Source organism: Topomyia yanbarensis, chromosome 2 (assembly GCF_030247195.1).
Source record: "Topomyia yanbarensis strain Yona2022 chromosome 2, ASM3024719v1, whole genome shotgun sequence".
Lineage (NCBI taxonomy): Eukaryota > Metazoa > Arthropoda > Insecta > Diptera > Culicidae > Topomyia > Topomyia yanbarensis.
In genome coordinates this window covers 439,111,011-440,264,443 of record NC_080671.1, presented here as the reverse complement: position 1 = coordinate 440,264,443, position 1,153,433 = coordinate 439,111,011, and the positions used below count along the sequence as shown (strand labels likewise).

The 1,153,433-nt window shown below is 38.9% G+C and overlaps 12 protein-coding genes and 2 long non-coding RNA genes across 23 annotated transcripts; 5 read left to right on the top strand and 9 right to left on the bottom strand.

Moving 5' to 3' along the window:
* Window positions 1–10,082: 10,082 nt before the first annotated feature.
* On the top strand, window positions 10,083–13,722 carry LOC131685593 (replication factor C subunit 1). Of its 2 annotated transcripts, XM_058969442.1 has the most exons (4): window positions 10,083–10,145; window positions 10,221–10,321; window positions 10,387–12,465; window positions 12,527–13,722. In XM_058969442.1, exons 2-4 carry the CDS (start codon window positions 10,313–10,315, stop codon window positions 13,670–13,672), a joined length of 3,234 nt encoding a protein of 1,077 aa, XP_058825425.1. In that variant the 5' UTR covers window positions 10,083–10,145; window positions 10,221–10,312; the 3' UTR covers window positions 13,673–13,722. The 2 variants fall into 2 exon arrangements, with proteins under 2 accessions (XP_058825425.1, XP_058825424.1); XM_058969441.1 differs by lacking the exon at window positions 10,083–10,145 and having other exon boundaries at window positions 10,158–10,321.
* An 11,471-nt stretch (window positions 13,723–25,193) lies between these two features.
* LOC131685589 (FERM, ARHGEF and pleckstrin domain-containing protein 2) lies at window positions 25,194–286,931 on the top strand. 7 transcript variants are annotated; one of them, XM_058969437.1, is made up of 15 exons: window positions 25,206–25,752; window positions 156,084–157,048; window positions 220,995–221,325; window positions 221,387–221,510; window positions 221,575–221,818; window positions 221,879–222,039; window positions 222,128–222,202; window positions 234,510–234,622; window positions 235,014–235,379; window positions 284,056–284,555; window positions 284,620–284,814; window positions 284,873–285,572; window positions 285,640–285,791; window positions 285,862–286,121; window positions 286,182–286,931. In XM_058969437.1, exons 2-15 carry the CDS (start codon window positions 156,845–156,847, stop codon window positions 286,324–286,326), a joined length of 3,570 nt encoding a protein of 1,189 aa, XP_058825420.1. In that variant the 5' UTR covers window positions 25,206–25,752; window positions 156,084–156,844; the 3' UTR covers window positions 286,327–286,931. The 7 variants fall into 7 exon arrangements, with proteins under 7 accessions (XP_058825418.1, XP_058825416.1, XP_058825414.1 ...); XM_058969435.1 differs by lacking the exons at window positions 284,056–284,555; window positions 284,620–284,814; window positions 284,873–285,572; ... (1 more) ...; window positions 285,862–286,121; window positions 286,182–286,931 and adding exons at window positions 86,653–86,690; window positions 246,964–270,761 and having other exon boundaries at window positions 25,194–25,776; XM_058969433.1 differs by lacking the exons at window positions 284,056–284,555; window positions 284,620–284,814; window positions 284,873–285,572; ... (1 more) ...; window positions 285,862–286,121; window positions 286,182–286,931 and adding an exon at window positions 246,964–270,761 and having other exon boundaries at window positions 25,194–25,605.
* On the bottom strand, window positions 108,444–109,473 carry LOC131681037 (seminal metalloprotease 1-like). The gene is made up of 2 exons (XM_058961742.1): window positions 109,097–109,473; window positions 108,444–109,030 (listed from the first exon to the last, which is right to left on the bottom strand). Exons 1-2 carry the CDS (start codon window positions 109,401–109,403, stop codon window positions 108,444–108,446), a joined length of 894 nt encoding a protein of 297 aa, XP_058817725.1. The 5' UTR covers window positions 109,404–109,473.
* LOC131681036 (low choriolytic enzyme-like) lies at window positions 124,461–125,575 on the bottom strand. The gene is made up of 2 exons (XM_058961741.1): window positions 125,187–125,575; window positions 124,461–125,122 (listed from the first exon to the last, which is right to left on the bottom strand). Exons 1-2 carry the CDS (start codon window positions 125,563–125,565, stop codon window positions 124,461–124,463), a joined length of 1,041 nt encoding a protein of 346 aa, XP_058817724.1. The 5' UTR covers window positions 125,566–125,575.
* Window positions 130,109–131,409, bottom strand: LOC131685591 (seminal metalloprotease 1-like). The gene is made up of 2 exons (XM_058969438.1): window positions 131,095–131,409; window positions 130,109–131,030 (listed from the first exon to the last, which is right to left on the bottom strand). The coding sequence occupies exons 1-2, from the start codon at window positions 131,399–131,401 to the stop codon at window positions 130,399–130,401; spliced, it is 939 nt and encodes a 312-aa protein (XP_058825421.1). The 5' UTR covers window positions 131,402–131,409; the 3' UTR covers window positions 130,109–130,398.
* LOC131685592 (seminal metalloprotease 1-like) lies at window positions 143,464–144,665 on the bottom strand. The gene is made up of 2 exons (XM_058969440.1): window positions 144,314–144,665; window positions 143,464–144,251 (listed from the first exon to the last, which is right to left on the bottom strand). The coding sequence occupies exons 1-2, from the start codon at window positions 144,630–144,632 to the stop codon at window positions 143,650–143,652; spliced, it is 921 nt and encodes a 306-aa protein (XP_058825423.1). The 5' UTR covers window positions 144,633–144,665; the 3' UTR covers window positions 143,464–143,649.
* A 24,888-nt stretch (window positions 286,932–311,819) lies between the features above and the next one.
* On the bottom strand, window positions 311,820–313,041 carry LOC131685588 (charged multivesicular body protein 2a). The gene is made up of 2 exons (XM_058969430.1): window positions 312,341–313,041; window positions 311,820–312,273 (listed from the first exon to the last, which is right to left on the bottom strand). The coding sequence occupies exons 1-2, from the start codon at window positions 312,890–312,892 to the stop codon at window positions 312,115–312,117; spliced, it is 711 nt and encodes a 236-aa protein (XP_058825413.1). The 5' UTR covers window positions 312,893–313,041; the 3' UTR covers window positions 311,820–312,114.
* An 8,113-nt stretch (window positions 313,042–321,154) lies between these two features.
* Window positions 321,155–322,166, bottom strand: LOC131681035 (uncharacterized). The gene is made up of 3 exons (XM_058961740.1): window positions 321,961–322,166; window positions 321,446–321,613; window positions 321,155–321,289 (listed from the first exon to the last, which is right to left on the bottom strand). Exons 1-3 carry the CDS (start codon window positions 322,033–322,035, stop codon window positions 321,155–321,157), a joined length of 378 nt encoding a protein of 125 aa, XP_058817723.1. The 5' UTR covers window positions 322,036–322,166.
* Window positions 322,167–325,899: 3,733 nt separating this feature from the next.
* On the top strand, window positions 325,900–329,627 carry LOC131685587 (integrator complex subunit 4). Of its 2 annotated transcripts, none has more exons than XM_058969429.1 (3): window positions 325,900–326,366; window positions 326,433–328,823; window positions 328,882–329,627. In XM_058969429.1, exons 1-3 carry the CDS (start codon window positions 326,316–326,318, stop codon window positions 329,290–329,292), a joined length of 2,853 nt encoding a protein of 950 aa, XP_058825412.1. In that variant the 5' UTR covers window positions 325,900–326,315; the 3' UTR covers window positions 329,293–329,627. The 2 variants fall into 2 exon arrangements, with proteins under 2 accessions (XP_058825412.1, XP_058825411.1); XM_058969428.1 differs by having other exon boundaries at window positions 326,430–328,823.
* A 2,398-nt stretch (window positions 329,628–332,025) lies between these two features.
* On the top strand, window positions 332,026–333,686 carry LOC131682083 (uncharacterized). The gene is made up of 4 exons (XR_009304022.1): window positions 332,026–332,533; window positions 332,593–332,761; window positions 332,914–333,414; window positions 333,478–333,686. It is a non-coding gene; the product is annotated as an uncharacterized LOC131682083 (long non-coding RNA).
* Window positions 333,687–340,513: 6,827 nt separating this feature from the next.
* Window positions 340,514–910,903, bottom strand: LOC131685585 (zinc finger protein sens). 2 transcript variants are annotated; one of them, XM_058969425.1, is made up of 6 exons: window positions 909,202–910,903; window positions 849,775–849,811; window positions 509,581–509,686; window positions 387,382–388,128; window positions 343,974–344,126; window positions 340,514–343,899 (listed from the first exon to the last, which is right to left on the bottom strand). In XM_058969425.1, exons 4-6 carry the CDS (start codon window positions 387,814–387,816, stop codon window positions 342,328–342,330), a joined length of 2,160 nt encoding a protein of 719 aa, XP_058825408.1. In that variant the 5' UTR covers window positions 387,817–388,128; window positions 509,581–509,686; window positions 849,775–849,811; window positions 909,202–910,903; the 3' UTR covers window positions 340,514–342,327. The 2 variants fall into 2 exon arrangements, with proteins under 2 accessions (XP_058825408.1, XP_058825409.1); XM_058969426.1 differs by lacking the exons at window positions 849,775–849,811; window positions 909,202–910,903 and adding an exon at window positions 526,033–526,075.
* LOC131685586 (uncharacterized) lies at window positions 561,780–570,323 on the top strand. Its single transcript, XR_009304845.1, has 3 exons — window positions 561,780–561,911; window positions 562,017–562,247; window positions 570,239–570,323. It is a non-coding gene; the product is annotated as an uncharacterized LOC131685586 (long non-coding RNA).
* A 22,185-nt stretch (window positions 910,904–933,088) lies between the features above and the next one.
* On the bottom strand, window positions 933,089–933,763 carry LOC131681034 (uncharacterized). Its single transcript, XM_058961738.1, has one exon. The coding sequence runs from the start codon at window positions 933,761–933,763 to the stop codon at window positions 933,089–933,091; it is 675 nt and encodes a 224-aa protein (XP_058817721.1).
* Window positions 933,764–934,358: 595 nt separating this feature from the next.
* Window positions 934,359–937,570, bottom strand: LOC131681032 (uncharacterized). The gene is made up of 3 exons (XM_058961737.1): window positions 937,363–937,570; window positions 936,997–937,309; window positions 934,359–936,471 (listed from the first exon to the last, which is right to left on the bottom strand). The coding sequence occupies exons 1-3, from the start codon at window positions 937,568–937,570 to the stop codon at window positions 934,359–934,361; spliced, it is 2,634 nt and encodes an 877-aa protein (XP_058817720.1).
* Between the last annotated feature and the right edge of the window lie 215,863 nt (window positions 937,571–1,153,433).

Here is a 1,153,433-nt window from a genome sequence, read left to right as displayed (position 1 = left end):
AAAAAATGTTTAAAACCAACAACTCAGGGAACGGGTTTGGGTAGTCAAGGTAGGAAAGCTAGCTGTTGGTATAGAATTAATGCTCTTCCCCTACGAGGACAATCTGGGCGGCAAACTTCAGACTGTCTTATTTACTGAGCCCCGATGATGGACCTGACCTACTCCGGCAGAGAATTCCCCGGCGAGAGAAGTTCTCCCGAGGTCGAGCTAATCAGCTAGGTGCCGAGGTCAGCTCGGCGATTCTGGTGAAGCAGGGTGTCCGGTGCACTGGTGCGCCGATGACCCGCGACTAGTGGTGTCTCGTCCCTATCTACTCAGTCTAGTCCCCAGCGGTGAATCTAGCTTACGCTAACGTAGGGTTACCAACCGTCCTTATTTTAAAGGACATGTCCTTATTTTCGACGATTTTGAAAAGCGTCCTTATTTTACTTAAAATGTCCTTATTTTAGTCTCAAGCCGTGGTAGACATATTTGAAATCTTTCAGATCAAATTTATTACGAGAGAATTAAACTATTCAATCATTTTCAACGAGTTTTTTGTCAATAAATATGGCTACTTTTACAATGTTGATATTGACCAATTTAACAAATTTAACTCATGTTTGAGTTAGTGTTTTTCACTGCAGTAAGTAGCGGCGGATGAACCAAAATTCCGACAGAAGCCAGCCAGAACTCCGGCGCGTATTCTTGCTGGATGGGCTGGATTTACTAGAGCACTCTAGTTAGTGTGTGGCCATCAGACCATGACGTAATACGTAATACGTATGACGTATCCAAACGAACTTGAAATTTGACGTATTCATAAAAGAAATACGTCAGATTTCTGCTCGTTTGGATACGTCAAACTCGTGTTGGCCACACTCTAACAAGAGTGCTCTAGGATTTACTGGGCGTTTATACCCAGTAAACGAAAAGGCGACTAGGCTGGTTTAAATAGACGCCGACGAGCGATAAGCTATTGAAACTTTGCATAGGCCAGAGATAACAAACATATTGAGATGCGCGAAGACTGCAACTAAAAATTCCAATCGAACCCAAACTAACGATTCCAATCGAGCTATGTGAACAAATATGCCGGATTTAGGAAGAAACGCGTCATTTCAAACACATAATGTAGGCCTTGGGGAGAAAATTAGCACTAGGTGCTGAAAAATATGTGCATGAAAACGAGCATTGATTCTTTTATTATATTAAATCATAGTTAAAGTTGTCTTTCAAAATTAACTACTCGTTTGTTAATTCATTTTCGTTAGGGTATAATCTACTGATACTGAAAGGGGGAGGGTAGTTTGGAGCGGTCGACATTCAGTGTGTCCTTATTTTGCTCTCAGCCTATTTGGTAACCCTAGCTAACGGAGAGTTTCCTGGCGAAAAAAGTTCTCCCAATATCGATTCTTCTTTGGTTTTCGCTATCTTTCTATCGGAACAGCCGGTGAGGTGCCGTGGTCGGTCTGACGAATCCGCATAGAGCGTGACGTCCGGTTCGCTGGCGTTTCGACGACTCATACTCGCTGCTCTGTTGCAGTCCAGTGGCGGCGTTAAGGGGGGGGGGCGAAGGGGGCAAGCTCCCCGAGCGGCAAAATCAGGGGGCGGCATTTCCTGCTCAAAAATTTTAATAATTTAATAATTGTTCAAGTTTTATTAAGCTCGATAAAAATCAAGTGCGGGTGAAACGCTTGAATGTACATTATTTTCGTGTCTGTTGACGATTAAAAAGGTAGGGGAGCGGGACTGACGGATGTGATCGAACAAAACTATACAAATATTCCTCAGTCTCAAAAGATTCAACTAAGATGAGTTTCCTAAAAAAATTTCAAGCAAGCTAGAATTATTTGACATGAATTATTTTTTCCTTATTTTATATGTCTGTAGAAAAGGCCCCACCTTGTCCCACTTCTGTGGGTTACGAATGAGTCTTAACTATATGTTGTACCGTATTGTGAACATCTACGGTATCACGCTGTGCACTCACACGCAACGTGAGTGCCTACACGTGGAGTTCATCATAGCAGGCCTTGGCATTGCCTCTTTGATCTTTCGACCAGCCTATAGGTAAGACGCACGATAACATACCGTGCTGGGTAATTCCTTTCCCAGTCGGGTGTACATGGAATACACTCTACTTATTTCTCTTCGTGGTTATAAAGTTAAAGGTATCTACTCGTCACAAATAAAATTCTAGCTGCCGCCATGTGCCGCTTCGTGGGTTATTACAAATTTTGTGGAAGATACTTTTTCTAATATTTATGATTAAAACACCCTTTAAATGTCATGATAACATCTATCACTCTTAGAAACTTTTTTTATAATACTTTGACTTTACTGATAATCCTCCAGGATACACACCCAGGGCGCTAGAGGGTTCGAGCGTCGAAATTTGCATTCTGTCTCACTGTGTGCTGCCTGCAAGGTAGTCCTCGTGTTCCAATGTACTAGATTCTAAGGTGCTATTGCTCTCTCGCTCGGTCTCTGTAAAGCACGTGGATTGATGGAAAATATATGGAGTCAAAATTTATTACTGATCTGATATGCAAAAGAACAGTACCTTCATCACGAGATCTCACATGCTTTTTGGTTTTGCGATCAATATCGACATCATTGGCGTTGAGCGTAGAGCAGTGGAAGAGGCATTGTTGCCTTTTAAAAGGGAAGCTGCAATAATCGGACTAGCTATAAACTCTGACAAGACAAAGTACATGGTAGCTGGTAGAGAACGTGCAGTCGTGTTGGGTTCGAGGTGGAAATCGATGGGGTACGCTACAACAAATTCATATATCTTAGAACCCTAGTGACATATGTTGACGATGTTAATCGCGAAAGAAAAATTCATGTTGCTGCTGCGAATATGGTTTACGTAGCCAGCTTAAGTTCCACAGCCTAAGGATGCGCGCAAAATTTGCTCTATTCAAATCGCTGATACTCCTTGTTGCTCTGTACGGCCATGAGGTATGAATGTTGTAAGAAGCAGGATATCGAGTGCTCGGTTTGTTTGGGAGAAGAATTTTGCGTTCAATACCCGGCAGCACAGTAGAAAATGGAGAATGGCGCAGACGCATGAACCCTCAACGGTACCAAGTATACAACCATGCTGACATTGGAAGGCTATCAGCGTGGTTGTATACTTGGCAGACTACAGTGAACTGGGCTTGTAGTGCGGAATGACGAAAGAGAAACCAGTTAAAGTTATGACCTGAAAAAGGTTGTCGACTGTGGGCTGTGCACAATTGAGGAAGATGCGCGTGCGGTGGGCGTCCATGGAACTGGCGGTCCAAGATCGAAAAACCTGGAAATCTAAAATTCAATCAATTATGATTCGGATTATAGGGATTGTTCGGTCACTAGGTCACTAAGATAATTTTGACGATTGTTAGTTTGTTTATGTAAAATAGAAAATATAACCTTTCACCTAGGGACGTTTGGGAGCATATAGGACTCAATTTGTGACAAGCAATTACTTACAAAGCTGAGGCAGGAACTAGAAGCTGACGAATACTGGGAAGTGTTCACCATTCGGCGACCTTCGTTTTATTATAAAAATACTACAAATACTATTAAAAAAATTGTCGACTTTTGCACCATAATGAATAATTACACGGTGCCGCAAAATAAAATAAAAGAATGTAACTTTTAAAGTGATCCAGAAAAGGTTGCAGGTCTGGTCAAATACAATACAAACCTACGTTTGATCAAATTAATATACCCTTAAAATATTGATTTAAAGCCAACAACTATTTCTCAGGTCTAAACAATTAGTTACGCGGTCATTTGTTATGTTCTTTTGTTAAAAATATTATGCGGTATTTTTCATAAGAATCAGATGAAAAATGGCATTGTAGCTATTCATTTTTTCTCCAAATTAGAAACTTGCTCGCATGAACTTTTAAGGGGACGGTTTCATATAAAATTTTCAAAAAACGATTTTTTTTTGCTCGATTACTTATACATTTAAAAGTATGTGTGTAAACTTTTAAGTTAAAATTAGGAAAAATAACGGAAGTTGCGATTATAGAATGCCAATGCCTAACTAATCCCTTAAGAGTTCATGCAAGCAAGTATCTAATTTGGAGAAACAAAAATTAACTTTACCATTTTTAACCGAATTTGGAGATAAACAGATCGTTAAATGCAGAACTAAATCTCTCTAAATTTTTAATAAAATAAGAATGTTGAGTAATTTTCGTAATTTTCATGAAAAAATCGCAAAATATTGATTGTTTACAAATTGTTGTCCCAAACTCGCAGAGTATTTTGAACAAAAGAACATAACATACCATTGGAAAAGTCTTTTCTTCAGAACACAGAAATTGAAAATCGGTTAAAAAATCACAGTGTAGAATTGTTGGTGACCCAACAAATAATAGACCGAGATATTTCCGGCTCCGTATTCAGATTTATTGAATAAAAAGTTCCTGAAATTGGACGGCTATCTTAATTCATTTTAGCGGCAAATGTCCGGAAAATACGAAATTTGTAATATATCAAGATTTTGAAGGAATACAACATTTTTCATACATTATATTGAATTGCATTTGATGAGATCTGCAACCTATTCTAGGTCACTTGAAAAGTACAAAATCACTATAGCACCGTGATATTAGTAATACTCCAAAGGCAAGAGGAAAGTGAACATTGTGATAATTTAGTATGAAAAGTTAATATTTATATAATATACATTAATCCGTTCTTGTCCGACTTTACCCTGGCGCATATACGGCTCCAAAACAAAAACGGTGGTTGACGGAAAAGGGGTCCGAATAGCTCCGTACGCTCATATCGCACAAAAGTGGTGAGCGTCTTGAAAATATCTCTGTTTTCACACAAACAAAAATCATTCCATAAAATAGGAGCCTCAAGCTTTCCAAAACACTTACCTCTTATTTTTTCACTTTTATTGGTTGCTTTAATCACGGTTTTTCCATTATAATTTTTCTTTTGAGAATGGCAAAACAGCGAAACACGTTGTATCTTCTTTCTACAAAGAACAAAGAGCCAACTTCAGCTCTCAAAATTAATGTTTCAGGATAGCGGTTCCACGAATGTGAACGATAGTTAGAAAGTCTTGCTATTTTCTAAGAAATCGAGGGGGTCCGAATTACCCCCACTGTCTTAATAGCCCCGGGTTCCCCTATATATGCTAGTGCTCAAATGAAATTAATTAATCTAAACAATTAATTTAATAATCTCAACAATGAATTTTATAAGATAGTCTTGCCTTAGCCAAAACTTATAGTTTTAGATAGAAATGGGTTTAATGGGGTTAAAGGTATATAAAGTTTCTCTGATCGTTTAGCTAGAAAATTTAAAAAAGGACATGGTTGATCGCCAGTAATTCACAAGAATTATATTTTAAAATGATTTGTCCCATTCTATGATCAGTGTTTTTAAATATGTAAGTTTTCAATAGGAACTTTTCAGTAACTTCGCGATTTTTTTGTCTTTTATTAATTAATAAAATTAAAATTAATTAATCTTGCACTTAATTTGATTTCATTGGAATCTTGCACATTTCATACTTAGATTTTATATTTAAGATAATTATAACTAATATCTTATATTTTATAAAGGATTTACCAATAGCGCGACGCTAACATGTAAGCGGAGTCATAGCGCCACCTTTCGCGAGCAAATTTATGCACAGCACTACCGCCATGAAAAATATTAACAAAAAAAGGTGATAAAGTTCATTTTCATGAAGACATTTTCTAATACTTTTATCATATTTGTTTCATATAGGTGGGAAAAAATCGAACTCTTTTGAAAATTCATTATAAAAGGGGTGGCAAATTTAATTTTTAGCCCCGAGCGGCAAAACACCTCGCGCCGCCACTGTTGCAGTCTACTCGACTAGTCCTCGGCGGTGGATCTAGCTTATACCTACGGAGAGTTCCCTGGCGGTGATTGCTCTCCCGAAATTGTTGTTCGATGTCCATTCCGCTGTAAGACGGTCATGATCTACATCAGCGGTTCTCAACCTTTTTCGTACCACGGACCCCTTAGATATCACACTGGGTTGCTGCGGACCCCCATAGATAAATATCAATTTTATATGCTATGAATATGTTATTTTCAATTTGTTAGGAACCAAGATTTGAAATTTCAATATGCACTCGGAAAATATATTTTTCTTCACGGACTCCCAGCAATGACTTCCCGGCCCTCTAGGGGCCCGCGGACCCCAGGTTGAGAATCACTGATCTACATCATATCTCTGTTTACTGCGTTCCACGTCTCTACGTCGCTTGTCATTCTGTAGGCTACATTATCCGGGTTGATGTCCGGTCCTCCCGTTTTAAGTAGCTCCCTGCACGTCACTTCAAACCTCGGACATTCAAAGACTCTCCTCGGACAATTAAAGACTTCAAACCTCGGACATTCAAAGACGCTCCGGCGTCTCCTCGACGTTCTCACACTCCGGGCACAGTGTTGACGTTGCGTACCCACACCGATGAAGATACTCCTTAAGCAGTCGTGGCTCGGTAGGAGCTGTTTCAGGAGGAAGGTCATCTCTCCGGGCTTTCTATTGACCCACGCCGACAGGTTTGGATGAGCCGGTAGGTCCACTTTCCTTTCTCCGTATTGTCACATTCCTGCTGCCACGTCACCATCGAATCGATTCTCATCATCTTCCTTACGCTTCTGGCGTTTCATTGTTTGTAGCACTTGATATCCTCCGTCAGGGTAATGCAGATGGGGATCATCTCGGCGACAAGGCATACTGCCTCCGGTACGCAATCGCAACTCGTACGACCAGCAGTCGAAGCGTCCTGTTCAGCTTTTCGCGGTTTCATTGTCTCCGTCACCGACACCTCCAGTGTCTCACCGTTAGTGATACGTTGTCCACGAAACCAACGATTTTCACTTTCCTGGGAAGCCGCAGTGTTAAGACCCCATCGTACATCCCATCCCAAAGTGTTGGACAGAGAATGGAGCCCTGAGGAACGCCCGCTGTGACTCGCATTGCCTATTGCCCTTTTGTTCGGCTGGTACAGCTGTACTCTGGAAGTAGCTCTTCAGGATCTGGCTCATACTTTTATGCCACGCTGCGGCATTGGTCTATTCGAGGCTGGATGGCTCGGTGACTTCCCACACTTTGGCAGCAACGTCAGTTTCTGCACCTTCCTCATTTCGGGGAGTACCATCATCTAAAGACTTCAGCAGTAGCATCCTGAACATGTCCGGATATGCCAGGATCGCTGCTTTCAGTGCCACGGTTGGTATTCCATCCGGACCGGGTGTTTTCTTTGATTTAAGTCACATCGACGATTCTTTGAGCTCGTCGTTAGTCACTTGCCACTCGGCTGTGTTACCTCCTTCTTCTTCACCGCACGGTGTCGATGACCAGGTAGTTGAATCCTGATTCGGGAAGAGACCCTCAACGATTATCTTTAGCTTACCCGGGTATATTTCAGCTGGTGTCGACGGACCCTCGTCTTCGTCATGACGACTACGCGTCCCCCAGGGATTGGCGTTTATTTCTCAGCACAGCTACTTATGGCAATTGGCTTGCTAAGCTTGATTTCCCGTTTTAGAGTCCCTACCTTTTCGAAACATTGCTTGCGCTCCTCTCTCACTCTCCGATCTTACGCTCTGAGCCCGCCTTCTGGCTCTAAGACAAGCAGCGTGTAACGTACTGAGCTACTCATTTAACCCATAAGCTGCACGCCGTCTACTGCATGGCCCTAGTTTTCGTGAAATTGTAACGTCACAAGCCGTCACAATCCTTCTTGTTAGCCGTCAGCCGCATCAACGTACTTGATTCCGTTGTTCGCCGAAGTAACTCAACAAAGAGGTTTTCGTTAAAGGCTTTCGTCTTACACTGCGGCCCGTCCTTCTTCGTGCTGCAGCAGGGTTCCATTGGTCGATGCGGTAGCGAATCGCCTGGTGGTCTCTATGGAGATACTTCTCTCACGCTCTCCAGTCCATGTTCGCCGTCAGTCAAGGACGTGGCGAAAATTCCCTCGGTATCGATAGCCGTTTCGTTAACCATTAAGCTCCCAGCTCCTCGCTTCGCCCCGATCTACTTGTTATAGTCCTCGGCAGTTGAGCTAGCCTCCACAACGTGCCGACAGGTATGTAGGTGTCGAGTCTGCAGCCAATTTTCACTACAAGTAAATATTTTCACAAGATAACTTTTGCAAATGAAACTTTGAGGATTTCATTTAAAATTTTAGGCATATTTTTGTTTAACTTTTTTGAATTTTTTCAAAATTCTTCATAATATTTCGGGGGGGGGGGAGGGTTTACTGTAAAACTTTCTTTTAATTTCTATAACCATAACCGATTAACTTATCAATTTGAAGTATTGCAAAAATTATCGACTCATTGTTTAAACAGTTTATTCGCAAACCCACGTTCAAGCATTATCTGACACAGTTCTTTTCGTTTCCATGAATTGTCGCCTTGAAATCCCCAAACAGTTGATGATTCCGCAAGTTGTATTTCCGAACTTTACCCAGGATTTGTCAACATCTAGTCCATCGTTGATCTTCCTTCTCGAAACTCGCCGTATTCGTATTCGCCGACAAAGGATTCGGCTAACGGGGGCTCGGTCTGCTAAACAGAACACGGCAGGATTCCTTAGGTGGTATTGAGGATTGGTATTGCTTGATAGTTATTACACTTGAGTTTATGACCATTATTGTAGATAGAGCATATGAGTTCATCTAACCAGCCCGTAGGCATTTCTTCTTCTACTCAGATCGTATCGATCACGCAATTTGCTTCCCAACAACGGTGCAACTTATCACTCCCGACTTTTACAAGTTTGGCCAGTATTTCGTCCTTCCCAATGGCCTTCCGTTTTTCACCTATCCAAAAACATTTTCCACTTCTTCTAGCGTGGGTGAATCCACAGTTTGTTCAGCATCATTTTGTTTGTGTTTTCTTCACTCGTTTGTCCGTTCAGTGGCAACTCAAAATGCTCCTTCCACCTAACAGCCACTCCTGTGGGATCTGACCAAATATTCCCGTCCCGGAATCGGAGTGCTCTTTCTCCTCATATTTATTTGCTATATCTCCTCTGTTCTCCAACATTTTTGACACATACGGATAGTCCCCTGTTTGTAGATTTGTTATAAGGGTCACTAGATTGAAAATCGGTTAAAATGCGACAGGAAAAATCAATTTTCCTGTTGCAAGTTTTAACACACAAAATGCACTGTATGTATGCAATACACATATTTCACTGGAACTATAGCAATCTTTAAGAAATGCGTTGTGCATTGCATACATGCAGTACATTTCGAGGGTAAAGAAAACTTGTCACAGGCAAATTGAATTTCTATTCATAATATTAATAGATCATCAATCTTATGGCTTTTAAACACATCTAAAAACTTGGGGTTACCCATAAGTGTTACATATGTGTTAAGAATCTGTTGAAGGACAGAGTAGTTATAGCAATTCAAATTAGCGTTACGACTATTATCATGCCAACCCTTTCCGTAACCGGTTCAGAATCCTGGGGTGACATTGCGCATCTCGAAACGAAAGGTTTATTGTATGCAAGCTTGTATGAAAAAGTCGATTCGAACTGGTTCCGTAATGTCGCCCCTGAATGGATTCGAGTTAATAGATTCCAGCGTAAATACAACAACCGATTCCGTCACCAACGGTTTCGGATCGATTTTTCCAAAATTTCAGGCGCGACCGAATTTTACACCGAATTCAGTTACAATTAAATTTGGCGTTTGAATCGGAGTTCTGGCAGTAACTTTCAGCTGATAAGAAAGAATAAGATAAGAAGCACGCGGATTGTGTTTGTAACTGCAAAAGTATCCGACACTCGGGACAATATGTAACTTGTTTTTACTAGGCGTTACTTAACTTGAGTTTTACTTTAATTTATACTAAACGTAATCACTGTGCTATGGTACCTTCCCATAAAGGTTTATGTAAAGGCTTTTTTTTCACCACACAATTTTGTTTAATGCAATTATTTATTTTATTGGGCACAAGTTCTTGCTAGCAAAGAAGTACTCTGATTTTGGGTACAAATTCTTGTTTGCAATATTGGTTCGAGGCTTTAATAATTTCGCATTTTTCAGGTTCTCAACAATGTCAAAGCAGTCATCTAAATTCCGCCAAAGTTTTGCTTCGTCTGCTTCGTTTTTTCGCACATCAAAAATATACGCATTCTTCTACCGGTACGTTTTTGTGTCGTCGAAAAGTACGTATTTTTCAACAAGTTCATGTTCCTTAAGAAGTATTCTTACTTTTAGCTATAATATAAATAAGTCGTGATACATTTTGGAATGCTTTTTTCCTGTTGAAATATTTTGAGTGAGAAATTATACAATCATCGTTTGGCAGAATGTCAAAGGTGGGTGAAAGTTTTGTCAATCTAATTACGGATCCATATAACTCAAGCACTTTTTCCTCCGGCAGGACATCCGCTCTTTCTTCAGCGTAGGAGCTAAATCCAAAAAGCCGGACACACCGAAACCAAGTCCCCAACAGGCAGCGCCGAAACGGAAAGCTATCGTCTATAGCGACGATGAGGAGCCGGAGAAGGAACGTAAACAGTTGGAAGTCGCTGAGAAGCCCAGTTCACTGAACAAGAAAAGACGCGTGATCGATTCGGACGATGAAGAGAAAACTTCACCTGTGAAGTCGAAGAAGAGTTCCAGTTCCTCGGGATCCGTCGGATCGAGCAAACTGAAGCCGGTCAGTGCAGCAGACGTTTTCAGCTCGGCACCGGTCAAACGAATCGAGACACCCAGACCGAGTAAGAAAGCTATCAAGGAGGAAATTGAAATTCATTCGGATGATGAATTCGAAAAAACGCTGATTGGGCTGGATGACAGCGGAGTTGTGCCAGAGACTCCGAAAGCGACGAAAAATGGCAAGGACAAAATTAGTCCGGCGAAAAAGGAGAAGGATGAACGGAAGACTAACGGCCATGGAGACCATAGGGAGAAGGTTATAACCACGGATAAAAAGAGGGAAGAGAAAAGGAAGGATACTCCGGAAAAGAAGAGGGAAGAGAAACGAAAACATACTCCAGAAAAGAAACGTGAAGAGAAAAAGGATACTCCGGAGAAAAAGCGGGAAGAGAAAAGGAAGGAAACTCCGGAGAAGGTTAAATCTCAAAGTTCGGAAAAGAAAAAAGAGAAGCCGGTTCTTAGCAAAGACTCAAGTACCGAGGAAAGTACTACTCCCAAAGCATCCAAAAAGAATCTCAACGAATCCGTTTTGTCTGATGAGGAGCGACACGAACGAAAGCGTATGTCCGCGATGTTGTACCAAAAGTTCAAGAATCGAGCTGGTCCATCAAACCCGGGAAGTAAAGAGATACCCAAAGGCAAGCCAAACTGTTTGCTGGGTCTCCAGTTTGTTGTAACGGGCGTTCTGGATTCACTGGAACGAGATGAATGCGCTCAGATTATCAAAGATTTTGGTGGAAAGGTGGTCAGTTCGGTGACCAAAAAGGTTACCCACATGGTCATCGGTGAGGAAGCTGGACCTTCCAAACTTGCGAAAGCAGAGGAATTTGGAATACCTCAGCTTTCCGAAGACGCATTTCTTGATTTGATTCGGGAACGGTCTGGTCTTCCGACAACTGGTGTTCCGAAAAGGGATTCTTCAACAAAAGCTTCCGTTAAAGAAGAAAAATCCCCTTCGAAAGAAAAGAAACGTAAAAAGACGGACGAACCGGTACCGAACAAGCGAACTCCAGAGAAAAAGCCTTCGGAATCGAATTCGACACTTCCGAAGGTACCAAAAATTCCCAAACTTGAAAAATCTTCTCCTGAGAAATCGAAAATTTCTAAAATGGAGAGCAAATCACCGGAAAAGAAGCCTCAGGTCGCTTCTCCAACGAAACGCGCGGAGAGCGCCTACGAAAAGGACATCCACAGCACCGACAACATGGCCTGGGTGGACAAATACAAACCGACCTCGGTGAAGCAAATTATCGGCCAAACCGGAGCATCAAGCAATGTTCAAAAATTAACGAACTGGCTATCCAAGTGGCACTCGAATCAGGACGGTAAAAAAAAGATTCCCCGACCAAATCCTTGGGCTAAAAATGACGATGGCAGTTACTATCGGGCAGCGCTTCTCTCCGGACCACCGGGAGTCGGAAAAACGACCACGGCTACGCTAGTCTGTAAGGAGCTTGGGTTCGATGCGGTTGAGTTCAATGCTTCCGATACGCGTAGCAAGAAACTGCTGAAGGAGGAAGTCTCGGAGCTGCTGAGCAACAAGTCTCTGTTTGGTTACTTTACCGGATCGGGGAAGAAGGGTGAAATGGTAACCAATAAGCATGTACTGATAATGGACGAAGTTGACGGGATGGCAGGAAATGAGGACCGTGGCGGGATCCAGGAGTTGATTGGACTGATCAAGGAGAGTCATGTGCCGATCATATGCATGTGTAACGATCGGAACCATCAGAAGATGCGCTCGCTGGTTAACTATTGCTACGATTTAAAGTTCAGTAAGCCGAGGGTTGAGCAGATTAAGGTAAGTGGTTTGATGTTTCTTCACATGTTTCACACTTCAAAGATTGATCTTTTAATTTAAGGGAGCTATGATGTCAGTTTGCTTCAAGGAAGGTCTCAAGTTGGCTCCTGGAGCACTGGAGGAAATTATAGCCGGTACCGGTGGTGATATCCGTCAGACACTCAACCATTTGGCTATGTACAGTGCCGGAAAAGCAAGCGGTTTAAGCTTGAGCTTGGATAAGGCTAAACAGGGAGCGGACTCAGCCCGCAAGGATGTTAAGTTGGGTCCGTGGGAAGTAATAAGAAAGGTCTTCTCAGCCGAGGATCACAAGAATATGTCAATCCACGACAAGTCAGATCTGTTCTTTCACGATTACAGCTTAGCACCGCTGTTCGTGCAGGAAAATTATCTGAAAGTTACGCCGAAAGTTCCAAAAACACAAGTTATGGATCAAATTGCATTGACGGCAGACAGTTTGAGCCGAGGAGACATGGTTGACCGGAGAATAAGATCGAACATGGCCTGGTCGTTGTTACCACTTCAAGCCATGTACACTTCGGTACTGCCCGGAGAATATATGGAAGGTTTCTTCAGCGGACAGATCAATTTCCCCGGTTGGTTGGGAAAGAACTCAAAAGCAACGAAGCGTAAGCGTTTGGCACAGGAGATTCACGATCACACCAGAACTTGTACTTCCGGCTCAAGACTCTCGGTTAGATTGGACTATGCACCGTATCTTTTAGATGCGATTGTCCGACCGCTAAAGGAGAATGGATCGGATGGTGTGGCGGAATCGCTGGGCGTCATCCGAGATTATCATTTACTCAGAGAGGATTTGGAATCACTTGTCGAGCTAACTAGTTGGCCCAAAAAGAAAAGTCCAATGGAGTCGGTAGATGGGAAGGTGAAAGCCGCACTGACCAGGGCTTACAACAAGGAGATTGCTCCCTATTCCTATTCGGTAGTGAATGCCGTCAAGAAGAAGAAAGCTGAGGCAGCCGAGGAAGCTGCTGCCGAAATGTATGGCGAAGATGATGAAATTAATAATGCGGCTGTCGAGTCCGAAGAGGATAAGGATGATGATGATATGGAAAATAATGCTTTCATCAAGGTCAAGAAGAAGCCTGCTGGAAAGGGAGCCGCAGCAGCTTCCGCGGCTGGGAGTAGCAAAGCGAGTGGTTCGAAACCGAAAGGAACTACTTCGACCAAAGGCAAGAAAAAGTAGGTTCTTGTTCTAATTATACTGTTTCGTATTTTTTGTATTGATTTATGTTATACCACTATTATTGTAATAGTAATAAAATTACATACAATCAGAAGTGGAGTTTTATTTGAAGAGTATGGTGAGCAGAGATGCCACATTGAAATTTCCAAAAAATAATAATAATGACTGTCGAAGGGAAATACTAGGCATGGATAACCTCTAATGCATAATGGAACTCATAATTAGATACATAAATGCAAACACGGCATATTTTTAGTATCTATTGACCCGTAATCATCGATACTAGCCAGATTAAAGTCGTATTAGGAGTGATCTGCGATCAACTATTGACTTTTTCGGTGCTGTTTGCACGCCTAGAACCATTCGCACCCTCTCATTCTGCTACTATCAACAGGAGGCTGATGCCACCCCGGTCGTCGCCGATCTAAGGACCAAACGTGTTCTGCTGCTCCTGCTCATATGAAATCAAGAAGTTCCAGAGAATACGGCTGAAAAACGCGGGAACAAGTCCGCCTCGAATAGCGATACAGAGTCCGATCATGGAGCTGATTCCGTCATAGACCTGACTGAGCGCAGTTGGAAGAGGAACAGCTAACAATGGAGATGGCCTGTGGAAAGCAGATGGAGTTGCGGAAGCAGCGTCATGTTAAGCAGCAGGCTTGGAACGAGAGGCGGTTGAAGCTAGAGTGGGAGATGCGCGAGCAGGAGCTACAAGCGCAGCGTGAAATGGAGCAGCAGCTGGCAATTGGCCGCAGAACGTGAATTTTCGAAGAAGCGGGATGCTATTCGAAAACAGCTCAATGGCAGGAATAATAAGGCAACGCGTTGAAAGGCCAATATGCAGCTTCGGAGGTCCCGCCGAATAGATGCAGTCGCAGCAGTCTTCAAAGGTGCGGAGAAGGAAACGGGCCGGGGTGTACCGTTGGTCGTATCACAAGAGATCAGCTAGCTGCTCGCAAAGAGGTCTCTAAGAACCTTCCCAAGTTTAAAGGGGTAGCACAAGTTTGCAGCCTGCGGGTTATCATACCTTGAGAATTTGAAGCGTTTGCAGGACTGTACAGAGAGCGCACTTGAGGCAGTCTAGAGTCGGCTAGTGCTAGCGAATGACGGATCTCAATAGTGGCATGTCTGTAATAATATACGTACATGGAACTATTGAGAACCAGAGCTACAGGTCCAAAGCCCTGGTAAAGGAGGATGGTTGTGATGATCCGGGCCGAGATCACCACGTAAAGCAAGGTAGGTCATAACCCCAATTCCAAGGCGTGAAGCGACCCGTGCCGAGGGATGAGTGATCGAGGGGGTGAAAAAGATGCTCGATCGTTAACGGAGCCTGTGGGGTACCTGGGCAACCCCCACAGTAAGCGTCCCTTACCACGTTAATGCGGAGCTCTGGCGTGGCGGACATTTATTCTCGCGCTACTCGTGGGTACAAACATGAAGAACAAAAACAATAAACAGTCGGAGGTGCCAAACCCCTTTGCTAGAGGTGGTTTGGCGAGGACTCCCCCCCCCCCCCCCCCCCGTGGGGAGAGTAGTGGAGCGATGAGTGCGGTAGGAAATAGCCCTACCAACGCACCGGACGGGCCACTATCTGCGATGCGCAAAGTGGTGGAGCAGCTCGATTCAATAATCGAGTTCACTAGCGCAAAGCAAAACATAAGCAAGGAGTTAAAACAGAGTCTCCTGGAGCTCCGGAAAACTGTTCGTGTCGCAAGATAGGAAAAGCAGGCTTATGCCAAGAGGGTGGAATGTCGGGAGAAGTCCGACAGAGAAACCCAGACAGTGGCCTCCAAGAGGGAGGGAAAAGAGAAGGTCGATACGGGCACTCAGACAGTGCCCTTCACCTTCTATGGAGCAGCCACGTCGCTCGAAGCGGCGGCCGAGTTCCCCTCCAAGGGAAAAGGTAAGGGCAAGGGCAATCGCAAGACGGCGTCGAACGCGAAGCGCCCTAGGAAGTCGCCAGGCGAGGGTGCAAAAACCGACACCACACGGCGTGCAACCGTTAAGGCCAAACGCCGTCTGGCCGAGGTAAGCGAGGGCGAGAGTGACCTCGCTGAGCAGTGCGTTGGTACCAGCAACCCGGCGCGACCGGGGCAGGGGGGCCCAAACCCCTGGACGCTGGTCACCAAGAAGAAGCCGGCACCGACACCGGAGGTACCGCGGCCCGCGAAGAAGGCCAAGGACAGAGGCGAGGCCTTGTGGTTGAAAACCGACAAGGACAAATACGCCGATGTCCTTAAATCGATGAAGGCGGCCGAAAGCCTCTCGGCCCTTGGGCAGGATGTGCGTAGCGTAAGACGCACCAACACGGGAGAGATGCTCCTGGTGCTGAAGCGAGGCGCACAATCAAGTGCAGTATACAAGGCCTTGGCCCAAGAGGTCCTTGGTGAGGGCGCCCAGATCAGGTCGCTAGGTGCGGAAACAACTCTCCAGTGCAAGCACTTGGACGAGTTCACGACCGCAGAAGACGTCGTCGCAGCCGTCAAGGAGCACTGCGACGTCACAATCGAGCGGGCCTCTGTGCGATTGAGAGACGGACCCTCTGGCACCCAAGTAGCCTACCCCAGGCTACTGAAGGCGGATGCCAAAAAGGTAACCGAGAAAGGGAAGCTGAAGATCGGCTGGTCGGTATGCCCTATTAGTATACCCCAGCCGCCTTCAGTGGATAGGTGCTATCGGTGCCTTGAATCCGGCCACAAAGCATACGAATGCAAAGGCATAGATAGGAGCAAGCTATGTCGTCGCTGCGGCGAGGAGGGACATAAAGAGCGGGGGTGCACTAAGGCATATAAGTGCCTTATCTGCACCGCTAAGAAGCAAGCCCATAAACATGCTATGGGCGGACCTTCGTGTCCCTTCGGCGAGTTAAATAAGAAGAAGCCGTGAGAGTCACACAGCTAAATCTTAACCATTGTGCAGCAGCCCAACAGCTGCTGTGGCAGTCGGTCTCGGAGTCGAGGACAGATGTCGCCCTCTTATCAGACCCGTACAGCATCCCTGCCGGCAACGGCAATTGGGTGTCGGACGGCTCTGGAATGGTGGCAATCTGTACAACGGGACGGTTCCCGGTTCAAGAGGTAATACACTCCTCCGCCGAGGGTGTGGCGATTGCCAAGATCAATGGTGTGTTCTATTGCAGCTGCTACGCCCCACCAAGGTGGCCAATAGAACAGTTCAACCAGATGATCGACAGGCTCTCGTCGGACCTAGTGGGCTGGAAACCGGTAGTCATAGCGGGAGACTTTAACGCTTGGGCAGTGGAGTGGGGCAGCCGCTGTACAAATAGCAGGGGTCAAGCGCTAATGGAGGCGCTTGCGAAACTCGATACTGTGCTAGCTAATAATGGCTCCGCTAGTACATTCCGCAGAAACGGAGTGGAGGCGTGGATTGACGTAACATTTCCAGCCCGAGTCTGGCTCCAGGCATGGAATGGAGGGTAGACGAAGGCTACACCCATAGCGATCATTTAGCAATCCGCTTTAAGATCAACTATGGTGTGCAGCCAACACCAACAGTCTAAGCGGGGATGCGCTGGTAGCTGTTCTATCACGCGCGTGCGACGCCACTATGCCGAGAAAAACACTGCCAAGAAACGGTAGATGCCCGGTATACTGGTGGAGTGCCGAGATTGCAGCTCTACGGTCAGCCTGCCTCAGAGCTAGACGTAGGATGCAAAGAGCTCGCACCAAGGATGCAAGAGAGAACCGCCGTGAAGTGTTTCGAGCTGGCCCTTAACAAGGCTATTAAAAGCAGCAAGAGAGCATGTTTCGACAACCTGTGTGAAAGTGCCAACGCGAATCCGTGGGGTGACGCCTACAGGATCGTGATGGCCAAGACCAAAGGGGGCTCTTCACCCCCAGAACGGTATCCGGACCGGTTAGCGACGATTATCGAAGTACTCTTCCCGTCTCGAGCCACAAGCCCCTGGTCACCTGCACTACGAGACAGTGCGGGCACGGCCGAAATGGTGGCTCCAGTGACGAATGAAGAACTCCTCGCAGTGGCTAAATCCCTAGCAATGAACAAAGCTCTAGGCCCGGGTGGAGTTCCAAACAGCGTTCTCAAGGCAGCGATCATAGCGAACCCAAACATGCTCAGGCTAGCACTGCAGAGATGCCTTGACGAGTGCCGTTTCCCCGATAGATGGAAAAGGCAGAAATTGGTGCTGTGCCGAAGCCCGGGAAGCCGCCAGGCGACCCATCGGCGTGCAGACCAATCTGTCTGATCGACACGACTGGCAAACTGCTTGAGAGGATCATTCTCAACAGGCTCACCCCGTACGCGGAAGGTACGGACGGTCTGTCAAGCAACCAGTTTGGCTTTCGGAAGGGTAAGTCCACAGTGGACGCTCTCAACTCAGTGATAAATACTGCCGAGATAGCGATCCAACGAAAAAGGCGAGGTATTCGATACTGTGCGTTAGTGACACTCGACGTGAAGAACGCATTCAACAGCGCAAGCTGGGATGCCATCGCGCTCTCGTTACACCGGCTTAGCCTACCGGTGGGTCTGTACCGGATCCTGGAGAGCTACTTCCAGAACCGTGTACTATTATACGAGACCGATGCCGATCAGAAATGGGTTCCTATTGCCGGCGGAGTCCCGATGGGCTCGATCCTAGGCCTGGTGCTATGGAACCTCATGTATGACGGGGTTCTGAGACTGAAGTTCCCTCCTGGGGTCAAGACGACGTAACCTTGGAGGTCTATGGGGAGTCAATCCCTGAGGTAGAACTAACCGCAGAACACGCGATCAACACGGTGGAGGAATGGATGAGCGCGAGAGGCCTGGAGCTCGCTCAGCATAAGACGGATGTAGTTGTCAACAACCGCAAGTCGGCACAACATGCAGTTATCCATGTGTGAGAAGTTGTGATCACTTCACAGCGGAGTCTGAAGTCTCTCGGAGTCATCATAGACGACAAACTGACCTTCGGCAGCCATGTCGACTATACGTGCAAGAGAGCTTCGACTGCTGTTGCGGCATTATCGAGGATGATGTCCAACAGCTCAAAGGTGTGTGCTACTGCCAGGCGTTGCCGTATCTATCATGGTCAAGAGCACTGAGGGTAACCTGTTACCTGCAGAAACTGGAGAACACCTACCGCGTGATGTGCCTCAGAGTGATATCTGCTTACCGCACGGTATCACACGATGCATCCTGCGTGATAGCGAGCATGATGCCAGTCGGACTGGTCATCCGGGAAGATGAGGAGTGCTTTGAGCTACGTGGCAATAGAGGAGCCCGCGAGCGCACCAGGGTGGCTTAGGTCGCCAGATGGCAGCGTGAGTGGGATAACTACTCGAAAGGTAGGTAGACCCCCGACTGAAACCTAGCATATCGAGCTGTCAGGCCATGGCTGCTTCCGACAGTACCTCCACAGGTTCGGGCACGCGGAGGTCCCCGTCTGCCCTGACTGCCCAGGTGTCGACGAAACTGCCGAGCACATACTGTTCGTATGTCCTCGCTTCGACGTCGAGAGGAGAGCAATACTCGACGTCTGTGGCTGGGACATAACCCCTGATACCCTTATTCAGCGGATGTGTCTAGCGGTGGAGAAGTAGAACGCAGTCTCGACTGCAACCACCCAGATTGCCTGTAGGCTACAGGGAATCTGGCGCACCGAGCAACAGACGACGGGCACGACTAACTAATGATTGGTTAGTTGCAGCGGATAGTGCCGAGCGCAAAAAAGTGAGTGAATAGGGGAATTAAAGTGTCATTTAACTGTCAAAGAAAAATCAGGTAACTCCTCACACCAACGAGAATCGCATTTGAATTGCACCATACGCGCGCACGTTAGTCGGAATGAGAAAGGTTACGTTTCGTGCAGGGAGAGATAGTTGTATATGGATTCTCGAGCGAGAGAAGAGCGTGGAGGATAAAATGTCGCGGAAAAAACCCTTACTAAAATCATCTTAATTTGCATACTTTCCGTGGACCTACAACATTTTAGCCATAAGAAACCGATAATAGATATTTCGAAAATGTTTGTCAGTCTGAATTGCTACCGTTTACAGTCGGTTACAATTCATAAAAACCATATCGAAAATTGTAAATATTAGGCGACTCTAGTGAAGGTGATGATAAGTTTTCGTTATTGTGCGCTTGTTTCGTGTTGAAATGACGAATAGATTGCAAAATATGATTCATGACCAATTAATCAATGACATTATTAACAGTTATGTGTCCAACAAAAAAAACACCTTTAACAGGCCAACGAGGGTACCCGGGTACCCACAAATTGAAATGCTCATAACTATGGCTTCCTTTAACCGATTTGGACACTTTCAGATATTTTGGATTCAGGAACTCGTCTACTTTTTGATTCTGTACAATAGAACCGGAATAATGGATCTGGTTATTGGTAATCCGGATTTTCCGGAGTAATGTTCCAGTACTAGGATACGATTTGTAAATTTTAATAATGTACTAGCAATTTGAGTATCAAAACTCTTCAAATTGTCGCGGAAATCTGTTTTCTATGGTTACGGGACCCTATGGCAATTTGAAAAATGGAATTGGAATGGAATGGCCACTCACAGCCCCACGGGAACCTGCTCCGGAATGTCCGTTCCGGGGTCAAATCACCAAATGGTTCCAAAACCACGAGATACAGCCTACTGATGCAATTCCAAGAATTTTGATACCCATGTTGCTAGTATTCCATTGAAGTTCGCAAATAGTACCCCAGCACTGGAACCTGCTTCCGGAAACCCGGATTCCCGGGAACCGAATGAAGTAACCCGATGCATTTTTTACCAAGTCCAAAAGTGGGTGAGTTTCTGAATCCAAAACGGTCAAAAGTATCGAAATCGGTTGGATATTACCTTAGTTACGGGCATTTTAGTTTTGTGGGTACCCGGGTACCCACGTCGGCCTGTTACGTAGTAAAAAAATTCAGGAGCCCCTCCTCACTCCTACCCTTACTATATCAACAATATTATTAACCCAAAAGCTTGACTTAGTGAAGTTCTAAGATGTCACAAAGTTTCAATTTCCAGCTATGGATAAAACATAGGAATTTAATTAATTGAAACTTAAAAAGGTACCCGGGTACCGCGTCGGACACACAACGGTTAAGAAAATACTAAGATTTTTATAAAGTAAATGCTTCAAATCCCGTGCTGAAAAATGAGGGCACCTCAGTACACTTGAATTTTCCCATGGTCTGTTCATGCTGAGGCAGGTTTGGCGCAGCGACTGGCAATACTTAGTAACCGCATTCTTGCTCGTCACCGAGACAAGTAGAGATAAGTGGGATTTTCGATTGATTGACACTGGTGTAGTGGATTGCACTGGTTTTGCACTTTCTAGCAGAAGTGTCAATGGAACATACCTAGTTTTCTGCACTTCTGCTAGAAAGTGCAAAAACCGGTGCAGTTTCAGTGCACTCCACTACACCGGTGCCAATCAATCGAAAACCCCAAAGGAAATTGAGTATTTCCGATTGATCAGCGTTGCGTTCTGTTACCTTTGCTATGCAACTTGGTTGCTAACGGCTTGAAATTCAGCGAGCTTGGATTTTCAACCTACGGGTTTGCAAACCAACTTCTTGGACTTTGCATCGAAACAATCTTTGACGTATTGTAATAAGCATTAAGAGCTATCGAACAATGGTGCGACAAGCTAAATGATGACTAAACTGCATACAGACTGTAGCTTACTGGGCTTCGGAACAGTAACCATGTGGATATTGCTACCAGTCATACACGACTGTGGTCACAAATGGTTACATGAGGTGAAGAAATTCTTGCTCCCAGCGATATTACTCTCACATGTAGGTTTCCGTACGGGACAATCCATATGAAGATTTCCTCTCGCGAGGGGTGGTTATCTGGTTATGTGGATAGACAACAACAAACACAAGTGGCATGTGACACAAGTTCTCTGATGGAGGGACGTGCTGGTGCTGGTTGTCTACTGTCGCGAAATGAGATTAGAATAGTCCCATTCGCTAGGTGTATGTTGTACTGGATTTCAATGGACCCTTCAACCACAGATAACAGACACTGTTTGCTACATGTATTTGACAACTGCGCTCCCACTGCATTGCGTCGAGCACTGCGCCACCTACAAACGTTTGCCAAACGAGTTTCAGATTTAAATGGATTTAAATGATTTATTCGGAATTTCAGTAGCGGGTATTTACACGCGTTTTGAATCGAACCTAAACGTCGGTTATCTGTGCTTCAACAGAGACAAATCACAGTCCAAGCTAGGGACGTACGTCGTCGCCGGAGCAGATACGTACGTCGGATTCAAATAGAAAAACTTTGCATTGACAGTATTGTCAATCTCGTCTGGGTGCTCGGATATTCCGGTATTACTAGTTATGAATAGGTCGACGAATTTACCAGAGTAGTCGCAGACTTTATTGGTGGTTTGCACGACAGAAGACTTAGTAACATACTAAAATTGGTTCTGTAAGGAGTGTTTTGTCAGATCTGGACGTTCGGATGGATCGAAAACACAACTATTCAATTGAATTAACAGTGCCCAAAAACTCAAAACCAAACGCGCGCAGCGTTGGCTGGATGATAATAGTTGGGGATTTCGTCTTTATTTGTGACACAATACATACATGTCCTACAGATAATATTTATAGCAAAAACGGAAAGCGTCGACCATAAACATCGCAACAAGGAGCTTTTGGTTTTCTCGCAGGCGATTTTAACTACTTGTCAATTTAACTTTTTTCCTTTTTTATTTCGACTATGTTAGTCACATTTTCATTTTTAAATTTTAACGACATTCAATTTGCTAGAGATTACTGGGTAGGGAAAGTTATAAAAATTAGAGCCATAGTACTCAAGTGAAAGCAAGGATGTGAAATATACAGATCGGAAAACTAGAACTTCTTTGTCGTTTCTCACGGTAAAGAAGGACAAGTCTGTCTATGCCAGGAGACATGCTGGTGAATAGGATGTCTAGCCCCTAACTCAATATCGTGACAGCACTTGGACTGGTGATTCAAAAATCAATGATATCCAACAATCCATATAGCAAAGTTTGTTGACCACAACAACGTCTGACACTTTAATGCACCTTCCGGGGAACAGACGTTCCTTGAAATGTTTCAGAGCTGCGCTGTCCATGCTCACATATCTGCCACATTTGCATTTTAGACGATTCGGCTTTTATTCCCCTAATATATTTACATTTAAAAAAAAAGTTTGTATCAGTACACAGAATTTGCTCCGGAGCAAACAGGAGCAACATTTCTTACGCATCTTTACTCCAGTTTGTTACCAGAAGATAAAAGAGAAAAGAATATAGGAAAAGTTTTGTACCTGTTTGCTCCGGAGTACTACCAGTTTTTCCTGATACTAGATCAAACCTAATGTCCACTAGAAAAACTCTAGAAAGAGAACTGCGGAAAGAAAAACAGCGTTTTTGGCAACGTATGCCCCGACATTGTATGGCAACACTTCCAATGTCATAAGGATAGGAACCCAAGTAGCATTTCTGGTTTTATAGCACACTACAAGTGCATTCTAAGTTTTAAGAAAGGCTTCAAGAGTGTTATAAAACCTCAATTGTTGCTAGGGAAATGTTCGATTGGATTCGTTTTTTGACAGCTATACACCCGAATCCAATCGATCCAAAATGGAGTCTACCTAGGGGCAGATCATTCTAGGAATGTATAACAAATTTGCATCAACTTAGAAAAAAATGCATTTAATTTCCATTTTTGCATCAACTTTGAACTCCCTCGCAGAAAAGATTACTTAACAATCGTCCTACGCTGATCCACTTTGTTCAAAATACATTGCACGCAACGCAAAATGCATTACGAATTTCTATTTTGATGGAAACAAATGCATTTGTTTCCATCAAAATAGAAATTTTGTATCGCAAGTGATCTGCCCCTAGGAGTCTACGCAGTTTTTCTAATGTCTACTTGTCTTCGAACCAAGATTTGGAATCGGTTGTTAAAAAAGAGATGACGACTAGAGGTTGCATGTCGCGGCTAACACTGATAATTTATCATCTCGCTCTTACATATGCTAGGCTCATTAGTTTGACGTATATTGCCCCGGGTACACACATATCAAAGTAATGGGATACAATATGCTAGAGCGAAACCCCATATTTCAGTCCGTGAATACATAGAGACAGTAGTGCTTTGCTCCCTCTAGTAGTTATAATCTCTTTTGTTGTTAAGCTTGAGCAAGAATTTCCGGATAAAATTATCTTCCAAATGTAAAAAATGTCTTCAAGACATTTCAAATCTCGACAAACATACGATTAGAGCGAATAACCCAACTGTCAAAATTCACTTTGAGTGGAAATTCCAGATAAACCATTCTCTTTCAAGATAGGTTGCTTTTTGAACATACACAGTAAAAAAAACTTTACCCATTTTATGTATTCAAATTGCCCATTTCCGGAAGTTATTCGAGCTGACAAAAAAATGTTTTTTTTTGTTGCTAACAATGAGTACTTTTTATCCATTTCACATTTACTCGATGAGATAATGCCAATGGGTATATTGATCTTAACCCTTTCATGCCCAACTTTTTTCTGGTGCATGTAGGGTTTTAAAACTATTTTTCATTAAAAACGGTGGGGTCAAGTAACACAAAAAGCATTCATTCATAAAAATAGGTGCTTCCCTCGCAGTGCTAGAAGCTGCTAAATTTTTACATTCCAATGCTCAATACAATTTTTCTATAATATTTACAACAGTTCAATTGCGTCGAAAATGTAGCCAAAGACAACCTTAATTGACAAGTTTTATCCGTTTTCAATAATATTGCAACATAACAAAAATATATAAAAAAATCATTTTCCGTCGTCAACGTAAACTGTCCCTGGCAGCTCTGCTCCATCGGACTCCAATCAAACTAATTACAATAACTTCAGGTCTAGAGCTGATCCATGTAACTGGAAATACTCAAATGAAAGGCAATAGTCACATTTATTAGCTTTACTTGTTTTGGTGAGCAATTCTTGTCTCAATCAAAAGTTATAGCTGCTTCAAAACGTTGTTGTCCACAAACAACATGGGCATGAATGTGTTAATAATGGGTGAATTATTTCAAGTGAGTTAACCTGCAAACTAAGGATCGTAGCAGAACCTGCAAATTATCGGCCTGCATCAGATTCCGTGACGGAAACGGAACATTTCAGCAATGCTCCGAAAACAACGGCTGTTTAGACTACTAAGGATGTTGCAAATATGGGCCAGTTCGGCATTTTTAGAGCAGCCAAAAGATCCTGCCATCAAAAATATATCCAGTTAGCGTTTTTATTTTGTTTAGTAGTTTTAGAATAGGATTTCTTTAGCACTTTATTTTATCAGTGTAACATGACATAATTGGACCGTGACCCTTGTTATTACATTGCATTCAAGTTGCATATGCGTTCAAACGACTCACATTTCAGTACCGGGTATCAACCGGTGCATCAGCTGTCACTGGCACTTCGTTTGCATGTGTGTGTGCATGCATTTTCTCTCCAGACGGTTTGTTCGCTCTCCTCGCGTAATCAAATTTCACTCACCATCTATACGCGTGAGAACCGTTCGTCCGTCGTCGCGGTCATCATCGTTTTCTAGCTTGTCTTGTCGTCACCACAGAAAAGTCGTAATGGCCAAAGTAATTGGGCGTGTTTCTGATATACTCCCCGCGGTCGACCGTTATTTGCTCGATTAAAGTGATGTGATGTTATTAAATTAGCCTGAAAAGTGCATTATCTGCTAAAACCAACCGAAAGTGTGCTAGTGTATAAGTACAAGTTGAAAAGTCACGAGTCCGATTGTGCTGCTAGACAAAATCGTAATAAATTTTTTAACTCCCTGTGTTTGTAAGCTCCGTTTTGAACGGTTAAAATTGTGCAAAAGTGTTCTAAAGTGTTTGTAGCTGAAAGTAGAGATTGTGTTGCAGCTGTTAGTGTTGAAATTTGCCTAAACTGTGCATTTATAGGTGGGTAAAAAGTGAAAAACAGGATTTTTTCGCTGCACCTTTTTTTTCTTCACTACCCCTCATCTACACTGATCGTCCTCCAGTCCAGCCCGATCCGACCCCGACCACACAAGCAGCGAAACGAAGAAGGGTACCCGTCGACGAGAGGTGAGCGGATAAGAAAGTGAGAGAGTGAGTGGTAAACACATACGAGAGGTACATCACCGAAAACATTCCGCCACGCACATATACAACAACCCGTTCTATTTATTTTGCTGTTAAGCGGGCCTTACACGTTCAATATTTTTGTTAATACTAGACAGTATTGACAAAAGTATTGTACGTGTAATCGAAAAAACTTGTATTGACGATGTGGATTTCAAATGGGATTGAAATATTGTAACAATATCGCCAATACACGTATTGACAAAAATATTGAACGTGTAAGGGCCGCTTTACACGGTGGGGTGGAGCGTAGTAGAAGATAATATTTATTTTCGACGTCAAACATTCTGGATTATTTTACATAACCTTATCGTTTATTAATGATTGGAAAGTTACCTAAAGCGATTTAAATATAGGTTGTATTCGTGTTTGTATCACAAAATACTGAATGTAGTACAAATTTGTTTTGTATAAACAATTCATTCTATTATCCCCGAAGAGGCTAATGACTTTGAGGTTAAAACCTCTATAATCGAAAAAAAATCTATTATCAATGAACACATATTTGATTCTTTGACATCGTTCTTGCACTGAGCCCAAACAATGTTGCCTCATAAAAAATTAAACGTCTGGGAAGTTCATTTAATAAAAATGGGTTTACATCCTGTCCTAAATTTGTATGATTTTCTACAAATGAGTTTAAAATATAAGGTAAAAGTAATAAAATAAGCTAGGGATCGTCTGTTGCTCGGCTTCAGTTTTATTTACGTGGGGTATCGCGTATCATAGGTAACGTTTCTATAAACTCATTCAAGTTAGAAGAGTGTACGTAGTCCTTCCGCAAAAAGATCCTTGTAACATCATCTCGTTGACCTTTGTTGTACCGGAGTGGCAGGTAGTCACAACGCATGTAGTCTTCACAAACTTTCCAATTCATGTTTGTCACCAGCGAAGGACTACCAAAGGTTACCTCGATGATGGATTCTCGGCCGCTTCAGCGAGAAGTATGGGAGGGCTGGGTTGTGAACCAGGTTTTGTTTTTGAACATTAACTTAAGATGTCGAAGAATCCAACATACCGTTGGAAAGATGAACATAAGACGCAACTTTTGTGCCCAAACAGATACAGGTTTGATAAAACCGTAAGTTCGCGCGAAAATTTTTGGAGAAGGTTATTTTTGGCTATTTTGCAAAAGTGGTACAAATTTGATTTTATTCAATTTGTCGCCATAGGGAGAAAATACGTATGTAGGTTTAATAATATTTTGCAGGTCTGGTATCAATCTAGCATGAAAAACGGATTGTTCATAACCCAGCCAACAAGATGGTCCACAACCGATTCTGGAAATGTCGAAAGCAATAGCAATTTTAATATGACGTAGACCAATATTGAATCGAAAAATAGAATCAATACACTCAACCAATATGCATAACATTCATCCTTTCAAGACAAATTCAACTATTTTGATAGCACTTTACAACCAATTCAATATTAATTCGTCAAAAGGGCGAAAGTGTTTTTTGTAAACAAACTTGTTTCGCTCATTAGTCTGCTGCAGAGTGGAATTTCATGAAAAATATGCGTTAATGTAAATTTTTACCCTTCGTAGAAGTAATTTCAATTGTTTTCTGCGTTCAAATTATAGTAAGTTAAGAGAAACCATCAAAATAAAAGTGTTCACAAATCTTATTCGCCCTTTTGTAAATTTAATATGGAATTGAAACGCTTGTCGCTATCAATTGTCAAACAATACTACTGTACAGGCTCATGATAAAATGCAAACTTGCACATACTGACGCTGATCAATTAGGGTAAAAAGTGCTAGGTGTTCCCAATCCAACCCGGCTTACAACTCAGGCCTCTCCCTTACTGCTGGCACCCACTTTATATAGCTTAGCATCCTTCTTGACTAGAAATAGCCATGAATTGAAATCGCATCCAGTGACTACCGAGTCAGTTATCAGAATGCCGTTAAGCCTTTTTTGACCAATTTTTTTCTACCGCATATAGGTTTGGAACCTTTTACCCTTTTTACCTTGAATTGTTGGCGTCATGAAACACGAAAAATCACAATGCTGCTCAACTTTTACTTTCCGATCCTCTTTACAATTCTGATAAAATATTTACAATAGTCCAACTACATGCAAAACGTAGTCGAAAACAGTTTAAACTAGAATGTTTTATCAGTTTTCAATAGTGTTGCCAGACTACGAAGATATTCCAAAATTTCATTTTTCTTACTAACAGAAAAGATCCCGGACAGCACTGGCGCAGCGAAACCCAATCAGACTAGTTGCAATATCTTCTGTTCTACTGGTAATACTTATAACTACTAGTGCTCAAATGAAAGTGAATAGTCCCAGTTATTAGCCTTACTTCTTGGAAACATACGTTGTCTAAACCAAAAGTCATAGCTATCTAAGAACGTGTTTGTCTGAAGGGGTTAAAGATGCCATTAGAATTCGAAGCAGGATTTAATGGAGATCGCGAGCTAGATAAATACAAAATTATGGTTAGGATTCCATCACAATGTTGAAAGGGATAATTGGAGAAAAGAAACATTGAGTCAAATTCTGCCGAAACTCGCAGCTTCAACACAGTTTCACAGGATTTGGTTAAAAATATGCGTATGATTCATCAGTATCCTGAACCAACCATGATCTTCAGCAGAATTCTATCTTGAATCAGATTTCACCAGACTCCTGACAAGCTTTTCTCTAGAATACAGAACATCAATTCAAATTCAAAGAATAGAATTCAAAGTAAAAAACCTGTTTTAATCCACCTAGAGGTGCAATTGTGCCTTTCTCATTTCTCCAAACTATGATTTAATAGCTGGTTCGTACAATATAACATTATGGAAATGTCTTTCATTCTTATTACACTTGGTAAGTATATATAAGAGCACCTTTTTGCATTCATTGCGGTATCGGTTTGAATCGGAGTTTTCTATGTGATCGCACTCCAAACCCCGTAACTCCGGAGTCGGATGGAGATGGAATTTAATATCAGTTTCCGGGGACGCAACACCTTTCATTTGAGACTAAGTTGATCAAATCGATCTAGCCTTTTTCGAGAAACCAATATAACCGTTATTCTGAATTTGGATGCTTCCTGATCCGTCGATGGTGGCCAGTGTGGCCAAAGAGACTTTGAATGCCTGTTGGTTATCTAGATCTACAAATTCAACAGTTGTGTTTACATTTTGGAAAAAAATTTCACCTTTTTTCATTCATCGCAGAATTCGTTAGAATCGGGATTTGCTGCGTGATCGTACGTATCACCCTGTAATTCAGGAACCAGAACTCGGATCCACACAAAATTCAACAGCAGCTGATGGACCTTTCATTTAAAATCAAGTTTGTCAAAATCCGTTCAGAAAGTCCCGAGAAACCGATGTGGACAAATCAACAAATTTTGTTTTGTAACCATACTCTTCAACTCGTAATCCGAACAAGATGTCGGTTGAAAATGAAATTCAATAGCAACCTATGGGAATATTATACCTTTCATTTGAAAATTAGTTTGTAAAAATCGGTTCAGCCATCTCCGAGAAACCGATGTGGACATTTTGTTAACGAATCCGCACATACACACATACATACAGATATTTTGCGATCTCGGCGAACTGAGTCGAATGTTATATGAGACTGGGCCTCGGTTAGAAAGTCGGTTTTTGGAGCAATTACATAACCTTTCTATATGAGAAAGGCAAAAGAATAATATTTAATTAGCTTAATCAGCATGAGTTCAATGTTATCTTCATGTGATTATATTTTGAAATGTTTGTGGAATGGGTTTGAAAGTGGAGGGAATGGGGGGTTAGTAGAGTAGGAGTGGAGGATGCGTCAGAAATCCTTCATCTTATTTCGGTATATGGGGTGGATGAAGGAAATGCGGGCGTGAGGGTGATCCAAGGGGAGGGGAGTGATGAAGGAGGGAGGTGTAAGGGCAAGGCGGGGGGGAGGGGCGGCGACGCAATAATAACTGCATATTTTGCCTTTCATTTGAGACTTGGTTTGAGAAAATCGGTTCAGTCATCACCGAAGAATCGATGTGACTTTAATTGTGGAATATGCCCGGAATTCCAGACTTTCGGAATCGTCGGTAGTGGACAATATATTCAAAGAATGTTTGATTGGCAAATCAGTGATCTAGATCTGCGATTAGAAGTAATTTGGTGACCATTTCAATAGTTTTTAGCCTCTAAGGTGTAACGATTGTACCGATTTATATGGGAAATTCAAGTGTATCCTTACTAACACCCCTGTAACTCCGGAAGCAAGAGTCAGAACCGAGTGAAATTCAGCAGCAGTCAATGGTATTACTGTATCTTTCATTTGAAATCAAGTTTGTGAAAATCGGAAGAGAATTCGTTGGGGAATGGGTGTGGTATCAGCTTAGGAACTTGGCGGGTTCCCCGGGGGCGTCATGAACCGTCATAGGTGGCCAATGTGGTCAAAACTGCTTTGATTGATCATTAGTGATCCAGACCCGCAAACTAGAGTAATGTTGCATCAGTTTTAATATGCTTTACATCATTTGAACATCATGGTGGTACCAGTTTATATGGGAATTTGCTGCGTGACCGCACTCTTCAACCCGTAACTCCGGAACCGGAAGTCGGATCAACTAAAAATTCAATAGCAGCTTATGGGAGCGTTATACCTTTCAAATGAAACTAAGTTTGCGAAAATCGGTTCAGCCATCTCTGAGAAAATTGTGTGAGTTTAAATGACACACACACATACACACACATTTGCCGATCTCGACGAACTGAATCGAATGGTATATGACACTCGAGCCTCCGGGCCTCGGTTAAAAAGTAGATTTTTACAGTGATTGCATAGCCTTTCTTTATATGAGAAAGGAAAAAACGTAGAAATACGGATAACGACTCAATCGAAATTCTGAGAGAGATTCCATTGGAATGATAGGAAGACTTCGATCAGAATTCTGAAAAAGATTCAAGCAGAATTATGAGAAATATTTCATCAGTATCCCAAGAGACTGCCAGAAAACGACCGAGCGAAGTCGGTATAATGACATTTTATGCGTCAAAAAGGTTTGCAGCATCAAATATATGGATTGCGAGAAAAAAGCACTTTAAATTTTAAACTGAAAAAGCTGCGTATTTGGCAACACTGCCGTTGAAAACTAGTGCTTTTGTTTCTATATTTCTTGAAGAGTTTCCTTCAAAAAGCATCTCGTTGGTTGATTTTATTACAAAAAGCAGCAGAGATGTAATCAGGCAAAAGCATATTTTAACAATTTTTAATAAAATTAGAAGTGTTTCTATGGATCGAAGGGTGGTTCAATTGACTCAATAATTTATGTTATTATATATTGGTTCTAGATGAACAATTTCTTCAAAATCGGTTCCAGTCCGTGAAGATGGATTTAAAGTTTTGGTTTTTTGGTCACTGCTCGCCATAACCCATATACAAGTTTTTTTTAAGGCAGGCCAAAATTTGATACGAAATCAACTTTATACCACCTCCTCCGCTTTCTATGAATATGGGCGCGTCTATGTATGTGGAACCAACGATGTGGATATGTAATACGCATTCCTGCAGAGCAGTGACAGTTACATATGAAGTTTAGTAATCGAACTCACAATGATCACACGAATATTACTCAGCCCGCTGAATAGTAGCCATGTCATAAATATGTTTACAATGACTGGTTTATGTCCTGACTGTAATACTGTGCTTGTAAAGATGCAACAGATTCTTTGACATTTTTGGATTCGCATACTTTTATTTGAACGCACATTTGCAAGCTATGTCAATGGCTAGCATGTTCGGATGCAGCCCGACAGCGAATCTTGTGGTTTGTCCATATTTTCCCGGATACTCATACAGAGCAACTTAAGCTAGTGTAAGTTTGATTGATTGGGTTTTTTGTTAAATTATTATTCGAAACAGCGCACGGCTGCATAATTGAATTGTGAATCTTTTATGTTTTAACAAAATGTTCAAAAATAAAGCAAAACAATTGAAAATAAAAATGTAAAACGAAAAAATATTGCCATTTGTTTTTCCCCGGTTGTCCATCATTTGCTCGTTGTTGGGCGTTGAGTCTGCCCTCTACATGTTGTGTATATCTATGTCGTTTTCCACAGTTTTGGTTTTCGCTGTTGGATGTTCGATGCTTATTGTGTTTTTGATTGAGTGTTGTAGTCATCTTCGTTTTGGTTTATTAATTCGCTAGGTGTGCTGGCCGATGGTATGATGATATCGGGGGTTATTGTTTGACCGGATATTTGTGGCATAGCGGCGTTGGTAGACAATAAGTAACAATTTTTTCAAAATATGGTTGAAGTCGAACGATTCTTTTTTCTATTTAAAAAGAACTTAGGGACATTCGTTGGTGATGGCTTCGTATAGACTAAAAAGTGTGTTCCAGAAAGACAGTGGAATACTGTATCTTCGTCAGACATGTATCCACCATTGTTCTAGTAGCCTCATTGAAACTTGATATAAGCTGAGATGTAAGCTTTGCGAGTCGACCTAAATGCCTTCGACCCGTCCTTGCGTCTGCGATTCCAAATCTTTCTACATAACTTTTTGAGTCTAGCAATTTCGACATCTAGTAGCACGCGTAAGTCAAAACGATCAACTTTCTTAGTATGCTGTTGTTTTATCCATGACCGCATCTAAGTCGCTTAGAGATTCAATCAATGAAAATATTCATGAAACTTCGTCAATAGTAGAGGCATTTTTGAGCAGAAAGCGTTAATTCGAACTCAGCTTGTACGTGCCATGCGCAATACAGTCAGAGCAGAGAGTTACATCTAATACCTCTTCTCTGTCAGATCGTGCAAATATTAGGCAATTTTCTGCGTTGAGTGTATGCAGATTCGTGCTGCTGAACTATTCCATGAATTCAGAGTCTTTCGAGAATCCAATCAGGCAAATATGCCGGACAGTAGACGTATTTTCTGTCTTAAGGATATAAGAGCCTTTATCATGCAATTTTTGTTGAAAGCTACGAAGATGGGGTTAAGTTGTGTTCCAATATAGAAGTCTCCTATGGTTTTATGGTTATTGAACTAGTGTTATAGAAGCTTTCCTCCCTGCACAAGGCAGGATAGATTGATAGTTGCTATGGGATAGTGTCCACATTATCTTACTCCAGACACATCCAGCCTTGAGGCCGCGCTACATTCTGTAGCAGAAGTCAAAAGTTGATACATCCCATGTCTTTAGAAACGGCAAGAACATAACTGATAACTCTTCTTTCCTTCCTCCATCTTTTAGACTTCCTAATTGTTTGTACTAAATTATTATTTTTTCTTATCTATCGGTTTTCAGTACAGTTAGTACTTATTTTGGGCCGTTCAATATTATTGCATATTCTCGTCGCTTGTCGATAGTTTCTTAGTTGTAGCCGAAATTTTTACTACTCTTAATTTATTTTTCAACATTTTTGGGGACAATTTTTTGCTACTCGCCGTCACGATTTTCCTAAGACGTATTTTCAAGCCGGTAATGAGTCTCCAGATGGCCGGATACACAGAAATTCTTAAAAATCTAGAATCACGTACGGTTTCGAATCGAATCCTTACCAAAAAAAAATCCCTTCTCTCTTGACACGTGTGGAGTGCACAATAGAATATACGGGCTATAGAAAAATCGAGTGTCGGACCAACATTCCTTTTCTGCGGAGATTTACGTTCGAGTTTTGATTTGGGACACCCTGGGAATTGTTAGAAGTTGTGAGACAATTTGTTACTTCCAGGCATCATCATCTATTGATTCTCTGTGCAATTTCAGCTGCTCCTGATCAATAACGCGAAAGCTGAAGCTCAAGCTCAAAGTGGAATCTGCTACGCTTTATGTTTCTGTCTGAATGAAAAAGAATAGATTCTAATTAGCAACGAACAACAAATAAAATCTGGAGATGGAAGTGTCTTAATTATCCACTTTTAAAAAGCCTTGTGAAATACTAAAGAGATAAAGATTTAGTGTTCGTCTCAAATATGATGATTTTTCAAATTATGCTCTTTTATAGCTGTCGTGATGCCACCAAAGTACCATAAAATTTGTGAGTTAAATATATGGGATCTACCCTCGGTTTGATTTCACACCACACAGTGCAATTTTTTGGGTGTAACGGGATCTCAAGAACCCCGTGAAAGTTGTTCTTGTACCACAAAAGGACATTTTGTTTGTTAACAAACGCATTAAGCCAGAAATGACCTTCGTCCAAACCCATCGAGCGAACGTGCCGCGCTATCCAGTTTCCGCTTTCAGTTCCTGCACTAACTGAATATGTAATAGGACTAAGATGTTTTCCATGCGGTATACGATGAGAGATTTGGTTGCTGCACGCGCCTACGAACAAACAGTTTAGAGTTTTTGATCGTAATCTCGTTTACACTAGTGTTAGTGACTTCTAGACAGATAGTTTTGATAAGAGGCGATTGATGAAACTCGAAAAGTGTATTCAAAAAACTGGACGGAATCGATGCAGAGTGGGGAATACATCTGTCATCATTGTTCTGTCATCATGTTGGCCTCCGAATACCAAGTTGCATTTTGACAAACTAAATTGCCAGTAGAACGTGAAATCGTTGTCCGTAAGCAACTGTTCACAAGATCGCCCACCATGAACATAGAAAGAAATTTTAACACCTGTCCACGATTATGTTCACAGGAAATTTAAATAAACATTTATTCATGATAGATTGCCAATGAATACGAAAAAACTGTCAAAGTGACTTTGGCAGTTGATATGATGAAAGTCATCCCACAAAGAATGAAGATGTGACACTCAGGCCTGTAGCGTGCGGTTGGTCGGGTTGGCCCCCGCCAAGGGCGCCAACCTCAAGTGGACACTGAAATCATGATCTTGGTATAAAATAAGTGAGGATAAATCACAAAATAAGGTAGTTCCATTTCCACACCTTATTATTTTTCGAGAGTTGAACTGAAAAAGAAAGCCAATATAAAAACCAAAGGAGTGCAAAACTAAGACACCCACAGGGACTTGAAGACCACGCTACGACCCTGTCAGTCCCCTTTAGATTTATTCACAATTAAAATGGATGAAAAAGTAAATAACGGACGTGTTTGCACGACACGAAAATCTCGACTGCAAACACTTCAAATTATGTAAGAAAATTGCGAAAGTTATTGCAAACTGTGGAGTGATGGGGACAGACGTGGGCCACAGGTTGGAGTGGGCCATCCGAATAACTGTAAGACTAGTGACATCTATGTCAAACCGCGAACATCAGTTATCGTATTGTGACACTAGCTCAATTTTTATAAACATTCAGAGGTTATAAACCTATTCTCGCACTGTCAGGAGAAACGTGCTGAGAATTTCGGCAAGAAAGTTTTCGCGATCGTACGCTTTAATGCGAATCACCATCGCATTTTAACGATAAAAACTAAGGTAAATATTCAATATGTTAGTGAAACGTATAATGTACGAAATGCAAAGTGATTTTTGCCTATTATTCACATTGTGTTTCTGTCCGATCCATATGCAAAAAACGGCGCTTGTAGATAGAAGTGGGCCACTTTCTGTGGACAGACATGGGCATTATTATTGGACATTATTGGACCGCTTAATTACGCCATACCAAAGCAGAAATCTAACCGTGGCCGCAAAACGCTGAGAAGCAGCATATTTACATCCCCTGAAAATCGAGAGATCGCAGAAGAAGCTGCACTCTGTCGAAAAGCGCGGATACCAATAAAGGTCTCAAAAAAGGCCAATACCTCACAAGCAGCCTTAAAAAAGGCAAAAAAAGAAAGGCGTCGGTTTCTTCGGACGAAGATGTTGATTTTTGCATGATTTGCAACAAATTAATGCCGGCAAAGCTGACTAGAAAGAACTCTATCGAGTGCGATATCTGCGACCGACCCTTCCACTTAAAGTGCGTCGGTATGACCAACCGCACCACTTTCATGTGCGTCTATTGCGAGTAGGGTCAGTGCTTCAACACTCAAAATGTTTTTTTTTTTCCTTTTTCGCAACAGTTTTATTAATTTTTCTGCATTACTCATTTTTTTCAGATAATAAACTAACATTATTACTAAAGTGAATATTTTTTCAATTTTTAACCCTCTTTTAGCATCAACTAATTTTTATTTCACGAATTGGACAACGGATTCGCGTTCAGCGCCTTTGAAAACCCCCAGGACAAGAATTCACATCAATCAGATCATATCTTCGAATAAAAATTTAGGTGGCCCACTTCTCCCCACAATTTCGGAAAACGCGGAAAATGCACTTTTTTTGCAAATGAAAATAAAAAATTTTGGAAACTTGATTCCACAAATCTGCTTTAACGAGAATTTGCGTCTTAGAATATTCTTGCGATCAAAAAAAACAGAAAAATTTTAATTTTTCACTATTTTACAACCAAAAATAAAAAACGTAGCCCACTTCTGTCTACAGCACTCTATCGCTTCTTCTATCAGTTTCGTGGAAAAACAAGTGGGACAGATATGTGGTCATTGGCGGTAATACAGGGCACCCTTAAAACTGTAGCAAAGATCGTGGAGTAAGCTATAACAATTATCATCGAGAAGACAACTCCATGCCGCTCCGAGCTCCACAATATCACAAATATTTCTATGCAAATGGGGTTAACTTGCTCCACAATATCACAAATTTGCCGCTGCCCAACCTAGGCCCAACTAGCCCCGTGTCAGAAATTTATCGAGCTGTTATGAAGGCTTCTCAAGAGAAAAATTTAATCTCATCTACCTATAGTTATTAAGAGCAGTAAGGGAGGTCTCCACATGAAGATCATCAGATTCACTCTCTTTCTAAACCAAGAGAGCAAAATGATCTTTGGTGGTGAGTTGCGTACCTCTTTCTAGTATTTCTGCAAGAGTGCTTAGGGGTCATGCATAAATGACGTAGCATTTTGGGGGGTAGGGAGGGTATACCAAATTTGTGACGAAGTGTGACGAGGGGGAGGGTAGGGTCAGAAGGTGTGCGACGTAGCATTAAGTTTAAAACCCATTGTTTAGAGAAAACAATTTAATGATCCTCCATTTTCAAAAGAAATGAATTTAAATTCAAACAAGTTACTTTTGATGCGGTTTTTCATGAGGTAAATTTTACGATTCGCGGAATTACAATAATACGAAAAGATTTTGTATGCGGATTTAACTTGCTGCATTAGTTAGCTAATGTTGCTAACTAGTAGACTTAGTTTGGAAGCTGAATTAAATTTTCACTTCGGATTTAACCAAACAAAATTTAGTAATTTAGATGAACGTATGGTTCTTAGAATCATTAGCAGCTGCACGATTGTGAACTGAGAGAACTTGTCTTCATGCTCTCCTTCACATATAAAATTCAAAACAAAACTATCAACACTATATTTGTCATGAAATGGGTTTATTTTGCACGCAATTTGTTGTTATAATGAAAATGTTGATAAAAGTCGTCAAACATTTTGAAAGGACATGTATTTAAAATAATTGAAAAACATATGTAATTTTTTATTCATCACCGACGAGGGGGAGGGGGTAGGTAAATGCTACGTTATTTACGAGGGGGAGGTTGGAATTTTGTGACCAAATGCTACGAGGGGGGAGGGAGGGGTCAAAAATCGCCGAAACAAAGCTACGTCATTTGTGTACGGCCCCTTAGAGCGTTTTTTTAAGGGATGGCTACTGATTCCTCGCGTTCTGTTTGTGCACCGGACATAGTAATGCATCATATAAACTCTCCCCACAATAGGCATACTTTTCAACAATTCCAATGCAAGAGTCTTCGCCTTGCTTCTCTGCGCAATTATCGGAGCCTTATTGCTAAAATGGCACATTTTCTTGTATTAATGCAATTCTGCAATGCGTGCGGTATGAACAGCCGAACAAGCAGACGATCCTAGAAGCGCAAAGCAGTCCCGCTAAGAGCGACTTTGTAGCGACAAACAATTTTGTCCCATCTAGTGCGATTGCCATTCAAAATGTTTGCTCGATGAAGCAAATGGTGCCTCAAAAAGCCATTCGCCTGCTTCAGTAGATCCACGCATGACATACACGAATCAGTGACCACACCATCAATCCCAATGTTGTGAGCGGGCACGTAGCCCCGATATTCTTTCGACTTTGATTTGTCACCACTAATGTAATTTTCTTGCTTTAAAAAGAATATCACAATTAGTGGGTGGGCTTAACCTAGTTGGTTAATCGATTGCCTTATACGCATTTCACCTGGGCTCGATTCCCAACCCCGCACTTAGACAGTTTTTACAGATCTTTCTAAACCAAAAAATAAGGCAAATGATTCTAAGGTTAAAATTTCTACAATAGAAAAAAAAATCACTATTCAGAGCTTACGTGGGTGAACTTTTGAGATATCTACCACGGCTGAATATTTCTGAGTCCCTTCTTTCGGAATCTTTAGAATAATTAGCGGATTATCTTTGATCCAAAAAAAAGATCATATTTGGTCCGACAGAGTGCAATGCGTCTGGTTTAAACGAGAAGTCGGAGTGCTACTGATTTTTTTAGCAACTAGCACGATACTGGCCTTGAAATACAGTCTCTCGAATAGATGCAGTTCAAGATTTGCAACTGGAATTTACACGAAATTAATGATAGTCCAGCACGAACGGGCTTCGCTTGAGTCTTTTGAAAATCAGGTTTTTTGATATTTTTACAAAACTTCCAACCATCGCAAAATGAATGACGGTTCAAATAAATTCTTCGGCTTATTGTATGACAGAAACATGTTTAAGTCGCTAATAAATCGTCTACTTAGTCGATCTGCACGTCTCCAATATTACAGATATTGCAATATTATATTACAATACAGTGGCGTAGCCAGAAATTTGGTTTGGAGGGGGTTTTGATGAAAATAGCAATTTTTTTGAAAAAATGCTAAAATTTAATATGAGTATGATAAATTATTGAAAACTCAAAAACATAAGTAGTCTAACAGATGTCATTCCAGTCTACAAACAAGAAGGATCAACATGGAACAGTTTTCATACCTCTATAGATTATTTTCTTGTATAATATGTCAATGAAGTCAAAAATTGCGATCTTTTAAAGTGGGATAAATGATCTAAAAAATTTTCAACGTTCAAGATCACCTAATATAATAATCCTTGACTTTGAAGGTTTGACAACTTCGGGAAGTTATCAACATAAAACAGCGCCTGCTTTGATATAGAAATTTTAGTTATTAACTCTCATAGAGGTAATTATGGTGAATTAATTTTTCAAAAATATTAAGAGACATGGTGCCTTCAGCAAAGTTTTTGATAATGTCATTTCAAACAATTTTGTTGAAAATATGAAGGCTACATGAATTCAACATATAGGGATTTAAATGGACTGGGCCTGCTATATTTCTTCTTAGTGAAGAAAAAATTAGGTGAAAACTATTTTTTTCTGTGCTACGGATAAAATTGTTTGAAACAATCATTGCGAGTTGAGAACACAAAACCTATAACTAAATTATGGATGGATGGAACTGAAACTTGCGTTTCGACTTCATCTCATCAGAATCCGACACTAACTTGGTGGGCGGACTAAGCTTGCGCCGAATTGATGCTAGCTCCTGAAAATGGAATCACTCTTTGTGTTTTTGAGTCCTTTTAATATCTGGGAATTATTTGTTTTATATCCAGTTCCCTTATTTTTTTTGTAAGCTTCAAAGGCACCTTGAACGCAATGTGAATTTATTATTTAATTACCGCAGAAGAGATTTATCAAATACAGTAATTTCAGAATAGCTTGTTGTAAAGTTTTTTTACTACTATATTTCGATACTCTGAATATGTGGGATATTTATGTCTTTGACAAAGTTGTTTGAAATAGCACTTTCGAAAACTTTGCTGGAGACATTAAGTCTCGACCCAAATTTGGTTGAAGAGTAATTCTTGTCTATAATTACTTCTTGGAGGATTAACCGTCAAAATTATTCTATCAGCAGATGAACAGTTTTACGTTTTGAAATTCTTCAATGTTACTTAACATCGAAATTTGGCAGTTTCGAATGAATGTGATCGTGACCGTTAAAAATTTATCGAGCATTATTTTTCTTTTCTTCATTAGTCAACCTCACAACTTGCAGTACTAGTACGTAGCACACAAAATTTTAGTACGCCATTCATTGCATCCTGCTAAGAGGCTATTCATATAGTTGATAATACAACAAAAATCCAATGCTCATAAAACCGATCCTGACCTGCTAGAGACAAAATTACATCAGCTTTCAACTAGTTTCTGAAATGTTATTCTTGTTGTTAACCATATTGAATTGCAGAGGCGACGCGTCGGTACGTTCAACCTGTTCATTGAACAGGTAAGCCAAGTTCGGTTAACAAACGAATCAGGACGGCTTTAATTCCAAAACCCAACAATTCCTCGTGTTCGACACCAACGCAACGCTAGCACAAGAGCTGCCGGTAATGTGAGATACATTAACCAGCAAGACGCGTCAACAGTTTTACATTCATCCCAGTCGTGTATAGAACTCTCCGAATCGAGCAGCTCCACGAACGTTTCTTTCTTACCCGTTCACTTAAACCGTTGCACAAGTGAGCAAAATTTTCTTCGCATTAACCTCACAATGCAAAACAAGAGAAATTTGAAGCTCTCTCGCTCGCATCGTTCTATAGTCCGGTGCCGCACGTTATATACGAAAGCTTCAAAAGCAGGCAGCAAAATCTGAAAGCTTTATGCGAATACGAACAGCGAGAGTTGTTCAACGAAAATCTTGCACGGGGTGAAGAGCAAATACACCTCTTGCCTTGTCCTTCGCTCTGATTTTCGTTATTTAGAGGACACAATTTCATTCAGATGTTATCATTATTATTAATCTTACACAATTTATGTACTTTAATTTAAAATATTATGAGTATTTACCAGTACGTGTATGTTTGTTTCGCTCAACATTGAATGGACTATTAGACTATTTCTCATATCATTCCCATTGGTGAATTCATTCAACGCTGGCAATGTGAAGACGCGTTCGCCGAACAATTTGAACGGGTTCGCATACAAGAAGAAGCACAAACACAAAGCAAACTTGCGTTGAAAAAATACTTTGGTGGCAGACGAAATTTAGGCTCGCGTAATTACCGTTTATTCGCAGTTCGTTTTATTTTGGAAATTTCGGAAAGTATCAACCGTAGTGACCGTTCAATAAAATTTTAGTAAAAACCGAAGATGCTCGCATTGAATGGTAACACAAATCTATTACATACCTATATATACATATGTCTCGAAATTTTTCCATTATTGTTGTAGATGAAGGAACGGACCTACGTGACTTTTGCATCATTGAAGACGTGTTGAAAAACTCATTTTCATCAAGGCCCATTGAAAACAAAATGCAACTTGTAAAAATGGATGTTCCGCGGCCACGGATGTGCAACTTGAAGTCTTTCTATGGGAAAGGTGGGACCGTGATGACGAGAAATTTCAACCAAGCATCGTACGAAGCTAAATGGCTTTGCGGTTCCGTTAAGCTTAATAAACTTTTCTGCTGGCCGTGTGTGCTTTTCAAATCAGGTACCGAAAAGGGTGTGTGGTCAAAAACTGGGTTCGCTGATTTAAACCATTTATCATCAGCCATGAAGGCCCACGCATCATCTAAAGACCATATTGATAATGCTATGGCTCTTAAGCTATTTGGACGGAATAGAATTGACGAAGCTCTTGACCATGGCCGAGAAATTGGTAGAGTTAATCATAATAAACAGGTCACAAAAAACAGAAAAAATTTAAAAACTTTGATTGAGGTTGTGTGTTTTCTCGGGTCTCATGGATTGAGTTTCAGGGGGCATGATGAACACGAAGGCTCATTTAATAAAGGCAATTATAGAGATCTGTGCTCATTCATAGCATCGAAGGATCCAAGCTTCGAAGAATTTATTTCCGGCAACGTTTTTTCTGGTCAATCCTCGACCATTCAAAATGAGCTAATTTCCTGTGTGGGGGCGTTAATGGTTCGTCGAATATCCGCAGAAGTAGGTGAAGCAGAATTCGCGGCAATCATGCTAGATGAGACAACTGACTCGGCCAGATTATCTCAATTGTCGTGTGCTTTGCGTTACGTCAAGAAGAACGGTATGCAATTCTATTCTATGGGTTTACTAGAATTAGCACAATAAGCAATACATTTTTCAGGTACACCTGTGGAAAGATTAGTGCGCTTGACGGATGTCAGCAGCGACAAAAATGCTTCCGCTCTTGCGATGCAGGTTGAAGAAATTGCGAATCAGTTTGGTCTAAATGTTGACAAGCTAGTGGCTCAAACTTACGATGGCGCTGCAGTAATGTCTGGAGAAAAAGGCGGCACCCAAGCGTTAGTGAAACAGAAGTTTCCTAAAGCTGAGTACATCCACTGTAGAGCACATATTTTAAATCTTGTACTATTACATGCTTGTGTGGACGACAATCGAACATCACGATTTTTTAAAACACTGTCGTCGATTGCAGCCTTCTTTTCGCAGTCTACAAAAAGGAATCGAGAGCTGAAAAATTTTGTTGAGCGCAAGATACCGAATGTATGTAAAACCAAGTGGGCTTATACCTCAAGGATGGTGAATGTGGTCGAAGAAAACTACAGCGGTTTAGTGACATGTTTGGGAGACATCTATCTCGGGAACACAGAATGGGATGCGGAGACGTGCTCATTATCACGTGGGCTGCATGCGTTTATGCTTGAGTTCAGCACAGTGTTCCAGTTGAAGGTTTTCGCTGCAATCTTTTCATATACTGATGTTCTCTACAGTATTTTGCAAACCAAAGAGTTGGACATATTAGAATGCATAAATGCTGTTCAGCTGTGCCGTTCTAGCATTCAAAAATTAAAAACAGTCACATTTTTCGAAGATGTCTACAAAACCACAGTCGAAATCGTTGGTAATGCAGAATTAGGCAAGAAACAAACAAAACATACTTTCCATAACCTTTTCATTGGCATAATTGAACGTGTGATCCACGAAATGAACGACAGATTCAAATCGCTGGAAAAAATAACTTATGTTGGCCTTCTAAATGCAGATAAATTTTCGAAATATGAAGCATCGTTTCCAAAAGAATTGCTGCAGTCTCTGATGGAATCGTTCGACTGTTTTGATAGTACGAAATTGACTAATGAACTAAAAGTGTTATTTTCTAAATCTGAATTCAGAAACAAAAAACTCAGTGAAATACTCGAGTTAATATTGAGCGAAGAACTCGGTGATGTCTTCTCAGAAGTTGTGAAGTTGTCAAAACTAGTACTAACTCTGCCTAGTACAACAGCTTCAGTAGAGCGTTCTTTTTCTGTGCTTCGTCGGATAAAAAATTATCTAAGAACACAGATGGGTGAAGAGAGATTATTTCACCTTATGCTAATGACAGTAGAAGGCAGATTATTGAAAGAGCTACAACAGCATCCAAATTTTTATGAGGAAGTGGTTGACTTGTTCGCTGCCCGTGTTGATCGTCGAATTCCGCTTCTTTATAAATAATTGTACGACTAAAAATAAAGAGAAAAATAAAGTTTTCTGTGCCGAATGTTATCAAAACGCACGCATATTTTCCCATGTCCGTAGAAACCTGATTGAACAGGTTGGACTTAGGTCCACCCGTCGCCTCTGTTGAATTGTTGTCTAAACTCTACACAATCTAAAAAAATACATTTTCAGCAAATGTTGAAATGTATGTAAGTTTTCGGTAAACAAGCTTATGTTTTATATGCAATCAACCTATTCAAATTTAGATTTCCATTCGAAAAATTGACTCTAATCCATATTTTGAAGCATCTTTCCAAAAATGAGCTCATAATAATTCAGACAGTTATTTTATTTTACATTGAAGTAATTTGACAACTATGGGCTTTTGGCTAAGAGATAAGTTACAAGATCCCCTTCCCATAATTTTCCAAAAGTTCTCATGACGCTTTAAACACAGTTCTCAATGTAGTGATCAGAGAATATTTTTCCAAAAATATTTTGTGGAATATTAAATTAAATTCGTCAGCATCAATTTTTTTTTCAATCCAATTAATTTTGGTTTGGGGGGGTTTTAACCCCCAAAACCCCCCCTGGCTACGCCACTGTTACAATATGATATTAATATTACGGATGACAATATTACAATATGACAGATGACTAAAGAAGTCTATCTTTTACTACATTTCCCCAATTCAAATTTTAGAGGGTTTTGAGTTCCTCAGGATTTTAGAAAAAAAAACAGAAATGTGGTATTTAACTTGAAATAAATTCATCCACATAAGGTTTTTTTCAGTAGCAGAAGAAACAGGATATATACCTAGGGGTAAACAGTGAGAAAATTGTTCCTGCATTCGACACTTCCATATCAACATTAGAATAGGGCTAATAAGATTTGTAAACAAACTTTTGTTTTGCTGATTTCTCTTAATCTATCTATCTATCTATCTATCTATCTATATATATAAAAGTCAATGTTTGTATGTATATGATTTATAGACTCCCAAACGACTTGACCGATTTCCGTAAAAATGTGCACACAGTAGGTATTTGGTATGGGTCGTGTTTGTGTGCTATTAGTTGGAGATTATCTGCCCGCCAGATGGCGCTTTGGAACAAATTGTGTTTTCCTCCTATTTCGCAGAGCGTCGCAGCAACGCGCGATGGGTATTAGCTAGTTTGTTATATTTTCAACCCAAAAGACATTTGAAATTGATTCTACCAAGGGTAAAGATGTTGATTCATATGTATCTTTCATGAAATTCGAATCGACAGCGGAGTAATGAACGAAATAAGTTTGTTTATAAAAATCTTATTAGCCCTTTTGAAGAATTGCTATTGACTTCTCCTTTTTCTTCTCGTAGTAGCAAACCGGAGTAAACAGAAGCAAGTAACCGATAGTAAAAAGCGTGTATTGCACCAAGCATCCAATATCCAACATTTCTATCTTTGTCGAACCCACCACGTGTCGCTCCGAGCGCCTACTGCCATCAGAAGTTGTAGTAACTAGAGGTATCATCATCACTACGGTCATCAGCTGCGGGAGAATTTTCCCACAGAGAGAAAAAAAAAAGGAAGTACGAGCGAGAGCGAGCGAAAACAGAAGGAAAATCGTATCCCACAGTTTTGCAGTGCGTATCGGAATCTCTACTGTCTCAAAGGGTGGGGTGGGTTCTGCCTGCTCAGTCAGTGCCTACTCATTCAGAAGCAGCACGTTCTTTGTACGCCGAGGGTTGCTCTGGTGCGGATGACAGTAAACTCGGTTGTCTGTGGTAATGTAATTTTTTGATTGGTTGTGCTTGGTGCTCCATCAAGAGTGTTTAGTGAAAAACTTGCCATACGGGAACTAGACCGAACGTTGTTACACGCAAAGTCGTGTTGTGTACCTAGTCGAAAAGATGAAAGCGATGTGTGATAAATGATACCAAGTGCGGGCTGCTGCAATCGAGATAAAATTGCTTTCTTTGATAACAACGAACGAAGCCAGCCAGGCAGGCAGGCCCCTTTTCTGGTGGGCTCCGTCCGGTTCTCTCCTAAGAAGGGAAACTAGGTCGTCTGCTGTAACTGGATTCTGCTCTCTTTGGGCTTCACCGCTCTCTCTTTCTCCTCGCGCACCCGTGGTCCTGATTTGGATGCTGTTGTGTGACTGTTGTTGACCTGGAAAATCGGGAGCAGCAAAATCGAAACGCAACACGGAACCAAATTTGGATGGTGATTGTTTTTTGGTGAAATCTGCCTGCCTCAATCGATGACAAAAGGGACATTTTCAAAAACAGGTATTGTAAATTGATATTTTCAAGCGTCTTCGAATTCCGGGATCTACGTTTCGGTGTTGTGTACATTGTTCCACTTGCTATTTATTGGGTGGATCAAGTGAATGTGACAGATGAAATTGCTTTCGATCGTCGGCATATATTGTTGGTTGGCCGGGTAATTCGTATAAGCTGTATCGTAAATAGGCAACAACGTCAATTCTAAATTAAATCAGAGAAGAACATGTTGTGAAGAAAACGTATTTAAATGCAGCGATACTAATTCAAACAGCAAATCAACTTTTGGTAGTTGATTTAGCATCGTTCTCATGACTTATTGATACAATTCACCTTCCCAACGGAGGGTCAATAACGGTGACACTCAAATCAGAAAACACCAATCAATAGTTTGAATTCGATATTGACATCTCCCGAAGCGTGCAAAATGTCGTCCACGTTCAGCTTCCGATAGCGAAACATGACCCAGTTCCATAATTTATCTAGTTCTTCCTTCTCTTCGTTGCTTTGTTCCTCACACGTTTCGGCTTTCGTCGTATCTACGGTAATGCCAATCCTAGTAGAATTTCACTGTAGTTGAACTATATAAATAAAATCTCCCACCAATCGCTTATCTTTGTTTACCCAGTAGATACGTCATTCCGCCACAAAGAAGTCTCCGATTGTATTCCTTTATTGAAAATGATCAAAATTAATAGACGAGGGAACGCCTGTGAAAGGCCGTTAGCAGTAGCATCAGCAGCCAAGGAGAAGGCATTTATCAAATTACCGACACAATCTGACCGAGAGATTCTTTCATTCGGTGAAGTATTTTCTCCTGGCAGCAAACAACAATGTACACACGGTAACTAACGCACAGAGCGGCTGGACAGACGATACACTTGGGAAAGTATCGGATTCTGCGAAGACTGATATGTGTGTGGTGTGTAGCTATGAGTCTGTACATACGCTGAAGCAACTGAACGATATCACCTTCAGCGCGTCCGTAGTAGAGATACCTCCAGTGATTGAGGGGATAAGATTTGCACGTCCTCGGTCACTATTTACAAAGCGATAAATTGGATGTGATTGACCGCACGATACAATTGATTGGGACTTTTTCTCTATTGAAAGGTACGCTTCTGAATTTATTTATTTTAATATAATCATATGAAGTATGTTTCGCCACATTGACCCTCTCTAATCTATCTTCGGATACACTTTATGAACCTTTTAAGATTCGTCTAGGGGCCGATTTCTGCATTCACGCTTAACTATTAAACCAGGTTTAATGGTGCGTTAAACCCAGTCTAAAAGCTAGGAGTGCCTGAAGAAATCGGGCCTAAGTTGAGTGAAAGTAAAATCATTGTGGAACAATTCGATAAAAACATATGCTCGAGGCTAAACACGAATTATTTGTTTGCAATATATAAATGTAACACTTAATATGCTAGAATCTTTTCCTCAAGTGAGTATTTTAGTTCACGTAATATCTTCCGGTTATAGTTCCTCTTCCATTTAGTCATATTTTAAAAAATGTCGATCGACGTCCCTATCGTTAATCCGCCGACGAACCGGCGCCAATAACTGTGTTTTTGTGCATAAAGTAAGCTGATTACCCTTCATTGTAATGTCGAATACCGTTCAAATTCAGTACTTTCTCGGACTGAAAAAAAGTCCAACTTGTATATTTATTGCTTTTTGAAAAATGGTAAATCGACAACATGTACGAAAAATTTCGACTTGCTAAAATGTCAAAACTGGATCGTTAGGCGGACTTGCTCGGGCCCGCAGAGAAGCTTCTAAAAGATATCTAGCAATTCGATATTCCTCACACGACCAAACAACGTGCTCGATGTTTTAGTAAACATTACCACAAACAAAAAAATACCCTCAGTAAGCCTATTACAAAAGAGATGAGCGTCAAGCGTATAGTGATTGGACATCACGCGAATGGAATTCCGACTTGCATCCAATCGCTTAAACCATGGTTTCATCGATACCTTAAGTGTAATGGAATGAAACTACCGGCCCAGGCACCTATTGTTCCATGCGGACTGTCAACTATTGAGTGTTCTCTGACGAGACATACTAAAAATTCACTGAAAACGATAGGTCTTTCGAAAATAACTTCTGGAAATTCCCCAAAAACTACGGGGAATACGTATCGACCTTCATTGATCAGAGAGCCTCAATTGTACTTCGGTTATCAGTGAACATGAAATAATGGTCTGTGGACAGATTGTCAATGATGCTAAGCATATACTGACAATCCTGCGACGTAAACTAAAGCAAGATTATTGAGCTTCTAGAAGACAGATATATTGTTGTTCAAAATACCGAAACCAATGGACAATAGCTCTTGGCCCTGTGACAGGAACCACACCATGAATGTCAATGTCGTTAACATAGACATTGTACAGAGGGGGCTTAAAATGAGCCTTTTGGGAGACCCATGTAGCTCATTTGTGAAATTATCGAATCACTGTGAGATAACATGTGCCTTTCTGACAATGATTTGTACAAATGTTTGTTAAGTATTGGTGAAAGGTTATGTTTATGAAGTTCATCTGAGAGAACCCTAATTGATACAGAATCGCAAGCCTCCTTAATGTCCGATAATATAGATGCAATTTGCTCTATACCAGCGTACGTCAGTATAATTTCTGAAGAAACCACTTTGCCTTTGCGAAAGTAAAATTGAGTATTTGAGAGCAAGCCGTATAGGCACAGAATCCAGACATACCTTCCTTACAAAGTCAAAACCCATCGTGTCGAATATTTCTGAATCGTTCGTTACATTTCGATCACGCATTCTTTTAGCAGTGTTCCATGGAGATTTCATCGATGTTTCTCTTGTTAAGCCATCAACAAACCGGCGCCAATAACTGCTTTTTTCGCGCGAACTTACTGTTCAAACCAGTGTAACGCTCTAACTATATCGGTGTTCCATAAACACGTTTCCGAAATTCTTTACATGCTTCGAACTTTTCCGATTGAGCATCAGAACACTCTTTATTCCACCATGGGGTGCGGGTCGTTTGGACTCGACATCGAAGATGAAGCCTGCGAGAAAGTCGTATTCTACACAGGACGATGAGAAGACGTGGAGAGTCAAAAGTGAACGCAAAAAAGTGATTTGTGATGGAATTCAAAAGAAGGAATAGCGTCGCTTGGCCGAAAGCGTTTAAATCCCGAACATCGCGTTTACTGACAATTTTTTTTTTAATTTGAGCAATTCGTAAACTCTCCAAACGATACGGTGTACTTGACCCACCGTTCATATGAGAAATTGAGTCATCGGTTAGCCAGCACCCGCCACAAATAATGGTTTGGGCCGCTGTAACCGCAGATGGGTGCTATCCAATCGTTTTCATCGAGCTTGGCGTCAAAGTAAGGGCGACATATTATCGGTTGCTTTGAAACCGTGGGCAGACAAACATTTCGGTGCGAACTTCATTTTGACTACACAACGGTAATTTTGAAGAGCAAGGTCCGAAGTTAAAAATACTCCGAGACGCTAAAAACAGCCATTATCCGTGAGGGGCCCAAAATACCGGCAAGTCACATTCGGGCAGCTTGCGATTCGTTTTTTGGCCGTCTCATGGCCATTGTCAAAGTATGGGACCCTTAAAAGGATTCTTTTCCGCTGGGTACTCGCCGTAGCTTCTTGTCAAATTTTGTGTTTTGTCGGTCTCGTATTGTTTTTTTTTTGTTCTCAGCGTTTCCGCGATTCGTAACTTTGTTTTATTGTGCTGACCTTTTTTTTGTACGCTGAGAACTGATGTGTCCACTACCAGGGGGCTCCGTTTGTGAGCTTTTTGGTGTGGGGGTAAGAGGCGGGCTATTAAAAAAAAAAAGGTATAGCGAGCAAAAGTTAATTATTTCTGATTTTTTGATAATTTGCGCACATTCTGTACTTCAAAGAAAATTAAAATAATTTTCCAAATCGAATTTATGACCTTTTCAATTGGTTACACTTCGTGGGCCGGACCTTGTACATCATTTGCCTGGACCAACATACCCCCTACAGAGAAGTGGATCTTCATGGATGAAACGGAGGCTATGTTGAGTTTGGGCACAATAGAGACACTTTTCGGTATCTCTCGTGCAACCATATTTATCGTGATACTCTCCACATTTTCCGCACCATGTCCTATTATCACAGTAGGTGGTCGTATGCCCCAACTTTACACATGTTCATAATCCGTGGTACAAAAAAGTGAACCAACAAACCTAACTTGCCAATATAGACTCGGCTAGACAGAACAGAACCAGCGAAAGTCACTCAAAAAGAGTCTGAGGTGGATTAAGTCCTCATCCCATCTACGAAAGATACCGAATGCAATTGCTCGCATTCAAGTATGATAACTGACTGAAGCGAAAAGTGCTTGAAACGGTTAACTTTGTCCTTTAGCGAGTCTTCGACCGTCAGACTAGATTCGGTGATCACGCCATCAATCTCAACGTCCAGTGAAGGTACATATACATCACAAGTAACCGCATTTACTTAGTTCAGGTCAGACAAAATAACGCGAACTTCGTCAGGTCTAGCCTTTGTGATTTCGATTATGGTTAAATACCATTTGATCAGGTTTTTCCCAATTTGAATTATAATAAGTGGTTCAACAGCGAAGCAAAGAGTTAAACGATACTCAACAGTGGCACGTCCGTCGAACATGTACCAGGTACAGGCTTTCAGTTGGCTCAATTTAATAAAATAAAAGAAAAAATGACGCCGATATACTCTATTCAACAGTAGAGATGGGACATTCGCGAATGGTTCTAACGAACTTGTTCTTCGAAGAGAATGAGCGAACGGGAGGTCTACAAAAAAAAACGGTAGTTTAAATTTTCTTCAAAGCGAATGAACTGAACATCACCTAAAGCCGTTCGTCACATTCCTTGGGCCGTTTTGTAGGCAAGCGAATGAAAATGAACTAACTTGCGATCCCGCAAACAACTTTCGGTGCTCTGCCAGTATGGAACCGGACGAAGACCACACACAACCCAAAAAAATGTTCCTATCATTCCATGTCTGTCATGCTACACAATAAAGAACTCGCCACACCTGTTGAACCCGTTCGGCATAGACAGATATAAAAGTTTGGGTAGCAAATGTTCTGCAGGAGTTATCGCTCAGAAATTGTATTGCATCTGTTTAGTGCCTTGACCAAATTCGAATGTTTTGCATTCGTTAGATACAAGTAAAACATCAACTGAACGGAAGAACGGCTCATGAGAACTAGATCTTTCTACAGAACTGATCAGTCGGGAATGGTTCTTTGAAGTGAACTGTTGTGTACATCTCTGTTCAATGGCGTCATGGCAGAGAACTCTAGCGATAATGATAGATTCAGTATCTTCTAGTATCTGAACCATACACTGAAAATTAAGTATCAGATCCACGTTCCCTGAGATCATTCAAGACCACATACGAATATACGAATGGCCATACGGTTCCAAAAGTTACATACAGGCTAGAATGCGCTCACCCCATCGAACATGTCAACATACAAACGCTCGAATCCTTCGCGATGATACACAAAGACGAACATGTAATCGCGATCATCCACACACAACTACGACTAACATTTCACAAGCGCAACCACAGATATGAACCGTACACTCAACTTCACAATCAGACCACGGCCCGCTGCAATCGACCTTAAGCAGTGTATTAGTGGGCGACGTTTCCCGTCTGGTCTGCAAATTATTGTTAGTGATTCTTACAGTGAACCCTTCCGAGAACTAAGCTCGACAGCCCCAGTTGGAACATACTCAAAAAAAAAAATGAAAAAAATAACCTACAGGGTGGCAACGTGATAGCGATACACTCAATGAATTTCAAAACCCCCAAACCGGGTTTAATGTCATTTCTATTTCATATGCAATAACACATGTAAAAGTATGTAACCTTTTTTGCCTAAAGGAAAAAATGGATGAAGCGATTTGCGCATAAGGGCACAATACCTAACTAAGAGAAGTTGGAATTGAAAGTTTCGTGTTCCACTCGTCAGTAACTGACACCAACCTGCTGCCAGTTATACGACACCAAATTGGTGTTAAGTTGGATTTTGCTGATGCCAATTTGGTGTTAGGTTGGATATATTGTCATGACATTCCGGTTATGTCTCAGACATTACCCATCCATTCTTTTGGCTTATGCAAAGGAAACTAAGATGCTTTAATGATATATTACTGGTGAAGGTTTTTACACATTCGCTAAGAAAATCGGTACCATCCAGTCCTACACCGGATGAAGATAGGTGACCACATTTTTGCATTACTATCATCTGATCTGCCGTCTTTCAATTTCTTATATATTATATTTATTATGGATGTCCAACAAGATTCGTCATCAAAAACTCTGACTTCCCGCCTAAAATCATATAAATTGAGCTTGGTCGGACCATACGTGATCTTCCTTTGGATCAAAGATAATTCGCAAAGTATTTTAAAGATTTCAAAAAAACTGACACAGAAATATTCAGCCGTTACGGATGTCTCCTAAGATCGTCTAGATATACTCAGAATTGTGATATTTTGTCTAAAACAAGAAAATGGCATTACTGGCGACAAGTCTTTTATGAAAGACTGCCGCGTCTACATGCCTGCTCACAATGTTTAGATCGATGGTGTGGTCACCGATTCAATATTGTTATAGGTGGATCTTCTGATGCATGAAGTTGGCTGCTTCACGAACCCCTTGCTTCAGTGCAAGAAGATTTCGAATAACAATTGCACTGGACGGGACGAAATGGTGTGTTCCTTCTAACTTGTATCGACTTATCTTTGGCGACGTTGCTTTGCGTTTAATAACAACATCTTCAACAGGGATCATCTGCCTGTACGGCCATCTGTAGCGCGCGGTAAACCCTATTAGACCATTGTAACGAAAAGGCACGACATGACTCTTGCATTTGGAATGTTAAAAATGTGTCTATCGCAGGAAGAGTCCACATTATCTACTAACATGCCCTGAGTACAAACAGCTCCCGACGAATCTTAAGCATGTACTTAAAGGACGTTCTAAGCACTCTTTTGCACAAATACTTGAAACAGCAATGCTTTTCATCACGTCAATTCTATATGATCTCTTGAATCAGGAAGTGTGTGACTCTGACAGTACCTAATCGGGGACATCTATTACTGCTCCTAAAAACAATAGAGAGATTAGATTCACTGTAAAGGTTTAAATTAAGTGCTCCCACTAACACCAAAAAATTTCATGTGTCATTTTAACCAGAAATGCAACTTAGTGTATGACTGGTTGGACCTAGATTGGACACCGGCTTTTTTGTCGTAAGGTGGAATACCTCCTAGCACCATGGAGATTTCAAGTATCACAATACGACATGGGGTTGCCTTTTTGATGGTAAGTGACTTAGCTTACTGTACGATCTTTGCTACAGCTATAAGGAGCTGGTCTGCTTTACTGACCATGATCATTGATTTGAAGTGTTTGCAGTTGAAATTGTTCTGTCGTGTAACTCAAACGCGCTCGTTATAGATTCTTTTATCCACTTTACATGTAAGAAATTTACTGAGCAAAAAGCCAAATAGGACCAGTGAAGCCAATTTTCATCAAAATTAACACTCATCACCCAATCAAACCTGATAGTAATCCATGGTTTCGATGCAAGAATATGTGTACAGCCGAAAACCTTCCATGGTAACCTATTTTCAAGTTGCAAACAAATCAGTATCGATGAAATGCGTAACCAAGTTCGCTTGTTTGCATTCCCACCAATCATTCATTCCGCGTGATCATTTTTCAATCTGAGTATGCTTCACTATGTTCGATTCTTATTCATTCAGAAGTGAGACACGAGATCCATAATATTTTTCGAAATCAATCGAAGTGATTGAGAGTTTTGATGCTCTTATGCATAAGAAGGGCATTTGAAACCTATAGTTACGGGCCTTTATGGTACTAGAGCCTCGGATAGTACTATTGATGCCAAAATATCTTAACTTTTTCATGCCCAAAAAATTGCAACGAATGCTATTTGATTCATTCATCAAGCATCGAAAGTTTTCGATTGCGATGAGAAAATATCCATATTGGACCGATCTTCACTCAATGCTGGGTTGCCTCTGACAACAGGTAGTACAGCATTTATTGACGAATGAAAAGTTCTATTTGGCGCGTTATGTATTTGGATTTTATCGCCTACTACAAATACGATGACCTGATAAGCAAGGACAATTGGTTCAGTATACAACATTCAACGTTAATATGCATCATTTTAGATCAACAATATTTTCATCAATCACCATCACTGAATAGGACTTACGTGTCCATAACGTCGTCTTCTGTTGCCTATGTTTGAGTCTCAATTCTGTGCCCGTTTGGTGTTTACATTGGCTTTCTTCATCACACGGAAAAAAATCCGCTCATAAATTCAGGAAGATAACGATTTCGTGAACTGAACCATTAACGAAAACCGTGATCAAATTCCTGAAATCGTGAATAATAAATCTCGTATTCATGGAATTTTTTGTGTTTCCAAAAAACTAATTCGCCGCAAATACATACATGGCGTTACACCCGAATGTTTGGTTGGGTTACTGTTGTTGTTACCTTCACATTTTTAGTTTTCGTTATGATTCTTGTTCATGATTTGGGAACACAAAGCCGCCAGTCAAACGATGTTCATGATTTCAGGAGCTTATTCGTAATTTTTGTGATTTCTCATCACGTTACCGTGCTGTTTTATTCATGAGTTTACAATCGGATTTTTCTGTCAAACTGGCGAAATTTATGTTCATAATTTCAGGATCTTAGTCGCGAGTTTTGTAATTTCTATTTACTTTATCGTGATATTATCATAATTAGAGTAATTCATGTTCATGGTTTTCAGGTCCTAGTCGCGATTTTTTATATTTTAAACACATGGAATGTTTATTTTCATGAATTCAGGAACTTTGCCATGATTTTCATAATTTCTATTCACGTTGTCGTAATGTTTTAGTCACGAGTGGGGATTTGTGTTTACTGATGTTCTTGATTTCAGGATCTTAGTCGCGATTTTTGACATTTTTGTCACGAGTTGTGTGATTTATGTTCATGATTTCAGGATCTTAGTCACGATTTTCGTAATTTTTGTTCACGATGTCGTGATATTTTACTCTAAGGCTTAATTTTGAATTTGACTGTACTCAAGTTCATGATATCAGCAGTCTTATTATTGCATCTTGTTCTGTGAACTATATCACGAACATGATTTGTGGCGCTCAACGCAGTTTCCGTTCTCTGTCCAGACATCACACTGAACTTTATCAAATGAATAACGACTTTCGAGGTCCAAATAGTTTTCTTATATCTACTGGTCGCTAGCAACTGAACATTTGATGTAAAAGCACATGGAACTAAAATTATTCCACGAATAATACCCCGAATTTTGTAAAAAAGTTCACGTGTGAATTTCGTTACCATGTTTCATGAAATTGAAAATTATTAGGAATAACTTTTAGATATTACAAGCACACAAAATATACCGTAAATCATGTATTAGGAATCATGAACTAGTTCACGAATCCATGAATAATATTTCATGATACTGATACTGAATTGGGGTAAATCCCTGTATTTATGCATAGGTGTATATAACCTAACCTAAATTAAGTATGTTTCAATTGCTTCTACTGTATCGATTTTATTGGCTATTTTCGACAAATTTAAGACTAAGAGAAACGAAAGCAATAAAATTGAAAGACGGATCGGCATTCTAGATCGCATCAGTTAAAAACTTAGAACGGATAACTAGGACTAGGCAGGCTCATATGGACATGATCGAAAGGAAATGTGAAGAGTCTTTTGCCTTCTGCTAAGTGGGAGTTGTGCGTTGCACCCAAATCTACCGCATGGTCTTTGATAGAACATAACTCATCATCATGTTTTATCGCAGACGCTGGCGTTTATAAGTTTATAGCTGATTCGCTCTAGAATACCTTTCAATTTCATTGCTTTTGTTTCTCTTAGTCTTAAATTCGCCGAATATAGCCAACAAAATCGCTGGCCCTAGCTGACTGAGTCGCTAGATAGATCCAAAAAATGACACATAGCTTACGTGTACGCTAAACGACAGATCGAGACTAATGTACCGGTTTGTACAGAAGTTCTGATTTTACTGACGAGGACCAAACTGAATCGAGACTGTTTGTGGCTTACACGCCAATGTTGCGAAATAATGCTGATACTGCATTGGGGTAAACCCCTGTGTGTGTGCATAAGTCTCGATCAGTCGTTTACCGTACACATAAGTTATGTGTCATTTTTTTGGATCTAGTGTCTAGCTAGCGGCCCAGTCATTTGTTAGCTACTGAGGAGGAGAATCTGAAACACAAAAAATATGACTTAATTTAATATTTCATGATTTTGTGAACTATTTGACGAGCACGAATGGTAAGTCGTGACTATTATACTAGGATTCATGAACCAGTAAACGTGTTCATGAATATTTTATAATTTTATGATTTATTTCACATGTACACATTTATTTCACGAGCACGGATATTGGATTGTAATATTAGGAATCATGAATTAGCTCACGAGGATTGCATGGATTCATGAATAAAGTTCCGAGTTTCGTGTAACAATTCACAAGAAAATGTCCAGAATGTTTTGATTTTGTGACTAATGTTCCTATATCTATGAATAACATCATGAGTCAAACTTTGGTTTTATGAACAATGCTCATAACGTTGTGAACTAGTTCGCGTACAGAAAATCAATTTTATAGTGACATGACGGAAACCAAAACTGAAGTTCACAAAACAAACACAAATATTTCCACCAATAAAAGCATTCTGAAGGCATCACTGAAGGGAAATTGAACATAATTTTAAAACACATGATTTCGATTAACGGTCCTGTTTTCGTAACGTAAAAACGCGATTTTTCCAGAATTCATTGCACTCTTTGTTGACGATTTTGGTAACAATTTTTTTCTGAGCATATCGACTTTGGAACAATAATTTAGCGTGTACCCTAAAATGGCATTTATTTTATGATTTATTCTCACTTATTTTATATAAAGCAGATCAAGATTTTAGCGCATCCCTAATGTTGGCACCGTTGGTAGGGGATAATCTGGCCAATCGTAGGCTGCGAGCCTGTTTACAGTATCTATCAACCACTTTCTTAACGGCTCGTACTCAACGAAAGCTAGATTCCTATACACGATCAATTTTCCTGTTCAAAGTTGACTTCAAAGTATACAACTTGTGGATATCACCGTGCGTCTTGACCAGTAACCAAATCTGGCAAAGATGTTGACAACATTATTACGGGATAATCTTTGAAACCCAATTGATGAATTAGCTGAACCAACATTCAGTTTTAACAGCTTCCCTCATTAATTCACTTTCAAACTTTCTGAAAATTCATGCAGAATCGAATGCTTCAGTGCAGTTGTTATTTGTGGACAAATTGAATGCAAAAGGTGTCATATTTTACATTTTCGAGCATACGCGAACTGAGTCAGCATAGAAACAAAACTCAGTTTTCTATTGAAATCGAACATGCTTCATTCAGTATAATGCGCTGCGCCGAACGAATGAATGACGTCGTAATCAAACATTTCATTCAGTGCGGCCGGCATGAATTGAATTTTGTTCCTCTTTCAAGTTCTTCCGGAGATTTCAATTTTTCTGAGCTTAGTCTATACCCTAATGAAATCTATAGTTCGAATCCCAGATCCGTAGATTAGGGTTATAAGTATAGATCCATTAAGCTGAATCCCAGTACCGAAGCCCTCGATACCGGTTATACCAATAGAAAATCGGCAATCGGTGATATTTGTTTTAAAAAAATGGCGGAAAAGTAACAATGTTAAATAAAATTGTTCAAAACGATACTTTTATTGCGTATCTCTTATGCGCTTAACTGAGCGGAACGCAAATTCTCGTATTTACTAGCTATCGAGTTCGACTCAATGTATTTAATAATGCAACTAATACAGCAGTACGGATGCTTTCGTTTTTATCATACACTTTGGCTTCTACTTCTCCTTCGATCACCGTTAGAAACTTCTTTATTTTTAAGGGGACCTTCTCCTGGATTCGACGGAAAATCAAAGCAATATTTGTGAATTTTTTGTGGAAAAATGAAAAGGCATGGGAACTTCTGCTTTTTATTTTTTGTTACTTATCGATAATTAGAAAATGAATCATTTTTTTCGAATTCAAAATGGCGTTTTTCTCGAAACCATATTTTTTCTGCTAAATTTAAGAGTAGGTCTTGTTTTATTGATCTGATTTCCTTTATTAAAAAATTGTTTGGAAGTATATACTTTTTTGTCTGACTTATGCCTAACATTGGCATGAAAATTTTATCGCAGTAAAAAAGTTACAATTTTCGCTATTTTTAAAAATTATATCAATTTTTCATTTCGGTTAACTACGAGAGGCCCTGCACTTGGCGAAGTAGGAGGATTTTTCACACGCTGAGGTAAACGAGATCCGCCATTTTGAATTCTCGAAAAAAAAATCATTTGTTAATTATCGATAAAAACGAGAAAAAGCTCCGAAACAGAGGTTTGTATGTCTGACCGCCAAGTTCAGGGCCTCTTATTTTTCCGTAAAAAATGCCAAATATTGCTTGATTTTCCGAAGAAGCCAGGAGAAGGTCCCCTTAAACTGGCCAGCCAAGAACATTCGCGACATTCGATACATACAAGTATGACTCACGTTACAACCTAATTATGTCGGAGCACAGCGTCGCTCATGCAAGTTTTCGCAAATAATATTTCCGTTTATTTTCGTCGAACGTACTTTGAAATTTAACATTGAACTTCTTACTCTACCTTGCTGGTCAAATTTTGAACCGGTCTTCTAGTAAGGTCAAATGTTTTGTATATAGTACCACAAATACCAGTATTGATTTTTTATTCAGTACTGGTATTGCTTCGATTTTTTGTTATCTTTGCCAAGGTTTCGACCCCTGATTTGGGTCTTCTTCAAAGCTGGACAAAAATTAACAACGTCACAGAAGTGACGTTCGGGTACCAGTTCGCTTTAATTTAAAAAAATCGGCTTATCACTCCATTACTGTGTTTTACGAACGGTTACGTTCTGTGATCTTGTTGATTTTTGTCGAGCGCTGAAGAAGACTCAAACCAGGAGTCGAAACGTTGGCGAAGATAACAAACAATCGTAGCTATTCGTTTGTGACTGCTTTTCCGAAGCTTATCCTAGATTCCATGGGATTGTATTCCTGGGATTTTCGGAACCGTAAAACAGAAAGGGGCGTAATATCAGAGACGTAAACGGAATGACGTAGAATACACATTAGACTGTTAATTCAAATATAGTATTTTTACTATTTACTAAATTGCATTTAAATCAGTTACTGCCGTATTTATGAAATGAAAAATATCCAGTCATATCTCTTGCATTCTTGCGTGCTAGCCAATGTTTTTTATCAGCGCATTTATTCATTCCGGAACATAGGAAATGCAGTAATCGTATGACTTTCCGAATGGCGCCTGCTATCGAATTTTCTTACGTGCAATAACTGACAAGAGTGAAATAACAAGTCGTTTCTCATGGTAAAGAGGAACAAGTCTGTCTTTGCCGTGGGACATGTTGGATGAATCGTAGTAACTCTGCGTAAGCTCGACTCCTGCCAGCAGAAGACAATGGATTAAGCAGTAAGATTTTAAGCCTGTTTCTAATGACTCTGTCACTTCTAGTTTTCCGATCTGCATATTTCACGTCCTTGGTCTCACTTGTCTACTATGGCTCTCAAATTTTCATAACTTTCCCTACTTAGTAATCTCTAGCTAATTGAATGTCATTAAAAAAGTAAAAAGATAAATGTGAAAAATGTCGAAATAAAAAAAGTAAAAAATGAAATAACATTATAATAGAAAGCAATTTTCGCTACAACTTATGGTATTAAATAGCTCTCGTTAATCGTTAATAGTAGTGTATCGAGGAGGCTGGGAGGGCTGATATGAGCCTTTTTCTGTTCTATACCTTTCCTCTATTTACCCGCTCATAACCAACAATCAACCAGTAACAAATACATAATTGAGAAAGGATGTGCTATTTGTGGTGGTCGGCTATTAAAATATTAGTAGTTTTAAGCACTAATGTATATCTTTCATGTGATGATCATAACTTCAGCTGTATCTTGTACCTATCTAATCTATTACGTCTCTCATATATTGTCTTTTATTTCTTTTTTTCGATTCCTATACTGCCATTCTACACCCGCCTTCAGCTGGGTCAGCAAAGATGGTGGTATTAAACGTCTTAACACTCACACATTCGCAAACGCGGTCTCAAGCACGAACCTACAAAAATGCCCTCGCGCACGCGATTACGCATCGGTAACGTCCGGAAGTCTATCCTTGATCCTAGAAGCCTGGGTCCATGCCTTCAGCTGGACCAATTAAGAAAATACGCTCATACCTATTAGCCATGGCGACATGACCGGAAACCCTATCGATATAAGGGATCCCACTCTCTGCCAGAATTCTAAAGGCGCCCCGAAAATTTAATATCACACTCACGGTTCGCGCGATCATTCAAGGACACACGCAAATATGTTACAAAATGACGTCAGCTTACAAACGTTCCGAGAACCTAGCTCTACATCTCCAGCAGGACAACTCTCGAAAAAAAAACAAAATAGGAACTGTTTCAATATTCGGAACATAACGATCTTTATGGTCCGTAAAAGACTGGATGCTATAATCTCAGTTAAAAAACCCCCAAAAAGTTGTGTCTTGTGATGGTTAAATAGAAACTACTCTAAACAAACATAAACCTAATGTTGATAAAATCTTTCAGAAGAATTAACAACCCGATCAGAAGGGTATAACTGATTTATAACACCTGGAGTTATTTATTTCAAAAATATTTTGAAACAGAGCCTGTTATAAATCCGGCTGATTAGTTGTTAAAATAACAAAAAATAAAACAAAAACGTGGCTAATGATAACAAAATTTGATATGATTTTATCAAAGTTAAAACTAAATGAGATATAATTTTTTTCCAAAAGTATATACGTCCTCTGTAAGAGAACTGTATTAGATATAATCATCTAATGACAGTGACCTAGTAACAAACGATCAATTCATAAATTGATAGTCTCATAATAGATTTTGTTATAATATCGATAGTATAGAAAAGTGTCCGCAATCTCCTTTAAATTCAGTTATCTGAATATAACTCCAGTTATTATAAATATCAACCATAGTTATAATAGTGCTATTGTTTTGTTATGCTCTTCTGATCGGGAACTTGAAATATATTCTACTTAGTTCTGGTTATTTCTCTGACATTATCCACCCATCTTTTTTCGTTATTTATAATTATCTTACATTCTACGAAAAGAGATATAAAATTATTACGCAAATTTTCGATTACATAGCGCAAATCTAGTTTTATCGTTCAGTAAAAGGTAGCTTCAAAAATTTGGAAACTACTCCGGTCGATTTTTTTTCAAACCGGACTCCTATATTGAAACGTAAGAGTTTTCTGCTTCAAAACATTCTTCAACGAAGTTGTTAGTACAGTTTTTACGTTTCTCTTCAATTGTCGAATAAATTCTACTCCTTTTTCTTTGTATCCCGTTATAAATCTTCCTTCACGGCCAGGACCTAAGATGCACTAACCCACCCAGCCTACACTATGCGACAAAGATCGCGACCACGCCAACGACGACCACACATTGTTCGTCTCATTAGCACCACATATTCCGCAACGAACACCGGTGGCTTGTATAAACCCAGATTCCCACCAAACCGGTTGATGGTTCCGTTGTTGTGTAGTTAGCCGTGGTTTATGAGACAATATGCTGACATATTGCTTTAACGCGCGCCCCTAGAGAAGTGGTGCTTAGCAAGCTTACTTCTCTGTATTTACTCTCCGGTTAGATGATATTTATTTGGTCATATGTCATGAGGTTCAGGTCCGTTTCAATCGGACGATGACGGAATGTTGATTCGGACAACGAAACCAGATGGTGGCAGATGACATCCCGCTATAGTGATATACAACTGTGAATTTTGGCATTCAAATACTTATTCAGAAGATAATAATATTGATGAAGGGTTCTTCGATCGAATGCTCCGCACTGTAAAACAGCAGCAAAAAGGCAGAGACTTTAACAGAAAACCGGTCAGGGGATCACAGCTCGTGCCGAGTATCCTTCCCACGCACTGTGCCGTTGGCGATTTGGCAGCATGTTGAGTGAGTGGGGTGAGTCTGGAGAACTGTTGTTGCAGCTTCAGCGCCTGAGAAGGCAAGAGTCTAACCAGATGGCGCTTTATGGTTGAACATAAATATTATGATATCATACGCGATGGTAATGTTTTTTTTACCGTTACTAGAAGGATCCAGAGGGATATTGGCAGTGGCTGGTTGTATGAGTATCTATTCATATCGTTTGGTATACATAATCTTATCTGTTGGCTATCGTTTCTCTGCAAGGTCAAAATTCGCCAACCAAAACGAGCTCATCAATCACTCGGTTTCTGGTGTTTTTTTTTCTTGGACGTCGTATAGATAAAAATTTATACAAGTGACATAGCTGCAATTTTTTTTTGGATTTCATGCACGTCTCTTGAGCACCGAGAAAAAACGCAAATATTTTTTATTGACACAGCCGAATGTAAGCTTGGTTGAGTTAATTCTGATCATAAAATAAACGTGTACATTCAAAAGCTGAAATCGACAACTTTTGGTATGTATTATGTATCTTGTACTGAATTAACAATTTACAAAAGCATATGTTTTGATGATTCTTTCTCTCTTGACGATGAAGGTACTAACAATAAAAACCTTGATATTATTACTCTGGTAACTAACCCAGAGCTGTCTGTGATGCCGCTGCTGCTGACACATTCCAAGAACTCTGGTGTTTCTTATGGGGCCATGAACTAATTGCATTAGTACTGCTGCATGTTAGGTTGTTGGTGTATATCTTTCGGATCAACGAATTTGAATCATCTACGATTCAGTGTTTCATTTTGTTGAAATATCGGAATTCCTGTGTATGTGACCTGGAAAATTGCAATGGCATGCCTATTTTTTGTGACGCAAATAACTGAACAGTCCAAAAAAAATTAAAGGTTGTGTTCTAAACTAACGAGAATGATGTTGTAAATGTTCCAATTTTCATAAACAGGCAACACTATTCGCGTATTAGTTTATCAATCGAATCATTATGTACTGGATCGAAATGAGTCGAATGTGATATTTTTAAGTCGACCTTGGTCTTCGACTCATATATGACCCAATAGAAACTTTTAAATTACTACAAATAAGTATAATAAACCTATATGTATTTGAAAATTGATTATTTTTCATTTCTTATTAGGACCATCCTTTTAAATTTTTTGTATACCGAAATGCCTTTAGAAAAAAATTACACCATCGTTCCTCGGGGCATATGTGACACTGAAATACAAATAGTTCTCTAATAGTGGAATCCGATTTCAACAAAAGTCAAATTAAAAAAAATCTATTACTGCAAATCTTTGTGTGAGCTAGATGTCTACTCTAGCTAAAAAATCTCTTTTTGAATTAACTTTTCTTGATCTATATCTCCGAAACCAGTTATCAGTTTATTACAGTTTTAAATAGCAAGCGGAGGGTTATTACTTGAACTTTGAGATCATGAACAAAATCTTTTAGATGTTTCAATTTATGCTATTTTCCAAAAATATCAGAACTAAGACAGGATACTCATCCAATTTAAAAAAAACTCGTCTTATTCCATCTATCAGTGAGATGAGATATTTCTTACACATATCACAGTTGGGTCATTCATTAGTTTGTAGAACTCATGCGAAGTAGGTACCCAACTAGAGGTGGGATAAACACAGTTTCTAGTCCTGCACGAAAAAGCCTCGAATAAACTATTAAAAAAATCAATAAAACGAATGAGACTAAAAAAATGAAGCAAAAAATGAAAAAAAGACTATTTCAATCCACCTAGTGATGCAATTGTGCCTTTCTCATTTGTCCAAAATACGATTCCATGGCTGGTTATGTTTCATATAATAGAGGAAATGTCTATTACATATTCAGTACGATTTGCACATACATACAATGGATCGACAGCCACTAACTTGAATGTGTGGTGCGGAGTGCTAACCCCTCACCGCATACCCCTAGCTCCGCCCTTGTCAAAATACAGAAAACCAATATTAGTCAAAAAAAAAGATTGGCCGGGATTAAGTTGACGATGTTCAGAGTGATAGCATAACCTTTCTATAGAAAAAGGGCAAAAATGTGAATTTGCTGTGTGGCCGCACTCTTCAACCCGTAACTCCGGAAGTCAGAATCGAATGAAATTCAATAGCGGCCTACGTTGCATCTTTCATTTAAGACTAAGTTTGAGAAAATCGGTTCAGCCATTTCCAAGTAACCGTTGTGCATTTGTTGGTCACAAACATACACACACATACGCACACACGCAGATATTTGCCAAATTCGACGAACTGAGTTGAATGGTATATGACAGACGGCCTTTCGGGTTTTAATTAAATTAGGAAAATAAATAAATCAAATTATTTCAGCTCATTTCATGAAAAATTAAAAAAGTTGCAAAGTTAATGGAATAAACTAAATAGAGTTAAATTAACAAGTTGGAGGAAATGAATAAATGAAACTAACAAACAGTACTAATAACATTAATAAAATGAAGACACAGATTTGAATGAATCATAGGAATAGAGTGAATTAATTCAATTAAACGAATTAAATGAATTAATTGAATGATTCAGAATTAGAAAAACTAATTGAATAAAACAAATTAAATCAATAAAATTAAGTTAATTGAATAAACAAATAAAACGATTTAAATTAATAAAATTAACTAAATGAATTAGGAGATTAATTTTAATAATTAATAAAATTATTAAAATTAATAAAACAATTAAATTAATTGTATGAATTAAATAAAATTTGTCGGTTCCAGCAGCATAAAGGGATGCCGCAGACTCAGGTATTTCACATTCGACGAAAAGACCAAAACGTCCTGACTCTTACGGTAGAACACCAAGCGGAAAACTAAGCTTGCTCATATGATCCTATTGCAAGCTTTCCCAAAATTTCTTCCTTCACATCTTTGCTCTTCCTTGAGTACTACGGCTTTTAACCGTTATGTGTTCAACAAAAAAAACACCTTTAACAGGCCAACGAGGGTATCCGGGTACCCACAAATTGAAATGATCATAACTATAGCTTCCTTTGGCCGATTTGGACACATTTAAATGTTTTGGATTCAGAAACTCGTCCATTTTTGGTTTTGTAAGAGTGAACCGGATAAATGGATCTGGTTCTTGGTAATCCGGATTTTTCGGAGTAATGTTCCAGTACTAGGATATGATTTGTAAATTTTTATAATGCCCTAGCAATATGAGTAGCAAAACTCTTCAAATTGTCTCGGAAATCTGTTATTTATTGTTACTCCGGAATGTCCGTTCCGAGGCGAAATCACCAAATGTTTCCAAAACCACGAGATACAGCCCACTAATGCAATTCCAAGAATTTTGATACCCATATTGCCAGTATTCAATTGAAATTCACAAATAGTATCCCAGCACTGGAACATGCTTCCGGAAATCCGGATTCCTGGGAGCCGTATGAAGTAACCCAATTCATTTCACCAAGTGTAAAAGTGGATGAGTCTCTGAATCCAAAACACCCAAAAATATCAAAATTGGTTGGAAATTACCTTAGTTATTGGCATTTCAGTTTTGTGGGTACCTGGGTACCAACGTCGGTCTGTTACGTATTAAACAAATTCAGCCCTCCTCACTCCCCCTTACTATATCAACAATATTATTAACCCAAAAGCTTGACTTAGTGAAGTTCTAAGATGTCACAAAGTTTAAATTTCCAGCTATGGATAAACTATGAGAATTTCATTATGTGAAACCTAAAAAGGTAGTCGCGCCGGACACATAACGGTTAATAATAAAATACTTCAAGTCTTCCAGCCCCTTGCTATTTTTATGTCATTAAAACTTTTTTATGTTGTAACGACGTTCAATTAGCAAGAAACTGGAAAGTGTGAAATATTTAATATTAAGAGCCAAAGTTTAGAACAGCGCAGTTAGGGTCATATGAGCAAGCTTAAAGTTTTCCGACGAGTTAACCTTTTGTCTTCTACCGCAGGAGTTGGGATATTTTGGCATTTATTAAATGTGAATCACCTGAGTCTGCGACATAAAAGTAAACAAAATAAAAAATATAAAATGTAAAAAATAAACAAAATGAATAACATGAATCAAACGAATAAAATTTATATAATAAATAAAATGGATAAAATGAGTGCAATGAATAACAAAATAAGATTAATAAGTTGGATGAAATGAGTGTTATGTAAAATAAATAAAATAAAATGAAATAAACGAAATGTATAAATAAATATATCGAATAATATGGATAAAATTAATAAAATGAATAGTATGAATAACATTCATAAAACGAATACAATTGATAAAATGAATAAGAAAAGAATGATCGCATGGTCGTTCTAGGCGGGGGTTTGTGAAGTCTCTTTTGCCGGCGTCGGCGGTAAAACCTGATGATGAGTTATATTCTATCAATGACCATGCGATAGACTTGGGTGCAACGCCCAACTCCTACTTAGCAGAAGGCAAAGGATTCTGCACATTTCCTGTCGATCATGTCCATATGAGCATGCCTAGTCCTAGTTTTCCGTTCTAAGTTTATAACTGATTCACTCTACAATATCTGTCTTTCAATTTCATTGCTTTCATTTCTCTTAGTCTTAAATTTGGCGAAAATAGCCAACAAAATCGATACAGTGAATTCGATGTGGATGAAATGATTAAAACGAATGAATCAATTAGTAACATTATTAAGGGGTTACACCACCGTATAGCACGAAAAAAATGGGCATATTTCGCAAATTTTTCTTGGCGCAATAAAGAGATGAATGGAGATCATGTAAAATGGGATTTACAACAAAAGTAATAAATCATAAAATATATTTTTTTTCAAGTATTGTCATTACAAGATGGCGGCTGTGCGACATGTTCCCCCATGCGCGTTTTGCCTTTTTCCTATAGAAAGGCTATGCAATCACTCTGAAAATAGACTTTTTAACCAAGACCCAGAGGGCTGAGTGTATAATTTATCCTGTTAAGACTGACTATAGTGGAATTAAACGGAAAACGTCTGTCTTCACAGGATTAATTGTGATTCCACTAAGTCGCTCAAAAAGTTTTGAATTTTGTAAGAAATTATGAGTCTCTTGTAGCATTCGACTCAGTTCGTCGAGTTCGGTAAATGTCTGTGTGTGTGCGTATGTATATGTGTGTATGTATGTGTGTGACCAAAAATATGCACATCGGTTACTCGAAGATGGCTGAACTGATTTTCACAAACTTAATCTCAAATGAAAGTTGAGATTTACGGTTCTCGAGTTACAGGTTGAAGAGTACGATCACACATGAAATTTCCATATAAATTGGGATCAGCGTCCTATCTTAAAGATGTAAAATCTCATAAAATGTGTTCTATTTTGCTTGGATTTATAGTTTCAGCTCGCTGGTTCTCTTTCAAACCCACATTGACCACCTTGGACACCTTCGGCAGAACCGGAAGTTTCCGGAAAGTGGCTAAGTTTCTGAAGTGAATTCACATCTGTTTCTTAGAAATGTCTGACTTTATTTTCTCAAATTTAGTCTCAAATGAAAGCTACAGCATCAATATTGACTGCTATTAAATTTTATTGTAATCGGAGTTTTGGTTCCCGTGTTATGGGTTGAAGTATGCTGTCAAATGCCACGACAATCTTACCCGTTTCATCTAACTAACATAGTTTTTTATTTTTTTTATTTTTTTTATTTTTTTTTTTTGCGGGGACAAAGGAGGGGGAGAGTTACCGCCAAGCTACGTAATTACCAGGGTGGTATTTAGAGCTTTGTGACGAAATGCTATGATGGGGGAGGGGATATTAAAATCAGTCAAAATATGCTACGTCATATATGGATGGTCCATATTATTTACGTCTTCCATTTTTTGGGATATAATTTTTAACATCCTAGAGCACATATTAGGCCAATAAATAAAAGTTCGATTTTCCCTTCCCTAGGGATGAGTTCGACGGTATTGCAAACATCATCAAGCATATTTCGTGCATCAGTGCTAAAGAACTTCTGACAGACAATTGCTTTAAGATGGTTATTGCATTACGCCTCGATAGTAGTGCATTGAGTAGAACGAGCGAGCTTATTGGCTTTTTTATGTTTTGTGGTTTTTCATACGTTGCACCAGCGCCCAATCTAACGATGAACCATTAGCCTCTGCACACTTGTATCATGCATCATGTGGCCGACTGGCGAGTCAACGTGGATTACCTTGCGAAGTGTGCCGTGTTTGCAAACATACCACAACTTAATGGCAGTGTTTGTGGACATGGCTCCTAGTGGTGACCATTGTGTGTCGATTTATCGGTCGACTTTGTCATCGTGCACAGGCTTGTTAAAGAAATGTTAAAGTAGAAGCACATTAGTAGTCGTTTTGTAATAATTATTTTTAGTACTAACGTACAGTTGTTTTGTGCTAGTCGTATGTCTATCTGTGTATGTGTTCGTATTTGTGATAGCTGGATCAGGGAATGGATGCAGGATTGGCGTATATGATAGAATAGTGGGTGTTGAAGTAGATAAGCGAAGTGTCACTGTAGGCATCTAGTACGCTGTTATGTTGCTACCAAAAGTTAGGTTCATTTTCCGCTGTTCCGCATGTACAGTGTTGTACGGATCAGCTGTTTCCTAGGTAGTTGGTTTTTGAAACGAAGAAATAAAATTCATTAGTTCTTGACCGTCGAACAGTGAACATAGCCTAAAAGAAAATTGGAATTAAAGTGCAGTGAAATAAAATCTTACCTTTATGTGTGATCCAAACTGCTGTTAGTGCATTTAGTCCATCCCGCTGCCGTGGTATTTCCGCTTCCATCGTCGAGTAAGGAGATTTCTTTCGTCGTTGGTGAAACGTTACGCAAAAGTCACAACGTAGGGAAAATTGTGCGCGATCAGTGGGTAATCCTTCATAGGATTCGTTGGTCATTTTTTCCGGTGTTCAATTCGTGCATTCGATTCGATTCATTGGGGATGATCGAATTGGATAAATTAAGGTTCAATTAATGTACCGACGTACGTGAATTATCCATTCCCGGTAAGCGTAGCACGTTACGTTGCGTATATTTACGTTATTTTTTGGTCTATTAGGGGCCATAAAAATGGAACAAATTGACATTTTGTAAATCCCTCTCGGGAAAACATAGCGGTATGTTTTCTAAACAATTGGAGAAAAATTATTTAAATCGAACCAGTCCTATGAAGTCTTACTTGACGGCTTAAAAACACTACTTTCGGGAAAACGCGTTTAAAGATAAAGTACGGTGTATAACTCGATTGCACTACCTTACTAGTTAATCTGGTATACCGTGGCCGTACAGTTCACCTTCCTCATTACGAAAATATTCTTGGTTGTCCACATTTTACTCCCTCTGGTGAATTCGGGCCTGTTTTGCCACGACACCCACTTTGTGTTTCAGAACGAGTGATACGTTCACCATTAAGTCGAGTAGCACATCTTTCAGCTTCAGTCCCCAACGTAATTCCCATCAGCTCCATAGTTTGTAATACCGATGAAAATCCTTGGTTGCAGATACTGCGAAATAAGTTGCAATATTGACCAGAAGTGTTTTGGCGCTTACGCACAGATTCCACTATTCAGAGACTCATTGATGTTATTGTTGTGAGCTCCTAAGCATCTTTCTAATAAATCATTAGATAATAGACTTTCGTAGATCCTGACATGTTCGAAAGTTTTTAGAGTTCCATGTGTAACGGGCTAACGTCCCTTGCTTCAACTGTCCTCGCCGAGTGAACACTTTGAGTGTTAGAGATTTTCGTTCGATGACGAAAAGTGTTCGACTGAAGCCCAGATTGCATTTCGCATATGTTCTACAGAATTTGAGTTTTACCGAATCGCAAGCCCATAAAATTTTGTTAGCTCGCCGATTAATTTGTCCGTCCACTTTCCTTTTCCTTTTCCCACCGATATATTTGTATTCTTTCTTCAGTTTTCGTAATCTCGTAATACCCTTCTCAACATGTCCAACGCATTCTTTCTTCCGTATGATTTTCTCGTCCCCCAAAAAAAACAAGAAACCATTCGCAGACACTCACATAAACTGACAAGAATGGTTGGGTGAATTCTTTAAACAATGATTTTTCCATAGACAAGCGTAATCATGGTGCGCCGCGCTGAGTATTTCAGAAACGGCCGGAGATGAGAACCTTTCGGTTCCTAGAAATATGCCAAGGAATATGGTTTTCACCAAATCCTCTCTGTGGCCTATTCTCTTGAATTAGATTCATACTAACACTCACTAAAACACAATTGCATATTCTCTCATATACGCTCACAATCTGTCCCATTTCGTACAAACGCTCGTGGCTTTCGCGATAACATAAACCTGGTCACAAAGGCGAAGATGTAATTTCAAACATCAACATATACTTACGCCTGCAGTCTCAAGCATTAACCCACCGCTCGCGCGATTATGAATTGGTCACGTTCGGAAGTCTCTACCGTCGATCCTAGCCGCCTAAACTCATGCCATGTCTTCTAGTATCTGAACCGTACACTGAAAATTAAGCATCAGATTCACGGTGCACGCGATCTTTCAAGAACACACGCGAATATTCGGATGCGGAATAGGTCCATGCCTTCAGTAGAACCAATCGAAAAACTGACGCTCATACCCACTAAACAACATGGCGACATGTCCGGGAATTTTAGTGATATGGGAAATCTCACTCTCTTCTAGCATTCAGTACGAAAACATACAAACGCTTAAGACCTTCGTGATCATCCACGCACACCTATGCCCGCGGTCTCGACCATGAAAATATTTGAATATTTTAGCACTAGTAAACTTATAAACGCGATCTCAAGTGGGAACCAACAAACGCCTATGTTCGCGCAATAATGCATCGGTCACGTCCAGAAATCTCTTCCTGTGCCCCTAGTAGCCTAGTTGAACCAATAAAAATGACGCTCATAGCCTTTATACAACATGCTCAATGGCGACATGACTGGGAACTCTAATGATAAGTGGAAACTTACTCTCTTCTAACATCTGTTCCATACACTAAAAATTAAGCATCAGATTCACGGTCCGCATGCGATCATTCAAGAATGCACGTTAATATGCGAATGGCCACACGGTTATAACATCGAATTTATGTAGAAGTGACATACAAACGCTCGAGTTCTTTGCGATCATCCATGCACATCAACGTCCGCGATCTCGCAAATGGGTTAACATCCCAATGACTAAGTTAACTAACTGTGCAACTTATAAATTTACAAACGCGCTCCAAAGGTGAACCAACAAACGCCCGTGTTCGCGCCATCATGAATCGCTTACGTCTGGAAGTCCCCACTCTCGGCCCTAGCAGCCTAGGTCCATGCCTTCAGTTGGACCAATAAAAATGACGCTCATATTCACTAGATAACACGTTTCACGGCTCGACCGGGAACTGCAGTGATGCAGAAGAACTCACTTTTTTAGCATCTGAACCGTACAACGAATTAAGTATTAGATTCACGGTCCACGCGCGATCATCCAGGAACGCACGCGAATATGCGAAAGGACACACGGCTATTAAGTACATACAGGTTAGCCCATGCGACATACAAACGCTCACGTGATCGAACACGTTAACGTACAAACACTCGAGCCCTTCGCGATAATACACACGATCGCGAAGTCTCTGCGAAGCAGCGTTTTGAGTGGGCGACATTTCTCGTCTTGTTTGCAATTATAATGAGTGATTCTGACAGAATTCTTACGGGGGTAGCTGGGTAGCTCTCAAAAATAAAATGGACGGCATTTCGCTAAAAATTAAAATATCGAAAAAAAAAATCCTCGTACATCGCTTGCTATCGTTACAAGAAATTGGGAAAACTTTAGTTTTTGACTCTAGGTTAAATGCTGCACACCCACCATCGTGTAATGATTTTTTTTTAAATTGTTTTTGTACCTCACAAGTATAAAACCGGTTGGCAAAGCTGCATTATCGTGCAACATGAGGCCAATCTATGTCGCCATTCGCCGCTGATACAGAACTCCTATCACTTATCTCCCCACGGTGCCAACCCGGGTACAGGCCTCCTTTTGTCGTTTTTGCTTAAACTCTGGACTGGGTCGGGTTCTATCCCCAGCCGCTGTTCACTTCGAAAGGTTGACGGATTGAAGCCTGTCTCAGTTTCGTTCCAAGCGGGAATGGCATTAGTGAAGATCGTCTAGGATCTGTGGTCGTATGCTGACAGGCAAGGAGGACAAACGACGCGCGCTTGAAATTGTTAGTGTATCCGTCTTGTAGAGTGAATCTTTCGGTACAGTTAATGGTTATTTTGGGCAGCTCAAAATTATTTCTTGGTTTTCTTTTGTAAGTTCGGTTTGTATACAACCCTCGATTAATATTTTTTGTTCGGAAATTAGCCCTAATAAGACTTCTATCTGACTAGTATCGATGATCAAGGGTCAATACGTACTGAAAATTCGCGGCGTCTGTTTTTATGAATCTAATTTCGAGTTCCGTTATTGCTAACAAGCCCGCGCATCAGGTTAACGATCCTTTGTATTTTCCGTCAATGTTCGATATTATCGTTCGTATACGTGTATTTCACAAACAATCCGATTTGGAAAATATGAAACACTTTCCTTGGGTTATACCATTTCGAGCTATCATGACTCTGTCTGTGCAACGTGTCACTCGGTAGTTTTCAACCCAATAAATATATCGTAGAAAAGGAATAGTGACTTTCTTTTTTTGAATACTGTCGCAATAAATAGTGATCCGGCCCATTACGCAGATAAGATTAGCCTTCCTAGGCAATACTCCCACGGTCGGCTTTGTGAAGTTCAAATTGCTTTTGTTTAGAAAACAGGATACTCTCGGTAGCCGGCTACCCAGAGTTTGAAAAGAACCAAAAACTTAATACGATCTTTTCTTTTTCGAGTGATCGTGTACACGAAAACCAATTAAACTACTACCTAATAAACCATGCTTTACAGGTCGCATCGCTTGCTTAGAGCGAATCCTACACCTTGTACCCTTCCAAACGACCAACTTCGCGACACCTATGGAAGACCCTGATGAGTCGTCTACCTTCCGTTAAGTAGGCGGAGCAACAATACTTCCCGTCTACCTTATTCTTTATCCTTCCCCGTGAACGATGGAGATGGGGGCGGCCAGCAATGATGGCTATCATGCTGTTGAGGTTTCAATATGGGTCGGATTTGTATGAATTTCTACTTACCACTTCCTAAGCAACTCTTATTAGATAATCAGCAGTCAAACATGATGAAGTCAGTGTACAATCCGCCAAAATCATCGTCACAACGCAACGCAACAAGTAGTTTTATAAAACCTGATAGGCGAATGACCCTCGAGGTTAAAGCCTTAATAAATAATAATAATAAAACCCATTTTACAGAATCTCGATTCATCTCTTCATTGTGTCAAGAAAAAATCTCGAAATATTCCGATTGTTGTGCACTTGGCAGTCCGCTGGGCTTAAGGGGTCCTCTTATATAATTGTGGCAAAAAATATCTACTGTTTCATAATTTTTTGAAGCAGTAACATGACATAGATATGTGCGCTATTCTTCAAAATGTTTATTAAGGTTTCACCTATAAAATAAAAATTTTAGAGTGTAAAATGTCAAAAATGACGTCTTTCTCATTCCAGTGGGCCTGGGTTCACTTCCAGCCGAGGTCGTTGAGATGTTTCTGAGTTGAAAAAATCTGTGGTCACGTCTTCCTTCGGAAGGGAAGTAAAGCCGTTGGTCCCCGGCTCATGAGTTTCGGTGATCGATATCTTGTCCAGATAGTGAAGTCACACCTCTGCGGCGTCGGTAAAGAAGAAGTTGATCCAACTTCTGTACTATTACTAACAAAAATATCCTCCTCCGGTGATACTTGTGGAGTGCGCAGTAGTATATACGGCCTCTAACAAAAGCAAGTATCGGACTAACATTCGTTCCCTTTCCTTTCGCGATTTACGTTCGGGCCTGGCCGGCGCCGGTATTGATCAATACTTTTGGATTACCAGGAGTTACACATTGAAAGATGTGTCGACTTTCCCACGTATAATTATCTTTTTCTAGCAGTTTATTTTGTATAGTGTGAGCGTACCCTTACTTAATACCTAAGCTGTGTCGTGTTATTTGAATTGGCCGTTATATTTATTTTAGTCCATATGAGATCTTTTAACGTTTACAATAACTTTTAACATCAGTTTTCATTTAGTATGAGTTTTAATCTAGTTTTATCTCAAAGCAGCTTAATTTATATAAAGTATTGTTAGTTATTTTAATATATTGTTACGAACGGTAACAATGACTAAGTTAACTAACTGTACAACCTTTAAATTTACAAACGCGGTCTCAAGAATGAACCTACAAACGCCCGTGTTCGCGCCATCATGATTCGCTTACGTCCGGAAGTCTCCACTCTCGGCCCTAGTAGCCTAGGTCCATGCCTTCAGTTGGACCAATAAAAATGACGCTCATATTTATTTATTTATTTATTTATTTATTTCGTCAATCTATGTAGACTACAGATTTCCTTAATTACTAATGTGTATATTTCGTGAATTTAGTATAAATGAAGCAATTTCGGCTTTTACAGAATCATCCTCTTACGCGTTAGAATTTCTTTTGTGTATAAAATATTGCTTTAGTTTCAGTTTAGACATTGTAAAATCAATTGAGTCGCAATAGTGATTATAAATAGACATCATTCGATTTATGGGGCTATATTTTGCATAGTTTGTGCGAAAAGGAGTTATTGAAAATATACTTCGATTTCGTAGCTGTCGTGAAGGTGCATAAAAGTTCAATTTGGATAAAATTTCAGCTGAATCGATACGATGCGAAACGATATTATTAATGAACGAGAGCATTGCAAATTCGCGGCGCTCCTTTAATGTTTGAATATTGATAAGCAAGCAGCGTGCTTCATAAGATGGCAGAGGGAATGCTGTCCATCCTAATTTACGAAGGGCAAATAATAAAAACTGTTTTTGTACCGATTCTATTCATTCTTCATGTCTGCTTGAAAAAGGGCACCAAATAATACTGCAATATTCCAATATCGACCTAACATATGCAATATATAATATTTTTATTGTATAAGGATCTTCAAAATGATAGCTAAAGCGTTTTATAAAACTGAGCATGTTGTTAGCTTTGTGTATAATTGTGTTATAATGATCAATAAAATTTAACTTTGAATCTAATATAACACCTAAATCCCTAATTCTTTCACACTTTGCTACAGTCTGATTTCCTAAGGTAATCTCAACATTCGGTGTTTGTCGTTTTCGACTAAAGGTTATTGAATTACACTTTTTCACGTTCAGTTGTAAGAGGCTTTTTTGACACCACATGTGGAAAATTTGTATTTCGTTTTGAAATGTATTAATATCCTCGGCATTTCTTATCTCCAAATAAAGTTTCATATCGTCCGCATAAATTAGTATTTTCAGTTTTTTGAGAATGAAGGAGATATCGTTCACGTATAAAATAAACAATAGAGGGCCTAAATGAGAGCCTTGTGGAACTCCTGAGGTGACTTTAATTGGATTAGATTGCTTTCCTTTAAATTTAATTATTTGCTGACGTTCGGAGAGATATGATTCTAACCATGTAAGTAGCCCTGGCTCAATGCCGATCTTTGTCAATTTATAAAGTAACATTGGGATGTCAATGCGATCAAATGCTTTACTAAAGTCTGTATAAAGTGCCTCCACGTAGTTTCCATTATCCATTGCAATCAGTGTATAATTAATAAATTCTAGTAAGTTTGATTGAGGTCGAACGACCTTTGAAGAAGCCATGCTGGAGGTTGGAAATTCTGTTTTTTATTTGAAGAAATATTTTTTCGTTAATGATTGATTCGAAAAGTTTCGGAATACAGGAGATTATGGCTATCCCACGATAATTACGTACGTCAGTTTTTTTGCCAGATTTATATATAGGCACTAAAAAGATTTTTTCCATATTTTAGGGAACTGTCCAGATTGCAAAGACATATTAAACAGCCAGAACAATGGGGCAGTTAACTCGGTTGCTAGGTTTTTCATAAATAATGGTGGGATTCCATCAGGGCCAGAACCTTTTGATACATCCAAATGTTTTAGAGAATTGAAAATGTCTTCCACTATGACATGATTGACACTAATGACACTAATATCCAAAGGAATTCACTAGATAACATGTTTCATGGCTCGATCGGGAACTCCAGTGATGCAGAAGAACTCACTTTTTTCTAGCATGATCGTGATCGAGCACGTTAACGTACAAACACTCGAGTCCTTCGCGATGATACACGCGATTGTGAAGTCCTTGGGAAGCAACGTTTAATGTGGATGACTTTTCTCGTCTTGTCTACAATTCTAGTGACAGAGAGTTGAAAACTTAAGAATTATTGAATAAATCAAACGCACGTTTTGGTATCATTGCTGCCACTGTGCAGTGGTGTAACCCTTTATGGTACAATAGAATAGAAAACGTCAGGAACAAACGCAAGTATTCATCCTTGACGTTTCGCCAGTATTGTTTACATGGACTTAAGCAAATGCTCTGTACTATGAGCTAACAAAATTGTCGATACCAAATTTGGAGTCCGTGTAAACTGTACTAATGAACTGTCAAAAACGCGAGTTTCACTGTGTCGATAAGAAATTTAATTGAAAATGTCTCGAGAATCGGCCAGCTTCCACGTCGAAAAAGTAGTATTTTCCTCCCAGTTCGTCAATTTTTCATGAAAATCAATCAACCCTATCAATGTCCTGAATCGTCTGATTGATGCAAAAATTGTTTGCTACAATCACCAGAATTAGTTGTTGTTCATTAAATGTTATTAGTTTTTTAGTTTCTTCAACATAAACACACCTAAGATCTGGTGATGTGAATACCATCCTGCGATAAATTCCAATGGTAATTACGCATTTCTCAGAAGCTGTTCTAAACCTACCGTTGGTATTTAACAGACTATAGTTCAACAGACGAAGAGAAAATAAATGACCATACAATTACTTGTCCTCTAACAGGGAGTCTATAAACATGCACCTTCACCTTTTTGTGTGTGTATATTTTTAGATAAATAAACGCATGCAGTGCGCGGATGCGTCTGAGCGCCTGCATTTTTCTCGGAATGCATATGTTTTGCTTGGCGAATGTATTTTTCTGCACTTTCCGTCCCTCACTTTCTGCCCAACAGTAGCAGTAAAGTGTCATTTACACGATACGTCAGTTTTCTATCACCGATGTAACATGTCACCGGAACGACAACAATTGTTACATGCAGCTCCTATGGAGTCGTTTCAACACAACATTTACGTATAGAAAGTTTTGACGTACAGAACGTGTGAATGCTCGCACGGGAAAGAAATTCAACTTATCCTAACGGAACAGAGACGTACTGTTCCGTCGACGGAAGCTGATGTGTCGTGTGAGTCGTGCTTAATGGTGCGAACGATGGTGCCAAGTACCATAGTTCCCATCTTGCACTTGAACGTTGCAAGTATTTCCAGAAGGAGCGTGTAAAAGTAAACAAAGTAAGTCGAACAAATCTCAATCTAAAAGCAGTGCTATCGTTAGAAGGCACGTACCGACTTGAAAACTATAGCGCACTGATAGTGATATGCGTATAGGGTCACGAGAGCAACATCGATTTCACTCTTAACGATAATGTGTTGACATTTCCCAAAAAAAAAAAATATTCATGGGATCACCGACTTATCTGTTGGGCGTTGACAAACAGCAGATATTTTACGACTCAGCGGCGATCAATAAGAAGCGATCTTCAAAGCCAAACAGAGAATCGTGTGTGACTGGAATTGAGTTTAGTTATGAACCGAGAACCGATACCCGGACCCTTTCCTAATGCCTGCGGGTTTCAATTACTCACACTCACATCGTATCAGTAGCACACTAATTGGAGTCCCTCTGTGATTAATCTGAGCTCGGAAGAGGCGACAGACGGTTGAATTGATACGAAAATGCAGTATTTTGAAAGTCATATAAACCCCATGAAATAAGACGATCACTAACTGGAACGAGATTAAACAGTTTTTTCTTTCGTCTATTCTGACTTGTATGAGACGAATAACATGGCGAAGCGAAACTTTTGAAAGTGTTTTAAGTCAATAAAGTAATAAAGTTATAGTTATATGTAAATGAAATGAATACAATGTCACATTTTATACAAAAGAATTTCAGTCATAAGTTGTAATTACTTTAGCGGGACATCAATAGTCCAAAATAGAATAGAGTTTCCGTTTATACACCACCGCTGTTTCATCGTACCGCAAATTCACTTTATCCTCGACGCCAGGGTCAATGGATCGAACAGATGTTCACAACGCCAGCGCGCATTATCTCACTAGGGCAATCAACTAAAGAACAGCAGGTTCGGACCAGCCAAACCCTACCTAACCCAACCCAACCCAACCCTAGCCAACCCATCTCCGGCCGCCTTCGGATTGCTGACTGCACAATTCCTCACGAGAGCATGTGAGTGAGCAAGCAAATTAATTATGCATAGAGAAAACGCCCGCTTCCTTCGCACCCTTTCCCAGGTGGGTTGGTGATGGGCAGGCTACAAGGCTATAAAGGTGCGTGCAGTACGGTTCCTTCCTACATACAGCAGATCACGGAATGAAAAAAAAGTCGAAGTTTGGTAGGTAGATAGGTATGTAAAACAGATGCTTCCCTTCTAATAATAATACAACGATGGTGTTGAACAGTCAGAAAATTGCGTGCATATATACAGTGGCGAACAAAACAATAACAAACAACCATTACGGTTTAAGTTTTTCTGTTTTATGCCACCAAACTCCAACTCTATGACTAGCTTATGTCATCTAACGGTGGATATGCTCCTGATGATGCTGATATGCGGAATAACGTTATAAACTGGGCGGCAATAATGTGATGCAAACAGAAATGACTTTTTAACGAGACATCAGCAAAACGATCTAGTTAGATTTATCAGTTAAAAATACTATTTTAGGTAACCAAATCAATCGAGATTCGTTTTTAGCATTCAAATAAAAAATCATTTATTTTTCCAAAATACTACAAAACAGCCAAAAACGTCTCATAAGATAAAAGAGGTTTGTTAAGGGGTAATTCCAATTTTTTTCTCCACTGAGGAGAAATTTTTTAAAAACAATCTTTGCGAGTGACGAACAGAAAACCTATAACTAAATTGTTTGTGTAATTTACTTTTCGAGTTTGTCTCATCAGAATTCGACACTAACTTAGTGACAGGACTAAGTTAGCACCGGATTGACGCTAGCGTAGTCGTGTCACTAAGTTAGTGTCCGGCGCTAGCATAGTTCTGTCACTAAGTTAGTATCAAATTCTGATGAGACCAAGTCGAAACGCAAGTTCCATAACTAACTTATGACAAAACTATATAAATATTCGAATTTTCAACTCTGTTGCAACGCTTCTTATGTATATTCTTCTTATGAGTGCACTGAAAACTTTGACCGCGTTGTTCTCGAAACCAATTTTTTGAGCCGGGCAGAAGTTTATTCGACCCAGCGATTTCTTATTGTTCTGAAATTTTCAGAGTAGATTCAAAATTACTTTTTCAGCGACGCAAGCAGAATTTTACTAGTGATGAAATTATTCAAAAACATTATTTCTGAAATTCGCAATTAGTATTATAAATCCCATTTTACTGCATCTCGATTTTTGTCTTGTTATTTGTTATATTTTTTCCTTTAATTTGTAGTCACATTTTTATTTTTACTTTTTAACGACATTCAATTAGCAAGAGATTACTAAGTAGTGAGAGCAAGGATGTAAAATATACAGATCGGAAAACTAGAAGTAGCAGGGTCACTAGAATCAGGCTTAAAATCTTACGGTCGAATCTTTTGTCTTCTGCTGGCAGGAGTCGAGCTCCTGGTGCAGACAAATTTATCCCTCTTTACCGTGAGAGCCGACAAAAGAAAAGCCAGAGAGAATTCTTCCCTCGGGGTGTTAACTACTGCCTTGGGGATGCCGTAGAATATTGTTTGCTTGGCTTTTATTTTTTGGCCGGCTGTCTGTGGTATATCAGCAGATGTTGAAGGATGTTTGATGGTGTCGGTTGTAGACCTGTGCGCCGCCGCGCCACGCCGCCGCCGCGCCACGCCGCCGCCGCCGGTAATTTTTAACGTACGCCGACGCCGAACGGTAGACCGGCGGCGCGCCGCCGATGCATTTTTCCCACGCCGAAAATTCGCGAACTCTAAAATTGTTGACTCATAATTTTATCCACAAATCTAGGAACATAGTCTATGGACCGAATATACGACGTTAACTGATTCATGATTTATCACATCTTGATCATTATTTGGTATTAGTGGTCGTCAATTGGATTACAAAATTAAAATAATCTTGATATTTTCTCGAAAACCATTACACGACACTCGTTATATAATTCAAAGATCCATTCTTGCTTCATCAACTGGTTATGATTGTGAGCATATAAGTTTCAATTAACCATTCGTGTGCGTGAAATGGTCCACAAATTAAAAAAAAATCTTCCACTTTCAAGATATATTTGCCTGAAATTTACGATTATGTGCCTGATTCTAATCTTTGCACGTAATTAATTTCACTGGAACGCAGTGTATTATTCATTGATTTTTTAACCGATTCTTAATTCTTAATATGCTACACACGATTCACCAGTCGAGCTCGTGAAACTGTAAGCTCAAGACTAAAATATCACGATAACACGACGAGAATTTACGAAAATCGTTGCACGTCGTTAAATTCTTGACTGTTTTAGTCAATAAAGTTAATACAAATCATTGTTTCATCGAGTTATGAATTAGAATCATAAAAATATTAAACATATTCAGACACAACCACCTACTAAACATTTGAGTATAATGTCATCTTTTTTTTTTGCGTGAACTAGTTTTATGAAAACACAAAAATTATTTTCAATACGAGGTTTATTTATCATTGATTGAATCGTGACCTATTTTAAATTTTTTTTCTCGAAGAATAGTTGAGAAAAGTGATCTTGACTTTTCGCGACGCTGGTGCACAGATATGGCGATGCAGAGGGTAAGATTTCTAGTCTCATAAATTATTCATCGTGTGATCTAGCCCCACTCAAGAAAGATTTTCAGTGTCAGTTGCACCAGCCCGGTATCACAGAACGGTCGATTTCAATTACAAATCGGTGGCGTTAGTGAAGAGATTTTGACACAGAGCTAAATGCGTTACTTAATTTCCGCACCCACCCGAAAACGTTACGGTCTTTTTAATCTCGTGCAAACCAAAACAAATAATATGGGCCGGAAATGTGAAATTCATTCTTGTCGAAGTGCCCAAGGTGGGAGTTGTTCACAACCATTTTTTAAGTTACAACACGATGCCGATCGGTGAGTAAGCACATAACAGGATGTTAGTAATTTAATTGATTCGGTGTATCGAATGTATGCAATGGATTAGAATTTGTTGGTCTCCAGAAGTGCTGGAGAAATCAGCGGGGTGCAGGTGCTACGATAACTAGAGATACGCTCAGACCATTTTCAATCAGACTTGTTTAGTGATCAGTTTCAACCTAACAGGAGCTAACACTTCAAGTCGTGGAATGATTATGATTGATAGTAACTGTATATTTAGGTTTCGTCAGGGTGTAGATCTGTATGATTCCAGCACATCGAGCATACTTTGCACTCAAGATAGAAGCAGATCGCACGTTGTAAGAAAATGTAGTGCCAGGGAATCGTATTTCTTATCATCGTGGCGATTTTGTACTTACAAGAAGTAAAAGTAAACACCAGCCTGGAAAATGAAGTAATGTGTCTACCTTGAAAGGTGTCCTTACACGATCATTAAAAGTGACATCCCGCAGATATCAGGTACCCTAACACGAGGCGTTATTATTGAATAACGCCTCGTGTTAGGGTACCTGATATCTGCGGGATTCTAAAAGAGCGACGGTAAACAACCCAGGGACAACTTGACAGATAGTGCTTGTTTCATATATGCACCACCGATTTGATGGTGGCGCTAGTATGCCTTCTCTGTATGAGTACCACGAACAACGAAACGAAAAAGTTTCAAGAGAAAAGCGTGTTTCGTTACGTGTGTTATGAACGCCGTCAATGCGGCTAGAACAACATTTAGAAAAAACCTATTCCAATATATGAATGAAGAAAACCGTCAGCAAAGTTGCATAAATCTTATTATATATTTAGCTGGAAGTCGTTGTTTTAAACAACCGGCTCTCTTCCTTCCTAAACATGTTTTGGTTTTCTTGTTGTGTGAAGTTTGAAATCGTTAAATCATTGGTGCTTTTTATCTCGAGAATCGTAAATGAAAAACATTTTGGCCAATGAAAGTACATCACCACCAAGCTTAACAATTCGTTTTGAATAGAATTTGTGTTTTATCAGAAATGGTAGAAATGCTTAAATTGATTATTTTCCACAGATATGGAAAATAATAAATGGGATGCGCCTTTTTCAAATTTTGCTCCATTCGAGCCGCCATGACATCACCAAATCACCCCAAAATTTGCTTATGAATTCAATATATGGGAGCTGTCAATTGTTCTCGGGATTACGGTAAAGATGACTAAATAGAAACAAAAAACAATGAAACGACAACAACAATTAATTTCCTCAAACAAAACAAAAACTGTTTTACCGTTGCTTAATTTCCCAGATATAGAACAATAAATAATTATTATGGGTCATTGAAAATACAGTCGTTACTCTACATTCTTCAAATTTGTCCATTGCAATCATTATTTCATGCGAAGTCGTAGTATGCGACATCGACAATTTTTCTATTTCGTTCTTCAAATTTTACAACTGTAAAAATAGTTCCACCTTTCATTTATTATCTTGCATTTGGCAAGCAGGGTGGGCACTATTAGAGCTTCAGTTGAACAAAAAAATTGATATGGTTGCGAGAATTACATTTTGTGCAATGTGTTCAATAGATGTCGCTAGTACAGTCTGTTATAATAGAAACCGAAATTTTGGGAAAGGAATGGTACTGTCAAGAATTTCCTTTAGTTACATAAGCGTCAATATTCGTCACGCCGACACACGCCGGCGCGCCGCCGCCGATAGAGTCCAACGGCGTGACGCCGCCAACGCCGCCGCCGCCGGCCAAAAATGTCGCTTACGCCGCCGCCGATTAAAAATGCATCGGCGCACACCTCTAGTTGGTTGTAGTAGATGAATTTTCTTAAGTTGTTTCGGCGCATGGTTTATCGTTGTGTGCCATCCGGTTACAAAACAGGTACGAGGGTGTCTGACCAGGGTATGTACATAGGGTTCTTTGTACGCCAAATCCGCGCGAGATTTTGACCAGTTGAATATTGCCAAAACTTGCAATGGTTTTTCTTTGAAAATTCTAGGAAACTTCCTTCAGATTTATTTAGAAATATATTGCGAACTTCCCACTAACCTGGACTCCGCACGTTCAAACTGCTACTGAAAACTGCGAGCTGTCAAATCACGTGTATTTCAATTGATAGATATGGTACTCTCATAGACAGGCCAGTCGATCTAACCAGTCTATGAGACGAAATTATTAGAAGAATGTTAAGTGCGCAGTGCGGTTCGAATTTTTAGTGCCACAAGCTATAACATTCCAAAATAATTTCGACAAAATGCTATAATTGTTGCATTAATGAATGTATTTTGGATCGAATCTTCTACCCGTTTGATTGTGCTGTCGTCGTTGAGAATGATAACATTCGTTCTAAGAAGCGATCCGTCTTAATCCAGAATAAGGCTGATTATCAAAAATAATTGATTGCTTTCTTCTTATCGCATCGTCTGACCGTGTATCCACATGCTTCTCATTCAGCTAGCGAGCGATGAATGAAGTATTTTGCACAAATATACATGTGGGATTTTTATAACTTACCAATAATGCATTAGGTTTCTTAGATGGACCAATTCTGCCGGAAATACACTATCAAATATCGGAATTTCTATGCCATTTTCGATAGTTTTTGTGTTATGCATACAAGTAATAAATACTTCGAAATTTAATACAAAATTGGGTAACATTTGTCCAACTGATCAGTGCAAATATAATGTAATTTCGTTTAGTACAATCAAAGTTATAAACTTAAAAAAGTAGACTCGACAAAAGAATATGAAAAACTTGGATTAAAAGTTGCTAGTAATGATTGCATTTTCAACCTACTATATATAGTAGGTGCTAAAAATAACTCCTATTACACAACCAGTAACGCAGAAAACGCATTAACAATGATTTAATATTGTTCATATACTCTTGCAGAATACGTTTAGAGAAGTTAGAGTGGTTAAACCGGTGTTTATGTTTTGTTTTCATTCAGTTTTCCTTTAAGGGGTTACACATTTTCGTCAGTATGGAAAAAATCGAATTTTTGTAAATTAGATATTCTGAAATTACATACGCCGAGGAAAATTTTCTCAAAATATTAAGTTCGGTATACTACTACTTGAATAATAGCTTATTATCTCGGAGTTGTGTTTTGTTAAAAAGTTCATTCACGGCGATCGCGATATCCCAGGAACTAATTAATCGATCAATCTGAAACTTTCACTAACTTTTCGTAAGTATATCAGCTGCTTTGTGTTCAAAAATAATTTTACTGGAATGATCACATCATTTTTTCCGATCGGAAAACTCAATTTGTGATGCGCATGAAAAATAAGTTGGGCAATAATGGGTAAATAAATACATGGTTCTTTTGAGCTCAGTTGGCTACTGCTGCTTTGGTTGCAAAAGAATCCGTACATTCTGAACACATATTCAACTTTAACCAACTTCCACCTATTGGTGCTTCGGAGGATGTTAATAGCTGTAACTCAAGCTGCTGCGCTCCGATATTGATGAACGTGTTGTGATTGACAATGAAACCTATGCGATAGCCGATTTCAAGTAAATTCCGTGGCACAAATTTTTCGTGAAAAAGTTAGCACAAAAAATCACGATTTTGCAAGGAATCTGTTCATGTGGCGTTTTTGCCTACACAAACGGATGTTACTATTCATTAAGACGATCCCGTCACGTTTTGAACAGACTTAGTAAACTGCCATTACAGCGAGGATATTTTTCAACGATACTACAATGGATCCCAGTTCATCCCAACGCAGAAGTCACCAAATTGTCCCCAGTTCCGTCCCATAACGAAATATTGGGCGATAATGAAGCGGATACTGAAGATTGGGAGCACTGTCTCCTTCATTAGTAGTATTGTAGTAGAATGAGGAATTGAAGAATCAATATACAGTAATGTTTCGATTATATCACGGTCGGTCTGTATTTTAGCGTGATATATTTGAAGCGTGATATATTCAAAACAAAACAAAAAATTACATTCAAGCATTAACCCATGTATTTCTATAAACAAATAGTAATAAAAAGTTAAAAAGTGTCAAAAATAATCAATCATAGTAGGGTAATGAGCCTATTTTTGCCATATTTCTATTATTACAATACCCATTTAAAACCGTTGGTTAGAGCAGCGTATGCCATCTTTGTTCAACGCATTGGGTCAAACGGTATGGCATCAGCAGATAATTTTTCTCCACACAGCTTCACTTTACCTATCCCGTACCGTTTCTTAAAATTGTTGAACCACCCAAAACTAAACTTGAAGGAATCTGGCACGCTAAGGTTTTGGACAAATATCTTATTAAATATAATATTAAAATCAGTGAATTCGAAGAGACTACGATTCAGTTTTCGTTGTTTCAACATCCATAGAGATAGTCCCATGTCCAATTGTTGATGTTGTCCTTTCAAAAGAAAAGTATTCACATTAATTCAAGAGTAATGCATGTCTCGTCATACCTACCATATCGCGTATTTTGGTTTTCTTATAATTTTTGGTAGATTTTCTTGTGGATAACAATTAAGTGAATAAAAAGAAGTCAATTTGTTTACTCATTATACCAGACGGCCCCTTGAGGACACGACAAATAAGTTACGAAGAATTTAAAACTAAAATTGGAATCGGCCGATAGATATTTTGGCAATCCTATTCACTGCAACAAAGTTTTTGGTAAAACATGATTTCGAGATTATTCACGTTTGAAGTTTCGCGCCACGCTCACGTAAAGGAACTGCGCTACAACTTTGCTTCTACTGCTTAAACATCTATAAACATACCGATTTTCAGATACTTTCTTAAGAATCTGTACTTTAAGATAAACGAATATAAAAGATCGATTTTTTGACCGACCTCATCATATATAATCCGAAAGCCAATAATAGGCTCATTACCCTACATGTAAATAAGCAAATAAATTGTAAAAAAATCCTGAAAGTACCAGGACACAACATGTGGCTTAATTGGATCAAAACGTAGTGTGTCTTGTCCGTTTTTGAAAAAGCGTGATATAATCGAGACAAAACCGTGATATAATCGAGGGTGATATAAACGAGTATTGATATAAACGCATAGTGATATAATCGAAACATTACTGTATTGTCATTCATGTATCAACATTTTCAAATGAATTTTATTTTCAAAAGTTATTACTGAAACATTGTTCATATTATAATAGCATATATTTATCGTGAACAAAATTGGTTAATGAGCATGTTGGGTAGATTCTGATAGAACTGAAAATATGTCCAAAATTGAATTCGCGCCAAATCCGCGTAACAACCGTAACAACGAATGGATATGTTCGAGTAAAATGGAAAATATCGAATATAATACTAAAGAGCAGATGTATGTCGTAAAATACCACAGCATTATATTAGCAGTATATTGGCTGAAATTTTGCTATATAACAGCATTAAATGCATATGTAAAGCATATATGGCATGAATACTCCTCAAGGCTTGTGTGCGTTATATAAGTTTTATATAACTGTATAGAGTAGCAATTAATGCTATTTTTTGCGTATATTGCTAATGTAGAGCTCGAATGCAATGTGAATTCATAAAGAGGATTTTTACAAAAATGGTGCTAATTTATAACTAATACAGTGCAAGAACCTAATGCGTATTATTATTTGAGAAGTCCCATCAAACTTGAAGCACGAGGTAACTGATATTCGTGTTAGGATCTGAACAAATCTCGGATTTAGTCCCGAAAATCGCAAAACAAATATTTGATCACATGTTTTTTCTTCCGTTTCAGGTACGTGTTACGACTGACTTTTCAATAAATACTAATACGTGAGTATTTTTTTATTTGTGTATTTCGATTGTAATTTGGTATTGTAAGAATTCTCCCTCCCCAGGGTTTAGGGGTTTGACGGTATTGCAAACATCATCAAGCATCAATTGCTTTAAGATGGGTATTGCATTACGCCTCGATAGTGGCGCATCGAGGAAACCGAGAGGGCTTATGTGCCTTTTTATGTTATATGTTGCTTCATACTCTGCACCTGCACATACCAACGCTAAACCACTGGTCTATGGTGTCGTGGCCAGTGATGCCAAAGGTACCGGTAAACTACATTTTTTCGGTATATTTACATTTGTATAAGCCGTACAGCCCGCTACAGCGACGCATCACTACAGCTCTTGCCAGAACAGTAGCCAAACCGAGTACATTTTCCCGTACAGCAGTAGAATACATTTTTGTTTTGCTACTGTACTCCGACTGCTCGGTGAGAGTGTGGCGTAGTTAAGTTTGTTCCCTCGCTTTGTACACTTTTCTTTGTATAGTCAAAGGGAGAGGCCCGCACACGAAAACTTTAATGCCGGTCGTGGCGTAATCGAACCGCATTCATTGTCTTCGTTTTTTATCAAAAATATTTAATAGATTAAAAGTATTAAAAAGTGTAAAATAAGGAAAGAGAAGCTGTACCGCTCGCGTCTGGTGGCTGTACAATGGGCAGTATTTTTTGTCATGTTACTGCTTTGCTTACAGACTGCCGTACAACGCTGAACGTCCTGCACAAGCGAACGGCAGTAGCGTCAAAAGAGAAATGAGAATGTAGGCAGAAAAATTACAGCCGCAGAAAAGGTAGGCATTTTGCATCCTTGGTCGTGGCCGACTGGCGGATCGACGTAGATTGACTTTTGCTGTGTGCCATGTTTGCAAATATTGTTCTATTGGTGGTATTCGTGGACGGGGCTCACGGAGGGAGTCATTGTGTGTCCATTTATCGGTCGACTTCGTCATCGTGCATATACCAATTAATTAAATTAATTTAATAATTAAATTAATTTAATAAAGTAGAATAAGTAGAAAACTATTAGTTCTAACTTTGTGATAATCGTAGTTTTTCGTACTAGTGTAGAACTGTTATGTGCTAGTCGTATGTCTATCTATGTATGTATTCGTATGAGTATTTGTGACAGTTGGGTCAGGGAATGGATGCAGAACTGACGTATATGATAGAATAGAGGCTAATACTTCTGGTGATCAATCTGCGCATTTGATTCTATTCATTCGGAAAAATCGGGTTGGATAAATTAGGGTAAAATTAACTTACCGACGCATAGCATGATGAAAGTCTAACAGCATGCATTGTCGTTAATGATGAATATACAACATTTGCTGCATTTAGACGAGTTTGATTGCATGTTACATATGTTTTTCTGTTCTACTTCATTAGTCTGTTTCTTTTGTACATCTATTAGTTTGATTTTCCATTATTTATGTATACCAAAATAGTATTGTTCAATTTCTACACTTCTAGTCAAGCTCTTTCATCTTTTTTTCTTTATTCGACATGTTACGATTCCTTTTATTAGTATATCTCTACTATACGCTACCAATACTCATATAGGTACAAACGCTCGTGACCTTCGCGATAACACGAACCTGGCCACAAACGCGACCATGCAATTGCAATAATCCAATACCTACGCCCGCGATTACGCCTACATGAAAACACCCCGGTAGTTAAGTAATCGTGGCATCTTTAAACTTCCAAACGCGGTCTCAAACATTAACCCACCACTCGCGCGATCATGAAACGGTCACGTCCGAAAATTTTACCAGTATGGACTAATGCCCTCAGTTGAACCAATCAAAAAGTGACGCTCATATTCACTAAACAACACGTTCCATGGTGACATGACCTGGAACTCAAGTGATATGGGGAAACGGACTACCATCTGTACCATACACTAAAAATTAAGCTTCAGATTCATGGTCCGCGCGCGATCAAACAAAAATACACACTAAGTCATTATAAAATCGAAGTTATACACGCGAAGTCACATACACGTGACAAACACGTCAATATACAAATGCTTGAACCCTTCGCGATCATCCCCGGCATCTACACCCGCGATCTAGTAAACATGATGGCATCCCAGTGATAAAGTGAATGTCTCAGCTCCTATAAATTTTCAAACGCGGTCTCAAGCGTGAACCTAAAAACTCCCGCACTCGCACGATCATGAATCGGTCACTTCCGTTGTTGTTTCTATCATTGATATCAGCAGACTAGGTCCACGCCTTCAATTGGATCAATTAAAAAAAGAAAGCTCTCATATCCACTGGACACCAAGTTACATGGCGACATGACCGAGGACTCTAGTGATATAACTTACTCCCTGTCAGAATGTGAATTGTACACCAAAAACTAACTATCAGAATGAAGGTCCGCGTGACCATCCAAGAACGCACGCGTATATAGGAAATGCCACACGGTTACAAAATTCAGTCTTGTACACGCGAAGTCACATGAACGCGAGCACACGTAACAAATACGTTAACGTACGAACGCTTAAGCCCTTCGCGATTAACAACACACACCTACGTTCGCGATCGCGACTTAATAACACCCCAGTAATAAGGAGAACGTTTTAGCACTCAGGAAGTTTCAAACGCTGTCTCAAACACGAACCTACAAACGTCCGCTTTCGTGCGCTCATGAATCGGTCACGTCCGGAAACCATTACTCTCTGTCCTAATAACTTAGGTCCATACATTCAGTAGGACCAAAAAAAAAAATAAAGCACATATCCACTAGACAACACGCTCCATGGCGACATCACCGGGCACTCTAGTGATGTTGAGGATCTCACACTCTTTTAGCATCTTATCAGTACACCAAAAATAAAGTATTAGACTCACGGTCCTCGCGCGATTATCCAAGAACACACGCGAATATGCGAAAGACAGACGCTTATAAAATAGAATTTATACACGCGAAGTTATATACACGTTAGCACACGCGACATACAAACGCACACGCGATCGAAGACGTTAACTACAAATGCTCGATCTCTTCGAAATGATACACGCGATCGCGAGTCCCTACGCCCGCACATACCTGAACCGTACAATAAATATCACATTCAGAATCACGGCCCGCTACAATTGGCCTAATGCAGTGTTTTAGTGGGCGACATTGCCTGTCTCGTCTGCAAACTGTAGTATGTGATTCTGACGGGGATCCCTTCCGAGAACCTAGCTCTACAGCTCCAGTAGGACAACTCTCGAAAAAAAATTAAAGGGTTGTGTACAAGACACGACCACGATGACATTAAATATGCGACCATTTTTGTGAGCCAGCCATATCATTCGTGATACATCCTGTAATGCCATCGACTTATTTAAGACTACACACAAAAGGTAACAAATTGTATCCTCTACGGAATCTACTACACAATTGTTTTGATTATTTCCCGACAAATCGCGCAAAAATCTGTTTGTTCCGTACAGCACCGCGCAAATAATTGACGTTGGAAAACCAATCGGCAATTTCAGTTGCCAAACACATAAAAACGATCGAAGCATTTTTCCGTCAATGTCACTTTTCTGATTCAAATTTTTGTAGGTATTTTCTTGCTTCCGTCCAACTGGTCAGTTTATTTGTTTTATTTTACATTTTTCGGATATTATAGAAAATAACTAACCCGATAAGAGGGAAGTTATTTTCTAAAGCACGAAATGGAAACTTCAATTGTAATTCTTCTGAGAACGATTTTGTGATCCTAATAAGGACCGTTTGTTGTGAATGTTATTTCGCCGTTTCCTTGCCAATAATAATGCGTCTTCCGTACACGTCTAGTGATGGAGGCAATTTTGAGAGCGCCTTTGTTTGCTGCTGCTAACGGGGAGTATTCCTTCCAGGAACTAACGAAGCGGGTAGCCGGCGACAAGCGAACTGATTTCAACAATGATCAAATGCACACTGAAAACATTTCCCAATAGACAATTCGTTTTACCTATCTTAGATGTGGTTCATCGTCAAAAAGGCGGCGCTAACAAGTAAACCACCAATTAAAGCACGGCTAATTAATGCTTTTACAAAATCATTTCCATCAAAATTTACGGTAATCGTATCCTCTACGGAATCTGCTACACAATTGTTATGATTATTTCCCAAACCAAGAATCTGTTTGTTCAGTACAGTACAGCGGCAATTATTGGCCGTTTGTTTATGAGAATCGTCCGTACACTACTCGTCGACCATCAAGTATCGAATGATAAGGCAAAAAGGAAATTCAGCACATATATTTATAACTTTTCCTTGTTTGATTGACCTCTTAAATGCTTTGTATTGGCGGCTCTGCTCGGAATAGCCACCTCGTGTTCGCACATTTCCCCCTTTTTCGCGAAATTTTTCAATTTCAATTCAGCCGATTTTCAATAGAATACTCAAATAGTGCATCAAACTTATTAGAAACTGTATTCAAGTCAGGTGTTTCTGAATCGATTGGTGTATAAATTATTGAAATCCATCAACTAATTGTGAAGTTATAACCGTACAAACCTTACATAGTTTCGTTACATTGGAGATTTTCAAAATTTAGAATGACACACAGCCCCAGATAGTGGAGTAAGACATTTTTAATGTCAAAAAAATTGGTATTGTAAGAATTCTCTATTTGCAAAATCATCGAAAACTGAATTAATAGCATTTTTCACGAATTTTATTTGAACCCGCGAAAGAATAAAATCATGGTAAGAAATTTCTCGACTCCTATAAATATGTTTTTCAATACTATTCTGTATTTCTCCCTAAGAGTCAAAATATGTTGTGTCCAATGGCCCATCCTTGCAGCAATTATATCCTTCAATGGTTAATTCAACTCCTAAGGTGAAAGACTCCATCACTGTTTTACAGTGGAATTGCAGAAGTATCATACCAAAAATTGATTCTTTAAAAATTTTACTGCATAATTTAAAATGCGATGCTTTTGCTCTATGTGAAACATGGCTTACCTCAAACATTAATTTCAACTTAAATGATTTCAACATTATTCGCCTAGACCGAGACACCCCATATGGAGGAGTGCTTCTAGGAATTAAAAAGTGCTATTCTTTCTATAGAATTACCATCCCCATTATTGCTGGCATTGAGGCTGTAGCAGTCCAAACGAATATTAAAGGCAAAGACATGTCTATCGCTTCTATATATATACCTCCCAAAGTTCAAATTGGACAACGTCAAATTTTCGAGGTAGTGGAATCCATGGCTGCTCCGCGTCTGATACTGGGAGACTTCAACTCGCACGGAGTATTGTGGGGTTCCCTCTACAATGATAATCGATCCTCTTTGATATACAATGTTTGTGACGAATTTAATATGACAGTTTTAAATACTGGCGAAACAACACGCATCCCCAGACCTCCTGCACGTCCAAGTGCATTAGATCTATCTCTGTGCTCGACATCACTTCGGTTAGATTGCACGTGGAAGGTTGTACCTGATCCTCACGGTAGCGATCATTTGCCAATCGTTGTTTCAATTAACAGTGAATTAGGCCTTACGAATTCAATCAATGTTCCTTATGACTTAACACGAAATATTGATTGGAAAACATACGAAACATTAATCTCCACTTCTCTTGCTTCGACAGAAGAGCTACCCCCTACCGAAGAATATGAATTCCTAGCGGGTTTAATTATTGAAGCAGCAGAACAAGCCCAAACGAAATGCAATCCTGGAATGACAATAAATAGACGGCCCCCTAATCCTTGGTGGGACAAAAAGTGCTCTGATGGATATGAAGCTAAAAAAGTTGCCTACAAAGAAATTATGAAACAGAAAGGGGGTATACGTGAGAACTTTGAAAATTATTTCATTTTGCAAAACAAATTTGACAGTCTCCGTCGTGCCAAAAAGTCTAGTTATTGGAGACGCTTCGTTGATGGCTTGTCAAGAGAAACATCAATGAGTACTCTTTGGAACACAGCCAGAAGAATGAGAAATCGTAACGTGACTAATGAAAGCGAAGATTTTTCGAATCGTTGGATATTTAATTTTGCCAAGAAAATTTGTCCAGATTCTGCTCCTGCGCAGAAAATCATTCGCGATGCTCCCACAAGTAACGATTTCATAGATTCGCCTTTGACAATGATGGAATTTTCAATTGCACTCCTCTCATGCAACAATAATGCTCCGGGACTAGACAGAATTAAATTCAACTTGGTGAAGAATCTGCCTGACCTAGCAAAAAGACGCTTGTTGAATTTATTCAACAAGTTTCTTGAGCAGAATATTGTCCCGCGTGACTGGAGACAAGTGAGAGTTATCGCCATTCCAAAACCGGGAAAACCAGCCTCCGATCATAACTCGTATCGACCGATTGCAATGCTATCCTGCATCAGGAAATTGTTGGAAAAAATTATCCTACGACGTCTCGACAATTGGGTTGAGGCGAACGGCTTGCTCTCAGATACCCAGTTTGGTTTTCGGAGAGGAAAGGGAACGAATGATTGCCTGGCGCTACTTTCGTCAGAAATCCAACTCGCTTACGCAAAAAAAGAACAAATGGCGTCTGCGTTCTTAGACATAAAAGGAGCATTCGACTCAGTCTCCATTGATGTTCTCTCGGAGAAGCTACATCAATGTGGTCTTTCACCGATATTAAATAATTATCTTTACAATTTATTGTCAGAAAAGCACATGCATTTTTCATATGGCGATTTGGCGACACTCAGAATAAGTTACATGGGCCTCCCACAAGGCTCTTGTCTAAGCCCCCTTCTCTATAATTTTTACGTGAATGACATTGATAATTGTATTGTCAGCCCATGCACTTTAAGACAACTTGCAGATGATGGGGTGGTTTCTGTTACAGGACCAAAAGCTATAAATTTACAACAACCATTGCAAGATAGCTTGGATAATTTATCAATTTGGGCTTTAAAGCTGGGCATCGATTTCTCTACGGAGAAAACAGAGTTGGTCGTTTTCTCAAGGAAGCGTGATCCGGCTCAGCTTCAGCTCCAGTTGGTTAGTAGAACGATAGCCCAAGTCCTGACTTTTAAATACCTTGGAATTTGGTTCGATTCTAAAGGCACATGGGGATATCTAATAACGAAATGCCAACAAAGGATAAATTTTCTGCGAACAATAACTGGATCATGGTGGGGTTCTCATCCAAGTGATATGATAAGATTGTATCAAACAACAATACTTTCAGTAATGGAATATGGGTGCTTCTGTTTCCGTTCAGCTGCGAACACTCACATTATTAAACTGGAACGGATACAGTATCGTTGTTTACGAATTGCCCTAGGTTGCATGCAGTCGGCCCATACGATGAGTCTTGAAGTACTAGCGGGAGTTCTTCCTTTAAAAGACCGATTCTGGGATCTCTCCTCTCGTTTACTTATTCGATGTGAGGTTATGAACCCACTGGTAATTGAAAATTTTGAAAGACTTGTTGAGCTCCAACCCCAAACCAGATTCATGACAGTGTATTTCAATCACATGTCACAAGAAATAACGCCTGCTAGGTATGTTCCCACATACGTCAATATACTAGATACTCCTGAATCCACTTTATTCTTCGACACGTCCATGCAAGCAGAGATTCGTGGAATTCCGGATCATCTACGCTCGCGGGAGATCCCTAAAATATTCACAAGTAAATATCAACACATAGACTGCCTTAAAATGTTTTACACTGATGGGTCACGAATCAGTGAGGCCACTGGTTTCGGTATTTTCAACAATAATTTTTCAATTTCTCTCAAACTTGCAGAACCCGCCTCTGTTTATATAGCGGAATTACCAGCAGTTCACTATAGTTTGCAAATAATTAATACTTTACCCCCGAACCATTACTTTATCCTCACTGATAGTCTCAGCACAATTGCAGCTCTACGCTCAAAGAGGATTGATAATCAAGATCCATTCTTTTTGGGGAAGATACGAGAATCTCTGAGTAACCTAACAAGAAAATGTTATAAATTTACCCTAGTGTGGCTCCCCGCCCATTGCTCTATTGCGGGAAATGAGAAAGCTGATAATTTAGCCAAGATTGGTGCACTAGATGGTGAAATATATGAAAGACCCATCGCTTACAATGAATTTTATAGCGCTTCTCGACAGAGGACACTTGCTAGTTGGCAAACATCTTGGGACAATGGAGATATGGGACGATGGCTACACTCAATTATCCCTAAAGTATCAACGAAGGCATGGTTCAAAGGATTGGATGTAAGTCGGGACTTCATCCGTGTGATGTCAAGACTCATGTCCAATCATTATACTTTAGATGCGCATCTCCGTCGTATTGGGCTCGCTGAGGGTAATCATTGTGCTTGTGGAGAGGGTTACCATGACATTGAGCATGTTGTTTGGTCCTGCACTGAATATCGTGAAGCCAGATCACAATTAGTAGATTCTTTACAAGTCCGAGGAAGACCAATCCATGTTCCTGTTAGAGACATCCTGGCGTATCGCGATCCTCTATACATGGAACTTATCTATCATTTTCTAAAAACAGCGTCTGTCAAAATTTAATTAAATTCATCTCCTCATACTCTCATCCAAGGCTAATCATTCACCAATTAAAGTGTCCTAGAATATTCAGTTTTTAAATTTAGACAATAACAGAAAAAAAGTAAATAAATACAAAAAATACTAGATCATTATGAAATAAGGAAAAAAGCAAACAATAAAGTGATTTCAGTGTTAGTTTTAGACAAATTACTAGTATAGTTAAAATTAGTCTTAAGGATTTTTGTAACGTGCTATGTAAAAAAAGAAACTGGCGTAAAAAGCTTATGCAAATGCCGTGTCAAATAAACGTACGGAAAAAAAAAAAATATGTTGTGTCCGATGGGCAAAACATCGCACATCAGTAAGTTGACGAATTTCTGTTTTAACTTCGTTTCATCAATATCAGACGGTATATTCAAAAATGGCAACACTTCTGGTCTTTACCAGCAAATAATTGTGCAACAACGAGCAAACAACATGATTTGAGCCGCGTATTTACAGACGATGAGACGAAATCGAAACCCAAATTTCTTGTTTTACCAATGTTAGGTATTGAGCTCATTATCTGTCTAGTGAGAAATACAACATAGTGCTACGCATTGGCTTGCTAACCGAAACTAGTTTTCGATTTCGTTTTGTTTCTCTTCAGTAAGCAGAACTTTTATGCTTGCGGGACTTCACTCGTGACAAATTTCAATGGCCCTTATGTATTAAAAAACCAGTGTAACTAATGAAAACCACCTCTATGGGGATGCTGGTTACATCAAACGTCTTTCCAATATGAATCCATTCCAACCGGTATGGAAGATCAGGGATGGGCTTAAATTCTTAGTTTTAACCCAGAACTGTTCAGAGTACACTTCTGGAAATCATGAATGTCCCGAAACAAAGAAAATTTGTAAGAAAAATATAGAAAGCCTGGAATGACATTTCAATTGGTACATATAACATTTCGGCTCACTCAATGTTGACAATAAATTTTAAAGTAAAACAAAGTGATGGTTGAATGCCTTTTTGAGAGTACTGTAGTTGGGTGGTCATATCTTTTTGTTCAGCTATAATTTAATTAAATTGTAATATGTCGACTGTTTCAGAATATTTTTACGGCTTGGATTAGATAACATAAGCATACGTCGTTTGTGCTGCATTATTTGACTAAATCGCCGAAACCGTTAAATAAAAATTGAATTTTTATGTTATGATAATTGATACGTTCTAGTTAAATGTTACTAATGAAAAGCAATGAATTGATTTGCGAACAAACGTTTCGATATTTAACGATAAACTAATAAAACTGTAGAACCTTACATTTTTATAGTGTGTTCCTATAATTTTGTCCGCCACTGTACGTATCCATATAATGGATTCTGCCGCGTCTTATTCCTATGCAGCACAGACATGAATAACCCATCGTGTTCCATGAACCCCAGAGAGAGGAGAATCGCCCCTTGGACCCGACCGATGCGATGTTGCTCTGTGGAAGGTGAAGCATGTTCTGCCCACAAGGCCACAGCCACTTGAACTACCCACCTTCCGCCACCGCCCGTCACGGCGTTGTTGCCGAATCGAGTCAATGTGTGGCTGGTGCAAGGGTGTCGGAAGGATAGAGAAGATCTTTTCTCGCGAAATTTTATATTTATCATATGTAAGCCCCCCCCCCCCCCCCCCCCCTACTCATGTATGCAGGAGGAGAGGCACAGCGAAGTGTGGAAATAAACGGTTGATCAACTTTGCATTAGCGTATTCTCGCTCTCGATGGACGAACAAACATTGTGGCATGGAAATGAGCTGCACAATCAGACCAGAATTGGGCGACTAGGTTGGTTCTGGTAGTGAAATGGGCGAAAGACGAATCAAATCATTTCTATTTTGTTATCGTAATTCACCGCTTAAATGAATAGTAAATTTGACTAAACGCTCAGATTTGCTACTTGCAAATAATAAACTTAGTAGTTGATTGTTTCTAGCATTCATTACATGTTGGTAGTTCAGCAACCCCAATTTTCTCCCTACAAGTTTAATGAATGACAATCGTTTAATCAACCGCAGTTTCTGTACATCGCTCAGCTCGAATATGATCCGGGCCAATAAATCTTCCATTGTATAGTTCGGCCGCGATGAATTGCCTATAGCCTTTCAAAATTCTTTTGCCTTTCGCTAACTCAGTATGCCTGCATTTCTTCGCGAGTGCAATTGATATCAATTAAAGTCAATCACTTGGCCTCAGGCCGCGAGCGACTTGTGGATTTCGCGAAACGCAGTTTTCTGTTGGTGGAATACTGTTTAATGTTTTATATCTCCACTGACTAATAGGTATCAGCGAATACAAAGAGGCTCGAGTGGAAAATTTATCTTTCGCCTTGACGATAATTGCCAAACGATTTCGGACTAATTAAGTCGAACCCGATAAAACGTGGAATTATCATTAGCAGCTGGTTGAAGTAGCTCATGTTCGTATCATTCTAACATACCCTATTTTTGGAATTTGTAGAAAAGTCATCTATCCCTCGCTCCAAACTGGCGATCGACTTGAACGTCATAAGCTGATTATACCGGGCTTCTTCTCTGCTGCACTCCTGCAAACTGCGTGAGTTTAAGTTTATCTGTCCGGTTCAAGTGATATCAAACGTGTGCTACATACATACATGCTGTGTCGCTGTTTGACATTGTAGTTAAGTGAGTGCTTCCTTTCATTATCATCTAGGTGCAGTTCTTAATGAAAATGGGGTGTATGTAGGTGCCGCAGTTTTGTAAGATCTCGTGTTCGCTTCGTGTAATCGGAGCACCTACCTATACCACGAGCAATATGTGTGATGTTAGTCAAAAATATTTTTGCTCAACTGGAGTGTATATTTTCGGCGTTGTATTGATTCGAATATTAAAGTTTCTAATTCGCATCAGTAACTGGCACTATCTTGGTGCCAGTTGAATGCTAAATTAAATTAACACTAAAACTGGTACTAGTTATTATATCTTTTTACTATATTACTAGTTAGGCTTGCATAATCATAAACGACTGACTTGTTCCGTTTGATGTCTCGGAAGGCAAGCACAGAAGTTGAGGTTTGCTGATGAGAAAGCCGAATCGGAAAAATGCGCAAAAAATTGTGGTGAACCATTTTTTGTGCGAGAGGGTGCAATAGGGAAGCTCGGGCTAGTTGACGGTGTTTTTTTCACTTTTAATCTTTTTGATTTCGATGGATCATACAAAATAGAACACGTTGCATAAAGGGTAGACTTTTGGATAAACCCCAGTATGTTATCAAAGCTTTTGCTGCATTGTTTTAATTTTTTGACATAAATATGTGACGCGAAACCCGCCAACTTAACCCGGCCCATCTATGCACTGTGAATAGCACCGCCAACCTGCCCCGCATGCGTTACCGCCAACTTACTCTAACTCCACATTTTATAAAAGAAAACCTGTTTTAATCCACCTAATGGTGCAATTGTGCCTTTCTCATTTATCCAAACTACACGGAAAAAAATTGTTCCCAAAATCGTGAATAAAGTGCCATGAATCCTGGAACAATAACGTTTTTACGTTCTGAAAACAGGACCATGAACAAAAATCATGCTTTATAATTGTGTTCAATTTCCCTTCAGTAACGCCCGCATAACGCTTATTTTGGTGGAACTATTTGTTTTTGTTTTGTGTACTTCAGACATGGTTTCCGCCAAGTGATTTCTAATGCGATTTTCAGTACGCGAACTAGTCCACAACTTTATAAACATTATTCATAAAACCAAAGGTTGACTCACGATGATTTTCATAGATGTAAGAGCTTTAGATCACAAAATCAAAATATTCTGGATATTTCTCGTGAACTATTTCACGAAATTCAAAACTTTATTCATGAATCCATTCAATTCTCGTGAACTAATTTATTATCTCTAATATATTAGGTACGATCCGTGCTCGTGAAATAGTTTACAAAATCATCAAAGATTATTCATGTATTGATGAACTGGTTTATGATTCATAATATATGTCACGATTCAATATACGTGCTCGTGAAATAGTTCATGAAATATAATTCAACTATTCGGGAACTCATGACACCTAGTATAAGTCACAACTCACGTTCATTTTCTGAAATAGTTCACGAAATCATAAAATATTAGTCTTGTATTCGTGAATTGGCTCATGATGCCTAGTACATGATTTACATGTAATGATGAGGAAGGGTGGGTTTAGAAAATGGTGGTGTGTGATGGGGGAGGGGAGGGTGGTGGTAACCCCTCACCGCATGCCCCGAACTACGCCTCTGTTAAAATACAGAAAACCTATATTAGTCAAAAAATTAGACCGGGATTAGGTTGACGATGTTCGGAGTGATTGCGTAACATTTCTATATGAGAAAGGTAAAAAAGTAAGGTGAACTTATAAATATGAGACATCACTTTTTTCACTTAAACGACCATAACAAACGAACAAAACACATCAGGGCTTCTAAATTTCGAGAAACATCGTGGATTAAACTTCAAACCAAACGCTAAAAGTATGGTGCAGTTGTTTGAATAAACACTTAAAAATATTTACATCTCGCAAGATGCACATAAAAGGAGCGTCACAATTCACTTGAATTTACATTCAAGAACATATAAAAATGCGCTTTGATCACAATTCTCCATCTCCATTGAACCGAGTTCTACATCAAAAGAGACACAATATTTAAAAAAAATCCATTATTAGACAGAAAAATACGTCGCCGCAATGTTGTTTACGTCCAATGTAATTTTCATTTTTTCTAAGCGTGTAGAAAAAAAGGTATTCTGAAGAATTAGGGTGAACGTATAAATGTGGAACACACTGTATTTTCCCATGGAACCAATGCCAAAAACTTCAAGCAACGTGGGCGAAGGTCTAAAATTGACCAAATGATATGAAATTTGGCATCCGAGCTTACTTTGCTATTTGTCACAATAGGAGGCCTCTGAGATTTCAAAAATGAGTGATTATTGTAATGCCCTAATGGGGGTGCGAGGGTGGCCAAGGTGGGGGGGGGGGTAAATGAAAGGTGGAGGTGTTATGGTAAGTGAGGGGGAGTCGATACTACACCCAACTGCATATTATACCTTCCATTTGAGACTTGTTTGGAGAAAATCGGTTCGGTCATCTCCGAGTAACCGATGCGCAATTGTTGGTGACACACACAGAAATACACACGTTTTCCGAACATAATGAAGTGAGTCGAATGGTATAAGAGTGTCGGCCAACAATTTCAATTTGTAACTCATTTTAATTATTTTTGCATCATTTATACATACAATGATTATCGGTTTATATGGGAATTTCGCATATGGCCGCATACTTCAACCCGTAACACAGAAACCAGAACTCCGATTCAAAGGAAATTTAATAGCGCATTCAACATGGATGTTCTAGCTTTCATTTGAGGCTAATTTTGTGAAAATCGAGTCAGACATTCCTAAGAAGCAGATGTGAGTTTTTCTCAGGAACATACTTTCCCGAAGCTTCCGGTTCCGCCGAAGTTGTCCAATGTGGTCAACGTGAATTAAGTTGGGCATCAGTGAGCTGAAATTATAAATCCAAACATTTTCGAATACATTTTATGAAGTTTTGCACCTTTTAGATCCCATGCTGATTCCGATTTATATGGGAATTTCATACTCTTCAACCTGTAACTCCGGAACCGGACGTCGGAATTAAATGAAATTCAATAGCAGCCTATGGGAACGTTGTACCTTTCATTTGAGACTAAGTTTGAAAAAATCGATTCAGCCATCTCTGAGTAACCGATGAGCATATTTTTGGTTACATACATACATACACACGCACACACACACACATATGCACAGACATTTGCCTAACTCGACGAACTGAGTCGAATGGTATATGAGACTCAGTCCTCCGGGCCTCGGTTAAAAAATCGGTTTTCAGAGTGATTGCATAACCTTTCTATAGGGGAAAGGTAAAAATGTGGTAAAAAATAACTTCTTTGTTGGAAAGTGTGACATGTATACGGATTCTGAAAGCTCTTTTCACGCATTATTGAAAAATAATAAAAAATCTCTTCATAAATAACACAAAATGTTTAAAAGTGAGTCAAATGTTACTCTCAAAAACACAAAATCGCCTACAACTTCTACAAAACAAAATGTAATGCAACATAAACACATTGGAGGATCTTTTCCACGTTACGTTACTTGAAGTACACAACGAGAGACCACACCATACGTCTAATAGAAAAGGAGACAAATTGACTCCGATAATTTATCCTAACCGCCAACGAGCCTCGGTCTCCCCTACATAATCTAAAGTATTCAACATTTCGGATTCTCATTATCAGCAAGTAGCATAATTTGAATATTGCTTCACCAACCTGTTTCCCGTCCCGTCTCATTCGGTTCGTGCGCGCTAAACTATATAAACCCTATACAAAGAAATCACCGTTATTGTTAATAGTGAGCATTGTGTGTATTTTGTGGATCGAGATGGCAACCTGCGTACAATGAGTGAAACTTGAGACATGACGTTTCACAGCTGTTATCGACTTCAAAACGTGTGGAACTAGAAAAAATTTGTATTTCCATGTACGTATTAAACTCATTCAATTTCACTACGTTCGCAATGTAGTACTGGTGCAGCTCAGTGATCGTATATCACTAGATCAATTTGTCTACAGCAACGACAAAACACACTTCGTTCAACATGATATCGTTAAGTTGAAGATCCCCATCTATATGGAGGACAATGCACTGGATGTTCAACTACATGGTTAGTCTCCTGGTACACCTGAAAGCACAATCCGCAGATTCAAGGCTCATCATTCTCCTGGTACACCTGAAAGCACAATCCGCAGTTTCATGTCGCTAACGCTTGGAGGAATTTCTTCCCCAGCATTCCCAATAGTGTTCGGGTGGTAACAAGTTAAAACGCCCTATACCTCCCTTTGTGACCCTGGTATATGGCACCTCCTGTGCACAGACCACACAGTGCACATATGACCAACAAACTGCCAGGTGTTAATTCTGTGAACAATCTACACATTATGAAGAAACGTTTATTTGATGTTAGCTTGACGGGCCCGGTTTTTTGTGTCACATTTTAAAATGCTGTGTCGCAATTTGAAATTATTTTTTGTATCAAAACGCTTCACAGTAGGCTCCAATCTACAATTTTTATGCTTAGAGATTTGTAGTGTGAAGCTCTTAGATTCTGGTGGTCCCTAGAATATGGTAGAAACACGGAATTACTTGTGCAGTCAATGTTCAAGTAGGTCCAGACCGATGCAGCATCCTATGGTTGTTGGTTCATTACATATAATCTAAATTAAATATTCAATTTGAACAAAGTTTAAAATTTAAGTAAATTAGTCAAATTATTGGGACAACGTCAATTCAAAATCTACCTAGTTAAATAAATATTTTGAAATACCATCATCCACGCGGACCAAACCGTCAAATAAAGTGGTTATGTTCTCAAATATTAGCAACTTTTATTACGTCCCTCCCCTAGACTGATTAATGGTATTGCAAGCATTTTAAACCAATATTACATGTATCAGTTTGAACAAACTTAGTACAACAATTATCAACAATTAATAGTTAATTCGTTAATCTGCTTTTTTATGTTCTATTGAACATAATTGAAGCTTTTCATATGAACCTATAACAGAAAGTTGCTTTAAGGTGTAGGTCGCAATACGTCCCGATAGTGGTACATCGAGGATACCGAAAGGGCTTATTGGACTTTTTGTTGCATGCTTTTAACAGCATACTCTCAGTTAGGGTTACCACCTCTGGCAAGGCTTTGACCCGGAGATTTTTAATGATCTGTTAGTAGATAGGAAACATATAAGTATTCGCTGAAATGAAACAGAAATGTGAATCAAAACGATTGCTCGACATTTATTGCTTTTTATTACCCAATGAGTTAAAAGTGACAAAGCATTCCTTCTGAAACTAATCAGGGTATCAATTCAGCGCTGGTTGATTGGAATATTACCAAAACAAACTCACGTTAACATAGAAACTCTCGTGTCATTCACAACAAGACATATCAAATCACGCATGCGATAATGTCATCGCGATCATCTCCGCAAACCTACGCCAGCTTTCTGAAGTGAATATGTTAACATTTACGAATTTATAAACACCGTCTCAAGTGTGATTATACCAAGGCCGGATGGTCCTTCTCGGATCCGTGGAGAGGACGATTCAGGTCGATCTAATGCGGGTCGGCAATAATACTATTCGCAATAATACAAACCTGGTCGCAAACGAGATCACTCATATTCATACGCTCACCCTAATCATATAAACGTCCCGGCGATTATGTCAACGTCGTAGCTTTTACTAATTTATAAACGCTTGGGACCGCGTACCGACATACAAACACCCGCTCTTGTACGGTCACATTCATTCTCGTCCGAGAGCTCTCATACTTAAACACGGAATTTTTATACACTAGACATCAAGTCTCAGAGTGCCAGAGTTGGAAACTTCGGTGAGATGGGGGAGCTCATTGTTTTTCCTTCATCTGACGCGTACATTCAAAATCAAACATCAGAATGACGACACGTGCGAATATTCAAAGCACGTTAACATAGAAACGCTCGTGTCCTTCGCGATAAGACATCAAATCAGTGAAGTGAATATGTTAACATGTAAGAATTTATAAACGCCGTCTCAAGTGCGATTATACCAGCGCCCTTTTCTGTGCGAACCTGAATGGGTCATGTCTGGAAGTTCCTACCCTTAGTCCTAGTACCCTAGGTCCATGCCTTCAATTCAAACATGTTAGCAATACACTCAACATCTACTATCAGACTCTGGCCCCGCGCAAATATTCAGGAATTCACGCGAATATGCAAATGACCACATGGTTATACAATCGAAGTCATACGCGCGAAGTTACGTTCACACACGACATTCAAACACCAACGCGATCCAAGTCGTTAAAATGCATTCGCTCGAATTCTTCGCTATCATTATCTTGCTGTATTTTCGACTGTTTATGTTTTATTTCTCTAGATTTGGAACTGGCATTTCAGTCTGTTTTTCAATAAAGAACTTCTTTATGTTCTCTTCTTCTGACGTTTCGGTCCTTATTGGACCTTTCTCAAGGAATCTAAATTTCGATTCCTTGAAAAAGAAGAAGAAGAGAACACAAAGAAATTCTTTATTAAAAAAAAAAAAAAACAGACTAAAACGCCGGTTCCAAATCTAGAGCTATCATTATCACACACCTCGACTCGTCATCTCGCAATCATGCAAACGCTCCAGTGATTAAGTGCTCGTTTTGGCACAACTTCGAAACACGGTCTCAAGCGCGAACGTTCTAACGTCAGTGTTTGCGCGATCAAGAATCGGTGACATCCGGAAGTCCCCAACCCCGGTCCTAACAGCCTTGGTACAGGCCTTTAATTGATTGGGCCAATATAAAGGGCGAACACGAAATTATTGCCACGCATTCAACAGGGCATAACTTTTTTACCATTGGGTAAAAATCAACCAAATTTTGCACACTTTCTCATTGTTGTTTACATGCTGTCAAATTCGAAGTCGTGTTTTTCGATTCAACGGAAATGGAGGTGAACCAACGCGAGTCGAGAGAACAAATTCTTTCCAAACACCTGGAATTTTCTGACCTGTCGCACCGGAAGTTGGGAAAAATGTTGAACATTCACCATTCAACCGTCTCCAGAGTGTTGAAGCGGTTCCAGGAGCGGTTGACGTTGGACCACGGCAAAGGAGCTGGAAGAAAACCGGGGCCGGAGAACAGAAAGACGGAGGGAAAGGTGAAGCGGATGATTAAAGCAAATCCCAACGTCTCAAGCCGTGATTTGGCTAAAAAGATCGGCATGTCGCAGAGCTACGTCCAGAATGCAAAGAAGAGAGCTGGACTACATACATACAAGGTACAGAACTTCCCAAACCGCGATGAGCGGCTACAATCGACGGCCAAAACTCGGGCACGGAAGCTCCACGAGAAGATACTGACAAAATATGGCTGCTGTGTGATGGACGACGAAACGTATATAAAAGCCGTTTTTAAGCAAATTCCGGGGTTGGAGTTTTTCACCGGCAAGAGCAAGTTCTATGTGGACGACAAATTTAAGAAGAAGAAAATGTCGAAGTTCGCCTCCAAATATCTCATTTGGCAGGCCATCTGCTCGTGCGGACTGAGGAGTGAGCCTTTCGTGACAAAGGTCACAGTAAATGGCGAGATCTACAAATCTGAGTGCCTCGAGAAGCGCCTTTTGCCGTTCTTGCAGCAGCACGACGAAGCTCCGCTATTTTGACCAGATTTGGCATCATACTCTAAAAGTGTCCTGGAGTGGTATGAGGCCAATTCTGTCCATTTTGTTCCAAAGGACATGAATCCGCCAAACTGTCCGGAGCTGCGCCCGGTGGAGCAGTACTGGGCAATGATGAAGCGGGAACTTCGGAAGAGCAAGAAGACAGTCAAAGACGAGAAAGACATGTTAAGAAAATGGAAAAAAACTGAGAAACTGGTACCGGATGACACTGTAAAGACTTTGATGGAGGGCATCAAGCGAAAATGCGTTCAATTTTACACTCAAGGCTCCATCGATTAACTTTTCTTTTGATTTTTGAAGTAAATATATGTATAAAACTACCCTAAAATTTTGGTTTGATTTTAAACATTATAAGAAAATTGGCATGACATTTTCGGTGTCGCAATAATTTCGTGTTCGCTCTTTAAGCCAATAAGAAAAGAAAAATAACGCTCATATACACTAAGCAATACGTTCCATGGCGACATGACCGAGAACTGTAATCGTATGGGTGAACTCACTCTCTTCTAACATCTGAACCGTTCACCGAAAATTAAGAATCAGATTCGCGGTCCATGCGATCGTTCAAGAACACACGCGAATATGCAAATGGTCACACGGTTATAAAATCGAATTTATACACGCGAAGCAGCATGCACACTAGCACACGGGGCAAGCACGTTAACATACAATCGCTTGAGCCCTTCGCGATCATCAACGCACACCTACGCCCGAAATCTCGAAAACATTAAAACACTCCTGTGATTAAGTGAACGATTGAGTATATCTAGAGAAAATTTAGAATAGGACGTAAGTAACAATGAGAGATTCTCTTTGGGGTCTTTCTCTTCTGTTCATTACTCGACCATTTCAACATTTACTACTTTACTCATTTGCATAATATTCTAGTAAAAACCGTCGGCTTTCGATATGTAGTGGAAAATTAGTGCAAAGTGTTGTAATGACATCGTAATAAACGAAAGAGAAAGTAAACGAAGAGAGGCTCTCAATGTTACTTACGTCCTATTGAAAATTTTCTCTAGATATATATACTTACAAACACGGTCTCAATCAAAGTCTTAGGTCCCGTGTTCACGCGATCATGAATAGATCACGCCTGGAAGTCCCTACCGCAACCTAGGCCCAATCATAAAGAACGACGTCCATATCCACTAGACAACATGCTTCATGGCGCAAGGCCGGGACTGTAGTGATACGAGGAAACACTCTCTTCTAATATCTGAACTGCACACTGAAAATTAAATATCAGATTCACGATTCGCGCGATCATTCAAGAACACACGCGAGTGGACAAACGGTTATAAAATCGAATTTATACACGTGAAGTTACACACCGCTAGCGCACGTGACATGCAAACGCCCATGCGATCAAACACGTCAACATACAAACGCTCGGGCCCTTTGTCTTGATACACAAAGACGAATACAATCGCGATCATCCACGCGCATCTGCACACCAGAGAAAGCTATAGCATCTACAATCTGATTAACGCGGTCTCAAGCGCAAACAAATAAACGCTCATTCCTACGCGAACCGTACACTCAATATCACAATCGGAATTACGGCTCGCTACAATTGGACTTAAGCAGCATTTTAGTGGGTGACATTTCCCGTCTTGTCTGCAATTGTAGCGTGTGATTCTGCCCTTCCGAGAAGCCAGCTCTAAAAAAGTAATTATTTTTATATCAAAACTAGAATTACATTTTAGATTTATTTATTAAATTTTACCTTTTTTCAAGCCTAATGTCCTGCCTAAACCTTTTTGCCCAGTGACATTTGAAAGATAAGGAAATCATTTTGGCATTTTAAATAAGAAAGTTTATTGAATAGCAAATAAAACCTACTCCTTCGAACGGGCTTTTTGCAAGGGAAGTCTATTGTTTTTTGGGAAAGACATGTGCCAGGGAGTGTGCAACTTGCAACTTGATACCAATTACAGCCTCGTTCGGCGAAGACAATATGAACCGGAAGGTTAAGTGGTTCTTCTCGTACCCGTAGAGAGGACGGTTCAGGTTGATCTGATGCAGCTCGGCAACACACCGAGTTGTGCAGATAATATTCGTGCTGTAAGACTCATACTGGATAGCTCTTACCACAGTGCTGTATTATGTTGCCTTGAGAAAAGAGCTAAATTTTTATTTTGATGGCTGAGAAAATGTTTACGAGGATCGTATGTTTGCAGGGATTTCCGAATTGAAAGAGTGTGTGGTCTTTCTCTGGCCTGAAGTGGATTTTTCAACTGAGACCTGGTGTTAAAATACTTGACATATGACCAGACAACATATTCGATGTCGTGATAGCCTTAACCAGAAGCGCAGAGGCACTTCTATTCGAAAGTCCAATACGACGGAAACGTACATCCAACGCAGTAGTTGGACACGTGTCGGGAACTCACACGAATGAAAACTAGACCCAAAGAAGATACCGAAGTCAGTGGATCCATTGAGATTGGATCCACCAGCACCCCAACAAGTCCCGGTTACTTTACGGAGAAAATTGCTGGCATTGGCTTTAGAGTTGAACCAGACCACGGAAAAGGCACCTTTAGAGCTAAACCAAGCTCTGAGATATTCGAATGTGACGACAACCTGAGCGATTGGCAACAACATCAATATGAGCTGAAAATTGTGCCAGCTTATGCTTCCTAGAAAAAAACTAACTCAGTCCATAAAAATTCGTTATCCGGTTGAAGACAAATTGTTGTATCGTACAATGGTTCGTGCAACTTGACAGCTTTGGGCCCTGTGACAGAAACCACTCCGTCACCCGGCATGCATGTATTGGCACGACATCCCAAAAAATGTTACTTATTAATTTAAAGTTTATTGGTCACCGCAAAATTATTGTTTTTCGTTTGTTGCTTTTTCTCGGCGGAAATCAAAATGCACTCTTCTTTCCTAACCGTAACGTTTCGGCCTACTATGCTTCAACCATCGTCGGACGCCTAAGCTCGCGATAAACATAAACACACACACATTTATCTTTCTACCTATCCAAAAATATCGTCCATCGAACTGAAATGTTCAGAAAATGGTTCCCAGTTTTGCGTGTTGCGCCGCCGCGAGCATTGGCGCTTGTACATGCGCCGCAACTTGAGCGCATCTCCGGTACTCAGATAAAAATTCTGTCCCATTATCAGGGCCTCTTGCAGAGGCTTAATCGTCGGTTTACCGTTCTTCGAAAACACCATCGAAGTGTAGTGCATAATACTACCGTAGTCGTACGCGACCCCAAAGTCTGTACAATTGCACTTTTTGAAGTTATGCTTTTTACTAGGTATGATGTTTTCCCACAAGATGCGCACGTACTTATCCCGATCGCGGGAACTATGTTGGTGCCAAAATCCTAACGCGTGAAGCGCCTCATGAATCACGGTCCCATGCTTTATGCAACGCGGTGCTTGCAGATTAATTGTTTGACCTCCAGGGCGCATGCCAACATAGGACCAGCACCCGCTACTGTTTGATCGGAAGACCACCCAACTGGTATCCTCTTTGCGATACCGACGAAACTTGATACAACTTTGCTCTGCAATAGCCCTGAGCCCTTTCCGGATCGCTTGCTTCTCTTCATCCGCTAGAACGTAAAGAAGAACAATGAGTGTGTTATTATCGCGATATTTCACAAACAATCGTCACATACAGAAGTTATTCTCTGCAATGTAGTACGGAACAATTCCTTTGGTCCATCGGTACTTCTCCTTAAGCGCTCCGTTACGAGATACTTTTTTATCCAGCACTATATCACCTTCGAATAAACCGCTCAACTCCCAGGGATTCTGTTTATCATCCTCGTCCAGCTCGTCGATCTGCATCGCAACCCTGGATGCCTCCTCCTTGTCATACGGATCGTCGCTACCATACCGTGCAATCGGAGGTCGGTCATGATTACAGTCCGCCAAACTGGTAGCTACTAAAATTAGCGGAATTATCCAACGAAGCACAACCATCTTCACTCATTGCTTAATTCACTATAGTCAGTAAGCTTTTCTGCGGAACTTTCTTATAGAACTGTTAGCGATGTACAGTCGGTTAACCTTTTCATTCTCAACTTTTCCAAGAATATCAAAACACAATTTTTACTTCGGGATAAAAAACGTAAAAATCGTGTTTTTCATCAAAGTAATGTTACTCTCGCAGTGCTAGAAGATATCCGGTTTTTACCTTCCGAAGCTTCAAACAATTCTAGCTTATTTACAATAGTCAATTTACAGTTTAGATTGATGTTTCATCTGTTTTTAAAAATATTGTAAGACAATGAAATTATATCAAAATTCCAGTTTCATCTTTAATTGAAACTGTCCCTGGCAACACTGCCTCATCAGAAGAACTGTAAGATCTCTAGTTCTTCAAACGTTGTTATTTTTGTAAACAACTTGGGTACGAAAGGGTTACGTAAGAGCGTGTGCAGCGTGTAGTGTGCAAAATGTATTTAAACTTTTTTTGTCATGCCTGGATATATTTCATATGTTTCGAAGCAATGTGAATTTATATCAATGGTGAGTCCAATTACCACCAGCGCCAATAATTGAAAGGCATACCTAATGTCTAGATACACAGAAGCAGAATGAGCAAGTGCGGTCCAGTATTTTTCAGTCTTTGTTGTCCTCGCTTAGTGCCTATCACCAACGTCAGAGAGGTGACTCCACAATCTGGACACCACCCATGAACTCATCAACCGAAACCAACGGGTTTACTTCCCTTCCGAAGGAAGTTGTGGTCGGAAATTCTTGATCCTGCTGGGAGTTTACCTACATCCTGACCTATCGAATTGTCATCTCTCGTAAGCGATCCAGCAAAGTGTATGTTCATTAGAACATCCAATGCTTCACTATTGTCACTTATGAAAGAGCCATCCGTTTTGCTTTCTTGCTCTTCTCTGCTTTTGTGACCTCTCTCAGGTTCTCGGATGTACATAACCCTAGCAGGTTCGGCATTCCTACTACAAGCCCAGCTCACTGTAATCTGCCGTGTTTTTTTGCCGTCCAATGGTTAGTATTCTCCCTTGCAGCCGACTATTGAACGCAGAATTCTCTCAAATACACCGAGCATTTTAAAATTTATAACAATCCACGAACTGACATTTCAACCATCCAAAACAAGAAATATTCAATACAATCTTTATTAGGTTAAGTTTTCATTGAATTACTACCAAAGCAAAATATCAAAATTACTCGAGTCTATAAATATGAGCGGCACATTTAAACGACAGTCGTGTGCCATAGACGGGGGTTGAAAAAATGTTAGATGTTTTAACTTGCATTTACATTTTTCGTTTATACGTAAACTGAGGTTTTCATTTTAGCGTGTGTAAATATTTTATTCTAGCAGTACAATAACGTTAATAAGAATATTTCGAAATGTTTAATAGAGAGGCCCCGTTTTAAACGATTAGAAAAAATAGTGTCAGTGATTTCGAACGTTCATAACTATTACAAGGGGGACTTTGCAACTTTTGTACGGAAAATGTTCACCGTTATTGTATTAAATTTCAAAAGTGATTTTTGAATAAGACGAGGTGTGTAGTGTCAGAGAAATGAATTTTCTTCTGTGGTATAACCAATCTTTTTCCTTTTCCTGAGCTTATGACCCGACTTGAGCTGGTATACGATTTTGGTAGCAGCGTAATCAGTTGGGCATTTTCTATTTCAGGCAACGAATTATCGGTATTCTTAAACAAAGTCGACCGTTTAAAGTTCCTTACTCGATTAAATCGACAAAATTAAGTCACACCCGTATTCGATTCGTAGCTAAATTAGGCGTAAATTTTGCACATTTGTTATACTCAAGAGTCATTCTACACTCTCATCTTGCTCAGAATATTAGCTAAAAATTTTCAGCAAGGAAAACAATTAAATGTATCCATGTGTTTCTTGTAATCACAAATTGTGGCCATCGTATCCAACAGACAGGAACCACGTAAAGTCGTTTTTATTTTTTTCCTTTTTATACTAAAACGCACAGCTCAGTCAATCTAACAAATTGAAGCATGCCCGATATTCTAAGAAGAATTAATGACTGTTGACGCCTTGTTAGCAATGAATTGAGTATGGGCGTGGCTTACACAACAAAATAATTTTACCGACATGGCGTAAGGAGCTCTATTGCGATGGTCTTGATAGTAAACAACCGATTTGCCTGCATCCTCGCATCATTCTTAGTTAAAAAATTGTGTGTGTCTGTGCCAATGAGCTATTAGCTTCAATCCAATTGTCGAGGCGGAACACGATTAGTTTCTCGAACAGCTTCCGGATACAGGACAGAATTTCGATCGCCCGATACGAATTGTGGTCGGAGGCTGATTTTACTGTTTTTTAGATGAAAATGCCCTCCACTTGCCTCCAGTCATAAACTTATTGAATCAATGTTGATACGCCTTTTCGTAGCATCAGGCAGATTCTTCGACAAACTGAATTTGATTCTGTCTAATCCCGAGATACTTTAGTGCTGTATGGCAAGAGAGCAAGTGAGAACTTCACCTTCGAATTGTTCGTTCGTAATATCGTAGGGGGACGCTACGCGTTAGGTCTTCTATGCCCGAGAAATTTATACTTAATAGTCAGAAAGGGTTATGAGGCTATGTCTAGGGACTAAAGATGAATATTTTAACAGCTCACGATTTTGTTAATGTCCCCGTTTTGTCAGCCAAAAATGCACCAAGGGCTGATATAAACTGGTTTTCACTGTATCCCTGTTTGAATATTTCACGTTTTCGTTAGTACTGTTCCGGCTTCGCATACATTGAGCAGTTCCCCAAAAAGTGCTCATTGATGTTTTGCTCAATATCTCGCCAATGAACCGGCGCCTATAACCGCGTTTTTTAATATTAATTTATTATTTATTAATACAGTTCATGATCTCCCGATCTATTAATACAGTTCATGATCTCCGGCACAAAAACGCAACCAGGTAGATGACCATTGTCAAATAAGAGTGAGTTAGGTAAAGCAGACCCGACATAGATCCTCTTCCCGTCAGCTGCGACTAATGTTGAAGGCAATCGTTTGTCCAATACAGTATCTTCATTGGTTTAAGTATGGGGTCGCTTCAAGATGTTGATTACAATATGCCTCGATAGTGGTGTATCAAGGAGGCCGAGAGGACTGATATAAGCCTTTTTTCTGTTCTATACATTTCCTCTATTTACCTGCTCATAACCAACAATCAACCAGTAACAAATAGATAATTGAGAAAGGATGTGCTATGTGTGGTGGTGGTTGGTTATTCAAATATTAGTAGTGTTTGAAGTACTAATGTATGTCTTTCATGTGATGATCATAACGTCAGCTGTATTTTGTACCTGTCTAATCTATTACGATTCTCATATATTGTCTTTTAATTCTTCTTTTCGACTCCTATACTGTCATTCTACACCCGCCTGCAGCTGGATCAGCAAAGATGGTGATAGTGAACGTCTTAACACTCACACATTCTCAAACGCGGTCTCAAGCGGGAACCTACAAAAATGCCCTCGCGCACGCGATTACGTATCGGTCACGTCCGGAAGTCTGTCCTTGATCCTAGAAGCCTGGGTCCATGCCTTCAGCTGGACCAATTAAGAAAATACGCTCATACCTATTAGACAACGCGTCTCGTGGCGACATGACCGGGAACCTTATCGATATAAGGGATTCCAATCTTTGCCAGAGTTTTAACCGCACACTGAAAATTTGATGTCAGAATCACGGTTCGCGCGACCATTCAGGAATACACGCAAATTACATGTTACAAAATCACGTCAGCGTACAAACTTTAGAGCCCCTCACGATTGTCCAAGCAGCCTACGCCCACGAACTCGCAAACATGATTACACCCCGGTGATAAGATGAACGTCTCAGTCTTATAAACTTACCAACGCGATCTCAAGTTTCAACCTACAAACTCCCGCGCTCGCGCCATCATGAGTCGGGATCGTCCGGAAGTCTCTAACCAACAGTACCAACAGTCTAGATCCATATTAATTAATAAAAAAAAATTGAAAAATTAAGAAAAAATAACTCCCATATCCACTAGACAAAACGTTCCATGGCGACATGACCGGGAACTCTAGTGATATGGGATAACTCACTCCCTGTCAGAATGTGATCCGTACACCGAAAACTAAATGAATGACGGTTCGCGAATATGTGAATGGCCACAGGGTATCAAAAGCGAACTTATACAAACGAAGTCACATACACGCGAGCATACGCGACGAACACGTCGACATACGAACGCTTAAGCCCTTCACGATCATCCACGTGCACCTATGCTCGCGATCGCGCATACTTGATAACACTCCGGTAATTATGTGAACGTTTTAGTACATCCGAGGTTACAAACGCGGTCGCAAATGCGAACCTGCAAACGCGCGAGATCATGAATAGGTCACGTCCGGAAATCTTTACTCTTCAATCTAGCAATTTACGTCCACACATCCAGTTGGACCAATCAAAAAATAAAGCTCATATCCAATAGACCACACGTTCTACTGCGAAATGACGGGGAGCACTAGTGATATGGAAGAACCTACTTTCTTCTAGAATCTGAACCGTACACGAAAAAATAAGTATCAGATTCACCGTCCGCGCGCGATCATTCTAGAACACACGCGAATATGCGAAAGGCACACGGTTATAAAATAGAATTTATACACGAGAAGTTACATACACATTAGCACACGCGACATACAAACGCACACGCGATCGAACACGTTAACGTACAAATGCTCGTGTCCTTCGCGATGATACACGCTATCGCGAGTCCCTACGCCCGCACATACCTGAACCGTACAATGAATATCACATTCAGAATCACGGCCCGCTACAATTGGCCTAGTGCAGTGTTTTATTGGGCGACATTGCCTGTCTCGTCTGCAAATTGTAGTATGTGATTCTGACGGGGAGCCCTCCCGAGAACCTAGCTCTACAGCTCCAGTAGGACAACTCTCGAAAAAAAAAAACGCACAGCTCAGTCAATCTAACGCACTGAAGCACGTCCGATGTTCTAAGAAGAATTGATAATTGTTGACGTCTTGTTAGCAATGAATCGAGTATGGGTGTGGCTTACATAACAAAATAATTTTACCGACGTGGCGTAAGGTGCTCTCTTCCGTCGGTTTTGATAGTAAACAACCGATTTGACTGTATCATCGCATCATTTGTAGTTAGTTATTTGAACGCAACGGGGTCTCTGCTACAGAACAGTACACCAAGGCCGGCACTTTAAGAATACTTGGTTGGATTATTTGTTGTAACGGTGATTTGTTCTATCTATATATCTATCTAACTATCTATATGGGTCATTCCATGCGAAGTGATCAAGGCACGTGTAATCGACCTTCACGGCTTGAACTAAATTTGGAGGAATTGTTCATCTAGGGCCAATATATAAAAACCCAAGTTTTTGTGACAATTGAACCACCCCTCGGGTCATGGGAGCACCCCCCGTTTTGACAAATTACCAAAACCCTTGATTTTCGTTTGATCATATCTTCTATTTACTCTAGAATCAAACCGCAAGATGGCTTTTGAAGAAAACTGTTCAAGCAGTCTATAAAAAATATTATTTTTCCGGAAGTGCTGCCAACTATGCGATTTTTTCAGTTGAATATTAAGAATTAATTTTTCTCTCAATACATATATTTTAATTTTGAAAATTTTAATGCCATCGCGTTTCTCAGACAGTTTAACATAAAAAAAACACTTATCTTCCCAATATAATATGAGCGCATCCTGAGATACACCGTTTTGAAGAGAAAAAACCGCAATTTCCCATATAAAATCACATGCGCGCAACACTAAAAAAACCAACTTGAGTATTCTGAGTTCAAACATAATTTTTCGTGAAGTAGACGAGAAATGATCAATTTTGGCCAATAAAAATGGATTTTTATTTGAGACATATTGGGATTATAAGTGTTTTTATGTAAAAATGTCTGATGAACGCGATGGCATTAAAATTTTCAAAATTAAAATATATGTATTGAGAGAAAAATTAACTTTTAATATTTAACTGGAAAAATCACATAGTTGGCAGCACTGCCGACAAAAAATAATATTTTTTGTAGACTCCTTGAATAATTTTCTTCAAAAGCCAACTTGCGGTTTGATTCTAGAGTAAATAGAACCGGAGATATGATCAAAAGAAAATCAAGGGTTTTGGCAATTTGCCAAAACGGGGGGTGCTCCCATGACCGGAGGGGTGGTTCAATTGACACAAAAATTTGGGTTTTTATATATTGGTCCTAGATGAACAATTCCTCCAAATTTGGTTCAAATCCGTGAAGGTCGATTTCAAGTTTGCATCTTTTTTTGATCACTTCGCGTGGAATGACCCATCTATCTATCTATTCTATCTATCTATCTATCTATCTATATATATATAAAAGTCAATGTTTGTATGTATATGATTTATAGACTCCCAAACGGCTCAGCCGATTTCCGTAAAAATTTATACACAGTAGGTATTTGTTATGGAGCGTGTTTGTGTGATATTGGTTGGAAATTACCTGCCCGTCAGATATCGCTTTGGAACAAATTGTGTTTTCCTCCTATTTCCTTGAAAATCGCAGCAACGCGCGATGGGTATTAGCTAGTATTCTATATATCTATCTATCTATCTATCTATCTATCTATCTATCTATATATATATATATATATATATATATATATATATATATATATATATATATATATATATATATATATATATATATATATATATATATATATATATATATATATATATATATATATATATATATATATATATATATATATATATATATATATATATATATATATATATATATATATATATATATATATATATATATATATATATATATATATATATATATATATATATATATATATATATATATATATATATATATATATATATATATATATATATATATATATATATATATATATATATATATATATATATATATATATATATATATATATATATATATATATATATATATATATATATATATATATATATATATATATATATATATATATATATATATATATATATATATATATATATATATATATATATATGTATATGATTTATAGACTCCTAAACGGCTTAACCGATTTTCGTAAAAATTTGCACACAGTAGGTATTTGGTATGGGGCGTGTTTGTATGCCATTAGTTGGAGATTATCTGCCCGCCAGATGGCGCTTTGGAACAAATTGTGTTTTCCTCCTATTTCGCAGAGTGTCGCAGCAACGCGCGATGGGTATTAGCTAGTATATATATACAAAAGTCAATGTTTGTATGTATATGATTTATGGACTCCCAAACGGCTTAACCGAATGCCGTGAAAATGTATACGTAGTAGACATTTGTTATGGAGCGTGTTTGTGTGCTATTAGTTGGGGAATATCTGCCCACCAGATGGCGCTTCCAAACAAATTGTGTTTTACTTTTCTTTCGTTGAAAGTCGCAGCAACGCGCGGCGGGTTCAGTTAGTTATGTATAAATATCACACTGCATTTTGCATGTCAAAAGAATTCAGTATTTTCTCCGTTGAATTACTTCTTTAAGCGTATCGGAAGATGATTTTTTGAGAATCAGTTCGTTCATTCGATAAGGCACGTTTGCGTTAGCTTGTCGATGCCAATTTCTTTATTTTACATTTCAAATTTCTCAAATTTAGGGGATCACAATTTAAAAAAAAAATATTTTGAAAGTGGAGGAAGGTTGAGTAGAAGATTGTGTATCTGACAGTGAGCTATTAGCTTCGATCCAATTTTCGAGGCGAAATAGGATTACTTTCAGGTACAGGCCATCATTGTGATCGCCCGATACGAGTTGTGGTTGTGGTGGCAGATTTTCCTGGTTTTGAGATCGCGATGGCCTCCACTTGCCTCCTGTTATGAACTTGTAGAATGAATTCATCTTACGTCTTTTCGCTGAATCAGGTAGGTTCGTCGACAAATTGAATTTCATTCTGTCTGACCCCGGGGTATTATTGTTTCATGACAAGAGATAAGTCTTCTATGCCGGCACAGAGCTCGGGCAGAATTTCTTTACGTATTTGAATATTCCAATTGTAATATTTCACGTTTTCGTTAGTACTGTTCCGGTTTCGCATACGTGGGACAGTTGTCCAAAAAGTTCTCATCGATGTTTCGCTTGATATGTCGCCGACGAGGTGGCGTCAATAATTGCGTTTTACTTGGCCTCCATCGAACTCTTCATCGTCAGTTGTTTCGACAATAATTCGTTGTATGCTTCAGGCCTTCTCCGCATACACGTTTGAGAACTCCTTGTCCCACCATGAGTTATGAGACCGTCCGCGGGAGTTCGCGTCTATTACGCGTTTGTAGTATTGAACACCAATCCAGCCAGAAACCCGCACGCTTCTTTCAGAGTAGGCTCTTGTGTGGACTTGATTTTATCGGATATCGTGGAGGCTCTTCCAAGACCTCAAATCCGCGACCACGTTTGATAATTTAGCCATCCTAAAGTACAATCGCTGTAGGAAGGGACCATTTAACACTGCATCAAAAAAGTTTGGGCTACCGGAAGAGAGATTACAAGGAGGCTTTTAAGAGAGTCAGAAATATTAAAAGCTGTCAAAAACCGGTCCACATCATTAAAGAATTTTATTAATCCGCCGCAGGGATTTATTCTTCGGCTGAAAAATAGAAACATTGGAGTCTTAAATGTCCCCGGATATGCTACGAACTTCAAGCTCAGATTTCCGAGACATTATGTTTCGGTTCTGCACTAGTACTTCCTCGAGCTGTTACTGCGAAAAGGCGTAAGTTAAGTTCATTCTACATGTTCATGACTGGAGGCAAGTGGAGGCCATCGTTATCTCAAAACCAGGAAAACACGCATCCTACCGCGACTCGTATCGGGCGATCACAATACTGTTCTGTACCTGAAAGTTGTTCGAGAAAACAACCCTATATCTTTGCAATAAAACTTAAGAGAGAAAATGTTCCTCCTCTTTCTATTGTTTCTAAACACAGCAAAGGACATGCGTTCCTGGAGGTCACATAATCTCATTCGTTAGTAGACAAGTTAGTATAAATATCCATAGTGTTCGATTGTGTAGCATTTCTACAAAAGGTCGCTCAGAGTATCCCGGAAGAGAATTCTTTAGTTTGTCCTCGCACTTTTTGCACGTGAGGTATGTTGAGAGATCTTGTGGACCCAAAGTAGAAATTTTTACAAACATCTCTTCCACATGAATCACCCCCATGATTTCTGTCGTATTTTTTACAGCGACCCTTGATGATACAATTAGCGTCTGCATGTCCAAATTGTTAATAATGATTGCAGTTTATGGCCCTCCCCACAAAAAGGCAATCAGTTAGACGAACATAGTCAAACAGAAGGTAGTTAGGTAAAGAAAACCTACCGAAGGTCACTTTATGTGAGTCAGAGTATACATAGGTCATCTTCCGGTCAGCTGCGACTGAAGTTGAATGATATCGTTTGCAGTCCAATATCTTGATTGGCTGAGCATGGTGTCTTTAAAACAGTTAACCTCGCGTTTCAGCAGATCCGTGCAGTTCAAACTCAAATTGTAAATCACACCATCGATCTCGACGTTGTTTGTTGGTACGTAGAATTCAAACTCCCTCATAAAAGACACGTAGCCAGCAATATCATTTGCCTGCTTCAGATCATTTACCACCACCCTTAGCTTATCAGGGCGAATTGGCGTTTTTGCTGTTACTGTCAAATATCGTTTCGTCAGGACTCTAGAAATCTACAAAAGGTTTTGAAACGTTTAGTTTTGGGTTCGGAAGAAAACCACAATTGTTCCAGGAGCGGCAATAGCGTAGTTGGTAGATCGATTGCCTTGTACGCAGCTGGGTTCGAATGCCAGCTCCACACATATGGTTAGAAATGTTTCCAAAATGGATTTTTCAAACCTGAAGAGGCTAATGGCCATAAGGTTAAAACCTCTACAATCAAAATTCCAAAAACAATTGGGCCGATCGAGAAGCATGCGTATAATTTCGGCTAAGGATTTATTTCGACATCAATTTCCCCTTGAATCGAATCTTTGTCAGGGGAAGCCATTTTTGCACTGTCCTTCAGCTTAGTGATCGTAAACGCTCCTCAACGATATCGATTTTGTCCTAGCTATTCACACGTTGCTACTGTTGCCGCAGCTAGGACAAAATGATTTTGACATGATTTTTGCAATTAACTTATCGGAAGCACATCATAACAGAATATGAAAGAAAAAATAAAATCGTGTTACAGGTTTTTAATCTGAACTGTTGAATGTTATCAATACATTTTAATCTATTTGACGACTGAAGAACTTAAATTGTATGATGTTTCGAAACTGTTTATTATTCCTTAATAAAGGTGAAATAATGTCTCCAAAACTTCAGCCGATAGCATGCCAAAATTGAAGTTAACAATTCCTCATATTGAGCATGATGGAACTGCATATAGGTATCTTCCAAAACCTTAAGATCCAAATTTATTGTCAAAAATTGTTCCATCTCACCAATAGAAGAACTGGCATGGCTATACCAAAAATCAACAGTCACTGTATTGAACCGAAGTGCATTACCCCATTTTTTGCACCGCCAGAATAATAGAAGTAACAGCACTTTATCTCTCATTAGATTAAGGCGTCTGTTTTGTTCTTTAATTACAACAGACTTGTCAAGGAATCATCATTCATTGAGAACATTGTGTGTGACGAGTCTATCACTTGATTACAGACTTGTAACAGTTTTCTCATGCTTATATGACATTCAATCATGTCAAATTGGAAGAAAGTGCTATTTATTTAGCATTGATAGAATAATCAAACTGAATACGTGAATTTTTCCACGTTGTCCAAGAAAATGCTTTATCTGAAAATTCCCACCAAACAGATTATTCTCTTAAATAATAGGTATACTAAGAAGCAAGGTGTTTCTGTTGATAGCAGATGGTCATTTTTGTACACATATGCCAGGAAATAAGCAATTAAATGGAAATAAAATTACTTCAGAGATTCTTATAAAACGTGTTACGTTATTTTGAAGGAAAGGCTATGTCTGCAAATTGAACCATTCCGTTTTTTTTTTATTATCTGGTTTGGTCATGAGTCAAAATATTAATTATCTTCCAGATATCTAGAATCGGAAACCACGCCATCGATCTCGACCTTGTTTGCTGATACGTAAAGCGCCTTAGTTTCAGCTCGTTCAGCTCACATCTTTGTGGGGATACGAGTTGGGACCATCTTCATCGCCATCAGTATCTTGTCGGTTTCAATCCACATTTGACATTTTTATTAATTTGACTTCGACGCGTACTCCATATTCAAAAGCGAAGTTTCAAAATTCTCTATGTGAAAGTCCGAAATAAATGTCCCTTGCATCGACGAGATTCACTGGAGAATAAATTGTTTTGGAGTGAATTCCATAATATTGAAAGTAAGCAAGCATATTAAAAACATTAAAACAACATACGCACAGTGATGAAGTACGATATATCTGTTTATTTCCCGCCGGGCTTTGCTCGCACTGAATTCCGATCAGCGAGACCAGAGAAGTGACTCCACCATCTGGATTCTAGATATTGGTCTATCAACACATGGACCTCCGGTTCAATGTTTTTTTTACTTTCGAGAGGAAGACGTAACCACAGATTTGTCAGAATTGAACCCAGATCCACTGGAATGGGAAGCGATCACACTTACCACTCAACCACCGGCGCCGTAAAATATTTTGCAAATTAATTATCATTTCCAATAGATTCCGCAACATAAAGAATGTTCAATTAGGTTATTTATTGCTTAATTTTGACAAATTATACCTTTATAAAGGTTCACGTACTTAACTGAAGCCTTTTAATTAATATCAAATTTGTATATTGTCTTTCAGAAGATAATTCACGAGTGTAGGTGGAAAACCGTCTGTACATTCGCCATTTTCATATTTTAACATTGTTATTTCCCACAGGATCAATCATGTATCTGTAGGGACTGTCGTGTTGGTCATTTGTAATAAATAAGAGAACCTTCCATACCTTGGGTAGGGTGGTCCCTTAAAGCGAACATCTTTAATATCCAACTGCTTTTCATTCTTATATCCATACACATCAATTATTACCGTGTCCCATTTAATTTGCAGTTAATGAAATATGAACGAGTAAAGCATTCTAAACTACTGTGCATCTATGTATGCTCACAACTCATCCTACCGTCGAATGAGTTGTGGACAATGGCAAGCAGATGAGCAATGAATCTCCCATCATGCATAAATGATAACGATGATGGATGCTGTCGGGTAGCCTCTGACAGCTTTTGCCTGGCGGAGGAGGGGGGGGAGAAGGGAATGGGCTCTGATTAAAATTATTATCGCCACGCGAGAGTACACCTCGTTGGGCACACGATGCGAACTTCGGTTCCCTTTAATCAATTCCGGTAGGATGGGTATGCAACAAGGGTTTTATAATTAATGTGAATTGCTGCTATTTTGCTTTTAAGGGAAAAAGTTACGTCCAAATTATATTTTGGTTCTAGTTGGCACTCGCTGAAAATATTTTTTCTCTGAACTTTTACCAACTTCATTATTTGGATCATCACATTGTTCAGACGCATCCTTCGATTAACGTGATTAAATGTTGATTGAATTAGTTGGTATTAGCTAGCGGGCACAACTGGTGTCGTTTGTTAGCTTTCAACACCAATCGGAACAATAATTTTTCAAACAATCCATAGGCCGTTTACATCAAAATCCGTCAATCAAAAATGTTTTTAAATAACTCCAAGTTCATGAGTTAGGAACAAGTTGGGAAGAGCAGATCCGGCGAAAGGTTCGAAATAAGGCTGATGGAAATTGTTTTCATACACTCCTTGATTTTTTTAACGCAATTGCTTGCGCTCCAGAATTTTCACTGGCCGAATCAAAGGGTTCTTGAAGGAGCGAACCCCATACTTCGCAATTAAGGCCCCTGTTGGAGACTACACCATCAATCTCTACTTTCCGGGCGGGTACGTAGACAAGATACTTCTTCGTACACGGCCAAGTGGTATTTAGTTAAATCTCGCATATATCGATGATGTTAATTGGCTTATCTTTTCCCTCATTCAAGTTTGTTATGAATATACACCAAATTCGTTACTGATACTTTTTGCCTTTATCAGGCAACTAGCAGTTGTGAAATTGGATTCTGAGATGATTATGACTTTCATTGGTTTAGTTTTCGGTAAAAAAATCAGTTTGGATAAGGAAATTTTTTTTCAAATAACTTTTTTCCTTAAATGTGCCCAACTTGAATTTTTGGCGTTAGGTAGGGAACATAATTACCAATCTTGGCATAAAAGTTCATCCAAATCAAAGATGGAGTATTTTTGTAAATCGACTTTAAATTTTTAAAATCGATTTTTTTCAGTGTAGGGGTCGATGAAGATTTTTTTCAATATTTTTATTCAAAAATTTGACTAATTCACTCCTTCAAAAATGTTTTGTAGGATTTGGCATTTTTAGACTATAGCTATGTGAAAAAAATTGGTTAAAAAATTTGACCCTTTTCAAAAGTCAGTCTAGATCATTTTTGGAAAAAACAAAGTATGGAAAGTGGCTTTTTGTGACAAAGTTCTCATGTACAGAAAGATTCATTAAAATCTGAGAGGATGCTGCCAACTCTGAATACGATTTAGCGCGAATTTCCTCTATAGCTCTCTCTCCACTCAAATTCTCAGATTCTTTAAGACGAATCGATAACAACATATGCCGTATATGAGTTTGTTATCATTGCCAATGTATGAGAGATGGTTTCTATTTTTTCGAACCCGAACCTGACCCGAAGCCGAGAGCTTGAAAATTGAAAAACCCGAACCCGACACGAGCCCGATATTATAAAATTTGAAAACCCCGAAGCCGACACGAACATTTTAAAATTGTAAAACCCGACCCGTACGCGAGAATGAAAATTTGGTAAAACCCTAGCCCGACCCGAACCAGAAAATTTATAATTTGAGAAATCCGATCTGAGCCGGATTTGTTAATATGGAGGATCAAACAAGGATTCTGAAGATTTTAAATTTAAGGCTATGGCAAAACGAATTACTGGCGAGAGGAATTCGCATTTATATTTACTGTTATTGAGTGTTGAATTTGTAATGTTCTGAGACACTTATAAATCGTCGATATCTTAACCGGAAAGTAGGATAAATCAGCGGCTAACGCATGAGGAGTAAAAGGCGTAACGATGACAGATTCAAACAACCTTGCCCATACTTACCCAAAACTTCTAATTTTTGATCGAAAACAGAGTGCCACAGTGGTTTTGTATAATTTACTGCATGTATTCAATTTAGCTATGGCAATTCGTATTCGACTGTTTACACGACGTCACCCGCGTTACTGGTTGGTACGGTCAAACTTATGTCGAAGGGTGTCAATCAAGATTCTCTAGTTAGGAACATAAACAATAAGATTTTGTTCGTAGCGTAATTACAGTTGGCTAAATCTGGCCATAACATCATTTTAGTTGCATGGCTTTTCAAAAAAAAAAATGCTATAATTGTGTTTTTGAGACGCTTCTTTCACCGTTTATGGTGCCTGTTGTTATGAATGTCTGAGATTTCAACTCACAATAACAAACAGCTTGCCATACAAGATATTTTTCAAGATTTTTTTTGTATTTACGTTCTAGTTGTTCCCTAGTTGCTTATTTTCTACTAGTTGTAGTTTAAAATTCAGGTCCAGAAAAGAACTTGAACTGAAGAAATGAGTTTTATCATAAATTTACGAGTAAACAAATAACACAAACAATGCGTTTACCACACAATCACACAAGACCAAAAACAAACAAAGAAGACAGACAACGTGTAGTAACCAAAATAATTCCCCAGCCGACATATCTCTGCTGAAAATATGTGAGCCCTGAAACTAAGAGACTACTACCTATATTTACTTATTCACTGAAAATTTATAAACGTCTCAACGGATCAGTTAAGCTCATCTCAATGTTTGTCAAATAAACAGATTAAAAAAGCCAACACCGTAATACGGTTGGTTCGAAAAATTTAATATCTTTGTTGTGATCTACGACGGAAACTTTCCAGTCTAGCCGAAAATAACGAGCATCGAACCAAACTGTTGGACGGATCCTGTTCGCTACTACTCGTGTGACTCTCGTCATTCGTTTCATGATTCTTGCGCTCCGAACATCGACTTTGGTACATGTGCTGAACCTTGGCGATATCCTTCTTACTGAGGCCCTTCCGCTTTCCAAGTACCACGTCCGGTTGCAGTGGCTCAATCGTCGGTTTTTTGTTGTTCGAGAACGCCTTGGCACTGTAGTGCATGATACTATCGTAGTCGTACTCGATCCCGAAGTCTGTGATTATGCTAGTGTTGTACCTTTTAAAGTTTTTCTTATGTTTAGGTATGATGTTTTCCCACAAGATGCGCACATAGTCATCACGATTTGAAGCACTTTGTTGATGCCAAAATCCTAGCGCGTGAAGTACCTCATGTATCACAATGTTGCGTCGTACGCAACTTGGTTTTTGTAGGTTAACCGTTTGACCACCAGGATACATACCCACACTGGACCAGCATCCGCTAGCATTGGATCGGAATACCACCCAACTGGTATCCTCTTCGCGATATCGACGGAACTTGATACAAGTTTTCTTTGAAATGACCTTCAGGGCCTCCCGGATCACTTGCTTCCCTTTATCCGCTAGAATGACAAAAAACAATGAATTTATTATCTTGGTATTTCGCGCACAATTACACAAAAATACCGAAGTTATTCTCTGCAATGTAGACCGGAACGATCCCTTTGGGCCATCGTTTGGTCTCATCAAGTATCACATTGCGACCGTTCGATGGATCCAGCAGTATGTCACCTTCGAATAAACCGCTCCACTCCCAGAGATTCTGTTCGTCATCCTCATCCAGTTCGTTGATCAGCATCGCAATCTTGTTTGCCTCCTCCTCATCATACGGGTTGTTGCTTCCATGTTGCGCAACCGGAGGTCGGTCATGCCTACTGTCAACCGAACTGGCAACTGCTAAAATCAACGGAATTACCCAGCGAAAGACAACCATCTTTACTCGGCCGGCTAATCCACTATAAAATGTGACCCTTGCGTGGAACTTACTTATAGAGCTGTTCACCATGTACAATCAGTTAACCCTTTCATTCCCCTTCACGAATATAAACTCAAAAACATGTTTTTTTTTTTATCAAAGTTAATGTATCTCCTGCAGTGGTAGAAGAGAGTCAATGTTTACCTTCTAACCGAGAATTGATCCACTGGGTTACTGCTCCCATGTCGTAAGAAGCGAAGAAACAGGACTCACTTCTTTATTTCTTGCATCTTTTTGACTTTCGAAGTTTTGTTATAGAAATTATTCTTACCATTCTTCTCTATACGCAATAAACCTGTTTGTTTCACTTTCTAGTAATAGAATAATAAGAAAGTACATACGTTCGTCATACAAAATAAGCTTTTTGGTAGTTAATGGTTATTTAGGGCCGCTCAAATTATTTCGAAATTCACGTAGCAAAAACAATGGATAGTTTGTTAGTTCTAGTCATAGTTTGTTTTGCTATTCATAATTATGTTCTTCGTAATTTTTGGTGCTTTTCCTTTTGCTGGATTGTTATCTGTAAAAATAAATTTGCTCTCAAATATGGTCGATTTTCTCTTTATTCGCCGTTACGGTATTCATAAATTGCATTTTAGGTACGTTATGAAGGTCAGCGCCGATATTGGTCAATAAACTACTTAGGATTATGCAAAATTTTTTTCCCAAAGGAAAAAAAGGTATAAACCTATTTGCATAGGAGGGCACATGGCTCAATTTGTTAATTTGGATATATCGTCTAACTGGCAGAAAGTTGCTTTCAGTTACTGACGAGTGAATAGCGAAACATTCAAATCCAACTTTTCTATTTTAAGTCCTGTGGAAAAATGTTGCATACTCGCAGGTGTTTGGCTCTTATGCCAAAAGACAGTTCGTTTCACTATATTCGTCAGTGACCCAGAGCTTCTGTAGTTGGCTAATCGAGACGTCACACGGTTCCAGCCAGCAACGCATCCAAATTTTTAACTGGCACCGATTTTGATGTTAGTTTGGATATATCGCCTAACTGGTAGCAAGTTAGTGTCAGTCACTGACGAGTAGAACACGCCACATTTTAATCCAACTTGGGAATACCGGTAGTTGTACATTGGAGGATGATTTGATGACACCCAGATAATATCATTTATTGTTTCTCTATGCAATTTCCGCTAGCCCGATGAATAACAGGGTAGCAACCCGGAGTAGGCGCACAACATCAAACTTAAATAGATCAAGAGTTTATGTTCTTCTTTGAGTAACCTTATTCTCGGTGCTAACTGAACCAACAGATAACAAAATATACTAATGGGGCCCTAAGCTAGCTCGCTTAGGGAGAACCCTAAAGCGTATAATGTCGATTCTCCGTTAAGCAGGTGAATCATCAACACTTCCTTCCTTCCTTCCTTGTTATTATTGAGGATTGAATCCCAACACAACGCATCGTGGTTTTCAAAATGGCATCCGAGCATGAGAAGCAACGCATCTAAATAAAAAAAATCTAAAAAAATCCCACTGGGCTACTCGCACACCGAATTAGCAAAACCATTAAACGTGGCCGAAGTTTTTTACGGTAATTGGACGGGAAGAGGTGGCAGACATTTTGAAGCATATCATACGGTCGGGGTTCGCTAAAAATATACGATTGTTCCGTGCTGCTGTGGTGCCCTTTTCTTGGACTATCGTCTATCTGAAAACTGTAGGGAGCATACCGGAAGCTTAGCCGAATATTTTTTCTGCATTTTATACAAATTGAACTTCAAAAAGAAAAATAATTTTATTTTTATAATTCAAAATCTTATCAATTTTCTGCCTTTTTTCAAAGTTTGATTGACAAAAACCTACCGATACTCGTGAATTCCGTTCTTGACTGGGTAGTGTCGGGAAGGACATTCCGCTTTTAACTAAGTATTCTAGTCGTTGCAAATATTGACACCGTCAGCTAAGTGTGTCGCCCTAGGGAAAGGTTTTGTCAAACGAAGAAGACAGCACCACTCAGTGCTATTCCATCGAAGAAGCTGCCTGCGAAGAACATCCGCCGCACGGTAACCAGCAACGCTGAGAGTTGATACATTATTCGATTGCCACTGAAGCATGACGTGTTGTCTAGCCTCGTTGACAACCGACGCACCGCTCGCCGTCGTTTTCACCAGCTAGCACGTCTTCTATTCCGCAATCCTTACTTGCATCACCAGTATCGATGCTTCGTCGAGGAATATCACAAGCCATCGGCGACAAGGTTTCATAGAAGTGGTGACAGGACACCACATTGAGGGCATCCGCAGACACTGTTTATTTCTGCTTGAGCACAGATGTCGGTTGCTAAGCATTGCGTGTATCCAGTTCATGATATATGAACACCATGACTTTGTGCTGCCTCCAAAATGGACTCGAAAGACACGTTACCAAAAGCACCTTAAATATCAAGAAACTTGATTGCTATTGCGAAAAAATCTGTTCAATGCAAGTTTTTTTTTTGCGACAGGGTAGTAGTAGACGCTGATATGCATGTTGCATTACATGCAGCGGGTGCTCACCCAACCTAAAATCCCGAATGTAGTGGTCGATTAAACGTTCCACTAATTTGAGAAGTAAGGAAGTCAGACTGATCGGTCTAAAGCTCTGTGCCTTCTCATAAGAAATACAATGCGTTATCAAATCTCAAACCACGCCGTGCACATATGAATACCGTGTCAGTTTTTTAATAAGAAGACACACTTCGGAAAACCATATACAAAAACTTCTAGCGAAGCGCCGTACGTCCCGGGACTAAGTGAAGAACTAGAGAATATTCTAAGAAAATACGACACAAAACATGCTTTCAATCCAAAAGACAAAATAAAAAAACAGAAACAGATGATTTGGTGTGTTCGATTCCTTGTGGAACAGGCGATGGCAAAACGTACATAGGACAAACGGGAAGAAGGCTGGAAACGTGAGAACAAGAACTACACGAAGAAAAAAGAGGCGAAAACTGGTTTAGCCCTGCACACACTGCAAGAAGGACACATCTTCGATTTCGCCAACACCCGGATACTGGAAAGTAGCGAAAACTAGGGGAGCAGACTAACTGCAGAGATGTGTCACATCAAAATTCTCGGCGAAGAAAAAACGGTGAACGCGAACCCGAAAACGCGCGCGTTCATGAATCGGTCACGTCCGGAAATCTCTAGCCTTCATTCTAGCAATTTAGGTCCATACATTCAGTTGGACCAATCAAAAAAAAAATAAAGCTCATATCCACTAGACCACGCGTTCTACGGCGACATGATTGGGAACTCTAATAATATGGAAGAACCCACTTTCTTCTGGAATCTGAACCGTACACAAAAAATTAAATATCAGATTCACGGTCCGCGCGCGCGATCGTTCTAGAACACACGCGAATATGCGAAAGGCACACGGTTATGAAATAGAATTTATACACGCGAAGTTTATACACGTTAGCACACGCGACATACGAACGCACACGCGATCGAGCACGTTAACGTACAAATGTTCGAGCCCTTCGCGATGATACACGCGATCGCGAGTCCCTACGCCCGCACATACCTGGACCGTACAATGAATATCACATTCAGAATCACGGCCCGCTACAATTGGCCTAAAGCAGTGTTTTAGTGGGCGACATTGTCTGTCTCGTATGCAAATTGTAGTATGTGATTCTGACGGGGAGCCCTTCCGAGAACCTAGCTCTACAGCTCCAGTAGGACAACTCTCGAAAAAAAAAGTTTACTAAGGACGGGAACGACCCCTCTGTTTGTAGATTCAAATATGGCTTTTTGGTCTCGGGTTTCAATCGCAAAACATTTATTTTGCGTGAAAGTCAACGTTTCAAAGGGAGTATCCCTTCACCTTCAGGACAGTAGATGTAGTCGTTTTGTCCTGAAGATGAAGGGATACTCCCTTTGAAGCGTTGACTTTGATGCAAAATAAATGTTTTGTTATTGAAACCCGAGAATCAAAAAATAAAAGTCCAACTTAAATTACATGGAATAGTTAGTCGAAGATGGTCTACATTGATATGTTTTGTAGGTTGGCCATATTATTTCAAGGCAACGAATTTATTTCTAAATCGCATTTTTCATAGGTAAAATTATCGATGGCAGCACTGTTCCAGCGGATTTCAATCAGACTAATTGCAAGAACTCTAGTTGTATGAATAATATTAAATATTAACTGTTAATTTTCACATGTAATATAATAGTCCCACTAGTTACTAGTTTTTTCTTTAACCAAAAGTTAAAGTTGTTTACAAACCTGTTTTTTTATAAACAAGTCGGGCATGAAAGGGTTAAGCTATTAGCGTTTGCAGCGTGCAGTGTACTAAATTCATTTTAAAATTTTATTTATGCCCTAATTAATTTTATACGTTCCGTAGCAACGCGCTTTAGTATCAGTAGTAAGTCCAACTACCACCAGCGTCAATAATTGCTGCGAGGTTTAACCAGTATAACGATTTCAATTTTTAATTTTAATTTAACCTGTACAGTACTGGTCACAAAGTTTAGGATCATTGTCCATCTGCAGGATCCAGTCATAGTTTTGTGCAGTGAAATGATTCTTGACAGTCGGTAGCTAAGCTTTTTACAAAATCCTGATCATAGTAGAAGTATCCATTGGCGAAACAGACAGTAAAAAATTGAGCTTTGATGGAATGTAGGAAATCCCAAGAATCTTGACCCAGATGCAAAAAGGCGGAAAACGATCACCCCCGGCTCCATCAAACGAATCTTCACTTAAAAAACTGTGCCTTGAAACTAACAGACTATTTATTTTTTTATTCACTGAAGATTTAAAAAAGACTCGTTGGCTCTGCTAAGCTTACATATATGCCTGTCATATAGCAGATTAGAAAAATCCCAACACTGTAACACGATTGGTTCTTTACTGTAATCTATGAAGGAAACTTTCCAGTCTAGCCGAAAATAGCGAGCATCGAACTAAACTGTTCGACAGATCCTGTTCGATGCTGCTTGTGTTACTCTCGCGCTCCGAACATTGACTTTCATACATGCGCTGAATCTTGGCGATATCCTTCTTACTAAGGCCCTTTCGCTTTCCAAGAACTACGTTCGGTTGCAGTGGCTTAATCGTCGGTTTCCTGTTCTTCGAGAACGCCTTCGCACTGTAGTGCATGATACTATCGTAGTCGTACTCGATCCCGAAGTCTGTGATAAGGCTCGAGTTGTACTTTTTGAAGCTAATCTTTCTTTTAGGTATGATATTTTTCCACAAAATGCGCACATAGTCATCACGATTGGAGGAACTCTGCTGGTGCCAAAATCCTAATGCGTGAAGTAGTTCATGAATCACAGTGGTGAGCCGTACGCAACCTGGTGAGTGTAGATTAACTATTTGACCACCAGGATGCATACCCACATTGGACCAGCATCCGCTACTGTTGGATCGGAATACCACCCAGTTCGTATCGCCTTCGCGATACCGACGGAATTTGATGCAAGTTTTCTTTGAAATGATCTTGATGGCCTTCCGGATCACTTTCTTCTCTTTATCCGCTAGAACGAAAAAAACAATGAGTTTGTTATTATCTTTATATTTTACAAAAATCCACAAACACACAGAAGTTATTTTCTGCAATGTAGCACGGAACGATCCCTTTGGGCCATCGTTTGGTCTCATCAACCATCGCACTGCGACCGTTCGATGGATCCATCCGTATGTCACCTTCGAATAAACCACTCAACTCCCAAGGATTCTGCTCATCCTCCTCGTCCAATTCGTCGATCTGCATCGCAACTCTGATTGCCTCCTCCTTATCATACGGATCGTCGCTTCCATACCGCGCAACCGGTGGTCGGTCATGCCTACCGCCAACCAAACTGGTAACTACTAAAATCAACGAAATTATCCAACGAACGACAACCATCTTCACTTAGTTCATAACCCACTATAATCTGTAACTCTTGCGCGGAACTTACTTATGAAGCTCTTCGTCGTGGAGAGTTAGTTAACCCTTTCAGCACCAGCTTTTCCAAGGGCGTATAGAATTCCCATGGTTTACCTTTCCCTTGCACCATATAATGATGTCAGTTTACCACAGATACCTCTGTGAACCGTTGCATTATTAGCAGAAGTGTAGCTGTCGGCAACGTCAAAACCAATGCAAATTTTCAAAAGTTTAGTGTTTTCCAAAAAATTTGGAAAATAGGAAACTCGTTTTCATCAATACTTATAAATATTTCTCTCGCAGTGCTAGAAGCAACTCTATATTTATTATTCGAAGCTCCTAATAATTGTTTTGTATTGTTTATTGGGGCTTCAACCTCGATGGGTCATTCGCCCTGAGCTTCTAAGAATTCGTCTAATTACATGGAAGTTTTCAATAGTGTTTCAAAACAATAAAGATATATCTAAATTTGATTTTTCATTGTTAGTTAAAAATCGATGGCAGCACTGCTCCAGGAATCCAAACAGACCCAAATGCAGTAAGTCTAGTTTTATGGATTTTACTAATAACTTTTGGTACTCAAATGAAAGCTAACAGTCCCACTTACTAGTATTACTAGGTTTGGCATAAATTAATAGTTATTCCTGTTTACAAACGTGGTTGTTTCTAAACATCTTGGGCATGAAGGGGTTAAGTAAGAGCGTTTGCAAAGTGTACCAAATTCATTTTAAAATTTGTTCTCATGCCTAAATATATGGCACATGTTTCGAAGCAATGTGTAATAATATTAATAGTGAGTCCAATTACCAACAGCGCAAATAAATTCGTGCCACCTGCGAGGCCCGCCTACTATGACGATGCCGTTTTCTAGATTCCAGAATGTACAGCGCTGCCTTTGGTGTTAAGGGTGGAGGTGAAAAAATATCGTCCTCAGAAATTTTTTTTTTTTTTGACGATGCAGAAAGTGTTAGTCTATCTATTCAGTCAATTTCCATACAATAAAGCAACATTTGAACAACATTATTTTAAATTTTCAATTTGCCTCAAAAAATGGCGGTGTTCATCATAATTCAAAATCTCCTGGAGCAATCGTTCTGAATTTTTGCGCAGTTCTTCTTCACACCATTGATTAGAGTTTTTTACAAAATTATTATTATTTATTACTATTTTTACAATAATATGTGAACTATTTTTTTGCGATGATCGTGTTTTGGGATGAAACTGCTAATAAAAATTCAAAAATCGAGAAAATATAAAGAGCTCCCGCCATTACATGAGGAATATTGTGAAGATCTGTGCAAAATTTGGAAACGATTGGTCTGATGGATTTTAAGTTATGATGCACACCGCAAAATAAGTTAACGAAGAGGTGCCTCTCGTTCCATTTTCAGAATTGGCTGTATTGAAGTGCTCGATCGCACTGTTTTATCGGATCAATTTCTGCGCCACAAAAGCTTAGATATACTTAAGCTGACCAACCGTACGGAATTTGGGAGGACCGTACGGATTTTTGATCGAGTGTTCGAAAAAATACTTGTGCGGATTTGTACGAAGATTCAACCTCAGTGGAACAGAAAGTACTCCTGGGACAACAAAAAATCTTCCAAAAAATGGGAACAGACAAAATAACATTTCAAACTAGTTTCCCAGGCTCCAAAAATGCAATTTTGTTGGCAAAAGGAAACCAGTGAACGAGAGTGCTAAAAAATTCATTTAGAAAATTTTCATGAGCTTGAGAGTAAATTTTACGATTTTTTCTAATATAAAAGAAAAAAATGAGCTTTTATAGGTCCCGCTATCCGCCTCGACTAGTTGGTTAAGCCGTTCTCTCAAATTGGGTGGTATTTTGAAATTCAATGTCTAGCAGCCGCCAAGTCGTTCTATCTAAGTCGAAACGCAATTTACTCGAATAATTTCCGTTATGAAAAATATAGTGCTCGATGTACACATTTTGGCCCCTAGGCAGATCACTTGTGCATTTTTAAAAATTAGCGAAATTAACTGCATTTCTTTCCATAAAAATGCAAATTCTTGATGTATTTTGCGCTACGTGTAAGACGTCAAAACCCTATAAAACAATTAGCCCTACATTCAACAAAACGTTGAACAAAGTGGATCAGCGTAGTAGGACGTTTGTTAAACAAACTTTTCTGCGAGAGAGTGCAAAGTTGATGGAAAAAATGGAAATTAAATGCATTTTTTCTAATTTGATGCTAATTTGTTATGCATTCCTAGAGTGATCTGCGCCTAGCATTTGGCTCAACTCAATTTGCCTCCTATGAAGGTATCTAAAAATGATCTGGATTATACATTTTCTGTTTTTAAACTTTTTCGGGACCAAATTATATATCAGGCTCGTTTGAATTAAAAACCTTTCATATTTACTGCTGTAAGTTGTCGTGATGAGATTTTTTACTTCTAATTCAGTTATTAGGGTGATGTTATGTTACGTGGATGCCTCTTTGGTATTAACCGGAAACTGTAGTGATATGGGAGAACACATTCTCTTCTAGGATCTGAACTATACATTACAAATTAAGTAACAGATTCAGGGTCTGCGCGCGATTACTCAAGAATACACGCAAATATGCGAATAGCCATACGGTTATTAAGTCGAATTTATACAAGCGAAGTTTCATACACGCTAGCATACGCGACAAACATGTTAACATACAAACGTTTGAGCCCTTCGCGATCATCCACGCATACCTACGCTTACGATCTTGCTAACAGGATAACACTCCGGCAGGGATGCATGAAGCACAGCATGAGAGTCTAACACGATCTGAGAGGCTGATTGGAACGAACCAAATGCAATAAGAACTGACAACGCTCGTGCTAGGTATCCTTCGTGCTCGAGCTGTAGGATTCGAAGAGCTAGCTCGGTAAGCTGGCACAATTTAGCTCAATGAATAAGCACGTTAAGCCTGCCCGATGAGCTAGAACGCAATAGAGTAAGCCATTAAACTCATTTTTCTCAGAGATGGCTGGACCGATTTGCCCAAACTTAGTCTCAAATGAAAGGTGCAACCTTCCCATCGGCTGCTATTGAATTTTGGATCGATCGGAATTCTGGTTCCGGAATTACGGGTTTCAGAGTGCGGCCACACAGAAATTTCTCATATAAACTATAGGAAAAATTAAAAATAGAATTTTTATTTTTGATGCTAAATGTGTTCAAGGTGCATGAAACGTCGAGATTTGATGCAAACTCGAAAAAAAAATTTGACTACGATTCACTTTTTTGGATTTTGGCACATTTTTGCCTTTCTCATATAGAAAGGTTATGCAATCACTCTGAAAAACGTCAACCTAATCCCGGCCAATTTTTTTTTTCGACTCGTTTAGGGTTTCTGGATTTTAACAGGGGCGTAGTTGATGGTTTACGGAGAGGGGTTACACCCCCCCCCTCTACTGTTCGCGCCCCTCCTTTAAAAATCTCCTTAAATCACCCCTCAGACCACCACCCCATCCAGCCCTCATACCCCTCCCTTTCAACCCCATCATCTTTAAACCACCACTGTATCACAAAGCATACCAATTTAAGCTGGGGAGTCGTTCGTTCATGGGACTTTCGCCCTCTTCACATACCCAGCCCCGCATGACAAAATGAGTTAGCAAGCAGATAACATTAATCTAATGCTGATTAGGCTAATGGAGTATGATATTTTTTTGTTTCAAGTGTTTCACCGTCGACACGTAGCTCATCAAGTTCGTGGCTGGCATGCCATTGTGTATAAGTGCAAAGTGTACTAAGAATGTAATGGACATTTCCACGATTATGTTGAACTTAAAAAGCCTCCGTGCCATAGTTTAGAGAAATGAGAAAGGCACAATTGCACCGCTAGGTGGATTAAAACAGGTTTTTCTAGTTTGCTATAGCTGGGCTATAGCATAGTAGCTCGTGCTACTTGCTAGCTCAATGAACTTAGCTCCGATACATTATGAGCCAGTGCACAGGAATAGCACACGGTGCAGCTCCGTTCTTGTGCATGTCTGCACTTCGGTGACTAAGTGAACGTTTTAGCACTTATAAATTTACAAACGCAATCTCAAGAATGAGCCTACACACGCTCATGTTCCCGCGATCATGAATTAATTACGCCCGAAAGTTCTTCCTCTCGGCCCTAGCAACCGAGGTCCCATTCCCTCAGCTGGACCAATCAGAAAAAAAAATCTACTAGACAATACGTTCCATGGCGACATGACCGGAAACTCTATTGATAGAGCTAATAGTGATAGAGAACTCACTCTATTCTAGCATCTTAACCACACACTGAAAATTACGTACTAGATTCACGGTCCGTGCGATCATCTAAGAACACACGCGAATATGTAAATGGACACCCGGGTTTTAAAATCGAATTTATGCATGCGAAGTGACACGCTAGCACACACGACATGCAAACCTCTACACGACAAACAAACGCCTACGCAATCGAACACAACATACAAACGCTCTAGACCTTCACGATTTTGATAAAAAAAATTAATTTTTTGAAAGCTTTTTGTTCAGCGTTTGTTTTTTGCGAAGGAGAGATTATTCGCTGCAATTTTTTCTCGGAATGTTTTGCTATACAAAATAAAGATCTCAAGCCACATTTTTTTTTGAAAACGCTGCAAAAACTCTTAGGTTAGTATTGCGCATAATCAAAATGCTTTGCTTTGCCGTGCAAAATGCTCAGAACTCATGCTGATATCGCTTGGGGCACTAAAAACTGGATTCTAACCGCACAGCGCACTTAGTATTCTTGTATTAAATTCTTCTCATAGACTGGTTATTTCGACTGGTCTGTCTACTCTAGTAACAATTATGGTTTTATGATAGATTTATTGCCACTGATAAAACATAGATTACTCTGGTAGCGTGCTATAAAACTTCAATTATTACTTGGGTATGAAAGTACCATCTCTATCACTTGAAATACATGTGTTTTACAGCTCGCAACGAAAAACAACCATCTTCACTCGTTCCATAATCTACTATAATCGGTAATCCTTTCGCGGAACTTACTTTTAGAGCTCTTCGTCATCTGCAGTCAGCAACCCTTTTCATTACCAGCTTTTCTAAACGTTTATAGAATTTCAAACAAATTTTCCGTCAATCGTTTGGAAGCTCATTTTTTACCTTCCGGAGCTTCTAACAGTTTTCCTAGTGTCTTTACAATAGTCCAATTACATTAATTTATTCAACAGTCTTTCAAGACAACGAAGATATATTCAAATTTAATTTTTCATCGTTAGTTAAAAGTGTCGCTGGCAGCACTGCTTCGGTCAAACTAATCGAAATAAGTCTAATATTATGGATAGTATTCATGACTCTTAGAGCTCTTTTGAAAAATAATAATTACACCTACGCCTTACTAGTATTGGTGAGCAAAACTTGCATGAATCAACATTGTTGTTTATAAACAACTTTGGCGTGAAGGGGTTAAGTAGAACCGTGTGAAGTGTGCAAAATCAAGTTTAAATATTTTTCATGCCCGGTTACATTTTACATGTTTCGAAGCAAACTGCTTTAATATAGTGAGTCCAATTACCATCGGCATCAATAATTGTTTGGTACCTACGAATCATACCTAGTATGAGGATGGTATTTCCTAAATTCCCAACAGTACCGACTGTACCGAGTATCATTGTTTTGCTTTAGAATCGAGTCTGCGTTTCTTTATTGTGTCTTGATTGTAGGCAGTCGCTAAGCTAAGCGTTTCTTTCCCGGCGCAACACGCCAACGTGCTTTTTGAGAATCAGTTAAAGAAATGAGCTTCGATAGGATGTACACTGGAAACTCAATTTGCGAACCAAACCGAGGGTTCGTAAATTGAATTAGTTTGTAAAAAATAGAGTCCGTTATTTAGGATTTAGTCCGTAAAAAAAGTTCACTTCACATTATTCGTTGTTTGGGCAATATTCTCAATAAGACCATAACAATTTGGGTGTTTTGGAACGAGCGTGACAAGTAGATGATGAAAATAGATGTTTGACACCATTTTGAAATTAAAGATATCGACTTCTCATTGAGCAATATCCTTAATAACCCTGACAATGGATATGTTTGGAACGGGCTTGACCAGTAGATGATGAAACTTGTAGTGTGGTACCATTTTGGAGAAAATTTCAAACCCTACAACCAATAATTAAGGCTCGATTCTTTAGAACTGTGGCTCTTCTAAATGTGTGTACTTGCTTAACCTTTCTTTCAATCGAATAAGTTTCTAAGAGTGAAACAAAGATAACAAAATTTTATTTTGCGAAAACAACTGAAACAACGCATCTTTTATCGCTATTTCGAAAGAATCCATGCACTTTTCTATTAATTCTTCGTCCGGCGCACACCTTCTTCAGTCAGGGTCTTGGCCTAGTAATTCCACCAATTCTTCATCCGAGTGTTGTCACTGGAGACTGTGCTCTTCATCTTCAATTTACGCTTCATTATCATCGCTAATGTACGGAGCTGAGGACAGTTTTGTAGATTCTGCTCTTGTGGATTGAATTTGACTCCATTGTCGTATCATTTTAGCAAGTCCTTGCTGTAATGGCAGCTCGCAGGCAGTCTGTCCAAAACGTAACGGACCATCACGGTATTTGAGGTAGGTACCGTTTGTTGAGAAATTTCCTTTACTTCAGAATTCATAGTGTTATGTCACGAAAACGCTGGTGTTCTTGCCACAGGAAATCGACTATCGCATAGGTTTCATCGTAAATTAAAGCACATCCATCAAGTTTCATCAACTTCTGGTCGAACATCTTACGAAGCTGTTTGTTGGTCAGGCTTTTGAGTGAGTTGTTTACTTTTTCCCGATAATATTTGTAACCTTCTCGAAGACGGATTCGCCGCGAAGTACAACGACTACCATTCTTTTTTTATTCTTGATTACATCCGAAAGACATTCAACCGCTGTATTGACGATATACGGCTCCATTTCAAGGATTGGTTTGCACTTTGCTACGAACATATTAAAAAAAAATCATAAAATTTCATCAAGATAGGAGCACAACAACTTGAGTTACAACTATTCACAACCTCTAAACCACTCATAGGAAGTTGGCTGAAGTTGAATATGAGAAATCAAAGCAGCTGTAGTCAACTGAGTTCACAACAACCATGCATTTATTAAAAAGACTGCCATCATTACTAGAAACTTTTGGGGAATCTGATCCTAGTTTTTCATACTCTTTTGTGACTACGACTTACCATCCAATAGAGAGGCAGCTTCTAAAACTTTCGGAAATAAATATGAGGAAAAGTTTTTGAATGTTAGTAACTAAGTGTACTGAACGGAATTACGTTATATTTACACTAACCAGTTGGAAAAATGTTGACCAATTTTGTTTTGAAATTCGTATTCATACATACGAATTTCAAAACAAAATTGGTCAACATTTTTTATTAATAACGCAAAAACTTTTGAAAGTGACGCAAAGTACCCGATATTTGATAGTCTATTTCAGACAGATCCGTTAATATGGTGTACTTATGTGATCTAATCGAATATTTGGAAGTTATAGAAGTGCTACGTGCATTTTTGTGCTAAGTGCTTCATTCGTCGTTCGCTAGTCGAATGAGAAGCATGTGGATGCTCGGTCAGCCGGTGCAGTTAGAAGAAGGCAATTTTCGTCGCCCATATATTGTTGCGCATATTATTTTTGTTAATCGGCCTTATGCATTATGGTGGATTGCTTTTAAGAACGAATGTGAATTGCATTCTCAATAATGTCCAAACATATTCGAAAAAAAACCATTGCAAATTTTAAAGATGTGTGTAAAGAAAATGTTTATTTAGTTTGAGAATCGCGCAAATTTCGCGCGGATTTAGCACGTTTTTATTCTCTTGTCTTTTGTAACAACCTTGTAACCTATACCATAAGAGTATTTCGAAATGGACTTGATGAATGGAATTTTGAAGCTAGCAACTTCCGATTGAGCAAAATTTTCTATAACTATATCATCACTATATCTGTATCTACTCTGTAATTATCCTATTCTGAAAATTCCCATATTTTTGAGGTTATAGAGAATTTATCTAAACCGAAATTAGTCATCTTAGATTTAAAAATAGCTACAGACATCAATTTTCGTCACCTATCCGTTAACTCCGTTAATCCGTTAACTTGTTGAGGTTATAGAGAATTTAATAAAACAGGAAGTTCGCCATCTTGGATTTCAAATTGGCTTCAGACAGCTATTTCAGTCATATTTGTGTTAAAAATACCTATATTGTTGAGGTTATAGAAGTCTATATAGACTGGAAGTCGGCATCTTGGATTACAATATGGCTTCAAACATCGATTTCCGTCATCGACTTGTCAACCCACTCTGAAAATACCCATAACTGTGGTCGAATGAACCATACATTTATTAACAAGACTGCTCAGTACTTAATTCAACGTTCGCTAGTCGAATGACAAGCATGTGGAAGCATGATCAGAAGGTGCAGTAAGCAGAATGAAATAAGATGTTTCGTCGTTCATATTATTTTTGTTAATCAGCCTTATTCTGAGTTATGACGTGTATAGGCAATGTTTATATTCCTTGTTTTAACGTAAGTCACTTTTTTTCCCTTTTTCCAAGGTTTTTTATGATCGTATCCAATGGAAAATAGACAGAGAAAGTATGACCGGAACGGCGAGAATGAAGATACCGTGAAAATTCACTCTTTATTGGACCCGCTGAGAAAAGATATGTTCTCAAGCAGAAATCGAACCTACTATCTCCCAGTCTCTAGTTGGGGACATTAACCACTCTGCCATCGAGGAACTGTGATGACGTCTTCACAAATTCCCACCAGTATCGTGATCATCGCTATTACTACTAATGAACCGCATCGCCTCAATTACTACTAATGAACCCATCGAGCTCCCAATGTCTCCTATAAACAAATCGTCACCGTCCCCTCTTTTGGATCGGCCAAATCTCTCTCCTTATCTATATTTTGCTCCAGTGGCTGCGTTCAGGCTGGAGATATTATTATCACTGTTTGCGTCCCATTTGCTAGCTCATACACCGCCAGGCTTTGGTGGTGAATAGAGCTATGGAGAAGCATATTGAAGTCTGTGCAGATGGTAACGGTAAATCCAACCGTTGATGGAATTTACATATATTACCTACTTGTTTTGACGTAAGTGATGCTTTTTTTCGAGCTTTTTTTGAACGTGTCCAATGGAAAATAGACAGAGAAAGAATGTTTAATTGGTTTGAAAACCGCGCAAATTTCTCGCGGATTTGGGGTGTTATTCTCTTTTCTTTCGTAATTAGCCTGTAACTTCTACTATAAGGGTATTTTGAAATGGGCCTGACAAGTGGATGACGGAAATGGATGAGTGACATCATTTTGAAGACACCAACTTCCCGTTAAGCCAAATTTTCTATAACCATATCATCCCTAATCACTATAAGTATATCTTCTCTATAATTATTCTTTTCTGAAAATTGTAGAAGTAAAAAAAATCTAAACCGGAATTCACCATCTTGGATGTCAAAATGGCTTCAGACATCAATTTTAATCAACCACTCTTCAACCCCATTTTGAAAATATCCATATTGTAGAGGTTACAAAGATTTTTTCCAAACCAGAAATCGCCATCTTGGTTTGTTGTAGGTTGCATATTGAATGGATGTTCCTCGAGAGAGTTATTTAACTTAGAAAACCAACCATTTTTTGAAATTTTCATTTCTAGGAATGTGCGAGAACGAGAGGCAACACATTTATCCGAGAATATCTTTTTACTGCAAAATCGGATCGATTTGCAGTCTTCAGCAATGTTGATCCTTACACCTCAAGCTATATATCTGCAGATTACGGGATTCACAAGATGATACTGGCATTTTTTACTGTAATTATTATTTATTTTGCCTATTTTTCATGTATTTTACCATACAAACTTGAAAATTCGTGTGAGGGAACTAGAGTGCTCGGAAAAAGCTCATATTTGACGTGGTATGTGAAGCTTATTACCGTTTGATTAAACAGTGTTCCGAAAAAGTCAAAATTGTTGCCGGTCTAATGACCATATTATTGCGATTGTAGAGATTTTATCTAAACCGGAACTCACCGTCTTGGATTTCAAAATGGCTTCAGACATCGATTTCCGTCGTCATGTGCTTGTCAATCCCATTCCGAAAATAGCCATATTATTTATCTAAACCGGAAGTCACTATTTTGGATTTCAAATTGGCTTCGGACATCGATTTACGTCCTCTATTCGTCAACCACATTTCGAAAATACTCAATTGTTCGTCATCTTGGATTTCAAAATGGCTTCAGATATCGATTTTTGCCGTCTACTCGTCAACTCGATTCTGAAAATACCCTTTGGCGAGGTTATTGAGAACTTATCTAAACCGGAAGTCTCTATCATGGATTGCAAAATAGCTCCATCATGTACTCGACAATTCATTCCGAAAATTACCCATGTTGAGGTTACAGAGACTATCTAAACCGGACATCTTCGATTTGAAAATGGCCTCAGAAATCGATTTCCATCATCTACTCATCAATTCAATTCAAGTCAAAGTTACCGGTCTAATACCCATAGTATAGCGATTATAGAGATTTTATCGAAACCGGAACTCACCATCTTGAATTTAAAAAATGGTTTCTGTCATCGATTTCCGTCATCTACTCATCAACCCATTCTGAAAAATACCCCTTTTTTAGGTTAGAGAAACCGGAAGTCGCCATCTTGGATTTAAAGAGGGTTTCTGTCATCGATTACCGTCCTCTACTCTTCAACCCCATTCCCATATTTTTGAAGCTATAGAGAATAGTCGCCATTTAGGATTCAAAATAGCTCCAGACACTGATTCCCGTCATCTATTTACCAACCTAATTCCAAAAATACCCATTTGTTGAGGTTAAAGAGAATGGATTTAAACTGGAAGCTGCCATTTGGGATTTCAAAATGGCTTCAGACATCGATTTCCGTCATCTACTCATCAACCCACTCTGAGAAATACCCATTGGTGAGATTAGAGAATTTATCTAAACCGGAAGTCGCCATCTTGTCATCGATTACCGTCCTCTACTCATCAATCCCATTCCTAAAATACCCCTATTGTTGAGGTAGTAAAGAACTTATCCAAACCGGAATTCGCCATCATGGATTTCAAAATGGCTTCAGACATCGATTTCTGTCATCTACTCGGCGATCCCAACTTAGCAACAGTTTGCTAAGAATACGTTAAATTGTATTCCACTTCATACTTAAGCTGACCAACTGTGACAAAAAAATCCGTACACCTTGCGGACTGTGTGCCTGACCGTGGTGAACAATTGCGCTTCGTTGCGGAATGGAGTACGAATTTTTTCTTCAGAGTTGGTCAGCTTATTCATACTATTCTGTACGTAGTTAAACTTAACTTTATTTAATCTTTTTTTTGTGACAAAAGAGTGCGTTATTTCGCATTTGGTTCGCAAAAAGGTTTCGAAAATCGAATATAACGTAAAAGAAATAGTTCGTAGGTTTCGATGTATCCCGTTGCGCTGGGAAAAGTGGTTTGGAGTGGAACATCACACAAGTAACAATGTATAAGCACAGAACCCCAAACAGATGCTTCGTCGGAGAAAAATCAACTTACTCCAACCGCGATCGATGTTTTCCTCATCCGCACTGAATGCACGTTCTGCGATAAAAATCCTATACTAACTACCGTTATCGTTATATTTGAGCATTGTGTGCATTTTGTGAATCGAGGTGTCTCTGCTTGAGTACGATAAGCTTTCAGTGATGCATTTTTTTTCACAGCGGTGTTTTCACAATTTCTGAAATCCGTGCGAAAAGAGAAAATGTGTACTGCCAATTGGAAAGTTATCCTTATTCAGTACCAACATGTACGAAATGTAGTACTGGTACAATTCCAGAATCGTTGCACGCTAGGTGAATTTATCTACAAGAAGTGGAATTAAAACGGAAGGCTTACGACAAAGTGTTCAACAAAAAATGGCCATCGAAACCAAGAAGATAACGAACAAATAAAGACAGACTACATGTAACAACCAATATAATAGCAGACGGATCCGCATATACACTGAAAAAAATCTTAAACTGAAAAACAGACTTCCATTGTTTATTTATTGTTAATCTATAAAAAGATACACCAACTCTGCTAAGCCCACGCATTGAGTCGTGTCAAATAAACAGATTAAAATCGCCATCCCTGCAATAAGGATGACTCCTAACATTAAATACCTTTATTTTGCTCTATAAACCAACGAAAACATTCCCTTCTATCCAATTATACCGAACATCGAATTAAACTGATCAACAAACCCGGGTGGTTCCGAGTTCTCCGACTCATGTCGCTGCGAACATCGACTTTGGTACATGTGCTGCAACTTGGCAATATCCTTCTCGCTGAGACCCTTCCGCTGCCCCAATGTCACGTTCGACTGCAGAGCCTCGATCGTCGGTTCCGTGTTCTTCGAGAACGCCTTCGCACTGTAGTGCATGATACTGCCATAGTCGTATTCGATTCCGTAGCTTGTCACATCACTCGCATTGTACTTGTTGAAGTTATACTCGTGACCTGGATCTATATTTTCCCACAAGATCCGCACGTAGTCATCCCGATTGGAGGCACTCTGCTGGTGGTAGAATCCTATTGCGTGAAGCAGTTCATGAATCACAACCCCGTGCCGTACGCAACCCGAGGATTGTAGATTGACCGTTTGACCTCCCGATTGCATGCCCACGTTGGACCAGCATCCGCTACTGTTAGATCGAAACACCACCCAATTGGTATCGTTTTTCTGATAAGGACGGAACTTGATACAAGTTTTCTCATGATACTCCTTGATGGATTTCAGGATTACGAGCTCCTCTTCATCCGCTAAGTAGAAAAAATAATGATTTTGTTATTATCTTGGTTTATCACATACAATCTCCACATACTGAAATCATCCTCCTCAATGTAGTACGGCACGGTCCCATTAGTCCATCGTGTGGTCTCATTAAGTATCCCATTCCGAGCATGCTTTGGATCCAGCAGCATATCACCTTCGAACAATCCGCTCAATTCCCAGGGATTCACTTCCGCATCGTCATCCAGCTCCTCGATCCGTGTCGCTATTCTGGATGCCTCGTCCTCGCTATGCGGATGCACGCTGCCATGCTTCGCAACCGGAGGTCGATGTCGCCGTTCATCGCTGCAGTCTACGACCAAACTAGTAACTGCTAAAATTAGCGGAATTAGCCTGCGAAAGACCACCATCGTTACGCATTCCGTAATCCACTATAATCAGTAACCCTTGTGCGGAACTTGCTTATAAAGCTCCGAACCCCATTCGTCGGGTTCATGTATGACGGTTTTGTTTTCCTACCACCATCAGAACGGCAGGGTGCATCCCAATGGATTGCAATGGTTGGAAGTGGCGCTTATCAAATTTAGGGCGCACACGTTGAGTTGCAGTAGAATGTGAAGTTCAACTTGATTGTCGACCCCCCGATGGGGGAAAGAGTAGCTAATTAAATTTCGTACTTGACGATTGCATCGCTAGGGGGGAGTTGGACAATTGTTCTAGGGGGTGAAGTTGATCTTGGTGCAACTTTTGCGAACTTATTTTCATGGAAACCTTTGCGCCAGAAATAGCTTACAGATTTAAAATTCCTATTCGTGAAATAGTTCAGATGTATTGATGATTAACACGTTCCTATAAATAATTTAACTCAAAATATGTTCAATATCAAACTCAGTAAACGTAGATTACAACTATATTTACAGACGGCTATAACGTAGTTCATGAATCGACTGCTTTATACGCAGCTCACCTAGTTTCGATTCTCAACTCCCGTACATAGTATTAGAGATTTTTCTGACCAAAAAAAGACGAATAGTCCTGTTAAAATCCCCATAAAATATAGCTAAGCACTTTGTGATATTTCTAAATGCATTGAAAAGAAAATCACAACTCACTTGAACACAACAATGCGTATTTTATCGGCATATTTGACACACGATTGAAACATTTTATCAAACAAATACTAACTAAAATGGCAGAAAATGTAGTTGAGAGAACTCGTTTAATTAGTGCTTGTATGCTACAAAATTACAACATGTGAACCAATTTTGAAACCTTTTTTGAAATCCTGATAATTTTCGAAAAGACAAATCGAGACCTTCTAACAAATTGAACCTACAATTGTATAATTCTACAACTAAGGCGCCGCTTGAGCTAAAACAGTTAACAGTTTCATTCCTTTAGTATTACGCTGTATTTCCACATGCGTTCAACGTGAATATCTGCAATATCAAATATTTTTAGATCTGTTATTTCTATGACACACCTCTCCTTTAAATTCGTGTAAACTAATTCATTTATTTAAAAAAAAATTAAATGATAATGTTTTTGATGGTATCCAACGGGGAAAACAGATCCAAATAGTGTGTTAAACGACAGTAATTATGTGAAAAAATCACCCCAGAGGCGGGGTTCGAACCTGGGGGGTAATTCGCCGTAAAAAATAAATGAATCGAATATTATTTCCGTCGACTACTCTGGGCGGACTGTTTCCACGGCTTGTATCAATTTTCTTTCTTGGTTGTGAGCAATGGTCAGGTTTACCCTCTTTCGCTTGCTGATCGTTCCATCCGCCTTCTCCCTCGCTTGTTTTTGTGTCCATGTGTCGCTAGGGCTTTGATTTTCGCTGTTACATGTTACATACTTTTTGTGTTTTAGAGTGACTCTGATATAGCCGTCATTTTCTTGTTTATTTATTGCCGAGGTATATTAACTATTGGCTTTGGGATACCGTGAAATATTGTTTGTCCGGTATTTCGGTCTAAGAATGTTCAATGGTGTTGGTTGTAGTAGATGAATTTTCCTTAGTTGTTTTGACGCATGGTTTACCGTAGTGTGCTGTCTGCTTACAAAATTGGTACGTGGGCGTCTGTCCAGGGTAAGTGCATAACGTTCTTTGTACTTAGTTAACACCTTAAGATGATCTGCCCTCGACAGTCAAGTAAGGCGGTATAGGTTGATTCACCAGCATTCGCAGCACCCGAACACCGTTGAGAATGCCAGGAAAAAAGTGTACAAGTGTCGTTAGAGGCTTCTTCTCCATACTTCGACATGAATCTTTCGATATAATTCGTGCTAGTAGGAGGTGCTAAATCATATACACGAGGTCCTTGGTTTTAACGTTTTCAAATTCGAGGTCGTGTTGTACGTTCATCTTCGCTACGAAGCTTTCTGCCTCGGCTGAGGAGTTGAACGTTATTAGTACTACTTGTCTCGTATGATGTAGCTGTGTGTGTGTGGAACTTCTGTAAAAACTAATTCCATTTTCACCTTGATCAACTGTTCCACCTCGCCCACTGTAGGTCTAAGACGGGTTTGCGGACAGTCAATCGCGATTGTGTTCTCCCGTAATGAGCGAAATTTATTTTGTGGTTCACTCATTTCACTCGCTGTTGGGTATAGCAGAACTAAGCAATTAAATTATCTTTCTTATGTTCATTTGCAGTGATAATCTGATACATACAGTACCACCTAGTGGTGAAAATACGAGCTAGTGGATTTCCACTGTGTAAATTGTCGAAAAATCCCATACAAACTTCAGACACGATGGTTCGGTAGCTTGACTTGTCCTATTGGCATCAAATTTGGAGCATGCACTCCTAGTGTGATTTGGAATCGACTCAGGGGTGAATTCGAATTTCGTTTTACTATATATAGTAAAGAGATTTCGGTTATTTTATCGAAAGCCAATGATTGTTTACCAAAAGTAATTTCGATGGTGAAAAAGTATATTAAATTTGATCCCATAGAAGGATTTGGAATGGAATGGAAAAATTATATGGGAAAAAAAAGGATTGTATGGAAAAATAAATCCCAATGATGTGAATAGTACATGCAATTATTTAAAACATGCAATTCCGAAACTGCCCAGAGGATAAAAAACAAAGAATCATAATTCGGTGGTAGGGTATTTTGAACTGGGCTGCTTTCTTTTGGAACCATGGCCCATTTTGAAAGCAGTGGAATATCAAAATCTTACGCCTTGACTTTGATCATCATTACTATAATGGCCAAATAAGCGACCACTATCCGTTTGCACTACTGACATTTTTGATGTCCCTTATTCGACAAACCTAACAAAACAAATTCGCTAGTTGCGCAGAGACACGATAACCAACAATTTATAATAAATATGCATGATTCATCTGTTGTGAATATTAGAAGAAAATTCCAAACATCCAAATTTTTAAATACTGCTCATGTGTAAAAGAAGGAAATATCTTATTGAAAAAAATCGCGACATTTTCAAATAAAATTACACTCTTGTGTCGGCGATAGGCCGATAAAAAATTAACATAAGGAAAAAAGGCAGGCCTAGTTTTACGATCTTACTGACACTTAGGCGGGATTCGAACAGAGATTAATTAGAGTGGTGGATTTAGTATTGCACTAACCGATTCGACGCTTCCTTCTTGTAGGGTCTTCATGTTTATCAGCGCATCCAGTCTACTGCCTACCGCCTTCAACATTTATAGAATCTGCCCTGCATTTTCAAGGGATGAAAGCAGTCATTCCACAGTCTTGTGCGATGTTCCTTGTAGTGATCCATCCATCACAATCCGATAGATGAAACTTCTCGGTGGATGTTTTCAAAAATTGTCCACTTCATGACATCACCAGAAAACGGTGGCAAGTATTTCAAGTTTCTACTTTAAAATGTCTTAAAAGCTTGGGGAAAATTTCAATTTACCAGGAAACGGGTGTTGATGCGTTCCCTACGCCGGTCTCAACATATTCGTATGCTTTGTGAAACTCACGATCCATCCGGTGGGATGATCCTTCATATACGTTCTCCCTTATTCGATGCGGCGTGTAACGTGAAACGACTAATCTCGCTTCAATGCACATGACTTTCCTTAACCGGTATAGAAGAGTCACTCTGGATGACGTGAGACGCCAATTTATCGGTAATAGGAAATGTTACCTCACCCGATCCCAGTACTCAGGATCATGTGAGAAAAGTCACGTAGAGTGAAGTTAGTGTCTTTTCCCGTCACACGCCGCACAAAGCAGGGATGGTTGTTTGGTCTTGCCTTTTCTGACTCAGCAACCCAATCTACAACACATTAATATGTACAAGAGTACGCATTCGATCTGTTCTAGGTATTCGATCCAGACAGCAGTTCAATTTTTCTCAAACTAAGCTCACGTCGCCGCTTCCAAAACTTTACTTCCCTCAGTTCCATCCTCAGCGCCAGGTCTTACTGAATCTGTAATTCGACTAGTTTCTATTCTGTCAAGATCCTTGGCCTTATTCTGCGCAGCGCGAGACGTGAGACGACAAATCTCATATCACTCTACGTTACTTTTCTCGCACGAGTCTGAAGCTTCTTCGGTTGACTCGCGTCATCCATTCAAGGGCAGTGGAGGATCTCACCTAATCCGAGTCTCAAAATCGAGTGAGAAAAGGCGTGAGATGAGATTAGTCGTCTCACGTTACACGCCGCGCCGTTTAAGACCTCATTTAAATAAAAGCACATGACTATCTAGATTTAAGATCAATACACCCGAGACAACTGTTTCATTCTGCGGTACTTTGTCAGCAATTTTTTACCATCTTAAAAATTTGGATTCGGTTTGGATGGAGTGCGTATCACGTTGTTGTGTTTCGGAATCGAAACTATAAAACTCCATCCTCTTGGAAATTACACCTTGATTTTGCTGCTAGTGCATGGTTTTTGTGCACTCGGGTGAATGGAGAACATGGAGTCTTGTTATGTACGGTATGCAAACTAGGCTCGATGGCGGATCCAAGGCATGTTGTATGTACTTGTGGTATAACATAAGATGTTGCTTCAAGCTGCTCTCAACTTCTATTCGACAGTTTTCATGACGCCACCCGCGTTACGGCTTGGTAAGGACGAACTGATATCGAAGGGGGTCAATCGTGATTGTCTGAAACATTTTGATGGTCGCATCGCTAGCATTTCGGCTAAAAATCGGCAGATAGCCTCAATTGATTATTAGAGTAGAATATTCATGTGAAATATAGATATGTATTCTTTTAATTATCATTCTAGATAGTAAGATATTGCCAAAATATGCGGACAAATTGTTTGAGGAAACAAAATCATTAAATAACTGTAGCAAACACTCGTAAGTAGGAAGACAAATAAAAGGAATAATAAAAATGATAAGCAATCCAGTAAGATCCACCCAATGTAACATACTAGTTAATACCCATCGCACGTTGCTACGACATTCAACGAAATAGGTGAAAAACACAATTTGTTCCGAAGAGCCATCTGGCGGGTAGATAATTCCCCAACAATAGCACACAATCACTCTCCATAACAATTACCTACTATGTATAAGTTTCTACGGCAATCGGCTATGCCGTTTGGTAGTCCATAAATGATATACATACAAACATTAACCTTTCTATATATAGATAGATTTATATAATAAAATCAGAAAAATACACTAAATACGCGTCGATTTCTTACCTTCTGTAAGGAATCGAAAGCCTATTTATACTGTTTAAATCCATTGGATGCAAACATATTAAGCCGGGGCTAGTTGATGTAACGATGGCTTATGAACACGGGTCGCTCGGTATACGAAATGGGTCATCGGAATTTAATCGGGCTAACACCTCCCCAAATCCTGGAACCAAGTTATTTGCATGAATGAATATATTGAAACATCTTTTTTCTGTAAACCGCTACCAGACAGTGAGAGTTGGGATGGTCAACACACACAATTGTTGTTTTTAGTATTGCAGACATTCTCAATTTGTGTGACCCAGAATGTGAACCATAATATCCACTCAGTAGAATAGCATTCTGATTGGAAACATGTTGAAATATTCATCTTAAAGTTATTTATTTTTGACGTAGTTTGTTGGACTAAAAACAGTATAAGTATTTGTATTACATTTGTTCCGATTTTGTCAACCTAAAATATGTCATGGGATGACAATGGATCATTATTACTGAAAGTAAATTAGTTATGAAATATCCGTTTCTTCGTCTCATCAGAATCCGATACTAACTTAGTAACAGGACTAAGCTTATTGAATTGACGCTACACACTTAGAAAAAATGAAAATTATATTGGATGTAAACAACATTGCGGCGTATTTTGCTGTCTAATAATAAAATTTTACATGTTTTAACATGTGAAATAAAATATTGAGTCTCTTTTGATGTAAAACTCGGTTGAATAAGATGAATGTAAACGAAACACATTTCTACATTTGCTTGAATGTAAATTCATGATAATTGTGACGCTCCTTTATGTGTATCTTGCGAGATGTAAAATTTTTTAAGTGTGTAGCTTCTAAAAACGAAAAAGCTATGGTATCCCGTAAGAAAAGAAGCTCTAATTGAACTGATAAGAAATGAAATTAAATAGGAACTTCGTTTGGCTTAGCAACCCAATGCAATATGCACTATGCTAGATTTCGTTGTAGTGGAGCAAAATTTAGTTAACTATTTTTTCTCCATTCCAATCCGGCGCTAGACTCGTCCTGTCACTAAGTTAGTGTCGGATTCTGATGAGACGAAGTTGAAGTGTACATTCCATAGCTGATTTAGTTATACAAGTTGTGCTCTTTACGCGCAAAGATAATTTTAAACAATTTTCTTCTTAATGGAGAAAAATAGTTTTAACCTAAATTTATCTGCACTAAGGGTAAATACATCATATTACGAAAAGTATTTCCTGCCGCACGGAAAAAAATGTTCCTAAAATCTTTACAAAGTCATTAAATATTATTAAAGTATTCATGAACTGGGGACGGGCATAGCGTAGTTGATAAATCGATTGCCTTGTACCGCAGCTCACCTGGGTTCGATTCCCAACCCCGCACGTAGGGTTAGAGATTTTCCCAAAAGAGATTACTCTACTCCGACGAATGACTCTTTACCACCGACGCCGGCAAAAGAAGGCGAGGATTTGTGAAGTTTCTTTTGCCGGCGTTGGCGGTAAAACGTGATGATGAGTTATGTTCTATCAATGACCATGCGGTAGACTTGGGTGCAACGCCCAACTCCTACTTAGCAGAAGGCAAAGGACTCTTCACATTTCCTTTCGATCAGGTCCATATGAGCCTGCCTAGTCCTAGTTTTCCGTTCTAGGTTTATAACTGATGCACTCTAGAATACCAATCCGTCTTTCAATTTTATTGCTTTAGTTGTCTCTTAGTCTTAAATTTGCCGAAAATAGCCAACAAAATCGATACAGCACAACAAAAATTACGAATATTTTCTTTTTTGTCGAGAGTTGTCCTACTGGAGCTGTAGAGCTAGGTTCTCGGAAGGAACCCTCACATACTACAATCAGAATCACATACTACAATTTGCAGATGAGACAGGCAATGGCCCACTAAAACACTGCTTTAGGCCAATTGTAGCGGGTCGTGATTCTGAATGTGATATTCATTGTACGGTTCAGGTATGTGTTGGCGTTGGGACTCGCGATCGCGTGTACCATCGCGAAGAGCTCGAGCATTTGTACGTTAACGTGTTCGGACGCGTGTGCGTTTGTATGTCGCGTGTGCTAGCGTGTATGTAACTTTGCGTGCATAAATTCTATTTTATAACCGTGTACCTTTCGCATATTCGCGTGTGTTCTTTGATAATCGCGCGCGGACCGCGAATCTAATACATTATTTTTGGTGTACGCCTAAGATGCTAAAAGAGAATGAGATCTTCCATTCACTAGAGTTCCCGGTGATGCCGCCATGGAACGTGTTGTCTAGTGGATATGAGCTTTATTCTTTGATTGTTCCTACTGAATGTATGGACCTAAGATATTAAGACAGAGTGTAATGGTTTCCAGACGTGACCGATTCATGAGCGCGCAAGAAAGAAACTTTTGTAGGTTCGCGTTTGAGACAGCGTTTGAAACTTCGTAAGTGCTAAAACGTTCTCTTTATTACCGGGGTGTTATTAAGTTTGCGCGGTCGCGAACGTAGGTGTGTGTAGTTAATCGCGAAGGGCTTAACCGTTCGTATGTTAACGTGTTCATCACGTGTACTCGCAATCAGGTGACTTCGCGTGCACAAAACTGAATTTTGTAACCGAGTGGCCATTCCTATATACGCATGTGTTCTTGGATGGTCACGCGGACCTTCGTTCTGATAGTTTTCGGTGTACAATTCACATTCTGACGGAGTAAGTTACCCCATATCACTAGAGTCCTCGGTCATGTCACCATGTAATGTGGTGTCCAGTGGATATGAGAGCTCTCTTTTTTAATTGGTTCAATTGCAGGCATGGACCTAGTCTGCTGATATCAAGAATAGAAACATCCGGAAGTGACCGATTCATGATCGTGCGACCGCAGGAGTTTTAGGTTCACGCTTGAGACCGCGTTTTAAAATTTATAGGAGTTAAGACGTTCACTTTATCACCGGGAAATTATCATGTTTGTCACGTGTATGTGACTTTGCGTGTATAATTTCGATTTTATAATGATGTTAGTGTGTATTCTTGTTCGATCGCGCGAGAACCGTGAGTCTGATGCTGAATTTTTAGTGTATGGTACAGATGGTAGAAGAGAGTTCGTTTCCCCATATCACTAGAGATCCAGGTCATGTCACCATGGAACGTGTTGTTTAGTGAATATGATTGTCACTTTTTTGATTGGTTCAACTGAAGACATTAGTCCAGACTGCAAGGACCGAGGTAAGGCTTACGGACGTAATCGTTTCATGATCGCGCGAGTGGTGGGTTAATGTTTGAGACCGCCTTTTAAAGATGCTACGTTTACTTAACCCATTATAACCCAGGGGTTTCAAAAAGTGAGCCAAATGCAGTGATATCTTCAATTCCACCAAAAAATGTATCAAAGATTATGGGAAAAATAAAATCACCGCTTAAAATGGTTTTGAGAATGAAAATATCTCGCGCAAAAAAATTCGTGCGCTTAAATAAAAACAACAAATTTTAAGTTGTTTGACATATTTCTTCGGATTTTCTGATAGACAACACTTCGTTTACACCTGTAGGAACGTTTTGTCACATAATGGAATTGTTAGCATGAATTCCAACAATAAAATTCAATTAAATGTGTTGCTTACTTTTCAGTCGCCATTTGCCCCAACTATACACGGTTCAAAAATGTAAACAAAATTATAGAAAATGGCAGTTGCCTTGTTTCACAATGAAATATGAGGTGTAATGATCCCATTAGTGCAATAATAAAGCAGTTAGATGCCAAAATTCTGCAATAAATACGCGTTAAACGATTGATAGTTCTACGTATGAAATTTCATACGCTAGGATATAATGGGTTAACTACCGAAGTTTTTTCATGTAGGCGAAATCGCGGGCGTAAATATGTGTGGATAATTGCAATTGCTTGGTCGCTTTTGTGACCAGGTTTGTGTAATCGCGAAGGCTACAAGCGTTTGTACCTATATGAGTATAGATAGCGTATAGTAGAGATATACTAATAAAAGGAACCTTAACATGCCTAATAAAGAAAAAAGATGCAAAGAGCTTGATTAGAGGTGTATAAATTGACCGATACTATTTTGGTATACATCAGTAATGGAAAAGCAAACTAATATATGTATAAAAGAAACAGACTACTGAAGTAGAATAGAAAAACACATGAAACATGCAATCAAACTAGTCTAAATGCAGCAAATGTTGTTAATTTACCATTAACGACTTTCATCATGCTATGCTGGCCGGGAATGGATGACTCACGTGCGTCGGTAAATTCATTGTACCCTAATTTATCCAATCCGACTTTCCCGAATGAATAGAATCAAATGCGCAAATTGATCACCAGAAGTATTAGCCACTATACTATCATATACGCCAGTTTTGCATCCATTCCCTGACCCAACTACCACAAATACTCAGACGAACACATACATAGATAAGACATACGACTAGCACACTTGAACGAAAAACTACGATTATTACAAAGCGAAAACTAATAGGTTTCTACTTATGTATTTATTAAATTAATTTAATTATTAAATTAATTCAATTGTTAAATTAATTTAATTAGTATATGCACGATGACGAATTCGACCGATAAATGGACACACAATGACTCCCACTGTAAGCCCCAAATTGTGGAACAATATTTATAAACACGGCACACAGCAAAAGTCAATGCACGTCGACCCGCCCGTCGACCACATCACCTCATCATCACTCCACGTATCAAATTCGAAAGTAAGTTCAAGAATAAAATATCACAATAACGTGCATGCGAATTTCGAAAATCGTGACTAAAATCCTGAAATCATGTACATAAATCACACCACTCGTGACTAAAACCTCAAAAATCGTGGCTAAGATCCTAAAATCATGAACATGAATCACTCTACTCATGACTAAAAATTATCAAAATGAAGTGAATAGAAATTACGAAAATTGCGTCTAAGATCCTGAAATCATGAACATAAAACACGTTATTCTGACAGAAAAATGCGACAGTAAACTCATGACTGTAACGTGATGAGAAATTATGAAAATGGCGAATAAGCTTCTGAAATTCTGGACATCGTTTAACTGTCAGCTGTGTATTCCCAAGTTGAGAACCATTAGCATAAGAAAAACTAAACGTAACTCAACCAAACATTCGAAAGTAATGCCATGTAGATATTCGGGGCAAACTAGTTTTTAGGAAACACAAATAGTTTCATGAATATGATGTTTATTATTCGTAATTTCAAGAACTTGACCACGGTTTTCGTAAATCGTTCAGTTCACGAAATCGTGATCTTTTTTTCATGAATTTATGAACGGATTTTTTCCGTGCATAGTTAAGGGCAGTCCGAGGAGAACGTATCGATTGTTCAGTATCGAAACCTAGCCCACATCATCGTAAATACTCAAAGCCCACCCACTGCACGGTAATAGAGAACAGACGAACGACTGATGCTTATTCCCATATGAGACAGGCCCGCGTTGCCCATGACAATTGTAATGCTAATTCAATTTCTCATGCAAAAAAATAAATAACAAGGCCACTGGGGTGGCTCGGTATGTCATGTTGATAGCCTCCCACTGATTTATGACACTACAACTAACCGAAAGGCAACAGTGCCACATGCGTTGCGATTGTTTTGAACAATTGAAATTCCTGTCGAGGTTTGATGAATTGATTTTGAATTAATTTTATTAAGTGAGCTGCCTAGACCAGTGTCGGCCGTGCTTTCCCGTCTGACACAGTGACACCGGGCAATTCTAACACGAGCACTTGAGTAGTCGGTTTTAAGTAGACAAATTTCGCTTCATAAACTAAAATATCTAATATAGTATTAAGTGAAAAATTAATTTTATTACGCGTATGTATGTAATCAATACAATTCACAGCAATTGATGTCCTAATTCGGGCACACATACTGATAGATATTACCAATTAAGTCTGAGTAAATATGTTCGGCTAGATTGATCGGCATGTGCCAAAGCAACACGGGTTCATAAATCTTCTAGCTTCTTCGCTTCGCGGGTGAAGTCGATGATTTTCAACTTCGCTATGGGTTTTCCACACTCATCACAATCCCAGAGAGTGAGAAAGCGAGACAGACCGCCCGCACCAAATCTATCGCATCAATTTTTTTTCTTGTACACTGCTCTACGCGTAATTAATTTACTTCGACAGTAGCCGGCTTGCGTTTATCACATGATCTAATGTTTCTTGTATTTTTTTTTCTTCTCTTCTCGTTGTAGGTTATTCGCGGCAGCATGATGCGTAGTGACCGCGGATTCTAACGAAAGTCGAAACCCATCCCCCCCCGGTCGGTGGTGATGTGTGCAGTGCAATCCTGGAGAAAATTGTTGATTTGTTGAAATGATTGTTTAGAGTTTGGGGAGTGAATAAGTTTGAAATATAGTGTGAAATTAGTCAAGAAAGTGTATATTTTAGCCCAGCTGTGCGTTTCTTACATAGAGTTCCGTTTCCGAGTACGAGTTCAAAGTCAGCATTGTTTATTGAGTAACCGCAGAGGCGCATGTAGCAAGAGCGGATTTGTGTGGGTGTGATGCAACGAGGACGATGAAGGCAAGTGCGGACGGTCGAGTTGAAGAAACGGTGGAAGTAGTCAGTGAATATTCATGAAAGAAGAGAGGAGCATGTAGCCCAGATGTGATCAGCCGGCCAAGAGATAGAGTAGATGTGCGTTCGTTGATTTGCTTTGTGTTTTCTGTTATCTGGTTTAGTCATTACACTCGGCGCGTAGTTGTGTACGTGCGTCGGTTGACGGAGGTAGTGAACGAAAGGCAGTCTCTATCGCGAGAGCAAAATAAAACGGAATAATATCGAAGAAAATAACGACCAGGGGAGGTCAACAGAACTGCGTGTTTACATCACAGCTGAGGCAGATGACTTCACGTGATCCGTAGACAGCCAATTGTACGCGTTCCTAGTGCCAAATTGTTTCTCAGTCAGTTGTTTACAGTTAAGATATTATAACAACAATACCGCTGAAATCATGTCGCTCGATTCGATGGGACCATCAGCCGTAGGCGGAGGCAGTTCCGGTGTAGGAACTCTATCCGGAACCAGAATGATCCACTCGCTCAGTACACCGTCCGGTGTGGACGGAACGATTTCGACTTCACATTCTCGGGGCGGCAAAAAACTAGCCGTTCGGATTCAGATGCTCGACGACTCGGTTACCATGTTCCAGGTTCAGGTAGGACTCATTCTCTTATCAATTATATTACTCATAACAATTTTGTGCTGGAAATAAATGAGCCGGTGACCTCTGGCTAACACATACCGTCGTCGCTGAAATTGTCAGGCAGTTCAAGTGTCTTTATACACGAAGCAAAAAATCAGGTCACTGTAGACATAACAAAACAAAGATGAGCCTTGCTTCTTCATTAAAAGTTCCTTCTTTTCACTGTTTTGTTTATCCCTACGTGTATATGTTCAGCAAAATTTTGAAAACCTAATGCTCATTTGCTTTTAATAACGGCGCCAACATTCTTCCAGCTCTTCTTTTCCTCGTCTCGCGCACCCATCGTTTGAAAGGGTTCGCCGAATTGGGCTTCGCTTCGCAGTCAGTTCAGTTGTTTGTTTTAATATCGGAAGCGCGAACTGCTGGAAAGTTGTATTAAAACAAACCCCGAAACAGCTTGATTTCGCTGCAGATCTTTCGGATTGGAGTTTGTATGAGGCACACAGCGAAATGTCCCGTTTGCCAGCGTGGGTCGTCGTTGATATCTTTCTCCTGAATACCAATAACTGGCTAAACTAGTTTTCTGAATCTGAACAACCATCAACAGCCTGCTCTGTTTCTCTTCTGTTTTGGCTCATACCGGCCGGTGTAGTCCCCCCCCCCCCCAGTCAACTACCGCGACCGACACGTTGTTGCGTCTCATGGGTCGCCGTCATCATTATGCCATTAACAGCGGTAGGACGTCTTTTGTGAAATGAGAACGGAGAGAGTCGGAGTAATTCAAATCCACTTTCTTAGACTTGGCTATAGGAGGGTGCACCTCATTAAGTTGAAATATGTTAGGCATAAAGGACGTTGGCCATAATGGACGATGCAAGCAGCTGCTGTGCCATTTTGTAAACAATTTTTTGGCTGTGATGGTGTGGGATGGTAAAAGGCAAAGTTTTGATTTTATGATCGGGTAGACTATTTGGCGATCGTGGAAAAAGTTATTAAGCAAAAAATCGACTGATGGTCTGACGATTGGAAAAATTTTCATTTTTTCTAGCACCACTGTATTTGGCTATCCAATTATATGTAATTTTGCGTTGACTTTCTCTTACTGTTTCTAAATCAACGATCTGAGTTGTTTGGTCACTTCCCAAGAGTTTTGAGGGATAAATTGAGGCTTCTTTTGTACAAAATTTGAGAAAATTAAAAATTCTGTATGCAATTCCACCGTCAGCAGCACTGCCCATATAAGCATAAGAGTCCCATATGGATTTTTGTCGAAAATGAGATATCTGATGGATTGTATTCTGTATCACCACTGAATCATAATGCACAAATAAGTTTACCAGGCTTGTTCAGAAAGTATCGAAAAAATACCAAAACATGGTTGTCCCATCCATAAGGCTCAATGAAAAATGTAAATCTTGAACAGCGTTTTTCTAGGCTTGCTGTTTTTCAATATGGGACTCTTATGCATATATGGGCAGAGCAGTGGTGCTAGGAAAATTGAAATTTTCATCAATCTTCAGAGTATCAGTCGATTTTTGCTTAAAACTTTTTCCACAATCGTCTAATCGTTTTGCGACCTTCGAGACTTTGTTTCTTTGATAAATTTCCTACAAAAAATTTATTTTTAGAAGGCACTGGGCGATTCTTGCATGATTTTTTTTGTAAATGTCGATTTACCCATACAAAAACCAATGTAAACTTTAAACCAGGGGCGCAAAAATATAGTTTCAGCGATCAAGCATTCAATTTCAACAGTTATTCTAGGACCCAAATGGAGCCCAAAAAGTTGCTTGGAGCGAAATTTTATTTTTTTCATATAACCATGTCCCACTTTAATGTTCATGTTATCAGTATTTTTATCAAAATATTCGTAAGCTCTTTTCTTCTTATCGTGAAATGTTATTTTATGGTTACCATCGAATTTTTTACTTTGAGTAATGTGACAATATAAACTGAATCATGAAAGTGTGATTGATTTACGGTATTTTGTTTTGGGGACAATACCACGAACGCGATTTTTCTTTTCAAGCGTTGGAGCTATAAAGCTACGTTCTCGGAAGGGCTCCCCGTCAGAATCACATACTACAATTTGCAGACAAGACAGGCAATGTCGCCCACTAAAACACTGCTTTAGGCCAACTGTAGCGGGCCGTGATTCTGAATGTGATATTCATTGTACGGTTCAGGTATGTGCGGGCGTAGGGACTTCGCGATCGCGTGTATCATCGCGAAGGGCCCGAACATTTGTACGTTAACGTATTCGATCGAGTGTGCGTTTTTATGTTGCGTGTGCTAACGTGTATGTAACTTCGCCTGTATAAACTCTATTTTATAACCGTGTGATTTTCGCATATTCGCGTCTGTTCTTAGATAATCGCGCGCGGACCGTGAATCTAATTTTTTTTATTTTTGTTGTATGGCTAAGATGCTAAAAGAGAGTAAGATCTTCCATATCACTAGAGTTCCCGGTGAAGTCGCTATGGAACGTGTTGTCTAGTGGATATGAGCTTTATTTTTTGATTGGTCCTACTGAATGTATGGACCTAAGTTATAAGGACAAAGAGTAATAGTTTCCGGGCGTGACCGATTCATGAGCGCGCGAAAGCGGACGTTTGTAGGTTCGCGTTTGAGACAGCGTTTAAAACTTCATAAGTGCTAAAACGTTCTCCTTATTACCGGGGTGTTATTAGGTTTGCGCGACCGCGAACGTAGGTATGAGTTGTTAATCGCGAAGGGCTTAAGCGTTCGTATGTTAACGTGTTTGTCACATGTGCTCGCCTTCATGTGACTTTGCGTGTACAAGACTGGATTTTGTAACCGTGTGGCATTTCCTATACACGCGTGCGTTCTTGGATGGTCACGCGGACCATCATTCTGATAGTTACCCCATATTACTAGAGCCCTCGGTCATGTAGCCATGTAACGTGGTGTTCAGTGGATATGAGAGCTTTCTTTTTTTTAATTAATCCAATTGAAGGCATGGACATAGTTTGCTGATATCAAGGATAGAAACATTCGGAAGTGACCGATTTATGATCGTGCGACCGCGGGAGTTTTTAGGTTCACGCTTGAGACAGCGTTTGAAAATTTATAGGAACTGAGACATTCACTTTATCACCGCGATGTTATCATGTTTACGAGATCGCGGGTGTAGGTGCCGTGGATGGTTGCGAAGCGCTCAAGCATTTGTATATTAACGTGTTTGTCACGTGTATGTGACTTCGCGTGTATAATTTCGATTTTTTAATGATGTAGTGTGTATTCTTGTTTGATCGCGCGCGAACCGTAAGTCTGATGCTTAATTTTTAGTGTATGGTACAGATGGTAGAAGAGAGTCCGTTTCCCCATATCACTTGAGTTCCAGGTCATGTCACCATGGAACGTGTTGTTTAGTGAATGTGGGCGTCACTTTTTTTATTGGTTCAACTGAAGACATTAGGCCAGACTGCTAGGACCGAGGTAAGACTTCCGGACGTGACCGTTTCATGATCGCGCGAGGAGTGGGTTAATGTTGGAGACCGCGTTTGGAAATTTACAGATGCTACGTTTACTACCGGAGATTTTTTTAATGTAGGCGAAATCGCGAGCGTAAGTATGTGTGGATTATTGCAATTGCATGGTCGCGTTTGTGGCCAGGTTTGTGTTATCGCGAAGGCCCCGAGCGTTTGTACCTATATGAGTATAGATAGCGTATAGTAGATATACTAATAAAAGGAATCGTAACATGCCGAATAAAGAAAAAAAAGATGTAAAGAGTTTGATTAGAAGTGTATAAATTGACCAATACTGTTTTGGTATACATCAATAATAGAAAAGCAAACTAATAGATGTACAAAAGAAACAGACTAGCGAAATAGGATAGAAAAACACATGTAACATTCACTCAAACTCGTCCAAATGCAGCCGATGTTGTATATTTACCATTAACGACGATTGCATGCTGTTAGACTTTCATCATGCTATGCTGGCCGGGAATGGATGACTCACGTGCGTCGGTACCCTAATTTATCCAATCCGACTTTCCCGAATAAATAGATCCAAATGCACAAATTGATCACCAGAAGTATTAGCCACTATTCAATCATATACGCCAGTTCTGCATCCATTCCCTAACCCAACTGCCACAAATACTCATACGAACACATACATAGATAGAGATACGACTAGCAATTAATTTAATAAATACATAAGTAGAAACCTATTAGTTGTCTATTTGTAATAATCGTAGTTTTTCGTACTAGTGTATAATTAGTCGGTGTTAAGTCAGACCGGACTAAGTGACAAAATATTGATTTCGAGAAAAACGAGTTTAAAGTTTGAATCGCAGCATCCTTTACATTATGATTGGAAATTAATTTTTGCCATAATTCTTGTTTATTGTTACATATTTCAAATCTGGCAAAAGTCGAATGTAACTGATGAAATTCTTTATCCAGTGTTATCATTATCTCATTTTTTGATGTTTTGCGACTTAGTCCGGTCTGACTTAACACCGACCAATTATACACTAGTACGAAAAACTACGATTATTACAAATAGACAACTAATAGGTTTCTACTTATGTATTTATTAAATTAATTTAACTAGTATACGCACGATGACGAATTCGACCGATAAATGGACACACAATGACTCCCACTGTGAACCCCGTCCACCAATACCGCCATCAAATTGTGGAACAATATTTGCAAACACGGCACACTGCAAAAATCAATGCACCACGACGACCAGCCAGTCGGCCACATTACCGCACACAGACCAGTGGTTGAGCGTTTGTATGCACAGGTGCAGAGTATGAAGAAACATAGAACATAAAAAAGGCGCATAAGCCCTCTCGGTCTCCTAGATGCACCACTATCGAGGCGTAATGCAATAACCATCTTATAGCAGTTGTTTTTTAGCGCTGATGCACGCAATATATCTGATGATGTTTGCAATACCGTCAAACCCCTCAACCTTGGGGAGGGATATTGTTTTAAGAAAATAATTCTAAATATTTAATAATTTCGAAATATTGAAGCCAAGATCCCGCTTTTAATAATCGATGCGATATGAATATTAAGTTAATTAATAGGCTTTAATAAAATCTTCGGATTATTAAAAAATAGTGCAGAAGAATCTTTTAGAATATTTTTCTTCTTTAATGTATGTTCTTTGACAAGCGATATCAAGAAAATACGTAAAGTCTGGCTATTTAAACCGTGAAAGCCACACGCGTTTGTTTATTTCTTGTGGAGGGGTTGCAAAATACTGCCTACTCTAAGGATCTGTCGTACTCATTCACGCTTTCATTTGTGATTTAACTTATTCAAGATTGTGGGTTAGAGGGGGCATGGTGTGCTGTCTGATTACAGAGCTTGTATGACGGAATCTGTTCTTGATGTGTACTAAGTGTGGTTTGTACACATAAAATTTGAAATGCTATTCGTGGACTCATTACTAGCGACCAATAATAGGTGAACAACGAAAATCGTGACCAAGATCTTGAAATCATCAATATAAATCACACTACCCGGGTCTACAATATGAAAAATGTGAGTAAGATCCTGAAATCGTCAAGATAAATCATATATTTTTTCAGTTCAGGATTTACCTTGAATACACTCGATCAATCAATCCAATTCTTAAGTCAAATACTAATCAAAGAGTTTAAAAATCCAAGAAACGAAGAATCCAAAAGTTCTTAAACCCAAGAAACCGAGAATCTTAAAATCTGAGAATCCATGACTACAAGAATTCAGGTATCAAAACCATCCTAATAAAAAACAAAATTTCAAAAATCCATGAATCAAAAAATTTAAGAAATCAAAATTCCAGTTCTAATTCCGGACATCCAAGAATCTAAAAGTCCAAAAATCTTAAAAATATAAAAACTTTAATTCAAGAAACTCAAACTCCGAAAATGCAAAGATCTGTGCGATTTTTCTCAGAAAACTAGAACTTCTGTTCTTACTTATCGAGACATCACTCCACAGTACTTCGACTTTGAACTAAAGGTAGACTAAAGTCAAAACTTTGTCGTATAGGTTCAAACAAGATAGTTTCATATAATTTTCCTACGCGGAATTCATTTTTGATATTAAAATATATCAAAAATAAACATTTATAGGGTGGCTCAAAAATATTTATTTCGTCGAAACTGTTCTTCGAATTTTTGAGTAGTAATTTTCGTGCGCTGTATCACTTTTGAAATTAAATTGTTAGAGAAGAACCTTTATTAGTTATTAGGATGGCTCAAAAAGAATTATATTGTATATTGCATAGGCGCAAGATTTTTTAAAGAAATGTTTGTGCTTTGTGAAGCTTCAATCGTTTTTGTGATCGATCTAGTTGGCTGCCGCATACTGATGAGTCGAAGGCTTTCACCTTTCGTTGAATACCAGCCTAGTAAAAATAAATAGTTTCAGGCATCCAAGCAGCTCATGACCCTTTGAGACTAAGTTATCATGAATTCCTTCCTTCGAACAACATACACGTTACAGTATCTCTTTTGAGCAATAAATTAAATAGTGCACCGACCAGCTTCGAACCGCTAGCGGCACAAACGAGTATTGTACAAATCAGCTTGGGTGAAAAACGATATTATACCTATAGATGCAGTTCACTCAGTTTCACTGAATCAAGTTGGCTGCCGCATACTGATACTACCATAAACTTTACATATAGATGATGAGTCTAGGTTCTATTTCTTGAAAGTATCAACAACTTGTCACAGACTGAACACATGATATGCCGTCAATTGTCCATCTCGGAATCAATTTCCTAACTCCTAACTCGTCGATAGTTATTACAATCTTCTGGATTCTTGCGTCATTTACGCAAATAGATCATTTAGCCAATTCAAAGGCATTTTTCTTTTGCAAATTAGCTCAATCAGTTTGAGTTCACATGGTCACTCTTTTGGCACTCGGCCGATCTGTGTTTGATCCCTACTCTCGTACATAACAATTTTCTTATTCGAAAAAGAGACCCAAAATAAAATCATCTATAATAAGAACCACATAAAGAATAATTATTGCCGGTAATTAATTCATATTGTCTTGAGCGAACGAACCAATTTTAAACTGTTTAATAGGCAGAACCGATGTCGTGGTTGTCCGTCGAAGTGGCACTATCAGCATCCTTTTAAAAGATGTGCTGAATAAAACACACTGTTTCCAGGTTACGAAAAATCGTTCTCGCGTAACAAGATACAGTCTTCGCGCAAATACTGAATCCGAAAATAGCCTACCATTATGGTGACTAAGTAGAAAATATTTTCTTCGTTCCTGTAGAGCTTGCTTTCAATTTAGCGGCCCATCTCGCGTAGGATTCATTTTCATATTTTTTTAGAGAAATTGGCCCAAACGAATGTTAATGCTATGTGTCAGTATAGAGATAAAGCCAAAAAATCAAATAGAAAGTTCGCCATTTTATCCATACTAAGAACGGGGGATCCTTTTTCTGTTAGAGCGAAGAAAATAGAATATTTCCTATGGATGTATGGGAAATTGATATTGGCGCTTTTGCAGAAACGATCCGAAATAGACGTTTTTATTGAGTTTGACACGATCCGTTTTCTGCTTCTTTAAATATTCATTGTCATTTCTTATGCTTTGAAAAGACGGATTAACCGTCAGTCGCTTCGAATGGAAAGGAAAGCCATGATGTGTTCGTTTTTTGTTGCATCTGCTGGAATAATGTCGAAGGCATCCAAGCTACCCATCATTGCATCTGTAACCATGGTTTCAACTACTAACGTAATGGGGTCGTAGGTATCGCGGTGAATAAGTTTATAAAAAGGAAAGTCCTGATCCGGCAGTTCAGAGGGTACGCTGCTGGTTCCATAAGCCACTAGTCGTATGTTCGAATCCCAACCAGAAATGGTTATTAGTGGTCAGCAGGATCGTAGCACTGATTCCACAATTGTCCTACACACTAGAAATCGGTCTCGAAATCCGTCAAAGCAGAAGGTCATGTTCCGCAACGGAATATAGTACCAAGGCTTTGCTTTTGTTGCTTTGTTGGCATTACTGTTCCACATCTTTCAAAGCTGCCATATTAAAGAATGTTTCGTTCGAACCTGTAAATTTTTAAGCTCTCCTCTCGTTCCACTTACTCCACTCAGCCCTGGCCTAGAAAAAAAGGATCAACGTCATCTCAAATTCAGCCCATCAAGAATGCATGAGTGACAAACGAGCCATCCCATCTAGGACACTGATGTGTACAACCGGTCAGCTGTAACTAGCAGGATGAGATGCCGCTATAGAAGCTTAAATCGAGTCACAATTTCGCATCCAGTCTCACAGGTCGTTCTAAACTAGAGCACCATCCTGCTGCATAGGATGAACGAACAGTTATAAAATCAGAACTGTACTCAGTAGTTTAAGACAATAGCCGGTTCTCTAACCGGATAAAGAGTTTAAAAAGCGGAATGAACACCGGCCAGTCCGACTCTGGGCGAAGAAGCTCCAACGAGAGGACAAGACACTAAGTTAACATGGAAGCCACTTGCTATTATTTATCATAAATCGCATGAAAGGAGGCTTCTGGCTCACCCAGAGCCGAGGGCAGAGCTCATTTGCCTACGCCATAGTCGACTATCAAAAGCCACATTTTGCTACAAAAACTATAACGACCTAGATGAGAGAGAGAGAATGAGTGAAAGGGAGAGCGGGATGCTGCATGACATTGGATAATGTACACAGTAGAAATACGAGACTTTAGAGGCTGCAACAATTCACACCATATTGGCAAAGTTCTCTTTGGATATTTTATGGGTGTAGTTCGTCGACTGCAGAACGTCCCCCCAGGGTGACTGGAAAGTAGAGCGTTTCGTTTTTTGTTACATAACTTTTTACGAAGGAGCCAAACGCGTTTGATAGAACGATATTATAGGAATTGGAACGAAGATTTATGGGAAAAGTGCAGAGTACTATCGGGTAAGGCGTACAGGTAAAATGTCATAATATCGTAAGTGATATAATGAAGTGATTTGGCAAGTACAATCTATTTATTTAGGACACGGTCGGTTTGACTCTTTTAAGTAGCCTGCTGTTTGGCGATTATTGCGGCGTGATGCAAATCAGTTCTGGAATTTGCGGTTCATGAGACACTAGTTGAGTTCCTGAGCAAATCGAGCGTGATGTATCGCAAGAAAAGGAGTTCGTTTTTAAGCTGATGAGAATTAGTAAAACTTAAATATATAGTTCGGCTCAGCAAGTCAATGTTAGATGTACTATGCTATATTTCTGACTAAGGAGAAAAATTGGGTGAAAACCAATTTTCCTCCCAGAGGCGAGACTCGAACTCGCAACCTTTGAGACTCCGGCCCAATACACTAACCCTTATGCTATCCCTGGGTATGGTGACATCCCAGAAATAACATATGGTTATCCCACTGGCGACAGAGATCGTACCCTGCCTGCAAAGCGAGAATCACACACAACGGCAGCTGATCTCCACAACACATTTGATCTATTTAATTTCCCCGCTAGATACCAAGGCCCGGGTTTTTATTATCGTATGATGTCTAATTTTTAGTTCATTACCCATCGTACTTCGATGGGTGACAGAGCTAATGAAGACTGTCGATTTCTGGTCCCTTGCCCAGTGAACACATGATTGCTTAGCTTCACTCACCATTTCCCGTTTTTCCCCGTTGGATACCACCAGTCCTAAATAAGGTATTGGCACTTAAGCCAAAAGACCAAAAAATTGAATTATTAGTTCAATTTTCCTCCTCTAAAGGGAAAATTGAGAAAATTCACATTTGCGCGGAACACAAAACCTATAACTAAACTATTCCGCTTCCTCCTCTCACTCCACAACCCCTTTTTGAACTATCAGTAATGTATATATAACACGCTACTGATGATTCAAAAGTGCCTAGCAGAACCAAGAGGCCCGCATTCATTGCTTCAGTTCGTTGAGGTATTACAACCTCGAATGGAAGATCAAAGGGTTGCCTTATCGACATGTTATCAGTCAATGTATTTACGTTCAACAGTTCCGAGTTATGGTTCCCAATTTTAAGGTGTTCTGAAAGAAATTAAACTTTCGTAGCAATTTCGGCAGTCGTTCCATTAAGGATGATTGGTTTTCAGTTTGACTTTCTTTTTTCTTGTACATGGATTTTTTGGAATTTATGCTAAGATTCTCCTATTTACACCATTTTGCCATGATACGTTTAGTGCAGCTTTGAGTACGGTCCAGAATTGTAGATTCATACTAGTCCCTCACAGTGAAGACAATATCGTCTGCGTAACCACTTCCATCGAATCCCAGAACTTCCAATTCATTCAGGAGTCCGTCTACTATTAGGGACCACAGAAGGGTTGACAGCACTTCTCCTTAAGGGCAGCCTCTAACCAGTAGAGGTCTTTGTCTTGCTTCCCAGTGACGCAGTCATAGTCCGGTAACAGAACGCTAAATCAATGCGACGGCTGTATTGTCGAAGGCTACCTCAGTGTCGTTGAACCTTAGAAGTGAAATTTTTCGAATTGTTTTGTATTGCAATTTTAACCGTTTCGATAAGATTGCTCATGGGTAAACTGCCTATTGTGAATCCAATACCTTTTCCATACCGTGCAGAAGAAAAGTTGATTGTGGTGTACGCTCTAAGCTGGTCGACATCACGTTTGGTATAAACACTACCCTGACTCTCCTCCTGCATACCGGCATGCAATTCAACGGATCACTGAGTAAAGCGGCCTACCCAAGTGATTCCCGCAATGACGTATTTTTTTATTAAGAGAATTTTGAAACTTTGCAGCTTATGTTTTATCTAGTACTAACCTTAAGTACAGTGTCTCAGAGGATTACAATTACATTTTCTTTCGGTAGAAGTTTTTATACGAAATATAAAACGAGTAAATGAGATTACCCAAGTAACAATTTAAGTTTTATAGCACGGTACAAGTGTTATCTAAGTTTTATTAGTGGCTATAAAACTATACCACAATTGTTACTAGGGTTGGATTATTGTTCAAATCCTCCTAATTACACGGCTTCAAATTGAAATTTAATGTGAATTGCATTCTATTTGGGATAACATAGTCACAATAAATACAATATCTTCTGCAAATCCAATCACTTTGTATTCCATTTCAATTAATGATATCAATAACTTGGTTACAAATACTGATTACATTAAAGACGACAGAACTCCGCCTTGAGGGTATCCCTTGATTGTTTTCATCATCAGTATCGAGTTTGTAAGCAGTGAGTTGAACAAATGGGGAACAAACGGGGAAAATATTTTTCCATCATGATATTAAGTTTTTCAACAGGGAAAGTTCCATCGTCTTTCTTAATAGAACTAGTGGAATTTGTTCAACCCTCTCGAACATTAGGCTGAAAATCTTTCTTCGAGCTTTTTAATGCGGACGGCCCCGGTTGAACATTGTCCTAGGAACTTTTTCTATGTTTTTCTTGGGTTTTGTTCTTCCATGGCGCATCCTTATTAGATGTATGGCTTTTTGCTGAGCATTTCCTATCAAAAGCTTTCAAAAGTTAGCATGTTTCAATATTTAATGATCTCCAGTTCATACTTGGTTTGGATTTTTGCTTCAAAACGTGCTTTTTTGTACAACAGTTGGGAGCAGGATGTTTCCCATTTTGTATTTGTAGGATTACTGTAGATTTTTTTGGGTTTTCTCTATTTTGTATACAAAGAGTGTGTGCACGCGTTCTAAAAGACAAGTTTTAGCAGACTTAGGTCAATTTATGATGTTTTCAGAGAATTTTATTAGGTTTGTTGTCTCTATTAAATATATAAATATATTTTTGAATAATATAGATTATACTATGTTGCGTTTCGGTTTCGCCTCTTCAGAAACCGACACTAACGTATTGTCGGAATAGATTAGCGCCGGCTTGACGCAAATCCCTTAAAACTAAAACACACTATGTGTTTCAATCAAACGACTGATCAAACGTGATGTCCCGTTCGAGCAGAAGTTCTGTTTATGCCGATGAGACACAAGTGAAGCCGAAACTTGTCTTGGCTTAGCAGGCCTATGCGAAAGCACTATGCTATATTTCACCCTAAGGAGGAAAATTTGGTAAAAACCAAAATTTCTCACTAGGGTGAAAATTTGTTGGTAAAAACCAGTCTTTGTACAGGAGGGCACAAATCCTTATTTCATACTATGTTGCGTTTCGGCTTCGCCTCTTCAGAAACCGACACTAACGTATTGTCGGAATAGATTAGCGCTGGCGCTAATCTATTCCGACAATACGTTAGTGTCGGTTTCTGAAGAGGCGAAGCCGAAACGCAACATAGTATGAAATAAGGATTTGTGCCCTTCTGTACAAAGACTGGCTTTTACCAACAAATTTTCACCCTAGTGAGAAATTTTGGTTTTTACCAAATTTTCCTCCTTAGGGTGAAATATAGCATAATATAGATTATACAAGGCATGCTCAACATGGGGTCTGCACAATTTTGAGATATTTCGGAGGGGTCCGCAGTAGCGGTCTTTTCAGTTGATATCCGTTCTTCCCTAAATTGTATCAGGTGCGTTTGCAAGGTGCCCAGTAATAAACTGCTTCTTTGAGGACTGTGACGAAAATAAGTTATCCAAACATTTTTCTATAAAATCATATAAAATGAAGTTCACACCCCAAGGTTGAGGGGTTTGACGGTATTGCAAATATCATCAGGCATATTGCGTGCATCAGCGCAAAAGAACAACTGCTTTAAGATAGTTATTGCATTACGCCTCGATAATGGTGCATCGAGGAGACCGAGAGGGCTTATGCGCTTTTTTATGTTCTATGTTTCTTCATACTCTGCACCTGCGCATACAAACGCTCAACCACTGGTCTGTGCGCGGTAATGTTGTCGACTGGTGGGTTGACGTGCATTGACTTTTGCTGTGTTCCGTGTTTGCAAATATTGTTCCACAATTTGATGGCGGTATTTGTGTGTCCATTTATCGATCGAATTCGACATCGTGCATAGACTAATTGAATTAATTTAATATTTAAATTAATTTATTAATCGCATAAGTAGAATCCTATTAGTACGGCGCCAGTGGTGAGTGGTAAGCGTGACCGCCACTCATTCCAGTTGGCCTCGGTTCAATTCCAGCCGAGGTCGTTGAGATTTTTCTGAGGTGAAAAAATCTGTGGTCACGTCTTCCTTCGGAAGGGAAGTAAAGCCGTTTGTCCCCGGTCCATGAGTTGATGGATCGATATCTCGTCCAGATAGTGGAGTCACTTCTCTGGCGTCGGTAAAGAAGAAGTAGAATCCAACTTCTGTACTTACTAACAAATATCCTCCTCCCGTGATACTCGTGGAGTGCGCAGTAGTATATACGGCCTCTAGCAAAAGCAAGTATCGGACTAACAATTCCTTCCCTTTCCTTCCGCGATCTACGTTCGGACCTGGCCGGCGCCGGTATTGATCAATATACACTTTGGGATTACCAGGAGTTGCACATTGACAGATGTTTCGCTACTTCCAAGCATAATTATCTACTGATCCCCTGTGCAACTTCAGCTAGTCCTGATCGATAACGGAGTAGCAGCCAGGGGTGGTCGCACAAGCTCAAGCTCAAATGCATAAGTAGAAACCTATTAGTTGTCGTTTTGTAATAATCGTAGTTTTTCGTACTATTGTACAATGGTTATTACGTGCTATACGTCTGTGCATGTGTTCATCTGAGTATTTGTGACATTTGGGTCAGGGAATGGATGCGGAACTGGCGTATGATACTTCCGGTATTCAATTTGTGCATTTGGTTCTAGTCATTCGGGAAGCCAGATTAAATAAATTAGGGTATAATGAATTTATTAACGCACGTGAATCATCCATTCCCGGCCAGCACCGCATGATGTAAGTCTAACAGATTGCCATTGTCGTTAATGGTAAATATACAACATTTGCTGCATTTAGACGAGTTTGATTGCATTTTATAAGTGTTTTTCTATTCTACTGCATTAGTCTCTTTCTTTTGTACATCTATTTGTTTGCTTTTCCATACACTTCTAATCAAGCTCTTTGTATCTTTTTTCTTTATTCGGCATGTTATGATTTCTTTTATTAGTATATACCTACTATGCGTTATCTACACTCATATAGGTACAAACGCTCGTGGCCTTCGCGATAACACAAACCGGATCACAAACGCGACCATACAATTACAATAATCCATACATACTTACACGATTTCGCCAATATGAAAACACCCCGGCAATTAAGAAAACGTAGCACCTTTAAACTTAATATACAAATGCTTGAGTCCTTCGCGGCCATCCACGGCAGCTACACCCGCGATCTCGTAAATAAGATAACATGCCGGTGATAAAGTGAATGTCTCAGCTCCTATAAATTTTCAAACGCGGTCTCAAGCGTGAATCTAAAAACTCCCGCGGTCGCACGATCATGAATCGGTCACGTCCGGAAACCATTACCCTCTGTCCTAATAACTTAGGTCCATTCATTCAGTAGGACGCTACGCACATACCTGAACCGTACAATGAATATCACATTCAGAATCACGGCCCGCTACAACTGGCCTAATGCAGTGTTTTAGTGGGCGACATTGCCTGTCTCGTCTGCAAATTGTAGTATATATATATAAAATAAAATGTTTTAGGCTCAATCACCATATAGCCCCTTAGAAGACCATGACCCGTACTAAACTTCATAACCATAAAAGCACCACGAGTTGGTCTCAATCATCCATGAATACACAAAAATATGATTTTTATGTGGGAGCTAACGAACTATGATAGAGGTGTTTTTATGGGTTGGTCCCATTTACCATGCAGGTGAATTTATAACATGAGCATGGGGGTATTATGGGTAGCTATTCAATAAAAGCTGTTCCTAGTTCCTCCAAACCACTAAAACAGCACTATCAGCGAACAAGCATATGCTTAACAAGAGGGATATGCGGTCGTGACCCATAAATCCAACCGACAAACAAAAACTTCCAACAGTGATCCTCAAGACATCAATAGCGATGAGAGCATAGAAGAGTACGACAGCTCGATAGAAACCGGAATACCTGACATACCGTTATTAGAATGTTGTTAGGAACGCGATTTGATTTATATAAGATTCTATTATAGAATTTTATAGAATAAGGAAGCAGAACTATGAACATAGCACTTTATTCTCATAGGATTCATTCTTGGGCCTCTTTTGTGATGCTAAAACTTACACTCGAAATTCAACCACCAGAAGCCGGTTATTCATTCATCATCAGAATAGCCAACCGGAACGAATGCCACAAAGACGCACTCATATTCACAATCTAACCTGGCAAAACAAAGGTACATCTACTAATTTCTAAACGTGTCAACAGGCTAATTCGAACGCAGCGGTAGAATTCCCAAGTGTCACACGACGGCACAGTTAGTCTCGGTGCCACATGCGCCCCCCGAAGACAGTCACAGTCTAGTAATACATCACAAAAGGTTGTAATTGGATTTGGAGAGCACATTACAACCTACGGTGTCGATTGTGTGTGTGCCTCCTGCAGCACTAACTTTCGCCCCGGGTTGGCAGCGGTCGTAGCGGTTCGTCGAATGCTGAATAGAATTGCAAACTATTGCTCAGAATGCGGTACTATGAACCGCAACGTGGGGTTACTAGAAGGAAGGTTGATATGCAACAAAATCCACGGACCACGATGCGGTATGTCCCAGCTGGAATTTTGGCTTTGGTGAATACCGCTCTGCCGAGAGCTAGTAGGACGAACTTTCGGATATATCCCCCCACGATGGTTTCCGTTTGTGGCAAAGGCGTTTGGCCTCATTCATTCAACTGTTCGCTTTATATACCTACATATATTATGTATGTGCTTGTTCTACTGGAGAACTACTATAAAACTGGCATGACGTCCCAGATACATTCCCCGGTTATCCCACATTGGAGCACACTCGACCCGGCCAACCAGTCAGTGGGTGTGTAGTGCGCCCTGCTTTATTTAAGATCAGAAAAAGCCAAATGAACGAAGCAGTACCCGTAAGATCCGATTGTAACTATAATTGATTCATTCAGATGTTCGTTGCAGATTCTGTGTAGCTTCGAGTCCCGCTGAACTTCACACCATCATCTGTGCTCCCGTTCGATTATATAATACTGCATCCTACCCGAGGGCACTCGATAAAGTTGCTGCTCTTGCATTGAAAACTGAAACGATGAAAGTGGTTTATAGTTTCTCGTTGCTCGCGAAGACGAAAAACCTATCAAAGTTCAATATTACTGACAGCAAACATTTGTACATCGATGAGTTCCGTTTCTTCACTGCAGTCACGCTGAGCGGCAGCCGGATGTGTGAAACGAAAAATATATTTTTTCCCCTGACAGAGCTTCCTGTCTGTCGCATGTTGGATTCAGTTTGCCTTTTCTGTTTGTTTTTATTGACTACGACGACGATATGAGATCTGCTGGAAACCCCATCTCCCTTATCATAATCGGAGGGGATTAATGTTAGTTCAACATCAACATGCATATGCCGCCGTGATAATCGGGACCATTTCGCCGGAGATGCGACGAGAGGACACGCCTTGAAACTCATCTCATCATTGAAAAAGTACTTTCGTGTAAAGGCGAGGCCGACTAAAAGTGCACACTCGTTCGTTCCATTCATAAGTCACGTTTGGCGGACGTTTTTATGTTGCTCGACAAGTGGCATTGTGTGTATAGGGTGAATAGTAGAAGACTTCACCAAAACATAGTGACTGTCACGGCACCGTAAATAAAATTATGCTGCTTACTTTTTCATTTAGATATCTACCACCCCCCCCCCCCCCCCCCCGTTTAAAAATCCCGTAAGCGTTGCCTTGTTTTCCAGTCGGGTTTCGTTGGTACGCGTGGACAGAAGTGTGTATGGCTGGCACCTACGGAGAGCTACTTCTCTGAACTATGAAATGGGGGTTGATGGAACAAAACAGGGATCGCAATCTTTCCACTGGATGGGTTCGGTTGAAAATAGAAACGAAAAATGATGGGTTGTTGTTCGGGTTCCTCCTGGCGTACGTGTCCAACTGGGTTTAGTCTGACAGTCTGTGTGCTGGGTATTCATAACTAATTTTGCTTTTGAAGGCTGGTTTTTCATGTGTGACAGTTGGCTGCACATTGATGGTTTAGTGAGAGGTAATTATCCCGGGAAGTGATGCGAAAAAGTTGTTTACGGTAATGGATATTTGAAATGGATGGCAGGCAGTGGTAAATCTCAAGCGAAAGTTATTATTAAATAATAGAAAAATTTGAGCGACTGAAAGTAAAAGTCAAAAAAGGAGATCCCATCCTTTAATTATATTGTATTGTAGGAAGTTATAAAAGTCGGCTATAAACTTCAATCGTAAAATATGTAAGGAGTCTTGTTTCACGTGGGAAACGACAAAACGGTCCACGAAGTGCTGTTGCGACATTGCTGGCCTGGTATAGAATAATAAACTAAGTTCGACTTTGCAATTTTCAGATTCTCCTCTTCAGTAACTGGCAGTGTCTTGACACCAGTTATACACTAAATTCAAAAAGCCAAACGGCTTGTGTAAACGTTCTAACAACTAGTAGATCCCGAATGATGTCTCGGGAAGTAAGCACAGAAATTCGGGTTTGCTAGTTAGATAGCGGAATCGTAAGCTTTACCCTAATTTTCCCTTCTGTATTTTCTATGCATAGAAAAACAAAGAATTCGAGACATGTGTAGAAATTAAGTCGAACCCAAAATAGGTAAAAACTATGCTATTTAACCCTCTGGGAAAAAAAATTGGGTAAAAACTATTTTTACGTATGTAGGGTACAATAACTGCTGTCACTACAATCGTCAAAATCGTCGGTATATGGCATCAGTTTAGGGTTTCGATTTCGTTATGATTTTTCAGGAAATCAGATCTTCAATGGTTCCGAAACCTCACTCCGAAGCAGTTGTTTGTTTCTCGAACACAAACTGTATTACATGGTTACCAAGTCGATGTCAGGTACTACTGAGACGAAGTTGAAACCCAATCCATAACTGACCACGTTATAGTTACTTTTAGTCCAAAATTTTACTCGTTTTCGTCCTAGGAAACAGAGGTGGATCTGCAGTCATTGGTTTAGCAACCGTTTGTGGTTTAGCGCAATACGATTGTGTACCGACCTGGGTCGTAATGGATGGAATGTTTCTTAGTTGCCTCTGCGTAGGATTTCCCGTTGTGTAGCGGTTGGCACATAGGGATCTGTCCGGGGTACCTGACTAATGTCCTCTGAGTATGGATATGTAACACCATAGATTGATTTGCATTGATGGTCAGGTAGGAGGGAATAGCTTTTGTTAAACACATTTTCACCACACGACCTGGGAAGATATTTTTCTAAGTATCATCGTTAACTGTATCCACTTCTCCCTATTTTAACAATTGTTGTTTGATAACGCTAGCATTAGTGTGCGATGACAGGTCCTGTTGCCTTACCTTAATAGTGACATCGTCTGTATATGGTGAGATGCTGCATAAAACGTCATTTTTTGATGATGTGATGTTCTAGCCAGTGAATGATTCTGCTTGGGCAATGTTTTTGAACATAATCAGTACCGCTTGATGTATGATGCGAAATTGAACTGCTGTAGCTTCTGCTATGTTGAATTTCACATTCACCGACAATAATTGCTTCATTTCCCAAAGTAGATGCTACCAAATATTGATGAAACGAAGTCGAACCACAAACCATGACTTACTGATCAACAATAATTTGTCGTCTTCAGCAAGTAAGTATGTCATGATAAACCGCGTTCGAAAAATGTCCAGTAGGTCGGCTGGCCGAAAACGTTTCCTCGAAGGAGCTCAACGCTCAGACCGAACAACGTTACTCGAATGTCCACATTCTCGATGTAGAGCACTTCTTAGACTCTAAAAAATCAAAAAAAACACTTATTTTTCAATTCTCAATTCATATTGCGACAAATGTCAAAGTATGCTCAGATGCCAAATTTCACATGATTTGGACAATTTTGGACCCCCCCCCCCCGTCCACTTCGCTTGTAGTTTTTGAAATTGGTACTATGGGAAAATATAAAGGAAAAATGTAGTAAATAAATACAATTCATACCTTTTTTAAGGGAAATACTCTTAGTATTTGGATGAAGATATTTCCGTTTCTCTGAAAATACGGATAAATAGGGTGCTGAGTTTCTTTTGTCCCCGAAATCCACTATTTTAAAAAAAATCTGCTCCGTGCTGGAAATCATAAATATTTTGCAGTTTTTCTACTGTAAAGGATTTCAGAAATCGAGTGGAATCTTTGCGACTTTTGTCCGAATACGAGAAGCTGGGGTTATAGGGCCTTTTGTCATTCATATTAAATTTCCTCATTTTCTCAAACATATGTCTCTATTATTCTTCATTCAATTTTCAAAATAAGGTACCATGTTGAAAGTGCAAAATTCTTAAGAACAAAACAAAAGTAAACTTGTCAAATTCAGAAACATTAATTTTTTTTTGACATTAACTCTACAAACCACATTTTTTCATTTAATGTCCTAATATTCCAATTTCTCGTATTTTTCCAGAAATGAAACTTTTTTCATGTGATCCCTACGCGTATTTTACACTAGAAGTAGTTAATTAAATAATAATTTATTGTTAAATGTAGTTGATATGTGCAATTTAATGATAAAAATGTGGAATCGAGAATAAATGTTAAAAAAGCTCATGTTTTTGAATTTTACCAGTAACGAATCTGTTTTTATCTTGTTCCTAAGGATTTTCCACGTTCAACAATGCACATTTTTTCAGAATTGATTGCAAAACAATAGAGATATATGTACGAGATGAAATTGAGTATGAATGACAAAGGGCCCTATAACCCCAACTTTTCGTATTTGGACAAATGTCGTTAAGATTTCGTTCGTTTTCTGAGATATTTTTACATAAAAAATACTACAAAATATGTATGATTTTTAGCACGAAACAGAAAAATTATTAAGAATTGGGGAATTTTGGGGCAAGATGACCCCACTTTCCCGTATTTTTCAAGAAACGGAAATATCTTCATTCAAATACTAAGGTTATTTCCTTTAAAAAGACGTAAAAATTGTAATTTTCTGTGTGCAATTTTAACATTTATAGCATTTTCCTCCAAATTGTCCCATAGCATCAATTTCAAAAATTTCAAGCGAAGTGGGCGGGGATCTAAAATTGTCCAAATCATGTGAAATTTGTCATCTGAGCTTACTTCGACATTTGTCACAATTTAAAAGACTTTGAGAATTCAAAAAAAAATTGCAATACCCTAGTGAATTCCTCCAGTTAGTTTAGTTCTCATGTCATGAATCACGCGAATGAAAAGACAACTACCGATGACTTCAGCAATATTTCCGGTGTGGGTGAATTCTTTGAAATTTTTTATTATCTTCAGTAAAAACATGTTACATAACGTTCTAGTTTACCCATATGTAACAATATGTCACAATCTGTCGGAGCACCTCCCCCCCCGCCCCCCTAAAAACGTTACGTAATTTATGAATGGTCCCTAACAAGATCAGTGCTGAGCTCTATCACGGTACTGATGGCAAACCAGCTAGACAAAAGAGAATGAAACGGTTAACAGTTAGAACAGTAAGCGATGCCTGTTGAGTTACGGTTCTCATTTCAATTAATTGATAACAGTAAGACGGTTCTCTTCTGAATCTTTCACTCATAAGAATCATTATTGAGAGGAATTGAAGCTGACCGTCATTTTATTAACAGTATAAATACGGTTATGACGGTCATCTTATAACAAGAAACGAGCTAACAAACAAGGGGTTTTACACAAATAGCTTTGTATAAAAGAAACAGAGAGGTGGAGAAAAAATCAACAAAGCACCGCATGCTGCCTGAATACAATACACTGATAATATTTCGTTTACCATACCAATACAAAATAAATGGTGCCCAACCTGTCTATCATTTCAATGTGTTCTCCCTTGCACGGCTTCTGTGAGAGATAGTTAACTGAAACACTATCCGAGAAAAATAGAAATGAAATAATGGTCATATTTGTGGCGATACGGTCACTTCATATTTACCGCCACAATTCAAATACCATCGGGAGATTGCACAGCACTGAACAAGACCTACTGGACATTCATCAACTATTCTGAATCATTGTTTGAGGTCCTACTCATTACACTCGTTCGGAACGTTTGTAATGTATTGCCTGTCCAGAGATGAAGGCCTAATCTTAAGATTTGGCCTTACCCAGAATTTTTAAAAATCCGTCTAGATAAGCTGCATTGCCGGAGACAAAATCACTACGAAGGAGTACCGTGCGTACGTACCCGCCCACAAAGTTGAGATAAATGGCGCAATTACCGATTCGTGTTTGATATGCGTGGATTTACTAAAGCACGAAGTTGGCTGTTTCAAAAACCACACAAACACTCTCCGCTCAAATTCTCGCAGTTTGCGATGTATGAGTGTATGCAATAATCCTCCCCAAGGAGAAAATTGGTTTAAAACCACGTTATGTGTTAAAGGCACAGCACCTAATCACCTATGGGGTTTGTGTTACAACTTCGTTTCTTCAAAATCATGAAGCTTTATTGTTGTACCAGGCAGACGCTAGTCCAAAATTGAAGACACTACCTGTGAACGCACTAAACGACTCGTTTTTAGCCAGAAAACCAATGCGCGCGAGTTTAGATTTCAATATGTCTCATCAGCAAACAGAAATGCTTCTCTTACGGGACTGCATAAGTTGGGAATTGCTTAGTGCAGATTTAACAATGGCTTTTTGGTCTCGGATTACAATCACAAAACATTTATTTTGCGATAAACGTCAACGTTTCAAAGGGGAATATCGTTGACGTTTAACGCAAAATAAAAGTTTTGTGATTGTAATCCGAGACCAAAAAGCCATCTTTAAATATGCACAACAAAGTGGTCGTTCCAGTCCTTACTAGAGTTGTTTAGTGCGTTCACAAGTAGTGTTTCCAATTTGGACTAGCCTCAGCCTGGTGCAAATCCCTTGACTTATCTATGTGAGTGTGTTTCGTTCCAAATTAGCGCTTATTTAACAACATTTCCCAAACAAACTGCACGTCACTCCCGAGGGTCATCTCTACGAACTCTTCTATGTGTCCTGCGTAGATTACAGAATCTGACTGATTTGATTCCTGTGATTTTAGGGTAGATGTCTGTAGATAATGACATTTTCATTTTCGTCGAGTCGGAATTGGAGTAATCCAACAGTATCTTAAAGTTGGACAATGCTAGCGCCGGATTCACTCAAGAAAAGAAGTTCTGATTGAGGTGACGATAACCAGTGAAATTTTGTTATATGTGTTGTGTTCTTCTCACACAAAATTAGTTTAGCCACACGCAGAAGAATTGTTCCCAAAATTGCGAATGAAGCTCCATGAGTTCTAGAACAATCCCGTTTTTACGCTACGAAACAAGGACCATGAACAAGAATCATGTTTAAAAATTATGTTCTATTTCTCTTCAGTAACACCTGCATAACGCTTTTATTAATGGGAATATTTTTGTTTTATGAACATCTGTCATGGTTTCCACCATGGCATTGATTTTCTGTGCGTGAACTAATTCAAAACAATATTCATAAAACCATAGGTTGACTCGTGGTTTTATTCTTAAATATATTTTCAGAGCCCGACTATACGACGCGCACTGGTTCATGGTTTATGATTCACATGATAAGTTCACTAATTCAAAACAATCTGGATATTTTGTCGTGAACTATTTCACGACACTCGGAATTTCGTGAATTCTTTCAATTCTCGTGAACTAATTCATAATGCCTAATATAATAGTCACGATTCAATAACCATGCTCGTGAATTAATTCTCAAAATCACAAAGTATTGTTCATGTATTCGTGAGCTGGTTTATGATTCCTAATGCTACACTCACTACTGACCACGCGTGCTCCGGAACTGGTTCACAAAATCATAAAATATCAGTCATGAATGCGTTCATAATTCCTAGTATAATAGTCACAACAGGCGAGCTCGTGAGATAGTTCACAAAATCATAAATATTCATTTATTCGTGAACTGGTTCATGATTCTGAGTGTAATAGTTACGACATTACACATTACATTACAGGGCCACAAATCGTTGTCGTGATGTAGTACACAGAACAAGATACCGTGAATCAGTCATACTTTTATGATCCAGTTCATATTGTCACGTTACTCCGAGTCAAAAATCCGATAGTAACCAAAAATAATATATGTTCGATAAGGCGAAGAGAAATTACGAATTTGTGTGTGTGTGTTAACCTCCTAAATCCCAGTGGCCAGCAGCGGTATTATGAAAAAAAGTTTCCTGCATATGGTCTGGCTTCCCCATGCAAACAACTTAATCTCGGGATTTAGTAGGTGTTAGCTCTACCGATTTTCCAATGACCCATTTCAAAATGACAGAGACCTAACGGTACATTCCGGTCGGCAAGCCCCGCTTAAATATAATACCAGTATCAAATTTAAACCTGTATTATTATTAAACTTTCGATTCCTTGCCACGAATAAGTGCGCATGGAATTGACACGTATTTAGTGTATCATCAATTATTATAGCAACGTTTCGGAAAAAAATACTCATCCATTTTTTACTGCAGTTGTTCCGTTGATTTTACCATCTTCAGTGGATTCGGCAGCACAACGCTTCTGTAGCTCTTGGAGTTCAGTATTTTATTATAATTTCAAGCTAATTCTTGCAACGGTTCAGCTAAATTCAATTTGATTTTCGAAATCAATCACAAGTTATATTTTTTATATTTTTAAACGGTTTCAAGCACGATAAAATTATGACAGTGAAAAATTTTCACCTCGCAAGGCGAAGAGAAATTACGAATACCACGATAAAACTGCTGATATCATAAACATGAATAACATCACCCCACGTGTTAAATACGTTTGTATTTAACACGTGGGGTGATGTTATTCAACTGAAGAATAAAACATCACGATAATAGGCATAAATTACGTAAATTGTTACTAAGGGCGTGAAGTTGTGAACATAAATCACACTATTAGTGACCAAAGTGTCACGATAACGTGAATCGAAATTACGAAAATCGTGACTAAGATCCCTTCATCTGATTTTAAAGATAACTGTACTATTGTGACGACTTGTCAGGTTATCTTATGAGACTAAGCGGTGTGATTATAGTAAATTAACACGTACAATGAATACTATTCACAAGTAACATTTTTTTCTTTTTTCTCTTTTTCAGGTATGCACCAAATCATCATTATAAGAAACCATCAAGGTAACAACAGACAAGCAAAGCATTACTATGTGAATTAACCATTCTTACCCTCTGTCGGCGAAAAGCCGCGCAGATTATCCGGCTTAAGCGAACAAAAGCTCACAAATCCCCCTAAACACACACGCGGGTGCTTTCAGAGTACAGTTCACATTACTTTTCCAGTCAGAGACACTGGTTTGATTTCCAGCATCTTCGAGTTTATTGAATTCATGTGGGTAAGTCTGCGACGGCATTCCGGTTTCGAGACAGAGGCGTCAAACGCCTACAATTCCAATTTTTAACTGTTCAATATCATTTCGCTTAGTGAATGGATTTTCATGATGTTTTATTCTTGAGGTTATTTTAGAGTACCGTAACCACTAGAAGACGACCGTACTCAGTAATGAAAATATATCCTCGTTCGCACACCCTCTCTTTAATTTACATTAACAAACACACAAACAAACAAACCAGCGGAAAAGTTGATATAGCCAGAAATTGATTGGCATCGTAAAGTATCACTTTTAACGCACTGTTGCAATTCAATGACTGGGAGAAAATAATGGCATGCTTGGCAGAGCTCACATTCATTTTCACAACACTGAAGCGTGCTATTATTATCACGTTGGTGTGGTATCCGACAGCATGGAGCTCAATGTTGAGAAGCGGAAAAATCAGCTACGAGAACGAGAGCTAGAGTGCTGTTTGGTAGGCTTCGATAAAATTTCGTTAAATGTTGTTTAAAGCTTCCCATGTTTACGCGGATTTGTTCAATGATTCACGCATACCAAAAGGGATATTGTGCCAGGATGGTGTGATATTGGTACAATATACGATATAATATACGATATATGATAGGTTAAGGTTAAATTATTACGAATTTACGAGCCTTAATCCTTTGTTAGTATATCGTGATACAGAAATACGACCGGCATCTGTCTTTTCTCCTAACGATTGAAACAAAGTATTCCCCAATCAAAGCTGTAGCATAGGGTATTACGGTGACGTCCATATGTTTCCCCGTTACCACTGACTTAATAAAACAGATATTGATGACTGGTTGAAGTCAAATAACTAAATAAACATTAGGATCGTTCTTCTTATTACCATACGAAATACACATTGATATAGAAAAAAACGGGTGTACCCCATTAGGCATAAATACGTTAGGCATACGATCGTTTGGCATTCTTACATTAGGCATAATGGACATTAGGCATAAAGAAGTTAGGCATAATGGACGTTAGGGATAATATACGTTAGGCATAATGGACGATTGGCATAATGGACGATAGGCATAAATTATCATGTTGAAGTATCACACAGGATTTTTTTTGCGATTATGGCCTCGGGTGGTAAGAGTATGAATGTTTGAACTTTTTTGATGTTGAAGAATTATACTGGAAACTGATCAACCTCGGTCAACATTTTATTCTGCTGTAAATACTTGAAGGAATCTTTGCTCAAATAAAAGCATACTCAGATTGCGAAAATTTTTCGGCGCACAACCTATAAATTTCACATGACTAAAATAGTTTTATCACTTTTGTATAAAATCAATCCCAGATGCATTAACTCTTTCATGTTCATCTTTATTATAGTGCATATAAGGTTCCAAAATTATGTTTCTTTGAAAAGGGTGGGGCTAAGAAACAAGAAAAACCTTTTTTTCATAAGCATAGGTCCCTGGCAGCACTGATTCATTGGAATCCAATCAGATTAATTGCAATACGCAATGTTTATAAACAACATGAACATGAAGGGGTTAAGGTGTGAATAACGTACATTAACTTAGATTAGCTCTTACCTACATGAATGTTCGCAAAAGTCAAAGAAATGCCTTGAAGAACAGCTCATGAAAGAAAGAATGATGAATTTTATTATTCATTTATCTAATATAAGAATATTATAACTTATATATTGATTACCTCCGATATTATTCAGATCAATGATTATATTCCTGAAGCCATCAAAGAACACAAAATAGATTTCTTCGTTACGGACCGTTTTCGGATAATCACTAAACCGCAACGTTCGTGGAGTCAGTGGCAATACGCAAAAATAGCTGAATATGACTATTGCACCAATATACGAAGGTGTGCTTGCCGATAACACGTTAACTAGCATAATTCCTTGAAAAAGGCGCAATATATGCCGACGAAATGTCGGATGAAAAGTAAATGTTTCGTTTGCTAAATACTTCAAAGACTGGAAGCCGAACATAACCCCACCAACAGTCGTTAGTTTTTCTCACAATTTCAATATTTGGATACAATTGTATTAATAGCCTTTTTCAATTGGACTAATATGTAGTCACAGTTTTTTTTAAAGACCTTTAACGACCTTCAATTAACTACAGATTACTAAGTAGGGAGAGTTATGAAAATTTAGAGCCATAGTACTGAAGTGAGAGCAAGGATGTGAAATATACAGATCGGAAAACTAGAAGTGGCTTAAAACCTTCCGGACTAATCTTTTGTCTTCTGCTGGCAGGAGTTGAGCTTAGGCAGCATTACTACGAATCGCTCAAGTCTACCAACATATCTCAAGGCAAAGACAGACTGCCCCTCTTTACCATGAGAACCGACGGTATTTTTGCTGTCTCTGGCTAAAAGGCATGGTATAGCAAGCGTATTGTTTTCTAAGCCGACAAAAACGAGTTTAAGGTTGAGAATCCTACAATAATGAAAGGTTTGCGATTACTCTTATATTTTTGTGAATTAAGCCTATCGTCCATTATGCCTAACATCCATTATGCCTAACGTACTTATGCCTAACGTATTTATGCCTAACGTCGCGCACCCGAAAAAAAACAGTGGCATTCATATCAACAGCAAGTGAATAATATCAAAACAGTTATGAAATGTCCTGACGTGATTTGCTGTATTGCCAAATTTAGCGGAAGGCCCCCGACTCAGATTGAAAAAAGGGGATCCTACTCACAAAAACTCTCAATGTAAAAAATCACTGCCAGTTCATACATATTAAATCGTCATAATGGCTCGCACAGTGTTCATACAATAACATTTTCCGTTTTTTGTGGTTGCCGCGCGAAGATGGTTCAATTTCAGTCCATTATCGAAATTACAACCATCAGGGAATATTGGCGGTATATTTGTATGTAGGTTGTGCTATGTCACATCCGAATAGGAAATGAAATTTTATCCATTCCGTACCGTTGCTACTCCTCCTCCTCCACCGAATTGTGCGAAGCCTAGCCTAGCCTGCCCGTTGTTGTGCATTGCTAAAAATAACTTGTATCACTTTCCTCTGGAGTCCTACATGTGCGGTTATGGGGCCAATCACATACAAATAATAATCATTTCACTGGGGGAGGCTTAATGGATAAGTGTAGAAAGGCAAACGTTGTTTGGTGTCCTTCCTGGATATTTTGATCTATTTTCGTAGGGTGTGACGTTATGCAATATATATTTTGAAAACAAATAAAAGATAACAAAATCTATGGTGTGTCTAACGTGATAGTTTCTATCCTTTTGCGGTTACGCTATAGGATTAAAATTAGGTATTGCCAATTTAGGGACGTACTTAGGAAAGTGATTAAAGGGGCGTGCCTTCAATAATGAAACTGACTTTGCCGTCATATTTGATCTCTATTGGTCAAGCCCATCAAATTTCAATTTGATTGGTGCTGAAAGGGCATAGGTGGAATCGATTAGTTGTGATCCTCCTCACCTCTTACCAGACGCCTTTGTGATTCAAAAAATACCTTTCATTTGTCGGAATGACGCTCCCACTCCGAATTTGACAACATGACTACGAACGATCCCAAAATACTCCATCGAAATGAACTATCAACTTGTACACCAACGTCGCTTTCAGGCGGCTATACACGAAACCAACAATAATAGAAACCCACCGTGTCTATACGTGTTTGCGTTTATAAATGTTCTTCCATCGCCAGAGTGAATGCAATGTTTATTTGTCTTCCGCCCGTTTCCGATCCATTTCGTCTGTGCGGGGGGCTCCCTGCGTGCGTATGGATAAATTTCTCCGCATCAGCGATAACGAAGGCCTGTCGAAAGGTAAATAAGACATAATGAAATTTTTCGGTAAATAATTTATTGCTTGTACTCTTCCTGGTGACGAAAATAGAGGATGGTGATGGACATTTTACAACGGTAGTCTCGAGTTGAACTGAACATGTCCATGGACAGTAGGTCAAATAGCTAGTTTGTTTTTCAATGGTAGACGAAAACCCTAAATTAATTTTTAGGCCATTTAATTAGCATTGTTCGACCGTCAGGTTGACTACCGCGAAAGTGGTATGTTATGCCAATTTGCTTAGGTTTTTGGAAGTGACCCTTTTCTCTATTCATCCTGCGTCGATTAACATTAATTGCTTAACAACGGTTGCCGTCGAGATCGATTAGCTAAACTTGATTAGTCATGCTTCTCTATACTAAATCAGATCCGTTTTTGCCACAGTGAAACACTGGTCTCCCAGATCTGTTAACATATGTTAAAACCGCGAAGGATTGTTGGTGTCAGGAGCCTCCTAGCATTAGCACAGCACAGTGAAGGCGTTCGTTGCGGAAGTTTAAAAATTGCACAAAATCTATACTATATTTCTCCATAGTGGAGATTTTTTTTTGTAGGAACAATTTTAGTTATGGAATTTGCGTTTCGACTTCGTCTCATCAGAATCTGACACTAACTTAGTGACTAAGCTAAGCTAGCGCCGGATTGACACTAGCTCCAAAAAAAGAAAACTATTTGTGTTTCTGAGCAAACCCCTACTCCTACGTGATGTCCCGAAAGAAACGGAGTTTGGATTAATCTGATGAGAATTAATGAAATCGAAGCTGGTTTGGCATAGCAAGCCAATTCAATCCGGCAAGTCAGTCCGGCGCTAGCTTAGTCCTGTCACTAAGTTAGTGTCGGATTCTGATGGGACGAAGTCGAAACGCAAATTACATAACTACTTTATGCATAAAAACTTTCGTTCAATTATTACTATTGATTTTTGAAAATGTCAGTCGTGAAGAAGTGGCACGAATGAGCGTAGCAGCTACTGTTTTTTTAGTAATTTTAGTAAACAGTCTAGTAGCAGAATTGATGTGGAACTATCCAATTTTCATATGTGGATGGCATTGTTTGACCGGGAAGAGTGACTCATGCGATAGTAATGAACGATGGGATTTTGTATTTTGTAGTAGACGCGCCAATTCGTTCAGTACTTAGATCTAGTGTAGTATACTCCTGCCTTAATCTAAGTGTTTTATATACTATGACAATCACCATAATAGTGAGTGGTTGTCTTTATTGAGATACACATACATTCAATTTCTCAATTGCTTTTTCTTGATGCAGAACAATCATAAATGATTTCTGCACGAAAAGTCTATAGTTTAACACAATCATTCTTCGAAGGTATTAAAAATGCATTTGATTTTTGAAGCTTGAGATCATTTTCTTTACAGAAGAGAAAACATAAAATAAATATTTGCAAAAGAATAGAAAACATTTATTTTTTGGATATTGGCACACGTCATGCCACTATACTGCGGGTGTCATATCACGTAGCCGATCATTGATTTTCTCATCGCCCATATATGTGAGGATCTTAATTATAGCGTTGTCACACACAAAAACGGCTTTTAAATTATACAAAATGAATGGTCGCTTGAACCAAGCTTTTTCAGAATAGAATGCCTGACATGGTAGAACTCGTTAAAGGCGACTTCCGTAAGCCTAACCTCCATTTTTAGTTTCAGCAACTGTTTGGAGCACCACATCTTACTTCTGCGACTTACTCATCTCACAAGGCACACAATATAAAAGTATCTGTTTTTATCATTCGCTTCGCACTGGTTCGGACAGAACCAGGAAGCACAATGTGTATCATGACTATTGCCTATTGGTTGTTCGAAATAGTAATCTTCTTCAACATTTTCTCAGAACTTTTTTCAAACCAAACGAGATACAAAGTTATTACAGTAGCTGTAAAACATTTTTTTTTAATTATACGAAATTTTCGGGGGGGTTAGCTCTCTTGCTCAAGCGTGCACGATCGGATGCCCTTCGGAAATATTGCAGTTCTCGTTCGCCGTTTGCAAGCCAACGGTATCGTCACTACAACCACTATCTCTATAACCGTCACGTGAAGTGCACAGAAGAAACAACCGTAATGTATTTTATTTCTGTATAACTGATATGATGTACCTGAAGGCGTCGAAAGAACACAGCAGGCATTGACGGTGAACACGTAAAAAAAAAATTTACTCCGTCCAGTTTTTTCTTGTCTCGTTTGAGACAATGTATACTATTAAATTTATTTGGCAAATCAGTAATAGTAAAGTGATCATCAAGAACCTGTTCCGATATGTGTAGTTTTCGTTAGCTACATTTTAGTCTAACAAGCTATTATTCGGTCGCTAATCGGAAGAAATTCATCAAAAGAAAACTTAAAAAATGTCCGGATGTCGAGAGTGTGGAAGGAAAGGGTGCTGCTACGAAGAAATAGGCAGTTTTAAACCAACCTACCAGGACCTACGAAAGTATACTTAAAACATATTCATATCTGCTACTCTATTGATGCCGAAGGCTCGTAAGAAGGAAAACGGGATTGAAGAAGTAATTTAAACGATAACTAATATGGTAAGATCCACCCAAGAGATGGAGCCACCGTTTTTTTTATTTGTGAAAGATTCCAGAACGTTTGGCCAAAAAAGTTGCCATGAAAAAAGCAATTTTAAGAGGTCTTCCATATAACACATTCCATAACTTGAAAACTATTAAAGTTAGATGTATGGTGTCTTTAGCAATTTATTTTGCAGTAACATTTGCTGTAACTTTGCCGAAGATACAAAGTCTCTATCTTAATTAGTTCAAACAAAAATCATATATCACTTATAGGTGAGTTAATCTCTGAACGATATATACCTATATATGCGCAATCATAAAAGCAGGAACAATCTATACTTCTAAAGCTAACGTGCTAATTTTGAGCGTCGAAAACGACATTTCAAACATTGTGCAGTGGAAAATTGTCTACCTCATTCCTCCGTCTCCAACTATCCTGCATAGTTGCCTGAATGACTTTCCCTGACAACGATCCTTTTTAAGGTGAAATAGATGTTGAAATAAAATCGACTACGCGTTCAAATTTACGCATGCTCCTCGATACCCTTTGTGATCTGGTTCCGAGTCAAAGACACAAAACTTTTAATCTGTAAAAGATTTCAAGAGCACTGGCCGTGGCCGAAATATCAATATTTTGCACTGATAAGCTAATGATTGCGGTGGTTAATATGTATAGCAGCAAATGATTTCGTTAACTGTGGATCTTTTACCAATGAGTACAGCGTGTACGTACCTGCAAACGAAGTTGAAATCGATGGCGCAGTCATCGATTCGAGTGTGATCTCGGCGGATTTTTTGAAACCCGTGGACGACTGTTTTAAAGAACCCATGCTTAGTTTTTTTTGTTTAACTCCAGAGTATCGTAATGAACTTGAGGACCTGCGAAGGTTGTTTAGGATTTAGGAAAATACTTCAAATTTCAAATATTTTCTATGAACTCAATTGCATCTATGAATCGCAGAGTATCCACGAATTTCACGCATGTTCTGCCGAATTTTGGTTTGCGAGCTTAGAGGTTGTTTTCTAAAGCTTGAAAAATCCAACAACGTTGAATGAAAGCTTAACAATCTCTGAAAACTAATGAAACTCGCATTTCAACTCTAATCATTTCGAGAGAAATGTGCAACATTAGGAAAGTATCGAATATCAAAAATATCTTGGAAACTTTTTGTACGGCATGCTCACAAGCTAGAGAGAAATTTTCCTAACTTCAAGGAGATGTGTAAGCTTTAGAGAAGTTTTTCGGGCATTAAATAAGATTTTAGTTTACTCTCCCCCTTTGTAGAATAACGTAATAATTCTTGTTTAATGTTACATATTTCAAATCTGGCAAAAGTCGAATGTAGCTGATGAAATTCTTTATCCAGTGCTATCATTATCTCATTTTTTGATGTTATGCTATTTAGTCCGGTCTAACTTAACACCGACCATTTATATTAATAGAATCAAAAAGGGATAGGTTGAGTGGAAATGAATCACGTGTAATCAATAAATTGATGAAACGAAAAGAATAAACCTTCGTTGCGCTTTCCCTCGATTCGCGTGAGTTTTTTGCTAAGAAAGTTTTCGTGTCCTTAGCCTGTCATGGAGAAGAAAATACACAGGAAAAAAGGTTTGCACTTTGTGCAACGAAAGCTCAGATTTCTATCATACATGCATGTGACCGCAACAAGTTGGCACCTACACATTCGTTTCAAACAATACATCCAAGCGAATGGTGTATAGTGCTCGAATCGAATAGCTGTGTCAGTTCATCGTATGGAAGATACGTACCAAGCAAAATGAGTCAACGCTAGTGATGATGGGTGGAGCGATAGAGACAACTAGTACCACGACGCTATGTTAACCGTGTTTGCAAATGGAGCTCAAATGTACATTAATTTGAATTAATGCGCTCGAGATTGTACATGAAATGTGTGCTTGAAACGAGCACAACAGAAGATTAATCGGACTTAATCGGCTTCTCCGACCAAATCTGTTCTTTAAATAGTCGATTATGACGTCATTCATAGAAGCGTTGCGCGTTAGATACATAAATCGGTCGTGCCAGATTAGGGAAGCGCTGCCTCCTGTGTGCAAATGCGAAGTATTTTGACTATGTTATACATAATTTAAATTTTTAATGTCATGATATCAAAAATCTTCGGGCTTGTCTATTGGAACCTGTTCTTAGAAATAATTCTGAGCGATATGCGCAAAAATTTTGAAAAGTTATCGTGAGATGGCTGAATTATAAGCGTTTAAAACCTGACCACTTTTCGTTACATACCAATTTTGTTGAATTTGCAAAGTTCACCCCCACATCGAAAATAAAGACGTAGTCCTACGTCAAAAGTTTTTACGCTAGCACACGCGACGGACACTTTGGCATACAGGCGCTTGAGCCCTTCGCAATCATCCGCGCATACCAACGCTCGCGAACATGGTAGCACAAAGGTGATTTAGTGAGGGATTTGGCACTTGTGTATTTATAAGAGCGGTTTCAAGCGTGAGGTTGCAAATGCCGCTTCTATCATCTGAACGGCACATTTAAAATAAGTGCCATATTCACGGTCCACGCTATCATTCAAAACAAACGCGAATACGCGAATTGCACCACGGTTACCAAATCGAATTTATGCATACAAAGTTACATACACTCTATCACACACGACAAACATATAAACAAAACGTTAACATATAAACGCTTAAGCCCTTCGCGATCATCCACCAACACATACGTCCGCGATCTTGCAAACGTAATCACATCCCGGCTATAAAGTAAACGTTTTACCACTTATAAATTTACAGTACCGGCAGGCACTTGTGCGATCGGATCATCTCTGCCCTCGTTCTTGATAACCGGTCCATGCATTAGGTTGGATCAATCAAGGGAACAACGCTCATATCCATTACACAACACGTTCCATAGCGATATGATCGGAAACTCTAGTGGTTTTGTGGAACCCGCTCTCTTCTAGAGTATGAACCGCACATTGAAGGTTGAGTATTATGTTTACGGTCCGCGCGGACATTCAAGAACAGGTGTGGGTAGGCGTGCAGCCACACGGTTACAAAGTTGGCACGCTCCACCAACACTTTAGTGTGCAATCGCTCGAGTCCTTCACGTTCCTACGCCAGCAGTCTCCCAAGCATGAGAACGCCCCAGTGATTGAGTGCGGTTTTTGGCACTTGTAAACTCATAGACGCGGTCTCCGGCGTAAACCTGCAAACGCACGATGGTGAATAAGTCATGTCCGGAAGTTCCTACCGGCGGTCTTGGCAGCCTGAGTCTATGCCATAACTTCTACCAATGCAAAAAATACGACACTCATATCCACTGAACAACACATTGCATGGTAATATAACCGGGAACTCTACTGCCCATAAAAGCATAAGAGTCCCATATGGATTTTTGACGAAAATGAATTATCTGTTGGATTGTATTCTGTATCACCACTGAATCACAATGAACAAAGAAGACTACCAGGTTTTTTATGGAAATACCGAAAAAATACCAAAACATGGTTGTCCCATCCATAAGGCTCAATGAGAATGTAAATATTCAATAGTGGTTTTCTCGGCTTGCTGTTTTTCAATGGACTCTTATGCTTTTATGGGCAGTCTAGTTGTGTAGGGGTACTCGCTCTCTTCTAGTATCTGAACCGCACACTGAAAATTAAGTATCTGATTCACGGTCCGCGCGATCGTTCAAGAACACACGCGAATATGCGAATGGTCGCACGATTATAACATCGAGTTTATGCATGCAAGTCTACTTACATGCTAGCACACGCGACGTACAAAAACCCACGTGATCGAACACGTTAACATTTAAACGCTCGAGCCCTTCGCCATGATATACAACGACGAACAAGCATACACAACCACGCGCTAGAATTAACACAAAAACGCCCCAATGCACAGTGGTCCAGAATGTGAATTTAGCAGGAATTTTAACTTTTTGCTAAAATTGAATGAATTAGCCTTACAATATGCTAGGGTGGTTCTAATTTTAGCAATATTTAAAAGTGAACTTTTTAACGGTTCGAGATAGAGCTTTAGTGTCTTCGATGAAGTTGTAGAGCAACACATTTTAGACAAATTTGCTGTGGACATGCAAGCTCTGGCTTTTATACTTTCCATTGCACGAGAAATACAAATGTAAGCTTTAGGGTGTTTCTTAAAAAAACGATTTTATTTCTATAACTCTTTTAGTTTATATTTTACACTAAAGCAACCTTTGAACAACTTTAAGATTATTTTAGGGCGCATAATTTGTTTTGAAACACCAACTACTTTTCTTTTCAAAAATTTGAGAACTTTTACATAAAAAATATAGCTTTTTCAAATAGCATCTTCGATTAGGGCACTTTACATTAAATACTGTTTCTGCCATATGAAATAGCATGCTTTGTTGTATAGACCACCAATAAATAGCACATACGATATTTTTCTATATATTGCAATATGTACTTAATAAATAGTCTATTTTTAGTAAAAAGTATATATAACTTTCTAACGAGAGAAGCTAGAGGTTCGGTATATTAAGACAACTTGTTCTTCTTCAAAATATCTGAAAGTATTTCTAAAGTAATATTAATGAAAAATCAAAACTGCAAAAGTTATGCAAAGAAAACCATTTTTAAGAAACACTAATTTTTTTTTTGGTAAATTTCTTATAAAATGAAAAGTACACGACATAGAGTCAGGATCTTCGACAAAGTGTTTTAAAATTTTATTTGCTTCAATATACTGGAAGACAACGAAACTCTATCTCGAACCATTGAAAAGTTTATTTTCTGATTTCAAAAAAATAGAACTACCCTACCCACTGTTTAAAATAATAGAAAAGTATTGTGAAGTGCAATATTTTATAATGAAAACGAAACTATATTTTTAAATACTGTCCTCTGTAAAAATAATTTAAGCATATTAAGGGTCTCTTCATGAAAAACCAAATTTTTAATATAACTTTTCCAGTTTTCATTTTTTTACAACCTATCCTTCTGATGTTTTTCGAAGCTTTTGAAGACGAACATTTTCTTCTAATACATCAAAACCTATCGTTATCGTATTCTATCGTTCAAAAGCTATAACCACTTAATATATCAAAAATAGATTATTTTAACTCCATTTGATGAAGTTTAAAAAATATCGTATTCGACATTTTTTGCTCGATTATAACTCTAATCATTACCTTATTTATAGTTGAAAAAGAATTATCTTTTGTTTGCCCCAATTTGCTATATTGTTATTGCACCTATTTTTGGCGAAAAAGTGCTCATAACTTTTCAACCAAAATAGTTCGATATGCCATGAAACAAATCAATCGCCTTAAAACAATCTTAAAGTTGTCTGAAGACTACTTCTGTTTTAAATCAATACCGCAAACGTTATTTGAATAAAACAGTTTTTCTAAAAAACACCCTAACCTTCGATTTTAAATTTGTTGTAAAATGAAAAGTATGACAGCTACAGCTCACATGTCTTCAGCAAACTTTTCCAAAATTTGTCGTTCTACAACTTTGCTGAAGGTCGTTTGACTCTAGCTGGAATGATTAAAAAGTTAATTTTTTCATCTTGGTAAAATTAGAACCACTCTGACTGTTGTTTTAGAATGAAGAAGGGGCTCACAAACTAAGAAAACTTTCACAAATACTTAATGAGGCTATGTTGTTTAGTTTTAGTAAAATTTCAAAATTCCTGCTAAATTTGCATTGCGGACCACTGTGAAATGATTTAAGGAACACTATTGCACTTATAATATGATCAACGTAGTCTCAGACAGGAACAGAGAAACGCTCGTGTCCACACGATCGTCCCTAGGCCCACACTCAATATCACAGTCAGGACCATGGCCCGCTGAAATTGGCCTTAATTAGTGTTTTAGTGGGTGAAATTTCCCGTCTCGTCTGCAATTCTAATGAGTGATTCTGACGGGGAGTCCTTCCGAGAGCTCAGCTTGTTTCTAATTTATAACCAATATAGTGCAATGGTTTAATGCTTATGGCACTAGATACCATCCTCCTTCCTTTCTTGTGAGTCTACGTGGTTTATGGACAACCCTTTAGCGAATTTTTCTTAACTCATTCAATAAGGGTGTTTTCCAAGCAGGTTCCAGATGTCGATGTTTTACAATATTTTCAAATCCATGATGGTGACTATCGGCTTAGCGGAAGTCTCTATAGCCTCATCAATATGGATATATTCGAAATATGAGTATGACAGGTAGTTGCTAGACATCGATGTCCGACGCCATTTTAAATTCGAAGATTGCGATATACGATCTAATAAATTCTTCATAATCCAATCAATATAGGTTTTTTTGGATGAAGAAAAGTAAATGCAAGAGGTCAGTGCTAGTTAGTGCAACTCTAAGTAATTCATGTACAGTGAAGACTCGACTTGTCAGTTCCCAATTTTGTCTGGCCCTATTTTGTTTCTCCCTATTTTATCAGCTTGTTGATCCTTTCCCATCAATCAATTCAATTCGATCAGTTCTATTTTCGTCGCGATTTATTAAAATTAGTGTGAGTACAGACTGATATTTGAATGTGGAGTTATTTCGGGATCGTCGTGGTTAATTTAAAAATTTCAACAGATTTTAAAGTGTCTGGATAAAATGTTGTTTTTATCAAAGTTTGTGGCAAAAAAACACATAAAAACAACTAACCACATGATAAAATTGAAGAAAATCCAACCAAAAATACGTATAACTGAAACATTTTACATCTCAATACAAATTACGTAACAAAGGTGCGTTTGATGGCCTACGGTTGTCGAACGAAGTCGAATTGAGCCAATTTTACTTATCTAATAGATGCAAAATATGACAAAAAAAAGAAATCACAATCGATTCGTTCACATTTTTGTGCGAGAGGGCTCGATACCTAATTAAAAGCTAGTTGTTTTACGTTCCGAATTCTCCTTATCAGTAACTGGCACCAACTTGTGACCAGTTAGCTGATAAATCTAAACTAGCACCAAAATGCGGTACAAACAACTAGTCGGGACTGATGTCCGGGTTAGACTATAAATTCTGAAATATGAGGCTAAATTGGGATAAACCCCTAAATTTATACAACAGGTGCATATATCTACTTTAAATTACGTACGGGTATTTTTGGTTTCTGATTCTACTCGTCAGTAACTAACAGATGACTGGGTCGCTAGCTTGACACTCAATCCAAAAAACAACAGACAACTTGTGCTTACGGTAGAATTCTCATCAGTAAAAATTGGAACGTCAGGTCTAACCGGGACATCAGTCCCGACCAGCTGTGTCTGCCGTACACGCACGTTGTGTGCCGTTTTTGGATTGAGTGTCTAGCTAGCGGCCCAGTCAGCTGTTAGGTACCGACGAGGAAAATCCGAAAAAATAAAAACCCAGACTGAACTAGTTGTATGCTAAATTGAAAAATACTTCTTGCATTCACGGCTAAACCAACGACACGACTAGACACTTGCATTCCAAAAGTGTATCGCAAATATGACTACCCCTCAGTAACTCAGGTAACTGGTAATGTCAAATATGACATTTGGTTAGAAAATGAATAAAACTAGCAACACCGTTGCAACCCCTGGTTACGCAGGGAAAAACAAGTTTATAGCACAACAACTTGTTAGATTTTAAAAAGTCGTTTAGTTAATTTTTTAGAAAATAGACTAATAACTAAAAGCAATTCCATGACCGTGAACTTATTACTGCAGCTCCGAAAAAAGTGCATTCTCCAGAAATACATCTCCATCATTATATTTGACCTCAAAATGGGGGAAAACAGACAAATCAAAAGCAGAAAAAGCTAAAACACACATGAGGAATGATATCTCTTACAACAACTACCACGAATGTGTGTATGCAAAGTGGTTCTAAGTCGAAATCGGATCAGTCGAATAATACCAGATCAGGATCTACAAGATTACCATCGTTCTTTCGAAGGTTGGTTCACTTACGCCCCGGCTGCGTTTTTACCAGAGCGAATAATTTTAACAGTATATGGAGGACTATCGCGCTGAACTAAACACTCGAGCTAGATAACGAATAACAACAGAATACATCTGCGAAGAGCTTAACATTCCGGCAGAAATCCTTTCTGTAAGTAAGTTCCAACACATCGTCAGCCGATCACAAACAGAGCAATTAAGGTGAACCAACTGAAAGCCGACGCTGATCAGACTGCGTTTGATATGTCGATTTATCAGACCAAGGAGCTAGCAAAAAATAGTTTTCTCAGTCGAGAAACTAAATATGAAATAAAATAAATGAAAGTCAATCAATAAAATCAAATTCATGTAATCTGCTCTATATTGGTTCGCTACTGATCAATAAAATGTGTTCCGTTATAGAATAATTTATCAATGATTAAACCGTTTGTTTCGCTGGTACAATTCTTCATAAACTCAAGGCCAAAAAGTACAATGATACAATTTCGGGCGGACCCGGTATTCAGCTGTCTGAGATGGGTATAATTGATGGGTCCCGTTACTGTTCTTGATGTTCTGAAGGATGTCTCCGCAACAGTGCTTTTGAAGCAAAAAATTACATTGTCCTCGGAAATACGATTCCTTCCAATCGATCGGCCAACTTTTACCTCTTGGTGTGACGTGAGGAAGTGATCGATCCTGTGAAACGAAAAGATGAAGCACTAATTGTTAGAACATCTAGCTGCTCGATATCAGGAAACGATTGAGAAACTCTTAGTTTTGAAACCATAACTTTTTTGATTCCATTCGCTTTCAATCTTATCTCTTACAGACGTTAATTTTGACGACCGCTATCGTCAATCCTGGAAATCCGTTGGTATGGTCGATTTGCGGCAAGTTTTTCATTGGAGTCTATTTCACCAGTATAATGCGGCCTTGCTGCTCCACAAGGCAAAATGAAATTATTAAATGTGCGTCGAAATCCAAAAATGCTTTCGAACTACACCAGAGAGATGGCATAATAATAGAAAGAACTTACCAATCCGATGCTGGATATTTTCCTAAACGCTATGCTGTAAACATGGTTGCTTACAGTAACAGCAACTACTAATGAAATTAACAAAGAAAAGTTGCTGGAGAAATTATGTTTTGGTCCGCATCGGAGCGTTACTCAATATACTGGTAACTGGCGGTAAATGTTTTGAACGCTTTTTCTTAGGGATAGTGCACTAGGTTTCAGTTTGTGACGTTAGTTGACGTTAACGCGCAATCGGTTGCCACAATCTACTTCACCCGTTAAGTCCACTGATTATCAAAAGTGGTATTGGTCCTGAGTGTTTTCTAACCACTTCATCTAGTGCTTTTATTTTAAATTTTCATTTGTGATTGTACAATGTTAGGAATGCATTATTTGGTCAATATTCAGCATCTGTGCAAACGTCGAATTTTTCCTCATCAGCTCGTTTATAAAAAATCTCATATTCTTCTGAAAATATCGACGATATAAATGACACTCTTATCACTTTGACGGTTTAGCCTGTTTGGTTCTCGGATTCATTTATTTCCATTTTCTCTTAAGAATATAAGTATAGCCACTTCTGCCATCTCCCGGTTCATTCCCCACCAGATTTATATTTACAGTGAACAGGTATTTTACTACCAGTTCGGTCACTTCGTAATGCCCATAAGAACAAGCATTGTGCAGCGGAATACAGGCGGGCCTTTGTGGGAAGGTGCAGAAGTTCGCCGTCCTCCAGAAGAAACTTCACCATTCCGATTATATTCAGCAGCAAAGTGCAGTAGAGTAGAATGTCGTCCATCTAGGTCACAATTGACGGTCACAGGATCAGAGAGCATAATCCGTCGAACCGTATCCAGATCATCGGCTTTGGCCGCTTCCACTCTAGATCGACTGTATCTGAAGGCGAATCTTGCAAAATTTTCAACACATTCTCTGTAGGTAACTGGGCGGCCCTGCATGGATACAATGCTGGTATCGATGTTGCGCGACAGTACCAGTCGACAGGCTTGAATATTTTCTTCTCTAGCGCATCGATTTAACGTTGTTTGACCGAGTCCATCAAGCACATCCACCTTGTTAGCATCGTGATACAGAAGCACGTACATAATTTCGTAGTAGTGTTCATCTGAGCACCTTTACGAATCAAAAATTACGAGAACTTATATTCACTTCGGGTACACTGAGTGGGCTACTGCATGTAATGGTGTGTCACCACTGTACGGGTTCTTGTTCAGTGGCTGAATACTGAATGGCTGACGACAAGCATCCATCACACAGTGCTCCTTGTATTCATCTGAAAATTTGCATTGATAATTGAAAATATTGCAACATTTTATAGTTTAAACTTCTACTCACATGTATTTTTTTCTGGAGTTCTTGTTCAGCTCTGTCAGGTAAAACTACTAAAGCAACAGCTTTGTGCAGAGGAATAAGACCGCTTTTGCCTTCATATAAACGTCGGCATCATGCTGCAGCAGAATTAGCACGACCCGTATACCATTGTAACCGGCGGCCAGATGAAATGGGGTGAATTTGTGCCGTCAGTTGCACGACCGTTAACATTCAGCGGTGTCAACAGATTCAATAGACGCGCTTCCGTGCCGTTTCCAGCAGTTCAGCCTTTCTATACTCACCTGGCTTATACAGAAGTCTGCCAAATACATTGGAATTTTATTTTACGAATTCCTTATATTGGGATCTGCACCATGTTATAGCAGTTCAATGCAAATATCTACCTTTTCTTTGCTGGTTGCCTCGTGCAAAGCAATGTATGGTTGTTAACAACAACCGAAAAATAAATAAACAAAGAAGTGTTGCTGAAAAAATTATTGTTTTGGGCGCATCGAGGGGTCACTCAATATACTGGTAACTGGCGGTAAATTACTCGGACACTTTTTCTTCAGAAGGTTTCATGAAGTTTCAGGTCGTGTCGTTGGCTAAACCACTGGCTGGTACCGAGTCTCGAAAGACAAACGCGGAAATTCTTATCAATCTTGCAAATATCATATCTTTCGTTGCCGAAATCAGCTAATGAAAATCGATACAGTAGAACTTTAATTATCCTCACCCCAAGTCTTCCATTCCTCCTTTTCACAATCATCAATAATGCAGTTACATTAAAACATTCTGTTGAATCAGTTGCTTACATGACTAGAAATGTATGTTTCGTATCCGCATCTTTACCTGAAACATTAATCATTCCCCGCTCAGGCAAGCACTTTTTTGCGGTCTACCGATGTCACTGTCCACTGCCCGGAAAACCCATTTCAACGATGCAATCAAAGCGGCTTTTCTGCTTCCATAGATAGAGCCTGTATAGCGAAACAGATCGCGTCAACTGTCACCGTCGAAATTGAGCACGTCAAGCACTTTCGTATGTGTGACGTCGAGAACCTATTATTTGACATCACGGACGGGCTGCTGTGCGGAGAGATTGTAAAATGGGACACCGAACTGACAATGTTTGTATACACACTATATAACCGGGATGGCAAAAAAGGCTCGAAGGGATTTTCCTCTGGTCTAGCGCCATCTGGTGCTTGTGCGGTGCCTGCAAAAAGGATGAACACTCGGCTTCTCTAATACGAATAAGTTGAATTTTAGTTTATTGTACCGGTGTGCCCTCGAAAGCCATTGTCCAGTAAGTTAGAGCCTTTTTTGAGTTAGCCAATAAAAGGACCCATAAACAAATATTGAAACAACATTTATTTCCGGATGCATTTAGCTATAATACTAACACTACTTGATTTATATTATCGTTGCAGTTGAAAACTGGAAAACCTAATAAGCGACTTTCGTATTTTCTGTTCTATTCTATGCCAGGAAATCACATCGGAAGTAGTGCGAATTATTTGGACAGTGATGCGCTTTAATGAACACTACTTCTGATGTGATGGACTTGCTCAAAACAAGAGCAAAAACGATTGTCACTAGTTGATCAAGTTGTGAACTGCAACGATAATTATCTAGTCCATCACAAAAATTTAAATATGATATATTTTTGTTAATAATTTTGATTGGAAACGATACTTATATGCTGATGTGGGTTGTGACGTATATGTGCTATTGTATCTATTGTTCTATCGAGAACGACTTTCTTCTCTCAAAGTCAAAGGATTATGTTTTATTATTCGATTACTTAGCTTAGTTTCCTTTACCACATTCATCAAAATTGTTTTACCCGTATTTTGGGCACAGTACCCTACTGACTAATCTAGTCCCAAGCAAATACTGTACTGATCACTGGTCAGTAGAGTATGTACACAGAAATTTATTTCCATCCTTAGCTCACATTATCCGAATCACAAACTGCACTTATATACTACCGCAGTTCAGAGACCAACTTAAGGCGAACCCGACGAATGGAATACCAATTTGGCAATAAGTGAGTTAAATTTGACCTAGTTGTGCAAATCCCGAATGGAAATCGTATTTTCGGTTACATTCCCTGCTATAGAAAGCAGGAGTTGAATGGATCGTTACTGGATTGTCGTATTTACCTAGAAGTTGATTCGTGAGACGCATTAGCTGCAAAGATAAATACGAAGGAGAGGTGAACCTGAACTCGAAGTAGACGGTTAAATATAGCTTTACCATTGATAAATTTCTTTTTGTCAGAACGCTGTAGCTATCGAAACAGTTATCTACTTCCGATTAGATCAACGAAACCGTAGAAATGATATAAGGAAATACACGTTGTGCATAGAAATTTTATTTTTATATTACGTTGCGTGCCTCCGGGCGTTATGGTTTGGAATTGGTATGGAATGAACCACGAACCAAATGAAAACGAAAATGAATAGCCATGCCGCCGGGGTTGATATTTTTGGTTTCCGTACCCGATTCTTTGGCGTTCACAAATTCAGATAAGGTTTTACGTAATGTTTTGTGCGGAAACGGTTTTGTGACGTTCTTCTTGCCTGACCGTGCTGTCATAATATTTTTTTATCTCTCGACATTAACTGTCCCATGTATTTTTTCGAAAGGATGCACAATATTAAATATCAATGGTGAGAAAGTTGTTGATGTTAGGAACTTTTTGGAGAGGATTTTTCAAGCATGAGAAAATTTAACAAATGGAAGCAGGCTAGAGTGACATGAAAAAACTGAACTGAACACTTCTAATCAAGGTCTTTGCATTTTTTTCTTTATTCAGTATATTATGGTTCCTTTTATTACTATATCGCTGCTATACTCTATCTATACTCATATAGGTACAAACGTACAAACGCTCGTAGCCTTCGCGATAACACAAACGCGACCATGCAATGCAATCATCTACACACAGTGACGCCCGCGGTTTCGCCAATATGAAAACACCCCGGTACTTAAGTAAACGTAGCAACTATAAACTTCCAAACGCGGTCTCCAGCATTAACCCACCACTCGCGCGATAATGAAACGGAAGTCTAACCTCGGTCCTAGCAGTCTAGACTAATACCTTCAGTTGATCCAATCAAAAAAGTGACGCTCATATTCACTAAACAACACGTTCCATGGTGACATGACCTGGAACTCTAGTGGTATGGGGAAACTGACTCTCTTCTACCATCTGTACTATACACTAAAAATTAAGCATCAGATTCACGGTCTGCACGCGATCATTCAAAAATACACGCAAAATCATTATAAAATCGAAATTATACACGCGAAGTCACATACACGTGACAAGCACGTTAACATAGAAATGCTTCAATCCTTCGCGACCGTCCACAGCACCTACACCCGCGATCTCGCAAACATAACATCCCGGTGATAAGATGAACGTCTCAGCGCTTATAAATTTTCAAACGCTGTCTCAATATCATAATTTGGTATCAGCGGACTAGGTCCAGGTGCCTTCAATTGGACCTATTAAAAAAGAAAGCTTTCATATTCACTGGACCACACGTTCCATGGCGACATGACCGGGAACTCTAGTGATATGGGGTAACTCACTCCCTGTCAGAATGTGAATTGTACACCGAAAACTAAATATAAGAATGAATGGTTACAAAATCCAGTTTTGTACACGCGAAGTCACATGCACGCGAGCACACGTGACAAACACGTTTACATACGAACGCTTAAGCCCTTCGCGATCAAAAACGTACACCTGCGCCCGTGATCGCGCAAGCTTAATAACCCCTCCGTAATAAGATGAACGTTTAAACACTTACGAAGTTTCAAACGCTGTCTCAAACGCGAACCTACAAACATCCGTGTTCGCGCGATCATGGATCGGTCACGTCCGGAAACCATCACCCTCCGTCCCAGCAACTTAGGTCCATACATTCAGTAGGACCAATTAACCCTTTCATGCCCACCTTTTTTCTAGTGCATGTAGGGTTTCAAAACTATTTTTCCTTGAAAACGGTTGGGTCAAGAAACACGAAAAGCCTCTTTTCATAAAGATAGGTGCTTCCATGGCAGTGCTAGAAGCTGGTCAATTTTTACCTTGTAATGCTCAATGCAATTCTCCTAGAATAATTACAATAGTCCAATTACGTAGAAAACGTAGCCAACGACAGTCTAAATTGATAAGTTTTATCAGTTTTCAATAATATTGCACCATAACGAAGATATATGAAAAAATCATTTTCCGTCGTCAACGTAAACTATCCCTGGCAGCACTGCTCTATCGGAATCCAATCAGACTAATTACAATAACTTCAGTTCTAGAGCTGATCCTTGTAACTGTAATTACTCAAATTAAAGGCAATAATCACATTAATGAGCCTTACTTGTTTTTGTGAGCAAATCTCGCCTCAATCAAAAGTTATAGCTGTTTAAAAACGTTGTTGTCCACAAACAACATGGGCATGAATGGGTTAAAAAATAAAGGTCATATACACTAGACACCTTCCATGCCGACATGACCGGGAACTGTAGTGATATTTCTTCTAGCATCTAAGCCGGACACCAAAAATTAAGTATTAGATTCACGGTCCGCGCGCGATCATCCAAGAACACACGCGAATATGCGAAAGACACACTGTTATAAAATTGAATTTATGCACGCGAACTTACATACACGTTAGCACACGCGACATACAAACCCACACGAGATTGAACACGTTGACGTACAAATGTTCGAGCCCTTCGCGATGATACACGCGATCGCGAAGTCTCTACGCCCGCACAAACCTGAACCGTACAATGAATATCACATTCACTACAATTGGCCTTAAGCAGTGTTTTATTGGGCGCCATTGCCTGTCTCGTCTGCAAATTATAGTATGTGATTCTGACAGGGGAGCCCTTCCGAGAACCTCCAGTAGGACAATTTTCGAAAAAGAAGAATTTGTGCAGCTTTTTTAGAGGTTTATTTTCAGCTGAACTAATCGTTACATAGATTTCATGATTATTCATATGCACGGAAAAAAATTGTTTATGAATTTATTAATTTATTTTTCGTGACTCATTAAAATCGTAACTTGTCCTAAAATTATATATAATTCATAGCTTTTATTTAAACACTGCTTCGCGCCAAAAAAAAATTCATGGCATTACATTCGAATGCTTGGTTAGGTTACTGTTGTTGTTCCCTGGACATGTTTAGTTATTGTCATGATTCTTGTTCATAATTTGGGGACTGATTCGTATAAACTTTATCAATTAAAAGAGCCAATGGTTAAACGATGTTCATGATTTCAGTAACGATTTTCGTAATTTCTCATCACGTCTCCGTGATATTTTATTCATGAATTTTACTATCGGCTTATTCTAGCAGAGTAGCGTGTTTCATGTTCATGATTTCAGGATCTTAGTCACAGTTTTCGTAATTAATATGCACGTTGTAGTGATTTTTTATTCTTGAGCTTACTATCGAGTTTGACAAATGGAGTGATGTGCCTCGTGTTCATGATATCAGCATTTTTATCATCCTACTCGTTATTTCTCTTCGCCTTGTCGTGATATGTTATTTTTTGGTTATTTCGAAATAAATCACGATGTTTCGTTATCTGAACCTTATCAAATGAATCACGATGTTCGAGGTACTTATAGTTTTCGTGAAAAACGTGCTAGGAATCTAGTTTAGTTTAAGATTTTGTGAACTATTTCACGAGCACGAATTGTAAGTCGTGACTAATGCACTGGAAATCATGGGCCAGTTCACGAATACATGAATAATATGAATATGGCATGAACATTGAATTGTGACTAATAATTTAAAAGTCACAAAGATTGAAATATTATTCCGTCATTTTTCATAGAAACCAAAATTTGTGTAACAATTTGAATTGGTTAAAACCCATTTTTTCTATTTTTTTTATATTTTGTCAAAAGAAACCTAAAGAGAAAAGAAACATTTTGAATGTTACTGTATGATGGAGAACTTATCGGTAAAAATGTTGTTAATAACTTTATACATGGGTAATTCCACGTCAGATTTACAACCAAAATTTTAATTCCTGCCAAAAAATTTCTTCCATTCTTTAGCTAAAAATGTTTGACACGTATTTTTTGTTTTGGCTGAATATGATATTTTGCTCTAGTTAGTAGTTTTTGAACTTTTCAAGTTTAATAAATTTAACATTTTTCAATCACTGATAACTCGGAAACGATTCGATATATTAAAAAATATTAAATAAAAATATTGCGTTTTCAAATGAGCTTACCGAAAAAAATTGCAATTATTTGAAACAAATTGTTAGACCAAATTTTTTTTACTTATTATTTTTTTTATATATTAAGAACCATGTTAAAAAGATTGTGTAAAAATTTGGGAGTGGACATCACAATACTTTGCGAGATATTACAATTATAAATTTAAAATAAGGCAATTTTACACTAAACGCCCAGTTATAATTGAATAATATCTCGTAAAATACTTCGACTTCCATTCTGCAAACAATCTTCTCGATATAATTATATATTATTTTTATTACATAACAAACACAAATATTTCAAAAAAAAAATTCCGGTGAGATCATGCGTAAACGCAACTTGTATTATTTAATGATTTTTCCCATTTATCTAATAGTTTCTAAGTTATCAGGTATTGAAAAAATGTTCAATTTTATTAAATTTATGAAATTTAATAAAACATTTTATAAAGTTCCAGAAATCATAACTTGAAAACATATCAAATTCAGCAAAAGTTTAAAATTCGTGTCAATAATTTTTCGTTAAAGAATGCCAAAAAAATGGAGCGAACTAAATTTGTAGTTGTGAATCTGACGTTGAATGACTCGTATTTTGCAAGTTTAAGACTTTTTTTGGTGATATCCAAGCGTTAGAAGCAAATTTTTTTTTTAAAGTCACCCTGAAAACAGATTTTTTATAATAACATAAGTATATTAAGAAGATTTTGCCCTCTGCATGATACTGTACCTTGATGTGGTCCGGGAGCTTTTCCACCAATGCAGTATTACAGTGATTACATCACAGAAACTTTGGGTACGATTATTTTCTTTTTAGTTAAGCTACATTGTGATCAATTTTAGTACTTAACTTGGCGAACTTTATTATCCACTGCCATGGTCAAATAATATACAATGTGGGTTTCGAGCCAAATTCTCTCTGGACGCACCCTTCTTTTATTGCTATATTTTAAATCAGATCCATGCTAACACTCACCAACACAAATTGCTTATTTTCTCATATAAACTCACAATTTCTCATTCCAAACGTACAAACGTGGCCTTCGCGATAACACAAACCTTGTCACAAATGCGAACGCCCGCGATCTCGCCAACATTCAAACACGCCGGTAATTAACTGAACGTTTGCACCGAAAAATTTACTAACGCGGTCTCAAGCATCAACCAACCACTCGCGCAATCATGAGTCGGTCACGTCCGGAAGTCTCTGCCCTTGATCCTAGAAGCCCAAACTCATGCCTTCAGTTGGACCAATAGAAATAAAAACTAGACAAGACGTCCGCGCGCGATCATTAAAGAACACGCTCACATGCGAATGGTCACACGTTTATGAAAATAATGTGTCCACGCGAAGTTACATACACACAAGCACACGCGAAAAAAAACGTCAACATACAAACGCTCGAGTCCTTCGCGATCATCCACACACAACCACACCCACGATCTCGCAAACAGGATAACACCCCGGTGACTGAGTGAACGGTTTAGCACTTATAAATTCACATACACGCGTAAACAAACATACAAATGCTTGAGCCCTTCGCGATCATCCACTCAAGCTACACCCGCGCTCTCTCGAACATGATAACATCACGGTCATAATATGAATATCTCAGTACTTATAAACATCCAAGCGTGGTCTCACGCGTGAACCTACAGTCCCCCGCACTCGCGCGATCATGAATCGGTCACGTCCGGAAGTCTCTATCCTCGATTCCAGAAGTCTAGGTCCATGCCTTCAATTGAATCAATTAAAAAGAAAGCTCTCATATCCACTGGATAACACATTCCATGGCGACATGACCGGGAACTCTAGTGATATGGAGTAACTTACTCCCTGTAAGAATGTGATCCGTACACCGAAAACTAAGTATCAGAATAGCGGTCCGCGTGGCCATCCAAGAATACACGCGAATATGTGAATGGTTACAGGGTTACAAAATCGAATTTATTCGCACGAAGTCACATACACGCGACAAACACGTCAACATACGAAGGCTTAAGCTCTTCGCGATCATCTACGTTCGCGATCGCGCAAACTTTAAAACAATCCGGTAACAATATGAACGTTTTAGTACTTACCAAATTACAAACGTGGCCTCAAACGCGATCCCGCAAACGCGCGCGATCATGAATCGGTCACGTGCGGAAATATTTACACTCCATTCTAGCAACTTGAGTCCATACATTCAGTTATACCAATCAAAAAATAAAGCTCATATCCACTAGACAACATGTTCCATAGCGACATGTCTGGGAACTCTAGCGGTATGGAAGAACCCACTTTGTTCTAGAATCTGAGTCGTACACAAAAAATTAAGTATCAGATTCACGGTCCGCGTGCGATCATTCTAGAACACACGCGAATTTGCGAAGGGCAAACGTTTTTAATATAGAATTTATACACGCAAAGTTACATACACATTAGCACACGCGACATACTAATACATACGCGATCGAAGACGTTAACGTACGAATGCTCGAGCCCTTCGCGATGATACACGCGATCGCGAAGTCCCTTCGCCCTCACCTACCTGAACCGTACAATAAATATCACATTCAGAATCACGGCCCGCTACAATTGGCCTAAAGCAGTGTTTTAGTGAGCGCCATTGCCGGTCTCGTCTGCAATTGTGTGTGATTCTGACGGGGAGTCCTTCCGAGAACCTAGCTCTACAGCTCCAGTAAGACGACTTTCGAAAAAAAAGTTTGAAAAAAATCTCTAAAATGTACAATTCATTGAAAACTGATCATTTCTTTAAATCTTGTTTACAGTTCCTACTACTCCTTTTATCACTTTTTGGTTCATTCGGCCTTGTGTCCTTTGGCCTGATAGCCATTCGTCCCAATAACCATTCGACGTAATGTCCATCCGGCCTATTGACATTCGGCCTAATCGTATTCGGCCGAACGACATTCGGCTTAACGGTCTTCGGCCCAACGACCCAGCGCGGTGTACATCATCTCATTGGCTTGTGAGAAAATGCAGAAACTAAATTGCACCACGTTTTAAATTAGGATTTCGTGCATTTGAGGGTAACAAGAAGCGGTTGGAGATGATTCTTCAAGCATGAGAAAATTCAATTTTATCGAAGACTGAAAATCAGTACAACTTTCATTATTAAACTTCTAATGAAGTGATTTGTGAAATATCGGTTGGGTTTGACTAAATAGTATGTTTGGTGGAATTTTATTGCATGGTATGAGTTAGTTTTGCAAATCCATATTTTTAAGAACATAGCGATTGCTGGAGTTGAAATCAAATTCAAACACGTTAATGGCCTAAGGCTAGCCTTTTTCCTTCGGAGCTGAAGTTAAGAATTGATTTGCTATGGCTATCAGTAAAGCAAACAATACCATCTACCGCTTTGTTGCTTATCCACTGCACAAACAATAGAGTATCGTTGACACTTGGAGAAACTTTTTCCCAGATCGTCGCTGTTGTGCTATCTTATGACAAGCGCCATTTAGCTCATTTCGAGAAAAATGATTTTTAAAGTTTGAGATTGAATATCTTGAAAATTATAAATGGTATAAACAATTCAATGAAGACAATTGATGCTTCTATCTATTCTTTATAAATCTCTCAAATATTATGAGGATCGGTTGACTATGTTGCGAGTTTTGACTATAAATGTAAACAAAAGTCGCACTCACACGTGTCATAGGTGTGTATAGATGACAAAATTTGTATGGCGTGTCATAACCGTGCATGGAAAATTTTCCATAGAAAAAAATCATCAATTATTAACTTTTATTCATATCTTTGGTTTAGTTTGGCCTATAACCAATCGGTGAGATGCATTTTAAAGAAAATAGGTCAGAGAATCGAGCAAAAACAGTTATTTTTGGCTACAGTGTTGCCAAATATGCTATATTTCCAGTTTAAAACTAAAACTACATTTTTCTCACAATTCGTGTAATTTTGTTTTGAAAATTATTATGCCATTGTGTTCTTTAGAGAGTTTTACACATAAAATCATCTTATATATCAAGATACCTTGAGTTAATCTCCAGACACAGTCATTTGAAGCAAAAAATTCAAAATTTCTCATCATGTTTTTTGCTATATCTAAGTAATCAAGCAGAATATCAAAATTCTGAAAGCGCCACTTTGTAGAGATTTTTTAGACACGTGATGTGGCATATCTAACTCAGTTTACCCCAAAATGGCGTTTGTCATAAGATAGCACAACAGCGACGAGATATGTCCTATGATGTTGATGATCCCTATACCTGCTAACCTAACTAATGCAATTTAAATAGGGAAAACGTACCCTCAATCAAGCATAGCCCGGTTGGACCCCCATTATGGTACTGAATTCCTAGAATGTACCGAAACAGCTGAAGAAAAATGATCTACTACAATCAACACTAACAAACGAACACTGGCACCTGCTGCTAAACCATAGATAGCGCAATCAATAATTTTTGCGCCTAGTACCTCCAAATCAACAACCAGCACACCCAATGAACTAACAAGGTTTGCGCTTAGTGCCTCCAAACCAACAACTAGCACCGCAGCAAAAAGTGGTGACCCGTCAGAACAAGAAACAAAGAAGAACAACTGATCGTGAACAGCAAAAATGTACAGTACCGATGCTATATAACGAAATAAACAAATAAACAAACTGAACCTCAAGTAGCATAGGACAACACTGAAAATACTTCACTGCCCAGAAAAAGTATATCAACGTGCAGCAGCAAACTGCACCTGCAGGATTAATATGACAGAAAAATACTATTCTATTTTATGGGTCTTTTAGATATTGTTAAAATCTGTTTCAACCCCCCAGTGGTGCAATTGTGGACAAGAGATAAAAAGGTCATTCACGTCGTTTTTCGGGTTAGAAAAATGTCCTTAAAAAACTCTAACCCTCTGTACAGGGTTGGGAATCGTACCCAGATGAGCTCCGTACAAGACAATCAATTTTTCCGACCACTCTCTGTCGAACGAGGGATTCCGGAAGCTTTCACTATGCCCTGTTGTCACAAAGATGTATTTTCAACACGTTTGAGTAGAATATTTTCGTGCACTTGTTCTTTCGCTTCCAGTTTCAAAACAATTTTCAAATGTCAGCGAGATATGAATAGCGAAAAATAGCGTTACGCCTCCACTAGGCAATGTGAATTCGAAGAGGCGACAGAAGTGGGTTTCACATGGAACCTGATGTGAGGGATGTTTCATTTTCCAACTGTGATTTTTCATTTTCGATGTGGAAGGCTCCCTTACTCATAATACCATCCTTGGGTAGGTTTTGGGTTTAGACAAGCTTTTGAGTACGAACGAAACCCTTTCAAAACATTAATCGTTCAATGTTCTGTCTGAACGTGATGCCAAGGAACAATCAAAACAGTACGAGTACGAGTAGAAAAAAAGGCAACACAAGCCTCTATTTGGTGACGTACCACCACTACAGAAACAAGCAGACACGTTAGTCATTTGCTATTAAAGAAAAACTTTTCCGCCTGCGACTGAGCATTGAACTTTTTTCTACTTCAACATGAAGCACATTCGGGCCCCAAAGCCGTAAATTTTCGTTACCACATCGTGTAGGTTTAATCTGTAGACACATGCACCACACGGTAAGAGTTTTACAGTCCGCTGCAGTCCCAAAGCAATGTGGTGCCAGCCAGTCTCTGTGCTGAAACTTAATGGCTGCTGAGAGAGATCCCAATCCAATCGTTAGTCAGTGGGGTTGCCGGACACAAACAGCGTTCGTCGTCCTTTTTTGTTTCGGCTTTAAACACTAAATCTCAATAAGTATATTCCTGCAAAAATTCTACATTTCATATGAAATTATGACTATTCTCTTGGAAGATGCCTTAAAGTATAGTCGAGGGTAAAATTCAAATGAGAAGAGATGCAAAATCCTGTTCGCTTTAGCACAAAACAAACATTCTTTGAAAAAGTGTATCCTTTTATGTTGGGAAGAGCTTTGTACAGGTATGTAGACTAAAACGTAAGTTGAGACCGGCTGTGGACTTTCTAGGGTAGAAGCAAAGCAGAAAATTGCCGCCCATCAGTAAAATTACTCCGAACCAGATGAAAAATTCAAGAGTAGTATATTTATAATGCATAGGGATGCTCGTTTCCCATCACATCGAATTCCTACCCTCAGAGCGGGCGTTACGGAAAGCATTCCAATTCTATTCACATTTGTTTACTCGTGATATCATGAGAACTTTTTACGGCAACATCCATTTGTGAGGCAGGAATTAATGTAAAAATATTCATCAAGCTGCTACAAACTTATTCAAATTATCGTGTTTTGATGGAAGGCTATGGTTTACATGGTAACAGTACCGGGTGGCTGGAGCTACGTGAGGTAGGTGGACCAACTTGGCGTTGCTTTCGGTATGGCGTGGTAGATTAAAAGAAATTGCGATTGTCATTGTGCCAGGTGAAAGGAAAGTCTACTGCATTGCAGGTGGAGCGACAAAAGAGAGAAAGAGAAAAAAGAGATCTATTCATGATTTCAGGTTGCAAAATCTTGCTGGCACGCGTCCAAGACACAGTTTCCGAGATAACGGGCGTGGCGTAAGGGTTGATGAACTTTCAGAAATGTGCAGTCTTCCGTTGAGTTACTAAATTGCTGGTAAATAAACCGGAGTATAGTTTCGAATGGTTAAATAACAATAGAAATAATTTCGGGATTATACTTGGAAACATTATATTCATTACCTAGCTACTGAACTGATACGACAGCAATTTGTTTTAGTATTTATATGTATTTAAGGCATTGCAATTCATGGCACGTCCTTCTAACGGAAAGAAATATTGCTTGGATTAACTTTCCGCATTGACTATATAACGAAAGCTCTCTGAACACAGAGTTATTTCGGTACTCGATGGAAATCTTGTTTAGGCGCTCGGGTTACGTGACCTGCCATTTACCTACTTGCGTTGTTCCTTTTGCGAGTTGGGGTTATTGTGCTTTAGACCGAAGAATTATCAATAAAATTACAAAAGTTCTTCTCGCAAAACACACATTATGCTTCATGTGCTATATATAAATATGCATTAGTAACAGATAAATTATAAAGTAAAGACAGCCGTATCATGCAACAGCTTCTTTTTTACGCTTTTACAATGTTTTTGTGTGACTGGTCACATTGGCATTTTTAATTGTGCTTGGAAATAATAATACATATACACTAACAATTATGTATAGTTGCTAAGGGCACCTAAATCTGAATTCTTCCAGTAAAAAATAAGAGCTTGTTGAAAAAGGAGAAAGCATTGCTAGTCTCATAAAAATATCTAAAACTTTTTTGTTATGCTCTTTATCACCCGAAATCACATGAAACCTGCAGAAAACTACCACAACAGGTTATGTTCACATTAACCGTCATTCCAAAGTGGATACATTCAAATATCCATCGATGATTAAAATTAAAGACAGAGAAGGTACGTTGTGTGTAAATTAGTCAGTGCCAGAGCATATCGGTTTATTTATACTGTGGCGATTTATTCATGTTCAGTACATTCGCTTCAGTTCAGTTCTAGGGTGCCTTCTCGAGCAAATATGATGTCGAGAAAATAAGGTACGATTTATCGTGCATATTAACAAGATTACTCGGTACAATCGTTTCACGCAACACTATGGTATTTACGTGTCCGCCCAGGCAGTGGAGGTCGACGGTGTGATCACCGAGCCAGGTCTTAAATGCGAAGACCTGTTGAAGTGTGGGGTTGGCTCCATCAAAGACCCCTCCATAGGTAAATATTTTGGATTGGAAGCAAGTGTATTCAATAAAAATCAAGTCGAATAAGCCGATTTATGGCTATTCATTGGAGTCTTCTGATGAGAACTATATTCTAGACATGACTCGTCCACTTATTCGCCAATTTTCCACCGCGGTTCATAAACTGTCTCCATAAGAAATGGTGCGGCAAATGAGGTGGAGCGGAAGGGGGGGGGGGACTGGAGGTTGCGATAATAATTCTTGAGGGAACGAGACTGAAAAGTGTTTTTACTGTAGTAGATCACTCGTCATTTTTGCGAAAGAACGCTTCCTTTATGCAAGACAATACAAGAAGCGTTATTTCGCAAAAATAGAAAAGGATGTCTCGTCACCTGACCTTTCTGAAATATTCTGCCTTCGCTTGCACCCTGTTGTGTTTAATTTTGATGATACACAAGAGATAACAGATCATTTATTTTGATCACATTATTTTATAAAGAAAAATCAGTTTTTTACAAACTGATGGATTGAAAATGTGTACACAACCTCTTTGAATTTAAAGTCATTTGCTGGATGAAAATTTAAAATCATTTGCTGGATGGCATTTTTTCTGGTGCGACTTATTGAATTTCGATCACTGTACTGTCAAAAATCGTATATGTTATGGGATTCCCTATCTACATGGGACTGACTTGTGATTTTAGGCAGTGTATAAAGATAAATATCACTGCTGATACTACTCCGTGGGATTACAAAATGGCCTATATAATTATTAGAGCTGTATAAAAATGACTTTTTCAAACACCGCTCAATCCAATGCCGACTGGCTTCGTAAATCTCATGCCAAATATTAACTAGTTCAAAGTTTTCAGGTATGCAGATTAACTGGAATTTTTTATTGAATTTAAAGTTTTTATTTCCAATTTTATATATACATTACCAAACTTAAGAACTCTTGTGAGTGAACTAGACGAAAAAAATGTTCCTAAAATTGTAAATAAAGTCCCATTAATTCTGGAACGTTTTTACGTTACGAAAACAGGACCTTCAACAAAAATCATATGTTTATATTGATGTGTAATTTCCATTTAGTAACGCCTGCATAACGATTTATTAGTGGAGATATTGGTTTCTGTCTTCTGTCACAATTTCAACCATGTCCACCAAAAGTTGACTCTTTATTTTATTAATTGATTTAAAAACATTGTTCAAAGTGCATATAAAACGACGTGAGCTGATTCATGATTTATTACATCTTGATTATGATCTAGTTACCATGGTTGTGAATTAATTGAAAAAATCGAAAGAGTCTGGATCTCGTTAACTATTTCACGAAACTCTGAATATAATTATTGTTTCCTTGTGAATTAGTCCATTATTCCTAATATATTAGTCACGATTAAATATTCGTGCTCACAAAAAAGTTCCCAAGCTCATAAAATATTATACATAGATACGTGCATGATTCCTAGCGTGTAAATGACGACTCATAATTCGTGCTAGTGACATGGTTCATGAAATCATGATTCCTAGTATATACCGACCACTCGTGCTCTGGAAAGAGTTCACTAAATCATTAAATATTATTCGTGAATTTGTGAATTGATTCAAGATTCATGGTACATGATTTATGATCTAATCTATTTTGCGTGCTTGTGTTATTTAGAAGATATCCCTAATCTTTTCCAATATCATGCAACATGGTCATGAAATTTTCACGTGAACTATTTCACAGAATTTGAAATATTATTCCTGGAATCATTTTTGTTTCATACACTATTTCATGAAATACCATATAGTTATGTCCAGCATATAGTGGATCAGTAATAGGTACGAGCTGTATATATAAGAAATCTATAATGAGCTCAAAAATCGTTATTTTCTTGATAAGGTTCAGTGTGATGTCCGGACAGAAAACGAAAACTTTTATGATTCAAGCATGAACAAGCATCATAACAAAAACTAAACGTGTCCAGGGAAAAATCACAGTATCCCAATGACACATTCGAATGTGACACCATGTACATTTTTGGCGCGAACTACTTTTTTGGAACCACAAATAGTTTCATGAATACGAGGTTCATTATTCATAATTTCATAAATTTGGTCACGACTGTCGTAAATCGTTCAGTTCACGAAATCGTGATTTTGTTTTTTTTTTGAATTTATAACGGATTTTTTCCGTGTAGATTTATTGGAAAATCCTTTTATTTGGCATGTGGTTTGTGGAAATAATAGACCATTCTTAAATTACGATACGCAACAATTGGCCAAAATTCAATCCCCTCTCCTCCATGTAAAAAATTGTCATAAAATTCTATCCTGTTCCTCCCTCTAATTCTATAAAACTGTATTTTCTTCAGTTAAAACATTTTACGTCCACCTTCCCCCGTGTGTCACAACATGTCCTATTTGTCGTCCTCCTCTTCCCTAAAAGTGTTACGTAATTTATGAATGGTTCCTAAATACCATTTGATTTAGTAGTATTCCAAGTAGGACGTTTCTGTGTTAATCCAAATTCGCTTCGAACTCCAACTGAAAAATATAGCATTCCTCAGTTTTGCTCAAAGGGATATTTTTCCTTATCTTTGAGGATCGCTGTCGCTTGCAGGGTTCTTGGCAAACGAGAGCATCGAAAGTCTCACGTATCGAGTTAGCTGCTCCATCTCAGATGGTAGTGGGCCAATTCGATTTGGAATCGGAGTACAGGAACGCATACTGTGTGGTGCTGCAGCTAATCCTATCGAAGCCTCTGATCTCCCTATTACAGTCGAACCATTGCTGCACCAGTCTTCTCTGTCCTCTGTACGGGAGTGGCGAAGTTCTTTCTGTGACAAGGTTACTATCACATCAGATCATTACGCTTCTAGATCGTTGGCTTCGGACTCCTGGGAACAGATATCGATCCGCCATAGCTTTAGTCATACATTGCACAGGTTCATCGCATACTGGGATGCACTGCAGCTGGCATTATGGAAGCCCTCGATACCCCCGCTACAATCGAACCAACGCAACTATCGAACAACAAATGCTCCAGTCCTGTGTGCAGTTCGTTATGCGTGGTCAATCCACGGCACTCGAATCGCCATGTTTACTACCAAAACGTTGGCGGTATAAATACAGGTATCAAAAGTAAATTCATGCAACAAACAGTATAAAATCGGTGGCGGAGTGCTCGTTGCTGTTCATCGATTCACTGGATGAAGTCTGTCTATGCGCTTCCTATTGATGAACTTTTAATTGTCGGGAACTTTAACTTCTCCCATCGGGAATAATGCTCCGCTTCCAATGGATTCCTGTGTCCGGATCAAAATCTGTCAAGTTTCCTACGCTGGTATCGCCGATTTGCTCGATGGTTATAGTATCAATCTATTACGTCAAATGAATCATGTTGTAAACAGGAACAACTAAGATCTCGGTCGTTGCTTTTCGACTAATTTACGCGCCGCAGCCACTTCCCTTTTCCGAGATCTGTTTGACATCACCGTCCTATGCATCTTGTACTTGGAGCTAATCATTTAACGAATAACCGCAAAATTTCCGACACCTATAGCTGAAGGTTTTTAATTTAACCACTGTAGCGTCCTGTCGAATATTAAATCCTCAACCATGCTGGTGTCATTGTTGCAGTTCAAACTGCGCAATTGACTCTAGGCTCTCAAACGAATTAGTCAGCTTTCTTGGTAACCACCATGGTGAACTGCCGAGCTGAATGGATTAAACTCGGCTAAAAAACCTGGTGTACATAAACCAAGTGTAAAAACAGCTTATCGCCAAATTAGTCATGAAATTTACGTTTTGATTTCGTCTCATCAGAATCTGACAACTTAGTTGCAGGACTAAGCTCGCTAGCGGATTGGCCCTAGCTCCAAAAAAAGCTAAGCTCTGCCATGCCAATTTCATACGGAACGTGTAACATCTGATCCCATAACATGCTGGAAGCATGATAATTAGGTGGATATCGTGGAATTGCATTACTAATCACCGTAACCAAGTTGTTTGCAAGGGTTATTCTAAATCCCTTTATCAACCACCGTAAGTAATATATCGCCGAGACTTGGATTCATGGATTGGATGGATTCATGCTAAAACGCTCTACAGCTACTAGTCTTCTGTATTTAACAGAAGTCTAAAAAGCACATTGTCCAGCGGGCTTCAGACGGACACTATACACTGATCTATATGATGCTTTTGACGAAATTAACCTCGTCATTACAGTTGCAAAGATGAATGGCTTTGACGGTTCTCCCTATGAGATTCGTTGGATCCAATAATACCGCCGTTTCCCGTCAAAATGGACGATTGTGTTTCCGACGAGTTCTTCGTCTCATTCCGCATGGCAGTCATCTCGGTGCATTGATATTTCTACTGTACTTCAACGATGGTAAGTTTGTTCTGAATGGTCCACGGTCACTTGACAGCAAACAAAGCGCTTTTTGGTCGCGAAATCGTTTTGAAAAAATGGACGTTAGCTAGGGACAGTGCAAAATATTGAAAAGAGAAACAACGTCAAGATCAGAAAAACAGAAGATTTCTTAAAAAGAATGGTTCCGATCTTTGTACAACATACTCGTCAAAAAGTGGTAACGATGTATTTTAATGGACGATGAGACCTATGAAAAATTTAATACCAGTTCACTGGCATGTCCACAATTGAATGGCTGGCATCCTAAACTGTGTAACCCGCATTTTTTTCCGAAATTGACTTTTTTGCATTTTTTACAGTTTTAAGTAATCCACGTGAACTGTCATTTGAGAAATTTGAAAATAATGTCTTGATTTTTTGCTATTAGTAGTCACAGTTGACCATGAAGGTCCCCAGTACTACACAGAGAAAAAAATATTGTTTAAAGCAAGAGCGTTCCACTCTTAGCAAAAAACAACCAACGCCTACTATTAGGTTGAAAGTAAAACTTGAAAATTGATCAAGCATAATAATCAAAATAAAAGTTTTCCTTTTAAGCTTATGAAGAATGGTAATCAAATAAAAGTTGTATTTTCAAACTACGAGCTTGCGTTGGTAGTTTTTTGCTAAGAGTGAAAAAACTCTTATTTTTACCAACATTTTTTTTCAGTGTGCAGCGTCCAAAAGGCCTTAAAAAAAGTAATCTATCGATTTGCCATCTATAAATGTCATTTTGTAGCTGGATATGTGGTGAACTCGATATAATACTGATATTAGTTCGATTGCGTTGTACATTGACGTTTCGACCCAAAAAATCGTTCCTAAAGGTGAGTGCCGTTCACATACTTGCTATGTATGAGTATTTTCTATCTAATGTATATTTCTTGCACGAATGTATAATGTTGTGGGTTTTTTTATCCAAAAATTCCAGTGAAATTATAATGACTCTACATTGAAAGATGACCGAGATATATCAAGAGAAAAACGACACATTGTGACCGGAAAAAGAAAAAATCGATTTAATAATTATTATCTTTCGTTATAAAGTTATAGTGTCTACGGAAAAGTTGATGTATGATACCTAGCGCTTTATTTGATTGCATCATACTAGTTCGGAATTCAGTCGCTAAGGCGACGCTGTTATCAACTTTTTTTTTATTAACGCTATTAAAGGTATATTGTGTTTTCGAGAAAGTTGTAGGTCCTATCATTTTAAATATATCTTCTGAAGATGCAAGCTTTGCGGTTCCAGTACGTTCGAGATAGAACATGTTTTGTATAAAAATTTAACTTGCAAATAATGTTTTCAAAAAACGCCATATTTCAAAATCTGTAGGACCTACAAAGTTAGTATCTTCAGAAAATATACTTATAATTACCTCACCTAAGACTTTGTCGTAGATGCCATCTTTCTATTTCGTGCCATTAAGTTGATAACTGCGTCACTCTAGCGACTAAATTACGAACTAATTTGAAAAAAATGAAATAAAGCGTTAGATGCTATGCAACAACTTTGCCAAAGACACCTCTAAAACGAAATATAAAGAAGGGACGTGTGAATTATGGGTTACCTCCTTTTGGACACCACGACACGGAAATGCTAGTGATTTGAAAAGTGGTATAAATATGTAATAATCTTATTTTTTCTAGACAACATGAGTCAATGAACTACTAATAAAATAATGTATTTTTACCATAAATTGTTAATTTGGAAATGCGGAAATTATTTCCGTTTCCTGTAAAAATGCTAAGTGCTGGGTTACCCTCTTTTGGACACGAGCCATTCAACTTTATAATACTATGCTAGGGTAGGAGATTGTACATTCACACAAAAAAAATAATGAAATTTAAACTACATGTAAATCAATACGAATGTAAACATACAAAGATTGAATCAAAACTTTGATTGAAAATTACGTTAAAATCAATGCAATCAATTGTAGCATTAAAAAGCATGCAATTTTACACTTTCATTCGTGTAATTTTACATGTCATTCGTTTTACAGCAATAAGCGTGTTAAAATACATTGAAGTGCAGTGGTTTTCCGTTTGAAGAAACTGTAATTTTCAATCCACATGTAGACTTATAATAAAATTCGTTGAAGAAAGCGCGACAAGTCGTGTGGACTTTTGGTGGAACTTAATTTTACATTTATATTCATGCTCCAAATATGTGCATGAAAATAAACTTAAAATTACAAAATATTTTTTTCTGTGTTCCGTTAGATTAATCAGGGCGGAAAAAATCTGTATAAAAAAATTTGGTTTGGCAAGCGATCTGTTCATGTGATATCGAAAGTGTTCTTTACAACGAATGAATGGTGAAGAATATAGGAACGAATGCATCCTAAACCATGAGTATATTCCCCTTTTGACCAGATCTAGCATCTGTTCATTACGCGCCGTCAACTTTGGAGTTGCTCAATAGCCAAATTGTCGTGTGAGTCAAAAAAATGGCATAATCCCCCAAATGATTGCTCCGAGCTGCGTCAAATTGAAAGTTATTGGATAATAGTTAAGGAGCATTTGAGAAAGGATAGGCGAGAATGCTATTTAATGAAGACCTCCAGAAAATGTGATTTAACTCCATTCGAAAAATAACCACTAATGTTGTGCAATATTTTATGGATGGCATCAAGAGAAAAGTTCGATAGTTTTAGGAACAAAATATAAATTATTTATACCGAACGTCTTCGTTAAAGAACATTGTAATCTATGATTATTAAACATTGACTAAGGATTTTTTCGAGATTGATATTTGTTTCTTTTTTATTATTATAATACATAAATAAATTAATCCCTTCCCTTGGTTGATGGGTTTGACGATATTGCAAACATCATCAAGCATATTGCGTGCATCAGTGCTAAAGAACCTCCGAAAACAATTGTCTTAAGATGGTTATTTGCATAACGCTTCGATAGGGGTCATCGAGGTGACCATATGAGCCTTTTTTATGTTTTGTGTTTTTTCATACTCTGGATCAGCCCTAACTAACGTGCCTGTACGTTCTGGTGGGGCCGACTGGCGAGTCGACGTGAATTGACTTGTTCTGTGCGCCGTGTTTGCAGACATTGTTCCACAATGTAATGGTAGTGTTGGAGGACAGGGTTCACAGTGGGGGTCATTATGTGCCGATTTATCGGTTGAATTTGTCATCGTACACAAGCTAATTAAAGAAATGTTAAAGTTGAAGCCTATCAGTTTCGTAATAATTGTTGTTTTAGTACTAGTGTACAATTATTTTGTGCTAGTCGTATGTCTATATGTGTGTATTTGTGAGAGCTGAGTCAGGAAATTGATGCAGAGCTGGCCTATATGATAGATTAGTGGGTAATCCTTACGGCTTTCAATTTTTGCATTCGATTCGATTCATTCGGGAAGATCTGAAATTCTAACAGAATGCAATTGACGTGGTGAATTAACATCATTTGCTAGTATTTAGACGAGTTCAAGTAGTTTGATTGCAAGTTACATGTGTTTTTCTTCTTCTTCATTGGTCTGTTTTTGTTGTACTTCTATTAGTTTTCCATTACTCGTGTACAACAACATGCAATTGCAATCATCTACATATACTTACACCCGAAATCTCGCCAACGTTAAAACACGCCGGTGATTAAGTGAATGTCTTAGTACTAATAAACTTATAAACGCGGTATCAAGCGGGAAAAATAAAACCAAATCTACACACGCGCTAGCACACGTAACATACAAACGCCCACGCGATCGAACACGTTAACGCACAAACGCTCGAGTATCTCGCGATGATACACGCGATCGGTAATTCCCTATGCCCGCACATAACTGAACCGTACAGTGAATATCACATTCAGAATTACGGCCTGCTACAATTGGCCTTAAGCAGTGTTTTAGTGGGTGACATTTTCCGTCTTATCTGCAATTGTGGCGAGTGATTCTGACGGGGAGAACATAGCTCTATAGCTCCAGTAGGACACCTATCGAAAAAAAAGTATTTTATGCTGATTTATTCGAACGTGGAATATGTTTCACATAGTTTTGCCATTATACTACTTCCTGGGGATGAAGAGAAGATATTAATACCGATCGATACACAATTCCTTGTTTATAAGTAGATTAATCAACCAAATAAATTAACCTCTTGGCTAAAGGCATGAATAAGGGTTTCATTTATTGAATAAATAGTTCAGCACTAAAACAGTTGAAATTTGTTCGACTGTGTGTAATTACAAATCGGAAGCAGTAAATCCTTTGATAGCTTCTGAAGCGTGCAACGTCGTTTCTAAGGGGTATTCAAGCGGAAGCTTGTCGAAGTATCGTTAAATCATTCCACTCGCTATTCTCGACGGTACGAACCACAAATCAATTGATTGGATTTCATTCCTTTGTCAGATGCCAACCCGTTCTTCGTCATCACGAAAAGTTATCGCTTCTTTCGCTAATTGGATTGGGATTTATTATTATCACTAGAGATACTCATTGCACTACTGGTGCGAGATGTTGTTTATTGGGTTTTATTTGGGTTATCTTTTATTTTCGAAATTCATAGTTTCGCATTCTAATCTATTTTATTTATTCTTCTAATCCGTACAGGCAAAAGCTCTCGGCAAGGTACTTTTTGAGCAAGTATGCCGCCAGCTAAACCTGCTCGAGGCGGACTACTTCGGGCTGGAGTATCAGGAGGCTCCATCGGGAACCAAGTACTGGCTGGACCTGGAAAAGCCGCTGAATCGGCAAGTTGGCCTGTCGCTCATCGAACCGATGCTGCGATTCTGTGTCAAATTCTACACTCCCGATCCGCTGCAGCTGGAGGAGGAATACACCCGGTACCTGTTCTGTTTGCAGGTCAAGCGGGATCTGGCGACCGGGAGTTTGCAGTGCAACGACAACACGGCGGCTCTGATGGCTAGCTATATCGTGCAAGGTAAGTGGGATTCATTTACATAAACGAACCTATGAATGATGTTTGTTTCTGTTTATTTTAGCATCCTGCGGAGATTACGCACCGGAGGACTATCCAGACCATACGTATCTGTCATCGTATCGATTCGTACCTCAACAGGATCACACCATGCAGCGGAGGATAATGGAAAATCACAAGAAACACTTGTGAGAAAAAATATGCGGTTTTTTTAACCAAGAATGTAAGCGAATTTCTTTTTATCTCACGCAGAGGACAATCGCCGGCGGAAGCGGACCTCAATCTACTGGAAACGGCCCGTCGGTGCGAGCTGTATGGCATGAAGATGCATCCTGCCAAGGACCATGAAGGCGTTCCGTTGAACCTGGCAGTGGCGCACATGGGCATCGCCGTCTTCCAGGGTATCACTCGAATAAACACATTTTCCTGGGCCAAAATTAGGAAAATCTCGTTCAAGCGGAAAAAGTTTCTGATAAAACTGCATCCGGAGAATTACGTATGTTAATGTTAGCACACGATTTGGATTATCTTTAAATTTCGTTCATCAAATTCGCAGATGTATCACAAGGACACCGTCGAGTTTTTCTTCGAAGGTCGCAACGAGTGTAAAAACTTCTGGAAAAAGTGTGTCGAAAATCATGGCTTCTTCCGCTGCTCGACGATTCAGAACGTACAGAGGCGGAAAGCTCGTGTACTATCCAGGGGCAGTTCGTTTAGGTGAGTGCAGCAGATTTTGCAAACTTGTATCATTCTATCTTCATTTGGAATGGCCCATCTAAGCTATGTTTTCCTTTTCCACAAACAGGTACAGTGGCAAAACGCAAAAACAAATCATCGAATTCGTTCGCGACAATTACGTAAAGCGACAAACGTTCCAAAGGTAAATATTGATTTTCCTACTCAACCCGAAGAAAACCTTCTTTCGGCTTTCCCACATAGACATTTGCGCGCCTTTCTGTCCCAATAATTCCGTATGCTCTCTTTTCTGTACTGCGCTATTTCTTTTCGTCTGAGAAAAAAAAGAAAATTATACATACGACTATAAGCAATCTACACCTTTTTCGCAGTTGCTTACTTATATGTTTGCTCCCAAATCCTTCCATAATTTATGCTCGATACTCATCCCATACGCTGCCAACAGTTTTTTGTTTGTTTGTAATCCATTCGTCGTGCGTCAGTGAAGGGGAAACCCTTCCATCAGTGAAAATGGCTTTTGTCAGTTCTGTTTCCTTTCCTTTCGGTTCGATTAGCAATTTGTTTGTCTGGATTGGTTCATGTCAATCATTTTATCACTTGGTTTCGAGATTATATTTCGTTATTCGCTCCAGTGAACCCATTCTCGTTTTGTTGGTTTGAAAATGAAAGTGTGTACATAGTGGACAATAATCACGTCATTATCCGTTTTACGCAACGCAAATCATAATTTGTGGGGGGCTCACATTGATTGTTTCTCATTTATTTTTTGTCCTTCGGTATATGAAAGAGAGGTGCGACTATACCTACTTAGTTATGTTCATATATTTATATTTATCAGACGTGGAAAATCGTCTGTCCACCCTAATACATAATTTGTAAATATCACTTTAATGTTTCCGATAAGCATTTGTTTCAACAAATTTTTCCTGTTCGTAAGCTTAAAAAGTTCAGGATTACGTCAGGCACAACGAGCATCTCATTCTTTATCAGAGTTTCAGGAAGGGGATTGAAGAAAGATATAAGATACTACTGACATGGCTTTTAAGTCTTCGAAATACTCTATACTCTATAGTGTTCAGTCTTGTGACATTATTAACCAGGCTCAATCTGCTTTTAGTAGGAAGCGTGCGTAGTTTGACTGTAGGATGCGGTACGCACAACTGTTATGAATGATGGATATGTTTGGGGATGTCTTGTGAATTCATGTCTTTGGTTCGTCATATACGTCTGTTTTTATGGATTTGACATCAGGTAAATTTAGTTAAACCCTATTTCGTTCTTCACCAAATATTTCGCTAAACGGAAGAAATATGGAGAAACGACGTAGTCATGCAAGATGATTCTTGAGTAAATCTCTAGATTTTCAAGTAAATGAAATTATTATTGTTTTCAAGGGATTTATGTGCAGGCCCTCCTTTTTACACCACTTCGAAATGATGTTTAATGCAGATAGAATTTTGTTTGAGATAACTTAGTCATATTTTCCCCTCACAAGGATTACCACATAATCTGAAAATCTGTCCCATCTCGGTTAACGATTTCAATAGCTTATCTACAACTAATGACCGCAATAAGGGTGATAGAACTCCGCCTTGGAGGCATCCCTTATTTGGTTTTCATAGTCAGTGTCGTGTTTCCAAGCTCGCTAGTTATCTCACGGTTTCGGAGCATTAAGTTAATCCAATTTATTGTGTAAATATCAAATCCTTGTTTTCTCATAGTATTTCGCATTGAAATTTTAGATGCATTGTCGAAAACTTTTTCTATGTCGAGAAAAGTCGCACGTTCGATTTCTTATGTTTTAATAGAATTTTTCCCCCAACATGTGTAATGCATCTATTGTTGAATTGTTGCTTTCATATGCGAATTGAAACTTGCTTAATCGAGAGTATGTTAAGTACTCTGCTTTAATGTTCAAGTCAATAATTTTCTCCATTATTTTCAGAAATTGGGAGGTTAAGCAGGTATATAATATTCGCTTTTTTGTAACAATATTGGCAATATTGCTTCCATATCCGGCAATTTGAAAAGGTTTAAAGAAATCGATCTCCCATTTCTTCTTTGTGCCTTTAACTATAGCATTGACTCTTTCGTGATCTTCGGTACCAGCGTCGTATGAGTCAGGCTCTATCTGCTTCGAAACGAACGAGGAAGATGTGTCTATCAAGATACTACGTGTTTCTTGGGAATCAATGGTGAAAGTTCCATCATCCTTCTTCACACTACCTAACCCGTTTGTATGATATTTTGAGAGAGCTTTTTGTAGTCTTGTAACGAACACTGCTTCTGTAAACGAAAATATTGTTTTTCAAGCTGCTATTTCAAATCTGCCAAACCATTATTTTTTAAGGTTACCTTCCTTCACCAATATTCGGTTGATCTGGAAGTCTTCCTTGGCATTAATTTTAAAATCCATTATCTAGCAATCATCAGAGTCGTATACAACTCAGAAGCTTGAAGTATTATCTCACCAATTATAATGGAATCGTATCTGAAAACTTTGCCACTGCACAACCTGAATTTATTTCGCGTTATTTGCTTTCGTGAGGATATCCTCGTCACGTTGCAATCATTGGATGCGTCTAAGGGAGCAGGAATCGATCATTTACCGCCATCGTTTATCCAAAAATTTGTGGACTCTCCTGCATTGCCAGCGTTCGTTATTTTCAATATTTAGACGACTCACGCTGTGTTTCCTATATACTGGAAATCTGCTTCTATCACGTGTGTTCTATAATTGTCAAGAAACGACATGGTTTCGTCAGTAAACGATCTACAACCACAATCCAATCCATCAAAAGTCTTCGATCCAGTTCCACATCGCTGCGCCGTCGAGATACTTAAATGAATAGGATTTCCTGCCTAGTTAACAGATTCAATGGCTTCGTATCTTACAGAACGTTGACACACGCTTTCTATACCATTTAATATCTTTTCTGATGTTCCACAGGGTAGCCATCCATGGCCATTGCTTTTCGCTTTATTTATAAATGGTCTTGGCGTGGTTTTGAAATCTCCCAAATTTATGTTTGTTGATGATTTGAAATGCTGTCGGCAGCTAAAATCTTTGGAAGATTGCGGACTGCTTCTGCTGGACACTGACATCACTTGGTGTAACATCAACGGAATAGAAGTTAATATAAAAAAATGCAACGTGATTAAATTTACTCGGATCCTGTCGCCAAAGATATAAACTATAAAATGCCCTCACCTGACCTAAACCGCAACTTCGTAGTCATAGATTCGAGAGTGTATTTGGACTGCAAATTCACCTTCTCCGAGCATGTAACAGCTACTACCGTAAAGCTCTCTGCTTGCTTGAATTTCTAAGGCGAATCACTCAGTTGTTTGAGAACGTATACAGTTTAAAGAAGCTCTTGTAGTCACTTGTATACAGGATCTTGGAGTATGCCGTGCCTGTTTGGACTCCTTATCATGCTACCTAGATTGGTTCAGAAATGCTTCTTCAGACATGCTCTCCTCCTCTTACCGTGGACCGCCCCCAGTTCATTTATCACCATATACGCAGCGATGTGCAATAATCCACCAATCCTCCCCATGCTTGCGTACAGGCGGGTAACACTTCAGCGAATGCTAATTTTCAACATACTACACGGCAACGTTGAAAGCAGTCATCTATTGGGACAACATCATTTTAATGCATCTTGAAGACAAACACGCCAAGTGGACGCAATTCGGACGAAATAATCTGCTGGGATATTACCATATAACCCTCCGACAGTCTTCCAGTCGACCCTTCATATATCACGAACTGGATACACGCAATGCTTAGCAACCAACATCTGTGCTCTTCGTTAAGACAAGTAGAGATAAGGAAACTGAGTGTCTGCGGATGTCCTCAAGGTGTTGTGCTGCCACCACTTCTATGGAACCTTGTCGTCGTGTTTCGTCGATGATTATCACACAATGATCACCGGTATTTGTATTACCACACTTTTCGAGTTGATGCAACAAGCCTTTTGTGTTGTTTAGCAATGGTTCTTCATCTTGTTAATCCAAATAAGACATCAATTATGCTTTTCACGCAACGAAGGATTACAACCTGAGCTCGTCAGTTGCAGTTCTTTGATTATGATACTATTGTCGCAAATCCAGTTAAGTACGTTGGGGTAATTCTTTACTGGAAACTTAATTGGACAGTTCACATCGATTTCAGAATCAAGAAAGTTTGCATGGCTTTCGGCCAATGTAGCCGGCCTTTCGGCAAATCTTGGGGACTCAAACCCAAGTACATGCAGTGAATCTATAAAATTTTTAGACCAATACTGACATACGGGTGCTTTCTTTGGTGGCAGAAGGGAGAAGTCATGACAATCCAATCAAAGCTAAACCATCTCTAGAGGATGGAGATGACTGGTTCGTTCTTGCCAACACCTACTGCTGCTCTAGATGCACTCTTGAGCTTAAAACCACTATGTGTTCTGAAACAAGAAGCACTTCCTTTCACATACCGTCTTAAGATTACTGAGTTCTGAAACAGTAACCCAATAGATCGTGCAACTAACCACACAAGACGGGGCTCCCAAATGGTTACTGGGGATGAGTATACACTTGGTCCCAGTGACTTAACACTCACTTATAGTTTTCCTTTTAAAACTTACAATGTGTGGAGTCCTCCTCGCAAGAAATGGCTGTCTAGCTGGATGGAGCGTCAACTTGAATAATACGTAGTTTGCTATACTAACGGTTCTTTGTTGGAGGGCCGAGCTGATATCTTTTGTCGTGAAATGAGATTAAACGAATCTTTTTCGCTTGTTAAATACTGTACCGTATTCCTACCAGAAATCTTCATAATTCTGTGTGGCGTACAATATGTTCTTCCACTGGGAATTTACGGCAAAAGAATTTTTTTCTCTTATAGTTAGCCTGCCCTGAAAGCACTTAGTTCGGGAGATTCGAGATCGAAATTAGTAATTGCATGTCGAACTTAAATCGAAGAACTTAATCTTTCAAATGCTATCTACCTTCTATAAGGTACCTGGTCATTCTGGTATTACTGGAAATGAATGTGCGGACGAATTGGCTAGAGCTGGCGCTGCGACTGGCTTCGTTGGTCCAGAACCAGTTCTACCACTTTCGATAAGGTGGATAAACCACAAGATTCGCTCTTGGACTGCAACCGAGCATGCCAACCACTGGCGTAACTTGCAAATTTGCGTTACGTAAACAGTAACTTTTCTCCCGGTGTAAATCCGAAAATATCAGAGACTTTGCTGCATTTTTTCAAGTAAAATTTCAGTATTCTGGTCAGGGCACTAACTGGACATTGCAAACACAATTATCGCATGGCTACTATTCCGCGTGCTGAGTATTATTCGTGTGATCTTTGTGAATCCGATTACGGAACTTCACATCACTGGATATGTAACTGCCCTGTAGTAATGCAATTGCGTAACCGGATTTTTGGTTCTCCATACAGAGATACATAGTACAGCTAAAACTCTAGGATATGCTATTGTTTGTAACTGAGCGTGTTAAAAAGCTATAGTTTAATTCATATTTGAATAACTATATCTTTTCGGGGTTGTTGTCGTTCTATTATCTCAAAAGAAATGTCTTATTCCCTTTGGGGTGAAGAATACTTCCGTATTGCTATGTCATGATTTTGCTTACCCCTAACCTTTCCGCATCCCCAATCATTCCCAACAGGAAATGATGGAAAGACAAATCACGGCAAGGCACAAATCTCCAATCAACATGGGGAATGCACCATTTGAACAAGTTGCAACTGACTGATGAACACAAAAATTGTCATACCTTCTATGGACGGATCCATAGGAAAACATTTTTTGACGTGATGGTCAATGGTTCCAGCATGTGACATGTTCAATTGACTCCCGCCAAACTATGAGATATGAGTATTATAAGATTAACTGGTATTTTGGCATGATCTATGTATACATCAAATATAGAATGATTTCTAGAAAGTTCCCGCTACTCCACTGATAGTGAGAATTAACCAAAAAATATTGCCCGATCAAAGAAATTTTTTTAAAATGGTATTGAAATTTTTTGGAACTATTTTGCAGTTTTCAGTGTTTTTACTCCTCAAAAGACAAATTCACAATACCTGCAGCATCTTACCCGACGTGGCACCTCTTTCCAAATTACCCTACACACTACCAAGGAAGTGCCACAAGCTCGTGTGCATTTCCTTTAATGCATAAAGAACCTCAACATCGCCAACATGTTCTGTTTAGCAGACTGCTCCCGTTGGCAGAACGCTTTGTCGGTAAATACCACAGCGGGTTTAGAGAAGAACGATCAACGATGGACCAGATGTTTACCCTGCGACAATTTTCGAACTCATTGTCTGTTTGTAGAGTTCGTGGATGTGTATGATTCACTGAAACGAAACGAACTGTGGCAGATAATGTTTGAATAGGGCGGATGACGAAGTACTTTATAGCTGGTTGTTTAACATATGGCTCGCAAGTGCAAAAACGTTCGATTTCTTTGCATCTTTGAGTGCTATGTTGAACCACAAACATCGCATGGTCATACATGCTTATTGGCTCCCGGACGACATCCACATCATTGAAGTCGATCGCAGAGCAGTGGTAGAGCCGTCTGTGCCCCTCAAAAGGGAGACTGAAATAATAAGTCTAAACACTGATAAAATCGATGGGGCACAGCATACGGCTAGGACTTTCTACGGTTTAGGTACTGTTACTGTTGTTCTGTACGATCATGAAGCGTGATTGTTGAAGATGGAAGGCTGCGGAGCTCTCGGTGTGTTTGAAAGAAAAATGCTGTGCCCAATACTCAACGGCACAATTGAGCTTGAAAAATGACGCAAACGTGTAAAAATAATATAACACAGCTGGTATGAGACGATTCATCGCACGGCAAACTACGGTTGACCTACCAATAGACTGGCTCGAAAGTTTAAGGAAAAATTAAAAATGATCCTTTTGAGCGAGCACAGCACTTCACAGCAGTTTTTTTGTGGTCCCAAACGACTATGCAAATTATGGGTGCGATTGGTTGATCCTTGGATTTGTATATTGCGTTTAACCTTCAATGCGCAATGTTGTTTTAAAACAATATTATATCTCAAAATTATCATAGTAACGTATTAAAGCTGTCAGACAATTATTTCAAAGTTCGGAAAAATTGGTTTGCGCCTTTAAGGGTTAAAGTTTGTATGTAAATTAGTATGAGAAATTGTTCATTTTTTCACATCCTCTCATGTAAATCGCTATATCACTCAATTTGAAAAACCAATCCTATAAAAGAGTAGTCCAGAATGTGGTTAACAACTTTGCCAAAAGCTGTAACTTGCTAGGATTTCTTATGAATATGTTATTATAATTTTGAGATAGAAGTCTTTAATTAATCGCAGAAAATTTATTAATTTTGTCAACACTGCAAATGAACCACCAACACATACGTTTCAATCTAAAATAACTCAGAATGTATTAATCGCAGATACTTGTAATATTCGAAAAAACTTTTCAGAATAATCATCTGAAATACATGAAGGGAGTTGGGAAGACAAAAAACCGATTTGATTCACCTAACAATGAGATCAAATTATTCCTATACTTACTTACCCTACCGTTCAGACTAGAGCCTTGTTGTCTCTTGCTGTATGCAGAAACCGTCTCCAAGGGATGTCACATTGAAATCTGTGTTTCGGCCAAAAAAATCTTTTTATCATTTGTGATGACTAAATCAGAAAAAAAATCTGTGAAAATCTGTGATAAATTTCCAAAAACTCTGTGAAAAATCACAATATTTCCAAAAATCTGTGAAATTTTTATAAAAATGTCAAAAATCTGTCATCTGTGAAAAAGAATCAGTGATCTAAAATTGTGAAAAGAATCCGTGACATTACAGAAAAATCTGTGAATATGGTAACCCTGCACTCCACTCGGTCCATTGCTGCTTGTCGCCAGCCTCGCAGTCTTCGAAGGGTCCGCAGGTCGTCCTCTATCTGGTCGATCCACCGTTCTCGCTGTGCTTCTTGTTCCTGTAGGGTCACCATCTTCACCGGGTCGTCGTCCGACATTCTTACGACGTGTCCAGCCCACCGCAAATGTCCTATTTTTGCGGTATGCGCGATGGATGGTTTTTCCAGCAGCTGATGCAACTGATGGTTCATTCGCCTGCGCCACGCCACGTTCCGTCTTCCATCTGCATGCCACCATGCAACACCTTTCGTTCGAAAACTCCAAGGGCGCGTTGGTCCTCCACGAGCATAGTCCAGGTCTCGTGGCCGTAGCGGACCACCGGTCTAATCAGCGTCTTGTAGGTAGTCAACTTCGTGCGGCAGCGAATTATGTTCGACCGGAGCATCCTCCGGAGTCCAAAGTAGGCACGATTCCCCGCCAAGATCCGTCTCTGAATTCCTATACTATTCATCACATACATTTTTTGTATATGGCCAAATAATTGCCAAGGTCTGGTGGCACATGTCTCATAAATAAAACGTTATTCGTTCGAAATTCAATTAGGAACAATTCTGACATTAGTAGAGGAATTATATTAATATTATTATATGCTGAGTAAAACTGTAATGCGATTAAAATAGCCTTCCAACTAATTTTTAAGAAGAAGCCTAGAACAATTCACAGGCTAATAATTCTAATGTAATTTTTATATACTTATACGAACCCAGTATCCTTTCTGATCGAGATTCAAACAAATGACTTGATTACTTGTCTTGTTTCTATCATCAGCCAATTGTCAGTTTATTGGGCAAATGCAATAAAATTTGATAAATTTTATTATAATGGTTCAATCTTATTGTTAAGAGAACTGAATTGGTTTTTTGACTTCCTGCTTAAAAATTCTGTTGAAGATATCAAGATTTGCGAGGAACAGATTCTCGAATATTTAGGATCTACGTCTCAATCCTAAATATCACAGAATATGTTGGTGGGCCATTGGCAGTGTTGGCAGAATTAATAAATTTCTGCGATTAATTGAACCCTTCTATCTTAAAATCGCAATAACATTTTCATAATAAATCTCGGCTAATTTCTCTTTCCGGCAATGTTGTTAATCACATTCTGGACAAATTTTGACTAGGTTTTTTTTCAGTTTGAGTCTGATGCAATTTGAAGTGCCGCATGACAGGTATATTCACCAAAAATGATTGGTCCGAAGAAGCGGATCACGGAATAACCGGAACTGGTAGTAAAATGTCTCAGCCTATCAAGATTATCTCAAACGTGATTGCATTGTTCTTAGATCATCAAATTGATGTAATTTGATGTGCCGCATGACAGGCATATTCACCAAAAATGTTTGGCCCGAAGCACCGGATTCCGGAACATCCTGAACCGGTCGTAAAGTGTCCCCTTGTGGCCGGATGACATACAACGTATTCGCAACGTTCATAGATCTTCAAACTGATGTAATTTGATGTGCCGCATGACAGGCATATTCACCGAAAAAATTTTGTACCGAAGAACCGGATTCCGGGATATCTGGAATCGGTCGTAAAGTGTCCCCGTGTATCCAGATGACATACAACGTGATCGCGATGTTCATAGATCATCAAACTCATGATATTTGATGTGCCGCATGACAGGCATATTTACCAAAAATGTTTGGTCCGAAGAACCGGATTCCGGAATATCCGGAACCGGTCGTAAAGTGTCTCCTTTTGGCCGGATGACATACAACGTGTTCGCAACGTTCATAGATCTTCAAACTGATGTAATTTGAAGTGCCGCATGACAGGCATATTCACCGAAAAATTTTTGGACCGAAGAACCGGATTCCTGGATATCTGGAATCGGTCGTAAAGTGTCCCCGTGTATCCAGATGACATACAACGTGATCGCGATGCTCATAGATCATCAAACTGATGAAATTTGAAGTGCCGCATGGCAGGCATATTCACTGAAATTTTTATTGGACCGAAGAACCGGATTTCGGAATATCTGGAATCGGTCGTAAAGTGTCCCCGTGTGTCCAGATGACATACAACGTGATCGCGATGCCCATAGATCATCAAACTGATGTAATTTGATGTGCCGCATGACAGGCACATTCACCAAAAATATTTGGTCCGAAGAACCGAATTTCGGAACATCTGGAACCGGTCGAAAAGTGTCCCCTTGTGGCCGGATGACATAAGGCGTGATCGCAATGTTCATAGATCATCAAACTGATGTAATTTGATGACAGACATATTCACCAAAAAATTTTGGACCGAAGGACCGGATTCCGAAATATCTGGATGCGTATGTCTCCCCGTATGTCTAGATGACCTAAAACAAGATTGCATAATTCATACATCATCACGGTGATATAATTTGATGTGCCTCATGACAGGTACATGTTTTTTTTTTTCAATTATTTCATAGATAAGGCTTGCTGTTCCAGGAAATCTCCAGGAATAGTCTATGAGCATCCAATTTGCATCGTTGTATATTTTTCATGAAAATTTGTAATATTTGTTATGCCTTTTGGTAACGAGTTTACTAGGTCCCCTGGAACCGGTTCCAGGATGCCCGGATGTGGGTTTGTAATTAAGTTTTGATCATGTACGGGCTATAATAATACCAGACGTATAGCTAGACATTGAAAAGTTAAAGAAAATAGCTTAAATGACCCTCGGACAGACCCCACAGAATTTCCGTATAAATTCGGAACCGGTTATCTGACCTGACCAACATATACAGCCTAATAAATTTGAATGAATTCCCGATCGTTTGCAAGTAGTTTGATTGAAATCCGTTGACAAATGTTAGAACCAGAGCGGATTGAGCACCTAAATTGGTGAGTGAAAAGTATCATGGGGGCGCAAAGGTTAATCACATTCTGGACAAATTATGACTAGGTTTTTTCAGTGTCAGTGAAATAGCGATCTCAACAAGCCGTGTAGTGTCCGGCGGGCTAAATTTTTATTTGCGCTATTTCAGCCAAGAATAGTACCACTGGGAACCTGCTCCAATGTTGTAAGAAGCGACTAACAATATGTAAGGAGTTCCTAGGTCAAGGTATTGATCCGTACCGAAGACTTAACATAGACGGACCTTAAGGTTTTGCTTTATAGCCTTTATCCGTTCTATATTGAGTGAATCACTGACATACCTTTTCTGATTCGCTATTCCGGATAAGAGAGCATATATCTTCATACCGGATCTTCCACGCCAAGGTATAACTTTTAAAGCTTCCATTTGAAAACCGCATTTAAAAAAGCAAACTTTCATGCAGGATTTTTTTTGAATTGGTTTAAGATGAAGCTGCCGAATTGCACAAAAAGTTTTGTGTATGGCAAGCGATTTATAGATGTGTCAAAATAAGCCAGTTTTTTTTACTAAATCTGGAATCGTCTGCCGACAAATCTACACTGACTCCAAAAGGGACTTCTTGAGGTCTCGTGAAAGTCTGACACTTGCTTTGTACTACTTTTGCTTTCCTAAACAGCGGTAAACATTTCAACACTCTAGAACTTCACTCTGTCAGAAAATGCAGGGCTACCGGACGCTAAAACTTCGCACTCCTGGTCCTTCCTTCAAAATCATCCAGTGCAGTAATCTGCGTCACTCTTTCGGGTTTGAACCGCTCATATTTATGGTAGTCGGTCTTTGCCAGTATCGCTCTTCTCCCATCCATTCTTCTTCTAAGCCGCCGATGGATGAAGAGCCCATGTGTTTATTATATTTATTACGCATGTCGTTTGCAATGTGGCATTTAACCCAATTATGGAAACGTGTCTGATAGGGAGAGTGGAGATGCCAACACACGTGGAGTGAATAACTTTCTGTGAGTGACGTGAAACTGACTGATAGTTACTGACAGGGTCTTATGACCCGGTTCAGCCAGAAATTAACTTACTTCACATAAGATTTTTGTATAAAATTTATTCAGCGTACATGTTTGGCTCTTCGTACCATTGCTTGCTTGTCGACGCTGCACACAAACGGCTCCTAGGATAGTTTTATTTGGCCATCACTCATCAGAACTCTATACTGTTTCACCATGTGCTGCCTGAATTTATATTATTTTTGCTAGAAATTGTGAGATGGCGTGTGAAAACTATTTTTCATTTTTTGTTACTCTAACCCTATGATGAAGAGCCCAAGCAAATAATAAAATCTTATTGGAACATAAAAATATCGAATAATTGTCGTACAATTCCATCGCACAATCATTACTCATCTCGACCCATTCCTGCTGACCTCATTGCCTCTCTCATTCGCCCTATGTCTGCTGAATGGAAAACCATACGCTTTTCATTTTCGTGTTCGGTTTCCATTCGCACTCAAGCAATTTTGCAATTTTTCTTTTATCTACCTTTTCCGCCCTCCTTCTACTATTGCTATGCATTTTGGTCTGATCACCGAACATAAGACCGAGCGTATAATTATAGATCCTAATACCAATATCATAATTATTAGTATTTGTAAGTTCCCTGCAGTCGTTGCTCCTGTAACACACTATTTTTTTCTCATGCCTCTCTCTCTTTCTTTGTGTTTTCTCTCTTTTTAATCTCCAATTACAAACAGGTCTCAGTCTTTCCGTCAGGGTCCTCTACATTCAAGTAACCGAAGCCAATCACGCACTTCATGTAACGTGAATCAAAGCATCTCGGCTCATCCTTTACTTCCGATCGAAACCGGTTTGTATTATTTAGTTATTTATTAATTTGTTTTTTTTTTATTTTCAGTTATATGATTTCAATTTTGGTTTCAGTACACTTATTTTATTCGAGTTATTCATTGTTTATTGTCAATTAATTATTACGATTTATGTTGTTTAATCACCTTGTATTTAGTATGTTTGCACCGTTTGTTGAAAATATTGACAATTGCTTGCAAGATTTAGATTTGGTAATCACTGATCCGAGATCAAATTGTGCTGAAAGTTGTATAGTTAAGTTTGAGTAACGAATAATTTCAGTTTGAGCATTTGTAGATGTAGTTTGGATTGACCACACTCAGCGGCGGCCGGTGGTTCAAAGAATCTGTCTAATCGGTCCATATCGTGTTTTCTTTGTCTATATTTCATAGCGGAATGGGAACGTCGCAGTCAGAGCAACGTCTTGAAGACGCCTTCTCAGACGAGGAAACCAGTGGATATGGGGGAGGATCACCGACCCGGCAGTCCTACCGGCCGCAACCGTTCTCAGCTCACGGAAGCCCAGGTGGAGACCTATCCGACGAGGAACTATACCCAAACGGGAATGGATACATCATCGGCGGTGGTGGACCGCCATCAGCAGCAGCAGGGCAACCAGGACTCGAGTCGCTCTGCATCACCGGGGGGCACCTGGAGTTCGCCCTATCACCCCAGCAACAACAACAACAACAACAACAGCAGCAGCCATGTGCGAGAAGCCGATCGGGTTCGTGTACGTCAAGACGGTCTCAGTTCCGGTGAGTAGAAGTACCTATGCATTTTTAATAATTTTTCAGTGAAGTATGAGTTATTTTATAATGTTTTTTGGTACATTCAAGTTTTAGCGTTTTGGAAAAAGTTTAATAGCAATACAGCAATTGAACGTTATTTTGTTAAACAGACGCTATCAGTTACATACATATAAACACATTTTCATCAAAACATTAAGTTGTACAAAGGAATGTTTTGTTTAGTTCGGTTTTATTAGACAAAACGTTCTAGCGGACTCAGGTGTTTGGCGTGATTGGTATTATTCGTATCCAAAATTTCTATTAAATTGGTCGCTGTACGCTATGCTATTATCTATAATTAGTAATAATGAAACGAAGAGAGTGAACCTATGGCAATTCCACACAAATTACTCTACTGTGAAATACAGATGACCTTTTATCATTTTTCGTTAATTTAACGCTGCGGCTATTTTTTAATGGGCTCAACAGATGAATGTCTGATTTTGAAAAAATAATGTGCTAGGCAAAAATCCTATTTGCGAACCATACACACCAAAATTTAGGATGAAAACTCAGAAATTTAATTGCAATCATTTGACATATACTTTTTGCTGAAAATTCTGCAATTTAATTGTCAAATTGACAGCACAATCGCCGACTTTTCAGTAATCCAGCCGAGATTACTGAAAATTCGGTCACTATACTGTCATTTTGACAACCCGATTACTGAATTTGCATCATATAGTTTAAAATATTCGGATTTGTCTATAAAATATGTTTAAAAAATGTGATAGCATACAAACATCAAATTAGAAAGTGAAACGACAACAAATGTTCATTTTAAACTTACGAATTGCACCAGCCGTCATCTATCTTCTTAGTAGAATTTCTTGTCAGTCCTACTTTGTTGAAGGCAAAAACATCACTGTTCGATACCAATAGGTACAATAGGTAAGGTACCTTCGAGTGATTCGTTAAACATGTAAAAAAATGCACCGCTCTGCCTCAATCCACCTAACCGGCTATTCTGAGTATTGATCAAGGATCTTCTACTCGCGCTTTCAGCTTCAGTCCCCAACATAATTTCTATTACCTTCTTAGCTTGTAATATCGATGAAAATCCTTGATTGAAGATACTAACTGCCAAATAAGTCGCATTATTGATCACCTGACTGCCAGAATTTGTGCAAGTGTTTTGGTATTAAGGCACAGATTGCACTATTCAGAGACTCATTGATGTTTTGGGTGTAAGCTCCTAAGCATCTTTCTAATAAATCATTAGATAATAGACTTTCACAGACATGTTCAAAAGTTTCTAAAGTTCCCTTTGCTTCGAGCTGACACTACTTGCATCAACTGTCGTTGCTGTGTGTACACTTTGAGTGTTGGGGATTTTCGTTCGATGACGAACAGTGTTCGAGGGAAGCCCAGATTGCATTTCGCATATGTTCTACAGAATATGAGTTTCTCCGAATCGCCAGCCCATAAAGTTTTGTTAGCTCGCCGATTGATTTGCCCGTTAACTTTCTCTTTCCTATCCCACAGATACCTTTGTATTCTTTCTTCAGTTTTCGTAATCTCGTTCCCATACGTTTCTCAACATGTCCGACGCATTCTTTTTTCCGTACGGTTTTCTCGTCTCCAAAAAAAAACAAGAAACCATTCACAGACGCTCAGATAAGAGTGGACCAGTGAATTCTTTAAACAATGCCGGAGTTTCGGTTTCTAGAAACATGCCAAGGAATATGATTTTCACCAAATCCTTTCTGTGGCGTATTCTCGGATACATATAGATTGAAATTGAACAAAGAAAAAAAATCGATTTTTTTGAAACCGTGAGAGTAGAAGACCCCCTTAACCGACACAGAACTCCATATTTTTTCGCGATCTTTCGATAGTATTTTTTAAATTTAGATTTTCCTCTATCATCACTTAATTTCACTAACATTTTCTAACACATTATTATCCACCTCAACATAACATAATCGCTGTGCAGTGGCTTTTTCCCAATTTATATTTTATTTTTGTCAAGTTCATTTTGAGCTTTTTCAAGTTATTGACAAGAACTCAAATTCTCTAGATCACTATTAAGCTTTTTAGTAGCAGCAATTGTGCTGTCGGCGGCAATAAATATAACAGTATCATTTGCAAACAAGTTTATATCACAGTGCTTTATAATGCTCTTCACATCACTGATGTATAAAATAAATAACTGGAGACCAATACGCTTCCTTGTGGAACACCAACTGAGTTTTTTTAGTGTCTGATAGCACAGAATTGTACTTGGTTCTTTGACTTCGAGGCTCCAAATAGGACGAGAACTACCGAAAGAGTTGTGTCCGTGATTCCATACTTTGTCAGTGTACCTCTTCCGTGAAGTTGTTTCAGACTCTCTTCAAGTCTAGGAAAACGGCAAACACAGAAAGTCTTTTCTCTAGGCATTCCTTCCGCTTGTCCAACACCAGATTCAAAGCCGTTTCACAAGAATGGTTTTTCCTATAACCCGACTGTTCCGTTGTTAGAAGCTTGTGCATTGAAATGAAATTTGGCAGTTATTCCTTAGCAATTAATTCCAATGATTTATCGTAAAGAGACGACATACTTATTGGGTTAAATTCTTCCGCGTTAGTTTTTCCTTGAGTTATTTTCAATTGGAACCACTACAGATTCCTTCCATGAGCTGGGAAAAACTCCTGTCGTTAACGACTTGTTAATCACGTCTAGTAGTATTTTTTCAACACAGTCTAACGAATTTCTCAACACTTTAGAACTGATGCCATCTGAATTGGTTTTACATACAATGACCAAATAACTGACTGACCTTAGCTTTTGCAATATTATGGGTTCAAATTGCTTAAACCGCGGGTTCGTGAACATTCCATCAATCAAACGAGGCCCTGTGGCATCATACTCCTTTTTACTTTGACGCAGGGTACACGAATACTCATTGCGATACACTTTGTGAACGGACCGTGCTCTGCTGTCAAAATGCTTTGTATGCTTTATCTCGTCGTCGTGTCCAGTAATTCCACACTATACCATTTACACGATTTCTTCGATTTGCTGAACTTCGCCAGTAGTAATGTGTCCACCGATTTCTTCAAGATCTTGATCCAAAAATCAGCCTTCTCATGTAGATCGTAAATAACCAAATTAACGACTCACGAGAAAAAATTTTCCAGTATTTTATCTTCACAAGTGTTTCTCCGTTATCCTCACATTTACCTTTGATTTTTAAGTACAACGTTTCGTGGGCTGAAATCATTAATGCACTCACTTGTTTTACATAGATATCGTAATTAAAAAAAATCGATTTTCGTACGGTTAGTACGGGTAACACGTGTGATGTCGTTGACATATTGCTTTCCAATCCTCTACTGACGATAAACCGATATGCAGGCATTGTAATTCTCTCTCACTCACGCGAGAAGAGGCTTATCCGATGTCCAACTTTTCCGAGATAAGATGAGTCGCAAAATTCTCCGTCTCCACAAATAGCGCGAGAATAAATTTTCCGGATAAAGTTTATTTGATTTTTTCTTTCTCACCGGAGAAGGTGATAATTTTTTAATTTCGTAGAAATCAATGAAACCGTCAAAATATTAACTTAATTTCAAAGAAAAGCGGCAAAGAAGTACGACAGACTTGTTTTTTCGTGCTTTGGAATAGTGACAGCAAGGCAGCGAGCACAAAAAGGATACCATGATAAACTCATTCGCTCATTCTCCGGCGGTTTTCTTTATCCGGAGAAATAACACGTTGAACTTATCCGGAGAAGTTGTGTGAGTGCCAATAACTTTTCGTGTGAAAATGTGAGTTTTTATTGTCGCAGTAGCAAATTATCCGGACGCATCTATTCATATGAGCGATAAATGCAATGCCTGCCGATATGTATTGAAGTTGGTGTGATAAAAATAATGACGAGGTTTTTGATGAAAATAATAGAATAATTTATGCACAAAATTAAAACTAAAAGTCAAACGAAAAGTACGACTCGCCGGGTCATTGTGATTAAACCAGTCGAGTCGTTACCATCGAGTTATGTTGGATGGAGTGGATGTTGGATAACCGACCGTCCTTATTTTATAGGACATATCCTTAATTTCGAGGTTTTTGGGAAGCGTCCTTATTTTACTTCAAACGTCTTCAATGGCAGTCTAAACCAAACACAAATTACAACATATTTATATTTGTCTAAACCTTGGCATATACAGGGTCATTCAATATAAGGTTTCTAGTGGTTAACGGGTGCTACAGCAAACTGTCATGCTATTGTAGTTTAGTATTGTTTGCCATTTCATAATGGATAAACGATTTACACCGGATCACCGTCTTCTAATTATTCAACTACATAACGAAAATCAGCGCTCTGTGAGGAATGTAATTATATCGTGCGCTCCCACCATAATATGGTCGATATAATCAGCCACTATTAGCCAGACAATCAAAAAGTAAGAGTCGCAGGTCTCATTATTGGATGATAAGCGAATAAATCGACCGCATCTAGTACGCAGTAAAGAAAACATAGCGTTGATGGCCGAGAGTGTGTGTACTCGATGATCGCGAAGAATCGATTCAACGTTTTTCTCAAAAGCTTGGCTTGTCGGTTGCAACAACTTGTCGTATTTTGAGGAAGGATCTTGGTTATTGTGCCATATATTCCTTGTTTTGACGAGAGTCATGTTTTTTTCCTCTTTTAGAGGTTTTTAGGAACGTACCCAATGGGAAAAGACAGAGAAAGAATGACCGGAACGGCGAGGATACGGTGAAAATTTACGTTTTTATTGGACACACTGAGGAAAGATATTCCTCTAGCAGGAATCGAACCTGCGATCTCCCAATCTCTATTTGAGTGCGTTAACTACTCCGCCATCGAGGAACTGTGACGGTGTTATCACAGATTCCCAATAGTATCGTGATCACCGCTACAGTCTCAATATCTACTAATGGACCCATCGACCCCCAATGTCTTCTATAAGCAAATCGTCACCGCCCCCTCTTTTCGATCAGCCATATCTCTCTCGTTATCTATTTGTAGCACCATCCATTTTTAGGATTGCGCTCAGGCTTGAGATATTATTATCACCGTTTGCGTCCCATTAGCTAGCACAGACACCGCCAGACTTTGGTGATGAACAGTGCTATGGAGAAGCGTATTGAAGTCTGTCCTCAAAGCTATAGGCAGATGGTAACGGCAAATCCAGTCGTTGATGGAATTTACATATATTTCTTATTTTGACGTGAGTCATGGTTTTCCGATATCGCAAATTAGAGACAGATCGCAGGTTCGATTCCTGCTTGTGGACATATCTTTGATCAGTGTGTCCAATAAATAGGTGAATTTTCACCTTTTTGAATCCTCATTCCTGTGGTTCAGCTCATTCTTTCTCTCTATATCGTGCCATGTTAACAGACTGGTTACTACCCGAACTTGAAGCCTGTAATCTGGACAACATTTCCGTTCCAACAGGACGGTACCACGTGCCACACATGTAATGTAACAATGGAATTTTTGCGTGAGAAATTCGGTGTCTCGACGTGGACCTGTCAATTGGCCGCCTAGATCGTACGATATCACACCTCTAGACTTTTTTCCACGGGACTATGTGAAGTCAAAAGTCTATGTGGATCAGCCTGCAACGATTGAAGCATTGGCAGCCAACATTACTCGAATAATTAGCCAGATACCACTTGAAATACTCAAATCCGTCATGCAAAATTGGAGCACTCAAATGCAACCACCTCACGCGCTGTAATGTTCAACATTTAAAAGAATTTGTTTTCAAACAATAAATGGTGAAGAATGTTATTTCGAATAAGAATTTTTGCGATTTAATGCATTTTTTATATGCTTGGTTTAAAAAAATATCAAGATAGCACTATGAGGTTTAACCAAAGTGCTTATCTTCGTTCTGCATTGGCACTAAACATTCCATCGTTCCAACTTATCTCAATCGAGATTCATCGTCCCACTTGAATTCTGTCTCCTGTGGCAACTGATTCAGGTTCAAGTTCCAGATGGATTTGACCGGAATGTCCTTAATTTGTAACCATTTTGTAGCCCTACACGGATGTATTCAATGGAATGATTTATTGGGGGATATCCGTTTCAAGATGTGAACGTTGTTGCTGATTGCTTAAATAAAGAATCATGTCGCAGTTGTAATGGAGCACATGTTACATCTGAATGCTTTTCACCTGATTTTAAACGCTTAATTTTTCACCTGCATTTAAATGCATACTTGTAAAAGGAATATCGCATACTGCTAGAATTGAAAAAAGCAACATTTTGTCAGGTGACTAGCAACTCGCAGAATGGAGGTGTTTCAAAATATTGTACTTAATCATAGTTCGTCGCTGTTGTGCTATCTTATGACATGCGCCATTTAGCACATTACGAGAAAAACGATTTTAAAAATTTTGGATTGAATATCTTGAAACTTATAAATTGCATAAACAATATAAAGAACACAATTTATGCTTTTATCTATTCTGTATTAATATCTCAAATGTTTCGAAGATCGGTTGACTATGTTGTGAGTTTTTACTATGAATGTAAACAAAAGTCGTACTCACACGTGTCATAGGTTTGTATTAATGACAAAATTTGTATGGCGTGTCATAATCGTGCATGGAAATTTTTCCATAGAAAAAAATCATCAATTTTTAACTTTTATTCATATCTTTGCGTTCATATGGTCTATAAACAATCGGTGAAATTAAGTTTGAAGGAAATGAGTCAGGGAATCTAGAAAAAATTGTTATTTTAGGTTACAGTGTTGCCAAATATCATTTATTTCCAGTTTAAAAGTAAAACTGTGTTTTTCTCACAACTCGTGTAATTTTCTTTTGAAAATGTTTATGCCATTGTATTCCTCAGACATTTTCACACATAAAAACATCTAAAACTTCAATATAACTTGAGCAAATCCCTAGATACAGTGATTTGAAGCAGCAAAATCAACAATTTCTCATCATGTTTCTCGCTATATCTAAGTAACCAAGTAAAATTTCAAAATTCTGAAAACGCCACTTTGTAGAGATTTTTCAAGCAAGTAATGTGGCATATCTAACTCAGTTTACCCCAAAATGGCGTTTGTCATAAGATAGCACATCAGCGACGAGTTGGGTTTTATGCCATCAAATACGATCTGCAAAACCTGGTGAATGAATCGCTATAAATTGGGCACCAGAGTGGCTCGACATATGACCTTTGCACAGAACTTTATGATTTGCTTTTGTGGTCCCAAATGACTGTGTAAATTTTGGGGACCGATTCTGCGCATTGCCTTTTAACCCTGAAATGCATACTGTTGCCTTTTGGCAACATACCGAATTCCGCCTTAACAAAAGGTATATATCGTATCCATCCAGACAAATAAGTACCAAGGAAAAATGAGTTTTATGCATTTAAGAATTGAGTAGGTATGGAAATTAGTATGGGAAACACAACTTTTTTGCATCTCTGTAGGTTCAGATCGCTATTTCACTCAAACTGAAAAACCAGTCCTATAAAAAGTTTATCCAGAATGTGGTTAACAACTTAACTTAAGATACAAGGGTATAATTATTCGTAGAAATTTATTAATTCTGTCAACACTGCAAGGGTGTCAAATTCTATCACGGAAGAAACGCTGTAGAAAATTACCTAGTGCACCAATTCTTTTCAAACTTTCAGACAATACAATATAACCCATTCGTAAGCTTTTGGCATATTTATTTCATTCAACTCAAATCATTTGGTTCTGTACAACGTCTGGTTGTAGCTTCTTCTGTACGAAAACCCACTTTTTCCTCTAATCTTCCTGAGATTTGACCTCCTTGGGATGCTTCCCTAGTACCTGCTTTAAAATTGCCTAGTATTTCTCGATGAGCCTTAGTTCCGGTGCGTTGGGGGATTCATATCCTTGGGTACGAAAGTGACCCCATTGGCTTCGCACCACTCCAGGAGAGCGATTTGAATAGTAGCACGAGGCTAAATCCGACCAGAAAATCGTATGACCCTCGTGTTGCTTCAACAGAGCAAGCAGACGCTTCTGTAGATCTCCCCATTTACAGTCCCAGCAGTCACGAACGGCGCACTCCGTTTGCCATGTGAGCAGATCGCTTGCCAAATCATGTGTTTGTTGGTAAACTTTGAAAATCTCTGCTTCCTTACCTTCTCCCGAACATCAAACTTGGGCTGGGCGGTGAAGAATAGTAGCCCCGCAAGCGGTCAGAAGTTCGGCTTCGCCTTGACGTAAGTCTTATCATGCATTATGAGACAATGAGGCTTCGTCAGCATCTGGGTGTATAGCTTCCGGGCCCATGGCATTCCCACCGTATTTTGCGGTTCGTCATGATTTGTAGCCTTCTGCATTTTGTACGTATGCAGTCCCTCCCAGTCCTTGCAATTCCGCTTAAACGCTTTCACTACACGCTTGTGATTCTGATCACTAGTAGATCCATTCTGACCGCATTTCTCCTTCCGTTCGATGCTCAGAGTCTGATAGTAACGTTTACTCTCACGACTCAGCGTTGACTGCGCGATTCCGAGTTGTTTTCTGATGTCCCGAATTCCAAGTGCTTGGGTAAAATTAATTCGCGACGTTGCTTTTCGGGTGACGCTATTTTTTTTTTGAATTTTCAACAAAACTGGCAGCAACAAAAATACAGTGCAAAGATTATATACTTTAAATTACTTCTACCCAAATTTTTAAGAAAAAATACCCAATGTTTACAGCGTTTTTCCTGTGATGCAATGTGATGTGGGCCACCCTTCAGCCCCCAACACCTATGGTTGAATCCCAAATATCTCAGAATATGCTCATCACAAAGGATTGGTGTTTTCGACAGTTTTTCAGAATGAAGTTATGAGTCACATGAACTCATTTGAGAAGTCAAAAAACCAACCTGATTCACCTAACAGTGTGATTGAGTCATTCTGATATCATTTATGAATTTGTTATTACTTTTGCCCAATCAATTGGCATTGGCTGATGATAGATACAAGACACGTAAATAAGCCGTCATTTGTTCGAATCTCGATCAGAAAGGATTTTCTGTGTCTTAAAGTTGAGATTAGATTTATTAGCCTGTGAATTGTCTTAGGTGCCTTCTTAAAAATTAGTTGGAACGCTATTCTAATCGCATATGATTTTAACTTCGCAGAATTATTCCAAACGAAGTTTTGGTCATTGCAAGGTTAATACAATGCTTCTGCCGATGCTAGGAATGTTTCCCAATTAGGTTTAGAACAAATAACAGCTTATTTATGAGAATGGTATCACCAGACCTTGGCAATCGATTGCGACAATGCAAATAACACAGGTGACGAATAGTATCGGAATAGATCGATCTCTCTGTTAGGTGAATTAAATCGGTTTTTTGACTTCCGAACTACTTTTATATATTACATTTTATCGACATTCAATTAGCTAGAGATTATTGGGTAGGGAAAGTTATGAAAATTAGAGGCATAGTACTCAAGTGAGAGCGAGTATGTGAAGTTTACAGATCGGAAAACTAGAAGTGGCAGGGTCATTAGAACAGGCTTAATATCGTACGGGCTTAACTTTTGTCTTCTGCTGATGAGGGTCGAGCTTAGGCAGCATAACTACGAATCACTCGGGTTCACCAGCATATCTCCTAGCATAGACATACTTGTCCATCTTTACCGTGAGAACCGACAAAAGAAAAACCACGGAAGATCACCACTGAAAACCTGTCGACGATTAGCATCAATCATGGATGATTGCTGCTGTTCATCTCATACTTTTATATAATTCAGAAAAAAATTATAAAAAATTCTTTTAAAGATTAGTTATAAAATTTTATAAAAAATCGTAGCAAGTTACAGTTTTCGTCAAAATTGTTAAATGCATTCTGGATTAGTCTTTTATTCCATCGGTTTTTCAATTTGAGTAAAATGGCGATCTTAATGAATGGAGATGCATAAAAGTACATTTTCCCATATTAATTCCCTAAAACTTTAAACGCAATGCAATCTCATAACGTTTCAATACAGATCTGTTTTCTCATTTATAGACAATCGCATAAGAAGTTTTACTGCATTGACAAAGCAGTTTCGGTTAAAAACCGTTGGGAATGACGTCCCTGGCAGACTTCCAGGCTTACTATTTCCTCACACAATGTGCTCAGAGAGCAATATATACCGTTGAAATATTGAGTAGAATGAACGTCAGAAAATTTTAAACCAATTTTGATTCATTTGTAACCAGATAACGCAAGGTGTTTGAAGACGATGTACTGATCATCTATTTAGGAGACTATATAGCAAGAACGGTACACTGAGGAGACAATTTATAGGATCTGTGATCTGGTTGGTGGATTGATGATTACAGTGTAGATCATAAAATTTGAAATGCCAGTGCAAGTGCCGACACGACATTCCGGTTATGTTCCAGAAACTTTTCATCCATCTTTTTGTACACGTGAGTGAAACAAAGGTGCTTTTATGATCTGTTGCTGATGAAGGTTTTAACAAATTCTTCGTGTCAGTTGCTAAGAAAATTATCCTGAAAAGACTCACCTGATGATTTAATGGATGTCGAACAAGATTCGTCATCAAAGACACCGACTTCCCGCTCAACATTGAGCTCGGTTAGACCTTATTTGATCTTCTTTCGGATTAAAGATAATCCGCTAAGTTTACTAAACATTTCAAAAGAGCTGACGTAGCAATATTCAGTTGTGCCAGATATGTAATGTTTTGTCTAAAGCAAGCAAATGATGTTACGGGCGACTAGTCTATTATGCAGGACTATCACGTATACATGCTTGCTCACAAAGTTGAGATCGACGGTGTGGTCACCGATTCGTGCTTGTCATTCGTGGATATACTGAAGCATGGGATTGGTAGTGTAACATTTTTGGGTTGATTTTTGAATACTGTATTCATCACAAAAAATGAATAGATGGTTCCGGTTTGGAGTGTACTCAACAACTAGCTTCTGTTAAGATGTGACGATGTGCAAAGTTTCACAGCGCTAGCAAAACGCTCACGCGAACAATAGCTACCAGTAACCCATAACTAGGAACATTTCCCCATGATTGATTTATGTATTCTGTGTGTTCTTTCTGGTTGTAGTCACTGCACTTTCCTTAACTGCTTTACGCACTAGTTTGGTTCAAATTTATTGTTTGAAGTCAATTCAATGAGCCGTTAACAGAATAAATTTTAGTTTTTACAGTTTATTATTTTTCATTGGCCCCTTTTTTTTAAATATCCATATAATAGAATTGCCCAAACTACCGTGAAATTTTCCCTATCCCGTCTGGGTGATAAAAATCAAAAATAAAAGTCGACTCAAGTTTGATATTATTTCCTTTATTTTGCGTGGAGTTGCCCATAGGTAAAGTGAGTAACGCGTAGTAATACGTTATCTCTATTGACGATGCTAAACAGCATTCGAAAATTAACAGCCATCACGCCAAACAGCCTGACACTAGACGTACCGTTTGCAAATCGTTTACCGAATCGTTTCGTTTTCCGCATGGTTAAGTTGTGTATCAATAGTGTAAAATAAAAATAAAGTGACCTCGTATCCATCGGTCTACTGTTCCCTTTACAAACGAACACCAACCGACACTCGGACGCACGACGGAACAGGTCTGAGCCACCGCCTCTATGCCACTATGTCCCCCAGTTACATTCATCGCAACCCCAGATATACCACGCAGCCGCAGCAGCGTCGGGCCTCAGCCGGGCCGCTGGGTCAACCGGGGGATCGCAGCAGTTCTATGGGGGAGACAACGGTCTCCTCCACCAGCCGGGAGAGTGTTTTATCGCCGGCGGCGGACATCCACATCAGGCGCTCTTCGGCAGTGCCGGCAGCGGGCCACATGGGCCAATCGGGAACCAGCAGCTCTCAATCCCACCATGCCACACTAGCCCGTTATAACAATACGAGTACCTATTCGATGTCTAAGTCGGTCAGCACCGGTACCGACCTGTCGGACGATATTGCCGATAACATTATCTACTCGGACATTAACGATCTCTACCGCCGTGGCCAACGATCTGATCGACAAGTCACCATCGGTATCATGGTCAACGGTGGGGAGAGCGCTAGTGCTGCCGAAGATGAAGAAGAAATTATGGACGAGGTGCTAGATGAAAACGCCATCCGGTCAACGTACGTAGATGATGACGAAGAGGACGAAGACGAAATCGACATCCGCTACGCTACGGCAACCCAGATCAAGGTGATGACTGGAGCCGCATCCAGCATTTCGATGAATAATGCTATAAGCAATACCGTCGTCAGTGACGATCTTTATGCAACGGTGAATAGAAAAGGCAAAGCCAGAAAACAACAGCTGCAACAATCACAACCAATACAAGCCAATACAGCTCATCATACCGGTAAACACTTCAGTGACGAGTTCATAGACGATAGCATTAGAAATTACAATAGCCATACTAACATAAGTAGTCATGTAAACGCCTCTAGTGTAGGTCAGCTCAACTATGTCAACGGCGATATGTACGCCAAATCTTCAACCCACTTTGACGAATATTTTGGCGCTAATCGGTACTCCGACACGTCGGACTACTTCAGTCACAGTCATAGCCAGCCACATTACTCCCATTCGCCAAATTCTCACTCGTTAGCCACGACTATAACGCACAAAAATGGACTTACCGATGATGACGAACGCTACTCGCAGTCTCTTCCACCACCAGTGCATCCACGAACTTCGCACTCGTTGCCCCGTAATTCTGAATTGGCAAAGATCGATTCCTTAGATTCTTCCTATAGTGGTGGAGGAGCAGAACATCATCTGATCGGTCATCATTCGCTTAGTAATCTTCCGAATTCCTCAAAGGTTACCAGTGACTATCTTCACTATTCGACCTTGCTGAAGAATGCCGAGGAAGATGGTATGAATAGTAAGAAAACGTCTTCGGAACGGTTGGAATACGAGCTGTCTAACGCGAATCTTTACTCCACGGTTCAGTACAAGGGTACCTATGACGATCAGGAAGAGTACGAAGACGACTATACGGGTGGCTATCCGACTGACGCAAATGGCATTGGGAAGGATATTTGGCGGCGGAGTACCTCGTGCAAGGAGTTGTACGATTACAACTACGATGCGGCAGGAAGGCTGGACTTCTCGTCACTTGAACGAGAATTTCTGACTTCTGACCGTATCGATAGTCCCGTAACGCGATATGATGACTCTCACCACTCGATGTACATACAGAAAAATCACTCCATGGATATAGGCCAGGAGTTCTTGGGCACCGACGGAAAAGTCTATTCGTCCAGCTACCCCGGTACGACTTACAATACGATTGATCATAACAGCTATAAACGTAATAATGGGACTTTCTATTCTAACTTTGAATACGGATCCCAGGATGATATCTCACATGACAGCTATGAGCTGTTGGAGAAATCCGATGATGACATTTATTACAGGGTGAAAGATGAACCTCACACGCGATCTTGTTCGTTAGATTCTGGGAACTACATTCCTACGGATGACGAAAGTGTCTCCGAACATCACTCGCACCACCTTTCGCGGTTCGCCAGATATCGTTCCAGTTTGGAGACTAAATCCAAAAGTACGGCAGATATCGACGACCTGGACGATATGTTCCTTATGGAGGATCCACGAGATCTTCCACGGGAAAAACTGTGTGTTAAATCTGATGGTAACTTCTACAAACAGCTCAAAAAAGCGATGGGCTCTAGAACATCCAGCCCGGAGTCACGTAGCGATTGCTACGAATCCAAGTTGTCGAAAAGCAGTGATTCGAGCAAGAAATCGAAAGATAGCGTCTACCACACGGATAGTAACAAGAAGTCCCGCGAGACTCTGAAAAGTAAATCCGGATCTGGATTTAACTCTAGAACATCTAGCCAGGATTCACGAGACTCCTTCGGGATGGATATCCTGTTAACGAAAAACTACGAAATGCCGACGACTACGAGCAAGAAGGCGAAATATCTTAGTAAACGCTTCGATAGCAGTTCGCGAAATTCTAGCCAAGAATCGAAGAGCGATTACTACGATGCCACCGAGCAGGCAGTCGAACTGGAGGATGTCGAATCGGATGAGATATATTCTCGAGCGAAGGTTCATTCCCACGACAATATTCCCGGTGAAGTCGGTGGAGTTCCAACCAAAAACGCCAGTACCGGCTTTTACGATAATCAGATCTACTCGTCGACGTTCCCTAGTGCCCAGTCGAAGCCACCGGCAAAGACAACCTCGCACGTGACTTCAATTTCACTGCAAAATGTGGAACTAGATCGCAACGCTCGTAGTTACCCATCGTTCAAATCTCCCGACCCGGTGGGGCCTCAGGCGATGCCAAAACCAATCGATAAGCAACTTCCGAAAGCGACACACATCTGGCCAGAAGAGATCGAAGGCCTACCGACTACGATCAGCAGTGATAGCCAACGGATTGACCGTACGCGCGCTTTTCGCAGAAAATCTGACAGTGAGAATATCTTCAGCTTTGACAAAGAGAAAATTGAGTCATTGACCAGCAGTATGAACGACGAAACACCGACCACCGCCATACTGGTGGAGACCAAAGCGAAAACAAGTCCCGATTATCCATTGACTCCGGAACTGTTATCCGAATTTGACAAACAGAAGATCGAATCTCCCCATGCTCTCCCGAAGCAAACCCGCAAGGAAGAATTAATGGCGAAAACACACTTCGAAGAATACAATCCAAAATTGATCCTGGATACACCGATCCCGGGTGTCCTAACCTATACCCACGCTACTGTCGAACGTACCAAATCGGATCCAAACTCGTTGGCCAATCGACCTCGCTTGGGACCGAACTCCCGCCGTCACACCCTAATGCACCAGAAATCCATCGATCTTACTCCGGCCGATTCAAGCGAGGAAGAATATCTCTACAAACAGATTCCAAGTGCTCCACCTCTGTGTAAATCTCACGGTAGCCATTTCGAAATTCCCCAAAGTTACGACATGAACATGACGGCGATGGAATTACCGCCGAACGGTTTCGAGGTTCCCAAAAGCTTCTTCAAAGACTACGATCGTCGGATGCATAAGGTGCTCAAAGATGATATCCCGTACGTTCTGCACAAACGTCACATAATGAACGGAACGGCTCCTTCTCCATTGCTAGAGAAACAGCACCGATATCCGAAACCGAAAAGTCCCAAATCCCCCAAGAGTCCAAAATCTCCGAAAACACCCAAGTCCCCAAAAATGGAAATGCGGGACATGGCTGCCCAGAAAGAAAATACTCTTCGCGTACAGGATGACTACGAAGTTGAGGAGGCGGACAATGGTCAAGGATTTCTGTTTACCCAAAACATCGACTTATCCAAAGTGGATCCCGTGACACTAGAAGTAGACAAGTCAGTTCAAACTATCCAGCTAACTAGTCCGAAGCGGGACATAACAAAGAAAATGGACCCGCTGATGCTGGAACAACTCAACAACAAGCTTAGTCAAATCGAAAGTGATTCGGCTACGAGTTCCCGAACGGAAAGTAACCCGAACAAGAAGCTGGAACCGAAGCCAGTCGAGCTTCCGTACCAGATTGAAAAGAAAAGTGCTGAACTCTCGGTACCTAAACGTGTAATCAAACCACGCATGGCCCCGGTGAAAACGAAGACCGGGAAGGGCAAGAAGAACGCAAAAACACGCATCACATCATTCTCGTCCGACGACGAAAGCTTGGATTCGGACGATGTCTTCGGTTCTGCGGAAGCCATGCCTACGAAGCTGGAATTTTCCCCGCCTCAATCGCGAAAAGAAATCGAACCTATTCTGAAACACGAATCCAGCAAAATGGCCTCCAATGCGTGGGCCCGGGGACAGACGATGAGCTCGACGGAGATTGAAGGATCACCACCGCAGTGCAGAAAACTGGCCGAGCTGGAGAGCCGCTATCATACCGGACCAAATCTTAGTACCCATCAAATGACCAGCACGGAACTGCGAAGAATCTCCGAGCGATCCTTCTCGATTCCTAGCTCCGAAGATGAGGCGAAGCGGGAGGAGTCTACCAAGGCGTACCACAAAGCCGAGAACATACCATCACCCATCATCGAGTCGTCTATCGAGCTTCACCGCACGGACGACGAAATCTACGAAACGGCTCACGAGGACAACTTGGGTTTTGCGAAAACTTTGCGGAGGGATATAGCTAAAAAATCGAAAGACGATTTGCTTGGAACGTCAAAAAGAGGAGAATCCAAGCTGTCTCCATCGAAGACCAAACTCATCGAAGAAATGATCGATTCGTCGATCGTGATGCGCTCGAAAGGACATGCCCCCATTCTTTTCGCTCACGCCCGCTTAAATCTAAGCGAAGGATCGGCTTTTGCATCACTTCAACGGCAGAGGGCGACGCAAGATTCACCCACTTCCGGTCGTCGTGCAAAAAGCTTAGACGCACCCGTTATATCTCTTCACAAGCTACCCCCGATGAATGCGTTCTCTTCCAAGGATGACACCGTGGGTTACGACGAAGAAGAAGCGGAAGTACTGGAGGTCAAGCCACTGCAGAAGAAAGACCAAATTATCGAAGAGGAGTTGGACGAGTCGGTCCATTCCTGCGGTGATGTGATTGTTGTTACTGATTCGAAAGCTTCCCGAAAAACATCCACCATCGATGACGAGGAGATTCGAATGGTTCAAATAGACGATGACGAGCTGGAACTGCTGGATCGTTTGAAATATATTGAAAAAATTGAATTGCAAGGAGTTAAAATTAAGGAGAAACGTAAAACGAAGACGAAACTGAAGAGTGGAGATCAGTTAATTCTGGAAATTCCGAAGTACAAGTTTGAGCCGTTCAGTTCGGGAAACAGTTCGATCAAAACTTCGCCTGCGATCAGTCGTGCCAGCAGTGTGGAAAGTACCGGGAAAATTCGACAGAAAACCGAGAGCGGTACACAAACTCCAACCGGCGGCACTGCAGCTGTGAAGCCAAAGTGTAAATCAACCAGTCCCAAAGGATCGGAAAAGATTCCTCAACCCAAGCGACGGGCTTCGGATGATGTTAAGAAGAGTTCTCCTAATGATATCTTGCGTACCAAGAGTCAAGAATCTCTAGGGAAGAAGGGCAGTACTAAGGAAAAGTCGAAATCCCTAGACAAAATGGAACTGAAGCGGTTGGGAAGTAAGGAGAAGAAATCGGTAGAAGAAAGTGAAATGGAACGTGCTCGCCGCAAGGAACGGCAGCAGAAACTGTACGAATCTGCGATGAAGCAAACGATCACCATGTTAAGCCCGGTGAAGGATCAATTGCCGCAGTTTCCTCCGGTATCCGAGGACAAAATATCGGTAAAAACCGAAGGAGATAAGATTATCATCGACGCGGAAGTTAAGTCTAAACCCGAGGATCTTGTGTTCATCGCGAAGGCTCCCCGGAAGTTGGATTGCGGACTAGCAAAGATTAGTCGTAGCTTTGAAGATCAGAAAAGCGTTGAGAAGCTGGATAAAGCCAGTCGCAGTTTCGATGATCGCAGCAAGTCGTTCGATGACCATTCGGACAGGTCGGAACATGGCAACGCCGATGACAGTAGCAGTATAGTTATAAAGTCTCCCACGAAGTTGTCAAGAAGTCAGGAGTTGAAACAGAAGATCGAGGGGTCGGTGGTGCATAAAAGGATTGAAGGCAAGTCGAAAAGTTTGGAGAAGAAGACTGAACCGCAGTACTTGGATATAGAGTATAAAACACGAAGTTTAGACCAGAACTACGTTGATCATTGCGGGGATAATACTTCGCCGGATTCGGAAGGTAGTGCACACGGTAGAAAGCAGGAAGTGGTGAAGGTTGATGTTCATCGACCGAAGGTCGAACCATCCGACGCGGATCGTAAACGTGATCGAAAATCTACAGACAACGACAGTAAACCAGCGGACGATCGCACACGATTCGATAAGGGCAAAAGCCTGGATGCCAATCTAGGCAATGAGAAGGACAAGGCTCCAGCAATGGAACGTAGATCGCACTCACAACCGGATGAGTTTACCGGTGAAATTGATATGCAGGACATCATTACGGAACGTCGAACACTAGATCTGATGAAGAGACGGTCCGAGGAGAGAACACTGGATTATGGAACTGCACTCGTGGAGACTGAAGATCGTAAGCCTACTAAGATGGGTAGCGAGGAATCGTTGACCGAAGTTAGCGAAATGAAAGCGGATCATAAAAATTATTACCCATATTGTCGTGTTCCCACGATCGAGTACGAAGAACCGTCTCTGGAAGAGGATTTAGAAGAAGTGGAGATTCCGGAGAAACCAAGCAGAAAAGAAATAATGGGCAAGCTTAATCTGGAGAGAAGCAGAAGCGATGAAACAACTTCTTGGGTAACCATCGAAAGTGAAGAATACACGGGAACAGATGGAATAGGACAGCCGGAGAATGAGGAAGTCGATGAGGTGCACAAGTTCGAAACGCAAGCTACGTTTGATGACATCAGAGACTTTACTATGCCCGAGTCTGAGGTATCGACCTCGGATATCACAGTTATTCAGAAAAAAGTAAAGAGTAAACCGGCTCCGGATGCAAAGTCATTTGATCGACCTCTTCCAAAGATCCCAGAAAAATCTAAAAAAGACAAATCTGTTTCCAAGGAAGAACCGAAAATTGTCCAGGAGGAAGTTCCAGGTAAACAAGCTTCTCAACGGCGAGGAGATTTCCTCCGGTTATCCATTGAACGATCTCGCAGCTCCGATACCGGATCCAGTCGTGAAAATGACAATAGTCCCGTACGACATGACTCCGGCACTCCTCGCGGTAAAGGATCCCTCGATGAAGAGTCTAGTTTGAGTTGCTCGATTGCCCGACCTTTGGGAATATCACAAGACATGGACTCCCTGGACCACCTGAAGTGCAATGAACTGCGGGAAGCTATGCTGAAGATGGAGGAAACTGATGACGGTAAGAGTTCTGTCAAGAAAATATCGCCAACGCTTGAGAAGCAGCATCCGGTAGATTTAGGTTCCGGGTCGGAATTGGATGTGGATACGGTTGAAGATCGCATTGCTAGAATTCTCCAGCGGGATGAGAGTGAGTCCAGCTCGGACAACGGAGCTACTCAAAGGCCAAAAGTTGTGAAACCCGTACGGACAACTTTAATGCACAAAAAAGTTTGCAGAACCGCTCAACCGAATGAAAAGCAACAACAACAGACAACGGCTGAGCTAAAATCAGGAACATTGAAGTTACTGAGCGCCGATGGCGATCGGAGCTCGCTGGAGTCTAAATCCAGTTTAGAATCGAAAGGATCGCTGGGTTCATTCGAGACCGAAAGCAGTTCAGGATCACTTGGAGCTGCCCAGCGGAAAGGTGATCTACAACAAAAAGAAGCTGTATCGACGTGGAAGCCGTTTCCAATCGAAAGTTCTGGTAGTTCCAGCGTAGAAGAAAACTGGATTCCACCCGATCAGGAAAGCTACGAAAGTTTTGACATTGCTACCGAAACTATTGAGCTTCAGCGGGTAGCAGCTCCGGATCAGAAGGAATCATCTCCGGATGAGCAGAAAGAGAGCGATTCCGACTTCCAAGATGAGTTGAACGACTTTCCTGCAACGTTCGGTTACCCAGAGATGACCTCCTCGCTGGGAATCAGCATTAACCCGGTAGCATACGGTACGGGTTTCGGAATTGGGAGAACTTTATCGAGGATCTCCGAGCGAAGTACGAATTCTGAAAAGTCCAGCGCTGAAGATATCGAAGCTGAGAAATCCAGTCTGGAAGATCTTAGCGTTCACGATGAGTCAGCGATCTCCAGCGAGCACCAGGCCAGTTTGAGCTCCGATTTGCATTCTAATTCGAACCAGGCCTACATTTCGGATGCCGATCGAAGAACATCCGCAGAAATGCCCGATATTCCTTGCGACTCGGCTGCGGCCGAGCGCCTTTCAGAAATCTACAAGAGTAATGTAGTGAAGAATGGACGTTTCACCGTATCCAATGTCACAGATGGCGGTAAAAAACGGGATAAGAAACCGAATCTACAGTGCTTATCTGCTGGAGGTAGTCAAGATTCGGAAGATTGGCCTTTGCCAGAAATCCCCTACGACAGTACACCCGTAGACAAGTATGATCCAAATTTTATCCCGCCTCATCCCGACAAACCATATCCGAAGCATTACTGGGCTGGATCGGCAGCGACCGGTCATTCTCAGGAGTCCGATAACTGGCCAACGCCACCTTCCAGTATGCTGGATATACCTATAGTCGAGAACGTTCAAACCTTCCGCGTTAGTGAGATCCAACATCCTACCCAGGTCATGGTGGAATCCTATACGGAACCTACCGGGGATGATGATTCCGATCCTGACTACGCTGAGGTTCCCGATGAAGCACCGGAACCTCCAAAGCGTGATTATCGGCCACCCAACATCCAAATCAAATCGAATGCAAATGCTTCCCCGTCCTTGCCGATGGTGGATCCCTACGAAAGCAGCACGTCCCACTTGAACGAACCGGTCACCTATGAAGGTTACGATAACAACACTTGCCTCAGTAGCGCTCTAGGACCGGCCAGTTGTCTACGTACGACGTTCGATGCTTGTTCAAGTCAGAGATCGTTTTCGAATCAGGGTATCGGGAAAGAAACGACTCCCGATCGTGTAATTATTTCGCAACCAACGAAGTCCCCGCAGAGTCTGAGTCCCATCACCGATGACGATTTCTTCCTGAATGACGAAGTCTTTGGTCCAGGAACGGTGAAGATAGAGATATCCCCTGACGATAGTAAACCTTTGTCGGATCTCACAATTCAACATAAATTCTCGCGTAGTTCCAACAATTCCGACACTTCGATTGACGACATGCTGTCAGCTTCCTGTACAACCTACATGGAAGATACGGTGCGTCGAAATCTGGAGCCACGAAGATTAAGCAACGAATCGTGTAAAAAGTGTAGCCATAGCAGTCATTCCGAGGAGGAAACCAGCTCGTTCGGTACCGATCTTGATGGTACGGTTAAAATGGGTTTGCAGCAGAAACGTTGCACCCACAGTTCGCATTCGGAGGATACTTCGATTGGTCTTAGCATCTCTGAGTGGTCTACCGGTACCAACACGGTGCGACAGTATGCGAATCTATCCGGATCGGATAGCCTATCGGCGGTGTCTAACCATTCGGGTAATGCAAAAAGTGAAAAGTCGAATCACACCAAAAGCAGCGTAAGTTCGGTTCATAAATCTACGGAAAGTTTGGATGAGAAAAGTGTAAGTCTTTCGAGTAACAACAACAAGCGATTCTCGCTGGAGAATCTCTCGGATGGTCCTAGGTACGAACCGTTTAGTAATTCTGATACGGATAAGTTCTCTTCCGGAACGAAGAGCGACGACACGACACTGACATTGACAGAAATGGCTCAAACTATTACGGAGTGGTCGACTAGTAGCAGCAATACACTGATTGCTCAGGCAGAAGCATTGAAACACATCGAACTGAAAGGTGATAGAACAATGAATCGGACAACGTTCGAATATATACCACTTAAACCACCGAAGGTGGTTAAAAAACCTCTGTTGGAAGACAAGAAAAATATTCCAGCTGTACACGCGAAACCAAAACCCAAACAAACCACTCCACCACTGGTGGTAACTCCTGAAGTCGAAAGCAAGCCGCCAATACCGGATTTAATCCCAAAATCAACCGTAAAAATCCCACCAAAAATAGTTGAAATGATCGAAAAGTCTCCGAAGCGAGCAGTTCAACCACAACCACCTCCAATTCAGGATCAACCTCTTCCTCATTCGTCTGCATCTAGAGATCAGCCCCAGTTTGAACCAGAACCCGAACCAATAGTTAACCGACGGCGAACACTGGAGATGATGTCCCAACGCTACGCCAGTCAAGATTGCTCCGAATCGGAACCACTCTCCGAACGCTATCAAGTCCAGGAATCGTCGACTCCGCCATCGAAACCACCTCGGGGAGACTCCCTCCCGTCGGGCAGTTCGGTTCCCATGGTCGAAAAACCCCTAGCCAAGCATCACAGCTATGACGATAAAACCCTATCTAAGTCACAAATCCGAGAGTACAAGTCCACCAAAATGCGCCACAGTCAATCATTCCACGAACACCTGGTCTCTTCGGATCTTAACAAAATCGTAGAGGAAAACATGGGCAGTTCATCCACGACAACCCACAGTAGCGAAGCTACGGCGAGTACTGATAACTCTTCGCCCATGTTCCCCCGGCCGGAGAAACTCGTCCGCTGTTCGCCATACTATTCAAGCAGCCTTAGCTCGGAATCTCCCCCGATTCAACCTATGCAGCAACCGCCCGTTCAGAAACCTCCTCGCAAAACGTCTATCCCGCGTAATCTTGCCCCAAAGAGCCCACCCAGTGGTAACGATACCGACAGTTCGATGGATCTCCGACAGCAGGATCCGAAGTTACGCTCACGAGGTTACAGGAAAAAACGAACGGTTCCGCTGAAGAAGAGCCGGCTGGACAACCGACCGCTGGAACATCAGGAAAGTTCCGAGTGTTCAGAAGGCTACTTCCCAGAGATTGAATCCGGTGGGTCCGATGTGATTGATCAGCAACACCCTTACCATCGTTACCCGGACTTTGAGGAAGAGTTGGAGCAACTACCGGAGGACTACGAAGACGAGACGTATCGCGTGGAAGACGAACGCGAAAGCAAGAATGGCGGTGGCGTCTATCCGAGTGCGTCGTACTCCAACAAGTTCGAAGGGTTGGACATGATGGAGAACGTTGACGAGATGGGTTTCCCACGGTACGATCGGCTGGGACACATCACCAACCCGAACCTGTACAAGTCGGACACGCCTTCGCCTCCGGTGAAACCGGTACGGCAGCGGAAACGGCAAGTCAAGCGAGACGATCCGGATTGCGAGTACACGGGAGTTCAGTACACACCGGAAAGTGGTAGCTGCTCGGAGACGAAAGCGGGCCTCTCGGATGATGTTTGCTATTCGAGTGAGGATAGCTTCGCGGCGGGCTATACACACGCACTGGTGGGTGGTGCTCGGTATCAAAAGAACGTGGAGATTCCGTATCCGGACTTTTTGTCCGACTACGAGAATGAGTCATCTTCGACGACCTGTTCGTATGCTAGGCGTATGGAGCAGGATCGGCACCGGTATGTGGAGAAGGAACACGGTGGTGCGGATGCAGCACGAGTCGGCGAGACGGCTGGTTTTGATCTAAGGGCACTGCCGCCTCCGATTTTTGTGGAAGGTCAAGGATTGGAGGAAGAGGAAGACGAAGAAGAGGTTGAGTATAATGCAATCTAAGGGGGCACCGCTGCAAGACTGAGATGATTGACAGTTAAAATCACTTACGAAATCCAAACGATACTGAATCGAAGTAGGCGGGAGAGATGAAGCAAGTCTAACGAAAGAGAGAAAGAGGAATACCCCGAGCGCTATCTATTAGTGAGATTTTATACTGAACGTCATCGAGTGTGGTTCTCCGTTCTCATCTGCGGGTGGCAACGGTAGAGCGGACGGAGAGCACGAGAATAAAATTTAAACAGAGAGCAACAACGTTTAAGCTATATGTCGTTACATAAGTGGGTTGAAGATTTTAAGCGCTAAACAGAGAAAGAGAAACGTTATTAGTGGATTATAAAAATAATATACTCTAGCTGTTACTTCACTCTAATCAAAGTTTAACAATATACATCTAGATAAATAGTTTCAAGTAAGAATTTATATCGAACATTCCCGTATCATGGTGGTAGGTATAGTGTGCATGGAAGTTTTTGTTAGTTCGTACCCCGCGAGCTATTAGTTCGTAGAATGGCCTATGCAGTTCTTACTGAATGATTCAAAACCTTATCTAGTTTTATTAAGCGATTATCTATCTTGCCCAACTATTTATGTTATCTTCTGACGAATTTGAATGGCAGAATTTCGTCATTCAGAAAGGGAGGCATAATTTGGTTCCACCGGCGCTCTTAATTTTGTTCCCCGAACGTAAAAAATCTGGAACGAAATAGCCAAACAGCTACGGCAAGAATCAAAAAGGGTTGTTCCGCATGCCATTTATTACTTGACTTGGTCCCAGTTGTATACGCACAACTGGGTCTAAGAACAAGTTATGAAACATCCAAGCTACCAAAAGTTCTGAACTAAACGGAAACGAGAGACTTTCAAGGTCACAAAGAGTTCATTTTAAGCTCTAAAGAAGCTTTGCTGCACAGAAGTACTCACGTAATTTTTGACGACTTCACGTCCATTCATGCTGCGTTTCAGAACTCTTAGCAACTTTAAATTACAATATAAAGCTTTACGGAACCCTTGGCAACTTTGTTGTTTAAGACTTTTTGGTAGTATCCAACGGGGAAAACAGATCGAAATGGTGAATGAAGCGAAAGAAAATATAAGAAAAAAATTCCCCCAGAGCCAGGATTCGAACCCGCAACCTTTGGGACTCCGGCCCAATGCACTAACATTTTATGGTGCCTCTAAAATATCATAACGTTCCAGAAAGAACATATTATTATCGTACACTATCTGCAAAGCGAGATCACACACAACCGCAGCTGCCACCCAACACGTTTGATCTATTTAATTTCCCCGTTAGATACCAAGGCCCGAAATTATTTGTTGAATTCGAACGGCAGGTTCGCTCCCGTTATACCTCTATTAACTGAACCTGGGACCAGAAATCGACGGTCTTTATTAGCTTTGTTATCCACCGATGACTTTTGGTAACTTGAGGAACCCCTTGTACGTGTTTTGTAAAAGTATTTAGTTTCCTAGAGTATTGTTTGCATATTCTCCTTGTGTTGGATACCATGTTATACACCGTAAAACTCCCATATGTTTATTAGTAGATATCTCAGCTAGATTTTAAGAGTTACCCAAACGCTGACTAGTCACTGAAAATTCATGCAAAAGATTCAGGCGTTTGTTATCTTCATTATAGCGAAAATCTGAAGTATACTCTATTTCGAATGTGATGTAGCTGAATATTAGCCTAAGCTCTACCCAGACGATCCTTGATCCGAGCAAACCCGTGCGATAACTATGCCAACCTACCCCGTGGTACGCAGCGGATGGTCAAGTTTTTTAGACAACACACATGATTAGCCTTTAGGTAACAGTAATTCACAGCCAAAGCATGCTCTAAACAATTGTTATATTCTCACAAAACACATTAAATCGAACAAAAAAAAAACAATTTTAGATATTACATTGTAACGGAATCTTGCATTTATGAAGTGTAGCTAATTGACGAGAAAAAGGTATCGAAACGAGAACATTATATATTATAATAGCGAAGGTGGAGTCAGAGATGTCTATAAGTAAACGTTGTTAGAAAAAGAAAAGTTTTGCCGATATTAACAAGAAAACCTTCTCTTAACATAGATCAATGGGTCGATCAGTGTTCGTTCTTGTCAAAATCATGCGATTAATTGTTATAGGGTTAAATACCTCTGTCCCATCCCAGGAAAGGACCAAAGAAGTGACATTAACCCTCTTAGTCAAGTCACTCCCAACGATTTCTCAAACCCGCATCAAATTGAAACGGTCGGTACGGTTGTCCACGTTTCTTCCTTATTCAAGGTTCAAAATAAATGGTTGATTAAATTCTTCACTAAATGAATTTTGTTTGTTGTTTGTGTCACATACCACATGTGCCACAAACATTAATATTGACAAGAAAAATTGTAGGCGAACGTCTGCAATTTTCCAGGATCTCTACATGTATTGGCTGTGTATGTGTAGACTAGACTAGACTAGCAAATAATGCGATTAATTGTTAGCACCAAAACGGTCAAGTTTAGTTATGTTTGAAGTCCTTTCGTTTAGTTCAGCGCTTTGTGAATATAATGAGTAGTACAGTAAGTCTATATCTTTAAAACCATTTAAGTTGTAATTCGCTGGACTCAGTATAAATAAGAACTAAGGCTATGGGAAGAATTGGGGTAAAATACATTAAAACGGTTCATGCGATCATGATAACTATCTCCAATAGATTCCTTTCTTTACATAACAAACAATAATTTTAGTCATCTGCAGTCAATTTTCTTCCAAGACTTGTTAGTAAAACGAGCTCTCACGTTTCTTGTGGCCATTCTATATGCAATCGATTCTCCGGATTTTTCACTCCAAAATTTGGCACAAATACACTTGCAGAACCATGTTTTACTGTAAACTTCAGTTATAGAAAAAATCAATCAGCTTTCTTCCATGTTATATAGTCAGTATTGACACTAAACTCAATCATAATGGGAGGATAACTACAATAACACATGGGGCGGTCGTTTGTGATTGACCCCTTTTTTTGTTTTTAATTTTCAAATATAACTTTTTAAATACTTTTTCTAGTCATCATGACCATCGTGGCCCAACAATCCGAGTGCTCTCAGTCATGACCGGAATTATTTCTGTCGACGACCTCTTCCAGGTTCTCTTATAAGTATAACTTTAAACGTTTCCGATTACGGCATTCGTGGCACATGCTCAGCCCAAGCACTTGCTAGTCAACTTCTTTCAGTTCCCATGCGTGATTGTCGTGCAGAGCAACAGGAAGTATCAGCGATTTAATAGAGTAAGTTGTTTGCTCGTCTATAGGCTACGGAACTTTAGCTGGATACGCAAACCATAGAGAGTTATATTCGCTTGCGCGCAATGCCTTCTTGACTAACGTCATTAGCACATGTCACTAGTGTTTCAAGTTTTATGAATTTGTTGACAACCTCGTATACCGCACCCCATTGAATTTTATTGCGTAACCAGCAATGTTCGAATTGTATCGCTCCCTAGCAGCTACTTTGTCTTATTAGAGTTTATAGTCAGTTCAACTCGCGCTGCTTCTGTTTTTTTCAAAAGACGCAAAAGTCTCTTCCACTGCTCTGCGATCAACGTCAATCATATGGATGTCATCGACGAAGGCAACAAGTATATTAGATCTCATGATGATATTTCCGTTGTTTTGCACATCACTTTCTTAAGCGCTATATGGAACAATAGATTAGAGAGAGCATCACTCTGTTTCAATTCATCTGACGTTAGATGGATTCGCAGGTCTCCCCCGGTATTTTGAAGCTTGATTTTAAGCCATCCAGCATCATACGAATCAGCTTTAGCGGAAAGCCATGTTCAAGCATCATTTGCCACAGTTCGTTTTGTTTCACAGAATTGGACGCCGCCGTGAAATCCACAAACATATGGTGAGATCGCATGTTTTATTATCTGAATTTATCCAGAATGGGTTTTTCGTTTACTCGGGATTCCGATGGCTTTCACGTGTGACACCCAACATTTCTGTGGCTGTTACTCTGACCACCTCATGAACCTGTCGCCACACTGCGTTCAGATGATCTCTTGTTGGTCGATCTTCGATTCGTTCGATAATACCCTAAGACAATAGTCGTCTGGCTCTCGCCAATCTTATAAACCACTTCATAATGGTCGAAATAGATGTTCAGTCATCTGAAAGGTCTTCAATGACATCGGAGAAATTTCGACCGTCTATCAAAACATGGTCGACATGCGAGCAAGTTTCGCCAATCTGGCGTCTCCAGGTATGTTTCCGAACAAAAGAAGTGCTACAGGTAGCCATGCCTCTGGCTGTGGTGAGATTTGGTGGTGGTTGAATGGTGGTTCTCCTTACCAATAATTGGATTTTTGGGCACTCTTTTATGTCATCTTCTGGGCACTTACCGTAGGTCTTGCCTAGACATTATCGGGTTTGTTGTTTGTTGGCGCGTAGATATTAATCAAGCTATAGTTGAAGAACTTGCCCTTTATCCACAACATGCAGATAACTCACCGGCCTCCATCTATTGATCCGCGGACAGTGATGCCCAACACAACCAAAAACCGAAAAGTTTCGGGACACTCGATATATCAGTTAGCGTTTTAACTTATCTATCTTATATCCCATTGTTAGAATTCTTTGTTATTCTGAAATAAAATTACTGTAGTTTTTTCTGCAATCTTATAGATTAGTTATTCTGGGGTGACTTTTGCGGAAGATTCTATGTACCTATATAAATATTTAGATGGATCGTTCAGCTATCCCAGTTTTCAAAAAAGCGACAAATGTAACGTTGAAAATTATCGTGGAACTATTTCGCTCAGAGTAACAATGTTTGCTTCCTACCGACATTATATCAGCACTTGTCAGAATCCCTGGCCGTTCGGTGGAAACCAGCCTAGTGAGCTTTGTGTAATTTTGTATAGATAAATGCGCAAAAAACTTCAAATTCATGCGATTTACACAGATTTGAAATCAGCATTTCACACAGTGGACACGATACCTTAGTTGCCAAGCAGAAAAAAACTTGGCTACCCGACTAGGTTCTGCGACTGGCTTTGATCGTATTTCGTTCATCGTCAAGTTACTGTTTTCAGCTCTGAAGTTCCTCAAGGTAGTACACTCGGACCACTGCTATTTCCGCTGTTTATTGATGACGTTGCCGCTATTTCAAGTCCCGGTGGCAAACTATTTTTCGTTGACAATCTTAAAACATGATTCGTAATTCGTAAGGAGTCTGACTGTCTAGTACTACAAACCGTTCTGATTGCTAGCAGTGACTGGTGTGTGCTGTAGGGGAAGATGGGGTAAAACGCACCCCTATTCTTCAAAATCAATAAAAATTACCTTTTGAAAAATAAGCGGGGCAAAACGCACCTGTGCGGAGGTAAACTCCTCGGCGAACAAGCAAGTAGTTTTATTTTCTGACGGGATTTCACAAAAATATGCTATTAAATGCCTTAGGTTATGCAATTAGTAGGTTTTCAGAATGATTTTTCTGTTTTCGATTAAAAAACCAGCAGAATCAAAAAAGAGGGCATTTTGCCCCTGATGAAGCAGAGATATAAATTTACCGCAAAAAAAAATTCTGCGAATTTTCAGCTGTTTCCGATATAAGCAAGGGGTGCATTTTTCCCCGGGGGTGCGTTTTACCCCATCGAACTAGGAACATCATCCCTTTTGATTATAATATTCCTGGAAATCATGATGAGGAGGTTTTATGCCTGCTGGAGAGAGAGAGTTAAAAAAAAATTCAGCTCCAGCGGGCTTTTCCCTGCTCCCAAATAAACAAAACTATCTGAGAAAAAAAATTAGCTACAACGTATTGAGTACAATAAAGTCCTCGGAGTAACACTGAATTACAAGCTAACTTATCATCGTTACTTCTATTCTATAATATAATTATTATCGATGAGGCTAATCGACAACTGGTATTCATGTTTAAGATCGACAGTGAATTTCGCGATCCTTTATGTTTTAAAGCTCTTTACTGTTCGTTGGTGCGCTCGATGCTAAAATTTTGCAATATCCACCACGCTGTGTGGATCAATAGGATCGTAGACGTTCCGATAAGCGCTGCGTTTCTTGCCTTCGGATGATGACCGCTGTCGTTTGTTAGGCCTACACACTAGAGTGACAAGAAAAAAATAACCCCTATCGGTTCACCTCTGGATCGGTTGCTAATCCCACCAGGAGTACTTGCACCAAATTTGAAGCAAATAGGACAAGTCTAACTACCGGACCAACGTGCCCGAAGTTTGTATGGAATTTTTCGAAAATTTACATGGAGGAATTCCACTAGCTCGCATTTCCAGCGCTAGGTGGCACAGTATGCATCGTATAATCACTGTAAATTAAAATAAGAAAGATAATTTTTCTACAACTTTGTCGAAGACTGCAAGTCGATCCGCCTTTGTTAAAAAAAGTTATTAAACTTAACGAAGGTATGTCTAAATCAGTTTTGCATGGAGCTTAGCAGTGCATGGTTGTGTATCAGTACTCAATTCTCACGAACTAAACATGTATGTGAAATAATGGTAAGGTTTGACTCAATAGCACGTTAAGTAGTATTATAGTAAATAGTATGAGTCATGTTTTGGTTGGAATATTTTAGTTCCACATGTTACCGCATAGAAGGCGCTAACACTAACTTTTCAACGGAGAAAGATAGAAATTAGGTGTCTTCTACAAAGTTGTAGAACAGGCATTTTGCAGTTAATCTTCCAAACATCTCGATATTCTGTCGCTGTTTTATGAAAAGGTAGTGTTGGCGCCCTCTATGCGGTTACAAGTGAAACTAAAATTTTCTAACCAGGGGCCCTATTCTCACAGTCATGTCACCTAGTGACTAGAAGGAAATTTTGTTCTAGTCACTAGGTGACGTGACTATGATAATAGGGCCCAGAACATAAGTCGTATTATTACTTCAATTCTTCTGAACATACTTTCAGCTAAATCTAACCATTATTTCACAAAAATGTTTAGTTCGTGAGAAACGAGTACTGATCCATAACCATGCACTGCTAGGCCGTATTGGTATGTGTTGGAAGGTATACGATAAAACCAGTATTCTGACCTTTTCTCTATATATAATGGTTTCTACCGCATCTACGGATTACATATTACGGTGCTGAACATACTTATTTGTGTTAATATCAATTTTGGGACAAAAGTTGTCTTGATAATTTGTGTCAAATTATTGTACGAAAATGTTTATTGTTTATGTAATTCCATTTTTGGCCAGAACACTTTGTTACCGCAAAAATGTCGAACTTTCCAGCAAAAGTGTCATATTGCAATGGACAGTAGTATCAGCAGATAAATAGTGTCTTCCAAACTAGCTGTTATACAATGTTTTGGAAGAAGAAAAAAATTATTGTCGAATAAAAAAATCTTCATAAAAATGGGAGTATTTAAAGGCTGTTCGTACTGGACTGCACATCTGGACACAGTTTTAAAATTGTTACTCAACCAAATTACCGCTAAATACGATTTTGTTTGTTCATAAACAATACATATACAAACGTTAATCGTAGACATTGTTTTGACAAGAGCTTTCCATTTTCAAGATGGCGTCGTCTAAATTGGCACGCAAAAGAGCAATATTGCGCTAATATTTAGAAAATCGCAATCTTACTATAAAATATTGCTTCAAAAAATCCACTATCTTTCTGGGCCTGAATTTTATGCTGCAACTAGTCGAAAAGAAGCTTCCGAACGACTTAAACGCTCAAAAGTAGCTTGTATGGCAAGCTATATGTTCTTGTGGGTTGAAATCGAAGACATTCGTAAACGATGAAATTTATAGACAGGAGTGTCCTAAAAACGATTATTGCTGAATCTTATCTGAATGTGGCACACATTGTTCTGGCCTGATTCATCCAGATGCCATTACGCTAAGGACACGATTGCATGGTATGAACCGTCTTGCTTATGGTCCTAAGGATAGTAATCCAACTAAATGCCCTAATCTACGTTTGATCAAAACATACTGGTCGAATGTGAAGGGAAACCATAAGAAGCTTGTTGGGAATGTATTAACAATCCCATAATTTCGATTCAAGTGGCTCAGTGCTGCGAAGAAAGCTGGAAAGGACACTGTGTGAATACTATAGAAAGGCTCAAAAGTAAAGTGCGCTCAATAGCTTTTACACTCGATTCCGTATAAAGAAATAAAGATTTTATTGTGATAGGACTTTAAGTTAGGGCAATGCCAAGGTGTCTTCAGTAAAATTTCAAAGAATCCAAATCAGTTAGAATTAGACTCCATGAAACTTTGCTGAAAACACCTATGCAAGTAAACGTCACGGAAAGCCAATACATACTTCAAACCCTGTGCGTCGCTGCTGTTTATCAAGCACTGCATAACCCACTCCATGGTCTGCCTTCTCATCGTCACAGTAGTAGATGTGGTACTTGAACGAGTTATTCGACGGTTGGAGTTATTTTATTTATTTTTATTTATTTATATGACGTTACATGAATTAATTTGATACAATCTGATCAACCATTCTTATCCATAACACTCGCTTCGCGACCGCCTCGCTCCACACACGGTTGCGTCCGCTACCGTCTAGATCAATTCGCGATCCTTCAATGCATCGGAAAGTATGCGGGTGCCGCCCCTAACATGAGGAATAGACGCTGTTGTGAGCCGCTCCTAACATGGAGAACAGACGCTCCGCTCCAGGTTTGCCGTAGCAAACCCCCCCCCATCCCTGTCTGCGTACGATCATAGATTCCATCGGGGTTGGTTACCCTATCTCCACTATAGTTGCTCGTACCTTGGGCAGTACCGCGAGGAGGTAGGGATAGGAGTTGCATGGGCGTAAGCTAAGGACAACGCGTGGGGTCTATTTTATTCATTCAGATACGCAACCTAACCATTTAGCAACCCTCACGGTTGGAGTTATTGAGCGAAATTCTCGTTCTACTGTTCCACGCTGTTGAACTTTTTGATGGATTTCCACAATAACTTTTGCAGCTCCAGCTCAAATGGGGCGGCTTTCATAGATTACAACACGGTTTTGACGTAGTATCGAGTTTCTGCTAAAGCTATTGTGTCCTTTGCCGATTCATCGTGTATCTATTATTACATTTTTGTGGTGTTTAATTGGCATGCCGCTATACCAGAGCTTTGACACCCAAACTCATAACAGTGTTGCCATCTTGAACACAGGTGACGTGGCACCGCATTTCTCCTTCAGTCGACCCGTTCGGGGACAGACGCTGTTTAGAACTGCTCCTAACATGAAGAACATATGCTCTGCTTCAGTATTAGGAGTCCCCTTCCCAGTGAACATACTATCAAAGATTAGACCCGTGTTGGTTAACCGATCTTCACCAAGGTTGCTCGTACCTTAGATGGCACTGCAAGGAGATAAGGATACAAACTCTGTATCGTGGTGAATGACCACACAAAATGATCTCATGTTGCGCATGATACAGCTTCGTCAACGATATATTATATGGGATTCAGAAAGCACAAATCTCGTATATTCTTGTGGTTCATATTCTGCATTATTTTGTACCTTTGCATCTCCTAGACATTCTCAGTGTAGTTTTGTGTTGTGCCAGTTGTATTTAGTTGCGATACTCTCACAAGAGCGCTGGACGGCACTGAGGTCCATCTTCTTGATACAATTCCGTTTCCTAGTGGTCAACTGCTTCGTATTCTTGGACGGCCAATTATGTTTCTACACTAGGACACTGAGAGAGCCGATAAAATCCTCAATGGAACGGAACTGGGGCAAGTTGGTCGGGTTCCTTTCTTTTGGCACATACGGTATCTTTTTCTGCTCAAGATACTCCAGCGTCTTCTTGGCGTAATGGGAAGACGCCTTGTCCGGTCAGAAGACGTACTTCCCATCCGCATGATGCTTCTTTAAGAATGGCAGAAGAATTTTCTCAAGACACTCCTCCTGGTACACTTGTTGATTGATGGTCATACCGCTCGGCTTAAACCACGGCTTTGAAATCCCTCTGTTCGATATGGCGATGCACAGCATAACTTTTTTTTAAATTTATACTAAAAACTTATATTTTACTTCGGGGGGTGTTGCCGACATGTCGCTGGAATATGTCATTTCCTGGAATGTTGGTCTTCGAGAGCGGAAGGTAACTTTCGTCGTCCAGCACGAACGACGTCCCGCGGTAGTTCTTCGTCATCCACTGGCACTGCGAGTTAACGATCGCTATCTGCTCGTCTGTGTACTTGGGAAACTGATTCTTCTTCCTACAGATGATGTCCTCCATCTTAAGGGTTCGGCGAATCAATGTATGGAAGCAGTGATATTTTCAGCCGGCGTCACGCAAACTAGTTCCGTCCTTGTCGTCGAACAGATTTTTCAACGCTTTCTTCTTTTTCTTCGTCATTATCTTTGCCGGACGGCCGCTACCGGCCTTCCGCTCCATGCTCAGGGATGCCAGGATCCGGTAAGCTGTACTCACGGGCACGTTTTCGTCTCGAAAGTGGTCTATCGTAAACTTTTTTCCACGATGACAGTGCGTTTCGTAAAACCGCACAACACGCTCGCGGAATGCTTGCTGTTTCGACGCCATCTTCGATTGAACTGACAGTACCCGAGCAAAAAGAAACATGCCACCCATTTCTAGGGAGTCCAGAGAGCAAATCTCTCGGAGAGAAAAAAAAATGCGCTCTTTACTTTAATTACAGAAAGGTATTGAAATAATTCTCATTTTTTATTGAACACCCATTAGCCTGACTTTCGATTCACTTGTCAGTGCCATTTGAACAAATTCAAGCTACGTACATATACGTACCGCTGTTTGCTTTTGCATCGGAGTTATCCTGAAAACTAATTCGTCTGACGAAGGGTTCCAGAGCAGCTTTGTTTGTTTAATGGTGTCATTTGCTCCTCTAATATTTTCAAAGCTTCTTGCTGCTCTCGTAGCTCTTTGGACTTTTTTTTCTAGAAACTCGGTTAATTTAGAATCTTGTGTTCTATTTTAAATCGGTACGGTACGCTTTCAATCGGAAGCATCTCTGAATCTATTTGTTTTAAAATAAAATTAAAGAATAAAATAAAGTATCACATGATACCTACTTCGAAAAAAATGAAAATATTTCTCACTTCTAGAAAGAATAATCATTAAAAACACAACATTCAAAGAAAGGGAGTGAAACGTTCATAATCTTCTCCGAAGGTATCTTTAACCTAAACATAGCCGTTTTGTAATTAAGGTAATTGATCGAATGATTTTGACTAAAAAAAAACCCTGTGGATCAGTCGAAATAGCGAATATTAAACTTAAAACTATTCTTACACATTGACGATTGATTGTTCCGGCATGAAGCAACCTTTTCAAAGGAAAAATAAATCTTTAACAGCCACTGATAATAAAGTAAAACAAATGTGTCAAATTTTCGTCCTTTACCTGTTATATTATTCGTTTTGTAAAATCCGTGTTTTGTGGTAGTTTGACTACTTCTAACGTACCTATAAATGTGTAAACCAAATTTTAATTATATTAAAAGTTGTCGCTATGCTAGGTTCTAATTATCAGGTATTTTTTTAAACGCAACTGAAAAATTTAACACGACAGCGCAATATAAGAATACGATTTATAAATACACGTATGAGCGAGAATAACAAAACTTATTTTGTACTGACTTTTTAGTCCTCTAGGATAATTTATTCTTACATCTCAATTATGACATTGATATAGTTTATAGAAAGAACGTTAGAATGAATTCTTTTCAGAAGCAAATATTGACTATATTGAAAAGTTTAACAACTGATTGTAATGTCGAAACTGGTTCGGATAATAACGAAATTCGAAGCGAGCAGCGAATAGAGTATCACTGAACTAAGGGAAGCAAAATGCCAAAAGTAAACTTTCATAAAATGATTATTACACCATCAATGCATCCCTTCCAAATTGTTTTCCAATCCGAGAAACGAACCAAAACATACCACACCAGCTGTTAATAAACAAGAAGAGTAGCCCTTCATTTAAGCTTAACTTATTTGAGAGAGAGAAAAAAAGAAACAAAATAAAAGGCACTCACAATAAGTAAAAAAATAGACAGTAAATTCAGCTGATAATGGAACAACAGAAAGCAAAACAGAAGCAGCCATTCACGGTCGATTCCAATTAAGTGACAAACATAACATAATGGTATAATAAATAGCAAGTTTGGAAACTTTAAACTTTCTCGAACAATTCATCTTGATTCGTTCTGATCTCATTACGTTTTCGTATCCGCAGGTTTGTGGTCTTATCTTTTATCAGTATCTTTTAGTGCACACGAAGTACGTAAGGGTTTTGTGAAGACGGTTTGTTAAATGCGTTTATTCATTTATGCACCAATGCATGCTTTTGTTTTCAATTATTCCACGTAAAAAAATCAACTGATGCAAACCGATCACGTATCATTGAATTCAGTCTGTTACTATTTATCATTTTATTTTAAAACAAGAGCAAAATCACCACAATTCTACGACCAGTGTTATCAACATTCTAGTTATTTTCAAATTATAGTCACAAATTATTACGGTATGGTTACCTTGTCTTCGTTTGTTTTTTTGATATGGTTCAATGCGGGAGCTTGCGCGTGTTACTCCATTCCTTGAACTGGGTATCGTTCTGATATTTCAATACAAAGTATGTCACGTTTTCACCTCTCTCATATAGCTTTATTTCTATGTTTAGCGCTAATAATTCAGGTAATCGTTAGTGGGTTAAACTAGTTATGAAGGTGTATTTTGAATTCCTCTCATCAGAATCCGACACTAACTTACTGACAGGACTAAGCTAGCACCGAATTGACGCTAGCTCCAAAAAAACAAAAACACAATTTCTGTTTTTGAGCAAACCCCTAGTCCTGCGTGATTTCCCTCACAGAAAAAACTTCTGATTAAGCTGGTGAGAATTAATGAATCGGAACCTGGATTTGTGTAGCAAGTTAGTGTCGAATTCTGATGAGACGAAGTCGATGCCACTATCCGCGAGACCGCGTCCGGCACTACGTTGATGCTGCGCTTGCGATCGATTCTTTAGCCCTTTTTCCACTTTAAAGCTTCACTAAAAAAAGTGAATACAAAGAATTTGTAGATATTATAGGTACTGCAATGAAAAAAGTTTTCTTTCGAGAGGTCAAAAGATGTTTCTTTCGATGAATTATTCGTAATAGAATGTCAATATTTTGTAACAATTACATGGAATGGGAGCGGGCAATTTGGCATAAACTCATTTGGCATAAGGTCTTTTGGTAAAATGGTCATTTGATATAATTTTGAGAATTGATCACACTGAAGATTATTTGGTATAATGGACATTTGGCATAATTTATTTTATCTTCAGAATAACGGTCATTTGGGATAATTCCTAATTTTGCGTAAAGTGAGGGGCATTTGACATAATTTTGCTAAGTGATCTCATTGAAGGTTATTTGGCTTAACAGACGAATGTGTAGTTTATCAGGTGAATGACCCATGAGGTTAAAACTGCATTAAGCAATAATAATAATGTGTTGTTATCCATTACCTGATTCAGAGTAGCGTGCACTCAGTGCACTTAGCGCGACTAAATATGAGCGCAGTTCCTTTGAGTTTAATTTTTGAAATTTTTGTGCTTGTTCATTTTTGCAATTAAGGTCTATTACTTACGTTTTAGTATAGTATAGATTTTACAGGATTCTGTTGATGCATCCACTAGAACTGCGATTCACCAGACGTATGTTTTGTTTTGGCCATTATTATTATGATTGCCAGTAAGTTTTGCTTTTCCATACAGCGTTTCAATAATTATCATTATCCTCATTATCTTTTTTTATATCGTGAGCTGTTCTATCGAATTATATATTTTATCATTTGTGGATATCGCCAAGTTTTTCAAATGATGATTTGTTGAATGAACTGACATATATATTCAAACATCCATTGTTACACTGCTCTAGCACTTGGGGCGAAGCATATGCAATGACGACATAACCGTGACCAAGGATCTGCCAGGCAAGGTGTTCGCCGACCCGCCATCGGAAGCGGCGGCCCCTCGCAGGCAAACTTGTGATCCACTCGTTTGCCCGGATTACTCAAACATAGCGGCTATAAATTAGTGTATGTCCGACGGAGCGAAAGTGATGTCGAACAGTACGTGACTTGAAGCGTTTTGTTCAATTTTAGTACTATTGGTAAACAAACCAGAGGTGGGAAAATACCGGTTGAGTACCGGTACGGTAAACCAAATGTCCACACGTGTTTGTGTTTCCTTTACATTGTTTGCGGTCTTACCGCTGGTTGTGTTTCAACGAGACACGAAAACCAAACCGAGTTTCGTTTACACAGCACCGCGCTTTGGTTTTGATTTTCGTTTGCCGGTGCACGAGTATGGGAAGGAAACACTAGAAAACAAACTTCGGTTGTGTTGCGGTTGTGCATTCAGGTTGATGTTTATCGGCTGTGCTAGTGCTGCTAGTATTTTTATTACGAATTCTAAACAAATTTCTTTTAAGTATAATATAAGGTATCTTTTCGGTAATTGAAAAAAATGTCTTCAGACATCTTTCTGTTCAAATAAATTATGTTCGTTGTCATAAATCGTGTTTCTTAACTCAATATTGCGACATTTTTATAATGATTTATCATCAGGAAGTTTGCAATATGGGTATGTTTGGTATGGGAAACTGCCCAAAAATCGAAAGTGAAAGGGAATTTAATAGCCTGCGCTATTTTTATATCTAAGATAGCGGATCAAAATTTAAGATGGCGGTATATTCAAGATATTCTGTCACCTAGCGCGTAATCATGGACATTTTTAATATAAGGAATATGTCAAAAGATCGCAAATTAATGCCTGCCGTAATTTAAAATCTGATATGGCGAGCTATATTCGATACTACTGGCATTTATTAACGATTTAATGGTAAAAAATCATGAAACAAGGGTATTTTTGATATCAAAAAGTTGTCTAGAATTTAAAAATTCTTATTCGTCGCCTATTCATGATGATTTAACAACTGGCATGGTTACAGCAGGGACCAATATCCATATTAATGATTGAAGGTCGTTTTATATGTTTTGTTGTAATGAGACAATTTCGTGATTGGTAACAATGTGAATAAATTTTTGTTTCATTCGAATGTTTGCGCAACATTTGTTTTAAATTTGATTGTTCTGCAGTAGATTTGTATACACACATTAGGGCATTGCAAATTTTTTTTTTATTCTCTTATATTGTGACAAATGTCAAATATTGTGACAAATGTCAAAGTAAGCTCAGATGCCAAATTTCACATCATTTGGACAATTCTAGACCCCCGCCTACTTCGCTTGAAATTTTTTGAAATTGGTAGTATGGGAGAATATGGAGGAAAAATACATTAAATGCTATAACTTTTGAAGTAGCAATCAGAAAATTACAATTTATACCTCTTTTGAAAGTAAACAATCTTAGTATTTGAATGGAGATATTTTGTTTCTTGAAAAATATGGGAAAGTGGGGTACTGGGTCATTTTGGCCCCAAAATCCCATATTTTTAATGATTTTTCTGCTCCGTGACGCAAATCATACATATTTTGTAGTTTTTCTAATGTGAAAAAATCTCAGAAATCAAACGGAACCCTTAGTCCGAATACGAGAAGTTGGGGTTAAATGGCTTTTTGTCATTCATATTAAATTTTATCATTTTCTCATACATATATCTCTATTATTCTTCTATCAATTTTCATAAAATGTAACTTGTTGAACGTGTAAAATTCTGAGGAATAAAATAAAAATAAAAACGTTAGAGTTAAAATTCAGAAACATCAAACTTTTTGATATTTACTCTACAAATCTCATTTTTTTTTTTAATTTTTTGTCCTAATACCTCAACTTTTCCTATTTTTCCAGGAATGAAAGATTTCCCATGTGATCCCTAAGCATATTTTATACTAAAAATAGTAAATCAAATGAGAATTTTGTTGTTAAATGGAGTTAATATGTGCGATTTTATGATAAAAATGTGAAGTCGACACTATATGTCAGATAATTTGATGTTCCTGAATTTTACCGGTAACGAATCTATTTTTGTTATAATCCTAAGGATTTTCTACGTTCAACAAGGTATAGTTTATGAAAATTGAGTGAATAATAATAGAGATATATGGACGAGAAAATGATGAAGTTTAATATGAATGACAAAAGGCCATTTAACCCCAACTTCTCGTATTTGGACAAGGGTCAAAAAAGCTCCGATCGATTTTTGAGATTTTTTCACATTAGAAAAACTACAAAATATGTATGATTTGCATCACGGAGCAGAAAAATCATTAAAAATATGGGATTTTGGGGCCAAAATGGCCCAGTACCCCACTTTCCCGTATTTTCCTAGAAACAAAAATATCTCCATTCAAATACTAGGATTATTTCCTTTCAAATGAGGTATAAATTGTAATTTTCTGATTGCTACTTCAAAAGTTTAAATGCTATAATATATTTTTCCTCTATATTTTCCCATACCACCAATTTCAAAAAATTTCAAGCGAAGTGGGCGGGGGTCTAAAATTGTCCAAATGAAATTTGGCATCTGAGCTTTGATATTTGTCACAATATGAGAGGGGGGGGGGGACTTTGAGAATTCAAAAAAAAAATTTTTTTGCGATGCCCTAACACACATCGACTGGTATCGCCGGAAATATTTATTCCTTAAAGAAACCTAGTTTCCAACAGCGGCCTATTAAATGAAAATGTTCTTACTATTCGTTAGTTGGTTGCTGTTCTCAATGAATTAATTTTTTTAGTAATTGAATAATTGAGTGGTAGATTTCTCTTAACTCGAATGTTCGCTACAGATATACAGTAACAGCAACAAAATCAGAAATATGTTTTACCAGCACTCAGTAAATAAGGACCTTTAACAGTGAGTTTCCCCCACTTGCGTCTGAGTTGCTTACCATATGTGAATAACACACACATACACGCAATTGCCTCTGTGCAAGCATATATGTATTAATACGATGCGCCATACAGTAATAATAAGGATATATGTATACGTAATGAATCGCCTAACCAGCACAACCAGACATTGATTAGATTTCATTGATACGACTATTGGCGATATAAATAGAACAGGCCTCTTTGAATGAATGTGAAGTTATTGATTTCATTAATTTAATGGATTTTATTGTTTTTGTTATTTCATTGACTTCGCTGATTTCATTGTTTTCTTTAATTTCAATTTAAACATTTTGACATTAACATCAATTTATATGCTCTAGACAATTTTGCCGAATCAAATATAGCTACATTTCTCGGTTTCATGCAATTATTCGCCAAGACAAGCTAGCGGTTTTTAGTTTGGTGTACGCCATCTTGGTTTTCATTGCATTGAAACAAACATCAATTGTTGAACTGTTAACAACTGCTCAGAACCAGCCATTTCGATATTGCCCCATCGACTCTCAACAACTAATTGAACCCAATTCAGTTGTTTGTTGGGCAGCACTGCCCACGAATTTACTGCTTCTTCTTTTAACCGCAGCACCGTGTATAGAAAAAAACAGGTTCGGTTTTCTAAAGCCGAACCGAAACCGCTGCTAAGAATACATCAACACAAGCAGAAACTCGTGCACACATGTAAACGGTGCTGAGTGACTCGGTTTGGTTTTAGAAACTGAGACTCGGTTGAGGTTTTGACTTCGTTTACCGTGTGAACGAAATCAAAACCGAATTCGATGTGCAACACTCATTTACACGTGTTGAGATTTTGACAACCGTACCGGTGAATGTACGTACCGGTTGGTTTTCTTACCCACCTCTGAAACAAACTCATTTAAATTCATTTAATTATTTAGGTTGTTGCCATTATGCTCAAACAGCTACATGCCAGCTGCTTACAACTGCATAAGTAACTTTCCCTCGATCGATGAAGATTATTTTCAACATACAGTCACGATACATAATACACACAGGAAAGGATATACTCAAAAAACATCCTGATAATTAATAACTTTATCACTACATATACCTATGCCAAACGACTGTTATGCCAGATTACTGTTTTCGTTAACATAAAAATATATACGGAAAGACCTTCAGCAGTAGCACGGATCAAAATTATGCCGAATTACCTGACCTCTCGAACAGACTTAAATTATGTGTTTACCTGTAGTTGAAAAAATGGCAAATGACCACTTCTCAACATTATACCAAATGTCCGAGATGACTCTCACTTTACGTAAAATTAAGAATTATGCCAGTTGACCGTTATCCTGCAGATAAAATAAATTATGTCAAATGTCCGTTATGCCAAACGACCTTCAGTGTGATAAATGTTCAAAATTATGCCAAATGACCATCATGTCAAATGATCATTATGTCAAATAACCGTAATACCAAATGTCTGTTATGTCAAATGACCTTCGGAGTGATCAGTTCTTAAAATTATGCCAAATAACCGTTTTGGACATCGTGGATTACGAATCTGAAGTCAGTTTTTCGAAAATCAAAATGACCAATCCCATATTGCGGACCCCCACTTAAAAAATAAGTGTTATTTCAGCCAAAATAGAGAAAAGATGTATAAACACGATTTTGAATTAATATGTATCAATGTCAATAAAATAGAAATGGCGATTCCAATATGGCGGACCAAAATGAAACTTTAACAATTTTCAGCAAAATTTTTCGTTTTCCACCGTTTTCTGTGGTGTTTGATGACTCACGGCAGCAGAGGCTCCCTCGCTCTCGAGACCTGTACACTAGGGTGGGACAAAAAATAGATTCCAGCTCCGAGCAACTTTTTCGGTACCATTTGGGTCCTAGAACAACTGTGCAAATTCTTAGCTCGATCGGTGAAACTATATTTTTGCGCCCACTGTTTAAAGTTTACATGGGATTTTGTATGGGAAAGCTAACTTTAACAAAATAATTCATCCAGGAGTCGCCCATTACTTCCTAAAAATAAATCGTTAGGTGGCTTGTATAGGAAATTTAACAAAGGAAAAAAGTCTCGAAAACCACGAAACGATCTGATGATTGAGAAAAAAGTTATTAAGCAGAAACCGATTGATCCTCTGACGATTGATAAAATATTCATTTTTTCTAGCACCACTGCTGTTGGTTGTCCAATTATACGCAATTTTGTTTTAATCTTCTCTTAACGTATCTAAATCGTTTATCTGTACTATTTGGCAACTTCGCAAAGTTTTGAGGGATAAATTGAGGCTTCTTTTGTACATAATAAGAGAAAGTTAAAAAATTTGTATATAATAAAACCGTCAGAAGCAGTGATACTATGAAAAGTGAAATTTTCATCAATCGTCAGGGCATCAATCGGTTTTTGCTTAATAACTTTTTCCACAAGAATCAGATCGTTTTGCAGTCTTCTAAACTTTGTTTCCTTGACAAATTTCCTATAAAAATCAGACGTCTGTTTATTTTTAGGAGATAACGGGCGACCCTTGGAAGAATTAATTTGCAAAAGACAATTTTCCCATACGAAATCCCATGTAAACTTTAAACCGTGGGCGCAAAAATATAGTATCACCCATTGAGCTAAAAATTTGCAGAGTTGTTCTGGGAGCTAAATGGGACCTAAAAAGTTACTCGGAGCCAAATTTTATTTTTTTCATATAACCATGTCCCACTCTACTGAACACATGTACAGTGCAACGCGAAGCATTCTTGGAACGTGCATGAAAAGGTTTCTACCCGAAGCGCGTGTTTCAAGCCGAGTGCGTCCCATAGCGGCCAGTAAACCCGTTTAACACAATATAGCAGCACTGTTGACATTAAGGTCGTCTAAATGTGAGTCCCAACTGGTTTGTGAGTGCATCACATCTTTACAACAACTGGCAACTCGGAATAAAGAAATGATATTCTGGGTACCTGACCACCAAGGAATCGATGGTAACGAAGTGGCCGACGAATTAGCCAGGCGTGGTTCATCAAACACGTTTGTTGAACCAGAACCATTTCTAGGTATATCTACCTGTGCCATTAAACTAGAACTTTCGGCTTGGGCAAGAGACCAACTACTAAATGGCTGGCGTAACGTAGAAGGCGCTCGACAAGCTAAGAAATTCATAATCCAGATACAACGAGAGCCAAAAAACTAATGGATCTAAACGTAATGACTTACGTATAATCACAGGTTTATTTACGGGACATTGTCCTGCTAAGTATCATCTGAAAAAATTGGCAAAAGTCAAGATGACATTTGTCGATTTTGTAACTACGAGCCCGAGAGCTCGGAACATATTCTCTGCCAGTGTGCAGTACTATTTCTTCGAAGGGACCGATACTTCGGAAGGCATCTTATGACGCCTCACGAGATACATGTCCTAAACGGATGCTCAGCTACATTAATAATGTACTACCCGGTTGGGACGACACATCTGGACAAGCATATAACCCGCTTCCAACTACATTGGATTCGGGCAATTTGTAACTTGTAGATCAAACAGGGGCAGCCACAAAAGAAAACCTGAATAATGGTCGCAGTGGCAAAGTTTCCCCTAACAAAAAATGCCGTCTGGATCGAGTGAAAAGAGAACTTTAAAATTTCTTTGCGGCTTTTGCCATTATTGCAGGCGTTACATCAAACCTTTAATAGTACTAAATCCAGTACAGATGAGGTAACTGATTGCGCAGCAAATACCGATGAGCAAACATTTCGCATTTGAGGAATTCCACGAAGATTCGTCCAAAAATCGGTAAAATCGTGACCGACAATCTTAGATTCCGATGAAACTTTACTCGTTTCACCGGCATGGAAGATTAAATATTTTTCACAGTTAATAAGATTATTTTGACTAAAAAAAAAAAAGAGAGCGTACGAGTTTCTACATGCTGCATTTTCGATTACTGTATTTTATACAACAAAACTATCTGAAAACGAGTTACAGGGAAAGAATACTTCTGTACAAAAAATATACACTGAAAAAAAATTATGTTAAAAATTTTAATTGCAGCAAAATTATTATTCTAAACTATTTGAAAGTTACACGAAAGCAACTAAAATATAATTCAACTATATGTGTAGTTTAATCATCAAACCCTGTAGTTGTATAACTTATGAAAAGTCGTAATAAAATAAAATGACTGCATTGTTAAAACAAGATTTAAAATATCTCAAAAACTACTAAAGTAGAATGGGGTCAAATAGATATGGGGGGTACAATAGGTATGTGGCATTATCTTTGTTATGTTATTGCAGAGGGCGCTCTTGTTGCGTGAATATGTAATATCACGGTAGAGAACATCGTCGACTGTCATTTCGTCTGTTACCTTGGATCAGCTGTATGTTCCGTTCGAAACATTATGTGGTCGTGTTAAAGGAAAGTGATCGTCATAAATGAAAGTACGTCAGATATTTTGCGTGAGTTAACAATATAATAATTTAAAGTGTTGTTGATGTAGATAATCTAAAAAACAAGATCGAAAAATAGAAGGAAAAGGAATAAAATGCTCCGAAGCGCAAATGTTATCGTCGCACAGCTAAGCAACCACGTGAGCCGGAATGCACAACTTCAATTCCACACTCTGGCAACGATGAGGGCACCGAAGAAGTCATTCACAAGTACAAAACCAACGCAGCAGCTGAAAAACATGTTGTTTCGCGGTTTCATAATTTTTCAAATCATTTGCGACTTCTTCATTTTCCTACCTGAGATGCGTCATAAATATTGTTTGTGTTATTAATTTTTAAATAATCTGCAGTATTCATACTCTTCAAATTTGAATTGAACCGCCGATTTTCTAGACAATGTACACGTTTTATTTAACCTCGAATATAGTGACATCGAAAAAGTACCTTGGACTTCTTGGATTTAACTTGAAAAACATTTAGCCAGGCATAAAATCAACATTGCCAAAACGTTACCAGATATATAATTTTTACATTGAATGCTTGTTTGTCAAAATCAGTGCAAAAATACAATTTTGATTTTTGAGCATTTTGATTTAAAATGATGTATTCAAAAAGAAAAATACAATTGTATTTTTGACTGCAAATAGTATAATAGTATAATCAGCTAACAGTTGTTGTTAGAAAAACTTTTTTTAAAGCTTCTCCATGCTCCAAAAATACTAAAAAGGTTCTTTTGGCTTCTTTAAAATGTTAAACATTAGATTGTTGACATTTTATAATGAGGTAACGCGAACTTTTAAAAATGGAGTATTGACGCGAATTAATTGTTTTTGTTGGAGCAAAATTACAAACTATCGCATTCTGAAAGATTTTTAAAAAAGGCATTTTGATTTAAAATGATACTTAGGACCAATTTCTTCACCCTCGCTTAACGCTTAAGCCAGTTTTAAACGTACTGGTGAACCTGGTTTAAAAGATAAGCGAGGGTGAAGAAATCGACCCTTAGAATTATATTCTGTAATAAAATTACAGTTTTGTATGTCAATTAGTATGAAATTTTAAAACATATATAAAGTTATTGTTAGAAAAACTTTTTTGTTGATAATTTCTTTATCATACAATCACATTCAAAATTTTTCTATACTCATTGGGTTTTTGTTGATAAAATATTAAAAATGTAAAAAATGAGTATTTGCAATTTAAATTTTTAACATCAGTTTATTGTTTTTGTGAAAAATCACATTTTTTCAGTGTATTTTTTTGTACAGAAGTATTCATTCAGCGGCGAAACAGAACACATTATATCAACGGGCATATCCAGTGAATAAAAGATCAAGTCAAGTGTGCGCTCTAAATGATTCCGTATGAGATTTGTCTGATGAAAATTAAGAACGTCCATACCATCAACCAGTAAGGAGGCAGCCGCAAATAGCACCACTGAGTCTGTAAGCTTTGGTTTTCTGAATAGTCGACGAATTTACGAAATAAAATTCCTTCGGGCCAAGTAAAAGCATCCAGAGTAAGTTCCTTCCATGATAGATCCAGAAGACATGCGTTAAATTGGGACCAAACGCACAATATCAGCTGGTTTAGTCAATTTCAAACGACACAATTTTTCACATTTTTTTGGAGGAAAGCAGAATACGAACATGTGGACGCCCAATTCCTGGCGATCACAGCTTCAGTTGGGCCATTCTCGAACAAAAAAGAAAAAAAAACTAATACCCTAAACAAGTCTCAGAGTACCATAGTCGGAGACTGGTGATATGGGAGAACTCACTGTATTCTAGCACCTGAACCGTAAATTAAAAATTAAACATCAAATCCAATGCCAATGCGAATGAACAAACGACCACTCGGTAATACAAACGACTTCATACACACGGAGCTAACAACGCGATCAAACATGTTAACATGCAAATGCTCGAGCTCCTCGCGATACAAAACTGATCAATGATCAGTGATCATAAACGCAAACATGTAATCGCAATTGCATACGTGATCATAGGAACACATTCGCGCACAAACATGCAAAAAGCCATTTTAATGCAAGTAAACGCCCGTATTATATTTAAACAGAAACATCCGATCGTTCCAAAATGCACAAGCACCGAATGCTCATAAAAAGATGCACTCATAGTAAAAATACTCGACTGGCGATCGGGCGAATCATTTTACGAACCTGGAAATTTTCGATTCGATGATTGCCTTAGCTCTGTGTTGCCCTTGCTCACATAAGACACCAAAGTCTTGTCCCCTTGGTTGGAAATCTTTGGAACTTGGGAGTTCCTACCATAGCAGTCTATAAAGGGAACAAAAAAACGTGATTTGAAACATCCAGTAGCAGCTACTTCGTAATTGGTTGCTCTTTTCCAGTCGCGAGTCTATTGATCTAAATATTTGACTGTAAAGTCATTTGTCATTCGAAAGCGATTAAGCATCGATTCAGGAGATTATACATCAAGGCCGGCTTACTGAGACTAAATTAGTTTACAGCTATGCTTGTTTACATTGAGAAAAACTGAAATCTGAAGAGAAAATTCAAACGCACAAATGAGAGTTTCCGAACATTTTCCTTTGGTCATCTGCACATTGGCAGAAAATTTGAACTTTTGTTAGTAAACAATTAAAGTTTCGCGAGTATTTTTGCAGTGGTATGTGAATAAAATGCCTTTGAAAAAGTGCAATGAAAACGAGCAGAAGAAAAATAAGAGTGTTTCGAAGAGAAACCCCAAGTGAAGAGGGGTGATATTTTCGCACAAAATAGGAGCTACAGATGGCATTCCGTCAAAAACTCGGATTGATTGTATAGGAAAACGTTCTAGCTTCCTTAAGTAGCAGTTTCGTGGGACACCAAAAACGTATTTTTATATTTGCTCATGTCAGATACATGGGTAAACAGGGGAGAGGGGTGTGTGCAGCGTAGCAGCTATGTTGTGGCTCGCATGTATAATGTCCTTAAGTACAGTCTCTGTCCTTCGGTTATGTTCCAGATAATACTCACTCATCTTCTTTCCTACACATATGACGTCGCACACGCTGAATTAAACAGTGTCCAGCGTGTGCGACGTCATCTGTGTAGGAAAGAAACTCAAGAAGTTTTCACTGATCATTAGAATGGTTAAATTGTTTCTAAAAATCAAGCAAATCAAAACTAATTAGTTTAGTATTCTTAAGAATTTGCGTTACAGGCGAAATGGAATGAATAAATAAAGTTGTCTAATGGGGCTACGTCATTTCAAGTCTTGTACTGTCCGACATCGCTGCCGCTCCACCGGACTTAAACTAATTTATAGCCTTTATGCTAGAGTCATCCGAGCAAACGAGTGGACTACAGGTATGCTTGCGAGGGGTCATCACCCCCGACGGCGGATTGGCGGCCGCCTCGTCCGTTGGACCCTCAGCTACGTTGGGCCACTTCAGATCCTTGGTCTCGGTTATGCGGCAAAGCCGCGCATTACACTACCTTCGCCAAATGAACTAGAGCAATTAACAGTACATACATGTACATATATTCAATGAGTTAATAAGTTGTCGCTTTTAAAAGTTCGGTAAATCCCGCATTAATAAAGGTGGTAATTATCTTATAGGGCTGGTTGAAGAGAATGCTTTACATTATATACAATTCGAAAGAACAGCTCATGATAAAAAGAAGGATATAAGCAAATATTTGAGCAGGAAAAACAAATAATAACCGAGAATTCCCGAAAACTCGGCAGGATAAGCTTCGACTTCTTTCCCCCTCTCTGTTTAAGATTCGGCTTCATGGCCGTCGGTATAATGTGTATTCAACTACTGTCCATTTGCCCTAATGACCATTCGGCTTAATGTCCTTCGGCCGAATGACCTTCGGCCTAATGACCCAACATCCAAACAATGCAGTGTTTGTTTTGAATTAAGCTCATGCGTCTGTAATGTATTTCTACCAAATTCTTGTTCTTTAATTCAATTTAATTTACGATATCGAGTCCAAATCCCCATTCGGACTTCTTTTCATGCATGATTAATCCTATTTGTTAAGTGTCATTATATCGATAAGTTGTCCTCTTTAAGCCATTATTTATGTATTGTTTCGTTTGTTTTTTTCTTTTCACCCTGCGTTCGATTTGTTTTGTTCGTACCCTGAACACCCCCATCCTGCCAAATCACAGACGAGTACCACGGTATCAACGGAAACGTCTCGCTGGATCGACGCAGTGAAGTTGTGCAATCACCGAACCGGTACGAACTGGCCGGCCTCGGCGGAGGAAGCTCGTCAGATCGGTCCAACAACAATTCACTGTCACGATGCAGCGAAGCCGGAACGTACGATCTGGGCAGTGCCGAAACCAAGGCTCGCAACGGGCTGAACGGCAACGGGCTGCACACGGTGGATGAGAATGTGGTCAACAACAATAATAATAACAATAATAACAACAACAGCAATAGCTTCTCACACCACCAGTATCAGAACCAACCGTCACCGCAGTATGGATCGATGTCGTTGATTCCGGGCGGACCGAATGGGTTAAATGGTGGAAGTGGTACACTGCGTTCCATAGATGAGGAGATCAGGAAGAAGAAGTGGCCTACCGACAGAGCCTATTTTCTTGCGAAGGAATTGCTGATGACGGAACGGACCTACAAGAAGGATCTGGACGTCCTCAATGCGGTAAGCAGGTTTAAAATATTGATAATTTGGAAGCGTAAATTAATTCCTATTTTTCAAATTGCAGTGGTTCCGTGATGAACTGACACCGGAGGACGTGGAAAATTTGCAACCTCTGTTCCAGTATTTTGACTCAATGCTCGAACATCACAGCGTGTTTCTGCGCGACCTTGAGCATCGGATACTGTTGTGGGAGGGTCGCGGAGGTCACGAAACGCACCGAATTGGGGACGTTATGCTGAAAAATATGGTCGTTCTTCCGGTGAGTGAAGTTTATTGTAGTTTACCCTGCCTTTTTATGAAGCGCCTTTATTTCGCAGATCTACGATGAGTACGTCGAAAGTCACCGCGAAATCCTCCAGCGGCTGAACGATCTGTACGAAAACGACGAACGCTTCCAGCAAACGTACCGCGACTTTGAGCTGCAGAAAGTGTGCTACCTTCCGATCTGTTATTTCGTTCTAAAGCCTCTGCACCGTTTACTGCACTATCAGCTGCTGCTGGAACTACTGCTCGAGCATTACGGCGAGGAGCACTTCGATCGAACCGACTGCCACGGAACACTGATGATGCTGACCCGCACCACCGAAGTGGTCCGGCGCGAGCTGGCCTCGTCCGAAAACTACACCCTTCTGTGCGAGATTCAGCGCGATCTGGTCGGTTTCGATACGCTGGTGCAAACCGATCGAAAACTTGTGCGCCAAGGCTGTCTGCTAAAACATTCCAAACGTGGCCTGCAGCAGCGAATGTTCTTCCTTTTCTCCGACATTCTGTTGTACGCATTCAAATCGCCCGTCACACAAACCTTCAAGGTGCTGGGCCACGTGCCAGTGCGAGCACTGCTCACGGAGAATGCCGAACATAATGCGTTTGTGATATTCGGTGGCCAGCGGGCGATTACCGTCAGTGCCGGTACGACAGCGGAGAAGACGCTTTGGTTGGACGAACTGACCAAGGCAGCGGCCAACGTGAAGCACAAACCACAGACGCAGCTGCCGCTGGTGTCGATTAAATACTGCAGTGAGTATAACCTAAAATAGATAATTGGAAATTATCTTACGCACGCAAAATATTTACTTTTAATCAGCATCATCTGAGGAGAATCTGGAATCGTGCGGGCTGAACAGTTCCCCGATTACCACACCGGCGAAGCCATCTTCTAGAAACAACACAGCATTGCATGTATGCTGGCATCGTGGAGTCACCATTTGTCTAGATGATCACCTTCGTGCAGGACGGGTACAATTCTAAACAAGCATGACTATTGCTACGAGAATAGTTTTTTTATTATTCTATTTTTCATTCACAGAATCAAATCTCCGGCTATTTGCTACGAAAATTCAAAAACAGCTCCGGCTGGCAGAAACTGTGGGTCGTACTGACCTCGTTCTGTTTGTACTTCTACAAGAGCTATTCGGACGATGCGGCTCTGGCTAGTCTACCTTTGCTCGGGTACACGGTTGGTCCTCCCGGCATCCAGGATGCCGTACAGAAGGAGTACGTATTTAAGCTGTCGTTCAAAAATCATACCTATTTCTTCCGGGCGGAAAGTGAGCACACTTATCAGCGGTAAGTTTGTTCCATTTTACCTATGACTAAAGTGCGTTGATACTGATTTGTACATTCCAGATGGCTAGAAGCTCTTCGCAGTGCCACTCAAATGCAGGACCTGAAATTGTCCACCGGGACTGGTAACAACCATCACAGCAATAGTAACAGTAGTAATGGTAACAGCAACAACAATAACACTACACAAGCAGCTACATCCCAGTAACAATCAAACCTCATCATCACACCAGAGTAAGCCAACAGCAACAAAAGGAAAACAAGTCAATCATTACATACATTACTATTGCAATTAGCGTGTGCGTGGGTATCAAATGCGAGCAGCTCTAGTTAGATTGTATAGGAAAAATAGAGTGTTTTATAGAAGTACATACTGGGAATACAAAGAAGCAAATTCAGAGATAGGCTTCCTCAAAGGAAGCATAGGCACCACATGGGCCCGTATCGAAAACTATACACTGATATAATCAACTGGTCATTCGAAGGGCAGTAAGCCGGAGGTGTGCTATTGTGCAGAGATTTCTTGGAAAATTCTAACTAAACTCATGCTTTGGGTTTGGCTCTCATTGTGAGAACGTAGTGGCAATCATTGAGTTAGGGTATTTTTTTACGAACAAAATTATTAGCAAACAAATGCCAACCGAAAAGCGGGAATCTTAGGAAAGATGACGATTATTTATATACGTACATATATGTATCTATTTTTTCTCTACACATTTTCAATAGTTCCAAATGCAACTAAAACAGTAAAACAGATAGCGGCAGGAAGAAATACAATATTATGAATAAAAGTCTAATATCCACGAAAGGTAACTGTTTCGGCGATTCTATTGTTTATTTTTAACGAAAATAGGAGAAATTCACGTTTAGAATCGTTGTTTTTATAGCAGACAAGCCACTGCAACCAATGTTTAGATCAATTGTGGTATGCTCCACAACCGTTGTTATCCAAGTGGCAGTAGTCACGCGACGAAATAGGGTTACGTTTTTGCGCAACTATTGTCGGATATACTTGTGCACAGACAAGCAGAAATTTAACAAGATTTCTAGAACATCTTTGACCGGTTGTATACCATTCCCCCGAAAGCCATTTCCCAGAAAGCCATTCCCCAGAATTCCTTTCCCCAGAATGTACCATTCCCCAGAAAGACATTTCCCAGAATGTACCAATCCCTAGAAAACCATTATCCAGAATGCCCCATTCCCCAGAAAGTCATTCCCCAGAATGCCCCATTTCCCAGAATGCCCCATTCCCCAGAAAAGTTATGGTTTTTATTTATTATTTGTGGTTAAGCCAAAGGTTTACGCATACCTAATTAAAGAAACTTATGCGGTGTTAAGCTGCTGAGGATGTGCCGTTCGAAAGCGGCGGCCTCTCGCAAGCAAACCTGTTATCCTCTCGTATAGCCGGTTTACTCGAACATAGGACTTGGTTCCTTCTTTCAAACATGAGCAGTTCTTTGAACTTGTACGCCAAGCAACTCTTGCACGAAAACTTGTGATCTTTTCGTCTGCCCGGTTTATTCAAACATATATGTTGATTCCTTCTTTGGAGCTTTGGTTGAATCCATATTAAGATCGAAATGAATGCATATTTTGACAAATGGTTTCGTGGGTTTTTAGAGCATTTATCTTTCTTTTGTATTGGGAATGTTTCGTACGCAAATGTACGATTCACCCGATTGCTCGGTTTACTCAAATAGGTTGAACTAAATACATTCGAAAGTATTTTCATACCTTACGCCAAATGGTACTTATAGCACAGAGTTACAGACATAATACTCGACAACAATTATTCGTCAATGTTAGCGATCATTTTGAATTGAATATATTATTAGTTGGGACTGTTATCGCATTTGCGATTATGGCGCCACTGACATATGTGCAAGTATACGGGAGATATACCAATTACTCTGGGCCTGAGGGTTGACTAATTTGTAAATGAGTGGTTGAAACCATGTATAAAAGGTGTAGCCGAATTGGCGCTACGATATTTTTGCGAGGAGCCGCCGCTTTCGACGGCTTATCCGTACCAGCTTAACATCGTGCATCATGCATCAGCTCCTTGACTTAGGTAATGTACAAAGTTTTTGTTTCGCCACACAACCTTACTTACATAACACTGTTACATTATTTTGGATCCTAGGAAGGGGGCTACCGCTTTCTATGATTGTTGTTAAATGTTAAAAATTAATATTAAAAGAAAAGTAAAAATATTGTTATTGTCTAATGCTGCTACCAGTACACTTTTCGAGGGGAGCAATATGGCCAACATAATGAAAAAATGTTTTGATTACCATCAAAAAAATTTCCCACTTCAAAAAAAATGTCTCGGAAATGGTTATATCTGTGGAATGAACTTATGAGCATTGGTTCATTCTGGATATGGTTTTCTGGAGAATAGTTCTTTCTGGGGATAACACTTCGGTATTTTAGCTTCTGTGGAATGATTTTTCGGGAAAGTTAGTTATTCTTTATTTAAATTCGGAATAAATAATGTCATCCTAACTTCCGGTTTCAACACAATGCAAATCATTTCAAATGTGACCGAATCGAAGAATGTCGTTCGATGGAAATGGGAACGAGTAGTACGTTTGAAAAGATCAAATCTATAAAAAAGTTAAACTTTTCTGGGGAATGACTTTCTGGGAGATGGTGCATTCTGGGGTATGGAATTCTGGGAAATGGTACATTCTGGGAAATGTCTTTCTGGGGAATAGTATATTCTGGGGGATGATATTCTGGGGAGTGGAATTCTGGGGAATGGCTTTCTGGGGAATGATTTTCGGGGGAATAGTATACAATCTCTTTGACCTGGTCTCAAAGAATGCGGAGGAGCTGCTTCTAGTTGCATAGGACCTAGCAGCCTCAACAGCGAGTTCAAGGCCATCATCTAACGGTAGCCCCTAAACGCATCACTTCCCACGATTGACAGTAGCTACGCTAGTTGGCTGACGGTGGTTACGGCCAGCTAGAATCACACTTCCGGTGAGCCTGTGTTATTCTAACCAAAAGATGACCGGCGTTTTGGATCACATGGCCATGTTCTTGATTTTGAATGTCATCGTTAAATCGACGCGGATGGCTAGGGAGTCCGACCAATGAAAAAGAGAACGAAGTTACGAATAAACCAACAAGTCGCTGACACAATGAAAGACTTTGGTAGAACACTTTATGGGAATGCGTACTAGGATTGACCAGGACAAATTATAATTGTTAAGCATTTGCAGAGAAAATTCTAGCTCAATTTAGAATGGTAACGTGCAATTCAGTTAGTACACATGTAGAGCCTGGTGCTAAATTTCATGATGGGAGTGCTAAGAACAACTAGTCACTTTATCGTCAACTTATTGGAAGTCTCATGTATTGGATGTTTGGGACGTCCCCGATCTCTGTTTTACTATCAACATGTTTAGCCGCTACCATGATAAGGCTACGGAATCTCATTGCAACTGTTCTACAGACAAAATAATAATGCTGATGCATTAGTAGGGTTCGTGGATTTCAATTGGACAAATAATGTAGTAGATCGACTTTCTACGAATAGTTTTCTGTACGAGATATATGGAAACGTTATTTGCTGGACCACAAAGAAACAAGCTGTACAACAAGCTCCACTGCTGAGGCAGAATACATAGCCGCCGCTCATGCTGCGGCTAAAGCAATGTGTTCCAGCAAACTTCGAAGATGTTTGCATTCCGCCAACCGTTCCAGTTGTCAGTGATGGCATTTCACCCTAGTGATGCACTGGCGCGTAAGTGTGATGCCTACACAGAGGATACAATGATCACACAACACAGAAAAAAGCAGAACACTCTTTCTTTCGGAGCTGTATAGACCGATTTCAAGTGTGCGCTGGTGTTGAGGTAGTTGGGTGCGAGATAACCGTGCTCTCTTGCTCTTTCAATTCTCTGTGGCGCGCTCAGATAAAGTCACCACCGCGCGCACCCCAGAGTCGCTGTGGTGTATTCACTGGCGTGGTTTCACTGGCGTGTATTCACTGGCGTGTGATCTTTGGTTTGTTTTCGTCTTACAAGCGGCATTGCGAGTGAGATTGATTTGATTTGCATTTGTTGTGTGGATGGTGGTAGCTTATTTCAAGCTTATATTATTTTCTACTGAACATTTCATACAAGTTGCTTGGTAAAGCGAACGAGTTTATAAAGTATTGTTACACTACCTGCAAAACTAAAAGTACTCGGTCCTCGGAGCAAATTGGGAAAACTTTTTACGTATCATCGTATAGAGAGTTTTATAATGACCAGAGGCACCTGATATGCAAACTCGTGTTATAAGTATTGATAGTTTTATTATAACTTAATCCTACAAGTTTAAAACGAAATATTAGATTTCGTCGACAGGCTTGACATATTCAGTAAAATTAGGTATACGCTTGTGACGATAATTAATTTACATACAACATCACAATTGAGCGTACACCCGTTATTCATTTGTTTATTTGTCTATTATTTTGCGTGGAAATCGTTTAAACAGCAGGCGAAAGCGAATGTTTCAAGAGCATAGGAGCTAGGACCGGGAGTCTGCGCGTCAATGAGCGAAATAAATTGGCTCAGTTTCGGGGTCAAGAAAAAAGGCCACTAGTGTTCACGCTTATTTTAAATGAACAATGAATCTTGTGTTCCATAAAAGGATGTTATAAATGGGTCAGCAGCAACAATGTTTATTATACGTATTCTAGATTTTTGCGTCAGCTAGTATTTTAGACCGTAATTATAATGCACGGATTCATTGCACGTAATATCAACAGCAAAACAAAGTATTAGGTATCTGGTAGTATCTGTCGGAATCTCTATCAATCTCTATGAAATTTTCGTATTTTCAAGTAACAAGTAAGGTGTTTCCTCAAGTTTAAACAAGCGATTTTTGTGTGATAAATTATTCCTCATTATAACTTTCTTGAATGAGGTGTTTTATCAAAAAGGTAGTGTTGGGAAAATATCAAAATATCAATGTTCACAACAGAATCTTTTCCTCGCCGATTTTCTAATAAAAAGTTCACTGATATAAAATATCGCTACGGAAAAAATCGTCAGTGAACTTCAAGAGTGCCGATGTTTGGGAACATTATTCGGTTCAAGCAAATATCGGAAGAAGAAAAGATCGCTTGTGAACTTTTATATCAACGAAAATATAGAAAAAAGTTCGCCTTATGAAAACATCTTGCACGATCTTCGAACAGGGGATTTCCGAGATTCCAAAAACCTGTAGATTAACATGATATAAAAAACTACGTTCTACAATATTACGGCGATAGATCAATAGGATAAAGCGTCAGGCTACTTCAGTGTCAACGAAACTTTCTTCAGAAGCCATCGTGTAAAAAAATTCATCAATCGACAGAATTAAAATGGAAAAGAATTAAAATGGTGCTTGAATGGTATGTTGTCAAAATATATATATGGATAAAAGCAAATTCTGGTATGGTGGCCGGTTCTTAACAACCCGTTGTTTGTATGACCGAGTATGAAAGTTATATATAGTTGAGCTAATGTATCTATAGTTGCATGTCGCATAGGACCCGTAATTAGCAATGGCTATATTAATGATACATGGTAGTGGTAATGGTACAAGAAGTTTCACATACACAAATTGGTTAATAAACAATCTTAACATTTGTTACCATTTTTGGGATTAAATGCTTTCGTTTAATATATTGACATCGCCCATAGAACTTTTCATCGATTTTTTAGCAGAATTTTCACTCAAATATTCTAGTTCTTTGCACACATACCAAAGATACGTTGAATGATTTCCCATATTTGCAATTAAAATTCTAGGGCAGTTCATAAGACACGTAGAACAACTTTCAACATTCTGCTTTTATTGCACTATATTATTAGTCTAATTAATGCTATCGTTGTAATATATTAGAATTAGAACGAAAATTTTATTTGTATCGGTACGTCGCTCGAGAACAGGGTTGTTAATACGATACATTTTTCACGATAATTTATCGGCGTTACTCGTTAACGATAATGTATCGTCATCGGAAACTCCGTTAACGATAATGTATCGTCGTTTTCATCATCATCGTCGGTTCATCGGTTATCGCGATACATTTTGCGTTACTTTCCCATTTATTGGAGTTGAAGTTGATCCGGTTAATTTTCAATTGTTTAGAAATAAATAACTATTGAAGGACATGTTGTTGGCAGTTGAAAATCAATAGTTTTGGACATTTTCTATGCACAGGGGGGTCCAACGATGCGTCAAAATGAAATAATTTAAACTTTTCGGGAAAGTGTATTATATTGAAGGGAAAGTTGTTGTCAATTGAAAATCAATAATTTTGGACATTTCAATACGCAGAAGGGTCCGACGATGTGTCAAAATTGAATTTTTCAACTTTTCGAGTAAGTTTGTGCACAGAAGAGTCCCAGGTGCACAGTGTTTTGACCATGAAGAAAACAAATTTTGAGCTATTGTGTAATTAGTAATTTATAGCACGCAAAATTGTAGTGTATTGAAAAAAACTTGTAAACCACTATTATTAGGCCATTCATAAATTACACTACACATTTTAGTGGTGTGGTGATTAACAGATTTTATTATAATTTTAATTTAAACTAGAAGATTCCGGATTTTAAAAAAGAGAATATACATACACATTTCCAATGTTTGATTACATTTTCTAGTTAGGAAGCTTTTAGCCCCTTCCTCCGTTTCTCCTCTACACTATGTAACAAGATGCTTCATTCTTCCTTCTTTTACCCTTAAATATGTAGTGTAATTTATGAACGGCCTCATACAGGTCGGACTCGATTATCCGGGGATTCGATTATCCGGGGATTCGATTATCCGTGATTCGATTATCCGGGGAAAATGATTCGATTATCCGGGTGTTTTGAAAAAAATCAAATTTCAACTATAATGTCTTATTATAGTGCTAATTCGATCATTGCAATCAATAGAACATTTTTTTGGATAAGGGTTAACCTCCTCTCAAATTTTAACCTACCTCAAAAATAGCTTATATATGGGTTATTCTGCGCAAAGTGACCTAAAAAAACAAAACTTGGAATCGACCTTCATGGATTGGAACCAGTTTTGAAGAAATTGTTCATTTAGAGCCAATATATAATAACCTAAATTGTTGTGTCGTTTAAACAGCCCCTCAGTCCATGGGAACACTCTTAACCGTTATGTGTCCAACGCGGTACCGGATACCTTTTTAGGTTACAAATAATGAAATTCCGATGTCCGATGGACATTCCGGAGCAGGTTCCCGTAGGGCCGTGAATGGCCATTCCATTCCAATTCCATTTTTCAAACTACCATAGGGTCCCGTAACAATATATAACAGACTTCCGAGACAATTTGAAGAGTTTCGATACTCATTTTGCTAGGGCATTATTTAAATTTACAAATCATACCCTAGTACTGGAACATTACTCCAGAAAATCCGGATTACCAAGAACCAGATCCATTCATCCGGTTCAATGTTACAGAATCCAAAAGTGGACGAGTTCCTGAATCTGAAACATCTAAAAGTGTCAAAATCGGTCAAAGGAAGTCATAGTTATGAGCATTTTAATTTGTGGGTACCCGGGTACCCTCGTTGGCCTGTTATAGGTGTTTTTTGTTGGACACATAACGGTTAATTTTAACAAATTGTTTGAAAAAATGTTTTTTTTTCGCATTATATCTCAGCTTCTGTTTGCACTAGAATCAATCAGCGAGATATTTTTTTTTAAAGATTTGTTTAGGGATTCCAAAAAAATGAAAAGCTTTTAATGCCAATATTGCCAAATATGCAACTTTTTAATTTTACACTAAAAGTACATTTTTCTCGTAATACATCGGTTACTGCAGTCGTTCGATTTTTGGCATCTCTTGGGATAATGATGACATGCTTCTCAGGATTCTGTTGGGTTACTTTTCAAGATTCTGATCGAAGTTTTCTTAGCATCCCGATGGAATCTATTTCAGAACTTCGATTCAATATTTTCTCTGAATTTATCTCTGAATTTTGAAGCAGGATTCTAGAGAAAAGCTTCTTAAATGTCTAGTGGAATCTTTCTTAAGATAGAATTCCGCTGAAGATTATGCTTTATTCCAGATACTGATAGAATCATGGTCCTATTATCATTGGAATCCGGTGTAATATTCTGATGAATATCCTGCTTTGAGTTCCAGTGGACTTTGACACAAACAATATTGCTCTTCTCCCATTATCCCCTTCAATAAGTGATTCTTGCTCAGAGTTCCAATAGCATCTTAAACCCGTTCGTGCCCTTCTGGTTGATGAACAACCATGTTTCTATATGGCTATAACTTTTGGTTTACACAACGTCAAGTAAGGCTAATAACTGCCACTAAGATCTTTCATTTGAGCACTAAAAGTTATAAATATTAGCATTAGAACAGAAGTTATTACAATTAATCTGATTGGGTTCCGCTGAGGCAGTGCAAGGGGTAGTTTCTGTTAATGGCGAAAATGAAATTTTGGAATATTTTCTTAGCCTGGAAATATTATTAAAAACTGCTAAAACTTTCTAATTTAGATTGCCCTCAATTATCTTTTTCATGTAATTGGACTAGATCGGAAGGTAAATATTGAGCAGCTGCAAAAGAAGCACCCATCTTTCTTAAACCAGGTTTTTCGTGTTTCTTGATGCCAACAGTTTTAAGGAAAAATAGTTTTGGGACCCTATACGCGGTAGAAAAAAGTTGGTCAAGAAATGGTTAACGAGATTCTGAAAAGAGACCTGACCGTCACTGGAGGTGATTTCAATTCTTGGGTAGCTCAAGCAAAGATGGATGATAGGCTATGTAAAGAGGGCGCCAGCAGTACTTCTCGCTGAGGCGCCCGGGAACCTGGTAGTCCTTCGCTAGTGACAAGTATGAGTGGGACAGTTTGCGAAGACTACACGCGTAGTTATTACCTGACAATCTAGTATTAGTCAACTAAATGATGCTATAAGGACAAGGACAAGGATCTCTTTGTAGGTGTGCAACACGCACTCTTCTAATTAGAATGACTAGACATGTTAGCTGTGATATGTGACATTCCACTTAAATTAAACTGGAGCCAAGAAACAGACGACCCCCAGATTACTTACTAACTTTATTTTTTTCTGGTATTCGAGTAATCGAATCAGTTACCTCGGAAAATCTAAGCCCCGGGTAATCGAGTTTGACTTGTATTGCAAAAGACACACCTTATTAAAAAGTTTATCTTAGAATTCTTGTACAAATAGCTATAAACAACTGATACATATCGTTAACTCGTTACCAATATGAATAATAAATGAAAACCAACTGAAAATACAAATCACACCCTGAAAGTCTGAAAAATCGACTAGGGCCAAAGTAGGTACATTTATATTTACCATAATAGGAAAATTTGCCCTGGTCATTTTATTTCCAATTTCTCCACGAATGAAGCTTAAATTCATGAAATAACGCAAAAAAAAGTTTGATTCGATTATCCGGGTGATTCGATTATCCGGGGTGAGATTTTTTTCAAATCCCCGGATAATCGAGTCCGACCTGTAATAGAGTTTTAGTCGGTTTTTTGAATAGAGTGAAGACCCGTTTTTATCAGCCCCTTGGCGAATTTTAGGCTGATAAAACGATGACATTGGCAAAATCGGCACATATTTTTTCTGGTTCTGAAGAGATGAAGTCGAAACGCAAACACCTGGACTAATATATTTTTTCTTTCTTTTTAATAAATCGGAGCGGTTAAAATATTCTTCTTTAGTCCCTCGACAAAGCCTCATAACCCGCTCTGATCATTTAGTAAAAATTTCCCTTAAGGAGGTCTTACAGTACAGTATTATTATTTTTGTATATTTTGCATCTCTAAGATAAGAAAATATGCTAAAGAAGGAATTTACTCGAATTTGACTTGAACGTAGGTTGGAGCCCACCAAACGATTTTGATAGTGTTTGTTTTGCTTTTTGGACACAACATTCGATAACTTCTAAGTTGAAAGGGATACAAATAAACTTATATTACAAAAATTCTGTATTTTCTTATGCTGAACAAAATCTTGGAACATTTTGAAATTCTACAAAATTACCAGGAAAAGTATTTTTAAAAAAGCAATTTTCAGGGGTATATCAAAGAAATCTCCACAAATGTAATTTAAAATCGACAGATAGACACATAGTCTCTTCAGCGAAGTTAATACTTAAGATATTCTCAACAACTTTGCCAAAGAAAGTTTTTTTTTATTTTCATAAATGACCAAACAAAAGCTTGCTGCTCAGCTTTAGAGGGATTAATCACCCAACTAATACTTTTTAAATGCAAAAAAATATAAATAAACTTTGCTGAAGACACTATAGCTAAATAATGTTTTTCGTGGTTCAAAGAATTTATTTCACCTTTTTGCCACTTTGGAAACACTGTGCACTGGTGGATCCTCCTGTGAAAATGAAATGTCCAAAACTATCGATTTTCAACTGCCAACAACCTGCCCTTCAATATAAAAAGTTCGCGAAAAGTTGAAAAAATTTCTATTTTGACGCACCGACGGTACATTGAAAATGCCCAAAACTATTGATTTTCACTTACCAATAATCTTCAATATAATAAACTTTCCCTAAAAGTTGAAAAAAATCCATTTTGACACATCGTCGAACCCCCTGTGCATAGAAAATGTCCAAAACTATTGATTTTCAACTGCCAACAACATGTCTTCCAATAGTTATTTATTTCAAAACAATTGAAAGTAGACCGCATCAACATCAACTCCAATAAACGGGAAAGTAACGCAAAATGTATCGCGATAACCACCGATGAATTATCGACGATGACGATGAATCCGACGATAAATTATCGTTAACGGAGTTTCCGATGACGTTAACGGGTGGTTAACGTTATCGACGATGACGATTAATTATCGATTAACAACCCTGTTCGAGAATAGCCAAAAAAGCGTAAAATATTTGGCTTTTACTGACCCAAGCATGACTAAAATGCGACTCACACCTTAAGTGCGGAACTATTGAACTATTATGTATTTACTTTGTTAGCATTACTAGAGCATTCGAAATTGATAAATTTTGATAAGAAAATGGAATATGTTGAGGATAATTAGTATTGTCTGATATAATATTACTAAATATCCATAAAAAACTTATTTCATCAGGAATCAAATCATATATTTCTTTTTATCAGAAAATTTGAATCATCTAATTGGACTAAGAATAAAAATCACGGAAATGTACACGATTCGAAGTGTATGCATGAATACTTACAGGTGAATTGATTAATATATGTATAGAATACGAAGTTTACGTTAATTTTTGGGATAAACGTAGATCGTATTCCTTTTTCGGATCGAAACGAAAACAAAAGCACATCCTCACGTCACGAAATCAACTATAGGTTCAAGGTTTACACAAGAAGATTTTTATTCGGTGAGGTCATAAACATCCTCTGATACATAAACTTAATATTATAAGTTTTACAAATTATAAAAACACGGTAAACAGATAAACGTTCTTTGGAACAATTTAGTATGTACTGCAAAGACGGTGGATTTGCCATTTTGAACTTCTTTGCTATACTCGTACCCGAACATGTTAGGTTTCAATTTTAATTCTCTCTTATTATACCATCGCATGGAAATTCGAGAGAAAACCAGCTAATTTATTTAAATGATGGCACAGAAGAAAAATGCCGTCAAAAGATTCCAGAACTAATTATTGAGGGGTTACACCACTATAGAGCACGAAAAATAGGCATATTTCGGGAATTTTTCTTGACGCAATAATGAGATGAATCGAGATCTTGTTTAACTTTCCGGCAGTGCACGCTGCTCTGAATATCTAGCGAACCCGTCTTAAAGCATCAGCGGCTGCTCGTTCAGTGGGCCATAAACGCGACTTCCAGAGGGTTAATGAGATATATAACATTACTTTATTGCAAAAAAATGATTTATTCGAGTAATTTCGTCACAAGATGGCGGCTGTGCAGCACTTTCCGGTCGGGGAGTTTTTTTTTTGGAAGCGGTCCACGGCCGGAACTCTATGTCCCGTAATTTTTGATTCAGAGCCAAAAACCAAAGCTTTTTAAACTTCTTAGAACGACAGCAAGCAGCATACGTAAGATTTTTTCTATGTCTTGATTTTTCGCGAAAAGGCACATTTTTTAGTCGAAAAACGCTGAAAATGTGTTTAAAATCGACACAAAATTTGCTTATCAAAAAATTATGCAATGAAAAAATTATCCCACGTACATCGCTGGAGAAAGTAATCTTGAACATGCCGTAAAAATTTTGGGCTCATCAAAAATCATTTGTTCGAGTTACATTTCCGGCCAGATCAAAAAAAAAATATTTCGACAAAAACACGGTTAACGTTTTCAGTATACTCGAGGTATACATAAGAGGTGTTGCGAAAATTTTTGAATATTTATTTATTGTTTTCGCGATTCATTTTTTGGAATATCATTTTCAGCATCCTAAAGCACCAGTAAACAAAATTCAACCAATAAATAAAAATTAAATGTTTTAAAAAATCTACAGTGTTGTAACCCCTTGAAAGCACTGTACCGGCAAATAGAAGCGCTTCTAAATTGGCACGTCATTATTTTTAATAACGCGCTACAGAAAAAACAAGTAACAATGTGAATTCTCGTGAACGTTATCTTGTTTTATGTGGACTTTATCTCGGAAAAGTTGGACATCGGATAAGCCTCTTCTCGCGTGAGTGAGAGAGAATTACAATGCCTGCGTATGATAATAATCGAGAATGTGTGTAATACCAGGACATTACTTGTAATGGATCACTTTACTTTTTGGCGTCGCCAAATTCGCAATCAAAATAAGTTAAATTACCATTGAGTTATTTAGTCGAACAAAAAATAGGCCGTTCCTAATGTGGATGTACAAATCCCGTCTTACATCTGTTATACGATTAATCTGATACTACAGATCATTATAAAACTTTGTTTATACCAGCCGATACATTGATTCGTAAAACGTTTTCCTTGTTTGCCCCTAGGCTCGAATACTTCAGGTTTCCCACGGTAGTGTAACAACACTCTATAAACTCGCAAGCTTTACCAAGCAACTATGAAATCTTCAGTAGAAAATATATAAGCTTGAAATAAGCCACCGCCATCCACACAACACAACGCAACAAACTGTGCAAATTAAATCAATCTCGCCCGCACTGCCGCTTCTAAGACGCTTCTAAGTTGGACATCATCACACGCCAGTGAATACACGCCAGTGAAACCACGTCAGTGAATACACCACAGCGACTCTGGGGCGCGCGCGGTGGCGAATTTATCTGAGCGCGCCACAGAGAATTTTAAGAGCTCTTTTCCACACTCTAGATCGTTCCAGTGTTGGGTGTATGAAAATTTACCTCTGCCATCAACGTGCGCCTACACATATCAAATACGGTGGTGTATATGAACGAAAGAGAAGCGCTCTCGTTTTGCTTGCCAGAGTGTGGGGAGTAATTTCAATTTCTCTTTACTGCACAGAGGATAGGGACATCACTGCCAGTTGTGATAAATGAAGGTAATCAAGATTCGAGAGAAACTGTTTTTTTTACAATAGAGAAGGCATTTACGTACTGTTCCAGTACACGTGCTTAGTAGTTGCCAAGCTACCACATGGAAGTGTACTGGAGTGTCGGGCTCGACCAGGATGAAACTACCTAACGGGTAATACCGACTAAACTCCATTGGGCTTCGCCATCTTTCCCCCAAGAACTACCTCCCGGCATTACTTCTGGGGGGAGGGTGGTGGCAGTACTTAATGTACTCACTCACTCTCGCTCACGCACGCGCATCCAGTATGAGGCTTACTTGGGTGCTCGCTCTGTCACACCTTGACGCTCGCTGACACTCCATGTGAGACTGACTTGGACGCTCTCCCTACACTCTTCTGTCACTCCATACATACGTCTACCCACTCACTCTTCTGCCATGCTTCGGTGTGACTACCGCGGTTGCTACCCGCTGCGCCATACTTGCCTCAGCATGAGCAGACCATGCGCTCACTTCTCCGCGGTCAGCCCCTTCCGCTCTAACTAACCAATCACAAGTTAGTCATGCTTGTCGTCTGCTGCTCGGCGCGCCAGATTCTCTGCAACCTGCATGCAATCTGAGTGGTTGCAGTCGAGACTGCGTTCCACTTCTCCACCGCTTGACACATCCTCTGGATAAGGGTATCAGGGGTTGTGTCCCGGCCGCAGACGTCTAGCATTGCTCTTCTTTCGACGTCGAAACGAGGACATACGAACAGTGTCTGCTCCGCAGTTTCGTCAACACCTGGGCAGTCAGGGCAGACGGGGGCCTCCGCGTGCCCGAACCTGTGGAGGTACTGTCGGAAGCAGCCATGGCCTGACAGGAATTGTGTCATGGAAGTGAACTTCCCCATGGGGTCTACCCACCCAGCTTGATATGTTAGGTGTCAGCCGGTAGGTCCACCTACCTTTCGAGGAGTTAGCCTACTCGCGCTGCCATCTGGCGACCGAAGCCACCCTGGTGCGCTCGCGGGCTCCTCTAGTGCCACGCAGCTCAAAGTACTCCTCGTCTTCCCGAATGACAAGCCTTTGTTGGCATCATGCTCGCTATCACGCAGAATGCATCGTGTGACACCGTGCGGTAGGCAGATATCACTCCGAAACACATCAAGCGGTAGGTGATCTCCAGTTTCCGAAGGTAACTGGTTACTCCCAGTGCTCTCGCCCAGGACGGCCCGCCGTACCTAAGGATAGAACGCCTACGCCTATTGGCGCACACCTTAGAGCTGTTGGACATCATCCTCGATAAAGCCGCAACAGCCGTCGAAGCCCTCTTGCACGCATAGTCGTCATGGCTGCCGAAGGCCAGCTTGTCATCTATGATGACCCTAAGAATCTTCAGACTCCGCTTTGAAGTGATCACGACTTCTCCCACTTGAATAACTGCATGTTGTGCGGTTGTTGACGATAACCACCTCCGTCTTATGTTGAGCGAGCTCCAGGCTTCTCGCGCTCATCCATTCCGCCACAGTGCTGATCGCGTGTGCTGCAAATCAGTTCTGCCTCGGGGATTGACTCCACGTAGACCTCCAAGGTTACATCATCGGCGAAGCCGAAGATCTTGACACCAGGAGGAAACTTTAGTCTCAGAACCCCATCATACATAAGGTTCCATAATACCAGGCCAAGATTCGAGCCTTGCGGGACTCCTGCGGTAATAGGAACGCTTCTTTGACCGGTATCGGTCTCGTATAGTAGTACACGGTTCTAAAAGTAGCTTTTCAAGATCCGGTACAGACCCACCGGCGGGCTAAACCGGCGTAGCGAAAGCGCGATGGTATCCCAGCTTGCACTGTTGAATGCGTTCTTCACATCAAGTGTCACTAACGCACAGAATCGAATACCTCGCCTTTTCCGTTGGATCGCTATCTCGGCGGTCTCTACCACTGAGTTGATAGCGTCCACCGTGGACTTACCCTTTCGAAAACCAAACTGATTGCTTGACAGGCCGTCCGTGCCTTCTGAGTACGGGGTTAGCCTGTTGAGGATGATCCTCTCAAGCAGTTTGCCCGTCGTGTCGATCAGGCAAATTGATCTGCACGTCGCCCGGCGGCTTCCCAGCCTTTGGCAACAGTACCAACTTCTGCCTTCTCCATCTATCGGGAAAACAGCACTCGTCAAGGCATCTCTGCATAGCTAGCCTGTTACGTCAATCCATGACTTGACCCCATTCCTACGGAATGTGCTAGTGGAACCATCATTGACTAGCACTGCGTCGAGTTTCGCAAGCGCCTCCAGTAGCGCTTGGCCCCTGCTATTTGTACAGCGGCTGCCCCACTCCACTGTCCAAGCGTTAAAATCTCCCGCTATGACGAACGGCTTCCGACCCACTAGGTCGGACGAGAGCCTGTCGATCATCTGGGGCGACATTATGGAACCATTTCGATTCGACTTTTTCATACAAGCTTGCATACAATAAACCTTTCGTTTCGAGATGCGTAATGCCACCCCTGGTTGATCTGTTCTATAGGCCACCTTGGTGGGGCATAGCAGCTACAATAGAACACACCATTGATCTTGGCAATCGGGACACCCTCCGCAGAGGAGTATATTACCTCTTGGACCGGGAACCGTCCTGTTGTTCAAATTGCCGCCATCCTAAACCCGTCCGCCACCCAATTGTCGTTATCGGCAGGGAAGTTGTACGAGAAAAAGTGTGGAACAAGAGCTGCAATATATTTCGTCGACAGATCAAAAGCCTGTTATGCTGATCAAGGTTTTATCGCGTGCAGCATTTGAGTGATTACCAAATCTGATTTGCTTGGAAAGAAGGAAAGAGGAGTTTTCGAATAATGATGTAATGAAATAAATATGCAACACTGTCATTACTGTATTCCGAGAGATCGAAGTAAGCGGTGCCTACGGACTTTTTTTTTCGTTTGACGTTTTTGCTCCTGCATATTTCCCACATTTTAATAGAATAAGAATTGGTGAAAAATATTTTTATTGGTGTTATAAATAGCGACGACAGCGACAGAAGCAAGACACTCCGTGGTTATCAGCGCAACGTCGAGGCGAATCCAGCCAGCATCGTCTTCAAGAGACTTATCGATTGATTGATCCAGCTGCGGTTTCATCGATTTGCACACTGGGGGTAGTGCGTCATTCTAGGCAGATGAAACATTTTCCGATTAGAATTGAGTCCGCTACAACATGACCACTGCAGAAATTTTGCACCATGGTTTGCTGAAATTTTTGCTGCATTCATCCAACTTGTATGCTGTCGCAGATTCAAACAATTGAGACGCGGTTTTCAAATGTAAATGACACTATGTATAAGGTAAAAAAAGGTGAGTCTTAAAGTCAATGAATTAAAATTTTATAATACACTTAATACGCGTCAGTTCCTTTTTCGTGACAAGTAGTCGAAAGTTTGATAATAATACTGGTATAAATTTGATACTCGTATTATAATTGAGCGGGGTTTGCCGACGGGAAAATGACCTCGGAAGACTGCCATTTCCTTATCCCTTTTGCCTTGGGCATTGTTCTTTCCCCATAACCCGTAGGTTTTCGTTTAATTAAACAGTTAAAAACGATCGAATAAATGCGCGTGTTTTTTGCATCTAAAATGACCTAAAACCTACACTACCCACATTCAAATCTGTCAGACAAGTTCATGGTCTTACAAGGTAGAGTTCAAACTGATAAATAATGAGGCGATGATTTAATTCAGTGTTCGTTTCTATCGAGTGTACTTCGAATTTCCCAAAACGTTAGATCTAGTAGGCTGGGGAATGGTTGGAACACGCGAATAAGAATTGTCTCCCCCTTTGGATCTCAACCAGCGCAGCGAACGGCAGCAAGTTAGCAGTGCTCAACAACAGCTTCAAAAATTTTGGCGCTGTCGTTAGAATTGTGGTGAGTATAATTGGAATAGCAAATGAAACATCAGATCTGAAACACGACTGAAATATTAGAAGTGATTCGACAAGTAAAAGTACGCAAAGACCGTAAATTTAAAAAAAAAGAAAACGGAGGTGCAAACTTGACTTGCGAGTTCGGAAAAAATCTGCAGCACAATATTCAGGACGATAGCGGAGGAACCCCCGATCCAATGGTGCAAGTAAGTCCGGAGAAATCCATAGCGCTTGTGTTAAAGGCTAGTTTACAGTTCGGGAAATGGGTCACGAGATTTGATCAGAGAAAATTTTCCGCCAATATCTCTCCAAACTGTCAAAACAAAAGTTCTGCTGCTTCTAAAAAACACCAACAGCACAGAGAACAGACGTCCACCATCAGCATTCAACTTGTGTAAAATCTCTAACGGTTTCGAAGGTAGTTGGGATATCCAAACCAGGTGCGCTACTGTCGTCATGTTTTTTTGACATGTTTTTGACAGCGATTATTCCTCTAACCAGTCAAACTAGTCCGGAACCGGGTTCGGACTTCAAGCATGAATTCCAGCTCAAATGCATCAACCGATAGAGTCGAAATCGGTTGTTTTCTTTGAGTAAGATTCCATACTGAATTCATTCAAGATTTCGAACCGGTTGGGAATGGATTTGACGAATAGTTGGGATAGGTTGGTGTGGCGACGCTAGTGTTTATCGTATATTAATTCAAACACTGAGATTCAAATCTCGACAAACATATGATTACGGCCTAAAAGCCAACTGTCAAAATCCACTTTGAATGCAAATCCCAGACCAACCGTTACACGCCAATCACAGATGTTGGTAGTAAACGAAAGAGAAAAGTTTTCTCTTTCATAAACTGTAGTGAACTGTGTTCGACTAGTAACGGTTTGTCTGGAATTTCCATTCAAAGTGGATTTTGACATTTGGGTTTTAGGCCGTAATCATATGTTTGTCGAGAAATGTTTACACACGTTTTTTAAATATTTTTGTTCGATCATGGATGTCTGTTCTCTGTGCCAACAGTATCAAAATAGCACTGAACTTTAAACCTAATAAAATACAATTTTCCCCGTCGGAAACAATTTATGGTGAATTGTTCCCGGCCGGATTTCTGTATGGAGTTTTAAAATCCCGTGATGTTTCCGCAGTTGGGTTTACACTTCACGAAAACTGTCATTTTTGATACGACTCATTTCCCGTCACGGGATTTGAAATCCTGAGCTCCATTTAAATTACACAGGGACCCAAATCATGTAACACGTTTTCCGCACTGCAACCCAGTTAAACTCATTCCGGAACCGGTTCGGATTTCTGAATGGAGTCATTATGGATTCCAAATCAAATGCAACAACCGTTTCCGACTCAATCGGTTTCAGAATCGGTTGTTGCATTTGATTTGGAATCCATACTGACTCCATTCAGGATTCCGAATCAAATTCCGAATGGTTTGACCGGGAATCTGAGCTAGGCGAGCAAAAACAACCGTTTCGTAGCCAGCGCAAAAGTGAAAAAATCAAATTGTGGCAAGCTTAGTTGGTTATTGATACGCATTGAAAACGATTTTAAGAGAGTAGCAATAAGATATTCCGAACCAAATTACTCTTTTGGCAGTGATAGCTGAAACAGGGTGTAGTTTATGTAATATGTACTAAAAATTCGCCGGGAATAACCCACTCGAAACTTTGGACTAATTAACTTGAAATCTCACACATGTGTCTCGAGCCCATAATACGCTCGTTTAAAATCCTCGATGTACCACGATCCCATTTGCATGATAATACACTACAAGTGATTTTATATAAATAATGTAAGCGTATGTATTAAGAAAATCCGACAACTCACCAATAATAAACAACTCACACTATGATTATCTTGCTACCTACTCGGGCTAACGTGTTATCACTCGGTAGTTTTCAACCCAATAAATGTATCAGTCTTCCCATGAGCATCGACAAATTTGTACCTGTGTTCAAAATTTCGCGCACGCAGTCATGCTCAAACATGCTTCGTCTCGATGTACAAGTTCACCTCGAACATCGAACCCAAGCAAACGATGTGAAAACTCTAGTTTAAACATCCGTGTACGTACACCGGGTGCGTACACGAGAACGATTTGCACAAGGCAAAAAGAGGCTACGCTAGTGATGATGAGAGTGAGAAAGAGAAAACACCGAGTACGTACATGGGGTTCGGTTGTGCTGGCGAACATGTACACATGTTTTGGTACGAAAAAGCGTGTTTGAGTTCGTACACGTGGGTTTAATATGAGCACAGAACCAGAGCGAACATTGTGTACGTTGTTCATTTGGGAAGACTGGTATAAAGTCTAGGATACGATCCAAGCAAGCGATGCAACCTGCAAAGCATAGTTTATTATGTAGTTGTTTAGTTCTAGAGAAAATTTTCAATAGGACGTAAGTAACAATGAGAGATTCTCTTTGGGGTCTTTCTCTTCTGTTCATTACTCGACCATTTCAACATTTACTATTCTACTCTTTGCATAATATTCTAGTAAAACCCGTCGGCTTTCGATATGTACTGGAAAATTAGTGCAAAGTGTTGTAATGACGTCGTAATAAACGAAAGAGAAAGTAAACAAAGAGAGGCTCTCAATGTTAGTTACGTCCTATTGAAAATTTTCTCTAGAGTTAGTCTTCGAGTATTGAGTTCTACAAGATGACGACACGAATGAACTCAAGTTGAATGAAGTTCTTGTTTGACAATTCTTTGTTTACTTTGTCAGTTGTGTGAGTGCGAGTGCAACGGGTGCTCATCTGTAACATTCGAACTCACGTAACTTCCATGTAAACAAACCACCGAGAACTGTCAAAGGAAGTTCATCCGTCTTAGTTGATGGGGTTATGTCGATTGGTGTAAAACCTAATACGATCACTCGAAAAAGAAAGATCTTGTTGAGCTTTTGATTCTTTTTAAATTCTGGTAACCGGCTACCGAGAGTATCCTGTTTCCTAAACAAAAGCAATTTGATTATATATCGTAGAAAAATATTGCGAAATCTGTCTAAATACTGTTGCAATAAGTAATGATCTGGCCTATTACGCAGATAAGATAAGCTTTTCCAGGCAATACTCCAACGGTCGGTTACATGGAGTTCAAATTGCTTTTGTTTAGGAAACAGGATACTCTTGGTAGCCGGTTATCCAGAGTTTAAAAAAGAACCAAAAGCTAAACAAGATCTTTCATTTTTTCGAGTGATCGTAAACACCTACCTAATAAACTATGCTTGGATCGTACCGGAACTATTTAGGTACCAGGCCTTCGAGAAGGAACTATGATATGATCGACGGTTTTATATTGTAGATTGCCCACCGTGGTCATCCGGGTGTGGTTGCGATGAGACGAAACATGCGAGAAAAAATTTGGTGCTGGCTGCCCAACAAACAATTTAGGTGGATAATGGCTAGTACAGTTCTTGTTCAGCTTGTTCTCTCGTAATAAAAGCTTGTTCAGCTTCCGTTGTTTGTTGGGTGTGCATCCGTTGACAGGTAGCATCCACTCGAGCCAATGATTTGCAAAAGGATGCCAGAAGGAGCATGCCAGGGACTGTGTCACTGTTTTCTGCCAGAGAGTGTGCCACGTTCTTACTGCTCATCGACTACTACAGCCGATTCCTGAAGGTGCTTGAAGTGAAATCTCCACAAACGCTGCTAACACGATCCAGGCACTAGCAGGAGTTTATCGCGAGCGGACTTATCCGGAAACCAACCGTTGCGATAACGGCCCTTCATTCGCAAATGAATGGCTTAGTAGAAAGGCAAAACCAAGAAATCTTGCCTGTGTTGCCAATTGCAAAGGCTACCACTTACGATTGGAGGAAATCGATTCAAGACTACTATATATACTACAATACTACACCACACTCGGTAACCGATAAAGATCCGTTGAAGCAAATGACTGGAAGTCGGGTTAAGGATCTCTTACCTTCTTTGAGAACGGATCCTCATTGGCGCAAAGATGAAGAGGGGCGAGAAAAAGACGCTATAAAGAAGCTACAAAGACAATGCTACGCTGATGAAATTCACGGTTTTGAAGAAAAATGGAACTGTTACTATCGTTGCCAATAAAGAGGGGCCATGTATCATCGAGCAGTAACACACTTACGAAAATATATTGACAGACGACGCGGGTATGGAAGTACCAATAACTCAAACATTGAAGCAGAAACAAGGTAAATGGTATTCAAAAGCCTGCATCGAAACTTCCAGTAAGAGAAAAGCAGGTTCCGACACGATATGAAACGTGGCAATAACTCCAAAGTTCATTCTCAACCTAACACAAGTTCTTAGATGTATGAGTAAATCAACGGTATAGCCACAGATAACAGACGTTTAGGCTAGAACAAAATTTCTTCAAAAACCTGTGTAAACTTTCAAATTAATAAACGTTGGAAATCCGTGTTTCACTATTGCCATCTGCGCAACTGTTTGCTACACGTGTTTGACAGCCGCACTCTAACTGCATTGTATCGATCACTGCGCCATCTGCAAACGTTTGCCAAACGTGTTTCAGACGTCTAATTTATTCGGAATTTCAGTAGCGGGTATTTACACACGATTCAAATCGAGCCTAAATGTCTGTTATCTGTGGTATAGCCTATGAAATGTACGGAATTTTATCTTTGATCCAAGATTAAACCGTTGGATATATATTATATTTCCTGATTATACATCATATTAAAATGATTTAATCTGTTCCACAATATTCCGCCACGTCACTCGGTCAGTTTCTGCTTGTCTCCAACCTCTCAGGTGCTCGATACTCGCCAGGTTCTGCTCCCCTTGGTCCAGCCACCGAGAACGCTGCGCTCCTCTCCGTCTTGTACCTGCCGGGTTAAGCTACTTTCCGGATACTTGGCTCACCCTAGAGTCGCGCAAGTTCGCGATTCATCCTTCTCCTCTACATGCCATCATCCTGCACACCATCGAAGATCGTTCTCAGCACCCTTCTTTCAAAGACCTCGAGTGCTTGTAGATCCTCCGCGAGCATTGTCCACGTTTCGTGCCCGTAGAGAACCACCGGTCTAATCAGTGTGTTGTACATGGCGCATTTCGTGCGGTGGTGAAGCTTCCTGGATCTCAAAGTGTGTGGAGCCCATAGTAAGCACGACTTCCAAAGATAATACGCCTTCTGATCTGGTGTTATTGTCCGCAGTCACCAATGAGAACTCGTCGTCGTCGATCGTAATACTACTGCCCAAGCTTTCCCTATCGCGATCGGTTCCGTCAGCCAGCATGTACTTCGTCTTAGACACATTTATCCGAGCATTTATCTTCAGTCCTACTAGTGCTGCTTCGCGCTTTAGTCGGGTACACAGATCTGCTACCGTCTCCTTGTTTCTACCGATTATGTCCACGTCGTCAGCGAAGCACACGAGCTGTCCGAACCTCGTGAAAATTGTGCCCCGCATGTTGAACCCCACTCTTCGCATTACACCTTTCAGCGCTATATTGAACAGCAGGCAGGACAACCCTTGTCTTAGTCCCCTGCGTGTTTCAAACGGTCCCGAGAGGCCACCCGAATTTTTGACACATCTTACACCATCCATCGTAGCCTTAATCCCAGGGAAGCCGTTCTCGTCCATCATTTTTCATAGCTCCACATGGTCCACCGTGTCATATGCGGCTTTGGATGAACAGGTGATGTGTCGGGACCTGGTATTCACGGCATTTTTGGAGGATTTGCCGTATAGTAAAGATTTAATCGTTTGTTGATCTGCCGTTGATGAAACCGGCCTGATAACTCCCGACAAATCCATTTACCAGCGGTGATAGGCGCCGGAACAGAATCTGGGATAGCACTTTGTAAGCGGCATTTGTCACTGTGATCGCTCTGTAGTTTTCATAGTTCAATTTGACGCCTTTCTTGTATATCGGAGTGATGACCCCATCCTTCCACTCCTCCGGTAGCTGTTCCCTGTCCCAGATTCTTTCGATTATTCGGTGCATGCTTTCCGTCAGTTTCTCCGGACCCACCCTGAAGAGTTCCGGTCCTAGACCATCTTACCAGCTGCCTTGAAGAACACTTGAGCTGTTGAATAGCCTCGTTAACCTCATTTATAGTGGGTGCCGGTACATCCCCGTCGGCTGCGACACTGACATAATCATCCTCCTCGAACGCCCGATTGTCCGCCTGCGCACCAGTCAGATGTTCATTGTAGTACTGCCTCCACCTTTAGACCACCTCACGTTCGTCCGTCAATGTGCCACCTTCCTTGTCTCTACACATTTCGGCCGTTGCGAGCTTCTTGAAGAACGCCCGTGTTTCTTGAGAGCGATACAGCAGCTCTATCTCTCTGACTCTTCCAGGTGGCGCATTTTGTCCTGGAAAAGACGAGTCTGCTGTTTTCACTTTCATCGATATGACTCCATGTTTTGACGAGTGGCTTGAAGTGACATCGCTGCGCGTGCTGCATTCTTCTCGTCCAATATCTCTTGGCACTCGCCATCGAACCAACTGTTCCGTCGACTCCTCTGTACGTATCCCAGGACGCTCTCCGCAGTGCTGCTTATGGCTGTTTTAGTCCTGGTCCAGCAGTCCTCAAGGGGAGCATCGATGAGCTCCTCCTCCGGTGGCAGTGCTGCTTCAAGATGCTGCTCGTACGTTGTTGCGACGTTGGTTTCCCTCAGTCGGTCCAGTTTATACCGCGGCGGGCGCCGGTATCTTACAATGTTCACTACGGATAGTTTTGGACGCAGTTTAACCATCACCAGATAGTGGTCCGAGTCGATGTTAGCGCCCCGATAGGTCCTTACGTCGATAATGTCCGAGAAGTGCCGTCCATCAATCAGAACATGATAAATTTGCGTCTGTTTGTTGCGGTGATCTCCAGGTGTATCGGTTCAGGAGACGGTGCTGGAAGAAGGTGCTTCTTATGGCCATGTTCTTGGAGGTGGTGAAATCGATTAGTCTTAGGCCGTTCTCGTTCGTCTGCTGGTGGGCGCTGAACCTTCCAATTACCGGTCTGTATTCCAGCTCCTGGCCAACCTGAGCATTAAGGTCGCCGATGACGATCTTGACATCATGTCTTGGGCAGCGATCGTATTCACGTCCTTGCCGTCATCGCTACTTCCGAGGTGGGGACTATGCACGTTAATTATGCTGATGTTGAAGAACCGGCTCTTGATCCTCAACAATGTGCAATTCTGTCGCTGACCGGCCACCATCCGATCACACGCTTTTGCATCTCCCCCACCACCATAAAAGCTGTTCCCAGCTCGTGTGTATTGCCGAGCCTTTGGTAGATGGTGTGGTTCCCGAAAAAGACCCGCACCATAGACCCCTTCTCTGCAGCACCACAATTTCTTGTTGAACTTCCTGAGCATGTTATTTTTATGGGCGGCTAGCTAGACCTGCGCCAACCTTGCAGTAACGCTGAAGGATCACGGGAGGAGAGGGGCTAAGCGCTTATTTTAAAGGCGGCGCTGGCTCGCCTTGTCAGGGCTGCCTTAGGGCATGTGGTATTTAGGCCTAGAACGTGTAGGGCCAACTACCTCGTCCTACCACACCCGCAGTCAGCCCCCGCTACTGGTCCGGGTCGAGAATCACAACTAGTTGCTATCGCGACTACGCATTATCCACCACCTATGACCCGCCCGGTTGCTTACAGCTCAGCTTTCCACATAGCGTTCCTCCACCACCACGGGGCCCGGGATGTTCCCACTAAAATTGAAGATTCCTTTCATCGACTACGTTGATATCATCGCCATCCATCGATGACATCAGTGGAAATTCGTAATGATTCTTCCTTTGAATCGCTCGACGTCATGTATTTTGTCTAGGACGCTCTTATGACCAGTTTAATGCGCTTCGTTGCAGAATTCAGTCGGGTAAATGTTTCCACATCCGACTCAAAGACGAGCAACAATCACCCTTAGTCTTGTTTACGACATGTCGCATTTTTGAACCAATTATTTGCACCCTCAATGGCAATCAAACGGGAGTCTGATTTGATTGACCCATGTCCGTTCAAAAAAGCGTAATGTCGTAATGCAGAATAAGGTTGAATATCAACTACGTCGGTGACGCCAAACAGCTGAGCAAAAATCATGCTTTTCCTGATGCTCGGACACAACTCAATTTTGGCACCTGGTAACAATTACCGTGCTTATTTTCACTCTAAATACCAAATGTCCCAGTCACAGAATTAATTAGCACATTGGCAAACGTCCTTGTGATTCACAACAAAAATGCCACGCACAAAATTAAATTAGCTATCGCTTCCTGATACTTCCTCTTACCTTCAGAACTGAACAATTTAGGTTCGTAATTACGAATTGTTTTTTCTACTGAAAAATTCAACATATCCTGAAGGCAACATATTAGTCTTTATTTAAATTTACATACGTTCAAGACATTCCAGATGTTTTATCATACACACAAGCATAAAATAAAAGAATAAATGTTTGATTATAATCTTCATATGCATTCTGCAGTGCAATCGCAATGTGAGGCTTTTATTCGCCCTGATCACTAAATAAAATCAACGGCATAACACACGCTATCCGTCCACTAACTTTAGAAATCTTCTGAAGCGTGACCAGCAAGTGAAAATGATGAGGTGACAAACGGAAATTACGGCCATTTCGCCACCAGTACGACTACTCTCTTCGCAGATTATCCAAGCGGGCCTGTAAATCGGCATCCGCATCTGACACTGGTGAATTAGCTCCTCCAGGACCACTCACTGCTCCTCCCGTACCTACAGCTGCTGCTTGGGGAGCCTTCATACCTGCAGACACTGCAAGCGAGCCGGACGCCTGTGAAATTTAAAAGAAAAAAAACAGGTTCAACACACGATTACCATTTTCAACCTTTTTCACTTACCTGTGGTAAACCGGATAGCTGATCGTTTAGCTGCAGACCTAATTCGTCTAGAACCTGAGACACGATGGCATCGGTTTCCTCTTCGTCGCCTTCGTCCTCCATCGCATCATCCATGGCGTCGTTTATCATTTCCTCCTTCATATCCATAATTTCCGATTGCTTCTCGAACTCGTGCAAAATCTTTTGAATTTGCGGCAGATTTAGCTGTCGATTCATGTTGGTCATCGCCTTTGTAACGCCCTTCATTGCCTCACCCATTGCGTTCTGAGATTTCAGCGTTTGGATCTTCAGCGAAACCGCCTGGATGTTGGCCTTCATCAGCATAAACTTCCGGACGTAGCGTCGCGTCCGAACCAGATCCTTGGCCATTATTTTGACGGCATCCATTTGATTTTCCTTGGCGAGCTTTTTAATGTCGGCGATGATTTTTTTCTCCTGCTGTTCCATCTTCATTTTCTCCCGATCCAAATCTCGCATCGCCTTATTCAGGGCACGTTGATTCTTCCGCATCATCTCGTCCGGGGACATTTTCTTACCGAACAGCCAGTCCATTTTGTCGCCGGAGATGATCCGATTTGCCCGTTAGAGTGATAAAAATCTATAAAATTAAATGCTTAACTTCGGTGACTCGCTGGGTTTGTTTTTCTATTTCGATTCTGACTCATCAATGAAAACAAGATAAACAGCTTTCTTTTGACAAGTGGGAAGGATTGCAATAGGCCTTTCCATTAGTACACGCTGAAAAAACCAGTAAGAATCTACACGGTAAAATAAAACAACCTCCAGAATAGGTTCTTTTACCTTACACGCAACCGTAAAATAACCTACAGAATAAGTTCTTTTAACTTAAATTTAGGTACTTTTGAGCTGTGCATCGCTTTCGCACTTATTAGTGTTGTCAAAAACAAAACGAGATTCGACTCAGTCGAGGTCTTCCGTGCAGTAAGATATTTTTGAGTTGTTTGGGGTATACTCAAAATTAGGTAAATTGGGTCATTAAGCTATATATGGTTTTACGTTCCATTCGATAAATTTTAGGTCCATTATACATAATATAACATTATTTCAAAAAAAAATCTTTGTAATACGTAAAAACGATTTTTTGTTTTTTAAAAAAAAATTTATGTAAACTTGGCAACCATACATAGGAAAACGGCGGTTGTTTACATCTGGCCTATCAAGACAACACCCAAAATGAAAAAAAACTATATGCATTGTATGGTGTTTATGTCAAATAAAAATAACCCTGCGGGAAAACCTAGATAACATGCATTAATTTTTTCTGACAGGACATCATTTGTCGTGAAATTCGATATGTCAAATGCTTCTGATAGTGTCAAATCCAGACTGTCAACATATTTCTTTATTTTAGTATTATTTTCACGTTTCTTGAGTTGGAAAAAGCATTGTTGTAATCACGGAAATCAGCTTTATCGATGTATGTAACAAAAAAAGATTTTTTTCTCTCATTTAATGACCCAATTCCTCGGAAAGATCTTCCCGGAACGTTGAGGTCGAGTTTTGCTAGAAGCGCAGGAGAGCCTATGTTGTCGGTCGGATGGTCGAAAATGAATAGTCGTTGCAGAAAGATCCGTCTGTTTCGCAGCGTAGGAAGATTGATGAGGATACAACGATCTTCATATGGAGGAGGCTGGAAACGATTTTACCAGGGTAATCGACGAAGTGCAAACCTGATAAAGGTCTTCTGTACCCGTTCGATACGATTAAAGTGTATGGTGTGATACGGAGCCCAAATAGTAACGCCATATTCTAGAATACTGCGTACCAGTGTAATGTATAGTGTTTTTAGACAATACACATAATTAAAATCACGAATGTTCCGTTTGATGAGTCCAAGTACAGCGTAGGCTTTAGCTATAACGGAAGAGAATGATACCAAGATTCTTGACGGATACGACTCGTTCTACGGGAGCAAAACACATTGAGTATTCGAACTTAATTGGAGTATGTACTCGTGTAAAAGTGATTGTGCTGCATTTTTGAATATTCACACTCGTTCCGTTTCTGTTGCTCCAGTCAATGATCCTATCGACGTCCATTTGCAATGCACAACAGCCTACCATAGTTGTTATTACACGGTAAATTTTCAGATCATCAGCATTCATGACTTTAGAAGACGATAATTCACTGCAGAGGTCGTTCACAAAGAGCACAAATAGAAGAGGTCCGAGATGACTCCCTTGAGGAATGCCCGATGAAATGTGGATAGGATCCGAGAGTATAGTTTCAAGTCGCACCGAGGCGCTACGGTTCGCAAGGTACGAGGAAATACAATTAGTCAGCCAGTCCGGCAGTCCAGTCCACATTAGCTTTTCCACAGCAAGCTGATGAGGAACACGGTCGAAATCTTTCGAGAAGTCGATGTACACCGCATCGATCTGCTGTCGTTTTTCCAATTTATCAATCAGCGACGACATCAGATTAGTAGTTGTCGAGCGCATTTTTACAAAACCATGCTGGTCCAAAGTGATGATGTGTTTGAACGCGGGGTAGATAACATCTAACAATATACTCTCGAACATTTTAGGGAGGCAGCTTAAGATTGAAATTCCTTTATAATTGGTGACATCATGTACGTTGCCTGTTTTGTGGATTGGAGTTATCATAGCTTCCTTCCACTTAGTGGGGAAAACATTTCCAGTAAGAGAGCGATTGAATAATAGAGATGCTGGTAGCGCTAAAGATGAAGAGCAATTCTTGATGAACCCTTGGAACTGTCCATCCCCCGAAGATTAATATGTACCTGGTGTTCGGTGAATGATGTTGCAGGCAAATTCAGAGTGAACATAGGCAAACTACAAAGTACGATTCAGACAAAGTTGGTGAGTTATTAATTAGCACGTTTTGAAAGAATGACGAGAATAGATTTGCTGACTCCTCTGCTGACGTTGATGTCATGTCTCGATAGTTGACGCATTCCGGGATTCCATCGGAGCACGTTTTGTTCCGCAGGTAAGACCAAAACTGCTTTGGGTTGTCCTTCATGCTACATTCAATTCGGGAAACATATGAGCGAAAGTATGTTGCATTCACGAGCTCGAATTGGCGTTCTAATTCCCGTACGGATGTTTTGTCGGTTTCGCCTCTTGTTCTAAAAAATCGTTTTCGAGCCTTCCTGAGACGATTTCGAAGATTTCGTAACTCAGCATTCCACCAAGGTCGTTTGTTACCCGGGCGGCGCGTGCGTTTCCTCCTAGGCACAAGTTGTTGAAATATTGATTCCAGTTCGTGATAAAATCTATTCACAGATTCATCCAGAGTACCCAGAGTTAATTTCTCAACTCAATTAATTCGTGAAATTTCAGTGTTTAATTCATCATAATCGCATTGATTGAAATCGTAGAATAAATCAACATCGTCATTCATAGACACGGGAAACACAGCAACAACTTTCAACACAAACGGATTTTGGTGACGATCTAATTTCATTTACGGTAAGGGAGGCTCCAATACCTCGCATCCGCCAGTGTTACTAACAAACAATGAATCAAGCAACCTGCCATTCTCGTTCGTCAAATAGTTCACTTGTTGTAGGCCAGAAGCGATCATGGTTTCGACTAGCAAAATTTCATGTTCCAAAGAGGCATTTATTGGAATAGAACATCCAACTTCGTCATCGAAACTCCAACGTAGCTTAGGTAAATTATAGTCACCTAAAACCACCACCCTATCATTGGTACCAATTTGATCGTACAGTCGATTGACACAGACAGCATGCTGTTCATATAAAGCGAGATCAGAATTCGGTGGTAGGTAAACCGCGCATACAACGAGAAACACTGCCCCGTAATATATACGAGCTGAAGGCTGCTGCTTGTTCTAGACGGGCGGCTCCATCGACGGTCACTATATTGCTTCGATTTCCCTTTTTGATGCCTATCAATACACCACCTTCACGAAGAGCACGGCTGGTAGAGCAATTTCGATCGCATCAATATATTTCATACTCATCGGTCAGTTCAGCATTGAGGATATCGTAGTTAAAGATCTCTAGAGTCTTCGTACGTAATTCCGCGGACATTCTGGTAGCAAATCGTGAATGAGCGCTTAGTATCGATATTTACATTATCGGTAGTCGGGTCGGATTCGGAGCTCTGTGATTTCAATTGCGAGTGTTCCGTCTGATTAGTGTTAGCGATTGGCGAGATACATGCAGTGAGCGGGGTAGTGATGATTGTTGTTGTTATTTCATATCTGTTGTTGTGATTGAAACCGAAACGTAGATCGCGTGTGAAAATCAAACTCACGGAAGATTATTCCCGACTTTGCACGACACGAAGGAAAGTTCTCCAAGATTTTTACCCTTGGGATGAAGGTTATGAAAGTTACGAAAGAATGTTACTGTTGCAAATGAACGGTTTTAGAATGAAACAAAAATAGAACTAGGATCAACAATTTCTTTTTATAATCATTTGTGTTGATATCGAGACTAAATGAGTATGAAGAAAACGATGGTGTTAATTTTTAAGAAGAAAAATGGGGCAGCAATGTTTGGAGAAAGCAGTTGTCATCTAAATGCACCGCTACGACGACGATTTTGGCAGATTGCTCACGGATTTCACCGTGTGTTTCTGCTAAAACAATGGCATTGCGCGAAAAATTTAATTCTTAAATTAATTCAATAGCTTAAAACACTACGGTTTGTGCACTTTCCACTATCTTCAGCAACTGACTTGTGCAGAACAGTGACATTAGTGACATCTGTGTTGCGAACAGCCCTGTAAGCACACGAATAGAAATGCACAATAACAAAACCATGATTTTCACTGTGACAGTACAGTTACAATAATTAACAGTAAATTCTATAAATCTATATATAAATAATTTACAGTAAAAAAGGGAGGTGGTTATGTATCTCAACATAAAAAAATCGATTTTCCTCCATACCTACTATTTTCTCAAAAGCAGTAAAATTTAATGTGAATTTATTGTATCAGTTTTTTGCTGAACAGTAAAATTGATTGTGATAACTATAATATTTATTGTTTTATGATTGTTTGTAGGGTAAATGGGTATTGTGATTTTCTATTAGGGCAGTTTCTCCTGGAACTGAAAAAACAGTAATAGTAACAAATATTTTAAGTACACGGAGAATAATCCTATGGTATCTGTGACCTGACTGTCGTGGTTGTTTTAACTATTTGCAAATATAACAGCAACGACCATGAAATAGACCTTTCTCGTCCGACCTAACACCTGTTTTTCTTATTTTTAATCGAAAGATTACACATTTATAAGAACATTTCCGTAAAAATGAAATGTTTAGGAGCTATCATGATTTTTTAATGATTTTTTAAAATTTGAAATATGCAAGAATGTTGAATATTTTTTTCACCTCAGCAAGAATGGTGGAACTTAAAATGTGCGTTTGGGCAGCACTGCTTTGAATATTTTCACTTAAGTTCTTGGCAACGCGGTAAATGAAGTAGTGAATCGCAGTACAAAATTCATTAGCAATGTAAACAAACTAAAATGAACCTCTCCCTGTATGAACATTGGATGAAAATGTTTAACCTCACTTTTTTGACAGTTCGCAGAGCTTGTTTACATAGAATTGGAATTTTTTGTATTCGACCACAGTATGAGAAACTTGATTTGGTTCGCTTTTAAATGCGAATATCTTGTATTAACAAGCTCGCTAGGCTTTCATTTTTATTTGACGTCATTAGGCAATGTTCCGTTAAATTTGGCATTTGGATTTTTCTTGTCCACGATTCGTTGAAGAAAGCGATTTTATTTGTTGCGTTCAATTTAACTTTTGTTTTTTTTGCTGAATTGCGGTGCAAATGTCCTTGAAATTATATACATCGCTTCATAGGTCCGCACCAATTGCAGCCGCTCCACCTCGCCGGAATCGAGTTAGCCGATGGTCCAGCCTGCGTCACACTCGGCTGTCGCTGCACCAATGGTAGCTCCCCACCAGGCATCTGGATTAATTGCTCAAATCGCAGCTACTGCTGGTAGTGTAGCGATCGGCTCCGTCGGTAATACCGTTGGACATACCCTCATCGGAATGTTCAGCGGTTCCGATTCACAAGAGGACAGGCTGCCCCGGTATCGGGCAAGGCAAACACTCCGGCAGGACTATGCTCGTGGGAGATCAAGCAGTTATTATCTTGTACCCAATGCCAGGCCGAGTGTGATTCGTAACAATTACCAAATTTGGAAGTCCATATACATAGTGTACACGTGATACTTTTTTTGAATGAAAATAGTATAAATGTTGGCAAAATCCTGCAGCACTAGGATCAAAGATAGAGTTTTAACACCAACTCACTGTGCTTCGGTGTTTTTTGCAAACGAACTATCAGGTCTATGTTTTTATTTAGTAAAAGTTTTAATAAATATTAGTTCATTAGGAGTATGACTTATTTATATTTTGATGGCGCGGTGAAGGGGTGGTTAAAGTGCGAGTCGTATCTTGAAAATCGATCGCTTGAAAGTAGTATAAATGATTATAAAATGCGACAACATAAACTCATAACCTTTCTAATGGTTATTTAGCCATAGGTAACGAGAAAATAGATATGTTTTATTCATGTACAACAAAAATTACTCAGCAATAATTTAATTTATTATTAATTGTTACGCGTGATTTTGTCTCCAGTGATTGGCCAAAATTGGTCGCTTTTAGAATCTGGTGCTCTAAGCATAACTGTCCCATGTTATTAGCGATTCCCATAACAAATGGGACAGTATAGCGAGCATACAACTGTAACAGCGAATTTAGCGTTGACATATAACCAGGTTGGTTGCAAGCAGAAAGAACAATACTAGCTGGGCTGCTAGCTGTTTGTGCTACTAATAACACTTGCAGTCTGTCAAATTAACATGATTCTATGATCTAGCTTCAATCTTCAATGACGATGGAATATAGCCGAATCCAAAGCCTAACCCATCAGCGCATTTGATCATGTAATGGATATTACGAACGATTCACATTTGATTTCCGTAGTCACAAATTACCGAACCACTGGCAGGTAGCATAATCTTCGGACTTAGTTGTGAATTGGAACAGTCAAGCCTGACTTCCCGAGCTACATCTCCAGTATTGTCGTCCCATACGACTAGTGAACCTAAATGTGTCCCACACACATAGCACACCATCCTGGCAATGGCAACTAGATGCGCCCATCTCGCCCTGCCACAGGTCTATGAAAATACATGTGATAGGACGGTAAGGTGGAGATAGGTGAACGGTAAGTTGTTATGATATGCTTATTCTGCTTCATTGAATTCATATGCTTCGAAAATAAGTTAGATTTTTTGAGATCATAACCCATTTTTCGGAGATTTTAATATATAAGAATGCTTTTTTTAAAAAAAATTAATATCGAATGCACTTTTCCCTATTTTCATTCTAGACAGACAACACAGTCAACAAGTCCAGGTGACAATTTCACACATGCCACCGTACTGCAAACAACCATCGATAAAACCTATGAGTGCGGGATGTGTGACCAATCATTCCACAAGAAGAGACAGCTGGCAGTTTACAAGCGCGTACATGCCGGCACGCGACCGTACTCCTGTGACATTTGCGGTAAAGCATACACCAAGGGTATAAATCTAAGCCGGCACAAACGGATACACACCGGCGAACGACGGCACCGTTGTTGGATATGTGGCAGAGAATTTTTCACTTCTGAGCAATTGGATCAGCACCTGCTTACCCATAAAGATCAGGCTTACATTTGCGATATCTGCAGTAGGAAGTTTACCGAAAACAGTAGTCTCACGCGACACAGACTTATCCATGCAGGTAAGAGATCGCACAAGTGCGATATTTGTGGCAAATAATTCATAACTAGTGCTGAACTCACTCGCCACATGCGCATGCATACTGGCGAGCGTCCGTATAAGTGTGATATCTGTGGCAAAGGCTACGTAGAAAGCAGCAGTTTGAAACGTCACCAGCGTGTTCACATCGATATGAATCTTGCGGATCAAATATTTAGTTGCGACATCTGTGGTAGAAAGTTTCTTGAATCTAAAGAACTTACGCAGCACAAACTTATCCACAGCAAAGATCGAGAATTCAGATGTGAAGTCTGGTGGCGGGTTTAAAAAATATTCTCACATGACTCGGCACATGCAAATCCATACAAACGAACGCCCGTACAAATGTGACCTCTGCGGGCAGGAGTTTTTTCGAAGAGCACATTTGACCCAGCATAATCGCAGGCATGTTGGCGTACGACCCCATGGCTGTGAATAGTGTGGAAAAAGATTCGTTGAACGTAGTCATTTGATGGGACACAAAAAGCTGCACGAAAGGTCAAGGAATGGTAGCAGGCGAAAAGGAAAAATTAAGGATTCTACCGTGACCGATTGCATCCACGCGGTCACTGGAGGCGGTAATGGGAAAATAGAAGAGGAAAAGCAAGTTCTAACATAAATTAACTGATTAAAAGCAATGTAAATAGAAGTCTTGTTTATTATCAAAATGTATTTAGTAACTTTCTATATTTAATTGCGGCGCTATTAAATGGCCCTGTTATCAACAATCGACACTATAAAAATTTTACACTCCCTTACCAAGAGCCTGCTGAACACTCTCGTAACCATTGTCTTGTAGGAGCTGTTCTAGTTCAAGCCCCACACACATAGCACACCATCCTGGCGACAAGATGCGCCCATCTCGGCCTGCCACTGAAAATATGAAAATACATGTGATAGGACCGCAATGGCTGTTTAGGGTGAACTGCAATAGGTGGCTATCGAATCAGAACACTTTAACAGTGTGGCCCTGGCTGCCAGTCATGACTGTACCGCCCGCCACTTCCAAACATGTCACTGGTAACCCTGCTGGTGAAACTCCAGAATACATCGAAGCTCCTCCTCGGATGCGTTATGTTGAGCTGGCAAAGCTGTGGACGGATTGCTGAAATAAACTAATGCTTCCTGCCGAACCGGTGCGTACGTGGGCTAAAAAAGAATAAGAATTAAGGCACTTGATGACATACTTATTGCAGACTGAAAATTAAATGACTTAGAATATACAGTATTTTAGAATAACAAATAAAATCTGTCTGTTCTGCGCCCTACGTGAGCTTAAAAAATTGCTTGAAACATAGGACTTACTTCGCCCATATGCAGACGTAAACCCCAATCGATCTGACAACCTTGCGTGTACGTTTCTAGTCTCAGAGAATCGATTCGTCCACTCAACCGTGGGACTATCACTTTGTCACCGGCGAGCTTTATGTTAGTTACTCCATTGTTGTGGATGTTTTCGGCTTCATATATACCCTGCAATGAAACGTCCGTCAAAAGTTGTAATAAAAAAAAAACAAGTGACTCCATACAATTTACCTTAAAGTTACCAGTCGTTCCCTCCCAGAACTCCAACCGCCCATCTGCACACCCAATCTCTATGAAATTATCAAAAAAAGTCCAAACACCAGATCGGCGATGTCTGGTAACATTTCTTCCGCGCTGAACCTCCTCCTCCAGGTGGCTGAGAACATTCGCCAGCGCTCATCTGCTGCCGGGGTGGGATGAAGCCGTATGATTGGACTTACTCTCCACCGCTGCTACATCATAGCCCTTGGTTGAATTAATCCACAAAAACCGGATTCGCAGATCCGCACAAATACCTTTTGGGCATACACGATTATCACTTGTAAAATGTTTCTCATACTGAACGGTAAAATGAAAATATTTTCCTGCATCTCATTCTGATGATTGTGCCTGGTGAAGTTAAACTGTAGTTTTTTCTTCAGTTTGAAAGCAAAACTGGTCGGCGAACTCTCGGGAAACGGGAGACAGCTGATGTTTTTGGATTCCTTGGCAGGATGAAAAACATAACAGATAGGTAGAGAAAACCTAGGATAGGATCCGCCAGCTCTGTCCTCTGTTTTTGAACCAATTCTGAACCAGCTCGTGATTGGACGAAAGTGACATAGGCAAACCTTCGGCTTGGAAACTAAAAGTACTAAAGGGCTGCTTGGAAGTGTTGTCATATTGTGATATCAAACATAAAACGACGATTGTTAACTGTGTTGATTTTTTTGTTTTCTCGAGATACCGCTTTCTTTCTATAACATCCGTCTGTAATTATGAAGTGCAGGCATTATTTGGCAGACGAAATCAAACATATTATCCAGAACTGAAGTTCCCGAGAGATCCGGTAGCGCGGTTATCGTGGATTCTGTTCTGTGTGCGGAATAATGCGGAAATGCCTCTTTTCGAAATCAACAGGCTGTGTAGCGTAAGTATGAAAATATTTTGAACTTTATGTAAAAATTGTCTTTGTTCCAGTACCGAGTAAATTGGAAGTACTGAGCAAACAGGGAGAAAGTTATCCCGGAAGTCGCAACTTACAAAAATGAAGAGGCATGAGGATATTTTTCGTAATGTCCAACAACGAATATATATTATTTTGTTTTGCTGTATTCCGATGGAAAAAAACGTAATGATCGTTTAAATGCGGATATAAAGACTAAATCTTTGATTTTTCCAGAAGCATGAAATTGGTACATAATATAGAATATTTTAATCAGAACAAATATACGACCGAAACAAAACAACTATTTTGGCAACATTGGTCGAGTGGGGGTATGTCGTTTTCAACAGGGATTAGTAAAATGTAAGAAGAAGCCAGCTGGCGGATCCTATCCTAGGAGAAAACAGGAAAAAAACAAAAAAGATGTCATCGATGTTTGAAGAGCACTTTTCACTTTAAAGCAGTGTTGTCAGATGGTTTTGTATAATAAGTTTGTTCTATAGTAAACACAAGTTGCTCCGGAGCAAACAGAAGCAAAAAATACTTGCTTTTTACTCCAGCTTGCTAACGGAAGAAGAAAAAAGAGAAGAGAACATAGGAACGATTTTCTCTCTGTTTGCTCCGGAGTACTTCCACTTTCTACTGGTACTGGAACAAATCTAATATCGGTATAGTTCTAAATAAAAAATAGGTATTTATCGGTGTGAAGATGTATGCTAACCAAAAGTTACCTGCAAATTATTGGTTTTAAATAATAGATCATTCTAATGTTATGCAATCAAACCTACCGAGCTCAATCGATTTCAGAATCGGTTGTTGAGCTTCATTTGAAATTTTGATAGTAACCTGGCAGATTGCTGAATCAATTTCCGGATGAATTGATGTGGAAATGTGAAGACATTTTCTAAAAAGGCCCATACGTAATATTAATTGTTCGTATTATATGAAAATCGTTATTTTTTGGTAAGAAAAAAGAAATCGGTATTTTTAGTAACTTTATTGGTATTGAAATTAAAAATCGGTTTAAATATCGATGAATCGGTATATTCTGCAACACTGTTTTGGGGTTCATCTACGTCAAAACAATGTTTTTGACAAATTGGAATGAACTGTTGGAGTTCATACCCAGTAAACAAAATGGCGAATAGCCAGATTAAAATAGATGCCGGCGAGCGGTAGGCTACTGGAACTTTGTTAAAAGCTACCCGCCGTAACTTTATTTCATATTCCCCACTCGAAATTCATCCAAATGGTGTAAAAGTATGGAGAATCGAGGTAAAATAGGACAGGGGAATACAGAGTAAAGTGGGCAGTTCAAAGAATTTTTGATTTTTTCAATAGTTAGAGACACCAAATTAACGTGACAGTATTCAGAATCGATCCAGCGATGAAAACGGAAGCTGTTCTGCATATAAAATTTTTTGACGAGAAAGGTCTATTGGTAAGACTACACTTCTGTATCGTAATAAATACTACTAAAATCGATTGCCGCTTAACTATGCTATTGTTATTTATGACAATTTGAACATGCTCACTCCAACAATATCTATCATCAAAAGACTGACAATGGAATAGTCAGGATCACTAGTAAAATAAAAGTTAAAATGAAAATATGTACATGGTAAACGTCTTTAAAATCGCCAGTGTCATTGTTATAACTCCTTTTCGTTTGATTGTTCTCTGCACAATATAGTAAGAAGTCGTGAACACTAAATTTATAGTTACTATATGAATGAAAAGATTGAATTAACTATATACACCGTTTATATGGACGTGAGATCTGTTGTAAATACCTTTTGCGTATAGTGATTTTCAGCTGAAAATGAGTTGTACTACTAACAACCATAAAACTAGTCACGGTTTGCGTTCAGATTCAGATTGTATTCCAACATGACGCGGCCATTGCAGTGAAAAATTGTGTACACAAAATACAAGCGTGCTTTTTGGTGCACTTTTAATTTTTTTTTACGATTGCAATAAGATCTCTGTGATATTACGGTAAGTCGATGGCCTCATAAGCCGAGTTCCAATCAGGAAAGATATTTAGTGGCTAAATATGAGCTTAGCACTAGCATTACAAATGGTCTGTACCAAGGTATGTACACTAAGAATCGGCTTCTGAGTCCAAGGAAATACAAGATAATATTCTTCAATGGATTGTAGGACTAAGTGTTTGCTTCGCTAAATACATAATATTACACTATGTGAGTAAATACTTTTATTTCAATTAATAACAACGTCTTAATATCAAAATTTTTGTTTCTTTTAGCTAAGCGTAAAAGCAGAAATAGAAGACTAATATTTGGTTGCTGAAACGATTATTTTTAATAAAATTTGTATGTCGTCAATAAACTAAGAGACCCGCGAGAAATTTCCAAAAGCTAGATTAGCTGAAACTGGCTCAAATACATCTTTACCATTTATCTAATTATATTGGCGCGTCATTTTCAAAACAACGATATTAAGCAAAAAAATTTAAAATCCCAATGTTGTAGTTATTTCAAACAAGCCTTGGTCAAGATGACTATGCTTATTGTTATGCCAAGCATTTCACTCATAATGGTCATTCCTCCAACAGAGTGTTCAATTTTACTATTATGCATAATGCATGGTAAAATATTCCATTCTCCTAGTTTAGTTATAACAAACAGTTCGAGGTCAAAATAACTATGCGTATTGTTATACCGAGCATCCCACTTATAATGTTCATGCTTACAATAGAATGTTCAATAATACTATTATGGTCCAAAGCTCTTGTATAGTAATCTTGAACATGGATATGGTTCAAGTGACCTGATGCTATTGTCGGTTAAAAACTAGGGGTAGATCACTCTAAGAATGTATAACAAATTTGCTTCAAATTGAAAAAAAAATGCATTTAATTTCCATTTTTGCATCAGCTTTGCACTGCCCCGCAGAAAAGTTTGTTTAACAAACGTCCTACGCTGATCCACTTTATTCGACGTTTTGTTAAATGTATGGCTAGTTTTTCTGTAGGGTTTTGACGTCTTACACGCAAAGCAAACAACATTGCACGCAACGCAAAATACATTATGAATTTCTATTTTGATGGAAATAAATGCATTTAATTTCGCTGATTTTTAAAAATGCATCGCAAGTGATCTGCCCCTAGGTTAAAAACCACTATACTCACAAAGTCGAATTAACCTCCTCATATGGTAAATGTTACCATATAATTTTTCTTAGTGTACAGCATTCTGAACGTGTATGATGCTTCCACTGAAAAGGCCTTTTGGAACATCCAGCGAGCTTACGGTTAGAGTTAGAGGGTTAATCTTCCAATCGTTTTGTTATGTCCAGGTAACTGGCATCCCTATCTCTACATACAGAGTTTGACAATAGGCAACATCGTTTTTCCACCGATCGATGGGGGTCAGTTTGACAACGTCAAAATCGCTTAAAATGTCATCAACAAACAATAGTAGCAGTAAACAAAAGAAAACAATGAACACTTTAACTGATTTGATGTAAACTAAAGTGCTCCTCGTTCGTATTTAAAATTAATTTCGTTCATTTTGTTACAAGCAAAGTTTTTATGTTGACTACGAAAATATGACGTCACGTCACCCTCTTGGTTATGTCAAATCCAGTGTTTATTATCGATACGTGTGCCAAGGTCCAAGAGTTGTGATTGTAATATTTTTATCTCCATAAATTCCTAAAATTCGCTAGAAAGGTGGTGCTTGTGGCTCAAGAGTAGTCAATATGTCGCTCGTCGTGAAAAGACCATTTCCAGAGCCGACATTAACGATTCAGGTAACGATGGTAGTTTAATATTCGTTGACATTTCTTACGTTTATAATCAATCTCATTCTATAGCAGGAACCGGCACCGATCGTTCCGCAGCTCTTGGGATCCACTAGCAGCACCAATACGGCCCGAATCTACAAACGTATCCGGTTGACATCGAGAAAATCCAGTGGTGTGCCTGTTTCAATTTTAGCGTACGTCAATTTGTTAGAGGACACAGTCAACAGTAACGATGCGCTACAGGTGCTAATCAAGATCAGTGACTCGATGCAGTTTGATGAGAGTGAGTTTCCGGAAGCGGTCAAGAAGCTGGTGGAACATTTTCGACGGGAGCCGGAATCTGCTGTACGGGTTAAGATACTGTCACTGTTTGGCGATTTAGCGTGCGAGACGGGCATTGAATGTCCTCCGTTGATAGACGAGGTGATAGGGCTATTGAAGGGAGAAACTTCAGCGAAGGTAATTTCCCAGGGTTTGTGTGCCTTGGAGCGGATTGGTCGTGCTTGTTCGTTAACTTCGGTAGCATATGTTAATAAGATGGTGTTTTTCGCAAAAAGTAAGCTCTTTTCACCCAGCCATAATGTTCAAAGGCATGCCATTTTATTGCTTGGCTTGTTTGTGCTAGTTTCGGATGCGGAGAAGGAAAGCTTGGAGTTAATTGGGAAATACACTGATTCGGCGGATGCAAGAGTGAGAGCGCAGGCTTTCCGCTCAATGCTAACCTTGGGTGAACGTGGAGTGCATCTGCCACCAACGCTCTATGAGCGCGCCTGCAGTGCTATGATCGATGATTACGAATGTGTTAGAAAAGAAGCACTTCAAATGGTGTACAAATTAGGTGTAAAACATCCAGAGCATCTAATTAAGGTTCCAGACTCAGAACAGGAAATTCGATTGATTGACGATGCTTTTGGGAAGGTTTGCAATGCGATTTGTGACCTTTCGATGCACATTCGGATGCAGGCTGCGGATTTACTCGGAGGGATGACCATGGTTAGCGATGAGTTTCTCCACCAGACGCTAGATAAGAAACTGATGAGTAACATGCGTAGAAAGAAGAGTTTGCACGAGCGAAGTGCCGAGCATTTCACAAGTGGAGAGTGGTCCAGTGGAAAAAAGTGGGCGGATGATGCACCTAAGGAACTGGTTAATGCTGAATCCGTTTCATTAATGGCTTCCGGAGCCTGCGGCGCTTTAGTACAGGGATTAGAAGATGAGTTTTTGGAAGTCAGAACGGCTGCTGTGAATTCAATGTGTAAGCTAGCGCTGAAAAATCCGCCCTTTGCTGTTACATCTCTGGACTTTTTAGTCGACATGTTCAACGATGAAATCGAAGAAGTTCGTCTTAGAGCTATCTGCAGTTTAACGGCAATATCCAAGCACATCATTTTGAGAGAAGATCAACTGGAAACCATGTTAAGTTCGCTGGAGGATTACTCAGTGGATGTCCGCGAAGGACTTCATCTGATGCTGGGTGCCTGCAAGGTTTCAACGAAAGCATGTCTCTCGTTGGTCGTCCAAAAAGTGTTAGATGTGCTTTTAAAGTACCCCGAAGATCGTCTTTCAACGTACGGATGTATGCAGCGTGTTGGGCAGAAACATCCGGAGATATGTATGACATTGACTCCGCAGCTTCTGCAGGATCATCCATTTTTTGACAGTGCCGAGCGAGACGTGGAGGATCCGTCCTACGTCTGCATTTTGATTATGCTTTTCAATGCCGCTCAACATCTGCCCCCAATGTTAGGCCTTTTCCCGGAAACCATAGTGAAGCATTATTCATATTTACGCGATACAATGCCCGGATTCGTTCCTCGTCTGAATCTGGGAGGCCAATCCACCGAAATGATGCTAACCGGTTCCACCGGATCACGTCAGTTTTTAGAAACGCTGTTGAATAACATTCAGCAAGCTTATCCTACCCCAAAAGCCCGTCTAGCATTGCTGAAAGCGGTACAGGAAAATCTCGATCGTTTAGCTGAAATCGATCCTGTCTTCTCAGGAACCGCAAACTTTACAGCCACTTTCCTGGGTACTCAGCTACTAATGGAAAAGTTACATGTAGCAATCGGTGGCCAACCAACGGAAGCCCCGTTGAAAGACTGTCTCGCCCAGTTGATCCGGAAGTGTCTCGAGCTGCAGAACCTCTTCTCCTGTCTTACGCTTGACGATCATTTGTTGGTCAAACAGATGTGCCTTCGAGCCAGTGCACTCAATCTCGTCCTGGTTGTTAAGGATCGTACCCAAAGTGCGCTCGCACCTTGTCAGCTGTTACTGCAGATAGCCGCGGATGCTAGTAACTTTATGCAGGAGAACAGTTCCCTCGTACCCGATTCCTTCACCAGTGCGATTCTCACTAAGTTGGCTTCGATCGGTGATCCTCGTCCGGGTCGTGTTTTTCGAGAAATTCTACCGTTAGTACAGGCTGCCTCTCCAGTAGTCATCCCAAAAATTAACACGAATGTAAGTAAACTTTTCCCTCGCTTAAAGCATCCAAATTTAATTAATTTACCTCTAACAGATCCAAATGTGCAAAGCACGAATCATCGAACCATCGGACAACTACTACAATTCGGACAACGTCATTAAGGTCACGGCTGGTCTGATAGCAGCCATTCCATTGGTTGCCGAGTTGGAAAATATGCAGGAAACTCAACGACAGGGTCTTCGCTTGAAAATTAAATATCCCGATCAAAATGTGCACATCGTAGTTCCTAGGAAGCGCGACATAAAGAAGATAATAACTGAACAGGGCGAAAGTGATACGCACTGGCGCCTGAGAACAACGGTTTTGCTGTCGCATGGTGTTTGGACCGAAGCAGCACCGGTAGATATCGGCATCTGCCTGTCCGTGCGTCCAAGCTGCGAGTTGGAACTGTGCAAACCATTGAAGGTACAGTTTGCGCCAAAACCGGTCAAGAGGGGTATTTGAGCTGGGTAGGTGCAGAAAGTAAAGGGAAGAGAAGGGATCTGCAAATTTTCAGTTCATCCGAAATTCTTAGGTTGTGCACGTTGAAGTCAGATATAAAAACCTCTCTGGTTGCCAATTTCACACTAAATCAGACTAACACGGAATTATGCAGACTACTTCAGTGTGATAAAAGTACATTCAAGTCCAATTGGTTGGTGTTAAATCAGACCGGACCAAGTCGCAAAACACCAAAAAATGAGTTAATGATAGCACTGGATAAAGAATTTTTTCATCTACATTCCACTTTTACCAGATTTGAAATATGAAACAATGAACAAGAATTATGGTAAAAATTATTCCAATTATAATGTAAAGGATGCTGCGATTCAAACTTTAAACGCGTTTTTCTCGAAATCAATGCACTGACACTTGGTCCGGTCTGACCTAACACCGACCAATTGTCTGGGTGCCTCCGGTGCACTAGCGCGTAAGGTTATAACAAATAAGTGCCCAAAACGCTAAGATCACGTCGAAAGTAGTTCGCATTATAGCGCATCATTCTACGAATTAATGCGCACTACCTTCGACGTGATGCCCTTGCTAGAATAAAAGAAATTACGGTTGTCGCTGGCTGGATTTTTAAGTTTTCAATTTCAACCAGAATATATCGATACAGATCTTTCATCAGGGCCTAAGTCGCAATGTACTCAAATGGAGAAAAATCAGTTTCAATATTCGGCGATGCTTTTCTAAATGTAGTTTTTATTGTAGTTATAAATTACATTATGACCATGTTTTTCCGAAAGCATCTTTGGTTAAACCTTATGACAATATAACAAAGAATTTAATTCCTATGTGCTTTTAGTGGGTAGAAACTAAAAAAAATGCTTACGCCCAATTTGCATCCCAGTCGTGATTTTGCCCTTCAGCAACCACCATTTGCGGAAGGGCTAAACTGTGTACATAATTTTCAGAAGGGCGCGGTAAATGGGCTAAACTGACTCTGTCTTGCTGGGTAGGGCTGGGTAAATGGGCGAGCTTGACAGTATACTTTTTAATAGGGCTCAGCAAATGGGCGCATAGAAACCGAATGTAAATGAAAGGGCGCGTGCATCTTTTCTTCGAATTACATGAAAATATCGAAATATTCGAATGTTTATGTGCAACAACTATCGAGTAGACATGATCATAGTAGATATTGCTTATCATTTATATAATAGAATCGCCGCTTAAAGAATAATTTTGAGAATAATAACCGTATGCCCGGTTCTGTCAAAAAATGTAAGTTTAGCCTTTATATTCCATACGAGAATAAGGGCCTAAGTCGAAGAAAATGCATGTTTCGCCGTTTTGTTTTCTTTAATTATAAATCGAACTAAAAATCATTTTAACTAATTTTCACCTCAATCTTGTAGTATTTTTGTCGCATAATGTCATAATAGCGAAAACGCTGTTTGTTTACATTTGTGATTTAAGCCCTAATGAAAGATCTATGTCGATTTCTCGTTTACGAAGCGTTGTGGAGTACCCTGGAAAATATACAATTATTGCGACAACTACACGTCAAATAAATGCAACTTTAAGACAAAGCTTTCGCTACACGCAAATCTGTCACTGTAAAGTTTTGAGTAGAACTTTACTAACCTTATGATGTAAAGCTCAATTACCGCTTGCGACATCTACGTACAAATAGTGCAAACAGAATAAGGATTTTTAATTTTACATTACTGCTAAACCAAAGATTTCAAATGGTATTTTGCTACAATAGACCTTTCTCGTCAACAAATTTTATATGCAGAACAGCTTCCGTTTTCATCGCTGGATCGATTCTGAATACTGTCACGTTAATTTGGTGTCTCTAACTATTGAAAAAATCAAAAATTCTTCGAACTGCCCATTTTACTCTGTATTCCCCTGTCCTATTTTACCTTGATTCTCCATACTTTTACACCATTTGGATGAACTTCCAGTGGGGAATATGAAATAAAGTTACGGCGGGTAGCCTATAACAAAGTTCCAGTAGCCTACCGCTCGCCGGCATCTATTTTAATCTGGCTATTCGCCGTTTCGTTTACTGGGTATGAACTCCAAGAGTTCATTCGAATTTGTCAAAAACTTTGTTTTGACGTAGATGAACCCCAAAACAGTGTTGCAGAATATACCGATTTATCGATATTTAAACCGATTTTTAATTTCAATACCAATAAAGTTACTAAAAATACCGATTTCTTTTTTCTTACCAAAAAATAACGATTTTCATATAATAAGATCAATTAATATTACGTATGGGCCTTTTTAGAAAATTTATTCACCTTTCCACATCAAATCATCCGGAAATTGATTCAGCAATCTGCCAGGTTACTATCAAAACTTCAAATGAAGCTCAACAACCGATTCTGAAATCGATTGAGCTCAGTAGATTTGATTACATAACATTAGAATGATTTATAATTTAAAACCAATAATTTGCAGTTGCAGGTAACTTTTGGTTAGCATACATCTTCACACCGATGTATACCTTATTTTTATTTAGAACTATACCGATATTAGATTTGTTCCAGTACCAGTAGAAAGTGGAAGTACTCCGAAGCAAACAGAGAGAAAATCGTTCCTATGTTCGCTTTTTTCTTCTTCCGTTAGCAAACTGGAGTAAAAAGCAAGTTTTTTTTGCTTCTGTTTGCTCCGGAGCAGCTTCTGTGTACTAGAACAAACCTATTATACAAAACCGTCTGACAACGCTGCTTGAAAGTGAAAAGTGCTCTTCAAACATCGATGACATCTTTTTTGTTTTTTCCTGTTTTCTCTACCTATCTGATAATGTATTTCCACGGCTTACATATACTTTCTGTGAGCCGTGATGTATTTCATCCTGCCAAGGAATCCAAAAACATCAGCTGTCTCCCGTTTCCTGAGAGTTCGCCGACCAGTTTTGCTTTCAAGCTGAAGAAAAAACTACAGTTTAACTTCACCAGGCACAATCATCAGAATGAGATGCAGGAAAATATTAACCCAGAATGGTTTCGTGTTACCGTCCAGTGTGAGAAACATTTCACAAATGATAATAGTGTATGCCTAAAAGGTTTGTATTTGTGCGGATCTGCAAATTCGGTTTTTGTGGAATAATTCGACCAAGGGCTATGATGTAGCAGCGGTGGAGAGTAAGTCCAATCATACGGCTTCATCCCACCCCGGGAGCAGATGAGCGCTAGCGAATGTTCTCAGGCGGTTGGAGTTCTGGAAGGGAACGACTGGTAACTTTATGGTAAATTGTTTGGAGTCATTTGTTTTTTATTACAACTATTGACGGACGTTTCATTGCAGGGTATATATGAAGCCGAAAACACCCACAACAATGGGGTAACTAACATAAAGCTCGCCGGTGACAAAGTGATAGTCGCACGGTTGAGTGGAAGAATCGATTTTCTGAGACTGGAAACGTACACGCAAGGTTGTCAGATCGATTGGGGATTTACGTCTGCATATGGGCGAAGTAAGTTCTATGTTTCAAGCAATTTTTTTAGCTCACCTAGGGCGCAGAACAGAAAGATTTTACTTCTTTTAAATACTGCATATTCTAAGTCATTTAATTTTCAGTCTGTAATGAGTATTTCATCAAGTGCCTTAATTCTTATTCTTTTTTAGCCCGCGAACGCACCGGTTCGGCAGGAAGCATTAGTTTATTTCCGCTATCCGCCGGCTCAAATCCGTCCACAGCGTTGCCAGCTCAACATCACGTATCCGAGGAGTATCATGGAGTTTCACAGCAGGGTCACCGTCGACATGTTTGGAAGTGGCGGGCGGTACAGTCATGACTGGCAGCCAGGGCCACACTGTTAAAGTGTTCCGGCTCGATAGCGATAGGTTTACGTCGAAATATGTATAACTCGAATTTTCCACTCACGTAAATATAGATGGTGCGATGGAATGTTTTCTTGGGGGCATTACCGCATCGAGTTAGTTTTACAGATTTAAATATTTTTTTCAAGACCTTATAATAGTTCCGGCTCGATAGCCACCTATTGCAGTTCACCCTAAACGGCCATTGCGGTCCTATCACATGTATTTTCATAGGCCAGTGGCAGGCCGATATGGGCGCATCTGGTTACCAGGATGGTGTGCTATGTGTGTGGGACTTGATACGGGGTATGTAGCCAAATTTACGGTATGGCCTAAATCTACATAATTAAATTAATTGGTTATCTATAGGTGCCTGTATGTACAAAATTGAAGCCCATGACGACTCAATCGTCGCACTTGCCTGTTCCCCGAGTTACGCAATATTGGTCGGACTGGACGAACGAATACGGGTCTGGGATAGATTTCAGGGTCAGCCGCTCAACACCATGACCGTCAGTTATGCATATTCATCGCATGTGATGCTGACGCGGTCCCTTCTCGTGACTGGAAAGCCTGGTTAGTCGAAGATAACTTTCGTAGAAAAATATTCAATCTAATCTCATCACATTTAGGTTCACTAGTCGTATATATAGGAGCATATCGCTGTCTGTGCAAATTTTTGGCCCACGCGCATGTAAACGATCGCTTATCCTATTTATCCGCATGTGATCGGTGGGGTAGCGTTGAGGGATTTTGTCGCCGCTCACGGTACATTTCTATTTCTAAATACATTTGCTGCACCCGCTTCTAGTGAATATATTTGAGCAGATATCACAAATAGATCCGAAAAAGTTATTTCTTCGGGAGAAACGCTTCTCACATATCTCGAATTCCCGAAGTCCTGGTGAAATCATGGTTGATATAACAAATTCTGCCTGTTTCCCATCATTCTGCTTGATATATTCCTGTCTATGATAGGCTACTAGTATATTCCGTCTGAAAATATCTAAATCGTTAGCAAAGAAACACTTGACACTAGTGACGATAGTCACCCGTATGAACGTTTGCAGATAGGCTAAAATGTTGTGGATATAATCTTTGTCGCATACGGTGCATTTGCATGGAGCAATTTAAAAAAAAGTTCTTGAAAAATGCTGTACCCTCTACATCACATCCCTATCTTTGAATTAAACAGTCTGATTCCGTCAGCAGCGCCGCGTTGATGAATTAGTCGATTTTTTATAGTTCCATGGATGAAATATACAGACTAATGTTAATACTGAGCAAAATTAGATTAGAAGCTATACGGTTACGTTTCAATGTCTTAGTTAATATCTTCCTTGGGAATTTGGTGTGATGCTTTGTTGAAAGGAAGATTCCTTTACCGGATTAATATTCAAACCAATAGATTTCTGTGGGATTATGAAATTATTCAATTACATAAAATTAAAAACTTTTTCTTGGTTTCATCTTGTTTCACTAATTTGAGCCGTTGAAGCAGTTTGTTAAAACGTCCCTTATCAAACTCGTGCTTATCGCATAGCGCGAATTTCAAAATGTCGAACACTATAGCCAGAGCATGTAGTTCAGCATGTTAAGTTGGTCGCCGTGTCACGTAAGCAAAACCTCGAGTCCTAAGTTATTTTTCAAAGATTTACAATCTGGTACCAAATTCGATTATGATACCGGTGGGAATACCGTGTTGGAATCGTAATTCGGTACTACCAAAATGTGGAATCTTTCAATCAGAACGCGATCCAACGCTTTCCGGAACGAATCCGTTGGATAGTTTTTGCTGGATGAGTGCTTCCTCGATGTAATCGGCTACTACTGATTCGTAGTGTTACATTACCCTTACTGGGCACCTGCAATGATGGCACCTGATGGTTTACGTCGAAATATGTATAACTCGAATTTTCCACTCACGTAAATATAGATGGTGCGATGGAATGTTTTCTTGGGGGGCATTACCGCATCGAGTTAGTTTTACAGATTTAAATAATTTTTTCAAGACCTTATAATAGTAATGGGACATTGCAAGATTGACAGTTTAGCGAGCTTGTTTACATGGTCTTAGAATATAAAAGCAATTCGAACCAAGCTTTGTTCTGGGTGAAATCAAAAATTTTCTGAGTCCATGTAAACAAACTCTCTGAACTGTCAGAAATGTGAGGTTATACATTTTCATGCAATGTTCTATAGCAATCTGTCAAAGATACACTCTCGAGTTCATTTGTGACGTCACCGTAAAGTAATGAACTTAGTATCGCGATTCACCACTTCATTTGCAGTGTTGCCGATAAAGCAAACTGAAATTTGCAAAACAGTGCTGCCGAAACAGGTATTTCGAGTCTCACCATTCTTGATTTGGTGAAAATATTACTCAACATTCATGCAATTTTCAATTTTCAAAAAATCATTAAAAAATCAGGGAAGGTCCTAAAAATCTCATTTTACCGTGAATGGTCTTAAAAATATGATATCTTTCGATCAAAAATAAGAAAAATAGGGGTTAGGTCGGACAAGAAAGGTCTATTGTAGTCCTCAGTCGAGAGAGAGACTGATAGAGTAGCAGCAGCTAGGAATTTTCTTTCGAAAGCTAGCAGCGGTTTCGCGTATCCTGCGCTAAGTAGAGAGCGTTAAGACAGATCTCCGAAACATGTCAAGTGCTATCAGATGAGAAAAAACGTCGCCTCTATGACCAGTAGGACAAGGACGGTCTGCTGACCAACGGTTCCGTCCGGTACCACCATAACACACGGCACCGGCGACACATATATATTCACAACATACTAATTACTTATCCTTCCGAAAAAGTAAATAAATTGACTATGCAATTTATCCTTCGCTGCCTAGTTATTTCCTACCAATTTGAACACGACAGCAGTTGCAGAAAGCTTTATTGCGGTGCAAAAATGATGGCAACTCGGGATATAATATAAATTTACATATAATTTCTCCTCCCTGCTCTGCATTCTTATCACTCCTATCAAATCCTGCTTACTCCTTATCGTCAGTGCCGAGCACTGTTTTGCATTTGCCGGCTAAATCAACGACAATGCGATAATCGTCAATCGACGAAACTTTTGCTGAAATGAAACTTGAACACGAATAATAAATAATTGTTCCATTCGAAAGCGATAACCTTGTTGTCCTCATGTTTGCAGCTATCATACGCTGGTAGGCATTCTGGTCAATGGAAACGTTTTTCGGTATGGGCATTGAACGATCATTTCAACAACTTATCATCGACCGAATTCGTTACCTATAAAGTTCAGGTAAACTTCACCACCTAAAAATGAGTAATAAATCGGATCATCTTGATAGGACTTAACCCACGAGCAAACAAACAAATGTGTATTGTGCCTTGCAGGATAATCGCTCGATATGCGATTATATGAAAGCTCAATTGAGATAGGCGCATGACAGCCGCCTATATAAATTTATAGGCAGCTTTTTCCTTGAAGCTTTCGAAAAGCACGCAGCTGGCAGAAAAATAAAGCTCCACTGAAATCTGCTTGCGGAGCAACTGCGGCTATATTTGATGCGCCTTTCAGACGCCCGCAATGTGAGATTTTATTATAAGCGCGACAATACAAATCCTTATCCATCATCCAGAAAGCAATCGTTTTATAGCCCAATGCTTGATCTTACGATTCAGCATATGCCACCGGGTTTTGCATCCAGCGCCGATTGGTCAATGCATGAACCAGGGGTGACATTACGCATCTCGAAACGAAAGGTTTATTGTATTCAAGCTTGTGTGAAAAGGTCGATTCGAATTGGTTGCATAATGTGACACCAGGTTCCCATTGTTCCAATCCTCATCCCTCTTGAGTTGATAGTCTTTCAGAGAGCATCGAAAGTATTCAAGTAATGTAAATTTTAAAAGTCCATGTAAACAAGTCTTAGGTAAACAAGCACACTGAACTTTCAGAAAAGTGAGGTTATACATTTTCATGCAATGCTCTATGTTTTTGACAGGTATATGAATGAATCATTTCAGCATCAGTGATTCCAGGTCTATTCAAACAATAGCCTGCAGTGAAAATATAAAAGTCTGCAGATTGCTACAAAAATCTTCAATAAATTTGACATAGAGATGTAGTATGTATATATTTTAAATTATCAAAAATGTTGAAGGCTTGTGTATAAATTGGCTGGCATAGGCTTTGTTCTGCTAAATATTTGTAATCTGCAAAACATCTGCAGTGAAAATGCAAAATCTGCAGATTTACTAATATATATGCAGATATGGCATCCTTGTAGTATTCCCCACAGGAAATTCATCCAAATGGTGTAAAAATGCGGAGAAACAATGCAAGATAGGTATTCAGAATATGGGGTTAAATGAGCAGCTTACACTATTTTTGATTTTTTCAATAGTTAGAGGTACCAAATCATCGCGGCAATCGGCAGTAACGAATTGGGGATAAAAAGGAAGCATCCTATCCAGTGGTGCAAATTTTCATTTTCAAATGCCAACTTTCAGCTCAATCAAACCCAACCATGATTCAATTTCAAAGCCTCCCTTAATCATTCACTTTCAAGTTGACGAAATTTTCATAACCAAACCGTGCGTCTTCATTTCAAATTGATGTTTTTTCATTCACCAACCAAAGTTGTCATCTGCTCTGTAGAAGCCAGTCTAGGTTAAATGATGACATATTTTACGTTTTCAAGCTTACATGAACAGTAAGAAGTATGTTCAGCGTACTTTTGCTGGAAAAACCTAGTCAATATCCCAGTACAGAGATATTCACATCAATGATCAATGAAATCGAAAATGAATGAGAAATGATTGAGCAGCTCGGCTGTTTGAATGAATGATGATAAAAAAAATGCGAATTGAACATAGTAGGGCATGATTTGAGATTTGTTCTTCCTTCAAGTTCAAAACAACCAGGTGAAAATTTGCAGCTCTGATCCTATCATATAAAATTTTTTGACGAGAAAGGTCTATTTGCTTAAAATCAGCTTTTATATACGTTTCGTCGTTCATCACACAGCAGCCATATTTTGTCAGCATCTTCTCGTAGAGCTTCTGTGCCCTAGTTTTAGCCGTCGATTGTTGCCGCTCATCGCGGTTTGGGAAGTTCTGTACCTTGTATGTATGTAGTCCAGCTCTCTTCTTTGCATTCTGGACGTAGCTCTGCGACATGTCGATCTTTTTAGCCAAATCACGGCTTGAGACGTTGGGATTTGCTTTAATCATCCGCTTCACCGTTCCCTCCGTCTTTTTGTTCTCCGGTCCCGGTTTTCTTCCAGCTCCTTTGCCGTGGTCCAACGTCAACCGCTCCTGGAACCGCTTCAACACTCTGGAGACGGTTGAATGGTGAATGTTCAACATTTTTCCCCATACGTGCCTTATCAAATAAACAAATAAAAAAAAACATTTTTCCCAACTGCCGGTGCGACAGGTCAGGAAATTCCAGGTGTTTGGAAAGAATTTGTTCTCGCGTTGGTTCACCTCCATTTTCGTTGAATCGAAAAACACGACTTCGAGTTTGACAGCATGTAAACAATACACATCAATGAGAAAGTGTGCAATATTTGGTTGATTTTTACCCATTGGTAAAAAAGTTATGCCCTGTTGAATGTGTCGCAATAATTTCGTGTTCGCCCTTTATGCTCTTTCAAAGCAAAATTTTACCCGAGTATTCCCGGTTTAACTTTGAAGTGTCGGTAGTTTCTACTTTCGGATATCGGATCGTTTAGTATAGGCTCTGGAGAGGGAATCCCGCAGCGGTAACCAATCCACCCTACAGGTTGAAAAGGATTTTGGTAAAGATCACACGTTTAGTTTCGGAGTTTTGCGGATATTTCGGTCGTGGTCGTTGGTCGTCGAAAAGAACTCGCCCTTGAGGTCTCCCAGCCAGGCACGGGATCACACTGAAAAACAAACCTCGCTCCTTCACGGCAGGACTGTATTCGTTTTAGCACTTCGTCAACCCCTCCTCCCGTTACAAGGCACCAAGACTCGAAATTAGTCGTAACGCCAATTTGAATTGCTCGAAACTCAACTGCTCCCCAAAAGATCCTAATAATTATAACACTCATGGATAATCCCAAGTTTGTTGATGTCTTTAGATGGACTTCTGAGGTCCAATTCAATTTTCCCGTGACAAGTTTTTTTACGCTCTAAATGTACTACATGCATGCAATGCACAACGCATTTTTTCATCCATCCAATGAAATGTTTGGCTTTGTACAGGGTGATTCATCTTGAGATTTTTTTTTCAACAGAGTATTTTCTAGTGGTTAACGGATGCCAACGACAAACTGTCATGCTAGTGTTTTTAGTGCTGTTTGCCATTTCATAAAGCGCAACAGTTGCACACAGAGGCGCCGTTGATTTTGCCTTTGTATGAACGTTCTACCATCACACATAGTATCGGGTCGTAGACTGCCACAGCAGTCTGTGCGGTGTCCCAGTGATTCGGATTTATTTGGGTTATCTCCATTGGTCTACAGTTACCTTCTTGTAGGCAAGGTATTTGAAGCCACCCGTCTGTGTGTATTGGTAAAAGACGTTTTTGGAGTTTTGTAAATCTCACCGTTCATGGTGCCTTTGATCACGAATGGATCACTGCGTTTGTCACAAGCGCACATGGCCTGCCAAATCAGGCACTTCGAAGCGAATTTCTACAGCTGCTTCCTTTTGAAAGGGTCATTCACAGCAAACTTGTTCTTACACGTGAAATATACATGTCCCGGTAATTGTTTAAAATCCGCTTTGATGTAGGTCTCATCATCAATGGCGCAGAATCGTCAAAATGGTCGGATTCCGCTTGAAATGAGCAATCAGCGCTCTCTCGGTTTGTTTGCACGTTGCTTTAGGTTTTCATTTAGCTCCTGGCTTCTGGTCCACTGTCACCTGTTCCTGGATCCTTTCGAGGAGCTTTGAGATGGTCGAATGATGCTTATTTATCAGTTTTTCCAAGGCACGATGCGACAACCCAGGATTTTGCATGTTGGTGCACAAAATCCTATCCCAAATGGTTTGCTCATTTCCTTCTATCACGACCAGAATCTCACTGACAACTGCACGACTGAGCATATGTAAACAATACACTCTAAAGAGAAACCAGACTAAATTTGGTTAATTTTGGTCAAGTATGGAAAAAGTTACGCGTTCGAATGTGTAGTTCTAATTATCGTTTTATCCTTCACTGACAAGCGGGCCCTGACGGAAGGAGTTTGCGGTCATCCGTTTTCGTTATTCCTGTCAGAATACGATTGAAGAGCCACTAAGGTTGCACAAAGCTAATCCACATGATTACATGTGGCGCCTCAAGATTCTTTTTTTCAAAATTTTCCGTCACCTTTGAAATTTATTGTGGAAACTAAGGAGGCCATGATGTTGGCTGTGATACTAATCTCAAGCAGGGAACACGCTCATTGATTTGAATTGTCCGATGGTTCAAACAGTTTTATTGATGATTTTTCCGACGTTTGACATTATTAAACTAGAAATGTAGAGGATGTTTACAGGGCGATATGCTTACTACAAATATTTTACTATGCATACTTGCGGATGAAAACCTTTACAATTACAATTGCTTGCCGTTAATGTAGATCAAAGGAAGTAAAAATATCTCTAAACAATTCAACATAGCGTTGCAAAAAAAATAAACACGTACAAAACGAGTTTAAAATATACTTTTTCTGTAATAAAATATAACTATATATTTGTCTAAATGATATCACTTACAGTGTAACCAAGTTTAAATAAATTTCAACTATAACAGATGAAATATCTCTTTCTTCTTTTCGTCGTTTCGTCAATCACTGTCTAGCACAAACAATTAATATTCAAAAGTTCGAACAAATTTCTCTTTAGATTTTCAAAACAAAAATAACAACAATCTCATCTGGTTTCGGTTCAAACGGAATCACATTTTTCATCTTCTATATATTGCTTCTTGACGGCTAACCAGTTTTTTTCTATTCTTCTTTATTTTTTCTATCGGTACTCAGAGAGAAAAAATAACTCACAAAAACGCCAATAGGTAATCTCATTGGATAATCTCAAAGGAAAATAAAATAAAAATAGCACAAGCCATATAAGAGCCGGTAACCGTGTGTGACTTTTGGTAAACAAAAACAAAAAAGATCAATAAAAATTTCTAAACAATCAACAGTTTAACTAATTAGACAGAAATAGGGCCTCTCTGCTGTTTAGTTTTGTTGAGCCTTACTCTTTTGCCTACACTAACCGATTACAGTAATAAACAGCGTGGAGATTTAATCGCACGATTAAGATTTGTTTTGAGTTGGGAACAAACTTATTTACAAAAAAATGTTTACACTTAACAGCTACAACATAGCATAAAATAGGTATTGAACAGTAGAGCAGCAGAGTCGTTATTCGTTTTTATAAAGTACTATTTACTTGACGTTTCACGTTTTCTAGCATAAAAAATGGCAAGAATGGACAGAAGCTGTTTCTTAACCTCAAACTTAACGTAAGTCGTTTTTTGTTTCGTTTTGTAAATGTCTTTAACTTTAGGTATAAATATAGAGTATAACTTTTAGCCTAGCAACTTCCATTTCTCATTTTCGCCACTAAAACACAAAATACGAAGGAAAAACATCACAGTAGAAATTTTCACTTGTTTGCGTAGCTGTTCTACAAGCGGGTTTCATCCACGAGTCACTACGTGGTTGGTGACATTTTTACAAAATCTATCTTTTATTCAACACCACAATTAATTGTTTAGAAGAGGATTTCCACGTTGGTCTTTTTCGGTTTCCTTTTTTTTAGCTCGTTCGTTCGTTCGCTTTCTCTATCACACGGACTAACAATCTTAGGGAGTTTTGCGCGACGCGTCTGGGTAAATACAATAAAATAGGAACGTCAATTTTTGTTGATCAGCTTCACTTTTCATTCGGTTCTAGTTGTAGACAGAAATTGGACAGATTGATTTTTTTTCGTGGAAAATCTGCGGAAGCAGAAGAAATAACAAATGACAAATGTGTACAACCCTGCTTGAAATTGACGGTTTGGCTAAATCGTGAGTTCAATCGATCGTAGCACTCGGGTGGTTGCTGTTGTTTGTCTGTAGTCTACAAGTGTTTGAAAGAAAGTATGTGTCAAATAAATTCTATATATGCAATGTCCTAACGATCCAGTGTAGCGGTAGTTAACTTAACGATCTAGGGTTTGAAGACGATAGCTTCGGCTATATCTAGCTAGCAGTTTTGAGTTTTAGGATATTACCGGCTTGCGACGATGGTGGCAGTGTTGAGTAGGATCGGTGTCGCTGTGACGGTTTGTGAGGGACCACCCAGGGGTGGACCCGTCGTCGCTAACTGCGGAGGTTGTTGCTGTTGATGAACGGTAGTCGCCGTGGCAGCAGCTGTCACCGTTTGAACTGTTGCTTGATCCGTAGCGGCACGGTTCTGCTTGCCACCTTTGACACTTCCGGAGGGATTCTTCTGTGCCATATGGGTTTGGTAGTGTTTGGCTAGATGAGCCTTCTGACGGAAGCTCTTACCGCAGAGCGAACAGGCGAAAGGTTTCTCGCCCGTGTGCGTCCGGATGTGAACATTGACGGAGTATTTGTCCTTGAAGCCTTTGGAGCAGATGGAGCAGTAGTGCAGCGAGCGTTCCTTCCTTTGACCGTTACAGTGTGTCGGGCTTGGATTGTTGTTGTTGTTGTGATTCGTCGTGCTCATAATGGAAGCAGGTGTGGTGTTGAGGTTGCTCATGCTACTGTTGTTGTTATTGTTAGTTCTGCTACTGCTACTGCTGATCGAGGTGGTGTTTGCACTATTGTTGAGAGATCGCTTGTACTTCTTGGATGACCGAGGCGCTTTAACCTTCGCCGTGGAGGTGGTCGTTACCACATCCGACGAGGTGCTCGTCGATATTGCATGAAGGTTCGCGCTGTGGACGCTCGATATCACTAGATTGCTGTTACCGTTATTGCTGATAAGGCTAGGATTCTGATGTTGGTTGATGGCAGCGGTTTCAACGATAATTTCGGTGTAGTTATTGTTGTCTGTACAGAACTGCTGAACTTCACTAGCAATTCGTTTCAGCTTTTCGTAGTCCTCGGTGAAGGCCGAGTCGAGGGTAAGAAACATATCGTCAACGACTACACCTGTACCGAGATCGCCTACCGCTGCCGGATGGGCTTGATGTTGTGGGTTATTTGAGCTGGGTGAGTGCATAGCGGATTCATCGAAGAGCGGATTTGCTAGGGTAGAATCAGCATAGGCTAGTGTTTCCGCTTCACCGGCGTACAGAACTCTTCGTAACTCTTCTTCCTTGATCTGACCGGCGGGTATTACAGTTATGCCATTCTGCAACTGAACGGCAGCTCCCTTGGTGTATCCTTTGCCTTGGAGTGCACTACGCAGTAAAGACTCGGGCGTTTCATGCTCTATCACATTGTGATCCGACATTTGCCAGTCGTTGTTGTTGTTCTGGTACGCTATCACACTGTTCGGATCCATCAGACTGTTGGATAGCACGATGTTTGTAGATGTCACTGGTATTTGTTGTACTTGCTGATGAAGGTGCTGCTGCTGCTGCTGTTGGCTTAGCAGATGATGTTGCTGTTGTTGCTGCTGCTGATGCTGAGGATCTTCTTTACCATGATGATCGGTGCCGAAACCACTGTCATCGTAGGAGAAGCACTCGGTCTTGACGTACCCGGGAAAGCCTCCGAGTATGGTATCGAGATCGAGGTTCGACGCAGGAGGAGGTGGTTCCGAAGCATTTGGGTCCTTCCGCAGGACCCACGGTTCCGGGGTACCGTTTAATACTGTCAGGGTGTAGATCTGTGAATTGATAAAATGGAGGGAGGGGAGAATCCATTATTAGAGTGTGGGTTAGTGAAAAGGTGGCAGCTCACCTGTTCATCGGTGTCCGTTACCGCATTGCCAACGGAACTAGTTCCGGATGGTTGACCGGCTCCATTATTTTGCTGTTGAATCCAGCAGTACCGGTTGATGTCATCGAACATCGTCTGATCGAGCCGGTTGGTGTCTTTGTCGGGTCCCCAGAACTGGAAAGAAAAAAGGGAACATTTAAATATTTCCGTTAAATTATACCACGAATATCCCCATCGCAGAAAGGCACCGCTGTACTGGTTCTTGTGTATCTCGAGATAATCTAGTATATGGGAAAAACTCGAGGAGAAACAAAAATAAACGCCAAAACGTTTTCACACTCGTACTGATATAAATTAAATGAGCGTGTATTTCGACGCATGATTCGGTGGCACAAGGCTAAAAGTCGCAATGTCGATTTTAGAAAAAAAAATCAACCACCTGAGCCTAAATCTGTTGATCGATCGCATTGCGCTAGACGATAGGTGAAAGGAGCATTTAGGAATATTATTAAACAGACCCGGTGCAACTTCAAGAAGGTAGGAGCCACTGGCAGTACGAAGCATTCCGCTACGTAATTGTCATGACTTAGGAAGGAAGAAGACTACGGTATTACTGAAGAGCATTGTATGTTCAAGAAAGTCCACAGACTCGAGCACTATAAGTACCAAAACCTATCGTTCCCTCATATCGCCAAGCTACACTCCTGGTGCCTATCGACTAAATCAGAAATGAGATCGCAGTAGGCTATGCTCGCGCGCAGTTTCGTTTTTTCCACGTGTCAAAATTTTTCTACACACATCGTGTTCGTGAATTTTTTCAATTATTCAAACCAATAAAACGTGTTGAAATTTAATGAGAAGCTACTGCTTTCTGTGAATTGCTTGCGAAAACAGGTGTTGGATCAGGATTGAGTTAAAAGTGAACCAAATCGGTTGAGGGATTAGATGCCTAAGCATATTTTTGGTGAATTTTAAACAGTGTTATAGAAGTGCTGATCCGCAATGACTAGTCGAAGTACGGGAGAGCGTGTCACTGAATGTTTGGGAATTCCGACGTAAAAACGGAGAAAAACGCGCCAGCAAGGACATATATGTATCGGTGAGTGCAATCTTATTATAATTTTATTATTTCTATTGCGATGACCAAATTTTTCCATTTGCAATCGGAATTACTAAAACTAAACGAATAGCTGGGTTGTTTAGTCGGCAATAATTTAGCCAAACTTGTATACAACTACCATAATTAACTGGAAAATCTACGATTTTTAAAGAACTACCCACTTATACAGCATCGGAATTATTCACATAAAGCAAATTTTAAACATAAAATGTATGCTGCCTGTCGCTATGGAAACTTAAAAAGCACCAATGCAAAGTTTAGCTGACAGCAGACGGGTAGATTGCATATACGTTAGGCGTACAAATGTAATGGGAAGGTCGTGCTTTTATCAATGGGGAAATTCAAGTGTACTGAGGTGCCCTCTACAAAAGTTTAGAGAAAAATCAGAAATATTTAAACAAACATCTTTCATTTTATTCACATTTTTCAGCACGGGAATTAAAGCATACACGCAGAAAAAAGATTTGTAGGTTCAATAAAAATATGGATTAAATTCAATAAATAAAATTATTGGTCGGGAGACAATAAATTTATTTATTGAATTCAATAAAATTTATTTATTGTTACAATAAAAAGTTTATTGTTTTGCTTTCTAATAATTTTTTTTTATTGAAAATAAAAGAAAATTATTAAAATTAAAAATGTTTTTATTGAAAGCAAAAATACATTGTTTTTCTAATAAAAAAATATTGTGAAATTAATAATTTTGTTAGTTAAAGTGATAAACAATAATTGATTGAATTCAATAACACATATTTTTGGTTTAAATATGATAAATTTTTCTGCGTGTATACTTTATGAAAAGCTTAGTATTTTCTTATTAGGGTCATTGATTAATTGGTCTTGAATCATATTCTGCAACCTCGTCATTTTAACACGAAACGAGAGCACAATAACGAAAACTCATCATCGCCTTCACTAGAGTCTTCAATATTTACAATTTTCGATATGGTTTTTATGAATGGTAACCGACTGTAAACGGTGGCAATTCAGACTGAGAAACATTTTTGAAATATCTATTATCGGTTTCTAATGGCTAAAATGAGGTAGGTCCATGGAAAGTATGCAAATTAAGAAGATTTTGGTAAGGGTTTTTTTTTCGCGATATTTTAACCTCCACGCTCTACTCTCGCTTGAGAATCCGTATACAACTATCTCTCCCTGCACGAAACGTAACCTTTCTCATTCCGACTAACGTGCGCGCGTATGGTGCAATTCAAATGCGATTCTCGTTGGTGTGAGGAGTTACCTGATTTTTCTTTGAATGACGCTTTAATTCCCCTATTGATACTAGCTGGCTTCCTTCTGTTTTTTTTAAAGACTAGGAATATATCGCTTAGACCAGCCAGGCTGGGTTTAAGTTATTGCATTCAGTATATAGACAAAACCAATCATGATGCAAGAGTCAAGCAGATTTTTTTAGTATTTATGTTAACTTTCAGGTCGTATTATGCATTATGATTTTGTTTAAGTGTCATTTTTTCTAAATTTTATCACTGGTCGTAGGTCATGTTCTCCGATTTTGATGAAAATTTCAGCATTTGTTTGTGCACGTGGGGATGGACTTCGGTCAAATATAAGATTTCGCCTTTGATGGGAAGTGGTGTTAAACGGGTACATATTGAAATTGGACAGAAAAACCTGTTTTAATCCACCTAGTGGTGCAATTGTGCCTTTCTCATTTGTCCAAACTACGATTCCATGGCTGATTATGTTCAATACAACGGTGGAAATGAATATTACATAGTCAGTACGATTTGCACATACATACAATGGATCGACAGCCACGATCTTGAGATGCTATGTGTCGACACTGAAACATCGCTTGAAACCAGCGGCGGATCAAGAAAGCGGATCCGGGGGGTCCGGGTCCTGCCGAAAATTTTCAACTTGTTAAGAAATTTTAAACTAGTTTCAATTTTAAAGTAGCAACCCCTCATTGCATACTCCTACCTACGCCTAAATAAGTCAAAAATTAGGTTGACGATTTTTAAAGTGATTGCATAACCTGAGAAAAGCAAAAAGGTGCCAAAGTTCAAAAAAGTCAATTTCAGTTAAATTTTTTTTGTGATTTCATCAAATTTCAACGTTTCATGCATTTTAAAGTGATTTGGAATCGAAAATGAAAATTCGATTTTGAAATTTTCCCTTACTCCCCCTTTGAGAATTTTTCATTTTATTTTATATGGGAATTTGCTGTGTGAACGCAATCTTCAACCCGTTACTCTGGAACCGGAAGTCCAGTCAACAAAAAAAAATCAATAGCAGCCGATGGGAAGTTTGTACCTTTCATTTGAGACTAAGTTTGTGCAAATCGGTCCGGCCATCTCTGAGAAACAGAGGTGACATTTTTTCCACATACGCACACACACATACATACACACACAGAAATTTTTCGATCTAGACGAACTGAGTCGAATGGCATATTACATTCGGCCCTCCGGGCCAGGATTAGGTTGACGATTTTAGAGTGATGACCTTTCTATATGAGAAAGGCAAAAAGGTCGAAATTTTAAAATCTCTATCTCAGGATTAACTTAATAAAATCCAATTCTGTTTAGTTGTCCTGAAAGGGCTTTGGACGGGGTTGAAAATAGGATACACTTTTTCGTTTCATAATCGATTTGATAAAGTTGATAGCTCTTTGCAACAACCTAATTGAGTGTAGGTTTGTATGGATGAACTTTAGAGTAAGCTTAAGTCCATTAGAATGTCGTCGCTGTTGTGCTATCTTATGACAAGCGCCATTTAGCACTTTTCGAGAAAAACGATTTTTAAAGTTTGAGTTTGAATATCTTTAAATTTATACATGTAAGACGCTTTTCGGAATAGGCAATCGATGCTTCTATCTTTTCTGTAGGAATCTCTCAATTTAAGCGAAGATCGGTTGACTATATTGACTTTTTTGCTGAAAATGTAAACAAAAGTCGCTCGCATATTGATGATAAAGTATGTATAAGCTGTCACAAATGTGCACAGATTTCATATAAAAAAGAAATATAACTGATTGGTAATATTATACGTTATAGATCACTATGCCCAATATTATACTTTTCCATGCGGTAGCAGCAATATCAGGTTACAAAATGATGATACTGGAACATAGAGTTTTCACAATTTTCCTCGTTTATTCGGGAAAATTAATAAATAAAAGTTGGTTTCATCAACAATTTAGAGACAATATATATCAAACAAGGTTATTGTTGACAGGCGACTAGACGAAAAAAATATTCTTCTTGCATAATCCATCATTACATTTCGGCATACTTTCCAAAACTAGTGGAGATCTCAAAAGGAAATTTGTTCAATAATCTTGTAAACACAAGCCAACAATTCGCCAACAAACTAGGATTGTTGTCCATTTTCTGTTGTCGCAGGATAGCACAATTCGAACACTCGAGAAATTGGTGCTTGTCATAATCTTGTAACCGAGCAGAATTTAAAAATTCTGAAAACGCCACATTTTTTTTAGATATTTTAAAATTCAGTGACATGGCATATCTAACTCAGTTCACGCCAAAATGGCGTTTGTTATAAGATAGCATAACAGCGACAATGTGGTAATAGCTTTTTGGGGTGTCTTAAAATTCGCAAAATATTACATTTTTCAGCAACTTTAAATTTTCAAAGATATATTTATTCTCGGGGTTCCTTTTCAATCATTTTTTCATTCAAAATTCCTTCATTCGGATGACAATTCTGCCCCAATTTAATGTATTATAGTCATACATTGTTTGTCCCTTTATGAGCTGCTTGAGCAGATGGTGGTGGCTAGCGGGTTTCATACATCCTTGACCTGACGGACAAAGTTATGGTGCCTTGAACACAGGCAACGCAGATCCAAGGCCATCATTGAAATGATAAGTTCTGCGTTTGAGATGCACTTCCCTCGGTTGCCAGACGAATACCAGAATCTGATTGTGAGTCCCGTGGTGGTGTGTACGTGGAAGGTGTAAGTTTTAGCATTCTAGTCCAGGGGTGCATATCTGTCTGGGTTGGCGTGGGCGTTTACTAATTGTGTAATAGTGTGATTGCCAAGGGCTCGAGCATTTGAATGCTTGTCTTGTTTAACTTTACGTGCATAAATTTTAGATTTTAGATTCGCGTGGCCATTCGCATATTCGGATGTATTCTTGAACGATCGCGCGCGGACCATGAATTTGATAATTAATTTTTAGTGTATGGTAGAGGAACGTGTTGTCTGGTGAATACGAGCATCATTCTTGATTGGTCCAACTGAAGGAATGAGTCTAGGCTGATCGAGAGTAGAGAATTTTGAACGTAGCCGATCCATGATCGCGCAAGCGGTGGGTTAATGCTTGAGACCGTGGTTGTAAAGTTATAGGTGCTGAAAAGTGCACTTAAGTAAGGGGGTGTTTTAATATTGGCGAAATTGCGAGCGTAGATGTGTGTGCATGATTGAAATTGTATTGTAAGTTCGCGTTTGTGACCAGGTTAGTGTTATCGCGAAAGCTAGGGGCGTTTGTGCGTTTTGGATGAGAGATTGTGAATGTATATGGGAGAATATGCAATTGATTGTGTTAGTGAATATTAGTATGAAGATATAGTAATAAAAGGAAAATAACATGCCGAATGGTTCTTTTTTTTTGAAGTCACTAATCGTGCTTTGAAGAATGCCTAAAACTCTGAACTAGATCCCGTCGAGTCCAGTCTGTCCGTCTCGTCCTGTCGTGTCTGGGGCTTCCAGGTTACATGCATTCACCAGACGAGACTAGCTTATGTCAGCTTACTTGTGTACTGGCTTCGTAGAATCGAGGCGATCATCGAAATGATAGATCCTACGAGTGAATGCACTTGGCCCAGTCACCTGTCAAGCATTTGTGTGTGTGTGTTTATGTTTAGGTGTGTATGGTAAGTCTTGGGCGTTGAGATATGTGGTGCCTGTAAATAATATGTTAATACGAATAATATGTGATGTATTAAAATAAGAAATGTGTAGTATATTACACACTTGCAGTTTGTTGGTCGTTCCTACTTATCTGACTCCATCTAGTATGAGGATACATCTCCATTGTTCGAAAACCTGGCGACGTCTGATGTTAGAGAAGAACCATTGTTGGTAGCAATGTTGCGCTTCTTGGTTGTATGAGCTCGAAAAGGTCATCAGAAGAATATGACGCATGAGGCCGAAAATAAATAAGAATAAAACAAAAAGAAGAGTTAGTATTGCTGAATTACAAGAAAAAATATGAAAAGAGATTACCTAGAAGCGTATAAATTGACTGATATTTTGTGATATACATGAATAGTGGAAAAACAAATTAATAGAAGTAAAACAAAAACAGACTAATGAAATTGGGGAAAAGAACGGGAGGGACGTATTTAAAGTTGCTTATATTTGGGAACATAGCCACTTTATTTGACGGTTTGGTTCGCGTGGATGATGGTTCTACTAGAATACAAGGCAGATTTTGAACATTTGTATTGATATGGTTCCAATACTTTGTATAGTTCACTTACATTTTAAATTTAATACATTGTGCAATTGAATGATGTTTTCTTTAGATTTAGGTTTGAGTTGGTGTGATCCAAATACATTGGCTAATTCACTTAAGTTTTAAAACATTGTGCAAATTGAATGATATTTAATTTAGATTATATGTAATGAACCATCACCCATAGGATGCTGCATCGATTTGGATCTAGTTGAATTGATAGCAAAAACAATTCAACCTGCCAGTCGTCAGGGTATCCCTTTGCTTCTATCCACCAACGCACGCGCCGTGTTGCTATTAGATTCTAGGGACCACCAGAATCCAAGGTCTCTAAGCTACAAATCTCTAAGCATAAAGAATTTTAGTCTGGAGTCCGCCGCCAAGCCCAAGGATTACAGTCACACATTTTGTAGGTAAATCTGGGGTTATCATGATCGAAAAACTTCACTTTGAAAAACGCATTAGAGTAAGTGGTTCAGAGCGATTTTTGAACTAACACTGATGTACATTTAGACGAACGTGACTTCCGAAATGAACGATTTAATTCAGTTTAATTCGACACAGATCTTTCATTAGGGCTTAAGTCGCAATGTACTCAAATGGAGAAAAATCAGTTTCAATATTCGGCGATGCTCTTCTAAATGTAGTTTTTATTGTAGGTAAATTACTTTATGACCATGTTTTTCCTGAAGCATCTTTGGTTAAACCTTATGACAATATAACAAAGAATTTAATTCCTATGTGCTTTTAGTGGGTAGATAATAAAAGAATGCTTACGCCCAATTTGCATTCCAGTCGTGATTCCGCCCTTCAGCAACCACCATTTGCGAAAGGGCTAAACCGTGAACATAATTTTCAGAAGGGCGCGGTAAATGGGCTAAACTGACTCTGTCTTGCTGGGTAGGGCTGGGTAAATGGGCGAGCTTGACAGTATACTTTTTAATAGGGCTCAGCAAATGGGCGCATAGAAACCCATTGTAAATGAAAGGGTGCATGCATCTTTTCTTCAAATTTTATGAAAATATCGAAATATTCGAATGTCTATGTGCAACAACTATCGAGTAGACATTATCATACTAGATATTGCTTATCATTTATATAATAGAACCGCCGTTTTAAAGAATCATTTTGTGAATAAGAACCGTACGCCCCGGTTCTAAAAATGTAAATTTAGCCTTTATATTCCATATGAGAAGAAGGGCCTAAGTCGAAATCTCGAAGAAAAAGCATGTTTCGTCGATTTGTTTTCTTTAATTATAAATCGAACCATTTATACCATTTTAACTAATTTTTACCTCAATCTTGTAGTATTTTTGTCGCATAATGTTAAAATAGCGAAAACGAAGTTTGTTTACATTTGCGATTTAAGCCCTAATACATGTCGAATTCACACAAATTTTTAATTCCTTCGAACGGCAACATTTCAAGAACTGTACGAGGGATCAGAGTAGTTTTAAGTTCATTAGAAAGGAGAATGTTGTGTTAAAGTATAGATTAGGGCATCGCAAAAAAATATTTTTTGTATTCTCAAATGTCTAAGTAAGCACAGATGCCAAATTTCACATCATTTGGACAATTCTAGACTCCCGCCCACTTCGCTTGAAATTACTATGGGAAAATAAGGAAGAAAAATATATTAAATGCTATAACTTTTGAAGTAGCAATAAGAAAATTAAAGTTTAAACCTCTTTTTAAAGGAAATAAGGAAAGGAAGCATTAGAATGGAGACATTTCTGTTTATAGAAAAATACGGTAAAGTAGGGTAATGGTTCATTTTGGCCCCAAAACCCTCTATTTTTAATAATTTTTCTGCTCCGTGATGAAAATCATACATATTTTGCAGTTTTTCTAATGTGACAAAATTTCAGAAATCGAACGGAACCTTTTTCACCTGTGTCCGAATACGAGAAGTTTGGGTTTTAGGGCCTTTTGTCATTCATCTTAAATTTTATCATTTTCTTGTACACATATCTCTATTATTCTGTAATCGATTTTCATAAAATGTAACTTGTTGAACGTGGAAAATTCTTAGGAATACAACAAAAATGGATTCGTCAGCGGTAAAGTTTAGAAACAAGAAACACTAAAAGTACTAAATTAAATAAGAATTTTGTTGTTAAATGGTGTTAATATGTGCGATTTTATGATAAAAATGTAAAATCGAGACTATATGTCAGATAATTTGATGTTTTTGAATTTTACCGGTAACGAATCTATTTTTATTTTCTTTCTAAGGATTTTGCACGTTCAAAAAGCTACAATTTATTAAAATTAAGTGAAGAATAATAGAGTTATATGCATGAGAAAATGATAAAATTTAATGTGAATGACAAAAGCTTCTCGTATTCGGACAAGGACCAAAAAGGTTCCGTTCGATTTCTGAGATATTTTCGTATTAGAAAAACTGCAAATATATATGATTTGCATCGCAGAGCAGAAAAATGATAAAAATAGGAGATTTTGGGGCCAAAATGACCCAGTACCCCACTTTCTCGTATTTTTCTAGAAACATTAATATCTCTATTCAAATACTATGGCTGTGAACCATTTAACGAATTTTTTAACCTTTAGTTAAAATTTGACAGTTCGAAAGTTATTTTCTCTTGAATGAAAAAATTTAACCGAGAGAGAGCGAACCATTTCAAAAGTTGACATATGAATAGTTATTTAGAATTGACAGCTGCGATGCTGGTAGAGTTGTGAACATTTGTCGATATTTTAAAATTAGTTTTTTCCTTATTACATTAAGTATGTCAGTCATAGCCTCGAAAAGTAAACATCCACATCATGAAATAACCCAAACAAATCTTTACACAACACGTTATCGTTTCCATCTTTATCCCTTAATTTTGCATTGAAAATTTTTGACAACCTCAATTAGGTACAGAAAATGTTTCCACCTTTTTATTCTGCATCATGGGCAAAATGTTCACCATCGAGCTGTCAAATTTGACTATTGCTCTGTCAATTTTAACCATGCTCCAGAGTAGGGTTATTTTGCAAATAACTTTCGAAGTGTCAGATTTTAACCACAAATTAAAAATTTCACCAAATGGTTCACAGCTCAAGGTTATTTCCTTTAAAAAGAGATAAAAATTATAATTTTCTGATTGCTACTTCAAAAGTTATAGCATTTAATATATTTTTTCTCCATATTTTCCCATAGTGCCAAGTTCAAAAATTTCAATCGAAGTGGGCCTAGCGTAGATGATCGCGATTACATGGGCGCATGCCTGATCAGATTTCTATTACCGTGAATGACACGAGCGTTTCTATAGTAACGTGTTTTATCGCGTGGGCGTTTTCATGTTACGTATGCTAGCGTGTGAATAGCTTCGCGCGTTCGAATTTGTTTACATAATTTGTTCACATAATTTGTTTACATAACCGAGCTTTAGAATTAATGCGCTGGCCGTCCTTCAGATTTTGAGTGCACTGTTTTGATAATAGCAGAAAGTGTGCTTCCAAATAACACTGAAGTCTCCAACTATGGCAGCCTGAGACTTGTTGTCTTACATATACTGCCCATTGAAACGTTAGAGTTCTATATTAAAAATCAGCAAGCCGAGAAAAAACGCTGTTCAAGATTTACATTTTCATTGAGCCTTATGAATGGGACATCCATGTTTTGGTATTTTTTTCGATATTTTCTAAACAAACCTGGTAATTATATTAATGCACTGTTATTCAGTGGTGATCCGGAATAGAATCCAACGGATAACTCATTGTCCACAAAACTCCATATGGGACTCCTCTGCTTTAATGGCCAGTGTATAAGTTCCGCATTTTAGAGTGGGAGCTCCCGGTCTTGTACGGTTCATGGTCGCTGGAGAGTTAGCGTTTGTATGTTGGCGCTTGAGATCACGTATATGAATTCGTAAGTTCTATCACGTTGACCTAAACGCTGGGACTTATATCTCAATATGCTCTTCAAAAAGAAAATTAGTGAAAATATCTCACTTGTAGGGAGATCCATTAAATTCTCCGAAGATGCTATTGACCTGAAATTGGTTGTTTTGGCATAAACGTTAATTTTTTATTTTTACAGATCCGTTTTTTTCTAGGTTCTTCCCAGATTAGAACCTAAAACCCTTGAGACTCCGCCTTAGTGCACAAACCCTTATGCGAGATTTTAGTTCATTACCCATCGTACTTCCGTGGGTGACAGAGCTAATGAAGACTGTTGATTTCCGGTCCCTTGCCCATTTTACAGTGGTATGATCTCTCTCTAGGGGCAGTGGTATGATCACTGTCGCCAATGCAATAATCATTTCGATCGTTTTTCCCCGTTAAAAACCACCTAAAAATTCTTAAATAAGGTATTGGCACTTACGCCAAAACAAAAAAATGTATTAATTACCGCCAGATCAGCCGGCGGAGCGAAAGGTGTCGAAGAAACAAAAGAGCGAGTTCAAGCTCACCAGAGATCAGAAGAACGTTGGAAAGCCTTGCTCGAGGAAAAAACGGTGGTGGAAGGAAGGAAAGAAGAAGGAACAAGAGAAGAAAGAAAAACATAAGACTCCTCGGGAGAGTTAGAAGGGCGATGCACTCATCAACGAAGCCACCGTATAAGACATCGTACGCGGCCCTTTTCAAGAGAGTGAGAGAGAACCCGGAGCTGAAGGAGTTGGGAGACAATGTTCTTGAAATAGGCTCGTTGTTAAATCTATAGGCAGCGAAGCGAACGTGAGAATGTTATCATAGGAAGCTGTCAATGGTTGAGTGCAAGGGTCTGAACGGGATCACGACCGAAGTAGAACTGTGGGGTGAACTGATCGAGCAGTGCAACCTCGATGTTCCGGCGACGATGCGGATTAGGAAGTCGAATGGAGGCACTCAAACCGTGGTGATTCGATTACCGGTGGACATTTCCAACAAGCTGACGGAGATCGGTATGATTTTGCGTTTCCGAACATGTTCAGGACAGTGCTACAGAAGTACCTGATCGAAGGCTACTTCCTAGATAGATGAAAGGTTTGGACGTTGGTGTTGATTCTAAAACTAAGGGTTACACCGGGAAAACCAGCTTCGTAACGGCCTATATTCTTGCTGGATACTTTCGGTAAACTTCTGGAAACGGTCATCTTCAACAGACTGATCAACTATGCGGAGGAAATATTTGCTTTTGCGGAGATATTTGCTTTTGCGGATTAGAAAACCGAACTGGTAACTGATTTTCGATTGTCAATTGTCAACATGATTCAACAGTCACCATTCCACTCAGACAGAATCATGTGTATTTCCTATGCACATTAAATCCTTTTAAAGGGTTACACCACTGTAGAACGCAAAAAAATGGTATATTTTAGGAATTTTTGTAGACACAATAAAGATCTGAATCAAGATATTGGGAATATATAATACTATTTATGAAGCACAAAAAATATTTTTTCAAGTAATTTTGTCAGCCGTGTAGCTTTTTCCCACAGACGCCCATTGTTGGCAACGGTCCATGGAGGGAAATATATCTCCCGCAGGCATTGTAATTCTCTCTCACTCACGCGAGAAGAGGCTTATCCGATGTCCAACTTTTCCGAGATAAGATGAGTCGCAAAATTCTCCGTCTCCACAAATAGCGCGAGAATAAATTTTCCGGATAAAGTTTATTTGTTTTTTTCTTCTCACCGGAGAAGATGATAATTTTTTAATTTCGTAGAAATCAATGAAAGCGTCAAAATATTAACTTAATTTCAAAGAAAAGCGGCAAAGAAGTACTACAGACTTGTTTTTTCGTGTTTTGGAATAGTGACAGCAAGGCAGCGAGCACAAAAAGGATACCATGATAAACTCATTCGCTCATTCTCCGGCGGTTTTCTTTATCCGGAGAAATAACACGTTGAATTTATCCGGAGAAGTTGTGTGAGTGCCAATAACTTTTCGTGTGAAAATGTGAGTTTTTATTGTCGCAGTAGCAAATTATCCGGACGCATCTATTCATATGAGCGATAAATGCAATGCCTGATCTCCCGTTGTTTTTAACCTGGAACTTAAAACTAAAGTTTTTTTCGATATCACAATATAAGCGACGGACGTAGGATTTTTTCAAAATCTTGTTATTTCGCGAAAAGGCGCTCTTTTTAGTAAAAAAAACTCTGAAAATGTCATAAAATCGACACAAAATTACTGATTGAAAAAATAAACCAATAAAAAAATCCTACGTACGTCGCTGGAGAAAGCAATTTTGAATATACTCTAAAAACTTCAAAACGAACAAAAATCATTTGTTCGGGTTACGTTTCCGGCCAGCTCAAAAAATCTTGTTTCGAGAAAAACGCGGTTAAAGTTTTCAATGCGCTCGGGATATACATAAGAGGCATTGCGGCAGAATTGAAAATTGGACATTTAGCAATTATTGTAGCCTGTGGTTTTTTGGTATATAAATTCAATTTTTTAATTGTTCTGTGGTGTAACCCCTTAAGATTAATTCCTTAGTTGGTCAAATAAACATTGAATTGCCAATGAAATTATTTGGCTCAGTCAACTCGATTGGCGTCAACCACCGGATAAGTGTCACCTCACAAATACCATCAAATGAACGAACATTAAAAATTACATGCGAGCGTCACCCGTTTGATTTTGTTGTCGTTATTAAGAATGCAAATCATTTTCATTCGAAAAATAAGATAGAATAACAAAAATAATATACGCAACAATGTTTGGAGTTTCGCTACCTCCAGGATATGTTCTTTTTATCAGACCGCGCATGAACATACTTCATACTCGACTAGCGAACGATGAATTAAGCACAAAAATACATGCAGGGTTTACATAATTTCCCAATAGTCGATTAGGTCTCTTAAGTTCTTTATAACCCTGCTACGGAAAGATTTTCTTAAAATTAGTTTTTACGTTGTTAACATAAATCATAGATACTTCGAATTTGAATACAAAATTTGTGATCATTTTTTACAACTGATTAGACCAAATATGATGAAATTCCGTTCAGTGCAATGAAAGCTACTAATGTTAATTTTTTTTCCTTTTTACGTTGATGATATTTGATACAGGGGCTTCTCCTATTTTGTAAGTGTTGCCTCTGTTTTGTTTTTGCCATATTCCATTCAGTTGTCAAAATGACGTCGAAGCAACTGGAACAGCGTATCCAAATTTTGTACGGGCATAAGAAAAATCCGAATTTCGTAAAATAGCTGAAAGTTGCTAAATCGACTGCGATAAACATTTTTAAAGTGTTCGGGGAACGTCTGGCGAGTGCTAAGACACCAGAATTAGGAGAAAACCGAACTGGTAACTGGTTTTCGATCCTTTTTACTGGTTTTCGTTTGGCAATTATGAACCATCATACATTATTCAATAGTCACTATTCCACTCAGACAAAAGTATGCGTATTTCCTACGCATAGTAAATTCCCTGTAGATTAGTGCCCTAGTTGTTCAAACAAACGCTCAACAACACAGAAATTATTTGGCTCAGTATAAAGGAATGTCAGCTCGATTGGCGTCAATCGGCAGATAAGTTTCACCTTACAAATGCCATCAAATGAACGAACATTGAAAATTACATGCGACAAAAATTGAAAATAATAAATGCATAACCAAGGTGGCTAACATTTGAAGCACTCTTTAATGAATGACCTTCTAAAAATAAGTGATAAGGGACGGGGACAAAATAGTGGACCACCGCCTGTTTGCAAAAACGCTTGTTGAAGAAATACAGTTGTTCCATGATGGTTTAGCCAGATCTGGCATCCTATCACCACGGAAAAATGGCTCAGAAATGGTATACTTTCAACAATGTGCAAATCGTAACCAAGGACAAAAACCTCTTTAGAGTTGATCCTAATTGCAAAATATTGGGCAATCGTTGAACAGATCCTCGAAAAAACTCCGGAAATAGTTTTGGATGAGAAACAATTCGACGAAAATTAGCTTTCGGCATCAAAAGAAGAGGACCAAAACAGTGGTACAAAATATGGTGGAAGATGTGAAACTTTAAATTTCGTAGTTGGCTCATCGGAAGTCTACTCCGTGATTTGTTTGTGTATTGTTGGCACTAAACTTCAAAAAAAAAAATAGTTTATCTATTTCTAAAACAACATTATCAAAGCGTATCCGTAGATTTTTTGATACTCTCTCTTACATTGTTTTGGTCGGAATATAGTATTTATAGTAAAGAGTTTACTCCATCATCTTCACCAGAACAGAATCATAAAATCTGTAGCTTTCAGTAAAGCAAACCGTCGTTTCTTTTCTACGCTTTATTAGTTATGCTTTCGACAAACTATAATATATAATACCGTCGATTGCTCAGTGAAATTGTTTAGCTTCAAAAAATAAAAGTTTTGGTATTACACGGAAACACATTCGAAAAGATATAGAGTCAGTTTGGCTTTAACTTTCAAGCAGAGAACATCTAATTTTTGAAGCTCCGCAGTTAAAGTCGATTTTCAAACAAGCCTTCCATTTGTTAACAGTTTCTATTGTGTTGGAGTTCGAAGTGGGAGAGAGGCATGGAAGGAGATTCCGGCAGCGGAAAACTGCCTTGGGCCTTTGGTTCTCGATTTGATGAACTGACCGATTTTGACACCGGAGACGACTGGAAGTTGAAAACGCAGATTAAACGGAAAAAACCTGTTTTAATCCACCTAGAGGTGCAATTGTGCCTTTCTCATTTCTCCAAACTATGATTTAATAGCTGGTTCGTAAAATATAACATTATGGAAATGTCTTTCATTCTTATTACATTTGGTAAGTATATATAAGTATATATACCTTTTTGCATTCATCGCGGTATCGGTTTGAATCGGAGTTTTCTATGTGATCGCACTCCACAACCCGTAACTCCGGAGCCGGAAGTCGGATGGAGATGGAATTTAATATCAGTTTCCGGGGACGCAACACCCTTCCTTTGAGACTAAGTTGATTAAATCGGTCTAACCATTGTCGAGAAACCAATATAACCGTTATTCTGAATTTAGATGCTTCCGGAACCGTCGATGGTGGCCAGTGTGGCCAAAGAGACTTTGAATGACTGTTGGTGACTTAGATCTACAAATTCAACAGTTGTGTTTACATTTTGGAAAAAAATCACCTTTTTACATTCATCGCAGAATTCATTAGGATCGGGATTTGCTGCGTGATCGTACGTATCACTCTGTAATTCAGGAACCAGAACTCGGATCCACAAAAATTCAACAGCAGCAGATGGACCTTTCATTTAAAATCAAGTTTGTCAAAATCGGTTCAGAAAATTCCGAGAAACCGATGTGGACAAATCAACAAATTTTGTTTTGTAACCATACTCTTCAACTCGTAATCCGGAACAAGATGTCGGTTGAAAATGAAATTCAATGGCAACCTATGGGAATATTATACCTTTCATTTGAATCGTAGTTTGTAAAAATCGGTTCAGCCATCTCCGAGAAACCGATGTGGACGTTTTGTTAACAAATCCGTACATACACACACATACATACATACATACATACACACAGATATTTTGCGATCTCGACGAAGTGAGTCGAATGTTATATGAGACTCGGTCCTCCGGGCCTCGGTTAGAAAGTCGGTTTTTGGAACAATTGCATAACATTTCTATATGAGAAAGGCAAAAGAATAATATTTAATTAGCTTAATCAGCATGAGTTCAATGTTATCTTCATGTGATTACATATTAAAATATTGGTGGAATGGGTTTGAAAGTGGAGGGAATAGGGGGTTAGTAGAGTAGGAATGGAGGATGCGTCAGAAATCCTTCATCTTATTTTGGTATACGGGGTGGATGAAAGAAATGCGGGCGTGAGGGTGGTCCAAGGGGAGGGGAGTGATGAAGAAGGGAGGTGTAAGGGCAAGGCGGGGGGGGAGGGGCGGCGGCGCAATGCTCAACTGCATATTTTGCCGTCCATTTGAGACTTGGTATGAGAAAATCGGATCAGTCATCTACGAAGAACCGATGTAACTTTAATTGTGGAATATGCCCGGAATTCCGGACTTCCGGAATCGTTGATAGTGGACAATATATTCAAAGAATGTTTGATTGGCAATCAGTGATCTAGATCTGCGATTAGAAGTAATTTGGTGACCATTTTAATAGTTTTTAGCCTCTGAGGTATTACGATTGTACCGATTTATATGGAAAATTCCAGTGTATCCTTACTAACACCCCTGTAACTCCGGAAGCAAGAGTCAGAACCGAATGAAATTCAGCAGCAGTCAATGGTATTACTGTATCTTTCATTTGAAATCAAGTTTGTAAAAATCGGTAGAGAATTCGTTGGGGAATGGGTGTGATATTAGCTTAGGAACTTGGCGGGTTCTCCGGGGGCGTCATGAACCGTAATATGTGGCCAATGTGGTCAAAGCTGCTTTGGCTGATCATTAGTGATCTAGATCCGCAAACTAGAGTAATGTTACATCTATTTTAATATGTTTTACATCATTTGAACATCATGGTGGTACCAGTTTATATGGGAATTTGCTGTGTGACCGCACTCTTCAACCCGTAACTCCGGAACCGGAAGTTGGATCAACTAAAAATTCAATAGCAGCTTATGGGAGCGTTATACCTTTCATTTTAAGTTTACGAAAATCGGTTCAGCCATCTCTGAGAAAATTGTGTGAGTTTAAATGACACACACACATACACACACATACATACACACACAGACATTTGCCGATCTCGACGAACTGAATCGAATGGTGTATGACACTCGGCCCTCCGGGCCTCGGTTAAAAAGTCGATTTTTACAGTGATTGCATAGCCTTTCTTTATATGAGAAAGGCAAAACGTGAAGCTACTCGAGACATGCTGCAAGAAAAATTCTTTTTTAAGGAAAGCAGATTGGAAGGAAACAATGGACCACGCAATTTAGTGCTGTCTAGAACAGATGGTGAACACACAATGGAAAAGGTATCGCCATTTTTTATCAAAAAGGCTATTGATAGTATTGCACCACGTGTCACAATCAGTCGGATGAAAGATGGGAAGCTACTTCTGAAATCAGTGGACACTCAGCAAGCCGAAAAACTAATGAAACAAACAAACCATGGAGGACAGATCGGGATTCGAATTGAAGAACACTCTTCTCTGAACACTACAAAGGGTGTTGTCAGTTGTTACGATTTGAAGTTTCTATCGGATAATGAAATTCTTGAGGGACTGAAGGCTGAATACGTGACGGAGATCAGGCGGATAAATCGCCGTAACCAGAATAAGGAACTGGAGCCCACCTCTACCGTAGTCTTAACATTTAATCTGGGATATCTACCAACATCGTTGTGGCGCTTCATTTTTTTTTATTTGGCAACGCTGGATGGAAAATCCTCTAGCTTTTACGAGGAAGCTTAGAAGAGAACAGGGTGTTCCTTCAATGGAGTCCTAAAAGCCGCACTCGTCATTGGATAAGGATACGTAGAAGTTGGCGGTGGCTGGTGGCGTTGTTCTATTTACCATTTCTACAAAAGAGCGTTTTAAGCGAAGCTTTTCAACAAATCAACTGCAAGAATCATCCTCATGAAGGCAATAGGAGGCTACATGGCCTAATTGTTTGCATTTGGTGCAGTTCATGATCCGGCTGTCTGTGCTGTTTCACAGCAGCGTTCTTTATACCGGCATTTCAAAAGAGCCAAGTTTATAACCCCCACGAATTAAATTTTTTCATTCAGCATGTTAGTTCCACGGGCTACTGGCTAATCCGACCAAATTAACGAGGACATTATAGCTACCTACATGCGTAGATACGGTTGCTAAAGAGATTGGCAGCGATGGGTCTGATGTTGCCGGCAGCCATCACAGCAACCGCAGTCGATAATGATGATAGCGGCAATAACCGTAATTAGTTCGTATATAAAACCGCTGGAAACGAGAGCAGCAGATGTAATTCGATTACTCGCGGGTTGCGTGCCGCGGGCTCAATCCTGCCAGGGCTTGCTAGACATTTATAGCATATGTACACACGAATCGGTCTCTCAGATCTGCGTATCGCAGTAGGCTGAAATTGTTGGAAAAACATGACAGCGATTAAAGCCTATCAAATAGCACCGGGTGCGGACCGATTAGATAGAACCGCTCATAACCGATAAGGATCGTAAAAATAGAACTTCCGGCGCCTAGCGTTTTTTTTTGAGAGCAGACTTTCAAATGTACCAATGCACTGCAAAGCATGTTTGCCAGATCAAATGCCCGCGCTAAGTTTCACAATTTTATTTCGAGATCGTGGCTAACCGCTGCGAGGCTTCTGGTATAACTTCTGACCAATCATCATTAGGATGTTTGTTTATGGCCAAGCTTATGCAAGCAAACCAATTTGAAAATTCGAACAAAGGTTCATTTTCGATATTTTCTACCTTTGCCGTACCAACTCATTTAGCCGACCCCGCAGTGTGTCCGCTAATGAACTATTTGAGCACGTAAAATATATATTGGACTCAGATGGATATAAACCTTCGTCTCAATTCCCCACCCAGTGTTGCCCATCAAAGCGCAGCGGGGATCAATCGATTTACGAGTGCAAACGAATGGCAAATAAACATACTCCGTCACCCCGGAGGCTTAATCACGGCTAATTCCTTGTTATTTAGATTCTTCGGCGAGAGACGACACTGTCCTTGGCTTTCTAATACTCATACTTACCTACCGGTTCAGACGAAGTAGTAAATTCAATTTCCTCATATGCTCCATTGAAACGATGACGTACGACCATGTGGTGTATACGATCACCGACGATCAGAAAGTGTTTGTTGGACAGAAAATTGTGATGATGATAATTTGAATGGTTTTGAGTAGTGCGCTGAAATTCGGGTTTTTTTTTAAAACAAAATTCATCCAGATTTTTTTGCAGTTAAAATCGACATTTAATCTATTCTGTTTTTCGAATAGTTTTTAATCAGTCTAAAAACATTCAACTAGCGGTCATAAAGCACGAGACTAATCCACTGAACGGGAAAACAAATCGTAGCTTTGACTTTAAATTTATTGCAACCGGAACTGGTTCGATCTTCATGAAAACGAACAAATTCCTATACCCTGTTGTGGCGGCGCAACGTTGTCGACTAATTAGGTCGACGAATGTTTGACAGCTGCGGGCGCTTATAACGTTTGGATCCTATCACCCATCGCAGTAGGTTGTTGTTGTAGTGCGTTTTTCCCGCGTGTGCTTGACGACATGTTTCCGTGAAAAAAAAGAAATGGAATGGATTCACAAAACTCTGGCGCCGGACGTTTCCTGTGTTTTAAAACAAGCAGAATGTTCGGATATTATCTAAATCCCATTCCTGACGGTGAAGAGCTTTCGCTTTTTTTCCGAATCGTTAATTGATTGAAGGATGGATAATGGAACGGGTTTGTGTCATCTCCCGTGTGCGTTGCAATGAATGGAGCCTGTGGTGCAGCCAAAGTGCAGTTGATTTACGCGGAAGATGACTTGGTTGTAAATCATCGTCATTCATGATGCAGCATCAGCAGCAGCACTACAGGGCTCTTTCCGATGTGATCTCCGACATCAGACTCGGTGCTCGGACTGCACAGCTCCGGTGAGATAATAAACTTTCATTAGACTATGCTGAGCAAAAGTGGCTGCTGGTCCGTTTGCGGATGCTCCTGGATCGCAGCTCAGCTCCGCACGTAGCATCAAATATAATCTTCATTTATAATCTATAATCGTTTCCAGCGACTCCAGCTCGCCTTCCTCCTCGGCAGTCAAGACCCAAACGGCGCGGTGCCTTCGATCCACCAAGTTCCAGTTACCATTTCATCCTCGCTAACGACACTTGTAGTACCTCACGCAAGTATTAGCAAACATGTATTTCTGCGCAGCTGCCATTTGCCGGGCCAGCCGTTTTATTTCTCTTTCATTAGGAAAATATATTGCCCTGATGCAGGTCTCGGTGCGCCGTTTGGCTGACTCAAGTGGCTGCTTGAAGCATTTTTAGCGAGACCAGTTTGAACTGTTTCTATCTTATCGACAGCACACCCGGGACCCATCTTTAGCATCACCACCGCCACCGGCCAAAACATTTGCCATGGCTTCTTGTTTGGGGTCGTTTCGGTTCGGCTATGCCAGATAGTGAATTTATAGCCCACGAGGACGGTCCACGCAAAGTTGCATCCACCTCTAATCATAACGATCATAACATACATATTTATATTTATTCACTATCGCGGAGCGACGCGGCGGCAATACTGGTAGCTTCGAGCAGGAGACTGAGACTGACGATCATAATCTGCTTCAGATAAAGTGGAATTAGGTGTCCATCGTTGGAAGAGGGAGGGGGGTTCTAGCTTCTGTTGCTTACTTGAGATGATAATGATTATCTGAGATCAGCGGCTATCAAAAGATTAACGGCATGGCCTACGTTTGTGCCAGTTTGAAAACGCTGCTTCGTCGAGTAGAGGGCGCATTCACAGGAAGCTTAGCTAGTTTTAAGGTACAGCGAAGGGGTGTAATAAAGCAAAGAGAAGCCTTCATACGACAATCCCACATGGTAAAACATTATCACGTCCAATGCAAGTACATTTGCTCTTGAACCAGCTTGTCATACCTTTTCCACAAATTTGAAGTGCTCTAGCATTAATTTTCTAGATGCGCAATTTGCACCAAAGTAATCTGTCTTTGAAAGTATTTAAATGGAAATCACCTTTGAATTTAAATGCCTGTCTGTTGAATTGACATCACATGTAAGGATTGTATCGGAAATAAGCTATCTACATAGCTATCCACGTAAAACGCAACGTGTTTGTCATTGCCTTAAGGTTCAACTGAGAATGTCTTACAAAAGGGCCATCTTTGAAAACGAAAAAAGCAGTTTTATGCACACCATTGGTGAAATCTACATGAAAACCAATCAATGTATTCGGAGCATTAGTGAGTCTGATTAATTTTGTTGAAGATTTTACGAACGGTACGAAAAAAGCGCATTTTTCGTTTTCAAAGAAGGCCGTTTTTCGAAGCTTACTCAGCTTAATTTTATGTGCTCATCATAACATACTATGCGTTTGACTTTTTGTTTGTTTTAATTGTGAGAGCGACTTTAGTTTACATTTATGGTATAAACTCGCAACATAGTCAAGCGAAAATTCATGGTGTCTCCCGCGAATAGTACCGTCCGGAGATTATAGTCCAGATATTGCTCGTTCGAATATAGTCCATATTGAATTTAAATGATGTGTATGTTTACAAATGCTAATAAACTGATACACACAATCGTCATTAAGATGGCCTACTTTCATGAATTCCAATTATTTTGGTATTTCACGTTAAACTATATATAAATTATAAATAATCATCATTTGATTTAGCGAACCGAAATTGGCGAAATTTGTGTGTCGTCCCTGTATTGCGAATATATTACGATTACGTAATTGACGAGAAAGAGCATACAATTAAGTTTTGACAAGAGATCTGCGGAATCAATGCGTTACGAAACGACAACGTTTACAAAAGACACCATGGCACAAACTCGACGCTCTTTCAATGGTTTAATGTTAATTATCATGCAACGTGCGTCACATGATGGAAGAGGGAATGCTATCCAAACTAACTTACGTAGTGCATAAAAAATTGCTTTTGGATTGACTATTCGTTTGTGCATTTTAATATATGGTGACCAAACTACACCACAATTTTCTAATATTGATCGCCCCTGCGATTACAAACTGGAAACCACTACAACAAAGTCACAACAACCAGGAAACGACAATGTCAATACACAATATGTATCCCACTTCCTACCTTTTTCCTTTGCTAACACGGAGCAACATGTGCCATGCACTTAAAAAAAGTGAATTATCGGCCTCGTTAAGCTACCGCATTTGGGCCTAAATAAACGTATTTAAGATAAATATTCTAATATTGATCTATGAAAAGTACAGCAATTTAATTGTATAAGAGTCAGTGGTAATTGAATCGTTTTATAAAATTCAGCATATTACTTTCTCTATGAACTATTGTATTATAATGATCCACAAATGTTGATCCATGTTCTATTAGTGTTAAAATTTATTTAGTCTCGGGTCATTCGCCTTTTTCGAATAATAATATACATTTGAACGATACAATTTAATAATAATAAACCTATATTATGACTATCGTCTATTCTGGGCACACTGCTTTCCGTTCCTTGTGTTAATTTCCTTGCTCGGTGGTGAACAATGGCCACTTGTTGATCATTCCGTCTGCCTTTTTACCTCGCTCATCTTTGCGTCCATGGTGTCGTCGCTAGGGCTCTGATTTTCGCTGTTAGATGTTTGGTGCTTTTTGTGTTTTCGAGTGTCTTTGGTAAAGCCGTCTTTTTTCTTGTTTATTTTTTTCCTAGGTATGTTAACTATTGGCTTGGGAATATACCGTGGAATATTGTTTGTCTGTCATTTATTAGGCGCATGAGGAATTCCATGAGAAACCGGCTGACCGTAAAATATGACCATCGTCGATTCGAACTAAATTTTGTAGTTGTGTTCGGTTTATGAATCTCCATGATTTTCTCTGGCAATTGTAATATTTTGATACAAGAGTAATTTTTGAAAAGGGCGTAGAAGTTTCTGAGCGCATTATTTTCAAAGAAAGTTTCTTAGATTACTGTATTTTAAACAGCATAACTATCTAAGAACAAGTTACAGGGAATGAATACTACTGCACGAAAAAAATATACACTGAAAAAATGCGTCATTTTTCACAAAACCAAAAATTTATGCTAAAAATTTAAATTGCAAAAAAGCTATTTGTTTATATTTTTTATTTGTCAACAAAAACCTTAACGGTAAAAACGTTTTCTAACGATAACATTATGCATGTTTTTAAATTTTATACTAATTGACACACAAAACTCCAATTTTATTACAGAAAAGTATCATTTTAAATCAAAATGCATTGCAAACAACCTTCCAAAATGCTATAGTTGTCGAGATGTTTGGAATTTAGTTCGAACAAAAACAATTAAATCGTCTAATAACGTCATTTTTAAAAGTTATTCCTTATCATAAAATGTCTATAATATAATGTTTATCGTTTTAAAGACGTAAAAGAAAGTTTTTTAGTGTATTTGGACTATAGAGAAACTTTCAATAAAAAATAAACAATAAGCAACTTTTGACCTATTTTTATGATTAATACTATGCAGTCAAACATACAATTATCTTTTTGAATATGATTTTAAACGCCATTTCAAATCAAAATGCTCTTAACAAAAATTTTATAAAGTGTAGTATTACAATTATTACAATTATTTTGTTTCAAAAGGCTCATAAAATTTTCTGTAACTTTCCTCTTGACATCAAGGCCATATTGTAAACCATTTGAAAGCTACATGAAAATAACCAAAATTTGATTCAACTATATAGTTTAATCATCAGACCCAGATTCACCGTTTTCATCAATGTGTATTCTATCGATTCGAACAACTTTGTAGAAGACACATTGAATATAAAAGATAATCTTAAAAGGTTATATAAGAAAAACTGTTTTAAGGGGTCTATCCCAAGTAATCCTATATATCTCGCTGCCGTTGCTATGTAGAGCTTTAGTATCTTCAGAAAAGTTTTTCACAACAATATTTTCTAGAACTTTGCTGAAGACCGCGAGCTTCATTTTTTGCAGAAATAAGATTTCTCGCTTCTTCCTCTCGCTTTTAGGGAAATTAATCACTCAATTCATTATATCAAAAGATGCGTCTATTTATCTCCAGAAACTTCTTCAAAGAAGCCTAATCTCCAAAACCAATGGTTCAGGAATTATTGAATTTTGATCGTGGGAACGGCGTTTTGAAACACTGTGCATCCGAACACCATTGAGAATACCAGGGCAAAAGTTTTTTCAAGTGTCATTTGTGGCGAATTCCACTTCTCCATATCGACATGAATCATTTTATAATATCCGTGCTAGTACGAGGGGCCAAATCGTGTAGGCGAATTTCCGTCAGGTCAAGATCCATATACTCGGGTATCTTGGTTTTGACGTTTTCATATTCGACGTCGTGTTGCATGTTGTTCTTTGCCACGAAGTTTTTTGCCTTGGCTAAGTAATTGAACGTTATTAGTGCTACTTGTCTCGTGTGATGTAGTTGTATATGCGGTACTTCTATAAGTACAAGTTTCATTTTCACCTTGATCAACTGTTCCACCTTGCGCAATATATTTTCAAGACGGGTCTGTGAAAAGTCAATCGTGATTGTGTTCTCCTGTAATGGGGGAAATTATTTTGCGGTACCCTCATTTCACTCGCAGTTGGGGCAACGGAACTATGCTTTGTCTTTATTTTACACGTACACGTTAGAGTGGCACGGCGCTGGTTTTATTTATTGTTTTTGTATGCTGTTCGCAAGCGGTGCGTTTGTTTACTTCTGATCTGTATGAAATAAGGAAGAAGACTGATCCATGTTCTAAAATAATACCCAAGTCTCTTATTTATCATATTTCTATTTCCTAGCCGGATTGAAATACTACACATTTAGAAAAAAATACACCATTGGTGATACACCAATAATAATTTGGATGAGGAAGCTAGCAAACTGTTAGAGGCAGGTCACAGTAAGGTTTGGTGGTCAATGTGACTTCAATGAACGTCTGTGTCTAGAGTTAGTCAACAAATTAAGAGGAGTTTTAAATTCAGGTGCTTCAGTCACCAGCTGAGAAATTGCAAAGACCCAAACAGATATGATTGAGCAGAAAAGGCCGGTAGAACATTGCAAGAGTCTGCACTTGACTGCCCAGAAAAATAATGAATTTTTGAAAACTCATTCCACCCACCTCTTATTCGATTCCTAGATCCACCAGAAGTACATGCACCATATTTGAAGCAAATCGGACAAGTCTAACTACCGGACCAACGTGCCTGAGGTTTGCATGGGATTTTTCGACAATTTATATGGAGAAAACCCACTAGCTCGCATTTTCGCCGCTAGGTGGCGCTGTATGCATCGTATTATCGCTGTAAGTGAAAATAAAATAGATCATTTAATTGTCTACAACTTTGCCGAAGACTGCTAGTCAATCCGACTTTGTTAAAATAAGTTATTGAACTTTTAGCGAACTGATGTCTGAGTCAGTTTTGCATGGGGCCTAGCAGTGCATGGTTGTGTATCAGTACTTGATTCCCACGAACTAAAAATTTTTGTGAAATAATGGTTAGATTTAGCTCAATAGTATATTCAGACAAATTGTAGTATATAATACGAGTTATGTTTTGGTTGGAAAATTTCAGTTCCACATGTTACCGCATAGAGGGCACCAACACTAACTTTTTATAAAAGAGAGATAGAATATCAAAATGTTCAGAAGAATTATTACAAATTACCTGTTCTACAACTTTGTAGAAGACACCTAATTTCTATCTCACTCCGTTGAAAAGTTAGTGTTGGTGCCCTCTATGCGGTCACAGGCGTAACTAAAATTTTTTAACCAAAAGATAACTTGTATTATGTACTACAATACTTCTGAACATACTATTGTGTTAGATCTAACCATTATTTCACAAAAATTCCTAAAGACAATTTCGTAGTACGGCTCAGATGCGGATCGGCAACACACCGAGTTGCGCATGTGATGTTCGTGCTGAAGGTCCCGTGTTTGTGGACTACGGCAGAGATATATTGTGTTGTCTTGGGCCGTATCAAACCATCGATAGTATACGGTACATGCTGTATACGATGTATACGAGGTACATATAGGAGAGATCGCGGCTTGTCAGTACATCCCGAAGCGAGACATTGGGTGGTCTTCCTCGGGACCGAAGGGAATCCAATAGCTGAGATCTGGCGGAACAATACTCGGCGCACGCCCAGACAATGCATTCGATATAGTGATACAAGCGCAGATGTATGGGATCACTTGCGGACGTATGTGATCTGGGATAATCTCATCTGGCATGGATGTGTTGGATAATAAAGTTGAATCAGAAGCATGCAAAATATTGACCCGGTTGGTATAATACGAAGAAGAATTGATGTTTTGCACCAAGTAATCGAAGTAAAAGGACATAAATCGGCTATGGAATCTGAGCTCGACAAGTCTCATGTTTCCTTGAAAATAAGACTAGCTCAGTTTTCTTCGTGGAATCTCGATACTCAGCTGGATGTTCCAAGCAGACAAATTGTCCAAGGTATCTTGCAATGGTCCTTGCAAATCAACAGCTTTGGGACCTGTAATAGAGACCACATCGTCATCTGCAAACTGCCATTCATGTAAAAATTGCAAAGCCCATTCTTAGACATGATATCTGAGGAAGGCCCATGTACCTAAATCGCGGTGTCGATAAATCACCATACAAAAAATGAATGTACTTTTCAGATAACAGGTTTAGCAAAAAGTTGTTTATAGTCGGTGAAGACCATGCTGGTGCAGCTTCTCAGAAAGAATATTGATAGAAATATATGATATCCAAGAAATCTGATGGCACCTGCTTTTTACTAGCACAGGCTATGTGAATTTCTGTTGAGAGCAACGCAAGAAAATCGTTCGTCCCTGTGCATTCGCGGAAGCCAAATTGTGTATCTGACAGTAAACTATTTACTTCGACCCAACTGTCGAGGCGGAATAGGATCATTTTTTCGAACAACTTCCGGATACAGGATAGCATTGCAGGTCGATACGAGTTGTGATCGGTGGTTGGTTTTCCTAGCTTTTGGATGGCTGGTCATGGGGGACAATATTACTCTCAAGAAACTTGATAAATTAATTCAACAAGCGCCTATTGACAGAGTCCTGCAGATTTGCAGTTGAATTTGATTCTGTCTGGCCCTGGGGCTTTATTGTTAAATGATAAGAGAGCAAGTGAGAACTTCAGAATCTTCACGGCCGTTCATTCGCGATATCATAGGTGGCTGCGAGACGATAGGTCTTCTGTGCCAGCAAAGAGTCTGAGCACATTTTCTTGACGAAATTGAATATCCAATGGTTTGAATATTTCACTCTCGTTTGTATTGTTTCGGTTTCGTATATGCCGTGCCGCGCCCCAAAGAATGAAGAATAATCGATCATTTTCTCGATAATTATTCAACGAACCAGCGCCAGTAACTACGTTTCTTGGCTTTCGTCAAACTCTTGATTCGCGTTTCTAACATCGCATTCTGACGATAGTTAGCGGGTAATCCATCCTCCCGGAAGGTCTTATACGCGGTGGCCTTCTCCGCGTACACGTCTGAGCGCTCTTTGTCCACCAAGGGTTGGGAGACCGCCCGTGCGAGTTCGTCTCTGGTACGTGTTTATTTTGAGCTTGATCCCACGATGTCCATAATCAAGCCAGCCAAGAACCTGTACTCCCCACCGGAGGAAGCTCTTGCGTGGATTTTGCCAAAAATCGCGGTATCGACCATCTGCGAATCGTAATTATTATTGCTAACGGTCCAATTAATTATTCGTATGATATCACACGAAATATTGATTGGAATAGCTTTCACCTATGTATTGAATGACATATTTAAGTTGTTACAAAGCTCGTGGAGTGAAGTTGATCGATTATCGTCATGAAGACAACTTCATCCTGTGCCGTGGGAGTTAAAATCACTTAAAAATAGCCTTGGTGCGGGGAGGAGTTCCGCAATATCGCCAAGCCGTCGGTGGCTAGCTGAGGCTATAGGGGGATGTATGTAGCTGGAAGCAATTTAATTCTAGTTTGGCAAGAGTTGGGGGGAGATCGATTCGATTGAAAGAATAGTACTTTTAGATCCCCAAAAGTACTCCTCCGAAAGAGTCCTCTCGATCCAAGCGAATAATATTAAAATCGTGGAACCTGGGGTCTTTTTCTGAAATAAGCCATGTTTCGCATTATGCAAATGCATTCTATCTTAATTTATATATTAAAATTTTAACAATGTAGAACAGTGATCAAACCCACGCCCTAGTTCGGTAAATTAGCCATCGAAGGATACAATCGTTGAATGGAGGGGCTATTTCGCCGTCAACTTCACCAAGAATGCTTTTATTGCGGGGAGAATCAGTTTATCAGGATGGTTTTAAGAGTGTGAGAAATATGTAACACTGTGAAAATGCGAACCACCATATCATAACTTTGAGGATTATCGAGGACCTTGAAGAGACATTTTCTGGTCTTTTCAAAGAGGCTTAAGAGAGGAAATGTGCCTCCTTTTTCCATTGCTTTTAGGCCTCCTGGGGCTCATCAGAGTCGTATTCATCAGTAGACAAGTTGGTGTAGATATTAGTAGCGGCCGGTGGCGTAGTCCTCTTTAGCATTTCTGTAAAAGATCGGTTAGAGTGTTCTTGAAGATAGGAGATCATGTGGACTCCCTCTCACAGTAGAGACATTTCCTTCCACAGAAATCATTCGCATGATATTCACCGCATTTTTCACAACGAACCTTTCTGCTACAATGAATGGCTGTGTGACGTGTGTGTGATTTAAATATTTTTTGTCATTGGAACGGGTAAAACATCACGAATGTCCAGGTTGAGGAAGATGGGCCAGGTAGTCGATTTTATTTCAACATCCGTCTATTACCCAGTGCAGGTTGTTAGAAGAGACAAAAATGGGTAAGGTAATATAATAGCGGTACTTATTTTGTATAACGGTATCGGGGCAGCCGACAAGAAACGAGACACTGCTACTGCTCAGCTGTTCGAATAACGGTTAACGCGCACACAGAAAAGAAAATAAATATACGAAAACATCGAAGAAACGGAGAGCGCACAAGATAACCTTGAAAGTGGATTAGTAAGCTGTGCACTACATTTTATAACGTTACACTGCACGGACTGGGAAAAACGTCTACATGATCCGACAGTCACCGTACGAATGGAGCAAACCGATTTGATTTTAGAAACTGTACCAAAATGCTGATTTCGATCTCATGTCCTGGGGAGATGCATATCGTGTGGTGATGTCCTATGACACCACTTGAAATGTGCGCTTACAAACTAAAGATTATCGTGCTTGGAGAGCGGCAATCCATGCATTCCCGAATATGTTAAGAAAGGTGCTTCTAGACGAAGATCATTTCCCTGATGGATGGAAGAAATAGAAGCTAGTGCTGGCACCTAAACTATGCTAGGAAGTTCTTGCGGAACATTCGTCATATAGACTAATATACATGCTGGATACACTCGAGAACAGAGTTTACAATTTTCGCATTCGTGAACAGAATAAGGCGATATTTCACCTACTTCGACCAGCAATAAAAAAGCAAACATACGATGTAACATTGTTTGCTCTCCAACTTTTCTCGACAAGACAGCATTGGATCTCATCTTTTCGCGGTATAATATGAGACGATATTTTCGCGCCTACTGTAAAACTGCCGAATAACTAATGGTTTCGCAAAAATTCACAAAAATGAGTAGATACAGTAGATACAGATCCTTAGAATGAAAATACTGCAATAATGTTGGGAAATAAATTCTATAATGTAATATATTAATGGTTTTAATTTATCACGAGGTTCGAAGCTGCGAAATTATCACGCTTCCATACTGCATTGTCAGCAAATTCTCGCAATTTCTTGAAAGGTGAAAAGGGGGGGGGGGGGTGCCTACTAAGGATGAAATAGCTGTGCAATAAACTGCTTGTCGTGAGAATGAGCGAATATTTTAGTCTCTGCTCGAGAATCTAATAGACAGGATAACCCTCAACAAATTGCAAACATTTAAGGATGCGATCGTAGATTGTCGGCGGATCATTTCGGATCCTGAAAAGGTTAGTCTGTGAAGGACGCTATTCTGATAGTGTTCGAAAGAGCCTAGACGACGCATAAACAGAAAAGAAATGGAATCGATATTACCCCGTATATTGACGTCAAGAACCACTGCATAAACTAATAATCGCAATCTGCATAATTTTGAGGAGTTATTTTCAAACAGGATTCTTGTCTACGATACAAACGGGGAGCAGAAATATATATGGCTCTATCCTGGGTCAAACGCTTTGCAATAATTGAAATAAAAATGTATAACGGTGTTCTGACACTTTAGCTGCCCTGAGAGTGTAGATTTCGTCGGGTTTGCGGACGACACAGTGGCAACGGTACTGGGAGAGACGCCGGAAGAGGTGTAAATGTTGACGATCACTTCGATTTTACGAAACTCCAGAGATTAAAGAAGACGGACGGATGACATGCTACTTCATATTAGCGCTATTGTGAACATAGTATAACAATCAATCTTAAAATCATCACTACGAAACTGTTCTTAGATGCTATTATACCATTTCTTCGACTAGAGCAGTCATTGTAAAAACAGAGTCCAGTATCTCATACAGTAGATGCAGTCAGTTTTACGATCGTGTTAATAAAGAAATTATTGTTATTTAATTCGCTCTTAAAATGTTGCTTCTCGCGCTTCTTCAGCCTCTTTCCGTCTGCGCATGTGTTGTTCGGTTGGATGTGCTTGGCTAAATACAACAATTTGTAAATCTCTGTTGTATTCAGAGGTTTAATGGTACCGACACAGTTCCCTCGTCCGTTTCCTTCCAGAGTCAGTCAGTAGAGTCAGTGAATGAAAGCGAAACGGTTTGATCGTGTGGTAGGTAGTTGATTGTTGAGTGAATAATTAAATGGGAAGATAAAAAAAATATATATGAGCGACCATTTATTTGTAGCGTGGCAAGACTCCAAAATTCAGGTTGCAGGTTGGATAGTGAAATGGTTCTTTTATTCAATAATGGGTGCAATGCGGGGCGATAACTGAGCAGTTGGATTTAATTTTCTGCCCGACGAGATAAGCAGCTAGAGGGTTTTCGCCTAGTTTATTAATTAGGTGTTGTCCAAGACGTTGTCCGTGTAGGAGTACTGGAACTGTTGTGCCAACAATTTAGTGAAATGAGATATACTATCAGCTAGTTTATATTATCATTATGCATATGTTTATTAGTTGTTGATTGTGGTATAATATAGACGAATTTCGCGCCAACTCAAACAAATGTTGATAGCACCCTCTCAGATTTTAATGAAACTTTCTGTACATGAGAACCTTGTTACAAAAAGCCACTTTGTTTTCCCAAAAATGATCCTGACCCAATTTTTTTCAAATGTTAAAAATGACAAATCCTACAAAAAAATGTTGTAGGAGTGATTTTCACAAAATTAGTCAAATTTTTGAATAAAAATATTGAAAAAATTCTTCATCGACTCCTACACTTTAAAAAATCGATTTTAAACATTTAAAGTCTGTTTACAAAAAAATCCCAACTTTGATTTGGATGAAATTTTGTTCCAAGATAGGTAATTATGTTTTCTACCTACCATCTAAAATTCAAGTTGGGTACTTTCAAGGAAAAAAAGTTATTTGAAAAAAACTTTTCCTTGTCCAAACTGAATTTTTTGTCAGTGTATTTTTTATCGAAAACTAAACCAATGAAAGTCATAATCATCTCAGAATCCAATTTCCCAACTGCTAGTTACATGATACAATCAAAAAGTATCAGTAACAAATTTGGTAGAGCATCTCGGACTGGACTGGAACGAGGCCGAAGGGATTCGTTTAACGGAGATCTGGTACTAGAACACTTAGCGCACTACCAGATATGTTTAATATCGTGATATCCGCCACCACAAGCGCAGAAAGCGCTCTCCACGACTCCAATACGCCGGAGATAGGCATTTTACGTATAATGATTGTACATGACCCGAGATATCACCCGAATGAAGTCATGACCCTCACTCATTCTCTTGGACCAAGGTTTGTTGATACCTTTGGTATTTCATCGCTCCACGAAATTCGCCAGTTTTCGAGCATTCTCTGAGAAGAAATATTTAAAAACTCTTTGAAGCTACGCGATCTTTCATAAATATCACCTTCTAAAGCCCTAATGTCCACCTTCTCATTATCATTCAAATCCAATTGTCCACCTTCTCATTACCCGGAATGGAACTTCTGAAGAATTCAAATTAAGGTAATCTGCTATGATTTTTCAGATAAAGATCTCAAAAACTCCCATGTTTTCTCCAGGAAATACAAAGAGTGCTTTCCATGCTCTGTCAAACGGAGAGCCTCCCGTAACGGTAACGATGTTGGCATGGTTGTTGATAAATAGATATAAAAACATCAGTTTTGTGGAGAGAATGTTGGCAGCACAGCCTCTTTTATGATTGCACTCACCACCACTGTCATAATAATTGACATAAAAGCGATGCATAGCTGTCATCATATGCCAAACGTTCCGTGTATTCCAACCACAGGATGAATCGAATACACAACGTAGGCCCTAGCCACCAGACGAAACATTGTTTCTCTGATGATCCGTCCGTTAACCCGTCGACGGACTGGCGCCAATAATCGCGTTTTGCAGCTTTCATCAAATCTTTCATTGGTATTGTACCTTTCGTGTACAATTCTAAGCAATCTCTGTCCACGACGAAGTAGGAGACTGTTCACAGTTGTTCGCGTCGGGTACTCGTTACGTCTGACCTTTAATCGTAGTGCAAATGCATTGTGTAAAACCTGACGGAAAGGGTAGGGACTGAAATATAGACACATGGGGTTTTTGATGTCCCACGTGGAAATTTCTGCTAGTTTCTAAGATTACCGGAACCAGGAACCACTTACTTCGAACTTGTAACAGCACCCTTCAAGGGACACTCTCAGGCTTTTACGAGGAAGCTTAGAAGAGAAAACTGATTTTTTCTCTTTCGGAGATTTATAGGCACATTAGAAGATGTTCCAACAATGGGATACACAGACTTTCGCTCTTTAATGTAAAACGAAACGTAGAAATTAGTCGTTGTCGGTGGTGTAGCGCTCTTTTGCATTTCTTATCGGAGTATTCCTTAAAGAAATGTTTCATTTTGTCCCCACATAATTTATATGCGGGATATGTCGAGAGATCATGCGGAGTCTCTCCACAGTAGGAAAACTTTTCATGATTCTCTCCGTATTTTCCACAGCGAGCCTTATTTCTACAATAAGTCGCTGTAGGTCCAATTGTTTGCAATGACGGCAGTTTATGCCTCGCGACACAAAAGGGCGAACAGGTAGACTAGCCCCGTGCAAAAGATCATAGTTTGGAAGAGCAGATTCGGCTAAAGGTTCGAAATGAGGGTGATGGAAAATAGGTTGTTTTCATATACTCCTAGAATTTTCACTGGCCAAAGCAAAGGGTTCTTGAAGGAGCGAACCTCATACTTCGCAATTAAGGTCCCTGTTGGAGACTACTCCATTAATCTCTACTTCCTGGGCGGGTACATAGACAAGATACTTCTTCGTACACGGCCAAGTGGTATTTAGTTAAATCTCGCATATATCGATGATGTTGAATGGCTTATTTTTGCCCTCATTCAAGTTTGTTATGAATATATACCAAAATCGTTACTGATACTTTTCGCATGTATCAGGCAACTAGCAGTTGGAAATTGGATTCTGAGATAATTATGACTTTCATTGGTTTAGTTTTCGATAAAAACTGAAAAAATAAAGTCAGTTTGGACAAGGAAAAGTTTTTTTCAAATAGATTTTTTTCCTTGAAAGTGCCCAACTTGAATTTTTGAAGGTAGGTAGGAAACATAATTACCTAGCTTGGAACAAAATTTCATCCAGATCAAAGGTGGTGTTTTTTGTAAATCGACTTTAAATTTTTAAAATCGATTTTTTTCGGTGTAGGAATCGAAATTTATATTTTATTTAAAAATTTAACTAATTTTGTAAAAATCACTCCTACAACATTTTTTGTAAGATTTGTCATTTTTAGACTATAGCCGTCTGAAAAAAATTGGTTAAAAAAGTTTGACCCTTTTCAAAAGACAGTCTAGATCATTTTTGGAAAAACAAAGTTTGCAAAGTGGATTTTTGTGACATAGTTCTCATGTACAGAAAGTTTCATTAAAATCTGAGAGAGTGCTGCCAACTCCGACTACGATTTAGCGCGAAATTCGTCAATAAATTTAAATAATTTTAAAATTCAAATCACTGAAGACCACCTAAACGATTCTAGGTACTTGAATATCATAGGAAATAAATATACAGGTCGGACTCGATTATCCGGGGATTTCAAAAAATCTCACTCCGGATAATCGAATCAAACTTTTTTGTGTTATTTTATGAATTTAAGCTTCATTCGTGGAGAAATTGGAAATAAAATGTCGAGGGTAAATTTTCCCATTATGGTTAATGTAAATGTACCTATTTTAGCCCTAGTCAATTTTTCAGGATTTCAAGGTGAGATTTGTCTATTCAGTTGGTTTTGATATATTATTTATATTTGTAACTAGTTAACGGTGTATAGAAGCATAGGTGTGTCTTTTGCAATACAGGTCAAACTCGATTACCCGGGGCTTCAATTTTCCAGGTTTTATGATTCGATTACTCGTGTACTAGAAAAAAATAAAGTAAGTAAGCTGGGGGTCGTCTGTTTCTTGACTCCAGTTTAATTTACGTGGTGGTGACACATATCACAGCTAACGCTTCTTTTAACGCTCATTTAGTTGACCAATGTCGTTCCGAATTGTCAGGTGATCACTACGCATGTATTCTTCGCAAACTCTCCCACTCATGTTTGTCACCAGCGAAAAACTACAAAAGGATATGTAGATGATGGGTTCCCGGCTGTCTCGGCGAGAAGTACTGCTGGCGTCCTTCTTACATAGCCTAACATCCATCTTTGCTTGAGCTACCCAAGAATTGTAATCGCCTCCGCCTCACCTCGTATCAGAATCTAGTTAACCCTTTCTTAACCAACTTTTTTCTACTGCGTATAGGGTTCCAAAGCTATTTTTCCCTAGAACTGTTGGCGACATGAAACTAGAAAAATCTGGTTTAATAAAGATAGGTGCTTGTTTCGCGGTGCTAGAAGCTGCTTAATATTTACCTTACGATCTAGTTCAATTACATGAATATGTTGCATGCAGTCTAAATTAGAACATTTTACGCCACGAAAATATTCCAAAATTTCATTTTCACCATTAACCCTCAAAAAGGCAAGCTAAAATTGTGACTTCAAGAAGCATCGCTCCTAAGACCCAATGAAATCAAAAGCCTCTTTTTTGTCGTTTTATCAGTGAGAGAATCGAAAGCCCGAAAACGCCCAATTATTTGTATACCAAATTTCAAGTTCATTGAAACTGGAGAACTGTAACTAGCCGGGCCCCTGAGACCCCATGCCATTTTGAGAATAAACAGAAAGTATCCCTGGCAGCACTGCTTCAGCGGAACCCAATCAGATTAATTGTAATAACTTCTGTTCTACTGATAGTATTTATAACCGCTATATAAGCATAAGTCATAATCTTCAGCAGAATTATATTTTGAGAAAGATTTCACCAGACCTCTAAGAAGCTTTTCTCTAGAATCCTGCACCAAAATTCAGAGAAAAAAACTCGTAGAAATACGGATAAGGATTTAATCGAAATTCTGAAAAACATTCCATTTGAATGCTAGGGAAACTTCGATAAGAATCCTCTGTAAAGTATTCAAACAGAATCCTGAGAAGCATGATATCATTATCCCAACAGAGTGCCAGAAACCGACTGAGCAAAGTAGGTATAAAGATATTTTATGTGTTAAAAAGGCCTGCAGTAACCGATATGTGTATTACTAGAAAAATGTACTTTCAGTTTAAAATTAAAAAGTTGCGTATTTGGTAACACTGCCGTTAAAAGTTTTTTTTCTAAATTCCTTGAATAAATCCTTCCAAAAACATCTCGCTGATAATTCAGTACCAGAGATATAAACCGAAGAAAAACATTTTTTTAAACAATTTGTAAAAGTAAAAGTGTTGCCATGGACCGAGGGGTGGTTCAATTGCACAATAATTTAGGTCAACAATTTAGGTCATTGGCTCTAGCTGAACAATTTCTTCGAAACTAGTATCAATCCGAGAAGGTCGATTCCAAGTTTTGGTTTTTCTTGGGCACTTTACCCCGACTATTTTTTTTTATTGGAGACGGACCACTGTGACCAATATTTAGATCTATAGTGGTATGCCCCTTCCTTAATCTAAGTGTTATATCAACTATGACATATCACTATTGATGAATGATTGTCTTTATTGAAATACACACTCTTCCCAACTAGGCACTACACTTCGGATGAAGTTTATTACCTGTTTGGGATTTGCAGTCCAAATATCAAAAGGCTCCAGTGTTTCTTACCGAGGACTCTAAGTCTGCGTTGCATCAGTGCACTGCATTCGCAGAGCAAATGCTGTGATGTTTCACTTTCTGATCCGCAGATGCGGCATGTATCGTTTGTAAGTTTACAAATCTTCATAAGATGATATTTACTCGGGCAGTGTCCTGTAAGTAGTCCTGTCATGATGCATAGTTCTTTTGACGTAGGACTACGTCTTTGTTTTCGATATGGGGGTGCACTCTGCAAATTCTACAAAAATGGTATGTAACGAAAAGTGGTCCACGATAAATTTTCAAATTTTTTGCACAAATCGCCCTGAAATACTTCTAAGAATAGATTCCAAAAGAGAAACCCAAAGATTTTTGATATCATAGCATTAAAAAAATAAATAATATGCAACCTTGTCAAAATATCGCGCATTAACACACAGAAGATAGCGCTTCCCAAGCCCTGTACGACGGATTGGTGTACCTAGCTCGCTACGCTTCTATGAATGACGTCATCATCGACTATTTAAAGAACGGACTTGGCCAGACACGCTCAGTTCCCTGTTGAACGGCTGGCGAAGCAGATCACTGCGCTGTGTTTTTTACAGCCAGTGTAGCTGAGTTAGAAGTCCGTTACACTGGCTGTGGAGGGACGCTACACTGTGTCGTCCAACAGGCGACCGCTCCAACTGCTTCCTAAATGCCGCTGTAATGTTGCCAGTAAATTTTTTTTTAACTAGCACATGTATTTGCTTTTTGCGCTTGAAATTAAGTAATGTAGTGGTAGTAATAAGCTTCCCATTTTGGTTTAAACGCAAGGACAGTTTTTAAAATAGGATTTGATTAATTAATTTAGCTCATCCCAGCAATTTTATCAATTCTGTAATTTAAAAGGAATTTTACGGAACTTGGTGAATTTGGTCCCACTTGCAACTGGTATAATTAACCTGCACAAAGTGTTGCATAACGCAGGGCTGTTTTTGGAACAAAATATGTTATCATTCAGCCCTTCGCTATGCAAAATCACGATTTTATGACAGATGGGCTAAGCGTGGCCGTTTCTTTCAATCGGGAATGGCCGCGTTGAATTTTGGTGAAATGCGCTAATAGTGCCGTGGTGGTACTAGTTGTCTCTTTCGCTCTACCCATCATCATCAGCGTTGACTCATTTTGCATTGTGCGCTTGGGTTCAATGTTTAGGGCGAATGTGTTGGTAGGTAGGGGAACTGGCGTGAACACGATAAGCAAAGTCATTATTTTCTAACTAATAAGTGAATGAGATATTACAATCACCTTATATGTTTCTTGTTAGACATGTTTTGTACATATCTGGTAAAAATACGTCGTCATAAACACATTTTTTCAAACATGATTCTTGATTTCTAAACATGTCCAAAAATGAGACATGTTTATAGCGAGTGGGTAAATTGAACACGTGGCGGTGGTAAAATGAACAGCTTCTGGTGACTTGCAAAATGTCCTGTATGTATGCAATGCGCAGCCTTGGAAAGCATTTTTCCGATCAATGCTAATATCCCAACAAATCATGAGCTTTGCATACACACAGGGCATTTGGCAGGCTAAAAAAATGTCACGGAAGAATTGAATTTTCATGACGTAATATTAACCATTTTACAATCCTGTGGCATCGAAACACATCTACAAACTTAGGGTTATCCAAGGGTGTTTGAACTTTTAGGATCTGTTTGAGAGCAACTAGAAAGCTTGGTCTATACATGAGATGTGATTATATTGTCTAAAATTTGATTTTTCTTCACCGGTCCGGGTATTTTTCCCACACACTAAGTACTAAGAAAATAAATATTTTACATTAAGTAGTATAGTCCTACGTCTACAGTTCGTGCAACCCCATAGGGCTGCACCTTGTAGTTTTTTATTTAATCTAAGCAATTCCAGGCTTTTTTTATCGTTAGGTGAAATAAATTTCTTTGATTGTCGCAGTCCACTTATGGTACTCCAATTGTTATTTATAGCTGCGATCTCCTACTTTTTCAGCTCCATTTTGAGGGCACACGATGAGACTCCACAGAATGGTTCTGGTCCGATAAAATTAGTGGAAGACCCTCTTCTTGCTAAATCATCGGCTTTTTCATTCCCTGCAACTCCACAATGTCCTGGAACCCAGTACAAATTGACCTGATTTTTCTCCGCCAATTGTCGGAGTGCAAGGATGCACTCTCATACTAGTTTTGAGCGACATGTAGGAGCCCTTAGGGCATTTACTGCTGCTTGACTGTCTGAGAAAATGCAGATATTTGCATACCGGTATCTTCTCTTCAAGCATACATAGGTACATTCTAGAATGGCATATATTTCTGCTTGAGAAACTGTCGGCCAGTATCCCATGGGAATACTAGTGTTTATTCCTGGTCCTGTAACACCAGATCCCGTCAAATGGTTCATTTTAGACCCATCTGTGTAGAAAATTACTGAGCCTGGACGGAGAATAGGGCTACCTTGTTCCCAGGTTGACCGTTCAGACTCATTAATTTTGTAGGGAGTTTCAAAGTTCGGCATTACCTGTAGCCAATCTTCGTTTGTAATGACAAGGTTATTTATAGGGAAATCTTTCAGAACCGCAAGGTGTCCTGTTAAGTCTCCAGTTAATAATTTTTTATGACGAGTTATTTTCAATGCGCTTTTTACTGCTTCTAATTTTATCGTCTGATGAAGCGGAAGGAGGTGCAGCATTAGGGTGGGACAAAAAATAGATTCCAGCTCCGAGCAACTTTTTAGGTACCATTTGGGCCCTAGAACAACTGTGCAAATTCTTAGCTCAATCGGTGAAACTATATTTTTGCGCCCACTGTTTAAAGTTTACATGGGATTTTGTATGGGAAAGTTAACTTTTACAAAATAATTCCTCCAGGAGTCGCCCATTACTTCCTAAAAATAAATCGTTATGTGGTTTGTATAGGAAATTTAACAAAGAAAAAAAGTCTCGAAAACCACGAAACGATCTGATGCTTGAGAAAAAAGTTATTAAGCAGAAACCGATTGATGCTCTGACGATTGATAAAATATTCATTTTTTCTAGCACCACTGCTGTTGGTTGTCCAATTATACGCAATTTTGTTTTAATCCTCTCTTAACGTATCTAAATCATTTATCTATACTATTTGGCCACTTCGCAAGGTTTTGAGGGATAAATTGAGGCTTCTTTTGTACATAATACGAGTAAGTTAAACAATTTGTATATAATAAAACCGTCAGAAGCAGTGATGCTATGAAAAGTGAAATTTTCATCAATCTTCAGGGCATTAATTTGTTTTTGCTTAATAACTTTTTCCACTAGCATCAGATCGTTTTTCAGTCTTCTAGACTTTGTTTTCTTGACAAATTTCCTATAAAAATCAGACATATGTTTATTTTTAGGAGATAACGGGCGACTCTTGGAAGAATTAATTTGCAAAAGACAATTTTCCCATATAAAATCCCATGTAAACTTTAAACCGTGGGCGCAAAAATATAGTTTCACCGATCGAGCTAAAATTTTTTAGAGTTGTTCTGGGAGCTAAATGGGACCCAAAAAGTTACTCGGAGCGAAATTTTATTTTTTTCATATAACCATGTCCCACTCTATGCAGCATTGCATCTAGTGCCTTCGATGGAGTACTTCGCATGGCACCGGTTATCGCTCCACAAGCAAGCCTTTGAAGTTTACCTAGCTTTTTTGAGTTGATGTCTCTTTTGTTTTAGGCCACCAAACTAGCGAGGCATATGTTATTCTTGGCTTGACAATTGTGGAGTATAACCAGTAAACCATACTAGGTCTGAGACCCCATTTTTTACCGAATGTTCTACTGCACACCCAAAGAGCACTAGTTGCCTTGCTTATAACCTGCTCAATGTGTGCATTCCAGTTTAGTTTTTTATCTAGTATCAATCCCAGATACTTTACCTCAGAGGACAATTCAATTACTGTTCCGTTGCGCAAAAGTGTTGACAAAGAATATTTCCTTTTTCGAGTAAATGGGATTATGATTGTTTTGGAGGGATTTATGTTCAAGCCCTCCTTTTTACACCACTTCAAAGTGAAGTTTAATGCAGATTGTATTCTATTTGAGATAACAGTGTCAAATTTTCCCCTCACGAGGATTACAACATCATCTGCAAATCCAATCACTTCGTATCCCATTTCAGGTAATGATTTCAATAGTTCGTCTACAGCCAATGAACACAATAAGGGCGATAGAACTCCGCCTTGAGGGCATCCCTTATTTGTTTTCATAGTCAGTGTCGTGTTTCCAAGCGTGCTAGTTACGTCACGTTTTATTAGTATCGCGTTGATCCAATTTATTGTGTAGATATCGAACCCATGTTTCCTCATAGCATTCTGCATTGAGCTATGAGATGCATTGTCGAAAGCTCCCTCTATGTCGAGAAAGGCAGCCAGTGAAATTTCTTTTGTTACGATAGAATTCTCCAGTTTTCCGATCAGCATGTGTAACGCATCTACTGTTGATTTGTTATTTCGATATGCGAATTGAAACTTGCTCAGTGGAGATTGTTTCAAATATTCTGATTTAATGTGTAGGTCCATCATTTTCTCCATTATTTTTAGAAATGTGGAGGTCAAGCTGATTGGTCTAAAAGATTTTGGAAGTGATTTATGCCCCGACTAACCCATATATAAACTATTTTTGAGGTTGGTCAAAATTTGAGAGGAGGTTAACCCTAGACCCCCCCCCCCCACATTTCCCGAAAAAGTTCTATTGCCTTCAATGATCGAATTACCACTATAATCAGACAATCTAGATGAAATTTGATTATTTTTCAAAACACCCGGATAATCGAATCATTTTCCCCGGATAATCGAATCACGGATAATCGAATCCCCGGATAATCGAGTCCGACTTGTATGTCCAATTAAATATCTCATTGTAAGAATATGGTGCAGAATATAAACATTGTCAATTTAAACTATTTATGGAATTTGCGTTTAGGATTCTTCTCATCAGAATCCGACACAAACTTAGTGAAAGGACTATGCTAGCGCCGGATTGACGCTAGTCCCAAAAAACGGAGACACTAATTGTGTTCCGGACCAAACCCCTAGCCAAGCGTAATGTCCCACAAGAAAAGGAGTTCATTTTTAAGCTGATGAGGACTGTCGTAATCGAAACATTTGGTTTGGCTCAGTTCAGGAACACAATTATTTTGTCTCCGTTTTTTGGGCGCTAGTTTAGTCATGTCACTAAGTTAGTCAAATTCTGATGAGATGAAGTCGAAACGCAAATTCCATAACTAGTTTAATTATAGGATTTGTGCTCTTAACGCGCAAATGTGGCTTTAAACAATTTTCTCCTTAGTGGGGAAAAATAGGCAAATCCACTTGGGAGAAATATAGCATAGTGCAGAAGGAGAAATATAGCATAGTAAATTTTTTAGGAAACTAATGTACACAGGTGGTCAAATAACGCCGCTAGTCCAAATGACGCGGCAACTGACCAAAAATACATCGGCGATCCCGTAGATCTACTGAAAATTCCGTAGGGTGGTGTGCGTTGTGTAAACGAAAAACCACGAACGAATGATAGATTGCACGAAGGGTAAGCAGCGGCGGCGAAACACTTTACGCCCGAGTAGGTAGAAAGCATAGGGTGAGGGATCCTGCAAATGGATGTGATCCTTGAAAATTCTTTATAAGAATTGACAGAATCAGCGCAAAACAAATATTTTTTAATACGAGAGCTGTAGGATTATACGCAAAAATGCTTTTACTTAAATATGATTTATTTGAGAAAGACAAAAAAGCGTTCTCCAATTCTTCAATATATTATAGGCAAAAGTATAGCCTTTTAAATGCAATCAAAATTATTAATTTTTGTTTGTCCCCTTTTGAGATATCGACATTTGAAAAGGGCGTATTTTTAAGTGAAAATTAAGTATAACTTTTGAACCCGACAAGATAAAATTTTTCTTTCTTCAGCAAAAGTTGCCTCTAATCATGCTATAAAAGTACACTGAAGGGTACTTTTGTGAGAAAAATCATATTAAAAGACTGTACGGAGAAAACTGCTTTTTTGAGAGACACCCTAAATTATGATATGGAACTCACTATAAAATGAAAACGGTTTGAGATACAAAGTTAATATCTTCAACAAAGTTGCTCAGAATTGATTGTTCTACAATATTGCAGAAGAAAGTATCATTCTCTCTGAACTATAATTTGAAATAATATCTACAACTTTGACATTTTAAGGACCACCCTAAAACCGTTTCAGACAAAAGATGCAGTTTGTCACGCACAATAGATGTATCTAAGACACCAAATCTCTAAACCTAAAGATGAATCCGTTAACAATTGTTTCCCGCTAATTTCGCTTCCTGGACCACTGTGCAGGCGCCACAATTTATTCATTCTATCCCTTCAAACAGCAGTAGGCGCAGCAATCGTAATTCGTATCTCAGCTCTTCAGTAAACCAATTCAGTGACGTTTCTTCTCCAGTGTTAGTCAGCGTCCGTGTGCCGGTGGTATGAGTGAGAGGGACGAATTTCGCAAATAGCATTTGAGAAATGAAAGAAGCAAACGAACAATGAAACGAGACAGTACCGCGCCCACCTCTAGTTCAATGTCGACAATGCGGCCCCGGTGAAGCATTGAAATCAATTTGGAGTATTATTGACCCAATTAAAACCGATTGAAACAGCAATTTTACAATTAGCGACCACTTTGCGAGAAGCTGCGGGGCCGCACGTGGCGGCAGTGCTGCGGCGGTGGGTGCCTGCTGATCAAGGTGAACAGTGCGAAGAATGGATGGATCGAACAAAAAGCTTGACTGGAGAGCTCTCGTTTGTTGGAGTGATGGACGCATTGTACCGGCAGAGAGATAGCGAGAGTATACGTGTTCTCTGTCGAGTACTTAAAATGGTAGCAATCAGCACTCACCTGGTCGAATCCTTGCAGCGGCTGATTATTGTTATTGCTGCTGCTGTTGCTGCTGGTAGTGGTGGTGGAACCAGTTCCGTTGCTCCCGCTTGCCGACGTCTGTCCACCGGCCGCCTGACTCGATGCACTTCCATTAATGGCTTCCGGACCGTTTCGATTGCTGACCGTACTGGGCCCGCCTCCTGCATCACCGTTCCCGGGTCGGATCCCAGGGGGTCGATCGATTGCCACCGTCGCGGCGCCGTTCCCGCTGCTGGATGTACTGCCACCGTTCCCCACAGTGCTGCTACCCGGTCCACTGATGGTCATTTCTGCTGCCGTACCGGTGGTTACATAGTCGAAAAAATCCGTCTTTCCCAGATCTTCAGGCCGAAACGTTTCACTTATGTCCATGCCCGATGAAGTCATTATGCCATTCGAGATGATTTCCAACATAAATATGTCCGATTGCACTTTGATTGCTTCGCAAAAGGAATTAAGTAAAGGCTAACCGAGCCCCAAATCCCCGACGAAACAACTAAACGAACTCGCTCCGTTCCATGCCTTCTCGGGCGATGAGCAGGAACGGATTGAGATTGGTAAAATTTAAACGTTTTTAAATTGAGTCGGGTATTTTCGCATGCCGCCCCGATTTGAAGCTATCGAAATTAACGGCGTCGGTTGGATGATGCGAGGAAGAAGCAGGATCGATTTTTCTGGCAGTCGAAGGGCAGCGATGCATTTTTTGTCGTGTCAAATCGAGATCGTCTGAAAGGAGAGAAGGATTGAAACAGTTATTAAACGAAATGCTAATGAGTGGGAATTTTTAAAAATGTTTAATTTGGTGAATTCATGGAAGACAGTTTGATTGCTGCTCGAAAAGAGGCTTGACGGTTTCGAACAGTGCTGCCAGATATGTACGGAAAAAGACGTGTGTGTTAATATCTACTGGTCGTCCATCGGAACGCCACAACGTTCAATTGACGTGTGGCCTGCTGGGTTATTGTTATTATTAGCATAAACTGTTACCTTAACGGCCGCACGCTCTCTGCTATTTTAATGGCTAATAAAAGAGTACGTGATGCGTTCCGCTTGATTAGGGCGTGCTACCTGATCGATCTTCCTCCTCATCGAGGGATACAGTTCGTGTCGGGGAGCGGGTGACAGTTTGTTAATATAAATACAACATTGTACCTTTTTCCCTTCTACCTCGTACAACCAGCGTGAGAACAGCTACTTTGCATGCAATAAATTATCACTTGTATTTGCTGTAGCTGACTTGGCGTGTTTTGTTTACTTTAAACTATACAACAGTGTATACACTTGCCAACTTTACGTGCCCACCGCCCAGCACCACACCACACCAACGCGGTTTTGGTTGCGGCGCTATTCACCATGCTTACTATGATTGTTTACCCAGCAGCCAGCTCCAACAGTTGCGCGCGCCCGCCGTTTCGAGTCTCGTTGCAGGTGAGTGCCTTTTGTTTACATTATTGTTATCGATTTGTTTATGTGCACTGTTCACCCTAATTCTTCTGTTGTGCTTTGCTTTGGGTGCGTGAGCGATTTGGTTTGTTGGATATTCTACGAACAGGCGGTTGTAGTTAAATAATGGTAGCAAGCAAAAGTGGTTGAACAGAAAAGAATTAAGATTTCTTGTGTTATTTTTTAACGCGAACAGGTTATATTTTCGTTTTCTGATAATACCTGTAATCAGCAAATATCGGGTATGTCTGGGATTCCACCTCTAAGTTGTAACTGAACCAAATGTCTACTAATCCCTTCCAAAGAAAACGCAAGATAGCGGAAACTATTAAGTGATTTTAGAACCCCTCGTTGTTTCGAACAAAAACATGGAAACGTTGTGTACAACAAGTATACGAAGGTCGAATAAGAGCAGTAATAATTACTTGGTGACAAAACTTGCACAAGGCTGCTGTACATAAAGTGAAAGAAGAATTCGCTACAAAATTCTTGTTTGGCAAGCGAACTGCGGATGTGGCAAATATTCAGTTCTTCATCACATCTGGGACCGTCAACCGATAATCCTACATGTAATCCGTCAAAAGTGATTTCTGAACTTTTTGATGTTTCATGAAGGTTCTATACTTTCTCGGTCGGATTTTGCATCTTTCACTGTCCCGTCTAAGATTGATATAGCGCCAATAATTTTATTTTTAATCTACACACACGCTTATATTAAAGTTATTTTAGACCGACATATCATGTGTTTGGAAGTGTCACATAAATCTTCTCTACCTTTACCTTAAATCTGACAAAAGAAGTCTCTGCGTGACTTTGAGGAACCTTGGACATTTGACGACCTATATCGAGTGTAACATTTTTTTGATTGATCCCAATATGCATGCAACGAAAAAATTTAAAATTTGTTCTACAACCAATATATTTTTTGAACAAGTGAAACTCTACTTAAAAGTTTTTTTTGATGATTTGCTTAGTGTTACAGAAAGAAATAAATCGATCGAAAAAGTATGCGCATTGAATATTTACGATGTGAATTTATTCTATTTTGTGATTCAACATTGCATGGCACCGAAATGATCACCACAAGTTTTCTTTTGATCAGTTTTCAAAAAAATTACTAAAATCGGTTGTCGGCACCCCATTTTTTGTGGCATATATTCTCAATAACCTAATCAATATGTGTATTTTGGAACGGGCTTTACGAACAGATACTAGAGAACGATCTTTGGCACCATTCTGAAAACCAGGAAGGCGACTTCCGGTTTAGCGTTTTACATTTACATAAAGAAAGCCCACCTGGTCCTGTTTTCACTGCTAAGTAGCACTGTATATACCAGATTGTCACGACCAGATAATTTTGTGGGGGGAGCTCTGGGTTACCCTGTAGCCCCCCTCCCCCTTTGACTAACTTCTATCTGATCTGTCTGAAGCTTTGATAAAAACCTGTTTTAATCCACCTAGTGGTGTAATTGTGCCTTTCTCATTTCTTTAAACTATGAGTGGCTGGTTATGTTCGTTTCAATTATTGAAACATCTACTACATTCTTAGTACACTTTACACCTACACACAATAGTTTGCCAGCCACGAGCCTGATGAGCTATGTGTCGACGGTGAAACACTTGAAACAAAAAAAAATATCATACTTTATTAGCCTAATCAGCATTAGTTCAATGTTGTCTTTCTGCTAACTACGAACGAATCACTCCACAGCTTAATTCGGAATGTCTTGTGCTGTAGCGGTGGTATAAAGATGATGGGGTTGAAAGGGGAAGGGGTATGAGTGATGGATGGGGTGGTGGCTTGGGGGGGGATGCAATGAGGGGTGATCTAAGGGGAATTTAAATTGGCGATGACCGGTGAGGGGGAGGGGGGGTGTAAATCTCTCCTGTTAAAACCCAGAAACCTTATGTCAATGCCGGGATTAGGTTGACGATTTTTAGAGTGATTGCATATCCTCTATATGAGAAAGGCAAAAAGCTGACAATTAGCTAAAATATATATTTTCGAAATCTGAACGAATCTGATTTTTTTCAGATTTTGATAAATTTAAAGCTGACAAGTCCATACAAGTTACAAATAGTGTTATAACTAGTGTATTAGTAAAAGATTGCAGATTTAAAATAACTCATTTACTCCTTTTATAAACTGGCTGGCCCGAAACAGAACAAAGTCGAATATGATTTTTAATTATTAGAGTTGTTTGAAACACTCAAAAAACATCAATTTGAAAGAACAATGTGAACAATGGACTAGTACGCTATGGACGTGTGTGGCAAAGATCTATTTTGCGGAGAGTACAGTCGCAATGAGACGAGAAGGTATTTATGGAACATTGTTGTCATGTTGTTGTACCATTACATGGTTTTATTGATAGATAATAGTGAAGATCCGCTTTTATCAGCCCACGATTTTGTCAGCCTCATATTGATAGTTGGTAGTTTGATAAGCTCTAGCAGACGAACCAAGTCGAATTCGAGTAAATTTTTTTTTGAGCATATTTTTCTTATCTTAGAGATCCCTAATAAGAAAAAATCCAAATTTTAATTTTCTTTTCAATTTTGCGCTGTCTGACCCTATTAAGTGAAATTTAAACTAAATAATCGGAAAGGATTATTAAGCTATATCTAGGGACTAAAGAAGAATATTTTAAGAACTTCGGTTGTTAAAAAGAAAGAAAAATATATGTCCCGATTTTGTCAATATCCCCGTTTTAATAGCCTAAAATTCACCAAACGGATCTTCACTGTATTAGAATTGTCTAAGATTGATGCAAGTTATTATGAAAATTCTGCTAGTTAACTTGAGTGCTTAGGCTACAGAATTTGCGAAGTTAAAGGCTGATGAAGTACTATATCTGATAGTCGACACAAAGCTAACGAGGCATAAATACTTATTAATTTGCGCATAAGTAGTAGAAAGGCGCCTTTTAATATTTGGCTAGATTATAATAGAAGCGCTTTTTCTAATGATACTTCGAGTTTTCCGATCTGTATTCCTCACATCCTTGCTCTCATTTGAGTACTATGGCTCTAAATTTTCATAACTTTCCCTACCCAACCCAGTAATCTTAAGCTAATTAAATGTCGTTAAAATGTAAAAAAGTGTTATACCTAAATCGAAAATACAGCTAAGAAATCAACCGAATTGAGGCTAGCCAAAACATACAATTAATAAAATCGTCGATTAAAACCAACAAACGATACCGAGTTGATAGCTGAATGTCATAGTAAGAATGTCGATAGATTCTATCATCTTATATAAAATTTATAGTAAAAATAAGTTACAGTTCACTAAAGTACGTTGAAATCTAATCCGTAAGAACCGAATTGCGATAATGAAATCGAATAGTTTATTTATGTGTTCTCTTTCGTATTCATTACCAACTATTGGCAAAACTTATATCATAAAAATAGCAAAATCAATTTACCACTATAAGATGAATTGATCTGATCTTTTCGATATCAAATTTGAGCTCAGCGACTCCAAATTCACTTATGGCTATGGAACGAAATTCTCTAAAAATGTATATGGCGGATGAAGAAAATATAGGTCAAAGTGGAGGGAGGGGGGCGTTGATGTAGAAAGAGATGGCGTGAGGGGGGGCTGATGGAGTATGCAACACCCAACAGCATATTATACCCTCCATTTGAGATTTGGTTTACGAAAATCCGTTCAGTCATCACCGAGTAATCGATGTGACTAATTCTGGAATATGTCCAGAGCCCGAAAATTCCGCAACTGACAATAGTGGACATTATATTCAAAGAATCTTTGATTGGCCATCAGAGATCTTGACTTGCAAATAGAAGTGATGTAATCTAGACTTGCAAATAGAAATGTATTTTTATCCTTTGAAGTATTACGATTTTACCGGTTTATATGGGAAATTCCTATGTGGTCGAAAAAAACAACCTGTAACTCCGGAACCAAATGTCAGATACAAATGAAATTCAATAACAGTCCATGGGAGTATTGTATCTTTCATTTGAAACTAAGTTTCTGAAAATCGGTCAAGAATTCCTTGAGAAAAAGGTGTGAGATTAACTTACGAACTTGGAAAGTACCCGGGGCATCAAGAACTGTCATAGGTGGCCAATGTGGTCAAAGCTGCTTAGAATGATCATTAGTGATCTAGACCCACAAATCCGAGTTATTTTGCACCCTTTTTGATATGTATTACACCATTTGGACATCATGGTATTACCATTTTATATGGGAATTTGCTGGGTGATCGCACTCTTCAACCCGTAACTCCGGAACCGGAAGTCCGATCGACAAAAAATTCAATAGCAGCTTATGGGAGCGTTATACTTTTCAAGTTTGAGCGATTCGGTTCAGCCAGCTCTGATAAAAGTGAGTGAGTTTTGAATACACACACACACATACACACATATACACACATACAGACATTCGTCAATTTCGACGAACTGAGTCGAATGGTATATGAGACTCGGCCTTCCGGGCCTCGGTTAAAAAGTCGGTTTTCAGAGCGATTGCCTATCCTTTCTTTATGAGAAAGGCAAAAACCTGTTTTAATCCACCTAGCGGTGCAATTGTGCCTTTCTCAATCATGAACACGAGAATTTTTGCGTTGTTTATATTCATTAAAAGTTTTCAAATAGAAATATTAAATTTTGTTATTATACATGACATGACAAATGTACAAGAAAAGAAATCATTATTCGAGTTCTAAAATTTTGTAAAAGAAAAAACAGCCGCGGTAATATTAAATTGAAAAAGCTGTTTCAATCCACCTAGAGGTGCAATTGTGCCTTTCTCATTTCTACAAACTATGATTTAATAGCTGGTTCGTACAATATAAAATTATGGAAATGTCTTTCATTCTTATTACACTTGGTAAGTATATATAAGAGCACTTTTTTGCATTCATCGCGGTATCGGTTTGAATCGGAGTTTTCTATGTAATGGCACTCCACAACCCGTAACTCCGGAGCTGGAAGTCGGATGGAGTTGGAATTTAATATCAGTTTCCGGAGACGCAACACCTTTCATTTGAGACTAAGTTGATCAAATCGTTCTAGCCATTTTCGAGTAACCAATATAACCGTTATTCTGAATTTGGATGCTTCCGGATCCGTCGACGATGGCCAGTGTGGCCAAAGCGACTTTGAATGACTGTTGGTGACCTAGATCTACAAATTCAACAGTTGTGTTTACATTTTGGAAAAAAAATCACCTTTTTACATTCATCGCAGAATTCGTTAGAATCGGAATTTGCTGCGTGATCGTACATATCACCCTGTAATTCAGGAACCAGAACTCGGATCCACACAAAATTCAACAGCAGCTGATGGACCTTTCATTTAAAATTAAGTTTGTCAAAATCGGTTCAGAAAATTCCGAGAAACCGATTTGGAAAAATCAACAAATTTTGTTTTGTAACCATACTTTTCAACTCGTAATCCGGAACAAGATGTCGGTTGAAAATGAAATTCAATAGCAACCTATGGGAATATTATACCTTTCATTTGAATCATAGTTTGTAAAAATCGGTTCAGCCATCTCCGAGAAAACGATGTGGACATTTTGTTAACAAATCCGCACATACACACAAAGATACATACATACATACATACATACATACATACATACATACATACATACATACATACATACATACATACATACATACATACATACATACATACATACATACATACACACATACATACACACATTTGGAGCAATTGCATAACCTTTCTATATTAGAAAGGCAAAATAATAATATTTAATTAGCTTAATCAGCATGAGTTCAATGTTATCTTCATGTGATTATATTTTGAAATGTTGGTTGAATGGGTTTGAAAGTGGAGGGAATGGGGGGTTAGTAGAGTGGGAGTGGAGGATGCGTCAGAAATCCTTCATCTTATTTCGGTATACGGGGTGGATGAAGGAAATGCGGGCGTGAGGGTGGTCCAAGGGGAGGGGAGTGATGAAGGAGGAAAGTGTAAGCGCAAGGCGGGGGGAGGGGCGGCGACGCAATACTCAACTGCATATTTTGCCTTCCATTTGAGATTTGGTTTGAGAAAATCGGTTCAGTCATCACCAAAGAACCGATGAGACTTTAATTGTGGAATATGCCCGGAATTCCGGACTTCCGGAATCGTCGATAGTGGACAATATATTCAAAAAATGTTTGATTGACAATCAGTGATCTAGATCTGCGATGAGAAGTAATTTGGTGACCATTTCAATAGTTTTTAGCCTCTGAGGTATTACGATTGTACCGATTTATATGGGAAATTCCAGTGTATCCTTACTAACACCCCTGCAACTCCGGAAGCAAGAGTCAGAACCGAATGAAATTCAGCAGCAATCAATGGTAATACTATATCTTTCATTTGAAATCAAGTTTGTAAAAATCGGTAGAGAATTCGTTGGGGAATCGGTGTGATATTAGCTTAGGAACTTGGCGGGTTCCCCAGGGGCGTCATGAACCGTCATAGGTGGCCAATGTGGTCAAAGCTGCTTTGACTGATCATTAGTGATCCAGACCCGCAAACTAGAGTAATGTTACATCAATTTTAATATGTTTTACATCATTTTAACATCATGGTGGTACCAGTTTATATGGGAATTTGCTGTGTGACCGTACTCTTCAACCCGTAACTCCGGAACCGGAAGTCGGATCAACTAAAAATTCAATAGCAGCTTATGGGAGCGTTATACCTTTCAGATGAAACTAAGTTTGCGAAAATCGGTTCAGCCATCTCTGAGAAAATTGTGTGAGTTTAAATGACACACACATACACACACATACATACACATACATACACACACAGACATTTGCCGATCTCGACGAACTGAATCGAATGGTGTATGAAACTCGGCCCTCCGGGCCTCGGTTAAACAGTCGATTTTTACAGTGATTGCATAGCCTTTCTTTATATGAGAAAGGCAAAAAGGCATTACATCCTTTCATGCATATTCCGAATTAGAATCCTGCCTTCTTCGCATTGTAGACCAAACATAGCTACGGCATTATACCAACACAACTTGATTCATGATGAAATAAACTGATTGAGAATACACGATACCATATTATCTACCCGCATGCAAAAGTATTAGTTGGTTTTGCTTGCTGAGTTTGTCAAAAAGGTGGTGTGTTCTATACATGAATACCTCTGTGGTGTTTGTAAGAACTTCTGTCTTCATACACAGTTACGCTTTTTTGTCTGCGAACAGCTCAAATCCAACCACACCAAACGCGTGAACAGTTTACGTTCACGAGAGTGTGTGATATACGCGTTGTTATTTTTCCATAGCGAATAGTTTTTGCAGTAAAATCGTCGCTCTCTCATTCTATGCTTCAGAGAAGAGTGGAAGAAAATGATTTGTGCTCAGATTGATTTGCGATGATCGTTGACCAGGGCGATGTGCGCTGGATTCGCATGTTCGGGAAATAATACAAACTGACCTGAATAACTGCAACTGCTGCTCAAACGTGCAAAACCATGTCATTACTGCCCTTATAGTTTATGATACTTTGCTGCGAAATAGTGATATAATATCACCTGAAAGTACTGTTGAAATGAAGAATGCCAAAAATGATTGGCGGACGGCTTCTATCAGACAAATCTTGAGTACTTTTTCAAATGGACGTAAGTAACAATGATAGATTCTCTTTGAGGTCTTTCTCTTCTGTTCATTACTCGGCCATTTCAACATTTACTACTCTACTCTTTGCATATTATTGTAGTAAAAACCGTCGGCTTTCGATATGTACTGGAAAATTAGTACAAAGTGTTGTAATGACGTCGTAATAAACGAAAGAGAAAGTAAACAAAGAGAGGCTCTCAATGTTACTTACGTCCATTTGAAAAAGTACTCGAGAAATGTTAAATTAACTTGTTAGCCCAATGTTCCCATATATGGTAAAGTGCCTATTTTTACCATACTAAGCAGGGTACCTTACTAATGCATTAATTTCTCGGCCTACAGTCAATGGAATGCGTAAAAATTGACATCAACAGCTGTGCTTCTTTATTAAGAACCAATATAGTAACACAAATGCGATGAAAACAGTGAAATTCTCGTGTTTGAGCGCAACAAAAACTCGAATTGAGTGCCCCTATTGTTGCGCTACCATTTGACTCAATGCGTTGAACAAGATGGCAGACACTGCTCTAACTAACGGCTTCAAATGGTTAGGGTTGATAATAGAAACATGGCAAAAATGGGCTCATCACCCTAGGTAACTTTCTCCTGCGCATAGTGTGCTTAAATAATCATTAATCATTATTAACATTTATAATCCTAACTAGTTCCTAGAACTCGCATATCTCTTGTATATTTAGGGTTGAGAGAACGCCGAAAGCTCAACATAATATCAACACATAATCATCACCCACACCCCACCAATTTGATGAAGCTATAAACTGTTCTCTCCAATATGCAGCATGTGATCAGTAGAAAATCGAATTGGAAACAGGTCCTTGAGCGTGTATTAGTAGATGTCCTTTACATGTGTATTAGTGCGGAGTCATTTTAATGCTAATACTCCGATATCGTTAAATTCACTAATACATTCTCAACTGTGGGGTTGTGCAAGTCTCTGTAGTGTAATCGCCATTTAATGCATTTTTGTCCCGGACCAATATCGCTTTCTATGCATTATACCAGTTACAATGCAGAATTCTCATTAGAATCATGCTTATTCGTATGTAAGTCATACGGTTCGCATTTTGGGTGTAGCTAAAGTGGACCGTTCGAGCGAACACCCTGAGGAACGATTTCATGCTTTAGTAGCATAGTCGGGCAAGCTAACACGACTGGTGGTCTCTCGTTAACCGCGAGAGTGGCGCATAAACCACCGAGTTTGAGATTCCTCTAATATCTCGTACGCGAACCGTTACAGAGTTCCCAAAATCGATTTTTCAACGGGAGAACGCCCGACAGCACTTCGAAACTCATTGTATGGGTCGACTGCATGCACCCTAAGGCTATACGCAAACAACGATACTGAATTCTTTCGAGTTTGATGAAATGTATGTTCGCGGCGGAGCGAAAGCCGAAGCATCCGTATTCCATTACCGACAATATCGTTGTTTGATACAACCTAATTAGGTCTCCTGGGTTCAGTTATTGTCCGGAGAAAATTGATCCTTTGTTGGCATTTCTGTTTCAGATATCTAATGTGACATCCCCAGGTACCTTTAGAGTCAAACCCCGAGATATTTAAATGTGAAAACCTGATTGATCGTTACACCCATGAGTAGAAGCTGGAGTTGCGCCGGCTCACGCTTCCTAGAAAAGACGACCAGCTCAGTTTTCTCCGTGGATAACTCGATACCCAGCTGAAGAGCCCAAGCAGACAAACTGTCCAAAGTATCTTGTAATGGTCCTTGCAAATCGGCAGCTTTGGGCCCTGTAAGAGAGACCACCCCGTAGTCTGCAAGTTGCCTTAGCGTGCATGAATTGGCAAGACAATCGTCAATGGCATTCACATAAAAATTGTAGAGTAGGGGACTTATACATGAGCCCTGGGGAAGACCCATGTAGCTAAATCACGATGTTGTTAAGTCGCCATGCGAAAAATGCATATGCTTCGGCGAAAGACCATGCTGATGCAGCTTCTTTGAAAGAACACACTGAGTCAAAAGCCCCCTTAATATCCAGGAAAACTGATGCCATCTGCTCTTTACTAGCATAGGCCATTTGAATTTCTGTTGAGAGCAACGCAAGGCAATCGTTCGTCCCTTTGCCTTTGCGGAAGCCAAATTGTGCATCTGACAGTAAGCCATTTGTTCGACCCAGTTGTCGAGGCGAAACAAGATCATTTTCTCGAACAACTTCCGGATACAGGAAAGCATTGCAATCGGTCGGTACGAGTTGTGGTCGGAGGCTGGTTTTCCCGGTTTTGCGATGGCGATGACCTTCACTTGCCTCCAGTCATGAGGGACAATGTTACCCTCAAGGAACTTGTTCAATAAATTCAGAAAACGCCTTTTAGCAGAATCAGGCATATTCTTCAACAAGTTGAATTTGATTCTGTCTAACCCCGGGGCGTTATTGTTGCACGATAAGAGGGCAAGTGAGAACTCCACCACCGAAAACGGCGTTTCGTTCGCGGTATCGTGAGGAGGCGCGGCGTGGTATGTTTTCTGTAGCGGGACAGAGTCCGGACAGATCTTCTTGGCGAAGGCGAATATCCAGCGGTTTGAATATTCCACGTTCTCGTTGATACTGTTTCGGTTACGCATACGTCGAGCCGTCCCCCAAAGAGTGCTCATCGCTGTTTCTCTCGTTAACCCGTGGACGAACCGGCGCCAATAACTGCGTTTCTTGGCTTTCATCAAACACTTCATTCGCTTTTCTAGCGACGCGTATTGTCGATAGCTATCGGGTAACCTGTCGTCCCGGAAGGCTTTATACGCAGTGGACTTTTCCGCGTACAGTTCTGAGCACTCTTTGTCCCACCTAGGGGTGGGAGATCGTCCGTGGGTGTTCGCGCCCGGTACTGGTTTAGTGTGAGCTTGATTCGCACTGTCGAGAATCAAACCAGCCAAAAACCTGTACTCTTCCTCCGGAGGAAGTTCTTGAATGGATTCGATTTTAGCGAATATCGCGGTCGCGTAACTCTTCCAATCAATGTTCCGTGTGAGGTCATATGAGACATTGATTGTTTCTGATCGTCTTGAACTGTTGGCAATTGAAATTACGATAGGCAAATTATCGTTCCCGTGGGGATCAGGGATCACCTTCCACCTGCAATCTAACTGTAGCGATGTCGAGCATAGCGATAAATCCAATGCGCTTGCGCGTGCTGGTGGTGTCATGATTTAGTATCCTTAAACCTATACCAACATATTTCAGAACAACTTTTACTTATATGAGCAGATTTATTTTCATGAGGTAAGCGATACAAGTGCGTGGAATGTGTATATATATATATCAAAGATTTTTAGCAGTGATCAATAAAGAACTATGCGCCGCGATGCATTGGAATGGCAGCGGTAGCGGATGTATACTGTAATGGATTTTAATGGTCGTTATAACTGGCGTCCCCCAGCGTTTTAACTAAAGAAATACTTACCGGAAATTTTATTTAGAGGTCATCTTTTATTTCCGGACACGACCACGAAAGAATAAACGAAATATCTATCTGCAAAACACTTCACAACGTTACCAATGGCCGCGATTTGACAGTTAATTTTCACGAATAACCAAAATTTAGTAATGAAGAGATTATTTTACCATTCGTTCGGTAATTCTTTACCGGATACGGGAATAATGCGATATTCCGGTATGAATTGTACTTTCACATACAGATTTAGGTAAAACCGTTCGTATATAACAAAAAATTTGACGTATTTTCTGCCAAATAAATCATGTTTACCGAAAAACTGGTTATCTTTTGATCTTTACCGAAATTTCCGTCAAAAGAATTACCGGTCAACGAAATCTAATTTAAGTGTGTACCTTATACATTCCAAATTCCAAATTGCACCGAATAAATGTTTAATTAAAAATGTATACCAAACTGATGACAGTTATCAATCATTTGCAAATGAACCAGAAAAATAAATGGAATACTAACTAACAAAAGGCGTCATTCAACTATCATTCAAAGAGTCAGACATGTTCCGAGCTCCCACGTTTCAAGCCAACCATCTGACAAACACAGCAGCTCCAGTGTTATTCCAAGTCCCAGATCACCTGCTGGGCAGGGTTAATTCAATTTCTAACGAAAACCATTAATCGCATTGCTGCTGTAGGAATTCAGTTAATATGACTCTAATGGCGTATTCGTTTTTACATTGTGCTACATCGGTGTGTAGTGCCAAAAAGAGATAGACTAATTACACGCAAGTTTGAATGAGTGTGGCACCGACTACATCAGTGTAGTTCACCGGGAAAAGAAAAAATGCTATGAGATTCAAGGCAACTCCCTCAAATTTCAAATATTTATCGAGACTCCCAGCACTCACTGGGGCGCCACCCGCGCCACCACTCCCGCCTGCTTGACGAAGAAGTTTTCGTTGTACATTGGGCAGATCAGGTCAAGGCTTGCTGTGCTGCTGTCCGTGGGTTCGAAATGTTCAGGTCACCATCGCGCAGACAGACACCGCAGTTTCGCAGTACCTAGCAAACCACGGAGGATAGATTTCAGAATAGTAGTCGAGATAATTAATCATGGGTTTGATGGATTCCCCGCCTGCTTCGGGTCAGAGCGTCAGATCCACGAAAAAAAAGAACCACAATGAAGCTTAATTATCACCACCGCGTATACCGCATGCAGACGTGGGGTTGTTTCACTTTCGTCCAATTTGGAATCCGTCGTTTGCTACGCGCGCGGACTGCACTACTGGGCTGTCAACAAAACTGCTTCGCATGATTTATTACACGATGGCAAAAAGTTTCCGATGGAGAGGTACAGAGCATAGACAAAAATTAGCCACAGATCTCTATGATGATGATGATCATCAATCAAGGTTTGCAGCACTGGTTGCAATAGTTGATACCTAATAGGTCGAGATGATGGTCATTTGTTTGAGTCTCCATGGCGGGTGCGGTGATGTAATTAAAATCCAATTGAATACATGCTTTCTCCATACAGTTAGTAACATTGTTGACAATTTTCCGTGCGCCGAACTGTGTCAAGCTTCGTGGGATCGTTGATACTTCCTGCTGTTTGTGGTCGCAGGTTTTGGTGTTTCAAATTCCAAGAACGTTGTCGCAAAATCCGCTTTCTGTGACCTGCTTTTCGTTATAGTTTAAAGTTTCGGTACCTTGGAGAATTTTTGGTGGTACGTTCTGCCGTCCCAGTCTATTCTTCTATATTCAGGAGAACCGAAAAAAGCCGGGATTGTTTCGATGAACCTTTTGAAATTGTTTCATAATTCGGATGCAGTTTAAACAAGAACACTTTTTTCATATCGTAGAAGTCATTTTCGTTCGTTGCAATTCAAAATCCAGCTTATCGGTTTGAAACCTAACCTAACTTGCATGATACATCCAGGAAAGGTACAAGAGAGCAGCTCAATTGCATTATTTAGCAGAACGTCCGCTGGCAGCAGACCATAAACAATAATATTGTTCAACGTGCCACAGTAAAAAGCTCATTTATCTGAATTACCCCACCTCCAAACAAATAACAACAACCGCCAACAACAACAACAACAAAAACAACGCTCCACCATTGATTCGATCGACCGATCGAAGCAAACCGGGCTCCGAATCTGCATACAATCGATCGTGACTCATCAATAAAAAGCGGCCAAAGTGCGCGCGAACAAAAATTATGCAGTGCAGAAAGTGCACTCTGCCCAAACGCCTGCTTTTCTTTGGCGATGTCTAGGCGCACCTTTCCGCAGCAGTTTTCTATCCGCAGCTGAAGAAGGAGATGGCGTTTTCTTCTGCATCTTTCATCCTAGATTCATCGGGATTGAGATGTTCCAAGTCGATGGCGATGGCCTGCGACAAAGGTGCTTGCTTGCTTGCTGGGTCATGCAGGTGGCAAATTTGCATCGCAATTGTACCCATCCAAGCGAAGGACTTTTTGTGATTGTTTTTCTGTTAGGAATACATTAGAGAAATTGATTGTGCTTGTTTTTATTGGAGCTGAGCGGAACTTTTCCGGTTTTTGAAATGGGTAATTTTGAGGAGCTCAAGACGACTAAGAATCGATTTTTTTACACTAAATGATGAAGTTTTATTTTTTAACAAAACTGTTTTGAAAAACATGGCCAACTAGATAAGATTGACATTATCAGAACCACCCTGAGTTTCACGGCACAACATAAGCCCCAGGCGGCGTTCCACATTCGCGATTCTATTCTCAATCGAGAATCTATCTAGACGACTATACACCGCAGGTACAACATAATTCCACGGTTCACTGTTAACTATCTTCTATGCAGCCTTCATCCGCAGTTGGGGTGTGCTATGGCACACGACAGGGGACTCATAATCGGCGAAGGCCTCGGTCCGCTTGATCTAGAATCGTGATGGCCGCCGGCGCCCTGAAATGAAGTAGGCGATAGCTTTACCCCGTGGCCATTATGAGGCGACACAATGTGAGCAGCCGCCTCGGTGTTGTCATTATCGTAAAGAATTCCGCATTGGACATAAAACAAATATCTTCGGCTTTGCTGTTAAGTACGGTATACAACTTGCTTTCGAAGAAAATTATTCAAACAAAGTGCTCGACGGTTATGATAATATTTTTTTTGCGGCATTAGGGCCGGGTGGGACGGACACAATAATGATGTTAGAGCAGCACGAGCACCTCTTTCGTAATCACACTAGATGGCGCAGCGATAATGATAATAATCATGCCTTTGCCATGGCCTGCTCTTCTCGCGCCCAACCCTGAGTTGGTTTAACTAGAAGGCAGCCGATTGATGGATTAGCCCACTTTTTTGCGCTTTCTTTGGAGTTCGCTCGCGGTCGGAACCAGCGATCCAAATATGTATCTAATAACGAGGAGAGCCTCAACCACCACCGCAATCCGAGCGCAAAAAAAAGCATCATCAACAACAACAACAACGACCAAGCAAATGCACTCTCGGGGCCAAAGTCAACAACCAATTTCGATCCGCCCCCTGCAGGGAAAACAAAATCCGCCTGAAAATGGAAATAAATCTATCAATCAAAGGTGGCGGCGACTGCGGTTGCTGCTGGTCGGGCTGCGGTGTAGAGTGCGTCACATGGCTCTGATTAGTTCACTGTATATATGTTTGTGTTATGGAGAGAAAAAAGAGAAATTTCAAACTCGCGAGGCTATATTTTGGACAGCCAGGCGGCCTGCCGTGACAATCCAATTAGGAACGCTTGACGCTTGCAGCGATGAAAGATCGAGTTTTAATGAATCTGTGATCTAATATGTGAAATAGTTTTTTGTGCCTTCCTGAAAAAGGAATAAATATCTCGGTTGGAAAATAAGGGAAACGAGGTGTTTGTCTATCACTTCGGTATCATATTGAAAGAAGTTATTTTTTAGCATCCCTTCCGTTCCCTATAGCGTTTGTTTGATCCAAAATTGCCTGAAAATCGTTTGGTTTTCCATTCCTATGTAGAAGGACTTCACCCCCAATACGTTTATGTCTGTGGGTCAAGAAGAAATGATGCTAAAGTCATACAGTTAGATCAGGATATTTGAAATAAAATAAAGCAGCTCCTTAGAAATATGGATGGTTGTAAACTATTTTGGAAGCCGAATAAAAAGGAAACCACGCGAATGAGTTATGGGACTTGCGTTACGAGTTCGGCTCATCAGAATCCGACACTAACTTAGTGACAAGACTAAGCTAGCACCGGATTTACGCTAGCTCCAAAAACGAAGATACTAATTGTGTTTCTGAGCAAACCCCTAGTCAAGCGTGATGTCCCGCAAAAAGTAAGCTCATTTTAAGCTGATGAGAACTAAGGAAATCGAAACTCCTTCCGAAATTAGTAAAGATTTTGAAAAAATGGCGTTTTCCGTTTGACTCTAGCTGATCCTGAACGATTTCTATGAGTATTCGATTTTTGTTATTTTGTCAATTATATCAATAAGTAAAATAAATGTTCGAAAACAATTATTTAAGCGCAAGATCACATCATTTTGAAACAGCCAAATTTGGAGGTTTATTACCTACGACGAATTTTACAACCTTAAGCAGCACATCTTCTGATAAAATAATTTTAGTCCTAAATCCTCCTAGAAGTAATTATGTAGAATGGAATCTTCAAACAAATTTAGTTAAAGACTTGAGAGTGCTATTACACACCACTTTGTTGAAGACATGAATGCTCTATGTGTTAAGCGTATCAAAGTAGTTCAGGCCAATTATGAAAGAAAACATTTAAAATAAGTTATTAACATATTCCTGTTTATGATAAATCTCTTCTGCTGCTTAAAAACAATAAAATTCACATTTTATCTAAGGCTTGAGTTTGCTAAGCTCACAATAAAAAGTGCGATGGATTTAAGAACATTCAAATCTTCAACAAAGTTGTTTTAAATAGCAGTCTCAACAAATTTGCTAAAGACACATAGTCAGTCACTATTTTTTGGAGGAATATTTTCCCATAATTATTTCTAGGAGAAATAATAACTCAAGTTATTATATCAGAAGATATCGCTGTTGTATGTTGGAAAACTTGTTAGAAGTTTTAAAACTTTAAAGAAAATGGTTTTGGAATTATGTCATATTGGCAGTTAGTTCGATTTTCATCAAATCTCCACCAAACCGAATTTCTGGCTAGGCAACTGTCTGATAATTTTTGGTTTTGTTTTCGTCCACAGTTTATTTAGGAAAATTTGATATTCAAAGAAATGTTCGCATTTCCAAGAATGAGTTTTTGCTTTGGCATCAGATCATTTTGAAATCATTTGGCATCAAAATGAAATCTTTGATAAATATAAGTAAGTAATAAAATTGAATATTGAATTTTGAATTTGTTGCTGAAATCAGAATATTTTTTCTGTGTGCTTAAAGGGTTGTATACCATTTTGCAAGAAATTTTTTTTAATTTACGAAATGGCATAATGAAATGATTTTATTCCATCAAAGTTATAGTATTTTGGTAGTACATTTTTAGTGAAAACAACAAGCATTAGTTTATAAAAATATATTGATAATTGCCGAAGTTATGGCCTTTTCCTCGGAACCCTTTTTTATTAAACCCTTTGCGACGCAGTGGGACGTATGCGTCCCACCTACCTAATTGGTTTTTTTGTTTTTTTAGTGTTTATTTGACCAACTAGGAAACTAATACACAGGATATTTAATGCGCGTGGGAAGTACGCATGGTCTTGTCTGAGTGAATGATGACTTTTGAATTATGTACGAGGGTTGAGAACTGACCATTCGTAAAAAGCTTCAAAACCAGCAACCCATTTTCGACAGTCATATCAGCACGATTAACAAATGTTTTATTGTCATATTAATTTGTCAACTTTTAGTCCACTAAATCATCAGTAACTTATATTAACTGTTCTTATTGTATTGAATACTTGCATATGCTTTTGAGTAGTACATGCACTATATTGCTGTCACGTTAACCATATTTCTTCATGAGTAAAAAAGCATTGTAGTTTGCTTATTGACGCAAAAGGTGACAAGTTAGTTTCTTTTCGTTCTTATTGTTTTCAATCTTGTTCTAGTAATTAGCGTAAACAAATCGTGTGCATGTCATCGATTGTATATCCGACAGTCAAAGTTAGTCTTTTCAGGTATTGCAGTAGGGCCTATTTTATACCGGTTAAAATGTACCTTAGATTGCATAATCAGAATATATTGGCTCAAATGGCACGTTCCCCGTACATAGTCGGGGATTTGTGCCTTGCCGTGTGTTTTCATCATTTCCTGAGCGGAAGGAAAGGACAAGGAGGTGTGGGGAAGTAGAATTGGAAGGGTGGGAAAAAAAACAGCACAAAACAAAAATAAACAACAGGTAAGTTAAACTTACAAGTGGTTCAACTTGCCTGCGAATAAGCCTAAAGCTCTTTACCACATTGGATAAGAAACTTTAGTATGTCTCTGAGTTTCAGTCGACCAAACATGGTTTCGTCTATATAAGGACGGCTGAAGACTCGAAATCGCAATTGCGCTACCGCTGGACAGTTGCATATCAGATGATATGAGGTTCCGTAGTCGGATTCACTAAGACTACCAGTGCTTTTACCGGCCACTGCGTTTGCAGTGGCCGGTTAAAGCACTGGTCAGCATGCCGCAGTGGAGCTTCAAAAAATGTAGGAGATTTTTCGAAACCACTGGGCATGGTTGTTCTAGAAACGCCTTTGTTTGGCGACACGTTTGTAGATTTTTCCAATAATTGCGGTGCTCGGACGAAACCCAGGACCGTATTTTTTCCCTTATCCAACTTGTCGAAATTGACAGCGCGGACTCAAGACCAACGAAGTCAATCGCTGAACCTGCCCTGGCCAATTCGCCAGCCCATTCATTTCCAGTAATACCGCAATGTCCGGGCACCCAGACAAGGTAGATAGTGTTGACAATGCTTAGTTCTTCGATTTGGGTTCGGCACGCGATCACTAGCTTGGACCGGGATTTGTCTGAGCTAAGGGCCTTGATTGCAGCCTGACTATCGGAGCAGAAGTTTATAACTCTGCCGGACAAACTCAGTTGAAGGGCCGATTGCACCCCGCACATAATCGCAAAGATTTCTGCTTGGAATACAGTACAGTATCTACCTAGTGAGTGAGATTGTTCCAATCTCATTTCACGACAGTAGACACCAGCACGCCCCTCCATCAGAGAACCGTCAGTGTAACAAACCACTTGCGTTTGTTGTTGTCTTTCCATAAAGTCAAACAACCACTCCTCTCGAGAGGGAATCTTCACATGGAATGTCCTGTAAGGAAAACTACAAGTGAGTGTAATATCGCTGGGAGCAAGAATATCTTCACCCCATGTAACCATTTGTGACCACAATCGTGTATGACTGGTAGCAAGATCAACATGATTACTGTTCCAAAGCCCAGTAACATGCAGTCTGTATGCACATGATAGTGCTTCTTGTTTTAAGTGTATGTGTAATGGTTTGATATTTAGAAGTGCCTCAAGAGCAGCAGTCGGAGTCGTGGTGAAAGCACCAGTCAACGCCATGAGCGCCATTCTTTGTAGATGGTTTAGCTTTGACTGGACTGTCACCACCTCTCCCCTCTGCCACCACACAAGGCATCCGTATGACAGTATTGGACGTACAATTGTCGTGTAAATCCAATAGATGTATTTAGGTTTGAGACCCCAGGTCTTTCCAAAAGTTCGTCTGCACTACCCGAAGGCCATGCACGCTTTCTTGGTTCTGAACTCAATGTGAGCAGACCAATTCAGTTTGGAATCCAATATGACTCCAACGTATTTGACTTGATCTGCACACAGTTGCTCAGAATCAAAGAACTGCAAGGGACGAACCCCGGTTGTTATTCGCTTCTTCGTGAAAAGAACCATTGAAGATTTGCTTGGGTTAACTGATAGTTTAACTTGTCGACACCACTGTTCGACGGCTCTTAATGCCTGTTGCATTAAGTCAAAGATTGTCAGCAAACCCGTAGGTTGGAAATCCAAGCTCATTGAGTTTCTTCAACAAGCCGTCAGCTACTAAGTTCCATAACAAAGGTGACAGAACGCCGCCCTGAGGACAACCGCAAATACTCAACTTCCGTATCTCAGCCTGTCGCAGTGACGAGCAAAGTATGCGGTTACTAAGCATTGCATTTATCCAACCTGAGATACATGCAGGTATCCCATGACCGTGCGTCGCTTCCAGAATAGACTGGAAGGACACATTGTCAAAAGCACCCTCAATATCTAGGAATACACCCAAGCTAGATTGCTTGAGCGAGAAGGCTTTCTCAATGTTGTAAACAACATCGTGAAGCAGAGTGATCGTGGATTTCCCACACTGATATGCATGTTGCATTTTGTGCAGTGGATATTCAACTAAACTAAAGTTCCTGATGTGATGATCAATTATCCGTTCCAAAGCTTTCAGAAGAAAAGAACTTAAGCTGATAGGCCTAAAACTCTTGGCTTTTTCATAGCTTGAGCGCCCCCCTTTGGGAATAAATCTAACAGTTATTTCTCGCCATGCTTTCGGGATATACCCGGTAGCAAGACTGGAAAGCAAAATCTTCTTCAAGACATGTTTAAGAATATAAAATCCCTTTTGCAGTAGCACGGGAAGTATTCCATCTTTTCCAGGTGATTTGTATGGAGCAAAGCTGTCAACTGCCCACTTGACCGATTCAGTGGAGACCAATGTGCGTGCTAACGCCCACGAGTCCGAATCACCAGAATGAGATCTGTGAACATTGTTCAACTTCGGATCGATACAACCTGGAAAGTGTGTGTCGAAGAGACAATTAAGAACATCTTTTTCGTCTGTCACATAAACACCATCTCTGGTTTTTAAGGAGTTCATCTGAAAATCATTCGATTTGGAGAGAATTTTATTTAATCTGCTAGCCTCGTTCAGACTAGAGACATTAGTGCATAGGCTTTGCAAGCCAGCCCGTTCTGCAGATCTAAGACATTTCTTATATGCACTACGAGCTGACCTGAAAGCCCTGGAGTCATCACGCTGACGCCGTTTCCAAGCTCTTCTCATAACTTTCTTCATTCTTTCAAGCTCAGCCCTCCACCAAGGGGTTCCCCTAGTCGATTTAACAGTACGAAGTGGACAAGCTTCTTCGTAGGATGCTAATATGAATGAGTCGTATCCACGACGTCATCTAAGTCGTCTAGTTGACTAATTGTTGCAAAATATCCATGAAATTTAGTCGCCAAGTTTTCCAAAAAGAGATCCCAGTTTGTAGATTTAGGATTACGATATGTCACCACATTGAAGGTGACATAAAAATGATCGAAAAATATATATTTATGATCGGATAGAGACGGTTCAGTTTCATTTGGAACCTGCCAATTTCCCAGTTCATGCAAAATTCTATCAGAGCAAAGTGTTATGTCTAACACCTTCTCCCTCCCAGATCTCGCAAAAGTTGGTCGGTTTCCCACATTCAGAATATGGAGATTTGTACTACTTATGTACTCCATCAGTTCAGAGCCTCTCAGATTGATGTCTGAGCTGCCCCAAATGATGTGATGAGCATTCGCATCACTGCCGATAATGAGCGGAAGCCCATTTCTGCTACAATATGATACAACGCTTTTGAAATCATCAGAAGGAGATGATTCGTTATGCGGTAGGTATGCTGAACAATATATATATTTTTTGTCTACGTTTCCGACAGTCAGTGTAACTGTGACAACACAGATATCGCGAGTTGTGAGCTCCGATATGAGACACGCGTCAATAGCCTTATTTGCAAGAATGCAAGCACGAGGCATTTCACGTGGGTTAGTCATGCTTGTCTTGTTGTAAGCAATGAAGGCAGTGTTAAGTAACTGTCCAAAATAGAAGTTTCCTTTATGGAAATGCGGTCCTTGAACCAATGCTATGGAAACTTTACCTTCCTGCATGAGTCGAGATAAATTCATAGTTGCTGTACGTTGGAGATTGATTTGTGCTATTCTAACCATTGTTGATTAGAGAACTGTACATTTCATCTCCAACACAAATTGCACAACAACTAGAGGACACCAAGCGAGTTGGGATGTTAACGCATATAGCGAGCCATATCAGGTTTAAATGGGACATGATCATTTAATTCCCACGATTTGCGAAGAAAATAATGGTCCACTGTGTCAGAGATTCGCATAACACAGTAAGGGCAAAACCCAAAATGCTCCGTGCGTGACTGGCATATTTTAGACCCTCCAGTCATTAAGTCCTCGGCACGGAACTACACCTTGACTTAGGGTCTCCTACTTTCAGTCGCCTCCTACGACATGGGAGCAAGACTCCAGCGGCTCAATTCTAGGCCGGATACCACACGGCCTCTGGGCAGGTTCATCTGTACACATCGAAATTTGATAATCGAAACTCAACAAAACTTCACCGAACTACCATCAGCCTAGAGTCTCTGCAAACCCCCAGCCAACAAAAATTCGGCAAAATTAAGTGGATCATCGGTGAAAAAAAAAATCGGTGTGTAGAGTGAACGTTCCGCTGCGTAATGCAGCATACTGGGGAGTTCGCCCAACTCTTCCCAGGCTCCGTTCGCCATTGAGAATGTTTTAAACCCCCTCAACAATTTTACCCATAGCACGGGTCGCATGACACTATGGAATTGGGGCTCACTGTTTGGTAGATTTTTGCCACTGAAACAGGTATTCCGTAGTGTAATTCTTAGCCGGTTGAAACAACCACTACCGACACTACACGGCTTATGGGGGCGGGTCATTTCGCCGAAGGTCATTTCGCCGAATGCCGTTTCGCCGAAGGTCATTTTGCCGAAAGTCATTTCGCCGAATGGGTCATTTCGCCGAATGGGTCATTTCATCGAATTAACCATGCCGTATCAAAAGTAATTTCAATGGTTAAATAATATTAAGGGTATGTCACAGAGGAATGAACACGCTCAGAAGAATGAACGACTCCGCAAAATTAACAATTTTAATACCTAAGCAATTCAGGATTATATTACTGCTATTGTAGCAAATTTATTCAATTGAATAATCATTCCCGAAATTAAATATAAAGTTCTATTTACGATGTTTACTACAATCAGATGGAGTCCAACGTGGTTGTAAAACTTTTTGCCAAAACATTCTCTTGAAAATATAATGTCAAAGAAATTTCGCTAGAAATTATAATTACCACACAAAACTATTCTGCTAACAATCCGGAAATAATTCTTCAGAATGTACCTTTCACCAGAAAATCAACCCCGAAGTATATTGCCCTTGATTAATATTTTAAAATTAAATCACATTTATAAAAAGCATAGATAGGGTGAAGTGCCTATTTTCACCATACTAAGGAGGGCGCCTCACTGAATCATTAATTACATTAATTAAAACAGTGAAATTCTTGTGTTTGAGCGCAACGAAAACACGAATCGAGTGCCCCTATTGTTGCGCTACCATTTGACTCAATGCGTTTAACAAAGATGGCAGACACTGCTCTAACCAATGGCTTCAAATGGGTAGCGTGATAATAGAAACATAGCGATAATGGGCTCATCACCCTAATTAAAGAAAATTAAAATAAAAAAGTCAGTTTGGCTTTTCCATTTTTTGGTTATTACACTGCCTTTGCATGTGCATGTCGCATGCGGCGAAGCCAGTGTGATGCGGCCCAGCCGCATAACCGAGGACAAGGATCCGAAGCGGCGCAAAGCCGCTGAGGATCCGCAGGACGAGGTGGCCACCGACCCGCCGTCGGAAGCGGCGGCCTCTCGCAAGCAAACCTGTGATCCACTCGTTTGCCCGGATTACTCAAACATAGGGGTTTTTTTTATATTAAGTCCGACGGAGCGGAGCGATGTCGGACAGCACTTGACTTGAAGCGATGTGGTGTAGCCACATTAGGCGTCGCTGTTATTTATTTATTCCATTACAGCGGCAAATATGCAACGAAAAAGCTGTCGTAAATATTCCAAACAAGAATATTTTTAACTTTTTGCAAACTAGGTAATTCATTACGCCTACGCCACATCGCTTTTATTCGTGTGCTGTCCGACATCACTCCGCTCCGTCGGACTTGAACTAATTGAAACCACTAAGTTTGAGCAAACCGGGCGACGAGTGAATCAATGCTTTGCGGGTCAGCGGCCACCTCGTTACAACATTTTATCAAATTGTGAATAAAATAACATAAACAACATACAACATAACACTTAGTGATACCATAGTTAACACATTTGCATTTCGGCTATCGTTTCTATATTATTCCTAGCAAGTCATGAAAAGTTCACTAGAAGAAAATTATTTTCGTCTCACGTTCAAAACGAAATAGATCGTATAACATTCTTCACAATGGAAGCCTCACCGGAAATTTTGAAAAGTTCCAGAGGAGGCGATATTCTTTACTGGAAAGGCTTTTTGTATTGTTTAAATAAGCACGTAAGTTAAATACGACTTTTTAAATGTCCAAAAGTGTTAAAAATGTTTCGTTACTTAGACAGACGATACTTTCTATTGGGATTGTCGGAACCGAAACAGACGAAATGAAGAACGCAGTAGCTGCACGTCAAGAGTTGTAACGAAGAAACGTGGAACGGCACATGTTGTCATGACAACCGGATCAGATCATTTTCATGCACCGGATCCAATAGAAGTGGAGGCGATTAGACTGCGGATGTCAATAAAGCGCCATGCGGCAAGCGATAGTGGTCCACCAGTGAGAATTGCTAGAACTGCCGCAATTGGGTTATCAAACGAAATCCAACTGTAGGTTTCTTCGAACGCTCAGAGGAAGCTTGTGCAACGAGCGCGGTCAAAAGTGTCTCGAAGTGCTGATGACCAGAACTCGGGAGATTTGATAATACCTGAAGAATATCAGCGGACCGTCGACGGAGATCAATTTTTCAGGGGAAAAGTCAGTATCGAAGAGGGCCATGCCATATTATTCGCATCAACCGAAGACATAAAAGGACTGCATCAAGCTCGATACTGGATCGCAGATCCAACGTTTGATACTGTCCCCGGGGATTATAGACAACTATTCTCAATTCATTCATGTATTGCACCAGTACACGCATACCATTCCAGCATTTTACGTGTTGATGGCCAATAAGACGGAGGAACTTTACAAAAAAGTTCTCGAAAAGCTAACAGCAGTTGCATCTGAGATAGACATTAAGTTAGCTCCAGAAATGATCCTGTCAGACTTCGAGAAGGGCATGATCAATGCTTTTCATCACGAATATTCTGATGCTTCGCAAATTGGATGCTTTTTCCACTATAGCCAGAATATTTGGAAACACATCCAAAAGCTTGGTCTGGTTCAAGTGATTTCGACAAACAAAAATGCAGCACTTTTGTTTAAAAAGTTGCGTGCTTTGTCTTTTTACCATCAGAAGCTATTTCTCGAGCCTTTTCTCTCATCCAGCAGACAGCTCCGACAGATATGGCTCCGCTAATAAAGTATGTAGAAGAAACATACGTTCTAGGCCGCAAAAAACAAGGAAGATCTGGAAAACGAAACCCACCACTTTTTCCACCCCAATTGTGGTCCATTTATGAAAACACAAAAAATGGACTTCCGAGGACAATGAATAATGTTGAATCTTGGCATAACCGCTGGACCGCATTGGTAGGAGGGCGACATGTTATCAGTATTCGAATTATAAAGGATATGCAGTTGGAACAAAAAGCTGCAGCAGGTCGCGCTGTTACTTTTCTGGCTGGAGGCAGTGGTATAATAGAACCAAAAATTGAAGAAAATTGTACTCAACTACCATGAATATGAATTAATGGATTACATCAATGCTATCTCAAATACAATTTAAATTGTATATTCATTAAAAAGATTGTGCAAAATATTATCTCAATATAATATATTGAATCTACGAATTCTCAAATTTCAAATTACTTCTATTAATTTTCTGTTCTTTTTTGAGATTTTTTTTTAATTTCTATTTATGTTGTTTGGTATACAGTTACCAGCGAACTGGTTGGACCACTACATCACGCCACTACTAACAAATTCGATTTTTTATTTGGGACGATCGATAGTTGTCAAAAACTAACCAAGGAAGATGGTATTAGTGTAGCATGGCATTGAAAACATGTTTGATCATTGTCTTTAATTTTTAAAGGCCGATTGATATGCGGTTTTAACAACAACAGAATCCAACTAGCGTAGTAGTTCTTTGAAATTTTTATGCCGAGTATGTATATTTTTACTATATGCCTTGTTCATTGTTCAAAATTTGCGTATTGAATCAATATTTGATCGACTCATATTGTTTTTTTTTGGGTCAAAAGATTGAATTTACCTTTTATTTATGACCATTGAAATTGTTTTTGGTAAAATATCAGTCAATTAAAATTTAAATCGGCGAAATGACCTTCGGCGAAATGACCTTCGGCGAAACGACCTATTCGGCGAAATGACCTTCGGCGAAATGGCTTTCGGCGAAATGACCCAGACCCATTTTTGCCACTGAAACAGGTATTCCGTAGTGTAATTCTTAGCCGGTTGAAACAACCACTACCGACACTACACGGCTTATCTAGGCTGTTCGGTGAAAGAAGCTGATATTGAAGAACAGCTTCCATATTTAGATGGGCGAACAGCCGCAGAAGGAAGTAAGGATAACGGGAGGAGAGGGATTTGGGCTAAGCGCTTATTTAAAGGCGGCGCTGGCTCGCCTTGTCAGGTTCAAGTTCAACCAAAACATAACTCATATTATGTTCTATAATTCTTCTGAACATACTTTTGAGCTAAACCTAACGATTATTTCACAAAAATGTATAGTTCGTGGAAATCGAGTACGGATACAAAACCTTGCACTGCTAGGCCCCATGCAAAACTGACTCAGACATCAATGCGTTAAAAGTTTAATAACTTCTTTAAAAAAGCCGTATTTACTAGCAGTCTTCGACAAAGTTGTAGACAATTGAATTATCTTTCTTATTTTTACTTACAGTGATAATACAATACATACAATACCACCTAGCGGCAAAAATGCGAGTTAGTGGGTTTTCTCCATGAAAATTGTCGAAAAATCCCATACTAACTTCAGGCACGTTGGTCCGGTAGTTGGACTTATCCGATTTGCTTCAAATTTGGTCCAAGTACTCCAAGGTGGGACCCGGAATCGAGTCAGGGGTAGGCCGATAGGGGTCATTTTTTCCTGCCACTCTAGTGGAGACGCAGAGGTATACACGATCTCCACAATATCGTTTGTTACACTAACATTCCTTCCCTTCCCCGATGACTGTAAGGACGTGGCCGGCGTCGTTATTGGCATTTCAAAGTATGGAACTCTCGAAACGTGCACATTAAGGATGGATAGCCAGACCCCAATCGTAGATTCTCTATGCAATTTCGCTTGCTTTTGGTCAATCACGGAGTAGCAATTACGAATTGTACGGTCATCGTGCTAGTGTTCTTGCATATTTTTTTTATTTGATTTATTTCTTTTATTTTTTCGCTCGATTTTTGAATTATTCGTAGCACTTTGAAGCAAAAGGTCAGATTTTTGCTAACAACTCGATTAGCATATTATTGTAAAATTAACGATACTAATTTTTTAGTATAAAGCTCCTGTAGTTACCTGGGTAATGATGTGAAGAACTGTGAACTATTTCAGAACGATTGGTCCAGAGGATTTTGAGTTATGGTGTACACCGAATTTTGTGCGTGGTGCCTCATGAAGATCCACTGTCACTAACCTAATTTTCAATATATTGCTATGAAAATTTGGAAAAATGTTGTTCAAAAGTGTGTCGAAATTGACTGAACAGACTAACACTTTATACATAGCTAAAAAAAATTGTTTTGGAAATGATTTGGAAAACACCTAAAAGGACGGGATCACATTGAGGATTGAATTCTACCTATTGTCAAGTTTCTCGAGCCGGATTATTTTTCTGGCCACGTACTTGCCCAAATCATTTCACTAGTGTGGGTCTTTGCATAAACATACTTTGAAGCCTCTGTTTAGCCACCTCGAAAACAGCACAAAATACCGTGCATTGGAAACGTCAAACCTGCTATCCAAAGAGTCATAAAATTCCACTAAAACCAGTAATAAATTCTTCTTCGATTAATTGAAATATCTCGTCGAATTATTATCGCAGCACTCTGTGCTGCGGTTATATTTGCGGCGGAGAAATTTCCCGTGCTACTCAAATCGTTCCAGTCCATGCATCATAGTTGGCCCTGTTCGACAAGAGTGCGCGTTGTATAGCCGCGTCGTATTCAACAGTGGTCATTAGCTACATGAAATTTCAATCAAATTTTCTACAGCCCTCCTTCTTCTCCCTCTACTGTTCACAGCAGGGATCAACAGGTTCCGCACCGGTCGGGACCACATTGCGTAGACGCCCACCTTGTCACCGTTTATTACAGCGCAGGCTAGGTGCGCGAGAAAGCCGCGGCCGATGTTGGAATCCGTACAGGGCAGCTGAATCGCAGGAATAGCCTCCAATAAAAGCCAATTATGTAAACTGCAGCACTGCTGGTTTGATAGTTCACCGAATGTGCTGAACTGATCCCGAAAAAGGCATCCGTCGGTCGGCTACCGAGTGGATGGGATAATGGGGAATTATATGTCTAATTTTTTTAATAGGGATGTGACCGCCAATGAATACATTATTTCGATTGGGAAGTGCTGAAAACGGTCATTGAAAGAACCATCGAAGTGCTCTTTCTATCTTTGGTTGATTCAATCGGAGACCATCTATCAGTGGACTTTATTGTTATTGGATGGACATTACATCTCTACGTCGGATGGTTTGGTAGGCACTAGTCTCTGGCAGTGACAGGTGGGTGGTGGACTGTTGCTACGAAGCTTGCTTGGATCGAAAAATAACTTCGTCAGCGGAGATCAGGTCTGGTCCGAAGCTGACATCGTAGTGTTAATAGATTCATGCGTGAAGCTCGTCAATGGACAATATTTCCAATAAACGGTAAGGTTAGTTTGATTTCCGTTTTACTGCTGTTTGGATGTGTTTTCTACCGTTAAATGGGAATTTGATGTTGGTTTTTATTGGTTGTTAATTTTCGATGCCTAATTGAAATTAAAAGGCGTATGCTTTATAGAGCGATCTCTCGTCTACTGGTGTTGAGTTTCCTGTAATGTTCATGGAGATTTATGTTACCCTAAAAGAATGGCCTCCGTGCGGGAGGTCCGAAATCATCACCCGAATAGGGAAGAAACACAGTCTCGAACGACGCGGACGGTAGTCCGTGTCCGATTGGACCCCCAATTGGCGGTCTGTCGCGACAGTTGAATTTGCATAACTTATGGCACCACGCAAGGCCTACTATAGAGTGCTAAACGGCCCATAGCCGTGGCTCGAAGCAGAAGCGACCGCCTGATTTGCGGGTGAGAGGCTATTATAACCTAACCTCCGGCGATGCTGAATAGGGGCATAGATATCCGCAGAAAGAAGAAATCCGAAATAAACTGCAAATTACTTATCATTATGTCCAAACCAATCAAACAATAATCATCCTCACTTGGACTTCCTGTCTGCCCAAGCGAGGGTATATTTTATGTGTTTTGTTTTGCAATCAACAACACCCCTCCCGTCCTGCCCACCAGTCAGTCCGATCTGCGCCAAAAACAGTCGAAAACATTGATTAGGTTGATAGCTCGTTTTAGCATCATCAGTAGGACAAAAAGTTCCCACGCCATTTTGTCTCCGCGTTTGCTCCGGTGGTGGGACCCCTAACGAACTTCACATTATCAACGACGACCAACAACGCCAGAGGTGCTGAAAATCGACTAAAACAAAATATGGTTTCCTCCCTGCCGAAATGAACGACGGCTGTCGATAATGCGGGGCTAATTAGTGTTGCGTGGTTTTTGAAGCAAGATTGGTAAATGGGAACACTGGTATTATTGTGACAGATAAGCGCACGTGTGACTTCCTGTTATAAGTAAGCATGAGATCGCGGCATGCCATGACTAAATTGAAAATCTTGAGAGAGTTACCTCATCGAAATGGAATTTTGTTTTATTTTTTGCCCATGCCGGGATTAACCACCGTAATAAACAAATATTATTAACTAACTTAAGACATGGTGCAATTATTTGGTGTTGTTCAATCCGTATTAACCTAATAATTCAATTTTTGGTCTTTTGATTTATTTAGGACTGGTGGTATCCAACGGGGAAAACTGATCGGAAATGGTGAATGAAGCTAAGCAATCATGTGAAAAAAATTCCTCCCAGAGGCGAGATTTGAACTCGCAACCTTTGAGACTCCGGCCCAATGCACTAACCTTTATGCTATTCCTGGGTATGGTGACATCCCAGAAAGAACATCCCACTGGCGACGGTGATCGTACCATGCCTGCAAAGCGAGAACCAACACACAACGGCAGCTGATCACCCCAACACATTTGATCTATTTAATTTCCCCGCTAGATACCAAGGCCCGGGTTTTTATTATCGTCTGATGTTTAATTTTTAGTTCATTACCCATCGTACTTCGGTAGGTGCCAGAGCTAATAAAGACTGTCGATTTCTGGTCCCTTGCCCAGTGAACAGAGGTATGACGGGAGCGAACCCTGGGATGTCACCATACCCAGGGATAGCATAAGGGTTAGTGCATTGGGCCGGAGTCTCAAAGGTTGCGAGCTCGAATCTCGCCTCTGGGGGAATTTTTATCACATGATTGCTTAGCTTCACTCACCATTTCCGATCGGTTTTCCCCTTTGGATACCACCAGTCCCAATCCGTATTGATTAAATACATAACCCTTTTGGTTTTGTTAATAATATCATCCACACAATTTGAAGTATTAAGTATCTTCTGAGAAGGATTTCACGAAGAGGAAGAGGTGAATAAAAAATAATTGGGGACCTATATTGCTACCTTGTAGCATTCCTGTTACTTTTGCCACTGTCAAAGATTTGCCTGTTGCAATTAGATGAATTTTTTCAATTTTGTTTTATCCAAAACTTGCGAGTACTTACGGAAAATTGTCAATCGACGATGGTTTCTTAGAAGATCCTGGGCGTACGAATCTCTTTTTATTCTGTTCTATGATTCGTGTCTAGATAACAAGAGGAGTCTTTGAAAATGTTGTAAAGTTTGTTTTAGCAGACAACTTTACTGAAGACGCTAAACCATTATACTCAATGCTTGTTGCTCATTGTTTATTAATAACTCCTACAAAATTCTTTTATTAGTAAAACTTGTTTTAGTATCGTCCCTATAAGAGTGGTAGGTTCTTGAAAGTTTTTATACCTTAGTATGAACACTTGCAAAAATTTTACATGGAGTTGAATTCGCAGTCTTAGTCGATTTTAGGAAGATTTGTGATGATATGTCATAGACTTACTCATACCCACACGTCACGTTGACGCTTTAATATATGACAGAACATTTTAGAGACCGCTCGGAACCGAAACGATATTTATAGATCCATTATCTCTCAGATAAACTGAGCTAACGGAAGCTTGACATACTTGATGCTCTCTTCCTGTCCCAATTGTCAACGCTTTTAGTTGATTTTCAAACTAGTGGAGAGATGGTGTAATCTTCATCTTTATCCAGTCCACTCACGATCAGAATAAAAGAATGTGTTTTTTTCGTTATAAGAACCAAGTTACAACAAATATTATAAAGATTCCTCCAGTTTATATAAAAAGTGTGACAACCTGTGATAGGTTACTGTCAACATTATATCAAGTATTGTTCAGTTATTGCATAGTCTATAGCTTGTTCTAATTAAAACGTCTTTGTCGATGGTAGAGACTTATATTCCAGGTTTTCGGGAGTGCAGTGTTATAGACTACACGCAAACTACAGTATAGGCTGTATGTGAGGCTATTTGGATTCGTAACATACTTTTCCTAATTTGAAATCAGTTTTGAATCATCGGTAGTCGTCTTCGAGGATAACTAGTTCTGTACCCGACTTAAGCACATGAATAGTCGCTACTATTTTATCGGGAACTGCTTCAATCATTAACTGGTGAATTTCGAATATATTTCGATAAACCGATATGTTTACAAAGGGTCTTCCATCAGATTCGTTTAGGAAGCATATACATGAGAGGGGAAAATGAGAAACCCGCAGAAGCGCAATCTTGCTAGAATATAGCAATAGCAGTATAAGTAGGACATATTGTGACGCTCGGATCGTCCAAACATGTTCCTGCACCGTGTACCCTTGTGAAACAAAGACTCTGTAGCGCTTTTTTTCTCTTCACGGGGTTTGCATATTTTTTGTATCTTGAGTGTTTATTTGCTGCTCCAAATTCTCTATCCATTCGAAATAATGACTTGCGAACTCTTGCCGCTCAAGGTTATAGCACATTATTTGCCGGCGAGTCGATTTAAGCAGTTCGCTCACGAGGCGACAGGACACACGCCACAAAAAATATTCACTATGGATTTTGTTCTACCTATTCCAACGCGGCAACAGCAACAGCGTTGGAATAGGTAGAACAAAATCCATAGTGAATATATTTTGTGGCGTGTGTCCTGTCGCCTCGTGAGCGAACTGCTTTATAGCAACAACATTCAGTCGTGTATCGAGTAAAAACAGTATCGACTTTTAATTCGTCTCTCAATTTCCTATATTTCTCATAATTCCAATTCGTGCTATTTGCATTTCTTTAGAGATTCGTCATCCAATAAAACCCGATATCTCGTTTGAAGCTCTACCCATTTAGCTCCATCGGGTTATTTGCAATATTTTTCGGTCTAGCGATAAAATGTTACCATGACTACGTGCCAGCACACAAAGTTGAGATTGATGGTGTGGTCATCAGAGTTAAAAATAACTGGAGCTCTTTGTTGACGGCTGAAAATGATCCTGATACGACTCTTGATGAATAGAAAAAATATTCATTCGAAAATCATTCAACTGAATATCGTACAGTAATATTCATATCACTAATTATCTAGATAAATATTTTTAAATGTTGGTAAAGCATATAAAATATTAATTATCATCGCTTACGTTGTGTCAGGGCCTGCTTTGATGCGTTTGATCTATTTTCGCACGTTCGCTTCGTTCAATAATCGAAGACGAATGAAAATATGTGCGAATGAATGGGCTGCTGGTTCGTGTGACGTTTTCGGTAGCGTCACTAAATATTGGAAATGAATGCGGCTGACTACGATCAATTTTCATTCAATTAAATTGAATATTTGTAACTCTGGTGCTGCGAAATTTCAAAATCAGTTACCTATTTCCGCTTGTATTTACCGAAACCAACATTCAGATTCACCGCCTCCCTCATTCATTACCTTTCCAACTGACTAAAATTTCATGCAGAATCGAATGCTTGAGTGCAGAGAAAATATAAATTCCTTCACTAACCAAAGCATTCAATATGTAGACAGTTTGAAGGCGGAAGTTGGCATCTTTTACATATTCCATCATAACTCAGGGGCGTATCCAGAAAAAAATTCGGAGGGGGTCCGAAATTTCGATTTCGAAACCATCATTGTACAATAAGTAATATGTAATAACCTCATTTAATTAAAATCATTTTTGGTAATCAAATCTGGTTTGGAACGATTTCGAGTTCAGAATGAATTAAAATAGAAACTATTTTAAAATTTCTCAACAACTTGAAAAATTTCGGGAGGGGTCCGGACCCCCAGGACCCTCCCCCTGGATCCGCCACTGGCATAACTGGACAGCGTAATCAGTGTCTGGTGCACTTTTGCTTAATAATCCCTCTCAGAGCCAAAATAGAAACAAAATTCAGTTTGCTTCTGAAACCGAACATGTCCGAACCTGAATGCGCTGTGTCGGGAGAATGGATGACGAGGGAAACGAACCAAACATTTCATTCATCGCGACGGGCATGAATTGATTTTTGTTCTCTTTCAAGTTCACACAGGGATGTTAATTTTCTCAAGTTCTGTTCTGGTGGTCATCCATCCTAGTTTGATAAACTGGGATCTGCTGGAGCACGGGGCTGGCTGTTTAATAGACCCACAGGACGGAGTAGAAAACTGTGCCCCCTCAGAGTCATATCTGGTGACTGTCTGGATTAGCTATGCCAATTTACGTCCTTTGCGACGAGATACCTGTTCGGCATTTTGCACCGCCACACAGTTACCCATTGTTACAAATAGGACAGGTATGGCAGGAAGCAATAATTAGAATATATTGGCTTAATCGGTACATTCCCCAGGTCTTTTTTTGTAATTACCTTGCCATGTCGCCTCATCTCTTTCCTGGTGGGAAGAGAAAGGGAAGTGAATGAAAAAGCCTGTATTCTTCAGTTCCGAAGAAATAATGAACCCTGCTGATAAAATATATAGCTCTTTATCACACTGGGTTAGGTACAATGGCATATTCTTGAGTTTTAGCTCCCTGTACATAGGATCATTTACGCATGGAAAACCAAAAATCCGGATACGCAATTACATTACTGCAGGGTAGTTACATATCAAATGATATGTAGTTCCCTAGTCGAATTCACAAAGATCACACGAATAATACTCAGCACGCTGAATAAGCATGTGATAATTCAGTTTGCATTGTCTAGTCTAGTCTAGTCTAGTCAATGCCCTGATTAGAATACTGCAATTGTGACTGAAAAAATGCATCGAATTCTTTGACATTTTCGGGCTTACATCTGGTAGAATTTTTTTTACACAAGCATGCAAGTTATGCCAATGATTGGCATGTTCGGATACAGCCCAAGAACGAATCTTGTGTTTTATCCAACTTATCGATAGTTGTAATACTGGTTCTGGACCATCGAAGCCAGTCGCAATGCTCGCTCTAGCTAATTCGTCCGCCCAATCATTTTCAGTAATACCGGAATAAATTGAGTTTGGCATGTAATTACCAATTTCGACCTCGAATCTGCCGAGTTACGTACTTTTGGGATGGACTGAGAGTCAGAGAATTAGTATAATCTTATTTCACAATAGACGCCAGAACCTGCTCGGCCCTCCAACAAAGAACCGTCAATATAACAAACTATGTATTCTCCGAGTTCTCCCTCCATCCAGGCAGATAGCCATTCCTAGCGAGAAGGCATTCTCACAATGAAAGTTTTAAATGGAAAACTACTTGTGAGCGTAAGGTCACTGAGAACAAGTGTGTACTTATCCCAACTAACCGTTTGGGACCACAGTCTTGTGTGGTTAGTTGCGCTATCTATTGGGTTATTGTCCCAAAGCCCGGTGACCCTTAGACGGTATGCACAAGAAAGTGCTTCTTGTTTCAGATACACACATAGTCGTCTTATGTTCAAGAGTGCCTCTAGAGCAGCAGCAGGTGTTGTCGTGAATGCTCCACTCATCCCCATCAAGATCATTCTCTGGAGATGGTTTGACTTTGTCTGGATTGTCGTGACTTCTCCCTTCTGCCGCCACACAAGGCACTCGTAGGTCATTATTGGTCTTACAATTGTTTTGTGGATCCACGGCATGTACTTGGCTTTGGGTCCACAAGATTTGCTGCAGAAACCATCTACATTGGCCGAAGGCCAAGCAAACTTTCTTGATTCTGAAATCGATGCGAGTTGAACAATTTAGTTTTGAGTCAAGAATTACCCCAACCTACTTAACTTTATCTGTGACAATAATTTCAGTGTCAAAGCACTGCAACGGATGAGCTCCGGTTGTAATCCTTCGTTGCGTGAAAAGCACCATTGATGTTTTATTTGGATTAACTGATAATTCAACATGAAGACACCATTGCTCAACACCACGTAAGGCTTGTTGCATGAAATCAAAAAGTGTGCAATGCAAATACCTGTGATCATTATATGATAATCGTCGGTGAAACCATTTGTCGGAAACCCAAGCTCTTCAAGTTTCTTCAACAAGTCATTGGCGACAAGTTTCCTTGAGAACATCCGACGCTCAGTCTTCTTATCTCTACTTGTCTTAACGATGAGCACAGGTTTCGGTTGCTAAGCATTGCGTGTATATCGTTCTGTTTCCAAAATGGATTAGAAAGACACGTTGTCAACAACACCTTCAATATGAAGAAAAACTCTTAAGCTTGATTGCTTTTGCGAGAAATCTTTCGATGTTTTAGACAACATTATGTAACAGGCTGGTTGTAGTAGACTTCCCCCACTGATATGCATGTTGCATTGAACGCAGTGGGTGCTCGCCCAAACTAACAATATATCCCGCCACGCTTATGGGCAAAGGATACAGGTAAGATTCTTCAAGTGTTCATATCCTCTTTGAAGTCGAACTAGAATGATTCCATCTTTTCGCGAAGACTTAGGCGGAACAAAGCTTTTAATCGCCCATTTGATCGATTCGGTTATCACAATTCAACAAGCAAATGCCCAAGAATCAGAACGCTATGAAAAGAACTCAGGGACAGTCGTCGGCGTATAGCCTGGAAAGTATGTGTCAAGACCACAGTTGAGCACTACATCTTCGTCAGATGATATTCACCATTTGCAGCTCTGATCGAACTGACATGAAAGTCATTCGATTTTGAAAGTAACTTATTTGATCTACTTGTCTCGTTGAGGCTCGAGAAATTTGCGCAGAATTTTTTCCAACTACTTCGCTCAGCGGACCGAAGGGTTTTCTGTATACTTTGCAAACCTTTACCTCCGAACCGCCTCTGCGTTCGCGATATCAAGGGCTTCTACATAACTTTTTGAGTCTAACAAGTTTGGCATTCCAACATGGGGTTCCTTATGAAACATGCATAACTCGAAGCGGACAAGCCTGTTGGTATAGTCGACAAGTCTACTTCACATGGGTATTAGGGACATGACCGCCATTTGATTCCCACGTTTTGAAAAGTCCACTGTGTCAGAGATTCGTTTAACACAGCAAGGGTAAGAAGATCCACGACACTCAGTGCGCGACTGGCCTATTTTAGTCCTGCCAGCCATTCAGTCCTCGGCACGGAGAAACACCTTGACTTGAGGACTCCTGTTTTAAGTCGCCTCTTACGACATGGGAGCAGGAATGGAGAATGTTATTGAAAAATGGTCACTGCTACTACACGTGTCTGATAATGTTCGCTAAGTAAATTTTCGAGACAGACTCTTGCGTTGCGAAGCACGGTGCTATTCATAGATTTAATACTAACGATTATCATGTTGCCTATAGGTAGTTCAATTCATCTTGCTTGTGAGATAAATGATCGGGAATGAACTTTATCTTTTTCGAGTTCAATACTCCATACTTTTATATTTTTATTTGAATGATCATTTAATTCTACACAACATCTCCAAACATATTTTTGAACCAGATCTAGAGGTTTCGGAGATATAATTTTTTGAAAATAAAAAATCAACACCCCACAAGCATGGAAACGACGTAACCGCATGGTAGTACACCATACACTTCCAGCGAGTCACAGCAGCTGTGAATGAAGAAATCTATGATTTACTTTCAAGCTGGGTGCAACATTCGTTTCAACCTCCACGTAGAAAAAATTTCAGACATTGCAGATCCTCGCGTTCAAAATATTTTTACCGAGCGTCCACTTTGGCTAGAATGGGAGTGTTGCTCGGATATGAGAAAAGAGTATTCAAGCTATTTGCTAAGACAAAGGACATGGTTGGTATAACTAGCAGATAGTTTTTGGGTAGGTAGAGGGTAGGTAGAGAATTGAATGATCTTTCAAATAAAAATATAAAAGTATGGAGTATTCAAGGACCCCCGCAGTGAAAATCAAGAAAAAGCATTTAATGCGCATTTTGTTCGCACAAGACTTAATTTTTCAAGGCTCATATTTTTTTCTTCAAACTGCTTACTTAAATACCTTTCATTTGATCTATAACTCATGAAAATCGGTTCAGTGGTTCGAAAGTTATGAATTTTTAAAAAAATCAACTTTTGAAGAATGACGATTTTTTGAACCCGTCTAACATGGAAAGAGACACCCTAATGGCGAAATAAAAAAAATATGTATCTAATATTTTTCGGTAAGCAACGATTTTACCAAATATTGTAGAATTCTGAGAGATCGTATACCTTTTTTCATGGAATTGCTCCCTCTCTCTCTCTCTCTCTCTCTCTCTCTCTCTCTATATATATATATATATATATATATATATATATATATATATATATATATATATATATATATATATATATATATATATATATATATATATATATATATATATATATATATATATATATATATATATATATATATATATATATATATATATATATATATATATATATATATATATATATACAGGGTGTTTGGTTCATGGTTAAGAATCTCTCGGGGGGTGATAGACTGCCATATATGGAGAAAAAAATTGTTCAACACATACCATCAAATCTCAACCGTTACAGAGTTATTGAACTTTTTGTGTAAAAAACTTATTTGTCTTAAAATACCTCTAACTTTAAAAGTATACTTTGTATTTAAAATGTTTCAGTTCCATTCGAAAGGTGAGAAAATTTCGCATTGAGTGATGCCCTCACATGTTTCAGCTAATGAGTTTAAGTAGCCTTTTCAAAGTAATTTATTGAAAATTAAACAATTTTAAATGATTTTTCGTTCATTTCTTGAAAATCCTAATAGTTAACCTCATCCTTTTAATAATTCAGATTGTTAGTCTTGGTGAGCTGCTTAATTCGTTCTTTGACATGATACACTTACCTTTTCTTATTTTCATGATTTTGGGTTATTCAACATGGATATTTTTATCTCATTTTCACTAGTACCAGCTCTAATTGAAAAATTATGGCACTTATTGTACTTTTTTTCTTTTTATTCGAAAGCCAGGAAAATTTTACAGTGGAAAAAGTATTAATACCTTTCAGTTAAGTGAATTTAGTATTCTTTTAAAAGTAAATTAGTTTAAAGTTAGTGCTATTATTAGCATTTTCGTTAATTTTCTTAAAATAGTAAATAATAAACATCACCATTATTATCATGGAAATAATGCATCTCAGCAAGTTCTACAGTTCTTTCTTTGACTCCATTCAATTATCTCTTTTGGTTTCGACGCAAAATCGTTTTTATCACATCGTTTCATATGCAAAAATAACGATTTCGAACCCACTACATTTGTGGCGAGCTCGTGCTGTGTTAACTATTAAATAGCAGCAAAATGAAAAGTGATATAGACAATGTGTCAAATAAAAAGTTATAGAGAACATTAAGGGGCATCAAATGAACAATAGTAACGATAAATTTTGTTGATTAATAATTAGAATAATTAAAAAACTCTCCAAAAACACAAATTTTGAGTTATTTCGTTAGTAAACACGAATGAGAATTTGTCCGTTACATACACACACACACACACACACACACACACACACACACACACACACAGACATTGTCCCAAATCGTCGAGCTGAGTCGATTGGTATATAAGACTCGGCCCTCCGGGCCTCGGAAAAAATCTTGAAAGTTTGAGCGAATTCTATACATTTCTTTTATAAGAAATGTAAAAATCATTTAGTACACTTAACTAAAAGATATTTGTACATACACTGATAGGAAATTTTTTCAGCTTTCCAATGAAATCTTGTAAATAACGATATAAAGCATATTTTTTAGATTAGAGTCTTTTAAGCACTTGCAAGTCGGTTACAGGAAAAGTATAGTAATGAAATTACAAAGAAATGAGAAGAGATAGAAATATGACGTCCAAGAACAAATTATGAATCGTCCAAAAACCCAACTTTTGGATAATAGATATTGCTATAATCATACTTCATTATTTCGAGAAAATTGGCAAAAACCTCCTCAAAAACACTAACTTTTAACTACTTTACAGCTAAAAGGTAATTAAAACTAATTACTTGAAAGATATGAGAACACCATTCAATAGGAAATTTTCTCACCGTTAGAATGGAACTGAAACATTTAAAATACAAAGTATACTTTTAAAGTTAGAGGTATTTTAAAACAAATAAGTTTTTTACACAAAAAGTTCAATAACTCTGTAACGGTTGAGATTTGATGGTATGTGTAGAACAATTTTTTTCTCCAAATATGGCAGTCTATCACCCCCCGAGAGATTCTTAACCATGAACCAAACACCCTGTATATACTTCTAGATACTAAATTCACTTAACTGAAAGGTAGATTTCCTGGTGTAAATTGAAAAGTATTTAGTAAAGTTACTGAAAAAACGTGCCAAAGTTCCAATATAGCTATTTATTAACAGGAGAAAGTCAAAATAATTTCCCAAGGTATCAAAACTCTACATCATTTAGGAGCAAATATAAAAATACTAAATTTATATGTCATAATTCTTCAAAAAGTTTTGAATTCTTTGAATTGTGAAACTCAAAATCTACGGATCTGACCCCATGAAAAAGTGGCCACACTGCCGCTGAACGTTTGATTTGATAGGGCTTATTGGATTCATCGTGATGTCCTGCAGGAAAACAAGAACTGCACTGAGCTCCAAAAATGCTTTATAGAGCCACAAATCGATATAGTTCACAAAACAAGATACCGCGAATCAGTTGCACAGTTCCGTTGATATTGTCTCGTTACTCCGTGTAAAAAGCTCGATAGCAACAAACAGTTAATATATCACGATAACTTGAATGAAAACTACGAAGCTCGTGACTATGGTCCTGAAATCGTGAACATAAATCAAGCTACTCTACAAGAAAAATCCGATAGTAAGCTCATGAATAAAACATCTTGGTACCGCGATGCGAAATTATGAAAATCGCGACTAAGCTCCTGAAATCATGAACATCAGTTGGCACAGTTTATATAATCCAGTTTATCCCCAAGTTATGAACGAGAATCCTAACACACACTAAAAATGTCCAGGGAACAGATACAGTACTCTATACAAACGTTCGAGATTAACGTTATGTATATTTTTGACTGGAGCCAGGAAACATGAACAGTATCATGAATATGTGTTATTTTCAAGAATTTATGAACAGATTTTTTCCGTGCAATATCCCATGCTTATACTCATATCCTTCCGAGAAGACAATGTGATCTGAACATGTACCAATAATGAATTAACAAGGTAGTGTATTTAAAATGAATTAACATTTTATTCCGTTTTTATAAAGGATTTACTGAAACAGAAGAAGGATTACTTTTCAGATAACGAACTTAACGAGGTTCGCTTTCCTGACTCTATGTCGTCAATTGTAACTCTTGTCAAAAGTACGTATCTCGACCAGATAAAGTGAGGGGGAATCGCATTGAAATTCCCAAAATAATCTGTACTATTAAACAAATCCTAATCATTCGGTTTGTTCGGTTTGAGAAAATAAACTTTACATCTGTTTACTTCGTTCTGATACTAGAAGAAGAAAGGGAGAAGTAGCGAATACATGAACAGTTTTTTGCCAGTTTCTCCCGCTACTGCAACAAACCAATTATCGTCTTTATTAATCCTGAAAATTAATTTAATTTTCTAATACTTTTCACTCACACCAATACATTGATCATCGTTAACAGATCCAACATGACGGTTTCACTTTGATCGATCTCCTAAATATAGACATCTTTGTGTCCTCCCCCCACTTGTTCTGCCATTCAATTTCCCAAATAAACAACAACCCTGTTCCCGGAATCGTTCGAACGCAGCCACAACGAATTTCGGCCCGTATCGAATTTCGACACCGCTTACACCCATGTAATATATTGTCATACAGCGGCGGCGATTGTGGCAGCAAAGCTGCATTCGGAAGGCAACCGGGCATGGCAATGCACGCGTTGGCGTCGTTAATCGCTTACTCGCCCGAACCGAGCGGACCGGGACGCGTGGCAAACCGAAACCGGCAGGGCCCACGCGCGGGAAGCTGATGAAGAGCCACTTGTTCGAAAAATTTCGGTCCGTTTGTTCACTTCGTAGTAGGTATGTACTTGGTTCGGTGTGGTTCTCGGATTGGCGCTTGCCTGCTTGGACGGGATCGGTTTCGGCTTGTTGTTTGGTTACGTTTGTTGTTTGCTTTTCTTCGCGCTTTTGTCAAGAGGATCTCGGACGATCCGCGTGCGACACGCTCTCGCCGCGGCCTGCTTGATTCACATGTTTATTATTGAATAATGATCATTATTTGCCTTATTGTTGTCAGAGAAAAGAAAAACAAACTGACAGGCGGCAGTCGGCAGCGTGCGCCAGAGTGGCGATTAGTTGGACAAACAAGCGATCGACTAACCCGCGGTTGAGGCGAACCGGGTCCGGGTCGGACCGAGGTCTTTGATTGGACGGCGGATTATGATTCACTCATTAGGGCATAAAATGTCACTTCGGTTCACATGACAGTTGGAATCGCTTCCCAACCCAGCAGCTCACCGGCGGAACTAATGTGTGGAATGTGGGTTCCTCGCGTGAACCGAACCATGTTTAGACCCTCATTAGCATAATTTGGCATTGGAAAACAAGGCTCGCATATCTGTGGTATAGATCGCGGTAGAAATAGACGTACGTACGATGACGCAAATTGACTGCTAGGGGCACGGCCAACGAATTTATTGAAACCGATCGGAATCATGTGTGTATGTTACACTTATTAATTTCACTCCAGCTGGGCGACTTTGCGGCTCGGTGAGAAGTTGTAGGATTAATTAGTGTAAACGATCAGTCAAGCGGTATTTTCCAAATTGACTAGTCAACAATTTGATGAGGAAATATTTCACTATTCAAGTGACAGGTTTGTCAGTTTCAATCAATATTGTGAATCATGTTTTTCAACGTTCAAGGTTGAACACCGGCAGCTGCATTGCTGCTGGGTTGCAGGTCACACGGGAGTAATTCATGGGACTTGGCAATTTTGACAGCGAACCAAGCACGGCACGGCTTGGCTGCGATCGAGAAATCAAGAGCAATTTGTTTTATGCCACACAGAAAAAAAAAGCTCCACAACAGAGCAGTAGCGGGCGTGCTATATTTGTTAACGAAAACATAGCCTACTGTATAGCCAGCAAAAGTCAACAAAGGCCTCCAGAAGTCGTGATACTTCAGCTGATCCCTGGTGCAAAAACACCAGTTATGAATCATTATTAATTATTTCGCTAAAACGATCTATAAATTGTGATTGCAGGCGAACTGGGGCGAGTGTTTCAGTGTTTATTCACAGTCAGTCCTTCCCTTTGCTCGGTGGTTAGGGAATGATCTGGTAAGTGGAAAGAATAAACGAAACATATTTTCAATCAGTATTAAAATGATTTTATTTCAAATCGGACTATACTGTACTATATCCGTCAGCGGTTTTGAGGCGGGGTGGTCTACTCGATAAAATTGCTCTGTGTCTGGTAAGCCGGTTTGCCCTATTTTAAAAAAAAGTATATTATATGTGTACTCACAAATCGGTAACCTGCGAAATTACCTGCTATTAATCAATGTTTGCTGCGGTTTTATGTTCTCCTGCGATGCGGATTAATTTCGCAGGCGTAGTGAGTAATGATAATGGAAACGTGACTTGGTTTTGTGGCGGACATAACAAGGTGTGTGCGTGAGTGGGAGGAGAATCGATTCTGAACGGAAATAAAATAAATTCGACCTAAAGGACTGGGTTGAGCAATATAGCTGTGGATTCAACTGTGGGGCTGAAACTGGATTCCGCATCAGGTTTTAGTTCACGCATTGAAGTTGTCATGTTCCTGGTATCAGATACCGGTGACTGTGGCGCACAAGTGTTAAATGAGGTATACACGACAATAAGCTGAAATGGAGTTTAGGTCACTAACCTCCGGTACTATTCAATGTAAGTAGGTCAGTGTGTATATTGCAGTAGGCGCAACGCTCTGTCAACAGTGGAATACGGTAGCAAGCTTAGGTCAGGTTACTATTTTAAAAATTTGTGTTTATCATCGAAAAGAATTTGTGGTAATCTGTGCATTTTACTTTTTTACGTTTTAACGACATGCAATTAGCTAGAGATTACTGGGTAGGGAAAGTTATGAAACTTAGAGCCATAGTACTCAAGTGAGAGCAAGGATGTGAAGTAAACAGATCGGAAAACTAGAAGTGGCAGGGTCATTAGAACAGGCTTAATATCGTGCGGGCTTAATTTTTGCCTTCTGATAATGAGGGTCGAGCTTAGGCAGAATAACTACGAATCACCCGAGTTCACTATCATGTGTCCTTGATAAAGGTAGACGTATCTATCTTTACCGTGACAACCGGGTGATTCGTAGTTATTCTGCCTAAGCTCGACCCTCATTATCAGAAGGCAAAAATTAAGCCCGCACGATATTAAGCCTGTTCTAATGACCCTGCCACTTCTAGTTTTCCGATCTGTTTACTTCACATCCTTGCTCTCACTTGAGTACTATGGCTCTAAGTTTCATAACTTTCCCTACCCAGTAATCTCTAGCTAATTGCATGTCGTTAAAACGTAAAAAAGAAAATAGGACTAACATAGTCGAAATAAAAAAAGGAAAAAAGTACATTTTACTTTTAACAAAATCGTATATGTCTGACACTGTCGATTTCGTATTTGTTAGTGGATAGTAAGTCTGGAAACGTATTTTCGACTTCACGAAGCGTTGCGTTACGTAAGGACAGTATACGTCGTAGATTGCAGACTGATGACTCTCAGACTACTTAAGGAGCCTTGTTTGGGAAAAACAATTGATCCAGTCTAAGTGAGAATTTCGCCTGAGAACCACCATTGCGGGCCACGACCATCATTACCGTAACTTGGGATATGAGAAAGGAAGTTTTGATGTGGTATTTCCTTAACGGAAGGCCCCGACTCAGTGACCCTCCCATAAGTACCACGGTCGCGCCTCAAGCAAGCGATGCGACTGAGAATATATTTTTGTGCATAAGCAGTTCTAATACTTTATTGACTGTAGGATGCGTAAATGTTTTAGATGTTAAGGCGCTTAAACTCTGGGTAACCGTTTATCAAGAAGTTGTGTCATCGAAAACAACTTGAACTCCGGTCAGCCGGCTATCGGGAGCATTGTCGACAATATAAAATAGACCATAAACAATGAGTTTAAAGGGATACGTTAGTCTATATAAATCTCTGCAAATTGGAAAAGTGGTATTGTGGACCATTCATAAATTATGTCACGCACAGATTGCCCAATACTAACTCTCTCTCGTACTCTATCCCCTGGGTCTAAAACGAACCAAATGATTTCAGTTTTTCCTTTAGGAGGAGTCCATTGCATTACGCAAAAGTGTTCATGTTCTATGGAATTTCCTATATACATCGTACAATCGTGCGTTAAACGGCCGATTGCGTCAAAGTACATGACGTGCTCTCCATCCCATTTCTGTCACAAGATCCCGTAACTTGGAATTTTCCACCTCGTTCGAGTAAACATTGCGATATTACAATGAAGCCGCGAATCAGAAATAATATCGATGCTGCGTTCCTAAACGATATTAATATCATGCACGAATGAAACATCCTCCGTCTCCAAATAGTACGTACTTATGCTTAGATCAGTATAATTGATTAACGATTTAATGGACTAAAAGTAAACCAATAAATATGACAATAAAACATTTATTCCTCGTGCTGAAATTATTGCCGCCAATTGGTAGTTGGTTTTGAATTGAAAATTCTCAACCCTCTTACATAATCCAAAAGTCATCATTCACTCAGACAACACCATGCGTATTTCCCACGCGCATTGAAGACCCAGTGGATTCGTTTCCTAGTTGGTCAAATGAACACTAAACAAACAAATAAATTAGTTTGCTCAGTCTAAAGAAATGTCAGCTCGATTGGTATCAACCGGCGGATACGTGTTTCCTTACAATGCCATCAAATCAAATAACATTTAAAATAACATCCGACAAAATATGTGCAATTTTGAATACAATTTGAATTAATTATTTTCATTAAGCAAAGATCGGAATAAGTGCAAAGACTGGTTTCACCAAACAAATTTTCGCCCTAGTGAGAAATTTTGGTGTTTACCCAATTTTCCTCCTTAGGGTGAAATATAGCATAGTCGGAATAAATAGTTGCATAACTAAGGTGGTTCGTTTTCAAAGATAGTACTGTTGATGAATCACTTTATAAAAATAGGTGACAAGACGAAAATAGCTGACCACCGCCCGTATTTTCGACTCCACGAAACCGTGAGAAAATGTTGTTGTGAAGTTGTTGAAAGTTGTCTTAACATCGACAATTCATGGATCCGAAAAACAACCATTTTCATTTTTTTAGAAGATTAAGATGAATCCAAGCTTCGGGAATTTTGTTTTCGATATAGAATGTCGTACAATGGAAATACAGCTCTACCAGTGGAAGGCCTGATGGAATCCTTCTTAGCATTTGCATGAAGTCCTTCGTAGCGTTTCTTCTCAGTATTTTGACGATACTCTGCTGAAAATTAGGACGGAATCCAACTCAGAATTCGAATGAAATCCTTTTCCTGACTTTGAATCCGGCAACGAAATTGTTCCCAACCTCGTGACTAAAGTTCCATGAATTCTAGCACAATCATGTTTTTACGTTTCGAAAATAGGACCATGAACCATAATTATGTACAATTTCCCTTCACTAACGTCTGCATAACGTAGGTATTAAGGGATATATTTGTTTTTGTTTCGTAAACTTCTGTCGCGGTTTTCGCCATATTGTTATCAAAACGAGTTTCTGTACATGAACTAGTTTATAACATTATGAACATTATCGATAAACCAAAGGTTGACTCGTGGTTTTATTCATAGATTTAGGAACATTATGCAGAGTCCAATTACACGACGTGAACTGGTCCATGAATTATTTCAACTTGATCATGATCTGGTTTTCGTGGTTGTGAATTAGTTAGATTGTGAAAATTCAAAGCAGCCTGGATGTTTTATCGGGAGCTATTTCACGAAAATCGGAATATTATTCATGAATCCTTTCAATCCTCGTGAACTAATTCATGATGACGTAGTACATTGGTACACGATTCGATATCCGTGATCCTGAAGGATTTCACAAAATTATGAGGTATTTGTAAATAGACGTTTCCCCACTACTTGTGTTCTGATTGGACCGGCGGACCCTATTTGTCAGGGCGGCCTAGGTGTTTCGACCGGAATTCCGGATTTTCGTGTAACAGCAAACTAATGGAAAACAAGAATTAGGAGCACTGCCGAATAGCTCGGACATGACACAATATAGTTAACAGGATATCGTAGTCAGCGTACAGCGCCATCTCAATCTGACTAGTTGATGTGGCGATTTTATTGAGGAGGCTGGAGAAGGCTTATTGTATACGAAGGCGGCCTCAGAATGTATGTGTATGAACAGGAATTCTTGAAATGGGTCGTTCGAAGTACAGTAGAACTATCCCTTTTCATCTCCAGGACTAAACATGGATACTACCAAAAATAATATATGACAATAAGGTGAAGAGAAATTACGAATATCATAATAAAACTCACGATAACGTACATATGAATTACAAAAATCGTTATTAAGATCTTGAAATCGTGAACGTAAATTCCTTTCTTCTCCCTATAATAAACTCATGAATAAAATATCACAGAATCATGATGAGATATTACGAAAATTTCGACTATGCTCCTGAAAGCATGAACAATTATGACATAAACTAAACGTGGCCAAAGCACAACCATTGTAACCCAACCAAAAATTCGAATGTAACGCCGTGTATATTTTTGGCACGAACTAGGTTTTTGGAAACACAAATAGTTTCACCAATTTATCATAATTTCAGGAACATGGTTAAACCGTTCAGTTCACGAAATCGTGATTTTTCTATGTCTTTCATGAACGGAGTTTTTTCCTACAGTGAGTAAACGGGAGAGGCATCGTTTATTCGAAAGGGCCTGGCTGAAATTCAAGCCGGATCCAGCAGATACAATAGCTTCCATCAACGGAAAAGAACGTCAACGTCACGTCACAGCTCCGTCAGGATAAGTTGAAGGCATTTCTCGTGTACTCATTCACTCGTTCCGTACGTCAAAACGTTTCGTGCCGTCGATGTTGTGTGTGAATGGCTCTATGAAATTGCATGTAACTGATTTTGACGTTCCGATGACATGCTGTTCCGGCGATGATGAGCGACTCGAAACTGATTCAAAAACCACCTTAACAGCCAAGAAAACTGATGCCATCTGCTCTTTGCTGGCGTGAATTTATGTTGAGAGTAACGCATGACAATCGTTCGTCCTTTTGCCTTTGCGGAAGCCAAATTGTGTATCTGACGGTAAACCATGCGATCATTTTCTGGAACAACTTTCGGATACAGATATTGCAATCGGTCCATACGAGTTGTGATCGGAGGCTGGTTTGTCTGGTTTTTGGATGGCGATCACCTTCACTTACCTCCATGTTATGAGTGGCAATGATGTTACCCTCAAGAAACTTACTTAACCCTCCGGAAGTTGCGCAAATGGATCACTGAACGAGCACCTGCTGGTGCCCTAAGACGATTTCGCTAGCTTTTCAAAGCAGCGCGCACTAGCGCGGCTGCCGGAAGGTTAATAAATTCAACAAGCGTCTTTTTGCAGAGTCTGCCAGATTCTTCAACAAGTTAAATTTGATTCTGTCTGGCCCTAGGGCTTTATTGTTAAATTATAGGAGAGCAAGCAAGAACTCTGTGCGGTTCGGTAGATCTCCTATGTCGGGTTGAAATCCGGACAAAGCTTAGTGAAATACAATATCCAAGGGTTTGAATATTCCACGCTCTCGTTAGTACTGATTCGGTTCCGCATACGTCGGGCCATACCTGAAAGAGTGCTCATTGATGTTTCTCTCGTTAATCCGTCAACGAATCGGCGCCAGTAATTATGTTTCTTTGGCTTTCATCAAACTTTTCATTCGTGTTTCTAAAGTCGCGTCGATAGTTCGTCTTCCCGGAAGGTCTTATACGCGGCAGCCTTCTCCGCGTACACGTCTGAGCGCTTTTTGTCCCACCATGAGTTATCCGCGAGAGTTCGCAGCTGGTACGGGTTTGGTCTGAATTTGAATTGCGGTATAGAGACTCGATTAGGCCGGATATCGCGGACACGTAGCTCTTCCGATCAATATTTAGTGTGAGGCAATACCAAACATTAATTATATTCGGTGACCCTGAACCGTTAGTATTAGTAGTTACGATCGGAACATGGTCGCTGCCTTGGGTATCAGGGATCATCTTTCACATGCATTCTAATCGCAGCGATAACGAGCAAAGGAACCAGTCTAAGGCAGTTGGGTGCGCTGGGGGAGTCGGAATTAGTGTCATTTCACTCGTGTTCATAATGGGCATATTTAAGTTCTAGTCTAGTCTAGTCTACACATACACAGCCAATACATGTAGCGATCCTGAAAAAATGAAGCGTTCGCTTACAATTTTTCTTGTTAATGTTAATGTTTGTGGCACGTATAATATGTGACACAAGCATCAAAGCAGCCACGCCAACTGTGCAGCGTACAAAGTGAAGATGATTCAAAATTATACGGCAATTAAATTATTCCTTTAATAAAGAATTTATTCGACGAACTATTTCAAACCTTGAATAAGGAAGAAACGTGAACAACCGTACCGACCGTTTCATTTTGACGGGGATTTGATAAATCGTTGGAAGTGACTTGGCTTAGAGGGTTAATGTCACTCCTTTGGTTCCTGGGATGGGATGGGACAGAAGTATTCATAATGGTCATATTGAAGTTGTCATAAAACTCGAGGAGAGAGGTACATCGATTATCGTCATGAAGGCAACCCCATGCCGTACCGTGGAAGTTAAAATCACCTAAAACTAGTCTCGGTACAGGGAGGAGTGTCGAGGGGTTGCTGATTCGATTGAAGGAATAGCACTTTTTGATCCCTAAGCCATGTTTTGCGTTATACAAACGCATCGCATTTCAATTTATTTACTATAGTTTAATAGTGTTGATTTTCGGGATAATGCTTCTGCAATTCCACTGTAGAACAGTGATTAAATCCGTGACCTCGTCGGATGAATTGGCCATAGAAGGATACAATCGCTGAATGAAGGGGTCATTTTGCAGTGAACTGCATCACTGCTTGTGAGAGGAAATGTCCCTCCTTTTTGTATTGCTTCTAGGCACAGCTGATGTTCCCTCCCGGGGTTCATCACAGTTACCTTCGTAAGTAGATAAGTTAGTATGGATGTTCGTAGGGTTCGATGGCGTAGCTATCTATAGCATTTCTGCAAAAGATCGCGTCCCCGAAGGGCACGTTCCCCACAGCAGAGACACTTTTCAACATCCCTTCCACGGGAATCATCCACATGATTCCCATTGCATTCCCCACAACGAACATTATTGCAACAATGGAAGGCTGTGTGTCCCAATTATTTGCAATTTGTACAGTTAATTACTCGCGGCACAAAAATGTGGAACGAAACCTCTCAATTACCTCCTCTTTGACAAACCTTGTCAAAGAGGAGGTAATTGGGTAAAGCAGACTCGGCGAAGCTCACACGATAAAAATTGACATAGATCCTCTACCGGTTAGCTGCGACTGATGCTGAATGTAAATGTTTGCAGCTCCATATCATTACTGGCTGAAGTATGGAGTCTTTAAAACAGCCAGCTCCATGTGTCAGCAGATCCGCGCAATTCAATCTCGAATCAGAGAGGACCCCGCAGATTTCAACCCTATTATCTGGTACATATACGCGGTACTCCTTTGTGGAAGGCTCGTAGCCAGAAATATCATTTGCCTCCTTCTTACTCGTTACTACCATCCGAAGTTTATCAGGGTGAATTTATTTTTATTCTGTCATAGCCGAACATTGCTTAAGAACTCGAGAAATATATTCAAACATTTGTTGTATTTTGCCCGGAAAAAGATTACGGATGGCCCGGTTGCGAAGGATGGGTACAAATTCAGTCGGGTAGTCGATTTTATTTCGACATCCATTTCCCGTTGAAGAATCGTTTTCAGGGGAAGTCATATTATTGCGATACTTATCTTGTATAACGGCATCCCACCTTACAAGAAACGAAACACTACTGCTTCACTGCTCTGCTGGACGAATAACGGTGAACACGCACACAAATTGCTGAAAACTCGAGGAGGCGAAGAATGCGCAAGATAACCTCAAAAGCGGATTAACACTATCCTTTATAACGTTACACTGTGCGGACTGGAAAGGTCGACTTATCGGTCCGAGAGTCACCGAGCGAATGTGGGTACGCTCTTATCTTGCTCACAGAACACATTGGGTTAGATGAAAATACCAATCTGTTTCACTCGGCATGCTGAAAAATGTGGGATATACATGTGAAAATTGACATTTGCGGACTCACGTTCAACAGAAAAGTTTTTGTTTAACGCACAACTCAATATCAATTCTTCAAAAGGGCTAATGAGATTTTATCGATAGAAGTTCGACTGTAGAATGATACCTAGCTCCAAATAGTACAGGAAGACATTTCAAATATCAATAATCATCTTCAAAATTGAATGCGCTTAATTGTCATTTTTTCGATAGTTGTGTTACTGGAGCTGTAGAGCTGGGTTCTCGGAAGGGCTCCCCGTCAGTATCACTCACTTGTAGACGAGACGGGAAATGTCACCCTCTAAATAAATGCTGGCTGCCAGTTACAGACAGCGGGCTGTGAATCTGATTGTGATATTGAGTATGTGGTTCAAATGTGTGGACCTAGTGACCTTATGATCGCGTGGGAATGAGCGTTTAGTTGTGCACGATCGAGACCGCGTTAATCAGATTATAAGTGCTATAGCGTTCACTATATCACTGGGGCTTTTTGAGTTTGCGAAATCTTGTGCGTGGATGATTGCCATTGCATGTTTGTCTTTGTGCATCATCGCGCAGGACTCGGGCGTTTATAAATGAACGTGTTCGATCGCATAGGCGTTTTTATACAGCGTGTGTTAGCGTGAACGTAACTACGCGTGGATGTCTATTCGCATATTCGCGTGTGTTCTTGGATGATCGGGCGTAGCATGAGTCTGATACTTAATTTTCGGCTGTAGTGTTCTAGCGAATATTAGTTCAAATGGCTATAGAAGTATTTTAAACTTCCTTGTGCGAACCTGTTCTCTGCAATTTAGCTGCACCACATTAAAATTCTAAAATTGAATAAACAGGTAGTATAGCCGAGGGAAGAGGAAGCCATGACATTCCTAGATTTTTCAACATAAGCGATGAAATCGATCGAGAGACACTTCTCCAGAGGAATGCTAGCGCTATGGACGACCATGCCTCGTACTTCACTCACCGCGGATTGCTTCTAGGAGATCTCCAATAGACAGCGATGTCAGGCTCAGGGAAACGACAGCACTGAGTGAGACACGATATCAATCAGTTCTTTCTTTTGTTCCTTTTTTCCTCTTTTCTCTTTTCTTTCTTCAATAAACAGGAAATATTGATGCGAGCTGCATGAGACAGAAATAAAAGAAAGAAGGTAAGATTTCTAGTATACATGTGTATATGTATATACACCCAGGTTTTTTTATGCGGGGGATACGTCGCGGTACGTTCGTAAAAAAACCCCGTAAAAAAACTGCGTTAATTGGAAAATCCGCGTAAAAAAACCGCGTTAATTGGAAAATCCGCGTAAAAAAACTCAGCAAAAGACTATTTTTGGAAGTTTTTTTTTGCGCGGATTTCGCAATTAACACGGTTTTTGCAAAAAATATTCTAAGTCCTTTTGAATGCAAAAGACTTAGAATATTTTCGGAAAGATGGAAGAGACGTGTCTGGAAGACTCCTTATGACCCACACCTCAACAATATGGGTATTTTCGGAATGGTATTGTAGAGTAGGTGTCAGAAATTGATTTTTGACGCCATTTTGAAATCAAAGATGGCGACTTCCGGTTTAGCGAAATTCGCTATAACTCAATCAACCGACCTTTGATTTCAACATGGCGTCAAAATCAATTTCTGGCACCTACTCTTCAAGTCTATTCCGAAAATACCCATAATTATCGGGTTATAGCGAACTTCACTAAACCATAAGTCGCCATCTTTGATTTTAAAATGGCGTCAAAAATCAATTTCTGGCACCTACTCTTCAAGACCATTTCGAAAATACCCATATTGTTGGGGTGCGGGCCATAAGGAGTCTTCCAGACCCGTCTCTTCCATCTTTCCGAAAATCTTCTAAGTCTTTTGCATTCAAAAGGACTTAGAATATTTTTGCAAAAACCGCGTTAGTTGGAAAATCCGTGTAAAAAAACCGCATTAATTGGAAAATCGGCGTAAAAAACCGCGTTAATTGGAAATTCCGCGTAAAAAAATCTCGCAAAAAAAACCGCGCAAAAAAACCGCGTAAAAACCTGGGTGTATACATATTAAAGCAATTCACTAAATACGCGTCGATTCTTCTTTCCTGGAAGGAATTGAAAGTTTTCTTGTAGTGTTAAAATCCAAATGATGCAAACATTACACTAAGGTGGGGCTGGTTGATGGAACGATGACCTTGGAACATGTCTGGCGCTGTGTACGAAATGGGTAATCGGAAAGCCAATCGAGCTAACACCTACCTGAATTCGTGAACCAAGTTATTTGTATGAATATGTTTAAACACATGCAAACATCTTTTTCTACAAATCACTACCGACTAGTTAACACACACATACACAGACACACCAGAGTTGTGGAAAAGCAAACTAATAGAAGTACAACAATAGCAGACTAATGAAGCGCTAGAAAAGAACGCGTGTAATACTAAATCAAACCACTTGATTTATTTACCGTTTAAGACTATTTTATCATCATACTGTGCTTATCATACTGTGCTGACCGGGAATGGAATTGACGTGTATCGAAAAATTAATCCTACCTTAATTTATCCAATCCGAATGAATCGAATCGAATGCTCAAATTGAACTTCGAAAAAAGTGACCAACGAATACTAGGAAGGAAAAAATTGCACGCGAGACAATATATTACCCACTATTTTATCATATATATCAGTTCTACACCCATTACTCAGACGAACACATACACAGATAGACATACGACTAGCACACAACAGCAAATAAAACTACACTGACACAAATAGGTTTCTACTTTTTCAATTCATTAATAGTTTGGGGTGGAGCAGAGTATGAAAAAAGACAAAATATAAAAAAGGCCCATATGCTCTCTCGCTGTCCTCGATGCACCACTATTGAGTTGTGATGCAATAACCATCTTAAAGCAATTGTCGCACCAACCTAGAGGAATGCGTTTAATTGTCATAATAGACCTTCTATTTTAAACTGGTGTTGTTAAGATCGGTTTCGCAACTCCTGAGAATAGATAAATATTTACACATTTTGTCCCAATTTGTCGAGCTGAATCAATTGGTATATTCGGTCTTTGGCAAAGCCTTGAAAGTTTGAACGACTATTTAATTAAATCACTTTTATATTTTTGCCGGTGTCAGATTGAACAACTAATATTCTGTGCGCACAAGCTAACAATTGGGTCAATTACAAGCAATGATCGAAACCTGGACCCTTAGAATACCGTACAACATTGAACCTCAATTAAAAACAAATACTTCAATTCGTACTGAATTAAAAAAAACTATGGTTAAAAAGTGTTGCCGCTGTTCACACTGCTACCCGACTTCCACTGAGCTGTAGCGAACATTTCGCTTAATTAAAATTAATTATTTCGTTTGTCAAGATAACAGCGCGACCCTGTGCTGCAAAGTGCACTTGCAGTCTCAGCAATCGCCGCACAACCCGGTAGGTAGCACCGAAAATCGAATAACAGCACTGCCACCAGCAGCAGCAGCTCGAACAAGAACACCTCCCGAAAGTACCAGCAATAAATTACCCTCGTCTCCTATCGGCCACACCACCCAACCGTGCCGCCAGGGGAAAAATTTGATTTAATTGTCACCCGACGTAAACACACAAGCGTCGTCGTCCGCCATCGGTAAACGCCTTCTTTCCCTTCCCTCACCCAAAACGGAGAGTTGAAAACGCACGCTCGGAGTTTTAATTTTTATTGCGCAATCCAGCCGCCTGTCCACCTGGTCCACCACGAACCGTCGTCATCTGACCGTTGAATGAATTTAAAGTGAGTCTTTTGGATGGTAATTAAATTGAAACTTTTTTTTCCCTCCGGAGAAAAATGTATCGGATTTCCTCCGGGGCCCACAGAGAGAGAGACACAGGAGAGAACCTCACCACGCCGCTGAAATAAAGATTAATTTCAATCGAAGGCTAGGGAATTTATAACATTTTTACGTCGTAATTTTGCTGATTTCGGATGCTGATAATTAAATTATCGGTGCCTTCGTTGGTTCGTTTTCGTGTTGCCAAACCTCGCCGGTACCGGCTTTGCGTCGGTAGAATTACGTTGCACAATATTTCGAAATTCGTAACACAGACATTAGATCACAATTATCGTAAAAATTCTCCCTCTCATCAGTTTTACCGTAATGACCATCAAAGTAGGCGAGATAGGATTAAATTCTGACCGGTTACCGCGGCACTAATAGTCATTAAAAAGTGTCTTCTCCTATTCGGTAGCTGATGGTGGGGTGAGAGAACTGGCGGTCGGAGGTAGCAGAACTTCCACTCTGACGACTGTAGTTACCGACATTCCTGCAACGAGCTTGCTGTTGGTAGCACAATTTCAACTATTTCTCGACATACCAAGTTCGAAAAAGGTTAGCATCGCGATCGAATGGCTGCGAACGGCGGAGTGGCGACGGCCGACGGTTGTGCGTATGTTCAAGTAGGCTATGGCTTTTTCTGGTCGAGATTATGATAATTTTAGCTCTGAACTAGCGCGCGCTCGCCAAAGGCCGACGAGCATATAAGGAGGCGCAGGAAATTACTGGAATTGGTTGAACCGGCGGTTACATTGTTGGATGATGGTGAATAAATTGGACAATGGGAATGATGTGGTTATTTACAATTTTACAGATCCATTTGTTTGTGGAAATTTATCAATTTCATACTCCCTTACTCTTTCATTCTCTAACTAACTTACGCTTTTACTCTATAATCCTTTTACTCTTCTGCTGTCCTACTTTCTTCCTTGTCTACTCATTTACTCTTTTCTATCGCTAACCAAAAACCAATTCCACGACCAACTCTACTACATCACTCAATTAACACAGTTTTCCAGTTTGATCCTTCCGTTCACTGCTCCTTCCCGGATCTACCTCGTCGTCCTTCACAAGCACAATATCATTTGATTTTATTGCTCGTTGGTTCCGTGCGATCGTATTTTTCGCAGCCTGTCGAGGTCCCACGAGGGTAAATAGTCTACCGCGGCCACATTCCATACCGACTTGGACACTGGTCATCTGCAACAACAGCAGCAGCAGCAAAAAAAGAAGAGGTGCGCTTTGGGTGCAGATGGACCGACCAACAACGACGTCGACCACGGACAATCCTCCAACGAACTCCGGTGGCTGCTGTTAATCGATTTTCTATCCATAATTCATTTATTGGGTCTGGTTTTTTTTTTCTGTCTCTCTTTTGATTCGTTTTTTTTAGTTGCTCACTTACCAGGCCTTGGCGGAATAGGATTGCGCTGAGGGAGGGGGTTTTTCGTGGCAATCCAATAACCACTTACAATCAACGTTAATGAGTAATGAATATATTTACGAGCAATCGTTAGAGCTGCTCCTAGCCGGTTGGGTGGTTTGCTATCGGCGATAAGCCACACATTACCACCTGTAATTGAGTTTTGATTGATTTTCCGAATTATAAATTATAACAAGGCAGATGTATTTTTCGTTTTTTCGCGTTTTCGTTCTTTGCGTTTTTTCGTATTTTTTGCGTTTTTTCATTTTTTCGTTCATTCGTTTTTTTGTTGTATTTGTTTTTTCGTTTTTGCGTTCTTTGCGTTTTTTCGTTCTTTGCGTTTTTTTTTTCATTTTTTCGTTTTTTTCATTTTTTAATTTTTTCGTTTTTTGTTTTATTCGTTTTTTTTTTTCGTTTTTCGCTTTTTCGTTTTTTCGTTCTTTCGTTTTTCCGTTTTTTCGTTTTTCCATTTTTTACGTATTCTGTTTTGTTTTGTTTTTTTTGTTATTTCGTTTTTTCACTTTTTCGTGTTTTCGTTTTTCCGTTTTCTGTTTTTTTCGTTTTTTGTTTTTTCGTTCTCTCGTTATCTCGTTTTTTCGTTCTTTTGGTTTTTTTTTGTTTTTTCGTTTTTCCATTTTTTACGTTTTCTGTTTTTTTTTGTTTTTTTTTTTGTTTTTTCGCTCTCTCGTTTTTTGGTTTTTTGTTCTTTCGTTTTGTCGTTTTTCCATTTTTTCGTTTTTCCATTTTTCACGTTTTCTGTTTTTTTTTGTTTTTCGTTTTTTTGTTCTCTCGTGGTTTTGGTTTTTCGTTTTTTCGTTATTTCGCTTTTTCGTGTTTTCGTTTTTCCGTTTTTTCGTTTTTCCATTTTTTACGTTTTCTGTTTTTCGTTTTTTCGTTATTTCGCTTTTTCGTGTTTTTCGTTATTTAGTTTTTTCGTTTGTTCGTTTGTTCGTTTTTTCGTTTTTTCGTTTTCTTCGTTTTTTCGTTTTTTCGTTTTCTCGTTTTTTCGTGCTTTCGTTCTTTCGTTTTTTCGTTCTATTATTCTTTTCGTTTTTCCGTTTTCTGTTTTTTTTGTTTTTTGTTTTTTCGTTCTCTCGTTTTTTGGTTTTTTCGTTTTTCCATTTTTTACGTTTTCTGTTTTTTTTGTTTTTCGTTTTTTTTGTTTTTTCGTTCCCTCGTTTTTTGGTTTTTTGTTCTTTCGTTTTGTCGTTTTTCCATTTTTCACGTTTTGTTTTTTTTTGTTTTTTTGTTCTCTCGTGGTTTTGGTTTTTCGTTTTTTGTTTTTTGGTTATTTCGCTTTTTCGTGTTTTCGTTCTCTCGTTTTTTGGTTTTTGTTTTTTCGTTATTTCGCTTTTTCGCGTTTCCGCTTTTTGGTTTTTTTCGTTTTTTTGTTTTTTCGTTTTTTTGTTTTCTTCGTTTTTCGGTTTTTTCGTTTTCTCGTTTTTTCGTGCATTCGCTCTTTCTTTTTTTCGCTTTTTGCTCTTTTCGTTTTTACGTTTTCTGTTTTTTTTTGCTTTTTCGTTTTTTTGTTTTTTCGTTCTCTCGTTTTTTCGTTTTTTTCGTTTTTTTCGTTTTTTTTCGTTTTTTAATTTTTTCATTTTTTCGCTTTTGCGTTTTTTATTTTTTCATTTTTTTTTATTTTTGCGTTTCGCAATTGACAATTTTGTTTTTTCGTTTTTCTTTTTTCTGTTTTTTTGTTTGTTTTTCTGTGTGTTTTTCTGTTTCTCTGTTTTTTCTGTTTTTTCTGCTTTCCTGTTTTTTCTGTTTTTTGTATGTTTTTCTGTTTCTCTGTTTTCCTGTTTTTCTGTTATTCCTTGTTCTGTGTTTATGTTTTTCTGTTTTTCTGTTTTTCTGTTTTTCTGTTTTTCTGTCTTTCTGTTTTTCTGTTTTTCTGTTTTTCTGTTTTTCTGTTTTTCTGTTTTTCTGTTTTTCTGTTTTTCTGTTTTTCTGTTTTTCTGTTTTTCTGTTTTTCTGTTTTTCTGTTTTTCTGTTTTTCTGTGCTTCTGTTTTCTTTTTTTCTGTTTTTCTATTCTTCTATTTTTCTGTTTAGCTGTTTTTTTTATTTTTCTGTTCTTCGTTTTTCTGTTTTTTTGTTTTTCTGTTTTTCTGTTTTTCTATTTTTCTGGTTTTCTGTTTTTCTGTTTTTCTGTTTTTCTGTTTTTCTGTTTTTCTGTTTTTCTGTTTTTCTGTTTTTCTGTTTTTCTGTTTTTCTGTTTTTCTGTTTTTCTGTTTTTCTGTTTTTCTGTTTTTCTGTTTTTCTGTTTTTCTGTTTTTCTGTTTTTCTGTTTTTCTGTTTTTCTGTTTTTCTGTTTTTCTGTTTTTCTATTTTTCTATTTTTCTGTTTTTCTGTTTTTCTGTTTTTCTGTTTTTCTGTTTTTCTGTTTTTCTGTTTTTCTGTTTTCCTGTTTTTCAGTTTTTCAGTTTTTCTGTTTTTCTGTTTTTCTGTTTTTCTGTTTTTCTGTTTTTCTGTTTTTCTGTTTTTCTGTTTTTCTGTTTTTCTGTTTTTCTGTTTTTCTGTTTTTCTGTTTTTCTGTTTTTCTGTTTTTCTGTTTTTCTGTTTTTCTGTTTTTCTGTTTTTCTGTTTTTCTGTTTTTCTGTTTTTCTGTTTTTCTGTTTTTCTGTTTTTCTGTTTTTCTGTTTTTCTGTTTTTCTGTTTTTCTGTTTTTCTGTTTTTCTGTTTTTCTGTTTTTCTGTTTTTCTGTTTTTCTGTTTTTCTGTTTTTCTGTTTTTCTGTTTTTCTGTTTTTCTGTTTTTCTGTTTTTCTGTTTTTCTGTTTTTCTGTTTTTCTGTTTTTCTGTTTTTCTGTTTTTCTGTTTTTCTGTTTTTCTGTTTTTCTGTTTTTCTGTTTTTCTGTTTTTCTGTTTTTCTGTTTTTCTGTTTTTCTGTTTTTCTGTTTTTCTGTTTTTCTGTTTTTCTGTTTTTCTGTTTTTCTGTTTTTCTGTTTTTCTGTTTTTCTGTTTTTCTGTTTTTCTGTTTTTCTGTTTTTCTGTTTTTCTGTTTTTCTGTTTTTCTGTTTTTCTGTTTTTCTGTTTTTCTGTTTTTCTGTTTTTCTGTTTTTCTGTTTTTCTGTTTTTCTGTTTTTCTGTTTTTCTGTTTTTCTGTTTTTCTGTTTTTCTGTTTTTCTGTTTTTCTGTTTTTCTGTTATCTGTTTTCTGTTTTCTGGTTTCTGGTTTCTGGTTTCTGTTTTCTGTTTTCTGTTTTCTGTTTTCTGTTTTCTGTTTTCTGTTTTCTGTTTTCTGTTTTCTGTTTTCTGTTTTCTGTTTTCTGTTTTCTGTTTTCTGTTTTCTGTTTTCTGTTTTCTGTTTTCTATTTTCTATTTTCTGTTTTCTGTTTTTTTGTTTTCTGCTTTTCGTTTTCTGTTTTCTGTTTTCTATTTTCTGTTTTCTGTTATCTGTTTTCTGTTCTTTGTTTTCTGTTTTTCTGTTTTCTTCTTGCGGTTTTCGATTTTCGTTCGTAAATGACACTCGACAATCGGTACTCGAAACTCGCATATTGAAAATCAAAAATCGAAAATCGACACTCGAATGTCGGCACTCGACACTCGCCACTCGATACTAGACACTCGACTATCGACAATCAGCAATTGACACTCGACTGTCAACAATCAGCAATAGACATTCGAAAATCGACAGTCGAAAACCGAAAATCGACAGTCGATTATCTACAATTCGACATTCCACATTCGACATTTGACATATGACATTCGTTAATTCGACATTCGACATTCCACATTCGACATTTGACATTTGACATTTGACATTTGACATTTGACATTTGACATTTGACATTTGACATTTGACATTTAACATTTGACATTTGACATTTGACATTTGACATTTGACATTTGACATTTGACATTTGACATTTGACATTTGACATTTGACATTTGACATTTGACATTTGACATTTGACATTTGACATTTGACATTTGACATTTGACATTTGACATTTGACGTTTGACATTTGACATTTGACATTTGACATTTGACATTTGACATTTGACATTTGACATTTGACATTTGACATTTGACATTTGACATTTGACATTTGACATTTGACATTTGACATTTGACATTTGACATTTGACATTTGACATTTGACATTTGACATTTGACATTTGACATTTGACATTTGACATTTGACATTTGACATTCGACATTAGACATACGACATACGACATACGACATACGACATACGACATACGACATACGACATTCGATATTCGACATTCGATAATCGGAAATTGAATTGATTCTGATTCCTGATCATGTGGACGCGCAGCATTTTTACGTTCACTCCATGATTTGCTCTAAACCAGTAATTCTCAACCTTTTTTGTACCGCAAATCCCTTAGAAATCATTCTGGAATGTTTTTTTTTATTCATTTCGTTTATTTGATAGGCACAAATGCGTTAGCTTGGCGGTGCCAAATGCTTATGTTTTTACATTTTGGATATCTTAAAACTAGGAGGTTACAATGTTGAAATATTTTTTTTACAAAGGAAAAAAAAAGTTTACAGCTATCTTAAGACTAGAAATAAGATTCAATATACAAGAGAGGGCCAAAAGATTTTTTCATGAAAAAATTTAAAACAAGGGATTCACTTTGATATACAAGAGGGGGAGTAATAGTATTTTACGAAATATTTTACGGTTATCTTAAAACTAACAATATAGTTTAGTACACAAAAGGGGGAACATATATTTATGAGAAACTTCACAGAAATCTTAAAACTAGGGATTCAATTCTATTTACAAGATGGAGGACAAGAGTTTCAATAAAGAGTAAAAATTATAGCTATCTTAAAACTAGGAATACAGAATACTAATTTGAATTTTTTAACTAAAACTTATGCTTGGTCAAGATATTCAGAGGGTGGCTTATTTCCGCATCAGTGTAGCAGCAGTTGTATCAAGGACAGGGGAGAGACAGGGAAAGAAGAGCAAAACTTGCAACTTTCGCTCAAAGGGGGGGGGGGGGGGGAAGGGGGATCAGCGAAACAAATTTGCGCCTCAGTCTAGTAAGTCGTCGAGTACCGGATTGGCGGATGGTATTCTTCGGACCCGCGGGGAATCCTTCAAAAGTCATCGGACCTCGAGTCACTCTCGCTTCAGTTTCCTTCTATGCAGGCGTAGTGGTAAGGGCGATGGCGGTTACATAGTGGCACTCTGGAGCTGATCGGTTCCACAAGGCAGGAGGAAACTCTAAAAACGAGAAATAAAAGAGAGGGGCTAAATTGGGATATTTATCGTTTTTATGAAGATATAAATAAGGGATATATAGGGGTAATCACGATTTGCCAGTATATCTCGGACTGGGACATTGGGTGGTCTACCTCGGGCCCGAAGGGATTCCTTTAACTGAGACCTGGCGTCACAATACCCGGCGCATACCCAGACAACGTGTTCGATGTCGTGATAGCCCTCGTCACAAGCGCACAGACTACTCTCCGCAAGCCCAATACGCCGCAAATGCGCATCCATGGTGTAGTGATTGGACATAAGTCGGGACATTACGCGAATAAAATCCCGACCCACATCCATCCCCCCGAACCAAGGCTTCGTTGATACCTTTGGGATAATCGAATGTAGCCATCGTCCAAGTTCCCCGTTGCTCCACGACGTTTGCCAACTGTTGAGCGTCCTCTGACGACAAATACTAAAAAATTCATTGAAGCAGATTGGTCTTTCGTATATGTCACCATTTAATGCGCCCACCTTTGCTAATGAGTCGGCCTTTTCATTGCCCGGGATAGAACAATGAGAGGGGACCCAAACAAAGGTAATCTGATAAGATTTTTCAGATAACGTACACAAGGACTCCTGTATCATCCCCAGAAAGTACGGGAGTTGCTTTTTAGGCTTCACCGCACAAAGAGCCTCGATAGAGCTGAGGCTGTCCGAAACGATGAAGTAGTGATCTGTGGGCAGAGTGTCGATGATCCCAAGGGTGTACTGAATTGCAGCTAATTCTGCGACGTAAACTGAAGCGGGATCATTGAGCTTGAATGAAGCGGTGATAGTATTGTTGAAGATACCGAAGCCAGTGGACCCATCGAGATTTGATCCGTCAGTGTAAAACATTTTGTCGCAGTCGACTTCTCGGAATTTATTATAAAATATATTGGGGATCACCTGCGGGCGTATATGGTCCGGGATTCCACGAATCTCTTCCTTCATGGATGTGTCGAAGAATACAGTAGAATCAGAAGTATCTAGGAAACGGACACGGTTGGGATTGTACGAAGAAGGATTGATGCTCTGTGCCATGTAGTCGAAGTACAAGGACATAAAACGGGTTTGAGAATTAAGCTCGACGAGCCTCTCGAAATTTTGAATTACCAACGGGTTCAGAATGTCGCATCGGATGAGCAATCGATATGAGAGTTCCCAAAATCGATTTTTTAGCGGAAGAACGCCCGCCAGCACTTCGAGACTCATCGTATGGGTCGAGTGCATGCAACCCAAGGCAATGCGCAAGCAACGATACTGGATTCTCTCCAGTTTGATGAAGTGTATGTTCGCAGCGGAGCGGAAACAGAAACACCCGTACTCCATCACCGACAATATCGTTGTTTGGTACAACCTGATCAGGTCTCCTGGGTGAGCACCCCACCATGTTCCAGTTATTGTTCGGAGAAAATTGATCCTTTGTTGGCATTTCTGTTTCAGATACCTAATGTGACATCCCCAGGTACCTTTAGAGTCGAACCAGACCCCGAGATATTTAAATGTGAAAACCTGATTGATCGTTGCACCCATTAATAAAAGCTGGAGTCGCGCCGGCTCACGCTTCCTAGAAAAAACAACCAACTCAGTTTTCTCCGTGGAGAACTCAATACCCAGCTGAAGAGCCCAAGCAGACAAATTGTCCAAGGTATTTTGTAATGGTCCTTGCAAGTCGGCAGCTTTGGGCCCTGTAACAGAGACCACCCCGTCGTCTGCAAGTTGCCTTAGCGTGCATGAATTGGCAAGACAATCGTCAATGTCATTCACGTAAAAATTGTAGAGCAGGGGACTTAGACATGAGCCCTGGGGAAGACCCATGTAGCTAAATCGCGATGTTGTTAAATCGCCATGCGAAAAGTGCATGTGCTTTTCAGACAACAGGTTTAGCAAAAAGTTATTTAAAATTGGCGAAAGACCATGCTGGTGCAGCTTCTCTGACAGAATGTTGATAGAAACTGAGTCAAAAGCCCCCTTAATATCCAAGAAGACTGATGCCATCTGCTCTTTGTTAGCATAGGCCATTTGGATTTCTGTAGAAAGTAACGCAAGGCAATCGTTCGTCCCTTTGCCTTTGCGGAAGCCAAATTGTGTATCTGACAGTAAGCCATTTGCTTCAACCCAATTGTCGAGGCGAAACAAGATCATTTTCTCGAATAACTTCCGAATACAGGACAGCATTGCAATCGGTCGATACGAGTTGTGGTCGGAGGCTGGTTTTCCTGGTTTTTGGATGGCGATGATCTTCACTTGCCTCCATTCATAAGGGACAATGTTACCCTCAAGAAACTTGTTAAATAAATTCAACAAGCGCCTTTTTGCAGTGTCAGGCAGATTCTTCAGCAAGTTGAATTTGATTCTGTCTAACCCTGGGGCGTTATTGTTGCACGATAAGAGAGCAAGTGAGAACTCCACCATTGAAAACGGTGTTTCGTTCGCGGTATCGTGAGGAGACGCGGCGCGGCACGTTTTCTGTACCGGGACAGAGTCCGGACAGATCTTCTTGGCGAAAGCGAATATCCAACGGTTTGAATATTCCACGTTCTCGTTGGTACTATTACGGTTACGCATACGTCGAGCCGTACCCCAAAGAGTGCTCATCGCTGTTTCTCTCGTTAACTCGTCGACGAACCGGCGCCAATAACTGCGTTTTTTGGCTTTCATTAGACTCTTCATTCGCCTTTCTAACGACGCGTACTGTTGATAGGTAGCGGGTAACCCGTCTTCCCGGAAGGCCTTATATGCAGTGGACTTTTCCGCGTACAGCTCTGAGCACTCTTTATCCCACTACAGGGTGGGAGACCGTCCATGGGTATTCGCGCTGGGTACTGGTTTAGTCTGAGCTTGATTCGCACTGTCGAGAATCAAGCCAGCCAAAAACTTGTACTCTTCCTCCGGAGGAAGTTCTTGAGTGGATTCGATTTTAACGGATATCGCGGTCGCGTAACTCTTCCAATCAATGTTCCGTGTGAGGTCATATGAGACATTGATTGTTTCCGATGGTCTTGAACCGTTAGCAATTGAAATCACGATAGGCAAATGATCGCTACCGTGGGGATCAGGGATCACCTTCCACCTGCAATCTAACTGTAGCGATGTCGAGCATAGCGATAAATCCAACGCGCTTGCGCGTGCTGGTGGTATAGGAATCCGCGTCATTTCTCCCGTGTTTAAGATGGTCATGTTGAAATTATCGCAAAGATCTTGGATTAATGTTGATCTATTATCATCATGAAGACAGCCCCATACCGTACCGTGCGAGTTAAAGTCTCCCAGAACTAGCCGCGGTGCCGGTAAGGATTCCGTGATATTACAAAGCGTTCGGTGCCCTACCGAGGCTCTAGGAGGAATGTAGATGGAAGCAATGCAAAGGTCTTTACCTTTGATTAAAACTTGACAAGCGACAATTTCAATGCCTGGTGTCGAAGGGAGGTTAATTCGGTTGAAAGAATAGCACTTTTTGATCCCCAAAAGTACTCCTCCATAGGGGTTTTCTCGATCCAGACGAATTATATTAAAGTCGTGGAAGTTGAGATTTATATCGGAAGTTAACCAAGTTTCACATAATGCGAAAGCATCACATTTTAAACTATTTAGTAAAAATTTAAAGGAATCGATTTTCGGGAGGATACTTCTGCTGTTCCACTGTAGAACAGTGATCGAATCGGTGACCTCGTTCGATGACTTAGCCATCGAAGGATACGATCGCTGCAAGGAGGGATCATTTAGTAGTCAACTGCTTCAAAAATGTTTGCACTATAGGGAGAAAACGTATCAGAAGGCTTTTAAGAGGATCAGTAACATTGAAAGCTGTGAAAATTAAGTCCACTATGTCAGAAAATTTCATTAGTCCGCTACTGGACTGAGTATCTGTTTGAAAAAAGGGGACACTTGGGGTTTTGGATGTCCCTGGAAGTGGTGGGTACTCCTTGCTAGAATTAATATTTCCAAGTCCTGGAGCAAATTGCTTCGGCTTTTGTGCATCACTTCCGTTGGATTTATTGGTTGTAGATGGCGCACTCTGAGTGGACGACACCTTACGAGGCAATGTAGGGGAGGCTGGATTTCTCCTCTTCCTGGATTCCCCTGGGTTAACCAAAGATGTTCCCTCTCGTGGGTCGTCAGATTCTTGCTCAACGTTAGCCAAACCAGCATAGGGATTTTCGGACAGGACAGATGGCGAAGCATTCTTTAGCATTTCTGCATAAGAACGCCTTGAGCGTTCCTTAAGGGAGCGCTTAATTTTATCCCCGCGCTAATTGTACGCAGGACATAATTTAAGAGCATGTGAAGGGCCCCCGCAGCAAATACACTTTTCAGTTTCTTTGTCGCAAGAGTCATCCTCATGCTCTCCTTCGCATTTGCCGCATCGTTTCTTATTTCCACAATATGTGGCTGTGTGGCCCAACTGCTTGCAATTGCTGCAGCTCATGACCTGCGGTACAAACAGGCGAACTGGTAGGCGAACCCTGTCAAGGAGGATGTAGTTTGGAAGAGAGGACCCGGCGAATGTCACCCGAAGCGAGCCTGATAGAGAGTAGGTAGTCTTACCTCCCTCGGTGTTTGCGGTATACAATTGTTTGCATTCCAAGATCTTAATCTGTTCAAGTGAGGGGTCCTTAAAGCAGCCAACCCCGTGCTCCAACAGTTCTTCGCATTTCAGGCCCGGTTCGGACACTACCCCATCGATTTCACAGGCCACACAAGGCACGTACGCTTTAAATTCCCGTGTAAAGCGCTCACAGCAAGCAATCGCGTTTGCCTGGCCGAGATCATTCACTAGAACTCGTATCTTGTTTGCCCGAACACGTGTTATCTGAGTTACGGCCGGGTAATTAGCAGTCAGATCTCGAGAAAGTTTTAATATATTAACCGGTTTCTCTCCGGTCCGAAAATATACCACCCATGGCCCAGAGGAACCTTCTGGGTACTGCTTTATACGGGGAGCAATGCGAGTATTAGGGGGATCAGGGACTTCCATGATTACATCAGATGGTATTTCGCCCTCGGCCATTTAAGCACGAGGGCAGAGCGTTATATAAACGGGAATGTGTCTTATTATTTGATTACAAGGTAGAGTAAAAGTAGGGAAAAGGAAAGAAAGCAAACGAGGAAAAAAAATAAAGCAAAACTTATCTGCAAACAACGTCGATTGTTCCGCACCAGCGAAAACAATGTACTGGATTTACTGCCGGCACCAGCAGAATGGCAGCTAACGAACGAACAAAGGATGACCTTCAATCACTGAAATTTACACAACGAACACCACTGTGAAATATAACGATCCGTTCCGTTCAAAGGTTGGGAGACGTATGCATTCTGGAATGTTGCGGACCCCCACGGTCTGTTACGAAAATTTTGTTGAAATTCCAATAAAGGATTTTTTTTCGCGGACTCCAGGTTGATATTCGCTGAGCTAGACGATTGATTCGTTCAGTTCCCTCGTATACTTTCACGTAAATTCTTGTAGTAACTAAACTTTATCAGATTGGCCTTCAAGCCGGCAGCTATTAAATTTCCGAATGATAATTCCCTAATTGCAACAATTTCGCCTTAATCGCAAAACCTCGAACCCTGCAACTGTAAAGAAAATGTATTGTATTTATAAAACTGCCACCGGTCAAAGGAAGCGGAATCCATATTTTGACTTGTCGACCGTGGTCTTATCTAAATGACCATCGTTCCTGCAGAACCGGCGGCAAAACTGCATCGCACACCGGGGGAAGAAGTTAATGTCCGCACTGTCTCTCCCCCATTAAGCAGTTGCATTTTCTTCGGGCGGAAGACAAAAAGAAAATCCGCGACAGACAGATTAGGCTGCCGCAAAACCGTCCAAGCAAAAACTTTATTACGTCAAATTCCTTTCATCTGCTTAATTTCGGTACTCTCTCGCACTTTATCACTTTTAGCGCGGTCCGATAAGCGCAACGGCAAATATATTCCCTCCTACCTGACCGCCGACGAATCCGTGCCGAAAAGTCATAAAGATAAATATAATAATTCATAATTCACTGCTGCTCAAGCGAGCAGAAGAGCGCATCGTCAATGCGCTGCTCATCGCAGTCACCGGCGAGATTTCAGCATTGCTATCCCCTACACTACACCGCATGCAGGCGACGAAACCTTCTTGGCTGGGTGCAATTTTTTCCACCGCCTGCTCCTTCTTTTAACACATTCGGTCGGTCGGTCGGTCGTCCGTCCGTGAAGATAACTCATCTACTTCCCTCTGCTCCGCGCGCGACATGCCGCTGTCATAAAAAGTCATAATTCAGCTGCACTTTTAAAAACACATTTAATTAGCGTCATCATCAGAGCGCGGTCGGTCGAGCGTCACTCGCAAAAGAAGCCGGGAGGACCGTTTCGATTAATCTTTGCCGATCTTTGGCTGCGCTGTGCGAACCAGCCTGCGAAAAAAAACCCTGCAAATTCCCTCCAAAATAAAGATCTGCTCGGTGGCAGCAGCAGCAGCAGCAGAAGCAGCATCCCGAAAAGAGTCAAAATAATAATCATTTATTTTCATTTGCACGAGTGCTTCCCTTTTTTTTCGGTTGCGATCTGCACTCACGAAAATGGCTTTTCCCAGCAGCAGGACAGGAGGATGATTTCGCAGCGTGCGTTCCTTGCTCGATGATTGTTGTTGTCGTTGTTTTGTGGCGCATTCGGCGCCGCGGCAGAGATTGTGTGCGGTGACCTCCGTACCTCCCGGCGGGCGATGGGAAGTAATCAGCGCTCGAAAAAATGGCCCCGAAGGGGAAGCGAGTGCTAGCGACCGGATTGAATCATTTGTTTCCGAGCGGAGGTCGGTTTTCGTGTGAAAATGGGCTGGGAACAGTGGAAATTGAGGTTACGAGTGCCGTCAGATTGCAGGTGCAGGTGGTGGGTAATTCAAACGTGAAACCAGGTTTGGACGGGTGTAGCTTTCCTTTGGATTTTTTGCAATTTCTTCGTGAAATTTGAAATATTGACGCACAGTTGAAGTAAATTGGCCATTAATTGAACTTAATTTTGAAGTACATTTGATATAACTTTTCATCTACACAAATTCTAAATAAAATTAATATAAAAGTAATTTTAATTGACTTATAACTAGAACTAATTTCAAACAAATAAATCATTTTACAACAAATTAATTATTTTGTTTTCATTTCCTTTTTATCACTACAAATTCATGTTTTGACACTAGGAGGTAAAAATTATGAGAAGAAATTTTTAATATATTCACTGAGAAAAGATAATATATATGTTCTCGAGCAGGATTAGTACCCACATTCTCTCAGTCTCTTCCAGGTCAATTGGCCGAAAGCCACTTGACCGAAAGCCGTTTGGCCGAATGTCATTTGGTCGAAAGATGTTAAATCGACGCGATTATTTGGCTGAATGATAATTGGCCGAATGCCAGTTGGCTTAATGCTAGTTTGTCCAAAGGCAAATTAAGGGGTTACACCACCGTAGCATTTTTTTAAAAAAATCGTTTATTGACCTTAAACATGATTTAGGGTCTTAACAATGAGATTTAAAAAGATGGAAGACGCCAATAATATGTAATTATCAAAATTCTTAATTCGTCGACACCGCTTTTTATACCGAGTGCACTAAAATCTTTAACTGCGTTTTTCTTGAAACCACTTTTTTAAATGACAGGAAATGTAACTCAAATGATTTTTAATCGCTCTGAAATTTTCAAACTACTTTCTACAGCGACGTACTGTACCGCGTCTTGTTCAATTCTTCCACAACATTTTACGTAGGTATTTTTTAAGTCGATTCATCTGAGGTAAGAGTTTATCTTGTGAGTTATGCAAGTAACATCATACCTCAGCGTAACCAGACCTATTTAAGGATTATTTGCGAGATGCAAAATATTTCTCAACCTCAAAATTTTTCACAAAAAACTAAGAATTAATTGTATATTGTGCCATTATGGAAACAATCAAACTATGGAATAGCTAAAAATTCTAAAAATTTATTAGGATCGCTGAAAAAGTTAAAACTAGTCCACCATCTAGTAGCTTCTAGTATCTAATGAAAAATATCTTAATTGATTATTTTACAACCGAAAAATATTCCTATGAACCATTTTACTTGAAACCCGAAATGAATACATGTCGTCTCTCAATACTTCTCTATCTCTCTTTGTGAAAACAGAACTCTATGTAGGAATTTGAAAATGTTGCTCATTTTTCCTGTAGACAGATATAAAAGCAATGCATAGAAATAACAGCTCATGTTGAAAAGAAGGAAAATATCCACAGAATGTTTCGACCAATAACAACAAATATTAAAAATATAAGAATAAATTAACAAGTATTCAATTAACTTTTAATTGAGGCAAGATTTACTCACAAACAAATACGGCTAATAAATTTGACTATTGCCTTTCATTTGAGTATAAACAGTTACAAGGATTCGCTCTAGAACTGAAGTTATTGCAATTAGTCTGATTGGATTCCGATGGAGAAGTGCTGCCAGGGACTGTTGACGTCGACGACAACATAAGCCTTTATTTTTTAGTATTAGTAAACAAAGTTAGAAAAAGTACAACTGATTTCGTGATGTGTGAACATGCAATGCAAGCAGTACAGTTAATCCTTAAAAAGAAATGCATTAAAAAAATCGAAATTTATCAAATGAAACTCTTTTATATTTTTTGCTGCTACCTAAAGATCTCGACAATTTGGAAAAAAATAATTACAGTATGTTTTATGTCAATATTTTTTGTTATGATTTTCCAAAATTCTCTTGGTCAAGGCTCCCCACGCCTTGGTCAAGTCTCCCCGCAGTGGGGAGACTAGACCAAAAAAAACGATCACAGAAAAACTTTTGTAAATTTTCGAAAATTAAATTAAAAATTCTGTAAAAAATCATGAAGACGCACAATAACTTTTCACATTATATCTCAATGACTTTTGAGGGATTGAAGGCCTTTTTGGAGACTTATGAAGTTTTAGCTGAAAACCTGGTCAAGTCTCCCCATGTTCCCCTATGGCAATATAATTGAAAACTAATAAAAATTAACGCTTTAGACTGTCGTTGGCTACTTTTTCCACGCAATTGGACTATTGTAAATATTCTAGAAGAATGGTATAGAGCTTCTAGCACTACGACGGAAGCACAAATCTTTACTGAAAAAGCCTTTTCGTGTTTCTTGGCACCGTCGTTTTCAAGGAAAAATAGTTTTGAAAACCTTGATGCACTAGAAAAAAGTTGAGTATGAAAGGGTTAAGTGAACAATTCAGAGAATTTTCCTATTACCATTCGGTCAAATGACTCATTCGGTCAAATGACCCATTCGGTCAAATGACCCATTCGGTCAAATGACCCATTCGGTCAAATGACCCATTCGGTCAAATGACCCATTCGGTCAAATGACCCATTCGGTCAAATGACCCATTCGGTCAAATGACCCATTCGGTCAAATGACCCATTCGGTCAAATGACCCATTCGGTCAAATGACCCATTCGGTCAAATGACCCATTCGGTCAAATGACCCATTCGGTCAAATGACCCATTCGGTCAAATGACCCATTCGGTCAAATGACCCATTCGGTCAAATGACCCATTCGGTCAAATGACCCATTCGGTCAAATGACCCATTCGGTCAAATGACCCATTCGGTCAAATGACCCATTCGGTCAAATGACCCATTCGGTCAAATGACCCATTCGGTCAAATGACCCATTCGGTCAAATGACCCATTCGGTCAAATGACCCATTCGGTCAAATGACTCATTCGGTCAAATGACCCATTCGGTCAAATGACCCATTCGGTCAAATGACCCATTCGGTCAAATGACCCATTCGGTCAAATGACCCATTCGGTCAAATGACCCATTCGGTCAAATGACCCATTCGGTCAAATGACCCATTCGGTCAAATGACCCATTCGGTCAAATGACCCATTCGGTCAAATGACCCATTCGGTCAAATGACCCATTCGGTCAAATGACCCATTCGGTCAAATGACCTATTCGGTCAAATGACCCGTTTGGCCAATTTGTTCTTTCGGCGGCTGTCGGCCAAATAACGTTCGACCAAACAGCATTCGGCCAAATGGCTTTTGGCTAAATGACCGGACATCCTCTCAGTCTACTTGATAGTGGAGCGGCTAACGTATCGAACTGGAACACTGGAAGAATCAAAGGAAATTCTAATGGGCTTAAATACCATACAGCCCCTTAAAGAGACCCTAAATATGTTCCATGTCATGTTTCATAACTATCAAAAGGTCCACGTGTTCAGTATCAACGTATGGTTATGGTACAGTTCCACAATCTCCACCAATTAGCTTACCTTGTCTGGAAGAACCAGTGATGAGAATATTCATTTTTAAATTCCAACTTTTAGTGGAATCTATCCCATCCACGATTGAAATGCTCTCTCGACATATCTCTCAAATTGATTGACTCGAGGAATTGCGGTTACAAAGATGCTGTGCTATGAGGTCTTTTTGAACGTCGGATCGAGCGAATATTTCCAAATATGCGTGATGTTGAAAGCTGAAAAACGTGGACATTGGCGCCGGTTTGTCGACATATTAAAGAAAGTAACAATGTTTCGTTTGATAGCTAGGCTCTGCGTTATGCATTTGATTTAAACTTTAATCGAAATACACGGAATCAAGAATCCTTTTTCGGCGGCAAACCTTCGATTTTAAATTTGTTGTAAAATAAAAAATATTACAGATAGACCCAAGCAGCACTCGTAACAAGCAACGTCTGCGATTAGTTGCATGAGCAAAGGCTTTTACAAGGGCGCTTCTATGGTTGCTGAACCAGCTGAATAATCGTTGCAATATACTTTTATGTAACGCATTATGTTGCTGAACCTGCTAGCCGACAACCGGTGTTGCTCGGGGAGCTAATATGTCTTCAGCAAACTTTTCCAGAATTTGTCGTTCTACAATTTCGCTGAAGGCCGTTTGGCTCTAACTAGAATAATAAAAAAGTAAATTTAAAATTAGAACCACCCTAACCGTTGTTTTAACAAAAAAGAAGTGGCACACAAACTACGAAAACTTCTCCAAAGACTTAATAAGGCTAAGTTGATTAGTTTTAGTAAAATCTCAAAATTCCTGCCAAATTTGCATTCTGGACCACTGTGCAGTGACTAAACACTAGATTACCTTGCACAGTGGTCGGAAATGCCAAAAACGTGAACTTAATTCACTAGAGGCCAAACCATCGAATATATTCACAGGGTGTCTTTGGAGAAATTGTTCGTATGAATATTCTTCACAAACTGATAATAATTGAAATTAGGCATGGCTTACTATGATCGAACTAAAAATATTAACTTTTTATACGGATGAGGTAGAAAGTTAGTGTCTTCGACAAAGTTATAGGAATGCTCATAGTGAAGAACTTTGTTGAAGAACTTGAGTTTGTAGGACTAAAGGTTATCGATTGATGAGGCGTTTTCTACGGCAACCCCCTTAAATCTAGTTTTTTTAATATAACTTTTTTCATTGTGACTTTTCGTACAAACTATGTTCAAGACGAATGTGTAGGTATCAATACTACATAACATTGTCGAAGACTGCATGTAAAAACACTTATTCGTTTCAAAGTTATTGCAGATTTTTACATTTTTTTACACTAACTTCAACTACGTATAACAAAGAAAGGTGCAAACCAATATGCACGAACAGGAACTTTTTTCACTGTCTAAAGTATGCACAATAAATCTAAGAAAGTTTGGTGCGTGGCACTCTAGAACCCTATGAATAGGGTAAGCTTAATTTATAATGTTTTTTGATCTTTTCCATACAAAAATGAGCAAAAAAAATTTTTTTCGATTTTTTTCGTAAAATATAGTAATTAATGCTATGACATCTTGTTGTAAGCATTAAATTCATTATGACTTCACATTTTTGCTCCCACGTTTATAAAATCTGAAATGTTCAGGCATAAGTGAAAATAATACTTGTAATTGAATATCGAACCAAGAATTTCAAAAATTGGGGTAAAAAAATTTAAAAACATTTTTTTTGCTGATTTTTTATGCAAAATGTCAAAAAACATGATAAAGTAAGCCTACCCTATTCATAGGGTTCTAAAGTGCCACGCACCAAACCTGCGTAGATTTATTGTGCATACTTTAGACAGTGAAAAAAGTTCCTGTTCATGCATATTGGTTTGCACCTTTCTTTCTTATACGTAGTTGAAGTTGGTGTAAAAAAATGTAAAAATCTTCAATAGCTTTGAAACGAAGAAGTATTTTTACATACAGTCTTCGACAATATTATGTAGTTGATACCTACGCATTTGTCTTGAACATAGTTTGCACGAAAAGTCACAATGAAAAAAGTTATATTAAAAAAACTAGATTTAAGGGGGTTGCCATAGTAAACGCCTTATAAATCGATAACCTTTAGTTCAACAAACTCAAGTTCTTCAACAAAGTTCTTCACTATGAGCATTCTTAAAACTTTGTCGAAGACACCAACTTTCTACCTCGTCAGTATAAAAAGTTAATATTTTTTGTTTGATCATAGTAAGCCATGCCTAATTTCAATTATCAGATTGTGGGGAATATTCATATGAACAATTCCTCCAAAGACACCCTGTGAATATATTCGATGGTTTGGCCTCTAATGAATTAAGTTCACGTTTTTGGAATTTCCGACCACTGTGCCTTGGTTTCAAAAGACAGCAAAATACGTTGTTTGACCCTGCGATCAATAGCGGCGATTGTAACGCCAAACGTAGAGCCAACAATCACAAAATGCAGGTTACGTTTCAATTTAATATTAAATTTAAACAAACATCGGTCGTAACAGCAATATGCCCATTAAGTACCTTCAAGAAGTTGAAACATTCATCTTCGCTCGTTTTTAGCGAACGAACATTGCAATTTAAAACTACTTTCGTGGTAATAATTCGAACACGTCCATTCGAAGGAACTCGCGTAAAAATTTATCAAAGATATGCGGAAAAAAAATCAATATCCTGCATTTTAGAATGTCTTTCAACTGCCAAACCGTGGCGATGTAATCACACGTAAATCGGAAGACTTCAATGAGCTGAAAGCGACGAAAATGACACCGTCTGCAGAGTGTCGTTTGAGAACGTTTTAATAGTCGTTAAACATTTCCGATCTTTTCCCTCCGATACGCGTGAAGGCACTTTAATGAGTTTTTATGAGTTATTAATAACAAGCTGTTACATGTTTTTCCTTCTTCCTGGCGATCGCGCAAAATATCATTATGATATCGCGATCCATACATCCATCCATCGATAAATTCGCACCGCACTCAACATCATTAGCTTTATTTTTATCACACTTCACCGAATCTGACACCAAGACGGACGGTATGTTCCGAGACTGAGCGGCGGTAGGACTTCAAAAATATTTATCATTGCCTGCCTTACCGGGAGCTGATCGACAAGCAACCGACAAGTGCCAATGGGGAATTTTCCCCCTGCTAAAATATCCGATAATGGACGCTCGATTCGTTTTGATTTTATGTTTCACGAATTATCATCAAATAAAAGTGCTAAATGAAAAACGATTATTTGATGGTTCCGAGTTGTGATAGGGGGTTCGACTCATTAGAGTACGACGAGCATCTTCGCTTTTTAATGCTCGATCATTAAAATTTATTCCCTCCGAAACCGGATGCTAGTCGGATGCTGCCATCAGCGAAATTCGAATCAAATGCAAAGTGCATCGCATTTCTTCCCCAGGCCAAAAAGGCATTGCATCTCCGAAGGGGCAAAACGGGAAGGAAGTTCGTCTCTTTGGGGCCCTGCCGGGCAGAACAATGCGATCATTTCTCAATCTGTCGGCAAGCTGTGCCTCCCCGTCTCAAATCGAACTGCAGTTTGTCGACTCTCTCTCTCGGGGGGGTAGACAAACGAGAAATTTATTAGCTATTAAGTGGGAATAAATCGAATCACATTTGTTTTGCTCCTAATGCTCGTGGGCACTGTTTTTTCGGAGTTGCAGTGTTGCAACTTTCCTGGGTCGTAAACTAGAAACAGAAGCTGCCTGCTTTCTCCGGAAAAGTGGTTACGTCGACGGATGGACCGACGGACGGAGACGGTAGAACAAAAGACCGGCAGCAGTCTGCTCTGATTGATATAGATAAATTTCGCCCGGTGACAACGGAACAGTGACTGCAATGGGTTGTGATCGAAGCCGTAGGCTTTCGGTTTCCGGCTTTGCTGAGTTTGTTTTCGGAATGTTTGGAAACTATGCGATTGCGGAAGCAGACTGTTGGTATATCAAACAATCGGAATACTAGAACTGGTGAAAGCTGTCTCGTGAAAGAGCATTTTCAAGCTTTATTCATATGTCGGTCAATTTAGTTATATCCGGGTTGATAAACTGCGCATTCCAATCGAGTTTTTTTGCATGGAACGGTTCGAAACCACTTTCAAATCATTGACGAACAAGAAGAAAACCAAAGGACCTATGTGGCTCGCTTGCTTATCATAGTTTATCAATGACTATTCCTCTACTCGGATGAAAACGCTCATTATAGTTAAACGAAAAAGTTTTTTTTCTTTTTAAACTGCTTGTAACAAATTTTGAATCAGTAAAAATCTTGTTACACGTATTTGTCTAAACATTGTTCACACCCAAATTCGAACACAGTTGCAGAATTGTTACTCAGCCAAACTACTACTAAAAGAATTTTTATAGTTCTTCACCGATGCATGTACAAGCATTTAGTTTTCAAGATGACGTCATCTGAGTCAGCACACTGAAAATCTTTGAAATCTCAAACATTCGTAACCACAGGTACCATAAACGGAAAAATTCATGGTCAGGAGTGTCTCTTATTGTCTTTAGGTTTGGTTCAGGTCAGCGAACTGTGTCTAGAATCTATTGAGGGAGGGAGAATATTTCCCGAAATGGACTCCATTAAACTTTAAATGATTAAGTCGAAATGTTACACATAGCTGTTTCCTCAACTTTGGTAGGATTTCTATGGGATCAATCTACCTCTATACCAGAAATTGGAGTTGTTATTCCACCTAAATATTGTCGAACGTGGAAGTTTTCGCACTAAGATAAAAAACAGTAATAAGAGAAGCGATAAAGTGCAAACCGTTATCACAAAATTGCGTTCTTTGCGATAATGTATAGCACCTTGCATAATTGTCGTGAAACTTTAACAAATCGATTTTGGATAAGAAATTGATACCAAGCATACCGTGTTTTGACTCATTCAGCGCCATTTTATAAATCGTCCAGCACACGGTTGTCGAGGAGAATACCACGCTCGGGCCACATTTTAAGGCATCGAAAAGAACTGTATATTGGCTATTGCTCGCCAAAGTAGTGTACATCTAATCTTGACAAACCGTGCATCTGTAATCCGAGTCACTATCGTATTAGAATCATCAGAGCCTACAACATCCGTTTCGCCGATGTCCACAAGAGATGCCCTTCGACATTGTCAGCATCAGTGGCAACAGTACAGTACAGTACGTTAGATGGGTCAGATAAGTGTACACGCCGGGCTGCAAAACGGTGAGTCGACAACCTGGAAGGAGCGTTCAACATAGCTCTGGTCCTCACAAGTCCCTACCTCATGCTTCCCCGGGTCATATGATTACAACGACCGCCAGCTAAGAGTTGTAGCTGGTAGTGCAGCCTGGGCACTGTTGTCCTTCTGACTTCAGCTAGATTGAGGAGGTACGTCTCGAGCGTCTGTTCACCAAGAAGGTGCGGCTCAAACAGCGTCTGTTCTGGCATCCAGCGGGTGAGTATAAAATGCTGTATCGCGTCAGCTATACCTAAGGTGGCAGCGCCACCAGCGCGATGTAGGTAGTGCGACCCCAGTAAGGTAGCCTACCGAACCCTCCCACTTACCACGAAAAGTGAACAAGAAAAGAAAAACGAACGATACTTTCGGCAACCGACCTGGCTACGAAATAAGGACAATGATTGGAAACTCGGAACATGGAATGTCAGGACTTTGAATGAACCCGGACGAGTGAGTCTTTTGGCTCGCGAACTGCAGACGGTTGGAGTGAGCGTGGCTGCGATTCAGGAGGTTCGGTGGCCTAAAACTGGAGAACGTGAATTCAGGGCGGTGAATCCCATCGCCAACACTTCCTTCAAATACAACATCTACTATAGCGGCAGCGAAAAGGTAGAACATGGAGTTTATAGTGATCGGCAAGCAGATGAAGCGTGTTTATAAAGTGGAAACCGGTTAGCGAGCGAATTTGTGTATTGAGGGTACGGGGCAAATTCTTCAACTACAGCTTGATCAACATCTATGCACCGACAAACGATAAACCCGATGACGTGAAGGACGCGTTTTACGAGTGTCTCGACAAAACCTACACACCAAAAAATAATGAAATTTAAACGACATGTAAATCAATACGAATGTAAACATATAAAGATTGAATCAAAAATTTGATTGAAAATTGCGTAAAATTAATGCACTCAATTGGAGCATCAAAAAGCATACAATTTTACACTTTCATTCGTGTAATATTACATGTCATGCATTTTACAGCAATATCCGAATACAAATTCATTAAAGTGCATTTGGTTTCCATTTAAAGAAACTGTAATTTTCAATCTTCGTGTAAAATTATAATAAAATTCGTTGAAGAAAGCAGGGCAAGTCATGTGCATTTGTGGTGGAACCTAATTTTACATTGATATTCATGCTCCAAATATGTGCATGAAAATAAACTTAAAATTACAAAATATTTTTTTCTGTGTACGGAGAGTGCCCAAAGCATGACGCAAAAATTCTTATCGGGAACGCCAACGGTTAGGTTTAGTAGAGAGGACTGTTTTCCGTCCAATCATTGGTAAGGAAAGCCTTCACTCTGTAACCAATGACAACGGTCTGAGACTAGTGCAGCAGCTAGAAGGATCGCCATCAGCAGCACTTACTTTGCACGCAAAGACATCCGTAAGCACACCTGGATGCACCCGAATGGGGAAACTTGCAATCAAATAGACCATGTCTTGGTAGACGGCCGACACTTCTCGGATGTTATAGATGTGAGGACCTTCAGAGGACCAAACATCGACTCTGATCACTATCTCGTTGTCAGTAAGATTCGAGCACGGTTATCAACCGTAGCGAACTCAAGAACTCAGCGACCGTTGCGTTTCAATATCCAGCACTTCCCAGCAGAAGGTGTGACGGACGAGTACCGCCAGAAGCTTGATGAGCGGATAAGGGGAATCAACGTAGACGACAACCTCAACAAGTAATAGGTACTGCTCAGAGACGACCCAGAAACGGTTGGTTCGATGAGGAGTGCCAGAGAGTGACGGATGAGAAAAATGCTGCCAGAAGCCGGATGTTAGTGTTTGGTATCCGGCAGAACAGAGAGCGGTACAAGGAAGCAAGAGGAGCCGAAAAAAGAATTCCCTGCAGAAAGAAAAAGCAGTATGAGGAGAACGAGGCGCTAAACAGTATGGAACAAAATGATATACGAAAATTGTATGAAACTGTCAATGGCGTACGGAGAAAAACAGCGCCGTCTCCCGTCATGTGCAATGACCGTGAAAGTAACTTGCTGACAGATAAAACTATGGTAGTAGCCAGGAGGACATTGCTGAATGGAGAGAATGTTGGCGTGTCAAGGAACGGAATAAGGATAAGAGACAAAGGACAAGCTGTGGAGTCTCCGACGCTAGAAAAGGTGAAAAAGGCAATCAAAGAGCTGAAAAACTGTAAGGCTGCTGGAAAGGACGAGCTCCCGGTCGAACTTTTCAAACACGGTAGTGAGCAGCTGCACGAAATACTTCACCGTACTCTTTTGAAGGTATGGGAAGAAGAAGAACTACCTGCTGACTGGCTAGAGGGCCTCATTTGTCCCTTATACAAAAATGGACACAGACTGAAGTGCGCCAATTATCGAGGAATATCGCTCTTCAATTCGGCGTACAAAATTATGTTACGTATTCTATTCAACAGATTGAGGCTGTTGGAGGAGTCTTTCGTCGGAGAATACCAAGGTGGTTTTCGTGAAGGCCGATCAACGACGGATCAAATGTTTACCCTGCGACATATCCTAGATAAATTCCGGGAATACAACTCTCAGACACAGCATCTGTTTATTGATTTCAAAGCGACGTACGATTCAGTGAAAAGAAACGAGTTATGGCAGATAATGGTAGAACATGGTTTTCCGACGAAACTGATTAGGCTGATTCGTGCAACGCTGGATGGATCGAAATCAAGTGTTCGGGTTGCGGATGAGATTTCGACGTCCTTCGTAACCTTAGACGGATTGAAGCAGGGTGATGCGCTGTCAAACTTGCTGTTTAACATTGCTCTTGAAGGTGCCGTTAGGAGAGCACGCGTGGAAAGGAACGGTACCATCGTCACTCGGTCGCATATGCTCCTAGGATTTGCGGACGATATTGATATCATTGGAATCGACCGCCGAGCCGTGGAAGAGACATTCGTGTCTTTTAAAAGGGAGACAGCATGAATTGGTCTCACAATCAACACCAGCAAGACGAAGTACATGATAGCTGGAAGAATACCGTGGGTCCAATAGTGTTGTTAGTGGTGAAGTGGTGTTAGGTGGTGATAAATTTGAAGTAGTGGAAGAATTTGTGTACCTTGGAACTCTAGTGACGTGCGATAATGATGTTACCCGCGAGGTGAAAAGGCGTCTTGCAGCTGCAAATAGGGCTTTTTACGGACTTCGTAGCCAGCTGAAGTCCCGTAGCTTGCAGACGAAGACAAAATTCGCGTTGTACAAGACATTGATAGTTCCGGTTGCCTTGTAAGGCCATGAAACGCGGACGTTAATACCACCAAGACACCAAGAGCTTTAATACAGGTTTCTCGTCTCGAGACGATTTCTTGCTTTCTACTTGACGATCGTGGAATGTGATTGTGTTTCGTTTCGACCGAATGTGATTATTGAGAACGTGCATTTACGACAATTCCATGTAATTTACAACAATTATTCACTCCTATCCATAAACCGGGAGAACCAGTCTTCGACCACTATTCGTATCGGCCGATTGCAATGTTTTCCTGTGTCCAGAAATTAATGGAGAAAATAATCTAACAAAGCCTCGATAATTGGGCTGAGGTGAATGACTTATCAGATACTCAATTTGGCTTTTTCAAAGATGGTCGCCTATAAATTCACCTGACATACGCTCGTAAAGAGAATATGGCATCTGTATTCCTAGATATTAAGGGGGCTTTCGGTTCTGTATCAATGGAGGTTCTTTCGGATAAACTTCATCAACATGGGCTTTCATCAATTCTGAACAACTATTTGTACAATCTGTTGTCAGAAGAACACACGAGTTTCTGTAAAGACGATTCGAAAATTTTTCGGATAAGCTACACGGGTCTTCCTCAAGGATCATATTTAAACCCCTTTTCTACGTCAATGATTATCTCCAGGTAACCATGGGAGCTTCTCTTTTTCGCTAAAAATGTGTTATTGTAAAAATAATATTAATAATTGTAAAAATAATACTAATAATAGCTCCTATTGTTACCTAGGAAATGATGTGAAGAAAAACTGTGTACGATTGGTCAAGTAGATGATCAGACCCGTAGCGTACAGTTGGCCAGGTTGGGCTTCGCCATGAACTTGATCTTGATCTGCTTACTCAAATAAGTATTAGGAATCAGAACATAGTGGCGCAAATAGCATGTTCCCTGTATGTACTTGAGGATTAGTGCATTGCCGTGTCTTCTCATCATTTCCTGAGCGAAAGGAAAGGAGAAGGAGGTGAGGGGAAATAGGATTGGAGGGGTGGGAAAAATAAGAACACAAAAACAAACAGCAGGTAAGTCAAGTTCACAAGTAGTTCAAATCCCCTGCGAGAAAACCTAAACCTCTTTACAGCGTTGGATAAGGAACTATAGTATGTCTCTGAGTTTCAGTCGTCCAAACACGGTGTCGTCTACGTAAGGACGGCTGAAAACTCGAAATCGCAATTGCTTTACTGCTGGGCAGTTGTCTATCAGATGATATGAGGTTTCGTAGACGGATTCTCAAAGATCACATGAAAATGACTCAGAGCGCTGAATAGTTGCCATGTGATAATTGAGTTTTCCGGTTAAAGCCCTGTTCATTATGCCGCATGTTCTTTATGTTCTTGAAACGCCTGTTAGAAATTAGGATGCCATGAAAATCAAAAAAAAAAAAAAAATTAAATTGCACCTATGATTTGGTTTATTGCAGACTTGATCGCAGTATGCTTTTTCCGGATTCGGGAAAAAAATTTCATTATAAATTGTGTACGTGGTTGCATCGGAAGCAAAATATAGTTTATATGCAGAACCAGTCTTTTTTTCCTCATTTTCCAAGAGGAGCACCATATGAAGCAGAGCTATCTCAGGATCAAAGCTCAGGACCAGATTTCTTGACCCTGAACTCAATGTGAGCATACCAGTTCAGTTTGGAATCCTATACAACTCCTACATGCTTGAGTTGATCCGCATACAGTAGCTCAGAGTCAAGGAACTGTAAGGGACGAATTCCGGTTGTTATTCGTTTCTTCGTGAAAAAAACCATTGAAGTTTTGTTTGGATTATCTGATAAATTAACTTGTCGAGACAGCTCTTAATGCTTGTTGCATTAAGTCAATAATTGTTCCGATGCAAACTCCAGTAATTAGTATTCGGTAATAGTAGCTGGGAAATCCGAGCTCATTGAGTTTCTTCAACAAGCCATCGGCAACCCGGTTCCATAAGAAAGGTGACAGAACATCACCCTGAGGACAGCTGCAAATATTCAATTTTCTTATCTCTTCCTGACTCTGTGACGAGCAAAGAATGCGATTACTAAGCATTGCGTTTATCCAACCCGAGATATATGCAGTTGCATTGCATTACATTGCATTGCATTGCAGATACACCATGATTACGCGATACACCCAAGCTAGATTGCTTGAGCCAAAAAGTCTTTTCAATGTTGTAAACAACATCGTAAAGCATAGAGATCGTGGATATCCCACGCTGATGTGCATGTTGCATTTTATGCAGGGGATATTCAGCCAAGCTAACGTACCTAAAGTGATGATCGATTATCAGTTCCAAAGCTTTTAGAAGAAAGAACTTAAGCTGACAGGCCTGAAACTCTTGGCTTCATCAGCATAACTAATGATTTCTGATGGTGTGCTGCGTAGCTCTTTGAAATATTTTTGAACACGCTTCAGATTCATCACAGTTTGTACATGAGCCTTGGTGATGTAAAATCTTTCCACAATAGGCGCATTGTTCAACTTTCCCATGAAAAGTTAAACTCAGGATTCTCTGCGCAATTGTCACACCGAGCCTTATTGCTATAAAAGTCCAGTTGCTTGTATTTAGTGCAATATTGCAATGCATAATGCGATGTTAAAATAGTCGAACAGGTAGTCGATTGTTGTCGAAGATACGCAAAGTAGTTCCACCTAAGATCACCCGATAGTTCCGTCCAGTGCGATTGTCATTCAAAATCTCAAATCAGCAGATCCATACATCGGCGACCAGACCGTCGATCTCAACTTTGTGAGCGGGCATGTAGACGCGGTAGTGGTTCATAAAAAACTTGTCGCCAGTAATGTCATTTGTTCGCTTTCGACAGAACACCACAAATACGAGCTTATTTGGGCGAACTTTCGATTTCTGTAACTGCTGAATATTCCAGCGGTTGAATATTTCTGCTTTAGTTCTTTTGATATATTCAAAATTCTTCGCGGATTATCTTTGATTTGAAAAATCAGATATGGTCCGAACGAGCTCAATGTATATGATTTTATATGGGATGTCTTTGATGACGAACCTTGTTGCACATCATTTTACCTCAGCGAGGTCTGTTTAGGAGAATTGATTTATGCAGAAGGTGAAGAGACAGATGTAACAAATTGAAAAACAAGTCAGAAGATAGCACAGGACTGCTAATTCAAATCTAATGCTATGCACCATAATTAACAGCTCTTAAAAATTGTCACCTTAATGAACGCTCTCTTTGTCGCCTTCAAACACCTAGCGTCACCTGATTCCACGAAAATGTAATTACACGTAGTCTCCCTGAATAATTATCCGCCTGCTGGCTTCAAAAAAGCTACAATGGGCAGCCCTATGGGGTCGCACGAGCTGTAGACGTAGGACTATACTACTTTATGTAAAATATTTATTTTCTTAGTACATTTATAGTAATAATAAATAAAACATATTTCTTACGTATGGTTTAATCACAACCAATCAACATCGAATGTTACATATTGAACCAAACCTTCTTGGTTATCAGGTCATTTCATTTGTAGTAGGTGATCGAATCCGATTAAACTTATTTAAGAAGATCTGAAGAACGAAGACAGAAAACTGTGACCGAACTAATATATGGAGCTAAATCTTTATAGCATAAGATTAGCTTGTAAAAATTTTTCGATGGTGTTTGGTAAAAAACCCGGACCAGTGAAGAAAAATCAAATTTTAGACAATATAATCACATTTCATGTATAGACCAAGCATTCTAGTTATATTTTGCCATTTTTTTCTAGTTATATTTTTATTGTAACTTGCCTAAAGTACGCATACAAATATAGCGATTACAGCGATCTTAATCATATATCGAAACTGTAAATATACAAGAATCGTAAACAATTTTATATATGGACAAGATACGTTTTTGCAACGGTTTTTCAAGTGGCAGTGTATTCATTCATAAATAGGCTTTGTAGTATGTTCCTATTAGTAGAATCAAAATACTATAGGCTTAGTGGAAATGAATCACGTGATGGGGAAATGAATCAATGAATTGATCGAACGTAAATAATAAACTTTCGTTGCGCAATTTAGTAACCAATTAGATCTATCTACCTACACATTCGTCTCAAACATTAAACCCAAGCGCACAAAGCAAAATGAATCAACGCTGATGATGATGGGTAGAGCGAAAGAGACAACTAATATCACGACACTATGTTAACCGTGTTTGCAAGTGGAGCACGCATGTACAAACTATTTTGTGTACGAATAATTATACATAAAAGTGTGCTGGAAACGAGCACAACACAAAAGATGGTATAGTGTTTGAATGGACAAGCTCAGTCGCATTCACTGGGTAGCGTACCTCCACCGGCAGTGTAACGAACTTCTAACTCAGCTACACTGCTTCGTCTGCCGCTCAACAGGCAACTGAGCGTGTTCGGCGAAATCCGTCCGTTTAAATAGTCGATGATGACGTCATTCATAGAAGCGTAGCGCGCTAGGTACACAAATCTGTCGTGCTGGACTAGGGAAGCGCTATCTTCTGTGTGTAAATGCGCGATATTTTGACTAGGTTGTTCATTATTTAAATTTTTAATGCCATGATATCAAAAATCTTTGCGTTTATCTATTGGAATGTATTCTTAGAAGTATTTCGGGGCGATATGCGCAAAAAATTTGAAAATTTATCGTGAGATGGCTGAATTATATGCGTTTAAAATTGGACCACTTTTCGTTACATACCATTTTTATAGAATTTGCAACGTGCACCCCTATATCGAAAACAAAGACGTAGTCCTACGTCAAAAAACAATGGTAACCTTAATAGTTTTAAAGCAATTGAAGTGCAAATGCTCCGCCACATCAATGATGACTCTTGTGCCGTGTTGAATAAACTATCTGAATAAAAAAGGGTTGTGTAACATTGTGACAGAAAACGGTTCACACTCAGAACTGCGCGTGTTGATTGGGCCATGATTTGATGACATGCTTAAGCGCACCAATCAGTATATATTCAAGGGTTCCGCAACATTTGCACTATCTGGGAGGAGAGACGTGTTAAATCTAACTCTGCGACAAGCTTGCTCATAGTAGCTGCATATGAAAAAACTAATCCGCTTCGCATTTTGTTTGCTTGTAGAGGCTTTGGATTGGAATTAATTGACACCCTCTCAGGTATGTTGAAGTCGCTTCTACATATGTAGTATTTCTCATACCTTCTGAGTTATTTTTTATTTTTGTGTCCTTATTATCAGTACTCCATGACACAAACCTCCAACCGACGTGGAGGACGATGCCGTATTCGTTACGACTCCTAATGCGGCTGGGTGTCATATCTTAAATTTCGTCAGTAGTTGCTACTTACATAGCTTACTAGAAAACAGTGTATCATGTGCAGAACTGGATAATCGAAAATACAAAACTATTAGCAGTTCATCTCATGAGCTATACATAATCAAAAAAAAGCAATTCGAAGTTGTTTATGTCCATTACTGTTTTAAGTTTCCCTTAGAGTGTAGTACCTTGCTCCCTTCAGAGATCACCAGTAACGGATAAAATTCCGCGTCACTGAATGTGACTAAAGTCTAACGAACCCATGCTAGCGGTGGCCCCCATTAGACCGTCCCTTTCAGATGCCCCAAATCACAAAGGATGCTGGAAGAACCATGACTCATACACCATCTACCTACCGGCAACTAACATGCGTCAATCAACGGCGAAATTCCAACCCAAATACAGAGCGAGTCGAAAACAACGCTCTCGCGGTGTCCCGTCTTATCGCGTGACATGATCTTGGAATTGGCCGGCCGACCGCGGTCACCCTCTTGGTTGGTTGGTGCACTCGATTGCTGTGCCAAAGTTCCAACAAAACCGGTGCTGAAGTTCATTACTTGATTGAATCATTCAACTTGGACTGCCCTTGATTTATGAACTCATTGAACGAACCAGGGTCTGCGCGAACAGCAAGCAACAGGACTATCCTACATACATTACATACTGCCACCGAATTCGGTCGGTTCGAGCCCATTATTCCGCTGGTTCGGTCGTTTATTCCGACTTCGGAGCTATGGAGTCATATTTTCAGCCAACTTTGTTGCTTTCAATGTGAGTTAACCCTTTACAGGCTACTCAACGGGATCGTTTCAATGTCGAACGAGCTCTAGTTCGATTCATTTGACATTTTTAATGCTTGTTTCGTTTCACTGAATTATGCACTGCTTCACTTGAAAAGGTAAAGGAAATAATGTTTCATTTCAGCAAAAAAACTGGATTGTTTTTATTGGAACTTAAGGCAAGTAAGGGACTTAAAAGCAATACCAAACGAAGGGTTAAGTTCAAAGCACGATTCAATTTTTTTTTTCGGTTCTGATGAAAACGGGAGAAAAAAAATGGACTTCGCATGGGTTCATTTGGGGGAGTGTCCCCAGTCATATGTCTTCATTTGGCAACCGATTCTGCGAGTCTCCGAGCGCGGTTTGTTCATGTAAAGACATCAAACTCGAACCATAATGGCGCAATAGCTCGTGCTTCGGAACAGTCAGCCAGCGTCTTCTTCAATCAACCCGACCGTAACTGGACCAGCCGGGTGTATGTAATGATGATGGTGGCGGTGGTTCGTTCCATCCGCGTGTAGGCAATTGCTAGCAGCTGCCAGAAGAGAGCCGTAGTGAGCGGTTTGACCATTTTTGGTGACAGCGAATTCCCTTCGGCCCCGATCCGTCGTCGTCGTCCCGCTTGCCAAGCCAACTAGGGGGTGGCCAGACCAGAATCGAGCCAATTTAATGATGGTTTGCCGTTGGCCCGAGAAACAGTAATTTATGCCCGGTTCCAACGTTTCTCTTATTATTACTTCATTACAAACTGGCAAAGTTCAATCGTTGGCCTAATCAAATTATGGAAATAATGGAAAATAATAATAGTTGTTACTACGTGCAAAACTCCACTTCTATGTATCCCGCCGGCGCAACATGACCCAAACTCTTGTGTTGTGTTAGACACCAATGATGATGATTATTGGTATTTTATCACCCCTGACATGGACTGCTCAATCCATGCAGCAACAGGCAAACGGCTCCTCTGAAACTTACTACATAGGATGCTGGCGCGGATAAAAGTGATGGAACGCCGCCCGGCTGCTCGAAAGTTAAACACCCAACCCCGGAGGCGGCGGCGACGGTGACGGTGACGGCGGCCAACCAACATGCAAGTGTGTAAGTTCTCATGCTGCGTGTCTCACTCAATTCATGCGGTGCATATAATTACAGTCGGGTCTCCTACTACGCGATTAACTGGGGGCGTGAAAAAGGAATCCGCGTTGTAGGATACCAATAGCTTATGGGATTTCGACTAATTGGGGCTGTGGCCGATTATTTCGTCCGTGTTAACATGTAGCGCCATACTTTCTTTGGCAAAGTTGTTGTACTCACTTGGGCCTACAACTTAGTGTAATTGGGTATCCAATTAGTTGAGAACTATGCCGCCAGGGGTGCTATGAAGAAAGAGTAAATAAATCGAAATTCTCATCGTAATTTCGACTATCATCAAATGGATTCAATGTCAAATATATCAAGACCCTGATTATTTTGAAAGGTGGTGTCTTCGGGGAATTTATAAAAGAAGTCCAGAGCTTCTGGATGGTAGAAAGTATAACTCGCAGTTACCCCACCAGGCGGCGCTAGTGCTAATGCAAATATTCAACACATGTTAAAATAATTCTATATCTCAACAACGTGATTAGATAGACTAGTACTGCCTTCAGCAAAGTTGCTCGAGAGGTCGAGGACTACCCAACGGTGATAGATTAGTTTGGAATATTCTCACTATGCGGCGCTAGTGAGCGTAGAAGCTTCCAACATATGGTAGATTATGCTGTATCTCAAAAGTCTAATAACTTGGAAAAATGATGTTTTCGGCGATGTTCTCGACGAGGTTAAAGGCTACTGGATTATGGATTAAACTGGAATGGACCCACCAGGCGGCGCTAGTGAGCATTTTCTTTCAAAGCATGTATCTCGAGATCATGATCATTTGGAAGGGTGGTGTCTTTAGCAATATTTATAAGCAGGTCGAGCTCTGTCCTACGGCGAACAAATTAGTTCAGAACTCGCCCACTAGATGGCGCTAAAGAGAATGAAATTTTCTCAACATTATAGATATATTTCTAAAGTCTGATAATGTTGGAAAACGCTGTTTTGGTAAAGTTCTCCAGGGAGACAAGTGCAGTTTGACAATGTATAGGAAAATTTCGATTTTACCCACTAGGTGACGCTAGTGAGCACGAATTTTTCCTTTAAATTTCTGCATCTCAATATAAAGGCAGTTTAGAAGAGTGGTGTTTTCAACAAAGTTTCTCGAGAGGTCGAGGACTACCCAACGGTTACAGATTAGTTTAGAATACTCTCACTATGAGGCGCTAGTGAGCGTAGATGCTTTCAGCATGGAGTAGATAATGATATATCTCAAAAGTCTAATAACTTATAAAGATGGTGTTTTCGGCAAAGTTCTTGAGGAGGTCAAAAGCTACTCGATTATGAATAGATTAAAGTTGAGTGGACCCGCCAGTTGGCGCTAGTGAGCATTATTTTTCGTATCCTGTATCTCGAGATCATGATCATTTGGAAGGGTGGTAATATTCATAGACAGGTCGAGCTCTGTCCTAAGGCGAACACATTAGTTCTGAACTTGCCCACTAGGCGTCGCTAATGAAAATGAAACTTTCTCAACATTATATATTTCCAATGTCTGATAATTTAGGCAAACGCTGTTTTGGTAAAGTTCTCCAGGGGGACAAGTGCTGTTTGACAATGTATAGAAACATATCGATTTTACCCGCTAGGTGACACTAGTGAGTACGCATTTTTCCTTTCAATTTCTGCATCTCAACATAAAGGCAGTTTGGAAGGGTGGTTTAGAATACTCTCACTATGCTACGCTAGTGAGCGTTCATGCTCTCAGCATGTGGTAGATTGTGAAATATCTCAAATGTCTAATGATTGCGCTTTTGGCAAAGTTCTTGAAGAGCTCAAGGACTACTCGATCATGGGTAGATTAACTTGGAATGGACCCGCAAGGTTACGATAGTGAGCAAGTATATATTATATTCTGTATTTCGAGATCATGATAATTTGCAACGGTGATGTCTTTGGTAATATTCATCGGCAGGTCGAGTTCTGCCATACGGTGAACAGATTAGTTTAGAACTCACCTATTAGGCGGCGCTAACGAGGATGAAATTTTCAGAATATTATAGATCTTTTTTAAAGTCTGGTGATTTCTAGGTTACGCGAGTAAGCACGTGTTCTTGGTGACACTAGTAAGCACGCTTTTTTCACCATTTCAATATTAAGGAAGTTTAGAAAGGTGGTGTCTTCAACAAAATTGCTTGATAGGTCAAGGACTACCCAATGGTGACCGATTAGTTTGGTATACTCTCACTATTCGGTGTTAGTGGGCGTGGAAGCTTTCAGTATATGGTAGATTATGAATCATCTCAGAAGTAAGCAAGCAAGCTGCCCTGGTCAAACAGCACTCTTCGAAAACTAAAACGTACTTGAGCAAAAACCCTACGTGCATACACAAATCGACGGTGTCCTCTTTGTAAGCGCATGTTCACTTTAGCCAGTAATGAGTATCGTTGTTACAACAAGCTTCTGTATAAACGCTATGTAAACCGCATGCAGAATAATCTACAAACCGTGTAGACAAATGACCGAAACCCGAAAGGCTTTCGGTCATTTGTCTACACGTAGCGAAAAGAAACTGGACTTCAATCAAGGATGCTTTACGACGGCGAAGAAGCTACGACAACTGTGGCGAAATGTACGCTGTTTGCCAGATTCTTCTCGAGTGTTTTTTCAGCTGACTCGCCAACCGCAATCGAACTCGAAAATGCTTCTCGTGACGTTCCTGCCTGTGCTGTTGATATGGATGTGTTTACTGTCTCCGAACAAATGGTTATATCTGCAATCCTGAAAACCAAGCCATCTTATGCACCCGGTCTCAGTGCTATACCTTCAACTGTATTGAAAAAAAGTTCGGACTTAATTGTAACACCACTTGCATATATTTTTAACCTATCGCTTCAGCAGCAAACGTTTCCTGAGGATTGGAAACGCTCAGTAATGTTCCCGGTATTCAAGAAGGGTGACAGATGCAACATGGAGAGCTACCGCGGAGTCACTTCGCTTGGAGTCGAATCTAAAGTATTTGAATCAATCATCAACGAAGCGTTATTTTCTGCTTGTCGACTCTACATCAGTACATCCCAGCACGGATTTTTCCCCGGACGTTCGATCGAGACGAATCTCGTCTGCTTCACGTCATTTTTCACGGAACAATTGTCTAAGAAATTGCAGGTGGATACTATTTACACTGATCTAAAGGCAGCTTTTGATAGAGTTAATCATGAGATACTGATAAAAAATCTTGATAAGCTAGGGTGTTCTACTAGATTCTGCCATCGGCTTCGATCCTGCCTTGTACACCGTGAAGTCGTTGTTGAAATTGGAGATATTGTTTCAGAATCCTTTATCAACACTTCCGGAGTTCCTCAAGGTAGTACGCTGGGTCCACTGCTTTTTTCACTGTTCGTGAACGATGCAGTTTTCGTTCTAAGGCGTGGAGGAAAGCTGTTTTTTGCCGACGACTTAAATTTTTTTCTTGTTATACGAAATAAAGCCGATTGCCGTGAGCTACAGCATCTTATCGACACCTTTTATAGCTGGTGTGTAAGAAACAAGATGGTCCTTAGTGTTGCAAAATGTTTTGTCATCAGCTATTTTCGAACGATAAATATGCTTACCTTCAACTATAACATCGCAGCAACTCAGCTGCAACGCGTTGACCACGTGAAGGATCTAGGAGTCATTCTTAATGAAAAGCTAACGTATACTCATCACGTCTCTGCGCCCATCGACAAAGCCAATCGATTACTGGGATTTATTTTCAAAATTTCCAGTGAATTTCGGGATCCTCTGTGTTGCAAGGCAGATTAATTGCTCATTGGTGTGCCCGCAGTTGGAATTTGCAAATGTCGTTTGGTGCCCCTATCAAGCAACGTGGAGCCTTAGGATTGAAGCAGTCCAGCGTAAATTCATACGATATGCGTTACGTGGATTACCGTGGAACGATCCTTTAAACCTGTCACCGTACGAGGACCGTTGTCGTCTTTTAGGACTTAATACTTTAACACATCGGAGATATGCAGCGCAGGCTACCTTCGTGTCAAAGATTCTGCTAGCTGAATATGATGATCCGGAGCTACTAGCGCAAATCAGCCTCTACGCGCCTACCCGTTCTCTTCGCCCACGAGCCCTGCTGCATTCTGAAATGCGCAGCACTAACTACGCTGCAATTGTCCAATTTTGGCAATGAGTCGTCGCTTCAACGACTTCGTCGTCGTGTATTGTCATCAAGTTTAATTGAGTTTAGTTCAACTTAGTTTAGTTTAGTTCATTTAGACAAATTGTCAGTTGGACATTTTATACAAATACAAATACAAGTCAACTAAATTAGAAAGATAATATTTTCGGAAAAGTTTTTGAAGAAGAATAATGGCTAGTCTATGAATAGACTATTTACTGCTCTGATTCTTGTTAATATTATTTAAATTTCTGAAGTAGCCTCAAAACGAATAAGAGGATAAATTCATCAACCCATTCTCTGGCGCATTGTGAGAGTATTCAAAACCAATCTGCCATCATCAAACAGCTCTAGAACTACCGATGAATTTCACTGAAGAAAGCCTTCTTCTAAACTGTCATAATTTTCAGGTGCTAAAATACGTAAATTATTTTTTTCTTTCTAATGCCACCTAGTAACTGAAATCCACGTTAATCTGATAACACCATTTTCATGAATTATCAAAGCTACTACGTAGTAGAAGTTGTATTCTCCCTAGCAATGAGTGAGTTCTGAACTAATCTGATCACAGTAAGATAAAACTCAACCTGTCGATGTATTTTGCCAAAGATACCACTCATCCCAATTATCCTGATTCCGAGAAATAAAATTTGAAAAAAGATTGCTCACTAGCGCCACCTGGCGGGTCCATTCCAATTCAGTCTGTCTATAATCGAGCAGCCCTTGACTTCCTCAAGAACTTTGCCGAAAACACCATCTTTCTAAGTTACACTCTTGAGATGTATCATAATTTACCAGGTCTTAAAAGTGTCTGCGCACACTAGCGCTGTATAGTAAGAGTATTCTAAACTAATCGTTGGGCAGTTCTGGACCTCTCAAGCAACTTTGTCGAAGATACCACCCTTCCAAACTGCCTTTATATTGAGATGCAGAAATTGAAAGAAGAAATGCGTATTTATTAGTGTCACCTAGTTGGTTAATTCAAAATATTGTTTACATTGTCAAACAGCACTTGTCCCCCTGGAGAACTTTACCAAAAACAGCGTTTTCCTAAATTATCAGACATTAGAAATATATGATGTTGAGAAAGTTTAATTTTCATTAGCGACGCCTAGTGGGCAAGTTCAGAACTAATTTGTTTGTCTTAGGACAGAGCTCGACCTGTCTATGAATATTACCACCCTTCCAAATGATCATGATCTCGAGATACAGGATATGAAAAATAATGCTCACTAGCGCCAACTGGCGGGTCCATTCAACTTTAATCTATTCATAATCGAGTAGCTTTTGACCTCCTCAAGAACTTTGCCGAAAACACCATCATTCTAAGTTATTAGACTTTTGAGATATATTATTATCTACTCCATGCTGAAAGCATCTACGCTCACTAGCGCCTCATAGTGAGAGTATTCCAAACTAATCTGTTACCGTTGGGTAGTCCTCGACCTCTCGAGAAACTTTGTTGAAAACACCACTCCTCTAAACTGCCTTTATATTGAGATGCAGAAATTTAAAGGAAAAATTCGTGCTCACTAGTGTCACCTAGTGGGTAAAATCGAAATTTTCCTATACATTGTCAAACTTGTAAGTAGGGGTTTGCCCACTACTCGGGTTCTTGTTTGCCCGGCGAACCCTTCTTTTCAGGGCGGCCTAGGTGCTTCTACAGAATTTCGGATTTTCGTTTCACAAGAAAAAAAGTAAACAAACAAAATAAATTAATAAGTTTACCGACTTTTATTCCTCCACTTCCTGTACTGTGCGCTGCTGGATCTCGTCGATCTGCTGCTACCGTTGGCGGGAAGACGGGCGGTTTCTTCCGACCGGCCGGGACTACAACGGCCGAGTTCTCCTGGAATGGCGTTGGCTGCTCCGGCAGCGGTCCTTGGCGTTTAGCTAGGGAGGTGAGCTTGGCTCCTTTGTTGGAACCTCCCTAGCGACGTTGGCGACGAATCGCCGGATGTTGGCGACGAATCGCCGGATCGTCTACTCGCCGTAAACGATCCCGGAAGTTACCGCAGTAAACTTCCCAAGGGGAACCTTTGTCCGCCCTGCTTCGTTCTCCTTGGCTATTAGCTATAGAGGAGAGCTAGGCTCGTTCGACTTATCCTCTATAGCGAGAACGGTCGATGTCACGGTTCCTTATTATTTAGCCGGGGAAGCGAATAAACTCCTTAACTGTTAGCTTACCCCTGTTGGCGAACCGACACCGTAATTTTCACTGTGCCCGAACCACGGGCCGGCAATCTCGACGGGTGATTTTACCGTCGCACGCGCGCACTCTACCTCACTGGCACTAGTGGCGGGAAACTGTCCCGAAAACAAAACACGTAATCTGGCGGACGTCTGTCTATCGCCGTGGTTCGTCACTTTCTGCTGGTCAAAAACTCGATGGCTGCCTTCCGCACTCGACTATCGCCAACACAATCCGCCTCATTGCATAGCTGTCACCCATGAACAACATAACCAGCGCACTCGTATTTTCGCAAGAGGAGAGCGGTAGCCTAGCTAAACCCTATGCTACTAATTCACAAACATAAAACAAAATTTTCTACAGCTATCTGATTACATAAAACCGTTCACAAACGCGAAACTATATAAAAATTTACAAACTAAATGTGAACGGTATCGAACAGCGGTGAGATATGTTGCAATAACAATACACTCTACGGAGAGAGTACGCACAAATAAGTATATTTCCACCCAGTGCTAAATTGTTACCCTGACGGGTTACAATCTCGCCCACACCGGGTGGAAAAAAATTGGCAACAATTTTTTTCTAACCTAACACCTAACACCGATACAATAGTAATACGCAATGAATAAATAAATCAATAAACAAAGAAAAACTAACTACACCCAATCATTTCTTCCGCAATTTATAAATTTTCATCTCAGAACTAATCGACCGGATGTCCTAACCGGTGAACTGTTTGTCTGTGTTGGGTCTGATAATACTGATAGCATACGTGAAGCGAGAGGTTGTCAGCCATTGTCATTACTCGGTTATGGGTTGAACCCTAAATCTAATCCGAAAGCAAGATCGGTAACAACTCGATATTCCTAAAATTCTGCAAGTGACATTGACAATTTTCAATGTTTCAACTTGCAGGGGAACGGTTGTCGGCATTATATTGTTCGTTTTTTTTCATCGACTGTCCAGAAATGTCACTCGTGTCCTTACGGTAACAGTACTACACACTTGTGTTGGGGATTCAATCCAAATACATTCATGCAATTATTCCCTTTCATTCATCCTCAATCACTGGCCTACTCGATCATTCACATTCCGATAAGCACTTCGAATTAACCCCAAAACAATTTTGTCTTATCATTCACACATGAATTCATTCACTCTGCTCGATTCCACACTCATACATTCACTCATACAATACCGCATAACACGTCGTCGTTTCTTCCACTCACAGACATTCCGAACAAAAAGTTTGTATATTCGTCAATTTTCGCCTCAAAACGCTTCGTACATGGCAAAAGAAACGTTTGAGAGGGACCAAAGAATGTCTTTCGCATAATTTAAACAGATCAAAATGATTCCCGCTGGAATCAAACGAACCATCCCAGGTTAAACCACAAACCCAAAATTATGCGAAATAAAATTTTGTTATTCGATTCGAGATCGAAGATGCGTGGCGCTTTTTAACCCACATCTCCCCCTAACACCCATACCATCCTGATCCGAATCGGGCTACACCTGCATGATGCAGAGCATTGGTGCGAACATCGAGGAAAGTGTCAAATCGATGATCCATTCGATATGATGAATGAATCATCAAAATTGTAAATAAAAACAAAACAGTTCGCGAAATTGGCGGTCGCAAATTGTTTTTATTCGCGATTTTTATACCGTTTCCGCGCAATTTCTCGTGATAGTTTCGGTCGGGAATCAGCCGCGTGAGTTTTTTTTTGTGTCCCTATCGAAGAAGGGAAAAGAATTTTTATTCGATTCAGTGCCCAAACAAGGGAGATTTTATATAATTTAGTGCACCCGTAGGTGCGAGTGTTCCCCACTAAGAGGGTTTTTTTTAGAAAAAAAAAAGTGTATTTAGATGCATCCGGTACCCGGGAGAATGGCACGGATAGTGAATTTGTGTTTCTTTAGTGGAGAATTACACCCTATCGTTATCGTCTCCGGTACCGGAGCATATATTACATGTAAATAGTTGGTTACCTCACTGCGCGAGTGGGGCGCAAAAGAATTTTGTTTTTGTTTGCCGAACACGGCAGAAAGTGCTATTGATGCGTTCGGGGACCACGGCGTAAGATTTGTGTGTTTATTTAAGTGGATAATTCTATCCCTCTGTGGCCAAGACGGGTCCCCGACCATACATTAAGTGCGATAATTTGATTACGCCGCTGCTCGAGCGGCGCGCCGAAAAAGGTATAGAAAGTGTGTTTTAAAAACTGGCAGTTTCGGTCTTCTAGAATGAAGATAGAGAAGACAGAGAAACTTATTTTGGTTTTATTCGGACCAAAGTCTGTGGTGTTGCCGTCGGGAACTGACGGCAGCTTTTGAAAAACTCCCAAGTGAGTAATCCATATAAAAGCATACCGTCAGTCCACAGACGGCACGGAAAAGATTGTTTTTATGCTGGTTTAAGGAGATTTGCTGGCCAAACTCCGAGATTTTTACCTGCTAAATCCTCCAGCTCGTAGGAGGACACACCCTTTTTTGAGACAATTTTTGCCGCTAAGTATTGTAGTCCAAGTTTAGCATTGTAAGACTCGAGTGCATTCGACAACTTCATGTTTCGACGGTACACCATTTGTCCCGTTTCAAAAGGTTTGAAGAACTTTCGATGACGCAAGTTGTACTGATGTCGAATGCCCTCGCTTGCCTTTGCCAAATTTTTGACCACAATCTCCCGGATTTTGTCTATCTGTTGGTGTCTTGTTTCTAGGTCACCCTCACCGGAAATCCTGCTGAAGTCATCGGCAGATGCCATTTCACACCCGTGTATAATGAAATGAGGACTAAACCCAGTGGAGGAATGAACGGTAGTATTTAGGATGCGCTCCACATCGGTGATGTGGACATCCCAGTTGCGCTGCTCGGTTCGAGCATATGCCCGGATTGCGGTGTTTATCGAGCGATTTGTTCGCTCCACTGGGTTAGCCTGCGAATGATAGCGGGAATTCAGCCAATGTTTGACGTTGGTTTCTTTTATGAATTGACTGAACTCCTTCGAGGTGAAAGTGGAGGCATTGTCGCTTAGCAGAATTTCCGGGCTACCATGGCGATTGAACCACTGTTCGCGTAGTATCGTACAGAGTGATGCACTAGCGATTTTGCGAACGGGGGTTAACATGACGTACTTGCTGAAGACGTCGAGGACGACAAGCAAGTGTTGATTGCCACGTTTGCTTTTTGGAAGAGGACCAATATAGTCCACAGAAACCATTCGCCATGGTGCATTAGTCGCACGCGACTGACCCATTTCGGGCTGGACTGGGAAGAAAGGAGCTTTGATTTCCTTGCACATCCCGCATTCTCGAATAAACTTTCGTACTTCCGATCCCATACGAGGCCAGTAATATCGCAACTGCACTTCGTGGATCGTTTTATCGTATCCCACGTGAAGCAAATTTTCGTGGGTACGTTGAATCAAATCTTGACGGAACTCGGGTGCTGGGACGAGTTTCCAACTAAACCGCGAGTCGCACGGAACAACTTTCGAGTTTACATACTTTTCTACTTTGAAGTCGGCATAGTCGTCAGGATTTTGGATAACTTTGGACTTTATGGAACAGTACCAGTCTGAGGTGGACAAAGCGGAAACGGCTGCTACGGCCCGGGATAACGCATCAGGAACGACCAGGAACGTGTCCTTGCCTTTCCGGTGCTCAATAGACATGTCGTAGAGTTGTAATTCTAAACTCCAACGACTCAAACGTGAACTGGTTTTCCATTTAGTCTTCAGTATCCATGTAATCGCTGACGAATCAGTGACCAGTCAAAAATGATAACCTTCCAAGTAACCTCGAAAGTGTTCAACCGCCATTATCACCGCCAGACCTTCCTTCTCAGTTGCATGATAGCTCCTTTGGGGAGTGGTCAGTTTGTGCGAAAAGTAAGCAACTACTTTCTCACCCTCGGGATACTCCTGCACCAGAACAGCAGCAACTGCTACGTCACTAGCGTCTGTCAGAAGAATGAATTCTTTGGAGAAGTCTGGTGGGACTAAAACTGGAGGAGTGACTAGAAGTTCCTTAATTTTAAGGAACGCGAGTTCTGCCTCGGAGTTCCAAACTAAGCTCTTGGTTTTCGTTTTGAGCAGATCGGTCAAGGGAGCAGTGACCTCACTGAACCGATCGATGAAGCGGCGGTAATAACCGCACATACCTAGGAAACGACGTAGTTTCGTTACGGTAACCGGTCTCTCGTAGTCGAGAATCGGTTGAATTTTGTCAGGATTGACCTTGAGTCCGTCCCGATTCAACAAATAACCAAGAAACTTAAGTTCGGGGACTCCAAAACGGGATTTTTCCAAATTGATGGTTAGGTTGGCTCTTGCTAGACAGTCGGCCACTGCTTTGAGCAACTGTATGTGATGCTCGAACGTTTCGCTTACCACGATAATGTCATCTAGGTAAACGAAAACGTAAGGTTCCCATTTACCTCGTCCTAGAACCTGGTCCATCAGTCGCACCAGAGTAGTGGGGCTGTTGACGAGACCAAATGGTAGACGAGTAAATTGGAACATACCCCTGCCGGGAACACTGAAAGCGGTATATTTGCGACTGTCCTTGGCCAGGGGTACCTGGAGAAAGGCCTCCTTCAAGTCTATAGTAGACAGGTACTTCGCCTTGGGTAAGCCGCCCAATATTCGCCCAAGGTGGGGCAGAGGGTATGCATCTCGTACAGTACGCTCATTGAGAGGCTTAGCGTCTAGACAAAGGCGAATTGAGTCGTCTGGTTTCGTTACCGCCACAATATTAAGCGACCAATCCGAATCAGACTCCTCGATAATTCCCATAGACCGCCATCGGTCAACTTCTTCCCAGACCTTTGACAGTTTCTTTGGGCTCATGTGATAAGGATATCGGCAAACGGGTGCCGCACCGTGGAATTCATCTTTGATGACAATCCTGTGCTCTGTGAATGAGGTTGGGTTTAGCTATCCGGGCTCTACTGCCTGGAAACACTTCTTTACTTCTTCTACCCGCGCTAATTGTTCCGAAGTGAGTATCGACTCACGCGGTACTTCATCTTCTTCGTCATCTTCCGATTCCTGACCTGAGTTCAACAGAGCACAGTTTTGTATCTCAAGAGAAATCCCAAAGGCGCGCCAAAAGTCCATACCTAGAATGGAGTTGACGGTCAGATGCTCTACTACAAGAGTGCATAGGACCTTTGTCAAATTTTGAAAAGTATACGGGAGATACGCTTGTCCAATGATTGGTAAGGATTGACCATTTGCAGAACGTAGTTCGAATGGTCGTTCCAACCTTTTCAATGGACTTTTCGAAAACTTTCGGTATAGCTTTTTAGTTATAATTGTGGCGTTACTACCACTGTCGAGCAAGGCTTTGAAGGATTTGCCGTACACTGCGACAATTGCAAATGGACGGTTATCGAACGGGTCGTCAAGGACGATGGTTTCGACAGACAATGAATTATCATAGTCCTCATCACGAGCCGGTCGAAAACTGTCGTAAATCTGGGGATTAATTATTAGTTGTTTGGAGCGCTGCTTTACTTCCAACTGCGACTTCAGTTGGTTCTGATCCCGTTTTTTAGGCAGTAAGGGCAACGAGAAACATCAAAGCCTTTAAACCCACACACGATACAGAAGACCCGTTTTGGTTTCTGGCATTCCTCATATCCGTGTCCTTTGTCTCCACAATTGTAGCAGACGCCGAGCACGGGAGGACAATGCTTTTCCACCAAATACTCCAGACACATTATAGGTTTCTGCGGTGGTTCGATTGGTTTTTTATTGTTTCCCTCGAGATTCTTTCCGTCCTGATTCCCTTGCTGTTTCTTTTTCTGGTTGTCAGGAGGCTTGTTTGAATCAAGACCTGCCGGTTTGGCATTCTTGCTCCAAACGTTTTGGATTTTGCGTTGCCGTTATTCTGTCCACCTCCCTTTTGGTTTTGATTATTATGTTTTTGTTTGTTTTGTGGTGGATTGTCAGAATAAGCAGCGACTTCCCGAGAAGAACCGAAAACTTTCTGATAAATCGGCGTCTTGGAGGCGTTGATCGATTTACCAAGACTCATCAATTCTGAAAGCGTGTTCACTGGCCTGAGGATTAGCATTTGTTTATAGTCGGCTTTCAGGTTCCGCTTGAGCACGTCGAGTTTTTCGCTCGGTGCCATTGGAACCGTCATCGCACGAAATATTTTCTCCATTTCCAAGAAATATTCCTGGAAAGATTCGTTGCGCATCTGCCGGCGCTGGAGAGCCTTCATTTTGAGCGTAGCATCAAGTTCAGGATGTACAAAATTTACCTTGAGCTCGCATACAAGATGGTTCCAGTTAAACAACCGGTTTAGCGCACGCATAGCCTGATACCAGGTCAAAGCATTGCCAGTGAACAAATGCATCGCAGAATTGAAAAGTTCATCTTCGCACATTTTTTCACACGCAGCGTAATTTGCTACGGTGTCCAAAAACTCATTAAGTCCAGTTCCTTCATCAGTTCCAGCATACTTCCGAATTTTCCAATCAGCGACGCGTTGCGGGTTTCGCGAGTAATTCCTGGGGGCCACCATCGATCCGTTTCCCGCATTGGTGGATATCGAAAAGTTCGGATATGATGGTCCCGCCAGCTGTTCGGTCAATTCAGGAACGTAAGGCTGGTTCTGAGTTTGGTACGGGGCTGTGAATCCAGTATTCTGTTTCGGTTTCTCGATAGGAAGTGATGGACATAGATTTTGTTGACCGAGAATCCTCGCTTCAACACAAATTGATCGGGACTGGGCGCCAGTGTTGGGCGAGGAATCTCTGGTTCATCAAATGAATCGGGTACGTCCATCAAACGCAAATCTTCCAGATCGGTCTGCAGATCCATCTCGGGAGCACTTTCCTTCTGATGTACTAGTGCCCGAAGTTCACTGACGGATTCACGAAGTGAGACAACTTCTTGAACCGTCTTTCTTAAAACTGACAAAATGGTTGTCAGTGAATCAATCCCAACCATTAGCGTTTCAGTAGCTTTTGAAAAAGCATCAGACCCTTGCGACGCTAGCGCTCTATTATCGTCGGATTGCTGTCGCAATTGTCGAATCTCGTCTCTCATCTCGCACAAGACACGCAACAGGTCGTCTCCTACGAGCTGTTTGGAAAGAGATCCTTCGTTATCGGAAGGATTGGATCCCTGTGGAATTGCAGGTACGTCTGTACTCAGCAAATCTCCCAAAATTTCTCCATCCTCCCCTTGTTGGTTGTCGGGAGGAAGCACTGCCTGTTCGTCACTGAAATGACTGTTATAAACTGCCAGAACTTCCTCCAACAACCCTGAAATTTCCTGGTTGACCTCCCCTGCCGCATAATTTCGGATAACCTGGAGCCTAGACCCCAAATGAAGTAACCGTGTTCGGTAAATCTCCTTGTTTGGGCACCGGTACTGGAGATCTTCCTTGATTGTTAGTAATTTACCAAGGCAGATCTCCTTTTCTTCACCCACGTCACCCCGGAAATTGCGAACTAATTCCCTCCGAGACGACCGCTCATGCGACAAAATTCCCCGAAGACGCCGCTGCCGCTGGACACCCAAAAGATCCGAATCAGGAGAGATAAAAATGCTTCGAGATAGCAACTCAAAATCCAGCTCATCGAAATGTAAATGATCGACGCGCATGAACACACACGCTTGGTTGAATTTCTCCAACGCCATCATAACTTGCGCTATATTGGAAGAAATCACCAAGACACAAAGTATGTAAGTACTGGTACGGTAAAATTTCTGATTTTTCGCCCACTAACGATTCCCTTAAAATTTCAGGAAATCAAGCTGCTCCAAAAATGTCTCAAACCGGGTTGAGAATTCAAGGCGATTGGCCACCGCAACCGAATAAATGACAACAACCTTCAAACTACTCGTCCGGCAGACCAAACACAAACAACGCAATCCACAAATTCGGACAAAAAAAGGAAAATGTAAAAATCAAAAAATAATACCAAAAATGTAAATAAATAATAAATATACGACCGCGGAAAAATATTGCGGAAGAAACCTCACCATTGTTCTACGAAAATCCTCGATTTAGTAGAAGCACCCCACACTCCGGAAGAAAAAAATATTTTCCAAAATAGGAAAATATTTTTTTCAGTGTGTTTTGCGCTGTGCGCTAAATGTAAGTAGGGGTTTGCCCACTACTCGGGTTCTTGTTTGCCCGGCGAACCCTTCTTTCCAGGGCGGCCTAGGTGCTTCTACAGAATTTCGGATTTTCGTTTCACAAGAAAAAAAAGTAAACAAACAAAATAAATTAATAAGTTTACCGACTTTTATTCCTCCACTTCCTGTACTGTGCGCTGCTGGATCTCGTCGATCTGCTGCTACCGTTGGCGGGAAGACGGGCGGTTTCTTCCGACCGGCCGGGACTACAACGGCCGAGTTCTCCCGGAATGGCGTTGGCTGCTCCGGCAGCGGTCCTTGGCGTTTAGCTAGGGAGGTGAGCTTGGCTCCTTTGTTGGAACCTCCCTAGCGACGTTGGCGACGAATCGCCGGATGTTGGCGACGAATCGCCGGATCGTCTACTCGCCGTAAACGATCCCGGAAGTTACCGCAGTAAACTTCCCAAGGGGAACCTTTGTCCGCCCTGCTTCGTTCTCCTTGGCTATTAGCTATAGAGGAGAGCTAGGCTCGTTCGACTTATCCTCTATAGCGAGAACGGTCGATGTCACGGTTCCTTATTATTTAGCCGGGGAAGCGAATAAACTCCTTAACTGTTAGCTTACCCCTGTTGGCGAACCGACACCGTAATTTTCACTGTGCCCGAACCACGGGCCGGCAATCTCGACGGGTGATTTTACCGTCGCACGCGCGCACTCTACCTCACTGGCACTAGTGGCGGGAAACTGTCCCGAAAACAAAACACGTAATCTGGCGGACGCCTGTCTATCGCCGTGGTTCGTCACTTTCTGCTGGTCAAAAACTCGATGGCTGCCTTCCGCACTCGACTATCACCAACACAATCCGCCTCATTGCATAGCTGTCACCCATGAACAACATAACCAGCGCACTCGTATTTTCGCAAGAGAAGAGCGGTAGCCTAGCTAAACCCTATGCTACTAATTCACAAACATAAAACAAAATTTTCTACGCCTATCTAGGGTTGTGGTACCGGTAATACCGGTACCGAAAATCCCGGGAATTCCGACCCATTGTTGGTACCGTAATACCGGTACTGAACAAAAGCCAGTACCGGTATTTTCGGTACCATACAATTTTTTTTATGAAAAATATGTGGACTCTCTAGGGGAACCTGTTTCAAAATATCGGTCTGCAAGATGACTTTTAATTATACTAATTACCTTCTATAAGTTAAACATTACTAGTTCCCGTTGTATTAGAATTTTTCATTAGCGACATTCTGATAGGTTTCATTGGCCACTGGGTGGCGCGTAATATGACTATGGTCTAAGTCATGTCTTTGGTTTGCTTTTTAACCTTTATTTATAAAATAACGAATAGCGATTTAGTAGCTAACAATTTTAGAATTGGTGAACTACTCCAAATGGAGCGATTTGTAATTATTGGTGATCGAGAAATTCAGCAAATTCCATAGTTTACAGGAAAGCAAGAAGCCTTGGTATGCAGGTCGAAACCAATTTACAGAAAATAAAGAGAGGAACTGCGAATAACCTGCTCGGATTTACTGCCATTTTCGCTTTGATTTACTGTTGTTAATAGTGTTTCTTACATTTACCATCTGTTGAAGTCGACAAAAGTCGCACCGCTTAGCAGTTATTGATTTCAAAGTGGCCTAGATTTCGAAATAAAAGAAGGTGCCGCATACGAAAAATATTTTCTGTTGAAATGAGTCATGCAATTCCGAATCAATTAAAAACAATAAACATACTTTTTTGAGCAGCACAAATCAATCATCTGAGAATAAGGTCATCAATTTGAGCATTCAATTTCACTTTGATGCTTATTTCGAATATTTAAAAAAAATATTCGAGTACCGGTACTTTACCGGTACTGAGGGCTTCAGTACCGTAGTACCGGTTCTCGCCAAAAAGGGTCGGTACTGCGAACCCTACACCTATCTGATTACACAAAACCGTTCACAAACGCGAAACTATATAAAAATTTACAAACTAAATGTGAACGGTATCGAACAGCGGTGAGATATGTTGCAATAACAATACACTCTACGGAGAAAGTACGCACAAATAGGTATATTTCCACCCAGTGCTAAATTGTTACCCTGACGGGTTACAAACTGCACTTGTCTGCCTAGAGAACTTTACCAAAAACAGCGTTTTCCAAAATTATCAGACTTTAGAAATATATCTAAATGTTCAGAAAGTTTCATTCCCTTTAGCGCCATCTAGTGGGCGAGTTCTGAACTAATTTGTTCGCCGTAGGACAGAGCTCGACCTGCCTATAAATATTGTCGAAGACACCACCCTTCCAAATGATCATGATCTCGAGATACATGCTTTGAAAGAAAATGCTTACTAGCGCCGCTTGGCGGGTCCATTCCAGTTTAATCTATCCATAATCTAGTAGCCTTTGACCTCCTCGAGAATTTCGCCGAAAACACCATTTTCCCAAGTTATTAGACTTTTGAGATACATCATAATCTACCATATGTTGAAAGCTTCTACGCTCAGTAGCGCCGCATAGTGAGAATATTCCAAACTAATCGGTCACCGTTGGATAGTCCTCGACCTCTCGAGCAACTTTGTTGAGGACAGTACTAGTCTATCTAATCACGTTGTTGAGATATAGAATTATTTTAACATGTGTTGAATATTTGCATTGGCACTAGCGCCGCCTGGTGGGATAATTGCGAGTTATACTTTCTACCATCCAAAAGCTCTGGACTTCTTTTATAAATTCCCCGAAGACACCACCTTTCAAAATAATCAGGGTCTTGATATATTTGACATTGAATCCATTTGATGATAGTCGAAATTACGACGAGAATTTCGATTTATTTACTCTCTCTTCATAACACCCCTGGCGGCATAGTTCTCAACTAATTCGATACCCAATTACACTAAGTTGTAGGCCCAAGTGAGTACAACAACTTTGCCAAAGAAAGTATGGCGCTACATGTTGACACGGACGAAATAATCGGCCACAGCCCCAATTAGTCGAAATCCCATAAGCTATGGGTATCCTACAACGCGGGTACCGCGCAGTAGGAATCCGCGCAGTAGGAAGCCGCGTTGTAGGAATCCGCGTTGTAGGAGACCCGACTGTATACGGATTCATGTTGACTGCCATCCGTCATTTAGATCCTAGCAACCTAGCGCGCTTTACGTATGTACGACAGTACGGAACGGGTGGGGTGCGGTGTGTGTATTTGCAAAAGCCTGTTTGCGAACTTCATAGGTTGCTACGATGTAAGGCAAATTAGCTGACATTTTGATTATTGACTCCGGATGGTGAAATGTGACCCGCTTGCGGTGTATGATACCAGGACAGCCCGGCCCGCAGTTTGCTCGAAACAATCGATTTAACCTCCCAGCTGCGCTGTTGGAAATGCTAATCGTAGTGCTTTTCGATGAATATATAATAGATTAATTGTTCTCCCGTCTGTCATTGAAACCGGCGGGGGAGGCGTGAATTAATGTGGGAAATGTGTCATTAGGTTCAAATTAGAGCTTTTAGCAATGATTCATGAAATGCGTCATAGTAGCCGGAAGAATTTGCTTGCAGTAAAACTCATATTGTGTTAATCTAATATAATAGTTATAATGTCCTAACTGGTTTAATTGCAGGGTAAATTGTGTGTGTTTGACACTTATGACCAGATCTGCGTTTGATGTTTCCTGGCTCGAATAGCTGTTTAGCTAAAATATGTCCGAAAATTAAGCTTCAATTGTTTCAGCCCCCTTCATTTGTTTCAGCTCCCTCAGTGAATTACTCCAAAATTCGATATTTTTCTTTTTTTTAATTATTTAGAAAACTCTTCATGTCTTCATTGCTTATTATTCAATATTTTTCGTTCTAATCATATCTAACTACCGGGTAAGGACTAAATAAACGAAGGCACTTTAGAAACATTGAATATTCGAATCTTCGTATCTATAAATCTTTGGATCTTCAACTAATTTAATTTGTAGATCTTTGAATTTCCGAATCCTTGTATCGAAAGATTTCTGAATTTTTTTCGTGAGGCAATTTTTGGATCGTCGTTTATTTGAATGTTGAATAGATCAAACACATTAATAAATTATGGCAAATGATTTGTTTGATATTAGACAACTAAGATTTTTAGATCTTTGGATTACTGGAGTGTTTAAATCGTGAGAACTACGAATCGCTGAATTTTTGCACCTTTACATACTTGGATCTTTGCACTTTTCGTCACTTGTCGATCATTTTTGAATCTTTTAATCATTCGACTACAATTCGAGGGTATTATCTATCTATATATGATTTTGTCTAGATGATTCGATTAGTGATGAGACTCAGCGCTGTTAGGTCCATAATTCCATGATTTTTTTTTTCTGAGGCTGGAATCAGACAAATATGAATTCTTGCATTTCAATATTCGTCCTCTTTAATTGCTCGGTCCAACAAAAATTGATTCCGGAATTCTTCAATGCTGGACCCAGGATTTTTCAATCTGTGTACTGCCGAAATATTCCAGAGTTTTTGATTTTACAAAAACTCTGGAATATTTGATTATATGTCGACATCACATAAATTTCTTGAAATATACAGTTTTTGATTCGCGAAATATTTAATCTTTCATTGGACAGGTCAAACAGGATGGAAAAATCCAACTCAGCTGGACAAGTTCTACGTCATGCTGCGGGAGCACATAAACCATCATCAAAACCACAAGCAAACAAATAACAGTTTTTATGAATCATCTTAACTTGCGAGCTTCATAAATTCGGTACATTGGAGAATTTTTATGCCGGCCCAAAAATTATTTGCGTTTCAGATGCTTCTTGCAGTATTTTAGCATTTTGTATGCTTAACCCTCTGCTGCCCAAATTTTGCTTTTGCTTAAAAAAGCTATTGTACGTTGCATGCATGAGAAAAAAATCTTGAAATATGCGCAGCATCCCCATTTTAAGGGTTGCTATGTCCCCTTGGTACAAGAGTACTCGAGTGAAAGATTTGTCTATCAATCCTATCGATGATGATTATTCGCTTTCTGTTTGACATCGCGGTCGAAATTGAAAAATTGTTTTTCATCCAATCCCTCGTACAATACGTCATAATGAAGAGAAAGGAGTGAGCATTATTTTGTGGAAAACCCCGCGCAAAGATTATTCACGCACGGCAGCATCAGTTGATAGCGAATGAAACTCAGGTAATAGGCATGGGTGCTTACTAGGAAAAGTCTGATTTAAAAATCTTACCCTCTTCCTACTCTTATCATCGTCTATTGGGCGACGAAGGGATTCAGTGGATATTGATTTTCTATTGTTTTCGAGTGGATTATTCTGGCCGTACAGCGTGCGATGAGTTGAGCGCTGGAAGAAATCATTTCTCTGGAAAGATCTTCCTGGAATGTTGAAATCAAGCCTAGCGCAGGGGAATCTGTGTCGTTTGTAAGCAAGTCGGGGATGAACAGTCGTTGCAGAAAAAATTGCCAATTTCGCAGCGTAGGCAGATTGATGAAAGCGCAGCGATATTCGTATGGAGGAAGCTGGAATCGATTTTGCCAGGGCTGCCGATGAATCGCAAACCGAATGAAATTCTTCTGTACCCGTTCAAGACGATTAACATGGACGGATAGGATTTAGGTATGACGGAAGAAACATGTGCGGTAAACCGTAATTTACGGTCGAGAATGATACCCAGATCCATGACGGATACGATTCGTTCTACGGGAGCAGAACACATCAAGTATTCGAAAACAATGGGAGATTGTACTTGTGCGAAAATGATTATGCTGCATTTCTGAATGCTCAGACTCATCCCATTTTCGTCACACCATTCCATGACTCTTTCGAGGTCCATTTGCAATACGAAACGGTCCACCATAGTTGTTATAACACGATTCATTTTCAGATCATCTGCGTACATGACTGTAAACGACGTCAATTAATTGCAGAGGTCGTTCACAAAGAGCACAAAAATAAGAGGTCGGAGATTACTTCTTTGAGGAACGCCCGATGTAATGTGGAACGGATCTGAGAGTGTAGTTTCAAGTCGCAGTCGTGGGTTTGAAAGGTACGATCAGATCCAATTAGTCAGCCAGTCCGGAAATTCATTCCACCTTAGATTTTCTACGGTTAGTTGATGAGAAACTCGATCGAGACGGCGCCGGTGGTTGATTGGTAAGCGTGAGTGCCACTCATTCCAGTTGACCTGAGCTCAATTCCAGCCGAGGTGAAAAAATCTGTGGTCTCTATACTTACTAACGCGATCAATATCGCGTAGATTGATGTAGACTCATGTTCGGAGAATGATGTCGCAGGTAAATTCAAAATAGACATCGGCAAACTACTGTCAGGGACGCATTTCGGGAAACATACGAGCGAAAATAACTTGCGTTTATGAATTCGAATTCGCGATCTAGATCCCGCAGGAACGATTTTTTGACTTTGCTTCTTGTCCTGATTCTTGATATTTCGTATCTCTTCATTCCACCAAGGTCGTTTGTTATTCGGGCGGCGCATACGTTTCCTCCTAGGCACAAGCTGTTGGAAAATTAAATCCAAGTCGCAATAAAAACTATCCACAGATTCATCCAAATTGATACGGGAAATTTTCGCATTCAATTAATTATAATCGCATTGATTAAAGTCGTTAAATAAATCATCCTTGTCATTCACAGCCACGGCAAACGCAGCGTAGATTTTCAATGCAAGCGGATTGTGATGATGATACAATTACATTAATGACAGGGCACCCCAATATTGCGCACTCGCTTGTGTTACTAATAAATACTAAATCAAGCATCCGTCCGTGCACGTTTGTCAAATAGTTCATTTGTTGTAAACAACAAGCGCTCATGATTTCGACTAGCAAAATTTCGTGTTCCGAAGAGGCATTAATTGGAATAAAACATTAATCTTAGTCTTCAAAGCTCCAGCGTAGCAAAGGTAAATTATAGTCGCCCAAAACTACCACCCTATCGCTGGTACCAATTTGATCATACAGTTGATTGACACAGGCAGCATGATGTTTGTGCAAAACGAAATCAGAATTAGGTGATAGGTAAATTACACAGCTAATGAGAGACATATTCATGTAAGATACACGAGCGGTTACCTGCTTCAGACGGTTGCCTTCATCGACAGCCACAATATTACTTCAATTTCCCTTTTCGATTCTTATCAGTACTCCACCACCACGAAGGGCACGGCTAGTGGAGCAATTTCGATCGCATCGGTATATCACATACTTATCGGACAGCCCTTTGAGCAATGTTTCTGTTAATACTACTGTGTCGTAGTGAGAGTCAGATAGGGCAGTAAAAGATTGCCTGTTTTAATTCGCAGTCCGCGAACGTTTTGATAGTACATTGTGAGTGTGTGATTTCTTATGGTTGTTAACGGTTTCGATCGTTCTAAGGAAACCAGAGTGATATCAACTTTGGGTGTAACGTCTGGCCATTGCTATCAATGGGTGAGTTACCCAAAAGTGAGCGGAGTTGTCCTTGGTGGTGTCAATTCAATCCTGCAGTGTTTGAAATCAAAATCACGAAATATTATTCCATTCTGCCAGGTGAATTTTGACAGGGAGACGGTTTTCAGCTGTAATCCAACTACGACATTGAACGACACAAAGGTAAGTTCTTCAAGATTTTTGACCTTGAGAACTAACTTACGTACGTTAAGGACATTATACAAGCGAGCCACAACATAGCTCAACACACTAACCTTGCCGGTGTGCTACGAAACTGCTACTTGAGGAAGCTAGAACATTTTCCTATACAGTCAACACAAGGTTTTGATCGAATGCCATCTGTAGTTCTTATTTTGTACGAAAATATCACCCCCTTCACTTGAGATTTCTTTTCGAAGAACTCTTATGTTTCTTCTTCTCATTTCCATTGGACTTTTTCAAATGCACTTTAATCACACACCACTGCAAAAAACACCCGCGAAACTTTAATCATTCACTAGCAAAACTTAAAATTTTCTGTCACTGTGCAGATGACCGAAGTAAAATGTCCAAAAACTCTCATTTGTGCGTTTGAATTTTCACTTCGAATTCCATTTTTTTCTATGTAAACAAGCGAGTCGGTGCCTAGCAACAAGCGTACGTTACTAGCTTCCACATATCTTCACCTTAACAGTCTCACTGGTGTTGAAGTTTCACTGCCCTAAATTCAATTTTTTTATATTTCTTAAGAAAGAAATGTAAAGGATTCGCTCCAACCTTGAAAACTTTTTCCGAGGCGTGGAGGGCCGAGTCTCATATACCAATCGATTCAGCTCGACAAACTAGGAAAATGTCGGTATGTGTGTGTACGTATGTATGTACACTAATGTCATGCAATTATCTCAGTAATGGCTGAGTAGAGCTTAACAAAACCAGTTTCAAATGAAAGGCCTAACGTAACTAATAGACGCGAATATTTTCGTTTTTGGAGATATTGTTTACTTTCTGAGATTTGGGTGTTTTAGTAGAAAACAATTTAATCACACTATGCGCATATCATTAGGAAGCCTATTGAAAGACCTTCCTAACAAGCTATAGAATGTCCGTTCACGAACGGCAGAGATATTAAACCTTTTATTAAGTATTGGTGTTTTAGGAGCAAAATCAAACCGATTTTGAATATCGGGGTATCAAAACACACCGACGTCAAACGAGGAATTCGATTCTGAAAACATTTCGTGAATTTACTCAATAATTTCACAATTCTCAGGTCGTTTCACATTTCTTGTGAATGATTTTTCCTGATCAATGTGACTAAAACCATATTTATTCGCAAAAAATTGAAAATTGTGTTACAAGAATGTTCAAGCCTCAACAGCAGTTTATATGTCCAACGACGCTTTCGATGGTCTCTTGCTTTTCCAAGAATTAAAATACTTACTCTGAAAGTTTTAACTATTTTTTTCATGGTTCGGGTTTGTATACACACTTAGAAAAAATAAAAATTACAATTGACGTAAATAACATGGCGACGTATTTTGCTGTCTAGTACTGGGATTCTACATGTTTTCACATGTGAAAAAAAATATGTGTGTCTCTTTTGATGTAGAGCTCAGTTGACTGAATGATGGAGAATTGCGAACAAAGCACATTTTTACATGTTCTTGAATGTCAATTCAAGTAAATTGTGACGCTTCTTTTATGTGCATCTTGCTAGATGTAAATATTTTCAAGTTTAATCCATATCTCGGATCGACAATTCCGAATAAAACAATTCGCAAGCTATAAGAATAACTAGAAAGAGGCTGCATTGTAATCGACTGAAAGTAAGTTTTTTTTGCTGTTGATAATAAAACAATCGCCAACTTAGCCTGGACACTTCACACTCCCCTCTATTTACTTCTATGCAATAGAATACTTTGAAATATTTACCTGTCTCATTCATGCGTAGCATTCTCTCTCTCTCTCTATCTCTCTCTCTCTCTAGTTCTCTGTTTAAGGGGCTTGAGAGCAGATAATACCTTATCTCAGTTAACTAGTTCCAATTATGCGTTAAAATACAGGAACTGAAAATTCCATTCTGTATAAAAAGTATTAAACATAAGCTTGTTATGATAGCAATTCTGGCTAGTTTAAAAATCCCTTTATAAATGTTGTACAAGATTATCAACTCAAACAAACCTTTTGCGTAAGAATATCAGACAAAATATTTTTAGTCACCTGTTTGTATTAAACCTTCCAACGCTTGTTGGCGAATTGGCGCAAAATAAATATTTTTCCAGAAATCTACGACCAAAAAGACATCTTGCAATTCCAAAATAAGTTGTGCGTTCCAATTTCCTGATAACTAATTCAGGTCTACCAAAAAAGTAGAAAACCCAGAGACGTCGTCAAGAAATGAAGAACGACAACGAAAAGGTGGCAACAGAAACGATTGGAGGCACTAGAAAGTGCGTTGTCTGTTAATTAGCCATTTTTCAAATAATGGAATTTTTACGAATATTTCAGAATTTTCAAAAGCAATGGTTCTCAAATCCGTCTTATTCATTTACTTTATTTAAATCATCATTATTTCAATCATTGATTTTATTCAGCAGCATTTTATTCATTTTGTTCATTTAACTTAATTCTATTCATTTGCTATATTTTATTCGATACATTCTTTAAATTCATCTTGGTCAGTTTATTCATTTCATGCATTTTATTCTTATCATTTATTTAACTTAATTTATTTTACTGTTTTCATTTTATGCATTTTATTATTTTTTGCGGTTTATACATTTTATTCAGTTTCTTTATTTTAATAATCTTACTCTTTTTTCACATTTCATTTAATCTTATATGTTAGTTTCAGTCAACTTAATGTATTCTTTTAATTTTAGTTTTTTAATTTTGTCTAATGTTTCGTTTAATAAGATGAACTAATTTGATTTATATAAAGAATGATTAATTTATTATTTCATTTCATGAATTTGATATTTTTTGCTTTGTAAAGTTTTAATTTCGTTTGTTTTATTGATTTTATATAAATTATTCAGTTCATCGAGGTTTTATTCGTGCAGGACTCGAAACTAAGAAGAAAATATTCTAATTCCCTTGACTTAGTCTCATAACACTTTTTGATTATTTAGCATGAATTTACAAATAAAGCCGTGTGGTATCCGGCGGGCTGAAATCTTTTTGCACTATTTCAGCCAAGAATAGAACCTCTGGGAACTGCTCCCATGTCGTAAGAGGCGACTAACAACATGCTAGAAGTTCCTAGATCGAGGTATTGCTCCGTACCGAAGACTTAACCTGGGCGAACCTTAAGGTTCAGGGTTGTTAATCGATAATTAATCGTCATCGTCGATAACGTTAACCACCCGTCAACGTCATCGGAAACTCCGTTAACGATAATGTATCGTCGGATTCATCGTCATCGTCGATAATTCATCGGTGGTTATCGCGATACATTTTGCGTTACTTTCCCGTTTATTGGAGTTGAAGTTGATGCGGTTAAATTTCAATTGTTTAGAAATAAATAACTATTGAAGGACATGTTGTTGGCAGTTGAAAATCAATAGTTTGGACATTTTCTAAGCACAGGGGGGGTCCGACGATGTGTCAAAATCGAATTTTTTGTCAACTTTTCGGGAGTGTTTTATATTGAAGGAAAGTTATTGGCAGTTGACAATCAATAGTTTTGGACGTTTTCAATGCACAGGAGGTTCAACGATGTGTGAAAATAGATTTTGTTCAACTTTTGGGGAAAGTTTATTATATTGAAAAAGCTATTGATAAGTGAATAATCAGCTCCAATAAGACTTTAATTTGACTAGTGTCGATGAACGCGGATCAATACGTACTGAAAATTCGCCGCGTCTGTTTTAATGAATCTAATTTCAAGTTCCGTTTTTGGTGGCAAGCCCGTCTATCGGGTTAACGATCCTTTGTATTTCCCTTCAATGTTCGATATAATCGTTCGTATACGTGTATTTCACAAACAATCCGATATTAGAAATAGGAAACACTTTCGCTGATTTATGACATCTAGAGCTATCATAACTCTTTGTCTGTATAACGTGTTATCACTCGATAGTTTGCAACCCAAAAAATATATCGTAGAGAAGGAATAGCGAAGTTAGTCTAAATAATGTCGCAATAAATAGTGATCCGGCCCATTAAGCAGATAGGATCAGTTTTTCTGGGCAATACTCCCACGATTGGCTGTGTGGAGTTGAAATTGCTTTTGTTTAGAAAACATAGGATACTCTCGGTAGCCGGCTACCCAGATTTTAAAAGAACAAAAAACTAAACAAGATCTTTTTCGAGCGATCGTGTTTTCGAAAACTAACTGAACTACAAACTAAGGGATCATCCATAAATGACGTAGCATTATATGGGGGAGGGGAGAGTTTTGCATTTTGTGATGATGTGTGACGACGGGAGGGTAGGGGGTCATGTCAGGCTATGTAGCTTTTTCAAAGGGGAATAACTAACATCGGTTTTTATTTAAAAAAAATCACGGGGACAGGGGGGGGGGGAGAGTTACCGTCAAGCTACGTAATTACCAGGGGGTATTTAGAGGTTTGTGACGATATGCTACGATGGGGGAGGGGGCTGGTGAAAATTGCTCAAAAAATGCTACGTCATTTATGGATCCCTAATAAACTATGCTTTACGGGTCGCATCGCTTGCTTGGAGCGGATCCTAGACCCTATTTCCTTCCAAACTACCAACTCCGCGACACCTATGGAAGAGTCTGATGAACCTTCGGTATAAGATTCCTCATTTTATTCAAACGATCGCCGGGTTAAATCAGCACCGACACGATAGAAACCACGAATAAATTCGTCGCGTGATTGAATATTATTAAAAAATATAAGCAGTGCTCCTTATAGCCGGCTATCCGGAGTTCAAGTTGCTTATTTTGCTAATCGTATTAATACAACAAATGATAAATTTCCCAAATTCTCGGCAGCCGGCTGCCCAGAGCAATTATTACATGATAACGCTATTGGCACACTTACTAACAATTCTCCCCTTCCCGTGATACATGTGGAGATGCAGAGGATTCCTCGGTCTCTAGTAGCAACATGTATCGGACTAACATTCCTTCCTTTCCCAGAAGATCTGCATTCGGACGTAGCCGGCGTCGGTATTGATCAGCATGCAGGGATCGGAATAGATTGTACAATGTGGCTCATCATGTTATTCCCAAGCATGTTGTTCCAATCAACATTTTGCAACCTAATTTGGTTCTGGTCAATAACGGAGTAGCAACTACGGGCGATCTCTTATGCTTATGCTTATGCTTATTTAGCATGAATTTACAAATGCAAAATAAAAAAAAAAACGATTATTTGACTTGCATATTTCGCATCTTTAAGATAAGAAAGACATGCCTTAAGAAAGGATAACGTAGGGTCTTTACTGTATATTTATGAGCATAAATTCGTCAAAAATCTCACTTTCTCGAAAAATTTCAATTCCAGGTCAAATTTTTTGCTGTTAAATGTGCTGTAAAACTATGGCGATTAATTTCCTCTAAAAATATGATTTTCTTACTGTAGGTAATCTTTGCAAGATTTTTTTCAATATACACTATGCGTTAGCTAAAAGGAGCCATGGTAATAAAAATTAAAACAATAAAGCGAGTATTGATAGTTATTCGTCAGAACACGTGCGCGTGACTAGACCGGTGATTGAGTGGTAAGCGTGACCGCCACTCATTCCAGTTGGCCTGGGTTCAATTTCAGCCGAGGTCGTTGAGATTTTTCTGAGGTGAAAAAATCTGTGGTCACGTCTTCCTTCGGAAGGAAAGTAAAGCCGTTGGTCCCCGGTCCATGAAATTGGTGGATCGATATCTAGTCCAGGTAGTGAAATCACCTCTCTGGCGTCGGTAAAGAAGAAGTAGATCCAACTTCTATACTCTTACTATCAAAAATATCCTCCTCCCGTGATACTTGTGGAGTGCGCAGTAGTATATACGGTATCGGGCCTAGCCGGCGCCGGTATTGATAAAAAAACCACTTTAGGATTACCAGGAGTTGCACATTGAAAAATGTTTCGCTACTCCCAAGCATAATTATCTACTGATTCCCTGTGCAACTTCAGCGCTAGTCGATAACGGAGTAGCAGCCAGCGGTGGTCGCACAAGCTCAAGCTCAAGAACACGTGCGCGTGACTAGCCGTTGCTCGCGAAGACTTCTCTCCAACTGCGTTTTGGAGGTCATTCATTTCTCTCTCGCTATTGTGGTTGCTACGTTGATGTTCGCAATCAGATTTTCTTCCTTGCTCCTTGTTTTACGAGTCACGAATGTGAACTCTCCGTCCTTGGTAGTAGCTTTCTCATTGATGCTACAGGTTGTTGCTCTTGAGGTTCTAGACGCAGCTTTTGCAGTTGTCATTATTGCCTGAGCAGCAGCCGTTTATTGAGCAACCGTTTGTGGTTCACTGCATGATGGATTTTATTCATCGGTTCACTTGCTTGCATTCTCGCTCCAGGAACACAATTGGAAATATTTGGATTCCGCTTTGTTGGCCGTTATCAACACTGAATGACTGACCTGTTAGAACTGGATAAAGGCCACTAACGAATAGCTACATTTACATCTATAGTAAATGATTCGCACCACGAATACTCGGTCTCATGGAAAAGTTCGGAAGCCGATTGCCACCGTATTTTGCTAGAGCACCCTTGCTTAATTTTGTGACTCACTCATCTCAACAGATTACTACGGCACGGCACGGCAGTAGCAGTTGCATATATTTTTTTCAAAAAAGGCATACAATATAAAAGTAACTGATTTTGCATTGGAACCGTTGTTTAGGGTTCGATTTGGTTTAGTCTCCGCGCATCTCTATATAAGCATCATCTCTGGTAAGAAAGAACTTCCGATCGCCACTATCAACAAACCATTAACAATAATGACATTGACGTGAGCGACAACGAAAGAGAAGCGAAGATGCCAGGCCCTAAGATGCAGCTGGCGAGAAAAAAATATTTCTCCGCCCCGTGCAATCGCAATATTGTCTATATAAATATTAAACATCTACGGTTTTGCTAAGCTATGATGTCAATGATCATGTCAAATAAACCAATTCTATATGAAAATGATGCCTCATGTGCTCCATTTTTTCCTAAAGGTAGAAAATTGGATGTACCGATTTGCGCATAAGGCCATAATATCTAACTGAGAGAAGTTGGATTTAAATGTTTCGTATTCCACTTTTCAGTAACTGACACCAACTTGCTGCTAGTTAGACAATATATCCAAACTAACACCAAATTAGCACCAGTCTCAGTTACCTACGGAGTGTGAAGACGAAACATTTAAGTCCAACTTCTCTAAGTTATTTTTCTTGTTTTGATTATGGAGGTTTTAACCTTCGGGTTATTCTCCTCTTTTTGGGTTAGAGAAATGTCTTTTGCAGAGCTTTCACCATTCATTCAAATTCAATCCGAACGAACCACAATACAGTTCAGAATAACGCTTGCCTTCACCCCAACCGAATGAATTGTCGCTATTTATACCGAAGCTACAGCACGAGGAAACAGAAACAGGAACGAATGTATTCACACATACTTGCATAAGCACGTATCATTATAATGATGAGCAGTAGCGAGCATCGTTGAGAGAGAGTATATCAGTATTCTCTCTTGAATAGTGGTCCCTTGCGCTTGGTTGATTATTTGATGGATGTGGTTCACGAACATACAAGCTGATAAATCATTCAGATTCATTGTGTAATGCTGAATCTGAATATAAAATTCATCTGGCCATATTAGCGGTTTTCAGCGTATTTCGCTGTCAGTTAAAAACATATGGCTAGTGGAGCGGACATTAAGCAACAAGTACCGCTAATTTGATTCTGTTGAGGTTGAGGGGAAAAAATTTGAACTTGCGTTCACGATGATAAATCTAGGGAATTCGTGCGCTTTTCATAGGCTCTATTTTCTAGTTTTGTCTGCAACCTATTGAATCTGTCGAATAGTGAAAATACAAACAGGGGTAACATATTTAAAATTTGGGGGACATTGAATAGTGAATGGTTTTGATCGAATGTTCTCAATATCCTTAACATTTGAAGGAGATTTATATTTGGTGATGGTTTATGACATTAGAGGATAATGCTTACTGTTTTTTTTTCAATTTTTAAACCAAAAACAATTTGTCTTGTGGAATAGAATATATTTTAAAATATTTATGAGCCAGTCGTTGTTTTATCAGTTTTTTGGATGTTGGTTCCTCAGATGAAAGTAAATGCTTAGCCCAAAGTATATAGGTTCATTTTTTTCTAACATTGCATCTTTAGCTTACGAACATTTGGAATTCTATAATCGTGAACGTATGTGGACAATGTATGTTTCATGCTATGATGTACCATATTCTTTAAAATGCTGTGCAGACTGGTTAAATGTTAACAAATATAATACCAACAAAAATTTGATGAGCAAGATTTATGACTTCCGATTAAATTGAATAGTACGTACTAACGGAGTGTTTAAAATGTACGGCATATTGTGGTATATTTAAAATCACAAAATTACTTTAAACTTCGTCTAAAGTTGAGCAAGAATAATAAAATTAGACAGACCTTTCAGTCCTTGGGAAGAAATTAGTATCCTGCTTTAGTGCTTTAATGATCAGGACAGAATAGTTCGCTGCAATTATTCCGAGCTGAGCGAAGAATGTTTTATTCGGGGTATCCTCCAAATGAATCACACAATATTTGTTTCCTATTACATCAACATTACCATTCTATCATTCGAAATTTGTCTGGTTGATAAAAACTTGACACAATTCAACAAATTGCACTCATCGTATGTCAGGAGCAAAACATGTAAATTTATGCGATTTTTTCTAGTTCTGTGCAATACTAAAAGCCTCTCTAAGTTGAACTTGAACAACGACTGGCGTATGAATATTTTAAAATATATTTTATTTCACAAGAAAAATTGTTTTTGGTTTAATAATTGAATAAAGAGGAAGCATGAACCTCTAATGTCATAAACCATCACCAAACATTAATCTCCTTCGATCAAAACCAATGCCAATGTCCCCGCAAATTTTAAATATGTATAACTCTGTTCGTATTTTCATTATTCGACAAATTCAATAGGTTGCAGACAAAACTAAAAAATAGAGCATATGAAAAGCGCAAAGGAGGAATATGTACCTACCTCGAATGAAAAAAAGATAAACACATTCTCGTTATGAGCGCTATTCTTCGGGGAAGATGGACGGCACCATAGCTCGCACCTCGATTCGCACCCAGTAAGAAAAGAGGATCTGGGTGCCTATGTACAGCTTGCTATGGAGAATGAATGGTGCACAGCGGTTGGTATTTCTTCGAATGAGAGAAAGAATGAGCACGCGTACTTTTACGCTATTCTCATATACCTACACTATAGAACAGTAATGGTTCACCAGTCTCGGTGGTGATGAACCGAAGCCGTCAACTTCGCAGCTCAGTGGTGAATGGTTCAATGGGTGGTGTATTCGTGAAACGAAGAACGAATGAAAAGTGTTCGTTCGTTCTTTTTCAGCTCATTCGTTTTCCAAGCTCTACTTTTGGGAAAATTTCTAGCCCTATGTGTGGGGATGGGAATAGAACCCAGGTGAGCTGCGTACAAGGCAATCGATTTACCAACTACGCTATTCCCGTCTCCCTTCTCTAAATTATTTATTGTGTCTTTATGTTCAAATTGGTGCATCTAATTTTCTTCCTTTTGGAAAAACTAAAGGTTGCATACTCATAGGCGTTTGGCTCTAATGTCAAAAGACAAGCTTTCGTTCCTCTATACTCGTCAGCGGCCAAGAGCTTCTGTGGTTGGCTAATCGAGACATAACTCGGTACCAGCCAGTGGAATACGAAATACTAAAGATTCCGCGTAACTTTACCAAGCAGGGATGGATGAATTGAAAATAGTGTAAACTTTTCTCAGTTTGCAAAACAAAAGAAAAATTGTTTCCTATTTTGCAGTGACTTTTTGTTTTGAATGGCTGTTTCGGGTGATTCATCAAACGATTAATTGCTGAATCATTTTAGAAAGTGTTATTCTCATTCGTAATTATATTAAAATTTCGAAAGGTTCTTAAATCTATATATTCAAAAACAAAAGCAATTTTTCTGTGGAATATTAAATTTTTGTTCTTTAAGCATTTTTGTTTTATAAATATGAGAACATTTTTTGTCATAAAATCTCGTTATTTATATTTCATTCATACAAAGATATTTGGGGGTTATCATTAATTTCTTTTATGAGTGTTTTTCTGCAAGAAATTTTGCTAAATAAATGATACTGATATGATTTGACACTGACGGGATCCCAACAATGAGATCAATTTCAAGATTTCCGCAATTTTCTAAAAATTCAATGATGCTTGAAACAAAAAGTTTCAAAATTAACGATTGGAAAAAAAGTATATTTAATGAGCTTAATTTTATCTTCTTTTTAAAATATTTTTATTTTAATAAAAGACTACGACACTGAATAGTGGCAATGAAATCGTTCCTTTTAAGTATAATTCTAATTTATCTAAATTTTTTATTCCGGAATGCACTCACACTTTTTCAACGCATCTTATCTACCACATTCTTTGCAACATTCATGGCCATTAGCCACTCTGGCAGCGAAAGTGATTTCAATGCGTGTCCAAGCGATGACGACCACTATCCTCATCTGCGCAGCTGAACGGAAAGAACCCAGAACGAATCAACCACCGCGCTAGAACGAGAAGATTCCTCAATCTACTTGCGAAACACACCAGCCGGCCTACTATGCCACGCGGACTCGATCGTGCAGCTTCTTCCCTAGTTACACATCTACTGCGCGCCACACTAACGATGTCCCACATTCTGCTTCTGCTGCCAATGTGCAACATCGTAAAAATCTAGATTAGAACAAGATTTGCTACGCGGTCGTCCTTCTCGGGTGCTCCAGCGGCAGCGGCAGCTCTTCAACTTTCAGTTTCACTTTGCTCGCAATCGCGCAATGGAAGTCGTTAGGGAAAATGAATGTTTTGCTACCGATGCGCTGCGCTGCGATGCGATGCGACGGCTGGCATCAGGAAAACGGGTTTCGTCCTCGTCAACACGAGCATAGCGAGGATGGCACAACTCTGATGCTTCAAGCCTGGCCGTTGATCGCATTAAAGGCAATTAGAAGGCTGCAGCGAAAAAAAAAGTATCTGGATTATATAAGCTATTAACCAATATGTGGGGCAGCTTCGGTACACGGCGCATCCCTTCCTTCTCGTTTTGGCGCTGATTAGTTAGTGTGTTGGTTGGGTCGCTGCCAGGGGGGGGAGGAGCGGGTTTATGCTGCTCGTTATCGCGTTCGACCGTGTGCCGGCTAGATAGTTGATCGCGAATCGCGGAGAATTTTTCCAGTACTTTTTTTTTCTTCTTTCACACAAATCATGAACTGGTTTGCCGCCGCACTCTAGACTCTGTCACTATCGCTGATGCAAGGTGGCGTGATTTACCCAGTATTGCTTAACAAACCTTAACTACAGCGGCGGAGTGTGCGCTTATAGGTGCATACCTATGTAGGAGACTTTGCGCGCGGAGTGCCTTCTGGTGCAGGAAAGGATGATCATTAATTTGAACGAGCCCCACACAGTGAGAGTTCGGTGCCTATCCTTAGGGGACACTTTGTGATTGCTTTTAGTATGCTATAAAACCAATCCGTAATGGTGTCGTTTAGAAGTTAGTTCGACTGAACGGGCTTTGAGACGATTTTATTGTGCCGCAGTTCTTCGATTCGATTGATTGGAGTATGTGATTTGGAAATGTAGAACGCGTTGCTTGATTGAACTGTTGATCATATAACGATCGAATCCGCTGCTGATGTCAGGCGGAATCCATAAAACTTCAAACAACAATCCACGTTTCATAACGATTCATTCAAAGTTTTGTACTCCATTCCGCGAGATATGATCTTGAGGAATCGTTCCAAATTACCATATCGCCATAGAAAAATCTTGCACGTGGCAATTAAAAGTGAAATCCGGGCCCAAAAAAACGAAATTCCCCACTAGACAAAAGAGGTACCGGGAAAGTCCGACCGGTGAAGATCGGTTTGCAAAAATAACTAAAACAAGCATGCACATAATCATAATCTCACGGGAAGCGAACCGAGACGGACGCTCCGTGATGATGTTGATGGTGCGGTGATTGCGATGAGTTGATTTATGAGTCAGGACAAGATGAGTGTGAAATGGATCTGTCATTCTTCTGTCCCGTTCCGCATCACGATTTGCGATGTTTATGTTGCTCTGGGAACTGGTCTGCTTGTTTGTTGAATTGTCGCATCTTGACGGCTGAATATGTCTCCGCGTTTCTTTTTTTCTCTTTCTCAGTGTGAAACCTGCGCCACTTTGTTGGGCAAATCTAAAACGGTCTACGAATTGGACTTTGTTCTCTTAATGAAGCTTAAAATTGAGTGAGAAAAACTTACCCGTCCTGCTCACTGGGTCCGATGATCGCCGATCATCCGGTTGTGCAGTTATTCCAACAAATTAGAGCCGATGAGATCAGAAGTTGTCAGTTTCGTTGTCACGCGTCTGGAAAAAAAGATGGAAGCATAGAAAGCGAAAATCAGTGATATTTCGGTTATTCACATTTTGCACGAGTCACACGGGGTCAAGCTATTCGAGATCAAGATCTGGTCCGATTGTTGATCCAACTTTCTCCGGGCGCCTAGGCGCCGTCAAAACATAACCCCAAACTTTATAGGTAGTTACGGCGGTTACATAGAAGAAATTCTTTTCCCACTCCGGCGGCGATAATCATCTGCATCGCGACCAAACACGGCACAGTAGTAGGTACCTACCTAGGCGCAGCCGATATGGGAGGAGGAGAAAAATTTTAGCGCGCCTCGTCCGCGTAAAAGCGTGAACATAAATTATTCACAGCCTGCTATGATTGTATGGCGGTACGGTGCAGCGGCGGCGGGTGCGCCATCGTGCATAGCGGCGAGTAGATCGAGTTTGATAACAGCCGCTTACCGCTGTGCTGCGGAAGGATAGGGGATGGGAAATTGGACTAGATCGGGCACGATAGCCTGTGAGCCTGGTTATGACGAGTGGTAGGTGCAGTCAAGTACTACTGAACTGCGCTTGAAGCGTGGGAGCCGCTGGATCGGGATTCGACCGGCAAGTGGCGATGATCAATTGGCCTAGTTTGACACGATACGGTGTGCGCCGTTTCATTTGTTGTGTTCGTTGTCATGGAAATGCGGCTCGGCTTGGGTTGGCCTTTTTCGGAGAGATGGCGAACAAATTAGGAACATGGTGATTGTGGTGTGATTTGTTTGCAGTGGTAGCGTTGAATAAGATTGCTTTCCCGTCATTGCTGTGAAATTTTTGACTTGTAGGCTGATAAATTTTGAAACTATGCAGATAAACAACTCAAATTATGATGAAATTAAAGCTTTTGATCAAATTGTGGTTTATCTGAAATCAAAATATGCTTCGATCGTTCTTGGGCTCTCCAATTAATCTCATCAGTAATCAACACCAAATTGGCATCTGTTAGACACTAAATCCAAACAGTTACACAATCTGCATAAGCACCTAAAGCAACTGGTTGGTCCCGAGTGTTGATTCGAGAAGCAAGGACAGAAGTTCTGATTTGTTAATGAGAAAGCGAAAACGAACACTTGTTATTTTGGTTTGGGCACCAAATGCCTGGCACCATGGAAAATTTAATCACAAACCGACGTCCTTGTTGTTCCACGTAATCTCAGCGAATGATACGGCACGTGTTGTAATGGTGTCAGTGAGCTTATCAGTTTGCTCAGCAAGGTGCGGTATGTTAAGGGTGGTTTTTAAAATTTTGAGAACGGTTTGTGTGGTTTCGGGAAGCTGCTGCATCCACAAAGTTTTGATAATTTTTCATCGGTGATAACATCTCTAGGGACGTTTTACAATCACCCAGCTCGCATTATCGCAGCAGTTGCTGCACTCCTGCTGTAATCGCTGGTAATTCTACCCTTAATTACAGTACATACCGGTGGGTCTCGGATGACGTCCGAACAGCATGCTAATATTTCTGAATCGATAAACGCTATGGCTTTATTTGGACTATAAACAATAGGTAAAATGAATTTTGCAGGAAATGAGTAAGAGAATCTAGAACAGCGACGAAGTTAGTTCAGTGAAATTATTCATATAATTTAAATATATAGTGAAATTACCAGAAATGAATCACTAGTAATTAATTAATTAATTGGTGTTTTAGGGGCTAAACTAAACCGATTTTTAATATTATCAGGATATGGAAACACATTCAAGGAATTCGATTCTGAAAACACTTTGTGAATTACCTTAATAATAAATAAACTATTTCTAATAATGTGTAAGTTGACTTCATAGTGAAATTTTTGCTAGAGCTCAAGTATTTATCCCTTGGATTAGGCGTTGCGTTGAACCGTGAGGTAGATGTTGGAGGGTATATTAATTCACAGATCAAGTAATCCACCTAGTAGTGAGATAAAAGATTTCTCCTATAATTATACTCGTAGCATCACCGTATTATTCAATCCCAAAATTCTAGCGAAAATTTGGTTTCTTTAGCAAGATTTAGGTTATACTGGTCTTGGCGAAAAATTTACTAGTTTCGTTATTTATAATAAAGATGTAAAGAAATAAAAAAGCGCATAATATACCTATAAATATAAGATCATGGCGCTAACCATTATTTGCAATTTTTCACACCCTCCCCTTCTAACTATTAGTCTCTCTCTATCTGTTTCTTCTTCGTTCGTGTTCGTGACAACTGTCTCGACTCATCTTTCTGGCTGATTCTCTATCCATTTCTAAGTTGTGTGATAAGAGCTTCTGCTAATCTGAATTTTTTTTCAAAAGATATAGTAATCAAGTATATCCCCTGCAAGTTTGAAAATATTTCATTGACGGAATCGAAATTTATAACGGTTTGGATGTGGTATGCGGTCATAGATGGGTTTTCTACCAGACTTCAAGCGTGAATCCATGTTTGTCCATTGACTATTTAGATCGTTTATACGTGTCGCGGTTTTACATTTCTTACAAAAGAAATGTATAGGATTCGCTCAAACTTTGACAACTTTTTCCGAGGCCCGGAGGGCCGAGTCTCATATACCAATCGACTCAGCTCGACAAATTGAGACAATGTCTGTATGTGTGTGTGTGTATGTGTGTATGTATGTATGTACATAATGTCATGTAATTATCTCAGCAATGGCTGAACCGATCTTAATGAAATTAGTTTCAAATGAAAGGCCTAACGTTGCCATTTGACACTATTATTTTTGATTTTCGATATGTTGTTTACTTTCTGAGATATGGGCGATTTTGTCAAAACACAGAAGGTTTTTTGCAAATAACTTTCGAACAATACAATGTCCCACAAACTGCGCATAAATAGAAAGCTTGTAAAAATACCTTTCTAACAAGCTATATATTGTCTAAATCCGTGCACGAGCGGCGGAGATATTAGACATTTTGTATTTTTAGTCCTCGCTTACCAATTTCCACTAATTAAAAATGAGATTGTTTCATACAGAGCATTGCTTTACTGGTGTTTTAGGGGCAAAACTAAACCGATTTTGAATATCGGGGTATGAAAACACATCTACGTGGTTTAAAGAATTCGATGTTGAGAACATTTTGTGAATTTCCTATTATAAAGAACTATTTCTCAAAAATCAATATATAAGCTCACTTCAAAGACAAAATAATGTGTTGATAAAGAAACAGTGGGTTCTGGGGGGGAAGGGGAGGAGTTGCTTCTCTAATCTTCCGGTCATCACATCGCATGCTTTGGTATTTTTAATATGTATAACAAACAGGAAGATGTGACACAAGGCGCCAAGAGCTCACTAAAATCCTGTCAATCCATTTTTCATTGGATTGTCTGCTCTAAATATATCACCAGGGGACCATTCATAAATGATGATGGATATTGACAATAGGGGAAGAGCGTCACGTAACGAGATAAAAACTAAAAATGAATTTTAGACGTATCAGCGGATCAGGGATAAAGAAAAAGTACAACATTGTCTATGAATGGCCCCCAAACAAAGAATATTCCATAACGAATATCACGTAACATCGGTGACAAATCATTGGGATCAAGGCCAAGTCCCCCCTGGGTCGTGCAAAACTGAGAAGCAACATCAATTTAGGCACAGATAGCAGATGTCCATTTATTTTCATTTTGTTTCGTTTTGTCTTTTCAATTGTTTCTCCTGCCATGATATGAACGGATTGGTACGGTTCGAGCGTGACGGCCAAGGAAACGGAAAGCCAGTGGCCCAAACAGATCAGGAACAGGAGGAAGGACTACGAACAAGGGAACCGACAACAGAGGAGAAATCATTTACTTATTTATTATAACTACGACACTAATCACAATTTTGCTTTTCTTGTTTCGTTTCAGCAAACCAAAATCTAAACGGACTAGCACATACGAACAGTTAGGCTTTGTAGGTTTTCATCTTGACAGAGTCTAGATGGGCGGATGAACGTCTGCCAGAGGGTGGGCTGAGAAATGACAATGACACTGTACGAGATGGCGCTGGGCCTGTGGTCTTCGACTGGCATGGTCCATTCTCATTGATTCGGAAGTCTTCTTGGCTGGTTGGTAGATATGTGCTCCTACTTGCAAGTTGATCAATTCGCTTGGGTGGGGGACATGTAGATCCTACTAGTTGTCGACTCTTTTGATCGTGAGTATGAGGCTAGTTCAGGAAAGGAGTGCAGGACTGGCACCTAAGAGATAGTTAATTATTCAGGATTTGTTCTTATGATTATTAAACTCGATCAAGCACACCGGCTCTCAGAAATGATAAGCAACCCTTTCGGGTCGGTGTGGTCTGTTCGAGTCGAACCAGGCGGACATTCGTTTCGAGCAAACTTTATGTGGATAAATATTGCTTACGCCTTTATTGACAGAGATTCTTTTCAACGAAATCCTAAAATACCTTCACTGGTATAGCTACTCAGGATAATAATAATAGAAAAATTAATGGTTTGCCTGGTCCATAATGTAATGAATATGTATATTAACTAGAACAGGGATAATCGAGTTATGTTATAAGATAGAGAAGAAACAGCACAGTTGAAGGAAAAGTATTCGCGAGTAAGGACTAATACTGCTGGTATGTTTACCGTTTCAATTAATAGTCGATTGATCTGCTTCGGACCTAGGAGACAAAAAGGAGATTAGGAAGAGAAAGAAGCGGATTCAATGCGAAATTTGCCAATATGACGTAGACCCCAAGGCGATGGTAGGATGATTTTCCATAGGATGACAGACTAGATGACACGACGTTACACGCTCTGAACTTGCGCCAAATAGTTTGTATTCGATTGATCCGCTTCTGACCTAGGGGACCCATGAGGAGATCAGGAAGAAAATAGAAGCGGAATCAATGCGAAGTTTTAATTGCATCGCTGACGACTTAGCACGCATTGTTAGGAGCAGGATACATTGGACCAGACAAAATAGAGAACTTGACGTTACACACTTCGAGACAAACAGGCGCAAAATTTAGTCCTCCTCCCGAGGACCGGTGTTTATTTGGCGTACAGTCGCTAATCCTTCCGATTTTGCAAATTTTGTCTCGCGGGACAGACCGAGATCCCTCAAGCTATAAGCTGCAGTCCTATCAGCCCGTTAAAAAAAAAAAAAAAAGAAACAGTGAGTTCTAGTATTTATTCCTTGGATTAGGCATTGCGTTCAATCATGAGGTAAATGTTGGATGGTATATCAATACACAGATCAACAAGTAATTCACCTAGTAGTGAGATAAAAGATTTCTAATATAATTATACTTGTGGCGTCACCGAAAGCAACTGTCTGTTTGAAGCCCAAAAATCTAGCGAAAATTTAGCTCTTTTGCAAGATTTAGGTTATACTGGTTATGGCACAAAAATTACTACTTACATTATTTATGATAAGAATGTAAGAATCAATATATCATAATAATATACCTATAAAAATAATGTCACTGCATTAACCATCATTTGCCATTCCCCCATCTCTCTCTCTCACTCTCTCTCTCTCTCTCTTTCTCTTTCTCTCTCTGTCTCTCTTCTATCGCACCTATCTAGCTATTTCTGTATGCATTTTTAAGTTGTGTGATAAGATCTTCTGCCAATCTGAAATATTTATTAATTGTAATTGCGAAGGTTTGAGAAAACAAAACTATGTCTTGTCTGCTGCTACATCAACTCAACTTTAATTCAATTCTATTCAAAGCCTGTATCTACACTATAATTAAGGAAATTCATGGGTATATCAGAAAAATATTTGGCTTAACTGGTTAATATGAAAGTTTGACGATGGAAATTTTCAAAAGAGACATTCCACGTGCGATATTTAAACTATTCGTATCTCTATTGAATTTTGAATGAAATATATGCTCAAAGACTGAAAGCTGAAGCCAGCAGGATTGGAATTGCCATCAACGTTTCGAAGACAAAATACATGAGAGGAAGAGGTTCTAGAGACGACAATGTGAACCTCCCATCCGAGTTCGGATTGACGGTGACGAAATCGAGATGGTCGACGAATTCATGTATTTGGGTTCACTGGCAACCGACGACAATGATAACAGCAGAGAAATTCAGAGACGGATCTTAGTGGGAAATCGTGCCTATTTTGGACTCTAGAGGACACTCCGGTCGAACAAAATTCGCCGCCGCACGAAGTTGATTATCTTCAAGACGCTGATTAGATCGGTGGTCCTCTACGGCCACGAGACCTGGACTATGCTCGTGGAGGACCAACGCGCCCTTGGAGTTTTCGAACGAAAGATGTTGCGTACCATCTATGGTGGCGTGCAGATGGAAGACGGAACGTTGCGCAGGCGAATGAACCATGAGTTGTATCAGCTGCACATTCGTTGTATTGGTACGAACTTTCATGGAAAATAACGGATCAAAGACCAAAAATATCCACAAATCCAGGAAAAGAAGTCTCCCAAAGTACCCACTCTGGATGGGGGATGCAACTACAATGTGTCTTCTAACTTATCGTCCTCTATATCTGGTTATACTGAGTAGTTTGAACCATTTCTTTTTCACAATATTGGTCTGTATAGGACTCATTTATCCATATTTCCTGCACGAGAATTCCGAACGAAGCAATACAAACACGGCTTTTATGCAATCGACATAGCCTAGACATTTCACACTATTTACTTCTGATAAAAACTTTGAAATATCTACCTGTCTCATTCATGAATCGCATTCTTCCTCTGTCGTTCTCTGTTCAAGGGGCTTGAAAGCACATGTGACCTTGTCTCACTTTACTATATTCAATTGCGCGTTAAAATACTGGACCAGTAAATTATGTTCTGCACATAAATCTTTTTTCGGGAATATGTGACCAAAAAGTAAACTTCGAATTCGTCAAGTAAAGAAGCATGAAAACAAAGAGAATAAAACCAAAAAAAGATGGAAGCCCTAGAAAGTCCATTGCATATTTATTAGCCTTTTCTCAGAAGATGGGATTTTCAAAAACATTTCAAAAATTTCTGATGCAATGGTTTTCAAATTCGTACAATCCGGTTTATTCATTTTCTTTATTCAAAAATGTTTTTGGCTTCAAATATATGGCCATTTCATTTTAATTAATTATTTCATTCCGCATTTATTCGTTTTGTTCATCTGCGTTCATTTTACATATTTTATTCGTTTCATTCTTTGGAATCACTCTGATCAGTTTATTCTTTTTGTGCATTTTACTCATATCATTCATTGTTTTCATTGTATGCATTTTATTATTTTTTTTCCAGTTTATTCATTTTGTTCAGTTTCTCCATTTTAATAATTTGACTACTTTTTCAGTTCTAATCGTTTCATCCAAATAATTTGTTTGATTCAATTTATTTCTTTATATTAATTTATAACCTTTTACTGTTGTTCAATTTTTCATTTTAATCAATGCATTTAATTCTGCTCATTTTCTTCTTTTTATTCATTTTATCACTTCAGCTCATTTTGTTTATTTGATTCGTTTGTTTTATTTATGCATTTCATTTATTTTTTACTTTATTCATTTTGTTCATCCATTCTTTTTATTCATTTGATCAATTTCATTAATTTGATTCATTGTATTCACTGGATGAATTAAATCCATTTGATTCATTTACTTCATTTGCTTCATTTAATTAATTTGATTCATGTGATTCATTTGATTCATATGATTCATTTGATTTATTTGATTCATTTGATTCATTTGATTCATTTGATTCATTTGATTCATTTGATTCATTTGATTCATTTGATTCATTTGATTCATTTGATTCATCTGATTTATCTCATTCATTTTATTCATATCTTTAATTTTATGCATTTCATGTTCAGTCATTCGTTTTATTTCATTCAATTTGTTAGTATGAGTCAATTTATTCTATTAATCTTATAACTATTTCTAGATATAATCTTAATTTTTATGTAATAACCTAATCTAATTTGATTCGTGTATATTATAATTTTGATTTCCATTAATTTTTCTACTCATTTTATGAATTTAAAAACCTATTGTTTCATTTTTTGCTTTACTTTTTTATTTCGGTCGTTTTGTTGATTTCTATAATTTATTCAGTTTATTCGAGATTTTATTCGTGCAAGACTAGAAACTGTTTTCATCCCACCTCTAGTTGGGTGCCTACTTCTCGTGAGTTCTGCAAACTAATCCAATAGTGAAATGTGTAAGAAATCTCTCATCTCACTGCTAGGTGGATTAAATCGTTTTTAAAGGAAAACCTGACCATTTAATTACATAAATATAATGTACAAAAGGTGTTATTTACATGGTACGCTGAAAAAATATGAAAATAGGGTTGTCTGCCAAATGTTAAATATAATGTGTTAATTAAAAAATGGATAAAAGTCGGAATGTTTACTTCAAAAGGCCATATTTCAATGGTTTGTTGACCGATTCTAATTATTTTTTCATTATTGAACAGGTAGACGTTGCATCGTTAATTTTCAATAAGAAGAATATAAAATAGAGTTGCCTACTTCAAACAATAGACAACATAATTATCCTCAATTATATGTATTATCACTATTTAGTGAATATTTTTGTATTCAAAACGATGACCTATACATTAGTTGAATGCAACGAACGCAAACTACAAATGATGGAAAAATAAAACCATAAATTTAAAAAATATGAAGGTATTTGCTGATTCAGATCAATTTATGTTATGATAGGTTTTTGTTGGAAATTTTGTACAATCGCTGGTTGGGTTGACATATGTTAAAACTGGTCAAAGGGGATGTTATTAGTACAAGTTCATCTGCTCATATCTCTAACTATTGTCAGTTTTATTGTCGAATTGAACTTATCATGAGAATTTGACATTCAGATGTTTATACAGCAATTGCAATCAACTAGTGTATAAAAATGGATAGGCAGCTATTTTTAAAACAAAAATATTTACTAAATAATGATAATACATATAGTTGAGATCAACTATATCGCCTATTTATTGATGTAGATGACTCTGTTTTATATTCTTCTTAATGTAAATTAACAATGAAACGTTTACCTGTTCAATAAAGAAAAAAATAATTAGAATCGGTCAACAAACCATAGAGATATGGCCTTTTGAAGTAAACATCCCAACTTTTATTCATTTTTTTTAGTTTTCACATTATATTTAACGTTTGGTAGACAACCCTTTTTTCATATTTTTTCAGCGCACCATATAAATAACACCTTTTGTACATTATATTTATGTAATTAAATGGTAAGGTTTTCCTTTAAAAACCGCGACACGTATAAACGATCTAAATAGTCAATGGACAAACATGGATTCACGCTTGAAGTCTGGTAGAAAACCCATCTATGACCGCATACCACATCCAAACCGTTATAAATTTCGATTCCGTCAATGAAATATTTTCAAACTTGCAGGGGATATACTTGATTACTATATCTTTCGAAAGCCGTGTACTAAATAGGTCGACAAAAAAAATTTTGTTTGTGGAGATAGGACCAAACCCGTGGGTGTTTGCTAGTAGCCTTAAGGAACGTGTCATAAAACTTCAAATTGAAATTTCTCTCGAATCCCTCGATGGATCATTTTGAAATTCACTGAAAAGATGCTTGGATACTGTATCTTTCGAATGCCGTATGACAAATTTATGGTCATTTTTTGTTAATAACGGTTTTAGGAACACCGTGTAGTACCACCAACTTACCCCAACCGCATATTTTATTAAAAACTTTTTAAAAAATAACTTTTATTCTTGGATAGATGTAATATCTATACGGATACTGAAAGCTCTTTTCACGCGCTATCGAAAAATATAACCATTCGGGAAATGGATTAAAAACGATCCTGAATAACGCAAAGTATTTAAAATTTAGAAAATTTACTTGGTATGCTCGAAAACACAATATCACCCACAACTTCCACCAAACAAATCGTTTTGCAACAAAAACACATTGGATAACGGGTTTCACATAACTTGAGGCACACAAGAAGAGGCAGCGCTATATGTCTAATAGAAACAGAGAAAATGGGATTCCGCCAACTTACCCAAACCGCCAACTAGGCCCGGGCTACCCTATTTCAATTCCCGAAGACGGCAGCTGCTCACCAAAATCAGTTCCTTCCTGCAACCAACGCGCACAAGAATAGCAGCAGCACCGGCATCGAAATGGCGCACACGAACGGCATTCATGCGAATGTGATTCACTCAATTATTGCGAATTTCATTCTCATGATTCTAGACTCCGAAAATTCGTACGAGCGTGGACTCGCAGCTTAAACGAAAATGTGTTGAGGAGAATGGCATATGAATGAACCTATGCTGTGAGTTTGTTTATACTCTCTCTCTCCCGAAGCTCTCACTCCCTCGAGCTTGATTTCGGCTCTCGTTTTCAATCTGTGCTATGGTTCTTTCATGTATTGCCTTCCAATAAATCTAGCACCTGAAGCCATTCGACAGATGAGTTCATTTCGTATTCAGGCGAATGAAAATTATACAACCTTGGTGATATCGCATAAATAATTAGTCACTGTAAAACACCTACTCTCATGCAACAGTTTATTGAGTATGAATATATTAAATTCAATTCAGTTCCGTGTATCGGAAGCACTCTTATAAAAGTCATGTCACAATGCCGAAAGTCAAATTTCGGTGCGAAGGGAACTTGGAATAATGTATTCACCACAACAGAATTCATGTGATGAGAATGCAGCTAACCCTTTCTGTCTCTGGACCAAGACACTCCTAACAATTGTAAACTTTTATATTAGTACACATTATTAATTAAATTAATGAACTAGCCAAGTCCCGGCCCTTTTCAACTACGTCTCGATCGGCAGACGACTCACAACGAATGACTGCTTTTTACATTCGATAAGTAGTAGTAGCCTGGGCGATGATTTGTCACGCAGACTACAGAACTTGACTAGCTAGTGGAGGGGTGTGCAAGTAGCACCAACAAGAAATCTCCTCAGGCCTTCAGAGATCTATTTTTATCTTACATTCGGCCATCCTGCTTATCTCCGCCCCGGAGATAGCGTTGGACTTCCATTAATACAATTAAAACCTTTAATGACAACTCATCACGTTCCATTATCATCATGCGTCGAGGTAGTAACTCTCAAAGCACCGTTACTCTATAATTGAAATTCATTCTAACTTCTTTACAATGTCATAGAATCATTTTATCTCCTGCGGACAAATTATTCCCATCTATAGGGAACCATAGCAGGCACTCTCAAAGAACCGCTACCAAACGATATAAACAATCCTGTCTGCACACTATAACGTAAATCGTCGAATTAGATTTACGAATCAATGGTCCTCACTCGCATTGAACTGACCGCATTGAATCAATTGTGGTAACATCGTTCAACCAATCCTAATAAATCTTTTTATGCAAGCGATCATGTTAAGAAAAAAATCCTGTCGAAACGTTTAATCTCTGTTCTGTTCCATAAGTATTTCATATAATTTCACTATTACAGCATGCCACACTGGCGGAACTAACTCATACTAACGTCGTTGTATTACTAATAAACAACAGAAACCAATCCTTTTCGACCCGTCGTCGAATAGCGAGCGGAAGAAATTTTGAATTAGGTAGCTCGCCAACAGTTTTATCCAAAAAATGATTACAGAGTCGATATACCCATTTTTGGCTAATTACCCAGTCGCGTGTATGGACTGTGAACTATGGTGTGAAGTGAACTGTGAACTGTCAATGCAAAAACCGTGCGGAGACAAATCAATCAAAACAAAACAGACACCAAAGAGAAATGGAAAAAAAGATTGATTTGGGTTCAATTCGCGATCATTTTTATTCAAATGTTAAAGTTAAAATTCAGTGTCAATCGTTTCGTCATCTTCGTTAACCTCAGGAAAACCGTCTTCGGGTGGTTGTCCCCAAGGTTTGATTTTGTCAGCTGCATATACGGACTCGAATGGCTTTTGTGTTACTTGTGTAGCTGGTGTATCTTTGATGACGTACCGGTCAGCTCCAAGCACTTTGTCGACAACGTATGGTCCGCGGTAACGAGGCATCAATTTCCTGGAACCGCCATCAGCTGGAGGTTCATATCGTAGGAGAACTAAATCTCCCTCACTATATGACTGAGGAGCTTTGTGTGACGAATTGTACCGTTCAGCTTGCTTCTGAGAGTTCCGAGTCATCCGTTCGAGTGCCTGTTTTCTGATTTCTGGGAGAAGCTCCTTCTCTTCATCAATATAAACTTCATCACGTAGTGCATTGAGCAATTTATTGTTCAGGACATTTCTTGGACGGTAGCCTAACAACACGACATGAGGACTTTCTCCTATAGTGCGGTTTTTCATGACATTCATAGCCCACTGGACGGCTGGCAGATGTAAATCCCAATCACGCTCATCTTTGCCCGAAGTGAAACACTTTAAAGCGTTGGTAGTGTATTGGAAGCATCTTTCAATTTGTCCATTTCCCCTAGGTGTTTTGGCGGCGACGAGTGAGTGTTTAACATCGTTCATTTCACAAAATTCCGCAAATCCTTTTGATGTGAATGCAGCTCCTCGGTCAGTTACGATTATTTTGGGCATTCCAAAATATTGTGAAATTTCTTTCATAACGGAAATAGCACCCGTTGTACTACAGCTTTTCGTGGGACGCAGTACAATGAACCGAGTGAAGGCATCGATAATAGCAAGGACTTGTGTGTTCTGTCTTTTGCTTTTGGGGAAAGGGCCGCAGTAGTCTGCATGTATTACCCAAAACGGAATGGGTTGTTTCAGATGAGTATGAATTTGAATTCGTGTTTCGTCAAGTCCCCGCTTGTTAGATGCACACTCAATGCAGCATTTTACGTATTGTCTAATGAAGGCATTCATGTTCTCGAACCAAAAATCCTGGTTAATCAGTTCCGTAGTTTTTTCTATGCCAGGGTGGCCCATATCATCGTGCAACGATTTTACAATATAGAAACGCACCCTCGTAGGTACAACAAATTTGAGCCCATGTGGTGTAATACGAAATAGTCGTCCGTTAACCATTTTATAGTTTTTTATGATATCCTTTTCGATCGTTAATAGCCCTTCTAACATTTTTCTGATCTTACAAATTTTTCCGTCCTGCAATTGAAGTGCAGCTACCCAGTCGAAACAATCTACATTTATAGACATAATTTGTTCATTTTCTTGACTATTTCGCACAACGTTTCTGCTTAAGCTGTCGACATGATCCATTTGTCGTCCTGATCGAAATTTTAGATCGAACGAATATTCCTGGATGGTCAACCACCAGCGTGCGATTCTAGGATTGAGTTCCTTCTTAGCCCGTGTTAAAGCCAACGACTGACAGTCTGTGTACACGACGAAGTGTTTGTTAAGTAGATAGTACCGAAATTTCTTGAGAGTCTCTACTACCGCCAACGCTTCTAATTCATAGCTGTGGTATCGGGATTCTGTATCCGTTGTTGCTCTACTGAAATACATTACTGGCTGTGCTTCACGTTTATCATTAATCTGGATAAGGATTCCTGCTAGTCCAAAACTACTTGCATCACAATGCACTTCATGTTCGAGGGAGTGATTGTACAATGCCAAAACCGGTCGTCGAGTTAAAGCGAATTTGAGATTTTCAAATGCAGCTTGCTCAGCTTCTCCCCAAACGAACTGTACCTTTCCAGTGAGTCGGGTAAGTGGTGCTGCAATTTGTCCGTAGTTTTGCACGAAGCGACGGAAATAACCCGTAAGACCTAAGAACTGTCTCACAGCTCGCGCATCAGTGGGAATGGGGAACTTTTCGACGGCCTCAGTTTTCGTTTCGCCTGGCGTTACGCAGCCTTCAGCAATGCCGTGTCCTAGATACACAATCGATCTTTTGAAAAATTCGCACTTACTCACTTTAAGGGTCATTCCCGACTTAGATACCTCGGCTAGGAAAAGCTCTAGCACTTCCAAATTTTCCTCTTCGGTTTCCGTGGCAATCACTACATCGTCCATGTAGAACGAAATACCTTTGTCTCTCAAAGGTTGAATGATTTTGCTCATGACTCTCCCGAAGACACTGACAGAGTTGGAAAGTCCAAATGGTACGCGTTTGTATTGGTATTGGCCGTCTGGTGTGACGAAGGCTGTGTACTTACGAGAATTTTCATCAACACCAATTTGCAAGTAACCATTCATCATATCGAGCAATGTGAATACGCGCTTCCCGCTCAAGTTATGAATCTCTTCTTCCACACGATTCGTAGGAAAGTACTCCTTTTGAACTATGGCGTTTAACATGCGATAATCCACACACATTCGATAGTCTCCTGTGCGCTTAGGGACGATTACCACTGGGCTGGCGAACTCTGATGATGACTCCTCGATAATATCATTCTTCAAAAGGTTCCTTATTTCCTCCTGCAAGTATTTTCGCTGACCGTAGGCCACTCGATACGGCACATGCCTTACGATTTTATCCTCTTTCAACGTAATATTCATTGTTTCGATATCCGTGTAACCAATTTCGCTTAAGTCTACCGCGAAACAATGGCGATACCGATTAAGTAGGTCTAATAGTTTCGATGTCGAGTTAGGTGATGCGAAAGGTTCTACATTCAAATCGGAAATTGTCAACGGTGCCCTATCAGTTGTTATCGTGTCTACTTCGACGTTCATTATAACAGGGTCATCGGATCGGATGGTTATTGTATCCACAGTCTTCACAACGGATACCCCCTTTTTACGGAAAAAGTCATCTCCAACTAACATGTCGTACTTCATCGCATCATTAGGAACAATCAGAATCTTAATTTCATTGACGAAGTCATCTATTTGGACTGTTTCCGTCACCGCGCCGATTGTTTTACACTCACCTCCAGCGAATCCTCGTAATATCGACGCATCGTTCTCGATATTTAGCTGAAGTTTTTTTGAAATCCGTTCCGTTAACAAGGTTCGATCACTACCCAAATCGATAAACGCGTTCACATGATATCCTTTGATGACAGCGAGCTTCGTGTAAACCACATTGTTTACATGGTGGTGCGGTTCAGTGCCACCCCGGAACGAAAATCCTTTCTTTGGGGGCATTTCCGTGCCAGATGATCTTCCGCCCGACAAATAAAACATTGCCTTTTGTGACTTAATGGGGTTGGAGTGGCACTTTTGAAGGAACTGGTGTTGGGTACGGATCTAACTGGAGTCTTGTTACGAGGTGTAGCATCCAAACGTGGTATGTATTCTGTGGATCTCCTGCCTGGTGTCCTGTTGAGATCAACTCGTCCGCTCGGACCGACATTACGTTTTTCGCCCTCTTTTGTCGCTCGTTCGACACGAATCAATGCGTTCAAAAATTGCGGCAACGTAACTGCAGGATCTTGTGCCATAACTGCACGAGTGGAGGCATATGGGAGACCCTTAATCAGATAGTTCTTAATGAGGTCATCCGATAATCTTATTTTTCGACCCAGGGCCACCGTTTCGTGAAAGTACGACTCTACTGACTGATCCGGTTTTCGCTTCAAATTTATCAATTTTTTGTGGATGCCAGCGGTGTCAATGACAGTAGGAAAATTCTCCAGAAATCTCTCTCGGAAAATCTCCCAAGTACGAAGCTCTTGTTTGCAACCATCATACCAGAATTTGGCAGGCCCTTTCAATCGCATACAAGCGTACAGCATCGTTCGTCTAGGTTCCCATCCGAAAATCTCTGCCATAGAATCTATTTCATTGAGCCACTCTTCGGACGACTGATCGCGACTGCTGTCGGGATCGAACTCCGATATGATTACTTCCACTTCATTTGAGCGCATGGCGAGGCCCATCTCTTGAACTTCCACATTCCTCTGCAAACGAGGATTGGGGCGCGGCCGGTTCCACGAATTCATAATGACTATTGCCAGGAATACATTTGAATTATTATTTCAATTATTGTTGGTTGTTTGTAGAAAACTTTGCCACTTACCGCAGTTAGTTCAACGTTTACCTACACAAGTGTTCACAATAAAGAATAATGTTTTACGATTCGCGAATATAAATTAACCTGACGCCTATTAAGTAAATTAGCGCAACCCAATTTGCAACGTGGCGTCCGTTCCGATCAAGGAAAAAATTAACAATGGCGTTTTTTTTCGAGAAAAGCGTTAATAGTGTGATATCTCGTGTTAACACTTACACATATATGGATAGTTCGGCACTTAACACACATTCACAGTCATTCTCTCATATACTCGCATTCATGGGCGCCCAAGTCATACATCTTACACACATCAACTTATTTTGGTTTAACTAAAACTATGATAAGCGTCTAACCGTGCAGTGACAAATATCTATGCATGGTCGTACGCACACATTTCTATGAATTCTAATGCGCACTTTCGACCAAATCATAGGCTTACCGGAGCGGCATCATTAAAGGCTTTTTCATGAAGGGTAGAGCGCCCTAAACTTACCACACTAATTAGGCGTAAGAGATCCCACTTCTGAAATGTAAACTTTTATATTAGTACACATTATTAATTAAATTAATGAACTAGCCAAGTCCCGGCCCTTTTCAACTACGTCTCGATCGGCAGACGTCTCACAACGAATGACTGCTTTTTACATTCGATAAGTAGTAGTAGCCTGGGCGATGATTTGTCACGCAGACTACAGAACTTGACTAGCTAGTGGAGGGGTGTGCAAGTAGCACCAACAAGAAATCTCCTCAGGCCTTCAGAGATCTATTTTTATCTTACACAATGTAACGGCAAATGACACAGACTTCTTAGAGAAAAAAAAAATCAGCTGACGAAACATTAGTCCGCGGGGGAATTCCTCGATGGGGACAATGTCAAAACCTATTCCATCGCCATAATCCGCCAAGATATTGAATGACTTCGTACTGAGCAAACATTCAAGCGGCCATCAAAGAAATTTCTATGAATGAAACTTCACCCTTTTCAAGCAAAAAGAATCAGCCACATTCCATCCTTCGACCTGGAAGCACTCCGCAGCACTACTGCTGCGCAGTTTAGCTATGCTGTCCTCGACGTCGATCGTTGAGAGTGAAACCATTCAAGTGCTCTACTTGTGCGCTTCGGGCTAGAGATCGCTTCTCGCCCGAGGAAGTATATTCAAATTTCTTTCCCAGATCTCCGGTTCGCTTTCAACGCCCTGCCCTGGCTGGTTGGCTGGCTGGCTGGGGTCGGATGAATTATTCATCGCCGTGTCTCTTTCTGGTCGTGGTAGCTTTGACGCGCTGCCGTCAAAGTTTTGTGTCTATTATTGTGGTGCGCATGGTGATGGGGTGTTGTCTGGGTGCGCATGGTTTGCTGTGTTGCAGTCGTCGTCAATTTCGTAATTTTGCTCCAGTTTCGACGCCTCCTCGCCTCGGGATACAACGCGGCCGGCCGGTGAAGAGATACGGTGTTACAAAAAAAACCACGCCAGAGGACCGAGGAAGTGACGATGAGTGGCGACGCGCGACGCTACGACGAAGGAGTTTCTATGCAAAATAGTTTGTTTGAATAATTCAAGCGCTCGCGACTTGCACAGTTGTCACTCATATTCGAGCAGATATAAAAATAGCGCAAAAAAAGCAAATATTGGTTTTGCTCTCATTCGACATGCATTCCTTGCTGATGTTTGGCATGCACGATTCGTCTGAATGGGCAAAGGTAAGGGTATCTCTTACGCTGCTGAAGTGGCCAGCATAAGGTGTACGCAAAGTCATACCGACCGAGCATACAAAGGATCGGTTTCTGTCGCTGTTGAACCACGGGATTCACTGTGACTTATTAATGACAGCTTGCGAATGGGAAATATCCCTCTCATTACCGTACAAGTGGCTTTCGAAATGAGCCTGGGAACAGCAAACAGATCCTACCCTCTACCGTCGACCGGAGGATGCACGCACATTAGTTGGTAATTTCTGTCATTGATAATATCACGATTTATGCCTATTTGTTTCTAAAAGTTCAATAAAATAACCATAAAATTCATGTTCTTCGTTCGGTCGCAGGTTCGTCGCTTGCCGTTGGTGCACTATTGGCTCAAGTCTTTCCTCCCAAGCCGGCAACGACGAACCTCCGCCAGCAGATAGAAATTGAAATCGATAATTCTAGATAATTTCATGCTAAATTGTTTTACCTTTATCATTATGTTTCGCTGTCTAGCCGCGGTTCGTCCAGCCAGTGCCGCACACTAGCCGGGTATAAGGGTTCTCTATGCCGTATTGCTGCTGCGCGGCGGTATATCTATCCGGAGACATCATTCCATCTCGAAAGAGGTCGGGGTTTGGACATGGAAAGACGGGGGAGATGACAAGCACAAAACAGGAAGAAAAATTACGACTTTTCATTTCAATCAGCATGAACACGCGCGCATTCAATTAGTTTTCCTCGACGTTGGAATCCATCCATCCATCCGTCTGTCCGTTTGTGTGCGGGATCGCGATCGGTTGGTTGTGACCGTGCTCTTCTCGGTGGGTGCTTATGCTGTACAATGCAGAGGGAAAAATCATCCAGTCGTAGGTTGAAGGAATGAGGACACAGCTGGGAATTTGTGCCACCAACTTTCGTGGGAGGAATGGTGAGCTTTTTTACTAATCTTCTAGAACTTGTTAGGAAATTTGTTAGCCTGATATGTTATTTTGTATTTCTTGCTATTTCACCGTGTTGACTTTATTTGTTTTTGTCGTCTTTTTAGTTTTTCTTTTTACCTTCTAATTCTAATTTTCTTCTTTCTTTTTCCTCTTTCGTTTTTATTCTTTTTTAATTCTGTCGTTTTTTCTTCTTCGTACTATGATACAATATATTCTTTCTTTTTTTTCCTTCTAGCCTCTTCTTGTTTCCCTCTCCGTAGGTGAAGCAACTGGTTAAAGACGTACTTTTTCGAATAGTCGCTGTGACGCGGACAGAAGTTTAAAACCAGACTGGTGAAATTATGTTTTACGACGTCAAGAATGATAGAACAATAGCTTCCCATTATATAAACTCTGATTTATTTATATTGTTTCTGATCTAGACCTGGCGTGTCAATTGTAGCCGCATTTTTTTTTTTTGAAAATCTTGTTTTGTACTATCAATATCGCCAGAAGTTTTTGCACCGTGGAAGATAGACGTGCAATTCGGCCGATGTAATACGTTGTTTTTACATTTTTTTGCGATTTTCTGGTCATAGCAAACACATAAGATTGCGAGCGCTAAATATTTTTTGAATAAGTATCGCGTCTACGAGCCCGCTGGCAAAGTTGTGATTGATGGCGTGGTCATCGACATATCTGCTATGACACGAACAACGTGAAGCCGAAATCGCTCACGGCTTTGGAAATTTCAGAATAAACAAGTGCATCCAGGGGTACCAAATATCTGAGGTGCTTGAAAATTTCAGCCAGATATTCAGCTTAGTGCAGAAATGAAGGAATTCTCTGACATCATGGACTGGATATTCGCCACTTTTAACATTTTCTTAAAAATCTTAATAGCTGTTCTCCCTACAGTGAGAACATTATCAAAGCAGCTGATAGCTCCTTCTGGAAGCGATTGTCTCCTTCGATGCCTGATTCATAGAACGAGATAAACACAGGTGGCTTTGTGATACAATGCAGCTCCTACTCGCACCAAGGCAAGTTATGTGGGACTTGAACTCCAACGGTACGATATGGAGTAATTCTTACGGTGATAGTTAATTTATCTGTAGTTACACGCACGTTTACACTACTAGAGCGCTCAGACTGTCTCCCATTCCGTGATGGGACAAAGGGTGCTCAGACGGAGGAAGTTTTTCTGTAGAATTTTTTTTTTAAATCATAGATTCGAACGAAACTTTGCAGTTGGGTTCGGCTTATAAATCTCCATCATTTTTTCTGCCAATTACAATATTTTGATACAAGAGCAATTTTTCAAAAGAGCTTAGACGTTTCCACGTGCATTGATTTAAAAAAAAAGTTGTTCGCTTACTGTATTTTATACAGCAAAACTGTCTGAGAACGAGTTACAGGAAATGAGTACTTCTGTACGAAAAAATATACACTGAAAAAAAATGTTGTGTGATTTTTCACAAAAACTATTTTTTTCATAAAAACAAAAGTGAAAAAAATTTAAATTGCCGAAAAACCTATTTTTTAATTTTTTTATATTTTGTCAATAAAAATCAATAATGGAGAATGGAGAACTTATCGGTGAAAAAGTTTTTTTAAACTAACTTTACACATGTTTTTAAAAGTTTTGGCATCCAAATTGTAATTTTATTACAGAATATAATAAGTACCTATTTGAATTAAAATGCATTTAACAAAAATCTTACAGAATGCACTGGCTTTCGGAATATTTGGAATTTTGCTCCAACAAAAACAATTATTTCGTGTAACTATGCCCTTTTTATAAGTTATTCGCACTACCCGATCATAAAATGTGAAGAATCTAATGGTCATCATTTTAAAGACGTGAAAGAAACTTTTTCAGTGTATTTTTTTCATGGTGAAGCTTTTAGTAAAAAGCAATTTAATCCACCTAGCAGTGAGATAAGACATTTTTTACACATATCACTGTTGGATCATTTATTAGTTTGCAGAACTCATGCGAAGTAGTCACACAACAATTTCTACACGAAAACCTCGAATAAATTGTAGAAAATCAATAAAACGAACGAAATAAAAAATAAGGCGAAAAATGAAAAAAAAAATCAGAAAGGCAAAAGGTTTTCAAATTCATAAAATGAATAGAATGATTAATATAAATCAAATTAATAAAATACATAAATCAAATTACATTAGCTCATTAAATGGAAAATTTTGCTAAAAACTATTTTAATAGAATAAATTAAATTTACTCAAACTAACTAATTGAATAAAATAAATAAGTAGAATGGCTGATCATGAAATGAATAAAATTAAAGAAATAAACATATTAAATCAAATGAATCAAATGAATCAAATGTGTGCAGGTTCAAATCACCTATCGATCTATTACAAGATAAAAATCCAGTTTGGATCAATAACTGGTGTTAACTGCAATGCAACAATATGTTGTCTATCATTTATCAATAGTCTAACAGGTAGGCAGTAAGTAACCCAAATAGGATATTTTATTACCTTGCTCACTCCCAAATCATTCGTCCCACTCATATCCTTCCAGCGCTTTCTGATCACATCACGTTTCTAACAAAAGGTTATATGATTTACTTGCACTTAGACGTTTTAACTAACGGTATAATCGTTCTAATTTTATGCTTTTCTAGTACAACAATCACCCTCACCCGCAACCAAACCCCTCTCCCGATACATTGGGGAAAACACTCAACAAGCATTCGATCCGGACAAGTGTGCTGTCCACCCGCTGATTAATGACCAGGTTTGTAATATCCCCCAACGTACTGAAGGGGGTGGCATTTACATTTCTAGTCTCGCTAGGTTGGAAAAAAATCACACACCAACCCTGCGGTAAGTAAAACCGTGACCGGTATCACACTTGCACGGAACGGTTCGGTTGTTGTGATGCATTTACCCAATTCGTAATGCTTTGATATTTTAATTTGTTTTACATTAATTTTATGCCATTTACCTCCACTAGCTATCACAGGTTTCCTTGTGCAACGGTTAAACGGTTAAAGAACTATCGACTGGAAGAATGCAATTGAGCTTACTAGCTAAACCATATGTTGACTACTAATTTTATGGTTCCATATTTCTACTGTTGTGAACCATGGTATCGAGTTATTTGTCACGGTATGATTTTCGTATGGATCCAAATGTTATATTCGGGAGCTCCCACGAACGCCCCGGCGAACGAACGGTTTGGAACGTTCTACCACTCAACCGGATTAATAATTCCGCTCCGTGAACCAGGCAGCTAGAGTTAAGTTTAATGTGATACATACGTTGACTCGTTACAGGCTGCTAATAAAATAATATTTTACCGGTGTGCCAGCGAGTGTTTGTGGGCGCCGTACGCTATGGCAATCCATTAGCCGCCGGCTGGTTAATGGTCCAGTTTATTGTAGGAAATGTAAAACATCTTTCATGGGCTTTTCTAGCTGATGCTAGTTGCTTGTAGTATTGACAGTTTAGCAGAGCTGAGGTGGGAGATTACTGTTATAACGTTTACAAATTTTGTTCAAACGATGGGAAGTTTAGGATTTTAGCAGAGAGATATGCAAGTACGCAAAATTTGTTCGCACTCTGCAATTATCCACGCAGTACAGTATCAGTCGAATAGGTTCCTAAGCGTTTTACAACTTGCTACAACTTCACAACACGTTTTCCGCAACATCTTTAGTGCACTGATTTTTAAAATTTTCAATTAATTTGTTACTTTGTAGAAAACATTATAAAACATCATGAACAAATAAATTAGTTATGAAATTTGCGTTTCGATTTCGTCGCAACAGAATCTGACACTAACTTAGTGACAGGAGTAGGCTAACGCTGGACTGTACCGTCTTTACGCATGGGCACACTGGACCAGGGCCAGGGGCCCCGTGATTTTGGGGGCCCTGTAATAAAAATTAATCTATTCATACTGAGGCTTGAATTTGAAAAAGGAATATACACACGCTTTATCGCGTGTGTAGAAATGAAAGTTTGTAGTTCAATAAATATAATTTCAGAGTTTCATCAATATCCTTACTTCTTTTCGAGGGATCAGTTGCAGAAACGCGAATTGATATATATATATATATATATATATATATATATATATATATATATATATGATATATATATATATATATATATATATATATATATATATATATATATATATATATATATATATATATATATATATATATATATATATATATATATATATATATATATATATATATATATATATATATATATATATATATATATATATATATATATATATATATATATATATATATATATATATATATATATATATATATATATATATATATATATATATATATATATATATATATATATATATATATATACAGGGTGTTTGGTTCATGGTTAAGAATCTCTCGGGGGGTGATAGACTGCCATATTTGGAGAAAAAAATTGTTCTACACATACCATCAAATCTCAACCGTTACAGAGTTATTGAACTTTTTGTGTAAAAAACTTATTTGTCTTAAAATACCTCTAACTTTAAAAGTATACTTTGTATTTCAAATGTTTCAGTTCCATTCGAAAAGTGAGAAAATTTCCTATTGAATGGTGTTCTCATATCTTTTAAGTAATTAGTTTTAATTACCTTTTAGCTGTAAAGTAGTTAAAAGTTAGTGTTTTTGAGGAGGATTTTGCGAATTTTCTCGAAATAATGAAGTATGATTATAGCAATATCCATTATCCAAAAGTTGGGTTTTAGGACGATTCATAATTTGTTCTTGGACGTCATATTTCTATCTCTTGTCATTTCTTTGTAATTTCATTACTATACTTTTCCTATAACCGACTCGCAAGAGCTTAAAAGACTCTAATCTAAAAAATATGCTTTATATCGTTATTTACAAGATTTCATTGGAAAGCTGAGAAAATTTCCTATCAGTGTATGTACAAATATCTTTAAGTTAAGTGTACTAAATGATTTTTTACTAACGAAATAACTCAAAATTTGTGTTTTTGAAGAGTTTTTTAATTATTCTAATTATTAATCAACAAAATTTATCGTTACTATTGTTCATTTGATGCCCCTTAATGTTCTCTGTAACTTTTTATTTGACACTTTGTCTATATCACTTTTCATTTTGCTGCTATTTAATAGTTAACACAGCATGAGCTCGCCACAAATGCAGTGGGTTCGAAATCGTTATTTTTGCATATGAAACGATGTGATAAAAACGATTTTGCGTCGAAACCAAAAGAGATAATTGAATGGAGTCAAAGATAGAACTGTAGAACTTGCTGAGATGCATTATTTCCATGATAATAATGGTGATGTTTATTATTTACTATTTTAAGAAAATTAACGAAAATGCTAATAATAGCACTAACTTTAAACTAAATTACTTTCAAAAGAATACTAAATTCACTTAACTGAAAGGTGTTAATACTTTTTTCACTGTAAAATTTTCCTGGCTTTCGAATAAAAAGAAAAAAAAGTACAATAAGTGCCATAATTTTTCAATTAGAGCTGATACTAGTGAAAATGAGATAAAAATATCCTTGTTGAATAACCCAAAATCATGAAAATAAGAAAAGGTAAGTGTATCATGTCAAAGAACGAATTAAGCAGCTCACCAAGACTAATAATCTGAATTATTAAAAGGATGAGGTTAACTATTAGGATCAAGAAATGAACGAAAAATCGTTCAAAATTGTTTAATTTTCAATAAATTACTTTGAAAAGGCAACTTAAACTCATTAGCTGAAACATGTCAGGGCATCACTCAATGCGAAATTTTCTCACCTTTCGAATGGAACTAAAACATTTAAAATACAAAGTATACTTTTAAAGTTAGAGGTATTTTAAGACAAATAAGTTTTTTACACAAAAAGTTCAATAACTCTGTAACGGTTGAGATTTGATGGTATGTGTAGAACAATTTTTTTCTCCAAATATGGCAGTCTATCACCCCCCGAGAGATTCTTAACCATGAACCAAACACCCTGTATATATATATATATATATATATATATATATATATATATATATATATATATATATATATATATATATATATATATATATATATATATATATATATATATATATATATATATATATATATATATATATATATATATATATATATATACCATCTGGTGTAGACATTGAAAGAGCATCAGACAACTAATCAGAAATACTGCACTGCAAAGCCAGGATGGCATTGAACCGATTAATACGTCGAACCAGCATTTCGATTCAACTTTTCATTTATTTTGAACAAAAACAATGAAACGTTTTGGACTACACGTATAAAAAGTTCGAAAGGCACTGAACCGTGGCGACAAACAGCACTCGGTGGACACAATTCACGCAAGAAACCTGTGCAGGAAGCAGAAGAAAAAGCTTTCCAAATTGATCAGAAAATGCCTAGCAAGCGATTTGTGGATGTGGCAAAATGATTCAACTCTTTATCACTTCTGTTTTTTTAGCCCGATACTGTTATGGACAGCTTAGCAACTTACACTATACCCGGATCGTTTTGGACTGGTTTAGAACAATTAATGTTATTTTTGTTCTAAAAGATGTCAACCTTCTAACCATTGAAAAATTTCGCCTTATCTATACATTTTGAGTCATCTTGAAGGCAAAAGCTGGTAAAATCACCATCCCTATGTTAAATTCAAAACCCCGGTTTATGGACAAACGCAAAGCCAAATTAGGGGCCATGGCGACGTGCGCCGTTGAAAAGAATGGTACTGCTCATATTAAAGGATTCGAGTAATTAGAATTTTTCACTTCAAAAGCAATTCGAGCAAACTTAAGTAATGTAACAGCGTATTATTATAGTTCCCATAGTTTGACTGAAATCGTCGTCCTTTTCATTTCTCAGATTACAAGTCTACGGCTATGAAATCATTTAAATTTGTTCTTGTGGAGATTTAGGTCTGATTTATATAGTTGCTAACTTTGCGTGACTTTCTGTCGCTTTAAATTGGTTTATTTGACACGGGCCGATGAGTTAGCTTGATTGAGCCGTTGATGTTTTATCTTATACGATGTGTAAAAAATTGAACAAATTTAATTCCTGTCTGGTGGATCCTCTTGATGCAGATCATTTTTTTTCAGAGAAGCACTAGCTGCAACTTGGGCATCAATCAGTTTGACTTTCATCGCGTCATCGTATACGTCCATGTAGCCATAGCCACTGCTTTCTTGATATTTATGGTTGTTTGTTGTTTGTTTATTGTCACAAGTTGGTCTTGTAGTCTTCATCGACGTTTGCTTATTTATTTGTGTTGCTGGTTGTTGGTTTGGAGGTACTGAGCGCAATCGTTGTTACTGCTAAGTTGGTGCTGACAGTAGGTTTCGAGATACAAACAACATCAGTTATTGGCTAGATTTGGCAACGGAGACTGTTTGTTGGTGTTGACGTAATAAGTTGATTTTTCTTATCGGCTGGCACATATCTGACCAGATTTGGTGGACGGGTCGAACGGAACGGATTTCATCATCATCATCGATTTTAACGTTGTCGTGGGTGACTTGGTGTTACATGTTGATCTTCGCAGTGAATTTTTCTGCCTGGGCTAAGCTTCTCAAAATGTAAACTGGCTGTTCGGCCATCTATGGGAGCTGTCCATCAATGTCAGCTTCTTTCTCCGAACAGCCTAGATAAGCCGTGTAGTGTCGGTAGTGGTTGTTTCAACCGGCTAAGAATTACACTACGGACTACCTGTTCCGGTGGTAACACCAAACAGGGAACCCCAATTCCATAGTGTCATGTGACCCGTGCTATGGGTAAAATTGTTGAGGGTGTTTAAAATATTCTCAATGGCGAACGGAGCCTGGGAAGAGCCGGGCGAACTCCCCAGTAACTGGCTGTGGTCCACTAGGAGGTTGATAACTCTATTATCTTTCTCCGGACAAAACCAGCCTGACATACTTCAACCAGCATCCGGCGGGTTGAAGTATGTCAGTTATGGAAATAACTGTCAAATTCATTCCCAAAGGTGGCCGTGTCACTTATGAGGAGGCAAAGAGCTTTAGACCGATCAGTCTGACCTCCTTCCTTCTCCAATCAGTGGAACGTTTAATCGACCACTACATTCGGGATGGTAGCTTGGGCGAGCACCCGCTGCATGCAATGCAACATGGATATCAGCGGGGGAAGTCTACTACCACCCTGTTACACAATGTTGTCTACAACATTGAAAAAGCTTTTTCACAAAAGCAATCAAGTTTAGGAGTTTTTCTCGATATTGAAGGTGCTTTTGACAACGTATCTTTCGAATCCATTTTGGAAGCAGCACGAGATCATGGAGTACCTTCATATATCACGAACTGGATACACGCAATGCTTAGCAACCGACATCTGTGCTCATCGTTAAGACAAGTAGAGATGAGGAAACTGAGTGTCTGCGGATGTCCTCAAGGTGGTGTGCTGTCACCACTTCTATGGAACCTTGTCGCCGATAGCTTGTTGAGAAAACTAAATGAGCTTGGGTTTCCGACGTATGGTTTCGCCGATGATTATCATATAATGATTACCGGTATTTGCATTAACACACTTTTTGATTTGATGCAACAAGCCTTATGTGTTGTTGAGCGGTGGTGTCTTCATGTTGGACTATCAGTTAATCCAAATAAAACCTCAATGGTGCTATTCACGCAACGAAGGATTACAACCGGAGCTCGTCCATTGCAGTTTTTTTGACTCTAAAATTATTGTCGAAGATCAAGTTAAGTACGTTGGGGTAATTCTCGACTCAAAACTTAATTGGACAGCTCACATCGATTTCAGGATCAAGAAAGCTTGCATGGCCTTTGGCCAATGTAGACGGGCTTTCGGCAAATCTTGGGGACTCAAACCCAAGTACATTCAGTGGATCTACACAACAATTGTTAGACCAATACTGGCATATGTGTGCCTTGTTTGGTGGCAGAAGGGAGAAGTCATGACAATCCAATCAAAGTTAAACCATCTTCAGAGGATGGTTGATGGCGATGACTTGTGCGTTCTCGACAACACCTACTGCTGCTCTCGAGGCACTCTTGAACATAAAACCACTACATGTGTTTCTGAAACAAGAAGCACTTTCTTGTGCATACCGTCTTAGGGTTACTGGGCTCTGGAACAGTAACCCAATAGATCGTGTAACTCGCCACACAAGACTGTGGCCCCAAATGGTTACTTGGGATGAATATACACTTGCTCCCAGTGACCTTACACTCACATGTAGTTTTCCTTCTAAAACTTTCAATGTGAGCATTCCTCTTCGTGAGGAATGGCTGTCTGGCTGGATGGAGCGACAACTTGAAGAATACGTAGTTTGTTATACGGACGGTTCTTTGTTGGAGGGCCGAGCCGGTGCTGGTGTCTATTGTCATGAGATGAGATTAAACCAATCTCATTCGCTTGGTAGATACTGTACCGTATTCCAAGCAGAAATCTTTGCGATTCTGTGTGGCGTACAATCCGCACTTCAACAGGGAATTTGCAGTAAAACAATCTATTTTTGCTTTGACAGTCAGGCTGCCCTGAAAGCACTTAGTTCGGCAGATTCGAGATCGAAATTAGTAATCGCATGTCGAACTCAAATCGAAGAACTTAGCATTTCAAATGCTATCTACCTTCTATGGGTACCCGGTCATTCCGGTATTACTGGAAATGAATGGGCGGACGAATTGGCTAGAGCTGGCGCTGCGACTGATTTCGTTGGTCCAGAACCAGTTCTACCACTGTCAATAAGTTGAATAAAGCACAAGATTCGCTCTTGGGCTGCATTCGAACATGCCAACCATTGGCGTAGCTTGCAAACTTGCGTTCAAACAAAGGCTTTTCTGCCGGATGTGAGTCCGAAAATGTCAAGAAATTTGTTGCATTTTTCCAAGCACAACTGCAGTATTCTGGTCAGGGCACTGACTGGACATTGCAAACTCAATTATCACTACTATTCAGCGCGCTGAGTATTATTCATGTGATCTTTGTGAATCCGATTACGGAACATCATATCATTTGATATGCAATTGCCCTGTATTAATGCAATTGCGCATCCGGATTTTTGGTTCTCCATACATAGATGAACCTATGTACAGAGAGCTGAAATTTAAGGATATGCTTTTGTTCCTAACCCAGTGCGGTAAAGAGCTATAGCCGTATTTGAATGACAATATCTCTTCGGGGGTGTTGTCGTTCTGTTATCTCAATATCCCCTCGGGGGTGTTGATATATCCGCTCACTGTTTGAGTAGAGGTTCTAAATCCCTACGGGGGTTGGAAGTTTTATTCCTGCTGTTGTAGCACCCGCAGATCGTTCAGCATCACTCCGGGGGTGCAGAATGCTCTGTTTTAATTGTTCTGTGTCGTTGTTTTCCTTACCCCTAACCTTACCACTTCCCCAATCCTTCCCATCAGGAAAATGATGAAAAGACGATTCTTGGCAAGGCACAAATCTCCGATCAACATGGGGAACGTGCCATTTGAGCCAGACGCTACTGATTCCTGATTCCTGGTGTTACATGTTGATCTTCGCAGTGAATTTTTCTGCCTGGGCTAAACTTCTCAACGTTATCAGTACACGGTTTGTGAACATTGTGCAATTGTGTGTATCCTTGAGATTAAGATCCTTTTTCACTTTTAGTTACTGTTTCACTTTTGTGAACTACAAGACTAATACGAGAAAATCGAAACTATGTTTTCCCGTAGTACCGGCAATGCTGTTTTCTGTGGCTCGCTCATTTGACCACCCAGCTGGAGGTAGCTATGTTATATTGTTTGTGCAGTGGATAGGTAACAAAGTGTAAGGAGGAATTGTTTACTTACTTTGCTGCTAGCTTTCGCTTTTGTATTGTGCAGGATTGTCCGATCTAATTCTTATGGGTTCAGACACCATACATCCCCTTAAAAAGACCACAAATATGGTCCGTGCAAACATTCACAACCATCGAAACACCATAATATGGTCTCAATAACTTATGAATACACCAAAATATGGTTTTTATATAGGATCTACCGGACCATGGTGATGGTGTTTTCATGGGTTAATCCAATGTAAAACACTATCAAAACACCATGCAGTGGGTGTACCCCATTAGGCATAAATACGTTAGGCATAAATTATCATGTTGAAGTATCCTTTACGAAAATAACTTTTTGGTGGTGACAGCATCGGGTTGTAAGAGCGCAAATGTTTGAAATTTTTTGATGTTTTAGAATTACTCTGGAAGCTGATAGAACACGATCAACATTTTATTCTATTGTAAAAACCTTTAAAAAGCTTAACTCAAATAAAAGATGTAGAATGAATGCACATCGAATGAACGAATAAGAAAATTGCACATCTCTTAAATAGGCCAATACTCTTGTTTAAAATCGGTCTATTTTGTATTAACGCATGAATAACGCACATCAACTTCATGCCCAATATTTTTGTAAACAACATTTTTAAACTGCTAAAACTTTTGATTTAGGGAGAATTTACTCAAAAAATCAAGTCAGACCAGTAACTGGTACTATTAGAACTTAGAACTGAAGTTATTTCTATTAGTCTGATATAACTCTGCTGGAGCAGTACTACCAGAGATATTTACAGTTAGCGTTGATAAATAAAATTTTGATATATCTTCAATATTTTCCATTGAAAACTGATAAAACGCATGAATTTGGACACGCTTCGACTATCTTTTCCTAGCATATAGAATATTGAAAATTTTCTAGGAGAATTGTGTTGAGCACCGAAAGGTAAATATTAAGCAGCTTCCAGCACTGCGAAAGAAGCATCTTTCAAAGCGGGTTTTTCGTGTTTCTTGAACTCTATTAACACTACAAAAAATTGGACATGTAATGGTTAACTTAGATTAGTTTTTCATGCATGCAAGATGAAATTATGCTATATTTTTTTTTTTTTTGGAATTGCCAAAGAAAAAAATACATAACCTTGAAGAACAGCTTATGAAAGAAAGAATGATGCATTTTTTTATTCATTCAACAAATATACGAATATTGCTGGTTCAATATAGATTGTCTTCCATATTCTTAAGCACAATGATTGTATTCTCGAGGCCATCACAAATAGAACTACGGAGTCTCTTTGATATGAGAGAAATCCTGTTTAATCCTGTACTGTGACGAGTTACCGAAACGAAAAAGGTATCATCACAAACGTGGAATCTGTAGCCTAATGTTGATCCTGTGCATGACACTGCCAGTTTCCATAGGATCCAAAACTTAGTGTCTGTTCATTATTTTGTTCTTTTTTAAAATATTTGGATGCAACTGTATTAGTAATAAATCTAAGAGGCTTGAAATGAGCTTGTACCAAAACTGTTTACTTAAATAAAGGGATATTTTCTTCATCTCCTCTACAGAAAAAATAGAAAAAAAAACTACACTTGCAAGGGTTAAATATCTCGCATGGTATTTTTCATTTTGGAGTCTCTCGCTAAAGTTATGCGAAGGTATGGTATAGCAAAGCGTCCTTTTTTTCTAATCTGAAAAAAGCGAAATCTCTATAAAAACGAAAGCCTTGCGATTATTTTTATATTTTTGTGAATTATGCATATCGTCCATTATGCCTAACGTCGCGCACCCCCATGCAGTGGGAGTGAAGTTAGACCATAACCATGGGAGTATTATAAGCTTTTCGTTTGCTCGGGTAGACTGTCTTTCAGAGTTATTTGTTGTCTTTTGATATCCTTCCCAAAGTCAGGGTTACCGCACAGTACTGCCTCACATAGTGTTTTGTAGCATATAAGTTAAACAGCACGGTATTAATAACAGCAGAGAAAGAGTAAATTCAACTGCCTCAAAGTTTTAATGATTGATTGGCATAGGTGTTTTTGTCCATGTTTGATGAGTTAAATTTAATGTTTTTGCTCGAAAGGGGTAAGGCAAAATATGCTGAGGTTTTATGTGTATTGTGAAAGGCACTTTAGTCCTGAAAAACAATTTTTAGTGACATGCCAGAGACTCCTTTCCCCTACTTCCGGCCAGTTGAAGTTCATCGGAAATAAAAACACAAGTTTTCAAAAACTTTCAATTATTTTCTCCTTGTCCTATTTCAGAAATTTAAATTATAAATAAAAGCATTTGAAGCAAAAAATGCCTCAGAAATCGTCTTTAATTGAATAACAGAAATATTAATTAATCCAATTTCGCAAAAAGCACTGGTCAAAGACTTGATAATGATAATGTAGCTTCGGAACAAAGCAAGAACGGGATAGCTTGTACGGCTCTCAGCACCGTCTTTATGCATGGGCACCGCTATGAGGATAGGCGCATACTGACTGCACTACTGGAGCCATAAAATCTTCAAAAGAAGAGAGCGGCCCAATCTTTATTTGTTTCAAAAAAATACCGATGCCGATTACAAGTAGAATATGTTATGATGAATGCTGATTTCAGTTTCGGTTAAACCAGATTAATGTCAAACGCAAAGATAATAAACTATGAGTAACGGCGACATATACTCTACGAACCAAAAAATCGTTATTCCTTTTCCTGCAGCAAGAAACACGAGGCTTGAAAAAGAATCGTCTTGATTCTAAATTATCTGAAAGGGATTCGCCAACACATTATTGATTGATTTAAAAGCCATCTCTTCGTAAAGTGAAATGTTTATTGAAAGACAAAATATGGCTTTCCTGAAGCCACGTTATATCCAGTTTCATCACATCAGGAACGCGATACTGCTCACTTTTAATGTTTTAAGTATATTTTTTGTAGTTTAAAACTACACAGCGAAAAAAATCTTGTAACTTTACGTCTTGCTAGATGCATAAAAGGAGCGTACCAATTCACATAAATTTACATTTACATGTAAAAATATGAATGGTTCGGCTTTTCCGAGGTAATTCAGTCTGAGTTTTACATCAAAAGAGTCACAATATTCAATTTTACATATAAGAACATGTAAAATCCTATCATCAGACAAAAAAAAAGCGTCGCTACGTTGTTTACGTCAAATGTAATTTTCATATTTCCTAAGGTTGTAGAGATCGATAAAAATTGATAGATTCGTTTAAAAATATTTTCGTGTTGAAATCGCAACCAATGCATAATTTTAACAGTTGAGTTTATTGGCATATTGTTACTTGGTTTTCGTAGATTGTCATTGTGTTATATCAGCCCCATTATAATGCATGGACAAACGAAACAAACACATCCTCGGCACTTCTACTTCTGATTTCAGTTAGCTCAAGTAAAACGCATCAAACTGAGTGGTATTGATGAAGTTTGTATCATGTGTACTTTTAGCATATTAAATAGTTTTTAGTTTTATAACCAAAGGTTGTCCACGAAATTATCGCACTATGTAGAAACCGGGGTCAAAATTTACAGTTTTGAATGGTACTCATAAACTTTTACACAGTAGTCTGTAACTTCTCTTCCAGCTATCTTCTACTTTCTATATTCTACATGCGTTTTCAGTATCTTTCGACTTACAGAAGTTCCGGGTAGTTTAGCGTATTCCAGTCATTGGGCACAAAATTTATTTTGATTACACACCACTGAACCGCATTCTAAAAGAAGTAGTAGACGGTTGTGATGGAACTCTTTGTGGTAAGTTGCTTGCCTTGGTTCATAATCCTGGTTGCGACATAAATCTGTCCTCGTTTGCCACAACTGCAGATTGCTTGCTAGATCAAAAAAAAATCTTGACCAATTTCGAATTATTGATTGTTTTTGCAACGATATTAAATCTATCTCAGGCGGTAAATATCACAGGATTTTTCGAAACTGCTTTAAGTCGTTTGTTGCGTTTGCGATGATTTAGATTTTATGCAATGTGTGAGTTGAATTTTTTAAAGTTTGCTTGCCTAAATTTTCTGTCATACTATGTTGCGTTTCGGCTTCGCCTCATCAGAAACCGACACTAACACATTGTCGGAATAGATTAGCGCCGGCTTGACGCAAATCCCTTAAAACTAAAACACACTATGTGTTTCAATCAAACGACTGATCAAACGTGATGTCCCGTTCGAGCAGAAGTTCTGTTTATGCCGATGAGACACAAGTGAAGCCGAAACTTGTCTTGGCTTAGCAGGCCTATGCGAAAGCACTATGCTATATTTCACCCTAAGGAGGAAAATTTGGTAAAAACCAAAATTTCTCACTAGGGTGAAAATTTGTTGGTAAAAACCAGTCTTTGTACAGGAGGGCACAAATCCTTATTTCATACTATGTTGCGTTTCGGCTTCGCCTCATCAGAAACCGATATAGCATAGTAAATTTTCTGGTTATGTTAATTTATAGAAAGAAAACTTAAATTTCTCAAACTTTACAAAGATATTTGAATATACTTTACCAAATTTACAGAATATGAACATAACACGCTAAGCTGTATTTCAACTAGATATGGTGTATTCTGCGTTGCCCTGAGAAAGACTTGTGGTGCAATATTTTCGACGATAGCATTAAAAGTGGGAAACCATAAAAATCGGAATGACCAACAAAAAATCAAAATAGATAGATATGAATTGTTTCCGTATTTTATCCGCATTTATAATTTCAAAAAGTCTTATACTTCAGCTGTAGATTTCTAAACCAGTAATGTTCGGTCATCTGTCAATGGCATCTTTTGACAAAAATAATAGATGTTACAATATTCACGCAGTTATACATAGCTGAGTGCATTCTTTACGAAAAACGCCTTAAACGCACCATGAAGTAAGAAGTATTCTAATCAACTGTAGGGGCCCCTTCGTTCAGTAGTGCCCAGGGGCCTCGAGTGGTCTTAAGACGGCCCTGCGGAGTGACGCTAGCTTCGAACACGAAAACATTGTCTATTTCTGTTTCTGAGCAAACTCCTAGTCCTGCGCGATATCCCGCATGAAAAGAAGTTCTGATTAAGCCGACACAAATTAATGAAGTTAAGTCATTAACAAACCGAACAGAAGCTACCTTTGGAACAGGAGTAGGCTCAAGGGGTGGGCGTAGCGTAGTTGGTAAATCGATTGCCTTGTGCGCAGCGCACCTGGGTTCGAGTCCCGACCCCGCACATAGGGTTAGAAATTTTTCATAAGAGATTTTTCTAACCCGAAGAGGCGAATGACCTTAAAGTTAAAACCTATATAATCGAAATAAAAAAAGGAGTAGGCTCAAGATGACAGCACAACATCACAATGCCACCATCGGAAGATTTGATCGAACAGAAAACAATAAAATTATCGAAAGAAAATTAGCATCCAACTCCTCCACACGATCAGCATCTAATTACCATCTTGTTAACGGGCGCCTACTTCGTTACCCGTAATTCGGGCGTGAAAGAAGCAACCCGAGAAGAATTTTACGGATCCTACAATGTATGTACCAGCAGCGCCCGGAACAGCAAACCGTCGTCCATAAATCATGCAGTCGGATTCGCTTCGGGCCTTCTGCAACTGCAACCCGTAGCCATACAGCATTGGACATAAATTTTCCCTCCCCAGGCAGCCGAAGCGAATTCAAAATGAGTTCACAATTCACCTGTTGAAGTGGTTGGTTTTTTTTTGCTTCGCGCTCATGACTCATGCAATATTTATTAGGTTTCCGATTGTGGCACGCTCATTCCCGGTAATCAACACTTTTTGCATATCTGTTTTCTCGCCGTTGGCAACCAAAATACTGTCCGAGTCGGATGGGGCAACCAAGTAAAACCGAACGCTATCCGGGGACAGCCATTATCCACTTATGCCGGCCAGACTAGCTAGCCAGTGCACGGTGCTCAGCAAGCGGGGACCTGGGAAAATTGATTATTTTCCATTTCTATGTGCTGCACCAACAGCAGACGAATCAGTTGCGAACTCGACCAACCGACCGAGTGAGCAAGGGACCCCATAATTGGATAAGTGTGCCTAATGGTAAGAATGTGCCCCGTGTGTCGATTGAGAAAGATGCAATTCCGGACACTGCTGGGTGGTGTGCAGAGAGGTACGGAAAGTTAACGCCGGTTCGCCGCTTGCTATGTTGCAGCTCAAAAGAACGCCTAGAACGCGGCGGGAGGATTCCGTAAAAGGTGGCGTGCAGAACTAGCTTTGCATACAATGTTCGCCTGCTTCGATTGGTTTGAAAGAAGCGAGGGTTCGATGGGGAATAGAAATTATCATAATTGTTAAGATCTAGGGGGGAAAATAGAATCGTGCTCCGTATTGGGGAATGGAAGTGGTACGTCATATAGCTGGAGGCTTTGCCTGGTACGTTGAAGTACAAGTTGTTAATTTTAGGATTTGGAATTTACTCGAGTGAGAACAAAAACAGAACGTCTAACAATTGGTTCGCTGTGCCTTAATTAACACAGCTGTGAATAGTGATGACATAACCAAAGAATTCGAATAATTCATTAAAGCATTTCTTTCTGAAAATTTCAGTTCTACTTGGTCTTCCTGAGTTGTTTAGTGTCATAACTATGGAGTACAGAAAGAACTATGGCACAATTCTAGAACTAGTCTTAGACGAGGTGTACACACGCAAAAGCGATTCAAGTCGATCTTGTAGATAAACCAGAAAAAGGCGTGGTGAGTCTATAAGAAATTCAGAAAAATCGAACAAAGACACGTACTATGTTATAATGAACATAGCATGAGAATCTGCTTAATCGGTTTGGTTGGAAAGCCATGTTCAAGTATTATCTGTCACAGTTAATTCCGTTGTACTGAATCGTACACCATCTTGAAATCCACAGGCAGATGGTGAGTTCGTCAGATGAGTAAAATCATGACTTCTTATCCTAGAACATTTCGCAAAATTACTGTTCAACACAAGATCAGGAAGCAGAGCGAAAAAATGGCGAAAATTTAGGATCCCAGGAAACTCCTGTTGAAGAAGTTTTGAAAAAAATTGGAACAGCGCTTCACCCATACTAGGCGGCGGTGCGACTGAGTGTCTCATCTCTATTTTACTGGTGTGTGAAATGTTTTGGTCAGGTTCGATAGAATGACGTGCGGTCACACGCCGTATTTTTTTATTTTATTTTTTCGTTATTTTGCTGCAATTAGGAACATGTTGCACAACATACAAACAAAGTGCGCTTTTTCCATAACATAGTTGTTACCAAGAGAGTTACAAATACTATACAGTAACAAAGCGTGCTACTTGGGATACTCACATGCAAAGTTTAATGAGATATTGCGTCCAATTGATGTTTATAGTTAGCGTAGAACTTTCCGAAATACAGAATTTAAGATCTACAATCATAATAAGTAACAGATTGATGATTTTTTTTCTATGCGTACTCTCGTTCATGACATCAAATTCAATATAGTATTAACGAATTCAACGGACGTCACAGGACAACCTAGAATGATCATAGATATTAAGATCTACTAGCGCAACCACTACAAAGAATGGCAGCTAGAATGAATCAATCAAAAGGAAAGTGAAATGAATACAGATATTTTCACGACAGGCTTGACGGGTGGATGATGGAAATCGATGCTTGACGCCAAATTTTTTGTGCATAAGGACACATACCTTACATAAAGTACGGTTTTGTTTTAGTGTTTCGGATTCTCCTCGTCAGTAACTAGCACCAACTGGGTGTCTAGTTAGGCGATGTATCTAAGCTAGTACCCAAATTAGCACTAGTGTTCACGCAAGACGTGTGACTTTTTGGATTTTAGTGTCTAACTAGTGCTAATTTGGGTACTAGCTTAGATACATCGTCTAACTAGACACCCAGTTGGTGCTAGTTACTGACGAGGAGAATCCGAAACACTAAAACAAAACCGTACTTTAAATAAATTGAGTTATCGAGAGTTTGCTGAACCGGAAGGTGCAGGTAATGCCTGTAGCAGCCTGTGCCCTGACAGAAATTGCGTCAGATCGAAGTTCTGTTTTTTTTTTTAATGGGGATCGACTGTATTTAACTTTAAGGTTATGTGTTTGGCTATGCAGTGTTCGATTTACAAAAACACTATGTTGTCTTCAGCCGACGTTTCGGTCCGTTAGCCACCTTTTTCAGGGATTCGATAATGTGTGTTCTGTTTGCAACAAAACACACATTATCGAGTCTTTAAAGAAAGGTCCCAAGTGGACTGAAACGTCGGATGAAGTCAGATCGACGTTCACTTCTCCGTAATCGGTCTGTTTATCTTCCATTAATTCCGTTATTTCATTTATCTTGCCACTTCTTCGTGTTGTCAATCCGCGTTCTTTGTCACTCCTGATCTTCTTCTAGTAGCAATATAATAGGAATCATTTATATCATCATCCTGAATGTGCTTTTCAAACATAACTTGTTTCTGCTCGTTTCTTGGACGGACTACCGTACCGGAAAATTGACGTTGGTACGCTCGCCAGGAGTCTCCCCTTGCTACTGCCGAATAACGGCATGATTCTGACACAAGGTATGGTCGCTGTTGTCGATTTCTCACAGCCGTAGTCGACGTAATATTCAAGTTCAGTAAGTCTTCGAGTATCACGTCCATTTGCTGTACCTGCCTTTTTGTTGCTAATCAACGCCACCTCTGTTTTATGATGACTTTGCTTTTTCTCCCGTTTCCAGTTTCCCGTTGTTGAATCTTTCGCCTCTGTAGCGAGTACCTCCACTTCTTATAGTGCTACCCCGATTACTTGGAAATCTACATCACAAATCAATGATCGTCGAGCCGAGGATAGAGTCCGGAGAAACATCCGCCGAAATTATACTTCTTTTCTCTTCCTTGTCTGTTTCCTGCGGACGTACTGAGGAACCCTCATGCTGTACAGATGTTTTTGGCTAAAATAGAGTCGTAGCTAGGGTTTGCCACATCCCCCTATCGTGCACACTATTCCCATCCCATCTAGTTCAATGTTATCTAAATTGTAAGGACTTCACGATTATCTGCAGTAAAAGAGCGTTAGCATTGATTACCTTAGACAAGTTAGGGAGTTCGCTTTTAACGAGCGCTTTACGCTTGAGAATCACGTTTACATTCCATCGTGTTATGTTGAGATTGATGGTGTTATTACCGAATGAAGTCTCACTGTCGAGAATCTACTGAACTATGGTGCTGGTCGATAGTTGATTGTAAGAAATTGCATTCAAATCACCCGAAAGGGCGAACAGATTTACGGCCAAGCTGATTAATATCAAATAACTGTGGCTGGCTCTGTATTGTTTAGCCATATTCTATTATAATTTGTCTACCTGTTCCTCTATTTGTTTTGTATGAATCGCTTAAACTATAAATGACTTGATTACACAGCTACCACTCTTCCAATGTGGTACGGTGTGACAAATGTTGGGTATCATAAGGATAATGGTACCGAACAGTATTTGTATTTGTATTGTGGAGTGCAGCCGCCTGAGTATGTATGAATGTTTCCCACTAAAATGGATTCGGGTTATTTGTGGTATGTTAAGCAGACATGGTCATCCACAAAAGATAACCTGAATGGTAGCCGCAATGGCAGAGTCTCTCCTTACAGGAATGAAAAATTGAATTAAGTGCGACAGTTAATGTTGCTCGAAACCGCCTTCCCATTTCCTCACAAGGTGCAATGAAATTTACACAAATGAATAAACAGACCTTCCCGGCTAAGATGATGATGATTGCTCCGTAGAATATTTCACACACACACACTCGCGAGTGATTCGCTTTATCATAGTATAGGTGAATGCACAGCCAGGTTCCGCCCTAATTCATTCACCTGTTTGGCAAAGGCGTTCTTCATACTCAAACAACGTTACTCAACTACGTAGGTCAGATTACCACATGTTAATTCTGACAGGTTACTGCTATATTATGCAAATGCTATTAAGTGAAACGCCCTACAATATTTTCTATTTCAATGACTTGTTATCTTTCCAATTGACCCTGCAATACGTTTTCTTGGACATATTGGATTGGAAAACGATATGATATGATGCATTATCAATCGCTAGTAACTCTACCTTAGGGTGCCCAGGCTTTTGATTTTTTTGCGCATGACAGAGATGGTTCTCAATAAATTTTTGGATCAGCTCACATAATCTTGCGTATATACTCCCACCTGGTGGCAGAATCTATAACTACCTTTTTCTTCATGTATTTTGATGGTTTTTCCTACACAAACTTAATTGTTGTCTTAAATTTGGAAGAGTCTGAGAGTGACAGGGTGAACCACCCTACTGTACATCTGTATATAGTAGTTTTAAATATTTCTGTAAAATCATCAAAATTTAACTTTTTGGGAATGATCCCAGACACAGAAGATTCAATTTGGGAATTCGGTGTGGTAGAGTGGTTTGTTTGTCACAGTTATTGATTTTGCATCGGGTTAGGGTGTTGGAGATGAGCACTGATTCTTTAAATTCAAAATATTCGCAAGTTTGGGTCGGATGCTCCATATCAAAAATTCCGGGGTATGGGTCGGATTTTTCAAATTTTTTAGACCGAATGGGTCATTTGACCGAATGGGTCATTTGACCGAATGGGTCATTTGACCGAATGGGTCATTTGACCGAATGGGTCATTTGACCGAATGGGTCATTTGACCGAATGGGTCATTTGACCGAATGGGTCATTTGACCGAATGGGTCATTTGACCGAATGGGTCATTTGACCGAATGGGTCATTTGACCGAATGGGTCATTTGACCGAATGGGTCATTTGACCGAATGGGTCATTTGACCGAATGGGTCATTTGACCGAATGGGTCATTTGACCGAATGGGTCATTTGACCGAATGGGTCATTTGACCGAATGGGTCATTTGACCGAATGGGTCATTTGACCGAATGGGTCATTTGACCGAATGGGTCATTTGACCGAATGGGTCATTTGACCGAATGGGTCATTTGACCGAATGGGTCATTTGACCGAATGGGTCATTTGACCGAATGGGTCATTTGACCGAATGGGTCATTTGACCGAATGGGTCATTTGACCGAATGGGTCATTTGACCGAATGGGTCATTTGACCGAATGGGTCATTTGACCGAATGGGTCATTTGACCGAATGGGTCATTTGACCGAATGGGTCATTTGACCGAATGGGTCATTTGACCGAATGGGTCATTTGACCGAATGGGTCATTTGACCGAATGGGTCATTTGACCGAATGGGTCATTTGACCGAATGGGTCATTTGACCGAATGGGTCATTTGACCGAATGGGTCATTTGACCGAATGGGTCATTTGACCGAATGGGTCATTTGATCGAATGGGTCATTTGACCGAATGGGTCATTTGACCGAATGGGTCATTTGACCGAATGGGTCATTTGACCGAATGGGTCATTTGACCGAATGGGTCATTTGACCGAATGGGTCATTTGACCGAATGGGTCATTTGACCGAATGGGTCATTTGACCGAATGGGTCATTTGACCGAATGGGTCATTTGACCGAATGGGTCATTTGACCGAATGGGTCATTTGACCGAATGGGTCATTTGACCGAATGGGTCATTTGACCGAATGGGTCATTTGACCGAATGGGTCATTTGACCGAATGGGTCATTTGATCGAATGGGTCATTTGACCGAATGGGTCATTTGACCGAATGGGTCATTTGACCGAATGGGTCATTTGACCGAATGGGTCATTAGACCGATCGGGTCATTAGACCGAATGAATTTTCAGGCCAAATGGATCGTTAGGCCGAATGGATTTTCAGGGCCAATGAATGATTAGGCCGAATGGGTGATTAGGTCGAACGGGTCATTAGCTCGAATGGGTCATTTAGCTCGAATGGGTCACTCGGCCAAATGGGTAATTAAGTGGAATGGTTCCGTAGGCCGAATGGATGTTTAGGCCGAATGGGTTTTCATGCCGATTGGGTCATTGGGCCGAAAGGGCATTAAACCGAATGGGTTATTAGGCCGAATGGTCATTAGGTTGAATAAATTATTAGGCTGAATGAATGATTAGGCTGAATGGGTCATTAGACCGAATGGGTCATTAGGCCGAGTGGGTCATTAGGCTAAATGGGTCATTATGTTGAATGGTTCAGCAGATCGAATGGATTTTCAGGCCAAATGGATCATGAGGCCGAATGGGTCATTAGGCCGAAGGGTTTATTAAACCAAATGGGTCGTTAGCTTGAATAGATCATTGGGCCGAATGGATCATTTGGCAGAATGGATAATTAGACCGAATGAGTCATTAGACCGAATGGGTCAGTATGTCGAATGGTTATAAGACCGAGTAGTATGACACTTAAAACATCGGAGGTAGTTTGACTCCATAGCAGTTAGCAGCATCAGTTGAATCCATTTTGTGCTTCACATCATTCATGCGTTTATTGGAAGTCTGCAGAAATCAGTTGCGTATTTTTCCTTTTTTGAATCATGAGCTATTCTTTTCAATTTTCACAAAACAGTGATTGCGGCATTTGGCCAATTTATGAACAGTTAGAATCAGAATAAAAGGGGTAGCGACTTCAGAAAAATGTCCAATCGAAGGTGATTAGTACAGTGAGTCCAATGGACATTAGACCAAAGACATTGAAGCTGAATGTTTCTATAAAAAAGCAAAAGTTTATCTTGTGGAGCTTCCAGGTCTTCTCGGCCTGAATAAATTTGCGTAGCTCGATCAAACGAATATCTTACTGTTTTATTATCTAGAGAATTAACCATTCGTCCTAGCGGCTTTCGGCCCAAATAACGTTCAGCTTGATCGGAACTCAGAAACACAAATAGTGTTTTCTTTTTTTGGAGCTAGCGTCAATTCGGCGCCAGATCCGTCCTGTCGCTAAGTTACTGTCAGATTCTGATGAGACAAAGTCGAAACGCAAATTCCATAACGAATTTCGCTATAGGTTTTGTACTCTTCGCGCGCAAAGATGGTTTTAAGCAATTTACTGCTTAATGTAGGAAAAATAGCTTTTACCCAAATTTTATTCTATCTGTCATCTACAATGCTTTCTGAAATTTGTGCAAATGGAATTTGAAGTTAGCGCAGCTTCCGGCGAACTTTGAATATTTAAACATCTCTATAAACGCTTCAAAGTGTTATAGTATTTTTGACACACTTTTGATAATCATTGGTTTCGATAGGTTTATTTTCTTTTTCTTTCGCACTTATCCCAACCCAACTCTAAAAACGAAACGTCCCCACCATCAACCCATTGTGTTCCGGTTTCATTTCCCATATTTACACTCCTAACGAAAAACGGTCCAAAAATCACCTTGCGGGAAACTTTGCCCGGTCGGCGCCGAAGAAAGACCCGACAGCAGCGGCAAGCTCACTGTCCGCTCTTCTGTGAAACCGGAAACGAGAACATATTAAAATTTATGATAATGATAGATGCGCCGGCAACAAACACATTCAGAGCCGGCAACTCTCGGCACTCGGAAACGCGCATTTACCTGCCTGACCGCAAAGTCGGAAGGAATAAGTAATGGTCACCGGTTTTGGGTGTGCACTAATTCCGAACTCTTCCGGCTGTTGCTCGAGATTGGTGACACTGGGGGCATTCGTAATGGATCATTATTTTTGGTTGGAAAAAACGGTGTTTTAGATGAAGGGGAAATGTGCGTTATTTATCATGATTTTTTTTCGTGTGAATTGGGTCTGATGTTTAGGAGAAACTCGCTGCTTGTAGAACGGGTCGGGAATTATATAATCGCAGTAATCTGGTTGTTGGCACGTCCATCTAAATCGAAACAATTTTTTAAGCGTTGCTTCGCTTGGGCTACTACGATCTCGATCGTGGTAGTTTTAGTTTTTCGCAATTTACAAACAACATTTTTTGCTTTGAATTAATGACGGAAAAAAATAAACAAAGTTTTTTCAACGTTTGGAGGTTATAAATAACTGTCTTACCGTGGACACCCAATTTCTTCAAATTTTTTATATTAATCTGCCTAAATAGTGAACAATTTCAAGATAACGTCGATGCTTTTCAAACCATTCGGTGTCAGTTGATGAACAGTTTAAACCCCCAGCACCAAAACATCAATCACCCACCAGCTTTTGCCCAAAAGCGAAGCCATTTCTGGGTCATCGATTCTTATCAAAACGCTCAACCGTTCCGAAAGGCTCAATCATCAGAGACTGCGCGGCCGGAATGTTAAATCAATCTTCTTCGGATTTCCAAACGCAACTTGTCAATCAACAACCGCAGCTGGTTCGTCGTTCGCTGCTGGCTTCCACCAATCCACTATGCGCGTGGCATTAGCATATAAATTGGAAATTACCGATTTGAAGCTCTTCGAGCGAAATCCTCTCCCCCCACTCCCTTCTTCGTCATTCGCTGGCAGCAGTTGCAGTATACAGTGCCGAAAGAGGCAATTATTCGACAGCCCAAGGCACAGAAGACGGCGACGTGTCATGCGATGGCGGAAGGTTCGTTGTCTTCTGAATTACCGACCGGTAAGTCACCAGGCTCGCGATCCGCGTGCTAGGCATGCGATGCCTACTTTGCTTTCTACCTAATCAGAGCTATAAAAGTAAAACAATAAAACGACAAGGCGAAAAACGGATTGTTAGACATAATCTTTTTTTTTCTCGAGACGAGGGAAAAGCAGATCGAAGTAACCCATGTTCATGTTACCCCCACCCTTACCGCCACTCTGGTGTACCGAACGGGGGATGCTACCGGTACCGGATAGGTCGCACGTTCAGTGCGATATAGAGGAAATTTGTCATCACCTGGCTGACTGCAGCAACATCGCAACACACTGCGCGCACGGCGACGACCTACTAGCAAACGAAGGGCCAGAGGGGGATAAGATCATTAATGTGGTTTAACACATTGGAAAATGACTCCTTTGCCGGCAACGACTTCTCCATCGACATCGCCATCGCCGTCGGCCAGAGGGCTGCTGATAAGTTCAGCGAAAGGCCGACCGACTACAGTGCTAAAGGCACGCCTGCTGTTCGTTGTTGTTGTTGTCATTATTTTTGTTTGTTATTATAGTTGGTCACGGTTGCGTAACGAGTTTCGTTCGGCGATTTATTGTTACCAAACCACGGCTACTCAGCCAGAAGGGTTCGCGCGCCGAGTGTGTGTGTGTGTTGGGGTCATAAAATAACCAACACCTCTGTCGATAACTCACCCGCTAGGTGCTTGTTGTACTCGCTAAACGATTCGTGCACTCATCTAGGTACTTGTCCTGTGAAGTCAGACAGCAGTTTGGCACGGTAGGCGGTGAAAATTAAACGCCTTCTTTCTGGCTGTCGGTCGGCGGTGAGAAGTGCAAGACAAAACATGTCAAAACTTGTACACAAAGCCTGTTGTTGGTTGGTGTCGGTTTATGTGCAATATTTTTGGAGGGCGGTTCTTGGTTACCCCTGGGTAAGCTTGCAAATTTGGGGTGCCGTGAAGGGTATATTCGCTGGACAGTGTAACCAAATTTGACGGTATCTTTTTACCGTCTGGGTGGAAAATCCAAAAATTTTAGCAAGATATTCGTAACTTGAAAATTAAAATTTGACATTTGAGATTTCACATTTGAAATTTTTTCTCGAATTTTCGAATTTTTAAATTTTTAAATTTTCGAATTTTCAAATATTCGAATTTTCGAATTTTTGTATTTTTGAATTGTCGAATTTTCGAATTATCAAATTTTCGAATTTTCAAATTTTCGAATTCTCGAATTCTCGAATTTTCAAATTTTCGAATTTTTGAAATTTTAAATTTTCGAATTTTCGAGTTTTCGAATTTTCGAATTTTCGAATTTTCGAATTTTCGAATTTTCGAATTTTCGAATTTTCGAATTCTCGAATTTTCGAATTTTCGAATTTTCGAATTTTCGAATCTTCGAATTTTTGAATTTTCGAATTTTCGAATTTTCGAATTTTCGAATTTTCGAATTTTCGAATTTTCGAATTTTCGAATTTTCGAATTTTCGAATTTTCGAATTTTCGAATTTTCGAATTTTCGAATTTTCGAATTTTCGAATTTTCGAATTTTCGAATTTTCGAATTTTCGAATTTTCGAATTTTCGAATTTTCGAATCTTCGAATTTTCAAATTTTTCAATCTTTGAATTTTCGAATTTTATAATTATCGAATTTTATAATTATCGAATTTTCGAATTCTCGAATTTTCGATTTTCGATGTTCGATGTTCGATTTTCGTTTTTCGTTTTTCGATTTTCGATTTCCGATTTCCGATTTTCGATTTTCGATTTTCGATTTTCGATTTTCGATTTTCGATTTTCGATTTTCGATTTTCGATTTTCGATTTTCGATTTTCGATTTTCGATTTTCGATTTTCGATTTTCGATTTTCGATTTTCGATTTTCGATTTTCGATTTTTGATTTTTGATTTTCGATTTTCGATTTTCGATTTTCGATTTTCGATTTTCGATTTTCGATTTTCGATTTTCGATTTTCGATTTTCGATTTTCGATTTTCGATTTTCGATTTTCGATTTTCGATTTTCGATTTTCGATTTTCGATTTTCGATTTTCGATTTTCGATTTTCGATTTTCGATTTTCGATTTTCGATTTTCGATTTTCGATTTTCGATTTTCGATTTTCGATTTTCGATTTTCGATTTTCGATTTTCGATTTTCGATTTTCGATTTTCGATTTTCGATTTTCGATTTTCGATTTTCGATTTTCGATTTTCGATTTTCGATTTTCGATTTTCGATTTTCGATTTTCGATTTTCGATTTTCGATTTTCGATTTTCGATTTTCGATTTTCGATTTTCGATTTTCGATTTTCGATTTTCGATTTTCGATTTTCGATTTTCGATTTTCGATTTTCGATTTTCGATTTTCGATTTTCGATTTTCGATTTTCGATTTTCGATTTTCGATTTTCGATTTTCGATTTTCGATTTTCGATTTTCGATTTTCGATTTTCGATTTTCGATTTTCGATTTTCGATTTTCGATTTTCGATTTTCGATTTTCGATTTTCGATTTTCGATTTTCGATTTTCGATTTTCGATTTTCGATTTTCGATTTTCGATTTTCGATTTTCGATTTTCGATTTTCGATTTTCGATTTTCGATTTTCGATTTTCGATTTTCGATTTTCGATTTTCGATTTTCGATTTTCGATTTTCGATTTTCGATTTTCGATTTTCGATTTTCGATTTTCGATTTTCGATTTTCGATTTTCGATTTTCGATTTTCGATTTTCGATTTTCGATTTTCGATTTTCGATTTTCGATTTTCGATTTTCGATTTTCGATTTTCGATTTTCGATTTTCGATTTTCGATTTTCGATTTTCGATTTTCGATTTTCGATTTTCGATTTTCGATTTTCGATTTTCGATTTTCGATTTTCGATTTTCGATTTTCGATTTTCGATTTTCGATTTTCGATTTTCGATTTTCGATTTTCGATTTTCGATTTTCGATTTTCGATTTTCGATTTTCGATTTTCGATTTTCGATTTTCGATTTTCGATTTTCGATTTTCGATTTTCGATTTTCGATTTTCGATTTTCGATTTTCGATTTTCGATTTTCGATTTTCGATTTTCGATTTTCGATTTTCGATTTTCGATTTTCGATTTTCGATTTTCGATTTTCGATTTTCGATTTTCGATTTTCGATTTTCGATTTTCGATTTTCGATTTTCGATTTTCGATTTTCGATTTTCGATTTTCGATTTTCGATTTTCGATTTTCGATTTTCGATTTTCGATTTTCGATATTCGATTTTCGATTTTCGATTTTCGATTTTCGATTTTCGATTTTCGATTTTCGATTTTCGATTTTCGATTTTCGATTTTCGATTTTCGATTTTCGATTTTCGATTTTCGATTTTCGATTTTCGATTTTCGATTTTCGATTTTCGATTTTCGATTTTCGATTTTCGATTTTCGATTTTCGATTTTCGATTTTCGATTTTCGATTTTCGATTTTCGATTTTCGATTTTCGATTTTCGATTTTCGATTTTCGATTTTCGATTTTCGATTTTCGATTTTCGATGTTCGATGTTCGATGTTCGATGTTCGATGTTCGATGTTCGATGTTCGATGTTCGATGTTCAATGTTCAATGTTCAATGTTCAATTTTCGATGTTCGATGTTCGATGTTCGATGTTCGATGTTCGATTTTCAATTTTCAATTTTCAATTTTCAATTTTCAATTTTCAATTTTCAATTTTCAATTTTCAATTTTCAATTTTCAATTTTCAATTTTCAATTTTCAATTTTCAATTTTTGAATTTTCGAATTTTTGATTTTTCGTCAATTGTCAATTGTCAACTGTCAACTGTCAACTGTCAACTGTCAACTGCCAATTGTCAATTGTCAACTGTCAACTGTCAATTGTCAATTGTCAATTGTCAATTGTCAATTGTCAATTGTCAATTGTCAATTGTCAATTGTCAATTGTCAATTGTCAATTGTCAATTGTCAATTGTCAATTGTTAATTGTCAATTGTCAATTGTCAATTGTCAATTGTCAATTGTCAATTGTCAATTGTCAATTGTCAATTGTCAATTCTCAACATTCTATTTAAAATTTTTAGTTTTCTGTCTTTCTGTTTTTTTCGTTTTTCTTTTTTTCAGTTTTTCTGTTTTTTTTTTGTTTTTCTGTTTTTCTGTTTTTCTGTATTTCTGTTTTACTGTTTTATTGTTTTTCTGTATTTCTGTTCTTCTGTTTTTCTGTTTTTTGTTTTTTTTTGTTTTTCTTTTTTACTGTTTTTCTGTTTTGTTGTTTTTTTTCTGTTTGTTTTTATGTTTTTATGTTTAACTGTTTTTTTTGTTTTTCTGATTTTCTGTTTTTCTGTATTTCTGTTTTTCTGTTCTTTTGTTTTTGATTTTTGAGCTTCGAGTTTTGAGTTTCGAGTTTTGAGTTTTGAGTTTCGAGTTTTGAGTTTTGAGCTTCGAGTTTTGAGTTTCGAGTTTTGAGTTTTGAGTTTCGAGTTTTGAGTTTTGAGTTTTGAGTTTTGAGTTTTGAGTTTTGAGTTTTGAGTTTTGAGTTTTGAGTTTTGAGTTTTGAGTTTTGAGTTTCGAGTTTCGAGTTTTGAGTTTTGAGTTTTGAGTTTTGAGTTTTGAGTTTTGAGTTTTGAGTTTTGAGTTTTGAGTTTTGAGTTTTGAGTTTTGAGTTTTGAGTTTTGAGTTTTGAGTTTTGAGTTTTGAGTTTTGAGTTTTGAGTTTTGAGTTTTGAGTTTTGAGTTTTGAGTTTTGAGTTTTGAGTTTTGAGTTTTGAGTTTTGAGTTTTGAGTTTTGAGTTTTGAGTTTTGAGTTTTGAGTTTTGAGTTTTGAGTTTTGAGTTTTGAGTTTTGAGTTTTGAGTTTTGAGTTTTGAGTTTTGAGTTTTGAGTTTTGAGTTTTGAGTTTTGAGTTTTGAGTTTTGAGTTTTGAGTTTTGAGTTTTGAGTTTTGAGTTTTGAGTTTTGAGTTTTGAGTTTTGAGTTTTGAGTTTTGAGTTTTGAGTTTTGAGTTTTGAGTTTTGAGTTTTGAGTTTTGAGTTTTGAGTTTTGAGTTTTGAGTTTTGAGTTTTGAGTTTTGAGTTTTGAGTTTTGAGTTTTGAGTTTTGAGTTTTGAGTTTTGAGTTTTGAGTTTTGAGTTTTGAGTTTTGAGTTTTGAGTTTTGAGTTTTGAGTTTTGAGTTTTGAGTTTTGAGTTTTGAGTTTTGAGTTTTGAGTTTTGAGTTTTGAGTTTTGAGTTTTGAGTTTTGAGTTTTGAGTTTTGAGTTTTGAGTTTTGAGTTTTGAGTTTTGAGTTTTGAGTTTTGAGTTTTGAGTTTTGAGTTTTGAGTTTTGAGTTTTGAGTTTTGAGTTTTGAGTTTTGAGTTTTGAGTTTTGAGTTTTGAGTTTTGAGTTTTGAGTTTTGAGTTTTGAGTTTTGAGTTTTGAGTTTTGAGTTTTGAGTTTTGAGTTTTGAGTTTTGAGTTTTGAGTTTTGAGTTTTGAGTTTTGAGTTTTGAGTTTTGAGTTTTGAGTTTTGAGTTTTGAGTTTTGAGTTTTGAGTTTTGAGTTTTGAGTTTTGAGTTTTGAGTTTTGAGTTTTGAGTTTTGAGTTTTCAATCTTGAATTTTGAATTTTAAATTTTGAATTTTGAATTTTAAATTTTGAGTTTTGGTTATCTTGATTGTCTAGATTTTTTTATTCTCTCGATTCTCTAGATTCTTTTGAATCTCTAGTTTCTCTTGATTGTTTTGATTTTGCTGGTGGCTTAATTTTCCCAATTCTCTTGGTTATCATGATTATCTTGATTCGTTTGATTCAATTGATTCTCTTAATTCTCGTGATTCGGTTGATTCTCTTGATTCTCTTGATCCTATTGATTCTCTCGATTCTCGTGATTTTCGTGATTCTTGATTCCCATGATTTTTTTGATTCTCTACATTCTCTATTGATTGTTTTAATTCTCTTGATTCTCTTAATTCTCATGTTTTTTTATTCTCTTGATTATATTGATTCTCTCGATTCTCGTGATTCTCATGGTTCTTGAGATTCTCTTGTTTTTCTTTATTCTCTTGATTGTTTTGATTCTGCTGATTATCTTAATTTTCTCGATTCCCTTGATTATCTTGATTCGTTTGATTCTCTTGATTGTCTTGATTCTCTTGATTCTCTACATTCTCTAGATTCTCTTGATTCTCTTGGTTCTTTTGATTTTTTTGGTTTTCTTGATTCTCTTCCTTCTCTTTTCTCTTCCTTTTCTTGAGTCTCTTGATTGTATTGATCCTCTCGATTCTCGTGATTCTTGAGATTCTCTAGAATCTTTTGATTCTTTTGATTCTCTGGATTGTTTTGAGTTTACTAATTGCCTTAATTTTCTCGATTCTCTAGATTCTCTTGATTATATTGATTCGTTTGATTTACTTGACTTTCTTGATTCGGTTGATTCTCTTCATTTTCTCGATTCGCGGTGTTTTCTACATTCTCTAGATTCTCGTGATTCTAGATTCGTGATTCATCTTGATTCTCTTGATTCTCTTTATTCTCTTGACTATTTGGATTATCTTGATTGGAATGAATTTCTTAATTCTCTTTATTTAGATTCTACTTATCTTTTGAATATTTTGATTTTCTTGATTCTCTTGGTTTTCTGGTTTGCTTGATTCTCTTGATTCTCTTTATTTTCCTAACTCTCTAGATACTCTTGATTCGTGGATATGTTAGATTTTGTCTTCATTGATTCAGCACAATAAACCCTTTCGTGTATAATAAATTTTGACAGTATGCTATCTGATTGTCATAGGTTATCAGGGTTGTCTGAGCATGGGTTATTCATTGATCCAGAGCAACGATTGGAGGAATAAATCGTCAATTGCGTGCCTGAATCTTATTGATTAATCTATGTCACAGAGACAGTGATAAAGCCACGATCACCAAATAGTCTATGTTTCAACCTTCATCATTTTCTCCTAGCTTGAAAGCTGCTGAAACATTTCCATTTTTTTAAAAGCACATGCTAATAGATGCAAATGCTCTAGATCGCGTACGGCTTAACTAAAACCATCGATCGATTTGTCAGTCAGACGGCAACCTACTCAAACAACATTGTGTGCAGATCTGTAAACGATCTTCCGTCGTCGAATTACGGTCATATCCTGAAATAGAGCGTCACCACCATCACCATCGCCATCATCATCATCATCATCATTATTATCGTCTGCTGCTGTTACTTTTACTGCCATGTGGGTACCGTGTCCGATGGGAAAATGCCGATACGATCAGCCGTGTATGTGGGCTAAATATGTAAATGTCGATGGCTCCCACGCGGTTCCATATGGGCAAAACACTTGCTCGCTGGCTTCCCATCATACGAGAGGATTCCCTTTTCTATTGGTAGGTACTGTGGTGGTTCACTACGACTGGCTGGTTGGTGGCACTGATGATCTTCACGCGCGCAATGCAACGACATGGGAAGATCGCGGACACGGCCTCGAAAGTATCAGCAAGGTGGCGTGAAAATTCTCCTATCCGACGGAATATGATCGGTTGTTTGGTCGTTGTTGTTGTTGATCCCACGCCATCCAATGCAGGTGAAGAGCGGTGCAAGACACGATCCTCGAACCACCATGGCAGATCAGACTCGGCAGCTGTCTGTTGTGGGGGTGAACTTGAAACGAGGGACCTTTCTCCCTTTCGATGCTGCTGCTGAGTCCGAGACTGAGACTGCCATTAGAGGTTCTGTTTTTTTATGCCTTTGGGGGCAATTTCAATTTGATAAATAAATTAAAAACAATCAGCCGGTCTGCCAACAACTCTCAACGACCCGACCCCTAGTGCACAGGATGACGATCCGTCCGGGAGGCCAGCTGTTTGGTCAGACTCTCAGACAACTGCCACAAACGAGCCAGTGAATGAGTGAGTAATAATGATCGTAAGGAGGATGTGATTTAATAAATGCAATAGAAGAAATTATCAGATGCCGCAGCAATTTCGCACCCCGTCCCCGACATCCTCAAGACACTCGCGGTCGCTGGAGGAATGGCTATTACAGATGGACAGGTTCCTTCGCCCGACCGGCAGCAATGATAATTTAATTTTCCAATAGTGTACTCATCTCTTCATCCGGAGAGCTGCTGCGTGCGAACTGGCCTTTTTTCTCCGACGGTGCGCAGTTTAATGGAAATTTATATCGGCACTCGTTTGCCTGGTCGAACAACACAATTCCGGTGCCCGTTTCAATTAGTGAGTGTTTTCGAACGCGCTGCAGATCTGGTTTTACAACTCACTCAAGATCGAGATCAGGACGCGCAGTGATGCGTTCTCCTCCTTCGGTAACGATGTTCGTGGTTGTACTTGAATGCGTCAGGCGCAGCAGGCTTTGCTTTTTCTTTCACACACGTGGTAAACGAAAAATCAGCACCGTTGCTACCGGTTGTTTTTTTCTACGTTTGGACGCTTCGTCGTCAAGCAGAAGTACGAAAATTTGGTAACTGAATGTGCGTTTTGTTTCCTCCACAGAATTGGGAACGGATTGGCCTCAACCTGGATCATTACTATCATTACAACTAGCTCAATATCACCCGGTATGTATAAATAAGCTCCGAAACGAGTTCAGTACATTTACCAGCATATTTTAATCTAACCTGATTTCATTCAATCATTTTTTTACCTTTTCCCATTCCGAACAGACCGCAACTTCTCCTGGAACCGATCGGGTCCGGAATCAGTTTGAATGTCGCATTCGCATAATTGCACGCACTAACCTGCAAAGGAAAGAGAAAACAAAGTTCAATAAAGCATTACAACAAGTGTTATTTCAGCGGGCCGCTGGAAGGCAATTGCAAATCGCAGTTCCAGCGCAAATGGACCCGATCGCGCGAGCAGCCTAACTCCGGCTGGTTGGTTGGAGTAAACAAGAAGTAAGTAAGATCAATACAATAAAACACAACTAGTCTAAATGGCGGTGGTTGTCGTTGCAATTGCTCTACTGTTGCTGGTGCTGCTGCCACAACCGAGCGGCAGCTTCGTAGCGACCTTTAACTTGGCTCGCGGCCATCGGTGTCCGATTCCGCCATTCTTTTCGCCGCCGCCGCCGGTGAAAGGTTAACCGTCCATTGAAGCGTTGTGATTTAACGAACGCCGGACGGTTATCGGACTCGGCAGATCGGACCGGTCGTTCGGTTTGGTCGGGGCGGTAATGTAGCCGACATTTCGCGGAGAGTCAAGTGCAATGTGCAACCGTTTCTATTTTGAATGGCAAACTGGTGGAGAAGGTGAATCCAATAATCCGCAGTTCAAGTTGGGAATCACATTCCCTCTGGTCGTAACTCGTAAGTAATGTGTTTTAATGTGCGCGGAGAATATGGGGGGAATCGTAATAGAAGAACTACTGTCAGGTTTAGTCCCGATGCGCTTCATGGTTTGCTTAGATTTTTTTATTGTTAGTTTTGTGATTTGTAACAAATCGCCCTGCCTGACAGGTAGCATGTTGAAGGCATCCGTAATTGCTTTAGCTTCTCGGCTTCGGAAATGTTTTAACCTGTTGTTTTGAGGGGAATTTTCCCAACACAAAACCTTTAGCGACGTGCATAAAGATGTTGCCGTAATTTTATGGTCGAATTTGTTCTGCACGGTAAATGACTATTTCAGTTCGGTAAGAGTAAACTGGAGGCGGGGAATGCGATAAGCTTGACTTTTCATTAAGATTTGTAAATTCATCAAAGGGTGTCAAATGAAACTTCTATAGCTGTGAAGATTTACTTCGATATAGTTCTAGTGGTTAATGAATAATTAGGCCAGTAATTTAGAGTATTATCATTACTTTCCCCTACTTTACTCTAGCGTAGGGGAAAGTAGGGGAAATTAAGTCCAGTGTATCCGGATTTACCAACCTGAACATGAAACTTCAACACCGTCAACTTTGCTACAGCACGCTTACGCACCTTTCCATCAGCAGTTCTTACATCCACTGGAGGAAGTCTTCTTCGTACCCAGTTCTTCTCATCAACTATGAACATTAGGTCTTCAGTTTGCATCAGCTATTGGCCATTCAACCACTTTGGTCGATGATTCAGAGTTGGTAGAAACTCTTTCGCCCAAAGTTCCCATAGTTTTTTGGTCAGATATTGTGACCGCTTTCGTAGAGCTTCGGCGGAGTCCTCTGTCTACGTCACCGTTCCACGGAGAAAGCTTCTTCCTAAGCTGATTCTTGTGGGTTATACGTCGAGTGTCAATGATATCCTCAGCTTCGGGCAACGTCGTTGATAGTATTTCGTCCGTAGAGATTCTGTCCATCATCTAGCACTCGCAGGGAGTCTTCGATGGATCTTTATTAGATGTTCAGGGTTGAAGTGCCATGCGTTTGCAGTCGATAAGACCTTTTCAGCACACACACACACTCACTGTCTTGTTGTTGACGGTGCTGTTTGTTGTTTCAGATTTACTGGCTGTATTCACAGATAAGTGAGCTACCGTTGATGGTTCAACATGTACTGATGATCGAACAACAATTTTGAATTCAATTGAAGATGATAAGGCCGCTGTATTTGTTTTATTTGTTGTAGTTGTTTTTTTTTATCTTTGGTAATCCAGCGCAGGGTTTCCTGTAAATTGTAAAATGTTTGCAGTACTAACAACTGCGAGACTGATTGTCATAAGTACACAGCGTGGTCTGAGCATAGGTAGCGCTAGTCGCGACAGAAGGAATAGGGAGCTTCAGCCGCGTTTTAAGCAATGGAACACCGTTATCAATGCATTGGAAAAAAGTTATACCATGTCCAATGGAAAAAAAACTTCGTGTTGCGACTTGACATGAATTAGCGAATAGTGCTATCCAGTGTATGCGGAAACATATCATGCAGTCTTACTTCGATTGTGTTATCTTCATTATACACGTGGATCACACTCGACATAGTGGCGGAAATAAGTTGTTCGGCTAAGCGATTATTTTTTAATACTATCAGTACAACATTACTTACATCGTGAAACTGAATAGAAAAAAACACCAGTTTCCTTGAGACTCATTTTATTTTTCAGCAAGTGTTCTACTCCATCCCATTGAGGATTGATTGGTGTCAATTTGAAAAAGTATTCGGTGATTGAATACTCACGAAATACATTCTGGTCAAGCTCTGTCTGCCAGATCTCCAGGAATGACTGACGATAACCTCGCCAGACACGTTCGAGTAGATTTAAAGGGGGTGAGTAACAGAGGCCTTATCGGCTAGCCTGGGCTTTTACTCGCCTGATCCAATTGGGCATAAAAACGTTAGAAACTCGGATGTTAAGCATAAAGGACGATTGGTATCATGGACGATAGACTTGAATTATTATGTTGATGTATAACTTAAAGAAATTCGTTTTTCGACGGTGATGCTTCCGGGAGGCAAGAGCGTCAATGGTTGCACCTTTTTGATCTTGTAGAAAAGCGCTGTAGGCAGACCAAACTAGATCTTGAGAAATTGTTGCTCAAATAAGAGAAACGAACGCTTAGCGCGGGGAAACTCATTTGTGTCAAGGTATAGAATATACACATATGGTGCAGTGGTTTAAAAGGAAAATATTTGACATGAAGCACAACAGCTCATGAATTGAAGAATGATCAATCATTTTTAATTCTACGAATATACAAATATGGTTATTTCTACAATGATTTTTTTCAATATTGTTCAGTTCAATGATTATATTATTTTCGTGATAAATGTTAAACCTACTGTTAGAGAGAGAGAGAGAGAGAGAGAGAGAGAGAGAGAGAGAGAGAGAGAGAATTGCCCATTAGAGTGGCTCGACATATGACATTTTTCAGCACAGTACTTTTTGATTTCCTGTGCAAAATTTGAAAGAGGTCGGTTGCTTCCCGGGTTTGCGCACTGCGTTCAAAGTTTGTATGGGATTTTATATGGGGAAATCAATTATTTTGCATTTACGTTAATAAAGATCGCTTTTTCACTCAATAGAGAAAACCAGCTTTATAAAACGATAATTTTTAACCTTGGTTAACAACTTTGTCGAAGACGATAACTATCTATGAGTTTTCAAAAAATAGTTATAACGATTTTTTTTGGTTCAATCCAAATGCAGAAAATCATTATTTCTTTCAACACTGTCACGGATACTTTAAACTTAAATAAACGATAATATAGTCATCGCAGAGACTTGGTACCTTTGAATGAAATGTTCAAAATGAATTTCTGAATAACATAGACGTAGCCAGAAATTTAAAGAAGAGAGGGGGGGGGCTTGTGTACTCCCCAGTAACCTTTTTAGTTAGTTTAGTGTAACATAAGGAGTACATCTTCAATGCATGTTTATAGCGCCGAATTAAAAATTAATCTTACGTGTCTGAGTTCTACTATTTAAGGGCTCTGCTGTTAGCTTATTTAAAATAGTACAACGGTTTATAAGTTTTACATATTTAAAGACCCTATTTCTTATTTGTTAGTACCCTACTGATCACAGTAAAAAAATCCGAATTGCTCATATAACCAAGACTCATTAGCCAGGACAGGTCTGAATAGCGCTGTCCCATCCCATCCCAGGAAGCAAGGACCAAAGGAGTGACATTCTTAGCCAAGTCACTCCGATTTATCAAACGCTCTATGAACTGAAACGGTCGGTACGGTTGTCCACGTTTCTTCTTTACTCAAAGTTCAAAATGATTCGTTGATTAAATTCTTCATTAAATGATTGTGTCACATTCCATATGTGCCACAAACATTAATATTGACAAGAAAAATTGTAGGCAAACATCTGTAATTTTTCAGGACCAAATTTCCGTGCGAAACTTCGTGAAAAAATCCGTGCAAACTTCCGCGCAAAATTCTGTGCGAAACTCCGCGAAAAAATCCGTGCGAAATTTCATGCCTAATTCCGCGCGAAAACGTGCGAGATTCCGTACGAAATTCCATGCGAAATTCCGTGTGAAAATCCATGCGAAATTCCATGCGATTCCGTGTGAATTTCCATGCAACATAACGCGCGAAAATCCGTGCGAAATTCGGCGTAAAATTCCGTGCGAAATTCAGTGCGAAAATCCGTGCGAGATTCCGCGCGAAATTCTGTGCAAAATTCTGTGCAAAATTCCATACGAAATTCCGCGCAAAATTCGTACGAAATTCCGCGCGAAATCCGTGCGAAATTCCTTGCGAAATTCCATGCGCAATTCCGTGAGAAGTTCCGTGCGAAATTCCATGCGAGATTCCGTGCGAAATTCCGCGCGAAATTTCGTACGAAATTCCGTGCGCGATTCCACGCGAAATTCCATTCGAAATTCCGTGTGAAATACCGCGCGAAAATCCGTGCAAGGTTCCGCGCGAAAATCCATGCGAAATTCCGCGCGAAAAACCGTGCGAGGTTCCGCGCGAAAATCCATGCGAAATTCCGCGCGAAAATCCGTGCGAAATTCCATGCGAAATTCCATGCGAGGTTCCGTGCGAAATTCCATGCGAAATTTTGCGCGAAAATCCGTGCGAATTTTGCGCGAAAATCCGTGCGAAATTCCGCACGAAATTTCGTGCGAAAATCCGTGCGAAATTCAGTGCGAAATTCCGCGCGAAAATTCGTGCGAAAATCCGTGCGAAATTCCATGCGAAATTCCGCGCGAAAATCCATTCGAAATTCCGTGCGAAATTCCGCGCAAAAATTCGTTCGAAATTCCGTGCGAAATTCCGCACGAAAATTCGTGCGAAATTCCTTGCGAAATTTCGTACGAGATTCCATGCAAAAATCCGCAGGAAGTTCCACGCGAAATGCCGCGCGAAAATCCGTGCGAAATTCCATGCGAAATTCCGCGCAAAAATTAGTGCGAAAATCCGTGCAAAATTCTGTGCGAAGTTCCATGCTTAATCACGCGCGATAATCCGTGCGAAATTCCTCACGAAATTTCGTGCGAAAATCCGTTCGAGATTCCATGCAAAACTCCGCGCGAAATTCTATGCGAAATTCCGTGCGAAATGCCGCACGAAAAACCGTGCGAAATTCCACGCAAAAATCCATTCAAAGTTCCGCGCGAAATTCGTGCGAAATTCAGCGCGAAAATCCGTGCGAAATTCCATGCGAAATTCCGCGCAAAAATCCGTGCGAAATTCCGCACGAAATTTCGTGCGAAAATCCGTGCAAGATTCCCTGCAAAAAACCACGCGAAATTCCATGCGAAATTCCATGCGAAATTCCATGCGAAATTCCACACGAAATTCCGCGCGAAATTCCGTGCGAAATTCAGTGCGAAATTCCATGCGAAATTCCGCACGAAAATCCATGTGAAATTCCGTGTGAAAATCCGTGCGAAATTTCATGCGAAAATCCGTGCGAGATTCCGCGTGAAATTCCATGCGAAATTCCGCGCGAAATTCCATGCGAAATTCCGTGCAAAAATCCGTGCGAGTTTCCGCGCGAAAATCCGTGCAAAATTCCGTGCGAAATTCTATGCTTAATCCCGCGCGATAATCCGTGCGAAAATCCGTGCGAGATTCCATGCAAAAATCTGCGCGAAATTCCATTCGAAATTCCGTGCAAAATGCCGCACGAAAATCCGTGCGGAATTCCATGCGAAATTCCGCACGAAATTTCGTGCGAAATTCCGTGCGAAATTCCATGCGAAATTCCGCGCAAAAATCCATTCAAAATTCCGCACGTAAATTCGTGCGAAAATCTGTGCGAAAATTCGTGCGAAATTCCATGCGAAATTCCGCACGAAATTTTGTGCAAAAATCCGTGCGAGATTCCGTGCGAAATTCCATGCGAAATCCCGCGCGAAATTCCGTGCGAAAGTCCTTGCGAAATTCCACGCAAAAATCCATTCAAAATTCCGCGCGTAAATTCGTGCAAAAATCCACGAGAAATTCCGCGCGAAAGTCCGTGCGAAATTCCGCACGAAATTTCGTGCGAAAATCCGTGCAAGATTCCATGCAAAAATCCACGCGAAATTCCATGCGAAATTCCGTGCAAAAATCCGTGCAAAATTCCGCACGAAATTTTGTGCGAAAATTCGTGCGAGATTCCGCGCGAAGTTCTATGCGTATTGCCGCGTGAATATCCGTTCAAAATTCCGTGTGAAATTCCATCCGAAATTCCGTGCAAAAATCCGTGCGAAAATTCCGTGCGAAAATCCGTGCGAAATTCCGTGCGAAATTCCGCACGAAAATCTGTGCGAAAATCCATGCGAAATTCCCCACGAAATTTTGTGCAAAAATCCGTGCGAGATTCCGTGCGAAATTCCATGCGAAATTCCACGCAAAATTCCATTCAAAATTCCGCGCGTAAATTCGTGCGAAAATCCACGCGAAATTCCGTGCGAAATTCCGCACGAAATTTCGTGCGAAAATCCGTGCAAGATTCCATGCAAAAATCCACGCGAAATTCCATGCGAAATTCCGTGCAAAAATCCGTGCAAAATTCCGCACGAAATTTTGTGCGAAAATTCGTGCGAGATTCCGCGCGAAGTTCTATGCGTATTTCCGCGTGAATATCCGTTCAAAATTCCGCGTGAAATTCCATGCGAAATTCCGTGCAAAAATCCGTGCGAAAATTCCGTGCGAAAATCCGTGCGAAATTCCATGCGAAATTCCGCACGAAAATCTGTGCGAAAATCCATGCGAAATTCCCCACGAAATTTTGTGCAAAAATCCGTGCGAGATTCCGTGCGAAATTCCATGCGAAATTCCACGCAAAATTCCATTCAAAATTCCGCGCGTAAATTCGTGCGAAAATCCACGCGAAATTCCGTGCGAAATTCCGCACGAAATTTCGTGCGAAAATCTGTGCAAGATTCCATGCAAAAATCCACGCGAAATTCCATGCGAAATTCCGTGCGAAAGTCCATGCGAAATTCCGTGCGAAAATCTGTGCAAAATTTCGCACGAAATTTTGTGCGAAAATTCGTGCGAGATTCCGCGCGAAGTTCTATGCGTATTTCCGCGTGAATATCTGTTCAAAATTCCGTGCGAAATTCCATGCGAAAATCCATGCGAAATTCCATGCGAATATTCCGTGCGAAAATCCATGCGAAAATCTATGCGAAATTCCGCGCGAAAATCCGTGCAAAATTCCTTGTGAAATTCCGTGCGAAATTCCGCGTGATAATCCGTGCGAAATTCCGCGCGATAAACCGTGCGGAATTCCGCACGAAATTTCGTGCGAAAATCCGTGCAAGATTCCATGCAAAAATCCACGTGAAATTCCATGCGAAATTCCGTGCGAAAGTCCATGCGAAATTCCCCGCAAAAATCCATTCAAAATTCCGCGCGTAAATTCGTGCGAAAATCCACGCGAAATTCCGCGCGAAAATCCGTGCGAAAATCCATGCGAAATTCCGTGTGAAATTCCATGCGAAATTCCGTGTGAAATTCCATGCAAAATTCCGTGCGAAATTTCGCGCGAAAATCCTTTGAAAATTCCGTGCGAAATTCCGCGCGTAAATTCGTGCGAAAATCCATGCGAAATTCCAACCGAATTTTCGCACGAAATTTCGTGCGGAATTTCGTACGGATTCTTGCACGGATTTTCGCACGGAATTTCACATGGATATTCGCGTAATATTTCGCGCGGAATTTTGCACGAATTTCCGCGCGGAATTTCCCACGGAATTTCGAATAAAATTTCGCGCGGAATTTCGTGGGGAATTTCACATGGAATTTCGCATGGAATTTCATGCGAAATTCCGCGTGAAAATCCATTTGAAATTCCATGCGAAATTCCGCACGAAAATTTGTTCGAAATTCCATGCGAAATTCCGCGCGAAAATCCATTTCCGTGGGAAATTCCGCGCGAAAATTTGTGCAAAATTACGCGCGAAATATTGCGCGAATATCCGTGCGAAAAGCGGCTCTGGGACATAATTATTAGCGACATTTTTACCCGTTTTGGCACCAGTTTCGCGGGTCATTTTATTAAAACTGGATTTTTTTTCTTACAGGAGCACAATTTCGTATCCCGAGATAGAGTTACATTCCTTAAGTAACTTCATTGATATTCCAGGAAGGTTAAAGGTAAGTTCTAGATGGCGCTTTTTATCACCCTCCTAAAGACAAATTTTCCAATTGTGATCCATTCTGAATTCGTGGCAAATGAACCAATAAATGTTTCCGGTTGCGGGCTGTGATTTTCACTCTTCGCCACAAATTCAGACCCCTACAAGTTTATTATACTTTTAATCCATGAGGATTAAATTTTACTTAAATTCACCATGCGTGTCATTTTGAGAATTTTTTGAACTTTTCATCTAAAGTTCTTAGTCAAATGTATTTTGACGAACAAATAAGTAATTTTTTTAAATGGGTTGCTATGGTTAATAATAAAATCCACTTGTTTTGAAGTCATGCTGCTTCTTTAATTAATAACTTCCCCGAATGTGTTCAGTAGAAGAATACCTTTAGAAGAAAATGGTGTTCTGATTAATTGATTGATGAGGTGATTTTTTAAGAATTTATTTTGAATGTTAACCAATTTTCCATACAAACTTCCATATAAACTTTAAAATTTTTGGAGCGTCCGTAGACACAACCGATCGGTACCAAAATTTGCACAATTACTAAGGGCCATAAAAAGAATCAGTAGAGCCCGGTGGAGCTAAAACTCAAAAATTGAACCAGTCTACTGGACAGCATAATTGGTCTCATGTCAGGAAGAAGCGTCCCTCATAAACTGTCTCTAATGCAGTCGTGTAATTGCATCCGTTTTCTAGTAATATTGTATACATATTCGATGGCGTTTTCAGTGTAACAACACAAAACCATCATATTCCGCACACACCAGTCGTTGACAGTATCCATAAAGGCCAATTTCACGAAGTCAGACTGATTACGGATGATGAAATATATTTTAAGAGTGTGCTACCATGATTTAATACATCGGCAATGTCGTTAACAAACAGCGGAAATAGACGTGGTTCCAGTGTACTGCCTTGAGGAACTTCAGTGTTATTTCTAGAAAGTAATTAAATTGAGCAGTGTCAATACAAACAGGAACTTGACGATGAATAAGATACGATCTAAGTCAGTAACAGAATCTAGTCGTACCGCCATCTAATCGTTTGTGGGCCCTGATGAAACAATGTATACATTGATTTTCGGCTTGTGATTCGGAGGATAAAATTTTCTTTCTCGTCTTCCGTCTACCACAACATTTTTGATAGTGCGCGTGTCAAAACAATACTTTCTCCACTGAAATACGTGTATTTTTCAAACAATTCGTTGTCGAAATATTCTCTATCCGACTACTAGAGGCGCTGCTACAGAACAAATAAAGTGTCCAATGCCGTTTTTAATTGCGGCGAAATTTAGTTAGGTTCTAACTTCAACTGCTATCAACATATTTTAACTGGCAGCGCACAGTGGCCCAAAACAGCGTTTTGAGGTATTTAATTCATTCTAAAAACTGTCCATATTAGCAATTTTAAATTTTCTACAATGTTTGTGTGAGTAACATACGTCATCCTTTGGCAGTATCATTTAAAAAAAATTGATCATAGTAGTCTATAGAAAGTTTATTTTTTGAACCAGAAGAGATAGCGCTTCGCTGTCTTCGACAAAGTTGTAGAGGAAAGTATTTTTATAAATTTTGCAGAAGACATGTTGTCATTCCATCCAAAAATTGCAATTGGTTTATGATTTTGGGGAGTAAGTGGGTGAAATATAAATATTCGTTAAGACCCTTTTTGAATTTTCGTTTGCGATGATCATGCGAGCTCCAATTATTGATACTGCATTTTATGTTGAACGATGTGTTTTGCTCCTTTATAAACCACAACGACGGTATCCGTGTAGGTTCGCATAAAGCAGAGTTACTGATAGAACTATATCGCAAATGTTATTCAATTTTGTAGGAAGCCAGCTAACGGCATTAACACATTTTACGGACTCTACAAAAATGCTAATTCATTTGCCCATTTTAGTCACATAGTTTCTTGTTCCAGCCAACTCGCTGCAACACATCATATTTCCCTTTTCCGCGTGTCAAGACTGAAGCATTCTGTGCCATCTCATCATCGTCGGCCTTGAAGTCCTCAGTCGCGCGATACTCGAACGCCAATAACTGTCACAAAGCAACCAATTGTTGCTCACTCACGACTGCCACCACAAGCGAAATACAATGCAATTGTGCAACCATATTTTCCTATCTGACTCATCTTGCGACAGGGAAACTCAATTCCTTCCAATCGACATAAATCAATCCACAGACAGAAAGAGCTCACGACGAGGCGCTGTTTGCATCAGAACCCCCCCATCTCGTGTAGTGAAATTAGCTAATTAGCGACAATCGGCCTCGTGGCCTACTCCAATCTGTCCCATCTTTGTTCTCGGGCCTCTTCGGTATTGGCTAAACCAAGCCAACAGTCTGCAAACACACAAAAGAAGAAGAAGAAAAACGTGCCTCCCGCACGGGAGATTGATGCAATCCTCAGGCGCCGCCAACTTCGATGGTTTCCAATAAGCATTGTTATATTGGTTTGGAAAGGAGCTAATTAGTGATAACCAACGCGCGATCGACCGATCGTTCAAGTCGGCTGGCAGCACTCTCGATGCAAATTAAACCAATTTGGCAAAGCTCCTCCCTCCTTCCCACCATCCCAACCTGATGTTAAGCGGTTTTCCACTTGAAGGAGATGGTACAGTGAGGCGGTAGACGGTAGGTGGTGGTGCATTCTAGCGAAAATGGTATTAAATAATAACCACTTACCGCGACGATCGGCCGCCACCGAGGGTTGCGCCCGCCGCCGTGTGTTTTTATTCCTTCGACCCAGCCAGCACACGCTGGCTGGCAGCACTTTAAAATATCGACCGCAAAGTAAATTTCAATAAACAATAAAACCCGATGGAAAATCGTAAATCTTCCCCTTCTTCGAACGGGCTCCGGCTGCTGCCGGTCGATTATTTACCTATCATAATTCAAACTGGCCAAGATTGCTGCACCCTGAAGTCGAGGAAGCGTGGGGCGAGGAGGCTCAACAGGCTGGGGAAGCTATTTTCCTTTCCACGATCGTGTGTTTTTCGTTTTGTTTTGATTTTTTTGTTGCCTTTTTCTTTGAGTGTGTAGGTCTCACGTGTGAGTGTTTGGAGGCTTTTTCGGGCTAGTAATTTATTCCATTTTATTGCACCTATTTACCTTTTATCGATTTAACTTCGGTTTCGACCCACCAACCAAGAGTGCTTTTATTGGCAAATTAAAGTATTTTTCCATTTAGATGATAAAACATTATACACGGGGTAAGCCGGGCCCTGCTATTTTATCGATTAAAGGGATTACGATCAAGATCGGCTGGGAACGATTTCGGTGGAAGTGTAATAATAGAGACGAGAGCTGGTCGGTCAAAGTGGGCACTGACATTCGAACGGGCCCGGGTGCCTTTGAATAATGGTGATAGCCTACTGGTCGTTCGAATCGATGCAAAGCAATCCGAGTCCGGAATTCAAATAGGTTCGTTTATAAATGGACTCATTTTAGAAATAGTAATAAAATCACATACCAACATGATACCGAAGTGGGTTCAATAACAGGCTACAAGATTGTAGCAAACGGTTACCACTGGGCACTGCAGCGACGATTGAAAATTAGCTGAATATAAATCGAAGAAATATCCGCATTCAGGCACGCACCGTTCGAAATGACAAACTTGTGCCACGGGAAACACCTCCCCTGCTGTGCTACCGACTACGGTGAAAACACGAAAGAAAAAATAACGCACCGGGCAGCGGAAAAAAAAATTGATTAAAGTCGGCGGTGCATTTTCAAGCATTACCCACAAATGGTAAGGCTCTAATCTCAGCGCGGTGGTACGTACCTACATACAACTTAATTAAGTTGCGGCCCCAATCCCATTGCTGGACTGGAACCAGTGACGACAATTGCAGAAATTGTAGAGACAAACACAGATAGATAGTGAGAGAGAGGGAGAGAAAGAAAAATAGGCAATAGTAGGCTTCCCCCGTCATTAGTCAGGCATCGAATTCGAACGGAGTAACATAAATCGCACAGCCGGCTACGATTGATGGATGGATGGATGGTTGGAGAGGTGGGCGCAGTGGTCAATCTTCTCTCGTCCTGAATTGGACGTCATCAGTAGCGGTGTGGACTGAAGACAAGTAACCGTTGCCTTATCGGTCGTTGGAGTCAATTTAGGAGAATGGTGGCAGGTTACAGTGGCACGATGATTGGACGCAAGGTGTTTGCGGAAATTGTTGCGAAGACATTCTGTTTTCGAGGGAAATGTTGACAGCTACTCAATGCTTCCGATAGTGCTTTTGATCATGCGGGTAGATGTGTTTTGGGGGAGAAGTTCTTTTTTGTTACCTTCGGGAGTTATGCCGATTTCGTCAGCTAACTCGTTGAGTAAAATTTAGTTTTTTGCTACCGAAAATTGTTAAAACACTTTTAATTTACTTCGTTTTCATCAATAATAGTTGGAAATGGATCATAATATAATACAAATAGAAAGGGAGGTGGACATAGGGTAGCTGGTAAGTCGATTACTCTGTACGTTGCTAGCCGGGGTTCCATTCCCATGTCCTCATATAGAGTTAAGGATTTTTGTGCATGAAGCATAGTAAGCGATGAATTTCGTTTCGATTTCATCTCATCAGCATCTGACAGACCGAAGTGGCCAAGATATTTCAAGCGTTGAAAAAGTTTGTCGAGCATTAGATAGAGATTTTTACGCTTTTTGGAATGATTTAACTAAGAAGCTTAGAAAACTTGAAGGGCTTCTCTAGCAACCGTTAAAAGCTCTCCACCCACCCAAAATAGCGCGCTCACTTTTTCTGTTTTTGCGCTAACTGCCTAAGCTGACCAACTGTGGGATAGGAAAAATCCGCACACATTTTATCTCAAAATTAAAAAAAAAAACAAAAGTTGATTTTTTAGACTTTTTAGTATTTTTCATATTTACTATATTTTACTACAGTCCATATTTTCAACAATGATTTTAGGGGTTAGCGTATTGTAGTTATTAAAGCGATCGGTTCGATTCCCAACCCCGCACACAGGGTTAGAGCTTCTTCAATAGAAGTTTTTCTAACCCGAAAAAAGGCAAATAAACCTAATATTGAAACATCCATAATCAAAATATTTGCTGGATTCAATGTGAGTGATGGAGCACAGAAACTACATATATGTCAGTGTTCCTGTGTTAGTGTTCTGATCGGTTTCCTCCATGTACATTTGATATTTAAACAGCAGTGCGTGTTCATGGAACCAAACTATATTAAGTTCACAATCAAAGTCTAGTTCGACCATTCCGAGACATCGTTTCGTTCTTCACATTATGCTTTTACAACATAATGAAAAATTGTTTTCTAATTAACATTTTTCTTGTCAAGTTCAAAACCAAACTGAAGTTCCTTGTCATGCATGAAGGTCTTAGAAAATATATGGGATTCTTGAGAAAAGTAGATACTACTATCGAAATGAACTTACGAAATTATAATAGACTGTTATGTTGCTTAGAACATTGAAATCAAAATGATTAGGTTTCGAATTTAAATATCCACGACCATCCAATCCCGAAGTTATGAAATTGGATTTCGATCTGAATGCAGAAACCAAAGACCTGAAACCTTCGCTGATTTTTACATTTCTTATAAAAGAAATGTATAGAATTCGCTCAAACTTTCAAGATTTTTTCCGAGGCCCGGAGGGCCGAGTCTTATATACCAATCGACTCAGCTCGACGATTTGGGACAATGTCTGTGTGTGTGTGTATGTAACGGACAAATTCTCATTCGTGTTTCTCAGCAATGGCTGAACCGATCTTATCCAAACCAATTTTAAATGAAAGAACTAAAAAACAGTATGAACGCTATTAATTTGTTTTTGATTCTGATGTTTAGTTTCCAAGATATGAATGTTTGAATGCGTAAAAATGGCGTTTTTTGCAGTTTTTTTGAATTATCTGCCGAAATTGACAATATAGATTAACAATTTATATGTTTTTAGACAGCTTTAACAAATACCTTTCGAACAAGCTATAGATTGTTAAAATCGGACTATTATCAAAAGAGATATTTAACATTAAATGCGGACGAAAGATTTTTATCATTTCCCATTGCCAGAAATATGACCAAAAACATGTAATCTATTATTGGCGCCAAAACGGCTTATTTTAGGTCAATAGTATCTTCGGAGAATTTAATGGAGGCAATATGCCCTTTCTTTTGGTATTGTGCTTTTGCTGATTAATCCCCCTATGAGTGAGATATTTTCACAAATTTTCTTGGAAGCGATTGTATCGAAATGATGCCTTCAGCAAATTTGTAGCTCTTACTTTTGCGAATAACTTTACTGAAGACTTGAAATATCTGTTTTGAATACTTTAAAAGTTATGGCTTGTTGTTTGTGGATTACTGTTTGTCGCCTATTTATTGTTCAATATAGTAATAATCCATTGAAATAAGCTAAACATTATTTCGATAAATCGAATTTTGTATTTCATTTTTCTATCTACAACCGCTAGAAATAATCACCGAACACTTCCAAGTTGTCTGGAAGGAACTTGATAACTTATCAGTGCAAAAATGTTCACTTGTGCGAACCTTCTGACTGCAATTTTTCTAACTTATGACCATCGGATCGATCTGAAACATATCGGAAAATGAAAAGCGAAATAAATAACTCCAAGCAACGGCGTAGACAAGAGAAGGTTTTGGGGCTTAACACCATACAACCCCCCCCCCCTACCACACAAAAAAAATATTGGATTGAAGTTGAAAATTTATTGATGCAGACTGATTTAATTCAATATTACAATAACAATTATCTGATCCGTACATTGATAATCTGTTGTTGTAAACATCAGGAGAATTTTTGGTAAATTGTCGGAATGGGGTCCTGATATGTAACTGATCCATTGGTCTTGATTTCACAGTTGTCTAATTGCATCAATATCAAATTCCTGCCTGAAAACATTCCAATAGAAAATTCCAGAGTTCTGTAATCAATCATATTCCTCAGATTTATTTTCAAATTGGTCTCGTTTTTGTAGAGATGTACTATAATAAGGGTCTTTATTTATTAGGAAGCGAAGTTAAAATTGATTTAATGTCTATGAAACATAGAACTGCTCACCAAAAAAAAAGCATAACTTTCAACATTTGCTAAAAATGTTTTTGCCTTTCTCATTCACTCTAAAATTCATCAATCTAATCCCGACCGGGAGGGCCGAGTGTCATATGCCAATCGACTCAGTTCATCGAGATCGGAAAATGTCTGTGTGTATGTATGTGTGTATGTGGAAAAATATGTGACTTCTGTTTCTCAGAGATGGCTGGATCGATTTGCACAAAGTTAGTCTCAAATGAAAGGTACAACCTTCCCATCGGCTGCAATTGATTTTTTATTGATTGGACTTCCGGTTCCGGAGTTACGAGTTGAAGAGTGCAATCACACAGCAAATTCCCATATAAACTGAAATGAAAAATTTTCAAATCAAATTTGTATTTTTGATGCCAAATGACTTTATAATGCATGAAACATCGAGATTTGATGTAAACTCGAAAAAAATAATGTTTGACAAAAATTGATTTTTTGGACATTTTACATTTTTGCCGTTCTCATATAGAAAGGTTATGTAATCACTCTAAAAATCGTCAATCATACCGGCCCGGAGAGAGTATGCAGTGAGTGGTTGCTACTTTAAAATTAAAACTAGTTTAAAATTTCTTAACAAGTTGAAAATTTTCGGCAGGACCCGGACCTCCCGGATCTTACTATGTGATACTGAAACATCGCTTGAAACCAGCGGCGGTCAAGCGATGTTTCAGTATCACATAGTATCTCAAGATCGTGGCTGTCGATCCATTGTACGTATGTGCAAATCGTACTGAACATGTAATATGCATTTCCACCATTGTATTGAACATAACCCGCCATGGAATCGTAGTCTGGACAAATGAGAAAAGCACAATTGCACCACTAGGTGGATTAAAACAGGTTTTTATTTTGGGAATGCGTCGAGTTGAGACGAAAACGTAATATGATTAATATCGAGGATAACACTTTCCGAATGTAGAGAGAAATTTATGAGAAATGACGATTTCCATTCAACTCTAGCAGGTCCTGATGGATTTTGATGAGAATTTGATTTTTGTTGTATGACCAATTATATGTATAGGTCAAATGTTCAAAAACAGTAATTTAAGGTCAAGATAACATCATTTTGAAACCGCCAATTTCGGAGGTTTAGTATCTTCGATGAGTTTTACAAACGTTATGAACAGCGCATCATTTGATAAAATAATTTTGGCGGTATATCGTCCAAGAAGTATTTATGGTGAATTTTCTCAGGTTAATATTCATGACTACAATAAAGTCTCAACAAATTCATTAAAGACACGAACTCTGTTACTATTTTCTAAAAAAATAATTCTGCATAATTTTAAAACTTCAAAAATTACGGTTTCGGAATTATGCCGTTTGGACAGTAAGATCGATTTTCACCAAACCCCCACCAATTGTAAAATTGGTATTGTAAAAAAACGTAAGGGCGATACTTCAATGCTGATAGGTGGGACCGAAAAAGTAAACAATCGTCAAAGGGGTGATACTATCATTTTGTCAATTTCAATAGCAAACACAAATTTTAATTTAATAATTTCAAATACTTCATGAAGTTTTGGGTTTCGATCACCTACTCATACAATCTAGGATGTAAAAAACACAATAGTTCTTAAATAGGAAATAAAACCAAGTCTGGAAATATTCACTGTTGATTTTCTTTGAATGGTGTCACTGCTAGTATCGCGTTTTTTCCCAGAAAAAGCGTTGATTTTTAGGTCTCAGTCGCGTTGGAAATTTGAGTAAAGTATAAACTTCATTTCGATTCAAAAAAAAAATTCGATTTTTTGGCTCAGTACAATATACATAACCCCTTTAGGAAAATTCAGTTTTCCCACCACAATGCATTGATTGAGGAATTTAGATATTTTATTAACAGAGCGTTAGCAATAATTCGTTTGTATGTCTATTTTATGGGCCATTTTTTCGCTTTCCCATTGATTTGGTTTGAGATTTCTAGCACTGATGTTGTCCTATGCTGATTTGAGCGATTCTCTGTGTCCTGCCACAATCCCATGTAGTCAGTGGCGTAGCCAGAAATTTAGTTTGGAGGGGGTTTTGATGAAAATCGCAAATTTTTTGAAAAAATGCTAAAATTTAATATGAGTTTGATAAATTATTGAAAACTCAAAAACATAAGTAGTCTAACAGATGTCATTCCAGTCTACAAACAAGAAGGATCAACATGGAACAGTTTTCAAACCTCTATATCTATTATTTTCTTGTATAATATGTCAATGAAGTCAAAAATTGCGATCTTTTAAAGTGGGATAAATGATCTAAAAAAATTTCAACGTTCAAGATCACCTAATATAATAATCCTTGACATTGAAGGTTTGACAACTTCGGGAAGTTATCAACATAAAACAGCGCCTGCTTTGATATAGAAATTTTAGTGATTAACTCTCATAGAGGTAATTATGGTGAATTATTTTTTCAAAAATATTAAGAGACATGGTGCCTTCAGCAAAGTTTTTGATAATGTCATTTCAAACAATTTTGTTGAAAATATGAAGGCTACATGAATTCATAATATAGGGATTTAAATGGACTGGGCCTGCTGTATTTCTTCTTAGTGAAGAAAAAATTAGGTGAAAACTATTTTTTTCTGCGCTACGGATAAAAATGTTTGAAACAATCATTGCGAGTTGAGAACACAAAACCTATAACTAAATTATGGATGGATGGAACTGAAACTTGCGTTTCGACTTCATCTCATCAGAATCCGACACTAACTTGGTGGGCGGACTAAGCTTGCACCGAATTGATGCTAGCTCCTGAAAATGGAATTACTCTTTGTGTTTTTGAGTCCTTTTAATATCTGGGAATTATTTGTTTTATATCCAGTTCCCTTATTTTTTTGTAAGCTTCAAAGGCACCTTGAACGCAATGTGAATTTATTATTTAATTACCGCAGAAGAGATTTATCAAATACAGTCATTTCAGAATAGCCTTTTGTAAAGGTTTTCTACTACTATATTTCGATACACTGAATATGTGGGATATTTATGTCTTTGACAAAGTTGTTTGAAATAGCACTTTCGAAAACTTTGCTGGAGACATTAAGTCTCGACCCAAATTTGCTTAAAGAGTAATTCTTCTCTATAATTACTTCTAGGAGGATTAACCGTCAAAATTATTCTATCAGCAGATGAACAGTTTTACGTGTTGAAATTCTTCAATGTTACTTAACATCGAAATTTGGCAGTTTCGAATGAATGTGATCGTGACCGTTAAAAATTTATCGAGCATTAATTTTACTTTTCTTCATTAGTCAACCTCACAACTTGCAGTACTAGTACGTAGCACACAAAATTTTAGTACGCCATTCATTGCATCCTGCTAAGAGGCTATTCATATAGTTGATAATACAACAAAAATCCAATGCTCATAAAACCGATCCTGACCTGCTAGAGACAAAATTACATCAGCTTTCAACTAGCTTCTGAAATGTTATTCTTGTTGTTAACCATATTGAATTGTTGTCTAAACTCTACACAATCTAAAAAATACATTTTCAGCAAATGTTGAAATGTATGTAAGTTTTCGGTAAACAAGCTTATGTTTTCTATGCAATCAACCTATTCAAATTTAGATTCCCATTCGAAAAATTGTCTCTAATCCATATTTTGAAGCATATTTTCAAAAATGAGCTCATAATAATTCAGACAGTTATTTTATTTTACATTGAAGTAATTTGACAACTATGGGATTTTGGCTAAGAGATAAGTTACAAGATCCCCTTCCCATAATTTTCCAAATGTTCTCATGACGCTTTAAACACAGTTCTCAGTGTAGTGATCAGAGAATATTTTTCCAAAAATATTTTGTGGAATATTAAATTAAATTCGTCAGCATCAATTTTTTTTCAATCCAATTAATTTTGGTTTGGGGGGGGGGGTTTTAACCCCCAAAACCCCCCCTGGCTACGCCACTGCATGTAGTATGTGTTATCAAAAACATCGCGAAGCATCAAGTTCTAAATGTTCTCAAACGATATAATATCCGACGAGAGTGATAAGAGTTATAAGAAATGTCTCATCACACTGTTAGGTGGATTAAAAGCGTTTTTTTTATCAAATTTGAATCTCGGAATAAAGAGTATGTATTCATTACTTCAAATGTACAAAAACAGCTGTAGGGGAGCCCGGGGCTGTTGCAAAACGATTTGTTTGGTGGAAGTTGTGGTTGATATTGTGTTTTCAAGCATACCAAGTAAATTTTCTAATTTTTAAATACTTTGCGTTATTTAGGGTGACTTTCCATTTATTTCCCGAATGATTTTATTTTTCGATAGCGCATGAAAAGAGCTTTCAGTATCCGTATAGATATTACTTCTATCCACAAACAAAAGTTATTTTTTAAAAAGTTTTGAATAAAATATGCTGTTGGGGCAAGTTGGCGGTACTATTTACAGTACAAAAAAAGTCATCAAAAATTTTTATTTCTGGAATTCATTCCAAAGTAAGACTATCTTTTTCTTGTGTATCTCGCCAATGTAGAAGACATTTATTCTGGCCAATTGCATGAAGAATTTCGAAAATTTGCTTTTGAGTAGGGAGTACACGTCAAAGTCAAAATTCCGGGATATTGAAGCTGAAATATAATAGCAAATGTCGGTTAATATACAGTTTTCTTGAAAAGACATTCAGCACGTTCCAAAAGGACCCTTGAAGTAATTGAATCTCCATTTCATTGGTTAGTTTTTGGCGTACCCTCACATACCGCCAACTTACCCCGGGGCCGGGGTAAGTTGGCGGGGTTTCCGCGTCACATATTTTTGTCTCTAAAAATGGAAACAATGCATCAAACACTTTAAAAAAAAAACAGAGATGTTGCCTGTTGGTCTGCTCTTTCATGCCGTGTGTTCTATTTTGCAAGATCTACCTACATCAAAGCGGTAAAAATTGAAAACTGAAAACACCGCCAACTAGCCCCGGTCTCCCCTAAGTGTTAACAGAGTACTACACAAATCGATGAATTAAAAATAAAATGCAAAATGGGAGCGTTTGCGTTTCGAATTCATCTCATCAGTAAATGGCACCGTATTAGCAACGGTTAGACCCCAAATCCGAAAAACCATAAGTGAGGTAGCACAGAATTTCTGTTTTGCTGGTAAAAAAGTGCGTGTAACTTGCTATGGTACATGGAAATCCTTTTCCGTAGCGGGACTCCATCTTGGAAGTATTATTTTTTTTCTCTAATGTTGTTTTTCAATACATCAAGTTCGCGGGAGGGTCTTTTTCTTACTTCTGGCCATTACAAATTACAGATGTGGAGTCGTCTTCTGTGGAATTTTTGTTCTCACTGAAAACTCTGGTTTTTGATTTGGAGTTATTGCACACAGTTTTTGCGGCTTTGAGTTGCCGTTATTGCTTGATCAACTGTCACAAAGTTGGCAACCACCGCATAATCACCATTGAAGTCTCTAGGAATAATTAGTTTTTGCATGTGTTCTTTGTAACCGATTCCACTTTTCTATACAGCGACACTTTTAAAGGCCGTATCGCAAGTTCGAGGTGCCATATCGTGTAGTAAAAAAATCTCGATTTTGCCATTATACATAAACACGAGGATATTGAATTTGATTCTAACTCGGTCACAATCAGCGACATGTTGTAGACTATTCTGCAAAATGATTTTATTTGCCTGGTGCAATCTATCGAAAATTATCATTATTGAATGCCTGATATGATGGGATTGGATAGAGTCTAAGCTCTGAAACCTGTAAGTGAATATTCCAAAAACTCGGGCTAATACGAAAAGACTCGAAGTCAGGTTAGTTGACCAGAATTTCACTTTTGTTTTGCATATTGACATTTCTCTAAACGATCACTTCGGCAAGAACTGAAGTAAGATAACTTTTTCGTTGATTCGAACTGAAGTAGAAAATGCACTGGTGTTCAAATCGGCACTTTCCGATAGATTCTACAATACAGTAATTCCTCCAAGATTCACCCAAAAATCTTTAAAATCACGACGTTTTACCAGCATGCAAAGCAAAGCAACAGTTTAAAAAAAATCGAGATCTGTATTTTGTACAGCAAAACACTCCGACAAAAAGTTGCAGGGAATAATCTTTTCTTCGCAAAAAAAACAACTGAATAAAAAGTTGTGAATTTTCAAAAAAAATAATTTTTTTATTAAAAACTAAAGCTAGAAAAAAACTCATTTTTGAAAACTTTTATTTTTGTCAAGGAAAGTCTGGAGAGAATGGAAACATATTGAATACGGTTGCATCGCGGAAAAGTAATTGGTAATAATTTTTTTTTGCAACAGCTTTACATGTTGCTAAATTTCATGCTAACTGGCAGACAAAAACATAATTTTATTACACAATACGATCCTCATTTCCAATCAAAATGCTCGTAAGCAAAAATTTCCAAAATCTGTAAGTTTTCAAGATATTTAAAATTTTATTTTGTTTCTTTTTTTTTTGAAAGTTGTTCTACTGGAGCTGTAGAGCTAGGTACGCGGAAGGGCTTCCAGGGGTCAGATCGCTTACTACAATTACTGACAGACGACGGGAAACGTTACACACTAAAACACTGCTTAAAGTCAATTGCAGCGGACAGTGGTTCTGATTGTGATATTGAGCGCACGGTTCAGTTGTGCGGGCGTATGGACTTTGCGATCGCGTGGGAATGAACGTTCATTTGAGACTGCCGCAATCGGATTAGAAGTGTATCAGCGCGAAGGGCTCGGGCGTTTGTATGTTAACGTGCTCGATCACGTGGACGTTTGCATGTCGCGTGTGCTAGCGTGTAACTTCGCGTGTATAAATTCGATTTTATAATCGTGTGTCTATTCGCATATTCGCGTGTGTTCTTGGAAGATCGCGCGGGCTGTGAATTTGGTACTTCATTTTCAGTATATAGTCCAGATGCTAGAAGAGAGTGAGTTCTCTATCACTATCAACTCTATCACTAGAATTCCAAGTCATGTCACCATGGAAAGTGTTGTCTAGTGGATATGAGCATCATTTTTCTCAACTGAAGGCTTGAGCCTAGGTTGCTAGGGTCGAGAGGAGGAACTTCCGGACGTAACCAATTCATGATCACGCGGGCGTTGGTAGATTCATTCTTAAGAAATAGCGTTTGTAAATTTATAAGTGCTAAAACGTTCACTTAGTCACCGGGATGTTATCCTGTTTGCAAGATCACAGGCGTAGGTGTGCGCGGATGATAGCGAAGGGCTCGAGCGTTTGTATGTTAACGTGCGTGTCGCATTTATTTAGCGTCGCGCGTATAAATTCGCGTATTATAACCGTGTGTCTCCTCGCATATTTTTCGTGTATTCTTGAATGATCGCGTGCGTACCCCGTATCTGATACTTTATTTGCAGTATCTAGCACAGATGCTAGAAGAGAGTGAGTTCTCCCATGTCACTAGAGTTCCTTCCTGGTTATGTCGCCACGTGTCCACGCATTTTGCACTTATGTTTGTCATGTTCCTAGTCTATATCAAGTTGCCCGATCAGTTTATCTGGCTAAAAATTTAACGTAAAATTAAGTAATCTGTTGTAATTAACAGCCTCCTTTCTGTATCTAATGTTCTTCGAGTACATTGAAATTTTCGGGTAAACCTTTCAAGTAAAATTAAAGGATAAACCTATTCAGTTATGTAAATGGAACATTTGAAGGAGTTCCAGAGTCCACTGCGAATTTTAATTGTATTATGTCTCAGAACTACAGAATACATTCGAAGTGCAGCGGTAATACATTGGTCCTGAAAAAGATTAAAGATAAAAAATGTATAATCCGGATCATTTTGAGATAGCTTCATAGGAGGCAAATTGAGAATTGTGTTTCGACTTAGATAGATCAAATGGCGGCTGCTAGAAACTGAATTTAAAAATGCCATCCCAACTTGGGAGAATAGTTCAAACGACTAGTCGAGACGGGCAGCGGGACACATAACAGTTAATTTTTTTCATTTATGTTAAAAAAATATTAAAGATTACGTAGTCCCAAAGCTCATAAGATAATTTATAAAAATTGATTTTTTATCACTCTTGTTGGCTGGTTTCCTTTTGCTAACAAAATTGCATTTTTGGAACCTGGACAACCTAGTTTGCAACGTTATTTAGTCTGCTTCCATTTGTGGAAGATTTGGAAGATTGTACCAGGAGTACTTCCACTTCCACTGAGGTTGAAAATCCCGTGCGAATTCTGGACAAGTCCGTACAAGTATTTTTTCCGGACACGCGACCAAAAATCAGTACTGTTCTCCCAAATTCCGTACGGTTGGTTAGCTTACTCATGCCCAAAAGCAATCTTTTTTGTACATGGAGCTATTTGCGCAAAGTTTAAAGTGACGCTCTTGAAAAACAAAACCGATGGCACACACTTACATACAAAGAGATTTTGTTAGTAGTTAGTTTCGTATCGATTTGCTGCTTACCAAGGTCACAAAGATTCCTTTTCTTCTAAACCTTAAATTCTACACCCTTCACAAGCAATCTTATCGTTACCACGCTGCATTTTGTTTCTCTTCACTACTGCTATACATAACTCATAACTCACGATTATTAGCTGTTTGAAATAGTTTATAAACTTTTGATCATTACAGCAGCGTTCATAAGTGGGACAGCATTCAAGGCGTTGGTATGTGTTATTCAAGTTATCTCTGCACTGTGTAGCCAGCAACGGGTAGGTGTGGTGTTCGAGATTGTATTGTACAAGTATGAGATTGGTTGAACACAGTTCGAGAGCGAAAAAACGGATGCATTTACGCTCCCGACGACTCGTTTCGAGTATATAGCTTGCATACTGTACTAAGATTGGATTCTTTCCTACCGTATTAAAGAAGCTTGAATTTTTTTTTCGAAAAGCTTAATAAGCTTTTCAAGAAGTTAGAAAAAATCACCTAGAAGCTTAAGCGGCCTATCTAGGTAGCTTGAAATGTTTGCTCAAAAATGTTGAAAAAAATTCTCCACCATTCGTGTCTGTACTAGAGTTGCCACACATACAAATTATTCTACAGATTTTTGCCTAAAATACTGATTTAACGGATTTCATTTAAATATTATTTCAGTGCAGATTTGTAGTACACATTACTCCGGAACGCAACGTTGCGGGGCTGATCTACTTTATAAAATAAGTCAGGATCAGTGTGTCAGTGTTCCTAGTTTGATCTCAGAATTCTAAGACTAGACGCTGTTTGCTTCGACATTGTGTCAGAGATGCCTCGAGCGACGCTACCCAAGCGAAAATTTCAAGCGTTTACAAGGACGATACTTCCTGCTCGAATATACCTGACAAATTTTTTCTAGGTTTTGAAAAAAAATTGCGTTCAATTTCTGCAGATAGTTGAAACCAACCGGGTCTTTATTTCGTGACAATGAGCTCACCGGACACTTCTTCAGATTTACACGCATGCGATTCTTTCTATACTAATCAACGAAAACTGGATGTATCCGCGAAAGACCGTCGTGAAGTCTTCAGCACTAGAAGTACGTCATTGAAGTACAGCAGAAACATCATCAGTATCATTTGCCTTCCATGAGGAATTTGTTGATGTTGAAGTAAATGTGGGTACCTGGAAATCTCTCATAAAGTAGGATCAAAATAATTACAAAAATTATTGATTGAAAATATCTGCATTTTAGCCATGGTTATATCGTGGTTCGATTTATCAAAAGTGGCAGATTGGTTGTTGGTTGATCAAGACATTCCATACTCTTTATTGTGTAGGATATTTGAAATGATGTGAAACCATGTTGATCATGGCCAATGTATTGCTATCAGTGAGCCTTGCGAGGTTCCAGGCTAAAATCGAGACAGTTTTCAATCAAGTTATTCGATAGTTATCGACGTTTCGCTTAATTTTGTTTTTATGGACTGGAAACATGTTCACGGATTTCTAGCAATCTATTTTAAGATGGAAATTTGCCATTGGCAAGAGATAATAGTACGAAGGGAATAAACGGAGTCACCCGAACAAAGATGAGACTTTTTAAAAGTTGTGGAAGAAATCCGCCAAGGATTGAAAGGCGATTTCAATCAAGAAGAATCTCAGCTATTTACCGGGTCGATTTGTTTACGTTGCGAATAGAATGAAGCAAGCGAAGAATTATTTTTGCATTGGAAGAGAAAAACCAGGACAAATCAAGCACTTCCCTCGTAGTCCCAGGACACCAGACTAGTCTATCAAAAACCAGGATATATGCTGGGTTCGATTGTCATTAAAATTCTTCGCTCTCTGGAGCAGGGGGAACTTAAAACAGCCAACTGAGTGCTGCAGTAGATACGTTACCACACCGTCAATCTCGACTTCACGAGCAGGCATGTAAACGAACTAGTTGTTTATGAAACAATTGTTGCCATTATCACGATTTGCTTGCCTTAGACAGAATATCACAATTCTCAGCTTACTTGTGCAAATCTTTGAGATACCGGTCTTAGCTGAGTATTTCTGCGTCAGTTCTATCACAATTTGTGAATCGAAAGAAGATAAGATATGGTCCGACCGAGTTGTGTGTGTATGGTTTTAAATGAAGCTGGAAGCTGGAGTCGTTATTAACGCAACTTGTTTGATATCCATTCCACCATCTGTTGGATATTTTCAGTAGAGTTAATTTATGTACAAACCTTAAAGCTGGTGCAAGGTAAATGCGAAAAAAAACAGAAATTTTGAGCAACATTAAAAATTGAAAAACGAGTCAGGGGATAGTACAGCAAAAATATGGTTTCCTGCCCTCAATCGAAACATGTCGGGACATATAGCAATATTTTTTTTAATCTAAAGATCTATTTGAAACGGTTCAATGCGTTAGCATAACTGAGCCGTGCGTCTTTCAATTTTTTACAATAAGTAAAAATAAAAAAATAAAATGCTAAGAATGTCGGTCTTCCAGATCTTGTTGACGCAGCTTGCTGCTGAGATCCTTTTCCTTGGCGGTGAAGCCGCTTGGGGGTCCTTCAGTCTGCCTTCTTTCGCGTTCTCGTTCCCGTCCCTGTCATCATCGGTACTGCTTTCTTGCTGTTCACGATCAGAGGTTCTTATTTGTTTCTTGTTCTTACGGGTCGCTGTTGTAAATCCGTCTTTATCGGTATTTTCTTCTTTATTTGAGATGCTAGTCATTGGTTTGGGAGCGGTTGTCGTGGTCGGAGTACCTGCATTATTGGTTAATTGGATCGTTGTTTTTGGTTTATCTGAAGGTGTCGGTGGCTGCTTGTTAGTATTGGTGTCTGCCCGGGATATGTGATTAGCGTTGTTTGCTTATAGGTCACTCCATTCTTCGGTGATTTGCATTCGATAGTCATGTAAGAAGGTATTGGTTTAGTCACTCGCATCCTTACAATACGAATGCCGGTGAAAAAAATTCTCCAGGTGTCATTCGTAATAGATGATACTTCTCAATATTGCGACATGATTTGTTTGATGTAATCTTTCTTAGTGCACGGGGCCAAATCATGGATACGCACGTCCACCATGTCGTTTTCCATATGCACCGGGATCTTGATTATGATGTTATTAAACTCGACCTCGTGTTGCATGTTGTTCTTTGCAATGAAGTTTTCTGCCTGTGCTAAACTTCTAAACGTGATCAAAACACAGTTTTTAACGTGATGTAGCTGAATGTACGTAACTTCAGCGATATTAAGCTCCATTTTCACTTTAACTAATTGCTCCACTTCCTGAACTGTGGGTATAACACGAGTTTTATTAAAGTTGATCGAAATCGTGTTATCCCGTAGCACGGGCACTTTTGTTTCATTTGGCAAACTCATTTCACTCCGCAGCCGGGGGAAACAATATAATATTGTTTGTGCACTGATATGATATGGACTGCTTGTGCGATAGGCACCGATCGGCTTGTAGCTAGAATTGACTGTTTCACTTGTGCGGGACGATTTTTAGCTTCTGCTCAGGGTGAGATGTGAAGACAAACTGAATAACGGAATCTTGTCGAACAAAACATCATTACGCAATGCATTCCCACCAAAGGTCACGCGATACGAGTTTGAAGGAACCTATAATTTTATCCCGTCCTGGGCGATTGCCAATGAAATATTTCGCCTCGGTTGATCCCTGCATGTCAAACTCGAATCGGTGACCACACCGTCGATCTCAACTTTTTGGACAGGCATGTAGACGCGGTAGTCCATAATAAAATACTTGTCCCCAGTAATGTCATTCTCTTGCTTTAAATAGTATAGTATAGAACATCATCGTACGTCTCGAGCCACTCTGTCTCGTCATCCAGGAAACGTACCTACATACCGGTTTCTAACCCTCCCATTGCTTCGGGAACCGATACCAGTGGGAGCTTGCGAGAGGAGACAACAATCATCAAACCATCGGCCTGGGCATAAAGGTCGAACTCCTATCGACCCACCTCCTGCTCAACACTAAATTGGTCGCGGTCACCCTCCCCACAGGGGGTCCAACTCATCGAAAAAGTCGATGCCTTGATACTCAACGTTCACCCGCGCTAACACAGCCTCCACCATCGACGTCACTTTTGTCACTTTCTAGTTCCATCGCCGGGATATGTGGCTTGTCAACGGCCAACGGCACGGCTGGGAGTGATCACTTCCCCATCGAACTACAGATGAACCGCCCCCACCTAAAACCACCCGGCGCAGATGCTGGCTGTAAGTCAAGGTCGACTGGGATCCTACGATGCATCCATACAATCTGCACGTGCTCACCGACCGAACTCTCGAAAATAATTGTCAATGCGGCTGAAGAAAGTTTCCCCCAACCAGCGGGCCATACTTACACCGATCTTGATTCATTGGTTGCCATTTTTATAAGTAAGATGGGATGTTTTCGACTGGTGATTAAATAATCTAAGATGAGTTGTACTGCCGAAACTCACCTTAGATTACTTACACCGATCTGTACACTGGTGGAACTCGGAACGCTGCCTTTAAAGCGTGCCGGAAAGCACACCGTATTATACAGAAAACATCACCCAATCAACCCCTCCATAACCAAAGAGCGAATAACTTTGGGACGCTCAGGACGTTACCTGCAATAGACCCTTCAACCAGTTCTAAACTCGCCATCGCCCTCAGTACTGCACGAGAAACATTCGACGGCCCCGACAGGGTGGGCTACCCGATGTTTCGACGCTTCCCCGAGAGGCAAAAGGTCCCTCCTAGAATCATTGAACACAATCTGGCCAGGGCATCCGTTCCCCTAGCGACTTCAGGCCAATCAGCTTGCGGTCATGCATAGCGAAGACCCTGTAGAGGATGGTAAACCGACGACTGACCACGTGGCTGGAAGATCGTAAATTTCTCGACCCACGCCAATTTGCCTTCCGAATAGGACTCGGCACTGGAGCCAAAGCGAGATCTGAAAACCTCCACGCCGACATCGCCATTCTCGACGCGGCAAAACCCTACAACACCGTCTAGCGCGAAGGTGTATTCCAAGAACTCTAGAATCTGGGGAAGCCTCGGTGTGTTCATTCAAAACCTCCTAATCAATCGCCGCTTCCGGGTCTACATAGGCGCTATACTAGGAAGACAACCCAAGTGGCTAAGGAATCCAACTGGACCCACTTCGTGAACGGCATTTATCCGTACTCCACAACTACGGAGCTGTAGAGATGGGTCAATGCGCTCAGTGGAAAACGTCACGCTCAGTGGAAATTGCCAACAGAATAGGATGTCATTTAAAAGCCCTACTAGCCGCATTCGTACCTATCACCTTCAGGTCAGACTCTACAGTTCACCAGTTCTAAACTCGCCACCGCCCTTGGTGCTGCACGAAGAAAGTCCCGACATGGTGGGATAGCCGATACTTCGACACTTACGACCGAAGGCAAAAGAGCCCCTTCTAGTATCATTCAACACAATTTGGGAAGACGGGTCCTTCCCAGAGAAATGGAAAGTGGCCCATGTGGTACACGTCCCCAAAAGTCATGCCTAGCGAAGACCCTGGATGGGATTGTCAACTGGCGACTCACCGTGTGGCTGGAAGACCATAAACTTCTCGACCCACGCCAATTTGCCTTCCGGAATAGACTCGGAGACCACCTAGGCTTCCTTGGTGAAATACTGGACAAAGCAAGATCTGAAAACCTCCTCACCGATATCGTCATCCTCGACGTGGCAAAAGCCTACGACACTGTATAGCGCGAAGGCGTACTACACGAACTGAAGCGATGGAGCATACAGGAAAAGGTCGAAGTGTTCTTTAAAAACTACTAAACCAAACGCTTCTTCCGGGTCTGTATAGGCGGTACACCATCCGACAAGTTCCGCAAGACCAATGGATTGCCGCACGGATCCGTACACCGTACTCGATCTTCGACGCTCTGCCTGGAGGCATCTACGTGTTCGTATACGAAGACGGCGTCATCTTGGTGGCTCTGGGAAGAACCATTCCGTGTAGAAGGTATCACTCAAGGCGGCCGTCGATGCAGTCAACCGATGGGCACTCGCAACCGATTTCAACGTCTCTGCAGAAACGTGCGCTATAAAGTACATATAACCAGGGATGCATGAAGCACAGCACGAGAGCCTAACACGAGCTAGCACAACGAGTTAGCACGATGAGCTAGCACCATGAGCTGGCTCGGTAAGCTGGCACGGGCAAGCTCGGTGAGCTAGCTAAGTAAGCTAGCACGAGTTAACTCAATGAACTGGCACGGTAAGCTTGTCCAATGAGCTAGAACGGTGCAGTAGTGTAAGCTATGGAACGAAAGAATAGGACAAATCAAGAAACAAAAACGATGCAGGCATCATTACTAACACTAACACGTTGTTTTTTTCTACCTTGCTATAGCTGAGCTATAGCTCTGTGCAGCGTGCTAGCTATCACAGTGCTAGCGAGAGCTCTCGCTCATCGGTGCTCGTGCTACTTGCTAACTCTAGCTCTTCGGAAACTAACACAAGCACTAGCTCAATGAAAATAGCTCTGACACATTATGAGCCAGTGCACAGGAATAGGACACGGAGCAGCACCGTTCTTGTGCATGCCTGCATATAACTCAGCCAACGCCCGACTAATACGTCCCAACAACATCGTTCCGAACTGGTTCCGAAAGGAACCAGTTGTTCTTGGGATCACCCTCGATCGGAAATTAACCGTGGTGTTACATTTTCGAAGACTGACAATCTGTTCCTGCTAGCCTAAGAACAACCGCAGAACATCACTAATCGTCGGAAGATCCCAGTAGAATATTTTACGGGATCGAGTTGGCTTTCCGAGACTTGAACGGACTCGCTAACATCCTCGGGCCCCTACATCATGGAGCCGAGTGGATAGCTTCCTGGTGAGCCAAACCAGCCAGCGTGGAGGCCGGACTACTATTCTTCCGCTCGGAAGCAGACAGGGTGGCTCTCAAACGGGGACTTAGGTTCCTGGAGAAGACCTCAAGAGACGAATTCTCCTGCTTACCATTCCAAGCAACACACACCAGGAGTTCACCGGCAACCTCCTCCCGCAGATCGCCTGGCTACACCGAGTAAGTCCACGGGCCTGGAATGAGCCCGGACCAAATATCGACGACAGCTTTGCTCGTACAATAATGGTTGGCGATAATCTCCGACACACCGACGGGCATATTCAAAGACTCGCTCTCAGCCCTAAGAGACATAGATAGCGGAATCTCCAAGTTCCCGTTCGTTCAGGCCATCGAGACGCTCCGAAACTCACTGGTCACAATCTGCTGGGTACCGGGTATCAGGGGCAATACAGGCTCCGACCGTTTCGCTCGCACCGACAGACTAGCCTGAACCTGGCTCTCTTCCGAAATCCCAACAGTGGATATTGCAAGGGAAATCAACATGAGTCTACAGTCTAGAAATATTTACCAACCATTGGTGGAGGTAGCCAAAGGGAACAGAAGATACTTTGCTAACTTCGCGTTCAGCATTCCAAAGTGTCCAACGTGCCTCCATCAGAATGCCTGTCGTGCAACACCTGGTCAACCGTTGAACCCCTGCCCCGCAACTGTCGTGAGCTGGATGATCTACGACAACAGTACGACCTAATTGGGTATGAGGTATCCTGGCCAACGACCTGGTTCGGGAGGAGGTACTCCTCCTATTCCTCCGTCCCACTCCCAGGAGCTGTGGTGGGGTTCCCTGCGGTCGACCGCACCCTAGTACAACCGTCATACACCAAGATTCCGAGAAACGATCATCGCCAAACACCATCGAAGGGCCCTCTGCTATACCATCCGGCGTTGGGAAGGTAGCCCATAGCCCAACTCCACAACAGCAACCCCATAGAAGAGAGGCCCTCTGCCACACCGCCTCGGCGTTGGAGAGGACTCTCATGGCCCAAGCCCACGAGACACACACACCACACAGTACCAAAAAGCAGGGAATTCCTCACCATTCCAGAGCATTCTGTCCTCCTGCATCCATCACGGTCTGGAGACCGTGTTGTTATTGTTTTCGTTTCGTTCCTTTTACACTTTCTTTTTACGTTGTCTTCATTTCATTTCGATTCGTTCCAATTTCGTTTCGTTTTTGTTTCGTTTCGTTTTCTTTTCTTTTCGTTCCGTTTTCGTTTCATTTTTGTTTCGTTTTCGTTTCTTTTTCTTTTCGCTTTCGTTTCGTTTTTGTTTTCGTTTCGTTTTTGCTTCGCTCCTTTTCCTCTTTCTTTTTACGTCGTCTTCATTTCATTTCGTTTCGCTCCGATTTGGTTCCTTTTCCCTTTGTTTTCGTTTCGTTTCGATTTCGTTTTCTTTTTCGTTTTCTTTTTCGTTCTCGTTCTCGTTCTAGTTCTTGTTCTCGTTCTCGTTCTCGTTCTCGTTCTCGTTCTCGTTCTCGTTCTCGTTCTCGTTCTCGTTCTCGTTCTCGTTCTCGTTCTCGTTCTCGTTCTCGTTCTCGTTCTCGTTCTCGTTCTCGTTCTCGTTCTCGTTCTCGTTCTCGTTCTCGTTCTCGTTCTCGTTCTCGTTCTCGTTCTCGTTCTCGTTCTCGTTCTCGTTCTCGTTCTCGTTCTCGTTCTCGTTCTCGTTCTCGTTCTCGTTCTCGTTCTCGTTCTCGTTCTCGTTCTCGTTCTCGTTCTCGTTCTCGTTCTCGTTCTCGTTCTCGTTCTCGTTCTCGTTCTCGTTCTCGTTCTCGTTCTCGTTCTCGTTCTCGTTCTCGTTCTCGTTCTCGTTCTCGTTCTCGTTCTCGTTCTCGTTCTCGTTCTCGTTCTCGTTCTCGTTCTCGTTCTCGTTCTCGTTCTCGTTCTCGTTCTCGTTCTCGTTCTCGTTCTCGTTCTCGTTCTCGTTCTCGTTCTCGTTCTCGTTCTCGTTCTCGTTCTCGTTCTCGTTCTCGTTCTCGTTCTCGTTCTCGTTCTCGTTCTCGTTCTCGTTCTCGTTCTCGTTCTCGTTCTCGTTCTCGTTCTCGTTCTCGTTCTCGTTCTCGTTCTCGTTCTCGTTCTCGTTCTCGTTCTCGTTCTCGTTCTCGTTCTCGTTCTCGTTCTCGTTCTCGTTCTCGTTCTCGTTCTCGTTCTCGTTCTCGTTCTCGTTCTCGTTCTCGTTCTCGTTCTCGTTCTCGTTCTCGTTCTCGTTCTCGTTCTCGTTCTCGTTCTCGTTCTCGTTCTCGTTCTCGTTCTCGTTCTCGTTCTCGTTCTCGTTCTCGTTCTCGTTCTCGTTCTCGTTCTCGTTCTCGTTCTCGTTCTCGTTCTCGTTCTCGTTCTCGTTCTCGTTCTCGTTCTCGTTCTCGTTCTCGTTCTCGTTCTCGTTCTCGTTCTCGTTCTCGTTCTCGTTCTCGTTCTCGTTCTCGTTCTCGTTCTCGTTCTCGTTCTCGTTCTCGTTCTCGTTCTCGTTCTCGTTCTCGTTCTCGTTCTCGTTCTCGTTCTCGTTCTCGTTCTCGTTCTCGTTCTCGTTCTCGTTCTCGTTCTCGTTCTCGTTCTCGTTCTCGTTCTCGTTCTCGTTCTCGTTCTCGTTCTCGTTCTCGTTCTCGTTCTCGTTCTCGTTCTCGTTCTCGTTCTCGTTCTCGTTCTCGTTCTCGTTCTCGTTCTCGTTCTCGTTCTCGTTCTCGTTCTCGTTCTCGTTCTCGTTCTCGTTCTCGTTCTCGTTCTCGTTCTCGTTCTCGTTCTCGTTCTCGTTCTCGTTCTCGTTCTCGTTCTCGTTCTCGTTCTCGTTCTCGTTCTCGTTCTCGTTCTCGTTCTCGTTCTCGTTCTCGTTCTCGTTCTCGTTCTCGTTCTCGTTCTCGTTCTCGTTCTCGTTCTCGTTCTCGTTCTCGTTCTCGTTCTCGTTCTCGTTCTCGTTCTCGTTCTCGTTCTCGTTCTCGTTCTCGTTCTCGTTCTCGTTCTCGTTCTCGTTCTCGTTCTCGTTCTCATTCGCATTCTCATTCTCATTCTCATTCTCATTCTCATTCTCATTCTCATTCTCATTCTCATTCTCATTCTCATTCTCATTCTCATTCTCATTCTCATTCTCATTCTCATTCTCATTCTCATTCTCATTCTCATTCTCATTCTCATTCTCGTTCTCGTTTTCGTTTTCGTTTCATTTTCGGTTTATTTTCGCTTTGTTTTGTTTTGTTTTCGTTTCGTTTTCTTTTCGCTTTCGTTTGATTTTCATTTCGTTTTTGTTTCGTTTTCGTTTCATTTTCGTTTCGTTTTTGTTTCGTTTTCGTTTCGTTTTTGTTTCGTTTTCGTTTCGTTTTCGTTTCGTTTTCGTTTCGTTTTCGTTTCGTTTTCGTTTCGTTTTCGTTTCGTTTTCGTTTCGTTTTCGTTTTGTTTTCGTTTCGTTTTCGTTTCGTTTTCGTTTCGTTTCGTTTTTGTTTCGTTTCGTTTTCGTTTCGTTTTCGTTTCGTTTTCGTTTCGTTTTCGTTTCGTTTTCGTTTCGTTTTCGTTTCGTTTTCGTTTCGTTTTCGTTTCGTTTTCGTTTCGTTTTCATTTCGTTTTCGTTTCGTTTTCGTTTCGTTTTCGTTTCGTTTTCGTTTCGTTTTCGTTTCGTTTTCGTTTCGTTTTCGTTTCGTTTTCGTGTCGTTTTCGTTTCGTTTTCGTTTCGTTTTCGTTTCGTTTTCGTTTCGTTTTCGTTTCGTTTTCGTTTCGTTTTCGTTCCGTTTTCGTTTCGTTTTCGTTTCGTTTTCGTTTCGTTTTCATTTCGTTTTCGTTTCGTTTTCGTTTCGTTTTCGTTTCGTTTTCGTTTCGTTTTCGTTTCGTTTTCGTTTCGTTTTCGTTTCGTTTTCGTTTCGTTTTCGTTTCGTTTTCGTTTCGTTTTCGTTTCGTTTTCGTTTCGTTTTCGTTTCGTTTTCGTTTCGTTTTCGTTTCGTTTTCGTTTCGTTTTCGTTTCGTTTTCGTTTCGTTTTCGTTTCGTTTTCGTTTCGTTTTCGTTTCGTTTTCGTTTCGTTTTCGTTTCGTTTTCGTTTCGTTTTCGTTTCGTTTTCGTTTCGTTTTCGTTTCGTTTTCGTTTCGTTTTCGTTTCGTTTTCGTTTCGTTTTCGTTTCGTTTCGTTTCGTTTTCGTTGCGCTTTTGTTTCGTCTTTGTTTCCTTTTTGTTTTGTTCCTTATAGACCAGTGCGCCGCCGCGCCACGCCGCCGCCGCCGGTAATTTTTAACGTACGCCGACGCCGAACGGTAGATCGGCGGCGCGCCGCCCATGCATTTTTCCCGCGCCGACAATTCGCGAACTCCAAAATTGTTGACTCATAATTTTATCCACAAATCTAGAAACATTGTCCATGGGCCGAATATACGACGTTAACTTATTCATGATTTATCACATCTTGATCATTATTTGGTATTAGTGGTCGTCAGTTGGATTACAAAATTAAAATAATCTTGATATTTTCTTGAAAACCATTACACGACACTCGTTATATAATTCAAAGATCCATTCTTGCTTCGTCAACTGGTTATGATTGTGAGCATATAAGTTTCAATTCACCATTCGTGTGCGTGAAATGGTCCACAAATTAATAAAAAAACTTCCACTTTCAAGATATATGTGCCTGAAATTTACGGTTATGTGCCTGATCCTAATATTTGCACGTAATCAATTTCACTGGAACGCAGTGTATTATTAATTGATTTTTTAACCGATTCTTAATTCCTAATATGCTACACACGATTCACCAGTCGAATTCGTGAAACTGTTCATGATGTAATTCATGAAGTAATTAATTTTCCACATAATCTTATTATACTTACGTAAACAATTACAAGGAACTCAGACTAACATTCATGGATTATTTGCTCTGCTTTTTGGCTTTGAAATTTCTATGTGAGCTATTGTGTACAACTGCTAGCAACCAGTCTCATAGGCACGAGCATTAGATACAAAGACATTACTAGGACCTGTAACCCTGTTATTCCTTTGTTAAAATTCAGAGAAATGTTCGGAATTAAATGAAACTGCGCTCAGCAAAATACATTACCTAGCCACAATTCATGCCCGTGAAATAATTTAGAAAACTATAAGACACGTGACTCTGTGTAAAAAATCCAATGGTAAGCTCAAGACTAAAATATCACGATAACACGACGAGAATTTACGAAAATCGTTGCACGTCGCTCAATTCTTGACTGTTTTAGTCAATAAAAATAATACAAATCAATGTTTCATCGAGTTATGAATTAGAATCATAAAAATATTAAACATATTCAGACACAACCACCTACTAAACATTTGAGTATAATGTCATCTTTTTTTTGCGTGAGCTAGTTATTTTCCATACGAGGTTTATTTATAATTGATTGAATCGTGACCTATTTTAATTTTTTTTTTCTCGAAGAAATGTTGAGCAAAATGATCTTGACTTTTCGCGACGCTGGTGCATAGATGTGGCGATGCAGAGAGTAAGATTTCTAGTCTCATAAATTATTCATCGTGTGATCTAGCCCCACTCAAGAAAGATTTTCAGTGTTAGTTGCACCAGCCCGGAATCACAGACCAATAAGACGTAACACGAGATGAATTTTTATCACTCATAGAAAAAAACGGTCGATTTCAATTACAAATCGGTGGCGTTAGTGAAGAGATTTTGACACAGAGCTAAATGCGTTACTTAGTTTCCGCACCCACCCGAAAACGTTACGGTCTTTTTAATCTCATGCAAACCAAAACAAACAATATGGACCGGAAATGTGAAATTCATTCTTGTCGAAGTGCCCAAGGTGGGAGTTGTTCACAACCGTTTCTTAAGTTTCAACACGATGCCGATCGGCGAGTAAGCACATAACAGGATGTTAGTATTTTGATTGATTCGGTGTATCGAATGTATGCAATGGATTAGAATTTGTTGGTCCCCGGAACTGCTGGAGAAATTGGCGGGATGCAGGTGCTACGAATACTAGAGATACTCTCAGACCATTTTCAATCAGACTTGTTTAGTGATCAGTTTCAACCTAACAGGAGCTAACACGTCAAGTCGTGGAATGATTATGATTGATAGTACCGTAAACCGGGGTGACATTGATCACTTTTCGAAGTAATTATTACATATTTTTAGACGCAACACGTTTATTTCAAGTTTAATATTTTTAAACCATGTACTGATGTATGGAGAACAAGATGGTTTTACTTAAAATTGCCCGCTTACAACTATTTTTTCAAAAATGATTTCAAGTTGAAGTCCGTTTTCGTGTTCCGGGGTGACTTTGATAACCTGCATGTTCACCCACATTATGTTATTGATGTCAATGTTTTTCATTCAAATGTTTGTTTGAACTAATTCTGGAAAGATACTCATTGTTAAATAGATGTTAATTGGTATTATACGGAGATTTCAATGTACTGTAAAATTCGAGTAACCAAAATTCGTATAATTTGTATCCAACTAGAATAAAAGATTCTGAAAACCTTTAAAACGGCTCAAATTGTTTTGTTTCAGTGTTTTATCAAGGTACAAAAAGTTTCATCCATTTTAACACGTTGGAATATTGAACAATAAAAAAATGTTGCGAATAATAGCTTAAAATAATTTGAAATAATTGGCAACTAGTTTCACAAAAAGTGTAGTAAAAATAAACAAACTCTTAAAACTAAATTTAGCATATTCCAATCTAAAGGAAAATAAAAACTCGCTTGTAATTTATTACTCTTGTTCAAATCTGAGATATATTTGTTTTATAAAAAATAGACACTTTACGAAGCTTCGTAAAAATCGGGTAAAGTCAAATTTCGGCTTTTTGTAGTTTTTGTACCCAAAAACCGAACAATATACTCAAAAAGTATAACAAATCAGTATTTTATAAGTTTAGAGTAAACATCATTTCAAATTGAAATGATTCGGTAGATTATTCTGGTTTAAAAAGCGATCTACGAAAAAAGTTTCGAGTGATCAAAGTCACCCCGATGATCAAAGTCACCCCGGTTTACGGTAACTGTATATTTAGGTTTCGTCAGGGTGTAGATCTGTATGATTCCAGCACATCGAGCATACTTTGCACTCAAGATAGAAGCAGATCGTACGTTGTAAGAAAATGTAGTGCCAGGGATTCGTATTCCTTGTCATCGTGGCGAATTTGTACTTACAAGAAGTAAAAGTAAACACCAGCCTGGAAAATGAAGTAATGTGTCTACCTTGAAAGGGGTCCTTACACGATCATTAATAGTGACATTTCTGCGCAGTAATGCCAATAATAACGCCTCGTGTTAAGGTACCTGATATCTGCGGGATTCTAAAAGATCGACGGTAAACAACCCAGGCGCAACTTGACAGATAGTGCTTGTTTCATATATGCACCACCGATTTGATGGTGGCGCTAGTATGCCTTCTCTATATGAGTACCACGAACAACGTAACAAAAAAGTTTCAAGAGAAAAGCGTGTTTCGTTACGTGTGTTACGAACGCCGTCAATGCGGCTAGAACAACATTTAGAAAAAGCTTATTCCAAAATGTGAATAAAGAAAACTATTATTAGAGAATAAATTTATCCCTAACTGAAAACCATCAGCAAAGTTACATAAATCTTATTATATATTTAGCTGGAAGTCGTTGTTTTTAACAACCTTCCTTCCTAAACATGTTTTGGTTTTCTTGTTGTGTGAAGTTTGAAATCGTTAAATCATTGGTGCTTTTTATCTTGAGAAATGTAGATGAAAAACATTTTGGCCAATGAAAGTACATCACCACTAAGCTTAACAATTCGTTTTGAATAGAATTTGTGTTTTTATCAGAATTCTAGCAGCAAAAAGAAATGGTAGAAATGCTTAAATTGATTATTTTCCACAGATATGGAAAATAATAAATGGGATGCGCCTTTTTCAAATTTTGCTCTATCCAAGCCGCCATGACATCACCAAATCACCCCAAAATTTGCCTATGAATTCAATATATGGGAGCTGTCAATTGTCCCCGGGCTTACGGTAAAGATGACTAAATGGAAACAAAAAACAATGAAACGACAACAACAATTAATTTCCTCAAACAAAACAAAAACTGTTTTACCGTTGCTTAATTTCCCAAATATAGAAGAATAAATAATTATTATGGGTCATTGAAATACAGTCGTTACTCTGCATTCTTCAAATTTGTCCATTGCAATCATTATTTCATGCGAAGCCGTAGTATGCGACATCGACAATTTTTCTATTTCGTTCTTCAAATTTTACAACTGTAAAAATAGTTCCACCTTTCATTTATTATTTTGCATTTGGCAAGCAGGGTGGGCACTATTGGAGCTTCAGTTGAAAAAAAAATTTAAATGATTGCCAGAATTACATTTTGCGCAATGTGTTCAACAGATGTCGCTAGTACATCGTGGGCGATGATTTTTTTAGATTTTCTTTAAACTGTAACGTTTATTTGTATGTGCTGTGAAGTCTGTTACAATAGAAACCGAAAATTTGGGAAAGGAATTGTACTGTCAAGAGTTTTTTAGTTACATAGGCGTCAATATTCGTCACGCCGACACACGCCGGCGCGCCGCCGCCGATACGGTCCAACGGCGTGACGCCGCCAACGCCGCCGCCGCCGGCCAAAAATGTCGCTTACGCCGCCGCCGATTAAAAATGCATCCGCGCACACCTCTAGTTCCTTATTAGTTTGATTTTCGTTTTGTTTCCTTTTCGTTTCATATTTGTTTCGTTTTTGTTTCGTTTTAGCTTCGTTTTTGTTTCGTCTTCGTTTGGTTTTTGTTCCATTTTTTTTACTTCGCTTTCGTTTCAATTTTGTTTCGTTTTTGTCTCGTTTTGTTCTCGTTTCGTTTTCGTTTTGTCTTTGTTTCCTTCTTGTTTTGTTCCGTTTTAATTCGATTTTCGTTTTGTTTTCATTTCGTTTTCGCTTCATTTTTGTTTCGTCTTCGTTTCGCTTTTGTTTCATTTTCGCTTCGTTTTCGTTTTCTTTTCGGTTGTTTTTATTTCATTTTTGTTACATTTCGTTCTCGTTTCGTTTTCGTTTTGTTTTCGTTATATTTTCGTTTCGCTCTCGATTCTTTTTTGATTCCTTAATGTTTTGTTCCGTTTTGTTTGATTTTCGTTTCGTTTCGTGTTTATTTCTTTTTCGTTGATTTTTTTTATTTTTCGTTTCCTACTTGTTTTGTTCCGTTTTAGTTTTATTTTCATTTAATTTCCGATATAGTTTTCATTTCGATTTCGTTTCATTTTCATTTCCTTTTCCAACAAAATTTCTTGGATGCTTCAAATCTATTGAAATGGCGACAAACTCCAGGTAATCGATACGACATGGTGGCATCAAACGATCAAAACAAGAAGTGAAGCAAACCACTTTCGATGTCACTCGCATCAGGCCTATCCCAGCACCTTAACCACAGCATCAGCAGCAGCAGCCCCAGTAACTGGATCCTACTGGACAGGTTCGGCGAAACCAAGCCTGACCGAACTCCGTAGCTAGTAGCATAAATCTGCACACTACTGCCTCTGCTGCAGTTGCTCTACTGCACTTGGAACGAATTCGTGCTAGCCGGGCAGCATTGTGATCTCAGTCTCAAAATGCACTTAGTCGGTCGGTTTGTGCTCTGAATCGGTGCAAAACTCGGTCCACCAGGCGGGAAGCGGGGTCCGTTTGTCGTCACACAGAGCACACCGAAGCCGGTCGGGAGCTCATAAATCAACCAAAAGCTTACACACTCACCAGCTGATCCCTCAACTCACAACCTCCGACGACGACGAGAGCGTGAAGAGCGCGTTGTAGTAGTTTTTTTTTCCTTCGCTCGTTTCATTCTTTTCTTCTACAAGGAGTCTGCGCGGCATGGCAAAGAGGCGATCACGATAAGCGAGCCACACCCAGCCAACCCACCGCATAGCTGCCATGAATTATAGTACACTTCCAAGGGAAAACTAGTGCGCCATTTGCACTGAAAACCGCCAACCATAGCAACGGAAGGAGTGAGGGGGGGGGGAGGAGAACCACGCAGATACAACACGGTTTTCTGCGCATTTTTCATCTCGCTGCTAGCTTGCTGCTGCTGGTGGTGCTGGGGGAGACACCGACACAGTACCTACGATATGGGTTGAAACTCAGCTGGCTGTGAGAAAAATGTACCCGTTCGTACCATTTGATAAATAAATTAGAAAAATGGCTACGGATGATAATTAAACTATTACATCACGTAATTATTTCATTTTTCTTCACACTCAACCCCGACTCGACTCCGGCGGTGACCAAATGCGAACCGTGGTTCGTCGCTTTGAGGACAGTCCGGTCTGTTATCACCGATCGAGGATCGTGGCAAGCTCCTAGCAACCACCCGACACGCGGCATACACAACGGTAGCAAATGTGCGGGAGAAACGAAGCGAACTCTCCTCATTCGCGTGCACACGATTCTTCGGACCACTGGGACGACGACGATGATGATGATGATGATGATGATGATTGTTATCAGCGAGCAGCTGATCGATTTTCGCCTACTGCCTACTTGGATTGCGGGGGACGACTCGGAAAAAGCGTGAAATCGTGACCACGTGCTAACAGGAAAGCATAGCTTTTTTCCTTCGAACCCACATCTCAGATTAGCACCATTATTCGATCGATTGATCGCCGTTTTATGATCACAGCCGAAACAACCTGCCAATTTGGGATTCTAGACTATAAAACTGAACCTCACGGACCCCGACCAGGGGGGGGGGACGAGGGTGGATTTGTTAAACGATCGTTTCCTAGTCCCGGGGAGAAAATTGGCTTTTCATGATCTACTTTCGCGCGGGGAATTGGTGGTTTGGTGGCTTTAATTTTAGTTAAATTTTATGGACCATTAGTCGTTTGCAGCTGACCGAGAAAAAAGGGGGATGCGAATTACAAGTTTTACTGCCCGTCAATGCGTCGGCGTCGTGAGCGGAGGAAATCCGTTTGAACTTTACGATTGTGATGGGTGTTGCCGTGTTGGGAGGGGTTTGAAAATTATGGGACATTAAATTTTGTGAAGGTTTCATGAAAGTCAAGGCGTTAGAAACAAGTTCATTTTCTCGGTTTTTCTTCTGGTTTACGCTTTCTTTGATATTGCAACTTCGTGGTGTTGTTGACCGGGATCTGCTCTCACGACCAGGAAGGATAGTTGTGTATGTTTTCAACATCATCCAGTGAATCGGCTCGCTAGATTTTTGTAAATTAATCTAAAATTTATGCGAACTGCAAAATTAATAAAATTATATAGAATGTGAAATATTCATACTTCATTTTCATGTTTTGGCAAATTTATGTCTTTGTGGACATTTATGAAAATAAATGAAATTACCTTTGTGGGAACTTGATTGCCACGCCTAAAAAATTGTGCACGTACAAAAGAGTCCAAAACTCCCTTGCCGTGGCCTTGGTTGGGCGTTGTTACTGGGTTTAAAAAAAATCTAGTCCGTATGGCATGGTATGTATGCAATCCAGTAGGTCCCACTTGTGTCCAAAGCAACACATTAAGGATTAAAAACAAAATAAATATAAGTAATGTAATTTTCTCCATGAAGGGCAATGTGCTTATTTTGTCCCCTACGATGGATGGTGTCGTATTATTTTGTCCAACGGCTCGACCTACAATCGATAGAATCCGTATAAATTAGTAATAATCCCTTTGCTTCACTCAACTTAGAACACGTGGTTTGACCACCAAAACTGGTTTTCATAAAATGAGGTTTTCACGTATTACATATTGTACAATGTTCACTTTAAAATCGAAATTTCAGACATCTCCCGAAAGGTTTTTATGAATCCCCCTGTTTCTCATATATGATCGGCCAATAATAAAAGAACATGCTTCGTAAAATCTGTTAAAATATATTATAATGCAAAAATCGACTGTAAACTGCAAGTATAAACATTCAGCAAAAGCATTGCTTAAAAAGCTCTTACCCGAAAAAATCGGCAACTATGAATCTCCAGTATTAAATCCAGTATCCGTACATTCAAGATTAAAAGAACAGGACATGGGGTAGACGAGACTTTATTCTTCTCATTCGTCAGAATGGCACTCTATTTTGATTGTAACTCGGTTTACAGTGATTTGATTGCCCAAAAATAGGTATCAGCAGCCTTGCTTCATTTCTAAGAAGCAGTAATATAAAAAAATCTGGTTTGAACAATGTAAAAGACTCGCGTTTGAGCGGAACAAAAACTGAACTCAACCCTTATGCATTCTATCATTTGAATGTGTTGAATAGAGATAGCATACACTGCTCTAACTAATGCATTTAAATGGGTGGGATGAATATAGGAGCTAAGATGAATTCCCAAGTAACAATTGAAGTGTTATAGCACGCTACAAGTGCAATCTAAGTTTTATCAGTGGCTATAGAACTATCATAAAACCACAATTGTTACTAGAGTTAGAGCACAGTAACCTTATTTGTTGTTTTTTAAACGCTTAACGCTTTTTTTTAAAACTCTTACAGCGAAGGGCCTACAAGAAAAAAAGTGTTCCCAAATTCTTGAATAAAATGCCATAAATTCTGGAATAATCGCGTTTTTACGTTACGAAAACAGGACCATGAACAAATTTCATTTATAATTAGGTTCAATATCCCTTTAGTAATGCATAACGCTTTTATTAGTCGAAATATTTGTTTTTGTTTTGACAACTTCAGTCACGGTTTTCGCCATGTCATTACCAAATCGATTTTCTGTACGTGAATTTATTCACAACTTCATGAACATTATTCATAAAACTATAGGTTGACTCAGAATGTTATTCATAGATTTAGGAACATTAGATCACAGAATCAAAATATTCTGGATGTTTTCTCGTGAACTATTTCACGGAGCTAAGAATTTTATTCATGAATCCATTCGATCCTCGTAAACTAATTCATGATGCCTAACATATTAATCACAATCCGTGCTCGTGAAATAGTTCAAGAAATCATGAAAAGTTATTTATGTATTCGTGAACTGTTTCATAATTCCTAGTATAATAGTCACGACTGACCACGCCTACCCACGAAATAAATTACAAAATCATAAAATATTATTCATGTATATGTGAACTGGTTCATGAATCCTAGTATAATAGTCACGTCTTACTATCCATGCTCGTGAAATAGCTCACAAAATTATCAAATACTACTTATGTATACATGAACTGGTTCATGATTCCTAATATATTATTCACGAATAAATATCCGTGTTATTCTTCATGTATTTGTGACTCATGAACCTGAGTCACATTATTCATTGTGTCAAACTCGAAAGAAAACTCTATAATAAAATATCACGATAACGTAAACAAAAATTACGTAAATCGTCACTATAATCTTGAAATCACAAACATAAATCACACAACTTGTGACACAATTGTCAAAAATCGTAACTAAGATCCTGAAATCAAGAACACAAATAAACATAAATCTTTAATCGTAACTCGAATACCACTACGACGTGAATAGAAATTACGAAAATTATGACAAAGTTCCTGAAATCATGAACATAAATTACATTACTTGTGATATAAAATATCAAAAATCGCGACTGAGATCCTGAGATCATGAATATGAATCACTCTACGCATGACTAAAATATGATTATGAAATTACGAAATTCGTGACTAAGATCCTGAAATCATGAAAGTAAATCCCGCCAGTCTGACAGAAGAATCCGATTATGAGTTAACTAAAATAGCACGGTAGCGTGATGACAAATCGCAAAAATCGCGAATACGCTCTTGAAATCATGAACATCGTTTGACTGTCGGCTGTGTACCCCCAAATTAAGAACAAGAATCTTAATAAAAACTAAACATGCCGGGAAACAACAACAGTAACCCGACCAAACATACGAATGTAAAGCCGAGACGAACTAGTTTTATGGGAACGCAAATAGTTTCATGAATACGAGGTTTATTCACAATTTCAGGTCATGATTTTCGTAAATCGTTCATGAATTTATGAGCGGATCCGTGTAGTTCGATTTTATGCGAAAAAGTTACGTCTGATTCTTACATTAGAATATATTTTAAACATTTTTTTTTCATTTATGGGATAATCAAAGTTCGGTTAAAGAGGTTTTGGTACAAAAGGTCGAATGATAAATGCTCGAAGGAACAAAACTTTGAACGGACAAAAGGTCGGAATAGCAAAAATCGAAGGGCCAGAAAGCGAACATAACAAATGATCGTAAGAAGAAAAGAAATGATCTACATATATCATATATCTACATATCTGCTTATTTTAGTGAATTAGAATTATAAATAATGGTTTACAGAACTTATAACATTAGAAAAACTTTTGATTTTAATTGATATGTTTGCTTCTTAATAGCACGAGCTGTTCTTGAACTGATGATTGACCTGATAATTACATTCCTTTGTCAATGAAAATTTATAGATTTATGTACGTAGACTTGTGCAAGAAGCGATTTTCTTACCGTTAAGGAGACTTTTTTCTTCATTTCAATGTGACTTTTTCTACGAGTTTTTTATGCTTTAATATATGGGTCGTCAACTGGAATGAATTATATAGAACATTGTATTAAAAGGCATGTAAGCTAGAAATTGTTGGGCTTGTTGGCTATTCTGTGTATGTGGGTCAATCTGGTGTGGTGGCGGCGCTCTCTCTCTGGTTGTTTCGGTCGGTCTATTTCGGATTTTCTGTGTATGGTTTCGGAAACTTACTCGCCAGTGGCTGATGAGACTGGTTGGAATACTTTCGCTGAACTCTCGAATGATGTCAGTTTTTGGTGTTTCCGCCGAGAGTCGGGCGCGGGTCCGTCTACCGAGGGAGGCCAATCAATCTGCGTCGATATTCTCTTTTATTTCGCTGTGGCCTGGGACCCAGCAGATGGACAGTGGTGGGTTGCGAAGACTTCAATGGTCTGTATGAAAAGGTGCTTCGATGTCCCACTCTTGATGTCCTTTAACACGGAGAGCGTGTCGGTGAAGATGGACGTCGGGTAGTAGGCGGGTTTTTTATCCATTGCTACTGCCAGGGCGGCTGCCTCTGCGGAGAAGACTGAGCACGAGAAGGGTAGGCGTAAGGTGAGCCTGCCTTCCAAACAACTGATCCCCGCTCCCACCCCATCGTCGGTCTTGGATCCATCGATGAATATTTCAAGGTGGCCTGAATATTTCCGGCTGACTAGTTTCCGATAATGGGCTAATGCGGTTAGGGGGTCGCCTGCTTTAACGACCAGGGATAGGCTGTAGTCGATATTATGGCTCGGGTCGTTCCAGACACGAAGTCTCACTCGCTGTAGGTAGGCGACGGGCGGTAGAAGACTGTTTGCGTAGTTGTTCTCCGCAGGTCCCTGTCTATGGAAAGGGCGAAGGATTCTCCTGAATGCTGTTTCTGCGATTGACCAGCGGCAGGGAGGGACTCCCGCATCGACGCAGGCGGATTCGGCAGATGTGCTTGGTAGCAGGTTATTGGCTAGTCTGGCGGTTCCATGATACAGCGGGCCGTGTAGGTTGCTACAGGTCAATTCGATCCCGTAGTACATCCTGCTGTGAATTAGCCGCTTTCGGTTCTCGCCATCCCTCTTTACTTGACAGAAGTGCGGGACGAAGGTTTCTTCTTGTCTAGAGTGATGACGAGCATTTTCGGCTCTTTGCGGAAGGATATCTGAACCCCGTAGAGCGAGACTGGCCTGGTGTTGGCGGAGTGAAAGGATTCGCAGCAGTAAGTGGCTAAAGCCCATCGTTCAACCGCGTTGGAGGCGGTTTGTGGGGAGATCCGGGTACGGGGAATCGTGTTTTCCAAGGCGTCTAAGATGATGTCGTCCGCGTCAACGAACGCGTAGACTCCTTTGGGTAGTGAAGCGAATATTGAGTTCATCCTGACTAGGAATAGTGTTACTGCAAGCACTGATCCTTGTGGGACTCCGTTGGTCTCCCAGAATTCGTTGGAGAGTTTGCCGCCGATGTTTACCTAGAATTGCCGATTCTTTCCCGAGTCGTTTCCGGAATACGAAATGGCGGTTATCAAGAAATTTGCCGTCTTTCAGACACGTAATCACCCGTCGGTTGACCATTCTCTCTAAAATCTTTGCACTATACAAAAGAAGGAAGTCGCTTGGGGTGTACCGTGTACTTTTACTCTTTTTGAGTATTGGTACAATGTAGGCTAGTTTACAGCCGACTGGGAAGGTTCCACCTTCTCAGATCCTATTGAAGGCTTCAAGGACTGCTCTTTTCCAGCCCTGGGGTAAATGTCTTAACATTGAGTACCCTACTCTGTCGGGGCCATCCGATTTTCCATGGGCTCTCCTGAGGGCGGTAGTGAGCTTCGTCCCGGAGAAGGGTTGGTTATGTTCGACTGTGGAGTTTGGTGAAAAAGTGGTGGGGGTTATTTATATTCACGTTATAGTGATATGTTAGTCATAATGTTTCAAAGGTTTTCTTCCATTTAGTCACAAGTAGAGTGATTTGTATGCCCGATTTCATGATCTTAGTAACGATTTTTCCGTTCTAAGTTTAGGGCTTGTGAATGCGAAAAAATCTATCGTTATGTGCAGCCAGTCCATTTAAAAGTTGTGATAAAGAAGGAGTCGCTATGCGAGACGAAAGATTAAATGAACAGAAACAAAAGAAAAAGATAACTTTTATTCGAAGATCCTGTCCCAGGTCATGACCATGTGCAGAGTTGCATGAAATTGAAAATGATTATGAATATCTTCTAAATATCACAAACTTTCAGGGTAGATCCCGAATCATGTACTACGAATCATGAACCAGTTCCGTGAACTAATTAACGGGCACGCATTTTCAGCCATGAATAATATACTAGGAATCATGAACCAGTTCACTTTTTCATGATGAGTTGTAACTAATTCGATAGGTATCATAAATCACTTCACGTATACATGAATACTATGTTATGATTTTGTGAACTATTTTACGATATTGAATCGTGACTAATATATAAAGAACCATGAACTAGTTTACGGTGATTGAAAGGATTCATGAGTAATATTTGTGGTTTTGTGAAATAGTTCACGAGAAAATATGTTTTGATTGTGTGAACTAGCTCGCAAACTTCAAATAGCTATCAATCTTTCAATTCTCTCGATGGATCGGGAAACGTTGCTTTAGTATTTTAGTTTTTGTTATCTTAGTTTTGGAATTGTTTGCTTTCAGAACTTTTCAAGTGACTATCTCAAATCATCAGAATTAATATATTTTAGTGATAGTGATTTTTTAAGACTTAACGTAACATTTTACTACGGGCCTGAACACCGATGGAAATATATATTCCTCCGGGTATTTTTCTTAATGAAGTTAATTTCTCCGAAATTCGACATAAATTGACCATGATAAGAAGGTAGACTAACCCGTGAGAGTTGAAGTCTTCTAGAACTACTCGTAGTGCGTTTCGGTATATGGAGCAGGTGGTTTCATACTTCATACTTAAATGTCATACTGAAATCTGACTTGAAAAGCTTCCAAGTCAATACTCGGTAATGACGAGTACGAGAAGAGGGGGAAGGGGGTATAAATTCGAATGCAAGAATATCACTTTTGACCCCCAAGAGCACTCCTTTACTTCAATCCAAGCAGATGATATAAAATCCTAGAAGTATGGATCGATGTTGGAAAATAATCAAATATTTTCGAAAAAATTAGAATAACCTATTTTCGGAATTATATTTCTGAAATCTCACTGTAGACGGTAATCAACCGTAAATTCGTTTGTTTGATTTTACTGATATTTCGTTAGACCAGGAGCGACTTACTTCTGGTTTGCACCAGTACTTCCTTGAGCTGTTATTTTTGGAGGTCCTTGAAGGCAAACCTTCTGGCCTTACAAGGAACCACAGAAGAGGAATTGCTTTTCCTCGTTCCAAACGGCAAAAGCCGTCGCATAGGTGTTTGTCGGAGTCGCACTTGTCTTGAGGCAACACAGCATCAAAAAGATCGTGAATTCTCGAGCAATACCAGTTGATGACTGGCAGTTTCTGTAACATTACTAGTTGCAATTCGGTGCATGCTAACGATTATTGAGCTGATTTAGAAATCCAAAAAAGCCCACTTATAAATGTTCATGTTTGTGCAACTCAGGACGAATACGTGAAAAGGGCATAAGTCCAAGTGAGAACCTCTCATTGTTTACTTTCTCTTTTGATTATTATGGCTTCATCATAAAACTTCCCAAAAAGATTTCAGTACATAACGAAAGACTTTGATTTCGCCTAGCGTATTATGCTAAGAGTTAAGCAACAAAGGTAAAAGCGGCCGAGTAATTGATGGAAGAGAAAGTGAACAATAAGAGACTCTCATTTGCACTTACGCCCTTTTCACATGTTGGTCTAGAACTAATCACAATAGTTGCTTGTTGCAAGTGCTACTTGCGTTAAGTATTTCTGCAAAAGAGAACTTAGGGTGCTCTGACAATTTGTGTTACGTTCTTTGTACATGTCGTAAGCTCATTTGGATGATAATCACAATATGGTTACTTTTCAGTATTTGTAACGGAAGAATCATCTCCATGACTCCCTCTGCTCTTGTAAAATCTAGCCTTACTGCTACAATGGGTAATACTGCGAGGTCAAATAATTCGCATTGACATGTAGATGAACCCTGTCAACCCTGGTTTTGCAAAGCAAACTGTACGAAGGTTACTAGGTATGAGTTCAAATGGACGTAGGATTTTGTTCAGTCCTTTCGATTGATGCTGAATGCAACTGGTTGCAATCCCAAATCTCCACTGACTGGAGTAGGGCTATTTGAAAATGCCAACCTCGTACTACACGTACGTGAAACTCGCATTCGTGACTTCACCGTCGATCTCAACCTGTGAGTGGGTACGTTGATACGGTGCTTCTTCATCGAAGCTCCCCACTGGCAATCTAATTTGGCTCTTTTAAACCGGAAACCACAAATATGATCTTTTGAAATTTCTGTCATCCTAAATTCGATGTGTCAGCTCATTCATGCACGAGTTTAAGCGGTTTTGGGTCAACAATATGAAAACAACCACTATTTTGCAATTTTTTCATGGAAATTTTGAAAATTGTCCGTCATCTTTCTATACAAGCGTTGTTTTGAATACAGTGTACGAGAGAATATCAAATTTCGCATCTATCCACCTATTCTTCATCAAAATCGGTTGAAAAATGGCAGTTATTTTTTCCAAATTAGAAAATTGCTCGCACTAACTCTTAAGGGGGTAATAAGTCATTGGTGCGTATTCAAACATTCTATAGTTATATTTTCGTTTATTTTTTCCGATTGTAACTTCAAAGTTCACACACATACTTTTGAATGTATACAAAAACGTGCAAAAAAATCGATTCGTTAAAAATTTTATTTGAGACCGTCCCACAGTGGGGCGAAACTGAAAAAAGACGGACAAAAGTCTTTCCTGAGTTTCACAGATGTTTTCATGCTTCGATGTCTTCAGGAAAGTTTCCTAGGACTATATCCCACAACTTTTAGGATAAGCACCTTAATTTTTCTTAAGGTGCAAGTGTCACTTAAAAAAAGCTTTTTAGCTCGACAACCAAAAACAAATTTTTTGTGCGGAATCTTGTAGAGAAAATTATTTTGAACAACTTTGATGAATATATCTGCCATCTATATATTTTTCCTTAAGAGATATGTATGTTGCACCTTAAAATCAATTTTTCAACTTTCTCTTCTACAACTTAATTTTTTCTACATTCGTATATTCTAGAAAGTTTTAGATCGTCGTCGAAACACACAACTTTTCTGAAGACTCCAATGATGTATGACATGTGTATCGGGATATAAATCGACTCTTCTTTAAAAAATACTTTTTTTATTACAAAACTTCTCAAAATTGCGAAACTTTGTGAACCAAAACTCAGCATGATTAGATTCGTCATGTTATGTAGTATATGTAAGCGAAGTATAACAATCCGGACTTTTCGGGTTTTTTAGTTTTCCTACATTTTTATATGGATATTTCGCAGTATCTATAGAACGGGCGTTAGTAAATCAACACGTCATAATACAGAATACTAAACTCAATGCAAAATATATCTTCTATTATCAACAATCAACGTGTAAAAACAATGAAAGTGTATGAAGCACTAATTATACATTAGAAGTATTTTATATTGAACTAGCCAATACCCGCCGCGTATTGCTGCGACTTTCAACGAAATAGGAGTAAACCACAGTTTGTTCCGAAGCGCCATGGCAGATAATCCCCAACCAATAGCAAACAAACACGCCACTCCATAACAAATATCTACTACGTATAAATTTTTAGGGCAATCGGTTAAGCCTTCTGGGAGTCCTTAAATCACATATATACAAACATTGACTTTCATATATATAGAAGAAGATGACTAAAACTATTAATCTTGGAAAGATTATATAATTTTGGTATTATCCCTCTCATTAGTCGTTCCAGAAAATCCAGTTACTCAAAAATCCACAAAACGCAAGCGCTGAGATTAATTCGGCATGATATTTGCTTCGACGTGTGTTTTCTTTTATTTTCAATAATTCACCATAAAATATTCATATTACTAATACTACCAATAATTGGGTTGCTGTTAAGCGTGTAATGTACCCGTGTAAAAAGCAATTTGGGCGTCCTTCTAATGTATAATTAGTGCTTCATACACTTTATTGTTTTTAAAATGTTGATTGTTGATAATAGAAGAAATGTTTTTCATTGAGTTTAATATTCTGTATTATGACGTGTTGATTTACTAACGCCCGTTCTGTAGATACTGCGAAATATCCATAAAGTATAAAAATGTAGGAAAACTACAAAACCCAAAAAGTCCGGATTGCTATACTTCGATTACATATACTACATAAGATAACGAATTTAATCATGCTGAGTTGGTTCACAAAGATTCACAATTTTGAGAAGTTTTGTAATAAAAAAAGTATTTTTTAAAGAAGAGTCGATTTATATCTCGATACACATGTCATACATCATTGGAGTCTTCAGAAAAGTTATGTGTTTCGACGATATCTAAAACTTTCTAGAATATACGAATGTAGAAAAAATTAAGTTGTAGAAGAGAAAGTTGAAAAATTGATTTTAAGGTGCAACATACATATCTCTTAAGGAAAAATATATAGATGGCAGATACAGTCTTCAAAGTTGTTCAAAATAAATAGCTCTACAAGATTCCGTGCAAAAAAAAAAATTTGTTCGTCGAGCGAAATTTTTTTTTTTTTAAGTGACACTTGCACCTTACGAAAAATTAAGGTGCTTATCCTAAAAGATGTGGAATGTAGTCCTAGGAAACTTTCCAGAAGACATCAAAGCATGAAAACGTCTGTGATACTCAGAAAAGACTTTTGACCGTCTTTTTTCAGTTTCGCCCCACTGTGCGTCCCCTTAAAAGTTCATGCGAGCACGTGTTTCTAATTTGAAAATGAAAAATTATGACTACCAATTTTCAACCGATTTGGATGATAAATAGATACGAAATTTAATATTCTTTCTTAATCTTTATTAAAACAAAAACGCTTTTATGGAAGAATGTAGCGCAATTTTCATAATTTGCATAAAAAAATGGTTGCTTTCATATTGTTGTCTTAAATCCGCGTAGTATCCAGTCATAACTGCTTTACAAAATTATTGTGACAATGTACATTAGCTTCAAATTAACCATCAGTACATCTTAGGGTCTACTTAACATCATTACAAATCACATCTTACAGTCTAAGTGAGTCGATTAAAACTATTTTTAAAACCATTACTAGATTCACAAAAATCGAAATAATCATAAAACCGTTCTGACCATATTCAGTTCGTTGAAAGTCAAGTCTCAAAAAAGCCCACGGGGCACATTTACATTGATCTGTGAGAAAATATAAGGAGCATCTATTTGACCAGTTAAAAGATTGCCAACAAAGACGGCTCTGGATATATCTCCTATTTTGGGTAGGTTATCCATTAGACTGCCCAGAAAAATGATGAAATTTTGAAAACTCAATCGGCCCACTCCTGAGTCGATTCCTAGTCCCACCAGGAGTACTTGCACCAAATTTGAAGCAAATCGGACAAGTCTTACTACCGGACCAACGTGCCTGAAGTTTGTATGGGATTTTTCAACAATTTACATGGTAAAAACTCACTAGTTCGTATTTTCGCCACTAGGTGGCACTGTATGCATCGTATTATCACTGTAAGTGAAAATAAGAAAGATAATTTAATTGTCTACAACTTTGTCGAAGACTGCTAGTAAATTCGAAAAAGAAGTTATTAAACTTTTAACGAAGTGATGTCTGAGTCAGTTTTGCATGGGGCCTAGCAGTGCATGGTTGTGTATCAGTACTCGAGTCCCGCGAGCTATATTTTTTTTTGTGAAATAATGGTTAAATTTAGCTGAATAGTATGTTTACAAGAATTATAGTAAATAATTCGAGTTATGTTTTGGTAAGAAAATTTTAGTTTCACCTGTTACCGCATAGAGGGCGCCACCACTAACTTTTCATAGAAGAGAGATAGAGTATCAAGATGTTCCGATGAAATACTGAAAAATGCCTGCTCTATAACTTTGTAGAAGACACCAAATTTCTATCTCTCTCCGTTGAAAAGTTAGTGTTAGCGCCCTCTACGCGGTAACAGGAGGAACTAAAATTTTCTAACCAAAGCATGACTCGTATTATTTACTATAATTCTTGTAAACATACCATTGAGCTAAACCTAACGATTATTTCGCAACATACCCTAAGTGAGTGTCTCTCCAAACAAGGCCGGGTTGATTGTAGTCTCCAAATAGTAAATGACACTTGCGATGTCAAGTGCGGAGTCAATGTGTTTCTGAATAACGCCTATGTCGTCGGTTTAGTCGGGAGGAAGATAAAAAACACCCACACATATCCTAGTATCATGTATACGTATGTTTACCCAAAGTTGTTCGAGATTGCAGACAATGCCGGTTTTTCGCTTGGACGACAATCGATTGGACACAGCGATGAGCACACCCACACCCCGCTTTTTTTCAGCACCGGTTGTATCACGATTGTTGCGATGAACCGCATATATTGGACCGAACAGTTGAAGCGAATTGATTTCATCATTCAGCCATGTCTCAGTAAGAAAAATAACATCATGTTCGCCATTCGAAATAGCGACGAAAATGATCATCAATTTTTGTACGAAGTCCTCTAACATTCTGGTAGTATATCTCAAGTTGTTGATGTCGGCAACCATCTAATGAAACAGAAACGTTCTTTCTCAGTTGACTGGTGGGCAGAAGAGAAACGTTGCTGTCGGGTATGTTACATCCGCCGAATGTCTGAAACTGGGACACACTTTGAGGGTGCGCAGTACCTCGCATAGTTTCGAGAGAACATATTCCCCCCTGGATTTTGCCTGATGGCACAGTAACAAATCCTCCGTGCTCTACGAGTTGCCTGCTGTGTTGAAGAGATCCCTCGTTGCCATTTCGAATTTCGTATGTGTCGGTTTTCTGTAACTGGGGCATACTTTGAGGGTGCGCAGTACCATGAATAGCTTCGGAAGGACATATACCCTTCTTATCCTAACCTGAGGAAACATAAGTGCTGTCATCTCGATTTTCTGGTTGGTATTGGAGTTGACTGACGGGCAGATGATTGTTAGCAAAGCGGTTGAAAATGTTTTTATCCATCAGCCGAGCTGTGTCTCCCGTCGATCATCGAGTCGAAAACAGCATTTTTAATAAAAGATCATAACACAGCATACCGTTGGAAAGGTCATTTCTTCTTCTTTCCAGAACACTCAAAATTTGAAAATTGGATAAAAAATAATCGCGTAGGGATCATCCATAAATGACGTAGCATTATATGGGGGAGGGGGGAGTTTTGTATTTTGTGATGATGTGTGACGACAGGGAGGTAGGGGGTCATGTCATGCTACGTAGCTTTTTTAAAGGGGAATAGGGGTTGACCTGATGTCACGAGAATCTTACCCGTTTCCTCTAACTAACATCGTTTTTGATTTTTTTAAATTTTTCACGGGGACAACGAGGGGGGTGAGGGTTACGGTCAAGCTACGTAATTACCAGGGGGGGGTATATAGAAGTTTGTGACGAAATGCTACGATGGGGGAGGGGGGTGTTAAAAATCACTCAAAAAATGCTACGTCATTTATGGATCATCCCGTAGAAGATTTTTAGTGCCGAAAGTCCTGAAAACAGTTTTTCTTGCTATAAATCAAGATTTCGAGGGTAGATTAAAATTGTCTAGCGTCGTTTTGTGTTGCATTTGACTAGACCTACAACCTTTTCCTTTTTTGACATTTTATTTTGGGAAAATGAAGGTAGTACGCACCAATTTGATATAATACATATTTTTAGCAATGTTTGAGGATGAATAATCATTTACTACAATATGTGAAATTGAAAATTATTAATGTTCTGATCGATATGGTAAATCACTTCGCCCGCTGACATCGAAATTGGCGTCAGTGATGCTGGCCACAATTCTCATCTGGAATCAGAATACAACACTTTTTTTACTTGAGAGGGTTGTCGTCGATGAACCTAAAAAAATTATAAATTTTGAACATTAACACAAAAATCAGGGTCTTAAAAACATCGTTATTTAATGAAAAAACTCGATTATTTTTGCATAAAAAAGGCAAAAAAATTATATTTCTGCGGTTGACATAGAATCATATTTCATATCCTTTAAAATAATTGCTATACGAAAAAAATTGGTTCACTAGTTTTCTCGTAATCTCCTACACCAATTTCCAAAATACAGTTTTGTGAAAATGCTGTTTGATGTTTTTGGCCCAGAAAAACGAATCTTTCTGTAATTAGAATTCCGAGAACAGCCTTTTGAAACTTTGGAAAAATATTCTCAACCCTTGCAACAATTAAGGTTTTATGGTACTCTTAAAGCCTTCCTTAAAACTTAGATTGCGCTTGTAGTGTGCTATAAAACTAGAAATGCTACTTGGGAGGGTCTATCGATTAAAACAAAAACTAAAAAATCGATTTTTTAAAAATATTTCGAGGGAGTGCCCCCTTAATGCTGTTCGCTGTGCACAGTGCAATCTTCTGCAGATAGGGCGAATGTTCCATCGAGGTTAAAGCCCCAATAAACAATACAATTCATTATAATACAATACTTCTGTAGATATTGATGGCCCGAAAGAAAATTTTCCACAACCAGAATTCTCTCGTCAGTTCCCCGCAAGGCCTACTTTATGAGCCTAGAAACAGTTAGAAATGGTACAGTACTTTTATTTTGACAAATTTGTGATAAATTTACCAAATGACCATAGAAAGAAAAAGAGAAAGTACCCAATGGGTTATTTTCTACAGCGTTCTTTTCGTCCGGAATTTTACGTGGGACACACTTTGGGGTTCTCTGCTTCAATTTCTTGTCGCATTATTTGTACATGTCGTGAGCTTATGTGGATGATCGCCACAATATAGATACTTTTCAGTATTTCTACTGGAAGAATCACCTTCATGACTCCCTCCGCACTTACCAAATCGAGTCTTGTTGCTACCATGAGTAAAGTTGTCAAACCCAATAACTCGCATTTTGTATAATTCATAATGGTACCAAAAAGCGGACAAGTGGATGAACCCAGCAAAGCTCAAATGGATGTAGGATTTTGTTCAGTCCTTTCGATTGATGCTGAATGCATCTGCTTGCAATCCCAAATCTCCACTGACTGGAGAAGGGATGTATGAAAATGCCAACCTCGTACTCAACGTATGTAAAACTCATTCGTGACTACACCATCGATCTCAACTTTTGAGCGGGTACGTGGATACGGTGCACCTTTATAGAAGCTCCCCGTTGGCAATCTTATTTGGCTCCTTTAACTGGAAACCACTTTTTAACTATTGAAATTTCCGTCACTCCCTAAAATCGATGTCCCAGCTCTTTTATGTACGAGTTTAGAGTAAAGTAGGAAAATATTGCACTCGTCCGGGAGGACAGGAACTGCGAGAGTGGATTGAAAAACAATGAAGGTTTATCTATTTACTGGATGTACGGGTAGCGTACGCGGAACAGCTTCTCACGTCGTCCGGATTATGAATACCGTCCGCTGTCCACAGTGCAATGAAACCTCTCTAAATAGGGCGAATGACACATCGAGGTTAAAGCCCCAATAAACAATACAATACTTCTGTAGATATTGATGTTCCGAAAGAAAATTTTCCACAACTTGTTCATAACCAGAATTCTCACGTCAGTTACAGGCAAGGCCTACTTTGTGAGCGTGGAAATAGTAATGAATCAATTATATTTTCAATAGTACTATTATTTTGACAAATTCTACCAAATGTCGTTAGAATTTCCCTAATGCACCGCTAAATCCTGCCATGGAACATTAAAACCGACTGTTCATAGAAATGGCAATCGCCGAAACCGAAGAAAACCACGCCATATCGGACCGGACCGGACCGAACGAGCCGAAATCGACCGACTAACTCCAGCTAATTTGTAAAGAATGTGTTAATTACCGAAAAAGTACAATAATAATCGCTACTTTGCTTCTTGGTTTTTCTTTCGTCCAACAGCCGCCCGCGGTTGGTTTTCGCTGTTGTTACTTACCCTTTCCCACCCCCTGCTCTTCCATTATCCACCGAGAGTGGGAAGCAGAAAAAAACAAATGTTCGAATTAATAAACATCGCGTTTTTCTTCTGCTCCCGGGTGTGTCCGTTCGTTGCAGCAAACATCAGCCCCACGGGCATCTCGGTAGAGAAGCGAACATCGTCTGATAACCACTGCCACCACCACCACCACCAGTACCATCCCGTCCACCCCATCCAACCCTCCGAAAACAACACAATCGGATAGCTCATTCCGAAAAATGTTTAGAGAGCTATTTAATAAATATGATAAATTAATTAGCGAGAAAATGTTTAATTAAATTATTAAATGAGCAATTCATAATCGTCCACTCGAGTTTGAACAGCTTTTTTTTTTCGTCGAATGTTGTTGAACAATTTAAGCGGGCGGGCGTACAAAAGCGCTTGATTGTTGAATATTAAACAAGCGCGCGCACGGGCTTTTTCCTGTCGAATTTGTAGAGAAATGATTGCGCCGCTGATGAGTTCGGTACCTGATTTCGTCGACTTCGCCGCGTGGAAATATTGTAATTTATTCACTGCACTCGTTTGATTTGGTGAAGCTTGCGTTTTTTTTGCCGCCAACCGAGCGTCGGTTTTGTTTTATTTTTCAACTGACGGGCCCCACCCCATAATCGAAGCCTACTTGGTTCGGGCAACAAAGTAACCGAATCGAATTGCACTTTTTGCTACTTTTTCATTTTCTCAGCAGATGCTCAGACTGTCGTCTGACGGACGTGGATATTGGACATGGTCAGAAGAATGCGACGATTCAATAATTAGTGGCTCGAGGGGCGCTTGCAGACCGGAGTCTGCAAGCGCGCTCGTACGCCGCCCCATTTTACGCAACCGACAGACGGATAGTTGTGCTCCATAGTCGGCAGTGGCGTGGTTGGCCGTTTGATTGAAGGTATTTAAAGCTGGACCAGACACGGGCAACCTCCCCGTGGCTACGCCACAGTCCCCACTGATAAGACCAGTCAGCGTGCGCAATGTGAAGAATGGGAATGGGACATAAAAACGTGATTGAGAAGCAATTAAATTTGCAATAATTCACGTCGTTGTCGATTAGCTTGCCAGGCGAAGTTGCGAAGTCTAGCTGTAGGGGCTTTTAATTACGGTAGCTGTCTGCAAGGAGGGATTCGTTATTGTCCACTCCTTTGCTCCACTTCCCTTGCGCCCAATCGGAGAAAAGATACGTAATTATTGTGATGATAAATCACTTCTAATTAACGCATAGCAGCGTACGTTTGACCCTATGAGATAATCTCCGGAGAAATTCTACTCAACCCTAACAGGCTGCAAAGTGGGCTAGGCCAGGCGGCCGGACCCATTGCCAGCAATCGAGTACATCAAGCTTCAAGTATGTATATAAATTAGCTCTATCTCCTTGCTTGCACAGAATCTCACCGCGAGCCGGAGCACGAAGGCGAAAAACAAAATATCATTTCCATTCAAACTTTACAACCAACCTACCAAACGCGTCGGTCGATCGTCGTCGCTCACCACAGAAAGGTGGAAAATGCTCGCACTCTTTTGTGCTTCGATGATTTGTTTGTCATTATGTCCATTAAAGTGGAACAAAGCAGGCCGCGCAGCGCACACCACCGAATGATGTATGGCAACAAATCGTACCACGCCACACCAAACGGTGCGGTGATTTGTCCACTAGAACAGCAGGCGGGGTGTTGTTGGACGTTTTGAGCTTTTGTCACCATAACATACGGCCGCACAATGTAAAGTACAGTACTACATATACGCCTCGTTGTAGAAAAGCGGGTGTACAGGCCCTTGGTACACTGTATGCGCGGGTCGGGGCGGTCAGTCACGGTCCCCGGTACAATCATCGCACGCCATCTTTGACAGTGCCATGACAGGGGTAGAGTTTTTTTTCGGGGGCATTATTTATTTGCTTGAAGAGCGATTTGTTGTCTTTTGTTCGAAGCGATAACGGATGACGAATTGGCAATGGAAAAGCAATTTGGGCGTTTTAGTTTCGAGACGGATTTTGAAGGCAATGTAGCCGTGTCAAAAAAAAAAATAGTCGTGGCTTCGAAGGCAAAAAAAAACCATGATCGAAAAGCTTTTGTCAATCTTGTCTGCACTGATTTGAAATGGTTTGGTTTATGTAGATCCTCGGAGTTGTTATAGCGAGACGGTAGTGCTAACAGTCAATACAATGCCACAATTACGGCACGTTTGGAGCAGTTGGTCGTAGTTAACATCCTGCTTTAGTGGCAGCAGTTCCCATTCCTCTCCTATGGATTTTTGGATGTCATGAGACCTACAAATCTATCCACCCACCGAGACATCGGGAATACCTGATCTGTGTGGAAACTAAACATCAACAAAAATAGTTTTTTCAGAAACCCGCTCAATGTAACAACGTAACAACCATAAACCTAAACCGAGGAGAGATAATGAGGTATCGATCCTTAAAAACTCATCGATTTCAGAGATACCGAAATTATACAATTGAAATCAGAATTGATAAAATAGAAATCGATAAAGTAGTATACCAAAGTCGTAGACAAATCGGCAGCAGATGTTCATCAGTGACATCTACTCCGAGTTTCGCTCATCAACTTAGAAAATAGTACCAGCACTAAAGTTATTGGGCCTCAATGCTGGAACGTTCCACCTTCAGAAAAATACAATAGTTAGTGGACTCAACACCAATCGGCGGGACAAGTTCCGTAGCCCTATCCGCACCAAAAACTTTCAGTCGGACCTAGCAAACACGCAACCATCCGAAGAGTCCCCGGCGGTTACTGGCGCAGAGAAACCGTTTAGCCTCCGGGTGAGTATTATGAAACACTTCGGTTCAATCAGACCTCCGTCCAATTTCTCTTTTTTGCCACAAGGGACCCTGAATCTGTCGAACTTAATCTGCGGTTCATAGGAAAATTTCATCGCAGTCCTGGTTATTCCCAAGATGGTACCCGAGACGATTTCGTATCAACACAATTTCTAGGAAATTACCAACGCTTGTCTTGCAATTGATCCAGTAATAAACACAAAGATTACATCTGAACGATGGTCTCGGACCTCGATGTTCTGGTCCCTAATAACTAGTCTCAGTAAATTTCCAGCATTAGAAACTAGGATGGCTCAACACCAGATAAACGAGAGCTGAACAAATCACCCGGCACAATCTCATCCACATCAATCTTACCAAAGAGAACCCCATGTGCCGAACCCTGACCTATTGCATCACCAATCTCAAGGACAGCACAATTAGCAACAATACAACCAAGACCCAACATACTTCTCCATGCCAGCGGGATGTTTTAATCTTTAACTATGAGTCCCCAGAGTTTACCGTAGCATTCAACCCAGCTCCCGCCCAGGTGATATTTCTATTATCCTCGCTCGATCCATGGGTCCGTTCCGAATTCCTCCGCATTCTCTGCGTACACAAATTATCTTCACAGGAGTTGCTCTCCAGACCCACTAGCAATTTCGAGAGAACTCTGAACTGGAGAGTACCCGAGTTCCCATTTACCGAGACCTTGCCACGGGTTGTCCCGCAGTATATCGGCAGTTCCCACAAATCCAATTTATGAGTTGACGCTAGTCCTGTAACGGAACTCAAATTCATAATAACGATCAACCCACCTACTTTAGAGAAAACGCCAAATCAACACAAAATTCTGCTCCTGTTCTTTGGCCAGATTCTGCGGATGAACTCTCTATACCGCGACTGAGATCGATGGCCCTTTCTCCATCAAGATCATAGACGAATGCTCCCTCGACGAAGTTGGATCTACAACAATATGAAATGGGCAAAATTCGAGCAATGCTTCCGGACTTTCTCCAACGTAACCGTCATAATTCTCCAGAAGATTTACGCGGACAGTCGAAGAGATCATCACCCGGACTAGTGCCACCCTTCCAGCCCATGTAGTTCACTGGTACAACTCGGGTGTTGGCGAGGTAATCATAGCCGTTAGCGCTAAACACTTCCATTAGGACGTGTGGTCACTTAACTTACGACGTAACCAAGAATGAAAGACTATTCAAGCGAGGTAGTGAAGAAGCTGGGACATCTCTCTCGACTCTTCTACTGTCGAACTGTGGAAGAGTCAGTCAATGGCACCGGTGACAAACAATAACACAAATAATATTTTGTCCTTCCTCGCAGTGGTAATAGGGTAAACGGATTAGGGGGGGGGGGGGGATAGTATTTTTATTCATAATTTGTTCATACAAAGTATAATTACTCAATATAATTTTGTTCTACGAGTTCGGTAATAACCTTTCTGCATATAAATGTTATTACAATTTGCTTTTGCAAATTGTGATTTTAAGAAATAGTTGAGCTAGTGTTAAGGAAAATTAAAAAAAACCTTATATGGATAACCTTATAACTAATTTAAGACAACACAACATTTAACAAGACAGTTCACGTAGCATATCAAAGGTAGAGCTAGCACATTTCTGATTATGATTACTGCTGATTCGAAGACAAAACTGATCAATTGTTTCAATTTCACTCAATATATGGAGATCATTCGTACTAAACCAATATGGTAAGTTATGTATAAGTTTCAAACATTTGTTTTGAATAATCTGGAGCTTTTTACGATGCGTCGATGCACAATGTGACCAGACCGGAGCAGCATATGTGAGGATAGAGCGAAAGGCAGTTTTGTAGAGAAGTATCTTGTTAGCTAGATTTAGTTTAGACTTTCTGTTAATAAAACAGTGTAGTATTTTTAATAATTTCTCGTTTTTTCGATTGAATATTGAATATGTATGCAAAATGTCTTTTTATCCAAAACTAACCCAAGATATTTTACATCGTCCTTCCAAGGAATCTCGACATTATTCAATTTTATGCTTTTTCTGGGAATTTTTTTACGGCTAGTAAAACGCGTAAAGAAAATGGATTCTGATTTGTTTTCGTTAATCTTGATTTTCCACGATGTGCAGTATTCATAGTAGGTCTTTAGAGCCTGCAAGTTTATCCTCACTTCCTCAGGATCGGTCGACGACGAACTGACTGCGAAATCATCCGCAAATTGATATTTTACACACCCATCCATGAGTGGGATATCGCTAGTGAAAATATTGTATAAAACAGGTGACAATACGCTCCCTTGAGGCACGCCAGCAGGGACGCTAAGTGATTCAGATTTTTCCAAACCTACTGACACATGAAAGCTTCGGTCCGTAATAAAGGAGTGTATTATCCTAACCAGAAAGCATGGAAAGTTCAATTGAATAAGTTTGTATATCAGACCGTGGTGCCAGACCGTGTCAAAAGCTTTTTCGCTATCCAGTAACACTAAACCTGTGGATTTTTTTACATCTCGATTTCTTTTTACATTGTTCACTAATCTTTGAAGCTGGTGGACGGTTGAATGCTCAGCACGAAAACCAAATTGGAAGTCTGGAATAATATTGGAGCTTGAAATATGCTTGTTTAGGCGAGATAATATAATTTTTTCAAACATTTTACTTATACTGCTCAGTAAACTTATCGGACGATAATTCTGAGGATTTCTGTGATCTTTATTTGGTTTTGGAATCGCTATAACCCTGGCGTATTTCCATGCCGAGGGAAAGTAATTCAGCTTTAAACACGAATTAAAAATAAACGTGAGGTATACTAATGCTTTATTTGGTAGCCTTTTTAAACAGCGATTGTTAACACAGATTTGTTGTTTTTTAGTTTCTTAATATGGTTTAAGATCTTTTTTGGTTTGGTCATATAACTTGGTTCAAGCGCGTTCGTATTGTTTGATGCTAAGAAGTTATTAACAGTTGTTTCAACTACTTGTTCTAATGGGCTAATCAGATTTGCAGTTACGAGATGAGCATTTGCAAACTGGTTACCTATTGCTACACTTTTTTCGCGTTCAGTCATTAATAACTTGTCATTTAACAATAGCGGTGGTATCGAGTTATGTTTATTTTTAACAAGTTTGGTGAACTTCCAGAGCTTACAGCGATTATTCGTGTTTTTGTTCATTTCCTGTAAATTTTTTGACCAAGCTTCGTTCCTACGGCACTCAATTCTTTTTTTAATTTCAACAGAAATCTCGTTGTAAATTGATTTAAGGTATAGGTTCCTCCTGTTTCGTTGCCATTGACGACGCCTAATATTCCTAAGTCGAATAAGTGACAGAATTTCGTCTGGGAGGATGAGCTTATATTTTCCTGGTACGACTAGAGGAACATAGCGGTCGTGTGCTTCTGTAATCAGATTGGTTAAATACTCCAGCATGTTGTCGATTTAAAATGAATTAGTTATGGATTGTAAGTCAAGATTTGAAATATCAAGATTGCTGTTTAGATATGATTTGAATCCAAACCAATCAGCGTGAAGATAGTCTGGAATTCCTCTATTGGTATTTTCTTGTGTGTCGGAGGAGTTAATTTCAAACAACACTGGAAGGTGATCGGATGTGAGGTCATTCGAGACGCGAAGGGGAGTCGTATCATGGAGACAGTTTGTTAATACAAGATCTAATGTTGAAGGCATACGGTTTGGATCGCTGGGTATATATGTGGAAGTTGGGGGGTGGTGTATAACAAAGTTACACTTTTGGAGCTCTTCGAATAGCATGTTCCCTGCTACGTTGGCTCTACTGCAGTTCCAGAGTCGATGTCTTGCATTTAAATCCCCACAAATAAAGAAACTGTTTCTACTGTTGGTCAATGTTCTAACATCAGCTAAAAAGGCGGAATGGTCTTTGTTCGAGCCTGGATTATATACTGACACCATTGTTATCGGCCCCGAAGATGTGACGACATCTATAGCGATAGCTTCAAGCACCTTCAGTTGAAAAGCTGGTTGTAATGTGTGTTTCAGTTGAGAGTTGATAAGTATAGATACGCCACCTTTTCTACGTCCGTATCTATCTAGTCGATACACTTTATAATCGGCATGCGTAAAAGTTAGGTTAGGTTTGAGAAAAGTTTCATTAATAAGGGCCACGTGGATATCATTTGTTGCGAGAAATTGAAAAAAGTCATGTTTTTTACTATGAATGCCGTTCGCATTCCAATAAACAATATTCAACCTGTCTTTCGCACTAGTCATGATTTGGAAAGCAATAGAGGGAAGTAATTTCAAGAACTGCTCGAATCTGGTCTTGTTTGGTTGTGCATGCGCTTAACCGCGTGAAAACATCATTAATTATAGGGGGTGGGTGTAGCGTAGTTGGTAAATCGATTGCCTTGTACGCAGCGCACCTGGGTTCTAGTCCTGACCCCGCACATAGGGTTAGAAATTTTTCATAAGAGATTTTTCTAACCCGAAGAGGCGAATGACCTTAAGGTTAAAACCTCTATAATCGAAATAAAAAAAAAAAAAAAAAAAAAAAAATCATTAATTATGTTAATAATTTCATTGGAGGAAAATAAATTAAAATCAGATGTAGGCTGCCCGTACCTTATATTGGTGCTGTGTGAGTTGCCCTGAGGAGGCGATGTATAGTTTTTAGTTACGTAGGAATACGAAGGGCGATGATTGTGTTGTGTTTGTGGTGTTACTTCTGGGCGCTGAGGTAGAGATGGGAACGCGTTTGCTTGTGGCCTGTAGCCGGGCGACGGAGGCTTTCTGGATAGTTGCAGGAAACGGTTTCTACCAGCTATGAATTCGTTACGTTTAGCGCAGTCCGTGAAGTTGGCGGTGTGTCGTTCTCCGCAGTTGGCGCACTTCAATTTTTCGACCGGGATTTTGATAGATTTGTCCTCGCGTCCCAGCGTTAGAGGACAATCGATTGTTTTGTGTAGTAGGCCGCATTTAACACATCGTGGCTGCCGAAAGCACTGTGTGGATCCATGACCATACATTTGACAATTCCTGCATTGCACAGGACCTTTTGTCTTGTTGGAGTAGAATTCCCATCGAACAATGCAGTGGTTGAGGGCTTTTATCTTCCTGAGCTCACTCAATTGTACTTTATTCTTCGGAAAAAGAAGTAGATATAGCGCTTGATCATCGTATCGTTTTTTCTTCAAGGTCATCTTCTTCACATCAGATGGATGTATATCGACATCTTTGAGGGCGGCTGTGACTTCAGCTATGTCCAGGTCTGGGAGACCTGATAACACGATTTTTGTGATGCGTTCTTCTTCAAGCACGTATGTGAAGAAGTTTACTTTTCGTTCTTTTAGAAAAGTTATTAACTTTTTGAAATCATCCAAGGCGAAAATGTAAATGTTCACGCCTATAGACGTTCGTTTAAGGCTGTACATGGAAACTCCAGCGGCAAGAACTTTACCTTGTGTATCCGGAATGTTGGAGTCGGTCAGCGTAATCAGTGGGATTTTATCTTTACGTTTTGATCGTCCAGTTTTCTGAGGAATTACTGGTATTTCTTCTGAATTCCACGTGTTGAGAACATCGAAGCTATTTGCGGTATCGCATTGGATCTCCATTGTGAGGTTAGAGTTTTGATTGAGGTTCGATTCGCCTTTCCTCGTGGTGGAAGTTTTTGTCACTGGCACTAAAATGCAACGACGGAGTTTTTGATCTGGGCCATCTGGTTCGCCACTAGCAGAAACTGTATCGGATTGAATCCGTTTTTGACCGGGAGCGGAAAGACTCGGCTCGAAAATTGTCAGTAGGATAATATCAATGAGAAATATACAGTTGTATTTAGACACGATTTATGAATGCGACTGAACACAGCGAGTGCTCGTGATCAACTGGGTAAACGGATTAGAAAATGAGAAACAGAAATTTAAACTTGTGGAAAAATTGTTTCTCTACTAACTGGAATTCTAATCTAACATCCTTTGGAGACGCATTATCGCATTACCCCATTGCTACAGAACGTCTCTGGATACAGCGCTGTTACTGCGCATGAGTAGTGCCGGTATTGAAACCTCTCAGATGATGCATTAAAACCCTCTAAGAAACAATCCTTTGTAGGCAATCCATTCCATCCTCACGCTCAAAAGCTTTTGATTTATTTCTATCTATGCTATATTTCACCCTAAGGAGAAAAATCGAGTAAGCCCCAAAATTTCTCACAAGGGCGAAATTTTTTGGTAAAACCAGTATTTGTACATGAAGGGCACAAATCCTAACTTATTAGTCAGGGTGCGTTTCGACTTCGTCTCATCAGAAACCGACACTAACTTTTTGTCGGAATAGATTGGCGCCGACTTGACGCTAAATCCTTAAAACTAAAACACACTTCGTGTTTCAAACGAACGACTGGTCAAACGTGATGTAATTTACTTTACTATCTACTGCTTGTTGCCTGGTCAGTTTGCCTCATCACTCACTCCCGTGTACATCCATGTCGTTGTCGCTAGAGCAGTTTTGGTTTTCACTGTTGAATGTTTTTGATGTTTTTTGTGTTTTTTGAGTGGCTCTGATATGTCCGTCTTCTGTTTGCCTTTCTCAATAGAAAGGTACAGAAATTGCTTGAAAAATTGCTATTTAACCGAGCCCGGAAGGCTGAGTGTCATAAACTATTCGATTCAGTTCGTAGGTAGGTTTCGTCGGACGCATTCCCACCACAACAATATCGCTGGAAACATCTGGGAAGAAGTTCCTCCAAATATTGACCCTAATAGGTTAAGAAGTACTAGATCGTGTAGTCGTATTTCCGTTGATCCATATGTAAGGGAATGCTGACTTTAACTTTAGCGCAACCGTACTAAAAATGCTGTAGGTGGCACTGGTGATCTCGGGAATGGATGAAGCCTGACCAAAAAGACTAGAGACAATCAATAACGCAGGACTAAGGACGATAGTAGAAGCATTCCACACGAGCTCAATCGGCAACCATGTAATTTTCACGCCGCGGAGAACAGTTTTAGACGTTTCCAGGAACAATACCAACAACAGAATGAAGGTTCAAGCGAAGATAGTTTCACCTCTAGCGAAGAGACAGAGGATAGTGAAGAGCTTTGGGTAACAGTACCGGCCAGAGGACAAAAAGTGTTGTAATGTCGTTCAATTATCTTAAAATTACAAACATCCAAAACTAAAAATGTTTTTGTGCTCAAATATTGAACCTTGGTCAAGATCTTCGACACTGACGGTCAAAAGTCTCTTCAAGCACGAGAATGAATATTGACGCAATTTTGAAAAATAAGACGTCTGCTTCCGTAAAATCCATGATCAACATGAAAGGATGTGGTCAGTTGATGACGAAAATTGATGATTGACGCCATTCTGAAAATCTAGCTGGCGGCTTTCGGTTACCACAAAGTAGTGAAAACCTTCAATAGTACGGGAATCATTTGAAAGATGGTGGGTAAGAAATGATGGTAGTTGATCATTTAGAATATTTTTTTCCAGTTGCCATGGAACAACGAAAACTATCATCAATATTAGTGTGAAAGGATGTGGTCAATATGGGATGAAAATTAATGAATGATGCCATTTTGAAACAGTTGAAGTTTTTGCAATTTTAAGAGTTCTCTTCATCAGGAACTAGCACCAGTTAGGCGTTAGGCAGTTAGGTGATAAATCTAAACTAGCACCAAAACTACCGCTTTGCTTGGCTACCAGAGACATCACGCGGAATTAGCAAGTTATTTGGACATCATGCAAGACGAGTGACTTTTTATATTTAGTATGAAACTAGTGTGAATTTTGGTGCTAGTTTAGATTTATCGTCAAACTGGCCCAAAGCTTCTGATGAGGAGAATCCGAAACGCAAAAATTTCAACTCTAGTAGAAAATAAAAAAAAATATTTTCAAATATCACACTCCACCATTATTTTTCGAGAATGAGTATCTTCTGACTTGCATCTACTGATTATTTGTCTACACTTATTTTTGGTGCGAGTTACTCATACCTAAGCTGACCAACCCTGACGAAAAAAACCGTGCATTGTACGAACTGTTTGCCTGAGTGTGGTGAATGATTGCGCTTCGCTTACTCATACCCATATTGATGATGGTTTTCTCTATTTTGTGGTAACAGGAAGCCGCTATCTTTGATTTCAAATGGCGTCAATAATCAATTCCCGTCATCCCCTGAGGATGGTTCGTACTTTTTTGTGGTTATCGGACGCCACCACCTTGAATTTCAAAATGGCTTTAATCATCAATTAACGTTATCTATCACCTTGGACCTTGAACGAGTTCGACTGTTTATTCGGATAACAATTGACTGGTCATCACTGGGTTCATTGAAAACGCTCTCTTCATTTTACCAATTCAAACAAAGGAGGTTGAATATGAACTGAGACCTATTTGAATGTGATGGTGAATGAAGAGCCATAGTTCAATAGCAACCGATATATTCAATGAATATGAATGTTGTCATAGTCATATGATTGGCTGCGTTCATTCAGTTTCGATTGAATGACCTGAAATTTTACTGCAATGGTGCTCTCTTGAACAGCAGTAAAATACCACCACATGGAAGTTTTAATTTCTTACAAAGGAACGAAAGGGAATGTTTGTTGAGTACCAATCCATATTGGAATCACAGGAGACGAAAGAGGGGAATCAAATAACAAAAAAAAAGCTTCACGAGACTAAAAGCACAATAGGATTGGAAAGAACGGGTTGGAGAACGAAAAACTATCTGAACTTATAACACTAAAAAAGGCGAATGGCGTAAAGGATTAAAGATTAACACAAGAGAAATCCTATCGAACCGGCGATGCCAATATTCCAGTTTAAAATGGGTTCTTCCAGTTTGTTTACACAATCCTGTCAAACAGACAAATTCGATAATCTTCTAGCCATTCCTTCTTTCACATCCATTGTTCCACTGAACACAAAATGCTCAGGCCACACGATTGACGCGCGAGTATGAATCCGCCACGTAGCAGCATTATACAGGTTGCACTCTACGGAAAACTCCGCGCGAGGGTAGCTGAAAAGTTTCTACTGAACACTTAAAAAAATAAAATTTTTGAACAATAAACAACAATAAAATAGGTTCAAAAACTAGTGAACCAGTTCACCAAATAATGTAAACCTGACTGCCCTATGGGGTTTTATTTCTCCTACATCCTGAAGTGATTCTTTTTAGAATGCGCAAAGTGTGTTTGTGAATTGTCCAACTTTGTTTGCAATCCGAATGACGTATACAAATGATAGTGGATCTAGTAAAGAAACCTTACTTCTTTTTTAATCTTATATGAAACGTTACAAAACCTTAAACTGAAATATTTTCTCCAAAAGTTTTCTAATGCTGAAGGAATGAAAAAAAAGGAATGAAAAAGGACAGAGATTTCAACTCACAGAAGTACTCCATAGGAGAAAATGATCTGCTTGTGTCTTACATAAACCGGAAGATTCGGAAGTCTTACATAAACGGTGAGATTCTCCAGTCACGTCACCTAAATGAAAGTCATCATTTTCATAAATCAATCCGGTATTAGTCGGTAGAACAGCGCATTATAAGGAAACACAAGTCGCGACAGTTAAGTTGTTGTTTGTCTAGCATTATCAAACCACCCAAATTTTACAACCATCAAAAAGCCATGAAATGATCTCACAAACCCATAAATACACCAGAATATGGTATTTAAATGGGATCTACCGGACCATGGTTATGGTGTTTTCATGGGTTGAACCCATTCCAAACACTTTCAAAACACCATGCAATGGGGGTGTATTTGGACCATGGCTTTTCGTTTGCTCGGGTATATTACAACAGGAGCACAAATTTGAAATGATAGCAAACTCACATGCGGCAAAGATAATGATCACTTTGGCGTAGAGAAACTATGAGAATTGCAGTGGAGAAGCAGCTGTTTGGTGAGTTATGTAAACAGTCAGAATGTTTTTAGCTTCGAACCGGTAATTTTCTTTATAGCTCAGTTTTTTTGCATAATGCGAACAAGTTCACCCCCAGATTCCCATTAGCCAACCATTCAGCACACAGTACTCAACATCTCTAGCCAAACCATAGACTACTGCCCAACCAGAAAATATCGCCAAAAATAGCTCTCCATCAAACAAACAAGATCTTCGCGCGCACTGGCAAATTGCGTGCACAGATAGTCGAAGCATTACTCAGTCTCCCACTATACGATGTTGACTGATTCATGATTTATTTCATTTCCGACATGATCTAGTTTTCGTGATCGTGAATTAGTTCACTAGCTCAAAACATATTTTCTCGTGAAATAGTTCACAACATCATACAATATTTATGGATTTGTAAACTGGTTCATGATTCCTAGTTCATGACTCACGATTTATCTGGAGTGCACAGAGAACATATCCAATATCATGCAATTTTCAGTTATGTCCACCTGCACCAGTAATAGGTGCGAGCAGCAGATATAAGATATAAACTATTAGGACCTTGAACATTGTTGTTCATTTGAAAACCTTCAATGTGATGTCCGGACAGAAAACGAAAACTGCGTTTAGCACCAATAACACATTATAGAGCGACAAATCGTGTCCGTGATATAGTTCACAAAATAAGATACCACGAATCCATATATGATAATCCAGATCATATTGTCACGTTATTCAGGGTAAAACTCCTATAGCAATTAAAAATGGCATATCACGATAAGGTGAAGAGAAATTACGAAAAACTGCTGATATCATGACCACGTGTCAAATTCGAAAGTGAGCTCAAGAATCAAATATCGCGAAAACGTGCATATAAATTACGAAAATCGTAACTAAGACCATGAAATCGTAAACAACAATCACAATACTCGTGACTAAAATGTCGAAAATCTTGACTAAAATTCTGAAACCATGATCACAAAACACTCTACTTCTGCGAAAATCGTGACTAAGATCCTGAAATGATGGACACAAATTACTTTACCTGTGGCTAAAATATAACGACAACGTGAATTGAAATTGCGAAAATCGTGACCAATATTATGAAATTATGCGCATAAATCACACTACTCTGCCAGAAAAGTCCTCTACAAACCTCGTGAATAAAATATCACGATAACGTGAATATAATTTAGGTGAATCGTAACTAAGGTACTAAAATCATGAACATAAATCCCGCTACTCTACTAGAAAAATCCGATAGTAAACTCATGAATAATTACGGTAATGTGATGAGAAATTACGAAAATTACGACAAAACTCCTGAAGTTATGGACATTGTTTAGCTTTGGTTCATTTAGTTGATATATTTTATACATATTCATTCAGTTCACGAAATTGTGAATTTAAGAACGAATTCTTTGTTCGTGTAGCCTATAACAGTCAACGAAGGAAAAAAAATTTCATTAACAGCAGCTGTAATTGACGAGTAATCGTTTGTCCGGAATTGCCCCTCAAAGGCAATTTTAACAGTTGGCAGCTCTGGATGTACAACAATTTCATATTCTTGTTTAGACACAAATTTCTTTGCTTTACATTTAAAATTTTGTGAAAATATGGGCAAAGGATTTGTTTGCAATTTGAAATTATTTTTTATATTAAAACTAAGGGGAGTACATTTTGACACATCTACAACTTGAAACAAGGAATTCAGATCGGTATACAAAAAAGCTGCAATTTTATTCAGACTAAAGGATGCAGTTAGAAATACCTTTAAAGACTACATGTACAATTTGTAATTTTTTAACAAGAACTATTATTTGATTAAAAATTGAAACAAGGGGAAAAACTATTAGGCTTTTTATAAGGAAGGCAAAAGGCATTCACAAGAGGGATTGATTCCAACTTAAGAGTAGCAGAGACTATAGGGGACATATAGGGGAGATCAAGGATAGCCAGCACATCTCGGACTGGAACGAGGCCGAAGGGATTTTTTGAACGGAACGCTAGGTGCACGACCAGACAACATGTTTAATGTCGCGATAACCGTCAGCACACGCGCAGAGGCCAGTCTTCACAACCCAAATACGTTAAATGATTGGATATGACCCGAGATATCACCCGAAGGAAGTCACGACGAATATGAGTTCCAAGGTACACAAATTCATGTACAATTTCAAATATTTCACTATCTAGCACCACTACACTACTACTACGACTACTGGGCCCATGTTGTTCACCAGTTACCATGTTCTTTGTTTTTTCGGTATTAATCATGACAGTGATACACTGCCCTGCCCTGCTTCAATCCATTTGAAGCATGTCGAAATTTCATCAGCAACCCTTACACTTAATTTCGATTCATCCAACGTTACACGAATCAGCTGTATTAGTTTCGTCGGAGAGTCATGTTCTAGCGTAATTTGGCATAGTTCATTTCGTTTCACTGAATCGTACGCTGCCTTGAAATCTTTGATCAGATGATGTGTCTGCAAGTTGTACTCCCGGAATTTATCGAGAATTTGTCTCAGGGTAAACATTTAATTCGTCGTTCATTAACCCTCTCGAAAACCCGCTCGGTATTCGCCGACTCAATCTGTTGAACGGAATACTGGACATGATTTTGTACGCCGTAAGGAGGGTTATTCCTCGCTAATTAGCGCGCTCCAGTCTGGGTCCGTTCATGAAGAGGCTGCAAATGAGGTCATCTTGCCAGCTAGCAGGTATTTCTTCTCCCTCGCATATTTTCGACATAATACGGTGTAGGACATCATATAGTTGCTCTCTGCCGTGTTTAAGAAGTTCAGCCTGGAGTGGGCCCTTCTCCGTAGCTTTGTTATTTTTCAGCGTTCCTAATCCGATTAAAATAATAGCACATTTTGATCCACGCTTATCCACAGTGTTTTCGCAGCTCTGGCTAATAATATTAAAATACTAGAAGATCTACGTCGGAAGTTAACCAGGTTTTAGACAATTCAAGTACATTGTGTAAAACCTAGCAAAATAATAGGACTGAAATATAAACACTTGCAATTTTTAATGTCCCTTGAGAAATATCCGAGGGGCCACTTACCAAGCACCCATCAAGGGATAGCTTTAGGCCTTTACGAGGAAGCTTAGAAGAGGAAATGATTCAGAATCTCGTGAACAGGGAAGCGTAGAAATTAGTCTTGGTCGGTGGCATAGCCTTTTTTAGAATTTCTTCTCGGAACATTCCTTAAACGAATTCTTCAGGTTTTCCCCGTAAAATTTATATGTGATATATGTCGATAATTCATGCGGAGTTTTTCCACAGGAAGAAAACTTTTCATGATTCTCTCCACATTTTCCTTGCCTTGTTTCTACAATGAGTAACTTTATGGCACCATTGTTTGCAACGACGGCAGTTCGTGCCCCGCGGCACAAAAAGGCGAACAGGTAAACGAGCCCCGTTCAAAAGAACAAAGTTTGGAAGAACAGATCCGGCAAAATGTACAAAATAAGGCTTATGGAAAATAAGTTGTTTTCTTATACTCCTTGATGTTTGCTGGACGCACTTGCTTGCATACCAGAAGTTTTACTTACTGAAGCAAAGGGTTTTGGAAGGAACTAACTCCATATTTCGTAATTAAGGCACCTGTCGTAGACAACTCCATTAATCTCTACTTCGCGGGCGCGTACGTAGACAAAATACTTCTTCGTAAGTCAAAGCTAAACCATCTGCAAAGAATGGCGCTCATGGCGTTGACTGGTGCTTTCACCACGACTCCGACTGCTGCTCTTGAGGCACTTTTAAATATCAAACCATTACACATACACTTAAAACAAGAAGCACTATCATGTGCATACAGACTGCAGGTTACTGGGCTTTGGAACAGTAATCATGTTGATCTTGCTACCACTCATACACGATTGTGGTCACAAATGGTTACATGGGGTGAAGATATTCTTGCTCCCAGCGATATTATACTCACTTGTAGTTTTCCTTACAGGACATTCCATGTGAAGATTCCCTCTCGAGAGGAGTGGTTGTCTGGCTTTATGGAAAGACAACAACAAACGCAAGTAGTCTGTTACACTGACGGTTCTCTGATGGAGGGACGTGCTGGTGCTGGTGTCTACTGTCGTGAAATGAGATTGGAACAATCTCACTCACTAGGTAGATACTGTACTGTATTCCAAGCAGAAATCTTTGCGATTATGTGCAGGGTGCAATCGGCCCTTCAACTGAGTTTGTCCGGCAGAGTTATAAACTTCTGCTCCGATAGTCAGGCTGCAATCAAGGCCCTTAGCTCAGACAAATCCCGGTCCAAGCTAGTGATCGCGTGCCGAACCCAAATCGAAGAACTAAGCATTGTCAACACTATCTACCTTGTCTGGGTGCCCGGACATTGCGGTATTACTGGAAATGAATGGGCTGACGAATTGGCCAGGGCAGGTTCAGCGATTGACTTCGTTGGTCCTGAGCCCGCGCTGCCAATTTCGACAAGTTGGATACGGGAAAAAATACGGTCCTGGGCTTCGTCCGAGCACCGCAATTATTGGAGAAATCTACAAACGTGTCGCCAAACAAAGGCGTTTCTAGAACAAACATGCCCAGCGGTTTCGAAAAATATCTTACATTTTTCGAAGCTCCACTGCGGCATGCTGACCAGGGCTTTAACCGGCCACTGCAAACTCAATTATCACATGGCAACTATTCAGCGCGCTGAGTCTTTTTCATGTGATCTTTGTGAATCCGACTACGGAACCTCATATCATCTGATATGCAACTGTCCAGCGGTAGCGCAATTGCGATTTCGAGTCTTCAGCCGTCCTTATATAGACGAAACCATGTTTGGTCGACTGAAACTCAGAGACATACTAAAGTTTCTTATCCAATGTGGTAAAGAGCTTTAGGCTTATTCGCAGGCAAGTTGAACTACTTGTGAGTTTAACTTACCTGTTGTTTATTTTTGTTTTGTGCTGTTATTTTTCCCACCCTACCAATTCTACTTCCTCACACGTCCTTGTCCTTTCCTTCCGTTCAGGAAATGATGAAAACACACGGCAAGGCACAAATCCCCGACTATGTACGGGGAACGTGCCATTTGAGCCAATATATTCTGATTCCTGATTCGTAGACAACTCCATTAATCTCTACTTCGCGGGCGCGTACGTAGACAAAATACTTCTTCGTACACGACTGAGTCTTGTTTAGTTAGACCTCGCGATATATCGATGATGTTGAATGACTTATTTTTGGTCGGGAAGTAGACCATCCAGGGGCCGGTTGTATTAGGTGGATATCGCATCTTTCTGAATTACTATACATATTATATCGGAGAACGAATTTTGTATTCATTTTTGAGGATCTATTTTTTACAGTGTTTTGTTGCGAAATATTCCGGACTATTTAAAAAAAAACTGTTAACACCGCTGTATCGGGCGATCACGAAAAAGCGAAAACAATTCTTCGGGTCTCCAAACAAATTACCTACATCTTGAATTTTCTTTTCGACTTAATTTCATCAGAATTCGACATTAATTTAAAACTGGATTAACGCTAGCTCCAAAACCGGAGACACAATTTGTGATCGGTGGTGAACACCTATTCAAGTGTGATGTCTCACAATAATTCCAGTTACGGTACTCCAATTGTTGTTTATAGCTGTGATCGCCCACTTCTTCAGCTCCATTTTGAGGGTACTCGATAAGAACCCACAGAATGGTTCTGGTCCGATAAAATTAGTGGAAGACCCTCTTCTTGCTAGCTCATCGGCTTTTTCATTCCCTGCAACTCCACAATTTCCTGCAACCCAGTATAGATTGACATGATTTTTGTCCGCCAATTGTCGGAGTGCAAGGATCTGGTTAAGCTGATGAGAACCAGTGAAACCAAAACTTGGTTCGGCTCAACATCTTAGAATCTGACTCAGTATCGCCTCAAGCATGACTCAAGAAAGTCTCTCTTCATACTTCAAGTAACTTGTATGGATTATAAAATTTAGGAAATATGTGGAATTTCCAAGAATTCCAACAAAGTTAAAAAACCCGAAAAAAGTTAAAGGAAACTTTCAGAGTATTTTCTACGAAACTTACGGAATTCCTTGAAAATTCAGAAAAGTCTTATTGTTTGTCGAGCAAAGGCGCTTTAACCTAGGCTTAATGAGCCAGGGCAAGGTGTAAATACCTCTGTCCCATCCCAAAGGACCAAAGGAGTGACATTAATATTCTTAGCAAAGTCACTCCCAACGTTTCCTATAAACTGAAACGGTCGGTACGGTTGTCCTCGTTTCTTCCTCATCCAAGTTTCAAAACGATTCGTTGGTTGAATTATTCATTAAATGAATAATTCAATTACCGTATAATATTGAAACATCTTCAAACCCAACTCTGCACAGTAGGCCTGGCTGTTTTAATATTAGCGACATATTATAATATGCTTCAAATATTAATGTTGACAAGAAAAACACTAAAGAATAACTGCAGTGTTTTCCAGGATGCTTTTCAATACTGGCTGTGTAAGGGTTAGAATAGAATAGAATATTGTTTGTCGAGTTTTTTTGCGAATTTAGTAGAAACTCTAAAACGAAAACTTCAAAAAATCATATAACCTGTAAAACTGACGAAAACTTGTGTTCATATTTCCAATGATTCAATCGTTTCTTTGTATCCAACATCAACTGACAGATATCGTGATAAACTAACAATTTAAGATTTCACGTATTGACAATTTCAAAAGCCAAACATTTCCAAAGCTGAAACTATCACAACACCACGTGCACTGAAAACTATTCACAGCCCACATTATTTTTCACATTCAACTTCTTTACTTCGTTCAGATTCTGCAACGCCTACTGTTGCTACCTCTTCTACTCGATTCCCGGTTTGAAAAAAGAACTTTACCCGTCCAGCTCACGGACACATAAAATTATCGCACTCAGCCCAAGCTGCCCGTAGCCGGCCCCGATACTTTTTTCTACAAACATTTAAATTATCACTATTATTATAATTTATTGTCTCTATAATTAACTAACGGTACTAACCCAGGCCGTACAGCACCGCCGTTGCGCGAATCGTCGTCCGTCGACCGCGGTCTTCCATCTCATCCGAACTCGACGTTATCCGCGAAAAAAAAATGTGTTTGCTTTACGCCGCCACACGGCGGCGCATTTGCTCCACTCACCTGGGCTGTCTTTAGCTATTGATTCCGGCCGAGCCGTAACAATTCCATCCCCTCGCTCGTTCCGAGACCATACCCTTCGCCTGCCACTCAATCAAGTTCAACAATTCCAAAAGCGTCTATTTACACTAAACAATTTAAGAGTTATATGGCTATTATCAGATTGCAATTATCAGGCGCCGAGTGCCGCGAGTCCCGCGCTTCAATACACCCCACCGTCGACGGCGGCTTGCAAAATTTAATCGTCTTCCTGCTCTGCCCATCATTTCATCTCCACAACCGCTCAGAGACAGACATAAACGTTCGGACAGAAAGAGAAAATAGCAGATTAAATCATAACAAAAGAATGTGTGCTGTTTTTCCAGCTTACTGCGATATGCGGAATTCCTATGGAAACGGTCGGCGGCGGCGGCGGCTGTTGTTTCCGCTAAACAAAAGAACAATTATGAAGTGCTTATGGTCTCTGCCGCCTACCTTCGGGCGCGGACAACCGAACACAAAAGTATCCCAAGTGGGTGGTGCTCGCGGAAACTGGTCTTTCGACTCGGCCACAACCTGGCGAAGAGATTTATGATGCGATTTAGTGACCTATATTTTTCCCGTGCGCGCAAATCCTAGCTCACACTGCCCACCAAACAACCAACCAACCATCGACAGGCCGAGTCAGATCGAGATCCGGCAAATGGATCATCTTAGCGATCTAGTTTATGGCCTGCGCTAAGCTGCCATATCAAACAATATCGAACAATTGACTGTTGGGCGGTTCGGGAAGCGGTGGGGTGAACCTCATTTATCATTATCTGATAGGAATCATGGAACCGGGGGCGGCGGCGGCGGCAATGATGAAGCACTCTTTAACAAGCGGCTCCGTCTTCTAGCTAATCTCTAGCAACGGCCGGTCAAGCATGTGGTGGCGGCAGTGGCAACAGGAACGACACTTCTTGTTGTAGGGCACGTGAGTGCTGCTCCGATCGGGACCCGAAGGCGCAGAGACACAGACGCGGATCAGGAATAGGAGGAGGTGGCGGATAGTTTATCGGTTCGTTTAGCAGAAACATCTTTTCATTATTGGATGCGATTACGGACGGCTGCAGGAATCATAAATAACAGGAAATTGAGCCCGGACGAGGTGTGAAAAGGTATACATGAGCGTGAAGAGGCCGGTGGACGACTGGTGGAAGTTGTCGCTGCCGAGAACACTTGTGTACAAAAGTATCTGACGGTAGTTTGCCGCCATTTCCAAATATTGAAAACAACCACAGTAACCAGCCTTAAGAGACTAAATTCCGTTTAAACATGAAAAAATCAACATGAAAAAATCAGCAATCCTTGTCGCGGAATCAAGGAAATATCGTAGGTAGGTGCAATTTGTTTTGAACTGATGTCAACTAAATGTCACTAACTACACCAATTTTTTTTGTGCCCTTCAAAATCATTTGCACGTCCTCAAAACTTTTGTATTCTATTGATATTTGAAATACTGTCAAAATGATCGTAGGATTTACTTGCGTTTCGAAAAAATCAACCAAAATTTTAAAAAAAATTCTCTGAGTTGCAATAAACTCTGTAAAGTTTATAGCACTTCACTTGAATTAACATTAAATGAAAAATTTGTTTTTTTAGTGTTTCGGTTTCGCCTCGTCAGTAACTAACACCAACTTAATACTAGTCAAATATGTCGAAATCAGAATCAAATTGGCGCCAGTTGGACACTAAAATCCAAAAATCTCACGTCTTGCATGAATTCTTAAGCAATTGACTGGTACAGAGTGATGTCTCGGTAGCAGTGTGGCCACTTTTGATTGAGGTCAGAGCCGTAGATTTTGAGTTTACCCATCAGAATTCATTTTTTTTTGGAGAAATTATCATACGTGAATTTGGATTCGTTTTTAATCCCAATTACTGTAGCGTTTTGCTATCTTGAAATTATTTTCTATTTTACTCTAATTTTTTTGTGGGAGACGAACCCTTGTGATCAGTATTTAAATCTATTGTTTTCTCGTGATGATAAAGAGCTGTCTGTATTGGAGCCATGGGGCGTTTTTTCAGAAACTTCACTTAATACTTTTCAGTTTTAGATAAGACTTTTTGATTTCATTGGAATTATCAAGTTATTTGTTTATTTGTTTTTTTTTGTAGTACCGTCACCAACAGACCCCTTGGCCCCAATGGTGGTTACTTAAACTAATTACATTTCAGAATACACATTATTTTAGTTTTTATCGAATTCCTTGTCAGGTTGAAGTCAAAAGCCGTCGCCAGGCCCGTAGCCAGGATTTTTTTTCGGGGGGGGCTCAAAAATGTTGTTCTTAATTTTATATGTCGTGATGACTTGAGATGAACAAATTTCGTCTATAATAACCGAATGAAGTTTTTGAATGTTTTTATTGGACAATGGTGAGTAATAATTAAAACAATGTTATCCCGTACGCAAAAAGACTATGTTAATAAATGAAATAGTTATTTTGAATATGATTTGTTATTTATTTACAACGAGAGTAACAATGTAAATTCAACGGATCACTGGAGTATAGAGCTCTCAATAAAAGAAATGTGGCGACAGCGTAGCTGAAAAAGATTGGTTCAGTTTTACATTTAACAACAATTCTACAAATTACCTGTGGTTTACAAAAGAAGTTTCCGCATCTTTTTATTTGCCATTATATCAATTACTTTTTCACAATCCACTGGAACATCACAGTTGATGGTGAGCATAGCCAATCCACTCAAGCGATCGTCACCCATCGCACTACGTGGAAGGGTTTTGATGCGTTTCATCGTGGAAAATGTTCGTTCCACTGTTGCCGTTGTAACTGGTAGCGTGGCGAGAACGGTCAGTAAAGTATGTATTGTTGGGAAGTACGTTTTATCGCAATTTTCAAGAACTTTCAAAACTTCTATATTGATGTCAGCATTGGCCGATATTTGACACCATAGACTATACTCTCCCGCAACTGCAGATAATGAAGTATCGGTGTAGCAACGGTTAAGCGCTTCCAACTTAGCAGTATTATCTGGCTCCAGGTATCCCGGAAGAAGCATTTGAAAAGCTGGAAGAATGTCGTGGTGACTTGAAAATCGTTCTGTCAAATTTCCAATTAGGCTTTCTAAACACGGAATAAATAATCCTACACGAAAATATTCCTCAGGAGAACTGCTTGGTGGGTTTGATCGACTAGTTTGTCTGGACACAATTCTGGGCGTTTTAATAGTGTCTTGGAAAACATTACTTTTCATTACTGAAGCAGCTGTAAAAATTTTCTTAAATTCTGTTTCCGCATTAATACGCATTGATTGAAGGACTTGTATTATTGTGTTTGTGTATTTGAGTGCAGAGGTGAGGTCAATAGATTTCGCTTGTAGTTGCACAGATAACGGCAATGTGATGCTAAAGATTTTCTCGCAAATTAACAAGCTAATCACAAACTCTGATTTCTCAAGAGCAGCCAGGTAGGTAGAAGCTGTTGATGATATTTGCCAGCTGTTCTCCGATATTTGTTCTAAACTTTGGCATATACATTCAAACAACTCAACAAAATTGATCACGCTGTCATGTTTTTCTATGAATCTCGTTTCGCAAAGCCGGAGAAGTCGTGTTTTTCTTGTGTCAGGAATACATCTAGTAATTGTCTCCTGTAAAATTTGACTGGCATGTGAATGGTTTCTGAACAAATTTATGACTTCTTTCAGAAACCCCAAAGCTATTTCTAATAGCAGCAACAGAAGTGATTTGTGATAAAGCCAAATTTAAACGATGGCTGGCGCAGTGGACATATCTTGCGTTAGGGTATTTTTGTCTTATTCTTGTTTGAACACCACTGATATGGCCAGACATATTCGCAGCCCCGTCGTAGCCTTGACCAACACATTTTGCTAGGTTTAATCCCAACTTCTGACATTGTGCCATTATAATATTAGCTATGTTTTCCGACGACTGATTATAAACCCGAACAAAACCTAAGAAATCCTCTCGAATTATTTTTATGTTGTCACTGGTCACATCTACATATCTAACACATAGTGATAGCTGTTCCTTACCGGATACATCCATGGTCTCGTCAACCAAAATACTGAAATACTCAGCCACACAAACTTTTTTTACGATCTCTGCCGTCACTACGTCAGCGCAAATTTGAATGATTTCATTCTGGATGTCAGGGCTCAGATATGTAGCATTTCTGGGACTATTTAATATATGCTTTTTTAAGTTCTCATCTCCATGATTCGCTCTAAATCGCAAAAGAGCCCGAAATTTTCCATCTTTTCTCTCTGGGCGATGTAGAGATAATGGACCAGAATCATTATCGCCTCTTAATGGAAGTTCTTGTTCCGCGCAAAATAAAATTGTTTCAATAATTGGTCTAATAGCTGCTCGGTTTGATTCTTTTTCTCTCATAACGGCTGTGTTCAACTGTGTGGAGACGTCGTGCTTCTTTCCTTCGTATACCTGAAGGAAATTGTTAGACATGACCACACAGTCTTTATGGTATTGATTGTTGGAATGATTTGCGAATGCTTCTTTTGCCTTTTTCCAATCTTTGAAGCAGAATTGGACAAACCTGCCTGGCTTTTCATGGCCACCTTTCCCTATTCCTTCCTTAAAAAATAATACACATGGTTTACAGTATACCCCATCCTCCTTTCGTGAGTAGGCTAAAAATGGAAATCCTGTTTGAGGATGCGTAATCCACTGCTCTTGGAAGCTTCTGTTTTGACTACCATGTACTGTCACGGGGTATTTATATTGTTTCGTTGGAATTAGATCAGCGAGTAAGATGTTTCTTTTTAAATTTCCATCAATATTTTTTCCGATGATGTCGTATATATCAAACTGTTCTGCTACAAATATTGAATTTACATCAGATGTTTCAACAACTGGACCATAGCTAGATGCGGAAGCCTCTTCAACGCTTGAGGATGATGGTTCTTCGACATGCTTTTCGGGATAGATACTGGTATCTGAGTTTGCTGTTGGATGTAAAATTTGTTTTTATGTTATATAGTACTGCATATTCATACAAAATAACGCGCTAAAATTTATCTCAATTTGACTAAAACTACTTCTAAGTGTATTATTTATTTCTATTAATCCTCCACTGCCCAAATTTGTATTTTGTATAAAGAGACTATTGTAGGTTATTTTTGTAATTAAAAAACTGAAAACCTTTATCAGTTACGGATTTTTCATTTAATTCTCAATAATTGCCATTTAAAGGGTTCTCAATAATTGCCATTTAAAAGGTTTTTGCCAAGCACAATATTTTCCAGCAAATTCACAGAAGAATTTCACAGCTATAGTGGAGTATTAACAGTTGGTACCTTACTCAAATTTTATTTTCTCACAAAAAAATTATAGTATATTTTAAATAATTTTACACTACCACAGACAAAGTTGTTTTTTCTCCGTCTCCTTAAATTTTTCAATGTCGATTTTATTCAACATAGTGTTTTCAACAAGCACAAAATGTATTTGTATGATTGGTGGGAATGTCGCGAAGAGGTTACCACCGTTGTAGTGACAGCATAACAATTAATCTTACTATACTACAACGTAGATTCTGTAACCAAAAGGCGCGGTTGGGCAGCAGAGAGTTGATTGCAGAAAACACTGGGCTCTCCTCAGGATAATCTTAAATTTTCCCACTTTTATTGTTTTATTGACGTTGACCAATAGTCTTGATAATATCAAGACAGGTAAATTCCGTTTCAAGTTACTATACAACCAAAATATGAAATACGCCATGAAATTGACCGAATAATTCACTTATTTTCACTTATTTTTCATTTACGGAATTTGTTCGAAAAAACCATTCAATTAGCCAATCTGTGGAAAATGATTGATAGTGGAATTTATTCTTGGGTTCGGGTATAAAATGCATTCTGGGCACTAATCATTTTTTTCAAAGCAGTTTATTTGAAATGTCACTACATGATACATATCGCAATGTGATTGAATGCTAGAGTGCGCTTTTTTATTTAAAAAAAAAATCATAGCACCAACATTTATCATCCGGTTTTAATGATTGAAATCTTTTAAAGCGAAATTTGCCACTAAACCCGAGATATATTTTTGAACGAAATTTGAAGAGATGTTATGTAAAATGTTTGTCCAAGAATAAAGTAAATAATACGGAAATCTTCTCTGCACGTGCACATTTAGGCTGCTTACAGAGTGGCGGCGAGAAGCTGAGCTGGGGCTGGTTCTGACATTAGTATGCGAGATGCGCGAAACCTGCTTGCTTCAAACCAAATAGGTGATGTTAGAGTGAAAGCCGAGCGGATCTGCGCCGACTGCCCGCTTTCACTCTGACATCATCCCTTTACTTTGCTGCAGGCAGGTTTCTCGCATCCTAATGTCAGTTCCAGCTTCAGCTCAGCTTCTCGCCGCCACTCTGTAAGCACCCTTAGGTGCATTGAGTGCACACTTCCCTGGAAAGCTAGCGAAACTGTGTTAGCGCACCAGCGGCTGCTCGTTCAATAGGCCATTTGCGCGACTTCCGGAGGGTTAAATACACAGTTTACTATGATATTTACAATAAAACATAACTAATGTAGTAAAACTAGACATCCCCATTCGAGTGATAATTGCAAAAAGTCTTGGAATTATGCTCGAAATGTAATATGAAATAATCTTTATGTCAATGTCTAAATTTATGGTTACTTCAACGTATTCGATGACACTGAAGGTGTTATTATGTACAAGCATTCACTTATTCTTTATTAGACAATTCTTTCACGAATGTCAAAATAAGGGGCAAAGAAAATTATAGGATGTTGTTAGCTGAACATATGCTGGAAAAGTTTAAATCTCACATATAAACTCAGTAATTAGATTGCTTTCTGCACAAACAAATTTAGTTAAGAATTTTTGTTTCAACACTCACCATTGGAGCAGATGTTCGGCTTCTTGAAGAAGGCTGTAATGCTGGTTTGATTTCCGGATCGTTTCATCACTACAATTTAGGAACAAACCCACTACCGAAAACAGCTTAAATTAAAACGTTTGCTAATAAAATGACGCATCAAAGTCGTTTAGCGGACGAAGACTGAATGAGCCAAGGTGAATATGGAGAAGACGCTCTTGAATGAATTGAATTGCATTCATTCTCTCATCTCTCACTTTTTCATTCCACACGCACACAAGAAGACGAACGAGATGCAATGCTTCACCACGCAGTGTTGCCACAATTAAATCTGTGCCGGGAATTGAAAAATCTGTCCGATCTGTACTCTTCTATAGAAAAACCTCTACCGATCTCTGTGCCCAAAGAATAAAAAGGTTGTTTAAAAAAAATATTTTTCTTGTGCATATTTTCCATTCGGGGATATCAAACCAGAAATTCTGACTCGGTTTTTTATTTAAGCTGGAATTCCGTAAGATATATCATGTCAATAACATTCTATATTTTTCATGCAAAAATACCGACAAGCGATTCGGTGATGAAGCATTTCGTAGAACGTCGCTGGAAAAAACACGATTTGCGATATTAACTGCCATTCAAAAACTACTTAACTGATTTTTTTTTTCAAATTTTACTCATTCTATGTAAAAAATACCTATCACGCTGAGTTTTTGGGATAATTTTGCAGTTAAGGATGCTTTTCACTCATTCAAGGTGCTCATTAAGGGTTCTTCATTCAACTGCAATGGCAAACTGAATTTTGTTTCTATGCACCACATACAAAATTAATGCTTAGTTGAAGAATGGACTTATTATTTCCTCTGCATTGAAGTATTGGATTCTGCGTGAAACTTTAGTCAGTTTGGAAGTTAAGGAAATGAATGGGGAAGGTGTTGAAACTGGATGCTGGTTTTGGTTAATTCAAGCAGAAATAGTTCAATAAATTCGAAATTTCGCACCAGTACTGATAGATGGTGAAATACCTAAAATCTGCTACTGGATGCAACTTTTACAGAGGGGAGAAAAATTTAGGAGAACATGAACAAAATGAAGACAAAAATTGATTGGCACTGATGGAATAGACAGGTCTATAATATATTTAATGATTTGGTAGCATTCGACCATATGTTATATGTTTCATGACTAAATCAAGTTTCCGAATCCGGACAGTTTGTCCTATTACCACTGTATAGGCCACTTCATATCTGCAATGTTGGGAATACATGAGCGTAAGTATATGAAATTCGCGAGTAAAATAATCCTGTTCAACAGGTATATTACACGTTTTTTTACTTCGTTTTCTGGATTATTGCATGTGAAAAAATTAGGTATCTGTAAAACATAACTGAAATACGAATTGTGTACAATTTGCTTAACAAATTTAAATTTAAACTAAAGACTAGCCGTTGTTTGTTCATCGTTAATCATAATCGCAAGCAATACGAAAAAAGTTTTTTTGGATGGTTGTTGATCCTACTATAAAATATATTCGAAATTTTCTTTGGTGTTACTATTTATTTTCTAGCATACCCTCGATAAACTAATCCTGTTGTATTACCATGCATGTGGCACTTATTTGGTTTATGCCAAGCTCGATTTTTTCATTAAAATTTTCGGGGGGGGCTTTAGCCCCCTAGCCCCCCCCCCCAGGCTACATGCCTGGCCGTCGCCACAATGTTAAACATACGCTGGAGTCCGGTAACAGCGCTATGTTATGAAACAACATAATTATTAAATAATTAAAAAAGTTACATCCTGATTAGATGTGTACATTATACTAACAGCGACTCTGGTGTATAAGTTAAAGGGCCTAGTTTCACCCTATTAGAGAGGGTGCTTCACTAATTTATTAATTACACGGTCTACAATTGATGGAATGCGTACAAATTAGCTTTGCTTCCTTGTTAAGAACTAAGAAAATAACACAAAGGTCTTGAAAACGATGAAATGCTCGTGATTGAGCGCAACGAAAACTAGAATCGAGTGCCCCTAATGTTGCCCTACCATTTGACTCAATGCATTGAACAAAGATGGTAGACACTGCTCTAACCAACGGCTTCAAATGGGTAGGATGATAATTGAAACATGGCGAAAGTAGGCTCATTACTAACTTACGCTGAATGCGAAACGAACAGCTCTACTGCAGAAACTCAATAGCCGATATATGCGAGAAACCGAAAATAAGAAGGTTCAATTTCTGAGAATTAATTGACTTTAGGAAGAACTCATATCAGCATATTTACGATCTTTAGAAAATATTAGATCGGCGACATGATTGGCAGATCCCGGCTGGCCAAGATATCACGAATACGAACATTAAGTGATCTAGCTCGGACTTTTAAGGAATTATATGACCAAACAACATGCTCGATGTATTGGTAACCCTTGCCAAACATGCATAGTTCACTATCAGTGATCCCAATATGAAAGAGATGTGCATAGTGTGTATAACCAGCGAACGTAGATGATCCGGCCTCCTACGAAAGTTCTCTTTCGCGGACGTGTATTCTATGCAGAACGTGTAATCTGAGTGTGAGAGAAACACACGCAAAGGAATTAATACCTTGCACACGTGGCTGAAGGAACATCCCAGAAATGGAATTCGATTTCGGGTAATACGCCAACAATGCTACTGTATTCGTTCCACGTTGATAATATGAGTGTATGCGGCTGAACCGAAACAGTAGCACAGAGAGTATCGTTATTTGATACAATCTTTTTAAGTTTCCTTGGTAAGTATCGTTATTTGATACAAAACACCCTGCCAAGATCAAATTAATGTGCAAATACAATTAATTCCTTTGTGATCTTTAGTCTAACGATACCAGATGTATCTTTTTCAAATGCATTAAGAATCGAACTGCCCCTCAGGTACTTAAATGCGAAACTTCAGGGATAATTCTATCCTTTATCAGAAGCTGAAGTTGAGCTGTGGACCCCGCTTCCTTGAATACCAGCTCATTTTTCTTCATGGAGAACTCGATACGCAAATTTGTAGCCAGCTTGTGGAAACAACAAATTATACAAATAGTTATTTAAAATTATACGAAATTATACGAATAGTTGCTTAGAATTAACGGTGAAGTTCATTCGAGATAACAATTGCTACAGAATCGTATGCTAGTTGAATTTTCGCCGAAAGCAGCGTAGGAAAATCATTTGTACGCTTCCCTTTGCGAGAGGCAAATTTAATTTTGATAACAAGCCGTTAACCTTCATCCAATGGTCTAGGCGTAGTATTATGCAATCGACCGATACGAATTGTGGTCGAAAGCTGGTTATATATGAATAACATTCAATGTTACTTGTCTCCTGTCCCGTGGACCAATGCCCTTTTGCAGAAATCAGTTGTATGATTTCAACTATCGACTCTTTGTGAGTAAATCTTATAGTTCCTCGGAGACATGTCACGCACCATTTTCTGCATATAAACGGAGTACTGGCATACCTTTCTTGCAAAGTCTAAAATTTATCGCGTCGAACTACCTCGTGTGTTCGAAAAAAACTAGTTCGAAAAAATCCAATCGTCGTTTCGTTGGCATGACGATTTTTGCCTTAGGTTATGTTTCAATTTTGAGCGAAAAAGGTTCACCTATTTCTCGGGTGCGGGATCTGCATCAACGACATCCAGATTCACAACTGAACAGATCATTAGTTGTTTTCTTTTCCTGAAAACTAGCTACATGCCCGGTTACCTGTAGTCTGCCGTACTTTATGAGCCTTGCATGTTTGCATACCAGTTGATAATCAATTTCCGTGAACGACCGCACCTCTTTTTTTAACAGGCTGTTAGGACCGCAGCTTATAGCTTAAGGGATCTCACTCCGTCCTGCGAGACAAGATTTGCAAAATCGGACGAATTAGCAACTGTCTACCAAGTAAACACCAGTCCTCGCGAGGAGGACAAAATTTTGCGGCTGTTTGTCTCGAAGTGTGCAGCGTCAAGTCCTCTATTTCCTCTCTCCAGCTGTTCTACCAGTTATTCTTTCTGTTCTAGTGTGCATTAATGATTGTTTAAAATGGTTGTTGCATCAGATTGAATTATCACCATGTTTAATATAGTCTAAGAACAACTGTGCTGTTTCATCTCAATCTTATAACTTCGATTATCCCTGTTCTAGTCATAATACGTATTCATTACATTATGGATCACGCAAATCTTCATTTTATTTTATTATTATTATGCTGAGTAGCTAGACGAGTGAAGATATTTTAGGGTTTCACAAAAAGTATCGCTGTATAAAAAGGACATAATAAATATTTATCCACTATCCCCCATAAAGTTTGCTCGAACCGATTATCCACCTGGTTCGACTCGAGCAGACCACACCGACCCGAAAGGGCTGCTTACCATTTTTGAGAGCCGGTGGGCTTGGTCGAGATGAATAATCAAGTCCTGAACAATGAACTATCTCGTAGGTGTCAGCCCTGCACTCCTTTCCTGAGCTAGCCTCATACCCAAGGTCAAAAGATTCGACAACTAGCAGGGTCAACATGTCTCCAACCGAAGTGAATTGATCAACTTGCAAGTAGAAGCACATATCTACCAACCAGCCAAGAAAACTTCCGAACCAATGAGAATGGACCATGCCAGTCGAAGAACACAGGCCCATCGCTATCTCGTACAGTTCCTGAAATTAGATGTTTGTTAGTGCTACTTATAGATTTCATTTCAATGGTAGTAAGAAGTGTCTCATTCCCTCTTGTAAAACTCGCTTACCGCTGCTCATCTCTTCCGGCGTTTCGACGCCGTCCTCAATTTCCGTCGAAACTCGTATATTAGACGCTCAAGAATTTCTACTGGCTCGAACATCAACTATCTGAAGCGAAAAAGACATTATTTATCTCATTAAACATATTCCCTAATCCTATAATCAACTAAGGTTGTCTGCCGATTCTAATGCAGAAACGCTAATGATGTGACCATAAAAAATACGTCAGACTACCTTAATTGACCCCCTTCGACATCAGTTTGGCCTTACCAAGCCGTAACGCGGGTGGCGGCGTGAAAACTGCCGAATAGGGATTGAGAACAGCTTGAAGCAACATCTGCTCCAAATGTATGTGATATCCAAGACTGACTTGAATAGTTCCATCGAGCCTAGTTTGCATACCTTACATAACTATACTCACTATTCTTCATTCACTCACTATTTCCGTCAACGAGTGCACCTCATATCTGAACAGAACTACAGGGAGTACCAGCCATTTGTATGAAGAAAGTTTTGTGTGTCTCCGTAGACTGCGGGACCTCAGTTGAATACGCAAATCGTAGAAGATGCCATTTACAGCCGCAAAGCTAAAAAGCCACGGCTGTATTCGTTATCACATGTCACTAATGTCCCTAGTCTTACCAGAAATATGAACTCGTCGATAACCTATTGCCACGTCAATTTCTATCTCGGAACCAACACCGTGCTAGCGACCTGGTTCTCTATTAACTACAATTTACATTATTTTGCAGTTCTCGGCATCGCACTTTCAAGCACTCTTCAACAACGAATCAGGAAGTGCATCCCTCAGATTCAATGCAGTAAGCGTTGTAAACGAGTCGGATGTTTAATAGCCAAAGATGTAGCTTGTTTTTAACCCAAACTATTCAATTTATCGGGAAGCAAGTTCAAGCATTATCTGGCACCACAGCTGATTTTATTGCACATTGAAATCCACAAACAGATGATAAGCTCACTAGTTGTTCTCCCAAAATATAGGGTTGGTCTTCTAAATACTAAAACTATTAAAATCGAGAGCCATTACTTTGTTGTATTGATTCGTGTTCGTGTAAAAAGTCCAATATTGAATTTCCGGATTTAAATATAGATAGATAACTCAATACAGATATCCTAACAACTTCTTCGAACATGTTCAAAGTTTTTGGAGTTGGTTTTTAAGTAACTGCACAAATTTGAACAAGATTTTCTGGTTCCACAAAATTTCCCACTGATTGTTTCACCTTCAGTCTTCTGTCTTATTATGTTTTATTTTTACTAAACTTCCGTAATTCTTAAGAAACTTTGAAAATTCCGTAGATTTCACGAGTTAATCCGTATATCCGTAGAAAGGACAGAAATCCGTAGATCTACGGAAAAATCGGTAGGGTTGGCCACTCTGCTCGGTAGTAAGCACAGGAGTTCATGTTTGCTGATGAGGAATAAAGTCTACAAAATCATATAAAAAATTCTGCTCTCAGGTGTACGTACTATTCGAGGTACACCTGTAGCTATATTTTATTTTGATTACAGAGGATCATTCGTCTTTTTTTCGGGTTAGAAAACTCTCTTTCGAAAAATCCCTAACCCTATGTGCGAGATTGGGAATTTAACCCAGGTGAACTGCGTACAAGGCAATCGATTTACCAACTACGCTATGCCAGCCCCTTCTGTAGGTAATTAAAATCCGTTCAATAATGAATTTCAGTATGATATATCGTCGGAAAATATTTGCCCCCCCAGTATTGCCTAACACAGACCATTTGCATGCAAATTATAACCGCATCCTACCGACAACGCTGCCACTAATCCCGCCAGCAAGTGAAACCGCCTTTCAACTTCTAAAAAGCAATGCGAAAGAAAAAAAAAACTATTAAAATTCTCCATCAAATTACCCATTTAGAATCGCTAATCACACAAATAGACTCGGACTGATTTTCACACGCTCCAAGAATCTAACCGTGCGCCGCGCAATGAGTTTCGTTCGCAATCAATTATCCCTACAGGCAGCGGTTCGATGGCCGTAGCCTCACTCCAAATGACCATAGCTCACACCAAAGCGAGCGATCAGTCGCGCGTGTACGCGGACTCGCTCTTGGTTAAGCTACTGATGCTACCTACCAACACCGCCGCCGCTGCCGTTAGAAACCAATTAAAATTTTTCGAATTGAGCCGCCACCGACAGACATCCACCAACTTGAGCGCGACCAGCGCCACACCGCCGAGAGGAGATGTCAACTCCAAAGAAAGAAGAAAAATTGCGCGAATTGATCGTATGAGACGCGGGCGCGCGCGCGGTCTATCAAACACCCGCTCTTCCGTTGCACCGCACAAAGTAGGCTGCGCGATTGTGGAAATCCACCGAGCGGTGTTGATTACCATAATCTAATTAAAAATGTGCACGGTGTGTAGAACTCAGATCGCCGCCGCACAGTGGGTCAAGAAAGACTTTATGATTGCATGCGATTTTTTTCGGTTGTATAATCAAAATACATCAAGGTAAAATTACTGAAAACGTGAGAACTTGAGCTGAAATTAGCAAATGAATTCTGCTTGTAAAACGTGTGACTCTCCTGTCAATGGGATCGTGAAAATTGCATGTCGTGGCAACTGTAGATCGGTTTTTCACCGCACTTGCATTCCTGGTATGCAGAGATCTGCTCTGGACTTGTTGTCTGGATTTGATAAGAACTTGTTCTGGTTGTGCGACAATTGTGCTTGCAGTTTCAACAAGTGGGTGGAACAAACTAATTCCGCTGCTTCCATCGTGGACACTAAAAAATTGTGCGAGGCCGTCTAATCGCTCAACCGACACATTTACCGGCTAATTCTGGTTCTGTATCACAAAGGGGGCTAGCGACTTCCGGGGGATCTACCCACTCCAAAAAGAAGTCGCGAGAATTACGCTAAAATTCGCGCCACTGCAGCCGCTGTCTGTGGTACTCGAGCAATTCAGCGGGAAATCAGAAAAGTTGCTGATGAGCGGGAACAGTTGTGGGTCTACCTGAGCAGCCCCGATCTGAGCCATGAAGGATGAAATCGTCGCTATAACCCAAGAATGCCTGGGAATAAGCGATACACCCAAAGCAATCTTGTTAGTTAAGAAGGATGCTGATCTCACAAAGCTCAATTTTGTTTCCTTCCGAGTCGAGCCTCCGAGTGAACTGAAGGACGTGGTACTCAGAGCGTCTACTTGGCCAACTGTAGTGCTAATTTAACTTCGACCAGCAGAGACAGGATAGATTTCGTCAATAGGTCACATCGGCCTCCGGGATGCACCGCCGCTTGTACTATAGAAGCCCTCGATCCCCCCGCCACAGTCCAGCTACTGCAGCCAGCGTTCACCAGTCGTCCCGGCCTTATGTGCGGGAGTGGAAAAAGGGTCTTCCAAACTTCATACTGCGGCAAGTACCCATCTATTTCGAAAGCTTCTAGCATCGAAATGTTCTTCGATTCCAGCTCACGGTCAATTTTGCAAAGTTCCTAACGGTATCAGACGCTGCCTATCATGCCAGCGACCCGCAGCGTTCACGAGTGGTACCTAGTCCTACTGCATTAAGTACAACCCTCGATTTTACCGTTTTTCCCGGTCACCGGAACGAACACTTGCCACCAGTCCTGAGGAAGCCCTTAGTCCCCCCATCACAGTCGAGCTCTTCCAGCCAGCGACCAGCAGCCGTCCCGGTTCTCTGGTGGAGTTGAGACGAATATTCGTTGCGACTGGAACGTTAGAAATAGTCGTAAATCTACTGGAGGTGGTGTATTAGTAGCAGTTCATCGCAGCTTGAAGGCACGAGTTGTTGAGAAGACTTACTGGGATTGCCTCGAACAGGTGTGGACGATAATCGAGCTTGGTGACCGTAAGTTGTACTTGTGTGCGTTGTACATACCACCCGACCGAGTCCGTGACATCGAATATGTAGACACACACTGCAGCTCAGTTTTTACTATCCTCAAAGACGCTAAATCGGTTGATGAGATCATTGTATTTCAATCTCCCCAACATTTCGTGAACATTTTTCCGCAATGGATTTCTTTACCCGGATTCCGATCACTCCGTTCTTCACTCAGGGGCGGCGAGGGTTCTTGACAGCTACAGCTCAGCCACGTTATTACAAATTAATCCTATTGCCAACGAGATTAATCGCCACCTTGATCGGGTGTACCCCATTAGGCATAAATACGTTAGGCATACGGACGTTTGGCATAATGGACGATAGGCATAAATTATCTTGTCGAAGAATCATTCCAAGAAACTTATTTTTTAAGGTGATGGCCTCGGGTGGTTGCATGAATGTTTGAACTTTTTTGATGTTGTAGAAATACTCTGGAAGCTGATCCAACTTTATTAATATTTTATTCTGCTGTATATACTTGAAGAAATCTTTGCTCAAATAAAGGCAGCAGATTGAATGCTTGGCATGCGATAACAGCGGCATGTGAAAATTTCCAGAGTATGGAAATACATTGGCATACCACAATGAGTGCGTTGCGGCAAAAGCGGTATTATACTAAAAGTTGGAACTAACTCAGATTGCATTAATTTCTCGACATACAGCCGATAAATTGCATAGACTAAAATAGACTCAAACAGCTTGTTTAAAAACAATCCCATTTGTATTAAGGCGTGAATAACGCACATAAACTTAGATTAGTTCTTAAATTCATGCATGGTGCAATTTTCAAGAAGAAAATATATGTCTTTAAGAACAGATAATGAAAGAAAGATTGATGCATTTTTTTTATTCATTCAACGAATATATTAATATTGCTGTTTTTATATTATTTAATATGAGAGACAATGTAGAAGCAGCCATATTCATATATTCATTGAACTGTATAATCTGGGATACAGTTCAAAGATTATATTCTTGAGGTCATCAAGGGTAGAACTACGGAAACTGTCTGATACGAGAGAGTTTTTTCGTGTACTGTGACGAGTTACCGAAAAGTAACGTAACTAACGTAACAACCTTAGCCTAATGCGGATGCTATCCATAACACTGCAAGTTTCCATAGCTCTAAAACTTAATTTTGGATTATTTTGACTTATTTTTAAATACTTGATTACAGTTATATTGGTAATACATCCAATAGACTTGAAATATGTTTGAACCAAAACTGTTGACTTATATGAGGAAAGAAATAGAAAAAAATCTGCACTTGTAAAAGATAAATATATCGCATTGTATTTTTGCCTTTCTCATATAGAAAGGTTATGCAATCACTCTGAAAAACGTCAACCTAATCCCGGCCCGGAGGGCCGAGTGTCATATCCCATTCGACTCAGTTCGTCGAGATCGGAAAAAGTCTGTATGTGTGTGTGTATGTGTGTATGTATGTGTGTGTATGTGTGTGTGTATGTGTGTGTGTATGTATGTGCGTATGTGTCAAATAATGTCACTCATTTTTCTCAGAGATGGCTGGACCGATTTGCCCAAACTTAGTCTCAAATGAAAGGTGTAACCTTCCCATCGGCTGCTATTGAATTTTGGATCGATTGGAATTCTGGTTCCGGAATTACGGGTTTCAGAGTGCGGCCACACAGAAATTTCTCATAAAAACTATAGGAAAAATTAAAAATAGAATTTTTATTTTTGATGCTAAATGTATTCAAGGTGCATAAAACGTCGAGATTTGATGCAAACACGAAAAAAATTTGACGAAGATTCACTTTTTTGGATTTTGCACATTTTTGCCTTTCTCATATAGAAAGGTTATGCAATCACTCTGAAACACGTCAACCTAATCCCGGCCAAATTTTTTTTTCGACTCGCATAAGGTTTCTGGATTTTAACAGGGGCGTAGTTGATGGTTTACAGAGAGGGGTTACACCCCCCTCTACTGTTCACTCCCCTCCTTTAAAAATCTCCTTACATCACCCCTCAGACCACCACCTCATACCCCTCCCTTTCAACCCCATCATCTTTAAACCACCACTATATTACAAAGCATACCAATTTATGCTGGGGAGTCGTTCGTTCATGGGACTTTCGCCCTCCTCACATACCCACCCCCGCATGACAAAATGAGTTGGTAAGCAGATAACATTGATCTAATGCTGTTTAGGCTAATGGAGTATGATATTTTTTTGTTTCAAGTGTTTCACCGTCGACACCGTAGGACATTTCCACAATTATGTTGAACATAAAAAGCCTCCGTGCCATAGTTTAGAGAAATGAGAAAGGCACAATTGCACCGCTAGGTGGATTAAAACAGGTTTTTATATCATTGTCTCTCGTTAAAGTCATACGAAGGTATGGTATAGCAAGGCGTAGTTTTTTCTAACCCGAAAACGGAGGTAAGGTTGAACTATCTACAATAAATAAAGGCTTGCGATTACTTTTATATTTTTTATGCCTAACGTCCATTATGCCTAACGTACTTATGCCTAACGTATTTATACCAAACGTCACGCACCCATAATCGCCACCTTGATCTTTGTTTTGTCAACGATCAGGTTTCTGCTACATCAGTAGCAGTGATGGCTTCCTCTCCTCTAGTGAAACCAGTAGCACATCACCCACCATTGATCGCCACGATCGATTGCACCCTGGCGCACGATTACAATGTTCCTCCGGTCCTCGTCTCATACGACTTCCACAAAGCTGATCGTCGCAGTATCGCAGACCTCTTCTCCACTCTCGATTTGCCAAATATTCTGGACCCCGAAGATGTTGATACAGCTGTTCTAACATTTTCCAACGTTTTGGGTTATGTTATTGACAGGCACGTCCCGAAGATAGTTCATCATCAACAAATCGGCCCTCCTTGGCAAACGAGCACGATGCGACGGCTGTAGTCCATTAAGAGAGCTGCTCTGCGGAGGTTTACCAAGTATCGCACAAGTCCACTTAGAAACTATTACGTCAGTCTCAACCATGCTTATAAACGAGCTAGTCAGGATTGTTTCTTTCGATATCAGCAAAACATTCAGCGTAATCTCAAGTGAAGCGTAAGGAATCAGGACTGCCGTCGTCTATGACTTTCAACGGCCGCACAGCTACCACATCCCAAGATATGTGCAGACTTTTTTCGGAGAAATTCGCGAATATGTTCACAGATGAGGCCTTAACAGTTGATCAAACTGAATTTGCTGTTAGGCAAGTTCCGGTCGTGTGCTATACTCTAAGCGCTATCGATGTAAATGAAACGATGATTACTAGAGCTTGTTCTCGGTTAAACTCGTCTTTCAATCCGGGACCCGATGTCTTCCCTTCAGTACTTTTGAAAAGGCACATTGACGTTTTAGCGACTCCACTTCTTCGCGTCTTTAGAGCATCTATTCCCGTTGGCATTTTTCCATCCTGCCGGAAGTCCGCGAACCTGTTCCCAGTCCATAAAAAGGGTAATAGGCAGGACGTCAATAATTACCGTGGAATTACTTCATTGAGTGCTGTTTCGAATTGTTCGAGCTAGTGATTATGGAACCTCTTCAGGCGCACCGCAAGCAGTAGATATGCGACGATCAACATTGCTTCACGTGTGGGTGTTTTGACAACGACTAACCTGTCGCGGTCAATCCCGGAGTACTTGTCTAACATCCTACATAGCAGAGAGTATGGGACGTTGCGCTCAAATCGAGGTTATCTACACAGACCTATCTGCCGCTTTTGACAAAATGAACCATGACATAAGAATCGCTAAAATGGAGAGATTTGAAATTAATGGTAGTTTGTTGCAGTTGTTTCGATCCTACCTTTTAGGTCGAGAAATAGCGGTTGTCATTGGAGGATTGTCAGGCACCCACATTTACTTCTACGTCAGGAGTACCCCAGGGAAGTTACTTGGGACCGCTGATGTTTCTGCTTTACTTCAACAACGTCCACCCAGTTCTGAAGACTCCACGCCTGTCCTTCGCAGACGATCTCAAAATGTTTCTTCTCATCCGATCTAGTGAAGTTTGTAGTTTACTCCAACGACAGTTTGAACCCTTCGCTGACCGGTGTAACACGAACCGTATGTGTGTAAATCCATAGAAGTGCTCGGTGATATCGTTCTCACGAAAAAAAAAGACCCGGTTTGTTTTAACTACCGTCCACTGAATACTGAAATTGAACGCGTTAGTCAAATGAAGGATCTAGGAGTGATACTAGATTCGCAACTTACGTTTAACTAGCACGTCTCCTATATAGTTGGCAAAGCATCTTCAGGATAGCGAAAATTTTTACGCACATTTGTTGCCTCAAATCGCTGTACTGCTCTTTGTCGCGGTCAATCCTGGAGTACTGCTGCGAAGCTTGAAGCCCCTGCTTTTTCGAAGGAATACAGCAAGGACTTTGTTCGTGCTGATACTTTTCGAGGTCATCTGGATTGCCCAGCCATCTTGTAACAAATCAACATAAATGTCGCATCTCGAACAACGCGTAACAACCTTATGCTCCGATTGCCATTTCGACGCACTAATTATAGCATGCACGGAGCCATTACTGGCCTACAAAGGATCTTCAACCGGGTCGCGTCAGTTTTCGACTTTAACTTGTCTCGCCCAACTCTACGTCTACGATTTTCCAGAACCTTCAACGGACCGGTTAATTATTTCGGCTGATTCCTTCATTGCTGTTTTTTTCACTGTATTGTTATTATTTTTACCAAAGTTTGTCAAGTCGACTGTTTGCAATAGTTTAGCATTAAGACATCATTGGGGTTTTGAATTGCCTGTTGTTGTATATATGACAAATACAAATACAAATACAAAAATCGGAGTCACAACTGCAGATTCCGTGCTAGATAATTAGTCATGTTACCGGAAATCTTAAGCACAAGAAAACAGTTTTATGTCTTGGAACGATTTCCCGAACTGCTTTGTAACTTGAAATCTTTTCTTCTGAAAGCTATTGAAAAGGTATAAGACTCGTACATAAGGATTAAATTTCTCAGCAGGCAATCACTGATTGAATCACAGTAAAGCTGGGAAATCAATTTAAGCACCGGGAAATTTGAAGGATTCAAAATTTAAAAACTTAAGAATTTGAAAATTTGATAATTTGAAGGCTTTACAGTTCCAAACTGAAAGCATGCAAATTTGGCAATTTGTTTATTTTATTTGAAAACTTGAAAATATAAAAATGTTAAAATTTGAAAGATAATAAATATATTTTTTTTTTAAATTTTACGCTTCGAATCATTGAAGCATCGAACCTTCGAAGCTTTGAAACCTTGGGCATTTAAAAATTTAAAACCCTGTTTTAATCCACCTGCCGGTGCAATTGTGTCTTTCTCTTTTGTCCAAACTACGATTCCATCGCTGGTTATGTTCAATATAATGGTGGAAATGTCTATTACATATTCAGTACGAACTTGAGAAGCTATGTGTCGATGCTGAAACACTTGAAACCAGCGGCGGATCCAGGCGGATTAGGGTTCGCAGTACCGACCCTTTTTAGCGAGAACCGGTACTACGGTACTGAACCCCTCAGTACCGGTAGTACCGGTAAAGTACCGGTACTCGAATATTTTTTTAAAAAAATCGAAAAAATCTTCAAACTGAAATTGAATGCTCAAACTGATGATCTTATTCTCAGATGATTGATTTGCGCTGGTCAAAAAACATGTTTATTGTTTTTAATTGCTTCGGAATGGCAAGACTCATTTTACAGAAGATATTTTTCGTATAGGGCACCTTCTTTTATTTCGAAATTTAGGCCACTTTGAAATCAATAACTGCTAAGTGGTGCGACTTCCGAACAGATTGTAAATGTATGAAATCCTACTAACAACAGTAAATCAAAGCGAGAATGGCAGTAAATCCGAGCAGGTTAATCGCATTTCCTCTCTTGCTTTTCTGAAAATTGGTTTCGACCTTTATGTCGTTTGCCTACTATTCTCTAATACATATCAAGGCTCCTTGCTTTCCTGTAAACTACGAAGTTTTGCTGAATTTTCAGATCACCAATAATTAAGAATCGCCCCATTTGAAGCAGTTCACCAAGTCTAAAACTGTTAGCTACTAAATCGCTGTTCGTTCTTTTATAGATAAGTGAATAATTGAAACCAATGAGAATGTGATGATGGCCCCACCTCATTTCCACACAAAGATGATATCTCAACGATTTATCTAGAATGAAAATTAATATAATTAAACGTTATTTTGCAGACCGATATTTTGAACCAGATCCCCCTGCAGAGTTAACATATTTGTCATAAAAAATTGTATAGTACCGAAAATACCGGTACTGGCTTTTGTTCAGTACCGGTATTGCGGTACCAAAAATGGGTCGGTATTCCCGGGATTTTCGGTACCGGTATTACCGGTACCACAACCCTAAGGCGGATGGTCCGGGGGATCCAAACCTTGCCAAAAAATTTCAACTTGTTAAGAAATTTTAATTTAGTTTCAATTTTAAAGTAGTTTCAAACTCAATATAATTTCAAACCAAATTTTTCACTAGTTTTTTATTAAAATGCGTTATTGCGTATTATGTATCGTGTTCCTTTCAAAATCGAAATTTCAGATCCACTAGGAAATTTTCTAGTGGATCTGAAATTTCGAGCAGGAACTGCTTGAAACAAAAATAAAAAATACCGTCGTGCGGGGTATCTTTGTGCACTTTTTATCAATTTTTCAATTTTGACAAATTATAACTCCTTTAATACTCGATGGATTTGTATCATGTTAGCACAGATTTATCGTCATCATGTATGTTTTATTTATGCCAAATATGAGCAGAATTGGTTCACACGTAAAAAAACTGTTCATATAGCGTTCAAAAATATTTTTTGTGGGTTAGTTGGGGGCTACTTTGCACACTTCTTGATTTCGATATAAAACAAAAATTAACCAGTTTTATTTACTTTCATTGAAATATCATTAATTTATACTGATATCAGAGGCTTTTTTAACAATAAAACATTACGCATTTATCGCGTTTTCTAAAATAAGGGATTCATTTTAATTTAACATTTACAGTGTAACTTGTCAGAAAAACTTGAGTGGGTTGAGACTGCATATTGTTTTTCGTATAGAGAGAAAAAAAAAGAAAATGATGAAAAGTGGCAATATTAGTTTATTTCTAGTATGTCAGAATAGATTTAGAGCATTTAAAGATTTTTTGAATCATCAATTATAAAAATAGCCACACGGTGGGATTGAAAATTTCGCAAAATAAAAAAAAGTGAAATAAGGGGCTATTTATGACGTATATTTGAGTGTTAAATTGATGGCGTAATTAGTACAAAAGGCCACCTCCTCAAGTTATGCACTTTTTATGTCAAGAATTCTGAAATAAAGGCTCGAAACGAGTTTTTTCACGGCCAAGATCACATTATTTCGCAACCACCAACTTTGGAGGTTCAATATCTTTAAAGAAATTATACAACATAATACAGAGCATCTCTTGAAAAAAACAATTTTGGTAATTAAATCTCTTGGACATAATTACGGAGAATAAACTTAAAACATTATTTACAGGCTTGGTATCTTCGGTAAAGTTGTTGAAAATGATATTAAAAACAACTTTTTAAAAGATACAAAAATCTTCAAATACTCATAAATAATGATCCTGACGTACTAGAAACAAACGGAAAACGCCATTTTTCATCTTTTTTCTTCTTCTTTCCGTAAAACAGAATGTGGTCTCGGTACACTTAAGATTTTCTGTTTTGTCGACCAGTCTTATTTTACGAGCCACCAATCACTTTTATCGACCCTTGAAGTGTTTTGTTTGTTTTGGTAAACAGTGTTAAGAAAAATGATAAAAGGCATATGCAACATGTTTAAAAGACATGCACAACTAGAAAAAATCGTGTAAATTTACGTCTTCTGACCCTGACATATACGAGCATCAAAAATGACTTAGTTTTACGTTTAATTTTAATTTTACATGACATTGAATTTCGTAAATCATGTAATTTTACTCCACATATGGCGTTTGTTCTGAATGACAGTAAGTGTAATTTTATGTCATTGCGCATGTAAAGTATATGTTTCATGTAAAATTAAACGGAGCACGGTGATGTTTAGTCATTTCGTGAATTACGGTTTGTTAAATTGTGTCATGTTTGCAATTACGTCAAGGATAAAATTCAGAATTTTTTGGTGTGTGGCGCTACAAATGTCGAAGGTATAATAAAACTAATAAAAGCGCATCTGTTAGTAAATATTGGAAAACTAAAGTGTGCAAAGTAGCCCCGCACGACGGTATTTAATTAGCGTAAGTAGCATTAGCTCAATGGTGTCTTTCGGCTCACTTATATTACATGTGTATGTGTGAAGGGGATGAATAACCCACAACCTAATCCAGCCTATCTTGGTATGCTTACTGGGTGAAGGTGATTGGGATGAGAGAGAGGTGGGTCTAGAGTGTATGGATGAGGTGGTCGTTTGCGCGTGGTCTTTTAGGGGCTTGTTGGGGGGGAGGGGGAATTTAGGGAAGGGTGTTGTGTAATGTGTGGGGAGGGGTAACCCCTCAACCCACACCCGATCAATGTTCGTCAAAAAAAACATTTTTTTTTTCGATGTTGAATCCAATCTCGATAATTCGTGCATTTTGAAGACATTTGCCATCAAACACACCAATTCAATTTTGAAATTTTCTTTTAAGTTTTTTCAGTTTCTTGTTTACATGGAATCACGAACCGTCGTAGGTACCCAATGTGGTCAAAGCCAGGTGCCAGTTTATAGGAGAATTTGCAGTGGGGCCGCTTTCTTTAATCCGTAACTCCCGAACCGGGAGTCCAATCAATAAAAACTTCAATAGCAGCCGATGGGAAATACGAAAACTCCAAAACTTGAAAATTTGTAAATTTAAAAAAGTCGAGAATTCATAAATTTGGAAATTCGTAAATTTAATTGTTTAGTTAAAATGTCGCTAGTTTGAAGATTCACGTCTCAAAATTTAAAAAAAAATTGAAGATTCAATTACTCACAAGTTTAAAAATTGAGGGAATTTAAAATTTTACGGACACAAAAATCAAAAAATTCGGAAACTGAAATATTCAGAAATTCAAAATTGATTATTTCAAAAATTTGAAATAATGAAAGAATACAATTTAGAAGTGCGGTAAATTTGAAATTAGATAAATTTGATTTTTCTGAATTTTAAAAATCCGGGAACTTGAAAATTCAAAGATTTGGAAATTCGAATATTTAAAAATTAAGCATTTCGAAAGATTAGAGATTTGAAAATTTGAACATCTGAAAAAATTCAAATTTGATAATATCAAAGCTCAAAAACTCGAAAACTAAGAAAGTTGAAAATTGAAAAAAAAAACGAATATTCGAATATTTAAAGATTCAGCAGTGCGAAGAATCTAAAACTCTGAATTTTTAAAATATAGCAATTCGACAATTCGAAAGTCTGAAAATTTATATATGCAAAAATTTGAAAATTCGACCACTAGAAAATTTGTCAAATCGTGCATTCAAATATTAAAATTCAATCTTAATATTTGGAAGTTTGAAAACTCTAGAATTCGCGGGGGCTTTAATTCGAAAGACACCAATAGAAAATCCGAATATTCGACAGTTCTAATATTAGAATCCGAAGATTAAAATTTTTTAAAATACAAATGTTAAAAAAATCGTACTTTCCTAAATTTGTAATTAAAGCAGAAAATTCCAAGATTCGAAAATTCCATAATTCGACAATAGAATAGTTCGAAAATTTGAAAAGTCCATGTTTCGTCTTAAGTCAAAAATATAAAAGTCGATATTAATTAGTTCAAAGTTAGAAATTTTTTCATTTTTAAAATTAGAAGTTATTAAAATCACGAATTCGGAAGTATGATATTCCAAAATATCTAAATTTTATTTTCGAATATATAAAAATTCGAAAAAATGAGAATTTCGAAAATTAGATAGATGGATAATTTGAAAATGCAAAAAATTCGAAAATTTGAAAAGCCGAGAATTCCAAAATTTGAGAATTTCAATTTTCAAGAATTCGAAAATTTGCAACCAGGTAATCGTCTTTCGAATATTCGAATATTCGAAAATTAAAAAATCGTGGATTTTAATACTATTAATTCGAATATACGAAAATTTGAAGATTTCAAAATTTAATAACTGAGAATTTAATAATTTGAAAGTTAAAAGTTTGTAAATCTGAAAATTCGAAAAGTCAAAATTTAAAAAATTGGGGAATTAAAAAAATCAAACGATGAGTTCTCCCAAGGCTCCTTTCTCATGCCTCCGCGCCAATCTTGATGACATTTGGTTCTCAGACCGACGAGGACTGGGTGGTAACAGCCATCTGTCGATAATTGCAGAATTAGAGGGTGCGAACGAATCTTAGATTATCAACAACATCTATTTAATTTCAATGGTCGTTATTATCGCTCGTATACACGTATTTTACAAACAATCCAGCATGAGGAATACGAATCATTTTCCTTGGTTTATATCATTTCGCGCTATCATAGATATTTGATTATATTACGTGTCATCAATCGGTGGTTTTTGATCCAACAAATATATCGTAGATAAGAAATAACGAAAGCTGCCTTAAAACTGTTGCAATGAATAGCGATGCGGTCCATTCCGCTAATAAGATTAGCTTTTCTAGGCAGTATTACCACGGGCAGCCTTTGTTTAGAAAACGTACGTTACTCTCGGTAACCGGCTGCCCAGAGTTTAAAAAACTCGAAAAATAAACAAGATCTTTTCTTTGTAGAGTGACCATGTAATCGAAGACTACCTGAGTAACTAGATGCACTACGGTCTTCTACCCTTCTAAACCTCCAACTCAGCGACACTTATGGAGGAGTCTGATGAGTTGCCTACCTTCCTTTAAATAGGTAAAGCATAAGCACTTCCCGTCTATCCTATCCTTCGTCCTTCCTTGTGAACGATGAAGATGGGGGTGTCCGGCAATTGTGGCTATCATTCTGTTGAGGTTTAATATGGATTAATTGGATTGGTATGAACTCCTATTTACCATTTCCCGAGCAGCTTTTATCAGGTAATCAACAGAGAAACATGATGAAATTTGATAATTCTAAAAGTTTAATATTTGAAAATTTGAACTCTCGAAAATTTTGTTACTGATATTTGAAAACTTAAGAATTCAACAACGAAAATTTGAAAAATAAAAAATGCTACAAAATCGGAAAATAGAATTCGTTGATTTTTGTACACAGAAATTTAAACAACTGAAGATTTGAAAACTTAAAATTCGAAGAGTGAAGAAATTGGTTATTCAAAAAATCAAAAATCTCAAGAAATCGAAAGCTAGGAAAAACATAAATGCAATAAATTGAAAATTCTGAGCTCAAAAATTGAGAAATAGTAGAAGTCGAATTCAACAATTCGGAAATTCGTGATGTTGATATTTTAAAATAACTGAAAAGATGTGTGCAGCTCCGTGATAGAACCACTAGAGGTTGTTCTCAAGGAGGACTGCTGTCACCGCTTCCGTGGTCTTTGGTAGTGAATGGATTTCTGAACGAACTATATCGTTTGGAATTCGAAGTAACAGTTTACACAGACGACATTGTCATCGATATTGGGGGCAAAGATGAATCTACGATCTCCAATCATACTCAAACTGCTATAAACTTAACAGGACAAAGATGTAAAATTGAAAATATCAGCCTAAATCGCCAAAAATCACCGCAATTCAATTTTCATAGGAGAGGAAAGTACTGAAATCACCTGTCTTATATATGAATTTTTTTTAGTTTTTTACGGAAGTAACATATCTTGGAGTAATAATAGAACTAGTTGTTAGGATTTTTTTAATACTTGCTATTTTTTGTTTCGTTTATACCCTAGTAACAATTTATGTTTTATGGTAGTTTTATAGCTACTTATAAAACTTTGATTGCACTTAAAGCGTGCTATAAAACTTTATTTGTTACTTGGGTAGAGGCTATAAAAAATGAAATATTTCAAAATATTTTAATTACAGAAATTTGGTATTCTTGAAAAAAGATTCATAATGCCTCCCCGAATCATTTAAACTTTGTTGAAAAATCTGCTAAAACAGATTTTATTCACCCAACAGTACCCCTCTGTTCATTTTATCCCACTATGCGGGCCGCCGGCTGTCAAGCCGACCGACATCCAAGTAGGCAGCAGGTTGTTTTATACCAAATTTGGCAAACCGGCGGCGCACCACACTCGACGGGGGAAAAACGACAAAGAAGAAGGGCGAAATTAAATCATTTTCCAAAGCGTAATTAGGATCCAAAGACTCGCTTCCTAGGACTGGCTGCAGAGCTGTAGCCGCAGTGGAAAAAGGTGGCGTGCCGCAACAATCCGAATCGGAATGGTGGCGACGACGTCGGCGGCGGCGGCGGCGTCGTGGAATCCGTCGTCGGGGGATTGATGGAATTATTAGAAATCAAATAAATCAAAAATGATAATCTTAAACGGGCGAGCACGGAGCACTCACAGTGACAGCTGTGCTACTGCGGATCTGTGTGATAAATATTAATGGCGGTTTTCTTCGCGGCACCACTTGGATGCTGCTGCCGCTCATCTAGGAGGCGAGGGGAAATTTATTCGAAAAAATGGAATTGAGAAAAAAACAATCATCTATGGGACTTGGATCAATTGAAAAAAATTACAACGTGTCGGTTGATACCTTCCTGGAAGTTGACTGCATGGAATTAGGGACAGAATGCTTGAGTGAGTTCGACGTTTGACATGAATTTAAAATCAGAAACAGACTGGTGTAGTGTGAAAAGTGAATCGTATAGCTGTTTCTGATTCGTTCAAAAATGCTAGGATAAAGTTCAGTGTTTTCCGAGCACAATTTTTTAAAAACTTTGTTGTATATTTGTATATGTTCAAAAAAAGATATATAAAAGTCGTGAAACTCCAAATCCTAAGAAGCACCGGTCAATTTCAACCGATCATCAACAATCAATCTCAACCGGTCAACCAGCCCTGCGATAAAGACATTAGCCGAACCCGGGATCCGCGCATATGCAGGCGAGAACTTTAACGCGTCGCGTCGCAATTCGCGATATCCCGGGAAAGCCGTAAACCGAAACACGCCATGCGCCATATCAGCACATTCACGGAGGTCATCGCTCATCGCAGATGGCTGTGCGCGGTTTCGGGCGTCAGATGACCGACCACCCATGAGAGACCCCGTACGCATTATTATACTTGGGGTCGTGATTAAAGTGTCGGCTTTCCTCTCCTCGACGACGACGACGATGGTGATGCGACGCGATGCGCACGTTTTGTTTTCTTTGGTCGTCGTCGTCGCGTCGTCGTGGTGGAGAGCCCTTCTTCCTTGGATCAGGGCCTACTTCGTTCGACGCATTTTCACACGCGAATAGCTGCTACAACAAACTGATTTTTTTCCACGCAGGTGAGCCTGCGGTTGATCCTTATTGATTATTGTTGTTGATGTTGTGGACCACCGATCGACGGAGTGCGCGCAAGCCGTGGGGGGGGGGGGGGCGAGACGGTAAAACAAAGCCTTTATTACCGATCGTTTGTTTAATTGAGAAGGAAAGTAAAGAAAGAAACCTCACGGCATTGAGGCCTCCCGAAACAATAGTGGCCCCGGGTCAGGTCAAACTGGAACCTCGAAGCCATTTAATTACACGAATGGGGCGTGGGCCGATAATGGGAGAATAATTAAAAACCTTGCATTATTGCTGGTATCGGGGCTTTGTGCGAAGTCAACAATTGTGTTTGTTTTTCTTTCATACAATCTTGAGGTTGAATCAATGAATCCTCATTTCTGACTGCCCTCAAAATTTGATCACACTTGATCGGTAAAACATACTTTCTTTTTCACTTCAGCGTGAGAATGATGTAACTGCCTAGAGAGAAAAAAAAACCGATCCTACTAATTTGAATCTTCCCCCTGCAGGGCAGACCCAACAATAACCATTTTCCCGTGATTCAGCGGAGCGAAAAACAATGGCCAAGAAATTCAATTACCCAAATTAAAGCCTCTTTCCATAGCTTCTTCGGTGGTGATGCGGATCGAATTCAATAGGCGCAAATTTTTCTCACCTTCTTCTTCAACCGGAACATCACACAAAAGGACGCTCTCGCTCGGAGCGAGTTGGTTTTAAAAATTTATCGCTTTAATTGATTTCGGCATCGGCGGTTGCGCGCGATCGTTATTCGAAATCGATTCGTTCATCTTAATGATCGTGATAAATCTTCGATTCCACACTAAAAATCGTGTGTAGGGAGAGGGGAGAAAGTGGTGGGACAGAATTGGTCCATTGTTTAATCAATTTCACTTTTGCTTAACTCGCGGGTGTGCTTTCGTGGTTCTTTTTCTGCAATTGAAACCACGAATCAGAAATGTTACGATTAGTAGCGATCGTCGTTCAAGTCTCTCAATATGTAACTCGAAGCGACGAACCCGGACATTCGGCAGTAGTGGCAAACGAAAACCACTGTTATTATGCAAACTGGGGCATCTTCACTCTTCAAGCCGCTCGCTCCGGGGCAGTTGTGGCAAGGACCTGGAAAGCGACCGAGCTGTGAATCCAGCTGTGAACTAATAAGCACCTTTCGACCCAAATTCGCACCGTCGCGTCGTTGTCGACTGCTGACCAACGAACCATCCGGAATCCGGCGAGGGAAACGAAATTCCTCGTGCATAACGATGCGGGATTGGAACTAAATTAAACATACAAATTATTAGCACTTCATTCGGTTTTCGCAATGCCGAGTGTATCGGATAATGAGTGGATTTTTGACCCTCGTTGCGGTTGATGTGTTGGATTGTGGTGTGCCGAACGAGGATCTGATTCCGGACAACGGAGGTCAGCAAACTGGTGCGATCAAGTATGCGATGCTTCAACTGATGGGATGTGTTTGATGGTTGAAGATTTCATCGGTTGGAAGTTTCTTCCGTGGTTGATATTCCAAGAGAAAATGATAATAATCCATTATTGAAGCCCTCGACGCAGTAGTTCTTCATCGCAATACGTTTCTGCCGAATACGCAAAACTTTTGTTGCTGATTATTCCACAGAATATACCCAGAACCAGCATGCCGCTAAAGCGTTGTTATTTTTTCATTTATTACTTATTTTAAATTAGATTCATACTAACACTCACTAAAAAAATCAATTGCGTATTCTCCGAGTTTGTCCGGCAGAGTTATAAATTTCTGCTCCGATAGTCAGGCTGCAATCAAGGCCCTTAGCTCAGACAAATCCTGGTCCAAGCTAGTGATCGCGTGCCGAACCCAAATCGAAGAACTAAGCATTGTCAACACTATCTACCTTGTATGGGTGCCCGGACATTGCGGTATTACTGGGCTGACGAATTGGCCAGGGCAGGTTCAGCGATTGACTTCGTTGGTCCTGAGCCCGCGCTGCCAATTTCGAAAAGTTGGATAAGGAAAAAAATACGGTCCTGGGCTTTGTCCGAGCACCGCAATTATTGGAGAAATCTACAAACGTGTCACCAAACAAAGGCGTTTCTAGAACAACCGTGCCCAGTGATTTCGAAAAATCTCCTACATTTTTCGAAGCTCCACTGCGGCATGCTGACCAGGGCTTTAACCGGCCATTGTAACTCAACTGTCACATGGCAACTATTCAGCGCGCTGAGTCTTTTTCATGTGATCTTTGTGAATCCGACTACGGAACCTCATATCATCTGATATGCAACTGTCCAGCGGTAGCGCAATTGCGATTTCGAGTCTTCGGCCGTCCTTATATAGACGAAACCATGTTTGGACGACTAAAACTCAGAGACATACTAGTTTATTATCCAATGTGGTAAAGAGCTTAAGGCTTATTCGCAGGCAAGTTGAACTACAATTCTACTTCCCGACACCTCCTTGTCCTTTCCTTCTGCTCAGGAAATGATGAAAACACACGGCAAGGCACAAATCCCCGACTATGCACGGGGAACGTGCCATTTAAGCCAATATATTCTGATTCCAGAAGACATCACTCACATTCTCTCTTATTCAAAACGTACTAGCGCTCGTGGCTTTCGCGATAACACAAACCAGGTCACAATTGCGAATACTCAATTGCAATCGTTCATACTTACTTACACCCGCGATCTCGCCAACATTAAAACATCCCAGTAATTAAGTGAACGATTTAGCACCTATGATTTTACAAACGCGGTCTTAACCATTAACCCACCGCTCGCGCGATCATAAATCGGTTACACCCGGGGGTCTCTACCCTAGGCCCCAGCAGCCTAACCTCATGCCTTCAGTTGGACCTATCTATAAATGACGCTTATATTATCAAGACAATACGTTCCATGGCCACATTACCGGAAACTCTAGTAAAGGGAAGTGGGGAAACTTACTCTCTTCTAGCATCTGAACCATGTCATAAAAATTATGTATCAGATTCACACGCTTTTTTCCAGAACACGCGAATATGCGAAAGGCCACACGGATATAAAATCGAATTTATGCTCACTATGTTACATACACGCTAGCACACGCGACATACAAACGCCCACGCAATTAAACACGTTGACGTACAAACGCTCGAGCCCTTCACGATGATACACGCGATCGTGATGTCTCTACGCCCGCACATATCTGAACAGTACAATAAATGTCACATTTAGAATCACGTCCAGCAGCAATTGACCTTAGGTAGTGTTTTAGTGGGTGACATTTCCCGTTTCGTTAGCAATTGTAGTGAGTCATTCTGACGGGGAGTCCTTCCGAGACCCTTTCCCTACTGCTCCAGTAACTCTCGAAAAAACATTAATTTTCCTAACAACTTGCGCATCAGAACAAAACCAAAAATTAAGCGAAATTTGGGGTTTCAGCTAAACCGCTGTGAAGGAAGTTTTGAAATAAAAAATGGATTGTGGCTTCACGGATTAGTTAAAACCGCTTAAAGCTTGCAATGGATCGGTTTCTCGGGACGATTTTTTTGAAGTTTTTCGAAATTGTTTTTACACTAGGTGCTAACGTTTCATGCTATTTTAAGTAATTTTTCATGCAAACAAAGTTTTCGGTTTTCAACAATCCAAAGTATTTTGTATTTTTTCAGATATTAAACATTGAAATTTGGAACGCATGATGTCCGATTGAGCTGGTTTTAAACTGTTAAGCCACGTTCTTTTTTTTAAATTTCTTCTCCAAGGGTTGTTGGGGACTCTAAATTACGGGTAATTTTTTGTATTGCGTTAAAGTGCAATAGTTTTTGCAAATTAGTTTCGCAGTGTTTTTAGCTAAATCCACTGATTACTGAACTTTGACATCCTGAAAATATCAAATCTTGGATTGATTAGTCCTGAGTGAAGCCACCACTTATTAAATGTTGGTTAGCTATCACAAAAATCTTTTCTTCCATATACTGTGTGAGATATCTGGTTCCTAAAAGCATATTAGGATATCCAGCCGAGGTAAAAATATCGAGTTAAAATTTCAGAAAAGTAAGAGATGCCATCCGTACGAAGGGATGCTCCATGTATGTTAAAATTTGTCTTTGCTGATATATTCACTGCTATGTTGTTGGTATGGCAGGGTATCTGCAGTTGTGGAAGCCATATCCAGGTTTTTATCTCTGAAGCGACTATGAGAAGACAATTTTACAAGCTTTTCTATGGCTGTGTTAACAGGGAAGCAGATCGAAAAGGGAAGAAGCAAAATAGCGGATATAAAAATAGTTGAAAAAATCCACCTTACTATGATGACTGGCTAAGATTCGAACCTAGCATCCTTAGCGACTACGACGCATGCGCATTACCCTATGCAACAATACTGGATACAGAACTGTAACTGGCCGTGTATAATGCAGGATGTTAGAACCTCTTCTATGACCAATTTAATGTCTGTTCCTAAGTGGAAATTGCAGGCAATCCTGTCACCCTTCCGCTCAAAGGACTTTGATTCTACCCGTTTGATACACTCGTTACCAGAAATATTATTACTAGTTGCTTACTGTGCACCACCTGAGTAGTCCTCTAACTGGCCTAGTGATAAGTGGATCAAGATGGCAATCGTCGTCCTTCCTTGTACGGATGACAGAAATTTGATGAAAAAATTAGCCGTCAAGACGGCTATTCCCCTGCGCTAAATAACCCGGAGAAAATTACTGACAGGATAGGATGCCACCTGCAATCCCTATCCGCCACCAAAGTCGTTGTTTTCGTCCAGCGTAACAATAGACTACAAGCCCCTCCGACCATTTTCACGCCCGACTCTACAACCACATACAATAAATCCTTCAATGAAATGGAACTCGCCGCCGGCTTTAGTGCAAAACCGACGGCACCGGCAGGGTGGGCTACCCGGGCTTCCAGCACCTCTCCCCAGAGGCAGAAGAGCCCTCCTAGATTCATTTAATGCTATCTGGGAAGGCGAGCTTTCCAGGAGAATAAAAACTGCTGTGCCAATGTTGCACCCATCTTCAAAAAATGCAGGGACACCCTTGCCCCTAACGACTTCCAACCGGTCAGTTTGCTGTTATGTACCGCGAAAATCTTGGAAAGGATAGTCAATCGCCAACCGACCATGTGGCTGGAAGACCACAAATCTCTCGACCTACGACAATTCACCGTCTGAAAAGGGCTCGGCACAGGAGTTCACCTAGGCTCCCTCGGAGAAGTGCTGGACAAGGTCAAATCTGAAAACTTCCACGTCGACAACGCCAGCCTCGACCTGACAAAAGCCAGTGTGACGCGAAAGTATTATTGAAGACTTGAAACGATGAGGTCTGCAGGGAAAGCTCGATACCTTCATCCAAAACTATCTCACCAATCACCGCTTCCGAGACTATATAGACGGGACATTATCCAAGGAGTTCTGCGAGACCAATGGAGTACCGCAAGGTTCAGTGCTAGCCGGGACGTTATTCCTTGTTAGCATGAACTCGCGTAACGCAGAGGCATCTACGAATTCATCAACGCGGACGACATCATCCTAGTGGCCCTACAGGAAACGGATATCAATCCAGGTGGCCACCAACGCGGTCAGCCGATGGGCACTCGCCACTGGCTTCAACATACACCATCACCCACTACTGCGGCATCCACCACTTAGCAAACCCCCGATGAATCCACCTCAACAACATTGCCGTCCCTTTTCGGATGGAAGTAGTCGTCCTCGGAATCACCCTCACGATGACGCCCCACTTCCAATGGCTTAAAAGAACTACGAAAGCAAAAAGCAGTTGGCTCGCATTATATGCTCCCACCAACCCAAAAAGAAACCGCAAAACCCCACTAAATATCGAACGATCGCAAATACACAGTAAAACCATCTACGGTATCGAACTGACGTGGTGAAACCTAGAAGGGTTCTCCACTATTCTTGGGCCATTATATCACGGAGTGGTGCGGATGGCCTCCGGGCTACTACCAAGCAGTCTGCGTCGAGGCCTGAATATTGCCTAGCTGCTGGAAAGTAGCCAGGGTAGCTTTCAAACGGGTACGGGACCTCCTCGGGAAGACTTCGGGTGATGAATACTCTCTGCTTACCTTCGTGGCCAACATACATCAGGAATTCACCAGCTAATACCAACGACACACAAAAATCTACACCGATTGCTCCAAGGCACACGATGGCGTCAGAGCAGGATTGCGAAGCGGGCTATCTTTCTGCCTGTCAACCTCCTGTTCAATCTTCACCTCCATGGCCCTATTTCAAAGTACCTACACTGATCGATACCCAGAGGGATGAATCCATTGCCGTCCCGCTGTGGCGCTGGAAAGATCGTTCAAAACCTGACCTCATAGATGCAAGAACCCCTAGGAGTGCTGCAGAGGTTTCCCCGCGGCTCAAACCACGACAGCAACGGAAGATTCTAACGACAGCAAAACCAAAACCTATCATACCATTTTAAAAATGAAATTTCAGTTATACACACGCTATATTGACGGGTGCATGTCCGGTCAGGTTAAAATAAAAAAAACGAACAAAACAGAATGAAGTGTTTTGAACGGGAGTTTACGGGGATTGTACGCTTGAAGTGGTCCATTGTGTCGACGCTCAAAGCCCGAAAGTTTTTCGCTATTCATGAATAAATTATTAAGAACTACTTCATAGAAATAATATCATAAACTGCACACAATTGCAAGAATAGAAAGCAGAAATGTTCTGTGAAATTATCAATAAACCAAAGAGTGCAAGAATAGCATGAATAGGCGAAGTAAAAAAGCGACCTTAAACCTAGAAAGACAAAATGAATACTAACCAAAAGAGCACAAATAACAATAAATTGTAAAAATAGCAAAAACAGAAAAAAATGAAACAAAATTAGAAAAGTAAAGTATGAAAATTAGGAAACGATTGCAAAAGGAGCGAAGATATGAAAACAGTTAATAGAATAATAATTCATGAAAATACTAAATCAGTGTTATCATGCCGCGGATCAACCCAGCCTATAGGCTGTTAGCATCTGGCGGCAGAAGCCAAGTTTTAATCCTATGAGTTTCTGTTTCCGTCTCGTAACAAGTGACAATAACAACATTATTTTTTTTCTATTTTAGACTTAACAAAGTCATGGAAGCGTTTCGACTTCGTCTCATCAGAAACCAACACTGAACACCAGTCGTTGGATTGAAACACAAATTTGTGTTTCCGTTTTAGGGATTTAGCGTCAAACCGGCGCTAATCTATTCCGACAATTAATTCTTGCCGGTTTCTGATGAGACGCAGTCGAAATGCACTCATGACTTTGTTAAGTTGGGATTTGTGCCCTTCACGTACAAAGAGTGGTTTCAACAAAAAAATTCTCCTTAGACAGAAATTTTGGTGTTTACCCAATTTTTTCTCCTTAGGGGTAAATATTGTATAGTATTATACACTTTTTTAATTTTTTGTATTAAATTAGTATTTTAATTTTATGTAGCCAGTAAAGGTGCTTAAATCTAGGCTTATTGGCCAGGGCACGGTGTAAATACCTCTGTCCCATCCCAAAGGACCAAAGGAGTGACATTAACCTTCTTGGCCAAGTCACTTCCAACGATTTATTTATTATATCCCCTTTAGTTTGAAACGATCGGTACGGTTGTCCTCGTTTCTTCCTCCTTTAAGAATCAAAACAATTTGTTAATTAAATTTTCATTAAATGAATAATTTAATTGCCGTCTAATTTTGAAACATCTTTAAACCCAACTCTGCACAATAGGCCTGGCCGTTTTAATATTTGGGACATATGAAAATATGCTTCAAATATTAATGTTGACAAGAAAAACACTACAGAATAACTGCAGTGTTTTCCAGGATGCTTTTCAATTCTGGCTGTGTAAGGGTTAGAATAGAATAGAATAGAATAGGTCTTGAGCCCTTAATGCACAAATTGGTTCAATCCAATTTCTCCTTTTTGGAAATGAATATTAATCGTATTTCGTGCAAGTGGAAGTCGAATCTATTGAAAACCCGCTGAAGCTCGGTGACAACATTGGGACGACCGTAGCTGGTTTTCCTGAAAGGTTGTCGCAGGAGAGAGTTATTACGTAGCTCTCGAATGCGGGTCTGACGATCCAGGCGTTCGAGAATTGTAGAGCTATCTACTCTGGCACACAGTAAGTCCGAGACGAAAAGGGCTCGAGAGCAGTCCCTCCGCATGCAGATTGTATAGAGGTGTGTTAATACGGTTTTCGTGGTTCGGCGGTTCAAATCTGTTCGCCATGGAAGATCCCGAAGAGTAAAGCGTATGAACCGGCGTGGGCAACCTCGATTCTGTCAATCCCGTCTGGTAATACGGATACCAAACAGTAGAACAATATTCTAACGTTGAGCGAGACAACACCCAATAAAGCGATTCAAGACAGTATACGTCCCAAAAGTTTTTTTTCAATTCGGAAGATGAATCTTAACTTATCTGCAATGTATGATGTCTGTGGCTTGAAAGTTAGTGCCGAATTCAAAATGACTCCCATATCCTTGCCGTGAGAGTATTTTGGAATGCTCGAATCGGACAAACGGTGGTTGAACTGTATTGGATGACGATTGAGCATTTGTTTGGGTTTAGAATCATTCTGTTCAGATCACACCACGTACTGAAGCTGTCCAATTCACTTCAAAGGTAATCGGTATCGGTTGAACCACGTATCTGTCGAAAAATCTTCCTGTCGTTGGTGAAGAAACGGTGTGGTCCTTGTAGTTTTATATCGACGAATTTAAAATAGATAAGAAATATTACTGGGTCGAAGTTTCTTCCTTGCGGGATGTCGGATGTAGTGAAAAATGGCATTCCATCGAGATGGAAACGAAACCAATGAAAAAGTTTTCCGTGAATACCGAGTTTATCTAACTTGGCCATTGCGATATCGTGGTTGATTTTGTCGAAGGCGGCAGATCCATGTAAATAGCAACGGATTGCGGTCCGTCAGCAAATCCATCGAAAACATACGTTGTGTATGGGAGCAGGCTGCTCGTTGTTGATAATTTAGGCATAACACCATGTTAGTCGTCTGAGATGTACCCGAGTAGAGTCTGATATCAAATTGAGAACTAAACTTGATGTTGTGATGTAGTAGAGAATGATTGCTCAGGTTGCTATCATTTTGGTCGTTTTAACGGTTAAAAGATCAAAATCGAAAGCAGAAAAATTGCACTATGACATCAAACAGAAAACTATTTATGCTATCAGTGAAAGCAAATTGAAAACTCATTGAGATGGTGAAATATTTCATTGATAACAAAATACGTAATCATTTTGATGTTCATCAAAGAAATAGAAACAAACATTTTTTTTACTAAAAATGTAAACACATTAAAATGAGATCAAAATATGATGTCATATCTGAAAAAGTTTAAACTGATATCAAAATAAGATTTCAATTTGATGCTTGATCTCAAAATATGTTGTCTATTTGCTGTAATTTTGATGTTGGACTTTGCTCGGGTAGTGCTGACAGTGAAAGAAAATAGAGTCCACCAACCAACTCGAACCGTTTAGATACGGAACTGAACTGGATTTTGATTTGGAGTAAATGTTTTGCTGCCATATATACTAATAAGTGCATGTGTTGATTGTGCTTATTTATTATTATGTGTTTCCTAACCACAGTAAGCTGCCCAGCTAACTCCCTCAATTTGCTGGCATCTTTTAAGAATCATAATGATCAGAGTTCAGAAATATTGCCACCCCAGGTGAGCTTGAAAGAGGAACGAAATTTATGCCCGCCATGTTGAAGGAAATGTTTGCTCTGCATTTGTTCGGTGCAGCGCATTCATTCAGTTGTTTTCAGTTGAAATTCGACTTCAGTTGCAAACTGAAATTAGTTTCTATGATGGCTCTGAGCGGCAAAAATGCACTAGCCGTGAAACTGAGTGCTGGTTTCGGTATATGCACGCAGAAATAGGCAACTGGATTGGAGATTTAGAACAATTGATAAAGTTTAATCAATCCATCAGTGAATTGGGACTACATTTTTAACAAAAAAGTATTCTGTTCTAAATAAAAAAACTCGAGATTCGAGCAATGTACGGAGGAGGCGAGTAAGTTAAGTGGTCGCGATTTACCGAGGTATAAATTCGTTTCTTATCGTTGAGCGCAGCGCCGTGATAGTGAAAACAATTATTATTCGTTGGTGCTTCAGTGTAACACGGAATACAGCTCGGACCGTCGATAGTTTTGCTACAATTTTGATATTATTGTGCGATTCTATAGCTGTTTTCGGATCCTGCCATCATTGCTAGTGTTTATCTGCTCGACTTTTGCTTCCCGCTACTCGGATGAACACAACTAGCTCTACTACTCGTTCGATGTCAGCAAAAATGGATAAGGGGAAAATAGCGACGCAAGCATTGTCCAGTGCGTTAAATATAAACAAAAATATCAAACGATCCAATGATGAGCTAAATCAGATAGATGATCGGATGGAAACACTCGAGGATCTGCTAGTGCATATGAAAAAATTGATTTACGATGGGAATGCTCGAATTGAACAGAAAATTGAAACTACCAACAATACTGTGTTGGAAGAAATTGCCACTCTTAGAAACGACGTTCAACAGGTGCGGGAAGTTTGTGCTCGTGATATTAGTCAGCTAACGGAAAGCCTAGTGAAAACTAATAAAGACGTCAACTGGAATACAGATGCTATTGCCAGGCTGGAAAAATCAAGCGAACTGCTACTGACCGGTGTACCGTACATTTCATCGGAGAAAACTGGTGCCTTCTTCGTCAAAATCGCCACAGTCCTCGGTTACCGTGACTCGGATGTTCCCGTCGTCTTTTCGAAGCGATTGGCCCGAGTCCCCGTTGCTGTTGGTTCTTCGCCTCCAATTCTAATGCAGTTTGCTCTCAAAGCGGCAAGAGACGATTTCTTTCACCGATATCTTCAAAAAAGAAATATCAATCTGAAGCAACTCGGATTCGACGTCGACAAGCGCGTTTATCTAAATGAAAATCTAACTGAATCAGCCCGTGAGCTAAAGGGCCTCGCCTTAAAATTGAAACAAGCGGGTCGCCTTCAAGCCGTCTTCACAAGAAACGGAATAGTTCACGTGAAACGTACTGACGTCAGTATGGAAGCGCTGCCAATCTACAGCCAGGATCAGTTGGAGAAATTAACAGTGAAATCAAAATAACCCTTCCTTGTAACTATTCTTTCCTAACTCGATCATCCATCCATCCCTTCCCTAGTTTTCCTTGCGTTCTTCCATTCCTAAAAGTAATCTACCTAATTTATCGGTTCGAAAACGGTTGGCAAAGGCCAAAACGATCTTCATGCGTGTGTCGGCAAAGGCCGAATCTGCTGTTGGTGTTGTTTGCTGCTGCTTGCTGTGTCGGCAAAGGCCGAACCTGTTGCTGTTGTTTTGGCGCTGTGTTATATTATCCTATCTTTGATCTGATGATGCTTAATGAATCCAATGAACCTCCAGGTACATGGCCACAATTGAATTACAAGAAAGAATGAATGTAAATGATATGTATTTATTAGTTTTAGTTTTCTATTCCTTTCCTTTAGCAGATCTAACCTATTCGCGATTGTCCTGTTCAATTTCCTATATCGATGTCGGTTGATAATTTGGTTAGTGTTGTTCGCACAAATAATGGGTTCTCAGATATTCCACGAGCCGTTATGAATGCAGCCCTGAGCAATGATGAAATTAATTTGTGTCATTTGAACATCCAAAGCATATGTGCGCGCGATATGAGCAAGTTTGAAGAATTCAAGCAATGTTTTATAGATAGTAAAGTTGATTTAATATGTGTGACAGAAACTTGGCTCAATACATCAATCTCTGATGATGCTGTTAGTGTTGCGGGTTATGATTTACTTAGGCACGATAGAACTTACAGCCGCGGCGGCGGCATCTGTGTTTACTTTAAACCGAACATTAAATGTAGGGTGTTATCGGGCTCCAAATCGGATGTAAGTATCGAGGATAACAATCGTACTGAATATTTGTTCATTGAAGTCCAATTGTCTAATGAAAAGTTTTTGCTCGGTGTCTTTTATTGCCCTCCGAGGGTGGATTGTTCAGAAGTGCTAGAACAGCATCTTTATGAGTTTTCGCTGAGTTACTCCAACGTTATACTAATTGGTGATTTTAACACGGATTTGAACCAGAGAACCACAAAAACAATACGATTTCGCAATGTGGTCGAGAATTTTGGTTTTAATTACGTCAATCATGAACCTACACATTTCCACGCAGGAGGTTGCTCTCTTATTGATCTGTTGCTAGTCAATAATGACAATTTCGTCCTTAATTTTAATCAAGTTGCTGTACCGGGATTTTCAAAACATGATTTGATTTTCTGTACAATAGACATCTCACGTACTGACTCGAGTCATCAAAATTATTACAGAGACTACAATCGTATCAATTACGATGCATTGAAGATGGCATTGGATGAGATTAACTGGTCCTTGCTTTATGATATAAACGATTCTGATTTGGCAATCGATTTCCTTAATCTATGTCTGGTTGAACTTTACGATACATTTGTACCAGTTCGTGTGTCTAAACCTTCACAAAATAAATTTCATTTTAACGATGAAATACGCAGCGCTATGATAACGAGAGATGTGGCGTATAAACAATGGATTAGTAGTAGAAGTGAATCGAATCATGCGCAATATAAACGTTTACGAAATCGGGTTAATCATTTAATTTCTAAGGCAAAGTCTGATTATATGTCTGCTGTGCTAAATTCATGTGATACAAGTAAGCGATTGTGGAAGAAATTAAAAGAGCGCAATATCTCTAAATCTCAAGTTAAACAAGTACAAACGTCGAATACAGGTGACGAAATTAATGCTTATTTCAGTGGGAATTTCATATCTGATCTTGAATTACCGCCAATACCTCCAGCCAACCCACATGGTTTTAAATTTATTCCGTGTAATGAATTGGATGTTGGAACAGCAATACAAGCAATCAAATCGAATGCTGTGGGTTTGGACGGCATTCCCCTAAAATTCGTAAAACTGCTTTTACCGTTTGTTTTAACTCCTATTACCCATTGTATTAATACAATTATTTTGACCTCCAAATTTCCACGTTCTTGGAAAGCCTCAAAAGTTATCCCCATTCCAAAGAAAGCTAGGAACAACGATTTAAATAATCTGCGACCGATAAGCATACTATGTTCCTTGTCAAAAGTTTTTGAAAAAATAGCCAAACAACAAATACAAGACCATATCCACGCTTTCAACTTACTAACGCCCCATCAATCTGGTTTTAGAACCGGCCATAGTACAACTACTGCGTTGTTGAAAATAAACGATGATATCCATCGCCACGTGGACAGAAAAGGAGTTGCATTCCTGCTTCTCCTAGACTTTTCAAAAGCTTTCGATCGAGTATCGCATACAAAATTGATGCGGAAACTATCTGATAAGTTTAGTTTTTCGAGAGATGCAGTACACTTGATACAATCATACCTTAGTGATCGAACTCAAATGGTTGAAATGCACCATTCACTTTCGAGACCAATTGAAATTGTGTCTGGTATACCACAGGGGTCGGTTCTGGGCCCTCTGATATTCTCCATGTACATCAATGATTTGCCATCCGTACTCAAATACTGTTCGATTCACATTTTTGCCGACGACGTACAACTGTATCTGTGTTCCCACGATACAACGATAGTTGAAATGGCTAGACTAATAAATTTTGATCTAGATAATATATATCGGTGGTCAGAACAAAACTTACTTCCCATCAATACTAATAAATCTAAAATCATGTTTATAACGAGACGTCAGCAACGTCTACCATTACCAGATATCGTTTTCAATAATGAATCTCTTGTTTACGTTGAGAAGGTTTCAAATTTGGGTATTATTTTTCAACAAAACCTAGAATGGGATAATCATATTAATGGGCAGTGTGCAAAAATCTATGCCGGCTTACGTAATCTTAGGCTTACAGCAAGCATGGTGCCTACAGCGGTCAAAATAAGGCTTTTCAAATCCCTTCTACTTCCGCATCTAACTAATGGTATAGAGCTAACGTCGAATGCTTCCGTCGCCGCGCTGAACAGATTAAAAATTGCGCTCAATGGATGCATTCGTTGGGTATTCAATATATCTAGATTTTCAAGTGTCTCTCATCTCCACAGCCAATTGCTCGGATGTCCGTTCCATGTTTTTCTCAAGATGAGATATTGTCTTATGCTCTACAAAATAATGCATCAAGGCCCAGATTATCTATCAGTAAAACTCAATTCGGTTACTAGTACACGTACCAGGAATCTTATTGTGCCACGACTCAATTCTACACATTACAGAGACTCGTTCTTTGTGCGAGCAATCATATTGTGGAATCAGCTTCCAGTTGAAATTAAAAATATTAATTCTCGTAAGCGGTTCCATCGTGAGTGCTTAGATTGGTTAAGGGAAAGGAATTAGAATTAGAATTAATTTATGTTTAATTTAAAATAAGCTGATTTTCTTTATAGATAACTTTTAATTATGCTAATTGTTAGTATGTGGCCAAATGAATTCCGATTGTAGAAACAAAGAAGGAAAAGTCCTTACTCTACAAGTATATTCTTAATTCAATAAATTCAATAAATTCAATAAATAAATAATAAAAGATTATGACAAAAAAAAAAAAAAAATAGGGTTACGTGTTTGGCTATGCAGTGTTTGAATTATAAATACATTATTTCATCTTTATCCGACGTTTCTTTTCGTTTGAGACCTTTTTCAAGGTCTCGATAATCTGTATTCTAATAGCGGTAAGCTAGAAGCTAGTTGGTACTGCCACACGGTATTATCTTTGATTTTAGGCCTGAATTTTGTCCGGTCTAAGACGTTAGTTCTTTTTATATTTTACGTCGACTAGTTATACTGCAGGTTAGCAGAAATCGAATCATTTTGAAACACTCAGTGGAACGAAATTTTACAATTGGATGCAGCACTGCATTAAATAAAAATTGTTTTGTTTTCTTAGTTTACATATGGCTGTTAAAATGAGTGAAGCTGTTTAATTTGCTCACAATTTTTAGTTAGTTTAACAAGAGGAAAAGAAATTAATATATAATCACAATTTGTACCCTTTTCTATTTATATCTTCTCACTAAAAACACAACAAGCAAGTGGAAGTTTTCTTATATTTTTACTGCTTTCGAAAGACTCCAAACTAAGATTAAATCAAAGATTGTAAATAAAGCCATACCATACAACCTAAGGAACACTTTTGAATATGACGGCAAACAATCTGCTACAAATACTTTTATTTTGATCGTTATTTTAGGGGATCTTCTACTCGCGAGGCCTAAAATTCAGCACTCTTTTAGGATAAATTGTAAAGCATCTATTCAATGGATTTTGAAACTTTTTTTTTATTTTTAAGATACATGTTTTAACTTTTTAATTTTACTTTAGAAGACGAAAAGAAATATCTCTCGTGACCTTGAATTTTCTTTGATGACATTGATGTTGAAACTGCATGGGTCCCGCTTAAGTAAAGTTTTGGCAAATTGGGTAATCTGTAATCAGAAAAATCATTTTTTTTTGTAATCATAGTCACGTTGGCTTTGTTTAGACGAGAGGGATTTCTTTTATTTTATAATTTGTAAAAGTGATGTATCGATTTGTGAAAATTCCTACATTTACAATATTTTTAAACCTATTAGGGGCCATAAAAATGGAACAAATTGACATTTTGCAAAACCCTCTCAACCAAACATAGCGGTATGTTTTCTGAACAATTGGAAAAAATAATATTGAAATCGGACCAGTACTTCTATGAAAAGTCTTACTTGACCGCTTAGAAACACTACTTGCTGGAAAACGCGTTTATAGATAAAGTACGGTGTATAACTCGATAGTAGTAACTTACTAGATCATCTACTATACCAAGTCCGCAAAGCTCACTTTCCTCATCACGAAAATGTTGTTGGCTTTGCACATTTTGCTCGATCTCTCTGTTGAATTCGTGCCTGTTTTGCCGCGACACCCACTTTGCGTTGAGAACGAGTTATACGTTCACGGTTGAGTCGAGTAGCACATCTTTCAGCTTCAGTCCCCAAGGTAATTCTCATCACCTCCATAGCTTGTAAGATCGATGAAAATACTTGGTTGAAGACTGCCAAATAAGTCACAACAATGACCACCTGCCTGCCAGAATTTGTTCATGTGCTTTGGCGCCAAGGCACAGATTTCACTATTCAAAGACTCATTGATGTTTTGGGTATGAGCTCCTAAGCATCTTTCTGATAAATCATTAAACGATAGACTTTCGTAGATCTTGACATGATCGAAAGTTTCTAAAGTTCCTTTTACTTCAGCCTGGCGCCACTTGCACCAACTGTCCTCACCGGGTGAACACTTTGAGTGTTGGGGATTTTCGTTCGATGACAAGCAGTGTTCGAGTGCAGATTACATTTCGCATATGTTCGCATAGTTTCTCCAAATCGCCAGCTCATAACATTTTGTTAGCTGGGCGATTGATTTGTCCGTCAACTTTCCCTTTCCTCTCCCACCGATACCTTTGTTTTCTTTCTTCAGTTTTCGTAATCTCGTTTCCATACGCTTCTCAACATGTCCGACGCATTTTTTCTTTCGTACAATAATCTCGTTTCCAAAAAAAAAAAACAAAAAACCATTCCCAGACGCTGACATACACATACACCATCAAGAATGGACCGGTGAGAATTCTTTAAACAATGATTTTTCCATAGACAAGCGCCATCGTCGTACGCCGCGCTTAGTACCTCAGAAACGTCCGGAGATGGGTACCTTTCGGTTCCCAGAAATATGCCAAGGAGTATGATTTTCACCAAATCCTTTCTGTGACGTATTCTCAGATACATATAGATTGAAATTGAATAAAGAAAAAAAAATCGATTTTTTGAAACCGTGAGAGTATAATTAACTAATACCTATAGCGATTTTTTTTGCTTCTGTTTTGTACAAGATGAGAAGATACACTGCTACTTGGCGTTGTCCGCGATGCTCTTCGTAAAGTGGTCGACGTCTTCCAGTGGTCGACGTTAGTTCCAGAGACTACGGCTAACTAGTGCCCGTAGAAGTCTACCCCGAATAGTGATTCAGGATCCGATTGAGGTGTCGGTTTCGTTGCAGATTTGTCCAAGCAACAGTTGGAAGAGGAATAGTTGGTAAGGCCCTTGCAATAACGTTAAGTGCAGCATGAAATGTTGCAGCAGCAGTTAGAGCATGATCAGAAAATGCTTGACTGCCAATTGGCTGTAGAGCGTAAATTTTCGAAATGTGGGACGCGATTTGAATACAGTATTAATATTATCAGCATATTGAAGGGTGTAGATAAAACTGCCAAAGGTGTCTCAATGTACAAACGGAGATAGAGGGTGGAAGAGTAGAGCCTGTCCTAAGTAGAAATATAAAAAATATATGAATATAAATATAAATATAAATATAAATATAAATATAAATATAAATATAAATATAAATATAAATATAAATATAAATATAAATATAAATATAAATATAAATATAAATATAAATATAAATATAAATATAAATATAAATATAAATATAAATATAAATATAAATATAAATATAAATATAAATATAAATATAAATATAAATATAAATATAAATATAAATATAAATATAAATATAAATATAAATATAAATATAAATATAAATATAAATATAAATATAAATATAAATATAAATATAAATATAAATATAAATATAAATATAAATATAAATATAAATATAAATATAAATATAAATATAAATATAAATATAAATATAAATATAAATATAAATATAAATATAAATATAAATATAAATATAAATATAAATATAAATATAAATATAAATATAAATATAAATATAAATATAAATATACGCATTCCAACAATTATGTAATATGCGGAGAAGGAAACGAGTCGGAAGGTATCGATAGTCGTATCACCAGGGATCAGCAGTGGTCTCCAACTTCGAGTAAACGGATGCTTCCTGTGTGTTCTCAACCCTTAAGCGTTTCAGGAGTCGGCTAGTGCGGCCGGATTCTATAATAGATGTGATCGGAAATCATCGGAAGCTGATTGGAAAACCGGAGAAGCTACTCAAAGTGCAGGTAATAAATGCTTCATCGCCGAGGGTCGATCGATTGGAGTGTGGGAGCTATGTGATAACGGAGAAGGAGATATCTTGACGCTTTCGGCCCCTTCGATCACCGAAACTATCCGACGTTGGACCAGGAGTTGGTTGCTGCATTGCCGTCGTGGATGATCTGGTGGTTAAGTAGCTGAAGACAAAAGGTGCCCGATAAGCCGTTATAACATCCGCTGGACAGTGTACGATACGGAAATACGGGGCCCAAGTGCGCACACTTACCAGAATCTTCTCTCAATGAGCGAACTCTCGAATTTATTTTTAATTATGAGTTTGCACAGTCTCACTTAAGTAGGGTAGAATTTTTTGTGTTTGGGATACTCATCGTATGTGGCAAACAGCTAACTGAACCCGCTAGCTCAACACTTTGGATAAGCCAGCAAGTTTCGAGCGACCAGCAAAGATGCTACGTAGATGTATTTACGTTGTAGACGTTGCGACCTTTGGTTCCACCTTGAGCAGGTAGAAACGATCGTGAAGCGTTATTACGTAGATGATTACTACTATAGCGTGGATTCGATCCAGCCAGAAGTACGTGTGGACAGTTTTGGATCAGAAACTGGGCGACGAACTCTGCTTGGTTTTTTTGAGCAGATAGGAGAAAGGAGTGTAGATTCCGCGAATGGCAAACTATCAAGTGATCCTCGCTAACGTGCCGGTGCTACGTCGAAATTATTTCGGGAAGACGAGTTTAGACGAAATTAAAGAATTCTAGTCTCACATTTTTGTCGATACTTTTTTTGAGACGGCGTACGGATGCGTATGTAGCACAGTTCCGCGCAACCGTCAGGCGATGTGCTCATTAGTGTAAGGCGAGTGAAGGTGGTACTGTTGAAGCAGCTGTTGATTCCGCGCTTTGAACTTCTGGTTGTAGTTCTTGCGGCAAGGTTGTCCCGGATGATCAAGGAGAGCCGATCATTAGAACGGTGTTCCGGATCGACGCAGAATCTTGGATTCGGTCCAACCAGTATCGCTACAAACAATCTGTCGGTTACGAAGGGACTAAAAGGAACTGATCAGATATCCAGAGTAAGTTACCTCCAGTTAACAGTACGGAGGAACTTTGTATTCATTGGTCGATACACAATCGCACAGACGCAATCGCAATTGTGTGTGCCAATCGCTTTCAAAAGTGGACGTGCAATTGAAGATGATGGCCTGTGTTATCTGATTGAGACGTTAAGAGCAACAAAAGGGGAAAGCAGAGTACTAAAACTGAGTACCGCTGCTCCCGCACGCGTGACGCTACAGCAAAGCGAGTACGAGAAGGTGGAACTGTGGTTGATGAGGGAGTTCTTTGTTCATGAGGTAAAAGGTGCTGGTCAGAAGCAAGGATCGTCCAGTGAGTTAATTGCCGGCGATGGAGAAGTCCAGTTCACCTAACAGGTTTTCTTAGTTGGTTGATGAATGCCAATTGGAATGAAGAGTTGCTGTCATTCGATCTATTTTCCCCGACGCTACACGAGTTCAGAATAACGCAGCTGATTGTTCAAGATTACTAAGAGAAAAGCAGTCCTGGATATCGACAGGCGGTGAAGGTGTCATCGTCTCGTGAATGGTTCAAGGTTTATCTTAGTCGATCTCGATTGCCAAGAATGGCCCTGCTACCAGTTGTAACCGAATCTATTCTCGTTTAGCTATACGGGTGTAGATTATTTGGGACAATTTGATGTGGTGAAAGGTAGATAGATCGTAACACTCATCTGCTTGGTAATCCGTGCAGAGCACTTAAGAGTGGCTCACAGACTTATTACGGAGTAGCTTTGATGGCTATTCGCCGGTTCATATGGGACGAACTGCCTAGGGTCCAGTAATGAACTAGTGGGAGTTGTTTGAGAAATCGGAGATGATTGTGCGGATCAAGGGGGAACAGGAACAATCTCTCTATAAATTTCCGCCTTTTGGACTGCATTTCAATCGGCCGATACGAGTTGTGATCGGAGGCTGATTTACCTGGTTGATCATGAAAGGGGGCGGGGGGGGGGCAAAGAATTCCCAAGAAACTTGTTAAATAACTTTAAATGCTTTAATCGCGGTGTCAAGAATCAAGCCAGTCAAAAAATTGCAATTTTATGTTGCATGATTTTTTTTGCTTTCGGAAGAGCAGGGTGTTCCTTGTTAGATCTGGAAAACCAGAAGTAATTTGCTTCGGTCTCAGGGCAGCATTTTTAACGAGTTTATCGGGAGAGGCTCATTTCATCGAATGCACTTTATCGATTAGATAATTGTGGTTTAGGTTGTGTGCCCCAAAAATTAAAAAGATCTGCAATGCTACATCTTCCAATCTATGCACCCTCTGTTCGAACACTTACCATTCTCAGTGTCAGTTAGATCGTAGATCGTAGTTTCAAAAGGCACTTGTGGCTGTTAAAAAAATTGGTGTCCATTATATTAAATAGGCAATACTTTTTAATAAATAATTCTTATGATGTTTAAACTGCTTTTTCTCATCACTGAATTTTGGATTGCAGGCTTTTGGTCATTGATGAAGGTAATAAGTTACCTAACCATTCAGCATCAGTTCAACAACTTTAATGAAATATTTAAAACTCAAACAGTTACATCCAACTTCCAAGATTTCCACGAAGCTGAATTCAGATGTTTCATCAAACAAACACCATACGAATTCCTTCTTCATTCATCTCGCATGCTACGATCACAAATCCGTCTCAACATGAAAATTTCAATTCATTTAACCGCCATTCATACATAGCTCAGTTCTCGATGCCTTCCAGTAGACCGTCGGTTGCTGCGGGAAGAAAATTTAAAAAAATGGCGAGAACGCGCCGATACCATCGACAAACCTAACTCTTGTTACCCCTGATGACAAACTCACCATCGACGAGTCCCAAAACGGGAGACGGTTCGCTGAGCGCGAGATGCAAACACAGTTGACTATCGCGGAATTCACATCAGAAAGGTAAATATCTCTAATGTTGCGCCTAAACGGTTGAGCGACGAGGTTCGCGCTAATCTTCTAATAAATGGAAATTGCATCTTTGGTTCAATTTCCAAACAAGGACCTGACTTACGTCCAGAGGTGTCCGGTTCAGTTTTGCATTGGCAGTTACCTGTGGAAGAGAAGGAGAGGAAAAAAATGTGATTAGAAACCTGGAAAACTTCGTGAAAGTGGCTATTTTATGGCTTAATAAAGAATCCCGAGCGCTTCGGCCCGGGATAATCAAACATAATTGAACTTTCTCATCGGCGGAGCCTGATGGAACGCGGCGAGGACGTGAGCTGGTTGAACTCGATTACCTTGTCCCACCGTCCACCAACTAAAACCAAGCTGGAGTTAGAACTGGAGCAGCACGAACTTGAAGCGCGGCAAGATCAACGTGAGTGCGATTTTGATTTTAACTTGAATTGAATTAAAAAACGCCCTCATCGTAGCATGCGGGGTCGCACTCGATTCATCATCACCGATTGGCCCGGGTGCGGCAAGATTCAGCATCATCGCGCGGTCGTCGTCGTCGTCGTCGTCATGCTGGTCACGATCATCCCTGTGCGATGAATGCACATCAAGCAGGCACTGACGGCGGCGGTGGACTGATGGAAAGCCTAACTGAAAAGCCCATTAAATCCGGCCCCGAAAGAATGCCAACCTGCTAATGGGTTTGCTCCGCTGTAGATGAGGGTCCCTTCGTCACGGTTGGTCAATTAAAATGTAAACAAAGCAAGCGTAATTAAGGCAGGGGTCTGCCCTCAATCGTAATCGGTTATTGATGTTTGCTGCTCCGACCGGGTAATCGGCTTTGGCGTTGTTTGGTAAGGAAAGCGAAGAAAAGCAGCCTGCTTCGATTAGATACCAAAAATTTGACAACCATGATTCGGATTGAGTTGAGGGATGTGCCTTTCGCTGACCCGTAGATGACTCAATTGTTTCCCCTCGTCGGTGATCTAACTCAATTAAGATGGAAAATGGCGGCGACGACAGTGACCGTGGATTGACTTGATCGACTAACGGAAGTCGTAATTGCGGCGGGGGCGACCTAATCAGGGTTTATTAGGGCGACTGGTCTTTGTTTTTTGGTTCCGTTCCATTGCGTCTCTCTAGAGCGTGACATTTCGAAATTCCCCTGCAGACGGTCGAGTTTCGGTCAGATTACATAACAGCGAATCTAACAGCACTTTCTGATTCGAATTTCCGCACATTCTGACGGGTTGCGTCAGACAAGAGCAATCACATTTTCAACCGTGAGAAAATCGAAACTGTTCATTAGCCACCACTGGCTTATTGGAAGACACTTAACAATCCACGGTCACTTACCGGCTTGCTTCGATTTCACTCGAAAAAATAAGAAGAACCATCAAGAAATCGGAGCAAATTCCATTTCGAACTCCCACCTCCACGCAACGGACCCGCATTAAAACTTTATAAACTATAAATGTTACCCATCAATCACATTTTTAAGGGCAGGAAATCGTCTCGATCTTACCTGCTTGGCTGCGAAAAAAGCAAACCTAAGTGCACCTTACTGAAAATGGAAACACGCATGAACTTTGGCCTTAACTACCGCGGTTACGAGGCACGGCGCGGCGTCGATGCGAGTGGGAAAATGGGCATTAATCCATGCTCGCTCGTTTCATCCCACACCCCCACAACGTGCTCGTGTGCGCGCCCCGAGCTCCAAAAATGGCGAGAAGATTCGCGCGCGCACTTGCTCTGTCCTGAGCTGAGCCTCTTCTGCCGCCTAGTGGGTCTCTTCATTCGCATCATCTCAGCTCAGACAGCCAGCCGGCTAGGCACTGAATAAAGGCAATAAAATAAATCATGGCTACCTCGCTCGGCGATGCAAGGTGGCCTTGATTCAGTTTTTGCGTGGTTTTTATGGTGCACAGATTTTTTTTCTTGCGCACTTTTAACTACTAGTTTTTATTTTCTCCAGTTGGTTGTAATTTTACACAGACCTCGTAGACGGCGTTGAGGCTTACTTTTACGATATTCCGGTCTTTTTTGTTCGGAGTTTAGGACCGAGAGATGCTTTTTGTGAGAAAATAGTACGTCATTCAGACGTTATTCGAGTCGACTTGGGTGGGTTCCCGTTTTTGCGATAAAAGTTTTACTGGCGCTGTAACACAGTGCTCTGGAACGGAATTCTATAAACCTACTAATTTCAAGTACACGATTCTGTAAAGTAAATAGATAAAACTGGAGTTCAGGAAGACGCAAAAACCTTGTTTAATTATCCGGCTCTGATTGGTACTTCAATATTTGAACTTTACTCCATAATTTTTTCCTGCTTCCTACTAGCTAGCTTGAGTGCACCTCAATAACGGCAAAACAATAATTTTAGAGTGTCTTGTCATAAACTAGCATCTAAATTATACGAATATTTTCAGAATACAAATTTGTTAAAGTTTCTAATTCTTTTTAAACTATTTTGAACGCCAAAAAATGCTTTACGAATGTTTGGAAAAAGAACATCAAAATGTAAAATTTTGTTCTAATTTGTTTTTTTATTTCTAGTTAGTTTTTTTAAGTTTGAGCGTACTTTATAAAAAGAATCATAATGTGAGCAACATTTGGCATCATTTTTAAAGGAATTTTAATTTGATTTGTGATTTTATTTATCGCTTAAATTTTTTAGAAAATTAGAAAATCTTTAAATATACAAAATATAGCTCTAAAATTAGTCCAGGTGTTTGCGTTTCGACTTCGTCTCTTCTGAACCACGGCACTTGATCAATGCACCGGGCTGACGCTAAGTCCAAAATTGATACAGAACCTCTTCACCTACGGGACATCGAAAGATAGAAGTCGTTTAGTGTGTTCACAACAGGGATGCCAGGTGCACAGATTTATGTATTTCACAGATTTTCAATATGCTGCACAGATTGCAAAAGCTGCACAGATTTCCCCAGTTTTCTGTTTTAACGCACAGATTTCCACAGTTTTTTTTCTAGAATGCACAGATTAGCACAGATTTCTCAATTTTTTACCTTGCGCTTAATTTTTGACTCGCGCTAAAACCAAAAAAAAGTCAGCCAAATTTGTACATTTTCCGTGACACAGATTTTTCAAATATCAAATTGCATAAAGACGGTTTTAAATCAATTTTCTCCTTAGGGAGTAATATAACAATAGCCCTTAAACCTTTGTAATATAACTGACATCTGATTGACAATTGGACAATTACGAAAAAGATAGTAATTAAAAGGAACGAAATTAAAAATGACGAAAAATAGAAACAACCTAACGAAAGGAAAAGAAAAAAATAGATAAACCAAAAATGGGTAAAAAATATAAAAAATCACTCTGAAAAATTGGGGAAATAGAGATATTGAAAACGAAAAAATGTAGCAAAAACAAAAAGGCGAAATTGGTAAAAAAAATTAAATCTGGGAAAAAAGAAAAAGAATTAATGAAAATATGCGTACAAAGAGAATTAAAGAGAAAACATGTTAAAGGAAATGGAGAGCATATTAGTGATGAACATTGTGATATGCGAATAAACGAAAAAGAAGAGATGGAGTATAAGGGAGAATGGAACATTGAAAGGTGCTGAACAGAAAAATTGTGTAAAGGCAATCAGTAGAAAGTGCAGCAACTATAAAACAAAACAAAAAAACTGGAATAGAAAAAAGAGGAAAGATAGGAAAACAATAATAATATGTTACAATTGTAAAAATATACGCACAAATTCAAAGAGAGAAAATATTAAAGAAAGGAAATTACAGAGAAAGTTAGAAATAAAAATGTGGTAATGTAATAGAGGAGAGTGTAAGACGTAATAAAGGAAACGCAAAATTGAAAAACGAAGAAAATGAAAGTGTAGAGCAAAGTGCCAATAAAGCAGATAATTAAATATACATAAGGATAATGGGAAAATGGGAGGAAACAAAATTAAACACCTGGAAAATAAAAAATTAAGTTATTCAAGAGAAAACAAATAAATAGAAAAATATGTTAAAGTAAAGCCAGAAACGAAACATATATGTGGAAAAAGGAAAAGGCCAAATAAAGAGCTGGAAAAGATAATATGGATATAAGCGAAATGGAAAAAGTCGAGTATGAACATAAGAAAAACGTAGAAGGAAAACAATTGAAAGAAAAAAGAGTAAAGGAGCAGTGGAATAAAAGAAAAAAAAGGAAAGGAAAGAAGGAAGAGAAAAAAGAAATCAGAGAAGAAAGAAAGAAAGAAAGAGAGAAAAGATTATCAGCAGAAGGTACAGCAATAATGAAAACAGAAATAAATATGGACTATAAACACCAGAAAAACCTTTCTATATGAGAAAGACAAAACAACTAGAAAAAGAAAAAAAGTTGAGAAAGTACAAGAAATTCGAAGGAGTAAGTTGGGAATAGAAGGATATACAAATTTGAAAAATATGCGTGAAAACGAAAAATCAAGCAAAACAGTAAAACATGTATTTAAAAATGTTCTAGAAAAATAAATAAATAGATATCAAGCAAAATGGCAAAAGCGGGAAAAGATATTAAAAGTCCGGAAAATGAGAAAAAAACGCAGCGAAAAAAGCAAATCAAAAATAATATAAGGGAAAGCTAAATCATGACAAGCAATTCAAGGAAAAATAAATAAAAATATGATAATGTAATGATAAAAAATGAAAATTGAAAATGAAACACGGAAATGAAGCTGGGAACGCAAAATTAAAAAAGCAAAGAATATAAACAAGAAAAAAATAAAGGTATAAAAAGAAAAATGTAAATCGAAGATCAACAACGTTATAAAACACAGTAGAGAAAAAGTAAAGCAAGAGTTGCAAAAATAGAAAATCAAAGGATTCAAAAATGAAAGAAAAGAGAGAAGAATAGAGAGACATGAAAGAAAGAATGTAAAGAAAGGCAAAAAAGAAAAGAAAGAAAAAAATAATAGAGAAATAGGAAAGAAGGCGTTTTGCGAACGATTGAAAAAGGAACATCATAATGTGAAATATTGATTCGAATTCGTTTCTAATTTAGCTAGTTAGAGTGAACAATATTTGGCATTATTTTCTAAACAATTTTATTTTGATTTGAATTTACTGATACGAGAAATAAAATTTCAATTATTTTTGCAATTCTTTTTTTAAATTTATCGAAAATCATTTAGAATGTAGCATTGAACCATTTCTGTTAGTTTCTCCGTTAGTTGATCAAGACAAAACTGAAAATAATTTATTAAAAACAGTGTGATACCTAAATTCAAACTTCAGTGTGGTTATACAGAAACTTGAAAAACCAAACTTGCATAAATTGATCAGCAAAAACGATAACAAAGAAGGTTATAATGAGCAATAACTAAATGAAATTCAACAAACAATAGGGCAAAACGAAAAGAAAAACAAAAAAAAAACAATTAATATAAAATGGAATAAAAAAAATCAAAAAAGGAAATTTGTAGAAAAAATTAAGATGAAAAAAGAAAAAGAAGACAAAATATGATAAAATGCACGCAAATAGAATTTATTTGTTTATTTATGTAAAGAAAGATATACATAGCGAAATAGAAATAGGGGATAAAAAAGAGGGTAAAGATAATAAGAAAGAACGAAATATTGAAGAATGCTTAATAGCAAAATTGGGTAAAAGGCAAAGAAGAAAGTACACCAACGCTCAAAACCAAAAAAGCAGAAATCTAATAAAAGGGTAAAGATAGGAGAATAGAGAAAATCCGAGGAAGAAGGAGAGAAAATAAAAATTGCAAAATTATGCGTTAAAATTAAAAATAGAGCAAATAAAAGAAGGAAAGTTAAGAGAAAGGTGGAAGATGTCAGAAAAATGTAGAAAATGAAAAAGTAGAGAAAAGAGTAGAAAAAGAAACCAAATAGATGTGAAGAACTATGAAAAAGGGGTGAAAACAGGTATAGAAAACCTGGAAAATGAGAAAAACGAACCCAGGTGTTAGCGTTTCGACTTTGTCTTTTCAGAATCATGGCACTTCACCAATGACGCTAAGTCCGAAATTGGAAACACTACTTGTGAACACATTAAACAACTTCTAACTTTCGATGTCCCGTAAGTGAAGAGGTACAAAAGGGGAAAATAAAACCAAAGTGCAAAGTGCACAAATGAAAAATTAAAATATAAATTAAAAGAGAAATGAATCAGAAACAATCAGAAAAATAGAAACAACGTAAAGGAAAAGGAGAAAAAGAGAAAGAAATGAATGAAGAAATAGAAAACTTAGAGAAGAAAGAAAGAGAGGAGATGTTCAGGAGAAAATACAACAACAATGAAAGCAGAAAACATGTATAAGTAAAAAAATCCCAAAAAATAGGAAAAAGAACAAAAATATGGGAAAATTAAAAAAATTGGGCGGGAGAAGTAAGTAAAAGAAAGATGCGCAGATGACAAAAATGAAAAGAATGAAAAAATGAGAGAAAATTAAAGAAAAGGACTGTTAATAAGGAAACGGAACTAAAAGAAAGGCGTTAAATGTAATATAGAGGAACGTAAAATACAAGAAGTAAAAATAAAGCAAAACATGAATTGAAAAAATACAAAAAGCGCACAAAAACTAAATTTCAAGAAAAATTAAAAAAAAGTGTCAAAAAATAATTAAAATTTAGTGTAATAGAAAAATAATGTAGTGGAAGTATAAAAGACAAGAGAAAAAAGCAGAGCATGAGTTACAAAAATTTAAAATCAATGATACGATACGATACGAAAGAATAGAAAAAAAGAGAATAGATAGAAGAGAAAAGAGAGGGTAAAGCAAAGAAATTCTAAAAAAATGCGTGCGAAGGAACTTTGAGAGTAAATAAAAAGAATGAAAGAAAGAGAAGGTTAGCGATGAACTTCGTTAAACGGAAACAGAAGAAACGGAGAGAGTTATAGAAAATAAGGTTGAACGAAATATTGAAAAATGTTAAACAGAAGAATTGGGTAAAAGGCAATCAGGAGCAAGTACAGCAACAATGAACAGAAAAAAATACACAGAAAAACAGGAATCATATAAAAGAGAAAAGATAGAAAAAAAATTCGAGGAAAAAGAAAAATGAGATAAATATGCAACTATTGAAAAAATATGCGTAAAAATTAAAGGAAAAGAGATAAAATATTGAAAGAAATACAAAGAGAAGGCAAGGAATAAAATAAAAAAAATGAAAATGTTTAGAAATGTATCAAAGAAGCAACAAAATAAATAAATAGATTTAATGAAAAATGGAAAAGGATTGGGGAAGGGAAAGAATATTGAAAACCTGGTAAATTAAAAAATACAAAAATAAACAAAAAATTAAATCTTTATGTGGAAAAAGTAAAAGGTGAAAAAACAGAGCTGGAAAAGATAAATGACGTACACGTACACTAAAGATACACAAAAGGTGAAAATAAAATCAATGAAAGTATAGTGGAGAAAAATATAACCATAAAATGAAAGAAAAAGGAAAAAGACAACAGCGGAAAATAGGAACAGATAAGAGAAAAAAAATAAAAGGAAAGAAAGAATAGTAACAGTGAAATCTGAAGCAAAATGCAGAATCCACAAAGAAAACCAGAAAAAGTAAGGAGACGAATAAAACTGGAAAAGATAGAAAAGCGTAGGAAATTAGATGGAAGAATTTGGGAAAAGAAGAATGTACTAATTGAAAAGATATGCGTTAAAAAGAAAAGACCAGAAAATTTAAGACCGGAAAACAATGAGAAGGCGAGGAATAAAAATTAAGAAACAGAACTAAAGCACAGAAACATAAGTATTAAGAAAATCGAAAAATGTACAAGAAAAATGAATAAATAGATGTCACGAAAAATAGCAAAAGCGGGGAAAGATATTAAAAAATTTGAAAAATGAAACAAGAAAAAAATGTTTTTAAAAAAACTAAATCATGACATACAATTGTAGCACAGATAAATGATGAGATATGATGATGTAAAGACAAATATTAAGATTTTTATATATATTTTATTATTATATATTATTTATCTTTGTTTTTTCACTTGTGTTTTTTCATAGTTTGCTGTTCTTTAGTTTAGAGAAAATTGGGGGCTGATAAAATAGGACCTTGAAGGAAACCAGCATTGAATAGTAATGATTCGTAAAACAGGCGAAAACGCAGTCAGTGAAAAGCAGAAGAATTACACCAAAGCGTTCATAATATGAAAAATGAATAGACAAGCATAACAAGGCGCAAAATAAACAAAAAAGTCAGGAGCAGTTGAAATATTAAGGTAAGAAGATGCAGATACAGAAAAAACTAAAGAGCAAAGAAAGCGAAGAAATATATCAAAGGGATTGAAAAGATTACAATAAATAACGAATTTAAGAGCAGGAAAAAGTCGAAAGAAGCATAGGAAAGAAACCAAAGTATGGAATCCAGCATGGAAAGAAAGTAAAATGATAAAATAAAAAAAATAAGACGAAAAAGAGCTGAACAAAAGTAACATAAAATATAAATTTGGCTTGAGAAATAATACAGTATAGACAATAATCAAATCGGAACAGAAAAAAATAAAACAAAAAAAAGAAATGAATACACAGAAAAGCGAAAGACGAAAACCCGAAAAATTAAGGACCATTGATAAAAAAGCAAGATGGAATGAGCGAAAATTAAGCAACAAAATCAAAAGAAAACAATAAAATGGATAAGAAATATGAAAAGAAGTAAATATATAAGGAAGATACGAATAAATCAGCAACATAACAAAAATAATAAAAGGAAAAATAAAATAAACAAGTGTAACCAGTAAATGAAAATAATAGCTAAAGGAAACAGTAAAAAGTAATAAGCCAAACAAAAAGTATTGAAAAATTAAGATCTGAAAAATTTGGTAAAAGAAGTTCAACAAGAAAAAATAAAAAAAATCTCTAAAACATATTTAATGAAAAAAGAGCATCAAATTAACTATTTTAGAATAACAAAAAACAAAGGTACAGTGAAGGCCTGTTTTTATCAGCCCCTTGGTGCCCTTTTGACTTTGGCTTTGATTTTGCATTTGACTTTATTCGGCTACTAGAGCCCGTCAAACGGATGCTCACATTAGGCTAACAAAATCGGATCAAATAGTCGACAAAACAGGGCGCAGACAAAATTGTGGGCTAATAAAATCGAGTCTTCACCGTAGTGAAGAGTAGGACGAGAACGAAAAAAGCTAAATAAGGAAAAAGGAAGGATTGAAATAGGAGCAATAAAGCAGGAATAAAGTCTAAAGATTAAAAATGAAAAAAATGAGACTATGAACAAATATAGAAACTGAAAATATTAATTGAGAAGGTGGAACAAGATAATTGACTGGAAAGGAAGAGGATTAAAATTGACGAACGGGACCGGAGAATTTATGAATAGAAGTGTAAAAAGGAAAGAATAAATCAGAATAATGTTCAATTCTGAAAACAAGGAAAATAGCAGGAATCCAACGATAAAAACCGCTGAAAAAAACTGAAACAGTTGAAAAAAGAGGAAAAGTAGAAAATATGTAAAGATAATATACAAATACAGATAACACCAGACAATAAACAATTGAAGAAAATACAAAGGAATGTAGAATTGAAATAGGAAAGAAGAGGTAGCAGGAAAAAACAGAAGAGTTTATATAGAAATATAACAAAAATAGTCAAACAGTCAATTGATCATGAGAATCCTACAAAAAGACGCAAGGGAAAACATTTTGAAAGAGAGGATGTGAAAATAAATTAGAAAATGGTAAGAGGGAAGAAATATAAAACGAATAAATGCAGGAAATAACAGAAGAAGGTGGAATAAATGTAGATGAAATTGAAATAGAAATAATGAAAGAGGCTGGAAAAAAGCAAAATTAAAAAAAATGCATGCAAGGTACAAAATTGGAAAATAAGGGAAGAAAAAAATGAAGAACAGAAAAATGAAATTTTTGGAAAACTGTAAAAGTATGAAAAATGTTTAATTTAGAGAATAGGTAAATCAAAAAAGAAAATCGTGAAAAAAGAAATTCAGAGGACAACAGAAAAATACGAGGAAAGACCGGAAACAAGGTATAGATAGAGAAAAATAAATTATTATTAACATTGCTGAATATATTTTCAACTAAATGGCGAAGAAATTGATAGTTTCCATGCATTGCAAGAAAAGATATAAACGTTTCAAATCCTACTTGACTTTTCTTCTCAAATTTTGGAAAGGGGCTCCTGTATTTAAAGGCAAGTTCTAAGTCACGACAAAAGAAAATCTAAAAACTAGACTAAAGGGAAAAAGGAACTGGCAGGCTAAATTCGAGTTAAAAATCATCAGAATGAAGGTTGAATGAAGATAAGCAAAACGTAAAAGAAGAACGGATGGAAAGTAATAAACACTATAGAGTTAAAAAAAGTCATCAGAATAATAAGAAGAGAAAGAAATTTGACAAGATCAAGGATAGCAAAGGAATGAGTGGAAAAATAACAGTAACAGATAACAATCTAGGAATTGAACAAAAATACTATGGTTAAAATGTATGAATGGAAAGAGAATAGGAAGAAAATGAAGAAAAAACAATAAAAAAATGTTTTTAAAAATAAAATAAAAAGAGCAATAGAAAAACAAATACATGAAAATGAAAACAAATTGCGGGAAGGACGTAAAAAAAGTAAAGTAAAACGAGTAAAATTTTGAAAGAGAAATAATGAAAAACAAAGGAAGAAATCTACACAAAACGAGATTATGAATCAGGAAAAAAGAGAAATAGAAGAAAAGCATACATAGAGAGCAGAGAAATCGATATAGACTAATGGACAATGCGGACTCCTGATAGTGATGGGCATTTTGAAAAATAAAATCTGTTTTGTTGCATCGATTTTTGATATTAATCGATTTTTCGAAACAAAAAGATCGATTGCAAGAGAATCGTATCTTTTTCAGTGGGAATTTTGAAAGAGAAATCGATTTTAACAGATCGATGTTGTTAAAAATCGGACCGAAAGGATCGGACGTAAAAAAATGATTTTCGAGACAAAAAAAACCATTTTGAAATAATCGCCCATTCCTGACTTCAACGTTTCGACACCTTAGTTTGCGCCTTCTGTGGGGAAAAAATATTGAATATTGTCCTTGGTTATGAACTCCGACATACAGCTGCTACTGGAAACGTAGGCCCAAACATTCGAGGAAAAAATGAAAATCGTGTTTTTGATCTACTGATTACTATGTAAACTTAAAAACACCTGTCGACAGACTATAAAAGTTATTTTTGTAAAAAATCGCCTTCCAGGAAATTCAAAACCTCGCTTAATTGGTTTAATTTCTGCACTTATCACTGAATATCAACACGCTCCATCAGTCGCACCATTTCTCGCGTGTCGTTTGTAAACAAACAAACGTCAGAAAGTGGGCTATTTTCTGTTGCATTTTCAAGCCGACCGATTTGAACTCCAGCAATTTACATATTTTCCCCGCCGCTGCTGGTTGTGGCAATTCAGTGCCGGTGGGTTGCTTTTCATTTCGCCGCCGCCGAACGCTGGACGCGCTTTTCACCGTGTGTTAGGCCCTTTTGAATTATTCATCACACAAATGTAGCAGAAAAAAAGCAACATCTAAACATTCGTGTTTTACCGACCGGCGAGTGCGTGTTTGCCGCCATGTTTTATTGCGTGTTTTCAGAGAGCTAGCTAGCTTCGGTCATTGCGGAAAGTGAAAAACAAAAGTCAACCAATTGAAAGCTGGACTTATATTTTGGTCGGGATTCGAGGGCTGGGTATTATATTTCAGCGTCAGCTAGCTGTCATCTGGAAGTGGCCCAAATATTTGCGTGCTAATTTCAGCGACGAGTTGCTGCGAAACAATCTTTGACACTTTTGCGTGATTGAATTGGTTTGATGGTTGCGAAATCAAAACAACTTTCGATTTTGACCGATTGTTTGCAACAGTGGTAGTAGGCGTTGTTTGCCGCTGTCAATTTTTCTAATCTCATTCGGTGTCAAAAGGCGAACGCGAGTCGTCGGAATGGCTTCCTCCTTGGATCGGAGACGACGCTTGTTCGAGGGGGACTGTTTATTTATTAGTCACACAAATATTGACTCAATTGAGACAAAGTAGCCCGGTCTTTTCTGGATGGAAGCAAGCGGCGGCGAATAAGAAGAAGGTAGGTAAAATAAAAAAGAAAATGCGATAGAAATTGAATAAAGTCGAAACAAGTTTTCGATGGAGCAGAGCGAAGCGGAGATGGAGATAAACAATGACGCGAACGGTTGTTTTGAGTTGCCGTCTCTTTCTCTCGCTCGGATTGTTGTCAGTTGTGACTATTTGATTAGCATGTGTGAACACAGAAATAGGCAGTGTAATACTAGAAGCGGAATATCGACTGGCGGCTGCTATAGATTACGGTTTGATCGCAGCGGGAGGTTGGAGTTGGATCGTAAGCGGCTTACGGAGTGCATAAATTGGCCCAGGAAGTGTGTCCCTACAAAGTTGGAAGTACTTTTCGTAGTCAATTGAACTAGATACGTTTGAATGGAATGCGAAACAAGACAATATTGAGAAACAATTTGGTCAATCAAAATTCGAATTTAGAAAATCCTAGGAAACTGGCGCCTACCAGCTTGAAAACTTTGTTCCCCGCTGTCAAGTCGGACATTGTTCAAATGTTCTCGCCAATAAAATCATTCAAAAACCACAACACAATTTAACGCGACACCCTAACAGGTTAGTAGAAACAACAACATTCGAAATGTAGGGAACGAAGTCACTGTGCCGAACAATCATCCAAGTAGGCGGAACACGACACTATAAGAGGACGAGAAGAAAGGAGACGCAGCCGAGCCGAGATCTAAAACAGGAACATGGCAGTGAAAACTTGAAATTATGCAGCTATGCTTGCCCGGCAGGCTGTCGGCCACCAGCGCCAAGGTAAATGTCATCGTCGGTGCCGTTTCAGCTAGCAGGAGAAGAAGAAGAAGAAGAAGAAGAGGACGAAGAAGAAGAACCAAACGAAAAGAAAACCTGTCTCCTTCAATGCCAAAGCGCAGCTTCAGGCCGATTAGACATTCTGGAATCGCGATCCTAGGAGTAGTAGGCACTGCGAGGTGACGAAAATTCGTGACCATACGGTTAATGGGTTAACATGACCGGTTTCGCTTGGTTCAGGGCTTGTCCTGAACAGTGCAGAAATGGGCTTGGAAAAATTTTAGTTTCCAGCGGCTGGCGATCTCCGGTATTTGCTGGAAACCGTTGACGTCATGTGTACAATTTTTCACCGCTTAAAATAGCCGTTGGGTGCTTGATGAAAGATAGCATTGTTGTTTGTGCAGACCTTCAATCACCTTTTGTCTCACAAAAGTTATTTTTCTATACCGTTTCTCAACAAAAATTGACATACGGGATACCCTCGAACTTCCTATGACGAAAAGCTTCCCCACAAAAATCAGACTACTTTGATGGATTTTGCTCTCTCTCTGATACTGCCGGTAGCGGCGCTTTACAACATATCTCATTATTCATCCTGTCGGCCATCAAAGGATCCCGCGACCCTCACAAAGCTACCCACACCTGTTCAAATCAACGAAGCGATGGCGGAAAATACCATTTGTCAACGCCTGCTTGTTTCGGAACTTAAATTTTTCGTTGATGGACTTATGCCGAAAGTGCTTTTACATCAGTGGCTCTTTGTTTCCTGCCTGTTTTTATTGTTGCTTTTTTTTAAGTGGCATTGCAATTTCATTACCTAATTAACCCTTGTGAAGGCAAGCTAAAATCCTAACGTTAAAGGGCAAGCCGGGCCTCTCAGGCCCGTCTAAATTCAAGCTCCTTTTTGTCGTTCTCATATAGAAAGGTTATGCAATCGGTCGAAATTTCGACTTTTTAACCGAGACCCGCAGGGCCGAGATCGTAAAATGTCTGTATGTGTATGTATGTATGGATGTATGTGTGTGGCAAACAATCTCACCGATTTTTCTCCGATGTGGCTGGGCCGATTTGTACAAATTTAGTCTCAAATGAAAGGTGCAGCCTTCCCATCGGTCGTTATTGATTTTTTTATTGATCCGACTTTCGGTTCTGGAGTTACGTGTTGAAGAGTACAATCACACAGCAAATTTCCATAGAAACTGATACCACCATGATGTCCAAATGATGCAATATATATTAAAATATGTGCAACATTACTTGGCTTTGCATGATCATTAATGACCCACCGAAGGCACTTCGACCACATTGGCCAGCTATGGCGGTTCTTGATGCCCCGGGGGAACTTACCAAGTTCCTAAGATAATGTCATACCTATTTCTCAGCGAATTCTTTACCGATTTTTACAAACTTGATTTCAAATGAAAGGTACAACATTCCCATTGATGCCCCGGGGGAACTTACCAAGTTCCTAAGATAATGTCATACCTATTTCTCAGCGAATTCTTTACCGATTTTTACAAACTTGATTTCAAATGAAAGGTACAGCATTCCCATTGGCTGCTGTTGAATTTCTGATTGATCCGACTTCCGGTTCCGGAATTACAGGATGATGAGTACGAACGCGCAGCAAATCTCGATTTAAGCGTATAAGGCGATGGATGTAAAAAGGTTAATTTTTCCAAAAGGTGAGCACTCCGAAGATCACGTCGACTGTCGATTGGTTCTGAGCTCCATTTCGTTTGAACACGACCAATAAATGTTTCTGGGCTGCTATTAATTTCTTCTGATGCATAACCGGAGTACATGAATATTTTCTGCATCAGATTCATCGTCGGAAGCAATATCATTCACATCTTCTTCCTCGCTTTGCAAATCAGTTTCAGAATCGTCTGCTGTTGAATTTGCTCGAATTTCTTCCATTATTTCAGATTCTTTGAGACGATTGAAAACATATGGCATATCGTCTTATAGCCATTTCAATTTTTTGTTGCTTTTAGATCCTACAATTTGAATAATTACGACAACTATAACACAAAGAATAGTCAACAAAAATAGACAATAACGACAGAGTTAGGTTACGTTGTATCCAAATAATTGTCAAGTAGACCACAGTGGGTGAAATAAAAGTATTTACCCAAAAAATATGACACACGTCATTATGGCATGCTATTTTTACATTTCTTATAAAAGAAATGTATAGAATTCGCTCAAACTTTCAAGATTTTTTTCTTATAAGAAAAGGTAAAAAGATAAAATCAATCAAAACATGAAAAAAATTCCTGCTAATATGAAAATGAACTCATCAAAATGTTTTTTTCAGATAAATATTAATGTATAAAACCTGTGGTATTCCTAGTAAATATTGCATGCATACCGGGCCTGCCAGGCCCGGCTTGCCTTTTTGTGCATGTAAAAAATTCAAACATAGCTGCGCATCACTCCATAGATGAAAATTTCACGATTTTTTATTTTTGTTATAGATTTCAAAGCTACTTATCAAAATTTCCATGCCCAAGCTTATACTGCATACACATTTTTTTGTAACTAAAAAATTGTAACGTGCCGGGCCTCTGAGACCCGGTTGCCTTTTTGAGGGTTAAGATGCAGTCGAGCAAAGTGGACCAAAGGTTCGGAATCGGGAGAGAATCAAAGGTACGCAGAGTTCCCCACTCCGATCCGTTCGGTTAATTAATCGGATTTTGCATTTTTCCATCGGAGATCCGCGAGATCCGCTTTTGAAGGACAAAGACGGTTGCGGCTTGTCAACGCCGATCGTTGCATTCGGTTCATGAAAGAGAGCAGTGCCGAAAGCAAAGCTCATTATCGTGTTCGGCAAAATGAATCGATAATCTTATTTGCGCTGAGAAGAATGTGGTTTGAGGCAAAAGAAAATAAAAGTAGGAACGAATTCTCAGTTCAATTATTTTTTACGAGTGGATTTATTACTTCAAAACATCGGAGTCAGACTGCACACTTGGAATAATAAAACAGAGGTTTGTTAACGTGGATTGGTACAAGTTCATCGCGCTGTGGAAGGGAGTGCTAGGAATTTTTGAATTTTCCAGTTTTCGAATATTGGAATTTTTGAATTTCGAATTTTAAAATTTTAAAATTTTTGAATCTTAGAATTTTCTAAGTTTCGAATTTTCGCATTTCGAATTTTTGAATTTTTGAGTTTTCGAGTTTTCGAATTTTCGAATATTCGAATTTTCGAACTTTCGAATTTTCGAATTTTCGAATTTTCGAATTTTCGAATTTTCGAACTTTCGAATTTTCGAATTTTCGAATTTTCGAATTTTCGAATTTTCGAATTTTTGAATTTTTGAATTTTTGAATTTTTGAATTTTTGAATTTTTGAATTTTCGAATTTTCGAATTTTCGAATTTTCGAATTTTCGAATTTTCGAATTTTCGAATTTTCAAATTTTCGAATTTTCGAATTTTCGAATTTTCGAATTTTCGAATTTTCGAATTTTCGAATTTTCGAATTTTCGAATTTTCGAATTTTCGAATTTTCGAATTTTCGAATTTTCGAATTTTCGAATTTTCGAATTTTCGAATTTTCGAATTTTCGAATTTTCGAATTTTCGAATTTTCAAATTTTCAAATTTTCAAATTTTCGAATTTTCGAATTTTCGAATTTTCGAATTTTCGAATTTTCGAATTTTCGAATTTTCGAATTTTCGAATTTTCGAATTTTCGAATTTTCGAATTTTCGAATTTTCGAATTTTCGAATTTTCGAATTTTCGAATTTTCGAATTTTCGAATTTTCGAATTTTTGAATTTTTGAATTTTCGAATTTTCGAATTTTCGAATTTTCGAATTTTCGAATTTTCGAATTTTCGAATTGTCGAATTGTCGAATTGTCGAATTTTCGAAAATTTGAATTTTTGAATTTCGAATCTTCGAATCTTCGAATCTTTGAATCTTCGAATCTTCGAATCTTCGAATCTTCGAATCTTCGAATCTTCGAATCTTCGAATCTTCGAATCTTCGAATCTTCGAATCTTCGAATCTTCGAATCTTCGAATCTTCGAATCTTCGAATCTTCGAATCTTCGAATCTTCGAATCTTCGAATCTTCGAATCTTTGAATCTTCGAATCTTCGAATCTTCGAATCTTCGAATCTTCGAATCTTCGAATCTTCGAATCTTCGAATCTTCGAATCTTCGAATCTTCGAATCTTCGAATCTTCGAATCTTCGAATCTTCGAATCTTCGAATCTTCGAATCTTCGAATCTTCGAATCTTCGAATCTTCGAATCTTCGAATCTTCGAATCTTCGAATCTTCGAATCTTCGAATCTTCGAATCTTCGAATCTTCGAATCTTCGAATCTTCGAATCTTCGAATCTTCGAATCTTCGAATCTTCGAATCTTCGAATCTTCGAATCTTCGAATCTTCGAATCTTCGAATCTTCGAATCTTCGAATCTTCGAATCTTCGAATCTTCGAATCTTCGAATCTTCGAATCTTCGAATCTTCGAATCTTCGAATCTTCGAATCTTCGAATCTTCGAATCTTCGAATCTTCGAATCTTCGAATCTTCGAATCTTCGAATCTTCGAATCTTCGAATCTTCGAATCTTCGAATCTTCGAATCTTCGAATCTTCGAATCTTCCAATCTTCGAATCTTCGAATCTTCGAATTTTTGAATTTTCGCTCAATTTTCAAATTTTAGAGTATGTATTCGAGCTTGCAAGCTTTCGTGCTTTCGAACTTTATTATCAAGTTTTCGTGTTTTCGAACTTTCGAGCTTTCGGGCTTTCGAGCCTTCGGGCTTTTGAGCTTTCGAGCTTTTGAATATTGAATTTCGGATTTCGAAGATTGAGTAATGAATTTCAAATTTTCGAATTTTCGAGATTTCGAAACTGAAATCTTCGAATGTTAAATCTTTCGAGTATTTTAATTTTCAAAATATTCGAATTCTAGAATTTTTGGATGCTGCAAATTTTTAAATATTTTTATTTTCGAATATCCGTGTTATTCAATTATCGCAATTCAAATTTTCGTGTTTACTATTCTTGCGTTCTTTCGAATTTTTCAACGCTTAAATTTTTGAATTTTCATATCTGCGAATCGTTGATTTTTTTAGTTTTTAAACATTCGGTTTTTTAAATATTTAAATATTTAAATATTTGAATTTTTACATTTTCGAATTTTCAAAGTGTCAAATTTTTCAACAGACGAATTTTCAAATTTCTGAATTTAAAATTTTTGAATTTCCAAATCCTCGAATTTTCAAATATTCTAATTCACGAACCTTCCAATATCAAAGTTCTAATTTCTAAAAAATTTCGAATTTTAGAATTCTCGCATGTTACAATAGGCGAATTTTTAAATAAAATATCTAGAGTATAGTGAATAGAATAGAAAATGCTGTGTCCTAAGTTCGCAGTTAAAGAGGGTTTAAAGTACATAATTTTGTACATACATACATTTTTGTTATTCATAACCCCTTGAGTCTTAAGCTCTTCCGGGAGTTTGGCTTTTTCGATGTCTTTGCTGTCAGGGTCGTAGATAACGCCCTGAAATCTATGAAATGAAGCCTTAACGCTTGTGCGCTTTGATTAGCTGCTTCTAACGCTATTGTTTGCGATGGTCAACTGGATGATCCTGTGTACATCCCTGCTCGTGACGTGGAGCTAGATGGCGTGGCTATCGAAACGGGTTTCATTTGCAAGGACCTTCTGAGGGATATGCGGTAGGTCGGTTTGAGTCCTCTTTAATTCCGAGAGTGAAGATGCTGGATTGCATGTCATTGTATTAATGGCAATAAAGGGCTGCAAAAAAGCCTAATATAGGGAGAAATATGGAAATACTTCGTACTGAAAGGTGACCCACTGACTATTGTATTTATTGTGAACTATATCAAGTTCCACGTCTAAGGTTTGGAATCTAGAGATTAGTGTTCAAACTTTATAGTTCAGAGTTCGAAGTCCAAAATCCAAAGTCCCAGTAGTCCAAACAATTTCTGAGTATAAGGCTCAGAGTTCAGAGTCAAAAGTCTTATGTAGCAAGTCCAGAATCTAAGTACTAATTCAAGTCTAAATACAAATACTAGTACTAGTCCGACTTTTTCACCATTATCTGAAGACTAGAGAAAAAATTAATTGTCATTTTATTTGCTACATAAATACCAAAGTTTTTACACGTTAGATAACGCTTGAATTACGAAATCTTCAATTACATAGGTATTACCATATCTATTCCGACAAATGTTTCGAGACACCAAAGATAATTGCTTTTCATGATATTGTATTGTTTTTGGAATGTCGTTTTTCTTAGGAATAAAGGGGCAAGAAATAATACAATCATTCACATATCGCTTGATTCAATGAAACATAAGCAACACTCCTCACCGTCGTCTGTCCGGATCTGAAGTTGCTTTTTTACAAACCGAGTATTTCATAATTAATTCAATAAATGATAAATTCTCGGCAACCGGCTGCCAAGAGCAATAAATATTAGTAGCAAAAATAAAGGCAGAAATGGTAAGGGATACCCCGAACCCATACAGAAATTTGAAAGACCACCACACAGGGAAAAGGTCGGGAATTGTTGGTTCAGAAAAAAAATAACGTCGAGAATGTCTCTCCATCCGTTCGTGTGTGGCGTTCACACGTTACAATGTTGCATGATCTTTTTCAATTCTCATAAATATTGCTTTTTCCTCTGAACGTTTACAATTAAGTTATTAGCGGCGCGCTTACGTGTAAAAATTCTTGCCACTTTGCAATGACTTGCTATTGCAAACATAAGCGCACCTGCTACGATTTTCAATGAACTGGAAAATATATATACTATTTATACGTAATATCATACTGACAACTGAAAGACAGTTACGATAAAGAGGCAACAAGTCGTTTAGAAATGGGAGTTCGAATCGGTATCGATGTATGATTGATAAACTAATGGATTTTCAGTTCAATGGATACGAAAAATGCTAACCACGATATTTATAAAATCCAAATTGTTAATTCTTAATTTAAAAAAATGAAATGTGAACTAACACAATGGCACTTTTGTGCTAACGCAACGTATCTTGTCAGAAATAAAAATCGAACTTAAAACACACAGAATTGCTTTACCGACTCTACCGACTGTTCATGATGCAATTTTTCAACTGATCGGATTTTGCGTTTCGGAATTAAATCGGGACTGTCGCAGAAAACCTATTCAGTATGCACGCTAGTTTCGCTCTGACTCAACAACCCCGTTCAACTATGAAAGGACACCAACAACAGTCCAATCAACTCTTAAGCCTCGCACCGTTTATCACAGCACACCACAGCTAGCCCCGTTGCGATCCAAATTGAAATATCAATTTCACGGATTATTTGACAATATTTAATCCACACACGCACGTACGACCCACGCGGCAGTGCAACAGTCCGCACCCGTATCGAATTTTACGCCCAATTAAAATTCTCCCACATAAACAACCGGGCGTCGCACGTTGCATCGCAACGCAAAGTAGCGCGTAGCGCAGCGCACCTCGGTCCAGGCCTGCTGCGAGCCGGGCAATCGCTTTTGACGGCGACGGCCCGGTCAATAAACCAAACCCCAAAAACAAAAACAAAAAGCATATATGTGCGAGAATCGTATCCGATCGCAGTTGCACTTTTTTCGCACACGGGAGATGCTTTCGGTGTCGGTCCTGCCCCCGTCGCGTCGCGACGGTTGGCAGCGAGCGAGGATTCGCCGAGTGGCAGAAACACGTTATTTGCATTTAGAGGCGTTTTGCATTAAAACTTTCGTCCTACCCGTGGCTGGTGACGTGCCACAGCACCAGTATGGACCACTCAACCCCCTCTTCGACTGGACCGGTCTCGGAACAGGGGGGATACATATGGTTCGGCGCTGGATTTCGCGGTAGAATTTCACTTAAGCGGGGTTCCTCACGCTCATTCGCTCGCTCTTGCTGACGCGATCAGCAGCAGCTAGAAATGAAAATCGTGGTGGCTGTGGCGGCGATGATGACCGTTGCGATGCAACGGAAGAGTGAGATTGCCCTTTTGTTTTGCGCTTCGTCTCGCTCATTCCGTCGTTGGGTCACTCGATTCGGTACTAAAATTTGGATAATGAATTTTTTCGTTTTAACAAGCAGTAGTGATATTGGAATGTTAGGTAAGGGAATACAAGGGAGGGGGAAAGGGTGGGGATCACATTGCGTTTTGAGCGGCTTGATCTCGCGATTAATCGTGACATGGGAGAATAAAAATGGAATGTTTAGTGGTAATTACTGTCAAGATTTTCGGGCGCTGATTTTTTTTTTCGCGTCTTTAAACTCTCTAGATTGAAAGAGGAGATGCTGTTGAGCGGAGACCCGGGTGAGGGTGGGAGATGTGGAAATTTCCACGGAATGATGCAGGGAATTTGCTTAATGGATGCACATGTGTAAATGGTCAAAAGCGAAGCGATTTATATGGGAAAGTCGCAGCGAACTGAAGGAGGACAACGTCCCAACGGGATGTTTCGCACTGCTGTGGAAGGTTGAGTAAATTTTCAATTTTGGTCTCAAGGAGCGGTTTATCATTGTTTTTTTTGGGAAACTAGCGATTTTTAGTGTTGTTTGACACGCAATGGATTAATTTAAAGCTTTAACTTGCTGTACAGGGTGATGTTCTACAAGAGAAATGCTTTCTGGACTCCCTAGAAATGGGTGGCATGTTTTTTTCCCTCGCACAGTTCAATCGAAGATGGCGTCGAAACAGGGCACAGCGGATCCACTTCATACAAAAGCTGGACAAAACCTCAAAAGTAGTTTAAAAGGTCTGAAAATATCATCTAAGGGTAATTTTGCTAAGTCGACGATATAATATTTATAGCTATCGAAAAAAAAAGTTGGTCGCACAAGACTGAAGCTTCAGGCAGCCGTCAATGTTGTCGGCCGGTGAGCCGACTCAGTGATCGGTTTCCGTATCTCAGTCCCAAAAATACGCTATAGCGCTCTGCTGCAATACCCATCATGTAGTCACCGGTAGGCCAGCCAAACAAGCTGGAACCGCAATTCCATTCCGGAAGGAGCCTAAATGTACTCCGGAAGATGACTTTTCTTCCGCACTTCTGACAGGTGAAAAAGGACTGCGAAGGTAGAAAACGACTTAGCCGTACCATCAGCTCGCGTCACCCGAAGTGGAGCATTGTCGCCTGTTCTACGGCCTCGAGATAATTAGTCGCAATTCGGAAGGGCTTAGTCGATATACTGTTACCGCTGTATCATGAAGCAGTCAGGATGGCTTTGAATCTGCTGCCAAGCCCCACGCCGAAGTCACCTGTGTTGAGATTATCGTACTACCCTGGTGGTGGGCATTGGCGGTAGCCGTTCTGAAACGAGCCGTGGGCTTCTTAGAAAAAAAACCGTAGATTCGCCAGAGAAGGTGACCCTACCCCCGCTACTGTCAGAACTAAGTTCCTCCAAATACTCGAACGCAAATACCCCAATCATAGTTACGCCTGTTGCCTGTTTGGTCAGTTTTCTGCGCAGAAGATACTCCTTCCGTGGTTTTCTCCGATTCCCTCTCGGCCATCAAAGCACTGGAATCAAGGGAGTCCAAGCATTCCTACTTTCAAACCATAGAGCAATCCTGCAACCCGTTGACCACCATATGCTGGGTTCCCGGGCACAGTGGAATCCGCGGTAACAGGGTGGCCGACGGTTTTCCAAAGAGGTCCCATCATCCGACATTATTAGGGCATTCAAGGCGAAAACCTCCGAGCACTTTATCGCCCACGGGAGGAACCTCCGAGGCTACCTACAGAAGGCAAAAAGAGATCTCGAGAAATGGACAGACGGCGAAAACCGGAGGGAACAAAGAGCACTATCGCGCCTCCGGGTAGGACACACAAAGATCACCCATACCCACACCATCACTCGCGTCGACCCTTCAATGTGCCCGACTTGCAACACACTGTAAAGCATCAACTCCTAAACTGGCGGGTGTTTGAACACCTGCGACGGCTTCATAACATGCCTTCCTCGATTCGGGATACACTAGCGAACGACTCAGCACAGGCAGAGACCCGAGCAAACCAGCAATCATATATGAAAGTTTAAAATAAATTACAAATAATGGCAGACTAAATCAAAATTATAAATAGTAGACTAGAGTGGGGTTGGCGAGCTCGTGTGATGGTATTTTTGTACTGATTTTGTCAAACAAGTACTCGTTTGAAAGGTTATACATCTGGCAACTTTTTGGCTATAATGATTTCATGCATGGCCAAATATTTTTCAAGCTAAATCCAATAAGGTGAAGGTCCTTTTTCCGATGTTTTGAAAATCTGGGGGTTCGATGAACACGCCTAGAAAATCAGCGGTTAAATTTAAAAAAAAATGAATAGGCTGAAGATTATTTAAAAATTAATAACACAAATAATTAATGCAATCCAATGACGTTATTGTCATTCAGGTAATAAAATGAGGAAGTGGCAAGTGATGTGAAAAATAATGGAATCGTGAAAGGAAATGTTGAAAAAACACGTTCTTTCAGCAGTTGCGCCTGGCTTGGTACTTGTGAATGACTTCTTTGGTGGACTCATTGTCGCCAGAGTGTAGAATTGAAGTTGTGAATTCCGGCTAGTGTGGTTGCTTAGCTATGCGACGATCGCTTGACATTTTTTTTACATTGATTAAATGTACTGTACTGAGGACGAAAGACAATGCGTTTTCATAGAACAACAGAACGAAAACATGAACGACGCCATAACTAATGTAAAGGAATTCCACGAAGATTCGTCCGAAAATATTTGAAATCATAACCGACCATCTTAGATTCCTATGAAACTTTACACGTTTCACCGGAATGGAAGACTCAAGAGCAATTTTTTTAAAAATACGTAGACGTTACGTGCCATAATTTCAATTTTTTTTGTTCGATTACTGTATTTTATACAGCAAAATTTTCTGAGAACGAGTTGCAGGGAATGAAGTTTTCTGTACGAAATAAAATTCTATTCCTATGCATTTCGGAAGTGTGTGTGAGAGTTAATGATAGGGATCAAGAGTACCCAGTGTTACAGGGATCAAAGGTACCTGTTGTATGATGCGAACGAAGTTTAGTTTTTTTTTTGTAGAGGTTGTGTAACTATTTCTTTGAAAAACGTGTTTTTCTAGACAAAAGCCCTTTTAAAGTAATTGTAGTTGAAAATATTCATAAATAATTTGTTCGACGAACTCATACAATCGTTCAAAAAATCGTAAAAAGATCGTCGAGATGAATCTGACGAGTCAAAGCAGGTATCTGGTAGAAATCTAGGCAATCCTAACGATCTAATTTGATCTGAGAAAAAAGCGGTGAAGTACGATACACGTTTGTCGACGAGCTCACATACCTTCTAATACTAATCAAATATGATAATGACGAAAAGGCTGATATATGAAGAGGCGTGTTGCGTCTGCGAATAAGTCTTACAATGGCTTGCTTGGTTAGCTAAAGTCAGGTAGCCCTAGAACACTCACATCTTGTTTGAAACAAATAGCACATTCTTCTTACAACTCTATACTAGGGTCCCTAGTACCCTTTTTGGCGAGTACCGGTTCTACGGTAATGAAGACCTCAGGACCCGTAGCACCGGTAAGACACCGGTACTGGAATATTTTTTCAAAAAAAATAAACAACTTCAGAGCAAAATAGAATGCTAAGGAGTATAACATTATTGGTAAGCTATGCTTCTGGTTACTTTCTGATCTCGCCCAGAGCAAACGAGAAAAAATAATCTGTTGTAGTTATCAATAAAGCAAGTCATCAATTTCTACTGCTTTGTTGCTTATCCACAGCACAAACAGTACAGAATCGTTCTTCCGGCAGCGCATTTAAATCAGAAAATTACAGAGGTGAAATGACCAAATAGGTGGTTGTTGCAATAGTTTCAAAAGGTGCTAAGGCCATCAGAGGTTTAGCCGAGACTAGAAGCACCATTGTGAAGAACTGCAACACAATATCGAATACAACTACGGTTGAACCAACATTTCCGTGTAAATGGCAGATGACGCAATCGAGATACGTCTTTTTGCACCGTACACTAACTACAAGTTCCTTAATGGAATCGTGTTGGAATAAGGAAAAGTGGAAACCATTATTTGAAAAAACTTTTTCCATGTATTTTTAACAGATCATGTTGTGAGAATGCAGATGACAAAATGTTTGGGTGCAAATCACATATAATCAAACAACACTGATCATAATATGTAGCACAAATTCAACCCAATAAAGAAACGAAAGCCACAACAGTTTCGGTGCTTTGTGAATCAGAGACACAAAGAAACTGTTTTTTTTTTTCCCTATGCTCCTCCCGAACGAAACATGCACTTCGAGCGGCATACGCGAAACACATAATCTTCGTGATGTCCGTCGTGAAGCGATCAATTCTGGAAAAAATCTGTTCTCTGGCTGTAACATTCTAGCTGCCACAAGGAAGCTGAAATCATCAAAATCAATTTCTTTTAAAGGCCATTCGATTCCGTAGGGAAAGTTATGCAAAGTTTAGAACGATAGCACAGAGAGGATAGAGAATAGAATAGAGCAAGGCGTAGAAATATACTGGTCGGAAAACTAGAAGTGGCAAGGTCTGTATGAACAGACTTGACATCTTGTGGATTAATCTTTTGTCTTCTGCAGGTAGGAAGCGAGCTTAGGTAGAGATTTGCAAATCGTTTGAGTTTACCAACATGTCTCAGAGCAAGACATACATCCCGTTAAAAAAAGGAGATACTATGCCAAATATTTCGAACTATCGTTCTCTCTGCGGAGGATCAAAGTGATTCATTATTAGTTGGAAATATACTACTCCGTAAGGCCATGAAGTACATATCGGTGGATTAATCACAATAAGGATTAACGCACCACATAGTTTTATTACTGTGTCGGGTAAGCCTTAAGGAAGTAATCTAGAACCTTTGCTGTTTTTGCTGTTCTTCAATGACCTTACATGCAGAAAAAAAACCCAGTGGCTCACATCATTTCTGGGGACTAGCTCGAGCAAATATCAACTGCAGAAGACCTCGATGTCCTTCTAGGTTCGTCTTTGTTTTGCTTAGATTACTACCCCTATATCAGAACAAAGGCGAATAGAAGCCACGGTTTCATTATAAGAATAGGTAAAAATATTTCACTGGTTTGTATTGTTTGCGAGTGCACTAGGGACCCCTGGGCACTTTTGAACTAAGTGGCTGCCATAATTTAAACCATTCATAAACTAGATATATCTCTAGGTTGAATTTTTCTTATGCGCATCCGCATAATGTAATCCGCAACTAGCGGAATTCTGACAGAACGATTTACATAGTTATATGACGTTGTATGAGGATGAAGAATGACTTGTATAAGGAGAAAAGGGAGGTTGTACGACCGTTCACGACTCGAAGTCCTGGCAAACAAAGAATAAGTCGTACTTCATAATTGGTCGTTTTCATAAACGAATCGCTCAATTTTTTTTAATTTCTAAAATCTTTCAAGTCATACGGTTTCAATTTTTTCTTTTTGGTTTATTTGACACGGTTCAATGTATTAGCTTGAATGAGCTATGCGTAGAGAAAAAAAAGATGACATAACCGGAGTGAAGTAGAATACACTTTAGTTTGTTAATACGAATGCTGACTAGCTTCTGATAGATTGTATTAAAACCAGCTATTTCGTTATTTCTAATGGAAATACCGAAATATGGTACACGTACATTGAAACCTAAAATATTCGAACATATTTATCATCATATGGTAACCCTGAAAAGAGCATTTAATGAGAGTGAAACAATTCATTTGGCAACAGCAGAGAATCGATAAAACTTGTACCGTTATTTCGCTATTTCCATTAGAAACACCGAAATAACTTATTTCTGAATTTCTGAATTCTGAATTAGTAAAAATTCTGAATTAGTAAAAATTGCAGCATTTGTATTAATAGCTTAAAATGTATGCTACTTCATTTCAGTAATGTCGTTGACATTATTTTCCCATCTTTTTGTAAGGAAACGGCGATATAACAACAATTGGTCCTTATTAGGACCACAAAATCGTTCTTAGAAAAATTACAAAAGAAATTTCCATTTCGTGCTTTGGAAAATAACTTTCCTTTTATCGGGTTAGTTATTTTCTATAATAATATCCGAAAAATGTGCGATAAACCAAATAAGCTGACCAATTAGAAGAAGAAAAGAAAATACCTACAAAAATTTGAATTAGAAAAGTGACATTGACCGCAAAATACTTCGATCGTTTCTAAGTGTTTGGCAACTGAAGTTGCCGATTTGTTTTCCAACGTCAATTATCTGACAAGTGGCTGAAACTGACTGAAATTCTTTCTGACCAGATTTGCGGCTTGGTTCATGAAAATAGCGGTAACCAATCAAGAACGAGCTTCAGTCAGATGATTTGAAATCGGTTGTTTTTCTCGTGTGTGTATGCTATCTTACATCCATCAGAAAATAAAATGATGGCTTCTGCTAGTAGCACGTTTCAACACAAACTGATTCATCCACCAGTCGTGTACAGCTCACAAATATTTTTCGGTATTGTACAGCCATACGTTCGCGCCAAGCAACCAAATACGAATGTTGATAGAAACAAATCTGTAGCGGACCTATATTCAAAACTTTTCATCATTTAAGTGTTCGGTTGGTGCACCATATTGACGGCTCTGGCCGAGATGAGCTGAAAATTTTCACCATTTTCGGCAGTTTTTGAAAGATTTTTTAAAACACAGTATTTTCGGTATTAATGCATGTTATACATACTCCAAATTTTAATACTACATTGCGAAACATATTTTCGATAAAATTGCCTTCAACCTCAAATGATTCTATTAAGCATGATGGAAGTTATTAACGTTCAAAATCTGACGCGATTGAAACGTTAGAAGTATTCTACTTCAAAATACTAGCAATCGTGTTGACAACATCGTTATCTTCAAACCTTTTTTGGAGTGTTTTATATTTGGTTTTAAAACGGAAAAAATACTTATGTACTAGAAACTACATGGTGGCCATCCTTCAGAATAAGGTTTTTTGGTTCTGTTGGGGTCCAAATAACTGCAAAATTTTCGGTCAATTAGTTAGTATTTCATTTAAAATTGGTATGGTCATTAGTATGAAACAGCGTACTTCTTTTCGAATTAAGGACGGAACTGTCTTTAAGCCGCGAGTGTAATAACTATCGAGGCATAACGATCTTCGGGCTGCCTATAAGGTTCTCTTCCGTGTTTTGCTTAGCATACTGTCTGAACCATGTGTAGGCGATTGTCAAACCGGCTTTCGGTGAGAACGATTCACGACGAACTAGCTGTTTGCTTTGACACAAATCCGAGATACATCTCGGAAATACGTCTTGCCGGCTCACCATCTGTTTATGGATTTTAGGGCAGCGTACGATTCAGTGCAACGAAATGAGCTGTGGCGGATAATGCTCCAATATGGCTTTCTAACAAGACTAGCTAATTTGTATGACGCTTGGTGAATTAAAATCAAGCGTTGGAATAACCGGAGAAACATTCGACTTGTGTGTGACGTTCGGTGGTATGAGGCAAGGCGTACTCTACTAATCTTTTGTTATACATGGCGCACGAAGGTTAGTGGATGATATCTGATGAAAAAATCGATGTGGTACGGTACGAGGTTGTCGACGAGTTCATATATCTTAGAAAACTTGTCAAATGTGAAAAGGCGTGTTACGTCTGCGCATTGTTTGCATTTTATTCTAAACAATTCGCAAACATTCCCTGTAGCTCTGTGCGGCCATAAAGCTTAGTCGCGGATGGGGACAGACTATCGAGTGTCGATGTATCTGAGCGAAGAATTCTGAGGCTCAATACTCGACGGCATCATAGAAAATGGAGAATGAAGCAGACGTATGAACCACGAGTTGTAACAAGTGCACAAACATATTGACATTGGAAGGTCATAGAGTACGAAAGATTCCCGTGGGCTGGGCATGTGGCGCGGATGCCAGAAAGGATGAATTTTCTATCTCAGGGAACAAATTGGTGAGTTGATTTTCCAGATCGGTGGACACTGGAGGGGTCTTGATGTAGATAGTTGATTGTCTAGAATTCGAAACAATTTCCAACAAAACGGTCGGCGATAACTGGTTTTTGGCAGTAGAAATTAAGCATCATAGTTTTTCGGGTATCTACGGAGGAGTTTACCACTCACCAAGTGGAAGCCACCGAGATTTTCTGGAAGCGTTTGAAGATTGGTTACAGGAAATCATTTCGGAGGAGAAAATAAATATCGTTGGTGGAGATTTAAATATCCAGTGGGGTGAACGTGGCTATTCCCGAGAACTGAAAACAACAGTAGATGCCGTAGGAATGAGGCAAAAGGTTTCGGATAATACCCGTGTTTGCCTCAGGAGTAGCAGTTTGATTGACTTGGCTTTCTCTAATATTGAGGAGTGCGTAGCTAAAATTTTTGAGTGGTGGAAATCACTGACCATCAGACAATTGGAGTAGTTTTTATTGGGTCTCCGAAGTTGTACTTGCCAGATCGTAGTAGCACACATGTATCATGGAAAATGAACTCTAAACAAAAACTACAAAGCATTCTCAGAAGCGACAGAACACTTTTGAATAATATAGCAACGGTGGAGGGAAAAGCCCAAGTTCTTAGTTCCGCTTTGACAAGTGCAGTAGCTAAATTAACCGAAGTTCGTGTAAATAATTCCTCCAGACCAAATAAATGGCTTGGACCTCGTTTGGCATTGATGAAATCGCATAGAGATAGAACGTTTAGATTATTTAAATAATCAAAAAGGTCCGAGAGCTTATAAAATCCTCCGAAAGGTTCGTGAACATCGTTTGACAAAAAAAACCTATCAGTTCAGCAGGAAATAAATGAATGTACTGGCAACTCCAAGAGGCTCTGAAAAATTTTAAAAGCTCTTATCAAACCTGGAGATGGAAAAAATTCAAAAGTTATTTTTGATTGTTCGAACGGAGCGTATTCTGACGAAGTTATGTCAGAAAAACTTTTTTTTATCAAAAGCGTTGAAGAAGCCATTCCAACAGCTACAGAGCGACTAGTGGAAAAAAGCAAGGTCACCGAAAATCAGTTTTGTGTTTTCAAGCTTATCAATATGCTTAAACTTAAAGAAATTGTCTCGGACCTTAAAAATTGTTCGGGAACGGACAATATTACTAAGCGGGTGCTGGTGGATGCGTTTGACATAGTTGCTGATAAACTGTTAACAATTGTTGTAAGAGAAAATGCTCTTGAGTGGTTTCGTAGTTACTTAGAAAGACGTACGCAAGTTACAAGTTACAACCGCGCTACATCATCGAAAGCCCAAATTAATCTTGGTGTACCACAAGGTAGTGTACTAGAACCACTTTTGTTTATCCTATACATTAACGACATGAGAAATATTTTGGAAAATGCGGAAATAAGCCGGTTTCTCGATGACACAGTTTTGTTTATCATCCGTAATAGTTTCTATGAGTGCATCAGGTGAATGAACCTTAAGCTGAAGGAGTTTAGTGATTGGTTGAAGTGGAAAAACTCAAACTGAACATTTCCACGACCAAAGATATGGTTGTAATTATGCGGCAAACGAATTAAAGTACTGCAACAGTTGAAAGAGATGGAGAGATAGTTGAACGATTAGCAACTATCAAATATCTTGGGGTCACATTAGACGAAAAACTAAGTTTTAATGAGCACGTGAACTATAGAATCCGGAAAGCAGCCAGGAAGTTTGGCGTTCTTTGTAACATTAATAATATCACATTTAACTCAAAGATAACTGTTTACAAGACAATGATAGCTCCCCATTTTGATAACTGTGTTAACAGCTTAAAAACTTTCAGTTATGGTAAGCCTTCATTATCAGTTCGATTTCTGGTAGAGGTTGTAATACAGTTATTTTATTTTGTTATTGAAATTTGCGTTGTTTCATTTATTTCGTAAATCTAGAAACTGGTTTTGAAAAAATTACAACCAAAGTATTTTTGTGTTTTATTATCATCCCATTTTAATAAAGCTTTAAAATTAACATCAAACATTTTCAATATCCTCGGAAATTTTTTTGTGGTTTTTAGCGCAAAAGAATCCTCACGTTTTTTGCAATATGATTTTTTTAAAGTTTATAACATTGATCAATCCCAGATTACTCGTAAACTTGTAATTTTTTTCGAATGCAGTTTCGACCCATTTTTATAAACCTTTGATGTTATGCAACCCCGATTTTATTAACTTTTTGTACCCGATTTTATCAACCTTCCATCGCATTCTTATTATAGTGGCTATTCGCCAAATCTGGCAAAAAGTTGGGAGAAACCCGGTGATAACTAATTAACCACTGGACGCTTTCCAAGTAATTGATGATGTCTAACTCGGTTCATATTGTTGGTTGTGATGACAATCGGAGTCTTACGGCCATAACTGCACATTTGCATTTACACAAACTTGTCTGCAACAATAATTTTATACTTCTTGGGATCATCTCTGTGATCTTTGGTAACATAAAGCATCTGTCCCGGAAGCTGTTTAAAGTCAAATTTGATTTATTGAATTTGTTCAGATCCAGATCATATATCTTTCAGCCTCGCGATTTTGGCCATAATGTTTTGCTTTACGTTCCAGTTTGATTGCTTGATAGCCCTATACTTGAAGAAAACTTCCCATGCCCGAAAGTCCTGGATTAGCTTTGAAAGCATTCATGAAGTCCTGACGCAGTTTCCGGTACTGCTTCGACGCCACATTACTTGAAATCTGTTTGTACTGCTCAAAAAGAGCTTTGGCCATTGTGATCATCATTCTCGGGTTTTCATTTCTTTTGTGCAGAATTAATTCTCTCTTTTCCATCGCGTGACAATTAATGAAAACATTACCTTTTTAAAAATGTTTGCTCGAGATCCTAAGAGAAAGACATTGTAAGCAAATTGCATTCAAAAGCTTCCAGAATCGAGCACTGTACCAAATAAGAGGAAGTATAACGATTCTACATTCGCAGAACTTCAAATGTTTCTAACTTGGACTTTTTTGTAAATTTTTAGAATAATGTTGGGAAAATTTGGTTAAAAAATCAGAGTGGATCTCAACATACGAACTGTTTTAATTTTAACAGGCTGCCTGCTATTAAGTTACCTAGCTTTAGTTAATATACGACCAATTAAGTTTTTCTTGAAAATTAAAAACTCATGGATGTTTCAATGAAAAGAAATAAGATCAATAAAAAATACTATGAGCTGAAATCGAAGGGTGGAAAAAATATATAGAAATATATTATTTCTCTTTCTATCTTACCAAGATTTGGTAATGGATTACGGCCACTGGACGTAATTTATAGTGCATTAAAAATCTGGATGGCCTTTGCTGGTGGTCATTTGTTATATATGATCTTCACCAAAAAATTATATTTTAAATTTATAAAAAAATCTCTATCCATAGTATTGGGAGAATTTCTAATGGATTTATAAGAGAAATGAAGACAAACAAAAACTTCTGAAAAACTTGTAAGCAACTGTGAGAAAAATCAGGAAATATAAAATCGTCTTTCTGTAGGAAAAAAAATAATAAAGCCTAAGCATGCGTGTAAAATCCGTACAGCTCGTTGTTCGTGCTTCAGGACCATTTTCCATTATCTTTTCTTCATCTTAGTATTTAGTAGTAAATATTTAGTAGTAATTTGAAAGAATTTATATATAGTCATCTTCGACTGATCTGTGTTCGACGCTAATTTCGAATTCTTTCATGAAGCCAAGAAGCATGTGATTATGGTTTCGTTTTTTCGTACACTGTATCGTATAGTATTTTCGAGTGCATCTCCATGCTTCAATTTGTCTTTTAATCTAATTACGCAAGTAGTATTATTTTTTCTAATATATTTGATAACGCGTTTTTGTTCTAATATATTATTCTAATATATTTGACAATGCGTTAGCACAACTGAGCCGTGGATCTTTCGTATTTTTACAAGATGTAAAAATAAAAAAAATAACGTTACAGCCTATCCGTCGGGTCTTGTTGACGCAGCTTGCTGCTGCGTGTTGAGATCCTCTTCTTATTTATTGTTTGTTCTAATGGGTCGCTGTTGTAAATCATTCTTCATCGGTATTTGATTCCTTATTGGTGGTGTTGGTTGTTGGTTTGGAAACATTTGGTGTAATCGTTGTTACTTCGATGTTGGTAATGGCAGTTGGTTTAGCGGTACTGGGCCCGATCGTTGTTGAGCTGATGTTTGTTACTGCCCGGTCCGCAGTCGTTGGTTTACCAACCGGTTGTGGTTTAGCATACGACGACTGTATACCGGCTTTGGTCGTAGCAGCTGAAATTTTCTTAGCAGTCTCTGCGCAAGGCTTTCCATGGTGTAGCGGCTGATCACAATATTGGCATGTAGGAATTTGCCCTGGGTACGTGACTAGTGTACGTTGAGAATATTCAACCCCGTGAGGTGGTTTGCATGTGAAGGTCATGTAGGAGGGAATAGGTTGTGTCGGACGCATTCTCACCACACGAACGCCGTTGCGCAGCACTGGGAAGACGACTATTCACCTCTCCATATTAGTTGTTTGATAGCGGAGGAACTAGTAGGGGGATTATGGTTAAAACCGACACCTTAAGCTTAACACTTTTTCTGAGTTACCACAAAACCAATAAAATTATACTATGCTATATTTCACCCTAAGGAGGAAAATTTGGTAAAAACCAAAATTTCTCACTAGGGTGAAAATTTGTTGGTAAAACCAATCTTTGTACTTGAGGGCACAAATCCTTATTTCATACACATTTGAGGCGAAGCCGAAACGCAAATGTGTATGCAATAAAATTATAATTTTTATGCAAAATTCTTCTTCAGAAAATTCTTAACAAGGCTTAATTTTTTCAGCGCTTCAAAAAATTAATTTCATTGAAAATTATTGGTTGTAAAACATGGAAAACAAAATGACGTTTTGTAGGCACTGCGGGTAAAACCGACACCCCATAGGGGTAAGATCGACACCCCCTTTAATTTATTTTCGCTCCTCTTTTTTGAAATATTTCTATTTTTTAAAAATGAGATATATGCGTGATTAATAAAGTGTGAGTATGTATGATGCAAATATGTGCTTTTTATAGCTTCATCATGTGGTGAGGAGAAGAAAGTTCGAAAGCGTAGTACTATAAATAAAATTATTTTATTCTATAGTATTATTTCTTGATATGGGTATTTCCAAATAATCCTTACGCACATCATTGCAACCTTCAGTGTCATTTTATTTTGTAAGAGAAGATTTGCAAGCGTTCTTCGTTCTGCTAATCGGATTCATTTACTTATAAGTGACGCACACACTTCTTAGTAAAACTATCTTTTTCAGACTTTAATTTTGCGGGCCTCTGATCATCAACGATCTACTGGGGTATACATAAGATCATTGTCTCATTGTGATAAAGTTCGTCTATGACAAACCAAGAGAACACTAGAAATTCGGTTTGATGGTTTTTTTTTGCAGAAATAGCAAAAGCTTCGATAGAAACATATAAGCAAAAATTCCAATTTTTGATTTTTAAAGAGTAAAACACAATAGAAGTATTTCTGTGTATTTCTGTTTGTATGAATCGCAAGTATACACAAACATCTTAACAGCGTGTCGGTTTTACCCTAACCATAGGGTGTCGGCTTTACCCCAACAGCGCACATTTTTTTATAAAAGCGATTAAAAATATTGAATTTCTCAAACTCGTCTTGAATGCACCTAGTTAATCATAGAAAAGGTCGATAATAATAGGTACTGAAAAATGAGGTGATTTGAAAAGCTTTTGTTCGGTTAAAACCAACCGGTCTACCAACAAAATTTAACGTTTAGACGAGTATGAACGCGGCTGTCGTATGTTTTGTTTATTTTTATGACATTCGGCGTACTAACGTAAATCCGATTTTTCTTCAAATGCTCTACATAAACGTACTAATAATAAAGTGTCATTATGAAATGAATAAAAATTTGATTTCTAGGAAAAGTTGTGGGGTGTCGGTTTTACCCACAGTGTCGGTTTTTCCCACAATTCCCCTACGTGGTGCCAGGTCAGCTTTATTTCAATACTGCCAACATCTATATACTGTATAAAATGTCATTACATTCGACAACATATTTCAAGTTGTTCTGAGAAGCGAATGATTCTGCTTGACTAATGTTTTTGAACATAATCAGTACTGCATGACGTAAATGGTGGAATTGAACCGCCTTAACTTCTGCTACGTTGAGCTTCGTGTTCACCTTCAACATTTGCTCCACTTCAAGAATTGATGGTCTTATCGGATATTTCGTGTAGTCAACAGCAACAGAGTTTGCCCGCAACGGGATACAAACTAGCTTTGCATTGTCGCTCATTGTTTGTTCACGTTTCACTCACTAGGTAGGTATCAATTTTTTCTTTAACGAAAAGACCAGGCGGTGCGCGGTTAAATTCTATTACTCGCCCTGCTATAGCAGCGGAGCGATTTCTTGCTTCTGAACTGAGCGAGATGAGTAACCGGACTGTGAAGTAGTATTGTCATAAGGCAATGTTCCGTCGTTTGTCTTCTCGTAGCACGCTGTGGTAATCACTGACAAAATATTCTGTCAATGGGCATTGTTTGCTAAACAGAACACGGAAGAGTAGCTTATAAGAGCTATATTGAGGCGCGTCTCCATAATTATCACAATCGAGCATGTAGATAAGCCATATGAGTCCATCAAACCATTCGTGCCGTTTTCTACCCCTGAATATCATTTTTCACCGACTCTGACAGGCTACTCCGTAATTCTCAAGCCTTATACACCCCTGTCATGATTTCAGCGGCTTTCAGCTCACTACATTGTTCCGATAGTCTTAGAACTTTTGCACTGATCGCTTTATGAAGCTGCTGCTACGTTGTGATCAGGCAATCTCTTGTTGGTCGTTGCTAGAAACTTTTTGTCCTAAAGGCGGAGTTTTATATCTCATACTTTCAATGAATACATATATTTTTTGGTATTCAATATTATACTATGTTCAATAATATATTTTTTTAGTTTTCTAAAGTATTCACCGGAATCTATTCAGATGTTTCAGAATTTTTTTCTGTAGATGAAATTCAACTAAAAATTCAACAAAATAACATAAAACATAATATCGTTTTTTTTTCAAAAATACGCCCCAAAAACCTATTTTCATGTTCCTCATTCGTATAATGAAGAGATCTTGCTCATTTTCCTTTTCCATTTAACGACATTAAATTAGGTAGAGATTACTTAGTAGGGAAAGTTATGAAAATGTAGAGCCATAGTACTAAAGTGAGAGCGAGGATTTGAAATATATAGATCGGAAAACAAGAAGTGATAGGGTCATTAGGAACAGGCTTAAAATCTTCCGGACTAATCTTTTATCTTCTGCTGGTAGGAGTCGAATTAGGCAGAGTTACTACGAATTTCTCAAATATACCAACATGTTTCACGGCAACAGCAGAGTCGTCCCTCTTTACCATGAGAACCGACAGCTGTCCTATCTGAATATTCCAAATGCTTTCATGGCTAAATATAACTTTTCTTACATAGTAATCTGTAGTTAATTTAATGTCATTAAGAGGAAAAAGATAGAACTAGAATAAATTGTTATCCAATCAAATAACATCTATATAATTCCAAAAGTGTTTCTAAGATTATATTACTCTTAAGTTTTAGAAGAAAGATTCTCTTGTTATTGCTTTTCATGTAATACTTACTGGAATCGCCATATATGTGTTTAACGATTGCATTAATCATTTACAATAAAAAGTTTATAAATTTTAGTCAAAGCAAAAAATGAAATTGATCATCAGCTCTCTTGTATTTTTAAGTCGGTAATCTAATCTTTGCTGCAGTTACCGCTTCCTCTCAGGAACCTTATCTTGTTATCGATAGAGATACCTGATTTCAACGAACTCGCGCCAAATTTTGCTTTTGTAGATGCGTTCTGAGATTACATGGCTTGCTTAAAGAAAATGAGATATGCAGTAAGTTTCACATATTTCTCGTATGTCTTCAATATTATAATTATACTTATTAATTTTGTTTTAAAAATCCCAAAGCATAAGGGGGGGGGGAGGGCTGAAGCCCCCCCCCCCTTGCGCACGCCAATGTTTAAGAGAGAAGGATGGGCATATACGGAAATGAAGTAAGATTGTACGGCACTTTTTTTAACTCCTTGGATCGCCTACACTGAAGCTAAAATATCTTTAAATACTATGGAGTTTGCCAAAAAAAACCCCTGAAATTCAGTTTCGGATCAAAAGTCATATATCTGGTATCGGGTTTTATGTTCAAATGAACGCCACATTGAGATATTCAATAGTTATACCTAGTACTTCTAACAATACTATTACCCCGCCTCAATTTATGCATAGTAACCAATAAAATCCAAATCGATCATATTCAGAACCACGAAAAATGATCCAAGTCACCGTGGAATTCAGCCTAATCCGGCAGCCACACAATAAGGCAGCGATGTGATCGAAGCATTACCACCATCGCGCTATCATAGTCAGCAATCATGAAAAACGTGCAAATATGCATGCATGGCCTGCTGAGAGGCTGTTGGAATCCAAGTGTCAGCGTATGTGTGTGTGTGTGTGTGTGTACATTTGTATACACAACGCTGGGTCAAGGTGTGGCAAGGTTAGCTTTTTCCCACGATTTTCGTTTCACTACCGGGAGCCCCAACCAAGGCACATAGCTAGCTGCCTCGGGGCTAATCATGCATGATCCAACAACAGTCTGCTTACAGATACTGGTTTACTAAATGGTTCTGATCAGCAATCATTTCCCGCTTCGCGAAAGGGTACGCATTCGCTGCGGTCGGCGTTGATTTGTTTTCGTTGTTACCCTTACCCAGCAGAAGTTCTAATTTTCCCTACTCAGCAACCGTGCCGCGCACAGATGGATCGCAGCAGGCTTTCAATTACCACCATGATGGAAACGTCGGTGGTGGGGTATATTATTATAAACCAATGTTTGCTATGATTAGAGCCTGCGGTTCGCTGTTAACTGTGCTTGAAACAAAGATCCAATCTGGTACGGGAGGGGGGGGGGGGGGGACCAGGTCGGGACAGGAAAATCAGCCGCGTCGAGGCGTGATAGGGAAGCTCGGTTCGGCCCGAGGCGACTAGTTGGATAAATTGTTACCGCAGCGATCGATCTTTACCTTTTCAGTGGAAGCTGTCGAATGAAATGCGAACCAGAACCGCCGCGCCGCAACCAATAAGTCACGTAATCCTTCTCCCTCCTGCAATGGGGGGTTGGAAGAGGCAGGGTGCAATTCTAATCAGAAGAAACCAATTTCCAACCCGGCACCTAATTGATTCCGTTCACTTTTCACCGGGCTCGCTCGGGTTGGTTCTCGGGATTACGGCAGCAGCGGTGTGGTGACGATCAATTATCCGGCCACCCTCAGCTAGCCTGCCAACAAGTGGCATTAGCGAGAAACAATGCGAAGAGCAGGACGGGGTGAGCCCCGGAGCGCGTCTACTGTACCACAGTGCTGCTAACCACAAAGCCACCGTTGATTAGTTCTCTTCAACTTGAACTTGGCTTTTACGGAATGCGCCGGAGTATTCCGGGTAAGCCCTTGTTATCGTTTGGACGCATGATGACTGTTTGGAACGGTGCCATTTTTATTCTTAAGAAAACGGTTCTGATTACTTTCTTCATCGAACATTCAAATTCTTTTTTGATAACCATGATCATCGCGTCAAATTTGCGTGTTCAAGGGTCAAAAGATCGAACGTAGTCTAAGCAGGCTTCGCCGCCACAAATCATCGGAACGGAACTGTCACCGTTGCTATTCTGCAAAGAAAAGAAGAACTAGCAAGTAGACTCACTATTGTCAGTATTGTTTACGTGTGTTCCCGTGCAGTATCAGAACAAATAAATGCTTTTGTTTGTCCGTTAGCAATTGCAGAAAATACATAAACTTTACCGACGCGGCCTTTATTTGCAATCTCATGCTGCTCATCATTACCGCGCCGTCACATGAAGTACAGTACATCTCAGCCGATTGTGATGCGCAAACAAATGGAATCCAATTTTACTGCTAATGTCATTTCGTGCGCGGCTGCAGCCTCCAAAGATATATGGGGAGCGAGAGAGAGGAAAATTAGCAGAATAATACAATTACCCTACCGTCGGACCCCTCGCGCGTCTATTCCGCTATTGTCGATGTTCATGTTATTATTACTGAGCTTTGTCTACCGGGAAGATGGGCTGGTCTACCAGTCTGCCGCCGAGACTCGACAATTGTGCCTGTGGCGAAAGATTTCCTAATTGGGCGAGTAAAGTTCAAACTAATTAACCTCAAATCCGAAACGAATTGAATCTTTTAATGGAGTTGTAAATCGGAAGTCAACCTAGTTTTTTTCCGCGTTACTTCTTCACTATGTAACTCCGAAAAAACGCAAGATCCGGGGTGGCATCCGAATTCATTATTTTGCCAACTCTGTCAGAGATTTGTTCTCCCCCGTCCGACCGTTCATTGTTTTACGCCCGGAGTTTTTCCCAGCCTGCTTGGGTCGAGTGACTGCTCCCTTTTTTTCTTCCTCCGTCGTCGCCATCGTTGCCAGCCCAACTTTGAAAGCGAACTTGTTAATGGTTTCACAAACAATTTGTTACAATTTTGGCTAACCCATCCAGCAGCGTTCGCAGTTGTTTAAAATGTAATTATTCAGATTTTCGGTCGAGGAAAAATATTTTGTTTCGAATTTTTTCCCTCCGTCTGAGACTCAGACGGTAGCAAACTAATTTTAATGACCCCTGGTCGGTTTTTGCTGTGCGGACGGAAACGAGCAGGAAATAAATACTATTTATAAACCCATTTGTAATTCATATTTGATCGCTCACTCTGTGATCCGCGGCGGGTGCAAATTTCCACTTTGCCAAAAAATTAAGCCAAAATGTCTAATTATTTTTTCTCACTCACAGAGCGGGGAGTGATGGACGTATCATGATGGATGGATAATGAAAACAGACCTGGTCCCGCCGAAAGAGAAAAAAATATATAATATTAGGTAAATGAAATTCATAAAAGAACTGAAGTTAACACGGTGGAAAAACTTTTCCGCCGTAGCATAGTTGTTGCTAGGCTGGTTCCGGCCTACTGAGATTAGACATAAATAAGTCAGCGGAAGCACTGGAGTGAGTTCATTTTCGGCTTTGCAAATTTACTACCAACTGAACTGTAATCATTGCTTTATTTGCTAATTCGAACATTAACCGAACAGCTGCGACCAATTTGCTGCGGATTTGGTTACACTTCAGCTGTCTGCTGTACGTTTGTGAATTATAGAGCGACGCAGAAAATGGTGCAAGTTTCAATCATTTATTGTTAAATTTGTCAAATACCGTGAATTTCTTAATGTTGATTCTTGTAGATTTAGTTGAATTAATTTAAAAATTGAAAATGTGACATTGAAGACTGAAAATTCGAAAACAAGAAGATTCTATAGTTTAGCAATTTGAAAAAATTTATGTTCAAAAATAAGATAATTCGAACGTTTGAAAAATCAAAGCTTCAAAAATTGAAAATCTTGATAGCATGAAAAAGATTTTTGAAAATTTGAGATAAAGAAAATGAATTCTGGGTTCATAAATTTGCAAAAATAGAGAATTCAAAAGTAGGAAAATAAATAACCATTTTTTTTTATTATATTTGGGGATTCAAAAAGAAGAAAATTCGAAAAAAAGATGATTCTTAAATTCACTAACCCGAAAATAGAGCCTTTCAATCATTCGGAAAATTGATGATAATTTTAGTTAAGCTACACGAAAAATAAAAAAAAAGAATAGAGAGTTAATAAAATATTGAAATTTAAGTAGTCGAGAATTTAAAAATTCGATAATTTGGAAAACCCAAAATTCGAAAATTAAAAAAAATGAAAAGCTCAAAAACTCCAAAATCCCAAAAATTTTAGATTATGAGAATCCGGAGTTTTGTAGATTAAAAACTTCGAAAATAAAATTAGACAAAAACTGGAAGATATGAAAACTAGATTATTTAAAGATTTAAAAATTTAAAGTTCAGGAACACAAACTTTTAAAAATTCACTAACTATGAAAACTATGAAACGAAAATATTTGACAATTCTAACCTTCATTATGTTAAAAGATTCCAAAATTCGTAATTGTAAAAATTTTAAAATGCAAATATTCGGAAATCAGCTAATTTGAATAGTAGAAAATTTGGAAATCTGTGAATTCAAAAAAATCATTAATATGATGATAAAGGAATTCAAAAATTTTGAATTTTCAGGATAGATTCCTAGATTCCAAAATTCTAAAATTTCAAATACCCCAAACAAATATACTAAAGCTTCCATGACTCAAAATTTCGAAAACCCGATAATTCGAAATTCGAAAATTCCAAAAGTTTGTATTTTAAATGCTTGTAGCTCTGTATTTTTTTCTATTTTAGAATGCTAATAAGTGGAAATTCGAAATTTGAGAATTCGTAAATTCGAAAATTTGGTCGTTTAAAAATGCGAAAATTCCAACAACGTAGATGTCCAGAATTTTATAAACCGGAATAAAAAAACGAGTTTGGAAATTCACAAAATTCCAATATTCGAGGATTCAAAAATTGAAAATGCAAGAACATATAAATTCAAAATTCCAATGATCTGAATATCTAGAAAGGTAAAATTTTGAATTTTTCAAGTTAAAGGTTTAATAATAAAAATTTTTGGAAATTGGAAAATTAGAATATTAGAAAAGTTGAAGGTTTGAAATTTTAAAAATATAGGTAATTTCAAATAGATACTTTAACAAAAGCACTGTTTAGAGCGACTTAGTGGAATGTTATATTAAACACTTTAACCGTTGTCTTCCGTTTTAATTCCACTATGTCGTTTTGATTCCACATCATAGTGGAATTAAAACGGAAGACAACGGTTAAAGTGTTTCAAATAGATGTTTAGAAAAATAAGATATACAGAGACCCTAATCTTATCAAGAATTAAAAAAAATGTGAATTCCAAAATTCGAAAAGCCAATCAAAAAGAACTTAAGAGCGAAATTTCAGAAATTTTGTAATTTCGATGCTATTCGAAAATTTCAAAATTCGAAAACGGTTCGATAATCGCATAATTCATTTAACAGTTCAATGATTCCAAAATTCGAAAATTCGTATATTCGAGAAATTAAAAATTTGAAAACTCGAAAATTCGAAAATCCAAATATTCGAAAAGTCGCGAATTCGATAATTTGGAAGTTCGAAACTTCCTAACTTCAGACGAACGAGAATTGAAGAATTCGATAATCGAAAATTAAAAATTTTGGGGATGCGAACATATGACAATTTAGAAATACAAAAAAATTCAAAATTGGAAATTAGACAATTCAAAACCTCAAAATTCAAGAATTTGTAAATACCCGGAAATTCGAAAAATGGAAAATTAAAATCCTCGACATGTCGAGAATTTAAAAATTCGGCAATTTGAAAGTTCGAAATTTCTAAAGTTAAAAAAATCGAAAATTTTGAGAATCGCAAATTCGAATCATCAAAAATTTGAAACCTGGAGATACGGATAGTTCCAAAATCTGAAAACTCAGTATTTCGAAAACAGGGTAATTCGAAAATTCAAAAATTCGAGAATTCAAAAATTCGAAAAAGTCTTAAAATTTGATTTTTCGAAAATTTGAATACTCGAAAATTCGAAGATTCGAAAATTCAACAAATTGAAAATTGATAATACTCAAAATCCGAAAATGAAACAATTCGGAAATTCGAAGATCCAATCATTTGAAAAGTGGGCAGTAAGGAAATTAAAAATTTTTCAAATTTGAAAATACTGGAATTCGAAATTTTAATTTAAAGTTCCAAAATCCGATAATACAAATTTTGGAGAATTCATGAATTCGAATAAAAAGAAATTCGAATAATTGAAAGTTCGAAAAATTGAAGATTCAAAGATTCGCAGATTCCCAAATTTAAAATTTGGGGATTCAAAGATTTAATTATTTAAACATTCGACTATTCGAAATTTCTAGAAATCGACCACATGAATATTTGAAAATTCAAAAATTGGATGATTGAAAACCTCGAAAATTCAACAACTCGATCACTCGAGAATTTTACAATCTGGAAAATTCAGGTATTGGATAATTCGAGAGTTTGAAAATAAGAAATTTTGAAAATTTGGAAGTTCAAAAATTCAAAACTTAAAAGAAATCGAAAATTTAAAAATTTTACTATGCTGAAATAGACCTATTCAGATTTTCGAAAATTCGGAAATTCGAGAACCTGAAAATCCAAATATCTGAAAATTCAAAAAACTCTAAGAATCAAAAATTTAAAAATTCTAGTAGTGGGACACTCGAAAATTTTTCCGCATGAAAAAAAAGATTATTAAAGAATTGTTAATCTTATTACATAAATAAATTAAATCCAAAAATTTAAAATTTTTGGAATTCGCTAAATTCGAATATTCGGGAATTTGATAGATTGCATTTTCGAAAATTCGAAAATACAAGAATTTTAAAATTCTAACATCAGAAAGTTGAAAGATTCGAAGACCTCAAGGTTCAAAGAAATTCAAAGATTTGAAGCTACGAAAAATTGGAAATTCGAAAGCTAGAAAACTCGAGAATTCGAGAGCTCCAGCTTTGAAAATTCAAGGATTTAAAAAATTAGAAATTCGGAAATTTTAAGATTTAAAAATTCGAAAATTCAAAAGTTTGATGATTTAAAAATTCGAAAATATAACATTTGAAGAATTTACAAAATGACCAAATTGGAATATTGAGGAATTTTACTATTTGAATATTCCAAAATTCGAAAATACGAGAATTTGAAAATTCCAAAAGCATTCCAAATTGGAAGATTGGAGGATTCTAAAACTTTTAGATTTGAAGATTTTAAGATACAAGGAAATATGAAAATTCGAATACTCGAAAATTCGAGAGCTCGAGCGTTCGCAGGTTTGAAAATTCGAAGATTCAAAAATTTTAACATTCGACGATTTGAAAATTCAAAAATTTAAAATGCGAGAAATCGAAAAAACGAAAATTCAAAAACTCAGAGATTCAAAATGAAGAAAATTTGAAAATTCATTAATCCAAAATTCGTAAATTCAAAAATGCGAAAATTCGAAAATTCAAAAATTCAAAAATTCGAAAATTCCAGGATTCGAAAATTCCGCAATTCAAACATTTGAACATTCGTAAATTCGAAAATTCCAAAATTCGAATATTCGATGATTCGAAAATTCAAAAATTTGAAAATTCGAAAATTGAAGAATTCGAAAGTTCGGAAATTCATAAATTCGAAAATTTGAAAATTCGAAAATTTGAAAATTCGAAAATTTGTAAATTCGAAAATTCGAAAATTCGAAAATTCGAAAATTCGAAAATTCGAAAATTCGAAAATTCGAAAATTCGAAAATTCGAAAATTGGAAAATTCGAAAATTCGAAAATTCGAAAATTCGAAAATTCGAAAATTCGAAAATTCGAAAATTCGAAAATTCGAAAATACGAAAATTCGAAAATTCGAAAATTCGAAAATTCGAAAATTCGAAAATTCGAAAATTCGAAAATTCGAAAATTCGAAAATTCGAAAATTCGAAAATTCGAAAATTCGAAAATTCGAAAATTCGAAAATTCGAAAATTCGAAAATTCGAAAATTCGAAAATTCGAAAATTCGAAAATTCGAAAATTCGAATATTCGAATATTCGAAAATTCGAAAATTCGAAAATTTAAAAATTCGAAAATTCGAAAATTCGAAAATTCGAAAATTCGAAAATTCGAAAATTCGAAAATTCGAAAATTCGAAAATTCGAAAATTCGAAAATTCGAAAATTCGAAAATTCGAAAATTCGAAAATTCGAAAATTCGAAAATTCGAAAATTCGAAAATTCGAAAATTCGAAAATTCAAAAATTCGAAAATTCGAAAATTCGAAAATTCGAAAATTCGAAAATTCAAAAATGCGAAAATTCGAAAATTCGAAAATTCAAAAATTCAAAAATTCGAAAATTCGAAAATTCAAAAATTCGAAAATTCGAAAATTCGAAAATTCGAAAATTCGAAAATTCAAAAATTCGAAAATTCGAAAATTCGAAAATTCGAAAATTCGAAAATTCGAAAATTCGAAAATTCGAAAATTCGAAAATTCGAAAATTCAAAAATTCGAAAATTCCAGGATTCGAAAATTCCGCAATTCAAAAATTTGAACATTCGTAAATTCGAAAATTCCAAAATTCGAATATTCGATGATTTGAAAATTCAAAAATTTGAAAATTCGAAAATTGAAGAATTCGAAAGTTCGGAAATTCATAAATTTGAAAATTTGAAAATTCGAAAATTTGAAAATTCGAAAATTTGAAAATTCGAAAATTCGAAAAATCAAAAATTCAAAAATTCAAAAATTCAAAAATTCAAAAATTCAAAAATTCAAAAATTCAAAAATTCGAAAATTCGAAAATTCGAAAATTCGAAAATTCGAAAATTCGAAAATTCGAAAATTCGAGGATTCGAAAATTCGAAAATTCGAGAATTCGAAAATTCGAAAATTCGAAAATTCGAAAATTCGAAAATTCGAAAATTTGAAAATTCGAAAATTCGAAAATTCGAAAATTCGAAAATTCGAAAATTCGAAAATTCGAAAATTCGAAAATTCGAAAATTCGAAAATTCGAAAATTCGAAAATTCGAAAATTCGAAAATTCGAAAATTCGAAAATTCGAAAATTCGAAAATTCGAAAATTCGAAAATTCGAAAATTCGAAAATTCGAAAATTCGAAAATACGAAAATTCGAAAATTCGAAAACTCGAAAATTCGAAAATTCGAAAATTCGAAAATTCGAAAATTCGAAAATTCGAAAATTCGAAAATTCGAAAATTCGAAAATTCGAAAATTCGAAAATTCGAAAATTCGAAAATTCGAAAATTCGAAAATTCGAAAAATCGAAAATTCGAAAATTCGAAAATTCGAAAATTCGAAAATTCGAAAATTCGAAAATTCGAAAATTCGAAAATTCGAAAATGCGAAAATTCGAAAATTCGAAAATTCGAAAATTCGAAAATTCGAAAATTCGAAAATTTTAAAATTTTAAAATTCGAAGATTCGAAGATTCGAAGATTTGAAAATTTGAAAATTGAAGAGTTCGGAATTTCAAAAATTCGAAATCGAAGATTCGAAAATTAAAGAATTCGGAAATTCGAAATCTAAGATTCGAAAGTTCGAAAATTAGAAAATTAAAGAATTCGAAAGATTCGATAATTCAATCCTTTGAGCTTCCGGTCCAAAAGAATATATCATAAACCAATATAAATGAATCATTAGTTTAGTTCTAAAATTCGTGGTTTCGAACATTTAAAAAATGGAAAACTCGAAAATATGAAAATTTCAATAATTCGAACATCCAAAAATGCAAAATTTGGGATATTTGAATATTAGAAAGGTTGAAAATTCTAAACGTCGATATTTCGAAAAACAGAAAATAGAAATGACGAACATTTTGGAAATTTGGTGGTAAAGCTAGAAAATTAGCAGAATCGAAAATTCGTAAATTAAAAGTCCGAGAACTCGACTTTTAAAAAATTTGAAAAATTTGGGCATTGGAAAATTCAAAAAATCGAATCTCGAAAAATTAAAAATTCGAGAGCTTGAAAACCCGAGAATTAGAATCTATTACTGTTTTAAAATTTAATAAATCCGGGATTCGCAAATTTGACACCTGGACAAAATTAGAAAATTCAAAAGCTCAGGAATTCGAATACTAGAAAATTGATGTAATCAATACATAACTCAAAAATTCTGAAATTGCAGAGATTTCTAATTTTAAAATCCAAGAATTTGAAAAATTCAATAATTTGGACGCTCGAAAGATTGAGAGACTCAAGAATTCAGAAATTCTAAAATTTAAATATTGGAAATTTGATAATTAAAAAATTCGACAACTCGGAATGAAAAATTTGAATTTTTGAATATTCGAATAATAGAATGATCGAAAATTTAAATATACGAAACAAGAAAAAAAATAAAAAATTCGGAAATTTGAACATTCGAAAATTGGAAAATTCGAAAATTTAAAAATTCTAGGATTAAAAAATTTGAATATTCAAAATTTTGAAAATACAAGTGTTTAAATTTTCTTCTTTTTTAAATTTTAAAATGCCTGATCAAAAAATTAGGACTCTTAAAAATTCGATATCTCAGGAATTCAGTAATTTGAAAAGACGAAGATTCGAATTTGAATTTGTTTGAATATGAAATTTCCAGTCCCAGAAACAACTTCTTCTCGTCAGTTTCTTTTTATTCTCTGTTACTTTTAAATATGAAAATTTACAATAACATCAATTACGGCGACTGCGTTCGCTAGCTCCAGTATACTAGAAAAGCATGACGAAAATCTAAAAAATTGGTTCACAAAAGCTTTATGTTTTATAGTTAAGGTTTTCCTTGGACTTATTTAATTTAGAATTTTATCACGAATATCTGCCCTTGTACTATTAGATTTAGCACTATCTGATTGAAAAACAATTTTATAACTAATTCCATAAAATTTTCAGTTCTTTAAAATAACGGAAATAATTGATTTACGGAAAGCAGTTATTATCTTCGCCATTTTTGGTCCTTATAATTAGACCAACGGACCAAGCGAGCCAGACTAGTTTTCGTTCGAAGCTTCACCTCTTTGACCATGAAAATAAATTGTTTTCTTTCGATGGGCGGCCCTTTTACTTTGAACGGAAACTGAACCGAGCACAGAGCACACTCTTGGCAAAAGGTAGTGTGCGATGGACGTTAGTGATGATTTTCTTCTCGTTCAATGGCCATCCCTTTTGGCTTCGATGGTAAACTAAACCAAATACAAAACTGGGGCTCGTATGCGAGAGCTACGTCATTCGTGTTGTTTAGTCGTGCTGGCTACACCGCACATACGCTCGTTATGTCTGGACGCGGGAGCCAAGGAAAGGTGAAGAAAAAGTCAAAAACCCGCTCGGTTGCTGCCGGTTTCCAGTTTCCTGTCAGCCGAATCCATCGTTTGCTGACAAAGGGTCACTACGCCGAGCGTGCCGGTATTGGAGCACCCGTTTACCTGTCAGCAGTAATGGAATATCTGATCGCCGCAGTATTGGATCTGGCTGGAAACGCTACCCGTAATAACAAAAAGACCAAAAGAAGGCCTTTCTGACCAGGAACTACGAAAAACCACCCTTTTCTGGCGATACTTTTCTTCACATAAGGAGTATACGAATCTATAAAATTCTGAGATACAAAAAATCGTAGATTCGTAAGTTCGTAGATTTAAAAATTCGAATCGTCAAAAATTTTAAACCAGAAAAATCCGATAATCTCAAAATACGCAAACTCAGAAATTCGAAAATGGGATAATTCCGCAATTCGAAAATTGTAATATTTGACGAATTTCGCGCTAAATTGTATTCAGAGGTGGAAGCACCCTCTAATTCTAATTCTAATTAGACTCTAATGAAACTTTCTGTACATGAAGACTTTGTCACAAAAAGTCACTTTGCATGTTTTGTTTTTCCAAAAATGATCTAGACTGTCTTTTGAAAAGGGCCAAACCTTTTTTTACCAATTTTTTTCAAATGGCTATAGTCTAAAAATGACAAATCCTACAAAAAAAATGATGTTGGAGTGTTTTTCACAAAATTCAAATAAGAATTTCGATATCATGAAAAATGAAAAGGTAGTTAACCCCTTAATAAAAATATGCTTGGTTGCTAAATTAGACAATATCTTCTCACAAACTGAGTTTTATTGGATTCTGAGATGATTACGACTTTCATTGGTTTAGTTTTCGATAGAAATACACTGAAGCAAAAAATTCAGTTTGAACAAGGTAAAGTTTTTTTCAAATAACTTTATTTTTCCTTAAAAGTACCCAACATGAATTTTTGACAGTAGGTAGGGATCATAATTATCTATCTTGTAACAAAATTTCATTCAAATCAAAAATGGGTTTTTTGTAATCGACTTTAAATTTTTAAAATCGATTTTTTTCAGTGTAGGAGTCAATGAAGAATTTTTTTTCGAAAATTTAACTAATTTTATGAAAACCACTCCTACATCATTTTTTTGGTAGGATTTGTCATTTTAAACTAGAGCCATTTGAAAAAATTGGTAAAAAAGTTTGGCCCTTTTCAAAAGACAGTCTAGATCATTTTTGGGAAAAACAAAATATGCAAAGTGGCTTTTTGTGACAAAGTCTTCACGTACAGATAGTTTCATTAAAATCTGAGAGGGTGCTGCCAACATTTGTTCGAGTTGGCGCGAAATTCGTCATTTGAGAATTCAAAAATACGAAAAATCGTAAATTCGTTGAAAAATTTGATTATTCAAAAATTCATTTTTTACGTGGGCAATTCAAAAATTAAATTCATCGAAAAATTGAAAATTCAGAATTTCAAAAATTCGTCAATCTGAAAGTTCCAAGATCTGAAAATAAAAATTGAATTGAAAAATCTAAAAATTCGGATAAACGGAAATTCGAATATTCGAGATATCAAAAATTTTCAAATTCGAGGATTCAAAGATTTGTCAATTCCCACATTCGAAATTAGCAAATCGGAGTAAATTTGACTATTTCAAGAATCTAATGTTCGAAAATTTAAGAGCTCGACCACTCGAAAATTTGAAAATTAATAAATTTTATAGTCGAAATTAAAAAATTTTATAGTCAAAATTCGAAAATTCAAAAACTTAAAAATTTTACAATTTGATAAATTCGGGTATTCGAAAATTCGAGATCTAAAAAATTAAGAAATTTAATAAATTGATTAAAAATATTCGAAAATTTCAAAATTTGACTTTGTAGGTATTCGCTACTCAGATTTTCGTAAATTCTACAATACAAAAACTAGAAATTCTTCTTCGAAAACTCGTTAATTTCTAAATTTTAAAATCATAGAAATGAGGAACTACCTAAGAATCGAAAATTTTTCGATGATATTACAAGATTGAAAATTAAAATTTCGAAAATTGAAAAATCCAAGCATTCGAAAATTTTATTTTATTCGTTAATTCAAAAATTTCAATCAACTAACCAAGAGATTCGAAATTTTTGAAAAATTTAACAAGAAAAATAGAGAAATTTTTAAATTTAAAATTTTTAAATTATTCCAACATTTCAAAATTTTTAATCTCCAACATTCCAAAACACCAAAATTTCAAAATACCGCAATTCAAATATTCTAATTTTCTAATGTTTTAAAATTCTGAGGTTTGAAAATCCGCTAGTTCAAAGTTCTTCAGTTTGAAAGCTCGAGAATTAGGGGCATCGAAAATTCTGACCTCAAAATTTCGATGGCTTAAAAATTCGAAAGTAGGAAAATTTGAGAATTCGATGATATAAAAATTTTGAAAATGCGCAAACTACTATTTAGAAATTCAAACAGGCGAAGATTCGAAAATTTAATATCTTAGTGTTCGACTATTTGAAAGCTGTAGACTTTTCAAAAATTCGGACTCCGAAGATTCGAAAATATGAAATCTCAAAATCAAAAATTTGTGAAGATAACAATTTTCGGACTGAACAATTTGAAACATTTAGTATTCGAAAATTAATGAAATCATAGATTAAATAATACAAAAATTCAAAATTGGAAGATTATTTGATATTTTGAAGATTCGAAAATTGGAAAATTTCTAAAAAATATTGTCCTCAAAAAATCGCAAATTTGAAGATTCGAAAATCCTACAAGACGAAAATTCGAGAATACGGAAATTCGATAATTAGGCAAGCTGAAGATTTGAGAATTCAAAAATCCAAAAATTTGAAAACTTGACAATTCAAATATTCATAAATTCGAAATTTGGAAAATTCGGAAAGTCGGAAATTCGACAAATCAAGAATATAAAAATCGAAATTTGAAAATTCGAGAATATGCAAATTTGGTAATCGAAAATCCGAAATTACGGTAAAACTTAGTCAAAAATATTCGATAGTATTAAAAATCAAATTCAAAAATTAAATAAAACTTCAAATGTTCGAATTAAATGCAATTGATAATTTCTTGCTTCTTGCACTTACGGGTCACAAGTGTGAAGCTTCCGTCTTGCGCATTTGCTTTCTCGCAGATTGTACTGGCTGTTTATTTGGAGATACAAAATCAAACGAAGCGTTTGCAGCTGTCGTTACTGCTTGATTTTGCAACTGTTAGCGATTAAGGTTTCGGTGCTGATGGTCATGCTGGAATATCCGTTGAAGGAAGCGAAAAGGTTGACTAACATGTTGCACTCGGGCGACACCGAAGCTCCATCTATATCATTTGATTAAACTTGTATTAGGGTGAGTGCTCCTATAGTTGAGGTGTACCAATAGTTGCAGTAGTGGGTTATACGCCTATCTAAGGTACCAACCAAATATTTTTTTATTGGTTCATCACACTAAAATCATGCGACAATAAAACTGTTATCCTTAAAATTTGATCAAACAACTATTGGAAAAATGAATTTTCTTTGAATTTTGAGTTCCCTTGCACCTATAGTTGCAAGGATTTGCAACAATAGGAACCGAGCTTAGTGATTGCACCAGTATTGGTACATGTGTTCCTATAGTGGTACAAGCGGTTTTGAATGCATAAATTGGTTAATAAACAATCTATATATTTTTATGTGGGATAGGGATCGAAACCTTTCGTTTAACGTGTAAATATCGTCCATAGATCTATTCATCGATTTTATATCAAAAGTTTTCCTTAAGTATACGACTATTGAGGGATTCCATGAGAAACCGGCCGACCGCTAAATATGACCATCGTCGATTCGAACGAAACTTTGCAGGTGTGTTCGCTGTATGAATCTCCATGATATTCTCTGGCAATTGGAATATTTTGATACGAGAGTAATTTTTCAAAAGGGCGTAAACGTTTCTACGTGCACGAATTTCAAATTTTTTTTGTTCGATTACTGTATTTTATACAGCAAAACTATCTGAGAACAAGTTACAGGGAATGAATACTTCTGTCCGAAAAAAATATACACTGAAAAAAATGTAGTGTCATTTTTCAAAAAAACAAAAATTTATGATAAAAATTTAAATTGCGAAAAAGCCCATTTTTTAAATTTTTTATATTTTGTTACCAAAAACCTAAAGAGAAAAGAAACATTTTGATTGTGATTGCAGAATGGAGAAAAAATCGGTAAAAAAGTTTTCCTAACAATAACTTCGTACATGTTTTTATATTTCATACTAATAGACATACAAAATTGTAATTTTATTACAGAATATAATTCTAAGCACCATTTAAAATCAAAATGCATTTAACAAAAATCTTTCAAAATGCGATAGTTTTCGAGATAGTTGAAATTTTGCTCCTTCAAAAACAATTAATTCGTGTAATTATGCTCTTTTTAAAAGTTTTTCGCGTTACCCCATCAAAAAATGTCAAAAATTTAATGTTTATCGTTTTAAAGACGTAAAAGCAACCTTCTTAGTGTATTTGGATCATGGAGAAGCTTTCAATAAAAAAGTTTTCCTAACAACAACTTTTGACATTTTTTTATAATTCTTACTATTTGCAGTCAAAAATACAATTTTCTTTTCGAATATGATTCTAAACGCCATTCTAAATCGAAATGCTCTTAACAAAAATTTTCTAAAATGTAGTAGTTCTCGAGATATTTTAACTTTTGTTTTAACAACACAATTATTTTGTTTTATTACGACCTTTTCATAAGTTAGTCGCGTTTCTTAATCAACAATAATAGGTTTTTCAAAAGGCCCGTAAAGTTTCGTGCAACTTTCTCTTTGACATCAAGGCGATATTGTAAACCATTTGAAAGTTACATGAAAGCAACCAAAATATATTTCAACCATAGGGTCTGTTGATTAAACTATATAGCTGAATCAAATAGTAAGAATTATAAAAAAATGTCAAAAGTTGTTGTTAGGAAAACGTTTTTATTGAAAGCTTCTCCATGATCCAAATACACTAAGAAGGTTGCTTTTACGTCTTTAAAACGATAAACATTAAATTTTTGACATTTTTTGATGGGGTAACGCGAATAACTTTTAAAAAGAGCATAATTACACGAATTAATTGTTTTTGAAGGAGCAAAATTTCAACTATCTCGAAAACTATCGCATTTTGAAAGATTTTTGTTAAATGCATTTTGATTTTAAATGGTGCTTAGAATTATATTCTGTAATAGAATTACAATGTTGTATGTCTATTAGTATGAAATATAAAAACATGTACGAAGTTATTGTTAGGAAAACTTTTTTACCGATTTTTTCTCCATCATGCAATCACATTCAAAATGTTTCTTTTCTCTTTAGATTTTTGGTAACAAAATATAAAAATTTTAAAAAAATGGGTTTTTTCGCAATTTAAATTTTTATCATAAATTTTTGTTTTTTTTTGAAAAATGACGCAACATTTTTTTCAGTGTATATTTTTTCAGACAGAAGTATTCATTCCCTGTAACTCGTTCTCAGATAGTTTTGCTGTATAAAATACAGTAATCGAACAAAAAAAATTTGAAATTCATGCGCGTAGAAACGTTTACGCCCTTTTGAAAAGTTGCTCTTGAGTCAAAATAATCTTATTACCTGTGGAAAATATTTAGTCTTGCATGACGGTGAAACGTGTAAAGTTTCATTGGAATCTAAGATGGTCGGTCACGATTTTAAAGATTTTCGGACGGATCTTCGTGGAATTCCTCTATTGGTACATCAACCCTAACACTTTTACAAAATTCGAAATTTAATTAAAATACAATCAATAGTTTACAGATTTCCTTTATTTCCGATTTCCAAATATTTCATTATCCGATTCCACCTATTTGCGGATCGCAGCCGCGACGACGACGACGACATGACGAACAAATAAAAAGGCTAAATGTTAATGACTTTGTCCCTATCGTCAGCCTAAGGCCATCCAAGTAAGCGTGAAACATAAAACACCAACGAAGCGTAGCCTGCCGGGGTGGCAGATCAAGAGTTAATTAAAAAAGAGTAATTATTAAAGTCATCAGGAGGCATTTGGTTTTGGCATCGAGCAATGCTGGGGGGTCCGTCCTCCTACACTACGTACAACGATTCCTAAGCTGCACCGATGGCTGTAATAGTAGCCATTCCCAGCAGCCGGTGGCCAGTCGATGCATGAGATGAGTTCGGTGGTGGGCAGAACTTCATCCGCCTACGGCTAACTAGAAAGCTAAACCATCATGTATGTGTGTGTGTACATAGGTCCATCTCATCGCGACCTTAGCGGTCCGAAGTATCATTACCTTCGGCTAAAGTGCAGCAGGATCGGCAGCAGCCATCGTTGCACTTTGCACCGCGCCGCTAGTCCTACTACGGATGAATAATTGCCGGTGAAAGACTCATTACAAGCAATTAGCATAGCGACTGACCCCCTTCCGCATCGCCGTTTTCATTTTCACCCGACCACTGGACTGGGCAATGGATAATCACTTAAGAAGAGGACGAAGCAGCCAGAGGTCCGGCAGGTGTGAGAATTGTCGACACGCTTCGTCTGTTCGACGAGTAGTCGCCTCTGTGGGGGCGATCGTGGTGAAAAAGGGCGCTGCTCAATGGGCGATGTAACCGATCGCATTAGGCTGTGAAATTAGCACCGTGACGAAAAGCGATACGCGCCAGTGACAACTAGATTTCCTGTCGAAGACGGTCGGTCGGTCGTCCGATGTTATTGCGACTCAAGGACTTTATTTTGTATGGCATAGCGATTGTAATCTGACGGAATCGAACTCTAATCAACGTCGTCGGTAATAAATCACCTGGTTCAGGTCGAACTGGTATTTCAAAAAACCGGCCGAACAAGCGAAGAAATCTGCCAACCTCGGCTCATAAAAGCCATCGTCCATCAGTCAAGGGTTTCACTCTTTTTGCGCGAGGTGGATTTTTTTAGAGTCTACATTCACTGGTCGCGTTAAAATACTGACCACGCCAACGCGGACGCCTTCTATGGTGAAAAGGGGATGTATCGTTACACATTTCACTTGCCGGCGGCGGTACCCCATTCGGTTGTCAACATTCTTCGACCTTCGATGGGAGAAAAAACTATTAAAAATTGAATATTAAATTTAGTATGATCTCACCACACTCGACGTTGGTGTGTTCGAAATTGAGGGAATATAGCTATTAAAAAGGAGTAGGCCATCGTTAAAGTTTTACTACTGTCTACCGAAAATCGGGACGGTGAGCGAGGGGGGCGCATTCGAGTGTGATTTTTCTGGAGTAACTCTAATAGCCGTAAGCACAAAGCCGTACTAACTGTTTTTAAACCGGACTAACTTTTAAACCGGCCTAAAATATTTGGTAAGCTTTAATCATATATGGCTGCGTTCTGATCTGCGTTACACGTTAATGTTAAAAACCAACAAATTCAAGTTAAAGAAAATAAGTAAATTCATTCCGATATTTTCTTGCAGTAAAATAGCTTTTCTTCGTCAAATATCTCGTTCCATAGGGTTTGAGAACAATTTTGTCAACATGTTGCCGATATGTTTCTGAACATAGAACTTTAACGTGTTGGATAGTTGGAAGTTGGCCGATGATGTGCAGTACTTTGTAGTGACATAATATGCACAAAAGAAAATAAATTGATATACATATGGATGTTTTATTCAGTTTGAATAGGCGCTCGTCGAGTTAGAGGTGGCTAAACTACAGACACTTTATACACAGACTAGCGAAGTGTCAAAAATTGCAGCCAAACGGACTGTCAAAAAGTGCAACCAAAGGAGCATGAGGGTTTTGGTTGCTAGTTTTACTGTTTTTCTCTCCGCTAGTCTGTTATATAAAGTGTCTGTAGGTTAAACCATCGGTTGTAATTGGTGCCATGATAGTTATTTCTGGACAAAAATATGATTACTGGTTAAAACCCAACTGTCAAAATTCTCTTTGAAGGGAAATTCCGGACAAACCGTCGCTGGTTAAACACAGTTCATAGCAGTTAATGGAAGAGAAATTTTTTTCTCTTTTGTTTACTGCCAACATCTGTGATTGGTGAGTAACGGTTTGTCCGGAATTCCCTTTCAAAGAAAATTTTGACAGTTGGCTTTTAAGCTGGAATTATATGTTTGTCGGGATTTCATACTTTGATTAAATAATTGGTTAAAATATTTCAATTTGAATTTAAAATGAACTGTGAGTGTCATTCTAATTGAACATGATACCTATCGACGTGGGGGAGAACATTTATTTTCGTTTCAAGTGAATTTTCACAAGTTTGGAATAAAGATCAATTATCAATGAAGGTCTGCGAATTAAAATTATACACGTTTTTCAGCGAGGTTTAAATAAAAAGAAAACAAAGATCAAACAGAAAATTAAACTTTGACAGAATGATCATTTATATTCTTGAGCGTTTTTTTTGCACTGTGGCAGACAGAATATAGATATATTTCTATAATGCATCAATGCAAATTGGAACGATTTATGCCAAAAATCGAAATAAATATATTGATCACCGTTGTGTTCACAGTAAATTTCAAAACATTTTGTATTCAGAAGTTTTATGTGATTTTATTCTTATTGGAACATTGCACATATTTAAAATCTATTATTTACTCTTAGCTTAGGGTATTTGTGGAGCTAATTTCTAAGCTGTTAACATTCTGATTCAATTTGCTAACGACCAGTGTAAGTAAATTCATAAAATATTGCAAAATATTGTAATTTTACGATCTATATCCAATTGTCATTTGTTTGGATCTATCCCCTAAAAACAATAATTTTCTTTCGTTATTTACTTTCTTTGATGTGTGATACAATAGATATATGGGCAATCATTCGTGAAAATATGTTATCGATTTATATTAACGAATTAAATGGTCCCGCTTATTCCCGCTAGATAAGCAAAAAGAAAATAATCAAAACAATTCTTATTGTAGTTCTGTTTCTAATTCACAAAAACAACTTTATTCTGAATTGATTGAATAGATCTCAATTTATCTAAACGTGCTCTACTGTAACCCTTTGATGTGCAATTGGAATCAAGCGTGTAGAGAGAAGGAAAGAACGAGGAAATAAAAAAAATGCGGGTAGATAAACACGGTAAAAAAAACTTTACACATTTTATGAGCTGTCCAAAAATGGGTATTTTATTGCTTATAACCATTGGTGCTTTTTATTCATTTCACAACTACTCGATGAGATAATGTCAACGGATATACTGATCTTAATAATGAGTTAAAAGTCATTAAGAATTATTTTAAGCGAGTTAACCTGCAAACTAAGGTTCGTAGCGGAAGCTGCAAATTACCGGCCTGCATGTTTAAACTACTGAGGATGTTGCAAATATGCGTTTGGCATTTTTAGAGCAGCCAAAAGATCCAGCCATTAAAAATATATCCAGTTGGCGGTTTTATTTTGTTAAGTAGTTAAGGAGACAATAATGTGAAATGAATGTTATTTTATGTTTTTTTTTTAATTCAGAAATAATTCTATTGACAGAATTTTTCATTCTGGCGCGATTTTCATGAATGGATATTTTTCACGCGATTTGTTGTAACAGGTCTGCGAAAAATAAAGGGTAAAACATACCCAGGTTGACGTACAAAAGCTGTATTCATTTATGGATACGAACTCTTTACCCACTAAATGGGTTATTCCACTTTTATTGAAAATGCGTAGTTTTCTACGCATTAATTGGTATTTTATTTTATTAGTGTAGTTCGACAGTGCTTGTCTTTCCTACCTGATAAACTGGCTTATTTATTGCCATCTTTATTGCGAGCAAAGAAAGCCATATTTATCCAAAAGAAAGCCGAAGAGAGGATTGAAAATAACGAAATGTATGCAAGAGAAGCATGACAATTTTTTGCATATTTTTGTCTTCTTCCGGTAACATGATGCTGCTATTTGCATTGCTGCGTTCTGATCAGCAATACACGGCTATGTTAAAAAACTGTACAATAAAGTTAATTTAAAATTCACTGTTTATGCCATTTAATAGTCTGATTATTTCGAGAATTTTTTTATTGCTCAATAAAATGGTGAATCGACATCTTGTTGAATGGGAGTATTGTATCAAATAAAATAATTTCTTCGAGCAATTTCATCACAAGATGGCGGCTCTGCAGCATTTTCACGTCATGCGCGTTTTTTTAGAAGGGATCCACGGTCGAAAATCTATCTCCCGTGATTTTTGACCTGGCGCCAAAAACTAAAGTTTTTCTGATTGCTTATGTCAATAGCGATGTACGTAGAATTTTTTCGATATTTTGGTTTTAAGCGAAATGGCGCAGTTTTGAGTGAAAAAACATAGAGAATGTCATAAAAATCTACACAAAATCGTTATTCAATAAAAAGGTAAGCAATAAACAATTTAATCCTGCGTACCTGACTAGAAAAATCAATTTTGAATATACTGTGAAAATTTCAAAGCGACCAAAAATCATTTGCTCGAGTTACATTTCCGGCCAGTGGTTTCGAGAAAAACGCGGTTAAAGTTTGCAGTACACATGGGTTATACATAAGAGGCGTTGCGGCAAAATTGAAAATTATATTTTTGAATTGTTTTCGTTCTCCATGTTTTGGGATATCATTTTTTACATCCTAAAGCACATTTTAGACTAATAAATAAAAAATCAATTGTTTTAAAATTCTACAGTGGAGTAACCGCTTAAACAATTTATTATTTAAGATCCATAATTGACTAAAACGTTATTTTGCTAATAATGGTGTATACTATCGAGAACGTTATAGAGTTGTATTGTTAAGCGCTAGCCTCTCCAAGGGCTTGAAGAGCTTCTCTAACATTACACTTAGTAGTTTGTCAGTTCAGCCAAATTTTACTGTTCCAAATTAAATCAAATGCTTATAGAAAAAGAGTGGAAGCTTACATCTTTTGAAAAGTTTGTATCAGTTGCTGTTCTGCAACACATGAAAAATTCCATAAAAATTATTTATTTGCTTCAGATAATTATGTCGTCCATGGAATAGAAATCTGAAATTTTAGGCTGGTGGGGCTTATTATACCATCCTACCCAACTAGTCTACTAACCATGCATATAGAATTTGGCAGACCTACTTTGCTGAAAATGAAGTAATTCAAATTATCAGCACGATTATCCAATCATGCCTGAAATACCAAAAGTCCAGTAATTTTAATTAGTAAAAATTATAATTAGTTACTTCCTATAGTCTGCCATCTGTCTGATAATGAATTGATAATTATAAATTTACAAATTGAACCTGGTACTGGATGCAGACAAAATTTCTTGGACCAATCGTTCTGAATTATGCACAATTCTTCTTCTTCTTCACATCATTGCCCAGGCAACTACAAGAGCTTTTTGCAAACTGCTAAATATTATTATTTAACAATAACATGTTAATCGTTGTTTTAGCAATAATCGGATTTTGGTTTCAAAGTACTACGAAAAAATCGAAAATCGACCAAAAAATAAAAGCTCCCTTAATTAGGGGAATTGTGGGAAAAACCGACACTGTGGGTAAAACCGACACCCCACAACTTTTCCTAGAAATCAATTTTTTATTCATTTCATAATGATACATTATTTAGTACGTTTATGTAGAGCATTTGAAGAAAAATTGGATTTACGTTGGTGCGCCGAATGTCATAAAAATAAACAAAACATACGACAGCAGCGTTCATACTCGTATGGATGTAAAATTTCGTTGGTAGATTTTAAGGTTTTAACCGAACAAAAGCTTTTCAAATCACCACAAATTTCAGTACTTATTATTATCGGCCTTTCCTATGATCAACTGGGTGCATTGAAGATGAGTTTGAGAAATTCAATATTTTTAATTGCTTTTATTAAAAAATGTACGCTGTTGGGGTAAAACCGACACCCTTTGGTTAGGGTAAAACCGACACACTGTTAAGATGGTTGTGTTTACTTGCGATTCATTACAAAAGGCTGGGGATCTTTGTGACACTTCAATTACACTATTAGCACACTATAGTAATAGCTGAAATACACAGAAATACTTTTATTGTGTTTATTTGTGATAAGTCTCTTTAAAAATCAAAAATTGGAATTTTTGCTTATCTGATTCTATCGAAGCTTTTGCTATTTCTGCAAAAAGGTCATCAAACCGAATTTCTAGTGTTCTCTTGGTTTGTCATAGACGAACTTTATCACAATGAGACAATGATATTATGTATACCCCAATAGATCGTTGATGATCAGAGTCCGAAAAATCAAATCTGAAAAAGATAGTTTTACTAAGAAGTGTGTGTGTCACTTATAAGTGAATGAGTCAAATTAGCAGAACGTAGAACGCTTGCAAATCTTCTCTTACGAAATAAAATGACACTGGAGGTTGCAATGATGTGCGCAAGGATTATTTGGAAATACTCATATCAATAAATAATCCTATAGCATAAAATACTCTTATTTATAGTACTACGCTTTCGAACTTTCTTCCCCTCACTACATGATGAAGCAATAAAAAGCAAATATTTGCATCATACATACGCACACTTTATTAATCACGCATATATCTAATTTTTAATAAAGATAAAGATTTTAATACAGTGGAAAATAAATTAAAGGGGGTGTCGATCTTACCCCTATAGGGTGTCGGTTTTACCCGCAGTGCATACAAAAAGTCACTTTGTTTTCCAAGTTTTACAACCAATAATTTTTAATGAAATTAATTTTTCGAAGCGCTGAAAAAATTTGGCCTTGTTAAGAATTTTGTGAAGAAGAATTGTGCATTAAAATTATAATTTTATTGGTTTGGTGGCAACTTAGAAAAAGTGTTAAGCTTAAGGTGTCGGTTTTAACCATAATTCCCCTACTTGTGAAATGCTGTGAAAACAACTGTGCAAATGTCTCAACGTTTGTCCAGTAGATTTTGAGTTATGGTATATACCGCAAAACAAGATTTCGATGTGGCGCATGACTGAAAAGACAAAGAATCTTTGCACCCCCTTAAGTTCCGACACGATTCAAGCGATGTTTCCGTATTCAACTTTTTGCGTCATTTTGCCAAGTCATCTGTCTAGTCTCAGCTTTCACAGCTCTTTCATACCCTGTGCGTATCTGTTCTATCATAAAGAATTAAACTAAAATTTGCACTACAGCGGAAATGCAAATAGTACAAGATATGCTAGAAAATTATAAATTACGAAACAATACAAGCAAGCTCCGATAACATTTAAATAACGATCAAAATGAGAATATTTGTAACAGTTTGTTTGCCGTCATATTTAAAAGTGTTACTTAGGCTATATGGCATGGCTTCATTTACAATTTTTTATTCAATCTTAGTTTTGAACTCTTTCAAAAGCAGTAAAAATATAAATAAACTTCCACTTTCTTATGGTGTTCTTTGTGAGAAGATACAACTAGAAAAGAGAACAAATTGTGATTATATATTTTTTTCCTAATGTAAAAATAACTAAAAAATTGCGAGCAAATTAAACTTCACTCATTTTGATAGCCATAGGTAAACTAACGAACGAAAACAATTTTCATCTCTGAATCCAATTATAAAATTTCGTCCGTCAGTTTGATTCGACTTCTGCTAACCTGCAATATAACTCTTCGATGTGGCGTTTTGAAATGAGCGTGTAGCACCTTCTAGATATAGGACGATAAAGAATATTGAAAAAAATGCATTTAAAATTCGATTACACCTGTTTTTCGTACGGGATAAAACTTGCTTACTTGCCCTCATATGGTTTGTGTGCAACATGGGCCATAATATTGCACATAAAGTTCGAAAAGTTGATTCAAATTATTGAGATGTATGCAAGAGGAACATGGCGGCCTTTTACACTGTTTTCATTTGGCTTCAGGATGCAGCCATTTCTGCAATGACAGGTACTAACGTCTTAGGCCGGACTAAACTCAGGCCTAAAATCAAAGATAGTACCGTGTGGCGGTACCAACTAGATTCAAGCTTACCGCTATAAATGTCAACAGACTAAGAACCGGTCCGGTTTTAAATATGCGTCGTTAACAAGCATTGCCGAAGGAGGAAGAGGGTCAATAAACAGAGGAAGATTCGATTTCGATGCTGTATAAAATTAGCATAATTTACCCACGGATTGGGCTAAATCGGGATGAAGTTTTTGGCGTTCCATCGTAAACTAATCCGATTTACTACGTTTGTTTACGACCAACTAAATGGCGTCCTTGATAGGCAATCACGTTTATTGCTTTTTCTTTATTCAATGTTGCCATTAATTAGGACAACACAAAAACCTACCAACTGACAGTTATCTAGTTGCAATTTCACCGCCGACTTTGTTGCGAACCAAGGCAAACCCTGGTGCCCGAGTGTAAAACGATCCCTGTTTTCCCCAAGCACACCCATTTCCCGCTTTTGCTTTCTGCACTGCCTTCCTAGGCCCAAGCCCTTTTTTTTGCAATGTGCCAAAGGCATGCCAAAAAGGTATAGCATTACCAACCCGGATCGTGTCATTTTTCCACCGACCGAAAAAGCTTTTCGCTTTCAATTTACTACTTTTATCCACCCGCCTCTCATTCTCTCTATCTCGCTCTCAGCTTCCACTTCGTCACCTTCGCCATCTTTCGCTAATCAGACGTCGTCGACGACGACGCCAACTTTGGAGTGAACCTATTCAAGGAAAGTTTCAAATTGCAGGTGTTTGACCTAAATTCTTCCCCCGCTATTCGCCTTCAGGCAGCCAGGCAGGCAGACTGGCTGGAGGTATAAGTTTTCGCTTTCATCTCGCTCGGGTTGGGTGTTTGCATGCATTTGCTCGTTTGATTCATAGCCTGCTCATTTTGCATATTCAGCCACTGTCTGTCTGTGTGTGCCACTTCGGGCCGGTCAATATGAGCAATGGGAAACCTGGCAGCATTCGTGACCAGTCAGCATGTACAGTGGCTACTAAGCCAAGTGTGCATTATTTGCCACGCAGTAGGCGCAGCGGAGTTTTCATTTTCTTTGAGGAGAATAGGATATTCGGTGGGTTAATTCGAGGTTCTGATTCGGTTGAGAAATTGTCACAAAATCGAAAGTCAACGATGAGTTCAGATATCAAGTACAGTGAAAAACGTACTATCATGAATTGCTTACATTAAATCCCTATAGCATTTTTGTTATTATTAAGTAGCCTTAGCTACAGATAATTGCCAAAGATAATATATAAATTAACATCCAGTAAATTAGATTATAATTATCTATCCTTTATATTATATTTATTTATCCTTTACATTTTTATTTCATTTCTCTTAATGCCTATTTCTTTTTGTTTTAATTTTTTGTCTTTCATCTTCTTGTTATCCTCTTCCCTTATTTTGGCTTTTGCTTACTACCCTTTACCTCTTACAAATCTCATTTATCATCCTTTTTTTCCTTTACTTTTTTTTAGTACTTTGTTTTCCTTTCACTTGATTCATTTGTATTGATATAAGTTTCTTCGGCAAAATATTTACTATCGTCTGGGTTACCGTTTCCTTCATCATACTTCCCCTTTACTTCCGTTTTCCAGTCGTCTTTTAATTATCTTTTCGTTTCGGTTCTCGATTTTGCTTTCAATAATTTTAGTATTTTTACCTGTTTTCAATTTTTTTGCTATGGGACCATTTTTCTGTTAACCTTTTTATTTGCTTTTTCAGTACTTTTGTATCTTTGTTTATTGCTTTTTATGGTTTTCTAAATTCTTATTCTTCGTTTTAATGCTCCACTTGTTAATTTTTTCCTATTCATTTTCTTATTTTTGTACATGCTTTTCAGTGAGTAGGATTTAATTTGATTTGATTTCATTTGATTTTTTTTTCTAATTTGCTTTTCTTCTTTTAGTCCTTTATTCTTGTGTTACTTTGATATTTTTCCTGTTTTGCGTTTTTCCTCTTCATATGTTCCCTTCATTTGATTCTTTTGCATTTTTATCTCTCTTTCCTTCCTCTTTTTATCTTACCTTCCCTTGAATTTTGCTTGTTTCTATTTTATCTTTTCTTATTTTTTAGTGTTTATTTCATTTCAAATCAAATTCAAATTTTTAGTAGTATGCTTCTTCTCTTCTCCAGTCTTCTTTTTTTATTTAATTCGTTTATCTGATAAGGCACGTTTGCGTTAGCTTCTTTGTTTTACATTATAAATTTCTTAAAACTATCACATTACACATTGATTTTGTATACAATGAAGCTAAGGAAATTTTACAGGTATCTTAAAGCTAGGAATACATTTCGTTATACAAGAGGGGGCAATATGATTTTATTAAGATCAGGGGAGAGGGGGTCAATCCTGTCCTTTTTTTAGTTCTACATTGTCGCATTTATTTTTATCCTTTTCTTGAATTTTTCCTCTATTGTTTTTTTCTGTTATCTAGTTATTCTTTTATTTTATTTTTAATTTGTTTGTTTTTTGCCAATGTGTCAGTATTTCTTTTAGTTCCTGTTTAATTCTTTTTTCAATTTCAATTATTTTGCAACAGATCATGTTTTCGTTTGCACTTTTTCTGACCGTATTTTAAGTTTTTCATCGTTTGGTCTATATTTAACCTTTTCTCTTTTTGCTAAATTTTTCTTAAAAATGCTGTTCATAATTGTTAAATTTTACTTTGTCTTTTTTCTGTTTTTCCATTCCGCTACTGTTCACTTTTTTATTTGATTTGTTTGTTTTTTTTTCATTTACATGGGAATTTTATTGTCACTCTCTTAACTCATTGCCGACTTATTTTTAGTTTTTCGTGTTTTTGCATCCTTATTTTCTTTTTTGTTTATATCCTGAGTTTCCTTTCTCGCTATTTTCGTTTTTTATATCATTGTTTTTCATTTTTATCTACAATTAGTCTTGTTCTACGTTTGTTTCAGTTTTTCGTTAAACAATTGTATTGAGGGCTGACATAGCGTTATTGTTAATTCGATTGTCTTGTATTCGGCTCACCTGGGTTTTATTCTTAATGCTGCACATAGGTTTAGAGATTATTCGATCCCTAAAAAGAGGTGAATGTTCTTAAGGTTAAGGTCTTCTCTATGATCGGATTAAAAATATAATGGTATTTTTAAATTGATTAAAATCCAACTATTAGACATTTTTTCCAAAATATTACTAAATTTTGATTACAGGATTGAATGTTTAAAAACAGATGTACTATTCTAGGCTTTATTTTCTTTTTGGAAGTACATTTCGCATGGTGCCAGGCGTTTGTTTCCCAAGCCAAAATACAACGGTTAGCACTCGCTTTTTCATCTGCCCATCAGAGCTTTTATGTCTGCCTCCTGAGTCCTCATTCGGGACCAACCAGATGCAATGGGTATTCACACAAGTTGTTGTATGACTGTTTGAATTTATTTTCTCACGGGACTCAAGTTGGTGCTGTTTACTGATGAGATAAATTCGATGCACAAAAATTCAACTCATCATTTTCACATTTTTAAGTATTCATATTTACATTGTTTCTTTTTACTCTTTTTCTTTATTTAACAGTACAGTTGTGTTTTGCTTTTTTCCTCTTCGTTGTTTTCTTACTTATTTTTTTATCCTCTCTTCACGTTAGAAAGCATTTTTATTATTTTTCTTAATTTATTTTGACTTTTTCCAAACTTTTTTTTCTTTTTTATTTAAATTGTTACTGTTTCCACCTTTCTACTCATTTAGTTTTTTCTTGAAGCTTTGTTTTCTGTATTACAATCCATTCTTTAATTTTGTCTATATATTCTTTTATTGTTTTCTTTGTTTTTTTAAATTTCTCTATTTCCCATCTTTTTTTCGATTTTTCTCTTTTGCCTTTATTTTTGTCCCCTTTTTACTAGTCTTCCTATTTCTTATTTTGCAGTTCGCCTTTTTATTTTTTTCAATGAACGCTTTCTCCAAATATCTCAATCTTTCCTTTCTAGTTTTTTATTTCATTTTTTGTCAGTCGGTTTCTATCTTTTTAAAATTTATTTAAAATTACTAATTTTTTTTACTGTTAATTTCTCCATTTGTCGTTTTTGTGTATTTATTTCTTTCTTTCTGTTACTCTTTTTATGTTTTTTCAATATCACAATATTTTTTCTCATTTCCATTTTTCCTTAATTCTTATTTAGCTCTTAATGGATTTCTTGCGTTGTTTATTTCTTTTTTCTTATTTGAATATTTTTTTTTTCTCAGATATTTTATCGATGTTCTTTTCTTCTCATTTGTCCCTTCTTAACCATAGTACTTTTTGATGCATAGGTTTTTCTTTTATAATATTTTTCCTTTCCCATTTTACCATTTTTCCGATATTAAAAAAACCTTTTGACATTTCGTACCATTTCGCTACGTTTCATATATTTTTTCATTCTTTTCTTTCATTACTATTAATATTTTTCACAGAAACCTTTCATATTTATTGCTTATTTTGCTTTTTCCTATTAGTTTCTGTGTTCATTCATTTTACTGTTCAGCGCTTTTACATTTTTAGACTACTAAATCTGATTTTTTTTAAATTGCTTTATTTGCATAGTTTTGCCTTTCTCATATAGAAAGGTTATGCAATCACTCTGAAAAACGTCAACCTAATCCCGGCCTGGAGGGCCGAGTGTCATATCCCATTCGACTCAGTTCGTCGAGATCGGAAAAAGTCTGTATGTGTGTATGTATGTGTGTGTATGTGTGTGTATATGTGTGTGTGTATGTATAAGCGTATGTGTCAAATAAGGTCACTCATTTTTCTCAGAGATGGCTGGACCGATTTGCCCAAACTTAGTCTCAAATGAAAGGTGCAACCTTCCCATCAGCTGCTATTGAATTTTGGATCGATCGGAATTCTGGTTCCGGAATTACGGGTTTCAGAGTGCGGCCACACAGAAATTTCTCATATAAACTATAGGAAAAATTAAAAATAGAATTTTTATTTTTGATGCTAAATGTGTTCAAGGTGCATGAAACGTCGAGATTTGATGCAAACTCGAAAAAAAAAATTGACTACGATTCACTTTTTTGGATTTTGACACATTTTTGCCTTTCTCATATAAAAAGGTTATGCAATCACTCTGGAAAACGTCAACCTATTCCCGGCCAAATTTTTTTTTCGACTCGCATAAGGTTTCTGGATTTTAACAGGGGCGTAGTTGATGGTTTACGGAGAGGGGATACACCCCCCCTCTACTATTCACTCCCCTCCTTCAAAAATCTCTTTAAATCACCCCTCAGACCACCACCCCATCCAGCCCTCATACCCCTCCCTTTCAACCCCATCATCTTTAAACCACCACTGTATCACAAAGCATACCAATTTAAGCTGGGGAGTCGTTCGTTCATGGGACTTTCGCCCTCCTCACATATCCACCCCCGCATGACAAAATGAGTTAGCAAGCAGATAACATTGATCTAATGCTGATTAGGCTAATGAAGTACGATATTTTTTTGTTTCAAGTGTTTCACCGTCGTAACGTAGCTCATCAAGTTCGTGGCTGGCATGCCATTGTATATAAGTGCAAAGTGTACTAAGAATGTAATAGACATTTCCACAATTATGTTGAACATAAAAAGCCTCCGTGCCATAGTTTAGAGGAATGAGAAAGGCACAATTGCACCGCTAGGTGGATTAAAACAGGTTTTTTTTATTATCTTTTACTGGATAGCTTATTTTAATTGATTTTCAGTTTTTCTTTCGGGTTTTTTTGCTTTGTGTTTTCGCAGTTGTTTACAATTTTTTAAATTTCTTTTTCATTCGGTGTGTTCTACCCTTCGCTCGTTTTGTCGTGACTTTTGATTTTTCAGTATAGATATGCCGCAATAGATATGTTTCTATTATTATTCGTATAGAGCTGTTTAGCGCGATCGGAGCATCTCTTCAAAGAACTGAACAATACCGTTAAGGAAATTTTTGTGCGCTATGCACGAATTTAACCCATTATAACCCAGCTATGTTAAAACTTTTGGTAATTTATAAAATACTTCGTGAGCTCTCATATTATGTCGAATTAAGTATGGGAAAAATAAAATAACCACTTTGGACCGTTTCGTTGCGAAAAAAACTAACGTATGAAATTTCATACGCTGGGCTGATAGGGTATCAAAATATCATTACAGAGAAAATTCGGCTAAAATCTTTATACTCAGCATAAAATCGAATAATATCTTCAACCTTGCGAGATCATTCATTTAGCAGCTTTTTTGAATGATTTTAACACTACTCTCCTCTCTCGTGCCGTTTCGTCTCATGATTGGTTCGTTGCATCAAACCATCTTTCCCTCAAACTTAGTAATTATTTTAAGAAAAAGAACATTTTCTTACGAGAATTTACATAAAAAATATTCCGGGTAGAACCAGGTATGATTTGCTACGTATTAAGCATTTGTTAGCCTTGAATGTACTGATTCAACTTTAAAATCAGCGTGAAAGTTGTAAATCTCCTCCTAATCCTAAAGAGGAAATAATTTTGCCTTGGGAAAAAAGATATCGGTTCAGCCTAGCGTATGAAATTTCATACGTTGAACTACCAGCAGAATGTTTGCAATTGTTTCACCAATTTCTTCCATTTTTTCGCACTGAGCCACATCTTTCACATCTCTTATGGCCATTCGTTCACAATCCGAAACAAGAATTAGTGATTTAGAAGAGAAAATTAATAATATGTATTGTTCACATTTTGGTTTGAATTTTATCCAACTTTGACATTCGAAAACACAATGGAATTTAATAAAAAATGATTATTGAGCATACACATTATAAACTGTAGGGTATTAGTTAACATTCACAGAAGACCAGAAGTTTGAAAACGGCTTTATTGTATAACAAGTATGATCCAGAAATGTGTTGTTTTTGCGTATGAAATTTCATACGCTAGGACATAATGGGTTAAAAATCGAATCTCAATCGTGATTGGTTCCTGCTAATTTCATGCAGCAAGCCGCAAATCTTGAACGAAAAGAATTGTGATTTTAGTCTGATGGTGCTATTTAACCCATTCATGCCCATGTTGTTTGTGGACAACAACGTTTTTAAACAGCTATAACTTTTGATTGAGGCGAGATTTGCTCACAAAAACAAATAAGGCTCATTAATGTGATTATTGCTTTTAATTTGAGTATTAACAGTTACAAAGATTAGCTCTAGAACTGAAGTTAATGCAATTAGTCTGATTGGATTCCGATGGAGCAGTGCTGCCAGGGACAGTTTACGTTGACGACGGAAAGTGATTTTTTCATATATCTTCGTTATGGTGCAATATTATTGAAAACTGATAAAACTTATCAATTTAGACTGTCGTTGGCTACGTTTTCCACGTAATTGGACTATTGTAAATATTCTAGGAGAATTGTATTGAGCATTAGAAGGTAAAAATTGACCAGCTTCTAGCACTGCCATGCAAGCACCTGTCTTTATGAAAATAGGCTTTTCGTGTTTCTTGACCCAACCGTTTTCGAGGAAAAATAGTTTTGAAACATTACATGCACTAGAAAAAAGTCGGGCGTGAAAGGGTTAAGTCTGTCGGATACCTTCTTTTCGGGAGACGGCATACCAACACCGGGAGAGTAGACAATTTTTAGGATTCTCCGGTTGTGTCACTGACATTACCCATACATCTTTTTTGCATTTTCATTGCTGTACTAATTTTTGTTTTTCTTGTGGCATTATTGTTAAATTATTACTATTTACTTATTCCATTTTTATATCGTCTAGTTTCTCTTCTAACCAATTTTTCCCTTTCTTGGGAACTTTCTACAGTTCCTGTAGTCCCAATTTTGCTTCTTTTTCTTTTATTTGCAATTGTTTTTTCCGTTCTTTTAAATTTGTTTCCGCATTCAACCTACCGTTACTTTATTGTTAATATTTGGAAGATTTTAACTTGGCAAACGAAAAACTATTGAGAAAGAAAATAAAGCCATGTCCGCAATAAATAGTTACCAATTCTGTGCGACGTTTTTTTGAACTATTTCATATTTACATTTTTTGGCTCTTTTCTTCTTTTTTACCGTATCTCCGATTACCTTTTCTGCCTTTTCCCGATTTTTTCGTTATATGTTTTCTTTGTCTTATTATTTTCCCGTTACCAACTTTATTTTACCATTATTTTTCTTAACTTATTTTATCTTTCTCATTTTAACCCTGTGATTTATTCTTCTTCTTGTCTTTTTTAGCCTCTTCCTGTTTTAAACTTTCCATTAATGACATTTTCTGTATTATTATCAGTCTTTTACATTAATCTATTTGTTCTGTTTGTTTTTTTCCTTTCCTTATTTTGTTGTAGTTTGAATTATTTTTCCCTACTAAACTTGCTTTTTTCGTTATCTCTTTTGTCATTATTCTTGTTTTCTTTTTTTGCTTTTTCTCCTTTTTTGATTTCATTTTCTTTCTTTAGTTTTTCATTTAGAATTTTATCTTTCAACTGGTTTACCTGTTTTTCTATTTCTTTAACTGAACTTTTTGCTTTTCTAGATCTTTTTTTAACCATTTTTCCGGTTTGCTATTTATATTTTTTCCTACGCACGCTTTCTCCAAATGTTCCAATTTTTCTAATTTTTCTAGCACTGGTTTTTCATTTTGTTTCTTTCCAGGTAATTTCTTTGGTTTTAATATATGGTTTTCAAATTTTCTAAATTGTGTTTAGCAATTTCCTTTTCTGCTGTTTTTTCGTCTTGCTCCTGTTTTCAGTATCATTACTTTTAGATTGTCTATGACATCATTTCATAATTGTGTTTTTTTGTGATTTATTTATTAAAATTTTCATGTTTGCATTGTTCTTTTTTACTCTTTTCTTCTGTTTCACCGTGACTCCGATTAGCTGTTTTGCTTTTTGGCCTTCTCGTTTTTTCTTTCTTATATATACTTTATTTTTTATCCCCTTATCATGGCAAGTGTTACCAACCTTATTTTTCCATTTTCATTTTTCACTTTTTCCTAAATTTTCGTCTTTTTTTCTCCTGTAACTTGTTCCTGTTTCCATCTCTCTAATTATTTATTTTTACTTGAAGCATAGTTTTCTGTATTACTGTCCATCTTTTACCTGTGCCTAGGTTTCTTTTATTATTTAGTTTCATTTTAATTTGATTTTCATTTTCTTGTTTGTTTGGTTATCTCCTTTGACTTTATTCTTTATTTCTTTTGCTCTCTTTCTCATTTTTTCTTTTCTTCTCGTTTAAAATTTTATCGTATTGTTAGTTTTCCTATTTTCTAGTTCTTTTACCCAGTCTTCAACGTTCTTTAATCTTATTCCCTTTTTACCATTTTTCCGGTTGCCTATTTTGTTGATTGATAGTTATATTTTTTCTTTGCACGCTATTATTCTAATTTTTCTTCATTTCATTTCATTTCTTTCCAGTTGATCTTCTTTGTTTTCATTTTGTTTTAAATTTTCAAATTTTTGTTTATTGAGAACAGTAATCATAATTGCTTATTGTTTTTTTACTGTTTTCTCATTTTGCTCATTTTATTAGTAGCCCTACTTTTCAATTTTTATTTCTCCAGTAGTTACTGTCTCTTTATATTTTACTCGTTTTTTTATTTCGATTACAGAGGTTTTAACCTTAGGGTCATTCGCCTCTTCGGGTTAGAAAGTCTCTCATGAAGAATTTCTAACCCTATAGGCGGGGCTGGACTCGAACCCAGGTGCGCTGCGTACAAGGCAAACGATTTACCAACTACGCTACGCCCGTTTTATTGTTTTTTGTTCAATTTCTTATTTTTTCGCCTTATGTATTTATTTTGACTATGGTTAACGCTTTATTTTTTCAGTCTTGTTTACATTCCCATTATTTTTTTTCATTAAGTTTTTTTTCTTTTGTTTTGATTCATTGTTTGATTGTGATTTTTTCTCCTTATTTCCAATTGATTACTTTTATTTCTTGGAATTTTTTTCCTGTTTGTTCTTTTCGTCTGTTCACATTCTTCCCGTCTTACCCATACTTCTTTTTCCGATTCATTAGTTTTTCTTTTATTAATTTCTCTCTTAATTGCCCTATTTCCTTTCCCTCGTCTGATTTTTGTTGTTGTTCCTTTTTGCCGATATTTGATTTTCCAATATTAAAATGAGCCTTTTCACTTTTAGTTCAATTTTGCTACATTTTATATATTTCTTTCAGTCTTTTCTATTATTGTTATTAGTATTTTTTCAAAATTACCTTCTTCTAATTAGTGGTATATTTGCATTTATTTTATCATTTAACTTTGTTTTATTTTCAGACGATGTTCTACTCTTTTCTTATATTTTTTTTCTTTTTGTTGTACTCATTTCTGTTTCAATTGTTTTCTGGCGGCATAATTTTTGCATTATTACTAGTTTCCGTTATCTTTTTATATCTACTTATAAATAGTTTTACCCATTTATCCTTCAATCTTTTTTTCCTTGTGGACTTTTTAAAAATTTTCTGTACCTAACTTTTGCTCTTTTTTTCCTTTATTGGCCAATGTGCTTGCCGTCTTTTTAGTTTTGTTGGCACATGTGACCTAGTGTTACTTTATTTTCTACATTTTGGTTGTTTTATCTTGGCAAACAAAAGCTGTAAAGAAATAAAATATAGCGGGGCCCAATTTTTTTACGACATATGCACTATTTATTTTATACTTTCAAGGAAAATTTTACAAAGTAACCTTTTCGAGCACACAGACATTAAGATTGCTAGTACATTGAAAAATTGTAAACTTAAAACAATTTCAAAATGCATCGATTCCTCTCTTCAATCGTGGAATTGTGAATCATTCTCTATGACATTTTTACAACTGTAAATTTTGCGTTTTTTTTCGTGGTATCCAACGGTGAAAACTGATCAAAATGCTGAGGTAAACGAACGCAATTATGGGAAAAAATCCTCCCAGAGGCAGAATTCGAACCTGCAACCCTTGGGACTCCGGCCCAATGCTCAAACCCTTAGTGATCGTAGCACTGCCACTAAAGCGAGACCGCACACAACTGCCGCTGTCACCCAACATATGTGATCTATTTAAATAACAAGACCAGGGTTTTTAATATCCTCTTCTGTCCGATTTTAGTTCTTTACCTATCGGACTTCGATGAGTGACAGAGCTAATGGAGATTGTCGATTTCTGGTCTCTTGCCCAGTTAACAAAGGAATGACAGCAGCGTAACCGCCGTTCTAATTAAACAAATAATAATTCATTTTTGGATTTTGACGTAAGTTTTGAATAAGGTATTGGTTAGAACCAAAAAAAGATGAATTAATTGGCAGTAAAAGGGTCAAAATCAGGTTGGTTACCATATAACTAAGCGAATTTTTTAATCCATGCCGCTTGTACTCGTATGATACACGTCTTTTCTCGTACCTGAAAAAGAAAAGAAAAACAAAAATTAATTTTGGTTCCACAAATATCGGTTTCAACTTATTGAGACCTAGTGAGACAAGTCAATCAATACACAAATCCTCCCATCAAAGCAATCGTTGTATTTGCAATAGCGTTTTGGTAAACAAACAGTTGGCTTTGTTGATGGCTACCGCTGGTACAAACAAGCACTCACTCTAATTTCTTCTGTTTATTTTGAAAGCCAAAATACCCCATGACGAAAACACACAACCTCGCGTTGATTATGGCATACTTTGATTTGATGCCCCGCAGCAAGTCCACTCGCTTTCTTAACTCAATTGACATCATATGAGCACAATTCATTATCATCACAGTAGGCTATTACCAAGATTGTTTGCAGTGACGTTTGCGAGTTTAGATTTTTCTTCCCGTAGTGGAAAACCTTCTTAGATGGTTAGATTTTTCTACCCGGACAGGTGCTACTGCCGCAACAACTGTCCCTGCTCGGAAGAAGCCGGAATGTGTCGTAAATATGTAATTGACGTAAATAGTACCGCAACTATTTACCATAGCAACATGCCCCGCCTGCTGTCTCTTCGACGATGGCGGCAGCGTGATCTGAATATTCATGAGAAACTGTCAGGTTGTTACACCGCCAGCCACCCGCAACCCTACGGGAAAAAGAAACACCTCGGATTGGAGCGGGCGGGGGTCAGTAGCGTAGGGCCCGCAGCGAAAAAGTTAGCAATAAATTAATAATCAATATTATGTAATTATAGGCTAGCGGTTTGGCGCAAGAAAGCGTGCAAATTTTAAAACCATCGTCGCATAGAGGAAAAAAAAATCGTTGCCTACCGACCCTCGCAGTTTCAAGCGAACCAATAAATTTAGATACTGAGTGACCCAGAAACCAGAACCGATTAATCGACACATGGCTTGCGTGAAAAGAAATTCTTCTGTGTCCGTCCGTCTTATAAAAAAAAGACAACAAACCGAAATAGCAAGGATTAGCCGCCCCCGACACGTCCAAACCAGAAACAGAGTGATTGAGCGACCCTAAGCCTAATAATAGCCGATATCTTCGTAGTCGAACAAAAGCCTTAAAAACAGCTTAGTCACCGACGACGACGACGCTGCAAACGAGAAGCTGCTAGCTGCAGCTGCCAGATCCGGTATCGGCAATTTACAAGTATTTGTGAATAAATGTTATTAAAATCGTGACTCGATTTTCCCGCTATGTTTCTTTCTTCTTCGATCGGTTGGTTGGTTGGTTGGTCGCGGTCTCGGTTCGGTTTACCGGGTTCTGATGGGCCCATTTCATAGTTGTAGTTAGTTGTGGGGGGGGGGGGGGGGTATCTATGAAAATTCACTGCGATGTAAAATCGCGAGGTTTCACGCTTTATCGCGCTCCAGTCAAACCTCGGCGCGGCGGTGCGATCATGTGTGCGCGCGCTAGACAAACAGAGGAGGAGGCCATGCTTTGAGCCGGGCCAGGCCATGTAGTGTTGCCCTGTGACAGTCGGTTGTAGGGTGGTTGGCGGAATGGAATATGAGATCTCGCACGGTGTTTAAATGTTGATTTGTGGAAATAAGCAGATGATTGTTTTTTGATCGAATCTCTAATCGTTTGTTTTGTCTCTGTTGGTGTTTCCGAAAATAAATTAATCATTCTAAAACTAGCAACAACAATTGAAATGGGTCTTCCCCAGAAATCCTGTTTTGATTTGTGAATTTGGTGTCCAGAAACTGGTTCACCTTTTGAGCTAGGTTGTAGTTGGCATCTAGATACAAAAAAAATGAGGCGTCTTTTGTCTGGTTGGCTGGTATTTTGCGCATGAGATGATACTTATCCACACATTGCTGTCTGAGACACTCGTTACCATGGATATCGTCATGTGACCGCTTGCTGGGTGCTATGTTTTAAACAGAATTGAATACAGGAAGAACTATGCAGAACAAATCGTATGGACTCGTGGATGTCAAAAACCTGTTCGAAATGTTGAAAAAAAATCTGTGGAAAATTATACCCCGCGTCATTTTTAGTAGAATTGCACGGCACAAATTGTTCGTTCTTTATTTCGGCATCGTATTTGTCAATCAATGGAATCCTTTTAAGTAATCTGATAAAACGCTATCCAACTGAATATTCGAAAGAAATCTGTTTTTCAGACTTCAGAGCATAAGTGAACTGCTTAATCCTTGTATGATGCATTTTTGCTCGGTAATCCCACTCAGAGTCAGCACAAAAACAAAATTCAGTTTGAAACTGAAATTGAGTTTCTAAATCTTCTTCAGAATCCTGATGGAAGAATATAATGTTAAAATATTTAGTAGAATCCCGTCAGAATGATGTGCATAATTTCTTCCGAATCCAAAACAAGATTACACATAATTTTGCGTAGGATTTATCATCAGAATCCAACAAATATATTGGCGGTATTCAGTCAGAATCTTAAGCAATTTTCGATAGCAATAACAACAAGATTCCATCATATTGCTAAACTGTACTCAGTCATATTCTTTCGCCGGGTTAGATCTGAATTCTGGGAAGCAATCCTCCAGAATCATTTGAATGAATCCTTCAGAATACAAAGTGGACACAAGGGTCCGATTAGCAAAGAAGTGGAAGATATGAAAGCTTTATTTAAGAACAAAGTACTCAAAGTTGAGCAAAGTTTTTTGGTAGAAATAGAAATCTATGAACAAACTAAAAGTTTTAAGAAGACCCAATCACATATCTTCTACGGTAAGAGTCGTGAGTACCATGGCTCTAAATGAACCCCTTCCTGTCTTTTACTAATTGAATGTTGTTAGAAGATATTAAAAGGAAAGGAATCACCTACTCACAATCAGTAAAATAAAAGGAGAAGAATCAAAATTTTCATTCAGTAAATTCATTTTCAAAATTATTTTTTATTTTTTATTAGGGTAGCATTCGAGAATCCCGCATTTTCATATGGGCCAAAAATTGAATTTTCGGAGTAAGTTGCATATTAATATTTTTTTCCTGGTTAAAGAATATCAACTAAAGGAACTCTTGGAATTCCTTGATCTGCTCTAGGATAATGCAGATTTTCTCAATATGGTCCACGCAAGATCTTTTCGCGCAGAATACCGCCTGTTTGCGCCAAAGAGTGGCGTTGATCTTCTCCTGTGTTCGATTCCGGATAACTTTGAACAGGACTTTAAAAACAATATAGGGTAACATGATGCCTCGCCTATTGTTGCATGTAGTCAGATCCTCCATTATAGATAGACCGCACTCGTGGCTCCGGGGGAGGCACGGCACGTTTTTGTAAACCCATTATGAAGTGTTTAGGTGTTATTTAGTACATTGTAGCTTATTGAAAGCTACAACAACGAATTGGTGTTACAGTTGCAGTTGATTTGGAGTGATTCAAGATGTCCTTCTATTCGCGAAGCTGAATATAAAAATGTTTGTCAGCTTAGTGGTTACCTGTACCAGTTTCATCATGTAATAAATACAGCATAAATTTCATTAAGGACGTCATTTCCGCAGATATCCTCATTCGTTTAAAAAAAATGAAACGAAATCTAAATCTATCCAATTTTACAAACTGGTGCAAATCATGATGCGCTGGCCTGATTAGTCACTCACCGCATGTTTGATCCCCATATAGGAAGGCTGCTCAGTATCAGCAGGATTATTTTACTATCCCTGCAATTGACATGTATGCTGGGAAGCACCAATTGAAACAAAAGGTAACATTTTTTACCAACAGATTGTAGTGCTTTATCGTATTTTCATACTATCATAGAGTTATATTCATGCGGCAATATAAAGAAGTGGAATCCGTTACTTGGATATTTTTTTGTACTAGCACTGACGACAAAGTTAGTAAGCTGTAAATGCAGTTATCCCAGTCTATTGCTTCATTCGTGATATTAGCTCTTGGCACTATTTAAGCACAAACCATGCTTTGTACGTAAGGGAATCATCGAGCTACGTGACAATAATGTAAACAAAATGAACTCCGTTGAATCTTCTACACGGCATCATGATCATCTTGGCATGTTTTCCATCATAGCAGAATGTATTGCAGATTTCCAGGTTGCTTGCTATTGATACATCACTCTCTCTCTCTTATCCTTGTAAGCATGCGCATCTTTTACAATTACACACATCCAGCTGGTGCGGGGTCTGTCCTGAAGTCGACGGCCACTTCCAGGTTCTCTACTCAACATTGCTTTGGTTGATCTTTTTCCAGGCATTCGTGCTACACGGCCAACTTACACTAAAGGGTGTTACGATCAACATTTGGCCAAGAATATTACTAAACATTTTATCAAATAAATTCAATTATTTTTAACTTTGAAAAGCAACAAGTATCTAATACAGGTAAAAATTCAATTGAGCTTTCGGTTGACCGGATCTGAAATGCTAGGTCTTTCATTTAACTCGTTCTATTCGATTCTGTACTGCCACCTCATCCACTTTGCCCTAAATTGCTTCTCGCTTCTGGTAGTTTTGTGACTCTTCTTCACATTTCGATTGACGTTGATTCTAGCTTTGACATGTTGGAAGCGTTCCTTGGATATCGCCTGCCTGTTGTTGGCGATGTACCACAGAATGACCTTTTTACCGTGTTGTCGTTGCAAAGATGTGATGCACTTCCAAACCAGCTTGGACTCACATTTAAGACGACCTTAATGCTAACAGTGCTGTTTGTCTGTTTGAAAAGATTGCGATTTTTGCATGTCTGTAATCAGACCCCCGAGCAGGTATATATTGCATATACTTCTGCCTGGAAAACTGTAGGCTACTTTTCCATTGATATCGCTTCTTTAATTCTTGGTCCATAGACTCTCGAACTAGTAAGCTCGCCCATTTTTCAACCATCCGTATGGAATTATATTGTACCTTGAGGTACTATAGGACCCCTATATCCCATATCTAATGATCCACTATGTGGACTTCATATGAGATATCGAAGTTCGGTTTAGCCTCCATTTTATCTTGAACTGTAGTCAAGACAGGGCTTGTAGTTTGAGTTCCTTTATTATACACTTTTTGATCCCCAAAAGTAATCCTCCGAAAGAGTCTTCTCGATCCAAGCGTATAATATAAAAATTGTGAAAGTAAAGATGTATTTTTGAAGTAAGTCCTGATTTACATAATGCAAAACATCGCATTTCACACTATTTATTCAAGTTTTAAAGAAGCTTCGAGATAATGCTGAACAGTGATCAAATCCGTGACCTCTTACGATGAATTAGCCATCGAAGGATACAATCGCTGAAAGGAGCAGCAATTTTATAGTGAACTGCATCAAGGTTTTTTCTTCAGGAAGAAAGTTTATTATGATTTATGCTATATTTGTAGTCTTTGTACAGGAGGGAACAAATCCTTATTTCATACTATGTTGCGTTTCGGCTTCGCCTCATCAGAAACCGACACTAACTTATTGTCGGAATAGATTAGCGCCGGCTTGACGCAAATCCCTTAAACTAAAACACACTATGTGTTTCAATCGAACGACTGATCAAACGTGATGTCCCGTTCGAGCAGAAGTTCTGTTTATGCCGATGAGACACAGTGAAGCCGAAACTTGTCTTGGCTTAGCAGGACTATGCGAAAGCATTATGCTATATTTGTAGTCTTTGTACAGGAGGGCACAAATTAGTATGAAATAAGGAAATTCCTTATTGCATTCCTACCGATTGCATAACCTTTCCATATGAGAAAGGCAAAACTCTGAAAAATTGACTGTTTGTATGTTTTACAAAAATACTCATAACTTCTATATTTTTATTTCGATTCCAATCAACAATCGTTCATTATTTTCGTAATTGATCATATTTCAATACCCATGAATAACATATATATAATAAATTGTTCTCCTTTGAGTAAATTACCGTCAAATAAAAAAAATCCAAATTTTTGCAGAAAATTGCAATTATTTTTTAATTAATTAGTGAATAGAGACCTAATTGTAATAGTGACCAAAAAATGCTGTAGGAATAATCGATAGGTATTGCAATTATCGACCAATGATATTAAAATCATTAAAATCGGTAGATTACAACTGGAGATATTTGTGATGAAGTGAAAAACAAATTTTTAAAAATACAAAAATGGATTTTTTCGCAATATCTCAAAATCTGTTCCATACAGAATTTTTTCAACCGCATTTTCGTTTTCAGCGAGCCATTTTACTATGGAAATGATAAAAATATTGTGGGGATACAAATCATTGTAAACTGGTATAATTCTCATATTTGATATATCTAATTAAACATTATATCCATTGTTTCAATGTTAGAAATCTTTTCAAAAATGTTTTCAGTCACGCAGAACCACACACGCACACACATTTCGACGTCAAGGAGCGCCGCGACGAACACGATAACTCATGTAAAATCTCATATTTTACTGTAAAATTCGCTCATTTTTCTTCCAAATTATAGGGAGATTTTTTTATTCTGTGCTAGTTTTCTGTGGTGCATCGACAGGCTTTACATATTATGCATCCTCATAAAATAATCAAGTCAATTCGTTGATTAGCTTTTGAGTTATCCTGTTCACTAATTTGAAGAAAGTCGTGTGGTGTCCGGCGGGCTAGTTTTTTTTGCATTATTTTAGCCAAGAATAGAACCACTGGGAACCAGCAATATGCCAGGAGTTTCTAGGTCAAGGTCTTGATCCGTACCGAAGACTTGACCTGGACGGACCCTAAGGTTTTTCATCATAGCCTTTATCCATTCTATATCGAGTAAATCACTGACATACAGTCACCTTTTCTGATTCGCTATTCCCGATTGTGTATCAACATTTTAGGTTTCTTTGGCGGTTGTACAATGGCCGAAAAGGATGACGACTTCTTAAGGTCTCATGAAGGTCTGACATTAGCTTTGTACTACTTTTGCTTTTCTAAACAGTGGTAAACATGTCAACACTCCAGAACTTCACTCTGTCAGAAAATGTAGGGCCATCGGAAGCTAAAAATTCGTAAAATCGCAATCCTGGTCCTTGCTTCAAAACCATCCAGTGCAGTACTCTGCGTCACTCTTCGAGTTTGAACCGCTCATATGGTAGTTGGTCTTTGTCAGTATTGCTCTTCTGCCATCCATTCTTCTTCTAGGCCGCCGATGGATTAAAAGCCGTTGTCATTGTGTTCATTACATGTATTCCGCATAATAAACATTTCGTTTGCAGTTTGGCATTTAACCCAATTATGGAAACGTGTCTGATAGGGAGAATGGAGATGCCACCTTGTCATTAATATTTCGTAGTGAATTTCTTCACATTCATTTGGGATGTATTTTATACTTTTTGTACGCTTGCTTTGCACTTGCCAACTTTGAAAATGATCATTGAAGTGTTAATAACAAGCAATGCTGACGATGGCCGGCTGTTCGGAGTTCAAATTGCTCGTTTTTAATTCTCGGAAATTGATCGTGAGTGACTTTTGTTCATATTGCTAAGATCATATTGTCTATAAATGTATAGATACCTCTATTATACTCCACGCGACTTTATCCTTTTATGTAACGCCCCGCGAAAGTATAATTATTAAAATGCCTATTAGATCGGTATTCATATTTCTACCGGAGTTCGTACACCTGAAAACTTTGATCTAAAATGAAAAGGCAAAGCGTGTGAGTACTTAGCTAAATCACAATATCATCATAGTCATCGTGCAACCTAAAGAGACTAAGATTATAGTTATTGATCCTACTATAATCTTAGTCTCTTTAGGTTGCACGTTGAGTATGATGTACTACTCCCAATTATCATACAATTGGTTCAATATGCAATTTTAACAGGCTTAGAACAATCACGGGAAACTCACGGACGGTCAACTAAGCTAAACTGAGCGAATGCTAACAGTTGCTGCTCACTGCGAACTACACCACGTAAATACGAATGAGAAACACAAAGCAATATATTTTCTTTCTAGTCTTCAAACTGATTAAGCTGATTCGTATGACGCTAGATGGAACAAAATCAAGTGTCAAAATAGCCGGAGAGATATCCGACTCGTCTGTGATGCTAGATGGACTGAAGCAGGGCGATGCACTCTCTAATACTCCTCTGGATACAACAGTACACTTCGATGAACCATTCACGACTGAACAGTTCGACGTCAACATTTCATAATGCATTAAATTCAACAAGCTCATGTTGAAAAAATGGCGTCTCATATTCCCATTTATGAACAGGAGCTTGATATAAGAACCAAACAACGTAATGCCGTGTTCAATTAACCATTTTTTTCGAATCATATACCAGATTTATTAAAAAAAAACCTGTTTTAATCCACCTAGCGGTGCAATTGTGCCTTTCTCATTTCTCTAAACTATAGCACGGAGGCTTTTTATGTTCAACATAGTTGTGGAAATGTCCATTACATTCTTAGTACACTTTGCATTTATACACAATAGCTTGCCAGCCACGAACTTGATGAGATACGTGTCGACGGTGAAACACTTGAAACAAAAAAAAAGTACTTCATTAGCCTAATCAGTATTAGATCAATGTTATCTGCTTGCTAACTCATTTTGTCATGCGGGGGTGGGTGTGAGGTGGGCAAAAGTTCCATGAACGAACGACTCCCCAGCTTAAATTGGTTTGCTTTGTGATATAGTGATGGTTTAAAGATGATGGGGTTGATGGGGAGGGGTATGAGGGCTGAGGGGTGATTTAAGGAGATTTTTAAGGGAGGGGAGTGAACGGTAGAGGGGAGGGGGTAACCCCTATCCTTAAACCATCAATTACGCCCCTGTTAAAATCCAGAAACCTTACGCGAGTCAAAAAAAAAATTATTAGGGGGGTTGGTTGACGTTTTTCAGAGTGATTGCATAACCTTTCTACATGAGAAAGGCAAAAATGTGCCAAAATCCAAAAAAGTGAATAGTCGTCAAATTTTTTTTCGAGTTTGCATCAAAGCTCGACGTTTCATGCACCTTGAAGACATTTAGCATCAAAAATAAAAATTCTATTTTTAATTTTTCCTATAGTTTATATGAGAAATTTCTGTGTGGCCGCACTCTGAAACCCGTAATTCCGGAACCAGAATTCCGATCGATCCAAAATTCAATAGCAGCCGATGGGAAGGTTGCACCTTTCATTTGAGACTAAGTTTGGGCAAATCGGTCCTGCCATCTCTGAGAAAAATGAGTGACATTATTTGACACATACGCACATACATACACACACACACATACAGACTTTTTCCGATCTCGACGAACTGAGTCGAATGGGATATGACACTCGGCCCTCCGGGCCGGGATTAGGTTGACGTTTTTCAGAGTGATTGCATAACCTTTCTATATGAGAAGGGCAAAAGTATTGTATATTTAACGATTTTTGCAGATAAATGTTTTGGTCCCTTTTGAAACATCGCACTGGTTTTGTGCCCTCTTCCATAAAGGCTTTTCGGCGAGACGTTAGCTTTTAGTTTATGCGGGTGAATCCTTTTGTTTACAGCAAATGATTATGTGACGTTTACTTTGATCCCTTACTCGGTATTGGGATGTTTTTGTATCCTTTTCAAGTATAGTCTTTTTCATTAACAAACGGGCCCATGAGCAATTTTTTTCCGTTTTGTTGTTTGGTGTATATTAACCGTTAATTTTTGAGGGGAAGTGGAAAGGAACATAAACAAAACAAGTTATTTTGCTAATGTGTCTTTTCGATAATCTATTATTTCGCGAACAGCCAGGCTTCAGAATTGGTTTATTTAAGGTGTGTATAAAGATTTATTAGTGTCTATTTAAAGTAAATATTAACCAGGATTCTTTACGTTTTGTTTATGTGCCCATTTGAAATGTTGTCGTCGAGTTCTGTAAAAAGAACAGTGTTCTCTGGGGTGGGCGTAGCGTAGTTGGTAAATCGATTGCCTTGTACGCAGCGCACCTGGGTTCGAGTCCTGACCCCGCACATAGGGTTAGAAATTTTTCTTAAGAGATTTTTCTAACCCGAAGAGGCGGATGACCTTAAGGTTAAAACCTCTATAATTGAAAAAAAAAAAAACAGTGTTCTCATGAACCTTTTTTCTGTTCAGCTGATGTTTTACTTGTATCTAGCGAAAGGTTCTCAAAACAATCGAATCTGGGAGAGGAACCAAACAGATGTCATACAATTTCTGAGCGAGAGCTCTCACAGAACGTTTGCTGCCTTATACCTCTGTGCGCTTCTGTGAATTAATCCATTGTGGCGAGTTAATTATGGTGTATAGTGAGTGATAGAAAAAGATGTGGGATGAATATTTTTATTTCCCTTGTGTATCGTTCTTCGCACGGTTCAATACTGGGAGAGCACCGAGAGCGGTTTGTGGTCCCACAAGTCAGTTCATTTCATTCGTTCGTCTAAAAGTAGGCCCGATGAATTCAACAAACGTCTTTAGATGAAGTCCAGTTCATTCGTTTTGAAGAGAATTATACTTTTTTGCTTTTCATTTGATTATTTGCTTTCTTTCAAGTGCCGATTTCATATATGAGTAAAACGCGTGGTGGGTCAAAGCTCCCCTTGCCCCTTAAATTGCTGCGGCTCTGATGCTGTAGGCTATTACCGACTATCTCTCCGGGTTGGAAAATTGCATAGTGGATCCTGAATGTTTGCGGAATATTGGAAAATTATCTGGTTACATGCTTTTCACGGAAAAGAGACGAAGCGTTAGTTAGTTAGTTTAGTCAAATATATAAGGAGTATACAGGACATTCACTCAGGAAACGAGCTAACGACTTGATCAGGAGTGTTTCAGTTATAGATTCCATACAAAATGTTGTCATGTAGCTTAAACACAACAAATGTCACTATTGTATTCTGAGTGAAGATTTTAGAATATGTATATAACAGTTACGCAATATAGTCCATAAAAACCTGTTTTAATCCACCTAGAGGTGCAATTGTGCCTTTCTCATTTCTCCAAACTATGATTTAATAGCTGGTTCGTACAATATAACTTTATGGAAATATCTTTCATTCTTATTACACTTGGTAAGTATATATAAGAGCACCTTTTTGCATTCATCGCGGTATCGGTTTGAATCGAAGTTTTCTATGTGATCGACCTCCACAACCCGTAACTCCGGTGCTGGAAGTCGGATGGAGATGGAATTTAATATCAGTTTCTGGGGACGCAACACCTTTCATTTGAGACTAAGTTGAGCAAATCTAGCCATTTTCGAGAAACCAATATAACCGTTATTCTGACTTTGGATGCTTCCGGATCCGTCGATGGTGGCCAGTGTGGCCAAAAAGACTTTGAATGACTGTTGGGGACCTAGATCTACAAATTCAACAGTTGTGTTTACATTTTGGAAAAAAAATCACCTTTTTACATTCATCGCAGAATTCGTTAGAATCGGGATTTGCTGCGTGATCGTACGTATCACCCTGTAATTCAGGAACCAGAACTCGGATCCACACAAAATTCAACAGCAGCTGATGGACCTTTCATTTAAAATTAAGTTTGTCAAAATCGGTTCAGAAAATTCCGAGAAACCGATTTGGAAAAATCAACAAATTTTGTTTTGTAACCATACTCTTCAACTCGTAATTCGGAACAAGATGTCGGTTGAAAATGAAATTCAATAGCAACCAAAGGGAATATTATACCTTTCATTTGAATCTTAGTTTGTAAAAATCGGTTCAGCCATCTCCGAGTAACCGATGTGGACATTTTGTTAACAAATCCGCACATACACACACATACATACACACATACACATACACACATACATACATACACACAGATATTTTGCGATCTCGGCGAACTGAGTCGAATGTTATATGAGACTCGGCCCTCCGGGCCTCGGTTAGAAAGTCGGTTTTTGGAGCAATTGCATAACCTTTCTATATAAGAAAGGCAAAAGAATAATATTTAATTAGCTTAATAAGCATGAGTTCAATGTTATCTTCATGTGATTATAATTTGCAAAGGTTGGTGGAATGCGTTTGAACGTGTAGGGAATGGGGGTTTAGTAGAGTGGGTGTGGAGGATGCGTCAGAAATCCTTCATCTTATTTCGGTATACGGGGTGGATGAAGGAAATCTGGGCGTGAGGGTGATCCAAGAAGAGGGGAGTGATGAAGGAGGGAGGTGTAAGGGCAAGGTGGGGAGGGGGGGCAAGGGGCGGCTACGCAATACTCAACTGCATATTTTGCCTTCCATTTGAGACTTGGTTTGAGAAAATCGGTTCAGTCATCACCGATGAACCGATGTGACTTTAATTGTGGAATATGCCCGGAATTCCGGACTTCCGGAATCGTCGATAGTGGACAATATATTCAAAGAATGTTTGATTGGCAATCAGTGATCTAGATCTACGATTAGAAGTAATTTGGTGACCATTTCAATAGTTTTTAGCCTCTGAGGTATTACGATTGTACCGATTTATATGGGAAATTCCAGTGTATCCTTACTAACACCCCTGTAACTCCGGAAGCAAGAGTCAGAACCGAATGAAATTCAGCAGCAGTCAATGGCATTACTGTATCTTTCATTTGAAATTAAGTTCGTAAAAATCGGTAGAGAATTCGTTGTGGAATGGGTGTGATATTAGCTTAGGAACTTGGCGGGTTCCCCGAGGGCGTCATGAACCGTCATAGGTGGCCAATGTGGTCAAAGCTGCTTTGATTGATCATTAGTGATCCAGACCCGCAAACTAGAGTAATGTTACATCAATTTTAATATGTTTTACATCATTTGAACATCATGGTGGTACCAGTTTATATGGGAATTTGCTGTGTGACCGCACTCTTCAACCCGTAACTCCGGAACCGGAAGTCGGATCAACTAAAAATTCAATAGCAGCTTATGGGAGCGTTATACCTTTCAGAAGAAACTAAGTTTGCGAAAATCGGTTCAGCCATCTCTGAGAAAATTGTGTGAGTTTAAATGACACACACACACATACACACACATACACACACACATACATACACATACACAGACATTTGCCGATCTCGACGAACTGAATCGAATGGTGTATGATACTCGGCCCTCCGGGCCTCGGTTAAAAAGTCGATTTTTACAGTGATTGCATAGCCTTTCTTTATATGAGAAAGGCAAAACCTGTTTTAATCCACCTAATGGTGTAATTGTGCCTTTCTCATTTATCCAATAGTGAAAATGTCTATCAAATTCTTATTACACTTTGCACATATTTACCATGGCGCGACTGTTACGAACCTGATGAGCAACTTGTTGACGATGACGTCCTTTGGAACAAAAAATATAATATGTAAATGGATAAATCAGCATGAGTTAAATGTTGTCTTCGTGTTAACATATTTTGGAATGCAGTGGGAGGGGAAAGGGATTATAACTGTAAAAGAGGATATGAGAGAGGCCTAGTTGGTGAAAATGGGTTAATTCATCAACGAATCCGATGTGACTGTAGTTCTGGAATATGTCCGGTACATTGTTCCAGTTTAAATTTCAATGTAACCGTAGTAACTCCGGAATCAAAAGGTAGATTTGAATGAAATTCAATTCAGTCAATGAGTGTATTTTATTTATCATTCGAAACCAAGTTTGTAAAAATCAGTCAAGAATTTATTGAGAGCTAGGTGTGATATTATCTTACGAACTATGTGAGTTCCCCGGGAGTATCAAGAACCGTCAAAGGTGTCCAATATGGTCAAAGCTACTTTGATTGGTCTTTAGTTATCTAGGCCTGCTAATCTAAGTAATGTTAAATACGTTTCAATATGTTTTGCTTCATTTGGACATCTTCATGGTGCAAGTTTGCATGGGAATTTGCTTATGTGGCCGCAGTCTGCAACCCGTAATTCCGGAACCGGAAGCAGGATCACAAAAAATTCAATAGCAGCTTGTTGAAGCGTTAGAACCATTCATTTGAAACTAAGTTTGTGCAAATCTCTGAGAAAAATGAGCGGTTTCAATTGACACACACATGCTCCCACAGACATTTTCTCGACAAATTGAATCGAATAGTATGTGACACTTGGCCCTCTGGGACACGATTGGCAGGTCTATTTTTGAAATGTTTTCCTAATATGTGAATAAGAAAGCCAAAAATCATTTATATTTCCATGCCAAACTAATTTCCTATCGGTATTGCAGAGTAGATTTGCTTCGTAATGACGTATTTGATAGATCGATTGATTTGAGATATCAATTAATGAAAGTAGTACCAATCGTGAAATCTTTTTTCTAGGGGTAGCTTCGTCAAACGGTTGCCTTTTTAGTTTAGACGTGTAAATATTTTTTCGTAATAGATGTTCAAGAATATGGTAAGTATGTTTGGTTATAATAAAGATTATGCTTTTTGAATAATACTTCTAACATTAATAATATTATTTCAGCAAACAATTATTAGCTGACAATTAGCTAAAATATATATTTTCTATATCTGGACGGATCTGATTTTTTTTTCAGATTACGACGAATCTGAAGCTGACAAATCCATACAAATAACAAATAGTGTTATAGTGTATTAGAAAAAGATGGAAGATTTAAAATAACTCATTTGCACCTTTTATAAACTAGCTGTCCAGAAATGGCCGAAAGCAAACAAAATCGAATACGATTTTTAATTATTCGAGTTGTTTGAAACACACAAAGAACATTAATTTGAAGGAACAATTTGGTCAAATGGTGGGACTAGGTCGCTATGGACGTGTGTGACAAAGATATATTTTGCGGAGAGTACAGTCGCAATGAGACGAGAAGGTATTTATGGAACATTGTTGTCATGTTTGTTACTATTTCAAGCACGGTACCTTCACTGCACATATCTACATTATAGAGAGAACATTGTACGATTGATAGATTATTAGAATTGTCTAAAGTTGATGAAAGTAATTATGAAAATTCTGCTAGTTAACTTGAGTGCTTATGCTACAGAATTCTCGAAGTTAAATGCTGATGAAGCAGTATCTCTGATAGTCCACACTAAACTAACAAGTCATCAATACTTATTAATTAGAGAAAAAGTTGTGTAAAGGCGTCTTTTAATATTTGGTTAGACTATAAAGGATGCGCTTTTTCTAAAGATAAGTGTTATATCTAAATCGAAAACATAGTTAAGAAATCAACCGAACTGAGGCTAGCCTAAACACACAATTAATATAATCAAAAAATTATCCCGAGTCGATAGCTGAAAGTCATAGTAAGAATGTCGATAGATTCTATCATCTAATATAAAATTTGTAGAAAAAATATATAACAGTTCACTAAAGTTGAAATCTAATCAAAAATTCATCACCAACTATTGGCAAAACTTATATCATAATAATTGATTCAATCTTTTCGATATCAAATTTGAGCTGAGCGACTCCTAATTTACTTATAATATATGGCTATAGGACGAAATTCTCTAAAAATATACATGGCGGATGAAGAGAATATAAGTCAAATGGACGGGAGGGAGGGGGAGGGTTATGTGGGAAGAGATGGTGTGAGGGAAAGTTGGGAGGGGGTTGATGGAGTATGCAATACCCAACCGCATTTTATACCCGCCATTTGATATTTGGTTTATGAAACTCGGTTCAGTCATCACCGAGTAACCGATATGACTAATTCTGGAATACGTCCAGAACCCGAGAATTCCGGAACTGTCGACAGTGGACAATATATTCAAAGAATCTTTGATTAATCATCAGTTAACTATACTTGCAAATAGAAATGGATTTTTAACTTTTGCAATATTACGATTGTACCGGTTTATATAGGAAATTCCTATGTGGCCGCAATAACCTACCTGTAACTCTGAAACCAAATGTCAGATATGAATGAAATTCAATAGCAGTCCATGGGAGTATCTTTCATTTGAAGCCAAGTTTGTAAAAATCGGTCAAGAATTCCCTGAGAAAAACGTGTGACATTAACTTACGAACTTGGAAAGTACCCCGGGGTATCAAGAACCGTCATAGGTGGCCAACGTGGTCAAAGCTGCTTAAACTGATCATTAGTGACCTAGACCCGCAAATCCGAGTTATGTTGCACTCTTTTTAATATGTATTACACCATTTGGACATCATGGTGTTACCATTTTATATGGGAATTTGCTGGGTGACCGCACTCTTCAACCCGTAACTCCGGAACCGGAAGTCTGATTGACAAAAAATTCAATAGTATGGGAGCGTTATACCTTTCATTTGAAATCAAGTTTGAGCGATTCGGTTCAGCCATCTCTGAGAAAAGTGAGTTTTGAAAACACACACACACATACACAGGCTCCGAGATGTCTGATCTGTGCAACCGAAGAAGGTAACAACCACGTTACAGGAGGCCACGATGGCCGGCCTTCAAACAGGCGACTACAACAAAATCACAGTGGAGGTAACGCAAATCAACCTCAATCACTGCGACACAGCACAACACTTGCTGCGGCAATCTGTAGCGGAGTCTAAATGCGATATAGCTATCATTTCGCAGCCTTAGCGTATCTCGGCCAGCGATGGAAACTGGACAGCAGATAACGCAAAATCAGTGGCGATTTGGAAGACGGGGAGATATCCATTTCAGGCGCAGATGAAGGTTTCGTAAGATTCGTGCAGATGAAGATTTCGTAATCGCCAAAATCAATGGAGTCTTCTTCTGCAGCTGCTATGCACCCCCGCGGTGGAGGATCGATCGATTCACAGAAATGCTCGACAAGTAGACAGAGGAGCTCATCGATCGGAGAACTGTCATTATAACCGGCGACTACAACGGTTGGGCAGTAGAATGGGGCAGCCGATTCATTCACTAACTCAAGGGAGAGTAATCTACTCGAGGCCTTTGCAAAGCTGAACATAGATGTTGCAAACGATGGTATAATCAGCACCTTCCGCCGCGACGGTCGACATTGACGTTACCTTCTGCAGCCCAGGCCTGGTTGGAAGTTTAAATTGGAGAGTGTGCGAGGGGTACACCCACAGCGACCACCAAGAGACCGGTACACTATCGGAAGCAGTAGACAGTCGGAAGCGCGTATGATCCAATCAAACGAGCGGAGGTGGAAAATAACGAAGTTCGACAAGGGAGTCTTCGTCGAAGCGTTGAGGCGTGAGTGCAATCACATTGACTTCAGTGCAGATGAAGTGACAACGGCATTAGCAAGAGCGAATCAAGCTCAGTAAGAAAGCCTGCCTAGAAGAGCTTTATCGCAACGCCAATTCGAACCCGTGGGGCGATGCCTATCGAGTTGCCATGGCGAAGATAAGAGGACCGGCAGTGCCACCGGACAGGTGCCCGGAGAGGATGAGAGCCATCGTAGAAGCACTATTCCCGCAGCATGAACCGACAGCCTGGCCGCCCACGCCATACGGGACGCAGTATGACTACGAAGAAGAAGCTCGGGTAACCAACGAGCTGATGGTGGTGGCAAAAGCCTTGAGAACCAAAAAGGCCTCGGGACCAGACGGTATCCCCAACGTGGCTGTGAAAACAGCAATGCTATCGAACCCGGATATGTTTAGGACTGCGTTGCAAAAGTGCATCGACGATGGTGACTTCCCCGACATCTGGAAGCAACAAACGAAGCCAGGCAAGCCCTCTGGAGATCCTTCAGCATACAGGCCGATATGCCCGTTGGATACAGTCGGCAAAGTGCTTGAAAGAGTAATCCTTAACAGGCTTACAACATACACAGAGGGAGAGAATGGACTATCCAATATACAGTTCGGTTTCCGTATAGATCCACTGTGAACGCCATACGAACGGTCGTGGAAACTATGGAGGCTGCACAGAAGCAAAAGAGAAGAGGAAACCGCTACTGCGGAGTGGTTACACTGGACGTAAAAAATGCCTTCAACAGTGCTAGTTGGGCTGGAATCGCCGATTCGTTGCACAGACCGAATGTTCCCGAGTACCTCTGTAGGATCCTGAGGAGCTACTTCCAAAACCGGCAACTGATCTACGAAACTGACGTCGGAAAAAGAAGTGTAACCGTAACAGCGGGCGTTCCACAGGGTTCCATTCTCGGCCCAACTCTCTGGAATACTATGCACGACGGAGTGCTGAAGCTGAGCCTCCCCAGGGGCGTGAAGATTGTCGGTTTTGCGGACGACGTGGTGCTCCTAGTGATCGGCGAATCACTTGAGGAAGTGGAACTACTCGCAACGGAGGCGATAGACGTTGTGGAAGACTGGATGTACGAGAAGAAGCTGACGTTAGCTCACCACAAAACTGAAATGGTTTTGATAAACAGCCGAAAGGCACTGCAGCAGGCAAGAATTTCGGTCGGAGATTGTATCATCGACTCAAAGCGGGAAGCTAAACAACTGGGAGTGATGATAGACGACCGGCTAAGCTTTAATAGCCACTTCGACCATGCATGCGGGAGGGCCGTAAAGTGATTTCGGCACTATCTCAGATCATGCCCAACAATTCGGTGATCAGCAGTAGTAAAAAGCGACTACTGGCGAGTGTTTCCACATCGCTGCTCAGATATGTAGGACGGCACTGCAGACTAAGGGGACCACATCTCGGCTGAACAGCACTTTAGGCTGATGGCCATGCGGGTGTCTAGCGCGTATCGAACTATCTCGTCAGAGGCAGCCTACGTGATAGGTGGAACGATTCCCATAAACCTCCTACTCGAAGAAGATAGCGAGTGTTATAGGGATCGAGGCACGAGAGGAGTCCGTAAACTGAGTCCGAGCTGACACCTTAATCAAGTGGCAGCATCAGTGGGATAACGCTGTTAACGGTAGATGGACCCATCGACTAATTCCCCGCTTGTCGGTCTGGGTGAACAGATCGCACGGGGAGGTGAACTTCCACATGACGCAGTTCTTGTCTGGTCACGGCTGTTTCAAAAAGTATCTGAACAGGTTCGGCCACGCGAGTTCGCCGTTCTGCATCGCGTGCGGTGATGCAGAGGAGACGCCTGAGCATGTGGTCCTCGAATGCCCGCGATTCGAGCACAAGCAAAACAAAATGAGAACCATTGTCGGTGAGGACGTTAACATGAACAATATTGTCCAAAGAATGTGGGACGCGGTGAACAGAACAGTCGTTCAAATCATGTCAGCGTTGCAACGAAACTGGCGAGAAGAGCAACAACGTAGCAATACACGGCTTCGAGCTATCAAAGCTCCGATGAACTGAAAGTTACACTCCAACTGGAATCGCCGGATCGACCATGGTGTAGACTAGGTCCACCGACGGGGACCAGTCGAGTAGTACGCGACGTAGCGCCGGGTTCGGGTTGTCGGGACGCCAGTGAACCGAACGTCAGGCTTCACCGGAATCGCCGGACCGACCACGACACCCTACCGGGTAGCTCGAGAGTAGGCTAGATCCACCGCTGGGGATTAGACTGAGTAGACCGCGTCGTACAGGTAGCAGGGTTGTTGGGGCGCCAGTGAACCGGAAGCTACGCTCCACCCGGAATTGTTGGATGGACCTCAGTACCTACTGGCTGGCCCGTTGAGTAGGATAGATTCACCGCCGGGAAACAGATCGACTAGATCGGGACGAAGCGGGGAGCTAAATGGCTCACGGAAACAAACAACGGTATCGGCGGAAATCTACCGCTCGGTTTCGGGAATTCTCCGTCGGAGTAGGCTAGATCCACTGTCGGGGACTAGACTGAGTAGTTCGCGAATAAGTAAGGGCGGGAGATGGAGGGCTCAGTGAGTTGCGGTGCTAAATGACACCGTACAGGGAGCCAAAGGGCTCAAGAAATTGTGGTGCTAAAACAAAAAAAGAATAGGTATCGGGAGAGCTACCTTCGCCGGGGAACTCTCCGTCGGCGGAAGCTAGATTTACCGCTGGGGACTAGACTAAGTAGACCGCGACGTGATACCACCAGTCGCAGGTCGTCGGGGCATCAGCGAACCGGACACCCTGCACCACCGGAATCGCCAAACTGACCTCGACACCTGGTTGGTTGGCTCGGTTTTGGGAGAACTTCTCTCGCCGGGGAATTCTCCGTCGAAGTAGGCTAGATCCATCGTCGGGGACTAGACCGAGTAGTTCGCGAGCAAGTCTGGTGCTCAACGAGTAAACGGTGCTGAATGGTGCGAGAAGGGAGTTGCGGTACAAACTGGCACAAGGGAGCCGAAGGGCTGGGTGAATTAGACAGTCTGAAGTTTGCCGCCCAGATTGTCTTCGTAGGGGAGGAGCACTAAGTCTCGACTCACAGACAGCTTTCCTACTGCTGGATGGTGGAGAATTGGTGGTGTGTTGAGGAGTGGCGCTGTAACCCTGCGGAAGAAACGAACTAGTAAGTAGTTGAATTAGAGTGTGTGCTATGCACATAAAAACCCCTCCCCGAAGTAATACCGTAAGGTAGTTCCCCGGAGAGGAATCAGGTTCTGGGCAAGAGCAGTGGTTTTTAGCGGGTCGGGTGATGGCAACCCAAACCCGTTCCCTGAGACATTGGGGTTTTTGTACATTTTCCCTCAGGTCTCAGGGTTTTCCTGAAAATTTTTTACTGCTCCCTAAAAAAACATTCAGACATTTTCCGATCTCGACGAACTGAATCGAATGGTATATAAGAGTCGGCCCTCCGGTCCTCGGTTATAATGTCGACTTTCACAGTGACTGCATATCCTTTCTATCGAGAAAGGCAACAAGTTCCACTACTATAGCGCAACTATAGTGTAGGCCGTTCAACAGATAGTAAAATAAGGGCCACGTGATTTTGGAAAATGAGATGCAGTACAGATGAAACAGTATTCTTTCTACGACAAGTCTTCGAAAAGCGAGTTCGTCGCTTTCGGTTACAAACGGCATTGATATCACTTTCGCACAATCGCAGTTCATTCCATTGTACATAATGGGAAAATATTAATTTCAAAATTATCTCGTTCTTTCGGTTTGCTGATGGCTTTTACTAAAAAAGTTACACTGTCATCGCTTTGATGCCAATACAAAGTTAAGCATTAAAAAATAAAGACGTAGTCCTACGTCAAAATAATTGATCAAAATTTTCAACCCAGTCGCTCTATCCAATTGTATTTGTTTAGGTAGGTACAGCTACCTTATTCTATCCGAATGATGTAAGGTAGCTTTCCAAAGAACTAACAACTGTTGGACGAAAAATCAATTGCATCGCAGCAAGCGTCGATTTGCTCGTCTCTATTCACATCTCCCACAGCAGCGATTCAACCAGCACCAATGACTTCATCCAAGCCTACTACCAGCTTGAATCCGTCGCTCGCTTGGCGCTCTTCGGTTTGCTTCGTCCCAAGCAGAATGCTTCTAGAGCAAGAAGTCACGACAAGAATGCCTCTCCGTTCCCCCCCCCCCCCTCCACACACAATGATGAATGACAGTGAGAGTGTGGAATAATTCAAGGACGACGGAATAACGGTAAAACGAGTCTATTATTCAACACACAGAGGCACGTCGGTCGTAAGTAAACGCGAAATGGGTGCTGCCGCCGTAGCTGCTGCTGGAGATCATCAAGCGCGTTCGTTCCACCCCGCTTACTTGATGTGTGGGTGACGCTGAGGGATGGTAATTACCACCCCGCACCCACCACGCAGCCGGTTGATTGTCGTCATGCTTTGACGTGTGCGCAATTAGAAGACATAAGGCAGGAGAAAAAATGTGGCATTCTGAGGGGTCCGCCGCAATGCGTCAGTCAGTCAATCGAAGCTCCGCGGGGCCAAAGGAGGGACGGGCGCGCGGAAACCACTCTCGATCTCGATCTCCGCATAGGTAAGGGATCATTTAGTGCGCATTTTCGCTGGAAGCGATTTCACATGGAATCGGCTTCGCGGGAACTTCTTTCCTCGGCGAACAGTCGCCGGAGGGGCCGCGCGCGCAAATGTTTACTTACGTAAGACAAGTGGAATTTGTCGCTGGTTTACACTAAAGCGCTCCTCTCGATCGCGGCGTGTGTGTGTGTATCTGTGTGCTCGGACCGAGCAGACATAAACACGCCAAACTGATTTAGTTTTTGCAGGAGGCGGAACACAGCCGTTGTCATCGATCGCGATGGGTTGGTTTAATCCGGGTCGAACGGTCGGTTGTTTCATGGCAACACTGACTGCAATCGAGGATGGAACGGCACTTGTCACTCTTGAGATTAGGAGGCCATTAGAGAGAGAGAGATGGGCCGGCGAGACTCCAAAGAACACACGGATAGAAAAAAAAAAGTTCGCGAGAGGACGCGACTGCAACGATGACAACTTCAGCAAGAAAAAATCCCCAGTTTGAGTGATTTGACATCAATCTTCGCCTCGTCAAACGAGCTTCTTCGAGAGCGCCGGGTACGAATGGTGTCTAGTTGAGGTACCGTTGTTCGTCTATCTCTCTTACTCCCTGTTTTGAGCAACTGCGATGTCGTGTTTTCTAAATACTATCGAAAACAAGTCGCAACTATCGGCCGCGAAATCAGGCCATCGGAGAGCTTATCATACAAACACAGGGGAGGATTGGCCTCCGAACGTGCGGAGCACACGCCGCCAAACATGTTCTCCGGACCAGTGGTGGCAGATTAGGCTGGAAGTGAAATTAGGTTTTATTTATAAACAACCATAATCGGACTTTTACTGGGGATTATTATTTTTCAATTAGGTTCCAAACCCGTGAAACTGCAGTATCAACTTGAGGTAATGTTGCCAGAGTTGGTTTCGATACATCTCAATATCATACTCAAATATTTGAAATATTTTCTCTTTAAAATAAACTTGAACCTCATCTAACATTTAGCGAATCAAAATAATAAAGTCGTTCTTTTGGAAGGTTACTTTCCTACTTCAACAAAAAAGTAACAGCTCTGACAACACTGATTCAACTAGCCCAGCACGGTTCAGGGTCCTCGCCTGAAGCTGAAAATCTTTCCCGTCAACCATCGTCGGACTCGGCTGGGTTCGGAGAAGAACCGCTACCCCCGGCTCGATTAACCTCTATTAACCCCGGCCATATTTGATCGATTCGATCTCGATCCGGCAGCCGTTGTCGTAGATGTTATAGCTGCTGCCGCTGCTGCTGCTGCTGCTGCTTACAGCATTCACAGCGGAGGTGAGATTTCACGAATGTGAATTATAGTCAATTAAATCTCGTCCGGCACACTTTTTTCTCCATCTTCTGCCGTGGCCTCCGCCCTACCTTGGGTCGCTCGTGATTGCCAAATTAAACGACTTCTTTGACTCTGTCCAGTCCGAGCCGGGGTAAGGCCCCCAAAAACGGCGCACAGTGCCCGGCCCGATTCAACCCCAATCCGACCGGGGAGACGTTCGAAAGCCGTAGTTGGCCCTTCCCATTTGCTGTCAGTCGCGTCCCGCGCCAAGCCATAATGGATGTTATTATTCGACGGATGATTGTGGTCATTATTCGCTCCGGAGGTCGTCGAATCCGCGCCCCATCCGATAGGGGAGGACGCCAGAAGTTGTTTGGCTGGGATGATTTGGCCCTTCTCCTGTTCATCATTAGACAGAGAGAGAGAGGTGAAATCAAATAAAGCACTTTTCCTTCGTCCCCTACGGTGATGCCTCGATTGGACACAAATTGTGATCATATTTGACAAAAATCAGCAACTAAACGACAGCAACCACTTACCGGACTTGATTTTGACAACGTGCGAATTATTTCACTGTTTACAGTTCACATCCACTACGGAGTGCGAAAAGTGTTTCACCGCCTGCTACTCACCGAGCGGCAAATAGCAGAAAATAACAAATCACAAACAGGTGGAAAGAGTCCAGCGTTGCAAACGTAGTAAATCAACTGATTTGTTTATCCCCGCGCTGCCGCGTCACGCTCCCAACACAATCACCACCACCACCACCACAACAAACAACGTTATGCAAAATGTCAAACAAACCCGCCCTCCTGAACTGAACGCTGTATATATACGCCAAGAGCCGCCGTCTTTGGCACAGCCGCCGCCGCCGCCATGCTACGGGCTGTCATAATTCATTATGCCTTTCTGCGGGGTGGCAACTTGTACTACAAAATGCAGAAAGCGAATAATAAAGGCACTCGTCGATGCAGTATGGGGTGGTTGGCCCTGTTGTGGTCTTAGAAACTGCTCTATCCTCTTTTTGCGATTAATTCTTCAATCAACCAAATGTGTCACAGAAATAATCTTAAAATGTAAATTTTCCATACACGTAACGTAATTGTAATTTTGAAAAGATAGATTTGAAACCACAAATGCAGCTGTAAAATTCTACTTCCTATGTAACCGTGAACAGATTCATATACCCCATTTAGAAAAAAAAAAAAGAATCTACGCCGCAGCCTGCTAAGATCTGTTGTTGTCCTTTAGTATATGTTTAGGAGGTCATAACTCAGACCTAATTCCCAGTTGGCAGTTGACTAAGTAAACCGACTCGCTGAAAGAGTTCTCAGTACAAATAACAACAAGATACTGATTCGCCGTATAGAATCGTTTTGCTGACTGTCGTGTCCTTTTGGCTATTTATAAGCCGTGCAATCATAGCCGGCTCCAGGAAAGAGTTGCGCGAGATCTATTGAGATGGAAAAATAATATTTGGAAGGGATAACTTTACGGGGGTCTTCCGGAAGAATCGTTACTCGTTGAGCACAATTTTTTGAGATTTAACGAAAGAGAAAAGTTTCTCTTTCATCTGCGAGTAACTGGACGTCCGACCCTTTCATAAATTACTCGAGACTTGTAGTTAAACAATGTGCAGTCTGTATTGATCACTGTATGCTGATCAATACTGACCCAAGACTCCGATTTTAAAATGTTAAACTCATCTTCTGTCGGACCAAGTCAACTGCTATGTATTCAGTAGTCTCTGTCAGATATACTTTTATTCAGAGATTTCTAGTCGAATGCAATTATATAGCTTGTGAGGCCACTTTTGCGAAGTAGTACCAGATCTACGTGTATGCTCACAAAGTTGAGATCGACGGTGTGGTCACCGATACAAGTTTGACAAGCATGGAGCCCGGAGTTGGCTGTTTCAAGGATCCCCTACTCCAATCCGCGAAGATTTGAAATTGAAAGAAAAACATTCAGTATTTATCGCTGGTAATGTTTTCACCCGTTTCATTAGGTTATAGCAGACCAGCTAGGTCTGTATGCAGATTATCACAACATGTCTCGTTTTAATAACTGTTTGTCGTATTGTTATACCATTATGCAGCCAGCTGAATCGTCAACGAAGAAGACACCATCACCGAAGCAGTTGATTACAAGGTTGCAAGATACTTAGGCTTCGTAGCTTATTATCAGGAATATTATCGAGGATTTTCGGGACGGTGTCCCTGGTTAATGTTCGACTACAGAAGTTCCGAAGCTTAAAGTCCCACTACTTCAAGAGATGTTTTCAAGAGGAGCCTAAAAACTCGATTGACACTTTCAAGATAGCCAAGGTGAACTGCTAAGCAGCAGGGAATTGCAAGGGACGCCATCACTTCTTGGTCTACTTCAAAGTAAAGAAGGAAGAGTAAAGAATACGAATTCTCCTTATTCAACTGTGCCGGCGAGTATTGAACGCAGAGTTGTTTTCTCAAACACATCCAGCAATCAAATATTCAGTTCCTTTAACGCCAACACCTCATGGCCGTACTGAGCAACAGGGAGTATCAGCGATTTATATAGAGTAAGTACGATCCGGGACTTTAGCTGACTACGAAAGTCCTAATCGCAGCTATAACATACCTTTTTACATCGCGGCTAACATCGTTATCTCTTGTCACTAGCGTTTTTTTAGATCTATGAATTCGTCGGCATCCTCGTACCGTATCCCATCAATTTCCACCTCAGAACCGACACCGTTCCAACAAACTCGTTCTCTACCAGTGTTGCCATGTAGTTTGTCTTGTCAGAGTTTATAGTCAGCCAATTTTCCACAGCCTCTCTCTTGCAAAAGGTAAAATAGTATCTTCCGCTGCTCTGCGATCAACGCCAATGATGTCGATGGTTTTTGAGCAGCTAAGAAGCATGTGGGATATCTCTTCGGTTATTTTGACACTTGATTTTGAACCATCTAGCTTCATACGAATCAGTTTAATTTCTCATTCGTATTTACACGGTGTAGTTCGCAGTGAGCAGCAACTGTTAGCATTCGAAAGGCAAACAGAGATGAGCAGCAGCATTTCATTGATGCTGTAATCGCCGACAGGTTTTCAGTGGTGATCTTGCATGACTTATTTTTTGTCAGTTCTCATGGTAAAGAGGGACCAGTCTGAATTTGAGACCGTTGAGATATGTTGGTGGATTTGAGCGGTTCTTAGTAATGCTGCCTAAGTTCGACTCCCATCAGTAGAAGACAAAAGATTAGTTCTTAAGATTTAAAGCCTGTTTCTAATGAACCTGCCACTTCTAGTTTTCAGATCTGTAGAGTAGAGTTGGGTTAAGTAGGTCAGTTTTTTTTGGCCAGCTCCTTCGACGGTATTTTTGCACTGATTTTGACAAACAACTTATACATCTGGCAACGTTTTAGGCAAAAATGGTTTTACGCCTGGCTAAATATTTATCAAGCTAAATTTAAGGTACTTTCTTCAATGTTTTTTAAAATCTGGGGGTACGATAGGTCACTACATTCGAGGTTAAATTAAACAATTTACAAGCCCGGTTCACCGGTTCAACTTTTATTTGAAATGTATTAATACTGCAGATTATTTATAGATTAAATTGACGTCATTCAGTTCAGGTAAGAAAATAAGATGTGGCAAATGATGTGAAAAGTCATGAAACCGTGAAAGGATATATTGAAGAAAAAAAAACATGTTGTTTTGACATCTGCGTCTGTCTTTGTACTTGCGAATGACTTCTTCGGTGTTCTCGTCGTCGCCAGAGTGTAAAATTGAAGTTGTTCATTTCGGCTCACATGGTTGATTATCTGTGAGACGAAATATGATTTTTTTGGGGGATCTACCATGGTGATGGTATTTTCATGGGTTGATATCATTTGAAACACCATCAAAACAAAACAGTGGGGATGAAATTGGACCATGGGTCATATCCTATTCAGTCCGATGTACGGTGGTCTCCGAAGCCTGGATATATCTTTTTGCTACGTGAACCTTGGTGACTGTGAATACCGTGGAAGCCAAAGATCATCAATGATCATTGCAAAGCACTGTGCCAATCCTATGAAGGAACAAAGGGCGACAGAGTTTAGTAGATCACAAAACTTGACTAGAAAACCATTGAAGTTCTGAAGACCAAGTGCTGGATGCTTAGATCGTCGAGTTTTGGAAGGAAAAGATCGCTTTTAGCGGTTAAGAGAGTCAAGTCGGCTTCTCCGAGCAAAATCTCATGGGGCAAACTTCACAACCTTCAAGTATCATAAAATAACTCTTACATACACCAAAATAAGGTTTTATATGGGATCCAACGGATCATGGGTTGAGCCCCTTTTAAGCACCCATATCAAATAACATGACCATGCGGGTATCATGGGCCCTTTTTGTTCGGGTCTCCTTCGTAGTCAATGGAACCACAACAGTTGAACTTTAGGAAGTCTCTAAATAACTCTGCGAACACTTCAGCTCACCGTTCTTGGGCTCTGACAATTTTCATGACACGCCGTAGCAAACTAGGAAGAACATCGGAGAGTGCGACAGAGCATTCTTCAGTATAGAATTAACGGCGGCCCTCACTAACGCTCACGGAAAACTTTCCGAACGAACTGGTCTACATCGGCTACGCTATGCTATAACATGCTCCGCCAGAAACTGTTGGACCGTTTAAACCGCATTTCATCCTCTTGCAATAGTCCCCGTATGGCGAAAGACCTTTGGCTTAATACTCAACTTTAATGCATGGGGAAACTATGTAGTGGTTATGGGACATACGGCTACCTCGATGACCAGCGCAACTTCACTTTCTGCAAGGGTGGAGGGATTGGCGCCCATCTCGAAGCTTTTGAAGAAAATTGTTCGGCAGGCCTTGGTCGACGATCTGCATTCCGAAACCCAGGGAACTATATCAACTGCTACCGAAAGCTCCACCTCTGGTATCTCCACCTCTGTCGAAGCCGTCATCTTCCCCGTTTGGTGGACGATCGCTAACGTTATTCTCAGACGCGCTTTGTAATTTCTTGAAAAAAAGCAATTGGGTCCTCCTAAAATCTTCCCAAAATATGGTTCGAGAATACACTAGCGCAGATCTCCTTGAACTAGCACGCCTTGATAATCCTCGGACGAGTCACTACGAGTACGCCCTCCTCCCGAGGTCACTCGGGCTAACTTAAAAGAGCTGCGATGTACCAACGATTCACGAGCAATGTTTGGATCTAGACTGACGCGTCCAAGCTAGAAGAGCGGGACGGAGTTGAGATCTGCGGAACAGCAGGTGGTCTGGCCTAACAGGTTTCTTCTAAGCTGCTCCGGGAATAGGAACGTTACGACACACCTTTATGTTTAGCCTGTGCAAGGCTCTCGGGAGACAGGCCCGGATTTTACTGACCCTATTGGTCCAATCTGGGGGTATCATCTCCGACTTCATGGGGTTTTCCGTTTGTCTCCAGTACCTCAGGATCGGTTATTATTAACTATAAAAATAGTCACTACGATAATTCCTGTTTTCATTATGGTATTCTTCACGTTCCTTCTTTACGCCAGGCTCTGGGTCAGGGATGCCACATTGAAATCTGTATTTCGGTAAAAAAAACTTTTTATCATCTGTGATTACTAAAACAGAAAAAACCTTGTGAAATTCTATGAAAAATTTCTAAAAGATCTCTGAAAAAATCACACAAAAATCTGTGGAAACCTGTGAAATTTTTATCAAGATTCCAAAAATCTGTCATCTGTGTGTGAAAACAAATTTGCGATCAAAAATTGTGAAAAAAAACTGTGATTTTACAGAAAAATGTGCGAATATGGTAACCTTGCTCTGGGCAGGTGCATGAATGATCAAACTTTGAAAAAGATCCACTTCATGGTAAAATGAATGTCGAACAAAGTTCGTCGTCAAAGACTCCGACTTCTCGTTTGAATTCGTGTCTATTGAATTCAGACGGACCGTTTTTTATAGACCAAATAAAACAAAAAGGTGAAACCAAAAACTTCAAACCACCTGATTCAACTCTTTTTCAGTAGCTACCGATACTTGAACGGTTAGTCCGGATATGCTCCGGCTGTCGATTTCTAGTTTAAAATAGGCACATGGGATTTTTTGCAATAAGTCTTTTATAAAAAAAAGTTCCACGTCTACGTGCCTGCTCACAAAGTTAAGATCTACGGTGTGGTCACCGATACGAGTTTGATTGGATTTACTAGAGTACGGAGTTGGCTGTTTTAACGGGTTTCTACTCTACTTAGTATTGATTTTAGACTGCAAAAGATTGCATTCAGCATTATTCTTAACATATCCATTCAGACTCATATCGGCTTCTTTCGAGTCTATTTTGTCAATTTAAAATTCGACTATCTATCTGTTGCTGAAAAGTACCTTTACTGTGGTAACTATCCACGTGAGCTCACCACATACCCCGTGCACAAACAGCGTTTGAAAGAGCTACGTCACCATCTATGACAATTTCGTACGCCCCCTAGCGCCAGTCTGAGCGCAATTTTGACGATCCTCAAAAGGGGGCGTCTTGAGCTATACCTAGAAGTTATAGGAAGATGAAAGACGTATCCTCATTTAAGATTCCTTTTCCATAAAGTGCAACAAAACAATTTGCTTCAGCTTTGTAACGGTGGTTACAAAACCGAAGCAAATTTCTCCTGGTCGTGCAAATTAGAGATACTATTCTTTATTGCGCCTGGTGTTGAAATTATCGCTTGCAAAATCAGGATCAAAGGCAAAGATTTTTGCATTGATTCCACTGACAATGTCGCTAAGGCCTTAACGTCTTGGTGGAGCACTGGCAGTTGTGTGTTATCACTGAACTTCCCCGTGCACCGTTGTCAGTATTAGGAGACTTAAACTCCCACGGTACGGCAAGGGATAGGACAAAGAGTGGTCAGAGGTTTACACCGAGAAGACCGCTGCGTGTGAAGACTTTCTGGTAACCGGAACGCAGTCGACAGCTTCATAAAATACACTCTGCTATATTTCTCCTTGGTGGAGAAAAATTTGGGTAAAAACTATTTTTTGCGCGTTAAGGACAAATTTCGAAATTTTCGTTTCGACTTTGTCTCATCAGAACCCGACCCTAAATTAGTGACAGGATTAAGCTCGCACTGGACTGACGCTAGCTGCAAACACGGAGACACTAGTTATGTTCTTCAGTAAACTCCTGTTCAAGCGTGATGTCCCACAAGCCCATCAATCCGGCGCTAGCTCAGTCCTGTCACTAAGTTAGTGACGGATTCTGATGAGACGGAGTCGAAACGCATATTCCGTAACTAATTTAGTTAAAGCCAAACCAAATGTTTCGATTTTCCTAGTTCCCATCAGCTTAAAAATGAAATTCTATTCTTGCGGGACATCACGCTTGATTGGGGGTTTGCTCAGGAATAAAATTAATGTGTCCGTTTTTGGAGCTAGCGTCAATCCGTCGTTAGTTACGTTAATGTCGTATACTGATGAGACGAAATCGAAACGTAAATTCCATAACTAATTCATAAAGTACGCAATGTTAGGAACGAAAAGAGGAAACTTATTTCAAGCCAATACGCGGGTATAGGCGTCGGTTCGATGATAAGTCAACGAGGAAAATATCAATGAGCGCTCTTTGGGGCACGACCCGACGTACGCGAAACCAAACTAACCAAATCGTGGAATAATCAAACTGTTGGACTTCGTTAAATATGATCTATTCGGAAACCTCCTTGGTATAGAACAACAACCCCATCACGATTACTCACGATACCACAAACAAATCACCGGTTTCGGTGGTGTGGAGTTTACTTTTGTTCTCTTGCTTTGCGTGAATAACGTTACGGGGTTGGACAGAAGATAATTCAACTTGTTAAAGTGTCTGCCCAATTCTGCGAGAAGGAGCTTAGTACTCGTTATTGAAGGCCAAAACCAAGACAACCTTCGTTCAATGGGGGCGTGGAATGCAGGAACTCCTGAGGGGTTTATCTGCTAAATTCAATCCCGATGCTCCAGCCCGGGTAAAGAAGCGTAAAGTGAGTGAAGATGCTGGGACATTGGGCCAAAGGCCGTTATACCGCAGGTCATTTGGCCGAAGGACATTAGGCCGAAGGACATTAGGTAAAATGATCATTAGGCTGAATGAACCAAAGAGAGTGTTCAGTAAATAATCAATTTTAAATGAAAGACGAATTTTTGCGATTCCTTATAAATTTTAAAAACAAGTGTTTAGCATAGTTGCGTCATCTATTTCGCTGCACATTTAAATGAAACTAATGGTTGGATTACAGAATTTGTGTTACTGGCGTAATGGAATAATTAAATAAAGTTGTCGCCTCAAGTAAGGTACTGCCGGTCATCACTGCCGCTCCGTCGGACTTAAACTAATTTATAACCTCAATGTATGAGTAATTCGGGCGAACAGGTGCACCACAAGTTTGCTTGAGAGGGGCCACCGCTTCCGATGGCGATCTCCTCACCAGGTGGACCAGGTGACATGTAGTCAAAGAAAGAATTGTAGAACTTTCCGAGATGCAATTTAGACGATAGAATTGGTGTTGTTTATTGTCCACTTTAAAAAAATTAGAGAAGGCTAATAATAAAACTAACTTTAAATTAATTTACTTCTAAAACAATACTAAATCGATACTAACAATACTATTCTTCTATGTAAAACTTTCTTGGTTTTTCAATGACAACAAATATGATAGGTGGCAAACTTTTTCAGGTAGAGCTGGTATGAGAGACAATGAGATAAAAATATTGACGCTCAATAACCCAAACACACGGAAACAAGTAGAGATAAGTGCATTATGTCGAAGAACAAATTATGCATCTCTCCAAGATGAACAGTCTGAATTATCGAAATGATGATATTAATAATTTAGATTTTTGAGAAAGGAATGAAAAATCGATAAAAAATGCAAACATTTAAATAAATTAATTCGATATAATTACTTGAACTAATGACACCAGCGACAAAACCATTTAATAGGGCATTTTCTCAACCTTTCAACGGAACTAAAATATTTTAAAAGCAAAGTGCGATTTTTGAGTTAGAGGTATTTAAAGTCAAGCAATATATTTATTGAAACAGTTCATTAACTCTGTAACGGTTGAGATTTGAGGGTATGTGTGAAACGATTATTTTCTCCAAATATAGATCTCTATCACTTTTCGAGAGGTTCTTAATCATTAACCAAACACCCTGTATCGTCTTGAAACTCACGTTTTGGATAATAATGATTGTTATGTTCATAATTTATTATCTTGAGAAGATTAACAAAAACCTGATCAAAAACACTAACTTTTAATTACTTTACCATTAAAAATTAACAAAATCTAATTAACTCGTAGATAGGAAGACACAATTCAATAAGAATTTTTTTAACCTTTCCAATAAAAGCGAATAAAAGACTCCAAATACAAATTATACTTTTTAAGTTAGAGGTATTTTAAGGCAAATAAGTTATGTACATAAAATAGTTCAATAGCTCTGTAATGTTTAAAATTTGATATATTATAGCTCATGATGAAAAGAAGGATATAAAACAAATAATTGAAAAGCAAGTAATAATCGAGAATCTCCGAAAGCTCGGCAAGATAAGCTTCGAATTCTATTCCTCCTCACTGTTTAACATTTAGCTTCTTGGCCTTTGGCCTAATGTCCATTCGGTCAAATGTCCATTCGGCTTAATGACCATTCGGTCTAATGTCCATTCGGTTTAATGACCATTTGGCCTAGTGATCTTCGGCTGAACGGCTTTCGGCCTAATGCCGGACACCGTACGTTGTTTACATTATATTATTCCGGAAAAATCGAATCGAATCTTGGTTCAAAGGGATGGGTGTGGCTCAGGATTTCATGCAGGTGATACCCCGACTCATATCCAATCAGAACGCGTAGGATCAGAGCCGTAGTGTGCGGTTGGCCCCAGCCAAGGGAGCCGACCTTAGGGGGAGCTAGATTTCTAATCTGCCTTATATAATAAGAGAAAAAAAAAGTTAAAATAAGACAAACTGAATTTTTGTCAAGCTGGAAAAGAAAGCCAACGTAAACAAAGAAGCGCACAACTGAGACTCCACCACAGGTGCCAAAAGATTTCCCAACGGTAATTATTCATAATATATGGTGTTGTTCTTAAAAGAAAAGTGGATCAAAGAGTAAACAACGAACGTGATCGAGTTGAACAATACGAAAATTTCAACTGCAAAGACTAGCAATTTACAAATTTACAATGGGATAGATGGGATGGGATTTGTGGTCATGGGTAATGAAGCAGCCCCTCTCCTTAAAGCTGTAGCAAAGATCGTGTAGCAAGCTAAATCAATTTTAATTGAGAAGACAACCCTACGGCGTACTGTGAGAATTGAAGCCTACTCGATGCCGGAAAGAGTACGGCAATATCATAAAGTTGTCGGTCATCAACGAGTTCTGCACTAAGTTGAATCTCTGGTTGAAATGTCACTTGAAATTTTTGGTGTTCCTGGAAAAGCCAAAAGCTCCTTGATTTATCTCAATTTTCTATGATCATGAACTGCTTACTTTGAATTTGTGTCACAGCTTGCTCGAGCTGGTATATTTAGTGATCTCTCAAGAGAAAAAAATAAGCTTGTGTAAGGAATCTCATCTGTCTAGAATTCTAGGAAGCAGTAAAAAATGTCCCCAGATGGGCATCAACAGAATCACACTCCTCAGCCGAAAGATCATAATGATTTGTTGTGGTGAGTGACGTTTCTCTTTTTAATATTTCTTTTTTTAATTTTAATTGTGGAGGTTTTAACCGTAGGGTCATTCGCCTCTTTGTCGGGTTAGAGAAATCTCTTTAGAAAAATCCCTAACAACCCTATGTGCGGGGTTGGGAATTGAATCCAGGTGAGCTGCGCACAAGGCAATCGATTTACCAACTACGCTATCTCTACCCCCAAGTTTTCAATATTTCTGCAAAGAGTGCTCATAGCGCATTTTAAGGAAATGCTTCAGATTCCTCGCATGCTGTTTGTACTCGTGGCATGATTGTGTGGAATCTCCTGCCTTACGTTACTTGACACGAATTTGGAAGGATACATCATTTTGTCCCACCCAGCGCGGTTGCCATTCAAAATATTTGCTCGTTAGAGCAAGGAGTTCTTGAAATAGCAAACTTCGTACTTCAGTAGATTTACGCATGACAAACTCGAGTCAGTGACAGCAACATCGATCTCAACGTTGTGAGCGGGTATGTAGACTCGGCAGTCCTTCATAAAAGGCTTGTCACCAGTAACGCAATTTGCTTGCTTTAAACATAATACCATAATTCTGAGCTTATCTGGGAGAACTTTCGAGGAAACAGGTCTGATATCATCAGCTGATTAGAAGAGCTTACTTATAAACGGGCCCGTAGCCCAACCTAAAGTAAAAAATTAATACATATGAAGGAAGCGATAGAAATTACGGGAGATATAATAAATTGAAAGACTAAGCAGAGGATAGTAAAGCAAAAATCGGCTACCGGCTATCTTCCCTTAATGTATGAATGGATGCTACCGATTGTATTCGAAGTATGTGTAAAAAGCAAGGGGTTGAATCTGTCTGGGACATAAACGAAATGTCATGATGGCACTTGGACTGGTGATTTAAATCTTATAAACAAATATACGTCTTCGACTTTTGAATATTCAAGGGTCCGAGATGTGTTTTCACTGGTGAACATTTCTACAATTTGACTGTTAAGTGCAATCTCTTAATTATGTGTGATTAAGCTGAAATTTTGGATGGACTTTTTTCAAAGTTCTAATGATTTCGAAGTGTGTCTAGTTATAAAATTCGATGATTATTTCTTTCCATACAAACTATTGGTATCCTAATATACAGTCTCTGAATAGATGTTTCCACCATTGCCTCCATATACTTAGCGTAAACTTTCGAAAATCGGGATTTTCTGCATTTATACCAGTTTCCAAGCATCGGTAGTAAACATAGCGAACAAATATTCAAATAAAGTCTTCGAATTGTTGTGTGATAGAAGGGAGTCGAATTACCTAATAAATCGTTAGCTCAATACACTGATCTACACATCCAATAGTGCGGAACGATCTTCTGTCCGTCGCCTTCAAGTACCTAGCGTCTACTTATTTCCGAAAAAATGCTCCATCCGGAACCTTTAAACACCTGACGACTTTAAATTTCACAGGACAATAGTGTTTTTGGTGCTTCATATTGATGGCATTACTTTCCGGTTATATTGATTAGACAAATGCCGCAAAGAGCGCAAAAATGAGACTCCGCCAAGGGAGCCAGAAAGCCACGTACGACTCTGTGTAAGATATGCATCTTCGGACTCGCGGAGAGTGTTGTATTTGAATCAGGAAAGGATGCATAAAACAACCACGAGCATAAATTAGTTATAGATTTCGAATTTTCGTTTTGATTTTGTCTCTTCAGAATCCTGCACTAGCTTAGAGCTGGAGCTTGCGCTGTATTGACGCAAATCCCGTATTTCAGTGGTAAGTTTGTGCCCTTCACGCACAAAATTAATTTTACCCAATAGTCTCTTGGGCAGAGCAGAGATTAATTGGTTTTACTTAATTTTTTTCTGCTCAAGAAGAGAAACGAAACATTGATAATGATCCTTGTGGCTACAGGTCTCAGATAATGAATATCCCTATGATTCTCAAAACGACTAATATCCAAATTAAACACCCTCTCTTTTTGTCTGCATCGAGTACCATCGACGGATTGCAGTGAACTGAAGGCGGCATAATTTAGTTTTGTCATTTAAGCCAACTTGTTTATATCCTCGAATATCCACTTTATCCTAACAACACGGTGGGGCGCCGATCCGCGAGCTCAAGTATGGTACAGGCAAGTGATCGTTCACACTATCACTTGCCTGTATCATGTAACACTAGAAAATCAATTTAGGGACGACCTGGTGGTCTGGCCTTTCAGTTTCGAAAACGTTCGTAATCGATTTTTGGTGTAGATTACAGTCGCAAGGCTAGTGCTATGATCTTTGACAACTAGAAATCTTTCGTAACTTGGTGGCTGGTGTTCGAGCATACAATCAGCGCATTTCCCTCGTTTTGTTTCACGCTTCTTGGATATAGTCACAACTCTTTTCTTGCAGGATGTACCTAGATTTTGTTGACAAAAATTTTGTATTAAAGATGTGTAACAAATAAGGTGCTCTTAAATATTTGGCATTGGCGTGAATTTAAGTTTCATTAGATCAAAAGTTTCGATCAATATTTTGCATGCAATTTTTATAAATATTTTTCGCCTGAATTGAATACCCAGTTCTCTTAAAGCGTTCCCAGAGATTGACCACACCACGTTCACATTCATAATCAGCTTCTTAACATGCATACGTCAAATCTCATTTCACCGGTTAACCCGCGTTCTACGATCTAATCGCCCACATCACGATTAACGTGTCGTTCGATTCTGCACGCGTTCAATACCCCAGCAGCAGGACCACCGCCACCGACGCTGCCGCCGCCGATGGTAACTAGATTCAAACGGATGTACTGTACAGCATACCTTCCCAGCCGACATCTGCCGAGTCCAGCAGCGCAGCGAGACATTACTGTATACCGACAGAGTCATGGCATACTGCGCACCAGCCCGCGCTTCAATCGGAACGGCCGACGCGCGCGTTGTCAGAAAGCAGCTAACATTGTACAGGAGGTCCCCCCCCCCCGCATCCCGACCGTGTGTGTATGCGCGGGGGAGGTAAGAAAATTAGGGCAAAATGAATATGTTTCGCTTGCTAATGAAACACGAATAGTTTCTCCATCATCCATCGCCATCCTGCCTCTCTTCTACACTCGAAAATCCAGTCGTTGTCTAGCGTCTCCCTGGTCCCTGGTCTAGATCGAATTCCATTTGCTTGCGTTGCGACTGGGGTTCATGTATTCAGTGTTGTTCCGTGTTTGAATTGGTTCTGGATTTTCCAAAGGTAGGTTTGAGGCACACACACACACGGATGGATGTAAAGTGCAGCTCCTCGCCAACCAAACGACCGGGTGACTGGGCAGTTTTTGTTCACTCTTTTCTTTTATTTGTTTCCTAAGCTGGAGCATGTTGAATTTCATTGATGAAGTGTACTAACAATTGTCTAAACATTGTTGGCACAGTTTTTTTTCGTCGGAATTCCGGCTGCCAGTTTGCCTGAGTTGGTTCTTTTTTCGCTGGTCAGCCTGTGACTCGTAGATATTACCCGAATTTGTTGTGTTGTGCTGGCTGGGGTGACTCGGTGACTCTAACGGTACTTTCTGTCCGATCAGATCATTTTCGATTTGATCCATCGATCGGTCGATCGGTCATTCACGGTACGTTAGCTGCGGGGGTGAACTTTCTTCTTGTGTTGTGAAATCGAAATGGATTATGGTGCAAATGATTAGCTAGCTTCTCTATTTCTTTTCACTACTCCTGTTGAGTTGAATTCCTCCGCGGGGGTGCTGGGTGCTGAACAACGGGTATGACTCGAACTGGTTCAACGCAGTGGTAGGTTGTGTTTTTTTTCCTATCTGTAAAGTTGCTCCAGCGATGCTCTTTAGTAGTTTACATTTATCAGAAGCGGTAGGTTTCGTTAGGGTAAAGCGAGTTCACCAACGTTTGCCATTTTGACTTTGGGGGGTGGCTCACACTCGTGTTTGGGAACTGAACCGGCAGCCGGTTTGGCGGCAGCTGACCACCCGGTTATTGGTCAATAGAAAGATAGTTAAGATAAAAGCAAAATATCACACGAATTAGGCATAGCCCCGCAGTTCAATTGTGGTTTGTTCTGAGCTTTTTGGATTTGATTCGCCAAGCTCTAAGCCCAACTACGGATGCCCTAATAAATCCGCTGGTCTAACGTCCACTTATGTCTAGCTCGACTTTGTATCAATGAGAAAACAAACCACAAACATGCGCTGAAACTAATTTATTTATCACGCATTCAACAAGCTTACCAACGGCGGTTTCTCTATTAAAAAAGTATCAAAGCCTACTATTGCCTAAGAAACAATTTTATAGCGCACCCTCAAATCACCTTCGCCTAGGCAGCAGGGGTTCTTACGCATAGTTATCCTACATTCGAATGATTTCATCTCTCCCGAAATGACAGCAACAACAGTCTACTAGATTAGCTTACTTCGATAGCGGCAGCAACCGTTCCAACCACAAACCCGTGGCATGTCCAGACTGTGAAGGCGACGAGTCACCGTAATTTGGGTTGGCGTTTGATCTACATTTTTGCTCCACGCTCCTCCACGCGTTGCTTCTGCTGGCCAAATTTTGCCCGGTCATGCAGTGAACTTGATCGGAAGGGGAAAGAGGGAGTGAGAGAGCGAATGAATCGGACACCGAAAATACTAGTTTCACGCATTTTATCCCTTTCTTTTCGTGTGACGGGCCGAGAAATGGGTATGATGGATTTCATGCTCGCTTTTTTTTCTCCCTGCGCTCAAGGCTTGTTCAACCGTCGGCGGGGCCCTCCTTGAAAAGGGCTGTCATGCGATCTATGGGTAATTCATTGAAACAACTTTCTTTGTAGGATGCTTGGTCGTGAATAATGCACCCAATTGCGATAGCATCTTTGGAGTGTTTTTTTTCTCTCACATAATCTCATAAATAACGGAAAGTGAAACACATGTGTGGATCGAGCTGGCATGCAATGACTGCGTCATGCCATTTTTCCAAAGGTGTCTACCCGGATAAGTAACATAGTTATTTACTAGTCGGAGTCTTGGGATTATTTAGCCGTTTGTGGGACGGAATTTACTTAGTTGCCATGGTTCTATTTTTGGAGAAAAAAAAACACTTCCACCAAATTTCTCCTCCTCTCTATCGCCCTCATCAAACTCATCTCCTATACTAAAAATATTACCATATCAGAAGCATTTCCATCGTAAACTTTGTTGCATGCCTCGTCGAGTACACCACCGCATGCCCAGAGAGAGCCCCCCCCCCCCCCCTGTTTGAAATCACACGTTTCGCTACAAATGAGCTGGGCAATAAAGTTAATTTTTTCGTCCAACTCATGAGAGCTAATTCAACGCCCCTTTCCCCGTCCGCTCGTCGTCCCGCTGGCTGGCACGCAACCGAGCAACCGCTGAGCTGAGGGGCTATTGCGGCTTCACGCTGAATACGTGCAACCGTGTATAATTGCTGACTAACCGAGCGACTACTAGTGGCGCGACTGTGGAAGCGAGACGTTGACGGGGGTCGGAATGTTTTTTTTTCTTTAATTTTTTTTTTTTGAACGAAACAGTTACTTCGCCATCACCTACATCATACACATTCGCCGGAGTGCGGTGAAGGAGGGAGACCCTATCGGTTTGCTATGTAGAACAAGTCCATTTACATTTGATTAAGGCACTTTGTTAATCATATATCTAATACAATTGGTGGGTGATGCGATGAGGAAGTAGCCAGCCGTGAACCACGTTAACGCGGTCGCTGCAGACAGAGTCTGGATTGCGGGGGGTGGCAGACATTAATTAGGGAAGTTAGGGAAATGGGATGGTGAGTCTGTAATGGGCCGGGGGAGCATCACGAAGCAAACCTCTAGTTCTCCATATTTTAAGTGTTTTTTTAAATTTAATTAAATTTTTTCCACATTTTCTTTTTCACTTTTTAACGACATTGAATTAGCTAGAGGTTACTGGGTAGGGAGAGTTATGAAAGATCGGAAAACTAGAAGTGGCCAAGTCATTAGAAACAGGCTTAAAATCCTACAGGCTAGTCTTTTGTCTTCTGTTGGCAGGGGTCGAGCTTAGGCAGCATAACTACGAATCACTCAAGTCTATCAACATGCCTCCTGGTAAAGATAGACTTGTTCCTCTTCACCGTGAGAACCGACCGGTCTGTCTTTACCAGGAGGCATGTTGGTAGACTTGAGTGATTCGTAGTTATACTGGCTAAGCTCGACCCCTACCAACAGAAGACAAAAGACTAGCCCGTGAGATTTAAGATTTTGTTACAGTCAGATGCAACCCTGCTGAATACACTTCGAAACAATACCACGAAGAGGTTTGCAGATTCCTTCGGAGATTTAGTAGAAGCATCAATGAACTAGTCAGGAGCCGTATTCATGCCAGTGCGCAGTGATTTTTTTTCGCAAAAAGAAATGTTTATCCGAAAATGGTAAAGTGTGCAGCAATGATGTCTTTTAGGATGTTTTATGATGATTCAAGACCTTCATTTTGCTGATATAGTTATAGTGATTGATCCCATTGTAGTGAAACATTCGCAACCTTTTTTTCAAAGTATACAAAACAGGATGGAGTCTTCAGAAATGAAATGAACGTGCTTTTACGCACATCTTTACTGAAGACCAAAGATCTCTATTTATAGTACACTCGAAGTTATCGACCGTTCTTATGCCCCTTTAAAACTTTGCGTTGCGTAAGAACGGTGTACTTCGTAGATTGCAGACTGATGGCTCTCATTTCCAGTCAGACTACCTGAGGAGCATTGTTTGGGAATAACAATTGATCCAGTCCAAGCGAGAATTTCGCCTGAGAGCCACCATTGCGGGCCACGACCATCTCTACCGTAACTTGGGATGAGAAAGGAAGTGTTGATGTGGTACTTACTTAACGGAAGGCCCCGACTCAGTGACACTCCCATAAGTTCCACGGATTGGGTAGTGGGTGGGTTGTTAGTCAGGATTCGCTTCAAGCAAGCGATGCGACTGAGAATATACCTTCGTGCATAAGATGTTTGAATAGTTTATTGACTGCAGGATACGTAAATGTTCTAGGCGTTTAAACTCTGGGTAATCATTTATTGAGATTGTTTCATGAAAAACAACTTGATCTCCGGACAGCCGGCTGTCGGGAGTGTTGTCCACAATGTAAAATGGACCGTAAACAATGAGTTTAAAAGTGGTATTGTGGAGCATTCATAAATTATATCACGCAAAGAGTACCCAACACTAACTAACTCTCTGTCATATTACCACGTTATTTTTCCCCTTGGTCTAATACGAATCAAATGATTTTAGTTTTTCCTTCATTTTGTAGTAGCACATTAATGCAGCTACCTGCAAAAGTGTTAATGTTCTGTGGAATTTCCTATATACATGGCGCAATCGTGCTTAATCCTATTTATGTCACAATTAGTCATATCTCTTCCTCCTAATAGCGTGGCAGAAGTCATAAATGGTCCTTATTGGTATAATCACAAGCATATTGAGATCCCTTAACTTGAATTTTCCACCTCGTTCTGGTAAACGTTGCGATATTTCAATGAAGACTCGAAACAGAAAAAATATAAATGCTGCGTTCCTAAACGATATTAACATCATGCACGAATCAAACACTGTCAATTCTCCACCCTCATACATAATACAAAAGTCGTTCACTCAGACAAGACCATGCGTATTTCTCACACGCATTAAAGACCCAGTGGATTCGTTTCCTAGTTGGTCAAATAAACACTAAATAAACAAACAAATTAGTTTGCTCAGTCTAAAGAAATGTCAGCTCCATTGGCATCAACCAGCGGATACAATGCCATTAAATTAAAAAAAACCCTTTCAATACCATTGAATGAAAGTGCATTTAAAATTACATACGACACAATATGTGCAATTCAGAATATAACGAAATAAAGTTTGCCTAATTATTTGCATTTAAAAAATATCGGAAAAAAATAGTTGCATAACCCCAAGGTGGTTCATTTTCAAAGATAGCACTGCTGATGAATCACTTTATAAAAATTGGTGTAAGGGACGCGGACGAAAATAGCTGACTGTTAAAACTTTGTTTCAACAAAACTCCTTAAATATCGTAGATGAAGCTTCAGAATGTTCCAGAAAATTGTTCGTCCTAACAAGGTACATATCTTTTCAGAAGAGATAATTGGTCTATCTCTTGCGATTTAGAACTTATTGGCAATTTAAAATGCTACATCAACACTATAAAACTCAATAAAGTTCATTTGTCTCTCGTTGTCTCCAATAGATTTTTAGATGATTTGAAAAATAAACTGTTTTTCAAAAAATGTCCATTATCTTCGAAAATACTCGATATAAGAAAAAATTATACGTTAATAAAAAATGTGTATTTTGACGATTGAAATAACTTCATGGAATATATGAAACCTGAAGGAATGATAATTGAAAAGAAATTAAAAAAATATTTTTGGGGGTCATTCAAATATAACGAGCTATAATTTCTTAAGCGTTGAAAGAAGAGGCGTCAAAGACATTCGCGAAAGAAATCTCCAAAAATTTTCCAAAGACTCTAGACTCTATTCTTTTAGCAGAAAAAAATCTCACTTATAGGAAGATTAATCACGAAAATCATAGCAGAAAATGACAAACCATGGTATTTTTATGAATAGTCCGAAAACACTATTAATGTATACTCAGCCGTTTCCACGCTAAAAACCAATCACCATTTGAAACACTTTATTTTTTCAAAAATTGCCAAATTACTTTGAAAACACTCGAGATAAGCCATTATTGTAATGTAGAAAATTGTCCATTTTGGTAATTTTAACTTTTTAAAGCAACATACCGAACTTGTTAGAATGATGCTTAAAAACTTTAGAATGAATTGGCTTTAAAGGGATCAGCCACAAAGAGCAAGCAATTCTGTTGAAGATAATAAAGATAAATACTTTGTGTCTTCGGCAAAGTTGTTCGCAAAAGCTTGCTCTACAACTTTGATGAAGACGTAATTTTAAACTATGCACTTCCACGAAAGTTGGCAAATATTAAAATAACAACATTATATGAAATGTCTAAATTGTAATGTCTACAAATTCCTCCAAAGATGTCAATAACCCAAATTCAACCCTCCGGAAGTCGCGCTTATGGCCCACTGAACGAGCAGCCGCTGGTGTCCTAAGACGATTTCGCTAGATTTTCAGACCAGCGCACAGTGGGACGAGCCCTGACTTAAGTCCATATATGAATGTTATGCGATACTCCCGCTAATATTTTTCTCCTATCAGCTGAGCCATCAGAGACATTTTTGCGAGATTTTAAGTGATTTGAACGTAAAATGAATTTTGGGCAGCTTTTTAAGGGCATATTTCAGGTGTTTTTGCATAATTTGACCATAGGAACTACATCCGGTTATTTTCGTTTTTCAAAGAAATGGTTGATTTTATGCATTGCATTACTTCACCAAAATTATCCGCGTGATAAAATTACATCATAAAATCGCCAAAAATAAGTCACTAGTTGGTTTAGTTAGTGTTTAGATAACTGTTTGTCATAAATTTTTATTGAATTCGAACTTCTAATGCGATAACAACAACGGCGCCCGTGAATGCCAACGATCACACTATACTCATTCGAAAGCTTTTAATTTTCTCTTTAAAATGTGTGTATGTTAGTTTTGCGAAAACTTGCGATAAGCAGTCAAAATTTTAAAAAAATGTGAATGGAGACGCATGGTTATTACTGATATTGAATTTGAATAATCACTTTTTAGTTAGAATAATGACACAAATACATGCACAACTGTCAAATAGTATTGAGAGTATGATGAACAAGGGTTTTACTGTGATCAAGAGTCACACCTACGAAAAAAAATCGTTGACCATCTGGTTGATTTGTGAATGCAATAAAACATTCCACTAAGACGCTCAAAATGTTTGTTTTGAAAATGATAGAAAATGTAGCTTTCATATCAAGTAACTCACTAATGAATTAAATGTTCCAAAATTAGTCGAACACATCCTATTTGATCCGTAAAAACAAAATAGTCATTTCTGAAGCCCCATAATGAGATGTCCATTAATTCGTTTCAATATGGAAAATAAATTCCAAAATAACTATTGAAAAAAATCATTATAAAAGACAAAATATTTATATTTGAGCCACTCTAATAAGTAGTAATGTTAATTTCTATTTTTATAATTAAAATAGAAATTCAGCGCACAAAAACTTCTTTAAACACATTTTTGAACCTTCACAACAAAATAATTTTTTGAGCCACCCTAACGTATAATGATTTTTTTTGCATGTGTTAATATCAAAAACGATTTAGCACACGAAAATTAATATACACAAATTTTAAGAACGATTTCCAAAAAAAAATATTTTTGAGACACCCTAATGATTAGTAAACGCTTATTTTTGAAATGTTTTAATATCAAAAACGAATTTAGCGTACCAATATAACATAAAGTCGTCCTATTTGAACCGATACGGCAAAGTTTAGACTTTAGTCCACCTTTTGTTCTAAGTCGTGCCACTGTGCAGCGTGTACTCAGTGCACTAGCGCGACTGCCGGAAGGTTAACGATTTAGGCGTCATTAAGAGATCGCACAATTTTGGCAAAAAGAAACCACTGTGCAGTGGACAAAAAAACCTTCATTTTCGCTGCGAATAAAAACCGTATTCGTCGTTTTCAAATTGTGTTATATACGACCGAGTCGTCATGAGGTTGAATATTTTTATGGTGGACATAGAACTTAGGCTTACGGTGGCTCAGTATCTGACGGACACCTTCCTGGATTTAGTGTCTAGCTGGTGCCAATACGCTGTCAGCTGCTGTTGGGAAGAATACGAAACGGAACAAGTATGTATTGTGCCCTGATGTACAAAATTCGGTACAATCCAATGCATTTTAGGGAAATTTTTTGTACATCTATACTCAGTTTCATCACCTACACAATTCAGTACAGCACTTCAACATACAATGCCAAGTAGGAAGTTTCGTATTGCGGAACAATCTAAAACACGTGGTTGAAAATGATAGCGTTGTAATAAAGATTTACCTGTATATTAAAATGATAAAATGGAGATGCGTCTACGCGATTTGGCCCCGCGTACATGTCCCTAGTTCTGTAAAAAATACACATCGCAATATGGATAACTGAAATTCGTTACACGATACTTGAGAAAACGTCTTCCCAGCTATTCCCAACGACGTTGTTGTGGTGAAGGTGCGGTTCGAAAGACTTTTACCTTCCTACTTCTCTCTACCGTTACTATGATAACACAAACTACGCTTTGCCTCCATCAAGGGTAGATTACTTATTCGCACGGCGACTCTCAGACCGCTTGGACACTCTTCCCAATCCGTGCTATATCATATAAAGCCAACTTTGCCAATCCGTTTTCAGGTTTATCTTTTGCGATCAATTGACATTTTTTAATAGCCGTAAAAAGCTATTTCAACAGCAGATCAGTATAGCAGCTGTGCTTCTTTTCTTTGTGAGCCGCGTGGACACCGTTAAACAAAATTAAGTATCGCTGTTACACTATTTTCACCATTTCTGTCCCTCCTACCACTCTGCACTAGGCTTTAGACCCGTGCACAAATGAATTCCCCTGAAAAAAAATCGTCTTAAGGTGAAATGGATGTCGACTCCCGGCTGAAACTATAGTCATGTTCTTCTTCCGGCTCATTTGTAATCTTTTACCAGGGAAAATGCAAAAAAAATCTGCTAAAGATTTCTGGAGTACTATACGGAAAGAAATTCAGCCGTAACAAAACTACGCCTAAATAAGCTTAGGGTGGCGGTAAAAAGTTTGAAGCTGGCAAATGATATTGCTGGCTACGGGCCATTTCCGAAGGAGTACAGAGTCTACGTACCAGCGAACCAGGTCGAAATTGATGGCGTTGTTTCCGATTCCGATGCGATGGTAATCTTAGGGACGATTTCTGTGGCAGGAATGCCGAAATACTCTACTGTGAGGGAGCGTTCCCTTCAGGGACACTCTTGGCGATAATTTGCAGAAATGTAAAGAAGAACTACGCCACCAGTCACTACAAATATCTATACTAAAATGTCGACTGATCAATGTGACTCTTATGACCCCCACTATCATGCTTGGAGCAATAGAAAAAAGAAAAACATTTCTTCTTCTAAATTTCGTGATAAAGACCAGATTGTGTCCCTTCAAGGTCTTCCAAAAATAGCAGCTCGGTGAAATACTGATGCCAAAACGAAGCAACTAGCATCTAGTCTCAGAAATGTGAGTTTAGAAAAACTATTCCTAGTACTTTCTGTGACGTTAACAACCCCAAGTGTTCCTAATTCCTTGTTCTCATCTTAGTGGAGGTTCAATAACATTCATTTTTTTTTATCAGATATTCAAATCGATCCCTTGTAACAATTGAAGTTTAATGACGCTCTGGAAGCCCTTCTCAAAACCTATAATGCACTTGTAGTGCGCTATAAAACTAGAAATGCTACTTGGGATGTTTTCTTTTTTATGATTTAAATATCTTATAACTAGGAGATTGCCATTTTTATAAAAGATCTAAGAGGAAAAATTTTACAGCCATCCAAAAACTAGAAATACAAAACGATCTACAAAAGGGGAAGGGGATATCTTAAAACATATACATGTAAATCTAAGAATACAATATACAGATTTACAAGAGAAGAAGCCATTATTTTTGCAAAAAATATAACAGCTAACTTAAAGCTAGGAACACAGTTCGATATTGCGAAGGGACGATAGATTTTTATTAGGAATAAGTAGGGAGAGGGTCAATGAAATAAATAGTATTTAGGACTGGTACTTCACTGCCCATATAGGCATAAGAGTCCCATATTGAAAAACAGCAAGCCGAGAAAAACGCTGTTCAAGATTTACATTTTTCATTGAGCCTTATGGATGGGATGTTGTGTTATTTTTTTCGATATTTTCTGAACAAACCTGGTAATCTTATTTGTGCATTATGATCCAGTGGTGATACAGAATACAATCCAACAGATATCTCATTTTCGACAAAAATCCATATGGGACTCTTATGCTTATAGGGGCAGTTCAGTTTTGTAGCTAGAGATATTATCGAATTGTACATTCAAATTTGATTTTTTCGGCGACTTTTGCTTGAGCGACATATTCAACAATAGAGGAGAGAGAGAGAGAGAGAGCGGACACGACGACAGAGAGAGAAGAGCAAAACTTACAACTTTGATTAAAACGGAAGATCAGTAACATCCACTGAATGTACTTGGGTTTGAGTCCCCAAGATGTGGCGAAAGCCCGTCTCCATTAGCCAAAGGCCAAGCAAGCTCTGCTGATTCTGAAATCGATGAGAGCTGAACAATTTAGTTTTGAGTCAAGAATTACCCCCAACGTACTTAACTTGATCTGCGTTAACAATTTCAAAAATTTTAAAGTCAAACAACAGATGTCGGTTGCTAAGCATTGCGTGTATCCAGTTCGTGATATATGAAGGGACTCCATGACATCGGGCTACTTCCAAAATCGATTCGAAGGGTACGTTGAGCCTCTTGGTATGCTACTACTATGAGTGAGTTTGTTTTATCCACGACCACATCGTTGGCTTAGCAACGCCTATAGCGAACCCCAAAATGGATATCAGGAATAGGACCATCATTTGAATCCCACGATTTACGAAGAAACAAACGTCCTTTGTGACGGAAATTCACTTAATACAGCAAGGATGTCCCACGACACTCTGTACGCGACAGGCATACTTCAGTACTGGCAGCCAGTCAGTCCTCGACACGGAGAAACACCTTGACTAAAGGACTGCTTTTTACAGTCGCCTTTTAGGACATGGGACCAGAAACCCAGTGGTTCAATTGTTTGCTGAAATACATTTCTTGAGTCATCGTGGACAATTTTTGAACTAGATTGTAGCTGTGGAGCTTCTTTTGAGAAGAAGCCTCTCTGATCTACTCAGGGTCTATAAATCATGCTTTTTGAGACTGTTTTCGTAATTCGTGCTTTTATTCTACTAAAGATGAATGAAATACTCTGTGCTAAATCAAATGGTCGATTCTACTATGGTTCCTTCTGAATATTGATTATTCATACTGCTCAACTGTAACAGCATTAATGCGCGAAAACTTAACTTCTAGAATCAAGGTTCAATAGTCGGTATTTTTGATCTTTTCAAATTACTTGATAAAAAGTTACCTCGAACTGTCCATTCCACTCGCTAGTACAATTTAATAAATTCTTTTATCCGGTTTCGCCAAAAACAAATCTATCCATCCTTGTAAAACACAATTCTTTTTGCAAAGGAACGTAACATTCACTAATGACACACTAAGCCTCGGTTAACAGATTGGTCCAACTAGTTCAACCGTTTAACCGAAATCGGCACAAAGGTTAACCTTCCCAGGGTGTGCCATCAAAGCACCACCTCATGCATCGAACAATATGAGAAGAATAAAACTGCCAGGCATCAACGCCGCCTGCTGTGTTATCTACCAGCGGAAATCTTTTTACCCGCACGTCGTCATATCGATCCCAATCATCGCATTGCCGCGGTCATCGAATGTAAAAGCTGCATTCCTGCTTAATTCAAATCCACGAAATCGTGACACAGAATGTGGAAGTATTTAGCAGTGGTACCTAGCTATTTACCGCCAATGCGAAATGATCCGGTCCAGGAAACAAACGGGGCTGTTTGGCTTGTTCGCTGGCAAGGAGGCAGGGTGCGGAGATTGTATTAACCTCTCAAGGTCTATAGTCGACGACGACGACAACGACGACGGCGTATTCAAGCAATCGAGCAGCAACCGAGCAGGTGTTGTCGGAAGTGAAGCAATTGGCTAACTAGATTTGAAAGCTTGAATTAGGTGAACAGTTCGGCGTTTGTTTGATTTACATAAGGGAAGGGAGTGGCTGAACCAGTTTTATTTCTTCTTTTTTTTCGTTTTCGGGCGAACAAGTTTACCGCGTTGATGTCATTGCAATCGCGATCGGATGAGTAATTCAGAAGCGTAAATCGTAAAGCGATTCAAGGTTTGCGTTTTTTTTTGTATTTTTCCGGGCCTTTGACTTGTGCAACTCAATCAAGGTGATGTGATTGGTGGTCGTTTTATTTTCTAATCATAAACCTACAATAACCAAACTAGAAACTGCCCCACATATTGCGGGGTAGTTTTCAGCCTCGTGCGAGTACATTTAAGAAAGATTATATTATTAGATGAAATAATAAACATTAATAAGCAATTATCTTTCTCGCCTGCCGCAGTCCAGCGGAGAAGAAGTGGAGCCCGGTTTGATTTACCCACGGTTTTCACTCTCGCTGGCTGGCTGGCCGGTGTGTCGTAGCATGAGACCCGAAGCTTGTGTGCCGGAGTGTTGCCGCATGTTGAGACTGTCACACAATATCGATCGATCTTTGGCGACCGAAGTGGTGTGGCCCGGCCTACTCCGATCGGCGGCGACACAAGCCAAGTTAGTTGCAAAGTGTTCGTGTGTGTATGTGTATGCATGTGAGTGGTGTTATGAAATGTAATAGCCAGTGACATCCGGTAACTTTATGCAACGCTCAAGCGAACCGGCCACACCACCACACCGGGTAGACTTGCCGGCTGCCTGTGCCTGTGGAGAGAGAGAGCCTAGATCGAGTCTTTCCTCCCAATAATGCTGGCTGATTTAATTATTTACAAACTACGGCACGTTTTACGTGAGCTTCGATGGTTCGCTGAACCGTTCTTTCCGTCCAGCAGAACACAGTTTGCTCGTTTCGCTATCATTCGCACCTTCCTTCTCCGTACAGGTTCCATAATAAATGAGCTAATTGAATTGATTTATTTTTCCCCTCTGTGCTCGAGAGTTGAGAGCAAAGGGTAGGAAACACAAAACTCCAAGCTAGGCTCACGAAGGACGGATTGAATGAAAGTGTTGCGGCCAGTGGCGTAGTAGCGGGGGGGGGGGGGTTTGGGGACGAAACCCCCCCCCCCCGAAATATTTTGGAGAATTTTGAAAAAATTCAATATGTTAAACAAATTTTTGCCTAAAATTTTAAATAAAATTCTCAAAGTTTCATTTGCAAAAGTCATCTTGTGAAAATATTTCCTTGTAGTGAAAATTGGCTGCAGACTCGACACCTACCTGACGGCACGTTGTGGAGGCTAGCTCAACCGCCGAGGACTATAACAAGTAGCTCGCGGCGAAGCGAGGAGCTGGGAGCTTATTGGTTCACGAAACGGATATCAGTACGGAGAGAAGTTTCGCCACTTTTTTTCCTTGACTGACGGCGAACATGGACTGGAGAGTGTGAGAGAAGTATCCCCATAGAGACCACCAGCAGGGATGCCACATTGAAATCTGTGTTTCGGTCAAAAAAGTCTTTTTACCATCTGTGATGACTTATACAGGAGAAATATCTGTGAAAATCTGTGATAAATTTCCAAAAAATCTGTGAAAAATCACAACATTTTCAAAAATCTGTGAAATTTTCATCAATATGCCAAAAATCTGTCATCTGTAAAAAAGAATCTGTGATAAAAAATTGTGAAAAAAATCTGTTACATTACAGAAAAATCCGTGAATATGGTAACCCTGACCACCAGGCGATTCGCTACCGCATCGGCCAATGGAACCCTGCTGTAGCTCGAAGAATTACGAGCCGCAAGCTAAAGTGAAAGACGAAAGCCTTTAACGAAAACCTCTTTGTTGAGTTACTTCGGCGAACAACGGAATCAAGTACGTTGATGCAGCTGATCTAACAAGAAGGATTGTGACGGCTTGTGACGTTACAATGTCACGAAAACTAGGGCCATGCAGTAGACGGCGTGCAGCTTTCGGGTTAAATGAGTAGCTCAGTACGCTACACGCTGCTTGTCTTAGATCCAGAAGGCGAACTCAGAGCGTAAGATCGGAGAGTGAGAGAGGAGCGCATGCGACGTTTTGAGAAGGTAGGGACTCTTTAAAACGGGAGATCAAGCTTAGCAAGCCAATTGCCATAAGTAGCTGTGCTGAGAAATAAACGGCAATCCCTGGGGGACGCGTACTGAGTCGTCATGACGAAGACAAGGGTCCGTCAACACCAACTGAAATATATCCCGGGTAAGCTAAAGATAATCGTTGAGGGTCTCTTCCCGAATCACGATTCAACTACCTGGTCACCTACATCGTACGGCGAAGAAGAAGGAGGTAACACAGCCGAGTGGTAAGTGACTAACGACGAGCTCAAAGAAGCGTCGATGTGACTAAAATCAAAGAAAACCCCCGGTCCGGATGGAATACCAACCGTGGCGCTGAAAGCTGCGATCCTGGCATATCCGGACATGTTTAGGATGCTACTGCTGAAGTCTTTAGATGATGGTAATCCCCTAAATGAGGACGGTGCAGAAACTGATGTTGCTGCCAAAGTGTGGGAAGTCAACGAGCCATCCAGCCTCGAATAGACCAATGCCGCAGCGTGGCATAAAAGAATGAGCCAGTTCCTTAAGAGATACTTCCAGAGTAGAGCACTGCTGTACTAGACGAACAAACGGGCAATAGGCAATGCGAGTCACAGCGGGCGTTCCTCAGGGCTCCATTCTTTGTCCAACAGTTTCGAATGGGATGTACGATGGGGCTTAACACTGCGGCTTCCCAGGAAAGTGAAAATCGTTGGTTTCGTGGACGATGTGTCACTAACGGTGAGACACTTGTAGAAATGGAGGTTTCGGTGACGGAGACAATGAAACCGCGAAAAGCTGAACAGGACGCTTCGACTGCTGGTCGTACGAGTTTCGATTGCGTACCGGAGGCAGTATGCCTTGTCGCCGAGATGATCCCCATCTGCATTACCCTGACGGAGGATATCAAGTGCTACAAACAATGAAACGCCAGAAACATGAGGAAGATGATGAGAAGCGATTCGATGGTGACGTGGCAGCAGGAATGGGACAATACGGAGAAAGGAAAGTGGACCTACCGGCTCATCCAAACCTGTCGGCGTGGGTCAATAGAAAGCACGGAGTGATGACTTTCCACCTGAAACAGCTCTTATCGAGCCACGGCTGCTTAAGGAGTATCTTCATCGGTGTGGGTACGCAACGTCAACACTGTGCTTGAAGTGTGAGATCGTCGAGGAGACACCGGAGCGTCTTTGAATGTCCGAGGTTTGAAGTCTTTGAATGTCCGAGCAGAGTCTTTGAATGTCCGAGGTTTGAAGTGACGTGCAGGGAGCTACTTAACACGGGAGGACCGGACATAAACCCGGATAATGTAGCCTACATAATGACAAGCGACGTAGAGACGTGGAACAGTAGATACAGAATACTAGATTAGGATTGTCGCTGGCATCAGTGGTAGGAACATCATTGTTTTGATTCCGGGATATACCTGTCAAATGGGCCAAATAAAAAAAAAGCAAAAAAAAAATCCTCTATTGTCGTTTCATAGCGACTAATCATTTTTGTTTCTTTTAGCCAGCAAAACAATGGCCATTCTTGGCTAATGTGTTTTCACTAATTAGAATGCACAAATTGTCTAAACTTGTACTGAATTTTTTAAAAAATTTCATTTCATTGTGCGGTATATACAAACTTTCATTTCATAACAATAACAGTCGAAAATTTACTCCGAAAAAATTCGTTATATTGAATATATTGATTTCACACATAATTTTTTTGCAATTTGTAGTAGCAGATAAAAATTACCTGTCACGCATAGATATCATGGGAAAATTAATGAAATTATAATAGTATGCCACATAGAAATTTGTTACATAGCAGATATCACATCATTTTTCTGTTTGCCTCTCGTTCAGTGCTGAGCTCCATCACGGTACTGATGGCAAACCTGCTAGACAAAAGAGAATGAAACGGTTAGCAGTTAAAGCAGTAAGCGATGCTTCTTGAGTTACGGTTCTCATGCCAATGAATTGACAGCAGTCAAACGGTTCTCTTCTGAATCTCTCACTCATTTGAATCATTATTGAGAGGAAGAGAAAATTGACCGTCTTTTTATTAACAATATAAATACGGTTATGACGGTCATCTTATTACAAACAACGAGCTAGAATTAACAAACAGGTGGTTTTACACAAATAGCTATGCATGAAAGAAACTGAAAGGTGGAGAAAAAATCAACAAAGCACCGCATGCTGCCTGAATACAATACACTGATAATATTTAGTTTATCATACCAATACAAAATAAATGGTACTCAATCTGTCTATCATTTCAATGCGTTCACTCTCGTACGGCTTCTGTGAGAGATAGTTAACTGAAACAGTATCCGAGGAAAATGGGAATTAAATAACGGTCATTTTTGTGGTGATACGGTCACTTCCTATTTACCGTCACAATTCAAAGACCATCGTGAGATTGCACAGCACTGCTCTCGTTTATTCTGTTGCAAATTTTATGCATTGGACGTTTTCGGTCATGAATGCATAAAAATCACAGCAGAATAAACGAGACTGAAATGAAAAATAGGCAAATTCAATTTGAAGTTCAACTAAACGGTTTGTGGTTAAAAGCAGGCCATATTTTTCTGCGTGTACCAGAAGCGCGGACCAAAGACTTTTACTAGAGAGACTTTCGATACTTTGACAGATATATACCGGAAGCAAAACAAACATGTTCCGAGGCGAAAACAATGGGAACACCAGCGACAATCCTAATCTAGTGTTCTGTATCTACTCGTGGAACGCAGTAAACAGAGATATGATGTAGATCAGTGATTCTCAACCTGGGGTCCGCGGACCCCTAGGGGGCCGCGAAGTCATTGCTGGGAGTCCGCGAAGAAAAATATATTTTCCGAGTGCATATTGAAATTTCAAGTCATGTTTCCTAACAAATTGAAAATAACATATTGATAGCATACAAAATTGATGCTTATCTATGGGGGTCCGCAGCAACCCAGTGTGATATCTAAGGAGTCCGTGGTACGAAAAAGGTTGAGAACCGCTGATGTAGATCATGACCGTCTTACAATGGAATGGACATCGAACAACGGTTTCGGGAGAGCAATCACCGCCAGGGAACTCTCCGGAGGAATAAGCTAGATTCACCGCCGAGGATTAGTCGAGTAGACTGCAACAGAGCAGCGAGTATGAGTCGTCGAAACGCCAGCGAACCGGACGTCACGCTCCATGCGGATTCGTCAGACCGACCACGGCACCCCACCGGTTGTTCCGATAGAAAAATAGCGAAAACCAAAGAAGAATCGATATTGGGAGAACTTTTTTCGCCAGGGAACTCTCCGTTAGCGTAAGCTACATTCACCGCTGGGGACTACACTGAGTAGACAGCGACGAGACACCACTAGTCGCGGGTCATCGGCGCACCAGTGCACCGGACACCCTGCTTCACCAAAATCGCCGAACTGACCTCGGCACCTAGCTGATTAGCTCGATCTCCGGAGAACTTCTCTCGCCAGGGAATTCTCTGTCGGAGTAGGTCAGGTCCATCGTCGGGGAATAGACCGAGTTGTTCGCGAACAAGTTGAGGGGCGGAATGGATCATCAAGGAAGTAGTGCTAAGTGGCCCAAGAAGAGAACTAAAGGGCTTAAAGCAGTTGCGGTGCTAAATGGCATCGGTCACGGAGCCAAAGGGCTCAAGAAGTTGTAGTACTGAAACCAAATAAGAATCGGTATCGGGAGAACTTCTTTCGTCTGGGACCTCTCCGTCAGCGACAGTCAAATTCACCGCCGGGAACGAGACCGCGTAGATCGCGACGATACACCACCAGCCGCGCCGGGGCTCCAGCTAACCGGATGCCCTACTCTACCGGAATCGCCGAACTGCTCGCAGCACCTGGCTCGTTGGCTTGCTTTCGAACTTTTCTCGCCGGGGAACTTTTCGTCGGAGTAGGCTAGATCTATCGTCGGGGACTAGACCGAGTAGTTCGCGAACCAGTCGGAAGCTCAACCAGGAAGTGGTACTGAATTGCACAAGGGAACTGAAGGGCTTAGTAAATTAGACAGTCTGAAGTTTGCCGCCCAGATTGTCCTCGTAGGGGAAGAGCATTGATTCTATACCAACAGCTAGCTTTCCTACCTTGACTACCCAAACCCGTTCCCTGAGTTGTTGGTTTTGAACATTTTTTTCCTGCTCAGAATATTTTTGAACATTTTTTCATATATATACAAAAAAAATTCATATCCCCCCCCGAAAAATTTTCTTACTACGCCACTGGTTGCGGCGCGTTTCAATTGTTGCCTAGTTGTATGTAGGTATGTAAAATATGTAACCACCTTTCGGTCGCGTGAACAACCGACGCGGATGCCCCGTACAGCGCTGCCACCACCAACCGGGTCGAGAGCAGTTCTCGGTCCGGGACGAATTCAGCGTGCTCATTAGGTGAAACAGATCCCTGCCAATTATAAACCATACGGTCTTCCTCGAGAAGTCATGACTATAAAACTATAGGTACCTTCATATAACATGTAGGGTAGGAGTGGAAGGTAGAAGGTAGAAACGAGATGACTTTCAGTCTCAGATCCGCCTGGTGAAGTCTCGGTGATTGATTGCTTACTCTGTTGCACGTCTGCCGGGTGAGAAGAGATCGGGACAGGGTCGGGTGGTAGGATCGTACTAGGCTGTGACTAACGAATTGAAATCATGCTGACAGGCGTCAGATTTTAGCACAGCGAAAAGCTTTCTCATAGAGGAATGGCGTTGAAGCCATTCTGGAATTCGATTTTTTAAATCGAGGTTCGGTAGGTACAATGTGATAGATATCATTTGACTTGATGCGAGTGTGTGATTGTGATGAAATCAGGTCACTTAATCGGCAAACTCTACGTACACAAACTTAAGGCGGTGGTCAGCCATTTTCGTCCGCGTTGTTTGTTGTATGTAATTTTAAATGTCTGTCGATTTGATAGCATTGTAAGAGAACGCGTATCCGCCGGGAAATAAAGCTGACATTTCTATGGACTGAGCAAACTAATTTCTCTGTTTGTTTAGTGCTTATTTGACCAACTAGGGAACTAAGCTACAGCGCATTTAATGTGAATAGGGAAAACGCATGGTCTTGTCTGAGAGGAGTGATGACTGCAATCATGTATAAGGTTTGAGAACTGACAATTCGCGAGAAGGATCGAAAACTAGTTACCAATTTCCTTCAGTCACATCAGCATGAAGAATAAATATTTTATCGTGATACTCATTGGTTTGCTTTCAGTTGATTGAATCAAAATTTCATACTTTTATCTCATTATATTGTATTGATTATTTTCATAAAGTTTTGAGTAGTACATGTAGTAATTTAGTTATTCCTACTTACACGTCGTAAGAAGTGACAAAAACAGGACTCTCTATACCTCGTCTCCTGCTCTTTTAGACTTTCTAGTTTATTGTAATAAATTAATAAATTGTCCAATGAACATTCTGCGGTCTCAATTGATACTGGTCGGTAACGGAGTGGCAGGCACAGGCGATCTCTCCTATACTTTTGTACTAAATTAGTAGATTAATTGTCATCATTCTTGTTTTCTATTCTTGAAAAACCTACTTGCTTCTCTCTCTAGTAGTTGAGATAATAATAAAGTAAGTTTTTCAGTTCAGTTAATTTTGTATCGCTTAAAAAATTTTCATATTCTTGTCGCGAAAATAGTCGATATTTCTCAGTTGTAGCCCAGGTTTGGTTTCCACTCTTATTTTTTTCTAATAGAAATGTTTAGTTACTTTTCCTTTTGCTAGTTTGTCTTCTGTTAAAGTGATATTCGAATTGAATATAATTTTAAACATTGTTTCACTGTCCGACATTACGATGTTCCTAAAACGTAATTTAAGCACCAAATGAGTCGCCTAGGGGCCCGGTGCCCAGAGACCCATAAAATCTTGAATCGTGCGCAAACTCCAATACGTCATTATTATCCCAAGCAAACAAAAAACCCCATAATGCCCCCATGCTTATGGTCCAAATTCACCCCTAACTGCATGGCGTTTTGGTAGCGTTTGGAATGGGTTCAACCCATGAACCCAATCCCACCCATGTGATTTTGAAACAATTTCATGGTATTTCGATGCTTGTAAAATTTGGCGCGGATCATATTTATGGGATTTTTATGGGGTTGTATGATGTTTGAACCCATGAGAATTTGATCGGGTTTACTAACAATCTACCTCCTTCTGTGACACCTCTGGAGTGCGCAGTAGTATATACGGCCTCTAGTAAAAATTAGTATCGGACTAACATTCCAAGCTAAGCTCAATCTATATAATTTTAAGCTATTTGACGACTGTAGAACTTTAATTTTGGGATGTTATCGGCTAAATCAGTCATAAAAATTTATCCGATAGTTTCGGTGACTTTATTTCACCTTTATCAAGGAATCTAAAAGTTTCGTAAATTTCCGTTACTGTTGTCTGTTTGTCTGTGACATTTTTGTACTTACACAAACGGTTCGTTTTTTTTGTTAAGTGTGTTTGTGTCCAACATAGATTGTCCGGTATATTTTCGTAATGGCGTCCGGTGGCTAATATCGTAATTGTAATTATTATAGAATATTTTGAACCTATTGCGTGAAAAATAATATCTACTACTCACTGCTCATGAGTCTATTTTTAGTGCACCACACTATAAAAGCTTATCTAGTTTGGTGCTTTATACCAAAACTTCACGAGTGTATTAGTGCAGAGCGAAACTGGTTTCCTACCTGTCTACTACGTTTTTTGTGGTTCTTTCTCGTTCACAGCTGATGTGTGTGTTAGTGTTATACTGGACTTAATTTTACTAATACTGTGTGATGTTACATTGCTTTGGATGAGGTCGTGGATAAAACAAACTCACTCATAGTAGCACCATACACACAGGCTTGTCCGTTTTGAGTTATGCGTGCTTCTAGAGGAACATCTTGGTGGATTACCGAACTTGTTCGACTCAAAAGGTTATTTAGAAGCGTTTGGAAGCGAAGTGTTTGAAAAAGTCTTTGCACAAATGTTTCAAGTCTCAACGAGACTGGTAGATTAAATAAGCGTCTTTCGAAATCGAAAGACTATCATGTCAGTTCGATTAGGACTGGTAATGGTGACGAAGATGTAGTACTCAACTGTTTTTTTTGACACACACACTTTCCAGGCTGTACGGCGTCATCATTGGCGAATGTCCCTGAGTTCTTTTCAGATAGTTCTGATTCTTGGCCATTTGCGCGTAGAATTGTGATAACCGAATCTATCAAATGGACAATTGAAAGTTTTGCCCGGGAAAAGGTGGAATCATTCCAGTTCTACTACCAAGAGGATATGAACACTTCAAGAATATTTTGAGAAGAACAACAGGATACATTTCATTAGCGTGGCGGAAAATAACTGTAAAATTCATTCCCAAAGGCGACCGCGTCACTTGTAAGGAAGCAAAGAGCTTTAGACTGATCAGTCTGCCCTCCTTGCTTCTCAAATCGGTGAAACGTTTAATCAACCATTACATTCAGGATGTTAGTTTGGGCAAGTACCCGCCGCAAGTGTACTACCTGTTACACAATGTTGTCTACAACATTGAAAATAGTTTTTCACAAAAGCAATCAATTTAAGGGATTTTTCTCGATATTGAAGGTGCTTCTGACAACGTGTCTTTCGAATCTAAGCAGCGCGAGGTCATGGAGTACCTTTATATATCAAGAACTAGATACACGCAATTCTTAGCAACCGACATTTGTGCTCTGCGTTAGGATAAGTGGTGATTAGGAAACTGAGTGTCTGCGGATGTCCCCAAGGTGGTGTGCTGTCCCCATTTCTATGGAACCTTGTCGCCGATGGCTTGTTGAAGAAACTTAATGAGATTGGATTTCCGGCATGTGATTATAATGATTATAATTATAATGATCGCCGATATTTGCATTAACACATTTTTTGAACTGATACAGCAAGCCTTATGAGTTGATAAGCAATACTATCTTCATGTTAGATTATCAGTTAATCAAAATAAAATATAAATTATGCTTTTCACGCAACGAAGTATTGCTACCGAAGCTCGTCCGTTGCAGTTCTTTGACTCTGAAATTGCTGTTGCAGATTAGTTTAGTACATTGGGGTAATCTTTGACTCAAAACTCAGAGATGGGGATGGTGTTGATGTTGATGACTGGTGTGTTCACAAAAGCACCTACTGTTGCTTTAGAGGCACTCTTGAACATAAAACCACTATATGTGTTTCTGAAACATCAAGTGGAAATTCCTTCTCGCGATGAATGACTGTCTAGCTGCAGGGCCGCAGAGAGAAAATACGGGCCCGGGGGGTCCAACGTACGGGCCCCCACCACTATGTATTGCTTGAGTACAAAAAAGTTAATGTTTGAAATCCATTGGAGTTCACTGATATTATGTATAGTACACTGAAATTTTATATTTATGTACCAGGTTTTAGCTCTAGTTGTTTGAAGTGCCAATGAAGGAAAAAAAAGAACGTAGAGTTTTTTATACTTTGAGAGTTTTTTAATACCTCTTCGACAGTATTGGCGACTTTGAAAAGCACCATTTTTGTCAATAGTATTTATAAAAGTAAGGAAATGGAAAGATTAAAAATGTAGCAATTGAAAAAATTAAAAATATCTAAACGGAGATGAACAGCAAAAGATAAAAACAATAGGAAAATAAATATTAAAAGAATGTACAAATTTGCTAAAAACAACAAAATCAACCAAATAAACAAATTAATGTCAATTGTCAAAAAATGTTAAATCGAGAAAAACCAAAATAAAACCTATAAAAAATTGATAAAAGAAAACAGGAAACTAGAAAAACATATTGCGAAGATTAAAGAAGTCGAACATTGAACAAATGGTGAAAATAATGAAAAATCGATAGGAAGTAGGAAAATTTTTAAGAATCAATGTCAATGAAAAAAAAACTACTGAAAAGAATACAAACATTAATATAAAAAATGCATAAAACTGAATAACTCGATAAATCAAGAATATAAAATTTATTTACCATTAAAACAAGTAATATTTAAAACAATAGAAAAAGTAAATAAAACTATAAGAATGCATAAAATTAAAGGAGCATATATAAAAGACAAGAATAAAATAATCATAGAGAAATTTAAAAAAATGGACTAACCGTAAAATTTTTGAAAACTGGAAAATTGGAATGATGAAAAGACGAAAAAGTAAAGAAAATTGGAAGTATTAAACAGAAACGGAGCAAACAGACAAAATGGAAAATAAAAAATAGTAGAAAAAGCCGACATGGTATACTACACAATCAAAAAAATGAAAAATTAACACGAAGAAAATGAATAAAATGGAATAAATTATTTAAAGAACATAAAAAACACTAGAATTTAAATTTGAAACAAATTCAAACAACGAACTAAATGTAAAGTGAAGAACAAGTGCGTATAGTGGCAAAAAGATAAATCAAATGTTTTTTTTAGGAAAATAAAAAAAATCAATGTAAACGTATAGGAAAATGGTCAACAAAAAAGTACTTTCAAAATAGATTAAATGGAAACAATGAAGAAATAACAATAACGAATTAAATATGAAGATATTTAAGGTATAAACAATAAATAAAATTATATTAAATGGACAATGAAAAAAAAAATAAAACTACGAAAAACGAAAAGCTAAAAACTAGAAATAAGGAAGAAAATAGGAGAAAGGTAAAAAATTAATCAATAAGACAAATTGGAATTGATTTGAATAAGTGAAATTGCTTTTGGAAATGTGAAAAATATAAAAAAAAGGAAATAGAAAAAGGCTATGATAAAAATAAATGTAGTAAACAAACAAATTCTAAAAATTAGATGGAATGACAAAAGAAACAAATAAAAGAGCATGGTATTAAAATATGAAACAATAAGAAAAATGAAATAAAGAAAGAAGAATTTTCTCGAAAAATTGCGAATAAAATGAAATAACAAAGAGAGAACTATAAATTAAAGTAATTGATAATGATAGCAATAGAAAAAAAGCAAAAGTAAGGAACGTGAAAAGATGGATAAGATAAAAGTATAAGAAAGGCAGAATCTTACAATTGTAGAAATACAAATATAATCCACAACTTGAAAAAATAGATCAATGAAATTTTAACAAAATAAAAAAATCCATGTAGGAATTAAAAATGGAAAAAAATGAGAAACATGGATCAAATTTCAAATAAGGGTTGTGGTTGGATTTTACGCTATGCCGGTTTCAAAAACATTCATAATCCTATAAAAACAGGAAAAATCTTTCATTTGTGTTGGTGTGCACACTTTAAAATATATTACAAGAATGTTGTAACTGATTTCTAGTAAATAGTTAAAAAATAAAAATGAGATCGGTACTTTCAGGAAGCGACGTTCAAAATCTCACGCTCACTCCTCAGTAAACAAACACAGGGTGTGAAATCACACTCCAGTTTCTATCGAGAATCTTTGTAAGGAACATTGATCCATTGAAGAGAAGGTCCTTAACAATTACAGCCTGCAACCCGAGGATGATGTTTACGAGGACTGGGTGCTGGACGATTCCTGGTATAGAGAAAAGGGCATCCAGGCGAATTCGGATTAACCTGAACGAAGACACGGAGTTCGCCCCCAAAAACCGGTGTGGCAACCCTAAGCAGGGTTTTTTCTTACAATAATTACTGTCGATTCTAATCCAGCGCTTTCGAAGATTGGAAATTGAATAGATCAAAAAAATCGATTTCATGTTGGCGAAATTTGAAGACAACTTCATGACTTCTAATCAAACCATTTAATTGTTTAACTCTTACAAGCCTGATCATATTTTTGTTTCGATTATAGACATTTTAACCTTAAGGTCATTCGCTTCTTCATTCAGGTTATGAATCTTTCTATAAAAAATCTCTATTCCTGTGTACGGGGTTGGGATTCGAACCTAGGTGAGCTGCGTACATGACATTCAATGTACAAATTTCGCTATGCCCGCTCGAGACTGATCTCGTTTCGATGCGAGAATTAGGTTGGGATAAACATAATTGATACCAAATATGCAGTAGTTTAGAACTTTCGCTATTCTAGTTACCTCATACACAAGATATTGATGTTTTAATTGCATTCTCAAATAAATTTTGGTCGAAAAAGTATTTGTCAAAATTTTAGTTTCTGGTAAAAATCCGGGCCCCCTTCAGAACTCCGTGCCCGGGGGGAAACACCCCGGTCCCCCCCCCCCTCTCGGCGGCCCTGTCTAGCTGTATGGATCGGCAACTTGAAGAATACGTAGTCTGTTATACTGACGGTTGTTTGTTGGAGGACCGAACCGGTGCTGGTGTCTATTATCGTGAAATGAGATTAAACCAATCTCATTCACTTGGTAGATACTGTACCGTATTCCAAGCAGAAACCTTCGCGATTTTGTGCTGTCAGATCAATCAAAGATGGCGTCGAAACAGCAAGCACTCCGCGAGCGTGTTGTACGGTTTTACGAAACGGATGGTCATCGTGGAAAAAAGTTTACGGTAGACCACTTTCGAGACAGTTTGCCGGATCCTGGAATCTCTGAGCGTGGAGTGGAAGGCCGGTAGCAGCCATCCGGCGAAGATAATGACGAAGAAGAAGAAGTAAGCGTTGAAATAGCTGTTCGACAACAAGGACGGAACGAGTTTGCGTGACGCCGGCCTAAAATATCGCTGCTCCCAGACCTTGATTCACGGAACCCTCAAGATGAAGGACATCATCTGTTAGAAGAAGACTACACGGACGAGTAGATAGCGATCGTGAAATCGCAATGCCGGTGGATGACGAAGAACTACCGCGGGACGTCGTTTGTGCTGGACGACGAAAGTTACTTTCCACTCTCGAAGACCCATATTCCGGTTTTTAATCTGAAGAACGACACTGAAAAAAATTGAACACCCGTTATAATTGTTTAAGTAACACTCGAAAAATTGCGCTACCTTTTATTAATGGAAATAACCTAGTTATTTGAATGAAAATAAAGTAGTTTCATAAAAAATAGGGAACGTTAGGGTTCTGGGATATTTTGTCCGCTAAAAAATCTCACGAATCAAATGGAACCTCTGCGACCTTAGTCTGATCTTATTTTTTCTTGAATAAATTTTTATCAAATATACTCTGTTAAACGTGGGAGATCCCCTGGAATAAAATAAAAGTATATCAGAGAGATTTTAATAATATAAATTCTAAATAATATATTACTAAATAGAGTTGACATTTACCATAATTGATAAAGTAGGGTTTCTATACTAAATGGCGAAAAAACTAACGACAGGGTACATTTTTTTATGATCGAAGAATAACAAATGATGAAATTGAATATGAATGTGACATATGCCCAGTACCCAACTTCCTGTATTCTGATTAAGGCCGCAGAGGTTCCATTTGATTGCTCAGAAAACTGAAAAAAATGTGTAATTTGCAGTATACAGCAGCTATGTTGTTAAAAATAAGGGGTTTTGGGGACAGCATATCCCAAAATCCGAACTTTTCTATATTTGTAAAGGAATGAATATATTTCCATTCAAATACTTTAATTTTCAGAGCGCCTTTTCAAAAGCTGTAGCATTTAATGTATTTATGTCAATCTACGGGAAATGGGAAACTGCGATCACCCGTAGCGTGTAATTGGTGGGGTTGGTCCCGCCAAGGGCGCCAACCGTAGAGGGGCGTTGCAATTAGAGATGAGCGAGTGAATCGCGAACCGATCAAAAGAATCGATTCTCTGAAAAAGAGTGAACGAGCCACGATTCTTTTTTAAAAAGTTGCGATTCTTTAAAAAACCCTACGGTTGAGCGACTTAGTGTAGTATTTAATTAAAACATTTAGAACGGAATACTTTTTGTAAAAGTTGCTATTTCAGCGTGCATTTACCGAAACCAGCATTCAGTTTCACGCTGACTGAAGTTTGACGCAGAATCGAATACTTTCAGTTCGGAGGAAATATAAATCCATGTACCAACAAAAGGATTGACGTGTTAAGTGTGAACAAATTGAAGCACAGCCAGCACAGAAACAAAATTCTTTTTGAAACTGAAATTGAGCCGAAAATAACTGAATGAATGCGCTGCACCGAACTAATGATGGACAATGATCCTAACGAGATGCTAGCAAATGAAGTGAGTTAGTTGGGCAAGTTACTGTGGACATGATTCACATAAAGATAAATAAGCACAATGAACACATGAGCACTTATTTGTATGTATGGGATAAAAAAGTACTCCAAATTAAAATCAAACAGATATTTCTTTAATCTTCCCAAATGAATTCTTGAATCTATCGTCGTCTCTTTTTTGTGAGTGAATCGGGCGCGATTCGTTCACTAAACTGAATTGGTTTGCCCATATCTAGTTGCAATACATAAAATAAGCGAGGGTATGGCAAAAATGAGATAGGATAAGTCTGCTTATTCTAAGTACACATTAAATTATTGTTTGGAAAAACTGAAAAAGTAAACATCAAAAGGACGCAAAACTGAGACTAATGGCACTGATTTACGCACTTTGATCACTGTGCACTGTGTGTCGTTTTTCCGTAAAGGTAGGCGATTCCGAAAAGTTTTTTGCTTCATCCGGAATGCCACAAGGCAATCATCTCGTTCCATTGATTTTTATACTGTACTTCAATGATGTCAATTTGACGGCGCCGGTGATTGAGTGGTAAGCGTGATAGCCACCCATCCTAGTTGGTCTGGGTTCAGTCTCATCCGAGGTCGTTGATATTTTTCTAAGGCGAAAAAATCGGTGGTCACGTCGGAAGGAAGTAAAACCGTTGGTCTCCGGTCCATGAGTTTGATGGATCAATATCTAGTCCAGACAGTAGAGTCACCCCTCTGGTGTCGGTCTTTGGCTTACTAAGAAATATCCTCCTCCCGTGATACTTGTGGAGTGTGCAGTAGTATATACGGCCTCTAGCAAAAGCAAGTATTGGCTAAGTTGAAATGTTGAGCGACTTGGGATTTTTGGCGTTACTGGAACTGCCGGAAACTCACTGTTGAATCTCGAATTCCCAAGACCAGGAGCTGTTTGCATCGACTTTGTGTCAAGCTGTTATATTTGGCGGTCTCTCAAGAGAAAAATACTTGTCACACTGAACATGTAGACGAACCTTGTCGAAGACGACTTTGACTTCTCGGTTGTCCCGTGCAACGTTATTAAATACGAGTTTGAAGGGACGTACACTTTTTCCCATCTTGGGTTCCGGGTTGGGTTCTTGAAACAACCAACCACTTCACATAAAGCATAATAAACTCGAATCGATGACTACACCGTCGATTTTAACTACACGAACAGACATGTAGGCGCGGTGGACTTTCACAAAAGGCTTGCCGCCAGTGATATAATTTGCTTGCTATAGAAAGGATATCACAATTCTGAGCTCATCTGGGCTAATTTTCGAGATATTTGTAACGGCTGAATATGTCTGTATCAGTACTAGCCATACATACTACGGATTTGAACAAAAAGTTGTTGTCTTTTTAGAAAGTTTTAGAATACGTAGCAGATTATCTTTTATCCGAATGATCAGATATGGCATAAACCTCCAAAATCGTAATAAAAAAATACAGATAATATTTTCAAAATCGCGCTATGATTCAAAAATTTGTAGGACCTACTAAGTTCGTATCTTCAGAATATGTGCTTATAAATGGTTGACCTACAGCTTCGTCGTAGATAACAGCGTCGCCTTAGCGACTAATATGGGGTGATCAAATAAAGCGCTAGATGCTATGGAACAACTTTGCCAAGCGTAAAATAAAGAAGGACGTAAGAAATTTCGGGTTACTCCCTTTTGAACGCCAGGAACCCTCGAGGTTACCCCCTTCGAATTACGACAATGCTCGTGAATTCAAAAGTGGCACTTTTTTCTAGACAACCTAAAACAATGAGCTACCAGTAAAATAATATATTTTTACAATAAACAAAATATTAATTTGAAAATGCAGAAGTTATTTACATTGATCTCTAACAGAAAGTTGCTTTAAGATGTTTGTTGAAATACGCCTTGATAGTGGTGCATCGAGGAGACCGAGGGAGCTGCCACTGTCACCAGCCCAAACCAAAGTTTTAGACATGAATTGGTATTCCCTACACACACAATGATATAAACGCTCAAGCTTTCGCGGTAGTACAAACCTGGTCTCAAACGCGAGCATGCACATGTATCAAAAATTCCGTTCGTTTCATCACATTAGAGTACTATGAACGTGGGAACATATTGGCAAAGGTAACTTTAAAAACAGCTACAATGAGGAACTGGTTTATTAGCTTCGTGGTATATTTGAGGCTGATAAAATGGGGACATTGACAAAATCGGTGCATATTTTTTCTTTCATTTTCAATAAATGGAAGCTGCTAAAATATTTTTCTTCAATCCCCAACAAGATCAGTTAGAGGTATAGTAGCATTGCTCCCGTTACGAAACTTATATTGCATACTAAAAAGTATGCTGTGACTGTCCATGAAATTAACCATGCAATTTATCGACAACTTTTCTAATATTTTATTGAAAATTGCGAGTGTTGATGCTGGACGATAGTTATCGATAGATAGGTTTGTTGAATCTCCAGACTTTAATATAGAAATAACTTTTGCTATTTTAAGATAATCTGGGAAGGAAGCTTGTGGATCATAAAATTTATAGAATCAGACAGAATTCGAAAAAGTGACAGTTCGTTATTTTTAATTATTTTCCTGTCAAATGTTAATACCATGAATGTATTTTTTAAAGTCTTATTTTCCATGGTGTATAACATTTTGGACACTTCTACTCGATTTGATCCAAACTGCATTTTGAGTTCTGATAAAATCGTGGAATGATCACTTAAATCGCTATAAATAGTGTGATTGCATAGGCAGTAAGCGACTCGCATTTTACATAAAGCATGGTTTGATTGAACAGATTCAGGGCGGCTACATCAAATTAGTAGCTGGAAACTATACGTTCACGAAAAATAAGCGGAAGTTGACAGCTTGACATTTAAAATGACTTTAAACATCGATATCCGTCATCTGCTTCCTTCTTCTTAAAAAAACCAATGTTTCATGCGTCTTTCGAAAGTTATATGCGGATCTTGTCATCAACATAAATTGTCATTATCTGCTGACCACCACCTTTCAAACCATACTAATATTGAAGGTGGTTTGCACTGATTTGTGGTAACCAAAACTCGCCATGTTGGATTACAAAATGGCCTCTATCATCAGATTCCGTCATCTACCTTTTAAAATGACACCTGATTGTGGTTTGATTGTGATTGTGTTTTGTGTGAAAATCATCAATTTCCGTTACCTATGCATCTTGGACTTTGGACGACTTCGACTGTTTACCTAAACTGTTGAATGTGAACGGCGACTCATTTGAAAGCGACGGCGAATATAAGATCCATGAACTTAACACCAGCTCAATGGCAGCAACTGACGTGTTAAATGAATATGAATGTTGTCATAACCGATTGATTAGATGCGTTCATTCAGTTTCGATTGAATGAACTGAAATTTTACTGCGTTGATACGGTAGAAGACTGCATCCAGCATTCCCAAATCAACAGCCAGCGATATCAATGAGGATGCAAATGGCAACGATTTACACTCTGCACCCGTAAGTGCAAGGGGCAAGGAAGAATACCGGATCACGAGCACCAAAAAAGTTTTAAGGGGTTAGTACGGTAAACCGGCCTGTTTCTTTGATATTTTTTTAAAGAAAGTTTTATTTTACAATTTTGATAACATCTCTCGGAGAAGCTCGTTTTTTCCAGGATTAGGTTGAGGATTTTCAGAGTGATTTAATATCCTTCCTACATAAGAAAAGCAAACATGTGGCAAAATCCAAAAAAGTCAATCTTGGTCGAATTTTTTGCGAGATTGCATCAAATCTTGACATCAAATCTTTGATCTTTGAAATTTGATCTTTGATCTTTGATCATCACTTTGATATCATAGTTGTACCAGTTTATATGGAAAAATGCTGTATTGTCGCAGAAAAAATTTATTAGATACAGTGAAGTGCAAAAATATGCGAACGACGGCACCACTATTTGATGGTGACAAAATACTAGGACGGTTCACTTTTTCCACAAATCTTTACATAACAAGAAAACAACAACAAAAAACTAATCCTTGATAAAGGTGGAAAAAATGCATCGAAACGTTGGAAGTCTAGAAAAATATTTTTAATATTTATATCATAAACATACCCAATATCATAATCTTTTCTGATTCAGTACAAAATTAAAAGCATAAAAAAAAATTCAGTGGCACTTAAAATTAGGCTTTTCTGTTGAAATTACTCATAAAACAGAAATGTTAACGTTTGCTTTAGTCGAAAATTTTTCCAAGAATGAAACAAAGGTAATAATATCTCATTTTATGGAACTAACTGTGCTATTTCAAAGAAATTCTCGCACTTTTCTGTTCATGTTAGCTGATTTCATCGATTCTTCATCCGTCCAAAGTCATTGTTAAATTCGCGCTTTATCGTTAGTTTTCGCTTTATTGTCACCCAAGACATCTTTAATAGATGTAACTGGTAACAACTTGGCGAACTCAGCTCTTTTGGGATGAACTAACTCCATTGTCGTTGTACCATTGTACGCCTTCCCTGCTATTATGGCAGATGGCTAAATATGGCTAAAACGTCACTGAACCGTCATAAGACTTAATGATGGGAAAAATCTGTCTACTGAGCCACTTCCTTTTAAATGATTCTGTGTGCATGGTCTTATCAGTCACAAAAATCTGGTTCTCTTGCCACAGGAATAGATTTTTTGCCAAATCATATTTTTTTCTGGCCTTATTCATGAAAACAAATTTGAAAATTCAAAGAACATTACTGTGAGTAGGAGCATTGTAGAATTGGAACGGTAATGTTTAAACAGTTTTTGTATTCGAGCATTGGGAGCGTTAAAATTTAAGTTTCCCATTTTTAAATTTTTCAGCCTTTAGAACTAAATATTTGCATGTCATCACGATGGCACCATAGAGCAATTTTACAGACATAACGTCCTATATCGAATTCACCAAATATCAACTGTCCTAGGTGGCTTCCTTGAGTGAAGCCTATAGACATTTCATGTAAGATTGAAATGTCAACATCTACTTGGACCTGTTCTAGTTATTTCTTCTTTTGGTGTTTTTTTTTCTGAAAATACCGACTCCAACATGGTAGCTGAGATGGTCTTGAGCTGAAATTTTCTTAATCTCTTAATCTGCATTTCATGAAACGAGGAATTTGCCGTAATAAGTGAAAGGTAAAGGATGCCAATTTAAAGGTGGTCTCGGCCTAGTAGATTACCCGAAAATCTTAATGAAAAATCTACTGACTGCCGGCATTTGTTTGGACAAATGGTTGCTGGTATTCGCGAATCTTCTCAGTTTGGCAACAAATCAGCAGTTATATTGTAACATTACTGTAGACGATGTTTTTGAAGATTCAGCATGTATAGGTGTGGTGTTGAGCGTAAACCAGAAATATTGCGCTTGGCATGAAACAGAAAATTATTACTGCAATCGGTGAAAGCGAATTGAAAATTCATTGAGATGTTAAGTCGTTTTTCTGTAATTCTGATGTTTGATTATGATCGGGAAGTAGCAAGATTATATATTAACACTACTGAAAGTACTTCCTGATGTTGTAGCACTAAAAGACCTGCTATAGCGAACTCCTTCAAATCACCCATCGTATTCTGATCAGTTTCGTCAAATTAGATTTGACTAGCGGAATAAAATGTAAAGTGAACGACAACTTGCAGCTCTTCGATTTAATGTACTGCCCATGATCGCAAATTAGTCCCATAAAGATAGGAAATCCCATAGAAAACGGGACAAATATGCGATCATGGACAGTGTACATTGTTTCAAGCACGATATAGTAATATAGTAGTTTTCGAAATAGTGCTGCTTCGACCCAACACCGCGCTCATTGAATTCAAATTTGTCTCTATACGACTGAATCTTCGAGAGTTGGAGTATTTTCAGACGGGGAAAATAGAGCTTAGGTTTTTGGAAGTCGGTTATCTTCAGTACCATCACCTACGCAGTGCAGGACTGATATTCCCCAGGATATACCAAGCCGAAACATTTGTTTTGCAGAAACCTAAAACACGTGGTCGAAAGTTACAGCGTTACAAACAAAACTCTCGTGTATATGGAAATTGACAATGTGGAGGCAAGGCTACATGGCCGATCAGCCAATTGGAAAATACGTGCCACAATTTGGAGAAGTAGTAGCCGTTACTCTTGATACTAGGAGAAACTTCTTCCCGGGTATGCTTCTGGGTGAGGATGCGGGTCGGAAGGCCTATTCCTGCCTACTTCACTATAGAACTCAAACCTCACGGAACTACTACTGGACAAACTAAATTATGCACCCATGAAGAGCAGATTCCTAATCGTGGGGAGAATGCATTGCTACCGGTAGCCCACTCATCCACGGCATCCCAATTTAAATCACAGGCTTTAATAATAATTATCTGAACCACAAACGGTTGCCAACTTTGTGGCAGCTGTTCAGCTCATAACGTTAATCGCAAACGCAGCATCAAGCACCTCAACTTCAACAGCCAGCACTATTAATCAGTAGGCAACCAAATGTTTTCTATCATGAAAGAAGCGTAAGCGAAAGCTTCGTGCTCGAGATTGGACGGACATAATATATGTTTTACATATTTTTTAGTTTCATATTGTAAAAAACTGTAAATATTTTCGGCTACGTTGAGTCTTCGCAATGAGCCGTGGTAAATAAACGAATTATAGAAAAGTGATTGCATTCTAGGACGGTGCGATTTGTCACATAATTCGTCACTCTCTAGATATGAACCATGTTAGGAATTGGGTTTCCAAATTCGACGCATCTAAATTTATTAAATTTTTCAATAGTGTATAAGATGTATTTTGTCACACATGGAAAAAAATTGTTTCTGAAATCGTTAATAAAGTGCCATGATTTCTGGAACAACCACGTTTTTACGCTACGAAAACAGGACAAACAAAAATTATGGGTTTTAAAATTATGTTCAATTGCACAACAGTAACGCCCGCGTAACGCTTTCATAAGTGGAAATACTTGATTCTGTTTTGTGAAGTAAAGTCATGTTTTCTGCTATGTCATTAGCAAACCGATTTTCTGTACGTGAACTAGTACACAACTTTATGAACCTTGCTCATAAAACCAAAGGTTGACTTATGATGTTATGCATAGATTTAGCAACATCTATACAGGGTGTTTGGTTCATGGTTAAGAATCTCTCGGGGAGTGATAGACTGCCATATTTGGAGAAAAAAATTGTTCTACGCATACCATCAAATCTCAACCGTTACAGAGTTATTGAACTTTTTGTGTAAAAAACTTATTTGTCTTAAAATACCTCTAATTTTAAAAGTATACTTTGTATTTTAAATGTTTCAGTTCCATTCGAAAGGTGAGAAAATTTCCTATTGAATGGTGTTCTCATATCTTTTAAGTAATTAGTTTTAATTACCTTTTAGCTGTAAAGTAGCTAAAAGTTAGTGTTTTTGAGGAGGTTTTTGCTAATTTTCTCGAAATAATGAAGTATGATTATAGCAATATCCATTATCTAAAAGTTGGGTTTTAGGACGATTCATAATTTGTTCTTGGACGTCATATTTTTATCTCTTCTCATTTGTTTGTAATTTCATTACAATACTTTTTCTGTAACCGACTTGCAAGTGCTTAAAAGACTCTAATCTAAAAAATATGCTTTATATCGTTATTTACAAGATTTCATTGGAAAGCTGAGAAAATGTCCTATCAGTGTATGTACAAATATCTTTTGGTTAAGTATTGTAAATTATTTTTACTAACGAAATAACTCAAAATTTGTGTTTTTTGGAGAGTTTTTTAATTATTCTAATTATTAATCAACAAAATTTTTCGTTACTATTATTCATTTGATGCCCCTTAATGTTCTCTATAACTTTTTATTAGACACTTTGTCTATATCTCTTTTCATTTTGCTGCTATTTGATAGTTAACACAGCATGAGCTCGCCACAAATGTAGTGGGTTCGAAATCGTTATTTTTGCATATGAAACGATGTGATAAAAACGATTTTGCGTCGAAACCAAAAGAGATAATTGAATGGAGTCAAAGAAAGAACTGTAGAACTTGCTGAGATGCATTATTTCCATGATAATAATGGTGACGTTTATTATTTACTATTTTAAGAAAATTAACGAAAATGCTAATAATAGCACTAACTTTAAACTAATTTACTTTTAAAAGTATACTAAATTCACTTAACTGAAAGGTATTAATACATTTTTCACTGTAAAATTTTCCTGGCTTTCGAATAAAAAGACAAAAAGTACAATAAGTGCCATAATTTTTCAATTAGAGCTGATACTAGTGAAAATGAGATAAAAACACGGTGTCTTTTTTTAACAACTTTATGCAAAAAAATTCAGCATCTCTGAAACTTCAGGATATGAAAGAATGGGCTTTCCCCTTTCATTTGAAACCAAAATCAAAATAATCCGTCGGGGGGTCTAGAGCAACTTTTTTTTTTGAAGTTTTTTTAGTGAAAACATAGATTTTACAATGGAACTAGTTCATATTTCTGCCCCCAGATGGTGCTTTAGACATTCGAACAACACTAAAAGTAAGAATCTGATAGATTATTTAATTGTCTACAACTTTGTTACCAACTAAAAACCGATTTGAAATTATCCCGAAAAGTAGTTTAATATTTTAACGAATTCTAAGTCTAAGTTAGTTTCACAGAAGACCTAGGGGTTTGTCAATTCACAAGCACTTTTTTTATTTGCCAAATAGTTGTGTTTAGTTCAATAGTGAATTCAGCGGAATTTGAGAGCTTGGAAAGTCTCATCTTGTAGCTAAAAATTATAATTCCCTGATACAGGGCACCATTCATATTTTTGGGATGAGAAGTTTTAGATAAGTGTTGATCAAACTAGTATGATATTAATATTCTTTTTCATGATGGTAAGTGATTCCTCCCACAGAAACAGCTTTTTCAATTATGTATGCCTTCTTTTTCATTTTTTCGATTGTTCTCAGGGATGACTGATAACTATTCTTACATGATTCTCCTACTCTGTTAGCATCTTCGTATAAAATTGACATGTCCTGAACTTGAACATTTATATTTGAACAAACTCAATGAAACTTTTAACGCACCATTGCAATATTTCGCGGATTTCATTGCAACGCTTGGTTAAAAACTCTGATTATCCGTTTTCAAAATTGACTCAATGTGACAAACAGTGAACAAAAAACTTTGAGTTTTTGGATCAAGATAATTTTTTTTTGGGATATATTCGAGGACTTCTATGTATATAAGGTTATTGTTGTACTCAAATCATATTTTGTTTTCAAAAGTAATACATATCGCATAATCTAGGATCAATTTAGTAACGATATCTCGCATAATTGATAGGAAATGGCCGTAAAATCCAACTGCCACAATATGCTTTGCGGAGAAAATTTGAATAAATCATTTCACACTAGTCACTAATTTGAACAGTTACTGCTGTGGTTTGCGTTAATCTAGAAACGGTGTGTCCCAACATTTCGTCTTGAACGGAATTATAATAGCTGACTTAAGCGATCATAACCGAAATTATACGACGTATGGCCCTTTCTAAAACATAAATGTAAGCAAACCCTTGTAACCAAGCAATACCTTCCGATGAATGGTAGTCCCTTCGAACCTATCGGGAAAGATTACAAATCAAAAGTACAAATAGTTTTCTGACTCTGTCAAACATCCTAATTTTCAGAAGTTCAATTAGAATTGTCAACGTAATGAATCCCGTCTAATATTTTTATGCCACTAAACCCAATTATTTTTTTTTTGTGATATAATAAGTGCGAGAAAACATATTTCCAAACCACTAGGCCTCGTGTGAAACTATCTTAGATATAACTTTGTTAAAATCTTAAACAACTTTTCCGGATGATTTCAGATCAATTTTAGTGGTCAACACACTTGTAGACAATTAAATTTTCTATCAAATTCTCACTTTTAGTGTTGTTCGAATGTATAAAGCACCATCTAGGGACAGAAATATGAACTAACTCCAGTAGTAAAACCTATATTGTTACGAAAATAACATAAAAAAAAGTTGCTCTGGACCCCCCGACGGAATATTTTAATCTTAGTTTCAAATGAAAGGGGAAAGCCCATTCTTTCATATTCCGAAGTTTCAGAGATGCTGAATTTTTTTGCATAAACTTGTTCTAATAAATACACCGTGAAAATATTCAAGTTGAATAACCCAAAATCATGAAAATAAGAAAAGGTAAGTGTATCATGTCAAAGAACGAATTAAGCAGCTCATCAAGACTAACAATCTGAATTATTAAAATGATGAGGTTAACTATTAGGATTTTCAAGAAATGAGCGAAAAATCTTTTAAAATTGTTTAATTTTCAATAAATTACTTTAAAAAGGCTACTTAAACTCATTGGCTGAAACACGTGAGGGCATCACTCAATGTAAAATTTTCTCACCTTTCGAATGGAACTAAAACATTTGAAATACAAAGTATACTTTTCAAGTTAGAGGTATTTTAAGACAAATAAGTTTTTTACACTAACAGTTTTATACAATTTATACAAAGTTGGTATTTGTTATGGAGCGTGTTTGTGTGCTATTAGTTGGAGATTATCTGCCCGCCAGATGGCGCTTTGGAACAAATTGTGTTTTCCTCCTGTTTTGTTGAAAATTGCAGCAACGCGCGATGGGTATTAGCTAGTTAGTTCATAAAATCAAAACAATCTGGATACTTTCTCGTGAACTATTTCACGAAGCTCGGAATTTTATTCATGAGTCCATACAATCCTCATGAACAAATTCATGATTCTTAATATACTAGAGGAATTCCTATCGAAGATCCGTCCGAAAATATTTAAAATCGTGACCGAGCATCTCAGATTCCTATGAAACTTTACACGTTTCACCGGCATGGAAGAGTAAACAAGAGCAATTTTTTAAAAGGGCGTAGACATTTCTAAGTGCCATAATTTCATTTTTTTTTGTTCGATTACTGTATTTTATACAGCAAAACTTTCTGAGAATGAATTACAGGGAATAAACATTTCGGTACGAAAAAAAATACACTGAAAAAAGTTGTGTCTTTTTTTCAAAAAAACAAAAAATTGCGTTAAAAATTTAAATTGCCAAAAAAGCTGATTTTTATATTTTTTTATATTTTGTTTACAAAAACCTTAAGAGAAAAGAAACGTTTTGAATGTGATTGTATGGTGGAGAAATCATTGCTATAAAAGTTTCTAACAATAACTTTAAACATATTTTATATTTCATACTAATTGGCATAAAAACTGTAATTTTATTACAGAATATCATTCATAGCATTATTTTAAATCAAAATGCATTTAACAAAAATCTTTCTAAATGCGATAGTTTTTGAGATATTTGGAATTTTGTTCCAACAAAAACAGTTAATTTGTGCGATTATGCCCTTTTTAAAAGTTATTCGCGTTACCCCATCATGAAACGTCTAAAATCTAATGTTAATCGTATTGAAGACGTAACAAACTTTTCCAGTGTATTTGGATCATCGAGAAACTTGAAATGAAAAAGTTTTCCTAACCACAAATTTTGACATATTTTTATAATTCATGCTATTTGCAGTCAAAAATACAATTTTCTTTTTGAATATGATTCTAAATGCCATTTTAAATCGAAATGCTCATAACAAATTTTTTCTGAAATGTAATAGTTCTCGTGATATTTTAAATTTTGTTTAATGAATTCTAAAATTGTGTTTTATTACGACCTTATCATGAGTTATTCGCGTTTCCCCATCAACTGTAATAGGTTTTTCAAAAATCCCATAATATTTCCAGTAACTTTCTCTTTGAAAACAAAGCGATTTTGTAAACCATTTGAACGCTACATGAAAACAATCAACTATGATTCAACTACATAGTTTAATCATCAGACCCTATGGTTGAATCATATGTTGGTTGTTTTCATGTAGCTTTCAAATGGTTTACAATATCGCCTTGATGTCAAAAAGAAAGTTACAGGAAATTTTATGGGCTTTTCGTAAAAAACTATTGCTGTTGATGGAGAAACGCGAATAACTTATGAAAAGGTCACAATAAAACAAAATAATTGTGTTGTTAAAACAAAATTTAAAATAACTCCAGAACTACCACATTTCAGAAAATTTTTGTTATCAGCAGTTTGATTTAAAATGACGTTAAAATCACGGTGTGTTCGGTAGAACAATTTTATTCGAAAAAAATCGGCATCGCTATAGCTTCAGCACGTGATAGAATGCGCTTTTCCCTTTCATTTGAAAGTAAAATTAAAATATTCTATCGGGGGCTCCAGAACAACTTTTTATTTTAAAGTTTTTTTGTTTGAAAACTTAAGTTTTTCAATGAAACTGGTTCACATTTTTGCCCCTAGGTAGTACTTTAGACATTCAAATATTACCAAAAGTGAGAATCTGATGGACAATTTCATTGTGTACAACTTTGTAGAAAACTACATCGCAATCTAAAATCGCTAGAGAAAGATATTAAATTTTTATCAAAGTTTCTAGATTCGCACGTGGCCTATTGGTTAAGAAGCTTTGTTCCAAAAACATTTTTATTTGTAAAAAATGGATTGCCTTATTTTAACAGTGTGCTTAGAAGAACTTGAATGCTAGCAAAGTCCCACATTGAAGGAAAAAAACATAATTCCAGATTCCACCGTTTTATGCGCACCAATGATATTTTAGGAGCATGGAGATATAGAGAAGAGTAGATAAAATTTGAACGAAATTAGTACTCTTTTGAAAGATGTTACTGGCCGGACCAGAGGGGTCGCGGCTTATATTGCCCCTAGTCCCTGGTCAAGCCACGGGGACCGTTTGGGGTGGGCTCCGAAGGCCTCTTTTCTTGGCTAGCTCGAGCTTGAGGCACGGAGGCTTCAGGGTCGGCTCAATGTCACTCTATCCCAATTGGAAGACAAACACGGTCTTTTCACTTTTTTTTTATTATTTATTGTAACTTACAATTTTTGTGTGTGAGTGTAGGTGTATACAAGGCCGGCCGGCAAACGCTGGGACGAAGCGGGAAACGGTCGGCTGCTGTTGCGATGGCTACGACGACGGGATGCTGCTGCGATTGTCTGCTGTTGGTGTGGCGCTGGTACACGTGGGCTGTTGGGTGGCGGGGTCCGATGCGACCAGCGATGCCACTTTCTGGCGAGTGCGTCGATAGGCGGTCACTGCGGTTGATCTTCGGCGACAGGCCGGCGATTCAAGGGCACTCTGGCTGGACTCAGCTACCTGCTGATGACCCGGAGGTCTCGATGGAACCTCGTGGCTGGTTCAGTGTGCTTATGGGCACTTTTGACGGGCTTTTAGCGATGATGGTGCCGTTCAAGGGACACCACACTTCGGATTATAAGCCACTCCGATGGCTTTAGCATCTAATATAATGGGTCCTGCAAGTGGATAATATTGACGAGGGAGGGAAATCTTATGGGTTTGCTACTGGGAATGTTTTAATTTGCGTTTCATACCTGATTCCTTCTCGGTATTTAGTTAATTCACTTTCTATCACTCCTCTATTTGCTTCACTATATACTTTACGTTCAAATATTTCTAACTGTCTATCTACTTAAACTTTCAACTTTGATGTCTGCCTTTCTTGAAGTCTACAGCAAAAGTGATTGGCATATTCTTTCTATCCTAACCCAGTAGCTTCCCTCTCACTCGCAATTTTCCTCTCCCGTTTGGCTTTATTTCCTGCATTCCCAGTGTTTTCCAATCCCGAGCGTTTCCTGTTTTCCTAACGTGTGTGTAATTTGATGTTTTGTGTTCATGTGTTACATATTAAAGCTTAAGTATTTATTTAAACCGTTTGAAAATAATTTACGTGTGCTTTATTTTAATTTTCCTCCTAATCACATTAAACAGTATATGAAATTTTTAGATACAAAAATAGGCGTTATATATTTATTATCCAACACACATATCTAATACTTTTGATAGTATATACTTCCTAACTGTTATACGCAGTATTATAGCGTCTCTATTACTGCCTACGTTCGTGTTGAACAGCAGTATGGCAAACTCTCTTGCTCGTGTTTTGCTCTCGTTTTTGCAACTGGTCTATGGGGTAAAGGGCCCAAATGGTAACAAAGATGCTGGGCAATGCAGCAAAATGAAACAATTTTTTTCTGTCACAGATATACAGTAAAGACTCGTTTTTTATCAGCCCCTTGGCGAATTTTAAGCAGATAAAACAGGGACATTGATAAAATCGGGACATATATTTTTCTGTCTTTTTATTAAACCGAAGCTCATAAAATATTCTTCCTTGTTCCTTAGATATAGCCTTGCAACCTTTTTTGATTATTTACTTTACGTTCCCCTTAAGGGGGTCTGACAGTGCAAAATTTAAAAAAAAAATGTTTTTATTTTTGCATTTTTCGGATCTCTAAGATAAGAAATATATGCCTAGGAAAGGATTTATTCGAATTCAACTTGGTTCGTTTGCTAGAGCCCATTAAACTACCAACTATCAATTTTCATATGAAGCTGATAAAATCGGGTTAAAAAGCTGCTAAAATCGGGTCTCCACTGTATTTGTTTCTTCTTTTTTTTCTTCACTCATTCTGGAGTATGCTTGATGTAACCTTGAATCCACCTTTTTGCTCGTTAGCATCTTGTGGGATATCTAAATTTGGCCTAAATTTTAACTTTATATTTGATCAAACTCAATTATATATGCAGTCATTTGATTTGATTTCGATTGAGAATCCTGATTGACACTGAACTGAACTGGCAACTCTGTCTTCTTGATATGTTGTCTTTGCTCTTATCCCATATTATGAGGGAAATCTTCAATAAACAGACTTTTATTACTTGAATGTATGGTACAGCCTGATATTTTCTTGTTCGTTTTCTGTTGTGATCCGTGTACAACGAGTAACGACTCCGGACTTTCTTCTTAAAGGAAATTATGAAACATGGTTTTATTCTTTTTTCTAAGATTATGTGCTCGATTAGGAAATAAAATTTGAGGACAAGCAAAAATCTGCATCTATAAATTCTGATGAAATGAATCTACCCCAAAAGATAACAAACATGGATTCAAAACTCGAAGAGCTTTTCTTCTTTTTCAATCATCTTTCTTTTAATGTTGATAAAGACAAGCAGGATTCTCACCCCAAAATTGCAATAAAATCCGTCGTTTATTACAATGACTCGAACTGTCTACTTTAGTTCATTCAAATATAAAGCTTTGAATTTAAGCCAATTGTATTTTACCAGGCAGGATAGGATCAGGAAGAAGGGTCATTTTAGTTTACATTAGCTATCCCCTAGAGCGAGAAAAGTAACGAAAAAGGCATGATAAAATCCGTTACTACATTAATCAACATCTTGAAAAAGTATAAGATTATCGAATAAATTTGGTCAACACCTTACCACACCTCATAAAGTGTCATTTTCGCCCAAGACCCGGAGAAATCTGATAATATATTTTTTCTGCTGAGAATGGGACTTTGTATACATTGAAATTTATCTGAATTTACTGTTCATTTAAACCCAACATTTTTTTTGTAAGTCCTTGTTAATCGACTTCTTAATCCATAGGCCCCTCGCACACCTAAAAACTGATTAAATTTTAATAACTTTCTCGGGTGATTTTATATCGATTTATAGCATTCTACGAAGTTGTAGACAATGGGATTATTCATCAGATTCTCATTTTTAGTATTTTTTGAATGTCTATAGTACCAATTAGTAGCAAAAATGCGAATTAATTTCAATTAAATTCAATCAAAAAACTTTAAAATAAAAAGTTCTTCTAGACCCCCCGACAGAATATTTTAATTTTACTTTCAAATGAAAGGGAAACGTCCATTCTTTCATATTCCGAAGTTTTACAGATGCCGAATTTTTTTGAATAAAGTTGTTCGACAAAGACACCGTGAAAATTGTATTTTTTACTACAATTAGCATGAATTATAAAAATATGTCAAAGGTTGTTGTTAGGAAAACTTTTTTATTGAAATCTTCTCCATGATCCAAATGCACTGAAAAAGTTTGTTTTACGTCATTAGATTTTTGACATTTTATGATGGGTAATGCAAATAACTTTTAAAAAGGGCATAATTACACGAATTATTGGTTTTTGCTGGAGCAAAATTCCAAATATCTCGAAAACTATCGCATTTTAGAAGATCTTTTTAAAATGCATTTTGATTACAAATGATACGTAGAATCATATTCTGTAAAAAAATTACAGTTTTGTATGGCAATTAGTATGAAATTTAAAAATACGTATAAAGTTATTGTTAGAAAAACTTTTTTTAGCAATAAGTTCTCCATCGTGTAATCGCATTCAAAATGTGTCTTTTCTCTTTAGGTTTAGTTGACAAAATATAAAAGATTTAGAAAAATGGTTTTTTTTTGCAATTTAAATTTTTAATATATTTTTTTTTGTTTTTGAATGAAATGACACAATATTTTTATCAGAGTATTTTTTTTCGTGGAGAAATATTAATTCCCTATAACTCGTTCTCAGAAAGTTTTGCTGTATAAAACCAACATTTTTTGAAAATTAGTGCACGTAGAATGTCTAAGCCCTTTTGAAAAATTGCTCTTGTACCAAAATATTGCAATTGTCAGAAAAAATCATGGAGATTCATAAACTTAACACAACTGCAAAGTTTCGTTCGAATCGACGATGGTCATATGTTGCGGTCGGACGCTTTCTCAAAATTAGCAACAGTTGTGAGTATACCAGTTACACTGTAAAGGTTGGTCAGCGAACTAGCAGTGGATGCTAAGGCGGAAAAACACGAACGAACAAACGAAACGAAGTCGCACAAAATGTTTGGATAAACTTTACCATCAATGATCTCTCCGTTGAAGTGACGTACAGCTAAATGGCTCACAAAAATGGGCGTCGGGAGAAATACCGCCGTTGAGAAGCTCTCAGCACCAACCAGCAGATAAATATAAACAAGTAGCGCCGTGAAGGATAAAAACCATGCGAAGGTGGTTGTAAAGAGATGTAAGTCATTATGGTCGGCATCTCCTGATCGGTTCGCCACTCTACCACCGATCATATTTGCCGTAGAACTGACCAGATCACTTATACCGCGAAAATTGAGCGGCACGCAAAAAACAGTAATGGGAATAAACATGCACGATTAACACAGAATATACAGGGTGAGAGCACAATCCCCCACGAAGTAATACTCAATAGTGGCCCGAGCGGGTTGAGGACTGGGAGAAAGAAGACGTTTAGGTTTAGTCGCAAGACTTAACTACTATAAACCACTGCAGTAAGAATCTTCCAGCAGGCAGTGGTGTCTGTTTAAGATTCCGTCTCAATCCAATTTGATCCAATTTCTTAAGCTGAGCCGATTGGGACGTAAACCCTCCAGGCCTCGGAAGAAATATTCAAAGCTGGAGGGTTTCTATAAATCTCAATTAAAATAAATGTAAAAAATCAAATTCTCCCTCCCCTAAAAATTTTCTGCGCACGGACCTGCATCTAGCAGTTGATAAACCAAACCCGAAATGATTTCGTTCTTTCTTGTTGAACTATTCTGAGAATTGTATAAAAACATTTACCTTAGACGACTCGAAAGATTACTCCAATAAAAATATAAAATAAATTTCTGATCTGGCAAGCGACTCGTACTTGGGGTAAAATGAACGCTCCATTAACCTTTACAGTACCAAGTTAAAATTTTTCTGAAAATTTTGTTTAAATTTTGCTCTCATTTCGTCAATTTTTGACCGAATTGGATGGAACCGGCTTTAAAAGATCTGGAATTTAGTCCAGTTTCTGTATACCGAGTAGCGTTCAAATCCGTGGACCGGTTCCAGAATTAATCCGAATTCCCTTGGGGTATATCCGGCATCCCAGTGGGGTGACGGACGAGTTTTGAAGAAACATCCCATAAATTTAAGTAATTGTATTTTGAAATGTGCTACATTTGACTATTTCCCATTGATCCTTCACAATAGACATGAATTGGACCAATCTTGGCCACCGGAGAACTGTTCCGGGAGAACCTAAGAAAATGTATATATTTTTTTATCATTCCAGCGATTTGGGTTCATAGCTTTATACGAAATGCGAAGTTCTTCCAATCATACGGTTCTACAGCTCCCTCAAGGCCATTCCGGCACCGGTTCCGTACGGATGGACATTTGACGCCATTTTGAAAACCAAGATGGCGGCTTCCGGTTACCACAAAACAGTGAAAACCACCATCAATAAGGGTGTTATTTGAAAGAGAACGGTCAGCAAAAGCCGGAAATTGATAATTGACGCCATTTTGAAAAGCAGAATTGCGATTTCCGGTTACCACAAAACAGTGAAAAGCATCATCAATATGGGTGTCATTCGAAAGGGAGTGGTCAATAGAAGACAGAAATTGATTTTTGACGCCATTTTCAAAACCAAGATGGCGGTTTCCGGTTATCACAGTGCAGTGCAAACCACCACCAATAATGGCGTCATTGTAAAGCGCTAGCAATCAGCAAAAGCCGGAAATTGGTTTTTGACGCCAATTCGAAAACCAAAATGGCGGGTTCATGTTCCAAGGAAACAATGAAAACCATTGTCAGAAATCATTTGCGAGTGGATGGTCGGCAGATACGGATATTGATTGACGCCACTTTGGAAAGCAAGATGGTGGTACCACAAAATAGTCAAAATCATCATCGGTATGGGTTTTATTTAGAAATGAACGGTCACCCAAGTAGCAATTTTTATATCAACAACTATTTCACACCAACAATAATTATGTGCTGTTGTGACAGACAACTAAGTTTCTTCGTGACTCAAAAGGTACAGATTTGGACTTATTTTCAATATAGTTCAGCGAAACTTTTAAAACTTGATCCCGTTTCGTAGTCATTACGATGCGAGAATAACCGAATTAAAGCATATTGTTGTCAATATGTTGAACGCAGATCTCAACAAGATTAGTTCATTCTAGCCGATGTTCACATGGACTGTCAATCGGCAATATTATTATAATAATAATTTTCGGTTTGGACATGTGTATTTTCCTCGTTCAATACTGCGGATCGTGATTGTGCGTTGCGCGAACTAGTTTTTATTTAAAACACGCATAGTTTCATGAATACGTGGATTATTATCCATAATTTCAGGAACTTGGTCACGATTTTCGTAAATCGCTCAGTTCACGAAATCGTGATTTTCTCTTCATGAATTTATGAACGGATTCTTTTCCGTGTGATGAAGTTTGTTTTTGGGGAGTGGGCGTAGCGTATTGGTAAATCGATTGCCTTGTACGCAGCGCACCTGGGTTCGAGTCCCGACCCCGCACATAGGGTTAGAAATTTTTCCAAAGAGATTTTTCTAACCCGAAGAGGCGAATGACCTTAAGATTAAAACCTCTATAATTGAAATAAAAAAAAAGTTTGTTAATGAGTAATCAGACAAATTACAAAAATCCTCTAAACATTAATTGTAAACTATTTTATGGGTAAAACGTCACTTAACTAAAAGGTATTTGTACATAACTTGGTAGGGAATATTCTCAGCTTTCCAATGAAATCTTGGTAAAAGTCATTTAAGCACTTACAAGTCGATTACAGAAAAAGTTTAATAATGAAATTTCAACGTAGGAGAAGAGATACGAATATCAGGTTGAACAATAAATTATGGGTCGTTTTGCAACTCAACACTTGGATAATAGGTATTGTTATGTTCATTTTGCTTTATTTTGAGAAAACTGAAAAATGAAAGAGCTTTATTCAGTAGAAAATTTTCCCACCTTTTCAATGGAACTAAAATAATTGAAATATAAGGTACACTTCTTGAGTTAAAGGCATTTAAAGACAAACAGGCCAAATAGCGAAAAAGTTCATTAACTCTGTAACGGTTGAGATTCGATTTTCCCCCCAAATATGATCCTCTATCACCCTCCGAGAGATTTTCAACCATGAGCAAAACACCTTGTATATAACTGGATTAGTCCACTTATAGTAAGCATGTTTTATATTCGTGACAAACTTACAAACGTCTATGCCAATGTACTTTTCGAACTCAAAGTAGGCTAACTAGTTTTCAATCATTTCTCATTTAAAACTTCAAATGAAGTCGGACACAATCGGGATATCGTTATCAGGAGAAATTTCACCATCAACGATCCGTCGGAGTGACTCACAGCTAAATGGCTCAGGAAAAAGGGTGGTATCGGGTGAAATACCGTCGCTGAGAAGCTCTCAGCACCAGCCGGCAAATAAATATAAACGAGTGGAGCCAAGAATGATAAAAAGCCTTGCGAAGGTGGTTGTAAGCCATTAAGGTCGGCACCTCCGGATCGGTTCGCATCGTTACCGGTGAGTATATTTGCCGTAGACCTGTCCAGGTCACTTATACGGCGAAGATTGGACAGTACACAAAAAAGCAGTAAATGAAAAAAAAAACCTGTTTTAATCCACCTAGAGGTGCAATTGTGCCTTTCTCATTTCTCCAAACTATGATTTAAAAATTGATTCGTCGATGGTGGCCAGTGTGGCCAAAGAGACTTTGAATGACTGTTGGTGACCTAGATCTACAAATTCAACAGTTGTGTTTACATTTTGGAAAAAAAAATCACCTTTTTACATTCATCGCAGAATTCGTTAGAATCGGGATTTGCTGCGTGATCGTACGTATCAACCTGTAATTCAGGAACCAGAACTCGGATCCACACAAAATTCAACGAATATATGTGTTGCTTTCGATCATCGGGTTTAATCGGGCGACGCAATACTCAAATGCATATTTTGCCTTCCATTTGAGACTTGGTTTGAGAAAATCGGTTCAGTCATCACCGATGAACCGATGTGACTTTGATTGTGGAATATGCCCGGAATTCCGGACTTCCGGAATCGTCGATAGTGGACAATGTATTCAAAGAATGTTTGATTGGCAATCAGTGATCTAGATCTGCGATTAGAAGTAATTTGGTGACCATTTCAATAGTTTTTAGCCTTTGAGGTACTACGATTGTACCGATTTATATGAGAAATTCCAGTGTATCCTTACTAACACCCCTGTAACTCCGGAAGCAAGAGTCAGAACCGAATGAAATTCAGCAGCAGTGAATGGCATTACTGTATCTTTCATTTGAAATCAAGTTTGTAAAAATCGGTAGAGAATTCGTTGTGGAATGGGTGTGATATTAGATTAGGAACTTGGCGGGTTCCCCGGGGGCGTCATGAACCGTCATAGGTGGCCAATATGGTCAAAGCTGCTTTGATTGATCATTAGTGATCCAGACCCGCAAACTAGAGTAATGTTACATCAATTTTAATATGTTTTACATCATTTGAACATCATGGTGGTACCAGTTTATATGGGAATTTGCTGTGTGACCGCACTCTTCAACCCGTAACTCCGGAACCGGAAGTCGGATCAACTAAAAATTCAATAGCAGCTCATGGGAGCGTTATACCTTTCAGATGAAACTAAGTTTGCGAAAATCGGTTCAGCCATCTCTGAGAAAATTGTGTGAGTTTAAATGACACACACACACACATACACACACACACATACACACACACATACATACACACACACAGACATTTGCCGATCTCGACGAACTGAATCGAATGGTGTATGGCACTCGGCCCTCCGGGCCTCGGTTAAAAAGTTGATTTTTACAGTGATTGCATAGCCTTTCTTTATATGAGAAAGGCAAAACATGACCGATTAATACAGAATCAGAAAAACAAGAGCACAATTCTTCCCGAGTTGAGGATTGAGAGAAACAAGAGCTTTATGTTTAGTCGGTAGACTTAACTACTACAAACCACTGCAGTAAGAATTACCCAGCAGGTAGATGTGACTTTTGAAAATTCCTTCTGGATAATGACCCAGTTGACCTCCAGTCCTAGGAAGAAATATTCAAAGCTGGAGGGTTCCTATAACTCTCAATTAAAATAAATGTAAAAAACCTGGTTTAATCCACCTAGCGGTGCAATTGTGCCTTTCTCATTTCTCTAAACTATGGCAGGCTTTTTATGTTCAACATAATTGTGGAAATGTCCATTACATTCTTAGTATACTTTGCACTTATACACAATGGCATGCCAGCCACGAACTTGATGAGCTACGTGTCGACGGTGAAACACTTGAAACAAAAAAATATCATACTCCATTAGCCTAATCAGCATTAGATCAATGTTATCTGCTTGCTAACTCATTTTGTCATGCGGGGGTGGGTATGTGAGGAGGGCGAAAGTCCCATGAACGAACGACTCCCCAGCTTAAATTGGTATGCTTTGTGATATAGTGGTGGTTTAAAGATGATGGGGTTGAAAGGGAGGGGTATGAGGGCTGGATGGGGTGGTTGTCTGAGGGGTGATTTAAGGAGATTTTTAAAGGAGGGGCGCGAACAGTAGAGGGGGGGTGTAACCCCTCTCCGTAAACCATCAACTACGCCCCTGTTAAAATCCAGAAACCCTAAACGAGTCGAAAAAAAAATTTGGCCGGGATTAGGTTGACGTTTTTCAGAGTGATTGCATAACCTTTCTATATGAGAAAGGCAAAAATGTGCCAAAATCCAAAAAAGTGAATCGTAGTCAAATTTTTTTTTTCGAGTTTGCATCAAATCTCGACGTTTCATGCACCTTGAACACATTTAGCATCAAAAATAAAAATTCAGTTTTTAATTTTTCCTATAGTTTATATGAGAAATTTCTGTGTGGCCGCACTCTGAAACCCGTAATTCCGGAACCAGAATTCCGATCGATCCAAAATTCAATAGCAGCCGATGGGAAGGTTGCACCTTTCATTTGAGACTAAGTTTGGGCAAATCGGTCCAGCCATCTCTGAGAAAAATGAGTGACATTATTTGACACATACGCACATACATACACACACACACACATACACACACACATACACACACATACATACATACACACACACATACAGACTTTTTCCGATCTCGACGAACTGAGTCGAATGGGATATGACACTCGGCCCTCCGGGCCGGGATTAGGTTGACGTTTTTCAGAGTGATTGCATAACCTTTCTATATGAGAAAGGCAAAAATCAAACCCCTAAAAATTTACTGCGTTCGAGCCTGCATCTAGCAATACCAATGATAAACCAAATCCGAACTGATTTCGTTTTTTTTTGCTTAACTATCCATCTTTCGAGTCGCCTTTGGTAAATATTTACCAAAGGCGACTCGAAAGATGACCCCAATAAAAATATAAAATAAATTTCTGATCTGGCAAGTGACTCGCACATGTGATGAAATGAACGCTCCATTAATCACATCAATCTATAAACGTGTTAACGTACTAACAAGGAGATCTTCAAAGGCGGCTCTTATTTTCAGTATTGGCTAGGTAATTCGGATCGTTCGGCCTAACGGCCTCAATTTGGATTCTTTCGATAGATCGTAGTAGTAAATTCAAAATTAAGAATAAAATTCAACCAAAAAGCTTTGACGAAGTAAACCGTGCAACACCGAAGCCGATGAGTGTTGAGTAAACCTATTACATGTAATAAACGCCCCCATTCCGATATGCCGAACAGGTGAATTGGCACAGTCTGTAAATATGGAGGAGATTGCTGATTGCTAGTTACAAACATGCAATTCCCTGAGGCGCAGGCGCAGACCAAAACTCACCTCGATCAAAAACTAATTAAATCTGTTCATCGAATCGAACATACACGACTGCTAGTGTCGATGGCAAAAAATAGCTGTTTCTTGCTATCGCGAAACTCCTTCTTTTTTTACCCGATCGAACCGACTTTTAGCAAATTACCACCAAACACAGAATCAAATTATTCTGCGATTGCGGGAGACTCCCCCACATGGGCCAGCAATTAAAATCGGTTGGCAACGAAAAAAAAAAAAACAAGACGAGAAAAAAACAGTCGATCGCGTTCGCTGAAAGGTACTAATTAATTGTAATAACAAATTATGAAAAACTGTACCGACATGGAAAACAATTACGCCTCGCACCTCTCACAGGCGGTGGCGATTGGCGGCAGATACCGTCACGTGGGTGCAAATTTTCCCCCATGTACGATTTATTGGTGATAATGAAGTCAAATCGGTGCAGCGGGATTTTAGTTCTTATCGCGAGAAAAGCCCGAATTCACGAACACTGAACAGAAACGCAAACCGGTCACGATGCAGTGCAATGGCAACCCTTTTTTTCCCCACCCCACCATAATTATCAGCTGATTATGCATCGAATGCAGAATCGAAATCGAAGCAATCGACGTCTAGACTGCGAAAGGGTAATTATTTCCACCTAAACAAACAGTTGTTCGTGTGTACTGACTGCTTGCAGGTTAGCCCCATTGGTTGCTAAGGCGATTCGTAAACAACGGTCGTCGGTTGCGCACCACCGATGTACCACCGACTGGGACAGGGTGGTTCAAATGTGTCCAAAGGGTTTCCGTACCGAGCATCAATTAGAATAAAATCGCTCACAGGTGGCGAGTTATCAATCTTAAAAGTAGTCCTGAACGCACTGCTAGTTGAACGATGCAAAAAGGGTCCGTTCCGTTGATTGTAGACGTACAACGTAGGCTGGGCAACCGTCTGAAACCGGAGTGCATTTTGCGTGACACACAAACAAAAAAGTTTCAACACCAATTTGCATACTAATTGATAAAATCCTGTTATTAGCGCGAGTGGTGTTTTTTTCTTCTTTTTTTTCTCCTCACTCTGGTTGGTTAGGTTCAACTCCTAACTCACCTGATTAGACAGTTGCGGGTAGCGCCGCTGATGTTGGCTGTTGAAAAAAAAAATAGAAAAGAGAAGAAAAGTTAGCTTGGAAAAATGGATAATCTAACAAAAAATGCATAAAACAAATTAGTTTTTCTGGATAAGCGAGCGATTAGCAATGAGAGAGCGAGGGGAAAAAGCGAGATATCGCGTTTAGTTTATCTATTTAATTTTCGTTTGTGGCACACGGCGAATATATTTCGAAACGGGAGATTTCGCCCCGCGATTGGTAATCAAAAGCACAATTTTCAACAGGTTTAATTTACTCCAATTTTAGCACGCTATCATCGCCGGTCGTCCCCTTCACAAATACCGTCACTCCGACGACCGACGGAGAAAACAAACATCAAAGCTTATCCGATTTTGGTCGCGATTCGGTTCGGGAGACAGCCCCTCGAACTCAGTAGTAGGCCTACTGCTTCTTACGCAGTACCCTCCCATTTTACTGTTCATCTATCGGTCGGCTGGACGATATATTTGCTTAATTAGTCCGGAAAACCGTGCACAGCCTGCTGTGCTCTGCTCAGTGACTTGAATACGCGATTAATACGAACAAGTGACGAACCGCCAAATCCTGGCTACTATCTACCTCACCGACCAAACGGCACCGAAACTCGGCCTACTATCATTATCGTTTGGATAGGCCCCCTCGGATCCCGATAGTGATCTTCTTTGTTTTAAATTTGATTGATTGCGTTGGGTTGCGCATTTCTGACCGTTTTGCGGTTTCGGTTGAAGCTGTGGCTGGTGTAGAGGTTAAGTGAAGGTTCGTGGAATTGACTGGGGGACGTTGAAACAGAAAAAGAAGAAAAAACGGAGGTCCATTATTCGTGCTTCGGTGAACTTTATGGCTAGTTTTTAGGAAGTGTTGGCGTGTTAGCGGTAAACCTTGGACACTTATCACGGGCTGGCAGTTCATCCGAGTCTCATTCGAGCGGGAGTCGTAAATTGTGAGGGACATTTGTTTTGGTAAATTAACTGGTAAACAGACGAGAGGAATTAGATCGTTTTCACCGCTGTATGAATTATTCATCTTGACAAGGTAATTATGGTACGCTTTTTTTTGAAAGCTTCGAAACTTGCACCGGGGTTGCTTTTTTAATGCCGTGACGGGTAGTTAATGAAGATTTAATAATTAAATTTAAACTCGCACAGGAAATTGACAAAACTTACTGAAATCTATTCATTAAAGTGTGCTATTAGATAAGGGAAACGCAGAGTTTAGCGAGGGTTGAAAAAACACACTCACTAACACTAATTCGTTGATAAATTACCGAGAGAAACATCGATGAGCGATTTTTACGGTATAAACTGGCCAATGCTAAATCGAAACGAAAGTGGATCCGTTGGATTACTTTTTCTTCTGACGAAAATGCATCCTAGATGGGTATCTTCTTGCAGTGTCAAAATTACCTAGTGTACCGATCCTTTTCCAACTTTCAGACAATAAACTAGAATCCATTAGTAAGCTTTTGGCATGTTTATTTCATTCAACTTCACTACCACTACGCTCGCACCTTACGCTTAACTCATTAGGTACAACATCTTGCTGCAGCTTCTTCTACATGAAAACCCACTTTTTCTTCATGTCTTCCTCAGATTTGACCTCCTTGGCATGATTCCACAGTACCGCCCTCGAGTTGCTTCAACAGAGAAAACAGACGCTTCTGTAGACGCTCCTTGAGGTAAATCTACCCGTTTACAGTCCCGGTAGTCACGAATGGCGCACTCCGTTTGCCACATGAACAGATCGCTTGCCAAATCATGATTTTTTTTTTGGCAAATTTTAAAAGTTTTTGCTTCCTTACTTCCTCCGGAACATCAAACTTGTGCTGGGCGGTGAAGAACAGAAGCTGCCGGAAATCCGCCCTGGCGTAAGTCTCATCATCCATGATGAGACAATGAAGCTTCATCAGCATCTGGGTGTACAGTTTTCGGCCTTGTGACTTTCCTACCGTGCCGTTCGTCTCGATTATGGGCCTTCTGAACTTTGTACTTATCCTTGGCTCTCTGAACGAAAGACTTGGGTGGATTAAACTTTTTGGCCGCATCTCTGACCGAAGAATTGGGATTCCGCTTAAAAGTGATTTTTATAACGCTGGATGGGTCAAAAATTCAAATCGTTTATGAACGAAGCAGGACGATGCATTGTCAGATTTGTTGTTTTGATTCATTAATCAAATACTAGGATATACTGAGTAGCGTATTCAGCAGCAATACCAATTGTCGTTTGTTTGTTGTCTCTTTGCATCCGATTGCTGTTAAATAGCCTCAGCTTGTGTTTACACGAGAAACTTGTCCACGTTAGTGGGGATACGATGCTACGAAACAGCAGAGGGTGTCCGGCCATTAGGCCGAAGGCCGTTAGGCCGAAAGTCATTCGGCCGAAGGACAATAGGCCGAATGGACATTAGGCCGAATGGACATTAGGCCGAATGGACATTAGGCCGAATGGACATTAGGCCGAATGGACATTAGGCCGAATGGACATTAGGCCGAATGGACAGTAGGCCGAATGGACATTAGGCCGAATGAACATTAGGTAAAATGGACATTGGGTCGGATGTTTAATAGAGGGAAAGGGAACCGAAGCTTATCCTGCACGGCTTTTGAGTTCAATTTTCGCATTTCGATTGAACGAATCTCTTATTGTTTTCATTGTTTGAATATTTTTTTTCAAGTTAAGTCTGAACATGCGGATTGAAGCGATGTGGGGTAGCCACGTTAGGTGTTATAATTTATTTTTTACATTACGTCAGCAACAACGTCTGCCCATTAGACCAAAGACCGTTAGGCAGAAGGATGCTAAGCACACAAAATCTATAAACAAAATAATCTTTTCTATGTCAGTTCAATCATTCATGCATTATAAAGTCTTGTGTAATGAAACATTGGCTTTAATACAAATAATTTCTGCTTAGGAAGAAATATTGTGTTACGCATTGGCGACAGTTCCCATTATCAGAACTAACTATTATTCTGTTATTGTTCTGGAAGTAACAATAGATATGCAAGATCTTTCAGCTTTGTTGAATAACGAATATTTAATATTAATATGGAATCAATTAAACTAACACATTCTGAACTGGATATTTGGTGGATAATAATAATAATAATAATATTAATAATAATACATTATATAAAAAGCAATGATGTAATAATGTTAATTTATTATAAAAAAAATCCACAAGTTGAATTATTCAGATTTATAATAATATTTCAAAATTACAAGTTTAATTATTGCAAATATAAAATATAGTACATAATCCAATAATTGTGCTTGACTATTATCTAGCGCTATACGTGTGTTTTTTTTAATTCTTTCGCTGGTTTAACGTGTTTAGATTTCACCTGGCTCCAAATGCGGTGATTTTTAATGTTACGGGTTTACTTGCATTCACAAAGGTTGATTATGAAATTAAACCCAAATAGCGCATCCGAAAACACCGATTAGTAGGCCATGCGAAACTTCATAACCATGCTATTTATTCTGTCAACTAGTCGTCTTTTCGTAAGATGTGTGCAGCTGCTAATCAACCAGATTTGTTAAAAAGTTCTCGTGGGGGGGATATTTTAGCTTGGAATGGATACATTTACCATAAGAATAAACGTGTGAGTATTTATTATGGTTCAATATGATTTCAATGAATGCGCTCGATGTTTTCTGTAGGTCGATTCTCAGTTCTATTGGGAGTGCTGCATTCGCCAGCATGCTAAAGTTGGTACGAAAAGCTGTCCAGCTCGTCTCGTAACAGAACTCGTCGGTGACGTTCACAACATTGTGTCCGGAGATGCATTAAATCATTCGCATGAAGCCGATCCTATCGCTATCGAAGCCGTTCGTCTGCGAAACGGTATTAAACGATGTGCAGCAGGAGATAGTGGACCTCCTTCGCGAATTATTCAGAAGGTAGCAGCCGAACACTCAGTAACCGTCCAGCATCGGATGTCTTATGACGCTCAACGGAAAATAGTCAAAAGATCAAAGCCCAAAACACATCCTGAACCAGAAACAATGGCAGATTTTATTGTTCCGGAAAAGCTACGGCTTGCACTGGATGGATTACCCTTTTACCGTGGAGATGCCGAAGTTGATGGTGAGAAATCAATAATTTTTGCCACTGATCAAGGCCTGAAGCGACTAGAAATGTCCAAATATTGGGTGGCCGATGCAACTTTTGACACTGTGCCAGGACTGTTTCGACAGCTATTCACGATACACTGTAGCATCGGTCCCGAACACAGTAACACAGTACCTATTGTTTTTGTTTTGATGACAGCAAAAACGGAAAACTTGTACCGCGAAACTCTGGCACAGTTGTCACAATTTGCTTCTTTGTCGGACATTGAATTAGCTCCTCCTGTAATTTTAACGGATTTTGAGAAATCGATGCTAAATGCTTTCGAGCACGAATTTCCGGAAGCTAAAAAAGTCGGTTGCTTTTTCCATTTTTCTAAAAATGTATGGAAAAAAATACAAACATCCGGTCTTGTTCCTTTATTTGGAAAGGACGGAAACAAAATGTATGAATCATACAAGCGAATTCAGGCTTTGGCATTTTTGCCAGCCGCCGATATACCACGTGGATTTTCCGTTGTCGCTGAAATCACTCCAGACGAATTGCGTGTTATTTTAGATTATTTAGAGGTAACGTACGTGCTGGGGAGGAAAAAAGCTGGTAAAAGACCAAGTCGTATACAGCCTTTGTATCCACCAGCACTGTGGTCTGTGTACCAGAATGTTGTTGACGGTTTACCTAGGACCACAAACCAGGTAGAATCGTGGCATAGTAGATGGTCCAAGCTGATTGGTGCGCACCACGTGAAGACACATCGAATCATCGAAGAGATGCGGCTTGAACAAAAAAACAGCTGAAGGTCGAGCGGCAGTTTATCTCGCTGGTGGTGGAAATAATAAGCGCAAAGAATATCAGCTGAAAGACGAACGCCTTCAAAAAATTACGCTGAACTATAAAAACTTTGAAATGGTTGATTACCTTAATTCGATTGCTTCTATCTTACATATTTAGTATTTAGTATTTGTGAAAGCTATCCAATATTGATATTGTATTACCCTTAATTCATTCAATAAAATTATTTTGCAAATCATGTACGACTATGTTATTCCGATATTATATACCCAGATATGTTCCATTATTAGCATATGTGGATTATCTTAACATTCGATCGTTAATTTTTTTTTGTGACGACCAACAAGTCTTTCATCTTCTTTCTCTTCCATTTTGAAAGAAGATCTTTCTCTTCTATTTTGTCTCATCATCTTCCACTATCTCTTACTTTTCTACATCCTCTCTCAAAATCTCTTATTATTAATTTAAATCATTGATTTTTATCCTTCTTTCTAATATGAGCTGTTCTTTCAAATTATATCATGCGCATTTCACGATTTCAGTCCAGCCGGTCAAATTACGGAAGTTAACCCAGATGACAATTCACATACATAGAACCAAGATGGATTACAACTTTTACTAAAATTCATTCTCTTTATTTCGATTATGTTAATTAAAGCGGATTACTTATTCTAAAAGTTGTCATTGTACATGCCACTACGTCACTCAAAAAAAATTGAGAAGGCAACAGAACAAAAACGCTGTCGGGTCAAATATTTCACCAGAAACACGCATATTTATTTATTTACTTTTTTAATTTTCTACTGCAAGTAGCGAAGCCAGTGTAATGCGGCTTTGCCGCATAACCGAGGCCAAGGATCCGAAGCAGCGCAAAGCTGCTGAGGATCCGCCGGACGAGGTGGCCGCCGACCCGCCGTCGGAAGCGGCGGCCCCTCGCAAGCAAACCTGTGATCCACTCGTTTGCCCGGTTTATTCAAACATATTTGTTATCCATTAGTTTAAGTCCGACGGAGCGGTAGCGATGTCGGACAGCACCCAGTTTGAAGCGATGTGGCGTAGCCACATTATGCGTCAATTTTATTATAGTAAATATACAAAAAATAGGGTGTAAATATGCTAAACATAATTACTTACCTGACTATAAGTTTAAAAAATCTAAAAAAAATCACCCATCAATGAAAACTGATCATTCTTCTCAGTCCCAGCAACTTCATTTATCACTCTCTATGGTTTATTCGGCCTAATGGCCATTCAGTCTTTTGCCTTCGGATGAATAACCATTCGGCCTAATGTCCATTCGGCCTAATGTCCAATCGGCCTAATGTCCATTCGGCCTAATGTCCATTCGGCCTAATGTCCATTCGGCCTAATGTCCATTCGGCCTAATGTCCATTCGGCCTAATGTCCATTCGGCCTAATGTCCATTCGGCCTAATGTCCATTCGGCCTAATGTCCATTCGGCCTAATGTCCTTCGGCCGAATGACCTTCGGCCTAACGGCCTTCGGCCTAATGACCCAGCATCACAGCAGAGAGGCATCATCAATATGAAATCACGGAGAGCGACTAAAATGTTGCGACTGGTTGCATTTTTATGTTAGATAGTTAGAATTGACGTGTTCCGATTCTATCTCTTCAATGTGTGGCAGCCGACTTTTTCGCACACGATTGGCTAAACATCAATTTGACTCTGCGGAAAGACGTTACTTGTTGGTTGGATTCTATCATGACCTGTTTATCAGAAATTTGGAAAACCAGTCTCAGATAAACTGTGAAGTCTTGTTCCAAATTTTTTATCCAAAACTTACACACAATAATTCAGTTGGAATCCTAAATCCCTGCCATCATTTGAATTTGTTCCGCTCCCAAGCCTAGCTCGTTGGGAAAATTCCATCAATAATACTCATTTTTACTTGAAAAATGTTACTTTTTTCAAATTTCACAAAACATTGATTTTAAACTGTGAAGTCCCGTTTTAATTGTTTTCGTCTTTTTTATCACATTTTTCTATTTTTTTGTTTTTTAGATTTTACCTTACATTACAATAATTTTTTTTATCAAAGAGTTTTTCAAAAATCCAATTTAGGTCCCTGGACCTAAAAAAAATTAAATTGGTCTTTAGCGGTTTTCGTTTGTTTTGATATTAGATGCTGATGTTTCATGCTAATTTTTACCATACCACGACGAAATTTTTTTCGCTTTTCAACATTTCATGTTCTACTTCCCCCTTTGGATTTTTTTCGAATATTATGAAATCAATAATCAAATGCTAGACCCCCTAATGATGTCCGATTGAGCTAAAAAACTGCATAGATTCCTTTTTCGATGTAATAAGCATTTTATCTAAGACTTTAGCGAACATTTAAGGTGACCATTTTCATTGATATCTTCCCTATTGAACACCTCTAGTTCTTCATACAAACTTTGGTTTTAAATTGTGAAGTCCTGTTCCAATTCTTTTTTTCCAAAATTTCTTCACCAAAGGTTTCCTAGGACCCCATACTTTCGCCATTTTTTCCGTTCGGCTCCTTGATCTTGTGTTGAGCAGTGTACTCATCGTGTTAGTGCGATTACAGTGTTCATCTGTATTCGCAAATAGTTCAAGAAAATTATCAGATTTTGGATCTTTTTTATTATTCTAGTTTCTACTTGTTTTTTTTTATTCTAGCATATCTCACCGTGATTGCTCTATAAATTTTGGGCTTCTGGACTAGAATTAGTTGCAACTTTTTTTCCTTTTTTATTGTGACTATTATGTAGTCACATTTCAATTAGCTTGAGATTACTGATTTGGGAAAGTTATGAGAATTTAGAGCCATAGTACTCAAATGAGAGCATGAATGTGAAATATACAGATCGGAAAACTAGAAGTGGTAGGGTCATTAGGAACAGGGTTAAAATTTTACGTACTCTTTTGTCTTCTGTCTTTTGTCTTCTGCTAGCAGGAGTCGAGCTTAGGCAGCATTATTACGAATCGCTTAAGTCTACCAACATGTTTACCGGGAGATATGTTGGTAGACTTGAGCGATTCGTAATAATGCTGCCTAAGCTCGACTCCTGCCAGCTGAAGACAAAAGATTAGTACGTAAGATTTTAACCCTGTTTCTAATGACCCTACCACTTTTAGTTTTCCGATCTTTATGTTTCACATCCTTGCCCTCATTTGATTACTAGGACTCTAATTTTTTATAACTTCTCAGTAATCTCTAGCTAATTAAATGTCGTTAAAAAGTAAAAAAAATCACGACTTTTTTTTCAAGGCAACGTACGATTCGGTGCAACGAAACGAACTGTTGATTTTCGACAAAGCTGATAAAACAAAGCCGGATTGACTAGCAGTCTTCGACAAAGTTGTACACAATTAAACTATCCTTCTTATTTTCACTTACAGTGATAATACGATGCATGCAATGCCACCTAGCGGCGAAAATGCAAGGTAGTTGGTTTTCTCCATGTAAATTGTCGAAAAATCTCACACAAACTTCAGGCACGTTGGTCTGGTAGCTAGACTTGTCCGATTTGCTTCGAATTTGGTGCAAGTACTGCTGGTGGGACTAGGAATCGACTCAGGGGTGAGCCGGTAGGGTTTTCAAAAATTCATTAGTTTTCTGGACAGTTTGAAGGCGACGAAGGAAGCATCTATTCAGAAGACTGTATATTAGGGTACCAATGGCATTTATGGAAAACAGATAATTATCGAATTTAATAACCAGACGCACCTCAACACCGGCTCAGCCCCTCGAAAAAAGTCTCGTCGCAAAAGTTCAGCTCAATCGGACACGATTAAGAGGTTGTGCAAGTCGGCCAACATGCAAAAATTTTCGCCCGTGAGAAAACACACATAGAATATTCAATAATTGAATTCGAATTATTGATGCTTAATAGTTTAGGATGTAATGAAGCGTCGAGAGCTGCTGCCACCCTGATTTTTTTAAGAGAGCCTTTATAAAACTTGGAAAATTCTGGATTTGAGTTGATACAGGGGTTTGAAAATGCTGCTCGTAATTTATTTTCTATGCCAAATCTTAAAAATGTATGAAGCAACTGGTCTTGCATCTTCTCATAAAAAATTGTTTTGACAAAGTTGCCTCTCTGCTACTTTCAATTTTTAAACTGATATTTTTCAATAAAAATCAAAAATATTGTTTTCATTTGCGAATTTACACCAAATTTCGACATTTCATTGATTTTTTAAAGCATTTGGCATACAAAAAAATAAATAAAAACTGCATTTCCAAATTCAAGTCCCATCTCAATTCAAGAATTATGCTTGCACCACAAAGACATTTTTTTCAACATTACACCAGATCTGGACGCTTCATGACATTGTTTTTCGATTGTGCTAATTTTTTGCACGGGGACTTTTTTTTTCGAGGCACCAATACTTTTGAGACGCGTCCGGTTTGAAATTTCAGGAAGACCATAAATGTTGGCACTCTACCGTATGTCAATGATACTGAGGAGACAATTTTAGGAACGTGCTGTGAAGATAGATGACCACTTTATTCCTTTACTATCAAATTCAGACTTGTCTTTCAAATTTTATACCCCATGATTTCTGTCTCCATTCTTCAGTTTTCACTTTGCGTCTTTGACCCAAATGATCCTAAAATGTATGTCGAACAAGATTCGTCACCAAAGACTCCGAACTTCCGTTTTCGATCTTCTTTCGGATCAAATATAGTCTAATAACGCAAGACGCAGAAATATTCATCTGTGCCCGGTATCTCGAAAATTCGACTAGATAAGTTTTGAATTATGATATTTTCTGTAAACCAAACAAATTGCGTTACTGGCGACAAGACTTTCATGAAGAGGTAACGAGTTTACATGCCAGCTCACAATGTTGAGATCGATGGTGTAGTTATCGATTCGAACTTGACACGTGTGGGTCTACTGAAGAACGGGATTGTCTGTTTCAATGACCTCTTGCTCTAATGAGCGAAGATTTTGAGTTACAATCGCACTGGACGGGACAAAATGGGGTGTCCTTTTAAACTAGTGTCGGGTGACGTTTTGCGAGACTGCTTCACGTCTTCTTCGACATGGATCATCTGCATGGTTGGTTGTTTGGCGTTAGTATGCAGTATTCCACTAACTACAGGCAAATGGGTCTTTGCAAGGATAATTTTGTTTTCTCTCTCTCTCTCTCTCTTGAAAGGTCGTTAAATATACCGGCAAAAAAAACCTCTGTCACAACTCCGAAGCAAACAGCACCTGGCCTCCATGCTTTGATAACAGTCACAAAATGTTTTATTTGAAGAATTGTTTTTTTCGGCACAAATGGTCTTTTTGTTAAATCAGCCAATTCGTCATTTTTTTTTCTCATGATGACAGCTTGAAAAATCCAACTAAAACATTTCTTCGCGAGCGTGATACTGTCCATTGAATAGATTTAAACATTACTGTATTGCCCGTTTCAGCTTATTTGGCCGGATCAGATGCACTGAAATACCTTCAGCTCTCAGAAATAACGATTTGTTGGCATCGTTTTCTGTTACTTCAATATGGTCAGTGCTATCGTCATCGTTTCCTCTTAATTTATGATGTAAATGTAAATGTACAATACGATTCAATATCAGAAATGATGAATTTTCTATAAGTGTTTACGGTGAAGTGTACGGAAGCAAATTGGTGTCTTTTGGAATTGTTCCGCATTTTGGTTCGCGCTTACGTTTGTGATACATTACGTTGTTTTATTTTTTGTAAATACAGTGGAGAGTTAGGCTGGAAACAGGGGTGGCCTCAGAGCAAAAAAGAAGATAAAGCTGAGTGCAAAATTTTTAACATTTAGATCTGATAGCATAACTTTTACGCACGGAATCGTTTTCAGATGATCTTTTGTCAAATTCGTCGTTTACCAGAGTGAGCTTTACACTATAATTTTTTAATTCATTAGTTCTTTAGTTAGATTACAATTTTTTATCTGTGATCCGTATTTTTGTTTTTGAGCAAACCCGTAGTCCTCCGTGATGTCTCGCAAGAAAAAGAGTTCAACTTTAAGCTGATGAGAACCAGTGAAATCGAAACATTTGGTTTGGCTTAGCATGCCAATGCAAAATATACTATGCTATATACTAGTCCTGTCACTAAATTAGTACCGGATTCTGATGAGACAAAGTCGCAATGCAAATTGTAGGCTTTGTGCCCTTAACGCGCAAAGGTGGTTTTAACAAATTTTCTCCTAAGTGGTGAAAAAATAGTTTGTACCTAATTTTTCTTCTCCACTAAGCAGAAATTCATTGAAGAACAGGGAGAACAGTAAGGGTCCAAGATTCCTACCCTGGTGTACACCCGATAAATATATTAAGTTATACGATTCAATATTCAATAATTTCCTAGTTTGGGAGCCGCTCTATCTTAGCCAGTAGAAGAGAGCGGGCGACGCGATCGAACTCAACTTTAGGATCGGTATAAACGGTAACCACTGGAACCCGTCCCGTCCAGTAGTGAAATACTAGATCTCGATATGGTTGAGTCAGAGGGGTCATCATTAGCATAGTCGGATTAACTACTTTTCCACAGTAGACCGGGCTGATGGTAATCTCCAAATAGTGAATGATAAGTTTTGGGATCGAGTGAATTTGCAATATCCAGCACTGCATCGATATGCTTCTGAATAATGTTTGCATCATTTGCGGAATTTGGGGGCAGATACCCAGCACTTGCACCGATATTTGTTCCAAGGCTTTTGATGTTTACCTAGAGTTGTTAAAGACTTATTTTGTGTTTAGACGATAGCCGATTTGAAACAGCGATCAGAACACCACCACCCCCTGTTTTGCCGGAAGTAATTTTATCACGATCATTGCGATATACCGTATACTCAGGACAGAATAAACGTAGCGAGTTTATATCGTCGTTCAGGCATGTTTCTTTCAGCGATATAGTACCCTCCAAGGTTCAACCATTTCCGCCAGCTCCGGAAAGACGCATTGAAAGCAATCGCCGAGGCCAAATCAGCAAGTGGGGATGCATTCCTGGATTGAATCCACCTCGACTTGCCAACAGAGGAAATCTGGCGACGAGTGAACGCATTTAGTGGAAAAAGGCGAAACACCGGATTTTCGTTAGAAATCGGAGGCGCTGCCACTCTTAAGCCCCGCGAAATCGCCGATGAACTGAGACGGTATTTTTTCCTATCTCTCAGTGACCGCTTCACTGTCACCCGAGTTTCAGGCCAGGAAAAAGCCTACTCCAAGCCACTACCGTAACATTTTCCATCGATCCATCACCTGAGCGGAACCCTTCTCCGGACTGAAACTGACAGACGCCCTCACCCAGGGGCGAGGCAAAGCCACCGGAATCGACAATGTTGGATATTCGCTTCTAAGGAACCTCCTACCGGCAGGTAAAAGAGCCGTCCTCCAATGCTAAAACCGGATCTGGAAGGGCGGGATCCTCCCAGCTGCGTGGTAAGCGGCCCTTGTCGTTCCGATCCCCAAAAGGGTTGAGGGAACAAGGACGTCCAAAGAGTTTCGGCCCATTAGCTTACTCCCCTCCAGCGGAAAGATCCTAGAAAGGATGGTCAACAGAAAGCTAATTCACCGGCAATACGTCTTCCAGAAAGGCAAGGCCACAGCGTCCTTCTTAGCATCTCTGGGGGAGGCCATAGACCAGACAGAGCGAGACGGCCCACACACCGACATCGCTGTACTAGGCATAGATAAGCCATACAACACCCAGATCGACCGCTGGGGAATCAGTGGGAACCTCGACCATTATATACATCGTTTGCTCGAAAACCGTCAATTCCGGATTGGAGTCGGCGACAGCGAATTCTGATTATTCTCAGAGGAAAACGGAGTACCCCAGGGATCAGCCCTGGCGGTCACCCTTTTCCTCATTAGTATGGAGACGATAGAACCAAAAGCCGTATCCGCATAAAGTTGAAAACTGTAGTTAACGTCGATTGCAAGTGGGCAACCTCCGTTGGTTTCCAAATATCTACCTCCAAGAGCTGCTATACCTACATATACCCAACACACCATCAAGCCACCGACCGGCAGATCCGGATAGCGGACACCGCAATCTCCGATAAAAGGGAACCGAGATACTCGGGGTCACAGTGGACAAGAAATCCTCCTTCGCCCTGCACTTCCAGAAACTGAAGGTCGATTGCCCGATGTGCAACAGGAATATGGTACTCAACCTCAGTCAAGCATCAACTCATAGCCGGATTTATTATGGCATCGAAATTACCGTACGCCCCTTTATATCACGGGTTCATCCGGACTGCATCGAAACTACAACCCAGTACACCAGCCGAAAGCGCCTGTGGCGAGGCCGGCTTCCTTCCATTTCGGTGGAAAATCGGCCTGGTGGCCCTTCGGTGGGCACTAGGATTCCTCGAGCACACGCCTGGAGATGACAACTCGGCAACGAGGAGAATAGCCAGAGAGGTATGCATCGAATTCGCCGGATCCCTCCTATCACCCCTAGCCAGTATGCACCGGGTATAGCTTCGACCATGATTGTCCCAGATCGACACAAGCTTGTCCGAGATTTACCGAGCCGGAAGAGCCCTTGAAGTCGTCCGTTCAGTCTACAATCAACTAGTGGAGCGGCGATTCTCCAAGTATGAAGTATACGATATACTTCATACTTGGATCTACACCGATGGATCCAGGACCGATGGCGAGATCGGAGTCGGTGTCTGCTACGGTGGGACAGGTAAATCCCGAAAGTCAAAGGACACAACAACTACGATCTCCGCCGACTCCGCTAGCTTGAGAGCGGATAGTCCCGACACATCTTTGTTCAGGCCATCGAAATGATGGCCGATCCACTCACCACACTTTGCGGGATCCCCGGGCACTGCAGCATACATGGTAACATCGAACCTGGCAAAGCTGGGTCGGAGAGTCCCGAGGATCCTAACCAAGGAGGTGCCAACCGTGGACATCAATTCGGAAGTTCGCTAAAGTCCTTAACAATAACTTCATCAACCAACTGTCAGGTGGTAGCCTAGGGACATCTGCAGAAAATTAAGGGGATACTCGTAAAATGGGACGACCGCCTGGACGGTAAGGAACAGAAAGTCCTGTCCCGATTGCGCGGACAAACGAAAACCACTCACGCCCACACAACCTCTGCACCACATACCAGGGACCAGGATTACTGTGGAACACATGTTCTTCAACTGCCTCGAGCTACAGGAGCTCCGGGCAAGATATGACATCCCGCCCTCATTTCCCGACGCCCCTCGCCAACGACCCCTCGAGAGAAGAAATCATCCTAAATTTTCCTCAAAGACGCTGGTCTCCTCAACAACAGCAAAGCAGGGCCCTCCTCTGTCACACCTCTCGCCAGTGTTGGAGAGGTCACCCATGGCCCAACAAGACCCTACAGGAAGAATCCCAATCCCACACTGAAAGGCGAACTCCGCTCACATGCACCTTTCTCTATTGCTCTCCGTCAGCGAGTACAGGGACTGTCCTGAATTTGACCGCCATTTGTTTAGGTTCTTTGCTAGACATTAGTGTAGCTGGTCTATCTGTTGGGGTAATAACTATATGTCTATCTCACTCGGGGTGGTGCAACGTTTTAGAGAGTTCATAATATCACCGTGAGGGATAAGTTTAATGCAATGGAAAAAAACAAACAAACAAATATTTGGTCTGGCAAGCAGTCTGCAGCTACGACATACGTTGCGTGATGTTTGTTACTGCCGGGGCTAAAAACCAAGAAATATACCCCAAAAAGTGGGTTTCACTAATGACTACTACCTTTATTACACCGAATTGTAGTTCTACGGCGTTTTCTTTCTTTTCGAGACTAAAAAGATGGGATGGTTCGTTTTTCGTAATTTTCATTGGCTCCGCTATTGCAGATAGTAATTTTATTTCTATCTTATGGACAAAATCTCTAGCTCAGTGTGTCCACTCGTGAAGAAAATAAAATTCCATGATGGTATCGTCCTAAATGGTTGAGTATTTTCGTTTCAGCCAACGAATTTTCGGTACATATTTCCAAACAATAATGACGGTTTGGAACATTTTAGGCCTAGCTAGTAAAATCACTTCGTCATTCAAACCCGTAATAGATTCGTTGCTAACTACAATACGCATACAATTCGACATTTGGCACGTTTGGTTTTTTCACGTTAGGATCATATCAGAGGAGCTGAGAAAAATCGAATTACAGATACCTTGTTATCAGCAAATCGAATGTGGGTGTGGCTGACACGACAATTAATTTTATCGTCATTCTATAAACTACTTTAAATCGTAGATCTTGTTTCCTACCAAGTGGTTATTTGTTAATATTATTATTACTTATTAAGGGGTTAATACCAGTTACGAAGCACACCCATTTTTTATGTAATTTTGTCACAAGATGGCGGCTGTGCAAAATTTTCCCATGCATGCGTATTTTTGAAAAGCTCCACAACCGGAAATCTGTCTCCCGTAAATTTTGACCTAGAGCTTAAAACAAATGTTTTTTTCTGATTCTTATAACAATTCAAAATGACGTAGTAAGACCCTTTTTAAAATGCTGAAATCGTGAAAATTCTGCATGAAATTGTTTAATGAAAAATCTATCAAAAAATAAAATTCTACGTAGGTCGCTGGAGAAATCAATTTTTAATATACTTTTAATATTTCAGAATGTTAAAAAATGATTTATTCGCTTTCGGCCTACTCAAAAAAAGTGGTTTCTAGAAAAACGCGCTTTAAGTTTTCAGTACGTTCGGGTTATACGTAAAAGGCATTGCGGCAGAATTAAAAATTTGTGCATTTAGATATTATTGTTGCCTTCCATTTTTGGGTACATCATTCTCAAGATCCTAAAGCACAGGCTTTAACCTTAAGAGTCATTCGCCTTTTAAAAATACTATGCATTCCAAAGATACATAAAATTATAATTCATGGAAGATGAAAAAATAACCGAATATTATTGCTACCATATATCCTGGGCGCAATACTTTCCGCTCCATTAAGTGATTCTCTTTCTCGGCGTTGAGCAATGGTCAATTTTACTCTCTACTGCTTGTTGATCATTCCGTCTGCTCGTGTTTGCGTCCATGTCGTCATCTGCGCTAGAGCAGCTTTGATTTACGCTGTTAGATGTTTGGTGCTTTTTGTATGTTTCGGGTGACTCTGTTGAAGCCTTCTTCTTTTTTGTTTAACACTTCCCTAGGTTCGTTAGCTGTTGGTTTAGCGATAGTGAAGAATATTGTTTATCCGACATTTATTTTTTCGCCGGCTGTCTGTTGTGTATTAGCAGATGACGAAGGTTGTTTGTTAGTGTTGGTTGTAGTAGCTGTTTTGGCGCACAGTTTACCGTGCCGTCTGGTTACAAAACTTGCCAATGGACGTGTGCCCAGGGTATGTGCATAGAGTTATTTGTATGTGTTTAACAACTTGAAATGATCTGCTCTCGAAAATTAAGTAAGACGGTAAAGGCTGGCTCAACCGCATTCGTATCACCCGAACACGATTCATCTTTCTCCATACTTTGACGTGAATATTTTAATATAATTCATTCTAGTGTGCGGTGCTAAATCGTGTAGGCGAATTTCCGTCAGATCATTGTCCCTATAAACGGTTTTTGGCTTTGACAATTTCATATTCGACGTCGTATTGAATGTTGTTCTTCGCCTCAAAGCTTTCTGCCTATGCGATATTAGTACAACTTGTCTCGTATGATGTAGCTGTATGTGTGATGCTTCCGTAAGAACGACTTCCATTTGCATCTTGATCAACTGTTCCACTTCACGTAGGTTTAAGCCCGGTCTGCGAAAAATCAATTCCGATTGTGTTCTCCCGTAATGGGCGAAATTTATTTTATGGTTCATTCATTTCACTCGCAGTTCGAAGTAACGGAACTTTGATGTGCGGCTTTGGTAAAATTCGTAAAATCTCCTGGAGTTTTTCGGGTTTTCTTGGATTCCGTATTCCGTATGTCTGATCATTAAACTTCTCAGAAATGTAAAAGGTGTCCTACAGGATCGTACAATTTTATTGATTTTAGATAGCTTCCCTGAGTTTGTTAGACCGATAGCTCATATTAGCCCAAGGATTTTTTCTGATGTGCGATGGAAATTTTGGACGAACTTCATAAGTTAGTTGGACCATTTTCATTCAAGTTTCTGAAGCTTTATTCAAACCCATAAAGTTATTCTAAAAGTCAGCAGAGTCCCTTGAAATTTGTTGGCCTTCTCTGAATTTTGTACGAATGGCGTAGAAATTGTAAAATTCAGAAAACATCTATAGAGCTTGTGGGAAACTCCTAATACTTGATAGGTTTTCCTGATATTAACTGGAAGTTTGTGAAGCTGTATAAACCATCTGCTGCAATTCCCTTGAAGCTACTAAACTTCGCACCAATTTCTTAAAGGTTACAAAAACCAAACAAAAACCAACTGGAAATAATTTCATCACCAGATCGAGTCTAGCAGCCTTACATACCGCAGTCACCCTAAATGCCATCCGTCCGAAATGAAAAAAAAAAATATCTTCCGTTTCTGCTAATGTTTATCGCCATCATTTTCAGCGATTCCTTGACCACCGATTGCTGCTACCCTTGGCAACCGGTAGTTTTGCACAGCTTGGACACTCATTTTGTCTCACAGCCTGCTGTTGTAATTCGATACAGATTTTTGTTTCGGTGATTCAGTTCTGAAGCATTCATGGCGGCGGCGGCGACGTGACGTTGACCATTCTCAAGGGTGACGATAACCTTGATGCAGGAAACTTGGATCGTGTGACTGACTTTTGAGGTTCCACCGTGTGCGTCTGTCACGTAAGGCTACGAACGAACGCAGCAAAATTGCTGACGGAAATGGAGTTCGTCCAATTAAACTTTTGCTAATCGTATCGGTGGCAATAAATCGGCGGTGATTTTTATTGTTTTCATATGTGATGGTAATTGGAAGTTTTTTTTCAGCTTGCTTTGTCAGAAGTTTTTAAGGTCAAACCTTCTGGATGCTGGTTCGTAGTAATTGATATCAAATTATCACATGATCAAGTCGTTATTTTTTTTATTTGCAGAACAGAGACCAAATCGATGGATAAAAATGCCGGTTCCGTGTAAAACTTGAAATCTCCACGTTTCGGTCTAAAACTCTCCGGCGAAAGAGAGGAAATGATACCCAACAACCGATTCCGATTCCCGATTGCGCCGTGAAATTAAAAACGCCCCCCGCGATAGATTTCCGAGCAATTGAATTTAAAAACAAACGGTGATCACACTCCCGGCGCAACACTACAAAGTCCGAAATTGTGTTCATCATTCCACCTCCAAATCCATCGCAAGTAGGATCCTCCATTGAATCAACTGAATTTTTTTTTAATTTCTTAATCCCGCAAGCCAGTTGACCGATGTTGGCCCAGCTGCGGCTATCTATTAGCGCAATGCTTGATGAGTGTTAATTTGCTTTTAAATTATCACTTTCATTTCACCGGTAGGTAGGTATCTTCCTAGTTTTTTCTCGTCGAAGCCATTTTCGCCAATCACGATGAATGGCTTCTGTTCAAAGCGGCGCGGCACGGCAGCGCTCGCTGGTAGCAGCAACGCGACGCGCGCGATTTGACATTTCGACTATTGGATCGCGTGTAACTACGTTAGCATTATAAATTGCGTCTAAATGGCAATAAAAAGAAGCAATTTTCTTTTTTTTTAATCATTGCGCCGATGCGAGAGCCGTGCCGTTTTGTTTCCCGCGGCTGTTTTCTTCTCTCATTGAAGTGAACTTCAGGATAGGGGAAAAAGTCAGAACAGTGAAGCGACGCCGCACCGATCGGCAGCCAACAGGAGCCACTCATCATCAAACGGGTAGCCAGACAGGTACAAATTTGATTGATAAGTTAATTTCTTTTAATGAGTTGACCTTTGCCTCCCGAGGCTGATGCCGATGCCGCTAACATTAGGAGTGAAGAGATTGTTTTGTTTTTTTTTACGCTTAAAAAAGTAGCTAAAATGTAGTCGGTCTTGAAATGGGCGGCGGCGGCTTTGCACACTGTTTAAGAAATCAAGTGACAATTGGACAATTGCCTATCGTAGAAACGAGTTTCTAAACGCAATGTTAAAGTGGACAAGGCGATTTTTGTGCCGGGTGTCGACTTCCGGAAACGGGAGGTTTTAACATTTCGATGAAAAAATGGCACCTTCAAGCAATTATACGGTTGAATTGCGTGATTTTCCTGTGCAATTAGCTAGAGCTGAAGTATACTACCGATAAAAAATGTCGTAGCAGGCCTTGAGAAAGCATTGGAAAACTTTGGGAACGGTGCTTCACTGAGAATGCGGACACCTTTTTATGCTGTAGCTGTGCCTCTAGTAGTCGGATTTGGAATCTTTTGACAGTAATTTGTTTCAAAAATTCTCGTGTTTTAGTGGTCACTTTTTTGACATACATGCCATTGGCAGCCTAAGGTGCACTGAAGAAACAATATTTTCAAGGTCCGAATTGGCTGGATTGTTTGCTGTTGTGATGTTGGTTGCAATAAATGTGTTCTGTTTTGTGCCTATACCAGACTTCTCTCACTCAGATCTTTGATGTACTTTTGCGCTGAACCTTTTATGCACAATACGATAAAAGAGAGGAAGAAGTCGTATTAGCAAAAAATTGAACGCAAATGAGCATACTTTCTGAAAAAAATTTGTATTTGCAAAACGATTGACACATTCCAGCTCTACAGCTCAAAACCCCTTACTAAGTCCGAATTGGTTCAGTTCCTCCTACAACAAACTTTGAATCTTGAAAAAAAAAAATCCGAAGCCGGCTGCCCAGAGCAATTAATACACGGTTTCAAAATAGGCAGTTTTACTAACAAATTTCCGCATCGCGGGATAGGAAGGACTCTTCAATCTCAAGCGACAATTTGTATCAGATTAACAATTCTTTTTTTTTCCCCTAGCAGATATGAACCCGAACGTTGCCGGTTTCCATCTTGATCAGGGCCGGCATAACACACTGTTTTGATGACTGACGGTTCAGCAAAAATGTTTGTTAAGTACTGATACTACAAATGTTCATTGAAAATGGAAGGAATCTGCGACGACCTAAATCCTTTCAGGCTCAATGGACGTCGATTTTAATATTGCCCCGAATGGCAAAAATAGTGGTGATAAGTCTCCTTTTCGATTAAAATTATATCCATCTAATACATCCGGTCCTTGGATCTAAACTAAGCAACACTGAGCCGTGTACGAAGAAGTATCCTTGAAGTATCCTTTGCTTCAGTCAGCTAAAATTCTGGATTGCAAGCAATTGCGGCTAGCAAAAATTCAGGACTATAGGAAAACAACTTATTATCCATCAACCTCGTTTCGAGCCTTTGTTCTTTTGAAATGTACTTTTTCGCCTTTATGTACAGCGGGACATAAACTGCCGTCGTTGCAAACAATTAGGCCATAGAACTACCCACTGTAGAAACAAGGCACGGTGTGGAAAATGTCAAAAGAAACTTGAAAAGTCTTCTTACTGAGGAGAAACTCCGCATGATCTCTCGGCATAGCCCGTGTATCAATGGAACAATGGAAGTTCTGGGATCACAAAGATATTAGCAAACCTTGGTTCAAGGAGATTAATGACGGTCGTGACTTCATTCGGGTGATATCTCGGGTCATATCGTTATGCATTGGATGCGCATATTCAGCGTATTGGGGTCGTGAAGAGCTGTCTCTGCGCTTGTGGTGACGGTAATCGCGACATTAAACATGTTGTCTGGTCGTGCGTCTAATGTTCTAGCGCCAGTTCTTCGTTAAACCCCTTCGATCTCGTTCCAGTACGAAATGTGCTGAATATCCTTAATCTCCTCTATATGTCTCTCGTATACATATTTTTAAACATGATAAATATTCAAATTTGGCTATCTCTTCTCTTTTTGTTCATATGCTACTACCTGCTACCTGGAAATATGGGCCCATAAGAGTTCCCAACGGATCCGGCGATCCGGCGATCCGGTTCATTGTGTTTGATTTTTTTCTTTTCCCTATCATTATCGTCCGCCCTCTCTTCACTTTCCCTGATACAGTCATTACTACTCTGATGTTGGGATCAATACCTCTTGTGTATGTCTTAGGTATTTCTATTAAAAACCCGCTAGTGTCTCTTTTTGTTTTAATTGTTGATCAAATAATAGTTCTTGGTAAAAATTACAAATTTCATGGCCTATAAAAATATTTTTAACTGCACCTTTGGTCTGAATAAAATTGCATTTTTTGTATATCGATCTGAATTCTTTGTTTTAAGAAGTAGAATGGACTGCTCAGAAAGATAATGAATTTTTGAAAATTTAATTGGCCCACCCCTGAGTCGATTCCTAATCCCACCAGGAGTACTTGCACCAAAATTGAAGCAAATCGGACAAGTCTAGCTACCGCACTAACGTGCCTGAAGCTTGTATGGGATTTTTCGATAATTTACATGGAGAAAACCCACTAGCTCGCATTTTCACCGCTGCATCGTATTATCACTGTAAGTGAAAATAAGAGCGATAATTTAATTGTCTACAACTTTGTCGATGACTGATAGTCAATCCGACTTTGTTAAAAGAAGTTACTGAGAGCTTTTAATGAAGTGATATCTGAGTCAGTTTTGCATGGGGCCTAGCAGTGCATGGTTGTGTATTTGGGCAGTAAGTTAGATTTTCACCAAATCCCCACCAACCCGAATTTCTGACTACGCCGCTGACTCCAAGTAAGTGGAAACAAAGCCGTTCTACACTCGTTCACAAGAAACTTCTTCGAATACTGCCTATCTATTATAAAAAAATATCCCGAATTGATCAGCCCCCAATTTTATCAGCCTCATATGAAAATATATTTGATGGGCTCTAGCAGACAAACAAGGTTGTATTTGAGTAAATCCTTTCTAAACTATGTTTTCCTTATCTTAAAGATGCAAATATGTAAAAAAATCTTATTTTTTTAATTTTTGCGCTAGAAGACTATATTTAATAATCAGAAATTGTTATTAGACTACATCAAGGGAAGGGAAGAATATTTTAACAGCTCCAGTTTAATATGAAGAAAAAAATGTCCCGATTTAGCCAATGTCCCCATTTTGTCAGCCTAAAATACACTATGGAGCTGATGAAAAAGGGGTTTCCACTGTATTTATTATTCACATTATTGGGTACATCCCATTTTCTGAGGATGTTTTCTTTCAATTGCATCGAACTACACCAATTTTTAGGTAGCTTTTGAGGGGTTATTTTATCGACTTCTTCCAAAATTCGGCGAACCTATTCCCATTTGTGCGATAGTTTATGCTAAAAGGGTATCCTAAATTAATTGGTATACATAAGGGTTTATATGTTGCAGATAGAGAGTTCTCAGCCGCGTTGGGAATTTGAGTAAATGCTATTGAGAGTATAAATTTCAAATCCATTCGAAAATTTGTTTTTCGAATTTTTTTGACTCAGCACAACATATATAACTCCTTTAGGAAAATTCAGTTTTCCCTATACAATGCATTGATTGAAGAATTTATATATGTTATTAACGGAGCATTAGCAATAATTCGCTTGATTTCTATTTTATGGGCCATTTTTCCGCTTTTCCATTCAATTAGTTTAACCTTTGAGATTCCTTGCACTGATATTGTCCTATGCTAATTTCAGCGATTCTCTGAGTCCTGCTACTATCCCATGTAGTATGTGTTATCAAAAACATTGCGAAGCATCAAGTTCTAAATGTTTTCAGTCGATATAATACCCGAAGAAAGCGATAAGAGTTATAAGAAATCTATCAGATAGTTATGTTTAATAAGCTTTTGTAACATTGTGTAGGAAAGAAGCTGAAAATTTCAGTATTTTCTCTGTCTGCAGCATATAAACCCTTAAGTATAGCAATTAATTGGTATACGATTTGGAATAGGTTCACCAAATTTTGGAGGAAGTCGATAAAATAATTGCTTTTATTGCATCGAACTACCTCAATTTTTAGGTAGTTATTTTATTATTTAGGCGTTATTTTATACGCCTAAATAATAAAATAACTACCTAAAAAATGTTGTAGTTCGATACAATAAAAAAACCTGTTTTAGTCCACCTAATGGTGGAATTGTGCCTTTCTCATTAATCCAATAGCAAGTTATATTCAATATATTTGTGAAAATGTCTATATCATTCTTATTACTTATTCTTATTGCACATATTTACAAGGGCACGAGTGCCACGAACCTGATGAGCAACATGTTGACGATGACGTCCTTGGAACAAAAAATATAATATTGAAGTGGATACATCAGCATGAATTAAATGTTGTCTTCGTATAACATATTTTGGAATGCAGTGGGAGGGGAAAGGGATTATACCTGTAAAAGAGGATGTGAGAGAGGTCTAGTTGGTTAAAATGGATTCAGTCATCACCGAATCCGATGTGACTTTAATTCTGGAATATGCCCGGTGCCTTATTTGGGTTTAAATTCCTATGTGACCGACGGTCACTGACCGTAGTAACTCCGGAATCAAAAGTCAGATCTGAACGAAATTCAATAGCAGTCAATGAGTGTATTGTATTTATCATTTGAAGTCAAGTTTGTAAAAATCAGTTAAGAATTTGCTGTGAAATAGGTGTGATATTATCATACGAACTTTGATAGTTAACCCGAGAGTATCAAGAACCGTCATAGGTGGCCAAATTTTTTTTCTTTTGATTGCAAAGGTTTTAACCTTAGGGTCATTCGCCTCTTTGTCGGGTTGGAGAAATTTCTTTAGAGAAATCTCTAACCATATGTGCGGGGTCGGGAATTGAACCCAGGTGAGCTGGGTACAAGGCAATCGATTTACCAACTACGCTATCTCCACCCCCCTAAGTGGTGGCCAATATGGCCAAAACTACTTGGATTGGTCTTTAGGGATCTAGGCCCACTAATCCAAGTAATGTTAAATCCGTTTCAATATGTATTGCATCATTTGGACATCTTCATGTTGCAAGGTTATTTAGGAATTTGCTATGTGGCTGCAGTCTTCAGCTCATAATTCCGGAACCGGAAGTAGGATCAACAAAAAATATAATAGCAGGTTGTGGGAGCGTTAGAAACTAAGTTTGTGCAAATCGGTTCAGCCACCTCTGAGAAAATTGAGCGGCTTTATTTGATATACACATGCACCCACAGACATTTTCCGGTCTCGACGATTTGAATCGAATAGTATGTGACACTTGGCTCTCTGGGACTCAAATGGCAGGTCGATTTTTGAAGTGATTTCCTAAGGGACCATTCATAAATTACGTAACGCATTTAGGGGGAGGGGGGGGGTACGACAAATTGTTGTGATATATGGGGGAGGGGGAGTTAGATAGATCGTTACGTAACATGGTTTTACTGAAGAAAAAAAAATGGTTTCCCGAAATTTGTTACGTAATAAGAAAGGGGGGTATAAAGAAATTTGTGACATTTTGTTACATGGGGGGAGGGGGAGTCAATTTTGGGCAATTTTAGCGTTACGTAATTTATGAATGGTCCCTAATATGTACATAAGAAAACCAAAAATCATTTATATTTCCAAACCAAACGAATTTCATATCTGTATTGCAGAGTAGATTTGTTTCGTAATGACGTATTTGATAGGTCGATTGATTTGAGGTACCAACTAATGAAAGTAGTACTGTTCGTGAAATCTTTGTTCAGGTTGTAGCTTCGCCAAACGGTTGACTGCTCATCATTTTAGTTTACCTGTATAAATATTTTTGCAAGAACATGGTAAGCATGTTTGGTTATATTCAAGATGATGCTGTTCGAATAATACTTCTAACATTGATAGTATTAATTCAGCAAAAATTATTAGCTGACAATTAACTAACATACATATTTCGAAATCTGAACGCATCTGTTTTTTTCCAGATTTGGACGAATCTGAAAGCTGACAAGTCCATACAAGTAATAAATAATGTTATAGCGAGTGTATTAGGAAAAGATTGAAGAGTTAAAATAACTCATTTGCTCCCTTCATAAACTGGCTGTCTAGAAATGTACGAAAGCAAACAGAACAAAATCGAATATGATTTTTAATTATTCGAGTTGTTTGAAACACCCAAAGAACATCAATTTGAAAGAACAATGTGAACAATGGACTATTTCGCTATGGACGTGTGTGGCAAAGATCTATTTTGCGGAGAGTACAGTCGCAATGAGACTAGAAGGTATTTATGGAACGATTTTGCCAGCCTCATATGAAAATTGATAGTTTGATGAGCTCTGGCTGACGAACCAAGTCGAATTCGAGTAATTTTTTTCTTGAGCATATTTTTCTTATCTTATCTTTAATATGAAAAAAGCCAAATTTTAATTTTATTTTAAATTTTGCGCTGTCTGACCCTATAAAGCGAAATTTATACTAAATAATCGGAAAGTGTTATGAAGCTATATCTAGCGACTAAAGAAGAATATTTCAAGAGCTTCGGTTTGTTAAAAAGAAAGAAAAATGTATGTCCCGATTTTGTCAATATCCCCGTTTTAACAGCCTAAAACTCACCAAAGGGCTGTTAAAAACGAATCTTTACTGTATTAGAATTGTCCAAAGTTGATGCAAGTTATTATGAAAATTCTGCTAGTTAACTTGAGTGTTTTTGCTACAAAATTTGCGAAGTTAGTAGTAGAAAGGCGTCTGGAGTACTAGGGCTCTAAATTTTCATAACTTTCCCTACCCAGTAATCTCTAGCTAATTCAATGTCGTTAAAATGTAAAAAAGTGTTACACCTAAATCGAAAATACAGCAAAGAAATCAACCGAATTGAGGCTAGCCTAAACACACAATTAATAAAATTGTCGATTAAAACCAACAAACGATACCGAGTTGACAGCTGAAAGTCATAGTAAAAATGTCGATAGATTCTCTCATCTAATATAAAATTTGTAGTAAAAAAAGTTACAGTTCACTAAAGTACGGTGAAATCTAAACCGCAAGAACCGAATTGACGATAATGAAATCGGATTGTTTATTTATGTTCTCATTCGTATTCATTACTAACCATTGGCAGAACTTATATCATAAAATGTGTGACAAAATCAATTTATCACTATAAGATGAATTGATCTGATCTTTTCGATATCAAATTTGAGCTGAGCGACTCCAAATTCACTTATAATATATGGCTATAGGACGAGATTTTTCAAAAATGTGTATGGTGGTTGAAGAGAATATAGGTCAAAGGGGGGGGGGGGGAGGAGGGGGGTGATTAGAAAGTGATGGTGTGAAGGGAAGTTGAGAGGGGGCTGATGAAGTATTCAACATCCAACCGCATATTATACCCACCATTTGAGATTTGGTTTATGAAAATCGGTTCAGTCATCATCGAGTATTCGATGGGACTAATTCTGGAATACGTCCAGAACCCGAAAATTCCGGAACTGTCGATAGTGGACATTATATTCAAAGCATCTTTGATTGACCATCAGTGATCTAGTCTTGTAAATAGAAATGATGTTATCTAGACTTGCAAATAGAAATGGATTTTTAACCTTTGAAGTATTACGATTGTACCGGTTTATATGGGAAATTCCTATGTGGTCGCAAAAAAACAACCTGTAACTTCGGAACCAACTGTCAGATACGAATGAAATTCAATAACAGTCCATGGGAATATTGTATCTTTCATTTGAAACCAAGTTTATAAAAATCGGTCGATAATTCTCTGAGAAAAAGGTGTGAAATTAACTTACGAACTTGGAAAGTACCTGGGGGCATCAAGAACCGTCATAGGTGGCCAATGTGGTCAAAGCTGCTTAGAATGATCATTAGTGATCTAGACCCGCAAATCTGAGTTATATTGCACCCTTTTTGATATGTTTTACACCATTTGGACATCATGGTGTTACCATTTTATATGGGAATTTGCTGGGTGACTGCACTCTTCAACCCGTAACTCCGGAACCGGGAGTCCGATCGACAAAAAATTCAATAGCAGCTTATGGGAGCGTTATACTTTTCATTTTAAATCAAGTTTGAGCGATTCGGTTCAGCCGTGTATGAGGAAAGTGAGTGAGATTTGAAAACACACACACACACACACACACATACATACACACATTTTCTTTATGAGAAAGGCAAAAATCCCCAAAAATGGAATGTACCTATTAACGTGGAATACAGTGAATGATACATATAATAACGATCCGTTTTTATCAATCTCATGGTGTATTTTAGGCTGACAAAATGGGGACATTGACTAAATCGGGCAATTTTCAATTCTTTATAATAAACTGAAGTTGTTAAAATATTCTTCCCGTCCCTTGATGTAGTCTGATAACTATTTCTGATTATTTAATATAAATTTCTTTTAAAGGGGTTTTCTAGCGTAAAATTTGAAAAAAGATGAACTTTTTATTTTTGCATATTTCTATCTTCATGATAAGGAAAACATGCTCAAGAAAGGATTTACTCGAATTCAGTCTTGTTCGTCTTCTAGTGCCCATCAAACATATGTTCATATTTGGCTGATAAAATCGGGGCTTCAATGTATTAGATATTCAGCATTCGAAGAAGTTTCTTTTGAACGAGTGTAGAACGACTTTGTTTCTACTTACTTGAAATCAGCGGCGTAGCCAGAAATTCGGTTTGGTGAAAATCGATCATACTGTCCAAACGGCATAATTCCGAAAGCGTAATTTTTAAAGTTTTAAAATTATGCAGAATTAATTTTTCAGAAAATAGTAACAGAGTTCGTGTCTTAAGCGAATTTGTTGAGACTTTATTGTAGGCATGAATATTAACCTTAGTAAATTCGCCATAAATACTTCTTGGACGATATAACGTCAAAATTATTTTATCAAATGATGCGCTGTTTAACGTTTGTAAAACTCATCGAAGATACTACACCTCCGACCGGCAACAATTTTGACTTCACATACCACTTAATTGTCAAATATGAGCTTTTTTCGAGAGCTCTAATTCACACACAAGAGTATTCAAGTTTGTATGTGAAAATATATGAAAAATTGGCAATTGAAACAATATATTCAGTACAAAATGCCAGTATCATCTTGTGCATTCCAAAATCTGCAGTTTTGTAGCTTAAGATGTAAGGATCAACATTGCCGAAGACTGCAAATTGATCCGATTTTGCAGTATAAAGATATTCTCATATAAAGCTATATGTTGCCTCTCTTTCTCGCACATGCTTAGAATAGGAAATTTCAAAAAAAAGTGGTTGGTCTTCAAAGTTAAATAACTTTTTAGGGGAACCTCCAATCAACATACGATCTTCAACACAGCTATTCGTTATAAAATAAACTACGCGACCGTAAGTTTTACGGTACGCAGAGTTAGTACGAAATTTTGTACTGGAATTAAAGTTTTTATTTCGAGTTTACATCAAATCTCAATGTTTCAGGCATTTTAAAGTCATTTGACATTAAAAATACAAATTTGATTTTGAAATTTTCCCTTCAGGAATTAGGAATCAGTAGCGTCTGGCTCAAATGGCACGTTCCCCATGTTGATCGGAGATTTGTGCCTTGCCAAGAATCGTCTTTTCATAATTTTCCTGATGGGAAGGATTGGGGAAATGGTAAGGTTAGGGGTAAGGAAAACAACGACACAGAACAATTAAAACAGAGCATTCTGCACCCCCGGAGTGATGCTGAACGATCTGCAGGTGCTACAACAGCAGGAATAAAACTTCCAACCCCCGGAGGGATTTAGAACCTCTACTCAAACAGTGAGCGGATATATCAACACCTCCAAGGGGATATTGAGATAACAGAACGACAACACCCCCGAAGAGATATTGTCATTCAAATACGGCTAAAAAAAACTATAGCTCTTTACCACACTGGGTTAGGAATAAAAGCATATCCTTAAATTTCAGCTCTCTGTACATAGGTTCATCTATGTATGGAGAACCAAAAATCCGGATGCGCAATTGCATTAATATAGGGCAATTGCATATCAAATGATATGATGTTCCGTAATCGGATTCACAAAGATCACATGAATAATACTCAGCGCGCTGAATAGTAGCCATGTGATAATTGAGTTTGCAATGTCCAGTCAGTGCCCTGACCAGAATACTGCAGTTGTGCTTGGAAAAATGCAACAAATTTCTTGACATTTTCGGACTCACATCCGGCAGAAAAGCCTTTGTTTGAACGCAAGTTTGCAAGCTACGCCAATGGTTGGCATGCAGCCCAAGAGCGAATCTTGTGCTTTATCCAACTTATTGACAGTGGTAGAACTGGTTCTGGACCAACGAAATCAGTCGCAGCGCCAGCTCTAGCCAATTCGTCCGCCCATTAATTTCCAATAATACCGGAATGACCGGGTATCCATAGAAGGTATATAGCATTTGAAATGCTAAGTTCTTCGATTTGAGTTCGACATGCTATTACTAATTTCGATCTCGAATCTGCCGAACTAAGTGCTTTCAGGGCAGCCTGACTGTCAGAGCAAAAATAGATTCTTTTACCGCAAATTCCCTGTTGAAGTGCGGATTGTACGCCACACAGAATCGCAAAGATTTCTGCTTGGAATACGGTACAGTATCTACCAAGCGAATGAGATTGGTTTAATCTCATCCCATGACAATAGACACCAGCACCGGCTCGGCTCTCCAACAAAGAACCGTCCGTATAACAAACTACGTATTCTTCAAGTTGTCGCTCCATCCAGCCAGACAGCCATTCCTCACGAAGAGGAATTCTCACATTGAAAGTTTTAGAAGGAAAACTACATGTGAGTGTAAGCTCACTGGGAGCAAGTGTATATTCATCCCAAGTAACCATTTGGGGCCACAGTCTTGTGTGGCTAGTTACACGATCTATTGGGTTACTGTTCCAGAGCCCAGTAACCTTAAGACGGTATGCACAAGAAAGTGCTTCTTGTTTCAGAAACACATGTAGTGGTTTTATGTTCAAGAGTGCCTCGAGAGCAGCAGTAGGTGTTGTCGAGAACGCACCAGTCATCGCCATCAAGACCATCCTCTGAAGATGGTTTAACTTTGATTGGATTGTCATGACTTCTCCCTTCTGCCACCAAACAAGGCACCCGTATGCCAGTATTGGTCTAACAATTGTTGTGTAGATCCACTGAATGCACTTGGGTTTGAGTCCCCAAGATTTGCCGAAAGCCCGTTTACATTGGCCAAAGGCCATGCAAGCTTTCTTGATCCTGAAATCGATGTGAGCTGTCCAATTAAGTTTTGAGTCGAGAATTACCCCAACGTACTTAACTTGATCTTCGACAATAATTTCAGAGTCAAAAAAACTGCAATGGACGAGCTCCGGTTGTAATCCTTCGTTGCGTGAAAAGCACCATTGAGGTTTTATTTGGATTAACTGATAGTCCAACATGAAGACACCACCGCTCAACAACACATAAGGCTTGTTGCATCAAATCAAATACCGGTGATCATTATATGATAATCATCGGCGAAACCATACGTCGGAAACCCAAGCTCATTTAGTTTTCTCAACAAGCTATCGGCGACAAGGTTCCATAGAAGTGGTGACAGCACACCACCTTGAGGACATCCGCAGACACTCAGTTTCCTCATCTCTACTTGTCTTAACGATGAGCACAGATGTCGGTTGCTAAGCATTGCGTGTATCCAGTTCGTGATATATGAAGGTACTCCATGATCTCGTGCTGCTTCCAAAATGGATTCGAAAGACACGTTGTCAAAAGCACCTTCAATATCGAGAGAAACTCCTAAACTTGATTGCGTTTGTGAAAAAGCTTTTTCAATATTGTAGACAACATTGTGTAACAGGGTGGTAGTAGACTTCCCCCGCCGATATGCATGTTGCATTGCATGCAGCGGGTGCTCGCCCAAGCTATCATCCCGAATGTAGTGGTCGATTAAACGTTCCACTAATTTGAGAAGGAAGGAGGTCAGACTGATCGGTCTAAAGCTCTTTGCCTCCTCATAAGTGACGCGGCCACCTTTGGGAATGAATTTGACAGTTATTTCCATGACTGACATACTTCAAACCCGCCGGATGCCACGCGGCCTCTAGGCTGGTTTTGTCCGGAGAAAGATAATAGAGTTATCAACCTCCTAGTGGACCACAGCCAGTTACTGGGGAGTTCGCCCGGCTCTTCCCAGGCTCCGTTCGCCATTGAGAATATTTTAAACCCCCTCAACAATTTTACCCATAGCACGGGTCGCATGACACTATGGAATTGGGGTTCCCTGTTTGGTGTTACCACCGGAACAGGTAGTCCGTAGTGTAATTCTTAGCCGGTTGAAACAACCACTACCGACACTACACGGCTTATCTAGGCTGTTCGGAGAAAGAAGCTGACGTTGATGGACAGCTCCCATAGATGGCCGAACAGCCAGTTTCAGGCATTTTAAAGTCATTTGACATTAAAAATACAAATTTGATTTTGAAATTTTCCCTTACTTCCCCCCTTTGAGAATTCTTCATTTCAGTTGATATGGGAATTTGCTGTGTGATCGCACTCTTCAACCCGTTACTCAGGAACCGGAAGTCCAATCAATAAAAAAAATCAATAGCAGCCAATGGGAAGGTTGTATCTTTCATTTGAGACATTCGACGAACTGAGTCGAATGGCATATGCCACTCGGTCCTCCGGGCCAGAATTAGATTGCCGATTTTTAGAGAAAATGAGAAAGGCAAAAACATTTTTAGCAAATGTTGAAAGTTATGTAATTTTTTGGTGAGCAGTTCGATGTTTCATAGACAATAAATCAATTTAACTTCGCTTCCTATTAAATAAAGACTCTTATTACAGTACATCTATTCAAAAGCGAGCTCAATATGAAAGGAAATCTGAGGATTATGATTGATTTCAGAACTCTAGAATTTTCTATTGTAATGTTTTCAGACAGTTATTTGATACTGATGCTATTAGACAATCAAGAACCAATAGATCAGTTACATATCAGGACCCCATTCCAACAATTTATCAAAAGCCCTCATGATATTTATAACAACAGGTTCCCAAGTAACAATTGAAGTTTTATAGCACGCTACAAGTGCATTGTAGGTTTTATGAGTGGCTATAAAACTACCATAAAACTCCGATTGTTACTAGGGGTTATCAATCTACGGATCAGATAATTGTTATTGTAATATTGAATTAAATCAGTCTGCATCAATAAATTTTCAACTTCAATCCAATTTTTTTTTGGGGTGTGGTGGGGGGGTGGGCGATGTATGGTGTTAAACCCCAGAACCTTCTCTTCGCTTTTTATTTTCCAAGATAGGTTTCAGATCGATCCGATGGTTATAAATTAGAAAAATTGCAGTAAGAAGGTTCGCGCAAATAAACATTTTTGCACTGATAAGTTATCTAGTTCCTTCCAGACAACTTGGAATTGTTCGGTGATTATTTCTAGCGGTTGTAGATACACCGAAGACTCGTTTTTATCAGCCCCATTGGTGTATCTTTGATTGACAAAATGGGGACAATAACAAAGCATATTTATTTATTTTCTTTTGTAAACCGAAGCTGTTAAAATATTCAACTTTATACATTGCCTCATAGTCCTGGCTGGTTAACGAAATCGGGTCGAAAAGCTGCCAAAATTGGGGGCTGATAAACGGGTTTTCACTGTAGAAAAATGAAATACAAAATACGTTTTTTCGAAATAATGTTTGGCTTATTTAAATGGATTATTACTATATTGAACAATAAATAGACGACAAAGGGTAATCTACAAACAACAAGCCATAACTTTTTAAGTATTTAAAATAGATATTTGATGTCTTCAGTAAAGTTAATCGCAAAAGTAAAAGCTACAAATTTTCTGAAGGCATCATTTCAATACAATCATTTCCAAGAAAATTTATGACAATATCTCACTCGAAGGGGATTAATCAGCAAAAACACAATACCAAAAGAAAAGGCATATTACCTCCATTAAATTCTCCGATGATACTATTGACCTAAAATAAGCCGTTTTGGCGTTAATAATAGATTACATATTTTTGGTCATATTTCTGGCAATGGGAAATGATAAAAATCTTTCGTCCGTATTTAATGGTTAATATCTCTTTTGATAATAGTCCGATTTCAACAATCTATAGCTTCGAACGGTATTCGTATAAGCTGTCTAAAAATATATAAATTGTTAATTTCGGCAGATAATTTAAAAAAACTGCAAAAAATGCAATTTTTACACATTCAAACATTCATATCTTGGAAACTAAACATCAGAATCTAAAACAAATTAATAGCGTTCTTACTGTTTGATAGTTCTTTCATTTAAAGGTTTGAATAAGATCGGTTCAGCCATTGCTGAGAAACACGAATGAGAATTTGTCCGTTACATACACACACAGACATTGTCCCAAATCGTCGAGCTGAGTCGATTGGTATATAAGACACGACCCTCCGGGCCTCAGAAAAAATCTTGAAAGTTTGAGCGAATTCTATTCCTTTTTTTCTAAGAAATGTAATCAACAAACCGAATACATAAAATCCTTAGCTTAGTTCTTAGTTCTAAGTTAGTGTCGGGCAAATTCCATAATTAAACACGAATTACCTAAGAACTTGAAGCACCTTATAGTGAATTCGTTGATCAATTGTTGGAAAATATCCATAAAATTCATTCGCCTAAAACCCAACGAATTCTTGAAGACATCCGACCCGTTTGAATTTGGAGACATTCAAACGACAAACAAGTATGTAATGCCAGATCTCGGTAGGCGGTTGATAAACGTCACCAGCCTGAATATTGAGTCTTCAAACACCGCTCGGCGCCTACTACTACGTCTGTGCCAGATAGAAATGTTAAATTCGGAAAGCGCAATCAGCTTCCGCCATCTGACAGCCAGTGCGCGCATTAGATACAAATGCAGTGCAGCACAAGTGTGACGTGTGCGCACGCCTCGACATTATTATTCGTTCAGTGGGTGGTGTGGGAACAATCTCTGCTTTCTTCGAATGGTAATTTCAGTACCTCACCTCGACATAGGGTGTGCCATGCAAACCGAAACCGAACCAACTTGGCACCTACCGGGTAACATTTAGACACATACCTTAGGGCCGCAGTTTCTCTCCAGCAGATGTGGGTGGTGGTTGCTTAGGTGTAGGGACATAGATACAGAATGGGAGCTAGGTTAACAGCTTTTTTCTCGCTCTCTCACACACTTTGCAACTGACTGTGGGGCATCATCGTCAGATTTGAGGTTCGAGCTAATTATTTTCATTTTGCTGCTTTTCCACGGTCATGCCACAGTTTTCGTGTTTCCCTCGAAGTGTGTCTCTGTGTCTATCGTGACGAGAAGAATCTTTGAGTGAGTTCCGAAATGCACATCTCTCTCTCCTTCGTAACCTTCAGTTGGAAAATAGTAGAGTTTTTGTTGTTGCTGCTGCTGCTTCGTGCTAATCAATTTCACTGCCAACGGACTTTTGCTTTTTTTGTTGTTTGTGAGCTAACTGTGTGCGTTGCTCCGTGAGACCGAAGCGAAGAAGGCCGTGCATGTTTGCATGTTTTTGTGCGGTTTTGGCTACAAATCAACGGTTGTGTGTTTTTTTTTCCTGTGAACGATTAGCTTTCGTGTCTTCGAGGGGAGCCGGCAAATTGGTTACTTTTTCCCCCCTTTTCATTCGGCGGCCCACGGCGTCGGTCGTAGGCACCCCGAGAAGAGTACCCCGGCCGAAAATGCGCTCAAGCGCGCACTTGCTACTTGAAGTAAGGAGCTACACTTTATTGTTATGGTTTGTTTATCTTGCACGATTGGTTGCCTGAGTGACGGACTGTCGGGCCGACTACTGCCTACTGACTGACAGCCGAATGCCGCCCTCACCATCGCTGCAACTGCGTCGGGTTGTGTGTGGGGGGGGGGGGGGGGTGGTCTGAACGCGCGGCAAAAAATGATGAAGATTTCAACGCCTCCTGCGAGCTTTCGACGTGGGATTATTATGCAAAGAATGTGTGCTTTTTTTCGTAGCCGTTGCGTAGCGTTGATTGCTTTACAATGTATGCCGTGGAACAAGGGCTTTTTATAGGTATTATTAATAGGTACCTACTTTGAGGCTAAACTAAGGAGCCTCAACAATTGCTTCCGTTGTAGGTTCCATTATTTTACAAATTTTTCTCGAAATTTTACCCATTCGTAATAAACTTCGACCGGAATTTCTCCACTAAAGTAAAGTAGCCAATTGCAAACCCTTTTGCCCAGCAAGCTGAGCGCAATTGAACGATACTCAAAATACCTGCGCAATCCGGTCGATAATTACTCGCATAAAAGGGCGATCAGCTAAGCGCGCACCCTCGAAGCCCTACCACACAAAGAGTTCGAAAATAGACTGGTCCACTTTTTTCCAATCATTATTAACGCACATATTTCATGCCTTCTACTTTTTCTACTTTGTCTTCGCCCCGGTTAGCTATTTTCTTCCTCCTCCCCCGCCCGCAACTGTCTACCCAAACAATTGACCCATCATCAGCGAAGCGTTGGGAAAGACACACTTGTATGCGTACACGGGGCTAATGGTCCTCCTCGCGGCGTCTTACGTGTGAAACCGGCAAAGAATTACACCGTCGGTCGCCGGTCACTGTGCCGGTGCCAAAAATAAAACTAGAAAAATGGCCCTGAAATGACCGCACTCCGATCATCCGCCATCAGTCCGGCGAAGCGTAGAAAAAAAAACTAATTCGATCATCAACCGTCCCATTCTTCTGCCGCCGATGCCGGCGGCCGGTATTACTAGAGTAGTGAGCTACTTTTTTCCATTCTCAAAGTCATCCTAACTGACAACGGTAAAGAAAATCGCCCCTAACCCCCACCGACCCATCGACAGATAGACAAACCGACCAACCCAGCCAGCTTGGATGTGCGCGCACACACAGCGATGGGTGGTTGTGTACCACCCCTTTTGCCATCATCTTGCAAAGAAGCAGCCAGCGAGTGGTTCGATGCGGTTATTCGATGACGATTTGAAATTTTCAATTTCAAGGCCTTCTGCGTCGTTGGAACGATCGGCAGACGGCTGTCGAAATTTCGACTCAGTAACCAATAAACGGTGGACAGTCGCGTCGCGTCGGACGAGGGGTTGATTGACATCACCCGCGTTCATAGACACACACATACACACAGAGGTAGTTTAGGTTTCTGCCGATCTATCAGAGTGTGTTTCAATCGATTAACTTTTGGTTTGGATGCGTGAGTAGAGCATTAAATTGCCAGCAGAAGTGTACGGTAGTTTTGGCTATCGAGACGCTAGAGTAGACCCAAAAATAGAATAAAGAGCTTTCTGACTGAGGAAGATAAGGAGAAGAGCCTCCGTAGGTATATCAGATTTGACCATGAATTATCGAACTGAAGGAAATTTTTGCTCTTAAAAATAGCAGTCGATAAAGATAATCATTTGATTGTATGAACTGCATGATAGATTATGTGTTTCTTGGCTTTCAATTTTGTTGACGGCAGTACTTTGAGGATAGTTGTGGAGAAGAAGATATCCCTGCAAATTATTCCCAATATAGATATTGATCTTATTGAAATCGCCAACACTCACCATTCCAAACTATATTTCAACATATTTTAACTGATTGTTTTTCAGTTTCACAATGCAGATGAAAATGATGGGTAGGTTTTGTCAGAAATATAAACGGAGTGACGTATTTGGGCAATTAATACAATTCCAACATTAAAATCAGCTACTATCGAATTTTTATACATATTTCAACATTCAAACATTCTCGTATGCTTGCCTTTTGATGTCATTAAAGGAATTGATTGCGCAATAGGAAAAAAAGATGGTTGGGTAATGTCTGTGATATAAGTGGAGTGTCGTGACTACACTTTAGGACGTTTTTTCTTTGCTGTTTCAATTTCTTGACGGCTGAGACCGTTCACGGTTCATCTTGCCCACTTTAGGACGTTAATTCAAATTTAATGAGATTCAAAGGAATCGCGACATAATGGGAAATTTTCAAATTATTCTTAAAAAATATTATGGTCTTCTGAAAACAACCTTTTATGCTGGCGTTGGTGTTAATGGGTGACACGCTGGATTCGTAGGTCGATGGAATTTTTGGAATTGAATGTTAATGGTCAACGCTCAACGAACGCGGAAGGTTTCTGTTTTCATGATCCGGTACTGCATAATAGGACATAGAAGTCCTGTATGGATTTTTGTCGAAGGTGAGTTGTCTGTTGGTTTGTATTTTGCATGCGATTTTTGTTTATATTACTACTAATTAACCGATTTCGCCAATTTTCTCTATTGCTTCAGAGAGCGAGTAAGGGCGCTATAACATTGGCTCATTAGCCAGGGCAGGGCTAAATACTTTAGTCCCATCCCAGGAACCTAGGACCAAAGGAGTGATATTAACCCTCTTAGCAAAGTCACTCCCAACGATTTATCAAATCCCCATTAAATTGAGACGGTTGTGTACGGTTGTCCACGTTTCTTCCTTATTCAAGGTTCAAAATAATCCGTTGAATAAATTATTCATTGAATGAATAATTTGATTGCCGTATAATTTTGAATCATCTTCATTTTGTACGCTGCACAGTTGGCTTGGCCGCTTTAATGCTTGTTTCATATTCAATATGTGCCACAAACATTAATAATGACAAGAAAAATTGTGGACGAACGTCTGCAATTTTCCAGGATCCCTACATGTATTGGCTGTGTATGTGTAGACTAGACTAGACTAGAAAATATCTATAATCCGTTTAAATAAGCCAAATATTATTTCGATAAAACAAATTTCATGCTTCATTTTTCTATCCACAACCGCTAGAAATAACCACCGAAAAATTCCAAATTGTCTAGATGGAACTTGAACACTTATTGGTTCAAAAAATTTCATTTGCGCAAGCTTTCTGACTACAAATTTTCTAACTTATAACCATTGGATCGTTCTTAAACATATCTCGGAAAATAAAAGCGAAATGAATAACTCCAAGCAGCGGTGCAGCCAAGAGGAGGCTTTGGGGCTTAACACCAACACCACCACAAAAAAAAATTGATTGAAGTTAAACATTTATTGATGGCGTCTGATTTAACTCAATATTACAATGAAGGGATTTGAAGGGATGTATGGATTAGCGTCTTTTTTAATAGGAAGCGAAATTGGAATTATCTATGAAACATAGAGCTGCTCACCGAAAAGTTGCATTAATTTTCAACATTTGTTGAAAATGTTTTTATTTTGGGAATACGTCGAGTTGAGACGAAAATGTATTATTATCAATAACGAGAATAACACTTTCCGAAAGTAGGGGAATTTGTTAAAAATTGCGTTGCCGTTCGACTCTAGGAGATCCTGATCGATTGTTGTTAGCATTTGATTTTTGTTCTATTACTAAGTATATGAATACGCATAAAAATGTCCGAAAACAGAAATTCAAGGTCACATCATTTTGATACCGCCAATTTCGGAGGTTTAGTATCTTTGATGAATTATGCAAACGTTGAACAACACGTCATCTGATAAAAAAAATTTTGGCGTTATATCCTCCAAGCAGTATTTATGAAGAATTTACTCTTCAAACAAATTTAGTTCCAGACTTAATGTTTTCAGCAAAATTTTGCTATTAAAAACCACTCTGTTGAAGACAGGAAGGCTCCATGTGTTAAGGGTATTAACATATTTTAGGCTATTTGTATTTGTCATTAAAATAAAGTATTATGATTTTCCCGTTTATGATACATCTTTTCTACAGCTTATAAACGATAAAATTAACATTTTATCCAAAGCTTGAGTTTGTAAAACTCACAATAGAAATTTATTTTAGAAAAAAATAGATTAAAAACCATTTTATAACTCGATATACTCCCAACATGTAATATTCATTCCTGCAGTAAAGTTGTTTTAAATGAAAGTCTCAACAAATTCGCTAAAGATAGGAACTCTGTTACAATTTTTGCAAAGATTGATTCTCCATAATTTTAAAACTTCAAAGATGACGGTTTGGGATTTAGGCCATTTGGATAGTAAGTTCAAACCGAACTTCTGGCTACGCCGCTGATTTCAAACGAGTAGAAACAAAGTCATTCTACAGTCGTCGTCCTCCAGAAACTTCTTCAAATACTGCCTATCTATTATAATACATTGAAGACCCGACCAGATTTGATCAGTCGCCAATTTTGTCACCCTTATATGAAAATATGTTTGATGGACTCTAGTTGACGAACAAGGCTGAATTCGAATAAATCCTTTCTTGAGCATGTTTTCCTTATCTTAAAGAGCAAAAATTAAAACATCATTTTTTAGTTTTCGCGCTAGAAAACTATACTAAATAATCAGAAATAGTTATCAGACTACATCAAGGGAAGAGAAGAATATTTTAACGGCTTGAGTTTACTAAGAATAAAAAAATGTCCCGATTTAGGCAATGTCCCCATTTTGTCAGCCTTAAATACACCATGGGGCTGATAAAAACTGATTTTTACTGTAGTTATTGTTCACTGTGTCCCACATTAATAGACATCCACCAAATTACACCAATTTTTTGATAGTTTTCAAGGGGTTATTTTATCGACTTCTTCTAAAATTCGGCGAACCTATTCCCATTCGTGCGATAGTTTATGTTAAAAGGGTATCCAAAATTAATTGGTGTATGCTTAAGGATTTATATGTTGCAGACGGAGAAATTACAGAAACTTTCAGCTTTTTTCTGAACCATATTACAAAAGTTTACTAAACAACTTTCCCAAATAAGGTTAAGAAAATTATAAGGTATATGAAAATTATTAATAGATTTTCAGAGCAGCGTGCATCCAGTGCACTAACGCAGGTGACCGAAGGTTACCGAAAATCCCAGTAGTGATGATGAATTCCCCTAACGGGTTTCATGAGTTTTTTTGTTCTTTGGCATTAGGATTTGCGATAATAATTCAAATCAAATATACTACTGGGAAGTCACTTTTAGTAAAAGTCGATATCGAAGTAAAGTTTAAACTATGCACGCATGCACTTCAGAGGAAGCGTGATATCAAGAGCTGAAATTTCAGTGCTTAGTTCTCAGTCGCTTTGGAAATTTGAGTTTCGATTCAAAAAATTATTTTGCATTTTCTTGGCCTAGCACAACATCTATAACCGCTTTAGGAAAATTAAGTATTCCCTACACAATGCATTGATTGAAGACTTTATGTGCCATTTTTCTTCTTTTCCGTTGATTTGGTTTACCCTTTGAGATTTCTAGCACTGATATTGTCCTACGCTTATTTGAGCGATTCTCTGAGTCCTGCCGCTATCCCATGTAGTATGTGTTATCAAGCACATCGTGAAGCATCAAGTTCTAAATGTTGTCAATCGATACACTACCCGAAGATAGTGATAAGAATTATAAGAAATGTCTCATCACACTGTTAGGTGGATTAAAAGCGTTTTTATTTTAAAAGAGGCTTATAAGGATATATATATATATATATATATATATATATATATATATATATATATATATATATATATATATATATATATATATATATATATATATATATATATATATATATATATATATATATATATATATATATATATATATATATATATATATATATATATATATATATATATATATATATATATATATATATATATATATATATATATATATATATATATATATATATATATATATATATATATATATACGTTACGACGGTTCCCGCCACTTGCCAACATCAACACATCCACCAGAGCCCATAGCAACAACAGGTATCCAGGCCAAGCCCAGTGCACGCGCGAGGATAAGCGATGAGCTACGCAAGTTTCACCCGACGTGGGAACGACGGAATCACGCCACCCGGAGGAACGCCGATTCAGCAGGTTCAACCAATAAAAGGCGATTGACGAGTTTATTATATTCAGTTTATAAGGTGACAGTGTAGAATCTAGATTAGTTTTTCGAATAAAAGTTTTTTATATAAAGTCTCGGCATTACGGCTTAGCTGGCGCAGTCAAGGTAGTCTGTGGAAGTAGTGTATCGGAAAGTGCTTCAGAAACAACAAAACCCAACCGAGCAAAGTTCAGGGCGAACAACTGGTGTACCGGGAAACCATCGGTGACAAGATATCATCCGAGTTGCGTGCATCCAGAGCGAAGAAGGACCCACAGACAGGACCACCCCTCCCAGAAGGATTGCTACACCACCTTAGAAACTCCAGAAGGATGCTGCTTGTCCTACTGTAAGTAAACACACCCACATTTTTTTAGTGCTAAAGTGATTTATCAGTGAGATTATTCAGAGTGAGAGGGGATATCAAACTCAAAAATTATTCTCCCGTAATTAATCCAAAGTGCACAAATTAAACGAGCATAGCATATCAGTGCGCGGGGGAAACAAAGAAAGTAACCCACGAACAAGTGCGAATCAATCAAACTAAACGCGCGCATCGCCTACGGCACCAGAAAGTGCAAACAAATAATTTTATTTCCACTACCCGCGTGCAAAGCAAAGGAAACAAAACACGCCATGGCCGAGCCATCCGCGCAATTCCAAGTAATGGAAATCACACCCGAGCAGCTGATACAACAGGTTGCTCAGCTGACTAGCACGCAATCAAGCTTAATCGCAACAATTAACGAGTTGCGAGAAAGAGCAAATAACCCATTCACAAAATTCCAAATTCCCGACCAAATCAAGATCATCCCACAATTTAACGGGAACCGGAAGGAAGCCCTAGCCTGGATAGAGGACACACAAGAGGCAATTGACCAGTTCGAGGAATACGAACTCGAACCCGAATACAAACATATCATTAGAGTCATAAAATCAAAAATAGTTGGCGAAGCAAGGGAAGTGCTTATAGCTTCTGGGAATCCATCGGAGTGGATCGAAATTAAAGAGATCTTACTTAATGCTTTCGGGGATAAACGGGATATAACGTCCCATATCCAATCATTGTTCTATATACGACAGGGTAAGAAAACTCTTCAGGAATATTTCCAAAAAGTCAAAGCAATTGACACGGCTATTAAAACAACTGCCGCGCAGATGGAGGACTATAAAAAATCCACCGAAGCTGTAAACAAACTTATAAGCTTGATGACCCTCACCAGGTACATCGATGGGCTGAACGGTGAAAATTTAGCTATGTACGTCAGGAGTTACCGACCAAAGTCCTTGGAGGAAGCTCATGACATAACAATTGCCCATTCAAACGCCTCTTTTCGGCAAAAAATGGAAAATCGGCAATCTTCTTCTAGCTCTTTCGGACCAAACCCAAAATTTCAAAACAAAAATGATAACACCAAAAACCAAAATTTCAACTCAGGACAACAAAAAACCAGTTCTGGCAAGTTCAAAAAGACCAATGACGAAGACGTTTCTATGAAAACTCACATTTCGAAAATGCAAATTAACAATAATGAAGGGAAAAGGAACAAATATCCGGAAGAATCAGACGAAGAACCAGAAGAAAACCCAACCGCTGAATGTAAATTTGAGTCCGACGAAGACGAGTATTTCGTAGGGGATGAGATAAATTTTCAAATAGCCGGATCCGAAAAGGCAAAGAGATAAACAACTTCATTCCTTACATAACCATTTCGACTACAAAGGGCGAAATGAAATTTTTGATAGACACAGGCGCTAACAAAAATTACATATCACCCGAACATGTTAATTTAGAAAACGCGAAAAAAGAAAAAGGCCTCAAGGTAACCAACATCAACGGCACCTTCGAGATCAAACAGTCCGTATCGTTTGATCCGTTTTCAATAAAGAAAAAATTAAAATTTTATGTTTTTAAATTCCACCAGTTCTTTGACGGACTGATTGGGTATGAATCGCTGCGCGATCTGAACGCTCAACTAGACACCGGAAAAAATAAATTAAAAATTGGCAGGAAAACTATTGAATTGAAGAAACGATTTCCTGAAACACAGAAAATTAATCTCAACGAACAGAAAGTACAGTTCATCAAGATTAAAACAGTGAACGAAGGAGATTTTATTATAGGGGAAGAGAGAAACATGGGAGACTTTTCTATCCTGCCTGGTATCTATAACAGTAAAAATAACTCCGCTTTCGTAGCTGTGGAAAATCACAGTAAATCTAATCTGGAAATCAACGTCAATGAAACCAGTTTTGAAAATGATGAATTCCTAGAAACTCAAGGACCAAAATTTTGCGCGAAAAACAAATTTAAAATACAAGACGATTCTTTAAACAAATCGGAAAAGGAAGCTTTAGAAAAAATAATCTCCGATAATTCCGAAACCTTATATTTCGAAGAAGAGAAATTGTCATTCACTCATCGGATTAAACATAAAATCAGAACGGTAGACAATATCCCCATTCACACAAAATCATATCGCTACCCGCAAATATTCGAAAGCGAGGTGCAAAAACAAATACAAAAGATGCTTAAGGACGGGATCATAAAAGAATCCATATCGCCTTATACGTCACCCGTATGGGTAGTACCCAAAAAGGTCGACGCATCTGGAGTAAAAAAGTTTCGATTGGTCATCGACTATCGTAAACTTAATGAGAAAACCATTTCCGACAGATATCCAATACCGGATATCACGGAAATATTAGACAAACTCGGTAGAGCAACCTATTTCTCTACCATCGACTTGGTCTCCGGATTTCACCAAATCCAACTAGAAAAAAATGATTTTGAAAAAACGGCTTTCTCTGCGAGTTCTGGAAAGTACGAATTCACTAGAATGCCGTTTGGCCTTAAGAACGCCCCTGCGACATTTCAAAGGGTTATGGACGCCGTTCTTCGGGAATTCATTGGAATATGTTGTCTGGTATACATGGACGACATAATAATCTTTTCTAGCTCATTCGAAGAACACGTTAAAGATATTAAGAGAGTACTTCAAAAGCTGAAAGAAGCGTGCCTAAAAATACAGTTGGATAAATGTTATTTTTTTAGACGGGAAGTTCAATTCTTAGGACACACCGTTACTGAAAATGGAGTCAAACCAAATAGCGACAAAATCGAAGTGATTAAAAATTGGCCTATCCCGAAGAATGAAAAAGAGCTCAAACAATTTCTGGGAACTATCGGCTACTACCGCCGCTTTATTAAAGACTTTGCTAAAATGGTAAAACCTCTTACACAACTACTGCGAAGTGATACCGACTTCACATTCACCCCAGAAATAATTCAATGCTTCGAAAAATGCAAATCCCTTTTAACCATGGACCCCATTCTGGCCTACCCTGACTTCGAAAAAGAATTCATCCTTACAACAGATGCGAGCGACTTCGCGATTGGAGCAGTCCTATCACAGGGACAAATTGGCAAAGACCGCCCTATCGCCTACGCATCTAGGACACTTAATAAAGCCGAAGAAAATTACTGTACCACGGAAAAAGAACTCTTAGCCATCATATGGGCAGTGAAACATTTCCGCCCCTATCTCTACGGGAGACGTTTTAAACTAATCACAGATCACCAGCCTCTCATTTATTCCATGACCTGCGCGAACCCCAAAATTATACGGTGGAAATTAGACTTAAGCGAATTCGATTTCGAAATCATTTATAAACCGGGCAGAGAGAACGTCGTTGCAGATGCCCTCTCCAGACTTAAACCGACCGATATAAATGCTAATAGTCAAAACAACGAGGAGGACAACGTGAACGAAGATGTAAACGAGAGCGATGGAGAGACAGTGCACTCAGCAGACACTAGCGACAACCATTATATCTGGACAACTGAAAAAACCGATTAACATGTTCAAAACCCAACTAATTTTCAAAATCTCACGAAGCGACATCGAAGCTCACGAAGAAGTCTTCCCTAAATATCACAGATTCACCATCTGTAAACCGGACTATAATGAAGAATCTCTTGTCAAAATTCTTAAAGGAAAGCTCAACCCAAAAGGCGTTAATTGCATCTATTGCCCCATATCACTAACCCAACTAATCCAAGAAACGTACAGAAAACACTTTTCTCATGCTAAAATCTTCAAGATCTTTATTTCACAGGAACTCTTAGAGGACGTCAGGTTACCAGAGGAACAAGACGAAATCGTGCGGAAGGTGCACGAGTACGCACACAGAGGAACGAAAGAAAATAAACAACAAATCCTTTCGGATTATTTTTTCCCGGAAATTGACAAAAAGTTAAAAATTTTCATTAACAACTGTCTTATCTGCAAGAAATGCAAATACGACAGGAAACCTCCAAAATTAATACAAAAAACAAATGACACAAATCATCCCTTCCAAAAGATTCATATCGACATTTTTTTCATCAAAGGCAGAAAAATGCTAACGGTAGTCGACGCGTTTTCAAAATTTGCAAACGTGATACCTCTTGAAACAAGAACAATCATTGATCTTAAAAGAGCAATCACGGAGCACATTCGAGTTTTTGGCAGACCGGAAGTAATAGTTTGCGATCAAGAGCCTGGTTTCACTTCAATAGATTTTATCGGTTTTCTCCAGGACCTAAACATTGAATTACACCACGCGAGTTCTAGTAACTCTAACGGAATAGTGGAACGTTTCCACTCGACTCTAATCGAATTATTCAGGACCATGAATCACAAACACACTGACTTGGAACTCAATGACAGAATAAACATTTTGGTCGACATGTACAATAACACGATACATTCTGCTACAGGTTTTAAACCCCGTCAGGTAATCTTCAATTACCAGAACAAAACAAACGCTGACGACATATATCAAAAATATCAAAAGATCCAATCGGCTATTTTAGTAATGATGGAGAAAAGAAAAAAACAAGTAGAGGAGGAGAACAAGAGGAAATCATTACCAAAACAGCTAGACCAGGGCAAAGACGTATACGTTAAAGTCACTCAACGAATTACAAAAGACAAAGAACCTTACAAAATCTCTAGAGTACAAGAAAATAACGAGCTAACTTTCAAAGATTCGTTTGGAGTAAAAATTCACAAAAAAAGAATTAAGAAGTAATTTTCTTGGCCTCTTTTCAGACTTGTACGACTGATTACTGCAACGACTTATCATGACGTATCAACAAAAAATGGGCTACTTACAATCAAACTAGATACAGTTAGGATAAGAGTAGGTTACGAGAGACTTATCCATAAAATTGATCTCGACGATATCAGGCAAAACATCAACTACATAGAGACCCTAGCAACGAAACTTAATATCACAGACCATTTAGAACAAACCCTTCAGTTTAAAATTAGAAAAGCGCACGAAAAGCTGACCGGCTTCTATCCTAGAAGACTTAAAAGAGGACTCGTAAACGCTTTAGGGAAAGTTATTAAATTTGTAGCAGGTAACCCAGATCAGGAAGATCTAGAGTTAATTAATCAAAATTTTGAAATACTGGAACATACCAGCAATAAAATTATAGAAAACCAGTCAAAACAGATCAAAATCAATAATTTACTTCAATCCACGGTCAACAAAGTTTCGAAAACATTGAGATCAATCAAAATACAAATCGATCAAGACAATTTAAAACTTACAAAAGATCTCGAACAGATTAACCTCATTTTGAACCTAGATATATTGATTAAAACACTAGAAGACCTAGAAGAACAGATAGTTTTTTCGAAATCGAATCATTTAAACAGAAACATTTTGAGCCTAAATGACAGAGAGTATATTTGGAAAGTTTTAGAAAATCAACAAATTAATATTAAATTTGAGGATGAAATCTATAAATTCGTTCAGTCAATCGCCTCTTTGCAAAATAACCACATCATCATAATCATCAAAATTCCTATAATCGAGCAGAAGCAGTACAGACTGATGCAGCTGGAACCTATCAACACAAACGGAACTAGAATCGATACGAATATTCGCTATGTGGCCCAGCATCAACACACGTTTTACGAGCAAAAGGAAAGGTGTTTTATCTGTGACAATAGCTATCCACTGAACGATGAATGCGTCTTCAACATACTCACCAACCAGAAGGCCAGATGTTCAACGTACAATCAGCCAGACCAACCAATCATCAAGGAAATTAGTCTCGGAACCATACTTGTCGACACAGACAAGACAGTTTACATCGAGGACTCATGCGGCGACTCACGCATCATAGCAACACCAACAATAATCGAAACAGGTAACTGCACAATTACAGTGCAGAACTTTACATTTAAAAGTAACCCCAGACAGACCGAACAGTACGAAATTCTTACACCAATCTTCGGCAAAGAGATAATAGTAACCAAGCAAAGGACGGACTCGGAAGAGTTGCACCAGATGAATATCAACAATTTGGAGGAAATCAAAAACCTTAAAGTCCACATGACCAGCTCCCAGATACTTGGAGGAATATTTATGGCCTCTCTTGTGTCGTTACCACTAATCATCTTCTGCATTCGTAGATACAAAAACCAAAACAGGAAACAACCTCACCCAGCCAAGGAGGAGGACACAGTCACTCTACACACCTCAAGAAGTAACCCGGAGCCAACAGATGAGCATCTAAGGGAAACAATAGTTAACCAGCAGAAGGAAAAATCACCTAGTTTGGCAAAATCATTTTTCCCAACCAAATTCACGTTCATCGACGGATCAACAAAGTCAACCGAGGACGCCTGACACTTAGGGGGGAGACGTTACGACGGTTCCCGCCACTTGCCAACATCAACACATCCACCAGAGCCCATAGCAACAACAGGTATCCAGGCCAAGCCCAGTGCACGCGCGAGGATAAGCGATGAGCTACGCAAGTTTCACCCGACGTGGGAACGACGGAATCACGCCACCCGGAGGAACGCCGATTCAGCAGGTTCAACCAATAAAAGGCGATTGACGAGTTTATTATATTCAGTTTATAAGGTGACAGTGTAGAATCTAGATTAGTTTTTCGAATAAAAGTTTTTTATATAAAGTCTCGGCATTACGGCTTAGCTTATATATATATATATATATATATATATATATATATATATATATATATATATATATATATATATATATATATATATATATATATATATATATATATATATATATATATATATATATATATATATATATATATATATATATATATATATATATATATATATATATATATATATATATATATATATATATATATATATATATATATATATATATATATATATATATATATATATATATATATATATATATATATATATATATATATATATATATATATATATATATACATATATATATATATATATATATATATATATATATATATATATATATATATATATATATATATATATATATATATATATATATATATATATATATATATATATATATATATATATATATATATATATATATAGATGTCATGATTTACGTCAAATCCACTTCTCAGAATTTATTTTTGAAGCATGAAAATTTATGGAATTATTTTGATTTCAAAACAGCGATCCATAATGTTAGAATCTAGGTTCTATTATTTCTGCTTCTGCTGGACCCGTAAACAGAGACATTTACGCGCATTCCGCGGGTAACAGAGAATCTCTTCCAGTCAGTTACATCCGACCTCATTATAAATTATTTCGCAATACCAGCTTAAACCCGCCTGTTGATTTGTTTGTTTGAAAGGCGCGTCTCGCTCATTTCAGGCCTTCAGGAGTAAATGGGAGGTTTCCTCCAAGGCAATCCACTTTATCATCCAGCCTTCCAATCGAAAGGCACCCCCCCATTAAAAGTCGGATAATCACGAGAAAAATTAGATAAGTCTAATTATAGAAACCGGTTTTTGGGAAGATGTCTTATAATTTGAGACAAATAGTTTTTTAGCCTCTCATTTGTCTGCGAATGATTTTCTAAAAAGATCAGTTGGAATATAATAAAAACAAATCAATACATAAATAAATACAAATAAAGCGATTTATCCGTGTCCGTCTTTCTGTTGGCGGAAGGTGATATTGAAACTGAAGCTCACGGAAGTCAACCTTATACAGTTCCATTATATACGAAATGCAATACTGATAATGTTCAATTGTTAGGCGGAGTTGAGTTAGGTAACGACATGATACGCAAGTACCTTTCCAGAACTAAAGTACGATGTGTTTTCCATAACTAAAACCTGGAATTTGGTGACATTTTAGTGCATCACCAGGCATAAATTTTAGTGAGATAAACTTGAAGATGTAGTAAGTGGGCCTGACGGGAATGCGTTTTTACCCCACAACTGACTGACAGGGTAATGCTCATTACTATGATAATTTTAACTGATTTAAATATTTGTAGATGTTTTGGAATCAGGAAGTCATCTACTTTTTTAAACCTGCTATAGAGAATCCTATGCGATCATATTATTTCTGGAAAACTGGATTCCCGGAGATGTGTCCTAGCATTGGATACTATTTGAAAATTTCAAAGAATTCTAGCAATATGGATGTCAAAATTCTAATAATGGTAACGTTCCTCACGGAACAGGTTTGCGAGGTGCCGTAAAAGATTCACAACTTTATTTGGTTTCTTAGTAATTCTGTCTGTTTTATACTTAACCACTGTGCGGAGTAGACAAATGACTTCATCTGCAGAGAAAGACCAGAGGCAGCCAACGTGCGCGAATAAGTATGAAAGCTGTGCATTGCCTAACACCGCTATGGACTAGCTCTGAACACGAAAGGAGCTGAGTTGCGTATAGAATAATTTCAATAGCTGGTATATGAAAGAATCTGCATGAAACAAGCTTGCGTAATTGTAGGTAATTGATTACAAACCCCAAAGTGTGTCATATTAGCAAAAAGTAAGCTGCCGCAAAGCAAGAGAACAACTACAATGCGATATAGTTATACGGTCCTGAAGACTTACATTAAGAATCGCCAAATTAAAAAAAAATTGTTGATTTTCTGATGGCTTATTTTTCAATACAGAGCCCAGTTTCAAGATTTTGACAATGCAAACTAGCTTATCAACAATATGATTAAACTAATAATTCAATTTTTGGTCTTTTGACTTTAGTACCAATACCTTATTTAGGACTGGTGGTATCCAACGGGGAAAAACGATCGGAAATGGTGAGTGAAGCTAAGCAATCACGTAAAAAAATTCCCCCCAGAGGCGAGATTCGAACTCGCAACCTTTGAGACACCGGCCCAATGCACTAACCCTTATGCTAATGTGTTGGGGTGATCAGCTGCCGTTGTGTGTGATTCTCGCTTTGCAGGCAGGGTACGATCACCGTCGCCAGTGGGATAGTCATATGTTCTTTCTGGGACGTCACCACACCCAGGTATACTGCCCATAAAAGCATAAGAGTCCCATATGGATTTTTGACGAAAATGAGTTATCTGTTGGATTGTACTCTGTATCACCACCGAATCACAATGAACAAATAAGATTACCAGGTTTGTTATGAAAATACCGAAAAAATACCAAAACATGGTTGTCCCATCCATAAGGCTCAATGAGAATGTAAATCTTCAATAGTGTTTTTCTCGGCTTGCTGTTTTTCAATATGGGACTCTTATGCTTTTATGGGCAGTATAGCATAAGGGTTAGTGCATTGGGCCGGAGTCTCAAAGGTTGCGAGTTCGAATCTCGCCTCTGGGGGGAATTTTTTTCACATGATTGCTTAGCTTCACTCACCATTTGCGATCGTTTTTCCCCGTTGGATACCACCAGTCCCAAACAATATGATTGATTTAACAAGCCTAATCACTCCACCGTGTCTTTTAACTTTTTTTAAATTTATTTTATCTTTTTCATCTACACTTTTTAAATATAACAAATATTCACGGCTCGGCCAAGCTAATACATTGAGCCGTGATAAAGTAATCGGCCCGTGCACACCGAGCATACTCATAAGTATTTGCCTTACAAAGTCAGGCGAAACACAAGCCCGTCGATAAATCAATTGGGCATCCATAATATATCATATATATTAATAATGCTGTGAGAAATTGTAATTGTCAGATGGATCGAATATTGTTATTATCACTAGTATAAAATGTGTTGAGGTAAGCATGCGCGTTCAACTAAATAGTTGACAAAATATTTTCCAGTCGTATTTATAAAAAATCGGGTCGAAATTTCTCCCTGATTTGAATGCGAATTCCCTGAAAATTCCAGGTTTTTCCAGGCCAAAAAGAATTTTCTGAAATTCCCTGATTTTCCACATTTTTTTCCAGGAATCGAAACCCTGATATTTTTATAAGCCACTGATGAGAAAAGCCCCTTAAATCTGTAGAGTATTTGGGCTTGAATGATAACAGCTAGATGGGTTTTGTTTCCGAACCTCAAATATTGTATCAAAGATACAATTTATTAGAGCATTTTCGATAAAAAATCGATTGTTTGATTCAAAATCCAACTCCGGACTACGCCACAATATTCATTTGATTTCCTCGGTTGAATTAGTTGCCAAAATAAAACAAAGCAACCGTTGCAGGCAAAATTTTACGCTCCGAATCCCCGAAATAGCGCGCAGGTTACTGTGATTGGTTTTCACTGAACCGTTTGCTAAATGGCGGGTCTTCCATCGAATGGTTTCGTTCGCGGTGCAAAATATTTGGTTGCTTTGATTACATTGTCGCACATCAAAGTTCGGTTCAAGTCTTTGTACAGAGTACTGAGTGAGAATAGAAAATTTGTTAGTCAGGGCCTGGAAGAAATGTGCACAAATTTGTTCCCCTTTTAACGCATGAAAAAGTCTTTATTGGCTTCTTATTCGGTTTAATAGGGTTTAAGAGGGTTCACAGAGACACAAAATTGTGTACATTTGTTCTATACGCCAGGCCCGTAGCCAGGATTTTGTTTCGGCAGGGGTTTAAAACTTGTTGCATAAATATGTTAATTCTGTTGACTTGAGGTAGTCACTTGAAACTGAATGTAATTTTGAAAATTTCTTAGTGAAAACAGTTCCAAAACTAAGGCAATAGACAATATGTTGTCTGATACAAGAAATGGTATAGTACATCGACGACGCTTTTGAATTTAGTTTTTAATATTAATTTATAAGCTACCATTTTCACCGTTGGAATTTGCAAACGTGGGTGCTCCCATCATACAACTTGAAGCCAACGAAGTGAGGCTGTTCAGCGCAGATTCATACGATATGCGTTACGTCAATTGCCTTGGAACGATCCGCTGAACCTGAACCATACGAAAATCGTTGTCGATTATTAGGACTACACACTTTAGAAGATCGTAGACTCGCGTCGTAAACTACCTTCGTGTCTAAGCTTCTTATGGCTGAATATGATGTTCCAGATCTTCTATCACAAATTAACCTCTACGCACCAACCCGTGTCCTTTGTTCTCGAACACTGCTGCAGACTGAAATGCACAACACTAACTACGCTGCCAACAACCGATATGCGAAATGACACGTCGCTTCAACGATTATAACGACATCTTCGACTTCGTCATTAGTTCCGCACATGCCACTCTAGGTCATTGCTTTTTAGCATAGTTCATTAAGACTAAATTATTTAAATACAAATACAAATACAAGAGAATGTCGAAATTCGCTCCAAATCTTCTGATTAGGTAGGCGATTTGTAGATGCACAGATATCAACTTCTATTCAACTCAAATTTATAATAATTTTCAATTTAAATGATGATACATTAAAAACTATTTTCAGACAAGTGAGAAGAACATCTATTTAAGAACTCAGATTTTTCACAGATCCTAGTCTTTTATGAAATTGATACTTTTTATCATTAGACAGACTTATTTTTCTAGGCAATTCTTCTATTAGATCCTTGAAACTATGGCAAAAGACAGACCAGTAATTTTGTTTGTTGACATGTAAAGGGTGTACAACAAATACTACTGTTTTCTCTACAAAGCATAAATTAGAACTTTTTTCCTTTTTTATTTCGACTATGTTAGTCACATTTTCTTTTTTACATTTTAACGATACTCAATTAGCTAGAGATTACTGGGTAGGGAAAGTTATGAAACTTAGAGCCATAGTACTCAAGTGAGAGCAAGGATGCGAAGTAAACAGATCGGAAAACTAGAAGTGGCAGGGTCATTGGAACAGGCTTAATATCGTACGGGCTTAATCTATGTAAAAAATAAAAAAATAAATAAGAACTATAGCTGTATTTACCTAGATTAAGCAAATATTATATTTGAGCACACGAAGCTTACAGGTTTCATCTCGGAATTCATGGATTTTTGGACAATACAAAAAAGATGTTTTTAATTTACTAAACTAGCAGGATTTTTATCTACTATAGGACTGTTCACTTATCGAAAGGAAATCCCCTGATTACTGTTATCTTGCAATTAACGTCAATTTTGTTAAATATAACCAGAGCTTAAAAAAATTGACATCCCTGCGTGAACTTGAAAGAGAACCGAAATTCAATTCCTGCCCGTCGCGATGAATGAAATGTTTGGTTCGTTTCCCTCGTCATTCATTCTCCCGACATAGCGCATTCGGGTTCGCATATGTTCGGTTTCAGAAGCAAACTGAATTTTGTTTCTATGCTAGCTCTGAGAGGGATTATTGAGCGAAAATGCACTAGACATAGATTACGCTGCTCACTAACAGCTCGAACTGTCCACATAATAACAAATGAATGTTGGAAAGTTAATGAAAGACCGAGGCGTTGAATCTGAATGTCAGTTTCGATAAGCAAAAATAGTTAACTGATTTTGAAATTTCGAAGCACTGAATGTAACATTGATGACACCACTATAATTACTCGAAACTATAAATATGGGTGAGCTAAATAATTTTAGCATCACACTTGCTTCCGACAAATCAAAGAAAACACATCGCACTTGCTTCTGCTGTGCCGAAGAGACTTTGCTTCAGATTTCTATGTTTTTAAATTATTGTAATTTATCCGATTTCTGTGAATCTTTTGCAATTTTTTTTGCCAGCGGCAGTTTTCGTGATGCGAAGATGCTTGCAGTTACACTTTCTAAGTCAATTCAAACAATCTGCTCAGTAATTGGTTCGTTTTTAATTAGCTCAATCATTATCAAGATTGGAAGAGATGCATGACTTCTTGAAGAAAGCTGTAATTCTTTTTGATTACAGGTTTGTTTTACCAAAATTTAGGAAACAATTTCAATCAACATTGTTCCACCTACCGTTGAATGTTGTGCGGATAACGAAGACGTAATGTGTTTTCAAAAATGCCGTTTTTTCAAACCGAATTGAGAGGATCAGAGCGAAATTCGAAAAGCACTCGTTCTAAGTGCATAGAAAAGACAGAGGAGGTGCTCTTGAGGCTTCTTAAATTAGCTGATTCTTTTTTCCTCCTCCGTGATTTCTGATCATCTCTCGTTTTAGTCCAAAACGAATAAAAAACGGATGTGAGACTGCTATATGCAAACTGAAGACATAAAATCGAAATTATTGGACTAATAGATTCAACCAGTCACAACATTTTAGTCGCAACAGTTGGTTTGAATTGAGTTCGTCCAGCGTCAGCCTTGTAGTTGAAATCCTGGAGTTTTGGACCAACAATATAATGTATTAAGATCTACAATATGCCTTGGTTTATAAAATTAATACTTTATTGATTTGATTGCTTTGGAAAAACCTGTTTTAATCTACCTAGCGGTGCAATTGTGCCTTTCTCATTTCTCTAAACTATGGCACGGAGGCTTTTTATGTTCAACATAATTGTGGAAATATCCATTACATTCTTAGTACACTTTGCACTGCTGAGGCGAGATCCTTTTTATGAGCCACTGAGAAGGTGATCCCCTTGAATTTGTAGAATCAATCATTATTTATTTATTTATTTATATATTTATTTATTTATTTATTTATTTATTTATTTATTCGTCAATTAATTGTAGACTACATTATACAAACATTAATTGCTTATATACTATACTGTATACTATTCTTATGTACTACGATGCCGCAAAGAGTTGAAAAACTGTTTTAAACTTGTTCGGGGCAAGGTAAGGTCAATACTTTCACAATGCTCGTTATACACAGCCATCATCTGGTTTAGTGGTCCGAATTTAGCATAATCTGCACTGTGATGAGCTATCGCGAACAAATTTCTGTTGCGTAATTGAAGAGTAGGAGCATATAAATTTAATTTTGACAATATGTAAGATGAGTCAGTACGCTGCATGATGATATCGTTTAGAAACGAGATCATAGCATAGTCCCGACGTTCTTTCAATGTTTGAATATCTATCAACATACAACGTGCTTCATAAGATGGAAGAGGGAATACTGTCCATCTTAACTTGCGTAGTGCATATAATAGAAACTGTTTTTGGATTGACTCAATTCTCACTTCGTGTTTTTTATGAATGGTGACCAAACAATACTACAATATTCTAAAATAGACCGAACATATGCTACGTAAAGAGTTTTAATTGTGTAAGGATCTTGAAAGTGATATCCGAAGCGTTTTATAAAATTAAGCATATTACTAGCTCTATGAACAATTGTGTTGTAATGTTCCACAAATTTTAATTTTTTATCTAAGATAACTCGTAAATCTCTTATTTTATCGCATTTCTGAACGGTTTGATTACCTAATGTAATTGACACAGAGGCCGTGATTTGTTTTCTGCTAAAAGTTATAAGATTACATTTTTTAACACTTAATTCCAGTAAACATTTACAGCACCATGTATAAAAGATTTGTGTTTCATTGTGAAAAACATTATAGTCATTAATATTTCTAATTTCTAAAAATAGCTTCATATCATCCGCATATATGAGAATTTCAATGTTTTTTTTTTAAATAAGAGAGATGTCATTGACATATAAAATGAAAAGAAGAGGTTCTAAGTGGGAACCTTGAGGAACCCCCGAAGTAACTTTAATTATATCAGATTTCATCTCATAGAATTTTACTATTTGCTGGCGATCTGTTAAATACGAATTAATCCAATTGAGGGGTCTCATCTCGATTCCCAATTTTTCAAGTTTGAAAATTAACAAAGTTTATCAAAAAAAAGTAGCTTTGCTGAAGTTAGTGTAGAGAGCTTCTATATGATTTACTTCATCCATGGCCTTTAACGAGTAATCAACAAATTCTAAAAGGTTTGTACTAGTTGAACGGCCTTTAAAAAACGTATCTTGTGAATTTGTTATTTTATGTTTGACTTGGTTGAAAATATTTTTATTTACGATAAATTCGAAAAGTTTGGGAAAGCAAGACAGAACGGCAATTCCAAGATAATTGCGAATATCAGATTTTTTACCCGATTTATAAATAGGTATTAAAAAGATTTTTTCCAGTCTTTTGGGAAAATGCTAGATTCTAGTGACTTATAGAACAGCCAGAATAAAGGTGACGTGAGCTCAGTTGTTAAATTCTTTATGAAAGCAAGTGGAAATCCATCAGGTCCTGAGCCTTTAGTGGCGTCTAGATCATTGAGACCAGACAAGATATCTTGAACATTAATGTGACTGACACCAACATCTCTTGAATAATCAGGAAAATAAGAATTCAAAGTCACGATCATTGTCTGAATAGTTAGAATAAGTTTCTTGCAAAAATGTTGCGAAGAGATTACAAATATCTTGTGAAGTTTCACCCTCTTTCCCATCCAAAGACATTTTTGATGGGAAGTTGCATGAATTCAACTTAGTTTTGATGTAATTAAAATAGTTTTTTGGGCATGACTTGATCTCATTTTCAGTTTTTGCATTATATACAGTTAGTGCCGAAGAAATAGCCAAAGTTAGTTGGTCACGAATGTTGAGGTATTTTTCCAAATGATCCTCATTGTTGTGTTTCCTGTAAATTTTGTGAGCTTTTTGCTTCCGATTTTTTAAACTAATAATTTCTTTGTTTAACCAAACTGGATTTTTGGATGCATGATTTCGTCGTTTTTTCGATCTCCACTGCACATTCAATGTTCTCTTGATTCTTTAAAAGGGACTGCTTAATTTATATTTAATATTTTCAAAATTTGCTTTTCTATAATCGAAGACGTCCTCGATGTCACAGTCAATGGAATTATGATTCTTGTGCACAAAAATAGAGAATTCTATTGCTGTGTGAAAGGTTTTATTTTTCCATAAGGGAGAATGAGATTCATCAACATAGGAATATTCATTAATGTTTGTTAATAGTAGATCTAAATAACGATTGTATTGATTTTTTATATGGTTTATTTGATTGAGTCCTAGCAATGCAATTTTTTCAAACATATATTGTAATGTTTCGTTTTCACCAACGACAGGAAGTAGAATGCTCTCATTTTCAGTGTAAGGAATAAAATCTAAGTTGCGCTGATTAAAACCACTTTATGTTCTGGAGGAAAATTAGAGATTATTTCTTCAGCTGCTTGAAAGAAAATCTCATATGTTGATTTGCAAGCTCGATCCGGTGGAAAGTACACTGAAACAAAAATGTGGATTTCATCAGCGATATGTGCTTTAACCCATACATGTTCAAATTCTTTGAATTTTGGTGAAACAATAAGATTGGAATTAAATATGGATGAAACTGCGACGAGAACTCCTCCGCCTGACATTCTTTGGGTTAGTCGTAAATCACGATCGTCTATATTATAGTCACTACCAAAAACCTCTTCACTTTTTACATCCCCATTCCAACTTGTTTCGGTACCTAAATAGAATTATCGAAAATGAGGAGCCTAATATATTCTTATGGATTTCGTTCATCTTTACGGCGATCCTCATTCTATTAAAATTTTGACAGAAACCAAAATTTCAGTGGCTTTCGAAGAAGTTGGTTGTGATCAGTTATGTGTGAAAATATTATCTAAAACTATTGTACTGTTACCAGCTGCGTCATGTTTGTCCTGATCTGCCTCTGAGAAGTGCGTTAAAATTGACGAAAACACACACGAACGTTCACAGGAGCAAGATGAACAATGATGTTGATTGTTATGGTGATTGTTGTTAAGTCCATTGTTGTTTCTATTGTAGTTGATATTTTTGTTGTTATTTCTGTTGTAGTTGTTGTTGCTGTTGTAGTTGCTGTTTCTGTTGTAGTTGCTGTTTATGTTTGGTGTTGTTGTTGTTGCTGCTGTTGTTACTGGTGTTAATGTTGTTGTTTCTGTTTCCGTTGTGGTCGTTAGTGTTTATGTTGTGCCTGTTTCTATTGAAGTTGTTGGTGGTATTATTGGACTTTTAGCTGTTGTTTTTGTTATTGTTGTTGTTTCTATTTTGGTTGTAGTTGTGATTATTGTTATTGTTGTACTTATTGCGGTTCCTGTTCTTATTGCACTTGCTGTCTTTGTTGTTGTAGTTGTTATTGTTATTACTATGCAGCTTTATCTTTCTCTTTTTGTTGTTTAATACGACGCTGTTTACGTAAGTCATATTCTGATCAGTCGGAACGCCACACTCTTTTCGAACCAAGTGTGCGCCATCCATCTTTTGCCACTTGAATATGCTGCGAACCTGAGATAGCAACACTATTTATTTTATACTTCAAAGTAAAAATTTACAAACAAACCTTTTCAAATACATAAAATGCACAATCCAATCATTGAAAAACAATTGAATTGTACTGTTATGAATTATGAATCGATGACATTTTCTCAACTGTGAATTTTGATTAATTTGGAGAATTTAAATATGAACTAATAATACTGAGACTTAAAAACAACTCAAAGAATGTAATTTTCGTCATCAAACCGAACGAATATGGAGAATTTGGCAGTAAAAGAAAGGTATGAAAAACGTCCAAAATAAAGAGTGGTTCAAATTATGCTGATTAACTTATCATTCTTTCTTCAACGTCGTATTCTTATCTCTTTTTCGAAAAAAATCGAATATTTAATTCAAATTCCAATTTCGGACTACACCACAATATCTATTTGACTTCCTCGGCTGAATTAGTTCCCAAAAAAAAAACAAAGCTACCGTTGCAGGCAAAATTTTACGCTTTGAATCCCCAAACAAGCACGCAGGTTACTTTGATTGGTTTTCCCCGAACCGTTTGCTAAACGACGGATCTTCTATCAAATGGTTTCGTTCGCGGTGCAAAATATTTGGTTGCTTTGATTACATTATCGCTCATCAAAGTTCGGTTCAAGTCTTTGTTAATGTACAGAGTACTGAGTGAGAATAGAAAATTTGTTAGTGAGGGCCTGGAAGAAATGTGCACAAATTTGTTCCCCTTTTAACGCATGAAAAAGTCTTTATTGGCTTCTTATTCAGTTTAATAGAGTTGTAGAGGGTTCACAGAGACGCGAAACTGGACACATTTGTTCTATTCGCGTACCACCAAGTATTCTTACTTTCAACAGTTTAACTGTCCAAGATACCCCCATAAGCAAATATCTTGAATTTGACGAAATCAAATGACTTATTTCAGCTTTATTTCAATCAATCAAATTTCAAAAATAGATCGAAACAAACACCTGTATCACTTGTAATTCTCTTGCGAATGGTAATCGTGAATCAGCAGAATCGACCTCAAAAAACATGACAAAAAATATTCACCGGAAAGTTTTGTATCCTAACACTACCCAACAGTTTCGGCGAGTAACGTTCGCCGAGTAATCTGTCTGTCTACGAACTCGAAACAAATCGCTCCAAAAACGACCTACAATTTATTCGCAATGATAAATGGTTTTAGCCATTCCAGCAAAAAAAAAGTACCCCCGAGGGGGGTCAAATCACCACACCACACAACCTTTCCTTTTTCTCAGCCGTCATCGCAATCAAATCCAAATCCAATCCTCGCACAGAGTAACACACAAAGCGTGCCAAGATTTGCATTTCAATTCATACTAGTGGGCTATCATCTAGGTACACACCTAGTTCAAGAGGGGTATCGCCGTCGTCGTCGTCGTCGTCGGTCGAAGAATACATTTTATGTGCAAACATAACTCACCAGATCAGAAGTCACACAGTCCAAATATTCCACGCTGCCTTAGGACACTTCCAAACGTTTTGGGGCGGCACAACAATCGAAGCAAGCGGCGCGGACGCGTTTAACTTTTGCTTCGTTTGATGAAATGTCAAATGTTAATCCTGTGCGATGTTTTATGGTTCACTCTCTTTTCGTCTACCTTCTTTCTTTCTTCCTTAGTTTAATCCATCCGCGATGCGCGCACACACATATTCTAAATAACTTCACTCACTTGTCAAATGCCACCTTTTTTAACCGGTAAAATATTTCTTTTCTTGTGGGTTAACTGTAAATAGATTGCTCTTTTTTTGTGTTGCTTCCTTATTTTCTGCCCGGCACAGTGTGACTCAAAACCAACATCACTAGGGGGAGCGAAGCAAAAAAAAAAACTGAAGCCACGCTTAGCGAACTTTTTTTTTCCACTTCGTTTTCTTCGTCTGCTCTCTAGCTCTCGCGATTTAGACCCGGGTCTAGCAGCATCAGATAATCACTCGAATTTTGTCTCACTTGTTTCCGTTTTCACCTCTTCAAAATTCTGAAAATTTTTCGTTTCCCGTCCACACAGCCTACAACAGACACGCGCACCAACACTTTTCAAACACGGTGCAATTTTTTTTCTGTTTTCATTTCAAGTCGCAGCATGTGTGATTGTATCGGAGGTCGCCACCGTCCTTGTTCGGCGGGGTGGAATTTTTCACCTACTTCGATCTATCTCGTTGCTGGTCGGTGGCAGCGAGGGCTCTAACTAATGGCGGGGTTTTTCCCGATGGCATATTTTCACCATCATCCGGCTCAGCAGTAGTAGCATCAGCAGCAGCGACGTGTTATCTCTTCCATCAAACTTTTCACCATCCATCCGAATGTATGTATGTTTACCCAAACACTAGCTGGAACTCTTTTCTCCCCCACGGGGCTTGCGTTGGGGAGATTTTTTTTTGTTTCTTCTGGCCCACACAAACACCCCACAAGAAGAAATTTACATATAATTTTCCACTCGACAGAGTAAAATTAATTAATGATCTACGTTTTTTTTCTGTTTCGTTACTCTGAGCTGCTGTTGCTCCGTTGCGCCTCTTTCACTAAACTGTTTTGCTTCGGTGCAATTGACTGATCCTTTGGATTTGGGTTTTTGCTTCTTCACGATCACAATCTCGCCACGATGCTATTTTTTGTTGCTATTATCACAACGATAGCAATCTTTTCCTGTGCTCGAGCAAAAAAAACGGCGAATGTTTCAAACAACACCCTTCGGAAAGCGGCTACTGGTCTACTCCCCTCCAAACACAGTGTTTGTCTAGCAATGGAACAAAAAAACATACATTAAACACTTCAGCACACGATGAGGATTATCTTCGATTAGAACACTTCGCCCGTTTAAGTCTCCCCGTCGGAACACACGACGGATGATCGCGCGTAAGCCGGCGGCTATTTAACACAATCACACTGTACTGCGATAGCAGCGGCGGCGGCGGCGGTGGCTGCAGCTCCCCGACGGTTTCCAATGCACTTAACCCGTACTCTGCACCAGAACCAAATGTGAGAAGCCTTCGAGGATCAGACAACACACTAGACGGCACTAGGGGGTAGTCTTTTCTCCCTCCGGGTGAGGGTGAACCTCAGCGAATCTACTCTTTAGCAGGCAGCGACAGCCGCGCTGGCGAAAAAAACGTTATGTTGATGTCGTACCTCTAGACCGACTGACCGAGTAATACAGTATTCGGTAGGCTCGAACCCGATCCGCCAAACGAACGACGATCAGCGACGATGACGAAGACGACGGGTTGCTGCGATCCAAACGACGATGGATGGCGAGGACGTTCGTTGGTCCCGGCCGGGCGCGCACGTTCAAGTCTAGCTGAAGCAGCGCAAAGGGGGCACTCACTCTCTTGCGGCGGTGGTTTTCTCTGCAGATTGCGAGGAGGTAAGAAAGTCGCGAAATCGAATCGTGGAGAGACGTTGCCGTTAAAAAGACGATCGCGCTGCTCTCGTGAGTGTCTGCTTGATCGCGGTAGGCGAAAGAGAAGCAAGTTGTGCTCATGTGGTGAAGCGATGTTGAAAGATTTCAACCGTGAATAGACGACGAACGTGCGGGTTGCTTCGGTTGGTTAGGTTGAGTTGCAGGGATTTTCCATCTTCCGGACTTGTATTGACTCAGGGAGGTTGTGAAATATTTCATCCTTTTATATGTGTGTGGGATATGATTACATTATTGTGAAGATTTTGAAAATAAAAATAAGGGATTCAAAGTTAAGTTTCAAGTTTGAGTGGTTCTCGAATATATATTAAAACCAATTTGTCATGGTGGTAGACACTAGTCACTTTTAATAATAAAAGAGTCACAGTCATAACAAAAATTGGGCTGGGTCAATTTACGTATCGAAATCTTTAGGAAAACTTAAAAAAAAACTGTAATTGGCATACATGGATGTAAGTTGATGGATAGACTTAGACCTATCTTTAAAAAAATGTATCTAGTGAATACGATAGAAAACGGTCAAACAAAATGATGTAACGATGTACGATGTAACGACTTGTAATGAACGAATTTATTGTTCACTTGTCGTTTTTTGATTGCTGGTCAGTGTCTCATGCTTTTAAACCTTCCTAAGTAGTGCTAATACAAGTCGCTATTGCTCAAAGACGATATTTCTAGAAATTTTGAACTATCTTGAGTATATATCGACCCATCATCTCATGGATCGGGGATCAACGGCTTTACTTCCCTTCCGAAGGCGTGACCACAGATTATTTTCCACCTTAGAGCAATCTCATCGACCTCGGTTGGGATCGAACCCAACTGAGGTGAGTGGCGGTCACGCTTGCTATTCAACCACCGACGCCGTCATTCTTTGCTGCAATATTAGAACTAACGATACTTTTAAATATTGTCACTTTTGGCACGAATTGTTGGTAAGGTAGATTTTTGTTTTTTATTCCGACAGAATAAAACTGTGTGTATTCGTTTATTGTGACTTGTTCGAGGACGTACATTTTAAGTAATAATAACAGTCTACCTATTTCGAAAATGGCGCGAATGATTATGTGTCCAACCTTGGATTAAGATGGTGGAGTCACTTCTCTGCTGTAGGTGATAGGCACTGAGTGCGGAATGAGACCGACAGAATATAAATTTTAATAATAACAATAATTACCATTTTCACCGTTCGAAAATACAAAAGCTCAATACCTTAATGATTAAATTAACTTCGTCTAAAATGCTTTCCTAACGAAAAAAATAAAAATTTCCTGCTTATTAATATGAACGGTACAATTAATTTTAACGTCGGTCAGTTTAAACAGTAGAAATAGAAAACACAATAGTAGATTTTGACATATGATGCATATCGCTTTTTTCCGATGTGTCTCTGGAGATTCACTCAAACTCGCCCAATTTTAAATATTTTGCTATGAAAATTTAGTAAAATGTTGTTGCATTATGTTATTGAAATTGATTGAATAGACTCACATTGCATAGTAAAAACAAAATTAAATCGATTTTTTAACCGTAGCAACCTTTTCTCCCCTACCTCCTCATTAACCATACTTTGATTGAGCATGCCCCACAATATAAGAATGTTCATAGAAACATTTCGTGGCAAAAATATTGGGACCAATCGAAAAAAATTATACACTCAGTATATCCCACCAAGTTTTAAATATCTTTAAAGGTACGCATATTTGGAAGAGTCGATTTGTGTAGATGCTTTCAATTAATTTTTTATACTTCTTTTGGGATTTACGAAAATATCAATATAGATTTTTCTGTTAACTGTCCCAGATGTGATAAACAACTGAATGCTTGCCACATCTGCAGATCGCTTGCTAAACAGGCTTTGAATTTAGACATACACTGCTGGTCAATAAAATAGGTGTGAGATAAAAATACATGAAATTTTGAGTTTTCTCCAAAAATATTATTATATTCAAATATTTTATAGTTAGGCACGGCCGTAAATATGAAAAAGAACATTTTTATTTGTAAATTAAATGTTATGCTTTATCGTAACTCTCTCTTCTCCATGAAATCCAAAAAAGTACCTGGTCAATGAAATAGGTGTATTGTAATCCATTGCATTAAAAATTTTCAAATCCATTTATTTTTATTTGATATTTTTAACAACTAGTAGCCTGTGTAAACTCCCCTATTCACCCAAATTTTACCCATTCGTCTTGGCATTGAGTCATTCAAATGCTGATAAGTTTCCGTTGGTATAGCGTACCATTCCTTTTAAGCTGCTTCCCACAAACGATCCTTATTTGTGAAATTTTGACCGAATAACTTCTATTTAAGTACATTCCGTAGATTTTCTACGGAATTTATGACAGGAGATTGGCAAGGTTCGAAATTATAGTCACTTTATTATCCCGAAATCATTCCTTTAAATATTTCGATATGTGTTTTCGATCAATATCTTGCTGAAACTGTCATGTAAAGGCACGTTATCTTTGACATAAGACTGCATGACATCCTTTAGGATGTCCATCTTTTAGTCTTGCATTCAAATCTTGCCATTATAGTGGTGTTGTGAAAAATAGGACCTGCGCCATTCCACGAAAAGCAAGGCCCAAACCTCATTGTTCTCGCCTCTGTGCTTTACCATATTTTGCGTGTGGCGCAGATCAAACTCTTTGCACTTTGGACGTTTTACGTTTCGTTGTGCATCGGAGGAAAACAGGTTTGTCTTCGATTCGTCCCTCCGAGGAATATGTGGCCATTTTTTGATTCCTTTCGAACTAGGCCCATTAACACTGTTGAAAAGCAAATTGCATATTTCTTCGAAGGCTTTTGCTTCGCAATAGTGCAATTCTTTCTGGAAGATTGGAATTTTACGGCCTACTGCGAACTGTTCTCGGGCCTACCACTTTTCCAATCTGTGCTGAATTAGTCTTGGATGGCGCGAATGGATCAGATTTCGCTAATAATGCAATACAATGGTCAGCTGATGTAGATGTTTTCTTGGGTTTTTGCGTGTTTTGCCTTTCTCATATAAAGAAAGGCTATGCAATCACTGTAAAAATCGATCTTTTAACGGAGGCCCGGAGGGCCGAGTGTCATACACCATTCGATTCAGTTCGTCGAGATCGGCAAATGTCTGTGTGTGTATGTGTGTGTGTCATTTAAACTCACACAATTTTCTCAGAGATGGCTGAACCGATTTTTGCAAACTTAGTTTCATATGAAAGGTATAACGCCCCCATAAGCTGCTATTGAATTTTTAGTTGATCCGACTTCCGGTTCCGGAGTTACGGGTTGAAGAGTGCGGTCACACAGCAAATTCCCATATAAACTGGTACCACCATGATGTTCAAATGATGTAAAACATATTAAAATTGATGTAACATTACTCTAGTTTGCGGGTCTGGATCACTAATGATCAATCAAAGCAGCTTTGACCACATTGGCCACCTATGACGGTTCATGACGCCCTCGGGGAACCCGCCAAGTTCCTAAGCTAATATCACACCCATTCCCCAACGAATTCTCTACCGATTTTTACAAACTTGATTTCAAATGAAAGATACAGTAATACCATTGACTGCTGCTGAATTTCATTCTGTTCTGACTCTTGCTTCCGGAGTTACAGGGGTGTTAGTAAGGATACACTGGAATTTCCCATATAAATCGGTACAATCGTAATACCTCAGAGGCTAAAAACTATTGAAATGGTCACCAAATTACTTCTAATCGCAGATCTAGATCACTGATTGCCAATCAAACATTCTTTGAATATATTGTCCACTATCGACGATTCCGGAAGTCCGGAATTGCGGGCATATTCCACAAATAAAGTCACATTGGTTCATCGGTAATGACTGAACCGATTTTCTCAAACCAAGTCTCAAATGGAAGGCAAAATATGCAGTTGAGTATTGCGTAGCCGCCCCTTCCCCCCCACCTTGCCCTTACACCTCCCTCCTTCATCACTCCCCTCTTCTTGGATCACCCTCACGCCCAGATTTCCTTCATCCACCCCGTATACCGAAATAAGATGAAGGATTTCTGACGCATCCTCCACACCCACTCTACTAAACCCCCATTCCCTACACGTTCAAACACATTCCACCAACCTTTGCAAATTATAATCACATGAAGATAACATTAAACTCATGCTTATTAAGCTAATTAAATATTATTCTTTTGCCTTTCTTATATAGAAAGGTTATGCAATTGCTCCAAAAACCGACTTTCTAACCGAGGCCCGGAGGGCCGAGTCTCATATAACATTCGACTCAGTTCGCCGAGATCGCAAAATATCTGTGTGTATGTATGTGTGTATGTGTATGTGTGTGTGTATGTGTGTATGTGCGGATTTGTTAACAAAATATCCACATCGGTTACTCGGAGATGGCTGAACCGATTTTTACAAACTAAGATTCAAATGAAAGGTATAATATTCCCATAGGTTGCTATTGAATTTCATTTTCAACCGACATCTTGTTCCGAATTACGAGTTGAAGAGTATGGTTACAAAACAAAATTTGTTGATTTTTCCAAATCAGTTTCTCGGAATTTTCTGAACCGATTTTGACAAACTTAATTTTAAATGAAAGGTCCATTAGCTGCTGTTGAATTTTGTGTGGATCCGAGTTCTGGTTCCTGATTACAGGGTGATACGTACGATCACGCAGCAAATCCCGATTCTAACGAATTCTGCGATGAATGTAAAAAGGTGATTTTTTTCCAAAATGTAAACACAACTGTTGAATTTGTAGATCTAGGTCCCCAACAGTAATTCAAAGTCTCTTTGGCCACACTGGCCACCATCGATGGAACCGGAAGCATCCAAAGTCAGAATAACGGTTATATTGGTTTCTCGAAAATGGCTAGATTTGCTCAACTTAGTCTCAAATGAAAGGTGTTGCGTCCCCAGAAACTGATATTAAATTCCATCTCCATCCGACTTCCAGCACCGGAGTTACGGGTTGTGGAGGTCGATCACATAGAAAACTCCGATTCAAACCGATACCGCGATGAATGCAAAAAGGTGCTCTTATATATACTTACCAAGTGTAATAAGAATGAAAGACATTTCCATAAAGTTATATTGTACGAACCAGCTATTAAATCATAGTTTGGAGAAATGAGAAAGGCACAATTGCACCTCTAGGTGGATTAAAACAGGTTTTTTTTTCAAAGGTTTTAAGGCATTGTAACGAAGTTTTCGGAACGTCAAAGTGTATTCGCGTTTTATTTGTACGTCTTCTCTTCTTGAACAAAATTTCTTAGCAAAACTCGTTCCACTCTAGTACAGTGAGATGCTCGAACCATTCTATAACAAATCTTTGACTTACTTAACATTTAAATACATTTATTCACACGCAGAATTCAAACTTCACCAAATATAATGTATAATGGAATTATGTAAAATAATAACCCCTTAATATGTTTCACACACACGAAAAAGCCTGCGGCAGTCTTGTTTTGCATCTTGACAAAGATTGCCAATATAACACTAGTTTACAAAATAAAAATCTGAACTTCAATATTCGAACACCTTTTCTGATGTAAAATTGTGTGCTGAATCCGAAAATGAGGTTAAATAATTTTACAGTAGAACAGTTTTCGAGTTACAGTGAAAAAATGAATTTCACCTTTAAAATTAAAAGTACGTTCAGTAAAATCCAAATATCTTCGGTTTTAGTGCATCGATATGAAATATTATTATGTTGAATTAATGGTAATTGAATGTTCTTTCGATCGTTAGAACATTTTGTTTTAAAACGACTACTGGTTCTGACGTCATTTACGAATCTTTTGGACTTTTTTCTTAATTTTTCGTCATTTTTGAAGAAAAATGAGCGTGTGATCAATATTTTCGGCAAGATAAAGCAATCCTAAAAATTATATTTTTATGGGAAATTGAAGCTTGCTAAAAACTAATGAAAATAAGCACATGTTAGTTTGAATCCGATGAAAATTGCGAAAGTTATTAAATTTTTTGTAAAATGCCAATTTTTGTGTTTCCGTCTCGATTCCAATTTTTTTTCTGGGGCTTGTTTAATAATATATGAGGGACTCTCTATCAGAATTCTGTTAAACAAGTAAATTTGAAAGAATTTTGAAAGAATTTAATGTGGGGAACTCGTTTTTTCAAATTATTAAAGACTTCTGATAACAATAATTTCAGGATCAATGAAATTATAAGTCACCGAATGATTGGTATGCAATACTGCGTGTAATATTTACAAGTGTATTACATAAAATAATACTCTTATGATACAAAATTCGTTATAAACTAAACCCCCACACGTTATAAAATTCGTATTTTGAAAGCTGCTGGCTCCTCAACTGAGTGTTGTACAATGTTAATACAAATTATACGAATCCGTAGAAATATGTGATACTACATACGTCAAGTATTATAAAGTTAATAATTTATAAAACTTTAATTTTTGTGTTCCTTCATAGAACATCTAGTGTTTTGAAATTATGTAGGACATCGAACAAGACTTATTTTAGGTCTAAAATCTCAGAATCTGAACTTAAGAATGATTTGAAGAAAGTAGAATATTTTGTAATTGCACTTAGATGTTTTACGCAATACATTGTAGAAATTTGAAGTTTTGTGAACCACTACAGTAGAATCGGTACATCGTAGAAGCCAATGTTAATCCAATATGATTTCAAATTATAAACTTCTAGACGTTTTAATAACGTAAAATAAATTGTTAGTAGAACAAAACGTGACGAAATAGGTGGATAAATCATCTTTCGTTAAGCTAGTGTCCGAATTTAGCATTTTGCACCGTGATAAGCTTCCGATATGTGTATCAAGGCATTGTGAAGCGTGCAGTTTACAATGTATTTTTCACATTTACGATTCTGTATGACACATGGAAATATTATTCGTATTATTATTGCCAAATTTTTTATGACATTACTCCGATGTGCCTGAAATTATTGTTATCAGAAGTCTTCAATCATTTAGATAAACGAGTTCGATTATTACCTTACATTAATTTTTTTCAAAATTCTTCCATTTACTTGTTTAACAGAATTCTGACAGAGAGTCCCGCATATATTATTAAACAAGCTCTAGAAGATATTGGAATCGAGACGGTTATATAAGTTGACCCAGAGAAACACAAAAATTGCCATTTTACAAAAAAATTAATAACTTTCGCAATTTTCATCGGATTCAAACTAACAAGTACTTATTTTCATTGGTTATTGGCAGGCTTCAATTTCCCATAAAAATATAATTTTTATGATTGCTTTATCTTGCCAAAAATATTGACCACATGCTCATTTATCTTCAAAAAATGACGAAAAAGTTCAATGGATTCGTAAATAACATCATCATGTTCCAACGATGTAAAGTGCATTTAATTATCTTTAATTTAACATAATAATATTTCATATCGATACACTACAACCGAAGATATATGGATTTTACTAAACGTACTTTTAATTTTAAAGGCAAAATTCATTTTTTCACTGTAACTCGAAAACTGTTCTACTGTAGTTTTTGGATCTCATTTTCGGATTCAGCACACGATTTTACATTGAAAATGACCACTAGCTTATTTAGTTCAGAAATTGTGTAAACTAGTGTAATCAGTGCCAAAATTTTTATTGGCCAGCAGTGTATTCCGCTTCCACTTCCTGTACAGCTTATTTGCCCAAGTCCAACACTGTGTTGTAAATGTCTTGTTCACATGGGATACAGCACAATGTGAATGTGTGATTCCGAGCTGCTGCCGATCCATTGATACGCACTAAAGTGTTATAAACAATTGAGTGCAACTATTCTTTAAAAAAATGCTTTTATATTTATCTCAAGTTCGGGGCCCTTAAAACCCCGGGGCCTCTGGCCCTGGCCTAGTGTGCTCATGCGTAAAGACGGTAAAGACTGCCCGCGTTTCACGCTTGAATATTTTTTATATATTCCTTCTCGAAATGTGGATACGCCATACGGTGATAGAAACGGGAATCATATGCGCCAACCTTTTGAAATTGTAAAAATTTTAGATTACGAACAATTGAGCACAGTCAAAGATGGCAAGAACGTCTACACCAAGACTGACTCGTTTCACGTAACCTTCGCCGGCTCTGCCCTCCCAAGTCACATCATGCTGGAGAAGCTTCGTCTACCTGTCCGCCTTTTTGTACAGCGTTTCATGCACTGCCTTAAATGCAAACAGTTTGGCCATACACTATCGCTTTGTAGCAATAAGGCAAGGTGTGGAAAAAGATCTACTGTGAGGATAGTCCTCATAAGCTTACATCATGTCCTTCGTGCAAACAGCGCGGGGATAAACTAAAGCGCTCCCTTAAGGAGCGCTCCAAGCGCACTGTTGCAGGAATGTGAAAGGGTGCACCGACACCAGTCCTTGCAGAAAACCTTTATTCTCGCTTGTTTTCTGTCGAGGCTGATCCTAATGACCCACACGAGGGAACATCCTTTGTCGTTCCGGAAGAGTCAAGGAAGAGGAGAAATCTTTCCTCCCCTAGACTGCCTCGTAAGGGTTCCAATATGTCCTCCGCTGCAGTTGCGCCAACATCAGCAAATCAAATCAATGAAAGTGCTGCTTAAATACGAAGTAAGTTGCTCCGGGACTTGAAAATTTGAATTCCAATAAGGATACGTATAAGTCACTTTCAGGGACACCAAAAACTCCAAGTGTCCCTTTTTTCCAAACAGATGCTCAGCCCAATACAATACAGTACAATCGGTTCTCTCTGCAATACTGAAAACGAAATCGTCTTATGCTCCAGGAAAAAGTGCTATGTCGTCTGCAGTTCTGAAAAAAAAATTCCGATATTTTAGCGATCCCACTGACGCACCTTTTCAATGTGTCGCTTCAGTAGCAAAAAATTCCCGATGATTAGAAGTATTCAGTTTCCAGTACACAAGAAAAATGACAAAAGCAACATCGTAAACTACCGGGGAATCACTTCACTGAGAGTCGATTCAAAAATCTTCGAATCGCTTATTAACGAGGTGTTGTTTTTTGATAGTAAACATTACATAAGCACTTGTCAGCACGGATTCTTTCCTGGTCGATCGGTTGAGACGAATTTAGTTAGCTTCACATCGTTTTGCATTGAAAACATATCCAAGAAACTCCAGGTGGACAAGGTCTACACAGATCTTAAGGCCGCTTTCGACACAGTTAACCATGAGATACTGCTAGCAAAGCTTGGTAAACTAGGATGTACCACGAGATTCTTCCACTGGCTTCGATCCTACCTTGTAAAACGCGAGATCGTCGTGCAAATTGGTGACAACGTGTCTGAATCCTTTTGTAATAATTCCGGAGTTCCTCAAGGTAGTACACTAGGTCCATTACTATTTTCATTGTTCGTGAATCATACGGTCTTCGTTCTAATGCGTGGAGGGATATTGTTTTTCGCCGATGACTTGAAGATATTTTTTGTGATAAGGAATGCAGCAGATTGCCGTGAGTTACAGTGTCTCATTGATACATTTTACATTTGGTGTCAAAGAGACATGTTGATCCTTTGTGTTACGAAATGTTTTGTCATCAGTTTTCATCATACAAGAGACATGCTTAATTTCAATTACAACTTTGCTGGAACTCAGCTGCAACGCGTTCACCACGTAAAAGATCTAGATGTTATTCTTGATGGAAGGCTAACTTACACCAATAATCTGTCAGCGACTATCTACAAAGCAAATCGACTAGGACTTTTATGTTCAAAATTTCCACCGAATTCCGGGATGCTCTGTGTTTCAAGGCTTTATATTGCTCACTGGTGCGCTCGCAGTTGGAATTTGCAAACATCGTCTGGTGCCCTTATCATGCGTCGTGGAGTGAAAGGATATTAGAAGCTGTCCAGCGCAAATTTATACGATATGCTTTACCTCAATTGCCTTGGAATGATCCGTTGAACCTACCACCATATGAGAACCGTTGCAGACTATTATTATCTCTGTTCTACAGTTGGATTGCAGGTGGAAGGTAATCCCTGATCCTCACGGTAGTAACCATTGGCCTATCGTTATTTCAATCGCCAACGGTTGAAGACTATCTGAAACAATCAATGCCTCGTATGAGCTCACACGAATCATTGATTGGGAGAGCTACGTGTCCGCGATATCCGAAACTATTGAATCAACACAAGAACTTCCTCCGGAGGATGAGTACCAGTTTTAGGCTAGCTGGATTCTCGGCACCGTGACTCAAGTTCAGACGAAACGAGTAGGTACCCAGCGCGAAAACGAAGACGAGGGGGCAAAGAGTGCTCATACGCAAACGCGGAGAAAGAAGCGTGAGCCGGCGCAACTCCAGTCCTCTTCACATTTATATATATCGGGGTCTGGTTCGATTCTAAAGGTACACCCAGGAGACCTAATCAGGCTGTACCAAACAACGAATCCAAAAGAATGCTCCGAAGCGCAAACGTGATCGACGCGTAGCTAAGTAACCACGTTAGCCGGAATGCACATCTTCAATTACACACTCTGGTGACGACGAGGACACAGCAGAAGTCATTTGCAAGTACAAGCCCAGACGCAACTGCTGAAAACATGTTTTTTTCAACATTTCCTTTCGCAGTTTCATGATTTTTTGCTTCATTTGCCACTTCCTCGTTTTCTTTTCTGAATGACCTCAATGGATTTCATTCATTAATTTTGTTATTAATTTATAATGATCTGCAGCATTCATAATCTTCAAATAAAAGTTGAACCGCTGATTTTCTAGGTGTGTTTTATGCAACCTCGAATATAGTTTAAAAACATCGAAAAAAGTACCTTCGCCTTATTGGATTTAGCTTGAAAAATATTTAACCATGCATAACATCATTACCGCCAAAACATTGCCAGAAGCACAACCTTTCAACGAAAGCTTGTTTGACAAAATTAGTGCAAAAATACCATCGCACAAGTTCGCCAATAAAACTGATTTACTTGACCCCACTCTACTCTAGGTGCGAATGGTCGCGTTTACGGCCGATTTTGTATTATCGCGAAACGTTCAAGCATTTGTATGTTATTGTGCGTACTCTTTTTATTGTGTGGGCAATTCTATGTAGCTAGCATATGCTAGCTCGTTTGTAATTTCGCGTGTGCTAATGCATTTATACAACGTTATGGTCGTTTGAATGTGTTTGTTTGCTTTTGAGTGTCGCTGGAAAAGAAACGGCAAAGAAAGAAACATCACAATATTTTTACATACGTTCAGTAAAGGTGTTCGACTAGTATACCACAATATATTAGAGAAAGACATTATATATTATGACAATTAAGAGCAGAATGGTAAAGGAAAAGGAAAAACAAAGGATGAAGAAGGATGACAAAAACAAAAACATTCAGCACATGAAAAAAGGAACCAAACCGGGGGTTCGTAAATTGAATTAGTTCGTAATAAAAGTGTTCGTTATTTGGGATTTAGTTCGTAAAAAAAGTTTGCTTCACATTCTTATTTATATTCGTTGGCTGAGCAATATTCACGACAAGCCTAACAATATGGGTATTTTTGGAACGGGCTTTACAACTAGATGATGAACATTGATGTTTTGTGCCATTTTAAAATCCAAGATGGCGACTTCCGGTTGAGAAATATTCTCGATAACCCGGCGATATGGGATCATGAATTTGCTAACCCCAATCCGAAAATACCCAACTTTTATTAGTAACAGTTAGCTAACAATACCTAAAATTGTATACAACTTTTTACTGTACTGTATGTCCTCAAACTTATTTTACGAACTCGGTTCGTAGAAAAATAGTTCGTTATTTCGAATTTAGTTCGTAAAAAAAGTTACGTAAATCGAATATTACTTAAAAAAACCACATATCCTGAGGGTGGCTATGAGTTACCTTGAACAACCAATCTCTACTGTCCCTACACGGACAGTAGAGATTGATGGGGCAGTTACCGTTACAGGACTTGCATGCAAAGATCTGTTAAAGTATGATGTTGAGACTTCCAAAGGTCATACCCGTTAATACTCTGAGTTGCACGTAATAGCGTTCACTTTCACTGTTTCGGTTTCACCACACTTTGTCCTCTTGGACGATCTGATGGCGTGTCCTTCATACAGATTGTGGGCTGAAAAACTCTTGGGGAATGCTTCAAGCGCTTGCGTTCAACACCATCAAACATATTTTACCAAAAAGTAGATTATGCTGTGTGAAAGAATAGTTTCGGAGACTATCAAGAGATAGAACAAGCTTGGCAGGAAAAGTAGTTTCTTGATAACATGTTGATTTCGATCGTGATCAACTTCGGATTTTTCGACGAAATGTGGAACTAATATAAAACAAATCGGAGGATTTTTGCGATTAGATATGTATTCAAAATTGTTATTTTTTCAAGCTAAAATATGTATGTTTGTCAATATGTCGATAAAAATAGTACAACCTGTTTTAAACCTCTCTTGAAACCCTTACAGAACAAAAAACGACTAGATCGCTTAGTTGTCCCGTTTTCAATGGGATTTCCTATGTTTATGGAACTGATATGTTAACAAGATAACATTGCCCCTCATACTTAAAGACAAGTGAAGGTTATCGTCATTCCAAAATCAAGAAAACCAGCCGTCGATCACAACTCGTATCGGTCGATTGCATGCCTATCTTGTACATTGAAACCTCCATATACGAATTCCTTTTAAGGTAATATTCGATTTACGTAACTTTTTTACGAACTAAATTTAATAAAATCAATTCTTTTTTGAACAACCAAGTTCGCAAAAGAAGTTTGAGTGTGAAGATTACCGCTTGAAATTGTGCACAAGTTAAAATATTCCTCGCTACCTTCAACCAATAAAAGTTTGGTATTTTCGAAATGTAGTTGACAAGTAGATGACAGAATTCAATATTTTGGGTCATTTTGAAATCCAAGATGGCGACTCAACTCAACAATATGAGTATTTTCGGAATGGAATAGACGATTGAGTCCCTAAAATCGATTTTTGGCCATACTGAAATCCAAAATGGCGGCTACCGGTTTAGAAAACTCTCCATTAAGTCAATAATATGGGTATTTAATGAAGAAAATTGATGAGGAGATGAAGATCCAAGATGGCGGCTTTCGGTTTTGAAAACTCTATAATTTCAACATTATGGGTTTTTCCAGAACAAGATTGACGAGAATATGTCGGAAATCGACGTCGTAAACCATTTTGAAATCCAAGCCATTCAGTTTAGAAAACATTCTATGACCTCAACAAAATGGGTATTGGGATTGACGAGTAGATGACGAAGGGATGAAATCCAAGATGGCGACTTCTGGTTTTGATAAATTCACTATAACCTCAACCATATGGATTTTTCGGAATAGGATTGAATAGTCACTAGTTTCGTTTGTCATAGCCCATCAGGAGAAGGAAAAATCGGACACTGATAAAATCGGGTCTTCACTGTATGCCAACAATCTTCTATATATATATATATATATATATATATATATATATATATATATATATATATATATATATATATATATATATATATATATATATATATATATATATATATATATATATATATATATATATATATATATATATATATATATATATATATATATATATATATATATATATATATATATATATATATATATATATATATATATATATATATATATATAAAAGTAAATGTTTGTATGTATTGTATTTATGGACTCCCAAACGGCTTAACCGATTGCCGTGAAAATTTATACATAGTAGGCATTTGTTATGAAACGAGTTTGCGTGCTATTGATTCGGAATTATCTGCCCGCCAGAAGGCGCTTCAGAACAAATTGTGTTTTCCTCCTATTTCGTTGAAAGTCGCGGCAACGCGCAATGGGTATTAGCTAGTTTTTTATTAAACAAACAAAATGGAGATTTCGGAGGAACGAGTAAATGACAGAAGTCGATGTATTAAATACATTTTGATATGGCGATTTTCGTTTGAGAAATTTTTTTGATATGTTTAATATAATTAATATTTTTGCAATGCAAGAATTAATGTCTGAAAGCGATCAGATCTTACAATCTAAAATGACGCCATCTGGCAAAGCAAAATTATCTAGTAAGCAAACGGTATGGGTGTTTTTAAACTAGCTGAGTAGATTCCGGGTTTCGCAAATCATTACATGACACAACTAGAAAATTGAAATTTCAATTGCTATCTACTTGACAAACCCGTTCCGAATATACCCGTATTGTAAGGTAAAACCCTTTTGCTCGACCGGAGAAGATGTCATATTGGATTACTAAATGACGTCAATCATCAATTTCCGTCATCTACTTATCACGTCCGTTCCATAAATACTCATCAATAACATATTAATTATTACGTTTATAGATCTTTTGTTCTGTATTTCAAAATGTTTTTGGATGACTATAAATAACAATTGGACGCAATACCTCATTGAATTTTGTACTATGACCCTCCATGAGTATGTACCGCATCCATATACAACTGAAAGATAACTGGATACGCTTGTAGATCTTTAGACCTTCGCTCCGGGAAATTATTGGAATACATGGAACATGAGTAAATACTAGCATACCTACCTATTTGATACAGCATAGTTTTTAAGTTATGTAATCATTTGATTTTGTAAGCTGCTTGTACGAAAGGAAATTCTGTTAGAATGTGAAGAGAACCTTTTTTACGAATTAAATCCCAAATAACGAACATTTTTTTACGAACCAATTCAATTTACGAATCCCCGGTTTAACTCCTAAATGGAAGTTCTAGTGTATTTAGAAATCGTTCGCGAAAATAAGGAGGAGTGGAGTTTTTACTCCCAAAATTTTATCAGCCCCTTGGTGAATTTTAGGCTGATAAAACAGAGACATTGATAAAATCGGGAAATATATTTTTCGTTCTTTTTAAGAAACCGAAGATCCTTAAATATTCTTCTTTAGTCCCTAGATATAGCCTTATAATCTTTCCTGATTATTTAGCTTAAATTTTCCTTAAGGGGGTCCGACAGTGCAAAATGAAAAAAAATTTTTTTGTATTTGTTGGATCTCTAAGATAAGAAAAGTATGCTCAAGAAAGGCTTTACTCGAATTCAACTTGGTTCGTCTGCTAGAGCCTATCAAACTACCAACTATCAATTTTCATATGAAGCTGATAAAATCGGGGGTAGATAAAATCGGATCCTCACTGTATATATCGGCGATCGAACGAAGCACATCATTCGCCAACACTAACAGTAACGGTTTTTGCTAGTTCTCCATAAATCTCATAAAACTAATTTGAACAGCTTTACGCAAAAGCCATTAATCACTGGAATATTCCGTGAATATCAACATTTGATCTGACAGCTCTAAAAATAAACTAGATCCCACTGTTTTGTGTCGATGACATGTAAATACCCACCAATTTTTCTCCAGGCAGTAGGCCCTGACACGCACTGAATGGTAGGCGTTCGTAAGTGCCAACAGTTTAGATTTGGAAATGACCCACCGGGAATTCAACTTTGCAGACGCACTGATGTGTTCACTACACGTGTTTGTTATGGTTGGGTGGCGTTTGTATTGCTCATTTATTTATTAATTTATTCTACATTCCATTTATCAAAAGTGAGGATTAGATCCACTCAGTATTTGGGTAATAATTTATTACCACACGTGGAATTGTGAAATAATAATGGGAATTGAAATAACACCTTCGATTCAGATTAAAAATATTTGAGTTTGATATAATAATGCTTTTAGCTGAAGTTGTGCGAATCGATTTCCCATTCCTCTAATCGCCCTCGAATAAATTCATTCATAATTCATCCCATGGCTGGCGCCACCCAGCCCTCACATCCACGCTTCTTGGGAGGTAGTTCACGCACTGTGACAGCTGATGACACTACCCGATTGCTGCGATTAATCAAACTGAACGCGCGCCGCTTCGCTTCGCTTCACTTCATCGCGGGGACAAAACAACCCATTTAACCTTATCTTGGGCTCATTATTGAAAGGGCTTCTTGTGTTGCATTCAAACCATCACTGTCCGAACGGTTTCGTTTTGAAGCGGCGCGGTAAAGCACACTGTCAAGCCGCGGTGAAGAGAACAAACAATTTAAAAAAAAAGACCAATCACAATCAAACGAACGCGACGCGCAGCCGACAAACCGTACGTGGGATGAATAATTCACTCTTTCACGTGCGCGCCTTGTTCTTCCCGTGTGCGCGCGCGGTGGCTTTTCGAACATCTCTTCTTGTGTGGTTGGTGGGGGGAGGGACGTACGGAGGGAGGCTCAAGCGGAAAAGGGCAAAAGACCATCATTCAGGGTTATTAAGGCGTACTTTAGATAGTTAATCAATCGCTTAATCGTCATATTTATGGCTTAGCCTGCGTAGAAATGATGTGGACGGGGCAGAATGGGGAGCGAGACTCGGCGGCAGGACGCAGACGCAAAGACAGTGTTCCCGCAAAACAACCAACCGGAGACAGATTCTCATCTGGGGGCTCATCAGTGTCTGGGCCGTAGGGTGGGTCAGTTTTCGATGATCAGTTCAAATGTTTGAAGGGTTTCTTATAACGTTTAGATTCGTCCAGTCGATTGCCCTATACTGAAGAGATCAATTCGAAACGTTGTACTAAACTTATTATTTTTCTTTTCATTTTCAAAATTAAGAAACAAAAATCGACAGCCTACTAGGTTCGATCCGATAAGTACACCACCCTTTTAAAGGTTAAGCTTCCTAGCAAAAACAACCTGGATTGAGAAAATGACTTCCTTCTCGCATATATCTTCTAGAATTGTTGAACTGTACCAAACGGAGCGCATCGTCTTTTGCACACGCACCACACGGCGGCGGATGACGGAAGATGCCCCGAGGGGAAAAGACCGGAGAACTGCCAATGATGTGTGCGTAAAAGATATTTTAATTGAAATTTGTCGGACTGGGACATTCGTAATTCCTATCTCTTTCTCTCGCTCGTTCTCTTAGGCAGGTTAAGTTGAAGAAAAAAAAACCTTCCAACCGACTCTCAGCTCAAACTGATGCGGCGGTGGCATGACGAATGACCCCGGGAGAGACAATTTTAAAATTAATTGCACACAGTTTAGTGCGTTAATGACAGTCTGGTTTCATTATGCTCGTTGCGCATGCTGGCGTGGGAAAATTTATTTGCGGATAGCAGGCGTTGTTTTTTTTTCTCTTGTACTTCACTGACTACTTTGGTTCCGAATCGAATCAGTTATGAATTTGTTGAAGCTTCTTTGGTACTATTTTTTAAATGATTGTGGCAGCGAATTTTTGAACCTCTTTTTCGACAATTTTCGCAATCGGTTTCTAGCATAATGAGCAAATTTCTGATATTACGTAGGTCAAGAAATTTTGCATTTTTACTGAAAGCACAGTACGATCGTAACTATAGCTAACTAGAGCAGTTATTGAGCTAGATAGAGAGTTGTCTGTTATACACAGGACCACCGAGAGGCACGATGGGCTGCAGGATGGAAGTCTTTTAGGCTCCTCTAAAAAGAATCTTATTCAAATTTTGATTAAGGAAGTTACATGCATCCGATTATTTAAATCAATCCATTTTATGTCTGCTACTGTTAATCAGAATCGTATTGTGCTAGTACACAGTGATTGCTGGTGCCAAGTGCAATACATCGTCCATTCTTGTTGACATTGAAAATGTCTTACTGCACCATCTGGGGCAGGGTGTCATTCTAAAATCTAAAATCAAACGATGTCACGTCACTATTTTGAACGCTAATAACTTTGTTATTTATGAACGGATTTCCGTCTGGTTATCGCCAAACAATTCGGAATTAATTGAAATTATGTTTTAGTGCTATAGTGTTTTTGTATTTCAATAGCACACTATTGAAAACTCCCGTGCATCAGTCAATCTATCCCCGGCAGAGCCGTCAATAGGGAGCACCTTAGTGACTCAAACGATCACAAAAAGTTATAACTAAATGTGTCGCGTGCCTGTTCGAATCAATTGTTACCTCTTTCGCCAGACAAGTAACATCGTGCCTATAGTGTCTCGTACGACAGATTGGAGAACTCAGCACACTACGCTTCTATGAATGACGCCATAGTCATCGACTATTTAAAGAATATTATTCTTCGAGCGAGTTCATTCTCCCGTCGAACGTCGTAGGGATGGGTGATACTGAAAAAAGTATCGATACTTCGGTATCGCGATACTTTGGATTAATACGATACTGAATATCGATGTATTGAAGGGAAAATATCGATACTTTCGCTATTATCGATCGGTATCGAACTTTTTTCTATATTTTGTAAAACAATTTCTACTGCATTTTAATTGGCGGGAAAATGAAATAATACATTATTTAAAATTTGCTAAAACCAGTTATAAAAAATCGCAATCTTTCCAAAAAATTTAAGTCGCATTTATTTATAAAATGCAAATTGGAGAAAGCTATACTAATCTAAAATGATAATTAGTTCTGAAACAAAAAAACATGGGAAAATACAAAATTAAAAAATAAAATGAGGAAAAGCAAAAATTAGAAGCTGTAAAGGAAGCATGATGTCATCAATAGAAAAAATATACCCCTCTTAGTCTACCTAGTTATGCAATAGTGCCTTTCACTAGGATTCCATGGTCGGCTATGTTCCCTATAATTTAAAAAGAAATTCTAGTGGGCTGTGCATCTCTAACGTGCACGTGTTACATATGGACACAGTACAGTTTCGTTGCCTACCAACTACGAGTGAAATGAGTGAACCACAAAATAAATTGCGCTCATTAAGGGAGAACACAATCGCGATTGACTTTTCGCAGACCCGCCTTGGACCTATAGTGCGCGTGGTGGAACAGTTCAAGGTGATAATGGAATAGTTCTTACAGAAGTTTCACACATACAGCTACATCACACGAGAGACATGTAGTACTAATAACGCTCAACTCCTTAACCGAGGCAGAAAGCTTCGTAGCGAAGAACAACGTGTAACAGGACGTCGAATACAAAAACGTCAAAATTAAGATCCCCGATCTGACGGAAATACGCCTACAAAATTTGGCACCTCATACTAGCACATATTAGAAGATTCATCTCGAAGTATGAAATGGAAATGGAATCCGTCACAAACGACACTAAGAGAAACTTGTTTCCCAGGAATATTCACCGGTGTTCGGGTTGTGCGAATGCGGTTGAACCAACCTATACCGTCTTACTTGGCTTTTACGGGCAGATCATATCAAGGTGTTGGCTGCATACAAAAAACCCTGGGCAGACGCAAAAACTTCCAAAGAAATCCTATCTTCTATAACCAACACCACCAAACAGCCTTCGAAATCTGCTGATACACCACAGACAGCCAGCCAAAAAATAAATGGGGGACAATCAATATTCCACCGAGTCCGCAAACAAATTGTTAAGATACCTTGAGAAGAAATAAACAAGAAAGAAGACGTCATTCGAAAACCTAAAAAGCCCTAAACATCTAACAGCGAAAATCAAAACTCCAGCGACGACGATATAGACGAGCGAGGGAGAAGCCAGCCGGAATGATTAGCCAGCGACAGAGGGTAAACCAGACCATTCCTCACCACCATGAAAGAAATTCATACATGGAAAGCAGTGCGCCCAGAATAGCCGGCTGTCAAATTCGGCGGTTGTAGTTTAAGACTTGGGTTGGCCATCATGGTGTTTCTCGTAACTCGTAGGAAGAATTCTTATCGCAAAGCGTTGTGCCTATGATTGCTCTATACACTAGCAATCGTTCAATTCAATATTTTCAACATGGTTGTAATACTGACCTCGGGAAATTTTTTGGATCCGTCTTAAATGGATCTTCCATAGTTGACTAAGACAACGCAGTTCATTTTACTGGAATAAGCCCGATCTATTGTGTCCAAAATTGTCTTGTTGAAGCGTTTTTTTACCAATTAGTTATCATCAATACCCGTTTATATGAGAAATGCCTTAATCAACTTGTGATTTCGGAATCACAAATGAGTTTGACATCGAAGCTAATAGTTAGTTTATGGTTATATCGTATGTTTTATTCGAAATCAAGTTTGTAAAAATCGGTAGCAAATTCAGTGAGAAATAGCTGCGACATTAACTCAGGTATTTGGAGACAAATCCTTGGTTTCACCTGGCTAGATGTACCAGAAAGTTTCCCTTATTTTCCAGTATGCTGACTGCAAGTCACTTTGCTTCTCTGGGTTCAAACAAATCCAACACGATGAGTTGAAAAATCGCATCTTCAAACCGTAGCATTATAAGAATTTTGCTTGACGGGACAGAATGTGTGGAAAAGCGGGTTAAAACAAACGAATCAGCCTTGCTAGGCAAGATGCACCAACGCGTAATCAAGTAGCAGACGATCAGCGGAAGGATGTGTGTGGATCGAAGACCATTTCTACAACTACCGTATCGTCAACGTGCACCCTTAAGACCACCTGATTAAAAAACTGAGAACCAAATCGACCACGTTCTAATGAAGGGAAATTTCTTTTCCAACACCAGAAATGTTCACACTTTCCGTAGTGCGAATATAGATTCGGAATCGTCTACAGAATGATCGGGATACCGAGGCGATGGGGCATCTGTACAGAGTTACGAAAATTCTAAAATTCCACAGGCCATGTAGATTACGACTGGTATATGGTGCTAGAAGAACAAAGTCGGCTGTCTCAGTCTGGATAATCAAAACAAGGGTTTCTTACTACCCGACGTTTTGGCCTTTGGTGGTGGCCTTTTTAAAGGGAAATAAAGTCTACTGTTTACCGTCAAGGGATAGCGACATTTTGACGATAAATAATGGACTTTATTTCCCTTGAAAAAGGTCACCACCAAAGGCCGAAACGTCGAGTAGTAAGAAACCCTTGTTTTGAATATCCAGACTGAGACAGCCGACTTCGTTCTTCCATTCCACAGGCCGATATATGAAGAGATACTAATGGAGACCTTCTCACGATCGAGTGTGAGCTGATCGATAAGTGTATTATGACGAACATCGAAACAGCAATAGATGACGAGATTAGCGCAAGAATCTGCCTGGGAACATGCGCTGTCGACGACAGATTCCCAGCGCCAGATCTACCTAAGATTCGCGAGAAGGTTGATCAAGGACTGATAAAGCCGCCTGCAATGATCAACTGACATGTGAGTTGCTGAAACACGAAAGAGAGGCTAGAGCACACCACTGGGTGGTTTCGAAGATCTGGGAGAAATGTATTTTAACGGAGGATTGGATGGAGGAAGTAGTATGTCTCATCTATAAAAAGTGTTAAGCGCGACTGCTGCAGCTAGTTACTAGTTACATTGCTGAAGGTGTTCTATCAAATTCTTTGTCGCCGCCAATCACCGTTAACAAGCGAGTTCGTTGAGAAAATTGGCATATAATGCCTAAATATTTACGGATTTCCAGACAAACCACAATAGATCGACAGATGTGTGATGAGTATTAGAAATTGTTGCGACCAACGATTGCACAAATTCGCCTGCGTTTTGGGCCAACGATTACTAGGCAGAATGGTGTACAAATCTAGCACGCAGCCGCAGCCCTATTGTAGTCTACAGCCGATGCACAGGGGAGCGCACTTCGGTGATTTTATGTGCTTTCGAAAGATCACTCTCGCGGCTTGTGGTACATGCAAAATTGACTTTATTATTTAAGTAATACTGATAAAGATTTCATGCCTCAAATATTTTTATTGCTCTTCGGGCACAAACGGGGTGATCGACGGACTGATCTGAAATGACTGATCTGGCGGCAGGTAGTAAACCCGAACCATCGCAATTACTATCCGCATCGATATGCGTATATGTGTGGGATAGGAAAAGGTTTAGCTGCTGGTTCGAAGGTACGTTACACCGCTCCAATGCGATACTATGGTACAACATCGCCACCACATTTGAAAACTTAAATTTTCAAATATCTTAATTCTAAATAATATCACACAATAACAAAATTGAATCAACTTATAATAATGTAACCTCAAGTAATCTTAATTTAGTGGTCTTCTTCTGGGTGATCGTCTACAATTTCCGCTGGACCGGTTGAGGGTTGAATGTCCTCTTGTGGTAATTCAGCGTCCTTCTCCTCCGTTGACAGCAAACAAATTCTGGTGATAGGTCTCCTGATGACTCCTCGACTGGTACGCAGTGAAACAACTCGCACCAGATCATCTCTGCCAGGGTGAATTGCAATTATTTTGGCAAGCGGCCACTTCACCGGCATCTGCAACTCATCCATTAGGACAACCAATCTGCCTGGCTGGATATCGGTATTGGGATGGCAGGTTTTGGTGTCCCGTTGCAACTCCTGCAAATACTCTGTCCTCCAGTGATGCCAGAACTGCTGGTATGTACGTTGAAGGCATATATACGGTTCTGCTAAAGAATGCATAGGGCCCCCGATTAAAAAATGGGCGGGAGTAATTGCTGATATGTCGTTCGGGTCTTCACTTAGCGGAACGATGGGGTGCGAGTTCGTGCTGGCCTGTATTTGTGTAAGTACCGTAGCCAGGTCTTCGAAGGACAGCTTAGAGTTTCCGAGTTGACGGTATAGCTGGCGCATGGCCGCTTTCACAGCCGCCTCCCACAGTTCTCCAAAATGTGGGGCTTTCGGTGGGCTGAAATGCCAGGTGATTCGTTCGCAGGTGCGATCTGACGTGATCTGGTTCATTTGCGTCTCATCCTACAGCATTCGATGAACTTCCTCTAGCTCGTTGGCGGCGCCTTCAAAGTTTTTTTTTCCGTTATCGGAATACATGTCGGTCGGACGTCCTCGGCGAGCAATGAATCGACGAAGTGCGGACAGGAAGGCATGTGTCGACAAGTCGCTCACCAGCTCTATATGTACTGCTTAGGTACAGAAGCAGACGAAAATGCAAATATATGCCTTCATTGCAGCGGCTCGTTTGTGTACCGGCTTCAGATAATCAACCACCGAAACGGCAAACGGTCGGCTGGGTGTGATGCGATGGAGAGGAAGTTGTCCAATCTGCTGCGTTGTCGGTGCGGGATTGGTTCGGGCGCATCGGTAGCAACTGCGAAGGACACTTTGGACAAGTCGTCGGCCGTGCACTGGCCAATACTTCTCGCGCATGGCAGCGAGGGTTAGGCGGCCACCACCGTGAATGAGAGTTAGGTGATAGGATTTCGCAATAAGCCGGGATAGAAGATGATTGCTTGGCAGTAATACGGGATATTTGATAAGCAATGGCTGGTCTGAAAGCCTCAGTCTCCCCCCCCCCCCCCCCCCTAATCTAACGATTCCCTCATGAGATAAGGTTTACGGAGTATGGTACAACTTGGATTCTGGCTACAGAAACAATAACCTTTCGTCGTTCCTTCCCGTCTGCTGGATACTCGGATAATTTGGTGGCAGGCCATTCTGCTTCTGGGCGGGATAACCATTCCGGGCCATGATTCCATATTTTGCTGATGAAAAAATCGTCAACGTGCATGCCACGGGATAGAAGGTCCGCTGGATTCTCCGTTCCTTCGACGTGATTCCAAAATGCTCCATGGGGAAGGTTTTCCATGTACTGGGAGGAGCACGAAGCCACTGAAGGGTGGGTTACTGTGGAATCAGACCAAAAATACGAGCTTGCTAACGGAATCTGGAGAGCCTCGACTATTCGGTTATACAGTTTCGCGCGAACCTCAGCCGCACACAGTTCTAAACGCGGTAGCGAGATTTTCTTCAATGGAGATACTCGAGATTTGGATGCTAGGAACTGTACACGAACCTGTCCGGAAGAATCGACACATCTTGCATACGTACACGCCCCATACGCTGATTCCGATGCGTCACAGAACGTATGAAGTTGGATGGTCGACTTTGGTAGAAGTGCATAACGACTGACACGAAAATCGGCAATTTTTGGGAGTTGCGCTGATAGTTTCTCCCAAGCAGTTGCAATGCAGTCTGGAACTTCGACATCACACGAACATGGTAGTAACCATAAGCGTTGCATCAGCATCTTTCCGTTGATGATAATTGGTGAAATTAGCCCCAATGGGTCGAACTGCTGCGAAATCGATGAAAGTATTGAACGCTTCGTAGGCGCATCTTGGTGTTGGCGGATCTCGGAGTTGAAGTGGAGGTTGTCTGATTCGGGTTCACAGGTGATGCCAAGCGTCTTAACTGTTTCGTTCGTGTCGAATTTAATCGCCGATTGTGTGCCAATTTCGTCGGATGGCAATTCCGCCAGAACCGGTAGTTGGTTTGATGCCCACTTACGAAGCGCAAAACCGCCTTTGGCCAGTAGCTCACTTAGTTCCGATCTCAATTGGATTGCTTCACTGACGGATTGGGTTCCGCCAATAAAATCGTTCACGTAAAAGCTCTTACGGAGGGCAGGTTTTCCAACGGGGATAGGCATAACCTTCATCGGATGCAAGTTGCTGCAATGTTCGAGTCGCAAGAAACGACGACGGCCTAATCCATCTGCTGTATCAAAACGCCACAGAATCCTTTGGTAAGGTGTATCTTCCGGATGGAGGAGGACCTGTCGGTACATTTTAGCGATGTCTCCCACTAGCGCCACTGGAAACGTCCGGAACCGAATAATTATTGAAAGGAGATCGTCCTGCACCACAGGACCTACTAACAGCGCTTCGTTGATGGAGAAGCCTGTAGAGGTCTTGGCCGAAGCGTCAAAAACCACTCGCACCTTGGTCGTCGTGCTGGCTTCCTTCATTACCGGATGATGCGGCAAATATGATGAATTTTGCGTGTCGTCCTCTCGAACACATCGCATATGTCCGAGGGAGAGATATTCGATTATAAATTTATGGTATTCATCCTTCAATTCGCGATTGCGAGCAAGCCGTTTCTCCAGGAGTTGAAAACGTTTCGTTTCCATCGGTTTCGAGGCTCCCACCATCTCGTTAAAGTTTGACCGACGAGGTAGACGGACCATGTAACGTCCGTCTGCATTCCTGGTCGTAGAATCCGAGAACAGTTCCTCGCAACGCTTTTCATCCAGAGAATAATCAGACCTGGTTTGCAACTCCTCCACTTGCCAGAAACGTTCAACGCTCTCCTCTAGAGTGAACAAGTATACAGCTACTATGCTGCATGAGGGGTTCCGTCCTGCGGGAGGAACCTTGCTGGTTGAACCGGAAACTAGCCGTCCGAAGACACTGTCGATCAGCATCGGGAGTGATTTTGACAGGTTAATTCTACTTGCAGTCTTGAAAAATGAAAAGAAGTGCTCAATTCGCAAAATCATCTCAATTAGTGCACGCTTGTCGAATTGTGGATCTGCGAGGAAAATATTCGGTGGAAGCTTCCAGTGATCAACTGGAATATCTTGCGCTGGAAGTTCAGTAGTGACCCGCGGAAGAATCAAGAAATCAGTATCCACGGCGAACTTTTCTTTTCTGGAAAGTACCGTGACGTGCATGGATTCTCTAGCGTTCTGTGGTTAGTCCCCTATTCCTTGAATCAGAACGTTTGTTTTGCTTCGCTTAAGTCGTAGAAGTTGAGCAATCCGCTCAGAAATTAAGTTTGGTTGGGATGCGCAATCCAGTAAAGCACGTGCCAAATGCTCTTTGCCATATCGATCGACAACTATAAGGACTGCCGGCAACATAAAGACATTCTTCTCAACACCTTGTAATGGTAGACTGCCGGTAATTTCCGTTGACTGAATGGATGTAGCAGTGGAAAGGACGGATGATGCGTTGTGTGTGTTCACATAGGTTGTCATGCGGGCAGCGTTACCAGAGGAGGATGGGACTTGGTCGGAGTGGGATTGACTGGAATTTTTTGGAAAAATTTTGGTGTGCCGCTCGAAATCATCAACGATCCCGTGTAACGATGCTGTCGACTCCTTCTTTACCCGTTGAATCTCAAGCAATGCCTGCAGATGTCTCTTCTTAAGGAGGTACTACTCGTTTGAATACCTAGATATCAATGCCTGCCAAGCCAATGGGTAGTTAGTGGCACTGATAGCGAATGATTCAATCACCTGCGCGGCCTCGTCTGAAACCGCCGGCTTTAGGTAGTGAAACTTCTGGATTGCTGGAACGTCCGGATTTAAGTGAATCAGCGTAAGGAAGGTATCGTGAAACGCTAACCACTCATTGCAATCTCCGTTGAATTCTGGTAATGTGATCGTCGGATGCTTGAGCCCTTTGAGGCTGGAGGAAACCGTAGGGGGGACGAAAGGGTGGCACCGACAGTGAGAGGCAACTTTGAAATCAGACCAGCCTTTATCTTGAAATACGGCCCCTTAAAATTAGAGCGAATTTTAAGGTTTAAGGACATACCATTGCTTGTCTCCTCGGTACTCTCCAATGCCGATTGGAAATCCTCTAGTTCGTGCCGAATTGTGTCTAGATTTTCAAGCCGCAGCGCTACCACGAGCATATCCCGATCCTCTTCGTATGCCGCCAGAAATTGTCCTGCTCGTCCCAAAGAAGCCAACAGTGATGTACGCCGCAATACCATTTGCCGAAATTCTTGGATCTCTGCCATGTTGGATGCACGCACAGCAACGATAGGTTATTCGGATGATGACGTAATGGTGAAAGCGAGCAGGTTCTATTTTAAGGCAAATGAGTACCTTGTACTAATCAAAATCAGGAACAGGAACCAGCTGACACAGATCAGCACACGACGGTGTGATAAATTGTTAAAATCTCTTCCGGTATTGACGCCGAAAATTTGATGTGCCGGAATCGAACCAGTTCCGTTGCTTTCTGCCTTCGGAAATCCTTCAACAATCAGCAGCGGGATGATTCGCAACCTGAGTTTCGGTACATGCAGCTCTCAAATCGGACTGGACACAAAATACAACCGTGGATACAGGTGACGCTCGCAGGAAGAAAAAGAGAACACAAATCTCAAGCGCACCCGAGGATGACGGAATCAGGATGGACAGATACTAACCTTCTGCCTATAGGAATGAGGCATTGTACAATTAAATTGTCATGCAATATTTGTTCTGGAATGATGTGATTCCCACGCGGTCGGCGGTCCTTTGTCGTCGGCACAGTGGCATGCAATTGTCCACAATAAGATGGCGTACCGGCGTGGCTTGCCCGTATTTTTGCGATCGAGCGCAGCGTGTTCGAGTGCAACGGATAAAGTACTCACGTTCGCATGCACAGGATGCAATCCTGGTCACGGCACCACTTTGTTGCGACCAACGATTGCACAAACTCGCCTGCGTTTTGGGCCAATGATTACTAGGCAGAATAGTGTACAACTCTAGCAAATGGTGTCTCCAGCAAAGTTAATTTAAGAATTTCATTTAAAACATCTTTATTGAAGATATGAAAGCTCTACGTATGTAGCATATCGCGATACAAAACGATATTTACGAAATTAGTCTTAAATCCAGTATTCTTTAAATTCTTCGATAATACTAAACCTCCAAAGTTGACGGTTTCGAAGCTATGTGATATAGACCATTAAAACTGTTTTCGAGCATTTACCGTACGAACACCAGAATTTTTCGTTGGACACCCAGCCAATACACAGCTTTTTTAGAAATTTATTATTTGACTGCTTTGCAAAATAACTTAAATATTGGCTTCTTACTAACTAGTTTATCTCCAAAATCTGACTCTAGTATGCAATATGTATTTCTCCTTAGTGGGATCTGAAAAAAGAACTATTTTTTCGCCATTAAGGAGGAAATTGTTTAAAAACATCTTTGCGCTTGAAGAGCACAAAGCCTATAACTAAATTAGTTGTGGAATTTTCGTTTCGATTTCGTCTCATCAGAATCCGACACTCACTTAGTGATAGAACTATAGCAAAATATAATAAATATAGCAAAGACCCTTCCGACCAAATGACCCTGCCGACTAAATCACCCTTCCAACCAAATCACTCTTCCGACCAAATTACCCTTTCAACCAAATGCACCTTCTGACAAAATGACCCTTCCAATCGAATGACCCTTCCAACCAAACGACCCCCCTTCTCCGACCAAACGACCCTTTCGACCAAATAATCCTTTCGACCAAATGACTCTTTCGACCAAATGAACATTCCGACAAAATGACCATACCGACCAAATGGCCCTTTCGGTCAAATGGCCCTATCAGCAGAGGTGGGAAAAAACCGGTTTAGTACAGGTGCGGTAAACCAAATTTTCACACGATTTTGTGTTTCCTTTACATCGTGTGCGGTCTTACCGCTGGTTGTGTTTCAACGAGACACGAAAACCAAACCGAGTTTCGTTTACACAGCACCGTGGTTTGGTTTTGATTTTCGTTTACCGGTGCACGAGTATGGAACGAAACACGAGAATACCGAAACCAAACTTCGGCTGTGTTGCGGTTGTGTATTCGGGTTGATGTTTATCGGATATGCTAGTGCTGCCAGAATTTTTATTAAAAATTCAGTGCATATTTATTTTAGATATAATGACAGGTATTTTTTCGGTAATTGAAAAATTGTTCTGAGACATCTTCCATGTACAACAAAAATGTTCCTCGTCATTTTGGAAGAAAATAAATGACTTACCTTAACTCAATATTACGGCATTTTCATGATGATTTATCATCAGGAACTTTGCAATATGGGTATGTTTGGTATGGGGAACTGCCCAAAAATCGAAAGTAAAAGGAAGTTTATTAGCCTTCGCTATTTTTATATGAGAGACTAAGAGCAAGAGTGGATTAAAATTTTGTTCAGAGCAAAAATGGGTTAAAATATTCCCTTAGATCCGAAATTGTATATTTATCAAAACTTCAGGCAAAAGCGGGTCAAATATCATTTAGCGCAAAAATTGTTCGACAAAATTTTCAGAGCAAGAATGGTATAGAATATTAACCCATTTTTGCGGTACGAAAATAATACATAGGTTCATAACAGGTGTTCAGAATATTTCTTATTCGGACTTGTGAACAGAAATCGTAAGATTTTGGATCCGTATAGGTCAGCAGACACCGAAAATTGACCATTACCGCCATTTTAAAATCCAAGATGGCGACTTCCGGTTACCACAAAATAGTGAGAACCACCATCAATATGGGTGTCATTTTAAAAGATATGGTCAGCAGACACCGAAAATTGACCATTACCGCCATTTGGAAATCCAAGATGGCGACTTCCGGTTACCACAAAATAGTGAAAACCACCATCAATATGAGTGTCATTTGAAAGGATATGGTCAGCAGACACCGAAAATTGACCATTAGCGCCATTTGGAATCCAAGATGGCGACTTCCGGTTACCACAAGATAGTGAGAACCACTATCAATATGGGTGTCATTTTAAAAGATATGGTCAGCAGACACCGAAAATTGACCATTAGCGCCATTTTGAAATCCAAGATGGCGACTTCCGGTTACCACAAAATAGTGAGAACCACCATCAATATGGGTGTCATTTTAAAAGATATGGTCAGCAGAACCAGAACGTCCTCATTTATTGGGAAGGTTTAAAAAAATGTGAGCCTGAGCTGTACACCTTGGCTCAGGTGGCATTGGCCGTTCCATGTACGCAAGTGTCAGTGGAGCGTTCTTTTAGTTCGCTGTCCCTAATCTTAACAGACAGAAGATTAAAGCTGAACGATAAAAATTTGTCGAACATTTTATTTGTAAAACTTAACAGAGACCTTTTTGAACGGAAATAGACATGTTTCATTAATTCTTAATAACATGTGGAACTGCATAAATATAACAAAACATGTAACTTAAAATAAATAAAGATTTCTTTTTACATCGATCACCTTAGATTTAATCATCCATCTTCGGGATTCCTTTGAAAGTTTGAAAGTACCTTGGAATTTCAAATAATGCATATTTTTAGGTTTAATTGTTTTCATTGATTTCAATGATTTCAATGATTTGATTGGTTTGATTGATTTGATTGATTTGATTGATTTGATTGATTTGATTGATTTGATTGATTTGATTGATTTGATTGATTTGATTGATTTGATTGATTTGATTGATTTGATTGATTTGATTGATTTGATTGATTTGATTGATTTGATTGATTTGATTGATTTGATTGATTTGATTGATTTGATTGATTTGATTGATTTGATTGATTTGATTGATTTGATTGATTTGATTGATTTGATTGATTTGATTGATTTGATTGATTTGATTGATTTGATTGATTTGATTGATTTGATTGATTTGATTGATTTGATTGATTTGATTGATTTGATTGATTTGATTGATTTGATTGATTTGATTGATTTGATTGATTTGATTGATTTGATTGATTTGATTGATTTGATTGATTTGATTGATTTGATTGATTTGATTGATTTGATTGATTTGATTGATTTGATTGATTTGATTGATTTGATTGATTTGATTGATTTGATTGATTTGATTGATTTGATTGATTTGATTGATTTGATTGATTTGATTGATTTGATTGATTTGATTGATTTGAATGATTTGATTGATTGTTTCCAATTTGATTGATTTCATAGATTTCATTGTTTTCATCGATTTAATTGATTGTATTGATTGCATTAATTTCAATGATTTGATTGATTTGATTGATCGCATTGATTGCATTGATCGCATTGATTTTATTGATTTCATTGTTTTTATTGATTTATTTGAAGTCATTAATTCCAATTTCAACATTGTTACATTAACATCAACGACTTTCCCGAATCAAACATATCTACATTTATCGGTTTCATACGATTATTCGCCAAGAAAGATACCCATTTTGAATTTCGTGTCCGTTATCTTGGTTTTTAATATGGTAAAGAACATCAATTGTGAAACGTTAACAATCGCCCAGAACCTAACATTTCGATATTGCCCCATCGACTCTTCAACAACTAACCTTATTCAATTCAGTTGTTCAGTTGTTTATTCGGCAACACTGCACATGAATTTACTGCCTCTTCTTTCAACCGAAGCACCGCGTACAGAAAAAAACCAGGTTCGGTTTTCTAAAGCCGAACCGATACCGCTGTTTAGAATACATTAACACGAGTTGAAAATCGTGCACACATGTAAACGGTGCTGAGTGACTCGGTTTGGTTTTCAAAACCGACACTCGGCCGAGGTTGTCATTTCGTTTACCGTGTGAACGAAATCAAAACCGCACATGTTGTGGATCGCTCGTTTACACGTGTTGAGACTTTGAGCACCATACCAGTGACTGTACGTACCGGTTGGTTTTCTTACCCACCTCTGCCTATCAGTCAAATGATCCTTCGTCCAAAAGAACCTTTCGGCTAAATGACCCTTTCAACCAAATGGTCATTTCGGCCAGGTAACACTGTCGGACGAATTATTTTTTTGGCCAAAAAACCCTTACAGCCAAATTACCCTGTCGGTCAAATGGCCTAATCGGCCAAATGACCTAACCGGCAAATATATTTTTCGGCTAAATGACCCTCTCGGTCAAATGACGCTTTCGGCTAAACGGTATTCGGCCAAATGACTCTTTCAGCTAAATGATTCTTTCGGCCAAATGACATTTGGTCAAATGACATTCGACCAAATGATATTCGGCCAAATGACATTACTCCAAATGGTATTCTGCCTAACGGCTTAATGGTTCAAAAGGCCAAACAACATTCGAACTAACGGCATTCGGTCAAATTTGTTTTTAGTTGATCTTGAACCAACTTATTTTAAATACCCAAATTGATGTTGTGGCAATATTGTTATTTTTTATTCATTAATTTTACTTTATTTTTGCCATTTTAAATTTTACCTCATTCACCAATCGATTTTATTAATTCCCAAAAGCTCAATCAGAGCTCTTTTTCGTACGGGACATCAGAGGTTTGCTCAGAAACACAAATATTTAAATGTATTTTATGTTTTTTGTGTTTCTTTTTTTTTTGAAGCTAGCATCAATCCGGCGTTAGTTTGGTCTTGTCAGTTAGTGTCGAATTCTGATGAGCCGAAGTCGAAATAATTTACTGCAATGTATACAATTAATAAGGGCGTGATCAAAAAATATGCTAACTTGAAATGGTCGATTTCAGATCACGGAAATGAACAAAATTTGGAGAAATTGTTTGTCTAAGGCCAATAAAAATCCAAATTTTTTTGTCAATTGAACCACCCCTCGCCCTCGGGTCATGGGAACACCCCCCGTTTTGACAAATTGTAAAAACCCTTGATTTGCTTTTGATTATATCTCCGGTTTTATTTACTCTAGATTCAAACCGCAAGATGGTTTTTGAAGAAAATTGTTCAAGAAGCCTAGAAAAAATGTTAATTTTTGGCGGCAGTGCTGCCAACGATTTGTTCAGTTAAATATTAAAAGTTAATTTTTCTCTCAATACATATATTTTAATTTTGAAAATTCTAATGCCATCGTGTTCCTCAGACATTTTTGCATAAAAAACACTTATAATCTCAATATTATTTGAGCGCATCCTGAGGTACACCGTTTTGATGGAAAAAAATTCGCATTTTCTCATATAAAAATCCATTTTTATTGGCCAAAGTTAAGAAAATCTTTAAATGGTCATAAGAATTGACCCTGATCTCTCAGAAGCAAACCAAAACGTAGTTTTTCATCATTTCGCGTCTACTTCACGATAAATTATGTGTGAGCTCTGAATACTCAAGTTGGCTTTTCATTGTTGCGCGCTTGCGATTTTATATGGGAAATTGCGATTTTTTGCTGCAAATCTGAGTTATATTGAGATTATAAGTGCTTTTTATGTAAAACTATCTGAGGAACGCGATGCCATTAGAATTTTCAAAATTAAAATAAATGTATGGACAGAAAAATTAACATTTTATATTTATCTGAAAAAAATCGCATAGTTGGCAGCACTGCCGCCAGAAGTTAATATTTTTTTCTAGACTTCTTAAACAATTTTCGTCAAAAACCATCTTGCGGTTTGATTCTAGTGTAAATAGAATCGGAGATATGAGCAAAAGAAAGTCAACCCATAATCGAATATTACTTCTGTCGACTATCCTGGGCGCACTGCTTCCCGCTTTTTGTATTCATTTTCCTTGCTGGTGGTGAACAATGAAGGTTTACCATCTGTCGCTTGCTAATCATTCCGACTGCCTTCACTTTCGCTTGCGTTTGTGTCCATGTCATCGTCCCTAGAGCTTTGATTTTCGCTGTTAGATGTTTGGTGCCCTATGTGCGTTCGAATGACTCTGGTATAGTCGTCTTCTTTCTTGTTTATTTTTTCGCTAGGTATGTTAACCGTTGGTTTGGGGATACCGTGTCCGGCATTTGTTTGTTTGTCTGCGGGATATCAGCAGATGTCGAAGGCTGTTTGATAGTGTTGGTCGTAGGAGATGAATTTTCTTTAGTTGTTTTGGAGCATGGCTTACCGCAGGGTTCCGTTTGGTTAAGGAACTGGTGCGTGGGCGTTTTCCCAAGGCAGAGGATCTGTCCTCGAAAGTCAAGTAAGACGGTATAGGTTGATTCAGCTGCATTCGGACCACCCAAACAGCGCTGAAAAAGCCTGGGAAAAAGTTTCTCCAAGTGTCGTTCTCCATACTTAGACATGCATCTTATTCTATAATCCGTGCTAGTACGAGGGGCCAAATCATTTAAGCGAATTTCCGTTAGATCAAGTTTTCATATTCGACGCCGTGTATCATATTGTTCTTCTCTACAAAGTTTTCTGCCTCGGTTGGGAAGTTGAACGTTGTTAGTACTGCTTGTCTCGTATGATGCAGCTGTATGTGTGAAACTTCTGTAGGAATAAATTCCATTTTCATCTTGTTCAACTGTTCCACCACACGCACTGGTGGTCAAAGACGGGTCTGCGAAAAGTCAATCGCGATTGTGTTCTCCCGTACGCGGGGAAATTATATAGATCAAATGTGTTGGGTGACAGCTGCGGTTGTGCATGATCTCGCTTTAGAGGTATCGTACGATCACTGTCATCAATACGATAATCATGTGTTCTTTCCAGGACGTCATCATATCGTAGGAATAGCATAAGGGTTTATGCATTGGGCCGGAGTCCCTAGGGTTGCAGGTTCGAATACGGCCACTGTGAAGATTTTTTTTTCATATGATTACTTTCGCTTAACTCACCATTCAAGCTATGTTTTCAATGTTATTTCAACGCGGCAGGTTAACTATGAATATTATCGTTGGCTTTGTGAGCTTTCTGTGACCGTTGACTTCGATAGTTGGAAGCAGACCTAGACGATCGTTTATAAAAAATGTGATAACAAACGCAAAAACTCCGTATCGGATTTTAGAAATCTTGTTACGGAATCCATTAGAAGTTCTGCTCGACCCACTGATGTTCATCGCCAGTTTCCTTTAGTGACTGACGTGTTTCTGGCGAAGCATTTATTTATTCTGACTGATTTATTTGGACTGACTTTTTGGGAGCTACTGATTTCCGGCCACCATCCCAACAACGGCCTCCACAGCAGAACCACGTGCCTTCAACTGTGACCACTTCTGAAAAGCAAAATCACCCGCAAACCCTATCTCAGTCATTCCGATAAGCTTTTCTGGGGGCAATAATTTATTTTCGTTGCTCGCACTCCCCGAAAAAAGTAGCATATTTAGGTGAAACGAGCAGCAAAAGAAAAAAAAAACTACCAACCTACAACGAAACCGTTGAATTTGAGATATCCTTGTTTGGCTCTGTTCAGACCCGTTTTTGGTCACGAGGAACACATTTTTTCGGGAAATTTAATTCCGTTCGTCGATCCGGACGAATTCGGCGGCTCCTTGTAGACCGACCCGGAATATCCGGGTGGAAGATAAACGCGGTCAATTAAAAGTAATATAATACAATTTAGGGGGGTTCATTGTTTTGCGCGCGAGTTGGTATTTTCCGGAGGTGCAAGCAAGTAGGGTCATCAGACCGTTCTGCAGACGTGACACAGTTTCCGAGCATTTTTCGGTGTGGGATGCAAGGCGGTTCGTGTAGAATTTCAACTTCAGAGACAACCTTCGATCGGTATCTGAAATCATCGAATCCACTTCTTCATGGTGATTGGAGGCAAGTATTTTATTACAAAACTGCAAGTTGAAGAACCGGTTGCTTTGGGCTTCTTAATGTTTCGAACTAAGTCTCACCTATACTCTGTCCCAGGATGGATCGCCTCCTCCCCCTTTACCCGAAAACAGACAAACAAAACATGCGACCACTGACACAACGGAGGAGTCTCCGGACAAAACCGGGAGAAAGTGCATAAAAATGAAATCTGAGCAAAAAATCGCCAAAAATTGCCATTAAAAAGAACCGTTCATTCCTTGTCTCACTCAATCTACGGTCGGCTTGAAATTGAAGCATCCCATCTCACTTTTTCATCTCTTGTCCTCCCCATTTTTTTTGTTCTCCCTCCATGGTCACCACAATTTGAGCCTGATTATCGATTGTACTGATGATGATGATGACCACGACGAAAACGACGACGACGACGACCAAGGCAAGCCCCATAAAAAGCACCGCAATTCGGGTTTGCAAGCAGAAGCAGCATCCAGTTTGGCACCCACTCACCACCACCGATCTGCACCCATTCCTGCCAGCCAGTCTGTCATACACTCACTGAGGTCCTTCGGTGGCTGTTTCGACTGTTCTCCCATCTCTGCTGCTTCGAACCACAACCGCGCAAACAGGGGTGTCACTATGGTGACTCGAAGCTGTACGTCGTCAGAGCTGTTGCAAGACCGGCCCCGAAAAACAACCAAATCGAGTCACAGTAGGCACAGTACAAGCACTTTTTCTGTCTTTGTAGCGATTTTCGGCGGGCGAATGTTGCCAGTGTTTCGAAGCTGGATTGAGTACTGAAACGATAAGTTTGCCATTTTTCAACCAAACAAATTAACCGAAAGCTGGAAACACTGCGCACAAAACCTGTCCGTTCAGACACCCGAAAAAAAACCTGCGCTGTAATACACGTATTCGAATGCCTACATGTACTTACAGTGAGGTGGTCGCTCGGTACCTGAAATTGGGATATAAAATGGCGTTTATGGTGCCACTTCCCCATCGAACATTTTCCCCCTTCCACCACTTTCCTACACCGATGACAATACACGACATGAAACAAAAGCTCGACGATTGGGTGCTGCTGCTGGTTTGGTTTGGTACGGAGGGAGGAAACTGAGGAAATCCTGTTTGCAGGTCTTCAGTTGATTTTTTTCTCTCTCACCATATTTTATCACTTCTACGGCTGATGGTTTTCCTTCATCGGCTGCTGTTGTTGCTGCTGCATTTATGGTCCTGCGCACAAAGGACACCGATGATGATGGTGGTTGTTGTAGTAGGTAGGTACAAGGTAAATAAAGCAGACCAGACCAACTGGTCACGTTCCGGGCAGGCTTTGGCCGTGAGACGAATGATTTCCCCCCGGATAGAGCTTTTTTTCGTTGAGCGGACTTTTGGCTCGACAGCGGGGTGATGGTTACCGAGTAACGAGCGGATTACGGATTGGTTCAAGGAGGAGTATAAACTGGAGCGTCGTACATTATAAAGTGACCCAGATTAACTGGATTTGTCTTTTGAAAACATGCAGTTGCCGTTTTTTTTCTACAGGTGGAACAAAGAATGTAAGAATTAACGAGAATTTATTGCACAGATTACAGGATTTATTTCGAATTTTTGGGTGTTTTCGTGTTAAAAATTCAGCAGTGGTAACTTTTCGAATGAATCAGCAATGTGGCGGATCTAAGGAAGAAAAAGAACACATTGCCAGTTTCAAATCACAAAACGCTTTCTGCGAGAGCCAATTTGATCTTGAACATTAAAATAAAACTATGAGAAAATTATTCAGTGGATATGGGCCAATGTGGTTCACCAATTCATTTGTTATACTGTGTTCGTTATTCACTGTTCTCGCCAATACGAATATTCGTTTAACGAGTGAGTTGTTGAGCACTATGCTATACAGTGAAGACCCACTTTCATCAGCCCCTTGGTGAATTTTAGGCTGATAAAAAGGGGACATTGATAAAATCGGGAAATATATTTTTCTTTCTTTTTAAGAAGCCGAAGCTTTTAAAGTATTCTTCTTTAGTCACTAGATATAGCCTCATAACCCTTTCTGATTATTTTGTTTAAATTTCTCTTAAAGTGGTCTGACAGTGCAAAATTTAACAAAAAATTATTTTTTTTGTTACACGGGTACGGTTCGGCTTCGCCCCATCAGAAACCGACACTAACTTTTTGTCGGAATAGATTAGCGCCGGCTTGACGCAAATCCCTTAAAAACTAAAACACACTTTGGCTTTTCGGCCATCTATGGGAGCTGTCCATCAATGTCAGCTTCTTTCTCCGAGCAGCCTAGATAAGCCGTGTAGTGTCGGTAGTGATTGTTTCAACCGGCTAAGAATTACACTACAGACTACCTGTTCCGGTGGTAACACCAAACAGGGAACCCCAATTCCATAGTGTCATGCGACCCGTGCTATGGGTAAAATTGTTGAGGGGGTTTAAAATATTCTCAATGGCGAACGGAGCCTGGGAAGAGCCGGGCGAACTCCCCAGTAACTGGTTGTGGTCCACTAGGAGGTTGATAACTCTATTATCTTTCTCCGGACAAAACGAGCCTAGAGGCCGTGTGGCATCCGGCGGGTTGAAGTATGTCAACCAAGAATTGATCCACTGGGTTCCTGTTCCCATGTCGTAGGAGGCGACTGAAAACAGGAGTCCTCAAGTCAAGGTGTTACTCCGTGCCGAGGACTGAATGGCTGGCAGGACTAAAATATGCCAGTCGCGCACGGAGTGTCGTGGGTCTTACCCTTGCTGTGTTATGCGAATCTCTGACACAGTGGACGTTCGTTTCTTCGCAAATCGTGGGATTCAAATGATGTTCATGTCCCTAATACCCATTTCGGGGTTCGCCATATGCGATTATAAGCCAACGTGTTTGGTATCTTCTAGTTGCTGTACAACAAGTGCTGATGATGAAATGTGTAGTGCTGTAATCGAATATGGTTAGAGTAGCACAGATTAATCTTCAGCATAAACGTACAGCAACTTTGAATCTATCTCGCCTTGTGCAGGAAGGGAAAGCTTCCAAAGCTTTGGTTCAAGAACCGTATTTCCATAAAGGAAACTTCTATGTTGGAAAGCTACTTAACCCCGTCTTCGTAGCTTTCAACAAAAATGGCATGACAAATCCACGTGAAATGCCTCGTGCATGTATACTTGCGAATAGTGCAGTTGACGCTTGTCTTATATCGGACCTCACAACTCGTGATATTTGTACTGTCATGGTAAATATGACTGTTGACAACATAAACAAGAAATACGTCTATTGTTCGGCATATTTGCCGCATAATGAACCATCACCTTCTGATGATTTCAAAAGGGTTGTATCATACTGTGGCAGAAATGGGTTTCCTCTCATAATCGGCAGTGATGCAAATTACCACCACATAATTTGGGGCAGCTCTGATATCAATTTGAGAGGCACCGAATTGATGGAATACTTAAGTAGTACAAATCTGCACATTCTTAATGCAGGAAACCGCCCAACTTTTGCACGAGCTGGCAGGGAAGAGGTGTTAGATGTAACTCTCTGCACTGACAGTATTACGCATGAATTGACAAACTGGCTCGTACCAAACGAGCTAGAACCGTCGTTATCTGATCATAAGTACATCATCTTTGATCATTTAAACGTCTCGCTAGATATCGTCACCTATCGTAATCCCAAATCTTCGAACTGGGAACTCTACGAAGAGGGCTTGGCGAATAGGTTTCATGGGTATCTTCCGACGATTGAATCTCCAAGTGACTTGGATGAGGTCGTGGATAAAACAAGCTCACTCATAGTAGCAGCATACCGAGAGGCTTGTCCACTTCGAGTTTTGCGTGCTTTCGAGAGAAACACCTTGGCGGAATACCGAACTTGTTCGACTATGTAGTAGAAGAGCGTGGAATCGCAGACGCTGGGATGGGTCGAAGGCTTTTAAGTTGACTCGTAAAGCGTATAGAACTGCCCTTCGATCTTTTGAGCGAAGTGGTTCGAAAAGCTTCTGCACAAATGCCTGAAGTCTCAACGAGATTAGAAGATTGAACAAGTTACTTTCGAAATCGAAAGACTTTTATGTCAGTTAAATTAGTACTGCTGATAGTGAATACTGGTTTGACGAAGATGTGGTACTCAACTGTCTTTTTGACACACACTTTCCAGGTTGTACGAAGTCATCACTGACGAATGCTTTTCAGGTAGTTCTGATTGTTGGGCATTTGCTCGTAGAATTGTGACAACCGAATCGATCAAATGCGCGATTGAAAGTTTTGTTCCGTCTAAGTCTCCGGGAAAGGATGGAATCATTCCAGTTCTACTACAAAATGGATATGAACACTTCAAGCATACTTTGAAAAAGGTTGCAACAGGATACATTCCATTAGCGTGGCGGTAAATAACGGTCAAATTCATGCCCAAAGGTGGCCGCGTCACTTATGAGGAGGCAATGAGCTTTAGACCCACCAGTCTGACCTCCTTCCTTCTCAAATCAATGGAACGTTTAATCGACCACTACATTTGGGATGCTAGCTTGGGCGAGCACCCGCTGCATGCAATGCAACATGCATATCAGCGGGGGAAATCTACTACCACCCTGTTACACAATGTTGTCTACAATATTGAAAAAGCTTTTTCACAAAAGCAATCAAGTTTGGGAGTTTTTCTCGATATTGAAGGTGCTTTTGACAACGCGTCTTTGGAATCCATTTTGGAAGCAGCACGAGATCATGGAATACCTTCGCATATCACGAACTGGATACACGCAATGCTTAGCAACCGACATCTGTGCTCATCGTTATGACAAGTAGAGATAAGGAAACTGAGTGTCTTCGGATATCCTCAAGGTGGAGTGCTGTCACCACTTCTATGGAACCTTGTCGCCGATGGAACTTTATGAACTTGGTTTTCCGACGTATGGTTTCGCCAATGAATATCATATATTGCTAGCCGGTATTTGCATTAACACACTTTTTGATTTGATGAAACAAGTCTTACGTGTTGTTGAGCAATGGTATCTTCATGTTGGGCTATCAGTTAATCCAAATAAAACATCAATGGTGCTTTTCAGACAACGAAGGATTACAACCGGAGGTCGTCCATTGCAGTTCCTTGACTCTGAAATTACTATCGCAGATCAAGTTAAGTACGTTGGGGTAATTCTTGACTCAAAACTTAATTGGACAGCTCACATCGATTTCAGGATCAAGAAAACTTGCATGGCCTTCGGCCAATGTAGACGGGCTTTCGGCAAATCTTGGGGACTCAAACCCAAGTGCATTCAGTGGATCTACACAACAATTGTTAGACCAATACTGGCATACGGGTGCCTTGTTTGGTGGCAGAAGGGAGAAGCCATGACAATCCAATCAAAGTTAAACCATCTTCAGAGAATGGTCTTGATGGCGATGACTGGTGCGTTCTCGACAACACCTACTGCTGCTCTCGAGGCACTCTTGAACATAAAACCAGTACATGTGTTTCTGAAACAAGAAGCACTTTCTTGTGCATACCGTCTTAGGGTTACTGGGCTCTGGAACAGTAACCCAATAGATCGTGTAACTAGCCACACAAGACTGTGGCCCCAAATGGTTACTTGGGATGAATATACACTTGCTCCCAGTGAGCTTACACTCACATGTAGTTTTCCTTCTAAAACTTTCAATGTGAGAATTCCTCTTCGTGAAGAATGGCTGTCTAGCTGGATGGAGGGACAACTTGAAGAATACGTAGTTTGTTATACGGACGGTTCTTTGTTGGAGGGCCGAGCCGGTGCTGGTGTCTATTGTCATGAAATGAGATTGAACCAATCTCATTCGCTTGGTAGATACTGTACCGTATTCCAAGCAGAAGCCTTTGCGATTCTGTGTGGCGTACAATCAGCACTTCAACAGGGAATTTGCGGTGAAAGAATCTATTTTTGCTTTGACAGTCAGGCTGCCCTGAAGGCACTTAGTTCGGCAGATTCGAGATCGAAATTAGAAATCGCATGTCGAACTCAAAACGAAGAACTTAGCCTTTCAAATGCTATCTACCTTCTATGGGTATCTGGTCATTCCGGTATTACTGGAAATGAATGGGCGGCAGAATTGGCTAGAGCTGGCGCTGCCATTGACTTCGTTGGTCCAGCACCAGTTCTACCACTGTCGATATGTTGGATAAAGCACAAGCTTTTCCAAGCACAATTGCAGTATTCTAGTCAGGGCACTGACTGGACATTGTAAACTCAATTATCACATGGCTACTATTCAGCGCGTTGAGTATTATTCATGTTATCTTTGTGAATCCGATTGCGAAACATTATATCATTTGATATGCAACTGCCCTGTAGTAATGCAATGACGTATCCGGTTTTTTGTTCCTAACCAAGTGTGGTAAAGAGCTATAGTTCTAGCCGTATTTGAATGACAATATCTCTTTGGGGGTGTTATCGTTATTCTGTTCGTTTGGGGGTCTTGATATATCCACTCACTGCTTAAATAAAAATTCCAAATCCCTCCGGGGGTTGGAAGTTATACTCCTGCTATTGTAGCACGTTATTTTCCTTACCCCAATCCTCTCCTTAAGGAAATGATGAAAAGACGATTCTTGGCAAGGCACGAATCTCCGATCAATATGGGGAACGTGCCATTTGAGCTAGACGCTACTGATTCCTGATGTGCATCACACAATCAAACGACGAATTTCGCGCTAAATCATATTCAGCGTTGGCAGCACCCTCTCAGATTTTAATGAAACTTTCTGTACATGAAGACTTTGTCGCAAAAAAACCGCTTTGCTTTTCTTGTTTTTCCAAAAATGGTTTTGACTGTCTTTTAAAACGGGTCAAACTTTTTTACCAATTTTTTTCAAATGGCTGTAGTCTAAAAATGACAAATCCTAATAAAAAATTTTGTAGGAATGATTTTCACAAAATTAGTCAAATTTTATAATAAAAATATAGCAAAAAAAATTTCATTGCCTCCTACACTGTAAAAAATCGAATTAAAAAATTTCAAAGTCCGGAATCCAGATCTCAGAGTCCAGAGACGAGAATCCTGAAACTATAGATCAGAGTCCTCAACCCAAAATACTGATCTTAGTGTCCCGAGTTCAAAGCCCGGAGTCCAGAGCCCAGAGCCCACAGTCCAGAATCCAGAGAACCGAGTGCAGAGCCTAAAGTTCAGAGTCCAGAGTCTAGAGTTCAGATTCCAGAGTGAAGGATCAAGATACCAGAACCTATGGTTCAGAGTCCAGAGTGCATAGTACATAAATTCGAGTCCAGCGTCAAGAGTCCATCATCCAGCGATGAGAGTTAAGAGTGCAGAATCTAAAGTTCAGTGTCCATAGTCCAGAGACCAGAACACTGAATCCAGATCTCCCACCCTGGTGATAAGATGAACGACTCAGCACTTATAAACTTACAAATGCGATTTCAAGCGCCAACCTACAAACTCCCGCGCTCACGGTCCATGCGCTCAATTGGACCAATCAATTAACTCTCCGGAAGTCGCGCTTATGGACCACTGAACGAGCAACCGCTGGTGCCCTAAGACGATTTCGCTAGATTTCCAGAGCAGCATACAATCAGTGCAGTAGCGCGACTGCCGGAAGGTTTAAAAAAACCTTAAAAAAAGTAAGAAAAATAACTCTCATATCCACTAGACAGTACGCTCAATGGCGACATGATCGGGAACTCTAGGTACATGGGGAACCTCCTGTCAGAATCTGAATCGTACATCAAAAACTAAATATCAAAATGACGGTCCGCGCGACCATCCAAGAACACACGCGAATATGTTAATGACCACACGGTTACAAAATCGGATATATACACGCGAAGTCACACACATACGACAAACACGTTAACATACGAACGCTTAAGCCCTTCGCGATCATCCACGAACACCTACGTCCGCGATCGCGCTAACTTTATAACACCCCGGCAATAAGGTGAAATCTTTAGTACCTACGAAGTTACAAACGCTGTGTCAATAGTTACCTTCCGTCCTAGCAACTTAGGTCCATACATTCAGTTGAACCAATAAAAAAATAACGTTCATATCCACTAGACAACACGTTGCATGGCGATATGACCGGGAGCTCTAGTGATATGGAAGAAATCACTTTCATCTAGTATCTGAACCGCACACCGCAGAAGGAAGTATCAGATTCACGGTCCGCGCGCGATCATCCAAGAACACACGCAAATTTACATACACGTTAGCAGACGCGACATGCAAACGTACACGCGTTCGAACACGTTACCGTACAAACGCTCGAGCCCTTCGCGATGATACACGTGCTCGCGAAATCCGTACGCCTGCACATATCTGAACCGTACAATATCACATTCACAATCACGGCCCGCTGCAATTGGCCTTAAGCAGCCGTTTAGTGGGCGACATTGCCTGTCTCGTCTGCAATTGTAGTGTGTGATTCAGATGGGGAGCCCTTCCGAAAATCTAGCTCTACAGCTCCAATAGGACAGCTCTCACAAAAAAAGTTATTTCAGTTTCATTTGCTTTCATTTCAATTTCGTTTCCATTTGACTTCGGTTTCATTTCGGGTTTATTTTGGTTTTGATTCAGTTCTGTTTCATTTATGTTTCACTTTTGTTTCATTTTTGACTCAATTTTGCTTCATTTAAACTTTTTTTAGTTTTAATTTAAATCTCATTTCTAAACCTGAAATAAAACTGAAACTAGACTGAAATGAGACTGGATTGAAACTGAAATCAAATTTAAATGAAACTGTAATGAGACCGAAATGAAACTGAAACGAACCTGAGATGAAACTGATGCGATACTGCAATAGAACTGGAATGTATCTAAATTGAGGCTGCAATGTAACTGGAGCGACACTGGGGTGAGACTGAGATGCGACTGTAATAAACCTGGAATGAAACTGAACGGAAATCTAAACTATACTGAATTGAAATTTTATTGATATTGATGCGAAACTTAAATTAAACTAAAAATTCAACAGAAGGGAAACTGAAGCTAAACTTAAAAGTAACAGAGATGAAGCTTAATTGAAAATTGATTGAAACTAAAATGAAGCTGGGATAAGCCTGAGGTGAAACTGAAGTGAGGCTCAAATGGAACTGAGGTGAAACTGAAATGAAACATAAATGAATTTCTAATGCAACTAGAGAAAAACTAAATTGCAACTAAAATCAAAGCTCATTTCAGTAATGAACTGGAATGAATTTGATGGTTTCATTTAATGTCATTTCAGTTCACGATTTTGTTGCAGTTTTCTGTCAGTTTCGTTCCAGCTCTTCCAGTTTCATTATACATTTATTATGATTTTAGTATAATTATAGTTCCATTGATGGTTAAATTTTACCTTCATTCGAATTTCACTTCGTTTTTATTTCCTTTTGATTTCAATTCAAGCTCAGTTTTACTTCAGTTTTCATGTCAGTTTGATTTTATTTCATTGCAGTTTCGTGTCCGTTTGGTCTCAGTTTTGTTTCAGTTGTATTTTGTATCACTATTCAAGTTTTATTTCAGTTGCATTTCAGTTGCAATTCAGTTCATTTTCAATTTCATGTCATTCCGATTTCATCACTCAAATTGACATAAAATTAAAAAGAAACCGAAATTGAAACTAAAATGAAATTGAAATTATGCTGAAATGAAACCAAAATGTAACTGAACTGAAATTGAAATGAAAGTGAGGGGCACCTAGACTGAAATGATGCTGGAATGCAACTATAATAAAACAAAAATGAAACTGAAATAAGACTCAAATGAAGCTGAAAGGAGACTGAAATGAAACTTAGATTGAGCTGAAATTAAACTAAAATGAAACACAATGTTCACAGCTCTTTCTCAATTTTGTTTCAATTGCATTTTTGCATCATTTAAATTTTCAGTCAAGTTTCATTTCAGTTGCATTTCAGCTTTATATCAGATATATAAGTTTTATTTTAGTTAACTGTAGTTTCATTGCAGGCTTTAAGCAGTGTTTTATTGGGTGATATTTCCCGTCTCGTCTGCAATTGTGGGGAGTGATTCTGACGGGGAGCTATTTTGAGAACCCAGCTTTGTATCTCCAGTGGGACAACTCTCGAAAATAGAATTAGTTACATTTATATTTCATTGCAATTTTATTTGGGTTTCATCTTTGTTTTGTTGTAGTGTCGTTCCATTCTTTTAAGGGGACACTCTGATATAATTGTGGAAAAAGTACATAATATTTAATATTGTTTTTTGAAGCAGTAAAATGAGATGTGGGCTATTCCGCAAAAGGTTTATTAAGGTTTCATTTATAAAATAAGAGCATTAGGTGTCAAAAAAGGCTTCCAAAATGGCGGCTTTCTCGAAACAAGACTTTTAGAATCTACTGGCATTCCTTTTTTAGAACCATTCAACCAATCAATTTCGGATTTTGCCCGCCTAAAAGAAGACAACATTCTCGGGCGCTGCAACCTACAAAATCGCAATATTTTGATCATTAACGATTTTTTACAGCCGACCAAAGTGGAAAAATCATGCGAAAAAAGGATACTTTTTTGTCAAGTGGACGCCATTTTGTTTCTATATCAATGTTCATTTTCATGTTTCTTAGGTTGGGGCGCCTCTACGGAATGTAATCTTCAAGATCGCTCAGTTCGATGCCACTTTCATTTCAGTTCCGATTCGGGCTCGTTTCAGTTTTATATCAGTTCTGTTTCAGTTGCATTTTAGTGTCACTTTAGTTTCAATCAAGTTTTGTTTCAGTTGCATGTCGGTTTAATTTCGGCTTCAGCTCAGTTTAAATTTAGTTTAAGTTTAGTTTAGCTGTCTCAAACGCGAACACACAAACGACCGTGTTCTTGCGATAATGTATCGGTCACGTCCGAAAATATTTACCCACCGTACTAGCAACTTAGGCTCAAACATTCAGTAGGACCAATCAAAAAATAGACAACACGGGAACTCTAGTGATATGGAAGAATTCACTTTAATCTAGTATCTGAATCGCACACCGCAGAAGGAAGTATCAGATTCAAGCTCCGCGCGCGATCATCCAAGAACACATGCGAATATGCGAAAAGACACACCGTCATAAAATAGAATGTATACACGCAAAGTTACATACACGTTAGCTAAGGCAACATTCAAACGTACACGCGATCGAACACGTTACCGTACAAACGCTCGAGCCCTTCGCGATGATACACGTGCTCGCGAAATCTGTACGCCTGCACATATCTGAACCGTACAATATCACATTCACAATCACGGCCCGCTGCAATTGGCCTTAAGCAGCCGTTTAGTGGGCGACATTGCCTGTCTCGTCTGCAATTGTAGTGTGTGATTCAGATGGGGAGCCCTTCCGAAAATCTAGCTCTACAGCTCCAATAGGACAGCTCTCACAAAAAAAGTTATTTCAGTTTCATTTGCTTTCATTTCAATTTCGTTTCCATTTGACTTCGGTTTCATTTCGGGTTTATTTTGGTTTTGATTCAGTTCTGTTTCATTTATGTTTCACTTTTGTTTCATTTTTGACTCAATTTTGCTTCATTTAAACTTTTTTTAGTTTTAATTTAAATCTCATTTCTAAACCTGAAATAAAACTGAAACTAGACTGAAATGAGACTGGATTGAAACTGAAATCAAATTTAAATGAAACTGTAATGAGACCGAAATGAAACTGAAACGAACCTGAGATGAAACTGATGCGATACTGCAATAGAACTGGAATGTATCTAAATTGAGGCTGCAATGAAACTGGAGCGACACGGGGGTGATACTGAGATGCGACTGTAATAAACCTGGAATGAAACTGAACGGAAATCTAAACTATACTGAATTGAAATTTTATTGATATTGATGCGAAACTTAAATTAAACTAAAAATTCAACAGAAGGGAAACTGAAGCTAAACTTAAAAGTAACAGAGATGAAGCTTAATTGAAAATTGATTGAAACTAAAATGAAGCTGGGATAAGCCTGAGGTGAAACTGAAGTGAGGCTCAAATGGAACTGAGGTGAAACTGAAATGAAACATAAATGAATTTCTAATGCAACTAGAGAAAAACTAAATTGCAACTAAAATCAAAGCTCATTTCAGTAATGAACTGGAATGAATTTGATGGTTTCATTTAATGTCATTTCAGTTCACGATTTTGTTGCAGTTTTCTGTCAGTTTCGTTCCAGCTCTTCCAGTTTCATTATACATTTATTATGATTTTAGTATAATTATAGTTCCATTGATGGTTAAATTTTACCTTCATTCGAATTTCACTTCGTTTTTATTTCCTTTTGATTTCAATTCAAGCTCAGTTTTACTTCAGTTTTCATGTCAGTTTGATTTTATTTCATTTCAGTTTCGTGTCCGTTTGGTCTCAGTTTTGTTTCAGTTGTATTTTGTATCACTATTCAAGTTTTATTTCAGTTGCATTTCAGTTGCAATTCAGTTCATTTTCAATTTCATGTCATTCCGATTTCATCACTCAAATTGACATAAAATTAAAAAGAAACCGAAATTGAAACTAAAATGAAATTGAAATTATGCTGAAATGAAACCAAAATGTAACTGAACTGAAATTGAAATGAAAGTGAGGGGCACCTAGACTGAAATGATGCTGGAATGCAACTATAATAAAACAAAAATGAAACTGAAATAAGACTCAAATGAAGCTGAAAGGAGACTGAAATGAAACTTAGATTGAGCTGAAATTAAACTAAAATGAAACACAATGTTCACAGCTCTTTCTCAATTTTGTTTCAATTGCATTTTTGCATCATTTAAATTTTCAGTCAAGTTTCATTTCAGTTGCATTTCAGCTTTATATCAGATATATAAGTTTTATTTTAGTTAACTGTAGTTTCATTGCAGGCTTTAAGCAGTGTTTTATTGGGTGATATTTCCCGTCTCGTCTGCAATTGTGGGGAGTGATTCTGACGGGGAGCTATTTTGAGAACCCAGCTTTGTATCTCCAGTGGGACAACTCTCGAAAATAGAATTAGTTACATTTATATTTCATTGCAATTTTATTTGGGTTTCATCTTTGTTTTGTTGTAGTGTCGTTCCATTCTTTTAAGGGGACACTCTGATATAATTGTGGAAAAAGTACATAATATTTAATATTGTTTTTTGAAGCAGTAAAATGAGATGTGGGCTATTCCGCAAAAGGTTTATTAAGGTTTCATTTATAAAATAAGAGCATTAGGTGTCAAAAATGGCGTCCAAAATGGCGGCTTTCTCGAAACAAGACTTTTCGAATCTACTGGCATTCCTTTTTTAGAACCATTCAACCAATCAATTTCGGGTTTTGCCCGCCTAAAAGAAGACAACATTCTCGGGCGCTGCAACCTACAAAATCGCAATATTTTGATCATTAACGATTTTTTACAGCCGACCAAAGTGGAAAAATCATGCGAAAAAAGGATACTTTTTTGTCAAGTGGACGCCATTTTGTTTCTATATCAATGTTCATTTTCATGTTTCTTAGGTTGGGGCGCCTCTACGGAATGTAATCTTCAAGATCGCTCAGTTCGATGCCACTTTCATTTCAGTTCCGATTCAGGCTCGTTTCAGTTTTATATCAGTTCTGTTTCAGTTGCATTTTAGTGTCACTTTAGTTTCAATCAAGTTTTGTTTCAGTTGCATGTCGGTTTAATTTCGGCTTCAGCTCAGTTTAAATTTAGTTTAAGTTTAGTTTAGCTGTCTCAAACGCGAACACACAAACGACCGTGTTCTTGCGATAATGTATCGGTCACGTCCGAAAATATTTACCCACCGTACTAGCAACTTAGGCTCAAACATTCAGTTGGACCAATCAAAAAATAACGTTCATATCCACTAGACAACACGGGAACTCTAGTGATATGGAAGAATTCACTTTAATCTAGTATCTGAATCGCACACCGCAGAAGGAAGTATCAGATTCAAGCTCCGCGCGCGATCATCCAAGAACACATGCGAATATGCGAAAAGACACACCGTCATAAAATAGAATGTATACACGCAAAGTTACATACACGTTAGCAGACGCGACATGCAAACGTACACGCGATCGAACACGTTACCGTTCAAACGCTCGAGCCCTTCGCGATGATACACGTGCTCGCGAAATCCGTACGCCTGCACATATCTGAACCGTACAATATCACATTCACAATCACGGCCCGCTGCAATTGGACTTAAGCAGTGTTTTAGTGGGCGACATTGCCTGCTTCGTCTCCAATTGTAGTGTGTGATTCAAACGGGGAGCCCTTCCGAGAATCTAGCTCTACAGCTCCAATAGGACAACTCTCACAAAAAAAGTTATTTCAGTTTCATTTACTTTCATTTCAATTTCGTTTCCATTTGACTTCGGTTTCATTTCGGTTTTATTTTGGTTTTGATTCAGTTCTGTTTCATTTATGTTTCACTTTTGTTTCATTTAAGACTCAATTTTGCTTCATTTAAACTTTTTTTAGTTTTAATTTAAATCTCATTTCTCAACCTGAAATAAAACTGAAACGAGACTGAAATGAGACTGGATTGAAACTGAAATTAAATTGAAATGAAACTGTAATGAGACCGAAATGATGCTGAAACGAACCTGAGATGAAACTGGTGCGATACTGGAATAGAACTGGAATTTATCGGAATTGAGGCAGAAATGTAACTGGAGCGACACTGGGGTGAGACTGAGATGCGACTGTAATAAACCTGGAATGAAACTGAACTGAAATCGAAACTATACTGAATTGAAATTTTATTGATATTGATGCGAAGCTTAAATTAAACTAAAAATTCAACAGAAGAGAAACTGAAGCTGAACTTAAAAGTAACAGAGATGAAGCTTACTTGAAAATTGATTGAAACTAAAATGAATCTGGTATTGGACTGAGGTTAAACTGAAGTGAGGCTCAAATGGAACTGAGGTGAAATTCGAAATTAAACATAAATGAATTTCTAATGAAACAAGAGAAAAACTAAATTGCAACTTAAATCAAAGCTCATTCCAGTTTCAGCAGTGAACTGGAATGAATTTGATGGTTTCATTTAATGTCATTTCAGTTCACGATTTTGTTGCAGTTTCCTGTCAGTTTCGTTCTAGCTCTTCCAGTTTCATTATACATTAATTTTGATTATAGCATGATTATATTTCCATTGAAGGTTAAATTTTAATTTCATTTTATTTTTACTTCCGTTGGATTTCAATTCAAGTTCAGTTTTCATGACCGTTTGATTTCATTTTCATTTCATTTTATTTTAGTTTCTTTTTAGTTCAATTTTGGTGACGTTCATGTTTCAAATCAATTTTATTTGAGTTTTATTTTTATTTTTATTTCATTGCAGTGCCTTTCCAGTTCGTTTTAAGTTTCATTTCTGTTCGGTTCCATTTTCATTTATGTTCCGTTTCAGATTCATTTCAATTTCATATTGGTTTCGCTTCAATTCAGTTTCAGTTCTATTTAGGTATCACTTTAATTTCATTCAAGTTTTATTTCAGTTGAATTTCAGTTTCAATTCAGTCCATTTTCAATTTTATGTCATTGACATTGACATTAACATTGACATAAAATTAAAAAGAAACTGAAATTGAAATTGAAACTTAAATGAAATTGAAATTATACTAAAATGAAACCAAAATGTAACTGAATCGAAATTGAAATGAAACTTAGGGGCACCTAGACTGAAATGATGCTGGAATGCAACTATAATAAAACAAAAATGAAACTGAAATAGAACTCAAATGAAACTGAAAGGAGACTGAAATGAAATTTCGATTCAGCTGAAATTAAAATAAAATGAAACACACAATGTTCACAGTTTTATCTCAATTTTGTTTCAATTGCATTTTAGTATCATTTAAGTTTTCAGTCAAGTTTCATTTCAGTTGCATTTCAGCTTCACATTAGCTATATAAGTTTTATTTTAGTTAACTGTAGTTTCATTGCAGGCTTTAAGCAGTGTTTTAGTGGGTGAAATTTCCCGTCTCGTCTGCAATTGTGGGGAGTGATTCTGACGGGGAGCTCTGTAGCTCCAACTCTCGAAAATTGAATTAGTTACATTTATGGAATCTAGGGTAGGTTTCGGCAATGCAGTCATAAACGAATTGCGTCGATTGTTTGTTATCTTCACCGACGTTTCGACCCTTGGTTGGGTCTTCTTCAGGGCTCGACAAAAATCAACAGAGTCACAGAGCGTTTGGTGTACGGGTACCTGTCAGTTTTATGAGGGTAAACATCTAATATTTTGGTGTATCTACTCATCGAGTTCGTTAAAATTTCTTCGAGAACGGGGGATTTATCACTCGCTCAAAGTGTCTTGCGAACGTGCACTAAGTATGACACAGCACTATACTCATTTGATTGATCATTTGCGCTTATACATAAACAAGAATATTTCCGATAATAGTAAAAATATGATACAACGCACTGCCACAACGTCTTGGCTACTAGCGAATTGACGTTGTCGCCAATCGGCGTTAGTTTAACGCGTTTCGTTCGATTAAGTTAACTGGTTCTCTGTGACCGTGCAAATGGCTACAAACATAAATAAAACACTATCTACAAGTCCATTATTCGTCGACCGGAGATGAAGCTATAAATTTTGCACTCGGTTCACCCCGATGATCACCCAAGAAAATAAATCACGCCGTCTTTCTGATCCAACGGTGTCGGTTCCCTCCCTCTCCCTCCGCCCGATCGGACACAATTTCGCACATAAATTTCTCAAATTATTCTTCCACTCTCCAGCACTAATCAAACATCTTCACTTCAGATCAGCCGCGCAGCAACACGACTCTGACATCCGAAATTATGGAAAAATTCTACGAATTTTTCGTCGTCTCGGACAGCGGTCAAGTTAACCTACACGAGCCGGTCATCACGATTCTTCCAATCGCGGGAAACAAACAAAGATTCCTCGCATTTCTATGAAGTGATCATCTCGAAACTGACTGACTGACTGATCAGAGAGCCAGAACAAGCGGCGAATGGTTTGGTGAATGTTTTGAACCTGTCCGCCACATCCGATATTTGACACGGGACTGACCCCCGGTCCGTCACGAGGTAATCCACACCGATTTTTCGCACGTCGTATATCAGGGAAGAGATCTGCGGTCGTGATGTGAATTGATCAATTTTTATAATGATTTATTTAGTCGATGGCTCAGAACTAGTCCGCCTTTAGCTTTACATCCGGTATAAAAATGCTGTTTCAGGTGTGAAGTGAACCATCGAAGGTAGACGAGGTATACGATAAGTCCGGGTCCTCATTATCGCTTCCATCACCCGGGTCGGGCCATCACCTCTATTAGCAACTGTCGACAAGTTTGTGAGTAAAATTGATTTCCTTCCCCCATGCAGGGGACCAGCTAAAAGATGTTACGCACACAGACGCAAATCAAGTAAGCAATTTGTTACGGATTCAAATCTGCGCGCAAACGCAAACGTAGGTGATTAACGGATAGTCAGTGTACAGGTGGTTCAACTAGACTACGCAGGTTCGACTGAACCGCGTTCAACCATCGGAGTCTCAGTGAGGCATTCAGTCAGTCAGTCAGTCAGTTAGTCAGCCTCATAGCTCAGAGGCTATCATTAGACTGATTGCTTTGATGCCCAGACGATACGGTCCAGGTGAGCTGGTGAATGAGCGGGAAAAATAACCACTTGATCTTTGACTCTTCGAGGAGGAGGAGGAGGAGAAGGTGCAGTACATCCAAGCAGTCCAGTCTGGTGGGCCGGGTAAACCGAGCAACAGCAGCGGCTGCCGCCGTTTCTACGTTCGGTTCACTGGTTGCTCGAACCGCGTGGCGCGTAAACTAAATGCTACCCCTGCGAGGTGTGAAATTAATCAAGCAAATTTTCCGAGCGACGTTTAACACGCTGTCTAATTTGTAGCGCAATCATCATCATCATCGTTTGTGGTTGTTTTTTTTCTTCTTCTTCTCTGTTTGAGCCTAGGTCGTCTTCTTTGTGGTCGTGCTGGCGGTCATCAGGAGCACGACAGCCAGAAAGGGCTGATTTGAAATATTGCCACCCCACGGGGGTTTCAAACTAGTGAAATCGGTTGCAATTGTTTATTGTGGTGAAACTCTTTACGCGTAGTCTATTCTTATTCGAGTGGGAAAGGTCAAACGGAATGCTCCGTTGCTGAAGAACGTTGGGCCAGATATGAAATGTTTCAAAATTAGATAATATCGGTTTGTTCACTAGAGGAAGCAATAACCACAAAAATAACCTGAATAGTGCTGTATCTGCTAATTTCGGCAAATTTAAGACTAAAAGAAACGAAAGCAATAAAATTGAAAGACGGATAGATATTCCAGAGCGAATCAGTTATATACTTAGAATGGGCAACTAGGACTAGGCAGGCTCATATGGACATTATCGAAAGGAAGTGTGAAGAATCCTTTGCCTTCTGCTAGTAGGAGTTGGGCGTTGCACCCAAGCCTATCGCATGGTCATTGATAGAGCATCATGTTTTATCGCCGGCGCCGTCTTTCAATTTCATTGGTTTCGTTTCTATTGATCTTCAGTGTAACCTTGCGGCAATTAAAACAGTAACATACCCTGAAGTGGCAAAGTTTCCCCCAACAGAAAAAAAGCATTTTTAAGAATTATTTTCATTCCGCTCTTTAGCTCTCCGTCAAGAACAGAGCATTCTGTTTCGGACAAAGAGATTCAACTAGGGACAACTGTAATATCTGGGACCGAGGGGAGATCAATTCTATTGAAGGAATTGCATTGATCCCCAAAAGCCTTTCAATATGTTCAGTAAGACATGTTTCTCATAGAGCGAGAAACATCGCATTTATGACGATGTTTTAAATATTGAAAAGTATCAAATACAATACAGCTACTAGAACAGTGATAACATTCCTGACGTCGGACGAAAAATTGTCCAGCGAAGGATACAAGAAGGAAGGAGTGGGGGTAGAATTTCAATTTCAGAAAACTTTCCCATTGAAATTGTACCTAAAAGAGAGTTACAAGCCAAAGGTACTAGCATGCGTCAAAACTGTTAGTGGTAGTGAACAGAGACAGCCTATACAACATGGTATTGATGACGTAGACGCTACCATTCGCCCTTAGAACCCATCTCACATACGAGTACAGAGGCAGTTTTCGTTTTGACGCATGCTAGGACTTTCCTATATAAGGACTTTGGTTACAAGAAATCTTTTATTTGATAGTAAGGTTTAGAGGCAACTGTTCGGATGGAACTGGCAGCTATTTTTTCTGCAATTCAAACGACGGTTGTCGCTTAAGGGGAGTGTCTGGTGTGGGGGGATAAAATTGAATGCTGAACTTCTTTTGTTTTAAACAGCCTTGCATTCATTATTTGATGTAACATACGTAGATTTCAATCTATGGGCAACAATTTTCAAAAAACTGAGAGCGATAAAAATACAGTGTAAACAATACACTCTAAGCTACTCAGGCCCGTGCGCACGGGGGGGGATTTGTGTGGGGGTTCATACCTCCCCCCCCATGAGCGTTTTCAATTACTTTTAAAAATTTATTATCTTCCTGTCCAGGAAAAACTACAAGGGGCAGCCCTATGGGGTTGCACGAGCTGTAGACGTAGGACTATGCTACTTAATGTAAAATATTTATTTTCTTAGTACATTTATAGTAATAATAAATCAAACATATTTCTTACGTATGGTTTAATCACAACCAATCAACATCGAATATTACATATTGAACCAAACCTTCTTGGTTATCAGGTCATTTCATTTGTAGTAGGTGATCGAATCCGATTAAACTTATTTAAGAAGATCTGAAGAAAGAAGACAGAAAACTGTGACCGAACTAATATCTGGAACTGAATCTTTATAGAATAAGATTAGCTTGTAAAACCTTTTCGATTGTGTGTGGTAAAAAACCCGGACCAGTGAAGAAAAATCAAATTTTAGACAATATAATCACATTTCATGTATAGACCAAGCATTCTAGTTATATTTTGCCATTATTATAACTTTCCTAAAGTACGCATACAAATATAGCGAATGCAGTGGTCTTAATCATATATCGAAACTATAAATATATAAGAATCGAAAACAATTTTATATATGCACAAGATGCGTTTTTGCAACGGTTTTTCAAGTGGCAGTGTATTCATTCATAAATAGGCTTTGTAGTATGTACCTATTAGTAGAATCAAAGTACTATAGGCTGAGTGGAAATGAAACACGTGATGGGGAAATGAATCAATGAATTGATCGAACGTAAATAATAAACTTTCGTTGTGCAATTTAGTAACAAATTAGATCTATCTACCTACACATTCGCCTCAAACATTAAACCCAAGCGCACAAAGCAAAATGAATGAACGCTGATGATGATGGGTAGAGCGAAAGAGACAACTAATACCACGACACTATGTTAACCGTGTTTGCAAATGGAGCTCGCATGTACAAACTATTTTGTGTACGAAAAATTATACATAAAAATGTGCTGGAAACGAGCACAACACAAAAGATAGCATAGTGTTTGAACGTACAAGCTCATTCACATTCACTGGGTAGCGTACCTCCACAGGCAGTGTAACGGACTTCTAACTCAGCTACACTGGCTGTAAAAACACACAGCGCAGTGATCTGCTTCGCCTGCCGCTCAACAGGCGACTGAGCTGCTTCGGCGAAATCCGTCCGTTTAAATAGTCGATGATGACGTCATTCATAGAAGCGTAGCGCTCTAGGTACACAAATCTGTCGTGCTGGACTAGGGAAACGCTATCTTCTGTGTGTAAATGCGCGATATTTCGACTAGGTTGTTCATTATTTAAATTTTTAATGCCATGATATAAATTTTTTTTGGGTTTATCTATTGGAATCTACTCTTAGAAATATTTCGGGGCGACATGCGCAAAAAATTTGAAAATTTATCGTTAGATGGCTGAATTATATGCGTTTAAAATTGGACCACTTTTCGTTACATACCATTTTTGTAGAATTTGCAACGTGCACCCCTATATCGAAAACAAAGACGTAGTCCTACGTCAAAAAATATACTGCAAACCGTTTGGACACATAAAATGTCATTTGAGTTCGGTCACTCTAGAAACAAGTCAATGAAGAAACCAAGGACGAAACTTTGCGAGGGTGGCTGGGCTTCTCTGAAGGATCGGTTAACGTTTCGACAAGCTTCGATATTGGCAAAAGTAGTGAGTAGATAGCAGATGTCGGTCAGCGGGCTAGCAACGGCAGTTATGGAGGAAAAACATGAAGTTGGAGAATATCGGGATAACGTTTGTTTAGAGAAATTTTACTGCCGATGATTGTTCCGTTAGAGTGGCAGCGACATGAATCGCGAAAATGGGCATCGGTATAGGGTGAAATACTGCCGCCAAGAAGTTGTCAGCACCAGCTAGCAGATAAATATGAACGACTAGCACCAAGAAGGATAAGAAACCCGGCAAAGGTGGTTGTAAACAGATGTAAATTCTTATGGTCAACACCCTCGGATTGGTTCATGTCTCAATAGGGTACGATATTTGCAGCAGACCTGAGCTGGTGAGATATATCGCGAAGGTTTGACAGCAAGTAAGGAAAAGTAGCTATGGATAAAAATATGATGTTAATCAAAATAAGCAAGAACACAATCCTTACTAAAGCATTACTTAACGGTTGCCCCGGATGGATGAGGATTACGAGATACAAAAGGTTTAAGTTTAGTCGGATGGCTTAACAACTACTACAAACCAATCCGAATCCTGGGGGTGGGCGTAGCGTATTGGTAAATCGATTGCCTTGTACGCAGCGCACCTGGGTTCAAGTCCCGACCCCGCACATAGGGTTAGAAATTTTTCATAAGAGATTCTTCTAACCTGAAGAGGCGAATGACCTTAAAGTTAAAACCTCTATAATCGAAATAAAAAAAAAAAAAAAAAAAATCCGAATCCACCACGAGCCAGCAGGCAACGCACAATGGTCGGAAATTCCAAAAACGTCACTAGAGGCCAAAATTCCCCACAATCTGATAAAAATTAAATTGAGACATGGCTTACTATGATTGAACTAGAAAAATTAACTTTTAATACTGACAAGGTAGAAAGACACCAATACACCATGTCTTCGACAAAGTTTTAGGAATGCTCATAATGAAGAAATTTGTTGAACAACTTGAGCTTATAGGACTTAATGTTATCGTCGATTTATAAAGCGTTTTCTAAGGCAAACCCCCTAAAATTTAGCCTTTTAATATAGCTTTTTTCGCTGTGACTTTTCGTGCAAACAATGTTCCAGACAAATGTTGAGGTATTAAAACCACATTATATTGTTGAAGACTACATGTAGAAATTAAATTATTGTTGAAGACTGCATGTAAAAATATTGTTGAACACTGCATATAAAAATTGTACCTGAAATCGGCGGCGCGGCGCACACCTCTTGTAAAAATTCTCATTCGTTTTAGAGTTATTGAAGAATTATATTATTTTTTTTGCACCAAGTTCAACTGCGTATAAGAGAGAAAGGTGCAAACCAAAATGGACGTGCAGGCACTATTTTCAATTTCCGGACTACGCATAATAAAGGTAAGAAAGTTTTAAGCTCATTTTGTAATGTTTTGTCTGGAGCACGGTTTGCACAAAAAATCACAGTGGAAATACTTATTTTAAAAAAACTAAATTTGAGGGTGTCGCCATAGAAAACGCTTTACAAATCGATAACATTAAATCCTACAAGTTCAATTAGTTCAACAAAATTCTTTATTACGAGGATTTCTAAATCTTTGTCGAAGACACCAACTTTCTACCTCGACAGGAATAAATTTTTTTTTGATTTGATCGTAGTAAGCCATGTAGTATTTCACTTCCCCGACTAAGTGATAAGAATACAAAAGCACCAGCTACTCTCGCTGTGGAGGATAAGTCGAACGAGCATTGCTCTCCTTCATAACTAATAGGAAAAGCCGAGAAAAGGAGGCAGGGCTGCGGCATCATATGTGGTGTCGGTTATTCAGATGAATAACCGACACCACAATAACCAGTGTCGGTTATTCATCACCAGAGGACGCATCAAAACGGCAAAAGTCACCTCCCTAGCCAACAGTTAAGGGTCGCTGCAGGAGTACCAACAACACCGGAAGAACTCGTTTGATGTTGACCTAGTCAGTTGGATTAGAACAATTCTGTCATACCTTGGTGCAGCTGGTGATAAGCACCACTAGCAGTGAAGTGATTTAATAAAATTGCACCAAAATAACTTTTTTACATTATTTGAGCGATTTAGCGGGATGCAACATTTCATATAGCGAAATATTACTTTCCTTAATTTGTAGTAAATTTCAAGTTTTAGGCCAGATCAAATGTCACATGCACAGAGCCAGGCTCGTAGCTAGAGGGGGTGGTGGGCTAGGGGTCTGAGCCCCCCCCGAAATTTTTCAAAAATAGATTTAAGAAACAATATGTTTTTCGGTGACTCTTAAAAAAATTGTATCTTGTTTGGTTTCAACAAATTAGTACGAGAATTGTGATGAAGATTGCTATTTCGAACCACCAAAATCAGCGGCCATGATATCTACTCAGTATGCTGAGTGTGATAAAACAGTTCTTTTCATATTGTTTGACTCGCCGGAAATACAAAAGAAACTGTTACTTTAAATCTTGCGGTGGGGATCTGTCGGATGATTGAGTCGCAAAAGCAAGAAGTCCAGCCAAATGCGGAGGCTATTGACTTCCGGTCTTTTCGTTTAAGATCAAACATTCGTGATGTGAAATATTTGCTGAAGGTGAATATGGAGGTTATGCTTACGAACATCACCTTTATAGAGTTCTACCATATCAGGTATTCAGTGCTGACGCCATTTAACAATTTAGCCCAGGCGAAACCAGTCATTTTGCATAACAACTAGTAACACGTGGTTGATCCTCATATATATGAGCGATGAGAAAATAAATGTTCGGCTACAAGATCTGATACCACTTACTTGCAAAATCCTGTCACATTTGGAAGAAATGGAATTCATTATAAAGGCCACGTCTAGGAAGTAATTCCTCATATATCAAATGGTATTTTTGTGGTGCTGCGTCAAATATCTCAAAATCAACAGTCAGCACCATCATTGAGGAATTCGACACTCGGGACCTGTAAGAGCACGAAACAAAGGTGAAATCATATATTTGCAAATATGGACATGACACTATGATGACAAGGAAGTGTACAAGATAGAAATTAACGACCATCACGACACTGCTCGCTAGGAAAAATATTTCCCAACCTAGTAAATAGGTCTCCACGTCTCTTTAGGACAACCTTTCACGGTTTATCATTTTCATTGTTTACATCATGGAGATATATTAAAGACCCAAAGTTTCATTCAGCTAATGCATTGAACCGAATCAAATAAGCGAAATATATTATAAAAATGTAGAAGTTTTATAGAAAAGTGAGACCAAAAACTGTCCCGACATAAGCACTTTATCGCTAGTGATTGCGTCTAACAAAATATTATGCTAGATATTGGCCAGAATCCAGTAGGCAAATTGAATTTCTGTAATAGGTTAGTGCACTGTACGTTTAGTATAAACAACATCAGGCATCTCACTCAAGCGTGCTAGAAGAAAACATTTCCATTTGCTAATGGCAATATAGCCGAGAAAACAGTTTTTGTTTTCGCGTCATTTTAATACAATAGTATTTCTATTGACACTCAATTTCATTTCATGCGTTCCAAATATAAACACTATTAGTCCGCCAAGTAGTAATATTTTAAACAACCACATATTAGTCAATAAATTATAATAAACTTAATGTTGCAACCAGCAGAAACATTTCTGTCACTTTTGATGGTTTCCAATTAATGTCTATGTAAGTTTAAAAACGACGTGACGATACAGTGATCAGAGCCTATCATAGAGTGCGACTAAAATGTTGTAACTAGTTGTATCTACAAGTCAATAAGTTGGGATTATTGCATCGATTTCATGTTTTCGTTTTATTTTTGTTCGTTATGGAATAAAATGAGAGAGATGAGCAGAGATCACGGAGAAAAACAGAGAAAAATGAATAAATAAATTGAAATCGACTTAAGAGGCTCTTCTACATTTTCTATACACTCAACTGGAGTGCTTTTGGAAGTGATTTAGGAATGGGATTTTCTTATCTTTGAAAAACCCTTACGTCTTCCTTATCAGTAGGTTTTTGATGCGTTAGGTGTATCAGCTTCAACTCAAATTATTTCTCAAATTGTGGTAAAATGAGCCTGTAAAATAGACATTATAGCTTTGTTGAAGTAGTCGAACATCTCCAATCTTTATAGCAATTGTGGAAAAAATTGAGCCAGTTATTTTAATTACAAAAAAACAAACAAACCAATTATTGACGGATTAGTGTCAATATATTTGTTTAACGAAATGACGAATTGACCACACCTACGTAACCATTCGGCAAAGGGGAAGTTAGTGTGATGTATTTCCTTCCATGCGTCGGAATAAAGAGATGCTGAAATTATTGAGATTGTTCATATTTATAGTTTCTAATTTTTTGGTAGTGTCATCAATAATACATTTAACAAATTTCACGTACCGTCAAGTTCCCAGTCACCGTGCGTTTAGGCGGATTTGACGTGACTTCAAGCCCTGTGTTTTATCAAAATGATAACCGCTCTCATAGTCGCCGTAAAAATATCTATCCAAATACGTCAAAATTTAGAAGTAATGTGAAACTATTAGTAACAAAACGAATATAAAGTGTTCAGGGCATTTGTTTGGCACATGTCATAGTCACCATTAACCGTGCATGAAGGGATTCAATTACCGTGTATTTAAAATTTCGATTCAACTTTATTTAGAATGTTTCAATAAAACGATCAAATAAGAAGATTTGTGGTTTCAGTGAGCTAGTTCCATGAATTTCGTGGATTTGAAACTGCACGGTGGATGGAGCAAGCAGGGCAACTGGCGACTTGACGATTAATTTGAAGATATTAGTAATCAGTGTTAAATGATTTTCATTCGATTTGTGGACAATTTTCTTAAATAAATCAAATTGTGCTGTTTCATTTAGTTGATTAAATTTGTATTTTGATACTATTGATCACCAAAAATCCTTCCTAACTGGGGCTCTGATTTGCCAGATCAAGCCCAGTCTATAAATTAGTTTCACTTTAATAGAATATATCAATAAATTGTGTTAGCATGATGTTTTAGAACTGGTGCTACTCGCAGAACGCAAGATAAAGAAAATAGAAGTTGAACCGTTTCTGCGCATCTGCTAATCGCTTGCTAAATCAGAAGATTTTGCGCGAATTTCGACATTCTCTGCGTTCGAACTTTTTAGAGATATTTTTTTACTCATTTCGGCTCAGCATCTTTTACACCTTTTAGGGCCGATTTCTTCACCCTCGCTTAACTTTTAAACCAGGTTCACCAGTACGTTTAAACCTGGCTTAAGCGTTAAGCGAGGGTGAAGAAATCGGCCCTTAAACGTGTAACTTTGAACACCTTGCGTTTTTCAGCACCATCAAAGATTGTCATATTCGGTTCGCGCATAAATACTGTGAACTCTAGAATATCCATTGTTGCAACGAGAGTAAATTGTAATTGCAAATTGTAAATAAACAATAAAAATCAAATTCAACATAGCCTTTCTTGTGACAAAAAACATATTTTAGAATTGTCGTAGATTTGGAATTGCTTTCATTAAGAACTCCAAAATTTATGTAGTTTCTAGTGACTATATCAAGTCGTCAGAATTAAAAGTTTTATGTTAAATTTTTTAAAGCCCCTCCCGAAATAAAATCCTCGGTGCGGGCCTACACAGAGGAAAGATATGCACACCCTGTTAGATTCCATTTTCCTTCGTTCCACTTGTCATCGATTCGTCTATGCGAATCAACCTCGCTATTCTCATTCTACCTCGCGCCAAAGAGAAAAGCAGATCAGGCCAGATAGAATAAAACCACCAGTCGCGTAAGACCGAAATAAAGGTTGGAGTTTCTGTTAAATATAGTTTCTAAGTGTTGAGTTAATATAGAGGAAGAAGGTGAATTCGTTTCCTGAAAATTAATTGATGACTCCCAAATGCTTGTGGCGACAATTGTTAGTGTGCGATTAGTTTCTTTAGCCCGTTGGCGCTATTGCTGATTTTGACTTGCGTTTTAATGCGTAGATCGATACACATTTTGAATCCGGTCACAACATTTGATTTGTTTTTAATTTTTATTGCTTTGTGAAAGAAATCAGTAATATTTGGTGAACCTTAAAACGAAGGGTTAGTCGGGCAAAATAAATCTTAAGCAGAGGAATAGTTAACTTAGACTTTTAAAATATTTTGTGAAGAATCAATTAACTACAAAAAATTGAAATTATGCTTCTTCCCACCAAACCCGGAGAAATTGATGTAAAACCCGGAGGCCCGGAGATCGCTCTCGAAAACCGGAGTCTCCGGGTCAAACTCGGAGGGGGTGGCAACCCTACCAATACTTGACGATTCACATTAAGGCAACAGCCGATGGATCTGAGCCAATCATTTCGCCGGATGAGAACTCCAGAAATCCAGTCGAATATGCCTAGCATCACTCTGGGCCGTCAGATGGCACGAGAGTTAAATGATGATGTTTTTATTTTTTATTCTGTCAAAACGTAAATTTTCAGTATAGTAAATTTTCAATTTTGTGAACTTAATAAATATGAAAAGTAATTTTGAAGCAGACAATCGGTTTTATACCTGTGAAAAATATATAGAAGGCGAATTTCTTGTCTCATCACTAAGAATTCGTTCTTCCCTAAGTTCTTCCGATTTCAGTTTATACTCAAATTAAATTCGAAGATGCAAATCTGGATGGAAAACGCGATAGTGCATTAAAGAGTGCAGGTGTTGAAAGTCGAGGTTATTCACCAATATATTCAAATTCTAGATTAACCTTTTTCATATCTAAAACAACCAACCTATCCTCAAATATACAAAAATAATTCCGGATCTCGATAATTCGCAATAAAATATCGATTTCGACAGAATATTTTGGTATCAAACGAAAAAACTTTCTTACCACCTGTAATTCAAATGAGAACTTTAATTCAACTCAGAAACAGAATCACAAAAGAAGGGAAAAAATACTGAAACCTCGACGAGGCGGAGAGTGCGCAAGATAACCTTGAACGCGGATTAGTACTATTCTTTGTCGCTATAGACTCCACGGACTGGCAATAAAAGACTTCTGTCTCGACTGAGCGCTTGAAAACGAATGTACCACCCCGCTTGGTAAATCATTCTGTGACACCGAGCTGGGACCCGAAAAAGTCGAACATGGTTTAAGTGTGTGCGATATCACCGCTGCCAAAAATCCATAGCGTCTACTGCTTATTGTAACGTCCAGAAGCAATAGCCATGATAGTATGCTTTTGGCATAAGAGCAAAAATTGATTGAACCAAGCCCGCAACACCTCTATTTACAACTTTTCGTGTTTGATTGAGCCATTTAGGTGCTCCCTATTGTCGGCTCCGGCTGATATAGCTGCATCGTTGATGGAAATTTTTCCTTTTGAAGTAGAATACTGTTCATAAACGTTGATAGTCTTAATCCTACGTTGTGGGTCGGGTGTTTGCTGTCCCTAAAGTTCGCTTCGGGTTTCTCCGTTGCCTAAAACATGACTTTGTTCACGAATTAGGATGCCCATTTTTCCTCAATTACGAGTTTTTCAGTCAAGGCTCCAATTTCTGTAATAACCCATTATTCTTAATGTTCAAATATTTTCTTAACGTTAATTCAAAACACTTAAGCTTAACTATAGACGGTGCGACGAATGACTTTACCCAACAGAAAGCAGAATCAGTTTCATCCGGGATCGTACCATTCGCCGCCCCAGGTGGTCATCAGACGAGTGTGAACAACGATAAAATCATCATCACACTGAAGATTATTGTTGAATTACTAATCGCGTGCAGTATAATTTGGACGATTCATTTAGCATGGGGCTCATCGGGAGAAAACAGAATCATCTGGAGCAGTAACTATCATTTCTGCAACAATGTGCACCTTAAAATGTTGAACTTTGTTGCAGCCAAACCAAGCCAAGCCAAGCCAGCTAGGGGAGCGGTTTTATGTTCCCTTTGAAGATGTGGTCTGATTGATGTTTACGTTTACGAAGAAAATGCTGATTGCGCTCTCGCGTAATTATGTTTTGTGGAAATGTTTTATTTCGTGTTTTTTTCCTCCTTCGACTTTTGCAATAAAACCAGCAGGCGAAGCTTATCACACTCCGTCTGGACGGTGGTTCCGAAGAATTGACCTACTTTCAACGAAAGTGAGACTACTACCAATAAAGCGGGGTCAAGCGAACAGGAAGACCATCGTAAATTAAGTTGAAAGCCTATCCAAATTAAAACGCATTCGGTAGGTGATAGAAGTATCACCTGGTAGGTGATAGATTTACATATTATCTGCTAAAAGGAGACGACCGAAAGATTATTTGATGAGACGATTCCATCTCTAATGACCCTCTAATGGGCTTTGTCCGAAGCAGCCACTGACTGCGTGGTCGTGAACGCTATGGGCTGTTTAAATAATTTATTCCACGATTTTTCAGGTGGGCTCGTGTTGTGTCAGCGCAGGTTTGTTTCCCTATTAATTCAAGGGAGGGCAGGTTGATCGAGCCTGGCGAAAGCTTATTTGGTGTTGGTTTAGTCGTGCTGCACGTGTCATTTTACTGCTTTTAAGTCGCTACTAGGAAGCTTCACAGCAGGAACAGGTGGAGCTTGGTGGAACTAGACCGAAATTTGGCCATGGAGCTGCCGATAGAAAGTCTTGTGACTTGAGAATTCAGTTATGTATTTAAGTGTAATAAACTTTGAAATTTTCTTCCGAAGTTTCGAATCGTAGATACGATAATACCTTCAAACGAGCTTTTGAGGTCAAAAATGATTCATTGGATATACATGGCTATCGTGAGACACAGAGTTATTTATGCAGCTTTGGTTCGGTGGCCGAAGACTAAGCAAAAAACCATTCCAAACAATCTTGGGAAACTATAGAATATCACTACGAAGACCTTACGTGCACTGCTTAACCTTCTGCCATTACGCCATGTGGCGCAATTGGACAAAAAAATTCTTGAAAGAAAATTCTTTCAGAACATTTGAATATCCTGGGAACCTATGCAATCAATCCCATTGTATTAGCTAACAAAGACTGGATGGAAAAAGGACATTGAATGGGAATCGGAGGTCCTCATATCACGGGAGCCACGCCCCCCCCCCCCCCCGGAAAAAATCAATATCAATATCACCATCTGTTTGTGGATTTCAAGGCTGTGTATGATTCACTGCAATGAAACACACTGTGGCAGATAATTCTTGAACATGGTTTTCCGACAAAACTGAACGTTAGATTGATTGAAGCAGGGCGAATGTATTGCTCAAAATAGCACTCGAAGGCGCGATACAAAAATCTGCTGAGCAAAGAAACGAAACCATTATAACGAATTCTCACACTTACTTCTTGGCTACTTGCGGATGACATCAACATCATGGACGTTGATCGCAGAGCAGTGCAAGAGGCATTCGTACCTTTTAAAAGGGAGGCTACGCGAATCGGACTGGCGATAACCTCTGACAAGCAGGGCAGGAAATATTCGAACCGAACCTATGTTCGAATACTTTCAAAGCACGAAGCTTTGCGTTATTGGTTCGTATACACAAGCTTCGCATCACAATCGCTTACCATCGTAATTGCGGACATTTGGGCGATACTTTTGCATGCTCTTCGGCGAGGACAAATGAAGCTTCTTGTTCATTTCATTGATGTTCGGAAAGATATGTAAAAGCTTTTGCGTAGTTTTCGACGAACACGAGCTAAGCTCTTGGTTCGTGTGATCGATATTTTTGAAACATTTACATGGAGCTTCGAAACGATATTCGCGAACACAGAAAATAAGATTACCTCGAAGTATTTCAGAATCACGAACATCGAAAGATTATATCAATTTAGCATCGCGAGGGCCATCGTTAACATGTTCGCCGGACGATATTAGTTTTCTTTATTCAAATACCTACCTACTAGCTATGCAAAAAAAGTATATTCTAGACAGAGGCCTTGTATTAAGAATGGAATAGGTGAAAAATAATTGTGACAATGTGTAGCTTATGAATGCTGGGGTTAACTGAAAAGTGACGTAACAAGTTTATTTAAGATACCCTACTGATAAATATATAGGGATAAAATCAAGATTTCGCTACAGGGCGGGGATAAATTTTCAAATGAAATAAATTAGGGCTAGAAAATGAAGTTAAATGCAATGTACACAACGTATTGAGTGGCTCGCTTATCTTAGTCATGTTCCTATAGTCACCTACCAGTTATGTCAGTTTCTTGAGGATAAAGATATCGATATCCATTCAAAGGAAAAAATCGATTATCAGTTAAATAAATAACGTCATGATGTGTATGATTAATCCTAGAAATAAATAGGGAATGTCAATAAACTCGACCATTCCCGATTCATATTTGGCAGTTCTGGTCGTTTTGTAAATCTTGTTTTCGACTAACAGTAAAACCATTTTGATTCAGAAGTATGTTTTAGAAGGGCGCATGTTTTTTCGTGCACTTATTTAAAAAAAACGCATTGAATCCATCTACCAGTGTGATGAGACATTTTTGCCTTTCTCATATAGAAAGGTTATGCAATCACTCTGAAAAACGTTAACCCAATCCCGGCCCGGAGGGCCGAGTGTCATATCCCATTCGACTCAGTTCGTCGAGATCGGAAAAAGTCTGTATGTGTGTGTGTATGTATGTATGTGTGTGTGTGCATGTGTGTGTGTATGTGTGTGTGTATGTGTGTGTGTATGTATGGCACATTTTTGCCTTTCTCATATAGAAAGGTTATGCAATCACTCTGAAAAACGTCAACCTAATCCTGGCCAAATTTTTTTTCGACTCTCATAAGGTTTCTGGATTTTAACAGGGGCGTAGTTGATTGTTTACGGAGAGGGGTTACACCCCCCCCCCTCTACTGTTCACTTCCCTCCTTTAAAAATCTCCTTAAATCACCCCTCAGACCACCACCCCATCCAGCCCTCATACCCCTCCCTTTCAACCCCATCATCTTTAAACCACCACTATATCACAAAGCATACCAATTTAAGCTCGGGAGTCGTTCGTTCATGGGACTTTCGCCCTCCTCACATACCCACCCCCGCATGACAAAATGAGTTAGCAAGCAGATAACATTGATCTAATGCTGATTAGGCTAATGGAGTATTATATTTTTTTATTTCAAGTGTTTCACCGTCAACTCAAGTTCGTGGCTGGCATGCCATTGTGTATAAGTGCAAAGTGTACTAAGAATGTAATGGACATTTCCACAATTATGTTGAACATAAAAAGCCTCCGTGCCATAGTTTAGAGAAATGAGAAAGGCACAATTGCACCGCTAGGTGGATTAAAACAGGTTTTTATAACTGTTTTCGAATATTATATCGGTTGAGAACTTTTAGAACATGATATTTCGAGAAATTTTGAAAGTGAAATTCAATCAGTTGTAAAGTTATAGAAAATAGCCTTTTAAAATAAACGGACAATTGAATTATTACTAATACTTTATGAATACATTATCTAAGTTCTTTATTCAATGCAATATGTATGCAAAAAGTTAAAAACTGGATTTCCCTTGAGAACTGGGCCAAAAAATCGAAAAAAATGTGTTGGCGATCCGAGAACTAGAACAGAAATTGTAACTCTTGGACCTCTGAAGTGCATGCGTACAAAATGCTATAGTCTAATGTTTGTTTTCATTCATTTCATTTAATAATTTTCAGTTGAGCAATTCTGTCGTAAACTGCATTGTGGAGCGAGGGTCATAACTTCCTAAATTTAAGTGTTCCCATTAATTTAGTACACTCTCTTTAACATAAACTACTCTAACGAATGAACGAATGGGAGTAGGTTCGATAAATTTTGAAAGAAGCCGTTAAATCAACCACTTAAGGGATTACACCACCGCAAAATTAAAAAAAAAATCGAAATTGATCTTGATTGATTTTATTATTCCATATCAACATTTGAATAGGGCTAATAAGATTTGTGAACAAACTTTTGTTTTGCTGATTTCTCTTATGTGGTTTTTGTTTGAGGCGAAACTGAGTCAGTTCCTAACCCCAACTGCTGTCAAAATGTATGAACTGACAGCGGTTGGGGTTAGAACCTGACTCAGTTTCAGGTTCAAGCGAAATCGCCATTAATTTGTTATCATTTCAACACAGAAAACATTTGAAATCGATTCTACCAAGGGCAAAGATGTTGATTCATGTGTATTTTTCATAAAATTCAACTCTGTAGCGGAAAAATGAGCGAAATAAGTTTGTTTACAAAAGTCTCATTAGCCCTTTTGAAGAATTACTATTGTATTGATCTAAAATATGGGTCTTCAATATAATATATCAAAATATGGAATGCGGCAAAAAGCGAATAATAATGGAAAGACAGTATTCGAAAAAGTTCGAGTTTAGAACGACTTTCATTCTACTTGGAGTTATTTATTTCGCTTCTCATTTTCCGAGATTTCCCTTACATAAAGCATTTCGGCTATAACTGAGTCAAAAAAAATACAGGGGGCCCTAAGTATTTCTTTCATTTATTTTTTATTAGTAAAAGTCAAATAAGGAAAGATTACATCATAGAGAAGATAAACCAAATTTTGTCCTTTTCAGAATTGTTTTTGGATTTCCAACAAAAAAAAAAAATCACTAGAACATTGTAAGTTTTTTGCGTTTCTCCATCAGTAATTAGTTAACAAATACAATACAAACAATTTGGAATATCCTTTTCATTATTTATAACAAAACACATGTACAGGAGTCAGGAAATAAATTTCATAAAAGTGGAACATGTAATAAGTTTAACACTTCATTTATTAAGTGAACAGATTCTGTCGAAAATGTTTGAAAATAAATATTTTGTCTCTTGCGATTAGGTAATCAACCAATAAACTTATAAAACAATATTATAAAAATCATTTGGAAGCTTTCCTCTTGGTTTGGTACAGGTGCCTGGAATGCAACATTATAATTCAACTAATGACAATAATAATGGATTCAAGTATGTAGGTACTAGGTTAATAAATTCATTTGGTAAAATTAAAAATAACGTTTAACACACAAATCATCGCATATTATTGAGTGAATATGACTAGCCGATTTAGGAATGTTGCGCAAGAACGTTAGAAATCGCAACAAGTTGAAAACAAAGGCCAATGGACTACGCCTAACTACCCCTCAGTGGATGCAAATAACTGAAGTTCGCCGTCTAACTGAACTCAGACGTCAGCTGTGAGATTCCATCCGAAAATTGTTCTTTTTAGGAAGAATTTGTTTTAGATAGGTAGATTATTAAGAGAGGGGTAATGGTTTTAGCGTTAAAAAACACTATTTGCGATTTTTTTTTAGAAATTTGGGCGAAGAGAATTGATCAAAACTTTTGTACATTATATTGTATCATTTCATCCAAAAGAGTCATTTCACAAAAAAAATAAATTTCACGCTGAAACCCTTACCCCCTTAAACATACTTTATACATCTTCACCTAAACTCCTTGGCAGGGAAAATATACTCCGATTGAAGAAGAAAAGACGAGTTTGCAATCAAAGTAGCTAGTAAACATAATTGTATTCCGAAAAAAAGAATTTGAATTTCACTACCAATACGCTCATTCAAACTCGTGGCTCATAAATTGGTAAGGTATGCGACGCACCTAATCCCTAAATCCTAAATTATAATCTTAAAATAATCCATTTTATTTATACTCAAAATAAGATTTACAGTTTATGCTTTTAAGACAGATAGTCACGTAGCGAACATGTTCGCGGTGGCCTCATGATGCTGATGCTTGAAGCGATATAAAACTTCGATGTTCGCGATTCTCAAATAAACGAGGTATTCGCTTTATATGTGTTCACCGAATATCGCTTCGAAACTCTGTGGAAATGTTCCAAAAACGCAAAAACCACGAGCCACGAGCTTACCTCGTGTTCGACGATGTGTGCTTCTAAGGTTAATGTGAACTTTTTCGAACATTGTAAAGAGCGAACTAGATGCGAAGCTCGCTTCGTCCGAGCAGAGATAAGTTTTACCCCTAAATGTTCGCAGCGATTGTGTCAAACTCATCGATTGCATGTGGTATGCTTGAGAAGGTGCTTCGTGAAGCTTCGAACAGCAATCAATTCATTTTTCGAACTTTTCCTGCCCTGCTGACAAGAGAATGTGCATGGTGGAAAACGAGGTAGTCAGAACGTTTCCGAGGTGAAAATCGAGGGCCCTCCGGCGTAAAGTGGTCCCAAAGAGCAAAAAAGGGTTTTTTTTAGATTGCGTCAAATCTGTTGATTTTGGCAATGTGATGTGATGTCTTCGAGAAAGTTTCTTGGAATAGAACACCCCTTCTTTCTGTCTTATCAAATTGATGATTAATCCCCCTAATAGTGAGTTACGAAATTTATTGTCTTCAATAAATCAGTCAGATAGACAAATACTAGTAGTAGAGTAATTCGTTAAACATATTTTACTTGAAGACTTCAACTCTATATATTTCAAGCTTTTTGAAATATGGGGAATTATTTGTGGCAGGCCTCTTAAAAAAGTTTTTTCATCATAAGTTTCTTCCATTCTGTAAATGTTCTAGAGCATTGTTTGCATTGTTAAACTGCATCAATTTGCCGAAGACGGCAATTTGCTAGTGGGTGTGGAGATATTCAAATTTAGTACACGTTGCACTTATACACAGGGCCGGCGGAACACCTTTTTCCCGAGTGGGTAGTAATATTCGAAGTGATTTCTCCTCGTACTGACGAATGTTCAGATATGGCGTGTGTAAGTGAAAATGAAAATTCCCTGATAATATCTGGTGGCTATTTAGAAACACTCTTTGTTAACAGGGCTGTTTGTCCGACGGCTCAGCGAAAATGTGTTTGTTGAATATTACACCCAAAATCCAACGGGCATGTTTTGGTAACAGAGCAATTGTGCATTGCTGTAAACTCATATTTCCGCAAAGGTGGTAAACGGTGGAATGGCGATGTAGGATAATTCGGTTGATTTCTATAATAGTATTAGTATCGAGTCAAACCAGCCGGAGTTCTGGTGGATTTCTACCCAAAGTCAGGCCGCTATCTGCACCAATTTTGGCCGAAATAGGCGGAATTACGGATTTTTTATAGGGTAACTTGGATAGTGAAAGAGAAATTTTAGGCAGTTTTCGGATCCAACACAGCTCCCGATCTGGACCAGTTCCCAAATTTGGACCTCCCGGATCTGGATCAGTCTCCGGATCCGGACAAGTTCCCGAACCTGGGCCAATACCCGGTAATGGACCAGTCCCTGGATCTAGCCCATCCCCTTTTCTCCTTACCAGGTCAGGAACTATATGTCTTGCTTTCCGTACATGACGAGAAGGACTGTTAACGTTTTGTGCAGTCGCTACCTTTCTGTTGACGTTCGTGATAGAAAAAAAAGTCAATTCAACTACGACCGAAATACCCCACCACTATTCCGAGTCAGCTTTTTTTTCTAAATGTGCTTTGAAGCTATCTGAGTGTGAGCCGATGGGTATCTCCAGCGACCGGCATCCTTTCAGGCTTAGTGGAGGTCGATTTGAATATTTCTCCGATTGCAAAAATAATACCAATAAGTCTCATTTTCGATACAAATTATTTCTAATACAACCGGCCCCCGGATGGTCTAATTCCGGACCAAAGACAAGCTATTTAACGTCATCGATAAATCGCGTGATCTAACTAAACAACACTCGACCGTGTACGAAAAAGTATTTTGTCTGCGTACCCGCCCGGGAAGTAGAGATTGTTGGTGTAGTCTTCGAGAAGGGCCTTGATTGCGAAATAGGAGGTGGCTCCTTTCAGATCCCTGTGCTTCAGTCAGTGTAAATTCTGGTATGCAAGCAATTGTGTTCAGTAAAAATCGAGAAGTATTAGAAAACTTATTTTCCATCAGCCTCATTTCGAGCCTTTCGCCGGATTTTTTCTTTTCTTTCTTCTTCTGTCCACTTGTCCCCCTTTTTGTAACCCGGGGCATGAACTGAGGAACCCATTGTAGACATAAGGCACGGTGTGGAAAATGCGGAGAGGATCAAGACATTGGCTCCTGGTCTCGGAAAGTCCACATGGGACATCCAAAACTTCAAGTGTCTCTATATTTTAGTCATATAATTTTTCTAGGTTTACTTCCGACGTTGATCTTCCTCAATTTTAGCATTATTCGCCATGGCCGGAAACAATATTGAGGAGCGTTTTGGGGATCAAAACGTGTTATTATTTCAATCGGATTAGCCTTTGTCGCTTGTTAGATCCGAATGATAGGCAAAAATTTATTGTCATTTTTTCCATATACATCGCACCTCAACTGGTTCGAGAAGATTTCAACTCCCACGGCATGTCATGGGGTTGTCTTCATGCTGATAACCGAACTATCTTACTGCATGATATTCGCGACAATTTCAGTATGACCATCTTGAATACAGTGGAAATGACACAACTAGCGCGGCCAAGTGCGTTAGATTTATCGTTGTACTCTACCTCATTAGTTTTTGATTGATTGAAAGAGCTACGCGTCCACTATATCCGAAACAATCGAATCAAAATGAGAAATTCCCCCGGTGTCAGTGTGCAACGTTTTGACTGGCTTGTTTTTTTTTACACTAAGATTAAAGATCAGACAAAACGAATACCTGACGCGAACAATCGTGGACGGTTTCCCACTCCGTTGAGGGCAGAAGTCCTATGAGGACTTTTTGAACGTCAGATCGCCCAAATTTTTCCGAATATACGCGACATTAGAAACGCAAATAAAAAACTTGATGCAAACTGAAAAACGCGGTTATTGGCACCGGTTCGTCAACGGCTTGACGAGAGAAACAATATTTTGTCTAGCAGCTGGGTCCTACGTCGTGTACTCGATTGGACCTTTGATCGGAATACACGGAACTAAGAATTCTTTATCGGCGACAACAGCATTCCACGTAAATTCACATTTAAATGCGACGTTTTGCGATGAAATTATAATAATGTATATAAACGTAATAATTGTTCTTCAACCACACAAATTTATCTGACAGAAAAGATACTCGCGCTAAGCATTTTACCCACAAAACTTATGGTTTTATATTTACCTACGACCATGTCTACATCGTTACAGTTCCAAGTAGGCGCTTCGATCGATGGAGTATCGAGAGCACTCCTAATTTTCCCGGAGAGAATATGGGCGATCCTATATTCTTTATATTGAAATCGTTCCGGATTGCCTGATACAAATATTAGTTTGAGTTCATTCGCATTGATCTATACCGGATATTAAGAAAAGTGACACTTAGATTAGAATGGTAGTGAGAAGGCGGGAACTTAGGCATTAGAAGGTAATATTTGTGAAACATCGCGCAGCTTTAACGAATTTTTCAGTTAGATTTAGAGTTAGAGAACGCTCGAAAATTGGCAAATTTTGTGGGATAATGGAAGTTTAGGAATCCCAAAGGCATCAAGCAACCTTGGTTAAAAATGATGGATGAGCGTCGTGACTTCCTTCGGGTGGCATCTCGGATCATGACCATTCATTATACGTTGAATGCGCATCTCCGGCGTATTGGAGTCGTAAAGAGCGTCCTTTGCGCTTGCGGTTACGGCAACATTAAACATGTTGTCTGGTCGTGCGCCTAGTGTTCTACACACCAAAAAAAAAAAAAAACTAAATTTTACCGTTGCGGTATTTCGAAACTTACCACAATCTAACAAACCGTAATTGACGAAATATAACCGTGTTCTGCTTAATTTTACATAAAAGATGTACTTGCCAAGCGCAGTGCCATAAAATTACACATTTTAAACAAACGCCATATGTGGAGTAAAATTACGTGACTCGCAAAATTCAACGACATGTTAAATTAAAATCAAATGTAAAACTATTTCATTTTTGATGCTCGTATAGTCATGGTCAAGAGACGTAAATTTACACGATTTATTCTAGTTGTGTAGTGTCACATCTGCGTTAAACGTATCCCTTCGGCCTGGTTCTAGTCCGAGATATGCTGGCAATCCTTCAAATTTATTTACATCTACTCTTTTGGTTGACTTACTATCAGGTACCTGCAAATGTGATCCCAAGAGTTCCAAGCGGATCCAAGGAGGCCAGTTGGCGATCCGGTTTATGATATTCTGATAGTGATTTGCCATTTGCAACTTATAGCTGTTTAATTTCTTTTTTTCTTTGTCATTTTTCTCTGATTGTTCTCTGATACGGTCTCTGCTACTGATGTTGGGATCAACAATCTTTTGCCTTGCTTATACAAAGTCTACTGATTGTCTAGTGATTGTTTCTTCTTGCTTCAATTTTCAATTAAATAATTATTCATGTTAAAAAATTACAAATTGTTTATATTGTCCTTAAAAATATTTCTAACTGCATCCCATAGTCTGAATAAAATTGTATATTAGTATTTTTTGTCTATCGATCTGAACTCATTGTTTTAAGATGTAGATGTGTCGAAATGTATTTCCATGAGTATAAATATAAAAAATAATTCCAAATTTCAAACAAATCTTAATTATTCTCAAGAAATTTAAATTGTAAAGCAAAGAAATTTGTATCTGAATAAAAATATGCAATTGTTTTACATCGAGGGTTTCCAACGCAAGAATTTTGTGCGAAAAAAACACATGCGTGGTTAGTCTCAGGTTTTGATTTGTTCCAAATTTTCGAGTGGGTAATTCCCCTCTCGGTGATTTTCGAGTGGGTAGTACTACCCATTCTACCCACGCATTCCGCCGGCCCTGCTTATACACAATAGCTCGCCAGCCACAGCCGGGAATTGACGATTTGTGTCATTTTGAAATCCGAGATGACGAAATTCGGTTACCACAAAATGGTGATTGACATCATCAATGTGGATGTCATTTGAAAGAGGTGGTCATTTGAAAGGGGTTTTATATTTTAAGGTTATTTGAATAACTATAAGATAACGTGAGAATTGTTGCTTTTTCTCTTCTTTCAATAACATTTAGATAAGATACATTATATTTTTGTTACTGATTTATTGAAGCTTTTAAAAAAATGCTTAACCCTTTGTGACGCAGTGGGACGTATACGTCCCACCTACTTCTCCTAAGTTTTTATTAGATTTATAGCTGGCCTTGATATATAAATACGAATTCTTTCTTTTAATCAACTCTTACGGATGGAAGATGTACAACTAGCACAAAAAATAATGTGAATTTGTTAATTACTTATTAGTTATTAACAAATAAAACTAGAAAATCTCGTCTTTTTTACAATAAATTCGGCTGTATCTGACCTAAAAGTCCTAGAGATCAAAAAAATTTGTTGCAAGTGTCTCAAACATTGAACTGAATAATAGATAATTTGCAGAATTTTTCGTAGGTCAGTTTTTTCGAAAAAAAATATCAAAATTTATTAATTATTATGTTGGTCTATAAAAGATTCTGAGAGACAAAGATAATTTCTCAACTAGCATAAAAATAGTGTGTGTGGTTTTTGAGGTCGCTGATTACGATTCTGATAACAGAATTTGAAAATTCAATATGTCGGCACACAATGGCAGCCATTTTTAGCCAATCACAGTCGCCATATTGGATCCGCCATTTTGAATTTTACATTTTCGACGTCAGAATCAAAATCAGTGACCCGAAAACCTATATAAAGCTAAAAAGAACAGTATTAACAATGAAAAAAAAAATCGCGTCGCGAAGGATTGAAGATATCTACAGAAGTTACAGCTACGTCTTCTGTCAAAATATTTTTGTATGTACCTAGTGTGATAAGTTTATATCGTTTATTGGTACATGCGTTCCATATTTCGGATGTACCTCGTGCGTTTTAATCACTAAGACATCTGACAACATGCTTCTGTAGGCGTTTCTAAGGAACGGGTAGGCTCCACTGGGTTTGCGCCTACTGAACGGCGGGGGCTAGTTGGAGATATTGGTGGGTGAGAAGATTGAGTTATGTTACGGCAGTTGCGGTTGTGATTTGTTCTCAAAAAGTTGCGAAACTAATCCGAAGCGATCCTTGGTTGTCAAACAAAAAGTACTGATTGGTATTAATTTTTATAACATAAGCATTAATATTTTATATCTACCAAATTCCATGTTCAGTAGCGTAGTGTTTTATGTAGGAGTTTCAAAGTACAAATGTTTCAGTATCATTAGAGGTGTGCACCGCCGCGCTAATCCGCCGATTTCAGGTAAAAATGGTCAGCGCAACGACAATTTTTACCTGAAATCGGCGGATCGACGCGGCTGCACACTCCTCTAAGTATCATTACACTGTTGTTCTCTTTTTGTCCTTTTTTATTTCGACTGTCATATTTTCTTTTTTACATTTTAACAACATTCAATTAGGCAGAGACTACTGGGTAGGGAAAGTTATGAAAATTGGAGCCATAGTACTCAAGTGAGAGCATGTGAAGTATACAGATTGGAAAGCTAGAAATGGCAGGGTCATTAGAACAGGCCTAATATCATACGGGCTTAACTTTGTCTTCTGCCCTCATCAGCAGAAGACAAAAGTTAAGCCCGTAAGATATTAAGTTGTACTCTTTGTTGCCTCATTTGAAACACGTTATGTAATGACTTAAGAACATGTTCAGGAGTGGTTCAGTTATAGATTCATAATTTTGATAGTTCTACAGGTATGTTAATCATGCAGTTTTTTTGTGAAAATAGCAAAAACATTTAAAAAAATAAGTTAAACCACGAAATCTTTATTTTCGCTCGAAAGAACATACTTTGCCATTTATTGCTTGTAAACAATTTCTATTCAATTTTGACCATAGTGGCGCGTGAGGTGGTCTAATTTTTGAAGACGAGTTCGAGCATTTCAAGTGGTGTCTGGCTAATCACTCGAGTAATGTTAGCTTCCAACGCTTCAATTGTTGCAAGCTTATCCACATAGGATTTGGCATCATTTGGCATGATTTGGAAGCGGCTGATCCGTAGATGACGGAAACTGATGATTAATGCCATTTTGAAATCTAAGATGGCGGCTTCCAGTATTCACAAAACTGTGAAAATCATAATCAATATGGATGTCAATGATATGATTATAGAATGTGGTAGTCAAGAGATGACGATAATTGACGATTGTTTCAATTTTAAAATAAAAGATGACGGCTTCCGTCAACCACAAAACAGTGAAAATAACTATCAATATGGGTATCACTTGAATAAGGGCGGTAAGCAGATGCCAAAAATTGATGATTGAGGCCATTTTGAAATCCAAGGTGGTGGCTTCTGCATACAGTGAATTTCGAAAGCTTTATGAAACAAGAAGATTCTTTTTAAAGGGGGAAGAAAGCAGGTCACAGAAATCGGCGTTTAAAGTAATTTTGAGTGGCTTCCGGTTATCATCCGTGAACGAATAGTACTCGGCAACTAATTTTATGCAACCGCTCGGATTATGTACAAATTAGTACATGCATATGTATATTGATAACATTCACTTCATTCAACTATTATACAAAATACAAAAATGTTAGTTATAAGTATAACTCACACCGAATAAAAGCTTAGGCAAAGGTTCAGCAGTAAGACGCAAGACAAAAGAAATAATGGCAAAGCATGATATTTGCAATCATATTTCTACAGAAAACCTTCTCATTTCAAATGATAATGTGAGTTTCTACAGTATAGTAACCACAGGTTGTTACCTTAGACACAGACTAGCAGACATAACACTCGAAAACAATGCTTCGCCCGCTGTAACGGTCTTTTTAAATATATGTGTAGTTGGGACGATGGCCGCATTTGAAATTATAGCGCCACTGACATGAACAAGCATATGGGGGATAGACCACTAATGAAAAAATGTTCCCAAGCTTGAGGGCTAACCCACCAGCAAATGAGTGTTTGCGACCGTGAATAAAAGGTAGAGCTAATGTTCTGGGAAAATTGCTGGATCGATATTTTCTGAGGGAATTCCCTCATAGTGTTACTTCTGCTAGTCTGTGCCTTAGATTTTCAAAAAAAAAAACAAATTTCCGTCCTCTACATATTATCCGACTTCAAACTACATGTATATTAATGAACGTTCTAAAGATTTGTTGCAACCGAACAGCACCAATTTAAACTTTAATTGCTAACCACCTGTTATAAAGAGCATGGTTCTTGATTAACATCTAAAGTCGAGTTCTCTATTAGCCGGAAGCCGTTCTCGTGGATTTCAAAATAAACGGACCACCTCCTTGCAAATAACACCATTATTGACGAAGCTTTCGACTGCTCTGTGGTACTCGTAAGCCGACATCCGACAATTTCAAAATGGCGTTAATCATCAAATGCCTTTATCTATTGACTACCACTTTTTAAATGACACACAAGTTGATTAAAATTTTCAGAGTTTTTTGCAGCCGGATGCCACAATGTTGGATTTCAAAATGAAGTAAATCATCTATTTCCGTCATCTACTGACAAGTCCCTTCCAAATTGATCACGGTTATCACTGCTTTGAGGTAAGTTGAGGTCGCCATCATGATTTTCAATATGGTATCAATCATGAATTTTCATCACCTACTGACCACCACCTTTCGAATGGAATCCACATTGATGATAGTTTTCACTGTTTTGCCGGAAAGGCTGCCATAACATAAAATTACAGGAGGAAACAAAACTTTGGACTGTATCAAATGTTTTTGTGCAAAAGTTTATTATACCTTACAGAGAGTTTGAATTTTTGCCTTTCGGATCTTCTCATCAGTAACTAGCACCAGACTTTGTGCTTGTTAGACAATTAATCTAAACTTGCACATATATTGGCACTAATTAGACGATAAATTCAAATAATCATGCATTTCACGTGACTTCAATACAACCGACTGGTACCGAGAGATGTCTCGAATAGTTCTTGTTTGCTGGTGAGAAAGCAGAATCCGAACTCGTCTTTTGGTTCAACGATCAAACGCATCCCCGATCTTCTGTGCTTGGCTACCCGCGACATTACTCGGAACCAGCAAGTAGATAGACGTCATGCAAGACGTATGACTTTTCGGGTTTAGCGTCTAACCAGTGCCAACTTTGGTGCTAGTTCAGATTTATCGTCTAACTGTCATAAAGTTTGGTGCTAGTTATTGATGAGAAGAATCCAAAACGCATGAATTCCAACTCATTCAAAATGGCGTCAATCATCAATTTTCATCACCTACTGACCACCTTTCAATTGACATCAATTGGGATTTCAAAATATTCCTAAAGATCAATTTCCGTCATTTCTTGACCACCACTTTGCATATGACATCCAAATTGATGATGGTTTTTACTGTTTTATTGTAACCAGAAGCTTTGGTTTTGGAAATGGCGCCAATCAACTATTTCCATCGTCTAATGATTACTACTTTTCTTATGACACCCAAATTAATTATGGTTTTTACTGTTTTGTGGTAGCCAGAATCCGCCATCTTGGTTTTCAAAGTGGCGTCAATCATCAGCACATTCCTAAAATTAAACTGAATTGAAAATTTTCCTCTACTTTGTGTGTGTTTCTTAACTAGGCTGTAGTTGTTTTCGTTTGAATGTGGTTCAGTGCTGAAGTGAGGTTGGTTGGACAATTGAAACAAAACAGATAAAAAATTCAAATGACCAGAAGTTGCTGTTCAATTAACAGTGAATTCTGAATGACTCGACTGTAGACGGGAACAAAATTCAACTGATATACATATTGGTGGTATGCTTACAGTGCTTGAAGTTTCACTTTCATGGTATATTTTCGTTTGAAATTATTATTTTACCGCACAAATGTCAACCTAGACGAAAAAGCATAAAAAATAGTACAAGACTGAAGGTATTGAGAGAAGGGAAAGCACAGATAATGTACGGTCAGTCAACAAAAAATGTAATGAGTTTAAAATATGGATCAAACAGAAATAGCAGAAAATTCAGTAAGGAAAGGGAAGAGCAGAAGAAGATAATAGAAAATACAGAGAGAACAGAAAGTATACGAAAAACAAATAGGAAAGAGCAAACCTGATGACTGAAATGTTTCGAAATAGAGAAAATGTGGCAATAAAAAAAGATAGAAACAAATTCGAAAATGAAGAGCCGACAGAAGAGGCAATAAGACAAAAGGAAAAAATAACGAAAGAAAATAAAGGATGGGAAACAATTAAAACAGAAAGAAAAATGAGAAAAAGCAGGCAAAACTCACAAAAAAGATAGTCGAAAAGTTTCAAAAGAAACAATAGAACAATAAAATTATTGAAAAAGTTGAAACAAATAGAAAACCAAAACATGAAGCAAATAAATAAAACAAGAAATAAATTGTGCTGTAGCTATCATCTCGTAGTGCGCTACTGGCGTCATTTTGTTTGATGGCTGAGTTCGACTGAATTGACAGCGACTCACGTGGACATTTCAAAATGGCCGACATTCTTATACCTCTACCCAGTCATGGCATTTCGGAACCGGTTTGGAATTCTGAGCGGATTCGGCATGGATTTCAGCTCAAATGCATCAACTGATTGAGTCGAATCAGTCGTTTATTTTGAGCTGGATCCATAAACCACGTAGACCGAAATTCACGGTTTTCATACATCCTTAACCTGACGGACGAAACTATGACGCCTTGAACTTAGATCCAAGGCCATCATTGAAATTGACGCGGGCCGTGACATTCATTGTACTGCTCAGATATGTGCGGACATAGGCACTGCACGATCGTGTATGTCATCGCAAGAGGCTCGAGCGTTTGTGCGTTAACATGTGCGATCTCGTGGCCGTTTGTATGTCCTGTGTGCTAGCGCGTGTATGTAACATCACATGTATAAACTCGATTTTATAACCATTCGCATATTCTCGTGTGTTCTTGGATGATCACGCGCGGACCGTGAATCTGATACTTAATTTTTGGTGTACTCTAGAAGAGAGTGAGTGCTTCCATATCACTAGAGTTCCCGCTCATGTCAGCATGGAACGTGTTGTCTAGTGGATCTGTGTGATTTATTATTGGTCAAACTGAAAGCATGGACCTAGGCTGCTAGGGCCGAGTAATGATTGCCGGACGTAACCGATTCATGATCTCGCGAACGCTGGCGTTTGTAAGTTCACTGTTGGGACCGCGTTTGTAAATTTATAAGTGCTAAACTGCCGCTCTACGCATAATTGTCCCTTGTATATAGGGAATCTCATAGAACATGGGACAATTAAGCATATAATGGCAGTAAAGCGTTCACTTAGTCACCGGTTTGATTTCATGTTTGTAAAATCGCGGGCGTGGATGATCGCGAAGGGCTCGAGCGTTTGTATGGAGGAGTTGTCATTTTTTTATTGGTCCAACGGAAAGCATCATCGCGCGAACGGTGCTTGAGACCGCGTTTGTAAATTTATTGGTGCTACAACGTTCACTTAATTACCGGGGTGTTTTAATGTTGGCGCGAACGTGTGCGTAAATATGTGTAGGTGATTGCAATTGAATGTTCGTGTTTGTGACCAGGTTTGTGTTAACGCGAAGGACACGAGCGTTTGTAGGTTTGGAATGGAATTGATTGTGAGTGTACATGAGAAAATATGCAATTAATTATGTTAGTGAGTGTTAGCATGAATTTAATTTGGGATATTGCAATAAAAGGAATCATAAAGGGATTAATTAGAAGTGTATAAATTGACCGGTATTATTTTTGGTATCTATATATAAGTAGTGGAAAAGCAAACTAATAGAAGCACAACAAATGATGAAATAGAGGAAAAGAACACATGTAACGTGCAATCAAACTACTTTAACTCGTCTAAATGCCAGCAAATCTATATATATATAAACGTCAAAGTTTGTATGTATATGATTTATAGACTCCCAAACGGCTTAACCGATTTCCGTAAAAATTTATACACAGTAGGTATTTGTTATGGGGCGTGTTTGTGTACTATTAGTTGGAGATTATATGCCCGCCAGATGGCGCTTTGGAACAAATTGTGTTTTCCTCCTATTTCGTAGAAAATCGCAGCAACGCGCGATGGGTATTAGCTAGTGATGTATATTTCCAATTAACGACAGTTGAATGCTGTTAGAATTTAATCATGCTATGCGGACCGGGAATGGATCTTTCACGCGCGTCTACAAATTTATCGTTCAATCCGATCCTCCCGAATGAATAGAATCGAATGCTTGAATTGAACTCCGTAAAGAAATGACCAAAGAATCCTAGGAAGGACTACCCACTAATCTATCATATAGTTGTGCATTCTTTCCCTGACGCAGCTTTCACAAATACGGCGACGAACACACACACAAGTAGACATACGACTAGCACATAAGAATTGTACACTAGTACTGGGTTTTCAAAGGGACTCGAGAGTGTCCCTGATACTCGAACAACGCACATCACCCGATCAATCGTCGCTTTGACTAATCCTGTTAGCTTATCCGAAAAACCGTACTCGTGCATTATCTGCCATAGCTGATCTCGATCGATGGTGTCATACGCCGATTTAAAATCAATGACCCAAATGATGTATGGGCACGTTGTATTCGCGGCCCTTCTGCAGAACCTGCCGAATTGCGAATATTTGGTCCGTGGTGGCACGGGAACCCATGAATCCCGCTTGGGAGTGCTGCACGAACTCCCTTGCAAATTGTGACAATCGACGGCAACGAATTTGGGACAGGACCTTGTAGGTGGCGATAAGTAGTGTGATCGCGCGGCAGTTGCAGTAATCCAACTTGTCACCCTTTTTTACAGATTGGGCAAACAACACCCTGCATCCACTCCTCCGGAAGAATCTCCTCCTCCCAAATATTGGCGATTACCCAGTGCAGCGCTCTAGCCAGTGTTTCACCACCGTATTTTAGTAGCTCGCTGGGTAGTTGATCTATACCGGCAGGTTTGTTGTTTTTCAGCCGACCGATCTTCTCTTTGACTTCTTGAAGATCAGGGGCTGGCATCCTATCGTCTTCTGCGCATTCTCCAAGATCCGTTGCCATACCGCCTTCGTCCTCTGCTGCTTCTTCAAATACTAGTTACATATGATAACGATTTAAGCCACAAAGGAAAAAAGGCACGTTGTTGCTGCGAGCATGGTTTGCGTAGACAGCTAAAAACCAATAGCCTAAGAATGCGCGCAAAACTTGATTTATTCAAATCACTGATACTCCCTGTTGCTCTATACAACCATGAAGCTTGGATGTTGAAGGAAGTAGGTTATCGATTACTCGGTGATCGATCGTAGCGGTAGAACCTATTCCTGCCTTCCGAAATTCAATCAGCACAATCGAACGAAACACAAATTGGCGAAACAAAAGACGGACTGTGATACGAAAGTATAAAATAATACACAGTGCTGGACGATGATCAGCCGACCGCCGCTGGCGGTGGCTGAACGGGACTGAGCTTTATTTTATTTGGCGCACTTTATCACAGATAATATTTCGGCGGGGGCATGCGCACAGATTGCGCTCTGCCGCAACACTCGGTTTGTAGAGAAGAATTCTGCGTTCAATACGCGGCAGTACAGTAGAAAATGGAGAATGGCGCCAGTTATGATCAGAGTATTTTAAAGAACATAACACATACTGTTGGGAAGGTCATTTCTCGTTCTTTCCGGACCACAGAAATTGAAAATCGGTTAAAAATGACCGGGCAGAAAAGTTTTTAGCGCTGAAGGTCCCGAAAAACACGATTTTTTTGCTATGAATCAAAAATGGAAAAGGTAGTCGAAGACAGTCTAAATCCCTGACTACATACGGGGAACGTGCCACTTAAGCCATTCCTGATACGTTCCCGTCGGATGTTTGTCTTCATATATCGTTTCAGTGTGTCATAAATTGAAATACTTACTGAGAATGCTCAGGAACAGGTTTCTGATTGTAAAGTTAATGCTTTCATTCAATTGAAAATCTTTTCTTTTCTGACAGGGTTATGATGGCAAAAAAATTTCAGAAAGAGGTACGTTGAACGAAAAAGATTGAAAACCACTGTTCTAAGAAATCAATTTCAGGTAAATTTAATAGATTATCACCAAAATGCATTTGTGATGTGAAATGATAAGCCGGAAATATTTATATGTACAATGCAGCTTCCAAACTCAATTTTTGTTTCCAGATTTTAGTCACCGTTCATGAATGTTACCGTTTTTCAGTTGATATTTTTCGGTGATAATTAATCAAAACCACAGTTTACCGTTTACGTTTCAGCTTACTTTCCTATTTAATTTAAGCCATCCTCAGAATTATTCACTCACGCCTTGCCGTCGCTGGGGGGAAATCGAAACGTATACGGTAATAGCATCGTGTACACTCTCGGCCATGTTTTCTTCACGGCGTACTGGATGTGCTCGATTTGGTCGCTGATCATTCAATAACGTGAACTGCGATTCTAACTGTTCGATTATATGGCAAATAGTGAACTCAGTTTGCCGATTATGTCGACCAGAGAATGTTCGAAGATCACTAAACTCATTCCTCACTTATTAGGAATTGATAGCGAAAAGAAGGTCGCTATTTTTGCAATTTGTTTTCATAAAATCGTAAATATTTTTATTTTTGTGACCGTAAAATTTTACCCGACAAGATGGGGCTTTGCTTTTTTGTTTTGTTTTGTATGTATTTAGTAACGAAGAAGGCAGTGAAAAGACAAAGGGAACGCGCCATTTGAACCAGGCGCTACTGATACTAAAAGAACTCTCGGAAGGGCTTCCTATCAGAAGAACTCACTACAATGACAGACGAGATAGGAAATATCCTCCACTAAAAACTACTTAAGGCCAATTGCAGCGGGCCGTGATTCTGATTGTGATATTGAGTGTAAGGTTCAGATGTGCGGGCGTAGGGACTTTACGATCGTGTGGGAATAAGCGTTTATTGGTTCGTTGAGACCATGTTGATCAGATTATAAGTGTAATAGCGTTCACTGAATCATCGAGGCATTGTTCTGTTTTTGAAATCATGGGAGGAGTTGAGCGTTGATGATCGCGATTACATGCATGTTACCTATGTGTATCATGGCGAGGGCTCGAGCGTTTGTAAGTTAACGTATTCGATCATGAGGGCTTTTGTATCTCGCGTGTAACTTTGCTTGTATATTTTACTTTATTTGTTTTATAACTGTGTGCCCATTTGCATTTTCGCGTGGTCTTGAATGATCGCACGGACCGTGAATATGATACTTAATCTTCAGTATTGAGTTCAGATGCTAGAAGAGAGTTAGTTTCCCCATATCACTAGTATCCGGTCGCGGCGCCATTGTCTAGTTGATATGAGCGTTTTTTTATTATGTTGCTAGGACCGAGACTGTAGGCTTCCTGACGTAATCAATTTATGATCGCGCAAACACGAGCGTTTGTAGGTTCACATTTGACGTGTTTGAAAATTAATAAGTGCTGAACGGTTCACTTTATCACCGGAAGGGTTATCCTGTATGGAAGATCGCAGGCGTATGTAGGAGGGGTTGATCGCGAAGGGCCTCAGGAGGAAGTTCATCTGGTATTTTGTTATCTTCGGCGGTCCTGGTATGAGACACTCCAAGTTTAAAAGAGTTCGGAACCAGGGCTCATCGCCAAGTCCAGGGTACCTCCAGAGCGAACTTGGTCCTAAACCCACTGTGTACTCGAAACGTTATCTATTCGTATCATATCATGTACGAACTCCAATCAGAAAGGACCCATACTGTTATTAACGCTAGTCATGTAATATTTTGTATACTAGAAATCGTTACATACTGAACACTCTTTCAAATGATACCCACATTCTCACTATTTTGTGGAAACCGGAAGTCACCATCTTGGATTTCAAAATGGCGGTAATCGTCAATTTTCGGTGTTTACTGACCGATACGGATCCCAAATCTCACGATTTCTACTCACAAGTCCGAATAAATCCGAAATATTCTAAACGCCTGTTATATACCTATATATTATTTTATTAGCTAAAAAATGGGTTAATATTCTATACCATTCTTGCCCTAAAAATTCCGTCGAACCACTTTGCGCAAAAAAAATATTTGACCCACTTTTGCCTGAGGTTGTGATAAATATCCGATTTCTGATCTAACAAATTATTTTAACCCACTTTTGCTCTGAACAAAGTTTTAACCCATTCTTGCTCTCAGCCTCTCAAATATTATTCATTTATTCGTGGACTAGTTCACGATTTCTAATATTTGAGCTAGGATCTATCTTGCGTGCTTATGATATTTAGAAGATATCCCCAATTTATAGCTTTATTCGTAGATTCATTTTTGTTCTATGCACTATTCCATGAAATGTCATACAGGGTGTTTGGTTCATGAGTAAGAATCTCTCGAGGGGTGATTTACTGTCATATTTGGAGAAAAAACCTGTTTTAATCCACCTAGCGGTGCAATTGTGCCTTTCTCAATCATGAACACGAGAATGTGTGCGTTGTTTATATTCATTAAAAGCTTTCAAATGCATAGATTAGGTTTTATTATTATACATGACATGACAAATATACAAGAAAAGAAATCATTATTTGAGTTCTACAATTTTGTTCAAGAAAAAACAGCCACGGTAATATTAAACTGAAAAAAGGTGCGAAATCGGCAAAGTCTCAAAAAGTCGATCCTTATAAAAAAAATTTCCGTGATAACATAAAATCTCGACGTTTCATGAATTTTAAAGATGTTTGGCATCAAAAGTACGAATTCGATTTCTGAAATTTCATGGGGTCCCTCCTTGAAAAATTTTTTGAGTTCCGGCTTATATGGGAATTTCATATGTGACCGGACGGTTCAGTCTATATTTCCGGAACCATATAAGCGATCCGCGCGAAATTTTATAGACGTCTGTGGGGATAATATAGCTATCATTTGGGACTAAGTTTGTAAAAATCAACCATTTCCGAGAAACTGATATGAGTTTTCTAGTTTTGAAAGATGGCCGCATTTCCCGGGAACTTCCGGAACCGTCTAGGGTGGTCAATGTAGTCAACGAAAGTTTGGTTAGCCGTCGGTGACCTAGAACTGCAAATTTAAATTGATTGAGAGACATTTTAGCGAAATTTTTACCTTTTTTGCTTTCATCGGAGTATCGGTTTGAATCACAATTTGCTATGTAATCGCACGCCACAACCCGTAACTCCGGAACCGGAAGTCGGTTCGGGATAAAATTTAATAGCCATTTACCGGGACGCAACATCTTTCATTTGAGACTAAGCTTGGTTGATTCGGTCTAGCTATCTCCGAGAAACCGATGTGACTGTTAGTCTGAATTTGGATACTTCCGCCGCGGCTTCCGGAACCGATGATGGTGGCCAATATGTCTAAAAAGGCTTTGAATGGCTGTTAGTGACCTCGTACTATAAATCGAAGCAGTTGTGGTCACATTTTGGAAAAATTTTCACCATTATACATTCATTGCAGAATTTATTAAAATCGACATTTTCTACGTGATCGTATCACCCTGTAATTCCGGAACCGGAAGTCGGATCCATTAGAAATTCAATAGAAGCCTATGGGAACCTTTCATTTCATTTGGGACTAAGTTTGTGAAAATCGGATCAGCCATCTCTGAGAAAAGTGAGTGAGATTGTGTTCGCTTACACACACAGACGCACATACACACACATACACACACACACATACATACACACACAGACATTTGCCGAACTCGACGAGCTGAATCGAATGGTATATGTCACTCGGCTCTCCGGTCCTCCGTTAAAAAGTCGGTTTTCAAAGCAATTGCAACACCTTTCTATTGTGAAAGGCAAAAATCGTTCTACACATACCATCAAATCTCAACCGTTACAGAGTTATTGAACTTTTTGTGTAAAAAAACTTGTTTATCTTAAAACACCTCTAACTCAAAAAGTATACCTCGTATTTTAAATCTTTTAGTGCCATTGGAAAGGTGAGAAAATTTTCTATTGAATAATTTTCTCATATCTTCCAGATAATTGGTTTTAATTACCTTTTAGTTGGAAAGTAGCCAAAAGTTAGTGTTTTTGATGAGGTTTTTGTTAATTTTCTCAAAATAATGAATTATGATTATAGCAATATCTATTATCCAAAAGGTGGGTTTGAGGACGATTCATAATTTGTTTTTCAACAAAATATTCCTATCTCTTCTCGTTTCCTTGTAATTTCACTTCTAAACTTTTCCTGTAATTGACTTGCAAGTTCTTAAAAGACTCTAATCTAAAAAATATACTTTATATCGCCATTACCAGGGCTTCATTGGAAAGCTGAGAAAATTTCCTTTCGATATATGTACAGATATCTTTTAGTTAAATGTGCTACATGACTTTTTACTAGTAAAATAACTCAAAATTTGCGTTTTTTGGAGAGTTTTGTAATTATTCTAATTATTAATCAACTTAATTTATCGTCACTATTGTTCATTTGGTGCCCCTTAATATTCTCTACAACTTGTTATTTGACACTTTATCCATAACGCTTTTCATTTCGCTGCAATTTAATACTTAACACAGCGTGACCTCATCACAAATGTAGTGGGTACGAAATCGTTGTTTTTGCATATGAAACGAGATGATCAAAACGATTTTACTTCGAAACTAAAGGAGATAATTGAATGGAGTCAAAGGGAGAATTGTAGAACTTGCTGAGATGCATTAATTCCATGATAAAAATGGTGCTGTTTATTATTTACTATCTTAAGAAAATAACGAAAATGCTAATAATAACATTAACTTTAAACTAAATAACTTCTAAAAGAATACTAAATTCACTTAACTGAAAGGTATTAATACATTTTTCTCTGCAAAATTTTCCTGGCTTTCGAATAAAAATAATAAAAAGTACAATAAGTGACATACTTTTTCAATAAGAGCTAGTATTAGTGAATATGAGATAAAAATATCAAAGTTCAATAACCCAAACACATGAAAACAAGACAGGATAAGTGTATCATGTCAAAGAACAAATTATACAACTCTTCAAGACTAAAAATTTGAATTATTAAAATGGTTATGTTAACTATTAGGATTTTCGCGAAATAAACGAAAAATCGATCAAAATTGTTAACTTTTTAATGAATTACTGTGAAAAGGTTACTTAACCTCATTAGCTGAAACATTTGAGGACATTTTTCAATGGAAATTTCTCACCTATCCAATGGATCCAAAAGATTTGAAATACAAAGCATATTTTTTGAGTTAGAGCTAATTTAAGGCAACTAAGTTTTTAACACAAAAAAATCAATAACTTAGTAACGATTGAGATTTGAAGGATTTGAGGTGTAGAACGATTTTTTTCTACAAATATGACAGTCAATCATCTCTCGAGAGGTTCTTAACCATGAACCAAACACCCTGTAGAACCGTTTTACTACCACTATATAAACTTATAACCTAAAGTTTTATCGTGGAAGTCATAACATAGTTTTATAGTGAAATTTAGGAACAAATGAAATGACAGCTGCATAAAACCATAATAAAATCACCGGTTTCAAGGATTCCTTCATAAAAGCAGGACAAAACAATGATAAATCCCCGAGGCATTTTAATTGTTACTTAGGTATCCATATTATATAAAAATATATATTTATTTTTCTAAAATAACAATGTTCTAGACCCTTAAGAAGAACAATTCAAAGCTTGACTCGTTTAAATGAGAAGCAAGTTTCCGGATAGTGAGTACATAAGTGATATTGATTGGTTTGTGGTAATACTATTGTACCAGAGACAAAAAAATATACCAAGTAAATATATTATTAGAATTTGAAATGTGGATTAACGCGAAATGAACTAAATGTCGGTCATTGGTGTCTTCGGAGGTATTTATTAACGTAATAAGTCCCTCATTCTGATACTGAATGTCTAAAGATTCACCCCCAAAAGGTTCTTCTGAGAGCTTTTCATTGAATCGCAGTCTTCAGAAATAATCATCAAAATGTAAAAAAAAAATTTGTTCTAGTCCCCCCGATAGAACATTTCAAATTTGGTCTCAGATAAAATAGGAGTATCTAAGCTTTCGATTAGCGAGTATTTCAGTGATAAAAATATTGTTCTACCAGAGACACCGCGATGTAATTTGACTTCCACGTTTCCGTTATCCATATACACAGGGATCTTGATTTTAGCGGTGTCACAATCCAGCACGTGTTTCAAGTTGTTTTGCGAAATGGATCTTTTTTGGCCTGGGCGAATTTGTTGAACGTTATCAGCTCCGCGTGCCTGGCGTGCTCCAACTGGATGAAGCTGACATCCGAAAGCCGAAGCTGCATTTTCACCTTCAGCAAATGTTCCACATCACCAATACTCGGTCTTATGCGGAAAGACCGGAAGTCAATGGCCACCATATTAGCCCGACGAATCATACTTTGTTGATGAGACTCAGTCATCTTGATAGATCACCACACAAGAATGATAGTAACGGTTCCCTTTGATCTTCAGACAATGTACACAAGAAAAAAGCAACTGTTTGCGCTGGCTTGGGTAGCAGCAGAGAGCGCACTGGTATTGTGACTGATGCCTTTGGTGGTTGAGAATAGACTGATGTTACAAATCGTTGCTGAAATCCTGAAATCATGAGCATAAATCAATCTACCCGTGACTATGAAATTCGTAAATTAGCTACTGAAATCATGAACATCACTTGTGATTGAAATATCAAAAATCGTGACCATGATCCTGAAATCATGACGTGAGTAGAAATTACGAAAATAGTGAGTAAATAAGAAAAAAAGACAGAGTAAAGATTCTGAAATAATGAACATAAGTCCTGCTACTCTGACGGAAAATCCAACCAGTAAACTCAAGACGATAACGTGATGGGAAATTACGAAATTAGCTGAAATCATAAACATCGTTTAACAGTCAGCTGTATGTTTCCAAATTATAAACTAGAATAATAACATGTCTTAAACATGTCTAGAGTAACTCAACCAAGTTTTCGAATGTAACGCCATGTTTATATTCGGGGCATTTTAGGATCTTGATCGTGGTTTTCGTAAATCGTTTAGTTCACGAAATCGGGATCTTTTCTTCATGAATTTTTTGAACGGATTTTTTTCCCGTGTCTGCAAGAGATGCCATACCAAATGGTTTTCAACTGAAAAATCCTTGTTAAGTCATATGAAAATTCTCATGTGATGCCCTGAATATGAAGAAACAGCAAGCTACAATGTAACGTTACTTTTACGAACCTTCCTAATACAGGAATGAACTTTATGTTATTGAAGTGACGGCAGGTCATCAAATTTGTGTCATTGGAATTGATACCACTGTTGTTGTATGCCCATGACTATGTGAAATTGGTTATTTTTGATATCTGAAGCCTGTCTTTGGAGACATTGTGTATATCACATTGCTTTCCGGTTAAATTGGCTTACAGACATTTAACTTCACTAATAATGCTGCTAGCCTTTGCAAATGCCGCAAGGGGTGTCATCTCATCAGTAACTAGAACTGACTTAGCGTCCCGTAGATGCTACAACCGAAACGGAAACGGCTACTTGTGTTCTAAAGCAAGCAACTGCTCTCGAAAGAACCAAATTTTTATTTTTTATTTGAGCAATTTGGGGGAATATAAGATATTTTCTGTTCATATTATTTATTATACTTTGTTCGAACACCTCCTCAGAGGTGCTGTATTGATAATTATTTTTAACTTCGTAGTCATTCAGGTGTAACAATTCACTGTTAAATATGTCTACAAATAACACCATTGAGTTTCCTAGCAAATCAGCGTGAAATATGATCTATCTTCGCCTTGCAATAACTGTCAAAAAACGATCGCATTCCTCGCCATTTTCGAAACCATTGCACCAAAACGAAACCATAAATCATACCGGGCCCCCGGCATTCATCGATCTCTGCGCCTAGAAACCGAACCCAGTCCAAAACTTCCCCGCTGCGCCGTTTGGAACAAATTCGCAATTCGGTCTCGGTGTTTAATTAACTTTTGATTTCTTCGGGTCACCGCCGCCGGCGGAGTGTGGAATCGGCGCGGAATCCTGCCGAATGAGGAAGCATTATTATTCCTACCTGTATGGTTGTTATTTACACGCGAGGAAGGCCTTTTAGCTATTTCGTTTCCCTTCATCGTGCCCTTGGCCTCACGCCTTGCTGCGCCAGACGGACGAGACGAGACGTTTGTTCGGTTCGGATTCAGTTCAGTTGCTTGCGGTCGGAATCAGCGACAAACTACAAACTACGGCCGTGGTACGAGGTTCCTGTTAAGGTTCGTTGAAGAGTCAAGATACTAAACCGCAGATAGAGCGACTTGAAAAATGACCTTCACGCCACACGTGTTTCCGAGGTTGAATTGTATTAAATAAATAGGCAGTATCGAAGTGCTGCTGCTAGTGCTAGACGGACTGTTGGGATGGTGGCGACCGGTGAGAGAATGAGAAAGATGACCGTTTGTAAGCTGTTTAGCAAGTTGTATATATTCATGCAGTTAACATGGTTTCAACTGGTCGTGGCATAGTAGGCAGAAGATTTCACATGCCTTCGACAGTTCGTTTCACATACAATTGCAAACGCATTGCCTGATGACGACGGGATGCATCAACGGAGTTGGAGGACGGTGGGAAGGGAAAACCGTTAAATTGATGTCGAGATTAAGAATTGGTGTATGTTGCACGCTTCTCTACCACTTCCCTGCAGCAGACGAAGCTCGAACTCTAGGAGCTTAGGTAGGTACTTGGCGTGTTTGTTGTTTGCTTGCAGTGGACACGGAATAAAACGACAGGAAATTGGAGATTGTTTCAACATAAATAACAGTTAAATAATTTGATGCGGATAGATGCAGCCGGTGATATTTGAGTGGATTCACACGCGGACGTGAACAGTTTGAACTTAAGTGTGAAGGTTGGTTTCAGATCAAAATAGCGATCGGCCGGTTTTTTTTGAATCGAACGAACCGAGATAGTGACCTGATAACTGATGTAAAATTGATCTTAGAAATATGCTTTCAATTCGAACTGCTTTTACCACTAATGAGAGCAATTAATTCGAAACATTCGTAGGAGTTGTGTACAACCCCGAGGGCGAACAAACCAACCGGGCAGGTGTTTCTCACAATCTATTCTAACTGACGAAATAGTGGTTGACTTGCTGTAAACCGTAGGGACCCGGGGGTGGCTGTGGAGACAGTTTATTTTTTCAGATTTTCAACGGGAGTTACGCCGAAATAAGTACACAGTCCTACTCGCTAGCACCGGTCGTCGTCGTCGGTCGGTACCTATCTGTACCTGTACCGGAGAAGGCGAATGTAATCCGTGAAAATTGCGTAGGATTTGCCAACAGTTTGAATTTATCTCCTCGGTGGTAATTTATCCAGCGACGATTAGTGAAACTCGGAGCCCTGCGGGGTCAAACATTTTAACGTCAGCTTTAATCTTAACGAACATAAATTGCGCAGTGATCTATGCAGTATCGGTCTCGTTCACCATAAACATATATTCGATCGGTTGTTAAGCATAAATTGAATTTAACCATTACCGAAACCAGCTTCCTATTCGGTTGTGCAATATCTTAATCTATCTAGTAAAAATGAGGTACGGTACGGTACGGTGGTAAAACGACAAAGCAATTGAAAAATCGCGCGCCAAACGAAACTGCACAAAATCACGCTTTTGCACTAAAGATAACCATCTGATGACAGTTCTACAACCGTCCAGCGCATCGTCCGTCGCGTTCAGTAGGCCGCGGTTGGGAGGACTTTCGCTTTCCTTTTCCCTTCGAGTCTCTTGGGTGGTTATTTTGCACTGGATTCCACCGTACGTACCCATAGAAACCGACCATCAACAACATCACGTTGGTTCTCGAGAGTCAACTTAGCGCAGGCTTCGACTGCGCACTCCGAAGCATACTAGGTAAGGTGAAATATGATTTATAAACAGCTCCATTTTCAACAACAAAACTCGGTTTGTCACGTCCTGCTCGTGTGGGATTGTGTGACCAGAAGACGTTTGCGTTTGCGCGGGATTCAAGCGATGCTTTCGATAAGCCTGAGAACTAGGTCCGCGGTTGAAGTTTGTTTGTCAACGACCAGCAATCAGTTGGAAAGAGCTGGAGATTCGTAACTCGATTTTCTGTGTAATTTTTACTGTTTTCTACAGGTAAATAAATTCGGCCACAATAAAAACAATTATAAAGGCCAGCCCTGTAGGGATGGACGAACTGGTCGTAGGACTTAACTGCGGAATGTAAAATATTTAGTTTAAAATGTTAAACTTGTTAGTGTATTTTAAGTTCTTAGTGGTCAGTAAGATTGTAGCGCTAGCCTTACTGTTTTCCTGTACACTGAGAACCGGCTAAATTATAAAAATAGTCATCAATTGAAACTAAAAAAGTGTTCACATTAATGCATGTCTTTAACTCGCTTATTTAAAAAGCCCGAAAATCTCTAATTTTAAAGGTCTATATTTTTACTTTGACATTTACTAATCAGCTATCAAAAGTCAGTTCATTCCAAGTAATCAGGAATCAGAATATATTGGCTTAAATGGCACGTTCCCCGTATGTAGTCGGGGATTTGTGCCTTGCCGTGTGTTTTCATCATTTCCTGAGCGGAAGGAAAGGATAAGGAGGTGTGGGAAACTAGAATTGGAAGGGTAGGAAAAATAACAGCACAAAGACAAAAATAAACAACAGGTAAGTTAAACTCAAAAAGTAGTTCAACTTGCCTGCGAATAAGTCTAAAGCTCTTTACCACATTGGACAAGAAACTTTAGTATGTCTCTGAATTTCAGTCGACCAAACATGGTTTCGTCTATATAAGGACGGCTGAAGACTCGAAATCGCAATTGCGCTACCGCTGGACAGTTGCATATCAGATGATATGAGGTTCCTTAGTCGGATTCACAAAGATCACACGAAAAAGACTCAGCGCGCTGAATAGTTGCCATGTGATAATTGAGTTTGCAGTGGCCGTTTAAAGCCCTGGTCAGCATGCCGCAGTGGAGCTTCGAAAAATGTAGATTTTTTGAAATCACTGGGCACGGTTGTTCTAGAAACGCCTTTGTTTGGCGACACGTTTGTAGATTTCTCTAATACGGGCGGTGCTCGGACAAAGCCCAGGACCGTATTTTTTCCCTTATCCAACTTGTCGAAATTGGCAGCGCGGGCTCATGACCAACGAAGTCAATCGCTGAACCTTACCTGGCCAATTCGTCAGCCCATTCATTTTCAGTTATACCATAATGTCCGGGCACCCAGACAAGGTAGATAGTGTTGACAATGCTTAGTTCTTCGATTTGGGTTCGGCACGCGATCACTAGCTTGGACCGGGATTTATCTGAGCTAAGGGCCTTGATTGCAGCCTGACTATCGGAGCAGAAGTTTATAACTCTGCCGGACAAACTCAGTTGAAGGGCCGATTGCACCCCGCACATAATCGCAAAGATTTCTGCTTGGAATACAGTACGGTATCTACCTAGTGAGTGAGATTGTTCCAATCTCATTTCACGACAGTAGACACCAGCACCAGCACGACCCTCCACAGAGAACAGTGTAACAGACCACTTGCGTTTGTTGTTGTCTTTCCGTATAGCTAGACAACCACTCCTCTCGAGAGGGAATCTTCACATGGAATGTCCTGTAAGCAGGGCCGTCGAGAGCCGCGCCGGGCCCCGGGGTTCGAAGTACTGACGGGCCGTACCATATATGACTTCTTATTTCAACATCGATTAGAGGAACTATACAAATGCAACCGTTTCAATTAAATTATTTTTTATGAAAATTGTTTATTTGATACGATTCAATGCGTTAGCTTACCAGAGTCGTCAGTATTTTAAATAAGTAATAGATGAAAAAATAAAAATAATAAAGGAATATTTGTTTGTGGCTGGCCATTAGAATGACTTGCGTCCGATTTGCCATTGCAATTGGAAACCTTTTTTGCGACATTGCCATACAGTCCATATCGCCATCGTTCATGCTCCCTTGACGCACGTTAATGCTACCATCGTTAATGCTACCATCGTTAATGCTGCTCAGAATCCGAGCTTAGAAAAATTAACCACCCTTCGTGAGCTTGAAAGAGAAATAAAATTCTATTTATGCCCGCCGCGATGAATCGAAGGTTTGTTTGTTTTCCTCGTCCGTCCGCTCTGAGATCATCAAGCAAAAGTGCACCAGATATAGATTATGCAGTTCAGTTATGCTCGAAAATGTAAAAGAACTTCTGCCTTCAAACTGTCCACATAATAACAAATGAATGCTTTGGTTTGTGAATGAATTTATATTTCCTCTGCACTCAACCATTCGATTCTGCATAAAATTTCAGTCAGTTTGGAAGTGAATGAATGAGGGAAGCATTGAAACTGAATATTGAATTCAGCAAATTAATCAGAAATAGGCAAGTGAATGTAAAATTTCGCACCACTGATGCTGCCTTGTTTCTTATTGTTGGTACATGTTGATGATTTTGAGGCACTGGATGCAGCTATTGCAGTTGTCACTATGACCTGAACGAATTTTCTTTATTGGTTTCTGAACATGGTAAAATCGGTTTTTGAATCAGTTGTTACATTTGCGCCAACATTCAGAGAGAAAACATTCCGAATGCGATGAATGGGATCCAACAGCGAAGTCTGCTGTTAGAAAGACTGAGACAGAGAGTTGTGAGAGAAAGAGTTTCAACTTTTGGTGAATACTAATAGGTAGAATAAGTATCTAGTTCAATTCCCACATTTTTCTGCATCAAATGTGTACACTGGAACCTCTATTTACGGACCAAGCCAAGGGTTCGTAAATTGAATTAGTTCGTTTTTTGGGATTTAGATCGTAAAAAATTCGCTTCACATTCTTATCAAAATTCGTTGGTTGAGCAACATTATCAATAACCCTAACAATATGGGTATTTCCGGAACGGGCTTAACAAGTACATGATGAAAATGGATATTTGGCACCTTTTTGAAATCCAGAATGGAGACTTCAGATTGAACAATAATCTCGATAACCCTAACAATTTGGGAATTTTTGAAACGGGCTTAATGAGTAGATGATAGAAATGGTACCTTGGAGCTATTTCAAACAATATCTGTATAAACTATGAGGGTATTTTTAAGCGGGTTTGCCGAGTAGATGAGCGATGCCCTTTTGAAGGCCAATATAGCGTCTTCTGGTTCAGAGAAGGTTTCTATAATCATATCATCCGCATCACAAATCAATATACCTATATCTATTCTATGATTATCTTTTTTCGAAAATGTCAATATTTTAGGTTAGAGATGTCTTAACTGGAATTCGCCATCTTGGTTTTCAAAGTGGCTTCATTCATTGATTTTCGTCATCTACTCGTCAACCCCATTCCGAAAATATCCAACTTTTATTAGTAACATTAGCTAAGTATAGGATAAATTGTAAACAACTTCATACTGTACACTTTGACAAACACTTGCGATAAATGAAACCAGAATGGTTCTATTGCACTGTTGAATGAATCTAATTGGGTTACGTTCACGTACTTCAGAAAACCGGAACGATTGGAACGTAGTTATTATTATTGAGAGGGAAAAACCCGCGGGAGTGGATTTTCAAAAGCTCCTTCTCCCGTAGGCACAAAACCTCTATCTTTTAGGTATCAACATTTAACAAACAAACCAAATGATACAATGACTAACACTAAACACTGCTTAAAATAAACACTTCTTAAACTCTATCTTACATAGGTAAAGTATTAACATTAACATAAATAATTGGCTAACACTATCAGGTTTGGGAAAGGGTGCGCGAAAACAATTTTTTTAAAGAAGTGCGAGACAAATTGAAGTCAAAGACATTGTAACATTGATTGAACACTCTACACATGCTACTGACGGGTTCATTTTTGCCATAATTAGTACGAGACACTGGAAGACGGACAAAAGAGTAGGAACGAAGGTTTCGGAGGCGAATATCAATGTTGAGAAGACGGAGTAAATCAGGGCAGTCAATGCGAGACAATAACAGATCAGAGACAAAAGACGCTTTGGTCACATTGCGGCGCAAAGACAGTGTTTCAAGACCAATGAGGTTGCAACGATCTTCGTATCTGGGCAGATTGTAGGGATCGCTCCAAGGCAGGTGGCGCAGCGCAAAACGCACAAATTTACGCTCAATACTCTCGATGCGTTGAATGCTGTTCTTCTAGAAAGGAGCCCAAACAACGGCGGCGTATTCCAGTGTGGAACGAACGAGCGAGCAGTACAACGTTTTTAAGCACTGTACGTTAGTGAAATGCTTAGTAACCCTAAAAATAACTCCTAGATTACGCGAAGCCTTAGACGAGATAAAAGCAATGTGATCCTTAAATGTAAGTTTTGAATCCAAAAGAACCACTAAATCTTTCACTGTAGTTTCTCTTTTTAATTTGTTTTGCAAGATAGTGTAGTCGAATGTTACGATGGAGTGTTTTCGTGCAAACGTAATCACAGAACACTTCGAGGCATTCAAAACCATCCTGTTAATCATGCACCAATTAGCGAAAATGTCTAACTGAGATTGCAAAAACAAAGCATCAGAGTAACTTTTAACTATATGGAATAACTTATAATCATCGGCATAAGACACCTTGAAGCACTTAATCAATGAATCCAGATCGTTTATGTATAGAAGGAAAATATAAGGACCGATATGGCTGCCTTGAGGTACGCCGGACGTTACGTCGAAGGATGAGGATAAATGATTCCCGATTTTAACAGACATTTTACGGCCTGACAAGTAAGATCGAAGCCATTGGTTGATTTTATTGAAGGCGGCCGACAGATCGGTGTATATTGCATCAGCCTGCAATCGATCCTGTAGCGAGCGAGCGATAAATGAGGTGTAGGCTACTAAATTAGTGCAAGTAGATCGCCTGGGAATGAAACCGTGTTGAGTTTCTGATATGTATCTAGAACAACAATGTGTCAAAAACTCGAGAACGATGAGCTCCAATAATTTCGATAGTGCACATAAAGATGCGATTCCTCGGTAATTGGGAACTTCGCATTTGGATCCTTTTATAAAAACCGGAATAACGTAAGATGATTTCCAGATGGTAGGAAACACTCCGGAACTTAACGATATATTGAAAACGACGGACAGAGGTAGGCAAAGCGACGACGAGCATTTTTTAATGATAGATGATGGGATTCCGTCAGGTCCAGGAGTGTTGGAACACTTGAGTTTTATGCAAGCTTTTTGTGCAATATCGGAAGATATCGTGAAATTAGGTCCAATACTAGTCCTACGGGGAATGTTGTCGGCTGCTGCGGAGACTTGTTGATTATTAAGAGTATCATTGGTAAAAACACAGCTGAATTGTTGGCGAAATAACTCACAGATGTCCGGCAACGAAGTCGCTTCTAAATCACCCAGCGACATAGAAGTGGGTAAACCTGACTCACGCCTCTGTTCATTAACGTAATTCCAAAACTTTTTTGGATTGTTACGAAGGTGGCTCTGAATACGATGAAGGTAGGAATTGAAGAGAGACTTATTGAGTCTCTTGTAACAATGATTTAAGAAGATTCTGATTCCTTAGCATATCGGTTCGGTATTTCGAAAACTTTTTTAGAGCTGACCTTTTGGCCGATTTAAACTTTTTTAGTGTACGATTCGACCATGGAGGATATTCACAGCCATGATTGAGTTTTTTAGGAGTAAACTGGTCGATAGCATAAATCAGTACGTTCGAAACAATTTCAGCCGCTGCGTTTGAATCAGATTGTGGCAAGATTTCATTCCAATTGATACGAGACAAGAAAAGGTGCATTCCTCGAAAATCTGTCTTGCGATAGGCATATGTCAGCTTCTCAGCGGTATCTTCGAATGTACAAGGTACACATTTTCGGAGAAAACAATGAAGAGCAGGGTGGTGTTGGCATAGTTTAACGAGAGGAGCTGGAGCACGACAAACGGCAAAGTGATCGGATAGCTCCTGGCTTCCAAAGCAAAGATCCAAAATACAGTTGTTGTCATTAGTGACGTCACATAGTTGAACTAGCCCCGCGGTGCTGTAACCGTCGAGTAGCTGAGTGATACACGTGTTAGTTGATGAGTGTGATGAGTCTGGGTACAGAAATGATGTATTATTGCGAACCCAATTAATGCCGCTAAAGTTGAAGTAGTTGATTGTAATATATTTGCAGTGTCGACAGAAACAATAAACTTCATCAATTAAATTAAAATAAATTTAATTCAGTTAAAAATGCGGGCCCCCAAAACAGACCCGGGCCCCAGGGTAGTTGCCCCCCCTGACCCCCCCTCTCGTCGGGCCTGCCTGTAAGGAAAACTACATGTGAGTGTAATATCGCTGGGAGCAAGAATATCTTCACCCCATGTAACCATTTGTGACCACAATCGTGTATGACTGGTAGCAAGATCAACATGGTTACTGTTCCAAAGCCCAGTAACCTGCAGTCTGTATGCACATGATAGTGCTTCTTGTTTGAGGTGTATGTGTAAGCTGACCAACTGTGGACTAAGAAAAATCCGTACACATTTCATTTCAAAATTTAGAACACAGGTTGATTTCTAAAAAAAAATGTTTAATGTTTCTCTTGTTTACTATATTTTACTACAGGCAATAGAATTTTAACAATGATTTTAGGGGTTGGCATAGCGTAGTTGGTAAATCGATTGGTTCGATTCCCAATCCCGCGCACAAGGTTACAGTTTACTCAAAAGAGATTTTTCTACCACGAAAAAAGAGGCAAATGACCCTAATGTTAAAACCTCTATAATCGAAATATTTTCTGGATTCAATGTAAGTGATGAAGCACAGAAATTATATGCCAGAGTTGCCTGTTGTAGTGTCCTGATCAGTTTCCTTCATGTACATTTGTTATTTAATTTGCAGTTATAATTTATGGAACCAAACTATATTTAGTTTACCATCTAAGTCTAGTTCGACCATTCCGAGACATCGTTTCGTTCTTCGTATTATGTTTTTAAAAAATGCAGAAAAAATACCTTCTTTTTAACATTCTTCATGTTAAGTTCACAACGAACTGAAATTTCTTGCCATGCAGGAAGGTTCTTTGAAATTATATGGGTTTCTGTAGAAAATTAGATATTCCGAACGAAATGAACTTACGAAATTATAACAGACTGTTGCTCAGCACATTGGATTCAAAATAATTAGGTTTCGAATTTAAATATCCACGACCATCTAATCCCGGGATTATGAATTTTGATTAGAATCTTAGTACAGAGACCAAAGACCCGAAACGTGCACAGATTTTTTTTTCAAATTCAAATTTTGGAATAAAAAGGATGTATTCTATACTTCAAATTCACAAAAACAGCTGTTCGTAAGAACAGAGTTATATACAAATCGACAAATTAAAAATAAAATGCTTATGCGTTTCGAATTCATCTCATCAGTACATGCACGGTTGGATCTTCTTTCTTTCTTCGTTCCAACTGAGAACTCTGGCTTTTGATTTGAAGTTGCACACCGTTTTTACGGTTTTGCAGTTGCCGTTATTGCCTGAACAAGTGTCACAAAGTTGGCAACCATTTGGGAATCATTCAACGGAATTGAAGACTGTGTATTGGTATTAATTGTCAGAGATGAGTTTCCTTAACGACTGCTGTTACGGTTTATGATAGTGAGCCGTTTCATTATAGAATATGGAGGTAGGAATCTGTCATTGATAACTGCAAAGCATTATTTGTAAAATAATACTGTCGTGTTTTGTATTGCAACGGATCAGGTAGGAAGGACGCAATCTTACCGTGTAATCACCATTGAAATAATCTAGGCATAATTAGTTTTTTCATGTATCCTTTGTAACGATTCCACTTTTCTGTACAGCGATACTTTTAAAGACCGTATCACAAGTTCGAGGTGCCGTGTCGGGCAGTTGAATCTTGATTTTATCCATAAACACGAGGATATTGAATTTTATTATAGTGCTTCATGATCAACGACATAGATTGTTGTAGATTGTTCTGCAAAATGATTTTGTTTGCCTGGCGCAATCTATCGAAAATTATCATTATTGAATACCTGATATGATGGTATCTGATAGAGGTGACTTTCGCAAGGCTAGGCTATGAAACCTGTAACTAAATATTCCAAAAACTCGGACTAATACGAAAAGACTCGAAGTCCGTTCTTTGACCAGAGTTCCACTTTTGTTTTTAATTTTCACATATCTCGACACTAAACGATTCACATTCAAGAATTAAAATATTACAGCGATTGTTGTTCAAATTAGCACTTCCCGACAGATTTCACAATACAGTAATTCCTCCAAGATTCACCCAAAAATCTTTAAAATCGCGAACGACCATCTTCGATACAGTTGAAACATTAGACGTTTTAGCAGCATGGGTTCTGAGCATTTTGCACGCAAAGCAAAGCATTTTGATTCAAGCGCAACACTTTCAAAGGGCCTAAAATTTTTTGCAGGCATCGTTTAAAAAAAATGTGTTTCGAGATCTGTATTTTGCACAGCAAAACACTCCGAGAAAAAATTGCAGGGAATAATCTCTTCTTAGCAAAAAACAAATGCTGTATAAAAAGTTGTGAATTTATCAAAAAATTAAAAAAAATTATTATAAATTTTGTAGTTTTACTACAAAAAACTCATTTTTTAAAAAGTTTTATTTTTTGGTAACGAAAGTATGAAGAGAATGAAAATATATTTAATGAGATTGCATCGCGGAGAAGTAATTGGTAAAAATGTTTTTCTTGCAACTGCTTCAAATATGTTCCTAAATTTCATAGTAACTGGCAGACGAAAACATAATTTTATTACAGAATACGATTCTCATAGATATTTTAAATTTTGTTATCTTTCTTTCTATTTCGAGAGTTTTCCTACTGAAGCTGTAGAGCTGAGTTCACAGAAGGGCTCCTTATCAGAATCACTCATCACTGCTGCAGTCCAATTGCAGCAGGCCGTGATTCTAATTGTGATATCGACTGTACGGTTCAGTTGTGCAGTGGAATGAACTTGACGATCGCGTTGGAATGAGCGTTTATTTGTGTGCGCTTGAGACCGGATTAGAAGTGATGTAGGGATTACTAAATCATTGGGGTCGTTTTTGTGTTTATGAAATCTTGGGCGTAGTTGTACATGGATGATCGCGATTGTATGTTCGTCTTTGTGTACCCTCGCGAAGGGCTCGAGCGTTTAGATGTTATTGTGTTCGATTGCGTGGGCGTTTGTTTGTCGCGTAGATGTTTGTGTGCCGCGTGTGCTAGCGTGTCACTTCGCATACTTAAATTCGATTTTAAAACCGGGTGTCCATTTGCATATTTGCGTGTGTTCTTGGATGATCGCACGGACCGTTAATGTAATACTAAATTTTCAGTTTATGGTTCAGATGGTAGAAGAGAGTGAGTTCTCTATCACTATCAACTCTATCACTAGAGTTCCCGGTCATGTTGCCATGGAACGTATTGTCTAGTAGATATTAGCGTCATTTTTCTGATTAGTCCAGCTGAGGGCATGGACCTAGGCGGCTAGGGCCGAGAGGAAGAATTTCCGGACATAACCAATTCATGATCGCGTGAACACAAGCGTATGTAGGCTCATTCTTCAGACCGCGTTTGTAAATTTATAAGTGCTAGAACGTTCACTTAGTCACCGGAGTGTTATTCTGTTTGTAAGATCGTAAGCGTAGGTATGCATGGATGATCGCGAAGCGCTCAAGCGTTTGTATGTGAACGTGTTTGTCGCGTGCGCTAGCGTGTATGTAACTTCTCGTGTATAAATTCGGTTTTATAACCGTGTGGCTAGTCGCATATTTGCGTGTATTTTTGAACGATCGCGCGCGGATTCTGAATCTGATACTTAATTTGCAATGTATGGTTCATATCCTAGAAGAGAGTGAGTTCTCCCATATTACTAGAGTTTCCGGTTATGGCCAAAGAGGCATCCACGTAATATAAAATTACCCCAATAACTGAAATAGAAGTAACAAATCTCATCACAATAACTTACAGCAGTAAATATGGACGGTTTTTGATACAAACGGGCCTGATGTATAACACAATTCCTATTATGCCGCTATTCTATTATGTATCGCTAAGGTTTCTATTTTTGGGTTGTAACCGGGTTTTTTTCCCAAATCATTTTAACCCGGCCGAAACCTGTTTTTTTCGATTGATCGACTATAGAATGTTGGTTTAGCGTTTTTTTTAAGAATCTTGTATTTAGATTTGAGTGACCGAAAATTAAAGTCGCAAGGATAGAACATGCTTTGTAAAACCCACTTCAACTATCTTAAAATGTTAAAATCGAATATAAACATCAAGCATAAAAATCGGACAGAGATCCTTCAGCATGAGAATCACTTAGAAAATTCTCACTCGAAAAAAATTGCAAGAAACCTCCAGCATAATTGGCTTGTGGCTAAATCCGTATAACGTTACATTCAAGATTGAAAGTCGGATGAAGAAGATTCCTTTGTAAGAACCCAATGTATTTATTACGGATTTTATACCGGTTTTTTAATCGACTGTTACATGAAAGAGCTTCCTTTAGCTTCCGATTTTAACATTCTAATATATTTAAAGCGGGTTTTATGAAGCATGTTCTGTTCTTACGACATATATTCGCTCATTTAGTCCCCAGCCAAAAATTTCAGCTCGTTTTTTTTAATACAATAGTCATAGTTACCCTAATAAAAATCAGAATAATCATCACAACCACTTTTATCCTGCTTGTTACTCATTTTAGAAGTTGTTTCACTTTTATCGAAGTTAGATAATTTTTCACCCAAAATTTACTAAAAATTTACCCAAAATTTACTAAACACTTCATTCGGTGAAAAGTAAAATTGAGTAATGAGCATGAGCATGAGCATGATGACCGTACAATTCGTAGTTGCTACTCCGTGATTGACCAGAACAAGCGAAATTGCACAGAGAATCAACGAATGGTGCCTGGGAGTAGCTATCCATCCTCAATGTGCAAGTTTCGAGAGTTCTATACTTTGAAATGCCAATAACGGTGCCGGCCACGTCCTTACAGTCATCGGGAAAGGAAGGGAATGTTAGTGTAACAAACGTTGTTATGGAGACCGTGTATACCTCTGCATCTCCACGTTTGCCACGGGAAGGAGTTTTTGTTAGTAGGGTGGGGTATAGAGTTAGACAAAATCTGGATTCACCTTGATAAGTGATACGATTCATGTCATTCTCAAAATTGTTATCATGTGTTTACTGATCAGGGCAGCCGGCTGCCGAGAATTCATGGTAGATTTATCGTTTATTAAATTAATTCGGAAGTGCTCGGTTTGTAAAAAATGCAACTTCAACTCCGGACAGCCGACCGTCGGGAGTGTTGCTTATATTTAATTGAATCAACCGTCAACGATTCTATTAATCCGTGCTTTTGAAGTCCGGCGAAACACGACATTCCAAGAACAATACGATATAATAAAAAGCGATTACCTTTACTGTCACTGGTATTTATTATTATAAGAAATGAAATGATAGTTATGTATTAGTTTCGATCTCCATAAATAATTTGATAGGATGTGAACTCATATGTTATCATTATTCGCGCGCGTTGTTATACTTACTGAAGTGCAGTTTGAATGCTATATAAACCTAAGTACCTAAAACGGCCGACTTTATATGTCGAACATACAACCGATGATGCGCGCGTGTTTCTATACTAACAACTACAACAAGATTATAAAAATGGAAAGAAACTAACTTACTAATACAAACCACAATATGCCAAAATCAATTCCCTTTGGCGGTAATATTCGAGCTTCAACACAACTGTACTTATGACGAAACATGGTTAACATGTCAATCAGTAATATACTGCGTTCACCACTCAAAAGTATATAAAAGCACTCAACGCAATGAGAACAACTATTATAATGAACGTAATCCAACCGACCAAAAGCAAACCAATAAACATGACAGTCGCAAATTTGTAACTGGTTCCTGATCCCTCTCACGAATTCAACTCTCAACCCTCGCTTTCGATTCAACAGTCATCACTCCATTCAAACAAGACCATGCTTACTCCCCACTTACATCAAACGCCCTGCGAATAAGTTCCTTAGTCAGTCCAACAAACACCAAACAAACAAAAAATCAATCCGCTCAGTCCAAACAAATGCCAACCCGACTGGCATCATCTGGCGAACACGCGTTCTCCATTCGTTATCGAGCACTCAGTCGAGATAGAAGTCTTTTGTCATCGGTCCGTACACTCTATAGCGACAAATAGTGTTAATCCGCGTTCAAGGTTATTTGCACACTCTACGCCTAGTTGAGGTTTCAGTATTTTTTCCCTTCTTTTGTGTTTCTGTTTCTGTACCGTTAGCCGGTCAGTGAAGTGAAGCAGTGTTCTTCTAGTAAGCCGTCTGGATACCGTTACCTACACAAGCTAAGTATTAGTTTTCGTTTCCCCTTCTTGGTTGTCTTAATAACGTGCACTGGGCAATAGGCCCGTGCAAAAATGACTTCCCCTGACGGCGGGTCATCTCAAGGTGAGATGGACGTCGAAATAAAATCGGCTCCCCGGCTCAAGGTATATCCGAGCTCGGCCACCGGGCCATTTGTGATCTTCTTTCGGACCAAAGAAAAAAAGTGTTTGAATCTGTTGCAGATTTCTCGAGTTCTGACGGATCGGTATTCGGCCGTGACAGAAATATCGAAAATTCGGCCTGATAAGCTTCGGGTGGTGGTTAACAGTTCAACTCAGGCAAACGATATTGCTGGATACGAGCCCTTTACGAGGGAGTACAGGGTGTATATTCCAGCTAGCAGGGTTGAAGTCAGTGGGGTCGTTTCCGATTCGAGTCTGAATTGCGAGGACCTGCTAAAATATGGGACTGGCTGTTTCAAAGACCCCATGCTTAAGCCAGTGACGATACTGGAATGCAAACGTTTGCATTCAGCATCAGTCGCAGCTGACGGGAAGAAAACATACGTCAACTCAGACTCTTATCGGGTGACCTTCGCCGGCTCTGCCCTGCCTAATTACCTCCTTTTTGACAAGGTTCGTCTACCTGTTCGCCTCTTTGTGCCGCGGGTCATGAACTGTACTAATTGCAAACAATTGGGACACACAGCCTCCCATTGTAGCAATAAAGCCCGCTGTGGGAAATGCGGTGGGAATCATGCGGATGATTCCTGTGGTAGAGATGTCGAAAAGTGTCTCTACTGTGGGGGAAACCCACATGATCTCCCTTCATGTCCCGCGTACAAACAGCGCGAGGAAAATCTTAAGCGTTCCCTTCAGGGACGCTCTAAGCGATCTTTTGCAGAAATGCTTAAGATAGCTACGCCACCTGCCTCTATGAACATCTTTACCAACTTGTCTACTGACGAAGGTGACTGTGATGAACCCCAGGAGGGAACATCTTCTGCAGTGCCTAGAAGTAGTAGAAAAAGGAAGAACATTTCCTCTTCCAAGCTTCGTCGTAAAGGCCAGAAGGTGTCTCTTCATGGTCCCCCTAAAATAACTACTCAAGGAAGTACTGTTGTAAAACCGAAGCAAGTCGCTCCCGGTCTCAGTAACCTGAGCTCAGAAAAGGAGTTCCCAGCACTTCCAGGAACATCAAAAACCCCAAGTGTTCCCATATCTCAGCCAGAGAAAGAAAACAGTGCTGGCTTAATAAATTTCTCTGACATTGTGGACCGTATTCTTACAGCGTTGAACATTTCTGACCCCCTTAAAAGTATCTTGATAAGCTTTCTCCCTGCAGTAAAAACATTCTTGATGCAGTTCACTGCGAAATGGCCCCTCCTTTCAGCGATTGTATCCTTCGATGGCTAATTCATCGAACGAGGTCAAGGATTTAATCACTGTTCTACAGTGGAATTGCAGAAGTATTATCCCGAAAATCGATTCGTTTAAAATCTTACTAAATAATTTGAAATGCGATGCATTTGCCCTATGCGAGACATGGCTCACTTCAGAAATAACCCTACACTTTCACGATTTTAATATTATTCGCTTGGATCGAGAAGACTCTTACGGAGGAGTACTTTTGGGGATCAAAAAGTGCTATTCTTTCAATCGAATCGACCTCCCCTCGACACCAGGCATTGAAGTTGTCGCTTGCCAAACCAGAATTAAAGGCAAAGACCTTTGCATTGCTTCCACCTACATCCCCCCTAGAGCCTCAGTTAGCCACCGACGGCTTTGCGATATTGCGGAACTCCTCCCCGCACCGAGGCTAGTTTTAGGTGACTTCAACTCCCACGGCACGGCATGGGGTGGCCTTCATGACGATAATCGATCTACCCTACTCCATGAGCTTTGCGACAACTTCAATATGACCATTTTGAATACGGGTGAAATGACACGGATTCCTGCCCCTCCAGCGCGTCCGAGCGCCTTAGACCTGTCCCTCTGCTCGACATCGCTGCGGTTAGATTGCATGTGGAAGGTAGTCTCTGATCCCCACGGCAGCGACCATCTGCCAATCGTAATTAATATTGCTAACGGTTCAGGGCCACCGAATACAATCAATGTTTCGTATGACCTCACACGAAATATTGATTGGAAGAGCTACGCGTCCGCGATATCCGAAAAAGTAGAATCGACACAAGAGCTTCCTCCGGAGGAAGAGTACGGGTTCCTGGCTGGCTTGATTCTCGATACCGCGATTCAAGCTCAGACTAAACGCGTACCAGACGCGAATTCACACGGGCGTCCTCCCAATCCATGGTGGGACAAAGAGTGCTCAGACGTGTACGCGGAGAAGGCCGCTGCGTATAAGACCTTCAGGGACGACGGGCTGCCAGCTAGCTACCGACAGTACGCGATGGCGGAAACGCGCATGAAGAGTTTGATAAAAGCCAAAAAACGTAGCTACTGGCGCCGGTTCGTCGACGGACTAACGAGAGAAACATCGATGAGCACTCTTTGGAGTACGGCCCGGCGCTTACGAAACCGAAACAGTACCAATGAGAGCGTGGAATATTCAAACCGTTGGATATTCGATTTTGCCAAGAAGGTTTGTCCGGATTCCGCCCCGGCACAGAAGATCTACCGCGCCGCGTCCCCTCACAATAACGCGAACGAAACACCGTTTTCGATGGTGGAGTTCTCACTTGCTCTCTTATCATGTAACAATAAAGCCCCAGGGCCAGACAGAATCAAATTTAACTTGTTAAAGAATCTGCCAGACTCTGCCAAGAGACGCTTGTTGAATTTATTTAATAAGTTTCTTGAGGGTAATATTGTCCCTCATGACTGGAGGCAAGTGAAGGTCATCGCCTTTCAAAAACCAGGAAAACCAGCGTCCGACCACAACTCGTATCGACCGATTGCAATGCTGTCCTGTATCCGAAAGTTGTTCGAGAAAATGATCTTGTTTCGCCTCGATAATTGGGTTGACGCAAATGGCTTACTGTCAGATACACAATTTGGTTTCCGCAAAGGCAAAGGGACGAACGATTGTCTTGCGTTGCTCTCAACAGAAATTCAAATGGCTTATGCTAGCAAAGAGCAGATGGCATCAGTTTTCCTAGATATAAAGGGGGCTTTTGATTCAGTTTCTATCAAAATTCTTTCTGAGAAGCTGCACCAGCATGGTCTTTCACCGACTCTAAACAACTTTTTGCTAAACTTGCTGTCTGAAAAACATATGCATTTTTCGCATGGTGATTTATCGACATCACGAATTAGCTACATGGGTCTTCCCCAGGGCTCATGTCTAAGCCCCCTTCTCTATAACTTTTACGTGAATGACATTGACGAATGTCTTGTCAATTCCTGCACGCTAAGGCAGCTTGCAGATGACGGTGTGGTCTCTATTACAGGTCCCAAAGCCGTCGATCTGCAAGGACCATTGCAAGATACCTTGGACAATTTGTCTGCTTGGGCCCTCCAGCTAGGTATCGAGTTCTCCACGGAGAAAACTGAGCTAGTCGTATTTTCAAGGAAGCGTGAACCAGCGCAACTACAGCTTCAATTAATGGGTCAAACTATTGCTCAGGTTTCAACTTTCAAATATCTCGGGGTCTGGTTCGACTCTAAAGGAACCTGGGGATGTCACATTAGGTATCTGAAACAGAAGTGCCAGCAAAGGATCAACTTTCTCCGTACAATAACCGGAACATGGTGGGGTGCCCACCCAGGAGACCTGATCAGGCTGTACCAAACAACAATACTGTCGGTGATGGAGTACGGGAGTTTCTGTTTCCGCTCCGCTGCGAACATACATTTCATCAAACTAGAGCGAATCCAATATTGTTGTTTGCGTATTGCTTTGGGTTGCATGCACTCGACACATACGATGAGTTTAGAAGTGCTGGCGGGCGTCCTTCCGCTGAAAAATCGATTTTGGGAACTCTCATATCGATTGCTCATCCGATGCGATATCTTGAACCCGTTAGTAATTGCAAATTTCGAAAGGCTTGTCGAGCTCAATTCTCAAACCCGATTTATGTCCTTGTACTTCGATTACATGGCACAAAATATCAATCCTTCTTCATACTATCCCAACCGTGTCAATCTCTTTCATGCTTCTGATTCAACTGTATTCTTCGACACATCCATGAAAGACGAGATTCGTGGAATCCCGGATCACATACGTCTGCAAGTGATCCCAAGCATCTTTCATAGTAAATTTCGAGAAGTCGACTGCAACAAGATGTTTTACATCGACGGGTCAAGCCTCGACGGCTCCACTGACTGCGGTATATTCAATCAAAACCTCACCGCCTCATTCAAACTCAATGATCCTGCTTCAGTTTACGTCGCAGAACTTGCTACTATTCAGTATACCCTTGGGATCATTGATACTTTGCCCACCTATCATTACTTTATTGTCTCGGATAGCCTCAGCTCAATCGAGGCTCTCCGTTCAATAAAACCTAGAAAGCACATTCCATATTTTCTGGGGAAAATCTGGGAGCGCCTGCGTGCTTTGTCTGTAAGATCGTACAAGATTACCTTAGTTTGGGTTCCCTCGCATTGCTCCATTCCAGGTAATGAAGAAGCGGACTCTTTAGCTAAGGCGGGCGCTTTGCAAGGTGACATATATGAAAGACCAATTAGCTTCAGCGAATTTTTCAGTATTACTCATCAGAGAACCCTCGAAAGTTGGCAAACTTCATGGAGCAATGGTGAACTGGGAAGGTGGCTACATTCGATAATCCCTAAGGTATCGACGAAACCTTGGTTCAGAGGGATGGATGTGGGTCGGAATTTCATTCGCGTGATGTCTCGGCTTATGTCTAATCACTACACGCTGGACGCACATCTCCGGCGTATTGGGCTCGTGGATAGCGGTATCTGCGCTTGTGGCAACGGTTATCACGAAATCGAACATGTTGTCTGGGCATGTGCCGAGTACTGTTCTGCCAGATCTCAACTATTCGATTCCCTTCGGGCCCGAGGAAGATCACCCAATGTCCCGGTTCGAGATGTACTAGCAAGCCGCGATATTCTCTACATGTCCCTTATATACACGTTCCTCAAAACCATCAATATCCAAATTTAAATGCCCCTATCTTTTCTCTTATTATTCCCAGAAGTGCCCTCTTCCGCCTACCGTACCCCAACGATGGTTTGATACGACTCCAAGACGAGACAAAACATCTGTCGAATGAACCAACAACACGAGATCTACAGTACAACATCACACACGCAGCGCGGTGTGTTCCAGATCCGTATCTGAGCCGTACTACGAAATCGTCTGGAGGAACCCCTGCCGGCTCGAGAAAAACAGCCCGGCGTCCCAATACTTGATACATCCGTTCGAATCTGTAATCCTGGTCGTTGATTCCTGATGCCGGAAACTGAAAGTTTATATCCCCCCCCCCCCGTTCAGCCTTGTCCACCCTCTCTCCCATATCTCTGATACACAGATGTATGACTTCACCCCTTCTCCCCTTGAATATCTTCCCAAAACTTATGTGCCCCCCTATCTTCTAGTGTTAGTTGATCAATCCGTTCGAATCTGTAATCCTGGCCGTTAATTCCTGATGCCGGAAACTGAAAGTTTATATCTCACCCCCCCCCCCCACCTTCAGCCTTGTCCGCTCTCCCTCCCATGTCTCTGATACACAGATGTATGACTTCACCCCCTTCTCCCCTTGAATATATTCCCAAAACTTAAGTGCTTAGTTTTAGTTGATCAATATTTAATCTCGTTAAGAAATGCCCAACAGTACCACTACTTTAAAATAGCCCTAATTAATTCCCCTTAATCTTGAACCACTATTTCTAGTTATTTCTAGTTAATAAGCTTGTAAAATGTTCCGCTTAGTTAATAATTAATTTCTCCTACAATCTCCCTTCTAAAAATCATAAAGTGAATTACTATACAAAGAACACACAAAATGACCCGTCCCCCAAATCTTACGAATATTATATTATACCCTCTTTTATATGTATAAGTTAGCTGTAAAGTTTTTTTTTTTTTTAGTTTCATTATATAAAACAAAATAATATTGAAATGTGTAACCCCTAGTTTTAAGAAATTCAAAATGTAAAACAATGAAAAAATGGCACCTTTAAGCTAACGCATACGTGCCTTATCAAATAAACAAATTGAAAAAAAAACACGCGTTCTCCCACAACACCCCAAATCAACGAACAGCCAAGACCACACACGACAAGGCACGCACAATCCTGTAAACAACAACCATCATCCGCTTATAAAACAAGATCGGAAAAAACGGTTGCACAACCAAGGCGTCTCATTGTCAAAGGAAGCATTGTCGATAAATCATCTCATAATAAAGGTGATAAAAGACAAAAAAGAACAACAATAGTTGATCGCCTCCGCATACTAAACAAACGTGATAACAAAACATTTGTTTTTCGCGCCGACATCATTGAAGGAAATTGGCAACTAGTTTCCGATCTCTCCCACGATCTATCAATTCTCAAACATACATGGCTGAAGCAATTATCCCACTCAGGCCAGACTATGTACCTTCCGTGTGCACATTTATTGCCTTGGGGACCAGTTCTATAATTGGTCAAACATAGAAACTAGTTCGCTCAATCCAAAGAAACGTCGACCCGATTGACATCACCCGCGGACACGCGTTCTCTCACAATGCAAACCAATTCACTAATGTCGTTTTTGCTTAAAGCGAAACTGAGTCAGTCTCTAGCCCCAACCGCTGTCAAAATGTATGAACTGACAGCGGTTGGGGTCAGAACCCGACTCAGCCCCGGGTTCCAGCGAAAACGCCATAACATTCAAAACTACATACGACTTAACATGTGCAATTCTGAAGATAACAAAACGAAGACTACCATTTATCCAAAATTAAAGCAGAACGTAGAAAAATAGTTGCAAAACCAAGTAAAATCTTTGTAATTATAGCTTATAAAGTGCACAATGAGCATAAGCATGATGACCATCTTTGCTTCGTTCCCCAATTCTTACATTACCACTTGAGCCACTTCAATAAAAAATGGAAGACACTACTTACAAAAATCTCAAGAACCCCCAGCCGACCGTGAGCAAGAATGAAATACACGGCAGTCTACGCAAAAAGAATATGATGAGCCCCACCCCGTTCAATCATTATGAAATCCCTATCAAACAACTAAACAAGAACTCCAAACAACACAAAAAGTTGCCCGAAACACCACCAATGAAGCCGAATGCTACCCATGAAAAAGTTGCTGCGATCGATCGGCACACTAATACGCTATGCTGGCGTACGCAATACATACAACTGTTTACCGTAACCAAATCACGACCACAACGTTAAAAGCAGCACTCAGCAAAAGCAATAGGTCAACAGTTTGTGCAATAACGCCCCTGTATAATCCGAATAATGGCCATCAAATGAATCGAGCGATTCTCCCACGCAACAACCTAGCAAAGGTCTCACGCATACTAAACGGGAGCAAAGCCCAGCACAACCTCTTCCCCTATCACACCGCAAGCGCTCCTCTCACGTACGGGTAGGACCAAATTCTCCAGAACCAAAACACCAGTAGAGAGCCCTGAGAAAGCTTCCCTACCGGCTAACAAAATCACCAACACACTTTAAAAGCGTTCACGCTAGTACTGCACCAAGGCAGTGTGAGAAAAAAGATTCGCCTATTACATTAAAGTTTGAGCGAATGTGGTCAGGGTTATACCGGTTTCCATCACCTCACAACAAACAATATCTGCACACAACCGCCAAAAATACAAGAACCCCTACATTTCCAAACAACCGAACCCCACCACCACACTCGCTTTCCAATAAAGATTAGTATGTATGTAGAACATGTTCAACTGCCAAAAAGGCAAAGGAAAAGATTCGATGTGTGGATGCGAGCTCAGTCCGCGGTCCCTAGCCCAGAAATGACAAGAAAACTCACAAGAACCCGGCACCTCCAATAGACACCACAACTGGCCAATACACGAAAGAAATATCGAGTACAAATCGCAAATACTCTTTCCTATCACAGACATAATTCAAAATAAAAAAATTAAAGTAAACTTATCCGTTTGGTGTTTATCTTCCTGCTCCATGCTATCCCGGCGTTCGCACACTTTCTGCGGTAGTTCTCTCACTACTATCACCAACACGAAGATTCAGAACCGGAACACATACACTCTTTGACAAGTTTTGCTCCGAATCACGCTTTTCAATAAAACTTATCTTAAATTAAAACTAATCTTTTTCACTATGCACGAGCAGAAACTTGTTACACAATGATTTTATTTATTTTATTTTAACATTTGGCACATGATATTGGGCAATCAATCCTGTATATCACTTAAAATTAAACGATTTTCGAGAGCACTATCTCGGTGAAAAGTAAAATTGAGTAATATGCACAAAAACATCGCACCGCAATCAGAACTCTCACAAATTGCAATCCGAATTCTTTCGGCCGGTGGTTGATTCGCAGCAAGAAACGCAATCGACTTAGCTCAGTTTGTGTTGGAAAGCTATTTAAATAAAAAATTGGTAAATAAATGTTGGATCAGCGATCTCGATTATATCGAGAAAGACTTATCAAAATTTTCAGATTCAAATCAATCTTAATGACAATAATGCTCATAAATCAAAAAAGTGCATTAATTTTCTATTATTAAAACATCAAAAACTCAAAAAACCTAAACTTCCCATGAAAAAACCGTTAACCGGGAAAGAAACCTTGGGTTTTTTCCCCGAAAATTATAAAAACCCGATTTGGTACATCACTGTACGCCATAATTTTATAAACGCACAACATTATACTACGTTCATACTACGTTCATACCTTTACAGTACCAAGCTAAAATTTTTCTGAAAATTTTGTTTAAATTTTCCTCTCATTTCGTCAATTTTTGACCAAATTGGATGGAACCGGCTTTAAAAGATCTGGAATTTAGTCCAGTTTCTATATACCGAGTAGTGTTCAAATCCGTGGACCGGTTCCGGAATTAATCCGAATTCCCTTGGGGTATATCCGGCATCCCAGTGGGGTGACGGACGAGTTTTGAAGAAACATCCCATAAATTTAAGTAATTGTATTTTGAAATGTGCTACATATGACTATTTCCCATTGATCCTTCACAATAGACATGAATTGGACCAATCTTGGCCACCGGAGAACTGCTCCGGGAGAACCTAGGAAAATGTATATATTTTTCTATCATTCCAGCGATTTGGGTTCATAGCTTTATACGAAATGCGAAGTTCTTCCAATCATACGGTTCTACAGCTCCCTCAAGGCAATTCCGGCACCGGTTCCGTACGGATGGACATTTGACGCCATTTTGAAAACCAAGGTGGCGGCTTCCGGTTACCACAAAACAGTGAAAACCACCATCAATATGGGTGTTATTTGAAAGAGAACGGTCAACAAAAGCCGGAAATTGATAATTGACGCCATTTTGAAAAGCAAAATGGCGATTTCCGGTTACCACAAAACAGTGAAAAGCATCATCAATATGGGTGTCATTCGAAAGGGAGTGGTCAATAGAAGACAGAAATTGATTTTTGACGCCATTTTCAAAACCAAGATGGCGGTTTCCGGTTATCACAGTGCAGTGCAAACCACCACCAATAATGGCGTCATTGTAAAGCGCTAGCGATCAGCAAAAGCCGGAAATTGGTTTTTGACGCCAATTCGAAAACCAAAATGGCGGGTTCATGTTCCAAAGAAACAGTGAAAACCGTCATCAATATGGGTGTCATTTGAAAGGAGTGTGTCAGCAGGAGACGGAAATTGATGATTGACGCCATTTTGAAAACCAAGATGGCGGCTGCCGGTTTCCAAAAAGCAGGGACAACTACCATCAATATAGGTGTTATTTGAAAGGGATTGGTGAGAAGAAGTACGAAATTGATTGTTTATGCAGTTTTGAAAACCAAGTTTGCGGTTTCCTGTTACTGCAAAACAGCGAAAACTATCATCAGTATAGGTATCAGAAAGGGGTAGTCATAAAGTTATTTTTGACGCCATTTTCGAAAACCAATATGGTGGCTTCCGGTTACTACAAACAACAGTGACATAAGTATAAGTGTCATTTGAAAGGGGTGGTCAGTAGATGTAGTAGTGGCGGTGGTACTACCACCTTTGTAACAGGAACACTCTCCATAGCACTGAGCAATCTTTACACGACAAGCATGACGTGTTCAAGCATTACTCTCTGACCATACTCAGCATGCTACTGTACGAAGGGCCAAAAAGGAATTGCGTGGTCGGAAAGTGACTTCGTTTACATGTACTACGGAAGCTTTTGCTTCCAATAACAAGACCATATAAGCCAATTACAATGCAAGCCATTGTTATAAAAAGTAGCCTCAATAGGTGGGGAGAAAATCCTGCGCAATATTCACGAAATGTTAGCAACAAGACTCTGGCTACTCCACTCTTCCTGCCCAAATCGTTTCAATCAGGTGGATTGATGGTCTCTCTCAATTCCCATGTATTCTATGTAAGGGTCATTCCACGCGCAGTGATCACGGCACGTGTAATCGACCTTCACGGATTTAAATCAAAGGAATTGCTCATCTAGGGCCAATATATAAAAACCCAAATTTTTGTGTCTATTCAATCACCCCTCGGGCAATGGGAGCACTCTCTCCCCCCCCCCCCCGTTTTGGCAAATTGTCGAAACCCTTGATTTCCTTTTGAACATATTTCCGGTTCTATTTACTCTAGAACCAAACCGTAAGATGGGTTTTGAAGAAAATTCAAGGAGTTTAGAAAATATACTAGTTATTGGCGGCAGTGCTGCCAACTATCCGATTTTTTCAGCCAAATAGCAAATCAGCGATATTTTGAAGCAAAAAACGCTATTTCCCATATAAAATCGCAGGGGCACAACAATAAAAAAAACTAACTTGAGTATTCTAAGTTCACACATAATTTATCGTGAAGTAGACGAGAAATTATGAAAAATTACGTTTTTGGTTGCTTTTTAGCAGATCAGGGTCAATTTTTATGACTGTTTGAAGATTTTCTCAATGTTGGCCAATAAAAATGGATTTTTATATGAGAAAATTCGAGTTCTTCCCTTCAAAACAGTGCATCTCAGGATGCGCTCAAATTATATTGAGATTATAAGTGTTTTTTATGTAAAAATATCTACAGAACACGATGGCATTAGAATCTTCAAAATTAAAATATTTGTAATAAGAAAAAAAAAACTTAATATTTAACTGAAAAAAATCGCATAGTTGGCATCACTGCCGCGAAAAGTTAAGCTCCTTGAGCAATTTTCTTCAAAAACCATTTTTCGAATGGATTCTATAGTAAATAGAACCGGTGATATTTGTAGAAGACACCTAATTTCTATTCTAAGTTAGTGTTGGCGCTATCTATGCGGTCACAGGTGGCACTAAAATTTTCTAACCAAGACATAACTCGTATTATGTATTGCAATTCTTCCGAACATACTATTCAGCTAAATCTAACCATTATTCTACAAAAATGTTTAGTTTGTTAGAACCTAGTACCGATACACTACCACGCACTGCTAGGCCCCATGCAAAACTGACTCAGACACCACTTCGCTAAAAGTTTAATAACTTCTTTTAACAAAGCCGAATTTACTAGCAGTCTTCGACAAAGTTGTACACAATTAAATTATATTTCTTATTTTCCCTTACTGTGATAATTCGATGCATACTGTGCCACCTAGCGGTGAAAATGCGAGCTAGTGGGTTATCTCCATATAAATTGTCGAAAAATCCCATACAAACTTCCGGCACGTTGGTCCGGTAGCTAGACTTGTCCGATTTGCTTCAAATTTAGAGCAAGTACTCCTGGTGGGACTAGGAATCGACTCCTTACAATCGTCGAACGGTTTTGTGTAATCATATAGGTGTACTAATTTTTGTTTTAAGTTTGTATACAAGAAACAAAGGGGTTGAATACGCAACCGCTCTCCTCTTGCTGCAATAAGTGTGCTGGATATGCTACACATAGCAATGCGGCGGTACGGTTTTTTGGTGTTGGTGTTTGTTTTTTCGTGTCGTGGAGAAGGCGGCCATCGAGGTTTTTAGATAGTGACGGACCACGGCATCGAACAGACGCCCCGAGTTTTTTTGTTTTTCCGGGATAGTTTCCAGCCACAATAACCAGTGCGGTGAAGTGCGCGTGACAATCCCGTTCGAAAAGTGCCGACCCGTGGTTCGGGTACTCAAGTGTTTTGGTGTCGGGTCGCCGGAAAAGGAAGCTAAGCGCCAAGGAGCAACTCGCTTCCCCGGCTAAGTATAAAGGACCCAGAAGACGCCTTTCCGCTCTCGCTGTGAAGGATCAGCCGAACGAGCCTAGCTCTCCTTCACAGCTAAGCTTCAAGGAGAGCGAAGCAGGGTGACCAAAGGTGCTCCCTGGGAAGTACACTGCGGTGACTTCTGGAATCTCTCGCGGGGAGCGAGTAGATCCGGCGATAATTCGCCATTGTCGCTAGGGAGGTTCCAACAAAGGAGCCAAGCTCACCTCCCTAGCTAAAAGTCAAGGACCGCTGCCGGCGCAGCCAACGACACCAGCAGGAGAACGCGGCCGTTGTGTTCCCGGCCAGTCGGAAGAAACCGCCCGCCTTCCCGCCATCGTCAGAAGCAGCTGATCAACTTCATCGACAGAGTGCAGCAAAGAGGAGATTTGGTGGAATAAAAGTCGGTAAATCTATTAGTTTATTTATCCTTTTTTGTTGTGAAACGAAAATCCGTAATTCTGTAGAAACACCTAGGCCACCCTGAAAAGAAGGGTACGCCGGGCAAACAAGAACCCGAGTAGTGGAAAACCCTTACTTACAAAGTAAAGAAAAAAGTAGGCAACCGCGGCATCCCAGTCGCCGTCGTTCCCCCAGCACATTATTCGGCAGCGGCTCACGAGTCAAAACTTCTTGGTATCATCCACTGCTTTAATTGAGGCCAGCAATCACTCCATAAACGATGAAGTCATCGAAGAAGCCCCACACACCTGCACGTATACCACACTATGAAGCCGACACCAACCACGAACGCGTGAATCAATAAATACATCTCCAATGCAACGCACGATCACGATCCGCAGTATTGAACGAGGAAAAATACACATGTCCAAATCGAAAATTATTATTATAATAATATTGCCGATTGATAGCCCATGTGAACATCGGCAAGAATGAACTAATCTTGTTGAGATCTGCGTTCAACATATTAACAACAATATGATTTAATTCGGTTATTCTCGCATGGTAATGACTACGAAACGGGAGCAAGTTTTAAAAGTTTCGCTGAACTATATTGAAAATTAGTCTAAATCTGTACCTTTTGAGTCACGAAGAAACTTAGTTGTCTGTCACAACAGTACATACTTATTGTTGATGGGAAAAATTGCTACTTGGGTGACCGTTCATTTCTAAATAAAACCCATACCGATGATGATTTTGACTATTTTGTGGTACCACCATCTTGCTTTCCAAAATGGCGTCAATCAATATCCGTATCTGCCGACCATCCACTCGCAAATGACTTCCATCTTGATGACAGTCTTCACTGTTTTGTGGAAACCGGAAGCCGCCATCTTGGTTTTCAAAATGGCGTCAATCATCAATTCTCGTCTTCTACTGATCACCCCGTTTCAAATGCCACCCATACTGCCAATGGTTTTCATTGTTTCCTTGGAACAGGAAGCCACCATCTTGGTTTTCAAAATGGCTTAAACAACCAATTTTCGTCTTTTGCTGACCACCCGCTTTACAATGACACCATTATTGACGGTGGTTTTCACTGCCTTGTGGAAACCGGAAGCCGCTATCTTTGCTTAGAAAATGGCGAAAAAATCAATTTCTGTCTTCTATTGACTTCCCCCTTTTGAATGACACTCATATTGACAATACTTTTGACTGTTGTGGTAACCGGAAACCGCCATCTTGGTTTTGAAAATGGCGTCAATTATAAATTTCCTCCTTCAAATAACACCCATATTGATGGTTGTTTTCACTGTTTTGTGGTAACCGAAAGCTACCATCTTGGTTTTCAAGTGACCATCTCTTTTCTAATGACACCCATATTGATGACGGTTTTCACTGTTTCTTTGGAACAGGAACCCGCCATTTTGGTTTTCGAATTGGCGTCAAAAATCATTTTTCGAATTGGCGTCAAAAATCATTTTGGTGGTTTTCACTATTTTGTGGTAATCGGAAGCTGCCATCTTGGTTTTCAAAATGGCGTCAAATGTTCATCCGTACGGAACCGGTGCCGGAATGGCCTTGAGGGAGCTGTAGAACCGTATGATTGGAAGAACTTCGCATTTCGTATAAAGCTATGAACCCAAATCGCTGGAATGATAGAAAAATATATACATTTTCCTAGGTTCTCCCGGAGCAGTTCTCCGGTGGCCAAGATTGGTCCAATTCATGTCTATTGTGAAAGATCAATGGGAAATAGTCATATGTAGCACATTTCAAAATACAATTACTTAAATTTATGGGATGTTTCTTCAAAACTCGTCCGTCACCCCACTGGGATGCCGGATATACCCCAAGGGAATTCGGATTAATTCCGGAACCGGTCCACGGATTTGAACAATACTCGGTATATAGAAACTGGACTAAATTCCAGATCTTTTAAAGCCGGTTCCATCCAATTTGGTCAAAAATTGACGAAATGAGAGGAAAATTTAAACAAAATTTTCAGAAAAATTTTAGCTTGGTACTGTAAAGGTTAAAGGGCGTTTTAACGCTATCTATGACAACTATGACATGTTTCTTGTTGCTAATTATAATAACGTATTTTAACTCTGTAGTGTGAACATAGTATTAAAGTAAAAAAGCACTTCTTTGCACAAGAAGAAGGGATGATCTTTGGTAGTTGGAGAGGAGCAATCTTCCTCAATATTTTCTCATTAATTTTTGTTTTTTTCTTTCATTTAAATTTTAAAATGTTTCGGGCGGCTTTAGCCTCCTAGCCCGCTCTCTTGCTAAATACCTGTGCGTCAATGACGAAGCATTCTGTTTAACCCTTCAAAATTCAGAATAATTGGCATCACTGCTTGACAGTGTCATATGTCTTCTGTGATAATTTTCCATAGAGCACCAACCGATCGCGGAATGCAACCTGTTTCACCACAAACGTAAGTTTCTGGATAGTAAAGAGCAAACCCCAGTGGATCTATGCTGACTATCAGATCGGAAATCGATTCTCTAATTGCTGATATAGACATGAATAACTGTCAAATGCTTGCGTAGAAACGGGTCGTTGTAACTTTTGACACGATTCTGTTGCTAGATTAACGGTTTGTTGACATATTCCATAGATATGGTTTGACCTTCTTACTTCACCAATACGTTTAAGTACCAGCATTCCGACCAAGTGAGCATTATGAATTAAATATAATGATTCCAAAGTACCTGACGATGAAGAAACTCGAACTCGGCTAGTTTACCATTTATCTAGTTTATTCCGTCGACAAACCGATAACCGTAAACATTGGGCTTAACCGTCGGTTGTCGCTGCGCCTGGAACCAAATTGAGTTCGATTAGAAGGGATTAATTAAATTTTATTTGATTGCATTTTAAATCGTGCTAATTTTTGCCGCACCGTGACGACCTCTCCGGTTGCTTACGGTGCTTGTACCTCTTCAAATCAGATGGTTATCTGCGATTCTGACGCCGATTGGGAAAGCTCAGAAGCTACTTGGATCATCGCCATTTGAAGCGATCATTTGCCACGGCACAGCAGGCGCGCGCGTATCTCTTCATCAAGGTTGGCCACGGTCGTTTTTTTTTTAAATCTTCGGATCGCTGCAACCAGTAGCGTGCACAGGTGGGATTCTCAATCTGCGATTAATCCGTTTCGATAGTGGACCCCGCGAAGAAAATTTCCATTTCAATTGGTGTGTACTGTATTTATCGGCTAGTAGTTTTCGCGGATTAGTACTGGTTGGCTTGCTTAAATACATTGTAGTTAAAAACTATTTAATCAAGATTAGTGTGCGCTCGAACGCTTGTCAGTTTAGAGTAAAATATCAAACTATTAGAGATCCTTTAACATCATCTTCCACCATTCAGGACATTGCAGTTTGTTACTTGAAGACCTATGAAACTATATGTTCTAAGAATTTTATCACATCACAAAGCGACAATCCTGAACCGGATCAATTGTCCCGCGACAGTTATTCAATTCCATAAATTCCAACAACTCACCAACCGGACAGCTGACATACTGAATATAATTGAAAGTCATACCGTGATCCGTGAGAGGCCTGGGAAATAGCCCCGTTATCATATGTCAGTGCCAATCAGTCTGCCGCAAAATACCGGCGACGGTTCTGACAGTCATCTCGCACCAACCGGATTCCACGACTGCGCACTGACAGCCAAGAACCGTGCCAGAAACATAGCATATACACATGCAGAAAAGGTTCTCGGTAGATCACAGCCTACTCAGCAAGGACCAACCGGTACGCGAGCTGAGCTGTCAGAAGGTGGCAGCGAGTAATTTGTAAACTATTGGGGCGTTGTTTCAACCGTGGCGCCTAATCGCGATCGGACGCACGCGTGCCAGCGACTTACACCAACGGGGAACTAGGGAATTGGGTGGGAATTCCTTCTGGTTCAGACATGCGGACTCCACGCAGCCAAAGGGCGTGTTCTGACAGCGATAACCGGGGTTAGATTGAAGACAAAAGCCAACTACTCAAACACAAGTCTCTAACTCAAACAAGGAGGGAGATTGAATACGCTCATGAGTCACTCCTGCTGACAGATACTACAAAAGAAACGCACAACACGAGTTTGGCGTATGCTTTTATCGGATGCATTGTAAATCATGATCCGAAAATGTTGGCATTCAACAGCTAAGGGGCCCAAATTGAGGTCAGACAACATATCATTGGTATCGATCGGTTCGGTGACTAATGCCATGATTGCTGTTTTTTTTGCTATCCGTTAGCGCGAAATACACCGGCTGTGGGTCAATAACGTAGGTAGGTACCTACTTATTTGTGGTGCGAGACCACCCAAGGGAAACGTGCGATGCTCGCCCCTTGTCGGATCGGATGGGAATAAAACCAATCGGTTGCTTCGGGGTTGATGATTTCCTTGTGGATGCGGTAGGTCGTTGAAGTGTCCGGTCGTCGTCATGTGATTTCTGTTGTTTCGTGATAGTATGTGAGGTTTGCAATTTGTTTGTGATGTTTCTCCATACGGAGAAAATTTGATTGAACCTAATTTGTGCCTAAAGGACACAATACCTAATTTTAATGAAAAGAACTTTGCTTTTCGAATTCATCTCATCAATAGTCACGACCGCAATAGTTTCACAGTTTTAGAATTCGAGTAAATATCGCTGTTCTGAACAAAATCATAAAAAGTTTATGCTATCTAATAGGAAATTAATTTGAAGAAAGCAGTATTTATCTGCGCCATTATTGGTCCGTATACGGAAAAAATCCGTTCATAAATTCATGAACAAAAGGTCACGATTTCGGCAACTGAACGATTTACGAAAACCGTGACCAAGTTCCTGAAATTATGAACAGTAAAACTGTTGTTGTTCCATGGACATGCTTAGTTTTTGTTGTGATTCTTGTTCATAATATTGGAATACACAGCCGACAGTCAAACGTTGTGCATGATTTCAAGAGCTTATTCGCTATTCTTGTGATTTCTCATCACGTTACCGTGATATTTTATTTATGAGTTTACTATCGGATTTTGCTGTCAGACTTGCGGGATTAAAGTTCATGATTTCAGAATATTAATCGCGATTTGAATAATTTCTATTCACATTATCGTGATATTTTAGTCATGATTTCATGCTCATTATTCCAGGATCTTAGTCACGATTTTAGATATTTTTGTCACGAGTTGTGTGATTTGTGTTCATGTTATCGCGATGTTTTATTTCAGTGATTACTTTCAAATTCGACACGAGGAGTAATGTGAATTTATCATGACATTTTAAAATTCTCTTTGCCTTATCGTGATCTATTATTTTTTGGTTATTAACAGTTTTTTTCTTCGAGTAACGTGACAATATGAACTGGATCATAAAAATGTAACTGATTCGCGATATCTTGTTCTGTGAAGTATAACACGCACACTATTTTTTCAGTTTTCATTTTCTGTCCAGCCATCACAATGAACCTTGCCAAATGAATAACGATATTCGAGTTCCCAATATTTTTTTAATATCTTTTGCTCCTACCTATTATAATATTATTATTGGTCGCTAGCAGCTGGGCATTTCATGAAAAAGTGCGTGGAAAAAAGAGATTCCACGAGTAATACTCTCAATTTGTTAAAGAGTTCATGCGAAAATTTTATTACCATGTCGCATGAAATTGAAAATGATTAAGGATATCACCAGCACGCAAAATCGATTGTAAATCATGTGATGGAAATCATGAACTAGTTTACGAATACATGAATAATATTTGATTATTTTGTGAACTATTTCACGAGCACGGATCTTGACTAATATATTAGAGATCATGAATTAGTTCACGAAGATTGAGTGTATTCATGAATTAAATTCCGAATTTCGTGAAATAGTTCACGAGAAGATATCCAGAATATTTTTATTTTGTGAACTAAGGCTCTTATATCTAAGAAAAACATCATAAGGCTTCATGAAGAATGTTCATAAAGTTGTGAACTAGTTCGCGTACTGGAAATCGAATTAGAAATGACTTGGCGGAAGCCGTGACTGAAGTTCACATAACAAAAACGAATAGTTCCACTAATGAAAGCGTTATGCCGGCGATACTGAACTAAAATTTAACATAATTATAAAGCACGTGATTTTTGGTCATGGTTTTCATAACGTAAAAACTTGATTGTTCCAGAATTCATGGCACTCGTACCACCAAACTAAATATCAAATAACATCATCTGAACCAGATTTCAGCAGATTTACGTAATTCAAACTCGAATCGAAAACGACTCCATCGATTTCGACCTAATTCGATGGCACATAGACTATGCACTACTTCGTAAAAGGCCGGCAGCTTGCAATACCATTTGCCTGCTTCAAACTGTTCACCCCCACCCTTTTTTACAATGGAGAAGACGTTTACGTACTAACCCAGTACACGTGCTATTAGTAGGTGTCCAAGCTACCACACGGGGTGTACTGGGGGCGAGTCGGGATCGAATGGTGACGCTGCCATTAATACCGACTAAACTCCATTGGGCTCCGCCATCGTTCCCCCCAGGGACTTCTTCTCGGTATTACTTCTGGGGGGATGGCTGTACTCGATGTACTCATTCACTCTCGCTCACGCATTCATACGTCCTGTATGAGGCTTACTTGGGTGCTCTCTCTATCGCACCTTGATTCACTCTCAAACACTCCACATGAGGCTGACTTTTGTGCTCACCTTTTTCGTTCCTTGCGAGGCTGACTTGTGTGCTCACCTTACTCATTCCTTGCTATGCTTACTTTTGTGCTCGCCCTACCCATACCACGTGAGGCTGACTTGGGTGCTCACCCTATCACCTGATTCACTCTCAATCGTGCCACTCTATTGTACCTTTGTCACTCCCCCTGGCATCCCATGTGGGACATTTTTCTTAGGCCCCACTTCTGACATACCATGCGAGGCTGACTTGTGTGCTCACCCTTTCACTCCTCTGCCACGCCACGAGGCATCGATAGCTAAGTCCCAACATACTACGCTACGACCCTCCTATCTTGGCATGAGGCAGTCCACTTATACGCCTATACACTCGCTCTTCTGCTTTGCTTCGGGGTGGCTGATTTACCCCTTACGCGGTTGCCAGTCGCTGCGCCAAACCTGCATCAGCATGGACAGACCATTCACTCACTTTTTTGCGCTCGGCCTTTTTCGCTCCAACCAATCACTAGTTAGTCGTGCCCGTCGTCTGTTGCACGGTTCGCCAAATTACCTGAAGCCTACAGGCAATCTGTGTGGTAGCAGCCGAGACTGCGTTCCACTTCTCCACCGATTGACACATCCGCTGAATAAGGGTATCAGGGGTTGTGTCCCAGCCACAGACGTCAAGCATTGCTCTTCTTTCGACGTCGAACCGAGGACATACGAACAGTATGTGTTCGGCAGTTTCGTCTACACCTGGGCAGTCAGGGCAGGCGGGGACCTCCGCGTGCCCGAATCTGTGGAGGTACTGTCGGAAACAGCCATGGCCTGACAGGAATTGTGCAAGGAATGCTCTTCATCGTTAGCTGTACCGATATCCATGCTTTTCAATCGCTCTCTCGGTGAAAGTATTTTTCCCTCAAAGTGGAAGGAGGCTTTAATAACACCAATTCATAAAGCCGGTAACGTCCATGACGTCATAAATTACAGGGGAATTTCAATCTTGAGCTGCCTCCCAAAAGTTTTTGAAAGTATGCTGTTAGATATTCTCTACCCTGCAGTAAAACACATCATCGCTACAGATCAGCATGGGTTTGTTAGAAAGCGCTCAACAACGACGAACTTAACGAGCTATGTGTCAACGCTGATTGATAAATTAGAGAAACGACAACAAATTGATGCAGTGTATGTAGATTTCTCCAAAGCCTTCGATCGCCTTCCTCATCAGCTAGTTATTGAAAAGTTGAGGCGAATCGGATTTCCGGACTGGATGACCAATTGGATCTTCTCGTACCTTACAAACCGCAGTGCATCTGTGCGACTTGGAACTGTACTTTCAGACCCATTCGACATCACATCGGGTGTACCTCAAGGGAGTCACCTTGGACCTCTTCTCTTCGTGCTCTTTGTGAATGACATTTGCAGCGAATTGATATCGTGTAAGGTGATGTACGCAGATGATCTGAAAATTTATCGCATCATAACAACTCTGGTAGATTGTTGTGCACTTCAGATGGACATAGATAGGATCATGAGTTGGTGTGATAGAAACGGAATGACTATAAACATTCAGAAATGCAACATAATCACATTTACACGAATACTCTCGCCAATTACGTTTGAGTATGCAGTGAGCGCTGCCTCAGTAGAACGAGTTTCATCAATCAAGGACCTTGGTGTTATACTTGACCGTAAGCTACGTTTCATCGAACACTTCAATGCAGTAACTGCTAAAGCCTATGCAGTAGTAGGACTCATCAAACGAAACACCCAAGATTTCAACGACGTCTACTGCCTGAAGGCACTGTACATCAGTCTGGTACGCAGCATTCTAGAGTATGGAGTTATCGTTTGGGCCCCGTATCACACCGTACACATTAATCGCATAGAACGGGTACAAAAGAGCTTCGTCCGGTATGCTCTTCGACGGCTTCCCTGGCGAAATCGATTTGAACTACCACCGTATGAGCATCGTTGTGCTCTTATCAACCTGCCTACGCAGGAAACAGGAGAGGTTTTGTGCAGCGACTATTTGTGTTCGATCTTCTCGCTGACAACATTGACTGCCTTCTGCTTCTCGCTAAGTTGGACTTCAACGTTCCTGGTAGGTCTCTGCGGAGAATGGACTTCTTTCGGCGCTCTACTCATCGCACGCAGTACGGCCAGAATAACCCGGTAGATGTTTGCTGTCAGCTCTTCAATAGCGTTTTTCATCATCATTAATTTAAGTAGAGAAATGTTCAAATTGAAAATAGGTTTAAGTTAGTATAGTATTGCAGTCTGTACGAAAGGTTTTAATTCGAAGACGATATATATATATATATATATATATATATATATATATATATATATATATATATATATATATATATATATATATATATATATATATATATATATATATATATATATATATATATATATATATATATATATATATATATATATATATATATATATATATATATATATATATATATATATATATATATATATATATATATATATATATATATTATTTATAAGAAGCAAAAAAAACTTTCGGTAACTTACCCAACTTCCTCTCTTCTTTCGTTTGACGTGTCGATTGTTTAAATTGAAGAATTAGTGCCTACAGAAACGGGGCTCGATCCATTGTCGAAAAGCTGGACTCAATCAGCAAGAAAACACGCATATCACGTTAATTGATCTTCGGAAGATTTGCATGTATACTTGGTATAATCTAAACTCTACATAGATATTTAATTGAAATACGCAAACGTCCATTGTGGTCTATGTTTAGAATTGTATTTTTTTAGAAGAGTCAGTCAGAATTTGCATTTTGATATTACGTTTATTGCATCACCATTTACTACAAGAAGATATACGATTTTTGATGACTGTTGGACTGTATATTTTTCTAAATTTGCACTTTGTTGTGTCGATATTGTTGCACTTCAGTTGCTTTGGGCGTTTACACACGTTGCGTGAACTGTTTGGATTTAATGTCTAACTGGCGCCGTTTTGGTGTTGGTTTGGATATATCCTATAACTGGCAGCAAGTTGGTGTCAGTTACTGACGAGTGGAACACGAAACATTCAAATCCAACGGTGTCTATTTTCTGTATGTGGATATAGTGCTAGATTTAGTGCTTCATATTCTAGATGCATTGAAGCATTGAAAATGCTTCCATACAGCTAGTTAGCAATGGAAATGCTAACTTATAGTCAATTTAGAGTTTTTAATTAGTGCTTAGTGTTACTTTAGTACTAGATTATTCTAAGAGAACTGTGAGTCGATTAATTTGATTGATTGATTAAAAGATTTGATGTTAAAGTAAAAATACAAATCACCAACCAAATGCTTGATACTCTGATTATGACAAATAAGTCTTGAAAATCAAAGTTTTCTTGAAGACAATTTTTGAAAAAAAAAGATCTTTCTTGGGACATTTTTTACCGTCGAATTTGTCAAACAAACTGTGAATCACCAGGGGTTTCTACTAAAACTCTATGAAGAAACATGCCCATACAAACTTAAGCTTTGAGCTGTTAAGCAACGTTCAATTTTTACATTTCTTACAAAAGGAATGTATAGGATTCGCTCAAACTTTGAAAACTTTTTCCGAGGCCCGGAGGGCCGAGTCTCATATACTAATCGATTCAGCTCGACAAATTGAGACAATGTCTTATGTGTGTGTGTATGTGTATATGTATGTATGTACAAAATGTCATGTAATTATCTCAGCAATGGCTGAACCGATCTTAACGAAACTAGTTTCAAATGAAAGGCCCAACGTTACCATTTGACACTATTATTTTTGTTTTTCGATATGTTGTTTACTTTCTTAGATATGTATGGGTGATCTTGTCAAAACAAGACAGGTTTTAAGCAAATAACTTTCAAACAAAGCGATCACATCGCGCAAACTAGATAGAAGTAAAAAGCTTATGAAAATGCCTTTCTATCAAGCTATAGATTGTCAAAATACGTTCACGAGCGGCAGAGATATTAAACATTTTGTATTTTCATTCCTCCCTTACTAATTTTCACTAATTAAAAAGGAGACTTTTTCATACAGAGTATTGCTTTACTGGTGTTTTAGGGGCAAAACTAAACCGATTTTGTATATCGGGGTATGAAAACACATCTACGGGATTCAAGGAATTCGATATTGAAAAAAAAATGTGAATTACCTCTATAATAAACGAACTATTTCTCAAAAATTAATATGTAAGTTTATTTCAAAGACAAAATAATGTGTTCATAGTGAATTTTTTTCTTGAGTTCTTGTATTTATCCCGTGGATTAGGCGTTGCATTCAATCATGAGGTAAATGTTGATGGTATATTTATACATAGATCATGAAGTAATTCACATAGTAGTGAGATAAAAGATTTCACATATAATTATACTCGCGGTATCACCGAAAGCAACTGTATTTTTGAATCCCAAAACTCTAGCGAAAATTTAGATCTGTTGCAAGATTTAGGTTATTTAGACTGGTCATGGCGTAAAAATTACTACTTACATTATTTATAATAACGATGTAAGGAATCAATATATCGCATAATATACCTTTAACCCTTGTGAAGGCAAGCTAAAATCCTAACATTAAAGGGCAAGCCGGGCCTCTCAGGCCCGTCTAAATTCAAGCTCCTTTTTGCCGTTCTCATATAGAAAGGTTATGCAATCGGTTGAAATTTCGACTTTTTAACCGAGACCCGCAGGGCCAAATCTCTTGTACCATTCGACTCAGTTCGTCGAGATTGTAAAATATCTGTATGTGTGTATGTATGTATGGATGTATGTATGTGGCAAACAATCTCACCGATTTTTCTCTGAGCTGGCTGGACCGATTTGTACAAATTTAGTCTCAAATGAAAGGTGCAGCCTTCCCATCGGTCGCTATTGATTTTTTTATTGATCCGACTTTCGGTTCTGGAGTTACGTGTTGAAGAGTACAATCACACAGCAAATTTCCATAGAAACTGATACCACCATGATGTCCAAATGATGCAATATATATTAAAATATGTTCAACATTACTTGGCTTTGCATGTCTTGATCATTAATGATCCACCGAAGGCACTTCGACCACATTGGCCAGCTATGGCGGTTCTTAATGCCCCGGGGGAACTTACCAAGTTCCTAAGATAATGTCATACCTATTTCTCAGCGAATTCTTTACCGATTTTTACAAACTTGGTTTCAAATGAAAGGTACAGCGTTCCTATTGTCTTCTGTTGAATTTCTAATTAATCCGATTTCCGGTTCCGGAATTACAGGATGATGAGTACGAACACGCAACAAATCCCGATTTCAGCGTATAAGGCGATGGATGTAAAAAGGTCAATTTTTTTTCCAAAAGGTACTCGGAAGATCACGTCGACTGTCGATTGGTTCTGAGCTCCATTTCGTTTGAAAACGACCAATAAATGTTTCTGGGTTGCTATTAATTTCTTCTGATGCATAACCGGAGTACATATTCATATTTTTCTGCATCAGATTCATCGTCGGAAGCAATATCATTCACATCTTCTTCCTCGCTTTGCAAATCAGTTTCGGAATCGTCTGCTGTTGAATTTGGTCGAATTTCTTCCATTATTTCAGATTCTTTGAGACGATTGCAAACATGGGCATATCGTCTTATAGCCATTTCAATTTTTTGTTGCTTTTAGATCTTACAATTTGAATAATTACGACAACTATATCACAAAGAATAGACAACAAAAATAGACAATAACGACAGAGTTAGGTTATGTTGTATCCAAATAATTGTCAAGTAGACCACAGTGGATGAAATAAAAGTATTTACCTAAAAAAATATGACACACGCCATTATCGTATGCTATTTTTACATTTCTTATAAAAGAAATGTATAGAATTCGCTCAAACTTTCAAGATTTTTTTCTTATATGAAAAGGTAAAAAGATAAAATCAATCAAAACATAAAAAAAATGCCTGCTACTATGAAGATGAACTCATCAAAATGTTTTTTTTTCAGATAAATATTATTGTATAAAACCCGTGGTATTCCTAGTAAATATTGCATGTACACCGGGCCTGCCAGGCCCGACTTGCCTTTTTGTGCATGTAAAAAATTCAAACATAGCTGCGCATCACTCCATAGATGAAAATTTAACAATTCATTATTTTTGTTATAGATTTCAAAGCTACTTATCAAAATTTCCATGCCCAAGCTTATACTGCATACACATTTTTTTGTAACTAAAAAATTGTAACGTGCCGGGCCTCTGAGACCCGGTTGCCTTTTTGAGGGTTAAATATAAGGTCACGGCACTAAACATCATGTTCCATTTCTCACACGCCCCCTCTTCCTTTCACACTCTCACTCACTCTCTCTCCCTTCCTGCGTGTTCCTGGTAACTGTCACGACTCACATATTTCTTGCTGTTTCTCGATCCATTTCTAAGTTGTGTGATAAGATCTTCTGATAACCTGAAACATTTATTAATGTCCAATCATGTGTGCGATGTAATTGTGGAGGTTTGAGAAGACAATACCATTTTTTCTGCCGTTACTCTGTAAATAGATTTTTGCATTTTAGCGTATGAAAAAAAGCTTATTATTACATCCTACTTGGTAAATAAAGTATTTCATAGTCCTGAGAAAATTTGCAAAATGTTTGTATTATGAGAAAACTATAACTATTTTCAAATGTTCACACCCTCAAGATGAAAGGTACCTCCGAAACGTTGAACAATGGGTTGGTAGGCGACCAAAATTCAAAAACTACATCAACTCCAATTTAATTCAGTTCTATTCAGAGCTTTTATATACACTATAATTAAGGAAATTCATGGCTCTCTAGAAAATATTTCATTTAACTGGGTAATATGGATGTTTGAAGATGAAAATTTTAATAAGAGACATTCCACATGCGTTATGTAAACTTTTCGTATCTGAATTGAATTTTAAATGAATCATAGGCTCAAACATGTCATGTGAAAAGTAAGAATATCTTTTTTGCCTTTCTCATATAGAAAGGTTATGCAATCACTCTGAAAAACGTCAACCTAATCCCGGACAATTTTTTTTTCGACTCGCATAAGGTTTCTGGATTTTAACAGGGGCGTAGTTGATGGTTTACGGAGAGGGGTTAACCCCCCCCCCCCCCCTCCACCTCTACTGTTCACTCCCCTCCTTTAAAAATCTCCTTAAATCAGCCCTCAGACCACCACCCCATCCAGCCCTCATACCCCTCCCTTTCAACCCCATCATCTTTAAACCACCACTGTATCACAAAGCATACCAATTTAAGCTGGGGAGTCGTTCGTTCATGGGACTTTCGCCCTCTTCACATACCCACCCCCGCATGACAAAATGAGTTAGCAAGCAGATAACATTGATCTAATGCTGATTAGGCTAATGGAGTATGATATTTTTTTGTTTCAAGTGTTTCACCGTCGACACGTAGCTCATCAAGTTCGTGGCAGGCATGCCATTGTGTATAAGTGCAAAGTGTACTAAGAATGTAATGAACATTTCCACAAGTATGTTGAACATAAAAAGCCTCCGTGCCATAGTTTAGAGAAATGAAAAAGGCACAATTGCACCGCTAGGTGGATTAAAACAGGTTTTGTGATGATATCATTGAAAATATATATTCATTGCATTGGTATGAACTATTATGAAGAATAACGGATCAAAGCCCAAAAATATCTACGAATTAGATCCGGGAAAAAAGTCTCCTAAAGACCCCATTCTCGATGGGGGATACAAGTACAATGTTTCTTCTAACTTATCGTTGTCTATTTTTGCTCTATACTAAGTAAAATTCAATTGATGTTTCAATGGCAGTCACAATTAGTAGAGAGGCGTTGGATGTACTGTGTACCGAAACGTTTGATCTACATTTTTGTCATACATATTACTGTGTAACAACAAATGAACACGAAGAAACGTATTTATTCGCAGAAAATTAAGACTTGTAATGTCAAGCATGCCTATCCATCTAGAGCAGTTTTATATCAAATGACACTTTCAATGGCGCTTGCGTTTCCAACAAATTAAATACTTATCCTGAAAATTTTAACCATTTCTTTTTCGTAGTATTGGTTTGTATAGAACTCATTTATCCATATTTCCTGAAAGAGAATTCCGAACAAAACAATATTAACGCTATAAGGATGACTGGAAAGAGAGTACATTATTATCTACTAAATACACGGCTTTTGTGCTATCGACATAGGCAAGAAACTTCAGACTATTTATATCAATGCAAATGAAAATTTTGAAAATTCTACCTGCCTCATTCACGAATCGCATTCTTTCTTTGTCGCTCTCTGTTTACCTTGTATTACTTTACTATTTCCAATTGCGTATTCTGCAGAAAAATCTTTTTTTTTCTGGGAATATGCAACCAAAATGAAAACTTTGAATTCCAAAACAAATTGAACGTTCCAGGTTCCTGATAACTAATTAAGGTCCATCAATAAAGTAGAAATACCAGATAATCGTGAACGACGCGGCCAAGAAAAGAACAACGAAAACAAAAAGTTTAAAACAAAAAAGAATGAAAACTTTAGAAAGTTGATTGCATATTAATTAGCCATTTTTCAGATGATAGGATTATCAAAAACAATTTAAAACTTTCCGATACAATAGTTCTCAAATTCGTACAATCCGGTTTATTCATTTACTTTATTCAAAAATGGTTTTTAATTTCATTCTAAATAGTAATTTTTTTTTCAGTTTCTTCATTTCATGGATTTTATTCGTCTTGTTTATTTTATTCATTTTTAATATTTGACTAGTTTTAAGTATATGATTTTTGCATTTTATTTATTTGTTTCATTCAACATTCTTTTTATTTATTTTGTTCATTTGGGTTTATTTAATCTATTTTATTCATTTCATTCTTCTGATTCACCCTGATCCATTTTTTTGCACATTTTATTCATTGCATTCTCTTTGTTTTTTCCAGTTTTTAGTTTCTTCATTTCAATAGTTTGACTATTTTTCAGATTTATTCATTTCATCCAAATTATTTATTTGACAAAATTTATTTTTTTCAATCAATTTATAACTTTTTAACATCGCCTTATTTTTCATTTAAATCAATTCATTTTCTTCTTCTTTTTATATATTTAATCAATCCTATTCGTTTCGTTTGTTTTAGTTATTCATTTTATTCAATTCATTTGCTCTTTTATTAGTTTTATTCTTTTCATTCATTCCAATCATTTTATTCATTTTATACATTTCGTTCATTTGATTCATTGTTTTCACTGGATTCATTAAATTCGTTCTATCCATTTGATTAATTTGTTTCATTTGATTCATTTGATTCATTTTGTTCATTTCTTTAATTTTAATAATTTCATAATCAGTCATTCCACTTATGTATTTCATTCAATTTGTTAGTTTGAGTCAATTTAATTTATTTAATCAATTTCATAACTATTTTTAAATATTGACTAATTTTTCATTTATTGAGCTAATCCAATTTGATTTATGTATTTTATTAATTTAATTTATACAACTCATTGTACTCATTTTATGAATTTGAAAACATTTTGTTTTGCATTTTTTGCTTTATTTTTTATTTGGTTCGTTTTATTGATTTTCTATATTCTATTCAGTTTATTTGAGGTTTTATTCGTGCAAGACCAGAAACTGCAAATTAATGAAAGAGTTCTGCAAATTAGTGAATGATCCAACAGTGACATATGTAAGAAATGTCTCATATCACTGCTAGGTGGATTAGGTTGGTTTTTTGAGTAACTTCACCAATCCCAAACTTTGGGTAGTTTACATTTTTATTTTTTATTTATTTATTAACAGTTTAAGGCCGAAGTGGCCTGTGCCGTATACAAAAGATTCCTCCATTCCACTCGGTCCATGGCCGCGCGTCGCCAGCCACGCAATCTGCGAAGGGTCCGCAAATCGTCTTCCACCTGGTCGATCCATCGTGCTCGCTGCGCGCCACGTCTTCTTGTACCGGTCGGATTGCAATTGAGAACCGTTTTCACCGGGCTATTGTCCGACATTCTGGCTACGTGCCCGGCCCACCGTAGTCGTCCGATTTTCGCGGTATGACAGAAGGGCGGCTCCCCCAACAACTGATGCAACTCATGGTTCATTCGCCGTCTCCATGTGCCGTTTTCCATCTGCACTCCACCGTAGATGGTACGCAGCACTTTCCGTTCGAAGACACCTCCACGAGCATGGTCCAGGTCTCGTGCCCGTAGAGAACTACCGGTCTAATCAGCGTCTTGTAGATGGTCAACTTCGTACGACGGCGAACTCTGTTCGACCGAAGTGTCTTGCGGAGGCCAAAGTAAGCACGATTTCCTGCCACGATGCGTCTACGAATCTCTCTGCTGGTATCATTGTCGGCGGTCACCAGTGAGCCCAAGTACACGAACTCTTCAACCACCTCGATTTCGTCACCACCGATGCAAACTCGAAGCGGGCGGTTCTCATTCTCTTCTCGTGAACCTCTTCCTATCATGTACTTTGTCTTCAACGTGTTGATGGCAAGTTCGACGCGCTTGGCTTCTCTTTTCAGTCTGATGTAGGCTTCCTTCATCTTCTCAAAGTTTCGTGCAATAATATCAACGTCATCGGCGAAGCCAAGTAGCTGAACGGACTTTGTGAAAATCGTACCACTCGTGTCGATCCCTGCTCTTCTTATTACACCTTCCAGCGCGATGTTGAATAACAGACACGAGAGACCATCACCTTGCCGTAACCCTCTGCGTGATTCGAAGGGACTCGAGAGCGTCCCTGAGACACGCACTACGCACATCACCCGATCCATCGTCGCCTTCACTAATCGCGTCAGTTTGTCCGGGAATCCGTACTCGTGCATAATCTGCCATAGCTGATCTCGATCGATAGTGTCGTATGCGGCTTTGAAGTCGATGAACAAATGATGTGTGGGCACATTGTACTCGCGGCATTTCTGCAGTACTTGACGAAGAGCGAACACCTGGTCCGTGGTAGATCGTTCGCTCATGAAACCCGCCTGGTACTGCCCCACGAACTCTCTTGCAATTGGTGATAGTCGACGGCATAGTATTTGGGAGAGTACCTTGTAGGCGGCGTTCAGCAGGGTGATTGCTCGGTAATTACAGCAATCCAGCTTGTCGCCCTTTTTGTAGATAGGACACACGACACCTTCCATCCACTCCTCCGGTAAAATCTCCTCCTCCCAAATCTTGGTAATCACCCCGTGCAGCGCTTTAGCCAGTGGCTTGCCACCGTGTTTTAGCAGCTCGCTTGGTATTCGGTCAACCCCAGCGGCTTTATTATTTTTGAGCCGGCTAATCTCCTCCTGGATTTCTTGGAGATCCGGAGCCGGTAGTGTAATGTCTTCCGCGCGTGCTCCCAGGTGCGTTACCGTGCCATCCTCGTCGTCTGCTGCATCGCCGTTCAGGTGTTCTTCGTAGTGCTGCCGCCACCTCTGGATCACCTCACACTGGTCCGTGAGAAGATTCCCGTTTGTATCTCTGCACATGTCGGCCTGTGGTACGTGGCCCCTGCGCGAGCGGTTCAACTTCTCGTAGAATTTCCGTGTGTCTTTAGCGCGGTACAGCTGCTCCATCGCTTCGCGATCTCGGTCTTCCTGCTGGCGCTTTTTGGTCCGGAAAACCGAGTTCTGCCTGTTTATATCGCGCCTCGTTCGCCCTCGTCCGGTGTTGCAGCATTCTCGCCCATGCTGCATTCTTCTCTTCGACTAACTGCTCGCATTCGCCGTCGTACCAGTCGCTTCTTCGGTCCGGGCCCACCGTACCTAGTGCAGTGGCTGCGGTGCTACCTATGGCGGATCGGATATCTCTCCAGCCATCTTCAAGGGCAACTGCGCCTAGCTGCTCTTCCGTTGGTAGTGCCACTTCCAACTGCTGCGCGTATTCTTGAGCCACTCTGCCATCTTGTAGCCGCTCGATGTTTAGCCGCGGCGTTCGGCTTCGACGAGAGCTATGCACTGTCGAAAGTTTAGAGCGCAAGCATACTGCAACCAAGTGGTGGTCCGAATCTATATTCGCACTGCGATAAGTGCGGACGTTTGTGATGTCCGAGAAGAATCTACCGTCGATTAGAACGTGGTCGATTTGATTTTTTGTTACTTGGTCCGGTGATCTCCAGGTGACTTTGTGGATATCTTTGCGAGGGAAGAAGGTGCTTCGGATTACCATTCCACGGGAGGCTGCGAAGTTCACACATCGTTGGCCGTTGTCATTTGATACGGAATGCAGGCTGTTAGGCCCGATCACCGGTCTGTACATTGCCTCCCTTCCTACCTGTGCGTTCATGTCGCCGATGACAATTTTCACGTCTCGCAGAGGGCAACCGTCGTATGTCTGCTCCAGCTGCATGTAGAACGCTTCTTTCTCGTCGTCGGGTCTCCCTTCGTGTGGGCAGTGCACGTTGATGATGCTGTAGTTGAAGAAACGGGCTTTGATCTTCAACTTGCACATCCTTGCGTTGATCGGCTGCCACCCGATCACACGTTGGCGCATCTTGCCCAGCACTATGAAGCCTGTTCCCAGCTCGTTGGTTGTACCACAGCTCTGGTAGAAGGTAGCCGCTCGATGCCCGCTTTTCCACACCTTCTGTCCCGTCCAGCAAAGTTCCTGCAGCGCCACGATATCGAAGTTGCGGGGGTGTAGCTCGTCGTAGATTATACTGTCACATCCTGCGAAGCCGAGCGATCTGCAGTTCCATGTTCCGAGTTTCCAATCGTGATCCTTTATTCGTCGCCTGGGTCGTTGCCGATTGTTCTGGGTCATATTCTCTTCTGTATTGTTCGTTATGTGGGTTTTTAAGGGGCGGCTTATAGGGCCTACGCCAACCACCTGTCTCGCCGGTGGGTGGGCCATCGTGCCAGGACTGCTTAAGGTCCCACCTGGGCACCAGGACAGGTTTACACCTTCCGAAGAAGGGTAACCCCCCCTTCCCTGCCAGCATACGACCAAAGTTCCCACCGGGGTTGGTTACCCGATCTTCACTAAGGTTACTCGTATCCCAGTCGACGCCACGGGGAGGCCAGGGCTAGGAGTTACTGGGCAGGAAGCTAAGGACCGCAAGTGGGGTCTATTTTATGCCTTCAGGTACAAGAGGCTTACGCACTGCCCAGTCATTGTCGACCAAAAATCAAAAGTTATAGCTGTTTAAAAACGTTGTTGTCCACAAACAACATGGGCATGAATGGGTTAAACATTTTTGTTTTTTAAATATTGCGGGTAAAAAGAGATTAATGATAAACTGGGCCATACCTTCAAAAATATATTTTGCCTTAAATGTTACTGGATCATTCTGCCATGCATTCCTTGTTGTGTTTTTCGATTTCGAATCATATTAAATTTTAGCATTTGTCTCATAATAATCATCATAAAAATGGCTTATGTTTTACCCTCAATTATTTTAATTTTTATCACTCCTGGTAGGCACGTTACGAAATAATATCATTAATTTTTTTATTCAGTAAATTGAAATTGTAATTTGAAAACATTTTATGCATTTTTAACTAGAAAGATTCCGTGATTTAATAATTAAAGCTTGGAGAAACGATTTTTGGTATTTTGTGGGCGTGCAAAATATTCTTTGGAGAAACATTCACATGGAAATCAATTCTTTTGAAATACATTCACAACGGGGTCATTCACAAGAGCGACATTCACAAAGGGGATTTAGTGGTAGAGATCATATTAGGGACAGAGAAGAGATAGCGGACTACGACGACAGGGAGAAGATGAACTCAAACCTACATCCGCCCATTACGGCACTCGGAAAATCACTTTACTGGTCTTTTTTAGGGGCCAGACTTCCAGGCCGTTATTAGCATTTGATTTTCGATAGTGCAGCATTACATTTCCTGGGAAACGAGAGAGTAGAGATCAAACAATGTTGAAAAAATGAAATACTAAATTTTGGATATTTATCTCCAGCACATCCAGAACTCAAAAGAAATCGTTTAGTTGGGATGTGGCATGACAATACTCATCTCATGACCGGACAACATGTTCGATGTCGTGATAATCCGTCGTGACAGGCTCAAAACCCGTTGTCCATAAGCCCAATATGCCGGGAATGCGCATAAAAATATCCAAATCCAAAAATTCAAAGATATCGAACGGTCCATAGAAGTGGGAACCAGATATCCAAACATTAGTCAATCCAAAGGTCCAACAAATTCTAGATTTAAAGATTCTAATATCAATAGATTCTATCCAAAGATGCAATAAAGCAACGATCCAAATATACAGGAATCCAACGATCTAAAGATTTAAAAAACCGAAAATTAAAAGATTCAAATATTTAAAGATGTAAGCATTAAAATGTGAATAGATTCAATAATTCAACAGTTCGAAGATCCAAACATCCAAAGATATAGACAGACATCAAACATAAAAATACCGAAGATCTTAAGATCTAAGAGATTCGAGGAATCATAGATTTAATCTGAATATCTGAAAATGTGATGGTGTAATGATCAAAAATTCGTTGATGAAAACACCCAAAACTTTAATGCGTCGAAGATTGTAATATTCAACATTTTAATGATTCAAAATTCTATGGTCTGATGAACTTAAATATTAACATTTCCAAAATTTGATATTGACATTTTCAAACTCAAATACAATCGATATTTTCAAATTTGTGTTGGCCATAAAAACCGTGCAAGACTAGTGTTTATCAATTTAAAAAATTCTATGGCATCATTAGGTGCAAACGGGCTTCTTATATTAAAAGTATATATTTATTCTATATGAAAAGAAAAAAAAGAAAAATGTGAAACAATCCAAAACTAATTCAGGAACACCTAGACAATTAAAGGTTTCAAGTTTCAAGGTCTCCAATTAACGTCGACTTCTGTCCAATTGACAAACATTAATTTCAAGTGACGAAAAACTAGTCAATATCTGCCGCATAGCAACCAAAACGCCGCGGCAACCGCTTGCTTCCCCATTCAACGAGGGACGACCTTCGATTCGTACATGCCGGGTAAATTAATAAGCTAAAAAATAATGGCCCATATAAAATCACCTTCGCTGCTCACCTCGCCTACTAGGTACAATCAGAGCTAACTTGGTTCGCGTGCAAAAACATATATATTCTCAACGCCGGCAGAGTGAAAAGGAGAGCAATCGCCAACTGCTAATTAACATTCCTTTTGTCTTTCGCGAAGTGCAATTTTATGGCGAAGGAGACTAACTCCTTGCCTCTAGCCATTCATCCGCATGCGATTTTACCCCCCCCCCCTCCGTCCCCATACATGACAGTGCAGTGGACTCCACCCAACACCTGCCCGCGGGCGGTTGAGGCTTGCGCGCGCGATTCGATTGCTGGGCTCAATTCCTACCTGTGGGGGGATAATTTCAAACAATTACCTCCTTCTCTCACGATTAGATCTGCTGGATTCTCCACACGTGGTTTGCCGCAACCGGGCATATAAGTCGTTGTCTGGAGAGAAAAAAAAGGGAGTTATTTTATTAGCATTTACCTGACGGTGACAGCAAACCGATTAATTAGGTTTCCCGCCCGGAGCGCGGAGACGATTAGCAATAAATGTCGTGTACCACCCCAAGGTTAGATCGATTGCGGTATGTTCATATGTGCAATACCTATGCCGCTAAATAGGTTGCACGGAAGCTGGTTTTTAACTGCCGTGCGAATTGGGTTTTTGTTTTTCGAATTAGCCTTTCACCAATTATTGGTGGAATTTATATTAAATTCAAATTAAGAATCGATAAAATCGATTATTGGTCGAGTTCCACGAATAAAAATGGCGTTCGGCTAAACCCAAACATAAATCGATAGTTTTTTCCCTCGTGCAAATTGATTCAATATATCTAATAAATTTGCGAAAATCAACCACTAACTATTCAATTAAGGCTCATTATTTTTCCCTTTATTGCCACCATATCGGAGAAAAGGGTTCACAGTTTGACCCCAGCCGTCACAAATTCCCCGTCACCTTTCTAACACTGGGAGAAAAGACCCCGGTCTGCATGCTTAGATAAGATTTATTTTCGCTAATTTCAGGGTTCAATCTTGCCTAGCGGCATCATCATCGCCGCCGGATGGTCCCACATACGCACCCATTAGTAGTAGTACTGGGATGCGGTAGCCCCTCCCCGGTCGTTCGGTCGATCGGTCGTCGCTCGATCAGGTGCCATGGGAGCCATCGCACAAGTAGGCTTCAAGTCAACCTAATGGTTCATAACTCATTGGATCTTCCTCGTGGCATAAATGCCACCGTGTCGAGCCTACGAAACAGACCCACTGCCGACACAGTTGGCAGTTTAGTAGTTTCCCAGACTCCGCAAACTTCGTGAGGTCGCCATCGGAGCTAGCTCTCGAAACTCGTAAATTAGCAATCATGGCCTACCTGCCCGTCCGGTGCGATGCGATGGGAAATGTGTGTGTGTGCGAAAAATATGCGCCAGAACGCATCGCACATGTGCCAAGTCCCATCCTATCGGAGGTCGGAGAAAAATCGCAGTAGGCATCATCGCAGCGCATATCACTTTTCTTCAACGGCCTGAAATGAGCAGGCGCAAGGTAGCTGCGTGAGTTTCCATCAAGCAGTGATTTATCGCCGGTACATTAATGTCACGTAAAACACTCCGTCGGTAGTTTCAGCTCACATTCCTCAAGAGACACAAAGTGTCACTAGCTGGCAGTCGTCGACGACTAACGAGAGAAGATTCTCCAACCCGTCAATTACGTAAAATCACCAATTAATTGAAACTCATGCCGGGCCCTGCTTTAAATCGGCGACCATCGAGGAATTCGGTAGCAGCAAATTCCGGCGATCTTTCGATGGCAGTGCGTCGTCGTCGAAAGTCGAGGGTGGCACAGATAAATCACCACTCATTAGCCTTTATCGCGAATTTCGGCGTTGACGACGATGGTGAGGGAATGTTCGTCCGGCCCCAAGCAGAGTCCTGCCAAGTTTCGGAAGCCCAAATCGTCACTTAATTTTATTTACTGGCAGCAATTAAAGCCCGGGTCTCGGGGTGCTTGGGATTTTTGCGACAGGTTCGGAAGCGTACTTTTCTCTTAATTATCATTATCGGAGGAAGGTCCTGGGAGACGGTAACGAGTTTGGGGATTTACTGACCCCGTGGGATTAGTGGCGTTCGCGTGCTTTTTTTTCAATTTTGTATTAATCGAGATATGTGAGATTTTAGTTCATTGATTCATGTTTTTTTTTGTGATTTTTCCTTTATCTTTGTCTTTTATCCTTTGTCCTTTGTCCTTTGTCCTTTGTCCTTTGTCCTTTGTCCTTTGTCCTTTGTCCTTTGTCCTTTGTCCTTTGTCCTTTGTCCTTTGTCCTTTGTCCTTTGTCCTTTGTTCTTTGTCCTTTGTCCTTTGTCCTTTGTCCTTTGTCCTTTGTCCTTTGTCCTTTGTCCTTTGTCCTTTGTCCTTTGTCCTTTGTCCTTTGTCCTTTGTCCTTTGTCCTTTGTCCTTTGTCCTTTGTCCTTTGTCCTTTGTCCTTTGTCCTTTGTCCTTTGTCCTTTGTCCTTTGTCCTTTGTCCTTTGTCCTTTGTCCTTTGTCCTTTGTCCTTTGTCCTTTGTCCTTTGTCCTTTGTCCTTTGTCCTTTGTCCTTTGTCCTTTGTCCTTTGTCCTTTGTCCTTTGTCCTTTGTCCTTTGTCCTTTGTCCTTTGTCCTTTGTCCTTTGTCCTTTGTCCTTTGTCCTTTGTCCTTTGTCCTTTGTCCTTTGTCCTTTGTCCTTTGTCCTTTGTCCTTTGTCCTTTGTCCTTTGTCCTTTGTCCTTTGTCCTTTGTCCTTTGTCCTTTGTCCTTTGTCCTTTGTCCTTTGTCCTTTGTCCTTTGTCCTTTGTCCTTTGTCCTTTGTCCTTTGTCCTTTGTCCTTTGTCCTTTGTCCTTTGTCCTTTGTCCTTTGTCCTTTGTCCTTTGTCCTTTGTCCTTTGTCCTTTGTCCTTTGTCCTTTGTCCTTTGTCCTTTGTCCTTTGTCCTTTGTCCTTTGTCCTTTGTCCTTTGTCCTTTGTCCTTTGTCCTTTGTCCTTTGTCCTTTGTCCTTTGTCCTTTGTCCTTTGTCCTTTGTCCTTTGTCCTTTGTCCTTTGTCCTTTGTCCTTTGTCCTTTGTCCTTTGTCCTTTGTCCTTTGTCCTTTGTCCTTTGTCCTTTGTCCTTTGTCCTTTGTCCTTTGTCCTTTGTCCTTTGTCCTTTGTCCTTTGTCCTTTGTCCTTTGTCCTTTGTCCTTTGTCCTTTGTCCTTTGTCCTTTGTCCTTTGTCCTTTGTCCTTTGTCCTTTGTCCTTTGTCCTTTGTCCTTTGTCCTTTGTCCTTTGTCCTTTGTCCTTTGTCCTTTGTCCTTTGTCCTTTGTCCTTTGTCCTTTGTCCTTTGTCCTTTGTCCTTTGTCCTTTGTCCTTTGTCCTTTGTCCTTTGTCCTTTGTCCTTTGTCCTTTGTCCTTTGTCCTTTGTCCTTTGTCCTTTGTCCTTTGTCCTTTGTCCTTTGTCCTTTGTCCTTTGTCCTTTGTCCTTTGTCCTTTGTCCTTTGTCCTTTGTCCTTTGTCCTTTGTCCTTTGTCCTTTGTCCTTTGTCCTTTGTCCTTTGTCCTTTGTCCTTTGTCCTTTGTCCTTTGTCCTTTGTCCTTTGTCCTTTGTCCTTTGTCCTTTGTCCTTTGTCCTTTGTCCTTTGTCCTTTGTCCTTTGTCCTTTGTCCTTTGTCCTTTGTCCTTTGTCCTTTGTCCTTTGTCCTTTGTCCTTTGTCCTTTGTCCTTTGTCCTTTGTCCTTTGTCCTTTGTCCTTTGTCCTTTGTCCTTTGTCCTTTGTCCTTTGTCCTTTGTCCTTTGTCCTTTGTCCTTTGTCCTTTGTCCTTTGTCCTTTGTCCTTTGTCCTTTGTCCTTTGTCCTTTGTCCTTTGTCCTTTGTCCTTTGTCCTTTGTCCTTTGTCCTTTGTCCTTTGTCCTTTGTCCTTTGTCCTTTGTCCTTTGTCCTTTGTCCTTTGTCCTTTGTCCTTTGTCCTTTGTCCTTTGTCCTTTGTCCTTTGTCCTTTGTCCTTTGTCCTTTGTCCTTTGTCCTTTGTCCTTTGTCCTTTGTCCTTTGTCCTTTGTCCTTTGTCCTTTGTCCTTTGTCCTTTGTCCTTTGTCCTTTGTCCTTTGTCCTTTGTCCTTTGTCCTTTGTCCTTTGTCCTTTGTCCTTTGTCCTTTGTCCTTTGTCCTTTGTCCTTTGTCCTTTGTCCTTTGTCCTTTGTCCTTTGTCCTTTGTCCTTTGTCCTTTGTCCTTTGTCCTTTGTCCTTTGTCCTTTGTCCTTTGTCCTTTGTCCTTTGTCCTTTGTCCTTTGTCCTTTGTCCTTTGTCCTTTGTCCTTTGTCCTTTGTCCTTTGTCCTTTGTCCTTTGTCCTTTGTCCTTTGTCCTTTGTCCTTTGTCCTTTGTCCTTTGTCCTTTGTCCTTTGTCCTTTGTCCTTTGTCCTTTGTCCTTTGTCCTTTGTCCTTTGTCCTTTGTCCTTTGTCCTTTGTCCTTTGTCCTTTGTCCTTTGTCCTTTGTCCTTTGTCCTTTGTCCTTTGTCCTTTGTCCTTTGTCCTTTGTCCTTTGTCCTTTGTCCTTTGTCCTTTGTCCTTTGTCCTTTGTCCTTTGTCCTTTGTCCTTTGTCCTTTGTCCTTTGTCCTTTGTCCTTTGTCCTTTGTCCTTTGTCCTTTGTCCTTTGTCCTTTGTCCTTTGTCCTTTGTCCTTTGTCCTTTGTCCTTTGTCCTTTGTCCTTTGTCTTTTCTTTGTCCTTTGTCCTTTGTCCTTTGTCTTTGTCCTTTGTCCTTTGTCCTTTGTCCTTTGTCCTTTGTCCTTTGTCCTTTGTCCCTTGTCCTTTGTCCTTTGTCCTTTGTCCTTTGTCCTTTGTCCTTTGTCCTTTGTCCTTTGTCCTTTGTCCTTTGTCCTTTGTCCTTTGTCCTTTGTCCTTTGTCCTTTGTCCTTTGTCCTTTGTCCTTTGTCCTTTGTCCTTTGTCCTTTGTCCTTTGTCCTTTGTCCTTTGTCCTTTGTCCTTTGTCCTTTGTCCTTTGTCCTTTGTCCTTTGTCCTTTGTCCTTTGTCCTTTGTCCTTTGTCCTTTGTCCTTTGTCCTTTGTCCTTTGTCCTTTGTCCTTTGTCCTTTGTCCTTTGTCCTTTGTCCTTTGTCCTTTGTCCTTTGTCCTTTGTCCTTTGTCCTTTGTCCTTTGTCCTTTGTCCTTTGTCCTTTGTCCTTTGTCCTTTGTCCTTTGTCCTTTGTCCTTTGTCCTTTGTCCTTTGTCCTTGTCTTGTCCTTTGTCCTTTGTCCTTTGTCCTTTGTCCTTTGTCCTTTGTCCTTTGTCCTTTGTCCTTTGTCCTTTGTCCTTTGTCCTTTGTCCTTTGTCCTTTGTCCTTTGTCCTTTGTCCTTTGTCCTTTGTCCTTTGTCCTTTGTCCTTTGTCCTTTGTCCTTTGTCCTTTGTCCTTTGTCCTTTGTCCTTTGTCCTTTGTCCTTTGTCCTTTGTCCTTTGTCCTTTGTCCTTTGTCCTTTGTCCTTTGTCCTTTGTCCTTTGTCCTTTGTCCTTTGTCCTTTGTCCTTTGTCTTTTAGTCCTTTGTCCTTTGTCCTTTGTCCTTTGTCCTTTGTCCTTTGTCCTTTGTCCTTTGTCCTTTGTCCTTTGTCCTTTGTCCTTTGTCCTTTGTCCTTTGTCCTTTGTCCTTTGTCCTTTGTCCTTTGTCCTTTGTCCTTTGTCCTTTGTCCTTTGTCCTTTGTCCTTTGTCCTTTGTCCTTTGTCCTTTGTCCTTTGTCCTTTGTCCTTTGTCCTTTGTCCTTTGTCCTTTGTCCTTTGTCCTTTGTCCTTTGTCCTTTGTCCTTTGTCCTTTGTCCTTTGTCCTTTGTCCTTTGTCCTTTGTCCTTTGTCCTTTGTCCTTTGTCCTTTGTCCTTTGTCCTTTGTCCTTTGTCCTTTGTCCTTTGTCCTTTGTCCTTTGTCCTTTGTCCTTTGTCCTTTGTCCTTTGTCCTTTGTCCTTTGTCCTTTGTCCTTTGTCCTTTGTCCTTTGTCCTTTGTCCTTTGTCCTTTGTCCTTTGTCCTTTGTCCTTTGTCCTTCTTGTCCTTTGTCCTTTGTCCTTTGTCCTTTGTCCTTTGTCCTTTGTCCTTTGTCCTTTGTCCTTTGTCCTTTGTCCTTTGTCCTTTGTCCTTTGTCCTTTGTCCTTTGTCCTTTGTCCTTTGTCCTTTGTCCTTTGTCCTTTGTCCTTTGTCCTTTGTCCTTTGTCCTTTGTCCTTTGTCCTTTGTCCTTTGTCCTTTGTCCTTTGTCCTTTGTCCTTTGTCCTTTGTCCTTTGTCCTTTGTCCTTTGTCCTTTGTCCTTTGTCCTTTGTCCTTTGTCCTTTGTCCTTTGTCCTTTGTCCTTTGTCCTTTGTCCTTTGTCCTTTGTCCTTTGTCCTTTGTCCTTTGTCCTTTGTCCTTTGTCCTTTCGTCCTTTGTCCTTTGTCCTTTGTCCTTTGTCCTTTGTCCTTTGTCCTTTGTCCTTTGTCCTTTGTCCTTTGTCCTTTGTCCTTTGTCCTTTGTCCTTTGTCCTTTGTCCTTTGTCCTTTGTCCTTTGTCCTTTGTCCTTTGTCCTTTGTCCTTTGTCCTTTGTCCTTTGTCCTTTGTCCTTTGTCCTTTGTCCTTTGTCCTTTGTCCTTTGTCCTTTGTCCTTTGTCCTTTGTCCTTTGTCCTTTGTCCTTTGTCCTTTGTCCTTTGTCCTTTGTCCTTTGTCCTTTGTCCTTTGTCCTTTGTCCTTTGTCCTTTGTCCTTTGTCCTTTGTCCTTTGTCCTTTGTCCTTTGTCCTTTGTTCTTTGTCCTTTGTTCTTTGTCCTTTGTCCTTTGTCCTTTGTCCTTTGTCCTTTGTCCTTTGTCCTTTGTCCTTTGTCCTTTGTCCTTTGTCCTTTGTCCTTTGTCCTTTGTCCTTTGTCCTTTGTCCTTTGTCCTTTGTCCTTTGTCCTTTGTCCTCTGTCCTTTGTCCTTTATCCTTTTTTTAAATTTTTAATTATTTGATCTTTCGAATGTTGTGTGTTTTTAATTTTTTTGGTTTATAGGATTTTAGGATTTTAGGATTTTAGGATTTTAGGATTTTAGGATTTTAGGATTTTAGGATTTTAGGATTTTAGGATTTTAGGATTTTAGGATTTTAGGATTTTAGGATTTTAGGATTTTAGGATTTTAGGATTTTAGGATTTTAGGATTTTAGGATTTTAGGATTTTAGGATTTTAGAATTTTAGGATTTTAGGATTTTAGGATTTTAGGATTTTAGGATTTTAGGATTTTAGGATTTTAGGATTTTAGGATTTTAGGATTTTAGGATTTTAGGATTTTAGGATTTTAGGATTTTAGGATTTTAGGATTTTAGGATTTTAGGATTTTAGGATTTTAGGATTTTAGGATTTTAGGATTTTAGGATTTTAGGATTTTAGGATTTTAGGATTTTAGGATTTGATTATTTTAGGATTTTAGGATTTTAGGATTTTAGGATTTTAGGATTTTAGGATTTTAGGATTTTAGGATTTTAGGATTTTAGGATTTTAGGATTTTAGGATTTTAGGATTTTAGGATTTTAGGATTTTAGGATTTTAGGATATTAGGATTTTAGGATTTTAGGATTTTAGGATATTAGGATTATAGGATTTCAGGATATTAGAATTTTAGGGTTTTAGGATTTTAGGATTTTATGATATTAGAATTTTAGGGTTTTAGGATTTTAGGATTTTAGTATTTTATGATTTTAGGATTTCACGATTTTTAAATTTTTGGATTCGCTGATTTTTGTATTTAAAGATTTTTGAATACTTGGATTTTTCAATTTTGGGTATTTTGGATTCTCGGATAAGTGAAATTTTAGATTTTCCGGATTCTTCGATTTTTTAAATCTTCTGATTTTTGGATATTGAATTCTTGGATTTTTTAATTTTTAGATCCTTATATTTTTGGAAATATTCGAATTTTGGGATTTTTGGATTTTCGGATTCTTGCATTTTTGGATTTTTGGATTCATAAATATATGGATTTTTGAAACTTCGTTTTAGATTCTTGTATTCTCTGTTCCTTGGATTTTAGATTTATGGGATTTTTGGAGTTTTTGAAAACGGCATCATTGGCTTTTGGAATTTTGACTTTTTGGGCTTTAGAATTTTCGGATTATTGGATGTCTGAATTTTTTGATTTTTGTATTTTCCAATTCTCGAATTTTTAGATTATTGTATTTTTGGGTTTTTCAATCTTTAGAGTTTTGGTTTTTCCAAATTTTGGGTTTTTACAAAATTTTAGGTGTTGGATTTTTTGGTTTTTTATGTTTTGGATTTTCGGATCTTTTGTATTTAAGTTTTTAGATTTCTTGATTTCTTGATTTCTGGATTTCTTGATTTCTTGATTTCTTGATTTCTTGATTTCTTGATTTCTTGATTTCTTGATTTCTTGATTTCTTGATTTCTTGATTTCTTGATTTCTTGATTTCTTGATTTCTTGATTTCTTGATTTCTTGATTTCTTGATTTCTTGATTTCTTGATTTCTTGATTTCTTGATTTCTTGATTTCTTGATTTCTTGATTTCTTGATTTCTTGATTTCTTGATTTCTTGATTTCTTGATTTCTTGATTTCTTGATTTCTTGATTTCTTGATTTCTTGATTTCTTGATTTCTTGATTTCTTGATTTCTTGATTTCTTGATTTCTTGATTTCTTGATTTCTTGATTTCTTGATTTCTTGATTTCTTGATTTCTTGATTTCTTGATTTCTTGATTTCTTGATTTCTTGATTTCTTGATTTCTTGATTTCTTGATTTCTTGATTTCTTGATTTCTTGATTTCTTGATTTCTTGATTTCTTGATTTCTTGATTTCTTGATTTCTTGATTTCTTGATTTCTTGATTTCTTGATTTCTTGATTTCTTGATTTCTTGATTTCTTGATTTCTTGATTTCTTGATTTCTTGATTTCTTGATTTCTTGATTTCTTGATTTCTTGATTTCTTGATTTCTTGATTTCTTGATTTCTTGATTTCTTGATTTCTTGATTTCTTGATTTCTTGATTTCTTGATTTCTTGATTTCTTGATTTCTTGATTTCTTGATTTCTTGATTTCTTGATTTCTTGATTTCTTGATTTCTTGATTTCTTGATTTCTTGATTTCTTGATTTCTTGATTTCTTGATTTCTTGATTTCTTGATTTCTTGATTTCTTGATTTCTTGATTTCTTGATTTCTTGATTTCTTGATTTCTTGATTTCTTGATTTCTTGATTTCTTGATTTCTTGATTTCTTGATTTCTTGATTTCTTGATTTCTTGATTTCTTGATTTCTTGATTTCTTGATTTCTTGATTTCTTGATTTCTTGATTTCTTGATTTCTTGATTTCTTGATTTCTTGATTTCTTGATTTCTTGATTTCTTGATTTCTTGATTTCTTGATTTCTTGATTTCTTGATTTCTTGATTTCTTGATTTCTTGATTTCTTGATTTCTTGATTTCTTGATTTCTTGATTTCTTGATTTCTTGATTTCTTGATTTCTTGATTTCTTGATTTCTTGATTTCTTGATTTCTTGATTTCTTGATTTCTTGATTTCTTGATTTCTTGATTTCTTGATTTCTTGATTTCTTGATTTCTTGATTTCTTGATTTCTTGATTTCTTGATTTCTTGATTTCTTGATTTCTTGATTTCTTGATTTCTTGATTTCTTGATTTCTTGATTTCTTGATTTCTTGATTTCTTGATTTCTTGATTTCTTGATTTCTTGATTTCTTGATTTCTTGATTTCTTGATTTCTTGATTTCTTGATTTCTTGATTTCTTGATTTCTTGATTTCTTGATTTCTTGATTTCTTGATTTCTTGATTTCTTGATTTCTTGATTTCTTGATTTCTTGATTTCTTGATTTCTTGATTTCTTGATTTCTTGATTTCTTGATTTCTTGATTTCTTGATTTCTTGATTTCTTGATTTCTTGATTTCGTGATTTCTTGATTTCTTGATTTCTTGATTTCTTGATTTCTTGATTTCTTGATTTCTTGATTTCTTGATTTCTTGATTTCTTGATTTCTTGATTTCTTGATTTCTTGATTTCTTGATTTCTTGATTTCTTGATTTCTTGATTTCTTGATTTCTTGATTTCTTGATTTCTTGATTTCTTGATTTCTTGATTTCTTGATTTCTTGATTTCTTGATTTCTTGATTTTTTAATTTTTTGGCTTTGGTTTTTGATATTCGATTTTTGATATTCGATATTCGATATTCGATATTCGATATTCGATATTCGATATTCGATATTCGATATTCGATATTCGATATTCGATATTCGATATTCGATATTCGATATTCGATATTCGATATTCGATATTCGATATTCGATATTCGATATTCGATATTCGATATTCGATATTCGATATTCGATATTCGATATTCGATATTCGATATTCGATATTCGATATTCGATATTCGATATTCGATATTCGATATTCGATATTCGATATTCGATATTCGATATTCGATATTCGATATTCGATATTCGATATTCGATATTCGATATTCGATATTCGATATTCGATATTCGATATTCGATATTCGATATTCGATATTCGATATTCGATATTCGATATTCGATATTCGATATTCGATATTCGATATTCGATATTCGATATTCGATATTCGATATTCGATATTCGATATTCGATATTCGATATTCGATATTCGATATTCGATATTCGATATTCGATATTCGATATTCGATATTCGATATTCGATATTCGATATTCGATATTCGATATTCGATATTCGATATTCGATATTCGATATTCGATATTCGATATTCGATATTCGATATTCGATATTCGATATTCGATATTCGATATTCGATATTCGATATTCGATATTCGATATTCGATATTCGATATTCGATATTCGATATTCGATATTCGATATTCGATATTCGATATTCGATATTCGATATTCGATTGTTCTTTTATTCTTTTGTTCTTTTGTTCTTTTGTTCTTTTGTTCTTTTGTTCTTTTGTTCTTTTGTTCTTTTGTTCTTTTGTTCTTTTGTTCTTTTGTTCTTTTGTTCTTTTGTTCTTTTGTTCTTTTGTTCTTTTGTTCTTTTGTTCTTTTGTTCTTTTGTTCTTTTGTTCTTTTGTTCTTTTGTTCTTTTGTTCTTTTGTTCTTTTGTTCTTTTGTTCTTTTGTTCTTTTGTTCTTTTGTTCTTTTGTTCTTTTGTTCTTTTGTTCTTTTGTTTTTTTGTTCTTTTGTTCTTTTATGCTTCTATTCTTATAACTCTGTCTCCATCTCTCTGTTTTTGTGTTTTTATTTTTTCGATTTTCTGCTGTTAATCTGTTTCTCTCTTTTTCGCTATTACAGCCGAAACAATTAGGTAATTGCTACTGTCGTGCGGCAACAAATTTCTTCAATCCACATGATTTACACTTGCGCACAGCTCACCTGCAACCATCGTGTGCCGAACTTCAATAAATTATGACAACCCGGACCGCAAAGACAAATCAGCATAAATAAATAGCACAGCTTTAGTCCCACGCCTAATTGGGATTTGCATTAATCGAACCTGCGCTGAAGCGGAGTCTGGTTGACCCATTCGAACCCTGTGTCAGATACAAGTTAGCCAAATCAGCATAAGTTATGGCATAGCACTACCATTTCCAAGTTGCATATGATAATGACGGTAGCCAATTGAAAAGATAAATACTGGCGTAAATGAGGGCGCACACTGGTACTTTTTTTCCTAAATGACATAATTTAAACCTTCGGTCAGCTGAGAGCAGTGTATCTTATAGAGTTATTAAACATTGAGTTCCAAGTAAAATACGTAGAGTTTCAAATTTATTGCTCCAATGCTCGAAACGACTTTTGATTCCCAACATCGCAGTTTGCCATGCCACGCGTCTCACACTGGTTGGTGGTTCCAGAGAAACCGTTGGCATGGCGCCGCCCGTGCCACACGAAGGGAACCCGGTGACCAGCCGGCTACCTGCAGCAGTATTTAGTAGCTGCCGGGCTTTCCAGCAACACCAGAGGAGCTTGTAAAACATATCGCAGTAGGTCACGCGCTACGTCCATAAGGTCCGACTCCGGTGACAACGCTGGCTTCCAATTACACAAATATCGCGGTTGACATTGTTGTCCACTGGGGAGCCATTTTTATCTGGTAGCGCTATCAGACTGTAGACGATGGCGACGACGAATAGCAACAGACCAAACACGCGTACATCAGGTCCCGAACCGAACCTCAACGACACGTGAACGGATCTTTTAAAGTTGGCTAGATTCTTCTGTTCGAGCCAGTGTCGTGTCATGTCATACCTAAAGGGAACGAAATGGGGTCGCCGGAGCTGGAGGTTCGTGGAATAAATAATTCACTGATCGACCGGGTCCGGTTGCTAATGGCGTGTTTACATTCGATATTATTGCTCGTTGCCTACTGCGTTAGTCTTTTTTTTCCTCCTCTAGTACAACTCATAAAAGTGAAATAGACCTATGCATAAAACGGGCTGAAATCTCAAATTCCAATCAGTAGCATAAATTCGTCACTTCTCTCGGGTGGAAAACGATGATCTGATGCAAAAAGGTCAGGAAGATCGTTTGTTGGCAAAATGCATTCACAACAAGTAGCGCATGTGTACACGTTAGTACACAGTCAGTTGGTGCACTTGACATTTGCAGGGTATAGAAGCGACCGACTTCGAAGAAGAGAACGATTAAATGATATCAAGTGCTTATACATAAAACAAAACAGTCGCTTGGCTTTGTACTTTTTATGACATTTCAGTCAGCTTTTAATGCCACAGTGTCAAGTTCATCGGAAGGAGAAATCTCCCGCAAATTGAAAACTGAAGGTTGTCCGAATTAAAAAGATAAAATAGTTTTCCTTTGAATCATCAAATCCTACTGCCCCTAGCAGCCCAATTTGAACAAATTGACATATCCATTGTAGCGCTAAATCGAACTTGTCAGTGATCGCGGCTTAGAACCCCGATCGAATAAATCACACTCTCTCTACGTCTCACCTCCTCCTGCTCACCGGAATGGTGATCGATAAGCAAATGGATTTAATAAAACCCATAATAATAAGTCGTTTAAATAGATTTTTTCACCACTCCTCCAACCACCCACCCACCCTTGGTTCCATCTCCACCTCCCCAACAAAAAGCCGCTGTCAACATTGGTCGTACAATGGTCAGCCAGCACCGACTCGGCCGTCGTAAACCCCCACACCTGGATGAATGAATGGATCATAATCGGTCCGGTCCGGTTCGGTCCGTGCTGCCTATAGCTGGCATATCCGTGATCGATCTATTACCAGAGTGTATAATGAAATTCATATTCGGTGCTTGGGACACCTCCTGCTGGGTCGTCACTCGAGGCGAACACTCGCGAAAGGGTGACCAGGGTTGAAGTTATTGATAGGATGATTTTTTGAGCTACTGCGTGCTATTTCGTGTGATCAGCTTTCAGACGGACGGGAATAGTCATTCATTAGGTATATTAAAAATGGCAGGAATTTGTGGTAGAGTGAAAGTCGCATGCTTAATCTGTGATGACAAGGAACATACTAACAGATTGCTGGTATAATAAGAGAATCAATAACAAGATTCCTGTAATTTTAACAATTTCATTTTTCAGCAGACTTTGTTAATTTTTGTTCCTATTTTATATGTTTGGTGATCTATTGAAATGAGTTCTCAGCAGTAAGACGTGGTACTCTGGCCAAATACGATGGCCTTTGACTTCAGATCTCTTCGTTTAACGCCAAGGTTTGGTATAAACCGGTATCGGAGAAAACCGTTCATAAATTCATGAAACAAAGATCACGATTTCGTGAGCTGGAAGATTTACGAAAACCGTGACCAAGTTCCTGAAATTATCCCGATTGTGTACATGGCGTTACATTTCAATGTTTGGTTGGGTTGCTGTTGTTGTTCCCTGGACATGTTTAGTTTTTGTTATGATTCTTGTTCATAATTTGGGGATACACCGCCGGCAGTCAAACGAGGTTCACGATTTTAGGACATTGGCGTAGCCTGAAGTCCGGTTTGGTGGGGGTTTTGATGAAAATCGCTGATATTTTGAAAATGTTAGAATTTGATGTACCTTTAATAAAACAAAACAATCAATAAAGAATAGCTTTGAAAGTTTTATATTGAACTTTTTTATAATATGTTTTAAAATTTAATACTCTTATAAAGCGAAATAAATGTTCAAAATTTTTTATTACTGTTAAAATGGCATAATTCCGAAACCATCTTTTGTGAAGGTTCGAAGAAAGTTTCTAACATAAACCATCACGTATGTTGATACAATAATTTTTGTAATGATTCCTCCTATTAGTCATTAAGCTGAAACAAATAGTAAGAGACAACGTATAGTTAGAATTTTTTTAATGTTTAATGTTATTTAAAACAATTTGTTGAAGCTATTGAACGATATTGACGAAATTATTTTCAAAAGATTTGTTTATTTGTCTGTTAATGTTTCCAACAAATTGCCAATTTTATTGTTTTAAATCAACAGAAAAGATTTATCGTTTACAGTTATATCAGAATAACTTATTTGAATATATTACTTACACAAATATTACGGTACCCTAAACGTATGGAGCATTCATGTCTTCAAGAAAGTTTTTTTTTTGTAATAGCACTCTCGAAAATTTTACTGATTGCATTAAATTTTTTATTTTCAAAAAAAAAATCATTTTTTTTTTACTTTAACTGAAAGTACAACTCTTTGAGAATATTTTCCCAATTTTTTATAGAGTTCCGAGATATAGATCGAAATATACAGCGATTCCAAGCACGCTTCGTCTACCACTGCTCGTGGTAAATTTTAAACTCGATTGTCTCGAAATGTCGTTTCTCCAAAAATGGTTTTTCCGTGATCACAATAGCCGGAAAACCACTCAACCGATTTTCTTCAATTTTTTATTCAATTGATGGTAATTTTTTTTTTCGTGCCTTAACGATTCCTTTTTCATGCATAAATTTTTGTTTTGTGGATGAGAAGTTTTTAATACAATTTTTAGAGCTTAATTCAGCGATTATTAACCCCCTATTTTCCAACATCGCCTCTAGGCGGGCTCTATTGAAAGCTAAATAAAACTACTAAAACATGATTGTATGTTGTCACCTGCACTAGCATTTCTTCCCAACGCTTTCATACACACACATTGATTGAATATTCGTACCTTTCTGTCAAAGGTAATTCGAGATAAAAGTTGAAACGTCGCAAATAATACTATTTTGCGTTTAGTGGTAATGTTCATTGTGAAAATTTTAGCATTTTTTGAAATTTACGACAACCAAAAAAATTATTCATAGGTAGTCTATTAGTGGCATTTCACTGTAGATGTGAAATTTTCTTGTGTAAGTTACCGGAAGTTTAACTATTTCAGTAAAGTAATTTTGCCTGCCTAGAGGCGGTGTTGGGCATCTGGGCGAAAAAATATTCTGTGTTCCACTGAATACTGGTGTATTTGTTAAAACTTTTTTGTTTGTATTTTTTCTTTCAAAGGTACAGATAATTTTAGTATAGTTTTCAAAAACAAACCAAAGCCAACTGCTGACCATTTTGCGTGCTAGAAAAAATCCAAGGGGGTTGGGAACAGAGCCCAGGTGAGCTGCGCACAACGCAACTGATTTACCAACTACGCTATGCCCGGTCCCATCAGCAATATTTACTATACATAGCTCATGATTCTATATCTTGCTTTTCAACATATTCTTCTATCGTTACATAGTTAATTCTACATGCCTACCTTTAGACTCTTTTAGAATACTGATTTCCTTCATGGATTATCTCTCTGGAGCATTGGTGGTCTCAACCTAGGCATTTAGAAACTTTAGATGGTCTATGCAGATTAGGAAATCGGTATTTTAACCAACTTTACTCCTAAATTTGGAGTTATGTATCGATAGCGGAATATGTTTAAGATATATCATAAGCAAAAGCAAGGTAACACACAATCATCTTCAGTTGCAATTTATATATAAGGAAGTACAATTCTATAGCTGCACTATGGCATATCGTCGTAGGGGATTATCTTCGCTTAGTGACCGGCAAGCAGAACAGTTTCTTGAATCTCTGGACGAAGAGATCGACACGGATGAAGAAAGCGATCTCGGGGACGATTTCGACAGTGATGTAGAATATTACAGCGACTTGGAGGTTGAAGAACTATTTCAGTCGCCACCCGCGCCAAGACGGGGTAAGAGTATCGTAGCTGAAGGTGCGAAGAATTAAGGTCAGGTAAAGGATGCTACACGCCATGTCAAAGCAAGGAACGTTCTCAGGATCCGCGGATAAAATAGATCCGAAGTCAACAGAATACAAAAGCATCAGCTGACGTTAGGCGAATCTTATAGTTCCTGAATCGGACCTGCTGTACCGAAGCTACATCAGTTCAAAGATCTTGACACGCCGTTCAAATGTTTTTCGTATGTTTTGCTTTTCTCAATAGAAAGATATTGCAATTCCTCTGAAAACCGACTTTTTAACGGAGGCCCGGATTCAGTTCGTCGAGTTCGGCAAATGTCTGTGCGTGTGCATGTGTGTGTATGTGGGTCTGTGTGACCAAAAATGTCACTCATTTTTCTCAGAGATTGCTGAACAGATTTTGACAAACTTAGTCCCAATGAAAGGTGCAACGTTCCCATAGGCTGCTATTGAATTTCTAATGGATCCGACTTCCGGTTCCGGAATTACAGGGTGATGAGTACGCAGAAAATGTAGATTTTAATAAATTCTGCAATGAATGTATAAAGATGAAAATTTTTCCAAAATGTGACCACAATTGCTTCGATTTGTAGTACTAGGTCACTAACAGCCATTCAAATCTCTTTGGTCACATTGGCCACCATCATCGGTTCCGGAAGCCCCGGCGGAAGTATCCAAATTCAGAATAACAATCACATCGGTTTCTCGGAGATGGCTAGACCGATTTAACCAAACTTAGCCTTAAATGAAAGTATTTCGTCCCCTTAAATGGCTATTTAATTTCATCCCAAACCGACTTCCGGTTCCGGAGTTACGGGTTGTGGCGTGCGATCACATAGCAAACTCCGATTCAAACCGATACTCCGATGAACGCAAAACCCGTTTTAATCCACCTAGTGGTGCAATTGTGCCTTTCCCATTTATCCAAACTACGATTCCATGGCTGGTATATTAAACATATATAATGGCGGAAATGTCTATTAAATTTTCAGTGCGATTTACACATACGTACAATGAATCGAAAGCTACACTGCAAACTAGTTCCGGTGTCCCCTAGACTTTTTTGTTTAAAGTGAGTCTGCGTCTACTTTCGTGGTAATCGCGGGATACGTGCTAAGTGAAATAAATATGTAATAGACATTTCCACAATTCTATTGAACAAAACCAGCTAATGAATCATAGCTTGGATAAATGAGAAAGGCGCAATTGCACCACTAGGTGGATTAAAACAGGTTTTTATTCGTTTAATTGTTAGAATTGAACCTCTAGAATAGTCTTCCGCAATCTATGTTGCCATGTTGAACTTTTGTTTCAAACTACCATGCGTTCTTCGCGCGTATTTGCTGTAACACATGCAGATTTTAATCTATCGGAAACATTAATAGCGTTTTTCTCGAAACCGAATTTTTCAAATTGTCGGACACGATTACTCAAAAACTATTCAACTTAATTGACCTGATTTTTTCCATTATTGTGAGTGAATTATAAGATTTTTCGGTTTTTATGATACAATTTTCCGAAATTCAGACATTTTTCTATTTTTTTCGAGTAACTACAAGTCTAAGCTTTAAAAATCTTACTGAATTTCCTATTTCAGGCAATTGTATCAAGAGTTATCATGTCCGTTGTGGCGCTTTTCGCTCTGCGTGACTGATCAATCCTTTTTTCGTATATAATGAATGTACAAATAAATCCTTATATTACACAAGAGGTACATTGTTGCCTTACTTTCGAAATCGCAAAACAAAATTACTTTCGGGTTGTCTAGTGTAGACTAGTCTACACCTGCACAGCCAATATATGTAGAGGTCCTGGAAAATTGTAGACGTTCGCCTACAATTTTTCTTGCCAATATTAATGTTTGTGGCACATGTAGTATGTGATATATTAATTAAAGCAGCCCAGCCAACTGTGCAGCGTACAAAATGAAGATAATTCAAAATTATACGGCAATCAAATTATTTATTTAATCATCGAATTATTTTGAACCTTGAATAAGGAAGAAAGGTGGACAACCGTACCGACTATTTCAATTTGATAAATCGTTGAATATGACTTGGCTAAGAGGGTTAATGTCACTCCTTTAGTCCTTTCCTGGGACAAATGTATTTAGCCCTGACCTGTCTAAAACAAAATTACCTTCGGTTTGAACACTTTACAGACACCCCCGTAATAAACTTACATTAGATTCTCGAAGATGGTTGGGCAGATTTTCACAAACTTAGTCTCAAATGATTATCTACATTATGTACATTATCTCGACAGACTGCTATGAAATTTCGTACGCATCGGTTAAATGGTTCCGGAAATATAGAATGAATCGTCTGGTCAAATAAGAAATTCACATATAAGCCGGGACTAAAATTTCCGAAATATGAAATTGCAGAAATCGAATTCGTATTTTTGATGCCAAATTTCTTTAAAATTGAAAATAAATTGAGAAAAATTGTTTTTTTGGAACTTATTGTAAAGGTTATGCAATCGGTCGAAATTTCGACTTGAATTAACCGGGGCCTGCAAGGCGGATTCTCTTACACCATTCGATTCAATTCGTCGAGATCGCAGAATGTGTGTGTGTATGTATGTGTGTTCACATGTGTGTGATGGCTAAACCGATTTGCACACTTTCAAATGGACGGTATAACGCTCCTATAAGCTGCTATTGATTTTTTAGTTGATCCTTTGCGGTTCCGGAGTTACGGGTTGAAAAGTACGGTCACACAGTAAATCCCCATATAAACTGGTAAAATCATGGTGTCCGAATGATGTAATACATATATAAATGGATTCAACATTAGTTGGATTAGCGGGTCTAGATCACTAATGACCAATCAATGTAGCTTTGACCACATTGGCCCCCGGGGAACACGACAAGTTTCCAAGTTACTGTCCTATTTTCCACCGTACTCTTTACCGATTTTTACAAACTGGCCTAACCACTAATGGTGAATTACAGATTCTTGGAATATATTGTCCAATATCGATAATTCCTGGGTTCCGGAGATATTCCAGAGCTAAAGCCACTTCGGTGATGACTGAATCAATTATCACTAACTTAGTCTCAAATGTTGCACTCCCCATCTATCCTTCTCCCTCCTTCCTCTCACACCCCGCCCTAACTCGCTCACCCCTCCCTCTCAGACCAACCTCACATCCGCATTCGCTTCATCCACCTATATACCAAAATAAGTTAGGTTGTTCCCGACGTATACTCCCCCTCCGACTAATTATCCCCCACTTCCTTACCACCCCGCATTTCAAAATATGTTAACATGAAGACAACATTGAATTCACACTGATGAAGCTAATTAAATATTATATTTTTGTTTGTTTGAAGTGTGTTAGCGTCGACATGTTGCTCATCAGGCTCGTGGCAGTCATACACTTACATTTCCACAATGTTACATTGAACGTACGTAGCTATTAAATCATAGCTATGATAAATTAGAAAGGCACAATTGCACCACTAGGTGGATTAAAACAGGTTTTTATCTAGACATCACTCTGAACTTCATCAAAAGAATAGTAATGTTCGACGTCCTAACAGTTCTCTCATATCTACTGCTTGCACCTATTGTAAGTCGTGATTGAAACTAGGAATCATGAACTATCTCATGAGTACATGAATAATTTTTCATGATTTTTAGAACTATTTCACGAGCACGAATGGTTTGCTTATTACTAATATAGTAGGAACCATGCACCAGTTTACGAATACAAGAATTATATTTCTTGAATTGTGAACATGTAAAATTTCCAAAAGGGAAAAGTTTTGGCCAAGACCAATTGTTTTGTGCACAAGTACACAAGACTTAATATAGAATATGTTTTTTTAATGTTTCGGTTTCTCCTCGTCAGTAACTAGCACCGACTGGGTGTCTAGTTAGACGGTATCTAAACTAGTACCCAAATTAGCACTAATTAGACACTAAAATCCAAAAAGTCACACGTCTTGCGTGAACACTAAACAAGTGGCATATACCGAGTGATCAGCAAGAGACAACAAGACTCTAGCCTGAACGATCGGTATACCGAGTGATGTCTCGATGGTATGCACTTTACCATACTTTATGTTTGATCTCGTGTCATTAGGAACGAAAGCATTGGTCTTGTCCAAAATTTTTCCCTTCTGGGAAATTTGCATAGTACCAAGCGTTTGGTTCTTATACCAAAAGACAGTTTCGGTTCACATTCCTCGTCGGCAAACAGAAACTCTGTGCTTACTATCGAGACATCACTCGGTATAAGCCAGTTGTTTGGTGTTCACGCAAGACGTGTGACTGTTTGGATTTTAGTGTCTAACTAGTGCTAATTTGGGTACTAGTTTAGATACACCGTTTAACTAGACACCCGCATCTCTTTCAAAAACGTGTGTGCCGCATAATTTTGATGAAAATGGGACTATTTCCGAAGCTGGTGGGGTATACACAGAAAGGATGGCTTATTAAAAATATTCGGAGTCAAAAAAGTAAATGGATCTCGGATTCAAAAAGTGAACTATTGGTGATGTAGGAAACTATCTAATGACATATTAATCTGCAGAAGAACAGATAAGGCTTTTGAAATCTACGGAAAAAAGAATCTTCAAATCATATTCTAAAAGCAACTTCATCCTGATATTCTCTATGGCAGGATTTTGACGACGCAGATACAAGAATGCAAGGAAAGCAGGCAGTTATTATGAAATTCGAATAATTTATCGCTAGACCTCTTCTCTTTAGATCTGGTGACCCTCTTGAATGGTGAGAAACAAAGAGAGCAGTTTATCCGAAATTGTTTGATTTGATGTGGAAGCGGATGTGTATTCCAGCAAGGTCTATTCCTTGTGAACGGATTTTCTTGAAAGCAGGACAAATCAGCACTGAAAAATGAAGTAGGTAGTCTTTCATCATATCGTGCAATTTTTTTTAAACCATGATGTATGATTTGTTATGAAATGAAAAATGCAGAGAAAGAGAATTAAAATACATGTTTTACTGAAATTTTTTCTTTCTCCAACTGTTATTATATTTCAATCCAAATTAAGTGATGAAGCTAACAAAACTAACTGATTTGGATTCGGAATCACTCACTAATATGAGCTGTTTTACACATTTCTTATGAACGCCATTTTTTCCACTAAAAATTTCATCTCATCAGAATCGGATTCTAACACAAAGCCAGGAATAAGTTAGCGCTGGATTGACGCTAATTCCAAAAACGGAGAAACAATTTGTGTTCCAAAGCAAACCGCAAGTCAAGCATTATGTCCCGCTAGAAAACGAAATTCTGCTTAACTAGTAAAATCAAAACGTATTTCGGCTTGATCAGCCAATGTTTGCCAAGAACATACATTGCGTCTCCGATTCGGAGCTAGCATCAATCCGGCGCTAATTTATTTCTGGTTCTAGGTTAGTGTAGGATTCGGATGGGACGGAGTCGAACGCAAGTTCCATAACTCCTTTGGACCAAACTGTCCAAAGCGATAATTTCGTTTCGATATTTCTCAAATGTGTACTCATCAACCGTTTTTACTGGAACTGCAAACCTGATCCGTGAAAATCTTTTAAAACTGCAATAATTTCTTTCGATCCAATCAAAATTTGTAAGAGCTTTTTCGAACATCTCCAGGAAATCGATGTGAAATATTTGTTGATTTCACGGAACTGAGTACATGGAACCACCAAAACTGCAACCCTGGTGAATCCGCCCAAGAGCAGTCGTGAGTATCAAATCTGCATCGATGAGGCGCGCGGGCTCCCACCAATATCGCCAATAGTCGCATGTACTACCAGATATCGATTACATTGACGTTTTCAAATATGTATATGTTGTACTAAAACATAATGCTCCGTAAACTTACCTAAATAGACACATGTGTTAAGCGGACCCTACACGAGACAGAAATATTGTCAATAAATTTATTGACAAGACTGCTTCAATCCATCAATCCCATTTAAATTCTACAGGATCAATATTTTTAAGATGACCTTACACCATCAATATATTGATCAATAACTGTTTTATTGTCAATATTTCTGCTCGTGTAGGGTCCGCTTTAGATTCGTCGCGGCTGCGCGACCGACATCATTCATGCAAATCCTTCTACGGGCAGACAATCGATCATGACAATGTCGCGCGCCACCCGGCAGCAGGCGTCAAACCGTTTTGTTACCTTGGCAACCACATGACATACGGGACCTTCTTGTCGGGCGGGAATCCGGAACAAATATACGCACTTTCAATTGTGTCGATGTCGACTACGCAGCTGGGTTAATTTTCTTCTTAAAAGAGCAATTTCCCCCGTCCCTACTGAAGACAGAAGATTACAGCCTCTCCGGGACATCAATGAAGCGTAATTGCAATCACATCAGATTGCCTTGATTAATTGAATAATTGCTTGATTTATGGATACAGGGTACAAAGTTGCACTAAAACCTGGTGGAAGCGCATTAATCACACCGATAAAATATCCACTTTTAAACAGATACAAATTAAGTCCTTGTCTTTTCTGCCGACGACCTGGCCGGCATCAGGCACCTTATGAAGCATGCTTTTTGACACCGCCTTGACCGGTAATAACTCTATCCTCCCCGCCGCAGCTGCAGCGCTGTTCCTGCTGCCGGGCCCCGAATGGTAGCGTAATCAATCTTGTTGCAGTCCGTCGCGAAAATCCTTTCTGGTTCTGTTGTTTTTTCGGTTTTGTTTGCCGCTTGTAGGAATAAACTTCGGAAATTGCCCCAAAATTATCTCCCGAGCGCAGTCGTGTGATCGTCAATCATCTTTCGTCGTGGTACCCGGCTAAGGCGGCAGCGACGATGGATCCTTATTTTTTCCCCTCAGCAAAACGATCCTTTCCCGCGCGGTAAAGATTTAAAATCAAAGCAACCCGACACGGGATCTGCTTACGTTTTTGTTGTCGAACCGCTCACGGGTTTGAAGAAGATATCACCAGGTTTGATGAATGGCTGCATGAGCTGACCGTGATAACACTTGGCACGTCGTAATTTTGCACTCTGTTATCGATTGGCTGTGGCGGGCGGCACGCTGGGCGTCCGTTCGCCGGCCACAAGGATGACTCAATCATTTTAATCCTTGAGGGTGAATGCTGGTGGACTTGGCGGGTTGATTTATCGCTAGAAATTACTGGTTCCTTTGATGGGGTATTTAATTTAATATGCTGGGAAATTTTCTGACACGGCCTCGAACAGATGCTTGACCTGTACAACAATCCCTAAAGGGGATATCTTTCTGATACGTTAGAAGACTCAAAAAATCAGTAGAATAACTAACCAAGTAAAACCAGCATAAAATTCAGTAATCCGCTAAAACGACAAACTGGAATCATTACGGTAAGCTCAAGTATTTTATTACCATTCCGGCATTGGCCATCTACCGGCGGAAGCCGGCGAGCCCTCTGAGAATCTTGCAAAAAAAAATCCACTCCCTGCGCGATTTGCCGAAAAATAAGGTGTGAACGAATCCAAGTGAAGCCTTAGAGTGAAAAAAGACGATCTGCTGCACTTTCGGTAGATATCACCAAACTTGTCCAATAAAGTAACGCCTCATTAAAATTCCGCCTCGCGAAAGTGCCCTCGGAGTGCAGCAGGCCGAAAAAAAATAATCGTAAGTGTTCCACCGTTATGAAATGCGGAAAATGCCTGCTGTGATTGGATAAAAACTTGCATCGATAATTATGGAAGCCTGCCGGGGTGGAAGAGTTGGCGTTGGTTGTGGTGGAGGTTTTCAACATTCCGCCGCGCCGGTGTGACACCTGCATCGCACATCTGCAGAGGTGACCGGTGATGGGAACCGTCGTCGTCGTCGTCGTCATCATCGTCAGGAAGATGCACTCCAAAAAGGCGAGTCGCAAAGGTTAATGCGCGATCCGAGCGCTCACTTTTATGCACATGTAAATAATAATTTAATCAAAAAAGTGCCAGTACAGGTGTCTTATAAACCATAAACTTGCCTACTTTATGGATGATCCGCTCCGAAAGAAAGCGCATCGTTACGGGTACGTGTGTGTATGTATTTGCCTTTCTCAAAAAGGTAATCATTTCGCAGCCGTGACTCAAACAGTTGACAATCATGGTACGTTTTTATTATAGCTTAAAAATATAATATGAATTTAGCAATTTTTTTCCCTTTCGAATAAAAATTCAAATTTGGGGCATAATACCATGTAATCAAATTCTGCGCAAGGTCAAATTTACCGGCTGCTTTTATTCCAGTATCTGGTCAGTGAAATAACATCTTTGGTCATGTTTCCATTCTTCTTCACTTAAGCTTTGGTGCTACTCCAATAATCATTTCAATTGGGTGGAATTGTAAGAGTCCTGGTGGGACCAAACGAACGTCAATACAACTGTCCCTTTATATGATTGGTGGGGATGAAAATCAGAGTCTTCCCACTACAGCTGCAGATCAATCACAAAAAACAGATTTCAAATTTCTTGGAACCCCTTACACAAAACTTTCGTCGCTGGAGCTGTTTGAAGTCAATTTTGACACCCGTCCATGAATTTCTCGTCCGTTGTCCGTCTGCTGGTCAGATCCTTGCCATGATGCTTGCAGGCCCCCATTTTGGCCATAATGTTTTGATTTAGGGTCCTGTTCGGTTGCTCTGAAAGCTTTCATGATCTCTTGACGCAGTTTCCGATTTACTGCACAGTGGTCCAGAAGCAAATTAAGCAGGAATTTTGAGATTTTACTGAAACTAAACAACTTAGCCTTATTAAGCCTTTGGAGAAGATTTCGTAATGTGCGAGCCACTTCTTTTTGTTAAAATTGTCTTCAGACAACTTTAAGATTGTATTAAAACGAATAATTTGTTTCATAGCACCAAATATCTAACTATTTTCGCTAAAAAGTTATGTGCACTTTTTCGCCAAAAACGGGGTTCTTTGGAATAACGATTTCACTCATTTGTTTATTTGTTTATTTGTTGTACCGTCACCAACAGACCCCTTGGCCCCAATGGTGGTTACTTAAACTAATTACATTTCAGAATACGAATTATTTTAGTTTTTATCGAATTCCTTGTCAGGTTGAAGTCAAACGCCGTCGCCACACTGTTAAACACACGCTGGAGTCCGGTAACAGCGCTCTGGCGCCCATAGTCCTGAATGGGACTCGCAGAAGAGAGTTATTGCGCAGAGCTCGAACGCGAGCTTGAAGATCGAGGCGTCCGAGGATTGTAGGGCAATCCACCCTGGCAGACAGTAAGTCCGAGACGAACAGGGCTCGAGAGCAGTCCCTCCGGATGCTTAGAGTATCGAGCTGTATTAACTGACAACGGTTTTCGTAGCTCGGCAGCTGAAATCTGTTTTGCCAAGGAAGATGTCGGAGTGCAAAGCGTATGAACCGGCGTTGGACGGCCTCGATTCTGTCGACACCGTTCTGGTAGTAAGGGTTCCAAACAGCAGAACAATATTCCAGTGTTGAGCGAACCAGCGCACAATAGAGAGATTTTAAACAGTATACGTCCTTAAAGTTTTTCGCTATTCGGAAGATGAACCCAAGCTGTCTTGAAGCCTTATCCACAATGGATGATGTATGTGGTTTGAACGTTAGTGCTGAATCCATGATGACATTGGGGCAAACAAGAGATAATTCTTTTTCAATCGTAACTAAGGTCATGATTAGAGTTAAAATTGAACAAAAAATGCTGCTGCGTGTTGAGATCCTGTTCCTTGGCGGTGAAGCCGCTTGGGGGTCATTCAGTCTACCTTCTCTCGCGTTATCGTTCTCGTCCATGTCATCATCGGTACTGCTTTCTTGCTGTTCACGACCAGAGGTTCTTATTTGTTTCTTGTTCTTACGGGTCGCTGCACAGTGGCGGATTTCCCTAAAAACCTGGCCAAAAGTCGAAAATGGTTTTGATTGACCTGCAAAGGTGCATGCCCTGGTTTTTTTGGGGCGCAGATTACGATTTTGATGTCAAATTTTCAAAATTCAAAATTGCGGATGCAAAATGACCGACATTTTAATTTAAATGTAAGTAATTTTTCACGAAAAAAGATTTAATGGTTCCAGTGTATGCCAATAATGTTTATAATGCATCGAATTTTAAATAGTGTGTTGTTGAATGATAAAATTTGTTGATTTACATGCATTAAGATGTTCGGGTGTCTATATAATGTAGCTATTATGAGAATTGATGGAATTAGTCATTTCAAACTATGTATTTTGAAATATTATGCAACATAGTTACAAAACTTTTAAACTCTCTGTACGATTATTGTTCAATTGCTGTCCGATGCACATATTTCTCAAAGTGCGAAAAATAGTATTTTTCTAAATTAAAGAAAATAAGCCGATTCTGCGACGAAATGCATGGAGTGAAAATTGACAACAAGTTTGCATGCAAATTACAGTATCTAAAAATGAATATGAGAAAAATACGAAAATAAGTGAAATTCACTAAGATTCATAGTTTTATTTAAATGAAATTTGACCGAGGATTTGTCCAAAATCCATTATTACGATGAAACGTCCATTTAAATTAATGCGTTATACTTTGTCAGAACATGCTAGTAGTACTGCTTTCTGGTATAGTTTTGAGCTACCACGTTTTGTTGTCATGCTTGCCGACATGCTACGACTGCCAACCTTCTCTCAAATAAATTCACCAAGCTGGAGTGTACGCCAAAGTGAGCTCTTTGGCAAAATCACGGCCAGAGATCCCAGTACTATTTTGCACTACTCTACTCTTTTTGCTTGAAGTATCCAGTCATATATTCCACCTCTAGATTTGTTTTGCTTTGCATGATCAAAGGTAATAGTTCCCCGGTAACGTTTAATCAAGGTATTCATAATCAATTTTTGATATTTACGTCTTTTGCGTTGGAACGATTGATAACTTTTGAATATATTTATAAATCTCGATGAAATTTTCACCACTAAATACACAATTCTTCCTGATCAAAATGCAGTATTGTGCGACTCACTATGACAACCGAAGGTGCATCAAGTACGAGTCCAAATTTTAAACTGAAAATCTTATAATCCCTCTCCGTCACCACTTAATCAAAGATTACTCATAAACGAGCAAATTCGGGCAAGAATTATATTATGTTCCAAATGAAGAATCGTTCACGGAACATAAATTGTCTTGAAACATAGTGGACATACGTGGACACAAAAAGTATTTCAATAATTTAGCAAAAATGCCTGTTGAAACCGTCTGTTACAAAAACGTGAAAGTTATTAATATTTTCTATAAACAACCAAAATAATATATTTTGACATCAATACATATAAATAAAGTACATACCGTTAGCATAACTTTCCATTATTACACATTTGAAACCGGCACTTTTATCAAAATCTAGCTACACTTGAATAATACTGATATTTCGGGCGCTCGATGAAAAATATGTGCAAAACGCGAAGGTTTAAATATGGAAATTTTGGAGTGTTTCACTTGAAATAGCATGCGGCAGCACCATCTGAAAGACAATGTATGTACTAGAACCCAAAGTACTACCATGCAATTTTCGACTTTTAGCCAAATCCGCCACTGTGCGCTGTTTTAAATCCGTCTTCATCGGTATTTGCTTCTTTATTGGCGATGCTAGATGTTGGTTTGGTAGCGGTTGTCGTGGTTGTTGTACCTGCATTATTGGTTGATTGGATCGTTGTTTTTGGTTTATCTGAAGGTGGCAGTGGTTGCTTGTTATCACGGAAAAAATAGTTCCCAAAATCGTGTATAAAGTACCATGAATTCTGGAACAATCACGTTTTTACGTTACGAAAACAGGACCATGAACAAAAATCATGTGTTTTATAATTATGTTCAATTTCCCTCCAGTAACGCCCGCATACCCGAGCAGCACCGCTTGTTGATTAGCAGTTTCTACACGTAAGAAATCACACACAACGAGCCTTTGTTAGTATTTTGTTTCGTATCAAATTGCTGCCTACGAATCTCACAAAAGATTCCCTTCTTCTCCACCTTACACTTTACATGCCCCCCACCCACTGCATTTTGTTTTGTTCAATTCTTTTCTCCGCTGCTGTAAATAGCTCATGACCTGAAACTTCTAGTAAAAAAAATCCAACTGTCAGATTCCTAGATTAGAGCCGACAAACATCTATTCGCTAAAAACACCTCGTTACAACCCGTTCCATGACGACATGTACTCGCTGACTAGTAATATGGCATACTAGCTAATACCCATCGCGCATTGCTGCGATTTTCGAAGAAATAGGAGGAAAACACAATTTGTTCCAAAACGCCATCTGGCGGGCATATCCAACTAATAGTACACAAACACGCCCCATAACAAATACCTACTGTGTATCAATTTTTACGGAAATCGGTTAAGCCGTTTGGGAGTCTATAAATCATATACATACAAACATTGACTTTTATATATACAGATAGATAGAAGATAGATAGATAGATAGATATAGGCTTCACACTAATGATGAGTGAGATAATATCTTTTGGCTCCCCACCGCCGCGCCGGTATTTCAGTATCGATATTGACGCCTTTTGCTTTGTACCACTTTCTCGCTGTTTTATTTTGTTTGTATGTATGTGTTGGAAACTAAGCCTTACTAAAAAAAACCTGTTTTAATCCACCTAGAGGTGCAATTGTGCCTTTCTCATTTCTCCAAACTATGATTTAATAGCTGGTTCGTACAATATAACATTATGGAAATGTCTTTCATTCTTATTACACTTGGTAAGTATATATAAGAGCACCTTTTTGCATTCATCGCGGTATCGGTTTGAATCGGAGTTTTCTATGTGATTGCACTCCACAACCCGTAACTCTGGAGCTGGAAGTCGGATGAAGATGGAATTTAATATCAGTTCCCGGGGACGCAACACCTTTCATTTGAGACTAAGTTGACCAAATCGGTCTAGCCATTTTCGAGAAACCAATATAACCGTTATTCTGAATTTGGATGCTTCCGGATCCGTCGATGGTGGCCAGTGTGGCCAAAGAGACTTTGAATGACTGTTGGTGACCTAGATCTACAAATTCAACAAATGTGTTTACATTTTGGAAAAAAATTCACCTTTTTACATTCATCGCAGAATTCGTTAGAGTCGGGATTTGCTGCGTGATCGTACGTATCACCCTGTAATTCAGGAACCAGAACACGTATCCACACAAAATTCAACAGCAGCTGATGGACCTTTCATTTAAAATCAAGTTTGTCAAAATCGGTTCAGAAAATTCCGAGAAACCGATGTGGACAAATCAACAAATTTTGTTTTGTAACCATACTCTTCAACTCGCAATCCGGAACAAGATGTCGGTTGAAAATGAAATTCAATAGCAACCTATGGGAATATTATACCTTTCATTTGAATCTTAGTTTGTAAAAATCGGTTCAGCCATCTCCGAGAAGCCGATGTGGATATTTTGTTAACAAATCCGGATATACACACGCATACATACATACATACATACATACACACATATATTTTGCGATCTCGGCGAACTGAGTCGAATGTTATATGAGACTCGGTCCTCCGGGCCTCGGTTAGAAAGTCGGTTTTTGGAGCAATTGCATAACCTTTCTATATGAGAAAGGAAAAAGAATAATATTTAATTAGCTTAATCAGCATGAGTTCAATGTTATCTTCATGTGATTATATTTTGAAATGTTGGTGGAATGGGTTTGAAAGTGGAGGGAATGGGGGGTTAGTAGAGTGGGAGTGGAGGATGCGTCAGAAATTCTTCATCTTATTTCGGTATACGGGGTGGATGAAGGAAATGCGGGCGTGAGGGTGGTCCAAGGGGAGGGGAGTGATGAAGGAGTGAGGTGTAAAGGCAAGGGGGGCGAGGGGCGGCGACGCAATCCTCAACTGCATATTTTGCCTTCCATTTGAGACTTGGTTTGAGAAAATCGGTTCAGTCATCGCCGAAGAACCGATGTGACTTTAATTGTGGAATATGCCCGGAATACCGGACTTCCGGAATCGTCGATAGTGGACAATATATTCAAAGAATGTTTGATTGGCAATCAGTGATCTAGATCTGCGATTAGAAGTAATTTGGTGACCATTTCAATAGTTTTTAGGCTCTGAGGTATTACGATTGTACCGATTTATATGGGAAATTCCAGTGTATCCTTACTAACACCCCTGTAACTCCGGAAGCAAGAGTCAGAACCGAATGAAATTCAGCAGCAGTCAATGGCATTACTGTATCTTTCATTTGAAATCAAGTTTGTAAAAATCGGTAGAGAATTCGTTGGGGAATGGGTGTGATATTAGCTTAGGAACTTGGCGGGTTCCCCGGGGGGCGTCATGAACCGTCATAGGTGGCCAATGTGGTCAAAGCTACTTTGATTGATCATTAGTGATCCAGACCCGCAAACTAGAGTAATGTTACATCAATTTTAATATGTTTTACATCATTTGAATATCATGGTGGTACCAGTTTATATGGGAATTTGCTGTGTGACCGCACTCTTCAACCCGTAACTCCGGAACCGGAAGTCGGATCAACTAAAATTCAATAGCAGCTTATGGGAGCGTTATACCTTTCAGATGAAACTAAGTTTGCGAAAATCGGTTCAGCCATCTCTGAGAAAATTGTGTGAGTTTAAATGACACACATACATACACACACACACACACAGACATTTGCCGATCTCGACGAACTGAATCGAATGGTGTATGACACTCGGCCCTCCGGGCCTCGGTTAAAAAGTCGATTTTTACAGTGATTGCATAGCCTTTCTTTATATGAGAAAGGCAAAAAGCTAACGGGTAGCATCTGAACCCGAATTCACAAACATCTACTCATTAAAACGCCTACTTACACCATAGGCCATAGCGGCACATGATGGGTAGCTGTTCGAATGAGCTATATAAACTTTTCATCACTGTAGCAGCGATCATATGCGAGACAGAATGGAGACGTTGGTATGTGTTCTTCGAATTTTCTCTGTACTGTGTAGCCAACAACGTGTCTTTGTTTTGAAAACTTTAGTCGCGGTTTCCGCCATGTCACTACAAAATCGATTTTCTGTACGTGAACTAGTTCACAACTTTACGCATATTATTCATAAAACTCGAGATGTTGTTCATAGATTTAGGAACATTAGTCCACAAAATCAAAACATTCTGGATATTTTCTCGTGAACACGAAAATCGGAATTTTATTCATTAATCCCTGCAATCCTTGTGAATTAATTCATGATTCCTAATATATTAGTCACGATCTTGTATCCGTGCTCGTGAAATAGCTCACAAAATCATGCAATATTTTTCATGTATTCGTGAACTAATTCATGACTCCTAGTATAATAGTCACGACGGATCATGCGTGCCCGTGAAATAAATCACAAAATTATAAAATATTTTTCATGTATACGTGAACTGGTTCATAAATCCTAGTATAATAGTCACGACTTACCATTCGTGCTCGTGAAATAGTTCACAAAATCATCAAATATTGCTCATGTATTCGTGAATTGGTTCATGATCTCTAGTATACGTTTGACAATTCGTGCTCGTCAAATAGTTCACAAAATTATGAAATATTATTCATGGATTCGTGAACTAGTTCATGATTTATAGTACATGATTTACGATATATTTTATGTGCTTGCTATATTTAAAATATATTCCTTATCATTTTAAATTTCATGCAACATGGTAATGAAATGAATGGTAATGAATTTTGGGGTAAAATGCGTGGAATCATATTTGTTCCATGCACTTTTTCATGAAGTGTTCAGCTTCCAGCGGCCAGTAATAAGTACGAGCAGTAGAGATAAGAAAACTATTAGGGCCTTGAATAACGTTATTCATTTGATAAGGTTCAGTGTGATGTCTTGTCACCTGTCAAATTGAAAAGTAAGCTCTATAATAAAATATCAGGATAATGTGAACAGAAATTTCGAAAATCGTGACTAAGATCTTGAAATCATAAACATAAACCACACTATTCGTGACAAAAATGTCAAAAATCGTAACTAAGATCATGAAATCAAGAACATAAATAAACATAAATCTCTACTCGTGACTAAAATATCACGACAACGTTAACAGAAATCACGGAAATCATGGCAAAGTTTCTGAAATCATGAACATAAATTACACTACTCGTGATAAAAATATCAAAAATAGTGACTAAGATCCTGAACATGAATCACTCTACTCATGACTAAAATATTACGATAACGTGAATAGAAATTACGAAATGTGCGACAATGATCCTGAAACCATGAACGTAAATCCCGCCAGTTTGATAGAAAAATCCGATAGCATGAATTAAATAGCACGGTCATGAACATTATGAACAAGAATCATAGCAAAAACTAAACATGTCTAGGGAACAACAACAGTAACCCAACCAAACATTCGAATGTAACGCCATGTATGTACTTGGGGTGAACTAGTTTTTTAGAAACACAAATAGTTTCATGATTGCGAGGTTTACTATTCACAATTTCAGGAATTTGGTCACGATTTTCGTAAATTGTTCAGTTCACGAAATTATGATTTTTTGTTCATGAATTTATGGACGGATTTTTTCCGTGGGAGTTGGCTGAAGTAGATGAGTTTTGACTAGTTGCTTCGGCGCATGTTTTGCCTTTCTCAATAGAAAGGTATTGCAATTGCTCTGAAAACCGACTTTTTAACGGAGGCCCGGAGGGCCGAGTGACATATACCATTCGATTCAGTTCGTCGAGTTCGGCAAATGTCTGTGTGTGTGTATGTATGTGTGTATGTATGTATGTGTGTGTGTATGTGTGTGTGTGTATGTGACCAAAAATGTCACTCATTTTTCTCAGAGATGGCTGAACCGATTTTGACAAACTTAGTCTCAAATGAAAGGTGCAACGTTCCCATAGGCTGCTATTGAATTTCTAATGGATCCGACTTCCGGTTCCGGATTTACAGGGTGATAAGTACGAACACGCAGAAAATGTCGATTTTAATAAATTCTGCAATGAATGTATAAAGGTGAAAATTTTTCCAAAATACGACCACAACTGCTTCGATTTGTAGTATTAGGTCACTAACATCCATTCAAAGTCTATTTGGCCACATTGGCCACCATCCTCGGTTCCGGAAGCCCCGGCGGAAGTATCTAAATTCAGAATAACAGTCACATCGGTTTCTCGGAGATGGCTAGACCGATTCGACTAAACTTGGCCTCAAATGAAAGGTATTGCGTCCCCGTAAATGGCTATTTAATTTCATCCCGATACGACTTCCGGTTCCGGAGTTACAGGTTGTGGCGTGCGATCACATAGCAAATTGTGATTCAAACCGATACTCCGATGAAAGCAAAAAAGGTAAAAATTTCGCTAAAATGTCTCTCAAGCAACTTAAATTTGCTGTTCTAGGTCACCGACGGCCAACCAAACTTTCGTTGACTACATTGACCACCATAAACGGTTCCGGAAGTGCCCGAAAAAGCGGCCATCTTTCAAAATTTACGAACTCACATCAGTTTCCCGGAAATGGTTGGGCCGATTTTCACAAACTTAGTCCCAAATGATAGCTATAATATCCCCATAGATGTCTATAAAATTTCGTACGGATCACTTATATGGTTCCGGAAATATAGACTAAACCGTCCGGTCACATATGAAATTCCCATATAAGCCGGAACTCAATTTTTTTTTTTTCAAAGGGGGGACCTCATGAAATTTCAGAAATCGAATTCGTATTTTTGATGCCAAACATCTTTAAAATGCATGAAACGTCGAGATTTTATGTTATCTCGAAAAAATTTTTTTTATAAAAATCGACTTTTTGGGACTTTGCCGATTTTGCACCTTTTTGCCTTTCTCATATAGAAAGGTTATGCAATCACTCTGAAAAACGTCAACCTAATCCCGGCCCGGAGGGCCGAGTGTCATATCCCATTCGACTCAGTTCGTCGAGATCGGAAAAAGTCTGTATGTGTGTGTGTATGTGTGTATGTATGTGTGTGTGTATGTGTGTGTGTATGTGTGTGTGTGTGTGTATGTATGTGCGTATGTGTCAAATAATGTCACTCATTTTTCTCAGAGATGGCTGGACCGATTTGCCCAAACTTAGTCTCAAATGAAAGGTGCAACCTTCCCATCGGCTGCTATTGAATTTTGGATCGATCGGAATTCTGGTTCCGGAATTACGGGTTTCAGAGTGCGGCCACACAGAAATTTCTCATAAAAACTATAGGAAAAATTAAAAATAGAATTTTTATTTTTGATGCTAAATGTATTCAAGGTGCATAAAACGTCGAGATTTGATGCAAACACGAAAAAAAATTGACGAAGATTCACTTTTTTGGATTTTGCACATTTTTGCCTTTCTCATATAGAAAGGTTATGCAATCACTCTGAAAAACGTCAACCTAATAAAAAAAAAATTTTTTTTTCGACTCGCATAAGGTTTCTGGATTTTAACAGGGGCCCTCCCTTTCAACCCCATCATCCTTAAACCACCACTATATTACAAAGCATACCAATTTAAGCTGGGGAGTCGTTCGTTCATGGGACTCTCGCCCTCCTCACATACCTACCCCCGCATGACAAAATGAGTTTGCAAGCAGATAACATTGATCTAATGCTGATTAGGCTAATGGAGTATGATATTTTTTGTTTCAAGTGTTTCACCGTCGACACATAGCTCATCAAGTTCGTGGCTGGCATGCCATTGTGTATAAGTGCAAAGTGTACTAAGAATGTAATGGACATTTCCACAATTATGTTGAACATAAAAAGCCTCCGTGCCATAGTTTAGAGAAATGAGAAAGGCACAATTGCACCGCTAGGTGGATTAAAACAGGTTTTTTAGTTCAATATTACCGTGGCTGTTTTTTCTTTTTCAAAATTTTAGAACTCGAATAATGATTTATTTTCCTGTATATAGTTGTCATGTGATGTATAATAATAAAATGTAATATATGCATTTAAAAGCTTTTAATGAATATAAACAACGCACACATTCTCGTGATTCATGATTGAGAAAGGCACAATTGCACCGCTAGGTGGATTAAAATAGGTTTTTCCGTAGTGAGCTGTATGGTTACAGAATTGGCGTGTTGCGGTCTGACCGGGACATGTGATTAGCGTTGTAACTTATTAATGGTTCGAGATAGAATTTCGCTGTTTGCCAGAAAATTGCAGATTTTTTTTAACTCTGTCGAAGACACTAGAACTCTATATCTAGTAATTTTCATTTGACAAGATACGGAGGGTTTTTTTAGAACGAAAATCGTTTTTTTGTCCGACGTTTCGATGCGGTTTAGCATCATCTTCAGAGGATAAATGATTTGTTTCGTTCCACGTTTAGTGGCTGCAAAGTGACGGTAGTTGGTATCGTCATTTTGGTGGTCTAGTTAGGAACCGCCATCACCAAATTGGACCAAATCACGATACCAATGTATCATCTACTGTCCTTTTGGAAAACGCCGATTAGCTTTAAAAAACCACTAAATGTGGAACAAAACAAATCATTTATCCTCTGAAGATGATGCTAAACCGCATCGAAACGTCGGACAAAAAAAAACGATTTTCGTTCTAAATAAGCCTCCGTAGACTGCTAAGCCGAAATATAAACCCGGAACATCTACATCACAGTCGATATCTCTTCTCACAATTTGACACGTGAGTTTGATGCATCATTCTCAGTGTAGGTTCAGATACTAGAAGAGAGTTCCCCCATATCATTAGAGTTCGCGATCATGTCGTATTTTCTAGTGAATATGAGTATGATTTCTTTATTGGTCCAACTGAAGGCATGAGGTTACTAGGCACAAATCCCCGACTATGTACAGGGAACGTGCCATTTGAGCCAATATATTCTGATACTAGGACAGGAGTAATTTTTTTCCGTACGTCACCGATTCATAATAGTGCGAAAATGAGCTTTTGTAGGTTCCCGCTGGAGATCGCGTTTATAAATTTTTTAGTCCTAAAACATTAACTTATTCACCGGGGTGAGTCAATGTTTGCAAGACCGCGGGCTTTGGTGTGCATGGATGATAGCGAAGGTTTTAAGCGTTTGTATGTTAACGTGTTGAATCCTAGAAGAGAGTGAGTTTCCCCATATCACTAGGCTACCCGGTATTATATGTCCATGGAACGTGTTGATTAGTGGATATGAGCGACATTTTTTGATTGGTCCAACTGAAGGTATATTCAGCTGAATAACAAAATCTCTGACACTTTTTTGAGCGATTTCCCCTTGATGATACTCAATAAATTTCTAGTACATCAGTTGCAGAAAGCATCTAGTTGTCGCAGCAGCTCAACACAGTCGGTTGTAGATCGTATAATGAGAATCAGTTTGAGATCATCAGCGAAGACAAGTTTGTATTTAGCCGAAATAACAAAGTGAACTTCATTGAAGAACAGGGTAAACACCAAAGACCCAAGATTGCTTTCTTGCGGTACTTCCGAAAAATTGGTGAATACTCATTGTTTACTTTTTTCACAGAAAGGGAATGGTTTCGAGGTACGCCAACAGTAGAGGAAGATGAACACAATAAAAACCGCTTTTAAATCAGTATATACGGAATCCCCCACTAATTACAATGTTTTAATGTAATGCGAAGTGAGCAGAGCTAAATTAGTAGTTGATATCCTACCAGGAACAAAAAACATGTTGCTCACTTAAGATTTATGTCCTACATTGCCACTAATTTCCAACTAAGATTTCGAGCAATTTCCATTTATCACCAAGCAAAGTTATGCCTGCATAATATGCAACATTTTGTTTATCTCCTCTTTTGAAAACGGAAAACATAATCGATTTGTTCCAATGCACAGGAAACTTCGCTTGCGATAGCGATTGGTTACAGACAAGCTGAAGAAGGACACACAGTTCACTCGCGCATCTTTTCACCGAAGACTAACTTTTTTATGGCTACAAGAACGTCTTCTTCTGAAAAACGAAGAATTCCTAGATTCATGAGAGTCAGTCAGCAGGTCAGCCGAAACTACTTTGAATACATTTGAGAAACGACTTGCGAACAGGTCATATATGCCACTAGGTGAACTGGATTCATCGTTTGCAAGAAACATAGTAGTAGGGAGCCCACTTTCCTTACGTTTTCCGTTCACAAATCACCAGAAAAATTTTAGATTCCGCTTGAGGTCAGATTGGGTCTGCAATACGTGAGTAAAGGAAGCTACTGGCGTTGACTGTTAATTTTTATACACAGTCCTCGAACATTCTGGTAGTATATCTCAAGTCGTTGATATCGGAAACCATCTGATGCAACAAGAACGTTCTTTCTCAGTGGATTAGTGGATAGAAGAGAAACCTTGCTGTCGGTATGTCATTTCCGCCGAATGTCTGTGACTGGGATGTACTTGGAGAATGCGGCCGTTTTAAGATCACTCGGGGCTCCTGGGCACTATTGAACTAAGGGGCTCTTATGATTGAACAGGTGTAAACAGATGTATTGTAAGATGGTTATCAATGCCACTTTAGGTCTTTTCTATTTTTAAACGAAGTAGGCCAACGATTAAATTTTGTATGGAAAAATTCTTCAAAATATATGGAGATATACATATATGGGCATTTGTAGGTTAGAAATGGCGTGACGTTTTTTTAAACCATTAGCATATTTTAGCCGTAACCTGTCAAATTAACATGTGACAATCTGACATTCATAGTTGGGAAGGATTGCTGCCCAACATATGAATGTCGTTAAGATCTGAAAAAAATCTTCCTATTCCATATTGTGCTTAAGGTGATTTTCGTAAACGCGAAGTTTCTTATGTCTTAAACATTTTTGATTGCTCGGTTCTCACATGCTCAATCTGAACTTGTTAACATTGTGACGTTTCTATGGAAATAGTTATGGCCAAACGTTGCTATTTTAACCCATTCATGCCCATGTTGTTTGTGGACAACAACGTTTTTAAACAGCTATAACTTTTGATTAAGGTAAGATTTGCTCACAAAAATAAGTAAGACTAATAAATATGACTATTGCCTTTAATTTTAGTATTAACACTTATAAGGATCAGCTCTAGAACTGAAGTTATTGTAATTAATCTGATTGAATAGCGACGGAGCAGTGCTGCCAGGGATAGTTTACTTTGAAGACGGAAAATAAATTTTTAATATATCTTCGTTATGTTGCAATATTACTGAAAACTGATAAAAAGTATCAATTTAGACTATCTTTGGCTACGTTTTCCACGCAAGTGGACTATTGTAAATATTCTAAGAAAATAATATTGAGCATTGGAAGCTAAAAAATGAGCAGCTTCTAGTACTGCGAGGGAAGCTCTTATCTTTATGAAAAAAGGCTTTTCGTGTTTCTTGACCTCGCCGTTGTCAAGGAAAAATAGTTTTGAAACCCTGCATAAACTAGAAAAAAGTTGGGCATGAAACGTTTAAATGACTATTGCTAAAGTATCACACATTTTATTTCTTTCAATGTAAAAAAAATATAGCAATAATTATTTGTTGATGATTGTGATCGTCGTTTACTTGTATTACCATTACATTTTCCGGAGTTCTCTTTTCATAATTCTAAAGTTAAAGAATGTCCTATCTATCAGAAATGATGTGTTTGGCTACAAACTGAGCTAACTGAAATTGGGAATGCAATTGCCGAGAAATCGCTTAACTGCAGCATTTGATCATGCATTTTAAGTTAGGTTTACCGTTCCGAATTCTTCTAATCAGCACATGAAAACCACGACGTTTCCTGCATTAACTCGTCAACGAACCTGCGCCAATAACCGCACTGGCTTTCATTAGTCTCTTCATTTTGGTTTCGCGGTCTTCCTCAAGTTGTCGAACGTTCCGACTTTTATTCATCCCGTGTGACTGATCCTGAATGAAATCGTTTGTAATCCATAATATTTACTGGCAGGAACCAACCCCGTGTTGCAGTAGATCCTCGAATGGCAAACTCATCGGAGACAACGTCATTTATCTCTATCATGTGCGCGGGGCAGGTAAACATGGTACTCCATCGTATGAATCTTGTCACGAGCAATGTCATTTGGTTGCTTTATGTCGGAAACCACAAGCCTGAGTTTATCTGGGCGGAAACAAATTTCGAAATTTCGGTCCCGGCCGCATATCGTTTCGTCATGTCTTTTGAAATCTTCTCAAAAAACTACCGATTTACTTCTGGGCCGGAAAAGGATCACAAACGGTTCAACCGAGTTTAATAAGTATCTTTTTCGATGTCCCTTTGACCATCCGGTAGGTCTTTCTCGACAGTGGCCATTTATGCGAGCATGAAAAGGATCCGAATATCATTTTAGGGTTCACGCAGCTCTGCTCACAATTATGAAATTTTCCCGTTGACTATTTTACAACATTACAAATACTATTCCTGGTTAAATTTCTGCTCCGTAAACTAATTCATTAAATATAATATACTAGTGCCCAGCTGCTAGCTTCGAACAGCTGATGTAAGTATCTGAAACCAGGGTTACCATATTCACAGATTTTTCTGTAATATCACAGATTTTTTTACGTTTTACATTTCTTATAAAAGAAATGTATAGAATTCGCTCAAACTTTCAAGATTTTTTCCGAGGCCCGGAGGGCCGAGTCTTATATACCAATCGACTCAGCTCGACGATTTGGGACAATGTCTGTGTGTGTGTGTGTGTGTGTCTGTGTGTGTGTGTGTATGTAACGGACAAATTCTCATTCGTGTTTCTCAGCAATGGCTGAATCGATCTTATCCAAACCAATTTTAAATGAAAGAACTAAAAAACAGTATGAACGCTATTAATTTGTTTTTGATTCTGATGTTTAGTTTTTAAGATATGAATGTTTGAATGCGTAAAAATGGCGTTTTTCGCAGTTTTTTTTAAATTATCTGCCGAAATTGACAACATAGATTAACAATTTATATGTTTTTAGACAGCTTTAACGAATACCTTTCGAACAAGCTATAGATGGTTGAAATCGGACTATTATCAAAAGAGATATTTAACATTAAATGCGGACGATAGATTTTTATCATTTCCTATTGCCAGAAATATGACCAAAAACATGTAATCTATTATTAACGCCAAAACGGCTTATTTTAGGTCAATAGTACCTTCGGAGAATTTAATGGAGGTAATATGCCCTTTCTTTTGGTATTGTGCTTTTGCTGATTAATCCCCCTATGAGTGAGATATTTTCACAAATTTTCTTGGAAGTGATTATATCGAAATGATGCCTTCAGCAAATTTGTAGCACTTACTTTTGCGAATAACTTTACTGAAGACTTCAAATATCTATTTTGAATACTTTAAAAGTTATGGCTTGTTGTTTGTGGATTACTCTTTGTCGCCTATTTATTGTTCAGTATAGTAATAATCCATTGAAATAAGCCAAACATTATTTCGATAAAACGAATTTTGTATTTATTTTACTATCTACAACCGCTAGAAATAATCACCGAACACTTCCAAGTTGTCTGGAAGGAACTTGATAACTTATCAGTACTAAAATGTTCATTTGTGCGAACCTTCTGACTGCAATATTTCTAACTTATAACTATCGGATCGATCTGAAACATATCGGGAAATGAAAAGCGAAATAAATAACTCCAAGCAACGGCGTAGCCAAGAGAAGGTTTTGGGGTACACCATACAACCCTCCCCCCCCCCACCACACCCAAAAAAAAAAAATATTGGATTGAAGTTGAAAATTTATTGATGCAGACTGATTTAATTCAATATTACAATAACAATTATCTGATCCGTAGATTGATAACCTGTTGTTGTAAACGTCATGAAGACTTTTGATAAATTGTCGGAATGGGGTCCTGATATGTAACTGATCTATTGGTCTTGATTTCACAGTTGTCTAATAGCATCAATATCAAATTCCTGCCTGAAAACATTCCAATAGAAAATTCCAGAGTTCTGTAATCAATCATAATCCTCACATTTATTTTCAAATTTTCAGATTTTTTCCTACACAATATTACGAAAGCTTATTAAACAATTTTTCCTAATAAGTTTGTGAAAATTATAAACTATTTGAAATTTTTTAATAGTTTTATTTTTTATTTAACCGTGATTTTTTAATAAATAGTGACCATCGCTTCACAACGTCTATTTTTCATGGCTTGCGGTGAGCTGAACTGAAAATTATGGAATAGAAATTAATTTTTAGCATTCTTTACAGACCCACTGGTGCCCTAATACGATTTCGCTAGATTTTCAGAGCACTGTGCACCCAGTGCAGTAACGCAAGTGACGGAGGTTATCGAAAAGTTTCGTGAAAATGAAAATTCCAGTAATGATGATGATTTTCCCAAACGGTTCGTTTTCGTGAGGTTTTTATTTGTTCTTTGGCATTAGGATTAGCGATAATAAAAAGTCGATGTCGAAGTAAAATTTGAAACTATGTAAACAAATGTTCTTTCTTCTGTAAAGATAAGATTCTTCGTGTGGGAGATATTTTGCACTTCAGAGATAGCGTGATATCAGGAGCTGCGATTTCATTTCAACGCTTTTTTGTGAATAGGGCGATACTTACAAATGTAAACATAGGGCTTTTTTCATACATGCGAATGAGGGTTTTGAAACGCAACAAATTAACCTAAAAATTTTGATTCTACGATATTGCTTTCTTAAACTGCAGCAAAAAATACAACGGGCGAAACTGTATTTTTGTTTGTTTATTTAAAGTTTCGCCCTCCACGCTCCATGCAAACAAACAGGGCGATACTTTTTTTGCTAGCAGTTTAGAGGCGAAACTGTTATTTTCGTATTTTTTAGGATTATTAAGCTGATACCAGCTGTAAATAGTAACAATGATCGCTATTAAAAAAACACGGACAAAATCGGTGGTGTAGAACGGTAGTTATTGTAAAAAAACGTAAGGGAGATACTTCAATGCTGAAAGTTGGGACCGAAAAAGTAAACAATCACCAAAAGGGCGATACTATTATTTTGTCAATTTCAGTAGCAAAAACAAATTTTAATTTAATAATTTCAAATACTTTATGAAGTTTTGGGTTTCGATCACTGAATCATGCAATCTAGGATGTAAAAAAACACAATAGTTCTTAAATAGGAAATAAAACCAAGTCTGGAAATATTCACCGTTGATTTTCTTTGAATGGTATCACTGCTAGTATCGCCCTTTTCAAGAAAACGCGTTGATTTCTTAGTTCTCAGTCGCGTTGGAAATTTGAGTAAAATATAAACTTCAAATCGATTCAAAAAAAATTGTTTTTTTTTTGTTTCAGTACAATATATAACCCCTTTAGGAAAATTCAGTTTTCCCACCACAATATAGATATTTTATTAACAGAGCATTAACAATAATTCGTTGGTATGTCTATTTTATTGGCCATTTTTTCGCTTTCCCATTGATTTGGTTTGAGATTTCTAGCACTAATGTTGTCCTATGCTGATTTGAGCGATTCTCTGAGTCCTGCCACTATCCCATGTAGTATGTGTTATCAAAAACATCGCGAAGCATCAAGTTCTAAATGCTCTCAAACGATATAATATCCGAAGAGTGATAAGAGTTATAAGAAATGTCTCATCACACTGTTAGGTGGATTAAACACGTTTTTTGATCACAGATTATTTTTCACAGATTTTTGGCATATTGATGAAAATTTCACAGATTTTCACAGATTTTTGGAAATATTGGGATTTTTCATAGATTTTTCGGAAGCTTATCACAGATTTTCACAGAGTTTTTTCCCGTTTAAGTCATCACAGATGGAGGAAAGTTTTTTTGACCGAAACACAGATTTCAATGTGGTATCCCTGTCTGAAACTAGAACATTATTCTTTTTATAAAGTTCAGTGTAATGTGCGGAAAGACAACAAAAACCGTTATGTTTTCACTACCCGAGACATCACTCGAGATTATCTTGTTGTTTTAGGCGTTCATATATGTAGTGTGCAGTGTTTGGATTTATCGCCTAACTGGCCGCAAGTTGATGTCACTTACTGACGGGATAAGTATAACCGAGTTTTGATTTTATACCATGCTATATTTTTTTAATCAAAAAGCTGAAAAACAGCTTGCTCAAATCAACTATTTTGTAGATCAGTATGCAAGCCCGAACACGTGTCAGTGCGAAAAATCTCAATTGATAATAGTGTTATTGCTTTTTTCATATTAAATTTATGGAAATCGGAAAGCATATCTTCTCCATACTAGCAACGGCTATAAACAGCGTCTGTTCCGGAACGAACGGCTGATTGAGAAATGTGGAGCCTGAAAGTCGGTACTTGGAACTTAAGAACCTTGTTGAAACCCTCTTACTGGCTCGAGAGCTGCAAGTAGATATGAAACTTGCAGCTGTTCAGTAGGTTCGATAGCGCGGAACAGCGGAATGGAATTTCCGCACAGTAAAACCAACTGTTAGTTTCCAGACAAGTACTAAGGAGAAAACTCACAACATGAAATAAAAGTCATTACATGCGCAGGTCGAAAAGTACAATTTTTTTCTTCCAGGTAGTGGAATTTACACGGATGAATATTCGAAAACACACCTGGAATCAAATGGCGAAACTTTTTCGCAAACCGACCGTTTGATAGACGATCGACTCTGACCATTGTCTTTTGGTACATAGGATTCGCGCAAAACTGTCCCGCATAACCGGTTCCAGGCGGGAAAGAACATACAGCGACTGTCGCCTGAGGGCGTTGTCGAGCAAAATGCTCCAAAGCTCAACGAATGCATCGAAAATCGGCCAACAAAAGGCAGCCTGAACGCAGCATGACAACAGGTCCTGCATACGGTCAGTACAATAGCCACAGAAGTGTTGGATACCACGCGTAGAAACGAACGGAACAGTCCGTTCGATGCCAAAAAGCGGCATTCGAGATAAAATGGACTAGGAGCCCAATGCTTGCAGCGGCTATACGTCAGAGCAAACAACGTGCTAGGGCCATTGAAGAAATGCTTCATCGGCGTAGGAAAAGTGAGCACGACGAAAAAGTGCTCGCTGAAGCAGAGGGAAGCCAGGAAAGACGCGCAAAACTAAAAGTAATGAATATGCTCTAATTTGTGATTCTATACTCCGATGTTTTTGTACATTATTCCTTTTAACTTCGTAGTTACTAAATTCTCTCATAAGTTTGTCTTGTTGATCGTGGTGTGACATTTGCTGTTATGGGACCGAGAGAGGTTTCCCCAGCGCTCAGTCCAAGTGTGGCGGTGGGTCCACAGTTAAGAGAGATGCGATTCTTACTAATCCCCTTTACTGTGCTGTAGTGGACACCTCCCCTATCATCCTATCCGGATATGGCGGGGGACCCATGGGTGGATGGGTGGTATCTATGACGTGATAGTGAGCTGGGCCGCAGAGAATCTCCTCAATCTCCTGATCGGGTGTGCCGGAAGACCCGTAATAAGAGAGCAGCCTTGGGTTGTGGTTGGGTCGCTCTGGGTAGGGTTTTGGGTTTACTAGATGGCGTCGGAATGGTAAACGTCCTTTAGGAATGAGATGAGTGCCTCCTCTTTTGCCGGATTGTTGGGCTGCGTGTCCCTGATGGAGGTACAAAGGTCGTGATTTCGCTCCAACTTTTGGCAGTTTGATAGGATGTGGTACAACACATTTGATCTAAATATTTAATTTCCCAGTAATTATTACCATAGCAGAGGTTTTTTATTACCCTCTTGGAACTCGGCAACTAAAGGAAACTGTCGACTTCTGTCCCTTGCCCATTTAACAGAGATATGATGAAAGCGAACTCGGTGTCCGCATTAAACTTTTTTTTTGGATTTTGACGTTAGTTCCAATACCTTATTTAAGACAACATTTATTACGTTTGTTGAAATCGATGTTTCGAAAATTTTATTTTGTCTTCTTCGGAGATCACACTAGGTCCGAGTATAAATTTAAGATAATAATTTTGTAACTTTAGATGTGTTCAATCTCCGTGAATTCAATCCGGTGCTATAGCCCATGTAACATTTGTGACCGAACAGCCTTGATACATTTTTATAGAGCTGCAGAAAGTCAACTGATTGGGGTTTCCTCTCCAAAAATCAGCGTGAGTTTTATTCCCTTCAACTTTGTAGGCCAATAAACTGCAGCCAAATTGAACCGAATCCTGTTGCGGATAACTTAAACTCATCATCTCAGTTCCCATAATCATCATCGGACTCATCACCATCTTCGTTTTCCAGTCGTCAATTAATGCAATAATCATAAGGCCGAAAGGACCGTTTTCCCTATAACTTCGGTGTTGGCAATTTGCTTGAATCCGACGAAAGAAGCAAAAATACCTCAATCAAATTTCAGTAATGAAGTTGTTCTGTAGCAATTGTCAAAATACGACTGCGGCCCTTTTGAGCCGGTATTTTCTGCCGTACCGTAAATTCAAAAATTAATCCTAAAGATTGTTTCTTTCGACTGCACCCCCCTTTTCGGTTGATTACAGTCTTTTATTGAAGGTTGATTGCCCTCAGTCGAAACCCATTTAGCAACAACGAAACAACGATTCTCGGTTGACAAGATCCCATAATCATCCATCAGCTCGCGCTTTATCATACGATCCGGGGCCCAACCCGGCCCATCTAGAAATAGGCCTGCGATTCGTAGTCTAGCTATGCGTTCAAGGTCGTTATTTTCTCACAGTCTAGGGCCAACGTAGCAGGCGTTGAACTCCGAATGGAAGTATGCTGGAAACATGCTAAATCAGAAACAACTGACCACACAAATTGACACGATTCAACCAGTGGCAGTTATGAACGTTTCGCCCACGCCTACTCCGATCACAGAACAACAATTGCGTTACGACTAATCCGATTAACGCTGTCACGTGTTCTGAGCTAATAATTTTCCCGGTGTACTGAAATGACACCGCGCTAATTATGCAATTAAGATTAATCGCATCCCCCGGCTACCAAGCCACAAAGAATTTCGATCCGTTTAAGTCGGTGACTAATCCGACCAAGTTCCGCTATTGTACCGTGACAGCGTAGATCAGATTTTGTCATTAAATTTTATCTGCTACACTAAAAACGAGCCTACCGATCATTTCAGCTTCCTCGGACTGCGTAGCTGTGATGGGTGTGTGATCACCATCGCCGCCGCTGCTGAGGAATAATTTTCCTTTCACTTCTGCTTATGATTGTTTGCTGATGTTGTTTATACCACACAAACCGGGTGATCATTTTTCTCGTAAACACTTGAATTTGACATTTACGAGAGCGGAAAAATGGAGCTGTAATTATTTTTTATCTTTCCTTTTGCAATTATAAAGTAGTAGAATTGTAGGTGAAATTTGGGTTCTGTTGAAGAATGATAAGTCGATTGATTTGAGAATGGTTGGATCGGCAAAGATGTAATCAAATATGTGAACCGAATAAAGCAGAAGAAACAAAGAACAAAAGAACAAAAGAACAAAAGAACAAAAGAACAAAAGAACAAAAGAACAAAAGAACAAAAGAACAAAAGAACAAAAGAACAAAAGAACAAAAGAACAAAAGAACAAAAGAACAAAAGAACAAAAGAACAAAAGAACAAAAGAACAAAAGAACAAAAGAACAAAAGAACAAAAGAACAAAAGAACAAAAGAACAAAAGAACAAAAGAACAAAAGAACAAAAGAACAAAAGAACAAAAGAACAAAAGAACAAAAGAACAAAAGAACAAAAGAACAAAAGAACAAAAGAACAAAAGAACAAAAGAACAAAAGAACAAAAGAACAAAAGAACAAAAGAACAAAAGAACAAAAGAACAAAAGAACAATAGAACAAAAGAACAAAAGAACAAAAGAACAAAAGAACAAAAGAACAAAAGAACAAAAGAACAAAAGAACAAAAGAACAAAAGAACATGAAAAATAGCTGAGTGAAAAAAGAAATAATAAAGCTCAAAAAATAAAAAAACTTAAGAAATTAAAAAATCGAAAACAAATTAAACCTTCAAAAAATAAAATTAAAGATTTAAAAAATATTAAACAGGTTAAAACCAATTTTAAAAATGAAAGGATAGAAAAATTGAAATAGTTTTAAAATTAACAAATAAAAAAAAAATTATTGCGATCTAAAAAAATGTAACAAATTTTGAATCCAAAAAACTGAGGAGAAAATATATATAAAAAATAGAGAATTTAAGGAATTGGAAAAATAAGACAACTGAAAATCTTGAAAAAATAAAAGAAATATAAATTAAATAAATAAATTAACGAATAAAAAAATCTAAATATTAGGAAAATAGCCAAAAAGTTTAAATTAAGAAATATCCATAAAAAGATAGGACAAATTGAAAAAAAAATTGAAATTAAAGATACCTGGCTAAAATCGAAAAATAAATGCGACAAGGAAAATAATTGAAAAAACTTTTTAAAAATTGAAAAACTTGAAATGATTGAAAAAAATTGAACAAAATTAAAAATTATCAAGGATTATTAAAATTTAAAAATTGAAATTATTTTAAAGAAATAAATTGAAAAATGGAAAAACAATTTAAGAAAAAAAAAAAACAAACAATAAAAACAATAAAATTGAAAAAGAATTGGGAAAATTTTAAAAATTTGGGGAAATTGAAAACATTTAAAGGATTGGAAAAATAAAATTTTTTTTTTTTGAAATATTGGAAACTATGAAAAAATTTGAGGATGTGAAAAATATTGAACAAAATTGCAATTATTTAAAATAATTGAAAACATAAAAAACTCGAAATGACTGAAACATTTAAAAATTAGCAAAATTTTAAAAACAGAGAAAATTGAAAAAGAGACAAGAGCATTGTAAATTTAAAAAAAATTGATAAATATATATGTGCTGAAAAAATTGAAATAAAACTGAATAAAATGTATTTTTTTAAACTAAGGAGGTAGTGAAATTATAAAACAATGAGAAAATAGAATTTTTTTTAAAAAAAATCAGTATTCGACAATTGAAGAGAGACCAGAGTGAAAAAAAAAAATCAGTATGTTTAAAAAATTTAAAAAATCAAAAATATTAAAAAAAGAAAGAAATTGAAATAATAGAAAAATTGAAATAATATAGTTTACCTATAAAATTACAAAAAAAATTAAAAGAAATTAAACAAACAAAGAACAGAAACAAATTAAAGAAATATGTTGACCGTAGAAAATTTTTAATTCCTTAAAAAAATAAAAGATTGGAAACAATTGAACAAATTTAAAAAGAGGGAATTAAAAGAATTTAATTTTATTTTAATTTCATGATTCAAAAATTAAAAAAATTTAAAAATTTAAAAAGTTGGACCAAAGTTCCACCTTAAACAAAATTTAAAAATTGAAATTTGTTAAACAATAATCTAATTTAAAAAAAATTAAAGAAAAGGAATCAATTGAAAAAATGAAACAAAACTTTAGAAATTCAGAAATGAATAAAAAATCAAAGGATTTTTGAAATAGGTAAAAACTTTAAAAAAATTAGAAATTGAAGCATTTAAAAAATGTATTCAACATTAAATTTGAAAAAAATGAAAAAAAGTTTAAAAAATCGAAAAAAATGAGATAATTGAAAAAAATGAATGAATTGAAAAATGAAATATAGAATAAATTAATAAAATCTGAAAGGATTAGAAAAACTGAACAAATTGAAAAAATTCTTAAAAAATTAAAAAATCTTGCAAAAATTAAGCAAAAAATTGTACTTTTAATTTTAAGAATTGAAACAAATTAAAATACTTGAAAAATGAAAAAGTGGAAAATAGGAGTAAATTGTAGAAATAAATGAAAAAAATTGGAATATCTATCTATCTATCTATCTATATATATATATATATATATATATATATATATATATATATATATATATATATATATATATATATATATATATATATATATATATATATATATATATATATATATATATATATATATATATATATATATATATATAAAAGTCAAAATTTGTATATATATGATTTATAGACTCCCAAACGGCTTAACCGATTTCCGTTAAAATTTGCACACAGTAGGTATATGGTATGGAGCGTGTTTGTGTGCTATTAGTTGGAGATTATCTGCCCGCCAGATGGCGCTTTGGAACAAATTGTGTTTTGCTCCTATTTCGCAGAGCGTCGCAGCAACGCGCGATGGGTATTGGCTAGTTGTTAATAAAAAAATTATGATATAAATTGAAGAATTTGAAAAAAAAAATATTCAAAAGATTGAAAAAATTAATCTTTTTAAATTTTTTAAAAATTAGAAAATTGGAAATGAAAAACATTGAAAAACATTTTAAAAAAAACTATTATTATTTTTTAAATCTAAAAAATACTTAAAAAATTAAATATAGTGGAAAAAAATTGTAGCTAAATTTTTTTTTAAATCTAGAAGAATGTTTGGAATTAGAAATTTTCTTTAAACAAGAAAAATTAATTCAATTGATTTTATTTTTAAATTCGGAATTTAAAAAAATTAAAATTTGGAAGCTGAAAAAATATAAAAAAATTAGCAAAATCGAATAATTAAAAAAAAAATGTCAAAGAAGTCGAACAATTGAAAAAAATACAATAAAATTTACAAAAAGAAAAGATTACAAAAAGCCGGAAAAATCTGCAAGAAATAAAAAAATACAATAAAAGTTAAATAGTCAAGGATTTTGAAAAAATGGAGAGATTCTAAAATATCAAAAAATTGAAAAAATGAAACAATTTAAGAAAATACTATAGAAATTCTAAAAAATTTAATAAAAATTAAAAAACGAAAATTTTAAAAATAGAAAAAAATGGGAAATCAATCGGGAAGAATAAAGAAAACCCAAATAAGTCGAGTGACTTAGAAAATCGCAAGATTCAAAAGGAGAAACCAAACAAAACGAAAAAACTGAGCGGAAAAAAAATCGGAAAAATCGAAGACCTCAAATAATTAACAAAAAATCTAAGAAATCGAGAACACAACAAAATAAAAACAAGCAAGAAATTCAAAAAATCGATCAAATGAAAAAATTAAAAAATCGAAAAAACAAACCAGTTAGAAAATTTTAAAAAAAAACGCAAAAGAAATCGAACAAATTAGAATTTAAGAAATCCAAAAATATCACTTAAAAACAAAGCAATAAAAAATCGACATATCCAAAAAAAATCAAAAAGATTGAAAAAATCGAATATTCAAAAAAAAAAATATTAAACGAAACTAAAAGATCCGATGAAAAAAAAAATAAAAACAACCAAATAAAAAAAAAAGATTTAAAAATCCAAGAAACCGAAAATATAGCAATGTAAACGAAAGTATCGAGTAAATCGCATAAATCGAATACACCAAAAAAGAATATAAATCAAAAAAACCGTAAAAATAAAAAATCGAAAAAATTGAAAAATATAAACAAAACCAAATGAAAAGAACAAGCAAAAAGTTAAAATAAAAAAAGATCGAAAATTTGAACAAATGAAAAAACTCGAAATTATTAAGAAAATATAAAACTGAAAAAAAAATAAAATTAAAATTGAGAAAATGAAAAATACAAAAAACAAATAACTAAAAAAATTTAAAAAATTAAAAATATGGAAAAACTCGAAAAAATTAAACTAAATAGAGTGTCGAAATAATTGAAAAAATTCGAAAAAAAATCAATGAATCCAAAAAAATCCCTAAAAACAAAAAAACTGGTAAGAAAATAAGAACGTAGAAAAACGAAAAATCGAAAAATTCTAAGAACTCGTATAAATCATTTTTTAATTTTTCAGTAAAATTGAAAAAATTAAAAAAATCGAAAAAAGCGATTAAACCGGAAGTTGAAAATCTTATCAAACCGTATATTCGAAAACTAGATGGCATAGAAACAACTTCTGGTTTTAAAGGCATGAAGGGTGTGTAAAAATGCAATATTTCAGTGCTACGTACGATGAGCCTCACCCAAGCTTTTCAAGTTTATCCGAAAAATGGCACAGCCAGATCGGTTTTTTCCCAGCGTTTTTCGGTGACCCAGACTACCGATAAAAACAAACCTCAACCTGCCTCGAGCGTTGGTAATCCTTGGCAACGTACGTTTTTGTACAACCAGACAGCCGTGGAAGTAGACGCCGTAGCGTCACGCAAAATTTCCAGAAGCCGAATCGAATTTACCGGGCTGCAGAAACAACTCAAAGTTGTGATAGCCGAATTTGTACACGCACCACCGGCGGACTGACTTATAAATGCCTACTGTGATTAATTTGAATGGCTAATTACGGTCAGTTTTTGTTTCAGGTTGCGGTGTCAGTCAGCCGCCGGCCGTTCCGTCTGTGGTCCCGAAATGTGCGGTGAAGCGACCTCCGTGGAGTTTTTCGGCGCTGGCAGTGAACCAGAATCTGTGATGTCTTTTACGCGTCCTAAAGTTGCCAGAGTTAATAATTTTCCTGACACCTTTTCAGCCAAGTAGCACGTAATTATGCCCAATTACAGCACGGATTTTGATTTGAATGCACAGGGTAAATGTCAAACAGTTGTCAGGATGGTATCTCACTAGAAACAGCTGGATTGCATGAGTATATATCTTATAGTTAGCTAGTCGTGTGTGTGTTGTGTTGTAATTAAATTAAATGAAAACTCCCGACAAGACAGACTCGTTCTTGTTTTCACACTTGAACGCAGAAGTCTCTAGAAGATAATTGTTCCGATCGTACGAAAAGTGTGCGGATGTTTTCTACCAACCATTGACCCCTCGACCCACAGATCCAACTACGAATTTGCAATTTAAAAATGTTCTTGTTTTCACCTGTGGCCAATCGATCATCGAACGGTAATTCTCTTGTCACTGATTGGATCATCAACGTTGGAACCCAGCAGGAACTTTCAACCACCAGCTAGAGATGAAGATTACCGGTTAGTACAAATCTACTTGTGTTCCTTGGAAGGTCTGAAACATGACTGTTTAAACTAATTTGGAAATCGTTTTGACATTCGTCCGTTTGTTTGCTGTCTGCCACAAACAATTTCTCCTTGGTTGGTAATGAAAGTGTATCTGGTGAATCTACATAAGTTTACTGTTGCGTTCGCCCTTCCTTGGAATCAGCGAATGTTTCTGTTTGCAGGCGCGTAACTGCTGAGATTGGACCCGGGGATGGACAACCGATGAGTGAATTATCTCGGTGATTGATTATGTACCATATCGAACGGAATGGGCGCGATGACCCGGTGGCACGTGCTATGCTGTGGCTCATTTTATTTTCTACTCTGGAAAGGTGTCTTCTTTTCTCGTCTGCGCTGAATGAATCATTTGGGTTGGCTCCTCACCAAGTGGTGATTCGAAGAACATTATTTCTCTATACAAAAATTATTTATTAGATATCTAGTGCATTTTGCATGCAATTAGGCTGTGAGGTATTTGGCCCTCCCCTAGGTTGATGGGTTTGGCGGTACTGCAAACATCATCAAGCATATTTCATGAATCAGATTTAATTAACCTCTGATAGACAATTGCTTTAAAATGGAAATTGAATTACGCCGCGGTAGTGGTTCATCGAAGAGACCGAGTGGGCTTATGGGCATTTTTTATATTTTGAATTTTTGTAGAAATGTAAAAGTAGAAGGCGATTAGTTTTAGTGAAGTAGTACTTATAGTTTTTAGTACTAGTGTATAATTGTTATGTGCCAGTCGCATGACTATCTGTGTATGTGTTGTCTGAGTATCTGTGATGCTGAACTGGCGTATACGATAAAATAGTGGGTAATAAAATGTCTCGCGTGCATTTCAATCTTTCTAGGATTCGTTGGTCACTTTTTTCCAGTGCTTAATTCGAGCCTTCGATTCGACTCATTCGGGAAGATCAGATTGGATAAACGAAGGTACGATTAATTTACCGATACACGTGAGTCGTTCATTCTCGGTCAGCATAGTATGACAAAATCCTAATAGAATGCAATTTTCGTTAATGATAAATAAATATTATTTGCTGGCATTTAGACGAGTTCAATGTAGACAAAGGCGTTGTCTCAAACTATCGCGGAATAGCTTCTTTTCTAAGCTATTTTAAAAGATATCCGAGTCCCAGCATATTTTCATGCCTAAACGATCAACTTCTACTAACTTAATATCGTACACATTCTTCATCATCCGTTCCTTGCAAACAAGACTACAAGTAGACGCCATATGCACGGATTTTTCAGCGCCCTTCGACAAGATCAACCACCAGATAACTGTTTCTAAACTAGACAGGTTTGGATTCGGCGGCTCTTTTTTGAATTGGCTTCACTCCTATCTATCTGGACGAGAAATGGTTGCTATATTACTAGCCTAAGAAGAAAATTGGTTTAAATGGAAATAGTTGTAAAAATTGGAGACTGCACGACCTCTCCATTTGCTGCCAGCTCTGGGGTTCCTCAGGGTAGTTGTTTGCACGTGTCTAATAGCAAAAACAAAATCTCGAAGCAGCTCTTTTTGTACTACGAGTCAGCTCGAAACCAGATCACCACTCGCCAGTGGAAATGTCTCCGTATGCCAATTTGTCCGCTGATTTATCGACGGCAAGTATTCGGAAACCCACCGAGTCCACAGTCTGTCCGCCAACAATTGGGAGCGCTTGTAACGGTCGCGCAAAGCTGCAGCTTCGTTCGTCGGAAGCATGTTCTACGGAAATTCCGCCAACGTCACGAACGAAATGATTCGGCGTCAGTGCTTCTTCCACTTCCGATTCCAGGGATCTGTACGTCAGAGGGCGCGATTCTCAGCTTCTGCGAGTACAGTCAGCTGTATTTCGTCGTTCATCTCTCTTCCATCATCGATCACGGTCAACGCTGTCTTGAGAGAACGTACCAGCCTCTCCCAAGCCCCGCCCATGTGCGGTGCGCTGGGTGGATTAAAATTCCATCGGGTTGTTGAATCTGTGAACGCTTCTGCTGCTTCGGCTCCGATTTGTCTTACGACCTCTTTGCTAGCTGCTTGGAAATTTGTTCCATTGTCCGAAAAAAAACTCCAGCGGTTTGCCTCTGCGGCACACGAAACGGCGTATGGCCATCAAGCACGCTTGAGTCGTCAGGCTATGAGCGACCTCAAGGTGTATGGCTCTCGTTGTCAGGCAGGTGAAAAAAGAGTACCTCTTCTCCGATCTACGACCAACGGTTTCGGTAAACGGTCCACAAAAATCTACGCCGGTACAACCGAACGGTGGCTGATTAGGCGTGATGCGTGACACTGGTAGTGGTGCCATTCTAGGGTTTTGCGGCTTGCACTTTTTTACTTTGCACCAGATGCACGATTTCGCTATCCTTCTCATCTCCGCCCGCAGATGTTGTACACGAAAACGTTGCCAAATTTCGTTAACGGTAGTTTCTATGTTGCCATGTGCTACTTGCTGATGATAGTACTCGAGCATTTTGTCGGTTACTGGATGCCATTTCGGCAGGATGATCGGAAACTTACTTTCGAATGGCAACGATGATCCTCGAGTGGCTCTTCCTTCCATCCTGAGCACATTCTGTTCGTCTAGAAAAGGACTCATGCTGTATAGATAGCTATCTTTATCCAGCCGATACCATTCTTCATACGGTAGCTCTCGGTTATTCTTCAGCACCCTTATCTCGTCAGGAAAGCTTGCGCTGATCTCCAGAGGTACGCCTCCGCTGCCTGGTACTCCTCTCGAGTCAGCGACGGCGTATTTGCCGGTACATTTCCCTTCACGTGCCTCTTCACTTTCGCGGTCGTCGAAATCGCTTCGATCTTCAGACTCTCTCATTTTATTCTGCAGTTTGACACAAATCCACTGTCCGAACTAAAACCTTCCATCGAGAAAACCGCTGAGGGTCTACGACTTGTTCTGTTATTCTGATGTCGTGAAAAAGGAAGCATGCCCGCAATTCTTCCTGGTCGTTCGGCGTAATCTCACCTTTCTCTGGCCATTTCTCTTCCGAAAAATACAGGAAACCCTGGCCTCGAAACCATGGCCCATCAGAACACATAGAGTGCTTTTTGTTCCACTTCGTCATAGCGTCTGCTATGTTGAGCTTAGTCGGAACCTATCGCCACTCTCTCAGCTTTGAAAGGCTGAGGATTTCTCCAATCCGGAAGGCGACGAATTGCTTGTACCGTCGGTGGTCCGAATGAATCCACGACAGCACAGTCTTCGAATCGCTCCAGAAGTATCGCTGCTTTACGTCAAAGCCCAACATTTCAACGACGGAATTTGCCAGTCTGGCTCCCAACACTGCTGCTTGCATCTCCAGACGAGGAATTGAGAGATGCTTCAGTGGTGCGACCTTCGATCTCGCCATCACCAAAGAACACATCGGACCATCAACTGTCTCAATCCGCAGATACGCTGCAGCCCCGTATGCGCCTTCGCTGGCATCGACAAAGACATGAAGTTGAACGCTACTGAAGTCCACGTCTCGCTCGCCACGAAAGTAATACCGGGAAATGCGGACATTTTCAACCTCCGGCAGCCTTGCAATCCACTGATTCTATTTCTCCGCATTCTCTCCAGCTATTTGTTGGTCCCAATCGCAACCACTGCGCCACAGCTCCTGGATTAAAAGTTTCCCGTAAAAGGTGAAAATAGACAGTAGTCCTAGCGAATCGAAGAAGCTCATACCGCACCTCATCACGATTCTCTTTGTCGGCAGCCACTTGCCTGACATGTACGGCACAAGATCGTCCCGAAACGTACGCACTGGTCTGTTTGCTGCTTCCCCATGGCCTGAAGGAACTCTTCGGAGTTCGACACCCAGTTTCGCAGTTCGAATCCGCCTTTGGAATGAACGAACCGAACTTCTTGCGCTCGCCCTACTGCTTCATCGACTGTATCTGCGCTATCGAAGTAGTCGTCGACGTAGTGGTTTTTTACTATTTTTTCTGCTGCCTCCGGAAACTGCCTTGCGAACTCCTTCGCGTTCACGTTTTTCACGTATTGGCGAGCTGGCAGAGCCGAAGGTCGCTACGTCCATCACGAAGATATCTGGGATCACTTCGGGAGTATTCCGGAACAGGAATCTTTGCACGCGCTTATCCTCAACTGATGGGACATTTCCTTTATATCTGCGCCAAATCCGGATACTCTCACGCGGAATCTACAAACCACCGCCGGTAATGCGGTTAACATATCCGGACCCTTCAGCAGCTTCGAGTTCAACGATACTCCTTTCACTTCTGCTCTGGCGTCCCAAACCAAGCGATACTTCTTCTTCCTCGGATTGCACACGATGTTCAAAGGCACGTACCAAACCTTACTACTGTCGAACGCGTGCAATTCCGCCGACGTAGCTTTATGTGCGTATCCTTTCCCTAAATACTCGGCAATCATACCACGAACTTTGTCGTACAGTTCGGGGTTCCTACTCAGGCGCTTCTCCAAACATTGTAACCGTTTTTCATCGCCATATGGAAGCTGTCGGGAAAGCTTGCGTCATCCTCCTTCCACAGCAGACCCGTTTCTAAACGATCACCTATCCTCACCGTCGTACTCTTCAAGATCTCGTTCGGTCTCCTGTCTTCTTCCGATTCAGGAAGCAAGGCCACGGGGATCCCTGACTCCTCCATCGTATAGTGGCTCTTCAGGAGGTCATGAAGCTCTTAATTCGACACGGCACTGCATTCATGGTGTCTGATTAATCCTGCGTCCGAGTGGTATATGCCCGTCGGCCCGTAGACAGTCCAGCCAAGCTTCGACCTAACTGCTATTGGTTCTTCTGGTCGACCTATACGTGATTCGATCGGGGCATACAAGTGTATATCCCTGAGTCCGATCAGAATCTTAGGAGCTGCTTGCTGAAATTCGGCAACTGCTAGGCCACGAAGATGAGAGTACTCCTTTACCAGCTCCGAAACATTTAGCGTGTGTTGTGGAATCTTTGGACTTTCCACCGTGTGTGCACCTTTCAGCGGAAATCGTTGCTTTGATCCTCGTGCCGACATGCGAAGGTCTACTCTTTGAGAGTCCTTCTCGAGTCGTGAAACTCCGGCTGTCCATGTTACGCGAAGCGGTTGAGTTACACCCTGAACTCCCAGAACGTTCATTAGTGATTTCTCCACCAGCGTGTACGATGATCCTTCATCCAAAAATGCGATCGTATCCACTGTGCAATTTCTATTATACAGTGTAACAGGCATCATGCGAAAGATGACTGAAGGCCTCGGTTGGACGGCGTGCATGTTGCAGTTCGAACCGATTACGGATACCACTGAATGGAGTAACGGGTGGTGTCGCTCTTTATACGAATCGACATTGCAACGGAAGTTTAGTTTGCACTGGGCGTTTCCGTGTTCGTTCAAGCACACCTGGCAAAGCTGCCACCTTCGGACCGCATCCCAGCGGTCGGCTAGACGTAATCGACGAAACGCTTCACAGTTTCTCATTCTGTGGTCGATTCTGCCACAAATTCGGCACGGTTTTCTTTCCTTCGCCGGTGGACTTTGACTCCTATTGTGCTCTACGCTATGAGCGTGCAGAAATCCTTCATGCTATCGCTTCGATTTCTCTTTTCGCAAACCTTGTTCGATGTACCGGGTTGCTTCTCCGTACGACGCCACTTCGCTTGCGTCCTTCACGATGTTTGAGGAAGTTCGATAGAGTACGCAACATTACCATTTTACTCTTCCTTCGATATCGCACCCACTCTAGCTGAGTTCCTGCTGGCAGCTTCTCTGTCAGCTCTTGTATCAGCATCGGGTTCACTAGATGAGCGGTGAGACTTGTAGCTTCGAGATGATCGGTTAATTGTTGTACTACCATCCCGAAGCTAATGAAGCTCGATAGGCGGCCTGCTTTCGGTGGTGCTGCATTTCGAACCTTTTTCAACGGCATGTTGAGAAGTTTCTTGGGGCGTCCAAACAACATCCGTGAAGTTTTGATGATCATTGGAACCGCTTTTGGTAATAGAAGTCGGTTTCTGACCGCTTCCAATGCCTCTCCTCTCAGGCATTCTTGAAGCCGTGCTATGTTTTCGAGATTAGAAAACCCGCACGCTTTCGTCGATGTCTCATAACTGCTTATGAACATCGGCCATTCCTCCAGCTTGCCAGAAAAGGTAGGCAATTTTTGGAAAGGAATTGGCGCGAGGACAACTGGGCCTTCGTGAGTTCCTGATGATGGCTTCTTCGTCTCTGCATCCCTCCGCTTCTACGTCGAGTCTCTTCGGTCCTATCAGCAAGAGTCGCGACTGCCAGATCTGCACCTCCAGGCTCCAGTAGCTTTTTGTGCTACGAGTCAGCTCGAAACTATTTTAATTTTAAATACAATTAGTATTCGTTTCCGGATTTTCAAAATGCACTCTACTTACATTTATAGTTTTCCCCCCTAATGCTATCTCTTCTATTTCAGGTTATCTTTCGCTCGCACCTTCCAAACCTACAATTTTTATAACCTTTTTGCCTTTCTCATATAAAGAAAGGCTATGCAATCACTGTAAAAATCGACTTTTTAACCGAAGCCCGGAGGGCCGAGTGTCATACACCATTCGATTCAGTTCGTCGAGATCGGCAAATGTCTGTGTGTGTATGTATGTGTGTGTGTGTATGTGTGTGTGTATGTGCGTGTCATTTAAACTCACAATTTTCTCAGAGATGGCTGAACTGATTTTCGCAATTTTAGTTTCATCTGAAAGGTATAACGCTCCCATAAGCTGCTATTGAATTTTTAGTTAATCCGACTTCCGGTTCCGGAGTTACGGGTTGAAGAGTGCGGTCACACAGCAAATTCCCATATAAACTGGTACCAGCATGATGTTCAAATGATGTGAAACATATTAGAATTGATGTAACATTACTCTAGTTTGCGGGTCTGGATCACTAATGATCAATCAAAGCAGCTTTGACCACATTGGCCACCTATGACGGTTCATGACGCCCCCGGGGAACCCGCCAAGTTCCTAAACTAATATCACACCCATTCCCCAACGAAATCTCTGCCAATTTTTACAAACTTGATTTCAAATGAAAGATACAGTAATATCATTGACTGCTGCTGAATTTCATTCGGTTCTGACTCTTGCTTCCGGAGTTACAGGGGTGTTAGTAAGGATTCACTGGAATTTCCCATATAAATCGGTACAATCGTAATACCTCAGAGGCTAAAAACTATTGAAATGGTCACCAAATTACTTCTAATCGCAGATCTAGATCACTGATTGCCAATCAAACATTCTTTGAATATATTGTCCACTATCGACGATTCCGGACGTCCGGAATTCCGGGCATATTCTACAATTAAAGTCACATCGGTTGTTCGGTGATGATTGAACCGATTTTCTCAAACCAAGTCTCAAATGGAAGGCAAAATATGCTGTTGAGTATTCCGTCGTCGCCCCCCGCCTTACCCTTACACCTCCCTCCTTCATCACTCCCCTCCCCTTGGACCACCCTCACGCCCGCATTTCCTTCATCCACCCCGTATACCGAAATAAGATGAAGGGTTTCTGACGCATCCTCCCCTCCTACTCTACTAACCCGCCATTCCCTCCACTTTCAAACCCATTCCACCAACATTTCTAAATATAATCACATGAAGATAACATTGAACTCATGCTGATTAAGCTAATTAAATATGTGATACGTACGATCACGCAGCGAATCCCGATTCTGACGAATTCTGCGATGAATGTAAAAAGGTGATTTTTTTTTTCCAAAATGTAAACACAACTGCTGAATTTGTAGATCTAGGTCACCAACAGTCATTCAAAGTCTCTTTGGCCACACTGGCCACCATCGACGGATCCGGAAGCATCCAAATTCAGAATAACGGTTATATTGGTTTCTCGAAAATGGCTAGACCGATTTGATCAACTTAGTCTCAAATGAAAGGTGTTGCGTCCCTGGAAACTGATATTAAATTCCATCTTCATCCGACTTCCGGCTCCGGAGTTACGGGTTGTGGAGTGCGATCACATAGAAAACTCCGATTCAAACCGATACCGCGATGAATGCAAAAAAGGTGCTCTTATATATACATACCAAGTGTAATAAGAATGAAAGACATTTCCATAATGTTATATTGTACGAACCAGCTATTAAATCATAGTTTGGAGATATGAGAAAGGCACAATTGCACCTCTGGGTGAATTAAAACAGGTTTTTAAATATATTTATTTTGCTTTAATTCTATTTTCTTCACCTTCTACCAATCCAAAATCCTTCAATTTTATTTCCTCCGTTGCACTATTTATTTCTATCAGCTTCCACAAAGACTCTTTTCCCGCAATTCCTTCAAAATCTATCTATGCATTCTATTCAATCTATCCACAAAATTTATGTTTTTATTTACAAAATAATGTTGCATCAGAGTCTATACGCGCCGACTGTCAGCAACCGGTGTGATGTTTGCTCGATGTCTTGTACGTTGTCATCACACGGGGGGTGTTTGCGGTCGGTTGTACTTGGGCGGTGCGTACAGTAGTCATCTTGGACCTTTCCTATTCCTGCTTTATCTCAATGACTTGAATCTCTCGATAAAATGCATGAAATTATCATTTGCAGACGACTTCAAACTATTCCACCTTATTAAAACATCCACCGATGCTGAATTCTTACAGTCCCAGTTCGATATATTCATAAATTGATGTCATATCAACAGGATGCAACTGAATGCTTCTAAATGCTTAGTTTTCTCTTTCACCCGCAAACATTCCATCATAAAATTCGTCTACACTATTTCTCACTACTGCTCTTCAACGTGAATCGTCCGTGAAGGACTTGGGAGTTCTGCTAGATTCAAAACTGAATTTAAAAGAACACATAGTATGCACCATTTCCAAAGTTTCCAAACTTTTAGGATTTATTTTTCTTGTTACAGGAGAATTTCGCTTGATGTACACTGCTTCAAAGCATTATATTGTGCTTTGGTTCGTTCTTGAACATGCAGCTGTTGTTTGAGCACCTTATTATCAAAACGATATGGAACGCATTGAACCTGTCCAACGCAAATTTGTCCGATTCGCACTTCGACGACTTCCATGGAGAGACCCTCTAAATCTCATCAATCTCGATCTCCTATCTGTTCGTCGGGACTTTTATCACTGATCTTCTTCAATGCACTGATTTTCTACAGTTATTGGATTTCGACATCCGTCGTCGTAGCTTTCGAAGCCATACATTCTTTCGTCTTCCTAATAGGAAGTTCCTATTGCAGGACCAATTATGGCCATGATGAGCCATTCGCCAGTACGTGCCGTTTATTGAACCGATGTTCCCACGTCTTTGACTTTCATCTTTCACGTACCATCACTAAGCGATTGTTTGTTAATTCCTTGTCAGGCTAGCTTATGTCCCTATTTTAGTTATACAGTAGTAAATTATAGTGTTAGTGTTAGTTGTAGAAATAATGTGTGTAATGTATCATTTGGATGTTTGTAATCTGTTGGTACAAAAGATAAGGAGGTTTTATGCCTACTGGAGAAAGGGTTTGAATGAAACCTAGCTCCAGGGGGCTTTTCCCTGCTCCAAATAAAACAATAAAATTATTCCTGACTCTCATTTTTGCACGTCGCTGTGACGCATAATATACCTCCGCATGCGCCATTTCACCGTATACTGAGATTTCAAATTTGACAAAGCAAAACTGAATTTCAGCTTAAAATTATTTTCTTTCTGCAGCACAAGAATGATCTGCATGTATTCACCATACACATAACAATGCAAGAGTGTTCATAAGATTCATTCGTGGCAAAAATATTGGAACCAATCGAAAAAAACTATGCACACAATATAGGTCACCAAATTCCCGAGGTTCATCAAATATCCTCAGAGTCACGCACATTTGCCTTGACTCCCATAATTCGATTTAGGCTAAATATAGGGTCAGGTTTTGTGTAATCTTTTCCTATCATACTGTCATAAGGGCATTTAAAAAACTTTTTTTTGGGATTTTACGAACGTTTGCTCTCATGACGGTCTAAATTATTTTTTGATAGGGCGGAGTGTAGTACAAAAATAACATTATTGGTGCTGTATAAGTCTAAGACGGCGTAGTGAAAGATGCCAAATCCGTTCGAGAAAGTATCGAGTCATCGTTTGACCTTAAGAAGTCCGAAGTCAGTTTTGGAGGATTCCATGTAGTTTTGTTCGTTCCCGGTCCCAGGCGTGGTGAAAAGCAGAATAATCGCCACATCCGCGGATCGCTTGACAAACAAGGATTCTTTAGCTAATTTGACAAATACTTTTTCGATAAAAAATTATTTGAAAATGCAATAAAAAAAAACAAAAATCTGTGCATGATGAAATTAGAATAGCGAAAATTCTAAGCTAATTTGATTTATTTAATATAAAATATATATTTTTACCAAATCAGACGATCAGACCCGCGCAGGCATAACGTAGTTGGTACATCGATTGACATGTACGTAGCTCATCTGGGTTCGACTCCCAATCCCGCACATGTGACTAGAGATTTTTTTATAGAAATAACCTGAATGAACAAGCGAATGACCCTGAGGATAAAATTTCTATAATCGAAACAAAAATAAGATCAGACTTGTTAGGTTTAAAAAAGTTAAATGATTTGATTAGAAGTCATAGGGCTGTCTTCAAATTTCGCCACTGCTGTATTTTTATAGAAATCAATTATTAGAAAGAAAAAAAAAACTTCTCCAACTTGTATTTAGGGCGGCCGATTTTCAGAGGCGAATTCCGGGTCTTCGTTCAGGTAATTCGGATTTCGCCCGGAAGAATCCAGTGGATTATTTTTTGGATCGTCCAGCACACAGTCATCATAAACATCATCCTCGGACTGCAGGTCCTAATCGATAAGGAGGGCCCCTCTCGGTGCCATTTATAAAGTGTTCACCACCATTTTAGTTCAACTTTACTTTTCCCCACAAGACCTTCGTCTCAATGGATCATCGTATAATATGCTGCCCACAAAGATTCTCGAAAGATACTGAAGTGTGCCCCGCCTTTGCTTACTGTGGAACAGAGCAAAGTTCGCTTGGGTTATCCTCCACAGCGAGAGTGGTTAGTGCTTTTGGATTCTTTGTGGATATTCGAGGAAGTGAAGTACTACACCCAAGTAAATCAAAAAAACTGTTCACAAATGCGAAAAAATACTCCTAAATATGAATGGCACAAAAAAGTGATATGCTTTACCAAAACAATACACTCTACGGTGATTGTAAAGAAAATAAGATATTTTTCCTTCTAGTGCATAAGAAATAAAGTAGAGCATATTTATTTGTTTTTAAGCTTTTATATATTAAAAAGCAATGGAAGCGTTCTAAAATTCTGTCGAGTAATAACTTTAATTCAAAATTGTAACTGACTACCACTAATTGATATTCTAAAAGAATTCGAAATAACTCTAACAATTTGAAGAAAATTTAAATCCATGGTTTGTCGTTCATTGTTATAAAATCCATACAAAAATCATATTCAAATACGAGATGATACTGAAAATTTTTGTCAATTAATGGGATATACATTGGATATAATAGATTGTCCAATGATTTGAACTCTAACACTAATTTGCTAAATGATTCTAAATATTTTTTCTAGAACCAGATTTGAGTTTTTGCTTTTCAGAATGTTTTTCGATTAAAAAAAATCAAAACTTTGATAGTTGCCAGTGGTTTCCATTTATAGATGCTTACTTTATAAACTTTGCGCTTGATATAACTAAATGATTCCTACAGTTGTGATTTCATCTTTCATCAAAATCCCGAATTTTTTAAACTTTTTAAAATCTTTTCCTAGAAGAAAATTCTACAATCTTTGATTGGAGTGCTTAGCAAAACCGGTTAATCAGAGCTTCATACCGAATCTCAAAAATAATTGAGAATTCAAAACTCGAAAACTCATCCATAAAAATTGTGACGAATGGTCACGTTTGTTGGGTTAAAATTCATCGGAAAGCGTCATATATCTCATTATGAAAGAACTTTGATATATAATGCATTTAAACTTTCAATATATAACCCGATTTAAAACGATTTTTTTGTGCTTTTTACTAGAAATCAGTTACAACATTCTTATAATATACTTCAAAATCTGCTAGCATACCAACACAAATAACAGGAAAATTTTTGTTTTTCATAGGATTATGAAAGTTTTCGAAACTAGCATAGCGTATAATCTACCCACAATCCTTATTTGAAATTTGATCCATGTTTCGGTATTTTTTCCATTTTCTTTATTTTTGCAAGGATTTTTTTTAATTTCGTTAAAATTTCATTGATCGATTTTTTTCAAGTTGTAGATTTTTTGTAGTTCTGCAATTTTTACATTCCGCCTTTTTATCTATTTCCATATTTATATATTTACCATATTTTTATTTGATCCATCTTTTCACGTTATTATTTTTTCCATTTTTATCACTACCACTTACTTTAATTTATAGATTAATTTATCTGTTATTCAATTTTATTTGCAATTTTTCGATAGAATCCTATTTTCTTCATTTTATTTTTTCATATTTTTCATATTTAAATAACCTGCTTTTTTATTTGTTTCTTTTGTCATTCCATCCATTTTTTTTTTAAATTTGTCTATTTACTCCATTTATTTCTTATCATAACCTTTTTCTATTTTTTTACTCCATACTTTTTTGCATTTTTTACAAATATTTTAACTTTTTTAAATTCATCCTTAATGGTCTTATTGTCCCATTACTTACCCTTTTCCTATTTTGTTCCATGTTCTCTAGTTTTTAGATTCGCGTAGTTTTATTTTTTCCCATTGTCAACCTAATATAATTTTATTTATTTTTTCAAATTTTCTCAATTATTTTATTCTATTCATTGTTGTTATTTCTTAATTTTTTCCATTTAACCTATTTTGAAAGTAATTTTTCTGCTGACCATTTTCCTATACGTTTACTTTGAATTTTTTATTTTCTTGTTTTTTTTTGTTATTTCCCTACAAAACATTTGAATTTGACATTACCCGTACTTTCTCTTCATTTTACATTTAGTTCGTTGTTTGAATTTATTTCAATTTTTTTTCTAATGCTTTTTTTGATTCTCTAAAAAATTAAAATCCTTTCATTTCTTCTTGTTATTTTCTCCATTTTGTGTGTTTCTATAGTACCCTATTTTGGTTTTTCTAATATTTTTGTTTTCTAGTTTGTCCGTTTGCTTCGCTTTTCATCAATCCATACCTTTTAAATATCTTTATTTATTATCGTCTTTTCGTTGCTCCAATTTTTCAAAATTTTGCGGTTAGTCGTTTTTTTTAATTTTACCATTGTTATTTTATTTTTGTCTTGCCTTTCTCATATAGAAAGGTTATGCAATCACTCTGAAAAACGTCAACCTAATCCCGGCCCGGAGGGCCGAGTGTCATATCCCATTCGACTCAGTTCGTCGAGATCGGAAAAAGTCTGTATGTGTGTGTGTATGTATGTATGTGTGTGTGTATGTGTGTGTGTATGTATGTGCGTATGTGTCAAATAATGTCACTCATTTTTCTCAGAGATGGCTGGACCGATTTGCCCAAACTTAGTCTCAAATGAAAGGTGCAACCTTCCCATCGGCTGCTATTGAATTTTGGATCGATCGGAATTCTGGTTCCGGAATTACGGGTTTCAGAGTGCGGTCACACAGAAATTTCTCATATAAACTATAGGAAAAATTAAAAATAGAATTTTTATTTTTGATGCTAAATGTGTTCAAGGTGCATGAAACGTCGAGATTTGATGCAAACTCGAAAAAAAAATTTGACTACGATTCACTTTTTTGGATTTTGGCACATTTTTGCCTTTCTCATATAGAAAGGTTATGCAATCACTCTGAAAAACGTCAACCTAATCCCGGCCTAAATTTTTTTTTCGACTCGTTTAGGGTTTCTGGATTTTAACAGGGGCGTAGTTGATGGTTTTTCGGAGAGGGGTTACACCCCCCATCTACTGTTCGCGCCCCTCCTTTAAAAATCTCCTTAAATCACCCCTCAGACCACCACCCCATCCAGCCCTCATACCCCTCCCTTTCAACCCCATCATCTTTAAACCACCACTATATCACAAAGCATACCAATTTAAGCTGGGGAGTCGTTCGTTCATGGGACTTTCGCCCTCTTCACATACCCAGCCCCGCATGACAAAATGAGTTAGCAAGCAGATAACATTGATCTAATGCTGATTAGGCTAATGGAGTATGATATTTTTTTGTTTCAAGTGTTTCACCGTCGACACGTAGCTCATCAAGTTCGTGGCTGGCATGCCATTGTGTATAAGTGCAAAGTGTACTAAGAATGTAATGGACATTTCCACGATTATGTTGAACATAAAAAGCCTCCGTGCCATAGTTTAGAGAAATGAGAAAGGCACAATTGCACCGCTAGGTGGATTAAAACAGGTTTTTTATGTTTATTCCACTAATTTTATGCACTCTTAACGTTTTTTCACCTTTTCTATTGCATTGAATACTTATTTTTCTTGATGTTAAATATATTTTGTTATTTTCGGTTCATCAAGTTTTTCAGTTTTATGCATTTTTGCATTAATGTTTGGTTTCTTTCTAGTAATTTTTTTTTTCATTTTTATTGATTCCTAAAATTTTTCTACTTTTACCGATTTTTTATTATTTTCACCTTCTGTTCAACAATATTCGACTTATTTAATCTTCCATTTTCTTTTATTAATATTTTTTTATTTTTCTGTTTTAGTTTTTCTCGATTATACATATTTTTTCAATTGACTTTAATTTGGTTATTTGGTTGATTTTGCTATTTTTTTTGTACATTCTTTCAATACTCAGTTTGCTCATTGCCTTTTTTATTTTTCCATTAATTGCCGTTTAGATATTTTTAATGTTTTGTATTTACTACATTTTAAATATTTCAATTTTTTTACTTTTACTGACATTATTGACAAAAATGGCTCTCTTCAAAGTCACCAAAACTTTTTAAAAGGTATTTAAAATCCTTCAAAGTATAAACAGTTCTACGATTTTTCCGTCATTGACACTACAAATAACTAGAGCAAAAATTGGTACTTAACTATAAAATTTCAGGAAATATCAGTTAACTCCAATGAATTTCAAACTTTATCTTTTTGGTACTCGGGCAATATACAGTGGTGGGGCCCATACGTTGGACCCCCGGGCCCGCATTTTCTTTCTACGGCCCTGCATACGCTAAATAGGTATAAGCAATTGAGTGCGACTATTTTTTGAAACATAACAAATAGAATGATTTAAATTGATCCTAAGTTGGGGGCCGCTTGCCCTAGCCCAACGTGTCCATTCGTAAAGACGGTACTGCGTACCGCTATTATTTTACATTCCCATTCTTCTCGTTTGTAGTATCCTACGCTGTGCCCAAGGTCCGTGCAAAATGACTTCCCGACAACCGTGCCTTATGGCATCTTTTTACGGGCCAAAGACAAACACTTTTTAAATCTGCAGATTTCTCGAGTTTTTGTGAAATGATATTCGGCCGTGACAGCAATATCGAAAATTCGCCCAGGGCCGGCGGAATACCTTTTCCCCGAGTGGGTAGTAAGATTCGAAGTGATATCACCCCGTGTTGACGAAAGTTCAGATATGGCGTGTGTAAGTGAAAATGAAAATTCCTTGATAATATATGGTGGCTATTTGGAAACACTCTTTGTTAACAGGGCTGTTTGTCCGACGGCTCAGCGAAAATGTGTTTGTTGAATACAGATATTACAAATGTTCCACAGCTTAGTACCAACTACCAACTCCAGTCTTTTATATTACATTGGATTTATTTTCCGTTCCCTGGCATAAACGGGTACTGAAGCCCGCATGATAGTGTTGACTAATGGGAAGGTATCTCTGACGACCGACATCCTTTCAGACTTAGAAGAGGTCGATTTAAATATTTCTCCGATGTCAAAGATAATGCTGATAAGTCTCATTTTCAATACAAATTATATCAAATGCAACCGGCTCCTGGATGGCCTACATCCGCACCAAAGACAAGCCATTTAATATGATCGATATAACGCGTGATCTAACTAAAAAACACTCGACCGTGTACGAAGAAGAATTTTGTCTACGTACCCGCCCGGAAGGTAGAGATTGATGGTGTGGTGTCCGAGAAGGGTCTTAATTGCGAAATAGGGGGTGGCTCCTTCTAAATCCCTGTGCTTCAGTCAGTGAAAATTATGGCATGCAAGCAATTGGGTTCAGCAAAAATCGAGGAGTATAAGAAAACTTATTTTCCATCAGCCTCATTTCGAGCCTTTCGCCGGATTTGTTCCTCTAAAATTTGTTCTAAAATTCTGATTGAAAGAGCTACGCGTCCACTATATCCGAAACAATCGAATCAAAATAAGGAATTCCTTCGGTGGAAGTGTACAACGTTTGGACTGGCTTGTTTTTCTACACTGCGATTAAAGGTCAGGCTAAACAAATACCCGGCGCGAACAACCGTGGACGGTTTCCCAATCCTTTGTGGGCAGAGAGTTCTCATCAAATTTTGCCGAATATATGCGACGTTAGAAACGCAAATGAAAACCTTGTTAGAAACTGAAAAACGCGGTTATTGGCCACGGTTCGTCAACGGATTAAAAAGAGAAACAATATTTCATTTGGTAGCTGGGCCCTACGTTGTGTACACGATTCAACCTTTGATCGAAACACGTAACTAAGAATCCTTTATTGGTGACAACTGCATTCTACGTAGATTTACATTCAAATGATAGACGTTCCCGATGAAATAATAATAATGTATATAAACGTAATATTTGTTCTTCAAACACACAAATTTATCTGACAGCAAAAATACTCGCGCTAAAAATTCCCCCCACAAAACGTATGGTTTTATATTTACCTACGACCATATCCACATCAATACAGTTCCAACTGGGCGCTTCGATCGATGGAGCACGGAAAGCACCCCTTGTTTTTCCTGGGAAAAATATGGGCGTTCCCAGATTCTTTATGTTAAAATCGTTCCCGATTACCTGATACAAATATTAGTTTGAGTTCTTTCGCATTGCTTTAGTCCAGGTTATGAGGAAAGTGGCACTTAGATTAGAATGGTAATGTCAAGGCGGACACATTAAGACATTGGAAGGCATTAATGAAAAATCACGCAGCTTAAACGAATTTTTCAATATTTATTGTCAAACGAAAATTGACAAATTTCGTGGGATAATGGAAGTTTAAGAATCCCAAATGCAGCAACTAACCTTGGTTAAAAAGGAAGGAGGAAGGTCCTTCGGGTGGTATCTCGGGTCATTTCCAATCATTATACGTTGAATGCGAACGTATTGGGGTCATAGAGAGCATTCTTTGCGCTTGCGGTGACGGCTCTCGCGACATTAAACACCTAGTGTTCTAGCGCCAGATCTCCGTCCCTTCGGCCTGGTTCTAATCAGAGATGTGCTGGCTATCCTCCAAATTTATTATATCTTCTCTATTGGATGACTTGCTAACAGCTACCTACAAGTGTGATCCCAACAGTTCCTAGCCGATCCAAGGAGGTCAGTCGGCGATCCGGTTTATGATATCCTGATAATAATCTTCCGTTTGTTACAAGTTTAATTACTTTTTTCGCTGTCATTTTTGTCCGCCCTCTCCTTACTTTCTCCGATACGGTCTCTGCTACTGATGTTGGAATCAAGAATCTTTTGTCTTCCTTATAAAACGTCTACTAATGTTTCTCCTTGTTTCAATTTTTAATCAAATGATGGTTCATGTTAAAAAATTACATATTATATATCTTGTCCTTAAAAATATTTCTGACTTCCTCCCATAGTCTGGATAGCATTGTATTAATATTTTTTGTCTACCGATCTGAGCTCTTTGTTATAGGATGTGGATGTGTCAAAATGTATTCCCATGAGCATAAATAAAAAAATAATTCCAAATTTCAAAGAAATCCTAATTATTATCCTATATTTTCAAGAAATTTAAATTGTAAAGCAAAAAAATTTGTATCTGAATAAAAATATGAAATTGTTTTACATCGGGAATTTAAAGCGCAAGAATTTTGTGAAGAAAGACACATACGCATGGTTAATGTCAGGTTTTGGTTTGTTCCAGACTTTCGAGTGGGTAATTCCCTTGTCGGTGATTTTTGAGTGGGTAGTATTACCCATACTACCCACGCTTTCCACCGGCCCTGAATTCGCCCTACTAAACTGCAGGTGGTGGTAAATAGTTTGAATCAGGCAGATGGTATTGCTGGCTATGGGCCTTTTACGAAGGAGTACATAGTATATGTACCGGCTAATCGGATTGAAATCTGTGTTGTCGTCTCTGAACCGAGTTTGAATTGCGAGGACCTGCTAAAACATGGGACTGGCTGTTTCAAAGACCGCATACTTAAGCCAGAGAAGATACTGGAGTGCAAACGTTTGCATTCAGCATCCGTCGCAGCTGACGGGATGAAAACATACGCCAACTCAGACCCTTATCGGGTGACCTTCGCCGGTTCTTCCTTCTCCTTGACATGGCTCGTTTACCTATTCACCTTTTTGTGCCGCAGGTCATGAACTGTACTAATTGCAGACAATTGGTACACCTCTCATTGTAGCAAGAATCTTCGTTGTGGGAAATGCGGTGGGAATCATGTGGATGTTGAAAAGTATCTCTACTGTGGGGGAAACCCACATGATCTCCCGACATGTCCCGCGTACAAACAGCACGAGGAGAAACATTAGCGTTCCCTTCCGGGACGTTCTAAGCGGTCTTTTGCAGAAATGCTAAAGATATCTACGCCAGCTACGGACCTACTAATAGCTATACTAACTTGTCTAGTGACGAATACGACTCTTATGACCTCCAGAAAGGAATATCTTCGGTTGTACCTAGAAGCAATAGAAAAGGAGGAACATATCCTCTCCTAAGATTCCTTGTGAAGCCCAGAAGGTATCTCGTCAAGGTCCTCCAAAAATAACAGCTCGAGGAAGTATTGGTGCAAAACCGAAGCAAGCATATCTACTCCTGGTCTCAGAAACTTGAGCTCAGAAAAGGAATTCCCAGCACTTCCTGGTACATCAAAACCCCAAGTGTTCCCATATCTCAGTCAGAGAAAGAAACAAGCGCTAGCCTAATAAAATTCCATGTTGTGGACCGTATTTTCATAGCCTTAAATATTTCGGTCCTCTTAAGGGGAAAATTTGATTTCTTTCTTTGCATTTTTTGCTTTTCTCATATAGAAAGGATATGCAATCACTTTAAAAAATCGTCAGCCTAATCCCGGCCCGGACGGCCGTGTGTCATATCCCATTCGACTCAGTTCGTCGAGTTCAGAAAATGTCTGTATGTGTGTGTATTGAATATAATCACGAGTTAAGGTTTATAAATTGTTGTGAAGTTGTTCACAAAATACAGAAAAATACTTTGACAAATAACTAATGACGTAGCGGAAGCCGTGAATGAGGTTCACAAGAAGTCAACAAATATTTTCACAAATTTAAGCATTATGCAGGCGTTACGGTAAGAAAACTGAATACATAGTCATAGTCCTGTTTTCGTAGATTGTTCCAGAATTCATTGCACTTCATTTACGAATTTCGGAACATTTTTTTCCGTTTAATAAGAACACACTTTATTTTCCGAATCATATCCGCAGCAAACATAACCATTACAGCATTAACAACTAATCCTATTTGCAGCTTGGCATCTTGCTTTGATTCACAACGAAAGAAACTGTTCCGATTAATGAGTAAACCAAGACAATCCAAGATGTTAAGTGGATGAGAGTAAACCATGGCACACTCAATGTGTCACGGTTCTGGTTCAAATGGCCTTACCGTGCTTGTTGTAATACTCAGTGCAAAACAGTGATTTCCCAAGCGCTTTAGAGAAGAACATTGTACCAACCGTTTACAAAGCAACAACCCCAGCGGAACATTCATTCGAGCTCGCATCGCATAACTGCGCGTCGACTAATGTGAAAATTTACATGTAAACAGAACATACGTCACCTAAGACCCATATTGGGCTCGATGCTGTCGTGGTTCAATAATTTGCACGCAAACCTAATAAATTCTTGGCGCAATCAGCACCCTTCTTGGGGTCGGCAGCAGCAGCAGCAGCAGTTGCAGTTTTAACGGATCCGGCACCGGAATGGTAAACGACATGGAAACATGATCCACGACACGATTCGCGGGTTGCCTCCATCCCCCCTCCCCTGAGAGGCCACAAGCGCAAAGCTGTCAGCCAACCATAAATTTTGTATTAAAACCCCTTTTCGTTGGCATTACAGCACACCGCGGGGAATAAAGCCTGAGAACTTCCCAAATAAGGCTCACCCCCCAGGAAAGCGCAATTTCTCTCACATTAACTTATTCAACCGGGTAGATGATGAATTTATTAGCAACTGGTCACGGGGCTCATACTTCACGAACCGGCTCGGCTGCGCTTGGCTCGAGTGAAATTAGGCATAGATGGTACTAAAATGCAAACATAAGTAATGTTTTACGCAAACAGTCATTAAAAATCAATTTCGTACCGTGTACGCCAATCTAAAACAAAGCGAAAAACCAACCTGTCCGAAGCAGAGCTCCTGTCGAAGTCGTTCCATCCGCTGAGCTGGTTGCGGCGACGGGAAACAAGATGAGTTCGTGCTCCGGTAAATCACAGCTCGGCTGCTGCTGCTGCCATCGTAGTAGGTTATGTTTTCGTGACTTGGTTGCCACCCCTTTCGAAACTAGCTGCGGGAGCATCCTAGTAGGCCGGTGGGGATAATTATAAAGCCTTCGGCGCAATATTATTCTAATTATGCGATCATTTCTCATTTCGTGCGTGAATTAGAGCCTCCGAGCTGTGAGTGCTTGTTTGGATGCATTTTGTTTTAAAAATCGAACTAAATGTGCGGAAGGGAAATGGGCTGGTATGTGCTTACGATGGATTTCGGTGGGCGGAAAACAGACAGAGTGGAATGCGGCGTGATGCTCGCCCGGTTTGAGTGTAATCATTAGATGGATGTGGTGGAATTGATGCTTTCGGGTACGAGTTACTTACGGAGCTGGTTGTTTCCATTTCGAAACCTGTGAGTCTACTAAAATCTGTAGCGCTGTGTGCATGAAGCAAACCTTATTTGAGATGTAAACTAAAACCATATAATATTGAATAAAAAATGTCTCTAATTTTGGATAAACTAAAAAAATAAAAAACGTATATCAAAACTTAAAGCCGCAAACATCCAGTGGACTACTTGAGAACGTATTCCATTATCAGTGCTATAAATAATGAACCATACTAATCAACCCCAAAAACAAAGACGTAATAAATCTAGTTCATAATATTTACGATCGTGTTCCATCTTCCCGTGTCCAGCGAGATTTCAAAATTTTCCCTCAAATAAGCTTGTCATCTCGCGTAAACCCGCGCATTCCAACAATGGATAAAACTGTATAACTTCCCTCCTTCGGGTGGTCGTAAATAAAAACCGACTCAACTTCTCACCAAACTTGCATTTTTTTTTCGCCAACCGAGAGAGCATCACCCGATAATAAAACATTTTCGAAAAAAAAAAATCCCCGATGAAGCAGGATTTGTCTCCCTCCTCTCGCTGGTTGTCCACGATCTGTTACCCCGCCCACCATCACCATCGCAGCAGGCCTGTTTCTTTACCACCCGAAAACATTTCTTCAGTCACGGGTGACAGAGTGTGGCGGCAGCAGCAGCAGCAGCAGCATCAGCAAGCGGCGGGAATAATAAACGCCATTTTATTATTGGTCAGCATCAAATTTTAGCTGCACGATAAAAACCGGAGAGGGAATGAAAATTGCACCGATAGCATCACGCGTAGGGTTCGTCGCGGTTGCGGTAATTACCGCAACCGCGCGGTATTTACCGCACCCGCACCGCAAAATCTGCGGTGCGGTGAGACACTTTTTCCCGCAGATGCGGTGCGGGAAAGAGCTATTACCGCGCGGTTTTACCGCAACCGCACCGCAAAAAAAATGATAAAGTGATAATTTTGATTATTCTAAATTGATAAACAGACTGCTATAATGAAAGAAAATCTAGCTGTGTCCGAAATATTTTGACGCTCTTATTTTTACGACATATTTTGGACTAGTTATTTTATACTTCTAAGTAAAACTTCACAAACTAACCATTTCAAATACATAAAATGCAAGATCCAAATAGAGACAAAATTATTAGATCATTTAAAAACAATAAATGTTTACTCTTAAATCCAATTTAAAAGTTAATCACTTCTCTCGATTTCTGTTGGAAATCGTGGAATTATGAATCGTTTTCGATATCAATTTGGTAAACACCTGATCAAACGTGATCACCCTAGTGAGAAATGTTGGTGTTTACCAAATTTTCCTCCTTAGGGTGAAATATAGCATAATGCTACATAACTTTTTTTCGCGTACTTCCATTCAAATTTACTATAATTTTCTACCAAATTAGGTCCTAATATTTTCCAGTCAAGACTATTTTGTAGCTTTTTTGAAGCTTTTGTTGCCAAATACCACATAGTTTGACTCCCGTTCACTTCAATTGAAGTTTTTGCCATTGGCTCTTTGGCAAAATATTAGAGGAAAATATATTAAATTCTAGAACTTTCGAACTAGCATTTAGAAAATTACACTTCATTCATTTTTAAAGGAAGCAATCTTTGTTTTTGAATGATAATACATCTGTTTCTTGAAGAATGCGGAAGTTAGAGTTTTGGGATATTTTGTCCGTAAAACCCCCTATTTTTAAAAATCATTTCTGCTGTATGCTACAAATCATACATTTTTTGCAGTTTTTCTAATGTTCAATAATTCTGTGCCGGTTGAGACCGGACTCCTGATTAGATGTAATGTATAGGCAATTTTTTTCGTCAAATATGGCGTCGTACTTATTAATGAAATACAATATGTTTTGATTTCACTGTATTGGAATATATGCGCTACTTTATAGAAGTACTGATATTTCGACTTTAAATTTTTTTTGGTGAAATTCCGTTAAGAATGTAAGGTGGTTTACTACGTAAATGCGAAAATCATACATTTCATTTTCATATGCCAAAAACATTGAAAATATGAAAATTTAAAGAAAAAAATAGGTAACTTCATTTCTTATTACATTTTTATTCCACATTTTTCAATTAACTGAAGGGTTTCTAAAATAAAAGTTTTCCTACTACTGCAGTAGAACGTTTTTGAATGTATAATGTTTGCCTTAAAATGTACGGAATTTTATTAATAGAAAATCCAAAAGTTGATTTTTTCATAAACATTACATTCTGAGGAGTCTCTTAAAGTTAAATTTCGTGTGAATAAGAATAACATTTTATTATATATGGTTACACAAATGTACAATTTTTCAACACTATTTTTAAAAATATAAACATTTTACCGCATTTACCGCATTACCGCGGTAAATAAAGTGCGGTTGCCGTAAGCGGTGCGGTTTTATTATTTTTTTGCGGTTGCGGTGCGGACAATCAATTTACCGCCCACATCCGCACCGCGACGAACCCTAATCACGCGCATCAGCCGAAAGGTGGTTGACTTACATGCGGTGCATCCATATTTTGGGGCTGGCCCGGACAAGCAGTTGGCTTGGGTTGTGTGAACCGTAAACCGCGCTGCTTATGGTGGTCAACCTTTTAAAGCTGCCTATTCTGTTTTCTACCGGATGGACGAGAGAGTCGTGATAATCATGTGGAGGTACGTTGTAGTGGTGCGAATTTCGGAGAGTGGATGACCAGAAAAAATAATGTAAATAAACAAAAGAACAAAAGAACAAAAGAACAAAAGAACAAAAGAACAAAAGAACAAAAGAACAAAAGAACAAAAGAACAAAAGAACAAAAGAACAAAAGAACAAAAGAACAAAAGAACAAAAGAACAAAAGAACAAAAGAACAAAAGAACAAAAGAACAAAAGAACAAAAGAACAAAAGAACAAAAGAACAAAAGAACAAAAGAACAAAAGAACAAAAGAACAAAAGAACAAAAGAACAAAAGAACAAAAGAACAAAAGAACAAAAGAACAAAAGAACAAAAGAACAAAAGAACAAAAGAACAAAAGAACAAAAAAACAAAAACATCGAAATTTTAAATCTAAAAATTCCAAAATTTGAAGATTCAAAATTCGAGATTCCAAAAATACGAAAATCTGACGCTTCAAAAATCCCAAAATTCGGGAGTCCTAGAACTCAAAAATTCGAAAATATTTTGAAAGTTCAAAAATTTAACGATTCTAAAATTCAATAATTCGAAGATCCAAAAAATCGAAAATTTCCGATAATTCGTGGATTCGAAAATTCATATATACGATAAGTCGAATATTCAATATTCCGAAAATTCTAAATTTGGTCAATTTGGAGCTAAAAAAATTCAAAAGCCGAAAATTCGAACGCTAAAAAATCGAAATTTGAAAAAATCGAAGATCCAAAAAATTATAAAATTCGCATTCTGTAGGGGAACTGGGGGGAAGCCCGAAACACTGGGTAAGCCCGACACCCCAATCAATGCCATATGGGTTCATAAACGTCAACAAAATAAACAAAACAAGCGAAAGCAAAGTTGATGCGCTTTTGGATGTTATTTTTAGTTGATACATTTTAAGGTTTTAATAACACAAAAGCTTTGAAAATGAACAGTTTTTTTGTCACACATTCTATTCTACTCTCCATATCGTTATTTGTATGTATTGAAGATAAGTTTGAGTATTTCAATACTGTTAATTGAGCATTTAACAAAAATGGGCGCTGTTGGGGTAAGACCGACAGTTTTGGGTGGGGTAAGACCGACACGGTGTTTAGATAATTGGGTTCGTTTTTGATTCGATACAAACGACTGGGTATATTTGTTGTGTTCAATAATACTATAATTACGTCATGTTAATAATTGAAATACACGGAAACTATGTTTTTTGCATTTATTTATCAGTATTGTCTCAAGCCGACCAAAAAAATTAAAAATTAATTGAACGTGATTCATAATAATATTACAAAAAGAAACGAAAAGTATAATCTAATATGAGATTTTGAAATGATATTGATGAAAAAATTTCATTGACCGTCGGATTGTTGATCAACAATGTTCCGAAAAATCACAACACGAACCGGATAGCTTACTACGAAGCGTGCGTCACTTCTAAGTGAATGAGTCCTAGTAACAGCGTATATAATCTGCTTGCAGAATAGCTTTTCCTCGTTAGAATGGCTATACAAGTGGCAATAAAGCTCGAAAGAATTACTTGAGAAAACCTGTACCATAATATAAACCATGCGTTAAACATTATTTATTCATAACACCACGCATTCGAATGCTCTTCCTCTTGCTACGCGATGAAACTACAGAAAGTATGCGTTTGCATCACACATACTCATATACACATAATTGCACGTTATCACACATACACAATACATTGGAAACAATTAGACAGAAAGAAAGATCAAAAGGGGGTCGCTCTTGCCCCTTTGGGGTGTCGGTCTTACCCGCAGCGTTTTTAAAATGACATTTTTCTCCATTTTTTGGCAACCAATAATTTTTAATGAATTCAATTTTTTGAAACGCTGAAAAAATTATATTTTGTTAAGAACCACCTAAACAAGGATTATGCACAGAATATACAATTTTAGGAACTTTGTGGAATTTTAGAAAAATTATTGCGCTTAAGGTGTCGGACTTGCCCCGCGTTCCCCTACTATTTGAAAGTTAGCGACATAGATTTTTTTTTAAATTGGACATTTAAAAAATTCAAATATGCAAAAATCCGAGAACTCGGAAATTTAAAAAATCGAATGCTTGAAAATTCTTAAATTCGAAAACGAGACAATTTGATATTCCGATCATCTAAAAAATTCCATAGATGGAAGTTCTTACCAAAAAACGAAAAAATAAAACTTCAAAAATTCAAAATCTTGAACTTCGATAATACCACATTTCGACAATGCGATAGTCCAAAAATGCGACAATTCAAAAAGTCGGAAATTCGAAAAACTCGAATGTTCATTAATCCAAAAATATGCGAATTCGCATATTCTAAAATTCTAAAATCAGAAGATTCATATCTTCAAAAATTTTAAAATTTTTGGAATTCGAAAATGCAAAGATTTCGGGAATTTTATAAACTCAAAAATTCTAAAATTCAAGAATTCTAGAAATTAAAAATTCAACAGTTCTAAAACTCGAACATTCGTGCATTCATAAATTCTAATACTCTACAAAATCCAAAAATTCAAATGCTTGAAAAATTCTTATTCAAGGATTCAAAAATTAGAAAACACTGAGATTAGAAAATTCTCAAAAAAAAATAATAAATAAGAACCTTGAAGTTTCAATGCTTCTACGTTTCGAAAATTCCATAATCTTAAAGTTCGAACATTGACAAAAATTCAAAAATACTAGATTTTACAGGTTTGAAAATTCGGATATTCGAAAATTTTACGATTTGGAACCCTTGCAAATCTGAACTCTAGAAATTAAAAAAATTGAATGTTCGAAAACTTGAAACTTCGAAAAACGAAAATTTGAGAACTTAAGCATTCGAAAATTTTAAAATTCGTTATGTCAAAAATTCGGAAACTCAAAAATTCGTATATTTGAAAATGTAATACTTAAAATATTTGAGAATTCGAGGATAGGGAAATTCACAAAAATTTAAAATTCAAAAAGTTGAAGATTCAAGGCTGGGAAGTATTTAAAATTCTAAAATGTGAATGTTCACTATTTCACGAAAAATTAAAAATTCAAAACGGATTATCAAGATTAGAAAATTCGAGCTTTCGAAAATTCAAATATTCAGGAGAACAAATATTAGAAAATTCAAAAATTGTGGCATTCAAAATTTCGAGAACGCGATAGTTCAATTTTGAATATTTAAAAATTCGAGAACTCGAAATTTTAACAGTTTTTAGCTAGGAAAATACACCAAAATTCAAAAAATTTTAAATTTCAATGTTTCCAAAATTCCAAGAGATAAAATTTAAAAAAATCACAAAAATTAGAAAATTCAAAAATTCCAGAACTCGAAGAACTGAATTCGGAATTTTAAATATTCAAAGATTCGGAAAATTCCCAAATTCGAACACGCGAAAGTTGAAAAATTCGAAGATCCGAAAAATTAAAAATTGGAATATTTGAAACTTCAGCGTTCAAAAATTTCAAAATAAACAAAATTTCTATATTTGAAATTTAAAAGTTTCAAAATATAAAATTTCGAAAATTCACAGAAATTCTGAAATCCTAAAATTCTAGATTATAAAGAATTAAAAAAATTCGGACTTTAGTAATCAAAAGATTTCGAAAATCAAATATTCGAACATTCAAAAATTCAAAAATTTTGATATAAAAAATTTCAAAATTTTAGCGGTCGAAAATATAAAAACCAAAAATATTAAATATTTTGAAAATTTGAAGATTCGAGAACTCAAGAATTTGAACATTAGAAAATTCAAAATTTTGAAAATTTGCAGTTTCGTAAATTTAAAAAAAAACTGAAAATTCGCAAATTTTCATACTCGAATATACAAAATTCGAACATTTGAAAATTCAAAAATTTGTACATTCGAAGTTTCGAAGAATCGAAAATTCAAACATTCGAAAATTGGAAAATTTGAAAATAATTAATTCGAAAATAGTAATTTTAATTACTATTTAAATTCGAACATTCGAACATTCGAACATTAGATCATTCGAACATTCGAACATTCGAACATTCGAACATTCGAACATTCGAACATTCGAACATTCGAACATTCGACCATTCGAACATTCGAACAGTCGTACATTCGAACATTCGATCATTCGATCATTCGATCATTCGATCATTCGATCATTCGATCATTCGATCATTCGAACATTCGAACATTCGAACATTCGAACATTCGAACATTTGAACATTTGAACATTCGAATATTCGAACATTCAAACATTCGAACATTCTAACAGTCGTACATTCGAACATTCGATCATTCAAACATTCGAACATTCGAACAGTCGTACATTCGAACATTCGATCATTCGATCACTCGATCATTCGATCATTCGATCATTCCAACATTCGAACATTCGAACAGTCGTACATTCGAACATTCGATCATTCGAACATTCGATCATTCGATCATTCGATCATTCGATCATTCGATCATTCGATCATTCGATCATTCGATCATTCGATCATTCGATCATTCGATCATTCGATCATTCGATCATTCGATCATTCGATCATTCGATCATTCGATCATTCGATCATTCGATCATTCGATCATTCGATCATTCGATCATTCGATCATTCGATCATTCGATCATTCGATCATTCGATCATTCGATCATTCGATCATTCGATCATTCGATCATTCGATCATTCGATCATTCGATCATTCGATCATTCGATAATTCGATCATTCGATAATTCGATCATTCGATAATTCGATCATTCGATAATTCGATCATTCGATCATTCGATCATTCGATCATTCGATCATTCGATCATTCGAACATTTGAACATTCGAACATTCGAACATTCGAACATTCGAACATTCGAACATTCGAACATTCGAACATTCGAACATTCGAATATTCGAACATTCGAACATTCGAACATTCGAACATTCGAACATTCGAACATTCGAACATTCGAACATTCGAACATTCGAACATTCGAACATTCGAACATTCGAACATTCGAACATTCGAACATTCGAACATTCGAACATTCGAACATTCGAACATTCGAACATTCGAACATTCGAACATTCGAACATTCGAACATTCGAACATTCGAACATTCGAACATTCGAACATTCGAACATTCGAACATTCGAACATTCGAACATTCGAACATTCGAACATTCGAACATTCGAACATTCGAACATTCGAACATTCGAACATTCGAACATTCGAACATTCGAACATTCGAACATTCGAACATTCGAACATTCGAACATTCGAACATTCGAACATTCGAACATTCGAACATTCGAACATTCGAACATTCGAACATTCGAACATTCGAACATTCGAACATTCGAACATTCGAACATTCGAACATTCGAACATTCGAACATTCGAACATTCGAACATTCGAACACTCGAATAGTAAAACATTAAAAAATTCGAAAATTCGAAGATTAGAAAATTAGGTTTCCTGATAGACAACACTTCTCCAATACCTTTGGTAATGAAATTACTGGCACTAATTCTAGCAATAAAATTTAATTAAATTACTTTTCATCCGTCATTTGCCCCAAATACAGGGTGTTTGGTTCAAGGTTACGAACCTCTCGAGGGATGATTGACTGTCATATTTGGAGAAAAAAATCGTTCTACACATACCTTCAAATCTCAACCGTTACTAAGTTATTGAATTTTTTGTGTTAAAAACTTATTTGTCTTAAAATAACTCTAACTCAAAATATATGTTTTGTATTTAAAATCTTTTGGATCCATTGGATAGGTGAGAAAATTTTGCATTGAAAAATGTCCTCAAATGTTACAGCTAATGAGGTTAAGTAACCTTTTCACAGTAATTTATTTAAAATTTACCGATTTTGATCGATTTTTCGGTCATTTCGCGAAAATCTTAACAGTTAACATCACCATTTTAATATTCAAATTTTTAGTCTTGAAGAGTAAAATAATACATAATACACTTATCTTTTCTTGTTTTCATGGGTTTGGGTTATTGAACTTGGATATTTTTATCTCATATTCACTTACACTAGCTCTTTTTGAAAAAGTATGGCACTTATTGTACCTTTTATTATTTTTATTCGAAAGCCTGGAAAATTTTGCATAGAAAAAGGTATAAATTTGGTATAAACAATTTGAAAATTCTAAAATAATAAAATGCTTGAATTCAAAAATTTTCTAATGCAAAAATTCTTAAATTGAGTCGCAAGCAATTAAAAATTCAAAGATTGGCGAATTCAAAAAGTTCGAAAAGTCAAGAATTTTAGGGAATATTTAGGAAGTTATATAGGTCTCATGCATGCATTTTTGTGCTAAGTGCTTCATTCATAGTTCGCTTGTCGAATGAGAAGCATGTGGATGCACGGTCAGGTGGTGTGATATAAAGAAGGTAATCAGAATTTTCGTCGCCCATATATTGTTGTGCATATTATTCGAAAGCCAGGAAAATTTTGCATAGAAAAAGGTATAAATACCTTTCAGTTAGGTGAATTTAGTATTCTTTAAGAAGTTAATTAGTTTAAAGTTAGTGTAATTATTTGCATTTTCGTTATTTTCTTAAAATAGTAAATAAGAAACAGCACCATTATTATCATAGAATTAATGCATCTCAATAAGTTCTACAATTTTTTTTGGCTCCATTAAAGTATCTCTTTTAGTTTTGAGCTAGATCATTTTTATCACCTCGTTCCATATGCAAAAACAACGATTTCGAATCCACTACATTTGTGATGAGGTCATGCTGCGTTAACTATTAAATTACAGCGAAATGAAAAGCGATAGGGATAAAGTGTCAAATAACAAGTTGTAGAGAATATTAAGGGGCACCAAATGAACAATAGTGACGTTAAATTTAGTTGATAAATGACTAAAATAATTAAAATAATTAAAAAACTCTCCAAAAAACGCAAATTTTCAGTTATTTTACTAGTAAAAAGTCGTTTAGTATACTTAACTGAAAAATATCTGTACATACATCGATAGGAAATTTTCTCAGCTTTCCAATGAAGCGCTGGTAATAACGATATATAGCATATTTTTTAGATTAAGGTTTTTTAAGCACTTGCAGGTCGATTATAGGAAAAAATTAGAAGTGAAATTACAAGGAAATGAGAAAAGATAGGAATATCATGTTGAAGAACAAATTATAAATCGTCCTCAAACCCATCTTTTGGATAAAAGATATTGCTATTATCATAATTCATTATTTTGAGAAAATTAACAAAAACCTCATTAAAAACACCAACTTTGAACTACTTTACAACTAAAAGGTAATTAAAACTAACTGAAAGATATGAGAACGCCATTCGACAAAAAATTTTCTCACCTTTCCAATGGAACTAAAAGATTTAAAATACGAGGTATACTTTTCGAGTTAGAGGTATTTTAAGATAAATAAGTTTTTTATACAAAAAGTTCAATAACTCTGTAACGGTTGAGATTTGATGGTATGTGTAGAACGATTTTTTTCTTCAAATATGCATATACACGTATGTATGGATGTATCCGTTCCTGTCTCTGTTTCCTCGTGTCAATAGCGACCCTTCATTCGGTCCGGACCAATACTAGTGCCATATTGAACTGTTTTATGGTTATGATTAGATTGAATTCGAATGAAAGGTGAAAACTTAGATATTTACCAAATATATTCGAAAAAGTAATCTCCTTTGCTGATATGTCGTCTATCAATAAGTCTCTTTCTCTTACTCAAATCAGACCTTATATAGCTCTATTTTTATAATTGCGCAATTTTCTTTGAGATTTATATTAAGGAAGTATATAGAAGGAACAGCTCATGTTAAAAAGAAGGAACATATCTACAGAACATTGAATAGCTACAAATATTATAAATACGAGAGAAATGAACCAGTATTCAATTTACCACAAAAGTTAGATTCATTATTATTAAGTATGCATTTATGGATTCCTCTATTATGGTTATTCTGATAAATAGAATAGCATTCGTCAATTAGAATTCGGCCAATCGGCATTCTGCTAAAAGGTACCCGTTCATCATATTGAACTAGGTAAGGGGTCTGTTGGTGAAGATGCAACAAATAAACAAATGAAAGAGGAACAAATATCTACAACACACTCGATTCTGCGTGTGTACAGGAGTATTTCGCCAGCATTCAAACTGATCCAATTAAAAACTAACTTTTCAAATTCTTCTCGATCATAAATGAGTGTACAAAAACCGGATTGCATCGCGCTACATTGTATGTTCCTCCTTAGAAATCACGTCCAACGCTTACCTCACCGAGATATTATTTATGACGCCGAGATCTTGTCACACCGCCACCAGGAATCCGTATCTATCTCTGGATGCTACCGAATCTAATCGTGCAATAGTTCGTGCCTGCCTACTTGCGCTACGTTACCCAATCCTGCCGAGCCGCTACGCTGGGTAGAGCCACACACAAGCCACCATCAACCGCCGAGCAGGATCATTACCGCTTTGAATTACGACCGGCAGCAGATTGAAATCGAGAGTGTTTTATATCATCTCGCAGCAGAACATCTCTGTCAAAGTCAAAAAGAGCCTAGACGAGCCAACCCGAATTAATAGCACGATTCCAGCCCATTTCGACGGTGTCGGCGTCATTGCATAGCGCACATATTCACCGCGGCACACAGATTGGTCTAATTAACGCTCGATGTCATAAATAAAACCCAAATCACGATCCGATGCTATGCGATGCGATGCGACGACGACGACGACGACTTCTGGGTTTTAATAGTTGCACAATTGCGCACACAACGAATCGGATCGGATTCTGTCCCCTCTGCCTCGTCCCACCAACAGGGGAGTTGGTATAGTTGGCAAAGAAGCTACGAGGCTCTGTTGCTCCACTCACGACTCGGGCTCTGCTACGGATGTTCAACAGGGCACCGTTGCCGCGGAAATATTCTGATCTGAGAGTTAGCAGCGTCGTTTCGATGACGAAATATGGTGACCTCTAGCTGGCCGGGTGGCATGGGAAAATAGGTTTCGTTCTGAGCTGGCAAATGTGTGTGTGATTCGAACTGCGGGCACATAACCTACATCCACCATCCACGGACGGACCGGTCTGCATTCCGAACAAGCTTTCATTAGTGCGCAAATTCAAAGCGATCATCGATTGATTGACGTTATATTGCTTTATTACCATAATACAATTCTCCTTCCCTTTTCCACAACATCATCGGTAAACTGACCAAAGTGCCTTAAGATGCAACTAAGTCTTTCTTCTTACCAAATTATGCAACTGCTGCCAGGGAGGCAGAGTGGTGCTGAGGAGGAAAACAATTTAGCATTTTCAGTGACGTATTGGCAGCGGCTGCAGCGGTAGGCGATTTATGATCTCCCTTTGGCACCCGCCCGCCAAGCCAAAACCGCTGAAGCGTCCGGTTCCGAACGGCGCACGAATTGCAGATTGCTGCCGCCGCCTAAGCGGCTCGCTTGCATGCGGGAGGGACAGAAGGAAGTGTAGGTAATATATTTTCGCACCCCCCAACAACAACGACGACGACGAAGACGATGATGACAAAAAATAAAACGATCGAAGGAGGCGTGTTTATGGACGCAATTCTATGTTATTATGTGAAATTGGATTTTTTCAGCAAGTGATAAAAAGTGACACTTTGTAGTTTTGATCCGTTGGTAAAAGTTTTCTTTCTTCAGTTCAAGTGCATTAACCCGATTCGTGGAAGTGATTGATTGCGCCCTTCTGAAACAATGTGAACCGCATCGGTCGTCGTCGAATATGCGAAGATTCGATTTTTTCCTTCAGTCGGGCGCTGCGTAAACCATCCGTGCCCCAGCTCTCGGTGCTTGCGACGAAGCTAATTAAATTTGACATTTTAAATTGATTTGCGCCTATGTCTAGACGGCGGTTGATCACCGGCACGCGTGTGGCTAATTAAGCGAAAGTCTCTTGTCATCCTCGCTGTCGAATGTGTCGCCCCCAGCTTGGTTACCGTTCGTTACCGTTTGTTTGTTTGCTGCTGTTCCGTTGATCGCGTTTTGTGACAATATTGCTGTTCGTCGGAGATTTCGTTACGCAAATCGGCCGGATTCCAAAGCACGCCGGTCACGATCGGGTTGTGGGTGAGTAAAACATTGCTTTTAGCTTTCTAATGAGACATTTTCTTAGACTTGATTAACGTTTGGTTTGAACCATTGATTCGACTGCTTCAGCAGGGAAGACAGGCGCTAACATAAGAAATTGTATGTATTTAAAATGGAAGGAGAAAAACATCAATTCATACCGCATTTAATTGCTAATTTTAAACAACAGGAAATCGGCGTGAATAGCTAAAATATTCAACTCAAAATGTATAACGTGATACATAAATCAAACAGCTAGTTCAAACGACTTCTCATTTAATGTGATTACCCATAAATCAACGCCGTATCAAACATTTCAGCGTTTCCTTGGACACATTTGATTTTATTTTAATCATATTTAGCCAGAAGCAACAGATAGCAGATTTTTTTTGACAAACAAGAAACGGCAATAAAACTTAGCTCTACAATTAGTTACCCTTGAATTCAAACCAGCATTGCTTCGCAACGCGCTGACAACAATCGTAGCCTGCTGCGATTACTTTAGACAAGGTTTTTGTTCTTGCTGACAGGAATGCAATTATGTACATTATTAACCCATTATGTCCTGGCGTATAAAATTTCATACGCAAAAACAACACATTTCTGGATCATATTTGCTATACAATAAAGGCGTTTTCAAACTTCTGGTATTCTGTGACCGTTAATTAATACCCTATAGTTTATAATGTGTATGCTCAATAATCTTTTTTATAAAATTCCTTTGTGTTTTCGAATGTCAAAGTTGGACAAAATTCAAATCAACACAGAAAAAAATATTTTGTAATTTTAAGTTTATTTTCATACACATATTTGGAGCATGAATATAAATGTAAAATGAGGTTCCACCACAAATACACACGACTTGTCGTGCTTTCTTCAACGAATTTAATTAGAATTTTACACGTGGATTGAAAATTACAGTTTCTTTAAACGGAAACCAATGTCCTTTAATGTATTTTTACTCGAAAACTACTGTAAAGTGAATGACATGTAATATTACCCGAATAAAAGTGTAAAACTGTATGCTGTTTGATGCTCCAATTGATTTTAACGTAATTTTCAATCAAATTTTTGATTCAATCTTTGTATGTTTACATTCGTATTGATTTACATGTCGTTTAAATTTCATTATTTTTTGGTGTGCATATATGAACAATACATATTATTAATTTTCTCTTCTAAATCACTAGTGAAAAATAGTGTTGGTGGAACAGGAACTCTGGAATAGAAAGAATAATATACGAAAAGAGTGCCTTTGAAAATAGGGGTGTCTGTGTGTATGACCCTCTTCGCCCGTGCAGTGAGATGCTGTTGGATCTTTCTGATTGTAGGGTGACCATATGAGGCGAGTAAAAAACCAGGACAGTCGAAAGGGGACTGCCTCCCCCCGTTACCTATCAATCGACTGTGCCTTCTCCACAGGTTTTCGGCAATTTCAAAGATCTTGGGTCGGGCAGGCAGAGCTTCGGCAGTTAAAAGTTCTGTGGGTCTGGGAGGAAAAGCTCTACCAGAAAATTTTTCGTGGGAATTCGATCACCGGGCTTTTTAGGATTTACACACACACGCGAAGTTCTTGCTACACCACCACCACCAGCGAAAGTTTCATGCTGTTGTTGGAGAAATCAGAAATCCTGAATTGAGCAAATGAGACGAATTATTATGAGATCATGTGTGGAGGAACAGGCGAGGAGTTTTCAGCACTAAATACACGTCATTGAAGTAAAGCAGAAACATCAATGGTCCCAAGTAGCTTCCCTGCGTTATATCTGGCGATCTCGAATGACAACCATTTTCTCTCGAGCTGAGAGCTAGGATCGAAACAGTTGCAAAACCTACCGTTGATTCCAAATTTCTTCATTTTATCGATTGCTGTATCAAAACCGGCGGATAGGTTGGTGTTCGTAGTATCAGTTTGAGCGCGACTTTCCATACTCCCTGTTATGTAGTATACTTAACTGTTAGTCGCTGTTCACCGTCCAGCCATGAATCCATGCCCATGCGTAAATCACTTAGTCTGCTTTCACTCGGATTATCGTTTTCGTCCATGCTGTCCTCTGGATGTTGTATGGGTTTTCTTTTCACGATTACCTAGTTTGAGTCGTTTGTGGGACCAACGGGTCACGATCGTGTATCCGTATTTTTACATTTCTTGCAAAAGAAATGTATAGGATTCGCTCAAACTTTGAAAACTTTTTCCGAGGCCCGGAGGGCCGAGTCTCATATACCAATCGACTCAGCTCGACAAATTGAGACAATGTCTGTATGTATGTGTGTGTGTGTGTATGTATGTATGTACAAAATGTCATGTAATTATCTCAGCAATGGCTGAACCGATCTTAATGAAATTAGTTTCAAATGAAAGGCCTAACGTTGCCATTTGACACTATTATTTTTAATTTTCGATATGTTGTTTACTTTCTGAGATATGGGCAATTTTGTCAAAAAACAGTAGGTTTTTTGCAAATAACTTTCGAACAATACAATATTGTCGCACAAACTGCACATAAATAGAAATCTTGTAAAATTCCCCTTCTAACAAGCTATAGGTTGTCAAAATCCGTGCACGAGCGGCGGAGATATTAAACATTTTGTATTTTTAGTCCTCGCTTGCCAATTTCCACTAACTAAAAATGAGATTGTTTCATACAGAGTATTGCTTTACTGGTGTTTTAGGGGCAAAACTAAACCGATTTTGAATATCGGGGTATGAAAACACATCTACGTGATTCAAGGAATTCGATGTTGAGAACATTTTGTGAATTAGCTTTATAATAAATGAACTATTTCTCAAAAATCAATATATAAGTTCACTTCAAAGACAAAATAATGCGTTGATAAAGAAACCGTGAGTTCTAGTATTTATCTCTTGGATTAGGCATTGCGTTCAATCATGAGGTAAATATTGGATGTTATATCAATACACAGATCAACAAGTAATTCACCTAGTAGTGAGATAAAAGATTTCTCATATAATTATACTTGTGGCGTCACCGAAAGCAACTGTATGTTTGAAGCCCAAAAATCTAGCGAAAATTTAGCTCTTTTATAGGGTTACCAACCGTCCTTATTTTAAAGGACATGTCCTTAATTTCGATGATTTGGGAAAGCGTCCTTAATTTTACTTCAAATGTCCTTAGTTTTAATCTCAATCCATGTTATATTTGAAATCAATTAGATTAAATTCACTCAAGCGAATGAAACATTTTACTCGCCATTTTAGTTGTTCACTTCCTTAGAGTCTTTTGATTTGTTATGTTCATATTAATGATTCAAAAAGTTTAGTTCAGCCAAAAATTTTATTGCCTGAAGAAAAGTTACAAACTAATACTTTTCATGTTTCTCATCTTGTTGAGAAAAAAAAAGATTTGTCCTCTAATTCGAACCATCGAATTTTAAACAGCTATCACTTTTTAGCACAGTCGGCAAATTTCTTAGTAACTTCATGGACTTTAATCAATAAGTTCTCTTAAGAAAAAACTTTGATTTTTGGAAACGAAGATGAAAAATATAGGATTTCTCGCAATAATATCCATACAAATTTCAAATGTAACGCGGTATGCCACGACCTAATACTCTGCATAGTTTCTTAGGACTTAACTTAACTTAACTTTTCTTAACACCACTCAACCAAACACATTTAGTCAAAGATTAGTAAAATTTGTTAGTCTCGGTCAAAATTCAAAATGTCCTTATTTCGCTTTCAGCCCATTTGGTAACCCTATCTTTTACATGATTTAGGTTATACTGGTTATGGCACAAAAATTACTACTCACATTAATTATGACAAGAATGAAAGGAATCAATATATCATAATAATATACCTATAAAAATAATGTCACTGCATTAACCATCATTTGCCATTCTTCACACGCCCCCCATCTCTCTCTCTCTCTCTCTCTCTCTCTCTCTTCTATTGCATCTACCTAGCTATTTCTGTATCCATTTCTAAGTTGTGTGATAAGATCTTCTGCCAATCTGAAATATTTATTAATTGTAATTGCGAAGGTTTGAGAAAACAAAAGTATTTTTTGTCTGCTGCTACATCAACTCAATTTTAATTCAATTGTATTCAAAGCCTGTATCTACACTATGATTAAGGAAATTCATGGCTATATCCGAAAAATATTTGGCTTAACTGGGTGATATGAAAGTATGACGATGGAAATTTTCAAAAGAGACATTCCACGTGCGATATTTAAACTATTCGTATCTCTATTGAATTTTGAATGAAATATATGCTCAAAGACTGAAAGCTGAAGCCAGGATTTCGAAGACAAAATACATGAGAGGAAGAGGTTCTAGAGACGACAATGTGAACCTCCCACCCGAGTTCGGATTGACGGTGATGAAATCGAGATGGTCGACGAATTCATGTATTTGGGCTCACTGGTAACCGACGACAATGAAATTCAGAGACGGATCTTGGCGGGAAATCGTGCCTACTTTGGACTCCAGAGGACGCTCCGGTCGAACAAAATTCGCCGCCGCACGAAGTTGATTATCTTCAAGACGCTGATTAGATCGGTGGTCCTCTACGGCCACGAGACCTGGACTATGCTCGTGGAGGACCAACGCGCCCTTGGAGTTTTCGAACGAAAAGTGTTGCGTACCATCTATGGTGGCGTGCAGATGGAAGACGGAACGTTGCGCAGGCGAATGAACCATGAGTTGTATCAGCTGCACATTCGTTGTATTGGTACGAACTTTCATGAAAAATAACGGATCAAAGACCAAAAATATCCACAAACCAGATCCAGGAAAAGAAGTCTCCAAAAGTACCCACTCTCGATGGAGGATGCAACTACAATGTGTCCTCTAACTTATCGTCGTCCATATTTGGATATACTGAGTAGTTTGAACCATTTATTTTTCACATAATTGGTCTCTATAGGACTTATTTATCCATATTTCCTGCACGATAATTCCGAACGAAACAATATGAAAGCTATAAGGATGAATGGAAAGAGACTGCATTGCAATCAACTGATTGCACGGCTTTTATGCTATCGACATAGCCTAGACATTTCACACTATTTACTTCAATGCAAATAAAAACTTTGAAATATCTACCTGTCTCATTCACGAATCGCATTCTCCCTGTCGTTCTTTGTTCAAGGGGCTTGAAAGCACATGTGACCTTGTCTCACTTTACTATATTCAATTGCGCGTTAAAATACTGGACCAGTAAATTCTATTCTGTACATAAATCTTTTTTCGGGAATATGTGACCAAAAAGTAAACTTCGAATTCCAAAGCAAATTGAGCGTTCCAGGTTCCTGATAAATAAATATGGTCCAACAATAAAGTAGAAACACCAGATAATCTCAAAACGACGCCGTCAAGTAAAGAAGCATGAAAACAAAAAGAATAAAACCAAAAAAAGATGGAAGCCCTAGAAATTGCATATTTATTAGCCTTTTCTCAGAAGATGGGATTTTAAAAAACATTTCAAAACTTTTTGATGCAATGGTTCTCAAATTCGTACAATCCGGTTTATTCATCTTCTTAATTCAAAAATATTTTTAGCTTTAAATATATGACCATTTCATTTTAATTAATTATTTTATTCCGCATCTTTTTATTCGTTTTGTTCATCTGCTTTCATTTTACTTATTTTATTCGTTTCATTCTTTGGATTCACTCTGATCAGTTTATTCTTTTTGTGCATTTTACTCATAACTCATTTAACTTATTTTATTCATTGTTTTCATTGTATGCATTTTATTCATTTTTTCCAGTTTATTCATTTTGTTCAGTTTCTTCATTTTAATAATCTGACTACTGTTTCAGTTTCAATCTTTTCTTCCAAATAGTTTATTTTATTCAATTTATTTCTTTATATTAATTTATAACCTTTTACCATTGTTCAATTTTTCATTTTAATCAATGCATTCTGTTCATTTTCTTCTTTTTATTCATTTTATCACTTCAGCTCATTTTGTTTATTTGATTCGTTTGTTTTATTTATGCATTTCATTTATTTTTTACTTTATTCATTTTGTTCATCCATTCTTTTTATTCATTTGATCCATTTCATTAATTTGATTCATTGTATTCACTGGATGAATTAAATCAATTTAACTCATTTGATTAATTTGATTCATTTGATTCATTTGATTCATTTTATTCATATCTTTAATATTATGCATTTCATGTTCAGTTATTCGTTTTATTTCATTCAATTTGTTAGTATGAGTCAATTTATTCTATTAATCTTAGAACTATATCTAAATATAATCTTAATTTTTATTTAATAACCTAATCTAATTTGATTCGTGTATATTATAATTTTGATTTACATTAATTTTTCTACTCATTTTATGAATTTAAAAACCTATTATTTCATTTTTTGCTTTACTTTTTTATTTCGCTCGTTTTGTTGATTTCTATAATTTATTCAGTTTATTCGAGAATTTATTCGTGCAAGACTAGAAACTGTTTTCATCCCACCTCTAGTTGGGTGCATACTTCTCGTGAGTTCTGCAAACTAATCCAATAGTGAAATGTGTAAGAAATGTCTCATCTCACTGCTAGGTGGATTAAATCGGTTTTTGTAATTTACTTTAGTGTCGGGGGTGCTGGCTGTTGATTGGTTAGCAGCATCACAATGATCGGACACGCTGTGTGTAGATTCTGTTATTCCAGCATTGGTTGCTGGCTGAGTTGCAACTCCGGTTGTTGGTGATTTAGTTAATCTTGTTGGATTTGCTCGCAGTTGATGTTGTTTCATTAGAGGCTTTCGCACATGGTTTGGCACGTAGGGATCTGTCTGATAGCAGACTGTATGTAGAAACGTTCGTTTGATTCACTGCACTGTTAACAAGAATCGCGATTGTAGCTTCCGATCCGATTGAGATGGAAAGTAGACTGATTAGGAACTGGTATTGCTCCTAAAGGGGTTCCATAATTACCAGCTCAAGAGAGCGCTCAATAAGGTTATTCCACGACAGTTATTGTTGTTTCGCCATTTTACTTTTAATGAAATTGATTTCCAGTGAAACGAAAAACTGCCACTTGCAAGAAAACTCTAGAAGAAGCAGAATCGCCAAAAACGCGATGTGTTTTCTTAGAGGTAGGTACTAAAGGATTTTTTTCGGATCCCGGAATCATTATTTTATCGACATTGATAGCGGCCAGAGTTTGGTCCATTACTGGAATCGGTTCGATTTGCCAAATGTTGTTGCAAACAGACTACAGCTCATTCATATGGTACGTGCATACGAACTCTTTTCAATTTCCATGTAAAAAAAGTAAGTTGGAAAATGAAATAACGAGGTACTATCAAAAGATTGGTACAATTGAGAGATTCGAGTGTATTAAGTTTTGTTTGTCGTACTCTGGAGCAGAGTGAATAAAGCGAAAACTCGATAATTTGAAATATAACGGGTGTTCAATAAAAAATGAGAATGACTTCAATACCTTTCTCTAATAAAAGAAAAGAACGTAAATTCGTAAAGAGAATTGCTCTCTGGACTCCCTATAAATGGGAAACATGTTTCTTTTCGCTCGGGTGCTGTCAGTTCAATCGAAGATGGCGTCGAAACATCAAGTACTCCGCGAGCGTGTTGTGCGGTTTTACGAAACACTTGGCCATCGTGGAAAGAAGTTTACGGTACACCACTTTCGAGACGAAAACGTGCCCGTGCGTACAGTTTACCAGATCCTGGCACAAGGACGAAACGAGTTTGCGTGATGCCGGCCTTGATTCACCGAGCCCTCAAGATGGAGGGCATCATCTGTCGGAAGAAGACTCGGTCCCCCGACGACACGGACGAGCAGATAGCGATCGTGAAATCACAGTGCCGGTGGATGACGAACAACTACCGCGAGACGTCGTTCATACTGCTCTCGAACACCCACATTCCAGGAAATGACAGCTACTATTCCAGCGACAAGTCGGCCACACCCCGAAGTAAAATATAAGTTTAAACATAAATTTAAAAGAAACGTTATGCTGTACATCGCCATATCGGACAGAGGGATTTAAAACCGTGGTTCAAGCCGATTTGGTCATCAATCAAAAAGTGTACCAGGAAGAGTGTCTTGAGAAAATTCTTCAGCCGTTCTTAAAGGAGCATCATGCGGTTGGGAAGTACGTCTTCTAGCCGGACAAGACGTCTTCCCATTACGCCAAAAAAAACGCTGATACCCTACGTGCCGAAAGAAAGACACCCCACTAACTTTCCCCAGTGCCGTCCCATTGGGGTTTTTGACTCCCTCAGTGCTTTAGTGTATAAAAATAATTGGCGAGTCAAGGATACGAAGCAGTTAACCACCAGGATCCGGAATTGTTTCCGGAAGAAGCACGTCAGTGCCGTCCAGTGTTCTTGTGAGAGCATCGTGACTACGTTGCGTCATACGGCTGACCAGGGCCCCTTCTGTAATATTCATTGGCTTTTTTTTTGAAAAATAAACATTATTAAAATAAAAAAAAATCTGAATTCGTTGAAGAATTTTTTTTCAACTACATGACTGAAAAAACTCTCATTTTTATTGAACACCTGTTATTAGGCTTACAGGAAAAAAACCAGAACAAGCTTTTTCCTCGACTTGCCAGCCAGGACACCAGGACAGTCAGTGAAAAACCAGGACATGTCCTGAGAAACCAGGAGGTGGGACAAAAAATAGATTCCAGCTCCGAGTAGCTTTTTAGGTACTATTTGGGTCCTAGAACACTTGTGCAAATTCTTACCTCGATCGGTGAAACTATATTTTTGCGCCCACTGTTTAAAGTTTACATGGGATTTTGTATGGGAAAGTTAACTTATGCAAAACAATTCCTCGAGGAGTCGCCCATTACTTCCAAAAAAAATCGTTATGTGGCTTGTATAGGAAATTTAACAAAGAAAAAAGTCTCGAAAACCACGAAACGATCTGATGCTTGAGAAAAAAGTTGTTAAGTAGAAACCGATTGATGATCTGACGATTGATAAAATATTCATTTTTTCTAGCACTACTGCTGTTGGTGATCCAATTATACGCAATTTTGTTTTAATCCTCTCTTAAGGCTCAAGTTACCTCAAGGCTTGGTAGTATGCGTAAGAAAAATTGTGTTCAGCTTTGCCACCAGATTATCTATTTAAACCTTTTCAAAACTCTAAAAGAAGAATATCAGTCGATTTATTAGATCATCACGATTCAATTCATGCAAAATACCTGCTGGAAAAACCATCGGCTTAGCTGGATGGTGCTTTTGAAAAAGTGGCTGTGATTTTTTATCACACTACCACACCGAGCTGGGGTACGCACCTCAACTGCGCAATGAAAAAACCACAGCCACTTTTTCAAAAGCACCGTTTAGCTAAGCCGATGGTTTTTCCAGCAGGTATTTTGCATGAATTGAATCGTGATGATCTAATAAATCGACTGATATTCTTCTTTTAGAGTTTTAAAAAGGTTTAAATGGATAATCCGGTGGCAAAGCTGAACACAAATTTTCCTACCCACACTACCAAGCGTTCAATTCTAACACATGCTTAAAAAAGGTAACTTGAACCTTAATGTATCTAAATCGTTTATCTATACTATTTGGCCACTTCGCAAGGTTTTGAGGGATAAATTGAGGCTTCTTTTGTACATAATAAGAGAAAATTAAAATTTTTGTAATCAAAAGCAGTGATGCTATGAAAAGTGAAATTTTCATCAATCTTCAGGGCATCAATCGGATTTTGCTTAATAACTTTTTCCACAAGTATCAGATCGTTTTGCAGTCTTCTAGACTTTGTTTCCTTGGCAAATTTCCTATAAAAATCAGACATCTACTTATTTTTAGGAGATAACGGGCGACTCTTGGAAGAATTAATTTGCAAAAGACAATTTCCCCATACGAAATCCCATGTAAACTTTAAACAGTGGGCGCAAAAATATAGTTTCACCGATCGAGCTAAAAATTTGCAGAGTTGTTCTGGGAGCTAAATGGGACCCAAAAAGTTAATTGGAGCCAAACTTTATTTTTTTCATATAACCATGTCCCACTCTAATGGTCACCCTATCTGATTGTAATTGCATTGGTTTTTTTCAGCTCACGTTAAGATGTATAACCAGTGACATCAAGAATGTGGATTTTCTAAGGCTTGTTCGATTTTGTTCCTTTCAGGATTACTGAAAAATTAGTCATTGCAAAGCTTTTGGAAACATATACTAGGTTCAACATAATGCATGCAAGTTGATTTAGGGTTACCAAATGGACTGAGAGCAAATTAAGGACATCCCTGCCAAATGTTATGCCAGTTTTGTCACTTGAGCCAGAATTCTGAAAAAAAAACAGTCGGAATTCTGGCTAATTTTGAACTGGGATGTTGAATCTCAATCGAGACAAATTAGAATGATGTAGTGTCAATACCAAACTTTGGCCAAACCTCATATTGAGCTATTTATCCAACAAATTTTGGTTACTTCTGAGTAAAACAAATTTTGGTTGCCATGAGTCGCAGAGAGTATGCAGTAACAAAAAAAAAACCCCGTTTTAATCCACCTAGTGGTGCGATTGTGCCTTTCTAATTTATCCAAACTACGATTCCATGGCTGGTTATGTTTAATATAATGGTGGAAATGACTATTAAATATTCAGTGCGATTTACACATACGTACAATGAATCGACAGCTACGAACTTAAGTCGCTATATGTCGACGCTGATACGTTAAGAAATTTTAAATTAGTTTCTCAACTCAAAATCATTTCAAACCTAATTTTGCACTGGTTTTTCAGACCCACTAGGAAAATTTATTCTAGAGGAATTAGAACATTTATTTCGCGTAGAGGGGTACCTGATGAGGGAAGGGTGGTTTAGGGAAGATTGGTGAGTGATGTGGGAGGAGAGGGTCTCACCGTATCTCCCTAACTACGACCCTGTTAAAATACAGAAAACCTATGTAAGTTAAAAAAAATGGCCGGGATTAAGTTGACGATGTTCAGAGTGATTGCATAACCATAAAGGCAAAATCGCTGGAAGGAAATGAAATTTATTCTCTTGGAATAAAGTTGATCTGAATAATTTAATACAGAGTGATTTGTCATGACGTTTTAATTTTTTCCGAGTTAGAGTCCAAATCGAATCCGAGTACTTTATCCTCACTTTCACTTGCATATGCTTTAAGTAGCTCTAAAGCATTCATTTTCGAGATTATACCGATACCGCAAGACAACGGAAGACGAAAACACAATGACAAGTTTGCTGATGCGCGCATCGCACTGGGACAAGCATGCTTTGATTTGCCAGTTTTAGATCAATTTTTCAAGCCTTGTTTTAACGTTGTTATTCAACTAACGAATAACAACGTTAAAACAAGAATTTCACGATGAAAATAAGTGGATTTCATTGTGAGTCATCAGAAAATAAGTCATACTGAAAAACGTACAGCTAGTAGAATAGTTTTGTCCTAAATGGAAGAATAAGTTTTAAACTTTTATCGCATTTTTCTCGACTGGATGATGTTGAACATGGGACAGATAGGATTGGAACGGCAGTGTAGCTGCAGTCTAATTTTTATCTAATCTAATTTCTATGACTAAATTGTGTCTTCACTGTACATAATATGTTAGCATCACCTCGGCGAGTTGAAAAAAAATCATGAAGGAAATCATGAGTTACAGCGATTTGCAGATTTAAGTAAATTTTCATTAGGCATCCACCTAAATGTTCGATTATCGATATCGATGATCGATATTCGATATTTTGAATTCACAAGTACGGCTATCTAATTCTATATTAGAAACCATGAACTAGTTCACGATAATTGAAAAATCAACAATTTCATTGAATGATTTTATTGATTTGCAGGTCCAACTAAGCAATGTAAAAAGTCTACGAAAAGCTGACAGACAGCAAAGAACACTTTGAAATGAGGATACGAACACTGCATGGTATTTGTGTTTCCATTTTTTAAAGAAGGTGAAACAATTTGCAACGTTCCGACAAACGAAATCCCAATTTTTCAGGAAGATGTATTTGACGAGGCTTGCGAGGAGAACGTAGATTAAACCATTGTAGAATATATCAACGATTCAACACCTACGATAATGAGAAACAGTATAGCCGACTCTTCTAAAATATTTTTTCGAATCAGATCATACGTCGGAAAAAGCAGATCCGATGGATGTATTTTTTTCCAGAACTTTTCGTGACGGGTAAGACGTCCAGTGCAGCTAATCAGCGCACATTGTAAAGAACAGACTTTTTCAAACAATATCGGATATGGAATGGAATGAAATCCAATCCAAACCGAAGTATCAGATTCGTTGGATGAAACCGCATTATTTAAAAACGACAATATTACAATATTGATTTAGAACTTATAAACCTCACTCTCGATAGTTTAGTTACCTATATTATTTAGACCACTCATAAATTTCAGGTTATTAAGTTAACAGGAAATAGTTCTACACATGGCTCAGCATATGAAAAAAAAATAACCAAATGAATGGAGTAAAACCTCAGTTTTGCCTTAATCACTTTTGGTCGTTATGTAATGGAAGAATTTAGCCCATGCGGAATATTCTTGAAATAAAGCCATGAAAACCAAAAAGCCAATTTTTAAAACGTTCATTACGAAAGATACCCTGATATATTGTAGTTGGGAGTGATATTATCTCGGATTTGTTTGTAACAGTATGGCGAAGCAGGGGTAATCGACAGCATCACGTGCAGCATTTCACATTTTTTTGCGCCTGCATCGTCTGCAATAATATTCGATTTGTACATCGATATTTTGTTTCATTAGGCTCAACCTGATGTCCGGAAAGAAAACTTGGACGAAAATCCATTTGGAGAAAGTAAAAAGAGCTTCATATGGAAAATAATTCCGATTGGGTCTTTGGTTTATAACGAATGTACAATTACACGATACACTTAAGTAAAAAGTGTTTTGTAGAATTGTAGAATTTGAAACAGTTTCAATAGACATAAAAGATTTTTCTATCATTGTGTTCAATGAGGATTGTATGCTGAGATATACACACTTGAAGAACGTTCCAAAGCTTTAAAATTTATATTCCAATATCAACACAACAACGGATATTTTCTATTCCTTGAAAAAGGTGAAATAAATCACCGAAACCGTCGGATATTGAAGCAATACGTCGTTTTTGCTGTTTTATTGACTGCTAAGCCGAAACTCGTTACCAAAAAATATTCCAATATCAATAAATCAATGGCTCTATTGTTCCAACTTATGAGTAAAAATGGTTCAGCGGTAAAGCTGTTATTTTAATGAATTTAGAAACACGAAAATTTGCAGACCTTCCTCCAGGTTGAAAGATTTTTGAGATTCTCTTGTTGCCAGAAAGAAGAACTATACGGTGTGTATAAAAATATTACTCAACCTAAAAATAATATTAAATGGGGGCTAAGGAGCTCAATTATAGATGGGCCTTAATTAGTCATCAGGAAATCTAGAAATCAGGAATTTGTCTTGGAATTAAAAGATGTTTTTTTTGGTCACAGAAGTCTGAAAAATGATTTTTGTACAGAATTGAATTTTCAGGTCCAGCATTTTAATGCGTAATTGAAAATAGTGAACTGAGATGAGGCCACCTGTAAATAGTATTCATTTGCATTGAAGTATATAGAAAAGAGTGTCGAGTGTCTAGGTTATGTTGGCAATTATATTATTATCGATGGCACAAAAGTTGTACATTGAGATTAATAATTACATTATAATGCAGTCTCTTTCTACCCATCCTTATCACTTAAGAATTATTTCGATCGGAATTCTCGTTCTGAAGATATGGGTTTATGAGTCCAACACAAAACAATACCATGACAAAGGAATGGTTTAGATTACCAGAAAAGGTATTTAAATTTATCGAAAATCCAGTGGTCATTGTAAGTATCCCTGGACTGCTTTTTAGACACGAATATTCTTGAAATTACAAATAACTATTTTCAAGTCACATTGATCATGAAAAATGTATATTGGGGTTTTTAGTACAACTCCGTATCAGTTGTAGTTACACAGTAATTGTATGACATAAATTCAGTGAGATCTACTATCTGTCCAATGCAAAAACAGTGATTGGAATCCTCGCTAATTTACGTGTAGAATACGGCGCACTCAAACGAAACGTCTATTGTATTGTCCAATGTCTGTACTAATTCTGGTACTGAAGCTTCAATTGAAGCGTTCTCTGCAAATTTGGGCAATTGAAACCATCGCTATAAGTTAAAAGCAAAGGATGCAAGTATAGTTCGATAGTTCAAGAGTTTTTGGGCGTCATTTTTCTCGGATCTAATTTATGGATATTTTTGGAATTTGATCCGTTATTTTTCATAAAAGTGCATTCATTGTATTGGACTCTGCATTTTTAATAATATCAACCCAATACAGGTGTTCTTTATTTGCAAATAACACATTTAAGCATACGTTTAATTCAAAATTCAGTAGAGATACGAAAAGTTTGAAAAAGTCCACTTGAGCTGTCTTTTTTTCAACATTTCTGTCTTCAAACAACCGTATTACCCAATTTGAAATACCCAAGGATTTCCGTAATTATAGTATATACAAACGCTCAGTATAGAATTGAATTAAATTGCAGTTGATGTAGTTTTCGGTCATATGACTCTCCTTAGTGCAACTTTTCGAAAGAATAGCCCCTCATCTTCAGAGGAAAGCAGGGTTTGAACATAAATTAGTTATAGTTTTCTCATAATAAAAATATTTTGAAAATTTTGCCAGGACCACAAATATTTTCTTTTTCAAGTAGAATGTAATATTTAGTTTGTTTCCGCAAGTGGCTCTGTTCTCTACCAAAATGAAAAACTATTTATAGGAAAACAGAAGACAAAAATAAATATGTTTACGTAAAATTGAACAAATACATCGCAAGATTAAATTAGCTTGGAAACTAACAAATATTTCAGATTAGATCTTATGACACATCTTAGAAATGGATTTGTAAATATCAGGATAGATCTGAATAGTGACAGTTGCCACGGGTCTACAAGTGAGGAATGGTAAATGATAGTTGTGTGACATTATTTTTGTATATAGGGCGAAATTTTGATTCCTTACATCTTTATTATATATATATTGCAACTGATAATTTTTACGCCATAAATATTATAACATAAATCTTGTAAAAGAAGATAAACTTTGACTAGAATTTTGTTATTCAAAAACACAGTTGTTCTCGGTGCTACGGTGCTATGAATATGAATTATGTTAGAAATATATTTTCTTACTACTAGGTGCATTACTTGGTGATTTGTGCATTCATATAGGGGAATCCGGGGCTATTTGGACCTACTTAAGCAAATCGCCCTTGTAGGTGGATAGATGTGAGAGAATTTACCGGTCAAAGGTCCTAATTGTTAGTTTGAAATCTCAGCTACATTTTGATGCCATAAAAAGTTCATTTTCACCACTCAATGGGAGCGCTAGGTGACGATTTGCAAACCTCTACGTTTTTCCATCCTTTTGAAATGTAGGGTGATTCGGACCTCCCTACGGGGACATTCAGACCGCGATTTTTCCTTAATTTTTTTACTATGGATTTATGTTTACCTATGAAATATTTATAAGAGAGACTCCTTAAGAAGCAAATAATAAAATAAATTCCTTTACAAAAACTTAATCTGGTATGTCACAGGTGTCGATTGGCGGCCCATGCATTTTCTTTGCTGTGGCGTGTGCAATGGTGTGCTCAACCGCAAGCCGCTGAACGGTGGTTGACGGAATAGGGGGTCCGAATAGCTCCGTTTGCTCATTTTGCACAAATGTGGTAAGCGTCTTGAAAATATCTCTATTTTCACCAAGAACAAAAATCATTCCATAAAATAGGAGCCAGCCTCAAGCTTTCCAAAACACTTACCTTATATTTTTTCACTTTTATTTGCTGATTTAATCACGGTTTTTCCATTAAAATGATTTTTGTTTTGAGAATGGCAAAAAAACGATACTCGTTTTATCTCCTACTTACAAAGAACAAAGAATCAAATTTAGCTCTCAAAATTAATGTTTCAGAATAGCGGTTCCACGAATATGTACGATATGTGCAGGGTTGGGATTCGAACCCAGGTGAGTTGCGTACAAGGCAATCGATTTACCACTTACGCTACGCCCGTCCCCTAAGTTCATACAGAAATATTTGGTTCGGCAGACTTTCTGTACCTGTGGATTGAAATGCGACATTTTCATTGAGACCGAGCCCGTCAACAAGGAAATTTGCTTTAAAGAGTGTCTGCTACCTTTCATAAAGCAACACGATTATTCAAGTGGTATAACGCCCACATGGTTCTGGTGGCACCCAAGGATAAGAACCCTCCCAACACACTAGAACTCGGACCTATCGAGGAATATTGGTCCATCGCCAAGCGGAACCTGAAGAAGACTCAAAACAAGTTGTAGGAATTTATCGGTGCTTCTCGTTGAGGAGAAAGAAATGTGCCCTTTGGGACATTGGAATATCCTTTGTTTTTTCTTGGGTACCTTGAATTTAAGGAAAGTTTATGAATCTTGGCACTTACTTGCTGCTGAGTGCAGATGAACTGCATGTGGTACATCTCGATTTATTTGCCAAAGCAAACTGTCTGTGGCGAACAAAGTGGACTAGGTGGCTGGATAGAATTTTATAACAGTAATTAAAAGACG

Excerpts from the sequence above, each read along its gene's own strand:
- LOC131685593 (XM_058969442.1), top strand. Across the intron at positions 12,466-12,526 it reads CGAGGGTTGAGCAGATTAAG|GGAGCTATGATGTCAGTTTG; the intron begins GTAAGTGGTTTG and ends TTTTAATTTAAG.
- LOC131681037 (XM_058961742.1), bottom strand. The coding sequence starts at position 109,403 with ATGGTTGTGCTTCGTTGGATAATTCCGCTAATTTTAGTAGCTACCAGT. Across the intron at positions 109,031-109,096 it reads CATTGCAGAGAATAACTTCT|CGGATGAAGAGAAGCAAGCG; the intron begins GTATGTGACGAT and ends TTTACGTTCTAG.
- LOC131681036 (XM_058961741.1), bottom strand. The coding sequence starts at position 125,565 with ATGGTGAACAGCTCTATAAGTAAGTTCCACGCAAGGGTCACATTTTAT. Across the intron at positions 125,123-125,186 it reads CATTGCAGAGAATAACTTCG|CGGATAAAGGGAAGCAAGTG; the intron begins GTATTTTTGTGT and ends TTGTCATTCTAG.
- LOC131685591 (XM_058969438.1), bottom strand. The coding sequence starts at position 131,401 with ATGGTTGTCGTTCGTTGGATAATTTCGTTGATTTTAGTAGTTACCAGT. Across the intron at positions 131,031-131,094 it reads CATTGCAGAAAATAACTTCT|CGGATAAAGAGAAGAAAGTG; the intron begins GTGTGTTTGTGG and ends TTTTCGTTCTAG.
- LOC131685592 (XM_058969440.1), bottom strand. The coding sequence starts at position 144,632 with ATGGTGGTCTTTCGCAGGCTAATTCCGCTAATTTTAGCAGTTACTAGT. Across the intron at positions 144,252-144,313 it reads CATTGAGGAGGATGATTTCA|CGGATGAAGAGGAGCTCGTA; the intron begins GTATGTGGAGAT and ends TTTTCTACTTAG.
- LOC131685589 (XM_058969433.1), top strand. The coding sequence starts at position 156,845 with ATGTCGCTCGATTCGATGGGACCATCAGCCGTAGGCGGAGGCAGTTCC. Across the intron at positions 157,049-220,994 it reads TTACCATGTTCCAGGTTCAG|GCAAAAGCTCTCGGCAAGGT; the intron begins GTAGGACTCATT and ends TAATCCGTACAG. Across the intron at positions 234,623-235,013 it reads TTTACTTCCGATCGAAACCG|CGGAATGGGAACGTCGCAGT; the intron begins GTTTGTATTATT and ends TATATTTCATAG.
- LOC131685588 (XM_058969430.1), bottom strand. The coding sequence starts at position 312,892 with ATGGACTGGCTGTTCGGTAAGAAAATGTCCCCGGACGAGATGATGCGG. Across the intron at positions 312,274-312,340 it reads AGCTATCCGGTTTACCACAG|GCGTCCGGCTCGCTTGCAGT; the intron begins GTAAGTGAAAAA and ends TAAATTTCACAG.
- LOC131681035 (XM_058961740.1), bottom strand. The coding sequence starts at position 322,035 with ATGCAGGAAAATATTTTCATTTTACCGTTCAGTATGAGAAACATTTTA. Across the intron at positions 321,614-321,960 it reads TAATCGTGTATGCCCAAAAG|GGTATATATGAAGCCGAAAA; the intron begins GTATTTGTGCGG and ends GTTTCATTGCAG. Across the intron at positions 321,290-321,445 it reads TACGTCTGCATATGGGCGAA|CCCACGTACGCACCGGTTCG; the intron begins GTAAGTCCTATG and ends ATTCTTTTTTAG.
- LOC131685587 (XM_058969428.1), top strand. The coding sequence starts at position 326,316 with ATGTCGCTCGTCGTGAAAAGACCATTTCCAGAGCCGACATTAACGATT. Across the intron at positions 326,367-326,429 it reads AGCCGACATTAACGATTCAG|CAGGAACCGGCACCGATCGT; the intron begins GTAACGATGGTA and ends CTCATTCTATAG. Across the intron at positions 328,824-328,881 it reads TCCCAAAAATTAACACGAAT|ATCCAAATGTGCAAAGCACG; the intron begins GTAAGTAAACTT and ends TACCTCTAACAG.
- LOC131685585 (XM_058969425.1), bottom strand. The coding sequence starts at position 387,816 with ATGTTGGAAATCATCTCGAATGGCATAATGACTTCATCGGGCATGGAC. Across the intron at positions 344,127-387,381 it reads CGCTGCAAGGATTCGACCAG|TTCTGGGGACCCGACAAAGA; the intron begins GTGAGTGCTGAT and ends TTTTCTTTCCAG. Across the intron at positions 343,900-343,973 it reads TAACGGACACCGATGAACAG|ATCTACACCCTGACAGTATT; the intron begins GTGAGCTGCCAC and ends ATCAATTCACAG.
- LOC131681034 (XM_058961738.1), bottom strand. The coding sequence starts at position 933,763 with ATGAACCAGATCACGTCAGATCGCACCTGCGAACGAATCACCTGGCAT.
- LOC131681032 (XM_058961737.1), bottom strand. The coding sequence starts at position 937,570 with ATGGCAGAGATCCAAGAATTTCGGCAAATGGTATTGCGGCGTACATCA. Across the intron at positions 937,310-937,362 it reads TACCGAGGAGACAAGCAATG|ATAAAGGCTGGTCTGATTTC; the intron begins GTATGTCCTTAA and ends CCGTATTTCAAG. Across the intron at positions 936,472-936,996 it reads TGGCAGGCATTGATATCTAG|AAAAGAAAAGTTCGCCGTGG; the intron begins GTATTCAAACGA and ends GGTACTTTCCAG.